This window comes from Staurois parvus, unplaced genomic scaffold (assembly GCF_062004578.1).
Source record: "Staurois parvus isolate SC_StPar_1 unplaced genomic scaffold, SC_StPar_1.0 ptg000277l, whole genome shotgun sequence".
Lineage (NCBI taxonomy): Eukaryota > Metazoa > Chordata > Amphibia > Anura > Ranidae > Staurois > Staurois parvus.
In genome coordinates, this window is record NW_028318073.1 from 1,300,397 (window position 1) to 2,382,746 (window position 1,082,350).

Sequence of the window (1,082,350 nt, forward strand, 5' to 3'; positions counted from 1 at the left end):
ATAAATGCAGGTAACTGCAAACACACATAGAAACCAATCGTTTTCTATGGGTCATGTTTACACCAGAATATAGTGTTTCCTGCTTTCAAGAGCTGTGCGATATTATGCAGCATGTTTCCATAATATCACATATATAGTTAGTCTGGCTGAAAAAAACAAAAGGTTGATTGCACTATAGAAGTGAGCAGATTTGCTGTTAATTGTATTTGGAAATTATAAATAAAAAGAGGTTTTTATACTATTGAAACTCTTCTTTCTCCTTTTGGTTTCCATAGTATTGGATAATATGCTGTTGATCTGGTCCCTGCATAAGTTACATAGTTAGTCTGGCTGAAAAAAGACAAAAGTCCATCCAGTTCAACCATTAAAAAAAAAAAAAGGTATAATCCTATACCCACAGTTGATCCAGAGGACTGATTGCAAAAAAAAACAGCAAAGCATGATACAATTTGCTCCTGCAGGCAAAAAAAATCCTTCCTGATCCCCCGAGAGGCAATCGGATATTCCCTGGAAAAACTTTACCTGTAAATGTTAGTATCCAGTTATATTCTGTGTATCCAAGAACGAATCCAAGCCTTTTTTAACTAGTTGCCGACCGCAGATAGGCGAATGACGGCTTCACTGCGGCCGGCCAGTTCTGGGTGGACGTCATATGACGTCCCCCCAGAACGTGCTCTGGGGCGCGCACCCGGCGATCTCCATGATCGCTGTGTCCTACGGACACAGCTGATCACGAGATGTGGTAAAAGGCTAATCATACCGGCCTTTTACCACGTGATCAGCGGTGTCCAATGACACGCTGATCAGAGGGAAATGCAAGTGCCGGTTCTCGGCTGCACTTTCCTCACGCTGTCAGATCGTGAGGAAAGTACTGCCGAGAACCGGCAGTTGTCACAGCGGGGATCGGCACCGATCATCAGGGCACTGATGATCAGTGCCCTGATGATCGGTGCCCAGCAGTGCCACCCGCAAGTTCCGCCCACCTGTGCCCAGCAATGCGCCCACTAGCTCCGCCCACCTGTGCCCAGCAGATCACTCACCTGTGCCCAGCAGTGCACCCACCTGTGCCCAGCAGTGCACCCACCTGTGCCACTCTGCAGTGTCACACACCTGTGCCCAGAAGTGCCACCTACCTGTGCCCAGCAGTGCCACCAACCTGTGCCCACCAGTGCCACCCACCTGTGCCCACCCACCAGTGCCGCCCACCAGTGCAGCCCAGCAGTGCTGCCAGTCAGTGCCACCAGTCAGTGCCCAGCGGTTGTGCCAGTCAGTGCCCAGCAGTGATGCCAGTCAGTGCCATCTATCAGTACCCATCAGTGTCACCTATCAGTGCCGCCTATCAGTGCTGCATATTAGTGCCGCCTATCCGTGACACCTCATTAGTGCTGCCTATCAGTGCCGCCTATCCGTGCCACCTCATTAGTACTGCCTATCAGTGCCCTTTAGTGCTGCCTATCAGTGCCCATCAGTGCCGCCTATCAGTGCCCATCAGTGCTGCCTCATCAACGCACATCAGTGAAGGAGAAAAATTACCTGTTTGAAAAATTTTATAATAGAAACAAAGAAACTTTTTTTTTTTTTTCAAATTTTTTGCAATTTTTTAATTTATAGCGCAAAAAGGAAAGCGCCCAGTGGCGATTAAATACCACCAAAAGAAAGCTCTATTTGTGAGGAAAAAATGATCAAAATTTCATATGGTATAAGATATCTTCCTGCGCCTAGTGAGACACTCTACTACAGGTACTATCCTGCTGCTGTGCAATGTGAACAACACAAATATATGAAAAAATAAAATAACAGCGCAAAACATAGACCTCTACATAAAATCAAAAAAGTGCAAAAAAAAAATTATGTAAAACAAAATACAATTTAAATGGTGCAGTCCATCAAATTCTTATATAAATAGTGAAATCCATCAAAATAAACAAAAGTTCAAAAATATTCAAAAATATATGTGCAAAAAAAGAAAAAAAGAAAGAAATCTTTTCACATTCTTCTTGTAAAGAAACTTCCACCTTCCACCCGTGAAAACCAATATCAAATGCACTCACCAGATATAGGTGAATAAAACGCCTTTTAGGAATTTTATGGGATCCTACACCCTCTTTCGTATCCACTCTATAGGAATCCTCTCCTCCAACATGGGCTCCACCATCCGACCAGGGAGAAAAAAAATCTCAAATAGTGTGATATTGTAAGACACCATTTCATATGTGAAATCAAGGATTAAGGCCACTCACATTAATTTCACTTTAAAAAGGCATATTTATTAAGGCAAGCTTCTCTCCAGATGAACAGTAGATGCAAGGTAACCTCTCACAGAATCTCACATCACAGTCCCAGGTTCCAGCAGAAGCTCCACAGAGACCACACATATATAAATCCCACAAAGATGGCCGCTGGAACGCACCACTCAGCGTGCGCTCCACTCACCGGAAGTGACGTCGGACATGCAAAATAAAACCGGAAATGCGTCAACGCGTTTCGCCCCTCCCACAGGGCGTTCTCAAGACCTTGGTCTTGAGACCAAGGTCTTGAGAACGCCCTGTGGGAGGGGCGAAACGCGTTGACGCATTTCCGGTTTTATTTTGCATGTCCGACGTCACTTCCGGTGAGTGGAGCGCACGCTGAGTGGTGCGTTCCAGCGGCCATCTTTGTGGGATTTATATATGTGTGGTCTCTGTGGAGCTTCTGCTGGAACCTGGGACTGTGATGTGAGATTCTGTGAGAGGTTACCTTGCATCTACTGTTCATCTGGAGAGAAGCTTGCCTTAATAAATATGCCTTTTTAAAGTGAAATTAATGTGAGTGGCCTTAATCCTTGATTTCACATATGAAATGGTGTCTTACAATATCACACTATTTGAGATTTTTTTTCTCCCTGGTCGGATGGTGGAGCCCATGTTGGAGGAGAGGATTCCTATAGAGTGGATACGAAAGAGGGTGTAGGATCCCATAAAATTCCTAAAAGGCGTTTTATTCACCTATATCTGGTGAGTGCATTTGATATTGGTTTTCACGGGTGGAAGGTGGAAGTTTCTTTACAAGAAGAATGTGAAAAGATTTCTTTCTTTTTTTCTTTTTTTGCACATATATTTTTGAATATTTTTGAACTTTTGTTTATTTTGATGGATTTCACTATTTATATAAGAATTTGATGGACTGCACCATTTAAATTGTATTTTGTTTTACATAATTTTTTTTTTGCACTTTTTTGATTTTATGTAGAGGTCTATGTTTTGCGCTGTTATTTTATTTTTTCAAAATTTCATATGGATACAATGTTGCATGACTGCGCAATTGTCAATCAAAGTGCGGCAGCGCTGAAAGCTGAAAATTGGCCTGGTAAGGAAGGGGGTATAAGTGCCTGGTAGGCAAGTGGTTAAAGCAATCCACTGAGCCGGCCAGAACCAACTCTTGAGGGAGTCTATTCCACATTTTCACAGCTCTCACTGTGAAGAAACCTTTCCGTGTTTGGAGATTAAATTTATTTTCCTCCAGACGTAAAGAGTGACCCTTTGTCCTCTGTGATGACCTCAGGGTGAATAATTCTACACCGAGTTCACTATATGAACCACTGATATATTTATATATGTTGATCATATTCCCCCTTAATCTCCTCTTCTCAAAAGAGAATAAATTCAGTTCCTCTAATCTTTCCTCATAGCTGAGCTCCTCCATGCCTCTTATGAGTTTGGTTGCCCTTCTCTGCACTTTCTCCAGTTCCCCAATGTTCTTTTTGTGAATTGGTGCCCAAAACTGAACTGCATTCTCCAGATGAGGTCTTACTAATGATTTGCACAGGGGAAATATGATATCTGTCAGGAATCCCTCCTCCGTGCAGCCGTGCGATGGCGCCGGACCCCCTCTGGCCATGGTGGTGCGAGTGCGCATGCGCAGGAGCGTACACGTCACCGCAAGGCGGGCTATTTAAACCTCCAATACAGTTTAGTCAATGCCTTCTGGTCTATAACGTTCTGCACTCCATAACCTGATTCTGTTGCCTTTATCTGATCTGACCCTGACTAAGAATGAACTCCGCCTGCACCGACCCCGGTTTATCCCTGACTATCCGCTTGCCTGCTCCCTTGCACTTGATTTGCTCGTTTGATCCTGACCTGGATTGTTTGACTCTGCTGCACCTACTTACCTGTATCTGCACCTGGCCTGCATCTGGATCTCCTGGGTCTTCACCTGCCTGCCATCAGCTCTAGCCGAACCCCTTAAAGATCAGCTAGCTCGAGTTGTACCAAACACATTGAAAGAGCTCATTAACCTGGCTATCCAGATTGACCGCCAACTTAGGGAACGAAGGTTGGAAAGATCAGCAGGCCAAGTTCGCCCTATGTGGATGCAACCCAGGGTACCACCTCCAGCGAGCATGGCACCAACCAGTCCTGCTACACCCAATACTGATGAATCTGAACCCATGCAAATGGGGTTGCTATGAACCTCACTTACCTCAGAGGAACGTCAACGCCGCCGACAGGGCAACCTATGCCTCTATTGTGGAGAACCTGGCCATTACGGAAGGAACTGCCCTGCAAAGCTACATTAGTTTTTGACCACCCTGCCTGCTAAACTATCAACTATCAGCCCTGCTCACCTTACCATTTCCATCTCATTCCAGCTTTCGGGAAGAACCCTGCCAGTACCCGCTATCATTGATTCTGGAGCCTGCAGTTGCTTTATCGACACAACCTTTGCTCTGCAACACCAGATACCCTTAAAGGCCAAGACTCAGAGACTGACCGTATATCTGGCCGACGGATCTAACATTAAGTCTGGGGCAGTCACACAGGAAACGATCCCACTAATTGTGGTAGTATCTCCATCTGGCCACAAGGAACTACTATGCCTGGATGTTATTGCATCACCACTGTTTCCAATCATCTTGGGGATCCCATGGTTACAGGCCCACAACCCCAGTGTAAACTTGTAGTGTACTTTCAATCAGCCTACTGCCATGAGCACTGCTTGCCCCAAGGTCCTGCTCAGACCGGGCCCCTGTTATGCATGGATAATGATACCAAAGTACGCCAAATGGTTCCGGCAGCATATCATAACTTTCTGGATGTCTTCAGTAAACGTGGAGCTGAGATTCCCTTTGGTCTGATCTTTCCACTGTCAGAGCGTGAGTTGGAGGCATTAAAAGACTACATTAAAGATAATCTCAAAAAGGGGTTCATCCGCCCTTCCACCTCACCAGCAGGTGCAGGGATCTTCTTCGTAGAAGAAAAGGATCACTCCCTCCGTCCATGTGTGGACTACCACAAATTAAATAACATAACGGTGAAGAACAGATATCCTCTGCTACTAGTCCCAGAACTATTCCAGAGGCTCAGATCTGCGACCATATTTAGAAAACTGGATTTAAGAGGGGCATACACTCTTGTAAGGATCAGAGAAGAAGATGAGTGGAAAACAGCCATCTGTACCAGGTTTGGGCACTTTGAGTACTTAGTTATGCCCTTCGAACTGTGTATTGCCCCTGCAACCTTCCAGCACCTAGTGAACAACATTTTCAGAGACTTTTTAGGCATCTTTGTGATCGTGTACCTTGACGGCATCTTGATCTTTTCTGCATCCATTGAACTTCACCGGGGTCATGTGCAAAAGGTCCTTGGTCGTCTCCGGCTACACAGGCTTTACACAAAACCAGAAAAGTGTGAGTTTGAACGCCAGAGCATTCAATTCTTAGGGTTGATTATATCCACTGAAGGCTTCAAAATGGATCCCCAGAAAGTCTCCGCCATCCTGGAATGGTCTGCACCATCTGATAAAAAGGGAGTACAGCTTCGCCAACTTTTACAGGAGGTTCATCAAAAAATTCTCAGCCATCATCACTCCTATCAATCAACTGAGCAAACAAGGAATCCGATTCCGTTGGACACCGGAAGCCCAAAATGCTTTTGGCGCATTAAAGGGACTTTTTACCTCAGCACCCATATTAAGCCATCAGGATCCAGCACTACCCTTTGTGTTAGAAGATGATGCCTCAGAGAGTGCTGTTGGGGCCGCCCTATCGCAGTGGCAAGGTCTGAAACTCCTGCTTCATCCTGTTGCCTTCTTTTCCTGAAAGCTATCCCCAGAGGAAAGAAACTACGATGTAGGGGACCGGGAATTACTAGCCATTAAATCAGCCTTGGAGGAATGGAGGTACCTTTTGGAGGGAGCAGCACACCCCATTCTGATCTACTCCGATCACAAAAATCTGGAGTACCTAAAGACTGCGAAACATCTAAAACCCCGACAAGCCAGGTGGGCACTCTTCTTTTCCAGGTTCATCTTCCACATTACCTATAGACCAAGCTTTAAGAATTTCAAATCCGATGCTCTGTCTAGGATGTTCGATGACCCTAAGGATCCTCCTACCCCTGATACAGTGCTCTTAACAGGCAACTTCTTACAACCAGACCTTTTTTTGCAGATCCAGCAGGCATCCTTTGGGGCTCCATCCCCTCCAGGAATAACTCTGTCCTCTAGAGAAAGGTTACTATGGTCAGGGAACAGAATCTTTGCACCAAATACTACCCGATTGGCAATTTTAGGGCTTTGTCATGACCATCCGCTGGCAGGACATTTCGGGGTCCACAAGACATTAGACTTAGTGCAGCGCCTGTTCTGGTGGCCTGAGTGGAAGGACTGCAAGGCTTATGTAAATTCCTGCCCCACATGTATATGGAACAAGGGTAACAGAAGCAAGACCTAGGGATTATTAAGGCCTCTACCAGTTCCTGACCGTCCATGGAGAATGATATTGATGGACTTCATGGTAGAACTGCCACCATCAGAAGGATGTTCGGCTATTTTCGTTATAGTGGATCGGTTTTCTAAAATGGCCCACTTTACTGCCATGAAGGGAGGTGGTGAGGCTCCATGGTGTCCCAGGGAACATCGTCTCGGATCGAGTGGTGCAAATCACCTCGAAGTTCTGGAAAGCTCTTTGCGAGAAGTTGAAAGTGGGACTCTCACTCTCTTCCGCCTATCACCCTCAGACTAACGGCTAAACAGAAAGAACCGACCAGACCTTGGAGCAATACATTCGCTGTTTCACGTCTTTTTCCCAAGATGACTGGGTATCACTTTTATCCTTGGCTGAATTCGCATACAATAATTCGAAACACTCGGCCACAAAACAATCTCTTCTGCTCTAACTATGGATTTCATCCTGCATTCCTATCCAATCTAGTGCCTGAATCAGCAATCCCAGCAGTCCAAGATACCTTTGAATTCCTTCAACAGAACAAGATGCTATAGGAGACAATCTCAAAGGCTCAGTTAGGCAATAAGGACTCGTTCACACTTGACTGTTTTCCAACTCTTGTCAAATGCCCCTATAGCGTTTGACAAGCGTTGGTCCGGTGTTTGCGGAGCGGTTTTTAACGCTCCGCAAACGCCGCATGCGCGGTTTAAAGACGTTTGCTAGGCGTTTGCTAAAAACGGCCCAAAACACCTATAATGAAGTTTGAAAGGTGTTAACGCTCCGCAACCGCGTCGCAACCGCACCGCAAACACCGGCCGGGCGTTTGCGGAGTAGCACCATAGACTTGAACAGGAGGCTTCAACTCCTCCTGACTGGACCAGAGGCGTCCGTTTTGCCGTGACGCAACACGACGCTAATGCTCCTGTGCAATGTGCAGAATTTTCACAGGCATTTGGGAAACGGTAAAAACGCTTCCCAAACGCCTGTCTGCCGCTTGCAAACAAGGCTAGTGTGAACGTAGCCTAAGAAATTCTTTGACAAAAAGGAAGGGGGACCTGGTCCTGGAACCTGGCGAAGAGTTATGGTTGTCAACAGCCAATCTAAGGTTACCAGAATCGCTAAACGTCCACCCTGTATTCCGCATATCGTTGCTCAAGACTGCAGTCTCTAACCCCTTTCCAGGTCGGGAATTGGGGCCACCTGAACCAGTGATCATTGACAGCGAAGAGGAATATGAGGTAGAAACAATTGTTTACTGTAGGAAAAGGAGGAACCAACTCCAATATTTAATTAAATGGAAAGGTTATGGACCTGAAGACAATTCATGGGAACCGGAATCTAACATCCACGCTAAAGATTTAATCGCAGCATTCAAGCGCAGGCATCCAGAGAAGATGGTGGCCCAGTTGGGAATCTGGAGGCTGCCCTTAGAAAGGGGGCACTGTCAGAGATCCCTCCTCCATGCAGCTGTGCGATGGCGCCGGATCCCCTCTGGCCGCGGCAGTGCATGCGTGGGAGCATGCGGGCGCACATGCGCAGGAGCGTGCAAGCGCGTGCATGCGCAGTAGCGTACACATCACCGCAAGGCGGGCTATTTAAACCTCCAATACAATTTAGTAAATCCCCTCTGGTCTATAACGTTCTGCACTCCATAACCTGATTCTGTTGCCTGTATCTGATCTGACCCTGACTAAGAAAGAACTCCACCTGAACTGACCCCGGCTTATCCCTGACTATCCCCTTGCCTGCTCCCTTGTACTTGATTTGCTCGTTTGATCCTTACCCGGCTTGTCTGACTCTGTTGCTGCTACTTACCTGTATCTACACCTGGCCTGTATCCTGATTGCTGCCATACTTACCTGCTGCTGCACCCACGGTCCTGTACATGGCCTGCATCCTAGTTACCGCCATACCTGCCTGCTGCCGCATCCACGCTCCTGTGTCTGTCCCGGTCTGCATCCTGATTGCTGCCATACCTACCTGCTGCTGCACCCACGTTCATGCATCCGCACCTGGCCTGCATCTGGATCTCCTGGGTCTTCACCTGCCTGCCATCAGCTCCAGACGCACCCAACACTCGTGCCACTCCTGGCTCCGCGCCCTCTGTTCCCACCATCAGGGGCTCCGAGCGGGAGTAGTAAGAGGACGCCTCCTCTCCACGTCAGGCTCCCAAACCAGGTACGTGACAATATCTCTCTCTCTGGAGTCTATACCTCTTTTAATAGAATTAATTTAATTAATTAAAAGAGAGGATTTTGCTCACTTTAGAAACCGCAGCTTGGCATTGCATGCCATTATTAAGCTTGTGATGTACCAGAACTCCCAGATCCTTCTCCACCATTGATTCCCCCAGTTGTACTCCCCCTAGTATGTAAGTGCATAACCTTACATTTATCAACATTAAACCTCATTTGCCACATAGTTGCCCAATTAAACAGTGCATTAAGGTCGGCTTGTAAATTGAAGACATCCTGTAAGGACGTTATTCCACTGCACAGCTCGGTGTCATCTGCAAAGACTGAAATGGTATTTATAATCCCAGACCCTATATCTTTTATGAATATATTAAAAAGTAAGGGTCCCAACACTGAACCTTGGGGTACACCACTAACAACCCTAGACCATTCCGAGTATGAATTATTATTCACTACTCCCTGAATATCGATTTTTAGCCAGTTTTCTATGCATTTACATACGGATTTTTCCAAGCCCATAGACTTTACCTTACACATTAGCTGTGCTTTTTTATTATTGAAAGATAACATTGCCAAATTACTGGAGCCCATATTTTTTAGTCCAGATGGCCATGCTAACCTATTATCTGTGCATGAGCAAACATCATCTGTGTGTGACGTCTGTTTGGCACCGTAGCTCAGAGCTGTGTGACTGTGCCACAGCCATAATGTTACACTGTCACCCCCCCCAAAGCCTTACTTTAAAAACATTGCATACACTAAAGTACTACACACACTGCATAGCTGATGACACACCTAAATAAAGCACACTATTCAGAATAAGCTATTCAGTGAGCTAACATTGTTAGTATTAAATCATGTTAAATACATACAGTATATTTCAGTGGGCTAAGGCAGCACTAGTAAGCATCATTTGACTTCACCATGTCTATGGTATTTGTTTGTAAAATGCCAAATGGTATACTTACCATAACTTGCCAACATTCACCTAATTCAAATTTTTTTGAGCAGTGTATAACAATCATTAGCTGCGACTTGAACCAAATGAAGTTATAGCTACTGCCTTTGTGGTTATACCCCCCTTAATCATCTTCCATGGTGAAGATTTGTTAAGGAATGACAAATGTGACATGCATTAAAAGGTCAGAGATTCGCATGGCAATAAATACTTGTACAGTTAAACACTACCATCTAGTGGATTTTTTTTGTTTTGGAAATATAACAAAACAAGGATAAGCCTTGGGACTTTAAGGTACCAAAATATGTAGCTCAGAAAACTCATTATCACAAATCATTAGATTTGTGATACATTATGACATTATGTAAATGAATAGAAAACTGGCTAAAAATCGATATTCAGAGAGTAGTAAATAATAATTCATACTCGGAATGGTCTAGGGTTATTAGTGGTGTACCCCAAGGTCCAGTGTTGGGAATCTTATTTAACATAATTATAAATGATATAGAGTTTGGGATTAAAAGTACCATTTCAGTCTTTGCAGATGACACCAAGCGGTGCAATGGAATAATGTCTTTACAGGATTTAATCAATTTACAAGCCGACCTCAATGCACTATTTAATTAGGCAACTATGTGGAAAATGAGGTTTATTGTCGAAAAATATAAAGTTATGCACTTGAGGGCTAAAGACATCCATACATCATACATTCTAGGAAGAGAACAGATAGGAGAATCAATAGATGTTCTGGTAGATCATAGACTTAACAATAGCATGCAATTCCAAGCTGCAGTTGTCTAAAGCTAGCAAAATACTTTCTTGTATTAATCGCAGCCGAATCACCGCCATACCCCATGCTAGCATCCTGATCATCGCAATACCCCATACCAACATCCTGATCACCACCATACCCCATACTAGCGTCCTGATCATCGCAATACCCCATACCAGCATCCTGATCACCGCCATACCAGTACCATGACCACTGCAATACCCCATACCAGCATTCTGATCACCACCATACCCCATACCAGCACTTTGATCACTGCAATACCCCATACCAGCATCCTGATTGCCGCCATACCAGTGTTCTGATCACCGCCATACACCATACCAGCATCCTGATGCCCACCATACCCCATACTAGTGTCCTGATCATCGCCATATGCCATACCAATGTCCTGATCACTACCATATCTCATACCAGCATCCTGATCACCACCATACTCCATACCAGCATCCTGATCAGTGTCCAATGCCATACCAGCATCTTAATCACTGTCATGCCTCATACCAGTGTCCTGAACACCGCCATACCTTATACCAGCATCCTGCTCACCTTCACACCCCATACCAGTGTTCTGATCACCGCCATACCAGCATCCTGATCATCGCCATACCCCATACCAGGATCTTGATCACCGCCATACCCCATACCAGCACCCTGATCACTGCAATACCCCATACCAGCATCCTGATCACCGCCATGCCCCATACCAGCACTCTGATCACTACAATACCCATACAAGCACTCTGATCACTGCATCCTGATTGCTGCCATACCAGTGTCCTGTTCACCGCCATACACCATACCAGCATCCTGATGCCCATCATACCCCATACTAGTGTCCTGATCATCGCCATATGCCATACCAATGTCCTGATCACTGCCATACCTCATACCAGCATCCGGATCACCACCATACTCCATACCAGCATCCTGATCAGTGTTCTATGCCATATCAGCATCCTAATCACTGTCATGCCTCATACCAGTGTCCTGAACACCGTCATACCTTATACCAGTATCCTGCTTACCTTCACACCCCATACCAGTGTCCTGATCACCGCCATACCCCATACCAGCATCCTGATCACCGCCATACCCCATACTAGTATCCTGATCATCGCCATATGCCATACCAATGTCCTGATCACTGCCATACCTCATACCAGCATCCTGATCACCTCCATACTCCATATCAGCATCCTGATCAGTGTCCTATGCCATATCAGCATCTTAAACACTGTCATGCCTCATACCAGCATCCTGATCACCGCCATACCTTATACCAATATTCTGCTCACCTTCACACCCCATACCAGTGTCCTGATCACCGCCATACCCCATACCAGCGTCCTGATCATTGCCATACCCCATACCAGCATCCTGATCACTTCCATACCTCATACCAGCATCCTGATCACCGCCATACCCCATACCAATGTCTCCAATTGTTTCCACTGTCCTAGTGCTCCATGGCCTCCAATAATGTGATAGGTACTCAGAAAATTAGATGAGTAATTTAACCCTTAGAAAACCCCCAACTGGATTGGAGTATGAGGCTCTCTGTATGGCTAGGCTGTGAAAAAATCTCACATATATGGTATTCTCATAAAAGGGAGGCGTAGCAGTGTTTTGAAGTGTAGTTCTAAGTATACCTATGCTGTGTATTAGAAATATATAATTAATTGACAGCTTTGTGTAAAAAAATACATTTTAATTTTTTTTACACATTTTCAAAAAACTTGTGACAAAAATTAAGTCTTCAAAGACTCACTTTGCCTCTTAAAAATTACTTTGGGGTATTTACTCTCCAAACTGTGGTCATTTTGTGGGTATTTCTACTATCCTGGTTGTCATGTGCCTGTGCGGTTTTGAACTTGGATCCTTCTGGTTCTGTGCTGCAGCTCTGTTTACTTTTCCACTGGAGGATTTGAATCTCTCTAGCACATGCTCTGCTTAGTGCTTCTGCTCTTGGGACTCTCTAGCACCACCTACCTTCCAGCTGCAGTCAAATTGCAATCAGATCAGCTTCTAAAATTGCTAGACTTTCTATGCTCTGTGTCTGTGTGGATGTATTCCCTCATTGTATCTTTTCCTGCTGAGCTACTGGATTTTGAAGTTTTGCACGATGCCCGATGCTCTAACTATGCTTTTGCCTGACAATTCTGCATTCCTCTGCCAGTCTGTGTACGACCCCTGCCTGCCTCTGACTACCCTATTGGAACCTAATTTTGTTCCGTGCTGCCAAGACTTGTTGCTGACCCGGCCTTCCTGACTATTCTGATACTTCAAACCTTACAACAAGTACCATGCACTGGTGCTCCAGAGCCTCCAAAAATGTGATAGGTTTAAAGAAATTAGATGTGCAATGTATGCCCCTATAAAGCCTAAAGGTGCTCATTGGACTTTGGGCCCCTCTGTGTAGCTAGACTATGTAAAGGTTTCACGCTTGTGGTTTTGCTATACTCAGGAGGAGTAGCAGAATATGTTTTGGGATGTATTTCTAATTATGTCTAAGCTGTTTGTTAGAAATATCCTATGAATTGACAACTTTTTGTGAAAAAAAAATGTTCTTTTCTTTAATTTTCCAAAAACTTGTGGCAAAAACCAACATTTTCAAAAGACTCACTATGCTTTTCAGAAAATACCTTGGAATGTTTGCTTTCCAATATCTGGTCATTTTGTGAATGTTTCAACTGTCCTGGTGCTCCAGGGCCTCCAAAAATGTGATAGGTAGCCAGGAAATTTTATGTGTAATTTATGCCCCTGGATCGCCGGAAGGTTCTCCTTGGATTTTGGGCCCTTTATGCATCTAGGCTGTCAAAAAGTCTCACATGTGGCATCCCCATACGCAGGAGGCATAACAAAATGTGTTTTGGGGTGTAATTTTAAGTAAGCCCATGCCCATTGGACATTAGACACAGCTGATCACATGGTAAAGGCCCGCTGTGATTGGCCATTCACTGTAATCAGCCGTGTCCAAAAGACACAGTAGTCACAGAATGCGCCCAATATGAGCCCAAAGGGGAGGATGTTCACAGACGCCTTCCCAAAACTGGAGGACCAAGATGTAGCTGTCTTTTGGCTATAGCGCAGTCAGGAATTGGTTAAACAATTTATTTATAGTTAATGTTGCCCTTTAAACATTATTAAAATTGCTGATCCCCACCAAACTGAAATTTCTAAACATTTCTTTTTGCTTTGGCACATGTGCCCCAGGGCAGTGCCCAGCTCCTCATACTATTTTATCTTGCAACCCCTTACCTATTAACCAAGCAAATCTGCAAACTTACTCTGAACTTGAATCCTGGCTCAATACTTGCAGTGAGTACTCTTTACAAAAAAGGATCACAACTTCTGGGAGAGTTTTAAGTTTTGCAAGCAGAAGTTTGGTTTAAAGCAATCTCTGGAATGCAACAATCTGCTGTACATCTTTCTGCTCTGACCTTCAGACTTTCCTTCAGGCTTGTACCATTTTACAGGCTCCTCGCTTGTTCTGAAACTACTTGTACTGCAAGCTTCTTATAATGTGCATTAGAAACATCAATCCAGATACACCCTGCCTCATTACATCCAGCATCATCCAGTAGCTAGACCTTTCTTTCCCAGCCTGAGACTTTTTAATCTAAGGTTTCTAAAAAGGACACATGGCCACACTGTAAAGTGTGATCATAAACTGTGTAAGCGATTCTTTACAGCAAGGATGTGGAACTCCATAGTTGGTGGTGTGAGCAGGGAGTGTAGATAAATTCAAAAAACTTTTAGATGTGTTTCTTAGCAAGGACCATGCAGAGGGATATGGAAAATAGTAGACACACACAAATGAATCAGGAAACAAAGTCTTTGATACATCAGCACTAAGATGTTGTGGAGAATGGAAACTGCCTCAGAATCAAAAATTGAAACATCATCATCAGGGCCGTCTTGAAACTGGCCAGCTGCCCTGCGCCCAAAGAAGCTGCCCCTTAAGCCCATGCTACTCGCGAATTGGGGCCCTGATGATTTCACTGCAGTGCACACAGAGTACACTGCTGTATTCCCCAGCCAACATGGAGGGGGCAGGGCCAGGTATGGGAGCTCCACAGACCCCGCCCCATGCAGCCTGTATGCTAGGGAGGGAGCTGCTGTAGTAGAAGCTGTGATATGAGTGGGAGTCCCACTCCTGGACCTCAGAGAGGATGCTGAGCATGACTGGTCCCCCCCCCCCCATAGCCTGTGGACTGTTATACCAAACCCTGAGTTGTTTTTCACAAATTGTACATCTGTGCATTGCTGAAAGAACTCATCTCCTGTACTACATCTGCAGTCTCTGACCATGTCGTGTACTACGTCTGCAGTCTCTGACCATGTCGTGTACTACGTCTCCAGTCTCTGACCATGTCCTGTACTACGTCTGCAGTCTCTGACCATCTCCTGTAATATGTATGCAGTCTCTGACAGTCTCCTGTAGTATGTCTGTAGCCTCAGACCGTCTACTGTAGTATGTCTGCAGTCTCTGTTCACCTACTGTACTATGTCCGCAGTCTATGGTCATCTTCTGTAATATGTACGCAGTCTCTGGTCACCTCTTGTACTATTTCTGCAGTCTCTGGTCACCTCCTGTACTATGTCCGCAGTCTCTGGTCATCTCCTGTAGTATGTACGTAGTCTCTGGTCACCTCCCGTACTACGTCCGCAGTCTCTGGTCACCTCTCGTAATACGTCCGCAGTTTCTGGACACCTCCTGTAATACGTCCGCAGTCTCTGGTCATCTCCTGTACTACGTCCGCAGACTCTGGTCATCTCCTGTACTGTGTCTGTAGTCTCTGGTCATCTCCTGTACTATGTCCGTAGTCTCTGGACATCTCCTTTAATATGTCCGCAGTCTCTGGTCATCTCCTGTACTATGTTAGCAGTCTCTTGTCATCTCCTGTACTATGTCTGTAGTCTCTGGTCATCTCCTGTACTATGTCCGCAGTCTCTGGTCATCTCCTGTACTATGTCCGCAGTCTCTGGTCATCTCCTGTACTATGTTGCAGTCTCTGGTCATCTCCTGTAATATGTCCGCAGTCTCTGGTCATCTCCTGTACTATGTCCGCAGTCTCTGGTCATCTCCTGTACTATGTCCGCAGTCTCTGGTCATCTCCTGTATTATGTTTGCAGTCTCTGGTAGTCTCCTGTACTATGTCGGCAGTCTCTGGTCATTTCCTGTAATATGTCCACAGTCTCTACTGTAGTCATCTCCTGTAATATGTCCGCAGTCTCTGGTCATCTTCTGTAATATGTCCGCAGTCTCTGGTCATCTCCTGTAGTATATCTGCAGTCTCTGGTTATCTACTGTAGTACATCTGCAATCTCTGAATATCTCCTGTAGTACATCCGCAGTCTCTGGTCATCTCCTGTAGTACATCCGCAGTTTCTGATCATCTCCTGTAGTACATCCGCAGTTTCTGGTCATCTCCTGTAGTATATTTTTTATTTTTTGCTAAATAAATGAAAAAAGACCAAAAATTTTGAAAAAACTATTTTTTTTTGTTTGATATTTAATTTAGCAAATAAATAATCTTTCATCAAAAATTTAGTCCAAATGTATTCTGCTACATTTCTTTGTTGAAAATAACCCATATCAGTATTTGTTATATAGTTAGTGGGAAAGTTATAGAGTCCACAAACTATGATATATATATATATTACACATATACTGTATATATATGTATATGAAAATCTATCTTTCCTGAATTACTGATGGCCTATCTCATTTCTTGAGGCCCAAAAATGCCAGGACAGTACAAATACCACCCAAATGAACCTTTAATGGAAAGTAGACAGTCTGAGGTACTTAAGAGGTGCTTACGTAAGAGGCATGGTGAGCTTTTTGAAGTTGAATTTTTTGTCATACTTTTTTGGAAAATGAAGGAATTACAAAATACTTTCAAATTTTTTTTTACATACTGTCACCTTTGCAGTACAGCATCATCATATACCTGGTGTGGTGGTGATCAGGGACACTAACTAGTGACAGTATGTAAAAATAAAATAAAAAAAAACTGCAGTAGATGACCAGAGACTGCAGATATACTACAGGAGATGACCAGAGACTTCGGATATACTACAGGAGATGACCAGAAACTGCGTATGTACTACAGTACATGACCAGAGACAGCAGATGTACTACAGGAGATATTCAGAGATTGCAGATGTACTACAGTAGATAACCAGAGACTGCAGATATACTACAGGAGATGACCAGAGACTGCGGACAGAGTACAGGAGATGACCAGAGACTGCGGACATATTACAGAAGATGACCAGAGACTGCGGACATATTATAGGAGATGACTACAGTAGAGACTGCGGACATATTACAGGGGATGACCAGAGACTGCGGACACAGTACAGGAGATGACCAGAGACTGCGGACACAGTACAGGATATGACCAGAGACTGCGGACACAGTACAGGGGATTACCAAAGACTGCGGACACAGTACAGGAGATGACCAGAGACTGCGGACACAGTACAGGGGATGACCAGAGACTGTGGACATAGTACAGGAGATGACCAGAGACTGCAGACAGTTCAGTAGATGTAAGGAACTGCCTGGCGGTACCTCTAGCAGCCCAATGGTTAGGTTTCCCCAGAGCGCGGAGTCTAAGTCCCAGTTCGCTTGTTCACCAGGGCCCCTGATGGTGGGGATGGACTTGGAGCGAACCGAGACCAGGTCGCTGCTCCTGAGTACACCTACCCGTGGTAGAGGAATCCGCCAGAGGTTTCTGCAGGGGGAGAGCCTGATGTGGAGAGGCGGATATGCCAGAGTGAGGTGGATGGATGAGCAGGAGCGTGGTCAGACGAGCCGAGTCGGTAAAAGTGGGAGCAGTGCGGTACAAAGCAGCGGGCAGAGAATGGTCGGGTCACACGCCAGGTCAGCAACAGAATATCAGATCCAATAGGGGGCATCCAGGAGGTAGGTCAGGCAAGCCAGGGGTCAGAACAGCAGAATACAGCAAGGTCAGGAACAATCCGGGTCAGCAACAATCAAGAATCACGTACAACAAGATCAGGAACACAGGGAGACCAAACGGCAATTCATGTCAGCGCAGGGCGATTTAAATACTGCGCCCTGCGCTGTCATTGGTGCTAAGCGCGCACCTGCGGCTCCGAGTGCGCATGCGCGGATTCCGTCTCCGCCGCGGCCGGCCAGGACCCAGTGCCCGTACACTAGCGCGAACGGGCACAGTGCGCCTGCGCCGAGCCGCAGATCGTGGCAGCTCCTGACATTGCCCCCCCCCCCCTACGGGCAACCTCCAGGTGCCTACCTGAACTCTCCACCGTGGGTGACTACGATAGAACTCCCGAATAAGCCTGGGGGCGTGAACATTTTGGGCCGGTTCCCATGAGTTTTCCTTGGGACCATGACCCTTCCACTTGATCAAGAACTGAGTCTGGCCCCCCTTTTCCGGCAGTTCAGGATTGTTTCCACCTCAGATTCCTCCTGCTCCTCAATGGTTATAGCCTCTGGAGGTCTGGACTCCCGATCTGGGAAGGGGTCTGGCACGGCTGGCTTCAGAAGTGATACATGAAAAACTGGGTGCATTTTGAAAGTCTCCGGAAGAACGAGTTCATACGCCACTTTGTTAATCATTCGTTTCACTCGGAATGGACCCACAAACTTCAGTCCCAGTTTCTTCGATGGACACGACATTTTCAGGTTTGTTGTTCCCAACCAGACCTGATCCCTCGGTTGCAACACTAGTTCTCCCCTTCGCTTTTTATCAAAGGCTTTTTTGTTGTCTTCTTGGGCTCTGGAGATAGCTTCCTGAAGCAACTTGTTATTACTAGCAAAAAGTGAGCATGCTTTGAGTGGCAGGGACTGAACTTTCGGCAACCTGATCGGGTAGGAATGTGGGATGGAACCCATAGTTTGCAAGCAACGGAGATTGCCCAGTGGCTGAATGGTTCGCGTTATTGTAGGCGATATCTGCCAGTGGTAGTGGGATGGATTTGGTAAAATGCCTATTCGGTTTCCTGTTTAAAATATACATTTTATATATATATATATTTACTTTTATACTTTTTCATATTTCTAAATATATGTGTTGTGCGCATATATATATTTTGTCTGCTGGGCTTTGCAGTCCTCCTTAACATGTTTGTTCAGAGCGATGTTCTCAACCCCTTCCTTGGAGCTGTGAGGATCTTATACTTGGGCTTTGAAAATGTGAGGGGGAGTGAATAGATAACGGGCTAGAAGCAAGTTTCAAGTTTCTTCACTTCTCCCATATTTCAGCCAAGCAAAATGTGCCTTTTAGAATGTGACTGTATTTACATAATAGTGACGCATACCCTATTGTTCTCCTTGTATAAAAGGTTAAGCACTGCCCTACAATAAACAGAGATGATGTGAAAGTGGTTTTACTGGACAGTTGTCCGTGTAGTTATTTTACGGCGTGCACGCAATCCATATCTCAAAATTAGGAGCAGCAGCAGACATTCAACCCTGAGCCCAATTGTGTTTCCCAAAACCTTTTTAGCAGGAGTGCCAGCCAATCATCCTGCAGGAAGGACGTGTAGCATCGCAAATACTGTTCCAGTGTTTGGTTTGTCCTCTCCGTCTGTCCTCTCGGTCTGTGGATGGTAAGCGGAGGAGAGGGACAATTTGATACCCAAAACTTCACAAAATGCTCTCCAAAACTTCGAGGTAAACTGGACTCCCAGATCCGAGACAATGTCTTCCGGGACTCCGTGCAGCCTCACTACTTCTCGTATGAAGATTTGTGCAGTCTCAAGAGCTGATGGCGTATTCTTCAAGGGTAGGAAGTGGGCCATTTTTGACAAATGGTCCACGATCACGAAGATCGCGGTGTGGCCCTGAGATGGAGGAAGCTCGACTATAAAGTCGATCGCAATCATTTGCCACGGTTGATCGGGTATAGGCAGTGGGCGTAGCAAACGCCAGGCTTTGTTCCTGGACGGTTTGTTTCTCTGACAAATGGCACAGGATTTAATGTAGCGTTCGCAATCCTTGGTCATGCTTGGCCACCACAACGTGCGCTGGAGCAATTAGAGAGTCTTCGCCAGCCCGAAATCACCTGCCATCGGATGATCGTGGCAGTGTCCCAGGACCAATGTTCGGACTTCTTCTGGTACCACGATTAGTCCTTCCTTCCAAACGAGTCCTCCCTTGTTCTGGAAGGACACCCCAGGTAGGGTTGGCATACCCAGGGATGCATCTTGCAGCCTAGAACGTAGCTCCTTCTGGAGGGCAAGGAAGTTCACTGAGGATAAGATGGTATCTGGCTTTGGAACTTCCTCAGCATCCTCAAACATGCGTGAGAGGGCGTCGGGCTTCGAGCTTCGTGTTTTTGGAGCCTGGTCTGTACGTAATGTGAAAGGAGAATCGAGAGAAGAAGAGTGCCCACCTTGCTTGGCGGGGTCGTAAGCGTTTTGCTGTTCTCAAATACTCTAGATTCTTATGGTCGGTAAAGATCAGAATGGGATGCGTGGCTCCTTCCAGCAAGTATCTCCACTCCTCTAATGCGGTCTTGATAGCCAGCAGTTCTCGATCTCCAATGTCATAGTTTCTTTCTGCCGGTGAAAGTTTCCTCGAAAAGAACGCCACTGGGTGCAGAAGTTCCTTAGTGCCCTTTCTCTGGGACAGTATGGCCCCTACTGTATTTTCTGAGGCATCTACTTCCAGAACATAAGGCAGAGAGGAGTCATGGTGACTGAGGATAGGAGCGGTGGTAAATAACTTCTTTTGAGACTCGAATGCTGCTTGAGCCTCGGGCGTCCATTTGAAACGGACCCCTTGTTTGGTCAACTGGGTAATGGGGGAGGCCAGACCAGAAAGGTTCCTGATAAACTTTATATAAAAGTTAGCAAACCCAATAAAGCGTTGGATACCTTTCTTATCCGTGGGTACTGGCCAATCTAGGATCGCCGAGACCTTCTGAGGATCCATCGCAATCCCCGTGGTGGAGATGATCAGCCCCAGAAATGCAATACTGTGCTGCTTGAAGCTACACTTGTCAGCTTTGGCATACAGACCGTGTTGGCGTAAACGTTCCAATACACTTGTCACATGACCCCTATGAGCTTCGAGTGAGGAAGAGAATATTAGTATGTCGTCCAAATAGACAATCATGAAAATATCAAGATAGTCTCTGAATACATCATTAATGAAATGCTGGAACATGGCCGGGGCATTGCAGAGTCCTAATTCTAACTCGGACAGGGGAAAAATTCGACCGAACGGGATCTCTGAGCCTGGTAGAAGGTCAATGGGGCAGTCATATGTTCGGTGTGGAGGTAGGGCGTCTGCCCCCTGTTTGCTGAAGACGTCCAGGAAGCTGTGGTAGGCCGAAGGGATGACCTGCCTTAGACTGGAGTCTCCATCCGAGCATAGAAGGAATTGGGGAGCTGCGGGGCCCGAGGCGTGGCAGTGTTCCTGACAATATGGGGATAAGAACTGAACGGAACCGGTCTCCCAATCAATCTGGGGGTTATGGGCCCGCAACCAAGGAAGCCCCAGAATGACTGGGAAAAGAGGGGAGGCTATGGCGTCTAGTCGGAACTCCCAATGATGACCCGCTACCGTAGTAGCAATAGGAGGAGTCTCCTGGTTCACCAACCCCGACTTAATTTGTGATCCGTCGGCCAAAAATATGTTAAGGCCTTGTTCTCTAGTCTGGAGAGGAATTTTTTGCTGATGGGCAAAGTTTAGGTCCACGAAGCAACTGCATGCTCCGGAATCAATTATGGCCGTCACCTCCACGGTTCTTCCTGGGAGCTGGAAGGAAATAGGTAAGGCTAAGTAACTGGACTGTTTAATCTTTTCAGCGGATATAGAAGAAAAAATAGAGGCAGACTTACTCGCTTTCAGCGGACAGGAACGCACCATGTGACCGGCTTCTCCACAATACAGGCAGAGGTTTTTTGACCATCTCCTCTGGCACTCCTCGGGCGATAGGGAAGGCCGAGCCAGTCCCAGCTGCATGGGCTCGTGGGTATCTACTGGTTCTGGAGCCCGGTTCCCCTCTAGCGTAGGTTGAACTGTTCACCGGAAGGGTGCCCGTGTTGTTCTCTGACCCTGGCTGGTTCCTTCAAACCTGCATTCCTGCAGCCTGCGGTCTATCTGAATGGCCAAGATAATGAGATCCTCCAAGGACTCGGGTAGACTTACTCGGGCTAGTTCGTCTTTAAGAGCTTCGGAGAGCCCTACGCAAAATTGGTGGCGTAGGGCGTCGTCGTTCCACCTTGTATCCCCCATCCACCGTCTGAATTCCGACGCATATTCCTCCACTGCCCGGCGGCCCTGTCTAAGGGAGTATAGGGCTGATTCTGCGGAGGCTGCCCGCTGCGGTTCATCATACAGTATGCCCATCGACTCAAAAAAGTCTGTGACTGTTTCTAGGTGGGGGTCGTGGCTTTCCATCAATTGATGAGCCCAATCCTGGGGCTCATCCTGGAGCAGGGATACTATGAACTCCACTTTGACTGATTCCGTGGAGAACGTGCGTGGCTGCAATTTGAAATAGAGGAGGCATGCGTTCCGGAAGGCCCTGAAACGTGCTCGGTCTCCGCGGAATCGTTCTGGTAATGGAACGCGGGGTTCAGAAGTAGGCAGTGCGGCTGAAGCCCCTGTGGATGGTCCTGGAGATTCCCCGGATGAGGCAGACGTGGTCGGGCCCTGGAAGGTGGTGATAGGTGCAGTCAACATCTGGATACGGTTTTCCAGATGGGTATATCCATCTTGCAGCGTTTTGACGGCGTGGGTCAGGGCGGTCAGGTGCTGGCATATGTTTTCCACTGGGGATGGTCCTCTCCCAGACTCTGTCATGGCTGTTCGGTACTGTAAGGAACCGCCTGGCGGTACCTCTAGCAGCCCACTGGTTAGGTTTCCCCAGAGCGCGGAGTCTAAGTCCCAGTCCGCTTGTTCACCAGGGCCCCTGATGGTGGGGATGGACTTGGAGCGAACCGAGACCAGGTCGCGGCTCCTGAGTACACCTACCCGTGGTAGAGGAATCCGCCAGAGGTTTCTGCAGGGGGAGAGCCTGATGTGGACAGGCGGATATGCCAGAGTGAGGTGGATAGATGGATGAGCAGGAGCGTGGTCAGACGAGCCGAGTCAGTAACCGTGGGAGCAGTGCGGTACAAAGCAGCGGGCAGAGAATGGTCGGGTCACACGCCAGGTCAGCAACAGAATATCAGATCCAATAGGGGGCATCCAGGAGGTAGGTCAGGCAAGCCAGGGGTCAGAACAGCAGAATACAGCAAGGTCAGGAACAATCCGGGTCAGCAACAATCAAGAATCACGTACAACAAGATCAGGAACACAGGGAGACCAAACGGCAATTCATGTCAGCGCAGGGCAATTTAAATACCGCGCCCTGTGCTGTCATTGGTGCCAAGCGCGCACCCGCGGCTCCGAGTGCGCATGTGCAGATTCCGTCTCCGCCGCCACCGGCCAGGACCTAGAGCCCGAACACTAGCGCAAACGGGCACAGTGCGCCGAGCCGCGGATCGTGGCGGCTCCTGACAGTAGATGACCAAAGACTGCAGACAGTACAGGAGATGGCCAGAGACTGCAGACAGTACAGGGGATGACCAGAGACTGCAGACAGTACAGGGGATGACCAGAGACTGCGGACATAGTACAGGAGATGACCAAAGACTGCCGACAGTACAAGGGATGACAAGGAGAATGTTGACCTTTGGGGAGGGAGGGGGAGCGGGTACCTGAATTTGACAGGTACCCGCTCCCACTTTCACGGAGGTGTCCTCCCTTTAGTGCGGAAACCCGGCTGTGACAGTTGGGTGTTCACTGCGCGAGAAGCGCTGCGCTTTGTGAATGGCCCGTTGTCTTCTGGGACACGACGGGTTCCCACACTAAAGATGCCGGCGAGGGAAGAATAAGGTAAGGTCCTGCTGCAGGGAAGAGCTGAGCGGCCGGCCCGGTATTCTGACACAGTGTCGGCGGCGGAAATACCGGACCGACCGCTCTATATTCGCTCCATAAGACGCACTGACATTTTCCCCCCTTTTTGGGGGGATAAAATGCGTCTTATGGAGCGAAAAATACGGTATGTTATTTGTACTTTCTTTTTAAAATAAATTATTTTAAGGTAATCCGCTAGGAATTTGCGCACTTTTGTCACACACACACTGGTGTCTTTAATCAACCTTACCAACTATATAACTATTAGCGAGATTTCCTCTAAGTGAGGGCCCATTCACAAAAGTGGTTACCACAGCACACAGTAAGACGTGTTACATGCATTGGTGTGCTGCGCTGCCAATCATTGCGAATAGCACCCCAACTCACCTGCATTGCAGTACACCATAATGTGCATTGACACATTACCATTAGTTGCATTTCAGTGTGCTGTGCTGTTTAAAGTGCTACAGGAGTGATTTTTGGTGCTTTGTGGTTCACATGAATAGGCTGCCTCAATACAATGCATGTTATCATGCAACATCCTTACAGTTCCAATGACACAGGAAATCAAGGGAAATTTCCCCAATAGAGATAAATCTGACAAAGGTACCAAGCATCACCTTGCCTAGTTAAAACCCAAAAGAAGGTTTGCAGTTCCGTTTCAAAGCTGAACTTCAATCTTCCTCAGTTGTACAGGGTACTCTCTTGAACTGAAACTGCTTACTCTGCATGTGAACAAGTGACTTAGAGCCCACCCCATTTTTCAGTTGTGGAGGTTCAGAATTACATGTGGGCATTACCTAGGGCAGTCTTCATTCAAATGCAGCCTGTCATGGAATGCCTACTCCTCTAGATTGACATCCAACCATCAAGGAATTTGATATTTGCATAATCCTTCCAAAAGCCAGCCCACTGCTTGAGGGATATTGTAAGAGTGCTGAGGCAGGGTGCTGTAATGTTTTCAGGAGGTGATGTAGAGCACCCCACCACCATCCATAATCTGCCTGCATTGCGTGGAGAAGCTCAGAGACCCAGTGATCATGTCACTGGGTCTAAAATAAGGTATGTCATAAAAACAGAAAGCTTTAATTTAGCCACTTGCTGACACGCGGTGTAACCGGTACATCGCTAGATTGGAAGGGTGATATCTTGGTCATCACTGCAGCAACAACCGAGATATCATTTTTTTTTTTTAGGGTCAGTGATTCCTTTCAATAGAAAAGTAATCTTAGTGGCTAAGAAACCGCTGGATTATTTTTACAGGAGGCAGAAGAGGGTGGCACCCTCCTCTGACTTTATCGGGGCTCTCCTGAGCACATGGGGAGATTGTAAGGGTGCCACTTGTGCAGGGGTGGGCAACTGTGGCCCTCCAGCTGTTGTAGAACTACAAGTCCCATGAGGCATTGCAAAATTGACAGTTACAAGCATGACTCCCAAAGCCAGAGGCATAATGAGATTTGTAGTTCACCAACAGCTGGAGGGCCACAGTTGCCCACCCCTGCACTAGAGGCATTGGCTTCCCTGAACACAGTGAGAGGAACTAATCTTGTTCCTCTCACTGTGTAACATCAGAAACTAGAAGCAATGAGGATTTCATCACTTCCGGTTTCTGTTCCTTTGTTTTTCAAGCCATTGCTGGCTTGTGTAGCAGCTTATCAAATCGATCTTAGTTATACCTGCTACTTTGGAGGCCAGAGGGGAGATCTGGGGCCTATGAGACCTCTCCATAAAGAGTACCTGTCATGGCCCATGTCGTTCATCCCTTGTGATAGCAATAAAAGTGATTTAAAAAAATGTAAAAGTACAGTGTAAAAATAAAATTAAAAAAACATTTTTAAAGTGCCCTCGCCCCCCCCCCCCCACACACACACATATGTAAGCAGCAATCACACCACACGTGAGGTATCACTGTGAACATGAGAGTGAAAGCAACAATTCTACCACCAGACCTCCTGTATTAATCTACAGTGGTAATCTGTAAAGGCTTTAAAGCATCGCCATTCCGTGGCAATTTTAAAGCACGATGTTTGTAATATATTAACTCAGCATAACATCATATTTTCTACCACAAAATGGGTATTACCGTATTTTTCGCTCCATAAGACACACTTTTTTCCCCTAAAAAAAGGGGGGGAAATGTCAGTGCGCCTTATGGAGCGAATGTAAATGTTGCAGTTAACATATGTTACATATTAACCGCATCCCAACTGCGCTATCGCCGAAAGACGGCGACAGCGCAGTTCTCCAGTTCTGAGGGGGCGTCCATGGACCACCTGGCGCTGTTGGTGATTAGGTAAAAGGCCAATCACAGTGCCCTTTTACCACATGATCACTGTGTCACAGCATGAGAAAAGTACTGCCGATAAATGGCAAATCTGACAGGGGAGATCTGCACTGATTATCAGTGCCCTGATTATCAGTGCCACCCAGCAGTGTCCCATTAATGCCGCTCAGCAGTGCCACCCATCACTGCTCAGCAGTGCTGCCATCAGTGCCCAGCAGTGCCGCCAGTCAGTGCCGCCCATCTGTGCCACCTATCAGTGCATCATCAGTGCCTCTTCAATGCCCACCAGTGCAGCCTCATCAGCACCGCCTCATCAGTGCCCATCACTGCTGCCTATCAGTGCAGCCTCACAATGCACATCAGCGAAGGAGAAAAATTACCTGTTTTATAATAGAAACAAAGAAAAACTTTTTTTTCTACTCTTTTTTTTTTTTGTTTATTGTGCAAAAAATAAAAATCCCAGTGGCGATTAATTACTACCAAACGAAGCTCTATTTGTGTGAAAAAAATTATAAAAACTTTATAATGGGTACAATGTTGCATGACTGCACAATTGTCAAAGTGCGACAGCACTGAAAGCTGAAAATTGGCCTGGGCAGGAAGGAGGTGAAAGTACCTGGTAGGCAAGTGATTAATATCTCAAGATCCATGAATAAGTTGCTTACCTATTCTTTTCTTGATGACGTCTCTGCCTGGTTATCCTACTTTCTCTCCTCTGAAATTCCCACTATCATTCTTGGAGATTTTAATATCCCCATTAATTTGAACAACCCAGCTTCATCCCAACTCTTCAACCTAACGTCATCTTTTGCCTTAACACAATGGACACAGTCCTCCACTCACTCTGATGGGAATACATTAGACCTTGTTTTCTCCCATCTTTGCACTCTCTACAACCTTACAAACACCTCCTTTCCTCTCTCTGATCACAATCTCATCACCTTCACAGTGTCCTCATCTTCAAACACCTATCCCTCCAAGCGGCAATTACCCGCAGAAACGTTCACAACTTAAACCCTTCTCTTTTCTACTCTGCATCTGACTGCCTCTATGAAAGAATCTCTCCCCTGTCCTGCCCTCACCTGGCCACTGCTTTCTACAACAGCTCGCTTTCATCCACACTAGACTCACTTGCTCCTCTAACTACACGAAGTATCAGGCCCCGACCATTACAATCTTGGCAGACTGACGACACCAGAAATTTTAAGTGACATAGTCATGCACTGGAGCAATTGTCATCCCAGAAAGAATTCACCCTTTATAAATCTGCTTTCTTAACCTACAATTCCTCCCTCCATGCTGCCACACAAGCCTACTTGGTCACTCTCATCAATAGCTTTTCATCCAGTCCTCGTCTCTTCTCTACTTTTAGCTCTCTACTCTCTCCACCTCCACCCAGTAACTCACTCACTGCTTACGAGATTGCAAATCATTTAAAAAACAAGATTGATGCAATTCGTAGAGGCATCTCCACTGCACAGACATCCATGCCACTTAGCATACCTTATACTAAACCTCCCTCAACACTTTCCTCTTTTGACCTTGCTACTACCGAAGAGGCCACTAAAGTTTTCTCAGAAGCCCGTCTCACTACCTGGCTTTCTCTCACTACACTCTCCACTGAAACTGCCCTACTAAAACTCACTAATGATTTATTAACTGCTAAAACCAATGGCCACTACTCCGTACTCATACTACTTTACCTCTCTGTGGCTTTTGGTACTGTTGACCATCCCCTCCTCAAAAAAAAACTCCACTCTCTTGGCCGCCGAGACTATGCTCTCTCCTGGTTCTCCTCCTACCTATTGCAGCGCTCCTTCAGCATTACCAATAACTCTGTCTCCTCCTCTCCACCTCCTCTTTAGGGGTCCCTCAAGGTTCTGTCCTTGGTCCCCTTCTCTTCTCCATCTACACCTTCTCCCTTGGTCACTTGCACAGCAGAGCAATACAAAGCAGTTTGTCTTCGTAGTAAAACCCACACAGCACATATGTAAAACAAAACACACAGTTAACCCTTTGATCGCCCAAGATGTGAACCCCTTCCTGTCCAGTGTCATTAGCTTTTTATTAGCACTGATCACTGTATTAGTAACATTGGGATGTCAATGGCAGTTAGTCAGTTCCCCCCCAGTGTCAGAATGCCCTCCGCAGTCCCACAATAAGTTGCTGATCACCTCCATTACTAGTATAAAAAAAAACCCAAATTCCAGTATATATGCCTCCATTTGTAGACACCATAACTTTCACAAAAACCAATTAATTTACATAATAACATAAAAAACAGTGCAGAGCTGAAGATATTAATAATAAATCCGAAATAAGTCCACTGCAAGTCCAGTTCATAGAAACATGTCAGGTGACAAGTGGAAATTCAATGTTGGTGATCCGTGAGGAAGTAGCTGAAATACGCACTCACCAGAAAGAAGATATATATAAGCAGTATATATCAAAAGCCCATGGATCCTCAATCCAGAAGGAACAAAGCTGGTCTGGTCACAGTAAGTGGGTCCCTCCTTTAAGGATGCAGCAAAAGATCTTCCTCCTCCCAGTTTGGTATTGGATTCCAAAGTCAGGATTCTGCAAAGTGCTTTTCTCATCAGTATTTAGAGCAGTCTTGTGACTTCTATCAGTGTCCAGCCGAGCGCTGGTTAAAGCTTGTAGGAAAACCTTTTATATATATTTATGTATGGATCACAAATCCATACATAAATATATAATTTAGAAACAAGTTGAGTTCATATAATAGTAATATATACTATAACACAACATAAAATCTTTATTAAGAAAACATATATTGAGATGAGTGAAAAATATATATTTGTATAAAAAATATATATAAAAATTAAAAATGAATATAAAAATTAAAAAAAATTAATTAATTAAAAATTTGCAATGACCATAAAAAGGGAAGTAAAATATGTCATAAAAAGATATAAATGATATGAAAATATAAAAATATGAAAGTAAAAGGATAATCAGCTGTTATCGATAAAACAATTAATGTCTATAACGATATTCAAACCTTTGGGGTGCATACATCCGATTTCATAAATCCACTTAGATTACATTTGTGACACAGCTCTCTTTTTGTTAGTGCCTGTCCACTGTGCATGTACAGTATCTACGCCCACAAAAGATAAGGACGAGGGATCCCTATTGCGGCACCTCCGGTAATGCTTGGAGAGTGAGTGCTCTTTATACCCTCGTTTGATGTTATACACGTGTTCGCGTAAACGGTCCCTCAGTCTCCTGGTGGTACGGCCTATATACTGTAGTAAATAAACAACATATCTGCTGTTACAGGTTATGAAACTATCTATGTTATAGTTTTTTCCAGTAGTGGAAGAAATAAAGCTGTCCACTTTTCTTTTTCTATAATTACTGCATGTGCATATTACACATTTATTGCAAGGATAAAAGCCAACCAAATGGTGAAAAAAGGAAATATTTGATGGAGGGTTAACTATGTTGGGCGCTATTTTATTTCTTAAGGGAATAGCCCTTCTGAATGTGATCTCAGGTTTTTCGGGTAAGATCTGTGCCAAAACCGGATCAGCCTTAAGAATTTTCCAATTATTTTTAATAATCTTTGTTACAGCTTTATGTTGGATGGAATAAGTGGTTACAAATGGACACACCTTAGGTGATCTTAATTTTGTAGCTTCATTAAGCATTAAACTCCTATCCAGTTTAGCAACTTCTTCTAAAGTACAAGTCAATACAGATTCATCATAACCCTTCTCTATAAACCTACTCTTAAGGGTAGCCGCTTGTTGGTAGTATGTATCCAGATTTGTGCAATTTCTTCTAATTCTTTGGAATTGACCTTTCGGTATGTTGGAGAGCCAGGTGGGATGATGACAGCTATCCGTAGGAATGTAGCTGTTCCTATCCGTTCCCTTAAAGAAAGATTGCGTAACTATTACACCACCTTAGTTCAATAGTGTAAGATTCAAAAAATTAATGCTAATCATGCTATACTCATAGGTCAATTTTATATTTAAACTATTATTATTTAAGGTTTTAAAAAAGTTGATAAGCGCTTGTTCCTCTCCTTTCCAAACAAGTAAAATGTCATCAATATATCTCTTATAAAAATACAGCTCTGGCCAATCTCTTGCGTAAATGATATCCTCTTCCCATCTCGCCATGAAGAGATTGGCCAGGCTGGGAGCAAACTTAACTCCCATTGCAACTCCCTTGGTTTGTAAATAAAATCTGCCATCAAACCAAAAATAATTATTGGTTATTGCGAATTCTAAAAGTCTCAAAATAAAATCCTTTTGTAAAACCGGCATTTCGTTAAAATCTTCCAAATAGAATTCTACTGCGTGCATGCCATCCTGGTGGGCTATGTTGGTGTATAGGGACGAGACATCAACCATGACTAAAATTGTGTCAGGCTCTATGGACAAGTGCTTAATATCAAAGGACTTTAGTGTCCCTTAGGTATGATGGGGTCTTAGCTACCAGGGGTTGTAGAAAATGATCAATATATTCCCCCGCTCTTGAGCATAGGAACCCTATCCCACTAATGATGGGTCTGCCTGGAGGGTTAGTAGAATCTTTATAGATTTTAGGAAGAATGTACATGATAGGCAATCTGGGGGCTGTTGGACACAGAAATGCTTTTTCTTTTTTATTTATGACATTATCCTGGTACCCTGCTGCAATAATAGTTTTAAGTGATTTTTTGTATTGGTTCAGGGGGTCTTTGGATAGTAATTGATATGTCTCTGTATCACTTAAAATATTTTACACCTCCTGAACATACTTACTCTTATCCATCACTACTACTCCCCCACCCTTGTCAGCGGGGCGTATAACAAGGTCTTTTTTGTTTAAAAGGGAGTTGATGGCTTTGTGTAAATGTTCATGGCTACGATTATTCTTAATTCTGATATCCTCAACATCTTTTAAAACTGTATCTCTAAAAACGTTGATATGGCCGTGTGACTGTGAGGGGGGATTAAAAAGGGAAGCGTTTCTTAAATTAGAATGCAGCGCTCCATTAGAGGTATTTTGTATAACAGGGTTATTATGAAACTATTTCTTCAATGAAATTTGGCGTACAAATTTATGTACGTCAATATACGTTTGAAATTTATTTAATTTCTTATTAGGTGCGAATTTGAGCCCTTTGTCAAGTAAATTTACCTCTTGGGTTGATAATTCAGCCTTGCTTAAATTGAATATGCCTTTGCCTTTTACATTCTCCTCTTTTTTGAGTTTATTAACTCTTTTCCCTCCCCTCTTTCCTCTGTTTGTGCGCTTCTTTTGTGCACCCAACCTTCCTCTAAAAAAGGAATCGGGGCCTGATTTTTATTAAATCTATCTCCATGATGAGGGGTGAGATCACATGGAGGTGGGACATAGTTGTTCCTCAAATTTTGGGTTGAGGGTCCCTGTCCATGTCTTCTCCAATCGTCTCGTCTATACGGTGTCCCTCTAGTAGCCATGAATGTGCGTTGTTGTGTATAGGGCCTATAATTGATATTGTATGTGCCCCTTTGTTGGTTATAACCGTAATTATTCTGCCTATTGTACTGATTACTCCTATATTCTTGTCTAGGAGACCAGTCATAGTTCCTAGAACCTACAATTATCATCATTAACAGAATATAGAGGTTTATACCTAATCTCAGTTGGTATCCTCCATTCATTTCTAACTTGTGGTCTCATAGCTGCTTTGTATTGACTATGTTGTTTGGGGCGTTTCTGGGATGGGCCAATCCATTTATAGGGATTATTATAGGGTCTTGGTGTATGTGGGGTGTGCTGGAATTTCTGTTATTTCTTCCTTTGCTACCTGCCACTTGAACACTCAGTTTTCTGAGTAATCTTTATGATCCCTTGCGTACTTTTGGCGTTTTTTAATTTTCTGCTCCTTTTCAATGCTTTCCATGAATGATTTAAGTTTATCTGATTCTTTATTGTACTCCTCCTTCCCTTTAAAAGGGGCTAGTTTATCTTTTACTTTATTAATCTCATTATACAGACGGCATCACCCCTACAGTAGACGTGTGTTTACACAAAACGCGTCTAGGAGGAGCCCTTGCACGCCTTGACGTCACGCCACCCTATGGTTTTTACCGGTCAGTGCTTTTTAGGAGCTTTTAATCATTATCTACAAGCAGCTTCTTATTACTACCCACAGTCAATTTGTGCGTGTATATTCTGCTAATTCCAATTATCCTTTTATCAATATTACTACACTATGAGCACCTTTATTCTTAATACTTGGCACTGAGCTTCCACACCTCAGACCCAGTATTTCAGGTATCTGTGTAGACTTGAGGAGTAAGTGCGTATGACCAGACCGGTATCCTTATCACACGCCACTGAACTGAGTGACCACCAGAGGATCGCATTACCAGGCAGCACCTATCTAGGACCCCCGGCTACATGAGATCTTTATATGCACACTAAGATTGCGCTTCTGGTAAGTAGGCAATCTATCTATATCTTCACATCAGGATACTGGATCACATTCGCATTGATTCGCATAAATTTTTGGACTATTCACCTCACTTGTTATTGCTGTACTGGACATTTGTCGTTATATATTTATCTGCTGAAGATAGATTCAGCCTGTTCATTACTTTTTGTAGCGCTGCACTCCCCATTTCATTTATCCAGATAAACCAATTTTTGCTTCTAAGTATGAGGAATTTAAGTAGGTCTAAACCTGCTTTATTAAAAAACTGATACCATTCTGATACGCTGTTAGTATCCTCAGTCTCGGGAGATACCTCCCACTTTAAAGACCTGGGAACCATTTGTTCCTTAATATATCTGTCCAAAAAGGAAATATCCCATAAAGTTCAAATTTCAGATGAGGTTAAGTTATGTAAATGGACAAACAGGCCTTTTAAATCATCTATATCCTGATCCATATTAAACACATCCTCCGATATGTTTGCCCTCATGGATCTAACTTCAAAAACGTCTGCCATGATGGAGATGTAGATATAAAAATATATAAATAAAAATAGACTAAAAGCAGCTTAACTAAAATGTTGGTAAAAACAATGATACAATGCACGTAATAGGTAAGTGAGTGCTTAAAGGTCACTACAGCCGCTGAACACCAAAAGGTACCACAAAACAACCTTCAGGAAATCATGTAAACGGAAGGTGCAGCGCTTAAAATATCACAAATCATGTATATGACATAAATATATGATAAGAGTATAATAAAGTGCTTCAGAAAAATGTATAGATATAAACGTGACTCAGTGTATTCAATTATCACGCATAACATATATAAGTGCATATAAAGTGCCAAAAAAGTATGTTAAGAGGGTGATGGTGTCCAAACTGATAAAAGATTGCGCACTTACTAAATGCACAATCAGTATGCGCATGTAAGAGATACTGTCAGCCACCGCCTGGCAATATCTCTAGCTGCCCACAGCGCGGGGTTCCTCAGGGTGCGGGGTCTAAGTCTCAATCTACTTGTTCACCAGGGCCCCTGATGGTGGGGGATGGACTTGGAGCAGACTGAGACCAGGTCGCGACATCGGAGTACGTCCGGCTATGGTAGAGGGTACCATCAGAGGTGTGCGAGGAATAGGGCCTGATGTGAAGTGGCTGGCAGGCCTGGCAGCAGGGACTGATCCATGCGGGATGGATGGACGGACACCGTAAGGTATGGCGTAGTCAGGCGGACCAGGTCGGTAACGTGCGGGCAGCGAGGTACCAGAGAAGCAGACAGAGAATGGTCAGGTCAAGCCAAGTTCAGCAACGGTAGATCAATCGTAAGGGGCAGGCAGGAGAGTGGTCAGGACATATGGGCAATCGCCCTGGTTTACCATCACCTCAGTATGAGACAATACACACAGACCTAAAACCATATAAAATAACACCAAGACCGGTCTGGATAGATGTGCTGCAAAGACAATGACCACTAAAGTCTAAAGTCTTTGTAGCACTGGCACATACGTTAACACTTCCCAAAGGAGGTGTACACAAAAATTATACCATAGGTATATAGTGTCACATGTAATAAATATAAAGACATGTGTCATAACCATATAGGTTCTATCCCATAGAGGGGAATTCCCAAAAATTATACCAAAGGTATGAAATATCACATGTATACAATGCAGCGAGCACAGTGTGCGTCAAAAGAGAGGCATAACCATAAGCCTATGTTAGGCAGCAAAAAGGATATCACAAATGAAATGCAATACAGTCCCGTGCCGGCACATGTGGTTGGGGCCCATTCATCTGTAATATAAGTGACTGATTCTTAGGACTTTTAGATATAAATAACGCCCCAGTTGTTGCCTGGATGGAGAAACAGATGCAAGTAGCAGAACACTGCTTTAAGTGATTTCTTCACCACAGCATGTGGACTACACACCACTTTTTGTTGAAAACAAGATAAGGCCCAGCAGCTCCTCCGCCCGTTGAAATATATGTGGCATGCCTTGTTTCCTATATAAAGCACCATAATGTCCCCATCCTGTAGTAAGACAAACAATATGAGGGAAGTCACTGTAAGAGCTTTCACTCGATAATAGACGTTTATGCCATATAGGTCACAAGGGACCTTTAATCTAATGTCCTGTAACAGTCCACTCACCACCTGTGCAATGGGTAGTAAGAACGAAAAGGATATCCTTCATAAGTACTGCCCTTCAAAAGGTACTGCTGTATGGAACCAAGGAACCACCGCTAACATCAGCCGACATACCGCGGGTTCCGACCTCTCCATGGCGCCTGTGCCGCCTAAGTATGCCTCATGGCATGTGAAGATGGCTACCTCCTTGTAGGTCAGCGTGCGTTCCACCTAGTGCGCATGACCGGAAGTGACGTATCTGACGTATGACGTCAACGCGTTTCGCCGATGGGCGTATCTCATTCAGCTTCGTCAGGACCAAGCTGTTGTCCTCTGCCTGCTCAGCTATGGCTCTGGTCTCCTAGTATGCGGCTCTGTGGGTAGTGAGAAGCTCCCAGGGAGCCCCAGAAAAAAGGAGGCCCAATAGCATAATATTGCTTCCAATATGATGAATTTATTTAATCCAGCAGAACAAGAAATAACAGCTACTGACCGTATATGGTATCCAAGATGGCTGCCGGGACCCACGTGGTGCCGGCGGCAAGACGTCTCTTGTACTGTAGCTCTTTTCTGACGCGTTTCGTGCAACCGCGCGTATTCATAGGGGGTATGCTTACAGTGCAAGACTTCAAACAATGTGTTTTTATAGCGGGAATGGCTTACTGCCCGTGCGCCATTTTTCAAGAGAAAAATGTCTCCAAAATGGCGCCATTTTGCCGGAGTGCACGCATGCACATACACCATGGTATCGGAAATGCGGCCGTGTTTACGCGCCAAAAAAGCTTCTCCTCTGGCGCATGCGCACACGCCATGAATACGGAGACCAAAGTGCACACAATGCTAACCAGTCCACTCAAAGGAGAATAAGCGCGGATTATTGCGAATAGATATTACTCCAGTGTTGCATATTTGTTATTTAGCAACTTAAAAGGGGATATATAGGTAAAGTAAAGCGATTATCGCACATGCGCAAACGCGCAGACAGCCCCTTACATAGCCGTAATGTTATACATGTAATGTACATTACAGCGATACAAAGGAAGAGAAAATATCAGCATCTATGATGCGGTAAGACCGCCCCTATATTATGGGTTATAATAGTGACTGGTGTGCATAGTGGCATGGTAAACACACCCGCATTTCTGATACCATGGCGTATGCGCATGCGCGCACTCCGGCAAAATGGCGCCGTTTTGGAGACATTTTTCTCTTGAAAAATGGCGCACGCTTACTGCGCGTGCGCCATTCCTGCTATATAAACACATTGTTTGACGTCTTGCGCTGTAAGCATACCCCCTATGAATATGTACGAAACATGTCAGGGAGGAGCTACAGTGCAAGAGATAACTTGCCGCCGGCACCACGTGGGTCCCGGCAGCCATCTTGGATACCATATACGGTCAGTAGCTGTTATTTCTTGTTCTGCTGGATTAAATAAATTCATCATATTGGAAGCAATATTACGCTATTGGGCCTCCTTTTTTCTGGGGCTCCCTGGGAGCTTCTCACTACCCACAGAGCCGCATACTAGGAGACCAGAGCCATAGCTGAGCAGGCAGAGGACAACAGAAAACCTGACCTTATCCTGGAGGGAATTCCTGAGTTAACCTTAAGAGGGGTATCTCTTACATGCGCATACTGATTGTGCATTTGGTGAGTGCGCAATCTTTTATCAGTTTGGACACCATCACCCTCTTATCATACTGCTGGAATCCCTTTGATTTTCTAATCACCTAACCCACTGGGATATTGTGGACTATATTTTCACACTTATCACCTGGTCAGTCACAGTAGAGTGACACTAATGATATTTATATATGTGGACTATACATTAATTTTTTGGCACTTTATATGCACTTATATATGTTATGTGTGATAATTGAACACGCTGAGTCACGTTTATATCTATACATTTTTCTGAAGCACTTTATTATACTCTTATCATATATTTATGTCATATACATGATTTGTGATATTTTAAGCGCTGCACCTTCCATTTACATAAAGTAATTCAGCGCCGTATTGCAAAATATGGCCTGGTCAGGAAGGGGGGTAAATCCTCTGGAGGGCAAGTGGTTAAACTGATTGGTTTGTTTTACATGGGGAGGTTCACATATACTTTTTTTTCAAAACATTTTTGTTCAAAGTTTTACAGGTTTACAAAAAAAAGAAAAGAAAACAAACAAAAAAAATTAAACAGTCACAATAATTCAGCAGTGGTATCTAGAGTAGCATTCACAATACAATAAAATATATTTGTGAAAAATAACAGAACAACGGATATACACATAAATCAATAGGTTTTTCTTAGTCATCACAGAACATGCTTATTGCTACTCAGTTCCCCCTATGCACATATGTGCGTTTGAGAGCAAAAAAGGTTTTAATAAACATCAAACCAGAATAAAAGACAAAGGAGCATCACCACTCCTACATCCAGTAAGGATCAGGGGCGGACTAACCATTTGGAAACTCAGGCACTGCCCGAAGGCCTGGGGTCAGTAGGGGGCCCCATGAGATGCCCCTGGTACCTTTTTGATAGGCTTTTTTGAGTTTGAGGAAGGACACAGGGGCCCCATGATCCCCTTTTGCCCGGGGGCCCCATGAGTTGTCAGTCTGCCCCTGGTAAGGATAACAAACTATGATCGACAAAAATGTGCCTATCCCAACCACCTACAACTGCCAGTGCTACACAGCAGGCATTCCAGTATATACAGTTATATATATATATATATATATATATATATACACACACACATATATATATATATATATATATATATATATATATATATACACACACACATATATATATATATACACACATCTCCATCTCAATAAGTAGAGTCAACATTGAAGAATATGCATAGATACCATGCAAAAGGGGACCTGTAATCTGCAGCCATGGATCCCATAGTTTGTGAAATTTATGAGGAGTGCCCCATTGCAACAGAGTTTGCCTTTATTTCAAGCAAGGTAGTGTTGACCTGCATACGCCAATCTTCAAATGTAGGAGGAAGAGGAAAAAGGCATTTTAACACAATGCACTTGTGGGTCAGAAATAACAATCTGAATATAGATGTCCGGGCTTAAGGTGTATATAATTCCTCATCCGAAAATCCCAGTATACAAGTCAATGGGTCATGTTGTAAAACAGTCTGGAATGTCATATTAATAGCGGAAATAACACAGTGCTAATAGCGCACAACTTTAGGACATTTCCAGAGCATGTGCATTGGATCTGCAGGGGATCCTCTGCATCTGGGGAAATCTGGACTCATTCTGCAGTGCTATTGATGTTATTTACTGTATTTGGAGTTATCTATGTATGAGAAAAAGTTGGGATAATCGTTGTGTTGGTGAAATGGAGACAATTAGAACCTGTTCCAACACACCTTACCATACCTCTCCAACTAAACCAGCAATGTCCGTATTCCACCCTTTCCTGCCAGGGAACTGTTGATTACCATGGGAACTATCCAATAGGAATTTATACATGGAAGAAATGAGACCTCTCTGATCTGTAATATAAGCTAACTGATCCATAAACGGTGCAACAATCAATCTAAAAGTGGACTGCTTAAATTGGGCTGAAAGGGCGTGATGGAGTTGAAGATATTGGTAAAACCTATGAGAGGGGATACCAAATTTCTGTTGTATATCATGAAATGATTTTAAGTGGTCATTAACACATAACTGAAATAGAAACTGGACACCCCTAGAGTTCCAGTCATCAAAACCTGCAATTTATTTCCTCTAAACATCTTTTCTCCCAAATAGGTAAATAATGTGATACTCCATCTCACCTCAATATGCTCCTAATTTCATCCCAAACCTTGGACATAAGGATTAAGGAAGGATAATGAGGACAGTCCCAAAGCCCATCCGCCTCCAATTGCGCCAAAAAAGAATATCTACAGGATCGTGGCTAAAAGGACAGCTTGAATAGGATCTCAATGGTTCATAGCGCCCCAACCAGCAAAGTGCTGGAATTGAGCAGCCAGGAAATATAGTCTAGCAGATGGAATGGCTAGTCCCCTAACATCTTTTGGTAACTGCAATATAGGTAGACGGATTCTTGGATTTCTATCCTTCCAAATCAGGATTCTAAACAGGGAATCTATTTTTCAACCATTGTAAATACCGGTTGTGCATAACATAAAACAACTGCAGTGCTCAAATCATTTTAATAATGTTCGCTTGTCCCACCACGGACAGCTAAAGTTTACTCCATACTTTCTCCCAAAGAAGTACAGCCAAATCTCTTTGGCCTGGACTTCTCCTATGGATCACAGGAGTGCAGTTCGTTATGCACTCCTTTGACCCATTTTCAGCTGACAGTGGGCTGAAGTCTTCTGACATCACTCAGCCGGTCCAGGCTAAGGAAAGATCCTGACTTTAAAGTGAGGATCCACCCCAAAGTCTGGAGTGGCACCTGGCTCAGTCTCTCAGTGAGACACTGAGAGCCTGAGCCAACCGTTCCCTCCACAGCCTAGTGCTCAAGTGAGTGCGGGGGGGGGGGGGGCAGAGCAGACAGCAGTGACTGACAGTCATCACTCTCTGCTCACTGCGGTGGTGAAAACTCAGCATTCAGGTGATTGCTGATTTCTCACCCTTAGAGCCGGCGGGGGACAGCTGAAGCATTAAGTGTAAAGTTTTCCAAGAGAGGCTGTAGGTTATACTGTAAATAATCCCTGTGCCTGCATGGGTTTCCTCCAGGTACTCTGGTTTCCTCCTACACTCCAAAGACATGCTGGTAGGAGAATTGGCTCCTGTCTAAATTAGCCTTAGTATGTGTATGTATGAATGTGAGTTAGGGACCTTAGATTGTACACCCCTTGGGGGTTAGGGACTGATATGAATGTACAATATATATGTAAAGCGCTGTGTAAATTGACAGCGCTATATAAGTACCTGAAATAAATAAATAATAATCCTCTATTTTGAGATGAACCCATACCACTAAGTATTTAAGAGGACACTATTTTAATCTGTTGTGCACAAAGGGGAGGTGTCACCTGCTGAGAATCTAAGATGAGAAGGACAGATTTGTTCCAATTAATTGTGAATCCAGAAAAGGATCCAAATATCGAGATAGTGGACATAAGAGAGGACAAGGACACCCCAGTATCTCCTAGGAACAGCAGTGCGTCGTCAGCATAGAGGGCTATTTTATACTCCCTCTCCCCCCTCTGGAAGCCAACAATAGAGTTGGACTGACAAATCACCTCTGCCAGTGGCTCAAACGCTAAAGCAGAAAGGAAAGGGGAAAATGGGCACCCTGGCATGTTCCCCTGTACAGTGGGAATAGGTCAGATTATGATCCATTAATCAACATGGTGGTCTGGGATGCAGAGTATAATAATTTTATCCAACCTATGAAGCACGCTCCAAGGCCAAAGCTATTTAGTATTTCACAGAGATACGGCCATTCCACACTATCGAATGCTTTGACAGCATCCAAGGATAAAATGGCCCTATGTCCCATATTGTCTGATGGAATCTGTTAATTAAGGAAAAGCCTACAGATGTTAATTCCTGTTGGTCTGGTAGATATAAATTCTGATTGTTCAAGGTGAACCAAGCGCTGCATAACCTTGCTAAGCCTATTGGCTAAGACCCTGACAAGCAGTTTGACATCCAAGTTTAAAAGGGATATGGGACAATACGATTCAGGGTAAAGACTATTCTTCCCTGGTTTTGGCAAAACTATGATCCCTGCCATGATCATGGAGTTTGGGAGACGTCGATAGGCTGCATTCAGAACTGTTCACAGCTCTGGTAGCCGGATTTCCCCATAAAGTTTATAAATATCAGATAATAGGCCATCCAATTCTGAAGCTTTATTATTAGGGACCTCACCTGCTGCCTTGCTCAATTCCTCAAAAATTATAGGGGAATTTCAGAGCTTCGTGTCCTCTGCAGACAGACATGGCAGTGTAAAAGTTCTGGAAAACCCCTAGAATATCTAAAGGGTTATGAGGGATGGAGCCCGAAGTAGTGACAATAGAGGTAATGTAGTTTGGAGGGTTCTGGGAACTGGCTATAACAGCTAGCAAGTGCCCAACAAAATACTGACAGCGAGTAAAAAATGTTTGCCCTCCACCTTTTCATATAACTTTTGCTTGTATAACAACTGAGCATCCTTCCAAGAGCAAAGGGATTGGGTGGAAGGGGCAGATAAGTATTGTTCCTCAGTTCTCCAGACCTCATCAGACAAAAAGGTTTCCCAATTCCTACTAGATTTATTAAATACACTAATCTCCTTAATGAGCAAGACCCACAAATAAGCTTTCATAGTGTCCCAGACAATAAGTGGTGATGTGGAGAATTAGTTATGCTGAAAAAAATTCTGACAAATATCCCTGAATGGCATTACCCTGGAGTACTTGTAACCAAAAGGGACTAACTCTCTAGGTAGAGCACACAACGGACTGGGTGTGAGTCAATTTAAGAACTAAGGAAGAATGGTCCAACAGTCCCCTGGCCTGATATAGTATATCAAAAATATATGGGAGAATAGCATCTGTGCTCAGTGCAAGATCTATACTTAAGAGGGATTGGTAAGTACTGGACAAGCAGGAATATTGAAGGGTGGAGGGATTATGCGGTCTCCAAAGGTCTTGAAAACCTAGCTATGAAATCTGGCCTGAAAAGGTTATATGAGACTGAATTCCCACAGGGTAACACACCGGGATTACATACTGTATTTAAATCCACTACTACTAGGAAGGGAACTCCAGGGTTATCAGCCAGAAATGTAGCCACCACCCGTATCACCTCACTGTTATAGGGGGAAGGCCCCATAACATTTCCCAACGCCAGGAAAAAATGATCAAGTCAAAACAATAAAAAGTTAAATCTACCCTGAGGGTCTATGATAGCTGGCCGACAGGAAAAATTCACTGAGGGAGATATTAAAATGCTAACACCCCTCACATAAGAAGAAAACACAGAATTATATTGTGTGGGACATATATGAGAGTGCAAGAGATGGGTGGTATGCTTTGTCAGATGCATTTCCTGCAGACATACGATCTGTGTACCATAATGCGATAGAGGTAAAAATTGCCTTGCGTTTTTTGGGGTCCTTCAAACCCCATTCCAGGAAGTTATTTTAAGTCCCATGGTCATGGGAAAAAATTTGTGATATCCGAATTAGGTAGTAGGGTATCTCACTATCACTTGGTGAAGAACCAGGATACAGCTCTGTGGTACAAGATATTAGCAGGTCTAACAATCTGTGGTTGAGCACATCGAGCAGGTAAAGGTATAGTCCGTGAAACACTGTGGTGAGCAAAAGAGGACAGTAACTAAACTTGAAAAGCCATGGAATAAAACAACAAAAACAGTAAACAATTCCCGCAGGAGCAGTATCTGCCAAGGCCATCAGTGAGCATATGCCTTGGAAATTTCTCCAAAAAGAAATAGTAAGGATAAAGTTACATTCAAATGCTGCCTATTGCAAATATGTAAACAGGTATCACACCCAGGAGGATAAATGACTATACAACAGTAGCACCAGGTCCTCAGGAGGGGGTATGAGATCTTGAAAGGTGCTGCTCATTTTGATACAGCCGCTGTGCAGCAAGCTTAAGGGAATCTAAATAGTGGGTTTTTCCTTTCGCTATGATGTGCAATTTAGCTGGGTACAACATTGCATAAGGCAGTTGCAGGGAGCGGAGTCTGCATTTCACATCATTGTACTGAGCTATTTGTTTCTCGACTTCCACTGAAATCTGGAAATAATGACATTTTGTATCCATTTAGTTTGACCGTTTCTTTGGTAAGTGCCACGGCAAGAATATTATCACAATCTTTGAAGTGTAGCAGCTTAAGCATGAAAGGGAGAGGATGCTTTCCAGGATGGATCAGGACAAGGAGCGGTTGTAGGAGTCTCAAGAGCTAACAATCAGTGCTGAGAGATGACTAAGGCAGATAACGAGCTGATATTCAGTGGCAGCAGGGAGATCAGCGTCCACTCACATCAGCAGCCTGCCCCCCCACATATACTTTAACATCAGGTCCTATCAGATGCAACATCTCTCTTTGTGCTCAGAAAGCCATTCCTGTTGCTGCAACAAAGAACTCAAAGCCACTGGTTCCAGTTGTATGAAAGACCAATGGGATCTCCAGAAACATCAAATGGTCCATGACAGGTAACTAAACCATAGACATCAGGTCACTTGCTTTATTATCCAGCCAGTCAATTGTCTAACTAAACCACACATTACACAAACTGGTATGCAGAAGTATTTAACTGACCATTCCAGCTCTGGTCACTATTTTAATATTAGGGTGCCTCAAGTTTTAAAAAAATCTTAAGGTACTTTGGAAGTTATCTGCTCCTAGGACCTGGGGTAACTTTATAAGGCAAGGTACATAAACAGGTTTTCTTTGGAAAATCAGAAGATATTTAGTTCTCTGTTCTAGGAAAATGTATAGTAAATAAAAAAAACTAGAAAGCTTGGGACAATTATAAAAATTGAATTTCAGATTAACATACTCAACTATAAAATAGATGATTTTTTGGGATTACCAAAAAATGTTGGCTTTTCCATCCTCAAAAAGTATAGCAATGATTAGTATATTTGGTTGTAGAGAAAAATACTTATCTATTAATCTTGTTATGTTTTCTAATGTAATTGCTTAACATATTGTGACAGGAGCACTGTCCGTCACAGTACAAAGGAGATGGTAACAAGAGGATAGCATGTATCAGCAGTTGGGACGTAAGCAGCGTGTGTTACAGCTCCGTATGTGGAGTGAAACCTTAAAATTTTGATCTCATCCGACCAGAGCACCTTCTTCCACGTTTGCGGCGTCCCCCACATACTGCAAACTGCAAATGGGACTTCTTATGGCTTTCTTTCAACAATGGCTTTCTTCTTGCCACTCTTCCATAAAGGCTAGATTTGTGGAGTGCACGTCTAATAGTTGTCTTGTGGACAGATTCTCCCTCTTGAGCTGTGGGTCTCCGCAGCTCCTCCAGAGTTGCCACGGGCCTCTTGGCTGCTTCTCTGATTAATGCTTTCCTTGCCCGGCCTGTCAGTTTAAGTGGACGGCCATGTCTTGGAAGGTTTGCAGTTGTGCTATTCCATTTTCGGAGGATGGATTGAACCAGTGCTCCATGAGATGTTCAAAGCTTGGGATATTTTTATTTATAACTTAACCCTGCTTTAAACTTATCCACAACTTTATCCCTGACCTGTCTGGTGTGTTCCTTGGCCTTCATGATGCGGTTTGTTCACTATTGTTCTCTAACAAACCTCTGAGGGCTGCACAGAACAGCTGTATTTATACTGAGAGAACATTACACACATGTGGACTATTTACTAATTAGGTGATTTCTGAAGGCACTAGATTTTAGTTATGGGTATCAGAGTAAAGAGGGTGAATACAAATGCATGCCACACTTCAGAAATGTATTTGTAAAAAAATTTGAAAGCCATTTATCATTTTCCTTCCACTTCACAATTAAGAGCCACTTTTTGTTGGTCTAATAAATAAAATCCCCAAAAAATTAAATTATGCTTTTGGTTGTATAATGACAAAATATGGAAAATTTTAAATGGTATGAATACTTTTTCAAGGCACTGTAATTGTGTTTGTATATTTCATATATGGATTATATGTGTTTCTTGTCTGTTCTTTTTCCTATTAGTTTCACCCACCCTCTTTTGTTAATGAAGCTTCAAGATTACAGTCAGTCAGGCTTTTTGCAGAATAAGGGGGTTTAGCTGTATGTAAAGTTATACACAAGGAAATGTGCAGTGAAAACAGAGCGAGCAGTATAAGGATAATGGACAAAAATCACATAGAACATATTTTATTTATGTTTAAAAATATCTCTTAACATATAAAAATTGTTTCAGGCATCACCACAGTGCATACAGTCTGAAAGAATTCAATCACAGACCCTGACAGCTTATATACAGTATAGGGGCATTGATATTTCTCTTGCTGGTTCAGACCTGGTTAGCTATGACATGTAGAAGAGGTGAAGCAGCCACACACAGGACATAATTATTTGAATTAATACATTAATATAAACTTTACACTGCCTCTATCCTACATTGTATGATGGACTTTTTCAATGAGTTTCCCCATTGTAGCATTAGAAAAAAAAACAAAAAACAATAGCCAATTGTTAAAAAACTTGTGTTTTTATTTTACAGTATATACAGTTCAATTTATCCAAAAGCAATACTACATTTAGAAAATACACTGTATCCCACATCCTATTTCTTTCTCTTATTAGTGTTTTCAACGAACAAGGATATTTGCAAAAAGCTGAAAAAATACCAAATGTGTATTGTAGTAGGCAAATCTGTTATCACATTGAAAAATGACGCTCTAATGTGGAGAACTCTTAAGTTTTCTATCAGCAAAACAGTTACACAATTAAGTAGTATTAAACCTCCCAACTATCACTGATAGACTGATTTTTATATATATTTACAAATATAGGCGAGGCTTTATTAAAGTATATTTTCAGTGAAGTTTAGATGGACCAGTTGCAATTCTTAAAGGATGCAATGCAACCCAAAACAAGCATCATATTTTTAGCAGATATTTACAGGTTAAGGCCCGATTCTTATGGACATACTGATAAGTACACCCATGGAGACGTTTACATGCCTGGGAGGCACAGGTGGCCATGCAGCCACATGCAGTTACCCTGTTTAAATCAATGACAGGCAGGCGGCTCCACAGATCTTCACATGCATCACTGTTTGTACGCCCATGGGGGGTGCAGTCTGTCTGTGTTCTGAGCTGTGCATCGATCCTGCATAGATGTACAACCAGGGATGTGTGTGGAAATCTGTGCAGCTGTCTATTTGTCATTAATTTGAACAGGCTGATTACATGTAGCTGCATAGACCACTTGTGACCCATAAACACGGCCCTCTGCACACGTGTACTGATCAGTATGCCTGTGTGAATGAGGCCTTAATCACCCTCACGGTTTTTAGAACTCTTGGAGATTCCAGAGCTATCAACCAGATTAGGTTTTTATTTTTTTTTCTGTGGAGAATCTGTACAACCATATTATTCAACACTGAAGGAAATACATATTGTTTTTGTACATGTATTCTTTTTCTAGTATGGTCAGTACTAATTTATATTCTTATTTTATAGTTGGGTAAACAATAAAATACAGCATTATAAAATCATGCATTTGCTTTTGGAGCAAGCATGATGTATTTTAGATATGTTTTACAACTTAGTTTTATCAATTTATCACTCTCTTAGGTTGCATTCACACAGAGTGCGATGACTGCATTGTAAAAATGATTGTAGATGCAAGAATACACAGAAAACAATGGTATTCTGTGTGTTCCATGCATACTGCAACACATTCGGAGTTGAACTGCAGCATGCTGCGATAAAATGCAGACATGCTAAATTTTATCATAGCACACCGTACAGGATTGCATGTCACTGTACAGCAGCACATCATGCTATTGTACAGCAACATGAATAAAGTGTACTTTTGTACGCTTCAAATAAAGTTTGTATAAAAAACAAATTGCACATCACAATTCCTCCTACCACAGTTGAAACAGACAGCTCCCAGAGAGGTAAAGCGCTCCAGCAGTGGTTTGTTCCAGTGTGAATTCACAGAATGTGTGAATGTTTACAGAAATCAGTAGCTCAAGGTAAAATTTATATCAGCAAAGTGATGGACTTATTGCAGTGATGTCCCAGGTTTTCATGACAGCCTATCTGTACATGGTGATATCGGAAAAAATTATATATATATATTACACACACACAGTGCTCAGCATAAATGAGCACACTTCAACTGATTTTTATCAAGAAACCTTTTACTTTCCTTTCAGAATTAACATTTTTTTATAGGACACTATACTACAAAATACTCCCACAAATGCGAGCCATTGGTTGCAAACAAGGTTTGTAATTTGCACACACAAAAAAGTATTTTTTCTAACAAATTAATTCAAGACCATGTTGCAAAAATGAATACACCCCAATGAAAGTCTTAGGAGCAAAGCTACATTTTAGACAACAAAATCCTAATTAACAAGAATTCAACTACAGGCGAGTCTATTCAAACAGGAGTCCAGCAGACAGTTGATTATAAAAGGGTGTTACTTAAAGAAAATCCCTTCCCATTTCATGCTGTCAACAATGGCACCACATGGAAGAGAAATGTTACAAGGTCTGAGAAAGAAAATAATTTATTCACACAAGTAAGGTGAAGGCTACAAGAAAATCAGCAAAGCTTTACTTGTCAGTCAGAATACTGTAGCATAAGTGATACAAAAATTTTACAAAGATGGAACTGCAACCATCTCACAGAAGCATCCAGACCATTGATGGAAGTTAACATCTCGACAGGAGTGTTTTCTGATGAGAAGGGTTGAAGAAAATCGCCATGCAAGTTCACTGCAATTAGCTAAAGAAGTAGAAAGCCAAACTGGGGTGATTGTTTCCATGACACAATATGGCATACACTGCAGAGGAATAGCATGCATGTGTGTCATCCATGAAGGAAGCCTCTCCTAAAGCCCATGTACAAAAAAGCCTGCCTAGAATTTTCCAGGGCCCATGCTGGAAAAGAAGACGACTACTGGGACTCTGTACTCTGGCGTGATGAGACCAAGATAAATGTTTTTTGAACTGCTGGCTTCAAAACTGTACGGCGTTGCAAAGGTAAGGAGTACAAAGAGAATTGCATGGTGCCTACAGTGAAACATTGTGGTGGCAGTGTCCTCCTGTGGGGCTACATGAGTGCTGCTGGTGTTGGGCAGCTGCATTTCATTGATGGTATCATGAATTCACAGATGTACTGCTCTATTTTGAAAGAAAGATGCTACCATCACTCCGTGACCTTGGCCGTCATGCACTTTTCCAATATGACAATGATCCAAACCACACATCTAAGGCCGCTGTTGCATTTGTGAAGAACAGGGTGAAAGTGGTTCAGTCGCCAATTATGTCTCCTGATCTGAACCCAATCAAACATCTATGGGGACTTCTGAAGAGACAAGTTGAGAATCACTCTTCATCCAGCATCCAGGCTCTTAAAGAGGTCGTTCTTGAATGGAAAAAGATAGATATTGCAATATGTCACCAACTTATTCATTACATGCCTAGAGAACTTGTGCTGTCCTTACAAATCATGGAGATCATACAAAATACTAGATGTAGAAGTTTTTTTTTGTGGGGTGTATTCATCTTTGCATCAACTAATTTGAGTAAAACTGAAGTTTTTGTAATCCAAGTAATATTATTAACCTTACTTTCATGTAATGAGCTAAACAAATGTTCTATAAAACATTTTTTTCAAAATTTTGGAAATTGTTCTTGTGTTCATTGAAATATTGATTAAAATATTACTTTTCAAAAGGGGTGTACTCATTTATGCTGAGCACTGTATATATAAACAAAAGTTAAAACAAGTTTAAATTTAAAAGAAAAACAAATAAAACTGATATATTGTAAATTATGAGACAGGAGGTAGAGCAGTTATCTCTAATTTGTCATTTCAGATGTTGAGAACAGAACAGAGAACAGAATTCATTGTTTGTTATGTATTCCTAGTGACTTATTAATCTAGATACAATACATATATGAATATTTCAGGCCCCTAATAACTGCCTAATTCATTAAGGTGCATCACATAAATATAGAATGAAGACCTAAATAATTTCATCAAAGTAGCTGAAATAAAACAAAAAAGAATGTAACTGGATTATCTTAGTTAGTCTTCATACCTGGTGTCAAAGGGCTCAATAATGGCATAACAATAAAACAAATAAAAGCAAAACAAATTCTCAGCTGTTTTGATACGTAGTCTCCTTTAGTCTATTTGCATGAGGTAGTGACTAATTATTTTGGCCACAAGTTCACAAGCACACTAAATGACATACATACATAAGGCAAAAAAAAAGTAACAAAAAAAGATGCAGCATATAAACAATGAAATCCCTAAAACTGGAATGTTAGAGATGTTCAATCTGTGGTTAAAATGTTTCCCAGCTTGACATAACTACATTGAAAAATAGCCATTTTGTTGAACTGACCAATGTTTGATCTCTCAGTTGCTCAGGAATTCACCTTTTTGCTAGCACTATACTACCCACTCCTGCATTATGGCCCATCCTGTCCATGCAAAATGGCTGTCTTTTATGTATAGAGGATACAGATTTCCAATTCTGGCTTTCATGCAACTCTGTATATACACACACACACACACCCACATGGAAATATTTATTTTGCTTGAGTTCTGCAGAAGCCTGAGGATGATTATTTATGCATACATAATTTTTACCTGAATATACCACCTCTACTGGAAGAATTAAAAGGAAAGGAGAATATTGATTACCATGCCATAACTTATTTACAGGCTAGGACTTTGACTTGCCAGCTGTCGGTGTCATATTTAGGCAGCTAAATCTATAGATTGAGGTTTCCAGGTATAGGTCCCCATGCTGAGGAAATATTAAGCTACCTTCTACAACTGGCAATGTGCACAGGTGAGATTGGGCTGTTGCTAACAGCTCCAGGCCCCTTATGTTTAGGAACTAATCAATTACGTTTTTCAATGTGATTACCATGACAGCTAAGAACTGGTGATCGCAAGAGGTTTGATAGGTAAACAAGCTTGTACACAGAATGAAATTCCATTATAAAAGGAGAAAAGTAGTGTTTACAATAAAAAAAAAATGTTCTATATTTTTGTCCCACTGTCAGCCTGTGCTAGAAAAGCAGGGTATGTATTAAAACTGCTGTATATAGGTTTTATACTATACGTCCTTTGAAAAACAATGTAAAACATATTAGAAAGGAGGTAAACTAGTTGTTATTGGCAACCGATGCTGCTAAATTTGTTCTGGCATCTACACATAATAACCTAAGGTCATAAATATATTGTTATGCCATCAGCTAGCAATTTACGAACCATTTTCACTTTTCAATGTTAAAGGGCCAGTACTGTGTAAGAGTTACTAGTGCCAATAATGAACATACATGTACAACATTAGTTATATGTGCATATATTGAGATATCTGGCATGTATTTATATGTGCCAAAAATTAAGAGTGGGCTATTTTTTCGTGTTAACAGCCATTGCAGGATAAAAAAGGCTGCCTTCTTCAATGAAGAAAGCCCATTGACCTTTTCTGTGCCTGAAAATGTTATCAATTGTTTTATATTTCAAAAACAAATAAATTGCTCTTAGGCTAGGTTTACACTTGTACCGGTGGTTGCAAGTGCAGGACAGTATGTAAATCGTACCTGTTCCTGCAACCACCCACAGTAAAACCGCGCTGCACTTTTGCAGACATGCGGAGCTGCCATTCATTTTTAATGGCACCCCACAAGCATCTGAAGACATGATTTCCCTGTGGCTACTTCTTAAAGACAAAAAGGTGCACAAATCTTTTTTCTGCATAAAACGAAGGCACAGCAGCCTATTCAAATGAATGGGCTGCCATGTCCATGCAAATGAACCTCGAAGACCCACATAGATGTGAAGCTGGCCTTAAATAAAATACATGCACTTCCAAGACCATAAATCACTTTAAAACTGCTGTGACATAGCACAGAACTCATATTTACCACAAAGAAACAGTGTTTAAATGAAATACATATAATAATAATGGCCCTTCCCAATGCTCACTCATCAAAGTTGGCGGACCTCAAGTTGGGGCAAAGATGGTTTTCAAAGTAGGCAACTACTTGAATATGATCCGTGGCTTCTGAGGCAGCACAGATCCAAATGTTCTACATTAGATTGGTCAATATTTAGCCATAATGGCCTCAATCTTGTTATACTGTGTATTAAATACTATGTACACACTATCCACATAATATATGAGTTTTTATGTTCTAAAAAAGTGTGTGATTTGAAGCTCATCAATACAACATGGCCTTAAAATGAATGACAATTAAAAATGAATGTATACAACACTATTGGAAGTAGTGGAATCTAAAGATGAGTGTTGGGATGCAGTAGAGATGGCTGCAATGTATATGTAGATAATCATAGTGCTCTGTGAACTTCCTAAAGCATTTCTAAAGGCAATTTTTAAAAAATGTAAATGACTCCCGCTGCTGCCTCAGTCCCTGTGAGTGAGTAAATGGCTCCCGCTGCTGCCTCAGTCCCAGTGAGTGAGTAAATGGCTCCCGCTGCTGCCTCAGTCCCAGTGAGTGAGTAAATGGCTCCCGCTGCTGCCTCAGTCCCAGTGAGTGAGTAAATGGCTCTCGCTGCTGCCTCAGTCCCTGTGAGTAGAGGGAGAGGGGAGAGCAGTACGGCATAGCACTGGATCGATTGAGGACTAAGCTAAGTATTTAGGGCAGCATAGCAAGTTGTATTTTTGTTTACAATAATGTGGTGAAGGCATTAAGGTTATAAAAAGCTTTAGAACCACTTTAAATGTAAGCGCATTGTGTGTTTTTTAAGTAAGTGTCTTTATAAATGAATATACATCAGATTGCTTTCTTATACTCCGTATTGGAAAACCCTGATACTTAGGATAATTGTGTTGAAACTGTGATATGTGACATCACATTTGGGACACACTAAAATGTGGTTCTCACACACTTGTTTAGGGATACACTGTGGTGGTTGATAAATTATTACAGGGCATGTGTAATAGTTTCTTTAACCACTTGCTTCCCAAGCCTATTCTGATATGTCTCTCCTACATGTAAAAGTCAGCTTTTTTTTGCTAAAAATTACTTAGAACCCCCAAACATTATATATTGTTAAGCAGAGGCCCTAGAGAATAAAACGGTGTGTGTTGTAATTTTTTATGCCACGTGGTATTTGTGCAGTGGTTTTTTTCAAACGCAATTTGTTTTTGAAAAGATAAACTTTAATGAATTTTAATGCACAAAACACTTTATAAATATATATACACATTATAAATATATATATATATATATACTTGTTTTGGTAAAATATAAAAGATGATGTTACGCTGTGTAAATAGATGCTGAACATATCACGCTTTAAAATTGCACACAGGAGCTCTGGTGTAGAATTGTTGCTCTCACAATAAGGTTCACGGCAATACCTCACGTGTGGTGTGAACGCCATTAACATACGGGGCACGACCTACATATACGTTTGCCAAGCACAGGGAGACGGGGACACAAACTTTTTTTTAAACTTTAATTTTTTTCATTTTTCCACTGTCTTTTTAATTTTTTTTTGATCAACTTTATTGCTATCAAAAGGGAAGAACAGCATCCCTAGTGATAGCATGGGCAGTGATAGGTAGTCTTTGCTGAGAGATCTAGGGTCTATTAGTCCCCAAATCTCTCCGCCCTTCAAAGCATAAGATCAAAACAAGATCGGTTAGATCTGATTTTTTTACAGGTATTCTGTTAACATCAGACTGAAGCTGAAGTGACAAAATACTTGTTGCCTCCAGTTTCCTAGACCATAAAGATGATCGAATGTTCTGGTCCTCGATCACCTCGACCAGCTTCAGTCTGCAGAGGGGGACCCCTTCCGGCCAACTATAAAAGCGATCCAGTTGCTAATAAGCTACTTGGATTGCTTTTGGTTTATTCAGCATCGCCAGATGAAAAGACTGGTACTGGGGTCATAGTTGCAGTTATAGCCATAGCCCCATTATGGTTTATCATTAAACTCGAGGGCGTACATGGACATCCTTGGGTGGCAAGTGGTTAAGCAACCAATATGAATGCGCAAAATTTGACAGACTTATTTAAGAACAATTACTCTCTTATTAGATATCAGGTATATTTAGTCATGTATGTGTAAATGTACTTAAGTGCTGTTTATTTGTGATAAATAAGAATTGTTTTATATAACTCACCCTTTAAATTAGATTTATTGGGCTGTTTAGGCAAATATTAAAATGGCTGAAGTTAGTGAAAACATTATTACCACTTTTTAAGCTTTGTGATAGTTTTCCTCTATGTACAGAAAATGTATGCTTAGGTACTTGTTCAGATAGCAGCAAGATCTGTGCGCCCTTTCCATGAAAGCTGACTTTTCTGCACAAATTACAGACACTATTCATCTGTATAGGCGATTAAAGCTTCCAGTCAGACAGAAAAAGGGAAACACAGGCTTAAACAATGAAAAGAATCATGGGGCTTAATTTTGAAAAACAAAATTGAAAAAGTACTTATATTCAGGTAAAAAGATCTGTAAATTCATACCTATATATAATGTGAGTGGATTGGTTCACCCACCTTTCTTAAAACAACAGAACCAACCAAACAAAAATATTAGTGGCATAAAGCCTACATGTTTCACAGCAGTTGCCACATAACCCTCTGGTGCAATGCGACACATGACAATACTTTGTGCAAATTTAAACACCAGTGTACTTGCATTAAAGTTAATCATATCATAAAAAATGCTTACATCTCTTCTATAGATTATAGTATTTCTTTTTAAACTTACAAAAATTTATACTGGCAATACTAAATTACACAGAATAAAAATAGATTAGTGTTAATACATTTTTGTGTTTTTTTTTTTTTTTTTTTAGAAGTCCACTCTGATAGCTGGACAAGATACCAGGGAAATGAGAAGTAAGTGGATCTTACCACATCAGCCTGGCTCTTCCTAGCTATTGAGCTGGACTGACTTTACATCTGTACAGTTAAGACACTTGTACGTCAAAAAAAAAAGTTTCACTATCTACAGTAAGGTTTCAGGTAGGATGTCAGCAACAGGAAGCTACAGCAAGTTGGGAATTAATACTCTGTATGTACAAAGATTATACTATTGTAAATGCAGCACGTGTGAGAGGAGTTTAAGAAGAAACGTGTCTAAAACACAATATAGACAATATATTCTTCGTCATTAACTCATGCCACAATAAATTATTTGTATATATAACATTTATATAAAACCACCACATGTGGCTACACAGTCTTGTTCTGACTAGAGGCTCCTCAGTAGACCATTTGTAACCCTGCAATGTAACCTTTCCCATAATTCCACATCTGCAACCACATCAATGATGTGAGCAAAGTGGTACAGCAAGATCGTTGCTCATACAGAATCTGTGGCTTCTAATTTAGGAGTCTTTCAAGGCTGTCCCACAATTATCTATTAGCCATTCTTCATGCCTCTGCTTCCTTGAGAGATTACGTCCATTGTGATAATAGATTCCTGTGCAGTGTTATTTTCAGTAGCTGTTCTCATGTCCCGCCAAAATATACAGGTTGCTATTGGCTGTGGGGTTGTCTGTTGGTCTGCTTTCCAAGACAACGACCCTGCATTACAGAATTATAAAAAAAAAAAAAATACCATATATATAAGCACCTTAAAGAAGAATTCCAGGCAAGATGCTAAATACATAGCTGAATAAGAATTACAAACAACAAATTAAGATTTTTAGACAATAAATGAACAGTAGCACACAGATGAGCCATCATTCTGCCCTATTGTCATTACATCCACTGTAAGCACATAAACTGCACCAAAGCCTCATTAAGCTTTGGCCCTGCCTCTCCTAAACCAAGTACTGTACTGTTGTAAAGGGGATTAAAGGAGGCTATAGATTCGATTTGTGATTTAGTTCAGCCACATCTACATGACTTCCCTACAATACACAGCCAGAAAGATAACTCTGCTTCTTTCTGGTTCAACTTTTCATTTTCTAGATCACCTCTCTGATGAAGCAGATTAATTCCACTGAGCAGGCTGGAGAAGTGAGGTGCTGTAAGAAGCTGCATTTCTAAACCAAGAAATACGTATAATCTACCTGACTTTCTAGTATGGCAGAGGGCTGTAAATTACAAGAATTACAGACTGGCAGACAAAACCATAAATATATAATTTAAACTATGTGGGTTAACCTTTCAAGAGACCATGTCAGTCTCTTCCTTGTTATAGAACAACTAATATAATCACCACTGGTGGCCCGTGTCTCCTAACTTCCCCCAATTTTTGTGCTGCAGCCTCTGTAAGACCCTTAGGGGTTTGACACTTCTGGGAGTGGCAGATGCACCCCACCACATGCTGTGCCTTTCACCTCCAATCTCAACTATAGCCACTACATGACTCACACAATCCTCCATTCCCAGACTGACCTCTATTTGCAGCAGTTTACTCTCTGCAGCTGGAAATTTTAGTTGTCTACTGTAAAGGCTATAGCTGCTATTGGTCTTTGCTGAAGCTTCAGGGACAAGAGGGAATGTGGAACTAGTAAAAGTGAAGATATCCCTAACTAAACATTATAATGGGTATTTCCATTCCTTGTAATAAACCTAAACTAACACAAAAAGCCAGGAGTGTAAAGCTATACCCCCAGCAGAAAAAATATATTACAAAATACTAAAGCTCTTTCATTACCTGTCAGATCCAAGCAGGCGGAATATCCGAGTGTTATCTGAAATTTCTTGTGTTATCTGCAAGAACACCACAAATCACACAGTGAGACATATGACCTGATCCTATAAAACAGAGCCCTAGGATCCCAAAGAGGTACAGACATAGATGCTAGATAATATATTATCTAACTGCCACAGCAGACTCAAAAAATAGAACAGGGCTTCCAGAGAAGCCACACAACTTATATAGATAGACATTTTATGCAATTCTATTAAATAACACTGTAAAAGACAGCATACAACATCCCATGTTAAGAAATCTACCCAAATAATAGTTTTGTTTTGTGAAAATGTTGGTAGATTGATGTCACCTCATCAATGAAGACCCCGAAAGCCATTAAGAGTCAGCAGGTAAGATCCCTTTAACACTGCTCTGGTTTGATTTCCTCGCAGCACAGGTGCAGCGCAATGTACCTGTAATTTTTGTGCAGGTTATGCATTCTTTGCCACTGACTTCCATTATATTGGGAGTTCTTGGTGTGTTTTCTGAAAGTGCACGAAAGATGCAGCATGCAGGACTTTTAGTGCGCTTTCAAAAAATACACCAAATCTAATGGAAGTCTATGGCAAAGTGCGGTCAACTCAACTTGAAAACCTGGGGATGCTGTGCTACGGGGAAACTGCACGGGAGCAATGTGAAAGGGTCCAACTTATCAGTTTTTTATTAGAACTAAAATATCAGAAATGCAAAAAACTTCTCCTGAGCTACAGTCATATCAAGAAAAATCAATTGACCCCAGTTCTATGCAAAGTTGCTAAACAGATAATCTTGTACACAAACCTTCTAAATGATCATATTGATTGTAGACTAGTTGCATCTAAACTAAATGTTTTCTCACTCACAGAAACAACTGTAGTGCTTTGGATATGCTCTCCACTCACCTCATTAGATCGAAAGCTTCTACCTTGCATGCCATGCTTCCAAAATGCAAGCACACTATCCTGCAAGCAAACTGCAATAAAATATAAATAAATAAATAAATTAAGCCAATGTATTAATAATGTAATTTCATACTGTGTCACACAAGGCTCTAGAATTAGTTCAATCATCAGAGCTGTGTCAGATAAGGCCACACATGCGAACATGGAGAATATATGTATGGGGGTAGTAAGAACTGCATACAAGTCAGATGTTAACTACATCTAACCACATCTACCACCCGCAATGTTGAATACTTTTATGTGCTTCCCATATAAAGTAAACAGCACAGTTTTTTTTAGTGCAGGGAACATCTATCTGGCTACATAACCCCCACAAAAAACGAATTTTGATTTACGTTCAGGTGATTGAACACAAGATTTTGTGGATCCAACCCCCCCCCCGGATCACCTATCCTATAAAAATACCCCCATGTTCTGGAACCTTTTTTGGGCTACGCGTGTCCTGCAATTTTGTTTGTGTGATGTGACAAAAACGCCCTGCATTTTCAGGTGTCATTGAAATGAATGGCACCAGAACACACGATTGCTTGTTTTCACACGTTTACAGCCCGTTTTCAAATTGTGGGCAGAATTGCGCCGATTCCGCTCGCGATTTGAAAAACCCTAGTGAGAATAGAGCCTTAGCCGCTACCTAAAATGTCTTTTTTTTTTTACATTTAAATCACAAAGAATAGTATTATTTAAATAGACTGTAGCATTTAATGTAAAACGCTTTCCTTACCTATGGATTCAATCTGGAAGTCAAATGTAAGCTCTGAAGACAATTTCCGGCTGGATTTTAACCTTCCTTGAAGATTCACTATCTTTATACAACCTTGAAGGAAAATGACAAACTAAAAGTTTACACAAACAAAAAGATGCCAGCACCATAATCTTAGCAGGTGTCACAGATGATGCATAAAATATTAAATTTATTTTCCAGCTACGGAAGGGCTGAGGTAGACTAAATACCCATAACGGTAGGTTAATGACATAGAAATAAAAAACAGCAAGAATCCATGATCTTTTTTTGGCTGTTTGTCCCTTGTGCCCCAAGCACACATGCACATGAGGCTATATAATGTAAATTGTGAGAGTATTGGCATACCGTGGAAACACAGCAGCTGTGAACATATGTGTAAAACTGCACTAATCAACAGCTGTTGATTAGTAGAATACTATATGCAGCAGTTATATCACAGTGTCAGAAGACAGCCACACAAAACAGTGTCTGGTGGCTGTGAAAGAGACACTGCAAAAATGACCTTTAGCAGAAGCAGCCACCCGGACTGAGACAGACAAAAAACAGGCCTGGGCATTTTAGACTAAACAGTCCCCCCCCCTTCTTTTGTAGCTCAGATTGTAAATAATGACAACTACCAGTTTCTTGTCTTTTAAAGTATGTATATATATATATAACCTTCTGCTCTATAAATGCATGCTTGGTACCCTGAACATTCTCCTTCCCTTCTATCTACTGCCATTTCCCTCTCTGGTCACTATCATTCTTTTCTATCAATGCCTACTCTACCTCCCTATGATCATTCTCCTCATCCTTTCATACCTTCTCTGCTTTACTCTTCTGTCATTGATCAAAGTCCACTACCATTTCCTCCATACACAGCTCTCAGACAGAGAGAGTGGGAAGGGGAGAAAGGGAGGGAGGGGAGAAAGGGAGGGAGGGGAGAGAGGAAGGGGGTGAGAGAGAGGAGGGGGTGGGAGAGAGAGTGGGAGGATGAGAGAGAGGGAGGGGGAGGTGAGAGAGAGGGAGGGGGAGGTGAGAGAGAGGGAGGGGGAGGTGAGAGAGAGGGAGGGAGGGGGGAGGTTAGAGAGAGGTGGGGGGTAGAAGGGTGAGAGAGAGAGGGGGGGGGGGCAGTGGGGGAAGAGAGGGTGAGTGAGAGGAGAAAGGGGAGAGAGAGAGGGTGAGAGAGAAGAGAGGGGGTGGGGGTGAGAGAGAGAGAGGGTGGGAGAGAGAGGGGGGTGAGAGAGGGAGGGTGGGAGAGAGAAGGGGGTGAGAGAGGGGTTGAATGAGGGTGAAAGAGGGGTTGAGGAAGGGTGAGAAAGGTGTTGAGGGGGGTGAGAGAGAGGGGGCTTCTCAAGCTAGAAAGATCTATGTAAAAGATGTGTCTGATGCTGGCACAAGTAGATAATTACTTGCATGGGAAGGGCTGCAATCACAACCAGTCAGAACCTAGTAGACTGAAGACTATTCACTGATGTCAGACTCTGTGCTGAGAGGACCAGACAGTCAGTCCATCACCTGGTGTTGCTGTTTGGAGGAAGGCTCATTCTTCACCTCAGCTAGGAATACACATGGGATCGTCTGTTGTACTGCTCCCTTCTGCTGCATCCTTACTGTGCACTGGTAAAGCGTGCATTTACACCTGAACTGCAGCACTATTGTGTTTCTCTAGCCCCCAATCATAATGCTCCAACTGGCAAGATGAGGTGAGAGGAATGATGGGACTCGGGAAATGTTGTTCTCTGTAGACTGCCGGCTCGCTGTGTATTCCTATGCGGTCAGCATTGTTGTGGGCGGAAAAAGTAACAACTTCACTGTCAGTTTAGGATGAAGATAATCGGCGGCACCCTGGGCACATGTAGCCTGTTCTTTTTAGGCAGCTGTAGCCGCAATAGACCTCTGGGACAAGCAGCCCGGCAAATGCCTGGTGTGCCCTATGGCCAGTCCGGGCCTGCCTGCAGGTAATATGTTTAGTAACCCCCCCCCATGGACAAAACTTTAAGATGGATCAGTGCCAGGCAATTGGACATTTCTTCAAGATCTAACTATGAATTCAAAGTCTAAGCACCAAGCACTACAATGGTGGCAGTGGTGAGATTTTTCTTTTCAGGTTATCAGATGAAGTGCCAAACATTACAAATGTTATCATTGCTTTTTAAACTTTTATTTTTAGTACAATATGTAGCAGCTTTCCTTCCGGTTTGTCTTTTTTGCAGTGAATGAAAATGGGATTGCACTGAATGGGAATCAGACAAGAATGGGCATTATTATTATTATTATACAGTATTTATATAGCGCCAAAGGGTATGCTCAGCGCTGTACAGTAGCAAGGGGGACATAACATGAGACAAGACAGTAACAATACAATACACGAGGGGTTCGAGGGCCCTGCTCTTTCGAGCTTACAATCTAGGAGGGAGGGGAAGGTGGCACAGGAGGAGATGGCTGTGGGGGATGGAGTGGTGGGTGGAGTGGAGGAGGTTAGTTGTTAGGTGAGGTCAGGGGTTAGGTGAGGTTGGGGTAGGCTTCCCTAAAGAAGAGGGTTTTCAGGGTGCGCCTGAAGGTGAGGAGGGTAGGTGACATTGTGATGGATTGGGGTAGGGAGTTCCAGAGGATGGGGGAAGTCCTGGAGAAGTCCTGCAATCGGGCGTGGGAGGAGGAGACCAGGGAGCTAGAGAGCAGGAGGTCCTGTAAGGAGCGGAGGGCACGGGTAGGGTAGTATCTGGGTATCAGGTCAGTTATGTAGTTCGGGGCAGCATTGTGAATGGCCTTGTAGGTCAGGGTTAGCAGCTTAAACTTGATGCGTTGGGCAATCGGGAGCCAATGAAGGGATTGGCAGAGGGGGGAGGCAGATGTGGAGCGCTTGGTGAGGTGGATGAGTCTGGCCGCTGAGTTTAGGATCGACTGGAGTGGGGATAGCATTCATTTGGGTAGGCATGTTTTCCTTTGCTTTTGGTTTGAAATGAAAGCACTGAGCAAACTGTTGGCGCTATATAAATCCTGTATAATAATAATAATAATGAATAGTTTTGTGGAATTAAATAAAAAGTACAATTTTTTTGAACTCGAACAAGACAGTGATTATCTAAAGCAGAGATGTGATCTCCAATGAATGAATGAACCAATGAACGAAAGAGAAAATAGCAGTTTTGTAATTTCTGTAAAAACTTAGGGACACAAGAAATTTTAGACTGTCATGTTATACTGCCCCTACAAGAGAAATAGACACTGGCAAGAAACTGATAGCCAGCACAGAATAACCTGTCTACTACCAGCATGCCTCAGTTTTGTAGAAAAGCTGTAAAGATGGCATGAATACAAAACTCCATATTCCTCAATGGACTCCAAGAAAAGGACTTAGAGTACAAAAATCCTTTTTTTCTACCTTGTCCATTGAGGGATACAGGATTTCTTAAGACTGTTGGGATGTCCAAAAGCAGTCTAACGGAAGGGTTGGCAGCACAGTAAACAAATGAGTTAAAGAAAACAAATCCACTCTACTGAGGAAATTAGCAAAAAACTGAGGCATGCTGAGGTTCCATGCACATTTTTTTTAAGCTCCTAGAAGCTATTATCTTTTTTTCTGCCTCTAGAAGCTAAATAGTGTCTGCGCACACTACTTTAGGCTATTAGCATTTTTTGAGGTTCAGCTTCTAGTAGCTGAAAAAAATTGTTTTTCTAGAGTTTGTTTGGAGCATTTTTTCAACAGAAAAAAATGCTGAATGCTCCTAAATGCACTTCTAAACACTAAAAGCTTTATTCTTTCATGCACTGTAAGAACGCTAATAAAACACTAATACTCCAAAACGCTGGCACACAAACGCTATTATCAGTGTTTTTTTCTAGCTTTTTTTGAGCTTATAAAAAAAAACGCTAGTGTGCATGGAGCCTGATAGTGGAACAGGTCATTCTGTGCAGGCTAAGAATTTTCTCCTGTAGGGGGCAGTATAACCTGACAATCTAAAAATTCCTGTCTCTCTCATTGCATGAGAAAGAAGCCAGGATTAAAAGAATAATGAAGGCTGTCTGAAATTGCAAGCATTGCTTAAAAGAGGGATTAAATGGATTAGACTGTGCAAAGGAGATAAACCCGTCAATTAAATTGCCTGTGGAGCCATTAATTGTGTTTTTAAGAACTGATTTAAAATGAATCAATCATAAAAACACAATTAATGACTATTGAAGACCAATCAATAGCATAAGAAGGAACACAGTATGGAATACAGAACCCTGCATAGTTCAATAGAAGATGATCTGATGGTCTTCAGTATATGACTTTCTTGAATGCTAGAAGAACCTTCAATTCACTCTAATAATTTTAATAGTTAAGAAATTCAATATCACAAGCTCTACCTCTATGTGGGTGAGACGTGAACCGTTCACCACGTCGGTAACAAGCCATTCAATCCATCGATACAAAGAAACCAAAACAAAGTTCAGAAATTAACTGCTTCCTTGCTGCCCTATAGTAGAAATACTGCTACAGGGCACCACGGGTGTGCAAAATCACGTATATATACACGTGATTTTGCAGTTCCGGGTAGGGTACATGTGCGCACTACTCGTGCCACCATTTGTATCCTCGGCTGTGAATCATCTCCGACGGGGAAGAGACCTGTGTATAAACAATGCAGATTTCTCCCCTGTCAGCTGCTGCACACTGCTTTTTATGGCTCTGCAAAGCAGAGCCATACAAAGCAATGTGCTTACAGTGAAACACAGCACACAGCCTCATGGTAAAACAGCACACAGTTAACCCTTTGATTGCACCACATGTTAACCCCTTCTTGCCCAGTGCCATTAGTACAGTGTTAGTGCTTTTATTTAGCACTGTATTGGCGTCACTGGGGATATCAGTGACACAAACTCAGTTTTCTCTAGTGTCAGAATGCAGTCTCACTATAAGTCGCTGATCTTCACCATTACTAGTAAAAAAAAAAAAAAAAATCCCAGTATATATACCACCATTTGTAAACGCTATAACTTTCACGTAAACCAATTAATTTACACAGATTGGGATTTTTTCTTTTCTTTTTTTTGGCCGCGGATGTCAGTCGCCGGGTCACAGTCAGTCATTACCGGCAGTTTCCTGGCGATTAGCGGCAAACACTGACAGAGAGCAGGGCTGCATTGTTTACACACAGCTCTGCTCTTTGTCAGTTCCCTGTCAGCTCCTGACAAGCTGATCGGGACAGAAGAGTTTATTTGTCCCGATCAGCATGTCTCCCTGCAGTACACACCCCCGCCCCCTAGTAAAACACTCCCCTCACACAGTTAACCCTGTCATTGAATAAAAATGTTAACCCCTTCCTCCCCAGTGCCATTAGTACAGTGTCAGTATTTTTTTTTTTGCACTGATCACTGTATTGCTGTCACTGGGGATGTCAGTGACCCCAAGTCAGTTCCCCCCAGTGTCAGAATGTTCGCCGCAATCCCGCAGTCCTGCCATAAGTCGCTGATCACCGCCATAAGTCGCTGATCGCCGCCATTATTAGTATAAATAAAAATTAAAATCCCAGTGTCTTTCCCGCCATTTGTAAACTCTATAACTTTCACGTAAACCAATTAATTTACACATATTTTTTTTTTGTAGCCAAGACATGTCGCAGAATACCTTTTGGACAAAATTTATGACGAAATTTTATTTTTACATTTTTTTACTGGACATGTTTTATAAAAAAAGTCCAAAATATTGTTTTTTTTCTCAAAACTGTCAGCCTTTTTTTTTTTATAGCGCAAAAAATAAAAAACGCACAGGCGATCAAATACCACCGAAAGAAAGCTCAATTTGTGGGAAAAAAAGGACGTAAATTTAATTTGGGTGCAGTGTTGCATGACCACGCAATTGTCAGTTAAAGTAACGCAGCGCCGTAACACAAACCGCTTATGTAACCGCTTCCTGACCACCCTACAACAGAAATACTGCTACAGGGTGGCATGGGTGCGCAAAATCACATATATATATATACATGATTTGCGCTCCCATGGTTTTCACGCCCCTCCCAGATAGCGTCAGATTGCCCATCAGTACACCAGTCATCACATTTAACCCCTTGATTGCCAGGAGCACGCTCATGTACAATAAACCTCTATTGCTAGTATAGTGTCTGAACGGGTCAATATCTTTGATCAGATCAGCACTATACCAGCGATCACATTAGTATAGCGTCCCCAAAAACGCAGCGTTAGCGGGATCAGCCCCGGCACCTGCCAGCACCTGCGTTTAGCCCCTACGCTTACCCCCCCTTCTCCCCCAACAAGTGCAGTGTCAGTAGGTCACTGTCACTTGATACATAGCACACAAAACCGCAGTGTACGCAGAATCAGGCCTGATCTCTGTTAGCACTTGCTGGTAAATTTTGATGAGTCTCATATGCAGCAGAGTGACAATACTAGTGCCGCTCTACCTTTGATGAACTGGCGAGTACCAGCGGTCTAGTAAATCTTGGTCTTTCGCATACCTCCTTGATTTTTGGAGCTGTTTTTCACGGAATATCTGTATGTGTTCATTGTGGATCAAAGCAATTTATATGCACAACAATTTATCGCCACCAACCCAAATTCAAACCTTGCCAGACCAGTCGCATGGAAACTCAATACAGTTTTCGAATTTACATTTTTTTGGGGCCTAACCCTCAACATGGGCATTACTAAAAGAAATGAATTGCGGTTGTATTGGTCCGCAGACCCGATAAATCATATGCCCGTGTTCTCTGCTGCTATGGCCAGGCAAAGATATGAGAGTATAATGTGTTTTATGCATTTCAACGACAATACACTCTATCATCCTCGGGGTAACCCTGAATTTGACCGGCTCCACAAAATTCAGCCCCTCTCAAATCACCTTAACCAAAAATTTGCAGATATCTATACTCCCCAGCAAAACATCTGCATTGATGAGTCCCCCATTAATTTTTCTGGCCGCCTTGCATTCAAACAATTTCTCCCCTGCAAGCCTGCCAGATATGGGGTCAAGATGTAGAAGATCTGTGAGAGGACAACAGGCTATACTTATAAGTTTCGGATTTACGAGGGAAAAGATAGTCACGTGGAGCCCCCTGGATGCCCAGACTACATGGGGAGCAGTGACAAGATAGTTTGGGACTTGGTGTCATCATTTCTCCATATGGGGTACCACTGATACGTGGACAATTTTTATTCAAGCGTGCCACTATTTAGACATTTGTTCAATCTTGGAACTGGCGCTTGTGGCAAATTGTGACATAATGTGTGCCCACCAGTAGAAGTGGGTGGACACAGGGCGGTATATTCTAACGGTGGGCATACCACACTTTTTCTGGCAGAGATTTCTTCTCATTTTTGTCATTCAGTCCACAGGCACCATACAAAAAAAAAAGAACATAGTATATATACCCAACAAGGACCAGCGACGTACTGGTACATCACTAGACTTTGAATGGTTATACCAGGATGCTGCAGGCATCATCCTGGTATCATTTTTTTCAGCCGGCGATCGGCTTTCATGTAAGTGCAATCCTAGTGGCTAATTAGCTACAGGATTGCTTTTACAAGCAGTGGGAGGTGATGCCCCCCTCCCCCGCTGCCTTCCACAGCTTTTTCGGGCAGTCTTGTGCCATCGGGGGAACCTGAGAATGCAGCCGGTGTTTCTGCCAGCTGAGCTGATTGGAGACCAGAATGGTGCCAATCATCTCTATAGCCTAAGAATTCAGAAACTACAAGCATTTCATCACTTCAGTTTCGCAGGATATAAACAGCGCCATTTGTAAATTGGGAAAGCATCTGATCACACCGATTTTGGTTTGATTAGATAATGTAAGGGCAGAGGAGATATCTAGAGTCTGATAGACCCCAGATTTCTCAAAAAAGAATATATGACAATACCCATTGAAGTTATAGGTGATTTGCATTCCCTGTTATAGCATTAGAAGTGATCAAAAAAAAAATGAAAGGTACAAATGTAAAAATAATAAAAAAGAATCAAAATAACTAAAAAAAAAAAAAAAAATCGCCCCTCCCATGTGCGCACACCTGTGTGCACAAGCCTTGACCCTGTGTCGGTATGTAAACAGTGGTTGCACCATGCATGTGAGGTATTGCCGTGAACGTCAGATCAAGGGCAGTAATTCTAACACTAGACCTCCTCTGTAAATCTAAAATGGTAGCTTTTAAAGGCTTTTAAAGCATTGCCTATGGATATTAAAAATGTTTGCAGATTGTCGCCATTGCACGGGGCATGCGCAGTTTTAAAGCATGTCATGTTTCGTATCTAATAATAAAAGTTTGAAAAATATACAAATCACAAATAACAGTGCAAACCAAATCACACAACTAAATATAACCACCACCAAATAAGTGCATATTAATAGTGCAAACAAAAAATCAATAAATAGGGAATCTCAATATAGTCCATTCAGAAAAGTCCATATAAACATGATCCTCAGTAAATGAAGTAATGAGATCCTCCTTCATAAGCAATGTGGTATTCAGTGCTCAAAAACACCCCATCAAAATGCACACTCACCATGTGCTAGTAATTAACCAGCATGTCAGTATATATCCAGCATTCACCAAACAGACTTCAAAGGACGATCCTCGTGTTGGTAATTACTCAGCATACTACTATGTATCCAGCATATCACCAAACAAACTCAAGAGAAGATCCTCTCATATCCAGATTAGCACATGTGGGTAAAGAAAATACTCGCCATAGTGCAGTATCATCCAACAAATTTATTGCCAAACAAACCCCCCTTAAAATCACACTCAAAATGAGCAAATAAAAACAAGGCGTTTTGTTATATCAGATCTCCAGTCTCTGCATCCTGTGTCTCACCAGCCAGCCCGCATTCAAGATGGTAATAGCGCATTCACGTGATCCGGACACGTGCATCAGCATGAGCAGTGATGTCACATGAAGGCCACACGCTGACGCATTTCGTCCAATGACTTCTTCCAAGGAATGGACTATATTGAGATTCCCTATTTATTGATTTTTTGTTTGCACTATTAATATGCACTTATTTGGTGGTGGTTATATTTAGTTGTGTGATTTAGTTTGCGCTATTATTTGTAATTTGTATATTTTTCACATTTTTATTATTATTTTGAGTTTTTTAATAATAGCAGCATCCAGTGAGTGTATTTCCTCTCTTTATTATATTGGCGCAATGATGTTGGTATAATAGAAGTGTTGTATTTATTGGAACATTTCTTTGGTAACTAACTTTTTAGTGCATGTTTGGTATCTATTTACTCGGCATACCATTATCTTTTATATTTTACAAAATAATTGACCAATATATTGTGTTTTTGTGCATTAAAAGTAAAAAAAGTGTATTTTGTTTTAAAATTTGCTTTTGAAAAATTGCTGCACGAGTACTATGTGCCATAAAAAGTTGTAGTACCCACCATTTTATTCACTAGGGTGTCTACTTTAAAAAAATATATAATGTTTGGGGGTTTAAATTAATTTCCTAGCAAAAAATACTGATTTGTTTCATGTGAACAAAAAGTGTCAGAAAAGGCTTGATCTTCAGGTGGTTAGAAGAGTGAGTGATGTGTGGCATAAACGTCTAATGCTGGGCATAAAACACCCCACCCCCAAAAACGACCCCTTTTTGGAAAGTAGACACCCCAAACTATTTGCTGAGAGGCATGTTGAATTAATAGAAGAATTTATTTTTTTACCACAAGTTTCTGGAAAATGACAAAAAAATATATAATTTTTTTTTTTTAACACAAAATTGTCACTTAAATGATTTACTGCTCACGCATGCCATGGGTATATGTGGAATTACTCCCCACAATACATTCTGCTACTTCTCCCGAGTATGGGGGTACCACATGTGAGAGACATTTTGGCAGTCTAGCCATGCACAGGACCCCAAAATCCAATAAGCAACTTCAGGCTTTTAAAGGGCTTTATTTCCTCATTACACTTCCTGACTACCTATCACAGTTTTGGAGGCCCTGAAATGCCAGGATAGAACCTAACCCCCCCCCAAATGACCCCTTTTTGGAAAGTAGACACCCCAAGGAATTTGATAAAAAGCACGGTAAGTATTTTGCAGATCTCATTTGTTGCCACAAGTTTTTGGAAAATGAAGAAAAAAAACAAAAACATTTTTTCTATTCTTTTTTTATATTTCAAAACCTTGTGAGAAAAAATGATATCTGCAAAATACTCACTATGCCTCTTTTTAAATTCATTGGGGTGTCTACTTTCCAGAAAGGGGTCATTTGGGGGGGTTTGGTGCTATCCTGGCATGTTTGGGCCTTTGAAACTGTGATAGGTAGTGAGGAAGTGTAATGAGGAAGTTACACACCTTCAGGCTTTCAAAGTGGTCATTGGATTTCAGGCTCCTGTATGTGGCTAGGCTCCCAAAAAGTCACACACACGTGGTATCCCCATACTCGGTAGAAGTAGCAGCATGTATTTTGGGGTGTAATTCCACATATACCCATGGCTTGTGCGAGAATTAAATCATTTAAATGACAACTTTGTGTAAAAAAAAAAAAAAGTTTTGTCATTTTCCAGAAACTTGTGGAAAAAAAAATAAATCTTCCATGGACACAATATGCCTCTCAGCAGATAGCTTAGGGTGTCTACTTTCCGAAAAGGGGTCATTTGAGGGTGTTTGTACTATCCTGGCATTTTAGCACCTCATGAAATGTGATTAGCAGTCAGAAAGTAAAAGCTGTGTAAATTCCATTATCTATACCATATTTTGTAGACGCTATAACTTTCACACAAAGCAATCAATATACACTTATTGGGAATTTTTCAATCAAAAACACGTAGCAGAATACATTTTGGCCTAAATTTATGATGAAATTTTTGTTTTTTTGGATATTTTTTATGACCGAAATGAGAAAATATATATATATTTTTTTTATTTTTTCTTCAAAATTTTTCTGGTTATAGCACCAAAAATAAAAAGTGCACAGGTGATCAAATACCACCAAAAGAAAGTTCTATTTGTGTTAAAAAAAAGGACATAAATTTCATTTATGTACCGTATTGCATGACCGCGCAATTGTCCATTAAACTAGCGCAGCGCTGTATAGCAAAGAAAATGGCGTAAATTGCAGTATCTTTACCATAGTTTGTAGACACTATAACTTTCACACAAAGCAATCAATATACACTTACTGGGATTTTTTTTGTACCAAAAACATGTAGCAGAATACATTTCAGCCTAAATTTATAACTAACTTTGAGTTTACTATACATTTTTTATAGCTGAAAGTAAAAAATATTGTTTTTGTACAAAATTTTTGGTCTTTTCTTGTTTATAGCGTGAAAAATAAAAAGCGCACAGGTGATCAAATACCACCGAAAGAAAGCTCTATTTGTGTGAAAAAAAGGACGTAAATTTCATTTGGGTGCAGCATTGCCGCGCAATTATCAGTTGAATTAGTGCACCACCGAGTAGCAAAAGAGGCCTGGTCATTAAGGGGGGTAAATCCTCAGGAGCTCAAGTGGTTAAAGTAACACAGCTCCGTATTGCAAAAAATGGCCTGGTCAGGAAGGTGGGTAAATCCTCTGGAGGGCACATGGTTACATTATGTGTAATAAAATGGAATGGCACAGGGAAAAAGTATTGAACATGCTAACTGAAATCTATTTAATACTTCATACTAAATCTTTTGTTGGTAATGACAGCTTCAAGACACCTCCTGTATGGAGAAACTAGTCGCATGCATTGCTCAGGTATGATTTTGGCCCATTCTTCCACTCTTTCATTCTTCAAAATCATGAAGGTTCCATGGGCCTTTTCTATGAACTCTGATCTTTAGTTCTATCTATACATTTTCTATTGGGTTCAAGTCAGGTGATTTGCTGGGCAATTCTAGCAGCTTTATTTTCTTTCTTTGAAACCAATTGAGAGTTTCCTTGGCTTTGTGTTTGGGATCATTGTCTTACTGAAATGTCCTCCCTCGTTTCATCTTCATTATCCTGGTAGATGGCAGCAGATTTTTATCAAGAATTTCTTGGTACATTTTTCCATTCATCCTTCCTTTAATAACATGAAGTTAACAGTACCGTATGATGAAAACCAGCCCCACACCATGATGTTCCTACCTGCAAACTTCACTGTTGGTATGGTGTTTTTGAGGTGATGTGCAGTGCCATTTGATCTCCAAATATGGTGTGTACTATGGCATCCAAACAGTTCCATTTTGGTCTCATCTGACCAGACTATGTTCTCCCAGTATGTCACAGACTTGTCTAAATGTGCTGCAAACTTCAAACGAGCTCCATCATGCTTTTTCTTCAGTAATGGAGTCTTGCGTGGTGAACGTACATACAGGCCATGGCGGATGAGTGCATTACTTATTGTTTTCTTTAAAACAATTGTATCTGCTAACTCGTGGTCTTTCTGAAGCTCTCCACAAGTGGTCCTTAGCTCTTGGACAACTCTTCTGATAATTCTTTCCACTCCTCTGTCAGAAATCTTGCAAGGAGCACTTGGTTGTGGCCGGGTTATGGTGAAATGATGTTCTTTACAGTTCCGGATCATGGCCCCAACAGTGCTCACTGGAACATTTAGAGGTTTAGAAATCCTTCTGTAAGCAATGTATGTTTTCAAGAATAAGGTTGAGAAAGTCTTGAGAGAGCTCTTTGCTTTTACCCATCATGAGATGTTTCTTGTGCGACACCTTGGTAATGAGACACCTTTTAATAGGCCATCAGTTGAAACTGAACCAGCTGATATTAATTTGCTCTGATAAGGGGCAAGATTGCATTCCAATTACTGATAGATTTCAGCTGATGTCTTGCCTTTCCATGCCTTTTTGGTCCTCCCTTTCTTCATGTGTTCAATACTTTTCCCCTATGTCATTCCATTTTATTACACATAACCTAATTTTTGAAATTATTTGTTTTGGTTTCTTTGTATATATGGGTTGCATGGGTTGTTACCGACATGTGGGGAAAATTTCATGTCAATAGCACCTTTAAAAATATATTTACTGAGAAAAATGGTGACGTGTTCAATACTTATTTTACCCGTTGTGTGTGTGTGTGTGTGTGTATGTATATATATATATATATATATATATATATATATATATATATATATATATATATATATATCACATATACACACACTAAACTATTTTTATTGTTTCCAATATATAAAATGCAAAGTGAGCAAACGGAAGGAAAATTAAATCAATATTTGGTGTGACTATCATTTGGCTTCAAAGCAGCATCAATTCTTACACTTGCACACTTTGTATACCTGCTTAAAGTCAGCGATTTCGTAGGGTTAGATTTGGGAGTATGATTAACCACAAACATATGTAAGCTGATACACAGTCATTACTGAAATAGAAACAGCTGTGTAGGAGGCTTAAAACTGGGTGAGGAACAGCCAAACACTGCTACTAAGGTGAGCTTGTGGAAGACAGTTTCATGTTGCAGGTCTTACACCATGGCAAGACTAAGCACAGCAACAAGGCACAAGGTAGTTATATAGATAAGTTATATATATATATATATACACACACACACACTGTAGATGGATAGATACTGTAGATAAATAGACATAAAAATACTTACGATCTAAGCATACAAGAATGGTATCCCTTTCTAGCTGTGTCACATGAACAACATCTGTCTGTGGGGTATCTGAAGATAAAGAATAAAATGTTACTAGTGTGGTATAGGCCGAGGAAAGAAGGGATGCAGAAATATAAAACAATATGTACTAACCTGTTTCTGTGAACCAAGAAGATGTGGAATTGGGATTCAGGGTCTCAAATTTCACAACCTGGTTAAAGTCTGTGCCCTTGCTGACACTTACACAAACTAAAGGAAACTCCTGTTCCGGTACCACCAGCATTTCCAAAACCATGAGTGGGCACGGCAAGGGGAAGTCTATATGCTGTATACAAACATGAATAAAATATTGAGAATGCAACAATAAACTAAATATGTATAATTAAACAATGAGCCTTAATTAATATGCAAATTTTTTACTTTCTAATTTTTATATTTTCAATAACAAAAAAAAAAAGAAAAAGAAAAAGGAAATGCACTTATCCACCGCAAGAAATTCAGTCTCATCTCTCATCAATTTGGAATGAGTCAAAAAGTTTATTATGATTTCTGATAGCTACATTTTTTGTATGCTCTTTACCACCTTGTTAAAATGGCAATGTGTTTTCAAACCTATAAATAAACACATTCAACAGGCTGGAATAAAAATTGTAAAGAAACGTTTCGCTACTTTGCAGTCACACGCAATCAACACTAGCTCATCTTTTATTTTATACAAAAAAAAGGAGGATTAAAGTGTGTGTGTGCGCATGTGCAATAAAATTAATTTTAGTGTTTTTTTCTGAAATATAGATATGATAAACAGTTGTGCAAATATCATGCAGTTTGTAGCCTACACCATTTTATTCTACAGGGCCTCTGCATTCAGAATATATATAGGTTCTTGGGGTTTAAGTAATTTTTTTAGCCAAAACAGCACACTTTAACATGTATGTAAAAAAGGAAAAACTGCTCTAGGTGGGAAATGTTTATAAATGACCTTCCCCTCTGCCCTCCTTCCCCCACCAGCTTGTTGACATGAAAAGTTAACTCCTGCAGCTCCCACCCTCCATCCAGTACTGTGCTGCCTCCCACTCTCCACATCTATTGTAGGAGATTCCTACCTACACACTGCTATGTTTATGTTGGGGAACAATGTGAAGGGGGCAAAGAATACTGCTGGCAGGGCAGAGAAAGTTGTTATAGGGGCCAGAGGAGACTGCTTTATAGGGACACCGCTATGGGGGGGGGCGACACTACAGTGTGTGTGTGTGTGTGTGTGTGTGGGCAGAGGATAATACTGTGTGGGAGCAGAGTTCACTACTGTGTATGGGGGAGGCATTACTGTGGAGGGTGAGAGGACACTACAGTGACACCTTATGTCTTCTTCGTGGCATCTTTTTATTAGGGGCTTTATATTTGTATTTTTTTTTTAAGAGTGCTGGGGATGGGGATCTTGTTGTCCAGGTATATCTCAACCTCTGAAAGGTTGCGTACCCCTGCTCTAAGCCTAACATCTATAGCAGCTGCTGGTGATTCCATAGAAGTAACAGAATCTGGCAAGGATTTGTGAGATCTTTCATTAGATAAAGTTTCCACAGCTGAAGGCTCAGAGGCCAATAAGGATGCAGACAGGTCAGATATTGACTCTGCAGGGAAAGACGTAGTGATATTTTAATAGCCTTCGTGGTCAGAGCCTGCAATCAAGTACTATTTAGCCCATAACAATGAGGAGGGGACCACTCCCAACAATATAGGGGGGAACCTCAAAGAATAGAGTGGATTAGCTAGGCATAGTGTTCCAAGTTGTAGGTATCTAGCTCCAGGGAGGGAGCAATGCATGTCTCCCCAGGAGGTAGCAATAGCTTTGTAAACACAGACTACATAGGATAGGTAGGGGTCAGGCACACAGGGGGGCATAAATCCTCATAAGTTCCCCAGGAAGGGAAAAATCCTGCTTCCACAATCAGTGAGGAGCCTCAATGCACCCTGCATCCACCTGTATGCTGAAGGACTAAGGAGCTCTGAGTCTTCAGTGCATGTGTTTCCCAGGATCTCAACACCATGAAAATCGTTCTGCATTCCAGTGACATCAGTGATACCGGGCATGGCATCATGATGGCAAAGGGAAAAAAATCAACAGTATCCGTCGGCCATTCCAAGCCATCCAAGTTTGATCCTCAGATGATAAAACATGGGTACCTGCCCTGTGACAGGCTGCTTCCCACCAGTAAAGACACTGTCAGCTTGGGGTGGGGACACTGTGCAATACGTTGCTCAGCCATATGTGCACTCCATGAGATGTTACACAAGTTCCCCCAATCCAGGATAAGGCTGGTACAGCCAAACCCACATGTAGTAAGGATCTGCATGAGCTTGTTGGATGATCTGGGGGGATCCAGATTATCCAGGCTGTCACTCAGATCAGAAGTTGGTTGAGGTTCCAAAAAAAAAAAAGGATTCCCTGATACACAAAGATAAATTGTGGTTGCGTTTCACTTTTGAAGATGGGGCTCATCTTAGAGCAGGGCTTGACAAATCCCAGGCGTCAGATCTCAATGGCGATTAGAAGTAGACTTCTACGGGAAGTCGCCTCCCATAGACTTCAATGGGAAACCGCCTCCCATAAACTTCAATGGGAAACCGCCTCCCATAGACTTCAATGGGAAACCGCCTCCCATAGACTTCAATGGGAAACCGCCTCCCATAGACTTCAATGGGAAACCGCCTCCCATAGACTTCAATGGGAAACCGCCTCCCATAGACTTCAATGGGAAACCGCCTCCCATAGACTTCAATGGGAAAATGCCTCCCATAGACTTCAATGGGAAAACGCCTCCCACAGACTTCAATGGGAAAACGTCTCCCACAGACTTCAATGGGAAAATGTCTCCCACAGACTTCAATGGGAAAATGCCTCCCACAGACTTCAATGGGAAAATGCCTCCCACAGACTTCAATGGGAAAATGCCTCCCATAGACTTCAATGGGAAAATGCCTCCCATAGACTTCAATGGGAAAATGCCTCCCATAGACTTCAATGGGAAAATGCCTCCCATAGACTTCAATGGGAAAATGCCTCCCATAGACTTCAATGGGAAAATGCCTCCCATAGACTTCAATGGGAAAATGCCTCCCATAGACTTCAATGGGAAAATGCCTCCCATAGACTTCAATGGGAAAATGCCTCCCATAGACTTCAATGGGAAATGCCTCCCATAGACTTCAAGGAGAAAACTCCTCCCATAGACTTCAATGGGAAAACTCCTGTCAATAGCAATCCTATGTGTACACTTATCTCTGCATGCCACTCTACTCTATCGCTTGCGAGTCTGGAATGCACCGCCACAAACTCGGACAGGGCCCTTTTCATAGTGGTACTCAAAACACAATGTGTGTGGATCGCATCTGTGTGAACCACCTCAATAGGAATACAAAATATCTAACCTGTCAAGCGAATCTGTGAGTTTCAAAATAAATCCAGAATTGCATGTGTGTGAACCAGGGAGATTCCACTCACACTTGGGTGTTTTGGGATCACAGCAAAAATCGCTGTAATAGCAAAACACATTTTCAGGTGCCACTATTTTCAGTGGCGCCTAAAACGTGGTGCAGTTTTACTGTGATTGTCGCATGGCCCGGGCGCTGACAACCCACGCTACGCTAAAACCCCCCCAAAAATCTGGCTCCTAACTTTTTTTTAGCTGGCTCCTAGATTCAAAGAAAATTTGTCAAGCCCTGTCTTAGAGTTCCATAAAATAAAACTACAATGAAGCACCAAAAAAAAAAATTCCAAAGAAGATACTCTGCTTCCAGTGCAGGGTATCAGAGAAGAAAAGTGATGATCGATCCAGAAATGCACACCACTTCTGAATAGTTGTGTCAAAGTGAACTACCCTCCATCAGAAGAGAGAGGTTCACTCCTACCCCCATGAAATGGGTCATGAACAGCCTTTGACATATGAAGAGTAATCATGGAGGAGGGCAAAAGTGTGGCTTCCTGTTCAAACACAGGCACAATATGTGTAAATGAGACAAACCCCCATATTACAGACTGAATCAGTACCACTTGAATCAGTGACTCAGAATACACTATATTGCCAAAAGTATTGGGACACCTGGTTTTACACGCATCCCAGTCTTAGTGCGTGGGGTTCAATATTGAGTTGGCCAACCCTTTGCACAGCTATAACAGCTTCAACTCTTCTGGGAAGGCTGTCCACAAGGTTTAGGAGTGTGCCTATTGGAATGTTTGACCATTCTTCTGAAAGCGCATTTGTGAGGTCAGACACGGACGTCGGACGAGAAGGCCTGGCTCGCTGTCTCGACTAATTCAACCGAAGGGTGTTCTATTGGGTTGAAACCAGTCAAGTTCCTCCACCCATGTCTTTATGGACCTTGCTTTGTGCAATTGTGCGTAGTCATGTTGGAACAGGCAGAGGCCATCTGCAAACTGTTCCCACAAGGTTGGGAGCATGAAATTGTCCAAAATGTCTTGCTGACGCCTTAAGAGTTCCCTTCACTGGAACTAAGGGGCCAAGCCCAACCCCTGAAAAACAACCCCACACCATAATCCCCCCTCCACCAAACTTTACATTTGGCACAATGCAGTCAGGCAAGTACCATTCTCCTGGCAACCACCAAACCCAGACACAACCATCAAATTGCCAGACAGAGAAGCAGGATTCGTCACTCCAGAGAACACGTCTACACTGCTCTAGAGTACAAATGCTTTGCATTGCACTTGGTGATGTAAGGCTTGGATACAGCTGCTCGGCCACGGAAACCCATTCCATGAAGTTCTCTATGTGCTGTTGCTGTGCTAATCTGAAGGCCACATGAAGTTTGGAGGTCTTTTGCCACTGACTCTGCAGACAGCTGGCGACTTTGGCGCACTGTGCGCTTCAGCATGCGCTGACCCCTCTCTGTCATTTTACATGGCCTACCACTTCATGGCTGAGTTGATATTGTTTCCAGTTGCTTCCACTTGGTTATAATACCACTAACAGTTGACCGTGAAATATTTAGTAGCAAGGAAATTTCACGGATGGACTAACTGCACAGGTGGCAACTTATCACGTTACCACGCATGAATTCCCTGAGCTCCTGAGAGCGACTCATTCTTTCACAAATGTTTGTAGAAGCAGTCTGCATCCCTAGGTGCTTGATTTCATACACCTGTGGCCATGGAGGTGATTGGAACACTTGAATCCAATGATTTGTAGGGGTGCTCCAATATTTTTGGCAATATAGTGTATATTGAAATATTTAGATAAGCATGATAGCCAGGCAGCTGGAATGTTTTGCAAAAAGCAAAAAAACAAACAAAAAAAGGGCTATGGTTAAAAAAAAAAAAGCTGTGATTCATGGAGCATCGTATAAAGGCTATGATTTGCTACAATGCAAGCACAGGCAAGACGGGCAGAAAGTAAAACCTTACCTTGATTAACATGAATTTCTGCATTTGTTCTACCCATTCTAAGAGTATAATACTGGATTGCAGGGCTCCACATAGATATTTATGGCTTGTATATGGATTCCTCACTAGACAAAAACAGGCAATGTATGAGAAGTCAAAACTACAGAAAGGAATAATGTGTCATTGTCACTAGTTTATAGATAACAGCAACAAGCATGGAGGTGTTACCTACAGCAACTCATCGGATATCATTTCTCCAGTTCAGGCAAGAAAATGACTTAAAGCATGGGGGATGTTATCCTCAGCAACCCAATATACAATATGTCATTTCTCTAATACAGGTTATAAAAATTTACAAAATTGGATTGTAAGGGGGAACAAAAACACTTTCCTATTTCTCCATTTTTCACATTTTTCATCTTTTCATCACTAACATAGTTATACATACAAAATGTCAGCTGATGTACCCACTGTAAGGATCATCTTCAAATTCAAGTTTTTTTTAGGACCCAGTTCACTTACCAAATGGAGTTTTAGAGCTTACTGCTCACTCTTACTCAAAATGCTGAAAGGATTGTAGGCTTAATTCATAATTATATACTGTATGTAGAAACATCAATTTTTCAGTCTGCTGACTATTCATTACAGAGCTGTCTACTTGAGTCCATGGCTTTCTGTTGTCTCCAGTCTGGACCTAGCCTGCTCACACAGACTCTACACTTTTTCAGCTCAGACTCACTGGTCTGTTCACACAGATACTACCTCTTCCTCTCGACAATCTCTGTCATGGAGGTCAAAAGTCAGTCAGTCTGGTACCTGTCTATTTAGCAACCATTTGCACAGTCAGTTAACGTACACTGCATTAATGCAGCTCATTCATTTGAATGCCCTGTGTAATGCACCATAAAAGGTGCTGTTAGCGCTTTTGGCAGCACAGCATAAGTCCTTCAGCATTGCAAAAGTACAGCACAATAATGTAAAAGGGGCCTTCAGGCCAGACAGCCCTGGAAGTGTGCTCCCAGCATGGTCTTATACATCTTTACACAACTTTTACAATTATAATGACTGAGGACCTGTTCACACCAGTTACTGGGAACGTGCTACCATCAGCAGATGCTCACAGGTGCCATTAATGGTTAATGGCGGCCCAAACATTCAGGTTTGCGACCACCAAGCAGCATCGTACCACAGTGCCATATATGTTAGTATGGCACAATTAAAAAGGTGACTCCTGCCATACATTTTTTGTGCTCCGACGCATTTGCCAGCCTGTGTGTTCTGGTGTGAACTGGTCCTAAGTACAGACTCTTCCCATTTGTGGGCTAAACCCACAAGTAGATTCCAATAGGTGGCTACCTGTTCTGAGCTCTCAAGCATCCTTTCGCTGCTTGAACTACCTATCCCTCTGTCTCTCTCCACTGTGGTGGATGTAATGGCTATCACACCCCATACAGACATAAAGCAATGGTCATATGAAGCTATACAGCAGATTTCAAAGGATTTAACTCATAACTGGAACATGCACATGATAAGGATGATAGACTTCAAACACATGACTGGCAAAGATACCAGTGTTTGACAGATTCTTCATTGTTTTCTCATTTTGGAGTCCAAAATTGCTCTGTTTACAGCTTTTCTTTAGATTTTTTTTACTGTATGCTAAACAGTGCACATATGTATGTTGGGCACATAAGGGTACTTGCTGTGGTAATATCCTGAATGAACTACATCAAAGCAGTGGTTCTCACGTGACATCACTACCCCTCCTTTTCACCTTCTCCAATCAAAGAACGCAATGCATTCATTTAGAAGACGCAAACCATTCTCTGAATGGCCCCCGTGTTTAGGGGCTGAACTCCTGTGTTCAGAATGCATCGAGCCAGCCATGGGAAGCAAGTGCAGATCACTGAAATAGTAGTATTTATTTCAGTGATTTCCAGCTTTCCATGGGCATTAGCCAGGCCCAAACTGAATAGTAATTACAAAGTACAGTGCCTTGAAAAAGTATTCATACCCCTTGAAATTTTCCATTTTATTATGTTACAACAAAAACATCAATGTGTTTTATTGGGATTTTATGTGACAGACCAACACAAAGTTTCACATAATTGTTAAGTGGAAGGAATAAAAAAGAAAAATGCTTTTCAACATTGTTTACAAATACATATGTGACAAGTGTGGCATGCATTTGTTTTCAGCACCCCCTAAGTCAATACTTTGTAGAACCACCTTTCGCTGTAATTACAGCTGCAAGTCTTTTTGGGGATGTCTCTACCAGCTTTGTACAGAGAGTGAACTTTTTGCCCATTCTTCTTTGCAAAATAGCTCAAGCTCTGTCAGATTGGATAGAGAGAGTCTGTGAACAGCAAATTTCAAGTCTTGCCACAGATTCACAATTGGATTTAGGCCTGGACTTTGACTGGGCCATTCTAACACATAAATGCTTGATCCAAACCAGGGGTCTCCAAACGTTCTAAACAAAGGGCCAGTACATTGTCCTCCAGATTTTAGGGGGGCCAGACTGTGGCCATTGGAAGTAGAAATTGTCTTGGTGTCAATGGGAGTAAACAAAGCATGTTGATATTAGGAGGAGGAATAGTGCCCCACCACTAGTGTCAGTGGGAGGAATAGTGCCCCATCATTGGCATCAATGGGAGAAATAGTGCCTCATTGCCCTGTATTTGGCTCCATCCATCTTCCCATCAACTCTGACCAGATTCCCTGTCCCTGCTGAAGAAAAGCATCCCCACAACATGTAGCTGTCACCACCATGTTTCACAGTGGGGATGGTGTGTTCAGAGCGACGTGCAGTGTTAGTTTTCCGTCACACATACAGTTGTGGCCAAAATTATTCAACCCCCAATGCTGTAAAGGGGTTTAGGGACTATAGTGTACATTTGGAATTGTATTCAGAATCAAATCCTACAAGGACGTTGTAACTACCCAAATGCAACTAAAATGACATCAATTGTTTATGTAATACAGTAGTAAATGGTTCTTATGTGGTTTCTTCATTGCCACAATTATTCAACCCCTTAAAGACTACCACTCTGAAGAACAGAGGTTCATACAGGTGCTTTCCATCAGGTATTGAAAACACCTGTGGATGTCACCGAGCAGCAATCAAGCATAATAAGCACCAATTAGGCAGCTTTAAAATGACTGTGATACTCAGCTCCTTCTAGACATTTACTGGTGTGGTTACAAACATGGTGAAGGCAAGAGAATGGTCCAGGAAGACAAGAGAAGAGGTGATTTCTCTTCACAGGAAGGGCAATGGCTATAAGAAGATTGCAAAGATGTTAAACATACCAAGAGACACCTTAGGAAGCATCATTCGCAAATTCAAGGCAAAGGGCACTGTTGAAACGCTACCTGGTCGTGGCAGAAAGAAGATGCTGACTTCGACTGCTGTGCGCTACCTGAAGCGTAGAGTGGAGAGAAGTCCCCGTGTGACTGCTGAGGAACTGAGAAAAGATTTGTCAGATGTGGGTACAGAAGTTTCAGCCCAGACAATAAGACGCACACTGCGTAATGAAGGCCTCCGTGCCAGAACTCCCAGGCGTACCCCCTTGCTGTCTCCAAAGAATAAGAAGAGTCGACTGCAGTATGCCAAAAGCCATGTGGACAAACCACAAAAGTTGTGGGATAGTGTTCTGTGGACTGATGAAACAAAATTAGAACTGTTTGGGCCCATGGATCAACGCTATGTTTGGAGGAGGAAGAACAAGGCCTATGATGAAAAGAACACCTTGCCTACTGTGAAGCATGGTGGAGGGTCAATCATGCTTTGGGGCTGTTTTGCTTCTGCAGGTACAGGGAAGCTTCAGCGTGTGCAAGGTACCATGAATTCTCTTCAGTACCAGGAGATATTGGATGGAAACGTGATGCAGTCCGTCACACACCTGAGGCTTGGGAGACGTTGGACCTTTCAACAGGACAATGATCCCAAGCATACCTCCAAGTCCACTAGAGCATGGTTGCAGAGGAAAGGCTGGAACATTTTGGAGTGGCCATCGCAGTCACCAGACTTAAATCCGATTGAGAACCTCTGGTGGGACTTAAAGAAAGCAGTTGCAGTGCGCAAGCCTAAGAATGTGACTGAACTGGAGGCCTTTGCCCATGAAGAATGGGCGAAGATACCCGTAGATCGCTGCAAGACACTTGTGTCAAGCTATGCTTCACGTTTAAAAGCTGTTATAACTGTAAAAGGATGCTGTACTAAGTACTAAGATTGAATGTCACTTGGGGGTTGAATAAAACTGATAATGCTGTGAGCACAGAAAAGACATTTGTGGTTATTTCATTATAACTGTTATGTTATATTTGTCTGACCTACAAGTGCCTCTTTAATGTAAATGTAAGCAAGATGACTGAATGATCAAAAGCAATGTCAAACTGGCCAAAACACTCAATTTCAGTGGGGGTTGAATAATTTTGGCCACAACTGTAGCATTTTTATTTCTGGCCAAAAAGTAACATTTTTGTCTCATCTGACCAGAGTACCTTCTTCCACGTTTGCTGTGTCCCCCACATGGCTTCTCGCAAACTGCAAATGGGACTTCTTATAGCTTTTTTTCAGCAATGGCTTTCTTTTAGACACTCTTCCATAAAGGCCAGATTTGTGGAGTGCATGACTAATAGTTGTCCTGTGGACAGATTCTCCCACCTGAGCTGTGGATCTCTGCAGCTCCTCCAGAGTTACCATGGACCTCTTGGCTTCTTCTCTGATTAATGCTCTCCTTTACTGGCCTGTCAGTTTAGGTGGACGACCATGTCTTGATATGTTTGCAGTTGTGCCATACTCTTTTCATTTTTTGGATGATGGAATGAACAGTGCTCCAGGAGATGTTCAAAGCTTGCCATATTTTTTTTAGAACCTAACCCTGCTTTAAACGTATCTACAACTTTATCCCTGACCTCTCAGGTGTGTTCCTTGGCCTTTATGATGCTGTTTGTTCACTAATGTTCTCTAACAAACCTCTGAGGGCTTCACAGAACAGCTGTATGTATACTGAGATTACATTACACACAGGTGGACTGTATTTACTAATTAGGTGACTTCTGAAGGCAATTTGTTCCTCTAGATTTTAGTTAGGGGTATCAGAGTAAAGGGGGCTGAATACAAATGTACGCCATACTTTTCACATATTTATTTGTAAAAAATTTAGAAAAACATTTATCATTTTCCTTCCACTTCACAATTATGTGCTACTTTGTGTTGGTCTATCACAAAAAATTCCAATAAAATACATTTACGTTTTTGGTTGTAACATGGTAAAATGTGGAAAATTTCAAGGGGTATGAATACTTTTTCAAGGCACTGTAACTATGTAAAAATATACTATACCTGGAATTCATCTTTATATTTCAATATTTTTATTGAGAAACAAGCATAAAAAAGCATAAAACGAGATGGCAAAAAAAAATTCCACCTACATGGTGGAACGAGATATAATAAGAAAATAAGAGGGGGGGTCAGCTGTAGGACTCTCATGATACAGTAATGTAATTAATCCAAGGCTCCCAAGTCCTCTCAAATCTGAACATATCTTCATTGACAATACTTGTCAGTTTATCGTTAACCATTATCCAGTTAAGTTTTTGTTTCACCCTAACGGGATCAAAGATTGTTTCCAACTTCTAGCTATGGTAATGCGAGCCGCCAGTAATAGGTATAAAATTAGTTTCGTGGATTTTTTGGGGACGTCAGAGGGTAGTATATTGAACAAAGCCACTTCCGGAGATCTACGGATACTAACTCCTGTTACTGAGTATATAAAATTGAATATGCGGATCCAGAACCTACTCACAACTAGACATTTCCACCAAACGTGGAACATGGTACCCTCTTGACCACAGCGTCGGAAACAGCTAGATGACACTGAGGGATACATTATGGCTAGGCGAGTAGGAACCAAATACCATTGAAGTAACGTTGTATAGTTGGATTCAACAAGATCAGTGTTAATCGAGATCTTCGATAGAGTATGAGTAGAGTATGAATATTTCTCTGTGAGGCATCTTATAATTAGTCACAAAATATTAAGGAGACCGAGGATGAACCCCATCTAAATAGTCTCTGATACGTAACAATCCCTTATTAATCCATCACTGGAACCTCGAGGAAGACAGACCCGGGGCAAACTCAGGATTACCAAACACCGGGGCCAACGGGGTATGCGGAGAGGGGAAAGGTTTACGAGCTCGCCATCTACCAGACACCGATAATGAATATGATAGAGTAGGACACAAAATAGGAGGACGCAATCCACTGGGAAGCCACATGAGAGTACCAATAGCATATGGACGGCATGAAAGAGCCTCAATCCCAACCCATTGGGGGACATATCCCCTGGCTGTAGTACACGATAACTGTGCTATTTGGGTCACCTGAAAGTATGCTAAAAGATTAGGGAGTCCCAAACCGCCATGCCTCTTCAGAGAAAATAAAGTAGATTTGTTAAGCCTAGGGCGTTTTCCCCTCCACACAAATCTAGAGACTGCTGCATGTAGTAATAACAGTTCCCGTTTGGGGATCATGATTGATAGTGTCCTGAAATAGTACAATAATCTTGGTAGAAAGGTTATTTTAATAGAATTAATTCTACTGAACCAGGAAAGTGAGAGATCCTGCCAGTCTAGTAAGTCATTTTTAAGTCGTTTGAAAAGCGGGAGATAGTTGGCCTTGTATAACGTCGATATAGATTTCGTAAGGTGAATCCCTAGATAGGGGAGAGAACCAGGGGCCCATTGAAAATCAAAATTTTCCCGGCAGTAATAAGCCTTCAAATCGGGTAACGAGATATTTAAAGCAACCGTTTTAGATGAGTTGAGCGTAAGACCGTAAGCCTCAGAAAACCGATGAAACATGGAATTCATCTTTAAATACTTGAATGACCATAGCCTCAATAGCGGCTCGATTCTGTGTAGGCTGTGTCCAGTGGACACAACGATTCATGATGCTTGGTACTCGGCTGCTGTGAGCAGCTGGGGTATCATTTGATCACTATGACCAATCATAGCGATCACATGATTACATGTAAGCAAAACTGTCATGAATGGCTTCGATTCAGGACAGCTTGCTTTCTACTGTGATGCTGTGATTGGCCCACAGCTATCATATGGTACCTGACACCCTGTACCATGTGATTAGCTGTAGCCAATCACAGCATTACAATTGTAAGCAAGCTGTCATGAACGAAAGCCATTCATGACAATTAAATCTATTGCGTATAACAGTGATCATTAACAATGAGTAATAACAATGTAAAAACAAAAATAAAAAAAAACCCTGATCATTGCCCAAAGTAGTACAGTGTCACTATGGTGACAGTGAACTACTCTTATTACAGTATGTAAAAAAAAAAAAGTTTAAAAAAAATGTAAATGTATTATTTTTTTTACCTACTGTCAGTATCCCTGATCACTGCCACACCAGTTTTGGCGACGCTGTACTACACTGGTAACAGTATGAAAAAAAAAATTGTGAGAAAAAAATTACAACTTCAAAAAACTCACCATGCTTCTTACTAAATAATATGGACTGCCTACTTCCCAAAAAGGAGTAATTTGGGAGGTATTTGTACTGTCCTTGCATTTTAGGGCCTCAAGAAATGAGATCGACAGTACATCGGGATTGATATATATATATATATATATATATATATATATATATATATATATATATACACAGTGGGGATCGAAAGTTTGGGCACCCCAGCTAAAAATGTGTATTAATGTACATAAAGAAGCCAAGGAACGATGGAAAAATCGCCAAAAGGCATCAAATTACAGATGAGACATTCTTATAATATGTCAACAAAAGTTAGATTTTATTTCCATCATTTACACTTTCAAAATAACAGAAAACAAAAAAATGGCGTCTGCAAACGTTTGGGCACCCTGCAGAATTTATAGCATGCACTGCCCCCTTTGCAAAGCTGAGACCTGCCAGTTTCATGGATTGTTCTCAATCATCATCTGGGAAGACCAGGTTATGTCAATCTCAAAGGTTTTTAAATTTTGTTTTCTGTTATTTTGAAAGTGTAAATGATGGAAATAAAATCTAACTTTTATTGACCTATTATAAGAATGTCTAATCTGTAATTTGATGCCTTTTGGAGATTTTTCCATCTTTCCTTGGCTTCTTTATGCACATTAATACAAATTTTTAGCTGGGGTACCCAAACTTTCGATCCCCACTGTATATATGTGTGTGTGTATCATAGTTTGCAGACTTTATAACGTTTACAAAGACTAAATAATATACACTGATTTGGGCTAGTTTTAGTTTCATAAAGAGTTTATTGTGAAAGGGCAAAATATTACCATCGATTTGGGTTAATTTTACCAAAGAAATGTAGCAGATTACTTTTTGGCCTAAATTTATGAAGAAAGAATATTTGTTTGCAACATATTGTAACAGAAACTAAGACAAATTTGTTTTTCCAAAAATGTCTGTATTTTTACATTTATATAGCAAAAAATAAAAAAATTCAGTGGTAATTAAATTCCACCAAAAGAAAGCTCTATTTGTGTGAAAAATTATATCATTTTCAACTGGGTACAGTGTTGCATGACCAACCAATTGCCAGTTAAAGTAGCACAGTGATGAATAGCAGAAACATGCCCTACCTTCCAAAGTAGTTAACCCTCATTTTACTATAGGCTGGGCATTCGCTGTATTGAGATAAAAAACCTTCTGTGATCAGCTCCCCACCAGCCCTCCCTAAATACGATCTCGATCCAGCGTTGTGCTCAAGAGCAGAGGCTCTCTCTTCTCTCTCCTCACTGCATGTGGAGGCAGCAGCGGGAGACATTGGCTCCTGCTCCTGTCAATGACAGCCTGTGAGAAGAAAGCTGGGGGCAATGGACACACAGAGCACGGCTTGTGATCAAGCCCACATGAGTGCCCCCATAGCAAACGACTTGCTATGGGGGCACTCGAAGGGAGGGGGGAGGAGCTAGGAGCACTGGCAGGTGACCCTAGATGAGGAGATCAGGGCTGCCCTGTGCAACATATGGATAATATGGATTTATTAATAATAACAAAAAAAACCTTTACCATCACTTTGTGCACATTATTAGGGAAATTGCTCCTTTTGCATTACCACAGTAATCCACACTGGTACTTTAGATGCTGCAGCAATATCACTCAATTCCATATTACAAACTCAAAACTGATGGTGTACAATATAATGTACAAGAATTATATTAAATCACAAATCACACAAACAGGTTTGAACACAACATTGTAGTAAGTACTATTTTCACTGTGTTATAACATAGAACATGTAGATTTGAACTGCTTTACTAACAGATTTCTCACTGTAATTACTTCACTGCAGAAAGATAATACACTTGCACACACTCTTATTAATATGTAATGTAAGTGAGTTTTACAAAGAAAAGACTTACCAACACAGCACTTTTGACAAAATTTTGTATCTGGTATTTTTGCAGAAACCGCAAACTTCCTGGACATGGGCAATAAAAAGAAAGATGAATCAATACAAAACAGTCATATGCCTGATAGCTAGTTGTTCAGTGTATAAATCCTAATGGCTACACTGTATTTTAAAAGCAGAACAATTCTTCTGGTGTCACCACAATTTCCTTGGCTGTGCAGAATACTAGAATTTGTTTGAGGTCCATTTAATTCAACAAGCAATAAAATCTAGGTTTAGTTGAAAGCTTCAAAAATTCAAAGACAGCTGTACAAGTGCATCAGCAATCATGCTACATTGTCACTTTCCATATTTCTATAAACAAAACTCTATGTACCTGTGTACTGCAGAAAGCAGTCTTCCTGTAGCCCTCTGCATCACATTAATACATTGAGAGGAACTTACTAAGACTGGAGCAGTCAAAATTAGGATCAGTGATGCACATTAACCAATCAATTTCTAGTTTTCATTTTCAAAGCTTACCTGGACAAGCTCAAGTTAGAAGCTGATTGGTTACTATGCACTGCTGCTCCAGATTCTGCCTACTCTATTTTTATTATATCTCCCTCATTGTGTGACACATTTTATTGTTAAAAAACTAAACGTTATTTACATGTAAAAAACAAATAATTTGTTGGAATAAATTTTGCCCTGTATTGTGAGGCAGTGCACACGCACACCACAACACAGTTCCAATCACACAATAAATTACATTCACTCAGCAGTATGATGTCTAATGTGCTGTGTGGGGCTCCAGGGCCCTCAACATGTTCTGACTAAAGGTGCATTTCCAGAAAATATGCAAAGCAGTTTCTTCCTGGATGATGCAAAAGAGGCAGTGTCTTTATCAGCTTAGGTTTCTAGCATGCATTAATTGTGTGACACAAGCTGCTGCCATATTTACAAGGGCTAAATTTCACCAAATTGTAAAATTATATAGGCAAAGGCAAGTTCTCTGAATAAACCTGCTACTTTATTAAAAGATGCTGAAATAGAAAATAACTGACAATGGCATGTTTTCTTGTATGTGCACAGAAGCATGCGACCATTAATGTAGTTCTAAACGGCTTGCCTGTCAAGCTTAAAGTGACATTTTCTTTGCATTAATGGTAAATATTTTTCCCAGATATCTCTTATCTTTGCAAACCATCTTGCCTTTGTCTCCTACACACTGCCACCAACGAAGTCAGAATATTTTGTTAGATCCCAGTGACCACCTTGCAGACAGTGAATTAAGAAAAAGTGTCAGAGACAACTTTTATCTCAATGTAGTGCCCGCATCAACTTTTGGTTGATTTATTCACACTGCTTTTAAAACAAAAGCTTAAAAGCTGATTGGCTGTGCTCAAGTTGAGACAAAGTTCATCACAGAAACTTTTATGAAATCCCCCAGTGTGTGCAGTTTCTGCTCCCGTGTGCCATTTGTGCTCTCAGGCAATGCACGCCCTATGTGTTTTTAGGATGTGCATGTTCTCAGGCAGTGAATGTTCTGTATAGGACATAGGGAGAGAGAATGACATTTCCACAGAAGGAGATAAGAAGGTTGCAGGGAGGCAAGGACTGGCTTCCAGGATACTTCATCCCTATGCAGTGTAACAGAGAGGCCATTAAGAAGATAAAGGGAGCCAAGCAGTACTACATCCCTAGCCAAAAGTGTTGAGAATGACATTAATATTAATTTTCACAAAGTCTGCTGCTTCAGTGTTTTTAGATCTTTTTGTTAGATATTACTATGGCATACTTAAGTATAATTACAAGCATAAACAAATAAAACAGGGTGCACTCTCCTCGTGCATTACCGCGATAAATAGGAATTTATCAAAAAGTCAAAAATGCATACTCACAAACTAAGAAGGTCATATAAACAGAGACAAGGAGCCAAAGATGATGGTCTCAGACAGCGGGGGTCCTTTGGTGAAATATGCTAACGCGTTTTGGGAGTCGAACTCCCTTCTTCAGAGCTCATAATTACAAGCATATCATAAGTATCAAAGGCTTTTATTGACAATTACAATAAGTTTATGCAAAGAGTCAATATGTACAGCGTTGACCCTTCTTTTTCAAGACCTCTGCAATTTGCCTTGGCATGCTGTCAGTCGACTTCTGGGCCACTTCCTGACTGATGGCAGCCCATTGTTGCATAATCAATGCTTGGAGTTTGTCAGAATTTGTGGGGTTTTTTTGCTCATCCACCTCGAGGATTGACCAAAAGTTCTCAATGGGATTAAGGTCTGGGAAGTTTCCTGGCCATGGACCCAAAATGACGATGTTTTGTTCCCCAAACCACATAGTTGCCACTTTTGCCATATGACAAGGTGCTCGATCATGCTGGAAAAGGCATTGTTCATCACCAAACTGTTCTCGGATGGCTGAGAGAAGTTTCACTCGGAGAATGTTTTTGTACCATTCTTTATTCATGACTGTGTTCTTAGGCAAAATTGTGAGTGAGCCAACTCCCTTGGCTGAGAAGCAACCCCACACATGAATGGTCTCAGGATGCTTTACTGCTGGCATGACACAGGACTGATGGTAGCGCTCACCTTTTCTTCTCCAGACAAAGTTTTATCCATATTCCCGAAACATTTGGAAAAGGGATTCATCAGAGAAAATGACTTTACCCAGTCCTCAGCAGTCCAATCCCTGTACCTGCAGAATATCAGTCTGTCGCTGATGTTATTCCTGGAGAGAAATGGTTTCTTTGCTGCCCTTCTTGACACCAGGTCATCCTCCAAAAATGTTCACCTTACAGTGCGTGCAGATGCACTCACACCTGCCTGCTGCCATTCCTGAGCAAGCTCTGAATTGGTAGTGCCCAGATTATGCAGCTGAATAAACTTTAGAAGACGGTCCTGGCGTTTGCTGGACTTTCTTAGGTGCCCAGAAGCCTTCTTAACTACAATTGAACCTCTCTCCTTGAAGTTCTTAATGATCCGATAAATGGTTGATTTAGGTGCAATATTAGTAGCAGCAATATCCTTGCCTGTGAATTCCTATTTGTGCAAAGTAATGGTTACTGTACGTGTTACCTTGCACGTGAATTAATATTTGTGTCAATCAAAACCTTTGGCCAGGGCTTTACAGATGTCACAGGCAACGAGGAGAATAGGGCTCCTTTCTTACAGATGCCCTTTTAAGGGTGTAACCTCTCTGAACGCAAGGTGAAGTAACATATCTTAAAGAAAAAAAACAAAAAAAAAAACTAAAGAATGAAAGGCCAGAGTACCTGAGAAAGGCCTCAGAGGGACAACAGTTGACAAGAAAAGCAACTTCTTGAAAAGAAGAATGCACAGGGAGTGCAGAAACCAAATTTGATAGAGAACAGATATACCTAATCAGGGTACCAACGGCTAAGTGTTTGGTTTGATTTGAAGCAACAGAAGGTGCAGGATGATGAATGGGAACAAGTTCCCTATCATCACATAGGTGAGAACTACCTCCACTGCTAAATTGCAGAATATAAGGAGAGATCTGTATGCCCCCAGGAAGTGGGGGGGGGGGTGGACAACCTAAGGGGTGGAATGTGCCTAACTGGAGAATATCCGTGAATTAGAGATACTGGGAGATCTCTGAGTGAAAGTCTGTAGAGCAGTCATATAACTGAATTTGTTTATATAACCATACGAAAACACAGTGCTTCTTTAGAATTGCACCAAATGATACTCAATATACTTCTCAAACAGTCACATAAAAACAAATAAGTGTCCAAATGCAACCCAAAGTGCTTCTATTGAATGCCTATCTCAATCAAAAAGTGCTTTCGCTTCTACTAGTGCATTAGAATTAACAATCTTCAACCATATGTTCCACCTCCACCATCAGTCAGGAGAACTCACCAGATACCTGGGACCACCCCCCTAGGTTGAGTGGGTCACAATGTGCCTTATCCCCTTCGGGGATCACTTATGCAGGGAACAGATCAATAGTATATTATCCAATACCATGGAAACCAAAAGGAGAAATTAGGGTTCCAATAGTACAAAAACCTCTTTTTAATGATAATTTCTACATATACAGTAATTAACAGTAAATCTGCTAAATTTTAAAGTGCAATCAGCCTTGTACCCGGTATACAACATTTCAGCAAGCTACGATTCCACTCCACTCTTATCAGTGCAAATGTGGTCCATGTACCTGATCAAACAGTGTCTCTCATCACTTCCGGGTGTCCTATGCAGCTTAACGTCACAGCGGTAATGCATCCTGAGGATACCATCATGACAAAACGTATGTCGAGGCACAGGTAGTACAGGAGGTACAGGAAGTGACATCAAGCCACATGAGACACTTAGAAGTCATGAAAGACTCAGTTTGATAGGGTACACAGACCGCGTTCACATGGATGAAAATGGAGTGGAACTGTAGTATGTTAAAAACCTTGTATACTGGGTACAGGACTGATTGCACTTTTAAAATGTGAGCAGATTTTTTGTTAATTGTATGTGGAAGTTTTAAATAAAAAGAGTTTTTTACACTACAGTAAGTCCCCGACCTACAAACATTTGAGTTGTGAACTTTCACAGATACAAACAGACCTTGCATTACAAACATTCGTAGATGTGAACAAATCGCAGAAGTAGCTCACGTGTCTGCCGGACATTGTCACAGCTGCACATTGTCACAGTTGTGCTGCTGTGTGCTTACTGTACAGTGCGATAGTGTACTTTACAGTGCCCAGGATGTATGGAAGCAAGAGGAAAAGCAGTGGTGATGGCAAGAGGACTGCTAGAAAGCGCAAAGCAATAACCATGGAAACAAAAGTGAAAATTGAGAAATTGGACCGAGGCAAAAAGATGGAAGACATCACTCGTTCTTATGATATGAATCGTTCAACCATTGGCACAATTCTAAAGAACAAGGCCAAGATCATGGAACATGTGAAGTCTGCTGTGCCTATGAAGTCAATTATAATATTCAAAAAGTGTGGTAAAGTGATAGAGGAGATGGAGAACTTCTCAATGTGTGGATGCAGGATCAACATCAGCGTCGAGTCCCACTCAGCTGAATGCTTATTCGAGAAAAAGCTAAAATCTTGTTTGAAGACTTAAAGAAAAAACGGGGTGAATAGTGTGCATCTTTTACTGCCAGCCATGGATGGTTTAACAGATTCAAGGTTAGAGCCAACCTTCACAACGTAAACGTAAGTGATGAGGCCGCGACTGCAGATACCATAGCTGCCCAAGTATTTCCAGCAACACTTAGAGAAATTATTGACGAAGGTGCTTATTTACCGCCTCAGGTTTTTAACGTCGATGAGACAGGACTGTACTGGAAGAGGATGCCAGAACGAAGTTACATAAGGAAACAGGAAAAGGTGATTATAGGCTTCAAAGCAGCAAAGGACAGACTTACTCTGTTGTTTGGTAGGAATGCTTCCAGTGATATGAAACTAAAGCCTCTCTTAGTTTACCATTCAGAGAACCCAAGAGCTCTCAAAAACATAGCCAAGGGCTCTCTAACTGTTGTGTGGAAGAGTAAATCCAAAGTCTGAGTTACAGAGACCATTTTCCATGACTGGTTTTTCCATCACTTTATCCCAGAAATAAAGAAATATTGTTTGGAGAAAGATATCCCATTCAACATTCTTTTGCTGCTTGACAATGCACCAGGTCACCGCAATTCATGGATGACTTTCATCCCAATGTCAAAGTAGTGCATCTGCCACCGAATACTACAGCACTCATCCAACCTATGTACCAAGGAGTTATTGCGACTTTTAAGAAATATTATTTACGTCACACTTTTCGTCAGGCAGTAAAGGCTATTAAGGAAACAGGAACAAAGTTGCGATAATTTTGGAAGGACTATAACATCTACAAGGTCATAAAAAACATCAACTTGGCTTGGCGTGAGGTTTCGGTTGTCACCATGAATGGGGTTTGGTAGAGCCTTTGACCTCAGTTTGTTTATGAAGTTCATGGACTGGAGAAGATGGGTAAGGAGTTCAAAGAGGTCTTCAACAACTTAGTGACCCTTAGCATGAAGCTGGAGCTAGAACTGCAAGGGAAGACTTCATTGAACTCCTTGCTGTGCTTACTAATGAGGACCTGATGGAATTAGAGGCCCAGTGAAAAGACAAAGAGAGTGAAGAGGAAGATGTAACTGAAGAACCAAAGAGATTCACAACACAGGAAATGGCAAGGCGATATTCTTTACTTGAAGAGGCACTGTTAGTTTTTGCGGCACAGGACCCCAATGTAGAATGATACATAAAGGTTGCAGCAGCCGTTCAGAATGCCATCCAGTGCTACAGTCATCTATGATGAGAAAAAAAGCTACTACTCAGACATCACTGGATCATTTTTTTTTAGAGAGGGTAGAATCCATCAAAAAAACTGTCATCAACATTAGGTGTGAGTGAAATTCCATCTTGCCCTCCATCTCCTATTGCTGATGATCCTTCAGCTCCATGAACATCAGGTATGAGCCAAATTCCATCTTGCCCTCAATCTCCTATTGTTGATAATCCTTCAGCTCCATCAACATCAGGTATGGGCCAAATTCCATCTTGCCCTCCAGTGGTATTGCTGATGATCCTTCAGCTTCACCACCTCCCACCTACACTCCCACCTCCAGTTAGTAACTTCCACTATATGCAAGTTGTGGTACTGTACCACCATTTTAAGGTAACTGTAAAAGCAAAAATAGTTTATTTACAGTTGTACTGTACCACCATTTTAAGGAAACTGTAAAAGTAAAAATAGTGTATTTACAGTATTATTGTGTGTGTTTGATTTTTTTATGCTTTACATTGTACACATTTGTGTCAAAGGTGTATAAGACTCACTTTGTCGGATGTACGAACGAATCCGATTTACGAACGTTCTCCTGGAACGGAACTCGTTTGTAAGTCGGGGACTTACTGTATTGGAGCTCTTCTTTCTCTTTTCGGTTTCCAAGGCATTGGATAATATACTATTGATCTGGTCCCTGCATAAGTGATCCCCTGTGGGAATACGGTGCATTATAACCCACTCAACCCAGGGAGTCCCAGTTATCTGGTGAGTTCTCCTGACTGATGGTGGAGGTGAAAGATGTGGCTGGAAGAAAGAATAGGATAATCCATATCATTAGTTCTCCAGTCCAGGTCACCATAAACTAGGCAACAGATAAGGTGGAAATAGCCAGCTGCAAGGCTGGACCAGTAATAGCAAAGAATAGCTTCAAAGAAAATCTTCAGCAGCCTCTGCTAAGATCAGGGCATCTATTGGAAATTTTGGGTCCCTTACACAGCTTTAGGCCTGGGCCCCCCTAGGCTTGACCACCAATTTCCCCAGGGTCTACTCACGGGCCATCCCACCGAGTCCTTCAGTGCACCCACTTTTATTTTAACACTTTTACAACTTAAAAAATTAAAAGTCAGCAGCTACAAATACTGTAGCTGCTGACTTTAAATATAAGGGCGCTTACCTGTCTTGGGGGTCCAGTGATGTCCTCACCCGAGTCGATTCTTCAATCGGCTTCGGATGCTGGCACAAGCATCTTCAGTAAGGGAAACCAGAAGTGAAGCCCTGCAGCTCCACAGCTGGTTTCCTACTGTGCATGTGCGAAGGACGCTGCATTTTGTGAATAGGTTGCAGTCTTCTGGGACCTGTGAAGTGTCCCAGAAGGCTTCGGGTTTAGTAAGGGGGATCATACTTCCATCTCAAATCACCACAGCAATCTGACCCAGAAGTGGGAGCGGGTACCTCTCAAAACCAGGTACCTGCCCCCTAAAAAAAAAAAGTGCCAAATGTGGCAGTGGGGGGCAGACAAGCAGAACTTCCCCTTTTGGATGGAGTTCCTCTTTAATATATGAAAATGAATCATGTTAACAGTGCTTTCAAGATTTAACAGTAAGGGATTATATTATGACCCAAAAATGTGAAGTCTGCCACCACAACAAGGTAGACTCTTTTGTGCAGGACCCAACGCTGACATCAGCTGCACTACCCTTTCAAAGAGACAGCCCAATCTAACAATGAGACATCCACATATATTCTGCAAAGAGACAGCCCAATCCAGCAAAGACACATCCCTATTTATTTAAAAAAGAGATGGTGACTCCGGCAAAGAGACATCTCCATATATTTAGCAAAGATACACCCCCATATATTCAGCAAAAAGAGACATCTCAATCCAGCAAAGAGACATCCTCATATAGTCATCAAAAGAGACATCTCAATCCAGCAAAGAGACATCCCCATATACTCAGCAAATTGACAGCCCAATGCAGCATATTGAGCAAAGAGGCATCCGAATCCTCCAAAGAGACAGCCTAATCTAGCAAAGAGACAGCTCAATCCAGTAAAGAGACAGCTCAATCCAGCAAAGAGACAGCTCAATCCAGCAAAGAGACAGCTCAATCCGGCGGAGACATCCCAATCCAGCAAAGAAATATCCCCATATAGCAAAGAGACAGCCCAATCCAGCAAAGAAACATCCCCATATATTCAGCAAAGAGACATTCCAATCCAGCAAAGAGACATCCCCATATTGCAAATAGACATCCCAATCCAACAAAGATACTTCCCAATCCAGAAAAAAGACATACCCATCCATGCCAGGGGCAGCACAGCCAGGGGTAGCATTGGCAACTATCTCAGCAGCAAGACAGAAGGCGGAAGCCGGAGCGCTAGTACGTGGTTGAGCAAGGAGGAGGAAGTTACATCCTCCTCTTCTGCTGGGACCTGTGAATGATAATTAACAACTGCCTGCTATAACAATCTATTTATGAGAGTTCCGACATCTGGCATATTCCATTCCCACTTGTTTCCTCCATGAACGGGGGTGTGCATACCCACGCACCAAAGCCAATGGAAACAAACTAATTACCTAATCTATAGTTAGGATTTTTATAAACAAAGGTTGGGGATTTTGTATTCAAATTTTCCTAAAGCGAGAGATCAAGCACATATTGCCTCTTATTCCTCAAAAATGTACCGTAAGAGGGAGATTGCCCCCTCTAATATGTAATCAAAATCATATCGATGACTACCTAAAAAAAAAAAAAATATGGCAGGGATCAAAGATTGCAGAAACATAACAAATATAATATAATAGGGGACTACTCCAAGATATCTATATCTTCATCATGGTGTAGCATATATCCATGAGAGATATAGGATTATCATCACTTAAATTAATAATATCACTCATTATAAGCCGACTGCAATCAAAATAGCAAAACTGGATGTGATTACTTACACTTTAACATTTGTTCACATCCACTATATAAGAAAGAGGTCCGATCATATAATAATTTTTTTTTACCACTGCATGCGTATGCGTTTGTGTCCACTCTTGGAAGAGGCTTATTTCCCAGTTAGTCCCTACCTTTAGACTGTTGCTATCAAACTATTTCTAAAATGGAGGGGGAATTGGCTTTCTAGCTCTGAGCACTGTAACTACAAATCTACCCGCACCCATAACCCTTATAGCCTCATTCCAAAGTGGACAATGCATTGGTTGACATAATGATGCAGTCCTTTGATTCCAATTGGTATCAAAGAAGTAGGCAAAACTGCTTGATCTCAGACCTCTAAAAGAATATTAAAGTGGTAAAAATACACTTGATTGGTTACCAGGGAGCAAGGCAGTCCTATCATCCAATAATATTGACAGCAACGGCCAGTGGGAGGCTTGGACTCAGGAGCCAGTGGAGTGGGCAGAACCAGTGGGAGTCGGGACTAATTGTCAGTGTAAAACAAAGGTGAGGTACCAAATTGGGGCTCACCCGGGCCCCCTACATCTGTATGGGCTGTTCCCGGCCCTAGCTAAGATGTCCCTGTAGCAATCGTACCCACAGAGATGGACGTGGTTCAACCATTTTTCTCCAACCCTCCATCTTGTAGATCTCTCCCCCCCTCTTTGCTCATCCCCCCTCCCTCTCTTTTGAGTGACATGTGGTCGGTGTGTGTTTGCAGAGATCCCAGATTTCTGATCATAACTTAAGTCTCCACCTACACTTCCCTCCCCAAAAGGAGACGATTGGTTTTCCTGCTCCAGGGAGGCACACGGTGGAGATACTAGAAAAGCTGAGCTGTGTGTATGTGAGAAAAAGAAGAGTCTCCCGTTTAACATCAAAACTGGCAGTGCGAGACAAGAAATCCTTTTTAGGCTCATAAGACTTGAAACTGCTTAAACCAAGGCTGATTGGCAAGTACTTTAACCCTTTAAACGCCTTTATGTTTCTCTTTGCTGTGCTATTGTGCTCTGTAAATATTTTTATCGCACCCTTTTGACCTTTTAGTAATAAATCTTACTTTCTGAAAGTGTTGAACTGTTTCTAAAGCTCTTTAATGCAAATTATGAATTCCTGCTACTGAAGAGCGCTACTAATTGTGTTTGATCCTCTGTATAACCTGCCTGCGGTGACAGTGGTATACAGACGATTATTTCAACCATCCTAGTGTTATTGCTGATATTGCCGAGATTCCTCTTTTTCTGTACAAAAAGGAGGTGGTGGCAGTGTGAAGGGTTAATTGCGTAATTAACCTGACCCAGTAACAATCGCTTCCAGGCTGCCGGTACACAGACTGTGGTCCATTAGCTGGAAAATCTGTGTGCAGGGCACAGCTGGGCGTGCCATTGTTACGCACGTGACAGCACGGTTTTAGATTGGCTAGTCCTTCGGTCACGAGTTTGGTGAGAAGGGCAGGGGTCTGACACCGAGATCGTCACATTCCCCTTTGCCTCCTGAAAAAGTAAGTGCACCAAGCTGTTGGCATCTTCTGTTTCCAAAAGTGGCAATAGCCTCTGGAGTAGATCACACGTAGTGGCAGAAAATTCTGCTTCATTCTGCACATCTGTGAGGGAAGCCAAATCAGAGGGATGAAATGCTGTCAATGGAAGACTTTGCTATGTAACAAAGGAACTGTTATCAACTTAAAAAGGGGTTTCCCCAGGGCCTGTAGGAGAATTCCCGCTGTTTTTCCCATGTGCTCCCGCACCCAAGCACCTGTAATCTGCCATTACTACGTGAGGATCTTCACCTTTTCCCATGGTACTCATGGAACTTATGTGGACTGAGTGGGTTCAGTGTATCTGGTATGAAGGAATCCCAATAACCCAGGCACTAAACAAAGTTCCTGTGGCTGTGTCTCTGAGATATCAGGCCATAGGTGAGACAGCAAATGATCAGCTTTTGTTGTTGGTGAAAGATGGTGGTCAGAAGTGAGCAGTTAGGAATCTTAAAAGCACTACATAACTAGCCAGAGTGAAACTTCCAGTAGTGAGGTAGAAGAAAAGCCACCAAATTCAAAAAAGCGATTTAAAAAGTGAACATTATTATTGTATTACCTATAAAACTGGAATAAAGCAAGACTACAGTAAATAGCTATGAAAAACAATGAAAGTGTAAATCACACCATGACCTGTGCTTTCAAAATCACTTATGTGTATAGCACTGCAGTGTAACTTGTAGTATATAAGAATACAATATAGTGTATATTCTAGATCCAAGTAAAGATCTAACAAGACAAGTATAACCTGTAATAGTGGACAAACCCCGGTCCTTAGAGTCTGGGTTCCATAAGAATAGACCATGACCATGGACCTGTACAGCACCCTGCAGCTAACTCATCGGTTGTACCACATACCAAGGTGAGCACTGAATCCAGTGTATGATGCAAACATTACAGATCAGCCCACTGCTGAAGGGTCTGGGTACACTTTCCAAGATGTAACTGATTTGGAAACTGCTAGTTATCCTTAAGGCAATATGTAGTCAAAGAAGGAAAGGAAAACTGGTGAAAATAGAAACAAATCTTCTCCAACAGAAAAAGGGGTCCATTAACTAAAGACACTAGCAAAAAACTGGAACCTCATGGAGTTAAAGTGTTATAGGGATACACTGGGGGGGGGGGGGGGGGGGTCCAAGCAAAGCTTGGTCAGTATCCAATCACCTGAATAACAGTATAAAACCCTTGTTGTATAAACCAATTCCTATGTTCTGTACTGTACAACTATAATACATATTTTTAGTTATTTTTTGCTTTTTACTTTGGACTCATATAGATCTGTGTCAAGAACCATACACCATGAAGAATGAATGTATCCCTGAACCCAGGAGTGACAGTTGTTTACATAAAGCCACCTGTACAAATCAATGACAGGCTTGGGGTGTATGCTGGTATCCGAACATCCGAGAGTTTACTTGTCTTCAGAGAAGGATGTTTGCCCGTGGATAAAGACCGCTTGCTTCCAGAGCTGCTCATCCTTCCCTGTACGCAAGTACTGTAAATACTCAGATGTATGGTTAGCAGCATACTGCCTCTCATTGATATATATACACAGGTGGCTGTTCGCAAACACCTGTCATTACCAAGCATAGAGATACACGACTTTTTCATAGTGTAAATGTTTTTTGTTCCGCACCTATGTGAATGAACCCTAAAATAGAACTGTGCCCAAGCTATAGGTATTCAAATCTTTACATTCAGCGAGTTGGAAATTTGCCAGCCATTAATCTCTAATGTAAACACAAAGCTGGAAGAGGGGAGAGAGTGATGCGCTTAGTCAGGGCTTAAACAACTTCACTGCTTCTGTTGTGAACTCTGAAGATGAATTTCTTCATAGAAATTGTACCATAAAAATGTCCATAGCCTGGCTACAGCTGTACTTTAAAACATATAGGAAATTACCTCATGGAGGATAACAGCAAATGAAAGCCTTGTTTTCACAGTATATATAAGTATATATAGTGGTTGAGGAAGATGTGCATGCGTACAAGTTCAGCACTCAGATCTTGACACATTAATGGAGTCTCCAACAGATGTAAGGAATTGTTAGGTTAAAATTTCCAGCAACTGGGGGGCGTGGCCAAGATGGTGAGCTGAGCGGCTGCATTTGTCAGAGCTCTGCAGGACTTAGCCTGTATTTATCCTGCTTTCCTGCATAGACTCACTCCTTTTCCCCTCTAATGCCCCGCCGACAGTCTGGGACACCTGCCAGCAGGGGTAAGAGAATCCCTTTTCCGCCACTCAAGGCAGCTGATACCCTGACTCCTGGCGGCCATGTGGCATTGAGTGCTCGGCTCTGCCACAACATGGTGTCTCAAACCGAGCCTGAGGAGTGGGCTGGTTCTGTCCCTCTGGACCTATCGGACATGATTGCAGCGATTGCATCCTGGCCAAACTGCTTTAACATCTAAAATAGAGGCGGTACAGCTGGACGTGGGATTGATGCGGCGGGATTTTGATAAACTCAGTTTCCTGGATCACTACGGCGGAACAGAGGCTTGGCCTGGTGGAGGATGTGTTAGCTCATCACACTACTGCAGACGAAGGTCAAGGCCCTGGAGTACAAGGCGGAGGATTCAGAGAATCGGAACCTGCGGAATAATATCCGTATTGTGGGCCTGGCAGAGGGCACTGCTCCAGCGGGGTTTATTGAAGACCTGCTATGGACCCGGCTCCCTGTTGCTCAGTTCTCTCCTTACTACACCGTGGAGAGGGTGCATCACGTCCCGCCTTAACCTGGGCCGCCTGGCTCCTCAACTCGCATTTTTATCCTGCGGTTCCTTAACTTCCGTGACAGGGATGAAGCTTTGCAGACGGCTCGGCTACAGGGGGATCTTACTTACCAGAATGGCAGATTATTCCTTTTCCCGGACTTCTTGATGAACGGTAACTTAAGTACGTGCCCCTGACTTTTCAGGTGAACTTTGCTATGTTTTACACTTTACTATATGCCTCGGTGAATAAACTGGTTATCCGAATGTTCTGCTATTTGTTGATATATCTCATCCTATATTTTGCTGCTATATCCCCATGCTGGTACTCGAGCCTGTTACCCTGGGTCGGTCCCTGGACCCTACGTCATCGGCATCCATTGGCGGTGGTAGGCCCGTCGGGTCCGTTCTACTGTCTGTGCCAGGTTTGAGTCGACTCCTCTTCGTTCTTCATGAAGAAGGGGATTCTCTTCGTCGTCTGATTTTCCTTTATATGACTGCTCCAGCATCTCCTATACTGCTCCAATATTATGCAACTGGTTGTAACTTATGACACAAGTAATGTGCTACTGTTAGGTGATTTTAATATGGTCCCTTGCCCGGATCTGGATAGACTGCATACAACGACTTGGTCTTCTCCTGACTTATTACGTTGGTCTTCTACTTTTGCTCTTATGGATGTTTGGTGGCATCAGTACCCCACAGGACGAGAATATACTTGTCACTCTGCAATGTACAGGACCCTCTCTAGGATTAATCTTGCATTTGCATCTCCATCGCTCCTGCAGAGGGTCGATGCAGTTAAAATATTACCTTGTGGTGTGATCATGCCCTCCTATCCTTGACCTTGTCATTTTCCTCACCACCTGGGTGTAGGGTGTGGCGCCTTTCCAAATTCTGGGCAATGGATGAAAGGTTGCTGGAACCTCTTACTGCATCTATCTGTAATTATTGGATTTTAAATGTGAAATCTACTTCTCCCCTGGTGCTATGGTATTATTTCAAGGCCTGGATGAGAGGGAAATATATTTCCAACATCTCTGCTCTCCTAAAGGAGGTGGCCCACTCTTTGGAAGCCCTGGAGGAGGAGGCATCTGGCTTGGAGGCGGCGTATGTTGCTTCCCCTGACCAGACCCGCTATGCGGCCTGGTGACAGGCCCTGCCTATGTCGGCTGACTACCTTTAGAATTGCACAAACCAAGAAGGCTCTGCTTTCTTCTGCTCAGCATGTGCTTGAATATGGTGATAAAAATGAGGGGTTGCTTGTGTGGTTGGCAAGGGACAGATCTCCAACGCTGCCCATTGGTTCTGTTCGGGATGCCGACGATTGGCTACTTTTCACGCCGGATTCTATCAACACTTGCTTTTTGGATTTTCTATAGGGACCTCTATATCCTTTTCTTCCTCTGAATTATCTGCCTTCCTGGATTTGTTTCTCTTCCGTTTGGCTGCGTCGTGCAGGGAGGCTTTGGAGGCGGATATTTCTCTTGAGGAGGTGCAGGAGGCAATCGGGCGGCTGCAGGGCGGTAAGACCCCTGGGCCGGATGGGTTTCCCGTAAAGTTCTATTCCCAATTTTCCAAACTGTTGCCCCCTCAACTGCTGGCTCCGTTTTCTGAATTTTCGTCCCTTGAGTCATTGCCTGTATCTATGGAAGAACCCCTTATTGTCTTGATTCCTAAGTTTGGTAAGGACTTGCAGGATTGTGCTTCCTATCGTCCTATTTCCCTATTAAATGTGGACGAAAATTTTTTTGCAAAGATCCTTGCCACACGTCTGACTACGGTAATTGAAGATTTAGTTAATGTGGATCAGATGGGGTTTATGCCAAGCAAGGGAACGAACATTAATATTAGGTGCCTTTTCTTGAACCTCTCGGTATCCCATATTGATTCTGGTTCGAGGGTCATTGCATCTCTTGATGCCGAGAAAGCGTTTGATTCGGTCGAGTGGACTTACCTTTGGGAGGTCCTTCGGCGCTTCGGTTTTGGTTCGAAGTTTCGGCATTGGCTTCAACTGTTATATGGATCACCCAGGGTGCGGATTTGTATTAATGACAGATGCGTCAGGGTTGTCCATTATCTCCAGGCCTGTTTGCCCTGGCCTTGGAGTCCTTGGCAGTGTTTATTAGGGAATCTTCGGAGGTTTGGGGGTTGCGATTGGGGCCCTTGGAAGACAAAATATCACTGTATGCTGACGATGCCCTATTATACCTTTATGATGCTGGTCAGTCTCTTTTGGCAGCGCTTCGTATAGTTGATCTTTCTCTAGTATTTGGATCAGCTGGTCTAAGTCACTTCTTTTCCCTCTTGATGCCCGTGCCTCTGATTCTGCGTGTCCCTCACCATTGCGTTGGGTTGACGAATTTCGGTACCCTGGTATTCAGATGACTAGGGATCTTTCTGGGTATCTGGCCCGTAACCTTTATCCTCTTCTTTTGTCACTCAAAACGCAGTGCTCTGCTTGGGTTGATCTTCCCTTGAATTTACTTGGCCGTATTAACCTCTTCAAGATGAGGTATCTGCCTAAATTTAATTAGGTCTTTCGGAATTGTCCTGCTTGGATTCCCCCTGCCTTTGTTGCTGATCTCGATAACAGTGTTAGTTCATTTATTTGGCGTGGCTCTCTTCCTCAGCTGGCGAGGTCCACGCTTTGGCTTCCTCCTAGGCTGGGGGGGGCTGGCACTGCCCAAATTTCGAATATATTTTTGGGCGGCAGTATTGGTATCCGTTCATTGGTGGAGCAAGGGATCTAGATCTAACGTGGCGGTGTGTTTGGAGGCGGCCTCCCTATCGGACCTACGCAACGTCATGTATAGGTGACCGAGGGCATATGAAAGGGTGCCTGAGCCTACGTGTACTACATGGAGGGTTTGGGTGGTGGTCCGATGTCGTTTTGTCACCTGGTCAATGGTCTCCGGCTCAACCACTCTGGGGCAACCCTGCTCTTCCTCATTTCTGCATTGTTCCTGACCCTCTAATTTGGGAACGTTCTGGATTTAAGTCTTTGGCTGACATTATGCCACAGGGGGATCTTCTATCCTTTTCCTTGCTCTCCATTACTTTTAGACTGCCACCGCATATGTTCTTTAGATACCTCCAATTGAGACATGCTGCGAGGGCTCAATTTGGCCGGGGGGAACTGGTGACTTTGCCCGATTTGGCGAAGCCTCTCTTGGCTCTGTATGGGGTGCTTCTTAATGTTACTTCTCCTAAGCTTGAGTGTGTATGGGACCGCTGAAGGGTTGATATTCCAACCTTGGACAGAGAGGGCTGGGAGGACTGTCTGGAAAAGGGTCCTAAGTTGGTCATTTATTCTAGAGATCAAATTATTCAGGTCAAATTCCTTCATAGAGTCTATTATACCCCTCAGAGGCTTCATGCAATATACCCTGCCTGTTTGTCCAGGTTGTTTTGTGCAGCTGGGGTCCTTTTTTCATATGTTTTGGTCCTGCCCCATAATTCTGGCCTATTGGTCTGAGATTTTTGCTGAGATTAACCTCAGGTTGCATTTGACATTGCCTCTTTCGCCGGAGCTGGCCCTGTTGGGCATTCATGAGGATGAACGGCGATCCCATCATGCTAAGCTTCTTATATCTTACCTTCTGTTTTACGCTAAAAAAGAGATCTTGTTTAAATGGACCTCCCCGGCCCCTCCGGAGTTATCAGCTTGGGAGGCGTGGGTGGACGCCGCTTTACCCATGTATAAACTTACGTACATTAATCAGAGTTGTCCTTGGAAGTTTGACAAAGTGTGGGCTCCATGGCTCTCTGGGTAGTGCCTTTTCTCCTCTTCCCCTGTGTTCCCCCCTCCCCCCTTTCTTTTTTTTCTCTTTTTCCTCCTTTTCCCCCCTCCCCTTTCTTTTACACCCCCCTTCCCTTTCTTTTCCCCTCCCCCTTCTTTTCCCCTCTGTAAATAGAACACTTTTTTTTTAATAAGGAATGTGTCCACTCACCTGGGCAGTATTCTGTCAGGCAGTTTGTGGGCTGGAATGGCAACAGGTAGTTTCTGCATTTGTCTTGCATAATCAAACAAGCCAGGGAGATTGTGTGAATATAGCTGGGAAGCTTTACCTGCAAGTAACACAGAAATTATACTCTATGGAGGTCTATTTATCAAAGATGTAATGAGCAATTCACCCAACATTAGAAACATTATTTTTAGCAACAATAACTATGGGGGATATATACTAAAACTGGAGTGAACAAAATCTGGTGCAGCTCTGCATAGAAACCAATCAGCTTCCAGGTTTTATTTGTCAAAGCCTAATCGTACAAGCTGAGGTTAGAAGCTGATTGGCTACCATGCACAGCTACACTAGATTCTGAGTGTTACAGTTTTAGTAAATCTCCCTGTTTGTATAGAGCAAATCAGTGGACATTTGCCCAGTGAAAATTACATTCCCTGACATTAGGCAACATCATTATAAGAATGTCTTTAAGATTTACGCTATTTCAAAAAAGTGAAGGTTACCTTGGTTCACTTAGTTAATCTGTGGAATAACTGTATTTACTAAATATAAATGCAATAATTGTCTCTGGATAAATTTTAACACAAGATCAACAATTCTAGGGTAAACTTTCTTTGTGATTATTTTTTATAGATATAGATAAAAACTCCACATATCATCACAAAAAAAAATCAGATAAAAATAAAGTACAATATAAAAATAAATAAAAATAAAGTACAAGTCAAATGTGCTAGCACTTTAAATTCTCAAGAATAGGATACGAAGACCTAAAAGCTCCTCTGTTATATTATAGCCTGACCAAGCCCAAAACGAAAAAAAGTTTATTTAAAAATTACAAATTGACACGTTATTTTGTGATCGAATATGGAAACAAGGCCACTCTACAATAAAGCTTAGCATGCTCCAACTCCCTAAGGATGGTGAGGGCCTCATGGTTCCTAATGTTAAATTGCATTATATGGTTTCCCAATTACAACACTTCTATGGTTGGAATACCATTAATTTGGAAAACCCCATCCAATGTATTATTCTTTCACAATTTCATGAGCTCCCCCCAGTGGAACGTTAAGTTTCAGGGGCCACTTTCGAGCTCAACGTAGATTTCCTTAATTTTTCATCAATTGTGGGAGTCTGTTAGGGTTCAATCATCTCATGTAGGATATACGTAGTAACCTGTGTTTGTCAAAACTTGCTAAACTTAAGGGTTTCGATGCTTGGTCTCAGGCAGGTATTATTCACCTGTACCAGTTATATAAGGAGGATGTTCTATTGCCTTTTGCTAACCTAGTGGAGGTATCACCTCTTACATAATATCCATGTCCTCTACCAAAAATGCGTTCATGGGATGTTTGTACTCCGGCTTGCATACAGCCTTTAGTGCACAGGTCCAATTGAAGTGTGGCAGTGGATAGGAGGAATACCTGGGCCCCTTTTGGGAAGACCAGTGGTAGAAGGCCTTGGAGCTCATTCCTACAGTCTCCCTTTCCCAATCACAACACCTAACGCAGTTGTTTATTCTGTATAGAGCTCATTATTTGCCACAAGGCCTCCATACTTGGGGTAGGTCTGAGTCACCTAATTACCCACGTTGCACGGTGAATGTTGGGACTTTAGCCCACATGCTATGGTGTTGTCCAAAACTTCACTGTTATTGGACTGATGTAATTCAGACACTTAACAGTGTATGCTCTATTCAAGTCCCTCTTGATTCTAAATGTGCTCTTCTAGGTATTACCCTGGAAGACACATTGTCCACTGTAATTAGTTTATTATGGACTAGAGCCTTATGTTTTGCCCAGAAACTAATTATGCCGAGGTGGCTCTTGCCTTCTCCCTCACACTCATTCAATGGAAAGATATAGTGAACTCTTAATTTAAGGGCTAGTTCACACTAGATGCAGTTCAGTGTGCTTTTTTTCTGCATCAAAAATGCATGCACAGTATTTTCCATGTATTCCAATGGCCCTGGTTCACAATACTGCAGTCAGTACCAGTCAGTTTCCGGGGCAGAAAAAAAGGGTAGAACATGCTGCATATTTCTACACAGAACCATACTGGAACATGGCAAACTGCATCAAAACTGCACTGGAACTATGTGTGGTGTGAACTGTAAGCAAAAATGTTTGTAGTGTGAACTGGCCCTTAAACAAGAATTAACTTATAAACATAGAGGTTGCCCCCCAAAATTTACAAAATCTGGGACCCATGGCTGTCCTCCACTGAATCCACCTTTATTTCCACAGATAATATTTATAGGTTTACATATGGTTGATGCTTCTCTACTGGGTTTAAAGTTAGCATAACTGTCCCACATATAAATGTTCTTCACTTTTTTAAGGGTATATTGACAATTTCCGACATAGGTATTCATGGTGAAAAGGCTGACCTTGCTTTTTGTGTTAGTTATGCACGATGTAAGGCTTGTTTGATTCTTTTTTTTTTTAAATTTTCTAAGACTTCCTGATGTCTGGAATTATTTAACTTGAAATTCTCCTTCCCCATCTAGTGATGCTTTCTGTTGATGAAAACGTTTGTACTGTTTTCTTATGAAAAATTATGAAAAATACTTGATTTTAAAAAAATTATATACATGGCGCTGCAGACGAACACAACAGCCAGAATATAGCACTGTTCATCTGCACGTTAAAAGCTTTAATTTTTGCCTTTGGAGTCCTTAGTCTGCATGTTATCGCTATGTCAGAGGTGACATAGTGATCATGTGAATCACTTCAATTAATTCACAGTCAGTCATCAGTGGGGACAGGCCCCCCCCCCCCTCCCTCTATGTAGGCTGCTAGCAAAACGAAGACTGCCTGTAAATACTATCCCTATTACCAGCTATAAGGGGTATTAAAGTAATCTTGGAGATGTAAAATAATTTTATATATACATTTAAATTGTTTATATTATTAAATCAATATGTTTCTAATGTAAATATGGAACTATGCTATTCTGGAACTAGTATATAAATCAGGGTATTTTGTGTATAGCCATCTGCCAATAGTGAGCAACAATATGATTACGTTATTGATAATTATATGTATACCTACAGTTGGTTTGCAGAGAATTACCAGCATGTATATTACCTGATGTACAGTATGTCTGTTTGATATGATCATCTAAAATGTACTACATATCTATCAAGTATTTCTTAGCAATTTTTAATTAATTGTATTCATGGTAAATATTTTAAATCATATAACAATTTCCACATCGTATTCAAATTATTTCTTGCCTACTCTTATTAATCTAAACAATCTTGAAGTTTGTAAGCTGTGTGAAGATCCCCACATATTTACCACCTTGAATTCAGTGACACATATTTTTTATGCCCTGTGAGTAGGAACTGATGTGTCACACATTTCATAGAACCTTCCCTTTGAATTGCAGACATGTGGGAATTACTGCTTGCAGGCAGCAAGGTACCATAGGACATGTAGTCCTTCCTTAGAAATTCAAAGTATACCAAAGGAACAACCAGAGGAGAAGCTGCAAAGCATGCAGAGAGTTGTAGAAAGAGATGACCATCAAAACTTACAATGCAAAATGAGATTTTTCAAGTAAGCTTCAATTGAATTTTTGAAGAATAACTATTGTTTCTGTTGCTATTACAATGCTGATGTTATAAAATGATAGTGTAGGAGGTGACCATAGAACTCCTTTTAAGTGTTTTGGTCAGTGCAGTGGTTTAGTGGTTAGTACTTCTACCTTGCAGTGCTGAGGACCTGGTTTCTAATATGGGACAAGGCATGTATGAACAGCGTGAATATGTGTATTGGCACATTGTGCATACTAGCGGAATGTGCTAACAGAGATACAGATTTTGTAATGTGTTCCACAAATTGTTGGCACTATATAAATTTTGTATCATAAAAAACATTTAATCCTTCATGAGGAGTATATACATAGGACAGCTGCAGCATTACACTAATGCTGCAACATAAAGGTTAGTACGAAGGTTTGTTTTATTATATATGAAATGGGTAATGAAATCAATATACCACATATCAGAAAATCGAGCTACCACTAAGGCATACTTGTCCTGAGGAATTGGCATGGACCTTCCTTTAAATGAAACCGCAAAATATAACTTAATATCCTTAATCAAGCACAATCCATAACGCAAACAGTGAATGAGAGCAATAGTATAATTCACTTATCAGTGTGTGTGTAACTTCCCACTGGCGATTTGACTGTAGATAGGCAAGTCCTTCCTAGCAGTTGTCCAGTACAGTATAAATCAAATAGGAAAAAGCTGTCAGAACAACAGCTTCTGGTCTCCTCACAGATAGCAAAGATGATAACAAGCTGCTGTGATTGCAAGGAGCTCTCACTGTGACATCACATAGCACTGCCTGTGTCACTTCAGACGCATTTAGATTGTAAAGGTGATCTTTCTCAAGGGTGAACACAACAGTGCAGAACTTTTCTTATAAATCACATGTTCCCTCCTCTTGAAAGCTATAACCGCTTAACTTCTAAAAACACTGTTTCAATAAACAATACTATTTTATTTTAAAGTACCACATAAAAATGTAGCTATAAGTATGTTTAAGCATACGACTTTTTTAACATACTACTATGTAATAAACATACCAGATATAGAGAGAAGACAGTTGTTCATTACATACATCCATGTACATCTTCTTGGGAAAAGCTGAAATGTAAAAGATTCAGAGAGTTAACAGGGTAGTGTCCAGAATAAAATCAGACACTTAAATCAGCTGTGTTTACGTTAAAATTTAGGGAAACACATCAAAATGCATGTCATTGCATGCATGAAAATGCACATTCACGTCTGTCAATGTGCTTTTGTTATGATAAAAAAAAAATATGTTGCACTTACAGTTGTGGCCAAAATTATTCAACCCCCACTGAAATTGAGTGTTTTGGCCAGTTTGACATTGCTTTTGATCATTCAGTCATCTTGCTTACATTTACATTAAAGAGGCACTTGTAGGTCAGACAAATATAACATAACAGTTATAATGAAATAACCACAAATGTCTTTTCTGTGCTCACAGCATTATCAGTTTTATTCAACCCCCAAGTGACATTCAATCTTAGTACTTAGTACAGCATCCTTTTACAGTTATAACAGCTTTTAAACGTGAAGCATAGCTTGACACAAGTGTCTTGCAGCGATCTACGGGTATCTTCGCCCATTCTTCATGGGCAAAGGCCTCCAGTTCAGTCACATTCTTAGGCTTGCGCACTGCAACTGCTTTCTTTAAGTCCCACCAGAGGTTCTCAATCGGATTTAAGTCTGGTGACTGCGATGGCCACTCCAAAATGTTCCAGCCTTTCCTCTGCAACCATGCTCTAGTGGACTTGGAGGTATGCTTGGGATCATTGTCCTGTTGAAAGGTCCAACGTCTCCCAAGCCTCAGGTGTGTGACGGACTGCATCACGTTTCCATCCAATATCTCCTGGTACTGAAGAGAATTCATGGTACCTTGCACACGCTGAAGCTTCCCTGTACCTGCAGAAGCAAAACAGCCCCAAAGCATGATTGACCCTCCACCATGCTTCACAGTAGGCAAGGTGTTCTTTTCATCATAGGCCTTGTTCTTCCTCCTCCAAACATAGCGTTGATCCATGGGCCCAAACAGTTCTAATTTTGTTTCATCAGTCCACAGAACACTATCCCACAACTTTTGTGGTTTGTCCACATGGCTTTTGGCATACTGCAGTCGACTCTTCTTATTCTTTGGAGACAGCAAGGGGGTACGCCTGGGAGTTCTGGCACGGAGGCCTTCATTACGCAGTGTGCGTCTTATTGTCTGGGCTGAAACTTCTGTACCCACATCTGACAAATCTTTTCTCAGTTCCTCAGCAGTCACACGGGGACTTCTCTCCACTCTACGCTTCAGGTAGCGCACAGCAGTCGAAGTCAGCATCTTCTTTCTGCCACGACCAGGTAGCGTTTCAACAGTGCCCTTTGCCTTGAATTTGCGAATGATGCTTCCTAAGGTGTCTCTTGGTATGTTTAACATCTTTGCAATCTTCTTATAGCCATTGCCCTTCCTGTGAAGAGAAATCACCTCTTCTCTTGTCTTCCTGGACCATTCTCTTGCCTTCACCATGTTTGTAACCACACCAGTAAATGTCTAGAAGGAGCTGAGTATCACAGTCATTTTAAAGCTGCCTAATTGGTGCTTATTATGCTTGATTGCTGCTCGGTGACATCCACAGGTGTTTTCAATACCTGATGGAAAGCACCTGTATGAACCTCTGTTCTTCAGAGTGGTAGTCTTTAAGGGGTTGAATAATTGTGGCAATGAAGAAACCACATAAGAACCATTTACTACTGTATTACATAAACAATTGATGTCATTTTAGTTGCATTTGGGTAGTTACAACGTCCTTGTAGGATTTGATTCTGAATACAATTCCAAATGTACACTATAGTCCCTAAACCCCTTTACAGCATTGGGGGTTGAATAATTTTGGCCACAACTGTATATGCCAAAACAAACCAATTACAAAAAATATCTAAATTAAAAAAAACAACTAAAATAATTGTGAACAAATAAGTAAACCCCCAAAGAATAATAATGCGACACAGAAATTCAGTGAATAATTAATAATAAATATGAATAAAAAGTCCCAATAATCGTTAAAGTTCATAAAGAAATTGAATAATCACAATAAAATGCATAAAACAGGTGCTCCACTTGTGCATCTAGCAGCAAACCTGTGCGTCCACTCTTCACCACTGTGCACTCCACCAAACGGAATATCAAATCCTCTTACCAAAAATTTAGACCCCTATAGAGAAGGTCTAAAAGCGCTTAAGGGAAAAAAAACCTCATTGAGTGGATGGATGGATGGATGGGTCATCGCTCATCTTCAACCATCGAACTGTCAGCACACCAAATGGCTAAAGGTATCACCCTCTAGCAATGCTCGGCACGCCACTTTACATCAAGGGATAAAATATCCAGCTGAGTGGTGATCCACCCATATTTTGACCCAGTTTTGGGCTGGTAATTGATAAAAGCAGACATTTCCAAGCTAATATTAATCTTCATTTTATATTTTCTTTGATAGAAATAAAAACAGGACAGAAATTTCCATACTATCCAAAACTAAAAAAAAGGTGTTTTTGATTTACCCATACAACCTATGTCTTGGAGTACAGTACAGGACACAGGATCTTAGTTTTAAATCGTGGGTTATATTCAGTTATCTTCAGGTGATTGGACATTGGCTAAAAAAACAAACAAACAAAAAAAAGCAGGGGCATCCCCCATAAAAGCCCTCCCACTTCCTTCAAGCCTAATTTGTGTAGCAAATGAATAAGTAAATCATTAAAGCAGAGGGAGAGGAACCTATGTTCTGTATTGCACTTCATAAAAAAAAAGAAGTTACAAGTAAATTAAAAAATTACATTTTCTTAACCCCTTGACGCCGATGTCACACAAATATGCGGCCTCACGGAACTGGGCTTTGCATACCTGTCTTTGTGTTGGGAGCGCGCCGCTCGGCACACTCTCAGCACAGAGACCTGTGTAACGATCGGGACTTGGGACTCCCAATTCTGGGTCATATGATCGCTGTGATAGCCTCTGATTGGCTATCACAGTGATCAGTCACTGTACAGCCTGGCCCCCCTTGCTTTTTTCTCTCTCTATGAATGGAGAAGAGAAATACATTGTATCTCTCTAACTCCTAGAGAGAGAAAAAAATGTTTGTTAAAAAAAAGATAAATACATTTTAAAAAATAAAATAAAAATAAAGAAAAATACCTAGTTCAAGGTTTGATCTAGTTCAGTGCCAGGGTTAGTGTTTGGGTCAAGGTCAGGGTTTAAAAAAAAAAAATGGTATCAGTTAGTGCTAATGTCAGTGTGTTTTAGGTAAAAAAAAAAAAAAAAAAGACAAAAACAAAATGCGCACTATTGTTTCTGGGCTGTACTACGGGTACAAACAACAAATAACATACACATATATGGTACTGCTGCGATCATCAAGAGCTGGAGAATTTATTTTGGGTTGTTCTTTGGTGGTAGGTTATAGCTTTAACAAGAAACACACAGCTAAATAAAAAAAATAATTTTTTTTTTACTATTCTGGGCCAGTTTTCCTTTGATAATAAAAAAAATCAGGAGCTATCCATTACCATTTACCACCAAATGAAAAATCAAGGTATAATCCGCCTAGATGTACAAAGTAGTTGTGGTGATATGTATGGTTTTACTATCACATGTCAACGTTTCAGAATTGTGCTGAGGCATTTAGATTTGTTTTACGCTTAGACGTGAAGGGGTCAATGGTACAGGACCCAGAAACATGAACTAAACCAAGGGTAGTCCAAAAGCAGTCCAATTGACATGTAGGCCACATAACGAACAATTTTAGGAGCCATATAACAAACGGGTCAAGAAAGGGATCAACAGAACAGCAGCTTACAGCACCTTATACCCAAAACTGGCATCAGCTGATGCCTAAACAGCTGCCTAGTAAAACGTAATGACCACCTGCCCGCCTGCAATACATTGTACTGCAGACAGGTGGCTGCTGTAGGCAAAGCGATGTACCTGCACGTCGCTACCTACTTCCGGGTTTCAAGCATGCCCACCCCCCTTGCCTACATCCACTGTGACTGTACACAGCAGGAGGCTGTCTGCAAGTCCCATCCAATGATTCATGGCCAGGACCTGATAATCAACACAGGGCTCTGGACAGAGGGAATGATCCCTGCATGAAACTTAGAGATCATTAGTAAAAAGCAGCTTGTGTAGGTCTACAATCTTGTCCCTGACATCCTTGGACAGCTCTTTGGTCTTTGCCATGGTGGAGAGTTTGGAATCTGATTGTTTGATTGCTCCTGTGGACAGGTGTCTTTTATACAGGTAACAAAATGAGATTAGCAGCACTCCTTTAAGAGACTGCTTCTAATCTCAGCGTGTTACCTGTATGAATGATAGGGGATCAAATACTTATTTCCCTCATGAACATACAAATCAGTGCATAATTTGTTAGACATGCATTTCTTTTGAATTTTTTGTTGCTATTCTGTCTCTCAGTGTTACAATACACCTACCATTCGATTTTAGACTGATCATTTCTTTGTGAGTGGGCAAAAATTCAAAATCAGCATGGGATCAAATACTTATTTTCTTCACTGTATACTTATTGGAATTTTTTTTTTTATCAAAGACATGGTGTACTATATATAGAGATATATATGAAGAAATTAGATTTTGAAAATATGTGTATCGGATATGTTTTATAGCAGAAAGTAAAAAATATTTTTTTGTTTATATTGCAAAAAAAATTAAAAATCCAGCAGTGATCAAATAACACCTAAAGAAAACTATTTGTGTGAAAAAATTATATAAAACCACTTGAGTACAGTGTTGCATGACAGCGCAATTACCAGTTAATGTAGCGCAGTGCTGTATAGCAATAAATGGCTTAGTCATGAATGGGTAAAATCTTTCAGAGATCAAGCGGTTAAACATGTAAATAGAAAATCAGCTGGCAGCGTTGCAAGTTTGAGAAACAGATGCCTGATGCTGAAAAGCCAAGGCATCACTAATAGATGTAGTAGAGTGTATCTTAACAGAGAAGGGAGGAAACCTATTCTTCAGGGCTAGATCACACTAGATGCAGTTCAGTGATCTTTTTTTCTGCATCAGAAATGCATGAAGTTTTCCATGTATTCCAATGGCCCTAGTTCACACCAGTTCAGTCAGTTCCAGGTGCAGAAAAAAAAAAGTAGAGCATGCTGCATTTTTTCTGCACAGAGCCATACTGGAACATGTAAAAAAACGGCATCAAAACTGCACCGGAACTGCGTGTGGTGTGAACTGTAAGCAAAAAGTATCAGGAATGCATCTGGAGTGCATTTTTGTAGTGTGAACTGGCCCTTAGTCCATGGGCTTGAATGATGACTTGTCTAATCCACCCAGCAATGGTGGAGTGAGAAGCAGGAAGACAAAATAAGGAATACAATTGCCTAAAAGAGGCTGTAGTCAAGAGGAAATCTCCCACAGTGTGTATTACATCTCAAAAAAAAAAAAAAAAAAAAAAAAAAAAGAGTAGTCAGGGCCACGATTTGCCTCCTTGATGATACTCAAGGCCAGATGCTGGTTCGTACTAGCTAGGGGTAAATGGATGGAGAGGGGAAATCAGTGCATCAGGGTGTGTGGAGGCAATCAGGCAGCTGTACGGCTTTTCAATCACTTCCATCTGTGAAGTGTGTATAAAAAAAACATGTGAGCAGCAGCGAAAGGGTTAAGCATACTGTTTTTTAGAGTCTCATAATTGTTCACTTGTACGTTGCTATTGAATTTTTAGCTCTCTACACAGTTGTCCCCACACACAGTAAACCACTTAGATATACAGTTAGGTCCATATATATTTGGACACAGGCTCAATTTTAGATTTTTCAGGTATTTACCAAAACATATTCAAGCTATAGTTATATAATGGATATGGGCTGAAAGTGCACACACTCAGGTTTAATTTGAGGGTATGTACATCCAAATTGGAGGAAGGGTTTAGGAATTACATCTCTTAAGAGTAGCCATCCCCCCTTTTTTCACGGGACCAAAAATAATTGAACAATTGAATATAATCATAAATAAAATGTTCATTTGAAATATTTTGTTGAGAATCCATTACTGGCAATGACTGCTTGAAGTCTGGAACCCATGGACATTACCAAAGACTGGGTTTCCTCCTTTCTGATGCTTTGCCAGGCTCTAATTGCAACTGTCTTCACTTGTCCTTTATTTGTTGGTCTTCCTGCCTTTAGTTTTGCCTTCATCAAGTGAAATGCATGCTCAGTTGGGTTGAGATCAGTGGGAGGAGTTATACAGAGGATGTTCCTGCACTTTTTTTTGCCAGTTTATACTATGTACAGTTACTGCTCTGTAAAACACCGATCACCATTAGGACATACAGAAAACAATTGTTTTCTGTGTGTTCTATTCACGTTGCAATGCAGCCTGGGACTGCATTAAAATGCAAGCATGCTGCGTTTTATCACAGCATGCTGTAAAGAATCACATGTCACTGTACAGCAGCGCATCATGAAAAGTAACTTTTGCACACTTCAAATAAAGTTCAGTGTAAAAAAAAAAAAGAAAAAAAAGGAGCTGTGTGGTGAGCTGAATCAAAAACCACACCACATCGCATCCTTCCCTTAGTCAGAATGGTTACCTATGGTCTTTGTTTGTTCATTGTGAACGGGCCCTAAGATCCTGTGTACTGTACTGTTTGATGAAAAAATAAATATTTTGGCTAAAGTTCAGATTTAAACATACTGTCAACAATTTTTCATCGAGTCTGATAGCTGTTTATTTGTAAGATGCTAGTGCATTTTCAGCTCCCCATTCAGTTGTCCCCACTCACAACAAACCACTTATGTATGTTACACTGTATACAGAAAACCACAAGAACTGCCCAAGCCAAATGTGTTTGCTAACTTTATAGTAACTCTATTCAATCTAATCTGCACAGTTGTTTTATATTTGGCACGTTGTTTTTTTAAAACCCTGCTCTATTTATTTGCAGCTAACAAATGCATAAAATCTATATATTTTCCTGTTTTTATGTATGCTATTTTTTAATACTGCAATCTTATATAAACAACAGCAAGAAAGCCCATCTGTGAACACAAATGCTTCCTTGCAGTGGGGTTGCCTCCATACTACAAGGGTTAATGACTCATTTAGGTCTAGGGGCTGCAAAAAGCAGTTTTACTAACCTGATCCTCCTCTCCCTCAGCAGCTGGTGCTCTCCTCTACTTCCCCATGCTCCAGCAGTAGATTGTCCTTTGGCATCCTAATATCCAATGCAGGGCTATAGGCTCTACAGTGAACAAGATCATGTCAGATGAACAGCATCTGACAGCCAGAGTATAGGAAAGATGAGGCTGCTGAGACCAGTCTTACAACCTGAAGGAGCCTGAGGGAGAGGATCAGGTAAGTAAATGGTCTCTCTGTGGCCCTCAGACCTAAATGAGCATTCAGCTCATTGCAAGGGAGAGTTTTTGTTTTCCTTGAAGTTAAGCTTTAAACAAATGGCACTGTAGATGAAGGTGATAGTGTTAAACACTGTATACTGGAGGTATTTTTCATAATTGACAGTGATTACGTGATCAAGAACCACACGGATTAGTTCCCACTCATCAGTGGGAACATTAGCTGTCAGTGACAGATGAGACTGAGAGCCACCAGCTGCAATGAGTGTTGGCCGGTGGCTCTCTAAGTGGAGGACACAATCATATCCTCAGCTCTAAGTAGTAATCTGAGGAACATTCATATACATATGATGTCAAAAAGAGGTTGCACAGCTGGCCCATGCTGACAGATTTACTTTAAAGTGGAACCTCACCCTAAATGGGAAGCTGTGCCTTATGCCCTATCCACCCATCTTCTATTTTTCGTACTTTTTCGAGGGGAAGAGGGGGGGGGGTACCTGATTTTGACAGATACCAGCTCCCACTTCTGGTCAGATCGCCGCAGCAGATCCACTGGAGGTTCCCACCCCTTCCCGCCCACAACATTCTGGGACACATCACAGGTCCTAGAAGGCTGCGGAACCATTCAAATAGCGCAGTTCGCGCATGCGCATTGAGAAGCCTCAATGAATCACAGCCGGCTGCCTACAGTAAATATGCCAGTGCCAGGGACCCGAAGAATGCGGAAGAACTGGTTTTGGTGAGGAAGGCAAAAACACAACACACAAATGCCTACCTGTTCCATTGATGTTTCATGCAGTTCATTCAAATTTAAGGTATAAATACCTTCTTCAGCACCAAATATTAGATATTGATCTAAAAGCAAAGTAAAAATTTAATTTTCATGAAAATATGACCTGTATATTACTTTTCAGTCCAATTTTTGGAAGGGGGTGTACAGCCCCATTACTGTTTTATTTTGTTTGTTTATATACAGTCATATATGTTTAGATATATAAGAACATTTGAATGAAGTTATGTATAATAAAAGATGAGCAAATGCATTTTTAAAAAGGAAAATATATATATATTTTTTTCTCTACATATATAGGTTCCCCAGTTACTTTTCCACATGGCATAAATACTACAGAATCCATACCTGGCTTTTGCCCATCATTAGGGTTTATTATGGGTGCTACTTTCTTCTTTTCATCTTATGTCACTGTTCCTTCTCCATCTTCTATACCATCGTTTGCCACATATATTACTTGTGAACATCTGAACTGTTTGTTGTCTACATTTTGTCATGAGACTCTTCTTCACATACATTCTAAACTTGGGGAACTACTGAACAGACATCACCTTAATTTTTTACTGTTCCTTCTGAAATGACCTATTTCAGGAGTAAGCAAACTATGGCCCTCCAGCTGTTACAAAAGTACAAGTCCCATAATGCCTATGCCTCTGGAAGTCATGCCTTTGGCTGTCAAAGTCCCACAATGCTTCAAGGGACTTATAGTTCTGCTACAGCTGGAGGGCCAATGTTTAAATACCCCTACCCTATTTCTCCCCTTATGTGAAGTACACTTCTATTTTTGTCAAAGCAAAACCTAGCTTCTTAAATAGTGGGCAACTTGGGTATTTCTACGTCTGGAATTGATTAATTTCTCCATACATGTATTTACATTTTGATGATTTTTGAACCTGGGTTTAGGCAGGAAATATATATTTCACCAGATGGAGAGAGACAAAGCTCAGTTAACATGTTTCACCCAAGCACACCTTGCCAATAGACTGCAGCGCACATTAACGCACTGCCGTGCTTATGGTACATGGCATTGGAACAGTACCAACGTGGCCTAAATGTTTTTATCTGGGTGTTCATTTTTGTGCTGAATGTTGCTTTTTGTACATAGTGTTAACTTTTCCAATATTTGTTATTGCATGTTTGCCAAAAGTAAATACAGGCAATATCTTCCCTGGGCCAAAATCAAAATCCACAGTGTTTATACATGGCACCAAAACAATATAAACAAAAAATGCCTAACATTTGACATTGTCTGAGCTACTTTTCCCTCATATATTGTATGTATAACTATGCACAACGGTTGACCCATCAGAAAGCCTATTGAAGAGATTAGGTATAACCAAGAACACTGTTTAGGATTGCAGAAATTAAAGGAGATACTAATGGGATGGGGTCACCAGATAAGAAAGAAAAGAAGGGTCTTGACTCAGTAACCTGTTATCTATCATCCTTTGTCCATCTTGTTGGGTAAAGATTTTAAGTTGTTTATGCTTGACCTGTGACATATTTTATCCATGGATCCCAAATCTTTTCGAAAGCTTTTACTTTATCATTTAGGATGCAGACATGTCAACCACATGTGGTATGCCATTCCTTCCTGTCCACTGTGTTTTTAAAATACACTTTTGTAAGAATAAGTCAGACCATAGATTATGTGATTTCCTTTCCAGCAACCATTACTTGAGTCCTCAATCAACACAATGCTGATGAGGGAATCCTTCCCACGGAGCCATTGTATTCTCACAGCTAGGGAGGAGACGGGGAACTGTCCCTGCTGGGAGAACATTGTGATTTCTGCTAATAGCGTTAGCTACTGGCAATAATCACATGCTAAAATGCCGACATGCTGGTCTTACCCAAGTCGATCCATGGATTTACTTGGGTACAATAAGCCTGCCCATAGATGGACTGAATCTCGGCTGGTCCCTGCTGAACTGGCAGAATTTCGATCCATCTACGGCCGACTTAAGAATTCGTATTTATCCTTGGGCAAGAATCATTTCAATTTTTTTTTCATGGCATACAGAGGTATGCTTTATGCCCCTTTTTATATATTTTTATGGTAGAGATTGGGGAAGTATTAGAACTCCTGTCACATTTTACAGTTCCTGCAGCAGATCCGTTAGAGAGGTTTCTTCATTCACTGACTGGTAAAGAGGTTCCAAGGACCATACTTCAACTACTACTTTCTTTTAAATTTGATCTTTTTATGTTTATCTTTTATCTTAAAGTGTTACTAAACCCAGGACCCTGCATTCACTCTATCTAGTCTCCCATAGTACACACTACATGGAAATGCAATTATTTTAGTAAATATAAATTGCTAAATACCTTTTCTCATCAGCAGTTAGAGCAGTCCTGTGACTTCTATCAGAGTCCAGCAGAGCACATGTTAAAGCTTGTAGGAGTTTTCATTCTGCTCTAGGAGGGTGCAAAACTCCTGATCTCTGTCTGGACAGCTCTGATTGGCCCTGTGCTGATCACATGCACTCTCCCAAGAAAAAAAAAACCTTTCTAGCAATACACACTAAACTGAGCATGTGCAGATTGTCGCCACACATATGTCTTATCAAGTAAGAGGGAGACACAGGAAGAAGGGGAGAATAAGAGAAGTCAGGATCAAACAGCATTTGTACACAATGCAGAGAATTAACCCCTTAGGTTCCACAGTGAGTATAACAAGCATGCTTTACTGCATATACAGACTGATTTTACTGTTGTTGGTTTAGTAACACTTTAACAGAAGAGAAATGTCATCATAGTTATATATACAGTATGTGGCATCTAAGATAATATGCTACAACATGGACACATATAGCATAATTCAGAAGGTGCCAGAGTATTTGCCAGAGTATTTTAATTCATGATGCTCAGACTGGGTATAATAGCATAAGTTTAGAACAAAATACCTCGGTGGTCTTCAAATTTAAAAAAGGGTCAAGTGAAATTAATTCACTCTTACTTTCCTGGCTAAAATACTGTCAAAACATTCTAATGTTTCTTCTGGAAATATGATTTGATTAATGCCATGCAGTGACTAAAGTGGTTCTAAAGGCTCAAGGTTTTCTACCTTCATGCATTCTTTGCATGAAGGTGAAAAACCTTCTGTGTGCATCGGCCCCCCCAATCCTTACCTGAGCCCCCTCTGATTCAGCGATGTTCACAATAGCCTCTGGCTGTATGGGGACTCTCCGTTCTCATCGGCTGGGACAGCAGTGGGAGCCCATTGGCTACCGCTGCTGTCAATCACAGCCAGTGAGCCAATGAGGAGGGAGTGGGGGCGGGGCTGAGCCACCCACGGAAGTATATGGAAGTATAGAATAGTGGCTTGGAAGCAAGCATACAGCGGAGCCCTCGGGGCAAGCAACTGTCCCTGGCGGCACTGCTCAAGGGGGAGGAGCCAGAGAGGGACCCGAAAAGAAGAGGATTATATATTTTAATGGTTTATTTTTATCAATGTACAAAATGCAAAGAGAGCAAACAGAAGAAAAAAAATTAAATCACATTCAGAGAGTAGTGGTTAATGATTCATACTCTGAATGGTTTGGGTTATCAGTGGTGTACCCCAGGGTCCAGTGTTGGGACCCTTACTTTTTAATATATTTATAAATGATATAGGGTCTGGGATTAAAAATCCCATTTCAGTCTTTGCAGATGACACCAAGCTGCGCAGTGGAATAACATCCTTACAGGATGTCTTCAACTTACAAGCTGACCTCAATGCACTGTTTAATTGGGCAACTATGTGGCCAAATGAGATTTAATGTTGATAAATGTAAGGTTATGCATTGGGGGTTAAGAATATGCATGCATCATACATACTAGGGGGGATACAACTGGGGGAATCAATGGTGGAGAAGGATCTGTGGGTTCTGGTAGATCACAAGCTTAATAATGGCATGCAATGCCAAGCTGCAGCTTCTAAAGCGAGCAAAATCCTCTATTGTATTAAAAGAGGTATAGACTCCAGAGAGAGAGATATCATTTTACCCCTGTACAAATCATTAGTAAAACCTCATCTGGAATATGCAGTTCAGTTTTGGGCACCAGTTCACAAAAAGAACATTGGGGAACTTGAGAAAGTACAGAGAAGGGCAACTAAACTGATACGAGGCATGGAGGAGCTCAGCTATGAGGAAAGATTAGAGGAACTGAATTTATTTTCCCTTGAGAAGAGGAGATTAAGGGATATGATCAACATGTATAAATACATCAGTGCTTCATATAGTGAACTCAGCATAGAGCTATTCACCCTGAGGTCAACACAGAGGACAAGGGGGCACTCTTTATGTCTAGAGGAAAAGAAATTTAATCTCCAAACACGGAAAGGTTTCTTCACAGTGACAGCTGTGAAAATGTGGAATAGACTCCCTCAAGAGTTGACTCTGGCCAGCTCAGTGGATTGCTTCAAAAAAGGCCTGGACTATTTCTTAGATACACAAAATATAACTGGATACTAACATTTATAGGTAAAATTGATCCAGGGAATATCCGATTGCCTCTTGGGAGATCAGGAAGGAATTTTTTCCAAGCAGGTGCAAATTGGATCATGCTTTGCTGGGTTTTTTTTTGCCTTCCTCTGGATCAACTGTGGGTATAGGATAACTTTTTTTTTCTATGGTTGAACTGGATGGACTTTTGTCTTTTTTCAGCTAGACTAACTATGTAAATCAATACTTGGTGTAACTACGTTTTGGCTTCAAAGTAGCATCAATTCTTACCCTTTCACACATTAATCCTGCAAAATCCCTGAGTTTGTGCAAATGTACAGAGTCAGGTGTATGAATAACTAATCGTACCAAGCAGGTGCTAATGATCAACAGTTTTATATGTAGGTTGAAACACATTAATTGAAACAGAAACAGTTGTAGGAGGCCTGAAACTGGGCAAGGAACAGCCAAACTCTGCTACTAATGTGAGGTCTGGAAGACAGTTAAATGTCACAAATATACCATGGCAAGACTGAGCATAGCAACAAGACACAAGGTGATTATGCTGCATCAGCAATGTCTCTCCCAGGCAAAGATTTAAAAGCACACTGGGGATTTCAAGATGTACTGTTTGAGCTCTTTTGAAAAAGCACAAAGAAACGGGCAAAGCTGATGACTGTAGACACATCATGCTTCTTTCCCTTTGACATCAGAAGATGTACCACCACTGCCATCAGCACAGAACTGGAGGAAACCAGTGGAACCCAGGTACACCCATCTACTGTCCACAAAAGTCTGGCCAGAAGTGGTTTTCATGGATGAACTGCAGCCAAAATGTTATACCCCCGATGTGGAAAAAGGCTAAGAGACTTTTTTTTTTTTTATTTAAATATTTATTTATTTTCCATATAATATGCACATTTCTTCATCATTTTCATATACAAAAAGAAAACATTTTCCAAACCCTTAATTACTTTTCTACCCCTGATTTATTCCCTCAACAGCCCCCAACCCACTTCAAAAACCCACCCACCCCCTAAAATATCCCCATTTCCCCCTTAATAAACCCTCCCCCTCTGCATAGTTCTAATGACTTTTTTTCCCAAATAGAATATACACGTTCTTCCTCCATCTTGCACGTCTGATTTGTTCTTTCTACCCAATCCTCCTCCCTCGGTATCTCTGGTCTATGCCAAAACCTAGGAATCAGACCTTTTGCCGCGTTCAAGTACTGCCATACACCGGAGTCTTTATATCTATTTACTGGTAGATCTGTACTATGTAATAGACACACCTCTGGGTTCAACCCTATTTTTATCCCAGTGATTATCTCAATTAATTGGACTATTTTCTCCCAGAAGGCTTGTATCATTGGGCACTCCCACCATAGATGATATAAGGTACCTATTCTTCCACATCCCCTCCAACACTCTGGAACCTTTTCCCCATTCATCCTGTGTTCCACGTTCGGTGCAATGTGCCATCTCGATAAACATTTATATTTTACCTCCACCTCTCTCATACTTATATTCTCGTGTATCAATCTATATATTTTCCCTTGTTTATCCTCATCTATCTCTATTACCAGATCCCTTTCCCATTTTGCTATATACATTGGCTTTGTGTGTGTGACTAACTCAGGGAGAATCTTATATACCTTAGCTGTGCCCCGTTTCCCTTCTCCACGTGCATCCAACAACCTCTCAAACGAGTTCCAATCCTTTCTCATTCTCAAAGGTTTCGGAAGATTTCTAACAAAGTGTTTTAATTGGTGATATCTCCATTCATCTATTTTAATAAAAAGTTCTCTTTTATCTTTTTTCAAATCCTTAAGTGTTCTCAACTGCTGTCCATTCATAATATCTCTCAGTTGAATATCCTCCTTTTTGAACCATTTTCCTATACTCTCCTCCCTACCCGGGGGAAAAAAAATCTGTGTTCCTAAGTGATATTAATTGTGAATTGAAATCCCATTTCATATTTTTGTGCAAATTATCCCACACCTTTAAAACATTTAATGTGAAAACACGCGTGGAATCTTTTAAACCTCTATACTTTGCTGGGACCCATATACTTTTACTCAGGGTAGTTCCGCTTAATTCATTCTCAATCCCAACCCATCTTTTCCCCTCTGGGTTATGTGTCCAGTCATACGTTCTCGCTAGGATTACAGCTCTATAGTACCTCTTAATGTCAGGCAATCCCAAGCCTCCCTTCTCCTTATTTCTACTCAGCAGGTCGTATGATATTCTAGGTTTTTTGTTTTTCCATATATATCTTGTTAGCATCTTTTTTATTACTTTAAAGAATACATCCGGGATTTTAACTGGGACCATCTGAAATTTATATAGGATATAAGGTACAATTACCATTTTTATCAGATTTATACGCCCTATCCAAGACGGGTTACCTCTTCCCAATTTCCTTAGTTCCTCCTTGATCTCATTTAAGAGTGGGATATAATTTAGCTTATATAAGTTCGTAACTGAAGCAGATAATTTAACCCCTAAATACTTTATCTCTCTGTTTTTCCATATAAAAGGGAATTCTTTTTGTATTTTTTCTTTTTCGCTAATTGGGAGATTAACGTTTAAAATCTCAGTTTTTGATGGATTAATTTTCAGGTTTGATAACTCCCCATATTCCTTTAAGCTCTTCATTAAGTTGGGAAGTGCAATCCTCGGATTTCCCACATAAAACAACAGGTCATCTGCAAAAGCTGCCACTTTATGATCTTCCCCTCCTATCTGTTATATCTATATTTTTCCTAATTGTTGCCAGCAAAGGTTCCAGCGACAGCACATACAACAATGGGGACAGTGGACATCCCTGTCTAGTTCCATTTGACATTCCTATAGTTTCTGATCTCTCCCCATTAACCACAATGACCGCGGAAGGTTCTCTATACAACTTTCCTATCCACTCTCTCATTCTTGCTCCCACACCTAAGGTCTCCAGAGTATCCATCATAAAGCTCCAGTTTACTCTATCAAATGCTTTTCAGCATCTATCGAAAGCACCACTACCGGCGTCTTCCCCTTCCTGGCCTTCTGGATAAGCAACAGAGTTCTCAAACCGTTGTCTCTACCCTCTCTCCCTGACACAAATCCCACCTGGTCAGCATGGATCCAATCTGGCATTAGGTCTTTTAATCTATTTGCTAGGACCTTTGCGTATAACTTTGTGTCGATGTTCAGAAGTGATATTGGTCTATAACTGGAGCATTGAGAAGCATCCTTCCCCTCCTTTTGGATTAATACCACATGGGCTTGCAAAGATTCCCGCCTCATCTCCATCTCCCCTCCCAGGGCATTCATATATTTCTCCATTTTTGGTAGTAACAAGTCACTATATTTTTATAGTACCTCACTGTATAACCATCTGGGCCTGGGCTTTTCCCCTTTATGGTACTTTTTAATGCACTTTTTATTTCTTCCTGCGTGATTTCCATATCTAGGGAATTCAATAGATCCTCACTTAACTTCGGTAGTCCTGCATTTTCAAAATACACTCTTCTTTTTTCTCTACTCTCTTTACCACTTATATTTATTAGGTCTTGGGAGGCAATGTTATACAACTTACTATAGTATTCTTTGAACACCCTAGTAATCTCTTTGGTAGAATAAACCAGTTCTCCTTTGGGATTTCTTATTTTTTCTATATAGTTCCTGTTTTTCTTTTCTCTCAAGGCTCTCATTAAATATTTACCTGGTCTATCTGCCCATCTATATCTCTCACTAGCAACTTTATTAAAGACTCTTCTCTTCTCCTCCTCCAACAGTAACCCCAGTTCTTCTCTCTTTTTTTTTACTACCTTTTGTCTTATCTCTTCTGTTCTTTTATTTTTATGTACCTGCTCCAAATCACTTATTTCTTTTAACAGCCCAGTAAGTTTCTCTCTTCTTTCCCTTTTCTTTTTTGCCCCAATCGCAATCAATATACCTCTTATGTAGGCCTTATGGGTCTCCCACACTGTGGCCACCGACACCTCCCCTGTCTCATTCTCCTGAAAAAATCTTTCGATTTCTTCTCTAATTTTCCGATCCACCTCCTGGTCTAGGAGGAGAGCCTCATTCAACTTCCAACCTATCCCTCCGGACGAACATCTCCCCCACCTCACTTTCAATGAAACCGGAGCATGATCAGAGAGAGACATCGCTTCTATTTCTATTTTGTCCACCCTTTCTATGAGTTGATGGTCAACTAGTATGTAGTCCAATCTGGAATACATCCCGTGGGCATTAGAGAAATATGTATAGTCTCTCTCTTTTCCATGTGTCACTCTCCAAATATCCACTAATTGACATTCATGTATCACACCCTTCAGAGTTTTCAAAGCTCTACTTCCCTCTCTCTGCACAGATGATGTCGTGTCCATTTGTGGGTCCATGCAAAAATTCAAGTCCCCCGCCACTATCAAAAGACCCTCCTTAAAGGCCAACACTTTTCTCAAAACTCCCTTCAGGTATTCCTCTGGTCTCTTATTTGGGCAATAAATATTCACAATTGTGCATTTCTGTTCTTGTAATCTACCCTTCAAAAATAAGAATCTCCCCTCCGGGTCTGTTTCTCTCTCTTCAATCTCCCATCTTATATTTTTTGCAAACCCTATTGCTACACCCTTAGCTCTTTTAATCGGGGAATCAGCACAGAACCATGTTGGATAGTTCCTTGAGTACAATTTTATGTTTGACTTAATCTCCAGGTGAGTCTCCTGCAGAAAAACCACTGACGCCTCTCTATGCTGCAACTCCTTGAATACTTTATACCTCTTCCCTGGGCAGTTCAAACCTTTTACATTATATGTTAAAAATCGCAAATTTTCCATAGGTCTTGTATCGATATATATTCTTATTCCCCATTCTAACATGCAGAGACTTGACCCTAAGACCCCCCCTATCCCTCTTATCTTTCTACTCATATCCCTCCACCCTGCTCCCACTAATCCCCTCCCACCCTCCCCCCTCCTACTCGCTCCACCCCCCCCCCCTTTTTAGGCCTTCAAACTGCCTATCAATCATTTGTGGTAATAAAACCACCTTTGATTTTTGTTTAAACCTTGGGGTTGAACTCCTCCCATGTACGGCTTACCCACCCTCCGACCACCACGGTTTCCCTCTCTTACTTTAAATCTTTTAACCTTAACGGTGCAATTTAGAGAGAAAGTTAGGATAAAAAAAAAAAAAAAACAAAAACAAAAAAAAACAAAAAAAAAACTCGCACTGTCCCAACTACCTCCCCCCTACCAACTTCCTGCCATACTTCTTTTCCCCCAATGCCTATTTCAGTCTCTGTTTCCCACCCACTAATCATCATTCTCTGCAATTCCAGTCTGTCACAGAAGTCTCTTAAGTCCTCGGGAAATCTCAAATATGCTGTAACACCGTTCTTCCATCCGATCAAACACTCTGGGTTACCCCATCTATATTGGACGTTCCTTGATCTCATCTGCTCTAATAGGGGCCTCAAGGCTCTTCTTCTCCACAAAGTCTCGTACGATAAGTCCGCAAAAATCTGGATATTTATATCTCCATAATTAATAGATGTTCTTCCTTTAGTCCTTCTCCAGATCTCTTCCTTATCTCCACATTTTTGCAGCTGAACAATCACATGTCTTGATTTCTCCTTCCCGTTACCCTGTTGGGACTTTCCTGGTCTAAAGACTCCGTCCAGATTAATTACCTCTGTTTCAGGTCTGTCCATAATAGAGTTTAATATTTTACAGACTTTTTCTTGCAGTTCTCCCCCTTTCAGGATATCTGGGATTCCTCTTATCCTCAAGTTGCTTCTCCTAGACCTGTTCTCCTGTACTTCTATTTTATACTGCAGTTGTTTCTGCGTATTCCTCATCATAGCGGACCTTTTTTCTAAGTCCGAAATGAATTGGGTATGTTTGTTGATATTTCCCTCCATTTCTTCCGTTCTCTTTAACAGATGCCCTAGATCCTGACGTATATTTGTCATTTCTTGCTTAATAGTTTTTTCCAAGTCCTTAAACATTACGGCCATCTCTCTTTTGTTCGGCACTTGTAAATCTTTTTCAAGATCTTTCCTCGTTAAGTTATCTGTCCACTGTTGGCTACTACTATTCAGGCCTAATGACAATCTAGGGCTATTCTCCAAGGTAGTTTCCATTTCCCCTTTTTCATTTCCACTATAGGCCCTTTCTGGAGTTGCATTACCCTGGGAAGTATACTTTTTAATTGAGCCCGTCTGGGACCCTTTAAGCCCACTTCCTTTAGCGCTTTTATTCTTCATATCTTCTGCACTCAGTTTTGCTCTTTAATCGGCAGGAAACTTTAGGCTATGTATTGGGGTATTGATATTAATCAGTCTTTGTCAATTTAACACTTCATTTTCTTATTTCTTTTCCCAGGTCTCTTCTGGAGCCACTTAGTAATTTCTCATTCCCTCTTCTTTCTATTTTCACTTTTCCAGATCCCCTGGGAATCCCCCTTCTCTCTTTATTAGAAATTAGCAGTCCTTCCCACAGTTCAACACAGTTCCACAGTTACATGTGGGTTCATGCGTATGGACTCACCCTCCTTCACTCGCTCCCTCACCCAGTGAGTCAACTCAGATCTCCAGCCGTCCGCTCACCTCACAAAGCCGATGTCTCTGGGGGATTCCTGCAGGGTCTCCTGTAGGTATGTATCCTCTATCACCTTCCACTCCTGTGCTGCAGATTTGGGGGATTGAACCGGCTTCTCTGCTCTCCTGTCAGGGAGTCGACACTTGTCAGGGAACCGGCCGGCACCTCTGCTTCCCAGTGCTCCTTTGCGGCCAACCAGCGTGGTCACGCCGCGCTGCTCCGTCTCCCCGGCAACCCGACAGCTGATCCCAGGTCACCGCGGCACGAACACCTCCCGGAGCTCTGCATCCACTCTCGCTGTCCTCTCCCTGCAGCACGCCGGCACCCTCTCCCCCTGGGGACCTCCTCGCTCAGGTAGGGCTTCGCTCTTCAGGCCTTAGGGGTTCTCATGGTGGTCAACTCGTGGGTTATCGGAGAGCACTCACATCGTGCTCTCCGGCGCCGCCATGTTTAGGCTCCTCCCCTCAAAAGAGACTTAACTATACACAAAAACATAGGAAGTGGGATGCAGAAAAATGGCAGCAGGTGCTCTAGAATGAGTAAAAATTTGAGGAGGCAGTTTGTTCACCAAAGGGCCGGAGAGTGATACAATGATGAGTAGTCAGGATCAGTGATGTCCTCAATGCTGAGAAATACAGGCAGATACTCATCCATCACGCCATACTATCAGGGAGGCGTGTACTTGATCCCCAGATTTATTCTGCAGCAGGACAATGACCCCAAACATACAGCCAATAAAATTGAGTACCATTTTAAATGTAAAAAAGAACAAGGAGCCCTGAAAGTGATGGTTTGGCCCACACAGAGACCTGATCTCAACATCATCGAGTCTATCTGGGATTACATGAAGAGACAGAAGGATTTGAGGCAGCCTACATCCACAGATTATGTGTAGTTAGTTCTCCAAGCTGTTTGGAACAACCTACTTCCCAATTTCCTTCAAAAACTGCGTGGAAGTGTACCTAGAAGAATTGATGCAGTTTTGAAGACAAAAGGTGGGCACACCAAATATTGATTTGATTAGAATTTCTTTTCTGTTTATTTACTTTCCACTTCTATTTCTGAAAGTGTTCTTAGTATACTCACCTCGGCTCCAGCAATGTGGCATCCTGGAGCTCCTTGCTGGCCGCTTCGACATCTTCAAGTGTCCAGCTTCCAGGTATAGATCACTAGCCGCTTTCGTTGGCTGGACGGGGATAGCGTCACTCCTGTGCAGAAGTTCCATTGGCTTCGGCATTGCCGAATTGCTACGGGGGAGGACAGGCAGTAGGTAATGTTAATGCAGAAGAGACAAAGCATGTCCCTTCTACAGTGAAAATCCTGCCTGTTCCCCCATTTTTATTTTTCACATAAAGTTACCAATTAGTTTACAGCATTTTTTCACACCTGCCTAAAACTTTTGCACTGTAGTGTGTGTGTATATACTGTAAATATACACACAGATCAATTCACCAATTTGCTATTAGCCTGACCTGCATTAACAGTAAAAGGAAATTCCTTAGGAATGAGAGAGTAACAGACTCTTCCTTCCTCAAATCTTAAGGAATTATCTGTAAATGAATCATGGCACCAGCAGATTATGCCAAATAGATAATTATTGAACTCCAGGAATGATCTGTAGTGCATGATTACACTGGTCCAGCTTGGCATGATGTAAGCATGCATATATCATACCTTATGAGCTGCTGGGGAAGCTGATATTCATTGTAATAGTTGGTGTTACTACAGTGATAGCTGGCATATTATAGCCCCTGTGCTAGCATCTTTTCCTTTGCACACAGAATATATTGGGGCACTCTCTCGACACTGCCACCATTTACAAAATGTCTTGTATTTTTTCTCAGTGCTAGGCACTCCCTGATTGAAAGGTGGAGAGGAGGGGTGATGATGCACAATCTCTGCCTCATAGGGATAAAGGAGTCTTTCAGGATTTGGATTTAACAGCCAAGTCGTCACAGCCATTGACGGTAAGTAAGGATGGTAAACCAGTCCGGAAGAGCTGTGATAGCCCACAGAAAATCTGCCAGGTGTCTAATGAGGTCTGTGTACCATGTCTGCCTAGGCCAATTCGTTGCAACGAGGATCACTGCAATGTCCTCCAGCTTCAGCCTGTGACGCATATAATGACGGAGCTTGAATAGAGGGAAGGTGTAAATCTGGCTGAACTGAATTTGGAGTTCCACCAAGTCAGAATCTGATTCGCTTCTCTTTACACTGATGGGCTCTGGTTCCCCCAGCTGGTTGATGTATGCTAAAAAAACACTTTAATCAATATAAAATGAAAATAGACATACCTCTTGTTTCTGGATTTATCCATGATGTTGCACAATAGATTTTCAAGGGACAGCCATTAAATACTTTTGAAAAGCATGCACCCATCTGTGACATAAAAATATGAGAAATGCTAAAATCCAGATAAATAAAATGCATTATCATTAGTTATTGTTGTAATAATATTTTTTTTTAATTGTAGCTCAATTGCATTTTTTATAAAACATATGTAAATAAAATCAGGGTGGCTGAGACTAGCAATTGATATTTCTCTCACAGATTTTGCTTTTTAAAAAAAACTTTTACCTTAGGCTGGCCATACACCGATAAGCTGTCAGAATACCTGAACAAGATGCAACTAACATTCAGGTGCCAATTTTCTGCTCAGAGTGAGGGGGCCGACAGGGCCACCCACAAAGTGAATTTTGCCTGGTTCTTTAGGAACTGGCTCAAATTTGCAGAGTCTGAACAGCTTAATAGTTGCTTCTTTTTTTAAATACCTACAGAAAAGTCCAATGAATAGCAGTGTATAGCAGGGAAAGGTCAATGCACAGTGTGTGAGAGCAGCGGTCTGAGGAGCCATGCCAAGCCACATCTGCAGCACTGCAGTCAGCAGGGAGAGTATTGCTGATTGCAGTATTGTAGTTCTGACTAAGCAGGTGGCATATCAAACGTCTATAGAAAGACTGCTGCTGTCACAAAGAGGACTCTCTCTGCAGCACAGGCATTTACTGCTGGGGCTGGAAGAGGTTTTTAAAAAATAAACAATTGTAAAAAATTTACTTGGGTGTGTTTGATACCCATGATAATACCTGCCATATTGCAGAATACATTCTGAGGAGCTATTTATACTCTCCTTAAGCTGCTGTGTGTATTTGGACTAGTCCACCTGCCAGTATCCCTCTCTTGCCTGCCCTGATCTCTGACCTGTTTTCTGGTTAAGCATGTGTGCTGCTTGCACTCACTTCTGGCTTGTACCTTGGTTACCTATGTCTGCTGCTTACCGCGACCTCTGGCTTGTATCCTACACAGTCTGCTCCGCTGTGATCCACAGCTTTCCCACCTGTTCCAGCCTGACACTAACTAGTATGCTCCTGAGTCCTGACCTGAGTTCTCTGTGATCCATGGCACTTAGGATACTACAGGCTGGTACCCCAGTGTTTAAGACAGCAACCATGGCAGAACAGCGACTCCATAAACAACAGAAAGTAAAAGTACAAATTGACATGACAGTAGTGATCGTCAACAGTTTTCGATTAGTTTAAGATGGAGCAATTATATACACTGCTGTAATTATCTAAATGTTTTTACAGCGTCACTGAAGAAGTCTTATTTTTCAAGCCACAGATATACAACAATAACAGAGGCAAGTGTCACTGTATTTCTCAGAAAAAAGAAAACAAGGTTCATTCTAGACATAAAATTGTCATGACAGTGGAGGTAACGCTGAGAATCAAGACCCCCTAATGGCTTTGAGGCTTAGATTCTGCTCTGCATATTTGTGGTTTAGCATTCTTTAACTGGCAATATTGCCAGACGACAATTACAGGTTCATCATGGACATCTCTGTAATGCAGCTTTATGCACTTCTGCTGGTTTGTTGCTTTGCTAAAATGTATGCACAGTTGCTGTGTTTGTGCTAAATATTCTTATTGCTGTATTTCATTGAAATTAAATATGCAATGATTGTTTCAAAACACCCCACATAAATTTGTCACATCTAATCCCAGATCTCTGTCTATATTTGCATTTTGCATTTGCTCATGTTCTTGTAATTGAGCAGTGACAGACATCTATTCTTCCAATTTCCAATTTTGCTTTCAGCATGTTCCTTCTAATCAACAGGGAAACAACTTTCATCTCGCGGTGGCAGTGGGAGTAGAGCAGTGAGTCACAGGCGCAAACCATTTTAAACCTGTTATGTTGACAACTCGTGCACGAGGCTGTAAATAAGCATCCTAATATAGAGAATAATATGTTAACTCTTTATGTTACAAAATAATATATAGTGTAAAGTACAGGGTTGTCATAATTAAAGTGAAAAAACAGTGGCAAAAAATGCATACTCTATGTGACCCCTTTGGAGTTAACTGGTTTTCTGCCGTAATTTGGTATAAAATATGCTTTGATCCTCCTCTAAGTTAAAACATTAGACAAACACAATGTGCTTAAGCTGATAACACACAAACAAATCTAATTTCTCATATCTCTATTGAACACACCCATTAATGCACATGATGTCATGCGCTCCATCTTGTGCATGTGCTACACACCACAAATGTTCTAAATGGTGTGCATGACCAGGAACACAGGCTGCACAGAAGCAAAGTGGCATGGACATAGGTTTAGTGTACCTGTTTATGCACACTGCATTAGATCTTATTGCCCTTTTCAGCAGAGGGGGCAGGGGATCCTCTTTAATGATATGTTATACACTCACCAGCCTCTTTATTAGGTACACGTGTTCAATTGCTTGGTAAGAAAAACTGCTAATCAGCCAATCACATGGTAGCAACTCAATACATTTAGGCATCTAGATGTGGTGAAGACAACTTGCTGAAGATCAAACAGAGCATCAGAAAGGGAAGAAAGGGGATTTAAGTAACTTTAAACGTGGCATGGTTGTTACTGCAAGATGGGCTGGTCTGAGTATTTCAGAACTGCTGATATATTGGGATTTTCACACACAAACATCTCTAGGGTTTACACAGAATGGTCTGGAAAAGCTAAAATATCCAGTGAGCGGCAATTGTGTGAACGAAAATGCTTTATTGATGTCAGAGGACAACAGGCAGACTGGTTTGAGATGATAGAAAGGCAACAGTAACTACAATAACCACTCTTTACAAGCAAGGTATGAAGAATACCATCTCTGAACGAACAACATGGTGAACCTTGAAGTAGATGGGCTTCAGTAGCAGAAGACCACACCAGGGGTGCTACTCATGTCAGCTAAGAATAGGAAACGGAGGCTACAATTCGCACAAGCTCACCAAAATTGGTCAATAGAAGATTGGAAAAATGTTACATGGTCTGAAGAGGCTCAATTTCAGCTACAACATGCAGAGGGTAGGGTCAGAATTTGGCGCAAACAACATGATAGCATTGATCCATCCTGCCTTGTATTCAGGTTCAGGCTGGCGGTGGTGTAATGGTGTGGGGGATATCGTCTTGGCACACTTTGGGCCCCATAGTACCAATTGAGCATCGTTTAAACATCATGGCCTCCCTCATTATTGTTGCTGACCATGTCCACCCCTTTATGACCACAGTGTACCCATCTCTCGATGGCTACTTCCAGAAGGATAGCGCACCATGTCACAACGCTCAAATCATTTCAAACTGGTTTCTTGAACATGACAAAGAATTCACTTTACTCCAATGGCCTCCACAGTCACCAGGTCTCAATCCAACAGAGCACCTTTGGGATGTGGTGGAATGGGAGATTCGCATCATGGATGTGCAGGTGACAAATCTGCAGCAACTGCATGATGCTATCATGTCAATATGGACCAAATTCTCAGAGGAATGTTTCCAACACCTTGTTGAATCTATGCCATGAAGAATTAAGGCAGTTCTGAAGGCAAAAGGGGGTCCAACCTGGTACTAGCAAGGTGTACCTAATAAAGTGGCCAGTGAGTGTATATTCCCTTTGAAATTTATACTTATGTAATGTACTTATGAATAATTATCACACAGACACTGTTCACTTTTCCTTTCCATTTGCTGAAAATACTGACAGTACAGCATTACTAAGGTAAATTCATTGTTAATTTCACAATAAATGTTTGGATGATACTTACATGTACTTTAGGCGTGGGTGGAAGGCCATTGCTTATAGGCTTCTGAAAAAGGAAAAAAAATCTTGGTATGCATACTTATGAAATATGATATCGGTTTTACACTTTAAAACTAACAGTTGGGTGAAATCCATCATGATAAAGGACCCATTACATGTCTGCTTTCCATCTCAACTGTGCAGATGCATGTTTACAGAGAAATCAGTGTATCAGAGCTTAACCCCATTAACGTCGCCTTCCACTGGCCCTTTAAATGGGTGTTAACGTCTAGAGGCAGTCTGGCTTCTATATCATGTGATTGCTGTGATTGGCTCTCACAGCATTCACATGATCGAGAGCCCATTCCCACTGTCTCCTGATCAGGAGCCACGACTGAGAGCCATCAGTGACAACTCACACTCTCAACACACAGCCTTTGGGCTCATTCAAACGTGTGTTGATTATGAAGAACCAAGCAGTGCTCATTAACACTCCTATAGCATTTATGTTGTGTTTATGAAGCTTTGAAAAAGCTTTAAGAATGCTTGATAAATGCACATTAAAGTGTTTCCTTTCTAGTGGTAAGTACTTAAAGGGGAAGTGATATAAAGGAATGATCTACTTTGAGGCATGGTTAGGTTGTGTTGTGACAGCAGGCATTTTTGTCAATTCTCTACAAGATGGATTTGTATACTTTGATCTGTTTGACACATGGCTTGGTCCAGCTCAACCCTGCTGACATAAAAAAACTTTGCCACTGGAAATAATGGTCAGTGCCTCTGCTCCTACCTGGCACTGTCACTGGTGAGTATTGCTGGCTGGTTGATGTTTTTGCCCGCAAGGTTGCTCTGTAAAACCAGGAAGTGACTGGAGCTGCTCGGTCCTAGTTCTCTATTATTTCCCAATGTATTCTGGGGATACAGGAGCCTCCACTGTCTCTCCCCCAGTGCCCTGTTAACACTTTTTAAATGCTTCAATAACACACTATAAATTCTCTAGGTATTGTTAAGGTGCACTTATAGTAAATTACCAATGAAATCAATGGAGAAGGCTGAAAAGCATCGCCTAATGAAGTGACATTGTGCTTAATTTTTATAATGACACAACACTACTGCTTCTGTGTGAACAGCACTGTGTGGTGTCATTGTAATATTAATGGCAGACTTTGAAGGGCAGTTACAAGGCTTTATAACTGATGAATAAATGCCGCTTAAACACAGGGTATTGACACAAGCCGTTAGGCCACAGTGGATGAAAACATGCAGTAGGTTGGCATTTCTTGCTGGACCGAATATGCGTTACACGGTAGGGAAGATGGTAATAACCACAGTGGTCCAGGAGAACTACTGAGAGCGCTGACCTCAGAAGTTACAGCATATGACCCCATATACCTGTATCGGATTTTATACAGCTGGTAGCAATTCGTTTTGGAGAATGTTACCTTTAATTAAAAGTGCAACATATCACTCAATGCTTATGCAAATAAAATCCTGTAGTCATCTAGGATGATTACAGTCAGTTATATCCTTATTAATTTGCAGCAGGCTTCCTCGATATACAGTATATCTCCTACTCTAAAAGCAGATGCAAATCTCAAACACTTCTGCAGTGCAGGTGTTAGAACTTCTATTTTACAATACTGAACATTATAAAACACCCGACAGCCACTGCACACTAAACCACAGCGAATTAGTGTGTGGCAGCTGTCTGTTCTTGCATTGTCTGCATTTTAGTGTAGCTCTGGGCTGCATTGCATTGTGAATAGGGCATACAGAAAACAACTTTTTACATGTCCTAACTGTGACCTGGCCCTTAGGGCTACACAGCATGCAATTTGTTGTATACAGATCCTTAATTTAAACAGATATAAATGCAGCAGTACTGTATTCTATGAGCCCATGCACATTGGCCCGTTTTGCTCCGCAGCATTTGACTGATTAACCTTTTCGTGCCTAAGGGTAAAACAAATCTTAAAGCCTAAGCACAATTTTGCAACTTTGACATGTATTTGCAAAGCCGTACATATCATCACAGCTTCTTTGTACATCCAGGTGAATTATACCTTGTTTTTTTCAGGACAAATTGGGCTTTCATTTTGTGGTAAAAGGTAATGGATATCTTCTGATTTTTTTTATTATCAAAGGAAAGCTAACCCAAAATAGTAAAAAAAAAACCATTTCTTTTTAATGTAGCTGTATATTTCTTGCTACTATCATAACCAACCACCAAAGAACAACCCAAAATAATGTTTCCTGCTCCTGACAATCGCAACAATACCACGTGTGTATGTTAATAGTTGCTTGTAACCGTAGTACGGCCCAGAAACAATAGTGCACATTTTGCTTTTTTTTTTTTTTTAAATCCTGCCACTAACTGACACCGATATTAATTTAAAGATTTAAAAACTCCTGACCCTTGACCCTAACCTTTAAACCAAACACTAACCTAGATCAAACCTTGACCTAGGTATTTTTTATTTATTTTATTTTCTGATTGTTTTTTTTTTACACACTTTTTTTCTCTCTGTAAGGACAAAGAGAAAACAAGGGGGTGGACTGCACAGTGACTGATCACTGTGATAGCCAATCAGAGACCCTAGTCTTTGTGCTGGGAGCATGGAAAACGTGAAAAAAGCACAGTTCTGTGAGGCCGCTAACTTGCATACGGTCGGCGTCAAGGGGTTAAACCAAAATTATTATTTATTGCATGTACTTCTATAGCGCCGTCAATTTACGCAGAGGTTTACATACACACACACACACATATATATATAATATATATAATATATATATATATATATATATATATATATATATACATACATACATACATACATACACACACATATACACAGTATCTCACAGCAGTGAGTACACCCCTCACATTTTTGTAAATATTTTATTATATATTTTCATGTGACAATACTGAAGGAATGATACTTTGCTACAATGTAAAGTAGTGAGTGTACAGCTTGTATTACAGTGTAAATTTGCTGTCCCCTCAAAATAATTCAACACACAGCCATTAATGTCTAAACCGCTGGCAACAAAAGGGAGTACACCCCTAAGTGAAAATGTCCAAATTGGGCCCAATTAGCCATTTTCCCTCCCCGGTGTCATGTGACTAGTTAGTGTTACAAGGTCTCAGGTGTGAAAGGGGAGCAGGTGTGTTAATGTTTGGGTTTATCGCTCTCACTCTCTCATAATGGTCACTGGAAGTTCAATATGGCACCTCATGGCAAACAACTCTCTAGGATCTGAAGAAAAGAATTGTTGCTCTACATAACGATGGCCTAGGCTATAAGAAGATTGCCAAGACCCTGAAACTGAGCTGCAGAATGGTGGCCAAGACCATACAGCGGTTTAGCAGGACAGGCTGCACTCAGAACAGGCCTTGCCATGGTCAATCAAAGAAGTTGAGTGCACGTGCTCAGCATCATATCCAGAGGTTGTCTTTGGGAAATAGACATATGAGTGCTGCCAGCATTGTTCCAGAGGTTGAAGGGGTGGTGGGCCAGCCTGTCAGTGCTCAGACCATACACCGCACACAGCATCAAATTGTTCTGCATGGCTGTCATCCCAGAAGGAAGCCTCTTCTAATGATGCACAAGAAAGCCCGTAAACAGTTTGAAGACAAGCAGACTACAGACATGGATTACTGGAACCATATCCTGTGGTCTGATGAGACCAAGATAAAAGTATTTGGTTGAGATGGTGTCAAGCGTGTGTGGTGGCAACCAGGTGAGGAGTACAAAGACAAATGTGTGTTGCCTACAGTCAAGCATGGTGGTGGGAGTGTCATGGTCTGGGGCTGCATGAGTGCTGCTGGCATTGGGGAGCTACAGTTCATTGCGGGAACCATGAATGGCAACATGTACCGTGACATACTGAAGCAGAGCATGATCCCCTCCCATCGGAGACTGGGTGCAGGGCAGTATTCCAACAAACACACCTCCAAGACGACCACTGCCTTGCTAAAGAAGCTGAGGGTAAAGGTGATGGACTTGGCAAGCACGTCTCCAGACATAAACCCTATTGATCTGTGGGGCATCCTCAAATGGAAGGTGAAGGAGCACAAGGTCTCTAAGATCCACCAGCTCCATGATGTTGTCATGGAGGAGTAGAAGAGGACTCCAGTGGCAACCTGTGAAGCTCTGGTGAACTCCATGCCCAAGAGGGTTAGGGCAGTGATGGAAAATAAAGGTGGCCACACAAAATACTGACACTTTGGGCTCAATTTGGACATTTTCACTTTTGTTGCCAGCTGTTTAGACATTAATGAATGTGTTGTTATTTTGAGGGGACAGCAAATTTACACTGTTATACAAGCTGTTCGCTCACTACTTTACACTGTAGCAAAGTGTAATTTCTTCAGTGTTGTCACACGAAAATTTATGATAAAATATTTACAAAAATGTGAGAGGTGCACAAGAGAGAGAGAGAGAGAGAGAGAGAGGGAGAGGGAGGGAGATGTCAGGTACTTATATAGCACTGTCAATTTACGCAGCGCTTCACGTATATATTACATCCACATCAGTCCCTAACCCTCAATGGGCGTACAATCTATGGTCCCTAACTTACATTCATACATAGACATACTTTAGCCAATTTAGACAGGATCCAATTAACCTCCCAGTATGACTTTGGAGGTAGGAGGAGACCGGAGTACCTGGAGGAAGCCCACGCAGGCACAGGGAGGATATACAAACTCCAGGCAGGTGGTGCCATGCTTGGGATACGAACCATGATCCTAATACAGCCGGGTGGAAGTGCTAACCATTTAGGCACTGTGCTGCCCAACTAGAAAAAATGTATTCAAGGTCCTGCATATGGACTGCATTTTATGCTGTACTCATGTAAACAATTGTGCCAAGATTCACAGGCATACATCTGTTGGCTGATGCCCCATTTCACATTCCCATGACATCATATCAGAAATTTATTCAAGCACTCATAACTATGGCCAAGTGTGCAAGTGGAGCATGACCCCAATGCACTACTTTGTATTGGTGAGCAAAAAATTAGAAAAACATGAATGGAGTAACTTCTGTTCTAATCTTGCACTTTATAAGCATGATAAAAGCTATTGCCATGGGCAATGGAATTGTAGATCTAAGGTCTTACGTGACAGATGAGTAAAGTGGCATAAAAATATGCTTTACTCATCTGTCACCTAAGACCTTGGATCTACAATTCCAATGCCCATGGCAATAGCTCTTATGGTAAAAACATTTGCATTTTCCAATCTAAGGAAGCATTGTATTCAATTCAGAAACACAAAGGTGCCCATGAATGGCTAAGCACTGCTCAGTCTGACTCAACTTTGTTCCAGGTGTGGAATGGGATGTTTGCTTCCCACAGCTGTAACACAAGGCTGCATACTGTATGTTTTTGAAGCTGCATACAGCTTATATAGTGCACCCAGCAGGTGCACCTATTATTGTAGGAAATCCAGCTTGGCCAAATCAAACTATTTAAAGTGACAGCTTTAAGGGCCCAGAGAAATATTTAAGCACGTATGATGCAAAACAAGTTTAGTGCAAATGACAGGCAGAAACAGAATCCATAGGTAATTTCAGTTACAACTAAAATGTATCCAAAGCATATAGTAGCTGACAAACAGGGAACAAACACCTTTAATTAACAATGACTGAATGTTCAAATGTCTGTTAAGGAACTCCTAATTACAGTGTTACCATGTTGCAATGTTGAGTATCGGCAGGCAGCAGAAGCTACAGGGTGAACATTACAATTAAATATCGTTGGCATTTTATTGACAAGACTAGAACTATTTCTGCAATAAAGCTAATAATGTTCTACATTATTCAGTCCTTTCTTACCTTGAGTCCTAGAGCCATTTTGCCCTAAAGTAAAAGTGTACTTCACAACAAAATTTCCAGAGGGAACCTGATCTAGCCCTTCAGTGTGCCTCTGTAGCAACAGATTACTAAAGAATGTTCAACAAGCAACAGATCACTATTTAATCAAAGATGGGTGCTTGTCTCTCAAGAGGTGCCAATGACATCACAAATAACAGCATAAGTAACAGCGTTTTTCCTTCAAACTCCGCTGTTCATTGACGTCAATGGGCTGGTCCAGGCTCTGGAGAGATCCCAGCTTTAAAGTAAGAATCCATCCAGATTCCTGACCGGCAGGTGGTTCACCACAGCCTGGTGCTCCAGTGAGCACTGGAGGGGCAGAGCAGAAAACTGGTTGCCTAATGTGACCAACTCTTTGCTGAAGACCAAGAACTGAGTGATCAGTGTTTTTTGAAAGCTCAGTTCTCGGTGTAGAGATGGTCAGGGACAGATGCAGCATTCACCTAGGTGAGCATAACGGTTTTATTTTCATCCCAAACTTCTCTTTTTAGTTAAGGCCTCTCTAGAGAAAATAAACTAAAACCATTTTAAAAACGAAATGAAGGGCACCTTGGTCTCAAGAGGACAGATGCTTTTTCTCTGGTATCATCCTTGATAGATGCATACAGTGCCCCAAAAACAATTTACAGTACAGAAAAGTTGGAAAAGAGACTTCTTAAAAGTCTGGCATGCAGACCGACACTCCAGTCAAAGGACTCCTCATAATGCAACTGCTGTAAAGGTGATGTGGGCAGTCTCCTGTCTTTTGTTCGAGGAAGCACTGCATATAGCCTTTGTTTGGACAAAATATTGTTCAGGTGCTGCAGTGAGCCTTTAGAGACTACACCCTACAACAGTACATTTGTGAGTTAGTTCACTTTTTCTCAAAGGTTAACTATCCCTTTAAGGTGTGAGAGGTGTGTGTGTGTCCAAATAACATTGGTGCAGACTGCTTATTCACCAATTTCTCAGAGAATAGGAGAAAAGTATCAAAGTGTTTGGGCAAAATTATCTGAAAAAATTGTCAGAGAATGAACAGCTGTTCAGCCAAAAAAGGCTGGCTCCTGAATTTTAGGCCTCCACAAGATAGCTTTGCTCAAATTGTTAGTCTTTTAGCAACAAGAAGACAATGTCCCCCACTAGTTTGCAAATGGACCATGCACAGTGGCTAAGGTTCTCAGGGAGTCAGGTAAGCCCATTTACTGTAAATCAGAATCAAATAATTTAGGGGGTGGGGGCACTAACCTAACGTGAGACCCTATGAGTGCAGGAAGCCTGGCCTTACGCACTAGCCAGAAAATCACCAACACAAGGAGATAACTGCAGTGAACCTGATAAATTAACTGTAGCCACAAAGGTAGGATCAAGCAAGAGATCTGAGCTGGTAGTTAAAATGGGTAAATCAGAGGGGGCCTTACAAGCATTACAGAGTGTTTTAGTATGAAGCCGATCAATTTTAAGGATGCAGTGTGTGAATGAAAAAGTGTAAACCAGACTGAGGCTCACAAGCAACAGTGACACACTCTCAATCTAGTTTCAAACATGCTGACAAATGTAGGAAGTAATCCACAGGTAAACAGCAAGTGGTACTTTTTAAAGGATGGGAAACTCATACAAATGAGCGCAGAGCGGCTACTTCAGGTGGAAACATGTGAACAGTTAATCATGAGCTCACCACTGCTGCCTTGTTAATCATTTGCATGATGAAGAGAACTGAAAAGAATGGGCACTGTAGAAAATGCTCTCAGTCAAGCACCTTAACCTCCCTGGCGGTATGATTATTTCCGATTTTTGGTGCTGAAAGCGGTACCATTATTTTGCATGGAAATATGTAATTTTTTTATTGTAGGATGTAATATTTAGGAATAACTCACTGAAATCTGTCTGAACAAGAGTCTATTAAACATCCCGGGGATGATAAAATTTTAAACACAAAATCATAAATTATAATTTAATAAATAATCATAAAAAATAATAATATAATATTAATACATTTAATTCAATAATATAATCAAACCAAAAACACTGAAATTTGAAATATAGCGCCAAGTTCGCACATCGCTGAGCAAAGTCGCAGAATCGTTTTCAGTGTCTGATGACGAATTTCCCCACAAATCATTATCACTCAATTCTGCAAGTGGTTCTGATTTACTATCGCTGTTCTCTAGCTGATCTAAACCGCTTTTGACCTAAAGGGACACTTTTTGGACGCCATGGACGTTTCTCAGTTTCCAGGCAGAAAGAACAGACAAAATGCAGGCGGGGCGCAGGACAAAATGTATGTGAAATTGGTTGAGACAGCAATGTTTTACTATGTAAAATGTAAAAAAAAAAAAAATGACATTATTTAAAATTTTTAAATTCCCCGCCGCCGGCGGCGCCCGTACGTCCCGACGTCACAGGGACAGGACACAGAAGCCGGATGCCGGCATCGGCCGAAGGAGATGGCCGGGGACGCTGCAGGGGACACATCGCGGGAGCGCAGGGTAAGGTAAGTGAAGAACAAATGCCGGAGCAGTGCCGCATGGTATTCCCGAGTGTAGCTCGGGGTTACCGCTCTTGGTACTGAAATGTTACCCCGAGCTACACTCGGGAATACCGCCAAGGAGGTTAATGAAGGTGCATCTTTATTTGGTGAGACAAAGTAGCAAATATAATAAAATTTGACCAGCCTGAAGTAAACAGTGTGACTCCAACGGATGGCCCGTCCACTATGGAGGGAGCTGAGATCGGAGGGTGGCGTCATCACGGCAAGCGAAGGCAGTGTCCGGCGTTGGCTTCAGCTGGGAGCGTATGTAGGGTTACCAAAATGACACGTTTCACGCAGTTTCGCTTTGTCAAGACTTGACAAAGCGCAACTGCGCAAAACATTTCGTCTTGGTAACCCTACATACGCTCCCAGCTGAAGCAGATGCTGGACACTGCTGTCCTCTGGGCTTTATTTCCTTCCCTTCCATCACTTCCTGGCCCGCCTCCTTGTTTGCCTTGTCTATTTGAGATGTGCTCAGACTAGGCCACTTTGCCTGAGCAACTTCCTAGTTGTCGGAGCTCCTGTGTGTTACTACTGTCTGAATCCTACATTGACTACTTGTGTACTGACCCCGGCTTTGTTCTTTGACCTTGCTTGTTTTCCGCCTGTCCTGACCTCGGCTAGCCTATTGGATTCCGTTTGTCTCCTCCCATTATACTCTGCTCCTGCGAGCGGTCTCCTCAACCTCAGCTGGGCGTACCCGGGGGCGGCGACCTGGTCCAAGCTTGCTGCAAGTCCATCCCAACCATCAGGGACTCTGGTGAAGAAGCAGGCTGGGGCTTAGACTCCGCACCCTGAGGAACCCCAAGTTGAGTATCATCAAGAGCTCACTACCACAGGTGCTGACAGTTATTGGGAGACACCCAAGGGGGGGGGGATGTGTACTCTAAAGCAATCACCTGAAGGTACGCACTTAGTAGTGTATGAATAAGTTGCCTGTAATAAATAATTTCAATTGACAATGCACACTTACCGGCAAGTCTTTCTTTTCTCTCCGTGTAGGCACACTCAATGACTTGGAAGTCCTATTATCAACTTGCTGAGAAAGTAGCAAATTTTCCCGATCCCCATTGATTTGGATTGAGCCCAATCCATTACCTGTAGAAAAGTAGAAATGAGACATTTCAATGTGGCAGCTCAGTGCAGATTCTGATATTACCAAACAAAAGAGCTCAGCAATATTCCCCCCCCCCCCCCACACAAACACACACCCACTTTTTAAAACATTTTTTTACATTTTATAGCGCCGACAGTTTGCTCTGCACTTTACAAAACAAGTGAGATAGTACAATAACAATACAATACAGGAGAATGAAGTGGGTGCTGCTCATAAGAGTCTACAATCTAAAGAAGGTTTAATTGTAGAAGTATAACTGTAGGACCATCATTTAGGTGAAATGATTTTGTGTTACCCATTCACATATTATTCTGCAGTTTTTCAAGCGCATACAGTACGTTATTGAGACTAAATATATTTTGTATTTATTAAGCAGACAGATTGTTAATTTATGGAGTATATTGTGTTTGTGTGCACAGAGAAAAAAGTGTGTTTTTTATGAGCAATTGGAACTCTGCTTCCAGGAAATATCTTGTTTGGGGGATTTTAGTAAATTTTAAAGTGCATAATAAACTCTTTAAGCACTTCCCCTCCAGAGGAATTACCCCCCTTCCTGGCCAGGCCATTTTTTGCGATACTGCGCTACGTTACTTTAACTGACAATTGTGGAGTCATGCAATGCTGCACCCAAATTAAATTTACATCCTTTTTTCCCCACAAATAGCGCTTTCTTTCAGTGTTATTTGATTGCCTTTGAGGTTTTTTATTTTTTGCGCTATAAACAAAAAAGAACGACAATTTTTGAGAAAAGTACAATATTTTTTACTTTTTGCTATTAAACATGCCGAGTAAAAAAATTTTTAAATCAAATTTCGTCATAAATTTCTGCCAAAATATATTCTGCTACGTCTTTGCTAAAAAAAAAAAAATAAAATTCCAAATATGTGTAAATTAATTGTTTTACGTGAAAGTTCTAGTGTTTACAAATGGTGGTAGATACTGGAATTTTTTTTTTGTACTAGTAATAGGGGCAATCAGTGACTTATAGTGGGACTGTGGCGGGCATTCTGACACTGGGGGGAACTGACTTGGTGTCACTGACATCCCCAATGACACCAATATAGTGATCAGTGCTAATAGAAAGCACTGACACTGTACTAATGACACTGGGCAGGAAGGGGTTAACATCTGCGGCGATCAAAGGGTTAACTGTGTGCTGTTTCACTATGTTGGCTGTGTGTGCCTGCTTCACTGTAGGCACACTGCTTTGTATGGCTATGTAAAGCCATACAAAGCAGTGTGCAGGAGCTGATAGGGGAGAGATCTGTGTTGTTTATACACAGGTCTCTCCCCCGTCCAAGAAACTCAGCGATCAGCCGAGGCCGCGAATGGTGGCACGGATAAGTGGTACCCGGAACTGCAAAATCACGTATATATACGCACCCGTGCTGCCCTGTAGCAGTATTTCTGCTGTAGGGCAGTGTGGAACTGGTTGATGGTGTCACGATCGCAAGATCGCCACCAAAAACATGCGACAATCTCACAACCGCTGCCACCAATATGTCACAATCGCGGCGTCAGACCCCAGACCTTCTCACCAAACTCGTGACCGAAGGACTGGCCGATCGAAAACCGCGATGTGACGTGCGTAACAATGCCACACTCAGCTGCACCCTACACAGCGATTTTCCAGCTAATGGATTTCAATCTGTGCCTGCAGCCTGGCTGCGAATGCTACTGGGTCAAGTTAATTACGCAACTGACCCTTACACTGCCACCACCCCTTTTTGTACAGAGAAAGGGGAAACTCTCTTTATCAAATATACACTGTAATGGTTGAAAAGTCGTCTGTCCAATACGGTCACCGCAGGCCGATGGGCAGAGGATTAAACAAACACAGTAGCGTCTCTTTAGAAGCAGAGATTTGGAAATTGCAATTAAAAGCTATAGAAACAGTTCAACACTTTCAGAAGAAAGATTTATTACTAAAAGGGTCAAACAGGTGCATTAAAAATATTTACAAAGGAGATGTAACTAAGATATATATATATATATATATATATATATATATATATATATATACACACACACACATACAAAGAACCATAGCACAGCAAAGAGATATCAGAGAGGAAGTTAAAGGGTTAAGTTACTTGCCAATTAAGCCTTAGCCATAAGCAGATCCAAGTTTCAGAGCAAAGGGTCTCCCCAGGTGGTATATTGATGTTACAATTGGGAGATGTCTTCAATTTAACATTTTAGGCCTGCTGGCCTGTGTTTTAAAGTCCCCCAGCTGGGGGGTGGCTCTGAGTAACTGACCAATACTCTGTTTAGGGAGGGATCGTCGGGCGGACTCTGAATTAGAACCAACATCTGTCATAATCCATGATATGAAACATAGGAGACAAACTGACTTGAGGAATGTTCATTTAATTCTGTCACCTATGCCGCTAGGTTTTATGAGGTTACAATCTCTTTCAATTCCTGGGAAAAGCTGCCTTATCTTGGTTACGAAGTGAGAAATTACACATGTTCTTGGGCAGCTAGTCTCTGTCTCTCTTGGGGGGCTTTGTAGCTCTGGGCCCCCTGCTGCTCTACCTACCAGTGACACTTTTAACACACACACATCTGTCACTGTGCCTCTCAGGAAGGGAGACGGAAGGAGAATGAGAAATGAGACACAATATATACTCCGTACCAAGATGGAGGTGCCTACAAAATGGTTGAACTGCGTACTTCACTGTGTTTTGCGCAGTTTTTGCGACAGATGGCATGCAGTAATCAAAATACTATATTTTCAAAAATATATTTTTTAACAAGACAGCTTATTTTATTGTATTATATTTTATAAATACCTAAAATACTTGTCTTATGGGGTGGCAATCGAGGAGGTGGTGGTCTAGGAGGTACATAAGAAGCTGGTCTTGCTGGGCTCTCTGAAATGGGACATCTCTTTATTGTTCCTTGGTTGTCATCTTCCGAAGCACCAGATTCTTGTGGTATAAATATAGATTTAGGCTGTGAAAACACAATAAAACAGTATTATAATAAAGAAACATCATGGAAAAGCAATAAAATATATTAAATATTATTGGTACATCAGATATTCTTAGAACACATTGATTGTTAAATATTGCTAAATAAAATCCATTATCATTAGAGTTAGTATATTCTGCAACCCAAAACATTTTTTGTTTTTTAATGAAACTATTTATTGAAATATCAAGTCAAAATTAGCAAAAAAAGCATAGGAGATCTCAAACTTGACAAGATACAAGGAAAAAATGCCGTACAGATTATTTATTTGTTCATTCTAATAAAGTCAATTTGATTCCAATAAATGTAGGCTCCTATGGGGATCATCCATGTAATTATGGAAATTATTTGTACCTATAGAGATCAGTGATAGTCTAAGTGGAACACAGGAGGTATCAGTGGAGAGGCAATGTGAGAGGGTCCTCTCAGTGTTATGCTGTTTGGACAGAGATGAGTCCTATCAGTATTTTGTTTGGGGTTCAAATCCCAGATGAGTCTCTAAATGTTTTGGTCAAAAATCCCAGAGGATCCCCCAGTTGTCTTATTATAGGTCTCAAATATCGGATGAGAGCCCCAATGGTTTAGGTTCAAATATAGGTCAGAAGCCACAATTGCTTTTGACTGGAAATTGATACAAATTTTTGCTTTGTCAAATTCCACCAGCTAAAGAAACCTATCCAGTAGTAGTATTAAATGCGATTTTACTAAACAAGAATGCTGTGTATACAAATGATTTACAGTTAATGGAAAACAAGACATACAGAGTGCAAAAAACATGCATACAAAGTTAACTAGCCTTTCTTAGCAAAAAAAAAAACAAGAAATGGCAATAGTGTGTATGCAGTAAGGGTACAATAATTGTTAATTAGCTCATATCAAAGCTGGTACAACATCTCCTCCTGGAATACGACTTCAGGCATTAAAGGTTCCAAAGACAACTGTATCTTGATCTTGGTCTCATGTTGTGCAGATTTATGGGTGATCCATGGTGAAGTCCCCTCTTTCAGTTTGTCGCTAGCTTTTTATTTAGGTTTGTTAACCATTCCCACATTAATTCTCACAGTAATAATAAGGTGGAAACTCAGCAACTTGTATAGATAGACAGGGCTGCATGGGCTGAGACAGTGATAATAATGGGGGATTTTAACTACCCTTAGGCCTGGTTCACACTATGCCCTGATCTGAATCGCACAGGAACGCGATGTGCAAGTCTATGCAGTGTGACTTCAAGCTCATTAACCTCCCTAGCGGTATGGTTATGTCAGTATTTCTGTGCTCAAAGTGGTACATTTGTTTGCATTAAATTATGTCGGTTTTTTATTGTAGGCCTGTAATTCTTAGGAATAACTCACTGAAATCTGTCCGAACAAGAGTCTAGTAAACATCCCGGGTATGTTAAAATTTGAAACACAAAATCATAAATTATAATTTAATAAATAATCATAAAAAATAATATAATAATAATACATTTAATTCAATAATATAATCAAACCGAAAACACTGAAATTTGAAATACAGCGCCAAGTTCGCACATCACTGATCTTAGTCGCAAAATCGTTTACAGTGTCTGATGACGAATTTCCCCATGAATCATATCACTCAATTCTGCAACTGGTTCTAATTTACTATGGCTGTTCTCTAGCTGGTCTAAAACCGCTTTTGACCTAAAGGGACGCTTTTTGGACGCCATGGACGTTTCTCAGTTTCCAGGCAGAAAGAACAGTAAAAATGCAGGCAGGGCACAGAACAAAGCACTAGGGATAACATGTATGTGAAATGGTTTGATACAGTAATGTTTTACTATGTGAATTTTGTGTATTGAGTTAATGTCACTTTTTAAAATTTTTAAATTTCCCCCCGGTTACGTCCCCGTACGTCCCGACGTCGCAGGGAATGGAACCAGGAAGACGGATTCCGGCATTGGCTGGAGGAGATGGCCGGGGACGCTGCAGGGGGGACATCGCGGGAGCGAAGGACAAGGTAAGTGCAGAAGGGATCCCGGAGCAATGCTGCAGGGTATTCCCGAGTGTAGCTCGGGGTTACCGCTTGTGGTGCTGAAACTTTACCCCAAGCTACACTCGGGAATACCTCCAGGGAGATTAAGTTGCACCACATCGTGCTAAAAGTAGTGCATGCACTACTTTTTTTAAATGTATGGCAACAGCATCGCATGGTACTTTGCCCACACTGGCCCACACCATACCTCAACGTACAAATGCAATGCGTTTGCGACCTGTGTTCAGGGTGTTTACTTTAACTGACCCCCGCAGCAGATCGCAAGGGCAGTGCGATCGGAATGTGGTATGGGAAGCCTCACGGGAAGACGGCTCTCCCGCACCGCATTCTAGTGTGAACGAGCCCTTAAACTGACTGGAATAGTAAAAGCACATACATTTTTAAACCTATTACAAGACAATTTGAATTTATAGAGGCCCTAACTAAAAATGATGCTCTGCTAGACCTGGTAATCTCAAACCATGTGGAACGTATTAGTAATGTTCATATAAAAGAACATTTGGGTAGCAGTGACCACATTATGATTTTGTTTAATGTTAGCTGTAAACAAGCAGTACATACTGGAAAGATAAAAACACCTAATTTTAAGAGAGCATATTTACCTAGAGTAGACAGCCGAAAGGGCTGCTCTCTAATACTATACTGAAAGGGAATATTGGACTCAATTCACTAAGTGGTATTTACTGCTTTAAAGGGCAAGTTCACGATGTTACATCTTACACCCATCTTCAGGGAGCACTAGCAGTTAAAGATTTGGAGCCAGAGACAGAGACTTTCTTTACAGAGAATAATGTAGAAAACACACTCACTGGCCACTTAATTAGGTACACCTTGCTAGTGCCAAGAAAGTTTGCCCATTCTTCTCTGACCTATAACATCAACAAGGCATATTCATCCACACAACTGCCGCTCACTGTATATATTCTCTTTTTTGGACCATTTTCTGTAAACCTTAGAGATGGTTATGCGTGAAAATCACAGTAGATCAGCAGTTTTTGAAATACTCAGACCAGCCCGCCTGGTACCAACAACAATGCCACATTCAAAGTCACTTAAATCCCCTTTTTTCCCCATTCTGATGCTCGGTTTGAACTTCAGCAAGTTGTCTTCATTACATCTACATTCCTAAATGCCTTGAGTTGCTGCCATGTGATTGGCTGATTAGCATGGTGTGTTACCAAGGAAACCCATGAAGCAGGGGTTCTCAATCTTTTGAATAGCGAGGGCCACTTAAGTGATTTGGTAACTAATCGGGGGACACAATGAAATAAAATTATTCAGAATTTACATTTTTTTTATTTTGAAAAGCATAATGAACATTTTCCTCCTGCCACCGCTGAATTCCCGCAGGAAGGAGAGGAGGAGAAGCCAGCTTTCAGTGTTTTCAGAAGGAAAATTGAGAGGACTGGTTCTAGTATATACAGCCTCTCCAACAACTGGTGTATTGTCAGGAGTCACAATGGTAACCCTACCCATGCTCCAGGGGGCCTGTACAGCCTCCCTATCACTTTCCACTTAGACTGGAGGGGTGGCATATACACAAACCAATCTTCTCCATTTTCCTGCTACAAGTGTTGAAAGCTGGCTTCTCCTCCTCTTCCCCTCACCAGCATTCAACGGCTGCAGGGGGAAAATGGAGATGATTTGTTCCTGTATATGCTGCCCCTCCAATCCAAGTGTAAAATGGAATGTGATATTCCAAATGTGAATGGCTGAACGGGCCCCCTGGAGCATGGGGGTTTACCACAAATGTATACAAGCCCTTACTATCCTACAGTTTCCTACAAGGCTGCTTTCAAACTGATGTGCTATGATTTACCAGCACCGCAGAGCACCTGCAGATTTTCTGTGGGTTAGCTGCCATTTATTATATTTTTGCAGGTATGGTGCACTTTTTGAAAGCGCACAAAAACTCCTGCATTTAGTTTTGGCAAGCTTTCAGGAAGTGCACCACACCTGCAAAAATATAATAAAAGTCTATGACCCTTTTTTAAATTGCTATTATGCCCATTGCAAAACTATGTGATGTTTAGTAAATTGACCTTTTTCTCTTCCAGCTTCTGCTGGCATTGCTAGGCTGCTAGAAGGTCCCAGACGAAGTACACTTGGTATCATTCCACCTGGGACAGGAGCCAATGCTACAGAGGAGGCATCGGCTTATGTGGCTCCTGCTCCCTCTGACACTGCTTGCTTTCTCTGCTGCCAGTGCAGGCCCCATGCACTCTAATGCTCTGGGATGGTGGGTTGGCAACTCGTGATGCGGGCTTGCTGTCCCGCAATTTCAGATAATGAAATCACAGGCCACATAAGAGGGCCACATGTTGTGCACCCCTGTCATAAAGCATATATATGAGGGAAACTCAAAGCAATAGGGGTAAACAAAAAGAAGGAATGGAGATATCAAATACAGCACTTCTTGCAAGAGATTCAAAGGCTGCAACAATTACACAAGACAATAGTTGACTGACAAATTTTGGCAATGTTAGTAGAGAAAGAGGCCCTAAAATCTTTGCTGGAGCTTGAAGTTAAATGTACATTCAAAGTGGTCACCTCAATATTGTGAGGAGGGAAACAAGCCAGGAGAGCACTGTGGTCCATAAAAACTGTAAGTTATTTAGAAAAAATTAAAGATAGGAAAGAAGACCTGAAATATTCCACCAAAGATAAAACCAGAGTGTTTTGTGATTATCAACAATTGTATCACACAAAATCTTAAAGATAGTCAAAAAAGGAAGGCAAGTATACATGCATGCATATCTGAAGGAGGTAAAACTCCCTATGGTAGCTGAGGAAGGACAGGGAAATTACTAAGGAGGATATCAAGTCAACAATTAGCAGCTCTGAAACGGGGACAGAGTCCAGGGCCAGACAGATATACAGTACATCTCTAGAATAAAGATTGAAATTGTCTGACACCCCCCCCCCCCCATTTTTGGAAGTACATGAATGCTATCGGAAAGAATACAAAAGATGCGATTGGAGGCCTTGTTAGCCTATATAACAATCGGAAGTCTTATTAACTTCTTATATAACAATCCTTCCCAAAGAAGGGAAGGATCCTACCCTCAAGCTATAGACCATTTTTTTTTCTTAATGAAGGCAATAAAATATATGTGAGGACACTGGCTGAGAATTAAGACCAAGCATTTTCTGGGATGTTTTTTCTACAAGTTTAAATTGGCATTTTTTGCTAAAAAATGACTTAGAACTGCCAAACATTATGTATTTTTTTTTTAGCAAAGACCCCACAGAATGACATAGCTATCCTTGCAATTTTTTATGCCACATGGTATTTGCGCAGCAGTTTTTCAAATGCAATTTTCTGGGAAAAAAATACACTTTAGTGAATTAAAAACAAAAAAAAAACCCACAAGAGTTACCCCAATTTTTTTTAAATATGAAAGATGATGTTACGGTGAGTAAATAGATACCCAACATGTTATGCTTTAAAATTGCGCATCCTTGTGGAATGGTGAGAAACTATGGCAATTAAAAATCTCCATAGGCGACGCTTTAAAATTGTTTACAGGTTATCTGTTTAGAGTTACAGAGAAGGTCTAGATCTAGAATGATTGCTTTCACTCTAACGGTCACAGCGATACCTCACGTGTGCTGTGAACACCATTTACATACAGTGGGGCAAAAAAGTATTTAGTCAGCCACCAATTGTGCAAGTTCTCCCACTTAAAAAGATGAGAGAGGCCTGTAATTGGCATCATAGGTAGACCTCAACTATGAGAGACAAAATGAGAAAAAAAATCCAGACAATCACATTGGCTGATTTGGAAAGAATTTATTTGCAAATTATGGTGGAAAATAAGTATTTGGTCAATATCAAAAGTTCATCTCAATACTTTGTTATATATCCTTTGTTGGCAATGACAGAGGTCAAACGTTTCCTGTAAGTCTTCACAAGGTTGGCACACACTGTTGCTGGTATGTTGGCCCATTCCTCCATGCAGATCTCCTCTAGAGCAGTGATGTTTTGGGGCTGTCGCTGGGCAACACGGACTTTCAACTCCCTCCAAAGGTTTTCTATGGGGTTGAGATCTGGAGACTGGCTAGGCCACTCCAGGACCTTGAAATGTTTCTTACGTAGCCACTCCTTCGTTGCCCAGGTGGTATGTTTGGGATCATTGTCATGTTGGAGGACCCAGCCATGTTTCATCTTCAATGCCCTTGCTGATGGAAGGTTTGCACTCAAAATCTCACGATACATGGCCCCATTCATTCTGTCCTGTAGATGGATCAGTCGTCCTGGTCCCTTCAGGAAGAAACAGCCCCAAAGCATGATGTTGCCACCCCCATGCTTCACAGTAGGTATGTTGTTCTGGATGCAACTCAGCATTCTCTCTCCTCCAAACATGACAAGTTGTGTTCCTACCAAAAAGTTCTATTTTGGTTTCATCTGACCATATGACATTCTCCCAATCCTCTTCTGGATCATCCAAATGCTCTCTAGCAAACTTCAGACGGGCCCGAACATGTACTGGCTTAAGCAAGGGGACACGTCTGGCACTGCAGGATCTGAGTCCCTGGCGGTGTAGTGTGATACTGATGGTAGCCTTTGGTCCCAGCTCTCTGCAGGTCATTCAGTAGGTCCCCCCGTGTGGTCCTGGGATTTTTGCTCACCGTTCTTGTGATCATTTTGACCCCACGGGGTGAGATCTTGCGTGGAGCCCCAGATCGAGGGAGATTATCAGTGGTCTTGTATGTCTTCCATTTTCTAATTATTGCTCCCACAGTTGATTTGTTCACACCAAGCTGCTTGCCTATTGCAGATTCAGTCTTCCCAGCCTGGTGCAGGTCTACAATTTTGTTTCTGGTGTCCTTCGACAGCTCTTTGGTCTTCACCATAGTGGAGTTTGGAGTGTGACTGTTTGAGGTTGTGGACAGGTGTCTTTTATATTGATAACAAGTTCAAACAGGTGCCATTGATACAGGTAATGAGTGCAGGACAGAGGAGCCTCTTAAAGAAGAAGGTACAGGTCTGTGAGAGCCAGAAATCTTGCTTGTTTGTAGGTGACCAAATACTTATTTTCCACCATAATTTGCAAATAAATTCTTTCCAAATCAGTCAATGTGATTGTCTGGATTTTTTTCTCATTTTGTCTCTCATAGTTGAGGTCTACCTATGATGCCAATTTCAGGCCTCTCTCATCTTTTTAAGTGGGAGAACTTGCACAATTGGTGGCTGACTAAATACTTTTTTGCCCCACTATATGCATGAGCAATTTACGCATGAATTTGTGCGCGAGCACGGTGGGATGTAGGGCACTTACATTTTTTTAGTATACTTTCCCTTTCATTTTTTTTTTTTATCACTTTTATTCCTATTACAAGGAATGTAAACTTCTCTTGTAATAGAAATATGCATGACAGGTCCTATTTAAGAAGAGATTTGGGGTCAAAAAGACCCCTCTTCTTTACCTTTTAAAAGATAAAAAAAACATTTTTTTAACTTTTGCTTTAAAAAAAAAATGTGTTTACTTCCGCCAACGACCGGATGTGATGTCACGAGATCACAGAGTCTTTTATCGCCGCCCTCTTGAGGAGGCCACACCGGATTTTTTCTCGGGATGATTGACATTAACGGTAAGCCGGAGAAACATCGGCTTGCGGGGGGAGGGGTGTCCCCTTCCATCACTACGGAAGGAGATCAAGAGCCGCTGGGACTGCTTTCACTTGAAAGCCAGCCGTCCAATGAAAAAAAAAACAGTACCGGGGTCATGGCTGATTTCTTCAGCCATAACTCCAGTAAACCACTTTAAAACCGTAACGTTTATATATATTGCGGTTGTCAAGTGGTTAAAACATAACATACCATACTGGATAAAGACCAAGCTGGATTTGTTCTTGGGAGAGAGACCAGAGACAATGGGGTGATTTACTAAATCTGGTGCAGTCCAAATCTGGTGCAGCTGTGCATAGTAATCAATCTTTTTCTGGGTTTTATTGTCAAAACTTAATTGAAGCTGAAGTTAGAAGCTGAATGGTTACTATGCACAGCTGCAACAGTTTTTGTAAATTTCCCTCACCGTGTTGTGAACTATCCCTTTAATAGAGAAAGCAAAAAATTTAAGAAATCTGCTCTGCTACTGTCAATAGATGGCAAATGGGCCTTTGATAGAATGGAATGGGAGTATATATGTACAACACTACAATATTTAGGATTAGGGTCAGGCATGTATTACTGGATAATGGCATTATATTTAAAACCCAGGTGCAAGCATGGGTGAATAGGATACTGTCAAAACCATTCTTCTTCAATAATGGGACTAGACAGGGGTGCCCCCTGTCACCAATGCTTTTCATACAGTCTCTGGAACCTCTCCAAGCAAATGATAAGGAAAAATCCAAGGATACAAGTCATAGACGTAGCTGGTAAGGAACACAAGGTATTAGAGTTTATGGTTGATATCTTACTTTACCAATTATTTTGGAAGAACTAAAAATATATGGAGTGTTAGCTAACTTGAAGATCAGTTTAGGAAATTCAGAAATATTAAACATCTCAGTTCCTCTGGTGGATAATAAGGTCCTAGAACCAAAGTTGCCATTTGAATGGACATACAAAGAGTTAAAATATTTAAGGATAGTTTTGTCCTCTTCTATTGCAGAATTATATCATCTTAACTATATTCCTCTTCTTATCAAAATTAAACAGGATTTTAATAATTACCCAATTTATACATTATCTTGGCCAAGGAGAATGAATGTGGTAAAGGTGATAATACTTCCGAGAGCCGTATACTGTATATATTTTAAGTGCTCCCCATAAACGTACTACAGGTATACTTTAAAACACTCTGGTTAATACTGAACAGGTTCGTTTGGAGGCATTGTGGTACTCGTATATACATAAAGTGCGGATTAAACCTACAGTATTTCCAAGGGGGCATGACTGTCCCAGATTTTAGGAATTTTCATACAGCAGTGACATTTGCTACATTAATAGATTGGACATACAGCACTTCTTGCCAAAAGCTGGGTGATGTTGAAGGAAAATCTAGGGATAATTAATCTGGGACAAGCCACCTGGGTTCTAAACCAATATAATGCCATCACCAACAGAAACACTAAGGGTGTAGATAATATTTATGAATATTTGTGAAGACCTGAATTGGCAGTTTAATTGTTCAATAATTTTTTGGGTACCACTTTCAGGTACAGATTACTTTCCTCCTGGAAAGGAAAACAAGGCTTCCTTAAAATGATAAAAAGCGGACTGTCTGACATTAAAATATATCTTAAATGGGAATAATTTATGCTCATTACAAGAATTAAAAGCAAAATATGGCCCCTCTTAATGGGATGCTTGGAGCTGTAGGCAATTCCAACACTTCATAGCTTCATTACCAAAACCCCTCTTTTCAAAACAAGATTTTAACCCACTGGAACGGCTTAAAAGGGAAAGTCAGAGCATAGTATTTCTAATATTTAAAAAATGTTGTTCTCTCACGGATCCAGAAATTTCAAGCTTCTTAAATAAATGGGAGCAAGAGCTGAATGAAACCATATCAGAAGATCAGAAACATAAAATTATGGATCTTTTCTTTTCATCTTCAGTGGAGTAAAGTGAAGATAAAAAAAAATTAATTCTAAACTCTTTGCCAGGTGGTACTACGTACCATCAAAGCTTCATCAGATGAAACAATCTTCACCATCAATGTGTTGTAGAGGCGGTATTGGAGTAGTAACCCATGCTCATTTATGGTGGCACTGCCAATATATATAGTCTTATTAAAAAAAGTTACATACTTGGTTCAGTTGATTAGCAAGTTCGAGATCACGTGATACCCTTACCAATGTCTTTTTCATGATACGAAAACCGTCAGAGACAAATATAAGAAATCCATAACATCATACCTGCTAAATGCAGGATAATAGAGGAAATGATGCATTTATATAGGGAAACATATAAAAATTTCAATGAAATTTGGTTAGGTTGGTCAGAGTTCAAGCAGACCTCAGTATATGCGGAATATATAAGAATATATAAGCATTGAGAATGAAATGGAAACAGGACAAATAGAGATTTACAATAACTAATAGATTAGCACAGAGACTGAAGCGGGTTATGCTCGGTGAAAATATTTAACAACTCGGCAGTTTATTGAGAAATTATAATCTTAACCGTGGACACTTTTTAATCAGCGTGTGAAAAAATCAGGAGAGGAAATGAACAGGAGGCGCCAAGCTAAGTGCAGTATGTAACAAAAGCTCATCTGTGTTATGGATGTAAAACAACTCTGAATCCATCCTATAGGATATCTCCAGTGTGTTAGGGGTTGTCAGCAGGATGGTAAAAGCCTTGGGTGCAGTATGCAGCCTTCTTCGAGGCCTGTAGAAGGAGCTAGATGCTCTGAGCACATAGCTTGCTGTTTTTGCTGCTATTTTCTGTGTATCTAGACATCTGACCCTCGGAGACTTCTGGTGACATCACTTTCGCCGGTGCGTTCCACGCTAGTTGTGCAGCCATTTCCTGCTTCCCCCAGGGACAAACGCTGTGCATTGGCTCCCACACATTCCAGGAAGACTGCACACTGCACCCAAGGCTTTTACCATCCTGCTGTTAACCCCTAACACACTGGCGATATCCTAAAGGATGGATTCAGAGTGGTTTTAAATCCATAACATACATGAGCTTTATTTATTACTCTTGTGACTGTTTTTATTACCACTATGAAAAGTTTACTGTTACATACTGTACTTAGCTTGGCGCCTCCTGTTCCTCTCTTCTCTCCTGATCTTTACAGGTGAAGGCCACCAACATTTTTTTCCCTACTCATCTTTTCTGACTGTTTTTCACTAGTTTTGCATTTGGCTAGGGTCAGTATCACTACTGGTACTGGCGATACCTGGGCCATATAGGGGTTGCACAGGCAGTCCAACTCCTCCAGGATGGTACATCAATACGCGCCATTGCCAGATGGTTTGCTGTGCCTCCTAGCACAGTCTCAAGAGCATGGAGGAGATTCCAGGAGACAGGCAGTTACTCCAGGAGAGCTGGACAGGGAAGAAGGTCCTTAACCCATCAGCAGGACTGGTATCTGCTCCTTTGTGCAAGGGGGAAAAGGATGAGCACTGCCAGAGCCCTACAAAATGACCTCCAGCAGGCCACTATTGTGAATGTCTCAATCAGAAACAGACTTCTTGAGGGTGGCCTGAGGGCCTGACATCCTCTAGTGGGCCCTTAACTCACTGCCTGGCACCATAGAGCTCAATTGGCATTTGCCATTGATCGCCAGAATTGACAGGTTCACCCTGAGCATATGTGACAGATGTGAAAGGGTCTGGAGAAGCCGTGGAGAACATTATGCTGCCCGTAACATTGTTCAGCATGACCGTTTTGGTGGTGGGTCAGTGATGGTCTGGGGAGGCATAGACTTCTACAGGCTACACAATGGCTCCCTGACTACCATTAGGTATCGGGATGAAATCCTTGGACCCATTATCAGACCCTATGCTGGTGCAGTGGGTCCTGGGTTCCTCCTGGTGCATGACAATGGACGGCCTCATGTGGCAACAGTGAATGGTCCCCACACTTGCCTGACCTAAATCTAACAGAACACCTCTGGGATATCATGTTTATCGATCCATCCGACGCCGCCAGGTTGCACCTCGGACTGTCCAGTTGCTCAGTGATGCCCTGGTCCAGATCTGGGAGGAAATACCTCAGGACACCATCCATCAGCTCATTAGGAGCATGCCCTGACGTTGTCAGGCATGCATACAAGCAATGAAATTTCAGCAAAATGGACTAACCTGCTGCATCATTTTTTCATTTCCATCAAACAATGGGGCACCCTTACGGTTCTAACACATTACCCAGTCCATATCAGTATAGATATCCAGGCATGATATTGAGATCTGATGTGTTTTCAAAGTGTATTCCTTTAATTTGTTTGAGCAGTATATGTATGTGTGTATGTATGTATGTATGTATGTGCGTGTGTGTGTATATATATATATAGTATATAATAGTACTGTATAGGATGAAGAGAGGAGAGAGAAGTGGTTATTTAGTTAGTAATCGGAGGAGGAGAATAGGAACGGACAGTGGAGAACAAGGGAGGAACCCAATAAGTTAAATGAGGCATAACATTTTTTTTTAAAAAAGTATAAAAGGGATAAAGATGCAATATGAAATGTATTAGAAGAAAGTTGGAATAAAGTAAAAGGATAACAAGCAGTAATAGCCAGATTAAATAACCAGAAAAGGGTTTGCTGGGATATGTGCTTTTGTTAGTCCATATCCACCAACTGTTAAGGAACTGATAATGTAGGCCCTTTCAGGAGAACTTAAAGTTACTGACTGGGAACAAAAAAAAGGCAAATGTATTAAGAACCTTCTTCAGCTCTATGTTTAGAAAGGAAAATGGGGGAGCTCAAGTCCCTAATGGGGAATAGTACTGACGAAGCCACAAAAGAACCACAATGACTCAAAACTGATAAGGTCCAGAAACATTTAGCAAAATAAAGGTTAAAAAAATCACCAGGACCAGATAACTTACACCCAGGTGTCCTCAAAGTGTTGAGCCCTGCTAATTTAAAGCCATTGCTTCTCATTTTTAGAGATTCTTTAATTGTTGCGTAAACACTGGACTGGAACAAGGACAATGTGGTGCCTATAATTAAAAAAGTCTTTACTGAGAAGCTACAGACAAGTTTGTTTAACCTCTATAGTATAGTTAGAGACCATATAGAGAAGTTTTTGCTATTAAAAAAAACAACAACAATATTTTAAGAAATAGATGGTATGGATTCACAAAAGACCACAGCTGTCTTATTTATTTTTATGATGAAATAAGGAAAAACATAGACAAAGGAGTGGCTGTGGATATAGTATGCTTGGATTTTGCTACTGTGTTTGACACCATTCCCCACACATGGCTAGTGTGCAAGTTGAATATAGGTCTATAGGCTTAGAAAATTAGATTTGTAAATGGTTAGAAAACAGGCTAAACACCCATATTGAGAGAGTAGTAATTAATGATTCATACCCTGAATGGTTTAAGGTTATTATTAGTGTACCCCATTGTTCAGTGTTGGGACCCTTACTTTTTTACATAATTATAAATGATACAGAGTTTGAGCTTAAAAGTACCATTTCAGTGCTTGCTGAGGACACCAAGCTACATAGTGGAATAACGTCCTTAAAGGATGTCTCTTGCTTACGAGTCAACCTCAATGAACTGTTTAATTGGGCAGTTATGTGGCAAAGTATTATTATTATTATACAGTATTTATAAAGTGCCAATAGTTCGCTCAGCGCTGTACATTACAAAGGGGGACAGAACATGTGACAGAACAATACCAATACAATGTGATACACGAGGGGTTCGAGGGCCCTGCTCTTTCGAGCTTACAAAGTAGGTTTAATGTTGTTAAATGTAAAGCTATGCACTTGGGGGCTAAAACCATGCATGCAACAGACATTCTAGGAGGAAAAAAGCTGGGGGAGTCAATGGCAGAGAAGTACCTGGGTGTTCTGGTAGATTACAGACTTAATAAAAGCATGCAATGCCAAGCTGCAGTTGCTAAAGCTAGCAAAATACTTTCTTGTATTAATAGACTTCAGAAAGAGAGACATGGGGGCTTTTATGCTCTTATATCCACATCTTTGATCCTACATTTATCTGATGGGTTAACTATTCATCCTTTGTCTTTGTTCTTCCTGCTCCTTCTTTATTCTTTGTGCATACGGTGGATATATTGTTTGAGCTGCTACATGGCCTAAATGGATATATGTATTATCTGACTGGTGCACCTATGGGGCATGAGGCAACTGCTGCTGTTACCTCCATTTTTTGCTCTGAAGTGTTATGCATGTATGTATATTGACATATTTGACATGTTAAATATATTGTTATTGTTCTAATTGTTGTATCTAATATATATATTTTTTAAAAAGGTTACGCTCTCCTGATTCCATTATAAGGTCCCAAGGAAGCATTCTTGTGAAATGCATTGACTTTTTAGAGTTTTCAAAATTGTGCAGTTATGTACCATCATGCAATTTGTAGATCTGTATAAATATAATCATGAGAAATGTAAACATATATGTGGGACTTGTTACCTTGCATGATTTAAATTTTAGTATATTTTAACCATGGACTAAAACAAATATATGTTACACATTTGTGTCTTCCCTAGTATCAGTAAAGTCTGTTTTTTCTTTTGTTTTCTTTTTGATATGTTAGTAGGGTGTGGTAATTGACATAGTGGCAATAACCTATAAAATATTCTCTATTGGTTGAACTAAATTAACTTGTTTCTTTTTTCAATGTATGTAACTACTGAACATAGCTAATTTGATAATTTAAGAACATCTATGTCAGGGGTCCTCAAACTACGGCCCGCGGACTACATACGGCCCACCAAAGACGTTTATCTGGCCCGCCGGAAACCCCCCCCAAAAAAAAACAAACAAAAAAAACCCCCAAAATACACCCTGGCCGGCAAATAGCTAGGCTGCTCGCTGGGTCCTCAGCCATGGGAACCCAGCAAGCGGCAGCCTGGAAGCCCAGGATTTCACCTGCTGCAGCTAGAAGAGCAACAGGAGAGGAGGAGCACACACCAGGCACAGTGCATTGAGGTGGCAGTGTCAAGTACATTGGGGTGTCCAGTGTGTCAGTGTATAGGTTTCCTGTACTTTACAGTGTTCAGTGCATGGCAGTGTCAAGTGCATTACAGTGTACAGTGCATTGCGGTGTCCAGTGCGTTACAGTGTACAGTGCATTGTTGTTTACAGTGCGTTACAGTGTACAGTGCATTGAGGTGTCCAGTGTGCGTTACAGTGTACAGTGCATGGAGGTGTCAAGTACGTTACAGTTTACAGTACATTGTGGTATCCAGTGCATTACAATGTACAATGAATATTAGTGTCTAGTGCGTTACAGAGTACAGTGCATTGTGGTGTCCAGTGCGTTACAGAGCACAGTGCATATTGGTGTCCAGTGCGTTAGAGAGTACATTGCATTGCAGTGTCCAGTGTGTTACTGTGTCCAGTGCGTTATAGAGTACAGTATTTTCTGGGGGGTAAATAGGGGTGTAGCATTGTTTATACTTATAAAGGCTTGTTATACCAACCAATATGTAGAATGTTTAAAGGTGCAAAAAGCGGAAGTGTTAAAAAGGATATAACAATTTAAGAAGTAGGATTATTTTAAGAGCGGTTATTTTGTGTAGCTAAGATATGTGGTATGTTTTTCAGGTTCTCAAGGTAGATGTTATGTCTGAAAATGGTTTATAGTCTCATAGAGGGTGTCATGGGAGGGCATGAGAAAGAGGTCTAGGTGGGGAGAACAGGTGTATTTCCAGCAATATGGGACGTTCTCTTTTAAGGCAATAACTTCAAAAGTCAATTATTTGCTAGTATTGACCAAGATGCTAGCAAACACATTAACAGTATTACTGAGGATGGAAAGGGAAAGAAGAATTATGTCATCTGTGAAGAGACAATTTATGTTGGTAGCCACCTACTTCTATGAATTGGATATTATGGTTAACTTAAACTAAAAAATCCAGTGGTTTGATAGTTAAAATGAACAACAGAGGGGGAAGAAGCCACTCCAGTCTTGTCCCTCTCTCCATAGGAAAGAGAGGAAATCTGATGATTGCATACTGGATAAAGGCTCTAGGAATGTCAAATGTGGGCATTTAGGAAAATCAGATCCAAAGTCTCATTTTTTGCAGTATACATATCAGTGACAGGAAAGGATGTTAAATGCCTTCTTAAAGTGAAAATAGACCAGGAAGGCTAGAGAGAGGGGGGGAGAGAGAGGGGGGGAGAGGGGGGAGAGAGAGAGGGGGGAGAGAGAGAGGGGGGAGAGAGAGGGGGAGAGGGAGAGAGAGGGGGAGAGGGGGAGAGAGGGGGGGGAGAGAGAGAGGGGGGAGAGAGAGGGGGAGAGGGGGAGAGAGAGGGGGGGAGGGGGAGGGAGAGAGGGGGAGGGAGAGTGTGTGTGTGTGTCATATTCCCCCTCTGCAATGGCCCCATGGAAGAGAAGTCCCCATGAAGCTCTGCATGAAGGTTCACCAATCCAAGGCAACAAGATTAAATGTCAGTAAGTCCTGGGTACAGTATTAGGAGTAGGCCTACTAAGGCCTCAGGTTGGCCTATAATAGCTGATACAAAATACTCCCATAAACTGAACCTCCCCATGTACCAATGCATCTGAAGGAATAGGATACACCTCCACATATAAATACTGGAGGAAACAAAATGGTAGACTGACTGCAATGAACGCGATATAAGCTGGCACACCTGGCAAGACGGCATGCAAATAGTGGTGGGTGTGGGTGTGTGTGTGTTCAGCTTCAAGTGGAACTTGCAGAGAGGTTAACCAGGCCGCATCTAAGGTTAAGGGCTTTCTACCCATGTTTATTCAAAGGCAAAAATAAAGCAAAAGTCCAACATAAGACAGTTGCCCACACAGAGATAAAAATCACAGTCCAAAACAAAGGTTCAGCAAACAGCTGTTCAGCCTCCTGGCTAGTAAATAGACCCCGCTGGGTCTGCTTCATGTTGCTTTCACAGCCTGCTTGTCTCCTTTCTCTGCATCAACAACAAATTGACCCAGGGAAAGACAAAATTATACCCCAGGTGAGGAGCAAAGTGTGGTCAGTGCTTAACCCCCTGCCACCTGCTCCAAGCTTCTCACTGCCATCCATTTACCTTATGAACCGCAAAATCCTATGTGGCAGATACACCCCCATCCACAACTGACAGGGGCTGTTTGTTACTATAACACAGGGCTGATGCACTCTACTACTTCATGAGTTTTTTCTCTATTTTTTTATATAAAATATAAAGGAAATTCATGACGTAGTGGAGCCTTGGATTATCTGCTATATGTTGGACTGTCGGAGTAGGTCTTGCTGCATGCACCCTACAGGACACCATGAAGCAACTCACCTGCTTTGGAATTTTGAATTTTATATATATACTGTATATATACACACACCCATGCACAAAGTACCTATATACATAGAAGTGAAGACACACCAGCAAGGTGGACTCATGACCCAGCCACAGAACAGGGGAGATACTTTACCGGGTGAAACATTAGCAACAAAGGACACTCACAGGTCGCTGTGGAGCAGGAGGGGTTAATGACTGCCTGTGACTAGGTCACCATAGGTTGTCATACCAAAAGCTTAGTTTTTGTCACCCCATCTTCTCCAGGCAAGGTCTGGGTACAGTCCACCAAAACTCAGCTCAGTCAACTGATTCGGAAGTTGCAGAAAGGAGCCGCAGTGGCTATGGTTCAGCTAGCAAATTTCATAAAAGAATCTACCTTGAGAGCATAACATCTCCACATAAAGGAGGTAAGTTTCTCTTAGTAGAGAGATGTTCATCAGTAGCAAAAAAAAATACCTTAGGTTTGCCGGGAATGGGAAGGATTATATAGGGGATATTCCTATAGCTTTCATTTTTGCTAGTGTCCAACCACCTGAAGGTAGCTGCATATAAACCCTAGTTAATGACTTAATACCCTGGGTCCTGTCGTGTACTAGCAAGAATCTTTGTTTTTAGACATTTTTTTTCTACTTGGTCTGTAAGGATTTATGGAGTTGATTCTTAGGGTGTAGTCTAGTTTGTTTTGAGATACAATATAGGGTTTTGCTTGTGCTTTTGTGTGTATAGAGAGGGTATTAAATTTAATTTCTAATTCTATGAGCCTATTTTTCTTTTTTTTTTTTAAGACGCTAAATAAAAGCTGCAACTGATGACAACTTTAACTGCATTCAAGAGTACTTGCTTCTTTGTCTGGAGAGGCATTGACAGTGAAGTATTCCTGAAGGGTATCAACATATCTAGAGACGGATGTATTGTGAGGTTTCAGTCTCCACATAGCAAAAGAGTGCCTTTTTGGTGTGTTTGCATGAGTAGGAGTAGGTCTTGAAAAATGGAATATGCTGATTCGGTGCATATCAAGATATTCAGTATGTGTCAAGTAGTTGACCCAGGAGGATAAGGTTGTTGCTGACAGGATCTGCTAGCTTGAGGTCACAGATACATCTTTTGTCCTTTTTAACAGAATCTCTTATGAATAAACCACATTACAAATTTTCACACCTAACCTATGCAATTTCTGACACACACTTTGGCAGCATTTGCACGGGCGACTAGCACTGGTGCACATAACAGTGGTGGGAATCTGCTGATTCCTGCTGCTGTTTCTGCCACCTGTGAGTGGTTAGCTGTGGCCGTCAAGTTGTATACACTTCAACGACAGGTCTCTGCTGGCCACAGCTATCCGTAGCTGTCCGCACAGTCATCAAATACGTACGGCGACCTATAGATGACTGGCCATCTCTCCAGAACACTGCTCCAGTACACAGCTTCTATGTAATAATTCAGACAGTGTTCTGCACAGCATAACCACAACTACCATTGTCAAGTTTAGCAAGTTCCGGTCACTGCTGTATAACACAGCTGCAGTAACTTGCTTCTGTTACCAAATTAGTGGAGAGCCAGTGGGTAGGTTTTACAAAAAAGTTATGCGGTGGTCAGAGCGAATGTATGGCTAATGCAGGCGGGAGCAATCTCCTTGAGTAGTGGGCAGATTTTTTGGAGGAAAACAGCTGTGGGCAGGATTACACTGTGCTTCAATAATGTCAGGTGCAGAAGAACCTCTGCACTCTGCCAACGGCTCTAGCATTCTGCAGAACAGATAGAAAAAAGGCGTTTTCTAGAAAAGAAACTGAAGGCTGAGGTATGCCTGATGCAGAACAAAGGAACAGCTTTTCAATTTCTGCAACACATGAACATTACTGGTATACTGCCACATAGGGAAGCTGAAAATAAGAGAAAAAGGCTCTGCGACTGACAGCTTGATGCGAGATACTATAGCATACCTTCAGAGTTCTAGTATCCATGCCTTGACGGGTTATGGGTGGGCATAAAGTAGTGGCCAATCGGTGTATATCTGCTTAGAATAGTGTTTCTCAAACTCTGGTTGAGTACCACCAATATTATCTTTGCCATACAATTCAAAGAGGGCTCTTTGAAAAAGACACAGGCACCACCTTCTAAACTGCAGCAATATAGTCTGACTGTTCCTATTAATATAACCTTTTATATCTTTTTACGGTCATACAGTTAGCATCTATACAGAACACTTCTGTTTCCAAAACAGAACTGGTATGATCCAGAAATATTTAGACAGAATAAAAGGTGAATAAAGCACCTGGACTGGATGGCATACACCCATGGGTCCTTAAAAATTGAGCTGTCATTTCAAAGCCATTGTTTCTCATTTTTAATGACTGGCATAATACCACTGGATTGGCCTAAGGCCAATGTGGTGCATATTTTTAAAAAAGGATCGTCAAATGAGCCTTTGATTATTGAGCTGAACACCAGGAGGCAGCCAAATCGGCCTTTTCCACTTTAAAATTTTATAGCTATGGCAAAAAGGCAGGAAAGCTGTTGGTACAGCTTAGTGCAGGCCCTCGTACTCCCAGTCAACTCTGTGCTCCGGTCACCCGTGGGCAATGTCGTAACGCTGTCATCTGATATTAATGACCTTCTTACATATTATACTTCCCTGTATTCAGAGGACCCGATTGATTCTAGAGCTGTCGAGGACTTTCTAGCCTCCATAAATCTCCCCAAGCTTTCTGGATCCCAGATAACCACCTCAAATGCTCCCATTACACTAGATGGCATTTTTAACACTATCAAATACCTACCTTCGGCTAAAGCTCCCAGACCCGCTGCTCCCAGGATCATACCAACCCATCTCTTTAATCAATGTAGACGCCAAAATACTTTACAAAATTGTGTCATCCAGGTTGTTTCTACTACTTCCCGAAATACTACATTTGGCCCAATCCGGGTTCATGCCGGTTTGCTCGGCTATTCAATATCCGCAAAGTACTATTAGCCGTGGAATATGCTAAAACAAACCCACAGATGGATCTAGCACTTACATCTTTAGACTCCGAAAAAGCCTTTGACAACATAAGCTTTGTTTGGCTCTTCATGGTTATGAAGAGGATTGGTTTTTCGGGCCCTATTTTGGACATTTTACAATGCATGTATTCCTCGCCCACGGCTAGGCTAGTTACACCTGACTTTATTTCCTCAAGCATTCCCTTGACCAAAGGCACTAGGCAGGGCTGCCCGCTCTCACCCTTCCTCTTTAATATCACCCTTGAACCTTTGTCCAGATAGCTCAATCTGACGTCAGGGGTTACTGTGGGCGACCTTACTCTCCTCTCAGCTCTCTTTACGGATGATATGCTACTATATTCCTCTGATCCACCAAAGACTTCCTGCTACTCCAGGACCTGTTTGAGACCTTCTGTAAGTGTTCCAGCCTTAGAATCAATTTCTCTAAGAGTGAAGTACTCCCTTTTAACGCTATTACATCAAAGTGTTGGATTCATTCCTCTCCCTTTGGTATAGCTACTCAATCAATCACATATTTGGGCATCCGCATAGGCAGAGAACCATCGTCCCCCCCTGTCAGCAAGATTGTACAGGAATTGGAAGTTTGGACGACTCTTTCCCTTTCACTCTTTGGAAGATGTCATCTTTACAAAATGGTATCTTTTGGAAGACTGCTCTATCCTTCGCAAAAACTCCCCCTTCTGTTAAAACATTCTGACATTCAGAAGATCCATAGGGCTTTACAGATCTTTCTGTGGCAGCATAAGAAACCGCGTATCGCACTACAAAAGCTAAGTTTCCCGAAGAGTGAGGGGGGTGCAGGCCTGCCGAATATTAGATTCTACAACCTGTCCTGCCTCCTTCATCAGAGTCTTGTTTGGATTACTGGGAAATCCCGTTATTCGAACTACTCCCTAGAAGAGGCACTGGTCTCTCTGCTACACCTTCCAGCCATTCTACATTATGACCTCAAGGCCTTACCTCGCACCCTCAGATCGAACCTCCTGATTAGAGACACAATATTGGCCAGGAGGGAAATGCGAAAACTACTTGACCTACTGCCAAGGATATCCTCCCATCTGCCTATTCTTGGAAAACCTATGTTCCTCTCAGCGAGTGAGCATGCAGCATTCCATCACTGGTCTCATAATGGACTTACTAAAGTCATATCTATCTTTGATGATACCAAACGTACTTTCAAGCCTTTTTCAGTACTAGCTGCCGAATACTCCCTACCGGGATCCCATATCTTTCACTACCATCAGCTGGTGACTTTCCTCACGATGTGTTATTCTTCAAAACAATATCCCTTCCAGCGCACCTTTATAGAAACTCTATGTCAGGATAATTATTCCATCTTGGCAATTTACTCTCATCTAATTTCACAGCAATCTGAAAAGTACCATCTTACTCCTTTCAAGCCATGGACTCCAATGCTGTCCAATGATGATGCTCTGAACAAAATATTGACTGGAAAATCTATTCACTTGTCTTCTCCAAAACATGGTGGGAAACAATTTAAAATCATCCACAAAGCTTACTATCCTTTCTCAGTGAACCCAGCAGTCACTCCCCGCCCTACCTGACTTTGAAGCAACCACACCCGACCTACTTTGTTTCATCACCTTTGGGAATGAACCCAAGCTTACACCTTCTGGGACCGAGTTATTTATTACATCAATCATCTGTATAACATCATTCTAACCAAAGACCCTATGCTCTGCCTCTTCAGTTATCAAGATCCTGTGATGTCAGCAAGTCCAAATGCTCATCCTCATGTCACGATCTGGGTCAGGTTCAGAGACCAGTTGCTACAGCAGTTGTAAGGCTTACCTGAAACCAGCAGGATTGGTACACCAGCGGCCCACCCTGGGAATGACGCAGGCTCACCTGAGGTGCGGGGTCTAAGCATCCACCGGTCTTCCCCAGAGCTCCTAATGGTGGAGATGGATTTGGCTGCGTGTGAATGCCAGGTCGCAGATCTCAGGATCACCCCACCAGGGAATGAGTAGACTGGAAACCAAAAGCGGATCAAACAGTTCAGGGATCAAACAGAAGCGGAGTCAGTCACAAGCCAAGGGTCGGCCACTAATGGTAGTAGATAGGATGAGGCAGAATCGTAGTCAGTAGCAAGCCAAACGTCGGTAACGTAGATGAAGACGGCAGCAGGAACAGTAAGCGGGATATTGGCTGGTAAGGCACAATAATCTGGCAACCAGGAAGTGCAGAGACATGGCTTTTATAGGAAGTTCATGGGAGGAGCAAGGAGTTCAAGGTTCAAGACAAAACAGGGCAAAGGCAGGATCATCCAAAGAATTGTCAAGGGAGCTGTCCAGCATTCCAGGTGGCTCAGTGAGAAGAAACACTGTCTCTCACCGCAGAAGGCCCAGGTTCGATTCCAGGCTCTGACACCTCAGTGGATTCATATTTGCTTGTTAGTGACTCGCAGCACACTCATGCAAACATACAGCCAAACACTCCACAACGTAAAGTGGTAATACAGGCACTAACTGCCCTATTTAATGTGGAGAAGCTACACGACATTTCCCTGAATTTTAAATCCACAAGTCCCTTCATCTCTAGATGGCGGAGCTTTATGGTACACTCCGCGGAAATGGCCACCCATATAGAACCTTTTCGATATCTGGTTTGGTATCTCAAAGCCCAACTTACCAATACGCTGGGCAAACTAAGATTGCCTAACCCCTCTCGTAGCCCCACTCCTTAGCTCTACATTTCCCAGTCACGTAATGGAGCCCATGCTCCTCCTTATATTTCATAGCCCTGATGACACTCTTTCCCAATAGTTTTTTGTGATAGAGATGTATTTGTTCAGGCCTGCATAACCAAACTTCCATTCCTAGGGAATTGCATTCATCATTTTTCTTTTGGTTTTCCTTCTTGAAATTCGGCTTGTGTTATACTGATTTGTTGTGACACTGATGTCTAGTTGGATACTGCTTTTGTTCCCTTTACAGAAGTTGTATTGGTTTCTGTAATCACTACTGTTATGTAAAAAAAAAAAAAAATGGTTTACAGAGTTTTATGTCAAGGTATTTTTGTAGCAAGCTTATAAAATTCAATAAATATTGTTAAAAAAAAAAAAAAAAAGGAGGGATCAAAATCTTTACCAAGTAATTATAGACCTGTTAGTTTACCGTCTATAGTTGGGAAGATACAGGATAGTTTAATAAAAGACCACATAGATAATTTCTTGCTGGAAAAAAATATTTTAAGCAACAGACAGCATGGATTCATGAAAGACAGGAATTGTCAAACAAATCTGATTTATTTTTTATGAGGAGGTGAGCAAAACCTTGGACAGTGGAAAGGCTGTGGATGTGGTATACTTGGATTTTACAAAAACGTTTGACACAGTTCCCCCACACACGGCTAAATGATATAGGGTCAGGGATTAAAAGTCTTTCCAGATGACACCAAGCTTTGCAGTGGAATAATGTCCCTACAGGATGTCTCCAAGCTGACCTCAATGCACTGTTAATTGGGCAACTATGTGGCAAATGAGGTTTAATGTTGATAAATGTAAGGTTATGCACTTGGGGGCTAAGAATATGCATGCATCATACATACTAGGGGGAGTACAACTGGGGGAATCAATGGTGGAGAAGGATCTGGGAGTTCTGGTAGATCATAAGCATAATAATGGAATGCAACGCCAAGCTTCGGTTTCTAAAGCGAGAAAAATCCTCTCTTGTATTAAAAGAGGTATAGACTCTTGACTGAGAGATATAATCCCTGTACAAATCATTAGCAACACCTCATCTGGAATATGCAGTTCAGTTTTGGGCACTGATTCACAAAAAGAACATTGGGGAACTGGAGTAAGTGTAGAGAAGGGCAACCAAACTGATAAGAAGCATGCAGGAGCTCAGCTATGAGGAAAGATTAGATGAACTGAATTTATTCTCTCTTGAGAAGAAGAGATTAAGGGGGGATATGATCAACATCTATAAATATATCAGTGGTTCATATAGTTAATTCGGTGTAGCGTTATTCACCCTTAGGTCATCAGGAGGAAAAGAAATTTAATCTCCAAATATGGAAAGGTTTCTTCACAGTAAGAGCTGTGAAAATGTGAAATAGACTCCCTCAAGAGTTGGTTCTGGCCAGCTCAGTGGATTACTTTAAAAAGGCCTGGATTCTTTCCAAGATACATATAATATAACTGGATACCAACATTTATAGGTAAAGTTGATCCAGGGAATATCCGATTGCCTCTTAGGGGATCAGGAAGGAATTTGTTCCCCTGCAGGAGCAAATTTGATCATGCTTTTTTCTTTTGCCTTCCTCTGGATCAATTGTGGGTATAGGATTATAACTTTTTTTTTTGGTTGAACTGGATGGACTTTTGTCTTTTTTCAGTCAGAATTACGGGTGATAGCCGTATGATGGGTACACCGTGGCCGGCCAGTTCTGGGAGGGTGTCATATGACGTCCTCCCATGATCACGCTTTCCGCTCGGCCCTGGAGACACACATTGGGAGCTGTAAGTGATGGCCGTGTCCCTTGGACACAGCACATCACAAAGAGGGGGGTGAATGGCCAATTAGAACACCTGTTTCCAATGACAAGTGATCACAAATGTAAACACAGAAGGGTCATGGCTGGGTTTTCTTTCTCCTTTCCTCACATCAATACCGAGTGTGAGGAAAGGAGAGAGAATCTGTTGCTGCACTGCGAGTGTTCTCATCAGTGCCCTATCTGTGCTCATCAGTGCCCACCAGTGAGTCTCCATCTGTGCACATCAGTGCCCACCAGTGAGTGCCCATCTGTGCATATCAGTGCCCATCTGTGCATATCAGTGCTCCTCGGTGCCCATCAGCAAGGGCTCATCAGTGTCCATTAGTGAGGGTTCATCAGAGCTGTCTTATCACTGCAGCTTATCAGTGCCCATCAGTGCTGCCTCATCACTGCAACTTATTGGTGCACATCAGTTACCATCAGTGCTACCTAATTACTGCAGCTTATCAGTGTACATCAGTGCCACTTATTCATACACATCAGTGCCACCCTATCAGTGGATCCACATTAGCACCCATCAGTGGCAGTTTATCAGTGCAGTGCATTATTGCACATCAGTGCAACCTCATCAGTGCCCATTACTGCAGCCTCATTACTTCACATCAGCACCGATCAGTGCATCCTCATAAGCGCACCCTTGTCAGCACCCAGCAGTGCATCCCCATCAGCACCCAGCAGAGCAACCTCATCAGCACCCAGCAGTGCAGCCTCATCAGCACCCATCAGTGCAGCCACATCTGTCCCAGTATGTCTAAAAAAATTATTTTCCTGTGAGGAGGCCTACCAAATCCTAACCATGACTGACGACAGCAGCGGGGAGCTCTCCGAGTCTGATTCTGATTAAGATCCCGTTTTAAGCAGTGGGTCTCCTACAGAATCGGAGGAGGAAAGTGTGCTCACCAAACAAAGGTGTTCTGGTGAGGAGCAGGCTACCACAAGTAGTGCAGTGGCATCCACTAGTAGAACAGTGGCTTCCACCAGAAATGGAGAACCTCAAGAAAGGCCAGGTACTAGTGGAGTGTCACCTCAGCCCCAAAGGGTTAGGACCCATGCTGCTCTTCCATATGTTCTTCAAAACCCCCTTTGGCTTTCCCCTTACTCTGGAGCAGCCAACATCCCCTCTTTTAGTGTTCAGCCAGGAGTCCAGGTGAACACAGAACATTTTGCCACATTGCTTTTTTTAAATTAAATTTTTAACGATAACTTACTAAATTCAGTTGTGGACCAGTGCAACTTCTATGCCCAACAATTCATAGCCACCAACCCAGATTCAAGTTATGCTCGTTCCTACAAATGGAAGCAGTTAACAGTAGAGGAATTTAGAACCTTTTTCGGCCTTACATTTAATATGGGACTCACAAAAAAAAAAAAAATAAATCAAATCAATTACACTCCTACTGGTCTACCCACCCAATCCATCATAAGCCAATTTACTCAACAGTCATGCCCAGAAGAGATATCTAATGATCACGCGGTTCCTCCATTACAACTATAACACCCAGTGCCCTCCCCAAAATGACCCAGCATATGATACATTGCATAACATTTGTTCACTTCTTATGTTTTGCTCCAAGAAATTTGCCCAATTATTTGTCACGGACAAAAATATCTGCGTGGATGAGTTGCTTATCCCCTTCACTGGCAGACTGAGCTTCAAGCAGTTTATCCCCAGCAAAAGGGTCTGATATAAATTATGCGACTGAGCCACGGGATACGTGTACGCCTTCCTCGTGTACGAAGGAAAGGACACCCAGCTGCATCCTCCTGAATGTCCAGAATACATTTAAGCAAGTGGAAAAGTCATTTGGGAGCTTGTATTTCCACTCCAAAGGGTTATCATCTCTATGTTGATATTTTTACACCAGCTTGCCCCTTTTCTGCAATCTTCACCAAAGGAAAACACTAGCATAGCATGTGGATAGCTAGTAGGAAGGGCTTCCCGCAAAAGCTGGTGAACACAAGACTACAGCGAGGGGAGTTGGTGAGTTTGCAGAACGAAGAGATTTTGGCTATGAAGTGGAGGGACAAACGAGACATCTACATGCTCTTATCAATTCACGACACCCACGTGCAAATCACTAGAAGAAACGGCACAATCCAAAAACCAGAATGTGTCCACCATTATAATTTGTTCATGAGGGGAGTTGAATTCAATGATCAGATGATCCAGCCCTACCTTGTTGTAAGAAGAACCCACCATTGATACAAAAAAGTCTTCATTTATTTTTTCAATTCGGCCATTTATAATACATACAGTCAGGTCCATAAATATTGGGACATCGACACAATTATAAAATGTTTGGCTCTATACACCACCACAAAGGATTTGAAATGAAACGAACAAGATGTGCTTTAACTGCAGACTGTCAGCTTTAATTTGAGGGTATTTACATCCAAATCAGGTGAACGGTGTAGGAATTACAACAGTTTGCATATGTGCCTCCCACTTGTTAAGGGACCAAAAGTAATGGGACAATTGGCTTCTCTGCTGTTCCATGGCCATGTGTGTGTTATTCCCTCATTATCCCAATTACAATGAGCAGATAAAAGGTCCAGAGTTCATTTCAAGTGTGTTATTTGCATTTGGAAACTGTTGCTGTCAACTCTCAAGATGAGATCCAAAGAGCTGTCACTATCAGTGAAACAAGCCATCATTAGGCTGAAAAAACAAAACAAACCCATCAGAGAGATAGCAAAAACATTAGGCGTGGCCAAAACAACTATTTGGAACATTCTTAAAAAGAAGGAACGCACCGGTGAGCTCAGCAACACCAAAAGACCCGGAAGACCACGGAAAACAACTGTGGTGGATGACCGAAGAATTAGTTCCCTGGTGAAGAAAACACCCTTCACAACAGATGGCCAGATCAAGAACACTCTCCAGGAGGTAGGTGTATGTGTGTCAAAGTCAACAATCAAGAGAAGACTTCACCAGAGTGAATACAGAGAGTGCACCGCAAGATGTAAACCATTGGTGAGCCTCTAAAACAGGAAGGCCAGATTAGAGTTTGCCAAACAACATCTAAAAAAGCCTTCACAGTTCTGGAACAACATTCTATGGACAGATGAGACCAAGATCAACTTGTACCAGAGTGATGGGAAGAGAAGAGTATGGGGAAGGAAAGGAACTGCTCATGATCCTAAGCATACCACCTCATCAGTGAAGCATGGTGGTGGTAGTGTCATGGTGTGGACATGTATGGCTGCCAATAGAACTGGTTCTCTTGTATTTATTGATGATGTGACTGCTGACAAAAGCAGCAGGATGAATTCTGAAGTGTTTCGGGCAATATTATCTGCTCATATTCAGCCAAATACTTCAGAACTCATTGGACGCCACTTCACAGTGCAGATGGACAATGACCCAAAGCATACTGCAAAAGCAACCAAAGAGTTATTTAAGGGAAAGAAGTGGAATGTTATGCAAAGGCCAAGTCAATCACCTGACCTGAATCCGATTGAGCATGTATTTCACTTGCTGAAGACAAAACTAAAGGGAAAATGCCCCAAGAACAAGCAGGAACTGAAGACAGTTGCAGTAGAGGCCTGGCAGAGCATCACCAGGGATGAAACCCAGCGTCTGGTGATGTCCATGCATTCCAGACTTCAGGCTGTAATTGACTGCAAAGGATTTGCAACCAAGTATTAAAAAGTGAAAGTTTGATTTATGATTATTATTCTGTCCCATTACTTTTGGTTCCTTAACAAGTGGGAGGCACATATGCAAACTGTTGTAATTCCTACACCGTTCACCTGATTTGGACGTAAATACCCTCAAATAAAAGCTGACAGTCTGCAGTTAAAGCACATCTTGTTTGTTTCATTTCAAATCCATTGTGGTGGTGTATAGAGCCAAAAATGTTAGAATTGTGTCGATGTCCCAATATTTATGGACCTGACTGTATGTGATCTACCGGAAATCCACCGAGACACCCATGTCTTTTCTTCGCTATCAGTACCCTGGAGGCCCACCAGAAAGTGTTTGCTCAGATGCAGTGAGCAGACTCCACAAACGAAAAACTCCCTCCCGGAGAGAGGTCAAAGATATAAAAAAAAAAATGCCGGGTGTGTTACTGTCCCCAGTGTCCTTCCCAACAAGGCCTCTGCATAGGAGACTATTCCCGCCGTTACCATACTTCTCTACAATATTAGTGAAGTATGGTAAATGTAATTCTGAATTTCCTGCCATTCACTCCTCATGCCTCTGCCTGCTCCTGAACTGACCCTAGCCTGTTATTTGACAACGCCACTGCCTGCTGCCTAAACTGACCTTACCTCTGCCTGTTCTGGAACTGACCCTTGACTGCTTATTGAAGATGCCTCTGCTTGCTGTCTAAACTGTCAACCGTGTTTCTGCCTGCCATCTGAACTGAACTCGGCTTGTTAATTGACCACATTTTTTGCCCGCTGCTTGGACTGATCTTCTGCCCTGCTACTGTAGTAGTAGGATTCGAGATAACACAGGGGTCTCACATATGTGAGGGGTTTCAGAATAATTTTTTAGAGTGGAGAAACCCAAGTTTTTGTTTTTCTCCAGATTTTATAATTCCCGGAAAAGGGTCTGTTAGTTCGGAGGCTTCGAAGAGATGGGTGGGACGAAGCCTCTACCCCTATGCCCAGGTCTTACCTGATCGAGGCTGTAAGCCTAATATTTCTGCCTGTTGCCAACTTATTGCCAACATGCCTCCGCTGACATTTTGGCTGTGCTGACCATGTCTCTGCCTAGAGAATTCCTTTGGCTGCTGCTGACCACATCTCTGTCTGCTGCCTGGGCCAATGGTTTAGCTGTGCCGATGATATCTCTGCCTGTTGCCTGAACTGACTATGTACAATATTCCTGTCTGCCTGCTGCCTGGACCAATGCTCTCCTCTGTGGACAACTGCACTAATAAAACCACAGGTAATCTTTTACTTTCTCAGAATGTATTTTGGGGTGTAATTCTTGGTATGTACATGCTACAGTATGCGTTAGAAATATGAATGGCCTTCAAAAATGATAGGTTGTCTGGAAATTAGGTGTGTAATTTATGTCCCTAAAAAACCTGATGGTGCTACTTGGATGTCGGACCTCTGTATGTGGCCAGGCTGCTAAAAAGTCTAACACGTGGTATTTCCAAACTCAGGACAAGTAGCAGAATATATTTTTGGGTGTATTTTTTGTTATTTACATGCTATGTGTTAGAATTATCTTAGAAATGGACAACTTTGTGTAAAAAAAAAAATATGTTTTAATTTTCTCTCCACATATTCTGAAAACTTGTGGAAAAAAAATGACACGTTTAACCACTTGCCGCCCTGCCACTGTAGAAATATGGCGGAAGGGTGTTACTGGCAGGCAAAGCCACGTTTTAAAATGCGTGTTTTGTAAACAGATAGGGGGCGCGCGCGAGGCGTGCCGCCGCCCTATCTGTCCCGCCGATTACCGCTGCGGATGTCAGTCGCCGGGTCCCGGTGATCGGCGGCAAACAGTGAAAGACAGCACAGCTGAAGTAGCTGTGCTGTCTGTCACTTCCCTGACAGCTCGAGGACGAGCTGATCGAGAAAGAAGGGTTTCTCTCTCTCGATCAGCCTTGTCCCGTCCAGCACACACCCCCGCCCCCTAGTAAAACACTCCCCCTCACACAGATAACCCTTCCCTGCAAAATAAAGTTAACCCCTTCCTCCCTAGTGCCATTAGTACAGTGTCAGTGTTTTTTTTTTTTTGCACTGATCACTGTATTAGTGTTTTTGGGGATGTCAGTGACCTCAAGTCAGTACCCCCCAATGTCAGAATGTCCGCCGCAGTCCCGCCATAATTCGCTGGTCGCTGCCATAAGTCACTGATCGCCGCCATAATTCGCTGATCGCCGCCATTATTAGTATAAAAAAAAAAAAAACTAAAAATCCCAGTATCTTTCACGCTATAACTTTCACGTAAACCAATTAAATTACATGTATTGTGTTTTCTTTTTAGCAAAGACATGTCGCAGAATGCATTTTGGCAGAAATTTATGACTAAATTTGATTTTTACTGGACATGTTTTATAGCAAAAAGTCCAAAATATTGTTTTTTTTTTCCTCAAAATTGTCAGCCTTTTTTTTTTATAGCGCAAAAAATAAAAACCGCACAGGCAATCAAATACCACCAAAAGAAAGCTCAATTTGTGGGGGAAAAAAGGATGTAAATTTCATTTATGTACCGTATTGCATGACCGCGCAATTGTCCGTTAAACTAGCGCAGCGCTGTATAGCAGAAAAATGGCGTAAATTGCAGTATTTATACCATAGTTTGTAGACGCTATAACTTCCACACAAAGCAATCAATATACACTCATTGGGATTTTTTTTTACCAAAAACATGGAGCAGATTACATTTTGGCCTAAATTTATAACCAACTTTGAGTTTACTATATATTTTTTATAGCTGAAAGTAAAAAATATTGTTTTTCTTCAAAATTTTCGGCATTTTTTTGTTTATAGCGTGCAAAATAAAAAGCGCACAGGTGATCAAATTACACCGAAAGAAAGCTCTATTTGTGTGAAAATAGGGATGTAAATTTTGTTTGGGTGCAGCATTGCATGACCGCGCAATTATCAGTTGAATTAGTGCAGCGCTGAGTAGCAAAAAGAGGCCTGGTCATTAAGGGGGGTAAATCCTCTGGAGGTCAAGTGGTTAAAAGACCAATTATGCCTCATAGAATATACGTTGGGGTGTTTGCTTCTCAAAATGGGGTCATTTTGTGGGAAATTCCATTGCCCTGGTGCTTCAGGGCCTTCAAAAGTGTAATAGGTAGTCAAGATATTAGATGTGTAATTTATGTCCCTAGAATACCTGATGGTGCTCCTTGCATGTTGAGACTCTCTATGTGGTCAGGTTGTGGAAAAGTCTCACATATTTGGTATCGTTATATTTAGGACGAGTAGCAGAATGTAATTTGCCTATATTGTGTGTGAGAAATAACTTGTTAATGTGACAAGTTTGTGGGGGGAAGAAGAAAAAAAATCAAAATCAAAAACTGTGGGAAAAAATTGCAACTTCAAAAAAACTCACCATGCCTCTTACTAAATATTTTGGAATGTCTACTTTCCAAAAAGTTGTAATTTGGGAGGTATTTCTACTGTCCTGGCTTGTTAGGGCCTCAAGAAATGAGATAGGATGCCAAGTGTCATCAATTTTCAATGTTTGGTACCATAGCTTGCAAACTCTAAAGGCTTTCTCACAGACCAATTAATATATACCGATTTGTGTTATTTTTACCAAAGAAATGTACCAGTATAAATTTTGGTCAAAATTTATGAAGAAAAATTACTTATTTGCAAAATTTTATAACAGAAACTAAGAGAAATGCATTTATTTTCAACATTTTCAGGCTTTTTTCCTTTATACTGCAAAAAAATAAATGTATGAATGTGAGTTAGGTATCTTAGATTGCAAGCTCCTTGAGGGCAGGGGCTGATGTGAATATACAATATATATGTAAAGTGCTGCGTAAACTGACAAAGCTATATCAATACCTGTAATGAATAAATATTTGTACAATTTCTTTGACTGGTTTTAAAATGCAGATCAAATGTCACAACTTTGATCTGAACATTAATATAACAGATTAACCACTTCAATACCAGGAACTTTTACCCCCTTCCTGCTCAGACCAATTTTCAGTGCTTTCGCACTTTGAATGACAATTGAGCAGCTATGCAATGCTGTACCCAAACTAAATTTTGGTGGTATTTAATCACCACTAAGCTTTTCTTAGTTTGTTATAAAATTTGCAAATAAATTATTGTTCTTCAGAAATTTTGGTCAAGATTTATTCTGCTACATTTCTTTGATGAAAATAACAGTCAATTGTATATTATGAAAAGTCAATGTATATTATGTAGTCTGTAGGAAAGTTAGAGATTCCACAAACTATGGGATATATCTGAAAATTGATTAGTCCTGAAGTACTGACAGCCAATCTAATGGTGAGTCCTTTGAAGTTGTAATTTTTTAGAAAATGAAGAAAAGCATTTTTTTCACTTTTTTTTTTAACATACTGTCACCAGTGCAGAACAGCGTCATCATATAACAGGTGTGGCAGTGATAATGGACATTGACTATTACATTTTTTTAATTATTTTTTTTCATAACACACATTGTACTACTCTGGGGGAGTGATATATATATATATATATTTTTGTTGTTGTGATTAGCTGTGAATGGCCACAGCTAATCACATGACACAGATGGGCTGTGATTGTCCCAGTCTGTACCATGTGATTACTGTGACAAATCACAGCTTGTGACACATTTGTAAACAATGGATGGCTTCCTTTCATGCCATTCATTGTTGCAGCAGTCACATGGTACTGGCAACAGGCTGGTAAACAGATCTGTCATCGGTTATGTCTGAGGGGCACAGCTGGTGACAGATGTCGCCATAGCACTGCCCCGCAAGCACGCACAAGGCGAAATCCGAGAGAATGTCATATGATGCCCACCCGGATTGACGAGAGTCCTGCTCAGCCATCATTTTGCTACTGGCCGGGCGGGAACTGGTTAAACAACATGTAACAATAATGTTGTTAATCATCTTTCTCAATAAAGCTTTCACTACTTGGAAGCATAATTTAACACAGCAGTGGGTATGTATTATGTATTCTGACAAGTGAAATTACTAGTAATGACAACCAGAAACTGGCAATGGGGAAGGGTTAAGACAAAGGTACTTCAATTACATTTTTTAATGCACATACAATATGACCAAAGTCTGCGACTGGTGTTCTTAGATCTTGAGCTAAATTTCAAAGGGTGAACAGATGATATCCAAAAAAAAAACCATTTAAGTCCCATTGCTAGAAACTCCTAGCTACACTCACAAAGCTGTCATCACTCAAAATGGATTAGTATTATACCCAAGAGTCAGTTTTGAGGCCTTTTATAAGAACTGCACTCTGGACAAGGACTATATATGCCAAAGCCAAGCTTCTGGGAAAAAGTTACAGCAAAGATGGTACACGAAGCATATCATTTACAGTATGTCTTACCTTTTGATTCAGATGTAATGTTAAAGATGAGGATGCCTGTTCTGATATTACATTTATCAAACAATTTCATCAAATACCAGCACACAGAGAACATTAGGAAACACTAATCTATATTACTGCAAGATCCCAAACTGTGTTCCAGTTTAACAGTTAGACCCAGATTTGTATATATTAAAGCTCCCAGCATATTAAGATCCATTATTCCAAAAACACAAGACTCCTTATATTTCATTTAATAACCTCATAGGCACATACCATTGTAGAAAAAAGAAATGCATCATGTGCAAGCATGGGTCAACATGGGCAGAAAATGTTTTTAGGTGGTAATGGCAAAGTATTTCACTGACATAATTGCTCTATAGATTTTGTCATTTATTGCCTTTCCTAACTATGTGGCTTACTATTAGGCACTTAGGAGTAGGTCTGAAGGATATTGCAGACTAATTGAAGGGAACCTCGAACACAGTGCCCTAAGATACTTTGCCCAGAAACATAATAAATCTTTGATTTTCACCCTTAACACACTATCCCTAATGGAGCTGAATGACGAACCTGAGATGAACACAATTTGATCAATTCTTGGATTATTTATAAAATTCCTATATTATTTATGTATAATGAAAAAATATATATATACATAGATATATTCAATATAGTTCATAAATATACCTTTTTACTTATTTTTAGATTTCAGTATTTTTAATGTTTTTATTACAATGTACATTCTAAATTCTCTCCACTGTAAAAAGATTAGATTTACAGATCATTTGCTTTGACAGTGTATTTAGTGGTTTCTTTTTATAGATGATCGTCCCCCTGCTGGTTAAAAGAATAACATGCAGCAATTAGGCTAAACTAGTTCTTTATTATTTTATTTTTCAATTTTGCTGAGATTTTTTCTTTGCTTGTTTAATCAGCATATATATGTTGGCTGTTGAATCTTATTTTGTTCAGTTGTTACATTTGTCTGCACCCTGTAGTCCTGTTTAAAAGTGCTGAGTAATAAAGAGTTAGTTAGCTTGACAAAAGGACGTGGCCCTGAAACACATTGCCTCTCGGCTCCACACGCATTACCTGTTTCCCATGATCCATAAGGGTTGCTGCTAACTCTGCCTTTAACAGCTTTCCAGGAGGTCCAGCGTGACAGTACCGGTTTTTTTTAACTGACAGCCTGATGGAGAATGGGAAAATCCAGTATTCTTTGGATCTAGGCTCTGTGGATAGCACTGATGCAGGACACTACTTGCCCTATGTGTGATATTTTAGTTTGGAATAAATCCTTAAAATTTTAACACTTTTCCTTTGCCCTTGTCAGTTTTCTTCTTTTGCTTCAGTTTGATTTCCCCAGATCAATGTGTAGAGTAGCAGGTTACTATGCACAGCTGTACCAGATTCTGTGTGCACCAGTATTAATAAAATCTCTCCCATGAACTCCATGAACTCTATATGGTCACGCAAGTTTAAATATGTGTGTTATCTTTCTGTATTTTTCTGATTAATCATTTTGTTGCCTATATTTAAACCCTCTTTGAATATTCTTAAATCATTATTAAACCCAAAAGCAGCTTAAAAAATCATTATTAAACCCAAAAGCAGTTTCTTAGATGTGATGGCTGCATTTTTTTTCTTTTTTAGACTTCCTTGTATATTCACATGGTGATCCAGTTAGTAAGTCTTGCTTTTCAACAGAACAAGCTCTCCTGCAAATGTATCAGTTACAGAGTTGAAACAAACCATTAACCACTGACAGGGGTGTTTACAATGATCAGCTTTTATTCAATCATATAAAACATTTATCTCAAAAGAAAAGAAACTGCTGCTGTAACTGCTGGTGTAACTATAGTGAGAGCTAGAGCATGGCTTCAATTTGTTAGTGTATCTAAACCTGCTATACCATCTAACACTCCCCTCTTCCCAGATTGACAATGCTGCTGTCCAAACGTCCCCCCTGTACTCATTCTTCCAGATTGGGAGCACTCTAAAACAGGAGGTATGTTACTGGCCAGGTCACCAGGTGAAAAACAGAGAGATAAAGCTTTACAATATATATATATAAAAAAAGAAGAAAGCAGGCACTATATCTAAGGACTGGTAAGCTGCAATATATTAAATTTGGTAATGGGTTTAATACTCCATTATTACATTTATGGTATTGGGTTTAATAATGCTTTCATCCTTTTTTATTATGTGGTGCCCAAAAGTGTCCTAGGTGTGACCTTTATGCCCTACCATTTATAGCAGCCACATAGGCTGGTATGGCTAGTGTCATCATGTCAGTGTGTTTTTGATAAAAGTAATTAGCCTGCAAGCCTCTTGATACAATATATTTTAATGGCTTATATATTGTGATGCAGTGAAGAATTTGTAGACATTAAATATGTGACTAACATACACGCCACATAATATATCAGTATCACAATTCCAACATAACGCACTAACCTTTGGCGGTAAAGGTGGTGGCACCTTGGGCTTTATGGTAGCACTGGAAAAGAAGGGCACACAAAGTAAGTACTGAAATAAAATAATAATACAAAAAAAAAAAAAACCCTCACATCACAGGATTTGACTACAATTCGAAACAAAGATTTTTAGATATAGAAGGCATGATTGCTCTAAAGCAGTGGTTTTCAACCAAAGGAAAAAAAAATCTACCTCAAGTGTCACTCTGAAAAACTGCACAATCTCTGGCACCAGCAAAAGAAATACCTATAGAGTTAGGCCCCATTGGTTTGGCCAATTCTGCAATGATGATGTAGGCACAGAAGCAAGTAATTGTCTTCAATGTCTTTTAGTCTAGCGATCACGTCACTGGTCAGGTGCTGCCAGTGACAAGATTGCAAGTGTGACATGGGCCTAAAATCACAGCACAACCATACTATATGTAAGGCAGCACCATATTTTACTAATAAAAAGAGTTTTGAATTAGGTAAGCAGACCATTACCCATTTGCATCCACCCCTTCAATACCTTTCTCCAATAATCTCCACATATGCCACATGAGCAACTTGAATTTTAAAGAACTTTACAAAAAAACAAATATGAAGTGTAGAAACAGGTTAGGTCTTGAGGTGGATGCCACTTTAGATATCACTGTAATTTCGTTAACATTTTCACTTTGAGTTAGGCTGGACAGTATAGTTCTCAGTGTACTTCCAGTTGGCTTTGGTTTTTAGAGCTGCGGCTTTCATACACAGAGCCACAGTATTGTCTGTTCACCCCTCTTGCCCATTCACAGAACTCTTTGTAGTAGTGTAACTATATTTGCTGTACAGATGGGAAGGCCTGAAAAAAAAAGAAAAAGAAAAAATAGGAAAAACCAGGGTTTTTCCATTTTTTCAAAGCTCTTCTTGGTTTTTTATGAGAAAAAAAATTGATTGTGGAATGTGTTCTTTAACAACGATAAATAATATATCTATGACATGGTATTCAAACTATGTAACATGAAGACCTAAATAAAAAATTTCAGAGACTTTATGTAAAGTCTTAAATTACTGCATGTTCTATCAGCTGAAGACATGCAAATCCTGGAAGACAATTCAAGTAACAATGTACTTCTCAATACAGTTCTCAAACAAGAGAAATATGCATTTCTACCACAGTAGAGATGGTTTCTGTCCTCTTAGGTCTTAACTGACAGGTAAGAGGTTAAATTTACCTAACAAATTAGTTTATCTTCATAACCTTTAAATGATTGCAGTTAGTGTTCGCCACCATCACAGCATAATGTTTACCTATAGTCTGATCAGTAAATTGTGTTTTTTTCTCTCAGCAAAATGGTGAGACCAATGTCTAGAGTTTGAAAACATTTCCACAGTGCAATTTCTGCAGAGTGAAAAGCTGCAATTTGCAAATATTGTGAGCAGAAATATTCTTTTCCAAATGCTACAAGGATGACAAAACACATCCCTGTATGCCAGAGGTACCCTAAAGACATTAAAAAATACTTTATGGAATTAAATGAAGAGGACCATAATGAAAGTGCAATTAGCTTTTCACTCCACAGTTCTCAATTCAGAAACACCCTTTCTGCTAGTCCTGGATCATCACAAAGTGTTTCTTCACCAACAGCATCTTCAAGTAAGGAAGGGTTGCAAACTCCTGCCTCACAAAAAAAATAATCACTGCAATTATAGATAAAATGACACCTAAAAATCAGGAGAACATTGATAAAGCTCTTGCCAGAGCAATATATGCTTCTGCATTTTTAAGAACTGAAAATTCATATTGGCAAGAAGCTTTTAAATTATGACAGAAAGGGCAAGGGGGTGGTTACCTGTTCTCATGTATACCTGAAATGTTCTTAACATATACAGTCCTTGTTATTCTATTTCTAATAAAAAATAACATTTTAAAAAGAAAGTTTAATTTATTTACTGAATAACCTGTACTTTTATTTCAAGCACAATACTTTTATATATACTACATTTCACATTCGGTGTAACAAAATGAAATTTGTAATACCACTCCACACTGAATTTTATTTCCAATTTTCTCCAAGATTTCAATTTTTTCTGAAACAAAAACCAAAACATTTTTCTCTTGCAGCTTAAAAATTTCCAGAAATATTTCATCTCTAATTTGCTGTGCTGTTTTAGTTTCCGTCACCTTGTAATGATGGGCTCACATGTTGTGGCTGTATTTTGTACTGTCATGACTGATCGATTCCCCATGCCCATATATTGCTTCAGCTAGCTTGTCCCTAGGGACAAGGCATCTTCCTGTTCTGGGTGACACAATGTCCAATGTATGACTTTGCATCCGCTTTGTGTTGCATCACAAATGTGGGAGTGCTAATGTAATAAGAAAACATCCGACAGCTGAAAGGAGGGCTATCTGTGTGTCTGTTAATGCTCTGCCTGTTTGTGTCTGTGTCAGATCTAATTACTGTGTAGCTCTCACCTGCATAATAACTAGACTGAGAGACCAAGGGTTTTTGGGATATGTAGTATCCTAACATTAAATGTCAGGTCTCACAATACAGACAGTTATGCATTAACCTGTGCAGTGCCATGTCAAATACCACATATTTCAGCACAAACAGAAACTACTGATTTACTCTAATATAGTGTACAGGGCAAAAAATGACACCATGAAACTACATGATAAATGCACATCTTAGCAGGTGGAAAACACAAGGTGCAGGTAGGAATGTGTATAATTCCTTTAATGTAATTTTATACTGCAGATTAAAACAGAAAAAAATGACACTTTGCCTGGAGTTGCCACGATGTTGGAAAAGATTGATGTACTACTGTGGTGTGATTGCAGTGATTTTGGCCCCACAGAATATGCAAACCACATCCAAGTTGAAATACATACTCGCATAGAAAATCTTGTCAAAATCAGACTGCAGCAGTGTGAAACAAGCCTAAAACCCTAACAGCTTCTAATTCACAGCAGTATCCCCCCTACCTTGTTTCTGTACTTTACCCCCTAGCAGCACCTTGCATTACTCATAATCACAACTTACCTGTTTCGGTTTAAGATGTCAGCAACTCCTGTCTCCCTGCTGCCAATTAGGGTGCCAGCAGCTTCTTCTTCCATGTATACTGTTAGTAAGGGAAGGGGTGACATTTCACTGCTGTTCAGCTCCTCACAAGCAGTGTTTGCATCCTGCTCTGTGCAGCCTTTGAGGTAGGCCCAACCTACTAACCAAGTGGGCACAGCATGTAAACAAACAGCGCAGAATCAGCGTTTGACAGCAGTAGCTGCGGATGTTAGTACTTATGAGGACACACAAACTGCAGGATCTGTAAATACTGACCACTCAAGCCATGGCCTGGAAGAAGGGAGGCTGCAGCCCAGAGGTTGAAAAACACTGCTCTAAAGTATCAAACAACTAATACATACCTCAAATGATGCTATATAATCTAAAAGCAACCCACAAAGAACAGATGGCTGACTGGGTTTGGCTGGATGACACAGTGATCCTCATGTCTGTGGCTCTCTACAGACATCCCAGCTGACCATTTGCAATTGACTACTACTATTTCCCTAGAGATGAGGGCCACACTGCAGGAAAGTGTAGACATTCTCCTCATTACCTCCCCCTACAGGAATCAGCATGAAATGTTCAATGGTTGGATTCTACATGCATATCTAACTGACATCTAATGGCTATAGTTAGCTTAATGTGGAAGTACACCCCACCTCCCCAACTTTACAAATCTATGGTGCATGTAGCTGTGCATGTTAAACTATTTAAAAGGAGCTTTTTTGGCTGCACTTCTCTTATTGAGCGGCTGTGGACATTGTATACATGGATTTGCAAAAGCGTTTTGACACAGTTCCCAACACAGGGCTAATGTGTAAGGTAAAGTCTACAAGCTTGGAAAAATCAGTTTGTAAATGCATAAACAACTGGCTAAAAAAACATATTCAGAGAGTAGTGGCTAATGATTCATACTCTTAATGGTCTAGGGTTGTTACTGGTTCAGTGTTCGGACTCTTACTTTTTAATACATTTATAAATGATATAGGGTCTGGGATTAAAAGTACTATTTCAGTGTTTGCAGAAGACACTAAACCATGCAATGGCATAATGTCCTTACAGCGTGTCTCCAATTTACAAGCCGACCTCAATGCACTGTTGGGCATGCATCATACATACTAGAGGTAGTAGAACTGGGGGAATTAATGGTGGAGAAGAATCTGGGAGTTCTGGTAGATCACATGCTTAGTAATGGCATTCAATGCAAAGCAAGCAAAATATTTTCTTGTTTTAAAAAGAGGTATAGACTCCAGAGAGGGAGATATCATTTTACCCCTGTACAAATCATTAGTAAGTCCTCATCTGGAATATGCAGTTCAACTTTGGCCACCAATTCACAAAAAGAACATTGGGAACTGGAGAAAGTACAGGGAAGGGCAACCAAACTGATAAGAGTCATGGAGTTTAGCTATGAGGAATAATTAGAGGAAATTAATTTATTCTATCTTGAGAAGAGGAGATTACGGGGGGATATGATCAACATGTATAAATACATAGGTGGTACATATAGTGAAATTGGTGTAGATTTATTTACTTTAAAGTCATCACAGAGGACATGGGGGCACTGGAAGAAAACAGATTTAATCTCCAAATACGGAAAGGCTTCTTCACAGTAACAGTGGCAAAAATGTGGGATAGGCTCCCCTTAAGAGCTGGTTTAGGCCAGCTCAGTAGATTGTTTTATAAAAGGCTTGGATTATTTCCTAAATTTACATGATATAACTGGATATCAAAATCTATAGGTAAAGTTGATCCAGGGAAAATTCATTGCCTCTTGGGGGATCAGGAGGAATTTTTCCCCTGCTGGAGCAAAATGGATCAAGCTTTATTGGGTTTCTTTACCTTTCTCTGGATCAATTGTGGGCATAGGATTGTATAATTTTTTTGACAAGTGACAAGAAAGAGGCAAGAAACTTATAATAACGAGTGCTTTTAATACCTATATTGCATTAGTTTAGTCAAGTTTGTTGGAAAAGTCTGCTTTAAAAGCAGAAGAGAATTTTAGGCTACAGCTAAAATTTAATTTGCTTATATTTTGTCTTTTCTGATTCTCCAATTCCCCCACCCCACAAAAGAAAAAAAAAACACTTTTCAATTCATACCTTATTTTAGATCCAGTGATGGCATCACTGTGTTTCCGTGCTTGCACTGCAGGCAGATCATAGTTGGTGAGAGGGGCCAGTACATAGCCTCAGGAAAACATCCCAGGATCCTGCCTCAGTACTGATGAGCTCTCAGTTCTGATGCAAGCAGAAGGATGGAGTTATGCAAACATCAAATGCCATGACTGATGGATGCCAGTCAAGGTTGACAGTCTATGGGCATAGGCATCCTTAAGCAAGCTGTGTTTGCATTCAGGCTGTCCTAAAAATAACTGAGTACTGTCTGTACGTTTTATTTGCACTAACATACAATTTTTCAGAACAAGCTTATCAACAACAAGAATAAGTATATCCCCTTCTTCAAGGTCCAAGCAGTAATAATTCAGAAAATTTTAGCAGTAAGACAAGGGTGAAAAAAAATGTACATAGCAATGGTACTCAACAGACAGTACTCAATTGTTTCTGCCACAAGTGCACTAATACGGCTACAATCACCGCAAGCAGACTCAAGCAGACTGTCCCCAGAAAAAAGTGGGTGAGTTGGAAAGTAGTTACCCGAACTAGTCACCTGATACTACTTTCCAACTCACCCATCGGGGTGGGTTAGAGATTCCATTATATTTCGCCAACCCTTTTCTTTCACACATCGGGGTGGGTAAGTAACTATATTATAGGGTATCAATTGTACTTTCTGTATTCTTGGATTATGTTTATTGGCCAATTGGTTTTTATATATTTTATCTACATACATTATCTACAACATTTGTTCCTACCAACTTCCATATATATACATATATAAATATATATATATTTTTTTCCCGTTTACACATTCACTATGTGGTGACGTACCCTTTTTAGTTTTTAATTATCTATCTTTATCTAGCATTCTGTATCATTTGTGGTCATTATCATGTTTTAGACATTTAGATATGATTGAATTTTATTTAACCAACATTCTGTATTACCGGTGATTATAATCATGTTTTTAAATGATTAGGTATTACCCCATTTTTAGATACTTATTCATCCATCATGACCCTATCATTTGCAATGTATATTATTATTGTATGAACTAATGGTATTCCTAATGTTTAATGTTGTTTTTTTGTAATTCATGAACTGTTCATTTATTTCCATGTAATTCATTATCCGGTCTTTTAATGTATTCTATTGTATTTGGTGACGCTCCCGGATTGCTATTTTCCCTTAATTATGCTTTGATGATGAGACATGACCCTGCAACCATCCCTGCCTCTCCCGTTCCCTATTTAGATGTCGACTGCCACTGGCCAATCAGGTCTGAGGAAAAAGCTATGCTTTGAAATGCGTTACCGCCCATTTTTATGGCACCACGCTCCTACGTCTGACATCAAGTCCGCCCCAGCACCATTTCTGTTCCAGGCTGGTCTTCCCTCCAGCGGCTGGCCGCAACAAGCACTGAGCATCCACGAGATCCGTTTTCTGCTGCAGCTCCTGCATTACACACTCCTACTCTTTCTCCAGTGGCTCCCGGGACCCCTATAGGGCGATGTCCAGGATGACATGCCTAATCCAATTTCACTTCTAGTGAGTTGCCATTGTTTTACCTTGCAATAAAACTTACCTTTTAATGCGGTACTTAGTCTGGCACCCCTCTCTTCTCTTTCCTTGCCTACAGAGCCCAGCTTTACTCTAAGTCTGCTGCCACTGATGTTGCTGTCCGTTATCCATTATTTATTGGAACTCTTTACAGCCCGTTCCCCATCCCCTCCCTTCCACACACAGTTGGACTTTTAAGCAAATCCTTTTACCTCTCCAGCATCAATATTTATCTATTGTTAGTACAATTTAATAGAAGCAACTAGTATAAAATAAATATTTAAAAAAAATTCAACCTTCCAAAAGCCACCTTTTTCAACTAATCATGTGACACTATCTCTTCTGTAGCAGAGGGACTTCTGTCACTCTCAGATTCTACTTAACGGGAATCTATAATTTTTTATAAGGTTCTTTAGATATACATGTGAAAATGTTCACTTATGTGTTTTATGTATTTTAAAAATGTACTTCCTTGAACAGTTTGCAAAATATGTACCCCAGGACAGCCATATTTGCTCACTACATGTGCAGGCTGTACATTTGCTACAGCTGGCCACAAACAGCTCAAAATACTGAGCCCATCCACATTTGAGGTGGATAGGAAAATCCAGATGGCGGCCGGGCGAACAGCTTGTCCCTTTAGGTGGACGCCATATGGCGTCCTTTCAGGAACACGCATTGTGCTTGCCCGCGCTGCTGCGCGATCTGTCACCAACCATGTACCTCGGACACGGCCGATGACAGATCTGTGTACTGGCCCTGTTGCCAGTACCATGTGACCTGCTGTGACCAATCACAGCATGTCACATGACAGCTGTATACAATGGATGGCTTCTTTTCATGTCATCCATTGTATACAAGTGTGGTCACAGCGATAACATGCAGAAGCTGGGCCAAATACAGCCCAGCTGTTTCATGTGATTAGCCGTGGCCAAATCACAGCTAAGCACAAAAAAAAAAAAACCTGAAAGAATCGATTTCAGTCAGGTAAATGCTTGCAAATTGTTTAAAAAAAAAATAAAAAATAAATACTGATCACTTCCCCAAAGTAGTACAATGTTACTATGGTAACATTATACTACTTTGGTCATAGTGAAATATGAAAACAAATCTTAAAAAAAGAAAAAAAATGTAATAAAAAATATTTTAAAAAATATAATTATTTTTTTTTTGTACTGTCACCAGTCAGTGTCCCTGATCACCGCCATGCCAGTTATATGATGACGCTGTACTGCACTGGTGGCAGTATGTAAAAAAAATAGTGAAAATCATTTTTTTAATTTCTTTTCCGAAAAATTATGACAAAAAAATTACAACTTAAAAAAACTCGCCATGCCTGTTATGAAATATGTTGGACTGTCTACTTTGCAAAAAGGGGTCATTTGGGGGATATCTGTACTGTTCTGACATTCTTGGACCTCAAGAAGATGAGATGACGAAGAGCTGATGAAGGAACGGTGTAATGTGCGGATGTCAAGGTCCTACCTTTTCCCAGAGGTTATGTTACTCCATGTGCTGGCATCCATCTTGGATTTCCGCAGAGCATGGTGGGAATCTTTTATGCCTTCAGGTCTCAGGTCCATCCCCCAGAGGGGTGTGGCTGATTACATATAAGCCTGTGGTCCGCACATGCTCCTTGCACTTGTGTCTGTGTTTCTACAGCTCTGTTCTGACTCTCGTGACTCTCCTGGAATCTGACTCGGTTTGTGACTCGACCATTCTTTGTGTTCTCCTTTGATCGGACCCTCCATTGCTGAACCTGGCCCGTGACCTGTGATTCTTGTCTGCTGTCCTGTACTGTTTTGTCCTGTTGTTGTTGACCCCGGCCTGTCTGATTACTCTATTGTCCTTTCCACCAGCTACACGCCATTGGCGGCGGCCATTAACGCAACTGGGGTGTCTCGGGGGCCGCGACCTGGTTCCTGGCTGCGTCAAGTCCATCCCCACCATCAGGGGCCCTGGTGAAGGGCAGCCTGGGACTTAGACTCCGCTCCCTGAGGGACTTCGGTCTGTGGGTGGTGGTTGTCGTCAGCCAGTGCGTTACATTGTTAGGCCTGCCTGTCCGTTCCTCGGCTCCTGCCCTGACATAAACACAGATATTCTGTGGATGTAAGCTGCGTCAAATCCTTCTGTATCTTTATGTAATCCCAGACAGACTCGATGATGTTGAAATCAGGGCTCTGTGGAGGCCAAACTATCACCAATGCTGAGAAATGCAGGCAGACAGTTATCTATCATGCCATACCATCAGGGAGACATGTGATTGGCACCAAAATGTATTCTGCAGCAGGACAATGTCCCCAAACATACAGCCACTGTCATCAAGAACTACAGTGGGGGAAAAATTATTTGATCTCCCTGCCGATTTTGTAATTTTGACCACTTACAAAGAAATGAGGGGTCTACGATATTTATAGGATAGCTGTATTTTAAATGATAGAGACAGAATATCAACCAAAAATCCAGAAAAAACACGATACAAATGCTATAAATTTAGTTGCGGTTCAGTGAGTAAAATACACCCTGTTCCAAATTATTATGCAAATTATATTTTTCTCATTTACCTAAATAATTGATGTAAATAACAGTCAGCATAATTCTCATGTTATCAACTATTAAGAGTACAATTCAAATTTTATTGAACAAACCTCCTAATGATAACAGTATTTTTTTTAAACATAAAAAACTGTTCCAAATTATTACGCACAGTAAGTTTCAAAACACTTTATAGGTTGTAAAGAACTGAAAATTGTCATTTGTTGTGTTTGCAGCATATTTACTGAAATCAAAAGCTATTTCAATCAAACTTTTAACAACATTTTAACTTTTTAAACATTTTAACAGGTCACGTTACATTTTAACATAGGACCCCTTATTTGATAGCAGCTTCACAAGTCTTGCATCCATTGAACTTGTGAGTTTTTGGACAGTTTCTGCTTGAATTTGTTTACAAGATGTCAGAATAGCCTCCCAGAGCTGCTGTTTGGATGTAAACTGGCTCCCACCCTCATAGATCTTTTGCTTAAAGATGCTCCAAAGGTTCTCAATAGGATTGAGGTCAGGGGAGGATGGAGGCCACACCATGACTTTCTCTCCTTTTATCCCCATAGCAGCCATTGATGCAGATGTATTCTTTGCAGCATTAGATGGTGCATTGTCATGCATGAAAATGATTTTATGGAAAGCATAGTTCTTCCTTCTGTAAAAGGGAAGAAAGTGGTCAGTCATAAACTCCACATACTTTGCAGAGGTCATCTTTACACCTTCGGGGACCCTAAAGGGGCTGACCAGCTCTGTTTCCATGATTCCGGCCCAAAACATGACTCCACCACTGCCTTGCTGACGTCGCAGCCTTGTTGGAACAGGGTGGCCGTCCACCAACCATCCACTACTCCATCCGTCTGGACCATCCAGGGTTGCACGGCACTCATCAGTGAACAGTACTGTTTGAAAATTAGTCTTCATGTATTTTTCTGCCCAATGCAGCCGTTTCTGCTTGTGAGCATTGGTTATTGGTGGCCGAATAGAAGGTTTATGCACAGTTGCAAGACTCTGGAGGACTCTACACCTTGATGTCCGTGGGACTCTAGAGGCACCAGCAGCTTCAAATATCTGTTTGCTGCTATGTAATGGTATTTTAGCAGCTACTCTCTTGATCCGATGCATGGATCTGGCAGAAATCTTCCTCAATAAGTCTTTATCTGCATGAACCCGTCTGTGCTCTGAATCAGCCACAAATCTCTTTATAGTGCGATGATCACGCTTAAGTTTGCGAAAAATATCTAATGTTTTCATACCTTGTCCAAGGCATTGAACTATTTCACTCTTTTCGGCAGCAGAGAGATCCTTTTTCTTCCCCATATTGCTTGGAAATGGTGCTCTGCTTAATAATGTGGAAACCCTCCTTTAGTAGTTTTTCCTAAAATTGGGCTCATCTGCCAATCTAATTATCACAGGTGTCCGAGATAGTTTTCAGTGATTAAAAGGGCCCTGAGACACAATGCCATCCATGAGTTAAACTGAAAAACAAAATATTTAATCTTTGTGACACTTAAATAGAATTTGCATAATAATTTGGAACAGGGTGTAAGTATTTGATCCCCAAGCAAAACAGGACTTAGTACTTTGTGGAGAAACCCTTGTTGACAAGCACAGAGGTAAGATGTTTCTTGTACAACCCGACAAAGTATGGAATCATCACTCTTGGAAAATGTTCATTGAATTGTTTAATTTTGTACACAAAAAACAATCACAGACATGCCTCAAAATTATTTTCATTTAACATTCCATCCTTTTGACTTTAACCTCCCTGGTGGTATTCCCGAGTGTAGCACGGGGTAAAGTTTCAGTACCACACTCGGGCTTACCATGCGGCGCTGCTCTTGGATCTGTTCTTCTCTTACCTTGTCCTGCGCTCCCGCGATGTCCCTCCTACAGTGTCCCCTGTAATGTCCTCTGGCAGATACCGGCATTTGTCTTCTGGGTTCCGCCCCTGCAACGTCGGGACGTACGGGGGCCGGAACCAGCGGGAAATTTGAAAGTGACAAAAAGTGACATTCACTAAATTCACTAAAAAAACATAGTAAAACATTACTGTATCAAACCATTTCACATACATTTTGTCCCTAGTGCTTTGTCCTGTGCCCTGCCTACATTTTTACTGTTCTTTCTGCCTGCAAACTGAGAAACGTCCATGGAGTCCAAAAAGCGTCCCTTTAGGTCAAAATCAGTTTTAGACCAGCTACAGAACAGCGATAGTAAATTAGAACCACTTGCAGAATTGAGTGATAATGATTCGTGGGGAAATTCGTCATCAGGCACTGAAAACAATTTTGCAACTTTGCTCAGTGATGTGCGAACGTGGGGCTATATTTCAAATTTCAGTGTTTTTGGTTTGATTATATTATTGACTTAAATGTATTATTATTTTTTATGATTATTTATTAAATTATAATTTATGATTTGATGTTTCAAATTTTAACATACCCGGGATGTTTACTAGACTCTTGTTCAGACAGATTTCAGTGAGTTATTCCTAAAAATTACAGGCCTACAATAAAAAAAATACATATTTCCATGCTTTGAGCACAGAAATATGGACATAATCAGACCGCTAGGGAGGTTAAGAAACACAAAAATAAAAGAGAAAGAAAACTGTAGTCAATTGCAACTGTTTTTGCAGATCGAGCAGAGGAAAAAAATATGGAACCATTCAATTCTGAGCAGAATATTATGGAATCATCATGTACTTTGCAGTTTTAAAACAAACATCTGCATCAGATTGCATTTGCTAATTAGTCTACAGGTAAGTAAAGAGTGCATGCACACCTTGGTGAGCTGTTGCATCAAGCTGATTGACATGAATCATGGCCCCAACATGAGAGATGTCAGTTGAAACAAAGGAGAGGATTATAAAACTTCTTCAAGAAGTTAAGTCATCACAGAATGTTGCAAAAGATGTTGGTTGTTCCCAGTCCGCTGTGGCTAAAATCTGGACCAAGTAAAAATCAAATGGGAAGGTTGTAAAAGGGAAGCATACTGGTAGGCCAAGGAAGACATCAAAGTGTCAAGATAGAAAATGTAAAGCAATATGCCTTGAAAAAAGAAAATGTAAAACAAAACAAATGAGGAACTGATGGGCAGAAACTGAAGTCAAGGTCTGTGACCGAACTGTAAGACATTGCCTAAAGGAAATGGTTACAGTGGGCTGAAGAAAGGCAATCATGAACTGTGGATGACTGGATGAAAGTGATATTCAGTGATGAATCACAAATCTGCATTGGGTAGTGTGATGATGCTGGAACTTTTGTTTGGTGCTGTGAAATGTATAAAAAGGACTGCCTTATGAAAAAAATGCAAATTTCCACAATCATTGATCATATGGGGTTGCATGTCACATAAAGGCATGCGGGAGATAACAGTTATTAAATCTTCAATAAATGCACAAGTTTATATTGAGATTCTTGACACTTTCCTTATTCCATCAATTGAAAGGATGTTTGGTGATGATGACATAATTTTTCAGGATGATAATGCATCTTGCCATAGGGAAAAAGCCGCAAAAACTTTCCTTCAAAAAAGACAAAATTGTCACGATCGCGGCGCCAGACCCCAGACCTTCTCACCAAACTCGTGACCGAAGGACTAGCCAATCTAAAACCGCGACGTCACGTGCGTAACAATGCCACACTCAGCTGCACCCTGCACAACAATTTTCCAGCTCATTGGACCACAACTGATGCACCGGCAGCCTGAATCGATTGTTACTGGGTCAGGTTAATTACGCAATTAACCCTTCACACTGCCACCACCTCCTTTTGTACAGAGAAAGATATTCAACACTATAATGGTTGAGATAATCGTCTGCATAATACGGTCACCACAGGCCGATTATGCAGAGGGTTAAACAAACACAGTAGCGTTCTCTTTAGAGGCAGGAATTCGTAAATCGCAATAAACCGCTATACAAACAGTTCAACACTTTCAGAAGGAAAGATTTATTACTAAAAGGTCAAATGGGTGCAATAAAAATATTTACAGAAAAAGATGTAACTAAGATATATATATAAATATACAGCGACCAACAGCACAGCAAAGAGATATCAGAGAGGGGTGAAAGGGTTAAGCTACTTGCCAAAGTCCTGGGTTAGCAGATCCAAGTTTCAGAGCGAAAGGGCACGGGTCTCCCCAGGTGGTAATGATGTTAAAATGGGAGACATCTTCAACTAGCTCTCTGAGGCCTGACCAATACCCCATTTAGGCGTGGAGGTATGGGCGGATTCCTTTAACTAGAGCCAAAATCTCCCGTAACTCATATTTTGGCCCATAACTTTCCATCTGCGCAAGTGACATTCCACCTGCGGGTAGATTATTATGCAGACACGTCTGAGGATTGATTAGATATGAATTATGAAATTATACACTGATCGGTTCCAGAGATCTACTTTTCTGCTTCCCTATATATTCGAGACAAGGAGAGTGACCCATCAAATTGTTTGTCTCCTCTTAGCCAGTCTGGTTTTTATGTAAGTCTCTCATATTCCAAGATATGAGACATAGGGGAAAAATGGATGTTAAAGGTTATCTGGTTGTGTTTCCTGGGAATGTTCTTTAAACTCCGGGGAAAGCTTGCCTTATCCTATACGAGGTGTTAAATTGCACAGGTTCTTTGGACAGCTAGGCCCCGGCTCAGAGAGGTGTTTTATAGCTCTGGGCTCCCTGCTGGCTCTAGCCTGCCAGTGACCCAAAACCAGATGTCACTGTGGCTGAACAGAGAGTAAGGGGGAGAATGAGGGGGGGAACATGGCTAACTCTTAACAAAATGGAGGCCTGCGTCAGTCTCTGGGTATACGTTGTTACAATAATGTCAATGGCATGGCCTGCAAATAGTCCAGACTTCAATCCAATTGAAAATCTAAAGTGAAAATTAAAGAAAATGGTCCATGACAAGTCTCCAACCTGCAAAGTTGATCTGGCAAATGCAAGAACTGAAAGTTAGAGCGGGATTGATGAAGAATATGGTTTGCTGATAGTTAAATCCATGCCTCAGAGAATTCAAGCTGTTATAAAAGCCAGAGGTGGTGAAACAAAGTACTAGTGGTGTACTGTAGTGTTTTTTCAAGATTCCATAATATGTTCCTCTAAATTGAGTGATTCCATCATTTTTTTCTTCTGCTTGATCTGCAAAAACAGCTACATCTGACTACAGTTTTATTTTTTATTTACGTGTTTCTCAAAGCCAGATGGCTGGAAAGTTAAATTACCGTATTTTTTGCTCCATAAGACGCACTTTTTTCCCCCCAAAAAAGGGGGGAAAATGTCAGTGCGTCTTATGGAGCGAATGTGGAGACGTATTTCCACCGCCACCGTGTCAGAATACCGGGCCGGCCGCTCAGCTCTGCAGCGGGACCTTATGGAGATGACTGCGGACCTTTGGAGGGGGGGGGGGAAGTGGGTACCTGAATTTGACAGGTATCTGCTCTTACTTCCGCGGGTTGTTCTTTGACCTTACCTGTTCCTCTATCCAGCGGTGCGCTGTCTTCCCGGCTTCTGTAGTGTGGGCGCTGGGCTTGACAGCTGGGTGCCAAGTGCGCATGCGCAAGAAGCGGTGCTTTTTGTGAATGGTAAGGCGGTACCTTGGACACATGACAGATCCCAGAAGCCGCCGGACCAATCACAAAGCGCAAGTGGTTCTCGCTCATGCGCACTGGGCACCCGGCTGTCATGCCGAGCGCCGACACTACAGAAGCCGGGAAGACAGCGCGCGGCTGGATAGAGGAACAGGTAAGATCAAAGAACAACTCTGCGGAAGTAAGAGCGGGTACCTGTCAAATTCAGGTACCCGCTCCCCACCTCCCCAAAGGTCAGCAGTCATCTCCTGTACTGTCCGCAGTCTCTGGTCATCCCTGTGCTGTCCGCAGTCTCTGGTCATCCCTGTACTGTCCGCAGTCTCTGGTCATCCCTGTGCTGTCCACAGTCTCTGGTCATCTCCTGTACTATGTCTGCAGTCCATTAGTTCAGAATTTTTTTTTCCTGTTTTCTGCCTCTAAAACCTAGGTGCGTCTTATGGTCAGGTGCGTCTTATGGAGCGAAAAATACGGTAAATTAGTTTTGAGGCATGTCTGTGATTGTTATTTTCTTTGTACACAAACAATTGAATGAAAATTTTCCAAGAGTGGGGATTCCATACCTTTTGCCAGGGGTTTTAGTTGGTTATCAGATTTGTACACATCTCAGGAGGAATTTTGGTCCACTCTTCTTTATAGATCTTTTCTAAGTCCTTAAGGTTTCTTGGCTGTTGCTTGGCAACTCGAAGTTTCAGCTTCCTCCTCTGTTGGGCACTTTTGGGGCTGCAATGATAATCAGGGCACTGATAATCTGTACCCTGATTATCAGTGTAGATGTCTCCTTCAACACTTGCCGGTCATCAGAAGTACTTTCCTCGTGCTGTGGCAGCGTGAGGAAAGTGCTGCCGATAATCGGCAACTGTATTTACATTGTGATCAGCTGTGATTTGACAGTTGATCACATGGTAAAAGGCCGCTGTGATTGACCTTTAACCATGTTATGTGATCAGCTGTGTCCAAAGAACACAGCAATCACAGAGAGGGCCGGGTGTGCGCCGCTGGGGGCATGGTTCTGGGAGGACGTCATATGACGCCCACTCAGAATTGGACGACCGAGCTGTAGCCATCATTTGGCTATATCACGGTCAACAAGTGGTTATGGTCATGGTGTGGCCTAGCTAGTCTCCAGACCTTAATCCTATAGAGAATTTATGAAGGGAGCTGAAACTTCGAGTTCCCAAGCAAAAGCCAAGAACCTTAAGGATTTAGAGAAGATCTGTAAAGAAGAGTGGACTGAAAACCCTCCTGAGATGTGTGCAAACCTGGTAACCAACTACAAGAAACGTCTTACCTCTGTTCTTGCCATCAAGTACCAAGTCATGTTTTGCTTGGGGATCAAATACTTATTTTACTCACTGAACTGCAATTCAATTTATAACAGTTGTATCATGTGTTTTTTCTAGACTTTTGGTTGATATTGTGCCTCTATCATTTAAAATACACCCATGATAAAAAAATTAGACCCTTCATTTCCTTGCAAGTGGTAGGGAAACTTACAAAATCTGCAGATGATCAAATAATTATTTTCCCCAGTGTGTGTGTGCATATATATATACACACACACATACATACACACAAACGTTATTGGGACCCCTCCAAATCATTGGATTCGGGTGTTTCAATTACCTCCATGGCCACAGGTGTATAAAAGGCATGTAGACTGCTTCTACAAACATTTTTGAAAGAATGGGTCAGCTCTCAGGAGCTCAGTGAATTAAAGCGTGGTACCGTGACAGGCTGCCACCAGTGCACTAAATCCATCTGTGAAATTTATTTGATAATACATTTTCCACAGTCAACTGTTAGCCACAAAGTGGAAAGCCATGTAAAATTACAGAGTGCGGTCAGCGCATGCTGAAGTGCACAGAAGTCACCAGTTGTCTGCAAAGTCAATAGCTGAAGACCTCCAAACTTCGTGTGGTCTTAAGATTTGCACAACAACAGTGTGTAGAGAGCTTCATGGAATGGATTTCCATGGCTGAGCAGCTGCATCCAAGTCTTACATCACCTAGTGCAATGCCAAGCGTTGTATGCAGTAGTGTAAAGTACGCTGCCACTAGACTCTAGAGCAGTGGAGACGTGTTCTGCGGAGTGACGAATCACACTTCTCTGTCTGGTAATCTGATGGACGTGTGGGTTTGGAGGTTGCCAGGAGAACGGTACTTGCCTGACTGCATTGTGCCAAGTGTAAAGTTTTGTGGAGGATGGATTATGGTGTGGGGTTGTTTTTGAAGGGAACTTTTAAGGCGTCAGCATACCAAGCCATTTTGGACAATTTCATGTTCCCACCTTGGGGGAACAATTTGGGGATGGCCTCTTCCAGTTCCATCAAGACTGCGCACCAGTGCACAAAGCCAGGTCCATAAAGACATGGGTGAGCGAGTTTGGGGGGGAGGAACTTGACTGGCCTGCATAGAGTCCTGAAATCAACATGATAGAACACCTTTGGGATGAATTAGAGTGGAGACCGCAAGCCAGGCCTACTCGTCCAACATTAGTGCCTGAGATCACAAATGCGCTTCTGGAAGAACGGTCAAACATTCCCAAAAGGACAATCCTAAACCTTTTTTTTTTTTTTAATTCTGACCTACTACTCCTCCTGCAAAATGAAGGGAAATCAGCCAGCAAATGACCACTATGGGGTGATGTACTGCTGAAGAGAGAGGTTGGGAAGAGGTACAACAGTTCTGTCCTAGCATCCGTACTGACAGGACTATGAAAACACAGGCAAATGGAATAGAAGTGGTCTGTAGCAGAATCATTTTGGCTCCTCGGCTTATCTTTGAACGAAAGCGATCAATGACAGCTGGCGGGTTTCAGTACTAGAGTCAGATGGAGATGCTGGTTCTATGCGTTTTTAAATTCTTCTTAGATAAGTAGCTGCTATTTCAGTGCCATTTTAAAAGTGGGTAAGTAAAACATTTTAATGCAGGCATTTTAATTCCAGACAAATTATTCAATGTATTTCAAATGATGCTTATATAAATATCTGAATTTATCTTAAACTTCCTCCATTCCCCGGCCTATACAAAAGCACTGGGAGACTAAGGGTCAGCTAAAAAAGGCTCCCATATATGTTTTTTGTTCTGTGTATTTAGCCAGGGGTTCAGCCTTAGTTTTTAGTGGAGATAACACCTGTGAAGAAATACTCTCATAAAGGTTGATAAAAAGATACTGAGGCTTGCATAAAAATCCCTAGGAAACCAACATCCACTCTCTTGGCTGTGAGTGGCATAACGTACAGTTAGGTCCATATATATTTGAACATAGGCACAATTTTCATACTTTTGGCTCTGTATGCCGCCATAATAAATTAAAACGAAACAATCCAAATGAATCTGAAGTGCAGATTTTCAGCTTTAATTCAAGGAGTTGAACATAAATATCAAGTACAAATTTTAGGAAGTGCAATCTTTTTATACCACGTCCCTCCATTTTCAGGGGCTCAAATGTAATTGGACAAAGGAACATAATCATAAATAAAATGTTCATTTTTAATATTTTGTTGAGAATCCTGTGGACCCGTGGACATTACTAAACACTGGGTTTCCTCCTTTCTGATGCTTTGCCAGGCTCTAACTGCAGCTGTCTTCAGTTCTTTGTTTAATTTTGCCTTCAGCTCCTGTGTTGCTTTTGCAGTGTGTTTTGGATCATTGTCCATCTGTACTGTGAAGCGCCGTCCAATCAACTTTGCTGAATTTGGCTGAATCTGGGCTGACAGTATGTCTTTAAACACTGCAGAATTCATCCAGTTGCTTCTGTCACATCATCAATAAACACCAATGACCCAGTGCACTGGAAGCCATGCATGCCCATGCTATCACACTGCCTCCACCATGTTTTACAGATGACGTTGTATGCTTTGGATCATGAGCTGTTCCAAGCCTTCTCCACACTTTATTCTTCCCATCATTCTGGTACAGATTCATCTTAGATTAATCCGTCCAAAGAATGTTTTTCCAGAACTGGTCTGGCTTTTTTTTTTTTTTTTTTAGCAAAGTCTAATCTGGCTTTTCAATTCTTCAGGCTTTTGAACGGTTTGCACCTTGTGGTGAACCCTCTGTATTAGCTCTTGTGAAGTCTTCTCTTGATTTCAGACTTTGACTCCTCCTGGAGAGTGTCCCTGACTTGTCTGGATGTCGTAAATGGTTTTTTTTTTACCATAGAGGATCCTGCGATCATCCACCACTGTTGTCTTCCACGGACGTCCATGCCTTTTATGTTGCTGAGCTCACCAGTGCATTTTTCTTTCCTCCGAATGTAATAAACTGTTGATTTGGCCACTCCTAATGTTGCTGCTATCTTTCTGATGGGTTTGTTTCATTTTTGAAGCCTTACAATGGCCTGTTTCACTTGCTTGGAAAGCTCCTTTGAACGCATGATGTCGGTTCACAGCAATAGATTCCAAATGCAAATACCACACTTAGAATCAACTCCAGACCTTTTACCTGCTTAATTGATGAAGAAATAATGGAGTAGCCCACACCTGGCCATGAAACAGCTTTTGATTCAACTGTCCAATTACTTTTGGTCCCTTGAAAAAGGGTGGATGGCTACTCTTTAGAGCTGCAATTCCTAAACCCTTCCTCCTATTTGGATGTACATGCCCTCAAATTAAACCTGAGAGTGTGCATTTTCAGCCCATATCCATTATAGAACTATAGCGTGAATATGTTTTGCTCAATACCTTAAGGTGATTGTAGCCGTATTAGTGCATTTGCGACAGAAATAATTGAGTACTGTCCGTGATACTTTTTTTATTTGCACTAACATACAATTTTGAGGACAAGCTTTCGGGGAGTGTCCCCTTCTTCAAGGTCCAAGCAGTACTATACCAAATATAGCATAGTATAAATGTAGTATAGTACTGCTTGGGGACCTTGAAGAAGGGGACACTCCGCAAAAGCTTGTCCTCAAAATGGTATGTTAGTGCAAATAAAAAAAGTATCACGGACAGTACTCAATTGTTTCGGTCAATACCTTAAAAAATCTAAAATTGTGCCGGTGTCCAAATATATATGGACCTAACTGTATTTAAAATTAGTATCACTGTGAATAACCTCAAAAACCCTAGCAATCAAACTTATGTCTCCAGGTGGGAAAGGGAACTTAAAAGCACTAAAGAAAGGGGAAGCTGGTCACAAATTTGGACCAACCTAACTCCTTGTTCAATCAGCATCCTGACAATGGAATCGGCTTTTAAAACTATTTCGAGGAGGTACCTGGCCCCATCTCGTTTGCAACATCTTCACTCATACGCTCCTGGCACCTGCTTTAGGGGCTGCTCTGGTCTGGGAGACGTGCTCCACATATAGTGGACATGCCCCTTGCTCTTCAGGTTCTGGACAAAAGTCCTTAATCATTACTAACTTGCTCCTTCCCAAAGGATCCGTGGTATGTCCTATTACACCAGAAACCTCTGGGCCTCCCTAAATCTCAGTTCAAACTGGCCACCCATGTACTACTGGCAGCAAAACAAACTATAGAAAGAGCTTGGAAACAACAGTTTATACCCTTTATAGAAGTCTGCTGTCGCCTAGACTTCTTTTTAACAAAAGCTTTCCAGTATTCTTCTAGATATGTATGAGAAATTTCTTAAAATATGGACCCCGTGGATCCAATATGCTCACCTTTCTATATCAATGGGCAGTTATACACTGCTATAAGCACCAAGACCTGGAGGTTTCGGCCTGGGTGCTCCTGACGTCCACTCTCCTCTCTTTCTCCCCTCTTTGTTTCTTTTCCTGCTATCTATTTGGGCTCCTCTGTAGGGATAGTCCTTTCTTATGTATCCCTTTGTTTTTTTGTATAGTGCACCTAATATATATGTATCTCATCCATCAGCGCCTGCTTCTCCGGTACGGACGTACAGTTTCGGTTTCCTTTTATTTACATCGTTCCTCTGTTACGGCATGATTAGCATGCCCTTGACATATTAGCCACTCTGTTATTTGCTGTAATTTCTCTACTTAAGGTATGACTGCTACTGACTTGTAAGTTGCTGATACTATTATTCTATCTGTAAACTTGTTCAAAGTCACACATTGTACTCCTTAAATTTCTGAATAAAAAATTAACTGAAAGTGAAAATTAGTATCACTGTTACACAGCATGGTGCTCCTTGAAAAAAAAGATTCTGAGATAAATCAATAAATCCCCCCCTGGTTCTGCCTCATCTTGATTATACAGTTCAGTTTTGGTAACTGATCCTCAGAAAAGACGTTGATTTCAGCAAAAGGCAAAAAAAATTAATATGGAGATGGAAGGTCTTAGCAATAAGAAATTATTACACAGATTACAGTTTTTCACGCTGAAAAAGAGGCTCTTGACGGGGATAGGATTACATTATACAAATATAGCAAAGGTGACTTCATTAACTGTAAAAAAGTGTTTACCCTAACATCTCTGAAGTGAACACATGGCTTCAATTTGAGATTAGAAAAACGGAGGTTTAACCTTAGATTAGAAAGGATTCTTTACTGGTAGAGCAGTAAGCAGTAAAAATGTGGAACTCCCCAGAAAGTTGTACTAGCTGAGAGTTTTGACAACTTTAAAAAAGTTTTAGATGTCTTTCTCAAGAATACAGGGTTCTGGGAACTGTTAGAGAATGAAAATCACAAACGAATGGGTTGAACTGAATGGACTCGTGTCTTTTTTCAACCTTACACACTATGCAACAAAAACAAAAAACTATTAATAATGTGCAGTAATAAAAGACACAAAAGCAGAAAAGATGGCTAAGAAAGAACCCTGTAAAGTTATGGAAACTCCGTTACAAGCACACATTCAGAAATACACGCTGTTTTATAGATAAGATTTTGTTATTTAAAAAAAAAAAACCAAACCCCCCCCAAAAGAACAAAACAAAAACAATTGGAGCGTACATAGCACAGAAAAAGCCAGAGAGCACAAACTAAGCCAGAACAGAGCCAGCAGAAGACAGAGAAGAACATATGGGGAGACTGTAACAAGGTTACACAAGTTACAGAACACACCACCTTTTTTGCTGACATACAGAACCCTGCATTAGGGACATTAGACCCACGTATGAGTGTCCTTAAATGGTCCATATACTTATAATGGATACAAATATGGACAGCTTGTTCTGCAGACTAAAAATAAATGTGTTTTTTTTTTTAAATTTAATAAAGGCTAAAAATATTTTCAGTCCAGCTAAGAAGATAGTAGAAATACAGGAAAACTTAGTGCACCGCTATGATAGTACTATCATGTGCCAAATGCAATAATGTTAAGGGCAGGCTGAGTCCCATGTATAATAAGTGCATAAAGCAGAGACCCAATAAGCTAAGATATGAAAATGACTTACTTTTTAGATTCATCATCATCCCCATCATCATCTTCTAAATGTGCCACATGTCCCCTAAGGAGATGAACAAGGTACCATGGCTGAGTGCTCTTCACCAATAAGACTATAGCTACTGTGAAAGAACTAGGCATGCAATACCTAAGAGGTTTTTTATTTGCTACAGAGTATAGAGTTTTTTGGTATTACTGCCTATGCTTTTGCTTTCCTGTGGCGCACAGATGCAAGTCACACCAATTAAAGCTCTGATACATCTGCACAGAAAACACTGAGGCAATACAACAAAGGGAAAGAAATACACAGAATACGGGGTGGGGGGGTGAAGACGCCGGTGGCTGAAATGGGTATTTAATTACCGTTGGTGCAGCTCCTCTTCTACAGATTTCAGAAGGCTCCTATAAATCAAATCACAACGGTTATTGTGAAAAAAATAAAATTCTGTTTTTGCTGGCATTTCTTAAACATAAAGCACAGAAATAATAACAATGACAGATATAATATGATTAGCTGCTATAGGCAACACCACTTTTGGAATCCTCTATTTTTACATAGAAACCAATGTATTTTGCATACAATTTGTTTGTTTTTTTAACTTCTATTAAAGTGGAATTAAAGGAGAACTCCAGAGACTGTCTATAGGATCAAGCCAGCCCCAGGAAACTGTATGGTAATCAATTTTCTTCAACAAGCTTTAAATATTACTTTTTTTTTTTTTATCAATGTGGTAAATTGACCATTTCAATCATCATTCCTTTACCCTTCATAGTGAATATGGGGATAAGAGCCATGCTCAATAAGTCTACATCATCGTGGTGTGCATCCTCATTTGGACAATTGCAACTCATTTGCATTATCACTTTGGGTTTGATTGTAATGACATTGCCTCTGTAGCTTAACGTACTATAGGGGAGTGTTTGTGAGACTTGAGCTGGTTGTGTGATGCAGCCTGTTTCACAGCCGAAAGCTTCCTTACAAGTAAGGAATTATAAGCCTCAGTGCATGGACTATATAAAGAAGTGATGGTGCTTTCAGTGCTTTTTTTTTAGGGATGGTACTCCCCTCACAAACTGCTAGTCTTGGAATGTTAAATCCTTAAAATGTAGTTTCATGTTAAAATACACAATACCTCCAGTTATGTGAAGTCCCTACCACTGACATTTTCAAATGTTTTTCTACTCAGTTAGATTGCGTCAGCCACCATGAACAGCCAGTGCACATTGAGCTGTACATGCACAGCTTGAATATTGCTGGCAGACAGAAGAGGAGCCTTTGCTGCAAAACAGATAGAGTTTGTTTTCAAATAAAGCTTGCCTGCCAACAATTTCTCATTGTAATGTTTTAGTTTCACTTTAACTTCATTTCAGGTTCTAAACTGAATATGTAGCCCACTTTACACAAGACCTTAACCCTTCTTAACCACTTCCTGATCGTGCTATAGCTGAAAGACAGCTACAATGCAGCTCTCCAGTTCTGGGAGGACGACCAAAGATGTCCTCCCCCGTGTGTGCCTGGGGTGCCCATTGGGCGTGTTCTGTGACCGCTGTGTCACAGATCGCAGTAATGGGACAATAACAGTGGACATTTACCATGTGATCAGCTATGTCCAATCACAGCTGGTTACATGTAAACAGACTTGCCGGTTACCGGTATTCCTTTCCTCACATGCTGTCTCTGTGTAAGGAAAGAGGAGCCGATATTTGGCAAGTCTGACAGTACATTGTTTACACTGATAATTCAGTGCCCTGATTATAACTGCAGCCCCATCAGTGCATGTTATCAGTTCTGCCTATCGGTGCCTCCTCTTCAGTACCCATCAGCACCAGTATCGCCTCATCAATGCCCATCAGTGCAGCCTCATCAGTGCCGCCTCATCAGTGCACATCAGTGAAGAAAAAAGTACTTATTTGAAAAATTTTATAAAACAGAAACTAAGAAAATATTGTTTCCCAAAAAATTGTGTCTTTTTTTGTTTGTTTAGCAAAACATAAAAAACCCAGTAGTGCTTAAATACCACCAAAAAAAAAGCTCTATCTGTGAAATTTTTTTTTACTTGGGTGCAGTGTTGCATGACTGCACAATTGACATTCAAATTGTGACAAGTCTGAAATCTGAAAATTAGCTTGGGCAAGAAGAAGTTGAAAGTGCCCAGTATTGAAGTGGCTAAATTAGACTGGGAGTGAAGAAATGATGCTACAGTATCCTTGAAATGTACCAGAGAAAGTGGTGCCATTATACCATTTCTACAGTCTGCCGGGGCTGTGCAAATCTCAGGACTGGAAAGAAATCCAAAATCTTTGGAATGTAATGCAGACTTTATTTATATAGTGGTTTGCCTGGAGTTCAGCTTTAAAATAAAGTATAGTCACATTAAGTGATACACTAAGTCTGACAGTTTCAGGGGGTTTTTACAGCCAGATACAGCGGGTAAAGTAAGTATTGAACACGTCACCGTTTTTCTTAGTAAAAATATTTCTAGCGGTCTTATTGATATGAAATGTTCACCACGTGTCAATAGCAACCCATGCAATCCATGCATACAAAGAAACCAAAAACAAATAAGTTCAGAAATTAAGTTATGTGTAATAAAAAGGAATGACACAGGTAAAAAGTATTGAACACCTGGAGAAAGGGAGGTGCAAAAAGGCATAGAAAGCCAAGACACCAGCTGAAATCAATAATTAGAAAGCAATTCTGCCTCTTGTCAATGCAAAGTAATATCAGCGGGTTCAGTATCAACGGATTGCCTATTAAAAGGTGTCTCATTACCAAGGTGCCACACAAGAAAAATCTCACGATTGGGTAAAAGCAAAGAGCTCTCTCAAGACCTTCGCATCCTTATTGTTGCAAAACATACTGATGGCATTGGTTACAGAAGGATTTCTAAACCTCTGAATGTTCCAGTGAGCACTGTTGGGGCCATAATCCAGAAGTGGAAAGAACATCCTTTCACCATAAACCGGCCACAACCAGGTGCTCATCGCAAGATTTGACAGAGAAGTGAAAGAATTATGAGTTGTCCAAGAGCCAAGAACCACTTGTGGAGAGCTTCAGAAAGACCTGGAATTAGCAGGTACAATTGTTTCAAAGAAAACAATAAGTACTGCACTCAACCACCGTGGCCTGAATGCACGCTTGCCACACAAGACTCCATTGCTGAAGAAAAAGCATGTTGGAGCTTGTTTAAAGCTTGAACATTTATACAAGTCTATGAAATACTGGGAGAATATAGTCTGGTCAGAAGAGAAAAAAATTTTACTCTTTGGATGCCATAATACACACCATGTTTGGATATCAAATGGCACTGCACATCACCACAAAACCACCATACACACAGTGAAGTTTAGAGGTGGGAACATTATAGTGCGTGACTGTTTTTCAGTATACAGTACTGGCAAACTTCATATCATTGTTAGCGTATCAGTTAGCGTGTTCAATACTTTTTCCCTATGTCATTTTATTAAACATAACTTAATTTCTGGACTTATTTGTTTTGGTTTCTTTGTATGTATGGATTGCATGGGCTGTCACTGACATGTACTGAACATTTCATGTCAATAGCATATATTTACTGTGAAAAATGGAGATGTATTCAGTACTTTTTTTTAACCGCTGTATTTTCTTGATAACTTGATGACAAATGAGGTTTTCTTACAGGCTGAAATATTCCCTTCAATAATCCCGCAGTCAAGCTTTGTGTGGCCCAAAATGACTGACCGTTAAATGGAACTGAGATATGAAACCAATGTCAGACATCCCTGTTGTGCAAGTTGGGTCCTAACATATCCTAAAGATATTACAAGATAAAATACCTTGTTTTCTTTGGTTTATTTCATAAAAGCAAATTTAAAAACATTATTCCCTTCAACTATAACATACACTATATTGCTCCCTGGGAGCGTGCGGCACCGCAATCCGGGGCCCGCTGTGTCCGGAGGGCACGCGGAACACCGATTGCTGTACGGGACTTCTGTGTGAGGTCCCAATCATTTGATCACTGATTGGCCAATCAGTGATCACATGAATAGTAGTAAACAAGATGTCACTTCCTGACATCATTGATTACTACTTGTGAAATCTGTGAATGATCACAGAGGTCACATGGTACAAGGCTATTCACAACAGCCTTGTACGATGTGACAAGCTGTGACCAATCACAGCATTTCTCAATGGCTGCAAGAATGCAGCCAGAGAGAAGGAGAAATTATTGCTTTTACAGCCTTTATGGGTGTAAAAGCAATCAGTGTAAAAAAAAAAAAATATATCTTCATCACCCCCCACAAAGTAGTACAGTGTCACTATGGTGACACTGAACTACTAGGGTGACAGTATGTAAGAAACAAAAAAAAAAAAACAATTATAAAAAAATAAAATAAAAATGTAAAAAAAAACATTTAGAACAATTATACTTTTTGGTTATAAACTAATTTGGGTTATTTTTTTTTTTTACTAAAAAGATAGCTGAATACATTTTGGCCAAGATTTATAAGGAAAGGTTATTTATTTGCAAAATGTTATAAGAAAAACACTTTTTTTTCAAAATATTTGGATTTTTTCATTTATATAGCAAAAAATAATAAAAATCCCAGTGGTGAATAAATACCACTAAAATAAAGTTTTATCTGTCTCAAAAAAAATGCAAAAAAATTCATATGGGTACAGCGTTGCATGACCGCGCAATTGCCATTTAAAGTGTGTTAGCACTGAAAGCTGAAGATTGACCTGGACTGGAAGGGGGTGAAAGTGTCTAGAAGTGGTTAAGTTGGCCCACCCTTTGCAGCTACAACAGCTTCAACTCTTCTGGGAAGGCTGTCCACGGGAATGTTTGACCATTCTTCCAGAAGCGCATTTGTTAGGTCAGGCACTGATGTTGGACAAGTAAGCCTGGCTCACAGTCACCGCTCTAATTCACTCCAAGGGTGTTCTATCGTTGTGAGGTCAGGATTCTGTGCAGCCCGGTCAAGTTCCTTCACCCCAAACTCGCTCATCCATGTCTTTATAGACCTAGCTTTCTGCACTGGTGCACAGTCATGTTGGCACACGAAGGGGCCATCCCCAAACTGTTCCCAAAGGATTGCTAGACAGAGAACCGTGATTTGTCACTCCAGAGAACACATCTCCACTGCTCTAAAGTCCAGTGGTAGTGTGCTTTACACCACTGCATCCAACACTTTACATTGCACTTGGTGATGTAAGGTTTGGATGCAGCTGCTCAGTCATGGAAACCCAGTCCATGAAGCTCTCTATACACTGTTCTTGTACTTATCTGAAGGTCACACGAAGTTTGGAGATCTTTGGCAATTGACTCTGCAGTCAGTTGGTGACTTCTGTGCACTGTACGCTTCAGCATGCGCTGACTCTGCTCTCTTGTTTTATGTGACCTACCACTTCGTGGCTGAGTTGCTGTTGTTCCCAGTTGCTTCCACTTTGTTATAATACCAATAACAGTTGCCCCTGGAATATTTAGTAGCAAGGAAATTTCACGGATGGCCCCGGTGGCAACCTAACACAGTACCACGCTTCAATTCACTGAGCTCCTGAGAGCGACCCATTCTCTCAAAAATGTTTGTAGAAGCAGTCTGCATGCCTAGGTGCTTGATTTTATATACCTGTGGCCATGGAGGTAATTGGAACACCTGAAGCCAATGATTTGTAGGGGTGTCCCAATACTTTTGGCAATATAGTGTACTTGAAATGGATGACAATGTACATTTATAGTCAAAGCTTATCTTCCAGTATAATTAACCAAAGATAATTTCTATCTGTATTCTATCTATTTATAATTTAGCCAGTGAAGCAAACAAATAGCAATCAACTGCCTATTCCCTGTGTGACATGAATATATCATGTTGGAAGCAAACCAAACATTGCTGTAAAATTGCCCGCTGAGCCAGAGAATAATTGGTTTGTGTAAAAATTCAATTTACACCCCAATTCATATCCTCAGTTTGGTCAGAAGATAGCACAGATGCTGCTTTAAACTATAGCGCTTCCACCTAGTTTTTAACATGATCTTCAAATGAGACAATATTCACTTAAACAAGGTTGGCAAAAGGAACAAAAAAAGCTGAAAAAGAAATGCATCCTTTACTAAGGGATAATTTATCTTCCACACAAGTGCCTGCAATAGAAAATCTCTACATGTTTTGCACCTACCTCCTAGCAAACACTAAAGAGCACAGGGTGCCTCAAGCTGGTCTTATGAGGAAAGCTTTCTTTTCCTTGCAAGTTGTGAACTCAAACAGAAATGTTTGTGTTTTAGGATTTCTATTTCTTGTGCTTAAGGTATCTGTTATACTTCTTTTTTTATTTGCACTAAAAGTTAAATTTTTCAGGACCGGCTTTTGGGTGTCTACCCTCTTCTTCTAGATCAAAGCAGTACTGATACAGATACACAGAGGCTTAGTAAAATGTTAAGACTGAATCTGCAATTGCGATACCATCAACCATGACAGGGCGTATAACCCCTGCTGTGGCTGCGACATGTGTACATCTCTGGCCACTGCAGCTAAAGTGGGTCCAGTTGGGGCAGGGGTGGTAAAAACACATCTTAACTAAGGGGTTTTACTACCCCCAAACGGCAAATGTAAATTAACCCTTACTGTTCTGATCCCTATAAAGCTGCTTTCACACTGATGTGCTTTGGTTTACCATGGGTGCACCGCAGTGCATCTGCAACTTTCCGGGGTTATAGAGGAATAGAAAGTAGGTGGCACATATCCTGTATTGTATCACAGGTTATGGCATTTACAATAAGTCACAATTCCTCTTGTCTTAATCATAGAGTACAGGACACAGGCTAAGTAATTATAGACCCTGGAGCATTCCAAACTATGAATAAGGGTTGTCAACTAGAGCAGCCTTTCTCAACCAGGGTGCCTTGAGGTTTCTTCAGAGGTGCCTTGGCAAAATGTCTAAAATTTACCCAAAACTTGTATACAAGCCAGAGGGTGGAACAAGCCTGCCTTTTAGTTACACAAAGCCACAGGTTTTCATTGTGCACCATTACGACCTTCTAGCCAACAGCATCCTGGCAACCAATGACATCATCAGTTGATAAGGAGGATGTCGGCTGCCTGCACAGTATCCTAGTTTGATCTTCCCCTACCACTCCATCAATGCTGGGATCACTTTAGCTCAGTGATGGAGAAAAAATGAGGAAGAAGAGAAACCCTGGAATACTACTCAGTACCAGTGTGCAAAAGTGTATTTGCTGTGGAAGAATAAATCACCTCTATTGTTGGTTGTCCTACATGTGTGGATGTTTCTGCGTTATATATAACTATTAGAATAGTTTTTCACATTTTAGAATGGGGTGCCTCAAGACTGTCCATAATTTTAAAGGGTGCCTCGGGATTGTCCATAGTTTTAAAGGGTGCCTTGACTGAAAAAAAGTTGAGAAACACTGAACTAGAGAAACAGAACTTTGTCAACAGGAACAAAAAATAAACATAAACAGACCCAACTTAACGAGTGCTGCTGCAAGAACCTTTCAGCAGAAGGCTGCATCCGCAGAAGACTGGATGTCTACCCGGTAACATTTTGAAACGGTATGAACATTAGACCTGATGGTGGCCTTACAGAGCTAGGCTACAAAGGCCTAGCGTCAGAATGCCCAGAAAACACTGACTGATCTAGTCTACCCTCCCTCCTTCTGGGTTTCCCTTTACCCAGGTCCCTCAGCTCCTTTTCCCGAATTACTCTTGCTCCCCCTCCCCCAACCCTTCTCCCCTTTACCTCCTCTTCTCTGCTTTTATTTTGTGATCTCCACTTTCACTTGTGATCACCTTCCTGTATTAATTTGTTATGGGCCTATCTATTCTTTAATAACCTTTTTACTATTGATACAGTTGCAAGAAAAAGTATGTGAACCCCTTGGGATTACGTGGAGTTTTGCATGAATTGGGCATAAAATGTGCTCTGAACGTCATCTAAGTCACAACAATAGAAGAACACAGTCTGCTGAACATAATACTACACAAACATTAGATGTTGCCATGGTTTAATTGCACATAACATGTAAACATTCACAGTGCAGGGAGGAAAAAGTATGTGAACCTTTGCACATAATAACTGGTTGACCCTCCTTTGGCAGCAATAACCTCAACCAAATGTTTCCTGTAGTTGCAGATCAGACCTGCACAACGATCTGGAGTAATATTGGACCACTCTTCTTCACAAAACTGTTTCAGTGTAGCAATATTCTTGGGATGTCTGGTGTGAATCGCTCTCTTAAGGTCATGCCACAGCATTTCAATCGGGTTGAGGTCAGGACTCTGACTGGGCCACTCCAGAAGGCGTATTCTGTGCTGTTGCAGCCATTGTTTTGTTGAATTACTTGTATGCTTTGTGTCATTGTCCTGTTGCATCACCCATCCTCTGCGGAGCTTCAGTTGGCGGACAGATGGTCGTACATTTTCCTGCAAAATGTCTTGATAAACTCTGGAATTCATTTTCCCATCAATGACAACAATCTGTCCAGGCCCTGAGGCAGCAAAGCAGCCCCAAACCATGATGCTCCCTCCGCCATGTTTTACAGTGGGGATGAGGTTTTGATGTTGGTGCGCTGTGCCTTTTTTTCTCCACACATAGTGTTGTGTGTTCTTCCCAAACAACTCAATCTTGGTTTCATCTGTCCACATTATATTTTGCCAGTAGTGCTGTGGAACATCCAGGTGCTCTTTTGCAAACTTCAAACGTGCTGCAATATTCTTTTTGGACAGCAATGTCTTCCTCCGTGGTGTCCTCCCATGTACTCCATTCTTGTTTAATGTTTTCCTTATTGTAGACGTGTCAACAAAAATGTTAGCATGTGCCAGAGATTTCTGTAGGTCTTTAGCTGACAATCTGGGATTCTTCTTTACCTCATGCAGCATTCTGCGCTGTGCTCTTGCAGTCATTTTTACAGGACGACCACGCCTAGGGAGAGTAGCAACAGTGCTAAACTTTCTCCATTTGTAGACAGTCTGTCTTACCATGGACACATGAACATCAAAGGCTTTTGGAGATACTTTTGTAACCCTTTCCAGCTTCATGCAAGTCAACAATTCTTGATCGTAGGTCTTCTGAGAGCTCTTTTCTGCGAGTCATGGTTCATATCAGATGGTGCTTCTTGAAACCAGTAAACCCAAAACAGGTGTGTGTTTTTTAAGGGCAGGACAGCTGTCAGCAACACATCCAATATCATCACACTGATGATATTCAAGGTTGGCTCACTCCTGGCTCCAATTAGCTCTGGGAGAAGTCATTAAGCTAGGGCCTCACATACTTTTTCCTCCCTGCAATGTGAATGTTTACATGTTATGTGCAATTAAACCATGGCAACATCTAATGTTTGTGTAGTATAATGTTCAGCAGACTGTGTTCTTCTATTGTTGTGACTTAGATGACGTTCAGAGCACATTTTATGCCCAATTCATGCAAAACTCCACGTAATCCCAAGGGGTTCACATACTTTTTCTTGCAACTGTATATATATAAAAATTATTGCTTTACTGTAGCAATGTGTTTTCTCTTAATTTATTTTAGCTGTCCTGATTACTCCCTTACATTTCTTTTTGCATTCTGGACTGCTAAGGGTGAACTTTCTTCTTTGTAATTTTTTAAGGTCAGTTTTTTTCTAATTTATTAGCTTTATTACACTAAAATAAATTGAAATCTAGAGGCCAGGATATCTAAATAACATTACATAACAGGTTGAAGACATCAGGATGAAGGGACCGTTCCAACCAGTGATGGGCTGAAGAAATCCGCTTTCCTGTTGTCCACTCCTGGGATATCCCCTCCCTCTTAGCTTGTAAGCTCCAAGGAGCAGGGCCCTCCTAACCCTCTTGAATTGAACTGCATTGTTGCTGTATTGTCTCCCGTTATATTGTAAAGCACTGAGCAAAGTTAGCACTATATAAATCCTGTATAATAATAATAATGTGGACTGCAGAGATCGCTGGATAGTGAATTTATGTCCAAGTGATAATCTGACTTGCTTCCTTCAAGGCTGCATAACGTTTGGTGCCTTCTTGGTGGCTGATACAAGCTACGGCCGTGGCATTGTGTGATTGCACCCTGATAGGGTGTCCCTGTAGAAGGGGGGTCTAGCGTTGCAGAGCCATTTGATTGCTTTGAGCTCAAACATGTTGATAGGGAGCTTGGCTTCCACGATAACCATGTCCCATGGACTCTGAGGGACTGGAACTTTCCTTCCCAATTCGAAAGATTGGCATCTGCTGTTATCCTGCTTTCCACCAAAAAGAAGGTAAGGCTATCCCTATTGTTAAGACTGGGCCAGAGAACCACCAAGCTAGAGAGTTACTTGCTTGGATGAACAGGAGAATGGGTAAGTCAAGAGAAGGTATACAATTTTTTCCAGGCCAATAAGATGTTGTGCTGGAGAGGTCTTGAGTGAAATTGAGTGAATAGAACAGCCTCAAAGGAGGCTACCCTGAGGTCTACAACTTTCATGAAGAATCTCATCGAAGGATGTCTCTTTGACCTTAATTCCCAAGCATGAGTTCTGAGAGACAGCATTTTCTGCTCTGGATTGAAAATGTTCCAGGACCAGACCCAAGTATTCCAGGTGGAGAGAAGGCTGGATGACAGATTTTTAGAAATCGATCATCCAATTAAAAGCCTTGAGCATCTGAATTGTCCTGTGGATGTTTGCAGACAGCTTGAAGGGAGGTGAGTCCTTCAGGAGAAGGTTGTCCAAATAACCTTTGACCTGAATGCCCTGAATTTTTAGAAGAGCAAGAAGAGGTGTTCTGGGAGCAAAAGGCAGTATGGTGAACTTGAAATGATTGTCTGCTACTGCAAAGCACAGAAGATGCTGATAAAGAGGATAAATTGTAATACGCAGATAAGCATCTTGGATATCTACAGATGGCAGGTATTCCCCTTGTCCCAGAGAGGCAGACCTTGCAATTCCATATGCAATTTTGGAATTTTAAGGTATTCGTTGAGGGATTTTAGTTCCAGAATAGAATGAATACCTTAGTTGAGTTTTGATACCATAAACAGGTTTGAATAAAATCCTTTAAACCTGTCTTGTAGGGGTTCCGGAGCAACTTCTGGGCCAAGAGAGTTCAGGGCATTCTGCAAACCTGACTATGCTTGGGCAGATTTTGACTGATTACAGAGAAGTAAGCCTGTGATTATCTTGCTCATCAGCCTGCTACCTCTGCTACGGTCTGCCATTGGTCAGCTTATCCTTTTGGTATCTGGACTCTGCTTGCGCCTGAACAGGCCATTAGTCTGCTGACCACACTATACTATGCTGTTTATCAGCTATCCGAGGATATCACCACTCTAGCATGTGTCCTACTTGTTTACTGGCTGTTGATTATTATTAGATTTACTGTACATATTGTGCTATGGTTATACAGACACTAGGTTAATAAAGGAACTAATCTGCATGGTTTAAAAAAGTATGAATAAAGATTAAGATAAAAACCGTAAAAAAACTATAAATGCTTGGTATGTATCAGCTTAAAGCGGAATTCATCCACCACTTCAAAAGCTGATGCAGACTATAACTTCATCTATAAAGATATGATATAATACAGAGGCATACTTATCTTACTCCATGGTCCTGTGGCTCTACAGTGCTGGAATGCTGGTGGGCACGCCCATGTCATTATGCACATCGCAGGGCTATTGGTAGCCGTGTATCCTGCACTGTGCATGATGACATCAGGAGGGACAGGAGCTAACAAAAATGGTCATAAAATGGCAAGAGGAGCAGCTTTAGAGAACTGGTCGTCTCAACCAACTTCAGCTGGGAGGAAGACTACAGGACCACAGTAAAGGTAAATATCCCTCTTCTGTACATCACCCCCTGGTTAAACAAGCATTATGTGGGGGAAAGTGGCATTGATATTTATTTAATGTAAGACTGAACGTAGGCTTTAAAAAGGTAGAGTGCAGAGTAAGATTATTATCAGTAATTGTATGCATCCTTAGCCTTTTGTGGCAACTTACTTGCTTCCCACAAGAATTAGCCATTTGTGCCAACTTACTTGTTTCCCCCAAGAAAATAGCCACTCTGTGATCCTTGGCCATAGTCTAGCTGTAGATCCTGCACAAAGAAAGAAAAAAGAAAACAAAGAATACAAAAAGGTCAGACAAACAAAAAATTAACAATGAATTGTGATTACCAAAGATGTTAGAAAACTCTACACTCCTTGGAGGGATGGAGGGTGCAATAAACAGTTGCACCCCTTTTCTAAAATGACTTCACTTACACAAGGCATTTTCTTGCTTTATGGGCCCTAACCTGGCTTAGTATATTGTGAGAATGTGTAAATAAGCTTCTTTGACTATTTCTGCTGATGGGAAAAATAACACACAAACTAATAGCAGCCACCCATTCTGCCTCCTATAGGCACAGGCCTTATAATGCCTAATGTCAACAAAAAACAGGAAATCAGCATTTTTTCTAATAAAATTATCTGCAATAGCATTATGAATCTGTGTGTGGAGCTGCAGGTAGGGGCATTTTGCAACTAATGCTAAGAGGACTTGGCAGGCCAAAGCTCTAAGGACAGAGACAAGTCAAGGTATTTAAAAAAGAATTCCACCAAACATTTCAAACATCATACAGGTGTAATGTTACATTAATAAATACCAAGATATGAAACAAAATTGCATCAAATAGTTTAAACCATGAAAACTGGCTCCAGACAATGCTACACTATAAACCAAACACAAAAGTCATCAATAACTATGTTACAATGACACTGACCATACAATAAAACTTGTGTTACTGCTGCATTTTCATCAGGAACAAAACAAATGTATACAGTTAGGGGTCTATTTATAAAAAAATCACTTTGCAAATGTCACAACATTCATTCTGCCACAATATAATCAAAGGGATGGGGTCTCTGGGTGGCATCACTGACCATATATGGAAATTAAAATGGTTAGTCCATGATTTCAATAGGATTCCCGTGATGACACTAACCGAATATGCTAATGTCCATAAGTGGTCAATGATGTCACTGGAAACCCTGCCCCTTTACTTATATTTCATCAGGGAACAGGAGAGGACATTTGCTAGAAGCCAAACAATGGTTTCAGATGAGTCAGCAATTTTTTTTCCCTGTAGGTTGTCGGGCATCCTGATTACCATGATGAGCTATGAATTTACATTTTGGGACTTTATTTTAAATTTAAAGTACTTGTCAAAAAGTGTGTCTGTGTTTATCACTGTCTTTTTTGTGAATGAGTAGGGGTAATAAGTGCCCCCTATTCATTCACAGCTTTTCATAGATTTGTGAACCTCTGTTCATCTTTCCTTCTGAGGCTCAATGATTCTCTAAGATGCCCTTTTTATATCTAGTTATGTTACTGACCTGTTGCCAATTAGCTTATTTAGTTTAAAAATGTTCTTTCAGCTCTTCCTTGTTAGTACCTTCAAACATTTGAAATGTTTTCTATATAATAAAATATGGGTTTATGAGATTTGCAAATCATTGCATTCTGTTTGTACGTAGATTTAACACAGTGTCCCAACTTTTGTTGTGTGTGTATATGTATACATATACACACATACTTAAGTATGTGCTGACCCCACTCTGTCATTTTAGGTGACCTACCACTTCTTGGCTGAGTTGCTGCTGTTCCCAGTTGCTTCCACTTTGTTATAATACCACTAACAGTTGACCGTGGAATTTTTAGTAGCAAGGAAATTTCATGGATAGACTTATTGCACAGGTGGCAACCGATCACAGTACCATGCTTGAATTCACTGAGCTCCTGAGAGCGACCTATACTTTCACAAATATTTAAAAAAGCAGTCTGCACGCCTAGGTGCTTGATTGTATACACCTGTGTCCATGGAGGTGATTAAAACACCTGAACCCAACGATTTAGAGGGGTATCCCAATACTTTTGGTAATATAGTGTGTTTGTGTGTGTATATATATATATATATATATATATATATATATATATATATATATATATATATATGTTTATATATATATTCCTGTCTAAATTGTCCTAGTTTCATCCCAGGCCACGCGGGATCTCCTGCATGGTAGGGGTTGGGGAAAGACCTGGCAACCTACCCTGTAAAATAATTGTAAAAGAGAATTCATGGGAAAAGTCGCTTACGAGTGACGGTCCATGCAACCGCCAAGGGTCGGATACGACTGAATGGATATATATATATATATATATACACACACACACAGTGGTGTTAAAAATAATAGCTGTCAGACATCACTAACCTGATCAATCACTGTTTTTAGTAGAAATGATATTTCTACATGGCAAATAATTTACTAGCAGGTGTAGTAGAGTAATAGAAATCCAACAGACCCAACAGTCATGACATGCATGCTGCTGATTCTGTGTAATTGAATCACTCATTGAAAGGGGCATGTTCAAAATAATAGCAGTGTGAAGTTCTATTAGTGAGGTCATTCATTCTTTTAAAAACAGGTGGCAATTATTGCCCTTATTTAAGGAAGGAAGGCAGCAAATGTTGTACATGCTGGTTACAGTGCATTTCTCTCTGAAATTCTGAGGAAAATGGGTCGTTCCAGAGGTTCAGAAGAACAGCGTACCTTGATTAAAAAGTTGATTGGAGAGGGGAAAACATATAAAGAAGTGCAGAAAATGATAGGCTGCTCAGCTAAAATGATCGCAAATGCTTTAAAATGGCAATCAAAACCTAAAAGACGTGGAAGAAAGTGAAAAACTACCATTCGAATGGATAGAAGAATAGCCAAAATGGCAAGGACTCAGCCAACAATCAGCTCCAGGAAGATCAAAGAAGGTCTAAAGTTACCTGTGAGTACTGTTACAATTAGAAGATGCCTATATGAAGCCAAGCTATCTGCAAGAAGCCCCCGCAAAGTCCCACTGTTGAAAAAAAGACGTGCTGAAGAGGTTACAATTTGCCAAAGAGCACAATGACTGGCCTAAAGAGAAATGGCGCAACATTTTGTGGACTGATGAAAGTAAGATTGTTCTTTTTGGGTCTAGTGGCTGGAGACAGTTTGTCAGATACCCCCAAACACTGAATATGGGGATGTTTCTCATACTACGGTGTTGGGCCTATTTATCGCATACCAGGGATCATGGATCAGTTTGAATACATCAGAATACTTGAAGAGGTCATGCTGCCTTATGCTGAAGAGGAAATGCCCTTGAAATGGGTGTTTCAACAAGACAACAACCCCAAACACACCAGTAAACGTGCAACATCTTGGTTCCAGACCAACAAGATTGACGTTATGGAGTGGCCAGCCCAATCCCCGGATCTTAATCCAATAGAAAACTTGTGGGGTGACATCAAAAATGCAGTTTCTGAGGCAAAACCAAGAAATAGAGAAGAACTGTGGAATGTAGTCCAATCATCCTGGGCTGGAATACCTGTTCACAGGTGCCAGAAGTTGGTTGACTCCATGCAACACAGATGTACAGCAGTTCTCAGAAACAGTGCTTATACAACTAAATATTAATTAAGTGATTCAAAGGAAAGCAAAATCTTCAAATATTTTTCAGTTTATATAGTGAATGTTTGAGTTTGTAAAGAAGAATACAAACACTGCTATTTTTTTTTTGAACAGTCTAATATTCACTTTTCTTCAATTTTTGTAGTGGAACAACACAAATTTGATATATTTTTCTTCATGTTTTGATTTGGATTAAAATGTGTAGTGTTCCCAATGCATTTGTGTGTATGGAAATAAAAGCTATTAGAAGGATTTTGAGCTTTATTCACTTTTTTCAACACACTGCTATTATTTTGAACACAACTGTATATATACATACATACATACATATATACACACACACGAAACTCAAAAATTAGAATATCAGGCAAAAGTTCATTTATTTCAGTAATGCAACTTAAAAGGTGAAACTAATATATGAGATAGACTCATTACATGCAAAGCAAGGTAGTTCAAGCCGTGATTTGTCATAATTGTGATAATTGTAGCTTACAGCTCATGAAAACCCCAAATCCACAATCTCAGAAAATTTGAATATTGTGAAAAGGTACAATATTCTAGGCTCAAAGTGTCCCACTCTAATCAGCTAATTAAGCCATAACACCTGCAAAGGGTTCCTGAGCCTTTAAATGGTCTTTCAATCTGTTTCAGTAGGAACAACAATCATGGGAAAGACTGCTGACCTGACAGTTGTGCAAAAAATCATCATTGACACCCTCCATAAGGAGGGAAAGCCTCAAAAGGTAATTGCAAAAGAAGTTGGATGTTCCCAAAGTGCTGTACCAAAGCGCATTAATAGAAAGTTATGTGGAAGGGAAAAGTGTGGAAGAAAAAGGTGCACAAGCAGCAGGGATGACCGCAGCCTGGAGAGGATTGTCAGGAAAAGGCCATTCAAAAGTGTTGGGGACTTTCACAAGGAGTGGACTGAGGCTGGAGTCAGTGCATCAAGAGGCACCACACACAGACGGATCCTGGACATGGGCTTCAAATGTCATATTCCTCTTGTCAAGCCGCTCCTGAACAACAAACAACGTCAGAAGCATCTTACCTGGGCTAAAGAAAAACAGACCTGGTCTGTTGCTCAGTACTCCAAAGTCCTCTTTTCTGATGAGAGCAACTTTTGGAAACATTTGGAAACCAAGGACCCAGAGTATGGAGGAAGAATGGAGAGGCACACACTGCAAGATGCTTGAAGTCCAGTGTAAAGTTTCCACAGTCTGTGTTGATTTGGGGAGCCATGTCATCTTCTGGTGTTGGTCCACTGTGCTTCATTAAGTCCAGGGTCAACACAGCCGTCTAACCAGGAGATTTTGGAGCACTTCATGCTTCCTTCCGCAAACAAGCTTTATGGGAATGCGGACTTCATTTTCCAGCAGGACTTGGCACCTGCCCACACTGCCAAAAGCACCAAAACCTGGTTCAATGACCGTGGGATTACTGTGCTTGATTGGACAGCAAACCCGCCTGACCTAAACCCCACAGAGAATCTATGGGGCATTGCCAAGAGAAAGATGAGAGACATGAGACAATGCAGAAGAGCTGAAAACCGCTATTGAAGCATCCTGGTCTTCCATAACACCTCAGCAGTGCCACAGGCTGATAGCTTCCATGCCACGCCGCACTGAGGCAGTAATTGCCGCAAAAGGGGCCCAAACCAAGTACTGAGTACATTTGCATGCTTATACTTTTCAGAGATCCGATATTGTTCTATGTACAATCCTTGTTTTATTGATTGCATGTAATATTCTAATTTTCTGAGATTGTGGATTTGGGGTTTTCATGAGCTGTAAGCCATAATCATCACAATTATGTCAAATCACGGCTTTAACTATCTTACTTTGCATGTAATGAGTTCATCTCATATATTAGTTTCACCTTTTAAGTTGCATTACTTAAATAAATGAACTTTTGCACAATATTCTAATTTTTTGAATATATATATATATATATATTATTTGATCCCCTTTTTAGGTTTGCCCACTTACAAAGAACTGAAGGATCTATAATTTTTATCATAGGTGTATTTTAAATGATAGAGACAGGTCTGGAGACTGGCCAGGCTACTTCATGACCTTAATGTGCTTCTTCTTGAGCCACTCCTCTGTTGCCTCGGCAGTATGTTTTACGTCATTGTCATACTGGACAACTCATCCATGACCCATCGTCGGTGTTCTGGAGGGAAGAATGTATTGTAAAATTTTACAATACATGGCTCCGTTCATTGGCCCGTCAATGAGGCAAAGTTGGCCCATACCTTTAGCCCCAAAGCATAATGTTACCACCTCCATGCTTGACTGTAGGGTCTTAGGGTCATAGTCAGCATTTTTCTTCCTCCAAACACAGTGAGTCGAGTTTTGGTCTCATCTGACCACAGCACTTTCTCCCAATCCTTCTCTGAATCATTTAGATGTTCACTGGCAAACTTCAGATGGACCTGTATATGCACCTTCTTGAGGAGGGGGACCTTGCTGATGCTGTAGGATTTCAATCCATGGCGGAGTATTGTGTTACCGATGGTTTGTTTGGTGACTGTGGTCCTTGAGAACATTGCCTTGAGAACATTCACAAGCTCCTCCTATGTAGTTTTTTGCTGATCCCTCACTTTTCTCATGTTCATCCTTACCCCATGAGGCGAAATCTTTCATGGAGCTCAGACTGAGGGCAATTGATGGCTATGCTGTATTTCTTTCATTTGCGAACGCTCCAAAAGTTGTCTCCTTCTCACCAAAGCTTCTTGCTGATGGTCTTGTAGCCCATTCCAGCCTTGTGCAGGTCTACAATCTTATCCCTGACATCATTTGGCAGCTCTTTGGTCTTGCCCATGGTGGTGCACAAGACATTCTGTGGACAGGTGTCTTTTATACACATAACGAACTGTCATTAGGAGCACCTTCTTAAGTTGACAGGGCTAATCTGTGTACCACATGAGCCCATAATCAGTCTGTGGGAGATAGTTATTGTTGGTTGGTAGGGGATCAAATACTTATTTTACTTTCTGAACTGCAACTCAATTTATACCATTTGTATCATGTGTTTTTTCTGGATCTTTGGTTGAAACTCTGTCTCTATCATTTAAAATACACCTATGATAAAAATGATAAACCCTTCATTTCTTTGTAAGTGGGCAAAATTACAATATATATAAGATGGAGGAGAAAAGCTGCAGGGTCATCTCTTAGTTGAACATCCATGAGTTTGAAAGAGATATCTTTCACTTGGTCCCAGAAAATCTGCAGCACCAGACACAACCAAAAATGTGCAATAGAGGGCTTACCTGTTGTTGGTAACTCCAACAGAGAAGTACACATTGTGGAAACATTTTATGTAGGTAAGGTAAACTGACCTTACAAGGGTGGGAAAGGGTCCAAAAGTGGAGGTGCAAGGAAGTGAAGGGTGGAAAATGGTCAGCAGCAACACTGTTAGAATTTTCATGCACACTTCTGAAGGGTACTTGCTTTATACAACTCCAAGCTTACATGTCCTACCCAATTACTGCCTCTAAACCTGCTAATCATCCTCTACAACACTGCAACTATGTGGATTAGCAGCAATTCCAGGAGGAAAAGCAATCGTTTTAAACAAGGAATGGGAATGACCAGTAAAACAATTCTAGCCACTCTTCAAGCCTCCTCCTGAGTGAGCTAATGCAAAAGAGTATGGAATACGTCGTTCCTAAGTAATCGCCAACATTATATGTAATGCGCGGTTGCTGCTGGGCTGCATGCAAGGTCACCAAAAGTCTTTGAAAGACACTGCACACGCAAAAAAAGTTAAAGCAAGAAGAAAACAGGTTTTTCTATTATAATAAGAACACGTTGATAACGTAAATAATGTTAATAGCAGAAAACATTTATATAAAGATTTACGTCATGGAGACAAGATCATTATGTACAACACACTTCCAAGTCAAATAAGTCATTCAAAACAGAAACCAAAATAAAAAGGAAGCAATCTTGAGTCAATGACAGATTTGTACTTCAAAGGCCAAATAAAACCACAATGTTATTGTGGTCTTGTTTGCTTGCAGGCAATTGAATCCCATTCTGGGTTTTTATATTTCCAAGGCATGCTAGCATCAAGATATACTCAAAACAAATCCCAGTTTCACTAACCTGCTGTTAGTGTCATGCCCCTCACCAAATTCATTATCCATAATGCAAAATAAGAAAATAACAGTAGATATTCTGTTGGAAGCGTCAAGAGCTAGACACAAACTAATGTAAAAACTTTATCTCATGCAAGTTTTACAGTTGCGCAATATAGTGCAGTAATGCCTGGTACACACCATCAGTTTTTTTTGTTCAACTCAGAGGGCTGAACGAAAAAAAACTGAAGACCTCGGAAGGAGCTTGTTGTACTAAGTATCCGATGTTAGTATAGTGATCTCCCCGCTGAACTATTGTGTTCTGACAGGGGGACTGCCCCCATGCCAGAACACACTGTCAGATGTCGATCAGATGCTGGTTTTCCAGCATGCCTGTTCAACTGGCTTCTGTTGGACAGGCTGGTGTACACATGAGTCGAATGTCGGCTGGTTTCTGTTTAACCGGCCGATATTCGGCTCGTGTGTACGGGGCTTAAAAAAGGTATACATGCCCAAAATATTTTAATACAAAAATATATTAAATGTGAATACAATACAGAAAAAAATTTAACCAATTACACTGTATGATTTCAACACATCCTACTTTTCAGTTAGGCTTGAATTGTTATAAATCTGACAACAGACTTATTCCTGAGAGAACAAGACCAGCTACCCAAAGGATGGTTAGAAGCAGAAAAGAGTTCCAAAAAAGGAAGTTTTACTTACCAATAAATTCTATATTTTGGAGTACAGGACATGGTTTCATTCATAGACCCTGGGATGTCACCAAGCAATTAATCAGAGGGGTGGGCAACAACAAGCAAACAGAATCATGCCAACAGGTCCCACAAAACAGATAAGGGTTAAGAACCCAACTCAAAGTGCCACTGTAAAAGCCCTGTGACAGAAAGCTGCATCTGCAGAGGCCTAAGCATCCCATCTAGTACAACAAAACCAGGTGGTAGCCTTACAAAGGTGTGGAAGCTTTGGGAATGAGCAGTTTTAGCTTTCTAGCAATGGAGAATTTGGAAGGAGGGTTTCCTTTTTTAGACCCTGTTAACAAGACAAAATGAGTACAACTTTTGGATAGAGGCTGTGGCTTTCAGATAGACTGACTATGTCCAAACAATTGAGGGCAATTTCCTTGAGTTGCTTAGGAGAACGGCACAAGGGAAAAAACATTTCTTCATTAAGGTAGAAGGCTGATACCACCTTAAGAAGTAGGGTATTGGACATAAAACTGCATTATCCTTGTGAAGAAATAGAAGAGGCCCTTTACAGAGGGCTGCTAACAGACATGTCTCACAGCTGTGACAGCCATTAGGAAGGCAAATTTTAAGGAGAAATCACTTTAACTGAGTTCCCTAAGGGATCAAAGAGTGGTCTCTTCAGAGCAGGGAGATCTCAAGGAAGCACTGGGTGCTGCAAGGGGGGAATCTGATCCACGAGACACCTTGAGAATCACTTTAAATGTAACTAATGACTGTGTAACCAAAATAAACTATTAGTTTTCATGCAGCAAAATTCACATTTGCTGCATAAAAATGCATGTCAAGTAGAAATCCAATTTTTTTTCTCATTAGTCTACAATAAGTACACCATAATGATAAGCTGAAAACAGGCTTTTAGAAATATGTGCTAATGTATGAAATGGAAAAACTGAAACATCACATTGGCATAAGTATTCAGACTCTTTGAAACACTTGAAATTTAGCTCAGGTGCCTCCCATTTCTCTTGACTGTTGCAGAGTTTCTATACATTGAATGGCATCTACCTGTGGTAAATTAAATTGATTGGGCATGATTTGAAAAGGCACCCACCTCTCTATAAAAGGCCTCACAGCTGACAATGCACACTGTATCAGAGAAAAAGCCATGAGATCAAAAGGAACCGCCTGCAGAGCTCAGAAACAAAATTATTTCAAGGCACAGATCTATGGAATGCTACCAAAAAAATTTCTGCTGCACTGAAGGTTCCCAGTAGCACCGGTCTGTACTTTGCATGGACCTGACAACAGGTGGTTTTACACACAATCTGGTGGTTGCAACCACCGGAATTGTGTGTAAATTTGACAAGCAGTCTCCAGCCTGTCAGGTGAAAGCATTTGGGCGACTGTGCTGCAGCCCGATTATTTCCACACAACTTTGGTAATGGCACATTTGTCGCCATTTCATGGACGCACACAAATTTAAGGTTTGACATGTTAAGCATCTATTTACTCAGTGCAACCTCCTCTTTTTTATTTTACCAAAATATTGGGTAATCTTTTGGTTTGTTTACCTTAAAATTAACTTTAGTGTGTTTTACTGAAGATATGCGCTCCGTAGACCCTTTGCGTTACTATCGTGTGACAAAAAGAAATTGGAACACTATTTTATTCTCTAGGGCAGTGGTGTCAAACTGGCGGCCCTGCAGCTGTTGCGAAACTACAAGTCCCATCCTGCCTCTGCCTTTGGGAGCCATGCTTGTAGCTGTCAATCTTTCAATGCCTCATGGGACTTATAGTTTGGCAACAGCTGAAGGGCTGCCAGTTTGACACCTGTGCTCTAGGGTGTCTGCTTTCAGAAAATATAAGTTTTGGGGTTTTTATGTCATCTTAAGGCCTAGAATTATTTTTTAAATGTGTGCAAAAAAACTCAAAATCGCCTCTGGCAGCAAAAGGGATAAACGACTATAGTATCAGGCTGCAACAATTTTTTTTTTTTAAGGGAAGGGGGTCTGAATACTTTATGAATACTCTAAATCTAGCCAAAATACATTAAGGCCTGGGCACATCAAACTTGTGAATTTAAAATAAAAATACAAAAAAAAACAGATACAAACCTAGGAAATTTACACTGACTAATCGGTGAAAACAGTTTATTTCAGAGGTCCCTCCCTTGGTACTTCTCACAGCTCCCAGGTGACCAAAATAGATACTTGGGGGAGAGCCCTTAAATATTCTGATTTGTATATAATTTCAGTAGTCTATAACTGTTGCTCTCATAATCACTTTGAAGTATTGAAGGTAGTCTGTATCAATGTATGCTTAGTTTGAATTAGCCAGGTTTGTGACAACCCTACTTTGAAGGTTAAGTTCACCTTCGGGAACATGGTGCATGTTCTACTAAACACAATATGGAAACTGCTCAAAATTGTGCACAAAACAGTAATAAGCTGCAAATACAAAAGAAGATATCCTCTGTAATATAAATGCCTTAAATCATTTATGTTGCACTACAAAATAAAAAAATCCTTAGTTGCACCAAAACAAACACCTAGTGACAAAAAAAAGCATTAAATCATTAATAATTACATAGTTAGTCTGACTGAAAAAAGACAAAAGTCTATCCAGTTAAACCATAAAAAAAAAAGTTATCATCTTACACCCACAGTTGATCCAGAGGAAGGCAACCCCCCCAGCAAAACATGATACAATTTGCCCCTGCAGGGGAAACAATTTCTTCCTGATCCCCAGAGAGGTAATCGGATATTCCCTGGATCAACTTTACCTATAAATGTTAGTAACCAATTATATTCTGTGTATCCAAGAAAGTATCAAGGCCTTTTTTAAAGCAATCTACTGAGCTGGCCAGAACCAACTCTTGAGGGAGTCTATTGCAGATTTTCACAGTTCTTACTGTGAAAAAACATTTCAATGTATGGAGATTATTAAATTTCTTTTCCTCCAGACATAAAGAGTGCCACCTTGTCCTCTGATGACCTCAAGGTGAATAACTCTACACTCTACACCGAGTTCACTAATATGAAACACTGATATATTTATACATGTTGATCATATCCCCCCTTAATCTCCTCTTCTCAAGAAAGAATAAATTCAAGTTCCTCTAATCTTTCCCTTATAGCTGAGCTCCTCCATGCCTCTTATCAGTTTGGTTGCCCTTCTCTGTACTTTCTGCAGTTCCCAATGTTCTTTTTTGTGAATTGGTGGCCAAAGTTGAACTGCATATTCCAGATGAGGTATTACTAATGATTTGTACAGGGGTAAAATGATATCTCTCTCTCTGGAGTCTACACCTCTTTTAATACAAGAAAAGATTTTGATCGCTTTAGAAGCTGCAGCTTGGCATTGCATGACATTATTAAGCTTACGATCTACCAGAACTCCCAGATCCTTCTCCACCATTGATTTCCCCAGTTGTACTCCCCCTAGTATGTATGATGCATGCATATTCTTAGCCCCCAAGTGCATAACCTTACATTTATCAACCTCATTTGCCACATAGTTACCCAATTAAAAACAGTGCATTGAGGTCGGCTTGTAAATTGTCATCTGCAAAGACTGAAATGGTATTTTTAATCCCCGACTCTATATCGTTTATAAATATATTAAAAAGTAAGGGTACCAACACTGAACCTTGGGGTACACCACTAACAACCCTAGACCATTCAGCATATGAATCATTAACCACTACTCTCTGCATACAATCTTTTAGCCAGTTTTCTAACCATTTACATACGACAATTTCCAAGCCTGTAAACTTTACCTTACACATTAGCCATGTGTGGGGAACTGTGTCAAACACTATTGCAAAATCCAAGTATACCACGTCTACAACCACCCCTATGTCCAAGGTTTTGCTTACCTCCTCATAAAAAAGAAAATCAGATTTGTTTGACAACTTTTGTCTTTCATGAATCCATGCTGTCTTGCTTAAAATATTTTTTTCCAGCAAGAAGTTATCGATGTGGTCTTTTATTAAACTCTCCAGTATCTTCCCAACTATAGATGTTAAACTAACAGGTCTATAGTTACTTGGTAAAGATGTTGACACTTTTTAAATATAGGCACCACATTGGCCTTACGCCAATCCAGTGGTACTATGCCAGTCATTAGAGAGTCCCTAAAACTTAGAAACAATGGTTCTGAAATGACAGAGCTCAATTCTTTAAGGACCCGTGGGTGTATGCCATCCGGTCCAGGTGCTTTATTAACCTTTATCCTACATATTTCTGGATCATATCAATTGTGAGCCAATGTGGATCATCTGGAGCTGTGTCAATACCATGCCCATTATGGACAAGAGCTCCCTCATGTTCTTTTGTATACACAGAGCTGAAGAAGATATTTAATAAATTTGCCTTCTCTTTGTCCCCAGTCACCCACTCTAGATAATTTTGTAAAGGGTCTACATGCTTGGACCTGACCTTTTTACTATTAATATATTTGAAGAATTTTGTTCTATCTTTTGCAATCTGTTGTTTGTTTTCAATTTTTGCAGCCTTTGTTTCCTTGTTGCATATTCTTTTATATTCTTTGTAATGTTTAAACGATGATAGCGTTCCTTCATTTTTTTTATTTAATAAAAGCTCTTTATTATTTATAGCTTTTTTTAACTTTGGCCGTAAGCCACATAAGTTTGATTTTTAGCCTTTTAAACTTGTTGACCATGGGAATATATTTTGCAGTGTGTTGACACACAGTCTTTTTGAAGAACTCCCAATTCTGTGTTGTGCTTATTGATGCCAATATTCCCTCCCAGTCTCAGCCTTGGAAAATTAGTTCTCTTAAAATTGAGCATTTTTATTTTTCCCATATATGCTTGTTGTTTACAGCTAACAATAAATTAAATCATGTTATGGTCACTGCTACCCAGATGTTTTTTTTTATATGGACATTCATAATAAGCTCTGCATGCTTTGAGATTACCAGGTCCAACAGGGCCCTCTAGGAATTCTACCATAAAATTGTCCTGTAGTAGGTTTATACATTTTTGACCTTTAACTGTTCCTGTAGTACCATTACTCCAGTCAATTTCTGGGTAGTTAAAATCCCTCAATATTATCACTGTCCCAGCCCTTGCAAACTGTGCAAGGAGCTGAGTCTCCATCTCCTCATTAACACTGGGAGGCTTATAACAAACTCCAAGATTAGCTTTGTAGTACGCACCACCATGTGCAGTTCCACCCATAATGCTTCAGCCTCATCACACTCTCCATCATCTAGGTCCTCTTTCACACTCGCTCTGAGATCATTTCTCACATAGAGACAGACACCACCACCTTTCCTATTTACTCTGTCTCTCTGAAAGAGAACAAAGATTCAGCAATACCAATTAAATCATAGTTCTGTTCATGCATCAAAGCTTCCAACTCACCTTCTGGCATTGATGAACAAACACTTTAATTCACTGACACCTTGTGCACACATATTTTGCATATTTTTTATTTTCATACAAATGGTACCAATTCCAATGGTTGTTTGTAACATGGGAAACTTTTTATCATCTGCCATAGCCCTCCCCCCATATTTCCCCATTCCAACTACCAATAAGAACTGACCCGTCTGATCTGTCTACCCCATTATAATCTAATTCTTCCTCCCCCCCCTCGATCCTAGTTTAAATACTCTATCCTCCCCATAAACCTCTCCCCCAGCACAGCAGACCCCTTCCATTTAGGTGCAAACCATCTTAGCATATAGGTTGCCCCCCAATAAAAAGTCAGCCCAGTGCTCTACAAACCCAAATCCTTCCCTCTTACACCAGGTCCATGCATTCAGTTGTCTAATCTCCCCCTGTCTCTTCTGTGTTGTGCATGGCACAGGTAATATTTCAGAGAAGATCACCTTGGAGGTCCTTCCCTTCAACTTGCAGCCTAGTTCTTAATTTGAATCTTAAGGAGCCTCCACCTTCCATGTATTCTGTCATTGGTTCCAACATGGATCAAGACAGCCCCTCCCAGTAAATTATCAACCTGGTCTACCACATGCCGAACAATGGCACCAGGGAGACAGCAAACCATTTGGTTTAGGCAATCCGGGTGAGAAATTATTCTATCAGTCCTTCTGATTATAGAATCCCCTATAGATCACTAAGCTCACACCAGCACTTGTACATATGGTGAGAAAAAAAACAAACTGCAATAAATGTATGATGTGTTTACATTTGCTGGTGCACGATGTGTCACTTATATAGATACACTTGTCTAAGCTATGCACCGTAATGAACCCCATATAATCTGCCAATATGCTCAGGGCACCGGAATGATCCCCATAAAATATGTCAATATGCTCAGAGCACCGGAATGATCCCGATAAAATATGCCAATATGCTCAGAGCTGGTGTGGGTTTAGTGATCTATAGCTGAAGGCACTTTCTGGAAGGTGCAATTCTTTTATGGCTGTTGTCTAGCAGGTTCACCAGAGGGCATCAACACTAGGTTTGGCCTTGGTTGGCCCCTCCCATTGTGTGTCCAAGTGGAGGGGGTGTGGTGTCAGTTGCCACCTGTGATGCCTTCTATATATAGGGCATTAGCACTTTTGGTTGATTCAGCTCTGAGGAAGGGGGTTTAATGGCTGAGAAACTGCTTGCCAGTAATCAATCCCCAGAATAAGTATGGCTGACAGAGGGGGGAAAGAACCATTCCACCCATCTTCACATGCCTCCAGTGCCGCTGCTTCATTTCTCACTCCCCTCCGATGATTGACATACTGCACCCAAAGCATGGATTGACAGATCCCGTAGGCGGTCTAATATGTCAGCAACAGCCTGATTGCCCGAAGCTCCCGGACATTGATGGGTAGTCGAGCTTCCTACGGAGTCCAGAGATCCAGAGCAAAGTCCGATCCCAGGACACCTCCCTAGCCTGACAGGCTGGCATTCGTTGTGACCACAGTCCAACAGAGAGGAAGGAAGGACTTTCCATTCCGTAGAGATGGAGACAGCAGCCACGAGAAGGAAGGCCCTCATCGACAGCCCCTGGGGAATTTAAATGTTCAGGGCAAAGGAAGACCTGTTCTAATCCAATAGGATTACCTACTTCAGTGTTCTCGTATGGAAAAAGGCATATAGAACCGCTTTGAAGGTGGCCACCATCAGGTTTAAAACCTGCCTGCAAAAACGCAAGGAGAGTTGCCTGTAATCCAAGAGCTGCCGCACTGCTGACTGGAGCTTCTGTAGTTTGTAAAATGGGAGGAACACCTTGCCCTGCTCCAATTTGAGGATCCGCCCCAGATACTCCAAGCGCTTGGATGGGGTCAACACAGACCTTCTGAAGTTCAGGATCCACCTAAAGTGCTGTACAGAATGCATGGTGATCTCCACACTGTCCAAAAGGGACGAGTGGATCTCGCGTGCTGGAGAAAGTCATCCAGATAGCCGTTCCTTTAATGTCGCACCCAGGCCAGGACCGGGGCCAAGACCTTGGCAAACACCCGGGAAACAGAGGCCAGACCAAAGTGCAGTGCTACAAATTGGTAATGCACATCCCTAATAGAAAAGCATAGGAAACGCTGGTGTCTCTGATAGTGCAGGAAAGCATCCTTGATGGTGCCTCAAAACCCCCTTGATGAACAGAGACCACTATCGAGAGAATGGATTGCATTTAAACTTGTGAACCTGCATGAAGGCATTCAGGTCCAGGAGCGGGTGAACTCCTGACTATCTTGAGAACTGTGAGGAGGTTGAAGTAAATACCACTGCTCTGCTCCGACTCTGGCCCCGGATAATCACCCCACAAAGGGGCAGATCCTGCGCAGCCCTGCACAGGACCTGCAGATGGATCGATTAGAGCCACAGAGTGGAGGTTATGAACCTGTTCAGCAGAAAGGAATGAAATTTCATTATGTAGTCCAAAAGAATGAATTCATGGACCACTTGTTGGGGATGGAAGTCTATGGGCCGGAAACCAGCACAGACCCCCCCCCCCGGCTCTATAAATAAGTGGGGGCAACCCTTGAAGCTGAGGAGGACTTATTCGAAGGCTTAGAGGCTTTATGGGGATAGGGACGCTTGGCACCTACTGCGGGGGCCTGAAAGAGTTTGGATCCCTTTGCAAATGACCCAGGGTGGTGAAAAAAGAAATATGCTCCTTCTCAGGCTATTGGAAGGACCACTCAAGCCACCCTCAAGGTACTAACCGACATCCGCTCAGGGAGCACTGAGGGGACAGGCATCCAGACAGGGAGATGTCTCCATGGCCTGTCAGACTTCAAAGCAGTGGAAAAAAGAGGAGTGGACAGACACAAGACCGCAGCTGAAGCCGTGTCCCATACAGACAGAAGGCCTTGAGTCAACAGTACCACATACACCACGGGTCCCTGGCCTGACAAACCAATTGGAACATGGGCCACTTAGAACGCGTCTGAGAAACTCAGGCTATGGGCAGTGCCATGTTGGCGATAGCCCGAAACCAGTAAGCAACCAGTTAGCTATACTATCCAAAGGATTCTGGGAAAGGAGGGGAACCCCCACCAGTAACATAGTCATTTCCAACTTAGAGGTGAAAGACGCCACCCCGATAAACCGGTCCACATCGGTAGAAAGGTCTCCACAACTGCAATATGCACTACAAGGTCTTTGGAACCAACAGCCTTTCAGGTTCTTGTAGAGAACCTAGCAGGCATGCAAGGTACCAAAAAGGGGACAGCCACTCATTCTGCAGCCCCACACAGGACTACAATCCAGAAGCCATCCAGTACCACCCTATATGGGAAGGCCACCAGTGTCCATAGCTGCTGGAGGACAATGGCAGGGAGGGAGACCCCTTTGGAGTCCAAGAGCCTGCAAAAGGACCTACAGACCAATGTGCGTGCACGACGCAAAGCAAGCTGTACTGAACCAATGGGTCAGTACACGACTACCAGGAGCCCCAAATTAGCACCATGATCAGCAGAAGAATATGCCCTTGTATTGCCAATGCAGGTCCACTCACAGCACAAGTGTGGTAGACCTTGCCCCCGTCAGTGCTGAACACAGGGGCGTGCATGAGGCCACAAGGTTGTAGAGCTGCTCATCACATGGAGGAGGCTCAGGCAACAGGACAAAGGACTGGCAATAAAGACAACATAACCACAAGGGAGTCGTTTAGGGAGGAGACAGGAAGCCGCTGCCCCTCGTGATCACCGCTCCTCCACCCTGCATAAATATGGGAGAGGAGGGAAGCTGCCCTCAGCAAAAATGGAGGCCACTCCACAGGGCCCCGCCTCCACCATCCTGCCCACTAAAGGGAGAACGCTGGCCTGCAACACATCCACCTACGAAAGATTGCACGGTGGAAATGACCTCAGGAAAAAGGGGCTGATGCCCACAGTTAACATGGTGGGCAATTAGTCCGCTTCCAGCTAGGCTGCAAATCCCCAGCCTAAAGTGGCAGGACGCTCTTGGTGCGTGGCAGGTGCACCTGCAGAAAAGGACAGTTGCATCACCCAGGTTGATCAGGGGGTGAGGAATACCCCCCTTGCTGCGGGAGCATGTGGACTAAGAAAATGACATTTGGACTAGGTAACAGACCCGAAGCTGCACAACATGTCCCCACTGCCTCAGGTCCACCACCGAACCCTGGTGAAGGCCTCTTTCTTGCATGTGGCATTAGGATTGGAGGTGGCTGCAGTCCAGAGCTGGGCAAGGGCAGAGCTGGGCAAGGGCAGTGCCGGCCTGTCATTGCCAAAACCAGGGGACCACCCACCAGCCCGTGAACACAGGAGGGACTACCCGGCTACACATGGTGGCACTGTGGCCCCAGGGAAACCCCTCATTTCAGTACGCCTCATGGTAAACCAACAGAGGGGGGTGTTAAGGTAGGGGAAAACTCAGGCCTGTAGGGGAAGGAGGTGCATCTACTTACTGATCCACTACAGCGTGGGGGTAAGGCTCCCGTGATAGATCCTTCTCTTCACCAAAGTGGGGGGTGGGGGGGGGGTCTGTCAGCAAGGGCTAACACTGTGACACAGACTATAGGGACCTGGTCATATGCGTCACCGTGAGATGTTTAACACACTGGATCCAGTCTTGGATTACATTTGCCATTTAAGCTAAAGCTGCAGTCTAACTTGCTACAATTTTCATCTAATATGAGGTCAGGCCTCTTGTCTATGCACTCACTTTCAGGCTTGGTAAACAAGCCAAGGTGCCTGGTTTGCTATCCAAGTAAGGCCTGGTTAAAATATATATATATATATATATATATATATATATATATATATATATATAAAATGAAGTGGGAAGGTCTCCATGCCACAGAAGACATCTGTTGATGGTGCCACACATCAAGCAGCGCTTTCTATTGACATAATTTCCTACCAAAACTAGACCAGAAGAGCACACCATTTTGTCGGCTGGGTGATTTTGCAGATGAACAGTCTGCCAGAGCCTGACATTGCTTTGTGAAATGCTATCCAGGCTCCTAAGAAGAAGAAAAAAAAAAGTAAACACACCTGCAAAAAATGTTATTTTTTTTAAAAAGGTGAACTTATCCTTTAAGAACATGATCAATAAAATCTTCAAAAACCTATTAACATAGTGGGAGGCATGTGAATTTTCCCAAGTTAGATCATTTTATTTTATGTTTATTTCTATTCACTCTTCAGTAGGTAATAAGAATCAATCATGTGTCACTGAATTGTTCTTTTGGGTATAACTACTGTATGTCACTGAATTGTTCTAAGCGTAACTATTAGCTAAGGAAAAAAAAATTATATATATATATATAATTAATTGAAGATGACAAGTGCACATTGCTCTAAAGGTATAATATGCTCATATTCATTCTTAGTCGTTGGGCAGAAATTACTTAAGAGATTGGTGTTTTGCTTCATCCAATGCAATTCACGACTGCATGCTGCTCTGCACTAAGCCTCTTGCATGATTACCTATATATTGCATATAAATACTTTCTATTCATTAAGTAATTGAAATGTAAACCATATATTTAAGTTAAGAAAAAGTTTAAAGAAAAAGAAATTGCTTTGTCAGAAATGTATTCAACAAGAGTGACAAAAACTATCATAAGAAAAATGAAAATCCTGCAAATGTGAGAAATTGTTGAGCTGCCACTCTGAGTATGCTATACTCTGTGATATTTTCATGAAAATGACATCTGTCAGTGCAACTTAAAGTGTCAAGGGCTTACAAGGCAAGCTGCATCAACTACAGGGTTTATTTTAATAACAAAAAAACTGAGTTTTTCTTGCATTTTCATTACTTGTCCCATAAAAAGACTTTTGTGGCATTTCAGCACTTTTCTATTTCAGTATTCTTTATTTCATGTATAACAGAGTAGCATTGCAAATTATATATCAAGATTTACAGTCTGTTTTGAAGGATAATATCCACATGTAGGAGGTTTGGAAAAACAATAATTTACAGATCATTTTGTTTCAACATTGTACAGGTAAAACTCGAAAAATTAGAGTATCGTGCAAAAGTTCATTTATTTCAGTAATGCAACTTAAAAGGTGAAACTAATATATGAGATAGACTCATTACATGCAAAGCAAGATAGTTCAAGCCATGACTTGTCATAATTGTGATGATTATGGCTTACAGCTCATGAAAACCCCAAATCCACAATCTCAGAAAATTAGAATATTACATGCAATCAATAAAACAAGGATTGTACATAGAACAATATCTGACTTCTGAAAAGTATAAGCATGCATATGTACTCAGTACTTCGTTTGGGCCCCTTTTGCCACTGAGCAACAGACCAGGTCTGTTTTCCTTTAGTCCAGGTAAGACGCTTCTGACGTTGTTTGTTGTTCAGGAGTAGCTTGACAAGAGAAATACGACATTTGAAGCCCATGTCCAGGATCCGTCTCTGTGTGTGGTGGCTCTTGATGCACTGACTCCAGCCTCAGTCCACTCCTTGTGAAAGTTCCCAACATTTTTGAATGGCCTTTTCCTGACAATCCTCTCCAGGCTGCGGTCATCCCTGCTGCTTGTGCACTTTTTTCTTCCATACGTTTCCCTTCCACATAACTTTCTATTAATGTGCTTTGATACAGCACTTTGGGAACATCCAACTTCTTTTGCAATTACCTTTTAAGGCTTTCCCTCCTTATGGAGGGTGTCAATGATGGTTTTCTGCACAACTGTCAGGTCAGCAGTCTTTCCCATGATTGTGATTCCTACTAAACCAGACTGAGAGAACATTTAAAGGCTCAGGGACCCATTGCAGGTGTTATGGCCTAATTAGCTGATTAGAGTGGGACACTTTGAGCCTAGAATATTGCACCTTTTCACAATATTCTAATTTTCTGAGATTGTGGATTTGGGGTTTTCATGAGCTGTAAGCCATAATCATCACAACTATGACAAATCACGGCTTGAACTATGTTGCTTTGCATGTAATGAGTCTATCTCATATATTAGTTTCACCTTTTAAGTTGCATTATTGAAATAAATGAACTTTTGCACAATACTCTAATTTTTTGAGTTTCACCTGTATTTTAACTGCCAGGTCTTGCGCTCGACTTTTGACATCAGTTGGCCGGACCATTTTGCACTTTTTTTTTTTTTTTTTTAAATTTCCACTTACACAGTGTAACATACCTACAGTGAAAAACGGCCTACAATGGATAATAATGACAGTAGACAGATATTCACATTTGAAATAATTGTAGCATTTGCGTTGTTTTGTGTCGCTCTATGGCAAAAATGAAGCTACATGTTGAGTCTGGGAGGAGTTGAAGCTTGTTAACTCCTTCCATTCAAGTCTACAGTAACTCACCATAAACATGCCTGCAACGTTTACAGTGTATTTACAGCATGTTTGGCAATATCAGCGAGTTTAAAAAAAAAAAAGAAGAGGACTAAGGTAGTAAAAAACATCTCCAAAGGGTATTCAAACAATGGGGAGAGGCATTACATCACCTATGGGATAAACCCAACATTATAATTGTGGACATCTGAATATTTCCAAAAAATTGTTCCACCTATACAGATGAACCAGGGAGCATGTAGATAGGAATCTTCAAAGTGTACACCAAGTCAAGCCACATGGAACTTTAAGGATAATATTAATAAAGAACTAATAAGTACATATATCATTGGACCAACAGTGGAAAGACAACATGGGTCCAAGGCCCAAATTACTACCTTAGTCCTGTCTTGCAGTGATTCGGGTGGCCCCTGTGTCCTATTTGGGAGGGCCCCGAGTATCCAAGGCCCAATGGCGTTCTGGCTGGGAAGTAGCAGAAAACTGTAACCTTGTTTTTAAGTTCGGTTAAAGTTTTATCTATTTTTCTTTTTACTCCTCTATGTTGTGAGTATATTATACATTTGGAATTCTGCAAATATCCTGTATGGACATATATTGTATGTTCTAAACAAATGTATTTCTAATCTCACAGACTATATTAACTTTGTGTAGAGTCTTTTCCATGAGGAAGGAGTAGCATAAACGAAATGAGGAGGAACCACGAAAATCAGCCGATGCTATTGCCCCATTAACAGTGCAAAAATCGCCCGAGAATAATTATTCTTTCGAACGAAAAATTGGCCAATAAACGAACCGTCTATGGCCTGCATAAGTCCTCATGCACACTTGACGTTTTTACAGCAGCTGTTTTTGTCATTTGACATTTTTTTCTACAGCTAGTAAACCCCCCAGCATCTTACGAGTCCATAGACTGTAATCAACGCTTTTTGGCTGGTACGTTTTTTGACTGGAAAAAAACCCCAGGACTAGTGGGTTTCTAGAGAAGTTTTGTAGCTGTAAAAATGCTCTAACGCTGATAAATGCAGCAAAATGCAGTAAAACACCGCAAAGCAGCATTTTTGGACTTTTTTTGACCCCCAATTTTTTTTTCTTTTGGTAAAAAAAACGCTAAAAACCAAGAAACATGGAATGTACCAAAATACTAATGTAAAAACGCTAAAAAAAAGCTGAAAGTCCCAAGTTTTTAACGTGACTTAACACAGCTAACGTTACTAGAATTATCATGTGCATGAGGGCCCCCTGCCCTAGTTGGTCCAAAGATATAATTACAGCAGGCATTTCCTCTTTAGCACCCCCCTCAGGCAAAACAGAAATTTTCTACAAAACATTATTGACCAGGAATCTGTGCTTGAAGACAAAGACTTTTGCCCAGCATCATTATATCCCACTGTAGTCCAAAACCTGGGGCAAGTTATAATGCCATGCCCCAGCTGGCCACATTCCAGGCATGGTACTTGCTGAATTTTTATCAGGGAGTTTCTCTCCTGGCAACTCCCAACATGCAGATACTCACCGGTATTTCTATGGGGATGGTGCACCACCTCTTTCCTGTATCGGATCCTTCCAGTTGGCACTCTATCTCCTGTTGCTAATAGAGATGACATTCTCCCAAATGCACTTTGCTGGTTCTCCCAAAAACATAGACTTCTCTCTCCATGAAGCTGTGTTGCTTTAAACTTGACACAATCCTCTGTAGGCAATCCCTTTCTCACTTGGTCTTTTTACTCCTTGACATCACAGTAATTGCAACGGGCAACAGCAGCCGTCTCCTGCCTTGGCAAACTCTGTTCAGACATGTATGGGGCTTGTCCAGAGTGTAACAACCCCTCCAGACAGAGTTCTGTCTTGCATCTCAGCAAACCCTCCCCCCCCCACACACACGTCTTCACAGTCACTCCACAACACTTTTGCACAGTCCAGCAACAAAATGGAGCACTGTCTATTTAAAATTTTACTAAACCCAGGACCCTGCATTCACTATATCTGGTCTCCCACAGTACACAGAACATGGAATTGCAATTATTTTAGTAAATTAAACTGCTAAATACCTTTCCTCATCAGCGGTAAGAGCAGTCTTGTGACTTCAGCAGAGCACTATTTAAAGCTTGTAGGAGTTTTCTTTCTGTTCTAGGAGGATGCAAAACCCCTGACCCTATGTCTGGACAATGCTGATTAGCACTGTGCTGAACACATGCACCATCCCAAGAAAAAAAAACCCTCTCTAGCAATACACACTAAACTGAGTGTGTGCATGTGGCTACGGGTTCAGCCTGTCTTATCAGGTAGAAATCTGAAAAAAGGGTCAAACGGCCTTTTTACACAATGCAGAAGATTAACCCCTTAGGTTCCACAGTGAGTATAACAACCATGCTTTATATACAGACTGATTTTACTGTTGTGGGTTTAGTAACACTTTAAGGCAAGTTACTTTCCTCTTGCAGGTTCTCCTCACCTGTACACACGGATTATGCTGCCCCATGCACAAAACACAGTTCATTAACAGGTTATCTTACTTTGCAGGGACCTCTACTTCTGCTCGCTTCATCTGCCACCATTATGTGAGAACTAGCATTAAAAGGAAGAGCTTTAAAAGACACCATCATTCGCTTTTCTTCTTTTTAAAAGCTTTTCCAGACCAATTTTATGAAAACAAAGTTCCCCTCACAGGGGTTTTCAGCATTTCCGAAGAATTACACTTTCAGCTTCTAGGCTGATACATGCAACCATTCCTGCTCTGGACTTACCCTTTAGACCAGGGGTCCTCAAACTACGGCCCGCGAGCCACATGCGGCCTGCCGAGGACATTTATCTGGCCCGCCGGGCAGGGGCGTATCTGCCGCGAGGCAAGGGACTAGGGTTTGATAGGTCGGGAGAGCTCGGCAGGGCTCACGCGGGAGGCAGAAGGGACCAATGCCGTCGCTGCAAAAGGCTGTGCTTGGCCAGGGGGGCGTGCTCGTGTGTGCTAGAGCTGGACGTGTTCGGACGGGTTTGTGTGTGCTCGGCTGCGAGGATGGGTGAGAAGAGAGAAAACCTGTCAGCCATGGAGCCAGCTGGAGAGGGGGCTGGGTGGCACATAGAGGACCATGCATTTCTCTTTTGCTCTATGTGCCACCGATCACCTCCTCTATCCATCTCCTGCATGTCAGCTACTGTATGCTCCCCCACGGCCGCTCCCCCCTTCAGCACTGCAGGGGATCTGTCAGCATATGCAGTCCCCAGTGCTGACAGTCCCCCCCCCCCCACACAGACGGGAGAGCAGAGAGAAAGCTGCCCCTCCTCCTCCCGTCCTCTCTACCTGTGTCTGCCCCGCCCACACTTCCAGACAGCCTTGTGTCTCCCTTCTACTCTCTTCTCTCTCTCCCCCCTCTCTCTCTTCCCCCACCCTCTCCCCCCTCTCTCTCTTCCCCTCCCTCTCTCTTCTTCCCTCCCTCTCCCTCCCTCTCTCTCCCCCTCCCCCCCTCTCTATTCTTTCCCCTCTCATCTCTCTCCTCCCCCCATCTCTCCTACCCCCACTCTCTCTCCCCTCTCATCTCCCCCCACTCTCTCTCCTCTCTCTCCTCTCATCCACCCCCACTCTCTCTCTCTCTCCTCTCATCTCCACCACTCTCTCTCTCTCTCCCTTTCTCTCCCCCCCTCTCTCCCCCCCTCCTCATTCCCCCCTCTCTCTCTCCCCCTCCCCCCTCTCTCTCCCCCCCTCCTCATTCCCCCCCTCTCTTTACATTGTACACAGATCTGACCCAACAAGGTGCCCTGCATTTACTGTACATTTTGCTCCATAAGACACACTTGGAGGGAAATGTCTGTGCGTCTTATGGAGTGGCCGGCCCAGTATTCCCGCCGCCGTTGTATGTCCACAGTCTCTGGTCATCTCCTGTACTGTGTCCGCATTTGTTCATAGTTTTTTTTTTAAACTATAGTCCGGCCCTCCAACGGTCTGAGGAACAGTGAACTGAACAAACCCCCTGGAGCTCCTCAACCTGCCTGGTTGAGAATCCTGGGTCATAATCTCTATGTAGACCCTGGCAGGATACCGCACTGCCACAGTATATATGACTATCAGCTGCCATTCTGTCGATTATCTTTTGCATTTTGTTACTAGTTATATTTTGTATCAATTAAAGTCATATTGGTTTCTGCCATATAATAGTCCCAAACAATAGAGGGAAGGTTTTCTGGTTATGCAACGTTTGGAAGGTAGTTCAGGTATGAACGCGGACCATTTGTATCTTGAAACAGTACACGTATACAATTGTGCACTAAAAAAAAAAAATTTTTTTTTACCAATTCTCTACCAGCGAAACTGGTTAAAATAATGTAGAAAATGGCACCTATGTCACTACATGGCTGGCGCGCAGTACAGGAGACAGCCCATTGCTAATGCAGGAAGAAAAGTAGAAGGGAGCTCCCAAACTGGAATTGGGCATCAAAGCAATACAGCCTGGTCCATAACATAACTCTTCTCAGTCTGTGATTTGATACTGAAGGAGCAGTAGAACCCTGTCCCAGTATAAGTACTGCTAGGCAGCAGAATTAAATTCAAGAATTTATTCTATGAAAAATAAGTAAATTTGTTTAATAAATAAATAGCTGGTGGATAATAATATCTGCTTGCATCTCAGCTTTAACAGATGAAGAGAAATACCTGACAGCAAGAAAGTTGGTTTGGCAATTTTTTTAATATGCTTCAGGCTGCTCTATTACCATTTTAAAGAACATGCACAGTACTTTTACGCAAGTACCTTTCACAAGCAGGGATACTGTTACAGTAGTTTGCTAGTGTGCTCAAAAGAGATATTGCTTGAAGCTAGCCATATTCTGATGAGTGATAACCCATGTGTAATGTTTTGTGAGCTGACTTTTACTGTCAAAATACCCAACTGTTAATAATTGATCTGATCTGTGAGGTAAAGCCTTTAGTAAACTGAAAAAAAACCTATTTTGAAAGCAAAAATGATTGCTTTTGTGAACTGAGCTTTTTTAAAACTACTTGTTAAAAGAGAAGTCTGAGTTTGAAAAATAAACAAACCTACATTCTCACCTAGGTGGATACAGCATCAATCCAATGCTGCATCTGTCCCCCACCACTGAGACCTGAGCAATCCACTTGGTTCTCAGCCTTCTTTGAGCAGAGAGCCTTTACTGCCAGTCACCAGCTCTCTGCTCTGCCCCTGCTGTGCTCACTCAAGTCCTGAGCTGTAGAGAGAGTGGGAGTGGTGGCTCAGGCTCTCAGCACCTCACGGAGAGACTAAGCCAGCTGCCAGTCCAGGCTTCTGGATGGATCCTGACCACATGGTCAGGATTTTTTCAGAACCTGGACCGGCTCTGTGACATCAGCTGACAGCAGGTTTTATTCTGCTGTTGACTGAAAACATGTTACAGGAGTGCAGAACGAACTGCACTCCTATGATCCATAGGAGAAGTATAGCCAAATAGCTTTAACATTCAGACTACGGAAGAAAGACTGCATATGAATATTTAATATTTTTTTACTTCTGAAACTCTAGGATCCTTTTTAGATTTCCCATTATAACCTTTATATGCAAGTAAAAAAAATTTAAGCCGCACTCTGCTGAAGTTCCAACTTTATCATAGCAGTAACAGGGCTTACAATGCCCGGTCTCTCCCGCAGGCCATCACTTCTCCTCTACAGAATTTTAGCTATTGAGAGGGGCTTAATCATCATGATTAGGTCCCATTCAGGGGTGATATGCAGCAGAACAGAAATCAAGTCCAGACTGTGCATTACAAGCCCTGTTGCTGTTACAATAAAGGTGACACAAGAAAACAAAAACAAACTTCAACAGAGTGCAGGATAAATGTGTGTTGCATGTATTTTGAGAGAAGGGACAGATCCCAAGTTCAGTCTGGACAACCATGGCTGCTCAGCACAACTCAGACTACCACCTAGAGAAATATCAACTTTGGTGGTCATGTTAATCTTAAGTGATCTGTTGAAAAAAATGTCTGTTCACAAAGCAAATCCACAATCTACATACCCAGCAGAATAAGTGACACAGAGATAAATCTCCCTCCCACCCCCAACTGCTTTGATCACACGGGACACTATGAAATTTTATTTAGAAGAAGATAGTGACAAAGCTACAACTGTCTTCTCACTTTACAAAATCCTGAATAGTTTTCAAAACCTTTGCAATGGGTGCAAATTCTGTTATAACTTTTTTAAAGACTTTTGAACAAAAAATAATTCAGTTGACAAAAACGACTGCAGTTCCATTAGGATGATTTTGGTCTTTCACTTAGCTCTTAGAAGATCTCTTCTGTATACTCTAGGCATCATATATAATATTGACAATACATAATGTACAGACAGAACTGTACTGTGTATACTCTTGAAATATTAAAAAAAACATTTAGATTGCTTTGCAAGCCAAGAAAAGAGGACACAAAGTTAAAGTTTACAAAGAAAAGGAGAATATACCAGATTAGATCTTGCAGTGTAGTATATTTCTTCTGTACTGTCGAAAAAATCGTCCCTGTTGAGCTGTTTAGCAGACAGATACCCAAGTTATTTACAGTAAGATTGAAAGCTGCACATACACAACAGGGAATATCACTCACAAGCTGTAAAGGAGAACAAAAGCAGGCAGCTGGCTGTCTAACAGCACAAGGCCAACACTCATAATGGGCATGCTTCTCTTATAGTTGGTTTTCTATAGTAAGTGTAAATCATTACAAAATACAAAGGTATTTTGTTAGTGGATTCAACAAATGAAGGTGCTAGTTGAAAAACTGCAGATACTCTCAAATAAATCATAACCACACAGCTATTTAATTTGTGAGCACTTCAAACCAATTATGGTACCCATACACGATGACTTATGACCTTTCCATTACATCTTAGGATCACATCCTAAGAAAACTGATTTTTACCTAGCGAGCGCATCCACCACTGGATAAAGCTTCTCAGCTGATTGTCATAACCATAGCAAGGTACGACTCTTATTAAAAGAGACAAAAAGGAAATTGTTCAATACTTTACAGCTCGTCTGATTGAAATCTAGCCCACTGGTGTTGATCAAATGATCATTCTTCCATATACAGTCAGATTGATACATAACTGGAGACTCTGAGTGGAGACTTTCAGAATGTGGGGCAATTTGAATACACGTATGGGTACCTTCATGCGGGACCATATAACTCGTCGAAATAGACTTAAAAAGTTAGTTTAACTTAAAAAGCATTAGTATAATAGAAGCAATCTGTCTGACCTTCTTAATTTTTTTGCCACATGCAGGATCTTTATAGAGAACAAAAAAGGGAAAAGCAGTTTTAAGACGGCTAAAAAAAAAATTGTGCTAAGAATAGATTTCTGCATAGTGTTTATAAGTGAAGCATTTAGAGCACTTTCACACAAATTAAAACTACACAGCCTACAGTTAACAATGTACAGCAATATACACCTGGAAGGGGACTATGATTTGGTGGGTCTCTGTGGTGTTAGAATACAAATCAGTCATTGAAAGTGAGGTAACTAATAATCCCAGACTACTCACCAACTCATGATGTGGCTCGGTTTCTTTCCTCATTGGTGGGTCAAACTTTACCTGTCCAACTACAAAAAAAGAGGAGATATAAAGGAAAAATGTCAATATTTCTAGTTTAATTGCTCCACAATATGTGCAAATTTCTTGAAAAAAACAATTATTAATTTCAAGGATTTCTTCTAAAAGAATAGAACTATTTTATATGAGCCAGAACAAATTAGTAAAACACCCTAAAAAGAAAGCAAACTACTGATATTCACAAATAATTCTAACCTTTGCTGAGCTAATTGAGCATGGATCAGGGGCAACTAATCTGCAGAACACAGTAGTCAGTGCCTCCAAATTTAACACAGGTTTGCAAGGTTTGAACATCAGAAGCGTATACCAGCTTCATTATGACAGTGAGCCAAGCATAGTAAAAAATAATAGGCACATCATATAATAATTATGGAAAAGCCCATAGTGCAGGAAGCTGCTGTCATGTGCAAAGTGTTAATGAGCTGTTACAGACTCCCTTTAAGCTTTGTACTATTGTATTGAATAGCTTGGGTTTCTTTTATGAGATTTTAGAAAGCGTCAATAATCACTACAGAGAGAACAAAAAAGAAATGTGTACAATAATTCTTGTCTGATCACATAGTTTGAAATATAAATTATGTGGCGATCCCAACTTTGAGCATTAGTTGAAAAATATATATTGTTTAGAGAACTAATAGTTCAGGTTGAACATGACACATGCATGTACTGTAACAGACTCATTTCATTGACACATTTTTTTTACTAGACAACTCAGTTCAAAGTTTCAAAACTAAGGTCTCAAAGCAGGCATTGTGCCTTGAGAGTCCTTTGTTATTTTTTTAAATGTTTTTTTGTAAAAATGGGGTATTTTATATTCACTAAAAAATCCTATTCCCAAAGGTAATTAAGGGAAAAGTGATTCTTTGACAACTGGGTTATACTGCTGCCTACAGGAGGATTAGACACTAGATGGCCAAAACTGTAGGCGAGCCCTTAGTGTATAACCCCTCCCTTATCCAACACGTCCAGCTGGTAGCAAGCAGTACCAAGACCATTAAGCATGGGAATTGTGGCATCGTTGTGCCTCAATGGATTCCAGCAAAGGTATTTTGTGAGTACAAAAAGCCTGTTTTCTCTATCATCCATTGAAGGACACATGACTCTTAAGACAACTGTGACATTAAAAAACACAGTTGAAAAAGAAAGTTGGGCAACACAGATTAACAAGCTAACAAGAAAACAGAAGTGTAGGAAACTTCCAGAGCCATTAACAACACTGTCCAAAACTGGCAACAGTAAAGTCTGAGTTGTCCGCCTGTTAAAAATGGGTACAATGGGTATAATGCATTCATGCTGGACTAACCGCCTTTGAAACAATGCTGATATGGAACATTAAACCCTGTTGGGGTAAGTTCATTGTGTTTTTGTGCAGATGTTGCTTTCAGAGCTTCAACATAATCTGTTTAGAACCGCTTGAAAATGAAGGCAATTGTGATCAAGTTGTGTGTGTGTGTGTATATATATATATATATATATATATATATATATATATATATATATATATATATATATATTCAATATATTTTAGGTTTAGGGCTGTGCAGCACTTTCAGATGACACTCACCTGTAAATCCCCATATAGGATGTTTCATTAAAGTGTTACTAAACCCAGAACCCTGCATTCAATATATCTGGTCTCCCACAGTACACAGAACGTGGAAGTGCAATTATATTAATGAATATAAACTGCTAAATACCTTTTCTCATTAGCAGTTATAGCAGTCTTGTGACTTCTATCACTGTCCAGCCACACTGCTTAAAGCTTGTAGGGGTTTTCTATTTGCTCTAGGAAAAAGTAGAACCCCTGACCTCTGTCTGGACAGCGATGATTGGCCCTGTGCTGATCACATGCACTCTTCCAAGAAAAAAAAACCTCTTTAGCTATACATACCAAACTGAGCATGTGCAGAGTGACTCCACACGATATGTCTTATCAGGAGATAAGAGGGGGTTCTTGAAGAAGGGGAGGATCAGAGAAGTCAGGATCAAACAGCCTTTATACACAATACAGAGGATTAACCCTTTAGGTTTCACAGGCAGTATAATAAGCATGCTTTACTGCATATAAAGACATAAATACTGAGTTTACTGTTGTGGGTTTAGTAACACTTTAAGTAAGAAAAGTAGATCTAATTTAGTAGTAGTCTAATTTGGGGCGCTTATGTGGGGAACAATGTTGTTAATTTTTTTAATGGGTTATTATTATTATTCTACATGATTTATACAGTGCCAGCAGTTTGCGCAGCGCTTTACAATAGAAAGGGCGACAGTACAGTTACAATACAATAAAATACAAGAGGATTAGGAGAGCCCTGCTCATAAGAGCTTACAATATGAAAGGGTGATGCAAGTGGTACAAAAGCTAATAACTGTGAGGTTATGGAAGAGTGTGTTTTTTGCAAATATTTCTGAATTGTTTTAATAATTTTTGAATGGAATAAAATTTTGGATATTTTGAACTCTTGGGGGATACTTTGCTCAGTGTGGTGTCCATTTCCTTGATTTCTTCTATCTTGTATATAATTTATTTATGTAGTGGATCACATGTCTAGATGATTTTGAGGCGAGCTTTCCACCCATTACACCTTTGGGTCCCATATAAAAAATGTTTGTATTTATATATGAGTTTTCAATATATTAAAGAAACTATAGCAACCCTGACGTCCCTCATTCTAAGTTAGTGCTCTGTGTTCTGTTTCCCTTCCAGCTGTGCTCAGCTCCAGCGCCTCCAGTCTTAAACAGAGCTGCTGCCCTGGGGTAACTGAGTTACTTTCTTATACACTTGCATGTGTTTCTAAGCTATAGTCCAAAGACATGCTGGTAGGTTAATTGGACCCTGTCTAAATTTGCCCTAGTATGTGTATGTATGAATGTAAGTTAGGGACTTTATATTGTACCCCCCTTGAGGGTTAGGGACTGATTTGAATGTACAATATATGTAAAAGCGCTGCTTAAATTGACAGCGCTATATAAGTACCTGTAATAAATAAATAAAATAGTCTGGCTCTATGGGGATATTCTATTCCAATACCACATTCTCTCTAAAGGTGTGGAAGGACTCTCATGCCATCCAATTCATGCTTCAGGACTGTCAGAGTGACTTCACCAGCAAAAAGGATAAATTGTTCCTAGCTGTACCTTCACGGTGATAGATACTTTGCATTATGCCATAAAGTACATGTAAATGCACTGATTTATGATTTAATTTATTAAAAGATTAACTGCGTTACGTCTGTGTGCTCTCTCTTTTTCTATCAAGAGTTGCCACTATGACTGAAATGTTGTCCTCCACAGTCCGTAACGGCTGTTACCACAGGAGATGTTTGTCCAGGTATCCTATCACTGGGATGCTCTGAGATCGCAGAGAAGCAAAGTTTAGGGCCAGCACCTTGATGAGCATCAAATTTCAAAAGAGTAGCAAAAAAGAAGGGCCAGAGATTGGTAGGTGGAGGGTTTGAAAGTGAACCAAATGTAGCACTAGTGTGCAGGAAAAATGGGAATGCAAAGACATGCATCTCTAATGTCCACCGAAGCCAGGCATTCCCCCTGATGCAGAAAGGTAATGGATGAATGCAGGGACTCTATGCAGAATTTGTGGATACAGTTCAATGCATAGAGGGCTTTGAGGTTCGAGAAGTACTGCAAGGCACTGTGGACATGTAGGTAAATTGGAAGCAAGGAAACAAGGAAGGGGCAGAAAACAAAGTTCTAGCTTGTAACCCTTGACACCACAACATCCAAGGGTCAGCCAAGACCACAAGGCATTCTCCACCTAAGTGGTTATTACAAAATCAGTTCTTCAGAGGCAAGGTCAATCAAAAGCATTTTTTAAAAAGAAACCACACTGCTGTGAAAGGCCAGAAATACAGAGAAGCATGTTAGGGAAGATGCAGCACCCAAGGGGCAGTACCAGTCGAACCCTATGCAGGCACAGCTTGGTAGGGCTGCCACAGTGATCCAGTAGCACAGAAGCTGGAATTAAATGGTGTTTGATGGCTGAACTTGCATGCATGCCACAAAGACCAGTGAGGCCTGATATGAATCAATCAGCAGCTGTTGGTTGAAGAATAACATGAAGAGAAAGGCTAGAAAGCAGAACTGGGAAAGGTGTAATTTCCTCTAGGACACTAGCAAAAAGGAGCATGCTGTGTTTAGAAGAGGCAGTATACCAACCTCAAGCTGGCCTACAGTTTTTGTCTTCTAGTTTCCAATTATCTTTCAGGCAGCAGCATAACCCAGCTTTCTAAGAATCCTTTGTCTCTCAATAGACAAAAGTTCTTGTATAGTGTACATAGTACAAAAAGAGGCACAAAACAACAGTTTTTAAAATAAAGTTGATTGAAAACCATTATTTTTATACCATTAACCAAGATGTTGATGCTTTATAATCAATATAGGCAAATGTTTTTCTGGTACCAATTCGCTGGAGTTTAGGATGCAACGTACACAAATAGGTAGGAACTTATTGCAACTTATTTAACCATATTTCATCTTTTAACTTCCTAACTGCTGCTATCTCACAGTTGCAGGAAATTAGAAAAAACAGAGAGAAGCAGCACAGGAGAGGACAGACCACAGCATTTCCAATACTGGGGAGAAACTATTAATTATTAGGTCAGTTAATCAAGAAATATTTTTTGTTTTTCAATTTTGGTAACAGCCTTTAGATCCTCCACACTCTTTCTTTCTTATGGGATCCTAATGAAAAAAACAGATCTTTAACTTTTATGCATTATAGACAATATCCGAAAAGTGTAAGACAACATAGCTGGCAGAACCCAGAATTCACTTCTGAAATCTCCAACAGAAAAAAAAACATTAAAAACCCCAAACCCCATTATGCATTAACCAGGCTAGCAAATGTGAACACAATGTCTCAGCCCTACAAATAAAGAAACTATACATAATGAATACCATTCATTATACTACAAGTACAATGTGTTAATGCTTACAGTTAATTTCTGACCGTGTCTTTTCTTCTCTCACACTCCTACTTGTAGAGTGAATTCTGTGAGGAACGACAACAGCAGGCTGGAAGAAAAAACAATACTATTTTAGCTTGAACCTTGCAAGTCATTAAAAAAATCCTACCACATTCTATGTTATAGGTATATAAAACAACATGCAATAATATGTAGTTCAGAGTTAGACTTCAACTTAACAATATAAAGAAAATCTAAATTCAAGTATTTAAATTAGTAATAATGATCTAATATGAATGTGAATAAGTTAGGAATGAAAAATATACAGAAAAAAAAGATATTTGGGTCTGGTAGCACAGTGTCTAAGTGGTTAGCACTTCTGCCTAGCAGCGCTAGGGTTGTTGGTTCAAATCCCAACCTTGGAGATACCTGCCTGGAGTTTGTATGTTCTCCCAGTGCCTGCGTGGGTTTCCTCCAGGTACACGGTTTTCCTCCCACAATCCAAAGACATGCTAGTAGGTTAATTGGCCCTAGTATGTGTATGTATGAATGAATGTGAGTTGGGGAGCTTAGATTGTATGCTCCTTGAGGGCAGGGACTGATGTGAATGTGCAAAAAAATATGTAAATTGACAGTGTAATACAAGTACCTGTAATAAATAAATATCCAAACTCCAGGAAGATTGCTGTTCTAGTTTGTAAATTGCCACGCTTAATTAACAAAAACATTTAAAGCATAACACAGCTAGCCATTACACAGCAAGTAACCTGCTCCAGTGTCCCCTATATATCTCCTGATAAGACACATCATGTAGTGACACTCTGCACATGCTCAGTTTGGTGTGTATTGCCAGAGAGCTTTTATTTTCTTGGGAGAGTGCATGTGATCAGCACAGGACCAATCAGCGCTGTCCATACAGAGGGTCAGAGGATCTGCATCCTCCTACAGCAGAATGAAAACTCCTCCTACAAGATTAACCAGTGTTCTGCTGGACACTGATAGAAGTCACAAGACTGCTATATACTGCTGATGAGAAAAGGTATTTAGCAGTTTATATTTACTAAATTAATTGCATTTCCATGTTCTGTGTACTGTGGTAGACCAGATATTGTGACTGCAGGGTCCTGGGTTTAGTAACACTTTAAAGGCAGGGGTTTTGTCCTCTGATGTGAAGAGGGGGATTAGATCTACTCCTTTTTTCCATATACTTCCAATGTTGTATGAAGGCAGAGCATTTCTATTGTCTGCACATTATGAGCCAAAGATGTATAGACTAATGCATTTTGATGATGTAAAAATAATGGCTATACCAGTACACCCTTGCCTTGCAATGACAACTGCAGTAAATCTGAACTGCATAGTAGACTATACAGATAGATGATAGAATCATATCTTCACATACAAATGCAAGATGTATGCTGTGTAGTTTTATAAAAATATATTTTAGAAAATACTGGTTGAATACAAATTTGAAAGCATTTTGGCCTTCAAGTCCATATTTGGCAGATTCTATTCCTGGTTCAATTTTCATGGACACTAGCCATTGTCATAGGGTAGAAAATGCCAGAGAGGGGAATTTGAACCTTACTTCCCCATATTTACAGAAGAGAATTACTGCTGTTGTATAGACAAATACATAAAGTTAGGTCCATATATATTTGGACACAGGCACAATTTTAGTTTTTTCAGGTATTGACCAAAACTTATTCAAGCTATAGTAATATAATGGATATGGGCTGAAAGTACACACTCTCAGGTTTAATTTAAGGGCATGTTCATCAAAATTGGAGGAAGGGTTTAGGAATTACAGCGCTTATGATTAGCTACCCCCCCTTTTTCAAGGGACCAAAAGTAATTGGACAATTGAATCAAAAGCAGTTTCATGGCCAGGTGTGGGCTACTCCTGGTATTTCTTCATCAATTAAGCAGGTAAAAGGTCTGGAGTTGACTCTAAGTGTGGTGCATTTGGAATCTATTGCTGTGAACCTACATCATGCGTTCAAAGGTGTCCATGCAAATGAAACAGGACATTGTAAGGCTTCAAAAACAAATCCATCAGAGCTCAGCAACATAAAAAGGCATGAACGCCCATGGAAGACAACAGTGGTGGATGATCGCAGGATCCTCCCTATGGTAAAGAAAAACCCATTTACAACATCCACACAAGTGAAGGACACTCTCCAGGAGGTGGGCATATCATTCCACAAGTCCACAATCAAGAGAAGACTTCACAAGAGCAAATACAGAGGGTTCACCACAAGGTGCAAACCATTCATAAGCCTGAAGAATAGAAAAACCAGATTAGACTTTGCCAAAACACATCCAAAAAAGCTAGACCAGTTCTGGAAAATCATTCTTTGGATGGATGAAACTAAGATTAATCTGTTCCAGAATGACGGGAAGGAAAGTGTGGAGAAGGCTTGGAACAGCTCATGATCCAAAGCACACAACGCCATCTGTAAAACATGGTGGAGGCAGTGTGATGGCATGGGCATGCATGGCTTCTAGTGGCACTGGGTCATTGGTGTTTATTGATGATGTGACAAAAGACAGAAGCAGCTGGATGAATTCTGCAGTGTTTAGAGATATACTGTCAGATTCAGCCAAATGCAGCAAAGTTGATTGGACAGTGCTTCACAATACAGATAGACAACGATCCAAAACACAGTGCAAAAGCAACCCAGGAGATTTTGAAAGAAAAGAAGTGGAATATTCTGCAATGGCTGAGTCAATCGCCTGATCTCAACCCAATTGAGTGTGAATTTCACTTGCTGAAGGCAAAGCTAAAGGCAGAAAGACCCACAAATAAAGAACAACTGAAGACAGCTGCAGACAGAGCCTGGCAAAGCATCAGAAAGGAAGAAACCCAGTCTTCGGTAATGTTCATGGGTTCCAAACTTCAGGCAGGCATTGCCAGTAAAGGATTCTCAACAAAATATTAAAAATGAACATTTTATTTATGATTATATTCAATTGTCCAATTACTTTTGGTCCCTTGAAAAAGGGGGGGGGGTGGTTAATCTTAAGAGCTGTAATTCCTAAACCCTTCCTCCAATTTGGTTGTACATACCCTCAAATTAAACCTGAGAGTGTGCACTTTCAGCCCATATCCATCATAGAAGTATTGCTTGAATATGTTTTGGTAACTACCTGAAAAATCTAAAAATTTGCCTGTGTCCAAATATATAAGGACCTAACTGTATACAATATATTATATATATGTGTGTATCTGGAAGTCTGTGAATCCATTCATTTACAATGTATTAAAGTCTAACTAAAGGCAAAACGTAAAGATTTAGAGTGTAGAGGGATTAAAACTGCTGTCTGCATCCCCATTAGGGAGATTCACACTCTCTGTTTGTCTAGGTGACCATTATCACCTAAAGTGAAAAAAAAAAAATCTTACCATTTCTGTGGTCACCAGAACAGGAATAGAGGGAAAATCTTCTAATGGAGACACCAGTTCTGGTAACTACAAAGGATTTCCATCAGTTTCTGTAGTAACTGTGGGACAGGAAGTAAAAAAATCTCCCCAATGGAACACAGATGGCAAAAAAAAAAAAAAAAAGCCCTGACAGGAGTTATAACCTTCCCTTACTTTATCCAAAATTAAATAAAAAGTTTTGCCTTCACAAAGATAACAGTTCTCCAAAGCAAGATTCTCATTGTCTGTAGCTTCTATGTGCACAATTGAGACTGACAACTCAGAATGCATATACTATTTGCTACAGAATTTCAAGAATATGGGCTTTGAAATCAAATAATACATCTTCCCAAATGCAAGTAATGACAAGGGAGAGAATAGGGAATGACAATAATATCAATGCACTTGCAATGAAACAGGTTTTGGCCAGAAATTATACCTTCCCAGAGTTATTTGTAAACAATATAACGGTGGAGTTTACAGTTCCAAGAAACATAGTTCTTAAATATACAGTTGTTTTTGGTATCTGTCGACCTTTTTTTCTGCAGATAGCTTAATAGTTACTAATAAATAGTGACCTAGCCACAAAGAAAAAAAAAAAAAGTAAAGTACTGTTAAGCAACTTCTGAATTACATGGTTTGCGGCAAAAGATGGAAAAAAAACATGAATAACTTCTTATGATGAGACTTGTAACTGCTGCAAAAAAAATTCTTGGTTTATAATGTCCATATTAGCCCACAAAGTGATATATAAAGACTTGAAAATATACAGGAAGACAATGAGCAAGTCACTGCTTACAGTATATTCTATAACCTTAGAAAATAAAAGTAGAGCAATCTGCTATTCACACAAATTCATTGGACGTTTTTTCATCTGCTCCTAGGGGCATCTGGCCTTTTTTCTTCCTGCCTCTAAACACCCCTGCATGTTAGCTTATGTGTCCATGCACACATAGGTGTTTAGAGGAGTTTAGAGGCAGAAAAAAAACCCATTGCCAGAGCGTCCAGGAGCAGCAGCATTTTGGCAGAAATAATGCGTGATGTTTTTAAAACGGTCATTAACCTTAGGTGTGTTTAACACTTGAGCTAAATATATTAGTGTGGCCAATTAAATGAATTAGCCCCCAAGCACTAGACGCACCTAAACACGTTACACACTTACACAAGCGGTTTTTTTTTTTTGCCAAAATGCTGCTGCCAGGAGAAAAGGCTACTAGGAGAGCTGGCAAAATGTCCAATGTGAATAAGGCCTTATAGTTGAACACAGAAGCAGCATTAGGGCAGGTGATTTTACATCATCTGTGGTAAAAAAAATTTTGGTCAGCAGGACATAACTGTTGCAGATTAGGCTTTGCAGTTATTGAAGGGGTTAATACTCCTAAACAAGGTAACAACCCGTGTCATCTAATATTACAGAGTATTATTCTGGAAAAATTGGATACACTCCCTGCACAAAGCGAGGAATGAAGATAAGGAGCTATCAGTTTTCATGTGATGTACATGCTCCTGGCTTTTACTGTACCCCTCAGCATGTGGTAACCCAATGGCCAATGTGGTTTCCCTTCTTTGTGTGCATATATATGTACAGTGGGTAAAATAAGTATGAACATGTCACCATTTTTCTCAGTAAATATATTTCTAACGGTGCTATTGACATGAAATTTTCACCAAGTCAGTAACAACCCATGCAATCCATACATACAAAGAAACAAAAACAAATAAATTCAGAAATTAAGTAATGTGTAATAAAATGGAATGACAGGGAAAAAGTATTGAACAATATCTGAAATTTATTTGTTGGTAATGACAGCTTCAAGATGCTTCCTGTATGGAGAAACTAGTCGCATGCATTGCTCACGTGTGATTTTGGCCCACTCTTCCACACAAACAATGTGGTTTCTTTGTATGTATGGACTGCATGGGTTGTTACCTTCATGTGGTAAAAATATCATGTCAATAGCACCATTAAAAATACACTTACTGAGAAAAATGGTGATGTGTTCAAAAAAAAAAGGTAGAAAAGGAAGGCAGTAAGAAAGAGATGGTGGAAGTTAAAAAGGAAATCATCGAGAAGCATGAATGAGGTATGCAAGTGGCCGACTTTGCAAGATTTTATAACAAGTCTACGTCGACAATTTGCACAATATTAAAGAAGAAATAAGGGGGCTAGATGCAGCAAATTGAGTCACAAGAGTATCAAAGCAACGGCCACATGTTCTGGAAGATGTAGAAAAGTTGCTTCTCGTCTGGATAAACGAGAAACAACTAGCAAGTGATACTGTGTCCGAGAACATTATCTGCGAGAAGACAAAGGCATTGTATGTCTACCTTGTAGGTAAACTGCCACATACATCGACAGAAAATGAAGAAGGCTTCAAGGCGAGCAGGGGATGGTTTAATAACTTTAAGAGGAGAAGTGGCATCCATAGTGTTGGCCGCTAAAGCAGCTGAGGCGTTTGCTGCGGAGTTCCAGCAGCTCATGGTTTCCGAGTGTTACCTGCCGCAGCAAGTTTCCAACTGCGATGAGACGGGGTTTTTTTGGAAAAAGATGTCAAAGAGGACCTACATTACAGCAGAAGAGAACGCAATGCCTGTTCAAAAGCCCATGAAAAACAGTCTCACCCTCTTGTTTTGTGCTAATGCAAACGGGGATTTAAAAATCAAGCCCCTGCTCGTGTATCATTCCGAGAATCCTCGAGCCTGCAAAGAAAAGCAAGGTGCAGAAGAGTCAGTTAACGTTATGTGGTGGTCCAACAGCAAGGCTTGGTTCACTCGTATCTTGTTCGTTGAGTGGATCAACGAGGTCTTTGGTCCTACAGTGAACAAATACCTTTTAGAAAATAATATGCCACTCAAAGTCTTGCTGGTAATGGATAATGCTCCAGGCCTTGAGGACGACATACTGGAGGAATTTGAGTTCATTAAGGTCAAGTTTCTTCCTCCTTACACCACTCCAGCTCATGGATCAGCAGGTAATTCCCAACTTTAAAAAGCTTTACACCAAAGCCCTATTTCCGTTATGCTTCAAGGTGAACAAACCTTATCCTCCGAGAGTTTTGGAAAAATCATTTCCACATCGTGAACTACCTCAAGATCATCAATAAAGCTTGGGATGGGGTCACCAAGAGAACCCTCAATTCTGCTTTGTAAAAACTGTGGCCTGATGGTGCTCTTGGACATGACTGAGGGCTTTGATCAGGAACAGGAGCCGCCAGTTATCGATGCAATTGTGTCCTTGGGGAAGACCATGGGACTGGAGGTGAATGAGGACAACATTCAGGAGCTGGTGGAGGAATATGGCCAGGAATTGACAACAGACAAACTGATGGATCTACATCGCGAGCAACAGCAAGAAGTTATGGAGGAGATCTTGTCTGAAGAGGAGGATAAAAAGGCAGAGGAATCCCTCACTTCAAATGAGATTAGGGAAATGTGCAAAATGTGGGAAACTGCAAAATTTTATAGAAAAGCACCACCAAAATAAGGCTGTAGCAGTGCGAACGATAAATCTGTTTAGCGACAATGCAATGTCACATTTCCGCCAAATCCTCAAAAGAAGGAAAAAGAAAGTGTCATTGGATAGGTTCCTTGTTAAAGTCGCACAAAAAGAAAAAGATTCCAGTGAGCCAACAGATAGCAGTGATCCAGTTAGTGATAGTCATCCTACACAATAACCCTCCTCCTCTCCTCTCTCGTTTCCCTCACACCAGCAACATATCTTTTCAACGGTAAAGTGTTAATTTGTTTTATTTTTACTTTATACTATACAGTATTTTGTATTACTGTAATGATTTTTTAAATGTATACAGTAAATGGTTGTGGAACGAATCACCTGAGTTTCCATTATTTCTTATGGGGGAATTTGCTTTGATATACGAGTGCTTCGGATTACAAGCATGTTTCTATTATGAATTATGTTCGCAATCCAACGTTTTACTGTGTGTGTTTATATATATATATATATATATATATATATATTTATATTAGATGGCTCTTTCTGCTGCACTGGTCCTCTTCCCCAAATGTTTTCACCTAAGATTCAAGATCTGCCTCCCCACTCTGCTGTTAATTTTTATATGTAAATGTTGATGTGAAGAGGTGTTTCCACTGGCCTCCCTGTCCCTGGTTGGCTTTTATCTCCACTGGTTGACAGGCTGCATCTGAGGAGGAGCATTTGCGGGTCAGGTGAAGAGGCAAGTTTAGTGAGTTTTCGAGTCATTTTTGTACATTTAAATAGTTTCGTGCCTTATGCAGACAGGTGAATCTCACTTGAGAAAAGGGTTTTTACTCTGAAATGTGATTCTCACCTCCACCTGATCCTGAGCGTCTGCATGTGTCGACTGAAAAGGTAAGGCAGTGTACAGATGTCAGTAGTATGCAGGGCAGAATACAGAGGTCAGTAGTATATAGGGCAGTGTACAGAGGTCAGCAGGATATACTGCAGTGTACAGAGGTCAGTAGGATATACTGCAGTGTACAGAGGTCAGTAGGATATACTGCAGTGTACAGAGGTCAGTAGGTTGCAGGGCTGTGTACAGAGGCCAGTAGTTGGTAGGGCAGTGTACAGAGGTCAGTAAGATGTAAGGCAGTGCACAGAGGTCAGTAAGATGTAGTGCAGTGCACAGTTGTCAGTAAGATCTATTGCAGAGTGTAGGATGTAGGCCATTGTGCAAAGATCAGTACGGCAGATAACAGGGGTGAGCAGGAAAGAGACTAGCAAGGCAGAGAACAGGACGTCTACGGAGCAAAGGACAAGGGGTCAGCAAGGCAGTGTAAAGGGGGGGGGCAGTAGGGCAGAATATAGGGGAGGGTCAGGAAGGCACAGCGCAGAGGGATCAGGAGGGCCTGGTACAGGGGGATCTGAAGGGCACAGCGCGGGGGGGGGCTGTAGGGCTTGGTACAGAGGAGTCAAGAGGGCCTGGTACAGGGGGGTCTGGAGGGTACAGCACAGGGAGGTCTGGAGGCTTGCTCCAAGACGCCTGAGCTCTTTCCTTCTTTGCGCTGCTCTGCCAATCAGTGGGGAGGGGGGGGGGTGAGGGGCACTTGTGGGTCAGCAGCGATTCAATGGAGATCCATCTGTCACCTGGACAAGTTGCCGACCCCCCCTGTACAGTAAATCCCCTACCTACAAACCTTCAAATTGCGAACTTTCAAAGATACAAACAGCCTTCAAGTCGCGGACTTTCAAGGATGTGAACGTGCATTCTCATATCAAATCACAAACGTAGCTCACGTGTCTGCCGGACATTGTCAGCTGTGTGCATCCTCTGCCACAAGCAGTTGTGCTGTTGTGTACTTTACTGTATAGTACAATAGTGTACAGCAGTACAGTGTTGATTTCAAGGATGTCTGAAAGCAAGCATAAAAGCAGCGGTCTTACCTGTTTGCTCCATGCCAGCCCCTGTATGCCAGCTGTTGTACTGTAATACTATACATTTAAAGGTACTGCAAGATTAAACATATATACTTTACAGTATTTTTGTGTTTGTTTTTAATGCATTATTTGTGTGAAAAGTATTATAAAAGGCACTTTATTTGACTTCCGAACTTCCGAAACAGAACTCGTTCATAAGTAGGGGACTTACTGTATACTGGAATACATGTGTCAGCTACTCAAAGCAAATAAAGACACATTGTTAACGGTACCAAGCAACACAGATAACAGATAAGCCACTCTGTCCGAAAGCCAATGCTGTTACCGAAGCATGGGGTCAAATCCAGAAGAACATGGCTACTTTAATATTCATGTTTTGTACAACCTGCCTGCCTTACTGCCTTCCACTTAGAAGGAAACAAGACAATTTATTCCAAGTATGAGTGTTTTCCATACACTATAAAAAATCTAGGTGAAAATTAAAAGGTATCAATTTAAGATCCAGCTATTTCCTTGAGAGAACACATTTCTAACTAAATTTCATGACTCCTATTGTTTTTTTAACACATGTACTAATTACAGTCCTAACTACTGCGCTCTATTAAACATTATTTCTCTGTTGTTGAATGTTTTATTCCCTCTGGAATGCAAATGTTGCATGAACATGCAGTTTCACACCGCACTTCCTCTGGGCATAACTTAATGTTACGTCCAAACAGCTCATTATGGAAAAAAATGATAAAGCTGCAATCAGAAGACTGCTTTCTACCAATAATTTTAGTCTTATCCACATTTTATGTGAAAAATTTTGTATTCACTTTTTCATGTGAGCAAGTCTGTTGGTTAATGCAAATATATACAATATAAAAACTGATAAATAAAAATGCTTCTTATAAAGTGACATTCTTACAAGTTATGGTTTCCCATACAAGACATCCATTTTAAAAAGAAGAATGTGAATGTAATCTCTAGCAACCAGTCGAATTCATGTTTAATTATTCAATTGTACATTAGAACATAACTGTTTAATAACTTTAATCGATACATCTATTGTTATCGCAGATACACAAACCAATTTCTTTACTTGTACTCTACTCCACTTGCTCGCATAAAAGTTATTGAAATGGACACATTTGCTACAGGAGAATGATCTCTTCTAGCAAATGTGCCTATTATATATCCTACTTATTGGGCAGAACAGATTGTTTTAACCCTTCTCTGCTATACATGGAACCTCATATGAGATGCTTAAAAAGTACAAACCTGACAATGTACTGTATATCTAAATAAGAGTTGTCTTGGACTTTCAATGGCTGTTTTTATACAACACTGGAATTTGGTTATGAAAGCAGCTGCTCACTCCTGTGGACCAGGCAATGAAAATAGATTTTGGGCTTACTGTTCTAATTTGATCAAAAGCAGTATAAAACAAGGCACATACAAAACTAAAGGGCCACAACACCATAAATATATATTTCAAAGCCACTGGGGTGCTAACGCTAGGCTCCATGTGGTGGAATCCCTATAGAATTCCTGTACACATCATGTAAGCAAAGTTGACAGAATGTAGTCAAAAGAGAAGCCAACCTTTGTCAGTATACGACAGTCACGGTAAGCATAGCGGAGATCTCCTGCCAGGGTTTGACAAGTAGTGAGACCCAGCAAGTTACTAAATTATGAAGGTCTCCATGGAGAAAAAACAGATAGGGCTGTAATTTGGTATCAAATTTGAATATATGTATTTTTATTTCATTGGTTTTTAGTGAGAGTAATTAAAAAATAGAGAACATGCATTTTACTGTAGTTGTTTTTATGGCGGCTTTTATTTAATTTTCTCATCCCTATTTATTTAGCCCAACAGTCTGCTGATTAAAACTATATTTTATTAGTGAAACGTTTATGTAACATAGTGGTATGGTAAGGTTCAAAGTGAACATATTTATCTTAAAGGAGCTTTATTTCCCAACATTATATTGTGAAATATTCAAGGGAAAAGATAATGGGATACAGGGTATCGTCATCTTAATATCAAAAAGGTTATGCTGCCACCTTCAGTGATTGGAAACTGGCAAGGAAATCCCCTGCTAAGCATAATCTCTGCCCGTTAGGCAAGGCTTCTGTTTTCGTAAAAAGCCATAAACCACATGGCAGAGGGGTGGCATCCGTATCCAGTGATGCACTCCAAGAAAAGGATTTTATAGGTAAACTAAAAATTGAACATCCCAGGACAATAGAATATCTTCAGAAAAAATATGGAATTGGTTCTGTGCAAAAGGTATGGGACTGCTGCCAACACCTACCACACCCTATTTGGTATGTGTAGAATCAATGCAAACATAAGGGTGTAGCGCTGTTCCTCAAATGTGGTATTAGTGCAATCTACAGTGCTCAATGTGATAAGTACAGTCTGCCATGAAGGAGTCACTCCGTACTACACGACACCTTCCCCCTTCCTATTCCCGTGGTTATCTCAAATAAATGTGAAATAATATATGCTGAAGTAGGGCTCCCTGGGAAGATCCCTCCATCCTGCAAGCCACCTTCCTACTTAAGATGGAACAAGTGTATCACACAGGAATTACAAACCTCCCCTGATCCAACATCTGTGAAATGAAGGATCTACAAGCCCCTTACTCTACTGCAAAAGATGCAACAAATGTGGTGCATAAACAATATCTCCCCTCCAAAGTGAACGTGTCTAAGGGGTGATACTATGATATACCTCCCCCATGGGACACCATAAATAAATTCACCAAATGCATATAAACAATAAACAGTACAATAAACTCTATACAATAAACATAGCAAATGGAAATCTACAAGCCACGTTCCTCCTTTGCAAAAAATAGGATGTGCATACACAATACTCCTCCTCCAAAGTGAATGTACTCAAACTTAGTACTATAGTGCACCTCCCCCTAGCAATACCATACCTAAATGCACCAATATAAATGAACAGTATAAGTGACATTAATGCAGTAAGCACTATACAATAAACATAATAAAGCAGATAAAAATTGTCTGCAAATCTGATATTTTGAATAAGAAAAAATGATAGTATATTGAACACATTCCTTGTGTTCCAATGTGCTGTGGGTGATAATAAAAGAACTTGTGCTTCCACACGCGTTCCCCCTTTGACACCGCACTCACCGCAAAGTTAGACCCGTTTCCAGTGGGTCTAACATGCTTTTGTAGCTCTCCAATCCACTGAGCAAGGGTTGTGCATGCCCCTTCGATTTCAAACACACTAGTTTTCTATATACCGGACCATGAAGGAAATGTACCAGAGGATCACTCTAATCTTCCATATGCTGGACCATTAAAGAAGAGAGGGAAGCTATGAATGCGTTCTCTGTAATCTCTGGTCTTTCCTGTATATGTTGACAGACTTGCCAAAATGCTTGAAGGAACGTTAGGAAGCTCTTTATGTCAGTGTCCAGATGTCTGTATGAAAAAAGCTTTCATTAATAGAATATCTTTGCCTTCTTTACTGTAAGGATGTCCCAAAGCACTGAATATGAGGCAGCATGGCAACAAGCCAACAGGTTATAAAAAAACTAAACCAAAACAGTTTAGACCCTCAAACAGCAGACCACAAACTTGCTGACCAAAAGCAGTGGAGTCCTCAGCAGCGCAAACATCCACTTGGTAAAACATTGTAAAAGTATGAACCAAAGAACAGGTAGCAACCTTACATACTTGACCTACCAAAGCCTGATGTTGATTACCGTAGGAAGCTCTGACACTCCTGGTAAAATGAGACATCACTGAAAATGGTGGGATTTTCCCTTCAGACCATAAGCTTGAGAAATAAGCTTACAGAACTATCGAAAAATGGTAGATTATGAAGCTGCGTAGCCCTTCAGGAGGTGGACAAAGAGGGAATCCGAATGACAAATTGCAGCAGTTGACTTCAGTTAACACAGGATTGCAAGAATCACATCCAAGGTGTTAAAAGCCTTGTCCCCTGGTATCTGAAGCTTTGGACAGAAATAAGGTAATACAATGTTCTGGTTGAGATGAAATAAAAAAACACCTTTACGTAAGAAGAACAGGGGAGGCTGTAGAACCACCTTGTCACTGTGAAGCACCAGGAAAGGTTCTTTACGGGAAAGAGCAGCCATTTCTGAGACCCTGTGAGCCGATATAATGAAGTAAAACCTTCAGAGTCAGAAGTATTAAAGGAATATCATTGCTGGGTTCAAATGGAGATCTCTGCAATACAGAACGTACATAGTTGAGGTACCCCAAAGTCTTCAACAATGAAAAAATACATGTCATGCCTTGCACAAAAGCACGCATCAAGGAATGTGATGCAATTAGTCTTTGAAAGAAGACTGATTGAAATCTAGTATAGTATTAAAGGCCAGTACCAGATTAACTCCAGACTGAAGGAAAGCCAGAATACAACCCAAAACAGACTTGCAAGGAAGAAATCCTCACATCAAGCAAGATAAGATTTCCAAGTCATGACGGAAATCTTTCTTGGACTCACCTTCCAAGCCTTCACGTAGGAATGACCAAATCGGAGACTCCTCTGTCTCTCAGGACTATGGCCTCAACTGCCATGTCAGGGACTGAAGGTTGGAGGATCTGACCTTGCAACAGGAGGTTCAGCATACATCAGACCAATTATAACCTGAAACAGTTCAATACAATAACGTACAAATGCGTATAGGTGAAAGAGAACATAAGGACAGCCCTGAGACAGGAATTCTCCCATGACAAAGGAAGTGAAAACCCCATGGACCATTGTCAGGACCCTTCAAGATAGAGGGAGAAGCAATGTTTCTGTATACAGCATTCATGAGGAGATCCACCAGTCCAGTGACAGTCTTGTGCTGGGGAGTAATGGCATCAGGGAATTCAACAACTGTATCCTCCTTTCCCATGCCACCAAGACATTCCATTGGAGGGGCCTCAAATGAGAACCGACTGTCATCTTTCCTAGAACTCTCATACAAAAGGTGAACTGAAGAATTTGTTAGTATCTTGAGCAAGTCCACCTCAGAACAAGACATTTGTTCAAAGGGAGGATCACTCTTGTCTGGATAGTATCTTGGGTCAGATCCAGATATTCTAACCCCTGGGCTGAAATTAATGAAGACTTTTGTGAATTCAGAACCCATCCAAACCTCTCCAGAGTGTTCACTGTGTCAGATACATTGGTCTCCAAAAGTGAAATGGATATCTCCCTTAGGAGTAATTTGTCCAGGTACCCTATAAGAGGAATACACTGGGTACGGAAGAGCCCTAGAACTTGAACTTGTTGAACAGGAGTGCTGGACAGGCCAAACAGCTGGGCCACAAACTGGAAGTGGAGGTCCTCCACCACAAACTGCAGAAACCTTAGGTTAGCTGGAAATATCGGAATGTTTATTAAGCATCTTTGATATCTACCGATGCCAGGAAATCTCCTTGCTAGAGAGGACATCTCAGACTGCACCAATTCCATGTGGAAATTCTGCACCTGCAGAAACTTGAGTCTCTAGAGTTCCAAGATAGTATGAACGTTGACATTCGGTTTTGCAACTGTGAACAGGTTCTAGTAGAAATTAAGAAACCTTTTGCCCTTAGAAACTGAAATGTCACCAATTGAGACAGAGGATGACCAAGAGCTTTATAAAAAGCAAATATTTTTTGTGGATTCAAAGAAACATGTGAAAGCATGAAGTGTGGAGGGGTTTCCTAAATTCCAGCTTGCAGTCTTGAGACACTATAGTGCAAACTCAATTATCCAAAATCTCCCCCTACCAAATCTCTGCAATGGCCTGCAAACGTGGGGGAGCCTCTTCATTGTGAAGAGGATTTCTACCCTGGCTTAGAGTCCTTTGGAATCCATGGTTTCTTTCGGAACTGGGACTGGGGTTTGGGCTTTGAACCTCTTGCCTGAGATTTGTAAAAGGAATGTTTCTTGGAAGTAGGAGTGGGAGGTTTCTGAATTGTAGGCTTTGCTTGCTTTTTAAGAAAGAGTACTTTTACTGATAGTCACCGACTGGATGTAACCATCCAAAACAGGACCAAACCTACCTTGCAAAGGTAAACGTTCCACATGCTTCTTGCAGATTAATTCTACTGACCGACACTTCAGCTATAAGATCTTGTGTATGTGTATGGACAGGACCCCTCGATGAGAAAATTGCTGAATGGAGTTCTTCAAGGCATCCACTGGGAAGGTAAAAAGCATGTGGGAAATCCTCCAGGTTTCTGCTCGTTTCGGTATCACCACTTTATAGGATCTCTCTCTCATCATGTGACGGCCCAGACTTTAGGGTTTTGGCATATGCTTATTGCTGCAATTGCTGGCAAAAAGGCAATCAAACATTTGTCCGAGGAATCTTTAAAAGCCAGAACATTGTCCACCGGACATGTGAAGGTGTTGCTGCAATAATAAACTGCCGGATCCACTGAAGGCATACTTAATTTCTTAGTGAACTCACTTTCTGTCGCATATTGCTGAACAAACCTTTTTGGCAGAACGAATACCTTGTCAAGGTGAACCCAATCCACATACACAATATCCTTTAAATGAGGAAGTACAAGGAAGGATTTATGGTTTTGTGGTGGTCGCCATAATCCAAATCCTGTAACTTTTGGAGAAGAGAACTCTGGAAACGGTAACATCAAAGTCAGACTGGGCAAGAAAACTCAAAGACCTTTTGGGTCTGAAATAAACTCTGACTCTGCTGTTCTTCAAGGGTTAACTTCTCTGATTTTCTCGGATTCTCCCGCTTTCCCTTCTGCCAGAACAATGTTGTCTTTCTCTAACACATTCTCCACTAATCCCTCCTCCGTTAAAAGGGAGGGGGGAGGTGAGGAGGAATGTTTTCTCTTGCAATCAAGGCAGTCCAAGCAAGCTTCAACTGTACTTCAGCGATAGCAGAAGAGAATTCCTCCCTTGCCACAAAGGAACTGGAGGAAGGTACCCCAAAAATAGTAGAAATACTAGATAGGTGGATGGAGTCAAAGTTGCATGGAACATATTGACCTCCAGGGGTTATTTTGCATGGGTAGCTGCACACAGGTTCCTCCCTACATGATGAAGATATCTAGGACCTCTCACCTCTCTGCCACTGATTAGACATGGCCTACTGACACATACAGTATATAGGGATCTGTCTTGGGAACAGCAGTCCAAATCAGCAGAAGGATCTTTGTGCCAAAAAACAGCAGTGTTTCCTACCACATCTGCCAGTGCCCTCCAGACCCACAAGGTCCTTTATTCTTGTTGCGAACAGCAGTCCCACAAGAAATATTCTGCTGCAACCTCCAGTTCCACAAGGAATGCTCTGCTGCAACCTGGAGTCCCACGGAAGCCCACACTGCTGATCAAACATGGAGACCAATATGGCTGCTGTCAGAGCACTGCACCCCACTTGTGATATCACCACCAGCACTGAGCATGCGTGTGTGGTCTAGATAGTCCTGCGTGAATCCAGAAAAACTCTCAGACTCCTGCATTTGGCATCTAGAGCCACCTGGATCACCCTGGAAGCTCTGCTACTGCTACATAGTGCTTGAGGTTGCCCAAAAGCTATACAGTATTCACAAGCTTTATTGACAGTTAAAGTGTTACTAAACCGAGGACCCTGCAATCACTAGATCTGGTCTCCCCCAGTACACAGAACATGGAAGTGTAATTATTTTAGTAAAATATAAACTGCTAAATACCTTTTCTCATCAGCAGTTAGAGCAGTCCTGTGACTTCTATCCAGACAAGCACATGTTAAAGCTTGTAGGAGGAGTTTTCATTTTGCTTCAGGAGGATGCAGGACCCCTGACCTTTGTCTGGAAAGTGCTGATTGGCCCTGTGCTGATCGAATGCACTCTCCCAAGAAAAAACCTCTAACAATACACACCAAACTGAGCATGTGCAGTGTGACTCCACACAATATGTCTTATCAGGAGATAAGAGGGGGACACTGGAAGAAGGGGAGGATCAGAGATGTCAGGACCAAACAGCGTTTTTACACAATGCAGAGGATTAACCCCTTAGGTTCCACAGTAAGTATAACAAGCATGATCTACTGTATATACAGACTGATTTTACTGCTGTGGGCTTAGTAACAATGTAAGAAATACTTCTGCAAGCCACTTGAGGGTATCAGCAAGGACTACCACATGGCACTCGCCAATCCAGGACCCCAGGATCGCCTAGGAGGTCCAATCTTCACCAATCATGGTAGACAATGCGACAAAGGCCATTCAGAGACTTGATTCCCCAGCTAAGGATCACTGCCCTGTACCTTTATAGCACCCCAGGTCTGTGCATGGTCCTGTTCCACAGGATCAAGTGCCAGCCGATAACTTAACAGGCTGTACCTGCGTGTCCAAGGCAGGGTCCAGGTATCATTCCTCTGAGCAAAGGCAAACTATAGGTAAAAAGATCTGGAAAGATCTATTGTTCCCTAATTCTAGATGGAATACTCTTTTTGTAGAGAATGCAAAGGCATGACCATCACTAAAACACTAGCAAAAAAATTAAAACTTTAGCGGGTAGGGGTTAGGGGGATTTCCTGTCTTGTTTCTACAGTGTCCAATCACCTAAAGGTATAATAGAGATGACGATACCGTGTCCAGGAGAGGACTGACAACTCATGGGGCCCCCGGACAATAGGAGATCATGGGGCCCCGTGTCCCCACCCACACTCAAGCCACACCCACACAAAGCCCCACCTTCATATTGCACTGCCCGCATTAAATGCGTTTGTCACAGAATTTCTCTACATTATGTTTAAAATAAATGTTTATCATAGAAAATAAAGAAAAAAAACAACTTACAGTACATTAAAGAAAGCGCAACAATGAAGGTTTTAATGAATGAACACAATATAACAGGTGCAACAAGTGTCTACTTAGCTGAAGATTTTATTAAAAAATAATCAAAAAATGTAAAAAAGTAAAAAGCTCTGACCAGCATGTTACAAAAGCATTAAATAGCTAAGTTCAGGTGACATCTTGGCAAATCTGTCACCTATCCCACTATAAGTTGCTGATCACCGCCATTACCAGTGTGCCTGTAGCCGCATATATTCCAGTACATATCCCATAGTTTGTAGACGCTATAACTTTGACATAAACCAATCAGTATACACTTATTGTGATTTTTTTTTTTTTACCAAAGAGATGTAACCGAATAGCTTTTTGGCTACATTTATGAAGACATTTGATTTTTTAAATTTTTTATTGGATATGTTTTATAGCAGAAAATATTTTTTTTTTTCAAAATTTTCAGTAGAGTCTACCTGTGTGTAATCTCAGTTTAAATACAGCTGTTCTGTGAAGCGCTCAGGTTTGTTAGAGAACATTAGTGAACAAACAGCATCATCAAGGCCAAGGAACACACCAGAAAGATCAGGGATAAAGTTGTGGCAAAGTTTAAAGTAGGGTTAAGTTATAAAAAAAAATATCCCAGCCTTTGAATATCTCACAGAGCACTATTCAACTCATCATCCGAAAATAGAAAGAGTATGGCACAACTGAAAACCTACCAAGACTTGGCCGTCCACCTATATTGACAGGCCGGGCAATGAGAGCATTAATCAAAGAAGCAGCCAAGAGGCCCTAGGTAACTCTGAAGCAGCTGCAGAGATCCACAGATCAGGTGAGAGAATCTGTCCACAGGATAACTATTAGTCGTGCACTCCAAAAATTTGGCCTTTATGGAAGAGTGGCAAGAAGAAAGCCATTGTTGAAAGAAAGCCATAGGAAGTCTTGTTTGTAGCTTGCGAGAAGCCATGTGTGGGACACAGCAAACATGTGGAAGAAGGTGCTCTGGTCAGATGAGACCAAAATTGAACTTTTTGGCCTAAAAGCAAAACGCTTTTCTTCAGCAGGGACAGGGAAGCTGGTCAGAGTTGATGGGAAGATGGATGGAGCCAAATACAGGGTAACTTTAGAAGGAAACCTGTTAAGAGTCTACAAAAGACTTGAGACGGGGGCAGAGGTTCACCTTCCAGCAAGACAACGACCATACATACAACCAGAACTACAATGGAATAGTTTAAATCAAAGCATATTCATGTGTTAGAATGGCCCAGTCAAAGTCCAGACCTAAATCCAATTGAGAATCTGTGGCAAGACTTGAAAATTGCTGTTCACAGATGCTCTCCAGCCAATCTGACAGAGCTGGAATTGCAGGGAAAGGTGGTTCTACAAAGTATTGACTCCGGGGGCTGAATATAAATGCATGCCACACAGTGTCACCTGGCTGGGGATTACACACACTGACCTGCTGCAGGTAGCCAGGCCAGCTCAGCAACAACTCCGCTTTCCAGTGACTGTCTGGCCGCTCCCTCCAGCTCTCCAAGTTCAGCACCCACGGCAGGGATGTAGACCCACCCCTCCACTCAATCCCTAAGGAGGAGAGGTGGCTGATGCACCTGCCGTGGCGCTGCCCCATCCAGCATCACTCTCTAAACCTGGCCGGCCAGTATTTCATCCTTTTGGCAGCATTGTGGGCACATCCAGGGCATGGACTGAGCCTCTCATGGGACCCTCTACTGACCTTGGGCAGTGTCCGAGTGCCTGAATGGTCAGTCCACCCCTGCCTGTGTCCTGGAAAGTACAATAAAGAAAATAGAAAATTTGAATTACCTGTAAACTCCATATCTTGGGAGTGCAGTAAAGGCCACAGAACTTGTAATCACAGACCAAATTCTGCTACCCTCAGGTGACTGGACACTGGCAGAAACTTTGATATACACCTTCATAATCCCCACCCACTCTGTGGGACTCCAGTTTTGTAGCAAGAAGGGGCAGAGGGGAGGAACCCGTGTCCAGTACTGTACTCAAAATACAATATTTTACAGGTAAGTCAAAATTTCCATTATCCTAATCATACAGTAAAGGACATAGAACCATGGATGTCACTAAGCAACAGTCTGAGGGATGGGCAACAAAATAGCAAATAGTGGCAAACAGGCCCACAAAAAACAAGGGTCAATGGACCCAAACACTCAGAAGATAGCCTGAAGCCCATTGTGGCCAATAGCTTAAATCAACAGAGGTCTGGAGATCCACCTGGTAAAGCCTTTCTTTGAGGGTATAAGCTTTGGGAAAATTAGCTGCCCAAACCAACTAGCAACAGTGGAAGAAGCTAGGAAGAAGCAGGAAGTCCCTTCTTGGGCTATCAGGGACAGCAAAAAATGGACTCATTTTTTCTGAAGGAAGGAAGGTTGCTAACTATTCTGACCACATCCAGGCAGTGAAGTGAAATATCCTTGGCTTGCTGTGGGGCAGGACATGGAGGTGGGATGATAATAAAAAGAAGAGACCACCATGGGGAGGAAACAGAGTATGGGACTCAGGACCACTTTGTCTCTATGTAAAATAAGAAATGGCTACTTGCAAAAAAGAGCTGCCAACTCAAAAGACAGCTCTGATGAAAGTATCATCCTCCTAAAGGCATTCTTACTGGTAAGATCCCCAGTGGGATTTCTTGAATCATTTCAAAAGGGAGGTCTTTGAAGTATCAAAATATTAATATTCAAGGGAGACTTGGGTACTCCCATGGTTGTTTATTTAGACTACAGTGGTGGCCTTGTCTGACTGCACCTTGACTGGATGACCATGTAGGAGAGAGGTCCAGTGTAGAATAGTCAGTCTTATGGGGCGTCGACTCCTATAGGGACCAGGTTTCCTGGACAATTGGGGAGCTGTAGATCGATCCTACGCAACCCTGGGGAAGAAAGGTTGTGGCCAGGGCTGTGCCTAAGATCAGCCCCAAATACTCCAGGTGATGGGAAAGCTGGAGGGCAAACGTCTTGAAGCTGATCATCCATCCAAAAGTTTGAAGCAACTGGATTGTTGGAAAAAAGGACTGTGGATGTGGAATCTTTTAGCAGAATGTTGTCCAGGTACCCCACAACATGGGTGCCCTCAGATAATAGCAGGGCCAAGAGTAGAGGCAGTACTTTTGTGAAGACTCTTGGTGTAGAGGACAGCCTGAATGGCAGGGTGACACATTGAAAGTGCTGATCTCCCACAGCAAAGCATGTCTGCTGATGCCAGAAATTCTCCTGTTCTGAAAGTAGCGATGACAGATTTTGCACATGGAATTTGGGGACAAGCACATACAATTGTGTTCAAAATAATAGCAGTCAAACATCACTAACCTGATCAATCACTGTTTTTGGTAGAAATGATATTTCTACATGGCAAATAATTTACTAGTAATAGAAATCCAACAGACCCAACAGTCATGACATGCATGCTGCAGATTCTGTGTAATTGAATCACTAATTGAAAGGGGCTTGTTCAAAATAGTAGCAGTGTGGAGTCCTATTAGTGAGGTCATTCATTCATTGAAAAACAGGTGGCTATTATTGCCCTTATTTAAGGAAGGAAGGCAGCAAATGTTGTACATGCTGGTTACAGTGCATTTCTCTCTGAAATTCTGAGGAAAATGGGTCGTTCCAGACATTGTTCAGAAGAACAGCGTACCTTGAGTAAAAAGTTGATTGGAGAGGGGAAAACATTAAAAAAGTGCAGAAAATGATAGGCTGCTCAGCCAAAATGATCGCAAATGCTTTAAAATGGCAACCAAAACCTGAAAGACGTGGAAAAAGCGAAAAACTACCATTCGAATGGCTAGAAAAATAGCCAAAATGGCAAGGACTCAGCCAGCAATCAGCTCCAGGAAGATCAAAGAAGGTCTAAAGTTACCTGTGAGTACTGTTACAATTAGAAGACGCCTATGTGAAGCCAAGATATCTGCAAGAAGCCCCCGCAAAGTCCCACTGTTGAAAAAAAGACATGTGCTGAAGAGGTTACAATTTGCCAAAGAGCACATTGGCCTAAAAAGAAATGGCACAACATTTTGTGGACTGATGAAAGTAAGATTGTTCTTTTTGGGTCTAGTGGCCGAAGACAGTTTGTCAGACGACCCCCAAACACTGAATTCAAGTCACAGTACACTGTGAAGAGAGTGAAGCATGGTTGCCCAAGCATCATGATATGGGGATGTTTCTCATACTACGGTGTTGGGCCTATTTATCGCATACCAGGGATCATGGATCAGTTTGAATACATCAGAATACTTGAAGAGGTCATGTTGCCTTATGCTGAAGGAGAAATGCCCTAGAAATGGGTGTTCCAACAAGACAACGACCCCAAACACACCAGTAAACATGCAACCTCTTGGTTCCAGACCAACAAGATTGACGTTATGGAGTGGCCAGCCCAATCCCTGGATCTTAATCCAATAGAAAACTTGTGGGGTGACATCAAAAATGCAGTTTCTGAGGCAAAACCAAGAAACAGAGAAGAACTGTGGAATGTAGTCTAATCATCCTGGGCTGGAATACCTGTTCACAGGTGCCAGAAGTTGGTTGACTCCATGCAACACAGATGTACAGTAGTTCTCAGAAACAGTGCTTATACAACTAAATATTCATTAAGTGATTCAAAGGAAAGCAAAATCTTCAAACATTTTTCAGTTTACATAGTGAATGTTTGAGTTTGTAAAGAAGAATACAAACACTGCTATTTTTTTGAACAGTCTAATATTCACTTTTCTTCAATTATTTTAAAGGAACAACACAAATTTGATATATTTTCTTCATGTTTTGATTTGGAATAGAATGTGTAGTGTTCCCAATGCATTTGTGTGTATGGAAACAAAAAAAGCTATTAGAAGGATTTTGAGCTTTACTCACTTTTTTCAACACACTGCTATTATTTTGAACACAACTGTATATATTTTTGAGATTTTAGATAAAAAAAAATGGGGCAGATATCGTCATTTGGCTTTGGAACCGAGTAAGTTTGATTAAAACATTTCCTCCGCAGGTACCATGATTACCACTCCTTGTTCTTGAAGCTGACTGAGGGCATCCCACAAATCTGCTTATCTGTAAGGTGAAGCTTGCAGACTGGAGGGTAGGAAACAGAGGAAGCCAGGAGAGAAATTCTATCTTTTAGCCCCTGGAAATTAGAGAAAGGACCCAGAGGCCCAGGATGCTTCTGACCATAACTGATGCAAATACCAACATATGTCCCCCCACTCCATAAACAGCTTCTGGATAGACTTGGAGGGTTTTGTGGTTTGAGGATTGCAACGCGAGGATCGACCCACCTATGAATTATAGGAAGATGCCTGAGTGCAGGAAAACAACAGCTTTTGGTCAAAAAAGGTAATAGCTGTAGTAGTAGTAAGTAGGCTCAGGTTATTATTTTGTACCTTTTCCCCAGTAAATTTATCCCCAAAATTCTGCGTACATACACAGAAAGCAGTGTCACCCTAGAGATCTGGCAAAGTACATTCTCTAGGACATCAACACTAAATAGTGCTGAAGGCATGAGCTGCTATTGTTCTGGCTGAATGGAGTCCACAAACACAGGATCCAGTCCATCTAGTTCAAACAATAGAAACCAACAGCAAAAAACAATATAAAACCTCCATATACACAATCCTATACTCACAATTGATCCAGAGGAAGGCAAAACAAACCCAATAAAGCATGATCCAATTTACTCCAGCAGGGAGGAAAAAAATTATTCCTGATACCCTCTTTTTAAATAATCTATTGAGTTGGCCAGAACTAGTTCTTGAAGTCTATTCCACATTCTCACAACTCTTACTGTGAAGAAGCCTTTCTGTGTGTAGTAGTTAAATCTCTTTTACTCCAGAGGAAAAGAGTGCCCCTTGTCCTCTGTAATGACCTGAATGTGATCACCACCACGTTCACTATATGGACCACTTAACATGGTGTTCTTATCCCCCCTTATCTTTTCCCAAGGGAGAATAATCTCAGCTTAATATATTTTTTCATTATAGCTGAGATCCTCCATGCCATATCAGTTTAGTTGCCCTTCTCTGCACTCTCTCCAATATCCTTTTTTGAACTGGTGTCCAAAACTGAACTGTATATTCCAAATAATGTCTTACTAATGATGTTCTCTATCCATTTGTGCAGTCTGGTCCAGCAACAGTCTAAGAAATAGTTATAGCTGCAATGGTCCATTGTAAGTCAGGACCAGGGAGAGAAAAGATTGCCTTCCATAGGGTTCCGGAGTGTATATCAAGATAATTCTTAAAGGAAAGAACATCCTAAAAGGAAACAGTGAGATGTTTGCTAAAACAGAAATCCACTATCCACTGCCAGGACTAACCAGTATTTCATAAATTCCTTTTCCATAGGATATAACTCAGCAAAGAGTTTTGGAGGAATGAATAACTTCAGGATTTAGCTAATCCTCATGTAAAGCAAACTTTACATGCATGTAGAGGAAAAGTCTTTCTAGACTTCGCTAGCCATTTAATGCCTATTGGAGCTAATTTTAGGGAGGATATTCCGATGCTGCTAGGCAGAGACTAATATGCGTTGCGACAATATGTAAGCTCATATGACATGAAACCTGTCTCATAACACAAAGGGGGTGTAAATTCCTCAGCAGGAGCCTCTTCTGTGTCCACCTTACCTCCCTAATATCTTCCTTAAAGAGGTTAGGAGGATCAAGGTCGTACTTACGAATAGATTCAGATGACGGAGAGCCCGGAATACCAAAGTTCTAGAAGGGCAGAGTGTTTCCCAAAGAAATCAAGCATGGTTGCAGTGAAATCTGCCTTAGTCAGATGGGCCATCTGTTGAGCTCCTGAGGAGCTAGAATTAGAGGAAATGGACTGCACCAACATAGGACCATGGTCAGGGGAACAGCTATCACCCTGGGTATTTCCCTCATTTTCCTTAGTGTTGTCTGTCAAACATGTGCTATTAGATCTTTTTTTTTTCTCAACTCCTCTGTAACCTTGACTCCACCATTCCTAACTGAGGGGATCCCTAATGGAGTACTTACAAAATGGAGGCAAAATGTGATGGTATTTGTGTGTCTGGGAAAAAAATAACCCGGGTGATGACAAGTGTACTGTGGCTGGGCTTCCGGACAGGCAGAAAGGAGATCAGTCGACATGGTTCTTGCTTTCTTGGTGGAAATGGAAGGCACATTTGTAGCATCTGGTAAGTGCATTGCAACAATGTCGCCAAATTTTATAAGGTAAACATATAAAAATGTTACCTACCACCAATATAGTAAAGATCTTTACAGAGGGGGATAACAAAATAAAGTGAATAGCACCCCACATGTATAAACAGGACACATTTACAAATAAATGCAAGGAAACCATATCCATGCTGCAAGTTCCTGGAGAGGACCAAATATCCAGTCATGGTAGATATACTCCGAAAAGGGGTCTTCAGGGTCATGGTGCCATAGGTTTGGGCAAGGGCCCTGCACTTGTATAGCAACATGGGACTAACCACATTCATTGCCCCACATGCAAAGAGCACCTGCTGCCATTTTTCTGCACCTCAGTTCCTGTGTTTTCATGCCTAGGATGTGGAAACAAAGCTAAGCGACTCAACTATGCATGAAAACATAGGAAGTAGGGTGCAGAAAAAATGACAGCAGCTGCTCTGGACTGATGAGTCAATATTTGAAATATTTGGTTGTAGCAGGAGGCATTTTGTTCGCAAAGAGCTGGAGAGCAGGACAATAATACGTGCCTGTAGGCAACAGTGAAGCATGGAGGTTCCTGCAAGATTGGGGTTGCGTTTCTACAAATGGAGTTGGAGATTTGGTCAGATCAATGTTGTCCTCAATGCTGAGAAATACAGGCAGATACTTATCCAGCATGCCACACCATTAGGGAGGCGAGTGCTTGGCCCCAAATTTATTTTGCAGCAAGACAAATTTCCGAAACATGCTGCCAACGTCATTAAGAACTATCTTCAGTGAAGAACAAAGAGTCCTGGAAGTGATGATTTGGCCCCCACAGAGCTCTCATCTCAACATCGATTCTGTCTGGGGTTACATGAAGAGAGAAGGATTTGAGGAAGCCTGAATCTGTGGAAGATCTGTGGTTAGTTCTCCAAGATGTTTGGAACAAACTATCTTCCTTCAAAAACTGTGTGCAAGTACACCTAGAAGACTTGAAGAATTGATGTCAAGTAATGATTTGGATTTCTCTTCTGTTCATTTACTTTCCATTTTGTTAATTGATAAAAACAAACTATTAACACTTCAGTTTCTGAAAGCATTTTTAATTTTCAAAATTTTTTTACACCTGCCAAAAATGTTTGCACAGTACTGTATATATATATATATATATATATATATATATATATATATATATATATACATACACACACACACACCATAAAGCATCTTTAAGGGCTCATTTAAACTGGCAAATGGGAGGCAGTAAAGCTCCAAGGCTGAGCCTCATTTAGCTGGAAAGACAGTGGCCTTAGTGTAATAGATTACTATTGGAGCCTGATAAATACTATTAAAAATTGACTAGCTGTGTGAGCCCACAAATGTCTGAATGCACTGGCCAGGAAGATTGAAACTCTGCACCCTGTACAGACATAGAATGACATTCCAGGCAGGGGGTATGCGGATGAGGGTAGTTAAGATATTTGTACATTACATACTCCTGACCCCTTCCTTTTGTTTAGTACATTGCACATTCCTGCATTCTGTGCATTACAAAATCCTAACACAATCTGTGTGCACAACACCTCTGACCCCTACAATCTGTGCATTTCATACTACTGACCCCTAAACTCTTTGTGTTGCACTTTCCTGACCTCTTCACTCTGTGTCACATACTCCTAACCTCTGCACTCTGTATGTTTCAAACTCAATTTACTTCACACACTTTAAGGTTTAAAACATCAACACAAGCAGTTAATCTTATTAATAATAAAAGTCCATAAAAAGATAGTGGCACAGATATTTTAAAACGGACCTCACCCTTCCCACCCACCCACTTTACATTGTTTCAACACATGCCCTCCTCTCTCACAACTGGACAATTATTTTTTTTAATACTATTTTTTGGAGGGGGGGGGGGGACACTTCCAATACTTCTGATTCTCATTTAAGTTAAAGCATGTCATCAAGGGACTGACTGCAACAACCCAGAAGAGGCAATTTGCTCCCAATGAGGTCTTGGCAAAAAAAAAAAAAAAATGGCTGGTGCAGGACCAGGTGTGCAGAGCTGTTCTTTTCAGACGGGTTCTAGGCAAATTTTGTACAGATAAACAGCAGCAGCAGAAAGTGGCCCTCAACTTAAAGTGGTTTAAAGGCAAAATGTTTTCCTAAAATAATAAACATATTACACTAACGTACTCTGTTCAACGGTATTGTACAAAGAGGTTCCTTACCTTCTCATCTGAGGTCCCCCGCTGGCACTTTCTGCTCCTCTTTTTCTCTGAGTGCCCCCATAGCAAGCTGCGTGCTGTGAGCCACTTGTGCAGGTGAGCTCCCAAGCCAGGGTGTGTGCCTCCATAGACTCGCAGACACTCAGCACGGCTTGGCACTGCCGCCTGCTCTCTCCTCACAGGAGGGAGGCTCCCGCTGTGTGAAGATGGAGAGAGAGCAGCGCTGCTGCTGCAAATGGGCACAGCGCTAGATCAAAAAAGGGGCCAGGTAAGTATTTAAAGGGTGGCTGGGAGAGCTGATCATGGAGAGTTTTTTTTTCACCTTAACCCTTTCGCTGCCAGGTCCATGCGTCATATGGACCAGACAGTGCAAGGTTTTATACACCATCTGGTGCCTGCTTTAAAAAATCTAGTGCACCTTAAGTGAGCAAATATATTGATGACCTTTTGCTGCTTTTATGATAAAGCAATTTTTAAAATGATTTTCTATGCCTGTACGTCCATATTTGTGATATTCTTTTAGGCTCCATGCACTCTAGAAGCTGAAAAAAAATAGAAAAATGGATAAAAACCGCTTAATATTAGAGTTTTTGCAGGCATTTTTCAGTTTTTGTGCTGATTTTGCCAGCGTTTAGTAGTGTATAGCGGGGCTGTTAAGAAGCAGGCGGCTGCCAACGTCCTTAACAACCTATGACTCATCAGCTGTCAGCCGTATTCCCCGCTGACAGCTGAATGTAAACAAAAGATACTTCGGGTCTTGTGCGGATTTTGAGGGGTACCCCATGCCAAAATTAAAGAAGGAACGAATGGTATAGGGTCCCCCCCATATCTCGGCAGGTTAGGAGGGGGGGGGAGGAGCACCCCCTCCTAAACCATACCAGGTTGCATGCCCTGAACATGGGGTGGGTGCTTTGGGGTATGTTGATGGGGACAAGGGCCTCTTCCCTACAACCATGGGGAGTGGTTATGGGGGTCTGGAAGCCCCCTCATTCACCAAAATTATCTAGGAACCCCTACTCATTCACTAAATAAAAACAAAAAAAAACCCAAAAATAAACCAAATGACTACCAAAGTAAATCCAGCATCAATCATGATGAACGCTACCTCCGCGACCCCAAAAAAAGAGCTCTGCACCCAGTGCTGGCTCCCGCCATCTGACAGCTAGGCTTCATAGCTGCTGCTAAATAAGCTAAGGTGAAGTCACCGGCTGATTCAATCCCCTTCTGACATCAGCATACCCTGGTTGATGAGATTACAAACGGGTGTGGTCAACCAGTGATGTCATCGAGTGGCCCCACCCCTTCGTTTATTGGCCCTGTCAGACGGCGAGAGCCAGTGTCGGGTGCGGACCTTACTACCCCCCCCCCCCCCGGATTGGGGGCTGGCGTTCATCATGATTGACTTTTTTTTTTTAAATGAGGGGCTTTGCAAAAACTGGCTGTTTTTACTCAATTTTACGGTAAATGAGTAGGGGGTGGGGGGGTTTACTGTGGGCCCCCTTGCTTGTAGCTCCATCTGGTGAGCTTTTTTCCCCAGACAGTATCAAGCAAACCTTCTGACTGTCCCCAATGGTGAGAAGTGGTACTGCAGGGTGTCCCCACTGTAAGAATGAAGCTGGTTGACCACATGTGAAAGATCCTGTTGGCACAAACGCGCATGTTGCTGCTTTCCTCTGGCAGCTTTAATGTCAGTGAGTGCATTTTAGCTCTGTTGCTCATGTGTGGTAGAGAAGATTTCCATTAGCTGGTGAAAGACACTTTGTCTGCAGTGGTATTTATCACATAGTTTGGACTGTTTTTTGCATTGGACTTTATTTACACTGATTTATTTTTCCTTTTTGAGTATTGAGGATGCTTATTGCACATTATGAATGATGCTTTAAGCTTGTAATATTCTATATTTAGAGGCACTGCATTATTTTTATTGCTTATTTAATTTTTTATGCAGTAAAAGGCAACGCGTGCGTTTCTTAATGCATCTATCACAGTGCATTGAGGGTCAGGTGCATTTGTTTGTCAGCGCCACTGAAAAGAAATGTCAATGCACTACAATTTGTATGTACTGTGCACTGTTAAATCGTGTGTTAATGTAAATGAAAACTCACATAAATGCCTGTGCATAAGTGTTAACTCAGCCTCACAGACATATACTGCGAAAAGAAGCAATAACCACAACTATTGTACACACATAATAAACCTTCAGTCTGACTTTCAGGTAGCAACATCCGTGTGACAATTTTAGTTTTGTTCATTTGTAATCTCTGCACCTTCAATCCAGAGCAGGAATAGGTCGGCAACAGAATCCGTAGAACGTTAAAACAGATTTTTACTCAAAATAAAAATCACAATTAGGAAATGTCAGGGCAAATTTTAGTTTGCTACAGTGCTATTTAGAGCAGCTTAGGGGCAAATGTAATATAGGTGAAATATTATAATAAATCTGTCTTATAGCTCTGGTTTAGCATTGTCTTGCTTTGCAATAAAATTGATACAAATCCACCAGCGGTTTGGAATAAGTGGGAAAGGTTTAGGTGAAGATTTAGGGTTGAGTTTGTTTCTGCAAAATGTTCTTTTTAAAAGCACAAATACAAATCTGATTTAAAAAAAGCAAGCAACAGAAGTGAAAAGACTGGAATAATGAAATCATGATATGACCGTTAAATGGGATACAATTACTTAAAAATGATATTTACATGTACTAAAGCAAACAAATCGCCTTTTCATGGGAATACTATAAGCAGTGGACTGCAATATTATTGTCCAAGTCCTACATGCTTTGCTTTCCCAGGAAAAACCTCAGAGAAGTTAGAATGCCATAAAACAGTTAGTATCTTTCCACAAAAAGAGCTGGCAGATTACCCAATGGTCTTAATGACATGAGCAATGAAGACCTTTTTTTGTTTTTATTTTCAAGCTGCAAGCTTGCTAAAAGCAACATCACACTGCTGCAGAAAGCTGGGATAGTAGAAAGAGTTAGGTGATATACTCAGCTTGCTGAAACAAGCAATTGTACCTTGGGGCGGGCTGCAAAGCGTGGAGCCCGACGGACAGGAGGTGATGCAGGAGAAAAGATCCCCCAAAACTTAAACTATTTTGGGAAAAAGAAGGGACCAAGACAAACAAAAAATACAAAAACAAATGAAGAAAATAATGAGAACAAAACCTTAAAACAATTCACAGGTCAAACATTATAATTAAAATTTTTGCACTGTATTAAGTCCAGAACAATGGCTTTAAAAGACAAATAGCTGTGGTCCTCAAATAACCAGGGATGATGTCTGTAGCAACTACATAATGATGTTTATTTGATCACTAAAGTCTCTGCATATTAAGATAAAAGCAAGAGAATACTTGTAATCTGAGAGTTTACAAGAGACCAAAAGATTATTCAGACAATACAAAAAATGGGTGCATTTCAAACCTGCATACTATACATGTAGGAGCATTAGATAGCACAGCAAATCCTTGCCATGAGGCAAAAATGAAAATGACTCACATTGCCTCCTAGAATTGAGCTGCTACTTTTAATTCATTTTCAGCTACACTGAGACAAAAAGTGAGCACAGCTACTGCTGGGCTTTCTCCTTAGAACTCTCAGAACATATCATGCAACATCAATGTCATGAGTACACCTTGTATTAAAGCAACAGTAAACTTCAGTGTAACAAAATAAAGAAATAAATGTCTCCCTGCAGGTTATGGTTATAATGTGCTAGTAAGCACCGCGTACTACCACATTGTGATAGACTTACCTGTAAAGCGGATCCCTCCAGCATCACCGCTGGCAGGACTACCATCTTCACCTGGTCTTCCTTTTGGGTTTGTGTGCACCAGCCGTTTGAATGGCTAGGCCACAATGAATGCACACAGGAGTCACAATCACAGCATAGTGCTCTGAAATGACATCACAATTGATGTCAGTGTGTCATCCATTCTGAGAGCTGTACGCATGCACCGGTGATGTCACTGGCTTCTACAAATGTAAATATCTCCTAAACGGTGCATGTTTAGGAGATATTCTCTGTACCTACAGGTAAGTCTTATTATAGGCTTACCTGTAGGTAGAAGTGCAAAAGCAAACTCTACTACCACTTTAGGTGCCAATTACTATGTTTCTTGGGAGTTCAGTACAGGACACAGGATCTTTAGTCCTAAACCATACGTATATGCAGATGCCTTCAGGTGATGAGATACTGGCAAAAGGAAGAAGATGCAGGAACTTCCCCACTTCCACTCTAAACTAGCTTCAGTTCTGTAGCAAGTAATGGGGATATCATAAGAACAGTGGGGAGGGAAAGGTGTCCTGTACTTTATGTCAAGAAATAGATTTTAATGCTAGGTCAAACATCCTATTTTCTTATGCAGCACCCTAGTTAGGTGCTAGGATTTGTATAGTTAGGATAAGCATAGCTGTGTTTCTCTGCTTAACAGAGAGACTATTAGGAAAATCTAATTGGGATTTCTGATTAACAGAGTGCTGTAATTGATTTGGTAGGTCTGCTCAAGATGCTGTGACACTGTTTGAGTTTATCTGAGTTCTGGCCACCTTCAGGAAGCTATGAGTGCTTTACAGAACCTGGGAGGGAATTAGGCAAAGGAGCAGCATGAATATTGATACAGTCCTAGTCAATTGTAGGGGAGGGTGGCCCCATTGCATGCTGGGAGTGGTATTTATGTTCTGTGAGCACATGGGTTCAGCGTCTTTCCCAGGAGAAGATTGAACCAAGCCAGGCTGTAGGCAGGCTTGCCTTCTTTGGCATTTCCTGCCATGCGGGCCTCAGGTGGGCGACCTGGGGACCTAATGTTAGGAAGAGTAACCCTGGACCTACAGTAAGCTGCCAAAGATCCGTCTGGTATCACTGGAAAGAGAGTCGCCTGGGAGATTGGAAGGAGGTTGCCATTCTGTCCTTGGACTTGTGAGTACAGACACTGAGAGATCTTGGAGACATTGTTTTCTTTGCTACCCCTCTAGTGCTTAATAATCAGTGTGGTTCTGAGAAAAGGGAACACTGGCTGGTGTTCTGAAGAGCTTGCCCAACTGTTGCTTTGCTCAGTTTCTATTACTTTTGGACTGCCACAGTCTGCCGTAACAGGCCTGTTCCTGAGGATCTAAGCCCTGCAACTACTACTACTAAAGGGACTTTGATCACTCCTAAACTACTCGTTGCTAAAATGTAAAGAGAATTCTGCTATCTGCTTTCATCCAGGACTGAATAGTTCTGATTTTGGAGTATCCTACTGAATTTCCCATTCCTATCCCCATGACGTGTGTGTGTGTGTGTGTGTGTGTGCGTGCGTGCGTGCGTGCGTGCCAAGGAAGGGGAAGCCTGGGCAAAAATACAAGCAGCTCCTCTGTGGGTAGTGCTACACGAAGTTCCACTGTACAGACACAAGACCTTCAAGTTTCAACCATGGCACATCCAAAAAACAGCTTAACTAAGGGGTGTAAAAAACACACAAAAAAATGTCAACAAGCCCACATAACAAATGCTTGTAGCACTTACACCAAAAACTGTCATCAGAGGCCTAGATATCCACCCCACAGAACTTAACGTGTGAAAATAAGACCTGTACACCTGATGCTGAAATGCACATGGGGCACTAAAAGATCTGGCAGAGTGTCCCTTAACAGTGTAGGGAGAAATCCTATTCTTTAGACCTCAGGTATGAATGATGACTTGTCTATAATATCCAGAAATAGTGGAGCGAGAATCAGGAATACCCCCTGGCCAAGAACTCGTAAGAAGCACAAAGAGGGAGTATGCTTGTCTAAAAAGAGGCTGTAGCCATGAGGTAGCTCTCGCAGCACACATCACATCAAGAAATTTCTTAGGGATGTTTTTCAGCAGAATGTGAGAAAGGAAGGACAATAATCTTATTGAGGTGGAAGGTAGAAACTACCTTAAAGCATAAGATCACATTTCATAACATGTTACATGGTATAATGTAGCATGTTATGAATAGACCAGCCTCAGCTCCCCCGCTTTGACAGCTAGTGGGGGATCTTTTTTTTAGTGCATCCTGAATTTTCAGTTTCAGTCTAGAATTTTCATTTTGGTGCACCACTATTTAAAACGTTGAATAGCTAACAGTAAATACCTTGAAAATGTTCCTTGCTTGGAACTGGGGCAATGCTCCCCTGTGAAAGGAGCTGCCTAACAGCAGTAAGAAGATCCACTGGTCTGAAGGGAGATAGTCAAAATTTTGGTGAGTGATGCAGAGAGGAAGCAGTCAGAAATTCCTCTTTGTAGCCCCTGAAAATTACTTTGGAACCAGTCATCTGAAATTCTTTTGACCAAGAAGGCAGACAGACGTCCCTCCACTATGAAAAGTAGGGGTGCTCTTCATTAGGAAGAAGGCGCCAAACTTGGTTGGCTTGGAGGTGACATCTTCCAACTAAAGTTTGGAGCTGAGAGAAATCAAAGGAACTTTTCTCATGAGTAGAAAGTCCACCTGCAGAAGTGCAAGGCTTCTTTTTCTTGGGGAGGTGAGTGACTTTTCCTGGTGTACTTATCTAAGCAGGGACGGTACAAGCATTCTTCTTCCAAGGCCTGATGCTCTAGACATTTCACAGGAATTCAGCATACCTGCTGTTCGGCCAAAGAATCAGCTTACCGGCATTTGGGCCAAAGAATCCCCTGCACATGAATGGAGAGACGGCTCATCTTGGACATCTGGTATATCTGACAAGCTGATCACACAGTAGTGTAGGGCCACAGGTTAAAGCTCTAATTGTTGTTGTATGGAAGGATCCATTAGGATGAAGCTAGGGTCTCAGATCATGTACTTAGTACAAACAGCAAGGGTCTGGCAAACTGCCATGGAAGCAATGGCAAGTTGCATGGTGAGGCCTACCAAGAAAAAGGGCCTAAAAAGGGAGCTTCTAACCTTTTATTCACTGTGTCCTTTAATGTAGGATTATTGTCTACATAGTCGGCAAGCAACTAGTTAAGACAAGTGATGGCAGGGCCCACAAATGAAATTGTGCTTTTTCATATGAAGCCCTTCAGGGTAGAGTATTGCCATGCAAATCATTTTGGAGGAGCAAATAGCTTCTCATGGTGACACCAGTCAGCATATATGATGGGCTCCAAAAGAAAGTGGACTGGAAAGAGCATATCAGATTTCGAACCCTATGTAGGAGACCTTGGGGTAAGCAGACCAAGACTGCTCTAGCAATAAATATAAATATAATAAATATAACTATACAGCATTAGTGAGGGTTGGATGAAAATTCAGCCAAAGGCCTTTCATTCTGCTCTGATTGCACAGAGTTAGGCTCATCTTTGTCTACTTTCTCCTCAGGAAGCATACCTGCAGCCACAGCAAACTTAGAAATTGACCTAGGAGGCTAAGCTTGTAGGGAGCAAAAGTTCCCAATGTGATGAATTTCTACCAGGAAAATGGTTCCAAATTAAACCCAGCAGCTCCCATACATGGCTGTAAAAAATGCTTTAAAGTGTCACAGCCTGTGCTCTATCAATACAAATGCACTGGAATACCAGCACCCAGGGGTTACGATGGACTGGCCCCCGCACCCCCTTGATCCCCGCTGTGACAGCTAGTGGGGGATCTTCTTCTCCCTGCTAGCTGTTACAATTTCAAAAAAAAAAAAAAAAACGCTGCCATGCGGGGCTTCACTCACGTTACTCATTCACAGTATTCTGTAAATGGGAAAACCACAATCTCAACAGCCTCTGCGACTGTCGGCTTGTAGTTTTCAATGAACTACCATGGCGCTCCACAGCACTGTGGTAGTTCACTGAGCCTTCGTGTCAATAAATATCTACTTGCCTGTATAGGATGTACGAGCAAGCAGATATACTGACAGGTCAGGAGGATACCTGCATGGCAGCAGCGATCTACTGATCACTGGTGCAATGCTTTAGAGGCTCCAAAAACAAAAAATAATAAATACACATTTATTATTTTTGTTAAAAGGTGAATTTATCCTTTAAAGGACACAAGTTCTGTGTTCACTATGGCAGATGTCTTCTTTCTCTGGACAGAATACAGGGGATAAGACCCTAACCTGGTTTCACCCTTCACAATGGGAATATTCTCTAAGGGGTCCTCGGGGTCAGGGCTCCATCAGCAGCAAACCACAACCCTATACCTGTATAGCACCCTGCAGCTAACTCAACATGACACCAAGAGCCAAGGTGAGTGCCCACAAAGGATCCAGTGCCAGTAGCAACTTTACAGACCAGCCCCACATCTTCATCCATTCCCCAAGGTTCATATTAAAATGAGAAAAAGCTTTTTGGGTAAAAAGAAAAAAAAAAAAAATAGACGAGTTTCACCAGCTAAGAACACTAACAAAAAATGAAGCTAGCCAGAAGTGGGAGAGGTATACAGGGGCTCTCTCTTTTTGCCAATATCTGCTAATCTGAAGTTAGCTGCATATAACTCATGGATCAAGCCCAAATATTCTGTGTCCTGTATTGCAAGAAAAAAACCCCAAAACAAACAAACCTATTTTATACAAAAAAATTGACATAAAACCATTTGCAAGCAAAAAAAAATCCAAATTGATAGAAAAAAATCTGGTCATATCTGGGAAGGATTATGGACATAAGTGGTGAATAATCTCTTCACTGCTGCATATTTCCCCCAGTCACCATAGTTAAATCTGATCTAAAGCCTAAAACAAATATGTCATACACTATATTGCCAAAAGTATTGGGACGCCTGTCTTTACACACACATAAACTTCAATGGCATCCATAGTCCGCAGGGTTGAATTTTGAGTTGGCCTATCCTTTGCAGCTATAACAGCTTCAACTCTTCTGCGAATGCTGTCCACAAGGTTTAGGAGTGTGTCTATGGGAATGTTTGACCATTCTTCCAGCAGTGCATTTGTGTGGTCAGGCATTGATGTCGGATTAGAAGGCCTGGCTCGCAGTCTCCACTCTAATTCATCCAAAAGGTGTTCTATCGGGTTGAGGTCAGGACTCTTTATGGACCTTGATTTGTACACTGGTGCGCAGTCATGTTGGAAAAGGAAGAGGTCATCCCCAAACTGTTCCCACAAAGTTGGGAGCATAAAATTGTCTAAAATATCTTGATATGCTGAAGTCTTAAAGAGTTTCTTTCACTGGAAATAAGGGGTCAGGCCCAACCCCTGAAAAACAATCCTACACCGTAATCCCCCCTCCACCAAACTTTACACTTTGCACAATGCAGTCAGGCAAGTACTGTTCTCCTGGTAATCGCAAAACCCATACACTGCCATCCAATTGCCAGACAGAGAAACGTGATTCGTCACTCCAGAAAACACGTCTCCACTGCTCTAGAGTCCAGTGGTGGTGTGCTTAACACCATCCGATGCTTTGCATTGCACTTGGTGATGTAAGGCTTGGATGCAGCTGCTTGGCAATATAAACCCATTCCATGAGGCTCTCTATGCACTGTTGTTGTGCTAATCTGAAGGAAGTTTGGAGGTCTTTAGCTATTGGCTCTGCAGACAGTTGGTGACTTATGTGCACTGTGAGCTTAAGCATGTGCTGACCCCGCTTTGTCATTTTACGTGGCCTACTACTTTGTGGCTGAGTTACTGTTGTTCCCAGTTGCTTCCACTTTGTTATAATACCACTAACAGTTAACCATGGAATATTTAGTAGCAAGTACATTTCAATGAAGGACTTATTGCACAGGTGGCAACCTATTACGATACCACACTTGAATTCACTGAGCTCCTGAGAGAGACCCATTTTTTCACAAATGTTTGAAGAAGCAGTCTGCATGCCTAGGTGCTTGATTGTATACACCTTTGGCTATGGAGCTGATTGGAACATCTGAATCCAATGATTTGGAGGGGTGTCCCAATACCTTTCGCAATATAGTCTATTGCAGCTTATTAGTATGTAAGTGGTGACTACATTACTTTACTTACTAATCATCCTGCCAATAAGCCTGTTATTTTCCAACTTTTTTTTAACAGATAAAGTGATCCAGAAAAAATGGTAGTGAGGGTTGAGACAAACCATTTACACTGACGGGTGTTTACAATTGGCAGCTTTATTAACCACCTCCTGTCCGGCCGTTGTATATAAACGGCCGGACGGTGGCACTGCAGGGTCGGGTGGCCGTTTATAAACGGCCTGCCCGCACCCTGCTTGTGCGCACTCCCTGGGGGCGTACAGCACCGCAATCCGTGCCCGCTGTGTCCTCCGGACACAGTGAAACACCGATCGTCGGACGGGACCTCTGTACGAGGTCCCCATCATGTGATCACTGATTGGCCAATCAGTGATCACATGCAAAGTAGTAAGCAAGATGTCACTTGTGACATCATTGCTTACTACCTGTGAAATCTGTGAATGATCACAGAGGTCACATGGTACAAGGCTATTCACAATAGCCTTGTACCATGTGACAAGCTGTGACCAATCACAGCTCACTCAGTAGTTCTCAATGGCTGCAAGAATGCAGAGAGAAAGAGAAATTATTGCTTTCACATCCTATATGGGTGTAAAAGCAATCAGTGTAAAAAAACAAAAAAAACAAATAATAATATAAAAAAATAAAATAAAAATGTAAAAAAAATTAATTAATTAACTAATAAAATGTTTAAAAATTAGAATTTTTGGTTATAAATTAACTTGGCTTTATTTATTTTTTTTACTAAAAAGATAACGGAATTAATTTTGGCCAAGATTTATGATGAAATATTATTTATTTGCAAAATTTTAGAAGAAAATCACTTTTTTTTGCAAAATTTTTGGACATTTTCATTTACATAGCAAAAAAAATAAAAATCCCAGCGGTGAATAAATACCACCAAAATAAAGCTTTTAAATACCAGCTAAATCTGTCTCAAAAAAATGGTAAAATATTCATGTGGTTACAGTGTTGCATGACCGCGCAATTGTCATTCAAATTGTGACAGCACTGAAAGCTGAAAATTGCCCTGGACAGGAAGGGGATAAAAATGTCCGGTCAAGAAGTGGTTAATTTAGATTAAATATTTATTCCAAAAGAAAAAAAAGTTTATCCTACCTGCTTACAACTTAGTTGGAGCTAGGGTTTAATTTTTAGTCACGTATTTAAAATCTACTAGTCCAACTAAGACAACCCCCTCCACAGTATGACAAAGTTACTGTCAAATGGTGGCTATATAAGGCCTTCATAGATAGAGTGGATGAGTGAGTGTAACCACCCAAAAGACATGAAATGTGTTACTGGTCAGATCATCAGGAGAAAAAACAAACAAAAAACCCCCCCAAAAAGTAAACTAATGCAGCCACCACATGCAATGTTTGGTAAACTTCAATATACAGTATAACATTTTTGTTTTGGGGTTTAAATATGCTTTAATGCACATGTACTTCCCTTGCATTAGCCATATTAGGACACATTTACAGCACAATTGAATTTTGCATTCTTCAAAGAGAAATCCAAGTCTTATTAACAAAAATATAAATACTATAAAGGTTAAAATCACCAGGCCTGTTATTTTCTGCTTTAAGAGGGTAAACAAAATTAATGATTCACTAATTTCCTATGGAGAATCCATTACGATGTGCTATCCTCACTGCATGTATTTACCACACATTTTAAAAGGATCTCTTAGGATTTTTTTTTTTGGCTGTCTGTGTCCCTGCTTATGATATTTACTCTTTCAGGAGAAATGTAAATCCTGAGTTGTCACCGGAACAGGGATAATGGTGAAATCATCCAATAGTGACAAGTGCCACAGAGAGGATTTACCTCACTTTGGAGCAGTTTCCTGATGTGGTTACAGGATAGGAAGTGAAGGTAAATCTCTTAAAACGTGATGGCAAAAACCAAGACAGGCTTCAAATATAATGTAAATATATAGGGTAAATTTCTAGCAAAAGTTGCTGACTGTGTGTCTGCTCCTCTCAAATGTGCCTTTAATATCTGGTTCACACCAATGAAGTTTGCTTTTGATCTGTTTTTGCAATGCTTTCTGCATTTGCTTTGTGTTTTTACACACACGTTTTTGCTGCGGCTTTGCGTTTTTTTTTTTTTTTTCAACTTTCAGGTGGAAATGTTTTTGTTGTTGGGCAGAATAAAAACGCAAAATGTGGCAAAAACACACCACATGCGTTTCAGCAGTGTCTCCATTGAACTTATAGCAAAAACTAGCTGTTTGCTTTTAAAAAGGCCCTGACCCTTTCCAAAAATGCAGCGGCTGAAAAATGCATATATGTGAACATGTCCCATATGAAAGCATATTACATGGATTGTAGTGCATTCCTGCAAAAAGCAATAAAAAAACACATCGGTGTGAACCAGGCCTAAGTGTTAGGTGCTTAGTATTGAAAACGGTGGATGAGTGGAACCAGAAGCACTGATTCAAGTAACATAAAGCAGAGCAATACGTATGCAAGAGGGCAATAAAAACTAGAAAAGCTACAATTTCTGGGGAAATTGTGTGAAGTGTTCTTGCCTCCACCAGTAGTCTACAAATCACTCTAGCTTTGGTCACTGTGCTGCCTGCTCACACACCTGGGTTCCTATGGCAACTCACTCTACAGCAAGGGCAGAGGAGCAGTTAAAAACAAACTGCTCCAACTTGCTTACTTCACTGGCGGTTGCCATCTTCAAACGGTTGTAGTTTAAAAATGATAACTCCTACACCAAAGAGCTTTATATTGTGAGAATCACAAGACCCAGACCTACATTGTGATGCATAGTATGTCTCTGAAATATTAAAAATGAAGGCACAGTCACAGTTTAGAAATTGCCCTTCAAATCTGAGGTGGCTAGAGTGGAGTTTCAATGAATGTCAATGGGCGGCATGAGTTGCAAACAAATGGTCATATTGTGAAAACTATCAGGACTATGGCTTAGCCGTTGACATTTTTAGTGGCAGCAGGGATAGCTGAACATTTTGAGATAAGATTTGTGTAGGTGGGCTTGAAAATGAGGGAGTGATGGCAGTTTAGAAATTATGTCCTGATTTTTCAGCTCACACTCTAGCTTTTGTCAGCTCCCACTCTAGTTTTGAACATTCCGCCATTCATTCCTATGGGACCAATTTCACCACAAAAACGCAGATATTTCATGAACCATTCGGCGAAACGTTGCACAAAGTAATAGCACACCAATCGGGAACAATCCGCACGTTTCGGTATATTACTGTCTATCTAGTGTAAAAACTGTGGGAGGAGTTAGGGTGGTAAATTTGGCTATAATAATAAGAATATATATGTGAGATAACAGTAAGTGGTCTTGCCATGCAAGAACACTTAATCCTCGGAATTAGCTGGAATTTCAAACACTGTTGTATTCTTTATTAGAAAGCACAAGCATAAAACAGTAAGCTATAGAAAAGCCATACGACTGAAATTCAGCCAGGCAGGCAGGAAAATACTTCTACGCTGAGAAGATGCACTGCAATGACTTAGAAAATTATTATACACTGAATCCTCCTTTGTGCTGCATTCATTTAAAACATGTTTCATTATTTACATTAACCTTTGTTATGAGAAATAACATTTTAAAGAGTCGATAAGCCACAATAACATACATTACAGAACAATAGACTAGGTCTATTACAATGTCTGTTTTTAATGAAAGCCAGTTTTCTTTAGTGTAGGTTTGCTTATTTTTATAATGCACAAAGATATTTGATATAACAAAAATAAACCGATTCTCACAATGTAAATTTGCTAAAGGAGCTACTCCCCGCACCAATAAAGATTTGCTTGTTTTGCTGTCTTCGCCACCAAAGCCATTTCTTTGAAGATCTATGTTTTGCTGATGAATTCAGCTTTCAACATTTTAATATCAAATGCTGGTGTCCCTTGTAGTAATCTATGGTTTCTTCCACTAGCCCTTATATCACTCCAGGACATAGAGGCCTATAAAAGGAACCAGAGAGCTCAATGTGAAGCCAGACTTACAGCAGACCTCTAAGTGTGCCAAATTAGCAAGCACAGACCTGCAAGGAAGCAGAGTTCAGTGATACAGGCAGTGGGACAGGTCTCTTGCTTTATTTACGGAAAGGTGCTCATTTGATTTTTTTTTCTTATTTTTGGATAATAGAGACAAAATGGCTTAAAAGGGTCAGTCTTAATTTGACAAGTTTCAAAAAACAACATTTAAACATTGATAGCTGGCATATAATGAGTTCAATCTGAGTACATAGGAAACAGGACTCTTTGGTGTATTGTACCTTGTGACCAATAAATGAAATCTAAGAGATATAATAAACAAAACAGGTTTCATGAGTAGCGAGTCACTAATATGTACTGAAGTTTGTGTTACGATCATCGCAAGGGAAAGCAAGAATGAATTTTTACATTGCTATAGGTTCTATTCTGCAGAGCAATGTAATCAATACTATAATTCACTCTGCAAATATCTATGCATCTGTATGTATCTGCCTTACGAAGTATAACATGAAATACAGTGTTGTGTGCAGTGAAGCCAAAGAAATAAAACATCTGGCAGCTCTGATGAGTGGCAAAATGTTGTAAACCATAGCAAACCAATCAAAATCACCTCTTAATTATTGTAAATACAGAAAGCCTAAACCCGATTTATTGTTAGGGTTTATTATTATTTATTTCAGGTACTAATATAGCACCATCAATTTGCGCAGCGCTTTACATATTGTACATTCACATTAATCCCTAACCCTCAAGGGGCATACAATCTAAGGTCCTTAACTCACATTCATACATACACATACTAGGGCCAATTTAGACAGCATCTAACTAACCTACCAGCATGTCTTTTGGAGTGTGGGCGGAAACCAGAGTACCTGGAGGAAACCCAGGCAGGCACAGGGAGAACATTCAAACTCCAGGCAGGTCGTGCTGTGGTTGGGATTTGAACCAAAGACCCTAGTACTGCTAGGAAGAAGTGCTAACCATAGAGCCACTGTGCTTCCCAAGGTTTACTGAACTTTTGCATGGTCTTACCGTTTTTTTGTTTTTTTTTAAATAAGCCTCAATTAAGGTTATGTAAGACTTGTTTCCTCCATCAGGCAGGCAGAATTAACAATTAATAAAGTACAATGCGGAAGGGAAAAAGGGGATGAAAGGGTATTTTGTGAGAGGTGTGGATATTGTGACAAATAGTTTCTGCTGTGCAGTCTGGCCTCACTAGAGCATTAATAGGCTGCCATAGCAGAGCTGTATGGGACAATGCAAAAATTGTAAGCACTTATTTAATATTGCTGTAAAGTGAGGATGCTTTCAAAAATAATTTAAAAAAAAGCTTTCATTTTTCATTGAACAACCTAATTGCGTGAAAAAAAAAAAAAAAAACTAAATCAATTCCATATTTGGTGTGTCCACACTTTTTCAGACATCAAGTGTAGTACATGATTAACCTCTTTCCGCCGGGCCTATGGCTGAATGGCGGCCGGCAAAATCCCTCACCGTTCCGGGTGGACGCCACGTGGTGTCCTTTCGGGCATGCACAGTTTGCGTGCCTGCAGAGGCTCGGACACGGCCGATGACAGATCTGAGTACCAGCCCCGTTGCCAGTACCATGTGCCCTGCTGTGACCAAATATCCTCCAAATAACCCCTTTTTGCAGAGTAGACAGTCCAACGTACTTCATAACAGGCATGGCGAGTTTTTTGACATTGTATTTTTTTTGTCATTTTTCGGAAAATGAAAAAAATGAAAAAAATTTTCACTATTTTTTTTTTACATACTGTCACCAGTGCAGTGCAGCGTAATCATATAACTGGCATGGCAGTGATCAGGGACACTGACTGGTGAAAGTATGAAAAAAATATATATCTAAATTTTTTTTTTTATTATTATTATTATTGTTAATTTTTTTATTACATTTTTTCTTTTTTTAAGATTTTTTTTTTCATATTTCACTATGACCAAAGTAGTACAATGTTACCATAGTAACATTGTACTACTTTGGGGAAGTGATCAGTATTTTTTTTACACAATTTGCTTATAGCAAAGAATTACTTTGCTATAAGCAAGCATTTACCTGAATGACGTCGATTCATTCAGGGTTTTTTTTTTTGGTGTTTAGCTGTGATTTGGCCAAAGCTAATCACATGACACAGCTGGGCTGTGATTGGCCCAGCTTGTGCATGTGATCACTGTGACCATTCACAGCTAGGCACACTAGCATACAATGGATGGCATGAATGAAGCCATCCATTGTATACAACTGTCATGTGACCTGCTGTGATTGGTCACATGGTACTGGCAACGGTGCCGGTACTCAGATCTGTCAATGGCCGTGTCCGAAGTACACGGTCGGTGACAGATCGCGCCCCTGCAGGCACGCAAACTTCACATGTCCGAAAGGATGCCATATGGCATCCACCCGGAAAGGTGAGGGTTTTTGCTGGCTGCCATTCGGCCATAGGCCAGGCAGGAAGTGGTTAAATACATGTGCCTCTAATATGGGGGCTCTCCAAATTTGTGGTTAGGAACTACAAATATCGGGGTGCCGTGATGAGGCTCAGTAGCTTATGCATGTATTTGCAAATGTGTACTAATTAAACCCCTGTTTTTAATACATACTGTTAGACAGGTTAATTCGGCTTGCTCGCAGGCTGGTTGGCAAGCTGAGCTGGGAGTTTTTCTTTTGTTGTTTGACATGCGCCACCCTTCCATGTGCTCTTTGCTGTGAAGGCCAGTTATAGACTGGGGCAGTGACCATTTTTTGTATTTAGATCTTGATGTCAGGAACAGCTTACCAGCCAAAAACCCATTTAAAAGCAAATGGTGGACACAAATAATGATTTAAAGTATCTTTAAGCCCACCTCATTAAGACTATCGATAAAAGCAGTATTACATGCTGTGTGTACTCATTCAATCACTATGAGATACGTTTTCTGTATCATGCAAAAAACATTTTTGATTTTGCTGTTCTCTATCTCCTCCTCCTGTCCATGTCCCCATTACAGCTGGGGATTTGTCTGAGCAGTGTTGGCAGCTAGTGCACATGCTCGTTTTTCAGGGTATTTTTACCCTGACACAGCCTGGAGGGCCATGACACTGCCTGTGACTGGCAGAAATCCACCCAAACTATGTTATTGCCAAAAATAATAAAGATTTGATTCCAAACATATATTTGTATGACAAGTTAAAAGTATATTGACAATAATTATTTATTCTTACTCTGTATCCCAAAGGCATATATTTTTTTAAATTTTGAACATGTTATCAACAGCAGATGACTAGAAGCTCCTTCTGCCACTGTTTCCCCGCAGACAGGCTGGGAAAGAGCTGGGTCATGTGACAGCTGTATATACAGTACTGTACAAAAGTCTCAGGCAGGCGTAAAAAAAAATGCTGTACGTTAAGAATGCTTTCAGGAATAGAAGTGTTAATATTTTATTAAATCACAAAACAGAAACACACTGCATGTATATCTGTCATGGTAGGTTGTGTATAGTTTTCAACATTTCATTATATTCAGAAATAGACACACATACACACAGATCAGGGCTCTGTGGGGGCCAAACTATCACTTCCAGGATTCCTTCTTCTTTACACTGAAGATAGTTCTTAATGACACTGAATGCATGTTTGGGGTCGTTGTCCTGCTGCAGAATAAACTTGTCATGATGGATAAGTATCTGCCTGTATTTCTCAGCATTGAGGACACCATAGATCCTAACCAAATCTCCAACTCCATTTACAGAAATGCAATCCCAAAATTGCAAGGAATCTCCACTATGCTTCACTATTGCCTCATTATTGTACTGCTCATCAGCCCTTCGCGAACAAACTACTTCCTGAAATAACCAAATATTCCAAAATTTTGGCTCATCAGTACAGAGCCCCTGCTGACATTTTTCTTCTGTTCCTATGTTTTCGTGCATAGCTGAGTCACTTAGCCTTGTTTCCATGTCCTATGCAACAACCCCAAACATGCAGCCAATGCCATTAAGAACTATCTCCAGTGTAAGAAGAAGAGTCCTGGCCATGGTTTGGCTCCTACAGAGGCCTGATCTCAACATCATGGAGTCCGCTTGGTATTGCATGAAGAGAGAGAAGAATTTGAGGCAGCCTACATCCACAGAAAATGTGTGGTTAGTTCTCCAAGATGTTTAGAACAACCTACCTGCCAAGTACTTCAAAAACTGTGTGCAAGTCTGCCTAGAAGAATTGAAAAACTGATTCTTTTTTTTTAAAGCAAAGGGTGATCACACCAAAATATTGATTTGCTGTGGATTTCTCTTCAGTTTATTTACTTTCCATTTTGTTAATTGATTAACATAAAATAGTAACACTTCTATTTCTGAAAGCATTTGTAATTTACAGCCTTTTCTTCACACCTAAGACTTTTGTACAGTACTGTATATTAGGAAAAATGGTGCATAGATTTTTTTGTTTATTAAAATAATTACAGTGCCATCATCCATATACAGGAAGAAATGGGATAATGTAAATTAAACAGTGTGTTTAGTAGAACTGTAAGGTTGTTTCTGCTGCACTGTGTAGGTTGTTAACCGATAATAAAACTTAACTGAAAGCATCCTTACTTTACAGCATTTTTCACAAGTGCGCAAAATGTGTAGTGTATACTATACAGTGATAATGTTTTTTATATATATATATATATATATATATATATATATATATATATATATATATACATACACATACATGGTTAAAGAAATAGAAATATGTAAGCAGTCATAGTTGATTTGGTTTTCAAAGGCTTGATTTTCATGTTTACTACAGTAAGTGCTTCATCAAGTAATGGAGTAAAGATAAGATGATAACCCAGAGCATGCACCTTTAAAAAAAAGAAAGTTTGCAATAGTAACTCCTATATATCTGTCATGGTAGGTTGTGTATAGTTTTCAACATTTCATTATATGCAGAAATAGACACACACACACACACACACTTGAGTGCACTGCCCTTGCAATATTCATGTGGGTGTCAATGTATTGTTAATGGCACCTCAAATACAGATCACAAACACAGTGCGTTTGTGGGCAACAAATCGCATGGAACTGCAGTACCATATGATTTGGTGCAGTGTGTTTTGAAGAAGTAGTGCTTATACTACTTATTCTGTGGTCCAGTAAGTTTTACAGCCCATTCAACTGAATGGGAGTCAAAATGCACCGTTGCACTGTTTTCATTATATCTCCCAGGGTTGCAATACAAAATACTTGAGAATCAGCTGTCATCCCATAACCACCCTGAAAAGCCTTCATGGTAGGATTCCTAGTGTGTGGTGTGAAGCTGTGGGGCACGTGATTTGCGAATTTACTTGATCATTTCTATAATAGATGGTCTCAAATGGGGTTGATGACTGGAAGAGCCTTGAAAGTTTATTCAAGTGGTAAAGGGAAATTATATTTTATCTTCTTAGATTTTTCAAAACAAAGTAGTTGTAAAGGATGCAGGTTTTTTACCTTCATGCATTCTATGTATGAAGGTAAAAAAAACCTTCTGTGTGCAGCAGTGCCTCCAGCCCCCTCAATACTTACTTGAGCCCCATCCCGATTGTGAATGACAGCCTTGACTGTCCCGGGTCTCTGCCTCCTCATTGGCTGAGACTGCAAGCGGGAGCCATTGGCACCCGCTGCTGTCAATCACAGCCAGTCAGCTAATGAGGAGAGGCCAAGCCGCGGCTCTATGTGTGAATGGACACATGGAGCAGCGGGTGCCCCCATAGCAAGCTGCTTGCTGTTGGGCCACCCGACAGACAGGGGGAGCAAGGAGAGCTTGCGGGGGACCTGAGAAGAGGAAGATCCAGGTTGCTCTCTGCAAAACCACTGCACACATTAGGTAAGTATAAATATGTTTATTTTACCCCCCAAAAAATGAACCTTTAGAATCGCTTTAAAGAGGAATCTCCACAGTCTTCACCTACTTAGCTACAAGCAGGCTACGTCAACCATACAAGTATGGCTGACTTAGCCTGCTTGTAGCCCTTCTCTTTGGACCACAGTGAAAAGAAAAAAAGTCAGGGCATGTTCACACCAGTTGTTGTGTTGCAACACAGCAGATGATGTCTGGTGTGCTACGGCCAGATCAGTGCAGTACTGACGCTCAGATCTTGGCACATCGCACTATTCACTTTATTTTTTTTAAACAAACTTTATTGATGTGTCACGCAGACCTCTCATAAAATTAAATTGGCTGCCTTGTGGTGCGAGGCAGTGGATTGCCTCATACTATGCTGTGCTGAAAGAAAGTACTGCACGCGGTACACTTTTTCAGTGCACACTGTCCACATACCGCCACAAAGCAGTGGCAAATAAGGAGACGAGGCATTTTGCCTTGTCTTGTGGTGGCAATGCACTGAAGTAGCTGCCGAGCACATATGGTGTGAATGTACCCTAAATCATGGCAGCTATATGTTACAGCAGATCTAAGCTGAAGTAGTTATTTTATTAATTTAAAGCCAAACTCCAGGCAAGCAGTTAAATACACAGATCAAATACATATACAGCATGGGAGCAATTTCACCTTTAAAACATTTTGTATTTCTGTCCATCCAGTTCAAGGGATTTGATCCTACTCTTCTGGAGTTTCACTTTCACTTATGTTCGGGGATGAGAGCTAGTGGCATCCTCAGTGTACAACGTAGCCTTGGAGATGAATTAAGTGGCTTAAGAAAGAGGTTTAACCTCAAAACATGTTGCCTAGCCTATATTCTCTACTGCTGATCTCATCACAGATTGCCCTTCTTGTATTCGGCAAACAGCAAACCAAACAGTAAAGCCAGCTTATATGATCACATGATAGCATTTTTTTAAGCTGGCAATGCATTACGTGAATTTCATCTGGTTCTTGGTGACCCAAACAAAATTTGCTTTGTGGGTGGCCCTGTCACCATCCTCTCGCCCAACATCCTTGGACTGAAAAACGTAAATGCTGGATGGAAAAATGATGAGTCGATAGAACAGCATTTGCATTCAATGTAGCTTCTGTTCAGGTATTCTGACAGCTTCTGGTCCTGGCTGTCAGAACACAAAAGCCCTGGCAGAACTGTCCATGCATGCTATATAGAATGGATAGAGGAATGGGATGCATTTTTTGTTTCCATTCAACCCACAGGCTAAACATGAAATCAAACTGTGCATGGCTAAGCTTTAGACTTGACTGACATTCAGACTATTGGAAAAAGTGTTTAGTTATCATGTCATAGAAATCCCTCTGTTTTGACATGGTCGACATACTCCCTATATTTATGCACTGAGACATACCAACAGACAGGAAGAAACAAGAGGATGGAGTTAAGTATAACACTGGTGTGTACTGCAGCAAAATAAATTTTCTCGGATAAAGCATTATGTTTGAGCAGAGTTACTGCTGAATTTAGACACACTAATATTGATTAGAAAAGTTGTGTGGATACAAAGGGGTAGATTTACTAAAACTGGTGCACACAGAATCCGATGCAGCTGTGCATAGTAACCAATCAGCTTCTAGCTTCAGCTTGTTCAGTTAAGTTTTGACAAAAAAACCTAGAAGCTGATTGGTTACTATGCACAGATGCACCAGATTCTCTGCGCACCAATTTTTGTAAATGTCCCCCAAAGTGTGCTTGCTTCTTTCATAGAGCTCTCAACCAGTATACAAAAGCATTGCTTTGAAAACTGTAAGAAATATAATGGAAACCGCAAAACAAAACAAAAAAAAGAGCGAGAAAAACAAATGGATGAACTTTATTCTAAGTCATCTAATTACAATATTTAGAACAAAATATGTTTAAAAAAAAAATAACCAAAAAAGTGCATGAATCAATTTCTATAACAATTACGTTTGACAATTCATTTTATCATGCAGTTTGAATTTATTCTTACCTCTGGATCATCATCATCAAAGTCATGGTAACTAGAATGGTCTGGATTATTAACCTTATCCAGCAATTCAATTGCAAGTGTGCGGTTTAAAGGCTGTGTAACAAAAGGATGCTATAAAGTGAGAAAAAAAAGAACAGTGTTATGTGAGATGAGAATTATTGTCACCTATATGCAACAGTTTAATTTGTCTTTTGTGTGTGTATGCATGCATATACACAATACACACACTATAGATAGATATATATACATACAAACACATAAAACTGCAATATTTATAAAGTGCATTCATCAAGTATTCAGACCCTCTTCACTTTTTTCAATGTTGCTATGTTGCATCCTGATACCACAGTTATTTAAATTCATTTTTTTTTTCTCTTTAATCTACACTCAGTGCCCCATAATGACAAAGTGAAAACAGAATTTAAGGAATATTTGTAAATTTAGGAAAAAGTAAAAACTGAAATATCACTTTGGCTTTAGTATTCAGACCCTTTGCAACAACACTTTGGCTCAGATGCCTCCTGTTTCTCTTGAGACGTTTATACACCTTGACCGGAGTCCACTTGTGGTAAATTAAATTGATCGGAACTAAATTGATTTGGAAAGGCACACACCTCTCTATAAAAGGCCTCACTGCTGACAATGCATACTGTATAAAAACAAAAGCCACAAGGTCAAATGAACTGCCTGCAGAGCTCAGAGATAGGATTATTGCAAGGCACAGATCTGGAGAAGGCTACAAAAAAATTTCTGCTGCACTGAAGGTTTCCAAGTGCACATTAGCCTCCATAATTCTCAAATGGAAGAAGTTTGGCACAACCATGACTCTTCTGAGAGCTGGTCACCAAGTTAAACTGAGCAATCTGGGGAGAAGGGCCTTTGTAAGAGAGGTGACCAAGATACCAATGGTCATTCTGACTGAGCTCCAGAGATCCTGATCCTGTGTGGAGATGGTACAAAGTTCCAGAAGAGCAACCAACACTGTAGCCCTCCACCGATCTGGGATTTATGACAGACTGGATAAACGAAAGCCTCTCCTAAGTGCCTGCTCCAAGCCCGCTTGGAGTTTGCAAAAGCTCAGCCCTTTCAGCAGAGACAGACTGAAATCTGATCAGTCAATGGGCAGTCTGATTGTACTGAAAAAAAGGCCTGGATTTTTTCCTAAATGTACACAATATAACTGGATACTAATGTTTAAAGGTAAAATTGACCCAGGGAATATCCGATTGCCATCTAGGAATTTATTCCCCTGCAGGAGCAAATTGGATCAGGTTTTATTGTTTAAATTTGCCTTACTGTGGGTATAGGATTGTGTATACTGTATAGAACTGTATAATCCCCTCCCCCCTTTTATTAGTTGAACTAGATGGATTTCTGTGTCTTTTTTCAACCAGACTAACTATTCAACTACTGAAGTTGACCCATCGATCGACTTCAGTACCACCAGCCTGTTGGATTTTTAGCTGGCGGCTATAGATACTAGCAGTGATCATTGTGTTCTGCTGGCAGGGAAAGCTCTCCACTGACAACAATAGCACTGCGGTAGGGATTCCCCCCCAAAAACAGTAGGAATCAAGTAATTTTAAAATTGTATAATGTATGACTTGACTAATTCTGAGTGAAAGGCTTTGCTAACTCAGATAACCACCCTTTAAAACTGTGGTAAGCAGAAAAGCATCCTAGATTGCAGCCAGCCCCAAAGAGAGCTGGGCATTGCAGTCTCCTCAATTATATGCCCATGAAAGCAGTTTATAACACCAAGATTTGAACCCCTCTACTGCAAGACCCCCATGAAGGCTGGGGTAGTACCTAGGGGGTACCTGGTTGATACTCTCCCAGGCCATATAACGCCATATAATAAAGACTATTTAGAGAAGTCTATTGTGCCTAATAAGCATTATGAAAAATATACTTATGTCTTGAACTCCTCCTTAAAAATACCAGTCCACTTCTTAAAATATGACTGCATCTAGGTACTACTGTTCTGGCCTCATGTACACTGGGCATATAGCCCCAATGCACGAGATCCCTGTACTTAGATGTGGGTGGAAAACACAGGTGCACCATTCAGCCCAGCTGCTGGCAGACTGTAAAGCTGTTGTGTCGGGCAGCTCCTGCGGCTGGATGGGGCACGGTTTAGAGCAATATGTGCCTAGGGACGAATGCAAGCAGTCTGCATTCCGAGCATTAATCTCTGAGGACAGTTTTTACAGAGTAATGCAGGAACAGCTGGGAGGGTAACCTGTGTCCTTTACTGTACTCCAAGATATGGAATTCACAGTTAAGTCAAAGCTCCTTTTATGTTAGTCGTACAGTACACAGGCTGGATATTCATATACCCTGGGATGTCTCCAAGCAAATAATCACATTGGAGGGCAACAAGGTAAATTGAACAGTGTCAACGTGTCCAACAAAACAGAAAGGGGTCAAAGATCTAGTGCCACTGAAAGAACCTTGCAACTGAAAGCTGTGTCAGAAGACGCCTGGACATCCACCTAGTAGAATTTAAAGAATGTGTGAACTGAAGATCGGGTGGTGATCCTACAAAGGTGAGAAACAGAGGCCTGATGAAAAATATACAGGAAGCCTCCACCGATCTGGAGGAGTGAGCATGTAAGGGTACTTTAGGTACCATAACTTTTAGAGCATAGGCTCATACAATGAGCTGCCTTATCCACCTGGCAATAGTGGATTTGGACAGGCTTTCTTTTTCAAAACTCTACTGTCGGAACAAAAAGAGTGTTTTCTTTACAAAAGCTATGGCTTTAAGATGACAGCCCTAACTATGTCTATAGAGAGAATTTCTCTTGGGATGCCTAGGACAAGGGTACATGGTAGGACAAGGTTTTCATTAAAGCCCATCTCCAGTATTTTAGCAAACGCTAGTATGAAGAAAAAAAATAAATAAACAAGTGCCCATTTTACTTACCTGAAGACACAGTCATGTGAATATTCTACTTTCATCTACTGTTTACTTCCCAGAGTCCTTCTTTGGGTGCCCAGATCACTGCCTGCAAAATGTGGACATCTCCTATTGGTGAAGGTGAGGCTTCCAGCAGTCAGGTTCTCTCTCATAGATTCCAGCAGCAGGAAATCTCACAGGGGCGCTGAGAAGACCAGGGCCCAAGAAGATAATGAGCAGGGAAAGTACCAGGTCCCCAGGACCAAGGAAACTGTGAATTTGAGCCATTACGCTGCAGGATGGCTTAGGAAGAGGTGTTTTGAATCACGACTAAGGAATAAGGTAATTGATGCAGAATGCACTATTTAAATTTCAAAGCAAGATTACTTTGTCCCTGTGAAGGATTAAGAAGGGCTTCTTGCACGAGAAGGCCACTTACTCTGAGGCATGTCTTACAGACGTGCTAGCCAGCAAGAAATCCACTTTTCAGGAGAGATCACCCAAGGTTTTCAGTTGGTGCTAATCCACCAAGCTAGGGAGTTCATTGTTTGGCTGGTGAAAAGAATGGGGAAGTCAAGAGATGGACGTCATTTCTTGCAATCCAACAGAATGTTGTGTTGGAGGGGGCTTTAAGTGCATCTGAGTGAACGATACACTCATTAACTCATGGAGAATTTCAGAGGGATGCCTTTTTTGGCTTTCAGATCCAAGAATGAGACCTTGGATACATCAGCTTGTTTAACAGAATTATTTTAAGCAATAGGCAGCATGGATTCATGATTTTCTTTCATTTTATGAGAAAGTAAGCAAAAACCTAGACAAAGGTGTGGCTGTGGAGTTAGTATACTTGGACTTTGCAAGTGTTTGACACAGTTCCCCACACAAGACTAATGTGTAAGGTAAAGTCTACAGCAGTGGTTCTCAACCTGTGGGTCGCAACCCCTTTGGTCCCCTAAGACCATCAGAAAACACATATTTCCGATGTGTAAAGAGCAGCTACTGTGTAGAAAGCAGCTGCTGTGTTGAAAGCAGCTACTGTGTTGAAAGCAGCAGTATTGAAGGTAAAACGACACTTCATGAATTATAATTACTGGGTAAATAATTTTATGGTTGGGGGTCACCACAACATGAGGAACTGTATTAAAGGGTCACGGCGTTAGGAAGGTTGAGAACCACTGGTCTACAGGCTTAGAAAGTTCAGTTTGTAAACGGATAAAAAAAACTGTCTTAAAGACGGTATTCACAACGTAAAGATCAATGTAAAGGAATAACGTTCGTACAGGATGCCTCCATTTTACAGGCAGACCACAATGCACTGTTTAATTGGTGGAGAGAGAGAGATAGAGAAATAAAGGAGAGAAATAAAGAAAGAGAAAGAGAGAAATAAAGAAAGCAGAGAGAGAAAAGGAAAGAAGAGAGAGAGAAAAAAGATTGAGATTGAGAGAGAGAGAGAGAGAGAGAGAGAGAGAGAGAGAGAGAGAAGAGAGAGAGAGAGAGAGAGAAGAGAGAGGGGGGAGAAAGAAAGAAGAGAGAGAGAGAGAGAAGAGGAAGAGAGGGAGAGGGGGAGGGGGGAGAGGGAGGAGGGGGAGGGGGGGAGAGGGAGGAGGGGGGGGGGAGAGAGGGGAGAGAGAAAGAAGAGAGAGAGGAGAGAGAAAGAACGAAATAGAGAAGAGAGGAGAAACGAGAGAGAGAGAGAGAGAGAGAGGAGAGAAACGAGAGGGAGGGAGGGAGGAGAAAAGAAAGGGGGAGAGAGGGAGAGAGACGAGAGGGAGAGAAAGAAGAGAGGGAGAGAAAGAAGAGAGGGAGAGAAATGAGAGAGAGAGAAGAAAAGAGAGAAGAAAGCAAGAGGGAGAAAAAGAAAGGAGAGAGGGAGAGAAAGAAGAGAGAGGGAGAGAAAGAGAGCGAGGGGGGGTGGAGAAAGGAGAGGGAGAGAAAGAGAGCGGGGGGGGAGAAAGGAGAGGGGGGGGGGAGAAAGGAGAGGGGGGGGAGAAAGAGAGAGAGAGGAGGTGCTCTTGATGAAGTCACATCATAACGTAATGCGTAGGGTACGCCGATAACGTAAAGCCGTAGAACTGGAAGTGCACGAACCACCATCTTGAATAAGGAATCCATGCAGTTCATTCATGAAAAACACTATATAGAGAGTCCTTGATCCTGTAGTGTCCCAGGTGGACACAAATGAATGTGAGTGCAATATTTTACAGTATTTTAATACAATTTTACACATTTTGATATACTTCACTATTTGGAGCATTTTTTTCCTTTATATGTGGAGCGTTTTGGAGCTTAGAAGTGCAGAAGGAGGTGGAGATCTGTGTACCAGCATACCCACCTGCGTAAGGCGCAGTTTGACCTGAATTTTCGGGTCAAACCATAAGGTGAGCGCAAAAGTGTGTCGGAGGTGGATAAGCACAGGGGGGTCACAGAGAAGCACTGGACGAATATATGCATTGGAGTGACTGCACATATGCACTTGGAACACAGCAGTCTTAAAGGGACGGTTCACCAGGATTGTGCTATCATAGTATCTTGTCACTTGTTGATGATATATGATATAAGATGCACAGGAGACATGTTGCAATAGAACATGTGAAGAATGGGGAGCAATAAAGGAATTGTTCACTACTGAGATTTTTTTGTGTTTGGAGACACTATATATGTAGCACAGTTTATGCACAGATATGGGTATATATTTATTTCATTAATATTGTCACGCAGCAAGATTTATGTTTCAATAGTCACATATGCATGTTTGTATAATTTAGCAATATTTGCTAGTTCATAGTATTGCACTGCATTTTTTTGTATATGTTATGAGTACTGTACTTTTGGCAATGAAACAGTCTTCCTTGGGTCACATTTTTAATATCTGTCCCTGTAACTACAGAGTTTTGCTTATATAAAATTACGTACACCTTGTATAATATAAACAGGTGTACTGTAATTGGAACACAGACTAGTTACACATTCCTAATGTGATACTATAATGGCAAAAGGGCTGCTTGCTGACCACCAAAATGTCCCCTCCCTGTCCCATTGCTTTTCTAATCTTTTCACAAATACAAGTTTAGGGGAATCGTATAATACACTATCTTTACGGTCTCAAAAACAAATGCAATAATAAATTATCATAAAATGCATGGTATTACATTACCTGTAACAATTTTTCAGCTGTTGGCCTTTTCTTAGGATTTTTTGTAAGTGCCATTTTGACAAAATGATGAAAACTATTTGACCTTTAATGAAAAGATGAAAAACAATATGAAAAGTTCTACAAATGAAAATGTAAGCAAAAGAAAAAAAAAAGACATTGTATAAGAGAATTCGTGACTTGCCATTTCATCTTGTCTTTTAACTTTGGTGGCTGGAAGTTACTTTTCGTCATTAAAAATAAGGCCCTTAAGAAGCAGAGATAAAACAAAATATGATTATTGAAGCCAGTGCATTTATTAGTATGTTTTAAAATGAGACATTAAACCGAACATTAAGGGCAGGTTCACACAACAAAAATGCACTCGAGATCCGTTCCGGATGCGATTCTGCAAGGCCGGTTATTTATGCCTTCCGATGGTCTTGTTGCGCTGTTCATGTGTTTCCGGGTGCATTCCAGATGCTTTTTTTCTTCCTTTTTGTCCTGTTTATTTCCCACTGTACTGGGTTCCAGTGGGTTTTTTTATGCATTCCAGTGTGTTTTTGATGTGTTTTACTGCATTCCAGTACAGTAAAAATGCAGCACGTTCTATTTTTTCTGGAACTGGAACACCCTGCAGCTGACTGCACTGGTATGAACTATGCCATTGAAAACCACATAACCTACTTTACATGCGTTTTTGATTCACAAGAAAAAAAAAACACACTGGACTGCATGTGTTGTGAACTGGCCCTAACTGAATCTCCACAAAAGCACAGTGAGAAAATAGAAGAAGATATAAAAGTGAGCGCTTGACAAACAAGGAGAGCAGCTATGAGCCAGAAAGGAGACCATAAAACCTTCAGTAATAACTAGTATAAAATAGTGCAGCGCTAAAAAGTGTATGGGTATCATAACAATGATAAAATAATATAAAGGAATAACAATCAATAAAATGGAAGGGATAAATGTAAACCATAAATGACCATCATAAAATAGCTCTTAATCATGAACTATTAAAATATTATTAGGAAAAAAATCCATAAATTCAAATGCAATTTAGAAGTCAAAAATCATGAATGGACCCCAAGATGAAGTGACTAATCCCAGTGGTATATCAGTCATCAGACAGGGTGGTGGGTGGCAACAAATAGATAAAATGCGCACTCACCGGAAGACCTATATTGACATACAGAAAATTGTACGGCAGATTTCCCTCAAAAGGCACTTCCTAAATAACCCCTTGGTGGTTAATAAAAACAATAATGGTATCATCCACTCCAATCTTAGAAATGCATCTTTATTCAACCCCCCCCCCCCCACTCCCACTCCTACATTAATGTGTTTAAAGACATGGGACTGAAAGACATGGAAGCAATTAAACCTAGAATTCCCCACAATGCTACCAGTATTAATCTTGGTCTCAAATCCCTACTTGAAAAGAAAAATCTGGTAATCAGGCCAGCAGATAAAGGGGGCAGTGTTGTGATCCTTAATAAGGAAGACTATATGGCTGAGGTCTTCAATATCTGAAGTGATAAAGAAACTTATACCATTTTACCCAAAGACCCTCTGAATAGTTTTCAAAGATCACTTAAGAAACTAATAGATAAAGGGTATGACAATAACTTTCCAAATAAAAAAAAAAAAGGAGTTCCTAATCCCTAAAGCACCAAGGCTCCCTATCTTATATTGTCTTCCCAAAATTCACAAAGATTTGACTCACCCACCGGGTAGACCAATAATCAGCGGTATAGGGTCACTCAGTTCTAAAATTGGCGAATACATTGATTATTTCCTGCAACCCCTTGTGGTTGTCACACCCTCATATCTTAGAGGTACCAAACAGGTACTGAACGATATCAAAACCCTTCAATGGGATCCAGGACAACCAACATTCTTGGTGACTCCCTATACACCAACATTGATCATGCTGATGGCATGTACAGTTTCAAGAAAAAGTATGTGAACCCCTTGGGATTACGTGGAGTTTTGCATGAATTGGGCATAAAATGTGCTCTGAACGTCTTCTAAGTCACAACAATAGAAGAACACAGTCTGCTGAACATAATACTACACAAACAGATGTTGCCATGGTTTAATTGCACATAACATGTAAACATTCACAGTGCAGGGAGGAAAAAGTATGTGAGGACCTAGCTTAACGACTTCTCCCAGAGCTAATTGGAGCCAGGAGTGAGCCAACCTTGACTCCAATCAGTGTGATGATATTGGATGCGTTGCTGACAGCTGTCCTGCCCTTAAAAAATACACACCTTTTTTGGGTTTACTGGTTTCAAGAAGCACTGTCTGATGTGAACCATGTCTCGCAGAAAAGAGCTCTCAGAAGACCAACGATCAAGAATTGTTGACTTGCATGAAGCTGGAAAGGGTTACAAAAGTATCTCCAAAAGCCTGGATGTTCATGTGTCCACGGTAAGACAGACTGTCTACAAATGAAGAAAGTTTAGCACTGTTGCTACTCTCCCTAGGCGTGGTCATCCTGTAAAAATGACTGCAAGAGCACAGCGCAGAATGCTGCATGAGGTAAAGAAGAATCCCAGAGTGTCAGCTAAAGACCTACAGAAATCTCTGGCACATGCTAACATTTTTGTTGACACATCTACAATAAGGAAAATATTAAACAAGAATGGAGTACATGGGAGGACACCACGGAGGAAGCCATTGCTGTCCAAAAAGAATATTGCAGCACGTTTGAAGTTTGCAAAAGAGCACCTGGATGTTCCACAGCACTACTGGCAAAATATACTGTGGACAGATGAAACCAAGACTGAGTTGTTTGGGAAGAACACACAACACTATGTGTTGAGAAAAAAGGCACAGCACACCAACATCCAAACCTCATCTCCACTGTAAAACATGGTGGAGGGAGCATCATGGTTTGGGGCTGCTTTGCTGCCTCAGGGCCTGGACGGATTGTTGTCATTGATGGGAAAATGAATTCCAGAGTTTATCAAGACATTTTGCAGGAAAACGTACGACCATCTGTCCGCCAACTGAAGCTCCGCAGAGGATGGGTGATGCAACAGGACAATGACCCAAAGCATACAAGTAATTCAACAAAACAATGGCTGCAACAGCACAGAACATGCCTGCTGGAGTGGCCCAGTCAGAGTCCTGACCTCAACCCGATTGAAATGCTGTGGCATGACCTTAAGAGAGCGATTCACACCAGACATCCCAAGAATATTGCTACACTGAAACAGTTTTGTGAAGAGGAGTGGTCCAAAATTACTCCAGATCGTTGTGCAGGTCTGATCTGCAACTACAGGAAACGTTTGGTTGAGGTTATTGCTGCCAAAGGAGGGTCAACCAGTTATTAAGTGCAAAGGTTCACATACTTTTTCCTCCCTGCACTGTGAATGTTTACATGTTATGTGCAATTAAACCATGGCAACAGCTAATGTTTGTGTAGCAGACTGTGTTCTTCTATTGTTGTGACTTAGATGACGTTCAGAGCACATTTTATGCCGAATTCATGCAAAACTCCACGTAATCCCAAGGGGTTCACATACTTTTTCTTGCAACTGTATGCTGTAGAGTACTACCTGAACGTGGCTCAACACATTCCCCAAACACAGAAAAGCTTTATTTTAGAACTGCTGGATTTTGCCATGCAAAAGAATTATTTTTGGTTTAATAAAACGTATTACCTGCAGATAAAAGGTGTTGCTATGGGAGCTAAATTCGCTCCCAGCCTGGCCAACTTATTTATGGCCAGGTGGGAGGAGGACATCATTTATGCATGCGACTGGCCAGAACTTATGTTTTATAGATGCTACATTGATGATGTCCTTCTTTTATGGCAGGGCACTGAGGATACCTTGATCAATTTTTTCGGCACTCTCAACAATAATAATCTTAACATTAAGCTTTCCTATACCTACAGCAGGGAGAGAATTAATTTTCTGGACGTCACACTAATTAATAACGGTGGACACATTATCTCTGAAGCATTCTTTAAAGAAACTGACAGGAATAGCTACATTTCTGTTGATAGCTGTCACCATCCCGCTTGGCTTGCTAACATCCTGAAGGGCCAATTCATGCGGGGTACGCAGAAATTGCACTAACATTGAATCGTATCATGAGAAAGCCAAGATACTGAGACAACAGTTTGCCAAAAAAGGTTACAGCCACACTAAATTAGATTCAGAAATAAATCAGGTACCTAATCTCAATACAGATGACATGCTATGCACATCAGAGATTCATAAAACGAATACATTTTGTCCCTTTGTCACGTCTTTTTCAGTCCAATATAAGTCCATTAGGAAGATCATCAAAAAAAATTGGGATATCTTGAAAGGAGACCCCATTTTATCTACCATTCTTCCGGATAGACGCGAAATAGTCTTCCAAAGAGCACCTAACTTAAGAAACAAAATTTCACCCAATATAGTGGATCCCCCTCTCAGACCTACTTTTTTCAACTATATAAAAGGTTTTTACCCTTGCCGGAAATGTGTACTATGTAGACAGAGTAAGCTTCCTCTCAAAAAAATCAAATCTTTTAAGTCCACAACTACAGGGAATCCTATGATATCTCCAGCTTCATCACATGCAATAGTCGTTACGCTGTAAATCTTCTCAAGTGCCCGTGCCATATACAGTACATAGGCTGCACTATAAGGAGACTAAAGGACCGTTTCCGGGAACATGTCTACAACATTAAGAGAGGGTTTAAAGAACACGCATTATCCAACCACTATCGATATCATCATGGGCGAGACCCTTCATCCCTGAAGTTTTTGGGTATAGAGGTTATAGCAAACAATTGGCGAGGATCTAATAAAAAAAGATTGGCTGCACAAAATGAGACAAAGTGGATTTATAACATGAAAACCTTAACCCCAGCAGGCCACAATGTGGATGTGGACATCAATTGTTTTATAGACAACAGTTAAAAGTAAATTTTATCTCTTCTAACTTTTGACGTCCACTTATCCCTTTTATTTAATTTTAGCCGCCATCGTAGCTCTTATGGTTCCTTTATAATCTACGTTTATTATCTTTTTATCCATTTGATTCTTTATCTATTTAGTGTACATGATTTTTTCTTTATCTCTCATTGCCCATTGTTGTCGCAGTTTATCATATATATTTGGTTATTTTATCTCATTGTTTTTTAATTAGCACATTTTAACCCTTTAACGTTTTTAGGGGTATCTGATTCCCTTTTTTTAATGGAATTTATGGTTTAAATTTTTATATATATATTTTTATTTAATTTCTCCTCCTTTATTGTACCCCAGAATCATTTATTAGTAATTTTTATTATGGCTCTTATCATTGGTTTTTGTTATATCTTTATTTTGCAGACATTGTATGTTATATTTATTCTTTACCTATGCTCACAGTGAAGACAAGGCTGGGCAGTCACTTTGTTCCCCCCCCCCCCTTCTTTCTGGGCTTTCATTGCACCCGATTCATTGTATTATCATATTGCTCACACAATAGTGATCTTCCTTATATTTATTTCCCTACTTGCAAGTATCAGAACTCGCAACTACACTCTGCCTAACCTTTTCTGTCCGTGGCTCTGGTAAAATGGCGCTTGCGCATACGCATTTACCAGCTCTATATTTGCTATTCCCTATATCACTTACCAGACCAACAGAAAATGGCGCCCGTACGCTCGCTAATGCGAGATTTACTAATCTTCGGCAAAATGGCGCCCACGCATGCGCAGTACGTTGGCCGATGGCAAAATGGAGCCATCGCATGCGCAGTGCGTTAGTCATCGGTAAAATGGCTCCCGCACATGTGCAGTACGCTGGGAATCGGGAAAATGGCACCCGCTAATTGCAGTGTGCCAAATAAGCCAGAAATAGGTCACAACTAGCATCAGGCTGCTATGGCATACACGAACTGAGGAAGTACGTTCATACGAAACGTGTCTTGGAGGAGCCTGCATGCCTTTGATGCTACGCCGCCGGATCAGGAAGGTCCAGCGGCCCCCCATATCATACCAGCTGGTCAGTGCACAGAGCGGTGCTTGTTGTTGCAACATCACTTTGTTTCTTAATCTTTACATTGTGCTGCTCTGGAAGGACATTGTCCATCACTTTGATTTTATACATCCTTTATTAATAAAATCCATTTTTAAAATACTACACTATGGGCATTCCCCTTATGGCTCTTTGGTGAGCTTTTTAACCCCCCCAGAGCTCCCCTTGGTGACCATCCCTGGTTTATGAAGAGGCTGAATGCACGTCCTTTAAGTAGACTCCCGGATGTAAGGACACCCTGACGTCATCCACCACTCCTAAGCTGCACCATCTTAAGAGGGATTCCGCGCAGACCTCCACCTGATTAAATACATTGCGCATTCCCTTTGCGCTTCCTGTGAGTGCGCATTTTATCTATTTGTTGCCACCCACCACCCTGTCTGATGACTGATATACCACCGGGATTAATCGCGTCACCTTGGGGTCCATTCATGATTTTTGACTTCTAAATCGCATTTGAATTTATGGACTTTTTCCCTAATATTTTAATATTCCATGATTAAGAGCTATTTTATGATGGTCATTTATGGTTTACATTTATCCCTTGAATTTTACAGTGAGAAAATAGTGTTCCATTTAATATGCATTTCTTTGTACCACAAGTTATAAATATCAAGCAGGACCATTCTCTGCATAGTACTCAGTTCCTGCATTAAAAACATGAATTTCATTCATCTTGACATCTCTTTTTCAGCAGTATGAAAAAATATAAAGCAAAACAAGTGAACATAAAATAAAATCAAACCAAAATACCTCATTGGATGCAAATCAAACATTGGAGGTTGAAGTTCTGCAAGCTCTATGGCTGTAATTCCAACAGCCCAGATATCACATAACTGGTTATAACCCCCCTTTCTTTCCACAGCAGCAACTTCGGGAGCCATCCTGACAATACCAGATAAAAATATATATGTTACTCAAATGTGAAAAATATATATGTTATTTGAATATTCATTCAGGACATAACATTCAGAACATCATAACACCTGTAGCTTTTAGGCTAGGTTACCACTAGTTCAGCTGTGACTTCAATGCGACACTGGTGCATTTTGATGCATTTTTCACGCTGTTGTGTTCTTTTGTAGGGGAAGGAAACTGCTCGGTTCACAGATGCTGGTTGTTAAGAAGTCGCCACCTGCCAGCATCCTAGCCACCATAGACTCATCCCTGCTGTCAGTTAAGAGATTCCTAGCTGACAGCAAAATGCAAAGAAAGGCGTCAATCATTAAAAAAACTAAACAATCCCCCACAGTCCATGCCAGGACTTTTGGTTCTGGTAATGGATTTTAAGGCGGACCCCCATGCCGAAAAAACAGAAAAAAATGGCATAAGTCACCCCCCCGCCCCCCAAATCCATATAGACCCTTAGCCAAGCATGCACCCTGGCAGACCAGGAAAGGGAGGTGGTGAGTGAGTGGTTTCTCTCACATTCCAAGCCACATGCCCTCAACTTCAAGGCCCTCTTTCCCCCAACGCTGGCCTAGTGTTGTGGGGGTCTGCAGGAAGGAGCTTATCTGAATCTGGAAGCCCCCTTTAACAATATTGGGGACCTCAGTAAAGTACCCCACCCATGTTGTGGTATGTGGCCTAATATTGATCAGGGAAGGGTGAATACATGCTCTCCCCCCCCTTCTTCCCCTGGTTTGCCAAGCTGCATGTTCGGCTAAGGGTCTGGTATGGATTTTGGGGAAGTGGGGGGGTGTTGGTTTCTCTCTTAATATCCATACCAGACCCCCAATACCAGGGGGTACATGCATTTTTGGTGCATTTCTTTTGAAGTCCATGGTGCCAAAATTGAGCAGCAACCACACCAAAGTGGCACCCGCACCATTTCCAAAAAGACACTGTGCTGTCCTAGGCAATGTAGAGAATAATGTGATTCCCATTGTCATGCGATTCTGTGTGACAGAAGTCACATCTGAAATTGTACTAGTGTGAACCAGGTCATTTTCTTGCACTACTACTTGGAATTAAACCCTAAACCTTATATGTGTTTACGGATTTTCTTCAGACTACAGGGAAGACAGGTTACTTTTGAAAGCTTGAGTGGACATCTCAAACATATGCCTTGTTAACAATTACACAAGCTGTCCTCAAACAATTGGAACTTTGATACCATTGTTGTATGTTGGGCTCTTCTATTGTTCTACATTGAATTAAGTAACTGAAATCAACAAGTCAGGATAATTAATGCTTAACAATAGCTTGACCTTCTCACATATTTTACCTATGTCAGCACAGTGGCTAAATGGTTAGCACTCCCGCCTGGCAGTACTAGGGTCGTTGGTTTGAATCCCAACCATGGCATCACCTGCCTGGAGTTTGCAAGTTCTCTCTGTGCCTGCGTGGGTTTCCTCTGGGTACTCCAGTTTCCTCCCACAGTCCAAAGACATACTGGTAGGTAATTGGCCCCAGTATGTGTATGTATGAATGTGAGTTAGGGATCTTAGATTGAGGGTTAGGGACTGATGTGACTGTATAATATATATGTAAAGCGCTGCGTAAACTGATGGCGCTATATAAGTACCTGAAATAAATAAATAAATGTATGATAAAACAGTGCCATCTAGGAGGTCGAAGTGGAGTGTTTCTCCCACTGAAACACAGTACTGCTAAAAGAGCCACACCCATGTGGGGAAAGTGAAAATGATGGCGGGCTCTAAGATGACTTAACACAAAGGAAGAACTCTAACAGAAGAAGACGGTTTTCACCCGATCTGCAACTGCTGTAGAGTAAAGCCTGGGTCCTCGTTGCCTACAGAGATCTTGAACATGCTCTAATCTGAGTTAAGCAACCTCTGCAAATCTTTTACTGCTTTTCCTTTATTTGTAATAGTTTCTATGTACAGCATTTTCATACAGTAAAAGCACATTAAAACACTACAGAGGTCTAAGTTTGCATGACTCATACCACAAATTAACCTTAACTAGACACCAAGCAAAACATAACACAAGCAATGTTAGTGTGGCAATCTTCCCTGCCGTGCCTTTGTGTTCTGACAGTGGGACTGGTCCCCTGCCGGAATATACTGATGCTGGTTTTCCAGCATGCCCGGTCAACAGAAGATTGTGCAAGACCGACTTCTGTAGAACAGACAGCTGTACACATGAGCTGAAAGTCAGCCGGTTACTGCTCCCTATTTTGTGCAGCAGTCGAGGGAGAATATTCATCAAAGGGAAGCCAAAAATTATTTTGAATTGAATCCAAGAAATCACCAGAGCACCTATTGTGAAAGCTAGAGGATTCCTGGTATTGGCTACAAATGTATTCAGCTTGTTGTTAAAGTTGAAGGCAATAATGCTCACATCTGGATCACCTTTTACAGAGATTTTGAAAGCTCTCTGGATGCAGAGACCACTACCCTAGATCTAGGCGTTGACAGCTTGGAAGTCTGCTAGTTGTCCACTGCAGGGATATGGACACATGAGAGAACTGCAATATGAGCTTACGCCCAGGAGATTATCAGACTTGTTCCTTTAAGGGCAGCTTGATTCTGGTTCACCCTTGATGGTTTGTGTAGGTGACTGCTGTGGTCAAATTGTACCCTGACTGGGTGACCTTGCAGAAGAGAGGTTCAATTCTGTAGAGATAATCTGATGGCTGTCAGTTATAGAATGTTGATGGGAAGTTTCAAAGGTTGTAGAAGGCTGTAGAGAACAGATGGCTGCAGATAAACAGGTACAATTTATGTAACCAGATTCGTTTCATACCTGTTTATCACCTGAGGCTAATCATTTCACTGGTATATCTAAGGGTTTTCAACCATTTTAAGTTGATGCAAGGCAGTTAATAAATCTACATCCTTTTGGTCTGAAGCCTGCATATTGGAAAGCAAAATGTGAGGAAGGGACTGAGATAGAAACTATTTTGCATCACTTTGAAATGACAGATTGAGCCCAAAGGATCCTGGATCCCCAATAGATATCCCCCTACCCCTAAGGCTACGTTCACACTAGCCTTGTTTGCAAGCGGCAGACAGGCATTTGGGAAGCGTTTTTACCGCTTCCCAAATGCCTGTGAAAATTCTGCACATTGGAGCACATGGTGCTGTTCGAACGGGAGCCTTAGCGTTGCATCGCAGCAAAACGGACGCCTCTGATCCAGTCAGGAGGAGTTGAAGCCTCCTATTCAAGTCTATGGTGCCTCTCCGCAAACGCCCGGCCGGCATTTGTGGTGTGGTTGCGGAGCGTTAACACCATTCAAACTTCATTATAGGTGTTTGTGGGGCGTTTTTAATGCTTTGCAAACGCCTAGCAACCGCCACTAAATCACGCATGCAACGCTTGAGGAGCGTTAAAAAACGCTCGCAAATGCCGGACCAACGCTTGTCAAACGCTATAGGGGCGTTTGACAAGAGTTGGAAAAACAGTCAAGTGTGAACGAGCCCTAAGAGTTGGGGCACCACTTCATTGTGAGGGAGGATTTTGGGGTAGGCTTAGGAGTCAATGGCCTGTGACGAAACGAGGTTCAAAGCCTTGTTTGAAAGTTGACACCCAAAATTTGATGTAAAGCAGTAATAGCTGTGGAGCAGGAGCATCTTTAACTCAGTGACTTCCTTGATAAATGTATTAAGGGATTCCCCAAATAGGTGTTTTCTGTCAAAGTGCATGCATAGAAGACATCTTTTGCAAGCAAGTTCAGCAGGCTAAGCTTTTAACCACAAAATTTTATGCACAGAGACAAGGAACTTTCTAGAGACTTGGCAAACTACATTCTCTGGAGTTTTAACAAAAAGGACAATGATATTATTGATCTAGGAGAGCACGTTCCTCAAAAATAGGTTCCTGGTCTCTATTCAATTGTCTCATTCAGTTAGCAAGAGTCTCACAATTAGACATGTCAGCAATATATGGCTGTTGGGTAAGACCTGCAAAGACAAAAAAGGTCTATAAGAAGGCTTCCAGACATCTATCAACAGAATCCTTAAAAGAGGGAACATCCTCAATAGGAACTGTTCATTGAAAAAAGAAATAGCTGGATTACCTACTGGAACAGCCCATGGAACAGCCCATTGCTTCATAAATTCTTATTCTATAGGATACATTTCAGCAAAAAACTTAGGAGTGAAAATCCTTTTAGAATTTGGTAAGTCCCCATAAAGTGCACAATAAATCTGTGCAAATATTGGAAAAGTCTTTCTGGATTTTGCCAGCTTTTTGGTGCCCATAGGGGCTTGCTCAAGCTGTGGAGAGTCAGGTGCTGCTAAGTAAAGACAACTGTGCACAAGTATGTTCACAGTATAAAAAAGCATTTGGCATGAAGCCGCAACTTGTACTTCAAACTGCAGGGAAAGTGAAATGCTTTTCAGTTTCCGCTATAAAATCTGAGTCCTCAATACTTTACTCCTTAATATCCTCAAGGAAAAGAGGTTTTGCTTCTGAATCTTGGACAGGGTCAGTGGAAATAGAGGATATGTAGCATTTCTGGATTCTGGAAACTGAAGATTCTAGAAGTGCCAAGAGTTTAAAAAAAAAAAAAAAAAATCAGAAGTGGTTGAGAAATCCGCTTTTGCCAAACAGGCTGCATGATGCATGCCTGAAAGGGAGCAGTGTTAAAATAGGACATTATTCCAGAACAAATGAAAAGCTATCATCCTGAGATATGGTTTGAGTTTCCTGCAGACTGCCTGAGCACATATATTATTTGGCCCTTTTGTTTCAGCTAAGTTGCACCTGGGATCCACCATTGCCAAGTGAGGGGATCCCTAGTGGTGTGCTCGTGGAACAGAGGTCAGAATGGATAATGTTTTGCTTGTCCAAATATAGGAGCTGTTTATAGTCCAGGTACTGACTTATTGTCTTTGTAGAAGATGGATGCAGAAGTACAGCAATGTACTTAATGTGTTTTTGGCAGAAAAGCATCATCTAGAGGAGTTATGCAGTTACTTAGAAAAAACTTCCAATTTTAAAATGCTTGCGCCAAGAAATGTTAGAGACAAGCTGGCAGGGGTTACCATAATAAAGTGAACAACTCCAAAATCCTCGAATTATAAAACTGCAAAATATGCTACATACTATGGATCATATTATTAAAAACCAAGAACTGTAGCCAATCTGTAGGGAAGCCCTGTCTTACTCCCTGTCTTATTCTATCCACAATGCTTGGCCTACTAGAGGTCCAGGCTTCGCCTGTCAGAGTGGGCATACCCCGAAAGCAGTCTTCAGGGTCTGGAAATCATAAAAAATGGACCATGGCATTGGACCTGTATAGAACCCTGCGGATAGAAACACATGCCAAGGTGAGTGCCTAATGCACGGTCCAGTGCCCAAAGCAAACATTACAGGCTGGCCCCCACACAGTGGAATCCAGGTAAAGACCCAGGGTACACACAGAGGGTAACCGATCTGTATTATTGATAGCCCAGGAGAGTAAGCAGCCAAATCTTAATAAAAGCTTCCGAGAAAAAAATACTGAAAGGTTTAAAAAATAAAAAAACTTCTCCAGAAGGGAACCAAAAACTGAAGTCTCACAGAATGGGCAGGTTTATATGGATGTGCCATGTCCTTTACTGTAGTTTCTGACAATGAGCAGATGCTCCAGATATCCTTGATAATCCTAAATCAGAGCCTGCATTGGCCAGAATCGGTAAGAGGCTTGGTAGGAGAGAGAGAGGGGGGAGACAAGCTAGCAAAAGTTGTTATTTAAAGGGGACATTCACTTTTAGTGTGCCCTGCAAAGATTCAGGGCGCTCCATGCCACATGCAGAAAGCCAGCCCAAAAACATAACTGAGCCTCCTCCATGTTTCACTGGAGATAAAGGTTCTTCCCTTTGAAAACTTAATTTTTTGCCTGTAAAGAGAGAGCTGATGTGACTTGTCAAAAACTAAAGTTTTGTCTCATCTGTCTAAAGGACTTCTCCCAGAAACATTGTGGTGCGTCAATATGCATTTTAGCAAATTCCAGGTATTTTACAGTGTGAAAAAATATCAATAATTTATCTCTTTTTACATTTTCCCTTCCTTACTCTCTGACATAGCAAAGACATGCAGGTATACATGGGACAATTGCTTTTAATTACAAAACTTTTCAGGAAGAATCAGGCATTTTTTTATTGCACTGTAAGGGTACCAACAACTTTCTTCACTGCTGTATTTAAATGGGGCTGTCTCCTACAGGCATACACTTGCTTTCTGACTGATTTCACAACATTGTTTTTTGTATTGCTGCAATACTCATAAAAATTGACAGAGTTTTTCTTTTAGACCCTAGATGTTTAATTAAAGAGAACCTGTCACCGTAAAATCATCACATAGGGGACTTTTTTGTCCCCTACGTGATGAAAAAAGTTAAGTAAAAACATTGTTTTTTAATTGTAAAAAATTATAGTTACACCCAAGCACATAAAATCCCCCTCCAAACAATTTTTGAGGCCCCCCCCCACCCCAAATATATGCACATAAGAATGTAAAGGCACGTGTCGGGAGAACCTATGCATTAAAATGTGCACATCATGATGACCTATAGGGGGCTTTTAAAGTGCCACTTATGGAAAATATAGGGTACCGCAGTTTGTTGCCATTTCACAGGCGCATGCAAATTTAAGGGTTGACATGTTGGGTATCTTATTTACTAGGTGCACTCTCATCTTTTATATTTGACTGACCAAAGATTGGGTCAGTTATTGCATTTGTGTGCCCTAAAATTAACTTTAGTGTATATATATACAGTATGAACGGCGAGGTGATAGAGGAACGCTATGTGTCACCTCGCATACGCTCATACCTGGAAGTTTAGGTGGAGTCCACTTCGGGTTTTCGGGGCCACAGTTGAGGAGGTGGGTCCGGACCAGAGTTTGGGCTCCACTGATGACCACCAACAGGTGATATAAAAAGGGAAGGGCTGGAGCAAGGAGTCGCTCGTGGCCTGGGACTCAGAGAGAACTGTGTGTGCACTATACCTACAAGAAAAGGTTTGCTTTTGTTTTGGGTGACAGGGAGAAGCCCTTCACCTCTGAGAGAGGAAACGTCTCCTGTTTAGTTAGTGCCTGGATGGCCAGGGTTTACTTTGTTTTGTTTATTTTGATATTTTTGCAAACCTTTTAAATAAAACTGACAACCAGTGAGATTTTGAAGAAAGCCTGCTGTGCGGTCTACCTTTTTTCCCAGGGAAAGAGATCCCCCACCTGAGCTAACCCCACATATGGTGGAGGATGCGGGCAACTTCCTGAGCAAGTGGGAAGATGGAGGATGTGATAAGAGCCTTGCTGCAGGCTACTGTGACCCAGCAGGAAACTAATCGCCAATTTGCAGAGGCCAATGCAGCGCAACAGGAGGCGAATCGCCAATTTGCGGAGGCCCAACGAGCAGACCGAGAGATCCTTAAAGAGGTGGCCCAACACCTGGTGCAATTAAAGGAGGCTGCAGGGCCGCTGCCAGTGGAGCAGAAAATGGCGCGGGCCAGCTATATTTTTCAAAAGTTGACGCCTGCGGATGATGTGGAGGCCTACCTCACAACGTTTGAAAGGGTTGCTGTTTGGGAAGGATGGCAAAAAGAGCAATGGGCAGGACTGCTTGCACCATTTCTGACAGGTGAAAAAGCCTATTATGACCTGGAACCAGGGGATGCCCAGGACTATGTGAAACTGAAGGCTGAGGTCCTTGCATGCCTGGGCGTCACCATTGCAGTCTGGGCTCGACGGGTGCATCAGTGGCATTACAGGGCTGACAAACCACCCAGATCCCAGATGCTTGATTTGATACATCTTACCAAGAAGTGGCTCCAGCCAGAGGTATTGTCAGGCCCTCAGATTGTGGAGCGTGTGGTCATGGACCAATATTTACGTGCGCTCCCTGCCACTTTGAGGAAGTGGGTCGGCCATGGAGACCCTAAATCTGCCAACGAGCTGGTGGACCTGGTGGAGAGATATGCAGCCACTGAGGATTTTTTGCACTCACCTGGGCCATACCCCAATGTCACTAAGAGTGGAAAACTATCCGGAGGATCCGGTAAGACTGTTCCATGGGTCAAAGGCTCAGAAAAAAATGATAAGACTATTGGTTCAGATAATGAGACTGTAGGTTTAGGACCTAGAGACTGGCCAAATAGGTCAGGAAGGTCCCTAAAGCCATTTAGAGGTCTAAGTACTGAACATATAAAATGTTATCGTGTCATGCGTTAGGTCATATTGCTGCAAACTGTCCTTTAAATGATGAACCTATGCAATGTGAAAATGCTTATTTAGGAAAACGCATGTCTCTTTTTGCACAGTTGGTATGTACTGCAGCATGTCAGAAACGCACGGAAAAACAAATGTGTGTGATTGAAATTGATGAAAAGCCAGTAACTGCTCTGCTAGACTCGGGTAGTGTTGTGACCTTAGTTAAGAGTGATTTGGTAAACCCTGCAAGGTTACACCCTAGCACTATTGGGGTTATTTGTATTCGTGGTGATACACATAATTACCAGACTGCTATGGTAGAGATTGATACTCCCTGTGGCCCTGTGACACTTTCAGTGGGAGTGGTGCCCTCTCTGTTTCATGAAGCCATAGTGGGGAGAGATTTTCCCCATTTCTGGAGGTTATGGGACAAGGAGAGGAGTCAGGAGGACCGAGCTCCCCCTGCTGGGGAAACACCTGAACACCCTCCTGACCCTTTTGACTGCAGAGTGGAAGTAGAAACTGTGGGTGTGTCCGAGGAAGGCGTAGATCTTTTCACTTTCTCTGTAATGGCTGGGGAGCAGGAGGAGCTGGATCCAACCCCCGACATTGAGGATACGGAACAAGAAATTATCCCGGGCTCTAGTGAGAGTGGACAGAATGTCGTGCCTGACCTGGAGGTCAGAAAGGAGGATTTCTGTACGGAACAGCTGAAAGATTCCACACTCAATAGAGCCAGAGAAAATATTAAAATGGTTGATGGGGAACCAGTTGAAAATGATGTAGGGGTGTCTTTTCCCTACATGGCTCTCAAAAATAGCTTGCTATACCAAGTGGCGAAGCGAGGGGAGGAGGTGGTAGAACAGTTAGTGGTCCCCAAACCCTTTCGCCGGATGGTACTGGATTTAGCCCATGGGCATATAATGGGTGGACACCTGGGTGTAGAGAAAACAAAGGAGAGAATAACCCAGAGATTCTTTTGGCCAGGCTTACATGGAGACGTCAAAGCGCATTGTGAGTCATGCCTGGAATGTCAATATTCTGCGCCCTCACCCCATTTTCGCAGTCCGCTAGTACCTCTACCCATAATTGAAGTACCGTTTGAAAGAGTAGGCATGGACCTAGTGGGTCCAGTAGTAAAGTCTGCCCGGGGCCATCAGCACATACTGGTGATACTTGACTATGCCACCCGGTATCCTGAAGCCATCCCCTTGCGTAATACCTCCGCTAAAACGATCGCCAAAGAGCTTGTCCGGGTGTTTAGTCGTGTAGGTATTCCAAAGGAGATATTAATGGATCAGGGCACGCCATTTATGTCTAGAGTTATGAAAGAGTTATGCAAATTGTTCAAAATCTCCCATCTCCGTACCTCGGTCTACCACCCCCAAACCGATGGGCTTGTGGAAAGGTTTAACAAGACCCTTAAGAATATGTTAAAAAAGGTGGTGGACAAAGATGGGAGAAATTGGGATTTTTTGCTACCATATCTCATGTTTGCTATACGAGAAGTACCTCAGGCATCTACAGGGTATTCACCTTTTGAACTACTGTATGGTAGAAATCCCAGGGGGTTGCTAGATGTTGCAAAAGAAACCTGGGAGGGAGAGCCCACGCCCTATAGAAGTGTCATCGAGCATATTACAGATGCAGGATAGAATCGCAGCTGTCATGCCGCTTGTACAGGAACACATGGAGCAAGCCCAGGAGGTCCAGAGAAGGGTTTACAACCGGGGTGCCAGGATCCGTACCTCCAAACCTGGGGATAGAGTGCTGGTGCTAGTCCCCACCGTGGAAAGTAAATTCCTCGCAAAGTGGCAAGGTCCCTTTGAAATTAGGGAGAAAGTGGGGGAAGTAAATTATAAAGTTTACCAGCCAGGGAAAAGGAAACCCGACCAAATCTATCATGTAAATCTCTTAAAACCTTGGAAAGACAGGGAAAGTTTGTTGGCAGTAGCAAGCCCCCAAAAGGATGTGGTCCCCGTGGCCCCTCAGGTACCTATAACTGAAACCTTGTCAGTAGTTCAACAGAATGACGTTAAGGAGTTTGTGAGAAAGAATGGAGATTTCTTCTCTCACCTACCTGGACTAACCACGGTCATACAGCATGACATAGTTACCCAGCCCGGGGTCCGCGTAAACGTAAAGCCCTATAGAATACCCGAGGAAAGGGCGGGAAGCGGTGGCAAAGGAAATAAAGGACATGTTAGAGTTGGGAGTGATTGAGGAATCTCACAGTGAGTGGTCAAGTCCCATAGTGTTGGTCCCAAAACCAGATGGAACAATTCGTTTCTGTAATGATTTCAGGAAACTGAACAGTGTGTCTAAATTTGATGCATACCCGATGCCTCGGGTGGATGAGCTCATTGACAGGTTGGGAACGGCTCGGTACATAACCACCTTAGACTTGACCAAAGGCTATTGGCAGATTCTTTTAACGGAAGCTGCAAAAGAAAAGAAGGCATTCTCTACCCCCGAGGGGTCCTTTCAGTATAAGCGGATGCCGTTTGGTTTGCATGGGGCTCCTGCATCATTCCAAAGAATGATGGACAAGACGTTGAGACCACATCGCCAATACGCAGCTGCCTATTTGGACGATGTCGTCATCCACAGCCCAGACTGGGAGTCTCATTTGTCCCGCTTGCAAGCGGTAGTAGATTCGCTGAGGGAAGCAGGTCTTACCGCCAACCCCAGAAAGTGTGCCATAGGCTTAGAGGAGGCCAAATATCTTGGCTACATCATTGGTCGAGGTCTCATTAGGCCTCAGATCAATAAAATTGAGGCGATTCAAAAGTGGCCCCAACCTGTAAATAACAAGCAAGTCCGGGGATTTCTTGGAATCACGGGATACTACAGGTGGTTTATTCCCAATTTTGCCACCATTGCAGCCCCACTGACAGATCTGACAAAAGGTAGGGGGTCGGTCATGGTTAAGTGGAATCCCGAGGTGGAGACCGCATTTCAAAGGCTGAAACAAGCTCTCTGTAATCAACCTGTGCTTGTGACCCCAGATTTCACAACAGAGTTTGTGGTACAGACGGATGCCTCTGATGTGGGACTAGGTGCGGTACTGTCCCAAATCAGAGGAGAGGATCACCCCATGGTCTTCCTAAGTAGAAAGCTCAACAAACATGAGAGAAACTATGCCATTGTGGAGAAGGAATGTTTGGACATCAAATGGGCCTTGGAGGCCCTGAAATATTACCTGTTAGGAAGACAGTTCAAGTTGGTTACTGATCATGCCCCGCTCAAATGGATGTGTGATAATAAGGAGAAAAACAGTCGAGTGACAAGGTCGTTTCTCGCGCTACAAGTGTTCAAATTCACAGTGGAAGACAGAGCGGGGAAACTGAAAAGTAATGTAGATGCCCTTTCCCGGGTACATTGCCTGGTTGGGACAGTTGCTCAGCCGCAGGGGCTTGAGCAGAGGGGGGGGATATGTGACAGTATGAACGGCGAGCTGATAGAGGGACGCTATGTGTCACCTCGCATACGCTCATACCTGGAAGTTTAGGTGGAGTCCACTCTGGGTTTTCGGGGCCACAGTTGAGGAGGTGGGTCCGGACCAGAGTTTGGGCTTCACTGATGACCACCAACAGGTGATATAAAAAGGGCAGGGCTGGAGCAACGAGTCGCTCGTGGCCTGGGACTCAGAGAGGTATTCTGAGAGAGCTGTGTGTGCACTATACCTACAAGAAAAGGTTTGCTTTTGTTTTGTTTTGGGTGACAGGGAGAAGCCCTTCACCTCTGAGAGAGGAAACGTCTCCTGTTTAGTTAGTGCCTGGATGGCCAGGGTTTATTTTGATGTTTTGTTTATTTTGATATTTTTGCAAACCTTTTAAATAAAACTGACAACCAGTGAGATTTTGAAGAAAGCCTGCTGTGCGGTCTACCTTTTTTCCCAGGGAAGGAGATCCCCCACCTGAGCTAACCCCACAATATATATATATATATATATATATATATAAAATCCCTTCCTCCTAGATTGTAAGCTCGAAGGAGCAGGGCCCTCCTAACCCTCTTGTATTGAGCTGTATTATTGCTGTATTGTCTCCTGTTATATTGTAAAGCGCTGAAAACTGTTGGCGCTATATAAATCCTGTATAATAATAATATATATACAAAATGTATTTATTTTTTACTGAATTTTGCATTTCCTAGACCTTTGCGGTAATATCATGTAATATAAAAAAATTGCTACTACCACTATGTTATTCTCTAGAGTGTCTTCTTTCCGAAAATATACAATGTTTTGGGGGTTTTATGTAATCTTCAGGCCTAAAGTGATTTCTTAAACATATGTGCAAGTGCAAAAAAGGCAACATGCAACATGTTACACCAGTATTTAGGGTGTAACAGTTGTTAAGCACCCCTCTCCCTTCCCCCCCCCCCCCCCCCCCCCGAGCCTCCCCCCTTCCAATATGACGTGCCTCTTTCGAACAGCCGCTGACAGTTTTAAAAGAAGGTGAACTTAGCCTTTAAATCAACCAACACATAACATTTTTTTTTTTTTTTGGGCCATTAAAGGCCGCATTTGAAAAAGGAAAGCCTTACCAGTATGGAGTTCCAATAAAAGATTTCCGTTTAGCTATGGTTGCTGTAATCTGAGCAGACACTCCAAAATCAGCTGTAAACAAAATATAATTGATCTTAAAAAGTTGCTAAAAGGGGACAAAACAGCAACTAGTTTGTACACAGAATCAATAATAGCTATTTGATGCGCCAAATGTAAAATATAAAACATGTCATCAATGCATTTTTGGTCCACTGACATACATTTTTCCACTTCAATCATCTCAACAAGGTATTCATAGTGCTTCTAAAATGCATTAAAAAATTAGTCTAGATCAAGCATGCAATACCGCACAAATTTATTTGGGATTGAAAGCAGCCTAAGGCTAGCAATACACAGAGAAAGATCAAACGGGAAGGGTAGTTTACTATTTATATCTGCCTCTCCTCACATGATATGTTCCAATGTCAGCATCTCCAAAGACAAGTGAAAGCTTTGAACCGACTAGTAGAGATGTTTTTTGAACAAGATTCAAAATTTTCTTATGCAAGGACATGTGCATAAAATAGCTGGAAGCGCTTGAAATGACTCTTAGCACTTCACTCATGAAGAAAAAATCCCAAGCAGAAACAAAGTAGAAGCATTGGTTTTAAATATCATGTTGCTATGTTCACCCCAAAGGATTATCCCACAGGTACTGAATAGTAAAAAAAATATAAAAAAATAATGGGCTCCATCGTGTGACCATTGTTTTCAATCAGACAGTCCCCATCTGACAGCCTCACAGTGGGATAAAAGGATCAGCAACGCACAACCAGCAAGCAAAGACTGTATATGTAGTTAAGATATTTTGTAGCCCCAAATTTTCAATGCATACCTTCCAACATTCTGAAATGATAAAGAGGTACACTTTTTAACACACAGTATGTATGCAAAGGACACGTACTTGCCTTGGTTACATGGACCACAAAGATCTAATATACAAAAAATGACTGGCTAAACCACACAAAGGCTTTTTGACTTCTATTTTTCCTTTATATTAAGATTTTCAGCATTACAAATGAAGTAATACAATAGCTGGAGAAAACGTTTAGTGCAGAATAGCACTTTTGGTAGTAAAATAATACATTTTGTATGCAGAAATGTACACGTCAGACCAAAAAGAGGGACAACTGAGGCTGCACGAGGGACAGGGCGATTTAGTATCCAAAGAGGGACAGCAACTGGGAGCTATGAGTTTGTATTATTAGAAATTACAGGTAACACACACATGGAAATAATAATTTTAAGATAGTACCTTTTACATGCATTTCAACTTTAAAGGAACTGTCACTGAGAGAAAGGGGTGCAAACCCAGAGCAGGCACGAAGTGCAAGCAAATATAGATAAAGGTCAGCACACACCTGCAGCAGCTTCCTAAACCCTACCGTCAAAGCTTAATCCTGGGTTTTCTACAAGGAAAGGTTTTGACCCTTTCAGTTCAGGTAGTGTCAGGTTATTTGTGCAAGCCCAACCTATTCTTACTGGCCCATCACTGAAAAGCAGCCTGTCCAAAAAAATGTACAGGAGGCAGGAAATGTGCATTTTATGACGATCATGAAGTGTTTAAGTATGTCTGCCAGAACGGCCTTAGACTTGGTCATTGCACAAAAGATTGGGAGGTTATTGCAGGTGTGTTCAGGCATCTTTAGGTATGTTGACAACACAATATATATGGTATAAACCAAACATGCCTTTACAGCCACTTTGCAGGTTTAAATTCTCTGCCATGTTTTCACCCAAGCAGAATTTATTGTATGATTTGCTCTTTCAAAATAGGTTTCAAATCACTACCAATTTGTTTTTAAACACAAGCTAAACCAGGTCATAATTCTCATATTTAGTCCCATGAATTATTACATCATACCCGATGACTGCAGTACAGTCTATGAACATATTGTATGCAGTTGTGTTCAAAATAATAGCAGTCCAACATCACTAACAAGACCAATCACTGTTTTTGGTAAAAATTATATTTCTACATGGCAAATAATTTACTAGTAGCTGCTGATTCTGTGTAATTGAATGTAATTGAAAGGGGTGTGTTCAAAATAATAGCAATGTGGAGTTCAATTAATGAGGTCATTCAGTTTTGAAAAATAGGTGTCAAACAAGTGGCCTTTATTTAGGTAAATGTTGTACATGCTGGGTATAGTGCAATTCTCTCTGAAAATCTGAATAAAATGGGTCGTTTCAGATATTGTTCAGAAGAACAGAGTACTTTGATTAAAAAATTGATTGGAGAGGTGAAAACATATAAAAGAAGTGCAAAAACCGATAGGCTGCTCAGCTAAAATGATCTCAAATGCTTGAAAATGGCAACCAAAACCAGAAAGATGTGGAAGAAAATGGAAAACTACCATTCGAATGGATCATAGAATAACCAAAATGGCAAAGACAGGCACTGATCAGCACCAGGGTGATCAAAGAAAGTCTAAAGTTACCTGTAAGTACTGTAACAATTACAAGATGCCAATGTGAAGCCAAGCTATCGACAAGAAACTCCCACAAAGTCCCATTGTTAAAAGAACAATATGTGCTGAAGAGGTTACATTTAGCCGCAAAACACATTGACTGTCCTAAAGACAAATGGTGCAACATTTTGTGGACCGATGAAAGCAAGATTGTTTTTTTTGGGTCTAGGGGCCACAGACAGTGTTTAAGTCGTCCCCCAAACACTGAATTCAAGCCACAATACAATGTTAAGATAGTGAAGCATGGTGGCGCAAGCATCATGATATAGGGATGTTTCTCATACTATGGTGTTGGGTCTTTTTACTGCATACCAGGGATCATGGATCAGTTTGAATACCTCGGAGACAAGACAATGACCCCAGACAAACCAGTAAACAAGCAACATTTTGGTTCCAGACCAACAAGATTAACGCTAATGAGTGGCCAGACCAATCCCCGGATCTTAATCCAATAGAAAACTTGTGGGGTGACATCAAAAAATGCTGTAAAACCAAGAAATGCAGAGGAATTGTGGAATGTAGTGCAATTGTCCTGGGCTGAAACACATGTTCACATATAAACACACACACGGCTCAAAAAAATTAAAGGGACACTTTTTAATCATAGTATAGCATCAAGTCAATTAAACTCCTGGGATATTGATCTGGCAAGTTAAGTAGAAGAGGTTATTAATCAGTTTCAGCTGCTTTGGTGTTAAATGTGAAATTAAAAACAGGTGCACTAGATGGGCAACAATGAGATGACTCCCAAAAAAGGAATGGCTTTACAGGTGGAGGCCATTTTTTCCCCTACTCATCGTCAGTGCCGGTTTTTAAACATACTTTTTTTTTCTTCACTATAGCTCAGAGAATCAGCTGTCACTCTCCCCAAGCTAAAAAAAAAACAAAAAAACACCAAAGTTTATTTTTAGTTTCTTTTCCGATCTAAAAGAAACAAAGTTTCCTTTAGCTTTAGTGACAGCTCATTATCTGAGCTATAGTGAAAAAAGCCAGCAATTGCATTTAAAAACCAGCACTGACATATAGGGGTTTATTTACTAAAGCTGGAGAGTCCAAAATCAGTCTCCCTTCTGCATAGAAACCAATCAGCTTCCAGGTTTCATTGCCAAAGCTTCATTGAACAAGCTGAGGTTAGAAGCTGATTGGTTTCTATGCAGAAGGGAGTCTGATTTTGGACTCTCCAGCTTTAGTAAATAAACCCCATAGTGACAGCCAGTGAGGGAGCCTCTCTGTATACACTGCTCCTCTCCTGCTCCTTCCTTGCACACACTTCCCCCCCACCCCCTACAAAGAGGACCTGTCACTCATATGCCATCACATAGGGGACTATTGGTCCCCTATGTCATGGCAATAAAATCATAAGTTTAAAAACATAAATAAAAATATACATGAAAGTAGAGTAAAAGATAAAAAAAAAATAATTGGAGCCTCCCCACCCACACATACGCAGACATTGCAGTTTTCGGACACATGCATTCTGAATTTTCGGTTTCGGCACCTGAATTTTCATTTCGGTGCACCACTAGCCAGAAGGTTTGATGTGTCTCCCAGCACCATCTCAAGAGCATGGAAAAGATTCCAGGAGACAGGCAGTTACTCTAGGAGAGCTGGACAGGGCTGTAGAAGGTCCTTAACCCATCAGCAGGACCGTTATATGCTCCTTTGTGCAAGGGGGAAAAGGATGAGCACTGCCAGAGCCCTACAAAATGACCACCAGCAGGCCACTGGTGTGAATGTCTCAAATCAGAAAAAGACTTCATGAGGGTGGCCTGAGGGTCCGACATCCTCTAGTGGGCCCTGTGCTCACTGCCCGGCACCATAGAGCTCGATTAGCATGTGCCACTGAACACTGGCGCCCTGTGCTTTTCACAGATGAGAACAGGTTCACCCTGAGCACATGTGATAGACCTGAAAGGGTCTGGAGAAGCCATGAACATTATGCTGCCTGTAATGTCATTCAGAATGCCCGTTTTGGTGGTGGGTCAGTGATGGTCTTGGGAGGCATATCCATGGTGAGATGCACAGATCTCAACAGGCTAGACAATGACACCCTGACTGCCATTAGGTATCGAGATGAAATTCTTGGACCCATTGTCAGATCCTACGCTGGTGCAGGGAGTCCTGGGTTCCTCCTGGTGCACGACAATGCCCGGCCTCACGTGGCAAGAGTATGCAGGCAGTTCCTGGAGGATGAAGGAATTGATACCATTGAATGGCCCCCACGGTCGCCTGACCTAAATCCAATAGAACACCTCTGGGATATCATGTTCGGTCCATCCGACACCGCCAGGTTGCACCTCAGACTGTCCAGGAGCTCAGTGATGCCCTGGTCCAGATCTGGGAGGAAATATCCCAGGATACCATCCATTGTCTCATTAGGAGCACATGGAGACCATACAAACTACTCAGTATCATTTTGAGTTGCTGCAATGAAATTTCAGAAAAATGGACTAGCCTGCTGCATAATTTTTTCACTTTGATTTTAGAATTCTTTGAATTTAGTCCTCTGTGGGTTGATAATTTTAATTTCCATCAAATAATGGGGCATCCTTACGTTCCTAACAAAGAATAAATGATGAGTGCAAGACAAATAAAGGAAAAAATAAAGCAGCTAGCACAACGTGGCAAACCCTCTGTCTCCACCAAAACAAAACACTATAATATCAGAGTGCAGCGCTAATAAAAATGTGTGTTATAATCAATAATGACCAGTTTGATCGTAAAAGAGAAAGGAAACATCATAAAAAAGAAATAGAGAATAGTAAATACTCCAATGAAGAAACAAAATATACGGTATAATAAATTAAAATAAGTCCTCTAAATATCATAATAGTTCCTACCACATTACCCAGTCCATATCAGTATAGACATCCAGCATGATATTTTTCCCCATTGAGACCTGATGTGTTTTCAAAGTGTTCCATTAATTTGTTTTGAGCAGTGTGTGTATATACACATATATACAGTTGTGTTCAAAATAATAGCAGTGTGTTGAAAAAAGTGAATAAAGCTCAAAATCCTTCTAATAGCTTTTATTTCCATACATACAAATGCATTGGGAACACTACACATTCTATTCCAAATCAAAACATGCAGAAAAATATCACATTTGTGTTGTTCCTCTAAAAAATTTGAAGAAATGTGAATATTAGACTGTTCAAAAAAATAGCAGTGTTTGTATTCTTCTTTACAAAACTCAAACATTCACTATATAAACTGAAAAATGTTTGAAGATTTTGCTTTCCTTTGAATCACTTAATGAATATTTAGTTGTATAAGCACTGTTTCTGAGAACTGCTATACATCTGTGTTGCATGGAGTCAACCAACTTCTGGCACCTGTGAACAGGTATTCCAGCCCAGAATGATTGGACAACATTCCACAGTTCTTCTCTATTTCTTGGTTTTGCCTCAGAAACTGCATTTTTGATGTCACCCAACTAGTTTTCGATTGGATTAGGATCCGGGGATTTGGCTGGCCACTCCATAACGTCAATCTTGTTGGTATGGAACCAAGATGTTGCACGTATACTGGCGTGTTTGGGGTCATTGTCTTGTTGGAACATCCATTTCAAGGGCATTTCCTCTTCAGCATAACCTCTTCAAGTATTCTGATGTATTCAAACTGATCCATGATCCCTGGTATGCAATAAATAGGCCCAACACTGTAGTATGAGAAACATCCCCATATCATGATGCTTGCGCAACCATGCTTCACTGTCTTCACAGTGTACTGTGGCTTGAATTCAGTGTTTGGGGGTCGTCTGACAAACTGTCTCCGGCCACTAGACCCAAAAAGAACAATCTTACTTTCATCAGTCCACAAAATGTTGCACATTTCTCTTTAGGCCAGTCAATGTGATCTTTGGCAAATTGTAATCTCTTCAGCACGTCTTTTTTTCAACAGTGGGACTTTGCGGAGGATTCTTGCAGATAGCTTGGCTTCACATAGGCGTCTTCTAATTGTAACAGTACTCACAGGTAACTTTAGACCTTCTTTGATCTTCCTGGAGCTGATTGTTGGCCGAGTCCTTGCCATTTTGGCTATTCTTCTATCCATTCGAATGGTAGTTTTTCGCTTTCTTCCACATCTTTCAGGTTTTGGTTGCCATTTTAAAGCATTGCGATCATTTTAACTGAGCAGCCTATCATTTTCTGCACCTCTTTATAGGTTTTTCCCTCTCCAATCAACTTTTTAATCAAGGTACGCTGTTCTTCTGAACAAGGTCTGGAACGACCCATTTTCCTCAGAATTTCAGAGAGAAATGCACTGTAACCAGCATGTACAACATTTGCTGCCGTCCTTCCTTAAATAAGGGCAATAATTGCCACCTGTTTTTCAAAGAATGAATGACCTCACTAATAGAACTCCACACTGCTATTATTTTGAACATGCCCCTTTCAATTACTGATTCAATTACACAGAATCAGCAGCATGCATGTCATGACTGTTGGGTCTGTTGGATTTCTATTACTCTACTACACCTGCTAGTAAATTATTTGCCATGTAGAAATATAATTTCTACTAAAAACAGTGATTGATCAGGTTAGTGATATCTGACTGCTATTATTTTGAACACAACTGTATATAATATATATACACACACTCACACATCAAAGGTATTAGGACTCCTGCCTTTACGCATGAACTTTAATGGCATCCCAGTCTTAGTCCTTAGTGTTCAATATTGAGTTGGTCCACCCTTTGCAGCTAAAACAGCTTCAACTATTCTGGGAAGGCTGTCCACAAGATTTAGGAGTGTGTCTCTGGGAATGTTTACCATTCTTCAAGAAGCGCATGTGTGAGGTCAGGCACTGATGTCAGATGAGAAGGCCTGGCTCTCAGTCTCTGCTCTAATTCATCCCAAAGGTGTTAGTTCGGGTTGAGGTCAGGACTCTGTGCAGGCCAGTCAAGTTCCTCCATCCCAAACTCGCTCATCCGTGTCTTTATGGACCTTGCTTTGTGCACTGGTGCGCAGTCATGTTGGAACAGGAAGGGGCCATATCCAAACTGTTGGGAGCATTAAATTGTCCAAAAAGTTCTGGCATGTTGACGCCTTAAGAGTTTCCTTCACTGGAAATAAGGGGCCAAGCCCAAACCCTGAAAAAAACCCCACAGCATAATCCCTCCTCCACAAAACTTTACACTTGGCACAATGCAGTCAGGCAAGTACCGTTCTGGCAACCTCCAAACCCAGACGCATCCATTGGACTGCCAGAGAAGCATGATTCGTCACTCTAGAGAACACATCTCTACTGTTCTAGAGTCCAGTGGTGGCGTGCTTTACACCACTGCATCCAACGCTTTGCATTGCACTTGGTGATGTAAGGCTTGGATGCAGCTTCTCGGCCATGGAAACTCAATCCATGACGCTCTCTACACACTGGTATGCTACTCTGAAGGCCACATGAAGTTTGGAGGTCTTTAGCTACTGACTCTGCAGACAGTTTGCGCTGACCCCACTGTGTCATTTTACGTGGCCTACCACTTCATGGCTGAGTTGCTGTTGTTCCAAGTTGTTTCCACTTTGTTATAATACCACTAACAGTTGACCGTGGAATTGTTTAGTAGCAAGGAAACTTCACGGATGGACTTGTTGCACAGGTGGCAACCTATCATGGTATCACACTTGAATTCACTGAGCTCCTGAGAGCGGCCCATTCTTTCAAATGTTCGTAGAAGCAATCTGTATGCCTAGGTGCTTGATTTTATACATCTGTGGCCATGGAGGTGATTGGAACATTTGAACACGTCACCATTTTTCTCAGTAAATTTATTTCAAAAGGCGCTATTGACATGAAATGTCAAAACAAATAAGTTCAGAAATTAGGTTATGTGTAATAAAATGGAATGACACAGGGAAAAAGTACTGAACACGCTAATTGAAATTTATTTAATACTTCATACAAAATCCTTTTTTAGTAATGACAGCTTCAGGACGCCTCCTGTATGAAGAAACTAGTCGCATGCATTGCTCAGGAGTGTTTCTGACCCATTCTTTGACACAGTCTGCAAATCTTGAGGGTTCTGTGGGCCTCTTCTATGAACTCTGATCTTTAGTTTTTTCCACAGATTTTCTATTGGATTCAAGTCAGGTGATTGGTTGGGCCACTCTAGCAGCTTTATTTTCTTTCTTTGAAACCAACTGAGAGTTTCCTTGGCTTTGTGTTTGGGATCACGGTACTGCTGAAATGTCCACCCTTGTTCCATCTTCATCATCCTGGTAGATGGCAGCAGATTTTTATCAATAATGTCTTGGCACATTTTCATCCTTCCTTCAATGATATGAAATTTTCCAGTATTGTATGCTGAAAAACAGCCCAACACCATGATGTTCACCACCTCGAAACTTCACTGTTGGTATGGTGTTTTTGGGGTGATGTGCAGTGCCATTTGACCTCCAAACATGGTGTGTATTATGGCGTCCAAAGAGTTAAATTTTGGTCTCATTTCACCTGACTAAATTCTCCCAGTATTGCACAGGCTTGTGTAAATGTTGTGCTGCAAACGTTACACGAGCATCAACATGCTTTGTGGTGAGTGTGCATACAGGCCATGGCGGTTAAGCGCATTATTTATTCTTTTCTTTGAAAGAATTGTACCTGCTAATTCCATGTCTTTCTGAAGCTCTCCACAAGTGGTCCTTGACTCTTGGACAACTCTTCTGATAATTCTTTTCACTCTCAGAATTCTTTTCACTCTCAGAAATGAGGAGCACCTGCTGATATTAATTTGCACTGACAATGGGCAAGATTGCTTTCAAATTACTGATAGATTTACGCTGGTGTCTTGGCTGTCCATGCCTTTATGCACCTCACTTTCTTCATGTGTTCAATACTTTTTCCCTGTGTCATTCTATTTTATTACATATTTACGCAGTTAGTCTGGCTGTAAAAAGACAAAAGTCCATCCAGTTCAACCATAAAAAAAAAAGTTATAATCCTATATCCCCAATTGATCCAGAGGAAGGCAAGAAAAAAAACCCAGCAAAGCATGATTCAATTTGCTCCTGCAGGGGAAAAATTTCCTTCCTGATTTCCCGAGAGGCAATCAGATATTCCCAGGATCAACTTTACCTATAAATGTTAGTATCCAGTTATATTCTGTTTATCCAAGAAAGAATCCAGGATTTTTATAACGCAATCTACTGAGCTGGCCAGAACCAACTCTTGAGGGAGTCTATTCCAGATTTTCACAGCTCTTACTGTGAAGAAACTTTTCCGTGTTTGGAGATTAAATTTATTTTCCTCCAGACGTAAAGAGTGCCCCTTTGTTTTCTGTGATGAACTCAAGGTGAATAACTCCTACATAGAGTTCACTATGTGAAACACTGATGTATTTAAACATGTTGATCATATTCCCCCTTAACACCAGATGCCCCATAGTAAGCCTATGAGTGACATCATTTCCCAGGCATTTGCAGCCCTTTTCAGCGATCTCTCCTCTACACAGAAGCTGCTGCTGGAGAGACTATGTGATCGGACTGAAGTGGCTTCACAATAGGTATCAGGGGTCTCCAAACTATGGCCCTCCAGGTGTTGAGGAACTGCAAGTCCCATGAGGCCTTGCAAGACTCTGACATCCACAGGCAAGACACCCAGCGGCAGAGGCATTATGGGACTTGTAGTAATTCAACAGCTGGAGGGCCATAGTTTGGACACCCCTGAGGTAAGTATACAGAGCCTTTCTTTTCAGGGTTAGACAAAATAGGCTTAGAATGGGGGTGGGAATAGGTTTAGCCTTAGTTCAATTTTAAATGAAATTCCAATTCAATTTGTGAAAAAGGGAAGGGTTTGATGCACAGATGTAGAAATACTAACAAATTAAAGTCAAACTCTAGCTAACATATTTTAGCAGTTACATCAGAATTTTTTCTTTTGAAATAAAGGTTTTACATAAATAAATAAAAGCTGATCATTGTAAGCATATTTAAGACTTGGTCAGCTGCCATACTGGATATACCCCTGGTTCACATATATGTGGCCTGCATTTTGGAAGAAGTGCAGGGACTTCTTCACTGCGTGTCATGTTCCCACGCAAAACGCAGCCCGCACGGGAACCTCGGTTTCCAGTACGGTTGCCTTTTCCAGTGCGGGCGGCGTGCCATTAGAACTAATGGCACCCGCCCACGGGTCCGTATTTCTCTGTACAGGTGCTGCGGCTGCACGGATTTTCATGTGGATCCGCAGCGGCACCACCCACACAGATGTGAACTTAGCCTTAATACTGCTTCAAGTCCAAAATGGGGTCAATGCCTCCATTTGGTTTTGAGACCATGTACATTTCTGAGTAAAATTCACTAAATTTTGTTTTGCAGGGACTAGGTATGCCACTCCTTGTCTGAAATGGATTCAGGACAGCCCACAAGTCTGCCTGCCTTTGAAGTGAAGCACACAGATTGGAGGTTAAAGTCAAGGAGGGGGAAGAGTAGGAATTCTGTTTTACAGTCCCTGGATACAACAGACTGGAAACAGAGAATCAGGATGTCCCTGATACAAACTAGCATAAAGGCCAACAGATGTACCCCCCACTCCAGAGAGTAGGGAGCCACTTCAGAAGGGTGTCTGGGTAAGCTTGGAGGGTTTTGGGGTCCAAGCCAAAAACGCGACTTTGACTTAGACTCTAATCGCGTTCCTCTCTTGTTTTTTGTTTCCCTCTTCTTTCCTATATATATCTGGTGTTCTTGAGTTTCTAAGGACCTGTGTATCCCACCTTGAGGAGAAAGGAGTAAGGTTTTGACAAGCGTCTATCAGAGTCCTTGTCCCTAAGAGGGACACAGCTAGCTCTGACCTTTCTGGTAATGCAGGGGTCATGGCTTTCAGATGAGCGGTTCACTTATATGGGTGGTGGAGACACGGAGAACGTTTATTATCTGGATCAGTGGTGATCGTATAATTTACTGATTGGACTTTATAGTTTTATTTTATACATTTTTTGGACTGGATATATATATTTTATTGTACACAACACTATTTGAATATATTGAAGAAGCATATTATTAGTATTATCAATATTGTTATTTTTATTAATTTATGAGTTTTTATGACTTGGTGGATTTTGTTGCGCTGCACTGTTTTTTAGTAATTTCCTGGGCTGGTGTCTATAGCCATAGTGCCATTAGGCCTCTTTTTCTCATTTAGTGTGTCTTGTCTCCATCATTTTGGAGTGAGGGGATCCTCTGTAGGTTACTTACCAAATGGATGCAGATTGAGAGGGTATTTGCATGTCCAGGAAAGGAGCCATTATAACCCAGGCACTGACTAATGCACTGTCTGTGTCTCTGGAGAAGCAGGTAGAGAGAAGCAGACCCGCTTCTTCCATTCTCAGCGAAAGTGTGTCTGCCTGCAAGTGTCTGCAGTTCTGTCAGCACCCAAGCAGCAATATTGTGTATGAAGATACTTGCCAAATTCAAAAGGTACCAAAATGTTACCTTCTGCCAATGTAGTAGAAACATTTACAGAGAGAAATAGCATACTAAATGAAATACCACCCTAAATGTAAAACAGGACATGGTCACAATTACAGGGAATTCTTATCCTAAATTACTTTAGAACAGGGCATAGCATCCTGTATAGTTAAACCAGCCACAGATGGATCGAATTTTGGCTGCTTCAGCAGGGACCGGATAAGATTTGATCCATCGATGGTCAGGCTGGTTGTACCCAAGTTAATCCATCGATCAACTTAAGTACAACCATCCTGTCAGATTTTTTACATGCAACTACTACTGGCGGCTATAGCTGCTAACAGTAATCATTGTGTACTGCTGGCAGGGAAGGCTCCCTACTGGCAGAACATAAAGGATTCCTCTATTAACACGGTTAAAGCCATTTTCTTTCTTTCCACCTCCTTTTTCCACTGCTGTGACATAGGAGACATCAAAACAGTCCATGTAGAGGATTGTGAATCGGAAAGAGCTTGTTCCTGGAATAGTGGGGGTGAGCAGTAGTAGCGGGAGATCTTTAGAACAGGGCACAGCATCCTGTATAGTTAAGCCGGCCATAGATGGATCGAATCTCAGCTGGTTCAGTGGGGACCGGCTGGGATTTGATCCATCTATGGCCAGGCTGGTTGCAGTGGGGGTGAGTAGTAACAGTAGGGGGTTTTTCAGCCAGGCTTTGAGAGGTACGTAAATGGTCCACAACAGTGGCACTATTCAACTGCAAAGCTTCAAAGTTGGTTTTGATCTACAGGTGCCCCTTACCTGCATAGGCAGTTTTTTTGGAAATTGTGAACTAACCGTTTAATAACTAAAATAATCTTGTACAAGTAAATTGGTAAGTTGCAATATACTACATTTATGTTCATAGATTTAGTTACCTTTTAATAAAATACTTCTAGTAAAACACAAAAATGTATTATTTTTTTCAGCTTCAGATTATATCAAGGACTAAAAAAGATAAACAAATAAAACATTACTTACTTACCTAGCTTTACATGACCATTATCAGTCAGAAGAATATTTGCTCCCTAAAAGTAAAAATTAAAAAGTTAAAAAAAAAACTTTGTTTAGAACATGATCCATATATATATATATATATATATATATATATATATATATATATATATATATATATATATATTTTTTATCTAAGTGGTATATTGAAAGACACCCAACTATTATCAGGATAACTTAAAGTGGAACTTCACTCTCGCTATTAACATTGACTATTTTGAAATCTTGTGCTGCTAGCATTAGTAAATAGATACAAAAGAATGTTATATTTACTTGCTTTACCCCATTTTTTTTTACATTTCTTTAGCTACTTCCTAGTTTCCATGCCTACGCAAATTATATCATACTGTACATCCCAGGAGTCTTCAAGAGGGGTTGTCTCAGCTAAGCACTCTCCTGCCTGTATACATGAACTGAGGGAAGATGGATTGCAGAAAGTAATTGCTACATGAATCATCTGCCCTTACTCAAGATCGCCATGGCCAGAAGTATTACAGGGATGTTTAATTCCTATCGCCCGACACCCGGGACATGAAGTTCCGGGCGCCGGGCAGGTAGCTGTTTTTTTTTTTTTTTTTTACCTTCAGCGCTGCTGCAGGCAAGCAGCAGGACTCACCTGTCAGGTGGAAGCATTTGGGCGGCAGCGCTTCCGCCCAAATGCTTCCACACAGTGCCAGCCTCTACGCCCCGTGCAAAGCTCCCCCCGCCCACTGTCTCCAGTGCTCAGCTTGCCCATCTGTGGGCCCGGGACCAGCTCACCGCCAGCAGCTAGACGGTAGGGAGGAGAGCGGAAACGTCTACTTCCCTCGGCTTCTTGTCCTGACCCAGAAGTGACGTTATGATGTCACTTCCGGGTCCCTGTTGAGAGATTCCTGGTAATTGAGGCCAGAAAAGAATGTAATGCGTGCGATTTGCACTGCATTACATTCAGGGGAGAAGAGGGGAGACATCCAGGGTCTTTTAGACCTTGGATGTCTCAATAAAGAGAACCTGTCGCCAAAAAATCATCACATAGGGGACATTGTCCGCTATGTGATAAAAAACAAATTAAGTAAAAAAAAAAAAAAAATTATAATTGTAAAAAAATGAAAGTTACACCCAAGCACAAAACATCCACCCCCCCAAATATACGCACGTACAAACGTAAAAGCACACGCTGGGGCGCCTACGCATGAAAACGTTGATTGCGATACACATGTTACATATCGCCGTGTATGCCAGAATGAGATCAATAATTCTAGCACCAGACCTCCTCCACAACACTATACTGATGACCTAGAAGGGACTTTAAAAATTTAACCTATAGAAAATATAGGGTACTGAAGTTCATCGCTATTTCATGAGTGTACACAAATTTAAGGTTTGCCAAGCTGGATATCTATTTACTCGCTGCAACCTCATCTTTTATATTTTACAAAAAAATAGGGTAATGTATTGCTTTTTTTTAGCCCTAAAATTAATCAACTTGTATTTTTTACTGAAATTTTGCGGTAATATCATGCAACATAAAAAATTGGAACTACCGCTATTTTATTCTCTAAGGTCTCTGATTTCAGAAAATATATCAAGTTTGGGGGTGTTGTGTAATCTTCAGGCCTAAAATAATTTTTTTTAATCTAGTGCAAAAAACACAAAACCGGCTCTGGCAGCGAAAGGGATAAAAGATAAGCCCGACACTCCCCTTTCCTGACAAGCACCCAATCAGTGCTCCTTTCACTGCACGGTGTCTCTCTGCTAGTCCCCGGGTGCGATGCTGGAGACAGGCAGGGAGGGGAGGAGAAGATAAACAGCGCAATGGTAAAAATATTAAATGTTTAAGTCTCCATAAAACCCCTTTTGCTTTTAAAACATTCCTAAAATCACCTCCGATTTAAATACGGTTTTGGTTAAAAAATTTTATTTTTATCTGAACAAGTAGATTGTCATGAGAGACAAGTAGACTGGGACACCGATTTACGCCCTGGGACAAGTACTTTTTTCAAAAATGTCCACATCCCTGTATTAGGGCTGCTTTTTCAGAAAAATAAAGCATGGAGACTTTGATGGATGGGGGGGGGTGCTTTGAATATTAAAAATAAATTAAATATCGCTTTTGGTTTGTGGTGCTCAGATACAGTTTAGTTCCGCTTTAGGCTTGTGGAACCTACTTTTGATTCCCTAGCTTTCCAAGTCATATGATGAATTTACAAACATCACCAGGGTAGGAATCATAACGAATATAGCATTTGTCACTATGGTAAAGAAAGGGGTGTGTCCCAATTAAGGTGTAAGCACATCAGAACACATCTAGCTGAAGTCAGCATCTACAGGTGCTAGGAAACAACAGCCGCCCCTGTAGAGGTCTGAATCCTGTCCATTATAATGCATTTTTTAATACCATCCAAGATTTCAATTTAAAAAGGTTTACTCACATCTCCGAAATGTATAATACGTAAAGTGATAATAAATAATTTTTGTTAACACTTTCAGTAGATTTAATCACTCAGTATGCAGTTTCTTTATCTTGCTATGTTCCTGTATTAAGGGGACCTTTACCCTAAAAAAAAACAAAAACAAAAAAAAAAACTTTTCCGCTGCCTTTTTCCCCCTCCCTTTCCTCCATTTGGGTTTTTTTCAAACATCATGGTGTTTAGCCTAGGAGAGAATGACACCCCCCCACCACCACCAAGTTCTATGCATGTGCAGATGTGATGCACATCTTTGTGGGGACATGTAGGCCAGTCAGAGCCCTTCAGCTTATCTACCCTATCTACACATGCACCAGACTAGCAAAAAAGGAAAAAAGGTAGTGCCAGAGAGGGGGTGGGGCCAACGCTAGAGGGGATTGAAGTTCCTGTTTAAGCTGGTGCCATGACCACTGCCCAGGTTTCCAGTCTATGGTGTCTTATGGAGCTACCTTTGCATGCAGGGACTGGGGTCCCTACACTGTGTGCACCAACAGAAACACACAGCCCCATAGCCTAGAATGGCAAGGCAACCCCTCCTCATAAGCTAACAGACTGGGGACTGCACTGTCCACTGTTAACTCTTTTCTGACCAGACGTTGAGGAAAGCAGCACTGAGTAGGAATGAGCCAGCAACATTGAAAGTTGTACATTATAAGGGCTGGGGAAATAATCTGAACAAATAGTTTACTGGAGAATGTTCATTTTATTTTGCTCAATGTGTTCAGCTAAAAAACGCTGAGAATTTAATACTACTTTAATGCAAACATTTGCTTCCACAAAGAAAGAAGTGTAAACATGCCCTAAAAATCTTGGGACATGGGAGAAGTATAACCAATTCCAATATCTGTGTTTGATCTTTTAACAAAGATGAATGCAGGCCATGGTCGATGAGCGTATTTACCTATAACTCTGTGCAGCTAAATGGATTTGAAACGTTTTAAATCTAAACATATTTACTGAAGCTAGCTTTGACTGAAAAGAGAAGGGGCCAGCTAGTTTACTTTGGTAGGACCAAACAGAATTTAGTCTGAAATGCAATATTTTTGATTTGTTGAATTGCAGAATTGGGGAATACCCTAATTATTATTATTATTATACAGGATTTATATAGCGCCAACAGTTTGCTCAGAGCTTTACAATATAAAGGGACACAATACAGAAACAATGGAGTTCAATACAAGAGGGATAGGAGGGCCCTGCTCCTTGGAGCTTACAATCTAGGACTACCCTAATGATTAGCTATAGTATAAGATGGATTAGTATTTAGTTAATTATTCTGTATCTTTTATCCTTTTAGTTTAACCACTTTCCCACTACCCTATAGCAGAAATACCCTATAGCAGCACCCTACCTGTGCTGCCATTGGCGGCCTCAGCTGTCAGTCACTAGGTCCCGGCCGGTGATTCCGCGCCGGCACCCTGCGATCACAGTGTAACACAGACGGGTGAGAGACCTGTATGTAAACAATACAGATCTCTCCCGTCACCTGCTGCACACTGCTTTGTAGGGCTCTGCATAGCAGAGCCCTACAAAGCTGTGCGCTTACAGTGTAAAGCACACACATGGCACACAGTGAAACAGCTTCTGCACTTGCATCATTTTCCAAGGCAAATGATGATCGTACCAGCTCCTAACTTTTTATTGTAGACAGATTCTTCTGCAGTTAACTGAGGAACCATGTTATCAACCCTGCTTCTGCTACACTGGACTACAATGTTCCACCTTCATAACATAAGGCAAGGTGTTCTGTAGACCAGCAGTGAAGTACTAATAAATACAAGATTATTGGTGCTTTTTGTTATTAAGTACACACAAATATGTAAAGCAACTAAAAGGTTGTATTCATTTGCACTAGCCTTTTTGGTGACCTGACTAGAGAAATTTCACTGCAAGAGAAAGCTGTACGCTAAAATATGCTAGTGTGCATGGAGCCTAAAAGTATTAGGAGTTTGGTACTCTTGCAAGCCTGTAATTTGTAAGTGTTGAGACCCCCTTTTATTCCTGTGCTTAGTAATACTGACTAACGTGCTGCTAAATTTTAGAGAATCTTACCGATTCTTGTGCTTTCTTCTGTCCGTGACACTGATATTATAATGTATCTGCTCACACAAATTAGCATCTAACTAAATGCAAAGGCAATACAAGCTTCATACCCTTATTCTTTCACTTCTTATCAATGTCTGAAAACCAGCATCTTTCCTTCTCATTCATTCTGCTTTATTGATCTGTCATCATCCCTCAGTACAAGCAAAAATGTGTTCTAGACATGTTCTTGTCCATGAAAAGGTCATAGTGATTGCCAGCTTAGTCCACATGTACAGTCAATAAATTACCCTTATAAAAAAGATTTATAAAAGGTATATTTATAAAATGTATATTTTTAATATTAAAAAGCAAAAATAATTTATACTTGTAGCAAACACTAAAAACTTAAAAAAAACCCTCAGGATTTAAAATAAATTGCAAAAGGCAAAACAGGCCACGTGCTGTTACAGATCGCTGCCGTCTGACACAAGTTTAAAGTCTACTAAAGCCCGCAATACTTAGCTCTGCTCCAGCAAGGAGACATCTACGAGCTTCCTCACCACTGCTGGCATCTTTGTCCAGTGTTCTTCCAGGTTCAGTGTTTTTACCATCTTGATTAACTGGCCCAAGATGATGACTGATGTGCATCTGCTCAGGAGTTAATTTATCCTGGCACCAAGGTTAGAGTGGTTCCAAAAGGCAAAGGTTTTTTACTTTAATGCATTCTCTAGATTAAAGGTAAAAAACCTTTTAGTAGCAGCTCCTCCCATCCCTCTCATTAAATGCTTACCTAAGTCCATTCTCCATCCAGTACTGCGCCCGTCTGCTGCAGCTCTTCTCTCCTCTTCCTGGTCTCACTGGAGGCTCTGATGGCAACTGAAGTCATTGGCTCCAGCTGCTGTCAGTCAAAACCAGTAAGGGAAGAAAGTGTGTGTGTGTGTGTGCGCGCGTCTATGGGCACACACAGCCTGGCTGTTTATTAATTAAAGAAAAAAAAATAACCGCTTTTAAGGTAAAGGTTAAGGGTTGGCTGCAAGGGAAGGCAGATGAGTGTTAGGGGCTAATTTTGGGGAATAAATAAACACTGAACACTTTAAAATACTTGCTTCTCCTCTCTTAGAAGAAAGTATTAGTATTAGAAAAAAGGTCCAAAAGGACAACTCCTAAAATCCTAAAAGAAATAATAGCGGCTCCATGTGTAAAAGTGCCAGGTCTTGCAACCCAGTCTTCATCACAAAGGTTTTATGACATTTCATGCAGTTGATATGCCATGATTCAGTAACCTGTAAAGGCTTTTAAGCCTAAAATTTTATGTACTGTAGTTTAATGCCATTTCACAGGCAAATGCAATTTTATATCTTCACGTTTGGTTTCTATTTACCGTATTTGCCGGCGTATAAGAGGACTGGGCGTATAAGACGACCCCCTACTTTTCCTGTTAAAATATAGGGTTTGGGCTATACTCGCCGTATAAGACTACCCCTCTTCCAACGCACACCAAAAATTAAAAAACATCAGATTTGATTTCAATATGGTATGGTATTCCAATGATGGGGCACGCTTCCTCACTCTGACACCAATGATGGGGCACTATTCCTCCCACTGACACCAATGATGGGGCACTATTCCTCCCATTGACACCAATGATGGGGCGCTATTCCTCCCACTGACACCAATGATGGGGCACTATTCCTCCCACTAACACCAATGATGGGGCACTATTCCTCCCATTGACACCAATGATGGTGCCCCATCATTAGTGTCAGTGTGTGAGGAATAGTGTCCCATCATTAGTGTCAGTGGGAGGAATAGTGCCCCATCATTGGTGTCCGTGGGAGGAATAGTGCCCCATCATTGGTGTCCGTGGGAGGAATAGTGCCCCATCATTGGTGTCAGTGGGAGGAATAGTGCCCCATCATTGGTGTCAGTGGGAGGAATAGTGCCCCATCATTGGTGTCAGAGCAACGAATCGTGCCCCATCATTGGTTGGTGTCAGTGGCAGGAATAGCACCCCATCATTGGTGTCCGTGGCAGGAATAGCACCCCATCATTGGTGTCCGTGGGAGGAATCGTGCCCCATCATTGGTGTCAGTGGGAGGAATCGTGCCCCATCATTGGTGTCAGTGGGAGGAATAGCACCCCATCATTGGTATCAGTGGGAAGAATCATGCCCCATCATTGGTATCAGTGGGAAGAATCATGCCCCATCATTGGTGTCAGTGGGAGGAATAGCGCCCCATCATTGGTGTCAGTGGGAGGAATAGCGCCCCATCATTGGTGTCAGTGGAAGAAATAGCGCCCCATCATTGGTGTCAGTGGAAGAAATAGCGCCCCATCATTGGTATCAGTGGGAAGAATCGTGCACCATCATTGGTGTCAGTGGGAGGAATAGCGCCCCATCATTGGTGTCAGTGGGAGGAATAGCGCCCCATCATTGGTGTCAGTGGGAGGAATAGCGCCCCATCATTGGTGTCAGTGGGAGGAATAGCGCCCCATCATTGGTGTCAGTGGGAGGAATAGCGCCCCATCATTGGTGTCAGTGGGAGGAATAGCGCCCCATCATTGGTGTCAGTGGGAGTAATAGTGCCCCATCATTGGTGTCAGTGGGAGGAATAGTGACCCAACATTGGTGTCAGTGGGAGGAATAGTGCCCCATCATTGGTGTCAGTGGGGGGAGGAATAGTGCCCCATCGTTGGTGTCAGAAGGGGGAGGAATAGTGCCCCATCGTTGGTGTCAGTGGGAGGAATCATTATTATTATTATTATACAGTATTTATAAAGCGCCAATAGTTCGCTCAGCGCTGTAGGAATAATGCCCCATCATTAGTATCAGTGACACCAATGATGGGGCACTATTCCTCCCACTGACACCAATGACACTTGCTGACCCTGTTCTAGTATGGTACTGCTGCAGCCAGCATATGTGGTTGCAGCAGCACCTCTGCACTGCACACTTACCCTCACTCGATTTTCGCGGGTCTGCTCGGCTCCGCCTCCTCGCCCGTGATTGGCCGCCTGTGTGCCTACCTGAGCTACAGTTCTGGCGGCCAATCACCGGTGAGGAGGCAGAGCCGAGCGGCAGGAGTGAGGGAGTGGCTGGAGTGACTGAAGGAGCAGCGCTTCCTGGATGGATCGTCGTGAGAGCCAGGTAAGAGACTGCAGCCCTCTGCCCGCCCCTGTACTTGGTGTCCCTTCCGTCGGAAGGGGGGGGGCAGCGGCAGCACCGCGCCGCCCCCCTAAAAAGTGCCCCCTGACGTGTACCAACGTATAAGACGACCCCCGACTTTTGAGAAGGGTCAAAAAGTCATCTTATACGCCGGAAAATACGGTACTCAACGCAGGAGTCATTTTTACCCAAAAGCTGGGTACTATATTGTGATTTTGCACTAAAATTAATTTGAATTGCTTCTGAAACTAATAATGCTGCTTTGGCAGCAGCTCTCCTTACCTTTTATGAATCCTTACAAAATTTTATTCATAGACAATCTACCATAGGAAGGGACAGTACTAGTTTACTGTTCATGACATTGGCATATTTTCTAAACTACTTCCCTCTGGAGCTCTAAGGGCGTACTCCCCTAATGCTCCTCTTTGGCATCATTTACATCTAAGGGAATTTCTCCACCGACTGATGGATTATTCTGGTCTAGGCATGGAGTTAAATTAGTTTACCATTTATTATCCTCAGGCGCGTTTCGTCCCTTTTTAGATTTCCAGCCGGACTATAATCTTCTCTCCACGGCCTATTTCAGTTATTTACAACTATGACATACTGCAGTGATACAATTTGGCTTAAACAAAGTATCTCTGCAGCTCTTGGTCTTAGAAAACCTGTTATGTGCCCCTTCACTGCTTTTATTAACTCGCTTGCACAACTGCTTAATATTTGTAATCCCTTACGATGCCTATTTAGCTACATAGATTATTATAGTCTCCCTAGTTGCACAAAACTTTTTTTGCATATGGTTCTGTTCTATGACAAGAAATCTATCACTATGCATTGGAAATCACAGGCTCCTCCTACTATAACTTCTTGGATTAATTTAGTCAATAAGGCAATCCCACTATATAAACTGACATGAGGCCAGGGGGTGCCCTACAAAATTCCATAACATTTGGAAATTTGTTTGTACCTTTTATTTTGAAAACAATAACATTACCTTTAACAAAAATAATTTTATCATTTTCCTGAGAATATGCCTTTGATGAACAGCTGCGACATGTAAATTTCAAATAACCATCATTTTATTCTCCAGGGCCTCCGCTTTCAGAAAATATGTCATGTTTTCTAGCAAGAAATGCTGACTTTAATGTGTGTAATTTAAGAAAAAAAAAAAAGCCCCAGACAGAGGTTAAAGAAGAAGACAAAGAAATCCATAATATGTCAGCTGACATGAATGCATCACATTTATGTATGAGTATAGTTCAAGAGAAACCGAGAAAACACTGTGAAAACTGTAGTGGGCCTACTGCCGAATCAGTTACTTTGACCACTTTTTGCATGGAAAAGCAGCAAAATGGAATCATGCAATTTACCTTAAACATATTCTATTCAGCAACTGGTACAGCCACAACATAACATTATAAAACAAATGGAGAAGGATATTTAATTTAAAAAATAGATTGTTTCTTACCTTTATGTCCCTGTGCATTTTTCCTTTATTGTGAAGATAATATAAACCCTGAAAGAGGACAGAAATGATTTACAAAAATGGTTTAGAAAACAGTTATGGATAAGACTGTTTAAAAACATAGGGCCTATGAAGAAAATATGTTGCTGGTCATAGACACCAAGCAACTTTATTGTTGACAAACTTATGAAATTAAGCACCATAAAGCCTAATTAGGACCTATACTGGGAAGCTACATCCTGAAGAGGGCAAGAAGGAAGCAAATGACTAATCACCAGAATTGCCTGTGGGATGCATGCAGCGGTTTTCCTATTACTGACTTTCCATGTCTTGTTTACTGTCTATGTGTGGAAGTGACTATCTTGACAAAGGAGCAGAGCTATGCTTTCTCACTCCAGATCTGGTGACTGATGACAAGTGGGGTAATATCTGAGAAGTAGAGGTGGAGAAAGCACAGATCAATGATTTGTACATTGTGATCCTAAACCCCTTTTAGGCTCTGCTCATACCAATGCACAATAGGGACATGAAAGCTGTAGGCGACAGCCATCTTGTTAAGGTCTCCATTTTGTTTTTCATGAACAATGATCTTCCTCCCCTCCCTCTTCCTAAAAACTGTGGAATTTGCAGCTGTAAGTTTTAACACTTCAAAAGAGCCTCATCTTTTAATTAAACACAATAGAGGCAGAGTCCGGACCTGGTCAGAGCTGTAAACAACTAATGAGTCTTGGCAGGATGTCCGTTTCCACAAACCATGAAAAACTCTTCCCTCTGACCTATCGCAAAACAATAATAACTCAGTCAAGCCTGCCACACGATATGTAAGGTCATTTAAGCTCTAGGAATGCAGAACATGCCATAAAATGTCTATTCCACAACCTAACAATTCCACATACACTTCATAGAATTCAACAGGAAAAGGACACATTCATATTAGGTATATACTTGAATGGGGAATATCATACCGAATAAATCAAGGTCATACATGACTACCCTAGCACATACGAAAGTAGAGAAAACAGTCACCTCAATTTGGAAATTGGTAGTAAATGTGGTAGCCTCCTAGCACCCATCTCTTAAACTGGATTATTTGTCAGTTGGTCTCTGTCCACACCCCTTTGATATCACAGAACAGGGACTGACAGGACTTGTTAGAAAAGCTCTCGTTTTAACATCAACCAAAGAACATCTTAACAGACTTGAAAGCCACGGCAACGTTTTTGCTCGGACAATTGGACTCTGCTAAAACCAGGACTTTGTAAGTATTCTCCTTTTTCACCTCCTTTTATTTCTCTGTTGTATTATTGTTCTCTTTATGTCTTTGCATTGTTGTTCTCTTTATATAACATCCTTTTCTGTAAATATTTTAATTTCATTATTTGACCTTTTCATTATTAAACCCTATTTTGAAAAGAGTTAAAACTATCTCTAAGGCTTTTAATGCAAACTAAAGAATCCCTGTCACATGAAGAGTGCAACTGAATATAATAATCCTCTGAATATACCTGTCTGTGGTGACAGTGTGTTTTGCAGACGTTTTTGCTAAAATCATAGTGTTATTGCTAAGATTGTGAGTGTCGTCCTTCTCGATAAAAAGGCGGTGGTGGCAGTTTAAGGAGTTCATTGCATAATTAATTAACCCACTGACAATCACTCTCAGGCTGCTAGTACATAGACTGGGGTCCTGCGAGCTGGAAAATATCTGTGCAGGGTGCAACCGAGAGTGGCATTGTTACGCAAGTGATAGTGTGGTGTGAGATCGGCTGGACCTTTGTTACGAAATGGTGAGAAGGGCAGAGGCCGGGCACTGTGTTCGTTGCAGATGCGACTGGAGCAAAGAAGCTCCTGTGCTACTTTGACCAAGAACAATATAAACTTCCGGAGCAGCTCCAAGCAGTGATCTTCTAATATTCACAATGCTGCTGAGTGCCGCCAGTAAGAGAGCCCATCCTGCCTTTGAGTGCACACGTGAAAAGGAGGACGGGACAACCCAGGTATAGAGAAAAGAGCCTGCAGCCCAACTCTACCCAGGCCACGCCCCTGACATGTTTTACCCTGTGCATGGGGCTTAGGTATAAGGGACATTATGCCTAAGCCTTGTGGGTGGAGTGAAATGCGTCAGTAGGTGTAGCATGGGAGGAGTTGGCCTGAAGGCGTTTTTACTCTTCTTTAAACTTGGGCTGTTCTTTTAGAGTGCAGCATCCCATCCTCCTCCTCTTGTGCTATGTTGGTGCGAATTACAGTGCAACTTGACCCCATAGAATATGCAAAATTGCAACCAAGTCAAGTCAAAGTTACACTACATAATTGCACTGAAAATTGTGTCAAAATCGCCTCGCATTAGTGCTAAGCGTCGCTTCTCCAGGGAGAAGTTTAATGTTATTTTACTTTTTAGCTTTGCAGCCTTTCTCTTGGACTGGTGTGCAAAACTGGACTGCTTACTCAAGATGTGGCCAAACCAGGGTTTTGTAAGTTGGTAGAACTATAGTTATATTTCTTGAATTAAAATCCTTTTTAATGCATACTAATAGTCTTGCCGGCTACAGCATAGCACTGCTACTGTCTGTATGTGATCTACTAGAATCCCAAGAGCCCTGAGCAGTGGTTGATCTACAGTAGGGCTGTGTCCTTCAATGAATAAGAAATACTGGTTTATTAGACCAAAAATACAGTTGTTTCTAAACTACCAGTTTAAGCTGACAGTTCTGTCTCTGCTACACTAAAATCCCAGGCACAATTGCGAAAGATGCATGTTTTGCAGAGATGTGCTACCTATGTTTTTTTTTTTTTTTTTTAACTCAACGTGCACTTTAACCACTTGCCGTCCAGAGGATTTACCCCCCTTCCTGACCAGGCCATTTTCTTCTCACAAAAAAGGTGTCCAGACAGACACCAGCTTAAACAGCAATGCACAGCAATGAGGTGATGAAACGTCCACGACATGGTGATGAAACGCATTGGACGTGGCCTACTCGATGTTGACGTCAGAACGTTCTTTTCCCAGTGTTTGTCGGAGGTGATCCATGGTGAGCGGGGATCGTTCATCACCTCATTGCATTGCTGTTTAAGCTGGTGTCTGTCTGAACACCTTTTTTGTGAGTTGGTTGAGCTTTTATTAAATTTACATATGTTTTAAACGTACTGCACCATCATGCTTTTTCCTTTGTCCCTGAGTGTGATTCATGCATATATGGAGGTATGGAATTAAATGGAGAGATTCATCATGAGATCCTTGGCTGCAGAGTATTGCTCTTGGTACTGATACGTTATCCCTCATACTGTTCACCATTATTGATTACCTGGACGTGATTAAGAATTACCACGTCTAGTATCTGGACATCGTTCACTTAATTCATTCGGTGGTGGATTATTCACAGTGTTATGAAGTCACAGAGAATATTTTGATTTTGTTTTGGACACTAGTTTATTTTGGACACTAAATATAAGGTTGATATATATATATATATATATATATATATATATATATATATACCCTTATGAGATTTTGTTCACTTTGCCAAATTAATTGTATATATAATTTTTTTGGTGGGTGTTGCTGCTGACACATAGTTTATTATTTTAAATAGTGTGGCGCTTTTTCTATTTATTTTGTATAATTATTTCAGGGATCACAAATCTCTCAGATCACAGGTACAATCATTACTTCCCTCATTCAACCCCGCCACTATAGACAAGGTTGCTAAACTTTTTCCCTAACATTCACCTAACTACCTGCCCCCTGTTCCCTTGCAAATGCTATGGTCATCCTCTGGTTCTTTTCTACACTAATTCACTTCTTCAATCTCCTCCTCTCTTCTGGCATCTTCCGCAACTCTCTAAAAAATGCACTAGTCACCCCCATACTTAAAACGCCCTCACTGGACCCCACTAATCATAAGAACCTATGTCCCATCTCTTTGCTTCTCTTTTTTTCCAAACTCCTTAAATGTCTAGTCTACACCAATTGAGCGACCACCTCACTGAGAATTTCCATTTTTTAGCATTACTTACAATTCTACTTCCAACTCTCTTCTGGCGGGGTCCCCAAAGTTCTGTTCTTGGATCTCCCCTATTCTCGACATACACCTCCTCCCTGGGTCAGCTGATACCATTTCTATGCTGATGACACCCAAATTGATCTCTCTACTCCTCAGATCACGCCTCAGGCTCCTCACATATCACTAATTTACTAACAGACAGATCAGCCTGGACATCACACCACTTGCTCAAACTCAATATATCCAAAATTGAGCTCATATTATTTCCTCCCCCATGTGCCTAGTCTCCTTATTTCTCTGTCAAGATCAGTGGCACAACTAACAACCTTTCCCCACAAGCCAAAGTTCTAGGTGTAAGCATCCAATCACTGTCCAAAGCTTGCTGCCTCAACCTACACAACATCTCCAAAATATGCCCCTTCCTAACCAATGACAACACAGAGCTCCTAGTTCATTCATTCTCTCGCCTCAACTACTGCAACTCCCTCATCACTGGATTACTTTTACATAGGCTATCCGTCTTCAGTCCATCATGAATGCTGCTGCTAGGCTCATTCATCTTACCAACTGTTCAGTTTCTGCTAGTCCTCTCTGTCAATCCCTCCCACTGACTTCCGCTCACCCAACAAACTAAATTAAAAATACTAACAACTTACAAAGCTATCCACAACTTGGCCCCCAGCAACATCACTAACCTAATCTCAAAATACCAACCTAATCGTTCTCTTCATTCCTCCCAAGACTTCCTACTCTCCCTAGCTCCCTCCCATGTGTGCCTCCAGGACTTTTCCAGAGCCTCTCCCACCCTATGGAACTCCCTACCCCAATCACTATATCCTGCTGTTTGCTTTTAGATGATCCTTGAAAACCCTTCACTTCAGAGCTTATTCTGCCCCCACTTTACAACCGTACTTTTATTTTTTCCATCAGCTCTTTCCCCACAGCTATTACCTTTCGTATCACTTGACCCTGCATCTTAGATTATATGCTCAAATGAGCAGGGCCCTCCTGTATTAAATTGTATTGTAACTGTACTGTCTGCCCTCATGTTGTAAAGCTCTGCGCAAACTGTTAGCACTATATAAATCCATAATAATAATAATAATAATAATAAAAAAACAAAAACTTTGAAAAGAAGTTATATTTGAATAAAACTTAATCTGCTTATATCATAGGTGGGCAACCTTTTAGAAGCTGAGATCTACCAGGACAACATGTAGGAAATTAAAGAGCTGTAAAAGCCTCTGATCTTGGCTCTACTTCACCTGAAGGTCACAGGAGTGCACTTTATCTGCTTCCCGACCGCCCTATAGCAGAAATACTGCTACAGGGTGGCACGGATGTGCAAAATCACGTGTATATACGTGTTTTTGCATTTCTGGCATTCGCGGCCGCAGCTATCAATCACCGGGTCCCGGCTGGTGAATACTCGCTGGCGCCCGGTGATTGCCAAGGATCTCCGACTGTGAGGAGAACGGTTTGTAAACAAAACAGTTCTCCTCCCTGTCGGCTCATGCAAATTGGTTTGTATGTATAAGTGTGCATAGCACACCCATGCAAGCAATGTGATTATAGTAAAGCACACGGACACAGAACATAGTGAAACAGCACACAGTTAACCCTTTGATCGCCCCTCATGTTAACCCCTTCCTGCCCAGTGCCATTAGTACAGTGCGCTTTTTTTTTTAGCACTGATAATTGTATTGGTGTCACTGGGGATGTCAGTGACATCAAGTCAATTCCTCCCAGGGTCAGAATGCCTGCCGCAGTCCTGCTATCAGTCGCTTATTGCCACCATTACTAGTAAAAATATGTAAAAAAAAAAAAAAAAAAAAAATGAAAGAAGCCCAGTCTATATACCGCCACTTGTAAACACTATAACTTTCATGTAAACCAATTAATATAAACGTATTGGGATTTTATTAGCAAAGACATGTAGCAGAATACATGTTGCCTTAAATTTCTGACGAAATTTAATTTTTTACTGGACATGTTTAACCACTTGCCTACTGGGCACTTATACCCCCTTCCTGCCCATGCCAAATTTCAACTTTCAGCGCTGTCGCACTTTGAATGACAATTGCGCGGTCATGCAACACTTTACCCATATGAAATTTTTATAATTTTTTTCACACAAATAGAGCTTTCTTTTGGTGCTATTTAAACACTACTGGGTGTTTATTTTTTGCGCTTTAAACAAAAAAAAAGAGCAAAAAATTTGAAAAAAAAAGTTTCTCTTTGTTTCTATTATAAAATTTTGAAAACAGGTAATTTTTTTTCCTTCACTGATGTGCGTTGATAAGGCTGCACTGATAGGCAGCATTGATGGGCACTGATAGGTGGCACGGATAGGCAGCACTGATGGGCACTGATAGGCAGCACTGATGAGCTGGCCCTGATATGCAACAATGATGGACACTGATAGGCGGCACTGACTGATGGCACTGATGAGTGGCACTGCGGAGCAAAGGTGGGTGTCACTACTAGGCACTGATGGGCACAGGTCGGTGGCACTGCTGGGCCTCTGACAATTGCTAGTTATCATGCTGTGACAATGTGAGGAAAGTGCAGCTGATAACTGGCAACTGCATTTACCGGTGATCTGTTGTGTCATTGGACACAGCTGATCACGTGGTAAAGGGCTGCTGTGATTGGCCTTTTACCACATTATGTGATCAGCTGTGTCCGTAGGACATAGCGATCATGGAGATTGCCGGGTGCGTGCCCCCGGGGATCTATTTTTTATAGTGCAAAATATAAAAAATGCACAGGCGATCAAATACCACTGAAAGAAAGCTCAATTCTTGGAGGAAAAAAAGGACGTAAATTTAATTTGGGTGCAGCGTTGCATGACAGCACAACTGCCAGTTACGCAGTGCTGTAACACAAAACATGGCCTGGTCAGGAAGGGGGGTAAGTCCTCAGGAGGGCAAGTGGTTATTGCACACTCCTGTGACCCATTTTCAACTGACAACGGGCTAAAGTCCTTCATTGGCTGATGTCACTGAGCTGACCCAGGCTCTGGAGAGATCCCGACTTCCACTCGGATGTCTGGACAGACAACTGGCTCAGCTACTCCGTCCGCCAGCCACATCTGCCACTTTCACAGCCTGGTGCTCGTGAGCACTGGAGGGGCAGAGCACAAAAAAGTGACTGCGAGTCACCAGCTCTGTTCAGAGAAGGCAGAGAACTGAGTGGTCTTTGAGGAGGCGGGGGACATCTGACCAATGCTGCATCCACCTAGGTGGGTATATGTGTATTGCTGGTTTTTTTTTTCTTTATTCCCAATCTTCTCTTTTAAACACTGTATTCTGGGTTAAATTCCTTTGACAGCAAAGTCTTAAAGATTATCTTTGAATCAGAAAATGCAGCTAACTAGCAGCATACCTGTAGCGTTTCCCGGGAAACATAGGCGATCTGTTGTTCTGACAGTGGCCCTGTTACTGTAGAATAGAAAAACAAAACAAAGAACACTTTAATATACAGTAGGTTATATCAAGGCAAGGCAAAGCATATGCAGTAAATAAGTAATTTTCTTTCAATTCAAGCAACAAAATGCACCTATTTAACACCAAGGAGTTACAATGGAAATTACATTTATGTTGCAATGGTAATCATACTTGTGCTCAGTTGTGTTTTTAGATGTGATTATATACTTATGTTTTGCTAAGAAACCAAGTATATTTTTCTAAATGTTTCAGATTTCTCTCACTTTAATTGCATAAGATAGCAATTAAAGGTGTGCTAGCAAGTTAAAAAAAATTTCAGTAAAATTAAACCACTTCATAACTGATAGTCTTAATTAGACTACTGAAAGTAGTTGCAAGGTGCCACATCCCTATATAGTCATATAAAGCCCATAAATAAGTGGCCTGGGATTTTTAATAGGCACCAAGAATACAGACAACTGAATTCAAATTCACAATATATATGAATACATGTATTAATAACTAATGTATTATAATAGTTGAGTTGTCTATTGGTCCCTTTTAAAGATCCCAGGCCACTAATTTACGGTTTTGATATGAAACCACTTCATTCTGATTGCCTAACTTGACTGTAAGATTTGGGCCCCTTTCCCATGGGTTTTCGAACAGGTCCACCGGTCAGTTTTTCAGGTGGACCTGATTGGAAATTACAAGTATGTCTATGGGCAGGTGGATGTAAATTTACTTGTGTTGGTTTTCTTCTGCCTACCACAGAGTTTGTTCCAGGTACGGCAAAAAACAAAAAAGGTATGTCCTTTTTCGCACCTAAACGTGACACATTAGCTTGATGTTCATGGACACAAGTCTGCTTATATCCATCAGTTGTCCGGTCCAATACGGGTCCACCACAGTCTGCTGTCAAATTGAGGACAAAAACCTGAATGGGCACAATGTCCCAAAAGTGACATCCGTCCCATTCTGTTCTGACTCAGCTGGAGATCTACTCAAGAACCCCCTGTTAAACAGAATGAACAGTGTCCACGTGAAAGCACCCTGATTGTGAAGGTGCACAGGAATACAGACATGAAAGCAGAAACCTTTATGTCTTTCACACAAACTGCTTAGTCACAGCTAAAAGACAAAACAAACAAGAGACTGAAGCAGTTTAATTTTACTGGAATTTTGTTGAACATACCAGAACTAGCTAAGATCTGAAAGCCGTAAACCTTGAAGCATCGTGTATGTAAAGCCGGTTCCTTTGCAGCAGCAAAGTTACTTGTGCTAGCATGTATATACAATTCTAAGTAGACTTGAATGCAACACAATTAAATTGTAACATGCAACAATATTATAAAATACTAGTTCCCGAAAGCACATACCAAAGAATAAGCATACTCTACATTACATTAGTTTTTTTTTTTATTATTATATTCAAGGACATTGTTTGACTTATGCATGTATTGTTATTATTATTACTACAGGTACTTATATAGCGCCGTCAATTTACGCAGCACTTTTACATATGTATTGTGCATTCACATCAGTCCCTAACCCTCAAGGGGAATACAATCTAAGTTCCCTAATTAGGATCCAATTAACCTACCAGCATCACACCAAGATCAGTGTGATCAGATGCTTTTCCGATTAAAAAATTGCCCGGTTTATACATGACGAAACCGGAAGTGATGAATGCTCATTGCATCCAGTTTATGAGACCACATGCTGAATGGAGCCATTCCAGTCTCCGATCAGCTCTTTGGTCAGCTGCCGTGACGCCCCCTACCGCTGCTTGTAAAAGCAATTATCCGCTAGGATTGCTTTTACAAAAAAAGCTGACCACCAGCTGAAAAACACTGTTGGCATCATCCCGGTTTAACCAGTCAAAGTCCAGAGATGTATACACAGCTGGTCTGCAAGTGGTTAAACAATGTTTAACCTCTTCCTGACTACCCTATAGCAAAAGTACTGCTACAGGGCGGCAGGGATGCGCAAAATCATGTATATATATACATATATACATACACACACACACAGTTGTGTTCAAAATAATAGCAGTCAGACATCACTAACCTGATCAAGCACTGTTTTTGGTAGAAATGATATTTCTACATAGCAAATAATTTACTAGCAGGTGTAGTAGAATAATAGAAATCCAACAGACCCAACAGTCATGATATGCATGCTGCTGATTCTGTGTAATTGAATCACTAATTGAAAGGGGCATGTTCAAGATAATAGCAGTGTGGCGTTCTATTAGTGAGGTCATACATTCTTTGAAAAACAGGTGGCAATTATTGCCCTTATTTAAGGAAGGAAGGCAGCAAATGTTGTACATGCTGGTTACAGTGCATTTGTCTCTGAAATTCTGAGGAAAATGGGTCGTTCCAGACATTGTTCAGAAGAACAGTGTACCTTGATTAAAAAGTTGATTGGAGAGGGGAAAACCTATAAAGAAGTGCAGAAAATGATAGGCTGCTCAGTTAAAATGATCGCAAATGCTTTAAAATGGCAACCAAAACCTGAAAGACGTGGAAGAAAGCGAAAAACTACCATTCGAATGGATAGAAGAATAGCCAAAATGGCAAGGACTCAGCCAACAATCAACTCTAGGAAGATCAAAGAAGGTCTAAAGTTACCTGGGAATGACCTGTTACAGTTAGAAGACGCCTATGTGAAGCCAAGCTATCTGCAAGAAGCCCCGGCAAAGTCCCACTGTTGAAAAAAAGACGCGCTGAAGAGGTTACAATTTGCCAAAGAGCACATTGAATAGCCTAAAGAGAAATGGCGCAACATTTTGTGGACTGGTTAAAGTAAGATTGTTCTTTTTGGGTCTAGTGGCCGGAGACAGTTTGTCAGACGACCCCCAAACACTGAATTCAAGCCACAGTACACTGTGAAGACAGTGAAGCATGGTTGCGCAAGCATCATGATATGGGGATGTTTCTCATACTACGGTTTTGGGCCTATTTATCGCATACCAGGGATCATGGATCAGTTTGAATACATAAGAATACTTGAAGAGGTCATGCTGCCTTATGCTGAAGAGGAAATGCCTTTGAAATGGGTGTTCCAACAAGACAACGACCCCGAGCACACCAGTAAACGTGTAACATCTTGGTTCCAGACCAAAAAGATTGACGTTATGGAGTGGCCAGCCCAATCCCCAGATCTTAATCCAATAGAAAACTTGTGGGGTGACATCAACAATGCAGTTTCTGAGGCAAAACCAAGAAATAGAGAAGAACTGTGGAATGTAGTCCAATCATCCTGGGCTGGAATACCTGTTCACAGGTGCTAGAAGTTGGTTGACTCCATGCAACACATGTGTACAGCAGTTTTCAGAAACAGTGGTTATACAACTAAATATTAAGTGATTCAAAGGAAAGCAAAATCTTCAAACATTTTTTTAGTTTATATAGTGAATGTTTGAGTTTGTAAAGAAGAATACAAACACTGCTATTTTTTTTGAACAGTCTAATATTCACTTTTCTTCAATTTTTTTAGAGGAACAACACAAATGTGATATCTTTTTCTTTATGTTTTGATTTGGAATATAATGTGTAGTGTTCCAAATGCATTTGTGTGTATGGAAATAAAAGCTATTAGAAGGATTTTGAGCTTTATTCTCTTTTTTCAACACACTGCTATTATTTTGAACACAACTGTATGTGGTTTTGTATGCCTGGTTAGGGGGCGCACGTGCACGCGCTCTACCCGCGCCGCATGTCAATCACTGGGCCCTGGCCACCGATTCTCAGCCGAGACTCGGCGATCGTCGGCGAAGCTGACAAGGGAGAGGTCTGTATGTAAACAATACAGATCTCTCCCCTGTCAGCATGAACAGGCTGCTTTGTATTGCTCTGCATAGCACAGCATTACAAAGCAGCTTGTCTACACAGTAAAACACACACAGTTAACCCGTTAATCGTCCAATATGTAAACCCCCTTCTTATTAGCACTGATCACTGTATTACTGTCACGGGGGATGTCAGTGGCAGTTACCATTACTAGTAAAAAAAAAAAAAATCCAGTATATATACCGCCATTTGTAGGTGCAATAACTTTCACGTAAACCAATTAATTTACATGTATTGGGGTTTTTGTTTTAGCAAAGACATGTAGCAGAATACATATTGGTGTAAATGTATGACAAAATTTGATTTTTTTTAAAAAATTTTATTGGACATGTTTAATAGCAAAAATATTGTTTTGTTTTCTTTTCAAAATTGTCTGTCTTTTTTTGTTTATAGCGCAAAAAAGAAAAACCGCACAAGTGATCAAATACCACCGAAAGAAAGCTCTGTTTGTTGGGAAAAAAAGTACATAAATTTAATTTATGTACAACGTTGCATTACCACCCAGTTGTCAGTTAAATTAATACAGTGCCGTATAGCAATAAAATTTCCTGGTCAGGAAGGGGGGGGTAAATCCTCTGGATGAAAAGTGGTTAAATAATCTATATCCAATGCAATTGATGAAATGCAGCATATTGTGCCCATTTACAATGCTACCACACAAAAAAAAGAAAGAAAAAAAATCTGGCTGGGAGTGGCAATTTTAGTAATGCTTAAACTGAAACATTAAGGCTAGGTTCACACTTATGCAGTGCGGAATTTGAAGCGTTTTCTATGCGAATCCCGCACCTTATCATAATCGCAACCCGTTCATGGGAACCGATGTGGGTATGTATGTTAAGTTAACACCCCGAAATTGGAACGCAAAACGTAGTGAGATGTGCAGAATCAGATCGCGTAGGTGTGAATACCCATGCGATCCGATTCTAGTGCGGACCCAAAAAAGGATCCTGCGCCTTTTTGGTGTGGTGCGATTGGAGCCATACAAAACATATGGCTCCAATTATTGCACCACACACAAATCGCATGTGATTTGCACAGGAATGCGGTGCGGTTCCTGTGCGAATCACATACGATGTACCGCACTGCATTAGTGTGAACATAGCCTCAAAAAGGAAAACTCGATTATTATGAGTAGGGAATTTCCTGATCCTGCTTGTGAATGGTCATCTACTGTATGTGATGTATACAATTTCCTGCAACAACGACATATACAAAGAAAAAAGTGTGTTTAAATTGTCACCAAAAGGACAGCTCATAACTGCTTCATTCTACTTCTATCACTAAACACAAATGGCCAGGGATTTTATTCAGATATAAGAGACATTTATCCTAGAATGGCATCTGCTAGAGACATTAATGGGGGCACCCAGGCAAAAATAAATAAATAAATAAATAATGGAGTAGGGGCTCCCCCATAATTCATTCCAGGCCCCTCAGGTCTTGGCTAGTGCACTGAGAGCAGATCACAGATACCAGGTGGATAATTCTTCCAGGCATCCCCTTCCATAATTGAAATATTGGTCTGAGTGGAGTGACAGTTTAAGGCCTTATTCACACCATACGTGCAGAAAAACTGATGCCCAGATTTCACTTGCAGAGACACAAATTTACATCCCCCCCCCCAGTGTCCTCTGCCTCCCCATAGCAGTGTCCTGCCCCCCTTCATATCTCTACATCATCCCCCCCCCACCACTGTGGTGTTCTCTGCTCTACCCCTCCCCCCCATAGCAGTGTCCTGTGCCCCCCATTCACATCGCCCCCACACTGTAGTGTCCTCTGCCCCTCTGCACCCCCGAAGCAGTGTCCTGGGCCCCCATTCACATCACCCCCATAGTGTCCTCCCCCCATAGCAATGTTATCCTGTGCCCCCCAAAAACAGTGTCCTCTGTCCCCTTCATTCCCCCCCCCTCCCCCAAACACACACACCTATGTGTAGGTAGCACTCTCCCACCTTACAAAGGAGTACAGCAGAGCGGAGAGCAAGAGGTATCGCAGTACAGGATGGAAGACAGGAGCTGCCGGAACTAACTTTTCACGTTAGCAAGCTGGTGATTGGCTGCTAAGACCACCCGGAAACCAATCAGTTGCCCAGCACCACTAGTAGCTGCGAAAATGGCCCCGGACCCCACAGGGCTATCTCCACCCTTAGCAGCCCCATCTGCAAGGAGCCGCAACCGCCCCTGCTCCTGAACAGCAGTAATGGCCATGCCCACAATAAAAACGGTGATGCAAGCTCCTGCCGCTATAGGCCGTGGCCTAAATTTCACAGCCTGTACAACTGTGTGGTGCGGATACCAGTGGGAGGGCGAGGGGCAAAGCACACAACACCTGCTAGGTAAGGGAGTTGTGGTGCTCGCCTGCCACAGTCAAAAGAGCATGAAGCACAACACCATCCCTAGGCATCCACCTTGTAATAGTGAGGTTCCCACACAAAGCAATCCCTGCCAGGGGGTAAGAGGGGAGGGGGGGGTGCTTCTGTAGCTGTCGTGGCACAACCAAAGTCCCCCTCTCTCTGGCAGACTCACAGGTCCTGTGACCGAGCACATAAGGCCCTGGCTATGGACGCCCATCACTGTGGGTCCCAACCATCCCCCAGCCCAAGTCCAATGACACAAATTTGGAGGGGGGGGGTCAGGCAACCTAGGCCTCTAGGGAAGGAGGAGAAACCTGTAAGGATCGACCAACCCAGGGAGCACCGGCACCCAAAACACATCCAGAGATGAAATACCAGTCTAGCTGAGCATGTGGGTAAGGCTCCCATGACAGATCCTCCTTTCCCTGTAGTGGGGGCTGTCAGCCAGGAGTAACAAGGACACAGATTATAGGTGCTCCATAATATGTGTCCCCATGAGCTGTTTAACTTGTTGGTTGCCCCAGGCCAGAATGGGGCAAAGTTGTGGCTGACTGAGCATGCAGCGAATGGTCTGCACGTGCTCGCTGGACAGATTGGGGTATCCACTGGATTTAGATCAACCGGCTCGTTGCCCAGCCTGAATGTAGCCCGATGTATTCCACAAGAAAGGAAAGGAGGAAGAAAAAAAAAAAAAAGGAAAAAGGCTATGGGACCGCAAGTTCCAGCAGAATAGCACGTCCATACTCCTGAGACACTAGGCGGAATGACTGGAGGCTATAGGCAGAGAGGGGGTTTTATGCCCAGAGAGGACTGCCCATAGGAGGTGCCGAGTTTTTTCTGCCTAGTGTCCTACTCCTGTAGGTGTGGCTATAAAACCCTATTTGGTCATCGATAAAGAAGAAGCAGCTGCGTCAGTCAATGAACATAAGAAAAAACACATCTCTATAGGAACTCTGGGAATACAAAACCTGCTTGAAACAGGTCAAATGTACATCACAAGGGGAGTGCTTCCTGAGTTGGGGGCGGTGCCTGTGCATGGCGGCGTGGGAGAGCAAGATGTAGGAGCTCTCCGATAGTCTCCGATCCCAACCCCCTCCCAATGTCCTAGCGGGAAAGTCATCTATCCGAGACCTACCTGTGAGAGAGGGGGTCTCGGTTTGGGTGCTGAGGAGAAGCCCCCGGGGGTGGAGAGTGGACCCGGCTGTCAGTTTCCCCTAGGCTGGTCAGCGGTGATCCTGGAGAGAGCGTCGGGCTGCCAGGGAGACGGAGTGACGTGGCGGGACCACGTGGGTAGCCGCAAGGGAGCGCTGGGAGAAGGAGAAGGCGGCCTGCGTACGGAGGGGAGAGAGACACGTGGCCTGTTCCCCAGCTTGCTTCCCAGTCTGTTACTCGGATTCCCTAGAAGGATATCAAACCAGATGCCCTGCTCGATCCCCAGCTATCAAACTAAGCTACCCTGAGGAACCCCCCCAACGAAGGAAAGGATTCCTTGGAGAGACTGACACCAGCAGCCTGAAGCTGCCTTTACAGAAAAAGCAAGAGAGAGGAGGGTGAGTGAGAGCGGCTTGGGCTAGGTATATATCATTTGGTATGATATAAAGGAACATTGTGTGAAGCAGAGAAGGGGGATTCCTAGGGGGTATGAAGGTGAAGGTGTGGAAGAGTAAAAGGGGATTAAGTGACCCTAGAAATGGAAATGAAAGTTTAACGGACAATTAAATAGTGGGCCAAATCCGGGCCCCAGTGTTTATTTGAGTACTCCCTGGTGTTTATAGAAGAGTTCAGTCTCTAGGAAGATATGACGAATAAAAGTGTTAAAGGAAGTGGGTCCAAAGGAGCCCAGACCGGTTCGATTAAAAAGTACACGTCTCAGGGAAGTGTGACCCCAGAAAGATCCTCGGGGATAAACGAAAAGAGTGAAATGGAAATTAGTATGGAAAAAAGTCCTAGACTATCCCTAGGAACAGACAACAGTAGTCAACATATGATAGAAAATAAGGAGGGAAGAGAAGTGGAAAGGGAATTACAAGTGCCGAATAAGAAAGATAGCAGAAATGTTTAAAAACTTGGAAAAATCAATAAAGCAAGAAATAGCAATAATACGGAATGATATGGGGCAGTTATTACACAGAGTGGAAGAATCGGAGGAAAAACTTAAAATTCATGCCCAAGATAACTCAGAACTTAAGAAACGGACATTGGAAATCAGGAAAGATCAAAGGAAATTGCTTTATAAAATAGAGGCCCAGGAAAATAAGGATAGAAGGAGTAATCTCAGGATACGAGGCGTCCCAGAGAGTTCACAGGGGGAGGACTTAAAAGGGTTAATGTGTAAAATTTTAAACTCCATAATGGATAGACCTACTTCAGAAATGTTTAAATTGGACGGTGCATTTAGAATAGGAAAAGCCCAACAAGGAAAAGATAGAGAAAGACCGAGAGATATAATTATCCAATTTCATAGGCCGGGTGATGAAGAAGAAATTTGGAAGAAAATTAAAGGAAGAATAAATATTAAGTATGAAGAAATAAATATCCAAATTTTTGCAGACTTAGCACCAGAGACATTATGGAGAAAGAGATCTTTAAAACCCCTGGTGGATCTGATGAGAAAACAGAATGTGCAATATAGATGGGGAGCCCAGGCGAGTTTAATTGGATGGAAAAATGGACTCACGGCTATTCTGAGATTTCCTGAGGACTTGAGAGACTTCTGTGATAGACTTGATTTACAGAGAATAAGGTTACCAGGGTGGGAAGAAGAAGAAAGAGATATAGGGGCTAAGGGGAGAGAGGATTGGCAGTTAGTAGGAGGGAGAGGATAGAGAGGGGAATGGTTCAAAGGAGAGGGAGGGTGGGGGGCCCTTTTTCTTTTCTCTCCCTCTCTCTCTCTTTCTTTATTTTACCTCCTTCTCTCTCCAGGATTTATATGTTTAAAATACTGTTTTCACACCCAACGGTCGGTAAGAAGATATCAAATCAGATAGATAAGGAGACGGGGGGGTTGGGAAAAGGAGAGCCGTATATGGACAGAGTTCAACCCCCAGGTAGTAAATCAAAGGTGTGTATCGGCCCACAAATGATTAGTAGGCAAATTGTAAGCCTAAAAAGAGGGGGGATGAAGGGGGGAGGGTGTAGGTGGGTGGGGGGAGAGGGTTGGGGAGAGAAAAGAGGGAGGGGGGTTGGGAAAGGGAGGGAGGTATTTGGGGTGTGGAGGGGGTTATTGGGAGAGGGGTGGAGGGATAAGGTTAGAAAAAACAGTAGGGGGACGGTAACACTCTGTGGGATAAGAGAAACAGGAAAGAGGAAGGGAAGGAGGAAGAAGGAGTTAAGAGGAGTAGGGTAAGATGGAAGAAATCCAATTTATAACCTATAATGTAAAGGGGTTGTGTTGCCCTGGGAAGAGATTCAGGTTATTGAAAGAACTACAACATAGAACATCTTCGGTGGTATTTTTGCAGGAAACACACTTAGAAATGGAGTCAAAGGTTAGGCTGAAGACTAGATATTTCCCGACATGGTATTATGTGGACTCACCAATTAAAAGAACAAAAGGGGTTGCTATAGGTTTTGCAAAGAATATAAGGTTTGAGGTGGAGAAGAGAATAACGGATCCGGAGGGAAGGTTTTTGTTTCTGAGAGGTAAACTACAGGGAATTGAGTGTACAATAGCTAGCATATATTGTCCAAATAAGAAGCCGGAGACATTTTTGAGAGGAGTACTGAAGAGATTGATGGACTTCAAAAGGGGTTGTATGATAATAGCTGGAGACTTTAATGTCTGGATGGACCCGTGGATGGATACTACTTCTTGTGTGAGGAGGGAGGAGAGCAGGTCCTTAAGACTATTAAAGAAACTGATGCATGAGTGTCAATTAGTGGATATATGGAGAATTAGGAATATGAAAGATAGAGACTATACCTTTTTTTCACATGTACATGAGACTTACTCTAGATTGGATTACATATTGGTAGAACATCGATTTATAGAGTCTGTAGTAGAAGTAAAAATTGGAGGAAGTACTCTGTCAGATCATGCCCTGTTGCAATGAAGTCAAGATGGGGTAGAGAAGAGAGAGAAGGCTATGTGTGGCGAATGAATGAGGCACTCCTTATGGTGAAGTGATCGATCAAAAGATCGAGAGGGAAATTAAATGTTTTTTGAGGAGAATGAAACAGAGGATGTGTCGGGTGCAACAGTATGGGAGGCCCACAAAGCCTACATTAGAGGACTACTCATTGCAATAGGGGCAAAAAAGAAAAAAGATAGGAGAGAAAAGATTAATAGATTGCTAATTGAAATATATGATCTTGAACAGGCTCATAAACAGGAAAGATCTAAGGAGATGCAGAAAATAATAAAGAAGGAAGAAGAACTAGAGAATGTAATGGAGGATGAAAAAAGAACAGTCTTTAATAAAGTAATAAGTGAAAGGTATAGATGGGGAGATAGGCCAGGAAAGTACTTAATGAGAACTTTAATGAAAAAGAAAAATAGGAATTATATAGAGAAAATAAGAAATCCCAAGGGTGAATTTGTACACTCAACTAAAGACATCGCAAGAGTATTTAAAGATTACTATAATGAGTTATATAATATTACACCCCAGGATATATTAAATAAAACTAAAACAGTAAATAGAGAAAAAAAGAAGGACATACTTAAAGGAGGCAGGTCTACCGAAATTAAGTGAAATACAATGGAACTCTCTAGAAGCAGAAATTACATTAGAGGAAATAAAAATAGCGTTAAAAGGTACTGCAGTGGGGAAAAGCCCAGGTCCAGATGGGTATACGGTAAAATATTATAAAAAATATAAAGAGCTACTAATACCCAAGTTGAAGATATATATGAACACTCTGGGAAATGGGATGGAGATAAGGGGAGAATCCTTACAGGCTAATATAGTTTTAATTCAGAAGGAAGATAAAGACCCCTCGCAGTGTGCGAGTTATAGACCAATAGCGCTGCTGAATGTAGATACTAAACTATACGCAAAGGTTTTGGCAAATAGACTAAAAGATCTGATGCCGGAGTGGATACATGGAGATCAGGTGGGGTTTGTCTCAGGGAGAGAGGGTAGAGACAACGGCTTGAGATCACTGTTGCTCATACAGGAAGGTAAAAAAAAGGAAAACCCCAATGATACTGATGTCGATTGACGCTGAGAAAGCATTTGATAGAGTGAGTTGGGGTTTCATGATGGACACCTTGGAAGTGTTGGGGATGGGAGACAGAATGAGAAAGTGGATTGGAGGGCTAAACAGAGGGCCTACTGCCACCATCATGGTAAATGGAGGAAGATCGGAGCTTTCTGAGATGTCAAATGGTACAAGACAGCGATGTCCATTATCCCCACTGTTATATGTTTTATCATTGGAGCCATTATTGTCCACGATTAGGAAGAACATAGATATAAAAGGAATAAGGATAGGAGGTAGAGAACATAAGGTGGCGGCTTATGCGGATGATTTGATGTTCTATGTTGGAAATCCTAGAACGTCACTCCCAAACTTAATGAAAATCATGAAAGAATATGGGGAACTATCAAATTTTAAAATTAATCCGACAAAAACCGAAATCTTAAATATAAACCTTAAAAATAGTGAAAAAGAAAAAATACAAGACGAATTCCCTTTTGTTTGGAGAGATAAAGAATTAAAGTATCTGGGGATAAAACTATCAACCTCAACTAAGAACCTGTATAAAGCTAACTATATTTCACTACTAAACGAGCTTAAGGAGGAGCTGAAGAGAGTGGGAGCTGGAAACCCGTCTTGGATAGGTCACATAAACCTGATAAAGATGGTAATTGTGCCCAAAGTACTATATAAATTTCAAATGATTCCAATCAAACTTCCAGAGGCATATTTTAAAGAACTTAAAAAAATGATAATAAAATATATATGGAGAAATAAAAAGCCTAGAATACGCTAAGAAACGCTGACTAGAAGTAAAGAAAGAGGTGGATTGGGTGTACCAGACTTTAAGAGATACTATAAAGCGGTGATAATTGCGAGAATTTTTGATTGGACTCATAATCCTGAGAAAAGTTGGGTCAAAATTGAAAATACACTGAGTGGAACAAATTTAAGTAAGATTATATGGGTACCTGCACAATATAGGGGATTAGATGATAGCACAAGTATGTATACTTTTAACGTTTTAAGAGTGTGGGAAATGTTACACAGACAAAAGGGATGGGTTTTTAATTCACAGTTAATGCCACTAAGGAATATAAAATATTTTACCCCTGGACAGGAAAACATCGCAGGGAAATGGATCATAAAACAAGAGGCGCAATTGAGAGATATAATGGTTGGGGAGGAATTAGGATCATATAGAGAGTTGGAGAAAAAAAAGGGAGAAGTTTTCAATAAGATGGATAGATTACGATATTACCAACTGAAACACTTCTGAGAGTCTCCCAAAGCCTGTAAGAACTAGAAAAGAATGGAATCCATTGGAGAGACTGTTGGAGACACGGGGAGACAGGAGACATGGAATTGCAAAAATACACAAAATATTAATTGAATTAGACACCGACACAAAACTAATATACATAGAGAAATGGGAAGAGAAATAGTTGAGGAGGAGCAAAGGAAAATGCTTAGATTAATTCACGAAAACATTAGTATGAGGGAGGAGGAAATAAATTATAAGTGTTTGATGAGATGGCACATCACACCTAATGTAGAGCATAAATTGAATGGGGAAATCTCACGGTTATGTTGGAGAGGTGGAGAGGGGGGCACGTGGTATCATATATGGTGGGAGTGTTCAAGAATACAGGTGTTTTGGCGGAAAATAGTTTATTTAGTAAGGAAAATCACTAGAATTAATATAGTATTAGACCCAGAGTTATGTCTTCTCCATATCACAGAGTTCCCAGTGAAATTATATAAGGTCTCGGGGATATGGCATTATTTGAGTGCAGCGAAGAGCTTGATACCTAGGTTTTGGAAAAAAAAAAAAAAAAAGGAGGTGCCAACTGAGGAGGATTGGATGGGCAGAATGAATCAGATCTGTGGGACAGAAAAACTGTATTACATGCATATAGATAAGATGGAGATGTATAATATAAAATGGAAAAAATGGGAAGAGTATAAAGAAAAAGTGAAATATATGAGAATATAATACAACTAGAAATTGATTTAGAAATAATAGAAATGTATGGTGTAAAGGAGAAGAGAGAAAACGCAGAGTGGGAGAGGGAGGGGAGTGGGAGGCTGAGGGAGGGGGGAGGGGAAAGAGGGAGGGTGGAGGTGAGGGATTTAAATAATTTATGCAAATAGGAAGATATTGTTTGAATATCTTTTTAATAGAAATGTGAATGTGATTTGTATTTGAATTGACAAACTAATAAATATTTATATAGAAAAAAAAAAAAGTACATCACAAGGAGGTCAACTGCAGGTTCAACGCACCTGTCAGTGAATTCTGAATTATCTCCAAACTATCTCAAACTAATACTACCAAACATAAAGGATAAGTTCACCTTTTGGAGCATGTTACACCCATATTTAGGATGAAACATGCACAGAGAAATTGCTCACAGCACCCGCTGTCACATTTTGAAAATGGCACAGCTGGGTGGAGCTCCACCTGGGTGCAAGTGAAATGCTCTGCAGACTACTGGATTTAAAAAAATGCACCTTTTCCTGCAAAAACATGTTCATTTATTATGTTTCAAAAAGATGAACCTAGCCTTTAAGGCCAGTCAACACAGATCAGACAATTTAAAAAAAGTGATATATGTTATGTGAGAGCAGTAACAAACCTACACCTCTGGCTAGGAAACTACAGAGCTTAGAGCAACAACACACTTTTTATTCACTGAAGATTTTCCACACAAGTGTTGGTTGAATACTCATTCTAACTGGGGAGACAGAAAAATTAAATAAAAATTGTATATATATATATATATATATATATATATATATATATACAGTTGCAAGAAAAAGTATGTGAACCCCTTGGGATTACGTGGAGTTTTGCATGAATTGGGCATAAAATATGCTCTGAACGTCATCTAAGTCACAACAATAGAAGAACACAGTCTGCTGAACATAATACTACACAAACATTAGATGTTGCCATGGTTTAATTGCACATAACATGTAAACATTCACAGTGCAGGGAGGAAAAAGTATGTGAACCTTTGGACTTAATAACCGGTTGACCCTCCTTTGGCAGCAATAACCTCAACCAAACGTTTCCTGTAGTTGCAGATCAGATCTGCACAACGATCTGGAGTAATTTTGGACCACTCCTCTTCACAAAACTGTTTCAGTGTAGCAATATTCTTGGGATGTCTGGTGTGAAACGCTCTCTTAAGGTCATGCCACAGCATTTCAATCGGGTTGAGGTCAGGACTCTGACTGGGCCACTCCAGAAGGCGTATTCTGTGCTGTTGCAGCCATTGTTTTGTTGAATTACTTGTATGCTTTGGGTCATTGTCCTGTTGCATCACCCATCCTCTGCGGAGCTTCAGTTGGCGGACAGATGGTCGTACGTTTTCCTGCAAAATGTCTTGATAAACTTTGGAATTCATTTTCCCATCAATGACAACAATCCGTCCAGGCCCTGAGGTGGCAAAGCAGCCCCAAACCATGATGCTCCCTCCGCCATGTTTTACAGTGGGGATGAGCTTTTGATGTTGGTGTGCTGTGCCTTTTTTTCTCCACACATAGTGTTGTGTGTTCTTCCCAAACAACTCAATCTTGGTTTCATCTGTCCACAGTATATTTTGCCAGTAGTGCTGTGGAACATCCAGGTGCTCTTTTGAAAACTTCAAACGTGCTGCAATATTCTTTTTGGACAGCAATGGCTTCCTCCGTGGTGTCCTCCCATGTACTCCATTCTTGTTTAATGTTTTCCTTATTGTAGATGTGTCAACAAAAATGTTAGCATGTGCCAGAGATTTCTGTAGGTCTTTAGCTGACACTCTGGGATTCTTCTTTACTTCATGCAGCATTCTGCGCTGTGCTCTTGCAGTCATTTTTACAGGATGACCATGCCTAGGGAGAGTAGCAACAGTGCTAAATTTTCTCCATTTGTAGACAGTCTGTCTTACCGTGGACACATGAACATCAAGGCTTTTGGAGATACTTTTGTAACCCTTTCCAGCTTCATGCAAGTCAACAATTCTTGATCGTAGGTCTTCTGAGAGCTCTTTTCTGCGAGGCATGGTTCACATCAGACAGTGCTTCTTGAAACCAGTAAACCCAAAACAGGTGTGTGTTTTTTAAGGGCAGGACAGCTGTCAGCAACACATCCAATATCATCACACTGATTGGAGTCAAGATTGGCTCACTCCTGGCTCCAATTAGCTCTGGGAGAAGTCATTAAGCTAGGGCCTCACATACTTTTTCCTCCCTGCACTGTGAATGTTTACATGTTATGTGCAATTAAACCATGGCAACATCTAATGTTTGTGTAGTATTATGTTCTGCAGACTGTGTTCTTCTATTGTTGTGACTTAGATGACGTTCAGAACACATTTTATGCCCAATTCATGCAAATCTCCACGTAATCCCAAGGGGTTCACATACTTTTTCTTGCAACTGTATATGTATATAGCTTGACTTAAAAACAGGTCTGTTGTGCACAACAACCAGAATTCAGCTATCATTTTTCTGCTGTAAATTAGAATTGGAAATCTAATATTTCATTAATTAAGTCTATATGCCCCTATCACTTTCTATTTTTCCAAACATTATTTATTTTTAACATAGTCTTCTTACCATGGTATATATCTTGTAAAGATCCGCCTCCACAGAATTCCATGCAAATCCAAAGCTTATCTCGCCTGACAAAACACAGACAAAAAAAGTTATGACCAAGATGTGATTAAAAGTGATGTTAAAGAGTTACTTCACTTTTTTTTTTTTTAGACAAAAAAATATTCTGCACTAGATGATCTATGCACATTGCAAGGATTTTAACAAACTTTGTTGCAGATTCCTACCTTTCGTTATCCTGAAGAAATAGCTGTTTGTTTGTCTGTGTCCATGTGCAAAATTAAGTAAGGAAGAAACTTTATAATTATCAATCAGCTGCTGCATTTGCGGGGTTTTGATTAGGAAAGTAGCTGAGTCTGCAACCCTTTAAACGCGATTTCCCTTTGGGAGTATTTCACTAAAAATGGCATTTTTGTTGCAAGGGATGCCCAAAATCTGGCTTGTATCTCAGTGCAGACCTCTAGGAAAATCAGGAAGATAAGCAAGAAATGACATTTCTGGGGGGGGCACGCCTCCAGGGTTCCATATTGCATTGCATTTTACAGATCATTACAGCACTCCAGATTGAAAAGGAAAGGAAAGGTAATTTTTAATAACATTCAATTACAATATGACTTGTGTACCAATTGTAAATGCTATTTTACAATATTATTTTTTTTTTCCATGAATGTGAAAAAACTTTAATTAAAATAATAAAAGGAGATAATGTAAATACAAATACACTGACATAACTATAAACTTTTATACTACACAGCAGCTTTTAGGTTTAATATACAATAATCCAAAAATAGTTCCAAAGCGATACCCCTGTAGGAGTCGCTGGTGATGATGGGTTCTGCCACAAATCATTAAACTACTCGGTCCCCACCGACACACCTGGTTAAAAACTGTAGGCTTCTCAAACCAATTACACTAGTCCACACAGTATCAGAAAGAACAGCATCAACCATAAAGCATGAATGGCATAAAAACTTCACTGTAATTCGTGGTAACAACTCAAAATGTGTTGCCAAGTGCACTCTGCGCATACATCCTCAATAGTGGTTGGTGTCACGGTCGCCCGATTGCCACCCTCAACATGCGACAATCGCACGACCGCGACCAACAATAATACGTCACGCCCGTGGCGTCAGACCCCAGACCTTCTCACCAAACTCGTGACCGAAGGACCGGCCGATCTAAAACCGTGGTGACGTGCGTAACAATGTCACACTCAGCTGCGCCCTGCACAACGATTCTCCAGCTAATGGAACGCAATCGACGCACCGGCAGCCTGAATGCGCTTGTTACTGGGTCGGGTTAATTATGCAACTAACCCTTCACTGCCACCACCCCTTTTTGTACAGAGAAAGGGGAAACTCTCTTTATCCAATATACACTGTAATGGTTGAAAAGTCGCCTATCCAATACGGTCACTGCAGGCCGATTGGGCAGATGATTAAACAAACACAGTAGCGTCTCTTCAAAAGGCAGGAATTCGTGAATTGCAAGTAAGCGCTTAGAAACAGTTTAACACTTTCAGAAAGAAAGATTTATTACTAAAAGAGTCAAACAGGTGCAATAAAAAATTTACAAGGAAGATGTAACTAAGATATATATTTATATATAAAAAATAGGAAACAGCCCAGCACAGCAAAGAGATAACAGGAAGAAGTTAAAAGGTTAAGTTACTTGCCATGTTAAGCCTTAAGGTAAGCAGATCCAAGTTGCACAGCGGAAAGGGTCTTTGATCTCCTGCTGTTACAATGTTAAAATTAGGAGATGTCTTTTGCTTAACTTTTTAGGCTTGCCAGCCTGTCTTTTAAAGTCCCCCTGCAGGGGGGGGTGGCTCTGAATACTGGCCAATACCCTGTTTTGGGCGGGATTCTCGGATGGACTCTGCATTAAAACTGACAGCTTCATAAGCCATGATATGAAACATAGGTGACAGCTGACCTGAGGAATGTTCATTTACTTTCTGTCACCTGGCTGGTAGGGTTTATGAGGTTCCAACGTCTTTCAAGTCCGGGAAAAGAACTTTCTTATTTTGGTTAGGATATGTGAGCCTACACAGGTTGTGGGGTCAGTGCTTCCCAATTCTCTGAGGAACACTGGCCTTATCATGACTTAGGTGAGGAAGGCTACACTTTCGCAGACTGCTCGGCACCAAACTAAGGATGCCTTAACCTGCTGTTGACCCATAACCAGCCCACCATATGTCACTGTGCCTCTCAGGAAGGGAGGGGGAAGGAGAATAAAGGATTGAGGCATACTCCTAATAAAAAAAAGGGGAACTCCGCGTCCAACTCTGATGAGCAAGTTTGCTACAGTTGAGTGTATGCGATACTAACAAAGGGTACAATTGGAGGTGACTACAAGTATCTGGTGCCCAATAGTGTTTCCTGGCTTTAGTTGGGGCTGTAGGTGGTGCATATACAGCTGTCCCTTTAAAACTATACACAAGGGATACGTATAAAAAACATGCAGCGCTAATGAATAAATAAAGGTGCAAAATTATTCCAAATGACTAAAAAGACAATGAAACAGTCATAAAATGATTGTAAAATAATGTAAACAAATGTTCCATATTGCAACCAAAAACTTATTGATAGTCTATATATAGTGTTCCCCTTTAAAATCCGCAGTAATGTTCCAAGCAATGTAGAGAGATTGTGCACTCACCAGATGCACAATGTAATTGTGCATTAAGAAAAATCCACAGAAACCTCCTTTAAGGGTCTGGTCTGGGATGGGGGAAGATATCCTCCCTCTAGGTGGTTGGTCTGGTCAGGAACACACGGAGATAATCCTCCCTCTGGGTGGGTGGTAGTAACAGGAGCACACGGGATGACAAGAAGATCCAGCTGGCCAGAGGTCCCTTTAAGGGATAGGTGGGTTCAGGTGCCTGAGTACAGGATCTCCCTTCTCTGGAATCATCCAGAAAGAAAGATGGCCACCGGGCCTCCACGTGGCTCCGGCGGCTTAACGTCATAGCGTCTTAGCCCCTCCTGACGCGTTTCTGCGCACACACTTCTTCAGAGGCAGAATGGCACCATGATCGTAAGGTCGGCTGTTTATACAGAAAATGGTGCATGCGCAATGAATCGGCGCCATTTTGCCGTAGACAGACACGTGATGCATATCTGTGTGCGACGCCATTTTACCATGGGTAAAAAGTATCTCACTGAGAGGTACATAGCCAGATGCTCATATATAAATGCAAACGATAACAAAATATACCCGAGAAACGTAATGGTGATGGCACATGTTATCATTATTAAAAGGGGGGAAAAGAACAGAGGACTGCCACTATTGTCTTTTTAGTAATTTGGAATAATTTTGCACCTTTATTTACTCATTAGCGCTGCACTTTTTTAATACGTTTTCCACAAGGCTTTATTTGGTTTCCTTGAGTGTCTAGCTGTTTACCCATAAGAACGGTCACTTTTATTGCTTTCGTATTCTATACACAAGGGATAGCTGATGGACTGCTAAGTAAGTGCATTCTCAGCTGGCATTAACTGAGGGCAGAAAGTGATTAGCTTTGCATTTTTGCTCTGCATTTTTGACACCAATCCCAGTATACAACAAATGAGATCCAGTACACTTGGCAATTAGTTGTTCCAGAAGTCTCAGTATTCACAATCAGGTCCTCAATAGTCTCTCACTGGTGTAGAAACAGGTCTCTCCAGCTCTGGTCCCAGCTCAGCGAAAGACCCTTCTGTGGCTCAGTCTCATTCTCTCTGGATGCAGGCATAGACAGGTAGGAGCAGAAGGTCTTTGCCCCACAGTCCACAGCAAAAGAGGCTCTGATTGCCTTAGTCTTCAGCCTTAATCTCACGAACCATCCCTTCACGACTGTCCCTCTGGTCTTTGCACCCCAGCACATGTCCACACTGCCAGGCTCCCCACGCTGTTCTCAGAGCAGGCAAGCAAAGGTCCACTCACACGGATTTCCCCACACTGTCTGCCTGGAGTCCAGTGTTGACCTCAGCAGCAGGTCTGCATCTGTTTGCTACCCACCTGTTCTTTCTCAAGGTCTGGTAATTTGCCTTGGAAAAAGATTCTGTATTTCTCCTCCTCTGTATGCAGGGAATTGTGTGCATCAAGCTCTGCAGCCATAAGCCTCCATTCACTTGAATCAAGCAGAGCCACTCTACGATCTATATACTCTCCTGCTATCTGATTGACTCAAGCTCACTGCCAGGAAGGGGGAGGGGACAGGAAACAAAGGGAGATTTCACAGAATCCATTCTGCTCACAGCCTTACATAGCAGTTAGATTAAAGAATAAATAAACCCAACATTTCATATTCCTGATATGTGACTGCTGTACCATGTACTTGTATGAAAATGTATCCTGCTCTCCTTGTATTGCTTCCTTTGTGTGGAATACCTGGTGTTCCTGTTTCCTATTAAAAACTGACCACGCTAGACATGAAAGCACAGCACGGTCAGTTCTTTAGCTGTGCTGGAACTCAGGCTGCTCACCTCCATGATCAGACTTCTGCTGCCACCTACCCCCCTCCCCCATGCACAGCTTTTCTTTGGGAAGATCGGTGTTCTGCGGTTTCTGCTCCCTGGGTTCCTAATACAGCTGAGAACAGAGGATATGTGATAAGTTATAAAAAAAGGGGATATAAAGGTAGTTTTAATGTGTTATTTATGTATACATAAATGTTTTCTATTTTAAACTGAATAGGTTGTTTTACAAGGTGAGGGTTTACATATACTTTAAAGAGGTAGTAATGTCCTTTTTTAATGTTTTACCTACAAGTAAGCCTTTAATACTGTAAATATCTCCTAAACGTGCACCTTGCACTTTCAATGAACGGCACATCTCTACACACTGTGCAGATTGTCTGTAGAAGAATCCAATCTTAGCTGTGTGCAATGTGGGGAAGAGCAGTACTGCTGAGAGCCCTGCCAGCAGTGACCCCACCCCATCAGTGACTTAAGGAGCACATTCACTATAGACTCCGTATAAAAGTGTGTTGAGAAAACAACAAATTATCTACATACAGAAATCTTGCTTGTTCTTTCTCAATTTCCAAGTCTGAATATCCTTTTTTTCCCCAATTTTACAATGGAAAGGCTCCAAGGTGAGCACAAAGGGGAAGTGAAACAGAAGACAGCCCTGCTGTGTTCCGTTAAGCCCTATACGCAAGATGAAAATATTACAAGAATGATCGTCTATTTTTAATTTTTCTTTGCATGCTAGTCTCATATCGAAAGTAAAAGTTCTGAAAATTTTTGTACAACAGAGACAAAAATTCAGAAGTGTTGTAATGTATTTGTGTTGTATTTTCAGATGAAAACTGTGCTGATTAAACGAAAATCGTATTATCCGGTATCGTACGAGAAACATTTTCGTGTTTGTCCCTTAAAATTATTTTGGATAAAAGCTGTGTCCTAATGATCAGGTTATCGTGCGATCACTTTGAAATAAATATTTTTCGTACAGTTTTCTGATCGTGTGTACTAGGCTTTAGAAATTCTGAAGGGGCTTGAAAATAAACTATTAACCTTTGACAGAGGTTAGGATGGGGGGGGGGGGGGGCGTTGGTGCAACAGATGGCAATGGTCAGTTTTAATATGTTTTTTTGTTCCCTCAACATGTTTTAGATGTGAATATATAAATTGCCAATTCACTCAGTCAAATGCATTATCTGAGTCAGCACAAGCCATGGGGTTGCACAAGATTTGGCTGCATAGATGAGAGTACTTTAACAGTATTTTCATGAGCCCTGAGGGTTGGAAGAAAGCCTATTTGATGAAAGTTAACTAAGACAGTGAGGTGAAAGAGAAGACTGTTAGCTAGAACTTTTGTGAATAATTAAATAACATCTATATTTAAAAGTGAGAAAGGGCAATAGCTGGTAAAAGATGAAGGCTCTTTCCCTTCCTTGGGGATAACCGAATATGTGTCTTCATTGAGTCTGGGGGAAGACTGGAGTTTTAGGATAATGAGTTGAAAACTTTTTTTAAAGTGTAAAGCCACATGTGGGAGGAATATTTTGTAATATTGAACTGTAAAGCCATCAGGTCCCAGAGATTTACCCTGTTTGATAATTGTACAGTAACTTGCAGTTTCTATGTGGTTATAGGCCAGACTAGGAATTGGGATCCAGTTTGGGTAAATTGAAGGAGGTGAAATATACCTCAATCTTTTCAGGAAAGACCTTAGGTGATTAGCAAGGGGTTGAGGTTTGAGGATTATATAAACTGGAGTAAACACGCCTGCTATTTTTTTAGGATGGCTTACTGTCTTACCTTGGGAATTCTACAGTAGGTAAATATGCCGTAATGTGCAAGTATACTGTGCAAAGAAGAGCCCCTCACTCACTCTATAGGGATAGCAAAGAGGTAAATTTTTTTACATGATACCACAGAGTTACAAAGCTCACATAGCAACTGCACATAATAGATGAGAAACTTCATTAAAAATCAGTTTAGACCACAAGTTATTTTTCAAAGAGTATTTGTAAAACCTGATTGATCAGAATTTGCTATTACAAATAAAATAATGCAAATGTTAATGCGTATCTATGGTCAAAGTGTATAATCATATAGTATATAATTATCATATATTAATTTCCACATTGTATTTCAGTTATTTCTAACCTACTCCTAATTTGAATAATCTTGAAGATTGTAAACATTACTATGCCCTGGGAGAAGGCACTGCTGTGTCACATTGCACAGAGCCTGCCATCTGACCTACAGAGGTGCTGAGAGGAGGAGTTTCAGGAGGTAAAGTCAGTACAGGACCCACAGCTTGCAGGCAGCAAGGTACCATGGGATATTCAGTTCTAAAAATCAAAAGTAAACAGCTGTTTGAATCCGTATTTATAAACAACACTGCTCCAGATGCAATTATACAAATTAACATATTGGTACTTTTGTATTTTTCTGTTCATTTATCTGCACATCAAAGGGATGGATGTAGATCTGCAAATGATGTCAGTTAAAGCAACCTAACGGTTTCCCTTAGTTAAGATGCCGCTGCCTGGACCAAACACCATTGGAGAATCGGCTCGACTGAGAATGGCGCTGGATCCCTGGACATGTAAGTGTCCTTATATTAAAAGTAAGCAGCTACACTATTTGTAGCTGCTGACTTTAATTTTTTGGGCGGAGACTGTAGCTCCTCTTTACCTCCTTAGCCTCCTTCTCTCTTCAGCTAATATTTTCCTGTTTATTTGTTTTGTTTGTTTCTATTTTATTAACTATTAATACTTAAATGTTTTTTGTTTAATATTTTTACACATTTAACATATAGTTTACACATTTCCCATTTTATAAAAGTCCAAAACTGAAAAAACAAACACTTTATTTCATTTATAAAAACTTTTGCAATGCTTTGTACCAGAATCATAAGGTCATTATAAACAGGACAAATTACAGAATAAAATGTGCATATTTTATGTGAAGTAACATTCATTTTTTTTAACGAACACTGTTCAAAAAAAAAGGAAAAGTGTGGTTTCTTTAGCTTGTTTTATTGTCTAAAGATTGTTAAAAAAAACAAGCATTGTTGCAAGACAATATCATGAAAAGAAAGCCTTGTTTGACCCTAAACAATATATCCATTACCTTGTTATCTTAGTAATGACAAAGATATTGCTGAATAAACAGGTCTATAGCAGAATTCTAAAACTTGCTCTGGTCCACAGTGGGTGAACAGTGTGAGAAGCAAAGTGGTTAAAGAGATGGCTAACAGACAGCCATAAATGACATGATAGATTTTTTTAAGGTACGTTTATATTGGATTGTCAAAAAAAACTATTGTTTGCATTGCTATTACAATGTTGATGTTATAGAATGAAAGTGCAAGCTGTGCCTATAGAATTTATTTAAAAAAAAAACAAATTGAGCTACAAGATAAAGCACATATAATGCAATTTTTGCAAGGCGTGTCATTCCCCTGTGTACTCCATTCTCCCAGTTTTTCCCTTTACAATATATAAAAATGTTCACATGATAATTGCAAATATTCTTTTGAGGCTGGCTTGACAGCCTCAGGGCAGGTTGGCTTGTCTACTTATATAAAGTAAATTGACTCTGCTCTGTGCTTTTCTGTAGCAGCTTCAAACTAGAGCAATGAAGTGGCTAGTTCACCAAGAATTTGCATAATTATTCAGCTCTTCTTATTCAGTGTAGAAACAAATTTGTTAGGAAATTCAAAGCGATTGTACATTTTTCTGAATGTTTCAAATGTGGGAATACACACAGAGCATCCTTATGCCAGAGACACCTTTAACATATACTACCCCCCTCATAGTAACAGCAAATTCATATTATGCAGCACCAACCATTGGGAACTGATCATTCATGCATTATGTTCCTATAGAATTTTATAGGCACTCTTTTACAATGATACAACCATAATAAAATTTCAGAAAAATGAGATAAACGTCTCTAAATAAATAAATAAATAAATAAAAAAAAAATAAAAAAACAATTCTGTTTATAGTACCCTTATGTTTTTAACAATCATAAACAGGAGGAATAAAAAAATCTGAAGCTGGTTGTAGCACCCATCTCTGCCTTAGTATGTCAAAGCTGTTAAACTACACCCTGTTCCAAATTATTATGCAAATTTTATTTAAGTGTCACAAAGATTAAATATTTTGTTTTTCAGTGTAACTCATGGATGGCATTGTGTCTCAGGGCTCTTTTGATCACTGAAAACTATCTCGGACACCTGTGATAATTAGATTGGCAGGTGAGCCCAATTTAAGGAAAAACTACTAAAGGAGGGTGTTCCACATTATTAAGCAGAGCACCATTTTCAAGCAATATGGGGAAGAAAAAGGATCTCTCTGCTGCTGAAAAGAGCGAAATAGTTTAATGCCTTCGACGAGGTATGAAAACATTAGATATTTCACGAAAACTTAAGCGTGATCATCGCACTATTAACAGATTTGTGGCTGATTCAGAGCATAGACGGGTTTGTGCAGATAAAGGCACATTGAGGAAGATTTCTGCCAGATCCATGCATCAGATCAAGAGAGCAGCTGCTAAAATATCATTACATAGCAGCAAACAGATATTTGAAGCTGCTGGTAAAATCATCTTCATGCATGACAATGCACCATCTCATGCTGCAAAGAATATCTCTACATCAATGGCTGCTATGGGGATAAAGGGAGAGAAAGTCATGGTGTGGCCTCCATCCTCCCTGACCTCAATCCTATTGAGAACCTTTGGAGCATCCTCAAGCAAAAGATCTATAAGGGTGGGAGGCAGTTTACATCCAAACAGCAGCTCTGGGAGGCTATTCTGACATCTGGCAAACAAATTCAAGCAGAAACTGTCCAAAAACTCACAAGTTCAATGGATGCAAGACTTGTGAAGCTGCTATCAAATAAGGGGTCATATGTTAAAATGTAACATGACCTGTTAAAATGTTTAAAAAGTTAAAATGTTGTTAAAAGTTTGATTGAAATAGCTTTTGATTTCAGTAAATATGCTGCAAACACAACAAATGACAATTTTCAGTTCTTTACAACCCATCAAGTGTTTTGAAACTTACTGTGTGTAATTATTTGGAACAGTGCATTGTAAGTTTTTTATGTTTATAAAAAAAAAAAAAAATGTTATCATTAGGAGGTGTGTTTTGATAAAATTTGAACTGTACTCTTAATAGTTGATAACATGAGAATTATGCTGACTGTTCTATACACCAATTACTTAGGTAAATGTAAAAAATATATAATTTGCATAATAATTTGGAACAGGGTGTACAACTTAAATTTTGCTGGAAAAAAAACTTCTCTAGGTGAACTAAAACACTGCATAGATTTAGGTAAGCATTTTGCAGATGTATACTTTTCTATATTCTGAAAAAAACTGTTGTTGGTTTCACCATATCCCTTCTCAAACGTAATTATGAATATGAAGCTCTGTCTTCAGTGTGCATTGAGAAAAGCTGCAGCATTCCTTTGAGAGAGGATGTAACTTACATAGTATAACAACAAAACATACCATTTTTTTTTTCAGGGGAAGGCCGTAAAGCAGAACTATAGGCAAAACTTTGCTTCATTTTGGATAGAGCAATGGAGGGTGATAACCCCTGTCAATTTTTTTTTTGCCATCCGTGTCCCATTGTGGAGATTTCCCTTCACTTCTTGTCCCATAGCCAAACAGGAAGTGAGAACAAATCTCTGCAAATTAAGGGAATTTCTTGGGGACCCCTAGGTCACTAGAACTAGTGTTCCCCTTGGTAGATTTCACATCTATTACTTTTTTGGGAACAACCCGATATTTGTTTTCTTTTACTTTCAACGATAATGGTAAACTGATCAAATAGATCAAACGAAGTGACTCTCCTTAAAGCGGAACTTCACTCTCAATTATTTTTTTTTCCATAAATGATTTATTGGTAGCAAACTGTATTGATAACAGGTATATTATATTTACATGTGTGTAATCACAGCAGCATTAAAAAAACATGAGTATTGACATACAACAGTATCAAACTCGATTCATTAAACAAGAAAAGGCACAAGTACAAGTCAGCTATGAACAGTTATGGCCGTCCCAATGCAGAAATAAATAGGCAAGCTCTATACTGCTCCAGAGTATGCACGTCTGCAGGATTGACAGGGCGAAAGCCCATGGTTCCTCTACACAGAGTACAAGAACAAGCTGCATCCAACTTATCATTCTTCCTGTAGATTTTTTTCGGAAGGAGTGCAGTTATTTGGGACATAGAAAAGAAAGATTTAAGAGAAGGAAAAGAGTGGGGAGAGAAGGAAAAAAAAATGGAGGAGAAAGAAAGGGAAAAAAAGGGGGGGGGAGAATAAATAAGTAACGAAAATAGCTCAGCCCTCCTCTCCCGCCTGAAAGATCCCCCGAGCTCCCAGAAAAAGAATCAAGAGGAGCTAGACCACCTTCTACTTATGATATCTGAGGATGGCAGCTAACACAAACCCTCAAAAGGGTCTGTGTCTGAGAACCAAAAATCAGAAAGAAAGTACCCCTCCAAGACCACTTAGTTCTCAGGTAACCATCAGTGGATTTGAAGTGAATCCAGTTAAGCCAAGTAACATGAAATTTGTGTATGCGAAACATGAATGAGCTCCTCCATTTCCTCAGTTTTGTTAATTCTCAGGAACCATTCTCGAATCGTTGGGATAGTCTGTGAGCGCCAGCAAATTGGTATGCACATCCTGGCTTCATTAACAATATGCATAGCGAGGGATTTGAAATATTCCTTTTAGGGAGGGTTGTGTGGTGCAATAGATATTGTGCCAGGGTAAAGTCCAAAGGCAAGGTCGTGACCTGGAAGATTATTTTATCAACAGTGAACCAAAAGGATGTCAAAAGGTAACAGCTCCACCAGATATGAAGCATGGATGCTTTGCCACATCTCCAGCAGATGTTTGATACTGTGGGGTTGCATTTATGTAGAATCACCAGGGTCCTGTACCATCTAGTCCCGACATTATAGGAGTTTTCCTGGACCGCCACATTTAGCGATCCTTTATACACAAACTCATTACGCTTTTCCCATTCCTCGTCTGTGAGTGAGAGCTGGAGTTCTTTCCCAGGCCCATCTTGCACTATCTGGTTCAGTGGGAGAGTCTGCTAGCAGTATAGAGTATATAGCAGAGATCAAATGGCGCTGGGGGCATTTCCAAGTACATAGAAACTAGTATGCCGTTAGGGATCTAGCCCATGGAGATTCCGAAATTTGTGGGTTGTAATGTTTGATTTGCCTGTATGCCAAAACAAAAAGGTTTTCATAGAGGAAACAGACTCAAGGTGTGCTAGAATAACGAATTTACCCCAAAGAAAAAAATGGCTGCCTATAACATTCTCGTGGGGCCACTCAAGCTTCAGAAAAGTCAGAAAAGAGTCTGACAGCCCTGGAAGGAAATCCTTGTTGTTTCAGAGAGGTGTTAAGGAACCAGGGACAGACAAAAAAGAAGGAGATTTAAAGGCCTACTGAAAACTTTTAAGTGTTGACCCTATAAGGGGGTGAGCTAGAACATTTTTTGGCCAATGTTTGGGAGGAATCCAGGGCCAATGTTTGGGATGAATCCAGGGCAGGGGTTGTTGGGCCAGGCGCTTTTCCAGGTCCACCCAGGATTTTCCTGGTGTATGGAGGTTCCAATCCACAATATGAACTAGTTGGCAAGCCAAATAATATTTACCTTCATTTTAAATAGCGCTGATCGCTCGAACCATGAGAGATTAAGGTTAGCCCACCGTTTAAGGTCTTCCTGGGTAATGTGCAAAATTGATTTAAAATTTCCTATCAAACAGTTCAGTAAAGGAAGCTGGGATTTGAATACCTAGGTAAGTAATAGCATGGTGTTGCCATGTGAATGGGAAGTGGTCCTTACATTGGGTCACTACAGATTACGGTACGGAGATACTGAGGGCATGAGATTTATGATAATTAATCTTCAGATTAAGTGTTAAATTAAGAGTGTTAAATTGTTCTAGTTCTCTTAGCAAAACAGGCAGAGAGATCTGAGACAGTTGCATAAACAACATGATGCGATCAGCAAATGCAGCCACTTAACTCCAACAGAGAGGCCTTTGATTTCTGGGTTCGATCGGACTCTAAGAAAGGTTCTAGTGCAAGAACAAAGATTAGGGGGGCAGAGAGGACAACCTTGGTAGGTTCCATTAGTAACAGAAAAGGCATATGACAGGTGGCCATTAGCTAGGACACGGGCGATCGGGTTCAAATACAACACCAAAATACTAGCATCCAGGGAAGTATCCCGATAGCTCGGAGGACTTCCTGCATGTATGCCCAGTCCACTCTGTCAAATGCCTTCTTGGCATCAAGGGACAAAAAAAAAATCTCTGGGTCATGCTAGCTGTAAGCCAGTGGTGGAGGTTAAGTGCTTTGATGTTATTATCGCGAGCCTCTCTTCCCGAGACAAAGGCCACTTTGTCTAGCTCCACCAGGGAGGGTAGAAATGGAAGTAATCGATTTGCTAACATTTTAGAGTATAGCTTTATGTCCATATTAAGAAGTGATATTGGTATATTGCTTTTAACCCTGGATGCATCCTTTCCTTCCTTAGAGATAACAGTAATATGTGCTTCTAGAAAACGTTCGGGAAGGGGCCAGCACTTGGTAGCGAATTCAGCATCTACAATAATCGAGGGGCACTCACCTCTTGGAAACATTTATAATATTGCAAAGTCAAGCCATCTGGCCCTGGGCTCTTACCCGTCTTCATCTGTTTCATGACAGCTATAAGCTCTTCCATGGAAAGGTTATGTTCCAGGTCATGAGCCAATTGTTGAAAGATGGCCTTCGGGCTATATTTAGCTAGGAACTTTCTAATCTGCTGGGTATGGGAGTCAAGAACAGCCTGAGTTCCAGTGTGCAAATTATTAAGTCCCTTATAATAGCATTCAAACTGATGTACAATCTCATAATTTCTAGAGAGGAGATTATTGTTTTGCCTGTGGAGGTGGTGAATTTGCAATGATGGTCTCGTCGCTTGCCAACTGTCTCCCACTTTTATTTCCAAATTCATAAAACACTCTCTGCCCCAACACATAACGACATCTGGTTTGTTTGCCTAACTCCTCCAGCAGAAGGCATCTTAACTAGGAAAGTTAAACGAAGTTATTTTGTGCACAAGACTACTTGTGGAAGGCTTCCAGCACCTTTATACGACTGATACGAGTTTGGCATAATTTTTTCGCTTGAGCTGACAAGGCCAATAACTCGCCTCGAATGAGATTTGTGGGTTTCCCACAAGGACACTCAGGAAATGTCAGGGGAGTCATTTTTCTCAAAAACACATGTGTAGTCTAGAAGCCAGACGACGAACATTTTCCATATCCTTCAAAAGGGATGCATCCAGTCTCCAAATTTTGACCCTTTTTAAATCCTTATGTTACTAGCATTAGTAAATAGATAGGAAAGTATATCATATTTTACTTGTTTTAAACTTTTTATTTTTACATATCTTCTGTTAGTTCTTGGTTTCCTTGCTTAGGCAAATGATGTCATACATCCCAGGAGTCTTCAGGAGGGGAGGGGAGGGAAGATTCTCAGCTCAGCCAATGCCTGACCTAAGGGAAGATGGATTCCAGGAAGTAAATGTTACATGAATCATCTGCCCTCACTCAAGATGGCCACAGTCAGAAATACCAGGGGGTGTTTTTCAAAATTAATTCTCAGCAAAATAAAAGCGAGGAGACATTGATTCCTAGATTGTAAGCTCTAACAAGCAGGACCCTCTGTTTCCTCTTGTACTAAGTTGTATTGTAACTGTTATGTCTACCTTCATTTTGTAACGCGCTGAGAAAACTGTTGGCACTACATAAATCCTGTATATCCTGTACATAATAATAAGAATGGATGGGTGCATTTGCTTTGAATATTAACAATTAATTAAATAGCACTTTTAGTTTGTGGTGCCCAGATGCAGTGCAGTTCCACTTTAACGGGCAATAAAACCTGGCAGACGTTCTAATCACTCTGCACTCTATTTAAAACTATAAAAATGTTTTGCCTTTAGCTATACTTTAAAATATGATTTGCATCATGATGCATACAATTGGACAAGGGCTGACAACCATTTTTTCCTTTTTCATTTAAGCCTTGGTTCCCATTAGTGCTGCTGCATAATCATGGGCTTTTGATGCATTTTCAAGCTGCATTTTTTTTTTGTTGATGAAGCCTGGATTTTATACACAAACCTTTCCTAAAAATGCATGTAAATGCATTTTACATTTAATTTCCATGTGTTCTCATTGAAGTCTATTGGGCCAAAAACACACTATGCTGCACCAAAAGAAGCACCTACACATAGTTATATAGTTACATAATTAGTCTGGCTGAAAAAAAGACAAAAGTCCATTCAGCTCAACCATATATACACCTTTTCAAAAATTGCCCTGCACCATATATTGAATTGACGTGAATGGGCACCACAGAGAAAAATGTGATTTCCACTGTGAGAGAAATCATTAGTATGAACAGGGTCTGACAGTGTGTAGTTTGCAATGCTATGCTGGTCCCATATTAAATAGGTACATTCAATACTCTACCTCAGATAGCTGCCAAAGTATGCCACGATGTTTGTGTGTTTGCAGTCCTTCATCATTATAATTTCCTGCTGCACCACTGCAAAATCTTCTCCTGGAGAAAAAAATCACATCAGATTTTAGGAGAAAAATTGAATGCGCATAACAAATAATACATATACATTCTTAAAATGACAATAAGCTCTGGTTTAAAAAAATAAAATAAAATTATTTTCAAGTGTGTATTCTTAACTCTACAAAGTATCTTCTTTTATTTTCAGCTGCTTTCAAAATACAACTTCCTCTTAAAGGGAGGCTACATTTGATCTCCATGGTCCCACCGTATGTAGGAAAGAAGCCACCCTCTCCCTCTGTTGCTCGCTCTCAAGATGCACTAAGAATTAGGGGATCTGAAGTGTGCATAAAGCAGTGTACACGGACCACAATTAATCTGCACTGCTTGATCCAAACAAATAGAAATGAGTAGAAAAAGGATAGATTAGGGAGCTCATGGATGACATTACAAGGAGGCAGAAAAACACAGTAAGAAACAATTTCATAAAAAATAGATTACACGACCATCATGTAATAAATGTGCATGGATTATTTTTGGAGTAAGGAAAAAAAATCATTTTAAATTATATTAACAGACATGCAGGGTATTTTAATGTCAGCTTTTGTGCTGAATATTTTCTAAGGAATTAAAAAAAAAAGCAGTACTTTACCGAGCACCAAAGAAACTAGAAATCAATGAACTGCTGTATGAAAAACAGACAGAATTTTTAGTGACGTTACTGCTTCCTGCTTTGATTTCAATTACCTACTGTTAGGCTAGGTTCACACTATATGCGGGTGCGGGACTGCATGTAATCACATGCCTTCCCACATCAAATAGGAGCTGCTGTTAGCAAACACTTGGGGGGGTGCCATTAATTCTTAACTATTTGAATACCGGGCAATTTTACATCTTCCTGCCCAGGCCATTTTTCAGATTTCAGCGCTCTCACACTTTGAATGACAATTGCACGGTCATACAACATTGTACCCAAACTAAAATTTTATCATTTTCTTCACACAACTAGAGCTTTCTTTTGGTGGTATTTAATCACCAGCAGGGTTTTTATTGTTTGCTAAATTATCAAAAAAAGACCGAAAATTTTGAAAACAAACACGTTTTTCTTTGTTTCTGTTATAAAAGCTTGCAAATAAATAATTGTTCTTCATAAATTTAGGCCAAGAGGTATTCTGCTACATGTCTTTGGTGAAAATAACCCAAATTAGAATGTATTTTTTAGTTTTTAGGAAAGTTATAGAGTTCACAAACTATGGTATAGATCTGAATATTGATCAATCCTGAAGTACTGACGGCCAATCTAATTTCTTGAGGTCCAAGAATGTCAGAACAGTACAGATATCCCCCAAATAACCCCTTTTTGCAGAGTAGACAGTCCGACGTACTTCATAAGAGGCATGGCGAGTTTTTTGAAGTTGAATTTTTTTGTCATAATTTTTCTGAAAAATGAAAAAAATGCAAAATAGTTTCACTATTTTTTTTTTTTACATACTGTCACCAGTGCAGTACAGCGTCTTCATATAACTGGCATGGTGGTGATCAGGGACACTGACTGGTGACCATATGAAAAAAATATATATATACTTTTTTTTTGTTTTTATTATTTTTAATTTATTACATTTTTTTTCTTTTTTTTTTTAAAGATTTTTATTTCATATTTCACTATGTCCAAAGTAGTACAATGTTACCATAGTAACATTGTACTACTTTGGGGAAGTGATCAGTATTTATTTATTTTATTTTATTTTTTTTACACAATTTGCTTATAGCAAAGAATTACTTTGCTATAAGCAAGCATTTACCTGAATGACCGATTCATTCAGGGTTTTTTTTTTTTTTTTTGTGCTTAGCTGTAATTTGGCCACAGCTAATCACATGACATGTGCATGTGATTAGCTGTGACCATTCACAGCTAGACAGTAGTATACAATGGATGGCATGAATGAAGCCATCCATTGTATACAACTGTCATGTGACCTGCTGTGATTGGTCACAGCAGGTCACATGGTACCGGCAACAGGGCCGATACTCAGATCTGTCATCGCCCGTGTCCGAGGTACACGGCCGGTGACAGATCGCGCTGCTGCGCGGCTCTGCAAGCGCGAACAGTGTGCATGTGCGGGAGGATGCCATTTGGCGTCCAACCCGGAAATGCAGTACATTTTGCCGGCCGCCTTTTGGCTATTGGCCGGGCGTGTATTGGTTAAATGCACCCCTGCGCACTGGAAACTCCAGCACGTTGTCCTGTTCTGGGAACTGCATATCATTAAGCAGTTTCAGTGTGGCTGTGATTATGGAGAAGGTGCAGGGACCTTTTCCCTGAGTTTTCCATAGGTACAGGAGCCTATTCAAATGAATGGACTGCTGTGCCCACGCAAACATGACCACAGGGAAACCGGCATAGACTGTACCTAGCCTTAATGCACCTCATTAATTCTTCCAGACATACATTTATATTTTCATAGTTTGTCATAGTAATTATTGATTGTTATTTATTTACTCTTCAGTGATGACTACAACGCAATCTTCATAATGATACAGCTTGAATAACAGCCGGTTCCAAATATTTTCCTTTCTTTATTGTTGTTACACTGCAAATATCATTACGGTTTGTTCATCTGGGTAAAATATTGAACATGAGAATTGTTCTTCACTTTCTAACCGGCACTAAAAAAGGTTTTCAATTTTAATGAGAATGCTTGTTGCACTGCTGTTTAATAATAGATATTAGCCTTTTCATATGGTGCACATTGCTCCCCCTGTGGATATTAAGGGGCTTAAGAAACAATGTTTGGGTCACTCCTTCTGTCTTTGCAATATTGTGATTTTGCCCATTAGCATTGTGGCTTGGTGATTGACAGCTTTTTGCTGGCGTTGACTTCTGCCTTAGTATTTTTATGGAAGACCTATCCACATATTTCCTACTATTTCACGTTTGCTCTCCTTTTGAAGGTTTTGTGGCATTTAGCAGCTATCCATCTATCTCTAGCGCACAACCTAGACTTCTGACATCTGTTGACTTTTGTTGATGCAATTTGCCCATGTATGGCATATGTTGGTACTCATTTTAAGATTATTCAACCTGGCCCATCAAACACATGTGCATTTTTTTTTCTTGCAATTTGGGCACCACATATTTATCCACTTTGTCAGTGCACCATGTTGCTTTGAACACAAAAATTGACAATTGATACACTTCCCTTATAACACATCTCTGGCATGGAGGCAGTAAAATTAATATTTGTTTTGTATATCTGGATGGATATACTTTTATTGAAAGCAAAATGGATGGTGTTGACCATGTCTGTTGCTATCTGTCAAACGAAACAGGTTGTTCTATTGGTACGGGAAACAATCTTGTGTTAATCATTAGGATCAATGATTGTTCTTTATGGTTCTGAGCTCAAATATATAGTTTTGCAGGACTTTGTGTATCCCCTCAATACAAATCTGGCATTCTCCAAGCTATGCATTTCTACATGCTGACCAGATTACTGTATCAATTATGTGCTTGGTCTTAAAGGCTCAAAGCGGATTTCCATGTTTACTGTCAGTTTAACTAGTTAGTTTAGGCCAAGCAGGCCCAAACAAAATATTTTCCACAGCAACAACTGTGCCCACTGCATAAATTGTATGTAGGTATGTACAGTAGTATACAGCCTTGTGTTTCAGGAGTGACATTAGACTTTCCCATCTCACACTCAACATTAGGTTATTGATAGGCAGCTTTGTATTCTCTGAATGAATACAAAGTTTCCTCTTATTGGCTGAGGCAGAGAGGCAGGCAGATGGCATCATGATCAACGTCTCAGTCAATCAAAGTAACCCTTGCATTCATTCAGAGAATCCAAAGCTGTCTATGAAAGTGCTGCTCAGCCTAAGTCAATTTTGTTTTGGGTGGGAGATAAAAAGGTCTTGACTGCCAGAACACAGGACTATATAATCTACGTAGCTCAGGATGCATACCGTTTATACAGTGCAACAGCGCTCTTTTTAGTGCAGAAAATAGTTGATATAGTTTAATAGCCAGCTTAACTAGTTAAAGGAGCCACAAACACGGAAATCAGCTTCAACCTAGTAAAAGAAGTAGAGAGAGAGCGAAAGCCACGTTCAAAGTCACCTAAATCCCCTTTCTTCCCCCATTCTGAAGCTCGGTTTGAACTTCAGCAAGTCGTCTTCACCACGTCTAGATGTCTAAATGCATTGAGTTGCTGCCATGTGATCGGCTGATTAACAATTTGTTACCAAGCAATTGAACACGTGTACCTAATAAAGTAGCCTGTGAGTGTATATTGTTTGTTCACATTTTTATCACTTTATGGGTTGTACTAAACAATTCTTTTAGATGTAGAGATTGTGTATTTAGGACATTTTTTCTCAGCCACAAATGAATGCTCATTGGTCTCCTGGCTTTCACTTACAGTGCTTCCACTCTGGCCTCAATCCGCAGGCCCTTGCCTGATCCTGCAGACAGTATTCATGCTCACACAGGCTCTTGTGCACACATGCACTGACTCTAGCTGCTCCCTGCTGTTTTGACTCACACCCTGACTCCTGGGCAGAGCCTACTGCCTCTTGGGTGAAGTCTTGAACACTAGTCATCTCTCTTGGGCCCCTTTCACACAGGTGGTTAGATTTCAGCTTTTAGCTGCGGTTAGAGGAACTTATTTACCGCAGCTAAATGCAGACAATGCATCCCTAAGGCTCCATTGACACACTGCGTTTAGCAATATTTTCATAACATACGGTTTTATGCGTTAAGGAAAAACAAACTTGACAGCGTCCAGGAGCAATGTACATAAACGCAGTTAATAACAGTACAAAGAAAAAAAGTAAACAGTTGCCATAGAAGAGGCAAGAATTTACTACTGCAGCTAAACGCAGCCGCATGTAAAAGCACATAAAATGCGAAAATCGCACATAAACGCAATGTACAAACACAAGTGATCTCTGTGCCAGGAGTGATGTAATTTCAAAATAAAAAAACATGCATTTACTAGTGGCAGAACAACCGCCCGTATGAAAGAGGCCTTATAAAAGCCCTGTGCACATCTGCAGAATTGGTGTGCTGGTTGTCCACAAAATGTGGACCCAGGGTGGAGCCTTGATGCCTCTCCTGTCTCTACAAAGCCTCTGAGTTGCAGAACCCAATCCAACATTTACCACTCCCTAAGAAAACTAACAATTCAGTTTTCTGAGAATGACAGAAGAAGCCTGGGTGACACAAAACCTCTTTTATACCATGACAGGGCAATGTACTGTCACAAGTGTAAGACCGAAAACTTATGTAAAGTTTTGATAAGCAATATTTTGGCAGTGGCCAGATAATTTTAGGACCTATTTACTATACTTTGTTCCATTCTGTGGCTGTGTACAGTCAGCCATCATGGAAAAATGGTAGAGGGACAGTATTCTGTTTATTGACTGTAGGACTGTCCTTGATTACTGATGATCAGAGAACTGATGGGATGATAATCAACAAGTGTCAGGAAAATTAATGAAGCATATGCAGAGAGATACTTGTACTGGAAGGTCTCAGGAACAGCCTTCTCTTTGGCAGGCTCTCAGAAGAACAATAAGCAGCACATTACTGAAATAAATAGATCCCATTAGAATAGTAGTCATCAGAGGTAGGATCAAGCAGGATATGACATAAACAACCTAACACTGCAGATATGTACTATGATGCAGGGACAGCAGTCAAATAACAAAAATGCACTGCTTTTCTTCAAAATTAATTTTAATAGCTTTTTTTTTTTTTAACACCTGCATCCTGTGCTACCTGTTTTTTTTTATTTACATTTTTATTTGATTTTCGTATATAAAAAAGAAACCTCAATTCCATCATAAAGATAAAACATTTCATATATATTCCATTATCCCCTAACCTTTCCCTCCCACCTCTCCTCCCTACCTCCCTCCCCATCTAAATCATTTCTCACACCTGTCTTCATCAAGTTCTTCTCTTTCTAATATTTACTACAAAGACTCTTCTAATTTCTAGTCTCTAAACTTCCCCCTCTGCTCTAATCAATTCCTTATATATTTCCGAGGTTTTAAATTTCATCCAACTAAACCATGTTTTCCTAAATTTTTCCACTTTGTTCTCTTCCATATGTTACAGTTCTTCCATTCTAAAGATTCCCTCCACTCTCTCTATCCAGTCTTTAATTTTGGTGCTTCATCAGCCTGCCAAAACTTGGGAATCAAACCCTTTGCTGTATTAATTAACCACTTGAGCTCCTGAGGATTTACCCCTCTTAATGACCAGGCCTCTTTTTGCTACTCGGCACTGCACTAATTCAACTGATAATTGCGCGGTCATGCAATGCTGCACCCAAACGAAATTTACGTCCTTTTTTCACAAAAATTGAGCTTTCTTTCGGTGTAATTTGATCACCTGTGAGCTTTTTATTTTTCACGCTATAAACAAAAAAAGGCCAAAAATTTTGAAGAAAAACAATATTTTTTATTTTCAGCTATAAAAAATATATAGTAAACTCAAAGTTGGTTATAAATTTAGGCCAAAATGTATTCTGCTACATGTTTTTGGTAAAAAAAATCCCAATAAGTGTATATTGATTGCTTTGTGTGGAAGTTATAGCGTCTACAAACTATGGTATAAATACTGCAATTTACGCCATTTTTCTGCTATACAGCGCTGTGCTAGTTTAACGGACAATTGCGCGATCATGCAATATGGTACATAAATGAAATTTACCGTATTTTTCGCTCCATAAGACGCACCTGACCATAAGACGCACCTAGGTTTTAGAGGTGAAAAACAAGAAAAAAAAATATTCTGAACCAATGGACTGCAGACACAGTACAGGGGATGACCAGAGACTGCGGACACAGTACAGGAGATGACCGGAGACTGCAGACATAGTACAGGAGATGACCAGAGACCGCGGACACAGTACAGGAGATGACCAGAGACCGCGGACACAGTGCAGGAGATGACCAGAGACTGCGGACACAGTGCAGGAGATGACCAGAGACTGCAGACACAGTGCAGGGAATGACCAGAGACTGCGGACACAGTGCAGGGAATGACCAGAGACTGCGGACAGTGCAGGGAATGACCAGAGACTGCGGACAGTGCAGGGAATGACCAGAGACTGCGGACAGTGCAGGGAATGACCAGAGACTGCGGACAGTGCAGGGAATGACCAGAGACTGCGGACAGTGCAGGGAATGACCAGAGACTGCGGACAGTGCAGGGAATGACCAGAGACTGCGGACAGTGCAGGGAATGACCAGAGACTGCGGACAGTGCAGGGAATGACCAGAGACTGCGGACAGTGCAGGGAATGACCAGAGACTGCGGACAGTGCAGGGAATGACCAGAGACTGCGGACAGTGCAGGGAATGACCAGAGACTGCTGACCTTTGGGGAGGGAGGGGGAGCGGGTACCTGAATTTGACAGGTACCTGCTCCCACTTCCGCGGAGTTGTCCTTCCCTCTTCTTCCCGGGCCGGCTTCTGTGACAGCCGGGTGCCCACTGCGAATGTGCGAGAAGCGCTGCGCTTTGTGAATGGCCTGGCGCCTTCTGGGACCTTTCATGTGTCCCAGAAGACACCGGATCATTCACAAAGCGCAGCACATGCGCAGTGGGCACCCGGCTGTCACAGAAGCCAGCGCGGGAAGACTGTGCAGCGCTGGAGCGAGGAACAGGTAAGGCCCTGCAGGAGACAACAGCTGAGCGGCCGGCCCGGTATTCTGACATGGTGGCCGCAAAAATACCGGACCGGCCGCTTTATATTCGCTCCATAAGACGCACTGACATTTTCCCCCCCTTTTTTGGGGGAAAAAAGTGTGTCTTATGGAGCCAAAAATACGGTACATCCTTTTTTTCCCCACAAATTGAGCTTTCTTTCGGGGGTATTTGATCGCCTGTGCGGTTTTTATTTTTTGCGCTATAAAAAAAAAAGGCTGACAATTTTGAGAAAAAAAAACAATATTTTGGACTTTTTGCTATAAAACATGTCCAGTAAAAAAAATGCAAAAATCAAATTTAGTCATAAATTTCTGCCAAAATGCATTCTGCGACATGTCTTTGCTAAAAAGAAACCCAATACATGTAAATTAATTGGTTTACGTGAAAGTTATAGCGTTTACAAATGGCGGGAAAGATACTGGGATTTTTAGGGTTTTTTTTAAACTAATAATGGCGGCGATCAGCAAATTATGGCGGCGATCAGGGACTTATGGCAGCGACCAGCGACTTATGGCGGGACTGCGGCGGACATTCTGACATTGGGGGGTACTGACTTGGGGTCACTGACATCCCCAAAAACACTAATACAGTGATCAGTGCAAAAAAAAAAAAAAACTGACACTGTACTAATGGCTATGGGGAGGAAGGAGTTAACTTTATTTTGCAGGGAAGGGTTATAGGAGTGAGGGGAGTGTTTTACTAGGGGCCTGTTCTTTCTCAATCAGCTCATCCTCGAGCTGACAGGGAAGTGACAGACAGCACAGCTATTGCAGCTGTGCTGTCTGTCACTGTTTGCCGCCGATCGCCGGGACATAGCTGCTAAGGAGCGGCTGTGACCCGGCGACTGACATCTGTGGCGGTGATCCGCGGGACAAACAAATTTTATAGTATTTGGTCAGAATAAAGCATCATGTTGCATAACAGAGATTCTAGTTGCAATAACTGCAATTTTATAGAGAGCTTAGGAAACTATTTTCCATTTTATGTATTTTTTTAATTATATTAGAATTAAATAAATTGAAATAATATTGTGCTGTTTTGACCTAAAATGTACTTAACCGCCTCCCGCCCGCCATATAAGGTAATGACCGGCGCAACGCGGTTCTCTTGTTCTGGGAGGACGTCATATGACGTCCTTCCACTCTAACCGCACGGCCCAGGGTCCCAGGGACACAGCGGATCACCAATCCACGGAAAAAAAGCCGAAGATGTCGGCTCGGTCATGTGATCAGCTGTGTCCAATCACAGCTGATCACATGTAAATAGGGAAATGCCGGTTATTGGCATTTCTCTCCTCACGAGCTGTTACGCTGACAGCTCGAGAGGAGAGGAGAGCCGGTAATCGGTATTCCTCGGAGGGGACATCTACACTGATCATCAGGGCACTGATGATCAGTGTGCCCTGATGATCAGTGTAGCCCCAGCAGTGCCACCTGTCAGTGCCCATCAATGCCAGCTGTCATTGCCCATCAATGCCACCTGCCAGTGCCCATCAGTGCCTCATCAATGCCACATATCAGTGCCTACCAGTGCACATCAATGCCGCATATCAGTGCCCATCTGAGCTGCCTTTCAGTGCCACCTATTAGTGCTGCCAATCAGTGCCACCTATCAATGCAATATATGAGTGCTGCCTTTCAGTGCCCATCAGTGATGCCTGTCAATGCCCACCAGTGCCACCTGTAACAAGCGTATACCCAGAGACTGACGCAGCCTTCATTTTAAGAATCTTCATATTTCTCCCTCATTCTTCCCCCCCTCCCTATCGGAGAGGCCCAGCGACATTTGGTCAGATGTGTGTGAGTTGGGAATGTCACAGGAGGGTCATAGGAGCTATAAAGCCCCCCAAGGGAGCCGGGGCCTCCCTGTCCAAAGAACCTGCAAATTGTAACAACGCGGAAGAGATAAGGCAAGCTTTCCCAGGAGTTGAAAGAGATTCCAACCTAACTCCGCGTAGGTGACAGAATCAGATAACCTTTGTTAAAATCCATCTTTCCCCTATGTCTCATATTTTGGAATATGAGAGACTTACATAAAAACCAGGCATATCGTCAGATGGGCAATGAGCAGGCGAACAGTTTGATAGGTCACTCGCATTGTCACGGATACATAGGAAAACAGAAAAGTAGATCTTGTGAACCGTACAGTGTATAATTTCATAATTCATATCTAATTAATCTTCAGACGTGTCTGCATAATAATCTACACGCGGGGTGGAATGTCACTGGAATGCAGCTGGAAAGTTATAGGCCAAAATATGAGTTATGGGAGATTTGGGCTCTAGTTGAGGTATCCACCCATACCTACATGCCCTAAACGGTGTATTGGTCCTTGACTTCAGAGACACCCCCTGCTGGGGACTACAAAATAGGCTGTCAGGCCTAAAAGTGGGAGTGGAAGACGTCTCCCATCTTAATATCAAAATATCAATACCACCTATGGAGACCCGTGCCCTTTTGCTCTGAAACTTGGATCTGCTAACCCAGGACTTTGGCAAGTACCTTAACCCTTTCACCTCTCTATGATATCTCTTTGCTGTGCTGTTAGTCTCTGTATGTTTATATAAATATCTTAGTTACCTCTTTTCTGTAAATATTTTTATTGCACCCGTTTGACCTTTTAGTAATAAATCTTTCCTTCTGAAAGTGTTGAACTGTTTCTATAGCGCTTTATTGCAATTTACGAATTCCTGCCTCTAAAGAGAACCCTATTGTGTTTGTTTAACCCTCTGTATAACCGTGTTATGCAGACAATTACCTCAACCATTATAGTGTTATTGCTGAGATTGCCAAGTTTCCTCTTTCTCTGTACAAAAAGGAGGTGGTGGCAGTGTGAAGGGTTAATTGCATAATTAACCTGACCCAGTAACAATCGCTCAGGCTGCCGGTATATCGATTGTGGTCCAATTAGCTGAAAAATCGTTGTGCAGGGTGCAGCTGGGTGTGGCATTGTTACGCACGTGACATCGCGGTTTTAGATTGGTTAGTCCTTTGGTCACGAGTTTGGTGAGAAGGTCTGGGGTCTGACGCTGCGATCGTGACACCACCTACTCGTGCCTCCTCATCAGTGCCCATCACTGCAGCCTCATTAGCGCACATCAGTGAAGGAGAAAAATCACTTATTTACAAAAACTAAGAAAAAAACTTTTTTTTTTCAAAATTGTCAGTTGTTTTTGGTTTGTTTAGCAAAAAATAAAAAACCCAGAGGTGATTAAATACCACCAAATGAAAGCTCCATGCGTCTCAAAAAAATTATAAAAATTTCATATGGGTACAGTGTTGCATGACTGTGCAATTGTCATTCAAAAAGCTACAGCGCTGAAAGCTGAAAACTGGCCTGGGCAGGAAGAGGGTATAAGTGCCCTTTAGGCAAGTGGTTAAATAACTATATTTGTAGAAATTAATGATGCCATCAATTAAAAGGTCAGACTAGTCACCAAAAAAAAGAGCAACAGCAATAACATTAAGAAATGAAGGTTATCGTTTTTGCAAAATTGCCAGGAAAATGGGTCAAGGAGTTTCTGCATTCGTAGTTCAGAAGCTGTGTGCGCAATTTACAAACATCAAAAGTAGCAAAACGCAACAAGGCAGAGGAAGGAAAAAAGCTACAACACTCAAAACTGACAGAAGAATTGCAAGACTTGCTTTGCAGAATAGAAAATCCTCTGCCAAGGATATCAACAAGGTGTTGTCAGACGGAGGACTGTCAGTGTCTGACCGAACAGTAAGAAGTCGGCTTGTTGCTGCTGGAATAAGAGCTCGAATACCAAGAAAAAAAAAACATTTTTGAACTGCCAACAAAGTAAGAAAAGAGTCGAATGGGCCAAGGAACATCAAAATTGGACAACAGAAGATTGGAAAAAAATTATTTGGAGTGATGAAACACAAATTTCTATTTTCGGAAGCCATGGTGTTCGATACATGCGAAGAAGGTCAGGCGAAGAATGCCTTCCTGAGTGCATGACAGTAACAATAGAACACCCTCAATGCGTCATGATCTGGAGCTGCATGTCTTGGTATGGTGTTGGACGAATGCAGATAGTTGATGGCATTTTTAATGCAGAGCGATACATCAAAGAGGTCCTGGAACCAAAGTTGATCCCATCAATAAGCAACTTAGCGTACAAAGGCACAGAATTTACTTTTCAACAGGATGGAGCTCCATGCCATACAACTCGTAAATGCCTTAAATGGTTCAATGACAAGAAAATTTCTCTGCTTCCCTGACCTGGAAATAGCCCTGACTTGAATCCCATCGAAAATCTGTGGTCAAGATTGAAACGCATGGTCTCAAGAATCCAAGAAACAAGCGAGGACTCATTGAGGCTATAATCAATTCCAGGCATCATTTGATTACAGAAGAGGATGTCAAAAGACTTGTAGTCAATGCCTAGAAGGTGTCAGGCAGTAGTTAAGGCCAAAGGCTATCAAACACGTTATTGAAAAAACACATTGTGACAAACTTGAAATTATAATTTGTATGCTATATAATAGCCAAGATGCATTATGGTACATTTCCAGCCAAAACTGAACTTATTTAAAGATTTTTTGTTAAGGCATCCATTTACTATATTAAATTTTACTTGTGCTATGCCATTTTTAGAGATTTTTATATAAAAAGTACTTTAAACTGAAAAAGTTTGTAAAAATGTAAGGTGTATCCACAATTTTGGCCATCAGAGTATGGGGGAAATGGTGAAAAGTGGTTTCAGCAGCTGCCAGATTTCCACAGATGCTGCTACCCAGGGACCGGAAGTGACATGATCATCTGACCAGAAGTGCAGCTATAATACATCAGGACACATCTCATTAATGTGGACATTTTGAGCTCCACCACTTCACTTTAGGGTATTGTGGCTGGGGCTTCATCCAGTAAACCTAACAATGAACTTTTGTGTTTCTACCTTTTGGTCTGTAACATTTGTTTTTTTAATCTGGTTTATCTGTTTGAATATTTTTATGGATGATGTGCTGTCTACTTCACATTTTGCATACGGAGCTAGATGATCTAAATGTCACACAACATTCCACATGAATCTATACTATACTCTGTGTGGTGCATTTTATGATTCACAAAACATTTCACTGTATGTTGTGGTACATGTATAGAATCTGTACAAAATTTTTTTTAAAAACTTTAAATTCCTCACTCTGTGCTTTCTGTATAGCTATTTATTTGGCATACCACCACATTCAAAACATTGTGCTACTTATTCTAGTCTGCATACCATTCCACCCAGTACACTGCACTGAACATTAAACAGTAAAAATTGCACAACCACCATGTACACTAAGAAGAAAAATATATAGCATCTTTCTCAACTTAACCACTTCAATACCAGACACTTTCCCCCCCCCCCTTCCTTCCCAGGCTGATTTTCAGCTTTTGGTGCTGTCACATTTTGAATGACAGTAACTCATGCAACAGTGTACCCAAATGAAATTGTTAATTTTGGGGGACAGATTCTTGTGCTGTTATTTAATCAATATTTGTTTTTGTTTTTTTGCTATATAAATAGAAAAAAAACTAAAATGTTGAAAAAAAACAAAATTTTTTTCTTTGTTATAAACGTTTGCAAATAAATAATATTTCATGATAAATAATATTTCATGATAAATATAGGCCAAAATGTACATTTCTTTCATTGATAAAACCCAAATCAGTGTATAATAATCATTATTACAAAAAATAAATAAAATTATATATATATATATATATATATATATATATATATATATATATATATATATATACACATACACACATATATATACACACATACTTACTTAGCATTAAACCATTAAACCCCAAAACACATTCTGATATTCCTCCCACGTATGAGGATACCACATGGTTGAGACTTTCACAGATGCACAGGCCCAAAATCCAAGAAGCACCTTTCAAGGAACAGACATTGTGCATAAAATACACATCTAATTTCCTGACTTCCTAACACATTTTTGGAGGTCTCTGCGCACCAGGACAGTGGAAACACCCACAAAATGATCCCATTTTGCAAAGCAAACACTCCACAGTATTAATGTGTCTTTTGAAAATGCCATTTTTTGCCACAAGTATTTGGAAAATGCAGGAAATAAAATTTTATTTATTTATTTATTTTTAGACAAAGTTGTCAATTAGTAAAATATTTCCAATACACATTATAGGCATACTTAGTATTATACCCCAAAACACATTCGGTGAATGTCTCCAGGTATGGGGAAACCACATGTATGTGACTATTTCACAGCCTAGGCAAACAGAGGGGTCCAAAATCCAAGGAGCACCTTCGGGCTCTCTAGGGGTATATACAGTGGGGCAAAAAAGTATTTAGTCAGCCACCAACTGTGCAAGTTCTCCCACTTAAAAAGATGAGAGAGGCCTATAATTGGCATCATAGGTAGACCTCAACTATGAGAGACAAAATTAGAAAAAAAATCCAGACAATCACATTGGCTGATTTGGAAAGAATTTATTTGCAAATTATGGTGGAAAATAAGTATTTGGTCAATATCAAAACTTCATCTCAATACTTTGTTATATATCCTTTGTTGGCAATGACAGAGGTCAAACATTTCCTGTAAGTCTTCACAAGGTTGGCAGACACTGTTGCTAGTATGTTGGCCCATTCCTCCATGCAGATCTCCTCTAGAGCAGTGATGTTTTGGGGCTGTTGCTGGGCAACATGGACTTTCAACTCCCTCCAAAGGTTTTCTATGTAGTTGAGATCTGGAGACTGGCTAGGCCACTCCAGGACCTTGAAATGCTTCTTACGAAGCCACTCCTTCGTTGTCCGGGAGGTATGTTTGGGATCATTGTCATGTTGGAAGACCCAGCCACGTTTCATCTTCAATGCCCTTGCTGATGGAAGGAGGTTTGCACTCAAAATCTCACGATACATGGCCCTATGTATCGTCCTGGTCCCTTTGCGGAGAAACAGCCCCAAAGCATGATGTTGCCACCCCCATGGTTCACAGTAGGTATGGTGTTCTTTGGATGCAACTCAGCATTCTCTCTCCTCCAAACACGACGAGTTGTGTTTCTACCAAACAGTTCTATTTTGGTTTCATCTGACCATATGACATTCTCCCAATCCTCTTCTGGATCATCCAAATGCTCTCTAGCAAACTTCAGATGGGCCCGGACATGTACTGGCTTAAGCAGGGGGACACGTCTGGCACTACAGGATCTGAGTCACTGGCAGCGTAGTGTGTTACTGATGGTAACCTTTGTTACGTTGGTCCCAGCTCTCTGCAGGTCATTCACTAGGTCACCCCATGTGGTCCTGGGATTTTTGCTCACCGTTCTTGGGATCATTTTGACCCCACGGGGTGAGATCTTGCGTGGAGCCCCAGATCAAGGGAGATTATCAGTGGTCTTTTATGTCTTCCATTTTCTAATTATTGCTCCCACAGTTGATTTGTTCGCACCAAGCTGCTTGCCTATTGCAGATTCAGTCTTCCCAGCCTGGTGCAGGTCTACAATTTTGTTTCTGGTGTCCTTCGACAGCTCTTTGGTCTTCACCATAGTGGAGTTTGGAGTGTGACTGTTTGAGGTTGTGGACAGGTGTCTTTTCTACTGATAACAAGTTCAAACAGGTGCCATTGATACAGGTAATGAGTGCAGGACAGAGGAGCCTCTTAAAGAAGAAGGTACAGGTCTGTGAGAGCCACAAATCTTGCTTGTTTGTAGGTGACCAAATACTTATTTTCCACCATAATTTGCAAATAAATTCTTTCCAAATCAGCCAATGTGATTGTCTGGATTTTTTTTTCTCATTTTGTCTCTCATAGTTGAGGTCTACCTATGATGCCAATTACAGGCCTCTCTCGTCTTTTTAAGTGGGAGAACTTGCACAATTGTTGGCTGACTAAATACTTTTTGCCCCACTGTATTATGCATTTCATTTCTGACTACCTGTCACATTTTTGGAGTACCAGGATAGTGAAAACATCCACAAAATGACCATATTATGGTGTCAGGGATCCAGGTATGACCAGAAATGTGTGGGAACACAGGCGTAGTCAGGGCTGGAGAGGTGGAATGGTCAGGACTGGCCTTATGGTTCTGTTAACAACCACCTGGTGGTACCTCTAGCAGTCCACAGGAACACAGGATACAAGGTACAGGGGCTCATGGGAAACAATACACCAAGGCACTGACTGCAGGCCTGGTCCTGCTTTAATACACCTCCTGCAATAAGCCTTAGGTGATGGCCTGATTGCAGGAGTGAGACACTGGCTGCTGATAGCAGCTGCTGGCCAGCACTGGTACTGCAGCCCACAAGGCAGGTAAGCCCCAGCACTACCAGAGATAAGAGCATTCCTGACAGTAGCCCCCCTCAAGGAGCGGCCTCAAGACGCTCCAAACAGTCCGTAATGGCCCAAATGTTCCACCGCCTGGGTCCGGTAAATGGCTGGACATCCCACTGCCGGAATCAAGCGATTGGCTGGGTGTCCTGCTGATAGGCCTATCTTTTTGCAGGAGACCACAGGAAGGCAGGTTGCTGGACACAGGATCTCCAGAAGCAGGCTGGGCAGCGGACAAAGGCACGTCGGGCTGGGCAGCAGGCAGAGGCACATCGGGTTGGGCAGCGAGCAGAGTCACATCTGGCTGGGCAGCAGGCAGAGGCACATCAGGCAAAGCAGCAGGCAGAGGCACATCGGGTTGGGAAGCGAGCAGAGGCACATCTGGCTGGGCAGCAGGCAGAGGCACATCGGGCTGGGAAGCAGGCAGAGGCACATCGGGCTGGGCAGCAGGCAGAGGCACATGGGGTTGGGAAGCAGGCAGAGGCACATCGGGCTGGGCAGCAGGCAGAGGCACATCGGGCTGGGCAGCAGGCACATCGGGCTGGGCAGCAGGCAGAGGCACATCGGGTTGGGCAGCGAGCAGAGGCACATCAGGCGGAGCAGCGGGCAGAGGCACATCGGGTTGGGAAGCGAGCAGAGGCACATCTGGCTGGGCAGCAGGCAGAGGCACATCGGGCTGGGAAGCAGGCAGAGGCACATCGGGCTGGGCAGCAGGCAGAGGCACATGGGGTTGGGAAGCAGGCAGAGGCACATCGGGCTGGGAAGCAGGCACATTGGGCTGGGCAGCAGGCAGAGGCACATCGGGTTGGGCAGCGAGCAGAGGCACATCAGGCGGAGCAGCGGGCACCGGGCCATCAGGCAGGGCAGCGGGCACCGGGCCATCAGGCGAGGCAGCGGGCACCGGGGCATCTGGCATGACAGCGGGCACCGGGGCATCTGGCATGACAGCGGGCACCGGGGCATCTGGCATGACAGCGGGCACCGGGGCATCTGGCATGACAGCGGGCACCGGGGCACCTGGCACGACAGCGGGCACCGGGGCATCTGGCACGACAGCGGGAACCGGGGCATCTGGCACGACAGCGGGCACCGGGGCATCTGGCACGACAGCGGGCACCGGGGCATCTGGCACGACAGCGGACACCGAGTCACCTGGCACGACAGCGGGCACCGAGTCACCTGGCAGGACAGCGGGCACCGAGCCACCTGGCACGACAGCGGGCACCAAGTCACCTGGCACGACAGCGGGCGCCGAGTCACCTGGCACGACAGCGGGCGCCGAGTCACCTGACACGACAGCGGGCACCGAGTCACCTGACACGACAGCGGGCACCGAGTCACCTGGCACGACAGCGGGCACCGGGTCACTAGGCTCGACAGCGGGCACCGAGTCATCTGGCACATCAGCGAGCACCAAGTCACCAGGCTCAACAGCGGGCACCGGGTCACCAGGCTCGACAGAGGGCACCGGGGCGCCAGGTTGAACCACGGGAAACGGGGCGCCAGGTTGAACTACGGGCAACGGGGCGCCAGGCTGAACCACGGGCAACGGGACGCCAGGCTGAACCACGGGCAACGGGGCGCCAGGCTGAACCACGGGCAACGGGGCGCCAGGCTGAACCACGGGCAACGGGGCGCCAGGCTGAACCACGGGCAACGGGGCGCCAGGCTGAACCACGGGCACCGGGGAGCCAGGCTGAACCACGGGCACCGGGGCGCCAGGCTAAACCACGGGCACCGGGACATCAGGCTGGATCGGGTCATGAGGCTGGGTCGGGTCATCTGGCTGGGTCGGGTCATCAGGCTGGGTCGGGTCATCAGGCTGGGTCGGGTCATCAGGCTGGGTCGGGTCATCAGGCTGGGTCGGTTCATTAAGCTGGGTAGCGGGCACCAGATCATCAGGCTGGGTAGGATCATCAGGCTGGATCGGGTCATCTGGCTGGATCGGGTCATCAGGCTGGATCGGGTCATCAGGCTGGATCGGGTCATCAGGCTGGATCGGGGCGTTAAGCTGGGTAGCGGGCACCAGATCATCAGGCTGGGTAGGATCATCAGGCTGGGTAGGATCATCAGGCTGGGTAGCGTACACTGGGTCATCAGGCATCAGGGCATCAGGCTGAACAGCGGGCACCGGGGCACCAGGCTGGACAACGGAAGGCGGGTTCTCAGACAGTAGGCTGACCGGTTTGGATACTGGCAGGATGGTACTGGTTGGAAAGAATTTTTGCTTCTTCTTGGGTTTAGTTACTGGAGCACTGCAAGTAAATGCAGGGCTGTAAACGGAGGGAGCAGCTTCTACAGAGGACTTCTTTACAGGGTTAAAGGCAGGATAGGGACAGCGAGTGGGAACAGGAGACTGACATGTGGTAGATAGCAGGGTATACTGGGCTGTAGCTGGGGGTGCTGTGGGAAATGGAGGAAGAGAGCTTTGAGCAGAGGAATGATTAGAAGCAGGACTGGATTGTTGCAAGCTGACTGAGGCTGGGTGTAACAAATCTGACCATGTCTGTAGAACTTTTTGAACAAAGCTCAGCTTACACATAGCCTGTCTGACCAAAGACTGCACTGCGTTTATACAATCCACTGGCACATGTTGTGAACATGCTGAATATTGCTCGAAGAAGCAATCCGGATCATCCTCCAACAACCATACCAGTGATTCTACTTGATTCGTACTGAATGGTGGAAAAAAGTCATTCCTGCTTTCAGGGGTACTAGATGAAGCCAACTCAGCACAAGCCTGGATCAATAGTTGCACCTCAGAGAACTCCATGCCCTGATCTACTAGGGAATGAGCGACCCGTATGCACTCTAGCAGCTGATCCCTGGCATACTCCTTCAAAGTCTGATAGGCATATTCTCTGTCATCTAAGACTAGCAGATACAAGTACACAACCTCCTCAGGATGCATCCTTCACAACAAGCCAAGATGGCTTCCCTGTGCAGCCACTTCTGGTCAGGATTGGCCTTGGTGTTATGTCAGGGATCCGGGTATGACCAGAAATGTGTGGGAACACAGGTGTAGTCAGGGCTGGAGAGGTGGAATGGTCAGGACTGGCCTTATGGTTCTGTTAACAACCGCCTGGTGGTACCTCTAGCAGTCCACAGGATAGGATTCCCCAGAGCGTGGAGTCTAAGTCCCAGTCTGCTTGTTCACCAGGGCCCCTGATGGTGGGGATGGACTTGGAGCAGACAGGAACCAGGTCGCGGCCCCTGAGTACACCTGCCTGTGGTAGAGGAATCCACCAGAGGTATATGCAGGTAGAAAGCCTGACGTGAAGAGGCAGAAGGTGTGAGCAGGGATGGCTGGATCCATGCAAGATGGATGGATGGACAGATGGATGGCAGAGTACTGAGCATGGTCAAACTGCTGGGTCGGTAACAGTGGGGTCACCGTGGTACTAGGCAGCAGCCAGAAGAGTAGTCGGGTCACTCGCCGGGGTCGGTAACAGGAGTTCAGATAAGATTAGGGATGTCCAGGAGAGTAGTCAAACGAGCCAGGGATCAGAGCAGGAGAAGTCAGCAGAGGTCAGGATCAGGCAGGATCGGCAACAAATCAGATAGGCAGATGAACAGGAACACAGGATACAAGGTACAGGGGCTCATGGGAAACAATACACCAAGGTATTGACTGCAGGCCTGGTCCTGCTTTAATACACCTCCTGCAATCAGCCTCAGGTGAAGACCTGATTGCAGGAGTGAGACACTGGCTGCTGAGAGCACCCGCTGGCCAGCACTGGTACTGCAGCCCACAAGGCAGGTAAGCCCCAGCACTACCAGAGATAAGAGCATTCCTGACATATGGAAAAAAATAATGCCCCAAGGTATTTTCTAATAGACATGGTGAGTCTTTTAAAGTCTTCATTTTTTGCCACAAGTTTTTGAAAAATGTGAAATTAAATATTTTTTTTTTTACACAAACTCAATTTAACCACTTGCCTACAGGGCACTTATACTCCCTTCCTGCCCAGGCCAATTTCCAGCTTTCAGCGCTGTTGCACTTTGAATGACAATTGCGCGGTCACTGTACCCATATGAAATTTGTATCATTTTTTTGTGACAGATAGAGCGTTTTTTTTGTGGTATTTAATCACCTCTGGGCTTTTATTTTTTCTTAAACAAACCAAAAACCACTGAAAGTTTTGAAAAAAAAAAAAGTTTTTTCTTAGTTTTTGTTATAAAACATTTAGTAAATAAGTGATTTTTCTTCTTCACTGATGTGCGCTAATGAGGCTGCACTGATGGGCACTGATGGGCACTGTTGAGGAGGCACTGGTAGGTGGCACTGATGGGCATTGACAGGCATCACTGATGGGCACTGAAAGGCAGCACTCATATATGGCACTGATAGGCAGCACTAACTGGCACTGATAGGTGGCACTGACTGGCACTGTTAGATGGCACTGACTGGCACTGTTAGGCGGCACTGATGGGTGACATTGAAAGGCAGCTCAGATGGGCACTGAAATGTGGCACTGGCAGGTGGCATGGATGAGCACAGAGCTGGCACTGATGGACACTAACCGGCATTTCCGTGTTTACATGTGATCAGCTGTGATTGGACACAGCTAATCACATGACCGAGACGACATCTTCGGCTCTTTCTGTAGATCGGTGATCCGCTGTGTCCGAGGGGCACAGCGCACCGCCGATCGTTTACTTATTTATGTTTTCCCACATACTGTCATCTGAAGAGGGCAGAGTCATCAAAGTGACACTACTACTTTGGGGAGGTGATCAGGATATTTTTTTTTTTTTTACACTGTTATTGCTTTTTACATTATAGTCTACATACCACTTTACTCTGTTCAGTATGTTATAAATTACTTACGCCACATATTATGTACACTATGCTGTACAGTACACTACGAGCTGCTCTACTCTGTACACTGTGATGTAAATTAAATGTTAAATATTACACATCACTAAAGCATGTACACTATACTTTCAATATACTGCAAATCGCATCAATTTGTAGATTTAGCTGTAAACTATATATTCCACACTGTACATGATTATGCTGTACAGATATACTGCAAACTACTTCTTTCAGTACTTTGTAGTTTATATACAGTACTTCACATTGCTCCACTTTATACACTATGATGAACTGCAAATTTTTTTTACTGTATAGTATAGACACACTACGCAATACAGTAAAAACTCATTCATAATGAAGGACCGTTCTGTGCCCAAATGGGGACACTTTTGCTACCAGTAACTTTGTAGCAAGTCACAAGGTGAGAAGTGGGAGCATCCGTTTACATCTGCTGCTCCATAGAGGGCAATGGATGGTCTAATCGGGTCGGACAGAAAACGGACAGGAGGACCTGATCGGTACGCTGATAAAAAAGATGTCCAAGATGTGTACTCACAACAAAGAACATTAAGGCTACCAGGGACCAGGATACACGTTTCCATCCTCTAATGGAATGATTTCAGTCCAAGAAGTAGATTATTATTATAAAGGATTTATATAGCACCAACAGTTTGCTCAGCGCTTTACAATATAAAGGGAGACAATACAGCAACAATGCAGTTCAATACAAGTGGGTTAGGAGGGCCCTGCTCATGGGAGCTTACAATCAAATAGGGAGGGGCAAGTGGAACAAAAAGGTAATAACTGTGGGGGATGGACTGGTGGGAGAAATAGAAGATTCAGTTATTAGCTGAAGGCAGGATAGGCTACCTTGAAGAGATAGCTTTTCAGGGATTGCCTAAAAGTGAACAGAGTAGGTGATAGTCAGACAGATTGGGGTAGAGAGTTCCAGAGGATGGGTAGATGCTAACTCTTTATGCTACTTGAACCAAGAAGACACTGTCCCTCTTTGGAAGAAAATATGGGGAACCGTCAAGAGGAGGGCTATGACCTCTCTTCAAGGTAATTCATATTTGCAGTGTAACACTCTTAGGCTCCATGCACACTGGGCATTTTAATAATGCTGGTAACATTAGCTTTGTAAGTCACGTGAAAAACATGAACAGCGTTTTTCGCATTAGCGTTTTGCCGTGTTTAGTGGCGTTTTTTCCAAGTTTGCGTTTTTTAGCTGTTTTTTTTTTTTTTTTACAAAAAAAATTTTTGGGGGTCAAAAAAAGTCCAAAAAAGCTGGTTTGTGACGTTTTACTGCATTAGAGCATTTTTACAGCTAAAAAAACTCCTCTAGAAACCCACTAGCTCTGGGGGTTTTTTTCAGCCAAAAAAACGTTGATTGCAGTCTATGTGTGCATGGACACATAGGATATCATGCTGGGGGGGGGGGGGTTACTGGCGGTAGAAAGAAACATCAAAAGCCAAGAACAGCAGCTGTAAAAATGTCCAGTGTGCATGAGGACTTACATTACATAGCGAACATGCATACAACATGAAAAATAAATAACTGGCACTGGGTTAGCTTTATTACAAGCAAGAAAGACAAGCAGACATGGTAGGTTCCATTCGCATGGGCGCTTAGCTATGCTGTGAATTCCAGTGGCAAGGACCTACGGATTCCTCTGGCTGCGACTGACAACTGCGCGGGGATAGCTGCAGCTGCCAAGCTCATACACTGTAATGACAGATTGCTGGCGGCTGCGACTATTCGTGACTGTCCGCACAGCCAGAAGTTACCTGCGGTGATCGTGGCTGGACGCACACAAAACCTAAAAATATAACAAGAATTGCAAAAGCACATTTTTTTTGGTGTGACTTAGCCCTCAGAGTAATTATTCAGCAAAGCAAAACCAAATCAAGAGTTATAACTAAAAATGGTAAAAAAAAACCCATAAGCAAATCCACAGATCTTTTAGCACACATATGGACTGGAACAACAAATAGCAGGTGCCTGAAGCATAGTCATCAGCCTTAGTTATTTCTGAAGAGAATTATAGCATATGCTTGGGAACATGTTAATAAACTCATGGTTCCTGGATGATAGAATGGTTTCAGATTACTCCTTTTATAAGGACCTGACAACCACATGCTAATGTTCAACATTTTTGTCAAAACATACGTATTATGTCTCAAGAGTCTGTTCGTTGCATGACTTAACTGTTGCCTTTGAAGTTTAGTTTAAAATTAAATGAATCCATGCATACATTTACACAGATATACAGTAGGAAACAATGCTACAATCCAGCAGACTGTGACCCTTTCCTTTTGTATGCACACGGAGACTATACTTACAGTTTACATTTTATGACTTCTCACATTAAACAGGATCATAATATTAAAATGCAACCTGTCTGCATTGTAGTACAATGGAAAAGAATGCAAGTAAATACAATGCAACTGAAAGTAAAGATATAAACATCACATGAAGGATATATAGTAATGACATGAAAACGCAACATGACACACATGAAAATGCATGTAAAATACACATGCATTTTCAATGTGTTGGGGTGGGGTTTTATGTGTGTTATGGTGTGAAAGGACCCTGAAGGATAAACACAATCTTGCTTTTAGAGATGTAAATATATTAGCGCAATGGAAGGTCTGCTTTTCGTTCAAAAGTAGAACAAAAAGCAAATTTATTTTCTTCATTTTGGATAGAATTTATAAGCCCTGTCAGGTTTTTTTTTTCTGCCTCACTTTATGTCCCATAACCAAAACAGAAAATGAGAGGAAATACATTAAAGTCCCCCAAAGTGAAGGAATCCCTGGCTGTCACCAGGGTGTCCAGAAATCGTGTCCTCATTCAAAGATTTTCCTCTCTATTCCTGTTCTGGTAACAACTCAAAATGTGGGATTTTCTTTCACTTTCCTTCTTGGTAAGAATGGTAAACAGGACATAGAGAGCGAATCTCCATAACGGGGACACTGAAGGCAATACAAATAGGTGTTCAAATCACTCTCCACTGTAATCAAAAAAAAAAAAAAAAAGTGTTGCTTTTAGTTATACTTTAACCGCTTGCCCGGGCGGCTATGGATGTCAATCACCAAGTCCCAGCCAGAGATTCCCTGCCGGCACCCGGTAATCATCATTGAAAGCTGACAGGGAAGAGACCTGTGTGTAAACAACACAGGTATCTCTCCTGCAAACAAGGACATGCTGATGTGTATTTCTCTGCACAGCAGTGTCTGTCTGTGTGGACCCCGCCACCCTCCCCTGACCTTCCCACTAAAATTCCCTCGTAGTTTTACCTGCGACTCCACTTATTATTTGATGCCATGACCTTAAATACTAGGACAGATACCATCCTAACCATCTCTCACTTTAGTCACTGACACTCGTGCGTTCGCAGGTACTCCCGGCTTCATAACCTGGCAAAACCATCACTTAACCAAAAAGGAGCTTCCCTAATATACACATTCTCCCAATTCAGTAGAATAACAAGCACTCTGATTAGCCACTTTTAGTAGCCCCTTTGATCTTCTGGGTGACAGGTAATGCCTTTTGGACTTGGACAGATGCAGTCATAAATTCTAATAAAGGTTGTCTAGATATTTGCTACACTGCATTCTTTCACCATTAATTAGATAAACAAGAATGCTACTTACCATACTTAATACTCCTTTTCACTTTATTAGATAGTAGATAGTAGTCCTTTCAAGTCTGACTGAACAATCTGCATTTTATCACCCTTGCAAGTTTTCAAATTACCTCCTTTAAAATGTAACAAGTTGGCCCCCAAGTGCCAAGGTGATATTGCATAAAATTAACATAGCCTTGGCTATGCTTTTGTTGCGGAAAACACATCTAGCTCAGTCCTATGCTGGCCTGCTCAATAACGTGAGAATACACCTCCTACAGTGTATATATATATATATATATATATATATATATATATATATACACACACACACACACACACACACACACACACACACACACACACACAGTCAGGTCCATAAATATTGGGACATCGACACAATTCTAACATTTTTGGCTCTATAAACCACCACAATGGATTTGAAATGAAACGAACAAGATGTGCTTTTACTGCAGACTGTCAGCTTTAATTTGAGGGTATTTACATACAAATCAGGTGAACGGTGTAGGAATTACAGCAGTTTGCATATGTGCCTCCCACTTGTTAAGGGACCAAAAGTTATGGGACAGAATAATAATCATAAATCAAACTTTCACTTTTTAATACTTGGTTGCAAATCCTTTGCAGTCAATTACAGCCTGAAGTCTGGAACGCATAGACATCACCAGACGCTGGGTTTAATCCCTGGTGATGCTCTGCCAGGCCTCTACTGCAACTGTCTTCAGTTCCTGCTTGTTCTTGGGTCATTTTCCCGTCAGTTTTGTCTTCAGCAAGTGAAATGCATGCTCAATCGGATTCAGGTCAGGTGATTGACTTGGCCAATGCATAACATTCCACTTCTTTCCCTTAAAAAACTCTTTGGTTGCTTTTGCAGTATGCTTTGGGTCATTGTCCATCTGCACTGTGAAGCGGCGTCCAATGAGTTGTGAAGCATTTGGCTGAATATGAGCAGATAATATTGCCCGAAACACTTCAGAATTCATCCTGCTGCTTTTGTCAGCAGTCACATCATCAATAAATACAAGAGAACCAGTTCCATTGGAAGCCATACATGCCCACACCATGACACTACCACCACCAAGCTTCACTGATGAGGTGGTATGCTTAGGATCATGAGCAGTTCCTTTCCTTCTCCATACTCTTCTCTTCCCAGTACTCTGGTACAAGTTGATCTTGGTCTCATCTGTCCATAGGATGTTGTTCCAGAACTGTGAAGGTTTCTTTAGATGTCGTTTGGCAAACTCTAATCTGCCTTCCTGTTTTTGAGGCTCACCAATGGTTTACATCTTGTGGTGAACCCTCTGTATTCACTCTGGTGAAGTCTTCTCTTGATTGTTGACTTTTGACACACATACACCTACCTCCTGGAGAGTGTTCTTGATCTGGCCAACTGTTGTGAAGGGTGTTTTCTTCATCAGGGAAAGAATTCTTCGGTCATCCACCACAGTTGTTTTCCGTGGTCTTCCGGGTCTTTTGGTGTTGCTGAGCTCACCGGTGCGTTCCTTCTTTTTAAGAATGTTCCAAACAGTTGTTTTGGCTGCGCCTAATGTTTTTGCTATCTCTCTGATGGGTTTGTTTTGTTTTTTTCAGCCTAATGATGGCTTGCTTCACTGAAAGTGACAGCTCTTTGGATCTCATCTTGAGAGTTGACAGCAACAGATTCCAAATGCAAATAGCACACTTGAAATAAACGCTGGACCTTTTATCTGCTCATTGTAATTGGGATAATGAGGGAATAACACACACCTGGCCATGGAACAGCTGAGAAGCCAATTGTCCCATTACTTTTGGTCCCTTAACAAGTGGGAGGCACATATGCAAACTGTTGTAATTCCTACACCGTTCACCTGATTTGGATGAAAATACCCTCAAATTATAGCGGTCAGTCTGCAGTTAAAGCACATCTTGTTCGTTTCATTTCAAATCCATTTTGGTGGTTTATAGAGCCAAAAATGTTAGAATTGTGTCGATGTCCCAATATTTATGGACCTGAATGTGTGTGTATATATATATATATATATATACATATACACAGTGGGCATCGAAAGTTTGGGCACCCCAGCTAAAAATTTGTATTAATGTGCATAAAGAAGCCAAGGAAAGATGGAAAAATCTCCAAAAGGCATCAAATTACAGATTAGACATTCTTATAATATGTCAACAAAAGTTAGATTTTATTTCCATCATTTACACTTTCAGAATAACAGAAAACAAAAAAATGGCGTCTGCAAAAGTTTGGGCACCCTGCAGAGTTAATATCTTGTACTGCCTCCTTTGGCAAGTATCACAGCTTGTAAACGCTTTTTGTAGCCAGCCAAGAGTCTTTCAATTCTTGTTTGAGGTATCTTTGCCCATTCTTCCTTACAAAAGTCTTCCAGTTCTTTGAGATTTCTGGCCTGTCTGTCACGCACTGCTCTTTTAAGGTCTATCCATAGATTTTCAATTATGTTGAGGTCAGGAGATTGTGAAGGCCATGGCAAAACCTTCAGTTTACGCCTCTTGATGTAATCCCCCATGGATTTCGAGGTGTGTTTAGGATCATTATCCATTTGTAGAAGCCATCCTCTCTTTAACTTCAGCTTTTTCACAGATGGCATCAAGATACCATACAAAATTTGCTGAAATTTTATTGAATCCATTTTTCCTTCTACTCGGGAGATGTTCCCTGTGCCACTGGCTGCAACACAACCCCAAAGCATGATTGATCCAACCCCATGCTTAACAGTTGGACAGAGGTTCTTTTCATTAAATTCTGTGCCCCTTCTTCTCTAAACGTACCTTTGCTCATTCCGGCCAAACAGTTCAATTTTAACCTCATCGGTCCACAGAACTTGTTTCCAAAATACATCAGGCTTGTCTATATGTTCATTTGCAAAGTTCAAATGATGATTTTTGTGGTGAGGACGTAGAAGAGGTTTTCTTCTGATGACTCTTCCATGAAGACCATATTTGTACAAGTATCTCTTTATAGTGGAATAGTGTACCACAACTCCAGTGTCTGCCAGATCTTTCTGGAGGGATCGTGCAGTCAAACGTGGGTTTTGAATTGTTTTTATCACAATCCTGCAAGCTGTTCTGTCTGATATTTTTCTTGGTCTTCCAGATCTTGCTTTAACTTCCACTGTTCCTGATGACTGCCATTTCTTAATTACAGAGGATATTGACATCTGAAAACGCTTTGCTATCTTCTTATAGCCTTCTCCATCTTTGTGAGCGTCAACTATTTTCAGTTTCAGTTTTCTAGACAACTGCTTAGAAGAACCCATGGTGCTGATTGTTGGGGCAAGGTCAGATGAGTCTGGGCATTTAAAACCTTTGCGATTGACATCACCTGGTCTTCCCAGACGATGATTGAGAACAATCCATGACACTGGCAGGTCTCAGCTTGGCAAAGGGGGCAGTGCATGCTATAAATTCTGCAGGGTGCCCAAACTTTTGCAGACGCCATTTTTTTGTTTTCTGCTATTTTGAAAGTGTAAATGATGGAAATAAAATCTAACTTTTGTTGACATATTATAAGAATGTCTAATCTGTAATTTGATGCTTTTTGGAGATTTTTCCATCTTTCCTTGGCTTCTTTATGCACATTAATACAAATTTTTAGCTGGGGTGCCCAAACTTTCGATCCCCACTGTATATATACACAATTACAATATGCTACATATGTTACATCAGTGACTGATTACATTTCATGTTGAAAAAAAAAAAGCTGAATATATAGACGGCAGGAAATGAACACGCAGCCAACACCAGAGCATACAAATATAGGTATTATTACAGGTATTTATAAATTGTACCTTTATTATTTCTAATTACAAAATAAGGCAAATGAAACAACTTAAAGCAGATGCTTAATGCTTGTTACAGTGCTTTAGTCCCAACACCTAACAAGACCAAATGTGCAGGCACAGATACATTAAAAAACATGCTGGCAAGTAGGGCATCTTCCTCGATGTTCCAATGACTTTGAATAAAGCAGAAAACACCCATAAATATTTATAGATACATCATATTTAATAGTTTCCATTAATGAAAAAAAAAAAAAATCTTTCACTCTTTAACTGCAAGTCAATCAATCGGGCACGATCAACCACAACCTGCACTATACAAATTAATTCCCGGCATTACTTCTCTGTCATTGTTAGATAAAAATACATCTATCTACACAGGCCCTGGGGAAGTGTTGTGATGAAAAGATGAAACTCCTCTGTGTTTTGTTGGTGGTGGTGGTGGTGGTGGTGGGGGGGGTTCAAGATAAACAAGGCTGTCCTGCCTTATGGAAATCACCCCCCAACACACATAGGCATATTAAGAGGAAGTGGCTGTATATCTAAATTTCTCTGAGGATATGCAGATAATCCACATAGCAAGGCCAATCACTTTAGCCTAAACTGACAATTGATAACCTACTGTACCTTCTGACTCTGCTGACCTATCATTGCCATTGTTTACAGTTCTGTCTGCAGAATAAACAACTCCCATGTAATGGAGAGAAGAAAAGGAAGATGTGATTTGTGGTCCTACAACCTTTCTTATCTAAGGGTAACAATTCTGCTACTGCAAAGATTCAGTACGATGATTAACAGTTGTCACCCTAGAAGTATACTACTATGATCACTGAGTAAAAGTAATAGACAAAAAAAAAGAAATGTAAGGTGAGGTGATACAGCCACCACATCTGAGAACTGGTAAGCTGAAATTTTACATATTTGTTCTTAAATATGGATACGAGGTTGGGGAGGTTGCAATTGACAAACTGCCAAGTTTCTGGTCTAGAAGAGGTGATGTCAGTGGCATAGTTGGTGTCAATATAAGTGTAGTTTCAGAATTGCCAGTCACAGTCCTACCTTGTTTTCCATTCTGTGGGTGTCCCTATGTTTGTTTAGGTAGGCTACTATAGTAGCATTGTCCGACAATATCTGGAGATTCTGCCTTTCCAGAAGGCATGACAGTTTCCATACAGCCCATTTTTCTCACCAGTTGGAGGACTTCTCAAGCCTCATGCACACTGCAGTTGTCAAACACCCGTTTTACCGGCATTTGCTAATGCTAAATAAGGAGCGTACAGCATCATTATGAGTAGCTACAGTATCCTACAGCTTAGACAAAATATCCGCTACAAGCATATCTGATCTGATCTCACTGAAGAAACTGGATCATTCTAAAATTGCCACCTCCTCCTCAGGTAATGTGTTTGGCTCAAGGGCAACAGCAAAGCTTGATTCAGCAGAGAAGGTTGAAAGGGCATGGCTGTGACACCTGCTATATATAGACTTGATAATACCAGAAATTCTGCCCATGAAACCTGACATTTTGGCAGAAATTCTGGATTTAAAGAAAATAAAGAAAAAAGGGATACTAGAGTAGCCAGCAGAATGGCCAGAGAAACAGAGAAAGAAGAGAGTAAAGAAGTAATAGGGCCCTGAGTGGATAAACTACCACCGTCCATAGAGCTTTGAGCTGAGCCTGAGCTAGCAAATTAATCTGACCCTTTTTTCCTGTGATTAAAGTGGTTGTAAAGGCTGAAGGGTTTTTGTCCCGGGTCTCTGCCCCTTACTGGCTGAGACTATATGCTTAAAATTCTTTGAGTACTGAGGGGATGTTAATTCTGGGGTTAGAGAGATATTGTAGAAGGGAGATCAGAAAACCTTGTTTTACTTTGATTGAAAGGACCTGAAATCCATTTGATGAAACAATGAATTAGAAGGAAATCTGGCATTGTAGAAACACACTGTTTACAGACAGATTTGAAGAACACCATCATTAACTTGGCAACGTTCAACGTTCTGTTTAAAAGGAATTGAGTAAAAAAGCTTTTGAACAGTGTAGCTGATTATAGCACGTGTAATCACAGTTCTTATGTTTATGAGTAATGTTCTTCCTATTCTACTTCCAGTAAAGGATGAGCTATTAGCAATAAAAGTGCAACAAAAGGCAGCATGTGTCAGTTGCAATGAAATACATGTGCCACACCTAACAAAACACTTCTTAACTCCGCAGTGGGTGGATGGGGCATAGGTATGGTTATTTATTGACTGACCTATTCCCATGGGCAACAAGCTTAAAAGGCTAAAAATCAAACCTATGTGGCTTACGGCCAAAGTTAAAAAAGCTATAATTAAAAAGAAAAGAGCTTTTATTAAATATAAAATGAAGGAACGCTATCATCATTTAAGCATTACAAAGAATATAACAGAATATGTAAAAAAGGAAATAAAGTCCACAAAAATTGAAAACGAATGACAGATTGCAAAAGATAGCAGGACAATCCCCCAAAAATTCGTTTAATATATTACGAGTAAAAAAGGTCAGGTCCGAGCATGTAGGCCCTTTACAAAATAATCTAGAGTGGGTGACTGGGGACAAAGAGAACACAAATTTATTAAATATCTTCTTCAGCTCTGTGTATACAAAGGAGCATGGGGTAGCTCTTGTCCATAATGGGTATGGTATTGACACAGCTTCAGATGATCCACATTGGCAACTCACAACTGATATGATCCAGAAATATTTAGACAGAATAAAGGTGAAAAAAGCACATGGACCAGATGGCATACACCCACGGGTCTTTAAAGAATTGAGCTCTGTCATTTCAAAGCCATTGTTTCTCATTTTTAGGGACTCTTTAATGACTTGCATAGTACTGCTGGATTGGTGTAAGGCCAATGTTGTGCCTATATTTAAAAAAAGATCAAATTCTTTACCAAGTAATTATAGACCTGTTAGTTTAACGTCTATAGTTGGGAAGATACTGGAGAGTTTAATAAAAGACCACATAGGATAGGTTTTTGCTGGAAAAAAATATTTTAGGCAACAGACAGCATGGATTCATGAAAGACAGAAGTTGTCAAACAAATCTGATTTCTTTTTATGAGGACAGAGGGGTGGCTGAGGGCATGGTATACTTGGATTTTGCAAAAACATTTGCAACCGTTCTATACATACGGCTAATGTGTAAGGTAAAGTCTACAAGCTTGGAAAAAAATCGGTATGTAAATGGATAGAACACTGGCTAAAAGCTCATATTCAGAGAGTAGTGGTTAATGATTCATACTGTGTGGTGTACCCCAAGGTTCAGTGTTTGGACCCTTACTTTTTAATACATTTATAAATGATGAAGGGTCTGGGATTAAAAATATTGTTTCAGTCTTTGCAGATGACACCAAGCTTTGCAGTTGAATTATGTGCTTACAGGATGTCTCTAATTTACAAGCCGACCTCAATGCACTGTTTAATTGGGCAACTATGTGGCAAATGAGGTGTAATGTTGATAAATGTAAAGTTATGTACTTGGGGGCTATGAATATGCATGCATCATACATACTAGGGGGAGAACAACTGGGGGGAATCAATGGTGGAGAAGGATCTGGGAGTTCTGGTAGATCATAAGCTTAATAATGTAAATGGATAGCTGCGGTTTCTAAAGTGAGGAAAATCCTCTCTTGTATTAAAAGAGGTATAGACTCCAGAGAGAGAGATCATATTACCCCTGTACAAATTATTAGTAACCAATTCACAAAAAGAACATTGGGGAACTAGAGAAAGTGTACAGAAGGGCAACCAAACTGATGAGAGGCATGCAGGAGCTCAGCTATGAGGAAAGATTAGAGGAACTGAATTTATTCTCTCTTGAAAAGAGGAGATTAAGGGGGGGATATGATCAACATGTACAGTTAGGGCCATATATATTTGGACACAGGCATAATTTTAGATTTTTTTCAGGTATATACCAAAACATATTCAAGCAAAGTTATATAATGGATATGGGCTGAAAGTGCACACACCCAGGTTTAATTTGAGGGTATGTACATCCAAATTGAAGAAAGGGATTAGGAATTACAGCTCTTAAGATTAGCCATCCCCCCTTTTTCAAGGGACCAAAAGTAATTGGACAATTCAATATAATAATAAATAAAATGTTCATTTTTAACATTCTGTTGAGAATTCTTTACTGGCAATGACTGCCTGAAATCTGGAACGCATAGACATTACCAAAGTCTGGGTTTCCTACTTTCTGATGCTTTGCCAGGCTCTAATTGCAGCTCTCTTCAGTTTTTCTTTATTTGTGGGTCTTTCTGCCTTTAGTTTTGCCTTCAGCAAGTGAAATGCATGCTCAGTTGGGTTGAGATCAGGTGATTGACTCGGCCATTGCAGAATATTCCACTTCTATTCCTTCAAAAGCTCTCCGGTTGCTTTTGCAGTGTATTTTGGATCATTGTCTATCTGTACTGTGAAGCGCCGTCCAATCAACTTTGCTTCATTTGGCTGAATCTGGGCTGACAGTTTACCTCTAAAAACTGCAGGATTCATCCGGTTGCTTCTGTTTTCTGTCACATCATCAATAAACACCAACTACCTAGTGTCACTGAAAGCCATGTGTACCCATGCCATCACACTGCCTCCACCATGTTTTACAGATGACGTTGTGTGCTTTGGATCATGAGTTGTTCCAAGCCTTCTCCACACTTTCTTCTTCCCATCATTCTGGTACAGATTAATCTTAGTTTCATCCGTCCAATGAATGCTTTTCCAGAACTGGTCAGGCTTTTTAGATGTTGTTTGGCAAAGTCTAATCTGGGTTTTAAATTCTTCAGGCTTATTAATGGTTTGCACCTTATGGTGAACCCTCTGTATTTGTTCTCGTAAAGTCTTCTCTTGATTGTAGACTTTGACAATAATATGCCCACCTCCTGGAGAGTATCCTTCACTTGTCTGGATGTTGTCAATGGGTTTTTCTTTACCATAGAGAGGATCCTGCGATCATCCACTACTGTTGTCTTCCATGGACATTCATGCCTTTTTACATTGCTGAAGTTTAAAAATTTTTGCCCTTTCACTGTTCCTGCAGTACCATTACTCCAGTCAGTTTCTTGGTAGTTAAAATCCCCCATTATGATCACTGTCCCAGCCCTTTCGATCTGTGCAAGGAGCTGAGCTTCCATCTCCTCATTAACACTGGGAGGCCTATAACAAACTCCAATGATTACCTTTGTAGTACACACCCCCATGTGCAGTTCCACCCATTATACTTCAGCCACATCACACTCTCCATCAACTAGGTCCTCTTTCACACTTGCGCTGAGATCACATCTCACATAGAGACAGACACCACCACCTTTCCGAATTACTCTGCCTCTCCGAAAGAGAACATAGCCAGGAATATTAATGGACCAGTCATGCGAAGAATGAAGCCAAGATTCAGGAATACCAATTAAATCATAGTTCTCTTTATGTAACAAAGCTTCCAACTCTGCTTGGCAGACTTCTGGCATTGGTGAACAAACACTTTAGTTTATTGACACCTTGTTCACACGTATTTTGCATATTTTTTATTTTCATACAAATGGTACCAATTCCACTGGTTGTTTGTAACATGGGAACCTTCTTATCATCTGCCATAGCCCACCACCCATCTTTCCCCATTCCACCCACCAGTAAGTACTGACCCGTCTGATCTGTCTACCCCGTTATAATCTAATTCTCCCTCCCCCCTCGATCCTAGATAAAATACTCCTCCAGCCTTCTCATAAACCTCTCCCCCAGCACAGCAGACCCCCTTCCATTTAGGTGCAGATCATTGCTAGCATATAGGTTGCACCCCAATGAAAAGTCAGCCCAGTGCTCTAGAAACCCAAATCCTTCCCTCTTACACCAGGACTTCAGCCATGCATTGAGTTCTCTAATCTATCTTTCCTGAGTTGAGCATGGCACAGGTAATATTTCAGAGAATATCACCCTGGAGGTCCTTCCCTTCAACTTGCAGCCTAGTTCTTTAAATTGATTCTTGAGGAGCCTCCACCTTCCATGTATTCTCTCATTGGTTCCAACATGAACCAAAACAGCTGGGTCATGCCCAGCCCCTCCCAGTAATTTATCAACCTGGTTCACCACATGCCGAACCCTGGCACCAGGGAGACAGCAAACCATATGGTTGAGGCGATCCTGGCAACAAATTATTCTATCAATCCTTCTGATCATAGAATCCCCAACTACCACCAGCTGTCTAGGCCTTCCTGCACTACCCTCACCACCCCTCCCAGATGGTCTGTCCTCCCGGCTGTTAGGGGCAGCACTGACATCCAGGGCTGCCACCCCTGAGCTTGCCACCCCCACATCTTCAAACAACTTGGCAACTCTGTTTTGGTGCTCAAATCCAGGGCCAGCCTTCCTTTTCTGTGAGCCCCTACCACTCTCATTACAGTAATCCATCTTCCTACCTGATAATCCTGATTAGCCCCTCCGCCCTCCACATCAATCCCATTAGCTGCCTGCTCAGAGAGCAGAAGACCCCTTTTCAAGGTTGTCAATTCTGCCCAGTGTTGCAACTTGCTCCTCCAGATCACAGCAGTATCCATCCTGGAGCTATTGCTCCATTGCTGCACACATGCGGCATACTGTGCACTGCACAAAACCCTCAACCCTGCTAGCACTCACATCTCAGTCACAATATTATCAGGAAAGATCAGTTGTCACTTACAGGTTACTAGACTCCTGTTATAATCTCCTGTTTTCAACTCTGGTTTTTTAACTCCACTTATCAAATGTTCACTTAGTCAAAGGTCCAGCAAGCAAAATACAAGCAAGCTCAGAGTGAGCTCTACAGCAAGTTATATAGGACCTATATCACCTGTGACCAATTAACCCCTCTCCTTAATTAGCAGACTGAAGGAAGATAAGGAAAGGAAGAAAAAAAAATGCTATTTAAAAAGTGACAGAAAAAGGGATTTTAAAAAGTAAAAGCTTTTAGCAAGACACAAAAAAGAAAAAAAAAACAACTACAAGCACCAATAATCACCAGCAGTCAAATGTAAAACTTTCAAATTTCCCACTCTTTTTAGTGATCAACCAGAAAAAAAGGCCAGAGTTGCTGCCTTTTTTTATGCATTTTCCATTTGTTTCAATGGAGGGATGCATTTTTGGTGTGGTGTTGTTACCACAGCAAGCATGCACCAAAAATACAGCAGGCAGGACTTTGAAAAATGCAAATAAAAACCAGCAAATAACCAGTGTAAAGAGTTCCAGAAAATTTAATTTTCATGAGCTTTTCTTCTGCTTTTTTTAACGGAAAAACAGAAGAATAATGGATCAGTGTGAAAGCAGTCCCAGAGGAAGCAGCGATTTTAGCGCTTTAGCTGACAGGATGTAAGGTACATTCAAAGCAATGCTTGCAACAGTATAAAAGGATTAAAAATACAGCTATGTTTAGCAAATGATCAGCTTTATTGAATATTAAACTATTGAAAAACTGCTTAATATATCCTAAAAAAAAAACTGTGTGTGATATTTTGTAAAACCTGCCAAAATATTATCATAACTAACATGCAAACAATACTGGAAAGAAATTACAATTTTTTTTACAATTACAAAAGAATACATTTTGGCCTAAATTTGTGTAGAAAGATCATCTATTTGCATGTTTTAACAGAAACAAAGAAAAACGCGTTTTTTTCTTTTTTTATTTATAGCGCAAAAAATAAAAAAAACGGTGATTAAATACCACCAAAAGAAATCTCGATTTGTATAAAAAATAATAAAAATTTCATATGGATAGTGTTGCATTACCACGCAATTGTCATTCAAGGTGCAACTGCACTGAAAGGTGAAAATTAGCCTGGACAGGAAGGGGGTAAAAGTGGGAACAGAGAAGCAGGACATGGATGAAATCTGAAGGCCAGAATAAAATATGTTAAAAAAAAAAAAAACAAGAAAACATCAATAAATCATAACCTAACAATAAATATTCACTAAAGAACTAGTTTCCCATGGACTATTTTGCCATGTAGCTGGCAAAGGATAGGACAGGATTGAAATAATGACAATGACATGACATTCTCATACAGATTTGGCCCCCACTCTGATATAGCAGTGTTTATAATGTAAAAATGTGTATATCACATGCAGACACAGAATATGCTTTTAAATATATAAGAAAACCAAAATTTTTGCAGTTATTTTTGACAATGGGGTGGTGGACATTGATGTGAAGGAAAGAAAAGAATTGTCCTTTAGCCCCATTTAAACTTGAAAAGATTTGGTGTTCATATTCTACTGAAGCCGGTAAAGAAGACAATTACGGTATAAGGGCACATTAAATCTTACTTAGTTGTAATAAAGTTATCACTCACACTGACTTTATCAAATACTTTGACATTTACAAGCTTTTATTCTTTAGAAGTACAACAAATACATCACTGTAGAGCCTAGCTGGGCCTTGCAAAAGAAATTTTACACTGTATCCCAGCAACAGGATCTGGCAGTAATCTAAATCATACAAAGACAACCTGTGCCAGGACTGCCACCTCCAAGAACTGTCAATGTAAACAAGGACATTAACGTGCAACCATCATTCTTGATATAGATGTTCGTAAGTCAATCTGAACCACAAAGACGGCCACTAAAAGAGGCATAGTCAGTCACCCAGATGTCAACATAAATACATTTTTTTTTGTAGCAAGACTCCAGATAAATAGAAAGTGAAACCCACAAAATAGCATAACATACTTCCTCAAAGAAGGGCACCCCATTCTAAAATGTGATGAACTATTCTAATAGTTTTATATTACACAGCAACTTCCACACATGTAGTACACCCAACATTAGAAGTGATTTATTCTTCCAAAGCAAATACACTTTTGCACACTGGTACTGACCAGTATTCCAGTGTTTCTCTTCTCCCTCAGTTTTTCTCCATCACTGAGCTAATGTGACCCCAGCACTTATGGAAAGGGGCAGGGGAGGGTCAAACTAAGATGCTGTGCAGGTTGCCGACATCCTCCTTAATATCCTCCTTATGATGAAGTCACTGGTGGTCAGGTCGCCAGTGGCTAGAAGGTCATAATGGTTCACAATAAAAACCTGTGGATTTGTTTAACTAAAAGGCAGGCTTGTTCCTCCCCCCTGGCTTGCATACAAGTTTTCGGCAATTTTTAGACATTTTGCCAAGGCACCCCTGAAAAAACCTCAAGGCACACTGGATGAGAAAGGCTGATCTATTCACTCAACGCAGCCCCATCTTTTATATTTTACTAAAACTTGGCTATTATGTGTTTGCATTACAATTAATTGTATTATATTTTTTGCTAAAACTATGCTTTAATAAACAGCTTCTATATATCATGCAAGATAAAAAATTGCAACTACTATCTTTTTATTCTACAGGCCCTTTACTTTCAGAAAATATGTAATGTTCTGGGGGTTTTAAATAATTTTTAAATGTGTGCACAAAATGAAAAAAAAAATGTTAAATTTTTTTTAATATATGGTCAGTTTCAATAGCTTGAGTATGAGATCTCTAACTTTAGGAATAACCTTAGAGAAAAAGTATTACGATTTACTTATACAATTTCCTTAAAAGTCATACATTCTCCCGCTGATTTTCCTCTTACCCAAGATGAATACCCCATTCTTTTTCTTCCTTTGCTCTTCTCACTTAAATCTCATATTATACCATTCTCCTTAATGTTTTGTTACTATACGTATAGCTTCTGCTAGGCAATTTAGCTGCTTAAAGCAATAATAAACCGCAAACCAATGCAATATATTGTAGCTTACCAATCATTAGATTAGTGGTTGTATTAGTTGTCTTTTTTTTTTTTTTAGGCTATTTTACCTCTTTCACCTGTTTATCTGGCCAGCAATAAACTTACTCTATTATACAGATACTATCATGCCACTCTGGATGAAGAAGCACAGGGGGCAGATTTGGAGAGCAACACTGTCAGTCTGGAGGAAAGGAAAGGGAGTGTTAGAAGTACGGGCAGATTTAGTAACAAACTGAAGTTGAACTCCAGCTAAAAAGTGAAAGTTTGATTTATGATTATTATTCTGTCCCATTACTTTTGGTCCCTTAACAAGTGGGAGGCACATATGCAAACTGTTGTAATTCCTACACCGTTCACCTGATTTGGATGTAAATACCCTCAAATTAAAGCTGACAGTCTGCAGGTAAAGCACATCTTGTTCGTTTCATTTCAAATCCATTGTGGTGGTGTATAGAGCCAAAAATGTTAGAATTGTGTCGATGTCCCAATATTTATGGACCTGACTGTATACTGCCATTTGTAAATGCTGTAACTTTCATGTAAACAAATTAATTTACATGACATGTATTGGGATTTTTTTTTTAGCAAAGACATGTAGCAGAATACATTTTGGACTAAATTTATTCCGAAATTTGATTTTTTTTAATTTTTTTTACTGGACATGTTTAATAGCAAAAAGTCAAAAATATTGTTTTTTTTCTCAAAATTGTCGGCCTTTTTTTTTATTGCACAAAAAATAAAAACCGCACCGGTGATCAAATACCACTGAAAGAAAGCTCTATTCATGGGAAAAAAGGACGTAAATTTAATTTGGGTGCAGCGTTGCACGACCACGCAATTGTCAGTTAAAGTAATGCAAAAAATGACCTGTTAGGAGGGGTGGGGGAGATATGGGGGTAAATCCTCTGGAGGGCAAGTGGTTAAGCATCCCTGCCAGTGTTAAATGGTCTGTCTCATCCCTGTAACTGAAAGAGAGCTTTTCTGTTGAAAAACAACTGACTTATTGGCTGGATCACCAGGTTAAAATAGAAGAAAGCCTAAAAAATGAAACTAATGCAGTCGTCATATCCAAGAATTTGTAAGCTGCAATATAATAAATGTTTTCTTCTGGGCTTAATACTGCATTAAGGCTACTTGCACCTCAAGGGTGTCTAGACTACTCTACTTTGCTATTTTGCAAACAGTATCTACTTTATACCTATTGTCTAGTATCTATTTAGTGTCGCAAACCACTACTGCCAAAAAAAAGAGATGAAATGAGAAATGCAAATATGCAGCACAGTCATACATCTGGTATGTATCTGTATTTTGGAATGTATCTGTATTCTAGCTATTTATCCATGGCTTCTGTATTGCATAAATATTGCAAGCCCCCACATTCCACTATATTTTATGAAAGAGAACCAGCTTTAAAGAACAGGACTTTATTGGAACCAAAATTCTACATATTGCCTTCATGTTTTAATTGGCTGTTAAAATAGTATTTATTTGTACACAAATACAGTATACCTGAATTTACTCAAGTTGAATGCGCCATCGAATCTAATGCGCACCTCTATTTTGAAAGGCTTGAAATTGGAAAAAAAACGTTTGCTGGCGAATGTAGTACACACCTGCATACGACAATGGGTTAAAGTTATTTACTTTCGTTTTATTGCTGGTAATTAGTGAAAACACGGTAATAAAATGTGACAATGGGCTTATGTTAAGATGTTTTACATTTGGTATTTACAGTACTTTAGACAGCGATAATAAATTCACCATATGTTGTGGTACATTTTTTATTACAATAAACTATTAAACCAAATACTGACCTAAAACAAGTTTTTACATAGAAAACCTTTTAATAAACAGTAAGTGTAGCTTGGAAAGACAGCTTAAAATTACAGTATGTAACTACGGTAATCATTTGTCAGTACAGTTGCCTCCATTGTCAGAAAACTCTGAGATGGTACTCGCATCAGTGCAGGAATCATCCTCCTTGTCATCATCAGATATGCTTCAGAGCATGTCATCTTCGCTGCCATCTAGCACGTTGGAAATACATTTCTTAAATGATTTTTGAATTAGAGATACTGCCAGGAGGGCAGAAACCTAGTGTGCAATAAAATGTGGTGCAGCACGCTTAATTTTTCCTGTTGGTGTCAGTTCCCGGTTTGGCCCACAAAGTCATTTTTCATACTGCTCCTGTACTTTAGCTTTAAATGGTTTGTTAACACTAACATCCAGTGGCTGTAAAACAGAAGTCATCCCTCCTGGAAAGACAAGTTCACTGTTCAAATTGCAAACATTCTTTTTTACGTTGTCCGTTAAGTGACCACGAAATGAGTCCAAACAAAGCATTGACAGCTGATGGTTGAGGACACCAAGATGACGACCCCATACATTCTTGAGCCAGTCTATCATTAAAGATTCCGTCATCAATCCTTTTTCTTGGCATCGACCAATTACATCGCCGGGGAAAAGCTTTTCTGTAGCACTGATCTTTAGGGAAGTTTTCTGCTTGCAGATTAAGAAAGGCATAAGCTTGCTCCCATCTGCAGTGATTGCCAACATTACTGTTATATGCTGCTTTTCATATCCTTAAGTTTTTATGGGAACTTCTTTTGTCCCTTTCTCTGCAATGATGTAGTTACGTGGCATATCTAACCACTATAATATCAATGTGCAGCGCTAATAAAAATGTGTTATAATCAATGATGACCAGTGTGATCGTAAAAGAGAAAGGAAACATTATAAAAAAAGAAATAGAGAATAGTGAATAGTGAATACTCCAATGAAGAAACAGAATAGACAGTATAACAAATGAAAATAAATAAGTCATCTAAATATCATAATAGTCCCAAAAATAGTGATGTGATCAAATCAATAAAATGTAGTGACTTCTGTGACTTCCGCACTGCACCTCCACCATAATGCACTCACCAGAAGTAAGTAGCAAGCAAGCTCAGAGCGGAATGACACTAAGGGGTGTTCCTGCTTGTTCCTCCTGCCGATGACCCAGTTGAAGGTGGGATCTCTCCAGAAGCCAGTGATGTACCAAATGAACAATCAAACGTAGAGTAGCCAAGTCTCCATCTCCAGCACACAGTGAAGCAAGGAAAGAGATTCCTCCTAGAGGGCAAGCTCATAGACCGAGCCCGGAGACAGTATCATATAGTGTAGTATGTTTTATTAAAGAGATAGCAACCACGTGGAGCATGAAATCATCAATGGATAAAAAGCACTTACAAAAGGTGGATCCCTTTGGGAATGTGCGTGTGCACGAAACGCGTCAAGCAGGAGCCTACGTGCTGACGTCATGCTGCCATGTCCACATGATGGTTCGACGGCTATCTTTGTAAGTGCTTTTTATCCATTGATGATTTTATGCTTCACATGGTTGCTATCTTTTTTAATAAAACATACTACATTATATGATACTGTCTCCAGGCTCAGTCTATGAGGGGAACTCCCACAAGCGAGTGCCCCCCCTCCCCCCCGGACCATACCAGGCCACAATATGGGGGGTGCTGTGGGGCAGGGGGGGCTAACGAGGGGGCCCCCAGATCCTGGAGCCTTTTTTTTTTAATTCTTTTTTCGGGTCAGCAGGCAGCAGCAGGCATCGAGATTGATGTTGGATCTACTGCTGGGAACATTCTTTTAGTTTTTTCTTTTAATAAAAGACTTGTCAAAGATCGTGTCCTGTCTTTTTTCACACTACACTTTTTGTAAAGGGGGCTTCCACCTTATCGAACTGCTTCAAAATGACAGTTGGAAGCTAGGGTTTTATAGGGACGAGCATTGTATTCCCATTGAAAAAAATTAAGGACCATCAATGACAGCAATTCTCTAACTTATCTCAAATAAAGTGATTGTAAAGTCTCTCTTTTTTTTTGTTTTAAATAAACATGTTATAGTTACCTGCTCTGGTTTTGCACAGACCAGCCCTCATCTTTCTCTTCTGGGGTCCCCGCAATGGATACATTCTTGGCTGATCAGATGAAGCCTTTGATTTGATTGTATTAATTGATAAAAATACAAGGCTTCTGAATGGTGCAGCGGCCTTCAGGCTGATTTTATTTAGTTCCACCAGAAGATGGGATGTCACCTGAACACTTACTGTATGTAGCTGAAGTACAGAATAGTACAGTGCACATAGAAGCAGCATCAGTTAATAATGAAAATTGTTTGTTTTGGACAGCTTGGGTATTTGGCTATTTAAAGTCAAAATAAACCTGGAATTGTACTTTAAATGACACAGGATTGGGTTCCTGCTTTGGAATTCATGATCAAGCATGAAGGGTAAATGCATCATCCTAACATACTACTGCAGCTTGGTACCCTCTATATTACGAAAAATGAATGTGGACAGTTTATAAAGTATTCTCTAGGTGTTACAGATATTTCAATATAAACCCATTATGATAACAAAGCTGTAAATTACAGGGGTTAGATTAAAAAACATGGCAACAGTACATGATTTGCAGGTGTGAAAGTGACCACATGTTTCACATTGAAAGTGGAAGTGATGTAACATTCTTTTGTTTCCGTGTGATGAGACACCTAGCTAACAGGTGGAAGCCTCACTTTTGTCATTCACTGCCAGTAATACAGAGTCATGTCAGAGCTTACTGAGCTTCAGAGAGGGCAAATTGTTGGTGCCGCTTAGCTGGTACCTCTGTGACTGAAGTTGACGATTTATTTGCTGTGTCACGAAGTACAGTATCAAAGGTTATGACGGCATATACAGCTTCCGGGAAACCGTTGTCTGATAAGCATACAAGTCAACATGGTCAACTGACTCAAAGAGACAAAGACATTGTGCAGGATTGTGACCGGGAATACAAAAACAAATGCTGCAAAAGTTACTGAAGAGCTCAATTTCAGTCTTCACGGGCATACATGACTCTTGGTGCCCCCTTCATGTAGGCCACAGCCGTGGCACTGTCAGATTGCACTGTGATGGGTGTACTTGGGAGAGAGGGACCTATGTTGTATAGCCATTCTTTCTGCTCTGAGCTCTAGGATGTTAGTGGGTAACTGCTTCCACCAATGACCATGTTCCTACACAGTGAGGGACTGGAACTCGTCTCCCCAGCCTGAAAGACTGGCATCCGTTATCACTTTCTAGTGAAAAGGAAGAAACAATTGAGTACTGTCCGTGATACTCTTTTTTTTTTACTTGCATTAACATACAATTTTTCAGAAGTTTTTGGGGTATGTCCCCTTCTTCAAGGTCCAAGCAGTACTAATACATAAAGTTTTAGCAGAATGTTTCAGAACCAGAAATAACAGTCCTCTGCAAAGGCCTCACATTCTGCTCAACCACCAAATTGGATAATTTACAGCTATTGTCAGATATGGAGAAATTCCTCAGGAGACTAAGGCTCAAATAATATTTTCACAGTAGTAAAATTCCTAGGACAATGGAATGAGACTAAACGAAAAAGAACAGCAACTTCATAACTCCACAAGAACACAACTGCAAACTGGACTCCTATATTGACAGATTCAGACTGCAAGTCATATCCCTGATATCCACCCAGCAATAGAAATGTTTATACAATCTTTCACCCATGGAGTGAAGAGCTATACACGATTTATGTAATAATTATCTGACCAAGGATTTTACTAAGCAATTAAAAAGGTACCATTACTACCAGCCCACCTACATTCAGAACTTATCCATGTGATTCCAAAATACACAGCAATTACCACCAAATACACTTCTAGTCACTATGGATGTAGAATCTCTGTATAGTAACATCCCACACAAGGATGGGTTGGCTGCATGTCACAGATGCTTATCATCCACACCAAACCACAAATACACTGCTGAGGATGCTCATCAAATTCATTCTTGCACACAACTACTTCGCTTTCAATGACATCTATCTTCAATGTATGAGTACTGCTATCGGAAGTAAAATGGCACCCCAATATGCAAACTTATTTATGGCTGACATGAAGAACAAATTCCTGAACCGCATACAACAAAAGCCATACACATACTATAGCTATATCAATATTTTCTAGGGATGCACCGATATATTGGCAGCTAAAGGTATCGGCCGAAAATAGTGTTATCGGCATTTTGCTGATAGGAAAAAAGGTGCCGATAATGGCCGCCGGAAATGCGTGCTTTTGCCCACGATTTTACCACGTTTAGAGTGCGTTTTTCATAGGTCATGTGACTCAAAAATGCATCAAACTGCAACACGTTTACATTTTTGATGGGTTTTCAATGCATTTCAGGCCTGGTTCACACTGAGACAGTTTGCATTTTGTCCGTTTTGCAGTGCATTTTGCATTGATGCATTATTTTATGTGTTCTGCGGTTTTTTTTTTTACGTTTTTTGACCAACTTTAAAACGCAAAACGCATCAAAAACGCAACACGTGTGTTTATGTGTTTTCAATGCATTTCAGGCAAGGCTCACACCAATGCAGTTTGTGTTTTGTCCATTTTGCAGTGTTTTTTGAGTTTTTGCACGTGTGTTTTGATGCATTTTGCACTTTTGAATAGGGTTTTTTTGCCACTTTTTTGCTGGGCAAATTAAAAATGCAAAACGCATCAGTAACACATTACATGCATTTTCTGCAGCATCTCAACTGAAGTCTATTAAACCAAAAGTGCAACGTTTTGCATTTTAAAAAGTTCCTGACCCATTCCAAAAACGCAGCAGCTCAAAAAAAGCATAGATGTAAACGTGTCCCATAAAAAACCATGTTAAATGGACTGTAGTGCGTTCTGCAAAAAGCCCTAAAATATGCATTGGTGTGAACCAGGCCTCAATAGGGAGGTGATTCTTTGGCAGATGGATTCCAGGAGGTAAATGCTATATGAATTATCTGCTCTTACTCAAGATGGCCACAACTAGAAAGGTGTTTTTCAAAGTGATTTAAAGTGATTTCTCAAATCAGGGATATCATGGATAGGTGAGTTTGCTTTTAATATTAAAAATGAATTAAATAGGATATTCAGTTTGTGGTGCTTAGATACAGTTAGATTCCACTTTAAAAGTATCTCAAAACTTCCTATTTGCAGAATCCATGAATGAAGGAATATCTTCAGTTACTACCGTGTGATGTTTGTTTCAAGCCTCATTCACATCATACGTGCAGAAAAACTGATAAACATGGATGGCAGATTTCACTTGCAGAGATATCAGTTCACAGCAGTTTTCATGCACGCTTCATTGAGTTTTATACATGTTGCAGATTCCTGCGCAGAAAAAATCTGAACGCGATACTAGTGTTGTGGTGTGAACAGGGCACATAAAGAACAATTGATTTTTTGTGCTCATGCAGATCATGTACAGAAAAACCTAATGACTCTGCACCATAGTGTGATTGAGCCCTAAGACTGGCAAGATCAACTGCCGGAAAGTCCACTTCTAAATGGATTCCTTTTTCACCAGGCAGAACTTGACAATGCTTTTAGGAGGAGTGAAAACTATTTTTGGATTGAGTCAACATAAATTGCCCATTCTGATTGTTAATGAATGTAAAATGTTTTTTAGATTTAGCAGGTTTAGCTATTTGTAACCAAATGGGCATTTTGAGATGGAAGAGATTCAAGTGCTACAATTCAGAGGCTTTTGCACATAGCAGAAGTGAGCAAATCAACATTGGCAACCATACTTCATGAAGATGCAGATTCAGGTGTATAGGAGTCTGGAGTTGAGAAGTCTTCCACGGCCTTCTCCAACACCATCTCCAGGTCCTCTAAATTCCTTTTTATGTTCACCTAGAACATAAACATATATGCCCAGGCATATCAGGATCCAACTCAGGTAGAGGTGGTGCTTTGGAGCCCTGGACAAAAGCTAGTTATAGTAAACCTTTGTTAGAAACACTGAAAATTTAGTTGCGTAGTCTGCTGGGCACCTAACAGCCACATTATTAAAAATCACAATTATCCTTTAAATTGCATCTATGGTCAAAATGAGAAATCATATATTCATTTCTACGTGAAACTTCAATTATTTCTAGCCTACTCTTATTACTCTGAACGAATTGGAAAATAATCAAATGCAGTAAGATTTGCACTGCATTAGTTTCATTGGAGGATAGGTGAAACATTTGGGAACTTATAGACTCCAGATGTCTCATTAACAAGAACTTATCACCATAAAATCATCACATAAGGGACATTTTGTCCTCTAGGTAATGAAAAAATGTTAGTAAAAAAAAAAATGAGTGAGAACAATAATTTTATCACCAGAGCTCCTGGGTAACTGATGACCTATAGGGGCTTTTATAGCTGAAAGATGGCTACAGTGCGGTTCTCTCATTTTGTGAGGGTGTCTGTAGACGTCCTCCCAGAATGCACCTGGGGCGCACCCTGACCGCTGTCTGCTTTGGACACAGCTGTTCACAGATCGTGGTAAAGGGCTAATCACAGCTGTGCCCAATCACAGCTGATCATGTGTAAACAGACTTACCTGTTAGCAGCAGTCTTTTCCTCACACAATGGGGTTTATTTACTAAAGCTGGAGAGTCCAAAATCAGACTCCCTTCTGCATAGAAACCAATCAGCTTCTAACCTCAGCTTGTTCAATGAAGCTTTGGCAATGAAACCTGGAAGCTGATTGGTTTCTATGCAGAAGGGAGTCTGATTTTGGACTCTCCAGCTTTAGTAAATAAACCCCAATGTGTCTGTGTGAGGAAGAGACAGCGGCTTTGTTTCTCAATGCCAATCAGTGCCCACTAGTGCCACCTATCAATGCCCAACAGTGCAGCCTCATCAGCGCACAACGAAAAAAAACCAAATACTTTATTTTATTTTTTTCATAATTTTTGATTGTTAATGAATGTAAAATGTTTTTTAGATTTAGCAGGTTTAGCTATTTGTAACCAAATGGGCATTTTGAGATGGAAGAGATTCAAGTGCTACAATTCAGAGGCTGGAAGCTGATTGGTTTCTATGCAGAAGGGAGTCTGATTTTGGACTCTCCAGCTTTAGTAAATAAACCCCAAAGTGTCTGTGTGAGGAAGAGACAGCGGCTTTGTTTCTCAATGCCAATCAGTGCCCACTAGTGCCACCTATCAATGCCCAACAGTGCAGCCTCATCAGCGCACAACGGAAAAAAAACAAATACTTTATTTTATTTTTTTCATAATTTTTGGTCTTCTTTTGTTTGTTTTGCAAATACAAAACCCAGAGGTGATTAAAAACCACCAAAAGAGAGCTCTGTCTAAAAAAAAAAAAGTATACATATTTCATATTGGTACAGTGTTGCATGACCATGCAAATGTCGAAGTGCGACAATGCTGAAAGCTGAAAATTGGCCAGCGTAGGAAGGAGGTAAAAGTTCCCAGTACTGAAGTGATTAAAGCGTGGTCTATGGAAAATATAAGGTAGTGAAGTTTGTCACAATTTCATGGGCACGCACAATCTTAAAGCTTGACACGTTGTGTATCTACTTACTAGGCGCAACCTTCTATTTTACATTTTACTAAAAATTGGGTAATGTATTGTGTTTGTGTACCCTAAAATTAACTTTAGTGTATTTTATTTTAAATCAAATAAAGTTTTATTAACCACCTCAATACAGGGCACTTTATCCCCCCTCCTGCCCAGACCAATTTTCAATTTTCAGCGCTCTCGCACTTTGAATGATAATTACTCAGTCATGCAAACACTGTACCCAAATTAAATTTTTGTCTTTTTTTCACACAAATAGAGCTTTCTTTTGGTGGTATTTAATTAGCACTGGGGTTTTTTTATGTTTGCGGTATAAATTAAAAAAGACTGAAAAGTTTGTAAAAAAAAAAAAAAAAAAAAACTACGCATTTTTCTTCGTTTCTGTTATAAAATGTTGCAAATAAGTAATTTTTCTTCATAAATTTGCGCCAAAATGTATACTGCTACATTGCTTTGGTAAAAATAATCCCAAATTGTGTGTATTATTTGGTCTGTGTGAACGTTATAAAGTCTACAAGCTATGGTACCAATCATTGAAAAAGATAATGAAAATTTATTTTTTTACACAAAGTTGTGCATTTATAAGATATTTCTAACACATAGCATGTACATACCAAATATTACACCCCAAAATAAATTCTGCTACTCCTCCTGAATATGGGGATACCAAATGTGTAAGACTTTTCCACACCCTGGCCACATACAGAGGCCCAACATCCAAAAAGCACCAATAGGCGTTCAAAAGGCATACATTACACATCTCATTTCCTGACTACCTATAACATTTTTGAAGGCCCTGGAGCACCAGGATAATGGAATTGCCCACAAAATGACCCCATTTTGGAAGGCAAACATCCTAATGTATATTCTATGAGGCATAATGAGTCTTTTGAACATGTCATTTTTTCCACGTTTTTGGAAAATGTTGCAAGAAAATTAAAAATTTTTTTTTTTTTTATATACAAAGTTGTCCATTTATGAGATATTTCTAACACATAGTATGTACATACCCAAAATTACAACCCAAAATACATTCTGCTGCTATCTTCTGGGAGGCTGCACTGCTTGTACTCGCCACTGCACTATTGGTGGGTGTCTGCTCCTCCTCAGATCTCCTGAACCCCTTTGTTTGGACTCTCTCCTCAGAATCCGTTGCTGATCCACTGCTTTCACCTAGCTTATACTCAGAATGTGTGTCTGACAGAGAGTTCCCCGCTACTCCTGTACGTCATACTCAGTATCTGGAAAGCCTCCTCACTGGTGTATAATTTTTTAGACATGTTTATGCTGCACTGCTGATATTGCTGATGTTGATTTTGATGTTCACTGGTACAGATATTTATCACTGGTACAGATGTGGATTTCACACTGATACTCTGTGACGGATATTGATAACTGGTACAGGTGTGGATTTTACTCTGGTACACTGTGACAGATGTTATTCACTGGTACTGATGTGGATTTTACACCAGTACTGTGACAGATATTGAGCACTGGTAAACTGACAGATGTGGATTTGACACTGGTAGGCCGTGACAGATGTTGATCACTGCTACAGAAGTAGATGAGCACTGGTACACTGTGACAGATGTGGAATTTACACTTGTACGTTGTGACAGATGTGGATCACTGGCACAGATATGGACTTTGCACTGGTACGCTGTGACAGATGTTGATCACTGGTACTGTGTAACAAATGTGGATCACTGGTGCACTGACAACTGTGTGGGGGACACTATGGAGTGATGTGTGTTTTACACAGGTCGGCTCTGCTTCTCCTCACTAGCGGGCTCTGTGTGAGGAGAGGCAGAGCCGGTCAAAAGACTGATGGCTTTATTGACATCACATGATGACTGTGATTGGACACAGCCATCATGTGATCAGAAGGGCCAATTAGAGAGCCCTTCTGCCGAGCGGCGTTGCACTGTGTCCAGGGGACACAGGTACAACGAGAGCGCGCAGCTACGTGGCCACGTTCTGAGGAACGTTCAGGAACGTCCACTCAGAATGGCGAAGATCCCACCTGGCCCTGTCTGTGAAGTGGCCAGGTGGGAAGCGGTTAAAGAATTTTGATGCACACAAACAATATAATACCCACATTTGTGGTAAAATAGAAAATATGGTGTTGCACCAAGTAAATAGATACCAAACATGTCACGCTTTAAAATTGTGCACACTTATGGGATGGTGCCAAACTACAGTGTTTAAAAATCTCCATAGGCGATGCTTTATAAGCCTTTACAGTTTAAAAATTTAGAGTTACAGAAGAGGTCAGGTGCTCGAATTATTACTCTTGGTCTGACGTTCGCGGTGATACCTCATGTGTGTGGTGCGATCGCTGTTTATATATGCGTGTGAGACCAATGAGCAGTCGTCTTTGCACGTGAGCAAGGGGGGACGAGGGTACTTTAAATTTTTTTTATTATTATTTGTTTTGTGCACTGGTACACTGTGACAGATGTTGACAGATGTTTGTGGGACACTGTGACAGATGTTGACATGCAGATCTGTGTAACTGATGAATAAAATCATCAGCTACACATATCAACTGTCATAGTCTGCAGCTTTCCCCTTCCCCCCCTCCCCTCTCTGAGGTCTCACAGAGCTCTGGCAGGGAGTCAACTACAGAGACACGTGTCTCTGTTGACATTCTGAGACGGCTGTGATTGGACACAGCCATCACATGATCACGAGGGCCAATCATAGAGCCTATATCCCGATTCGAGATGGACTGTGTCTGAGGGACACAGCCATCACAGAATCATGCTGCAGCACGGCCTTTGGCACTTGTACTGAGGGACGTACAGGAACGTCCACTCAGAACAGGGGAAGCTCCCACCTGGCCATTTATGTACATTGGCCAGGTGGGAGGTGGTTAAATGAAAGACAAGGTAATGGTACAGCATTTCCAGAACTTCCTCTCATACATGAAATAAACACCATCAGGAACTTGAGTCAGAACAAAAGACATCAGAAATACAACTCAAATTAAAAGAATTCTTACAGGTAAGAGGTAGATAGTTACAGTGCTGCTATACTAGTTGCCCCCGATAGACAGGATTACCACCCATAAGTACCTTATAGAGATACAATCTCAGCTTATGAGAAGTCAATCTATAACTAAGTGCAGCAGACTCAAACCTAGAGTTCTCAACCATGGGCCCAAAAGATTTGTGTTGGTAAATGTAATTTTCAACTGTAGAGTTTCACCCATGCATTGTACCCACTCCGTATGGGAGGGGGGGGGGGGGGTCAGATGACGTAGTATAACCCTTGCAGCCTAGAAAAGGGCTCCAGCAACAGCCTCCCTAGTGAGAGGCTGTAATTGAAAATGATCTCCCCAATATAGATTCCCAATATACAAGGTTTAGGGTTTAGGGTAATAAATTTAATGTATTTTTAATAGAAATTTTGCATTTCCTTAACTGCTGCACTAATATCGTGTAACATTAAATTTTTGTGTCATCCTCAGGCCTAAAATTATATTTTAAACATATGCAAAAAATGCAAAAACGGCTCTGGCAGCAAAAAGGTTAAAGTGTTAATAAACCCAGGACCCCAAGGTTTCCAACAGTACACACAACATGGAAAAGCAATTATTTTAGTAAATATAAACTGCTAAATACCTTTTCTCATCAGAAATTAGAGTAGTCTTGTGACTTCTTTCAGTGTCCAGCAGGGCACTGGTTAAAGCTTGTAGAAGGAATTTTCATTCTCCCCTGATTGTCCTATGAGGCTGCATAACCACTGACCCTCTATCTGGACAGTGCTGATTGGCTCCATGCTGATCACATGCACTCTCCCAAGGAAAAAAAAAAACTCTCTAGCAATACACACCAAACTGAGCATGTGCAGCTAGCCCCCAATGCTCTGTTCTATCAGCGGATGGACTGAAGACAGTAGAAGGTGAGGATCAGAGAAGACAGGATCAAACATCCTTTTTACACAATGTGGCCAAGGCATTCTCCACCCCGCAGCAACACAAACAATGGGGACGTATATGTGCGGCTGAGGGGCAGGGAATGCTTTGGTTTCTTATGATTGGCCCAGTGCAGTAACAGCTTCCTAGCAGGCACACTCAGGTGGGTTCAGACTGGGGTCGAAACGCGACTGAGCTCATCTGTAATTTCTACAGCATCGCCTATGATTGTGTTGTAAAAACCTTCACTATGAATTTAAAAAGGATACATAAAGGAATTCAGTGTATGCTCTTAGTCTATAACGTATCTACAAACCGCACATATGAGCACCAATGTACACTGCAGGTCTGCTTTGCTAAAATGATAAAAATCAAGTACGCAAGAAGGTACGTGCACTGCTTTCGAGCTCCTGCAAGCACAGAAATAAGACAGCTGCTTGTCTCCATGGTAACAAACATATTGCTGGGATCCTACTGCACTGACATTGAAGTATGCTTTTAAGCCTAAAGAGCCCAAAGGCTCTTCATGCCTACCTTAAATAACCTGCTGTTTGCCCTGTTTTTATGAGAAACCAAAACTTTGAAGACTATGACATAATTTAGACTTTCCAGATACCTACAGTAGTGTATGTGTATATATATATATATATATATATATATATATATATATATATATATATACATACACACACACACACACGACAAAAAATACAATTGTCACATACACTATATTGCCAAAAGTATTGGGACAGCCGCCTTTATACATACATGAACTTCATTGGTATCCCAGTCTTAGTCAGTAAGGTTCAATATTGAGTCGGCCCACCCATTGCAGATATAACAGCTTCAACTCTTCTGGGAAGGCTGTCATTTGTGAGGTCAGGTACTGATGTTGGATGAGAAGGCTTGGCTTGCAGTCTCCGTCTATTCATCCCAAAGGTGTTCTATCGTCTTGAGGTCAGGACTCTGAGCAGGCCACTCAAGTTCCTCCACCCCAACCTCGCTCATGCAGGTCTTTATGGACCTTGCTTTGTGCACTGGTGTACACTGGTTAGAGTCCAGTGGCGGTGTGCTTTGCATCACTGCATCCGACGCTTTGCATTGCACTTGGTGATGTAAGGCTTGGCTACAGCTGCTCAGCCATGAAAGCCCATTCCATGAAGCTCTCTACAGACTGTTGTGCTAATCTGAAGGCCACATGAAGTTTGGAGGTTTTTAGCGGTCAACTCTGCAGACAGTTGGCGACTTCTGAGCACTGTGCGCTACAGCATACACTGACCACTCCACTCTGCCATTTTATGTGGCCTACCACTTCATGGCTGAGTTGCTGTTGTTCCCAGTTGCTTCCATTTTGTTATAATACCACTAAGAGTTGACCGTGGAATATTTAGTAGCCAGGAAATTTCATGGATGGACTTATTGCACAGGTGGCAACCTATCACGGTACCACACTTGACTTCACGGAGCTCCTGAGAGCGACTCATTCTGTTTAAAATATTTGTAGAAGCAGTCTGCATGCCTAGGTGCTTGATTTCATACTGGAACAAGGATCAAAGCACAAGTTTTCAGTGTTGGGGGTCACTACTCACTGCTGCTGGTATAACACTATATAAAGTGAAGTTTGTAAGCCCAAGAAAAACAGTGCTGTGAATATGTGAAAAACATATCCACCTCCGCAGGAGGTATACCTTTATTATTCAAAATTAAATTGTGGTAAAATCACAAAATCTGCGGTCTGTGCCTGGACTGTGCAATGGACCGTCCGCTACTCAGAGTTCCCAAGCCGGGAGGGAAGGCTGTGTGTGACTGAGCCTGCCGGGGATCGCGGTGCTCTGGATGTGAAGTCACCGTGACCTGGACGAGGGCGGAAGCTGAGCCCTGGACCTGAGACGCAAGCTTGGCATTTCACACGCATGCGCTTTGTCAAGTCTAGGAACTGTACGGTTACAAGCTGTATTTATATGAATTGGAAGCCAGGCAGTGATGGCAAGGGGGAGGGAAGCGGGGATGGAGCGGACAGTCCCCACTGCACCATTTGCAGCTATACAATCTGTACAATGACATCTTAAAAGAAATTAGTTTGCAAATGCTACAAGACAATTTAAAAAAAGGCTTAAAAAACAGTAACTGGTAAAGAAAATAGTAAAAAAGACATAACAATGAAGAAAGCAAAGGGGGGGGGGATATACTACTGTTGCTTGTCAAAAAGGAAACTATAAATTGAGTCTTTGAACATCATTGAAGATACAACGCCTACAAATAAATAACTAAATGAATAATAAATTGAATAATTAAATAATACAGAAATCAATCAACCAAATAAAACATTGAAAAATTGAAGGATAAAAGAATTGAACAAACAATCAAACTAAGAGTGCCTAATGAATCCTTATTAAAGAACGTAAGTAGACAATGCTATGGATCTCTAGATCTTCATTCAATCCATTTGGGGCCATTGAGCTCAATGTAAAAATCCAAAAGGTCCAAATCTTTTGTTATCTGTCAGGGATCTTTTTTCTACATGTTCAATCGCCATAACCTCCAAACACCCAAATATTTGCTGTGGGTATAAAGGAAATGTCGGGGAACACTGTGTTTATCACAACCATCTTTTATCAACCTGCGGTGTTTTCCTATACGCCTTTGTAAAGGGCGTATAGTGCGACCCACATACAATATCTTACAAGGGCATGAGAGCACATAGATCACATGATCTCTTGCACATTTCATAAACTGTTTTGTATAAAAAAAACAACATTACCCTTGTAATCCGTAACATTTGAATGACCATGTGTAATGAATTGACAGATGAGACAGCCTCTCTTTTTACACCTAAAGATACCAGTTTGGGTGTTTGAAGGTTATGGCGATTGATCCCTGACGGATAACGAAAGATTTTCACTTTTATGCAAACAGGAGACCTTTTGGATTTTTAAATTGAGCTCAATGGTCCCAAATGGATTGAATGAAGCAGCGGGAGCCACTGGCAGCTGGCCAGTTTGATGCAGCTGGTCAGATTGAACATGTATTGCAATATATGCAAACTAAGAATTTAAGCAAAGGTTTGCTATGAATATGTAAGGGCGAACATGTTGTTAAATCTCTTTAGTGTCTCATGAAGTCATCTAGGAACAGAGCACAGATATATCTCAGATATTTCTAGTGCATAGTGCAGGCCAGTGATTAAAAGACAGAGATGTCTGAAACAATTAAAAGTGCAGTGATGCCTAAAGTTACATACAGTAGTTTCATAGTTGGTAAGGTTGAATAAAGATGCCAGTCCATCCAGTTCAACCTGAATGTGTGTGTGACTACGCTTTTGTATATCACTGTACATTGTTTTCGCTAAGAAACACACTTAAAAGTTTTTTTTAGCTCATCTACACTCTCCACTGACACCACCAACCATGGAAGGGAATTCCACATCCTTAACACCCTAACAGTAAAGAACCCCTTACGCATTTTAAAAATGAACTATTGCACGTCCAACTTCATTTTTTTTTTTTGTCAAGAGACTGAAGAAAAAAGTGGTTATAAAGGCTCAAGGTTTTTTACCTTCATGCATTCTATCCATGTATGTGTGTAGCAGCCCCCCTCCCCCCAGTACTTACCTGAGCCCCAGAGTGATCCGATGATGTGCACAAGAGACTCTGAACTTGTGAAGCAAATAATAGTGTTCTATGTGCTGTAACCTCTTTGCATTTTATATACACCCACAGGTACAGTATATAGCGTATATACACAGACACTTTTGACATTTTTTTCTGAATTTACAAAACACACTGTCTGAAATAAAAGCACAGAACAAGCAAATTGAAAATACAGCAGGTTAGTTTTTTTTTTTTGCACAGTTTAATGGTTAAAATGTATCAAAACATTTGCCATGTAAGTCATCCATCACCTGTTTTCGTCTGTGGATTTTGGTGTGTCAGACGTGTTCCTAGCAGACTTTTTTCCACTTATCAAGTGGAAAATTGTAGTCACTAACACCTTGGCTTTCTTTACTATTTCTTTTAACGGGTATGATGGTCCATTATTCCTTCTCTGATAATTACAATATCATTATAATATTGTCCAAATGTTACTTCAGAAGGTGTAGTGATAGAGTTTGTTGCAACACTGCTTTTGTGCAAACCAAACATTTGTAGAAATTTCTTACATCACTGCTATTCTGTATATCACATCATTGTGTTGAGTAGGGAGCTATCTATTAGGTGTTTACTGGAATTGCAGCCTACCCTTCAGAAACAGGAAATTTCACTCACACATCAGTCCAGAGCCATTTTAGCTTCCAGAAGAACTCACCAATGAAGCCTCCTTTCTCCCTTTGATACACATATACTTGTAAGTCTATTTAACATTTGTTAAAGTCATATATACATCTAGATTGCATTTCAATGTATTTAACATGTTTTGTAGGTAGTTGTTTGCAAGACGTGTTCATTGTATGCATTTGTAAAAGACGTGTACAGGGATATTGTAACTTCAGTTTATGTGATTGCATTACAGGTTTACAGAAGTAAATTCAGTTTTAGAATGAAACACAATGCTGCTTCTGTCAGTTTTGTTAGCTAGCTGTCAGCTAACCGTTAGTAGGACAGCATAAACGTTCAAGGCCAAGTTTACTTCCATTGTGATCCAGTAGCTGTTAGCTGAAAGAGGCTTTTTTTAAGGTTATCAAAGTTTACCTTATACTTCATAATTTTTAATGACCTAACTTTTTTTTTTTTATTTCTGTCAGTTTGCCACTTACATTTATAAAGTTTTAGTTTATTTACTGGAGTTAAACTGCTTAAGATGAAATATAAACAGCAAACTGGCCATGCCCTAAAGTTTTTAACCAGTAGAATACAGAAGCTCGCTAATATGCATAAATGCATATAATAAAAGCTGTTTAATAAATTCTAATCATTTTATTTGCATTCACCTTTCTACTCTGTGTATAAATACTCATTTTTGACATTACCAGCCCCATTCACCATTTTTAAAAAATAAAAGCACCACGGGCTTCTTACCTGGTTCCAGTTTGATCACCTTAATTGCAGCGAGTTCTCCGGTATTGACATTTCGAGCCTACAAGACACAAGGAAAGCAAGGGTTTTTTTTTGTTTTTTTCTTTCATACATGCATACTAAATGGTGTGAACAAAATTACAACAAAATGTCAATAAGAAATGATCATGAACATGCACTAGTTGAAGCTTTATACAATTGTTTTTACCATTTTATAGGCAACTTGCATTGTTCAATGCTAGTAATGCAGGACGTAGGACTAGGGGCAGCAGCAGCTGCAATCATGTTGAGGTCCTTGGGGAAACACAAGTTTTGCAACACTTAATCCCGACTACAGAATGTCTATGCAGCATAAATAATTGGGAATCTACCATCATCCCACTTGCGCTGGATTCCAACTTAAATATAGCACAAGGAAACCAACAAGCATGGCTAGACCTCTTTTCAAAAATACCCCCAGATTTCCAAAAATAAATGTATTCCATTTGTACAGTTGTTTTTTTTCTGCTGCAAACGTGGCACAAGACAGAGAGATTTTCAAGTAAATCAGTTACACACCTGGGCAAGTATACTGTATGATGTAAACAACACAGAGATACAGGCACGTTGAGTTATATGCACATCTGTTTCTTTCCTGATAAAATTGAGCTTGTCCCTGCCCTTCTCCTGTGGTATCAATCCTTTAATTGTATAGGCAGTCGCGCTGACCAATAGGTAATCCTTGGTAAAAAGGGCAGGCCTTTCTTATTCTGACAAATACCAATACAGTGTCCTTGTAAATTTTGTTTATTAAAATTCTTACAAACAAACAGCATAATAAAAGCATATTTACATATATACAGAATAAATAAAAATAAATATAAATATATATGTAAACAAAAATAGCTTTCTTCAGCACAGAAAACAGGAAAGGTATTTTTTTTGCCGGTAACATCATAAGCAGAACTAAATACGCAAATCAAAACATATTTTACTATTATCAATATAATGTACCTTAAGCCCTATCCTCCACCTAAAAACACCCTTCAGGCTAAGACAATTAATCATTTAACCTATGCATGCAGCCTTTTTTAAAAAATCTAATCTTATAAAAATCTAGGGAACATGAAAGGACAGAATGAAAAGCCACACACCCAGAGACTGACAGACAGCAACTACGGAGACCTGGCATTCCTTCAGGCTTTTGACCAGGTCCCTGGTCACCACCTGTCCTTCTCAAGACCTGAATCTTCCCAACCTCACCCAGATTGTTGTGCACCACCACCTCCAAGGGAAGGACTTTTTTTGCGAATGGAAACCTGACACCGTGCATTCTACGTGAAGTAACGGACTACTGAGCTAACTAGTAAAAGTGTCCCAAAATCAAACTCCCAGTGAGTTTGAAAGTCTCCATAAGACCACTTCGAGTAACTCAAGCGGGACAGGAAAGGGATACCCAGAGGTCTACCCACCCACTTATAAACTTCAGTGTGTAACTACCTTCCTTGTAACTTCATGTGCACTGAACAGAAATCGTAAACAAGATTATTGGCCTTTTCAGTTAACTTTGCATTAATGAACACCTCACTCCTATATTATGAGAAGAGTTGGAGGTGTTCTGTAATCATACCACTTCCTATTCTAGGGTGACAGCATGGCTCTTCCATGGATACAGTACAGTGACAGTGCGGTCACTCTTAGACAGGAAGTGTGTTGCTGGCTGGATCAGCAGTGGCAAATAAATGAAAGGTGACTGAAAAGAAATGCAGCTACCAGATTTATGGACTGGCAAGCTGCAATATATACTTTTTTTGGTCTTGAATTTCGGTACGCTAAACAATCACTGTTTCACATTACGTTCTGCAATTGTCCACGTTTGTGCCAGATTTAGTTTAAGACAAAGTAATTTTGACCTTAGATTGTACACCCCTTGAGGGTTAGGGACTGATGTGAAAGTATAATATATATGTAAAGCGCTGCGTAAATTGACAGCGCTATATAAGTACCTGAAATAAATAATTACATTTTCAGAAACTCGCACACCTTTTTTTTTTCCAGGAGTAAACAGACATCATTTTTCATTTCTCTTTCACATGCCACTGTTAAACAATGTTTGCACAAGACCATAGGAAAATAGATTCTATTGTACTATATGTGATGTGTGAGCTATAAACTACTTGCTTAAAAAGTACACATTTTTAGCTTGTTTAGAGGAGTTCTTGGTCAGACACTGGGCCCAAGTTTTGTCAATAAGGATCAACAATAGTATGATCTTTTAACATAGTTTGTCCTAGGGCATTTGAAGTATTGTTCTGCCATCTAGGGTTTACAAGCATAAAAGCTTCTGTCATAAAAAGCGATAAAGGAATGAAGTAATAAGCTACATCCATATGGAAATTGCTACAAAACTTCGGATTATAAGGACATAGGGACTTCAACATGGGACAACATTAACCACTTAAGCTCCTTGTACATACATAGTAAGTGTAGAGAGTAGGGGTCAGCACAAGCAGCAGCAGCCACAAAGCCCAAGCTTGTGCTGGTTTTTTTTCACTTTCACAGCGCAGTGACCGCACTCCCCCGAAGCCCCACCCAACCTATTCCTGGGAGTCTGAGACCACAATAAATGGCTTCAAGATGCTGAATGGAAGGAAACTGAGGAACATCCATTCCTTGATCCTCTCTGCAGTGAATGAAGATAGAAGTGACAATGATTTTGGTTTCAGAGCTGTTATTTCTTTGCGGATACAGCCAGGGAAGCAGCTAACCGAGCAGATCTGTGCTTGGTTAGTTGCTTTGAAGGGCATCTTACACACTGGGTCTAGTAGACCCCCAGGGGTTTATTTACTAAAGCTGGAGAGTCCAAAATCAGACTCCCTTCTGCATAGAAACCAATCAGCTTCCAGGTTTCATTGCCAAAGCTTCATTGAACAAGCTGAGGTTAGAAGCTGATTGGTTTCTATGCAGAAGGGAGTCTGATTTTGGACACTCCAGCTTTAGTAAATAAACCCCCCAAGTGTCTCCATAAAGAGTACTTGTCACCTGCCCAATACTATCAAACAGGGGTTTGTTACCCATTGTGATAGCAATAAAGTTAAATTACAGAAAAAGAAAAAAAAAAAAAAAATAGAATACAACATTGTAAAATAAAAAATAAATAGATAAATATTAATCATTTTGATTCCCAACAGATCCTCACGAATGCTAACACAGCACAGGGTGTGCACGTGTATGTAAAATTTGCTTGTACCATACACCTGAGGTATCACTACGAACGCCAGAGTGAGAGCAATAATTCTAGTGCCATGGCTAATGGTGAACACTAAATTGATGAATAGTAAAGGCTTTTGAAGTGTCACCAATTATGTTTTCTGGTTTACCATAGTTTTTTCCGATATCACAGGAGCACACAATTTTAAGACTTGACATGTTTGGTATAAATGTTTTCGACGCAACTCCATCTTTTATATTTAGCAAAAACTATGTATATCAGTGATGGCGAACCCGTGGCACGCGTGCCACAGCCGGCACGCCGAGCCTTATCTGTGGGCACGCCAGGAGAATACCGTATTTTTCGCTCCATAAGACACACTTTTTTTCCCCCAAAAAAGGGGGGAGAATGTCAGTGCGTCTTATGGAGCGAATATAGAGCGGCCGGTCCGGTATTTCCACCGCCGCCATGTCAGAGTACCGGGCCAGCCGCTCAGCTCTGCAGTGGGACCGTACCTGTCCCTCTATCCAGCGGCGCGCTGTCTTCCCGGCTTCTGTAGTGTGCGTGACAGCCGGGTCCCAAGTGCGCATGCGCAAGAAGCAGTGCTCTTTGTGAATGGTAAGGCGGTACCTGGGACACATGACAGATCCCAGAAGCCGCCGGACCAATCACAAAGCGCAGCGCTTCTCGCGCATGCGCACTGGGCATCCGGCTGTCCGACGAGCGCCCACACTACAGAAGCCGGGAAGACAGCTCGCGGCTGGATAAAGGAACAGGTAAGATAAAAAAAAAAACTCTGCGGAAGTAAGAGCGGGTACCTGTCAAATTCAGGTACCCGCTCCCCCTCCCTCCCCAAAGGTCAGCAGTCATCTGTACTGTCCGCAGTCTCTGGTCATCCCTGTGCTTTCCGCAGTCTCTGGTCATCTCCTGTACTGTCCGCAGTCTCTGGTCATCCCTGTACTGTCCGCAGTCTCTGGTCATCTCCTGTACTGTGTCCGCAGTCTCTGGTCATCTCCTGTACTGTGTCCGCAGTCTCTGGTCATCTCCTGTACTGTGTCCGCAGTCTCTGGTCATCCCTGTACTGTGTCCGCAGTCTCTGGTCATCCCTGTACTGTGTCCGCAGTCTCTGGTCATCCCTGTACTGTGTCCGCAGTCTCTGGTCATCCCTGTACTATGTCTGCAGTCTCTGGTCATCCCCTGTACTATGTCTGCAGTCTCTGGTCATCCCTGTACCGTGTCTGCAGTCTCTGGTCATCCCTGTACCGTGTCCGCAGTCTCTGGTCATCTCCTGTACCGTGTCCGCAGTCTCTGGTCATCTCCTGTACCGTGTCCGCAGTCTCTGGTCATCTCCTGTACCGTGTCCGCAGTCTCTGGTCATCCCTGTACTGTGTCCGCAGTCTCTGGTCATCCCTGTACTGTGTCCGCAGTCTCTGGTCATCCCTGTACTGTGTCCGCAGTCTCTGGTCATCCCTGTACTGTCCGCAGTCTCTGGTCATCCCTGTACTGTTAATTAGTTTGCACTACTGTACGAGTTGTTTTTTCTAAACCAAAAGCTCGATATTCAGGTTTCATTGCAGTGTTGGCACTTTGAAAGAAATAAGTTGGTTTCGGGTTGCAGTTTGGGCACTCGGGCTCAAAAAGGTTCGCCATCACTGTATTATATTGTGTGTTTGTGTGCACTAAAATTCATTGTATTATACTTTTTTCTATATATATATATATATATATATATATATACACACACACACATACATATATACATACACAGTGGGGATCGAAAGTTTGGGCACCCCAGCTAAAAATTTGTATTAATGTGCATAAAGAAGCCAAGGAGAGATGGAAAAATCTCCAAAAGGCATCAAATTACAGATTAGACATTCTTATAATATGTCAACAAAAGTTAGATTTTATTTCCATCATTTACACTTTCAAAATAGCAGAAAACAAAAAAATGGCGTCTGCAAAAGTTTGGGCACCCTGCAGAATTTATAGCATGCACTGCCCCCTTTGCCAAGCTGAGACCTGCCAGTGTCATGGATTGTTCTCAATCATCGTCTGGGAAGACCAGGTGATGTCAATCTCAAAGGTTTTAAATGCCCAGACTCATCTGACCTTGCCCCAACAATCAGCACCATGGGTTCTTCTAAGCAGTTGTCTAGAAAACTGAAAATAGTTGACGCTCACAAAGCTGAAGGCTATAAGAAGATAGCAAAGCATTTTCAGATGTCAATATCCTCTGTTCGGAATGTAATTAAGAAATGGCAGTCATCAGGAACAGTGGAAGTTAAAGCAAGATCTGGAAGACCAAGAAAAATATCAGACAGAACAGCTCGCAGGATTGTGAGAAAAACAATTCAAAACCCACGTTTGACTGCACGATCCCTCCAGAAAGATCCGGCAGACACTGGAGTTGTGGTACACTATTCCACTATAAAGAGACACTTGTACAAATATGGTCTTCATGGAAGAGTCATCAGAAGAAAACCTCTTCTACGTCCTCACCACAAAAATCATCGTTTGAACTTTGCAAATGAACATATAGACAAGCCTGATGCATTTTGGAAACATATTCTGTGGACCGATGAGGTTAAAATTGAACTTTTTGGCCGGAATGAGCAAAGGTACGTTTGGAGAAGAAGGGGCACAGAATTTAATGAAAAGAACCTCTGTCCAACTGTTAAGCATGGGGTTGGATCAATCATGCTTTGGGGTTGTGTTGCAGCCAGTGGCACAGGGAACATCTCACGAGTAGAAGGAAAAATGGATTCAATAAAATTTCAGCAAATTTTGGATGGTAACTTGATGCCATCTGTGAAAAAGCTGAAGTTAAAGAGAGGATGGCTTCTACAAATGGATAATGATCCTAAACACACCTCGAAATCCATGGGGGATTACATCAAGAGGCGTAAACTGAAGGTTTTGCCATGGCCTTCACAATCTCCTGACCTCAACATAATTGAAAATCTATGGATAGACCTTAAAAGAGCAGTGCGTGACAGACAGCCCAGAAATCTCAAAGAACTGGAAGACTTTTGTAAGGAAGAATGGGCAAAGATACCTCAAACAAGAATTGAAAGACTCTTGGCTGGCTACAAAAAGCGTTTACAAGCTGTGATACTTGCCAAAGGGGGCAGTACAAGATATTAACTCTGCAGGGTGCCCAAACTTTTGCAGACGCCATTATTTTGTTTTCTGTTATTTTGAAAGTGTAAATGATGGAAATAAAATCTAACTTTTGTTGACATATTATAAGAATGTCTAATCTGTAATTTGATGCCTTTTGGAGATTTTTCCATCTTTCCTTGGCTTCTTTATGCACATTAATACAAATTTTTAGCTGGGGTGCCCAAACTTTCGATCCCCACTATATATATATATATATATATATATTTTTTTTTTTTTTTTTTAACTTAAAATACAGTGAAGGAAAAAGTATTTGATCCCCTGCTGATTTTGAATGTTTTCCCACTCACAAAGAAATTATCAGTTTAAAAATCTAATGGTAGGTGTATTGTAACACTGAGAGACAGAATAGCAACAAACAGAAATGTATGTCTAACAAATTATGCACTGATTTGCATGTTCATGAGGGAAATAAGTATTTGATCCCCTATCATTCAGCAGGATTTCTGGCTACCAGGTGTCTTTCATACAGGTACCAAGTTGAGATTAGAAGCAGTCTCTTAAAGGGAGTGCTGCTAATCCCATTGTGTTACCTGTATAAAAGACACCTGTCCACAGGAGCAATCAATCAGATTCCAAACTCTCCACCATGGCAAACGCCAAAGAGCTGTCCAAGGATGTCAGGGACAAGATTGTTGACCTACACAAGGCTGGACTGGACTACCAAACTATCACCAAGCAGCTTGGTGAGAAGGTGACAACAGTTGCTGCAATCATTTGCAAATGGAAGAAACACAAAACAGCTGTCAGTCTCCCTAGGTCCGGTGCCCCATGCAAGATCTCACCTCGTGGAGTGTCAATGATCAATGATCATGAGAACAGTGACGAATCATCCCACAACTACACGTGAGAATCTTGTCAATGATCTCCAGGCAGTTGGAAACACAGTCACCAAGAAAACAATTGGTAACACACTAAGCCAAAAAGGATTGAAATCCTGCAGTGCCCACAAGGTCCCTCTGCTTAAGAAAAAACATGTCCAGGTCCGTCTGAAGTTTGTCACTGAACATCTGAATGATGCAGAGAAGGACTGGTTGATAGTGATGTGGTCAGATGAGACCAAAATCGAGCTCTTTGGCATCAACTCCACTCGCGGTGTTTGGAGGAGAAGAATTACTGCCTATGACCCCAAGAACACCATCCCAACTGTCAAACACGGTGGTGGAAACATTCTTCTTTGGGGGTGTTTTTCTGCTAAGAGGACAGGACAACTGCACACCGCATCAAAGGGACGATGGCTGGGGCAATGTACCATCAAATCTTGGGTGAGAACCTTCTTCCCTCAGCCAGGGCACTGAAAATGAGACGTGGATGGGTGTTCCAGCATGACAATGACCCAAAATACATGGCCAAGGCAATAAAGGAGTGGCTCAAGAAGAAGCACATTAAGGTCCTGGAGTGGCCTAGCCAGTCTCCAGACCTTAATCCGATTAAAAATCTGTGAAGGGAGCTGAAAGTTCTGTGTTGCCAAACATCAGCCACCAAACCTTAAAGACTTGGAGAGGATCTGCCAAGAGAAGTGGGCCAAAATCCCTCCTGAGAGGTGTGCAAACCTGGAGGCCAACTACAGGAAATGTCTGACCTCTGTGATTGCCAACAAGGGATGTGCCACCAAGTACTAAGTCATGTTTTGTGAAGGGGATCAAATACTTATTTCCCTCATGAACATGCAAATCGGTGCATAATTTGTTAGACATGCATTTCTTTTGAATTTTGTGTTGCTATTCTGTCTCTCAGTGTTACAATACACCTACTATTCGATTTTTAGACTGATCATTTCTTTGTGAGTGGGCAAACAATCAAAGTCAGCAGGTGATCAAATACTTATTTCCTTCACTGTATACTTTATACTGAATATATACTTTATGATTTATTTTTTATTCTACATGGCAAATATATAATTTTCTAGGGGTTTTAAGTCTTTTTCTGGCCAAAATCCAGCTTTCACATGTTTTACATGTTTTCCATGTGTGTAAAAAAAATTTGAAAAATTGCACTGGAGCAGAAGTGGCTAAAGTTAGAGAGAGACTGCCAAGATGATGAACCCATATAAATAATTTTGTTCATATGCCAGAAGTCCTGCTGTAAGGAAGCATGAACCAAGTAAAAGAAAGCTAAGTGACTTTTTATATATTCCCTTGTATACAAACTAAAGCTATTGTTAGGAAATGCTAGAGACTGTATACATGTGCATTGCTGTAGCACTCTGTAAGTCTGTAAATAATTTGTATACACAGCATTCTTGTTTGGTAAAAGCACATTAAAGAGAAGCTCCAGTCTCCTGTGAAAAAAATAAACGTAAGCAGGTACAAAAAAAAAGATCAAAATTAGGTACCTGCTCCCCCCAGGTGCCAATCCTTAACAGGGAGTGGGGGATGGGTCCTTAAAGAGCAACTTCCTCTTTTGGGTGGAGCTCCACTTTATTATAGTAATAGATTAGTTGTGTTGCTTTAAAGTGGTTGTTAAGGCTCAAGGTGTTTTTTTTACCTTCTGGGGACTCTCCCTCCTCAATGGCTGAGTTATCAGGGGGCGCCATTGGTTCCCGCTTTTGTCAATCACAGCCAGTGAGCCAATTAAGAGAGATAGGGGGCCGAGCTGCAGCTCTGTGTGTGAATGGACATACAGAGCAATGGCTCAGGAGTGAGCCTGCTTGCGTGCCCCCATAGCAAGCTGCTTGCTCTGGGGGCACTCAGCAGGGGGGAGGGGCCAGGAGTGTCGGCAGGGGACCCAAGAAGAAGAAGAAGAGGATCGGGGCTGCTCTGTGCAAAAGCATTGCACAAAGCAAGTATGACATGTTTGCATTAGTGATATTAAAGGCAAAAAAAAAAAATTACAATGAATTAAAACAAACAGCCAAAAAAAGAAAAAAAAATATTGGAGACTCAACTGGGATCTGTATTAACTCATAACTAAAATTAATTGGGGGCTCTCATTCATTTTTTTCTACTATATTCATTTATTACACACACAAATGTGAATACATTGGGGGGAATATATTAATCCGGAGCAGCTGTGAATTGTAATCAATCACTTTTGAATTTCAGTTTGTTCAGTTAAGCTAAGTTAATACTGCATGCTCAAGTTTTAGTAAATTCCCCCCTACCCCGCCCCACTATCCTCTTACTTGCAAGCAAAGCGTTGAGTTTTGACTATGGCTTTTGATTGAGAAAGCAGCATGCACGACATCACCATATAAAGAAACGCATAGTAACGCGATTTGTGACATCACCAAGCTAAGAACTGTGGCCATCTTGCTGGTGGTTTGCTATGGATCGCATGACATGCACATGTTCTACTACCATGTGAGTTTACTATTTTGGTTCTAAAAATGTTGGGCTTTTATACTGTACCATGAAGCTGTTCTGTTTGCTTTCTATGGGTGGATTGTGTGAGCCAGATGCCTTTGAACCGCTGGTGGAAGCCAAGTTCCAGGCACATGGGAAAATGATCCAGCTGAATCTATGTGGATGGATGAGGTTTGATGGAGGCTGTGGAACCCAGGATTGGTCTGAGGTTGGACACCTCTAGATAACAAGCGCCATTTGATCACTCGCTACCATAGCGTCAATACACTTCAGTAAGAGGTTTTTTGTGCTCACCAGTGGTGGATGGTGTGGAAGGAAAGTGGTGGATTCCCATTCTTTCAAAAGTCAGGGCTTCCTACATTCACACCTGACTATCATCTCATTAATTCAAATACCTGACTTGAATTTCCCTTTATAATGCACTGAGAATTCCAGCAATTCAAATAATTTTACACAAATATGCAGCTGTAGATCATTTTCTTTAATAACCAAGTATATTGTTTTGAAATTTTTTGTTTAATTAGATTTTCTATTAAAGCATCAAAAGACATGTCAAACAATTCTGAGTCTACCTCTGAAGCAGCCGGTTGCACTGGCGAAACAATAATTTTACCAACTTTGGAAGGAATTTCTTTGCCAATATGTCAATATGTATTCAAGCGGACTCCCTCTATTGTTACCCAACTCTGCCTAAAATACTACTTTGATGCTTTTGATGTTCCAGTTTCGCTAACTTTGGAAGAAATTTCTCTGCTGATGTGTCTATGCACTTAAAGGAGACTGCCTTATAGTTACGCAACTCTGCCTAAAACCATAATTCTTATGTTTCTACTCCATCAAATTTGGAGGAACCTTGTTTTCAGGATCACTAAACCTAATCAAAGCATCTCCCATGTATGTGTCCTGGACAAGGATGTCATCCATCAATGCATGAGGGAGGTTTCCCTGGTTTATGTCCTCCCCTGGATGGTGCCCCAATATCAAGAACCAGAGGGAGGCGAAGCCATCATTTTTACACAGTTTTCACTACAAATATCCTCCTCTGGACTACATGTGTATGTTGATGCATTGTCTGGGACATCCTATCTCTTATCCCCAACATGATATGTCTGACTGACAGTTCAGTGTAAGAGGGAGGCTCACACAGTTTGCAGTATCCTCCCCTGGATTACACAACCTTATTCATCTACGGGATTCTAATAATTATATCCTCCATCCATGGTGATTTTGACTGGCAGACACATACATATATGATATGTAGAATGTTCCTTTTAAAGAGGACTATGAATGATCAAGTTCTGTAAATTTATACACGGAGCATACGCATCCTTTATGGAGAGAGATATTAATGTTACCAACTGATTTGTCTATTGTTTTGATGGGTACTCCCCCTTTGGGGGATGTTACTCGGGACCTGTGGAGTGTGGTATGATTTTTTTTTTTCTGCTTTTAGAAATATTTTGGTTTAATAAAGAAACCATTGACCATCAGCACTTTAATTATTGTTTTTCAATATGAATACATATAACTAGAGATGCATCAAAATTTCAGTGGCCGAAATGTTTCGGCTAAAAAAACTCCTATCAGCTGATATGAAAAAAAGCACCGATACAGGTGCCCAAAAAAACCCACCCCTCGCCACCATTCGGTAGTTCTCAGCCTTACCTGAGAAACCATCGAACGATCCCGGGCTGGGCATAGAGATTAGTGGAAAGATGGCCTCCGCTCACCTCTATGCCCTTGGAGGACTGGAGCCATGTCACTTCCAGTTCCGGCCATTTGATTTATTTTTAAGCACTAGATCAATGCTTTTTTTGATCTAATGCTTTACATTGCAGAAGAGAGATGTGGGGTCTTATTCACCTCATATCTCTCCATAAAGAGGACCTGTCACTAATTATTTTTTTATCACAAGGGATGCATGCATTCCTTGTGATAAGAATAAAAGTGATTAAAATTTTTTTTAAAGGGACAGTGCAAAAAAAAAAAAATTAAATTAAATAAAAAAAAGTTTAAAGTGCCCCCGTGCTCTCACGTAGTGGTGAACGCATACGTAGGCCATGCCCACATATGTAAACGGTGTTCAAACCACACATGTGAGATATCGCCACGAATGTCAGAGCAAGATCATTAATTCTCACACTAGACCTCCTCTGTAACGTTACACTACTAACCTGTAGACATTTTTAAAGCATCACCCATGAAGATTTTTTAGTACTGCAGTTTCACCCCATTCAACGAGCGTGCGCAATTTTAAAGTGTGAGGGTATGTACCCTAAATGTTAGGTATCTATTTACTTGCCATAACATCCTCTTTCATATTTTACTTGGGTATATATTGTGTTTTTTTGTTTTTTTAATCAATGTGTATTTTTTTCCAAAAAATATATATTAATTGTTAAAAACTGCACATTTCGGTTTTCGGCCAAGTGCACTTTGAATTTTCGTTTTTGGCTTCAGCACCAGAATTTTCATTTCGGTGCACCACTACATATCAACAAACACAATATTCTGGTTGAGCCCATGACTAGTTATTTTTTATGCAGTTTCTCTAACTGTTTAACTGCCTGCTGGCTAAGGTGAGTTTAGCTTGCAGAAGAATAAAATGCAGGCAGGCAGAAGGAAAGCCAAATGAATGCCTATGAGGTAAAGCTGGGATTAGGAAGGGGGCATGAGAGAGAGAGGCAGCTAACAGGAAGGAGATGATGAACAGAGCAGCAGTGAGACAGGAGTGCAGGAGTGAAGAACATCAGCAGTATTCTCACAATTCATGGCAAGCTCTCTTGCACATTGGGGCTTTTGTAAATGGTTTTCTCCTAGCAGAAGAAAAACCGCTTCAATACGCGCCTAAGCCATGTTTAGATGTGTCAAGCGCTTGGGCATTTATTTCATTGTGCCAGAATATTAATTTATTCTGGCCACTGAAATGAAAAAAATGCTCAAGCACAAACCATGCCTAGTGCTTAGGCACATTTAGACACGTTTAGCAACATTAGGTTTTTTTTTTTTTCTGCCAAAACACTCCTCTCTTGAACACAAACGTGATGGGGATTTTTTTCTGCCCCTAAACTACTGTAAATGCCTAACTGTACACGGACACATAGGGTAACATGGAAGGACGTTTGGATGAAAAAAAAAAAAAACAGTTTTTAGCTCAAGTGTGCATGAAGCCTTAGTGTCAGCTCTCAGAACATATTTGTCCTGACATATACAACAGCCGGATTTTCTGATGTCATATACAGTGTCTAGAGTATTCACCTAATCTACATCTCATGTTTTCTACTTTCTCTACCTTTCAACTGCTCCCCACCACAAACTGAGCTGTCCTTACCCCTCATTCTTTAACACTTCACTGCAGGTAAGCAAACTATGATCTGCATAAGCACTCTGAGAGTAAAATTAACAATTGTAAAGTTTTTTTTATATCCCCTATGTCTCCAAGCAGAGAATTTATAAGGGAACATAGAGAAAATCTTCATTTTAAAGTGACCGGACATTATACTGAACTTTTCTAAGAAAGCTATCTCCAATAAAGAGAAGTATGCAATTACCTCTGTTCATGAAAAATTGTCCCCTAAAGTCTGTTTCAATCTTCCCCTCAGTGCCTATTTTTGCTTACCTCTATTTAACTAAAGGTGACAGCAATGATGTAGTGTTCAGCAATAAGAAAACAGTGAGAACTATGGGGGCTCAGGGGACTGATACTTTCAAAAGTGTCGGTTTTCAAACAGACTTTGGGGGACATTTCTCAGAAATAGTTGATCTGAGGTGTGAAGGTGCCATAATTTGGACTGATCCAAGGCCTGAAAGTGCATGAACTGGGTCTGATTTGAGGCCTGAAGGTACATAAACTGGTTCTGATCTAAGGTCTGAAGGTACATAAACTGGGTCTGATCTAAGGTCTGAAGGTGCATGAATTGGCCCTGATCTGAAGAGTGAAAGTGAAGGAGTTGAGGCTAATCTGATATGTGAAAGTGTATTACTGGGGCTTACCCGAGGTGTGAAGTATATGAATCCAGGCTAGTACACCTTGATAGTAAATATAAACATGTTTTGTGTGCACTAGTAAGGGCCCTTTCACAGGCGCAGACTCCATCAAGTGGATCTGCCTGCTTAACTGGGGATCTGTCCGCTGATCCCTGCTGAGCAGGAGAATGGTAGGTCCATGTCCGCTCCGCTTGTGCAGAGCAGGCGCAGACAAAGACTGCTGTTCTCTATAGGGCGGTCAAATACAAACGTAAGATTTAAAAACGACTGTCATCTGATCCGCCAGACGGATGGGGAATGGATCGGATGCATGTGGGTATATGCAGACATATGTCCATTTACATCCACCGCTCCACAGAGGTCAATGCATGGTCTGCCAGAAAAACGGACAATGTGAAAGGGCCCTCAAAGTGGAATTCAAATCAAAAATTTAAAAACCCCTCCCCTTTATTTGTGCAATATAATGAACTTTTAAATTACCCACTTATTGGATTGCTGAATACCTGATTGGAAACAACTGTCCAATCCAGACACTCAGCAGACCTCTCTTCTATCGACAACATTTGCCCTGTACAGCCAAATATGGCTTCCCATAGGCACTTTCTCAAACCATTGTCTGTGTTCGTTCCCCCGACAGGGGAAGCGGCTCCTCCAATCATCTTATCCTTGCCTTGGCTTGTGGGAGTGGCTGAGAGCTGAAACTGAGACACGTCCACCGCCTGCTCTTGTGGCCATGAGACCAGGAAAAAAAATTAAAAAATCACCCAAAATAAAAGTGGAACAATAGCTATTTTTGTATTTAGGGGAAAATCAAACAGTTTATATTACATTAATGACTGCATGGGACTTTTTGTGTACAAGGATTTCCAACCACTTTAAGGGCTCATGTACACTGCAGCTGATAAACTCACGTTTAGGAGCTGTTCAGCGTTTTTATCAGCAGCCCCTGAACTCACCCTAATGTTTTCCAATGTATCCATGTACACTATGTCGTTTACAGTCTTTACAGGCAGTTGAGTTTACAGTCGTTTTTTTGAACGTAGAAAACTTGAGTTCAGGAGTAGCTTTTAGCAGCGTTTCAAAAGCCAAATACTTGTAAATGCGGCTAACCGTGTTTATGAGCGCTTGTGTTTTAAAATTATTTTCAACTCTTCCATTTCCAGATGTTGTCCAGAGCCTTTTTTCATCATGGAAAATGCATGCAAAGCCCTGTCCCTTATTCCCGTATTCAAATGTACCTGGTACACCATACTTTGAGGTTTTGCATGAAAGAAAATATGTTAGAGCTGGAACACATCCAAACACCGAAAAAAAAAAAAAAAAAAAACAACAGGTAATCTCAACAAATACTGCTCTCTCTGCTTCTGCTCTCTCTATTTCTCTCAAAATGTCTGAAACAGTTAATTTCTTACTGTTTTTCAGTGCATTCTGGGCATTTTGGAAGGTCTTCTGAGGTGATCTTTAAAAAATGCCTCTAAACGTAAACGCTCATAAACGCGGTATGCAAATGCAGCTAAATAGACGTTTTTTAACCTACGTTTTCCAGCAGTCAGTTTCCATCGTTCAGAAGTGTCCCGTGTACATGGAGCCTTATATAATGTTTATTTAACTGAATTTGTCATTAACAGTATAACTGTACAACTGTGCAAAAATTGAAAACAAGCTTAAAACAAAAGAGTGCTACTGTTCACTGGCATGCTGCTTGACTAATGCTTGTAAAGTGGGCGCTCAATGTGAAAAAGATTGCTGGCTCCTGCTCTAAACTATTTTTAAACAGGACAGAAAAAGTAAGGCTTCATTGCAGCTAAAAAACACCCATTTTAAAAAGTGACTTTTTTATGCCTCTAAACGCCTCTTCTGTATGCATTCACACATAGGCATTTACAGGAATTTAGAAGCAGGAGCATTTAGGGGTAGACATTTGAATGCACCAATATCATGTTCAGGAGAGGAGCATTTACCAAGAAAATACTCCTGATGGGCCTAAAGCATCTGAAATTAATTCATGTTAATGGACAAAATAAATCGTCATTCTGGCCAGTGAAATGAATGATTGCCCAAATGTTTGACAGGCCTAAACACGTTTGAAAAACGTGGCTTTAAGCACATTTTTAACACTGCTTTCTCCTGCCAGGAGAAAGGTGTTCAGAAAAGCTGGGCAAACGTAGAGTGTGCATTAACCACTTCCCGTCCGCCCGTTGTATATAAACGGCCAGACGGTTGCAGTGCAGGGGCGGGTGGACGTTTATAAACAGCCTCCCCGCCCCCTGCTTGTGCGCGCTCCCTCCGGACACAGTGGAACACTGATCAGTGTACGGGACCTCTGTACGAGGTCCTGATCATGTGATCACTGATTGGCCAATCAGTGATCACATGAAGAGTAGTAAGCAAGATGTCACTTCTGACATCATTGCTTACTACGTGTGAAATCTGTGAATGATCACAGAGGTCACACGTTACAAGGCTATTCACAACAGCTTTGTACCATGTGACAAGCTGTGACCAATCACAGCTCACACAGTATTTCTCAATGGCTGCAAGCATGCAGCCAGAGAGAAGGAGAAATTATTGCTTTTACAGCCTTTCAGTGTAAAAAAAAAAATCTTCATAAACCCCCACAATTAGTACAGTGGGGGTGAAACTGTACTGCTAGGGTGACAGTATGTAAAAAAAAAATAATAATATAAAAAATAAATGGTAAAAATTTTTTTAAAAAAATTATAATTTTTGGTTATAAACTAATTTGGGTTTTTTTTTTACTAAAGAGATAACTGAAGAAATTTTGGCCAAGATTTATGAAGAAAGATTATTTATTTGCAAAATGTTATAAGAAAAACACTTTTTTTCAAACTTTTTCATTTATATAGCAAAAAAATTAAAAATGGTGGTGAATACTACCAAAATAATGCTTTATCTGTCTCAAAAAAATGCTAAAAAATTCATATGGGTACAGTGTTGCATGACCGCGCAATTGTCATTCAAAGTGTGATAGCACTGAAAGCTGAAAATTGGCCTGGACAGGAAGGAGATGAAAGTGTCTGGACTCGAAGTGGTTGAAAAAAAAAATCAATGTTTCTGGTAGAGATTAGTTAAAACAATATCAATGAAGGATTATATCTGAGACTTAACCAGTTCTGGCATTACAAACTGCAGGGAAAAAAAAGATTTTTGTACACAGTGTAAAAATCCTTATCTTCTGTAGTTCCTTAGGGGACACAGTCTTTGACCTATGGGCATTTGTTCCTGCATTCTAGGAAGCTGAACATTAGGCAAATTCAAAGGCAAGGACCTTCTTAGTGGCTATACTACTGAACACTGACCAGCATCCAAATTGGCAAAATACAGCATATGGGTGTGTCAATGATAATAAGGTTTAAGTACCCCCCAAAAACTGAGTGGCAAATAGGGTATTCTGAAAATCTGCATTCTTGCGACAATAAATTCAGTATCTGATGTGACGCATTCACCAAGAAAGTATTCTATATTCTACCACAACCAGCCCAGACAGATTAAAGTGCATGAATAAACCCTTCAATTAAAAATTTCTATTAAACTTTAAAAGAAGTTTTAAGAGGGCCATAAAGGCTTTTTAGCAGAAATCTACATTATCAGCACTTAAATAATCACACAGGAGCCCACATATAATAAACTAGTCATGAAAGAGTCAAGTTTTACATCTCAGACACAAGTAATTAAACCCAATGGTTTCTTAAACCTCCAACAGCAGAAGGCTTTATTGCATGTCGCAAAATAGTTTAGATAATGGTTAAGGTGTTACTAAACCCATAACAGTAAAATCAGTCTGTAGATGCAGTAAAGCATGCTTGTTATACTCACTGTGAAACCTAAGGGGTTAATCCTCTGCATTGTGTAAAAACACTGTTTGATTCTGACCTCTCTGATCCTCCCCTTCTTCCAGTGTCCCCCTATCATCTCCTGATAAGACATATCCTGTGGAGTCACTCTGGCACATGCTCAGTTTGGAGTGTATTGCTGGAGGGATTTTTTTTTCTTGGGAGTGTGAATGTGATCAGCACAGGGCCAATCAACACTGTCCAGACAGAGGTCAAGGGTTCTGCATCCTCCTGGAGCAGAATAAAAACTCCTCCTCTAAGCTTTAATGTGCTCAGCAGGACACTGACAGAAGCCACAAGACTGCTATATACTGCTGATGAGAACAGGTATTTATCAGTTTATATTTATTAAAATAATTGCCAGGGATGCTAAATTGATATCACCCGATACCCTGGACATGTAGTTCCAGGAGCTGAGCAGGTAGTTGTTTTTTTTTACCTTTAGCCCTGCTGCTTGCCTTTCACCTGCCAGGCTGCCGCTTGATTGCTTTCACACAGCCCACTATGTCTCCCACCTCCGCCCCCCCCCCCACACTATATTTCCCGGGGTCCGCTTGCCCATCTGCGGGCCCGGAACCAGTTCAATGACTGCCAGTGGGTAGAGAAAAGGAAGGCGTGCGGACACATCCGCTCCCCTCCCTTTCTTGTTCTGCCCCGGAAGTGATGTGACGTCACTTCCGGGTCCCCGTTGACAGATTCCCGACCATCGAGGCCGGGAAAGAATATAATGCGGTGCGATGTGCACTGGATATAACAACATGTAACAAGCATATAACCCCCCCAAATTTTTCAAGGCCCCCCACATATATGCACGTACAAACGTAAAAGCACGCGCTGGGGCGCTTACGTATGAAAACGACGATTGCTAAACATGTTACATATCGCTGCACATGCCAGAATGAAAGCAATAATTCTAGCACCAGACCTCCTCTGTACCGCTAAACTGATGACCTATAAGGGGCTTTAAAAGTGTCACCTATAGAAAAAAGGTAAAAAGCCAATCACAGTGGCCTGTTACCATGTAATCAAATATGTCCAATGACACAGCTGATCACAAAGTAAATACAGTTGCCGGTTATTGGCAGCATTTTCCTCACGCTGTCACAGCGTGAGGAAAGTACTGCCGATAACCAGCAAGTGTCACAGAGGACATTTGCACTGATAATCAGGGTACTGATTATCAGTGCCCTGATTATCAGTGCAGCCCCAAAAGAGTCCAGCAGTGGTGCCCATCAGTGCCACCCATAAGTGCCCAACAGTGCCAACCATCAGTGCTGTCAGTCAGTGCCCATCAGTGTTGCCTATCAGGGCACCCTCATCAAAGCACATCAGTGAGGGAGAAAATGTACTTGTTTGCAAAATTATATAATAGAAAGAAAACTTACTTTTTATTGCAAATTTTTTGCTCTTTTTTCATTTATAGTGCAAAAAATAAAAACCCAGTGGTGATTAAATACCACCAAAAGAAAGCTCTATTTGTGTGAAAAAAAATGATAAACATGTCATAAGGGTACAGTGTCACATGAACGCAATTGTCAAAGTGCAACAGTGCTGAAATCTGAAAATTGGCCTGGGCAGGAAGGGGGTAAAAGTGCCCGGTAGGCATGTGGTTAAGCAACAACCACACATTTTTTTTAATGAATTAGTTACTATAGAATTTAAAACACCAGTATTGAAGAGCAGATGCTACAAACTAAGTCATCACTATATTATCTAAAAACTATATAAACATGACAACTTATAACCTAACGTGGCACAACCAGGCCCGCTTAAATACCTAACTGTTGCTGTTACCTAAGTAGCTGGTCTGTGGGCAGCAGCTAAATCACAGAACTGAAGACATACTGAATAGTACATAGGAAGTGGTTACTGGTGAACTTAGAGCAGCAAAGAGGTATAGATGATGATGAAAGTTTATCATCAGTAAATTTTCCTAATTACTTGTTTTGAACCTTTTTGCTTTGCAGAGTTAATGTGCATGCGATCTTTACAGGTCTCTATTCTATACAGCTCTTGTATGAATGCAAATGTGTAGTCCACAAAAACCAACCATAAGCACTATTTCATCTTCCATAGTTCCAGTTGAAATGAGTCATGAAACAAAGTCATGCTATGGAATGGGACTGATTGCAATGGGAAACACAAACCTCTTCCTTTCAGACAATGCTATAACATTATGAACTATCGGTCTGTGCATTTTCAACAACAGACAGAAAAATCTGTAGAGCATTGATCAGAAATAACTATAGGAAACAGATTTCTCGATCCGCAAATTCTCATGTGATGTTTCAGTGTTGAAACATCAAGGCGGATAGTGAAATCACCCACAGCACTTGTTCCTTATGCTCCTATAGCTAAGTTGGCCAAACATTATTTATTTTCTTTCATTCAACCAGTGGGTTGAACAAGAAAAAAACAAATTAGCTAATTTCCCTGTCCACGCACTCCCCACTGTGTTATTGTATTCTGACAGTGGGGAGCCTTCCTGGCCACCAAAATAAGTGATCAGTGTTGCCAACCTTAGGTGGCTGTGCTAATCGATCTGAAAAACCTGACAGGCTGCTTGAACACAAGTCAGGCGATAGAGTTGTGTTTCTATCCATGTATGGCGCCTTAACATGCATGCACATTTCATGTGCTTAGTCTAATATTATTTAAAAATGTATGGTCTTCGTCCAGTGCTAAAAATTACTTGAGCATGATACAGGAAACAATATGCTACTCCTGATTACTATCTGCAAACAACATTTGCAATGAATGTATTTAAAGATGAGCATCTTGCAAAGCGGCTTGTTTATCTGAAGGCCTGTCTTAAATTCCCAGGGATTACTTCGGCTTTAACAACATTACATCTAACTGTGTTTTAAATGGCTTTAAGATCAATGGATTAATTGGACTGTATACAGTCTTGTTAAGCTAAATAGAATAATACTCTTGATTAAAGAACAGTTGTAGTAATAGTAATAATAAAAATAAAGCAAAATCCCTAGTGATAAACAATAGATCTGTGGGAGTATCTTCAATAAGTCAAACCCCAGCACATCCTGCTTACTATTTGTTGCATTGTCCAGTCACTAGCATTTTATGCTTAAAACAGCCCATAGATTTTTTCATTCAACAAGCAGTGGAAAAAAAAACTGACTTGAAGTGGATGGGGAAATCTCCCCTGCTGAGTTATTGTATTCTGACAGCAGGGAGACTTCCCCACTACAATGATCAGCATTCATTGCAGGATTCAGAATGACACCCCCACCCATCTCATTCCTAATGGCACCCTCACGCATTTCATTCCGAATGGCACCCCCAATGCATCTCATCCTGCAAGCACGATCGTGGGTTCAGGATCTGCAAAAAGACCATGCAGTTTCTCTGCAGATGCGTTTTGGAAAAGTTGCATACACCTTTTCCCTGTGTTAAACATGGCCACAGCAGCCCATTTAAATGAATGGGCTGCCGCGCCGGCGCAAATGCGGGCTGAACGCCCGCACTAATGTGAATCAGGGGTTAGTGTGCCACTTATACTGAGCTTCACTGCGCTCACCCAGTTGTATTTCCTAAAAGCATCAAATCCAGTGTAAGCTACAAATCTGATGGTTTCTGAGCTTACACAGTGATGATAAAGTCATACTCCTTTTCAGGCTAAAACTATTAGCCTCTGAAACTGCATCACTCTATTGGCCATACCTGGATGCAGCAAATATTTTCGGTGGCTCTAATCGCTGCAAGACAATTGCAAAAAAGGAAAGTATAGGTGGCTGGAGGAGTGGGGCTTGTAAATGACTGCCTCACTTTGTCCTGATGTTTAAAGCGGAGTTCCACTCACCCTGTCAAAAAATAAAAGTCAGCAGCTACAAAAACTGTAGCTAAATATAAAACAAATGGTGTAGCGCTACTACATTTAAATATTGATACTAAAATAATGATAATAATATCAAAATATCATAATGCAATAATAGTGAAATAAATAAGTGACTGAATACATACACTGTGACAAATACAAAGTGATCCGATCCTCTCTGGGATCTAAAGTGAAACACCTTAAGTGATAAAGAAAACGTGGAACAAAATGGTCCAAATTGGACCCAATAATGTGAAAAAAAACAAAAACTCAAATCCCTAATTGGGACCAATCAAAATGGCTAAAAATAGCCAAATGAAAAACTACCAAGTGGCACATAAGTGAATCCCTTCAAAGGGATATAACTCCTATAAAGTGATACGTGCTGGGTGATGACATCAAAACCCTCAAATGAGTATAAAGCAAATATTAAAAAACACAATCCTCACCCTTCCATACAAAACATTATATTCATCTAAAGAACAATAAGGGCTCGTTCACACTTGACTGTTTTTCCAACTCTTGCCAAACGCCCCTATAGCGTTTGACAAGCGTTGGTCCAGCGTTTGCGGAGCGTTTTTAAAGATCCGCAAATGCCGCATGCGTGGTTTAGCGGCGGTTGCTAGGTGCTTGCCAAGCGTTAAGAACGCCCCACAAACGCCTATAATGAAGTTTGAATGGTGTTAACGCTCCGCAAACGCGTCACAACGGCACCGCAAGCGCCGGCCGGGCGCTTGCAGAGTGGCACCATAGACTTGAATAGGAGACTTCAACTCCTCCTGATTCGACCAGAGGCGTCCGTTTTGCTGCAAAGCGACGCTAACGCTCCCGTTTGGCCAGCACCATGTGCTGCAATGTGCAGAATTTTCCCAGGCGTTTGGGAAACGGTAAAAACGCTTCCCAAACGCCTATCTGCCGCTTGCTAACAAGGCTAGTGTGAACGTAGCCTTAGAAAAATATAAAATTAAATAAAGAATATATTGTATAGTGAAATATACACATATAAATTAATATAAAAAATATATTTAAAAAGTCCAAAGGTGCAAATACACCAGGTGATCCAATAACTTTTGAACTGTGCAGGTGATACAGTGAATGTGCGTTATAGCCAATGGTAATTAATCCTAAAATGGCTGAATTGCCCCCTCACCTCCTTACTGTAACCCAATGGACCACCAAGCTTGTAGGATCACAAAAGGATCCTCCACGGTCAGATTCCCCTTTGTGGATGGTATCCTTCCAAACCGTAGAAATCCCCTTCAATGGTATGCGTTTAACATCACAGATTCCCCTCCAGAGATATGTGAACATAATACAGCCAACTCACATTTGGATCTCTTGCGAGAGACGAGAGAGAAGGAAGGATCCAACCAGCATCATACAGACGGGATCTAATTTTTATGTCTTTATCATGATCCAAATGTGAGTTTGCTGTATTACGTTGACAGGTATGCCCTGCAGCCCTATAGGCCGCATTTGATTGCATTTCCCTGTAAATAATCAATTACAGCCAAAGAGGTAGTAGGTAATTCCCTCAATTGGCATCTCTACACTTTAAATGCTGGATGTTTGATTAAGGCTCTGCAAATAAAAATAATTACAGTACATAGTTGAGTTAAAAAAGAGCACATCCATTAAAATTAAACAAACAAAAATAAATGCTTTGCTTTCTCAGAACTCTAAACCTGTTTCAGACCAAGGCAAAAAAAATAATAAAAATAAATATATAAATATAGCTCATGGTCCATCCCTTCCCATCCCTAAAGGTAAATGGATAATCGCTAGATCAAAAGTCTACAATTTTATTTTTATGAATATTATTAATATTAATAACCATTTAAACAGAATGCATTCTTAAACTATCTACTAAGAACCCTATTCAATGTGCAGATGTTTGACTTTTTTTTTTCTCTACAGAAGCAAACAGTGCCCTTGTCTCTTTTGTGATGACCCTAAAGTGAGCAACCTTTCACCATAGTCACTAAATGGGCCATTTATGTGCAGCTGTAGAATGCTACTTTCAGGATCCATGGGTTATGTTAGTCCTCAAGTGCCTGAAATATGAAAGTGGCAACCAGAATATGATTTGTTTCTGCTGACCTCTACTTTCACACCACTAGATTTTACAAACAAAATCCTAACATCGTTTGATTTAAAATAGAGAAACTGAACATATACATTTCTTTTTTTTCTTTTAGAGATTTATGTAGGAATGCAAGAATCTTTGAATTCCAAAGTCCAGCTGCTTGGGTGATTAATCTCCTTTGCAGATGTGACACAAAGAATATTCAGGAATTTCCGGTTAAAAAATATTGGCACTTGCTGAACATTTTCTTTTACAAACATTTTCCAACTTTGGAGAAAAAAACACCATGTTAAAAACTCCATAATGAGATCTTAGAAATTGTGACCAATGGTCATATGCAAAAACGTTGTAATAAGCATCCTCACATGTCTGGCAAGTCTACTCTGATAGAGTGGGGATGCACAATTCATATCGCCCAATGCCCGGGACTGTCAGATTTATCTTTCTGAGCCCCCTGTGTGCTTCTCAGTGCCCAGGCCCTCCCCCCATCTTCTGCACCAATAGGAGAGAGAGAGGCTGAATCTGCTCTGCCTCCCCCTGTGCCCGCTCAAAATCCAGTCTGTGCATTTCTTTATTTTAGGTTCTTATGTAGTGCCATCAATTTTACGCAGCGCTTTACATACATATATTTTACATTCACATCAGTCCCTAACCCTCAAGGGGCGTGCAATCTATGGTCCCTAACTTACATTCGTATACTAGAGCCAATTTAGACAGGAGACAATTAACCTACCAGCACGTCTTTGAAGTGTGGGAGGAAACCGGAGTACACAGAGGAAAAACCCACGCAGGCACAGGGAGAACATGCAAAGGGATTGTGTGGGAGGGAAATTGTATACAGAGCAGCCGACAGCTCTGTAATGCTTCTGACTGAGCCAGTAAGCTGGGGGCCATCCATGTGAGTTCTTCCTTCCTTCAACCCCTCCCTTCCTTCCTTCAACCCCTCCTTCTTTCCTGCCCTTCCTTCCCTTCTTTCCTTCCTCCATTCCCTCCCTTCCTGCCTTACTTCCTCCAGCCATTCCCTCACTCCCCTTCCTTCCTCCATCCATTCCCTCTCCTTTCTTCCTTCCCTATTATTTCCTTCCTCCAGCCATTCCCTTTCTTCCTCCATCCATTCTCTCTCCTTTCTTTTCTTCCTTCCAAATCTCTCTCCCTCCCCTCCTCCTCTTTCCTATTTAGTCTTCGAACAATACCGTTCATGAGTGAAGCCAAAAGAGTTTAGTTTTGTGTGGTAGTAGTTGGTCCCATGTGGGGACATCTTATGTAAAGGGAGACTATGATGGGACACCAGATGTAGAGGACATCTGATGGGTGTTTATTTAATATTTATTTTTGTAACTTTGTTCTGTATAAAACATTTAACTGTGTCATTTCATGAGATAATTTACAAGAGCATGTTTAGGGGCGGGTGGAGCAACTGGTGGCGAGTAAGTCTTAAGGCCTGGCTAGTAGCTCTGGACTTGAAATTTTGAGCCCTGCTGCAGTCCATTCATACACAGAGGACTGTGAATGAATGAAGCAGCCGTGTGGACAGAGCCCTACGTGGCCACACTATTTTGGAAAGTGACAGCTAGTATGGGGAGCTTCTCCCTGTATTTCTGTTATAGGGAGAGGGGGGCAGGGGGCGGCGGCTGCTGGATCGGGAACATGTTACATATTCCCAAAAGTAAACTTATCTTTAATAAGACTAAACTGACCGATTTGAATAAAAATTGCAGACTAAAGATTTTCTATTTGTTCAATTTCATGAGCTTGCAATTGATTTTGACACTGCCATCTAGACCATCCTTTGTAAAAATGTCTTTGATCACTTTTAATTAAGTGATAAAAACCTTCTGCGTTTGTTTTACAGAACTAATTATTAACAAATTGATCAAATGATTGTTATTAATTGCCGTCAGGTATTATGAGATTTAGATCATATTTTCAATTGATATTTTCCCTCAATTGTAAAGGGCAGAATAATGCACTAGAGAACATTTATGAGAACTCTCTTTTTGTTTCCAGTTTAAAATCTGTTACTTCTTTCATTTCAAATACAATGAGACATTTTTTTCTCACATTTTTTGTGTAATAAATTAGTCTCTATTAAAATTAACATATGAGTATGTTTAACTACCTCGGCTGTAAACACCTGTATAAGTCCTATGGACTAGTGCACTTTTACATTTCTGCTATGGGCTTGTCTATTTGGTAATAAACTAGTTAATGTAGAGGAAAGGGGTCATGTCATCCCCTGCATTCCTCTTGTTGCTTTTCTCAGAAACGTGATCACAGCCAGGACAAGCTACAGCTATGAATCAGATGTCTCCTTCATAACTGTTGGAGGATCGGCTGATGCAAGGGGGGAGAAGGGGCATATTGGACCTCATAGCTAGGGTTAGAAAGCACTTAGAAACATAGGAAAAAGTACTGCAGGTACTTCGACCCATAAGAGGGGGAATGTAAAGTGACTATAAAGCTTGAGTTGTTTTGTTTTTTTTTTTACTTACAGTAAATTTGTTATACTTACCTACTCTGTGCAATGGTACTGCAAAGTGGTCTTTTTCTTCCTCTTCTGGGGTCCCCCACTAGTGCTCTTGGCTCCGCCTCCCATCTGAGTAACCCCACAGCAAGTGGCTGCTCGATCCTTAGCCCGGATGTGTGCGTCTACAGACACACAAGTGCAATTCGGCTCAGTCCCCCATTCCTTCCTCACAGGATCTGACTGACAGCCGCAGCAGTGGCCGATGGCTCCCACTGCCGCCTCTGAGTCCTGTGAGGAGAGAGAGGGAAACACTGCTTCTCTCTAGCTCAAGATAAAACTCAGTACTTAGGGGGGGGCTGGGAGGGGCACTGATCATAGAAGGTTTTTTACTCTAATGTAGAGAATGCATTAAAGTGGTTGTAAAAGCTCAAGGTTTTTTAACTTCATGCATTCTATGCATGAAAGTAAAAAACCTTCTGTGTGCAGCAGTGCCCTCAATGCTCTCAATACTTACTTGAGCCTCATCACGACCCAACGATGTGAACAACAGCCTCTGCTGTCCCGGGTCTCTGCCTCTGTTGAGCACTGACTGGCGACACTGCTGGGTACTGACTGGCGGCATTGCTGGGCACTGATGGGTGGCACTTGTGGGCACAGGGGGGTGGCACTGATGGGCAGTTGTGGGTGGCACTGGTGGTCAGTGCCGATCCCCCCTCTGACAACTGCCGGTTCTCTGCAGTACTTTCCTCACGTTGTGACAGAGTGAGGAAAGTGCAGCCGATAACCGGCAATTGCATTTCCCGATGATCAGTGTGTCATTGGACATGGCTGATCATGTGGTAAAAGGCCGCTGTGATTGGCCTTTTACCAGACTACGTGATCAGCTGTGTCCGTAGGACACAGTGATCAAGGAGATCGCCGGATGCGCAGGAGAGCACGTCATATGATGCCCTTCCAGAACTGGCCAGCCGCAGTGAGGCCGACATTCGGCTATCTGTGGTCGGCAAGTGGTTAAAATAATTTTTCTGCTCATTAATCTACACTCAGTACCCCATAATGACAAAGTGAAAACAGAATCTTAGAAATGTCTGTGGATTTATAAAAGTGTTACTAAACCAAGGACCCTGCATTCGCTAAATCTGGTCTCCCACAGTACACAGAACATGGAAATGCAATTATTTTAGTAAATATATACTGCTAAATACCTTTTCTCATCAGCAGTATACAGTAGTCTTGTGACTTCTATCAGTGTCCGGCTGAGCACTGGTTAAAGCTTGTAGGAGTTGTTTTCATTTTCCTCTGACTATCCTATGAGCCTGAATTACCCCTGACCCTCTCTCTGAACAGTGCTGAATTGGCCCCCCCCCCCCCCCCAAAAAAAAAACAAAACGCTCTAGCAATAGACACCAAATTGAGCATGTGCAGAGTGCCTCCTAGGGCTCTGTCTGATCAGCAGATGGACTGGGCACTGTAGAAGAAGGGGAGAATCAGAGAAGTCAGGATCAACAGCCTTTTTACACGATGCGGAGGATCAACCCTTTAGGTTCCACAGTGAGTATAACAAGCATGCTTTACTGATATACAGACTGATTTTGCTGTTCTGGGTTTGTAAAATTTTGAAAAGATAAAAAAAATGGAAATATCACATATATTGTAAGTATTCAGACTTTGATGAAGCACCTTTGGCAGCACTTACAGCCTGAAGTATTTTTGGATATGAAGCAACAAGCTTTGCACACTTGGATTGGGGGATTTTATGCCATTCTACTTTGCAAATCCTCACAAGCTCAATCAAGTTGGATAGGGACTGTTGGTGAACAGCCATTTTCAGGTCTCCAAGCCATGTCCAATCAATTTATTTTACCACAGGTGGACTCCAATCAAGGTGTAGAAACATGTCACCAACAATCAAGAGAAATGGGAGGCCCAGAAGAAAAATTTAAAGTGTTGCTGCAAAGGGTCTGAATACCTATACCAATTTGATATTTCAAGCTTTCCCTTTTTCATCCATTTGCAAACATTTCTAAAATTTTGTTTTCACTTTGTCAATATGGAGCACTGACAGAAGAGTAATGAGAAAAAAAAATGAATTTAGATAACTGTAGTATGGGGCTGCAGCATAACAAAATTATTATTATACAGGATTTATATAGCGCTGTACATTATAATGGGAGACAGTTCACAAGACAATACAGTAGCAATACGATTCAATACACGAGGGGTTCGAGGGCCCTGCTCCTTGGAGCTTACAATCTAGGAGGGAGAGGATAGTGGTACAGGAGGAAATAGCTGTGGGGGATGGAGTGGTAGGAAGAGTGGAGGAGTTCAGTAATTAGCTGAGGGCGGGGTAGGCTTCCCTGAAGAGATAGGTTATAGAGAGTAGGTGATAGTCTGATGGATTGGGGTAGAGAGTTCCAGAGGATGGGGGAAGCCCTGGAGAAGTCCTGGAGATGAGCATGGGAGGAGACCAGGGAACTAGAGAGCAGGAGGTCTTGTGAGGAGCGGAGAGTACGTTTTGGGTGGTATTTGGATACCAGATCGGTGATGTAGTTTGGGGCAGTATTATGAACAGCTTTATAGATCAATGTTAGCATTTTGAATTTTATGCGTTGGGCAATCGGAAGCCAGTGGAGGGATTGGCAGAGAGGGGTGGTGGATACGGAGCGGTTTGTAAGGTGGATGAGTCCTGCCGCAGTGTTCAAGATAAACTGAAGCGGGGATAGCCTGCGGTGGGGTAAGCCGATGAGGAGGGAGTTACAGTAGTCAAGGCATGATATAATGAGGGAGTGAATGAGTTGCTTAGTGGTGTCCGGGGTTAGGAACAGACATATTTTGGAGATGTTGTGGAGGTGAAGTCTACATGAGTTTGTCAGCGAATGAACCTGGGGCTGGATGGACAGATTGGAGTCTAGGATGACACCTAGTATTCTGGCTTGAGGGGAGGGACTGATGGTGGTGTTGTTGGTCTTAATGGAGAAGTCGGGGGGGCAAGGGCTAGGGGGAAAACTAGGAGCTCAGTTTTGGAGAGATTTAGTTTGAGGAAGTGGAGTGACATCCAATCCGATGTGTCCCTCAGTAGGCTTGTGATAAGGGCGGAGACTTAAGGGGTGAGGGGTAGAGAGATAGATTTGCGTGTCGTCGGTATAGAGATGGCAGTTGAAAAAAGTGACGGAGATCTGAATACTTTATGAATGCACTGTATATCTGATAACAGTTAAAGGATAGGTTTTTGAAAAGTACCCTTTAAAGCTGAACCCCAGGAAAAGCAAACAGTATCCAAGAGTAAAAGGCATGAGTATTGTTACTTGAATATTGGTGTGCCTTGTGTATTTCTTCCAGATCTGTGCAGTAACACAGTGTGAAACTGACTCTTTGGAGGAGTTTCCTGTGATAAAGACTGATCACTTCTGCTCTTTCCTTGAGTATGTGCCACTGGTTTTGTCTCCACCCCTTCCATCTCCTGAGGGATGTTTATATAAGAAGCATGGCAGGCTACCAAGTTTCTGCTGTCACAGAAAATATATAGAATGAAGAATACCTCTAGTGTGAACTTTAAAGTAAAGCTGTGTTTTTAATTATAACAAAAGATGGTACTTACCTTCTCTGGGCAACTATATTGCACACAACATTCCTTTACCTCTTCTGTGGTGGTCCCCCGTTGGCACAGTCCGCTCCTTCTTCTGAGTACCCCCACAGCAGGCCATGTGCTATGGAGGCACATGTGCGGGCATGCGCCCGAGCTGGACTGTATGTTCATAAACAAACACAGCATTGCTCGGCCACGCCCTTCTCCCTCCTCACAGGATTTGACTGACAACAGCAGAAGCCTATGACTCTGTCTGTGTCTCCTGTGAGACCAGAAAGAGAAGGACAGCATTGCAGACAGGACAGTGCAGGATTGGTGAGAGGAGTCAGGTAAGTGTTAAAAAACATTTTGACTTTTTAATCACTTTAAAGATGAATTTCCACACAATGCCTACAGCTAAGGAGGTAAATGGTTTGGTTTAGGGTTCAATCACAACAGCAGACTGCATTATAACCTGTCTGCTGGTCTGTGCTGAATTGTTTTTAAATATCACAAACTGACATTTCATTCATCTTAATAACTATGGTCTATTGGAATGCACAGTACTGTGTCTCAACATGCTGTGCTGCATATAAATGCAGAATGGCATACTTTACATAGGACACAAAGCAAACTGCCTTGTCTATGCGTTGGCCTGTCTATGCCTGCCTGTCTATGCGTTGGCCTATGCAAGGCAGCTAAACACACAGTCATGATAACAGGGCCCTTAAGCACTTGCCGCCTGCCCGCCACATTTTACTTGGGGCAGGTGGCTCGTACTGGTACAATCACGTACCTGTGTGTCGCCAGTGTCTTCCCGGTTCAGGGCAGATGACAGCCCAATCACAGTGGGATTTTGTCAACAGGTTTCAGCTAATGATAAAAGGCTGAGACCTGCTGATCAGTTGTGTCCAATCACTGCCCAGAGCACTGAGTTGACAAACACACAGGGCTCTGTACAGAGGGAATAATCTGTTTGTTTATTCTCTGTGCAAAGCGGGGACAAAAAACAGATATTTAGTATTTAGACTGATCCTTTAAAGTCATATTTGTAATTCATCCAACTACAAGCCATACTGAACAAAGGCTATATTATTCCATGACTGATGCCAAGCAACTTCTTTGCAATACACTTATCAGTTTAAGACAATAGAGGCACTATGAAACAATGGATTTGTTCAGTATAAGAATCAATGAAGCCCTATCAAGCTGCATGCATTGTTATGAAGCCTTCCTAAAACAACCAGACCTAAAATGTATTTGCACTTTTGAATAAAATTTCGGAAACCCCAACTCCATGTTTGTTTTGTGTTCTCATTCTTGTAGTATACCTAAAATAATTTTTTTTAATGTATCACCTTTTTTAGTTGCAGTTCTTTGGAGCAGGATCATACACAGAACTCTATGGGCTGCTTCTATTGCTTTTAAAAGATTGTCATGTGGCAATAAGGGACAGACTGGAGGGCCAAGGCTGAGAGACAATGCATTACCCCACAATGTACCACCCAAATATTGATCTTTAACCCTTGGGTAGGACAGACATTCTAGCACATCTAGTTAACAATTGTTAATGAAATCTGACAGCAAATTATAGGTGGTCAAGTATGACAAAACACAACACCCCAGCCCCCTTATAAACACTACATAGCAAGTGAGAACCTAGTAGGATTTTTCAGTCCTGGACTTTTAAATAAAAGCATTTAAAAAGGTAAGCACCATTTTTTTTACGTTAAACTATGTGAATGGGCACATTAAACAAATATAAGTAGGTGTTATTCCAATTTGGCTGCAAAGGTGGAAATACACTTTATGATAGAGTGATCACATAAAGGCAATTCTATCATCATGACCAGTGCGCGGTGATAAATTTACATGTGTTTCACGTGGCTTGGTATCTCCTTTCTTTCTCCCCCAATGAGGCAGTGAGAGGAGATAGGATGTGAAAGACTGCATGGAAAATTATCCTGATGAAAGCGAAGTAGTAAGTACTAGGGATGCGCCGAAACATATTAGCCAAAAATAGCCCTATCGGCATTTTGCCGATAGGTGCCGATACAGGGGACTGTGTGTACTGAAGATGTGAGGGGGGGGGGGGAGGCAGAGAAAGGCAGGAGAGAAGCAGTGTAAAAAGGGACTGGCTGTCTATATGTCAGCGCTGGTTTTTAAATGTAATTACCGGCTTTTTTCTTCTTCAATATTGCCCAGAGAATGAGCGGTCACTCTCCCGGGAGCTAAAGGAAACAAAGGGGCAGGGTCACTGGGAATGTAATTGGGTGCCCCCGCCCATTTGTTTCCTTCAGCCCTCCGAGAATGACAGCTTTTTTAAGGGAAAGAAGTGGAATGTTATGCAATGGCCAAGTCAATCACCTGACCTGAATCCAATTGAGCATGCATTTCACTTGCTGAAGACAAAACTGAAGGGAAAATGCCCCAAGAACAAGCAGGAACTGAAGACAGTTGCAGTAGAGGCCTGGCAGAGCATCACCAGGGATGAATCCCAGCGTCTGGTGATGTCTATGCGTTCCAGACTTCAGGCTGTAATCGACTGCAAAGGATTTGCAACCAAGTATTAAAAAGTGAAAGTTTGATTTATGATAATTATTCTGTCCCATTACTTTTGGTCCCTTAACAAGTGGGAGGCACATATGCAAACTGTTGTAATTCCTACACCGTTCACCTGATTTGGATGTAAATACCCTCAAATTAAAGCGGACAGTCTGCAGTTAAAGCACATCTTGTTTGTTTCATTTCAAATTCATTGTGGTGGTGTATAGAGCCAAAAATGTTAGAATTGTGTTGAAGTCCCAATATTTATTATTTGTCATAATTGTAATGATTATGGCTTACAGCTCATGAAAACCCCAAATCCACAATCTCAGAAAATTAGAATATTGTGAAAAGGTGCAATATTCTAGGCTCAAAGTGTCCCACTCTAATGAGCTAATTAAGCCATAACACCTGCAAAAGGTTTCTGAGCCTTTAAATGGTCTCTCAGTCTGGTTCAGTAGAAATCACAATCATGGGAAAGACTGCTGACCTGACAGTTGTGCAGAAAACCATCATTGACACCCTCCATAAGGAGGGAAAGCCTCAAAAGGTAATTGCAAAAGAAGTTGGATGTTCCCAAAGTGCTGTATCAAAGCACATTAATAGAAAGTTATGTGGAAGGGAAAAGTGTGGAAGAAAAAGGTGCACAAGCAGCATAGATGACCGCAGCCTGGAGAGGATTGTCAGGAAAAGGCCATTCAAAAGTGTTGGGGACTTTCACAAGGAGTGGACTGAGGCTGGAGTCAGTGCATCAAGAGCCACCACACACAGACGGATCCTGGACATGGGCTTCAAATGTCGTAATCCTCTTGTCAAGCCGCTCCTGAACAACAAACAACGTCAGAAGCGTCTTACCTGGGCTAAAGAAAAACAGACCTGGTCTGTTGCTCAGTGGTCCAAAGTCCTCTTTTCTGATGACAGCAACTTTTGCATCTCATTTGGAAGCCAAGGACCCAGAGTATGGAGGAAGAATGGAGAGGCACACACTGCAAGATGCTTGAAGTCCAGTGTGAAGTTTCCACAGTCTGTGTTGATTTGGGGAGCCATGTCATCTGCTGGTGTTGGTCCACTGTGCTTCATTAAGTCCAGGGTCAACGCAGCCGTCTACCAGGAGATTTTGGAGCACTTCATGCTTCCTTCCGCAGACAAGCTTTATGTGGATGCTGACTTCATTTTCCAGCAGGACTTGGCACCTGCCCACACTGCCAAAAGCACCAAAACCTGGTTCAATGACCATGGGGTTACTGTGCTTGATTGGCCAGCAAACTTGTCTGACCTGAACCCCATAGAGAATCTATGGGGCATTGCCAAGAGAAAAATGAGAGACATGAGACCAAATAATGCAGAAGAGCTGAAGGCTGCTATTGAAGCATCCTGGTCTTCCATAACACCTCAGCAGTGCCACAGGCTGATAGCTTCCATGCCACGCCGCACTGAGGCAGTAATTGCTGCAAAAGGGGCCCAAACCAAGTACCGAGTACTTATGCATGCTTATACTTTTCAGAGGTCCGATATTGTTTTATGTACAATCCTTGCTTTATTGTTTGCATGTAATATTCTAATTTTTTGAGATTGTGGATTTGGGGTTTTCACGAGATGCAAGCCATAATAATCACAATTATAACAAATCACGGCTTGAACTATCTTGCTTTGCATGTAATAAGTCTATCTCATATATTAGTTTCACCTTTTAAGTTGCGTTACTGAAATAAATGAACGTTTGCAAGATATTCTAATTTTTCGAGTTTCACCTGTACTTTGATAAAAACACAAGGAAAATATGCCTTTTCAATCATATTTTCAACAAAAATATCAATAAATGTAACGGAGCACTGTGAAAAAAAGTACACCCTTGGCCTCCAAAGTCGGCATTACCCACTTTAGTAGAAATTATTTCATGTAGGTGTTTCTGCATAACTGCCCACCAGTGCTGACATGGGATTCTGTCCCATTTTGACCAAATATCAGCTTTTAGACAGCCTCACATTCACTTAACAGCACATTTCAGGACAGGTCTTTGCCTATATGTCCAATACCAAACTAGTTGACATGAGGTAAGGAAGTGTTTTACGTCACCTCCTCGCCATCTGTTTTAACTCCTAAACACCCACACAATCACTGCGCGTGGTTTTTGGGGGGTTCCATTCAGACTGCCAAACATGACAGGGAGAAAATGTTTTTTTTAGAAGATGGATGCCGGCATCGGCTGGAGGACATGGCCGGGGATGCAGCGGGAAGACAGCGCAGGACAAGATAAGTGATCCAGGGATCCTGCAGCAACACTGCAGTGTAATCCCGAGTGTAGCTCAGGGTTACCGCTTCTGGTACTGAAACTTAACCAGAGCTACACTTAGGAATACCGCCAGGCGGGTTAAAGTGTTACTAAGCCTACAACAGTAAAATCAGTTTTGTATATACAGTAAACCATGCTTGTTCTACTCACTGTAGAAGCTAAGGGGTTAATGCTCTGTATTGTGTAAAAAAGCTGTTTGATCCTGTCTTCTATGAGCCTCCCCTTTTTCCACAATCCCCAATCCATCAGCTGATAATACAGAGCCCTAGGAGGCACTCTGCACATATGGGGGGGGGGGGGTACATGTGAACGGTACAGGGGCCAATCAACACTGTCCACACAGTGGGTCAGGGATCATGCAGCCTCATAGAACAATCAGAAGAGAATGAAAACTCCTCCTACAAGACTAACCAGTGCTCGGTTGGACACTGATAGGAGTCGCAAAACTCCTATAAACTGCTGATGAGAAAAGGTATTTAGCAGTTTATATTTACTAAAATAATAGCATTTTCATTTTATGTGTACTGTGGGAGACCAGATATACTGAATGCAGGGTCCTGAATTTAATAACACTTTAATGTCTGTTGAAAGTCGCATGCACAGTTTTATAAATATGGCCCTTTAGCCAGCCATACATGGGTTTAATCTCTGGCATGGACCAGACGAGACTTGATCCATCTATGGGCAAGCTGTATGAACTGGAGTCGATCCATCAATCACCTTCAGTACCACCAGCCTGTCAGACTTTTTTCATGTGATCATTTGTGGCGGTTATAAGAAGGCTCCCCACTGGCAGAACACAATAGCGCTGCTGGAGGGACTTCCTCCATCAACACTGTGTTGATTGGGGAATCAAGCAATTTTCTTTCCTACCACCCATGGTATTACAAAATCTATGTGCTGCTTTAGTCACATCATTTTTACAGCATGATAAAACATTCTCTGATTAACACTGTACCAAATCACTTAGAGACCTGGTCACTAATCTGTGACTTTATCAAGACATAACCACTAGTCAATTGTGTCTATTTTCTCTGTCACAGCTGCTATTTTACTTATTTTGAAATGGACACTCACTATATTATAGTAGTCACCTGGAATATGCAGTTCAGTTTTGCACCAGTTCACAGTAAGGATATTGGTGAACTGAAGAAAGTGCGTGGCAACCAAACTGATAAGAGGCATAAAAAACACTAAAAGACACTAGTCCATCTAGTTAAATCAATTAGTTCTGATAGTCAATTTGGGGAAGAGTTATTCACTTTACAGTCATTAAGTACCAGGGAGCATTCTTTACATCAGGAGGAAAAGAGATTTAATCACCAAGGGCAGAAAGGCCTCTTCTTAATAACAGCTATGAAATAGACTCCCTCAAGAACTATTTCTGGCCAACTCAGTAGATTGTTTTAACAAACAGATGGATGCATCCTTAAATGCCTAAATTCTAATTGGTCATTACCATTTATAGGTAATAAATGCCAGATTTTGCTGATCCAGAGAATATCGGATTACCTTCAGGGTATCTAGAATGATTTTCCCTGCTGGAGCAAACTGGCACATGATTTATGATCTTCCTCTGGATCAGCTGTGGGTATAGGATTCTGCATATGGAGGTTTTCTATTTACTTATTTTTTTCTGTTGGTTGAGCTAGATAGACACATTGACTTTTTTTTTTTCAAACTGACTATAACTACTAACCTTTTTTCTTAAATAACTAACAGCGACCAGTGAGCCAGAACAGCATTTGAACACCAAGCTCACATTACAGAGCATTTTTAGCTGAGCTGCAGCTGAATGATCACAGACTGAGACACAAGACTGCTAAGTGCAGTGACAGCTAACGGACTGTAGAGTGGAGCTGTCAGTCAAGGTTCAGATCCACCCACCAAAGCCTTTGGGGCAAATCAGATCCTTGAATGACAGTTCCAATCCACTTTGCATAGCCTGGGGAGGGGGAAAGGGGGGCCTGAAAAAGCTAAGAAGGCGATACAGGACATTTGACCCAAAAAAAATTAGCCCCGCCCTCAACCTGGGGTGTAGTAACCAGGGGATTTCCTTCACAGCAAGCCATGTGTCGACAAAGCTTACTTACACTGTAGGAAGGGAGCATGTGCAGTATGGTGGTGATGGTACAGAAGCTTAAAAGGTCAGCAGATTAGCTGCCACCACAATATTGGTGACTACAGGGTACACTATTAACATATTTATAAATAAAGATTTTTAAGCTAAAAAAAAAGGGCAAAGGCTCAATACATTATTAAGAGGGTTTTTTTTTAGCTTAGTGACACTTTAAAGCAGTAATCTGTTCTATTTGTAAATGTGACAAAGATTCAGAGAATTCTAGCTTAGTCAAATAGGCTACTTGTTGCATGTCTGAAATAGAGCTATCATAGGATGTCGAGACTGGTATTAGAACCTGCTCTTGTGCAAAGGATGCATCATCACTCCGAGGATGAGTGTTGTGCGGGCCTTCAGTGACTGTGTGCCTGCGATTCTGCATTGGCTCCTTTTTGCCTGGTCTCTTACATAGCAAAAATGAAGGGTACTCCCCTGCGAGATGCTCATGGAATAGGGTGCAGAGTTTAGGGTATTAGGGATGCACCGAAACATACCGGCCGAAAATAGCTCTATCAGCATTTTGCTGATAGGAAAAATTTAGCCGATACAGGGGACTGTGTGTACTGCAGGTGTGTGTGCATGGGGGGGTGGCGGAGAGAGGCAGGAGAGGAGCAGTGTATACAGTGACTGGCTGTCACTATTTATTTTATTTATTACAGGTACTTTTATAGTGCCGTCAATTTACGCAGTGCTTTACATATATATTGTACATTCATATCAGTCCCTAACCCTCAAGGGGCGTACAGTCTAAGGTCCCTAACTTACATTCATTCACACACATACTATATGTCAGTGCCAGTTTTTAAATGCAATTGCCAGGGTTTTATTTCTTCATTATAGCTTAGAGAATCAGATGTCACTTCCCCCCCAGCTAAAAGAAACAAAGTTTCTTTTTAGTTTCTTTCCCGAGCTAAAAGAAACAAAGTTTCCTTTAGCTCCAGGGAAAGTGACAGCTATGGTGAAGAAAAAAAAAAAAAAGCTGGCAACTGCATTTAAAAACCAGCACTGACATATATTGACAGCCAGTGAGGGAGCCTTTCTGTATACACTGTTCCTCTCCTGCACCCTCCTTGCACACACAGCCCCCCTAAAAAGAGGACCTGTCACTTATATGCTATCACATAGGGGACTATAAAATCATAAGTTAAAAAAAAAAAATATATATACATGAAATAAATCATAAACAAAAAATTATACAAGAAAAAAATGCAAAAAAAAATTGGAGCCTCTCCACACCCCACCACGTATGCAGACATTTTGGTTTCAGTTCGGTTCACGGCCACATGCATTCTGAATTTTCGGTATCGGCACCAGAATTTTCATTTCGGTGCACCATCAGTAAGTATGTCCCTAAGAAATACGCAGTAACACAGTTGTAGACCTCTTCAAGAGAATCCTTGTGGCAAAAGGGTAGGAGGAATGCCTGAAGACCTCATGGTTTCTCGCCTGAAGTGGTGTTAAAGTTTGCAACCAGTGGTGTGATGTAACACTCGGTCATCCGCCTGAGCTCTGAGTGGCCAAATTTTAGTTTGAAAATTTTGCTCTGTGAGGTGAGGTGAATACATACCAAATTTTACAGTAAAGGTCACAAACACAGGGTGACCATGTCTTACCTGTCCACTATTCGGAACTGTAGAAAAAAAAAGTCCAGGCTTCACTTGTCATGAAAGGCATACTCCTCAAAGGGAATGGGTTTCAAAGTGAAGGACCACAGCCTTGGACTTGTATAGCACCTTGCAACTAACTCAAAGTGTTGTACCAAGTGCCCATGAAGGATCCAGTGCCCGAAACAACATTAGAGGCCATACCCACAGTGTGGGATCTGAGTAAGACTTTCAAGGTTTTACCGCAATTGCACTAATCCAGATACACCGCTTCTATGCTGGCATTAGAAGACAAAGAAGCCTTGATTGAAGAATTGGAAAAAAAATAAGTAAAAATAATAAACTAAAGGTCCATCACTTTCAGACACTGGAAAAAACCAGATGACTTGCAGAGTGGGGTAGGGTTATAGGGAAGGAGCCCAGAGGAATGTTTACTAAAGCTCTGCCAGTGTCCCATTACCTGAAAGTACACCTCTATAACCCATCAGAATAACATAACTTTTTATGTAGTTTTGGAAAAAGTACAGAAGGATTAGAACCCCATATCAAGTTTCTACTGCTGTCTGTCTCCTCCCGAGGACAGTAAGCCTATATATTTGTCCTGATAAGCATAATCTCTGGGACATAAATTAAATAATAATCAAAAATGTAAGATGCCACTAAAATAGATTTAGAGGGGAAATCTTTCAATGGGGATGCCAGTTGTCAGCTGTTCAAAAGCGGAATTCTCACTTTGTCTAGATTTTCTCTGTTACATCTTCAGGACGAGCAGTAAAGGGAAATCTCCTTCAGCAAAGCATACAGCAAAAAATAAAATGACAAGTGTATGTCTACCACAGCAATAAAAAACTGACCAAAATTTTAAAAAGTTATAGCTATACATATACTTTAATATAACTTATATATAAATAGCTACTTGTGACGTTTTCCACAACACTTGGCCAAAGTTTTAATGAAAAAAAAATACAAATATTTCTAACATCCTTAAAGGTTAAGTTCACCTTTGGAAACATGTTACATGTTCCACCCGTTTTAAGGGCGGAACATGTAACATGTCTCCACTGCTGCAGCTGCTGCCTGCTGCCTCCACCTCCCTCTGATAGAAGAGAAGTTCCCCATACTAGCTGTCAGTTTTTAAATCAGCGCTGCCGTGCGGGTCTCTGCCCACATGAACTGCAAGTACCAACATCCTTTACGAGCGTCAGCTTGTAGTTCTCAATGAACTAACACAGCGCTGTAGTAGTTCATTCAGTTTCCCATGGCGCTGTGGGGCGCTGTGGTAGTTCATTCAGTCTCCCATAGCGCTGTGGAGCACTGTGGTAGTTCATTCAGTCTCCCGTGGCGCTGTGGCGCACTGTGGTAGTTCATTCAGTCTCCCGTGGCGCTGTGGAGTACTGTGGTAGTTCATTCAGTCTCCCATGCAACTGTGAAGAGTTGTGGTAGTTCATTCAGTCTCCCATGGCGCTGTGGTAGTTCATTCAGTCTCCCATGGCGCCGTGGAGCGCTTTGGTAGTTCATTCAGTCTACCATGGCGCTGTGGTAGTTCATTCAGTCTGCCATGGTGCCGTGGAGCGATGTAGTAATTCATTCAGTCTCCCATAGCGCTGTACAGAGCTGTGGTAGTTCATTCTCCCTGTCAATGTCAAACTGTCTGCTTGTATGAGGATTAAACTAACAGTCTGCTGGAGACCTGCATGGCGATCTGCTGATCGCTGGTGCAATGCTTTACAGCCTCCAAAAAAAAAAAAAAAAAAAAAGTAATAAAATGCGATTTTTTTTAACCTGCAAAAAAACGTGCATTTATTATTTTGGTTTAAAAAGTGAACTTACCGTATTTTTCGCCGTATAAGACGCACTTTTTCTTCCCCAAAACTGGGGGGGAAATGTCAGTACGTCTTATGGAGCGAATATGGAGCGGCCGGTCCGGTATTTCCACCGCGGCCGTGTCAGAATACCGGGCCGGCCGCTCAGCTCTGCAGCGGGACCTTACCTGTTCCTCTATCCAGCGGCATGCTGTCTTCCCGGATTCTGTAGTGTGGGCACTGGGCATGACAGCCGGGTGCCAAGTGCGCATGCGCAAAAAGCGGTGCTTTTTGTGAATGGTAAGGCGGTACCTGGGACACATGACAGATCCCAGACGCCACCGGACCAATCACAAAGCGCAAGTGCTTCTCGCTCATGCGCACTGGGCACCCGGCTGTCATGCCGAGCGCCATTACAGAAGCCGGGAAGACAGCGTGCGGCTGGATCGAGGAACAGGTAAGATCAAACAAAAACTCTGCGGAAGTAAGAGCAGGTACCTGTCAAATTCAGGTACCCGCTCCCCACCTCCCCAAAGGTCAGCAGTCATCTGTACTGTCCGCAGTCTCTGGTCATCCCTGTGCTGTCCGCAGTCTCTGGTCATCCCTGTGCTGTCCGCAGTCTCTGGTCATCCCTGTGCTGTCCGCAGTCTCTGGTCATCTCCTGTACTGTGTCTGCAGTCCATTAGTTCAGAATTTTTTTTTCCTGTTTTCTGCCTCTAAAACCTAGGTGCGTCTTATGGTCAGGTGCGTCTTATACGGCGAAAAATACGGTATTCTTTAAGCATCAAAAATGTATTTTCCATAACTTTAAAAATCTGCATCAACCATAGAGATCAGTTTCAGCAATAAAATAATAAGCGAATGCTGTGTTTGCTCTTTAACAGCTCAGAATAATTATTATTTCTACTAGAGCAAAGTTAAGCCATTTAGATTTGAAAACAGATTCCAAACATGGCCAGAAACACAGAGCTGAATATAGAGTCAACTTGTGATAAAATTCCTTTCCTAATGATCCAGCCAAGAACTACGGTTACATTAATCAGACAATTGCCAGAGAAGTCTAAGCGCAAACACATATTTTCCTCCGTATCTAAACGATAGCAGAGTAACAACTACAAGACATACCGGTACATTTTATTATTAGACTAAACTCCTGGTGGCAAATCAATTGCAAAAAATAATAAATTTTAGATGACATTCTTTGTGGCAAAACTATACTCTATGAAAGCATCAAGTTTACAGTCATGGCCACATATTGACACCCCTGCATTTCTGTTAGGTAATGCACCACTTCGCCAAGAAAATTGATGCAATTACAATGTTTAGGCATTCTCATGTTTATTACTTTTGTTTATATAGGTATAACACAAAAAAGCAGAGAAACAAAAAGCCATTTCTGACACATTCCACACAACACCCCAAAAATGGACTGGACAAAATTTTTGGCACCCTCAATTTAAAATTTGGTAGCACACCCCTTGGAAAAAATAACTGAAATCAATCGCTTCCTGTAGCCATCAACGACTTTCTTACACCTCTATATTGGAATTCTGGACCACTGTTCTTTCGCTAACTGCTCCAGTTCTCTCAAATTGGAAGGGTTCCTTTTCCCAACTGCTGTTTTGAGATCTCTCCACAGGTGCTCTATGGGACTGAGATCTGGACACACTGCTGGCCAGTTCAGTACTCTCCGGTGCTTTGTCTTAAACCATCTCTGGGTGCTTTGGGTTACTGTCCTGCTGGAGGACCCATGACCTCTGACAGAGACCCAGCTTTCTGACACTGGGCCATACATTGCACCCCAAAATTCTTTTGTAGCCTTCAGATTTCATAATGCCATGCACACGGTCAAGACATCCAGCGCCTGAAGCAACCCCAAAACATCAATGAACCTTCACCATGTTTGACTGTAGGGACTGTATTCTTTTCTTTAAAGGACTAAATTTCTTCTTCTAAAAAAAGTAGAATGATGGGCTTTACCAAAGAGCTGTAATTTTGTTTCGTCTGTCCACAGCACATTCTCCGGAAAAGATTTTGCCTTGCTCAGGTGAGTTTTGGAAAACTCCAATATGGCTTTCTTATGTTTCTGTGTCAGCAGCGGGGTCCTCCTGGGTCTCCTATTATAGTGTCCCTTTTTATTCAGATGGCGAAGTATAGTACGAGCTGACATAGTTGTACCCTGTACCTGAAGGTCAGCTTGAATTTATCTGGAAGTTGATCGAGGTTCTTTATCCACCATTGGAACAATGCTTCATTGCAATCTTTGATCCAGTTATTCTCTTTCCTCCACATCCAGGGAGGTTAGCTACAGTGCCATGGGCTGTAAACTTCTTGACAATGTTGCTCACAGTAGACACAGGAACATTACGATACTTGGAATGCTGCAAATATTCCTTATAATTTTATGAAGGTGCCGATAATTCTGTCCAGTCCATTTTAAGGCTCCATGCACACTGGGTGTTCTAATAATGCTGGTAAAGTTAGCTGTGTAAAGTAACATTAAAAGCGCAAGTTTTTCAGTGTGTTTGCATTAGCGTGTAGCGTCATTTTGCCGTGTTTGTGTTTTTTAGCTTTTTTTTTTTTAACCAAAAAAAAAAACACTTTTTTTTTGCTCAAAAAATATCCAAAAACGCCAGTTTGCAGCGTTTTTCAGCGTTAGAGCATTTTTACAGCTAAAAAACTCTAGAAACCCACTAGTTCTGGGGTTATTTTCCAGCCGAAAAACTTTGATTACAGTCTGTGTGCGCATGGACACATAGGATAACATGCTGGGGAGTTTACTGACTGTAGAAAAAAAATGTCAAAAGCCAAAAGCAGCTGTCATACTTGTGTCATACCAATACAAACAAAAGAAATAAACATGAGAATGCCTAAACATTAATAGCAACAATTTTCCGGTTGAAGTGGAGCATTATCTAAGAAAAATGCAGGGGTGTCAATATTTTTGGTCATGACTGTAGATAAATCCTGGGATCACTGGGCTCCACTGCAAGGGTATTTTTTGTCTGGCATCTGGATGGGGCTTTAAACTGAAAATAACCAATAAAAGTAAGAACAGCAACTGCGGGGAAATCTTCCGATGGGGACACAAGCTCAAATGAACCTAGTGACAACCAGGAATTCCCTAATTTTGTAGGGACTCTCACTTCCTGTTTTGGCTTTGGGATAGGAAATTAAGGTAAATCTCCTGAATGGGACATAGATCGCAAAACAAAACTGACAGGGGTTATAACCCTCTTATACTCTATCCCATATGAAACAAAATTAGACTGCTTTTGGATGTTCCTGAGGGTTGGGCAACAGTAACAAAACATTAACAGACCCAACACAGCCAAACCAGAACAGGAGACAGCTTGCAGATCAAAGAGATACCTAAAGGACCATACATTTAAAGCTGGCATCAGCTGAACATCCACCTGGTAAAACGAAGACAAGCAATAGATAAATCGACTGAAAGAAACTCACTTGATTCCCCCATTAACACAATCAGTGTTTATGAGGGAATGCCTCCCACATCACTATTGTGTTCTGCCAGCAGGGAGCCTTCCTGGCTGAAAGAACACTATGGTTACTGGCAGTGGCTATAGTTTCAGGCAGTAATCACATGCTAAAAATTCAGCAGGCTAGTTGTACCCAAGTTGATTGATGGATCAACTTGGGAAAAATCAGCCTGGCCATAGATGGATCGAATCTCAGTTGGTCCCTGCTGAACGGGACAAGATTCAATCCATCTATGGCCAGCTTTAGTGAACATGTGAACAGAAGACTAGGTGGCTGGATTCCTAATCTGTGTAACAGTTGCTTTGATACCAAAGGTCCAAGAGGCACTCACAAACCTAGAAGAGTGCACTTTGACAGAAAAGGTGGAATGTCCTGGTTGGGATGAAAGGCCGAGTCATCTTAGGAAGAAAGGAGGCTCTAGGCCTAACATCATCATATCCTTATATAAGATCAAATATGGTTCTTTACAGGACATGGCTGACGCAGCTCAGGTCTTGTAGAGGTAATGTCAACAAGGATAGAAATCTTCTGACAAAGAGTAGAAAGGGAAATATGATTAAATGGTTTAAAATGCAGCCTTAATGGGACAACAGAACCAGATGACAATTCCAAGGAGTCACAGGTGAGCAACACGAGGGAAACCCTGTAAAACAAAGTCTTCACAGATGAAAGGGGGGTTAGGGGTTTTTGTAAACAGAATGCAATGGAAGAGATCTGCCCCTCTTTTGATCACTTCCGAGATGGACTAGGGACTATGGATTTTGGACTATAGTATTTGTAGTATGCATATATCAGTGCATAATGTATGTGGGCTTCTAGTTCCAAACAAATGGGAATGAAGAGAAAAAAAAGGGAAGTTTGGTGGCTTATTGAGGACCCAAATTTGAGAGGTACCTGTAGTCTTTTGGGACACGTGACAGGTCCCAGAAGACTACAGGACCATTCACGAAGCGCAGCGCTACTCGCGCATGCGCAGTGGGTACCCGGCTGTGAAACAACAAGCTATCACAGCCAAGTGCCCACGCTGAAGATGCCGGCCTCCTGGAATACAGGACGGGCTGCAGGGGACACACCACGAGACCGAGGGGCAAGTAAGTGGCTGTTTTTTAAAAGTCAGAAGCTACAGTTTTTGTAGCTGCTGACTTTTATCTTTTGATAGGTCGAGTGGAACTCCGCTTTAAGTACACACATTAAGAAGTGGATGTGTACAGACTATTTTTGAAGAATAAGGATGTCATTTAGTGTGCTGCCGCTAGGAGTTACATGGGCAATGCAAACTACATCTATGTATATAGCCTATGTTATTTCTCTTGGTAATCGTTTATGTTATGCTGCCACCCTGTGGCCAATATTTTAACTACATGTAGTTTTCTATAAAATTCTTCCCCTCCTTCCACATCTGTGATCTTCTGTATTGTTCCTAGAAGGCACCCATTAAGACTAGGAAAAGAAAATTTAATTTTGATCACTTTAAACACTTCTGTGCCAGCATCATAGTGTTTCCTCAACCCTCTGCGTGCAGTAAAGATTATTGTGAATGCCAAGTGCTTGGCGAGTTCAACTACAGTGCCTCGAAAAAGTATTCACACCCCTTGAAATTTTCCACATTTTGTCATGTTACAACCAAAAACGTCAACGTAGTTTATTGGGATTTTATGTGATAAACCAACACAAAGTGGCACATAAAATTGTTAAGTGGAAGGAAAACGATAAATGGTTTTCAAAATTTTTTACCAATAAATATCTGAAAAGTGTGGCATGCATTTGTATTCAGCCTCCTTTACTCTGATACCCCCAACTAAAATCTAGTGGAACCAATTGCCTAATGCAGAAGTCACCTAATTAGTAAACAGAGTCCACCTGTGTGTAATTTAATCTCAGAATAAATACAGCTGTTCTGTGAAGCCCTCAGAGGTTTTTTAAAGAACATTAGTGAACAAAAAACATCTTAAAAGGCCAAGGAACACACCAGACAGGTCAGGGATAAATTTGGGGAGAAGTATAAAGCAGGGTTAGGTTATAAAAAAAATCCCAAGCTTTGAACATCTCACAGAGCACTGTTCAATCCATCATCCGAAAATAGAAAAAGAGTATGGCACAGCTGCAAACCTACCAAGATATGGCTTTCCACCTAAACTGAAAGGCTGGGCAAGTAAAGCATTAATCAGAGAAGCAGCCAAGAGGCCCATGGTAACTCTGAAGGAGCTGCAGAGATCCACAGCTCAGGTGGGAGAATCTGTCCACAGGACCACTATTAGCCATGCACTCCACAAATTTGGCCTTTATGGAAGAGTGGCAAGAAGAAAGCCATTGTTGAAAGAAAACCATAAGAAGTCCCGTTTACAGTTTGTGAGAAGCCATGTGGGGGACACAGCAAACATGTGGAAGAAGTTGCTCTGGTCAGATGAGACCAAAATTTAGATTTTTTTACCTAAAAGCAAAACGCTGGTAGTGGAAAAATAACACTGCACATCACCCTGAACACACCATCCCCACCATGAAACATGGTGGTGGCACCATCATGTTGTGGGGATGCTTTTCTTCAGCTAGTCAGAATTGATGGAAAGATGGATGAAGCCAAATACAGGGCAATCTTAGAAGAAAACCTGTTAAAGTCTGAAAAAGACTTGAGACTTGGGTGGAAGTTCACCGTCCAGCAGGAAAACAACCCTAAACATACAGTTAGGGCTACAATGGAATGGTTTAGATCAAAGCATATTCATGTGTTAGAATAGCCCAGTCAAAGTCCACTCCTAAATCCAATTGAAAATCTGTGGCAATACTTGAAATTTGCTATTCACGGACGCGCTCCATCCAATCTGACAAAGCTTGAGCTATTTTGCAAAGAAGAATGGGCAAATATTTCACTCTCTAGATGTGCAAAGCTGGTAGAGACATCCCCAAAAATACTTTAAGCTGTAATTGCAGTGAAAGGTGGTTCTACAAAGTATTGACTCAGGGGGCTGAATACAAACGCACACCACACTTTTCAGATATTTATTGGTAGAACATTTTGAAAACCATTTATCATTTTCCTTCCACTTCCCAATTATGTGTTACTTTGTGTTGGTCTATCACATAAAATAAAAGATTATGCATGTGTATATGCATAATCTACAATCAAACGTAGTGAAATCCTTCATCTTGTGAAAGCACAAGCACACAAGCTTCTTGCACTTCTTCTGAAAGAGTTTGGAATGGTTTATCTGAATATTATAGTGGCTAAATTGCTGTTCTTCTTCTTAACCAGTTGCTGTCCCCCCTAATAGCAGTTTTACTGCTATAGGGTGGACTCCCTGCGCAAAGACAGGTGATCCCACTGTATTCCCATGCCAGGGGTGCGCACTCACGTGAATGCCAACCCTGCTGTGCTGTGATTCGGTACAGCACTGATCAGCCACCAGATCCAGGCCAATTATTTTCGGCCTGAACCTGCTGATCGGTTCTGCCGAATCAGAGATCATCCTGTGCCTGTGTTTGCAGAACACAGGCAATGATGCAATCTTCTCTCCTAGAGCCCTTTTTGGTTACAGAGAAGAGTATCTATGTGAGTAAAAGCAGTACACACTAAAACACCTAGTTTGGTCACATTTAACCCCCTGATTGCCCCCCAGTTAACCATTTCATTGCCCTATCACCAGTGTCATTTCTACAGTGTACAGATTTTTTGACTGATCACTGTATTAGTGTCACAGGCGACTTCGGATAGCTTTAGCATCAGTTTGAGCACCTCCCAGATAAGGACAGATTGCCCGCTACTACATCACATTTAACCCTTTGATTGCCAGGAACACACACTATAAACTTTCATTGCTAGTATAGTGTGTGAACGGATCAATATCTTTGATCAGATCAGAACTATACTAGTGTCCCCAAAAACACAGCATTAGCAGCATCAGCCCCGACACGTGCCAGCACCTGCATTTAGCCCCTCTGCCCCCCCAGGAAGTGCACTGTCAATAGATCACTATCACTTGAAACATTACACACAAAACTGCATAATTAGCAAGACCAGGCCTGATCCCTGCTAGCACTAGGTAAATGTTTTTGCAGCGGTTCAAGCAATACCTATAAATTTAGTGATCAAAATGTCCAAAGAAAGATACACTAGTGAAGAAGCTTACAGGATTCTGAGCATGTCACATGAGAGCAAAGGGGAAGCTTCATTGACAGAATCTGGCTCAGAATACAAACCTGTGGACAGCAGCGGCACCCCAACAGATAGGTCAGATGATGGAGAAAAGGTCTCTGCTAAGGTCAGGCGTACCCGACCCTGTGCCCAGGTTCCTGAGGTGTTTGAATTGCACGATGATTCTCCTATGCAGCAGAGTGCCAGTACTAGTGCCGAACTACCTTTTGATGAAATGGCGGGCATCAGAGGCCTAGTACATCCTGGTCTATTATATATCAGCACTGCAGTATCACTTGGTGAAATGGTGAGTCCCATAAGTGCAGTACAAGATGATGTGGTGGCTAGCACAAGTATTGTCCCACAGCCACCAAAAATTTGAACACAGGCCCATAGAGCCCAATGTCCTTCCAGATGTGCTTGAAAATCCTGATTGGCAGCCCACAAATTCTGCAGCACCAGTACTTCCCTTATTAACTGCTCAACCCAGAGGTGGAAAAAGCAAATTTAACTACTCCACTTGATTTTTTGGAGCTGTTTTTCACAGATGATCTGTATGGATCGATTGTGGATCAAAGCAATTTATACAAACAATTTATCATCGCCAATCCAAATTCCAACCTTGCCAGACAATTTGCATGGAAGCCTATTACGATTTCTGAGTTTAAATATTTTTTGGGCCTAACCCTCACCATGGGCATTACTAAAAAGAATGAGTCGCAGTCATATTGGTCCACAGACCCGATTCATCATATGCCCGTGTTCTCTGCTGCCATGGCCAGGCACAGATATAAGAATATAATGTGATTTATGCATTTCAGCGACAATACACTCTATCATCCTCAGGGTGACCCTGAATATGATTGGCTTCACAAAATTCGGACTCTCGTAAATCACCTTAACTAGAAATTAGCAGATGCATTGATGAGTCCCTCATTCATTTTTCTGGCCGCCTTGCAGTCAAACAGTTTTTCCCCAGCAAGCGTGCCAGATGTAGGGTCAATATGTATAAGCGCTATGAGAGGGCCACAAGCTATACATGTAATTTCCGGATTTACAAGGGAAAAAATTGTCACGTGGAGCCCCCCCGATGCCCAGACTACATGGGGAGCAATGGCAAGTTAGTTTGGGACTTGGTGTCACCCTTTTTTCTTATAGGGTACCACTTACTTGTGGACGATATTTCATACCAGCGTGCCACTTTTTAGACACCTTTTTGATCTTGGAATTGGCTCATGCAACCTAATCGCCAGGGCTTCCCCCAACGGCTTGTAAATACCTGCCAAAAAGGGGGAGAAAGCCTGCCTGAAAAATAATTAATTGCAAGTAGTGAAGTGAAAGTTCAGATGGAATGTTTTCATCCTGTCTTCCATTCACGCAGATACGTTAGTACAAATTTGCTCGGTGTTGTTGAGAAGTCCCTCTGTGTCCATGACTTTAACCTTAACATGGGAGAACTTCAACGACCACATGATGAAGCTGTACTTATTTTCCTGAAAAGCCAGGCACTGGTACAAAAAAAGTGTTCATATATTTATTTCAATTGGCTCTGTACAAAGCTTTTGTGCTTTACAAAGCAACTGGACGAAGTGGCTCCTTTTTAAAATTTCAGGAAGAGATTGCCATGGCCATTTTGAATCCAGAGTGTGCTGTGGCCCAAACCCCCAACCCAGATGTAGTAACCTGGCTGCATGAGAGGCATTTTCCTGATGCCATTCCTAGTAGCCCAACCCAAAAGTCACCCCAAAAAAGATGACGTGTCTGTAGCAGACACAGAATTATACGTGACACACAATTTTTTTTGCCCCTCCTGTCCTAGCCAAACCGGTCTCTGGCCAACAGACTGCTTCCATCGCTACCACATGCTACTGGAGTATTCGTATAAAGTACAGCATGGCACAGTCTAGGGTACACTTTTACACAGGGTTCCAAAAGATGTTAATCAGCAAACTGGCTATCGCATTTTGAGACACCCTAAAATCACAGTCTGGAAGGGTTACAGTTTTTTGAAGATACAAAAAATCCAAAAAATAGTTGTTTTATTGAGTTAATGTTCTGTTGTTGCTGTGTTTTATTGTTAACTGTTGTTGTTTTCTTTGCAGGAACGCCATTCAGCTGCAGCACCGATCTGTTTATTCTGACAGGGTGTTGCTCTCAGAATAGATGTTAGTGCGTGCAGTGCTGAAAGATCTCTCATCTGCAGTTAACAAAAAAAAAAAAAAACATATATCCCTGAGAATGAGGGTGGTCAGTGGGTGGATCGCTCCTATGCTTCAGCATATTTTTTTTCTTTTTTTTTTGGCAGAGATTTCTTCATTCACATCAATCGATGTGAATGAAGGAAACTGTTAGGTTCTTTTTTTTTTCGTTCATGCCCAACATTAGAAGTGGCTGGATGCAGGGTGGTATATTCTAATGCTGGGCATACCACACTGCATTAAAAAAAAACAAAACAAAAAAAAAAACCCATACCATATATGCCCAACAAGGACCAGCGACGTACTGGTACATCACTGGACTTTGAGTGGTTATACCAGGTTGATGCATGCAGCTCCTGGTATAATTTTGTTCAGACGGCTGTTGGTTTTCATGTAAAAGCAATCCTAGCAGTTAATCAGCTGCTGGATTGCTTTTACAAGTAGTAGGAAAGGGATGTCCCCCTCCCGCTGCCTTCCATGGCTTTCTCAGGCTGTCCCATCCCATCGGGAAACCCAAGAATGCAGCCGGCGTTTCCACCGACTGACCATAGAGCAGATCGGAGACCAGAATGGTTCCCAATCATCTCTATAGTCTAAGAAACCAGAAGCTATGAGCATTTCACTTCAGTTTAGTCGGTTATAAAAAGCACCATTATTAAATTGGGAAAGCATCTGATCACACTGATCTTTGTGAGATCAGATGCTTTAAGAGCAGAGGAGAGATCTAGTCTAATAGACCCCAGATTTCTCAGAAAGGAGTACCTGTCACTGCCTATTGCTATCACAGGGGATATTTACAATCCATGTGATAATAAATAAATAAAACGAAAGGGACAATGTAACAATAAATAAAAACACTGCTCAAAAAAATTAAAGGAACACTTTTTAATCAGACTATAGCATCAAATCAATTAAACTCCTGGGATATTGATCTGGTCAGTTAAGTAGCAGAGGTGCACTAGATGGGCAACAATGAGACAACCCCCAAAACAGGAATAGTTTTACAGGTGGAGGCCACTGATTTTTTTTCCTACTCAACTTTCTGACTTTTTCACTAGTTTTGTATTTGGCTAGGGTCAGTGTCACTACTGGTAGCATGAGGCGATACTGGGACCCTACAGAGGTTGCACAGGCAGTCCAAGTCCTCCAGGATGTGCCATTGCAAGAAGGTTTTCTGTGTCTCCCAGCACAGTCTCAAGAGCATGGAGAAGATTCCAGGAGACAGAGTTACTTTAGGAGAGCTGGACAGAGCTGTAAAAGGTCCTTAACCCATCAGCAGGACCGGTATCTGCTCCTTTGCGCAAGAAGGAACAGAATGAGCACTGCCAGAGCCCTATAAAATGACCTCCAGCAAGCCACTGGTGTGAATTTCTTTGACCAAACAATCAGAAACAGACTTCATGAGGATGGCCTGAGGTCCTCTAGTGGGCCCTGTGCTCATTACCCGGCATCATAGAGCTCAATTAGCATGTGCCACTGAACACCAGAATTGACAGGTTCGCCACTGGCACCCTGTGCTTTTCACAGATGAGAGCAGGTTTACACTGAGCACATGTGACAGACGTGAATGGGTCTGAAGAAGCCGTAGACAACGGCACCCTGACTGTCATTAGGTATCACGATGAAAACCTTGTCAGACCCTATATTGGTGCAATGGGTCCATTGTCAGACCCTACACTGGTGCAGTGGGTCCAGGCTTCCTCCTGGTGCACGACAATGCCCGGCCTCATGTGGCGAGAGTATGCAGGCAGATCCTGAAGGATGAAGGAATTGATACCACTGAATGGCCTCCAGGCTCGCCTGACCTTAATCCAATAGAACACCTCTGGGATATCACGTTTCGGTCTATCAGATGACACCATCCAACGCCTCAGACTGTCCGGGAGCTCAGTGATGCCAAGGTCCAAATCTGGGAGGAAATTTCAGCAAAATGGACTAGTCTGCTGCATAATTTTTTCACTTTGATTTTCAGGGTGTCTTTGAATTCAGTCCTCTGTAGGATGATCCTTTTAAATTTCCATCAAACGATGGGGCATCCTTACGTTTCGAACACACTATCCAGTCCATATCAGTATAGATATCCAACATGATATTTTTCCCCATTGAGATCTGATGTGTTTTCAAAGTGTAAATCAATCAAAATAAATAAATTAGTGTCAGTCCCGTTTTGGTATGTAAACAGAGATTGCACCATGCATGTGAGGTATCACTGCGAACGCCAGATTGAGTGCAATAATTCTAGCACTAGAACTCCTGTGTAAATCTAAAATGGTGACCTGTAAACACTTTTAAAGCGTCGCTTATGGATATTGAAAAAATGTATGTTATTTGTCACAGTTGCATGGGGCGTGTGCAGTTTTAACCACTTCCCGACCGGCCGTTATATATAAACGGCCGGACGGTGGCACTGCAGGGTCGGGTGGCCGTCTATAAACGGCCTCCCCGCACCCTGCTTGTGCGCGCTCCCTGGGAGCGCGCAGCACCGCGATCCGGTGCCCGCTGTGTCCTCCGGACACAGTGAAACACCGATCGTCGGACGGGACCTCTGTACGAGGTCCCGATCATGTGATCACTGATTGGCCAATCAGTGATCACATGCAAAGTAGTAAGCAAGATGTCACTTCTGACATCATTGCTTACTATGTGTGAAATCTGTGAATGATCACAGAGGTCACATGGTACAAGGCTATTCACAAAAGCCTTGTACCATGTGACAAGCTGTAACCAATCACAGCTCACTCAGTTCTTCTCAATGAGTGCAAGAATGCACACAGAGAGAAAGAGAAATGATTGCTTTTACATCCTATATGGGTGTAAAAGCAATCAGTGTAAAAAAAAAAAAATCTTCATCACCCCTCACAAGTAGTACAGTGTCACCATGGTGACACTGTACTGCTAGGGTGACAGTATGTAAAAAAAAAAAAAAATAAATAAAAAATAATAATATAAAAAAATAAAATAAAAATGTAAAAAAAAATGTTTAAAACTTATAATTTTTGCTTATAAACTAATTTGGATTTTTTTTTTTTTACTAAAAAGATAACGGAATAAATTTTGGCTAAGATTTATGATGAAATATTATTTATTTGCAAAATTTTATAAAAAAAAAACCACTTTTTTTCAAATTTTTTGGACATTTCATTTACATAGCAAAAAAAATACAAATCCCAGTGGTGAATAAATACCACCAAAATAAAGCTTTATCTCAAAAAAACGGTAAAAAATTAATTTGGGTACAGTGTTGCATGACCGCGCAATTGTCATTCAAAGTGTGATAGCGCTAAAAGCTGAAAATTGCCCTGGTCAGGAAGGGGGTAAAAGTGTCCGGTCTGGAAGTGGTTAAAGCAGGTCATGTTTGGAATCTATTTACTCAGAGCAACATCATCTTTTATATTTATCAAACAATTGGCCAATATATTGAGATACTGTGCGACATAAAACATTGCAACGCCCACCATTTTATTCTCTAGGGCCTCTGCTTTAAAAGATATAATATTTGGGGGTTAAAAGTCATTTTCTAGCAAAAATACAGATTTTTTTTTCATGTGAACAAAAAGTGTCAGAAAAGGCTTGGTCTTCAAGTGGTTAGAAGGTGATGTGTGGCAGACGTTTCTAATGTTGGGCATAAAATGCAAGGATAGCACAAAATCCCCCTGATTGATCCTTTTTTGGAAAGCAGACACTCCAAACTATTTGCTGAGAGGCATGTTGAGTCAATGGAAGATTTTAGTTTTTACAAGTTTTTGAAAAACAACAAAAACATTTTTTTGTTTTATTTAACACAAAGTTGGCACTTAAAGTGTTACTAAACCCAGGACCCTGCATTCACTATATAGCTGATCTCCCACAGTACACAAAACATGGAAATGCAATTATTTTAGTAAATATAAACTGCTAAATACCCTTTCTTACAGCTTGTAGGAGTTTTCATCCTGCTGTAAGACAATGCAGGACCTCTGACCTCTGTATGGACAGTGCTGATTGGCCCTGTGCTGATCATATGCACTCTCCCAAGAAAAAAAAACATTCTCTAGCAATACACACCAAACTGAGCATGTGCAACTTGGCCCCGAGCCTCTGTTCTATCAGGAGTTATTTAGGAAACACTGAAAGAAGGGGGGGGGGATCAAATAAAACATCCTTTTTACACAATGCGGATTAACCCCTTAGGTTCCACAGTGAGTATAACAAGCATGCTTTACTGCATATACAGACTGACTTTACTATTGTGGGTTTAGTAACAATTTAGATGATATATTGCTCACACATACCATGGGTATATATGGAATTACACTCCAAAATACATTGTGCTACTTCTCCTGAGCATGGGGATATCACATGTGAAAGACCTTTTGGCAGTCTAGCCATGTACAGAACCTTAGCCGCCATGGCGACTAGAAATTGTTTCCTGTGCCTGGGTTCAGACACTGCCTCCTATTGACTTCAGTGCAAAAACGCTTCCCATAGACTTCAATGCAAAAACTTCTGTCAATAGCAATCCTATGCGAAAACTTAAATCTGCATGCAACTCTACTTTATCAGCTGCGAGTCTGGAATGCACCAATACAAACTCACACAGGATCCTTTTCATAATGGCACTCAAAATACAATACGTGTGGATCACATCTGTGTGAATCACCTCAATAGGAACATACAATATCTAGACTGTCATGCAAATCAGTGAGATAGAAAATGCATCCAGAATCGCATGAGTGTGAACGGGCGGCTTCATTCCCTCCTGGGCGTTTAGGGATCACAGCAGAATCACTGTGAATGCAAAACGCAGGTTCAGGTACCATTATTTTTAATGGCGCCTACACCATGGTGCAGTTTTGCTTTGATTGACAGTTCGTTCTGCACTCCTGTGACCCATTTGTAGCGGACAGCTGGCTGAGGTCCACTGACGGCCGACGTCCCTCAGCTGGACCAGGCTGTTGAAAGATCCCAGCTTTAAAGTCAGGATCCACCCCAGAGTCAGAAGCAGCACCTGGCTCACCCTCTTAGCGATCTGCTGAGAGCCTGAGCCAGCCGCTCCCTCCCCCTCCGCAGCCCAGCATTCCAGTGAGTATGAAGGGGGGCAGAGCATAGAGCGGCTGTGAGAACTCAGCGATCAAGTGACACATACTGGGGGGGGGGGGGAGCTGGAGGGGGACAGATACCACCTAGGTAAGTATATTTTGGGGAAAAAACAGACCCCATACTTCTCTTTTAACACCTCTTGATAGTAGCTCTGAGTCATCTACAGGTATTCAGTTGCCCTAGTCCCCAATCAAGGCATAAAAGCCTCAGCGATAGCCAATGGTCGAAAGACATGCTTTTCCCTGTTTCTAAATACCAAAACTTAACAGAACTACTTTTATTTTTTTAATCAATTGAAGATCTGAATCACATCAGAAGTAAAATACAGTAAATATTTTAAGAAATACATTGAGGGCCCAGACTGGTTTTGTTGCATTGTGTTAACATAGGAAAATTATGCTCCGCATTAAAAGGAGCAGTATAGGAAAAGCTTTTGCAGTAAGTTCTGTACTCCGGTGACCCGTTTTCAGCCACTTTGGGTGACCTCACAGACCTGGCCCAGGCTCTGAAAAGATCCCGACCATAAGGTTGGGTTCCACCCAATAGGCTGGTCTAGCACCTGGCTCAGCCTCTCAGTGATCTGCCGAGAGCCTGAGCCAGCTGCTCCCACCTCTTCCTCAGCCCAGAGCTCCAGTGAACGCTGGAGGGGCAGAGCAGAGCCGAAGACTGGCAGTCATGGCTCTCTGCTCAGAGTGGAAAGGGAGAACTGAACAATTAGCAGTGTTTGATCGCTCAGTTCTCATCAGCGGGGGAGAGATGCAGCATCAGATCGATGCTGCATCCACCTAGGTGAGTATACATTTTTTTTTTTTTTCAAAGTAAATACTTCTCTTTTAAAGAGTGTTAAGTTAAGACAGCCCATTCAGGCGAATGAACAGGCAAAGCACCAACCAGCACTCAGAACTTAACGTACCATTTTTTTTACAAGTTACTGTGCACTGGAAATTGGGCTACCATTGGAAGGAATGGCACAGCATCATACAAATGCATGTAACCGCGTGTTCTGTTAGGGTGTGCTTTACTGAGCTGGAATAGTGTAAAAGAGCCCCAAGAATTATGGCTATGCATACAGCTACATAAAGTGAAAGCAGATTGTGGTAGCCGATAGAAGTTAAGATAATCTGAGTGAACGTACTGATTTTAGAACAGCTACAGCATTGCTGAAACTACTAAACTAATTTGGTGTCACTCATCCACAACTGTTTAATTTTGTAACCTGCAGCAGCCAGATGACAGCTAGAATCTGACCGACTACAAAAACAAGCACATTTCTTATACATGGAACCCCAAATGCCCCATATCAAAGACAAGTGAAGAAACAAACACAAGATAATATAGTTACATTATATGTCAAATTACAGTCTGATCAGGAGATGCACATGTCCATAAGGCAGCCCATAAATTAATCATTTCCACTCAATGGTTGAACAAAAAAAATTATCCGATTTACCCATCCATGCATAGGTGGATGGGGGAATCAGTCCCTTTGAATCATTGTGTTTTGACAGCAGAGAGACATCCCCGCCATCAGAATAGCCAACAGCACTGATCGATCAGTAAAAACTTGACAGTCTGCTTGTACATAATTCGATCGGTAGATGAACTTCTGTACAACCAGGATGCCCATATATGGATCAAAACTCGCCTGGTCCCTGATAATCCCGGCCAAATTTACAACCACGTATGTCCAGCTCAACATTTGACTTTCTCAGCCAATCTACTATTGCCGACCTGAGATTAGTCCCTATCATGTGTGTGGCTCACAACCACCAAAAAATTAAATTTTTTACATTCTGTATATTGTAACAATGCTGCGCCTATGCCCTGCCACAGTGGAGAAAGAAGTATATGTCACACAGGGCTCTCACTGATGCAGTTTGAAGGGCTCCAGAATGTCTATTCTGAAAAATCAAAACAGGTTTTGCAGTTTTCTCCAGGATTGGTAACTAACGAATTGGGTTCTGGAGCCTGGAACATGGAAGGGTCTTGGGAGGGATGAAGCCTCTAGCCCTGTATCCATGTCTTATTGGAGACCAGCAGCTTGATGGTGCAGTGTGCAATCTTTTTAATCGAGGGGCTGGATGTGATTCAGGACTTCCTTCCCCAGGTATTTCCTCTGCTGCAGGAGCAACGTCTGTGTTTGGAGACAGACATTAGGAGAGTATCTACCTTGGCCTCAAAGAGAGATGGCCAGATCTGACCAGGCCGTCGCTATGAGAAGTCTTGGGAGACTGCATGTCCTTAAAGACAGGAGCCTGCGTAGCCCAGGTGGGCATTTTGTGAGTCAGAAAGCTGACTGAGCAAATGTGGCGATTCTGATCAGAGACAGACTCTGGGACTCTGATAGCCAAGAGGCTGTAATATTTATGTTTTAATGCTAAAAACTCCTGTGATGGCAACCCTGTGAGTTATTGTTGAAATTTTCTTTTAAATTGATTGTAACCCATTCAGTTTAAAATAAAAATGAGCGGAAAAACATTTGTATAGATATATATAAAAAAAAAAAAACACTCTAAACACTGTTATTTCCCATTTTTTTATAAGTGATATCACATACACTCTGTCCTCCCCCAGTTCTTATGCAGCTGAGAACAAACAGCAGCACACTGCGCTTCCCAGTGATTGATTGTGCGAGGGGGGGTTAGGACAAGTCTAGAACAACTAGAGAACTGACCACAGTGTGTTCTACCGCTTAGTATGGTACATTTTTAATAGGAAAGCAGAGGGAGTGGCAGGAACACCAGTGATTTCACCCAGGCAATACAAAGAGAACATGATACTTTTTCATACAACTACATGGAAGAGCAGACACGTATCAGGAATATGAAATGTTACGTATTCCTTAACCACTTCCATGCCACCCTATAGCAGATATACTGCTACAGGGCGGCACGGGTGCGCAAATTCACGTATATATACACGTGATTCGCACTCCCGCAGTTTTCACGGCCAGGACCTGCGAGTACTGTGGTTTGATCCCCAAGGGATCAATCATCCGATTTAGGCCAGTGATGGTCGGCTTAAGTAGGATAATCACTGTATTAGTGTCGCTGGCAACTTCAGATAGCATTCGCGTCAGTTAGTGCCCCTCAGTACACCAGTCATCACATTTAACCCCTTGATTGCCAGGAACACGCTCACATACACAATAAACCTCCATTGCTAGTATAGTGTCTGAACGGATCAATATCTTTGATCAGATCAGCACTATATCAGCGTTCACATTAGTATAGCGTCACCAAAAACGCTGCGTTAGCAGGATCAGCCCCGACACCTGTGTTTAGCCCCTACACTTAACCCCCCCTCGCTTCTCCCCCAGCAAGTGCAATGTCAGTAGAGCACTGTCACTTGATACATTACACACAAAACCGCAGTGTACACAGAATTAGGCTTGATCTCTGTTAGCACTTGCTGGTAAATTTTTTTGTAGCGGTTCAAGCAGTCCCTGACAGTCAGGTGCTATTTTTCCAGTGAGTCACACTAGGTACCTAGAAATTTTGCAGCCAAAATGTCAATGGAAAGGTTCAAATGTGGCCCTTCGTAAATCACCTTAATCAAAAATTTGCAGATGTCTATACTGCCCAGCAAAACTTCTGCGTTGATGAGTCCCTCATTAATTTTTCTGGCCACCTTGCATTCAAACAATTTTTTCCCAGAAAGCATGCAGATATGGGGTCAAGGTGTATAAGACCTGTGAGAGGGCAACGGGCTATAAATATAAGTTTCAGAGAAAAGAGTCACGTGGAGCCCCCCGGATGCTCAGACTACATGGGGAGCAGTGGCAAGATAGTTTTGGGGCTTGGTGTCATCCTTTTTTCACTTATACAATTTTTATTCAAACTTGCCACTATTTAGACATTTGTACAATCTTGGAATTGGCACATGTGGCACTGTGTGACCTAACTGCTGGGGCTTCCCCCAAGGACCTGTAAATACCTGTTTTAGAAAGGGGGAAAAAGCCTGCTAGAGAAATGAGGAATTGCATGCAGTGAAGTGGAAGGAGAAACAGGATGTTTTCATCCTGTCTTCTATTCACGCAGTTACAACCATCCAAATTGCCACGGCAGCTGGTGTTGTTGAGAAGCCCCTCTGTGTCCATGATTATAACCTTAACACGGGAAGGGTGGACTTCAATGATCAGATGATGAAGCAGTACTTAGTTTCACAAAAAGCCAGACGCTGGTACAAAAAAGTGTCTGTTTGTTTATTTCAATTGGCTCTATATAATGCTTTTGTGCTTTACAAAGAGATCATCATGGCCCTTTTGTATCCAGAAGGTGCTGTGGCCTCAACCCAGATGCAGTTAGCCGGCTGCTTGAGAGGCATTTTCCCGATGCCATTCCTGGTACCCCAACCCAAAGGACACCCCAAAAAAGATGTTGTGCCTGTAGCAGACATGGAATTAGGCGTGGCACCCACTTTTTTTTGTCCCTCCTGTCCTGACAAACCTGGTCTCTGCCTCATGGACTGCTTCCGTCACTACCACACGCTAGTGGAGTATTAGTATAAGGTACAGCACGGCACAGTTCAGGGCACATATTTACACAGGGTCTCGAAAGATGGTAGTCAGGAAACTGGCTATTGCATTTTGAGAGACCTTACAAACTGTTTTAAAAAGTTTGTTTTAAAAAAATAAATACATATATAGCTAAAAAGCATAACAAATAAAAAGCACAAATCCCTCCAAAAATGTTATATTATAAAAACCAAAAATATTTAGTTTTTTGTTGTTGTCGTTGTTGTTACTGTTCTACTGTTACAATTTTGGTGTTACTGTTTTATTGTTAACTATTGCTGTTCTCTTTGCAGGAATACCATTCAGCTGCAGCACCGACCTGTTTATTCTGACAGCAACAGGAACTTGCTCTCAGAATATACATAAGTCAGTGTGTGCAGTGCTGTTGGATGAGATTTATCCTGGCAATTCAGGTCCTCCGAAACTGTGATAGGTAGCGAGGAAATGAAATGAGGAAGCTATGCACCTTCAGGCTATCAAAGTGGTCATTGGATTTCAGGCTCCTGTATGTGGCTAGGCTCCCAAAAAAGTCTCACACATGTGGTATCCCCATACTCAGGAGAAGTAGCAGAATGTATTTTGGGGTGTAATTCCACATATACCCATGGCTTGTGTGACCAATATATCATTTAATTGACAACTTTGTGTAAAAAAAAAAAACGTTTTTGTCATTTTCCAAAAACTTGTGGGAAAAAAATAAATCTTCCATGGATTCAATATGCCTCTCAGCAGATAGCTTAGAGTGTCTACTTTCCGAAATGGGGTCATTTGGGGGTGTTTGTACTCTCCTGGTATTTTAGCACCTTAAGAAATGTGATAGGCAGTAAGAAAGTAAAAGCTGTGTAAATTCCATTATCTATACCATAGTTTGTAAACGCTATAACTTTTACACAAAGCAATCATACACTTATTGGGATTTTGTAACCAAAAACATGTAGCAGAATACATTTTGGCCTAAATTTATGATGAAATTTGAGTTGTTTGGATATTTTTAATGACAGAAATGAGAAAATATTGGGGGTTTTTCAAAATGTATGGGTTTTTTTTTCATAGCGCGAAAAATAAAAAAGTGCACAGGTGATCACATACCACAGAAAGAAAGCTCTATTTGTGTGAAAAAAAGGACAGAAGTTTCATTTATGTACAGTATTGCATGACCGTACAATTGTCAGTAAAACTAGTGCTGAGCTGTATAGCAAAAAAATAGCGTAAATTGCAGTATTTATACCATAGTTTGTAGATGCTATAACTTGCACACAAAGTAATCAATATCCACTTACTGGGATTTTTTAACCAAAGACATGTAGCAGGATATGTTTTCGCCTAAATTTATGACTAGCTCTGAGTTTACTATAAATTTTTTATAGCTGAAAATAAAAAAATATCGTTTTTTTTTTTTTCAAAATGTTTGGTCTTTTTATGTTTATAGCACAAAACATAAAAAGCACACAGGTGATCAAATACCACCGAAAGAAAGCTCTATTTATGTGAAAAAAAAGACATAAATTTAGTTTGGGTACAGCATTGCATGACCGCGCAATTGCCAGTTGAAATAGTGCAGTGCCAAATAGCACAAAAAGGCCTAGTCAGGAAGGGGGGTAAATCATCAGGAGGGCAAGTGGTTAAATATAAATGTGGGTCACATGCCCTGAAAATGTACTTCCCTGGCTTTTCCGAACACAATGAAAAGCACTACACTTAAGTGAAACCCCAACATTACCACAGTGGACATATGGCCGTTAGATGTGAGGTAAAACTGAGAGTTCCTAGTAATGGCACACTGAAAAATGAAAGGGCAAAATCTTAACATAATAGCATGATAAAATTAAAATCACACCAGTGAGTGTCTAAAGCACACAAAGGGCTCTTACGATTCCTAAATCTATCAATAATATTCAAACAACAACTGCAAACCACTCTAAGGGCTTCTGCTTGTGGCCTAATGCAACTGTATAAAGTGCATCTAAATCAAAGAACAATGTGAATTACAGCTTACCAGTACTTAGATATGATGGCTGCATACATTTTATTTATTCAGGCATTTCCTGCTTTTTTCACCTGGTGGTCCAGCCAGTAATATATTTACTGTTCTAGGGTGACAATAATCACTGTTCCCGTCTTCACTGTCAATGGAAGGGAAATGAAGGGACGTGACATGTTTTAGAACTACAAAACACCTCACCCTCTCCTGATCTCAACACTGGAAGTAGGTGCACACTTGGATCTCTGGAGCAGACATGTTTTTGTTTAAAGTAGATCTAAACTGTAACAGGATGACATTTAGTTTGCCATTAGAAACTGCCATTTTTTCATAAAATACCACCTTCACCCTTTTCCAGCATGTATTTACATCTCAGAGCTGCTGATCTCCTCCAGAATCTTGTAGTCACTTCCTGCCCGAATGCTCATCCCAGCAGATTTTACAAGTAGTAAGCAATGATGTCAGCAAGTGACATCTTGCTTACTACTAATCATGTGATCACTGATTGGCCAATCAGTGATCACATGATCGGACCTCATACAGAGGTCCCGTAAGCGATCAGTGTTCTCCGGACACAATGGCAACTGGTTCGCGATGCCGCGTGCACCTAGGGAGCACGCACTGGCAATGGATGCGGGAAGACGTTTATAAACGGCCACCCACTCCTGCACTGCTTCCGCCAGAGCCAGACGGGAAGTGGTTAACGCCCAGTGTGCATGGAGCCTAAAGCTGGGCATACATGGATTAAAACTTGGGGAGCAGAAAAGAACTGTCAAAAGACCTGTGTACCAAGGTAATGGAACGTTATAAAGGTAAAAAATTAATAAAAAGATATCCAAAGCCTTGTATATGCCAGTCAGTACTGTTCAATCACTTATTCAGAGGTGGAAAGTTCAGGATCTTTTTATACTAAGCTAAGGTCAGGCAGACCAAGAACTGCAGCCACAACTGCCAGAAGAACTGTTTGGGATACAAAGAAAAACCCACATGTAACCTCAGGCTGCTCTGAAAAAAGATGGTGAGGTTATTTCAAGGTGCACAATACATTAATTCAAAAAGTGCCAGAAAGGCCACAAACAAACCTAGTTATAATATGGCCAACAACACCTTGACACACCTCACAGCTTCTGGCACACTCTAAACTGAGTGATGAGACCAAAAAAGAGGTTCATGGTCACAACCATAAGCACTATATTTAGAGAGAGGTCAACAAGACCTATAGTGACAAGGATGCCATCCCCACTGTAAAGCATGGTGGTGGCTCACTGATGTTTTTGGGGGCGGTGAGCTCTAAAGGCACAGGGAATCTTGTGAAAATTGATGGAAGGATGAATGCAGAATGTTATCAGAAAATACTGGCAGACAATTTGCATTCTTCTGCAAGGAAGCTGCGCATAGGACGCTCTTGGATTTTCCAGCACAACAATAACCTGAAGCACAATGCCAAGTTAAGCCTCCAGTGGTTACAGCAGAAAAAAGTGAAGGTTCTGGAGTGGCCATCAAAGTCTCCTGACCTTAATATCACTGAGCCACTCGGGGGGAGATCTCAAAAGTGCACTTCATGCAAGATGACCAAAGACTTTACACGACCTGGAAACATTTTGCCAAGAAAAATGTGAAGCTCTATCACATGCAAGAATTCAGGACTTCATAGACAACTATTACAAAAGATTGTACACGGTCATTGATGCTAAAGGGGGCAATACACAATATTAGGAACGAAGGGTATGCAGAATTTTGAACGGATCATTTCATTTGTCATTTGTCATGTTTTGCATCATGATTGTGCCATTCTGTTATAACCTACAGTTAAATATGAATCTCATATAAAATAAATGTGTTTCGCCTGCACACTCATGGGTTTCTTTAACCACTTCCTGTCTGGACACTTTTACCCCCTTCCTGTCCAGGGCAATTTTCAGCGCTATCACACTTTGAATGACAATTGCGTGGTCATGCAACACTGTACCCATATGAATTTTTTACCATTTATTTGAGACAGATAAAGCTTTATTTTGGTGGTATTTATTCACCGCTGGGATTTTTATTTTTTTTGCTATGTAAATGAAAATGTCCAAAAATTTAGAAAAAAGTTTTTTTCTTATAAAATTTTGCAAATAAATAAATCTTTCATCATAAATCTTGACCAAAGTGTATTCCGTTATCTTTTTAGTAAAAAAAAAAAAAAAAAAGCCAAAATTAGTTTATAACCAAAAATTATAATTCGTAAACATTTTTTTACATTTTTATTAAATTTTTTTATATTATTATTTATGTTTTGTTTTTGATTAGTTTTTTTACATACTGTCACCCTAGCAGTAGTGTCACCATGGTGACACTGTACTACTTGTGGGGGGTGATGAAGATTTTTTTTTTTACAGTGATTGCTTTTACACCCATATAGGATGTAAAAGTAATAATTTCTCTTTCTCTCTGTCTGCATTCTTGCAGCCATTGAGACCTACTGAGTGAGCTGTGATTGGTCACAGCTTGTCACATGGTACAAGGCTGCTGTGAATAGCCTTGTACCATGTGACCTCTGTGATCATTCACAGATTTCACACGTAGTAAGCAATGATGTCACAAGTGGGCACCGGATCACGGTGCTGCACGCTCGCAGGGAGCGCGCACAGCTAGAAATGGCTGGAGTGCCACCGTCCTGCCGTTTATAAACAGCAGACGGACGGCAAGTGGTTAAAAATGGTACGTACAATTACCAATTCTCCAAGGGTATGCAAACTTTTGAGCACAACTGTATATCCTCATCCCGACCCATTGTTTTCATGCAGATATCTGCTTATCTATGGCCAGCCTAAAGCTGGCTCAAGATGAATCAAAATTTGTCCGGTTCAGCAGGGATGTTCCATCAGGTGCAAGAAAAAAAAATGCAGTTTTTAAAAAAAAAAAATCCTTGCATTTGATTGGGTATTTTTTGCAAAGTTAACCACTTGCCCTCCTGAGGATTTACTCCCTTCCTGACCAGGCCATTTTTTGAGTTACGGTGCTGCATTAGTTTAACTGACAATTGCGCAGTCATGCAGCGCTGCACCCAAATGAAATTTCCGTCCCAATAATCCCAATAAGTGTATATTAATTGGTTTATGCGAACGTTATAGCATTTACAAATGGCGGTATATATACACTGGGATTTTTTTTTTCTTTTTACTAGTAATGGTGGCGATCAGCAACTTATAGCAGGACTTCGGCGGGCATTCTGACACTGGGGGGGAACTGACTTGGTGTCACTGACATCCCCAGTGGCACCAATACAGTGATCAGTGCTAAAAAAAAAAGCACTGACACTGTACTAATGGAACTGGACAGAAAGGGGTTAACATGAGGGGCGATCAAAGGGTTAACTGTGTGCGGTTTTACTTGTGTCTGTGCTTCACTGTAAGCATGCTGCTTTGCATGGCTGTGCAGTGCACAGTCACCCGAAGCAGTGTGCATGAGCTGACAGGGAGGAGAACTGTTTTGTTTACAAACAGTTCTCCCTATCAGAGATGCTCAGCAATCTCCGAGCAGCAGTAAGTAATCACCGGGCGCCAGAGAGTAATCATCGGCCAGGGCCCGGTGATTGACAGCCGTGGCCGCGAATGGTGGCACGGATTAGGGTGTGCGCACACACCCTACCCGCAAATGCAAAATAAAGCATACTATATATATATACCCATACATATACACATACATACATATACACACACACATACATACATACTGTACGTGATTTTGCGCACCCGTGCCGCCCTGTAGCAGTATTTCTGCTATAGTGCGGTAGGGAAGCCGTTAAGCTTCACCTGATTGGCAAATGCCCTTATAAAGTGCACAGTCTAATTGTTTTTAGTAAATCAATCCCATGGAGAAGTTCAGCTATGAGGAAAGATTAGCTGAACTAAATTTATTCTCTCTGGGGAAGAGACGATCAAATTATAAGGCTTCATGTACACAAGCCGACCCTGACCGTTGGCCACAGAAAAATGCAAATTGCAGTACTGTGGTTTTGACGCATTTCCTATCCTGGATGCGATTCTTCCGCATTCAGGATAGGGAGGTTTAACCTCACCTAACCGCGGCAGCTCCTAAACTCTGTAAAAGCCTATGTGTACATGAAGCCTTTTTTTTTTTTTTTGGATAGAGTGGAGATCGATTAGAATTGAAATTGAGAAAAAAAGAAAAAATTGGGCTGTTTCAGAAAAGTAATAAAAGGTGAAATATTCTAATGGACACACTAGTTATGGTTACCTGGGGGTCCCCAAGGAATTCCCTTAATCTGCAGGGATTTCCTATTACTTCCTGTTTGGCTATGAGGCAGGAAGTGAAGGGAAATCTTTGCAATGGGACACAGTGGTCCAAAAAAAATTTGACAAGGGATATAACCCTCCCTTGCTCTAAATTGAAAAGAAAAAAAAAAAAGAAGCTTTTCTTATAGTTTTACTGTAAGGAAGGATTTGATCAACATGTATAAATACATACGTGGTCTACAGTGCCTTGAAAAAGTATTCATACCCCTTGAAATTTTCCACATTTTGTCATGTTACAACCAAAAACGTAAATGTATTGTACTGGGATTTTATGTGATAAACCAACATAAAGTGGCACATAATTGTGAAGTGGAAGGAAATGATAAATGGTCTTCAAAATTTTTTACCAATAAATATCTGAAAAGTGTGGCGTGCATTTGTATTCAGCCCCCTTTATTTGGATACCCCTAACTAAAATCTAGTGGATTCACTAGATTCAATTGCCTTCAGAAGTCACCTAATTAGTAAAAGTCCACCTGTGTATAATATAATCTCAGTATAAATACAGCTGTTCTGTGAAGCCCTCAATGGTTTGTTAGAGAAAAAATAGCATCATGAAGGCCAAGGAACACACAACCGACAGGTCAAGGATAAAGTTGTGGAAAAGTTTAAAGCAGGGTTTGGTTATAAAAAAAAATATCCCAAGCTTTGAACATCTCACGGAGCACTGTTCAATACATCATCTGAAAATGGAAAGAGTATGGCACAGCTGCAAACCTACCAAGACATTTCTATATAGCTAAACTGAAAGGCCGTATACCTACACTGAAAGGCCGGGTAAGGAGAGCATTAATCAGAGAAGCAGCCAAGAGGCCCATGGTAGCTCTGGAGGAGCTGCAGAGATCCACAGCTCGGGCAGGAGAATCTGTGCACAGGAAAACTATTAGTCATGCACTCCCCAAATCTGGCCTTTATGGAAGAGTGGCAAGAAGAAAGCCATAAGAAGTCCTGTTTGCAATTTGCAAGAAGCCATGTGGGGAACACAGCAAACATGTGGAAGAAGGTGCCCTGGTCAGATGAGACCAAAATGGAACTTTTTGGCCAAAAAGTAAACCGCTATGTGTGATGGAAAACTAACACTGCAGGGAAGAAAGGCCCATTTGCTTTATGTTATGCCCTAAACACAGCTGTAACTTGTGACATGGTACAAAAGATGGAATTAGCCTTTAGAGCCAAATTGCTGCACATGCTCCCAGCACACTGAGTGAGACCTCACCAACAGCTCTAAGTCTATGATCGTGAGCCAACAGTCATGTGACCACTGTGGAAGCCAATCACAGACATCACAGATCAGGACACTGCCTCCACCTCCTAGGATTAAAAGCCACTTAAAAGTGCCACTGGTAAGCAATATGAAGGAGTTAAAGGGAGTGCTGACTGTCACTTTAAACAACCTCTTACAGGCTTCAGCAGGCTTTCAACAAGTTTCAAATAATGCTGAAGCTTACAAAAGCCTCATAGCAGCTTGTTTAAAGTGACAGTTAGCACATCCATTAGCATCTGTGTTTAACACTCCCTACAAGAGTTGAACAGTGCTTCAAAGGATAAGCTCACCTTCAGAACATGTTCCGCCTGTTTTTAGGGTGGAACATAAAACATGTTCCAGCATCTGAATATCCCCCCAATCCTCTTCCCGCACCTGCTGTCACAAATTGAAAACAGCACAAACATGAGGGCCTCTACCCACGTGTCCATATTATTTATTCACAGTTTCCTGTGAACGGATAGACTACAAGTACCATCAAACATTGCAGCTGACGGCTTGTAGTTCTCAAACTATGAACGCTCTTGATTGAGCGCTATTGATTCTCCCTGCTCTCAAGTAACTTCCTGCCCGTGTATGAGGTATGGGCAGCCAGCTATCCTGACAGTCTGGAGGAGCCTGAGATTGCAACCATAATCTGCGGATCATGGGTGCAATGCTCTGCAGACTCCTTAGAAAAAAAAATAATAAATACACTTATTTTTAATTGCAAAAAAAATCTGCATTTATTTATTTTTCTTTTTTCAAAAGGTGAACTTAGCTTTTAATGCCTATAGCAAAGCCTGTCAGTACAGTACAGATGAGCTTAGGCATCTTCCAAACTCATCTCTAGCTGAACTCTAGCCTCTTGCCCATCTCCCTCTGGCTGATGACTGTGTTGCTGTTTTATCATATTTAAAGTGTTACTAAACCCAGGACCCTGCATTCACTATATTTGGTCTCCCACAGTACACACAACATGGAAATGCAATTCTTTTAATAAATATAAACTGCTAAATACCTTTTCTCATCAGACGTAGATATAAGTCTTGTGACTTCTGTCAGTGTCCGTCCGAGCACTGGTTCATCTTGTAGGAGTTTTAATTCTCCTCTGACTGTCCTATGAGTCTGTATGACCCCTGACCCTCTGTCTGGATAGTTCTGATTGGCCCTGTGCTGATCACATACACCCTCCCAAAACAAAAAAAGAAAAATTCCTTTAGCAATACACGCCAAACTGAGCATGTACAGAATGTCTCCTAGGGCTCTGTACTATCAGAAGATGTATTGGAGGCAGTGAAAGAAAGGGAGGATCAGAGAAGTCAGGATCAAACAGCCTTTTCCCATAATGTGGAGGATTAACCCCTTAGGTTCCACAGTGAGTATATCAAGCATGCCTCACTGCATATACTGTCCGATTTTACTTTTGTGAGTTTAGTAGGTGATTCTCAGGATGAGCAGCCGTCCAGATCTTCTTCTAATGCTATCAGTGGTGAGCTTAGCCGGCTTTGCCTGCAGCTGTGTTTTTGCACTCTAGTCTTTTTTATTTCAATGAGCTGCGAGGCGAGTAATTTTCATCCCGACATTCTCACAAACACACACACACACTACTTGCCATGATGTTGTCTTTAAAAGAAGTATGGGATTTTTTTTTAACCACTTGCCTACCGGGCACTTTAACCCCCTACCTGTAAAGGCCAATTTTCAGCTTTCAGTGCTTTGGCTGTACTTCTCTTTTTATATGGGCCATTTGAAATGCCAGGTTTGTCTCTACCAAATCTTTAGGTTATAACCATTTACACAACCAGAGGTCCTGAGCCAAACAATACATGGATTTAACCACTTCAAGTCCAGACACTTTTACCCCCTTCCTGTCCAGGCCAATTTTCAGCTTTCAGCACTATCACACTTTGAATGACAATTGCGCGGTCATGCAACATTGAACCCATATGATTTGTTTAGCATTTTTTTTTTAGACAGATAAAGCTTTATTTTGGTGGTATCACCACTGGGATTTTTATTTTTTTTTGCTATGTGAAAAAGTCCCAAAATTTTGAAAAAAAAGTGTTTTTCTTATAAGATTTTGCAAATAAATAATATTTCGTGATAAATATTGGCCAAAATGTATTCCATTATCTTTTTAGTAGAAAAAAAAAAAAAAAACCAAATTAGATTATAACCAAAAATTTGAATTTTTAAACTTTTTTTTACATTATATTATTTTTTTATATTATTATTATTATTATTATTATAATACAGCATTTATATAGCGCCAACAGTTTGCTCAGCGTTGTACATTACAATGGGAGACAATACATGAGAGTACAGTAACAATACAATAAAATACACAAGGGGTTCGAGGGCCCTGCTCCTTGGAGCTTACAATTTAGGATATTATTATCCATTAGCCAATGGCCGAATGGCAGCCAGCAAAATCCCTTAGCAATCCGGGTGGATGCCATATTGATCAATATTCAGTTCTATACCATAGTTTGTGAACCCTATAACTTTCCTACAAACTAAAAAATACATCCTAATTTGGGTTATTTTCACCAAAGACATGAAGCAGAATACATCTTGGCCTAAATTTATGAAGAAAAATTGTTAATTTGCAAACTTTTATAAACAGAAACAAAAAAAAAGTGTTTTTTTTTCAAAATTTTCAGTCTTTTATTGTTAATTTAGCAAAAAATAAAAACCCCAGTGGTGATTAAATACCACCAAAAGAAAGCTCTAGTTGTGTAAAGAAAATGATAAAATGTTAGTTTGGGTACAGTGTTGCATGACCGCGCAATTGTCAAAGTGTGAGAGCGCTAAAACCTGAAAAATGGCCTGGGTGGGAAGGGGGTAAAAGTGCCCGGTATGGAAACGGTTATTTATGGGTTTTTTTTGTTTTTTTTTTACATATTGTCACCCTAGCAGTACAGTGTCACCATCGGGGCACTGTACTACTTGTGATGGGTGATGAAGATTTTTTTTTTTTTTTTCCACTGATTGCTTTTACACTCATAATGGCTGTAAAAGCAATCATTTCTCCTATCTGGCTGCATTCTTGCAGCCATTGAGAACTACTGTGTGAGCTGTGATTGGTCACAGCTTATCACATGGTACAAGGCTGTTGTGAATAGTTGTTGTGAGCATTCACAGATTTCACACGTAGTAAGAAATGATGTCAATGATGGCCAATCAGTGATCACATGATCGGGACCTCGCACAGATGATCGGTGTTCCACTGTGTCTGGAGGACACAGCGGGCACTGGATCGCGCGCACAAGCAGCGGGCAGGGAGGCCGTTTATAAACGGCCACCTGACCCTGCACTGCCACCGTCCGGCAGTTTATATACAACGGACAGATGGGAGGTGGTTAATAAAGTAAATCTGTTTTGAAATAAACTGGGGACTGCCATTGCTGACCTCTTCTGGAAGATACTTATTGCATTTGCTTTTATGCAGACCCACTGGCTTCAATACTTTCAGTCACTGACCCAGAACAAGTATGCAGATTAGGAAAGTAAAATTCCCCTATCTACACCGCTCAAAAAAAGGAACACTTTAAAAACACATCAGATCTCAATGGGGACAAACATCATGCTAGATATCTATACTGATATGGACTGGGTAATGTGTTAGGAACGTAAGGATGCCCCATCGTTTGATGGAAATGAAAATTATCAACCCACAGAGGACTGGTTTCAAAGACACCCCAAAATCAAAGTGAAAAAATGATGCAGCAGGCTAGTCCATTTTGCTGAAATTTCATTGCAGCACCTCAGAATGGTACTCAGTAGTTTGTATGGCCCCCCACGTGCTTGTATGCATGCCTGACAATGTTGGGGCATGCTCCTAACGAGACGACGGATGGTGTCCTGGGGTATTTCCTCCCAGAACAGGATCAGGGCATCACTGAGCACCCAGACAGTCTGAGGTGCAACCTGGCAGCGTCGGATGGACCGAAACATGACATGCCAGAGGTGTTCTATTGGGTTTAGGTCAGGAAAGCGTGGGGGCCATTTAATGGTATCAATTCCTTCATCCCCCAGGAACTGCCTGCTTACTCTCGCCACATGAGGCCGGGCATTGTCATGCACCAGGAGGAACCCTGGACCCACTGCACCACAATAGGGTCTGACAATGGATCCAAGGATTTCATCCTGATACTTAATAACAGTCAGGGTGCCATTGTCTAGCATGTAGAGGTCTGTCCATGAATATGCTTCCTCAGACCATCACTGACCCCCCCACCAAAACGGACATGCTGAACGATGTTACAGGCAGCATAACGTTCTCCACAGCTTTTCCAGACCCTTTCAACTCTGTCACGTGCTTAGGGTGAACCTGCTCTCATCTGTGAAAAGCATAGGGCGCCAGTGGTGGACCTGCCAATTCTGGTTTGCAATGGCAAATGCCAATCGAGCTCTATGGTGCTGGGCAGTAAGCACAGGGCCTACTAGAGGACTTTGGGCTGTCAGGTCACCCTCATAAAGTATGTTTCTGATTGTTTGGTCAGAGATATTCACACAAGTGGCCTGCTGGAGGTCATTTTGTAGGGCTCTGGCAGTGCTCATCCTGTTCCTCCTTGCACAAAGGAGCAGACCCTGGTCCTGCTGATGGATTAAGGACCTTCTACGGCCCTGTCCAGCTCTCCTAGAGTAACTGCCTGTCTCCTGGAATCTCCTCCATGCTCTTGAGATTGTGCTGGGAGACTCAGAAAACCTTCTGGCAATGGCGCATATTGATGTCTCCTAGATTGTAAGCTCGAAAGAGCAGGGCCCTTGACCCCCTCGTGTTTTGTTTTGTTACTGTATTGTCTCATGTTCTGTCCCCCACTGTAATGTACAGCGCTGAGCAAACCTTTTAGCGCTATATAAATACTGTATAATAATAATAATAATAATATGCCATCCTGGAGGAGTTGGACTGCCTGTGCAACCTCAGTAGGGTTAAGGTATTGCCTCATGCTACCAGTAGTGACAATGACCCTAGCCAAAGGCAAAACTAGTGAAAAATAGCCAGAAAAGATGAGTAGGGAAAAAATGTCAGTGGCCTTCATCTGTAAAACCCCTCCTGTTTTGGGGGTTGTCTCACTATTGCCCATCTAGTGCACCTGTTAATTTTATTAACACCAAAGCAGCTGAAACTGATTAACAACCCCCTCTGCTATTTAACTGACCAGATCAATATCCCAGGAGTTTAATTTACTTGATGCTATAAAAAACGTTCCTTTCATTTTTTTTTGAGCAGTGTACATACAAATTCTGGATCAGTGAAATTCGAGGCAGAAGGCAGTGGAGCATTAACAGCCAGCCAACTAGGATTTTCAGGAGAGGCCAGCAATGAGACTGGGCATGTTCTTCTCATGACAGGTTTACTCTAACCACCACAATACTAAGGTTTGCAGCAATCCAGAGGAACTGTTGACAATTTCATAAGATACTTCTGCTTGTTAAAGCAGAACTGTAGTCTTCTATAATTTTGTACACAACATGGATAAACTGTTGCTTTACAATACACAAATGTTAAAATCCTCCTAAACTCCACTTCTGTTTTATGTTCCCTACATCCTTGCTCATGAGATGGGCTTGAGGAAGGAGAATCAGTACCACCCAGAACACATATAGCAGCAGTTATAGGGGATGATTTACTAAAACTGGTGCATTCAAAATCTGATGCAGCTGTGCATGGTAGCCAATCAGCTTCTAACTTCAGCGTGTTCAATTAAGCTTTGACAAAAAAAAACCTGAAAGCTGATTGGTTTCTATGCAGAGCTGCACCAGATTTTGCACCATGCAGTTTTCGGAAATAAACCCCATAGTGCTGAGGAGCTTGGGCGTCCTCCAAACTCATCTCTATCCTAACTTCCAGCTTGCATTCTTATTTAGTCCAGTCAGCTGTGGACTGGGTCATGTAGGAATATTGTAATAAAAAAAAATATATTACCTAATTGCCAATCTCCTTCACTCTTCCTACCACGCCATCCCCCACAGCTATTTCCTCCTGTACCACTATCCCCTCCCTCCTAGATTGTAAACTCCAAGGAGCAGGGCCCTCAACCCCTCGTGTATTGTACTGTATTGTTACTGTACTGTCTCCCATTATAATGTACAGCGCTGAGCAAACTATTGGCGCTATAGAAATACTGTTTAATAATTATATATATACACACACACATATATATACATACACACACTGCATGTTGTGTATTCTCACGTTATTGAGCAAGCCAGCATATGACTGAGCTTGATGTATTTTACACAACAAAAGCAGTCAAGGACTATTTGCTATGTTCATTTTATGCAAGATAACCTGGGCACTCAGGGGCCCGACTTGTTACATTTCAAAGGATGTAATTTGCAAATTTGCAAGGGTGATAAAATGCAGATAGCTCAGTCAGACTTAAAAGGAGTTGGTCAACATCTACTAAAAGAGGTATTAAATAGCATTCTTCAAAGGGTAACTTGTTTATCTAATTAATAGTAAAAGAATGCAGTTAGGAAATATCTAGACAACTTTTACTTCATCTGTCCAAGCCCAAAAGGCATTACGTCACCCAGAAGATCAAAGAGGCTACTAAAAGTGGCCAATCACAGTGCTTGCCACTGAATGGGAAAAATGTGTATATTAAGGAAACTTCTTTTTGATTAAATATGACAGGAGAAAGGGGTTCTCTGAAGGTTTCTAATGATTGCATGAATATTCTAAGTATCCTGTCATCTGCCTTGTCTGTACCTCTGTCTTATGAACTGTCGCTGAACTGATTAAATGTATCAATCTCGAAAAGAACTGTTAGACTAGTTGCTGCAGGAAAAGTACATTTATAAAAATACAGTGGTCATACGTCCTCCATCATTGATATAAGGCAACAGGTCGTTCCCTGCCCCACAGCACATATAAACAAGTGGCGGGATGCTATTAATGCCATTACCCTTATATGGATATATGCAATGACATTCACTAGATATACTTTTAAGCAGAACTTTACCCATAACAACTTGATAAAAAATAATGTCCTTTAGCAAGGAACATACATTCCACATTAATAATTATGCTACCAAAATTAGCATGTGCTGTAAATTGCCTCCAGTATTGTTCCGGCTTCTTTTTGCTGGAGGCTGTTACTTTGCTGAAGCCCAGAGCCACAGAGCAGCAGTAAATCTTTAAGCTGTCAGCAGATCGTTCTCTACATATTTGGCACAGTGCTGAAAAATAGAGAGCAACTGAGCATGTGCACAGCATGGTGAGACAGTGTATTACTGGATTTATCTGCAAAAGGGGCCAGTATGAAGTGATCTCTCAGGGCTTTTCTGACTAGTTCCACTTTAAATTTCCTCCTCCCCAGCATTTTGACCTGTGTAAGCTCTAAACTGACTTGTCTGCACCTAAACAGGACTATGGCACCCTTCAACATCCGCATGTGACAGCACTGCACCAGTCACCTCACACTGTCACTGAGTCACATGCTCACCCATACTAAGAAGTGCAAGGTATTTCTTTATATTCCTGACAGCCAAACAGAATGGTGCAAGAGTGAGGAAAGACAAGTACATGCGTGCCAGGGTTACACAAAATAACACTTTCTCTTTGCCCTGCATAGGCAAGGGAGATTGTCACTTCAAACGTTTCTGCAAACATAAATCAAATTTATATAATTAGGCTACATCCAGACCACATCTGTTTCATTTAGCTTACAATGACACTTGTTAAATACACCTGATTTGACATACATACACATCCATTTTCTTAATTCATTGCGCTGATGTGCTTTTTTTTTAAAGCACTGCACTGATGTGCAGGTTTTTTTGTTTACAGAAGGCAAAATAAATTGTTTTTCTATCTTTTAATCTGTGTTGCAGCACATATGATGCTTTGTAATGAGTTGCACTGCATGTAAATGCAACATGTTCCATTCCTGAAACACATTCATTAGGAACCAGCTGCTTATGATCAGCTTTGAAAAACACTGAAGTAATCCTATACAACAAAATTTTGCATCCTAAAGTAAACAAAAAACGATCTCTAAATGGCCGTCAACAGTTATTATACATTCCACTGGCAGATGGAACAGGTCAAGAGGATAAAAAAAGTTCACATGTAGAGTCTGCACAGAGCACCACCATTTGTATTGGCAGAAAGTGAATAAACAATGTTAGCACCATCAATAATATACCTTTATTTTAATCTATAAAAAAAGTATTGTATCATTTCCAATCAAATTTCAGTTTGTGATTAGGCATGTCTACATTTTTCTGACCATTCTGATATAATTGAGGCACATAGAAAACAATTGTGCTCTGTGTGCCCTTGCAGTGACTGGGGTGTGGAAATTCACATGTACAGATGTCAATGAAAGTCACACATTAAATCACCAAATATAGTGCAGGAACTATTTTTGAAATTATGCTACTTTAAATCACACTGATTAAAACAGTGCCAAATAGAAATACATCAGATGCAACTTCACGCGCGACATGAGATTTACAAATCGCACCGGTGTGAATCAGGACTAAGGGGTCAATTCACTAAGAGTTAAATTACGACCAAAAAAATGCAGTAAAATAACGCATGCGGTAAACATTTTGCAAATGTGCAATTCACTATGAATTCTGCGGTAAATAACTCTTGCAGTAAAATATTTGTATTGCGGTAATTATCGCATATTTTCAGCTGGTTGTTAAGGAAGCCAGCCGCGGTGTCCTTAACAATGGATAACTCATCAGCTGTCAGCTGGTGTCCCACTGACAGCTGAATGAAAACAATACATGTAAGAAATTACAGTGGCTAAATCGTTAGAACTTCCAACTGGCAGTACTAGGGTCATTGGTTCGAATCCCAACCATGGCACCACCTGCCTGGAGTTTGCATGTTCTCTCTGTGCCTGCGTGGGTTTCCTACGGGTACTCCGGTTTCCTCCCACAATTAAAAGACATGTTGGTAGTTTAATTGGATACTGTTTAAATTGGCCGTAGTATGTATGAATGTAAGTTAGGGACCTTAGATTGTAACCCTTTGAGGGTTAGGGAATGATGTGAATGTACAATATATGTATAGAACACTGCGTAAATTGACGGCGCTATATAAGTACCTGAAATAAATAAATGATGCAAAAAAAGAGTGTGGGGGATTTTAAGGAAAACCCCAAACCAAAATGTGTATATATAAAAAAAAAAAAAAAAAAAAAAAAAAAAAAAAAAAAACAGCCCCTAGGCCTGGTATGGATTATGGGGGAACCCCACACTAAAATAAAAAACAAAAATATGGCGTGTGGGTCCCCTCACAACCCTAATGAATGTTGGGTCTGGAATGGATCTGGGGGGGACCGTTTTTGTAAAAAAAATTTGAGTGGGGTTCCCCTTAATATCCATACCAGACCTCTAGAGGTTGAGGGGACCCCCACGCTGCATCTGAAAAAATACCAACACATTTTTAATTTTGTGTTAAATACTGCAGAATCGTTATTTTTTTGGGGGGTGAATTGGACATTTTGTTACCACACACAATCATTTATCGCCGAGTATTACCAAAGGGGGGAAAAAACTGTATGTAAACAATACAGTTCTCTCCCCTGTCAGCTCCAGCACACTGCTTTGTATGGCTCTACATAACACAGCCATACAAAGCAGTGTGCTTACAGTTGAAAGCACATACACTGCTTACTGTGAAACAGCACACAGTTAAAGCTTTGATTGCCCCACATGTTAACCCCTTCCTGCCCAGTACCATTAGTACAGCATCAGTGCTTTTTATTAGCATTGATCACTGTATTGGTGTCACTGGGGACGTCAGTGACACCAAGCCAGTTCCCCCCAGTGTCAGAATGCCCACTGCAGTCCCACTATAAGTCGCTGATCACCGCCATCACTAGTAAAATAAATAAACAAATTCCAGTATCTATACCGCCATTTGTAAATGCTATAACTTTCACGTAAACCAATTAATTTACACACATTGGGATTTTTTTTTTAGCAAAGACATGTAGCAGAATACATTTTGTCTTACATTTATGAAGAAATTTGATTTTTGAAATTTTTTTTCTGGACTTGTTTAATAGAAAAGTCAAAAATATAGTTTTTTTCTCTCAAAATTATCGGACTTTTTTATAGCGCAAAAATAAAAACAGCACAGGCGATCAAATACCACCGAAAGAAAGCTCTATTCGTGGGGGAAAAAGGACGTAAATTTCATTTGGGTGCAGCATTGCATGACCGCACAATTGTCAGTTAAAGTAACGCAGCACCGTAACGCAAAAAATGGCCTGCTCAGGAAGGGGGGTAAATCCTCTGGAGGGCAAGTGGTTAATGTCATCTGTGTCCCACATTAAGGAGATTAATTCTCTTTTATTGTCCTGATCACCAATGTCACAGGGATGAAATGAAAGTGAGAGTAAATCAAAAGTTTTGAAAATTCTCTAATGGGTACCTTTGTTCCTGTGACAACTGTCCAAAGCTGACCATACACCAAATAGTGTTTTTCATTTAGCCTGTAGGCTTACAGATTGCTACATCCACACTATACAGAACAGATGATGGAATATACTGCTGCAGGTATTGTAATATGACAGCCAGTACCAGAGGCTGTCAAAATACCTGAATAGTGATTGCATCCAATTCAAAAGCAGACACTGTTCGGCCAACAACCATCTGCTTGGCTGCTTTGATTTTTCAACAAAGAATATGGTACAGGAGGGTGTCACCAATGGAATGAATTCCGGTTCATCAGGAACCATCCCTTAAAGGGGGACTTTACTCCATAACAATTTGATGAAAAATAATGTTCTTTGGCAAGGAACATACATTCCACATTAATAATTATGCTACCAAAATTAATGTGTGCTGTAAATTGCCTCCAGCATTGTTCCTGTTTCTTGCTTCCAGAAACTGTCATTTTGCTGAAGCCCAGACAATCTGAGCAACAGTAAATCTTTAGCTGTCAGCAGATTGGCCTCTATATTTCTGGCACAATTTAAAAAAATAAAGAGCAACTGAGCATGTGCACAACGGGGTCAGATGATGTATCACTGGACTTTATAAGCACTTATTTTTAATGTTTTACATAGCTATACCTGAAAAAGGGACCAGCCTGAAGTGATCTAGGACCACTTAATGTTCTCCCTGTGACTGTGTGGGTTTCCTCCGGGTACTCCGTTTTTCTCCCACACTCCAAAGACATGCTGATAGGTTAATTGGCTCCTGTCTAAATCGTCCCTAGTATGTGTATGTATGAATGGGAGTTAGAACTTTAGATTGTATACCCCTTGAGGGTTAGGGACTGATTTGAATGTACAATATATTTTTGTAAAGCGCTGCGTAAATTGACGGCGCTATATAAGTACCTAAATAAATAAATATTTTTATTATTATTATTATAATACAGGACTTATATAGCGCCAACAGTTTGCTCAGAGCTTTACAATAGAATGGGAGACAATACAGCAACAATACAATAGGGTTAGGAGGGCCCTGCTCCTTGGAGCTTACAATCTAGGAGGGAGTGGCTAGTGGTACAAAAGGTAGTAACTGTGGGAGATGGACTTGTAGGAGGAGTAGAAAATTCCATTATTAGCTGGGGGAAGGATAGGCTTTCCTGAAGAGATAGGTTTTCAGAGATCACCTAAAAGTGAGCAGAGTAGGCGATAGTCTAATAAATTGGGGTCGAGAGTTCCAGAGGTTGGGGGAAGCTCTGGAGAAGTCCTGGAGATGAGCATGGGAGGAGGAGACAAGGGAGCTAGAGAGCAGAATGTCATGCGAGAAGTGGAGAGTACGGTTTGGGTGATATTTGGAGACAAGATTGGTGATGTAATTTGAGGCAGAGTTATAAATGGCTTTATATGTTATTGTTAATGTTTGAATTTTATCGTTTGGGCAATGGGAAGCCAGTGAAGGGATTGGCAGAGAGGGGTGGCAGATACAGAACGGTTAGTAAGGCGGATGAGTCTGGAAGCAGCATTCATGACAGACTGAAGAGGGGATAGCCTGCGATGAGTTTGGCCAATGAGGAGCGACTTACAATAGTCAAGGCGAGAGAGAACAAGGGAGTGAATAAGTTGCTTAGTAGTTTCAGAGGTTAAGAACAAGCGTATCTTGGAGATGTTGTGGAGGTGAAGTCTACAAGATTTGGACACCGATTGGATTTGGGGCTGAAAGGACAGATGGGAGTCCAGGATTACACCTAGCACCCTGGCATGAGGGGAGGGACTGATGGTTGTGTTATTGATCTTGATGGATAAGTCAAGGGAGGGGGCACAGGCTGGAGGGAATACTAATGCAGGCCATAGACGGTTCGTTTATCGGCCGATTTTGCATCCGAAAAAGAAACATTGTTCGTTCTGTACAACGATGTTGCCACCAATGATTGCGAAAATCAGCCGTTTTTCATGTATTTTCCAGCATGACCGATAAACGAAATGAGGAGGAACCGCAAAAATCGGCCGATGCCATTGCCCCACTAACAGTGCGAAAATAAGCCGATTATTCTTTTGGACGAACAATCAGACGATAAACGAACTGTCTATGGCCTGCATAAGAGCTCAGTTTTGGAAAGATTTGAGTTTGAGGAAGTGGAGTGACATCCATGCCGATATGTCACTTAGTAGGTTATTAATGCAAGAGGAGACTGAAGGGGTCAGGTGAGGAGTAGAAAGATAGATTTGTGTGTCATCAGCATAGAGATGGTACTTAAAGCCGTGGGAGTTTATCAAATGACCAAGGAGGAGGTGTAGATGGAGAAGGGTAGCGGTCCAAGGACAGAACCTTGAGGGACCCCTACAGAAAGAGGGAGTGGAGAGGAGGAGCCAGAGTTATTGATAATGCTGAAGGAGCGCTGCGATAAGTAGGAGAACCAGGAGAGAGCAGAGTCTCGGAGGCCAAGAGAGTGGAGTTTTTTTTGAGGAGGAGGAGATGGTCAACTGTATGAAAAGCCTCAGAGAGGTCAAGTAGTAAGAGTATGGAGTAGTGGCCATTGGTTTTAGCAATTAGTAGTTTTAACCTCTTGGCACCAAGCATACGCAAATTAGCGGCCTCACAGAACTGGGCTTTTTCCCGAGTGGCCACTAATTTGCGTACTTGTCTTTGTGCTGGGAGCATGCCGCATGGCACGCTTCCAGCACAAAGGCTGGGGTGTCAGTGAGCCCCGGGTCCCGTTCTAACAATCAGGACCCAAAACTCTCGATTCCATGGCACATGATCGCCCTTGATCAGTCACTGTGAAACCCGCCCCCCTTCTTTTCTCTCTGAATGGAGGAGAGAGATACATTGTATCTCTCTGTCCTTTCAGAGAGAAAAAAAAGTGAGTGCTAAAAAATAAATAAAAATACCTAGATCAAGGTTTGATCGAGGTCAGTGCCAGGGTTAGTGTATGGATCAAGGTCAGTATTCTTTTTTTTAATGTTTAAGTTAGTATCAGTTAGTGGCAGGATTAAAAGAAGCAAAATGTGCACTATTGTTTCTGGGCTGTACTACAGGTACAAACAACAACTAGCATACACACGTAGTATCACTGCGATCATCAGGAGCAGGAGAAATTATTTGGGGTTGTTTATGCTAGTAGCAAGAAATATACAGCTAAATAAAAAAAAAGGGTTGTTTTACTATTTTGGGTCAGTTTTCTTTTAATAATAAAAAAAAAAAAAATGTGGAGATATCCTTTACCATTTATCACCAAATGAAAGCCCAGTTTGAAAAAAACAAGTTATAATCCACCTACATGCACAAAGTAGTTGTGATGATATGTACGGTTTTGCTAACATATGTCAAAGTTCCAAAATTGTGCTTAGGCTTTAAGATTTGTTTTACCCTTAGGCGTGAAGGGGTTAAGGGCTATTGCTTTAGGCTTTTCTTTCCCTCTATTTTCACCTGTAGATCCAGCCAGTAAGTCTTGTAATTTTTAACTTAACACCTTTATGCCCCTATCACATGGACATCATCCATTCAGTCATGTTTTTTTCAAAGAAAAAACGGATTCAGTTTACAGTTTGCACATCTGTCTTCAGTTCAGTTTACCTCAGTTCCGTTTACATCCTTTCCATTCCATTTCAACAGATCTGGCTGTTCCGTTTAAAAAAAAAAAAAAAAAAAAAACTAGACCTGAACTGACATGATGATCTGTTTACATCCACCCACCCATAGACATACATTGTGGTTCCGTCTGGATCCCTCTGAATCCGTCTGAAAAACTGGCAGATGGAACTAGACTGAATGCCTCTGTGAAAGGGGCCTAAACAAACTAAACTATGCAGCATAAGTGGCAGTTAGAAGATTGTAACAAACCATTTAACACTGACAAGAGTGCTTACAATGGTCAGTTTTTATTCATGGAAATCCTTTATCCCAAAAAAAGGGAAACAAAACTGTTGCTTTAGCTGCTTAAAAAGTGTTAGCAAGCCTTAATCTGTTAATCAAGTCCATCTCATTCTGCTACTGCATCTAACACTACCCTCTCCACAGACTGACAATGCTGCTGTCAAAGTGTCTCCACTTCTCCTCCATCGACATTGAAGACATCCTAACCCAGAAGTGTGTTGCTGGCCAATTACCAGGTGAAAATAAAAAAAATGAAAAAAAAAAGAAAACTAATGCAGCTAACACATTTAGGCTACATTTAGACAGGGGAAACCACCAGTGAGAGTCAGTAGAGCCTTGCTGGCGAAGCTACATGCTGTATGTGCACAGTGTGTGCAAACAGCAGTGGCTGTCAGATTTCTACTCAAATCAACAGCTAGGGCAATCAAAGAGGTTAGAGCCTCTGACCGACCCTGGACACAATAGCACGCGTTCAGGAACAATTTTTTTGCTGCTACCCAATCCCACCTCCCTATGTAAAGGTGACATTGCTTGTCATGCCGGCAGCCTCTTGGAACATGTCACATGTCCCAGACAGATGCAGGACAAGCCTTTCTTGGGCCTTGTGATCTCATGCATGCACGGTGGGGAGCCAGCTCATAAATCCAGAATGGCAGTTCCATCAACCAGCAATGATGAGAATATTCGGTTGTGGAATAAATGTACTGGAATCCATGGGTAAGTACCTGATTTTTAAAAGTCAGTAGCCACAGTATTTCTAGCCGCTGACATTTAATTTTTAAAAATGTACTGAAGTTCCTCTTTAATCTCACCTTTTAACAAAAAAAGAAAAGATGAACATCCTACATCCTCCTGACCCCTGCTGCACTTACTTCTGTGAGCATTGAGCTTTTAGTACCCACCCAGTCAGTGCAGCAGTTTGGAAATTTGAAAGCCATGCTCTTCTCTCCTGTCTTTCCTTAGGGTTCCAAGATGGCTCACAGCAATTGCAGCTGGTCACAGTGGTCATGTGCCAGCAAGTGACCAATTATAATCACTCTGATCCATCCCAAACCCTTAAGGAAAGGGTTTTCAAAACACTGGACTGCTACACCAGCTGTGTGTTAAGTGACAGCTCATCAACCACGGAGGTACATGCAGCAGGTACCAGGGATGGCTGAGAGAGTATAGGGTGTTAGTTTGGCTTTTCATTTTTTTGTGAAAAGGTGAACTTACACTTTATGGATTGGTAAACTCTAAACTAATCATTTTTATGTTTGGTGTAAAAGGGAAGTATGGCCAAAGCTTTTTTATCCATACTTCTGCAGGTCATAGCAGTGCCCTTACTTTTGCTCTCCAGTGACCCAGAATCTCGCTAACAGCTGGTGTGGCAAAACCACTCCAGGCCCTGGAAGGATCCATCATGTCAGAATCCACCCAGCTGCCTGATAGCTGGCTCCACTTCACTAAGAGCCAGCCATGTCTTCCCCTTGCGCACTAGAGGGGCAGAGTGGAGACTCTTGACTGACAGTCACCGCTTTCCATTCCAAGTGGATTGAGAACTGAGCAATCAGTGGTCATGTGATTGCTCAATTCTTGGGCTTAGAGCCAAAGTGAGACAGATGCTGCATCACAGCTGTATGTGTTCTGTTAACCCCAAACATCTCATTTAAAGGAGAAGTATAGCCAAAGCTATTTTGACTATACTTCTCCTGTGCAGAACTAAGTGCACTGCTGTGACCCAGACTCAACCAACTGCTGGCTAATGTCACTGAGCTGGTCAGATTCTGCAGGGATCCAGACAATAATGTCGGCATCCACCTAGATTCCTGGACTAACAGCTGACTGAGATCTGCTTCCAACACCCCCCCCCCCCCCCCCAGAGCGCCAGTGAGCAATGGAGGGGCAGAGAGTGGGGACTGACAGCCCCTGTTCTCTGCTCAGAGCAGAACTGAGCAATCAGCAGTCACGTATTTGCTCAGTTCTCAGTGTAGGGCCAATGGTAGACAGATGCAGCATCAGACCAATGGTGGAGATATCTAGGGAAGTATAAACGTTTGTTATTTTCCATTTGCACACTTGTTCTTTAACAGCAGGCATTCCATGTAGTCCTGGTACACCCAGGGCAGTGTCTGCACCATGGCACTGGCCACCCCACCTCTCCTTACACAGGTATGTTTGTGTCTGTCATATGACCCATCTCTGCAATCTCTGTCATGGCCAACCATGGCCATACCCCTGCTGTGTACACTAGTTGTGTCCCGGAAAGGGATCTCCCGGTGCTGGATGTCCTGATAGAAGAGGCTGTCCTAATGGCAGCAGAGCTCCCAGCACTCCGCACTTATTTACCTTGTACACATCACCATAGGTGCCACTGCCAATCCTCTGAATGAGCTCGAAATCCTCCTGCGGATTCCTCCGAGACAAGTCGCAGCCCGTGCTCATGGTGACCAGCCGCCCGGGTGTCCGCAGCACCCTCAAGATCGCTGCCCCGGGCCGGGCCGCCGGGTCCCCGCTGACGAGCACACCAGGCCGGGCCTTCCAAGCCTTCTCACACTCCTAAACGTAGAGACGTACTAGATCCAGGAGAATACAAGCCTAGTAGATCCCACAACATGGCTCCTGAGCCAGGCCTGTGCGCAGGCGCAGTGCGGGGACAGAGGCCTGTGCCAGGGGTGGGGAGAGGAAGACGGAGAGGAGGTAGTAGGCCGGGGGTGCTGAGCATTGGAGAGAAGGGGGATGTCGGCTCGTGAAGAGCTATGGCAACCCCTAATAATCATTATGATCGGGCTGAGTGCGGTATACTCAGCACTGACTGTTGCAGACGTAACATGAGGGTGGAAAAGGAATTTGATTTATATACTGATTTAGTTCATAATTCCAGGGAAGGAACCAGAAGATATAGCCCACCGTGGAAGCTGAGATGGATGAAGCTTGCGTAGGGGCTCATGCACACAGGCAGTTTGTCGTGTGCACAATAAGGGTGCGTTTAGACGTGTCTAAATTCTCTGCTCTTCTAAAGAGTGATCCGCGTTCAGATCGCTTTTCAGAGGTAATTGACAAGCCCGTGAGGAGGAGATTTGACACCGCCTGTTTTAACCCCATTTTTGCTAATAAACATGTCGCACATCCTCATTCACTTTAATGGGTCACAATTCAGTGGGCTTACCAATAGCAACATGTTGGGTAGTTTTTGCTACCAGCAAAGCATCGCGACTGCAGCATATAAACACCTGTCCACTGCCATTTACAGCTTAACCACTTCTCTACTGCACTATAGCAGAACTACTGCAGCAGGGTTGCGCAAAATCACGTGTATATATATATATACGCGATTGCATTTCTGGGTAGGGCAGGTAGCTGCATTTCCATTGGTGGCTAAGCTGTGGATCACGGGGTCCCAGCTGGAGATTCTCTGCCAACACCCGGCAATCGCCGCGGAACACTGACGGGAGAGGTCTGTATGTAAACAACACAGATCTCTCCCTTGTCAGCACCAGAATGCTGCTTTGTATTGCTTTGCATAGCAAAGCAATACAAAGCAGCATGCTTACACAGTAAAACACACAGCACAGTTAGTAAAACAGCACACAGTTAACCCTTTGATCGCCCCAGATGTTAACCCCTTCCTGCTCAGTGTCATTAATATAGTGTCAGTGCTTTTTATTAGCACTGATCACTGTATTAGTGTTACTGTGGATGTCAGTGGCAGTCAGTCTCCCTCAGTGTCAGTGCCCGCCGCAGTCCCGCTATAAGTGGCTGATCGCTGCCATTACTAGTATTAAAAAAAATCCAGTATATATACCGCCATTTGTAGACGCTATAACTTTCACGTACACCATTTAATTTACACATATTGGGATTTTTTTTTTTAGCAAAGACATGTCGCAGAGTACATTTTGGCCTAAATTTATGACGAAGTTTGATTTTTTACATTTTTTTACTGGATATGTTGTATAGCAAAAAGTAAAAAAATTGGGTTTTTTTTCCAAAATTGCCGGCCTTTTTTGTGTATAGAGCAAAAAATAAACACAGGCGATCAAATATCACCGAAAGAAAACTCAATTTGTGGGAAAAAAGGACATAAATTTCACTTGGGTGCAGCGTTGCATGACTACGCAATTGTCAGTTAAAGTAACGTAGCACCGTATCGCAAATAATGGCCTGGTCAGGAAGGGGGTAAATCCTCTGGAGGGCAAGTGGTTAAAGTATAAGTTCACTTTTTAACAAAAAATAATAAATGCACATTTCTTTGCAGGTGAAAAAATGTGCATTTATTATTTTGTTTATGGAGCCTCTAAAGGTTTACACCCACGATCAGCAGAACGCTGGTGCCATGTAGGTCTAATGGTCAGTGTATCTGTGGGCCCAAACATCGCACGGGCAAGCAGATACTCAGTGACAGGAAGACTCACTGAACTTTCACAGCTCCATGAGAACTACAAATCGACAGCTGCAAAGGGTGCCAAGACTTGTAGTTTTCTCTTTCACAGAATATTGTGAATGAGTGATGCGGCTGGGCAGGCAGAGCAAGCAGGGGAAGAAGACCCCTTGTTAGATGTCACAACTGAGGGTGCGGGGGTCAGTCAGTTCACAACATGTTACACCCTGATTATGGGTGTAATGTGTTCCGAAAGGTGAACTTATCCTTTAAAGTGGTTGCTACACAGCTACAAAAAAACCCTGCTTGCAGCCAACTCCCCCCCCCCCCCCCCATTTCTACCTGAGCCCAATCTCGATCCAGTGATGTGCACAAGAGCAGAGGCTCTCTGTCTCTCCTCATTGGCTCAGTGAAAGCAGCGGGGCAGAGGAGGAAGCAGGAGGCAGGGCTGAGCCACACTCTGTGTGTCTATGGAAACAAGAGCCAGCTCAGGAGTGTGCCCACACAAGTTACCACCATAGGAAGCGGCTTACTGTGGGGGTACTTGGTGGGGCACCTGAGGAGAGGAGGATCATGGCTGCTTTGTACAAAACCACAGCACAGAGCAGGTAAGTATAACATGTTTGTTATTTTAAAACAATAAAAAGATGGCTTTACAATCACTTTAAGGGTGGCACTAAAAGCATGGCTCAACCATGCATTTCTACTACCCCCAAACCGCACCTCTAAACTTAGCCTCAGGGTTCATTCATACTTAGGCCCGGGGGAAGATCGGCAGTTCTACTGCCCCCCCCCCCTTTACCCCTACACAGTGGCCAGAGGGGGTTGTTCATATGCTACAGCCAAAGTATTACATTTGCAGAAAAAAATGACATCCCCTGTCACAATCAGTGAACAGTACTGCCACCTCACACAACACATTGAAGTGAATGTGGATGCACCAAAAACATCCTGCAAACTCATGCAGTGCATGCAGATGTGGTGCAGGCTTCTCATTGCAGTAAAGAAGTGACATATCACTTCTCAGCAGTCTGTTAACCACACTCTGAAGAGCTATCCATCCCTGTTCATAGGAGCAGCAAGTGTAAGCGAGCCCCAATAACCTGGCATTTTGCATGCAAGGGAGGCACAGTGCAGTGTCTAGCCCACTGGCAGCCTGTGCAAATCAAAGACAAGCTGAAATACAGTGGGGCAAAAAAGTATTTAGTCAGCCACCAATTGTGCAAGTTCTCCCACTTAAAAAGATGAGAGAAGCCTGTAATTGGCATCATAGGTAGACCTCAACTATGAGAGACAAAATGAGAAAAAAAATGCAGACAATCACATTGGCTAATTTGGAAAGAATTTATTTGCAAATTATGGTGGAAAATAAGTATTTTGTCAATATCAAAAGTTCATCTCAATACTTTGTTATATATCCTTTGTTGGCAATGACAGAGGTCAAACGTTTACTGTAAGTCTTCACAAGGTTGGCACACACTGTTGCTGGTATGTTGGCCCATTCCTCCATGCAGATGATTTGGAAAGAATTTATTTGAAAATTATGGTGGAAAATAAGTATTTGGTCACCTACAAACAAGCAAGATTTCTGGCTCTCACAGACCTGTACCTTCTCCTTTAAGAGGCCCCTCTGTCCTGCACTCATTACCTGTATCAATGGCACCTGTTTGAACTTGTTACCAGTATAAAAGACACCTGTCCACAACCTCAAACAGTCACACTCCAAACTACACTATGGTGAAGACCAAAGAGCTGTCGAAGGACACCACAAACAAAATTGTAGACCTGCACCAGGCTGGGAAGACTGAATCTGCAATAGGCAAGCAGCTTGGTGTGAACAAATCAACTGTGGGAGCAATAATTAGAAAATGGAAGACATACAAGACCACTGATAATCTCCCTCGATCTGGGGCTCCACGCAAGATCTCACCCCGTGGGGTCAAAATGATCCCAAGAACGGTGAGCAAAAATCCCAGGACCACACGGGGGGACCTAGTGAATGACCTGCAGAGAGCTGGGACCAACGTAACAAAGGCTACCATCAGTAACACACTACGCCGCCAGGGACTCAGATCCTGCAGTGCCAGTCGTGTCCCCCTGCTTAAGCCAGTACATGTCTGGGCCCGTCTGAAGTTTGCTAGAGAGCATTTGGATGATCCAGAAGAGGATTGAGAGAATGTCATTTGGTCAGATGAAACCAAAATAGAATTGTTTGGTAGAAACACAACTCGTGTTTGGAGGAGAGAGAATACTGAGTTGCATCCAAAGAACACCATACCTACTGTGAAGCATGGGGGTGGCAACATCATGCTTTGGGGCTGTTTCTCCGCAAAGGGACCAGGACGACTGATCCATGTACAGGACAGAATGAATGGGGCCATGTATCGTGAGATTTTGAGTGCAAACCTCCTTCCATCAGCAAGGGCATTGAAGATGAAATGTGGCTGGGTCTTCCAAAATGACAATGATCCCAAACATACTGCCTGGGCAAGGAAGGAGTGGCTTCGTAAGAAGCATTTCAAGGTCCTGGAGTGGCCTAGCCAGTCTCCAGATCTCAAACCCATAGAAAACCTTTGGAGGGAGTTGAAAGTCCGTGTTGCCCAGCGACAGCCCCAAAACATCACTGCTCTAGAGGAGATCTGCATGGAGGAATGGGCCAACATATCAGCAACAGTGTGTGCCAACCTTGTGAAGACTTACAGGAAACGTTTGACCTCTGTCATTACCAACAAAGGATATATAACAAAGTATTGAGATGAAGTTTTGATATTGACCAAATACTTATTTTCCACCATAATTTGCAAATAAATTCTTTCCAAATCAGCCAATGTGATTGTCTGGATTTTTTTCTCATTTTGTCTCTCATAGTTGAGGTCTACCTATGATGCCAATTACAGGCCTCTCTCATCTTTTTAAGTGGGAGAACTTGCACAATTGGTAGCTGACTAAATACTTTTTTGCCCCACTGTATGCAGCTGCTGCTGCACCGTACTTACATATAGGGGTGTATGCCTGAATACAGGAAACCCACCGCAGCTGCGCCTTCTCCCCTTAGCACCTGAGGTGGCTGCCTCTAGGTCCTTCTGGCCCTGCATTGTTTCCATATCTTCCCTGATAAAATGTGAAGCTTTCATGCAACAGAAAAAAATGGTTGTGTGCCTTGCACGCAGAGATGGGAAGGCCTGGAAAAAAATGGAAACATTTTAAAAACAGGTTTTCTTTCCAAAGCCATTTTTGTTTTTTTCCAAAAAAGTTGGAAAATAAAAAGTGTGGAATATGTTCTTTTAAAATGATACACAATATATCTATGTATACAAAAAATCGTGAAATAATTCCTAAATAAATGCTGCTGCTCTTTAGTGTAGATACTGCAATTTCTGCCATTTTTTTTTTTTTTGCTACACAGCGCTGCGCTAGTTTAACGGACAATTGCGTGGTCATGCAATACGGTACATAAATAAAATTTATGTCCTTTTTTTTGCACAAATAGAGCTTTCTTTTGGTGGAATTTGATCACCTGTGCACTTTTTATTTTTGGCGCTATAAACAGAAAAATTGGTAAAAAAATAAAATTTTTAAAAAAATTATATTTTTTCATTTTGGTCATAAAAAATATCCAAAAAACCTAAAATTTCGTCACAAATGTAGGCCAAAATGTATTCTGCTACATGTTTTTGGTTAAAAAAAATCCAATTTAGTATATATTTATTGCTTTGTGTGAAAGTTACAGCATCTACAAACTATGGTATAGATAATGGAATTTACACAGCTTTTACTTTCTGACTGCCCATCACATTTCTTGAGGTGCTAAAATACCAGGATAGTACAAACACCCTCAAATGACCCCTTTTCGGAAAGTAGACACCCTAAGATATCTGCTGAGAGGCATATTGAGTCCATAGAAGATTTATTTTTTTTGCTCAAGTTTCTGGAAAATGACAAAAACATATTTTTTTTTTTAACAAAGTTGTCATTTAACCATTAGCCGCCCGGCCTATAGCCGTTTGGCGGCTGCAAAAATGCTTCAGCTTTCCGGGTGCACGTCATTTGGCGTGCTCCCGCACATGCGCAGTTCGCGCGGTTGCAGTGCCGCGCAGCGGAACGATCTGTCACCGGCCGTCTACCTCGGACACGGCCGATGACAGATCTGAGTACCGGCCCCCGTTGCCGGTACCATGTGACCTGCTGTGACCAATCACAGCAGGTCACATGAACGTTGTATACAATGGATGGCTTCATTCATGCCATCCATTGTATACTAGTGCCTAGCTGTGAATGGTCACAGCAGGTCACATGCACATGCCATGTGATTAGCTGTGGCCAAATCACAGCTAAGCACAAAAAAAAAAAAAACCTAAATCAATCGATTTCATTCAAGTAAATGCTTGCTTATAGCAAAGTAATTCTTTGCTATAAGCAAATTGTGTAAAAAAAAAAAAAAAATACTGATCACTTCCCCAAAGTAGTACAATGGAAAAAATAAAAAAAAAGTAATAAAAAATTAAAAATAATAAAAAAATATTTTTTTTTTCTCATACTGTCACCAGTCAGTGTCCCTGTTCACCGCCATGCCAGTTATATGATGACGCTGTACTGCACTGGTGACAGTATGTAAAAAAAAAAAAAATAGTGAAAATAATTTTTTACATTTTTTTTCATTTTCCGAAAAACAACTTAAAACTCGCCATTCCTCTTATGAAGTACGTCGGACTGTCTACTCTGCAAAAAGGGGTCATTTGGGGATATCTGTACTATTCTGACATTCTTGGACCTCAAGAAATTAGATTGGCTGTCAGTACTTCAGGATTGATCAATATTCAGATCTATACCATAGTTTGTGAACTCTATAACTTTCCTACAAACTAAATAATACATCCTAATTTGGGTTATTTTCACCAAAGACATGTAGCAGAATACATCTCGGCCTAAATTTATGAAGAACAATTATTTATTTGTAAACTTTTATAACAGAAACAAAGAAAAACATGTTTTTTTTTTCAAAATTTTTTGGTCTTTTTTTTGTTAATTTAGCAAAAAATAAAAACCCCAGCGGTGATTAAATACCACCAAAAGAAAGCTCTAGTTGTGTGAAGAAAAAGATAAAATTTTAGTTTGGGTACAATGCTGTATGACCGTGCAATTGTCATTCAAAGTGTGAGAGCGCTGAAACGTGTAAAATTGCCTGGTATTGAAATGGTAAATTTATTTCTTGCACAAGCCATGGGTATATGTGGAATTACACCCCAAAATACATTCTGCTACTTCTACTGAGTATGGGAATACCACGTGTGAGATTTTTTGGGAGCCTAGCCACATACAGGAGCCTGAAATCCAATGACCAATTTGAAAGCCTGAAGGTGCGTAACTTCCTCATTTCACTTCCTCACTACCTATCACAGTTTCGAAGGCCCTGACATGCCAGAATAGCACCAAACCCCCCCCCAAATGACCCCTTTCTGGAAAGTAGACACCCCAAGGAATTTAAAAAGAGGCATGGTGAGTATTTTGCAGATCTCATTTTTTCTCACAAGGTTTTAAAATAGAAAAAATATGGTTTTGTTTTTTTTCTTCATTTTCCAAAAACTTGTGGCAACAAATTAGATCTGCAAAATACTTACCATGCTTCTTATCAAATTCCTTGGGGTATCTACTTTCCAAAAAGGGGTCATTTGGGGGGGTTAGGTGCTATCCTGGCATTTCAGGGCCTCCGAAACTGTGATAGGTAGTCTGGAAGTGTAATAAGGAAATAAAGCCCTTTAAAAGCCTGAAGGTGCTTATTGGATTTTGGGGTCCTGTACTTGGCTAGACTGCCAAAACGTCTCTCACATGTGGTACCCCCATACTCGGGAGAAGTAGCAGAATGTATTATGGGGAGTAATTGCAATGGCGAGAAACTGCATACATTTTTAATATTCATAGGCAATGCTTTAAAAGCTACCATTTTAGATTTATAGAGGAAGTCTACTGTTAGAATTACTGCCTTTGATCTGACGTTCACGGCGATACCTCACATGCATGGCGCAACCGCTGTTTACACACCGTCACAGGGTCAATGCTTGTGCACAAAGGTGTGCGTGCATGGGAGGGGCGAGTTTTTTTCATCTTTTTATTTTTTTTTTGTTTTTATTTTGTTAATTATTTTTACACTGTACCTTTAATTTTTTTTTTGATCACTTTTAATGCTATTGCAGCTATTGCAGGGAATGCAAATATCCCCGATAACTTTAATGGCATTGTCATATATTCTTTTTTGAGAAATCTGGGGCCTATCAGACTCTGGATTTCTCCTCTGCCCTTACATTATCTAATCAAACCAAAATCGGTGTGATCAGATGCTTTCCCAATTTACAAATGGCGCTGTTTATATCCTGCGAAACTTAAGTGATGAAATGCTCGTAGCTTCTAAATTCTTACACTATAGCACCACACTGGTCTTCAATCAGCTCTATGGTCAGCTGGCAGAAACACGGCTGCATTCTCAGGTTCCCTCGATGGCACGGGACTGCCCGAGAAGGCCGTGGAAGGCAGCGGGGGAGGGGGGCATCATCTCCCGCTGCTTGTAAAAGCAATCCTGCAGCTAATTAGCCACTAGGATTTCTTTTACATGAAAGCCGATCGCCGGCTAAAAAAAAATGATACCAGGATGATGCCTGCAGCTGTAGGCATCATCCTGGTATAACCATTCAAAGTCCAGTGATGTACCAGTACATCGCTGATCCTTGTTGGTTATATATGGAAAACTCATACAAATGAGCGCAGAGAGGCCACTCCAGGTGGAAACATGTGAACAGTTAATCATGAGCTCACCACTGCTGCCTTGTTAATCATATGCATGATGAAGAGAACTGGAAAAAAAGGCGCTGTGGAAAATGCTCTCAGACAAGCACATTAGTGGAGGTGCATCTTTATTGGGTGAGATAAAGTAGCAAGTATAATAAAATTAACCAGCCTGAAGTGGACAGTGTGATTCCAATGGACGGCCCGTCCGCTCTGAGGGGAGCTGAGATCAAAGAATGCTCCTGTCGGCTTCAAATCACGTGGTGTCAGCGTACCAGCGTCCTGGGTGGTGTCACCATGGCAAACGAAGGCAGTGTCCGGCGTTGGCTTCAGCTGGGAGCATATGTGGGGTTACCAAGACGACATGTTTCGCGCAGTTGCGCTTTGTCAAGTCTCTGGTAACCATGGCCGGCGGCCATTATATAGAAGACCATTAAAGGGAAGGCTGGCTGAGTGTAATTAGCAGGGGATGGGGTGTCAATCAGAGCGGACGGCTCGTCCTGAAGCAATGCTGAATACAAATTTAAAGGTACAGATTGCAAGTTATAAAAAATGATATGTATAAAAACAATAGCATTGGAAAGCATGATATACTTTCATCTTTAGTAAAATAAAGGTAATACAATAACAAAAAACAAAAAAAAACCACACAAGTTAAAAATGACATCGCTGGTTCATGGAAGCTATGTCAAAAATTGCGTTTACAGTGAGGTAATTATGAGTATATGGGCAAAGAAGGGAGTAGGGAGAAGTGAATGCTAGGCATATGAAAATGACTGTATCAAAGGTATATGAAAATGACTGTATAAAAGGTATGACTAAAAGGAATATAATAAAATCAATCCTGGTATCAAATTAGGTAGCTCATATGTTCATAATTAAATAAATATAATAGATGCGTAATAACATGTATTCGTAATTGAGTGCACAGAATATATACATGGTGACAGTGCAGATTAAAAAACAAGGATTAAAAGAAGACAATACTGTATGTAATAAAAAACACACTGGAGGATCCTAGTTCCGGGGACTAGAAGTCAAACTTGTTAAATAATGCTATGGATTTCAAGATCCTCATTGAGACCATTGGGGGTCATAGAACCTAATTTGTAGATCCAGAACGTCTCTCTCTTACACAAACGGGCTAGTCTTTCATTGTCAGTAAATGTACCCTTTGGAATATGTTCGATTGCTAAGACCTCAAGAAGACTGAAATTATTTTGATGGGATTGCAAAAAGTGCCTAGGGACACTATGCTTATCGCATCCATCTCTTATAAGTCTTCTGTGCTCCCCTATGCGTTTGCGTAGAGGGCGTGTGGTTCGGCCTACATATAGGAGCTTACACGGGCATGTGAGAACGTATATGACGTGGTCAGTTGCACACGTTATAAACTGACGAATGTGGTAGCTGTTGCCCTGGGAGTCCAAAAACTGTGATCTGCCATGGGTGATGGACTGACAGGTGAGACAACCTCTTTTGTTGCATCTGTAGATACCAATTCTGTCGTCAAATGTAGGAAGGGGGCCGTTGTCTATGTAGGTGGACAGTGACATTTTGCTTGGGGCTAGAATGTTTTTCAAAGAACGGGCTCTCTTGAAAGTTACTTGTGGGGCGCATGGGAGATTAGGTGCTAATCTAGGATCTAATTGTAAAATGTGCCAGTGTTTGCGAATGATGTTTGTAATATCACGATGTGATGTGTTGAAACCAGTGATGAACCTAACCGAGTTAGACTGGTCACGGGCCTGAGTGTATGTTCGGTCTATCAATACGCTATGTTTGGTATATGCCTTTTTTATAAGGGAAGGGGGATAGCCTTTCTCAGAAAACTTTTTTGAAAGGAGAGAACCTTGTTCTTGGTAATCACATAATTTTGAACAGTTCTTCCTTAGTCTTTGGAATTGGCCACTGGGAATATTATTTTTCCAGGCTGGATGGTGACAGCTAGAATAGTGTAGATATGGGTTCCCACTAGTGGGTTTGGTGTAATTTGTACTACAAATTTCATTATCTGTGACTGACAAAACCAAGTCTAAAAAGATTTCCCAGATTCCCAGTGGCCAATTCCAAAGATTAAGGAAGAACTGTTCAAAATTATGTGATTACCAAGAACAAGGTTCTCTCCTTTCAAAAAAGTTTTCTGAGAAAGGCTATCCCCCTTCCCTTATAAAAAACGCATATACCAAACATAGCGTATTGATAGACCGAACATACACTCAGGCCCGTGACCAGTCTAACTCGGTTAGGTTCATCACTGGTTTCAACACATCACATCGTGATATTACAAACATCATTCGTAAACACTGGCACATTTTACAATTAGATCCTAGATTAGCACCTAATCTCCCACGCGCCCCACAAGTAACTTTCAAGAGAGCCCGTTCTTTGAAAAACATTCTAGCCCCAAGCAAAATGTCACTGTCCACCTACATAGACAACGGCCCCCTTCCTACATTTGACGACAGAATTGGTATCTACAGATGCAACAAAAGAGGTTGTCTCACCTGTCAGTCCATCACCCATGGCAGATCACAGTTTTTGGACTCCCAGGGCAACAGCTACCACATTCGTCAGTTTATAACGTGTGCAACTGACCACGTCATATACGTTCTCACATGCCCGTGTAAGCTCCTATATGTAGGCCGAACCACACGCCCTCTACGCAAACGCATAGGGGAGCACAGAAGACTTATAAGAGATGGATGCGATAAGCATAGTGTCCCTAGGCACTTTTTGCAATCCCATCAAAATAATTTCAGTCTTCTTGAGGTCTTAGCAATCGAACATATTCCAAAGGGTACATTTACTGACAATGAAAGACTAGCCCGTTTGTGTAAGAGAGAGACGTTCTGGATCTACAAATTAGGTTCTATGACCCCCAATGGTCTCAATGAGGATCTTGAAATCCATAGCATTATTTAACAAGTTTGACTTCTAGTCCCCGGAACTAGGATCCTCCAGTGTGTTTTTTATTACATACAGTATTGTCTTCTTTTAATCCTTGTTTTTTAATCTGCACTGTCACCATGTATATATTCTGTGCACTCAATTACGAATACATGTTATTACGCATCTATTATATTTATTTAATTATGAACATATGAGCTACCTAATTTGATACCAGGATTGATTTTATTATATTCCTTTTAGTCATACCTTTTATACAGTCATTTTCATATACCTTTGATACAGTCATTTTCATATGCCTAGCATTCACTTCTCCCTACTCCCTTCTTTGCCCATATACCCATAATTACCTCACTGTAAACGCAATTTTTGACATAGCTTCCATGAACCAGCGATGTCATTTTTAACTTGTGTGTTTTTTTTTTTGTTTTTGTTTTTTTTTTTTGTTATTGTATTACCTTTATTTTACTAAAGATGAAAGTATATCATGCTTTCCAATGCTATTGTTTTTATACATATCATTTTTTATAACTTGCAATCTGTACCTTTAAATTTGTATTCAGCATTGCTTCAGGACGAGCCGTCCGCTCTGATTGACACCCCATCCCCTGCTAATTACACTCAGCCAGCCTTCCCTTTAATGGTCTTCTATATAATGGCCGCCGGCCATGGTTACCAGAGACTTGACAAAGCGCAACTGCACGAAACATGTCGTCTTGGTAACCCCACATATGCTCCCAGCTGAAGCCAACGCCGGACACTGCCTTCGTTTGCCATGGTGACACCACCCAGGACGCTGGTACGCTGACACCACGTGATTTGAAGCCGACAGGAGCATTCTTTGATCTCAGCTCCCCTCAGAGCGGACGGGCCGTCCATTGGAATCACACTGTCCACTTCAGGCTGGTTAATTTTATTATACTTGCTACTTTATCTCACCCAATAAAGATGCACCTCCACTAAGGTGCTTGTCTGAGAGCATTTTCCACAGCGCCTTTTTTTCCAGTTGGTTATATATGCTATGTTCTTTTTTTTTTTTTTTTTGTATGCAGCCTGTGGGCTGCATATGAAAAACAGAGAGGACCTCTCTGCCAGAAAAAGTGTGTGGTATGCCCACCATTAGAATATACCGCCCTGCATTCACCCACTTCTAATGGTGGGCACACATTAGGTCACATTTTGCCACAAGTGCCAGCTCCAAGATTAAACAAATGTCTAAATAGTGGCACGCTTGAATAAAAATTGTCCACGTATGCCTCGCGCATGCCCCCTACCTGATATGCAAAATGACGTTTATAAACGTTATTTTGCACAGCGGTGCTGCCCTGCCGCAGTATATGTACTGTGACTGGTTAACCGGAACTGGATAAACAAGAACACCAGCCAAAACTAACAAGATAAAATATAATAACCGTTTAAAAGATAAATTAACAAATCCAGCTGCAATATTCAGCTTCAGTTCAGTGACTTCACCCAAAAATACTTTTTTTTTTCCATTTTTCAGTAATATAACCAGCTTCATTCAACCCACTTCCTTTGATCCCAGGTTGACCTGGACCCATCCCAGCCTATTTCTAGACGGTTTGTGGCAAAGCAGCACAGTGATGAGCTCATCTCACTTTGCTTTCTATCAGCACATGAACTCATTGCTCCTTAAAGTGCTTCTACCCACTTGAAGACAGGCTCCTGCAGATATATTGCTACAGTATTGGGACACCCCTCCACATCATTGGATTCAGGTGTTCCTATCACCTCCATGGCCACAGGTGTGTAAAATCAAGCACCTACAGTGGGGATCGAAAGTTTGGGCACCCCAGCTAAAAATTTGTATTAATGTGCATAAAGAAGCCAAGGAAAGATGTAAAAAGCTCCAAAAGGCATCAAATTACAGATTAGACATTCTTACAATATGTCAACAAAAATTTGATTTTTTTTCCATCATTTACACTTTCAAAATAACAGAAAACAAAAAAATGGCGTCTGCAAAAGTTTGGGCACCCTGCAGAATTTATAGCATGCACTGCCCCCTTTGCAAAGCTGAGACCTGCCAGTGTCATGGATTGTTCTCAATCATCGTCTGGGAAGACCAGGTGATGTCAATCTCAAAGGTTTTAAATGCCCAGACTTATCTGACCTTGCCCCAACAATCAGCACCATGGGTTCTTCTAAGCAGTTGTCTAGAAAACTGAAACTGAAAATAGTTGACGCTCACAAAGCTGGAGAAGGCTATAAGAAGATGTCAAAGCGTTTTCAGATGTCAATATCCTCTGTTCGGAATGTAATTAAGAAATGGCAGTCATCAGGAACAGTGGAAGTTAAAGCAAGATCTGGAAGACCAAGAAAAATATCAGACAGAACAGCTCGCAGGATTGTGAGAAAAACAATTCAAAACCCACGTTTGACTGCACGATCCCTCCAGAAAGATCTGGCAGACACTGGAGTTGTGGTACACTATTCCACTATAAAGAGATACTTGTACAAATATGGTCTTCATGGAAGAGTCATCAGAAGAAAACCTCTTCTAGGTCCTCACCACAAAAATCATCGTTTGAACTTTGCAAATGAACATATAGACAAGCCTGATGCATTTTGGAAACAAGTTCTGTGGACCCATGAGGTTAAAATTTAACTTTTTGGCCGGAATGAGCAAAGGTACGTTTGGAGAAGAAGGGACACAGAATTTAATGAAAAGAACCTCTGTCCAACTGTTAAGCATGGGGTTGGATCAATCATCCTTTGGGGTTGTGTTGCAGCCAGTGGCACAGGGAACATCTCACGAGTAGAAGGAAAAATGGATTCAATATAATTTCAGCAAATTTTGGATGGTAACTTGATGCCATCTGTGAAAAAGCTGAAGTTAAAGAGAGGATGGCTTCTACAAATGGATAATGATCCTAAACACACCTCGAAATCCACGGGGGATTACATCAAGAGGCGTAAACTGAAGGTTTTGCCATGGCCTTCACAATCTCCTGACCTCAACATAATTGAAAATCTATGGATAGACCTTAAAAGAGCAGTGCGTGACAGACAGCCCAGAAATCTCAAAGAACTGGAAGACTTTTGTAAGGAAGAATGGGCAAAGATACCTCAAACAAGAATTGAAAGACTCTTGGCTGGCTACAAAAAGCGTTTACAAGCTGTGATACTTGCCAAAGGGGGCAGTACAAGATATTAACTCTGCAGGGTGCCCAAACTTTTGCAGACGCCATTTTTTTGTTTTCTGTTATTTTGAAAGTGTAAATGATGGAAATAAAATCTAACTTTTGTTGACATATTATAAGAATATCTAATCTGTAATTTGATGCCTTTTGGGGATTTTTCCATCGTTCCTTGGCTTCTTTATGCACATTAATACAAATTTTTAGCTGGGGTGCCCAAACTTTCGATCCCCACTATAGGCATGCAGACTGCTTCTACAAACTTTTGTGAAAGAATGGGATGCTCTCATGAGCTCAGTGAATTCAAGCTTGGTACCGTGATAGGTTGCTACCTGTGCAATATGACCATCTGTGAAATTCCCATGCTACTAAATATTCCATGGTCAACTGTTAGTGATATTATAACAAAGTGGAAGCAACTGGGAACAACAGCAACTCAGCCACGAAGTGGTAGGCTACATAAAATGACAGAGTGAGGTCAGCGCATGCTGAAACACACAGTGCACAGAAGTCGCAAACTATTTGCAGAGTCAATAGCTAAAGACCTTCAAATTTTGTGTGGCTTTCAGATTAGCACAACACTGCGTAGATAGCTTCATGGAATGGGTTTCCATGGCCGAGCAGCTGCATCCAAGCCTTACATCACCAAGTGCAATGCAAAGCGTTGGATGTAGTGGTGTAAAGCACGCCGCCATTGGACTCTAGAACAGTGGAGACGTGTTCTCTGGAGTGACGAATCACGCTTCTCTGTCTAGCAATCCAATGGATGTGTCTGGGCTTGGTGATTGCCAGGAGAACTGTACTTGTCTGACTGCATTGTGCCAAGTGTATGGTGGAGGGGGGTTGTTTTTCAGGGGTTTGGATTGGCCCCTTAGTTCCAGTGAAGGGAACTCTTAAGGCGTCAGCATAACAAGACATTTTGGACAATTTAATACTTTGGGGATGGCCCCTTCCTGTTCCAACATGACTGCGCACCATTCCACAAAGCAAGGACCATAAAAACATGGATGAGCGAGTTTGGAATGGAGGAACTTGACTGGCCTGCACAGAGTCCTGACCTCAACCTGATAGAACACCTTTGGGATATATTAGAGTGGAGACTGCTAACCAGGCCTTCTTGTCTGACATCAGTGCCTGACCTCACAAATGCGCTTCTGGAAGAGTGGTCAAATATTTCCATAGACACACTCCTAAACCTTGTGGACAGCCTTCCCAGAAGAGTTGAAGCTGTTATAGCTGCAAAATGTGGGCCAACTCCATATCGAACCCTATGGACTAAGACTGGGATGCCTTCAAAGTTCATGTGTGTGTGTAAAGGCAGGTGTTCCAATACTTTTGGCAGTATAGTGTGTGTGTGTGTGTATGTGTATATATATATATATATATATATATATACACACTTTCCAGCATTTTCAGGTAGTGGGTGCGTGTTGCCCTATACGTGCTGTCATTCGCTACAGCACAAGCCAATGATTTATGGCCAGGACCTGCTGAGTATAGATGGCAGCAATGTATCTTCTTTTTTTTCCCTGCAAAGGTGTGGGGGCATTAAATTCTTTGTGTTGCCTAGGACAGCACAAATTCTAAATACACCCCTGCTTAAAGTACACATTGTTAAGTACACAGTTTACTCATTTATTGCCCTAAATGTAAACCACTTCTCAGCCAGTGTCATTAGTACAGTGAGTGTATATAGTACTTAACTGTATAACCATCCGGGCCTGGGCTTTTTCCCCCCCCTGTGCTTTTTAATGCTGTTTTAATTTCTTCCTGGGAAATTTCTGCGTCTAGGGAGTTCAACTGTGCTTCACTTAGTTTTGGTAATCCCGCATTTTTTAAGTATGTCATCTTTTTTTTATTAATTCCCTCTTGAGTTTCTTTTAGAGGGCCTTGGGGACTAATATTATATAACTTTTTGTAATACTCCGTAAACACTTTAATAATCTCTTTATTTGAGTGGACCAACTCCCCCTTTGAGCTTTTTATCTTTTCTATATAGTTCCTATTTTTCTTTTTATTTAAAGCTCTCATTAGATATTTTCCTGGTCTGTCTCCCCATCTATATCTCTCGTTCAAAACCCTGTTGTATACTCTTCTCTTCTCCTCATCCATCAACCTCTCTAGTTCATCTTTTTTATCCAATAACTTCTGTCTCGTATCTTTTGTTATTTTCTTCTTATGTATCTGCTCTAAGTCCAATAATTCTTTTAATAGCCCACTGACCCTCTCTCTTCTTTCCTTTTTCTTCCTTGCTCCTGCCGCAATCAAGATTCCTCTTATGAATACCTTATGGCTTTCCCAGACTGTGGCTATCGATACTTCCTCTGATTCGTTCTCCTTAAAGTATACCTTAATCTCTTTCTCGATTTTCTGAACTACCTCCTCATCCAGAAGAAGAACCTCATTTAACCTCCACCCTAATCCTCCAGTCCACCTTCTTCCCCATCCCATTTTCATTACGACCGGAGCATGGTCCGAGAACGTCCTTGTCTCTATGTCAATTTTAACCAGGTGATCTATAAGTTGATGGTCTATTAAGATGTAATCTAATCTCGAGTATATCTCATGTGCATTAGAGAAGAAGGTATAGTCTCTGTCTTTCATATGCGTTATTCTCCAGGTATCCACTAGTTGACATTCATGCATCACTTTCTTCAAAGCTCTCAGAGACCTACTCCCCTCTCTCTGCACAGAAGAGGTATTATCCCTTTGTGGATCCATACAGAAATTTAGGTCTCCAGCTACTATCAAACGCCCTTTTTTGAATTCCATTAATTTTTTCAACAGACCCTTCATATATATCTCCGGGTTTTTATTAGGGCAGTATATATTGGCTAAAGTACACTCTATCCCCTGAAGTCTACCTTTTAAGAATAAAAACCTCCCCTCCGGGTCGGCTCTTCTATCCTCCAGCTCAAATCTCATATTCTTTGCCAAACCTATTGCAACCCCTTTTGCTCTTTTAATTGGAGAATCTGCATAGTACCATATTGAGTTGTGTTTGGATTTCAATTTCACGTTTGCCTCTATCTCAAAATGCGTCTCCTGTAAAAATACCACTGACGTCGCCCTATGATGTAACTCATTAAACAACCTAAATCTCTTCCCTGGACAACTCAGTCCATTCACATTATAAGTTATAAACTGTATTTCTTCCATCTTTCTCAATTAACTCCATCTCTCTTCCAGATTGCCTCTTCCTCTTTGTCCCTTCTGTCATGCAGAGTATTAACCCAATACCTCCTCCCCTCCCTCCCACCCAACTCCCGTCCCACCCAACTCCCATCCCCTCCCCCCTCCCACCCATTTTCCCAACCCACCCCCCTTCCTCCCCCTCCCCTCTTTTTAGGCCTATTGATTGCCTACCGATCATTTGTGGTAATACTATCCAAATTTAGTGAAGTACTGTTACCCAAGCTGGAGAAATATATGAATGCTCTGGGAGGTGGGATGGAAGTGAGGAGAGAATCCCTACAGGCCCATGTAGTGCTTATTCATAAGGAGGGAAAAGATCCATCTCAGTGCTCCAGCTATAGACCTATTTCATTATTGAACACTGACACTAAACTGTATGCAAAGGTGATAGCAAACAGGTTGAGGGACTTGATGCCTGAATGGATACATGGAGACCAGGTGGGCTTTGTACCGGGGAGAGAAGGTAGAGATAACGGCTTGAGAACCCTCATGCTTATTCAGAAAAGTAGAAAAGGGAAAGCCCCGGTGGTGCTCTTGTCAATTGATGCAGAGAAGGCATTTGATAGAGTGGACTGGGGCTTTATGATGGACAACTTAAAAGTACTGGGGATAGGCGATAGAATGCGAGAGTGGATAAGTAAATTATATAGGGAGCCTACTGCAATCATCACGGTAAATGGGGAGAGATCAGAACCCATTGGAATGTCTAATGGTACAAGACAAGGCTGCCCACTATCCCCCCTGCTATATGTATTGTCACTCGAACCTTTGTTGTCAATAATAAGAAATAGTGGATCGGTAAAGGGAATTCAGATAGAATCCATAGAACACAGAGTAGCGGCCTTTGCGGACGACTTATTGTTCTATGTGGGGAACCCCCGAATAACTCTCCCAAATATAATGAAGATTCTGAAGGAGTACGGTGAACTATCAAATTTAAAAATTAATCCAACGAAAACAGAGATCCTGAATATTAATATATCAAAGAACGAAAAAGAAAAACTACAAAAAGAATTCCCCTTTATATGGAGAGAAAAAGAGATAAAATACCTAGGAATAAAACTCACTGCCTCATCTAAGCATCTGTATAGATTAAACTATATCTCTTTGATAAATGAGATCAGGGAAGATTTAAAAAGACTGGAAGGTGGAAATCCATCCTGGATAGGACGTATAAACTTAGTCAAAATGGTAATTATGCCTAAAATACTGTACAGATTTCAAATGGTACCAATTAAAATCCCAGAAGCCTTCTTTAAGATAATGAAAAAAATGTTAACAAGATACATATGGAAGAATAAAAAACCCAGAATAGCATATGAAACATTGAGCAGGACTAAAGAGAAAGGGGGATTGGGTCTACCAGATGTCAAGAGATACTATAAAGCAGTGGTTTTAGCAAGAATATATGACTGGACATTTAACCATAAGGGGAAAAGTTGGGTAACAATTGAAAATGATCTTAGTGGCGTTAGATTGAACCAGATGATATGGGTTCCACCACAGTTTAGGGGAATCAAAGAAAGCACAAGTATCTACACTCTAAATGTTCTTAGGATATGGGACAATTTACACAAAAACATGAAATGGGAATTTAATTCTATTTTAATGCCTCTCACAAATACTGATTACTTTCCTCCGGGAAAAAATAAGATATCAGGGAGATGGTTTAGAAAGGAGGATACCCAACTGAGAGATGTTCTGGTGGAGGGGGAATTGAGACCACTTAAAGATTTAATAGAGAATAAGGGAGATATTTTTATTAGAATAGATGAGTGGAAATATCATCAATTGAAATGTTTTATTGGAATTCTACCGAAACCCCTGAGAGTAAAACAGGAGTGGAATATGTTGGAAAGGTTGTTAGAGACACGAAGGGATGGGAAGCACGGTATTTCAAAAGTGTATAGAATACTCACAGAATTAGACACAAACACAAAGTCAATTTTTATCACAAAATGGGAAAGAGATATGGGAGTTGGGTTTGATGAAGATAGACAGAGAAAGATGTTTAGATTGATACACGATAATGTGAGTATGAGAGAGGTTGAGGTTAATTATAAGTGCGTGACACGATGGCACATTACACCGAGTGTAGAGCACAAGATGAATGGGGAGAATTCAAATAAGTGTTGGAGAGGATGTGGAGAGATGGGCACGGTGTTTCACATATGGTGGGAATGTCCGAAAATCCAGGCTTTTTGGAAGATAATAGTCAAATTGATTAAAGAAATAACTGAAATTGACATAGGCTTAGACCCAACGACGTGCCTCCTACACAATGTGGAGACATCAGTAAATAAATATAAAGACTCAGGTATTTGGTATTTCTTGAATGCGGCGAAAGGGTTGATACCTAAGTTTTGGCGGAAGGCTGAGGTACCGAAGGAGGAAGACTGGATTAATAGAGTAAACCAGATAGGTAGAATGGAAAGATCATACCATATACAGGAAGATAAGATGAGAGTTTATTTCAGGAGATGGGAAAAATGGGAAAGAGCAGGATTGAAAGAGAAATATAGGAAAATATGAACTAGGATGTTAGCAAAAAATTAATAAGCCTCAAGAGAGTAGAATGGGCTAGAGTCTGCAGAGGGGGAGGAGGGGGGATGAGGGGTGGGAAGGGGGGGTAGTGGGATGGGAAAGAAAAGAGTTTTTAGTAAGGGAAAGATAGAAATGTTATAAATGTTTATTTGTTTGAGAATTTTTTCCCTTTTTGGGTTTTTGTATTAACATGAAAAATTTAATAAATATTTAAATAAAAAAAAAAAAAAGTACAGTGAGTGTATAGGTTTGTAGCACCCTCTAGTGTTCTTCTAGAATAGTGTAGTGTATTGTAGGTAAAATCATTGTGTATGACTCATGGTAATTGTGTGAGTCTGTGATTGAGGTCGGGTTATTGCAGGTCAGCTGGATGACTCAACAGGTTGTGGCTCTATCGCCTCCTCCTGACTCTGGAGGACCATAGAACCTTCCAGAAGTCGGTAAGCAGGAAGGGGTTGAGACCTGATCTTCATGTTCATGGGAGTGCGGCCAATCCAAGGTTTGGAGGCCCTGGTAGAGAGGTGGGCTGGGAGAGTCAGGCTGACAGAGGGGTCGGGTGGAAGATGGGGTGCTGAGGAGATTGTAGGTGCCTGGAGGAGGAGGATACATTCAACAGTGAGGTTTGGGACTGAGATCTGGAGCAGCAGGGAGCAAAGAGGATACATTGAGTACAGCAGCACTCTCTGGGAAATACAAGGGGAAAGAGTGCCATATGTAGCAAGCTTTCTTAGGACAGCGCTGGGCTCAATCCTTTATCACTCCCTGTTCCTGGAGATCTTCTGAGAAACCAGGAGGGCTGATATTGTTTGCAGTCCATGGAGCTGGAAGCAGCTCTAAAGGGGGAGAGAAGACATCCCTGCATGTAGTTACGAGAAGTTACGCTGATTTTTGATGGGTGCTAGTTTCTCACCCATGAAGGGCTGTTGCTACTGATCCGCGATGACTGACGGCTTTCAAGAAAATAGCAGTCCAGGATCTGCTTTTGTATATAGGAAGGAATTGTCCCCCTTTTATTGATTCAAGCCAAATGGGCATCCCATAATCCCTATCCAAGTTGATTTCCCCTAATGTTGCCTGGCTTATGGGTAACCCTAACACTGCGTCCCTCACGAGTGTAGCGCTACAGTATTATCACTGATCACTGTTTTAATATCACTGGTGATGTCAGTGGCAGTTAGTCCCCACAAAGTGTCATTTTGTGTAAGATTGTCTGCCGCACTATCACAGTCTCACTATAAGTCGCTGATCACTGCCATTACTACTATAAAATAAATAAATAAAAATTCCAGTATACATACCATAGTTTACAGATGTTATAACTTTCACGCAAGCCAATTAATATACACCTATTGGGGGTTTTTTTCTACTAAAGACATGTAGTAGAATACATTTTGGCCTACATTTGTGAAAAATTTAGATTTTTTTTTAATGGATATGTTTTATAGCAGAATGTAAAAAATATTGTTTACTTTTCAAAATGTTCTGACTTTTTTTTTATATATAATAAAAAATGCAGTGGTGATCAAATATCACCAAAAGGAAAGCTCTCTTTGTGTGAAAAAATTATATAAATTTAATTTGCATGACTTCACAATTGCCAATTAAAAGTAGTGCAAATGGTTACTCACACTCCAGCTTTGCTATAAGGGGACTGCAAGAGATTGATACCAGGTGAAATTCAGGTACTTACATTGCTTGCACTTAAAGTGTTACTAAACCCAGGACCCTACATTCACTAAATCTGGTCTCCCACAGTACACATAACATGGAAATGCAATTATTTTATTAAAAATAAACTGCTAAATACCTTTTCTCATCAGCAGTATATAGTAGTCGTGGGACTTCTATCAGTGTCCCTCAGAGCACATGTTAAAGGTTGTAGGAGGAGTTTTCATTCTGCTGCAGGACCCCTAACCTCTGCCTGGACAGTGCTGATTGGCCCTGTGCTGATCACATGCACTCTCCCCCCCAAAAAAAATCCTCTCTAGCAATGCACACCAAACTGAGCATGTGCAGAGTTACTCCACACAATAGGTCTTATCAGGAGATAAGAGGGGGACACTGGAAGAAAGGGAGGATCAGAGAAGTCAGAATCAAACAGCCTTTTTATACAATGCAGAGGATTAATCCCTTAGGTTCCACAGTGAGTATAACAAGCATTCTTTACTGCATATACAGACTGACTGTTGTGAGTTTAGTAACACTTTAAATCCACATCTTGGGCTCATTTACATTAAAGCTACATTTACACTAATCTGCACAGTAAACCGCAGCTTTTTAGCATGCAGGCTAGCAAAGTGTCTGCTCTGGCAGGATGTGCATTTCAGCTTTATTTTTTTTTCTTTGACTTTATTTCACTTCATTTCATAGTAGTGCAATGTGGTGTGGAAAAATGCAGACATGCTGCACTTTCTTCTCTGCAACACACCATACAATTTTTAATCTCCTACACAGCTGTTTCTGTTTCAATTAATGACTTTGTTGTAACCTACATATAAAATTGATGATCATTGGTACCTGCTTGGTATAATTGTTAATCATACACCTGATTCTAATCCTACAAAATCCCTGACTTTGTGCAAGTGTACATTGTGTGCAAGTGTAAGAATTGATGCTGGTTTGAAGCCGAAGGGTAGTCATACCACATATTGATTTCATTTAGATTTTTCTTCTATTCCCTCACTTTGCATTTTGTAAATTGATAAAAAAAAAACAAATTCAAATATACATTTTGTAAGCATTCTTGCTTCACAGCATTTCTTCACACCTGCCTAATACTGTACACGCAAATGGGCAAGCTACCAGGATGTACAGTGGGGATCGAAAGTTTGGGCACCCCAGCTAAAAATTTGTATTAATGTGCATAAAGAAGCCAAGGAAAGATGGAAAAATCTCCTAAAGGCATCAAATTACAGATTAGACATTCTTATAATATGTCAACAAAAGTTAGATTTTATTTCCATCATTTACACTTTCAAAATAACAGAAAACAAAATAATGGCGTCTGCAAAAGTTTGGGCACCCTGCAGAGTTAATATCTTGTACTGCCCCCTTTGGCAAGTATCACAGCTTGTAAACGCTTTTTGTAGCCAGCCAAGAGTCTTTCAATTCTTGTTTGAGGAATCTTTGCCTATTCTTCCTTACAAAAGTCTTCCAGTTCTTTGAGATTTCTGGGCTGTCTGTCACGCACTGCTCTTTTAATGTCTATCCATAGATTTTCAATTATGTTGAGGTTAGGAGATTGTGAAGGCCATGGCAAAACCTTCAGTTTACGCCTCTTGATGTAATCCCCCGTGGATTTCGAGATGTGTTTAGGATCATTATCCATTTGTAGAAGCCATCCTCTCTTTAACTTCAGCTTTTTCACAGATGGCATCAAGTTACCATCCAAAATTTGCTGAAATTTTATTGAATCCATTTTTCCTTCTACTCGTGAGATGTTCCCTGTGCCACTGGCTGCAACACAACCCCAAAGCATGATTGATCCAACCCCATGCTTAACAGTTGGACAGAGGTTCTTTTCATTAAATTCTGTGTCCCTTCTTCTCCAAACGTACCTTTGCTCATTCCGGCCAAAAGGTTAAATTTTAACCTCATCGGTCCACAGAACTTGTTTCCAAAATGCATCAGGCTTGTCTATATGTTCATTTGCAAAGTTCAAACGATGATTTTTGTGGTGAGGACCTAGAAGAGGTTTTCTTCTGATGACTCTTCCATGAAGACCATATTTGTACAAGTATCTCTTTATAGTGGAATAGTGTACCACAACTCCAGTGTCTGCCAGATCTTTCTGGAGGGATCGTGCAGTCAAACGTGGGTTTTGAATTGTTTTTCTCACAATCCTGCGAGCTGTTCTGTCTGATATTTTTCTTGGTCTTCCAGATCTTGCTTTAACTTCCACTGTTCCTGATGACTGCCATTTCTTAATTACATTCCGAACAGAGGATATTGACATCTGAAAACGCTTTGCTATCTTCTTATAGCCTTCTCCAGCTTTGTGAGCGTCAACTATTTTCAGTTTCAGTTTTCTAGACAACTGCTTAGAAGAACCCATGGTGCTGATTGTTGGGGCAAGGTCAGATGAGTCTGGGCATTTAAAATCTTTGAGATTGACATCACCTGGTCTTCCCAGACGATGATTGAGAACAATCCATGACACTGGCAGGTCTCAGCTTTGCAAAGGGGGCAGTGCATGCTATAAATTCTGCAGGGTGCCCAAACTTTTGCAGACACCATTTTTTTGTTTTCTGTTATTTTGAAAGTGTAAATGATGGAAATAAAATATAACTTTTGTTGACATATTATAAGAATGTCTAATCTGTAATTTGATGCCTTTTGGAGATTTTTCCATCTTTCCTTGGCTTCTTTATGCACATTAATACAAATTTTTAGCTGGGGTGCCCAAACTTTCGATCTCCACTGTATGTCATAATATTGTCCCTAGTATGTACAGTATATGTATGAATGTGAGTTAGGGACTTTAGATAGTATGCTCCTTGAGGGTCAGGGACTGATGTGAATGTACAATATATGTATGTAAAGCGCTGCGTAAATTGACGGCGCTATATAAGCACTTGAAATAAATAAATAATAGATGAAAAAAGGAACAGATCTCTGGTTAAACCAAAGTTCTTTGAGATCGTCAGTTTAAAAGGACATGCAACACCATATGCCCTCAACACCTGCTTTGCTCGCTTAGAGACTATTGGCAGAAGGTCTAATGGGTTCATTGTCTCCTCGATTAAAGGAAATATGCACATACCCTTGCCAACATTAATTGAATGTGACCAATTACCTAACAACAGGGGAAATGATTTTTACTCCAGAAGCTGCATATTACCATCCCTGCTTAAAGTGGTATTAAACCCAGAGCACCAACTTCATGTAGTGTAGTGTAGTGTAGATCCTCCTCCTTTCCCACACTGAAATAAAAAACAGATATTACACAGCAAAATAAAATGTTTGAAATACCTTTTATCACACTCCATATGCCACAGTCACATGACATGGAAACTGGAGGAGGAGCAAGCTATCCCTGCTAGATCTGCCCAGTAAATGACACAATGATCATATGGGGTAGCAGGAGATGGAGAACATGGCAGTCTTAACTGCTCTAGCTGCCCCTGCAACTGATGAAGAGTAACATGGGCTTTGGGCTACCAGTGCAGAATTCCTGTCCATACAGCTGCCAGCTTCTTAATACAGGGCTGCTGCACTGGCAGGCAGGAAGAGTTGGAGGGAAAGAGAGAGTACAGCCTGTACCTTCTCCTCTGCTGCCCACTACCCCCGCTAGATGATACAGTGATCATGCGGGGCAACAGGGGGGAGAAGAACATACCAATATACAGTCAGGTCCATAAATATTGGGACATCGACACAATTTTAACATTTTTGGCTCTATACACCACCACAATGAATTTGAAATGAAACGAACAAGATGTGCTTTAACTGCAGACTGTCAGCTTTAATTTGAGGGTATTTACATCCAAATCAGGTGACCGGTGTAGGAATTACAACAGTTTGCATATGTGCCTCCCACTTGTTAAGGGACCAAAAGTAATGGGACGGAATAATAATCATAAATCAAACTTTCACTTTTTAATACTTGGTTGCAAATCCTTTGCAGTCAATTACAGCCTGAAGTCTGGAACACATAGACATTACTAGACGCTGGGTTTCATCCCTGGTGATGCTCTGCCAGGCCTCTACTGCAACTGTCTTCAGTTCCTGCTTGTTCTTGGGACATTTTCCCTTCAGTTTTGTCTTCAGCAAGTGAAATGCATGCTCAGTCGGATTCAGGTCAGGTGAATGACTTGGCCATTGCATAACATTCCACTTCTTTCCCTTAAAAACTCTTTGGTTGCTTTTGCAGTATGCTTTGGGTCATTGTCCATCTGCACTGTGAAGCGGCGTCCAATGAGTTCTGAAGCATTTGGCTGAATATGAGCAGATAATATTGCCCGAAACACTTCAGAATTCATGCTGCTGCTTTTGTCAGCAGTCACATCAATAAATACAAGAGAACCAGTTCCATTGGCAGCCATACATGCCCACGCCATGACACTACCACCACCATGCTTCACTGATGAGGTGGTATTCTTAGGATCATGAGCAGTTCCTTTCCTTCTCCATACTCTTCTCTTCACTCTGGTACAAGTTGATCTTGGTCTCATCTGTCCATAGGATGTTGTTTCAGAACTGTGAAGGCTTTTTTAGATGTCATTTTGCAAACTCTAATCTGGCTTTCCTGTTTTTGAGGCTCACCAATGGTTTACATCTTGTGGTGAACCCTCTGTATTCACTCTAGTAAAGTCTTCTCTTGATTATTGACTTTGACACACATACACCTACCTCCTGGAGAGTGTTCTTGATCTGGCCAACTGTTGTGAAGGGTGTTTTCTTCACCAGGGAAAGAATTCTTCAGTCATCCACCACAGTTGTTTTCTGTGGTCTTCCGGGTCTTTTGGTGTTGCTGAGCTCACCGGTGCGTTCCTTCTTTTTAAGAATGTTCCAAACAGTTGTTTTGGCCACGCCTAATGTTTCTGCTATCTCTCTGATGGGTTTGTTTTGTTTTTTCAGCCTAATGATGGCTTGCTTCACTGATAGTGACGGCTCTTTGAATCTCATCTTGAGAGTTGACAGCAACAGATTCCAAATGCAAATAGCACACTTGAAATGAACTCTGGACCTTTTATCTGCTCATTGTAATTGGGACAATGAAGGAATAACACACACCTGGCCATGGAACAGCTGAGAAGCCACATGTCCCATTACTTTTGGTCCCTTAACAAGTGGGAGGCACATATGCAAACTGTTGTAATTCCTACACCGTTCATCTGATTTGGATGTAAATACCCTCAAATTAAAGCTGACAGTCTGCAGTTAAAGCACATCTTGTTCGTTTCATTTCAAATTCATTGTGGTGGTGTATAGAGCCAAAAATGTTAGAATTGAGTCGATGTCCCAATATTTATGGACCTGACTGTATGTGCTGCTCTAGCCACCGCTACAGCTACTGAAGAGGGGGTGACTTGCAGATGTCTGAGTACAGTTGCTGAGCATGCACAATGACGGTGGTAATGCTCAGCTGGGGAATCCGTTGCTATAATTTTGTCACCAACAAACAGGCAGTAAAGTGAAGTGGCAGGATCAACCAGGTATTTACAAATGTAGAAAACATGAATGACTGCAAGCTTCTACTAAAAGGTACACTGTTTACTTTTATACACAACATAAAAAAGGGCAAAAAAACTCACTTTTATAGAATACACTTAGAAAAATTCTGAATTTAATGACACCATAAGGCACCTGGGTGATCGAATTCCTACTATAAGACACGAATGCTGAAATCTTAGTCTTGCTGGCAAGAGACATTCTTCTCCTAGATTGTAAGCTCGAAAGAGCAGGGCCCTCGAACCCCTCGTGTATTGTTTTGTTACTGTATTGTCTCATGTACTGTCCCCCACTATAATGTACAGCGCTGAGCAAACCTTTTGGCGCTATATAAATACTGTATAATAATAATAATAATAATAATAGTACAAAAGGTGTGCCAGCATTGCAACAGTCCTGACAATGCCCCATATGCACAAAGGTTTCACTCAGGCTTGATAATAGTGGTTAATGTTAGTTTTGAGGAACAAACCATCTAAGATCTTCTCCTTAACCTCTTCATGCTGCCTGAATGCAAATATTCGGCCTCTTGGCGGCTGGGCCTTGTCGCCAAGCAGCTGTATATTTGCGTACCATTTGTAAACAAACATGTGCTGAGAGCGTGTGCCCTGCACGCTCCCAGCACGTGTCGGTGTCCCATGGAAAGGTCCCAATGTCTCCTTGCAATTGGGACCTTTCCGATCATGTGACTGCCGTGACAGCCTAAACCTACCTCGCCTTCCAGCGTCAGAAACCCCTTAAAGAGCTGGCGCGAAGGGGTTAAAAACTCAATGGGGTTGATTTACTAAAGCAGGAGAGTGCAAAGTTTGATGCAGCTCAGCATAGAAAGCAATCAGCTTCCAGGATTTATTGTCAAACCTAATTCAGCAAGCTGAAGTTAGAAGCTGATTGGCTACTATGTACAGCTGCACCAAATTTTGCACTCTCCAGTTTCAGTAAATCAACCCCAATGTATTAAGAAATGGATTGCCTACCCATTTACAACTACATTTTACTAATGAAATGAGTGAGAAGCATATTGACATCATCCAAGTACCCAATGTCACACCTGTCTTCTGTGATGACAACGTCGTGAACACAGTGTTTCATACCACACATGATAACAATAAAATAGTGCTGTCATTTGTGGATCAAGAATAAGGCCCCGTACACACAGGCCAAATATCGGCCAAAATCAGTCGTGAGAGTAGATGCCCGGCTTCTGTCAAAGAAGCATGCTGGGAAACCAGCAGCCAACTGGCATCTCTGCCAGTGGCTGCAAGCACTGACCACTGACCATTGTGTGTTCTGGCAGGGGGGCAGAACACAATAGGGAGATGGCTGTACTAAAATCTAATTTTTTCATTCGGTCGAGCAGCTAAAAAAAAAAAAAAAAAACTTACCTTGTTTATCAGGCTTTAATCCTAATAATGGACAATGAATTCTTCAAGCATGACTGTAACAGATTGCACCCTTACCCCTTCACACTGCAGGAATCAAGCTGCAAGACAATCATGAGCAGGCTTTGTTCAGACTTTCCTCACTGCAGGAAACATTGAAAAACAAGCCTGAAATGAAAGATCATTCTCTTGCCTTTTATGAAAAAGGTATTGGACAATGACCATGCTCCACCTTTTCAAGGTCATGGTTGGAGGCCAAAGTGACGAGAGGTCTTCTCTTGCGGCTGAATACAGAACCCCCTGGAGGTGGAGACAGGGAGTGCTGCACCCAAAGAAGCACAGGTTGCCAGCTGTGTAGTTGCCTGAAGATCAGAGCAGATGAGGCACCAGATGGAGATTTGACCATGCAGTGATGTCAGCAAGGCAAATGACACTTTAGAGGTGCAGGAAAATCTTGACTGTACAGAGATATCAGCAGGGCAGGTGACACTCTAGGTGTACAGGCGGATCTTGACAGATGAGTGAAGCAGGAAGCAGAGTCAAGAGCCAGCACTGGGGTCATACACAATAGGTCGGTCAGGAACAGAGATGTAGTCCAGATCAAGCCGAGTCATACACAGTAAGCAGGCAGCAAGCAAAGTCCGTATAAACAAACCGAGGTCATAGCCAGGAGAGAAGCCAAGCCACGTCAGCAATGGGGAATCCAATAATACAGCAGCACAGGATACAGGGAGCTGACGATCATCCAGCAACTTGTGGGCTAACCTGCTTTCTTTAAATTGGCCTCTGGGTACCAGAATTTGGCATGTGCCATGGCACACAGGCATGCGTGATTGTGCTATTACACACATGCGAATGGGCATGCATACTAGCATGTGAAGAGAGCCAGTTGCCATTACAGATTGTTTTTTTTTTCTTTTGCTTTAGTGTACAATGTGATGGAATGCGGCGTTCAACCCCTGCCCTCCTCACTAACTCGCAACAAAAGACCAACCAATCTCACACCACGCTGTCAGTTGCTTATCAATGCCACTCTCAACTGTACCCTGCGCAAAGATTTTCCAGCTCGCGGGACCACAATCTGTGCCAGTACCCTGACAGCGATTGTTACTGGGTTAGGTTAATTATGCAATTAAACCTTCACATTACCACCACTGCCTTTTTACAGAGAAGGAGCAAACTCACAAATCCTAGCAATAACACTATGATTTTTGTATATGCGTCTGCACCACACACTGTCACCACAGACAGGTATATTCAGAGTATTATTACATACAGTAGCACTCTTCAAGAGACAGGGATTCACGGTTCAGCAGAGTCCAATTGTCCGAGTAAAAATGTTGCCTTGGCTCTCAAGTCTGGTAAGATGTTTCTTAATTGATGTTAAACGAGAGCTCACCTCACCAGGCCTGTCAGTTCTATGATATTAAAGGGGTGTCGCCTGAGAACAACTGACCAATCATCCGATTTAGGGGATGGGTGCTAGGAGATCACAAAGTTTATGACCAAGTCCCAGCTACAATTTCATACTAATATTAATAACCTCCAATATGTGCAGGTGGTATTCTAGCAACTGGCAGATTAATATTCAGAATTATATTTCAAACCCAGGGATACCAAACATAGCATACCTTTGTCATCCAGGAGGGAAGAGACTGCTTTCTCCCCTTTCCTATGTGTTAACATTGTTGTGTAGGACCTTGTTTGGTTCGGCATGATATGCTGTATTCAAATATATATGTCACAAGTTAGCCTGCAGTTTCTTGTTTGTGTATTCTTACCTTCTTGCTGCAGTGCTGCTCCTGATTCCTTTCACATGTGTGGTTTCTCTGTGCTCACCTATGGGCGTTGTCTGCTGTTCTCTGGGTTTTATTTCCTTCCCTTCCATCACTTCCTCCTAGTTTGCCTGTCTATATAAGAAATGCTCAGTCTAGGCCACTTTGCCTGAGCAATTTCTTAGTTCTCTGAGCTCCTGGCTGTTGCTACACTTGTATCCTGTATCTGACTACCCATGCACCGACCCCGGCTTTGTCCACTGACTGTGCTGATCTTCTCCCGTCCTGACCTCGGCTTGTCTATTGGCTTCCCTGTTGTCTCCTGGGTTACCCTCTGCTTACGTGATTGATCTCTGCATCCTCAGCTGGGTGTACCTGGGGGCCGTGACCTGGTTCCAGCTTGCTGCAAGTCCATCCCCACCATCAGGGGCTCTGGTGAAGAAGCAGGCTGGGGCTTAGACTCCGCACCCTGGGGAACCCCGAGTTGGCAGTCTACAAGGGCTCACTACCACAGGTTCGTGACAATATACCTAGTATTAATGTGCCCAGTTCCTGTGGAATTCTATGAATTGTGTGCGGAATTGTTACATGTGGAAAAGACGTTTTATGGCACGCTCTGCATTCCTAGAGCTCTAATGGCCTAACAGGTCATGTGTGAAGGCTGGTCTGAGTTATTGTTTTACGATAGGGCAAAGGAAAGTGTCTTTGCAAAATAGACATCGTGCCAAGACTAATTAGTGGTTTACAGCTCTGGAGCTGGCCTCTATTTGTGTTTTATTTAAGATAAGAGGCTCTTTTAAAGTTCGTTACAAAATTGCAGCCACAAATTCCATTTTCAAGAGGAGGGAGGAGGGGAGAAAGATGATTGCTTATGAAAAACAAAATGGCTGAGACCTTAACAAGATGGCTGTCGTGTACAGATTCCATGTCTCTATTGTGCATAATCGTTACACCTCCCCCCTCAGGTGGTTGCATGGAAGGGATCTGCAATTTTCCTCCTGAAGCAACCGACGCCTGCTGCCGGTTTGGCCAATCAGGATGTAGGTCCGTTTTGCCCAGACATTCACCTTGGTGTGATCTGGTACAATTGCACTGCTGGAGAACCCTGTTCCTTCTGAGAAGGGTGCTGTTCTCCCTAGCAACACTGTAGTGCCAACAAAGTTAGTTGTGAGGGGTGAGTACCAGTCTGCTGTGACTACCCGGATATGGCGGCAGCTTCCATGGTACCAACTTAATCACAAGACACTTCTCTTTGGGTTTTCATATGCTAACATACTGAGATGTAGCTTCCTGTCTAGGTAGAGAATGAGATGTCCCTCTCCAGTCTCATTCCTCAGGCCCAGGACTACATCTGACCCAAAGGTAGTGGCACCTGTGTGCACAGGAACCAGACAGGTGAATTCCAGAGGTCGCCTCACAGGTGTGCCTACGGGTATCTTTGTCCAGGTTAAACAGTTCTCTTTACATGCTGGCATCAAGGATACCATTTTCATCAGTTTCCTGTCTGTTAGGTCAGTCACAGGTTCAGCTGAGCCATGATAGTTGCACCCAGGTGTCCTATTATAGCCAGCTGTACCCAGGATTGATGTAACCTGCTTTTTGGCCTGGGGAGTAGGCCAGGCCATAATTGCCTCAGCCTCCCCAGTTCCAGACCTCTGGGGGTCTCTTCCTACATGTGGTTCCCAGTGCTGAACCGTTGACATGCCCCTCTGCCAGTCACCATGTTTGATTGTAAGACTAGGCACTGGCAGTTTGTTCATGACTGGTGACAGGAGTCCAAGTTGCTCTCCCCAGACAGGGCCAAACACTGCAAAGCCCCTAAAGTAGGCAACTGCATACAGTTCCACTCCATACTGTAGGTCATTCCTGACCTCCGGAGAGGTGGCTGGTGTGTTCTCAACCCCAACTAGCCCTACCATAAATTCAGGCAAGCCACATGGGGTGGTGAAGGCTGATGTGTCATGAGCCTCCCGTGTTTGAGACGTTGGCCCATACCCTCTGTTCATATCCATGACAGTTAGACAGTGGGTACCTGCCAGCTGCTCCACTACCTCATGGTTCCTGGGCATAGGTAGGCCACTACCACAGGACTGGCATTCGGTTTTCCACAGTCCTCACAAAGCCTGGTCATCTGATCCCTTTTGGAGACCGGGACTACTGGTGACGCCCAGACTCTGCGGGACTTCCGCAAGTCACTTTGATCAGACCAGAGCTGATTGAAAGAAAGAACATCATCCCAGGAAAGTTCTTTACCCTCACTAGAGTTGGGGGGGACCCATTCACACATACCCCGTGCTAACGTGTTCATCGATTGGGGTGCAGGAAGTGGGATGAGAGAGGTGGGAGTCTTGGATGAAATTCCCAAACCTGTTCTGTTGGGTGCCAATTTAGGTACTCTTGTTGCCTATTATGCCCCTGCTAAGAACACCTTCGAGGCCCCCATGGAACTCTCTGGACATACCAAGGTACTGTGTGCAGATGTTGGGTTACTATCTGGGCAACCTGTGTCATGGAAACCAGTTACAGTCTGGTTGCCCACAGTGACTGGCTGAAAGTTTGAGGTGGTTACCCAAGTTTTCCTGCGGACAAACAGCACTGAAGAAGAGTTGCTGGCTGGCCAGGTGATGTCATCTTCTTCTGCTCAGGGCACTGCATCCTGAGATGTCCAGGTTTCCCACAGGTGTAACATCTGCTGGTGTCAGTGGAGATTTCTGGGACACCCGAGACTGCAGGTGTTGGGAGATTGGAAACTTGACTCACCAACGTAGGAGGGGTTGCTAAGGGTGATTTCCCTCCTTTCCAGCCATTCGAAGGAGCCTTGTGGTGGTCAGACACCTGAGTGTTGACGTAGGTATCTGCCAGTTCTGCTACAGCTTTGGAAGATGCTGGTCCTCTCTCCAACACAAACTGTCTGACGTCTGCCGGACAGAGGTGCAGCAGCTGATCTTGGATCATGAGATCCTCCAGGGACTCGAAGGAGTTAGCTTTTAGGCCTCTGGTCCACTGCCAGAATGTGGTGCGTAAGCAACTTACCACATCCGTATAAGAGTCCCCAGGTCCCTTCTGCAAGGACATAAATCACTTCCTTGTACACTTCCGGGGTTAGCTGATACTTCCGGAGAATTGCGTCCTTTGGAGCTTCATAATTGTCGTCCTGTTCCGCTGGAAAATCGACATATGCATCCAGGGCCTTGCCTCGCCTTGTAGCCCTGGTTTCAGTTACCGAGCCCATTGTGCTTGGGGCAGATGATACTGACGGCAAGTTTTTTCAAAGGACAGTAAATACACATCATCAATGTCACTGTCCTTTTCCATTACCGTAGATTTGGCTTGCTGTGCCCACAGGCAGAGAGGCATCCCTCTGCTCTAGGGACCCGAGGTTCTGAGCCTGTTGCTGCTGCTGGAGCATAGCCATCTCCAGTTCTTGCCAGCGATCAGCCTCCCTCTGCACAGCCTCTCTCACAGCTGCTGCCTGGCGTTCCTCTCTCTCAGCCGCTGCCTGGCACTCCTCTCTCTCAGCTGCTGCTTGGCGTTCAAGAAACTGCAGGTATGCCAGAGGATCCGTATCCATAATGCGTTTCAGGGCTTCCTGCATTTGAGTAGAGTCTATGCTGGTTACAGGCACTCTGGTGCCGGCCTGCTCATGCTGTGGTGTGGAGGTGTCATTCTGTGGTACTCCAGTGTCAGTCTCTGTTTGCCCATCCTGCGAGGCTGTATCTGAACCACAGGGCTCGGAGATAACAGGAATACCTTCAGTTTCAGGCTACCCCAGGTTCTGGTCTGCCCAGATATCATATTCCTCTAGGGCATGAGTCTAACTTTCACAGTTCTTGCCACCAACTTCAATTCCTCTTGCTTCACACTCAGAACGTAAATCATTTTTGCTCATCCTCTTGTATTCAGCTAAACCAGACATAATTGCAAGAAGAAAAGATAGAATAGAAGGCAGAAATAGGAAGGAGCTGTTTCTGTATGTCTCTTTTATAAAAACAAAAATATGCACCGCTTGTCTCTAAGGGCTGTTTCCACAAAGGTTACAATCCTTCAGTGCAGAGCTAATTCCTAACGCTGCACTGAATGCTCTAATGCAGAACTATCCCACGTACGCTGCCAGCCAATATGTGATGGAACATAGCATCCGACCCCTGCCCTTCTCACCAACTCATGACAAAGGACCAGCCAATCTCGCACCGTGCTGTCACTTGCGTAACAATGCTCAGCTGCGCCCTGCACAAAGATTTTCCAACTGGCGGGACCACAATCTGTGCCAGCAGCCTAAGAGCGATTTTTACTGGGTTAGGTTAATTACACAATTAACCCTTCACACTACCACCATCGCCTTTTTACAGAGAAGGAGGAAAATCACAAATCCCAGTAATAACACTATGATTTTAGCATAAGCATCTGCAACACACACTGTCACCACAGACTGGGATATTCAGGGGATTATTGTACACACAGATTACAGTAGCACTCTTCAAGAGACAGGGATTCTTTAGTTTGCACTAAAAGCTTTAGAGACAGTTTCAACACTTTTCAAAATAGGGTTTATTACTAAAAAGGACAAAATGGTGCAAATAAAATATTTACAAAAAGGGCTATTACAAAGACATAAAGAGAACAATAAAGCAACAGAGAAATAAAAGAAAGGAGTTAAGAAGGCAGAATACTTGCAAATTCCTGGTTTAGCAGAGTCCAATTGTCTGAGCAAAAATGTTGCCTTGGCTCTCAAGTCCGTAAAGATGTTTCTTGATTGATGATTGATGTTAAAGGAGAGCTCCCCTCACCAGGCCTGGCAGTCCTTTTCTATGATATTAAAGAGGCGTCGCCTGAGAACAACTGACCAATCATCCGATTTAGGGGATGGGTGCTAGGAGGTCACCAAGTTTATGAACAAGTCCCAACTACAATTTCATACCAATATTAATAACCTCCAATATGTGCAGGTGGTATTCTTGCAACTGGCAGATTAATATTCAGAATTATATTTCCAACCCAGGGATACCAAACACAGCGTACCTTTATCACCCAGGAGGGAAGAGACTGCTTTCTCCCCTTTCCTATGTGCTAAGATAGTCATGTAAGACCTGGTTTGGTTCTGCATGATATGCTCTATTCAAATATATAATTAATATTAATGTACCCAGTTCCTGTTGAATTCTATGAATTGTGTGCTGAATTGTTACATGTGGAATAGACATTTTATGGCACGCTCTGCATTCTTAGAGCTCTAATGGCCTAACGGGTCATGTGTGACGGCTGGCTGAGTTATTGTTTTATGATAGGGCAGAGGAAAAGTGTCTTTGCAAAATAGACATCCTGCCAAGACTAATTAGCAGTTTACACCTCTGGAGCTGGCCTCTATTTTTGTGTTATTTAAGATAAGAGGTTCTTTTGAAGTTCGTTACAACTTACAGCCACAAATTCCATTTTCAAGAGGAGGGAGGTGGGGAGAAAAATGCTTGTTTATGAAAAACAAAATGGCTGAGACCTTAACAAGATGTCTGTCACGTACAGCTTCCATGTCTCTATTGCACATTATCATCAATAACCATTACAACACCATAGGAACTTCCTCAGGTTTCTTTGGCAACATATTGTCACAAGTTAGCTTGCAGCCTCCTGTTATTTTGTCTTACCTCCTTGCTGTTCATGTTTCCTTCACATGTGTCTTTCTCTGTGCTCACCTATGGACATCGTCTGCTATTCCCTGGGTTTTATATTCTTCCCGTTCATTACTTCCTGGCCCGCCTCCTGGCTGGCTTGTCTATTTAAGACATGCTCAGTCTGTCCCACTTTGCCTGAGCAACGCTTGTTTTCTGTGTTCCCCAGTGTTCTTCTGAGAATCCGTTCAAGTATATCTGTGTACCGACCCCGGCTTTGTCCCTGACGTTCCTTCTATATTGTCTATCCGTGTACCGACCCCGGCTTCGTTCCTAACCTTGCTTGTCTTCCGCCTGTCCTGACCTCGGCTTGCCTACTGGATCTCCTGAGTCTACTCCCATTGCACCCTGCTCCCGCTAGCGGTCTCTACTACCTCATCTGGGTGTACCTGGGGGCCACGACCTGGTTCCAGCCTGCTCCAAGTCCATCCCCACCATCAGGGGCTCTGGTGAACAAGCAGGCTGGGGCTTCGACTCTGCGCCCTGGGGAACCTCAAGCTGTGGATTAAGAGCTCACTACCACAGGTGCTGACAGTTTGCTCAGGCCATGAGCTCCTCAGAGACACCACGGCCTCTCCTGGAGCAACTTCAGGGTTTGATGCAGAGAGTCGATGTCCAGCAGGCCTTTCAAGAGCAGATTATGTATTGTCTTCAGGAACTCTCCTCACGGTTGGATCAGCTACAGGCTGGGGCCATTTCCTCATCCTCTGCTTTGGCTTTGGTTCCGGCCCCTGCTCCGGCTCCTGCTGTTCCACCGTCTGCTGTTCTCCCAATGGAACACCATCCTTCAAGACTCCAGTTGCCTCCCACGCCTCGCTTTTCTGGTGATCCCAAGGCTTGTCGAGGTTTCATCAACCAGAGTTCGATTCATTTTGAACTAGCAGCCGAATTTTTCCCTACCGATCGTTCCAAAGTGGCATACATGATTTCCCTCCTTTCAGGTGAAGCACTGGCTTGGGCCTCGCCACTGTGGGAGCATCAAGACCCCACTATCTCTAGTCTCCCAGCCTTCCGGAAAACCCTTGACGTGCCTGGCAGGACTTCATCTGCTGCGGGAGCTCTTCTTCGGTTACGCCAAGGTAGCATGACAGTCGGTCAGTATGCAGTACAGTTTCGCACCCTGGCTTCAGAACTTGCATGGAACAATGAGGCCCTTTCTGCAACCTTTTGGCAAGGTCTCGCAGACCATATTAAAGACAAATTATCCGGAAGAGACATACCCACCATCCTGGATGACTTGATTGCGCTTAGCATCCAAATCGATGTCCGCTTCCAGGAACGAGATCTGGAAAAGTCTGGTCCACGTCACTCTCAAGTGGGCTCGTTTGTTCCTGTGTTCCAAAAATGCCCTGAGCCATCTACCTACACAGCCGGGCCGACTTCTGAGGAACCTATGCAGCTAGGCCATACACACCTCACTCCACAAGAGCGATCACGTCGCTTAAGACTTGGTCTATGCCTTTACTGTGGGGCTAAGGGTCATGTAATTAAGTCTTGTCCTGTCCAACCGAGAAACTCTCGGGTCTATGTCACCTTGAGGGTGGTGATCTAGACCAGAACCTGAAATCCGCCCCCTTCCCTCGATTCCTTATACCTGTCTCTATCCATTGGGCTCTGAACTCCTATCAGGTTTCGGCTTATGTGGATTCTGGGGCAGCTGGAAATTTCATCGAAAAATTCTTGGCTGCTGAATTGGGCATTCCTCTTGTTCCTTTGATGACACCCCTATCAGTATCTGCAGTTGATGGCTCTACCTTAGCCTTAGGACCTCTGTGCTTTCGAACTGACAGCATAACTATGCATGTGGGCATTCTACATCGAGGAAATCTCCTTCCTGGTCCTTCCGAAGTCTTCAAGTCCCATCATTCTGGGACTTCCATGGTTGCAGAGACATTCACCCTATCTTGACTGGAACTCTGGCCAAGTATTGTCCTGGGGGTCACAATGCCATCGGTCTTGTCTTCCTAAAGTGTGTCCTCTTAGGAGTGTACCCGTGGCTGAGGTCATCACCTCTCCGATACTCCCTCCGCACTATCGGGCCTTCCAAGATGTCTTTTGCAAGAAAGCTGCTGACTCTTTGCCGCCTCACCGTCCCTATGACTGTGCTATTGACCTCCAACCTGGGTCTTCTCCCCCACGAGGTAAAGTTTACCCTCTCTCCATTCCTGAGACTCAAGCCATGTCTGAGTACGTCCAGGAGAACGTGCAGAAAGGATTTATCCGTAAGTCCAATTCTCCTGCTGGGGCTGGCTTCTCCTTTGTGGAGAAAAAAGATGGTACACTACGACCCTGCATTGATTATAGAGGTCTCAATGCTATCACCGTTAAGAATCGGTACCCTTTACCTCTGATTTCGGAACTCTTTGACAGACTCCGGGATGCTCGAATTTTCACTAAGCTAGATCTCCGGGGAGCATACAACCTGGTTAGGATAGATGAGAGGGGTGAGTGGAAGACAGCTTTCAATACCAGAGACGGGCATTATGAATATCTAGTAATGCCCTTCGGCTTGTGTAACGCTCATTGTCATTGTCTATCTGGATGACATACTCATTTTTCCCCAGATTTAGAGACTCATCGTCAGCACATGAGTTCTGTTCTCCTACGTCTTCGGGACCACCACCTGTATGCAAAATTGGAGAAGTGTCTCTTCGAACAAACCCAGCTCCCTTTTCTAGGCTACATAGTCACGGATAAAGGGCTGCTTATGGATCCTGCCAAACTCCAAGCCATCTCCAACTGGCCTCAGCCCTCTGGGTTAAAAGCCACAAAGCGCTTCTTGGGATTCACTAACTTCTATCACCAGTTCATCCCTGACTATTCTTCGCTGGTGGCCCCAATCACTTCTTTGACTCGAAAGGGTTCTAACTCCAGAACCTGGTCCTCTGAGGCAGTCGACGCGTTCCACAGACTAAAATCCGCCTTTCTGTCGGCATCAATTCTCGTAGGTCTGGACATTTTTCAGCCTTTTTTCTTAGAGGTAGATGCTTCATCTTTGGGAGTGGGGGACATCCTGCTCCAAATGCATGATGGTAAGCTCCGTCCTTGTGCCTTCTTCTCTAAGAAGTTTTCGGTTGCTGAAAAGAATTACACTATCGGTGTTCGGGAGTTGCTGGCAATAAAGCTGGCATTGCAAGAATTGCGACATCTGCTGGAGGGATCTCCACATCGCATTCTGATTTATACGGATCATAAGAACCTTCAGTATCTCCAGTCTGCCCGGCGTTTGAATTCCAGACAAGCACGATGGGCTCTATTCTTTACCAGATTAAATTTTGACATTACCTTCCGGCCCGGTTCCAAAAATGCCTGTGCGGATGCCTTGTCTAAATCATTTGACAGTGCTGACTCTGAGTGTCATATTGAACCAGAACCAATCATTTCTGCCAATCGGATCCTAGCCACCACTCGTCTTCAGCCTAAACGTATCCCACCCAGAAAGACCTTTGTGGTTCCCGCCCTTCGTCCAAAGCTACTCAAATGGGCACACGACTCTAAACTCTCTGGACATCCCGGGGTACAGCGCACCTGTGCCTTCCTGCAGCGTCATTACTGGTGGCCCTCACTGCGTAAGGATGTTGAAGAATATGTCCAGGCTTGCTCCATTTGTGTGCAATCTAAGTCCTCCACGTCTGCTCTAGCAGGTCTCCTTTTACCTCTACCGGTTCCAGATGAACCTTGGCGTTGCATTTCCATGGACTTTATTTCCGAACTTCCCCCTTCAGCTGGTTCCACTGTTATCTGGGTGGTTGTGGACAGGTTTTCAAAAATGTGCCACCTAACTCCACTTCCGGGACTTCCTTTGGCCGTCACGTTGGCCTCCAACTTCATTAAGGAAATCTTCCGTCTTCATGGTATGCCTTCTCACATCGTTTCGGATAGAGGGGTTCAATTTACACCGCGCTTCTGGAGGGCTCCAGCCACGTCCTTCGGTGTCGAGTTGGACTTCTCTTCAGCCTTTCATTCGCAGTCTAATGGCCAAAAAAAAAGGGTCAACCAGAACGTGGAACGCTATATTCGTGCCTTCATTTCGGCCCATCAGGATGATTGGGTAGACCTTCTACCATGGGCATGCCCTTAATAACCATGCCAGTGCCAGTACTGGTGAGTCCCCCTTTTTCACGGAGTATGGTCATCATCCTTCGGTGCCATTCCCTGTTCCTATCTCCTCTATGGTACCCGCAGCTGCAGATAAACAAAGATCATTCAATTCTATCTGGGCAGAGGTTTCTAAGAATTTACATCTGACAGCTTCCAAGTACAAAACAGCTGCAGATCGCCATCACTGCGTGAGTTCCAAATTCCTCCCTGGTGACAAGGCTTGGCTCTCTACCAAGAATATCCGTTTACGAGTACCCTCTATGAAATTTGCTCCTCGTTTCATTGGTCCATTTACCATCCTCCGCCAGGTCAATCCTGTTGCTTTCAGACTACGTCTCCCTTCACATCTTAGAATCCCTAATGTTTTCCATGTTTCTCTTTTGAGACCCTATATTATCAACAGGTTTTCCCGTCCTCATCATCATCCTTCCCCAGTAGCGAGTACTTTGGATCAGTATGAAGTATAAGAGGGGGGGGTACTGTCACAAGTTAGCCTGCAGCCTCCTGTTGTTTTGTCTTACCTCCTTGCTGTTCACGTTTCCTTCACATGTGTGTTTCTCTTTGCTCACCTATGGGCGTTGTCTGCTATTCCCTGGGTTTTATGTTCTTCCCTTTCATCACTTCCTGGCCCGCCTCTTGGCTGGCTTGTCTATTTAAGACATGCTCAGTCTGTCCCACTTTGCCTGAGCAACGCTTATTGTCTGTGCTCCCCAGTGTTCTTCTGAGAATCTGTTCAAGTATATCTGTGTACCGACCCCGGCTTTGTCCCTGACGTTCCTCCTATATTGTCTATCCGTGTACCGACCCTGGCTTCGTTCCTGACCTTGCTTGTCTTCCGCCTGTCCTGACCTCGGCTTGCCTACTGGATCTCCTGAGTCTACTCCCATTGCACCCTGCTCCCGCTAGCGGTCTCTTCTACCTCAGCTGGGTGTACCTGGGGGCCGCGACCTGGTTCCAGCCTGCTCCAAGTCCATCCCCACCATCAGGGGCTCTGGTGAACAAGCAGGCTGGGGCTTAGACTCCGCGCCCTGGGGAACCTCAAGCTGTGGATTAAGAGCTCACTACCACAGGTGCTGACACATATGGCCTGTGAAGGACTATTGTGAAAGCATTCAATGTGTCCCCATGCCAAATCCAGCAAACAAGCTATACAAAAAGATGGCAAAGCTCCTGATTTATAACTAGCCTTTGCAGTAAGGTGCACATGGAAGGGTAATGCACATCACAAACAGCCAAAAATTACCCAGCACACTTACCTGCGAGCCTGCGAAAAAAAATTGACCATGTCTAACAATTCATGTTAAAAACAGAGGGTCTAGTTGCACACATTTGCAAATATATGTGTGCCCAAGCCAAGGCTCCTCTGTATACTGTAGTCCTAATGTTACATTTTTGAAATTATCCAAGTTGGAGCATATATAGGCATATATGGGCAGCACAGTGGCTAAATGGTTAGCACTTCCGCCTAGCAGTACTAGGGTCGTTGGTTCGAATCCCAGCCACGGCACCACCTGCCTGGAATTTGCATGTTCTCCCTGTGCCTGCGTGGGTTTCCTCCGGGTACTCTGGTTTCCTCCCACACTCCAAAAGACATGCTGGTAGGTTAATTGGATCCTGGCTAAATTGGCCCTAATATGTGTATGAATGTAAGTTAGGGACCTTAGATTGTACACCCCTTGAGGGTTAGGGACTGATGTGAATGTACAATATCTATGTGTAAAGTGCTGCGTAAATTGACAGCGCTATATAAGTACCTGAAATAAATAATAAATGAATATATAGTCTATAAATTAAGGATAGGTTCGCCTGGAGGGAGCCCACTCCTCCTTAAAGGCACAAGGACAAAGTGGATGCCCAGCAACAGCACAATGCCAGCTGAGGGCATCCAGTGTGTCCCCATGTGATTTCCAGTGAACAAGCTATACAAAAAGATTGCAACCACCCCAATTTATAACTAATCTTTGCATTAAGATGCACATGGAAGTTAGTCTTTTTGCAGGCTAGCTGGTAAGTGTGCTGGGAAGTTTTTGTCTGTTTGGAATATGCATTGCTCTTCCATGTGCACCTTACTGCAAAGTCTAGTTATAAATTGGGGTGATTGCCATCTTTTAACCACTTGCCTACCAGGCACTTATACCCCCTTATTTACCAGGCCAATTTTCAGCTTTCAGCGCTGCCGCACTTTGATTGACAATTGCGCGGTCATGCAACATTGTACCCATATGAAATTTTGATCATTTTTTTCTCACAAATAGAGCTTTCTTTTGGTGGTATTTAATCGCTACTGGGCGCTTTACTTTTTGCGCTATAAATAAAAAATTGCCAAAAATTTGAAAAAAAAAAAAAAGTTTTTGTTTCTATTATAAAATTTTTCAAACAGGTAATTTTTCTCCTTCGCTGATGTGCGTTGATGAGGCAGCACTGATGGGCACTGATAGGCGGCACTGATGGGCACTGATAGGCAGTACTAATGAGGTGGCACGGATAGGCGGCACTGATAGACAGCACTAATGAGGTGTCACAGATAGGCGGCACTAATATGCAGCACTGATAGGCGGCACTGATAGGTGACACTGATGATGGGTACTGATAGACGGCACTGACTGGCACAACCGCTGGGCACTGACTGGTGGCACTGACTGGCAGCACTGCTGGGCTGCACTGGTGGGTGGCACTGGTGGGCAGCACTGGTGGGTGGGCACAGGTGGGTGGCACTGCTGGGCACAGGTAGGTGGCACTTCTGGGCACAGGTGTGTGAAATTGCAGAGTGGCACAGGTGGGTGCACTGCTGGGCACAGGTGGGTGCACTACTGGGCACAGGTGGGTGATCTGCTGGGAACAGGTGGGCGGAGCTAGTGGGTGCACTGCAGGGCACAGGTGGGCGGAACTTGCGGGTGGGCAGCACTGGTGGGTGGGCACAGGTGGGTGGCACTGCTGGGCACAGGTAGGTGGCACTTCTGGGCACAGGTGTGTGAAATTGCAGAGTGGCACAGGTGGGTGCACTGCTGGGCACAGGTGGGTGCACTACTGGGCACAGGTGGGTGATCTGCTGGGAACAGGTGGGCGGAGCTAGTGGGTGCACTGCAGGGCACAGGTGGGCGGAACTTGCGGGTGGCACTGCTGGGCACCGATCATCAGGGCACTGATCATCAGTGCCCTGATGATCGGTGCCGATCCCCGCTCTGACAACTTCCGGTTTTCGGCAGTACTTTCCTCACAATCTGACAGCGTGAGGAAAGTGCAGCCGAGAACCGGCACTTGCATTTCCCTCTGATCAGCGTGTCATTGGACACCGCTGATCAGGTGGTAAAAGGCCGCTGTGATTGGCCTTTTACTCGCCGGGTGCGTGCCCCCTGGGGCGCGCAGGAGAGCGCGTTCTGGGGGGACGTCATATGACGTCCACTCAGAACTGGCCGGCCGCAGTGCAGCCATCATTCGGCTATCTGCGGTCGGCAACAAGTTAATATACTGTAGCTTGAAAGCATTTCAGCCTGGTAATCATGCCACAGGATTTGAAAACTTAAATCTGGAAGTGCGTAAGCCACCTGTTCAAAGAAGTCTGGGCTTACAGTGGAACTTATTAAAAGACATATTTGACTTCAAGTTAGCTCTACAGACAAACCATTTACTAAACATGTTGTTCTCTCAGTGTTGAACAGTCTCTGTGATCCACTGGAGTCAATAGTTTATATAGCCATACAAGGCAAATCCACAATAAGACAGTTATCGAAGACTACTAAGGACTTGGAACTCTCTGCTACAAACTGACAAACAATCAAAATGGGAGTCCTGGGCCTTTAGTTGTTATAGTCAGTTACATCAATGTCTGGTAACTTATGAGCTATTGATAGCCCCTGCGTGGGCGTACCTTTTGCCCTGTTGGCATTAGAGCACTGTTTGGTTTTTTTTATTTTGCATTTTTTTTATCCGTGCAATTGATAGCCCCTGCATGGGCGTGTTTTGCTGCCTCTGTTTTATACTGTTTAAAAATTAATAAAAACCATTGAAATATAAAATGGGAGTCCTGAAAACAATCTCTATATCCCTTATAGGGTGATATTGTTACGCTTCTATTTCCCTTGAAAACAATCTCTATATCTCTTAGATAGGACGATATTGTTACACTTCTATTTCCTTTGCTACGTGTAAGAGAGAGGAACTTTCCATTTTCTCAGATGCATCCACTAAGGCCATAGCAGCTGCTTTCTGCTCAAGGTAATAGACCCTTGCAATCAAACCCATGTTGGGTTTTTGTTTGACAAAATCTTGTTAGCACATAAACTTAAGCATAAAATTCCTAGGCCTGAGCTTTGTGGGAGTTTAACTGTGAAAATTGCAATTTCCATACTCTGTGAGCTAGACATTTAGATAGATGACAAGACACAGACAGCAAAAACTTAAGCATTTGTGTCAGCATTGAGTAGAAAGGACTAGGAAATCTTCCAAGCCTGAGCAATGGCATTATGTTTCATCAGACATTAATGTTGCAGATCATGCCACCAGGTCAGTGTCCACAAGTGTTTTTTGCAAATTCTTCCTGGTTTAAAGGTCCTGAATTACTATTGGATCATGCAGAAGAAACAACAACTGACAAAGACCCAGAGCTTCAATCTGAAGTCATCCCAGATTTACACTCCATTCTGCTCAGAGATAAGCTGAAAGAATGGACTAGCCCATGGGGCTCATCTTTAGGAGCATTCCTAGTGATGATGGCATAGTACGCAAGGTAGAGGTGTGTTGGAATACAGTGTTCATGCATTTTGTGCAACAACTACATCAGTATTTAGTAGGGATATATTCTTCAAACAGTAGATGCCAGTTTTTATAAGTTTGTAGCTGCATCTATGGTACTGTAAACTCTGTGTCTTTTCTCTAAAAATACATTTTCATGTGCACATGTGGACTGTGCACTGTCTGTTCTGTAGGGCTATATACAGGATTTCTAAAAGGTTATGATCCCAGGGTTCTGGCCAGTCATAGCTAGCTACAGCTAATAACTGCAAGATACAGCAACAGAAAGAAGGCTGCAGCAGCATAAAAGAAAATGGCCAGTAACACAGCTTGCAACAAAGCTTTCATTTTCAAATCTGACAAACCAGAACTACCAGTCTTGGAAATTCAAGATGAAAATGCTGCTAATAGGGGGGGCGCATGCGTGCAGCCAGGGAAGATGGCTGCCTAACTCCAGCTCTGCGCCACCAAAAACTAGCCGTCGGCACATCGTGCTCTTGTACTTCTCCTGCGGCGGGTACTACTCCCCGGACACCCGGGCAACATTGGGGGATGTATCGCACCCTGAAAAACAAACCCAAACACCGGGCACAATAGAAGGCCTCACCGCTCCTGAGAACAGGCAAGATGGCGCCTGATCCCCCTGAGCCAGATGACACCACGAGGCTCTCGGCTGCTAATCCTGACTTCGGGGAGGATAGCCTACAATAGTTTCCCTCTGTATTCACCAGTCCTCCTGAGCAACACCCTGAAGCCCTACTCCACAAGTTCAGCTCTATAGTGCGGTAAGAGATCACAACTACGTCCCATAAACTTTTCTCTGATTTGGAATTAGTAACCTTGAAGGATAAGCTGGAAGATGCAGAAAACAGGGCTCACAGGTATAATCTCCGCATCCGCGGTGCTGTTGAAGTGATTACCGCCCTGCAATTCACCGCTACATCCTTCTTCCAAGAACTTGCTCCTGAGTTTCTCTTGGAATGCTTAGAATTCTATCGTATTCATAGAGCCTTAGCCCCAAAACCAACTGAGGGCCCTCCCAGGGACATTATTATTAAATTGCATTATTATCGCACTAAAGAACGGCTCTTGCAGGCGGCCCGGAACTGACTTCCAGGGCAATTCAATCCAGATATTCGCAGATTTGTCTTCATTCACAATAACAAAAGGTTGCACTTTGAAGCTCTATTTACAAATTCTACAATCCAATGGTATTAAATACCGCTGAGGATTTCTGTTTAAGCTCTCATTCTCCTATCAAGGTCACCAGTTCCAAGCATCTTCTCCTGTGGACCTGCGTCGCCACTTCCAAGAGCTGAAGCTTGAACTTCCACCCTCACAGGCTGAGGTGGCTCCCACTGCATCTTGCTTGAGAAGCTCACAATCGTCACGCAAATCTCTTCCACCATCTAAAACGCAGTTCCCAAGCTCTCCGATCCCTACAAGCTCAACATTTTCAGAAAGTCTCGGCCCTATGACCCCACGAATCCTGATAATTTCGTCCATTACTCTTTTCTACAATTGACATTGTCACCACAATTTTTTTTTTTGCAGCACTTTTGGTCCATAAGTACCAGTACAGAACAACCCTATAATTACTGTGACTTCCATTTTATAGACAAGACCATTTTGTCATTATGACCTAATTTCCTTACTGAATTTTAGTTATGTTAAGCGTGGGCCCTATTTTCTGGGATGGACCCAGGGTCAGGACCTTTCTCTATGATACTCAGTTGCTATAGAGCCCACATCCTGGTATACTAATCGAAGGCTACTTGTTTGTGGAGATGTAGCCCCTATAATATGTTTAATTACTCTACAATTTTAGTCATGCCGAGTGGTTCCAGCAGACCACTGCACCCTCCATCAGCTGGCATACGGCCAGGACTGACGTTCTGACCAACAGCACAATGCAATTATACTTGTATTATACCTTTTGTGCCAAATATATATTGGTCATACAGTATACAGTTCTCTGCATCTCCTTTTCTCTCATCTCCTTCTTTTTATTCTTTTCCTTTTTTGTTTTTTTGTCTGTGTTTATTTTTTTTTCCAGGGCTCCTGGGGATGGTGACAAAAGGTATCTTTTCATTTTTCCATCACCTTGACGCTGCATTGGCTATCCTTAAATGTCCAGAGGATGAATTCCCCCCAAAAGAGGGCGAAGGTATTTAAATATTTTAGAACACATCATTTAGATATCGCTTGCTTGCAGGAAACCCATTTTTCCTTGTCGTCTTCCACAAAAAAGACCCCATTTATCTGCGTGAAACGTATTGCTGACCCAAATGGACGGTATCTCTTATTACAAGGCACAATTCATTATGTAAATATTACAATCCTGACCTACTATGCCCCAAATATTAATCCAGGGCCCTTTCTGACTCGTATCTGCTCTCTTCTGGCAACCCATCAATGGGGCACCCTTATGGTAGCGGGAGATTCGAACTTGGTGTTGAATCCTAATCGAGATAAGTACCCCTCAGATGGTTCCCACCCATCTGATGACAATAGGACATTCTCTCAAGCTTTACGGAGTCATGATCTGGTAGACCTCTGGCGCAAGCTCCACCCTGTGGGCAGGAACTACACCCACTACTCTCACCCACATCATTCCCACTCTAGAATTGATCATGCTTTTATGCTACGTACGCACCTCCCCATGATACACTTAGTATCTATTCTTACAGTACCTTGGTCTGACCATGACCCTATTTTTGTGGTTTGTCGTTCTCTGTAAACCTCTGTATTCCCCCTGGGTTATGAATGACTCCCTGCTCTCACTGAAAGATTCAGACAGACCTCCTGCATAAATCTTTGGAATATTTTCAACTTAACACAGGAACTGTCTCCTCCCAAATGACGTTATGGGAAGCTTACAAAGCAGTCCTCCGAGGCCATATTATACAGACGACTTCAAAACGCAAAAGAGAACGACAACACACACAGCACCAACTTGAAACCCAACTGGCACACCTAACTTCACAATTTAAGCAATCGCTCACCCCCTCTAATTTTAAATTGCTGGATCAGGCCCAGACTGACATAGATCTCGGCCTTACAGATGGATCCGAGCGGTCCTTGCGATGGACCCGTCAGAGATGGTATACTAAGGCAAATAGACCGGATTCTATGTTAGCCCGTAGACTACGTTCTTTTACAAACAACCCCAAACTGATTTCATTGCGTACTCACCATGACATTCTTACCAACAATCCCTTAAAGATGTTGGAGGAATTCAGGTATCGCCTTACTAAACTTTATGCAGATCCCACTCAAACCAATCTCAAACTGTCATGGCATTTTTGAATTGGCTGTCTTTACCTAAATTGAACCAGGCACATAAAAATCATATGGACCATGATATCCAAGTGTCAGGAATCAAGGAGTGACCAGAAAGGTGTGGACTGACACAGGGAAACACAGGTAATATAATACAGTTTATTATTAGCCACCCAGATATATATCTATATAAACGCACAGTGAACAAACCAACCTTCCACTAATCTTTAGGAGGTGCAGGAACACAGGCGTAGTCAGGGCTGGAGAGGTGGAACGGTCAGGCCGGCCGTAGGGTTCTGTAATGACCGTTTGGTGGTACCTCTAGCGGTCCTCAGGGCAGGATTCCCCAGGACGCGGAGTCTAAGCCCCAGTCTGCCTTTTCACCAGAGGCCCTGATGGTGGGGATGGACTTGGCGCAGGACTGAGACCAGGTCGCGGCCCCTGAGTACACCTGCTAGTGGTAGGGGGATCCGCCAGAGGTATGTGCAGGTACGGCTGGATCCGTGCAGGATGGATGGATGGCAGAGTAGTTAGCGTGGACAGACAAGCCGGGTCGGTAACGGTGGAGGCAGATCAGTACAGAGCAGCAGGCAAAGAGTAAACAGGTCACAAGCCAAGGTACAGCAACAGGAGGTCAAACAGCATAGGAGTAGGCAGAAGAATAGTCAGGGATGAGCCAGTAGTCAGAACAGGAGACGGTCAACAGAGATCAGGATCAAGCCGGGTCAGCAACGAAGCAGGAACACAGGATACAGGTACAGAGGCTCATGGGAAAACATACACCAAGGCCCAGAGCACAGGCCTGGTCATGCCTTATATACACCTTTCTACAATCAGCCCCAGGTTTGGCTGATTGTGAGCTTCTGGCTGCTAAGAGCACCCGCTGGTCAGCTCTGGTACTGCAGCCCACACGGCAGGTGAGTTCCACCACCAGTGTTGAGAGCACCCGCTGGTCAGCTCTGGTACTGCAGCCCACACGGCAGGCGAGTCCCACCACCAGTGCTGAGTCCATTCCTGACACCAAGTATCGGAAGTCCTACAATGTATTGCAGACCTGAAGACGAGTAAATGTCCAGACCCGGATGGTTATACGGCTTTGTACTATAAAAAAATGTCTGCCGTCCTTGCTCCTCATTTGGCTGCCATGTAAAATTCGGTAAAGACAGGCTCGAACTTCACTTCAAATTTGCTAACTGCTAATATAGTTATGATTCCGAAACCGGACTGAGATCATTCATCTTGGGCTAATTATAGACCTATCTCTCTCATTAATATAAATATGAAAATCCTTACTAAAATTTTAACTAAATCGCCTGAATTCCTTTCTCACCCGATTAATTAAAAAAAGACCAGATGGGCTTTGTCCCACATAGACAAGCTGAGGACGGGTTCTACAATTACAACATTTAGCTCACACCCGCACGATCGACATGATGCTCTTTTCCCTAGATATTAAGGCTTTTTATACATTGTCCTGGCCCTATTTGATGTCTGTCCTCTGCCACTATGGTTTCGGTCCGTCCTTTCTGCATTGGATCTCAGCCTTATATACATCCCCACAGGCTAAACTTAAATATTACAGCTTTGAATCCTTGACCTTTCTGATCTGCAGGGGAACCAGACAAGGCTGCCTGCTTTCTTCATTGTTATTTATTCTGGCATTGGAACCCTTGGTGGAGGCCATCCAAACTCACTTAGATGTCATGGGGCTAGATGTGGCATGCTTGCAACATAAAATTTAATTGCTGATGATATACTATTGACACTAAACGAACCCAGGAGTCACCTTACCAAATTTGATCTCAGTCCCAGGACTGAGATCAAATTTGGTAAGGTGACTCCTGGGTTCGTTTAGTGTCAATAGTATATCATCAGCAATTGACACTAGACAAGTTTGCTTCCCTTTCAGGCCTTTATGTTAATCCTGCTAAATCTAAAGCTATGTCAGTAACCCTCCCTCCACCACTATTAGTGACTCTAAAAAATATGTTTCCGTTTTAGTGACTCCCAGCACTGCCATATCTGGATGTCAGACTCAGCCCATCCTACGAGGGACTTTACCAAGCTAATTTCCCTTAATTATTTAAAGCTTTGACAGATATGTTATCTTCATGGGTTCATTTCCCGTTATCTTGGTTTTGCACAATTAATGCGATGCACATGACTTATCTTCCCAAATTACTATATGTATTTTGTGTCTTGCCAGTTCCTGTTTCCCTACACATCTTATGTATTCACCAATGTAAACTCCTGACATTTATCTGGGGCTCTTCACGTCCTGGAATCAACAGATTTTATTTTATTTGCCCAATTAATGGAGGTCTATCCGTTCAAAACCTTCATGCTTTCTATCTGGCAGCTAATATCGTCCCTCTTTCCCACCTTCATGAATCCCAAAATATCCTTCTGTGGGCCACAATAGATCTTATGGATTCTCACCCGACACCACTTCCATCTCTACCGTGGGTCCCCCCTACTCTTTGTCATACCCCCCTTGGTCCAATGTTAATGCACACACTCCAACTATGGGATTCCATTAAGTATTCGGCAGGTCTCATTTCATGACATCTTCCCTTAATGCGTCTTCTCCATAATCTGTTATTTCTTGACAACCCAGGACAATTCACATGGTGGGGGGCCCATGCTTTCAATGATGTTCACTCCTTACTCTCCCCTACTAGGATTCTCACCTTTGACACCCTTCAGTCGTCCCATAACATCCCACTGCAGGAGCATTTTTGCTACTTTCAACATTTTATCACTACACTACTATGTGCACAACCCAAGCCATACAGATTGACTCCTTTTGAAAGCCTCTGTAGAACCAGACCTCATTCTCCGGGCCTGATATCACTGATCTATTCTTCCATTATCTCCCATAGAAAGCCCCCGCTACAACCCTTAGCACCAACATTGGCAAACTGAATTGGGGGGTCGACTTTACTAGCAGGATTGGCAGATCATGACCCAAACGTTATCCAAATGCTCGAAGAATGTCCTTATTTTAGAAAATACCTATAAATTCCTCTATAGGTAGTACTATACACCAGCTCGACTGGCCGGTTTCATCCCATCTTATTCACCATATTACTTCCAGGGTTTCCAACAGATCGGTATCATGGCCAACATTTGGTGGTCCTGTCCCAAGGTACGTAGACTCCGGGTCAGGGTCTATACCCTCCTTCGCACTATATTTCATGCACATATTAAAAACCCTTATGAGGTGCTTTTACGTTAACCAATTGCAGACCTACTCTGCCCCAAGCGACAATTGGCATCACACTTATTTGCAGCCGCCAAATTGACAATTGCGAAAGCATGGAAGACCCCCCCCAGTTTTGAAGCAGTCAAAAATCAGATGAACTTTGTAATGGTTAATGAGAAGTTAACAGCTATACTGCTAGACACACATGATAAGTTCCTCCAGATTTGGCAACCTTGGATTGACATAGCCTAGCCATCTAGATTTGACAACGCCCTTCTGTCACTTTAACGGCCTTCTACTGTGATCCCCCGGGACCTTTTTTCCTTTTACTTCATTTTATTCTTTTTTCTCATCTGCTCTTCTTTTTCATTCTGTAATTGAGCTGAATATGATTTTTATTTTTGGTACATGAAGTGTTTTGTATAATTGCTGGACCCATTCTGGGCCCAAAGCTTTGGTGCATCCACACTGCTCTTATGGGGTTATACATAATGCCTTGCATGCTATTCTCATGCTTGCCTACGGATTCAAACTGATGAATCTTAGGCCTTCACATGCTATTCAATACTGCACTTTGTTATGTATCTCATCATTTAATTACACATAGTAATTGCATTTTTTGTTTGTTTCTGTAACTCAGTGCATGTATTATGCTTTATGTTAACTACAGGAACTGTATGTTTATTTCCTCTTCACTGTTATTTCTAACTTTGGATTTACACTGATTTGACACTATCAATAAACTCCATTGTAAAAGAAAATGCTGCTAATAAGAGAAGGTATGTGGAAATGTATAAATTAAGTCAAGCCAGAACACCCTTCAGATGAGTGGATAGAGAAAGATCAGAAAGCTCAGAGAAAATTTTCTCTTAGCATAGAAAATTATTAAATCATACATACACCCACCAGCCACTTTATTAGGTACACCTTGCTAATACTGGGTTGGACCCCCTTTTGCCTTCAGAACTGCCTTAATTCTTCATGACAAAGATTCAATAAGGTGTTGGAAACATTCCTCAGAGATTTTGGTCCATATTGACATGAGTTACTGTTGCCTTTCTATCATCTTGAACCAGTCTGCCCATTCTCCTCTGACCTCTAACATCAACAAGGCACTTTTGTCCACACAGCTGCCGCTCACGGTATATTTGCTCTTTTTAAGACCATTCTCTGTAAATCCTAGAAATGGTCATGCGTGAATATCCCAGTAGATCAGCAGTTTTTGAAATACTCAGACCTGACATGCTCAGTTTGAACTTCAGCAAGTTGTCTTCACCACGTCTAGATGCCAAAATGCATTGAGTTGCTGCCATGTGATTGGCTGATTAGCGATTTGCGTTGCCAAGCAATTGAACAGGTGTGTCTAATAAAGTGGCTGGTGAGTGTATATGTAAGTGTGAAACTGCTAAAGAAATGTGGGAAGGTTTACAAAAGGTGCATGAAAGAGCTAATCTCAGCAATAAATTGTATTTGATTAGAAAGCTATACCAAACCAAGGTGATGAATGGCCAGGATATGCAGAATTCCATAAGGCACACCCTGGAAATGGTTGAACGCCTGAGAGGTATTGGAAAATGAATAAAAGAAGATTTTCATGTCGCAGCACTATTAGTGGTTTACCAGAAAGTTTTGAAACCCTTGTCACATCACTTGATACATGTACGGATGATGAGCTGACACTGGAATATGTTAAGGGCAAGCTTATGGATGAATATAAGTGTAAAACAAAAAGCATTAATAGTAATGGTGCTTCTATCTCAAAGTCTGCTTTAAAGAAGAAAAACAGGAAAAAAACAGTAACATGCAACAAGAAACATGTGAATGCTCTGTGTACAAGAAACAAAACCAATGAAAAGCAGATTACAAAATCTTTAAAGCTAGAATGCAAAAATAAACTAAACTATCAAAGGCCAAAAGTGAGAAGGAAGAAACTGATATTTCTTTAGATAATGTTTTTTTTATATTAAAAAATTGCACCTCATCTTTGCAGGCATGGTGTGTTGATTCAGGAGCCACGAGTCGCATAACAAATGACAGAAATTTCTTTAATCCAGAAAAAAAGTCACCACAGTTAATAGCCAAATGAAATCAGAAGGAGAAGGAGATGGTTTTCTTTACTCTTATTCAACAGAGTGTCACCAGAAAGATAACTTTGAAAAATGTCCTGTATGTCACTGCTCCTACAAGTAATTTTTGTCAGTGAAGAAGCTCACAAAACCAGGCAATGTAGCTAGTTTCCAAGGTGACAGCTGTGCCATCACAACAGAGGAAATCTCACTTGCAAAGGCTAAAATTACAGATGAAACTTCAGTGTATTCAAAATTTCATGAACTAAAACAAACGCTTCAAACTGAGGGAAATTCCACATTAACGTCACATGAAGATAAGCAACAAAGTGACACAGAAATAGAAGTTAATGCAAACAATCCAAAAACCAGGCCACAAGAGGTTTCAAGCAGGAAATCCACCAGAAGCAATAACAGCATCTCAGCCAAACATCTGTCCTATGTTGCTCACATAGCATTAAAACCAGAGCCAGATTCATGGGATGAGATAGACTTCCAACTCATGAGAAGCAAAAGTGGATTAGAGCTGCTGATAAAGAGATGATATCTCTTAGTGAACTGCATACATGGACACTTTCAGAGCTACTTCATGGTAAGCGTGCAATCAGCTGAAAATGGGTTTTTAAGGTCAAATGCAACTCTGAAGGAAAAGTCTGTAGGTACAAAGCACAGTAAGTGGCAAAAGGCTACTCACAAAAATTTATGATGCTACTTTTGCTTCAGTTGCAAAACAAATTACTTTCAGAACACTGTTGACAGCTTGACAGCTTCTCGGAAAATGGTTGTGAAGCACCATGTTATCACAACAGCCTTTCTTAGTGGTCATATCGAAAAGGAAATATATATAGCACAGCCAGAAGGATGAGTGAAAAATGAAGAAGAGCATCTTGTGTGCAAGTTGCAGAAATTTCTTTATGGACTCAAGCAACGAGCTCAAGCATGAAATTTAAAAATAAAAAAAGTCTTGCTAGATGAAGAATTTATACAAAGCAGAGCTGACCCATGTCTATCCTCAAAATGTTTAGATTCTGAATATATTTTTTTACTCCATGTGGATGACTTGATTGTTGCTCATAAAAAGGATGAGGAAGTTGCAAATTTGACTGCAATGCTTAACCAGCATTTTGGGACTAAAGATCTTGGGGATGTGACATATTACCTAGGAATTAACATAAAGCGTTAAGATGGCAGAATATGGCAGCTTCCTGTTAAATCAGAAATCTAAAATTGAGGCAGTACTTCAGTAGTTTGGCATGACTGAAGACAAAGAAGCAAGTACTCCCATAGACACAGCATACCTAAAATCGGAAGGGGATGAAGATCTTCTTCCTACTAATGATCAGCACAGACAAGCAGTGGGGGGCTTTGCTATATATTGCAAACACTACAGTCCAGACATCGCAGCTGCCATGTTGCTTTGTTGTAGATGTGTGAGTGAACCATATCAAAGAAACTGAACATCAATCAAGAGAGTCATGAGATATCTCAAACAAATGAAAGACTTAGGTCTAAAGCTGTCTGCATTTGGTGATTTGGACCTTGTAGGATATGTGGACTCTGACTGGACAGGTGACCTAAGCACTTGCAAATCCAAAAGAGCAGTACAAAGAACCTCCCAAATGACCCCTTTTGGGAAAGGAATTTGCTGAGAGGCATGTTGAGTCCATGGAAGATTGTTTTTTGCCACAAAATGTTTGAAAATTAACAGTGGTTTTTTTACACAAAGTTGTGACTTAATTATATATAGCTCACATATGCCATGGCTATATGTGGAATAACACCCCAAAACATATTCTGCTACTTCTCCTTAGTATGAGGATACCACATGTGAACGACCTTTTTGGTAGTCTATCCACATACAGGCCCTCAAATGCACTGACCACTTTCAAGCTTTCAAAGCGCATATTTCCTCATATCACTTCCTCATTACCTATCACAGTTTTGGAGGCCCTAAAGTGCCAGGATAGTACAAACCCCCCCCCCCCCCCCGCCAAATGACCCATTGTAGACAATCCAAGGAATTTGTTAAGAGGTATGGTGAGTATTTTGCAGATATAATTTTTGTCACAGGGTTTTGAAAAAGAAAAAGAGAAAAAATACATTTTTGTTTTCTTTCTTCATTTTCAAAAAACTTGTGGCAACAAATGAGATCTGCAAAATACTCACCATGCCCCTAAGCAAATATCTTGGAGTGTCTAATTTCCAAAAAGGGGTTATTTGGGTTGGGGGGGGGGTGCTTCTACTATCCTGGCATTTCAGGGCCAACATAGGAGCTTCTGCCACACATCACCCATTTTTCTAACCACTTGAAGAACAAGCATTTTCTGACACTTTTTGTTTACATGAAAAAACATTTTTTTGCTACAAAATTACTTTGAACCCCCAAACATGATATATATATATACAGTTGCAAGAAAAAGTATGTGAACCCCTTGGGATTACGTGGGGTTTTGCATGAATTGGGCATAAAATGTGCTCTGAACGTCATCTAAGTCACAACATTAGAAGAACACAGTTTGCTGAACATAATACTACACAAACATTAGATGTTGCCATGGTTTAATTGCACATACATGTAAACATTCACAGTGCAGGGAGGAAAAAGTATGTGAGGCTTAATGACTTCTCCCAGAGCTAATTGGAGCCAGGAGTGAGCCAACCTTGACTCCAATCAGTGTGATGATATTGGATGTGTTGCTGACAGCTGTCCTGCCCTTAAAAAACACACACCTGTTTTAGGTTTACTGGTTTCAAGAAGCACTGTCTGATGTGAACCATGCCTCGTAGAAAAGAGCTCTCAGAAGACCTACGATCAAGTATTGTTGACTTGCATGAAGCTGGAAAGGGTTACAAAAGTATCTCCAAAAGCCTTGATGTTCATGTGTCCACGGTAAGACAGACTGTCTACAAATGGAGAAAGTTTAGCACTGTTGCTACTCTCCCTAGGCGTGGTTGTCCTGTAAAAATTACTGCAAGAGCACAGCGCAGAATGCTGCATGAGGTAAAGAAGAATCCCAGAGTGTCAGCCAAAGACCTACAGAAATCTCTGGCACATGCTAACATTTTTGTTGACACATCTACAATAAGGAAAACATTAAACAAGAATGGAGTACATGGGAGAACACCACGGAGGAAGCCATTGCTGTCCAAAAAGAATATTGCAGCACGTTTGAAGTTTGCAAAAGAGCACCTGGATGTTCCACAGCACTACTGGCAAAATATACTGTGGACAGATGAAACCAAGATTGAGTTGTTTGGAAAGAGCACAACACTATGTGTGGAGAAAAAAAGGCACAGCACACCAAAATCAAAACCTCATCCCCACTGTAAAACATGGCGGAGGGAGCATCATGGTTTGGGGCTGCTTTGCTGCCTCAGGGCCTGAACGGATTGTTGTCATTGATGGGAAAATTAATTCCAGAGTTTATCAAGACATTTTGCAGGAAAACGTACGACCATCTGTCCGCCAACTGAAGCTCCGCAGAGGATGGGTGATGCAACAGGACAATGACCCAAAGCATACAAGTAATTCAACAAAGCAATGGCTGCAACAGTACAGAATACGCCTTCTGGAGTGGCCCAGTCAGAGTCCTGACCTCAACCCGATTGAAATGCTGTGGTATGACCTTAAGAGAGCGATTCACACCAGACATCCCAAGAATATTGTTACACTGAAACAGTTTTGTGAAGAGGAGTGGTCCAAAATTACTCCAGATCGTTGTGCAGGTCTAATCTGCAACTACAGGAAACGTTTGGTTGAGGTTATTGCTGCCAAAGGAGGGTCAACAGTTATTAAGTCCAAAGGTTCACATACGTTTTCCTCCCTGCACTGTGAATGTTTACATGTTATGTGCAATTAAACCATGGCAACATCTAATGTTTGTGTAGTATTATGTTCAGCAGACTGTGTACTTCTATTGTTGTGACTTAGATGACGTTTAGAGCACATTTTATGCCCAATTCATGCAAAACTCCACGTAATCCCAAGGGGTTTACATACTTTTTCTTGCAACTGTATTTTAATCAATGGGAGAATACAAGCCATAGAGAATACAATGGTGAGAATTGCAATTTTTTATGCCACACAGTATTTGCGTGGCCATTTTTCAAACACAATTTTTTTAGGAAAAAATACACTTTTTTGAATCTTAATGCACAAAAACACAATATATTGCCCAACTGTTTGATAAACTATAAAAGATGATGTAACACCGAATAAATAGATACCAAACATGATATGCTTCAAAATTGCATTGGTGACAAACTACGTATATTTTTACTATTGATAGGCAATATTTTAAAAGCTTTTATAGGTCACCACTTTATATTTACACAAGAGGTCTACTGCTAGAATTACTGCCCTCAATCTGAAGTTCGCGGTGATACCTCACATGCATGGTGCAATCTCTGTTTACATACCGACGCTTGCGTTCTCCTTTGCGCATGAGCATGGGAGGGGGGGTGGGGCGAGGAGTTTTTTTTTTACACTGTCCCTTTATATTTATCATCACTTTTATTGTTATCACAGGTAATGAAAATATCCCCTTTGATAGCAATAGGGAATGACCGGTATTCATTTCTGAGAAGTCTGGGTCTATTAGACTCTAGATCTCTCCTCTGCCCTTAAAGCATCTGATCACACCAAGATTGGTGTGATCAGGTGCTTTCCCAATTTAAAAATGGCGCTGTTAATATCCAGCAAAACAGAAATGGTGAAATGCTCATAATTTTCAGTTTCTTAGACCATAGAGATGATTGGAACCATTGTGGTCTCTGATCAGCTCTATGTTAACTGGAAGAACTTCCAGCTGCATTCCCCTTTGGGACAGGAGAGACCAAGAAAGCTGTGGAAGGTGGCAGGAGGAGGGGGGATGTCCTTTCCCTCTGCTTGTAAAAATGATTCAGCAGCTAACTAGCAACTAGGATTGCTTTTACATGAAAGCCGACCACCAGCTGAAAATTATACCAGGATAATGTAGCTGCAGGCATCATCCTGGTATAACCACTCAGCAATGTACCAGTATGTTGTTGGGCATATCAACTGTGGGTATAGGATTATAACTTTTTTTTTTTTCTATGGTTAAACTGGATGGACTTTTGTCTTTTTTCAGCCAGACTAACTATGTAAGAGCAGAGAACATGGGCGTATGATGAATTGGGTCTGTGGAACAATATCACCACACTTTATTCTTTTTTGTAATGCCCATGTTGAGGATTAGGCCCAAAAAAGTTTTACATTCAAAAACCATCATAGGTTTCCATTTGAATTGTCTGGCAAGAGCTGAATTTGGGTAAGTGGTGATGTATTATTGTGTGTATAAATTGCTTTGGCCCACAATCAATTGATACAATTCTTCCATGAAAAACAGCGGAGGGGCTAAACGCTAGTGCCGGCAGCTAACGAGGCTGATCCTGCTAACACAAAGCTTCTTTGGGGACACTATACAAAGGAGTTCTATTCATAATCAATATATTGATCTGTACAAATACTATACTAGTAATGACGGTGATCAGCGACCTATAGCATGAGCAGGGGCGATCTGCCCATTTGGAAACTCGGGCACTGCCCGAGGGCCCGGGGTCAGTAGGGGGCCCCATGAGATGCCCCTGGTACCTTTTTCATAGGCTTTTTTGAGTTTGATCAAGGGCACAGGGGCCCCATGATCCCCTATTGCCCGGGGGCCCCATGAGTTGTCAGTCCGCCCCTGAGCATGAGTGCGATAGTGAGCTGACACTGTACTAATAGTACTGGCTGGGTGACGGGGTGATCAAAGGGTTAATAGGGGTGATCAAAGGATTAAATGTGCTAATCTAACATGTGCGTGTAAAATGTAGTGCTTTTGCTCACAGTTCAGTGTTTTCTCTTCTCTCCCTGGAACGAAGGGAGGTGCAGATGCATACACAACCCGGAATAGAAAGCGGTGTAAGGCTATGCCGCTTTGCCCAGAGCTGCTGCTTGCCCACACCATGGGGGCAGGCGGTTGGCAAGTGGTTAAAAAAAAAACCCTTAAAAATTTTTTTTTTAAATTTTCAATACAGTATTTTTGATTTAATTTAATTTTTTTTCTTACATTTATTTTTTTTTTAAATACTTTGATAAAAGTATTGCACTGTTACCATAGTAACATTGTACTACTTTTGGGGGTGATCAGGGATTTTGTTTTTTTTTCACACTTTGCATTGCATGAGCAATGAAGGTCCGAAATGAGTTAAGTTCAATATAATAGTGACAGCTCAATCTAATAGTGATCTGTGATTGGCTAGAGCTGGCCACATGGTACAGGATGCTGTGATTGACCCCATGTATCATGTGACAGCTGTGAGCCAATCACAGCTCACCAGGAAGAGAAGCAATGCTGTTATAAATCAGATTGATTTGACAGATGGTGTAGAACCAGATGAAGATGAATGTGAGGAAGTACCACCAGGGACAAGTTTAGGTTGAAAGTGATGTAGTCGTCCAACTGACTTTGGACAATTAAAACTGTTGTGAGAGGTAGGTTGATATCTTATAGGAGCTGTGTTTTCATTCTACACTATACTTGCAGCATCATGATTATTTTTGTACTTTTATATTGTGTTTTAGAACCCATTTTGGGGAAACAATTTTGACTCCCTTAAGGAGGTACAACTTATAGAGGAAGATACAATTGTTTGCATGCTGGTTAGTTACTTCGTGGTGAGAGCTATATCCCTTAAATGTACATACCCATTATATTGCTTTTGTGAAATTGTCTTTTCTGGAGTTTTTATATATGTATTTTTTATCTCACTTTATAGTTCAACCTAGCTTATGTATCTCTTTGGCGGCTAAGACATGCATTATCTTGTCTGGGCTATATAAGGGACTGCTTATCCAACCGTTTGGTTTGATCAGATCACATTAGACATCAGCCAAATAAACCCTTCTTGAATGTTCACATGGTTTCCTAAACATTTGATATGTATAGATCTATTTGGTAAGAGGCCATCCATCAATCCTTGAAGTATTTTTTCAGATACATGTTTATCTCTGTACATATATGGTGTGTGTGTGATATAGTAAATATGTTAAAATGTTGTAATGAATGTGAATTTGTTTATCTTAGGTGTTGTAAAATATCTCCCGAAGAAGCCTGAGTAGGTGAAACATGTTGAGAATTATAAAACGGGAATAATTATTGAATGAGTAACAACTATTGACATTTTGATCAAGAAGTGTTTTTCACTTTTATTGATTTTATGAATTTTTTGATTGAATTATAATAAAAAATTGTAAATTTTAGTTTTTGTTGTGTTTATCATTGATGACACCTTGAAAATCACGTTATCTCCCCAGAATTTGGGGAAGTTCCAGTTCCCCCTTTTCTTATATATCTATAATGACCAATAAGTATTACAATTGAAGGAGCCTATGCATAATTGGTTGAGATGGAGCCAACCCTGGTACATCTTACCAGCCCTGCCAGACTAAATCAAAGTTACGTCCCTTAGAAGTAAGGTGTTGACATATTCCGTCCATTGTTTGCATGTCGGGGAGAAGGGTGATATCCAATACCTGGCAATTAGTTTTCTAGCAAGATATAGCAGATGACAAATCATGATAAATACTCCTGGCTGGTACAATTAAGTATCTACTGTGCCCAATAGGCATATCACAGGATCTACTGTAGCTGTACAGGAGATTGGGAAACTAAGAAAATGACATGCATAATCTCAGTCCAATATCTAGTAAGCTATGGACAGCACCAGAGCATGTGGATAAAGTCCGTGCTATGCAATTTATATTTTGCACATAAGGGTGTTTCTCTTCTGCCCTACTTGAACAACTTCTCTGGAGTCCTAGGCTCACTGAAGTATCAACAATTGAGTAAGTTTATGTGCTGCAGACAAAGAAGTTATGGTTACAGATTCCAATGCCATGTGCTATTGTTCTCCACCAATCTATCCTATGTCCTTCATCCATTGGGTTCTACCTCTAAGGGTTGCATGCTTTTGTATAGTGGATCACAGTGATACATATTGATGGGATATTAAACCCTTTCTCACAGTGGCTCGAGCTACCTCCAATAAAAGAGGTGAGTCTGACTTGTGCAAATTAATGGATTGTGCTTGAGTATGTATTGCATGACCCAGTTGTAAATACTGAAAAAATTGTTTGTGGGATAAGGCAAATTCAGAGCGTAACTGTGTGAAGGATTTAAAAGTGGAGTCCAGGAATAACTGGTCAAGGAAACACATCCCTTTTTGTCTCTAGGCTTGGAATCATAATTTAGCCAGTACTGGACAGTTAGCGTTACTCCATATAGGAGTGGTGTCCAATTATCCTGTAATGCACTTACATAGATAAGGTGCATAAAGGCAGTGTAAACATTTAAAATTCCTGCGGTGTCAGACCACCGGCCAGAACGAAGTGACGTCACAGAAAGCTCCGCCCAACGTGCGTTTCTCAAAAAATGTCGTCCTCTGGGGATTGTTCTCCAATCCCAGTGGACCAATATCACCGCAATGGAGAAACATGCATTGAGCGGAGCTTTCTGTGATGTCACCTCATTCCAGCTGGTGGTCTGACACCACGGAAAATTTAAATGTTTACACTGCCTTTATGCACCTTATCTATGTAAGTGCAATACTTTAATAAATTCTTCGCTGGTTTATCGGGTCGCACTATAAAGTTTTCTTCTTCTGTTTTAAATCTTTCCTTGCATGATGTGGAGAGCTGTCTGATGTGATGGAAGTGAACCTGCAGTTGTCCATTTATCTTCTATTCATCTCCTTGATGCGGCCAACTCGGGTGTCAGTGTGAGATCTGAACACCATCTGCTCGTTTGATGTCTTGATTGGAGATCAAAGTGTCTGGTGAGAGGCTGATTTTTTCTTTTGTGTCAAGCATTTGTGGACACCAATGCACTTTTTGTTGGAGGATTTATTTAGCACATAGCACTGTGTTATTGGATTTTGGGACTTTTAATTATTTAATATATGAATGTGGAATTATATCATTTCAATTAATTTATGCACATTTTTATGTAGCAACATTTATTTGATTGATTGTTTGTGATTATTTAGTGCACAGCGCACTCATTTTTTATATGTTTTGTATTCTCCGGTGTTCAGGAAAAGAGTAGCAGCAGTTCACTAATTGTTTCAGAATATATTTTTTTTTCACACATTTACTGTATTTGCACATTGTATATTCTGGGGTGTAGCGCAGGTTTTTTCCCTTTTTTCTGTAAAAAAGAGATATCTTTTCTTCAGTGGCTGATCTACAAAACCCAACGATGTCAGTAGACCTCCTGACCATGATAGCCAAAGGCTCTACAGCCAGGGCAAAGAGCAGGGTTGACAAGGGACACCCCTGCCGAATGCCCATATGCAGGTGGAAGGATGCAGACAGGCCATTATTTATACAAAGTAAAGCCCTAGGAGCGGAGTACAATATTCGGACCCAGTTAATAAGCTTCTTCCTCAATCCAAATCTGGTTAACACCTTCCAAAGGTAGGGCCATTCCACACTGTCAAAAGCCTTTGCGATGTCTAAGCAGAGGATCGCTCTACTCCCCAGGTTATCCACTGGCATTTGCAAATATAAGAAAGAGACATCTGAGGTTATTCACTGTTGATCTAGAAGGGATAAACCCCAAGTGATCTCTATGCATCAATTTGCCTATGACCTTGGACAATCTAGTAGCCAAAACATGGGCCAACAGTTTGACATCTGTGTTTAATAAAGAGATAAGGCGATAAGAGTCAGGGAGCAATTTGTCTTTCCCTGGTTTTGGGAGAACTATTATTATCGCTTCCTGCAAATTATCGCTTCCTGAGTCGGGTAATTCTCACGTTTCTGTTGCCACCTGTAGAGCTTGTAATAAGGGTGGAAGAAGTACATCTCCATATTTTGAGTACATCTTAGATGGGAGACCATCCGACACCAGGGATTTGTTAGTAGTGGCAGCCACCAGAGCTTCTGTGAGATCTTCAATAGTAATAGGAGAGTAAAGTTTTAACCAGCTCGGAGCCAGATAGTTTAGGAAAGGGACACCCTTCTGGAAAATCTGAAAGTTCAATGAAAGTGGCAGTATATTTGGATGCATATAGATTCTTATAAACTGGCAAAACATGTCCAGAATATCTACTTGGGAGGTATGAAGAACACCATCATGCAACTGCATAGTGTCTATAGAGGTAGTATCTTGTTTGCCCCTGGCCACAAGGGCCAGGAGATGCCCAGTGTTCTCTCCCTCTTCAAAGTAACTCTGCTGAAGAAAGTATTGTTTCTTTTCAGCACCGGATAGGAGCACTGAGTTATATAGGGACTGGGCCTCCCGACAACTGAATTGCGTGGTAGGATTAGGATCTGCCACCATTGCAGCTGCCTTCTGCTGCATTTCTGGTTTGACTGTTTTGCTTGAGGTGATTGTAGCCATATTACTGCACTTGCAACAGAAACAATTGAGTACTGATGTGCTACTTTTTTTATTTGCACTAACATACAATTTTGAGGACAAGCTTTCGCTGTATGTCCCCTTCTTCAAGGTCCCGGCAGTACTACACAAAGTTTTAGCAGAATGTTAGAAGAGATGTGGGGGATGAACAAAAAACAAAAAAACCCAGAAAGAAACACACACAAACAGATGTACACAGCAATGGTTAAAAGACTAGGGTTAGACTAGAGATAAGACACAGCAAAAGCAAAGACTGGGAGGGGGGGGCAACACTCACAGAGGGAGTCATAAAACTGTTGGATAATGAGTGAGGAATCCCATGTCCAAAATAAGGCCGTTATCTCTTGTGTCAAATAGAATTATCATTCTTAGTTCAAAAGTTTTTCTTTCCTGAATGGATTTGAAATTTTCCTTTAAGAACTAAAATATTGAGGTCTTCCATAGTGTGGTCTGGTTGTGCAAAATGGTGTCCCACAGGTGTGCAAAAGTCATCTTCTTTATGTTCCTTGATGGTATGTCTGTGCAAATTCATCCTTGTTTGCAACTTTTGTCCTGTTTCGCCAACATAAGATCCTTTGCTACATTTTCTGCACTGGATAAGGTACACAACTAGAGGTGCAGCTGTATGATCCGGAGATATTGAAGATCCCTTTTGAGTGTCTGACACTTTTTGATGGATTGGTTTGGTTGTGCAGTTTGCAGCGTTTTTTATTGCAGGGTTTGCTTCCATTATTTGTCACATCTTGATCAGAAGGAAGTTTCCTACTGTTTGGTTTATTTCTGAGGTTGGGGGTTTGTCTGAAAGCTAGTACTGGGGGTTGCTGGAGTATTTCTTTCCATCCTCTTTTATGATGGGTTGTAAATCTCTGATTATTTTTCTTATTCCTTCTAGTGCTGGGTTGTATGTGGTTACTAGAGGTACACGGTTGTTTGTTATTTCTCTTTGTACTGAAGTAGATTTTCTCTTCGGTTTCTCAAGGCTGTGTTTATGCTGGTGTTGATAGTTTTGTCCTTGTAACTTTTCTTATGGAAGGAGTCTGCTGGTGTCCCGAGATGTTTATCTCTGTCTCTTGGGTCAGAACATATTCGGTGGTATCTAATGGCCTGACTGTGTATGATGGCACATTTCGTGTGTTGGGCGTGGAAGCTGGAACTGTGGAGGTAGTTGCATCTGTCAGTGGGTTTCCGGTATATTGAGGTGTGAAGCTTATCATCCCTGATGTATACTGTGGTGTCTAGGAAGTTGACATGTGTGTTTGAGTATTCCATTTTTAATTTGATTGATGGATGAAAAGTGTTGATCAATGAGTAAAATTGTTTTAGGTTTTTTTCACCTTCTGTCCATATGATGAAAATATCATCAATATAGTGATAGTATCTGTATGGTTTTTGTTCCATGCTGTTCAGGAATTTTTCCTCCAGGTCAGCCGTAAATAAATTGGCATATTGGGGTGCCATTTTACTTCCCATCGCAGTACCCATACATTGAAGATAGATGTCTTTACTTAAAGCAAAGTAGTTGTGTGTAAGTATGAATTCAATGAGCTGTGTAACATTCTCAGCAGTGTATTTATGGTTTGGTGAGGATAAGGATCTGTGACATGCAGCTAATCCATCCTTGTGAGGGATATTACTATATAGGGCTACTACAACCATAGTGACTAGAATTGTAATAGATGGCAATTGCTGTATGTTGTTGAACTTGTTCAGAAAGTCAGTTGTGTCTTGCAGGAAATTAGCAGTATTCTTAACTAACAGTTTTAAAAAAATTTTCTACAAAGCCTGAGATTTGTTTGGTGAGTGTGTTCATACCTGTTATGTTTTTTTTAAAATCTGTTCATTGAAAATATGTAACATGTTATACATAGAAAACAACAATAGGAAGAAAAACAAGCAACAATTGAAAAATATTGGTTCACAAATATCATACCCTTGCAGGTGCGGAGAAATGCAGAGATATACATTGAGGTAAACTCAGGGGCGGACTGACAACTCATGGGGCCCCCGGGCAATAGGGGATCACGGGGCCCCTTTGTCCTTGCCCAAACTCAAAAAAGCCTATGAAAAAGGTACCAGGGGCATCTCATGGTGCCCCCTACTGACCCCGGGCCCTCGGGCAATGCCCGAGTTTCCAAATGGTCAGTCCGCCCCTGGGTAAACTGTAGATGACAGGGTTATATAGACAGTCAAGTAGAGTGGCCAAGGTGGTCATAAAGTGAAGAGTACATATAGCAGCAGGGAGTGTCCAGATATAACATGAGTTATGGGGTTCGGGATGCCCTCAGGACCAGAAAGATACACAGGGATGCCTCAGAAGTTTAATAAACTACTCAAGTTGGAGTCATGTCTGAAGCAGTGGAAAGTTTGGCTAGCCATTTGGACCATACTCTGTCATACTTTTTGGGACAGCCTCTGTGTGTGTGTAGGTATCTTTATAGAGTGGCAGGTTATCATTGACTAACCGCTTCCAGAATGCAAGAGATGGAGGGGCAGACTTTTTCCAGTTCAATGCTATGGATTTCCTTGCGTAGAATAAAAGTAGGCTTATCAATGTGCATTCAGCTATTGTAGGTAGCAGTTTACTAACCAAGCCTAATATACAGACTGATATGGAGTGCTGTAGGGAAACCAAGGTCAGTTTATTGCACAGGGATATCACTTCTCTCCAGATGTCAGTTATCGCTGGGCAGTGCCAAAACACATGTGCGAAATCTCCTGGGACATCTCCACAGCATCAGAACTCCAGAAGTGCGAGGGATTCATCTTATGAAGTCTATAAGGAGTATAATATGCACAATGTACTCATATAAACTGAATTAAACGGTCCCTTAGAGAAACCAAGGTGCGAAAGGGAAGGTCCCAGATGTCAGCCCAATCATTATCTAGTTCCAGCACATCCCGCGACCATCGGTCCCACAAGCCCTCCAGAGCGGGCAGAGAGACACCCAGTAGGTGGGAGTATATATGGGAGGTAGGTTTCACAGCACAATCAGATCTCAGTACTTCCTCCAGGGTCGATTGGATGAGCAGTAGGGTAGGGTGAGGGAACTGAGAACGGAAGGCATGGGAAAGTTGTAGGTATCAAAATAGGTGGGATGCAGGAACATTATAGGTGGAAGAAAGGGCAGACAGAGGGAATAGTGCAGAATTGGTGACAATTTGGGAGAGGGTTTTAATATTGAATTTAGTCCAGGCATGGGGTTCAGGTAGCATGTAAAAATGGGGCAGGGAGGGATTGAACCACAATGGAGCATTCGGGGAAACGGCTAATTTGGGGTGGTGTTCGTATTTTAAGCCAGCTCGCCAGACTCACAGGGTGGTAACCATGGAGGGTGTCAATGAGTAGGGTGCACGAGGCCCCTGTATAGAAGGAACTTTAAAGCCTCCAGGGAATGCACCACTGCAGCCTTGAGAACAGTAGAGGGATTATTGAGATCAGGGTTCAGCCGCCAGGCAGCTGTAACCAGTTGGGTGGCCAAGAAGTATTTGTTGCAGTCTGGGAAGGCTAGGCGGCCTTGAGCAGGGGTTCGTATAAGGGTAGAAAGTTTGTATCTGGGAGTGTGAGGGCCCCATATAAATGAGAACAGTTGTTTAAGTCGGGCAAAAAAGGACTTGGGGATCTATTGTGGAGAATGTCTAAATAAGTAGGTGAGTTTCGGGAGGAGTTTCATTTTGATAAAGTTAATGCGCCAAAGGAGAGATAGAGGTAAAGACTTCCATGCCTTCTGCTTCAGTTTGATATCTTGTACTACAGGAGTGAGATTCAAGGGGAGAAAGTCTGAGGCCTGACGAGAGACCATGACTCTAAGGTACCTGAAACTCTCCACCATTGTAATTGAACGTTTGGGGAGACCGCGTTTGGAGCTTGGGGGTCAATGGGGAGCAGTAGGGATTTTGTCCAACTGACCCTAGGACTGGTGACAACGACAAATGAATGAGAATCTGGAGGGCCCCAGTGAGCGAAGGTCTGGCATCATTTAAGAGCAGGGCTACCCTCTCTTCCAGCCAGCCAACGCATAGGCCCTTGATGTTAGCGGAGGTGTTGAGAGCCTCAGCTATGGGTTCCATGGCTATGGCAAAAAGATCTGGAGAGAGGGCAACCCTGCAGAGTGCCTCTAGCCAGAGAAAATGGAGCTAATAGGCCGCCATTCAACCGGATGGCAGCTGTGGGGTTGGCATACAGTATCTTAAACCATGCAATAAATACCAAAGGGAAGCCCATTCTATGAAGTACCTCCCAAAGGAATGTCCATTCAATCGTATCAAAGGCCTTTTCAAGATCTAGGGAGTCCGCCACCCTGGAACCTATGTTGGTATGTGTGGCATGGATGTTCGTAGACAATCTGCGTATATTAATGTCCGTGGCCCTGTGGGCCATGAATCCTGTTTGGTCCAGCTCGATAATAGTAGGCAAATCCGCTGTAGCCTCAAGGTGAGAAATTTGGTTAAGATTTTAAAGTCAGTATTAAGCAGAGCAATGGGCCTACAGGAAGCACAGGAGGTAGGATCTTTAGGGGATTTATAGATCAACACCACAGAGGCATGGTTTATAGAGGGGGGTAACTTATTAGAGGATAAATTTTGCATGTAGGGGGAGGCGATTAGGGCCAGGGGCCTTCCCTGTAGGGAAGCAGTGAATTGCAGTAGAAACCTCCTCGGGAGTAATGGGCCGCAGAAATTATTCCCATTCCGTATCTGAAAGCCACCCCGATGCTAACTGATCCAACAGAGATGAAAAGTCACGTGCCCGAAATTCCAGGGGTAGCGTGGAGGCATATAGGGTATTGTAAAATTGACATAAGATTTCTAGAATGTCCGACAGGGAGGAAACCACCTCCCTCGAGAAGGTTTGGATCTGGGGAATTAAGGTGAGCGGCTGATCATGTTGAGCCAGCATTGCTAAAAGCCACCCATTACAGTTGCCCTGTTCAAAAAAACGCTGTTTGTTGTTGAGGAGATCCAATATAGTAATTTTCACTAAGTGGAGGTGCAATTCCCTCTTGGCCATGGAGAGGAGGTCAAAGTTAGGTTCAGAGGGATCTGCTGCATATTTGTCAGTGTGGTCCTCCACTGTGTCCTGTAAAGTGTGGGTAGTATTGGTTTGAGCTTTGCAGATCGCAGCAATAGAGGAGATGTATTGACCTCGTGTATATACCGTGAAGGCATCCCATGTATCATCCAGAGAGGATGACCCGGCCTTATTTCCCCAGAATTCCCCCAGTAGTGGTGGAATAGCATCTGCAATAGTTGGATCGGAAATCTAATGAAGTGCCAGGGCCAACGGACAATGGTCCCACTGGGTAGGTAATAGGCAGTGAGGACATCTGGCAATAATGCGGGATTGGCGAAAGCCAGGTCAATGCGGGAAGAGGTTTAGTAGGATGTGGAGACGCAGGAATAGGATCCTGTGGTGGGATGTTTTCATCTCCAAACCTCCTCCACCCCTGTCACTTGTGCCCAGGTTACAAGATCAGTGGAAAAATGTTTGGGGGGGTGGGTTTATCAGGGTCAGGAGCTAAATGGCGTTAAAGTCCCCTATAATTAGCAATTTGGTAGGGCAATGCGGGGCAATCCTCTCCATAAGTGTGTATAGCAGCACGGGGGAGAAGGGCGGGGGGATATATATCGTGGCGACAACATATCTTTGACCCCACAACATATTTACCCTGCAAAAATAAATGAAAGAACCCCTGCGCTTAGATGACCCTAATAGTAATAAAAGCTGCTAACACCTACTATGTACCAATATACCATAAACTAAAAAACTATGAAAATGGTGCAGCGCTGCTAATATTCATTAAGCCAATGCATACGAAGCAAATAAAACAATACAAGTGAATCAACCCCCTTGTGACAGCATAAATAGCATATATCAATCACTAGTGTCAAGGTGCAAATTGACACACACTTAGTAAGTGACTAAGGGTGATAAACAGTCCAATATGAGCACACAGGTGAGGAACTCTTCACACGTGGATGTGTCATACGTGCCACAGGAATCCCAAAACAATCTGAGTGCCCCCTCACCTCCTTGCAATGACCTCAAGGGCCAACCAGCTTTCAACAGATAGTCAGGCAATCTCCTGTTGATCCCTTCATCAGACCCTGATGAAGTCACGTGATATTCGTGACGTAACGCGTTGGTACGTTCATTGTCTATTCCGGGACACGGTGACGTCACTTCCGGCGTCCGCGCCATATTGGGACTCCATGAAGCCGCATGTCAGGAGGACAGCCGATTACTGTGTGCGATCGTTTGCCTACATGTAAGTGGGTATTTTGTTTTTATTTAATAAATTGGATATATTGCACTATGGAGCCTGTTTGGTTTATGTCTCTGAGTGGAAGATAGAGGTGTCGTTAGAGCGGTGGAAGAGGTCTGGCTAAAGTTACCATCAATTCCGGTCATACTGAAGGGATCAACAGGAGATTGCCTGACTATCTGTTGAAAGTTGGTTGGCCCTTGAGGTCATTGCAAGCAGGTGAGGGGGCACTCAGATTGTTTTGGGATTCCTGTGGCACGTATGACACATCCACGTGTGAAGAGTTCCTCACCTGTGTGCTCATATTGGACTGTTTATCACCCCTTAGTCACTTACTAAGTGTGTGTCAATTTGCACCTTGACACTAGTGATTGATATATGCTATTTATGCTGTCACAAGGGGGTTGATTCACTTGTATTGTTTTATTTGCTTCGTATGCATTGGCTTAATGAATATTAGCAGCGCTGCACCATTTTCATAGTTTTTTATATTTACCCTGCAGGTCAGTATGAATGGTCTCAATTATGCAGGGGAGGGATTTGCTGATCAGGATGGATACTCCTCTAGCAAATGTGGAATAAGTCACATGAAAGGCTTGTGGTATCCATGTTTTTTGAAAGCCAGGAGTTTGCTGCCCATGACATGCATTTCTTGGAGAAATACAGTTAGGTCCATATATATTTGGACACAGGCATAATTTTAGTTTTTTTCAGGTATTTACCAAAACATATTCAAGCCATAGTTATATAATGGATATGGGATGAAAGTGCACACTCTCAGGTTTAATTTGAGGGTATGTACATCCAAATTGGAGGAATGGTTTAGGAATTACAGCTCTTAAGAATAGCCATCCCCTTTTTTCAAGGGACCAAAAGTAATTGGACAATTGAATAAAAAGCTGTTTCATGGCCAGGCATGGGCTACTCCTTTGTTATTTCTTCATCAATTAAGCATGTAAAAGGTCTGGAGTTGATTCTAAGTGTGGTATTTGCATTTGAAAACTATCGCTCTGAACATACATCATGCGTTCAAAGGAGCTGTCCATGCAAGTGAAACAGGCCATTGTAAGGCTTCAAAAACAAAACAAATCCATCAGAGAGATAGCAGCAACATTAGGAGTGGCCAAATCAACAGTTTGGTACATTCTGTGGAAAGAAGAACGCACTGGTGAGCTCAGCAACATAACAAGGCATGGATGTCCATGGAAGACAACAGTGGTGGACGATCACAGGATCCTCTCTATAGTAAAGAAAAACCCATTCACATCATCCAGACAAGTGAAGGACACTCTTCAGGAGGTGGGAGTATCATTGTCAAAGTCTACAATCAAGAGAAGACTTCACGAGAGCAAATATAGAGGATTCACCACAAAGCGCAAACCATTCATAAGCCTGAAGAATAGAAAAGCCAGATTACAGTTTGCCAAAAAACATCTAAAAAAGCCAGACCAGTTTTGGAAAAGCATTCTTTGGATGGATGAAACTAAGATTATTCTGTACAAGAATGACGGGAAGAAAAAAGTGTGGAGAAAGCTTGGAACAGCTCATGATCCAAAGCACACAATGTCATCTGTAAAATATGGTGGAAGCAGTGTTATGGCATGGGCATGCATGGCTTCCAGTGGCACTGGGTCATTGGTGTTTATTGATGATGTGACAGAAGACAGAAACAGCTGGATGAATTCTGTAGTGTTTAGAGATATACTGTCAGCCCAGATTCAGCCAAATTTTGCAAAGTTGATTGGACGGCGCTTCACAGTACAGATGGACAATGATCCAAAACAAACCGCAAAAGCAACCCAGGAGCCTTTGAAGGAAAAGAAGTGGAATATTCTGCAATGGCTGAGTCAATCACCTGATCGCAACCCAATTGAGCATGTATTTCACTTGCTGAAGGCAAAACTAAAGGCAGAAAGACCCACAAACAAAGAACTGAAGACAGCTAAAGTTAGAGCCTGGCAAAGTATCAAAAAGGAGTAAACCCAGTCTTTGGTAATGTCCATGGGTTCCAGACTTCAGACAGTCATTGCCAGTAAAGGATTCTCAACAAAATATTACAAATGAACATTTTATTTAGGATTATATTCAATTGTCCAATTACTTTTGGTCCCTTGAAAAAGGGGGGATGGCTACTCTCAAGAGCTGTAATTCCTAAACCTTTCTCCAATTTGGATGTACATACCCTCAAATTAAACCTGAGAGTGTGCTCTTTCAGCCCATATCCATTATATAACTATAGCTTGAATATGTTTTGGTAAATACCTGAAAAAAACTAAAATTATGCCTGTGTCCAAATATATATAGACCTAACTGTATGATATGGGGAGAATGAGATTTAAGATATTGAAAGAGAAGAGCCCATTTGAATTTGGAGTTTAAACCATGGATATTCCATGAGAGGACCATGAAAGAGGCATCATTAGGCATAGCCATCATGTATACAGTGAGCTAGAAAGGTTTGCAGGAAGCTATGGAACCAGCAAGGGCATCTCAGGAGCAGCCATCTGCCCCTAGGCCAGGGATAACAGTGAACCAAAACATATAAACAAGAACCCAACATGCACCGAGGTGCATACCCTGCCCTCATCCTGCATCTACCCTCAAAACTGGGAAGGGCAGATGAAGCTTTTACCCTAAACAGTAACAGGTGCAGGCAGTAGTATAGTACTATGTCCAAATGTCATATAAAAAATGGAGAAAACTTCCACTTTCCCCCTTGACTACCCTTCTGCTTGCTCCACTGGATTCCTGTGAATGACCTCTGCCCTGTTCTTGACAACACTGCCTTCCTGTGTATGACTTTGGCTGCCATTTTGTTCCTGCCAGCCTGATCCTTCCTCAGGTGCCACCTTGCCTATGGTCACTGCCTTGGTCCCGCTACCTCACCAGGGGCAACGGAGGTCCTGCCATCTATCCTGACAGACCAGCTGACAGCTAGCTGGTTGACTGTACTGCAAGTAGCTTCCAGCAGATCTACCTAAATGGCAACCACACTTCTTTGAGCCTAGCACTCTGTTTTCACCTCCAGGATTGTTTGGCACTCAGCCACAAAGGGAAGCCTTCTTGTGAAATCAGTCTCAGACCAGGTATGTGTCAGATATTTTGTTTTGGACTGTAAATGTCGATTTATTTAACTCAGTTGTTGAGGTATTAAACAATATATCTGTCAACGTCCAATTCACCACAAATTTTAGTTTCCATGAGATTTCTATTTTGGATGTGGTTTTCTTTAAGGATGGTAATCCAAAAATCCTCATAACCTATAACTGAACAGCTATTCAAACAACTGTTTGTACTTTTTGTGTATTGTAATACATGAAAAAATATTAGAAAAAAATCCATACAAAATTTTTCAGCAGACCTACAGCAGGTAATACTATTTTACACATCAACAATTCACACTCGGCACATTTGAACTAAAAATGAGTGAGATAATTCTTGTGCATAGAAAGAGACTGTACTAATGAAATAGTGTTGAAGCAGAAGCTGAAGAACAAGTATGCCTTTTGAAACAAGAAAATCCCACTATAAATGTGTTATGTGTTCATTTTCAGACATCATAGAAACATTTTAAAAATATTTCTTACCATTTAGGTGTTTCTGTTATTGCGACTGCAAGCATTTCTTATGTCAGTTGCACTGATCTGTCTCAATAGCTGGGCTGGGAACTTGGTAAAATACAATAGAGAAACCCAGCTCCTACATTTTTAACCCTTTGTTAAGACAGTCTTCACTTCTACCACAACTGATGAGATATATTTGCCTCCACATAGGGTTAATTATAATAAACACAGGTTCCCAGCCCCCTCATAACAAAGAGGACCAAGTTGAAATCTTCTTTGCCTGAAGTTCCATAAAAGAGCATCTAAAAAAGCTGCAATTTTTTTTTATATTAACAATTTTTATTGATTTTCACATATACATATGATTACAAAAAAAAAATTCACAGAAGAAAAAGGAGCACATCGATGATGAGAACTGCATGGCTATGAACATAAGAATGGCATAAAATTACATTGGGGTGGCCAACAGAACTATACATCTGCAGAAAGGCGTAATGACGAGAAAGTATCCCATGGGTGCCACACTGCCTCAAACAAAGCAAGCGAACTAGCTTGTACAGCCGTCAGGTACTCCATCTGTCGTACATCAGCAATAATTTTAAACAGCGTTGACATCGAAGGGGGTATAGTAGATAGCCAACACATCGGAATGCTTCTTCTGGCCGCAGTCAGGATATGTGTGGAGAGTTTCCTGGCCATTCTGGGAAGACCTGGGAATGGTAGGCTCAGTAAAAAATACAGAGGCTCAAAAGGGAGAGAAGTCTGCAATAACAATTGTAGAAAAGACCGAACCTAAACCCAAAAAGGGACAATAGATCCACAAGTCCAAAAAATATGGAAGAGGGAGCCAACATCCCTTCCACAGTGCCAGCAAGTGGAAGGAGCATTCGGATTAAAGGCATGGACAACCTCGGGAGTTTTATACCATAACATTAACATTTTATACATGTTCTCTTTATAAACTACACATACAGAGGATTTAGATGTGTTATCCCAAATTTTCTTCCATTGTGTAAGGTCGATGTCACATTGCAAAAACTGAGACCACTTGCACATGTAATGATGAGTGTCCTTAGTAAGGGGAGCAGCATCTGTGAGAAGTTTATATACAGTGGGGCAAAAAAGTATTTAGTCAGCCACCAATTGTGCAAGTTCTCCCACTTAAAAAGATGAGAGAGGCCTGTAATTGGCATCATAGGTAGACCTCAACTATGAGAGACAAAATGAGAAAAAAAATCCAGACAATCACATTGGCTGATTTGGAAAGAATTTATTTGCAAATTATGGTGGAAAATAAGTATTTTGTCAATATCAAAAGTTCATCTCAATACTTTGTTATATATCCTTTGTTGGCAATGACAGAGGTCAAACGTTTCCTGTAAGTCTTCACAAGGTTGGCACACACTGTTGCTGGTATGTTGGCCCATTCCTCCATGCAGATGATTTGGAAAGAATTTATTTGAAAATTATGGTGGAAAATAAGTATTTGGTCACCTACAAACAAGCAAGATTTCTGGCTCTCACAGACCTGTACCTTCTTCTTTAAGAGGCTCCTCTGTCCTGCACTCATTACCTGTATCAATGGCACCTGTTTGAACTTGTTATTAGTATAAAAGACAGCTGTCCACAACCTCAAACAGTCACACTCCAAACTACACTATGGTGAAGACCAAAGAGCTGTCGAAGGACACCAGAAACAAAATTGTAGACCTGCACCAAGCTTGGAAGACTGAATCTGCAATAGGCAAGCAGCTTGGTGTGAACAAATCAACTGTGGGAGCAATAATTAGAAAATGGAAGACATACAAGACCAGTGATAATCTCCCTCGATCTGGGGCTCCATGCAAGATCTCACCCCGTGGGGTCAAAATGATCCCAAGAACGGTGAGCAAAAATCCCAGGACCACACGGGGGGACCTAGTGAATGACCTGCAGAGAGCTGGGACCAACGTAACAAAGGCTACCATCAGTAACACACTACGCCTCCAGGGACAGAGATCCTGCAGTGCCAGACGTGTCCCCCTGCTTAAGCCAGTACATGTCCGGGCCCGTGTGAAGTTTGCTAGAGAGCATTTGGATGATCCAGAAGAGGATTGGGAGAATGTCATATGGTCAGATGAAACCAAAATAGAACTGTTTGGTAGATACACAACTCGTGTTTGGAGGAGAGAGAATGCTGAGTTGCATCCAAAGAACACCATACCTACTGTGAAGCATGGGGGTGGCAACATCATGCTTTGGGGCTGTTTCTCCGCAAAGGGACCAGGACGACTGATCCATGTACAGGACAGAATGAATGGGGCCATGTATCATGAGATTTTGAGTGCAAACCTCCTTCCATCAGCAAGGGCATTGAAGATGAAACATGGCTGGTTCTTCCAACATGACAATGATCCCAAACATACCGCCCGGGCAGTGAAGGAGTGGCTTCGTAAGAAACATTTCAAGGTCCTGGAGTGGCCTAGCCAGTCTCCAGATCTCAAGCCCATAGAAAACCTTTGGAGGGAGTTGAAAGTCCGTGTTGCCCAGCGACAGCCCCAAAACATCACTGCTCTAGAGGAGATCCACATGGAGGAATGGGCCAACATACCAGCAACAGTGTATGCCAACCTTGTGAAGACTTATAGGAAACTTTGACCTCTGTCATTGCCAACAAAGGATATATAACAAAGTATTGAGATGAACTTTTGATATTGACAAAATACTTATTTTCCACCATAATTTGCAAATAAATTCTTTCCAAATCAGCCAATGTGATTGTCTGGATTTTTTTTCTCATTTTGTCTCTCATAGTTGAGGTCTACCTATGATGCCAATTACAGGCCTCTCTCATCTTTTTAAGTGGGAGAACTTGCACAATTGGTGGCTGACTAAATACTTTTTTGCCCCACTGTATATTAGAAAGTATACCCTTTTGGCGCGGGCCTTATATACAGAGACGTTCAAAGGGGGTAGGTTTCCCAAGAGTCAATGTGGGAGATATAGTGGAGAAAAAATGAGGTATCTGGAGATATATATAAAAATGGTGAGAAGGCAGGTCCCTTTTCTGGAGATGTGAGAATGGCTGCAGTCTCCGGGTAACAGGATGTATTGGGTGACGTAATTGGAAGAGCCTAGCCGTGACCCAAGGGGATAATCGGGGCGCCACCAGACTGTCTGGAAGATTGGGATTAAAAAGGATATTGATCAGTGGGGAGCAATCGGAGGCCAATGCAAACCTTGTTTTACATTTCCGCCATATACTCATGGAGAACCGCATGGGGCCAAGGAACAGACGACGAAGAGGGGCAAGGTCCACCTCCGAGGCTGACCAAAGGAGAGAACAGGGATGAGTCGGGGCCAACTGTAAGGACTCAATCTCAGTCCATAAATTGGGGGGGAATAGAGTGGACCAGGAAGTAAGGAAGCGAAGGTGAGTGGCGTAATAATAGGTCACAATATCCGGTGCACCCAGGCCTCCTCTAGAACGCAGGGAGAGTAGTACACTACGTGCAATTCTATGTCGTTTATTATGCCAAATGAAATGCAGGAGGGATCTCTGCAGGGAGTGTAGCTTGGACAAAGGGACAGGGACAGGAAGGGTTGCAAATAAGTACAAAAGCTTGGGTAATACCGTCATCTTTATGACGTTGATACGTCCCAAGAATGACAAGGGCAGAGTATCCCAAAACTTCAAGGAGCGGGAAATAGCTATAAATGGGGAGGGAAATTGGCATCATATATTGAACTATAAGAGCAAGTAAGATTAGTACCCAGATATTTTAGAGACCGGGTGCACCATCGATATGGGAAAGATTCTTGAAGGGACGAGAGTACAACTGGGGAAATATGAAGTGGAAGTGCTACAGTCTTGGAGGTGTTAACCTTGTAGCTGGAGAGAGTCCCAAACTGTTGTAAAAGTGTATGTAGTGCTGGGAGGGAAATTTGGGGATTCGAGAGTGTAAGGAGGATATCATCTGCAAAAAGGGACAATTTATATTCGTGGCCATGAGACGTTATGCCTTGTATATCTGGATGGGACCGAACTGCAATAGCCAATGGTTCCAAACAGAGAATAAACAGTAGAGGAGAAAGGGGGCATCCCTGTCGACATTTGAAAGGGTGCTGAGAGAAAGGAGGACAACCTGACCTGCGAGGAAGGATGAGAATAAAGAGCTTTCAAAGCGTCCAAAAAAGGGCCATGGAAGCCAAACCTCTCCAAAACCATAAACATATAAGGCCAACTGAGACGATCGAATGCTTTTTGGGCATCTAAGCTCAATAGAATGGTAGCGATGGAGGACCGGTTAACCAAGTCGACCAGATCAATAGATCTCCTGGTGTTGTCTGCTGCATGTCTAGCAGGGACAAAACCTACTTGGTCTCTGTGGAGATGAGTCCGGACAACCGATTGGCTAGGATCTTAGTAAAAATCTTGTAATCAGAGTTCAGTAGAGCGATAGGACGGTAGTTATCCAAGACTGAGTGATCCTTGTCAGGTTTGGGAATTACAGAAATATATGCACAGGAGAAGTCTGCTTGTGGAATAATACCTCTAAAAAGGTCATGGTAGAAAGCAAGAAGATGGGGAGCCAGGGTACCAATGAAAGTCTTATAGTAAGAGTAGGGAAGACCATGCAATTTTTTTTTTCAGTTTAGCTATATGAATGGGGACACAGATATAGAGTAGGTATTATCCCAATTTGGCTGCAAGTCCAAATACCCTTTAAAGAAGCATATGAACAAGCAAAAACATTCATTCATTCGGTGTATCTCTGTATAACTTTCTAATTTCTGGTCATTTTAGTTTAACTAGAAACAAGCTTGTAATTTGCTAAACTGGTAGTAAATCACCTCCCAAAAAAAACGGGTACTGTCATCGCTCCTGAGCACATCCACCTTCCTTCCAGGTTTGTGGACTCTGACTGTATGAATGGCCAGAGCTGCAATGATGTTACTACCCCGCATGCACGCAGGAGCCCCGTTCCTGGGAAGGAGCTCTGGAGGTACGGCATGGGTATGCTGTTCCTTCAGAGAGTATGTGCTGGTGACCGGCTGCATGTTGTGTGAATATCTCTTAAACTGTGCAAGTTTAGGAGATATTCACTGTACCTACAAGTAAGCCTTATTAAAGGCCTACCTGTAGGTACAAGTTAAAATTCAAGTTAAAATGTGGACTTCACTTAATCAGTTGTTGATCAGCCCATTGCTGTCCGGCCGCTCTTCTGTGCCAAATCACGTAATGTAATCCTGGGGGGAGTCTGATGTTCTGTCACAGTTAGGAATGGCAGCGAGGCAAGGCAATGTTATTATAATGGGGGATTCCAATAATCCAGATATCGACTGGGCACACGGGAGCAAAGTCAGGGATGATCGGTGCAGTGGAGGGACAGTGACAAGCACCAATCTCCCTGTATGGCTTTCAATGAAGCAGCTGGAAGCCACAGGAGGGAGAGGAGGAGATGTGGCTTCCAGCTGCTTCATTTAATGCTATACAGGGAGATTGGTGCTTGTCACTGTCCCTCTGCTGCACTGATCATCCCTGACTGTGCATCAGATTTCCCTTCTAGGCCCCCCATGTGCTCCTCAGCCCCCCCCCCCCTCCAGGTCTCTGATGCCTCATCCTCTCTGACAGTACCCAAACCCTACCCCCATCCTCCACACCAATGGCAGAGTAAAAGAGAGAGCCCAGATCTGCTCTTCCTCCCCTGTCCCCACCCACACTCCCCACCTTCTCCTGTCCCCATCCACACTCCAGTCTGAGGAGGATGTGTGGGGAAATTGTGTCCAGATCAGCTTGCAGCTCTGTGATGCTTCTGAATGTTCCAGTAAACTGAGAACCATCCAGATGTGTCCTTCCCTCCTTTCCTTTCTCCATCCTATTCCTCTTTTCCTTTCTTCTCTTCCTTTCTCCTCTTTCTTTCTTTCTCCCTCCCTCCCCTTCCTTCTTTCTCCCTCTCCTTCCTCTCTTCCTTTCTTCCCTCCCTTTTTTTCCTTCCTTCCTCCATCCATTTCCTTCCTTTCCTTCATTCTTTTCTTCCTTTCTCTCTCCCCTCCTTTCTCTACTTCCTTCCCTTTCTCCATCCATTCCCTGCCTCCCTCCCTCCCTTCCTTCTTTCCTCCTGATATAAGGGGGTACAGGTTCTGTTTATTCATCCCAGTCAAATGACAGCCCTACATATACTAAAGTAAATTGTAAAAAATAATTAAAAATAATTCTGAAACCCACGCCATTGCTCTACTGACACCATCCACTGCCCACCCAAAAGCATTTAGAAAAAATGATAAAAATAATAAAACATTAAATTCTAAAAAAAAAAATCATAAAGTTGTAAAAAAAAATACTAAAAATAAAGATCTACTGACACCATCCTGTACCTACTACCCACCGCCATACACTCCGCACTCCTCTCCCTGTACTTACTACCAACCGCCATACAGTCCACACTCCTCTCCCTGTACTTACTACCAACCGCCATACACTCCACACTCCTCTCCCTGTATATACTACCCACTGCCATACACGCCACACTGTACATTCCCTATTTAACATTAACACATTCTGCACAATGTAAGTAATCTCAGACACTATTTAACCATACCACTTTTAAGCCATACCCAATTTTTAGCGCAATTTAAAACACACCCCTCTCTCTCGACCCCTCCTTTCTCACCCCCCAACCCCTCCTCTCTCACCCCTACCTTTCTCTCTCACTCCTTCTCCTCCTCTCTCTCACCCCCTTTCTCTTACTTCCCCCACATAGCTAGTCTGGCTGAAATAAGACAACATAACACAGAATGTACCCTATTGACTAACAGAAGCCAGAGCCCAAAAAAAGACTTGAAAACCTTAAAGTGTTACCAAACACATAATCCTGCATTCATTATATCTGGACTCCCACAGTACACAGAACATGGAAATGCAATTAAATTAGTAAATATAAACTACTAAATACCTTTTCTCATCAACAGTTAGAGCAGTCTTGTGACTTCTATCAGTGTCCAGCAGAGCACTGGTTAAAGCTTGTAAAAAGGAGTTTTCATTCTCCACTGATTGTCCTATGAGACTGAATAACCCCTGACTCTGTCTGGATAGCACTGTGCTGATCTCTCTCAAGAAAATAAACTCTCTTGCAACACACACCAAACTGAGCATGTGCAGCTTGCCCCCAAAGGTTTGTTCTATCAGAGGAATTGGGGATAGTAGAAGAAGGGGAGGATTAGAGAAGACAGGATCAAACTTCCTTTTTACACAATGTGGAGGATTACCCCTTTGGTTCCACAGTGAGTATAACAAGCATGCTTTGCTGCAAATACAGACTGATTTTACTGTTGTGGGTTTAGTAACATTTTAATGCAAATAAATCACCAGGACCAGATGGCTTACACCCAAGAGTCCTCAGAGAATTTAGGCAGGGTTTAGCCAGACCATTATTCCTAATTTTTATGGACAGCATAGTCACTGGAACAGTACCAGCTGATTGCCAAAAAGCCAACGAGGTACCAATATTTGAAAAAGGGTTAAGATGCATACCTGGTACCTATAGGCCAGTCAGTCTAACATTAATTGTATGTAAACTGTTGGAGGGATGATAAGAGACTATATCCAAAAATCTGCTTTTGAAAACAGTATCATAAGTAGTAATCAGCATGGATTCATGAAAGATCATTCTAGTCAGACCAATCTTTTAACATTATATGAGGAAGTGAGCTGTCATCTAGATAAATGAAGCCTGTGGACATGGTGTATCTGGAGTTTGCAAAAGCATGAGATGCAGTTCCCCATTAATGCCTAATTTACAAATTGTGATTTTTGGCATGAACAATAGTGTATGCACTTGGATCACAGGCTCAGCCATGGCATGCAATGTCAAGCTGCAGCAAGTAAAGCTAGCAGAATATTAGTATACATTAAAAAGGGAAGAGTACTGGTGGACCAGGAGAGACCTGTACAGGGAGGCCAGGAGAGAACTGAGTGGGAAGGAGAGCAGGAGGGAAGAGTACAGGGGGGCCATGAGCTAACAGTATGGGGGGGGGCAAAAAAGCACACCACAGTACGGGGGGGGGATGGAATGGTACAGGGGGGCCAGGAGAGAACAGTATGGGGGGATCAGGAGGGAACAATATAAGGGGGCCAGGAGGGAACAGTATACGGGGGCCAGCAGCGTACAGTAATAGGGGAACCAGGAAGGAACAGTACAGGGCAGCCAGGAGGAAATAGTACTGGATGGCACAATGCTGTGATCTGTACCGCTTTTCTTCTGGATCATATCTGGTGCACTGATGCCCACTCACCCTCCTCTCTGGTCCCTCCCAAGTGATGTCACACATAAGCACCTTGGACAAACAGGAACGGAGGGTAAGTTGGGATCGGCGCAGGACAGTGATTCAAGTTGCTTCCCTTTCTGCTTGTGATGGACGGGCAGATCGTGGCAAAACCCCTGGGGATCTCTCACGGAACCACGGTTGAGAAACACTGCTCTATATGTTGGTTTCACCATTTTACTGAGAGGTGCAAAAGAAAAAACAATTTACTGACCAGGCTATAGGTAAACAGTACGATGATTGTAGAACATTAATAGGATGTTTTAAAGATTTAAAGATGAACTAATTTGTCAAATGTACCCTCTTATCTGTCCATTAAGTAGGAGGTACAAGATGGAGTCCACAAGCAAACTAAATTGGAGCCTTTCCCCTGCAGTGCCCCCTAGTGGCAGAAATGCACATTTCTCTTGTCTGAGAACTACATTGAGAAGTACAGTGTTACTTGAATTGTATTCCAGGATTTGCTTATCTTCAGCTGAAATAACTTTTATTAAGGTCTTCATGTTCTATAGTTTGAATACCATGTCATAGATATATTATTTATCATTTTAAAAGAACATATTCCACACTTTTTTATTATTTATTTCTTTCCAATTTGTCTGGAAAAAAACAAAAATGGCTGGGAAAAAAACACTTTTTTTTTTACAATTTTTAATTTTTCCCCCCCAGGCTTTCCAATCTCTAACCACACCCAAAATAACCTTGGCCAGCTTCTCCCTTCACAGAACCCTTCTTGAACATAACAACTTAACTCTCATTATAAACTGTGCAAGGGGTACTTCACTGTCAGAGCAATAAGGTGTGGAACTCCCTTCCACAATCGGTGGTCGATATTTTAAAAAAAATTCTTAGATGGGCAGCTTAAGAATGCAATATACAGGGATATAGGAAATGGTTTTGACATGCTTTAAACACACCCACATAGGTTCAATTGGATAGACTTGTGTCTTTATTCGACCTTACTGATTATGTAACTATACATTATATGTAACTATGTAATTGCATTCTTATGCTAAAAGGAGGCACTGATCAAATTATGCAACTTACAATTTCTTTCAGGCTTTATACTTTCTTTTTTTGACTGAATAAAAACATCATCTATGTACATATATCCTATGTAGTTTATTGGAATAAGACAAATAATATTGTTTACAAGTATTTATTGTTCTGCCCAACAATATTACTTGAAAGAAATGTGAAGTGTTTAATAGTTGTTTTTCTAATTTTATGTGGAAACGCAGAAATATATTTTTTATTGCTTTTCAGATTGTTAGCTTAACCCAACTATTTTTTGATTCTTTGACCAATTTACCACAAAGCTCTGCAAGATTCTCTTGCAGCAAGTACTCATGATTTTCAGTTTATGGAATCCCCACTGAGTTGTGAGACTATTCCATATAACAGGCTCAGTTTGAAACTAGAATTTCTTTGTGTATGGTGTTACAAATAAATGAGGAAAAAGAAAAAGTAAGTTGTTGTCCAACCCTAATGGCTTGCACAAAGGATTCTTTAGTCTGTCATGCTTAAATCTGTGGTCACATACTACTCTTTTCTATTCACTGGTTCAACTTTCTGTTTATATTGTTTTCAAATGTGCAACTGTCTTTTATTACTGACACAACAATCAGTTTTACCCATATATACAATCCTGGTTATCTATACAAGTATATATTCTACTGTTAATAATGTCTCTTAGATAATTTTTTTCCCAAAGATTACTAAGGAATATTCAATGTGGGGTGTGTCCAGGATGTGATACTGAGAGGATGTGTGGCTGCAGAATTCTATACTCTACCTGTTCTTACATTGGTCCTGAAACACACATTATCACTCATTTAACTCAATTCCCCCTAAGGTATCTTTCTACTACAACTATTGCTTCACACCAAATGTTACCTGGCAAGCAAAAACCACCTAGTATGCTTGCCAGCCCTTTACATGCCCCTTGGCTGCTATCTTGGAGAACCTAGCAGCTCATGACAAGGTCTCTGCCACTGTCAAACGCTGCTCCAGGGAGCAATATGACTCAGGGCCCATGGGGCTGAAATTCTAGCAGCCATTACAACATGTAAAGAATCCCAAACCTCCAAAACAGACTCCTTTCATTAATTTAGACCACTTTAGACATATCCTAAACCAATTCAGGGCCCACTTGACTGAGGCTGAGAGTAGCATATCTCAAATGGAGGACAGGGTTCATACTGACTCTATGGAGCTGTGCATCCTGCAGAGGCAAGCAAAGGTGCTTGATAGATACTGAGACTGGACTGCATCACCATACCATCAGAGTATTGGAAATTGTGGAGCAAGCCTTCGTCACTGAACTACTATGACTCAAAGTTCTCCCACTGGCCTTTGTAGTTGAAAGGGCCATTGCACACTCACTACACTGCTGTAACCTGGAGAGCCACCCTGCCTTTTTTGATACAGCTTCTAAATTATAGAGACCACAACATGATTCTTGCTGAAGCCTAGAAATACCTGGCCCTAACATTTGAAAATCCTTGCATCTCTTTCGAAACTATTCACCAGAGATCCAGCAAAGCAGGTGCTCTTTTGTAGAAGTCTGGAGACACATTAAAGACAAGGGCATTAAATACAGCCTCATATATCCTAGCAGACTGTATATTTCTGATGGGAAGAAAAACAGGTTTTTCAATAGGCCATCCCCAGCATCAACTTAGCTTGAATAGGTACACAGTGGTTATCCCACCCTATAGCACTAATACACATTGCAGAGGCTCTGGAAGAGTTTTGGACTATTAACACACGTTCAACCTCTCCAGACATGGTCTGGGACACCTTTACAGCATACACCTGGGGGGGAAATAGATGTAATTGCAAAAAATGGGATGCTCATTCTACAGGACAAGGAACTCCACTTCTCCTGGCTCCGATACATATAATTCTCTCATGACCATCAGGAGAAATCTACATCTAACAGACAGAACTGTATGAGTGAAAGCAAGACTTTTATGAACATAGAGATAAAACTGGTACAATCCTAGCCATGCTGGCCAAAAATGATAGTTACCTTCATTACCATTCTCCACAGTCCCAGATCCACAATGCTGACAGAAACATAACATAAAAACCATAGCAAATATTACCCATTTAACTTGAGCACGCCAGAAGTATTCATTTGGTTTCGGATGCAATTGTTGGTTGAAGAATTTTGTTTTCTCATATTCATAACTGATTTTTAGAATTCGTATCATCAGCATTCATTTGGTATATTTGTTGGTGGATTTGAAAATTTTGCATTTTTTCCAGAAGATTGCTATATATTTGATATATTATCAATTCCGAAGGATTCAATATTTTTTGATGTTAGTTCAACCCACCAAAAGAAATGGCATGAGCTGATTGGACAGTATCCATCTGGCATACCTAAAAATCAAAATCTCTGAAAATGAAATTTTCGTCCGAAAAATGAATCTTAACTAAATTAAATGCACGTCTATTATCCATAGACAGAAACTGATAACCTTTTGATGTTCTCCAAAAACATCACTCTGTCCCCTCTCATGCCTTCAGTTACCAATTCCCCCAACTATCGGCCATTTTGAGGTTCACAGCTTGAACAATTACTTTTCTCCAATCCTTTTCCCGAAACCAGACTTTGCCCTCTACAAACATGCTTTGTTAGTGTAGCCCCCTTTTGGGGGGGTTATGACAAATGACCCTCCCCAAACAGGATATTGCACTCAACCTGCAGGTAAATAAGAGAAACCAGAACTTCACTAATGGAATGTTGGGTTTGAAAATATAAAACAAAATCTAATCAAAGTAATTGCTTCCAATTACAGTGATACCTCAGTTCACGAACTTAATTCATTCCATGGCTCTGGTTGTGAACCAAATTGGTCACAAGCTGAGGCAAGTTTTCCCATAGGGTTCAATGTGAGTCAGGTTAATCCATTCTGACCCCTACGAACGTGGTCGCAAACTGAATTTAGTTACCATCCGAATCAAATTTTCCCATATGGTTCAATGTAAATAAGGTTAATCCGTTCTGAACTTTTTTTTTGTTTTGTTTTTGAAGCACAAAAATATGAAACAAAGTACAGTATAGTATTTTATGAACCGAAAGAACACTAACCTTGCTTGAGATGACTTATGGCGTGGAGGACAGGAAGGCAGGTGGGAGGCGGTTATTTTTCAGAGGGAGAGTCCCCCTTCTTAAGGACATTGAAAGTGGAAGTCATGAAGAATAGTGGCTTTTCTGGTATTTTTTTTAAATAATTGCCACATATAGTTGAGATGCCATTTTGTATAATACCATTCTCCACAGTCCCAGATCCAGATCACTCCCAGAGAGTGAGATTCATCCCACCTGGGACTAACTGGAGATTTGCTATGCCTTATGACTCCTTGAGGGTCAAAGATTGGAGGTAAGCGTGCACGCTAGACGGTGACAGATGGTCTGATGCACTTGAGCATGTATTAATTTTCACGGTCGAAGATTGATTCATCACAGTTATACATTTGAGACTTTGTGCTATATAATCTATGAATATTGTTCATTTATGATCACATGTATTTATATTTGGTTAATATTTGTTTCACTTAAATCACCTATCACTTATATTTAGTCACATTTTTGATTTATTCATATAATTTATGTATTCACCCATTTAATATCGAGACCTTTATTTATTTTTTATGTTAATTATCACATGGTATTAGTGCTACACCACCTAATCTACATAAGTATATACATGCACACCAGTATGGAAATAACACAAGTGTTATATAAAAAAAGATTAACGTATAACTAAAAGCAAAACATTTTTTTTTAGTTTTGGATAGAGTGGAGAGGAATTAGAACATCTATCAGTTTTTATTGCTGTCTGTGCCCCCGTTAGGGAGATTCACCCTATTTGTCCTGTTTACCATTACCATTGAATGTGAAAGTAAAGGAAAATTCCAAATTTTGGGTTGTCCCCGGAAAAGTAATAGAGGGGAAATCCAATAAGGAACCTAGTTTTGGTGACCTGGGGGTCCCCATAGAATTCCTTTAATTTGCAGGGGTTTCCTCTCCCTTCCTGTTTGGCTATAGGACAGGAAATTAAAGGAAATTTCTGCAATGGGACACAGATGCGAAAAAAAAAATCTGACAGGTGTTATAACCCTTCCTTGCTCTATCCAAAATGGAAAAAAAAAGTTTTGCCTATCCTTCTACTTTAAAAATAGTGCAAGCATCCAATGTACAAACAGGTATTATCAGCAAAGGGACCAATAGGCATCCTGGTGGAATTCTGCACATATACCTTGGTATATATAGGTATTAAAGGAGTCACCTCCAGTTGAATTTTGCAGCCAAATCCAGTTGCACAGGTGCCTGAGAATGATTGCAGTTTGGTGTGTTTCTTGGTGTCAGAGACCTGAAGACACAGTCTACGGTGATGGGGAAACCCTCCAGTTATTAATTACCAGCCTGGAACACCTGAAATACTTGCATAATAGTCTCTTCTTCAGGTCTGGGTGAAATACAACATCAGGAACAGTTTCTGTGTGGACCTGCGATCTCCAATAAACCCGTCTATCCACTTCCTTCCTTTTTTTAACCCAGCCTTTCAGAGACAAGACGTGCATACATAATTAACTGTATATAATAAAAGCACAAGTATTTACAATTATAGACAGAAGAGGGCAACACATGCCTACATACTCCCCTTGGTGAAATCTTTATTTCTTGTCAAAGACAATACAACATGCATAGTAAATATTAATTTAAGAAAACAGCTTTGCTCTCTCCCCATAGCAATGGATCACTGAATAAAACAAGTTGATAGCAATACCTGTGAGGTGAAGCAAAAACAGGAACATGTTGACTAAATTGGAAACTGCTGCTTCCCAAGCATGATACAAGTGTGGCTGAATGATAAAGCTGATGTTCCCCAAATTATCATATTTCAAAACAGGTGGAGGATGTCTGAGTCTTTTCTCTCCACACATCTCTGTGGGGTAGTCCTGACACTAAACTAGAACTATGAGTCAGGAGAAGAGATGGCACTGGCTGGGTAGAAGGATTGGGTCCCTGACTAGACGTGCTCACTAATTGAGGCACAAGATTCAGGGTTCAGCGGTGCTTTTGGAAGAGCTAGAGGCCTTAGGAACTACAGTCCAATCACTTTAATGGGTATCATAAAGATCAGATGAGAGGACTGCCTGATGCTGGGGTGAGTCACATTTTAATGTTATTTGAGCCATCCTTGTCACTGACTTGAGGAGTAGGCAGCAAATTATTACTATGCGAGGCTTTGATCCTAACTTTTGTCCTTGTATCTTGGATACTGGGCAGGATATGATGAAAAGAAAGAGGAGAATGATGTCCTGAGAGTAATAAAGGGAGATGAGGAACTGGGAGATATAGGGGAAAAGAAAGGGGTTGGGGTGGTTGAGGGGGGAGGATTGGGACTGGGTGGGTTTTGGGTGAAATGGGAAAAGGAAAATGTTTCTGTGTTTGTAGTGATCAGTATTGTGAAAACAGATTTTTGTAATGTTGAAATATTGAAACTAATAAACATATTTAACAAATATATATACAGTTGTGTTCAAAATAATAGCAGTGTGTTTGAAAAAGTGAATAAAGCTCAAAATCCTTCTAATAGCTTTTATTTCCATACACACAAATGCATTGGGAACACTACACATTCTATTCCAAATCAAAACATGAAGAAAATATATCAAATTTGTGTTGTTCCTCTAAAAAAATTGTAGAAAAGTGAATATTAGACTGTTCAAAAAAATAGTGTTTGTATTCTTCTTTACAAACTCAAACATTCACTATATAAACTGAAAAATGTTTGAAGATTTTGCTTTCCTTTGAATCACTTAATGAATATTTAGTTGTATAACCACTGTTTCTGAGAACTGCTGTACATCTGTGTTGCATGGAGTCAACCAACGTCTGGCACCTTTTGAACAGGTATTGCAGCCCAGGATGATTGGACTACATTCCGCAGTTCTTCTCTATTTCTTGGTTTTGCCTCAGAAACTGCATTGCTGATGTCACCCCACAAGTTTTCTATTGGATTAAGATCCGGGGATTGGGCTGGCCACTCCATAACGTCAATGTTGTTGGTCAGGAACCAAGATGTTGTACGTTTACTAGTGTGTTTGGGGTCGTTGTCTTGTTGGAACACCCATTTCAAGGGCATATCCTCTTCAGCATAAGGCAGCATGACCTCTTCAAGTATTCTGATGTATTCAAACTAATCCATGATCCCTGGTATGCGATAAATAGGCCCAACACCGTAGTATGAGAAACATCCCCATATCATGATGCTTGCGCAACCATGCTTCACTGTCTTTACAGTGTACTGTGGCTTGAATTCAGTGTTTGGGGGTCGTCTGACAAATTGTCTCCAGCCACTAGACCAAAAAAGAACAATCTTACTTTCATCAGTCCACAAAATGTTGCGCCATTTCTCTTTAGGCCAGTCAATGTGCTCTTTGGCAAATTGTAACCTCTTCAGCACATGTCTTTTTTTCAACAGTGGGACTCTGTGGGGGCTTCTTGCAGATAGCTTGGCTTCACATTGGCGTCTTCTAATTGTAACAGTACTCACAGGTAACTTTAGACCTTCTTTGATCTTCCTGGAGCTGATTGTTGGTCCTTGCCATTTTGGCTATCCATTCGAATGGTAGTTCTTTGTTTTCTTCCACGTCTTTCAGGTTTTGGTTGCCATTTTAAAGCATTTGCGATCATTTTAGCTGAGCAGCCTATCATTTTCTGCACTTCTTCATATGTTTTCCCCTCTCCAATCAACTTTTTAATCAAGGTACGCTGTTCTTCTGAACAATGTCTGGAACGACCCATTTTCCTCAGAATTTCAGAGAGAAATATACTGTAACCAGCATGTAAACATTTGCTGCCTTCCTTCCTTAAATAAGGGCAATAATTGCCACCTGTTTTTTAAAGAATGAATGACCTTACTAATAGAACTCCACACTGCTATTATTTTGAACATGCTCCTTTCAATTAGTGATTCAATTACACAGAATCAGCAGCATGCATGTCATGAATGTTGGGTCTGTTGGATTTCTATTACTCTACTACACCTGCTAGTAAATTATTTGCCATGTAGAAATATAATTTCTATCAAAAACAGTGATTGATCAGGTTAGTGATGTCTGACTGCTATTATTTTGAATACAACTGTATGTTGGATACTGGGCTATTTGATCACCATTGTAAAAATCTCTTTCCTCCATCAGTTGGCCAGCTTATGCATTGAGATGTTCCCATGTTTCATAGCAAGACTTGGTCACCTGGTTTCAAATCTTTGTATCTCACACAGAGGCCAAACCTTCATTGGTTTCCTTTGGTTATTTTAGCTGTGTTTCCTTTACCTAAATGGAAAGCAGACTTGAAGGAATGACTTTAATGACTAAAACCATCGGTGGAAACTCCTAGCAGGAGGTCAGTGAGCAATCTAGGCTCCCTCCTGAACATCAAAAAATAGGGGCAGAATCTTTTACTCTTATGCCTGGTGTTGTTGTAAGCATGGACCATGGCTTCAACCATGTGGCTCCAGGTACGCTTGTCGTACAAAATGTAGAGTACCTAGCATGTCAAGCAAGGTCCTGTTAAATCTCTCAGGAAGAGTATTATCTTGATAAGGGGTGGCTTGGGTTTTGTGAAGGTTCAGCAGCTGAAGAAAATCTTTAATTAGTTTTCTATTAACATTTCTGTCTGATCTGAGTGTACCCACTGAAGTAGGCCATAATGGATGAAAAACTTCTTCCAAATCACTATTGGGGAAAGTGGTTGGCCACCATTTCCGATTGCTCTGGAACCATTGGCAATGCAAAAAAAAGTATACAGACCAAGTCCATAGAGCTCATTCTCTGCAAGTGCCCCATTGAAGCAGCTTGAACTGGCAGGGCCTAAATTTGTGGGGCCTTTTCAGGTAAAGCGGATGGTCAACGAAGTGGCATATTAGCTTATCCTTCCGGACACGTTCAGAATTCATCTAGTCTTTCATGTATCCCTGCTGAAGCCAGTGATCCCAGATGCCTTCCCAGAACGAGAATCCAGACCCCCAGAGGCCATAACGGTCGAAGGACAAGAGGAATTTGAGGTGGAAACGATCCTTAAGTGCCGAAGAAGGGGGGGCCAGACCCAATTCCTAATTAAGTGGAAGGGCTATGGTCCTGAGGACAATTCCTGGGAAACGGCTCATAATGTCCACGCACCTAGACTAGTCCGGGAGTTTCTTCGTGATCACCCGTGGTGGAGAGATCGGGTGGGCATCCGGAGGTTGCCCTGGGGGGGGCAATGTCGGAGATCGCCGCGCCGCTGGGCTCGGCGCAGGTACAGTACACCTCCCTGTACGTGGGCGCCGGGACTTGGCCGACCGCGTCAACCAGGTTCGCGCATGCGCAGTAGAGACCACGGGCGTGCGCCTGGCACCAATGACAGCGCAGGGCGGGATATTTAAACGGCCCTGAGCTGTCATTCAGTGCCTTTTGGTCTCTTGAATCCTGTGAACCTGTTTAAAGTAAGTTGCTGACCCGGATTGTGCCCTGACCTTGCTGTTTTCTCCTGTTCTTGACCCTTGCTTGCCTGACCTCTCTCCTGAATGCCCCCTATTGGATCTGACCTGCTGTTGCTGACCTGGCGTGTTACCCGACTATTCTTTGCCCGCTGCTCTGTACCGCACCGTCCCCATAGTTACCTGACCCGGCTTGTATGACCTTGCACTTGCTCAGCCATCCATCCATCCATCCCTCTCAACGGGGTCTCCAGACCTCCTCATACCTGGCTCTCTCCCGTGGGAGCCCCTGGCGAATACCCCTACCACTGACGGGTGTCCTCAGTAGTCACGACCTGGTCCTGGGGTACTCCAAGTCCATCCTCACCATCAGGGGCCCTGGTGAACAAGTACTCTGGGGCTTAGACTCCGTGCGCTGGGAACATCCGATCAGTGGAGTGCTAGTGGTACCGCCGGGGGTCCCTTACAGTAACTCTGTAATATTCTGAGGCTGAGATCAATTTACCACTGCTTCAGCTTTGGCTGGATCAGTAGCCACTCCTTCAGCAGAGATGATGTGACTCACATAGGTGACTTATGACCTGCAGAACTTACATTTGTTTGATGACAATTTAAGTTTCTCTTCTTTTAGGTAGTGTAATACATCAAGAATGAATGCTGCACACCGAATAGCTCTAAGTGCTTGGAAGGTGAAGAATGGCCACAGCTCCTCCTGATGGGCCACACCCACTGACATGTTTCTCCCCACCCATGGGCATAGTCATGGAGGTACAGTATGTATGTGGAGCAAGGCTACAAGCATTTATGCATCAGACGCTAAGTAATCATAGTAAATGACAGGTGTGAAGGCCTCTTAGTCCCTAGCAGTTTCTAATCTCTCATGCAGCCAGACCTTTAACTACCAGAAGTGGTCATTGGATGCCTAATTTTACTCTAGCCTATGCTGGTTATTGAGCCCTAAAACTAGCTATAGAAATCCAGACAAGGGACAAGGTTAACTACATGAACAGGAACTGCATATAAACTCTATTACAATAAACAGGTTTACCTACCAATATACTGGAAGGTGACCACTACATACATAAAGTACAGTAGCACAGGCCTAGCTATCTGGCACGGAGGGCCCTCCCCGCTAGAGGAAATTTGCAGGCAGCTAGCTAATTTGACGCAGGCCGTAACGAGAATCGCCTCCAGACTGGCTCTATTTCTGACCCTGCCCCACAGGCCCCGGTTTCTGCACCCCCGGCCCTGGTAGCTCAGGAGCCAGTCTCAGGGGCTTCCGCCCCGCTCCCTATGGCGGAACCCCGAGTACCCTTACCGGAGCGTTTTCACTGGGACCGCACACGCTTCCGGTCATTCCGTGATTCCTGTCTCTTGTTCTTTGAGCTACAACCCCGTACCTTCCTGACCGAAAATGTGAAGGTAGGATTCATTATTTCACTATTACAGGGTGAACTCCAGGATTGGGCCCACCGGCTAAGGGGAAACAATGATCCTCATCTGGGATCGGTCAATAGTTTTTTTGAAGCAATGGCCATCTTGTATGATGACCCACAGGGGCAGCCTCTGCCGAAGCGACCTTATATGCGCTCCGGCAGGGCCGGCGGGCGGCAGAGGAATACGCCTCTGATTTCAGGCGGTGAATGGGGGACACACGCTGGAACGAGTTCGCTCTATTGCACCAGTTCCGTATGGGGCTCTCCGATCCCTTGAAAGATGAGCTGGCCCGGTTGGAGGTTCCCGAGTCTCTAGAAGACCTTATTGCCCTGACAATTAAGATTGACCGAAGACTGCGGGAACGCAGGCTTGAGAGGTCCGGCCAGGGTCGCGGAAATACCTGGGGTCCATTCTTAGGCCCCAGCCCACCAACCCGACAAAGCATCCAGAACCCACCACGAGATGTTCCGGAACCTATGCAGCTAGGTCTGGCACGGCCTAAATTATCACCGGAGGAACGCCAGCGCAGACGAGCCCAGAACCTCTGCCTTTACTGCGGTGAAGCTGGTCATATGGTGCGATCCTGCCCTCAGAAAATGAGTAAGTGCACCCGTTTTTCTTCCTTGTCTATTAGCAATACCTGTCCTTCGCAATACTTAGTAGTGCCCCTCTCCTTTCAGCTTCCAGAAAAGACCGTGGAGGTGACAGCCATAGTTGATTCGGGGGCATGCAGCTGTTTCCTGGATTTAGAGTTTGCTCACCAACAGGGTATCCCTCTCCAACACAGACAGAAGGGCTTCAACATCTTTTAGGCCGATGGTTCCCAGATAAAATCGGGGGTAGTTAATCAGGAAACTCCCCCCATTGCCACTATCATTGCCAACCAGCACCAGGAATTCCTCCGCCTGGACGCTATTGCATCACCTCTTTTCCCAGTCATTCTGGGGCTCCCATGGTTACGGGCCCACAACCCCCAGATTGACTGGGAAACCTGGTCAATCTCGTTCCCTTCCCCATACTGTCGGGAACATTGTCGCACTTCGGGCCCCGCAGGGCCCCGAGTTCTCCTTTGCTCCGAAGGAGACTCCGATTTGAAACAGGTTATTCCCGCAGCCTATCATGGGTTCCTGGACGTGTTCAGTAAGCGGGGAGCCGATACCCTGCCCCCCCACCGCCCGTATGACTGTCCAATCGACCTGTTACCAGGCTCTGAAATCCCTTTTGGGCGAATTTTCCCCCTATCTGAGCTTGAATTGGGGGCCCTAAAGGAATATATCGAGGACAGCCTCCAGAAGGGATTCATCCGCCTCTCCACTTCTCCAGCAGGAGCGGGAATCTTCTTCGTGGAGAAAAAAGACAAAACCCTGAGACCTTGTATCGACTACCGGGAGCTGAACAGGGTCACGATCAAAAATCGTTACCCATTGCCATTGGTACCAGAACTGTTTCAGAGCTTAAAGGCTGCGGTTATATTCACAAAGCTTGATTTAAGGGGGGCCTATAACCTGGTACGCATAAGAGAGGGGGACGAGTGGAAAACGGCTTTCCGTACCCAGTTTGGCCACTTTGAATACCTGGTCATGCCATTTGGGCTGTGCAATGCACCAGCCACCTTCCAACATTTCGTGAACGACACCTTCAGGGATTTTTTGGATGTCTTCGTTATCGTCTACTTGGACGACATACTAATTTTTTCACCCTCTCTAGAGGATCATAGGATACATGTGGCAAAGGTATTGGGGCGGTTGCGGCAGCATGGGTTATATGCTAAGGCGGAGAAATGTTGCTTCGAGCAATCTAGCATCACGTTTCTAGGCCTGATTATCTCCACTGCGGGGGTCGCGATGGACCCCCAGAAGGTCTCTGCAATTTTAGATTGGCCTGAACCCACGGACAAAAAAGGTGTCCAACGGTTTATAGGGTTCGCAAACTTTTATCGGAAGTTCATCAAGAACTTCTCGGGTCTGGTCTCCCCCATTACTCAACTAACCAAACTTGGAACCTGGTTCAAATGGACACCGGAGGCTCAAGAAGCTTTCGAAGCTCTGAAAAAGCTATTTACCTCGGCACCCATCCTGGGCCACCCGGACGTGGCCCTGCCCTACATCTTGGAGGTAGATGCATTGGAGAATGCGGTAGGATCCATCCTATCTCAGCGGAAAGGCACCAAAGAGTTACTGCATCCCGTAGCATTCTTCTCGAGGAAACTCACCTCAGCGGAGAAGAATCGATATCGGTGATCGAGAGCTGCTGGCTATCAAAGCAGCGCTAGAGGAATGGAGGTACCTGCTGGAAGGTGCCTCACACCCCATATTGATTTTCACAGACCACAAGAATCTGGAATATCTGAGGACTGCCAAGCGTCTACACCCACGGCAGGCAAGATGGACCCTGTTCTTTTCCAGATTTAATTTTCACATTACTTACAGGCCCGGATCTAAAAATACGAAGCCCGACGCACTATCTCGTATGTATGAGGACTCCGAAGAAGAACTGGTACCCGACACTATCTTGTCTTCAGGGAACTTCTTGGCGCTCCAGACGGACCTTCGCTCCAAGTTAATAGAAGCATCTACGGCCACACCAACCCCAGTTGGGGTATCCCTCCAGAACAAGGGGGGACTCCTGTGGAAGGAAGATTCAATCGTGGTACCTGAGGAAGTCCGGACCCTGGTTTTGGGGCATTGCCACGATCACCCGCTGGCAGGTCACTTTGGCCCAGTCAAGACTCTGGAGCTTCTCCGGCGCTCTTTTTGGTGGCCAAACATGGCTAAGGATTGCAAGCGCTACGTGAGATCCTGTACCATCTGCCAGAAGAGCAAACCATCGAGGAGCAAAGCCTGGGGGCTGTTGCGACCTTTGCCGATTCCCGAATGGCCTTGGCAGAAGATCACGATGGACTTCATAGTCGAGCTCCCACCGTCGCAAGACCACACAGCAATTCTGGTGGTCATTGATCGCCTATCCAAAATGGCTCACTTCGTGCCACTAAGGAAGACTCCGTCAGCAGCCGAGACGGCGCAAATATTTATCCGGGAGATCGTTAGACTTCATGGAGTACCTGAGGACATTGTCTCTGATCGAAGGGTCCAGTTTACATCTAAGTTTTGGAGGGCTCTGTGCAAGGCCCTGGACATCAAGTTGTCCCTCTCCTCCGCGTTCCACCCTCAGACCAACGGTCAGACCGAGAGGACGAACCAGACCCTGGAGCAATACTTGCGTTGCTACACGTCTTTCCTGCAGGATGACTGGTTGTCACTCTTACCCCTGGCGGAGTTCGCTTATAACAACGCAAGCCATTCGGCAACGGGGCAGTCCCCATTCTTTTCGAATTATGGGTTTCACCCTGTCTTTCTCCCTGATTTGGTCTCTGAATTCCCAGTTCCAGCAACGCAGGATGCGTTGACCTTCTTCTCCGCCAATAACAAATTACTCCAGGAAGCCATCGCTCGGGCCCAAGAGGACAATAAGAAGGAGTTTAACAAGAAACGAAGAGGGGATTTGGCGTTGCGGCCTGGGCAGAAGGTGTGGTTGGCCACAACCAACTTAAAGATGCTTTGTCCCTCGAAAAAATTGGGACCTAAATTTGTGGGGCCTTTTCAGGTAAAGCGGATGGTCAACGAAGTGGCATATGAGCTTATCCTTCCGGACACGTTCAGAATTCATCTAGTCTTTCATGTATCCCTGCTGAAGCCAGTGATCCCAGATGCCTTCCCAGAACGAGAATCCAGACCCCCAGAGGCCATAACGGTCGAAGGACAAGAGGAATTTGAGGTGGAAACGATCCTTAAGTGCCGAAGAAGGGGGGGCCAGACCCAATTCCTAATTAAGTGGAAGGGCTATGGTCCTGAGGACAATTCCTGGGAAACGGCTCATAATGTCCACGCACCTAGACTAGTCCGGGAGTTTCTTCGTGATCACCCGTGGTGGAGAGATCGGGTGGGCATCCGGAGGTTGCCCTAGGGGGGCAATGTCGGAGATCGCCGCGCCGCTGGGCTCGGCGCAGGTGCAGTACACCTCCCTGTACGTGGGCGCCGGGACTTGGCCGACCGCGGCAACCAGGTTCGCGCATGCGCAGTAGAGACCACGGGCGCGCGCCTGGCACCAATGACAGCGCAGGGCGGGATATTTAAACGGCCCTGAGCTGTCATTCAGTGCCTTTTGGTCTCTTGAATCCTGTGAACCTGTTTAAAGTAAGTTGCTGACCCGGATTGTGCCCTGACCTTGCTGTTTTCTCCTGTTCTTGACCCTTGCTTGCCTGACCTCTCTCCTGAATGCCCCCTATTGGATCTGACCTGCTGTTGCTGACCTGGCGTGTTACCCGACAATTCTTTGCCCGCTGCTCTGTACCGCACCGTCCCCATAGTTACTGACCCGGCTTGTATGACCTTGCACTTGCTCAGCCATCCATCCATCCATCCGTCCCTCTCAACGGGGTCTCCAGACCTCCTCATACCTGGCTCTCTCCCGTGGGAGCCCCTGGCGAATACCCCTACCACTGACGGGTGTCCTCAGTAGTCACGACCTGGTCCTGGGGTACTCCAAGTCCATCCTCACCATCAGGGGCCCTGGTGAACAAGTACTCTGGGGCTTAGACTCCGTGCGCTGGGAACATCCGATCAGTGGAGTGCTAGTGGTACCGCCGGGGGTCCCTTACAGTAACTCTGTAATATTCTGAGGCTGAGATCAATTTACCACTGCTTCAGCTTTGGCTGGATCAGTAGCCACTCCTTCAGCAGAGATGATGTGACTCACATAGGTGACTTATGACCTGCAGAACTTACATTTGTTTGATGACAATTTAAGTTTCTCTTCTTTTAGGTAGTGTAATACATCAAGAATGAATGCTGCACACCGAATAGCTCTAAGTGCTTGGAAGGTGAAGAATGGCCACAGCTCCTCCTGATGGGCCACACCCACTGACATGTTTCTCCCCACCCATGGGCATAGTCATGGAGGTACAGTATGTATGTGGAGCAAGGCTACAAGCATTTATGCATCAGACGCTAAGTAATCATAGTAAATGACAGGTGTGAAGGCCTCTTAGTCCCTAGCAGTTTCTAATCTCTCATGCAGCCAGACCTTTAACTACCAGAAGTGGTCATTGGATGCCTAATTTTACTCTAGCCTATGCTGGTTATTGAGCCCTAAAACTAGCTATAGAAATCCAGACAAGGGACAAGGTTAACTACATGAACAGGAACTGCATATAAACTCTATTACAATAAACAGGTTTACCTACCAATATACTGGAAGGTGACCACTACATACATAAAGTACAGTAGCACAGGCCTAGCTATCTGGCACGGTGCATGCAAGATAGTAACAATAGGACAGAAATACTCTGTCTGTCATAAGGATTCAGATACAAACTCAAGAAGCTATGGGCAGATGTATTTAAACTATTAAAACACAAAAATACTTATATAATAGTCTGGTTACTGGCGGGTGCTGGAACGCACATCATAAACATATTCAGGAAGTGCAGCATCGCTTTGCGTTTCATCTGCTACTTCTGGTTACGGAAGTACGTCACATCCAGTTTGCGTTCCAGCAGCCATATTAGATTCTGGTTGCATGGATAATCCTCAATAAACGTGCCTGAAAAGCAAGTGAGGGTGCTGCAGTATATCATAACTGTTCTGCAAATGACAATCATCGATTGCAGCACCCCCCCATTGTCAGACTCACTCACACAGCCCTAACATCCCTGTCAGGATAATCATGCAATGTAGATTATATTATGTAGTTTTAAATTTGTTAGGCTCTCGAGTGCCTGATAATTTGTAAAAAGTGCCCAGTAAGTAAAGCAGAGTCCCACCCAAAATTGGAAGGTCCACTTTCTGCCTCCTCCTCCCCCCCCCCCCCCCGCTGCCACATTTGGCACCTTTTGGGGGGGGGGGGAGCAGGTACCTGGTTTTGACAGGTACCCACTTCCAGCTTAGTTCGCCACAGTGAACTGAGCAGGAAGTTCGGCAACCTCCACAGCCCTTTGGGGCACTTCCAAGGTCCCAGAGGACTGTAGCCCATTCACAAAGTGCAGAGCGCATACGCAGTAGGAAGCTGGCTGTGAAGCTGCAAGGCTTCACTGTCGGTTTCCCTTAATCAAGATGGGAGCGCCAGCTCCCTACAACCGATTGAAGAATCGTCTCAGGGTGAGGACACTGCTGGGTGCATGGACAGGTAATTGCCCTACTATTAAAAGTCAGCAGCCACACTATTTGAAGCTGCTGACTTTTAACTTTTTTTTTTGGGAGGTGGCATGGGCCGGAACTCCACTTTAAATGGGTCAAAAAGGTGAAAAAAATGGATGTTTGCACAAACTAGAAAATGAATAATGAGGTGTGTAAATAAATAAAAAGGCTATTTTAATTCCACCAGAGTATCCCCTGCAGCTGCTGCGAACCTCCTCTACTGGGGCAGGCATGGAGAGCAGTCATAGACTTGTGAACATTGGCAGAGTGCAGGCTGTGGTGCTGGGCTGAAAGCGCCAAAGCCCAAGGAGCAGCCTTGACAGTTTAAAATCTTTGTCATAGCTATTAGAGCTATGTGTGCCACAGCCCAGGGAGCAACCTAGACAGTTTAATCTATGTCATGACCATGAGGGCTGCATGAGCCACCACAACATATTACAGTTGACTACAGCTGAGCACTTGCTGGTGAGCCCATGCAGCTGTCAGCATGCTTCTTCTCTATGCATGCATATTTACATTGCCAATAAAGTTGAATGAAGACACCAGTCCATCCAGTTCAACCTAAGAGTGTGTGTCTGTGTATGTGGGGGGGCTGCTGTTTTCCATATCCTTGTACATTGTGTTCACTAAGAAACACATCTAAAAGTTTTTCAAACATATTTAAACTCCCTGCTGACACTGTGGAAGGGAACTCCGCATCCTTACCGCTCTAACAGTACAGAACCCCTTATACAGACTGAACCATTTCTTGATTTTCTTTTTTAGAAATCTTAAAAAGTTTCCTTCCAATGCTTCCAGTCCCAATTTAAAGATTTGCATATTGCTATTGTATTTCATCGTGTCACTTCTCCACTGAGAAGGGCAACACAGCTAATAAGGGGGCTGGAGGACCTCAGTTATGAGGAACAATTACTTCTCCAGTAGTTGTTCCTCATAACTGAGGTCCTCCAGCCCCCTTATTAGCTTTGTTGCCCTTCTCAGGACTTTCTCCAGTTCAAAGACCTCCTGAAGATTGGTGACCAGAACTTGACAACATACTCAAGAAGCTGCCAAACCAGAGTTTGGTGATAGAATTATAGTTTTATCTCTTGAGTAAATACCTTTTTACTGCATGCTAATAGTCTGCTGACCTTGCTTGCTGCAGCTTGGCATTGCATGCTGTTGCCGAGTCTCTCCTCTACTAGGATCCCCAGATTCTTTTCCATTCTTGATTCCCTCACTGGTTCTCCCCTAGCATGTAACTTGCATGCACATTTTTATCTCCCAAGTGCATTACCTTATATTTTTCTACATTGAACCTCATCTGCCATATATAGAGATGAGAAGGCCTGGGAAAAAAAAAGAAAAAAATCTTTTCTTTATTTCCAATGCCTTTTTTATGTTTTCAGGAAAAATAAAAAAAGGAATGTGGAATATTTTCTTTTACAATGATCAATAATATATCTATGACATGGTATTCAAATTATATAACATGAAGCCCCTAATGAAAGCTTTGTGAGACTTTATGTAAAGTCCTAAATTATTGCACGTTCTTTCAGCTGAAGACAAGTGAATCCTGAAATACAATTAAAGTAACACTGTACTTCTTAATTCAGTTCTCAAACAAAAGGAACATGCATTTCTGCTACCGCGTGGGAAAGGCTCCAGTTTAGTTTGCATGTTGGCTCCACTTTGTACCTCTTACAGTTGGGTGATTTCTGGGATACGGTAGATGATAGTTTTTGTTCTCTCCTCAGGCCTTAATTGACAGGTAAGAGGGTACATTTGTCTGACAAATTAGATTACCTTTAAAACCTTTAAATGATTTTCTTTTGAAGGTGAGGGATGCAGGACATGGACCTCCTAGGGTCCATGTATGCTGCCAAACTGGACGGGTTCATTGCCAGTTCCAGGGATCCTCAGAACTTTGCTGTGGATGCTCTGGTGACATGGAATCTGTTCTTCCTGATTTTCATAGTATATTTTTTAATGTACAGACAGATTTGATAACAGAACTGCATTTATACATTAAAAAGAAATTCCTCCATACTGACTGATTTTCTCTGCTAATGCTGTTGAAAAGGCCAATACAAACTGTAGTATCAAAACACTCAAGGCTTATGTTAATTGGTCAAATGGGTAATTGCTTGATATCATAGGAAACAAGGGCTGTAACCATTAAAACTGGCCTTAATTATTATCATAAATAACTTCAGGGAAGGTGTAAAACATTTTTTATTTTACCAAAGATTTTATTAAGCATGTTAAAAAGAAACATACAAACCATAACAAATCGTATGATGCAAAGCGACAACAAACAAGAAAAGACAGGGAAACATCACACAACAAACACAGAGATACACATACAAGACCCACATTGGGGTGCAAATAACACTATGGAGGGCAAAGGGCCGCAAGGCACGCAACTACTTTCAGAAATACTGAATAAAAGCTTCATACAAGAAGTCAACAAAAAGAAAACACAGAGAGCCACGCTCTCATGAGGCAATGTTGTCCCTGTGAATCCTGATAGACAATCTGTCTAATATAAACAAACAATATGAAAGAGAGAGAAAACAGGAAAACAAAAGAAAGAAAAAGAGCAGAGAGGAAAAAGAGACAGGACAGCAAAGAAGAAGACTTCGCCTGGGGGGGAGAGCTGGGAGATATGATCCCCACATAAGGAGAGTAGAGATGGCGAGGCAAAACCCAAAACATCATAGATTAGTAAGTTTTGTGGTAAAACGAGAAACCAGTTGGTAATCCACCCACAGTTGCCAAACAGAAAGAAACTTATCATGTTTATCCTCTAATACCGCCATCAATATTTTGTTGATAAAGAAACCTTGGATTCTGGACCTGACCTCCTCAAATTGTAGAGTAGGGGATTTCCAAGAACTGGCGATAGTCTGCTTAGTAGCCATAAAGAAAAAAAAAACATTTTGCCAATGAACTTGATCCACGAAGTAAGCCACAAAGTGGCTTAAAAAGTTAGGCCTCGGTAGGATCCTTTTTAAGGTTAATTCACGTAACTGAATAAATAACATTATAAACTCTAGTCCACAAGCGGTGGGGAATGTGTAAAACATTTTAAAGAAAAACCTGAGGACTGTTTAACAAAAAGATGGAAAGAGTTTGATCAACCAATCAACTTCTTCTACATCCTAGTAAACAACAAAAAAATTATCTGTATATCATTGGGAAGATGATGGAAGGACTGTCCTAGGGTATAGAGTACATGGATGCATCTCCTTGCATAAAAGACATGTAGGTGCATATATAGATTGGACATATACTGTGGATGTGCTTAGTGTCTATGTCCTGACTATAAGTATGAACAGAATAACTTAGTATTCTGAAGGACACTCATAATAATTGTATTTATTTGTATATACTGTGTTGGATGTGACATCTGTTGGTGAGAACCAATAAACTCTACATTTTCTGGAAAAGAACAGGGATTGCTTGAAACTTGAAATTTGTAGAGGTTTCATTCTACACCCATATCCTGTTTCCACTATAATTACCTATACACAATTAAAAAACAATAATCAACATGTACAAACTCTTATAACAACTTGTGGAACCCATCATATCAAATTTGGTCTCTGTGAAACCTCAGGAGGGTCACAGGAAGCATAAAAGATCAGTAGTCATACAACCTTTAATCCTATATGTGTGGTATGTGGGTCACTTTGGTAAGTTTTCAGTTGGATCCAAAATATATGAATACACTGGAGATCTGATGGCTAGTAAGAGCATCTATGTTCCTTAATGGAAGGCAACAATATTATGTAGAGTAGTACACATGCACCATTACTATAATTACTGAAAATTGGTGCTTCGGGGAAGCCACTATAAACAGACTGTTGCAGGCACATATCAGGATATAATTCTGTTAAGTAGGACAAAAGGGGAACTAGAGTGTCCAATGTTTATAGACTGTTAAACTGGAAGAACAGTATGTGCATAGGTAGAGTTTTACCAGCACTCTCTCAATTCTATAGTTCCACAGTACAGACAAGAGGATTGGAATGTCAGAGGGCAACAACCAAGGAGAAGAGTCTGAGGTATACTGAGGGATGATAGAACAACACTCAAGCTTGAGCAAGCTGGGAAGAAGCATGGTGATCTTGTTTGAATTTTGGAAAGATCCGCTCCCCCCCAAAAAAGTTCTATTTGGTAATGAGGAGCAGGAGGGAGGCCTTAAAGCGGATCTTCCCCTTTTGCTTTAAGTGTAAACCAAACAAAGAGCAAACCTTTATAGAAAGTATTATACCTGTAAAAGCTGTAAAAGTGACATCTACAGGCCAGAGGTATGAACACCTCCTGTACTTTAACCACCATCAGGCCAAAAGATGATTACAGCATGGTTGTCTAGTTCTGGGAGGGCAACTATAGATATCCTCCCAGAACCCCGCCCCCCCCGGGAGAATGCATCGCATGTGCTCTGTGATTGCTGTGTCCTTCGGACACAGCTGATCACAGGTCGAGGTAGAGGGCCAATCACAGCGGCCCTTTACCATGTGTTCAGCTGTGTCCAATCAAACGTCAGGTATTGCCAATTCGCTTCCTCATGTCCTGTTACTGTTTGAGGAAAGGAAAGCAGATAACTGGCAATGCTGACAGCACACATTTACACTGATAATCAGGGCACTGATTATCCATACTGTGATTATCAGTGCAGCCCCATCAGCGCCAATCAGTCCCTATCAGTGCAGCATATCAGTGCCCATCAGTGACACCTATTACTGCTGCATATCAGTGCCACCCTATCAGTGCCCATCAGTGCAGCTTATCAGTCCCCATCAAGACCGCCTCATCAGTGCAACCTCATCAGTACCAATCAGTGCAGCTTCAGTGTCCAATGGTGCAGCCCCATTAGTGCCAATCAACGACCATCAGTGCAGCGTATTAGTCTCCATCAGTGCAGCATATCAATACCCATCAGTGATGCCTATCAGTGCCACCTTATCAGTGCCTCATCATCAGTGCCCATCACTGCAGCTTATCAGCGTCCATCCGTGCAGCCTCATTGGTGCCCATCATCAGTCCCCATCAGTGCAGCCTCATCAGTGCACATCAGTGAAGAAGAAAAATTACTTATAAAAAAGTTTATAACAGTAACTAAGAAAAAGGTTTTTTTTTCCCAAAAATGTCTCTTTTTTTGTTTATTTAGTAAGAATAAAAAAATTCAGTGGTGATTAAATACCACCAAAAGAAAAGTCTGTCTAAAAAAATGGTAAAAATGTCATATTGGTACATTGTTGCATGACTGCGCAATTGACATTCAAAAAGCTAAAAATTGGCCGGGTGGGAAGCAGGTGAAAGTGCCCAGTATTGAAGTGGTTAAAAAACACTAATGATATATAAAAGTAATTAGGGAAACAACCTCACCTACATCTATCAATGTGCCTTTTTGTTTAAATTTCAGATCTCGTGCATGTGCAGTACTGAATCTGGCAGAAAAAGGAATGCCAGAAGATCTTGCACTGCATACTTGCAAACACAAGATACCCTCGGAAGGCACTAGCTACCTAGTCTTCCAGAGTGCATGTTTGAGGCTACAGAGCCAGTGTCTCTTGAGATCATTGATATTTAATTAGATGTAAGTAACTGCCAAGTTCACACAGCACACTAGAATGATTTAATATCAGCATGCAGAGCCGCATGCACCACTGACTGTTGGAGGAGGGGAGGGGGAGGTCAACTATAAAGCTGAAGTTTAACCTGGTTATATTTGCCTTTCCTGGTTCCTCCCTTCTTCACATGCTAGTGATATATATATATCCTATATATTAATAATTTTTTTTTATCTTGTTATCTCTTAACTCAGTATAACAGCCAATGAAAATTGCAGACAAAGATTCTTTTTCTGCATTTACCATGACCTTTCTTCTGGAAAATCAGTTCTGTCTGTGAAAAAGATGCCAATATGTATATTCCTTTTAATAGAACTACACTATTCCATTAATATGTATGAATTGCAGGCTTGTTGAATGGCTCCATGAGAACAGTGGAAGGTGGGACAATGAGCCTCCCTCCCCAAGGGAGAAAACTACATGGCTTAACCATAACCCGAGTTCCATATGTCACTCTAGCCATTGCAACAGGCCAAATAGAAACTCTACCACTTGCAAAAGTAATTAAACCAACTTTTTTATGGGTGTTATTTTCCTTTTAACCTAATTACACTGTTAGGAGTTATATTGCAATTATACCTCTTAACTTCCTCTTGAGCTTTGTAAGTTCTTGCTGATTGCAATAATGCATATGTATGTTTGCAGCTTCCAGTGCATTGACAGAAAAATCTAAGAGGAATCATTACACTTCGTATGAATTGATTGCTTCTTTCTACACTTTGCTAATGTAATTTGCAAATAAGGGTTTAATTATCATAATTGCACAAATCTGCTAAGTGAAGTTGACAAATAAAATGTAGTTTCTCTTTTTAACCTGCAAATTCTTTACATAAAAAAAAATTTAAAAAGGTACACTGGATGCCACTATTTACAGCTTAATAATGACTGTACTTTTATGCTCAACTTTGAAAGTATTATACTATCAAAGCAGACAAACAGCTTTGACAGTAGAATACCCTGACTGTGACACAGTTCACATTACCTAGACAAGTGTTTAAAAGAATTGGGCATATGACCATTATCAAATTATCAAAATCTCACTATAATTCACTGATATCAGTCAGAGAACGCAAACAAAAGTTCCTCTTTCAGATTGTTTGCATTTACAAATTATTCTGAGCCGTGTATTTTACATTCATCAGGAATCCTTTTTAAATTCCAACTACATTCTTCTTTCAGAACCATCTAGGTGTTAACATTTCTCCTACACCATAATATCATCAGTAGAGATGAGAATCAGATTTGACACAACCTCGGATTTGCAGCAAATACTGTCAGTTGCACATTTGTGGCCCTGGAGAAATTTTGTCTGAATTAGCAGGAATATTTTTAATTAAAGCATTATGCATTGCATGGCCTTTGAACCATGGCCTGCAGGCTTAGAATGGTCAATATAGGTGTCTTTATGGCTGAGCCACCACATGCATAAAATGCTATTGTGATTGTCATGGATTGAGTAATACCTGGGCATTGTAAGCTTAATATTCAGTGGTGTGTCTGCAGTTTGGCCTGTGCAACTTCCTGTAGCTGGGGTATTTAAGCAGGTAGGGTCAAAGGAAGAAATTTAAGAGTGGTCACTAGTAAGAGGGACCTACGCGTAAACTTGAGTTGCGCCTTGGTGGGACCCTGAACGGGAATGTTAGTGAGCCATGTACCATCGTATGGGAACTATTACACATGTACAGTTGCAAGAAAAAGTATGTGAACCCCTTGGGATTACGTGGAGTTTTGCATGAATTGGGCATAAAATGTGCTCTGAACGTCATCTAAGTTACAACAATAGAAGAACACAGTCTGCTGAACATAATACTACACAAATATTAGATTTTGCCATGGTTTAATTGCAGATAACATGTAAACATTCACAGTGCAGGAAGGAAAAAGTATGTGAGGCCCTAGCTTAATAACTTCTCCCAGAGCTAATTGGAGCCAGGAGTGAGCCAACCTTGACTCCAATCAGTGTGATGATATTGGATATGTTGCTGACAGCTGTCCTGCCCTTAAAAAACACACACCTGTTTTGGGTTTACTGGTTTCAAGAAGCACTGTCTGATGTGAACCATGCCTCGCAGAAAAGAGCTCTCAGAAGACCTACGATCAAGAATTGTTGACTTGCATGAAGCTGGAAAGGGTTACAAAAGTATCTCCAAAAGCCTGGATGTTCATGTGTCCACAGTAAGACAGACTGTCTACAAATGTAGACAAATGACTGCAAGAGCACAGCGCAGAATGCTGCATGAGGTAAAGAAGAATCCCAGAGTGTCAGCTAAAGACCTAAAGAAATCTCTGGCACATGATAACATTTTTGTTGACACATCTCCAATAAGGAAAACATTAAACAAGAATGGAGTACATGGGAGGACACCACAGAGGAAGCCATTGCTGTCCAAAAAGAATATAGCAGCACATTTGAAGTTTGCAAAAGAGCACCTGGATGTTCCACAGCACTACTGGCAAAATATACTGTGGACAGATAAAACCAAGATTGAGTTGTTTGGGAAGAACACACAACACTATGTGTGGAGAAAAAAAGGCACAGCACACCAACGTCAAAACCTCATCCCCACTGTAAAACATGGCGGAAGGAGCATCATGGTTTGGGGCTGCTTTGCTGCCTCAGGGCCTGGACAGATTGTTGTCATTGATGGGAAATTGAATTCCAGAGTTTATCAAGACATTTTGCAGGAAAACGTACGACCATCTGTCCGCCAACTGAAGCTCCTTAGAGGATGGGTGATGCAACAGGACAATGACCCAAAGCATACAAGTAATTCAACAAAACAATGGCTGCAACAGCACAGAATACGCCTTCTGGAGTGGCCCAGTCAGAGTCCTGACCTTCACCCAATTGAAATGCTGTGGCATGACCTTAAGAGAGCGATTCACACCAGACATCCCAAGAATATTGTTACACTGAAACAGTTTTGTGAAGAGGAGTGGTCCAAAATTACTCCAGATCTTTGTGCAGGTCTGATCTGCAACTACAGGAAACGTTTGGTTGAGGTTATTGCTGCAAAAGGAGGGTCAACCAGTTATTAAGTCCAAAGGTTCACATACTTTTTCATCCCTGCACTGTGAATGTTTACATGTTATGTACAATTAAACCATGGCAACATCTAATGTTTGTGTAGTATTATGTTCAGCAGACTGTGTTCTTCTATTGTTGTGACTTAGATGACGTTCAGAGCACATTTTATGCCCAATTCATGCAAAACTCCACGTAATCCCAAGGGGTTCACGTACTTTTTCTTGCAACTGTATGAGACATCACAGCATAGTCCAAAATCCTGCCTAATATTTAACCACTTGCCCTCCTGAGGATTTACCCCCCTTCCTGACCAGGCCTTTTTTTGCTATTCGGCGCTGCACTATTTCAACTGGTAATTTCGCGGTCATGCAATGCTATACCCAAACAAAATTTTTGAACTTTTTTCACACAAATAAAGCTTTCTTTCGGTGGTATTTGATCACCTGTGAAATTTTGAAAAAAACCAAAATTTTTTACTTTACAAAGTTAGTCATAATTTAGGCCAAAATGTATTCTGCTGCATGTTTTTGGTAAAACAAATATGCCAATAAGTGTATATTGATTGCTTTGTGTGAAAGTTATAGCGTCTACAAACTATGGTATAGATACTGCAATTTACGCCATTTTTTGCTATACAGCGCTGCACTAGTTTAACTGACAATTGCATAGTCATGCAATACTGTACATAAATGAAATTTATGTCCTTTTTTTCACACAAATAGAGCTTTCTTTCGGTGGTATTTGATCACCTGTGCGCTTTTTTTTTTTGCACTATAAACAAAAAAAGATCAAAAATTTTGAAAAAAAACCCAATATTTTCTCATTTCTGTCACAAAAAATATCCAAAAAAAAATCAAATTTCATCATAAATTTAGGCCAAAATGTATTCTGCTACATGTTTTTGGTAAAAAAAAATCCCAATAAGTGTATATTGATTGCTTTGATAGATAATGGAATTTACACAGCTTTTACTTTCTGACTGCCTATCACATTTCTTGAGGTGCTAAAATACCAGGACAGTATAAACATCCCCAAATGACCCCTTTTCGGAAAGTACACACCCTAAGCCATTTATATAGTTTTCTTTCTTCATTTTCCAAAAACTTGTGGCAACAAACGAGATCTGCAAAATACTCACCATGCTTCTTATCAAATTCCTTGGGGTGTCTACTTTCCAAAAAAGGGGTAATTTTGGGGGTTGGGTGCAATCCTGGCATTTCAGGGCCTCAGAAACTGTGATAGGTAGTCAGGAAGTGTAATGAGGAAATAAAATCTCTTTAAAAGCCTGAAGGTGCTTATTGGATTTCGGGGTCCTGTACTTGGCTAGGCTGCCAAAATGTCTCTCACATGTTGTATCCCCACAGTAGCAGAATGTATTTTGAAGAGTAATTCCACATATACCCATGGCATGTGTGAGCAATAAATCATTTAAGTGACAATTTTGTGTAAAAATTTTTTTTTCTAAAAACCTGCGGTAAAAAAATAAATTCTTCTATTGACTCAACATGCCTCTCGGCAAATAGTTCGGGGTGTCTACTTTCCAAAAATGGTTTTTTTTGGGGGGCATTTTATGCCCAGCATTAGAAGTTTATGCCTTCATCACTCACTCTTCTGAACACCTAAAGACCAAGCCTTTTCTAACACTTTTTGTTCACATGAAAAAAAAATCTGTATTTTTTTCTAGGAAATTACTTTGAACCCCCAAACATTATATTTTTTTTTAAAGCAGGCACCCTAGTGAATAAAATGGTGGGTGCTGCAATTTTTGTCACAAAGTACTCGCGCAGGGACTTTTTGAATGCAATTTTTTTGAAAAAAATACACTTTTTTACTTTTAATGCACAAAAACACAATATATTGGCCAATTATTTGGTAAAATATAAAAGATTATGGTATGCTGAGTAAATATACCAAATAGAGATGAGCGAAGTATTCAAAAATTCGATTCGACTGATTCGGCGAATTCGTGGAAAAATTTCGATTCGAGTCGAATATATTCGCTGTGAATTTAACTTAAAAAAGGGTGTTTCTAGGCTTCAGAGAGACTTAATATTAGTGCTGAACACTGTACCTTTAATTTAAATGCCCTTGGAGTCTGCTGGGGAAGAGAAATAATACTGTCAGGCAGTATGACATGCAGATGAGTGCCGTCGATCTTAGAATCACCGCACACTTCACTCATTTGGCCAGTCACGGGGCCAAAACCAGAGTGTGGAGCCACAGTGTGGCGGTGGAGGCAGCAGCAATGGGAGGCCATACAGCACCCTATGACAAAAATGGAAACCACCAGCAGTGTGAGGAGACCTGAAAGTGGCAGCATGAGGAGTCGGTACGGGGGCCCATGGCAGATTACAGGCCTGGCAGCAGCAATGGGAGGCCGTACAGGGACCCATGACACAATCTGGACCTGGCAGCAGCATGGGGAGGCGGTACAGGGGCCCATGACAGATTACGGGCCTGGCAGCAGCATTTGGAGTCGGTACGTGGGCCCATGACACACTCTGGACCTGGCAGCAGCATGAGGAGGCGGTACAGGGGCGCATGACAGATTACGAGCCTGGCAGCGGCAACTTGGACAGGAGGACGTTCAGTTTCTGCACCGTCTGGTGCGTGCTCGCAAACTGTTGTCTCTTGGAAACGGATTCCAAGAAAGACTGCTGACGGAATCCGTGAAGAGGAGTAGCAGGAGAAGGAGCATCTGAACGAGCGGAATATGCCAACAAGCGACAACAGGGGCCCATGACAGATTACGGGCCTGGCAGCAGCATGAGGAGTCGGTACGGGGGCCCATGGCAGATTAGGGGCCTGGCAGCAGCTATGGGAGGCCCGTAATCTGCCAGCACCCTATGACAAAAAATGGAACCCACCAGCAGTGTGAGGAGACCTGAAAGTGGCACATGGCAGAGTGTGGCGATGGAGACAGCAGCAATGGGAGGCCGTACAGGGACCCATGACAGACTCTGGACCTGGCAGCAGCATGAGGAGGCGGTATAGGGGCCCATGGCAGATTAGGGGCCTGGCAGCAGCTATGGGAGGCCCGTAATCTGCCAGCACCCTATGACAAAAAATGGAATACACCAGCAGTGTGAGGAGACCTGAAAGTGGCACATGGCAGAGTGTGGCGATGGAGACAGCAGCAATGGGAGGCCGTACAGGGACCCATGAGAGACTCTGGACTTGGCAGCAGCATGAGGAGGCGGTATAGGGGCCCATGGCAGATTAGGGGCCTGGCAGCAGCTATGGGAGGCCCGTAATCTGCCAGCACCCTATGACAAAAAATGGAACACACCAGCAGTGTGAGGAGACCTGAAAGTGGCACATGTTTGGGGCATGATTCATGGCGGATTTAGTCAGTTGTGTCAGGAACTGGTGGTTTGAAATCCAGACTAATCCACGCCTGATTCATTTTCACAAACGTCAGTCTCTCCACACTTTGGGTGGACAGTCGTGTCCTCCGCGGAGTTGCAATACCTCCTGCCGCACTAAACACGCGCTCCGATGCCACGCTACTGGCCGGGCATGACAGCCTTTCAAGGGCAAATTCAGCTAGTTGGGGCCAAAGGTCAAGTTTCGTTGCCCAGTAGTCAAGGGGATTGTCTACCTCGGTTGGCAGGGTGCTGTCCAAGTAGGCCTAAGCCTGTTGTTTGAGGTCCTGCTCCAGGTCCACCTGATGCTGCTGCTGCTGCTGCTGCTGCGGCTGGTTAGTAGTTTCCTCACTGCGCTGGTGAAGAAAGCTACTCATCATCGACTGCAGACTGAAACAGCCGCTGCTGGTGGAGCTGCCACTGCTCCTACCACCCCACCCCTCCCCTGCTGCCATGGCAGCGGAACGCGAGCGCACAGGGCCCACAGTGTCTGAGGATGGACGTTGGCGCAGACAGGCAGAGACCAGCTGACTACATAGGTGGTTTTTATAGTACGTTATTTTGGCCTCCCTCTCAGCAGGTGTGAAAAAGGCCACCATTTTTGAACGGTAGCGAGGGTCCAACAAGGTGGACAGCCAAAAGTCATCCCTCTGTCTGATGGTTATTATTCGGCTGTCGCTACGCAAGCAACCGAGCATGCTATGGGCCATTTGTGACAAGGAATGCGAGGGACTCCCTGCCTCCATCTCCACAGCATACTGCCACGGTGCGTCTGGGTCCTCTGTCTCCTCCTCCTCCTCCTCTACCAGATGCTCCTGCTCCTCCACTCCTGTCCGCTGAGTGGAAAAACCACCCATTTCACTCAATAATTCCTGAGCACCAATGTCCTTCTCTACCTCCTCCTCTTCTTCCTGTCCTGCCCCCACAGGGGTCATGTGGCGTTGAGATCTGTGCGCCACGTCTACCGCACCCTGACCAGCCATTGTTAACAGCATTTGTTCCAGGACGTGCAACAGAGGAATGACGTCGTTCATCCCATAGTCCTGGCGACTCACGAATAGCGTGGCCTCCTCAAAGGGCCTGAGCAAGCGCAGGTGTCACGCATGAGCTGCCAATGGCTGACATCTAAGTTACACAGGGAGTACCTTTATCCGCTTTTAACATCAGGAAATCGGTGATGGCCTTTCGCTGTTCGTAAAGGCGGTCTAACATATGTAGGGTTGAATTCCACCTTGTTGCAACGTCACAGCATGAGGAGTCGGTACGGGGGCCCATGGCAGATTACGTGCCTGGCAGCAGCAATGGGAGGCCCGTAATCTGCCAGCACCCTATGTCAAAAAATTCAACACACCAGCAGTGTGAGGAGACCTGAAAGTGGCACATGGCAGAGTGTGGCTATGGAGACAGCAGCAATAGGAGGCCGTACAGGGACCCATGACACACTCTGGACTTGGCAGCAGCATGAGGAGGCGGTATAGGGGCCCATGGCAGATTAGGGGCCTGGCAGCAGCAATGGGAGGCCCGTAATCTGCCAGCACCCTATGTCAAAAAATTCTACACACCAGCAGTGTGAGGAGACCTGAAAGTGGCACATGGCAGAGTGTGGCGATGGAGACAGCAGCAATGGGAGGCCGTACAGGGACCCATGAGAGACTCTGGACCTGGCAGCAGCATGAGGAGGCGGTATATAGGGGCCTATGGCAGATTAGGGGCCTGGCAGCAGCTATAGGAGGCCCGTAATCTGCCAGCACCCTATGTCAAAAATTTCTACACACCAGCAGTGTGAGGAGACCTGAAAGTGGCACATGGCAGAGTGTGGCGATGGAGACAGCAGCAATGGGAGGCCGTACAGGGACCCATGAGAGACTCTGGACCTGGCAGCAGCATGAGGAGGCGGTATATAGGGGCCTATGGCAGATTAGGGGCCTGGCAGCAGCTATAGGAGGCCCGTAATCTGCCAGCACCCTATGTCAAAAAATTCTACACACCAGCAGTGTGAGGAGACCTGAAAGTGGCACATGGCAGAGTGTGGCGATGGAGACAGCAGCAATGGGAGGCCGTACAGGGACCCATGAGAGACTCTGGACCTGGCAGCAGCATGAGGAGGCGGTATATAGGGGCCTATGGCAGATTAGGGGCCTGGCAGCAGCTATAGGAGGCCCATAATCTGCCAGCACCCTATGTCAAAAAATTCAACACACCAGCAGTGTGAGGAGACCTGAAAGTGGCACATGGCATGAGACACTGTGGACCTGGCAGCAGCATGAGGAGGCGGTATATAGGGGCCCATGGCAGATTAGGGGCCTGGCAGCAGCTATGGGAGGCCCGTAATCTGCCAGCACCCTATGTCAAAAAATTCAACACACCAGCAGTGTGTGAGGAGACCTGAAAGTGGCACATGGCAGAGTGTGGCGATGGAGACAGCAGCAATGGGAGGCCGTACAGGGACCCATGACAGACTCTGGACTTGGCAGCAGCATGAGGAGGCGGTATATAGGGGCCTATGGCAGATTAGGGGCCTGGCAGCAGCTATAGGAGGCCCGTAATCTGCCAGCACCCTATGTCAAAAAATTCAACACACCAGCAGTGTGAGGAGACCTGAAAGTGGCACATGGCAGAGTGTGGCGATGGAGACAGCAGCAATGGGAGGCCGTACAGGGACCCATGACAGACTCTGGACCTGGCAGCAGCATGAGGAGGCGGTATATAGGGGCCTATGGCAGATTAGGGGCCTGGCAGCAGCTATAGGAGGCCCGTAATCTGCCAGCACCCTATGTCAAAAAATTCTACACACCAGCAGTGTGTGAGGAGACCTGAAAGTGGCACATGGCAGAGTGTGGCGATGGAGACAGCAGCAATGGGAGGCCGTACAGGGACCCATGAGAGACTCTGGACCTGGCAGCAGCATGAGGAGGCGGTATATAGGGGCCTATGGCAGATTAGGGGCCTGGCAGCAGCTATGGGAGGCCCGTAATCTGCCAGCACCCTATGTCAAAAAATTCTACACACCAGCAGTGTGTGAGGAGACCTGAAAGTGGCACATGGCAGAGTGTGGCGATGGAGACAGCAGCAATGGGAGGCCGTACAGGGACCCATGAGAGACTCTGGACCTGGCAGCAGCATGAGGAGGCAGTATATAGGGGCCCATGGCAGATTAGGGGCCTGGCAGCAGCAATGGGAGGCCCGTAATCTGCCAACACCCTATGTCAAAAAATTCTACACACCAGCAGTGTGTGAGGAGACCTGAAAGTGGCACATGGCAGAGTGTGGCGATGGAGACAGCAGCAATGGGAGGCCGTACAGGGACCCATGACAGACTCTGGACTTGGCAGCAGCATGAGGAGGCGGTATATAGGGGCCTATGGCAGATTAGGGGCCTGGCAGCAGCTATAGGAGGCCCGTAATCTGCCAGCACCCTATGTCAAAAAATTCTACACACCAGCAGTGTGAGGAGACCTGAAAGTGGCACATGGCAGAGTGTGGCGATGGAGACAGCAGCAATGGGAGGCCGTACAGGGACCCATGACAGACTCTGGACCTGGCAGCAGCATGAGGAGGCAGTATATAGGGGCCTATGGCAGATTAGGGGCCTGGCAGCAGCTATAGGAGGCCCGTAATCTGCCAGCACCCTATGTCAAAAAATTCTACACACCAGCAGTGTGTGAGGAGACCTGAAAGTGGCACATGGCAGAGTGTGGCGATGGAGACAGCAGCAATGGGAGGCCGTACAGGGACCCATGAGAGACTCTGGACCTGGCAGCAGCATGAGGAGGCAGTATATAGGGGCCTATGGCAGATTAGGGGCCTGGCAGCAGCTATGGGAGGCCCGTAATCTGCCAGCACCCTATGTCAAAAAATTCTACACACCAGCAGTGTGTGAGGAGACCTGAAAGTGGCACATGGCAGAGTGTGGCGATGGAGACAGCAGCAATGGGAGGCCGTACAGGGACCCATGAGAGACTCTGGACCTGGCAGCAGCATGAGGAGGCGGTATATAGGGGCCCATGGCAGATTAGGGGCCTGGCAGCAGCAATGGGAGGCCCGTAATCTGCCAACACCCTATGTCAAAAAATTCTACACACCAGCAGTGTGTGAGGAGACCTGAAAGTGGCACATGGCAGAGTGTGGCGATGGAGACAGCAGCAATGGGAGGCCGTACAGGGACCCATGACAGACTCTGGACCTGGCAGCAGCATGAGGAGGCGGTATATAGGGGCCTATGGCAGATTAGGGGCCTGGCAGCAGCTATAGGAGGCCCGTAATCTGCCAGCACCCTATGTCAAAAAATTCTACACACCAGCAGTGTGAGGAGACCTGAAAGTGGCACATGGCAGAGTGTGGCGATGGAGACAGCAGCAATGGGAGGCCGTACAGGGACCCATGAGAGACTCTGGACCTGGCAGCAGCATGAGGAGGCGGTATATAGGGGCCTATGGCAGATTAGGGGCCTGGCAGCAGCTATAGGAGGCCCATAATCTGCCAGCACCCTATGTCAAAAAATTCAACACACCAGCAGTGTGAGGAGACCTGAAAGTGGCACATGGCATGAGACACTGTGGACCTGGCAGCAGCATGAGGAGGCGGTATATAGGGGCCCATGGCAGATTAGGGGCCTGGCAGCAGCTATGGGAGGCCCGTAATCTGCCAGCACCCTATGTCAAAAAATTCAACACACCAGCAGTGTGTGAGGAGACCTGAAAGTGGCACATGGCAGAGTGTAGCGATGGAGACAGCAGCAATGGGAGGCCGTACAGGGACCCATGAGAGACTCTGGACCTGGCAGCAGCATGAGGAGGCGGTATATAGGGGCCTATGGCAGATTAGGGGCCTGGCAGCAGCTATGGGAGGCCCGTAATCTGCCAGCACCCTATGTCAAAAAATTCTACACACCAGCAGTGTGTGAGGAGACCTGAAAGTGGCACATGGCAGAGTGTGGCGATGGAGACAGCAGCAATGGGAGGCCGTACAGGGACCCATGAGAGACTCTGGACCTGGCAGCAGCATGAGGAGGCGGTATATAGGGGCCTATGGCAGATTAGGGGCCTGGCAGCAGCTATGGGAGGCCCGTAATCTGCCAGCACCCTATGTCAAAAAATTCTACACACCAGCAGTGTGTGAGGAGACCTGAAAGTGGCACATGGCAGAGTGTGGCGATGGAGACAGCAGCAATGGGAGGCCGTACAGGGACCCATGAGAGACTCTGGACCTGGCAGCAGCATGAGGAGGCGGTATATAGGGGCCCATGGCAGATTAGGGGCCTGGCAGCAGCAATGGGAGGCCCGTAATCTGCCAACACCCTATGTCAAAAAATTCTACACACCAGCAGTGTGTGAGGAGACCTGAAAGTGGCACATGGCAGAGTGTGGCGATGGAGACAGCAGCAATGGGAGGCCGTACAGGGACCCATGAGAGACTCTGGACCTGGCAGCAGCATGAGGAGGCGGTATATAGGGGCCTATGGCAGATTAGGGGCCTGGCAGCAGCTATGGGAGGCCCGTAATCTGCCAGCACCCTATGTCAAAAAATTCTACACACCAGCAGTGTGTGAGGAGACCTGAAAGTGGCACATGGCAGAGTGTGGCGATGGAGACAGCAGCAATGGGAGGCCGTACAGGGACCCATGACAGACTCTGGACCTGGCAGCAGCATGAGGAGGCGGTATATAGGGGCCTATGGCAGATTAGGGGCCTGGCAGCAGCAATGGGAGGCCCGTAATCTGCCAGCACCCTATGTCAAAAAATTCTACACACCAGCAGTGTGAGGAGACCTGAAAGTGGCACATGGCAGAGTGTGGCGATGGAGACAGCAGCAATGGGAGGCCGTACAGGGACCCATGAGAGACTCTGGACCTGGCAGCAGCATGAGGAGGCGGTATATAGGGGCCTATGGCAGATTAGGGGCCTGGCAGCAGCTATAGGAGGCCCATAATCTGCCAGCACCCTATGTCAAAAAATTCAACACACCAGCAGTGTGAGGAGACCTGAAAGTGGCACATGGCAGAGTGTGGCGATGGAGACAGCAGCAATGGGAGGCCGTACAGGGACCCATGAGAGACTCTGGACCTGGCAGCAGCATGAGGAGGCGGTATATAGGGGCCTATGGCAGATTAGGGGCCTGGCAGCAGCTATGGGAGGCCCGTAATCTGCCAGCACCCTATGTCAAAAAATTCTACACACCAGCAGTGTGTGAGGAGACCTGAAAGTGGCACATGGCAGAGTGTGGCGATGGAGACAGCAGCAATGGGAGGCCGTACAGGGACCCATGAGAGACTCTGGACCTGGCAGCAGCATGAGGAGGCGGTATATAGGGGCCCATGGCAGATTAGGGGCCTGGCAGCAGCAATGGGAGGCCCGTAATCTGCCAACACCCTATGTCAAAAAATTCTACACACCAGCAGTGTGTGAGGAGACCTGAAAGTGGCACATGGCAGAGTGTGGCGATGGAGACAGCAGCAATGGGAGGCCGTACAGGGACCCATGACAGACTCTGGACCTGGCAGCAGCATGAGGAGGCGGTATATAGGGGCCTATGGCAGATTAGGGGCCTGGCAGCAGCTATAGGAGGCCCGTAATCTGCCAGCACCCTATGTCAAAAAATTCTACACACCAGCAGTGTGAGGAGACCTGAAAGTGGCACATGGCAGAGTGTGGCGATGGAGACAGCAGCAATGGGAGGCCGTACAGGGACCCATGACAGACTCTGGACCTGGCAGCAGCATGAGGAGGCGGTATATAGGGGCCTATGGCAGATTAGGGGCCTGGCAGCAGCTATGGGAGGCCCGTAATCTGCCAGCACCCTATGTCAAAAAATTCTACACACCAGCAGTGTGTGAGGAGACCTGAAAGTGGCACATGGCAGAGTGTGGCGATGGAGACAGCAGCAATGGGAGGCCGTACAGGGACCCATGAGAGACTCTGGACCTGGCAGCAGCATGAGGAGGCGGTATATAGGGGCCTATGGCAGATTAGGGGCCTGGCAGCAGCTATGGGAGGCCCGTAATCTGCCAGCACCCTATGTCAAAAAATTCTACACACCAGCAGTGTGTGAGGAGACCTCAAAGTGGCACATGTTTGAGGCATGATTCATGGCGGATTTAGTCAGTTGTGTCAGGAACTGGTGGTTTGAAATCCAGACTAATCCACGCCTGATTCATTTTCACAAACGTGAGTCTCTCCACACTTTGGGTGGACAGTCGTGTCCTCCGCGGAGTTACAATACCTCCTGCCGCACTAAACACGCGCTCCGATGCCACGCTACTGGCCGGGCATGACAGCCTTTCAAGGGCAAATTCAGCTAGTTGGGGCCAAAAATCAAGTTTCGTTGACCAGTAGTCAAGGGGATTGTCTACCTCGGTTGGCAGGGTGCTGTCCAAGTAGGCCCAAGCCTGTTGTTTGAGGTCCTGCTCCAGGTCCACCTGATGCTGCTGCTGCTGCTGCTGCTGCGGCTGGTTAGTAGTTTCCTCACTGCGCTGGTGAAGAAAGCTACTCATCATCGACTGCAGACTGAGGCAGCCGCTGCTGGTGGAGCTGCCACTGCTCCTACCACCCCACCCCTCCCCTGCTGCCATGGCAGCGGAACGCGAGCGCACAGGGCCCACAGTGTCTGAGGATGGACGTTGGCGCACAAAGGCAGAGACCAACTGACTACATAGGTGGTTTTTATAGTACGTTATTTTGGCCTCCCTCTCAGCAGGTGTGAAAAAGGCCACCATTTTGGAACGGTAGCGAGGGTCCAACAAGGTGGACAGCCAAAAGTCATCCCTCTGTCTGATGGTTATTATTCGGCTGTCGCTACGCAAGCAACCGAGCATGCTATGGGCCATTTGTGACAAGGAATGCGAGGGACTCCCTGCCTCCATCTCCACAGCATACTGCCACGGTGCGTCTGGGTCCTCTGTCTCCTCCTCCTCCTCTACCAGATGCTCCTGCTCCTCCACTCCTGTCCGCTGAGTGGAAAAACCACCCATTTCACTCAATAATTCCTGAGCACAAATGTCCTCCTCTACCTCCTCCTCTTCTTCCTGTCCTGCCCCCACAGGGGTCATGTGGCGTTGAGATCTGTGCGCCACGTCTACCGCACCCTGACCAGCCATTGTTAACAGCATTTGTTCAAGGACGTGCAACAGAGGAATGACGTCGTTCATCCCATAGTCCTGCCGACTCACGAATAGCGTGGCCTCCTCAAAGGGCCTGAGCAAGCGGCAGGTGTCACGCATGAGCTGCCAATGGCTGACATCGAAGTTACACAGGGGAGTACCTTTATCCGCTTGTAACATCAGGAAATCGGTGATGGCCTTTCGCTGTTCGTAAAGGCGGTCTAACATGTGTAGGGTTGAATTCCACCTTGTTGCAACGTCGCAGATCAGGCGATGCTGTGGAATTCCGTTCTGCCGCTGCAGCTCAAGGAGGGTGTGCTTTGCGGTGTAGGAATGGCTGAAATGCATGCAAAGTTTACGTGACATTTTAAGGATGTCTTGCAGTGGGATGGTGGATTTTAGGAACCGCTTGACAACCAGATTGAACACGTGAGCCATGCATGGCGCATGGCACAACCTTCCTTGACGCAGAGCAGACACCATGTTCTTTCCGTTGTCGGTCAACATGGTTCCGATTTTCAGTTTGCGCGGAGACAGCCATCTGTCGATTTCTCTGTTCATTACACTCAGAAGTTCCTCCCCTGTGTGACTACGTTCGCCAAGGCATACCAGGTGCAGAACAGCGTGACACCGTTGCGCCCTGCACATGTGATATGCCGGTCGGGTAATGGGACTTGGCACGGGGGTGGGGGCTGAGGACACGGCGGAAGAAGAGGTGGTAGAGGCGGACATCTTTGCCGGACCAAGGACGTGCAAACGTGGAGGCAAAAGCGGCGTGACCTGTCCAAGTTGCTGGTGCGGCTGTGACGGCACCACGTTCACCCAGTGGGCCGTAAATGACATGTACTGTCCCTGACCGTAGTTACAGCTCCACACGTCGGCGCTGCCGTGCACTTTGGCAGAGACCGACATGCTCAAAGACTGGCCCACCATGTCTTCTACATGTGAATGCAGGGCTGGCACTGCCTTTTTGGCGAAGAAATGACGGCTTGGCACTCTCCACCGCGGCGCGGCACAAGCCATCATTTCTCTGAAAGGTGCTGAGTCCACCACTTGGAAAGGGAGGGACTGCAGCACCAGCAACTTGGACAGGAGGACGTTCAGCTTTTGCACCGTCGGGTGCGTGCTCGCAAACTGTTGTCTCTTGGAAACGGATTCCAAGAAAGACTGCTGACGGAATCCGTGAAGAGGAGTAGCAGGAGAAGGAGCATCTGAACGAGCGGAAGATGCCAACGAGCGACAACTCCCCTCAGCAGAGGTGTTGGAGCCTTGACTGGCTGATGGAGGGCGATTGACGTCGGGTGACGGAGCAAGTAACGGAGCGGGTGATGGAGCGGGGGCTGGGGCGGGCAGAACCGCCGTATCTTTATCACGGTTTTCCCAGGCCACCGAATGGCGACGCTGCATATGCTGCCACAACGCTGTAGTCCCAACATGGGCCCCCTGTCCACGCTTGACTTTCTGGCCACATAGTCGACATACGGCTACGTTTACTTCCTCGGGCGGCTTGACGAAAAATTGCCACACCGCCGAGTAGGAAACTTTGCCCCCGATACTCCTCACTGGCTGACTGCTGCTTCCTCCGTGCACACCGGCACCACTACTGGCCGTGGTGGTAGGCTGCAGTGGAGCTGGTGCTCTACTCCGTGGCCGTTTGGCTCCACTGACACTGCTTCCACTGACACTGCTGCGACCCTGCTGCTGTCTCCTGGGCAACCCACCGACTGTTTCGCTCACTGCCAAGCTGCCACCCTCTTCTCCTGATGATGCGGAAGAAATTGCCTGATGACGACGAGGCTGCCAAGTGCGATCAACCTCCTCATCATCAAGTAGGGTCTCCGCCTCACTACTAGCCCCCTCGGCTGCGTCTGGGTCAGGAGACAGACCTGTCTCTAGACCGGCTACCGGGCCACTCTCCTCGCCACTACTTCTTCGCCTGGCTGCTGAAAAGGCGGATGTCTCCCCCCGTTCCTGACCGCCCTCTGTTAGCTCTTCCTCACTGTACAGTGGGGCTGAGCCCACAGCATGCGATACTTCGCTTGGTGAGGGAACACCAAAGGACAGGGGCAGGTAGAGGACACGTGATTTCAGTGGGCTTGGTCCCGGGCCATGCCAACTAACGGTTGTGTCTGACGTACCCACCGACCGTTGGCTGTAGGTGTCAGAGGTGACCTGGGAAGAGGAAGACGACCGAGCCAACCAATCGATGACGGCAGGGTTGTCGGTGGAGACACGACCGCTGGATGACACCGGGAGCACTGGCCTCTGGCTGCGAATAGTGCTGCCTCGACCCCTTCCTCTGCTGCCACGTCTGCTCGCTCCTAAAACATTGCCTCCTCTGCCACTCCTCTGCATGTTGTCTGACATACTCTTTAATTAAACGATTATGTGTCCCTGAGTAACAATTCTGTGTCCCTGAGTAACAATTCTGTGTCTGTGCGAGTAACAATTCTGTGGCCCTAAGTAACGGTTCTGTGGCCCTCAGTAACAGTTCTGTGTCCCTGTGTAACAATTCTGTGTCTGTGCGAGTAACAATTCTGTGGCCCTAAGTAACAGTTCTGTGGTCCTCAGTAACAATTCTGTGTCTGTGCGAGTAACAATTCTGTGGCCCTAAGTAACAGTTCTGTGGCCCTCAGTAACAATTCTGTGTCTGTCCCTGAGTAACAATTCTGTGGCCCTAACTAAAGTTTCTGTGGCCCTAAGTAACAATTCTCTGGCACTCAGTAACAATTCTGTCTGTCCCTGAGTAACAATTCTGTGGCCCTAATAACGTTTCTGTGGCCCTAAGTAACAATTATCTGGCACTCAGTAACAATTCTGTCTGTCCCTGAGTAACAATTCTCTGGCACTCAGTAACAATTCTGTCTGTCCCTGAGTAAAAATTCTGTGGCCCTAAGTAAAGTTTCTGTGGCCGTGAGTAACAATTCTCTGGCACTCCGTAACAATTCTGTCTGTCCCTGAGTAACAATTCTCTGGCACTCAGTAACAATTCTGTCTGTCCCTGAGTAAAAATTCTGTGGCCCTAAGTAAAGTTTCTGTGGCCCTGAGTAACAATTCTCTGGCACTCCGTAACAATTCTGTCTGTCCCTGAGTAACAATTCTCTGGCACTCAGTAACAATTCTGTCTGTCCCTGAGTAAAAATTCTGTGGCCCTAATTAAAGTTTCTGTGGCCCTAAGTAACAATTCTCTGGCACTCAGTAACAATTCTGTCTGTCCCTGAGTAACAATTCTCTGGCACTCCGTAACAATTCTGTCTGTCCCTGAGTAACAATTCTCTGGCACTCAGTAACAATTCTGTCTGTCCCTGAGTAAAAATTCTGTGGCACTAAGTAAAGTTTCTGTGGCCCTGAGTAACAATTCTCTGGCACTCCGTAACAATTCTGTCTGTCCCTGAGTATGAATTCTGTGGCCCTAACTAGCGTTTCTTTGTCCCTAAGTAACAGTTCTGTGGCCCTGAGTAACAATTCTGTGTCTGTGCGAGTAACAATTCTGTGGCCCTAAGTAACAGTTCTGTGGCCCTCAGTAACAGTTCTGTGTCTGTGCGAGTAACAATTCTGTGTCTGTGCGAGTAACAATTCTGTGGCCCTAAGTAAAGTTTCTGTGGCCCTCAGTAACAGTTCTGTGTCTGTGCGAGTAACAATTCTGTGTCTGTGCGAGTAACAATTCTGTGGCCCTAAGTAAAGTTTCTGTGGCCCTAAGTAACAATTCTCTGGCACTCAGTAACAATTCTGTCTGTCCCTGAGTAACAATTCTCTGGCACTCAGTAACAATTCTGTCTGTCCCTGAGTAAAAATTCTGTGGCCCTAAGTAAAGTTTCTGTGGCCCTGAGTAACAATTCTCTGGCACTCCGTAACAATTCTGTCTGTCCCTGAGTAACAATTCTCTGGCACTCAGTAACAATTCTGTCTGTCCCTGAGTAAAAATTCTGTGGCCCTAAGTAAAGTTTCTGTGGCCCTGAGTAACAATTCTCTGGCACTCCGTAACAATTCTGTCTGTCCCTGAGTATGAATTCTGTGGCCCTAACTAGCGTTTCTTTGTCCCTAAGTAACAGTTCTGTGGCCCTGAGTAACAATTCTGTGTCTGTGCGAGTAACAATTCTGTAGCCCTAAGTAACAGTTCTGTGGCCCTCAGTAACAGTTCTGTGTCTGTGCGAGTAACAATTCTGTGTCTGTGCGAGTAACAATTCTGTGGCCCTAAGTAACAGTTCTGTGGCCTTCAGTAACAATTCTGTGTCTGTGCGAGTAACAATTCTGTGTCTGTGCGAGTAACAATTCTGTGGCCCTAAGTAAAGTTTCTGTGGCCCTAAGTAACAATTCTCTGGCACTCAGTAACAATTCTGTCTGTCCGAGTAACAATTCTCTGGCACTCAGTAACAATTCTGTCTGTCCCTGAGTAAAAATTCTGTGGCCCTAAGTAAAGTTTCTGGGGCCCTGAGTAACAATTATCTGGCACTCAGTAACAATTCTGTCTGTCCCTGAGTAACAATTCTCTGGCACTCAGTAACAATTCTGTCTGTCCCTGAGTAAAAATTCTGTGGCCCTAAGTAAAGTTTCTGTGGCCTTGAGTAACAATTCTCTGGCACTCCGTAACAATTCTGTCTGTCCCTGAGTAACAATTCTCTGGCACTCAGTAACAATTCTGTCTGTCCCTGAGTAAAAATTCTGTGGCCCTAAGTAAAGTTTCTGTGGCCCTGAGTAACAATTCTCTGGCACTCCGTAACAATTCTGTCTGTCCCTGAGTAACAATTCTCTGGCACTCAGTAACAATTCTGTCTGTCCCTGAGTAAAAATTCTGTGGCCCTAATTAAAGTTTCTGTGGCCCTAAGTAACAATTCTCTGGCACTCAGTAACAATTCTGTCTGTCCCTGAGTAACAATTCTCTGGCACTCCGTAACAATTCTGTCTGTCCCTGAGTAACAATTCTCTGGCACTCAGTAACAATTCTGTCTGTCCCTGAGTAAAAATTCTGTGGCCCTAAGTAAAGTTTCTGTGGCCCTGAGTAACAATTCTCTGGCACTCCGTAACAATTCTGTCTGTCCCTGAGTATGAATTCTGTGGCCCTAACTAGCGTTTCTTTGTCCCTAAGTAACAGTTCTGTGGCCCTGAGTAACAATTCTGTGTCTGTGCGAGTAACAATTCTGTGGCCCTAAGTAACAGTTCTGTGGCCCTCAGTAACAGTTCTGTGTCTGTGCGAGTAACAATTCTGTGTCTGTGCGAGTAACAATTCTGTGGCCCTAAGTAAAGTTTCTGTGGCCCTCAGTAACAGTTCTGTGTCTGTGCGAGTAACAATTCTGTGTCTGTGTGAGTAACAATTCTGTGGCCCTAAGTAAAGTTTCTGTGGCCCTAAGTAACAATTCTCTGGCACTCAGTAACAATTCTGTCTGTCCCTGAGTAACAATTCTCTGGCACTCAGTAACAATTCTGTCTGTCCCTGAGTAAAAATTCTGTGGCCCTAAGTAAAGTTTCTGTGGCCCTGAGTAACAATTCTCTGGCACTCCGTAACAATTCTGTCTGTCCCTGAGTAACAATTCTCTGGCACTCAGTAACAATTCTGTCTGTCCCTGAGTAAAAATTCTGTGGCCCTAATTAAAGTTTCTGTGGCCCTAAGTAACAATTCTCTGGCACTCAGTAACAATTCTGTCTGTCCCTGAGTAAAAATTCTGTGGCCCTAAGTAAAGTTTCTGTGGCCCTGAGTAACAATTCTCTGGCACTCCGTAACAATTCTGTCTGTCCCTGAGTATGAATTCTGTGGCCCTAACTAGCGTTTCTTTGTCCCTAAGTAACAGTTCTGTGGCCCTGAGTAACAATTCTGTGTCTGTGCGAGTAACAATTCTGTGGCCCTAAGTAACAGTTCTGTGGCCCTCAGTAACAGTTCTGTGTCTGTGCGAGTAACAATTCTGTGTCTGTGCGAGTAACAATTCTGTGGCCCTAAGTAAAGTTTCTGTGGCCCTCAGTAACAGTTCTGTGTCTGTGCGAGTAACAATTCTGTGTCTGTGTGAGTAACAATTCTGTGGCCCTAAGTAAAGTTTCTGTGGCCCTAAGTAACAATTCTCTGGCACTCAGTAACAATTCTGTCTGTCCCTGAGTAACAATTCTCTGGCACTCAGTAACAATTCTGTCTGTCCCTGAGTAAAAATTCTGTGGCCCTAAGTAAAGTTTCTGTGGCCCTGAGTAACAATTCTCTGGCACTCCGTAACAATTCTGTCTGTCCCTGAGTAACAATTCTCTGGCACTCAGTAACAATTCTGTCTGTCCCTGAGTAAAAATTCTGTGGCCCTAATTAAAGTTTCTGTGGCCCTAAGTAACAATTCTCTGGCACTCAGTAACAATTCTGTCTGTCCCTGAGTAACAATTCTCTGGCACTCCGTAACAATTCTGTCTGTCCCTGAGTAACAATTCTCTGGCACTCAGTAACAATTCTGTCTGTCCCTGAGTAAAAATTCTGTGGCCCTAAGTAAAGTTTCTGTGGCCCTGAGTAACAATTCTCTGGCACTCCGTAACAATTCTGTCTGTCCCTGAGTATGAATTCTGTGGCCCTAACTAGCGTTTCTTTGTCCCTAAGTAACAGTTCTGTGGCCCTGAGTAACAATTCTGTGTCTGTGCGAGTAACAATTCTGTGGCCCTAAGTAACAGTTCTGTGGCCCTCAGTAACAGTTCTGTGTCTGTGCGAGTAACAATTCTGTGTCTGTGCGAGTAACAATTCTGTGGCCCTAAGTAAAGTTTCTGTGGCCCTCAGTAACAGTTCTGTGTCTGTGCGAGTAACAATTCTGTGTCTGTGTGAGTAACAATTCTGTGGCCCTAAGTAAAGTTTCTGTGGCCCTAAGTAACAATTCTCTGGCACTCAGTAACAATTCTGTCTGTCCCTGAGTAACAATTCTCTGGCACTCAGTAACAATTCTGTCTGTCCCTGAGTAAAAATTCTGTGGCCCTAAGTAAAGTTTCTGTGGCCCTGAGTAACAATTCTCTGGCACTCCGTAACAATTCTGTCTGTCCCTGAGTAACAATTCTCTGGCACTCAGTAACAATTCTGTCTGTCCCTGAGTAAAAATTCTGTGGCCCTAATTAAAGTTTCTGTGGCCCTAAGTAACAATTCTCTGGCACTCAGTAACAATTCTGTCTGTCCCTGAGTAACAATTCTCTGGCACTCCGTAACAATTCTGTCTGTCCCTGAGTAACAATTCTCTGGCACTCAGTAACAATTCTGTCTGTCCCTGAGTAAAAATTCTGTGGCCCTAAGTAAAGTTTCTGTGGCCCTGAGTAACAATTCTCTGGCACTCCGTAACAATTCTGTCTGTCCCTGAGTATGAATTCTGTGGCCCTAACTAGCGTTTCTTTGTCCCTAAGTAACAGTTCTGTGGCCCTGAGTAACAATTCTGTGTCTGTGCGAGTAACAATTCTGTGGCCCTAAGTAACAGTTCTGTGGCCCTCAGTAACAGTTCTGTGTCTGTGCGAGTAACAATTCTGTGTCTGTGCGAGTAACAATTCTGTGGCCCTAAGTAAAGTTTCTGTGGCCCTCAGTAACAGTTCTGTGTCTGTGCGAGTAACAATTCTGTGTCTGTGCGAGTAACAATTCTGTGGCCCTAAGTAAAGTTTCTGTGGCCCTAAGTAACAATTCTCTGGCACTCAGTAACAATTCTGTCTGTCCCTGAGTAACAATTCTCTGGCACTCAGTAACAATTCTGTCTGTCCCTGAGTAAAAATTCTGTGGCCCTAAGTAAAGTTTCTGTGGCCCTGAGTAACAATTCTCTGGCACTCCGTAACAATTCTGTCTGTCCCTGAGTAACAATTCTCTGGCACTCAGTAACAATTCTGTCTGTCCCTGAGTAAAAATTCTGTGGCCCTAAGTAAAGTTTCTGTGGCCCAGAGTAACAATTCTCTGGCACTCCGTAACAATTCTGTCTGTCCCTGAGTATGAATTCTGTGGCCCTAACTAGCGTTTCTTTGTCCCTAAGTAACAGTTCTGTGGCCCTGAGTAACAATTCTGTGTCTGTGCGAGTAACAATTCTGTGGCCCTAAGTAACAGTTCTGTGGCCCTCAGTAACAGTTCTGTGTCTGTGCGAGTAACAATTCTGTGTCTGTGCGAGTAACAATTCTGTGGCCCTAAGTAAAGTTTCTGTGGCCCTCAGTAACAGTTCTGTGTCTGTGCGAGTAACAATTCTGTGTCTGTGCGAGTAACAATTCTGTGGCCCTAAGTAAAGTTTCTGTGGCCCTAAGTAACAATTCTCTGGCACTCAGTAACAATTCTGTCTGTCCCTGAGTAACAATTCTCTGGCACTCAGTAACAATTCTGTCTGTCCCTGAGTAAAAATTCTGTGGCCCTAAGTAAAGTTTCTGTGGCCCTGAGTAACAATTCTCTGGCACTCCGTAACAATTCTGTCTGTCCCTGAGTAACAATTCTCTGGCACTCAGTAACAATTCTGTCTGTCCCTGAGTAAAAATTCTGTGGCCCTAAGTAAAGTTTCTGTGGCCCAGAGTAACAATTCTCTGGCACTCCGTAACAATTCTGTCTGTCCCTGAGTATGAATTCTGTGGCCCTAACTAGCGTTTCTTTGTCCCTAAGTAACAGTTCTGTGGCCCTGAGTAACAATTCTGTGTCTGTGCGAGTAACAATTCTGTGGCCCTAAGTAACAGTTCTGTGGCCCTCAGTAACAGTTCTGTGTCTGTGCGAGTAACAATTCTGTGTCTGTGCGAGTAACAATTCTGTGGCCCTAAGTAACAGTTCTGTGGCCTTCAGTAACAATTCTGTGTCTGTGCGAGTAACAATTCTGTGTCTGTGCGAGTAACAATTCTGTGGCCCTAAGTAAAGTTTCTGTGGCCCTAAGTAACAATTCTCTGGCACTCAGTAACAATTCTGTCTGTCCCTGAGTAACAATTCTCTGGCACTCAGTAACAATTCTGTCTGTCCCTGAGTAAAAATTCTGTGGCCCTAAGTAAAGTTTCTGGGGCCCTGAGTAACAATTATCTGGCACTCAGTAACAATTCTGTCTGTCCCTGAGTAACAATTCTCTGGCACTCAGTAACAATTCTGTCTGTCCCTGAGTAAAAATTCTGTGGCCCTAAGTAAAGTTTCTGTGGCCCTAAGTAACAATTCTCTGGCACTCAGTAACAATTCTGTCTGTCCCTGAGTAACAATTCTCTGGCACTCAGTAACAATTCTGTCTGTCCCTGAGTAAAAATTCTGTGGCCCTAATTAAAGTTTCTGTGGCCCTAAGTAACAATTCTCTGGCACTCAGTAACAATTCTGTCTGTCCCTGAGTAACAATTCTCTGGCACTCAGTAACAATTCTGTCTGTCCCTGAGTAAAAATTCTGTGGCCTTAATAACGTTTCTGTGGCCCTAAGTAACAATTCTCTGGCACTGAGTAACAATTCTGTCTGTCCCTGATTATGAATTCTGTGGCCCTAACTAGCGTTTCTTTGTCCCTAAATAACGATTCTGTGGCCCTCATTAACAAGTCTGTGTCCCTGAGTAATGGTTCTCTGTCCCTAAGTAACTTTTCTCTGTCCCCAATTATCGTTTCTGTGGCCCTAACTCTGTCCCTGTCCCTAGTACAGAGCGGTCTGCCTCTGTTCAATAACTGCAGGCAAATGAAGAATTCCAAAATGGCCGCTATTTATAGCTCGACCATTACACAGTGCTGGCTGGCTGGCTGCTGATTGGCTGATGCGATCACATGTAGTTGAGGAATGCATTATGGGTCAGCGCGCCTTGTCTGCGCGCCTTCCCAGACATCCCCGCTCCGTCGCCGCACATGTCAGCCGCCATTTTCTGAAAAATTTCGATTCGCGCGTCCGAATTAGGCTATTTTTCGGATTCGGCACGAATCAAAATTTTTCCGATATTCGACTCGAATTCCACTTCGGATACTTCGATTCGCTCATCTCTAATACCAAACATGACATGCTTTAAAACTGCGCATGCCCCGTGCAATGGCGATAGACTGCATACATTTTTAATATCCATAGGCAATGGTTTAAAAGCCTTTACAAGCTACCATTTTAGATTTACAGAAGAGGTCTAGTGCTAGAATTACTGCCCTTGATCTGACATTCGTGGAGCTACCTCACATGCATGGTGCAACTGCTGCTTACATACTGGTACAGTATTTTTACATTGTCCCTTTCATTTATTTTTTGAGCACTTTTAATGCTATCACAGGGAATGCAAATATCCCCTATAACTTCAATGGGCATTGTTATATATTCTTTTATGAGAAATCTGCGGTATATCAGACTCTGGATATCACCTCTGCCCTTACATGATCTAATCTCACCAAGATCGGTGTGATCAGATGCTTTCCCAATTTACAAATGGCGCTGTTTATATCCTTCGAAACTGAAGTGATGAAATGCTTGTAGCTTCCAATTTCTTAGACTATAGAGATGATTGGCACCATTCTAATCTCCAATCAGTTCTATGGTCAACTGGCAGAAACACTGGCTGCATTCTTAGATTCCCCCAATGGCACGGGACTGCCCGAGAAGGCCGTGGAAGGCAGCGGGGAGCGCATCTTCTCCCATTGCTTGTAAAAGCAATCCTGCAGCTAATTAGCCACTAAGACTGCTTTTACATGAAAGCCGATCTCCGGTTGAAAAAAACGATACCAGCTGCAGCTGCAGGCATCATCCTCATATAACCACTCAAAATCCAGTGATGTACCAGTATATGCTGGGTGTATATGCTATGTTCTTTTTTTTGTATGCAGCCTGTGGCCTGAATGAAAAATAGAAGAAATCTCTGCCAGAAAAAGTGTGTGGTATGCCCTCCATTAGAATATATACGACCCTGCATCCACTCACTTCTAACGGTGGACACACATGAAATGTGCCAAAAAAACATTATAAAATATATATACATATATGCTCTTTTTTTAATTGTGGATGAAAAATCTCATCTAACAGCACTGCACACCTACTTATGTATATTCTGAGAGCAAGACCTTGTTGCTGTCAGAATAAACAAGTCGGTGCTGCAGCTGAATGACATCTTCATTTCTCAAGCAGGCTTTTTCCCCCTTTCTAAGACGGGTATTTACAAGCCGTTGGGGGAAGCCCTGGCGATTAGGTTGCACGGTGCCACATGCACCAATTCCAAGATTGTACAAATGTCTAAATAGTGGCACGCTTGAATAAAAATTGACCACGTATAAGTGGTACCCCATATGGAAAAAGGATGACACCAAGTTCCAAACTATCTTTCCACTGCTCCCCATGTAGTCTGGGCATCGGGGGCTCCATGTGACTATCTTTTCCCTCGTAAATCCGAAACTTATATGTATAGCCTGTTGCCCTCTCACAGGTCTTATACATCTTGACCCGATATCTGGCACGCTTGCTGCGGAGAAATTGTTTGAATGCAAGGCAGCCAGAAAAATTAATCAATGCATACAGATCCTCTGTGAAAAACAGCTCCAAAAAAATCAAGGGGAGTAGTTAAATTTGCTGTTTCCACCTGAATTCCGGGTTGGACAATGTATGGGGGAAGTACGGGTGCTGCAGAATTTGTGGGCTACCAATTGGGATTTGCAAGCACATCTGTAAGGATACTAGGGGCTCTACGGGCCTGTGTGCGAATTCTTGGTGGATGCGGGATACTACTTGTGCTTGCCACCGCACCAGCTTCTACTGCACTTATAGGACTTGCCACGTCACTAAGTGATACTGCAGTACTGGTATGAAAAAGACCAGGATATACTAGGGCGCTGGTGCTCGCCAGTTCACCAAAAGGTAGAGCGGCACTAGTACTGGCACTCTGCTGCATATGAGATATCATGCGATTGTAACATCTCAGCAAACTGGGAACAGGGTCGGGTACACCTGATCTTAGCAGGGACCTCTTCTCCACCATCTGAGCTATCTGTCAGGGTGCTGCTGCTGTCTACAGGTTCGTATTCTGAGGCTGACTGTGTCAGTGAGTCTTCCCCTTCACTCTCATCTGACATGCTCAGAATCCTGTAGGCCTATTCACTAGAGTACCTTTCCATTGGCATTTTGGCCACTAAATTTATAGGTACCTAGTGCAACTCACATCAAAAAGAGCACCTGGCTGTCAGGGACTGCTTAAACCGCTACAAAAAAATTTAACGGAAAGTGCTAACAGAGATCAGACCTGATTCTGCGAACACTGTGGTTTTGTGTTCAATGCATCAAGTGACAGTGATCTACTGACACTGCACATGCTGGGGGAGAAGGGGGAGAGGGTAAGCGTAGGGGCTAAACGCAGGTGCTGGCAGGTGCCGAGGTTGATCCCACTAATGCTGCGTTTTTGGCGACACTATACTAATGTGAACACTGACATAGTGCTGATCTGATCAAAGATATTGATCCGTTCAGACACTATACTAGCAATGGAGGTTTATTGTGCCCAAAATGTATTCTGCGAAATGTCTTCGCTAAAAAAAAAAAAATCCCAATACGTGTAAATGAATTGGTTTACGTGAAAGTTATAGCATTTACAAATGGTGGTATAGATACTGGATCTGCAACTAATATTTGGAAATAAGCTTATGTGCAACAACAATCAAGGTGTCCTATAAAAAAAAATGGATGTGTTCTTGTCATTAGTAGGTTCTGGGAGTATACCCAGGCGTAGCGCTAGAGGAGAACTCATCTTGTTGTGCAGAAATTGCATACTCTGCTCCCATCTCTTTATCTGAGGACAGTGTCAAATGCCATGGCTAATGTTCCAGGGGCTGCATGTCACTTAGGACAGAGGGGACTGCGGGTTGGATGGAATTTAACCAATCTAGTTGGAGTTAAATATACACAATATGTATAATTGAACCAGACAGATAATTTTGGAGAAACTTTTTTACAATTTTCCCAGACCTCACTCCACTCCTCATCATCCAATTCCCCAGTGTCAGGTTCCCACTGATCTTTAAGGGCGTAAGCTAATTTGGTTGCTGAGGGAGTAAGGAGAATATTATAAAAATTAGAAATCAATTTACGGGATTTTTCATCGTGTAATACTCCCACTATCTCTAAAGAGGATAGAATAGGAATCCCAGAAGCAAGTAGCATTTTAAGCGTATGCCGTAACTGAAGATACCAGAATAGCATAAAATTGTGAAGTGAGAATTCAGCCTGCAGTACTGAAAAATGCTTAATCATTTCATTAATCAATACATGTGAGAAATAAAAGACACCTTTAGTTATCCACAACCCAGGATCTTGTACAAGCAGCAATACAGGCAGACATTTATTGTACCACAAAGGGGTGAAAGCATGTAACCCCAAAGTCGAAGTCTTAGAGACCACCAGTTCCCAAAAGTGCTATATTGGTATGCGGTACTATTACAGGAAGGAATCCCGAGGGAGCCCTTTAGTCCTCTAAATACATCAGAAAAGGGATGAGGCAACTGCAATGTTCGCACACCACTGACTAAGGACCTATATTGTGTCAGATCTGACCCATTTATACAATATGGATGAGACAATTGTGATGGCATATAACAAAGATCAAATCGGCAAAGCCGCACCCCACCAGCATAGTTGTATTTTTAGGTGTTCGCCAGGATAGTTTATACCTATTAGCTCTCCAGACAAAAGATTGCAAAATGCTGTCTATAGTTTTAAAGTATTTAAAGGGTATATATTTGGGAGAATGCCATAGGATATAGAAGATCTTGGGTACCAATATCATCTTAGTAAGACTTATCCTTCCCATGACTCCCAGCGGCAATTTAGCCCACATCTGAGACTTTAGCAAAGGGTATAAAGAATCAACATTCAGTGACAGGTAGTCTAAAGGGTTCCTGTGATTTGCATATGCAGGTACTTAAAGGAGCTGACTCTAATAACTGGGAATGAAGAATGTTCCAGAGTGGGGGGGGGGGAATAAATCAATGGGAAGGATTTGAGACTTGTCCCAATTTATTTTGAGCCCTGAGAAACTGCCAAATTTCTCAATACTCTGCAAATCCGCTGCCAAGGAAGGACCCAAATCAGCCAAGTATAATAACATGTCATCTGCATATAGACTAATAGATTCAACAGACTTGCCGACTCTCAATCCACTGACACCAGAGTGGATTCATATGTATAGTGTCAACGTTTCCACTGCCAAGGCATACAAAAGTGGTAATAGAGTGCAACCCTGGTGCGTACACCGAAAAAGGGAGAATACTTCAGAGACACAGCTGTGACGATCGCGGCATCAGACCCCCAGCCCTTCTCACCAACTTGTGATCGAAGGACTAGCCAATCTAAAACCGCGCTGTCACGTGCGTAACAATGCCACGCTCAGCTGCACCCTGTACAAAGATTTTCCAGCTAATGGACCACAATCGATGTACCTGCAGCCTGAGAGTGATTGTTACTGGGTCAGGTTAATTACGCAATTAACCCTTCACACTGCCACCAACATTTTTTTAATATTGGCGAGGAAATTCGCCAATATTAGCAATAACACTATGATGTTTGAATAATCGTCTGTATACCACTGTCACCGCAGGCAGAGATATATAGAGGTTTTAAAAACACACAGTAGCACTCTTCAGAAACAGGGATTCTTAGTTTGCATTAAAGAGCTTTAGAAACAGTTCAACACTTTTCAGATAATAGGATATATATATATGAATACAGAGAGCAATGACACAGCAAAGAGATAACAGCAAGACGTTTTAGAGATGTAGAGCACTTGCCAAAAGTCCTGGGTTAAGCAGATCAAGTTTCAGAGCAAAAGGGGTGTTAACTCCCAAGTTGGTTCCGATGTTAAAAGGGAGATTTCTTCAACTTCAACTCAACTTAGCATAACAGCCTTTTTCTAGGAACTCAGCAGGGTGTCTCCTTACAGCAGAGAACCAATCGCCTCATTTGGGGAGGGGTGTTTAGGCGGAGACCCAAGCTAGAACCAAAATCCTTTCCAGCTTACAACATGATCAATAACCTACCCTAGGTGCATGTAGCAGCTTAGCCACTAGTAGATTAATAAGCAGAATCATCTGCTGAATGTCTAGATATTAAATATGACATACCTGCTTGGGACGGTTAAGGAGATATCGTTTTCTGCTCTCTTGTAGATTTCAACTAGGGGGTGTAAGATATCAGACGACTTGTATTAAACTGAGCCATCCGAATATGTGCTCCATATTTATGTAATTATTTCCTATTTCAAGATTTCAATTTTATGGCTTTACTATCCTTTTCCAAGCAAGAGTCTCACAGACATATGAGGGCCAGGCTAATTGGGGTTTATTACCATGAAGCTCCCCCACTGTGCCTCATGTCTGTGATCTCTGGCATCATACAGACCACATGTCACTCAACAGAGAGTGAGGGGGGATTGGAGAGAAGCTGATTTGGGAGTAGAAATGATACAAGATGGAGGCCTTTGCCAAAATGGAGGTTTGCATCCATCTCTGTACGTACAATTGCTACAACAGCCATTAGCCAAGACCTGAGGTCTGGGAGATTAATAGAAAAATACAGAGCCATTTGATAAGATTGGAGTCAAAACCAAACTGATACAGTTAGTGCCACAAGTAGTTCCATTCCATGGAATCAAAGGCCTTGGCATTGTCTAATGAAACAACCATTGTGGTACCAATTTTGTCATCGGAGGCCTGTAAATTCATAAATAAATGTCTGGTGTTAAATGCTGTATTTCAACCAGGCATGAAGTCTGTCTGATCGGGATGTATAGGGGTGGTAACAACACAATTAACCACTAGCCTACAGGGCACTTATTCTCCCTTCCTGCCCAGGCCAATTTCCAGCTTTCAGCGCTGTTGCACTTTGAATGACAATTGCACGGTCATGCAACACTGTACCCATATGACATTTTTTATCATTTTTTTGTGACAGATAGAGATTTATTTTGGTGGTATTTAATCACCTCTGGGTTTTTTATTTTTTCTTAAACAAACCAAAAACCACTGAAAATTTTGAAAAAAAAAAGTTTTTTCTTAGTTTTTGTTATAAAATTTTGTAAATAAGTGATTTTTCTCCTTCACTGATGTGCGCTAATGAGGCTGCAGTGATGGGCACTGATAGGCTGCACTGATGGACACTGATAGGTGGCACTGACTGGCACTGTTAAGGCAGCACTGATAGGCAGCACTGACGGGCACTGATAGGCGGCACTGACTGGCACTGATAGGTGGCACTGATTGGCAGCACGGATAAGTTGCACTGACTGGCATTGATAGGTGGCACTGAAAGGCAGCACGGATAGGCGGCATTGACTGGCATTGATAGGTGGCACTGACTGGCACTGATGAGTGACACTGAAATGCAGCTCAGATGGGCACTGATATGTGGCATTGATGTGCACTGGTAGGCACTGAAATGTGGCATTGATGTGACACTGATGGGCACTGGGAGGTGGCATGGATGAGCACTGGCAGCTGGCACTGATGGACACTGACAGGTGGCACTGCTGGGGCTACACAGATCATCAGGGCACACTGATCATCAGTGCCCTGATGATCAGTGTACATGTCCCCTCTGAGGGATGCCGATTACCGGCTCTCCTCTCCTCTGTCAGCGTGACAGCTCGTGAGGAGAGAAATGCCGATAACCGGCATTTCCCTATTTACATGCGATCAGCCTGTGATTGGACACAGCTGATCACATGGCCGAGCCAACATCTTTGGTTCTTTCTGTTATTCGGTGATCCGCTGTGTCTGAGGGACACAGCGCACCGCTGATCACTGCGCTGCGCGCTCCCGGAGCCGTGCATTCGCGGGTAGAATGGGAGGACGTCCTATTTACTCTCCTGGTGCCCCGGTTATAAACCCTTCTCTGGGCCTCCTGGGCTTGCTCCATATGTTCCCGTACAAGCGGCATAATGGCTGCGATTCTATCCTGCTTCTGTAAGATATGCTCCATGAAGCTTCTATAGTCCCTCCCTCCCATGTTGCTTTTGTGACATCTAGCAACCCCCTGGGATGTCTACCATACAGGAGTTCAAAAGGCGAGTACCCTGTAGATGCCTGAGGTACTTCTCGCATAGTAAACATGAGGTACAGCAACAAAAAAATCCCAATTTCTCCTATCTTTGTCTACCACCTTTTGTAACATTCTTGAGCGTCTTGTTAAATCTCTCCACAAGGCCATCAGTTTGGGGGTGGTAGACCAAGGTACGGAGATGGGAGATTTTGAACAACTTGCACAATTCTTTTGTGATTCTGGACATAAATGGCATGCCCTGATCCATTAATAACTCTTTCGGAATACCCACACGACCAAATACCTGGACAAGCTCTCTGGCAATAATCTTAGCAGAGGTATTACGCAAGGGAATGGCTGCAGGATACCGTGTGGCATAGTCCAGTATAACCAGTATGTGCTGATGGCCCTGAGCAGACTTTACTACTAGACCCACTAGATCCATGCCAACTTTTTCAAAAGGCACTTCAATTATGAGTAAAGGTACCAGTGGACTGCAAAAGTGGGGCAAAGGTGCAGAATACTGACACTCTGGGCATGACTCACAATACTCTTTGACCTCTGCATGTAAACCAGGCCAAAAGAATCTCTGGGATATCCTCTCTTTAGTTTTTTCTATACCCAGGTGTCCACCTATTATATGACCATGGGCTAAATCTAGTACCATCCAGCGAAAGGGTTTGGGGACCACTAGCTGTTCCACCACCTCCTCCCCTTGCTTTACCACTTGATACAGCAAGCTATTTTTAAGAGCCATGTAGGGAAAAGATACCCCTACATCATTTTCAACCGGTTCCCCAACAATCATTTTAATAATTTCTCGGGCTCTATTAAGTGTGGAATCTTTCAGTTGTTCCATTCAAAAATCCTCTTTTCTGACCTCTAGGTCAGGCACCACATTCTGTCCACTCTCATTAGAGCCAGAGATAATCTCTTGTTCAGTATCCTCAATGTCTGAGTTGGAATCCAGCTCCTCCTGCTCTAAAGCCATTACAGAGAAAGGGAAAGAATCTACCCATTTCTTGAAAACACCAACAGTTTCCACTTCAACTTTGCAGTCAAAAGGGTCAGGAGTGAGTTCAGGTGTTTCCCCAGCAGGGGGAGCTCGGCCCTCCTGACTCCTCTCCTTTTTCCACAACTTCCAGAAATGGGGAAAATCTCTCTCTACTATGACTTCATGAAGTAGTGAGGGTACCACTCCCACTGAATGTGTCACAGAACCCCAGGGAGTATCAATCTCAACCATAGCAGTCTGGTAGTTACGTGTATCACCATGAATACAAATAACCCCAATAGTCCTAGGGTGTAACCTTTCAGGGTTTACAAAATCACTTTTGACTAAGGTCACAACACTACCAGAGTCTAGCAGAGCAGTTACTGGCTTTTCATCAATTGCAATCACACACATTTGCTTTTCCATGCGTTCCTGACATGCTGCAGTACATTCCATCTGTGCAAAAACAGACATGCGGTTTTCTAAATAAGCATTTTCACATTGCATAGGTTCATCATTTAGGGAACAGTTCTCAGCAATATGACCTAATGCATAGCAACGATAACACTTTATAGGTGCTGCACCAAGACCTCTAAACGCCCTTAGGGACCTTCCTGACCTTTCTGGCCCATCTCTAGGTCCTGAGCCCACAGTCTCGTTATCTGAAGCAATAGTTCTGTAATTTCTACCTGAGCCTTTGACCCCTGGAACAGTCTTACTGGATCCTCCGGGCAGTTTTACAACCCTAGCAACATTGGGGTGGGGCACGGATGAGTGCAACAAGTCCTCAGAGGCTGTATATCTCTCCACCTTGTCCACCTGCTGGTTTGCAGTCTCAGGGTCTCCACGGCCGACCTACTTCCTCAAAGTGGCAGGGAAAGCCCGTAGATAAAGGTCCATGACCATGCGCTCCACAACCTGAGGTGCTGACATCACCTCTGGCTGGAGCCACTTCCTGTTGAGATATATCAAGTCAAACATCTGGGAGCGAGGTGGCTTGTCAGTACTGTAATACCACTGATACACCCGTTGAGCCCGGACTACAACAGTGACGCAAAGACTGTGATACATATGTGACATGGGTGTATAGAATGTATGTGTGAAGGATGATTGACACTCAATTGCCATAATTTTAGTAGGATATATCAGTGGAGGGGTAAATAGAGTTTAGAATAATAAGACAAGGACATTGTTAAGATCTATCAAGGCTAGATCTATGATTCATAGTTACCAGATGTGCAGCTGTAATCAGTCAAGGATTTATAGTTACAAGATCTATAGTCGAACAGGTCAAGGTTAATAGTCACAATAGTTACACAAATAGAGTCTACTGCGCATGGCAGTAAACAAGGACACTGCAAATTGTGTATATAAAAGACGGGGGATTCTAGGGCAATTTGGGACTTATTGAAGATGCGGCAGACGTGCCTTGCGGTGATTTCCCAGATTCCCCTTTGCTGGTTGCTGAGTCCCCCAATCGTTGGGCAATGGGTGATGCTACAATATCCGGTGATGTATTGATGCTTTATTCTTGCTATAATATGATCTAAATATGATTTGCAATTCTGACAATTCTTATGTTATTATACTAACAGAACTTATTCAATAAATCATGTTTTGCTTTAATATTTATTAAGCTTAATCCGTGTATTAGTGAGCGATTGTAGTAGTGTTAAAAACACTTTGTTTTAAGGCAAAACATAAATGGGCGTAGTCAGCAGGATACCAGGTAGATATACCTCCTATTAAGAAAGGTTGTTTAAAAAAGTAATATTTACATATTGGTCCTCAGACATAGGGGAACCTCTGTGCAAAATATTGTCATTTGGCATTTTGCCAAATTTTTGAAAAAATTATATATTTTTAGATAAGAAAGTGATGTTAAAAACTGATTTTTGGGGGTTGATCCTCAAAATACCAGGGGATCTTCATGCAAAATTTGGTCATTCGGCTGATTGCCAAGTTTTGGTGATTTTTATATACAGTACCTGGCATCCTAACGAACCTAATATGTTTAAATGAGAAAATAAGGATAAAACAGAGGTTAAAGTGGAGATTCCTGGCTGGACCGAGACTCCATATGATATTTTAGCACAGGAATTGTCAGGTGCAGGGTTGGCAGAATCGTGGGATAGTAAGTTTAAAGGTATCGAACCCCTTGATGTTGTAAATGTACTCAAGGGGGTCCCTGACAAGGCAGGTGATGTAGTAGCTTTCGAACCCCTTGATGTTGTAAATGTACTCAAGGGGGTCCCTGCCAAGGCAGGTGATGTAGTAGCTTTCGAACCCCTTGATGTTGTAAATGTACTCAAGGGGGTCCCTGCCAAGGAAGGTGATGCAGTAGCTTTAGGTTTAAAAGGTATCGAACCCCTTGATGTTGTACATGTACTCGAAGGGGATCCCTGCCAAGGCAGGTGATGTAGTAGTTTTAGGCAGACGCAGTTGGATTTTGCTAACTGCATACAGGAAGATTCATAAGAAATTACATCAGGTAATGAAGGATTACCATCAACTAGAGCAGAAGACCATAAAACAAGAAGGTAAAATTGTTCTTCTGCAATGTGGGCAAAAATTGTTGAAAGATAAATTAGAACATTATCAAAATATAGTCGAGATAGAAGCAGTAAGAGTGGCAGAAAATAAGTATAGGAAACGAAGGAGAAGGGTGAACCGTGGAAAAGTCCATCGGGCAATAGCAGCAGCTACAGTTGATTGGAATCCAGATAAGTGAAATGCTGATGTGTGGGATTCTTCATCTAGTGATTATTGGGATGAATGCCCCGGAGGACCAAAGGCTGGGAAATCCATCCAGACAAAATACAAGGTCCGTCTCAGGTAGTGAAATTCCTGGGGATAGAGTGGAATAAGGGGTACAGAGAGATCTTGCCCAAAGCAAGAAAAGAAAAAAAAAATTGAAATATCTTAGTAAATGGATAAAGTGTTATGATTTTGATGCATCATTAGACAAGTATTTTTGTGTTAAGCTATGTAGGAGAATTACAACTGAAGCCGGCACTAAAAACATAGGAAACAGGTGCTCATGAATGAAATGAAAATAGAACAAATGGGTATAGCATTGACCGAGTTGTGTAAGTCTACTACTGACTATGAGTGTTGTATATGAATACATAACATATCTGTTGAGATCCCAGATTGCTATGAAGTCATAGAGAACCATAGAGACCTGGTAAATGTTTTACAAGCTTGATGGTTTAAGAAAGTAGATATGCTGATTTTGTTGTTTTTTACTAACATTCGTATCCTATTTTGTTGCTAAACTTTGCATGTGCAATTGTAACATGTCTTTAAAGAACCCGGATTTAACTATATTGATAAGAATGAGAGAAGTGTTTAATAAGGATGGAACGGATGTGTATGTTGTTGAGAAAGATACATAGTAAGGAAGTGTGGGGAAAAGAGGTGTGGCAGGACATTGAAAGTTTTGTTCAAAACATGACGGTAACTGTTTATCATGTGGATGCTCATGTCCCTCTTGACTCATTAGAACGTTTGTTTAATTCTCAAGCAGACACCGCTGCAGCCATATCCAAAACATCCGATGCAGAAAGAGAAGCTGAAATTCAGGAAACATGGCTGCAGGGTACAGCCCTTTGGGCTCACCAAAAAAGTGGACATCTTGGAGAAAAGGCCACTTACAGGTGGGCACAGGAAAGGGGTATACCATTAACTATGGACATAATTAAATCCATCATCCTTAAGTGTCCAGTATGCCAATATGTACAGAAAAGGAAAGTCCCACACACAGTGATGGGACACATTGGAAGAGGTAAGTTGCCAGGTCAGATATGGCAGATGGATTTCATCGGACCTCTCCCAGCAAGCAAGGGATGTAAGTATATTTGCACGGCGGTAGATACTTACTCAGCTTATCTAGTAGGGTTCCCGTGCAAAGCTGCTACTCAAGGGAATACAGTAAATATATGTAAATGGACCATCTTACCAATTTCCTATGAGATGATGATTGAAATAGCTCCGCAAACTGTGTGTATGGTGACCAACACTCCCGTGATAAAGGGAATGAGAGTTCCCTTCTCAGGCTGTGTTAGTAACCTGTCTTCTTTAATTTGGCACAATGAAATCTTTATATTACAGGGTAACAAGGAAGAATCAGTCCAAGAATATTGGAAGGGTTTTTCATTGGAGATCCCCAATTGGGAGTTCAATTTAACGGTTTTGAAACAATTAATGAATGAATCAATAAAAGTCCAACAACATATCAAATATGTAAATAAGACGATTGCACAACACATTGTGACTGCGACCATAGTAGGTGGAAAATTGATAAAAGTGGGGTCTAGTATAGCGGAAGCTACTTCCCATCACTGGTGGGATGTGTTTCTAGGCTATTCCCCTTCAGCTACTAAGGTTCTAGATTTTCTGGTTCACCCTCTACTGATTATTATGATTATAATAGTTTTATTAACTCTATGGAACTGTTATATAGCTTACAAGCTATTTTGCAAGCGACCAATTATGGTCATGGCAACTTATGTCACTTGAGTTTCAATCAAGGACTGATTGTGATACATATGTGACATGGGTGTATAGAATGTATGTGTGAAGGATGATTGACACTCAATTGCCATAATTTTAGTAGGATATATCAGTGGAGGGGTAACTAGAGTTTAGAATAATAAGACAAGGACATTGTTAAGATCTATCAAGGCTAGATCTATGATTCATAGTTACCAGATGTGCAGTTGCAATCAGTCAAGGATTTATAGTTACAAGATCTATAGTCGAATAAGTCAAGGTTAATAGTCACAATAGTTACACAAACAGAGTCTACTGCGCATGGCAGTAAACAAGGACACTGCAAATTGTGTATATAAAAGACGGGGAATTCTAGGGGAATTTGGGACTTATTGATGACGCGGCAGACGTGCCTTGCAGTGATTTCCCGGATTCTCCTTTGCTGGTTGCTGAGTCCCCCAATTGTTGGGCAATGGGTGATGCTACAATATCCGGTGATGTATTGATGCTTTATTCTTGCTATAATATGATCTAAATATGATTTGCAATTCTGACAATTCTTATGTTATTATACTAACAGAACTTATTCAATAAATCATGTTTTGCTTTAATATTTATTAAGTCTAATCCGTGTATTAGTGAGCGATTGTAGTAGTGTTAAAAACACTTTGTTTTGAGGCAAAACATAAATATGCAAGGACCTCAGCCTTCAGCTTCTCATAATCCTGGGCAGCATCTGGTTCCAGGTCATAATAGGCCTTTTGGGGCTCACCTGTCAAAAACGGTGCAAGCAGTCCCGACCATTGCTCTTTTTGCCATCCTTCCCGAACAGCAACTCTTTCAAAAGTTGTGAGGTAGGCTTCAACATCATATGCAGGCAACATCTTTTGCAGGAAATAGCTGGCGCGCACTATTTTCTGTTCCATTGGCAGAGGACCTGCGGACTCCTTCTTTATTTCCACCAGGTGTTGGGCCACCTCCTTAAGAAGCTCTCGGTCTGCTTGCTGGGCCTCCACAAACTGGCGATTTGCCTCCGGTTGTGCTTGTTGGGCCTTCACAAACTGGCGATTCACCTCCTGTTGGGCTGCATTGGCCTCTGTGAACTGGAGATTGGTTTCCTGCTGGCTTGCAGGGCCTGCAGCAAGGCTCTTATCACGTCCTCCATCTTCCCACTTGCTCAGGAAGTCGCCTGCCAAATCCACCATATGTGGGGGTAGCTCAGGTGGGAGATCACCTTCCCTGGGAAAAAGGTAGTCCAGACAGCAGGGCTTTTGTAAAATCTGACTTGTCGTCAGTTTTATTTAACCACTTGAGCTCCAGAGTATTTACCCCCCTTAATGACCAGGCCTCTTTTTGCTACTCGGCGCTGCACTAATTCAACTGATAATTGCGCGGTCATGCAATGCTGCACCCAAACAAAATTTACGTCCTTTTTTTCACACAAATAGAGCTTTCTTTCGGTGTAATTTGATCACCTGTGTGCTTTTTATTTTTCACGCTATAAACAAAAAAAATCCAAAAATTTTGAAGAAAAACAATATTTTTTACTGTCAGGTATAAAAAAATATATAGGAAACTCAAAGTTGGTTATAAATTTAGGCCAAAATGTATTCTGCTACATGTTTTTGGTAAAAAAAAATCCCAATAAGTGTATATTGATTGCTTTGTGTGGAAGTTATAGCGTCTACAAACTATGGTATAAATACTGCAATTTACGCCATTTTTCTGCTATACAGCGCTGCGCTAGTTTAACGGACAATTGCGCGGTCATGCAATACGGTACATAAATGAAATTTACACCTTTTTTTTCCCCACAAGCTGAGCTTTCTTTTGGTGGTATTTGATCGCCTGTACGGTTTTTATTTTTTGTGCTATAAAAAAAAAAGGCTGACAATTTTGAGGAACAAAAAACAATATTTTGGACTTTTTGCTATAAAACATGTCCAGTAAAAAAAAATGCAAAAATCAAATTTAGTCATAAATTTCTGCCAAAATGCATTCTGCGACATGTCTTTGCTAAAAAAAAAACCCAATACGTGTCAATTAATTGGTTTACGTGAAAGTTATAGCGTTTACAAATGGCGGGAAAGATACTGGGATTTTTAGTTTTTTTTTAATACTAATAATGGCGGCGATCAGCGAATTATGGCGGCGATCAGGGACTTATGGCAGCGACCAGCGACTTATGGCGGGACTGCGGCGGACATTCTGACATTGGGGGGTACTGACTTGGGGTCACTGACATCCCCAAAAACACTAATACAGTGATCAGTGCAAAAAAAAAAACACTGACACTGTACTAATGGCAATGGGGAGGAAGAGGTTAACTTTATTTTGCAGGGAAGGGTTATAGGAGTGAAGGGAGTGTTTTACTAGGGGGCGGGGTGTGTACTGGATGGGACAAGGCTGATCGAGAAAGAGAAACTGTTCTTTCTCAATCAGCTCATCCTCGAGCTGACAGGGAAGTGACAGACAGCACAGCTACTGCAGCTGTGCTGTCTGTCACTGTTTGCCGCCGATCGCCGGGAAACAGCCGCTAAGGACCGGCTGTGACCCAGCGACTCACATCTGCGGCGGTGATCGGCGGGACAGATGGGGCGGCGGCGCGCCTTGCGCACGCCCCCTATTTATTTACAAAACACACGTTTTAAAACGTGGTTTTGCCTGCGAGTGCCGCCCTGCCGCCGTATATCTACAGTGGTTGGGCGGCAAGTGGTTAAAAGGTTGCAAACATCATAAACAAACAAAGCAGAAAATAAACCCTTGCCATCAAGGCACTAATTAAAGACAGGAGAATCCTATCTCACCGGTGAAGGGCTTCTCCCTGTCACCAACAAAATCAAAACCTTTTTCTTTCTTGTACAATGCAAACTTTCATCCACAGCTCATTCAGATATGGCTCTCAGAGTCCCAGGCCAAGAGCAACTTCTTGCTCCAGTCCTGCCTTATATATACCACCTGCTGGTGGTCATCAGTGGACACAAAAACCAGTCTGGAACCACCACTGCCATAGTGGCCTGGAAAACCTGGACTGGACTCCACCTTAATGTCCTAGATATGACCGCATACGAGGCGACACATAGGGGTTTATTTACTAAAGCTGGAGAGTCCAAAATCAGACTCCCTTCTGCATAGAAACCAATCAGCTTCTAACCTCAGCTTGTTCAATGAAGCTTTGGCAATGAAACCTGGAAGCTGATTGGTTTCTATGCAGAAGGGAGTCTGATTTTGGACTCTCCAGCTTTAGTAAATAAACCCCATAGCGTCCATCGATCACCTCATCTTTCATAATGTCACAGTATCTAGGGGTCAACCACGGCAAAATCTGTCAATAGTTGTCTAAACCTCGTCTCACGATCAGTCTGCAAGGTTGAAAGCATAAGGCCAACACGGTAAATACTGGGGTTTAAGACAGTGTTAAAGTCAGCCAACCACAGCGCTTGCACTAAGGGAAACCTGGACATAAATGAAAATCCTTCACTTACCACTATATGAGGGTATGAAAAAAGCTAGCAACAATAATGTTTGTCCATATATATATATATATATATATATATATATATATATATATATAAAGCATGTATGAATACATCTGCCTTGGGGATCTGAATCCATCAATAAAGTCTCAAACTGAACAGATTTAGCCACTAACACAGAGACCCCACGAGAGTAAGATGCATGATTAGCATGGAATGTCCATCCAACCCAGGGTCATTTAAAAGCTCAAGTAATTGACCTACCGCATGAGTTTTCACTAATACTATGACATCCGATTCTTGGTCTTTACAAAATTGAAAAGCAGTAGTGCATTTAATTTTCTCTCTATGGTCTCTGACATTGCAGGTTAAGCGCTTTAAAGGGGTCATAGTTAAAGAAATAAGAGTTGACCATTCAGTGGTGGAGTAGGGATTCTCAGCAGACAATGTTGCAACAACCACATATGAATATAGGTCAGTAAAATTAAAAACAGTACAACAGTACAGTGCAGAGCACAACCATTTCACGAATAAAATCTGAAAAATGGTACCATTAGCCAACATTCCCACCCAGCTCTGCATCATGTAAATGGGACTTTAATTTGAATATTCTTCATTGCCTTGGAGCCTTTCACCAATGCTGGTCGGTAAATCTCTTGTGTCTGGTGGTTGATAGATGAAGTTGACTCTGGACTTGGCACCAGATCTAAGTCATATTCTTCTTCTCTCACACTGCCTGTCAGTGAGTAGATGGTAGACCAAGGAAAACTGAAGGGATACATCCTTAGATTTTAGAAGGACCTCTCCAAAATTGCTGGCATGCCATCGAGTATAAAAATCTTTCTAATAATAATGGACAACAAGGTTGCTGCTAAAGGAGGTACAAAATGGGCCATATTGGAGAATTAATGCACAACTACCCACAGTACAGCCCTCAGATGGAGGTAGGTCTTTAATGTAGCCCATAGTTATATGGCACCAGATTTTTTTAGGAACCGACAGTGGTAGCGTGAAATGTTGTGAAAACAACATTTTTGGGTGCTGTATTAGGATGTCACAGTCGTAGGCTAGGAGTAGGGTATTTGCCATGTAATGATTCAGGCTGAGGTCTTTCACTCTGAGATGGGCAATGAGAGGTAGTAATAAAATGAGTTTATCTGTGAGTACCATGTGTTATTTATTTTATTGAGCTTGAGATCCAGAGAATACAAGAACCACGGGGCAGAGAGCAAAGCCATTTGTGGAGTGACATCCTGACTGAGTTTTTCCCAGCATTGATTGAATCCATCTGGCTGAGCTGCAAATTTTCATTCTCAGGCAATTTTGACTTTTGTGGTGAAGGTCAGTGAGGTTAGAACATATCTCTGGGGGATTCAGTAGAGGATTTTTGCCACTTATTTGCAGCATGTTTTTTATTTATTTTCCACACTTATTTTTTGTGTTTTGGGGACTTCTTGGACTTTGAGGACCATTGGTCTTTGTCATGATTATGTTCAACAGTGATTTGTAACATATGTATACTCACCTTACAATATTGATGCCTTGTTACATATGACAGTATTTACGGTGTGAGTGATTCACAGTGGTATTTATATTCATTTTTATAGCATTGACACTTTGAGAGAGATTTAGTAAAACTGGAGAGTGCAAAATCTGGTGCAGCTGTGCATGGTGGCCAATCAACTTCTAACATCAGCTTGTTCAATTAAGCTTTGCCAATAAAACCTGGAAGCTGATTGGTTTCTCTGCACAGGTGCACCAGATTTTGCACTCTCCATTTTTAGTAAATCAACCTCTTTGTTTTATATTTGTTGTTACATTTATTCAATAACACTAAGCCCTGGTTCATACCAATGCAACTTGCCATGCAACTTTGGACTTCGAAGTTGCATGAAATACATCCCATGTATTTCAAAGGGGCTTCTTAATTGTCAAGACTCAAGTTGCAGCCACAAAAGAAAAAATAGTTCCTGCACTACTTTTGTGCGACTTGACCCCATAGACATCTAGGTTATCTCACAAAAGTCGCCTCAGTATAGGTAAGAATGTGACTTTGATGGATCAGGTTTTTTTTAACCCTCACCTCTCCTCCCTGGTCATCCTTTCTGCCTAAAAACTTCCTTCCTAGCGCATCCCATTCACACCTGAGCCTTGTGGAAACACATATTTTTTTTAAATTTTTCATGTCTAAACATGAATCGCGCATAGGGCAGCCCATTCACTTAAACGAGCTACCCTATGTGGAAAAAACACCCAAAAGCTCAAGAACATTTTTGGAGTGTCGCTCATTATGGAACATTGTAGCATGGTTTGTCACAAAGCAAAACACACATCCGCTAACCCTGATTGGGTGTCAGTCAGCCGGCAACTTGTCCTTCCAAAGAATTACTTTATTATATCGAGTAAAGTATACAGGTCAAACTGGCTTATGCCTTTTGCAATTAGCCTTAATTTGACAAAGGGGGCCACACCTCAAAATGGTTAACCACGTCCATCGACATCACACAACAATATCATGGCCATTTTGTGGACCTGCAACACATCCCTGTTGTCTACAGTGCTGCTCATCAATGTGACATACATACTCATATGCTTCTTCTTCTGGCTCTTTCTGGTGTTTTCAGGGTCAGTTTCCTGGTTGCAAGCACTTTACACCACATCCATGCAGAGGGGTATGCTCACCATTGACCTGGAAAGTCGCCACCTGCTGGAGCCTTATTGAGACACCTTTTAAAATCTTTTAAATGTGAGTGAATATTTATTGTTTTTCATTTCAATAATATGTTTTAATAAATGCTACACTTAGATAGTGGGGCTTTTCTCTTCTTTTTTCTGTGTATACATGGTTTGCTGGTGGGAACTCCCCCAGATTCTGCTTGGAATAGAGATTGCTGACGCTGCCATAATGTGAAGTTTATACCACTGTGCTTTTTACAGAGTTTTCTCAAGGACTAAAAAGACTCCTTTTATTAGTTTATCATTCCTTACCTATTGTTTTTTTCTCTTTCTTTTTTGACAGTTGCACCAGTGCCCTCCTTTTTTGCTCCTGGGTACATTTAGGGTGTTAATGCCTTTTACAATTTTTTTTTTTTTTTTTTAGTTAGCATAGAATTCCAAAATATATATTTCCTACAGTCTCCATTTACTTGCAATTCACTTTTGTTTTTAATTCAGTCACAATCCATTTTATTATGATATTATCACGGGGTCAATATATCAAAGTGTTTGCAACCCTTCCCTGGCAGCCACATCCTTTAAAACTATGCAAAATAAATGCATTTTATTTACATGGTAGATTTGCAACTACTCTTTCTGACTGCAGCAACAGTTTAAAATTTAAGGCCTATTGCAAAAATTATCCAATGTAATGCACCAAGTTTTCAGGAGCACCAAAGTTGTGACTGCAGCTTGTATGAAAAACACAGCACAGAACAGTCAGAGAGCCAAGTTCTACAGAGTAATTTTTAATGTAGTGCAATTATCAAGCACTGTCCTGTTTCTTATCTCCCTGGACATCAGTATCTACTCATCTTGTCCTTCTCCATAACTCAACTTCTAAGAATGGTCTCCCTCCCCTACCCCCTAACACCTCTTCTCAACAGCATATGAACATATTTCTCCTGACAGTGACAAATTATTGCTGCTTTTTGCTTTGGTATATGCTCCCCAGGACAGTGTCCAGCACCCCTGCTATTTGTTTGAAAATAACTTGCCTATTAGCCTGAAAAATGGTTGTTTCTGGTTTTTAACATTGCAATCTTATTGACTTTAATGGGGTTCAGGCTCAGCACCCAAACTTCAGTAAAGTTCACTGAACCTTCCTTAAACTGAAACCAGGTACATTCGGCTCATCTCAAATTGTATCTCCTGCACTCTGTATGCTGGGCTGTATGTTAAAAACCCCTGACCTCTGTAGCCTGCACACTGGGCTGTATATTACTTTTATTCTTGGTTACTACACTTTGTACACTGGATTGTATGTTATGGTTATTCTGGTTGCACTCTGTGAGCTGGACACTACGTCACACTCATGAACACTGTACTTTGTGCATTGAGTAGTACATTATACTCCTGACCAAAATGGGAATAGGAAGGCCCGGAGTAAGAAGAAAAGAAGACCTGAACGAAGGGCCGACATGACAGGGGTTGAAGGGGGTTGGGATGGGCAGAGTCCAATTAGCATAAAGGGGAGTTAAAAATAGTTAAGGAAGGAGTGGGGGGAGCCACGAGGAGTGGTCTTACAGGGTGTGGCAGGGGTTTTTCAGTCTGAAGAGAGTTTTCACAGGGCAAACTTCACGCCAGTCCCTCTCTCTTCAGATTTGGACCCTTGGGCCTCAGTATGGGGGATTTGGAGGGCCTACTTTCTCAGCTTAGATCAGCTGCAGCTGAGAAGGGGATGCATTCCCAGGTGATGGGTCTGCTAGTGGGAGTCGGGCAGGGGGAGTCTGCTTCTGCCCCCCCTGCCACCAGACGTGCTCGGAGGTCAAGGCCTCTGGAGCGCCTGAGCCCTGAAGTGACTCCCAGAGTCTGGCGTCGTCTCAGGAGCCCCTCTCGGAGTGCCTCGAGGGACCCTCTAGGATCTCCACCGACCTGTCTATCTGCGGGACGTCCGGAGCAGCCTGGGAGGAATCCTCTGCATCGGTGGGACCCCAGAGGGGGGAGTGTGGTGGATGCTGCGGCCTCTTCCCCTCCCTCTACTGCTGCTGTGCAGGATCGGAGCTCAGCTACCCCCTCCTCTCGTGGGCGGTGGGCTCAGCGTGGGAGTGACAGGTCGGCGGACGAGGGCCCCTTACCTGGAGCGGGCGGCATCCAGGGGGTCACCTTCCATCCGGACCTGGAGGTCCATTCCGGTGGTCGGCGGGTGGATGTCGGCAGGAGGCGGAGGGCGGGATCGTCGGTGTTGGTGCGGAATGCTGGAGGCGGGGCTTCTCCCTTCCATCCAGACCTGGAGGTCCGGGGTGTTGCCGTGAAGCTGGGCGGAGGACGTGAAGGAGAGGGATTATCCCCTCCTCTCCGATCTGCAGGAGGAGCGACTTCTGAGTGCCTTCCTAGCACTCGGAGGGCCCGCCATCGAGTGCGCAGAGCAGATGACGTCACAGGATGCCAGCCGGTGCCTGCTGTGGTCCTGTATGAAGAGGGAGAAGATGGCGGCCGGCCTGTCAGCTCGGAGGAGGATCCCTGCATGTTGGATGTTGGTGAGCAGAGGGAGGATGCAGCGGAGGACCTGCAGTCAGCGGCTGGGGGATCTCTTTGTCCTGTGCAGCCTGGTAAGTCTTCTTTGTATTCTCCTTTTGACTTGTCTGTCGCGGCATCTTCCAGTGCATGGGAGTTGGAGGTGTGGGGGTGTGGGGTGAGTCGGGGGATGGTTATGGGTGGCTCTGTTGCTGCTGGGGCAGTTTTACCTGGCGGTGTGGTGGGTTCAGCGGACCTGGGGTTATTGTTAGCGGGTGTGCGTGACCTGATTGTGCACTTGGACGCCGCTTTGGGGGATGTTTTGCCAGCGGCTGCTTGGGTTCCCCACGGGCCTGTTCTTCTCGGGGCTGGGGGGGGGGGACAGGGGTGTTTTGTCGGACAGTAGTGTTTTGACTCCAGCGGTGTTGGTCCCGCCTGTGGACCCAGCGTCGGGGCCTGCATCAGCGGTTGTTTCTGTTCCAGTGGTTTCTCTGGATGGCTCTTCGCGGATGGTGGAGGGGGTCGTTGTGTCTGCTGCGTCGGGACAGCATGGTGCTGTTGAGGCGGACAGGTTTCGCCTGGCAGATTTCGAGAAGTGCGAGGTTTCTATGTGTTTTGAGGGCCCGTTGGGGGCTCATTTGAGGATGGAGGTGAAGGAAAAGATTTGTGCGGGTGATTACGTTGAAATTTTTTCGTTGCTTCCTTTTGAAAAATCTAATCTGGAAAGGGGTCGGTCGGAGGAGGGTAAACGGGACGAGGAGGACAGGCGTCAGTATCACCTGATTCCATGCACGTTTACTAATCGTTTGCTATATTTGCGAGCGTTATTGGTGAGAAGGCGCCGGAGCATTGTTCTGCGCTTTTTTGCTACTTGGACTCCATTGGGGAGGCTCATCGTGTATACGGCAGTTCCAGCAGCGGAAGGCAGTTTGGCCGTCCTTACGTTGGGATCATAAAGACATTAGTCTTTGGATGCGGCTGATGACTTTGGCTCAGGCTCATAGTTTTTTCAGTCCGAGGCTGGTGGGGCCGCAGGCTCAGGCCCCCCGGCCGGGCGTAGGAAGGGGTAATATTGGCTATACAATGACAGAGCCTGTCATTTTGGAGCGTTTTGCCGCTTTAAGCATGAGTGCTCCGGCTGTGGAGGTACTCATCCCAGTATGTGGTGTGTCGCTAGAGGACGGACTCGGGCGGGCGATGCTGCGAGAAAAAGGGACAACACGTGTAAGCTTGGAAATGATGCTTCCTTTTCTAAGTAGGTATCTGGATTTTCAGGGGCTCGTCTGCTTCAGGAGGGTTTTTTGTACGGTTTCCGGATCCCCTGCGATCTTCGCTCGCCCCCTCCTCCGGCGGATAACTTGCACTCAGCTTTTGTTCACCAATTGGTGGTGTCTTTGAAGCTGGTGAAGGAGATGGCGCTGGGTCGCATGGTGGGTCCTTTTGGCTCTCCGCCGTTGCCTAATCTAGTGCTTTCGCCATTGGGGGTGGTGCCTAAGAAGGAGCCGAATAAGTTTTGGCTTATTCATCACTTGTCCTATCCTGGGGGGGTTCGGTTAATGGGCACATTGACCCAGAGTTGTGCTCGGTGTCTTATACATCATTTGATGCGGCGATTTGTTGGGTTCGGCGTTATGGTTGGGGGGCCCTTTTCGCTAAGATGGATGTTGAGTCGGCTTTTCGCCTCTTACCGGTCCATCCCGACAGTTTTCATTTGTTGGGTTGTAAGTGGCAGGGTGGCTATTTCGTTGATCGCTGCCTGCCCATGGGGTGTTCCATCTCTTGCACTCTGTTTGAGGCTTTCAGTTGCTTCTTTGAGTGGGTGGTTCGTGATGTGTCAGGGATTCCTTCTGTCATTCATTATCTGGATGACGTCTTGTGTATTGGGCCTGCTGCTTCGAACCGGTGCCACATGCTTTTGGCAATGTTGAGGCATATGGCTGACCGTTTTGGTGTTCCTTTGGCTCCTGAGAAGACAGTGGGCCCGACAACGGTTTTGAGTTTTTGGGGTATTTTGATTGACACGGAGGCCATGGAAAGTTGGCTTCCGGACGACAAGGTTGATGATTTGCAGGCTACTGTGTGTGCTGTTCGGCAGTGCGGTAAAGTTTGTTTGCGACAGTTACAGTCTCTGCTGGGGAAGCTTAACTTTGCATGTCGGATTATGCCTATGGTTTGCATTTTTAACTGTTGGTTGGCGGCTGCCACGGCTGGGGTTACTGCACCTGGGCATCGTATTTGTTTGACGCTGGATCTTAAGTCGGATTTGTTGGTGTGGGAAACTTTTCTGGAGTCCTTTAATGGGAGGTCGGTGTGGATGTCCGAGGCTTTGAGTAGTGCCGATTTGGAGCTTTTCACGGATGCGGTGGGGTCGGCAGGCTATGGTGCCTATTTTGATGGTCAGTGGACTGCCGGCCAGTGGCCAGTGGCTTGGAGGGAGGCGGGTTTTATGCGGAACTTGGTTCTTTTGGAACTTTTCCCGATTGTTTTGTCCGTGGTGTTATGGGGTATGTCTTTTTGTGATAAGAAGATTTGTTTCCATTGTGATAACCTTGAGGTGGTGGGGGTCGATTAACAGTGTCACTGTGTCTTCGCCTCTGGTGGTTTGTATGCTTCGCCAGTTGGTTTTGTCCTGTCTGCATTTAAACTGTCTTGTCTATGCTGTTCATGTGCCTGGTTGCATTAATTCCTTGGCCGATGCTCTTTCTCGGTTTCAGTGGGACAAGTTTTGCTCGTTGGCTCCGGGGGCGGCGCAAGTGGGGGTTCCTTGTCCGGATTGGCTGTGGAAGGTTGCTTTGGAGTGACTGCTGCGCTGATTCATTGTTTGGTGAGTGTGGCTACCTGGTCTGCTTATTCTGGGGTGTGGGAGCAGTGGTTTGCTCTGGTTCACAGTGCGGAGGGTGGTTTTTCAGAATTGGAGGCTAGGTTTTTTGTGTTGTGTTTTATTGCTCGGAATTTTGAGGCACGTGTCTCGGTGTCTATGCTGAACCATAAGTTGGTGAGTTTGGCTTTTCTGTTCAAGATGTTGGGCTGGGCGGATCATACTAAGGAGTTTTTGGTGTGGCAGGCGGTCAAGGGGTATCAGAGGGGTTGGCGGTCTGTTGATACCCGTAGACCTGTGTCCTTTTCCTTGTTATGTTCCTTGTCAGGTGTTCTTTCTCGGGTGTGCTCTTCCCGTTACAAAGTTGTTTTGTTTCTGGTGGCCTTTGCGTTGGCTTTCTTTGGGGCACTGCGTATTGGGGAATTTGTCAGTTCTTCTAAACGGGGGTTGGATGGTTTGTTGGTGGCTGGCATGGTATGTAGTGCATTGTCGGTTATTTTTTGGATCCGTCGGTCGAACACGGACCAGGCGGGTCGTGGAGTTCGGGTGGAATTGTTTCCAGTGCTTGGTTCTGCAGTCTGTCCAGTCCAAGTGGTTTCCCGGTTCTTGGAGGTATGTCCGGGGCGAGGTGGTCTTTCTTTGTTGCATGCTGATGGCTCGGCACTGTCTTGGTTTCAATTAGTTTCGATATTTCAGAAGGGTTTGTTGGCTTTGGGGCTTTGTGCGACTGATTTTGCCTTGCACTCCTTCCGTATTGGGGCTGCCACTGAGGCGGCTAGGTGGGGGTTACATGAAGGGGTGCTTCGCCATATTGGTCATTGGGAATTGCAGCGATATCGTTTGTATGTCCGTCCGCAGTTGTTGTAATGGTTCTTCTGGGTTTTTTCTGTGTGGGTGTTGGGGTTGTAGTAGTTGTGGTATGACTATTCGGCTGTTTGTTTGTTTTCTCTGTTTTTTCTTTACAGATGTGGGTCTGTGTTTGGTGTGGATCCTGGGGCACTCCTATGTGTATTAGGGTGCTCAAAGGGCGGAGGTCCGACCAGCCGGTCGACAGCTGGGGTTCCCTAGGGAAGAGGCCGCAATGTGTTGGATTGGCATGCCGAGCTTATTGTGGGCAGGGTGGTGCTGGAGGTTGAGCGTTTTGTTTGTCTGGATAGGGCTCTGGCAGTGTTGTTGGTTCATGCGGGGGTAATGATTTGGGGATTTGTTCTGTGCTTGATCTGGTGAGGGACATTAAATTTAATTTTCTTCGCCTTCGTGCAGCGTATCCAGAGACAATTTTCGTGTGGTCGGAGGTGGTGGCATGTAAGCAGTGGCAGTTGGCCAGGTCTGTTGTGGCCTTGAACAAGGCTCGTATTAAACTGAACAAGGTTTCTAGGTTTGTTGAGCGGAATGGTGGTTTAGTGGTGCGGCATCAGGAGCTAGAGGATGACACTTGGTGTTATCTGAGGGGTGACAGGGTACACTTGAATGCTGTGGGTGTTGATTTGTGGACTTTGGGTCTGGAGGATGGCATTCTATGTGCCCTGAGGGTGTGGTGGTCCTCACAAACATAAGGTGTCATGTTTGTGTGTTAGTGGCAGGGTGCAAGGTCCTTGTTGGTTAATGTGGGCACAAGAAAAGGCATTTTGTAGGAACCCGTCTGAGGTACGGCTTCCAGTTGTTCTGGTGGGAGTATCTGCTGTGGTGTCTCCGAGTCGGTGATGTTGCGGCTGGAGGCCTAGTTAAGCAGGACGCAGATATTCGTTTTTCTTGATGCCTAGTGGGACCTTGAAAGAACGTATATTTATACTGTGTTTTCTGTTATTTAAAAATTTTTATTCATTGATGGTTGTAATAAAAGGCTGGTTTTGGGCCACTAACTCCATTTGTTGTCAGTGTGGTTACTTAGGTTAAGTATGGAGGTAGGTATTGGTTTAGTGGGACTTACAAGCCATCTTTAGTCCCCTGGCCATGTCTAAACAGTTGCTGCTTGTTCCCAACAATTTTAATGAAGCTATTTTTACAGGTAATCATAGACATAGTGTTAGCTCTCTGCCAAAATTCTGTATGCAGAAAATCATATGCAATGAAGAGCTTCAGGTTTTCAAAAAGATCCTTTTGGAACTGAGGTTTATGTGTATCTGCAAAACTGTTATTTGTGGCACATTAATTAAAGTGTTACTAAACCCAGGACCCTGCATTCACTATATTTGGTCTCCCACAGTACACAGAACATTGAAATGCAATTATTTTAGTAAATATAAACTGCTAAATACCTTTTCTCATCAGCAGTTTGAGCCGTTTAGTGACTTCAGCTGAGCACTGGTTAAAGCTTGTAGGAGGAGTTTTCTTCCTGCTCTAGGAGGATGGGAAACCTCTGACCTCTGTCTGGACAGTGCTGATTGGTCCTGTGCTGATCACATGCACTCTCCCAAGAAAAAAAAAAATCTCTCTAGCAATACACACCAAACTGAGCATGTGCATGTGGCTACAGTTTGAGTCTGCCTTATCAAGAGATAAGATGTGGACATTTGAACAAGAGGAGGGGCAGAGAAAACAGGATCAAATGGCCTTTTTACACAATGCAGAGAATTAACCCCTTAGGTTCTACAGTGCGTATAACAAGCATGGTTTTGTAACACTTAAAATGTATGTAAAGGAGGAAATTAAAAAAAAAAAATCCTTAAAATAAGGAAAGGGTAAAACCCCTGTCAGGCTATTTTGTTGGTGCCTGTGTCATGCTTGTCAGATTTCCTTACAATTCCTGTCATGGAGATGCAAGAGGAAATTCCTATCTTACAGATTTGCCATAGGAACAAGTGTTCCAACTGGAGGAATTTCCCTCGCCTTTTGCTCAGGTGACAACTGTAAAATTTTGGATCTCCCACCTCTTTTCTTCAAAAAGGTAACCAGAACAAGCAGAGGTGTGAACCCACTCAGTGCAGACACAGCAAGAAATGAAAACTTGACCCAAATCCATTTAAAACTAAAAAAAAAACTTTGCATACACTTTAAAAATGAATTGGGCAAGGTTACCGCCCGCCTCTCCACCTCGTTCAACCAGAGAACACTATTTATTCATTGAAAAAATTCAAAGCATTCTCTGAATGATGACTGCACTGAATGGCCAACCTGCTGTGTTCACAAGGCAGCAGGGTAGCAGCATGGCATGAGACCCAGAAGCTGGTAGAGATCACTGGAGTAGCAGTGCCTACTTCAGTGATTTCCATCTTCTAGAGGGATCCCACAGGTATGGTGTATGCATACTTACATTGGTCTGATATCATCATAATAATAAAAATAGCAACAATGGCAGTTGGCACAGGGATACACAGCCCAGGCTCCTTTGCACCACTACTGTCAGTCACTGGGGTGTGGTACACAGTGGAACTGTGTATTCCCAAGGTGACACTCTCCTGCTTAGAAAGCTGAGCAAACAGTATTGCCACCTTAGAACGGGAAATAATAACAGACAAAGTCTGCAAATGGAATGGTTCCCAGGTTTATAAAAGCAAGAATAAAGTCAAATACTAAAAAGAATAGGGGCACAAAGGGGTAACATTTCATGTCCTTTAATTTCAATACATTTTAAGAAGTTCAGAAACTTACTGGCCTCCTCCGAAGACTGACATGACATTTTTAACTAGGCTCACCCTTTAATAAATTATATGACCAAATTATTCTGCAGGTGCACTAGTCCGTTAGGGGAAAACGCATTCAACCTAGAAAAATGAACACTGGTGACTATTAGTGTTCTGTGATTTTTAAACTATAGCTCAGTATACGGCTTGCTTTATCTGTTATGACATTTACCGCATTCTAATAGACACTCAGTGCAATGTAAACATGTATTATTAATCTACTATGATAGAATAGCAACAGTTTCTAAAAATATGGCAAGGTCTGTGTTCTGTGTAATACTTAATATTTAATATGTGGCTAACAACAAATAAAATGTAATTTAGTTTTAAATTACTTATTAATGAATATGTTGTATATAAAATAAACAATAATTCAGATTAATGTTTGCACATTGATGCTAATATATACAAAAATCTACAAAGCCATACAATGCTGACTAAATAATCCATCATAGCGCTTATGAATAAAATAAACATTTGTCCAGATTAATGTTTGCACATTGATGCTACTTTAAAAGAGAAGTATGGGGTACTGAAAACAAAATGTATACTCCAGTCTGATGCTGCATCTGTCTCCCGCTGTTTCTAAGACTGAGAACCGAACGATCAAAAACAGATGATCCCTCAGTTCTCAGCCTTCAGTGAGAAGAAAGCCAATGAATGTAAATCAAGTCTTTGCTCTGTCCATTCAGCCGGAATGCTGGGCTGTGGCGGCTTGCTGAAAGGCTGAGTCAGGTACTGATCCAGGCATGTGGGTGAATCCTGACCATACGTCTAAACAATAAATACATTTTATATATATATATATATATATATATATATATATATATATATATATCACGGTATTGTGAAACTATAAGAGATCCTACAGGGATCTATAATAAAGTGCCATATAGTGCAAATGGTGAAAAATAACCAATGAATCACAGAATAGGACCCTTATTCAAAGTGAAAAAAACAATAAACTTCCCAATCCCAAAAATTGGGATAATATTCACACACTGAACATGTAAACAAGGTGGATCCCAGAACTGGGATAATCATATATCTAATAACAAAGTGACAAGTGCTCATCCACAACTTATACAGTGACAACAAATCAATAAAAAATATCAATAAATATGTGCAATAAAAAATATATATAATATATAAAAATTCTAGAACAATATATATATATATATATATATATATATATATATATATATATATAGATAGATAGAAGGGCGCATGCGTGGCTGGCTCCTGGATGGACGCACTATAGGCACAGCTCCGTCCACCCGCCAGAGCGATCGCGGCTCACACCGGCCCCGAGGGATATAAACCTCACAGTGTCACAGAGCAGAGGTGTGCAAACCTCACTAGTGATGCCACGCCGACGGAAAACCCCTGGACAGCCAGGGAAACGAACTAAATTTTTCCCTGCTGTCACGGCAGGGATCCAAGATGGTGCCGGCTGCAGCACTGAAGGGAACAGCAGCCATGAGAGGGATCACACAGCTCAGCAAGCAGATGCCAGGCTGCGATACTCGTACCCTGGGGACCCTGGTGAGTTATCTCCCCCTCTGTCCCCCACCAGAAGCAGCCCAGCCAAGTCCAGACCACGTCTAGACCCAGACCACACATCTGCCTGCCAGGCCCTCAGCCATCAATCACCTCACCTCAACACTGACCTACCAGCGATAGAAGCGTTCCCTGTGTCAGACCAGCCTCTTACCGAAATATGCGATTTAACATCGTCACTAGCTCAGATTACTACCATGGTTCAACAACAAGAACACAGATTACACCATATTGAATCAAGAATGGGAGAAATAATTGTAGCGCATAACGACCTAATTGACGCACACACTGACCATACATCTGACATCGAACAAATAGATTTGAAACTAGCTGATCTAGAGGATCGATCACGGCACAATAACATCAAGTTCAAAGATATTCCTGAAAACGTCATCAACGAGGCACTACTGCCCTATATACAGCAATATATAAAACACCTCATCTCATCTCTCTCAGATTTGGAGCTTGCCATAGATCGAGCCCACGGACTACCTAAACCCTCATTTCTGTCAGCGTCAATCCCAAGAGATGTTCTGGCTCGCATCCACTTCTACCACATTAAAGAAAAAATTATGTCGACGACCAGGAACCCACCTCCACTCCCGCCATCATGCGCAAATATCCGGTTATTCGCAGACCTATCAAAGGCCACGCTCCTTAACCGTAAAAAGATGATTACTATTACCAAAGCCTTGCAAAACCACAGGATAGACTATCAATGGGGTTTCCCCACAAAACTAACCGTGAAACAACATGGTAGAGTCTACACAATCAAAAACCTTGAAGCGGGCTTGGATTTACTTAAAACATGGAACATACTACCTGTGGATACTCAACAATCCACCCCTACCAATCTCCAACAAATGGAGGCAGAATGACTCTGACGTCACACACCTTCTATATACTCACGTCAGATGCTATATCCCACTCTACTAATCTCTGGTGATCGGCCCTGTACAGAAAATGTTCTCGTTACAAGCAACTGTTTGGCATGACCTCCTTTACGGTCAAAGCCTGTTCAAACCCCCCAGTTCTGAAGTAGCACACCTAGCTACTCAGGTCACTTTCATTCTACGCAAGTTCTTTTTATCCTTTTTCACCTTCCTCACCCTCTGCTCCCACCAGTCGACCAATTGCACCCTCTGTTCATCTGAAATCAACAAAATATCGTGGAATACATACCCTGACTCATCGATCGAGCCAAGACTACACCGCAAAATCGATGGAATTCTCCCTCTCACAGCTCCATCCACCCAACCTCGCTCTTCTCAAACAGCAACTCAACTATTCTGCTAACCATACCACAGATCTACAATATGATTAATATAACATCTCTTAATGTTCGTGCCTTAAACTCTCCCTTTAAGAGATCAATGCTTCAAAAGGAAACTCGAATGTTTCAGGCCGACATACTTTTCCTACAGGAAACACACTTCGCAACAACCAAGACCCCCAAACTACAACTGCATCGATTCTCCCACATCTATATGGCCACCAACTCTAAGGAAAAAAACGTTGTCATTACAGGTATAAAGGACTCTGCTCAGTTCCGATACATCTCAGAAATAGCTGACCCTCAAGGCCGCTATCATATTCTAATCTGCCAAGTAAACGACATCCCCCATACTCTATGTCTACGGTCCCAACAACAACCAGATGCAATTCTACCACAAACTCTACACCATCATTTCTGCTCAAAAACAAGGCAGGCTCCTCATTGGCGGAGACTTTAACGTCATCGGCAACCCTCTTCTAGACTCGTCCTCCAACAAAAAATCTCCTAAACAGAACTTCAACCGCTTCCTACACAACCATGACCTCTATGACATCTGGAGATGCCAACACAGCAATGAGAGAGACTACACCTACTATTCCCTTTCTCACTTATCGTATTCCAGAATTGATTTTTTCATCACGGACAAATGGACACTACAACACGTAATATCATCCAAAATTGGTACCATAACCTGGTTGGATCATGCTCCAATTAACATAGCCTTAGACGACAATCAACGCTCTGCAATCCCTCCCATCTGGAGACTGAACTCTACAATTCTGAAGAACACACATAACCAAAAACACCTGTTAGAAGCCCACAACCTATTCTTTGAATTTAATGCTACACCTGACATTTCTATACCCACAATGTGGCCCGCTTACAAAGCTTACATGAGAGGTATCCTCATACAACTAAACTCCTGAATCAATAAACAACGATCCCAACAAATTCACCAAATTCTAACCTCCATAAAACTAAACGGAGAAATCAACAAAAAAAACCCAAATCCCTCCACATCTACATCCCTAACCTTAGACAGAAACAAACTTCGAACTATCTTACTCCACAAATAAGACCTTAGTCTTCAAAAAACGAAATAACAATTCTACTCCCTAGGTAATAAAGCAAATTCACTTTTAACGAAACAAAGACGGCACAAATTTAAAATCTCTACAATTCAACACCCAACCACTCACACTTCGCTGACCAACCCGCAAGACATAGCCAACGCTTTCGCAACCTATTATCAAACCCTATATAATATTAAAGATGACCCGAGCACAACCCAACCGACAACCGCATCCATACAAAACTTCCTAGCTACCACCAATCTCCCCCAACACCATCACAACTCAAATTTATATCTATCCCGATCTCTCCCGCAGAAATAGAAAAAACTATAAAAACCTTACCTCTTAATAAATCTCCAGGAAACGACGGCTTCACGAACGAATTCTATAAAACATTTGCACCCAATCTCACACCACATTTATTTGATCTATTCAACCACGCTGCCTCTACAGGTGAATTCCCTAATGAAATGCTACAATCAATAATCACAACTATCCCAAAACCGGGTAAAGATCCCCAACTGGTCCAGAACTATAGACCAATCTCACTACTGAACACAGACATAAAACTATACGCCAAAATAATTGCCCAAAGATTGCTCCCCCACCTCCCTACACTAATCCACCCCGACCATTTATCTCTGGTCGACAAGCACCAGATGCAACCAGAAGAATTATATCTCTCCTACACAAACTTGAATCCACTAGACAACCCTCCTTACTCTTATCTCTAGACGCTGAAAAAGCATTTGACCGAATACAATGGCAATTCATGAAACTCACACTTCAAAAATTTGGAATTACAGATTGGATGCTATTGGCAATCCTTTCCCTCTATTCCAATCCTTCAGCCAAAGTTCTAACTAACGGCACACTCTTACAACCCTTCCACATATCCAACGGCACTAGACAGGGCTGCCCCCTATCCCCCATAATCTTTACCTTACTCATCGAACCCTTAGCCTCCAAACTTAGAGATGACCCAACATTCACAGGAATCTCCAACCTCAAAAAAGAACACAAAATTAGTCTTTTTGCAGACGATATCATTCTAATGATTACCAACCCCTATAAATTGCTCCAATCGATTCGTACGCATCTCCACAACTACTCAGAAGTCTCATATTATAAACTCAATGAACCCAAATCCCTTATCTTAAATCTCTATACATCCGCTAAAATCCAGAAAATGCTGATCAAACATTTCCCTTTCTCCTGGGAACTCCACAGCATCCCTTACTTGGGGATCAAACTCACCACTACAACTGATCAACTATACGCTTCCAACCACAAACTACTACTCAAATCCATCCCACGAGAACTTAAAAATCTACGCACATCAACTCTATCGACATTGGGAAGAGTAGCCACCTTAAAAATGTGTATACTACCCAAAATACTTTACATATTCCGCACACTCCCCATCCCCGTCCCCAATACCTACAAACACTACTTGCCAAATTCATCTGGAACTCAAAAAAACTCAGATGTACTACAAATCTTCTAAAACGCCCAAGTTTTAGAGGAGGAGCAGGTCTTCTGCATTTAAAAATATACTACAATGCCGCGCTTCTAGACCAGCTCTTTTTCTGGTGGCACCCTACTAATGAAAAAACATGGACCACCATGGAAATACTTCCACATCTCCCGCACACACTCAATAAAATGCTGTTCCTACCACAAGCATTTCAATCCCAACTTCTACCCAAACATCCCTGTATACAAGCCACCTGACACGCCTGGTATGATCTCTTAACTTCCAACCAGACAGACACAGATACTAAACTAATTCCTACCCCAATTTCCACTTTACACTTCATCACTCCCTCTCTGAATCTACTACAGTGGGAAAATCGAGGCATATCTCATATTCAAGACATATATACAAACCACAAATTAGACTCCTTTTCAACTCTCTAGGAGAAATTTCACCTCCCTGACAATGAAACCTTTACCTACATGCGAATAGCTCACTCCCTACAAAAAATAGACGTCCCACATGAGCTGACAATTCCTACTATTGCACACCACTTCCTTCATAAAAAACAATATCCAAAGAAAGGAATTTCGACCTTCTACACACTTATAACCAAAGCACAGTTTACCCTACAAACTACATCTCTAACCAACTGGGAGAAAATTCTCCTTCAACCAATACAACCACACACTTGGGAAAGAACCTTCACCATCACTCACAAAGCCTCTAGATGTAGTTCCCATTTTGAATCATATATGAAAATTTTACACCAATGGTATTTAACACCTGTTAAATTCTCCTTATATTACTCTCAACACTCACCAGCTTGTTGGAGACAATGCGGAGAAACAGGATCAACTCTCCATATACTTTGGACATGTAAATACCTCAAATCATACTGGAACAGAGTCTTCCAACTGATCTCATCAGTTACTGGAGTCCCAGTGACGCCAAACCCAGCTCTCGCACTCCTACACATAGGAATTGACAAATTCCCTACAGAATCCCGCACCATCATAATTCACACATTAGCAGCTGCTAAAATCAACATTACTAAATTGTGGAAATCTACCAAAACTCCCTCTCTGAGCTCTTATAACTGACCTTAACTTCCAATGTGAGATGGAAAAGAGAACAGCCTTCCATAATTCCTCCTATCACAAATTCAAATACCAATGGTCTTGATTAGAGATGAGCGAATCAAACCTGGCGAAGTGGAATTCGTTTCGAATATCAGGAAAAATTCGATTCGCATCGAATCCGAATTTTAGCAAACTTCGGGTGCACGAATCGAATTTTTCCCGATCAGCCGGCAAAAGTGTCACTGCAGAGAGCTCCGCTATTTCTGACAGTTCTGACAGTTCATTTACAGCGGTTGAAACATTGTATCTATTTGTTTCCATTTAGGATACAGATGTTTTTATTCGGAAATAAATAGATACAATGTTTCAACCGCTGTAAATGTGAAGGAACTGTCAGAGAACTGTCAGAAATAGCGGAGCTCTCTGCAGATACACTTTTTGCTGTACTTTAATTCTTCTTCTTTTCATTCTTCTTCTTCTTTTCATTCTTCTTCTTCTTCTTCTTCTTTTCATTCTTCTTTTCATTCTTCTTCTTCTTCTTTTCATTCTTCTTCTTCTTCTTTTCATTCTTCTTTTCATTCTTCTTCTTCTTCTTTTCATTCTTCTTCTTCTTCTTTTCATTCTTCTTTTCATTCTTCTTCTTCTTTTCATTCTTCTTCTTTTCATTCTTCTTTTCATTCTTCTTCTTCTTCTTTTCATTCTTCTTCTTCTTTTCATTCTTCTTCTTCTTTTCATTCTTCTTCTTTTCATTCTTCTTTTCATTCTTCTTCTTCTTCTTTTCATTCTTCTTTTCATTCTTCTCATTCTTCTTTTCATTCTTCTTTTCATTCTTCTTCTCATTCTTCTTTTCATTCTTCTTCTTCTTCTTTTCATTCTTCTTCTTCTTCTTTTCATTCTTCTTTTCATTCTTCTTCTTCTTCTTTTCATTCTTCTTCTTCTTCTTTTCATTCTTCTTTTCATTCTTCTCATTCTTCTTTTCATTCTTCTTTTCATTCTTCTTCTCATTCTTCTTTTCATTCTTCTTCTTCTTTTCATTCTTCTTTTCATTCTTCTTCTTCTTCTTTTCATTCTTCTTTTCATTCTTCTTCTTCTTCTTTTCATTCTTTTTCTTCTTCTTTTCATTCTTCTTTTCATTCTTCTTCTTCTTATTCTTCTTCTTCTTCGTCGTGCCCCGTGACTGCCCAAATCAGTGAAGTGTGCGGTGATTCTAAGATCGACGGCACTCATCTGCATGTCATACTGACTGACAGTATTATTTCTCTTCCCCAGCAGACTCCAAGGGCATTTAAATTAAAGGTACAGTGTTCTGCACTAATATAAAGGCTCTCTGAAGCCTAGAAACCCTTTTAATAAGTTAAATTCGCGGCGAATAAATTCGCATCGAATCGAATTTCTCCCGCAAATTCGGCGAATCAGCCGAATCGAATTTTTGAATAATTCGCTCATCTCTAGTCTTGATGGTTACAAAACACTAATTGTTCCATAAAATGATATCTATTTAATCATACCACACTAAGGCCTAAGCACTCGACTGGTGCCCTCACCTCCCCATCCCTCTAACCCCCCCTCTCCTGTCCCTTATTCACTATATACTTCACGTCCACCCAAATAAGGTTCACATCAAACCGAGCATACCTCTCGGGTAAATGCGACTTACGTTTACATCGTCCCCAGGCAATTGGTAGGGATCTACGTTAGGTATACTTACTGCTATATTTTACTGTACCTTACCTTAATGTACCTTATCTTGTTTGTTAAAAATCTTTCAATAAAAAATATTTGAATATATATAGTGAGACAGCCAATATATATATATATATATATATATATATATATATACAGTGAAAAATAAAAAAAACCACAAACAACAAATGTCCGATCAAGTCCAATAAAGTGCAGACAAAATCCCCCACATTAAAGGTGCTTCGCTATTCATGAGACACTGGTGTCGTGTGGTGTGCGCACCAAACAAATCCTATGGTGGCTAAAATGCCCCCTCACCTCCTTTCAATGACCCTATGGGCCAATAAGCTTTTCGGATCACACCAGGATCCTACGGTACAGGTCTTCTGGATGGCTGCAACCGTAATGACGTCACCGCGTATCGACGCATTGCGTCACGTATCCCACGTGACTTATTCAGGATCAGTTCCTGAAGAAGTCACGTGGTATACATGATCCAACGCGTCATATTCTTATGACCTATTGGTTATTTTTCACCATTTGCACTATATGGCACTTTATTATAGATCCCTGTAAGACCTCTTATAGTTTCACAATACCGTGTTATATATATATATCTCATTTATTTATTGTTTAGAGATAATTATTTAAGTATTTTTAGCGCTGCACCATATATTATATATTCTATGTTATTTATTCTTTTGGGTAAAGGGTTTGGGTGCTAGCAGCTTTGTCAGTGGCAGAGTTACTGTATAACCATTTAGCGCAGGAGGAATTACTACATATTTTAATCCTGACCAGATGGTCAGGATCTTTTCAGAGCCTGGACTGGCACTGTGACATTAGCAGACAGTGGGCTTTGGCCCACTGTTGTCTGAAAATAGGTAACAGGAGTGCACTCCTGTGATTCCCAGGAGAAGTATAGTCAAAATAACTTTGGCTACACTTCTCCTTTAAATAAAAATCTACAAAGCCATTAAGTACAACTAAATTACCCTCATATCTTTTAGATATAAAAACCCATACAAATGATTTTTATAAAAAAATATTTACCTTTGTCCTGATGGCTATTCTACTACATATTACAAAAAATTATCTTCCTTATTGGCCTCCCTTTTAACTAAATTATACAATCCTATCCTGCAAGGAAATCATTTTAGCTAAAATGCACCTTTTACCTAAACCCCGTAAAGATTACACCCTTGCACAAAATGTTCGCCCAATCTCCATCATAAATAATGACCTTGAAATATTTGGGCATTTGATAGATTGGCTGCAATAATTACTTCTTTAATCCAACCAGACCAAATTGGGTTCACCCCAGGCAGGCAAATGACTGACAACCTCCGCCTGGTCACAAATGTAATTCAAGACTCAAATCTACACTCTAAATCAGTTCCCATTCTTAGCCTAGATATCCACAAGGCTGTCAGCTGGCCTTTTTGATGAATTTTTACATGGATTTACTAGAATCAAACTTCGTGATAGCAACTCAGAATTTTTCCATTTGGGGAGAGGCACAAGACAGGGGTGTCCGCTCTCCCCACTCTTATTCGCCTTGGTGATCCCCTTGCATGTGCGATTAGTAACAATGTAAATATAAAAGGCTACACCAAGGGCCCAAAAGAATTTAAGTTGAGTCTATATACAGACCTTCTATTCCTGTTGGATCCCCTTATTTCCTTACTAAACCTTATCACTGAACTCGAGACTCTTCACAACCTTTCAGGTCTGGACATTATTCTATCCAAATGTTCAGCTATGCCCATTAATATTCCACCTTTTTTATCTTCCTCTTTGACTGAGACATTTCCATTCTCTTGGTGCATTCAGTCCTTCCCCTATCTAGGTGTTCAACTTACCCCCTCCTACAAGCTAACTATCCACCACTTTTTACACATATCCAATCCTTGGTGAAATTATGGTCTTCTTACCACATTTAATTTCTCGGTAGAGTGGTAGCAATCAAAATGGCTATTTTACCAAAATTATTATTTCATTTAGCCACTGCTAATCCCTAAAACCACTTTGGACTCCCTTCAAAGGGATATTGACAAATTCGTATGGCTTGACCAAAAACCCAAGTTTGGTAAATCTCTCCTGCATAGACCTCAATCCTTGGGAGTCTTAAGCCTCCCTAATTTGTGGTTGTATTACCGGTCTGCAAGGTTTACACAGTTAGCACAATGGTACACCTCTGTTAGCAATGTCCCTTATCTCTCTTTTGAGATACATTCTATCTATCCTTTCCATCTATCTACAAGGTTTGTTATGGTCCGTTGTTCTCCCCCCAAGAGATTTATTCATTGAACACAGTAGTAGCCATTACCTATCACTTATGGTCGTGTTACAAATATTTTAATATTTCAATATTTTCCGCTATTTCTCCTTTGGCCTCATTTTTGGGCGACCCCCACTTCACTCCTGCCTTTAGAGATGGGAGCCCTTTTGTCTTATGGCAATCACATAATCTTACTAGTTTGAAATCCCTTACTATTGACAATAAATTATGTTCCTTTGCCCATCTGCAATCATAATTTAATCTGCCCTTAATGAAATATTCACGTTACATGCAAATTAAGAACTTTTTTTTTTTTACATTTTCTCTAATCCTTCAGACCCCATATTCCCAATTTGAACAAATTTGTAAATCTTCACCAAGAGACAAAGGGCTAATCTCCCATATACTGTATATCAGTGATCACTAAATGTCAGACCGCAGTCCGAGAATGGCCCGAACAGCGCTCCCGTCCAGACCAGCAGCCTGCCAGACTAGAATGACAGATACTCCACCCCTTGCAGCTCACTGTCTCTCCAGGCTCTCGGTCCCTGCCTATCAACAAACATGCGCCCCATCCCCTTCAGCAAGGAACACGGCACAGCTCCTGCAGCTTGCTACATTTGCCAGCTCCTGTTCCTGTCTGTCCTCAAGGTAGGGTTTTTTTTTTACAGGGGCATGTGCCCATCGGAGTGTCCCTTAACATAAATGTGCCCATCAGAGTGCCCCTTTATATAAAATGTGCCCACCAGAGTGTCCCTTAATATGTTATATTTATTCTTACTATAGGAAGTTTAAAACCAGCTTGTCTCATTTGTTGTGAAGCTGTGGCGAAAATAGAAAGTAGCAATGTGAAGTGCCACTACGAAACAATACACTGTTTGTTTGAGCAAAGCACAGCATTCCAAGGTGAGGGCACATAAAATAACTAAACTGAGAGCCAGCATGACAGATCCACCAAAGTCCTCTAACATTAATTTACAGCCCAGCAGCATGCAGATAAATGTTCACTAAAAGTAGCATGGATTTTGGGGCAACATAAAAGACCATTTACCGATGGTATATTTGTAAAGGAGTGATTGAATACTGTTGCTGAAACTTTATACTTGAGGTTAAACAAAAATATGAGCCATGTGAAAAAATCAACAAAATCCCATTGTCAGCTTCAACAGCAACAAAAAAGACTGAAATATTAATAATAAGGATGTATTGGCACAGCTCTGATATTCAGAGTATGCATCTCTTTAGCCATTAATGAATCAACAGATATAGCTTTTGGTGTATGTAAGATTTTTTCACAAAGAAACAAAAGAACTTTGTGAGGACCTGTTAGACACATATAAGAGCATAAGACATCTATGAGGCCATTAAGGAGATTCTGTGAAAGAGGAGGATAGATCTGAAAAAGGTGGTCTCAGTCACCACAGATGGTGACAATTGGACAATTGGTTTGACACTCATCAGAAATCCCCCTCCTAATGGCCTCTCCAGGGGTGTTACATGACTGTTTGTTTTGTCTTATGTCTTTTTGGGCGATGTTTTTTCTCCTTGTCCCGATCGCGGAGACACTCCATTACACAGCCCCCTTATTTCCTTCCTTGGGTGACTGCTAGCCTCCCCCAATAGCCCACTTGGGCTCTGGAGTTCCTCTGTGTTATGGTACTTTGGGTGACAGTGTATGTCACACCCTTCTTCATCATTTCTGAGCAGACAAAATTTTGAAACTCTACAACAAGCATTTCCCAACATCCTTGTGACAGGAGTGACTTTTGGGGGTGGGGGAACTCCTGTTGTTCCTCTTGTGTGTAGCCCACCCTGTGCCTGTTAGGGGTACAGGGTGGTCTGTCCTGATATTGTGTAAACATGTATAGGTCGGGTGAGGGGTTGTCCATTGTTTACTGCCACATGGTTGTTCCATTGTTCTATGCCATGTGGCTGCATCCCATGGTTCTAGCAAACTATTATGGGATGTAATATTTGTGTATTGGTGTGGGGGTTGTCCATTGTTCACTGCCATGTGGTTGTCCATTGTTCACTGCCATGTGGTTGTCCATTGTTCTATTGTGTGTCTTGGTTTGGTGGGGGGTGTTTCCAGCAGCCCTTCCCCCTGATGGGGATGGCTTGATGATGTGTTTCCTGTTCCTGGTTGTATTTCCCCGCCCTGTGTATATATCTTGTGTTTGTGTTAAAATAAAGCAGTTTACTTCCTGTCTTAAGAAGAGTCTATTGCTGTCTTATTTCCTGCATGATCAGTGGTGGTGTCCGGGGATTTGTGTTTGGACAGGGGAAGCTGGAGTATAACAAAAATAACCTAGTGCGGTCTGGGTCCGGTTCCGTTACAATCCTACCATAGCGTGTTTCCCTCATCCAAATCGAAGGGGATGAGTATCCTTTAAGCTAAAACTCTTCCCAGGCAATTTTTGGACCTCCGTACTGACCAGGAGAGTAGGTATATATTTTTTAAAGGTCAAATTAAGTCGCAGACATTCACCTTGGCAAACATACCTGCCAAATGTAGATCGACTCTTGGTGCTGGAGACGTGCCTCTCCTCTTTAAATTCTTTTTACCCAAGGCACATTCATAGTGGGTGGTGATTTTAAACTTACAATTGATCCCCGAAGAGTCTCATCCACAGGCTGCTCTGTGTTTCCTCAGAGATCCTGAATTTGGCTAAAGGAGCTCCTCCATTCTCTCCAACTGGTTGACATTTGGCGTATTCTCCACCTGCAGGAAAAGGACTATACCTATTTTCCCATCCACTCACGGCTTGTATTCTAGGATAGACTTTTTTCTCATCGCCCATGCTATGATACTGGTAGTCTACAATACTCTCATTGGTCATATTGCACTACCAGATCACGCTCCGAGTTTGCTAGAGCTACCTTTGAAACACTCGATGCCTAGGTCAGCCACTTCTGACCCAGGACTTTACAAAGCAATTAAAAGGTCTCATTAAAACACTTCCAGCCCACCTACATTCAGAACTTATAAATGCGATTCAGGATCATCCAGAAATCGGGGATTTCTACATGCTGCCCAAAGTCCACAAGCCAGGAAATCCAGGCAGACCCATCATAACAGGTATGAATACACTCACCGAACAAATCTCAGGCTTTGTAGAAAAATTTTTAAAACCGTTAGTCATGAATACTGCTAGTTTCTTGCAAGACACAACTGACTTTCTGAACAAGATCAACAACATACAGCAATTACCATCTAATACACTTCTAGTGACTATGGATGTAGTATCCCTGCATAGTAATATCCCTCACAAGGATGGATTAGCTGCATGTCACAGATCCTTATCATCCTCACCAAACAACAAATACACTGCTGAGGATGTTACACAGCTCATTGAATTCATACTTACACACAACTACTTTGCTTTCAATAAAGACATCTATCTTCAATGTATGGGCACTGCAATGGGAAGTAAAATGGCACCCCAATATGCAAATTTATTTATGGCTGACATGGAGGAACAATTCCTGAACAGCATGGAACAAAAACCATACAGATACTTTCGCTATATTGATGATATTTTCATCATATGGACAGAAGGTGAAGAAAATCTAAAACAATTTTACTCATTGAAGAACACTTTTCATCCATCAATCAAACTAAAAATGGAATACTCAAACACACACATCAACTTCCTAGACACCACAGTATACATCAGGGATGATACGCTTCACACCTCAATATACAGGAAACCCACTGACAGATGCAACTACCTCCACAGTTCTAGCTTCCACCCCCAACACACGAAACATGCCATCATACACAGTCAGGCCATTAGATACCACCGAATATGTTCTGACTAGAGATGAGTGAATCGAACCAGGCGAACCGGAATTCGATACGAATTTCAGGAAAAATTCGATTCGCGTCGAATCCGAATATTTGCCTACTTCGGGTGCGCGAATCGGATTTTTCCCGATCAGCCGGCAAAAGTGTCCCTGCAGAGAGCTCCGCTATTTCTGACAGTTCTCTGACAGAAGGAACACATGTACAGCGGTTGAAACATTGTATCTATTAGTTTCCATTTAGGATACAGATGTTTCAACCGCTGTACATGTGAAGAAGCTGTCAGAGAACTGTCAGAAATAGAGGAACTCTGCACATACACTTTTTGCCGGTTTGGAATTCTTATTTTCATCCTACTTCTTCTTCTTCTTCTACTTCTTCATCCTCATCCTCAGAAAAAGAAGAAGAGGATGAGGATGAGGATGAAGAAGAAGAAGAAGAAGAAGTAGGATGAAAATAAGAATAATTCCAAGCCGGCAAAAAGTGTATGTGCAGAGTTCCTCTATTCTGCAGATACACTTAGAGGAGCTCTGCAGATACACTTAGAGGAGCTCTGCACATACACTTTTTGCCGGCTTGGAATTAATCTTATTTTCATCCTACTTCTTCTTCTTCTTCTTCTTCATCCTCATCCTCATCCTCAGAAGAAGAAGAAGAGGATGAGGATGAAGAAGAAGAAGAAGAAGAAGAAGAAGAAGAAGTAGTAGGATGAAAATAAGAATAATTCCAAGCCGGCAAAAAGTGTATGTGCAGAGTTCCTCTATTCTGCAGATACACTTAGAGGAGCTCTGCAGATACACTTAGAGGAGCTCTGCACATACACTTTTTGCCGGCTTGGAATTAATCTTATTTTCATCCTACTTCTTCTTCTTCTTCTTCATCCTCATCCTCAGAAGAAGAAGAAGAGGATGAGGATGAGGATGAAGAAGAAGAAGTAGGATGAAAATAAGAATAATTCCAAGCCGGCAAAAAGTGTATGTGCAGAGTTCCTCTATTCTGCAGATACACTTAGAGGAGCTCTGCAGATACACTTTTTGCCGGCTTGGAATTAATCTTATTTTCATCCTACTTCTTCTTCATCCTCATCCTCATCCTCAGAAGAAGATGAGGATGAAGAAGAAGAAGAAGAAGAAGAAGTAGGATGAAAATAAGAATAATTCCAAGCCGGCAAAAAGTGTATGTGCAGAGTTCCTCTATTCTGCAGATACACTTAGAGGAGCTCTGCAGATACACTTAGAGGAGCTCTGCACATACACTTTTTGCCGGCTTGGAATTAATCTTATTTTCATCCTACTTCTTCTTCTTCATCCTCATCCTCATCCTCAGAAGAAGAAGAAGAGGATGAGGATGAAGAAGAAGAAGTAGGATGAAAATAAGAATAATTCCAAGCCGGCAAAAAGTGTATGTGCAGAGTTCCTCTATTCTGCAGATACACTTAGAGGAGCTCTGCAGATACACTTAGAGGAGCTCTGCACATACACTTTTTGCCGGCTTGGAATTAATCTTATTTTCATCCTACTTCTTCTTCTTCTTCTTCTTCATCCTCATCCTAAGAAGAAGAGGATGAGGATGAGGATGAAGAAGAAGAAGAAGAAGTAGGATGAAAATAAGAATAATTCCAAGCCGGTAAAAAGTGTATCTGCAGAGCTCCTCTAAGTGTATCTGCAGAATGTCATTTATGGAAACAAATAGATACAATGTTTCAACCGCTGTATGGAGGGAATGTCCCAGAACTGTCATAAATAGTCTATTTCTGACAGTTCTGGGACATTCACTCCATACAGCGGTTGAAACATTGTATCTATTTGTTTCCATAAATGGATCCATTTATGGAAACAAATAGATACAATGTTTCAACCGCTGTATGGAAGGAATGTCCCAGAACTGTCAGAAATAGTCTATTTCTGACAGTTGTGGGACATTCACTCCATACAGCGGTTTCAACCGCTGTATGGAGGGAATGTCCCAGAACTGTCAGAAATAGTCTATTTCTGACAGTTCTGGGACATTCACTCCATACAGCGGTTGAAACCGCTGTATGGAGTGAATGTCCCACAACTGTCAGAAATAGACTATTTCTGACAGTTCTGGGACATTCCCTCCATACAGCGGTTGAAACATTGTATCTATTTGTTTCCATAAATGGATCCATTTATGGAAACAAATAGATACAATGTTTCAACCGCTGTATGGAGTGAATGTCCCAGAACTGTTAGAAATAGACTATTTCTGACAGTTCTGGGACATTCCCTCCATACAGCGGTTGAAACCGCTGTATGGAGTGAATGTCCCACAACTGTCAGAAATAGACTATTTCTGACAGTTCTGGGACATTCCCTCAATACAGCGGTTGAAACCGCTGTATGGAGTGAATGTCACAGAACTGTCAGAAATAGACAGAAACTGTCACAGAACGGTCCTTCTTCTCATCCTTCTTCTCATCCTTCTCCTTCTTCTCATCCTGCTCCTTCTTCTCATCCTGCTCCTTCTTCTCATCCTTCTCCTTCTTCTCATCCTTCTCCTTCTTCTCATCCTTCTTCTCATCCTTCTCCTTCTTCTCATCCTTCTTCTCATCCTTCTCCTTCTCCTCCTTCTCCTTCTCCTTCTCCTTCTTCTCATCCTTCTTCTCATCCTTCTCCTTCTTCTCATCCTTCTCCTTCTTCTCATCCTTCTCCTTCTTCTCATCCTTCTCCTTCTCCTCCTTCTCCTTCTCCTCATCCTTCTCCTTCTTCTCATCCTTCTCCTTCTCCTTCTTCTCATCCTTCTCCTTCTCCTTCTCCTTCCTCATCTCCAAGGGCATTTAAATTAAAGGTACAGTGTTCTGCACTAATTTAAAGGCTCTCTGAAGCCTAGAAACCCTTTTTATAAGTTAACTTCGTAGCGAATTAATTCGCATCGAATCGAATTTCTTCCTGGAATTCGCCGAATCAGCCGAATCGAATTTTTGAAAAATTCGCTCATCTCTAGTTCTGACCTAAGAGACAGAGATAAACATCTCGGGACACTAGCAGACGCCTTCCATAAGAAGGGTTACAAGGACAAAACTATCAACACCAGCATAAACACAGCCTTGAGAACCCGAAGGGAAAATCTACTTCAGTACAAAGAGAAAAAAACAAACAACCGTGTGCCTCTAGTAACCACATACAACCCAGCACTAGAAGGAATAAGAAAAATAATCAAAGATTTACAATCCATCATAACAGAGGATGGAACTCTGAAAGAAATATTCCAGCAACCCCCAATACTGGCTTTCAGACAACCCCCCAACCTCAGAAATAAACTAATCAGTAGGAAACTTCCTTCTGATTATGATGTCACAAATAATGGAAGCGAACCCTGCAATAAGAAACGCTGCAAGCTGTGCAACCAAATCAATCCATCAAAAAGTGTCAGACACTCAAAAGGAATCTTCAATATTTCCGGATCATACAGCTGCACCTCCAGTAATGTTGTGTACCTTATCCAGTGCAGAAAATGCAGCAAAGGATCTTATGTTGGCGAAACAGGACAGAAGTTGCAAACAAGGATGAATTTGCACAGACATACTGTTATGATCCGCCAGGTGGTGCCTCTGGCTGCCCACTTGACAGACCTACCCAAAGCGTGGAGTCTAAGTCCCGGTCTGTGCTTTCACCAGGGCCCCTGATGGTGGGGATGGACTTGAAACAGACCAGGACCAGGTCACGACCTCTGAGCAGGCCCACCAGTAGCAGGGGGAACCTCCGGGGATGTATTGGTACCGGGAGAGCCAGATGTGAGGAGGACGGCAGAACCTAGCAGGATGGATCGCGAGCAGTGGTCCCGTGGGGGTAGGCGAGGTACAGAATCGGCAGGCGGAGAATCGTCAGGTCACACGCAGGGTCAGCAGGATAAGTCAGTCCGTAGATAGGTCAAACAAGCCGGGGGTCAGGATGGGAGAAGGCAGAGTAGTCAGGAACAATCCGGGTCAAATGCAGGAGAAGGCAGAGTAGTCAAGACAATCCAGGTCAAATACAGGAGAAGGCAGCGTAGTCAGGGTCAATCAGGATCAAAAACACAGGTACAGGACTCAGGAACTCAAATAGACCTTGCGGCGATCAGTGACAGTGCAGGGCATCTTTAAATATCGCGCCCTGCATTGGCCGCCCAGGACGCGCCCCCGGGCTGTCATTGGCTGCCCGAGGTGTGCCCGCGGCTCTCACTGCGCATGCGCGGCGTCCTGTCATCCGCGGCTCACTGGGACCTGGTGCTTGTGTCCCGGCGTGAGCCGTCGCCAGCGCGCATGCGCCGGCCGACAGGACACCGCGATCCCTGACACATACCATCAAGGAACATAAAGAAGATGGCCTCTGCACACCTGTAGGACACCATTTCTCACAACCAGGCCACAATATGGAACACCTCAATATTTTAGTTCTGAAAGGAAAATTTAAATCCATCCAGGAAAGAAAAACATTTGAACTAAGAATGATAATTCTATTTGACACAAAAGATAACGGCCTTAATTTGGACATGGGATTCCTCAACCATTATCCGACAGCTTTATGACTATCTATTAGCTAAAGCTTGACCCCCTCTGTGTGAGTGTAGTATCCCCCCTCCCCCCCTCGCTTTTGATGTATCTTATCTGTAGCCCTTTTTTTTTTTTCTCAATCCCTTCTAACATTCTGCTTAAACTTTGTGATTTGTAATAGTACTGCTTAGACCTTGAAGAAGGGGACATACCCCGAAAGCTTGTCCTCAAAATTGTATGTTAGTGCAAATAAAAAAAGTATCACAGACAGTACTCAATTGTTTCTGTCGCAAAAGCACTAATACGGCTACAATCACCTCTTTACAAGACCCTGAAATTAAGGTAGAAATTTTGAGGGAGTTGAACCTTTTTTTTAGACTAAGACTCAACATGTACCCCCTTTCCCTTCGGGATGCCCACAAATGCTACATTAGAGGAGTGCTAATTAAGCATGGTCATTAAGTCAAACAGGATAAGGAGTTAACCCTATCCAATTTACTGTCCAAACTATATGACCTTGATAGGCGCCATAAGAATCACTCTGACCACCTCACAGAAGCGGAGCAGATTAGGGAATACCCACTATTTCAGGCCAAACACAAACTTATGAAAGCCTGCAGAACCTTTTACGAATTTGGAGACAAATGTGGTAGGTCTTTGGCTAATGCTGAAATAATGAATAATAAAGGGAGCGCTAATAAAACCTAAAATTCAATAAAAGTAGCTGAACACACTAAAAGGTAAACCATATGCCTTCAAAATAGATATAGTAAATGTATGTTGGTGCAGCGCTAAATCAAGTGAGTAGAAACAACTAATTTAAATGACATAAACGCATATAGGTAGTACATGCGTTTTGCTCACAACATATACTTGAATTTTATGTTAATAATGGTCTAAAAATAGTTAAAATAGAGGTATAAATGTCCATATAAGATACATTACCACAAATATATGTGAAGGTCATAAAAAGTCAATAAACTCTTGAAATCAGATATGATCTCCAAACGATTCTGTTCATATCCCAGTGAGCTATTTTCTTCTAAGGTGGGTGTGCCAATAAATGTTTAAAATGCGCACTCACCAGATGCGCTAATGAAAAGCACGTTGTATCATATAGTCCTGGTCATTCACGGGTCCCTTAAGGGTAGTCCGGGAAGTAGCCTGGGGGTAGATGGTCTCCCTTGGGTGCCAGGATATGATGGTCAATCTAAATCGCTCTGCCTCTTCAGGATGCTGGGACATTCACAGGAGATGGTACTGGGGGATTTAAATGCTCAATTCCGAGCAAAAGTAAGGGATAATCCCATAGTGTAGTATTTCATGTTACTTTATTTTTGGAAATGTTAGAAGAAATAAAAACGTACAGTACTGCAGTGATGAATAGAAATATCACAATGGTAATCGCATAAAAAACTGACCAGCTGGTGTAATGAAGTGGCCGTCGGATCATGGGGATCCGACGGCCACTTCATTACACCAGCTGGTCAGTTTTTGACGTCAACGGCTTGCAAGGGCTCCATCTTAACGCGTTTCGAACTCAGCGTTTATCCTCAAAAGGGGTATGCCTGTGTGCAGCCTGACGTCTGAATTATGCCTTTTATAGCCTCAATGAATTTTGAAAAAAGCACCAAAAACGCCAGAAAAAACGATCACGTGCCATTTTGCCAAAGTCCGACGCAAGTGCGCATGCGCGAACACGCGGGCGCCATTTTCTGTTAGCCATGATGCATAGCCGAATATAGATGTTGTACTGCGCATGTACGGGCGCCATTTTCCTTTAGTTTTTAGTGATAGACACACTAATGACGGCTGTATAGAGAAAATGTCATTATAGCTAGTACACAAACGGACAATATAGTCGTTTGTTCTTAAACATAGGGCTAATGCCTACCCTATAGGCGTTATTAGCATTATAAAGACACCATTAGTATTTGTCTATTGCGCACGCGCGTGTGCCATCGTTGTGAAGTTCATTGAGGGAAATGCACAGCAACTTAGACTCGTATTGCGCACGCACGGGTGCCATTTTCCCTTGGCTCATAATAAAACAGCACTGATGGCTAAATATCCATACTCAATGAAAAAAATTTACAAGAATATAGCTCAATGGGCTTCTGATGACACCATAATATAATAGTTGTTTGGTATACACCATGTTTCCTAAATGTGGTAAAGGAAAATATATATGGTGAAAAGGGGCGTAATCAACTCCGATGTGAATAATATAATAATAAAAGCCATCTGTGCTGCCAAATTACATGTTAAAAAACAATATGGGATATATCCAAATGTTAAAAAACCCATGTTTGAACCACATCCATGATATGTGAATCGTATCTGGATGTGCCTCCTGCATGAGACTTGTGCAAAATTAATAGCCAATAAAGAATAGAAAAATAATATAAACTAGAAATATACAATAGAATATAAGATCTAAAATATGAAAATATAAAAATATATATAAATATAAAACCAGGAGAGAGTCAACGTCTCAAACTCAAGCCCAAGTGACATATGTTAAAATTATACAAAACTAAAAAGGTGTGTAAACTCTCTTAAAATCTAGACCCATAAACTTATATTGCATCATTATAAGAATCGGTATAAAAACTATGCTCTAACTGTAGTTGTAAAAATGTGTAAGGATTAAACTCTAACTATTATCGATATAACAATTTATATCTATATCCACATTATGACCAACCGGGGTCAGGGTCCTCATGTTAAAAATCCATCTGGTCTCAGCCTGTGAGACCAATCTAGTCTTGTTTGACTAAACAATATGGTAGTGTGACAAGAACACCCCTACCTAAAAAAGCAGGTTACTAGATGATCCACGCGGAGTAATATGAATTCAAAAGAATTTTTAACAATACTTTATTTGATCACATAGATCATAGGGAGGTTAAACATAAGCACGGTGTACATATGAAAAAAATAAAATCATGTTAAAAAACACTTAGCGTCTTCAATTTAGGGTCATCTTAGCAAATAGAGCACCATATAAGGCAGAGTTGTGTAATGATGCGATAGTTATCCTGGATTTCCGTGGGTTTCCCACTTAAATTCGAGTAAACCATGTGTTCAACAGATGTGTTCCCCATATATGTCAGGGACCTCCTGGAATGTAAGAGCTGGAACACAAAAATACATAATGTATGTATAGGAATATGAAAACCAATTCACATCCAAAAATCACCAGGCCTCCCTCCTCATTAGTCAATGGATACTACTATTACCTTCTCAATAATGAGACTATCATGCCCGCTTCTCAAATGTAGGGACTTCCTGGATAGCCACCCCAAGTAAAACAAGGTCCACAGTACCAAATGATTCTGAGGATATATATAGAGAAAAATGATAAATATATAGATCATAGGCATCAAGTGACCCCGAAAACAAAACACACATAAAATGTGGATATATTACCATCAATAAAGATCAAGAGGACTCCTGTCAACTTGAATTAGGATCAGGTCCTTGATGCTTTTTCAAAGATGCATATGGGGGTGAGGAGCCAGGTAGTCACAGTGCGTGGATTCCAAACACATATATAATGTGTATGTAGCATATAGCAGGCCGTAGATACCTAAGTTTAATATACCCAATACAGGGTTTCCAAAAATTGCTCAGTTTGAGAAGGTTATTGCGGTTTTATAAGGATGTGGCTATGTCACAGCAAAGAATGCCTGAATAGGATAGCGTATATATATATATACATGTAGATTATCCTCCAAAGAGGGTTTCCAAAAAATTCTCCGAGTATACAGGGTAAATTAGGCCCATAAAACATGCCCTATTGCCACCACATAGACTCTATAAATCTCAACAGCCGTAAGCTTTAAATAACTTGCCACCGGTGGAAGATATGTTTCCCTGAGGGATTGCCGTTTTGCGAACCGCTGTAATAGTAGCCCAGTGGTAGTTCTCAGAGGGTCTTGGGCCTTCCTAGCAGGGAGCTGTGACACCGCCGTTCCTTCCCGCCTCGTGGGCGCCGCACCCAGTGAAGACGCCGAGCGTAGTGACGTCAATACGTTGACGCGTTTCGTCCGCCAATCACCGCAGACTTCGTCAGAACTGGGAGGGGACTTCAATCCTTCGCCTTATATGGTGCACTAATTGCATACCAAGTAATCTCCACCTCGCCATCTTGTGTTGAAAGAATATCACTACACTGAGAATATCCAAAGTGAATTAAAACACATATCTTGAATTTTAAAAGAATGATTGCTGGATATACAAGAGGAGCCTAATTGCTATAGATCAAATCATCCTCTAAGAGGATAATAAAGAGGAGATTATTATAAACATATTTCTTGTTCACACTGGGAAACATCAAGACCAGGTCCAGCCACCAGAATCTCAAATATCAGTCCTATTATTATCATGCTCACCACCCAAAAGGAATAGAGAAGATTGCATAGTTAGATTCATATTTTGTCCACAGAGGTCCATATTTAATTCATATATATGTTATCCCAATATAGATTATAGCTCAGGGTATATGAAGAGTTCAGGGGAATTTATTTCAAAAACACCCCAAAGTTGAGTTCTGTATTTAGTCCAAATGGGACAAGTGCCCCCAGGGTATAAATCCAAAATTTTTCTTTTTGTAGGAGGACTTTGTCAAAGTCACCCCGACGAGCCGAGATATTCAGCAGGAAGATCCCTTTCACTTTTAGACCATCTGTTTTGCCTCCGTGTACTTCTTTAAAGTGTTGTGCCAGTGGGTTCTCTTTTTCTCCCTTTCTTGCATTCCTATTTTCATTTCTAATATCTCTCAGATGTTCGCCAATCCTAGTCCTGAGGCTTCTTTTTGTTTTACCTATATATATCTTTTTACATGGACATTCTATCATGTATATCATTTTACTACTAGAGCAGTTAATAAAGCTTCGTATTTGAAATATCCTAGAGTTATCATTATTGAAGAACTGATTGGACTTATGTACAAATGGACAAATCTGACAGTGGCCACATGGAAACATACCATATACCCCGGTCCTCCTAGTTAGCCAGTTTCTTTGTGGTGCTCTCTGAAATTCTGATTGTACTAGTATATCATTTAGATTCCGAGTTCATTTTGCTACCATGTGGGGGCTCCCACCTACCAAACTTGCTATCTGCGGATTTTGGGTTAGTAGATGCCAATGGGAGTCCAGGGCCTTCTTGACTTCACCCCATTGTTGTCAAAATTTAGTTATAAATCTTACCGGTTGATTTACAGTGTTTGCAGTTACCTTTGATTTTGGTTTATTAATGAGTTCCTCTCTTGTTTTACTGAGGGCTCTTCTTTTTGCTCTTCTTAGGGTTCTATGTGAATAGCCCCTCTCTCTGAACCTCTTATAGAGTTGGATAGATTCATGTCTATACTCTAAATCTTCTGTACAGTTTCTTTTTATTCTCTGAAACTGACCAATAGGAATTCCCTGTTTTAAACTCCTTGGGTGATAGCTATTAGCATGTAGAAGTGTATTGGCCGCTGTTTCCTTTCTAAATGTTTTGGTGACCAATTCATTTCCGTGGACAGAGATTGACAAATCCAAAAAGGTTATCACCTCTCTATCCACTGTGTAAGTAAGTTTGATATTTCTATCATTCTTGTTCAAAAATTCCATAAATCTTTTAAGCTCATCGATACCTCCATCTCAGACCATCAGCACATCATCAATGTATCGCAACCAAGTTATTGTTTATAGGAAGTGGAGGGATATACTAACTCCTCTTCCCACAAACCTAGATGTAAACACGCGAATGCCGGAGCCCAGGGTGCTCCCATGGAGGTGCCACATATTTGCTGATAGAAGGAACCCAGGAACTGAAAACAGTTATGGGTCAGCATAAACTCCAGCAGATCCAATATGAATTCATTTTGAGCCTCCATTTCGGGAAAGTATGTCTCCAGAAAATGGGCCACCGCTTTCTGTCCCCATACATGTGGGATGGAGGTATACAATGATTCCACATCGATACCCACCAGGAGTGCGCCTTTTGGTACTTTTACATTTACAATCTTTTTAAGTACATCTCCCGTGTCCCTTACATAGGATCTGAGTTCCAAGACCAGATCCTTGATTAAGTCGTCTACAAATTTGCCTATTGGTTCCAGGGGGCCACCAATAGCAGATACTATAGGGCGTCCCGGTGGTTGAGAGGGATTTTTATGTATTTTTGGGATTACATAGAAGGTGGGAATATTATATGTATCAACTAACAACATATCGCATTCCCGTTTGGTTAATAAGTTTGCTTCACGTGCCAGCCCCACTTTTTTATTTAAATCAACCACAAGTTTTGGGAACGGATTGTTATGTAGTTTACGATATGTATCCAGACTCTTCAGCTGTCGAAGCACCTCCTTCTCATATTCCACACTCTCTAGTAGTACTACATTCCCCCCTTTATCACTCTTTTTAATCACAATGTTTTTAGCATTTTTAAGTTCCCTAAGTGCTATCCTTTCACCTCTAGTGAGGTTATCAGCGTTCCTCATTGTCCAATCTATTTTTCCAAGGTCATCATGTACTAGATCTAGAAAAGTACTTAGCCATTTGTTTTCCCTGATATTAGGCATTCTTCTAGAAGGAGTTTTAAGTCTAGTGTGTCTTTTCCACTTGTTAGAAACATCCCCCTCCCCAATTTCACTATCTGTGGGGGTCTCCTCAATAAGACTAATGAGATCTCTTAATGCCTCTTGTTCCCTCTCTGAATTCAGGTCCCAGGGATTTTGTTCTTCTCTGGATAGATATGGAATTCTTAGAAGGATCTTTCTCAAAAACAAATTTAGGTCTTTATAGACCTCAAACAGGTCCATTTTATCCGTAGGAGAAAAGGTTAAACCTTTTCGCAGTAAATCATAGTGTCTTTTTTTCAATACAAAATTGGAAAGATTTATTACCTTAAGATCATTAGTTCCCCCCTCTTGGTTAATCTTTATCTCTTGTGGCTTCTGGTTCGATTTTGATTGGATGGTTTTAGGGCAACTGAGGTGCTTCTTTCTTCCTTTGTCCCATTCATTTGTTTGTTTGTTTGTTTTAGTATTCCATGGTTCTCGCCATCTGTTTTTTCCTCTAAAAAACTGACAGATCTCTTATTACTTTCATCATCATCCTCACTCATTGATGAATATCCTCTATTATTCCTAAAGAAATGTTTTTTACGTTTTGATCGACTCCTTCCTCTACTATTTGTTAGATCGAATATCTCACCTTTCTCCCAATCCTCTAAATCTCTTCTAAATTTTTGTTGTTTCGTGAATTTCAGATTTTTTTGTATTTTTTCTATCTCCTTCCTAAGGAAGTCATTGTGTTTATCAAACTCAGGATCATTCTTCAGAGGATCAAGTGATTTCGCGCTCTCATTTATTTCGTTAGAGAGTTCATTTAATTGAACCTTCTCTTCTTCCACAATTAGTCGCATAATCTCTATGCCATGTTTTATACAGACCTCTTTCCACCTTTCCAGGAATCTGGGGGTGTGAAGATGTTCTGCTGGAATTACCCTTTCTCTTAATCCCCTGGGAACAATCCCTCTCTCTATATATGATTCAAGGGATGTAATATCCCACTTTCTATTCAAATATTTAGTAGTTAATTTCTTATGTAGCTTGAACCTGGTCTTGATGTCCCCCTCATTTCCCTCTACTTGGGGGTCTAAATTCTTAGTAAATGCAGATCTAATTTCTGCATCCATCTCCTCATTGATCTGATAGGCCATTACCTCCTTACGTATTTTCCCTTCCGCAAAGGGGAGGGAAATTACAAACTATCGTATAGATATAATCAAAAAATGTCAATAATCCAGCAATCAATGTACACCATGCAAATGTTTAAGACTTAGTACCAACCTCCAAGGTGGCAGAACAGGTTATAAGAACCTTTGAGGAAGTATATCACAACAATAAAGCAAAAACAGGCCACCAAAAATGACACAAATTGCCGGTGTCATTAGCATATCTCCGACTCACTTGTATAAGTGTGGATACAAAAACCCAAAAACTACATACTAAACAATATGGTAGTGTGACAAGAACACCCCTACCTAAAAAAGCAGGTTACTAGATGATCCACGCGGAGTAATATGAATTCAAAAGAATTTTTAACAATACTTTATTTGATCACATAGATCATAGGGAGGTTAAACATAAGCACGGTGTACATATGAAAAAAATAAAATCATGTTAAAAAACACTTAGCGTCTTCAATTTAGGGTCATCTTAGCAAATAGAGCACCATATAAGGCAGAGTTGTGTAATGATGCGATAGTTATCCTGGATTTCCGTGGGTTTCCCACTTAAATTCGAGTAAACCATGTGTTCAACAGATGTGTTCCCCATATATGTCAGGGACCTCCTGGAATGTAAGACCTATGTAATCCCAAAAATACATAAAAATCCCTCTCAACCACCGGGACGCCCTATAGTATCTGCTATTGGTGGCCCCCTGGAACCAATAGGCAAATTTGTAGACGACTTAATCAAGGATCTGGTCTTGGAACTCAGATCCTATGTAAGGGACACGGGAGATGTACTTAAAAAGATTGTAAATGTAAAAGTACCAAAAGGCGCACTCCTGGTGGGTATCGATGTGGAATCATTGTATACCTCCATCCCACATGTATGGGGACAGAAAGCGGTGGCCCATTTTCTGGAGACATACTTTCCCGAAATGGAGGCTCAAAATGAATTCATATTGGATCTGCTGGAGTTTATGCTGACCCATAACTGTTTTCAGTTCCTGGGTTCCTTCTATCAGCAAATACAGTTGTGACCAAAATTATTCAACCCCCAATGCTGTAAAGGGGTTTAGGGACTATAGTGTACATTTGGAATTGTATTCAGAATCAAATCCTACAAGGACGTTGTAACTACCCAAATGCAACTAAAATGACATCAATTGTTTATGTAATACAGTAGTAAATGGTTCTTATGTGGTTTCTTCATTGCCACAATTATTCAACCCCTTAAAGACTACCACTCTGAAGAACAGAGGTTCATACAGGTGCTTTCCATCAGGTATTGAAAACACCTGTGGATGTCACCGAGCAGCAATCAAGCATAATAAGCACCAATTAGGCAGCTTTAAAATGACTGTGATACTCAGCTCCTTCTAGACATTTACTGGTGTGGTTACAAACATGGTGAAGGCAAGAGAATGGTCCAGGAAGACAAGAGAAGAGGTGATTTCTCTTCACAGGAAGGGCAATGGCTATAAGAAGATTGCAAAGATGTTAAACATACCAAGAGACACCTTAGGAAGCATCATTCGCAAATTCAAGGCAAAGGGCACTGTTGAAACGCTACCTGGTCGTGGCAGAAAGAAGATGCTGACTTCGACTGCTGTGCGCTACCTGAAGCGTAGAGTGGAGAGAAGTCCCCGTGTGACTGCTGAGGAACTGAGAAAAGATTTGTCAGATGTGGGTACAGAAGTTTCAGCCCAGACAATAAGACGCACACTGCGTAATGAAGGCCTCCGTGCCAGAACTCCCAGGCGTACCCCCTTGCTGTCTCCAAAGAATAAGAAGAGTCGACTGCAGTATGCCAAAAGCCATGTGGACAAACCACAAAAGTTGTGGGATAGTGTTCTGTGGACTGATGAAACAAAATTAGAACTGTTTGGGCCCATGGATCAACGCTATGTTTGGAGGAGGAAGAACAAGGCCTATGATGAAAAGAACACCTTGCCTACTGTGAAGCATGGTGGAGGGTCAATCATGCTTTGGGGCTGTTTTGCTTCTGCAGGTACAGGGAAGCTTCAGCGTGTGCAAGGTACCATGAATTCTCTTCAGTACCAGGAGATATTGGATGGAAACGTGATGCAGTCCGTCACACACCTGAGGCTTGGGAGACGTTGGACCTTTCAACAGGACAATGATCCCAAGCATACCTCCAAGTCCACTAGAGCATGGTTGCAGAGGAAAGGCTGGAACATTTTGGAGTGGCCATCGCAGTCACCAGACTTAAATCCGATTGAGAACCTCTGGTGGGACTTAAAGAAAGCAGTTGCAGTGCGCAAGCCTAAGAATGTGACTGAACTGGAGGCCTTTGCCCATGAAGAATGGGCGAAGATACCCGTAGATCGCTGCAAGACACTTGTGTCAAGCTATGCTTCACGTTTAAAAGCTGTTATAACTGTAAAAGGATGCTGTACTAAGTACTAAGATTGAATGTCACTTGGGGGTTGAATAAAACTGATAATGCTGTGAGCACAGAAAAGACATTTGTGGTTATTTCATTATAACTGTTATGTTATATTTGTCTGACCTACAAGTGCCTCTTTAATGTAAATGTAAGCAAGATGACTGAATGATCAAAAGCAATGTCAAACTGGCCAAAACACTCAATTTCAGTGGGGGTTGAATAATTTTGGTCACAACTGTATGTGGCACCTCCATGGGAGCACCCTGGGCTCCGGCATTCGCGTGTTTACATCTAGGTTTGTGGGAAGAGGAGTTAGTATATCCCTCCACTTCCTATAAACAATACGCAATAATTTGGTTGCGATACATTGATGATGTGCTGATGGTCTGAGATGGAGGTATCGATGAGCTTAAAAGATTTATGGAATTTTTGAACAAGAATGATAGAAATATCAAACTTACTTACACAGTGGATAGAGAGGTGATAACCTTTTTGGATTTGTCAATCTCTGTCCACGGAAATGAATTGGTCACCAAAACATTTAGAAAGGAAACAGCGGCCAATACACTTCTACATGCTAATAGCTATCACCCAAGGAGTTTAAAACAGGGAATTCCTATTGGTCAGTTTCAGAGAATAAAAAGAAACTGTACAGAAGATTTAGAGTATAGACATGAATCTATCCAACTCTATAAGAGGTTCAGAGAGAGGGGCTATTCACATAGAACCCTAAGAAGAGCAAAAAGAAGAGCCCTCAGTAAAACAAGAGAGGAACTCATTAATAAACCAAAATCAAAGGTAACTGCAAACACTGTAAATCAACCGGTAAGATTTATAACTAAATTTTGACAACAATGGGGTGAAGTCAAGAAGGCCCTGGACTCCCATTGGCATCTACTAACCCAAAATCCGCAGATAGCGAGTTTGGTAGGTGGGAGCCCCCACATGGTAGCAAAATGAACTCGGAATCTAAATGATATACTAGTACAATCAGAATTTCAGAGAGCACCACAAAGAAACTGGCTAACTAGGAGGACCGGGGTATATGGTATGTTTCCATGTGGCCACTGTCAGATTTGTCCATTTGTACATAAGTCCAATCAGTTCTTCAATAATGATAACTCTAGGATATTTCAAATACGAAGCTTTATTAACTGCTCTAGTAGTAAAATGATATACATGATAGAATGTCCATGTAAAAAGATATATATAGGTAAAACAAAAAGAAGCCTCAGGACTAGGATTGGCGAACATCTGAGAGATATTAGAAATGAAAATAGGAATGCAAGAAAGGGAGAAAAAGAGAACCCACTGGCACAACACTTTAAAGAAGTACACGGAGGCAAAACAGATGGTCTAAAAGTGAAAGGGATCTTCCTGCTGAATATCTCGGCTCGTCGGGGTGACTTTGACAAAGTCCTCCTACAAAAAGAAAAATTTTGGATTTATACCCTGGGGGCACTTGTCCCATTTGGACTAAATACAGAACTCAACTTTGGGGTGTTTTTGAAATAAATTCCCCTGAACTCTTCATATACCCTGAGCTATAATCTATATTGGGATAACATATATATGAATTAAATATGGACCTCTGTGGACAAAATATGAATCTAACTATGCAATCTTCTCTATTCCTTTTGGGTGGTGAGCATGATAATAATAGGACTGATATTTGAGATTCTGGTGGCTGGACCTGGTCTTGATGTTTCCCAGTGTGAACAAGAAATATGTTTATAATAATCTCCTCTTTATTATCCTCTTAGAGGATGATTTGATCTATAGCAATTAGGCTCCTCTTGTATATCCAGCAATCATTCTTTTAAAATTCAAGATATGTGTTTTAATTCACTTTGGATATTCTCAGTGTAGTGATATTCTTTCAACACAAGATGGCGAGGTGGAGATTACTTGGTATGCAATTAGTGCACCATATAAGGCGAAGGATTGAAGTCCCCTCCCAGTTCTGACGAAGTCTGCGGTGATTGGCGGACGAAACGCGTCAACGTATTGACGTCACTACGCTCGGCGTCTTCACTGGGTGCGGCGCCCACGAGGCGGGAAGGAACGGCGGTGTCACAGCTCCCTGCTAGGAAGGCCCAAGACCCTCTGAGAACTACCACTGGGCTACTATTACAGCGGTTCGCAAAACGGCAATCCCTCAGGGAAACATATCTTCCACCGGTGGCAAGTTATTTAAAGCTTACGGCTGTTGAGATTTATAGAGTCTATGTGGTGGCAATAGGGCATGTTTTATGGGCCTAATTTACCCTGTATACTCGGAGAATTTTTTGGAAACCCTCTTTGGAGGATAATCTACATGTATATATATATATATACGCTATCCTATTCAGGCATTCTTTGCTGTGACATAGCCACATCCTTATAAAACCGCAATAACCTTCTCAAACTGAGCAATTTTTGGAAACCCTGTATTGGGTATATTAAACTTAGGTATCTACGGCCTGCTATATGCTACATACACATTATATATGTGTTTGGAATCCACGCACTGTGACTACCTGGCTCCTCACCCCCATATGCATCTTTGAAAAAGCATCAAGGACCTGATCCTAATTCAAGTTGACAGGAGTCCTCTTGATCTTTATTGATGGTAATATATCCACATTTTATGTGTGTTTTGTTTTCGGGGTCACTTGATGCCTATGATCTATATATTTATCATTTTTCTCTATATATATCCTCAGAATCATTTGGTACTGTGGACCTTGTTTTACTTGGGGTGGCTATCCAGGAAGTCCCTACATTTGAGAAGCGGGCATGATAGTCTCATTATTGAGAAGGTAATAGTAGTATCCATTGACTAATGAGGAGGGAGGCCTGGTGATTTTTGGATGTGAATTGGTTTTCATATTCCTATACATACATTATGTATTTTTGTGTTCCAGCTCTTACATTCCAGGAGGTCCCTGACATATATGGGGAACACATCTGTTGAACACATGGTTTACTCGAATTTAAGTGGGAAACCCACGGAAATCCAGGATAACTATCGCATCATTACACAACTCTGCCTTATATGGTGCTCTATTTGCTAAGATGACCCTAAATTGAAGACGCTAAGTGTTTTTTAACATGATTTTATTTTTTTCATATGTACACCGTGCTTATGTTTAACCTCCCTATGATCTATGTGATCAAATAAAGTATTGTTAAATATTCTTTTGAATTCATATTACTCCGCGTGGATCATCTAGTAACCTGATTTTTTAGGTAGGGGTGTTCTTGTCACACTACCATATTGTTTAATATGTAGTTTTTGGGTTTTTGTATCCACACTTATACAAGTGAGTCGGAGATATGCTAATGACACCGGCAATTTGTGTCATTTTTGGTGGCCTGTTTTTGCTTTATTGTTGTGCTAGTCTTGTTTGACCCTCTCCAGTGGTTGGCAATAGTCTCTATGCCCATGAATTTGAGTGATGAGGGGTCACGGTTATGGTGGTATCAAAAATGTTTGGATAAGGGATGTTCCTTAAAGCCTTTTTGTTGTATACGTGTTCCCTAAATCGGTCCCTGAGACGCCTGACAGTGCGTCCAATGTACTGTCTTTTCCATGGACATTCGAGGAGGTAAACTGCATGTTTGCTATTACAAGATATAAATGAAGAATCCTCATATGTTTGTCCTGTGCATGTTGATGAAAAAGTTTCAATCTTTTTGAGTTTAATAGTACTTTGCTGACAAATTACACATTTTTTACAGGGGTAAAACCCCTTAATTTGTGAGAAGAAAGTAGAATGTGTAGGGGGAGCTATAATGTTAGATGCTATTCTGTTCCTGAGAGTAGGAACTCTTCTAAAGACTATCTCAGGTTTATCCGGTAGTATTTTTGATAAAATGGGATCGGCCTTTAAAATACGCCAATTCTTATTAATAATTTTATTAATCGCTTTGCACTGGAGTGAAAAAGTTGTCACCAATGGGCAGATTTTACCCGTTCTTTGAGCAATGGGATTGGATAACATAAAATCCCTGTCCATTTTCATTCATTTCCATATTTCCATATTTAATTTAACTTCATCATAACCTTTTCCTTAATACATCTGCCTTGGTATAATAGGATGTAAGGTTGGTGCAATTCCTTCTCACCCTCATAAATTGGCTTTTGGGAATGTTAGCTAGCCACATTGGGTGGTGACAGCTGTCTGTAGGAATGAAGCTGTTCCTGTCTGTAGCCTTAAAAACGCTTTACAAATGATGTCGTCTCTGTTGTTAATGAGTGTTACATCAAGAAAATGCATTTGTTTTGTACTATACTCATAGGACAGCTTGATGTTTAAATTGTTATTATTAAGGGTGCTGGAGAAGTTCACTAAAGCACTCTCTTCTCCTTCCCATAGTAGCAGAATGTCATCTATGTATCGCCTGTAGAACTTTAACTCAGGCCAGTCCGTCGCATATATTAGGTCTTCCTCCCACCTGGCCATAAAGAGGTTGGCCAGGCTGGGGTCAAACTTTGCCCCCATAGCTACTCCTCTTTTTTGTAGGTAGTACACTCGACCAAACCAAAAATAGTTGGTATGCATGGCGAAATCGACTAGTTCCATGATAAAGTGCTTCTGTGCAACTGGGATATGAGTAGTCTTGTTTAGATAATATTCTACTGCATGCATTCTATCGCTGTGATTGATGTTACTGTACAACGATGCGACGTCAGCAGTAACTAGGTATGTTACCTTTCCAGAGCTAAGTTGAATGTTTTCAATGTCATTAAGCACTTGTTTAGTATCTTTTAAAAATGAGGGGGTGGTGCATACTATAGGCTGCAGAAAATGGTCTATGTACTGTCCAACCCTTGCACATAGCGATCGGATTCCGCTTACTATCAGCCTTCCTGGTGGGTGGACTGGATCCTTGTGGATTTTCGGTAAACAATAAAGTATAGGAAGTCTTGGTGCTTTTGGGTATAAGAATTCTTTTTCTTTTTTGTTTATAATGTTTTGCATATATCCCTTGTTAATAATATCTTTAAGATATTTTTTATAAGTAGGTAAGGGATCTTTGGGTAGCACACCATATGTCTCCTTATCATTCAGTATATTGTGGACTTCTGCCACGTAGTCAGATTTGTTTAAAACCACGACCCCACTCCCTTTGTCGGCTGGTCTGACGACTAGATCTTTATTATTCAAAAGGATTTAAGGCCAGCTTGAATATTCCTCGGGTTATAAGGACGATTGGGTTTGAGAGCTCGTAAATATTTTAAAACAGTTTCTTTAAAAACATTAATAAAAGAATTAGACTAAGGGGGGGGTTTAAAAGTGAGGCATTTCTTAAACTGGAATTAACCAAACCATTATCCTTATGAGTTAACGTGACAGGATTTTTAAAAAAAATGCCTTTTGATGGAGATTTTTCTCACAAATTTGTGGATATCCACGTAAGTTTGGAACTTATTAAGTCCGGTTATGGGGGCATATTTAAGCCCCTTGTCTAATACTTTCAATTCATGTAATGATAATTGGACATTATTCAGATTAAAAATTCCTTTGCCAATTAAGTCCTTCTCTTTTTTGTTTCCATTAATTCTTTTTCCTCCTCTTCGTCCTCTATTCTTATACTTCTTTTCTTTTGCCTGCCTTCCCCTAAAAAAGGAGGGTATGAAGAGTGATTCATATGTGGTCTGGGGTTATGATTCCCTGGGATAGTATCATCTCTGTAATTGGAATGATAGTAAGTTCTATTTTCTTGTTTGTAAGAATTACGCGGTGTTCCCCAATGACCCCTGGGGGTGTTATGTTGGTTTCGTCTCTTAGTTTGATGGGGTTGTTGTCTAGGTGTTCGCCAATTCATTAGTGAATGGTAATTGTTCTTAACTGGTTGGTAAGGATCCCTATGTTCTATGGGGTGCCATCTCATGTCTCTGTCCCCATACCCATCATTATTAGAATATTGTAATGGCTCATATCTATTGTACAATTGTATTTGAGGTTTATATCCCGAATGGTTTTTATTAGGAGTCACAAATGTATTGCGACTTTTTTCTTTTTCCCTTTATTATTGCGGGAATGTTGTGTGATATGTTTATTCATGGGTAATTCTGCTTTATTGTATGATGATGGGTCATTAGACTCAGTTTTAGAGGCTTGCCACTTAAATACACAGTTGTCCTGGTAATCTTTGCAATCTCTAACATATTTTTTCCTCTTTTTTATTTTTTGCTCTTTCTCTATGCCTTCTAAATATAGTTTCAGATGATTAGATTCCGAAACATAATTCTCTGAGTCTTTATGTGGCACCAGTTTCTCTCTCACCCTATTAATTTCTGCATCAAGAAGGATGAGCTTCTTCTTTTTTCTAACTATGATAGTCATAATCTATCGTATGTCCACTTCTTTGGCCACTAAAATTCATTCATCCCTAGAGATGGCTGACACCTTCCGTGACTTTTACGTGTCACTCTATAATCTGCACCCCTCTCTGACATGTGCTACTTCTAAGTTGTCAGCAATAGATGACTACCTTCAAGCAGCAAGGTTGCCCTCCCTCACTGAAGAAGGAATTGCTGTCCCAACCTATCTCCCCAGAAGAATTTGCAAGCACACTAGCTGGGCCCCCAACAGGGAAAGCACCTGGGCCTGATGACTTCATGGCCCCATACTACAAAAAATATATATTGTTTAAATATATTTTTCAGATTTTTTTTAACATATAAAAAAGTAATTTTAACATATATTTTTACATATATTTGTAAATGCATGCTAAAAATGTAGATTTGTATTTTTAAAGATACACAGTATATTTGAATTGTATTTTTACAAAATATTTTTCATATATTTTGTAATAAAAACGCATTTCAGCATGCAGTATATATATATATATATATATATATATATATATATATATATATATATATATTTATATATGTATTGAAATATATTTTTAAATATATTGAATATGGCCAAAATTGTAGCATTTCAAATATATGGCAATATATTTGGGAAGAATATTTTTAAAATATATTTCAAATATATTTTACTTCCATGTGGGTTCTGCAGGCATTACCAGTTAGGATACCACAGGTTGTTTTTTGAAAGCACAGGACAGCCTTCATCAAATAAGTTTGGCAAGGCAAACCTTCCCACCTTCAAAGATCACTTCTGCAATGGCCCAAGCTGAGTGGGGGGGTTGGCCTTTCTGATCCTGCCTTTTACTGTATGGCTGTCCATATGGCTAGGGTGATCAACTGGTGCAGACACTGTACTCACAAACTGTGGGTCTCCTTGGAGCAAGAGTCTGTGCTGGTTACTTTAGCTGGCCTTCCATGGACAGGGGTCCAATTTGCTCAACTTTTTTCTCCACACCAACTGAACCCACCTTATCCAAAATTTGTAGGTACTACAAGGTTGCCTCGACCTCCATCTTATGCCAATTATCGGCCACCCAGACTTCGCCCCAGGTTTTACTGATAAAGCCTTCCAACTTCACCCAGACCTAAAGTTGGTCAGAGCCCCCACTTTCTTTAGTTCCTCTGGATGGATTCACTCATTGGTCTTGTTTGGCCCTTTTACCTCCTCTGTTTTGGGCCGTTGGAAGCTATTACAACTCTCCCATTTTCTTCGGTCTCTTCCAGATCATATCTGCTGCTGCAGATCACTTACTCTATTCAAAGACCTCTGCTTAGGGCAGTGTTTCTCAACTCCAGTCCTCATGGACCCCCAACAGGCCATGTTTTCAGGATTTCCATTATTTTGCACAGGTGATTTGATCAGTTTCACTGCCTTAGTAATTACCACAGCTGTTTCATCTGAGGGAAATCCTGAAAACATGACCTGTTGGGGGTCCATGAGGACTGAAGTTGAGAAACACTGGCTTAGGGGAAGGACCCATATGGAAAACTTGCTCCATGTTTCAACGTAGTGTTTAATGGTGCACTTTATTGCTAGCGTACTTTGCACCCCTGTCTGTATGCAACTATAGCTGGGCATAGATGATATGTTTTTTCCTCTTCCAGCCAGTGGGCTGAATAAAAAAAAACAACCGGATTATTCCATCCACAGAAGCAAAGTGGATAGAGAAATACTTCCTGCTGGAACATTGTATTCTAACAACAGGACTCTCCCCTTTCAAAATGCACCAATCAGCAGCCGCAGCCAGCTGAACAAGAAATAATTTCCAACAAGCCCATTTGAGAAAAGTCAATCTAATGATTGATCTAATGATGACTTCTGTTGAGCCACATTCATGGATTGAAATTCTCTGCTGAATCATACTGAATTTCGATCCATTTATGGCCAGCTTTATATCTCTTGAGATCTTTAACTCCTGGTGTGCTGGCCTTTTTTGTCATTAGCTATGAATTTCTGTCATGACCAAAAATGTATTTTTTGCACTTATTGAATGAGTAAAAACAAAATATTTCAATGGTTTATTTCCGTGACCAAAGGTTAGCAAATAAGCTCATTGTTAGAGTTTGCACACAAATTAATATTGCTTTCATTGACACCAGGTTATTTTACTTACACAGATCTCAACAATGAAGCTTCTTTTAACTTTCACTGACACCAATGATAAGGCTTATTTTATTCCTAATAACCCCGACAATGGGACTTCCACATAATACTATACTTATAACTAAAATATTTAGCATCTATTAGCCCTGGTTAACACTGATGTAAATTGTCATGCGATTTGACCTTTCAAATCTCATGACAAATTGCATCCAATGATCGGCAATGGAACCATTCTTCTGAGGAAAAGGCAAGTCCTCAAAACGCATTAGCCTGTTGGATGTCCATTGACCCTAAGACGGATCATGATGTATTGTAGACTGGATGATGCTGGCTTTCTTATATGATGAGCCTTTGTTTTATTCATCCTTTGTGAGTATAAGATTTACCACTTTTATAAAAAAAAAAATTCTATTTGAAATCTATCAAGGCACACCTGGAGTTGCACTGCCATCCAACTTTGAGATCGTTTGACTTCACCATGTTTCAAAGTCGGATCCAGTGTGAACTGGGCCTCAGTATTTAGCAGTAGTTGCTATGTGATCCTTGACTTTTTAATAAAGTTCTACCAGACAAAGTGTTGGCTCTCTGTCTGCCATGCATAAAGGCATGATTTTAATTTAAAAAAAAAAGAATATTTGTTTTGGATGGTGTATTTCAATTTTTAGTGCAGTACTTTTCTTTCTACAGTGTACCCCCAGGCATTATATTGTCTAAAACAGAGCAAAGCTAATGAAGAAAGGTACAAAACTACAAGCTATATGTCATGCAGTGACACTTACTTTATTGGCTGCACCCATGTTTTGGCTATGTACTGCATTCTCCTTGAGCCACTCAAGGTGTCCCTCATAATTACTTCCAAATGTTGGCAACTAGGACTTTAAGCTGTGGTGCTTTCCTTAAAAAATGTGCCCAACAAATGATGACTGCAGTAAAGAAAACATCTGCATGGCAACCCTATTTCTGTCACTCACAAATCACTGGGTGTTTCTATATTATCCATATTATGTTTGAGTGTTTTATACTGTATAAAAATGTATGTATAATGTGAAAATATGATCACTAAAAGTTGTATTAATAAAAATGACTTAGGGTTTAAATTTGAGAATAAGAATAATCCATGTTTTGCAATTGCTAGTCCTGTTACTGCTGTCAGCTGACCTTTTCTTTTTAATCAATAATTGATGGTGACTTTGAAACAATAGCTTTCATCTCCCTCCATTCATGTATTATATTTCTTTTTGTCTGAAATGCTCATTGATTTAAATAGACTTAATGTTTCATGAGTCATTAAAGATCAGGATCATGTAAACTAGGTTGCAGCCAGATCAACAAAAAGTATATACATGCAATGTTTTTGATTTACCCATGTGATGAACCAGAGAGAAAGAGAGAGACACTGAGCAAAAGGGACTCCAGAGGTGGGGGTTTATAAAGGGTATTTGGTTCACTTGTGGGTGGGGCTTACTGCACACACATGGGGGACCTGAAATAGCATTTACTAGTGCCCTAAACGCAGGCTGAGGCTGACATTCACACTGATAAAGAGTTAAGGTGGCACTCCATCTTAAAAGCAATGCTATTCTGTTCACTAGTTAACACTTTGTAATCCACAGAACAGTTTATTACTCTCTATGCTCTGGGTACTAGATTACACGTTTTCTCTTTTGGGACAGCCATCTGAGCTGGTACTGCTTTTGGCTTAGTCATCTCACTCTCAGTGACATCAACCCACATGTTACATTTGGATACCAGGAAGCCAAACTCTTGTACATATCCTGAACATCTTAACCCCTGAGGCCTCTCTCTCTCCATCTTCCATGACATTACAGGCTGGGTCCCTAGGACATCCTGTGCCATAATGTCAGATGCAGCATGTGGGGTACCAACTGCTATGGAAAGAACTAAGCTCATAAGCTCCTTCACTGACGGGGCATATTGTCACCTATGCCATGTCACACCACTTCCTGACTGGCTGGCTGCTTATACACCTGACACTAGTACTGCAGTTTTTGGCAGGGGAGGAATAGGCTCGTACGGATAGCTTCTCTGCTCATTAGACATTTGTACAGCATCTTCATTAACTCCTCTTGTCTCCTTATTAAACCCTCAAGTAGGCACCTTCGTACACACTTTGTGGCAGGAATGCAGTAGCGTAAAAGGAAAAATATAGCAAGTTGGGGGTAAATGTTTGAAGGGGATTATGCTTTGCTGTATCAGAATTGGAAAATTCTTTGTTCCAGATAACTGTTAAATGTCTGGTTAACCTTGTGTGAGCTGGAGATCGATCATAGTTGGGCTCTGCAGAAAGACAACAATTCAAAACAAAAACTAAACAGAAGTGACTGAAAGTGATATTGATAAATTAAGTTTTGGACTATTCAAAACCTAAAGTAGTCCTGAATTAAAAAAAGTAAAATTTAGCTCTGTTAAAGGGAACTTCTAGAAATATTAAATGTTCCTAATAGTACTCTAAAAAAAAAGTGTACCTTTTATTCTAATGCACTCCCTTTTATACAAGGGTGCCTAGGCACTTCTGCCTACAACCTCATATCAGTCTGATAAGCACTGTGACTGCTAATCTCAGGAGATTTGGAAAAAGATTTGTTGATGTCACCATTGTGCTGCTTGTTGGAGAGGAATCTGTATTGCATGGATCCCCCTGCTTCCACTTTATTCAGTCTGTGGATATATACTTCTTTCATTTTCTCCTGCTGCTCTGAAATATTCCAGTTATATCAGTTATCAGATCACCAGGGGACAGCTCCAACATGAGGAAGCAAAGCCCTGCTTCTCTAGCAAGATACCCATCCCCACAAAAAAGCACGTTGTAGAACAAGCCATGGTAAGCTGGTATTTAACAGAAGAACAGGAATACTTTTCATAGTATGTCTAGGATGGCCCAAATGGGCTAATAAAAGAGTATTACCAGATAGAGGTTTCCTGTATAGACTAGTGGTAACTCTACAAATATCAGGCGGACATTGAGGAAGAAAATCTCTCTCTCCTCCGGTTGTCCTGTGAATGACAGATTCTTATCATTGTTGTTTAAATAAGATAAAAGGACTGACAAATCTCCCAGACCTTTGTCTACAACGAATATAAGGTCTTCAATATAGTGAAAGAACATTCTAATATGGTGCCTAAAGGGATTACCAGTGCCATAAATGTGTAACCACTATCACCAACCCAATACAGGTTGGCTAATGATGGCGAAAATTTGGTGCCCATCGCAGCTCCACACTTTTGAAGAAAAAACTTGCCATTAAACATAAAGAAATTGTGAGTGAGCAGATATTCTAACACATCTAAAATAAATAAACGGTGTTCGATGCTAAACCCAGTGCTGGATTCTAGATAAAAAGATATCGCCTTTATGGCAAAATGATGAGGTATGGAGGAATATAAACTAGCAATATCACAGGTGACCCACATGGGACTCTCATCCCAGCACATGCCATCCATAATACGGAGAAGGTGATTGGTGTCTCTCAAATAACTGGGAAGCTGTACAACAAGAGGCTGGAGCTGTGTATCCAACAAATGACCCAATCTCTCATATAAAGACCCGATAGCAGAAATAATGGCCTCCCTTGTAGACAGCACAGGGAAATCAGGGACAAGGACATCTGCCTCCTTCTGAGTGAAAATACCAATCCGGACTCCCTTGTCAACAAGATTTTTAAGAGCCACTTTATATTTTTTAGTGGGATCCCCCTTTAATTTGGTATAAATTGAGATATCCAAAAGCTGTCTCTCAGCTTCCTTCCAATACACGTCAACACCCATATCCACCACCATGCCACCTTTATCAGCATTTCGGATAACAATAGATTTATCACTTTCTAGATTCTTATATTCTTAGATATTCTTAGATATCCTTTCCCCATGTGTAAGGTTATTGTGCCATGGACTAATACCAGTGTACACTGCCAAGTGGCATTGCCAAGGCGGCTAAATCATCCCAGGACTGCGAGATTGTATAAGATAAAAATCATATCTAGTCCTGAGAGGGACAAACTTGAACCGATCTATGCCCAAATCAGAGAAAGCATAACACCTCCCTCCTCTGCAAGATCTTCCAGAACCCTCAGAGCACATACTTGTGCATATGTGTTCACTTCAAGGGCAATAATTGCCACCTGTTTTTCAAAGAATGAATGACCTCACTAATAGAACTCCACACTGCTTTTATTTTGAACATGCCCCTTTCAATTAGTGATTCAATTACACAGAATCAGCATCATGCATGTCATGACTATTGGGTCTGTTGGATTTCTATTACTCTACTACACCTGCAAGTAAATTATTTGCCATGTAAAAATATCATTTCTACCAAAAATAGTGATTGATCAGGTTAGTGATGTCTGACTGCTATTATTTTGAACACAACTGTATATATATATATATATTTTTTTTTTTTTTTTTGGGGGGTAGCTCAGGTGGGGGGGATCACCTTCCCTGGGAAAAAGGTAGTCCAGACAGCAGGGCTTTCTTAATATCTGACTTGTCGACAGTTTTATTTAAAATGTTGTAAGTATCGTAAACAAAAGAGAAAATAAACCCTCACCATCCAGGCACTAACTAAACATAGGAGATTCCTCTCTCAACAGTGAAGGGCTTCTCCCTGTTACCAACAAAATGAAAACAGTATGCAAACTTTTTCCTTTCTTGTACAATGCAAACTTTCAACAACAGTTCACTCAGATATGGCTCTCTGAGTCCCAGGCCAAGAGCAATTTCTTGCTCCAGCCCTGCCTTATTTATACCACCTGCTGGTGGTCATCAGTGGACCACAAAATCCGGTCTGGAACCACCTCTGCCATAGTAGCCCAGAAAATCCAGAGTGGACTCCACCTTAATCTCCCAGATATGATCTCATGCGAAGTGACACATAGGCCCTGATTTACTAAGAAGTGAGTCTACTAGCAGACTCTGACCATTCAGGCAGACTCAGTTAAATCAATCAAGACCTGTCAGTCTTCTGAGCGGCGTCTAGCAATCTCATTGACGAACGTCTACTTTGCTATTAGTAAATGTGGAATCGCGTCTGGCACATTTTTAGGTGCAATACCGGATATGTTCGCTAGATGGCGCACAAGCACGGGCATTGTAGCAATGGCGTTTTTCTCTTAGCATAAGAGAATATTTAGAATGTAACATAATTAGTACACCTATATTGTAATTTTTTTTTTTTTTGCTGTTTCTCCAAAATGATCAGACAACTAATGCATTTACTAATGAATGTCATACATTCTATTTTCAAATGTTAAACATTTTCACACTTATATCTCAAATAATTTGGATACTTCTAATTTCCCAATATAATGATATATCTTCATTCTCTTTAATCACGTAACTATTCTATGTTAAAGTCAAATGCAGCGCTATAAATGCATGTGATCAATAATGAACCCATGTAAAAACCAAAAAGTGCAAATGATTGCAATAATGATGTAAAATGGTAAATGGTGCTAAAATAAGTTCATATAATCATTCCTGAATAATGGAATGTCCTTCGTGTGAGAGTACCAACTCAGGGAGTGCCTATGAATGGCACATGTGGTTTCTCCGTGACGAACAGTAGTGCATGAACTCGTGAAAGATAATCCACCCTTGGGACTGGTCTAAACTCACCAGAACAAAAGTATTAATGCGCATGGGTTATACACATCACACATCTGGGGGTGCAGCGGTATGCTGGCAGCTATGGGTTAGTCATCCAGCTCCAGCCATCCATCCATCCATCCATCCATCAGGGTGGGTGCCCAAATGGTCCTGGGGAGGAATTAGCTCAGCCACAGGAGCCAGAAAGGTGCTTAATAGTGTAGTACACTGTCACAAGGGTGGATGACCTTTCACAAGTTCATGCACTACTGTTCGTGGTTATATTTATTTTGTGGAATACCATTTTAGTAGTCTATATAATTTGACCAGCGCTCGCTTTATCATTTTTAAACAATGTAACTATTCTACATTGTATCTCAAACTGTGTCTCCCACAGTGGTTTAGTGGTTAGAGCTCAGAATTTACAGCGCTTGGGTAATGGGTTCTAATCTCAGTCATGGCTACATCCCAATTTGCATGCTTTCCCTGTATGGATGTGTTTCTGCCAACACTGAAAAGACATGCTGTTAGGTTCATTGGACCTAGTTACATGGCTGAGTTTCTGCCCTTAGATTATAAGCTCCTTGACATTTATGAACGTTAAAAAAATGGAGATCAATTTTTTGGGTTGTGTCAGTGCCAGGAATATTGATCAATCAATTATGATTTTGCCTAATGACTAGAAAGTGGATGAATGTTACCTGCGTCCTGTTCTTCTGCCAATTAGGAAATGTGCAAGTTTCATGCTGTGTATATTTCATTGTAACTTTTTTCTCTTCTTTTAAATCTGTCTCCTTATACAACTTGACCCCCTCCCCCACCCCATCATCACCTGTCCCATATGCAAATCTATGGATCACCGCCCCACTCTTCTAAACTATTTACTGATCAAGTGAATGTGTCTCATTTTCTATCAGCTACAGCTCAGATCTCACATTATTATACGATTGCTGATTGTATATCACCACTAGTCTGATTGAATTCACAATCCCTGGTCAGTCCCGTTCCCTTACCTCTAATAATCTTTAGGACCAGTTCACACTACATGTGTTTCAGTTGCTTTTTCGGCATCACAAACGCACAGAAAGAAGGTTATATGGTTGTCAATGTCATAGTTCACATCAGCGCTTGCATTTTCAGTGCATTGCAGGTGCTGTAAACAAAGTTGACCACGCTGCATTGTTTCTGCACAGAACTGTACTGGAACACATTGAAACGTCCTTGAATGTACTAAAACGCACATGTCCCTAATTAAATTGAATAAAAAGAAAGTAGAAAAAACTAACTGGAAGGGATACAAAAATGCAATGCAACGTGTCCAAAACTCATCCAAAATGTACTGGAACACACTAAACATGCAAAGGGTATGCAAAAACGCATCAGAAACACATCTAGACTGTTTCTATAGTGTGAACTGGCCCTTAGGACTTGTTCACACCATCGGTGGTGCAGAAACGCATGCAAGAACACACATTTTCCAGCACAGCAAAGAAATGCAATGCCCTTTGCAGATGTGCATGGTTAGGTGCAACACACTTTTAAAATAACATGCCTGCAGTATTTTTGCATGTTCCCACACATTAGGCAGGCCATTGAAATTAATGAGCTGAGGAAAAAAAAAAAAGTAAAAAATGCCCCATTCACACAGGTCCACTGGCCTGTACAGCATGAATGAGTGAGTTGTACATGTGGCTAGAGCCACCTGTTACACTATGGGGACACAGCAGCTGTATGAACACAGGTTTTAATCTGACAGGTGTGAAGGCATGGGGAAGTGGCCCTGAATGCTCACTGTCTGTGTTCAGGGCTGTACACCTGCACCCATATGCTTGTCAAATTATGACCTGCAGCAATTCCATAGTGTAACATAGGTTGCCTGCAAACGGCGATAGCCACAAAAACAAACCACTGATTCCCACTCTACAGGACACAGCACCCATGAGCCCCAAAACCTCAATTACACCTCAATTACACACACAGCTTTATTTATGAACTCAGTACAGTTTTATCATTTAGATTTCACAGGAATATGGTTGGGATTATGTCCATTAATAATGTTTTTAGTGTTTTAGTGGTAATTTTTTACCATAAATATAATTTGGATATTTTCTCTGGCGGTGGGGGGTTGTCAGAAATGCTGTACGAGGCCCCATGATATCCAACAGTGGCCCTGGGTGTATGCTTGTGTCTGTGCCACCTGTATAGTTAGGAAGAACCTTGAACCTCTGCTATGTACCTCAATGGATCTAGGAATTGGACATGTTTTTAACTGAAAATACAACAATTATTAGTAATGTTTCCCCAGCAAATGAGGATCAGCTCCTCTGTGGAGAACAATGATCTCGCCATGTCCAGATGTGGTCTGGAATTCCACAAAAGAACAATTCACAAAACTAAAAAATAGACTTGCAAATTACCACTAAACTCTCCTAACTACACTCCCATCCACTCACACTCTCCACTTCCGGGTGTGTGCAAACGTCCTTCCGCAAACGTCATGACGTATTTACGGTATGACAGCTGCTCTAGCGCCTCCTCCAACAGCCGTTTTGGCGTTTATTTGTGCACCATAGCAATTTTACATGCGGCTCCATTGTGTATATTACATTCGCAAATATATGTTTGCAGTTCTATTGTAGATTTGGCATTGGTGAATGTATGCTTGCAGCTATAATGTGTATATGAGATTGGCGAATATATATTTGCCAGTAAAGGCCCAAAGTCAACATAAATTGGGGGCCCAATTTATTACTGTTAAGAGAATTGTAGAAAAAGAATAGCTAGCTGCACATTGAACACGACCTATTCATTGGTACAGAACATGGTCTTGTCATGCAATAGGGGGCTTTTTGTTTGTTATTTTGGACATACTTGCACATGTGCGCTCTAACAAGGAAGATTTGGGCATATTATATAGCTAGCAAAAATAAGTGTTAGGGGTGCTAGTACATTTCAGACACTTATATAGCGCTGTCAATTTATGCAGCGCTTTACATATAGATGTGGTAAATTCACATCAGTCCCTAACCCTCAAGGGGTGTACTAAGAGCCCTAAATTACATTCATACATATACTAGGGCCAATTTTGACAGGATCCAATTAACCTACCAGCATGTCTTTAGAGTGTGGGAGGAAACCGGAGGAAACAGACACAGGTAGAACATCCAAACTCCAGGCAGGAGGTGCTGTGGCTGGGATTCGAACCAACAACCCTAATGCTGCCAGGTGGAAGTGCTAACCATTTAGCCACTGTGCAACATTCAACTAGAACATGAAATAATCCCCCCCCAAAAATACATAGTACAAATGTTTATTGATCAAATACACATTCCACATTTATGTGGACAGCAACAAAAAGCTACATTCAATATCTTGGTGTAAAAAAAAAAACAAACAAAAAAAACCCACAGGATTGATGTTGCAAAAATAGAACGGTCCTGCTCATGAGAGCTTACAATCTAAAAGATTATACTTATAATGAACTGTGCTTTCACAGGTTACAGCAGGAAACAAACGGTTAATATCATTTGGGCTTATTCACAAAACAAGCTGCAGATTGAAATATCAATATAAAAATACATACGTGCCAAAAAAACACCTCCCACCTCCCCAAATCCCCCACACATACATTTCTCACCATGTTTGTCTGAAAACTGCATTTCATTCTAAATAAAGCAAATTTGGAAGAGCAGAGCAATGGACATGTGTTAGGATTACAATGCAAATATAAAAAACACAATCATTGTACAGTAACACACAAACACACCTTAGAAGGAAGAACATGCAAAACATTTACAGCCCACATCAAAACACAGCGTGAGTGTGGCCTGGGGCAATTTACCACAATATCTCTTCCTCCCCAAACCACCACAGACAAGGACATGCAGAAATAATGTGCCTGTACAAGGCAAAAATCAGCCCCAACTGCATCTCCTTATATAAGGTAGGCCACACCTACCACTGTCATTCATTTGGTCAGAGAAAGTGTTTGCACCTGAATCCTCTTCCCACCTGCGTTAACCCTTGGTATACAGGCCCCACAAATCAGAGTCAGAAAGATAGCCACAGTGACGTGTACCTGTACAGCATACAACAGAACATTGAACAGGGATGTGAAAGGGAACCCTATTGGCAATATTTCTTGGCCCTATGGGCACAATTCACTCCAGATTATCGCATGAGTTAAGGCAGTCACATGACCACATCTCGCATGCAATACTGAAAATGTCAATTCACTTTTGCTAGTATGCGGCATTTCCCATAAATCGGAAAAACACTCAGGAAATCAAACATAAAAAGGCCTTACACCGCAGTCACATCAAAGCCGATTTAGAAATTGTGCGACGTACAGTGAAGATGCTGATTTCCTTACGATTTGCAAGACATCTGACACAGATGTCTATGCAAATCGTCACAAAAGTAGTACATGTACTACTTTAGAAATCAGTGTCGGAAACGCACCCATGTGACTGCTCTAATAGCAGACAATAGGGTGCGACTTGGCATACGATTTGCAAGTTGCATGCCATGCAAATCGCATGCCAAGTCACATCCAGGGTGCACGATTTCAGGTGCAATTTGGGAATTGAAATTGTACCTAATATCCGATCTAATGACTGGATGTGAGTGTCTTAACGTAAGCGATTTGCTGGAGCACAATTTCAAAAGTAGTTCTCGTCTAACTTTTTCAGCATCTTGTAGTGATTTCACATACAGACTACAATAGAAATCGCAATGCAAAACACAATTGAAAACGCAATAATTCATTGGTAAATCTACAGAAAACACGGCGAAATTGCCAACAAAAAGCACAATTTTAAATCACATCTAGTGTGAACCAAGCAGGCAATTCAACAAAGGAAATAATTCTTTGAAGGCATGCGCTATCTGCATGCTCAGATAAGGGTCTGTTATGGATTTGGTGGGGACTCCATGCCATTATTTAATTTTTTTTTTTAATCCATTTCTTTCGCTCACTCTTCTCATGGTTTAACAAACTTTCCCAAAAGGAGGTGGAGTGCAAACCAGCATTATCCAATCAATCATTAGTCCAGGCCCTTATCTCATCCCATCTTTTGACATTCACATAAGGTGCTACTTTAAAGGTGTTTGAAGAGACAAGGCCTCATTCTAATTCACATTCTAGAGATCATTTAAACATAAATTCCAAGAAAACTTTCTCTTTTAGCTGGGGGAAGTGACAGGTGAATTTCTGAGCTATAGATATAGAAAAAAAAAGGGAGAATTACTATAAAAAACCAGCACCATAAATAAAAAACTGCATGGGGTCCCCCCTCCTATCCACACCAAGCCCTTCGGGTCTGGTATGGATATTAAGGGGTAACTCCACGCTGAAATTAAATAAAAAACAGCTTGGGGATCCCCCTAAAATCCATACCAGACATTTTTTGGGATTTTGCCACTTTTTTTAATGGGTAAATTTGGATAAAAATCGGCCGATTTTGCAAATCGGCCGATTTTAGCGGCAATGATCAGCAAACTGGCTGATCTTTATACAGATAAAAAATCTGAGCATGAGCCATGACCTGCAAGAGAAAGAAGAAGAAAATGAAAAAGAAGAAGAAAAAAAAAGAAGAAAAAGAAAAATGCAGGCCATAGATGGGGCAAAAACTGACTGTTTTTGAAAAAAAAAAACAACTGAAAAATCGGTTGTTCAATGGGCCGACGTTACCACCAACGGTAAAAAAAATTGTCCGATTTTCGCCCTGTCTACGGCCGGCAAATATAATAGCGAAGTAATTACTTGTGTCCCTGCAGAGAGCTGCGCTATTATATTTGACATTAAAAAGTATAAAGGTTGCAACATTGTATCCATATGTATCCGAATAAAATCATCTATATCCGAAATGGATACAAATAGATACAATGTTGCAGTCTCTATACTTTTTAATGTCAAATATAATAGCGGAGCTCTCTGCAGGGACAGAAGGAATGTTTCAGCTGTCATCGGGGTTTCCCACTGACAGCTGAATTTTAAATTATTTCCGTGAATTAAATAAATAATTAAAAAAACTGCGTGGGGTCCCCCCTCCCATCCATACCAAGCCCTTCGGGTCTGGTATGGATGTTAAGGGGTAACTCCATGCCGAAAATTAGAAAAAAAAAAACAGTGTGGAGTACCCCCCAATATCCGTACCAGACCCTTATCCGAGCATGCAGCCCGGCAGGTCAGGAAAGGGGGGGGGGGGACGAGCAAGCGCCCCCCTCCTGAACCATACCAGGCTACATGCCCTCAACATGGGGGGGTGCTTTGGGGCAGGGGGGCTCCCCCCCAAAGCACCTTGTCCCCATGTCGATGGGGACAAGGGCCTCTTCTCCACAACCCTGACCGGTGGTTGTGGGGGTCTGCGGGCGGGGGGCTTATCAGAATCTGGAAGCCCCCTTTAACAGTTCCAAAGATGTACATTCAGGATAACCAATCTGGAAACTCGTAGTTAGCCCTAGGCAATAAACAGATCATTTGTCATTTGCTAATAATATATTTGGACATATGTGCTTTGATTGGTAAAATCAACAATATTGTTCACATCAATGTAAAATGGTGCAGTGTGATTTTTGAAAAGGTGCAGGTGCTACACAGTGCATTTTTGGCCTCATAGACTTCAACAGGAGCAATATTTTGACACAGTTTTGTGCTTAACAACCAGTCTCATCCTAGTAACATCTACTCTAGCCAGTCTGTAGATGACATGAAGAAAGCAGGCCAGAACATTTTGGATTCTAAACAGCTGATATAGCTGATGCATGTAAGGCCACTGCTGTATAATCCCAAGGACAATGCATACAAGGATCACTGCAAGCAGTTGAGGCCGTGGCTTGACATTAAATATAAATGTGTAGCCCTGCCAATAAATAAATGTTGCAAACGAATCCAACTGTAAATCAAAACAACAAATATACTCCACAATTATATATAAATAAGTGGTAAATACCGTAAAAATTAGTTCTTCACATAGCAAAATCATTCTTCCACTAAAATGCAAACAGAAAATTAAGTGATATAATAATTAATTTATAAAGTGCAATGCGTATATTCATAATCAATATTCCACTTATTTTTCTAAATTTCATCAAATAGCAAATCATAAATCCACCCAGATAAATATATTCAGTGATAGCAACAATAAAATAGTTAATTTATAACAGTGTAGTCCATATTAGTAATCCATAATACAATTTTCGTTATGTGTATAACCACAAAGCCCCGGTGCTGTAAACATGCATACATCAACTGTGCTCAAGGTGGACTCGCACCTTCGGTTTAAACCACAGAGGTCTAATAGCGCTTTACTTAGCAAGATCAATGCTTACACCTGCTCAGCTTTCCAACCATCGAACTGCTCACCAGGCAATGATCTAGATACTCAAAATCATAAAATTCTGACCATAGTGTAGTAAGATCAAAAGTGAACCTTCATTAAAAAGATGTACTCACATATCCACAGTGGCGATAAGGCAAATACATTGATGCAATGTAGAATTGATGCAATGCCATAGTAACATAAATTATGGAAGCCGGGAGTGGACACAGCAAAAAATCTTGCTGTTACCACCGCACACTCATCCAATCATCCAAATGGTGTTGGTTACTCCATTTACCTCTCTCAATGCAATATGTGAGATACAGACATATCAAAATAAATAAATACCTATAACAATCTTTAATGTATCTAAATGTAAATTGAGAATCCTATAAAAACTGAAAAATAATCTCTGGTCAGCTACCGGTCACCTCCAATTAAAAGCATACAATGATATACAAAAAATATAAATACAATTGAATAAATAAATAGAATAATAAAATAATGTATTATTCTAGTTTTTACATGGCTTGACATTACCCACATAGTCTATGAAGGCTGAAATGTCTACCTGGCCTTGCTTTGAAAAAAACAAAATATAAGTTTATCTGGATATTTTTCTTTGATATGCATATATATGCTGTACAAGTGACATTTCAGCATACCAATGTTGTTGCTATACTTGTAATGTCGCTAACCAGGCTATAACATTAGCATTCATCCCCAGACATGTGAGCTCAAGGGCAATGTAGTGTCATAATGTTGTTGTTTATTAGCAGCAAGAAGTCTGCATTCCAGTGTTTATGGTGTTTGATCAAACTTGGCTATAATAGCTATTGTTCAGCAATGCCATGCCATACAAGCTGAAATCTGTGAGCCCTGCAAGATTTTTCTGTGATAGTACAATTGGTGAAATACCAAAAAGTCTGTGTGTTTTAATATATTAGGAATAGGCAATTAGAAAATAGAAGGCCTAGAAAAACCAAAAGTTAGCACAGGTGCAGTTGAACATACGCATTGCAATCTGCACACATAAATCTATTACTAGTAATATTACATGTAATAACAATCTGTGATATGAGTACAGTCTATACAATTGTAACTCTACCCCTGAAGGAGCTGCTTGATAATTATGGGTTCACTGTTCTGTGGTTTGACTCGAAGAACTACCTCAGTCCCTCTGACACACCTGGTTAAATGAGATAGCTGTGAACACAAGTGCTAACACCACCAAAACGAATAGCTTTGCAGAATAATATTTTACTAGACAATAAAGTCAACAGGTGACAAAAATTGTTAACTGTGGGTACTCTCAAATTGTAGGCTTTAGCATTAAACATGACAGTAACATTGGACCTAACTGTGGTCCAACAGACCTTAGGTGGACCTATGGTCCCAAGAGCATGAGAGGGAAGAAAAGACCTTTTGTCAGTCAGCTCCCTCAAAGCCCTGATACCATAGGCAAGAAAAAAATGCTAAAACAAAATATATGAAACCTGGGTAAGAGTTCCCCTTTAAGATAAACAATTGCTACACTAGAAGGAAAAAGGGTTAACCAGTGACAAACTCTGCAGGCTGAATCCTTTTAATGGAGAAGTCCTTAACCATTTCAATACCGTGCAATTTTACACCTTCCTGTCCAGGCCATTTTTCAGGTTTCAGCGCTCTCACACTTTGAATGACAATTGCGCGGTCATACAACACTGTACCCAAACTAAAATGTTATTATTTTCTTCACACAACTAAAGCTTTCTTTTGGTGGTATTTAATCACTGCTGGGGTTTTTGTTTTTTGCTAAATTAACAAAAAAAGTGAAGTTACCACTAGGACATTTCCCTGTCCACTCAAGTCAGACTCCAGGCACAGAAAGTCAATGCACACCAATTCCAGCCTTGTGAAAAAAAGGCTAGCTGACAGTTCTTAAATAGGTTAGGGGCGGGGCCAGCCGGGGACATCATCCGAGAAACCCCGCCCCATGTAACATCATTGATGTCACTTGGGGCGGGGTTTCTCCGATGATGTCCCCGGCTGGCCCCGCCCCTTACCTATTTAAGAACTGTCACCCTGTCTCTCCACTGAGGCTAACTAGCTGAATGCAGGAGACAGTCTGACAGTTCTTATATAGGTATGGGGCGGGGCCAGCCGGGGACATCATCCGAGTGACCCCTCCCCATGTCAGACCCCATAAGGGTCTGGTATGGATATTGGGGGGTACTCCACGCTGTTTTTTTTAAAAATTTTCGGCGTGGAGTTACCCCTTAACATCCATACCAGACCCGAAGGGCTTGGTATGGATGGGAGGGGGGACCCCACGCCAGTTTTTTTTTATTATTTATTTAATTCACGGAAATAATTTAAAATTCAGCTGTCAGTGGGAAACCTCGATGACAGCTGAAACATTCCTTCTGTCCCTGCAGAGAGCTCCGCTATTATATTTGACATTAAAAAGTATAGAGACTGCAACATTGTATCTATTTGTATCCATTTCGGATATAGATGTTTTTATTCGGATACATATAGATACAATGTTGCAACCTTTATACTTTTTAATGTCAAATATAATAGCGCAGCTCTCTGCAGGGACAGAAGTAATTACTTCGCTATTATATTTACCGGCCGTAGACAGGGCGAAAAGCGGACAATTTTTTTTTACCATTGGTGGTAACGTCTGCCCATTGAACAACTGATTTTTCGTTTTTTGTTTTTTTTAAAAACGGTCAGTTTTCGCCCCATCTATGGCCTGCATTTTTCTTTTTCTTCTTTTTTTTTCTACTTCTTTTTCATTTTCTTCTTCTTCTTTTTCTTGCCGGTCATGGCTCATGCGCAGATTTTTTATCTGTATAAAGATCAGCCAATTTGCCGATCATTGCCGCTAAATTTACCCTTTAAAAAAAGTGACAAAATCCCAAAAAATGGCTGACCAATTAACCCACTAATGGCCTGAAAATCAGCCGATTTTTTTCGGCCGATTTTAGACCCATCTAAAGCAGGCCATAGATGGGTCTAAAATCGACCGATTTTTCTGCCGAAAAAAAAAAATCGAACGATTTTCGGGCCGTTAGTGGGTTAATTGGTCAGCCGTTTTTCGGGATTTTGGCACATTTTTTTATCAGTAAATTTTGAAAAAAAAATTTTCAACTTTACTGATAAACAAAATATGCTAAAATCCCAAAAAATGGCCGACCAATTATCCCACTAACGGAAGAGGCCCCTGTCCCCATTAACATGGGGACAAGGTGCTTTGGGGGGGAGCCCCCCCTGCCCCAAAGCACCCCCCCATGTTGAGGGCATGTGGCCTGGTATGGTTCTGGAGGGGGGTGCGCTCGCTCGTCCCCCCCCCCCTTTCCTGACCTGCCAGGCTGCATGCTCGGATAAGGGTCTGGTATGGATTTTGGTGGATCCCCAGCTGTTTTTTTATTTAATTTCAGCGTGGAGTTACCCCTTAATATCCATACCAGACCCGAAGGGCTTGGTGTGGATGGGAGGGGGGACCCCATTCCGTTTTTTATTTATTATGGTGCTGGTTTTTAAATGTAATTTTCCCTTTTTTTTTCTTCACTATAGCTCAGAAATTCACCTGTCACTTCCCCCAGCTAAAAGAGAAAGTTTTCTTGGAATTTATATCCCTAAATGAAACAATGTTTACTTTGAGTTTATAAAAAGATACAAAGTTTTCTGTAACTTCGGGGAAAGTGACTTCTAAGCTTGTGAACTATAGTGAAGAAAAAAAAAAGGCTGGCATTTGCATTTGAAAATCAGCGCCGACATACACTTTGTATTGCGAAAAAATTATTAACAATTGTGTAAACCGAGGCATTATTTTCAATGGATTTTCATTCGTAAACCGAAAATTACGTTAACCGAGGCATTGGTAAACCGAGGTACGCCTGTATTAGTATTGCAATCCTTTGTATTGGGATACATAGAACCAACATACATCTGAATTGGCAACATAGCACAACATTTGTGTCACATTTGAGATATCTGGCTAGTTACACTGACCTTGCCCACGGATTTAGGATTGATTCACACCACAGAAATACAGGCAGGATTAGTGTTCAACAGCTCTGTGGATTAGTGGCTAGCACTACTGTCTCACAACACTAGAGTTGTTGGTTTGAATCCCAACCCCAGCAATGAATTTGCATGATCTCTGTGTGACTACCCTAACATACATGTGCTGGTGGCAGCATCTTTGCTTTCTGTTTAAATGATCCCTAGAATGTGAATCAGAATGAGGCCTTGTCTGTTCAAACACCTTTAAAGTAGCACCTTATGTGAATGTCAAATGATGGGATGAGATAAGGGCCTGGACTAATGATTGATTGGATAATGCTGGTTTGCACTCCACCTCCTTTTAGGAAAGTTTGTTAAACCATGAGAAGAGTGAGCGAAAGAAATGGATTTAAAAAAAAAAAATTAAATAATGGCATGGAGTCCCCCCCAAATCCATAACAGACCCTTATCTGAGCATGCAGATAGCGCATGCCTTCAAAGATTTATTTCCTTTGTTGAATTGCCTGCTTGGTTCACACTAGATGTGATTTAAAATTGTGCTTTTTGTTGGCAATTTCACCGTGTTTTCTGTAGATTTACCAATGAGTTATTGCGTTTTCAATTGTGTTTTGCATTGCGATTTCTATTGTAGTCTATATGTGAAATCACTACAAAATGCTGAAAAAGTTAGACGAGAACTACTTTTGAAATTGTGCTGCAGCAAATCACTTCCGTTAAGACACTCACATCCACATTCATTAGATCGGATATTAGGTACAATTTCAATTCCCAAATTGCACCTGAAATCGTGCACCCTGGATGCGACTTGGCATGCGATTTGCATGGCATGCAACTTGCAAATCGTATGCCAAGTCGCACCCTATTGTCTGCTATTAGAGCAGTCATATGGGTGCGTTTCAGACACTGATTTCTAAAGTAGTACATGTACTACTTTTGTGACGATTTGCATAGATATCTGTGTCAGATGTCTTGCAAATCGTAAGGAAATCAGCATCTTCACTGTACGTTGCACAATTTCTAAATCGGCTTTGATGTGACCGCAATGTAAGGCCTTTTTATGTTTGATTTTCTGAGTGTTTTTCCGATTTATGATAAATGCCACATACTAGCAAAAGTGAATTGACATTTTCAGTATTGCATGCGTGATGTGGTCATGTGACTGCCTTAACTCATGCGATAATCTGGAGTGAATTGTGCCCATAGGGCCAAGAAATATTGCCAATAGGGTTCCCTTTCACATCCCTGTTCAATGTTCTGTTGTATGCTGTACAGGTACACGTCACTGTGGCTTTCTTTCTGACTCTGATTTGTGGGGCCTGTATACCAAGGGTTAACGCAGGTGGGAAGAGAATTAATCAGGTGCAATCACTTTCTCTGACCAAATGAATGACAGTGGTGGGTGTGGCCTACCTTATATAAGGAGATGCAGTTGTGGCTGATTTTTGCCTTATACAGGCACATTATTTCTGCATGTCCTTGTCTGTGATGGTTTGGGGGAGGAAGAGATATTGTGGGGAATTGCCCCAGGCCACACTCACGCTGTGTTTTGATGTGGGCTGTAAATGTTTTGCATGTTCTTCCTTCTAAGGTGTGTTTGTGTGTTATTATACAATGATTGTGTTTATTATCTTTGCATTGTAATCCTAACACATGTCCATTGCTCTGCTCTTCCAAATTTGCTTTATTTAGAATGAAATGCAGTTTTCAGACAAACATGGTGAGAAATGTATGTGTGGGGGATTTGGGGAGGTGGGAGGTGTTATTTTGGCACGTATGTATTTTTATATTGATATTTCGATCTGCAGCTTGTTTTGTGAATAAGCCCAAGTGATATTATCCGCTTGTTTCCTGCTGTAACCTGTGAAAGCACAGTTCATTATAAGTATAATCTTTTAGATTGTAAGCTTTTATGAGCAGGACCGTTCTATTTTAGCAACATCAATCCTGTGTTTTTTTTTTTTTCCACACCAAGATATTGAATGTAGCTTTTTGTTGCTGTCCAAATAAATGTGAAATGTGTATTTGATCAATAAACATTTGTACTATGTATTTTTTGGGGGGATTATTTCATGTTCTAGTTGAATGTTGCACAGTGGCTAAATGGTTAGCACTTCCACCTGGCAGTATTAGGGTCATTGGTTCAAATCCCAGCCACGGCACCTCCTGCTTGGAGTTTGCATGTTCTCCCTGTGCCTGTTTCCTCTGGGTACTCCGGTTTCCTCCCACACTCTAAAGACATGCTGGTAGGTTAATTGGATCCAGTCAAAATTGGCCCTAGTATATGTATGAATGTAAGTTAGGGCTCTTAGTACGCCCCTTGAGGGTTAGGGACTGATGTGAATTTACCACATCTATATGTAAAGCGCTGCGTAAATTGACAGCGCTATATAAGTATCTGAAATGTACTAGCAGCCCTAACACTTATTTTTGCTAGCTATGTAATATGCCCAAATCTTCCTTGTTAGAGCGTACATGTGCAAGTATGTCCAAAATAACAAACCAAAAGCCCCCTATTGCACGACAAGACCATGTTCTGTACCAATGAATAGGTCGTGTTCAATGTGCAGCTAGCTATTCTTTTTCTACAATCCTCTTAACAGTAATAAATTGGGCCCCCAATTTATGTTGACTTTGGGCCTTTACTGGCAAATATATATTCGCCAATCTCATATACACATTATAGCTGCAAGCATACATTCACCAATGCCAAATCTACAATAGAACTGCAAACATATATTTGCGAATGTCATACACACAATGGAGCCGCATGTAAAATTGCTATGGTGCACAAATAAACGCCAAGACGGCTGTTGGAGGAGGCGCTAGAGCAGCTGTCATACCGGAAATACGTCATGACGTTTGCGGAAGGACGTTTGCACACACCCGGTGTGAGTGGAAGTGGGGAGTGTGAGTGGATGGGAGTGTAGTTAGGAGAGTTTAGTGGTAATTTGAAAGTCTATTTTTTAGTTTTGTGAATTGTTCTTTTGTGGAATTCCAGACCACATCTGGACATGGCGAGATCGCTGTTCTCCACCGAGGAGCTGATCCTCATTTACTGGGGAAACATTACTAATAATTGTTGTATTTTCAGTTGAAAACCTGTCCAATTCCTAGATCCATTGAGATACATAGCAGAGGTTCAAGGTTCTTCCTAACTATACAGGTGGCACAGACACAAGCATACACCCAGGGCCACTGTTAGATATCATTGGGCCCCGTACAGCATACCTGACAGCCCCACACCGCCAGAGAAAAATTATATTTATGGTAAAAATACACTAAAAACATTATTAATGGACATAATCCCAACCATATTCCTGTGAAATCTAAATGATAAAACTGTACTGAGTTCATAAATAAAGCTGTATCTGTAATTGAGGTGTAATTTAGGTTTTGGGGCTCATGGGTGCTGTGGCCTGTAGAGTGGGAATCAGTGGTTTGTTTTTGTGGCTATCGCCGTTTGCAGGCAACCTATGTTACACTATGGAATTGCTGCAGGTCATAATTTGACAAGCATATGGGTGCAGGTGTACAGCCCTGAACACAGACAGTGAGCATTCAGGGCCACTTCCCTGCGCCTTCACACCTGTCAGATTAAAACCTGTGTTCATACAGCTGCTGTGTCCCCATAGTGTAACAGGTGGCTCTAGCCACATAAACACTCATTCATGCTGTACAGGCCAGAGGACCTGTGTGAATGGGGCATTTTTTAGTTTTTCTTTTTTTTCCTCAGCTCTTTAATTTCAATGGCCTGCCTAATGTGTGGGAACATGCAAAAATACTGCAGGCATATTATTTTAAAAGTGTGTTGCACCTAACCATGCACATCTGCAAAGGGCATTGCATTTCTTTGCTGTGCTGGAAAATGTGTTCTTGCATGCGTTTCTGCCCCACAAATGGTGTGAACAAGTCCTAAGGGCCAGTTCACACTAAAGAAACAGTCTAGATGTGTTCCTGATGCGTTTTTGCATGCCCTTTTGGCATGCATGTTTAGTGTGTTCCAGTACATTTTGGATGCGTTTTGGACACGTTGCATTGCATTTTTGTATCCCTTCCAGTTAGTTTTTTCTACTTTCTTTTTATTCAATTTAATTAGGGACATGTGCGTTTTAGTACATTCAAGGACATTTCAATGTGTTCCAGTACAATTCTGTGCAGAAACAATGCAGCGTGGTCAACTTTGTTTACAGCACCTGCAATGCACTGAAAATGCAAGCGCTGATGAGAACTATGACATTGACAACCATATAACCTTCTTTCTGTGCGTTTGTGATGCCGAAAAAGCAACTGAAACATATGTAGTGTGAACTGGTCCTAAAGATTATTAGAGGTAAGGGAATGGGACTGACCAGGGATTGTGAATTCAATCAGACTAGTGGTGATATACAATCAGCAATCGTATAATAATGTGAGATCTGAGCTGTAGCTGATAGAAAATGAGACACATTCACTTGATCAGTAAATAGTTAAAAAGAGTGGGGCGGTGATTCATAGATTTGCATATGGGACAGGTGATGATGGGATGGGGGAGGGGGTCAAGTTGTATAAGGAGACAGATTTAAAAGAAGAGAAAAAAGTTACAATGAAATATACACAGCATGAAACTTGCACATTTCCTAATTGGCAGAAGAACAGGACGCAGGTAACATTCATCCACTTTCTAGTCACTAGGCAGAATCATAATTGATTGATCAATATTCCTGGCACTGACACAACCCAGAAAATTGATCTCCATTTTTTTAACGTTCATAAATGTCAAGGAGCTTATAATCTAAGGGCAGAAACTCAGCCATGTAACTAGGTCCAATGAACCTAACAGCATGTCTTTTGAGTGTTGGCAGAAACACATCCATACAGAAACACAGCATACCGCTGCACCCCTAGATGTGTGATGTGTATAGCCCATGCGCATTAATACATTTGTTCTGGTGAGTGTAGACCAGTCCCAAGGGTGGTTTATCTTTCACGAGTTCATGCACTACTGTCCGTCACAGAGAAACCACACGTGCCATTCATAGGTACTCTCTGAGTTGGTACACGAAGGACATTCCATTATTCAGGAATGATTATATGAACTTATTTTAGCACCATTTACCATTTTACATCATTATTGCAATTATTTGCACTTTTTGGTTTTTACATGCGTTCATTATTGTTCACATGCATTTATAGCGCTGCATTTGACTTTAACATAGAACAGTTACGTGATTAAAGAGAATGAAGATATATCATTATATTGGGAAACTAGAACTATCCAAATTATTTGAGATATAAGTGTGAAAATGTTTAACATTTGAAAATAGAATGTATGACATTCATTAGTAAATGCATTAGTTGTCTGATCATTTTGGAAAAACAGCAAAAAAAAAAAAAAAAAAAAAGGTGTACTAATTATGTTACATTCTAAATATTCTCTTATGCTAAGAGAAAAACGCCATTGCTACAATGCCCGCACTTGTACGTCATCTAGCGAACATATCCGGTATTGCACCTAAAAATGTGCCAGACGCGATTCCACATTTACTAATAGCAAAGTAGACGTTCGTCAATGAGATTGCTAGACGCCGCTCAGAAGACTGACAGGTCTTGATTGATTTAACTGAGTCTGCCTGAATGTTCAGAGTCTGCTAGTAGACTCACGTCTTAGTAAATCAGGGCCTAAGTGACCATGATTGCCATGTAAGGCAATCAGCACAGTCTCTATCTGTTTTCTTGCCACTTGTCTTCAGGATCATCTGAGGGGCTTCTTCAGTAGGCGATCCCTTGCGTAACTGCAGTCGATCCCATTCCTGGTGCACTAGTTGTGTTTCTTTTGGAGAGTCCGTCAGCAGTTGATCTGAGCATTGACCCCCCAGGGCCTTCAATGTCAAACTACAGAGGAGATCATCCATCTGATCCTTCCTTAAATCTTTGAAAGCCTAGATAGGCCTTCATCTCTGACTTTGGAAAGGTCACAGTAGTATTTGGCAACACATGCCACTGAGTCTCCGATGACTTCCTCTGGCCCGATATTCTGCTCCTTGACACAAGGCCTATATCCTTTCTGGAGTCAGTTGAGTTCACTCTTCGAAGGAAGCCCCCAAGTCATAGGGTCTCCTCGACAGGGCACCAGCATCCCTGTTCCCGACTCCTGGATGGTACTTTAAGCTGAAATGGAACCCTTATAGGGAGGTCAACCACCTGTGCTTGGGTCATCCAGCTTGGCTGTAGTAAGATATATGTGAGTGGGTTGTTGTCAGTTTTGACTACGAAGTCTGCACCATACAAGTAGTCATTCAGTTTGTCCACCACTGCTCAATTCAGATCCAAGAACTCCAACCTGTGGGTGGAGTAGTTTTTCTCAGCCGCTGTAAGACCTCTGCCCACATAGGCAACAGCCTGCAAATATTCATCATGACACAACACCCCGGCTAGCCCATCTCGGCTGGCATTGACATGCAGCTCATATGGTTTAGTCAGGTTGGCATAGGCTAGGACAGGAGCAGTCATTAAGGTCCACTTCAGCTTACAGAAAGCATGCTCACACTGGCCAGTTCTCTGATCTTGAATTCACTCCGGAGGTTTCCTTGGCCCAACAATCAGTTTGACTGGTCTTGTTGAGTCTGGGTTGCCATCATCATCTTCAACAATTCATTAAGGGGCCGAGCTATATTAGCAAATCCCTTGACAAATCTCCTGTAGTATGAGCAAAACCCAAGGAATGACCTAAGTTACGTTGGTAGGCCTTGGCCAGGAGATGAAAGCTTCCAGCTTCTGGGGGTCAGTAGCTATTCCTTCAGCGGAGACAACATGCCAAAGGTAATTGACTGATGGCTAATAAAACTGACACTTCTCTAGTGACAACTTCAAACCCTCATCATGGAGTCTCTTTGGAACCTTCTCCAGGCTCTCCTCGTGTTCTTCTAGGGTTTTGCTGAAGATGATTATATTGTCTTTAAATACATAAAAATGCAGCGCTTAAAAAGTTACAAATAATCATAAGAAAACAGTGAAAAATGTGTAAAAAAAAATAGTCCATCCAAAAATAAAAGAAAAGAAAAGTCCCAGAGGCTGTGATGAAAAAAAAGAAATCCAAGGACAGTTATGGTGTCACCAACCACTACTACAGAAGGCTTACCAGAAAGGCATGACCGCCTGTTAAGAGTGGTCAATCGTGCTTCGTTAAACAATCTAGAAAGCCGGTCACTGGAATCCTTCTCCAGATCACCATAACAGCAGATAAGGATCTTCCAAACAATGGACCTTAATTAGGGTAGCTAAACCACTCAGGATAAGGCTTGGACTCATAGTGGAAAACATGCAAAGAAAGAACGCTCCACATAGTGTAAAACCATAATCACAGCATTTATTTAAAGTATGGTTGCACTCACATGTAAGCAACCATCATTAGGCATTGATTGGTAAAAAAAATTCACATTTTCCAGTTTCCAAAATAGCCGCCGGCCATTTGCGCATGCACAGTAGCGTGTGTGCATGGCTCCACCTCACGTGTTTCGCCACAGGTAACGTCATCAGGGGCACCTGATTGCCTAGTATCAGGGTTTTTGTGTTCAGCTGCTATGTGTTTACACTTCATTTTTTATTATTGATTGTCTATTGTGGTTCTTGTGGTAAAAGTCTTGGTATAGCAGGGTCACTTGAATCTAGAAGGGCCTTTGTATAGATGCCTTCCACTTGCATTGGCACAGTGGGAGAAGGTCCCACTAGTTTCTCATGGCGCCCCTTGATCTTCTGGGCCTGTTTGTGCCTCAGTTGGGCTGATGGCAGTTGACTTTCTGAGGTCGAACGCCGAAAGTCGAGCATAGGTTGTCTGGTCGCTCAGAAACAGCTGTGAGGGCCCTCTGTAAGGATTTGGGCTTACACTGTGGTTTCTTCACATCTTTGACTTTGGAGCTAACTGCTGAAGATAAGCACCAGTTTAATCCTTCACCAAGGTTCTCTGAAGTTTCCCACTGGCTTTGGATGCTGGATTTCAGACTTCGATGGGCTTGGACAAACACACCGGTAATGCCCCACTCTTCCACCTTTTGCACAAACCCTTGGACTCCCAGGCTTCCTCACCAGGTGGGACAGTGATCCTGGCTTCAGTAAAGTCATCATCTCCATTAATTGTGACACCTGGGTTTTCATAAGCTCTATCTCTGCATTGCCATCAGCCACACTAGCCACTCTAACCTCAGTGACAGACTCTGATTTCTGGCTCTTCTTTTTTCCTTTCCAGCATGGCCTCCTCTTCTCGCACAGTCCAGATTAAGTCAGGATAGTTTAAGACTCCACTGTCTCCCTGAGTTTTCAGCTGAATTGTGATAGGGTCTAGGGGTTGCACTCCCCTCAAAACCTATTGGACCTCATCTACTGAAAGATAAGAAAAAGAAAAGGGCACACAGGCTTGCACATTATCTCACACATAAATCTTATTTGGAAGCAACAGATGTAATGTATACTCACAAACGTCAAGTAAAAACAAGCATGTCATGACCCTCAATGGTCCATAGTGCTGTGCGATTCCCATACACAGAGATAGACATTTAAAGCATAGCTGATGCATTTCGAGGGGGGAATCTCCTCTTCCTCAGAGACAGTTGCCAAGACTTGTGCACAATTTTCTTTTTCTTCTCTTCCAGTGGCTTCTTGTACTTCCCAAGCTCTCAGGGGAATTGAATACAAAAACTCACGAAGATCTCTCCACACATGCCAGATCCGGTCTTGAGAGCGCAAGAGGTTTTTATTCTATCAACCTTGTCTACTGACCCAAGATCCACACTCTTTTTTTAGTAATATCGGGTGCATTATTTTACCCAGATACCTCATATAGTCAGCCTCTTCCCTTAATTTTGATAGGTCTGTTCAAACTAATACATGAATTTGAAGACCTTTTCTGTTCGCCCAAACACGTCTTGCAGGATACTCAAATGGTCATAAGCAATACAATCCTGTTTGCTAAATTTCAAGTTGTGAATGGCTTTTGAGGCAGGCCCCCTTAAGCTGTCAGTGGTTTTGTTTTTTCTGGGCCTCAGGAAAGCTTGTGTGGCTTGTTCCAACCACTCCTCAAAACTGTCCTCCCCGACAAGCATTGATTGCTTTCTGGAGAAGGCTCTGTTTTCGATATCCCGACCCAGTATATGTGTGTATATATGTATATGGGTTAGTTTTTTGACACCTCTCCAAGAAGTCTCCCAAGGCAGCAATGAATTCTGGCCCAATCATGGCTACAGGTGCCAGTAAGGTAGCTTCTTCTGATGAGGCTGCTTGGTTTGAACGTACTGGGCTTACATCTAATGCATTCAGCTGGATTAGTTGAGCCTCAACATCATAAGTCAGTTGCAGATTGGGTCCTTGGAAACCGCCTAGGATCCCTCTCCTCCATTGTATCAAAATGAAAGTATGAGAGGTCCCCTGATCTGGTTTTACATTGATCAACCACACGTTCTGACCTGTGGCTGTAGATCTGCACCGAGTAATGGAGTTTGCTGGCAGGAAGTATCTCTGCTCTGTCAAGGCAAGGGAAGGATATAGCATTTTGCTCCTGCAGCTGTGGTCCCCACATCCCCACCACACAGTCCTTTCTACTTGGAGTTCCTGGATCGCAGACCGCAGCGTGGTACTCCCTCTCTGGCACTGGCAGGAGAAGAGAGCAAGCGGCAGGAAAAGGAGGAGGTGGGGACGGGAGGGGGGGAGCACCAATCTAAGCACTTTGTATCACAACTGCGTGAAATCATTTCACTAATTGAGACAATAACCAGAAGATACATAACTACTTGCTGACCACCCTATAGCAGTTTTACTGCTACAGGGCAACTCCTCTGTGCAGAATCATATATATATATATATATATATATATATATATATATATACACACATCACACATACACACATATACACACTTGATTCTGCACTTCTGGGTAGAGGGCGCGTCGCAGGTCACATCCATTGTCGTGCTGACTGTAGCCAAATGAAGAATGAGCAAACATATTGGATGCTGAACTTTTCCCACAGGACTCCATGTCAATATCTAAAACAATAATTCACATCAACTACTGCTGATAATACAAACAAAAATGATTTTTATAATTAAAGTACTTGCTGCCATTAGCTACTGGCATGATGATCTGTATGTTTTTTCCATGAATAGTTTCTACACTTATTGGGGAAATTGCAGAGGTCCCAGAAAAGATGGGTTATCTTAGACCATTCCTAACATGTACTGTAGGTGTCATGCAGATATCAAGGACAATATATAGCTCGCCACTGATTTTCCCACCATAAATGCAAAATGCAGACTAGCAAAAAATGACCAGTCACTGGTTATCTAAAAATAAAAAAAAATGACATAGTATAATCTTTTTTGTTTGGCTGCATAAAACAGATGTGGAGCGGCATTTCAGCCTCTTCACACCCAGAATATATTAACAAAAAGGGAGTTAGAATTCCTAAGACTAGTGTTGGAAATAAGAAGATAAGCCAGCATCACTCACTTTTTTGGCCTTTCAGTAAGGAATAGCGTCACATGGCTGTTTACTCATACCAAAAAAACAATTTGTTTTTGCAGCACAGAATTTAGCTGGGAAGACTGCCATGAAGTTCTTGAGGATGTTGATGAAATGTATTCTACACCAATACTTGCATACCCTTATTAGTGACTCCAGTGCCTAAGGAGGAGGTTGCTGTGGCTGAAACAGCCAAGCAAACAAAGACAACCTATTCAAGGGGGATCGTTTACTAAGAATGGGGGCGAGCTTCTTGAAATTGTGTCAGGATGTCACAAAAAATGGAGACCTTTCACATAAAGTTACTTCTATAGAATTCCTTCATTCTGGCATTAACAATTTTTGTTTGCCCTTTGCATGCCTGTACATTTTTGTGATTTGTGCAAGCTATTCTTAAAAATAAATTGTATATCTAGAGAAGAAATAATTTAAAAAAATGTTATGCTACTCATGATGACTCTATGAGTAAGCTCTAGTTAGAGTACTTGTGATCCAGGTGGAACAGTCCGTTTGTCAGACAATTAAATACACTCGAAGAAGGCTTTTAAAACCGTGAGCTGCTATGCCAGACACATGAGTCTGTTATTGATTTTTTTTTTTTTTTTTTAATTTCAAGATTTTTTTATTGAGTATTGTAAAAAATAAAATATGGCATTTGGACATTAGTTATATCACAAGTAGTTGCCCTAAAAGAAGAAAGACATGTTAGAAGAGCAACAAAGGCAGTTGAAGGCATCTTCTGAAAAACAAATCACAGCATAAGAATATTCCTAGACAAGTGGGTGTACACAAATCGCTTCTCTGCCTTTTGGCTAAGATCAAGTGTAGTATCTGTTCTTATCAGTGTCCAGTAGGGGTGCTCCACCATCATTCCTGCTTGCGGGGATGATTGGTTGTATAGTACCCCTGCTGGAAGGATGGGGGTCTGATGGTTAGTACAGGCTGGAACAGAAACCGAGGCGCCCACAGGCAGTTGGGGCCCGGGAGTAATTCCCCCTGGAAAACCAGAGGGGCCCAGTTCCTCCTGGTTTGAATGGATCTACCTTGTCTGGCCAGGGGCAGAGAGTCCACGGACCAGTGCCCCCTGAGTGGTCGCCTCAGGGGTGCTCTTAGTAGTACATGCGGATGGGATTCCAAGTGTGAAACGTGTACATGGTCACTGATCTAAACACTTTTTCTGCACTGCGCCTTTTAGGGCTAGGCCTTTTGGCTAAGTCCAGGGCAATTTTTATGCTACAGGCCTCAGGGCCTAGCCAGTGCACAATTGCACGACCACTTTTTTATTTTTTATTTATTTAACTTATTTTTGTCCCACGTTTGTTCACTTTCACTTATGTGTGTGTTTTCTTTTCTCACGGATGGTAGGGTGTGGGTCCTCGGGCCTACCCTGAAGTCTAGGGGGAGGATGTGTGGCCTTTTGGTTCCTTCCTCCCCTGTCCCTAGGGGGTTTTCTCTTTGGGAGAGCCCCTTTACCTAGTACTTGGTGGCTGGCTTTGGCTAGCCACAAGGAACCCTTTCCTTGTGGCTAGCCAAAGTCCACCAGGCCTTTTGGCTAGAAGGACCACACGGGAACCTTAATCCCTGTCAGGAGCTTCGTGCCCCGGGGGATCAGGGTAGAGATCATACCCCTTCAGGGGGTGGAAAAAGCACACCCCTAAGTGCACTTTTTTGTGTTGGTTTTGCACTAGCACGTTTTTTGTTCACTTACGGGTTTTTTCGTTTTTCGCATGTTCGCAGACTTAAAAAAAAAAGTGGGTGTACACAAATCAAGGATGGTAATCCTCATTAAAGGTAAGGCACATGGGATCAAAAACAGAACAATCCCAGTCAGTAGAGGTAACATTGGTAGCCTAATAAATTTACAGTATCAGTTAAATAATGGGCAGGGGAGGGTGGGGAAAGGTGAAGGGTAGGGGGAGATGGAAACCCCACTGTTTTCTTGCCTGAGAATATAATCAGGGTCAGAGCTATATAAGGCCGGAAAAAAAAAAGTCAATAATTGTCAGGGCTGGACTCCTGCTACTTGAAGTGATTCTAAAGGTTTATTTTTTCTTTTAAGAAAAAAATAACAAACATGCCTATACTTACCTGCTGTGTGCATTGGTTTTGCACAGAGCAACCCAGATCCTCCTCTTCTCAGGTCCCCCACAGGCTTTCCTGGCCCCTCTTTCCTGCCGGGGTGTTCCCAGAGCAAGCAGCTTGCTATGGGGGCACCCGCTGCTCTGTGTGTCTATTCACACACACACTGTGGCTCGGCCCCGCTCCCTCTCTTCTCATTGGCTCACTGACTGTGATTTACAGCAGTGGGAGCCAATGACTCCCCCTTCTGTCTCAGCCAATGAGAAGAGGGAGTCCCAGGATAGCCGAAACTCCAGTGCACATCGCTGAATCGAGAGGGGGCTTAGGTGAGTATTGGGAGGACTGCTGCACACAGAAGGTATTTTACCTGCATACATAGAATTCATGAAGGTAAAAAGCCTTGAGCCTTTAGAACCACTTTAATGTGCACCTCTGTCGGTTACCAGCCACTCATCTCCACAGTGACTCACCTGGATACCATGACCTGACTCCTTAGTCCAGCCCACGGCCAGAGCTTTTTGCTATTTTAGCAGCTTAGCTCATTTCCTCCTTGCCCTTGCCTGGTCTATGATCTCCAGTGTGTTTCCTGTGTACAATTCGGTCTGGCTGACTTCTCTTCCAATTCCTGTTCTGGTGACTTCTGGTTTCCTGACTCTGGCATCTCGTCTGCTTACCTAATCTTGCATCCAAACCCTGGCTTCTGTTTTGACTATATTCCTGATCTATGTTATATTTGCTATTTCATTAAAGGTGTGATTTAAACTGCACTTTCTGTCTCTACCTGCTTCATGGTTCCTGGCAACAACATCCAACAGAGAAAAGAAGGAAGGAAAAAAGGAAGGAAACCAAAAGAAAGAAAGCACTCCTCCATGTTGAGGGCATGTGGCCTGGTATGGTCCAGGAGGGGGGGGGGGCACTCACTCAACCCCCCCTTCCTGACCTGCTGGGCTGCATGCTCGGATAAGGGTCTGGTATGGATTTAGGGGGGATCCCACGCCATTTTTTTTTTATTTTGGTGTGGGGCTTCCCCTCAAGATCCATACCAGACCTGAAAGGCTTGGTATGGATGGGAGGGAGGACCCCACACCTTTTTTTATTTATTATGGTGCTGGTTTTTAAATTTAATTCTTGTTTTATTTTTTTTTTTTCTTTCTTCACTATAGCTCAGAAATTCAGCTGTCACTTCCCCCAGCTACAAGAGAGTTTTCTTTGAGTTTATTTCCCTAAAGGAAACAATGTTTACTTTGAGTTTATTAAAAGATACAAAGTTTTCTGTAACTCCGAGGAAAGTTACATCTAAGCTTGTGAACTATAGTGAAAAAAAAAAAAAAGCCTGGCATTTGCATTTAAAAATCAGCACTGACATACACTTCGTATTGCGAAAAAAATTATTAAAGAATTTGTAAACCGAGGTATTATTTTCAATGGATTTTCATTCGTAAACCAAAAATTATGTTAACCGAGGCGTTCGTAAACCGAGGTACGCCTGTATTAGTAATGCAACATAGATACATAGAACCAACATACATCTGAATTGGCAACATAGCACAACATTTGTGTCATATTTGAGATATCTGGCTAGTTACACTGACCTTGCCCAGGAACTTAAGGTTGATTCACACCACAGAAATACAGGCTGGATTAGTGTCACAGCTCAGTGGATAAGTAGTTAGTACTGCTGCCTCACAGCACTAGGGTCGCTGGTTTGAATCCCAACCACGGCAATGAAGTTGCATGTTCTCCGGGCTGTCCTGAAATAGATGTGCTGGCAGCATCTTTGCTTTCTGTCTAAATGATCCCTAGAATGTGAATTAGAATGAGGTCTTGTCTGTTCAAACACCTTCAAAGCTGCACCTTATGTGAATGTCAAACGATGGGATGAGATAAGGGCCTGGACCAATGACTGATCTGATAATGCTGGTTTGCACCCCGCCCCCTTTTGGGAAGGGTTTGTCAAGCCAAGAGCGAGCTAGAGACAGAAAAGTATTTAATTAAAAATAAAAATAAAATAATGGCGTGGAGTCCTCCCTTAAATCCATAACAGACCCTTATCCGAGCATGCAGATACCGCATGCCTTCAAAGATTTATTTCCTTTACTGAACTGCCTGCTTGGTATACATTAGATGCAATTTAAAATTGTGATTTTGTTGGTAATTTGACAGAGGAAAAGATGAGGAAACCCGGGCAAATGCGCCAATGCGCAATATGGCCACGCCAATTTGTGCAAAGAAGTGTGCATAGGAGGGCGACACATAATAAAGCATTCCTGTGTACGAAAACACACCAGCACACGCAGGGTGCACTAATTGCTGACACTCAGTGGCCTTTATAAAGACTGCAGCCCTACTCAGTGATTGCTGGATTATCGTCAGCTCCTCCCATTCCTGTGTTCCCTGCTGATTACCTGTTACCGACCCAGCTTGATCCTGACCTCATTCCTGTCTGCTGCTCTGTGTATGATCCCAGCTTGCTCCTGACCTTGTTCCTGTCTGCTGCTCTGTGTATGATCCCGGCTTGCTCCTGACCTTGCTCCTGTCTGCTGCTCTGCGTATGACCCTGGCTTGATCCTTACATTGCTCTTGTCTGCTGTTCCATATTGATCCTGGCTCTGGCTACAGACTACTCTACCCATCCTCCGGGATCCATGTGTTCTCTGGAGAAACTCCTCCTGCAACTGGAGCACCCACGGGTTCCATCTCATCAGGCATTTCCAAGCAGCAACACCACTGGCAACCCATGCTTCTTTGGGCACTGCACCTCCTATTTCCACCTCCAGGGGCGCACTGCACTTAGCCGTAAGGGGAGCCCTCTCTCTATTGCAGCCTCCAGTCAGGTACGTGACAGTATAATCCAGCCATAATGTCAGAGGCTGAGAGAGGTGTCTCCCCAATAGATGCTCTGTGCCAGCAGGTTGCTGCCCTCACGCAAGTGGTCAAGAACCTACAAGAAGGCTATTTCCAATTAGAAGGTTGCCTGCAGAATCTTGCCACTCCTTCAGCTCCTGCTGACCAAAACCCGCCCAAGGCACCTTCTGCATCCTCCGCTTCTGTTCAAGAAGGCCCTGCATTCGCTCCCACAGTAATGCTACCTCCACCAGAGCCAAGAGTACCAGTCCCGGAACGCTTCTCTGGAGATCGTCGAAAGTTCAGGGCGTTTAACAACACATGTCTGTTATATTTGGCACTTCAACCCAGAACTTTTTCTTTAGAGTCTGTGAACGTGGGGTTCATCATCTCACTACTTACTGATGAACCTCAGTCCTGGGCACATCACCTCCTGGAGCAAAAGAGCCCAGTTTTTAACTCTGTTACTACCTTTTTCAACGGCATTTCACAACTATATGATGATCCCCAACGCATGGCCACAGCAGAAGCTGCTCTTCACTCCCTCCAACAAGGTCACCAACCTGTGGAAGATTATACGGTTGAATTCCATAAATGGTCAGCAGACGAAGGCTGGAATGAAGCCACCCTCAGATACCAGTATCGGCTTGGTCTCTCTGAAGGACTCAAAGACGAATAAGCCAGAGTCGAGGCTCCTACCTCCCTTGAAGGCCTCATCTGGTTGGCCATCCAGCTAGACCGTCGCCTGCGGGAACCCAGCTCATTAATTTCATATTATTTTAATTGTGTTGCACCTAACCTCACAGTAGTGCGGTGCCATGTGTTTTGGTGGCTGTGAATGTGTCTGTTTACTAGATGTGCGGAGGTGCAATTAAGTTTTCATCATGGTACCTGCGCACATCTGCAAAGGGCATTGCATTTCTTTGCTGTGCAGGAAAATGTGTGCTCTTGCTTGCGTTTCTGCACCACAAATGGTGTGAACAAGTTCTAAGGGCCAGCTCACACTATAGAAATGTAGTCTAGATGTGTTCCAGATGCGTTTTTGCATGCACTTTTTTAATGCATGTTTAGCGTGTTCCAGTGCATTTTGTTTTTTTATAATTTAAGCATTTATTAAATTTTTCATGTTAATACAAAAGAAAACCAACCCAAAAAGGGTAATAATTCTCATACAAATAGACATTTGTAATATTTCTACCTTTCCCTTACTAAAAACTCTTTTCTTTCCCATCCCACTACCCCTCCCTCCCCCCCCCACTTCCCCCCTCCTCCCCCTCTGCAGACTCTAACCCAATCTAATCTCTTGAGGCTTGTTGATTTTTTGCTAACATCCTAGTTCAACTTTTCCTATATTTCTCTTTCAATCCTGCTCTTTCCCACTTTTCCCATCTCCTAAAATAAACTCTCATCCTATCTTCCTGCATATGGTATGATCTTTCCATTCTACTTATCTGGTTTACTCTATTGATCCAGTCTTCCTCATTCGGTACCTCGACTTTCCGCCAAAACTTGGGTATCAATCCCTTCGCCGCATTCAAGAGGTACCAAATACCTGAATCTTTATATTTATTTACAGATGTCTCAACATTGTGTAGGAGGCACGTCGTTGGGTCTAACCCTATGTCAATTTCAGTTATTTCTTTAATCAATTTGACTATTATCTTCCAAAAAGCCTGGATTTTCGGACATTCCCACCATATGTGAATCACCGTGCCAATCTCTCCACATCCTCTCCAACACATATTTGAGTTTTCCCCATTCATCTTGTGCTCTACACTCGGTGTAATGTGCCATCGTGTCACACACTTATAATTAACCTCTACCTCTCTCATACTAACATTATCGTGTATCAATCTAAACATCTTTCTCTGTCTATCTTCGTCTAACCCAACTCCCATGTCCCTTTCCCAATTTGTGATAAAAATTAATTTTGTGTTTGTGTCTAATTCTGTAAGTATTCTGTACACTTTTGAAATACCGTGCTTCCCATCCCCTCGTGTCTCTAACAACCTTTCAAACATATTCCACTCCTGTTTTGTTCTCAGAGGTTTCGGTAGATTTCCAATAAAACATTTCAACTGATGATATTTCCACTCATCTATTCTAATAAAAATATCTCCCTTCTTCTCTATCAAATCTTTAAGTGGTCTCAATTCCCCCTCCACCAGAACATCTCTCAGTTGGGTATCCTCTTTTCTAAACCATCTCCCTGATATCTTATTCTTTCCCGGAGGAAAGTACTCAGTATTTGTGAGAGGCATTAATATAGAATTAAATTCCCATTTCATATTTTTGTGTAAATTGTCCCATACTCTAAAAACATTTAGAGTGTATATACTTGTGCTTTCTTTAATTCCCCTAAACTGTGGTGGAATCCATATCGTCTGACTCAATCTAATACCACTAAGATCATTTTCAATTGTTACCCAACTTTTCCCCTTGTGATTAAATGTCCAATCATATATTCTTGCTAAAACCACTGCTTTATAGTATCTCTTGACATCTGGTAGACCCAAACCTCCTTTCTCTTTAGTCCTACTCAATATTTCATATGCTATTCTAGGTTTTTTATTCTTCCATATGTATCTTGTTAATATTTTTTTCATTATCTTAAAGAAGGCTTCTGGAATTTTAATTGGTACCATTTGAAATCTATACAGTATTTTAGGCATAATTACCATTTTGACTAGGTTTATACGTCCTATCCAGGATGGATTTCCTCCTTCTAGTCTTTTTAAATCTTCCCTAATCTCATTTATCAAAGAGATATAGTTTAATCTATACAAATGCTTAAATGAGGCAGTGAGTTTTATTCCTAGGTATTTTATCTCTTTTTCTCTCCATACAAAGGGGAACTCTTTTTGTAGTTTTTCTTTTTCATTCTTTGATATATTAATATTTAGGATCTCTGTTTTCGTTGGGTTAATTTTTAAATTTGATAGTTCACCGTACTCCTTCAGAATCTTCATTATATTTGGGAGAGTTATTCGGGGATTCCCCACATAGAACAATAAGTCGTCTGCAAAGGCCGCTACCTTATGTTCTATGGATTCTATCTGAATTCCCTTTACCGATCCACTATTCCTTATTATTGACAACAGAGGTTCGAGTGACAATACATACAGCAGAGGGGACAGTGGGCAGCCCTGTCTTGTACCATTAGACATTCCGATGGGTTCTGATCTCTCTCCATTTACCGTGATGATTGCAGTGGGCTCCCTATATAGTTTACTTATCCACTCTCGCATTCTATCACCTATCCCCAGCACTTTTAAGTTGTCCATCATAAAGCCCCAGTCCACTCTATCAAATGCCTTCTCTGCATCAATTGACAGGAGCACCACCGGGGCTTTCCCTTTTCTACTTTTCTGAATAAGCATCAGGGTTCTCAAGCCGTTATCTCTACCTTCTCTCCCCGGTACAAAGCCCACCTGGTCTCGATGGATCCATTCAGGCATCAGATCCCTCAACCTGTTTGCTAACACCTTTGCATACAGTTTGGTGTCGGTGTTCAATAATGAGATAGGTCTATAGCTGGAGCACTGAGATGGATCTTTTCCCTCCTTGTGAATGAGTACTACATGGGCCTGTAGGGATTCTCTCCTCACTTCCATCCCACCTCCCAGAGCATTCATATATTTCTCCAACTTGGGTAACAGAACTTCACTGAATTTCTTATAGTACTTAACTGTATAACCATCTGGACCTGGGCTTTTTCCTCCCCCTGTGCTATTTAATGCTATTTTAATTTCTTCCTGGGAAATTTCTGTGTCTAGGGAGTTCAACTGTGATTCACTTAGTTTTGGTAATCCCGCATTTTCTAAGTATGTCCTCTTTTTTTCATTAATTCCCTCTTGAGCTTCTTTTAAAGGGCCTTGGGGACTAATATTATATAACTTTTTGTAATACTCCGTAAACACTTTAGTAATCTCTTTATTTGAATGAACCAACTGCCCCTTTGAACTTTTTATCTTTTCTATATAGTTCCTATTTTTCTTTTTATTCAGAGCTCTCATTAGATATCTTCCTGGTCTGTCTCCCCATCTATATCTCTCGTTCAAAACCCTGTTGTATACTCTTCTCTTCTCCTCATCCATCAACCTCTCTAGCTCATCTTTTTTATCCAATAACTTCTGTCTCGTATCTTTTGTTATTTTCTTCTTATGAATCTGCTCCAAGTCCAATATATCTTTTAATAGCCCACTAACCCTCTCTCTTCTTTCCTTTTTCTTCCTTGCTCCTGCCGCTATCAAGATTCCTCTTATGAATACCTTATGGCTTTCCCAAACTGTAGCTGTTGATACTTCCTCTGTTTCGTTCTCCCTAAAGTATACCTTAATCTCGTTCTCAATTTTCTGCACTACATCCTCATCCAGAAGAAGAGCCTCATTTAACCTCCACCCTAATCCTCCAGTCCACCTTCTTCCCCATCTCATTTTCATTACGACCGGAGCATGATCCGAGAACGTCCTTGTCTCTATGTCAATTTTAACCAGATGATCTATAAGTTGATGGTCTATTAAGATGTAATCTAATCTCGAGTATATTTCATGTGCGTTAGAGAAGAAGGTATAGTCTCTGTCTTTCATATGTGTTATTCTCCAAGTGTCCACTAGTTGATGTTCATGCATCACTTTTTTCAAAGCTCTCAGAGACCTACTCCCCTCTCTCTGCACAGAAGAGGTATTATCCCTTTGTGGGTCCATACAGAAATTGAGGTCTCCAGCCAATATCAAACGCCCTTTTTTAAACTCCATTAGTTTTTTCAACAGACCCTTCATATACATCTCCGGGTTTTTATTTGGGCAGTATATATTGGCTAAAGTACACTCAATCCCCTGAAGTCTACCCTTTAAGAATAAAAACCTCCCCTCCGGGTCGGTTTTCCTATCCTCCAGCTCAAATCTCATATTCTTTGCCAAACCTATTGCAACCCCTTTTGCTCTTTTAATTGGAGAATCTGCATAGTACCATATTGGGTAATGTTTGGATTTCAATTTCACGTTTGCTTCTATCTCAAAGTGCGTCTCCTGTAAAAATACCACTGACGTCGCCCTGTGATGTAACTCATTAAACATCCTAAATCTCTTCCCTGGACAACTCAGCCCGTTCACATTATAAGTTATAAACTGTATTTCTTCCATTGTTCCCAATTAACTCCATCTCTCTTCCAGATTGCCTCTTCCTCTCTATCCCTTCTGTCCTGCAGAGTATTGACCCAATACCTCCTCCCCTCCCTCCCTCCCACCCAAATCCCGTCCTCTCCCGTCTCCCCACCCCCCCAGGCTTCCCATACCTTTGGATCATGTTCTACTTTTGATCCCTCTATAGGGGTTCGACTCTGCCCATGGCCGCTTACCTCCCCCTCCTCCTCCCCAGTGTCCCCTTATCTATTGATTCTCTATTTCCTCTTTTAACCAGCTGCCACTTTCCTGGCCCATAAGTGTCCAACTCTCCCTCCTCCACCTCCCAACCAGGGATCTCTTGTCGCTGCAGTCCAAGTTTATCACAAAATTCTTCCATATCTTCCGGGAATCTTAAAATAGCTGTAGTTCCATCCCTCCACCCAATTAAACTTAAGTCACGGCCCCATCTGTATTTCACACTTTGTTTTTTCATCTCTTCTAATAGGGGTTTCAGTGATCTCTTCCTTCTCAGAGTCTCTGCTGTCAAATCTGCAAAAATTTGGATATTTTTCCCTCCATATGTGATGTTTGTTCTTCCTTTAATCTTTTTCCATATCTCTTCTCTATCTCCATGGTTATGGAATTTAACGATTATATCCCTTGGTTTTTCTACCTCTTTTCCTTGTTGGTACTTCCCAATCCTATATACTTCATCCAGTTTAAACATCTCCTCATCCGACTTATCCCTTATGAGGTTCAAGATTTTACCAGTTAGCTCTTTTAGGTCTTCCCCCTGTGTTAGTTCTGGAACTCCTCTTACTCTGATATTATTTCTCCTTTCTCTATTTTCTTGTTCTTCCATCCTATACAGCAATCTCTTGAGTTCTTTTCTATCTTCGATTATCCATTTCTCTAATTTTGGGATGGTCTGAGCTTGGGCTTGTACCTTCTCCTCCATTTCCTCCACCCTAGTTAACAATTGTCCTAGATCTTCCCGGATCATCCCCATCTCTTGCTTTATTGAATTTTCCAAACCTTTAAACATCTCCGCCATTTCTTTTTTATTCGGTATTTGCATATCTCTTTCCAACTCACTCGGTTCAATACCTTCCCTTTGATTATTATATACTGGTCCCAGGGAAAGTCTCGGGCTGTTATCAACACTTATTTCCAGTTCACTTTTTTCACTTATTCCCTGAGTTCTTTCTGGGGTAACATTTCCTTGTGACACATACTTCTTAATCGAACCAGTTTGGGTGTTCTTAGGCCCACTTCCTTTGATATTTTTACCTTTCATGTTGTTGTTAAAATTTTTACTCCAATTCACTTACTCCTCCCGATCTTCAGACCTATCCTAGGAATCCCCTAATTCTTTTATTTTCAAGTTGAGTAATTAAGGCACTGTCTTATTCTGGGCACTTGGAATCTAGTGCAGGAACTCAATATATATAAAAGTCTATTATACAAATCCGATGTATATGGCGTATAAAAGGGGACCTGTAGGCGAACCCACGGTCATCACTCACCCACCATGTTGGATCTTCACTCCAGAAGCAGTCCTCCTCTGTATTTATATCCCCTGATAGTCTCTTAAAGGGATTCCTAGGGGTCTCGCGTAGCTCATATAGCTTATCTTCCGATCACAGTTCCTCATAAATTAGAGTTGATTTGCATGTTAATGTTTGAATAGAGAAAGGAGTAGTGTGGTAGGTATGCTATTTAGCCGTATTATGAGATTGGAGATATAGTATTATGAAACTGTACAGTTGAGAATGGAATGGAGATGATATGAGGATGGTGTGGAGGAAGATTAGGTAGAGGAGACAGGGAGATGTTGTACAAGTTTAGAAGTTGAATATATTGTATATTATGGGGGCAATTTGACCTTTACTTTTCTTTCAACCAGTTCACCCTCCTGTTCAGGTGCCGGGCAGTCTCTCTCTTTCACAGAGCTCCCAGGGCTCCTCCGCGGCTTCCCACGTGTCGGTGCCGCTCCAATGCTTCGGCCGTCTTACTGGCGTCTCCCTGGCAACCCTGCTCCTCCTCCGAAGCCACTGCGAGACGCCAGAGCATACCACGAGGCGTCCTCTCCTGGCTCTCTCCTGTCTCCAGGCTGCCCGACCGTTCCCTGGCTACCCTATTCCTCCTCAGATGTAGCCGCAGGGCATCGGGGAAAATACCCCCGAGCTGTTCCTCTCCTGGCTCTCTCCTGGATCCGCCCGCCCTCAGGACTCCGCAAACCCTCTCCTGCAGGTGGGTCTCTGGGCTCATTCAATGCTGCTGGTCATTCTGTCGAGGACTCATAGGGAGGATAAACGAGGGGAGGCTAACGAAGAGTGTCTGCTACACCCTCTCCCGTGCCGCCATGATCAGGCTCCACCCCCACTGAAAAAGCTCCTGCCAGATCTCCAGTGCATTTTGGATGCTTTTTTTTACATGTTCCAGTGCATTTTTTATGCATTCCAGTTAAAAGTTTTCCCTCTTTTTCTTCAATTTAATTAGGGTCATGTGCGTTCCAGGGCGTTTTACCACGTTCCAGTACAGTTCTATGCATAAACAATGCAGCCTGTTCGACTTTTTTGGCAGCACCTGCAACGCACTGGAACTGCAAGCGCTGATGTGAACTAGGTCATTGACAACCATATAAGGAATCTTATAATAAGCTGGAAGTGATAGGAAATGAGACACATTAAATAGTTAAATATGCTCTCTCCTGGCTTTCCTCCTATCTATCCCAATGCTCCTTCAGCGTTACCTATAACGCTACCACCTCCCCCTCTCTCCCCCTCTCTGTTGGGGTCCCCCAAGGCTCTGTCCTCGGGCCCCTTCTTTTTTCCATCTACACCTCCTCCCTCTGCAAACTGATACACTCCCACGGCTTCAACTATCACCTCTCCGCCGATGACATGCAAATTTACCTCTCCACCCCTCACCTCACCCCTTCAGTCTCTGCCCGTATCACCCACCTACTGAACAACATATCAGACTGGATGTTGCTCCATTTCCTCAAATTGAACCTTTCCAAAACCGAGCTCCTAGTTTTCCCCCCAGCCCGCGCCCCCCACTCTCTCCATCACGACCAACAATGCCACCATCAATCCCACCCCCGCAAGCCAAAGTCCTAGGTGTCACCCTAGACTCAAACCTATCCTTCACACCTCATGTCCAATCGCTGGCAAATTCATGCAGGCTCCACCTCCGCAACATCTCCAAGATACGTACCTTCCTAACCCCAGACACTACTAAACAACTTGTTCACTCCCTTATTATCTCACGCCTGGACTACTGCAACTCCCTTCTCACTGGTCTACCCCAACACAGGCTATCCCCGCTTCAGTCTATCCTGAACTCAGCGGCCAGACTCATCCACCTTACCAACAGCTCCACTTCTGCCACCCCCCTCTGTCATTCCCTCCCCTGGCTTCCGATTGCCCAACGCATTAAATTCAAACTACTAACATTGACATACAAAGCCATTCATAACGCTGCCCCAAACTACCTCACTGACCTGATACCCAAATAGCACCCAACCCATACTCTTCGCTCCTCACAAGACCTCCTACTTTCTAGCTCCCTGGTCTCCTCCTCTCACGCCCGACTGCAGGACTTCTCCAGGACTTCCCCATCCTCTGGAACTCTCTACCCCAATCCATCTGACTGTCACCTACCCTCCTCACCTTCAGGCGCACCCTAAAAACCCATCTCTTCAGGGAAGCCTACCCCATCCTCACCTAACAGCTGATCTCCTCCACTCCTCCTACCACTCAATCCCCCACAGCCACTTCCTCCTGTACCACTATCCCCTCCCTCCTAGATTGTAAGCTCAAAAGAGCAGGGCCCTCGAACCCCTCGTGTATTGTTTTGTTACTGTTATGTCTCATGTACTGTCCCCCACTATAATGTACAGCGCTGAGCAAACCTTTTGGCATTATATAAATACTGTATAATAATAAAAATAAGAGTGGGGCAGTGATACATAGATTTGCAGATGGAACAGGTGATGACAGGGGGGGTGGGGGAGGGAGTCAAGTTTTATAAGGAGAGAGGTTTAAGGGCTCGTTCACAATTTACTTTATTTCTAACTCTTGCCAAACGCCCCTATAGCGTTTGACAGGCGTTTGTGAAGCGTTTTAAACGCTCCTCAAATGCTCCCAAAACGCTCTATGTGCGGTTTTGAGGCGTTTGATAGGCATTTTCCAAGCGTTAAAACTGCACCATAAACGCCTATAATGAAGTTAAATGGTATTAATGCTCCGCAAACACCTCGCAACCGCACCGCAAACGCCTGACAGGCGTTTGAGGAGCGGCACCATAGACTTGAATGGGAGGCTTCAACTCTTCCTGACTGGACATTAGGCACCAGTTTTGCAGTGATGCAACACTAACGCTTCAGTGTGAACAGCACTGTGTGCTGCCATGTGCAGAATTTTCATAGGTGTTTGAGAAGCGTTAAAAACTTTCTAGTCAGTAGCCAAAATCTTAATTGATTGACCAATATTCCCAGCACTGACAGAACCCTGGAAATTGACCTCCATATTTTGTCCATTCACAATAGTCTGTAATGTCAAGGAGCTTACAGTCTAAGGCCAGAAACTCAGACATATACTAGGCCCAATTAACCTAACAGCATGTCTTTGGAGTGTTGGCAGAAACACACCCGGGCAGAGAAAGCATGCAAACTCCAGACAGGTGCAGGACAGTTCTAACCTCTAAGCCACTGTAGCAGACAGAGTTTAAGCTGGAATGTAGAATAGTTTCATGATTAACCGCTTGCCGACCCGCCACAGTGTTTTTACTGAGGCAGGGCGGCACCTGTGCACACAGCGCCGTCTTTTAATGTCGCTGTGCAAAACAGGTAGAGGGAGCGCACCTGCCCTACCTGTCCCACCTATCGTGGCAGCGGGTGTCCGTCACCAGCATAAGTCGCTGATTGCCACCATTATTAGTATAATAAAAAAAAAAATCCCAGTATCTTTCCCGCCATTTGTAGACGCTATAACTTTCACGTAAACCAATTAATTTACACATATTGGGATTTTTTTTTTTAAGCAAAGACATGTCGCAGAATACATTTTGGCAGAAATTTATGACTAAATTTGATTTTTACATTTTTTTACTGGACATGTTTTATAGCAAAAAGTCCAAAATATTGTTTTTTTTCTCAAAATTGTCAGCCTTTTTTCTTTATAGCGCAAAAAATAAAAACTGCACAGGTGAACAAATACCACCAAAAGAAAGCTCAATTTGTGGGAAAAAAATGTACCATATTGCATGACCGTGCAATTGTCCGTTAAACTAACGCAGCACTGTATAGCAAAAAAATGGCGTAAATTGCAGTATGTATACCATAGTTTGTAGACACTATAACTTTCACACAAAGCAATCAATATACAGTTATTGGGATTTTTTTACCAAAAACATGTAGCAGAATACATTTTGGCCTAAGTTTATAACTAACTTTGAGTTTACTATATATTTTTTATAGCTGAAAGTAAAAAATATTGTTTTTCTTCAAAATTTTTGGTATTTTTTTTTGTTTATAGCGTGAAAAATAAAAAGCGCACAGGTGATCAAATACCACCGAAAGAAAACTCTATTTGTGTGAAAAAAAGGACGTAAATTTAATTTGGCTGTAGCATTGCATGACCGCGCAATTATCAGTTGAATTAGTACAGCACAGAGTAGCAAAAAAAAGGCCTGGTCAGGAAGGGGGGTAAATCCTCACAAGGGCAAGTGGTTAAAGAGAAGGAAGATATATAATTATATTGGGAAATTAGAACTAGACATTCAAATATTTGAGATATAAGTGTGAAAATGTTTGACATTTGAAAATAGAATGTATGTTATTCATTAGGAAATGCATTAGTTGGACGATCATTTTTGGAGAAACAGCAACCAAAAAAAAATAATAATATAGGTGTGCTTTTTATTTCAAATTATAAGTATTCTCATATGCAAACAGATAAACACCAACGGGACAAAGCCCGCGGTTGTGTGCCTTCTAGCAAACACAGGAAAGAGTCTAGAAAGTAGACTCTTTTTAATCAGCTTGCTAGGCGCCTTTCTGAAGACTGACAGGTCTTGATTGATTGAATCTGCCTGAATGTTTGTCTGCTGGTAGACTCAATTCTTAGTAAATCAGGCCCTTTGTATCTTTCTCCAGCACAAACTCCTCCACTCCACTCCACTGGACTCCTGATGCCTCATTAAAGTGGCATCATGCCTTAGCACATGTCACCAAGGGTTTTGTACCCTAGTAAGAGTATTTCAAGAGTTATGCCATTTTCCCTTTGGCAATCTATGTATATTGCATGAATGTTAACAAACTTTGTAGGGATTCCTACTGTTTGTTATTCTGAAGAAATAGCTGTCTGTCTGTAATCATGTGCAAACTGAATATGAATGAGGATTACTTTTTCAATATTGATCAGCTGCTGCACTTGCACAGTTTTAATTAAGAAAGTGGCAGAGTCTGAATCCCTTTAGATGTGATTAACCCTTTAGGAGTATCTCACCAAAAATTTTTATTTTTGTTGCAGAGGTTGCAAGGATGCCCACAATCTGACTTGTATCTTAGTGCAGACTTCTGGGAAAATCAGTGAGCTAATCACACAAACAGGAAATTATATTTCTGGGGGCATTCCATGCACCACTTAGGGGAACATAAAGCAATAAGAAGATCTACTGTACATCCTGTAGCAACAGTGTCAGCATTTTACGGTTTACTATGCTAGTCTCAGAGCAGTGACTAAAAGCTAGGGAACAGTTTGTGCATCTACCTTTTGTTAATGTAATTAAAAAGTCTGCCACTTCGAGTTCTTCCTAACAGGTGATTACGATCTGCTCAGAAGAGTAGCATACTATTGAATTAGAAAGTCGATTACAGCATGTTGTTATTCACTTCTCAATCTAATCAGGCATCCCATGACAAGGTACACTCCCAATGCTGACAGCATGTGTTCCCCCTGGCAAGACTGTGCCTATGTTGATGGGGACAAGGGCCTGACTCCCACATCCCTGAGTGTGAGGGTCCTTGAGGAGGTTTTGTCAGAATCTGGAAGCCCACTTTAAAAAATATCTGATTCCTCCCCACCCATGTGAATGAGCATGCAACATAAAGTCCCCCTTGTTACTCATTCCCAAAAAAGCAAACAGCAAATAAAACTTACACACCATTGAAGTAGTATTTTTAGCAAAATATCCCACAAAGTAAATCCAAAATCATATCATCCAGGGATATAGATCCAACTGCAATCATGATGAATGATGCCCTTATAACCTGAGGACATGGGGACCCTTCCCTTAACAATCCTTTCACATAATACCCTATCACAAAAGACAGTTCCTTGGCCAGCTGCTGAATATCAACCCACAGGTCAGGGAAGATGGCTAGGGTCATTGGCCATGACCATATGTGCTTAATAACTTTACCCAGGATGCCCACTGCCTTGTTTACAATTTGAAAAAAGTTGGCAGGTGATGGGAAGCTGTCATAACTAATGGTGGAAGTATTAAATGAATGAGTTCCACCTGCAGCAGCAGGAGGTTTGAGCGACAGACAGGTGAACTGGTCAAATTTGACGCTCATCCTTAATTACTAATGTTACACGGCAATTTTTTCTTTTTTTTCTACATAGTTAGTTTGGTTGAAAAAAAAACATAAGTCCATCCAGTTCAACCCAGAAAGAAAAGCACATACACATATAAAACCTCTATATACACAATCCTATACCCACAACTCAGGGAGAGGCAAAAGAAGAAAAAAAAAAAACAATACTGCACGATCCAATTTGCTCCAGCAGTGGGAAAAAATATCCTTCCCAATATTTTTTTTTTGTATTTTAGGTAATTTTTTCTTTAGGCTTTCAAAGCAGCAATTATCTTTGTAGTGATGGTTTTCTTTCTGTAACATAGCAACACAACACCTACACATCCTAAAATCAGTGACCTGAACATTAAGCCAGAATCCTAGTATCCCATGTGAACATGTTGACAGCTGAAAATGTGGATATAATAGAGAAACTGGGAATCATCAATTTGTCAGATTACACGCTCCCAGAAATGGAAATATTCCTTTCCAGAGACCTTGTGTTCTCCCCAACAAACTAGATTATATCAGGAGAAACCTTTTTTCACTGAGCTTGGTGATCAAAAATAAATTATCAATCCTACAGCTGCACTGAAAGAAACATCCACCATATGTTTAAATTATACCCTTACAAATAAATTGCGTTGTAAAAATAAATAATTAAAAAACTGATGAATACTGAAATAAACATATCTCCCAACTTGAAAAATGAAAACTATAAGTCCAAAAATATTTAAATTATGTAAAGTTCTCCCATGAAGAAAGGGTCCATCAATTTCAATGCTCAATACATTGTGAAGAGTGCATCCACCACCAACACAACCAGCCTCTTGCCGAATTCTCAGACCCCAGATTATAGGAGGTCTATGTAGCATATCGCTGCATGTGTCCTGGTAGTGTGGTTAGAAGTCATTAGATGTTGCAATGCTGCGATAGCCGATCATTTTCCTTGCCTTTGAGTGTGCTAATCCAAAGAACAAAGGTATACCGCTCAGGCAAACAATCCAGATCAATCCACAACAGGTGCATGCTCTGGCTCGCCACCACACACGATGCAATAGGAAGAAGGGTCAGCCGCACACAGGAGGATAGATGAATATAGTGTGTATATATTGATCCATAGGACACAAAAAACACCAGGACATTAATACAAGACCTGTTAACGCGTTTCACACGATCTCGTGCTTAATCATAACCAAATGATAATGATGATGTTATGATTAAGCACGAGATCGTGTGAAACGCGGTAACAGGTCCTGTATTCATGTCCTGGTGTTTTGTGCGTCCTGTGGCTCAATAAATACACACTATATTCATCTATCTTCCGGTGTGTGGCTGGCCCTTCTTCCTATTGCTTTGAGTGTGCTCACATATGAGAGAAATTCACCATAGTGTAATACTGTCAATAATTTATTTAAAAAAAAAAAAACACAAAAATTGTACTAACAAGAAAATTGATTAAAACAGCATGTAAATGAACACTGCTGGTGCCGCCTCCAGTCAGTGATGATGATGTCGGCACCTCCAGTCAGCGATGATGACATCATCATCTTTGACTGGAGCCAGCACCAGCAGCATTCATTTACATGCAGTTTGATTTTAATATCTTGTAAGCAGAATTTTTGCATTTTTTTTTATAAAAAATTTGTCAGTATTACATTACGGTGGATTTCTCTTATATGTGAGCACTCTCAAAAGGTAAGGAAAAGGATCGACTATAGCAGCATTGGAACATCTACCCACAATACCAGGACGCATGCAGTGATATACTACATAGACCTCCTACAATCTTGGGTCTCAGAATTCAGCAAGAGGCTGGTTATGTTGGTGGTGGGTGCACTCTTCACAATGTATTGAGCATTAAAGTTGATGGACACTTTCTTCATGGGAGACCTTTTATATAATTTAAATATTTTTGGATTTATAAATTTTCATTTTTTTCACGTTGGGAGCAGGAGCGGACTGACCATTCGAGTCAGTAGGGGGCCCGTGAGAGAATCACTGTCCAATGACAGTGTGGGGAAGGCATTCTTAGATCCCGACCAAGAAGTAGCTCACCTGTCACTTCAGGTGGTGGCAGAGTGAGTCGGGTGACGGGTACTGTGCTGGTGATGGAGCCGGTGGGCAGTGGGAAAGTGAGAGGCATATCATCCATGGATGCGGGGTGTTCACTGCACACACTCCGTCCCCATGGATGATATGTATCAGGAACAAAGTCTGAGGTGATCGGTGCAGGGGAGGGACACTGACAGCACCGATCTCCCTGCATGGATTTCAAAGCAGCGGGAGTAAGAGACTTCCAGCTGCCTAGATGAAATCCATGCAGGGGGATCGGTGCTGTCACTGTCCCTCCCCTGAACCGATCATCCCTGACTCTGCATCAGATTTCCCTCCTGCCCCCCCCCTCTGTGCAGCTCAGCCCCCCCCCTCCCTTGTAGGTCACCGATGCTTCGTTTTCTCTGACAGTGTCCAGCCCCTCCCCTCCATCCTTCACATCAGAGCAGGAGAAAGGATCTGCTCTGCATCCCCTGTCAAGATCAAATGGCAGCTCTGTGATTCCCTCTCTCTCCCTTTCCCTCTCCTCTCTCTCTCTCCCTCTCCCCCCTTCATCTCTCTCGCTCACTCCTCTCTCTCCCTCTCCTCTCTCCGTCTCCCCCTTCCTCTCTCACTCCTCTCTCTCCTCTCCCTTTCCCTCTACTCTCTCTCTCTTCCTTACCCTCTCCCTCCCCCCCTCTCTCTCTCTCCCTCTCTGTCTCTCTCTCTCCCCCCTTCCTTTCCTCCTTTCATTCTTTCCTCCATCCCCTCCTTTCATTCTTTCCTCCCTCCCTCCCTACCCTCCTTTTATTTCCTTCCTTCATTCCTTCCTTCCAATCCTTCCTTCCCTTTTCTTCCTTCCTTCCCTCCCTTCTTTCTTTCCTTCCTTTATCCATCCATTCCCTCCCTTCCTTTTCTTCCTTCCTACCCCCTTCCTTCATACCTTCATCCATCCATTCCCTCACTCTCTTTTCTTCCTTCCTCCATCCCCTCCCTTCATACCTTTCCTTCCTTCCCTTCATCCTTCTCTCCCTTCCTTCCTTCCTTCCTTTCGCTCTCCCTCCTTCTCCTTCTTTCCTTCCTTCATCTATTTCATCCCTCCTTCCTTTCTCCTCTCCTTCCTTCCCTCCCCTTCCTTCATTCCTCCTCCATTCATTTTCTTCCTTCCTCCATTCCCTCCCTTTTCATCCTTGCCTTCATTCCTTCCTCTATCCCCTCCCTTCATTTTTTCCTTCCCTTCCTCCTCGTCCTTCAGTCATTCCTTCCTTCTTTCCCCCTTCCCTCCCCTTCCTTCCTTTCTCCCTTCATTCCTTCCTTCCTTCCTCCCTCCCTCCCTCCATCCATCCCCTCCCTTCATTCTTTCCTCCCTCCCTCCCCTCCTTTAATTTCCTTCCTTCCTCCCTTCCTTCTTTCCTTTGCTCCTCCTCCTTCATTCCTTCCTTCCTTCATCCATTCCCTCCCTCCCTCCCTTTTTCTTACTTCGTTCCCTCCCTTCTTTCCTTCCTTTCTTCATACATTCCCTCCCTTTTCTTCCTTCCTTCCTACCTCCATCCATTTCCTTCCTTCCTCCATAAATTCCCTCCCTTTTCTTCCTTCCTCCATCTCCTCCCTCCCTTCCTTCCTTCATCCATTTCCTCCCTCCTTTTTTTCTTCCTTCCTTCCTCTCTCCCCTCCTTCCCTCCCTCCCCTTCCTTAATTCCTTCCTCCATTCATTTTCTTCCTTCGTTCCTTCATTCTTTCCCTCTCTTTAATTCCTTACCTTCATTACTTCCTCTATCCCCTCCCTTCATTTTTCATTCCCTCCCTCCTCATCCTTCAATCATTCCCCCCTCCCCCCTCCCCCCTCTTCCTTCAATCCTTCCTTTGTCCCTTCCTTCATTCTTTCCTTCCTCCCTTCATTCTTTCCTCCCTCCCCTCCTTCCTTCCCTCCCTTTCCTTCATTCCTTCCTCCATCCATTTCCTTCCTTCCTCCCTCCAGCTATTCCCTCCCTTTTCTTTCTTCCTTCCTTCCATCCTTTACCTTCATTACTTCAGCTATCCATTTTCTTTCCTTCCTTCATTCCTTCCTTCTTACATCCACTCCCTCCCTCCCTTTTTCTTCCTTCCCTTCCTTCCTCCCTCCCTTTTTCTTCCTTCCCTTCCCTTCCTTCCTCCCTCCCCTTCCTTCCCTCCCCTGTCTTCCTCCAGCCATTCCCTGCCTCCCTCCCTAACTTCCTCCCTTCCCTACTTTTCCTTAATTGCTCTCTCTCTCTCCCTCCTCCTCTCTCTCCCTCTCCTCCTCTCTCTCCCTCTCACTCTCCTCCTCTCTCTCCCTCTCGCTCTTCTCTCTCTCTCTCCTTCCTTTCCTTCCTTCCTCCATCCCCTCCTTTCATTCTTTCCTCCCTCCCCTTCTTTCCTTCCATCATCCATCCATTTTCTTCCTTCCTTCCTCCATTCCCTCACTCCCTTTTCTTCCTTACCTTCATTTCTTCCATCTATTTCATCCCTCCTTTTTCTTCCTTCCTTCCTCCCTCCCCTCCCCTTCCTTCCATCATCCATCCATTTTCTTCCTTCCTTCCTCCATTCCCTCACTCCCTTTTCTTCCTTACCTTCATTTCTTCCTCTATCCCCTCCCTTAATTTTTTCCTTCCCTTCCTCCTTGTCTTTCAATCATTCCTTCCTTCTTTCCCCCTTACCTCCCCTTCCTTCAATCCTTCCTTCCTTTCTCCCTTCCTCCCTCCCTTCATTTCTTCCTTCCTTCCTCCATCCTCTCCCTTCATTCTTTCCTCCCTCCCCTTCTTTTATTTCCTTCCGTCCTCCCTCCCCTCCTTCCTTCCCTCCCTTTCCTTCGTTCCCTCCCTTTCCTTCGTTCCTTCCTCCATCCATTTCCTTCCTTCCTCCCTCCAGCTATTCCCTCCCTTTTTTCTTCCTTCCTTCCTTCCTTCCCTCCTATTACCTTCATTACTTCGTCCATCCATTTTTTTTCCTTCCTTCATTCCTTCCTTCCAACATCTACAGTTGCAAGAAAAAGTATGTGAACCCCTTGGGATTACGTGGAGTTTTGCATGAATTGGGCATAAAATGTGCTCTGAATGTCATCTAAGTCACAACAATAGAAGAACACAGTCTGCTGAACATAATACTACACAAACATTAGATGTTGCCATGGTTTAATTGCACATAACATGTAAACATTCACAGTGCAGGGAGGAAAAAGTATGTGAGGCCCTAGCCTAATGACTTCTCCCAGAGCTAATTGGAGCCAGGAGTGAGCCAACCTTGACTCCAATCAGTGTGATGATATTGGATGTGTTGCTGACAGCTGTCCTGCCCTTAAAAAACAAACACCTGTTTTGGGTTTACTGGTTTCAAGAAGCACTGTCTGATGTGAACCATGCCTCCCAGAAAAGAGCTCTCAGAAGACCTACGATCAAGTATTGTTGACTTGCTTGAAGCTGGAAAGGGTTACAAAAGTATCTCCAAAAGCCTTGATGTTCATGTGTCCACGGTAAGACAGACTGTCTACAAATGGAGAAAGTTTAGCACTGTTGCTACTCTCCCTAGGCGTGGTCGTTCTGTAAAAATGACTGCAAGAGCACAGCGCAGAATGCTGCATGAGGTAAAGAAGAATCCTAGAGTGTCAGCTAAAGACCTACAGAAATCTCTGGCACATGCTAACATTTTTGTTGACACATCTACAATAAGGAAAACATTAAACAAGAATGGAGTACATGGGAGGACACCACGGAGGAAGCCATTGCTGTCCAAAAAGAATATTGCAGCACATTTGAAGTTTGCAAAAGAGCACCTGGATGTTCCACAGAACTACTGGCAAAATATACTGTGGACAGATGAAACCAAGATTGAGTTATTTGGGAAGAACACACAACACTATGTGTGGAGAAAAAAAGGCACAGCACACCAACATCAAAACCTCATCCCCACTGGAAAACATGGCGGAGGGAGCATCATGGTTTGGGGCTGCTTTGCTGCCTCAGGGCCTGGACAGATTGTTGTCATTGATGGGAAAATGAATTCCAGAGTTTATCAAGACATTTTGCAGGAAAACGTATGACCATCTGTCCGCCAACTGAAGCTCCGCAGAGGATGGGTGATGCAACAGGACAATGACCCAAAGCATACAAGTAATTCAACAAAACAATGGCTGCAACAGCACAGAATACGCCTTCTGGAGTGGCCCAGTCAGAGTCCGGACCTCAACCCGATTGAAATGCTGTGGCATGATCTTAAGAGAGCGATTCACACCAGACATCCCAAGAATATTGCTACACTGAAACAGTTTTGTGAAGAGGAGTGGTCCAAAATTACTCCAGATTGTTGTGCAGATCTGATCTGCAACTACAGGAAACGTTTGGTTGAGGTTATTGCTGCCAAAGGAGAGTCAACCAGTTATTAAGTCCAAAGGTTCACATACTTTTTCCTCCCTGCACTGTGAATGTTTACATGTTATGTGCAATTAAACCATGGCAACATCTAATGTTTGTGTAGTATTATGTTCAGCAGACTGTGTTCTTCTATTGTTGTGACTTAGATGACGTTCAGAGCACATTTTATGCCCAATTCATGCAAAACTCCACGTAATCCCAAGAGGTTCACATACCTTTTCTTGCAACTGTATTTCCTCCCTCGCTTTCCTTCCTCCCACCCCTCCTTTCTTCCCTCCCCTTCCTTCCTCCATCCATTCCTTCCCTCCTTTCTCTTTCTTCCTTCCTTCATCTATTCCCTCCCTTTTCTTCCTTCCTTCCTTCTTCTCCTCCCTTTCTCCATCCATTCCCTCCCTCCCTCCCTAACTTCCTCCCTTCCCTCTTTTTCCTTTATTCCTTCCTCCATCCATTTTCTTTCCTTCCTTCCTTCCTTCCTCCATCCATTCCCTCCCTCCCTTTTCTTCTTTCCCTCATGTACACTGCAGCTGGTAAACTCATGTTTAGGAGCTGTTCAGCATTTTTTTCAGCAGCCCCTGAATGTACCCTAATGTTTTCCTATGTGTCCATGTACACATCTTCATTTACAAGCAGTTGAGTTTACAGTCGTTTTTGTGAACGCAACAAACTTGCGTTCAGACGTCGATTCTTTCAGCGTTTCAAACGCTAAACACGGCTAAACACATCTAAATGCGGCAAATCGCGTTTAGAAGTGTTTGCGTTTGAAATTTTTTTTTAACTCTTCCAGTTCCTGATGCTGTTCAGAACCTTTTTACATCATGAAAAATGCATGCAAAGCATTATCAAGGTACTAAAATGGACCTGTAACACCATACTTGGATGTTTCGCATGAAAAATATGTTAGATACTGCTGAAATAATTTCTGCACAAAAATTAGCTGCAACACATCCAAACACCTAAAAAAAAAAAAAAAAAATATATATATATATATATATATATATATATATATATATATATATAAATATTACACTACACAATTCATCTGGAAGATGTTTTGGGGATGTAAACTATCCCTTTAAATTTATTTTAAAAAAAATTGGGAAAAAACAATGAACACAGGATGTTACTATCAAGCTTGTCACACCTGACCCACCCTGTTCAGTTTTTTTTCACTTTGTTAAAAACTAATCTTGACCCCCAAGGCAGGTTGACCAACCAACACCCCAAAACCTTCAAGCCCCCAAAGACCCCCTGCCAGTTAGCCTTGCAGCATTCCCCCAACAGACAATTAACACCCTTTGAAAACAAAGACATTTTATTTAAAAATAGCACACCTTCAAATCTTCATGATCTCAAAGACCCCCCCCCCCCCAATTGGCCTTGGAGAATGACTCATCCAAACAAATAATGGAAACACAAGACATTTTAATTAGTAATTCACACCTCCAAGTCTTCATGATCTCAAAGCCCACCAGCCACTTGGTCCAAACACCCTTGGAAAACAAATACATGTTAAGTAGAAATTCACACCTCCAAGTCTTCATGATCTCAAAGCCCACCTACCACTTGGTCTTGGGGTGTGACTCATCCCAAGAGTCAAAACACCCTTGGAGGTGTGAATTTCAACTTAAAATTTATTTGGTTTCCAAGGGTGTTTTGACTCCTGGGATGAGTCACACTCCAAGACTAAGTGGCTGGTGGGCTTTGAGGTCATCAATAATTGGAGGTGTGGATTACTAATTAAAATGTCTTTTGTTTAGATTGTCTGGATGAGTCATTCTTCAACTCCAACTGGGTGGGGGCCTTTGAGATCATGAAGATTTGGGGAGGGTGATTTTTTTTTTTAATTAAAAATGTATTTGGTTTCCAAGGGTGTTTTGACTCTTGGGATGAGTCTCACTCCAAAACCAAGTGGCTGGTGGGCTTTGAGGTCGTGAAGATTTGGAGGTGTGAATTTTCTACTTAAAATGTATTTGGTGGGGCGTGGTCTGCCGCGGCTGGAAGATGGCCGCATAGAGAGGGAGCTCCCGCCGGCCGGATCCCTCTGCATCGCCGTACAATGGAGCGGGTGAGAGAGAGCTGCCACATCATGGGGAAGAGTGACCGGACCTCATCCGGTGCCGATCGCACTCCCCACGGAGCCAGGGTGTGCAGGGGAGACACATACAGGAGCTCTTCCGCTCCCAGCAGCAAAGGGAAGGGCCGCAGCCATCTCCTTCTCCTGCTGCATCCCCCTCCCCCCCCTCTCTACGGCTGCTGACACACTTAACCCTCCCTGCTCTGACATGCAGGCAGCTCCAGACACAGTGCTTCAGCATGATGTCCCCTCTGCCTCACAATCTCTGTCCCTAAGGGATCTTCAGGCTGTGGCCACTGACATTAAGGCCACCCTGACAGCCACACTCACTGCAGCATTGGGGGATCTGCATAATGATTTAAGGGCCATGGGTTCGCGTTTGGAACACGTGGAATCCGCATCCAGGCAAACTGGATCCGCCATTCTTGATTTACAACATCAGTCAACGATACACGCTTCAACTATCAGAGAACTCCACAGGCATATTGAGGATTTAGATAACCATGGACGCAGGCGTAATATCAGAATCCGCGGTCTCCCAGAATCAGTAGAAAATACCGATATTCCCAAGGCAGCAATAGCCATATTCAATAACCTCCTTGGTCGCCCGCTAGCAACCCCGATTGTCATCGAACGTGTGCACAGAGCGATCCGCCCCAGGAGGGGAGATGCAGACCCACCCAGGGATATCGTTTGCTGCCTAGTAAGTTTTCCGCCTTCTATATGAGGGGACAGAAATACAACTGTTTCAGGACTTATCCAGCACCACCCTGCGCCAACGGCGTGCTTTACGCCCTCTTCTGGATACGCTCCGATCGCGTAACATTCCGTACAGATGGAGGTTCCCCTTCTGTCTCTCTGTACAAGTTAGTGGTCGTTCTTACAACCTGCGAACCCCTGAAGAACTGCCCTCTTTCTGTGCCTCCATAGACATCCCACTGATTGACCTGCCTGATTGGTTCAGCTCCATGAGACTACCGCTATCCCAGGATTTGGTAGCCGAGGATAGTGCTATGGATTGGCGCGGTCAGTCTTATCGTAGAGGGCGGATGGCCCCATCGACCCCTCCGAGACCCCTCATGGGGGACGCCACGACTACCTTCAGCCCGACGGCCTCTCCAGCGCACAGGAGGCCACGACGCGAAACCTAATGGTCCCTGTTCTTCCCTCAACACTGCTACTTTGATGCATACCCTGCTGAGTGTTTACGTTCTACTGCTACTGCACACCTTTTTTCTTCCACTCGCCCCAAATGTTCCAGTTGCGCACTTGCACTCTCTGATCAATGCTCGTCGGACTCCTACTTTACTGCCTTCACTACTTATCCGTCAAGATTACAGCCTGCGATCCATGGGACTCTGTCACTGCCCTATACGAAAATTTTGGGCCTCCACAGTTCCTTCCTGCCTTCCAAGGGGTCGGGCGTTGGCCTCATTCTAGCTGACTCGTCCTCTTACAAGAGGGAACAGTTTCTGGGCTCTGCCTTGCTAATCGTCACCTAGTTCTCCGCATCCCACAGCGAGTCCTCTGCCTCCAGTTGGTTGTCGATTTGTGCCTTCTCCCAGCCTTCTATCTCCAATTACCATCCGGATGCATCCTGGGCGATGAAAGTCCTCCAGCCTCGTCTTCCTGGCAAGCTCTGAACTTCGCCCTCACGTCTTTGCGGACGTCCTGCTGCTCGCTTGGGGCTGTCCGGTGATGATTTGTTCGCCCCCCCCACCCTCTCCGTGGACATTGGAACGCCTGGCCTTCCCGATCCTTCGGAAGTGATCCCTGCTCAATTTGTAACGTATATTTTCTGTGTGAATATGTTAGTGTCTCTAAAATTCCACCGGGGGGTGGTTTGAGGGGAGGTGGTTATTGTAGGCGGGGACGGGTAACTGCCCTTTTTTTTAGGGGAGTGTAACTGTTCGTATAGTCAGTGGAATCTGATTGTGTGGACGAGCACCACCTCTCCCCGCTACTGGTTAGACATTCCAAAATGGAACCATGTCATTCTCTCCAGCCCGGCTTTCACTTGGCCGAAATGGCATACCTAAGGGCCTGTGCGCCTTTGCTCACCCCCATGCTCATTTCCCTCAGCCTCCTCCTCCCCACTCCTACGCCATTCCGAGAGAGGTGATGCTCGTCCCCTTTGCTTCCCTGGGGGCGCCAGCTACTATATTTGTGTGTGGGGGAAGGGGGAGGGGGGTTTCCTGTGTCTTATTTAGTCCCCTTGATACTTATATATTTGTGGGATTGATGACGGGCCTTGATCTTAGGGGGCTTCATTGGTAACTGCTGAACAGGGGCTTATTGCCGTTTTATCTGTTTTTGTCATGCTCATTCATGTTTTGATATTGTTGACTTGTTATGTTTTTGCCTTGTGCTGCGGTTTGCCTGTAATATGTGCTGGGGTCTTTCGCTATTCTCCGTTCAGCGAGGTGCCCCTTTACTGTCTCGCGCTCACCTTGGCTTAGGCTGTCCTTCCCAATGCGTTCACTCTGTATGTGCCTTTACACTTCTTTAATACTAAGTGTAGCTAGACCCCTCGCTCGGCAACATTTCATTTCAGATACACCTAATAAATTTGCCCAGGTCTTCTTCTGCATGTTCCCTAACACTTCATCCCTCATGGAAGACCGGTACCCAAACCTTCTATGTACTCCACCCCTGCGGACTCCTGACACCACTTACCTCTCTCGAACCCCGCCCCCTTGTTCTTGCCTTTTTTTTTATAATTTCTCATAGGGGGCTACCGGCCGGCGGATGCGCACTTCCTGGTTTTACGCCGACCTCGTTCCCCACACAGTGAGCTCGGCGAGCTTCCACTGATCCTTTTCTTTCGGCTTCTATCTTTATCTTTTTTCGGAGCTTCTCTTTTATCTTTGTGATCCTCTTCCTTTTTCTCGTCCTTTTCCCCTCTTCCTGTTTCTCTTTCTCTCACGTGGAACAGCAGGTCTGTTCCTCAAGCCGTATACTATCTATAATCTTCTTTTTCACCCCCCCCTTTTTTTTTTTTTCCTTTCCCCTCCTCCCTTCATTTTCCCATCCCCCGGATCCTCGGCATACCGAAGCTTCGGACTCAGGCTCCGCCTTCCAGTCCAGCAGCCATGCTTTCTTCCGCCTTACAGCCGGGACAATTGTCTCTGAAACTCCTTTCACTTAATATCAAAGGTCTGAACATACCCGAAAAGCGCTCCATGCTCCTCTCTTACTTACACAAACAGAAAGCGGATGTGGTCTTTTTACAAGAAACGCATTTTCGCCAAGACTCCATTCCAAAGCTTTACAATTTCTGCTTCCCCACGGTCCTCCACGCCACCAACCCCCTGGCTAAGTCTAAGGGGGTTGCGATACTGTTCGTCAGACACCTCCAGTTTCATATGACAGATTCCATGGTGGATCCTGAGGGTAGATACCTGTTTATAAAGGGAGTTTTCGCTAACAGACCTATCACATTCGCCAATGTCTATGCCCCCAATGTTCCACAGGTCTCCTTCCTGCGCTCAATCGTCTCTGCCCTAGCCGCTTTCCAGGAAGGGTTACTGGTACTTGGAGGCGATCTGAATGTCCCTTTGAGCCCTCTGCTAGACTCCTCCTCGGGTAGTTCTTTTTTACCCTACAAGGCTCTCAGGCAAATACATATACAATTACAGCTTCTACAATTACATGACACCTGGCGTACACTTTACCCCACTGTTAAAGATTATACTTTTTTTTCCCCACCACACAATAAGTATTCTAGGATAGACTATTTTTTTTTGTCGCAACCAGATCTCCCTCTCCTCCATGCTGCTACCATAGAACCGATGGTCCTTTCCGATCATCATCCCATCACCATGACGCTACGGTTCCCCATCTCGCACCCGCGCTCCAAATACTGGCGTTTGGATGCTTCCCTTCTTGCAGATGCCGCTATTGTTCAAGAGCTCCGCTCTAATATGGCTGAATATTTTTCCTTGAATAGCTCGTCAGCCACCTCACCCATCACACGATGGGAGGCCCACAAGTGTGTCCTTCGGGGCAGCCTCATAGCCATTGCGACGAGACGTAAGAAAGCCAAACAGGAGCGTCTGAAGCTCCTCTCAGATAGGATCCGCTCTTTGGAAAGAGTACACAAACAGACTCTGGCTGCGTCGACCCTTTCGGAACTCACGCATACACGCACACAGCTTCTCACGAAACTGGGTAAGGTGGTTAGAAAAAGATACATTCTTTCACATAAACTGTATTACGAGTTCGCAAATAAGAGCGGGAAATTTCTAGCCAGAGCTCTTCGTGAGAAACGGGCTAGTATGACGGTACATAAAATCAGAGGCTCTGATGGCATTGAGGCTACATCCAACCCCGATATTGCCGCCCATTTTGAACGCTACTATAAATCTTTGTACAACCTCCCTCCGGAACGTCCCCCTATACATTCGGACAAATCTAGAACTGCCTTGATCTCTGAATTTCTCCATCTCTACGGTTCACCCGCCCTCTCCGAGGATCTGGTGCACGCTTTGGAAAATGATCTCACCTTACTTGAACTGCAATCCGCAGTAAAACAGATGAAACCGGGGAAGAGCCCGGGCCCTGATGGTTTTTCAGTAGCCTACTACAAATCCTTTTTAGATATACTGGGTATTCCATTTCTTGCTGCTTTTAACACTCTCGCTCAACCTTCAGGGCCGCCTAACCACCTGTTGGAGGCTCACATTACAGTTATCCCCAAAGACGGGAAGGACAACACCCAGGTCTCCAATTATAGACCCATTTCCTTGCTGAACGTGGACGTCAAACTATTCGCGAAGATCATTGCTAATCGTCTTCTTCCCTTGCTTCCCTCCCTGGTCGATTTGGACCAAGTAGGATTTATCCCTGGTAGAGAAGCAAGGGACAACACTATCAAGGCCCTTAATCTCCACCACTGGCTTCGTAGGTCTAACACTCCGGGTTTTTTCCTCTCCTTGGATGCAGAAAAGGCCTTTGACAGGATTGCCTGGGATTACTTGAACGCGTCTTTAGTGGCACTGGGTCTGGGTGAGAAGGTGCTTAACTTTATAATGGCCCTCTACTCTGCCCCTACTGCCCGGGTCCGGGTGAACGGCCATCTGTCAAACTCCTTTCATCTACGGAACGGTACACGTCAGGGATGCCCCCTCTCCCCGCTTTTGTTTGTCCTATCCCTTGAGCCCCTGTTGCGGAAAATTCGTTTAAACCCTGATGTTAAAGGAATCACGGTGGCAGACATGGAATATAAGCTTGCAGCTTATGCGGATGATATTCTCTTGTTCCTGGCGGACCCTCACATCACCCTTCCGAACCTACTGAAAGACTTTGCCCTTTTCAGATATTTGTCGAATTTTAAAATTAATTTTTCCAAATCTGCCACCCTTAACATTACCTTGTCTGCTGAGCTAGTCTCTGCTTGTGAGGCCCAATTCCCATTTCGCTGGGAAATGGATTCCCTAACTTATCTCGGTATCCAGCTCACCAGTAACCTTGATGACCTTTATGTGAAAAACTATCTTACCGCTCTTCGCTCTATGCAAGAAGACCTCAATAAATGGCACCGTCCCTGTTTCTCGTGGTTTGGAAGGGCAGCGATCATTAAAATGAATGTACTTCCCCATCTCCTGTATCTCTTCCAAACATTACCAATTCACTTACCTCTTGCTTTCTTTGCTTCTTGCAAAAGACTGTGTTCACTGTTCCTTTGGAGCTACAAACGTCCGCGTATTGCCTACTCCCAATTAACCCTCTCTAAACTTAAAGGGGGTATAGGATTTCCTGATCTTTACCGCTACTATTGGGCTTGTCATCTTTCCCGGATAGTTGATTGACACGTTCACACTGCCTCTAAAGACTGGATATCTATAGAGAATGCTTGCTCGCCCTTCCCCCTGGCATCGATTCCTTGGCTTTCACCGAAACACACGCCACAAGCTCTTCTCACCCATCCTTTGGTGGGACCTACGTTAAAAATTTTCCGTTCGGCTTGTAGATCTGCAGCCATTTCTGACACACCCAACCCCCTGACCCCCATACGCCTCAACCCTGACTTCCCCCCTGGAATGCATAAAGACTTTTTAATGAAACACTGGCCACACAAACAGATCTTAGTGAAACATTTTCTCCACAAGGGCAAGGTGAAAACACTCCGAGAATTGCAGGAAAGCCTGGGTATTCGCGAATTCCCTTTCTGGGTATATTTCCAGATCAGACATTATCTGCTCTCTCATAAACCCCCTCATAACTGGCATCGCTCTCTTACCCCATTTGAATCTGCATGCGCGAAGGCTGAACCGCGGAAACATCTGATCTCGGAGATCTACCCACTTCTAGTGGAGAGCCGGTCTTATGAGTCCCTCCCCGCATGTCGGGCTTGGAAGAGAGATCTTAATGCTGAGCTGTCGGACTCAGACTGGGACCTGGTATTCCAATACTCTCATAAATGTTCCCTCAATGTCTCGACACAAGAAAACAGCTACAAATTAGCCTCTAGATGGTACCGAACTCCCTCAAGAATTCATCATTTTAACCCCGCCTTCCCCAACAGCTGCTGGAGATGCGGGACCCCAGATGGGTCCTTTCTTCACATATGGTGGTCTTGCCCGATTCTTCAACCATTTTGGCAGGAGGTCCATAGGTTAATAGTGTCTATAACTACCTTACCCATAGCTCTCTCTCCTGCTCAATTCCTCCTCCATCACTCTTCCCTTCCCAGGGCTCAGTACTTTAAATCATTAGCCATGCACATGATCAACGCAGCCAGACTCTGTATTCCGGTTCTGTGGGGCTCCACACACTCTCCCTCTATACGTGAATGGCTCACCCGAGTGGGTAAAACGGCGGACATGGAAGAACTGGTTGCGACTGCCCTCGACACTCCTACGAAATTCTCTCACGTATGGGCTTGCTGGACCCATTTTCTGACTACCCCGGTGTATTGATCCCTCATGGACCAATCTGTCTAAACCTAATTTGGACTTCCTGATAGTGTTATTTAGTGGTATTTGACCTGAGGGTGCCATCATATTCCCCCCTGTGTTACACACGCATTCTTTTGACGCCGATGATAGCTTAGGTTCCACCCACTCCCGCTACTGTTTGTATTGAGGATAAGATATTTTTGATGGTTGTCCCCTCTCTTATTTTACCCTCCTCATTTGCTTCCCTTCCTCCCCCCCTCCCCCCCCCCTTTTTTTTTCTCTCTCCTCCTCTTCCTCTTTCTTTCCCTTTTTTCTCGCCTTCTCTTTTCTTTTCTTTTCATATGCTTACATACGTTTCGGACAATTTTTCCAATAGAACACTGAGTATGCTGTCAGCATCACCTCCCGCAATTCGTTAGCGGTTCCCACGACAATTACTCCTACATTCGCACAATTCCACCATCGTATTCTGTAGTATGGACTCTCACCTAGGCATCGTATTTGCTCTTCTCCCCCCTACAGATTTTTACCACAAGACATTATGGTGGGAGGCCAGACGTCTCTTTATTTTTAGCACTTGACAAGCATACCTAAATATTACAGGCACAACCCTGTCGTGGCCTAGTTCATCCACACTGTTTGGTCTTGCGTTGGACCTCATTTGCCTTTGTATGATATATGCTTTGCTGTATGTCCTATGTGCACTTCATCTGTACATTTTCGTGTGATAATTTGTATCTTGTTTTCAATAAACTTTGTTTTTTGGAATAAAAAAAAAAATGTATTTGGTTTACAAGTCTTCATGATCTCAAAGCCCACCAGCCACTTGGTCTTGGAGTGTGACTCATCCCAAGAGTCAAAACACCCTTAGAAACCAAATACATTTTTAATTAAAAAATCACACCTCCAAATCTTCAAGATATCTAAGCCCCCCACCCAGTTAACATTGGAGAATGACTCATCTAAACAGACAATGATTCCTCTAACACCCTTGGAATGGGTCATCTATTTTCTCAAATTTCTGAGAACTGACACTCCATACATATAATCAACTGTGAAAATTGCTTTGTTATTTTGGACAATGTTATTTTATTTTAAAAATAGCCAATGACCAATTCTGGCCAGTTTTGTTATGCAATGTTTATTGTTTGTGCACAAAAGTTATTTTGTATCAGTTTATTGTTGTTCTCTTATATTAATAAATATTTTTATGACTTGTATCTTTTGTTACTTTAATTTTGTAACAGTTATGTAACAGTTTGGTGCATGTTTGTTTGGTGATGTGGCCATTTATGTTTAACCCTTACCTCATAATCACTAGCAGCTAGGGTCATATTATGGGATGTAAATTTTTCCACACACATGTGAAAGGCACATCACACATGATCATGCATTTGTGTGGCCATGTCAGGCGTGTTTTGAAAAGTGATCAAATCATTGGCTGTGCACTAGTTCTTTATCACATTTGAAAAATTAAAAAAACGTGCTATGTTAATAGAAAAAACAACAAAATTTTATTTTCATCAAATCATTCTAAACAATCAGTGAGAACTTTCAATGATAATGAATGAAAAAATAATTAGATATGTTGATCTTGCCAGGGCAATCTACCATCTGGGGAAACAAAATAGTCTGCAAACTGATTTCTAATGGCCATTATTCGAGTGCTAGTGCGCAGATCCGCGAACTGAATGTTCTGTGTGGTGTTTTGGGGTACAGGCTCACTGGATACGCTCTCTTTGTCAATTTCAAAGTTATGTAGAACACAGCATGCCAGCACTACTTTAATAGCATTCTCAACATCCAATTGCATTGCAGAGAAGAGTACCAACCACTTAGCTTAACATACTCCAAATGCGCACTCAACTACTCTTCTTGCTTGGCTTAGTCTGTAGTTAAAAATGTTTTGGGGTAACTAAGTCCATGTCCACTGTAAGGCCTCATGTTTTCGGAAAGTTCAAATGCCTCACCAGCTGAAATCACCATTGGAAGGCTTGGCTCACTTGTATACGGAAGAGGCCTCCATCCAGGAATCCCAAGATGACCTTCATATAGCCGACGCCCCAAGGAAGATTCCCTAAAAAATCTGGAATCACCCTGACTCCCATAGGCCCCAACATCAACATATATGAAGCACAAGTTAGCATCCACCAATCCCAAGAGTACTATGGAAAAGTATTTCTTATAATTAAAATATAGTGAACCAGAATTAGTTGTTTTTTTTTACTCTAACATGTTTTCCATCCAGAGCTCCTATGCAGTTGGGGAAGTCAGTCTTTTCCCAAAATTCTTCACTCACTTCTTCTCCTATTTTTTCTGTTGGCACAGGCATTACTGCATTATGCAGCTCCTCCCACAGTGACAAGGATGTTTCACGAACCAGTTTTGCTACAGTTGCAACACCCATCAGAAAGTAGTGGTGTAAGGATACAAAGGATTGCCCTGTGGCCAGTTAAAATAATAAAAAAATAATTGCAAGTGCAAAATATGTAGAAACGATATTATACTTTATTCAATTTCGAAGGGAGATAGATGTATTAAAAAAAAAAAAAAAATTATAAATAATATATATATATATATATATATATATATATATATATATATATATATATATATATATATATATTGCAATTGTCAATTTTTTTCTTTAAATTTTCTTTAGTTGCTTTATTTAAAAAAAATATCTTTATCAAAACAAGGTTTATGAAAGTATTATAAAATTTTTATTTTTTTTATTTAAAAATTATTTCTCTCTTTATTTTTTTTTTTTAGTTGCTCTATTTGTTTTTGTTCCTTATTTTTTAAAAACATTTTCCTCTATCTCCGTAAATAATTTAATAAAGTATAATATATTTTGCATATTGTTTTCACTGTAAAATTTTTTTATTATTATATAGTTGCTCTTTTTTAATTGATTTTATATATATATATATATATATATATATAATCAAATTAAAAAAGAGCAACTATATAATAATAAAAAAAATTTTTACAGTGAAAACAATATGCAAAATATATTATACTTTATTAAATTATTTATGGAGATAGAGGAAAATGTATTTAAAAAAATAAGGAACAAAAACAAGTAGAGCAACTAAAAAAAAAAATAGAGAAATAATTTTTAAATAAAAAAAAGAAAATTTTTATACTACTTTCATAAATTTTGTTTTGATAAAGATATTTTTTTAAAATAAAGCAACTAAAAAAATATTTAAAGAAAAAAATTGTCAATTGCAAAAAAAATATATATATTAAATTATACTTTAGGAAGGGAGATAGAGGAAGATATTTTGAAAAAATATATATAAATAAGTAACAAATACAAATAGAGAAAATACTATTAATAAAAATAACTATAAAAAAATTATAAATTTATCAAAATATAAAATTAAATAATAATAAAAAATACAAAAAAAGATACATGAAAATTATATTTTACATACATCAGGGTCAACAGGAGACGTTCCTCTGGTGACATGCTCTTCCTCATTTTGGTGTCCATGCGAACTAGACGTGGTTGCAGCCTCTTCAGAAGGTCATCAAATAATGTGACAGTAGACATCCTTGTAAAATTAAAAAATTTGTTTGGAAAATTACGAAGCTGGAGATAAATATTTTTAAAGTATCCTGATGACATGCGCTGAGCCATCAATGGATGAATCCAGTAGCGACGAACTCTGGTCCTCGCACTCATTCTTCTATGGCTTCTGAGCCTCAACACCAGCAACATCAGGAGCAAGTCTTCTAAAATTCTCAATATGGGTTCCATAGTGAATACACCCAGAAAAAACAACTAATCTCAACAAGCACTGCTCTCTCTGTTTCTCTCAAACCGTCTGAAATAGTTAATTATTTACCATTTCCAGTGCATTCTGGGCATTTGGGAGGTTCTTCTGTGTTTATCTTGAAAAAATGCATGCAAAGAGTTTTCATGGTGCTCAGATGGACAAAACACTGAACACAGGATGTTCCTAGCAAACTTGTCACACATTGTAATGACCAATTCACACCTCAGATTTCTCCCACCCTTGGAAACAAAAAATATATTAATGCACATTCACATCTCAAATTCCTCATGCAGACCCTCTGCCAGGTGACCTTAATGACTCACTTCAGCCAACACCGTCCCACCCTTGGAAACAAAAGAAATGTTAATGAGCAACTCACATCTAATTATCTCAAAACATAATGCTGTGTCTGCTTCTACTATGTATATTTCTCTGAAGCAGTCTGAAATAGTTAATAATTTACCACTTTTCAGTGCATTCTGGGCATTTGGGAGGTTCTCCTGTGTTTATCTTGAAAAAATGCATGCAAAGAGTTTTCATGGTGCTCAGATGGACAAAACACTGAACACAGGATGTTCCTAGCAAACTTGTCACACATTGTAATGACCAATTCACACCTCAGATTTCTCCCACCCTTGGAAACAAAAGATATGTTAATGCACATTCACATCTCAAATTCCTCATGCAGACCCTCTGCCAGGTGACCTTAATGACTCACTTCAGCCAACACCGTCCCACCCTTGGAAACAAAAGAAATGTTAATGAGCAACTCACATCTAATTATCTCAAAACATAATGCTGTGTCTGCTTCTACTATGTATATTTCTCTGAAGCAGTCTGAAATAGTTAATAATTTACCACTTTTCAGTGCATTCTGGGCATTTGAGAGGTTCTCCTGTGCTTATCTTTAAAAACGCTTCTGAACGCAAACATGGCTAAATGCGGCTAAACGCGGTATGCAAACGCAACAAAACAAAAGTTTTTTAACCTGCGTTTTCCTGCTGTCAATTTCCAGTGTTCAGAAGTGTTCTCCAAATGTCCCGTGGACATGAGCCCTAAAGCCCTTATCAATAGGTGCAAGATTTCTTTTACATCCAAAAGGTGATAGGTGCTCTGTGCCCCCCGTCTGTGTGCCCCCTAACTCACCAACTATAGTGGATTCTTATGGTGAAGTAAGAGTCATTCATGCTTTTGGTGGGGAATGGAAAATCATGCTGGAGCTTGTAGTCCTCCTAGTTATATGATGCTTCTCATCCTCAGTGATCCAGATATGAAGCCGGTAAAGGTACTGTATATATATGTAAGGAAAGGAAAGAGGCATCCAAAATAGTGTAATTTGGTTTATTAATTTAAAAGCAGACACATTGATATTGCACTCACATGTTTCTAGAGCCAATAAGCAGGACTCACCAACAGTACAGCAGTAGATCGCTAGTAATCTTCAAACTCCTATGCTAACATCACCAGGATCCGTTCTGACGCGTTTCACCCCTCCCACTGGGCAATGCCTCTGAGGACGCCCAGTGGGATGGGCGAAACATGTCAGACAGGGAGCACAGAGCACCTATCACCTTTTGGATGTGAAAGAAATCTTGCACCTACTGATTTCACATTAAGGATTTAATTTCACAATTAATTATGTGTATTCATTGTTTTAAGTACAAATTTGGTGTTATTTAACAAATACTGAGGCAGCGCTTCTTGTTTAGTTTGTGTGCTATGTTGATAAGGTTGTACCTTTTTTAGGAGCACTATTGATTGGTATGTCCTAAGCGCAGGTGATTACTAGCTAGAATATATAATTTTTGTCTAAAGGAGGCTAGAAAGCATTGCACCAGCGATCTGTAAATCACTGATGTCATGCAGGTTTCCTGCAGACCTGTCAGAATATCTGCTTGCCATACAGGATGTACAGTCAAGCAGGTATACTGACAGGAAGCTTCAATGAACTACCACAGCGCCATGGTAGTTCATTGAAAACAGCAAGCCCACAGCCACTAAGGCTGTCGGGACTTGCAGTTCATTCATTTACGGAAGTCCGTGAATGAATGATGTGGACGGAGTGAAAGGCTATACAGGAGTTACACAATAACCAGACTATCATCACTAAACCAGCAGTTGAAGGAGGTATGGTAGCTGTAATGGACATAAACAAATACTTACAGTGGATTGTGATCTCACCCCTGATTTTATGCAACAACTAAAATGTCTCATTAAAACATTACGGACCCATCTATGTTCAGAGCTCATCAGTGTACTTCCAGACAATCTGTTAATTGAGAACTTCTATACAATGCCAAAGAGCTATAACCAGGGAAATCCAGGCAGACCCATTATAACAAACATGAATACACTCACTAAACAAATCTTGGGCCTTGTACACGATGTGCTAAGTAAGTCAGAAATTCAGCTAATTTCCAGAAAGATATAGCTGATTTCTTGAACAAGCTACACAATATACAATTACCATTAAATACACTTCCAGTGACTATGGATGTAGAATCTCTGTATAGTGACATCCCTCCCAAGGATGGGATTGCTGTATGTTACAGATTCTTACCATCCACACACCATTTCACAAATACAGTGGTGAGGATGTTAACAAAAAACTGTTCACTTTCAATAAAGAAATGTATCTTCAGTGTATGTGCATTGCTATGGGGAGCAAAAAGGTATTTATTGATCCAATTTTCCCAGCAGGGGAAAAAATTTCTTCCTGATCCCCCAAGCGGCAGGTGGATATTCCCTGGATCAACTTTACCTACAGTCAGGTCCATAAATATTGGGACATCGACACAATTCTAACATTTTTGGCTCTATACACCACCACAATGGATTTGAAATGAAATGAACAAGATGTGCTTTAACTGCAGACTGTCAGCTTTAATTTGAGGGTATTTACATCCAAATCAGGTGAACGGTGTAGGAATTACAACAGTTTGCATATGTGCCTCCCAGTTGTTAACCCTTTGAGGACCAAGGGACGTATTTGTCCCATGTTTTTAATTGCGTGTATCATCTGATAAAGAACTTAAAAAACTCTTTTTTTTTTTGGTTTGAGTCAAAATTTTAGTTCTTATCAACAAACAACAAATGGATCTAGCTTTTTGCCAATTATTTCATGAAATGGCTTAGTTACAGCAACTGAAGTGTACGAACTTTAAAAACAAAAAAATTGATTCTTTTGGCGTTCCAAAATCTTATGGTCCTCAAAGGGTTAAGGGACCAAAAGTAATGGGACAATTAGCTTCTCAGCTGTTCCATGGCCAGGTGTGTGTTATTCCCTCATTATCCCAATTACAACGAGCAGATAAAAGGTCCAGAGGTAATTTCAAGGGTGCTATTTGCATTTGGAATCTGTTGCTGTCAACTCTCAAGATGAGATCTAAAGAGCTGTCACTATCAGTGAAGCATGCCATCATTAGGCTGAAAAAACAAAACAAAACAAACCCATCAGAGAGATAGCAAAAACATTAGGCGTGGCCAAAACAACTGTTTGGAACATTCTTAAAAAGAAGGAACGCACCAGTGAGCTTAGCAACACCAAAAGACCCGGAAGACCATGGAAAACAACTGTGGTGGATGACTGAAGAATTCTTTCCCTGGTAAAGAAAACACCCTTCACAACAGTTGGCCAGATCAATAACACTCTCCAGGAGGTAGGTGTATGTGTGTCAAAGTCAACAACCAAGAGAAGACTTCACCAGAGTGAATACAGAGGGTTCACAGACAAGATGTAAACCATTGGTGAGCCTCAAAAACAGGAAGGCCAGATTAGAGTTTGCCAAACAACATCTAAAAAAGCCTTCACAGTTCTGGAACAACATCCTATGGACAGATGAGACCAAGATCAACTTGTACCAGAGTGATGGGAAGAGAAGAGTATGGAGAAGGAAAGGAACTACTCATGATCCTAAGCATACCACCTGGTAAGTGAAGCATGGTGGTGGTAGTGTCATGCCGTGGGCATGTATGGCTGCCAATGGAACTGGTTCTCTTGTATTTATTGATGATGTGACTGCTGGCAAAAGCAGCAGGATTAATTCTGAAGTGTTTCGGGCAATATTATCTGCTCATATTCAGCCAAATGCTTCAGAACTCATTGGACGCCGCTTCACAGTGCAGATGGACAATGACCCAAAACATACTGCAAAAGCAACCAGAGTTTTTTAAGGGAAAGAAGTGGAATGTTATGCATTGGCCAAGTCAATCAACTGACCTGAATCCAATTGAGCATGCATTTCACTTGCTGAAGACAAAACTGAAGGGAAAATGCCCCAAGAACAAGCAGGAACTGAAGACAGTTGCAGTAGAGGCCTGGCAGAGCATCACCAGGGACGAAACCCAGTGTCTGGTGATGTCTATGCGTTCCAGACTTCAGGCTGTAATTGACTGCAAAGGATTTGCAACCAAGTATTAAAAAGTGAAAGTTTGATTTATGATTATTATTCTGTCCCATTACTTTTGGTCCCTAACACGTGGGAGGCGCATATGAAAACTGTTGTAATTCCTACACCGTTCACCTGATTTGGATGTAAATACCCTCAAATTAAAGCTGACAGTCTGCAGTTAAAGCACATCTTGCTCGTTTCATTTCAAATCCATTGTGGTGGTGTATAGAGCCAAAAATGTTAGAATTGTGTCGATGTCCCAATATTTATGGACCTAACTGTGTAAATGTTAGTATCCATTTGGAAACTCATCCACTGCCCGAGGGCCCGGGGTCAGTAGGGGGCCCCATGAGATGCCCCTGGTACCTTTTTCATAGGTTTTTTTGAGTTTGGGCAAGGACAATCCCCTATTGCCCGGGGGCCCCATGAGTTGTCAGTCCGCCCCTGGTCAAGTAGGTATACTGACATAAAGCTTCAATGAACTACCACGGTGCTTCACTGAAAACTACAAGCCTGCAGCTGCTAACGCTGTTGGGACTTGCAGTTCATTCATTCACAGAAGTCTGTGAATAAATGACACGGCCGTGTGGGTTGAGCCCCGCACGGCCAAGCTTTTTTCAAATTTGACAGATAATACGGAGAACTATCTGTCAGAGGAAGGGGGGGGGGCAGGCAAGGCTGCAGCTATGGGAACATGTTACATGTTTTACCCTAAAAACAGGTGGATCATATAACATGTTCCAAAGGTGAACTTATCCTTTAAAGCAATCTACTGGACTGGCCAGAACTAGCTCTTGAGGGAGTCTATTCCCCATTTTCACAGCTCTTACTGTGAAGAAGCCTTTCTATATTTGGAGATTAAATCTTTTTTCCTCCAGGCGTAAAGAGTGTCTGCTTGTCCTCTGTGATGATCTTAACCACTTGCTCTCCTGAGGATTTACCCCCCTTCCTGACCAGGCCATTTTTTGTGTTACGGCACTGCTTTACTTTAACTGACAATTGCACGGTCATGCAACGCTGCACCAAAGTGAAATTTCTGTTCTTTTTTTCCCACGAATTGAGCTTTCTTTTGGTGGTATTTGATCGCCTGTGCGGTTTCTGTTTTTTGCACTATAAAAAAAAAGACCGACAATTTTGAGAAAAAAACACTATTTTTGACTTTTTGCTATTAAACATGTCCAGTATAAAAATTTACAAAATCAAATTTCAGCATAAATTTATGCTAAAATGTATTCTGCTACATGTCTTTGCTAAAAAAAATCCCAATACATGTAAATTAATTGTTTTACGGAAAGTTATAGCATTTACAAATTAAATTGCATATTCCAGATGAGGTATTTGTACAGGGATAAAATGATCTCTCACTCTCTCTGCAGTCTACACCTATCTTAATACAAGAAAACAATTTGCTCGCTTTGGAAGCGCAGCTTGGCATTGCATGCCATTATTAAGTTTATGATCTACCAGAACCCCCAGATCCTTCTTCACCATTCATGTCCCCTAGTATGTATGATGCATGCATATTCTTAGCCCCCAAGTGCATAACCTTACATTTATCAACATTAAACCTCATTTGCCACATAGATCCATCACATCACTTCCATCAGCTCATCCCCCCTACAGTTATAACCCTTTGTACCACTTACCCCACCCTAATAGATTGTAAACTCTTAGTCCTCATGCACACTGGACGTTTTTACAGCTGCTGTTCTTGGCTTTTGAAGTTTTTTTTCTACAGCCAGTAAACTTCCCAGCATGTTATCCTATGTGTCCATGCGCACAGACTGTAATCAGAGTTTTTTGGCAGGGGCGTTTTTTGGCTGGGAAAAAAAAACAGAACTAGAGAGTTTTTTAGCTGTAAAAGCACTCTAATGCTGAAAAACGCAGTAAATCAAGGCAAACCGGCATTCTTGGACTTTTTTTAAGCAAAAAAAGCGATAAATACCGCAAACGTGAAAAACCATGGCAAAACGTCACTAAACGCTAATGCAAAAACGCTAAAAACCACTGAATAACTCACATTTTTAACGTGACTTTACACAGCTAATGTTACTGGTGTTATTAAATCGCTCAGTGTGCATGGAACTTTTGAGCAGGGCCCTCTTAATCCTATTGTTTTTAATTGTATTGTAACTGCACTGTCTCTCTTTATATTGTAAAGCGATGTGTAAACTGTTGGCACTAAACAAATCCTGTATAAGGCTCCATGCATACAGAGCATTTTTAATAATGCTGGTAGCATTAGCTGTATAAAGTCATGGTAAAAACACAAGTTTTTCAGCATTTTTTAGTTTTTGCATTAGCGTTCAGCCACGTTTTTCCACATTTGCGTTTTTTTACCCCCCAAATTTTTTTTTTTGCTAAAAAAAAGTCCACAAATGCTGGTTTGCTGCAGTTTACCATGTTTTTCAGCGTTAGAGCCTTTTTACAACTAAACTCTAGAAATCCACTAGGGGCTTGGGGTTTTTTTTCCAGCCAAAAATCGCTGATTATAGCCTATGTGTTTATGGACACATAGGATAACATTCTGGGGAGTTTGCTGGCTGTAGAAAAAAATGCCAAAAGCCACAAACAGCAGCTGTAAAAATGTCTAGTGTGCATGAGGACTATAGTTGCCCAATTAAACAGTGCATTGAGGTCAGCTTGTAAGTTAGAGATACGCGTGAAGAATGTTATTCCACTGCATAGCTTGGCGTCACCTGCAAAGACTGAAATGGTAGTTTTAATCTAAGACCTTATTTCATTCATAAATATATTAAGTCCTCATGCACACTAGGCCTTTTTGCAGCTGCTGTTTTTTGGCTTTTGACTTTTTTTCTACAGCCAGTAAACTCCCCAGCATGTTATTCTGTATCCATGCACACATAGACTGTAATCAACATTTTTTGGCAGGGACGTTTTTTGGCTGAACAAAACCCCCAGAACTAGTGGGTTTCTGCAGGAATTATTTTAGCTGTAAAGACACTCTAACGCTGAAAAACGTGGTAAAAAGCATTTTAAATGCGGAAAAATGCTGCTAAACACTGCAAAACGCGGAAACATGCACATATCCCATGGCACTTTCACAGACCTTGTTGAGCTTCAATCCATACCTGGCCCTTTTGCTGGGAATATATTGCTTGATTCCCAGCCGGCCAGTAAAGTGGACATGAGATTCATCCACACAGATATTTTCTCAGGGACAGAAAGTTCAGCAGATATTTTAGAAAAAAAAATTAGTGGACTAATTTTATAGAGTTTGTCACAGTCAGGCTAATCTCAGGGAGAGCACTGAATTAATCACTGAAATTCAGGAAGCACATTATGTCATAGCGTGACCTGGACATTACAGCTGAAAAGATGGAAATGTGATGGATGGGATGGGTGGACCAAATTGAATGTAATTTGTTGATTTTGTAAGCCCCACATTGATTGTAAGGCCCAAAAACAATTTAAACTCCTCCACTGTTAGAAGTCTACATTCAAATGGATGGGCATAGCATGAATTGGGGTGGTCTAAGATACAGTATATTGTTGGGCAAAACAGGTTAGTCTGGTCCACAATAAATTGAAGGAAATTATCAGGAAAAAATAAATCAGGAAAAGACTTTCTGTGGTGGGTTGCACACTTGGCTGTGCAGTAAAGGGGGGATTGTAGCTGATCCTGAGCTAGAAGACAGCCATAATGGGTTTGCCAGAGCTTCTGAGAGGTTTGTTTGGGCCCTGACTTTTGGGGTCTAGCACCGAGCCTTTCATCCTGGGGTCTAGCTCCGTTGGAATTTGCAGATTGACCACTGGGGTGTATGGTGCTGCTCGTGGATGCCTAGTCTTATTTTATTAGGAGGGACTGCATCCTCCTCCAATTCAGTCACTGATCCAATACTTTCTACTGGCTCGTTTCCGAATCATAATCAGATGGTGAGAGCTCCCCACTAGTGATGATGGCTCTATGAAGGGTACTGTTACGTACCTGAGGGGAGACTGAAATGACGAGGTCAGCCTCACTTGTGTCACTAGTCCTGACCCCGCTGGAGTAGGAACAGAGGGAGTCTAGGACCCAGGGGAACAAGAGTGCCAGTAGTTGTTGTTTGCAGCTCTTGCAGATGAAAACCTTGGAAGGCTGATGATCCTCTGATTTTGGCACAGTAGTAGTAGGCAGAGCAGGTTTAGCAGATTGCCAGGCGTGCACCAGAGCAAGGCAGGTAGTGCGGACAAGAGACAGGAGCAATGTCATGGAATAGCCAGGGTCATCAACAGTCGGGCAGCATGGTACAGAATCAGAAGGAAAAGCCAAGGTCAGGAGCAGAGCCGAAGTCAGAAACCAGTATCAGGAGAGCAATCAGAGTCAGGTGAGGAACAAGCCGGGTCAGCAACAAAGGAATCATACAGGAACAAGCAGGACACAGGGGAGCTGAAGACCAGTCAGCACTGAACATGAGCAGAGACACTCCTTAAATAGGCCATCTGGCAGCAATCTTTGCTGTGCGTGATCGTGCATTTCCGATCACGATTCGTCTTGCCGGAAATCCCTTACATTGCCCCCCCCCTTAGGGACAGCCTCCGGATGCCCACTAGGGCTCATTTTTCAGGGTGAAGATGGAGGTAGGCTTGAACTATCCGTGGGGCATGGACATTAGTGGATGGTTCCCAGGAATTATCCTCTGGTCCATTACCTTTCCATTTAATGAGAAACTGGGTCTGTCCGCCCCTCTTCCTACAATTCAAGATAGCCTCAACCTCCTATTCTTCATTTCCTTCAACCAGCAGTGGAGCAGGCACCTCTGAATCTCAATTGGGAAACCCACTTGGGATATGCGGTTTTAACAAGGAGCAATGGAACTCCGGGTGAATCTTCATGTTAGCAGGTAGTTCCAATTCAAAAGCCACAGGGTTAACCTTTCTCTTGATAGTAAATAGTCCCAGGTATCTTGGAAAAAGCTTCCTTGATGGACAACTTAATTTTAGATTTGCAGTGGAAAACCAGACTTTATCCCCTTGTTTAAGTTTTAAGTTGCCCCTTTTCCTTCTGTCAAAAAATGTTTTGTTACTCGCCTGAGCTTCGGAAATCGTTTTCTGCAATACCTCGCTGTTCCTCCTGAGGAACTCCATCCTTTCTTGTACTGCCAGGACAGCGGGTTCCACTGGTATTTCCGGAAGAAAGGAGGGATGATATCCGTAATTATAGTAAAAGGGTGATTGCTTGCTCCAGAGTTTGGTTCGTTCTTTCCGTTTGTCCATTAATTTGTGGGTGATAAGCAGAGGAAAAGTGGTCTCTAATGCCTCACACAGAGCTTTCCAGAATTTGGATGTAAATTGCACTCCTCGGTCAGATACAATATTAATAGGAACGCCATATAGTCTTATAATGTCTTTGATAAAAGCAGAGGCAGATTCCATGGTGGAAGGAGTACCTTTCAAGGGAATGAAGTGAGCCATTTTTGACAAGCGGTCAACCACTAAAAAAATAGTGGTGAATCCCTCCGATGGGGGAAGTTCCACAATAAAGTCCATGGAGATCATACTCCAAAGTTTTTCCGGTACGGGCAAAGATTCCAACAGGCCCCAAGTCTTGGCTTTGTCAGACTTGTTCCTAAGGCAGACTGTACAAGATCTCACATAGTCCTGGCAAACCTTTATTGCGTTTGGTCACCAGAACAAGCGAGAGACCAAATCTGAAGTCTTATGAATCCCGAAGTGACCTGCTAAGGGATGATCGTGACATCTTTTGAGAATAAGAGTCCAGAGTTCTTTGGGCACAAAGATTTGTTCCTTGTGAAAATACAGACCGTTCTTTAACTGCAGATGCATATCTATGGAAGGTGATGTCAAGGTCCTACCTTTCCTCAGAGCTTGTGCATCTCCATGTGCTGGCATCCATCTTAGGTTTCTGCAAAGCATGGTGGGAACCTTTATGCCTTCAGGCTTCTGCGGCTCCTCTTCAGAAGGGTGTGGTTGATCACATTTAGGCCTGCTGTCTGCAAGTGCTCTCTGTATTCGTGTCCTGTATGTTCCCTTGTCGCAAGCTCTTGTGCTGTTCTCGTTGCTCTCCTGGTAACCGACTCGGCTTGGACAAGACTATTCGCTGCTTTAACCCTTTACCTGACCTCCCGTTGCTGAACCCGGCCCGTGACCTGAGTATTCTTTGCCTACCGTCTAGTACAGTCTGCTCCATTGTTATTGACCCGGCCTGTCTGACTACGCTCACGTGTTCCCATCTAGCTCCCACCAGCTGTACGCCATTGGCGGCAGTCGTTGCCGCAGCTGGGGTTACTCGGGGGCCGCGACCTGGTCTCAGGCTGCGTCAAGTCCATCCCCACCATCAGGAGCTCTGGTGAAGGGTAGCCTGGGGCTTAGACTCCGCGCCCTGAGGGATTTTGGTCTGTGGGTAGTGGCTGTCGTCAGTCGCCGCGTGACCTTACCATAGGACTGGCTGCCCATTCCATCGTTCCTGCCCTGACAGGTGGATGATTACCCACTACTTCTCTTGTTTGTGTTACGAGGTCTGTCTAAAGAAGTAAGAAATTCTTGGCTGGCAAAATCGTGTCAGGTTCAGACTGTACAATTGGGTCGGGAAACATACGGGAGAGTGCATCAGGTTTACCATTTTTTGATCCAGGATGGTACGTCAAACGGAAAACAAAGCGGGAGAAAAATAGTGCCCATCTTGCTTGTCGTGGCCTGAGGCGTTTTGCCGTTTTCAGGTACTCCAGGTTTTTATGATCCGTGAACATGAGAATAGGGTGGGATGCTCCCTCCAGTAGCGCCATTCTTCCAATGCTGCCTTGATGGTTAGTAACGCTCTGTCTCCCACATCATAATTTCTTTCAGAGACATTTACTTTCCTGGAGAAAAATGCAACAGGGTGCAGAAGGGATTTGAGTCCCTGTCTTTCTGACAATATGGCTCCTACAGCATTCTCTGAAGTGTCCACTTCAAGGGCAAAGGCTAGAGCAGGGTCTGGATGCTTCAGGATAGGTGCGGACGTGAACAGGGTCTTTAATTGCTCAAAGGCTGCTTGGGCCTCAAGCAAAGCGCTGCACTGCTTTCCTGTCTCCTGGAATGGGCCATTCTAAGACGAAGGACACCTTTGGGGGGTCCATAGAGATGCCCTCGGGGGTGATCACAAGTCCAAGGAACTGGATAGATTGTCTCTCAAATTCACATTTCTCGGCCTTTGCGTAAAGGCGATGCTGACGTAGTCTATCCAGTCTTCTTTACGTGATCCCGATGACTTTCTATAGAACTGGAGAAAACCAGGATGTCATCCAGGTAAACGATTAGGAATAGATCCAGACAGTCCCAAAATATATCGTTTACTAGATGTTGGAAAGTTGCTGGTGCATTAAAGAGACCAAAAGGCATTACCAGGTATTCAAAATGCCCAAATCGGGTTCAAAAGACCATCTTCCATTCGTCACCTTCACAAATTCTCGCTAGATTGTAAGCGCTCCTCAGATCTAATTTTGAGAAAAAACATGCTCTTCGCAGCCATTGAAATAACGGGAATTAGAGGGAGGGGATAACGATTCTTAACCGTTATCTTGTTCAGGTCATGGTAGTCCACAAAAGGACTAAGGGTGTGATCCTTCTTTTCAACAAAGAAGATGCCGGCTCCTGCTGGTGATGTAGAAGGCCAAATAAACCCTTTTTCCAGACACTCATCAATATACACCCGGAGGACCTCTAATTCGACTTCGAATAAGGGGTAAATTCGACCAAAAGGAATTTCGGCGCCTGGCAGAAGCTCAATCAGGCAGTCATAGGAACGATGAGGAGGAAGAGTATTGGCACTCTTTTTGTTGAAAACGTCCAGATACTCGTGATACACCACAGGAACAGATTTCATGGTCTCGAGTGAATACTAAGAAGAGGAGTTGCTGCACTTGTTTCTATAGGAATACAGTGATTCAGACAGTACTCCGAAGGGAAGAAGATCTCTCCAGACAACCAATTGATGGTTGGGTTGCGTGCTTTTAGCCAGGATATGCCGAGGATAACTGGAAAAATCAGGGAGGTAATGATATCCAGACATAGAAATTCCTGATGTCTAGGGGGGGGGGGAGTAGCATAATATTGGCATGGTTTCTTGTGTTACAGGGCCAGAACTGATACCGGACCCATCTGCAAGATGAACTTCAAGTTTCTGTGCCTTGGTACGGAGCGGAATCTTATTCTGGGTAGTGAAATTAGCATCCATAAAACAACTACAAGCACCCGAGTCTATAATGGCCGGGACCATGATTGTCCTTTCGGCCAGTTGTAGTTGAAGATAAAAAGAGAGATGCGTTCGGCTTGTCCCTTGGGGGTGCATCATATAGAACCAGTTGGGAGAGGACTTCTCACCACAGTAAAGGCAGAGGTTGGACTTCTGCCGTCGAAGGCGTTCTGCTGCGGACAACTGTGATCTCCAAAAGCTCCTCCTAGCTGGATTAGTGGGCGATTCTGATGGAACAGCATTCGTAGGGGGCATGGGGGTCCCTATTTCTGAGCATATCAGAATCTCCCCGTTAGTCCTCTCATCCTGTCTTTCCCAAATCCGACGGTCAATGTGGATCGTCAGATCGATCAGGTTCTCCAACCGGGTTGGTACCCCCACTCGGGCAAGCTCATCCTTCAGGGTGTCAGAAAGACCAAGACGGAACTGGCAGCGGAGAGCAGACTCGTTCCACTGAGTATTGGAACTCCAGATGCAGAAATCAGTAACATATTCTTCCACAGGCCTTTGGCCTTGCTGTAGCTTACTATGCATAGATTCAGCGGTTTGACGCAGGAAAGGATCAGCATAGATTTGTGCCATTGCTGTGAAAAAAGAGTCCACTGAAGTTAGAGCCAGATCATGTGTCTCACGAAGGTGGTATGCCCAGGATTGCGGTTCATTCCTAAGAAGTGTGATGATAAATCCTACTTTGTGCTTGGTGATGTAAAGGTCCTTGGAAGCAGTGAAAAATATAGCTCGCAGGAGTTACGAAAAGTTCTAAACTTCCTGTGGTCTCCTGTAAAAAAACTTAGGCGTAGGCACCTGGGGTTCCGGTAGAGAAGGGGTTCCAAAGATCACACTGGGCTCTGTTTGAGTGGTTGGATCTAAGGATGCAGTTAGGTCTGTGTCTGTGGGGTCATTAGACTTGGTTAGCAGTTGACTCTCCAGATGCTCAAAGTTTCTCTGCAAATCTTGCACCAAGTTAAACAAGGCAGATACTGATTGGCAAATGTTCCCAATGGAGAGACCTCCCTTTCAGACTCCATCATTGGCTGACTGGTACTGTCACATACCTGATGGGAGACTGAAATGACGAGGTCGGCCTCACTTGTGTCACTAGTCCTGACCCCGCTGGAGTAGGAACAGAGGGAGTCTAGGACCCAGGGGAACAAGAGTGCCAGTAGTTGTTGTTTGCAGCTCTTGCAGATGAAAAGCTTGGAAGGCTGATGATCCTCTGATTTTGGCACAGTAGTAGTAGGCAGAGCAGGTTTAGCAGATTGCCAGGCATGCACCAGAGCAAGGCAGGTAGTGCGGACAAGAGACAGGAGGAATGTCATGGAATAGCTAGGGTCATCAACAGTCGGGCAGCACAGTACAGAATCAGAAGGAAAAGCCAAGGTCAGGAGAAGAGCCGAAGTCAGGAACCAGTATCAGGAGAGCAGAGTCAGGTGAGGAACAAGCCGGGTCAGCAACAAAGAAATCATACAGGAACAAGCAGGACATGGGGGAGCTGAAGACCAGTCAGCACTGAACATGAGCAGAGACACTCCTTAAATAGGCCGTCTGGCGCAAGTCTTCGCCGTGCGTGATCGTGCATTTCCAATCACGATTCGTCTTGCCGGAAATCCCTTACAGGTATACGGATTAGGCTGCACTGATGACAGGTACACTGATAGACTACGCTGGTGTATGTGCTGACAGGTACATGGATAGACTGCGCTGGTATATGTGCTGACAGGTACTCTGATGGGCTGATGGGGAGCTGTGACAGGTACACAGATCTGATGGGCCGCTGTGAAGTGTACACAGGGCAATCAGAATAGTGTGGTGCACAGTACTGAATGCGGTAACTCACTGTTCCCCTTTCTCCTCCTCACATAGGATCGTGTGTGAGGAGGAGAAGCCGGTAACAGCAAGATAACGCTGTTTATTCACATGTGTGATCAGCTGTGATTGGACACAGCTGATGACATGGTAAACAGCAAATTGCATTGTGCTAATGACACTGGCTGGGAAGGGGTTAAAAATCTAGGGTGATCAAAGGCTTAAATGGGTGCCTAGCCAGTGTTTGTGTGTGTACTGTGCTTTCATTGAGGGATGTGTCAGTTTTTATTCCCTGTTTTGCACACCGGCACACCCCCACTGACAGGACAGATCTCTGTATTGTTTTCATTGACAGAGCTCTGCCCTGTCTTTCTCCTCGCCGGTCAGTGGGTGCTGGCGGTCAGTCATTGGCCGGCACCCACCGATTGGCTTGTGCTGTTACTAATCACAGCATAGGCGGCAAGGGGGAATGTCCGAGAAAGTTGTGGAAGGCAGCGGGGGGGAGGGATAAGCAAAAAAAAAAAGAACCTAGCAGATTCCTCTATTCACATCGATCGATGTGTATGAACAAATCTGTTGAAAATATATGCCAAAGCATAGGGGCGATCCACCCACTGACCACCCCAGGCCCCCATGCTTGGGCATATATGCTCTTTTTTAACTGCAGATGAAAAATCTCATCCAACAGTGCTGCACACACTGAAAGCAAGACCTGTCAGAATAAACAGTGCTGCAGCTGAATGGCATTCCTGCACAAAAAAAAACAGCAATGGGTAACAATCAAACAGTAACTCAATAAAATTACAACTATTTTTGTTTTTTTTACTTTTTTATTTTGTATTTTTTTCTTACTTTTTTTTTTTTTTTTTACGCTGTAACATGCAGACATTGAGGTCTCTCAAAATGCGATAGTTTCCTGACTACCTAACATCTTTTGAGACCCTGTGTATATATGTGCCCTAGACTGTGTTGTGCTTAGCCAGGCCAGGAGGGACAAAAAAAGCGGGTGTCATGCCTAATTCCATGTCTGCTACAGACACGAATTCTTTTTTGGGATGATTTTTGGGTTGGGGTACCAGGAATGGCATCAGGAAAATGCCTCTCATGCAGCAGGCTCACTGCATCTGGGTTGGGGCTACAGAACCTTCTGGTTACAAAAGGCCCGTGATGATCTCTTCCTAAAATTTTAGGAAGGATCCACTTCTGCCAGCTGCTTTGTAAAGCACAAAAGCATTGTACAGAGCCAATTGAAATAGATGTACAGACACTTTTTTCTACCAGCATCTGGCTTTACGGGAAAATAAATACGGCTTCATCATCTAGTCGTTGAAGTCTACCCCTCCCATGTTAAGGTTATAATCGTGGACACAGAGGGGCTTCTCAACAACACCAGCTGTCATGGAAATGCGCCAATTCCAAGATTGTACAAATGTATAAATAGTGGCACGCTTGTATAAAAATTGTCCACGCATAAGTAGTACCCCATATGGAAAAAGGGTGACACCAAGTCCCAAACTATCTTGCCACTGATCTCCATGTAGTCTTGGCATCCGGGGGGGCTCCACGTGACTATCTTTTCCCTTGTAAATCCAAAAATAGCCTCTTGCCCTCTCACAGGTCTTATAAATTTTGACCCCATATCTGGCACGCTTGCTGGGGAGAAATTGTTTGAATGCAAGGTGGCCAAAAAATTTAATGAGGGACTCATTGATGCAAATGCTTTGCTGGGGAGTATACACATCTGCAAATTTCTGGTTAAGGTGATTTACGAGGGGCTGAATTTTGTGGAGTCGGTCATATTCAGGGTCACACTAAGGACGATGGAGTGTATTGTCATTGAAATGCATAAAATTGCATTATATTCTTATATCTAAACCTGGCCATGGCAGCACAGAACACGGGCATATGATGAATCAGGTCTGTGGACCAATACATCCGCAATTCATATTTGTTTTAGTAATGCCCATGAGGGTTAGGCCCAAAAAAACTTTGAATTCAGAAATCATAATAGGTTTCCATGCAAATGGTCTGGCAAAGTTTGAATTTGGGTTGGTAAATTGTTGTGCGTATAAATTGCTTTCATACACAATCAATTCATGCAGATCTTCCATGAAAAAAAGCTCCAAAATATCAAGGGGAGTAGTTAAATTTGCCTTTTCCTCCTGAATTCTGGGTTGGGCAGGGAATGGGGGAAGTACAGGTGCTGTAGAATTTCCATGTTGACAATCAGGATTTGCAAGCATGTCGGGAAGGACACTATGGGCTCCACGGCCTTGTGTTCAAATTCTTGGTGGCTGCAGGATGCTACTTATGCTCCCCACCACATCAGCTTGTACGGCACTTGTGGGACTCACCATGCCACCAAGTGATACTGCAGTGCTGGTATTAAAAAGACCAGGATGTACTAGGCCGCTGGTGCTCACCAGTTCACCAAAAGGTAGAGAGGCACTAGTACTGGTATTCAGCTGCATATGGAAATCATCATGCAATTGTAACACCTCAGCAATCTGGGAACGGGGTCAGGTACACCTGACCTTAGCAGGGACCTCTACTCCATTGTCTGAGCTATCTGTCAGGGATAGACCTTAAAAGAGCAGTGCGTGACAGACAGCCCAGAAATCTCAAAGAACTGGAAGACTTTTGTAAGGAAGAATGGGCAAAGATACCTCAAACAAGAATTGAAAGACTCTTGGCTGGCTACAAAAAGCGTTTACAAGCTGTGATACTTGCCAAAGGGGGCAGTACAAGATATTAACTCTGCAGGGTGCCCAAACTTTTGCAGACGCCATTTTTTTGTTTTCTGTTATTTTGAAAGTGGAAATGATGGAAATAAAATCTAACTTTTGTTGACATATTATAAGAATGTCTACGTCCTTGCTTTTCGTGGTTTGGAAGAGCTGCGATAATTAAAATGAACATCCTTCCTCGCCTTCTCTACCTCTTTCAAACTCTGCCCATCCACATACCGCTTGCCTTCTTCACATCCTGTAGGAGGCTTTGTTCTCTATTCCTATGGAACCATAAACGCCCGCGCATTGCTTATTCCCAACTGATTCTCCCTAAACTTAGTGGTGGTATTAGCCTTCCTGACCTTCACCGTTACTATTTGGCGTGCCAGCTCTGCCGTGTAGTGGATTGGCATGTCCACTCTGCTTCTAAGGACTGGGTGCAACTAGAACACGCCTTCTCGTCCGCACCCCTGATTTCGATCCCTTGGCTGCCGCTGAAGCATACGCCTCAGGTCCTTCTTACTCACCCTTTGGTAGGCCCTACCCTGAAAGCCTTCCGCTATACCTGCAAATCAGCATCTATTTCTGCGTCTCCGAATTGTCTCACTTCCATCCGACTCAACCCTGACTTCCCCCCTGGAATGCACAAGAACTTTCTATCTGAACATTGGCCGCATGATCAAATTTTGGCCAAACACTTTCTCCACGAAGGCAAGATGAAATCACTCCACGAACTGCGTGACAGCTTGGGTACCCGCAATTTTCCTCTCTGGGTTTATTTGCAAATACGGCATTATCTGCTCTCGCATAAACCTTTCCGTGATTGGACCCGCCCTCTTACCCCTTTTGAGGATATTTGCTCGAAAGGAGAACCGTGTAAGCATTTGATTTCAGAAATTTACCCTCTCTTAATTGAGAATAGGGCCTATAACTCCCTGCCCTCCTGTCAGGCCTGGAATAGAGATTTGGATGATAATTTGGCGGATTCCGACTGGGCACGTGTATTCAAATATTCTCATAAATGCTCCCTTAATGTCTCGACGCAGGAAAACGGTTACAAATTGGTGTCGAGGTGGTATCGCACCCCTTCACAAATTTCTCATTTCAATCCTTCTTATCCCAATACCTGTTGGAGGTGTGGGGCTGCGGACGGATCATTTTTACACATCTGGTGGTCCTGTCCGAGCATTCAACCGTTTTGGCAAGAGGTCCATAGGATTGTAGTATCGGTGACGACCGTGCCTCTGGATCTGTCTCCGGCCCAGTTTCTCCTCCATCATTCCTCCCTTCCGGGGGGACAATATCATAGATCTTTGGCCATGCATATGGTCAACGCGGCCAGACTCTGCCTTCCCGTCCTTTGGGGCTCTTCTCGCCCCCCCTCTGTTCGTGATTGGCTTGTCCGTGTGGGTAAAATCACAGACATGGAGGAACTAATTGCGTCGGCCCTTGACACTCCCACTAAATTTTCCCACATTTGGGCCTGCTGGATCTACTTCACAACTACTCCTACGAACAGGTCTCTTATGGACCATCAGGTCTGACTTGGTCCGGCTTTCCTGCTGATGTTACTTCTTTACAGTAGTTTTTGTGATAGGCACTGAGACTCTTTTCGACAATGTATCCCTTCCCACGCGACTCTGGCGTTAGCTTAACTCCTATCCCCATGCATGAGTAACCCCAGATATTGCTGTCATTTCTCACCCCATATGTTCCCCCCCCCCCCCCCCACTATTAATTTATTTTGGAATTTTTTTTTTTTTTTTTTTTCTTCACCTTCCACCCTCATCCCCCTCTTTCTGTTTCTATCACTTTTCTCTCTATTTCCCTTTCTCTCTTTTCTCTTTTCTTCTCGCCTCTCGCTTTGCTATGCTACCTGGAACACTAGACATGCCATCCTTTCACTCTCCCCACTTCCATCAACGGCTCCTACCGCAACGTATGCCGGTTTTTGTAACTCTCCACCTTGCCATAAGTTTTTGTCCAATTCCTACGTTCAGATGCCATGACCACTCTTCCTATTGCTACAGCCCTGCTTGGCGAAGCACGAGCGCAGGGGATATTATATGATGCAATTGCACCCCATACTATACTATATTGGCTCCGGTTTGTTGCAAGCATAACCTTATTGTAGTCGGGTTTTGTATTATTGCATTATCATTATCTGTATTTTCTTGTTTGAGTTACTGCTGTATCGCTGTAGGTTGTGCCTGCTGTTTCGCTTAGGCACCCTGTACATGTCTTTTGTACCATTATGTTCTTTCTTAATAAAGGCTTTCTTTTTGGAAAAAAAAAAAAAAAGAATGTCTAATCTGTAATTTGATGCCTTTTGGAGATTTTTCCATCTTTCCTTGGCTTCTTTATGCACATTAATACAAATTTTTAGCTGGGGTGCCCAAACTTTCGATCCCCACTGTACAGTGATCAGTAAAAAATTCTGTACAAAGTAATAATGACACTGGTGAAATGCAGTGAAGGGGTTAGCTGGGGGGTGATCAGGGGGTTAAATGTGACCTATCAGTGCTTTTACTGCCTCAGTGTAGTGCTTTTACTCATGTGGATCTGCTTTCTTCTCTCTCTGGAACAGAAGTGCTCCAGGGAGAGAAGATTTCACCATTTCCTGTGCCTGTGTAATGTAAACACAGGCGCAGGAAGATCTGTGATAGGGCAGTGATCACTCAGCAGATCCAGGCCAAACATCACTGGCCGGAATCTGCTGACTGATTGGTGCTGCACTGAATCACAGCACCACTGGGTAGGCGTGCGCGCCTCCTACCCGCGAACACGGCAGGAGCGGGGATCACGTTAATATACGTGCTTTTGCGCCGGGAGTCCGCCCTGTAGCAGTAAACCTGCTATAGGGCAGAGCTTAACTAGTTAAATAAAGGAGTATTGTGATCCCACTAACATGTGCTGGTCTACAATTTCGTCATCCAAACGTGCTAGCAAAAATGTTTTTTCTTTCTTTGTACGCGATTGGGTATTTTTTGCAAAGTAGATCTTTACCTCATTTGCTAAGCTCTGAGAAAATTTCCTTGCAGAATGCAACTGTACTTGAAAAGTACACAGCCTATTTACCTTTAGTAAATCAACCTCTATGTTTGCATAGTATTAGCATACATATATAGAAACTGTGAGCATGATTAGACTTGCATATATATATATATATATATGAGTGTGGGTATGTGTACCTGTGTGTTTACATATGTATATGTTCTACCCCACTTTCATGTAAATTTTCTGTATTATATTGCACTGCATTAGGTTTTTATTATTTGGTAGTATGTTGACATCTAGTGGTGGTTTTAGGCTATTGCATCTTGTTTACTAATGTGACTTTGGTATTTTCCTGTCTTCTCCTCCTGTTTAGTGATAGTCTTAGCTAGACCTTCCCTGCTTCTTCCATGTTCCCTCAGTCAATGTTAGTAATTCGCAGATACATCACTTAGGAAAGTAATTGTCTTCTCACACGTAAAACAAAAACTAGAAAAAAATCTCTGTATTGGAGTGGTTGAAGTAAAATAACATTGGATTCAATGTCCGTGTCTTATTGAAGAGTTTAGTTATCTGTGGAAGGTTCCAAGTCAGCAGGTGACCATATTGTCTGGACAGACTGGGTCTAAGGAGGTACAGTATGTCAACTCATAAAGCTGCATTTGAAACAGGACAGAATACTTGTTCATATATGTGCAAAGTACACTGAGAACTGTTTAAACTTCTAAAGCTTAGAACAAGGACAAGGTCTTTGTTGCTGTACATACTTGACCAAGCAGAATACTTCCATAGGAAAGGTTACAGCAACAAACAGTCAGCACAAGCATCAGTATTGCCTTCACAAATCTCCTACAATAAAAACAGAAATGAACATATTGGATAGCCATGTACCTCCAGTAGCCACATACATGGGGAATTCTGAGAAAGATAATCAAAGAGCTGCAGTGCATTGTAACAAAGAATTAATTACTGAAACAAATATTCCAATAACTCCCAATAGTGATATTCAGCCAACCTCAGACATAAATTAATCAACAGGTCATTCTGACCAGAGGGAAGCAAACAAGGAACAACGCCTTGCAAAAATAAATGCTGCAAATTTTGCAGCTACATCAGTCTACTAAAAATTGTCACACACACACAAAAAAGGCACAATCCAAAGTCCAAGACCCCACAAAAATATGGAAGAGCTTGGTGATCCACCATACAAGTCTGTATATGTAGTTTCCTCTTTGAGCAGCTGACTGCAATTACTCACAAAGGAATAAATAAAAAGAAAACAAAACTGGAGTACATTTAAACCCAGCCATAGACAGACCAAAATTTGACCAGTTCGGCAGGAACCAGATGAATTTAGAACCACATATGGGCATACTGGTTGTGCTGAGTCAGTCTACCAATTGACTTTAGTACAACCAGCCTGTCTGAGTTTTTTCACACGATTTCACACGATCCCGGGGGAGTGGCACCTTCTGTGATAGATTGTATGTCATACCTTCGATGTTTATTTTTGTGATTGGTGTACAATAAACTTTATTTGAGGTTAGCCTATAAGATGTGCAGCCTGATTTCTTTCTTTCTTTTGTTTTTCGATAGTTCGCTAGGTGGCACCCTTCCAGATACTCTGGTGGCACATCATATCACATCATCTTCTTAGTTACGGTATGTGGACTCCCTAGCTTTCCTTCTTTCCCCTTTCCCTAATTTTTGAGCTTTTTCCATCAAACAGATTTGAGATTAGTCAATCAAAGTGATTAGTATATCAAAAGGAAACCTCTACCCATCCCAATTTAAAAAAATAATAAAAATACGAGTTACCGTCTTTGTGAACTAGTCACACAAACACCCGGCTGCTGTTGCAACACCACCCTATAATACAGGGGTGGCATTGTAATAGTGGTGAGATCAGTCATTCAGTAGATTACTGTATATTGAAGATTATCCACTAACCATAAATGATACATACAGTATATCATATTGGTGAACTAGTTACACAAGCATATGGCTGCTGTTGTAACACACAAAAAAATCATGAAATAACAAAATTTTAAATGTATGGAATTGCATAACTAAATACAATAATTATTGGACCTGAAGTGTAAAATTAGTAAGATCACAAAGTTGACTGAAAGTCTCATTTGAAACTCTTGAACTTCCCTTTCAAACCATCTGGAACTAAAGACTTCACTCTGGGTATCCATATGTTCTCTAAATGATACAGATCTCTCTGAAACATGTTTCTAGAATTGATTGCAAGGGTGCCACTTTGATAGTGGAGAATGTCGATTGTGATATTAGAGAGAGTGTCTAGAAACACTGTACAGGGGAGATTAACTAAGCACTCAGAATCTGGTGCAGCTGTGCATGGTAGCCACTCAGCTTCTAACTTCAGCTTGTTTAATTAAACTTTGACAATAACACCCCGATCACATTGGTTGCGACTTGGCATGCAATTTGCATGCCATGCACTTGCAAATTGTATGCCAAGTTGCACCCTATTGTCCGCTATTAGAGCAGTGATATTGATGTGGTTCCGGCTTGGTCGGAGGCACACCAATTTCTAAAGTAGTGCATGCACTACTTTTGTTGCAATTTGCATAGACATCTGTGTCAGATGTCTTGCAAATTGCAACTGAAATCAGCAGGTCACCCGATTTTGAAATCATTCAACTTCACTGTAAGTCGCACTTTTTCTAAATTGGCTTTGATGTGACCGGGGGGACCTGGAAGCTGATTGTTTTCTATGCAGAGCTGCGCCAGATTTTGAACGTTCCAGTTTGAGTAAATTGCCCCTTATGTGTCAAGAAACTTGTCTTGATATTAAATCTATGTTACTTCAATCTGGATTTAAGATTCTGTACTATGTGGCCAATGTTTTGCAACCCACAGAGGCATTCTAGCATGTAACTCAGTTTTACAGTTGAGATTCTCATATATCAACCAGGTTCCTGATTCTGAGACCACTGCTACTTTACCCCTTCCTGGAGTCCCTGACATCATAAACAATTATGCTGAATTCACATAGACTTACTGTAAAATGCAAGGAAAAATGGAGATACATTTCCATCCATTTTATATGCGTTTCAGCATGCGTTGATGTGCGCTGATGAGCATTTTGACGTAGGTTGATGTGCTTTTTAACGCTGGTTAAAAAAGCTATGCATTTTGAAGGTTTTCTGGTGACATCACATCCTGTTCCTGTTTGTGGGTTAGAGAAGAAGTGAATGAACACATTTTCATTTTTGGAGAGGTTTTTGGGGATTTTTGGTACAGGATGTCTGGCACAACAGCCCTAATCATTGTGATTGAGCTAGCCCTAACTGTAATTTAACACTAATCCAACTTTAACCTGACCCTAACCTCAAACTCTAATCTGACCATAATCATATCCTTACCATAACCCAAATTTAGCCCTAACCCAAACTGACATGTACAGCATGTTTCTGCACTGTTAATCAAAAAGCGAGGCATAATGTCAGACATTCAGTAGAAAAGTATAGTACTCACCCGTTTTAACTTGCTGAGAATCTGATTGCTTTTCCCAGTTAGGAACTATGTCTGATGCAATCTGCCTCCAGACCAGACCCTCTTTGCCTTTGTGCTTGTAATCCCTCTTCTGGTGGTCGTAAAGGATTTTATATGCCTGGATATGAGCAACAAAATCATAAATATCAATGAAGCCTGACATGCTAATTATCCAAACTTCACCAGCTTCTGCACACACTCTCCTTTTCCAGCTCCACTTTCCCAAAGATGGCTACTGGCATGGGTGCTTGAATATAGACATATGGGAAACACAAAAACAAACACACATACTAAGCAAGATGGCTGCAGCATCAATCCGATGCTGCATTTGTCTCACTCCACCGTTAAGACTTAGAACCGAACAATCACATGACTGCTGATTGCTCAGTTCTTGATCTTCAGTGGACAGAGAGGAGAGAGCAGTAACTGTCAATCACCAGCTCTCTGCTCTGCCCCTCCAGAGCTTACTGGAGCACTGTGCTGTGGAGGGTGTGGGAGCAGCTGTATCAGGCTCTTAGCGGCATACTGAGAGACTGAGCCAGCTGCCAGTCAGGCATGTGGACAGATCCCGTAATTGTCGGGATGCTTTGTCGCATCAGCCAACAGCGAGATTTAGCCCACTGTCGGCTGAATCTGGGTCACAGAGGTGCACTCCTGTCACCCACAGGAGAAGTATGGCTAAAAGAGCTTTGGACATACTTCCCCTTCACATTCACATCTATGCTATGCATATACACACACAGGTTGAACTTGAAGGACAACCTGTGTCTTTAGTCAGCCTTACCAATTGTGTAGCTATGTTTGTCAGGAATTTGCACAAAAACATGTTCTTTCGCGATATGCACAAAAACATGCTGCCATTTGGCAGACACACAAGTGTGCCATTCATTTTTAATGGCACCCCACATTTGTAAACGCTCAGGCCAAATTGTGTTGTGCCGCAGTGCCATGCAGTTCGGTGCGGCACTTTTTTTGGAAGGGAGCCTGTATGCGTTTCTCACTCGTAAGGCTGCCCATTGAAATGAAAGCAATCCAAACCCTTGGGAGGTCTGCTGCAAGTGTAAACTAGTCCTAAGTCTCCATTCACACATACATGGTTTGATAGTGTATGTTTGTTTTTGCATGAAAAATGCACAAAAGAAGTGCATGACCTTTTTTAAAAATGGCATGACATCAAAATGCATGGTACTTTGTTACAATGCATTTTGATGCAGGTAAATGAGCACAAAAGCATTTGTAAAGTGCATGGGGGTGCCATTAGGAAATAATGGCACCATTAAGCACCTAAAAAAGGGCTGTATCTTTGTGGTGTACAATAGTATTGTCTAATATACACCAATGCTGTTCATGTGGACTGTAAAAAGGTGACAAATTTGTATGTATAGAGACCAGAGTTTTTTTTTTAATTAAAAAAGAACCTTTCATATTTTTTGTTTAATAAAATTTAATGTTTTATTCATACCTTCTATGGTTGTCAATTATCTGGCTGCAACAAAGTTCCAGGGGAGATTAATTTTCCTTTTTGTTCTTTGTGCCAATATTTGCATCTTGGAAATATTTATTTAAAGTGGGACGTTACCCATAACAATGTGATACAAAATAATGTTCTTTAGCAAGAAACATACATTCCACATTAATAATTATGCTACCAAAATTAGTGTGTGCTGTAAATTGCCTCCAGCATTGTTTTTAATTTGTCTTGCTGGAGGCAGACAATTTTCTGAATCCCTGAGTAGCAGTAAATCTTTAGGCTTTCAGCAGATTGTCCTCTACAAATTCAGCACAGTGCCTAAAAATCAAGCGCAATCTAGCAAGTGCAGAGCAAGCGGAGACAATGTATTACTGGATTTCAAAAAGTATAGTCGCTTATTTTTAATGTTTTACATAGCTATTCCTGCAAAAAGGGCCACCCTGAAGTGATCCAGCAGGACTACATTTTCTGTCTTAAAGCAGAACTCCAGGCAAAAAATGTTTTCCATGTCCTTGCTGCTGATCACCTACCTTCACTGAATATGTCCTCCATCTTTTGGTTCCCTCAGTAGCAGCTCTGAAATAAGCTGATGATTTTCAAATCAAAACTGTGAATCCCCTGTGGTTTCCTGTTTGTAAGACCAGTGGATGCTATTCTTCCTATTTCCCCAGCTACTGGTCCTGGCACAGCCCTTCTGTAGTTCTTCCTCCAGGAAGCTGTGATGTATTTCCTCCCTGCTTACTGTGGTGGGGGGAGTCATACTCCTGGTCTGTACCTCCCACCCAGGCAGCGTTCTAAGAATGACAGCTCAAGACACTCTGGGTCAGTCCCGCCTCCTATAGCTTCAACTAGGAGTCTCTGCACCTCCTCCACTAGTAACAGTGTATATACTATACATACTAGGAATTCACCAATATATTGGGGGCCAAAAATAGTGTTATCGGCATTTTGCTGATAGTGCTCACCAAAAAATGTAATTTTACCTGTGATTTTTCCATGTTTCACTTGTGATTTTATCAGGAATTTTGCTGCAATTTTAGCTGTGATTTTACCACAATTTTACCCCAAATTTTTGACTCATCAGTCCTGGGCACCTGCTGCCATTTTTCTGAACTCCAGTTGCTATGTTTTTGTGTATAGTTGAGTCACTTAGCCTTGTTTCCACGTTGGAGGTATGGCTGCTTGGCCTCATTTCTTCCATAAAGACCACTTCTAGCCAGACTTCTCAGGACAGTAGATGGGTATACCTGGATCCCACTGGATTCCACCAGTTGTGTGTTGATTGCACTGCTGGACATCTTCCGATGTCAAAGAGAAGTAGGTATGATGTGCCTTTCAGCTGCAGCAATAGGTTTCCTTGGCTGACCACTGCGTCTACGGTCCTCAACATTACACATTTCTTTATGCTTCTTTAAAACGACTTGAAACCCCTGTCTGCTTTGAAATCTTTGCCTGGGAGAGACCCTGCCCATGCAATGCAGTAACTACTTTGTGTCTGATTGCTGTGCTCAGTCTTAGCATGGTGTATACCCTGTGACATGAAATGGTCTTCCACAACCTCACCTTATTAGCAGAGTTTGTCTGTTCCTTTTTCCAGTTTTAAGCCTCCTACACAGCTGTTTCTGTTAAAGCTAATGATGGTTTCAACAAACGTATAAAATTGATGATCCTTAGCACCTGCTTGGTATATTTGGTTAAGCATATTGCTGACTCTAAGGCCTTTTTCAAATACGAAGACCATTTGTTTCATCAGTTCTGTCATGTTTCAAAAACAAAAAAATGGATGAAATTTACATAAGTTTACCATCCGTTTTTTACATCCACTACCAATGCAAAAATGGATGCACAAACAGACCGTTTGCCTGTTTACATTCATTTTTCATCCGTTTTGGTTTTTTAACAAAACAAAAATAGGGCTTTGATGGAATTTAACAAATGGATGTTGATGGATGCTGATGATCATCCATTTACATCCATTTTTCCATAGAGCTGTGTATATTGTGAATCCTTGTGAGCTATTATGAATGAAGCATTCAGTGGGTGTTAAACAATTATTTACTGTTCTTTGGTGTTTGGTGCGCTGGCACTTACACAAACTCACTTGGTAGTGTCAGATCAGTATATAAGGTATTTATAGTGCCGCGCTCCTATTTATAAACATATATATCTCTATATCCAATCTGTACTCATTCTGCTTAATTAATAATTATATAAATCAAATGTGAATCATAATGATAAGTGGTATTCCATAAACTAATATGATTAAGTAATTATCAATATATTGCCAATACACACATAAAAAAAACTAAATTCATGTGATAAATAATAATCAATATAGGACCTTGATATAATGTGAATGATAAATAATAAATACAAATATATATATAATTAGTGCCACTCTAATTATATGTGATCACTCTAGCAATATTTGTGCAAGAATATATTCCAATGTGCACGTGCATTAGTGTAATACATAAATGAATAAATAAAGTCTATATAAACAAGTGCCAAAGTGCAGGTGATTCCTTATTCCCTCTCGCCAGGTGCCTTATGGTCTCCCTATGCGCTCACGTTTATATTTGCCTGAGTAAAATTCAGGCAAATAGACTTTTTGATCCTTCCAGGATCGGTGGATTAATACTCTGTTTTAAGATGTACCAGGGTATGGATGTAGGTACTCCTGTACTTTCCTCTTTCTCCTTTTGCAACTGCTCATACACCGATATTCAGACCAGCTCTATCTCCTTATTCCCCTCCAGGGGTCATCTCCTTCTCATTTCCTCCTCTCACCCATGTGGAATATTAGGGTCAGATGTAGAGAAAAGAAACACAAACCATGGTGCCTTATCCTTTTAAATAGTGGAAATTTATTTCTGCCAGTAGCGATAATACACAGCGATATACAGTTCCTTGGTAGTCCAGGGCGGCATAAATATCACAGTCAATTGTGGGTGAAGCAATCCTCTACCTCTGCTCTCCCTCCCTGCCTGCCTCTGTCTGCGTTGGAATCACCGAGCCTCTCCGCTGCAACGTCGTGACGTCAGAGCCCCTCCCCTACGCGTTGCGTCACAGGGTCACGTGACTTCATCAGGGGGATAATGATTGGATGCCACGACTTGTCCTTGCCCATATATATATCGCTCGGCCGCCATCTTTATGAAGCCCACATGGGCGCGGCCATGTGTATTGGCAATATATTGATAATTACTTAACCATTTTTCCATAGAGATGCATTGATGTCCATTTTTCATCCGTGTGGACAGAAAATGGACAAATAGTCCACACGTGTGAAAGGGGCCTAATCCTACAAAATCCTTGACCTGCACAAGTGTACAAGTGTAAGAAATTATGTTGATTTGAAGCCAAAGGGTAGTTACACCAAAATATTGATTTGATTAGATTTTTCTAATGTTCACTCACTTTGCATTTTGTATATTAGTAAAAAAAATATATATGTACACTTATCAGCAGCTTTATTAGGTACACATTGCCAGAGCTGACTCAATTCTTCATGCCATAGATTCAACAGGGTGTTAAAAACATTCCTCAGAGATTTTGATCCATATTGACATGATAGCATCACAGTTGCTGCAGATTTGTCGACTGCACATCCATGATGCAAAACATCTGTTCCACCACATACCAAAGGTGCTCTAATGGATTGAGATATTGTGACTGTGGAGGCCATTGGAGTACAGTGAACTCATTTGTCATGTTCAAGAAACAAGTTTGAGATGATTTGACCTTTGCAACATGGTGCATTATCCTGCTGGAAGTAGCCATCAAAAGATGGGTACACTGTAATCATAAAGGGATGCAACAGTACTCAGGTAGGCCATTGCATTTAAAATGATGCTCAGTTGGTACTAAGGGGCCCAAAGTGTGCCAAGAAAATAACCCCCACACCATTACACACCACCACCAGCCTGAACCGTTGATACAAGGCAGGATGGATTCATGCTTTCATGTTGTTTACACCTAATTCTGACCCTACCATCTGAATGTCACAACTGAAATTGAGACTCATCAGACCAGGCAACATTTTTCCAATCTTCTATTGTCCAATTTTGGCGAACCTGTGCAAATCATAGCCTTCTGTTCTCAGCTGATAGGAGTGGCACCCAGAGTGGTCTTCTGCTGCTGGAGCCCATCTGCTTCAAGGTTCAACATGTTGTGTGTTCAGAGATTATATTCTGCATACTTTGGTTGTAACGAGTGATTATTTGAGTTACTGTTGCCTATTATCTTTAACCAGTCTGCCCATTCTCCTCTGATCTCAGACATTAACAAGGCATTTCTGTGCACACAACTGCTGCTCACTGGATATTTTCTCTTTTTCGGACGATTCTCTGTAAACCTAGAGATGGTTGTGCATGAAAATCACAGTTGATCAGTAGTTTTTGAAATACTCAGACCATTCCATCTGGCACCAACAACCATGCCACCTTTAAAGTCACTTGAATACCCTTTCTTCCTCATTCTGATGCTCATTTTGAACTTCAGCAAGTTGTCTTCACCACGTCTAGATGCCTAAATTAGTTGATGCCATGTGATTTTATATTTGAAAGAAAGAAATTATTTCAGAACTTTTTCCACCTTTAATGTAACTCAGTTGAACAACAAACTGAAATCTTTTAGGTGGAGGGAAGTAAAAATAATAAACTAAAATAATATGGTTGCATAAGTGTGCACACCATTAAACTTATTAGTAGTTGCTTTGTTGAAGCACCTTTTGACACATCTTGACTTAGCAATATTTGCCCACTCTTCTTTGCAAAAACACTCCAAATATGTCATATTGCAAGGGCATCTAATGTGCACAGTCCTCTTCAGATCGCCTCACAGATTACGATTGGATTCAGGTCTGGGCCATTCCAAAACTTTAATATTCTTGTGGTGAAGCCATTCCTTTGTTGATTTGGATGTATGCTGTGGGTCGTTGTCATACTGAAAGATGAAGTTCCTCTTCATGTTCAGCTTTCTAGCAGAAACCTGAAGGTTTTGTGTCAATATTGACTGGTATTTGTAACTGTTCATAATTCCCTCTACCTTGACTAAGGCCCCAGTTCCAGCTCAAGAAAATCAGTCCCAAAGCATGATGCTGCCACCACCATGCTTCACTGTGGGTATGGTATTCTTTTTGTGATGTGCAGTGTTGTTTTTGCGCCAAACAGATCTTATGGAATTTGAATGTGATTGCTTAATTCTGAACACAGCTACAACCCCAGTTATAAGAGGGTGTGCACACTATTTTAGTTTTGTGTGTTTACTTCCCCCCCTAAAAGATTTCAGTTTGTTTCTCAATTGAGTTGTACAGCTTATAGGTCACATTAAAAAGGTGGAAAAAGTTCTGAAATTATTTATCTTTGTCACATTTCTCACAGAAACCTGACATTTTAATAGGGGTGTATAGACTTTTTATATCCACTATATACAGTTGTGTCCAAAATTATTCAACCCCCAATGCTGTAAAGGGGTTTAGGGACTATAGTGTACATTTGGAATTGTATTCAGAATCAAATCCTACAAGGACGTTGTAACTACCCAAATGCAACTAAAATGACATCAATTGTTTATGTAATACAGTAGTAAATGGTTCTTATGTGGTTTCTTCATTGCCACAATTATTCAACCCCTTAAAGACTACCACTCTGAAGAACAGAGGTTCATACAGGTGCTTTCCATCAGGTATTGAAAACACCTGTGGATGTCACCGAGCAGCAATCAAGCATAATAAGCACCAATTAGGCAGCTTTAAAATGACTGTGATACTCAGCTCCTTCTAGACATTTACTGGTGTGGTTACAAACATGGTGAAGGCAAGAGAATGGTCCAGGAAGACAAGAGAAGAGGTGATTTCTCTTCACAGGAAGGGCAATGGCTATAAGAAGATTGCAAAGATGTTAAACATACCAAGAGACACCTTAGGAAGCATCATTCGCAAATTCAAGGCAAAGGGCACTGTTGAAACGCTACCTGGTCGTGGCAGAAAGAAGATGCTGACTTCGACTGCTGTGCGCTACCTGAAGCGTAGAGTGGAGAGAAGTCCCCGTGTGACTGCTGAGGAACTGAGAAAAGATTTGTCAGATGTGGGTACAGAAGTTTCAGCCCAGACAATAAGACGCACACTGCGTAATGAAGGCCTCCGTGCCAGAACTCCCAGGCGTACCCCCTTGCTGTCTCCAAAGAATAAGAAGAGTCGACTGCAGTATGCCAAAAGCCATGTGGACAAACCACAAAAGTTGTGGGATAGTGTTCTGTGGACTGATGAAACAAAATTAGAACTGTTTGGGCCCATGGATCAACGCTATGTTTGGAGGAGGAAGAACAAGGCCTATGATGAAAAGAACACCTTGCCTACTGTGAAGCATGGTGGAGGGTCAATCATGCTTTGGGGCTGTTTTGCTTCTGCAGGTACAGGGAAGCTTCAGCGTGTGCAAGGTACCATGAATTCTCTTCAGTACCAGGAGATATTGGATGGAAACGTGATGCAGTCCGTCACACACCTGAGGCTTGGGAGACGTTGGACCTTTCAACAGGACAATGATCCCAAGCATACCTCCAAGTCCACTAGAGCATGGTTGCAGAGGAAAGGCTGGAACATTTTGGAGTGGCCATCGCAGTCACCAGACTTAAATCCGATTGAGAACCTCTGGTGGGACTTAAAGAAAGCAGTTGCAGTGCGCAAGCCTAAGAATGTGACTGAACTGGAGGCCTTTGCCCATGAAGAATGGGCGAAGATACCCGTAGATCGCTGCAAGACACTTGTGTCAAGCTATGCTTCACGTTTAAAAGCTGTTATAACTGTAAAAGGATGCTGTACTAAGTACTAAGATTGAATGTCACTTGGGGGTTGAATAAAACTGATAATGCTGTGAGCACAGAAAAGACATTTGTGGTTATTTCATTATAACTGTTATGTTATATTTGTCTGACCTACAAGTGCCTCTTTAATGTAAATGTAAGCAAGATGACTGAATGATCAAAAGCAATGTCAAACTGGCCAAAACACTCAATTTCAGTGGGGGTTGAATAATTTTGGACACAACTGTATATTGAAACCATGCTTACTTTACAGCATTTCTTCATACCTAAAACTTTTGCACAGTAGTGTGGGGCTTGTTAGCGCAAGTGGGGATCACCTTCCCTGGGAAAATGGCAAAATTGTCTTAAATAACTTGTAGTCAGTTCTATTTAAAAGTTTGTAATCAAAGCAACCAAGAAAGAAAATAAATCTTTGCCATCCAGGCACTAACTTAACAGTGCAGACTGGCTTCTCCCAGTCACCAACAAAAAATAAAACACAAGCATTTTGCAAACCTTTTTCTTTCTCTTACATAGCAATTTCCACATGTAGCAAGCGTGTGCTCTCTCTCTCTGTCTAGTAGCTGAGTCCCAGACCAGAACAACCTCTTGCTCCAGTCCTTCTTTATTTACCTCACCTGCTGCTGGTCACTGGGAAGCAAAACCTGGTTCAGAGCCCACACTGCCAAGGTGTGTCAGAAAACATGGACTGGATTCCACCTTAGTTTCCCACATATGAGGGCATGTGAGGTGAAGTATACCGTTCCTCAACCACCTCACTGAACAACAAAGATCAAATAGAGCCGAACATGAAGGAAAGGAGGAGGGGGAGAGGAAGGGAGGGATAGGGTGTACGGCACCAAGGAAGGGGATACTGTAAATAGCCAAATAACCGCAGTATCAACAAAGGATGGTTCCCGTAAAGCAAAAAACATAGATTATGGGTTGAGAAGGGACTCGTCAAAGTTGGGCGGGAGGAAATGCTCCACCCATGGGTTCCAAATCTTTTTAAACTTGGGGATGGAATCCAGGATAGTGGCTTCAATTTTTGCGTGGATCATCGCCTGAGTGACTCTAGTCATGACTGCAGTCGTATTCAGTAAGGGTGATTTCCAGGCTTTAGCGATAACCTGTTTGGCCGCAGTGGTGACTTGCAGAATAAGCTTAAAATTTGCCTTTGTGATGTCTGGTGGCCGGTGATTGAGAAGCGCGACTAGAGGACTTGATTGGAGGGTTGTGGCGCTGAGTGCAGACAGTGTTCTGAATACCTCCGCCCAAAAAGTACGGACGATTGGGCAATCCCACCAAATATGAAAAAATGTTCCTAGGTCTGCGCAGCCTCTGAAACAAACTGGGGGATAATCAGGGGTAAATTTCGCAATTCTGGTCGGGACAAGATACCAGCGGGTTAGGACTTTGTAATTGGTCTCCAGGGCCACAACATTTTGCGAGGACTCCTTGGTATTGTTCCAAATGAGGTCCCAATCTGAGGGGTCGATTTGCCGGCCTAAATCAGCTTCCCATTTATCGGTATATGAGGGTAATGGAGAAACGGATGGGGTCGTAAAAAGGGAGTATAGATAGGAAATGAGACCTCGTCTATGAGGGTCTCGGAGACATGCTCGCTCAAAGGGAGACAGTGAGGAAATTGGGTTGGCGGCCAATGTGTACGGAGCAAAGAAATGTTTCAACTGCAAATATCTAAATAATTCAGAGGTGGGGAGGTTATGGAACTCACAGAGAGAGGTAAAAGATTTAAATTGATTCCTGAGTACAAAATGACGGGTCTGGGTGAGACCAGCCGTTGCCCATTGAGCGAAGACGTGCGGTGCGGACCAGGCCGGGGGGAAGGCTGGATTACGAAGACAGGAAAGGAGGGGGTTATGGGGAGATTGTAGCAGGTAACGAGATTTCAGTTTGTCCCAAAGGGACAAAAAATGCATAGTAATGGGATTCTCAATCGCGCGGCAGTCAATGCGTCTCAACCAAAGAAGGTTTGCTATAGAAAAGGGGTCGCACTCGATGGATTCGAGAATGACCTACTGCGGGATTTCGTAGGTAGCGTGATATTTTGGTAGTTGTGCCATATGCGCCGCTTGGTAGTATTTGCTGATCTCAGGGAGACCCAGACCGCCATGCAGTTTAGATCGGTATAGAGTACTGCGGGGGACACGGGGGGCGGACTTTGCCCCAAACGTAAGAAGAAATACGGCGGTGCAGAACTCGCAGGTAATGAGTGGGTACAGAAATAGGGAGAACTCTGAAAAGATAAAGGATTTTGGGAAGGATCGACATCTTCACGACCGCTATTCTGCCCAGCCAAGCTAGAGGAAGGGAGGACCATTTAGTCATAAGTGCCGTTAGATGGGCCAGCATAGGGATGTAGTTAGCGTTATAGAGACCTGAGATATGCGGGGTGAATTTTATACCCAAAAAGGGGACAGAGTCTTGCGACCATGAGAATGGCAAGATCTGTTTGAGGTGGGTAAGTTCGTTAGGTGGTAGCGAGATATTAAGCGCCCATGATTTCTGGGGTTAATTTGAAGGCCAGAGAGCGCGCCAAACCTATCAAGAAGACGAAGTAGAGTAGGTAGTAGATGTTAAGGGAGAAGTGAGAAAAAGCAGGACGTCATCAGCAAACAAGCACAGTTTATGTGAGGTGCCTCCTATCTCAAGCCCTCGGATATCAGGATCGGTTCTAATCAATAGTGCCAGTGGTTCTATGGCTAGTGCAAAAAGCAAGGGGGAAAGGGGACAACCTTGCCTGGTGCCACATAAAATCGGGAAATGGGCGGACCGATGTCCTAGATATTTAATTCTGGCCGAGGGGCCCTGGTAGAGAGAAAATATCCAGGTTAAGAAATGTGGGCCAAAGCCCCAACGGCGCAGGATGTAATGTAAGTATGACCATGAGACTGTGTCAAACGCCTTCCGAATGTCTAAGGACAAAAAGCATGTGGGAATATTGCGGGATTTAGCTAAATGTGCTAATAGGGATGCACGTCGAACGTTGTCACCTGCTTGCCTAGTTGGTATGAAACCAACCTGATCGTTGTGGATTAGGGAACCAATACATGCGTTGAGGCGAGTTGATAGGATTTTGGCTAGCAGTTTAACATCTACGTTAAGGAGGGAAATTGGTCTGTAATTAGACCATTGCGTGTCATCAGAGTTTGGCTTCGGTATCATAGAGATGTTGGCTTGCACAGTATCCGGGCTAAAGATTTGATTCGAGAGTATGGCATTAAAGGCATTCGTCATGACAGGCATGAGAATGGGGGCAAACTTTTTATAGTACGTGGCTGAAAAGCCGTCAGGTCCTGGGCGTTTGCGGGGCTTCAAGAAATTTATAGCATTTGTGACTTCGACTGTGGTGATGGGTCGCTCTAGCGTAGCAAGATGCTCACCAGCCAATTTTGGAAAAGGAAGGGAACCAAAAAGGGCATCGGCCTGGGAAGAGTCAAAGGGAGCGGAGGCAGAGTAGAGACTCGAGAGGTGTTTGTGGAAAATTCGTAGAATCCGTTCCGGGTTGCTGGTGAAATTTGCCGATGAGGTCCGCAATCTTATGGGCTTAACGGTGTGGTCTAGTTTACGGAGAGAGAGAGCAAGAAAAGTGTCGGGCTTATTGGCCTTAGTGTAAAATTTGTGTCGTGACCATCGGATGGGGAGCTTGGCTTGGTCCGTAAGGAAGAGATCTAGGGCTAGTCGAGAGTGTTCAAGGGCTTCTTTGTTAGCTGGGGTGGGGGATGCTTGAAAGGCACTATGGGATTGGTCGTACTCTTGTTCAAGGAGGAGGCGTTTCTGCCTCCTTGCTCTACTCAAGAAGGAGGCTTTACTAATGCAGAATCCGCGGATTACTGGTTTATGCGCTTCCCACAATAGGAGGGGGGAAATCCCGGGGGTTTGATTTAGGGAGAGATACTCTTTAAGGGCAGCAGCAATCTCTGTGCAGTGGGCTGGGTCAGCCAGCAGGCGTTCGTTGATGGACCAGGAGGGATCAGCGGGAGAAGGAGCTAGAGAAGCAACGGTGGTGATCACAGCACAGTGGTCTGACCATGGGATCGGAAGAATATCAGAAGCCAAGATACGAGGGGAAGAACTGGCGGTCATAAAAATATGATCGATTCTTGAGAAGACTTTGTGTGGGTGGGAGTAAAAAGTGTACTGGCGTTTAGTAGGATTGGATTCCCTCCATGAGTCGACCAGTGAGTGCTGATGCAGAATGGATTGAAAGGAGTGTTTGGGGATATGTGGAGTGTGAGATTGTGGGGATTTGTCTAGAAAAGGGTACAGTGTACAGTTGGAGTCTCCGCAGACTAAAAGCGTGCCTCGTGTATGATGAGCAATAACCGAGAAGAGATGAGAAAGGAATGGCAAAGGACCCTGGTTTGGAGCATAGTATGTGGCAATGGTGACCTCAAAATCCAGCAATTGCCCTACAAGTAGAAGATAACGACCTTCCGGATCTTTAATTTTAGTGCATAATTTGAAGGGTGTAGTACGGTGAAGAGCAATTAAAATACCCCTGCGCTTAACAGTAGCAGAGGCGGTGTAGACCTGTGGGTAGCAGGGGCCAAAAAATTTAGGAGTGGAGGTAGGAGTGAAATGCGTCTCCTGCAGGCAGACTATGTGGGCCTTATAGGACGCAAAAGAACGAAAGGCTTTGTTGCGCTTCTGCGGGACATTAAGGCCCTGAACATTCAGGGTAAGGATATTCAGGGAACCCATGGGTGGAGGAAGCGGTGATTTGGTAAATATTGGAGTCCCTTCAGGAGAGCCATCTTGCGAATTGAGCTAGGGGAAAGTAGGCGGTTGTAAAAACTGGATAATAACAAGGGGCCGTACAGAAAAGTAAGGGTTGAGGTGGGGAGGGGTAAGGGTGGTCTAGGGTAGGTAGAGAGGGCCATAAAGAGGCTGGAAGAAAAAGAAAAGGAGAACGGTCCCCTGGGGTACCCGGAATCCGGATGGTCCAGGGAGCGGTTGTAGCCCGAGTGGTGTCAAAAAAAAAACGGGACACCAAAGGGGCAAGTGGAGAGTGCACAGGAGCGCGGGCGGCAAGTAAGACAGCATGTAGACATATAAATAAGTGAGCGATCCTGGAAAGAGAGAAAACATCAAACATAATGGGCAGGAAGCCCGTGGTGCCCCGGTGCCGGCGACCCCGACCCACCCGGCACAGCCTCTAAAAGACCGGAACCGGGTGATCCGAGCCGCCGGGACCGGGGGTCCAATAGGCAAGGTAGAGGCCCAACAGTAGCCCCAACTTAGCAAACAATAAGGCAGGTAACAACCCAACGTAAGACATATCTAGGATGGCCTGTATCCTGAGCTGGTCAAAAGAAACAGGTATGAAAAAAAAAAAAAAAAAAAAAAAACAAATAAAGCCCAGCAAACAAGAATAAGGATACAGGTGTGCAATGTAAACCGTCAGATGGGGGGGCCGATTGACTCGACTCAGCAAGTAGCGACTACAGGGGAGGCCACGGACCACCACACGAAGAGCCGGTAGGAGGAGTAGAAGTGGTCAACAGGATTCAGTCCATAGAGTCTTGTGGTGAGGGAGCTGGAGATGAAAATCGGCCACGTTTGTGTACATTCAGGTGACCATTAGGGGGCGGAGGCTGTAGTTTCTTCGGAGTGTAGCTGGAGGTTCCGTAGCGTGTCCAGGAGTTCGTCAGTGGTCTTGCATACGTGGTCCCGGGCTTGGTATCTGAACCGCACAGCAAAGGGAAAGCACCATTTATATGGTATATCATGCTGCTGAAGCACTTGCAGGTGCGGTTTCATGGCTCTGCGCTTGGTGATAGTAGTGGGGCAGAGGTCCTGAAATAGTTGATAAGCATGACCTTGAAACAGGAGGGACTCCAAATTGCGGGCGGCTTGAAGTAGTTACTCTCTTGTGCGGAAAAAATGGAGTTTAGCTATGATATCTCGCGGCGGGCCATCAGTGCGTTTAGGAGCTAGTGCCCTGTGAACCCTGTCCATCTCAAGGCGTTCTACTGGAATAGCAGGGGCGAGCTCTTGGAATAGCGCAGTAACTGTAGAGTGGACATCAATGATCGACTCAGGGAGGCCGCGAATACGCGTCTGAAGTGTAAGGTTTTCGTCCCGCAGCAGGTCAATTTCGTCCCCCTGCGTTTGAAGTGTTGCGTCAAAGTCATCCACCCTCTGCTCCAGGTCTGCAGTGTGTTGCCCCAGCTCGCGGATTTCCCTGGACAGCTGGTCAGTAATGCGGTCAGAGGTCTGTTTCAGGGCCTTATGCAACATTTTTTCAAAGCGGGCCAGAAGGTCAGAGGCAGTAAGGTCAGGTGTCGTGGTAGTCATGGGGGTCTCAGATTCATCTGCAGACTCACCCTCCGAAGAGCATGGCTGGCTCGGTTGCTCTGGCTGTAGGACTGCAAGCCTGGAGGATGCTGGCTGGGCATTGTAGTTCCCCGACGCGGCGGCCATCTTGGATGAGGCTCGAGCTAGGGCCTCCTTTATGGGCTTGCCTGGCGGCGCCACCTGGTGCTTATGACCCCCCCTGACCATTATTGCAGGTGGCCGGGGGGTTATACTGATGATCGGGGCCGCTCGTGGAGCAGTGCGAGCCCGGATCGCGCGGCGGTGAGGCTGTCTTACCCGCGGCACGGAGGAGCCTCAGGGAGACATGTCCCGCACCGCCGGCCGCGCATGCGCACCCCCAAAAGATACTTTTTCATACAAGTACATGGTACAGAAGGCACAAAACATGAATATGAAATGTTAGATTTACATACTCTTTAATCAGTCCTCAACCAACAATGTAGCCAAGGTATTTGGCCTCCTCCAAGTTTTAAGCACACTTTCTGGGGTTGGCAATAAGTTCTTCTTTCCGAAGGGAATCTACTACTGCTTGCACCAGGGGCAAATGAGACTCCCAATCAGGGCTGTGGATGACTACATTGTCCAAATAACTGGCTGCTTATTAGCGATGTGGTCTTAATGTCTTGTCAATAATTTTTGGAATCACGCAAACCAAAAGGCATCTGCTCATACTCTAATGATCTGTTCAACAAATTTTTATTTTTTGCCAGTTTTGGAAACAAAAGGATCCATTTCTTAATGAATTTCACATTCTGAGTTCAAATATAACAATGAAATTTGTCAATTGGCTCTAGTTTTTCTGTAAACGGAAAGTTTTCTACTATAGGCGTAATGACTACATAATGCACAATAATTATATAGATAGATGTCTTTCCACAAATATAAAGCAAGTGATATTGACTACATAACAAAGCCTAAATGGCATAATATATTGCATAGGATTACCAAGAAAAATTATAGCCATAAGCTAAGTTGAATCATTTTAATACTTAGGATTCTCACTAGTTTTGTCTTCAGTTTGTGTCGGTTTTGCTTCTCTTGGCTTTTCTCTTGTATTCGAGGAAAGGGCTATCTCTTACAACTGTCCAGCAATAGTTTCTTCCTCACTTGACTCAACCACGAAGGATTCTGGTGCTTTAGGAATTGGTAGCCCCTCTCCATGAGGAACTGGACGTATTGCCGATGGAATATTTGGATAGTGCACAGATAACTTTTTCTTCTTATTTAGCCCTTTTGTTGGAGGCACCATACAAAAGTAACAATTACTAACATGATCTGTTGGCTCTCTCCAAATCATTGGCACAGCGAAAGGCATAGATGCCTTTTTTCCATTCAACCATTGCTCCAGTGCCGTCCCACAAGAATTGCAGCATATATGTGGTGCCCAGCTCTTGTCCTGGTCTCCTATCTTGCAGCCAAAATACAAGTTGTAGGCTTTCTTAATCATTCCTGTTATCCTCCTTTTTGTGAGATAAAAGTTATTTCACCGCAGATATAGCAGAAATTATCTGCTTTATTCACACAAGTTCGAGGCATTACTGAGTAGCCTATATAAGCATAAAACGAAATGTAAAGGCGCTGTTGAACTACAATCAGCTACAGATACTGCAGCTTTTATGCAGTGAAGTGATGCAATTAAAGGCTAATATTGCATCATCTCAGTATACATGCAATTTTCTATTGGTCACCAGTATCAATTGCGCAATATGCAGCTGAAGTTGCATCATAATTTAGAATGGCTTACGTCATTAGATGGGTGAATATATCATGGAAACTAGAGCCAATCAACATTTTTTAGGGTCATTTTCGTTTTCAGCACCCCAAAATTATGTAAGATTAGCTAATTTTATGCCCAAAACTTTTTACCTGTTGAACAGTGACCACTCGTGGCTAGAGAATGCAGTCTTTTCTTTTGCAGATTCCATTAGGGTTATCTGCCAGTAGCCTTTAGTCAAATATAAAGTACTTATGTATCAGGCAGTTCTCAATCTCCCAACAAGCTTGTCTACCCGAGGCATTGGGTATGCATCGAATTCGGGCACGCTACTCAACATTCTGAAATCATTACAAAATTTTATGGTTCTATCTGGCTTTTGGGCCGACACTACTGGACTCGACCACTGTTCACCTCCCCTATCACTCCCAACTCTAACAAGTAACTTATTTAATTTGCGACAGCTTTCAGCCTGGCTTCCGGTATTCTATATGGCTTTACATTTACACGAACACCAGGCTCCATAGTTATGTCATGTTGTATAACTGTTGTAACATGGGGGAAGTTTGCTCTCTTGGTCTGTACAGTGAGTCCACAGTAGACAAAAACTTTTATTAAAAAAAAGAAAAACAGTCTTTAAAACATAGGGTTTCCCATGTGGACAGGGGGGGGGGGGTCAGCTTCACACAAAACAAAAATGCTGAGTCATTTGGCTCTTTAGATCCCTCAGCTTTAATAGAAGTACCTTGCTGCACAGGCCCCCTAATGTTGAGGCTCTCCTGATACCCCAGGAGCTCTTACTCCTCTGAGGCTTCCTATGGTCCCCTGGCTTACACAGCAGTACTGCTCAAGCCTTTCAATTCAGGCTTTCATCTGTCTGTCACAGACTATTTTCTCGCCAACATTCCCTGCATAGCTAGCAGCCCCTTGCTGCTTTGGCCCTCAGGCTTGGGTCTTTGTCTATTCCAGTGCACACATACACCCACCTGGCTTCCCCCTTGCACACACCTGGACTCCTTGGGAGGGTTTACCCCAGAACCATGGACAGGTCTTGACAATAAGACCAGCATAATCCTGATCAATTAGTGTGCTAGTGGTACTGAAAACCAGGACCCAGGACTGAAGATTTCATCCCACCTTCATCTTTAAGAAATCTCCAAGCTCCTGGTCCCAAAACAGATTTTTTAAACAATGAGGAAACTGAAAAGCCAGTTTCCTCCTAAGTAAACCCCCTGGAGCCCCTCAATTGGCCTGGTTGAGAATCCTAGGTTAACATCACCCTGCCACAATGCCTAAGCCACCTTTTGTATAGGGAACATAAAAGGTACAGCAATAAACAATCCAAATTTCTCCCATTTTTGTCCACCACCTTTTTAACATGTTCCTGAGCTCCACAAGCCCATCAGTTTGGGGTTGGTAGACATAGGTATGGAGATACAACTTAAGATATGGTATTGGAACCACTAGCTCTTCTACCACCTCCTCCCCTTGCTTTATCCCTTGATACAGCAAGTTATGTTAGGAAAAACCACCCCAACATCAGGTTTATAGGGTTCTCCATCTATCATTTTAATGTTTTCTCTGGCTCTAGTAAGCGCTAAGTCTCTCATTTGTTCAGTACAAAAATCATCTTTTCTTACTTCTAAGTCTGGTTGCTCATCCAGTCCACTCTCAGAGATAATTTCTTGTTCATTATTCTCAAACTCAGGGTAGGATTACAGCTCCTCCTGTTTCCCAGCTTTTAGGGCTCATTTACACTAACTTCAAAACATGGCATTTGACAGATTAATTTAAAGCACTCTGAACACCAATCAAAGCCCTTGCCACTAAATAAAATGGTTAGTTTACAGTCATGTTTACATGTTGTGTTTACTTTGCTTAAAAATTTATACCCCATGTCGCTTTAGTGGTGCTTCAAATTGTCTTCAAAGCAGGGGTGGACTGAGAACTCATGGGGCCCCCGGGCAATAGGGGATCATGGGGCCCCTGTGTCCTTGCCGAAACTCAAAAAAGCCTATGAAAAAGGTACCAGGGGCATCTCATGGGGCCCTCTACTGACCCCGGGCCCTCGGGCAGTGCCCGAGTTTCCAAATGGTCAGTCGGCCCCTGCTTCAAAGCCTCCATAGAAGCCTATGACAAAGCTCCTGCAGCTTTTGAGAGACTTTTATTCAGCTTTGGCTTCACTTTGTTTTGGAGGTATTACAGATATGAGATATCAACAAACACACAGGGCATCTGTCAAGTTTTTTAAAGCTTCAAAAAAGTATTATCAAAGCACCACCAAAGCATTATTGAAGCATTACTGAAGCATTGCAGAAGCATCAAAAACGCATCAAAAAAGCATGTTGAAGTGGTAGGTGCTTTAATGTGTGTTGAAGTCGAAGCAAGTGTAAACCAGCCCTTACAGAGAAAGAAAAAGGATTTACCCATTCCGCGTACATACTAACAGTTTCTACATTTTGCAATCAAAAGAGTCAGTAGTGAGCCAACAGGGAAAGCTTTGTCCTCCCGATTCATTTTGTCTCTATCATAGCTTCATGAAGCAGGGAATATCAATCTCAACCATAACAGTCTGGTAGTCACGTGTTACCATGTATGCAAATAACCACAATAGTGCCAGGGTGAAACTGTGTGTTAACAAAATTACCTTTGACGAATTTCACAACACTACCAGAGTCTAGTAGTGTGGTGGCTGGCATTCCATCAACTGAAATCACACATATTTGGCATATAGTGCATTCCACCTGTACAAAAAGAGACATGTTTTTTCAAATAAGCATTATCAGATTGCATTGGTACATCAGTTAGGGAACAGTTAACAGCAATAGGACAACGGTAACACTTTATGGGTTCTGTACCCAGTCCTCTAAATGGCCTCAGGGACCATCCTGACCTATTTGGCCAGTCTCCAGGTCCTGAGCCCACAGTCTCAATATCTGCAAGTGTCTTGCTTTTTCCCCAAGCCCTTGAACAGTCTTACTGGAGCCTCCAGTCAGTTTTTCACCCCACAAGACACTGCAGTGGTGCATGGATGCGTTCAGTAGGTCCTCAGCTGCAGTGCATCTCTCCACAAGGTCCACTAGCTAGTTTGCAGACTTAGGGCCTGCATGGCTGTCCAATTTCCTGGCAGGGAGCACTCACAGATAGTAGTCCATGACCACACACTCCACAATCTTAGGTGCTGACAAGGTCTCTGGCTGCAGCCACTTCCTGGTGAGATGTATCAAATCAAACATCTGGGAGCAGGGTACCTTGTAGATACTATATGACCACCGATGCACCCGTTGAGCCCGTACCATAAAGGGGCCACCCAAGCATGCAAGAATTTCAGCCTTCAGTTCCTCAGAATTAGTTGAGAATCAAGCTGGAACAGACCATTTTCTGTTCCACCAGTAGCAGAGCTGTGAAACCCTTCTTTAACTCCAGAAGATGTCGGGCCACCTCCTTGAGGAGCTTTCAGTCTGCTTGCTAGGCCACCACAAACTATTTGTCTGCTGCTTCACTGCAGTGGCTTTCTGCTGCTGAATCTCTGCAAACTGGCAGTTGGTTTCCTGCTGGGTTGCATAGGTCTACAGCAAGGCTCCTATCATATCCTCCAGATTTCAACTTACTCAGTTTCCTGCCAAATCCACCATATGCGGGGGTTAGCTCAAGTGGGGTTCATTTTCGGTGGGAAAAAGGTAGTCCAAACAGCAGGTCTTTTCTTAAAATTCTGACTTGTAGTAAGTTATAATTAAAAGGTTGCAAACAAAACAAAAAATACATCCTTTCCATCCAGGCACTAACTAAACAGTACAGACTCCTTTCTAACAGGTGAAGGGCTTCTTCCAGTCACCAACCCAAAAAACAAGTGTTTTTCAAACCTTTTTTCTTTCCCATAGAGAGCGATTTCCACATGTAAGATGCTCAATCTCAAGCAGCTTCCAGAACCCCAGGCCGGAGCAACCCCTCACTCCAGCCCTTCCTTATATATCTCACCTGCTGCTGGTCACAAGTGGGAAGCAAAACCTGGTTCAAATCTCACACTGTCAAGGTGAGCCAGAAAACTCAGACAAGATTCCAGCTTAGTTTCCCAAATAAAAAAGCATGCAAAACATACCATCCTTCAACCTACTCATTCCCTTATTCATACACATTCCCTATACTGCTATACTCCTTCCCCTATAATAAAAGTCTTCCCGACTTTTTTCAACCCTCCCCCCCAAATCCTCACATCCTCGTGGGGCATCTAATAGTTGGAATAGGCCTTTTTCCTTTTTCACCCAACATAAGAATAAGGTGCCTTGCAAGGGGGAGTGTGTGTGTGTGTTGGGGGGGGGGAGGCTGTTGCCTCTTTGCAAGGTACCCCCCAATGTTTTTAAAGATTTGTGTATTTTATATGTTGCTCTTTAAGCAGCAAGAAAAGACCCTCTTTCTGCTGAATGGTATTTGTTTTAAATATTTTTGCATTGGTATATGTCCTCCCTGGCAGTATCCAGCTCCCCTTGACCATTTTTCAACAACAGATTGCCGGTTAGCTTTGAAAAGGGCCAGAAAAAGCAAGATTCAGCTCCCATAGATTTCAGTGGGGGTCTGCATACTTCCCATTGAGTTACTGAACCTCCTAAGAACCAACCCATTGCAGTTTGTTCATCCCTAATAATTCTCATCTTGGACCTCAGATACAATATATGTCGGCTTTGAACAGTGGGACAAGGGAAAATTGGTGTATAATATTGTGTACAATAGGTCAACAGGTTGCTGCATCGTCGGTGGTCTATGTGTGTGTAGAGACAACTGCCAGCACCTGTGGTAGTGAGCCCTTGTAGATACTCCACTTGGGGTTCCCCAGGGCGTGGAGTCTAAGCCCCAGCCTGCTTCTTCACCAGAGCCCCTGATGGTGGGGATGGACTTGCAGCAAGCTTGGACCAGGTCGCGGCCCCCAGGTACGCCCAGCTGAGGATGAGGAGACCGCTCGCGGGAGCAAAGTACAATAGGAGAAAATAAACAGAAATCCGATAGACTAATCGAGGTTAGGACAGGAGGAAAACAAGCACAGTCAGAGAACAAAGCTGGGGTCAGTACACAAGTAGTCAATGCAGGATACAGGCAATAGCAACACACAGGAGCTCTGACAACTAGGAAGTTGCTCAGGCAAAGTGGCCTAGTCTGAGCACGTCTTATATAGACAGGCAAACAAGGAGGCGGGCCATTAAGTGATTGAAGGGAAGGAAATAAAACCCAGAGAACAACAGAGGACACCCATATGTGAGCACAAACACACATGTGAAGGGATCAGGAACAGGACTGCAGCAAGGAGGTAAGAACACAAACAAGAAACTGCAGGCTGACTTGTGATAATAACAGTAAGTTCATTCACCGAGACCACAATAAATTGTACACATATATACCTTCATTTGCTGGTGCAACCAGCTGTGGATCTGAGGTCTGAGTGAGAGACCATTGTAAATTCTTCAAAACTACTCAGCCAAGGATTAAATAGTACTGTTTCAAGATATATTATAAGCTTGACTTCTAAGGTTAATATGGTGTTTTATAAATGCATACAGAGCTTAGATGAATCCCTCTAATGGTATGTTATATCCATGATCTTTACTATTAAATGTAATTCCTGTTTGTTTTACCCTTGCAGACTCGGATGAGAAAAATGTGACAGCATGCTTAAACAAGAGCAGTCTATCTGTATGAGAACTGTTTGGATTTGTCATGACCATGAATTCAATGAAAACTGCTGGTTGTAAGTTCCTGGCTTTGGCAATGTACATTCCACATTTTTTTTAAAATGTTATGCACTTCTTGACATTTGAACCCAGTGTATGAAAAGTTAGTGTAGGTAGAGAAAAACTGACAAATTGCATAGGGAGAGATTGGGGTCAGTTCAGAAACTGTGCTTCACCTCTGATTGATAGTTCTTTTGTCAATCACCCTATTTGCTTTCATTTTTTGTTGTTCTTATTAGTGAGGTTTCTTTGTCTTTAACCGGTTGCCGACCAGCCACAGTACATATACTGCGGCAGGGCGGCACCGCTGAGCGTATATAAACGTGATTTTGCATATCGGGTAGGGGGCGCGTGCAAGGCACGCGACCCCCCTACCCGCGCCACCGGCTGCGGGTGTCAATCACCAGGTCCCAGCCAGTCATTACCCGCCGGGTCCCGGTGATTGCTGGCAAACAGTGACACAGAGCACAGCTGCATTGTTTTCAATGCAGCCCTGCTCCCTGTCAGTTCCCAGCTCACTGTTCCGGAGAGCAGAGCTTAGCTTTCCGGGACAGCTTGCAACAGTGAAGTACACCCCCCGCCCACTAGTAAAACACTCCCCTCACACAGTTAACTCTTTGCCTAAAAAGTTAACCCCTTCCTCCCCAGTGCCATTAGTACAGTGTCAGTGTGGTTTTGTTTGCACTGATCACTGACCCCAAGTCACTTCCCCCCCAGTGTCAGAATGTCCGCCGCGGTCCCACCATAAGTCGCTGATCACCGTCATAAGTCGCTGATCACCGCCATTATTAGTATAAAAAAAATTTAAATTCCAGTATATATACCACCATTTGTAAACGCAATAACTTTCACGTAAACCAATTAATTTACACGTATTGGGATTTTTTTTTAGCAAAGACATGTAGCAGAATACATTTTGGCTGAAATTTATGACAAAATTTGATTTTTAAATTTTTTTACTGGACATGTTTTATAACAAAAAGTCCAAAATATTTTTCTTTTCTCAAAATTGTCAGTTTTTTTAATAGCGCAAAAAATAAACGCACAGGTGATCAAATACCACTGAAAGAAAGCTCAATTCATGGGGAAAAAAATATGTAAATTTCATTTTGGTGCAGCGTTGCATGACTGTGCAATTGTCAGTTAAAGTAACGCAGCTTCGTAACCCAAACCGCTTATGTAACCGCTTCCTGAACGCCCTATAGCAGAAATACTGCTACAGGGTGGCACAGGTGCACAAAATCACATATATATACGTGATTTGCGCTGCTGTGGTTTTCACGCCCCTCCCAGATGGTGTCAGATTGCCTGTCAGTACACCAGTCATCACATTTAACCCCTTGACTGCAAGGAAAATGCTCATACACAATGAGCCTCCATTGCTAGTATAGTGTCTGAACAGATCAATATCTTTGATCAGATCAGCACTACACCAGCATTCACATTAGTATAGCGTCCCCAAAAACGCAGTGTTAGCAGGATCAGCCCCTGCACCTTCCAGCACCTGCTTTTAGCCCCTACGCTTACCCCCCCTTCTCCCCCAGCAAGTGCAGTGTCAGTAGGCCACTGGCACTTGATATATTGCACACAAAACCACAGTGTTGGCAGAATCAGGCCTGATCTCTGTTAGCACTTGTCAGTAAATTTTGATGACTCTCACTGGCAGCAGAGTGCCAGTACTAGTGCCATGCTACCTTTTGGTGAACTGGCGAGCACCAGCGGTCTAGTACATCCTGGTCTTTCACATACATCTTAGATTGTAAGCTCCCAGGATCAGGCCCTCCTAACCCTCTTGTATTGAACTGTATTGTTGCTGTATTGTCTCCCGTTATATTGTAAAGCGCTGAGCAAACTGTTGACGCTATATAAATCCTGTATAATAATAATAATACCAGCACTGCAGTATGACTTGGCGACGTGGCGAGTCCCATAAGTGTAGTACAAGCTGGTGCGGTGGCGAGCACAAGTATTGTTTGGATTTACGAGGGAAAAGTTAGTCATGTGGAGCCCCCCAGATGCCCAGACTACAAGGGGAGCAGTGGCAAGATAGTTTGGGACTTGGTGTCATCCTTCTCCATATGGGGTACCACTTATACGTGGACAATTTTTATTCGAGCGTGCCACTATTTAGATATTTGTACAATCTTGGAACTGGCGCATGTGGCAAAGTATTGACCTAATGTGTGCCCACCATTAGAAGTGGGTGGTTAGAAGTGCGGTATATTCCAATGGTGGGCATACCACACACTTTTTCTGGCAGAGATTTCTTCTCTTATTTTCATTCAGTCCACAGGCTGCATACAAAAAAAAAAAAAGAACATAGCATATACAGTAATACCTTGGTTTACGAATGCCTCTGTTAATGTAATTTTCGGTTTACGAATGAAAATCCATTGTAAAAAATGCCTTGGTTTATGAATTTTTTACAAATTGTTTTCACAATACTAAGTGTATGTCAGTGCTGATTTTTAAATGCAATTGCCATCTTTTTTTTTTTCTTCAGTATAGCTTACAACATTAGCTGTCAGTTTCCTGGAGCTAAATGATACTTTGTATATTTTAAGAAACTGAAAGGAAACATTGTATCTTTTAACTTGGGAAAATAACCTAAAAGAAACTTTCTTTCAGCTGGAGGGGGAAAGTGACTGCTGAATTTCTGAACTACTGTATAGTGAAGGAAAAAAAAACAAAAAACGGTAATTACATTTAAAAACTGGCACCTGACAGCTCAGTAAATTGCCTGCAATTAAAATTTTTTTTTTAATTACCAGCAATTCTTTTACATTCATCTGTCAGTGGGGAACCCCGCTGACAGCTGAAACATTAACACATGGTTGTCATTACTAAAATACTGCATAAGTTAATAAAATAACTCATGCGGTATTTTAGTAGTGTTTACAGTTTTTCTGACCTTCTGAACGGATTAATTGGTTTTCAATGCATTCCTATGGGAAACTGTTTTGGTTTACAAATTTTTTGCTATATGAAATGTCCTGCTGAACGAATAAAATTCGTAAACCGAGGTACTGGTACATCACTGGACTTTGAATGGTTATACCAGGATGATGCCTACAGCTGCAGGCATCATCCTGGTATCGTTTTTTTTCAGCCAGCGATCAGCTTTCATGTAAAAGCAATCCTAGTGGCTAATTAGCTGCAGGATTGCTTTTACAAGCAGCAGAAGATGATGCCCCCCTCCCCCAGGCAGTCCCGTGCCATCGGGGGAACCTGAGAATGCAGCCGGTGTTTTTGCTGGATGACCATAGAGCTGATTGGAGACCAGAATGGTGCCAATCATCTCTATAGCCTAAGAAATCGGAAGCTCTGAGCATTTCATCACTTCAGTTTCACATACATAACAGCACCATTTGTAAATTAGGAAAGCATCTGATCACACCAATCTTAGTTTGATTAGATAATGTAAGGGCAGAGGAGATATCTAGAATCTGATAGAACCCAGATTTCTCAAAAAAGAATATATGGCAATGCCCATTGAAGTTATAAGGGATATTTGCATTCCCTGTGATAGCATGAAAAGTGATAAAAAAAATGAAGGGGACAGTGTAAAAATAATTAAAAAAATCAAAATAACTTAAAAATAAAAACCCTCGCCCCCCTGTGCACGCGCGCATCTGCGTTCGTGAGCATTGACCCTGTGCCAGTATGGAAACAGCGGTTGCACCATGCATGTGAGGTATCGCCACAAACATCAGATCAAGGGCAGTAATTCTAACACTAGACCTCCTCTGTAAATCTAAAATGGTAGCTTCTAAAACGTTGCCTATGGATATTACAAATGTATGCAGTTTGTCGCCATTGCATGGGGCATGTGCAGTTTTAAAGCATGTCATGTTTGGTATCTATTTACTCGGCATACCATCATCTTTTATATTTTACCATATAATTGGCCAATATTTAGTGTTTTGTGCATTAAAAGTAAACAGTGTATTTTTTAAAAAAAAATTGCGTTTGAAAAATCACTGCGCGAGCACTATGTGACATACAAAATTGCAGCACCCAGCATTTTATTCACTAGGGTGTTTGCTTTAAAAAAATATATAATATTTGGGGTTTAAATTAATTTCCTAGCAAAAAATACAGATTTTTTTCATGTGAACAAAAAGTGTCAGAAAAGGCTTGGTCTTCAGGTGGTTAGAAGAGTGAGTGATGTGTGGCATAAAACTTCTAATGCTGGGCATAAAATGCCCCCACCCACCAAAACGACCCCTTTTGGAAAGTAGACACCCCAAACTATTTGCTGAGAGACATGCTGAATCAATAGAAGAATTTTTTTCATCACAAATTTTCATAAAATTACAAAACAAAAATGTTTTTCTTTTTTTTTTTACACAAAATTGTCACTTAAACGATTTATTGCGCTCACATGCCATGGGTATATGTGGAATTACTCCACAAAATACATTCTGCTACTTCTCCCGAGTATGGGGGTACCACATGTTAGAGACATTTTGGCAGTCTAGCCAAGTGCAGGACCCCAAAATCCAAAAAGCACCATCAGGCTTTTAAAAGGCTTTATTTCCTCATTACACTTCCTGACGACCTATCACAGTTTCAGAGGCCCTGAAATACCAGGATAGCACCAAACCCCCCCCCCCAAATTACCACTTTTTGGAAAGTAGACACCCCAAGGAATTTGATTAGATGCATGGTGAGTATTTTGCAGATCTAATTTGTTGCCACAAGTTTTTGAAAATTGAAGAAAAAAAACAAAAACATATTTTTTCTTTTCTTTTTTTATATTTCAAAACCTTGTAAGAAAAAATGAGATCTGCAAAATACTCATCATGCCTCTTCTTAAATTCTTAGGGGTGTCTACTTTCCAAAAAGGGATAATTTGGGGGGGCAGGGGGTTGGTGCTATCCTGGCATTTCAGGGCCTCCAAAACTGTGATAGGTGGTGAGGAAGTGAAATGAGGAAGTTACGCACTTTTAGGCTTTCAAAGTGGTCATTGGATTTCAGGCTCCTGTATGTAGCTAGGCTCCCAAAAAGTCTCACACATGTGGTATCCCCATACTCAGTAGAAGTAGCAGAATGTATTTTGGGGTGTAATTCCACATATACCCATGGCTTGTGTGAGAAATATATAATTTAAATTACAATTTTGTGTAAAAAAAAAAGGTTTTTGTAATTTTCCAGAAACTTGTGGAAAAAAATAAATCTTCCATGGACTCAAAATGCCTCTCAGCAGATAGCTTAGGGTGTCTACTTTCCGAAAAGGGGTCATTTGGGGGTGTTTGTACTATCCTAGTATTTTAGCACCTCAAGGAATGTGATAGGCAGTCAGAAAGTAAAAGCTGTGTAAATTCCATTATCTATATCATAGTTTGTAGATGCTATAACTTTCACACAAAGCAATCAATATACACTTTTTGATTATTTTAAACCAAAAACATGTAGCAGAATACATTTTGGCCTAAATTTATGATGAAATTTTAGTTTTTTTGGATATTTTTTATGATAGAAATGAGAAAATATCGTTTTTTTTCGAAAACATTTTTTTTTCTGAAAAACTTTTCTGTTTATAGCGCCAAAAATAAAAAGCGTACAGGTGATAAAATACCACCAAAAAAAGCTCTATTTGTGTGAAAAAAAGGACATAAACTTCATTTATGTACCATATTGCATGACCGCACAATTGTCAGTTAAGCTAGTGCAGTGCTGTATAGCAAAAAAAATGGCGGAATTTGAAATATCTATACCATAGTTTGTAGAGACTATAACTTTCACACAAAGCAATCAATATACACTTATTGGGATTTTTTTTTACCAAAAACATGTAGCAGAATACATTTTGGCCTAAATTTATAACTAATTTTGAGTTTACTATATATTTTTTATAGCCGAAAGTAAAAAATATTGTTTTTCTTCAAAATGTTTGGTTTTTTTTTGTTTATAGCGTGAAAAATAAAAAGCGCACAGGTGATCAAATACCACCAAAAGAAAGCTCTATTTGTGTGAAAAAAAATTTGTAAATTTTGTTTGGGTACAGCATTGCATGACCGCGCAGTTATCAGTTGAATCGGTGCAGCGCCGAGTAGCAAAAAGAGACCTGGTCATTAAGGGGGTAAATCCTCAGGAGGGCAAGTGGTTAAAGTTAGTTAGTTCCTTTATAAAAGTGAGCTTTTGTTTCAGGGTGGTGGTATATTGGGGGTTTTATTTTTTTGTGGATGTTTTATTTTATGTTGATAGGGCCTTTTTTAAGTTTGGAATGCTAAAAGCACAACAATCAATTGTTGCTGGCTATCTGTTCTTGAAGCTGGCTTCTGTTTGCAGTGTCCAGTTGGAGTCGTTTGGATTGAGAAAACCCTAAGTGCAGAAACTATGTGCACCTAAACCCCTCACATTCTATCACTCACATTTAATGTACCCAAAAATCCAAAATAGGTTTAGCTGATGTATACTTAAGTTTTATATTTCTTGATTTCCCTGTCAACCATTGGCTCCTATGGACAATCGGTTGTTGGTGCTCCTATATCTCTCCTGCAGTTGCTACAGGCTGACACAGGGGAGCAGGATCACATGACTGGACTTGGGCAAAATGAAAACAGGTAAGTATATACATTTTTCTTACACAGATTAGGTGTTAGGAGGGAGTATTTTTAAGATGCTAGGTATAGACTGGAATTCCAGTTTAAAGATTTTGTACTTTTTTCATGCCACATTTGAAGCTGCATGAAAAAGTCCCAACCTGTTGTATAGTATTTTGAGAAGATTTTTTTGGCCTTGGTATATGTCCATTTTTCCAATAGCTAGCAGAATAGCCCCTAAAATGGATAGAATTTTCTAACTGAATTTTACTTCTATAGACTTCTATGGGCTTTTCCATTAACCTCTGGTTTGCTAAATTTCAAATCTTTTGCAAATGGAACCCATGCAGATTTGCTCATGCCTATTCCAGGCAAGTGTTTATTGATTTTTTTTTTAAAAATGCACCTGACAATACTGTATACTCTACATGTGACCAGTTTGTTATTATTCACTATTTTAAGTGTTAAACTAACCCATGAAGGGTATCACAACAGATCCACCTTAATAGCAGTACTTCCAATATAAGCGAGCATGTGGCTCACTCACCTTACTCCCATAGGACAATGGTTGTGAATTGTGAACATGTGGGCAGAGAAAGATTGCTTATGTAGCACCCTCCTAGTCGGGTACTAGGATGTGCATAGTTAGATTAAGCTTAACCAGGGGTGGACTGACAACTCATGGGCCCCCCGGGCAATAGGGGATCATGGGGCCCCTGTGTCCTCACCCACACCCAGAAAAGCCTATGAAAAAGGTACTAGGGGCATCTCATGGGGCCCCCTACTGACCCAGGGCCCTCGGGCAGTGCCCGAGTTCCCAAATGGTCAGTCCGCCCCTGAGCTTAACTGTATTTCTCTTGCTTACCAGAGAAACTGTCAGGTAAATTCAGTGTGGTATTCTGCTTAACAGACTGCTGTGATTGATTAGTCAGGTCTGCTCATGCTGCTCTGGTGCTGTTGGAGTTTGTCTCAGTTCTGGGCTCAGGAAGCTATAAGAGTCTTCCAGAACTTGGGAAGAGGCTAAGCAAATGAACAGCATGAATATGGATAAAACCCTGGCCAATTACAAGGAAAGGCAGTCCCATTGCATGCTGGGAGTGGCATTTATGTTCTAGGAGCACATGGGTTCAGGGTCTTTCCCAGGAGTGGATTGCACCAACAAGGCTGGAGGCAGGCTGCCTCGCCTGGCAACTGCTGCCATGCGGCCTCAGGTGGGTCGACCTCAGGGTCTTACATTAGAGAGAGTGACCCTGGTTCTTCGGTAAGCTGACTGAGGGGAGCTGTCCGCCAAAGCTCTGTCTGGTATCACTGGAGGGCTTCACCTGGACTATTGGAAGGAGGCAACCATTCTGTCCTTTAGCCTCGTGAGAACTGACATTGAGGAATTTGGGAACTCTGTGTACTTGCCACCTTCCCTGGTGCTTGATAGTCAGTGTGGGTCTAGAAAAAAGGTGACAATCGCTAGTGTTCTGAAGAGTACACGTACTGTAAAGGACTTTGCCTTGTTACGTTACCTTTGGGCTGTTGCAGTCTGTTGTAGCTGGCTTATTAGTTGAAGAGCTCAGCCCTGTAACTACTATTACGGCTAAAGGGACTTTGCTCACTCCTAAATCACTTATTGCTATATGTTACAAAGAGAAATCTACTATCTATTGTCTGCCAAGATTTCAACAGTGTTCAACTAAGAGATCAGTTAGATGTCCTCATTGTGAATAGTTCTGATTTGGAGTATCCTACTACAATTCCCCATTCCTATCCCCAGTTCTACAATAAACTCCATGGCAAAACATTCCCTAGACTGGTCATGGAAGACAATGAGCTGAAGTGGGTGAGAGTATTTGGCTGAAGAAATATACTGTTCCTGGCTGAAAGGCAAGTAAAGGGGAGCCCGTGGACAACATACAAGTGGCTCCTTCGGGGGGTATCGCTACACTTACACTTTGTAAGCTTCAAGCAGTGACCTATCCTATCCTATCCAACCCCAGCCTCTCTTCTGTGTTGCTCCTCTGAGATTCTAATCCATCCATTATACCAAGCATCATTACTATATACTCAGATGTGCAATCCTTTCAACATATACCATAATTTTCATATGTACCTACATTTGATGCTAAAGATGGTGCTATGTGCCCCTTCCTCTGTCAGTTTTTCTTTTTCTATATAATAGTAACTGTAATTTGAATTTACCAGATTGTATTGTTTATTGGAGATTTCTCACTATCCTTCAATCTTCATACAGCCTATATTTCTGTACCTTTTGTCTATAATTCAATAAAATCAGACTGAACAAATAATGGACCACACACCAAAGATGTTCAACTCCAGCCCAGAGTTATTGCAATGACAGCACACTGCTTACACGCCAAAAGTAACACCACCCAACATGGGAGTAAGTGGCGCGGTGTCATTCAATAAATCTTTAATGTGAAGCTTGTTATTTGGATGGTGGATTGCAATTAAGAAAGAGTGAACATCCAGTTGATTGCAGGGAATCAAGGAGAATACAGACTGGCCTGTAAACGGTGGAAGGGGTTGGGTTGTGTTTAATGCTGACTTTTATCCACCTACAATTGGTACTACAAATGTTGCAACAATTTTTATTTACCTCCATAACAGACATGTTTGACCCCTTGGAGCCCAATTCAATAGGACAACGAACAAATGGGGACTTCAAAAGAACAGTAAATCATAGTAACCAAATAGATTTCCAAATAATTCAGTAAAGAGATTTATGAATTACAGCTTTGCACTATTATTCTTTAAACATTGTATTTTCTGTATCTTACTGAATGGATCTAATGGTATTTCAAGGAAACATTTTTCTCAATAATTTTATATATCTGAGCCATAAAAAGTTAATCTATTTTTAACCTAATTCGTACTTTCAAATAATTATGCAACTGAACAGTTGCTATTTTCCAGTATACTGGATAATTTCCCAAAACGATGCTACATAATTCCACCAGGTATTATCTAGTTATTGATCATTTGTCATGCATACACTATTTGATGTTCACAACACAATGCTGAATTATGTAGGTTCATTTCATTACGTATAGGAAATGTGCACACAATTGCACTCTGCTCTGTAGCAAATGAGTGGGGGTGCCATTAAGAATTAACACATCGGCAAAACACCTGTATCTACCAGGGTTGTGGACTTCTTTCCCCAAGTTTCTGTGGGTAGACCATTGAACTGAATGGATCAGTGTTTTGAATAAAGCCTTATTTTTGCTACAGAAATTACTTGTTTTCTTCCTCATTATAAGTGTATGATGGCCCCTGAATTTTTCTAAATTATTTTTCCCTGCTTTGTTCGATTTAACTTACAAAGCTGCATTAGCAGTAGTTCTGTTATTACTCGTCTAGCAGACAGGGGATTGATAACTGATTGCCTGAGCACCTTTCTTGTATGTATGCTTCCTCTAAACATTACATATCAGATATACCATATTAGGCAAATATAGATACAACCAAGCTATTATTCAAAAGGCACAACCCCACTAATGCCAGCTTACTTCAAACAGTGCATACATTTATTCATTTTTAGAAGGTGGTTTTCTAGATAATATAGATGTTCACCTTTGAAATCACAGTCATAAATCATAGCCTTTTCTAAAATCATAGACTTCAAAACCTGTATAACGATATTGATTGCTATAATGAATAATGATCAGGCAACTGTTATGACATAATATATTGCTGATCCCACTGGTAATTTCATAGAAAAGCTGTTAGAGTGTATGACTTCCTGTTTAATTATTGTTACAACTGAAATGCGTAGAAGCCTTATGTCACGGAATTGATGCTCGCTGTTTTATTTCTTCTAAATTGCTGTGTTATTTGCGTGTGACCTTGTCATACCCTGGCTAGATCTGGGAAGGGCACATTCTGTGGGGAGTAGATCATTATTGTGATTGATTAGACTGTACATTATTCATTCACTTAGCAGGTATAAATATCTCTCTACTTGATTTAGTGATTTGCAGGAGAGAGGCGAAGAAGAGAGGAGAGAGAGAAGTGAAGGAAGCAGAGGGAGTAGAGAGAGAGAAAAAAGCAAGGAAAGCAAAGGGGGGAAGATGATGCAGTAGGAGAGGACAGTCAGAAGGAGGCAACTGAAGGAGGGAATACAGAGTTTATGTCTGCATCAGAAAGCTGCTGCTTCATGTAGTCTGTTCACAAGCAGGCGGTGAGCTTGCAGTATACACAAAAGGCTGAGTTGGCTGTAGGTTGAGTCCTAGTTGAAGCATCTTAGCTGTTCATTTTGTGACTGGAGGCAGCCTGAAGGCACAGGGAAAATGACATTTTGGTTTAGGATATGGAAAAAAAGCATCTAGTGTGTTGTGGAGGTTGCAGATCACAGAAGGGGTGGCTTAATGGCTGGAGAAGCACAAACAGAAGTGAGAGGAGGGGGGTGCGTTGCCTGAATCAAAGCAGCATCATGCCAGCCAGTGTCGCCTTGGTGTGATGCTGCACAAAGAGACATGGAGACAAGAGGCTTGGTCACTGCTGTTAGCCTGGCTCTGAGCCTTTTATCCTTGATTCTTCTGGTCACGGCTATATTTACAGACCACTGGTATGAGACGGACACTCGAAAACACAAGGAGATCTGTGACAGCCAGGGCAACTCAGACCCTACAGACCAAAAGAACAGACTGATGCCCCTTTATCAGCTGCCCTTCCGTGGGGACTCTTCCAAGAACCGCAGGATGGGTCTTTTATCTCCGGCTCCAGCTGGAGGGGTCAGGGAGCCGGAGGATCTACTGGAAAACTGGAGGTCTCTATTGGGACTAGGGGTATTGGAATCAGATTGCGGACGCCCTCTTTTCTCTACCTATTCCGGGCTGTGGAGGAAATGCTACCTTATGGGAATTGACAAAGACATTGACAACCTCATCCTGAAAGGTAAGCAAAAGCAAACGAGGTGTCACTAGATGCTCTGCGCACATGTGACTTTCCCAGGAAATCCACAGAAATGGCTGATGAAATGGGGAATGCTGAAAATATAAACATAGAAATGTTATATTATTTTAGCTAAACCTTATCTGGAGCGTTATCACTATTTGTAGCCCATGAAAATTATATTCACAAATATTTAAAAACAGCTGAAATTTTTTTTATTTTAAATACACTTTGTTAAGTCGTGTAAGCTTACAATGTATCAAACTTTCCCAGGATCCTCTTTTTAATTACATAATGATTAATTATTGGTGTAATGACATCTTCAAGTATTTCCCTGGATCCCCACCTTTAACCTTTGGCGCAAGAGTTCTCACATTTATTACTGTCTAATAATGAATGCTCTCTTGAAACTTTACATTCTTGCAGAAGGATCCTAGTGTTTGAATTTTTTTCTGTTTAGGATAAAGTAGTAGCTATAACTATTTACGCTTTAATTGTAAATGTAGCTGATCAGAAAAATATAAAGCATGTCAGAGGTTTTCATTTTTTAACCAGGAAAACAGGCCCTATAACTATTTATGTCTTCTACATTGATATTTTGTTACTGTCATTTGTTACTGTCATCCAATCATTTATGTCTGCTAATTCTCTCTGGATCCTTGGAATACTTGCATTGTTATAGGGAGACAACATGGTATGTACTGTATAGATGAACAGCACATAATCAATATATTAAAACTGATGCTAATGAGCTTATTGCTGTGTAGCTACAACAGCTGATCGCTTTAACTTGTTTGTAAGCCAGTAACTGGAACTACTTTAAAATCCGCTTATTATTGAATTGTTTCAGGTTTTTAACAGGTTCCTTTGAGCTAAATGTGTATTTTGACCATTTGCATACTTTTAAAACTTGATTTAAATTTTTTAAACCAATATGTTTGTAAGTTCTTACAAGATTCCTGCCTGACAGCCATTGTGTCTATAGTTCAGTTAAAACACATTTCAGGTGCTGGTGACAGTTTAGATCCACCCGAACAGAGCAGAAACAGGAGTCAGTGATATAGTATTTTTATAATAACCTATGAGCACGTTCTATTTATACAGTGTTACTACAATACCCTATGGTTCCATTCTATTTTATGGTAAAATTAGTGGTATGTAGCTATTTAAAACCACTTAACAGACTGGGGTACATAATTGTTGCCTAGCTACATATCATAAATGTATTCACCAGCCATCTGCAATTTATGTAATGCTAGTGCTTGGCAAGTGGCTGTGCTGATGCCAATAAATTCTCATTGTATGTGTAAGTCGCACAGAATCTATGTTTGACACCCAGAACCTGAGTTAATGGCGTAGTATGTCCTGCATGCTAGTCTAAACTGAAGCTGGCATCCTTAGGAAATGGAGCAGATAATTATGATAATTAAAATAAACTGGATCAAAGGACAAACCGAAAGAATGTATTGCCTAGTTATGAAGAGAGAAAAAAAGAATGACACTTGCATGCTAATAAATGTGTTATAATTCTAGCAATCATCTGGCTAAAAGGCTGCTAAAAATATAACTTGCCAGGAGAGAAATGACCTGTATACCCCTTTACACAATTAAATCTCCACTGTGTCACATCAGTGTAATTTACCCTTCATTAATGCCTGGCAGGACTACCAAGTTCCTTAAATGATGTTTAACCTTTTCCAGTAGTTACCTGCTTTACAATATGCATTTGTATCTATCTAGTATCAATTTGTGAAGTGTTATTTATAAAACCCCATTTGCAGCTCTAATTTATATACAAGTACAAAGAAGCAGAACTGTTCATTGCTATACATTGTTTTGCATTTGCTATCTTGTTGAAATAGAAATTAGGGTCCTTACCTAATTTTACATAGAGGTAATTGCAAAGTCCCATATGTCATATTCAATTACTCATTTACAGTAAATAGTACATTGCATGCACAGATGAAATTATAGTATGAATATCTATAAAGGCATCTACAGTAATACTGGCTGCAGTACAGTTAATCTTCAGGCAGATTTTTGGCAATCAGATATGATGTCCTTACTTTACAGATGTTTATGTATCAATGTAATTGCTTAGTGCCCTCCAAAAATGCAGAAACTGCATAATTGTCAGCACAGTGCAGCTTGAAACAATGTAGTAATACATTTAAATTTGGAAGGTAAAGTTACAGCCTTTGACAGGCAGTATACTGGTTTATTCACAATAATGTAAAACAATTTTTTCCCTCTAATGAATGAAAACGTACTTTTATGAAAAAGAAAATAATTCCAAGTCTTAACTTGACCTACATAAATACACCAACTTAAAAAGAAAATACATTCTTGCGATCCTTTTGTAAATATCAAGCTGCAAGAAGGGGTCTGTAGATTAAAAAGCTAGGGGTATTAAGGCTGGAATTCTGTTGTTATTTTACTAAATATATGTTTTAACTTTTTTTTAAAGATATGCTGGTCAAAAGTTGGAAATTAAATTGGAACTAAACCTTCCTATCCTTTACAGTCATGGCAGCTGCCATCTTAGCCTTTAATCTGCAGTTGCCATGGTGCTGCACATAAGATCAGCTATGGTACCAGCCATTTGAAGGCTTGGCAGTTCGGTTGAGAACTAAGATAAGCATACTAGTAACTTTATCATTCAAGGCATGACTTCAGTGTAACTGTTTTGGGAAACAGTTAAGGCAGTACTAAACCCTCCTATCTTTTAAAGCCAAGGAAGCTGCCATCTTAGGCTCTGTTTGATCTGCAGTTGATGTGGTGCTGCACATGTGAGAAGTTATGACGCCAGCCATTTGAAGGCTGGAAAGTTCAGTTGAGAGCACAAACAACTGTGACCGTTATCATTCATGGCATGTCTTGAATGTAACTGTTTTGGGAAACTGTTAAATTGGTGGGTTTAGTTCTGCTTTAAGAAAACAATACAAGCTAAATGTTCTTTTTTTCAAAAGTATGGCATGTTTAAGCATTGTTTAACAAGTGTGCCAATTTGAATCCATATAGGTGTTCTTTTATCATGCAGTGGTAAATGACCGCTGCTCATTTCTCTGGCATTTTCAGAGAAGACACTTCTCTTAATGCCTTTTTATGAAGCGGTGTAGATCAGTTCTCCGAATGGAAGGGAGAAGCGATCTACAAACGCTGGAAAATGGCTGCTTTTTCCAAACACCATTTATTAAGCAGCGGTAAATTATTGCTGCTTCGTTTGCGGTTCCTCAGATTCTCCAGCTCTGAGCTGGAGAATCTGGAGGGAGAACACAAATCGCCAGCGAAGGGCTGACATCGCTCCTTCATATACTGGCCATCTGTGTGCTGAGATGATCAGTGGAGAACATGTTCTCCGCTGATCATCTCTGTTTGCCAAACCACTAATGATTGGAGATCAGCAACGATCCTCAGGATCGCCGCTGATCTCTGTTTCATAAAAGGACACCACAATTAGGTGTAATAATCCATTAAGGTGTTACTGAACTGGCTCTGAACCACTGACCATAAAGAAACACATGAGTATTCTTAATAAATATATTTAATGGCAGGGGCGGACTGACCATTTGGAAACTCGGGCACTGCCCGAGGGCCCGGGGTCAGTAGGGGGCCCCATGAGATGCCCCTGGTACCTTTTTCATAGGCTTTTTTGAGTTTGGGCAAGGACACAGGGGCCCCGTGATCCCCTATTACCCGGGGGCCCCATGAGTTGTAAGTCCACCCCTGTTTAATGGTATCACACTAATTAATTGGCTTGTCATTTTTGTGCTTGCCTAGGCCCCTTTTCCAATATTCACTGGTAGTTCAACATCTTCTGGGCATTCAGGAGGTGATCTTGTTGCCTTCTGAAAGCAATTTTTTTTGTCTGTTTTTCAATTCCAAGTAGGATTTTGTGTTTAAGAACCATGCTACAACCACAGGTCAAGCCATTGGCTCATAGTTGTGGTGCGGTCCCATTTGACTTTCATTGGAATGTGTGACAGGTGGTGCCACTAGTCAAGCTCGACAAGCTATGTGGCCGTAGAATGTGTATCGCCCTGTTCATCTGCCATGGTAGGTTTTAGGTGGGTGGTGGTGGGGCAGTAAAAGCATAGATCAATTGCCTTTTTTTACCACCTCACTGCTGTCCACGTGAAAGGGGCCTTAATCAAGCAACAAATTTGATGGTGCAAGTTTTAGGATCTATTTTGATTTGATTTGCAACATCTGACCAAACTATTATGTTAAGCCCTCCTTTATAAATTGCATTAAAATACACATGAATGCTAATGAGGCTAAATTGTTCGTGCATTATGACACAAAATAATATAACATACTTGCTTTGCTTATAAAAAAATATTATCTCTAAATATCTTAATATTGTCTTTTATAAAGTGATCACGTGGCCATTATTTCCATTTTGTGTCCTTGGATAGTAGGGATAGGGAGTGGAAACTAATTAAGACAACGTTACACAGAAGGGGGAGCTCCCTTGCTTTATGGAAACAGCTTCAGAGTCCTTATGTTGTAGGTGGGAAAACAGGGGTGATTAACATTCCTAGACACTCGTTACGTATATATTGATGTGCTATCTGTAAAGGAAAGGCTTGGTAGGAATGGATGTCAGCAGGAATGACTGAAATCCCTAGACACACTCTCTTGCAGGCTGTGATGGGGGGGGAGAGAGCATCAGCAAGAATCTGACCACATAAGTACAGGCATGTCGTTTGCTGGCAAGGCTTCTTATATTACCCAAGCAGGAAGGCAAAATGCAATCTGACTATGCTAGGGCAGAGCTGCTTCAATAACTAGTGTGGTCAGAATATAACAGGAAGGGTATGTCTTTGCAGAAGACTAGCAGGATCACCAACTATTTACTCAGTGTTACAGATCAAAATGAATTTCATGTATGCACAGTTTAGCTTTGTGAGGAAAAAAATAAAGTAGTCCCCAACTTTTAGCCTTAGGGGTATATACGGTACATTTTAAGGCCTCATTCCCATGGGCATTCAGGGGCAGACTTCAATTTCCTGAGGCTCAGTAGGGTTTCTCAGGATCTGTGTTCAGGAAGCCCCATACAAATCAATGAGAGGCTGACATTCATGGCCATTTGTATGTAATCAGACATGCAGCGATTACCTGTGGATGATTGACCCTAGATGCAAAGTGTTTGTATCCAAAGCTGGTCACCCACAGGTGATCTCTGCATGTCTAATTACATGCAAATGACTAAGGATGCTGTCTGCCTGTCATTGCTTTGTGTGGAGAACTCCAGTGTGCAACTGTTCACAAATACCCCGCTGAGTTTCCCACAAGAAATCATATGATCTTGTGTTCACATTTAAACACATAACAAGCATTAATATAGTCAGCGTTTTTCATTGTGTGTGTATGCTGGATTTTATTTTTGTCACTTAATGTTTTAATCTGCATGCATTTAAATTGTATACTTGCTGACAAATAAATAAATAATATAAATACATTTAAAATTGTCCAGCAAGTCAAGTGAAACATTGTTACGCTTACTGAAATGGGTTTGTGTACCAAAGGCCCATTAATAATTCTAAATCATGTAGCAAGTTAATTAAAGTGTAACGTAGTTTGACAGGAATGAGGGACATCGTTTTCATAAAAAGTTTATGAATTGACCATTGGGGGCATTGTACACATGCAATGTACTTTTTCATATAAAAGATGTATGTCACATTGCCATAGTGATTTTTGGCCATGGTTTTTATTATTGGGCATTTGGTGGGTAATATAGATTTTGTTAATTTGTTTGCATCTCTAAAGTCTGTTATATTCTGATAAGCAGGATTTTTTCTTCTAATGATTTTTGTTCTTTGTTTCTATCGACAGACTCCAGATTATAAAGAATCTATTAGCCACTTTTATACAGCTTAGTCAAAATAAAAATTGACATATGTTATGCGGTCTGTCACATCATTAACACAGCACTTTTTTTTCTCCAAGTTCCATCTGTTATACATTTTCCCCTATTGATCCTGCCAGTAGATCTGTTAATTTATCTGCTTCCCGTAATAGGTAAAATCACAAAGTAACATTGTCACCTTGTGGACTGAGTTGTCTTAGATGGACACATAGGGATGTATTTATAACAAATGTGCAGAGCTCTTTATTCTTATAAAACTGCATGTACTTTTGTTCTGTGCGAATCTGGAAAATACTGCACAATGGCCACTAGCTTAAGAAGAAGATCATAGGAATGATGTAGATCAGTGTTCGTCAGATGCGGCCCTTTGCTTGCTTTTATCCAGCCCTTGGGGCACTGTTTCATCAACTGAAACCATAAATTGGGCATAATTTACTCCACTGATACCAATGAAGGGACACAATTCCTTCCTATGATACCAATTACAGGGCACAATTCTGCCCAATAACACCAATGTGGGGCACAATTCCACCAAAAGACACCAAAGAAGGGACATGGTTTATTCCCACTGACCTTTTCTACTCCCAATGGTCACAGACCGGCCCTCCTAAAGCCTGCAGGAAAGTAAACTGGCTCTTTGTTTAGAAATTTTGGAGACCCCTGATGTAGATCATAGTAATTAAATACTTATTTACTATGTTCATTACCTTCATCTAGTGGCCATAATGCGGTATTTTCCTGGTTCGCTCTCTTTTGTATGATTGAAAAACAACCTGGAGAGAAATAGCCTAATAACCGTTTTTTATGCCCCCATTCTCACAGAACAAATGTACATACAGATACACAGGAAGAATAGCTATGCAAAATTAAAAAAAAACACCCCATAGTTAAAAAAAATAAAATGGGCAAGGCACACAATTTAAAGTCCAATATCCTTTGATGTACTTTTAGATTAAGGAATGAAAGATTCTCTAAAATGTAAGGAACAATCCCTTCTTTGACAGCTGTCAAAAACAGGTAACCCCCATTATAACATTTTAACTAACCTAATTGTCTAGTGTCAATAGTAAAATTTTGACCTCACTTTCTGCCTCAGTAACAAAGACCAGACTGAATGGAAAGAGTGACCCTATCAAGCAGGGCACACACAGCAATAAAAACCTGACAGAGGTTCTAATCCTTCTATACCCTATTTAGAACTAAATAAAAATGTTTTGACCATATATATATATATATATACACATACATATATACACTATATTGTCAAAAGTATTGGGACACTGCTCCAAATTATGTGTGGAGTTGTTTTTCAGGGGTTGGTCTTGGCCCCTTAGTTCCAGTGAAGGGAACTCTTAAGGTGTCAGCACACCAAGACATTTTGGACAATTTCATGCTCCCAACTTTGTGGGAACAGTTTGGGGATGGCCCCTTCCTGTTCCAACATGAATGCACACTAGTGCACAAAGCAAGGTCCATAGAGACATGGAGAGCAAGTTTGGGGTGGAGGAACTTGACTGGCTTGCACAGAGTCCTGACCTCAACCCGATAGAACACCTTTGGGATGAATTAGAGCAGAGACTGAGAGCCAGGCCTTCTCATCTGACATCCGTGCCTAACCTCACAAAACATTCCCATAGACACACTCCAAAACCTTGTGGATAGCCTTCCCAGAAAAGTTGAAGCTGTTGTAGCTGGAAAGGGTGGGTCAACTCTATTGTACCCTACGGACTAAGACTGGGATGCCTTTAAAATGCATGTGCGTGCAAAGGCAGGCATCCCGATACCTTTGGCAATATAGTGTATATACACAGTTTATGCCTCAATTAATAGTTTTCCCATGAGTATATTTCTAACAAATTTATACCTTATGCACAAAGGTTAGGTGTAAAGAGCACACTGCTGCCATTGGAGCCTAGAGTTTAAAAAATGAAGCTTCCAGAGCTGTCAATTTTACCCTGACTGTTCTATCTAATGAGCCATTAAAGTTGGTTTCCTAAAGGAGTAGAGTTTGTTCACTTTGCAAAGTGAATTTTCATTTAGCTTATTGAATGAGGAAAAGGTAAGTGAATATCCAATCATATGTGCGATTAAACATATCATATGTAAAATTAAAAAACAAAACAAGATTTTTGTTTGCATATGATTGGACGATTGAAGTTAGTAGAGCTTCACCTCAATCAATATCACTACCTCAACTCTACGGGGTTGGTTTACTATAGGCAAACAGGCTGATCTCTTTGCAAGGGAATTTTCCCCAGAGCTTAGTGCATGTGCTGAAGTTTCATTTTACAAAGGGTACCCAATAACATGCAAGGAAAAAAAAAACAGCATTTTTGCATGCACATGATTTGAAGATGGAAGTTAGCAGAGCTTCACCTCATTTGCTCATGGGCAAATTCCTTTGGAAAGAGCAATTTCTCTTGCAAAGTGAACAGTCTATTTGCTTTTAGTAAATCAACTCCAATGTTTTCTGAACATGCCATTCACATTCATATTCTCTGATTGTTCTAACATAGTTGATTTACTCGGTGTAAACAACCAGATTGTAAAAGTGCAACATAAATTTTAGGGAGTGCCCAATATTCTAAAACATTTTATTCTTGTGTAAAAATGGAAATAAAATTAAAATGCTGAAAAATGTGTTCACAGGAATTTTGCCACAGGGAACCACGCCAAGGTTACCAGAAAACTGTCCAGAATCAAATGGCTGCCTATTGGCAAAAATGTCATAATCAGGTCATCTACAATTGTTATGCTTGAGGTGGACTCATACAGTTACATTGTTATAGGGCAGTCTTAATAGCATCATGGGCCCCTAGGCAAAGAAATGCACTGGGGCCCCTACCAGCCTCCCCCAATTTATGCACCTACTTTCAAGAATTAAAGTAAAAATAGTTGATAGAATTAAACAGATATTTATTAGTACTTGCGATAAAATTAATTTTAAACAATAAGAAAACATGCCATAATTCAAAGACTAATCCACACAAAGGACACAGTAGAGGGGGAGGAAGAAAAGTTCAATACTGGTATCAGGAGGGTTCTGGGTTGCTGCCCAGGTCACCCCAGGACAACTTAGTGAAAAGCATGACTGTCCCAGAAAATCTGGGATAGTTGACAAGTATGATATAATGCAAGATTATCATGGAGCCTGAATGCACCTGGGGCCCCATGGCAGTGCCCAGGGGTGCCCATGCATTAAGATAGCTCTGCATAGTTAGTCATGTTGACAAAATCCATTTAGTTCAACCAACAGAAAAAAACCAAACTAATAGAAAACCTCCATCTACACAATCCTATAACCGCATTTGATCTAGGGGAAGGCAAAAAAACTCCAAAAAGCAAGATCCAATTTACTCCAGTGGGGGCAAAAATCCTTTCTGATTCTCCAGATGGCAATTGGATGTTACCAGGGATGCACTGAAATTTTAGTGGCCGAAACGCTTCTGCCAAAAACACCCCTTTCGGCCTTCGGCCAATATGAAAAAAAAAAGCACCGATACAGGTGCCGAAAAAACCCTGCCTCCCACCCGCCGCTGCTGCTCCTCGCCATTGCCTGCCCACCTGCCGCTGCCGCCACCGGCCGCCACTCGGTAGTTCTCAACCTTACCTGAGAAACCATCGAACGATTCTGGCACTGGGCATAGAGATTAGTGAAGGAAAGAGGGCCTCCACCCATCTCTATGCCCTTGGAGGACTGGAGCGATGTAACTTCCGGTTCCAGCCATTTTTTTTTGTTTTAAAGCACTAGATCAATGCTTATTTTGATCTAATGCTTTACATTGCAGAGGAGCGATGTGGGTCTTATTGACCCCATCTCTCTCCATAAAGAGGACCTGTCACTAATTATTTCTTTTACAAGGGATGCATGCATTCCTTGTGATAAGAATAAAAGTGATTTAAATTTTTTTAAAGGGATAGTGCAAGAAAAACAAACAAACAAAACCATTAAATACATTTTTTTTTAAAAGGTTTAAAGTGCCCCGTCCCCCGTGCTCGCACGTAGTGGTGAATGCATACGTAGGCCATGCCCACATATGGAAATGGTGTTCAAACCACACGTGAGGTATTGCCACGAACGCCAGAGCAAGAGCATTAATTCTCGCACTAGACTTCCTCTGTAATTTTACACTACTAACCTGTAGAGATTTTTAAATCATAACCCATGGAGATTTGTAAGTACTGCAGTTTCATGCTGTTCCACGAGCGTGCGCAATTTTAAAGCGTGACATGTTGGGTATCTACAGTTGTGTTCAAAATAATAGCAGTCAGACATCACTAATCTGATCAATCACTGTTTTTGGTAGAAATGATATTTCTACATGGCAAATAATTTACTAGCAGGTGTAGTAGAGTAATAGAAATCCAACAGACCCAACAGTCATGACATGCATGCTGCTGATTCTGTGTAATTGAATCACTAATTGAAAGGGGCATGTTCAAAATAATAGCAGTGTGGAGTTCTATTAGTGAGGTCATTCATTCTTTGAAAAACAGGTGGCAACTATTGCCCTTACTTAAGGAAGGAAGGCAGCAAATGTTGTGCATGCTGGTTACAGTGCATTTCTCTCTGAAATTCTGAGGAAAATGGGTCGTTCCAGACATTGTTCAGAAGAACAGCGTACCTTGATTAAAAAGTTGATTGGAGTGGGGAAAACATATAAAGAAGTGCAGAAAATGATAGGCTGCTCAGCTAAAATGATCGCAAATGCTTTAAAATGGCAACCAAAACCTGAATGACATGGAAGAAAGCGAAAAACTACCATTCGAATGGTTAGAAGAATAGCCAAAATGGCAAGGACTCAGCCAACAATCAGCTCCGGGAAGATCAAAGAAGGTCTAAAGTTACCTATGAGTACTGTTACAATTAGAAGACGCCTATGTGAAGCCAAGATATCTGCAAGAAGCCCCTGCAAAGTCCCACTGTTGAAAAAAAGACATGTGCTGAAGAGGTTATAATTTGGCAAAGAGCACATTGACTGGCCTAAAGAGAAATGGCGCAAAATTTTGTGGACTGATGAAAGTAAGATTTTTCTTTTTGGGTCTAGTGGCTGGAGACAGTTTGTCAGACGACCCCCAAACACTGAATTCAAGCCACAGTACACTGTGAAGACAGTGAAGCATGGTTGCGCAAGCATCATGATATGGGGATGTTTCTCATACTACGGTGTTGGGCCTATTTATCGCATACCAGGGATCATGGATCAGTTTGAATACATCAGAATACTTGAAGAGATCATGCTGCCTTATGCTGAAGAGGAAATGCCCTTGAAATGGGTGTTCCAACAAGACAATGACCCCAAACACACCAGTAAACGTGCAACATCTTGGTTCCAGACCAACAAGATAGGCATTATGGAGTGGTCAGCCCAATCCCCAGATCTTAATCCAATAGAAAACTTGTGGGGGGACATCAAAAATGCAGTTTCTGAGGCAAAACCAAGAAATAGAGAAGAACTGTGGAATGTAGTCCAATCATGCATGGCTGGAATACCTGTACACAGGTGCCAGAAGTTGGTTGACTCAATGCAACACAGATGTACAGCAGTTCTCAGAAACAGTGTTTATACAACTAAATATTAATTAAGTGATTCAAAGGAAAGCAAAATCTTCAAACATTTTTCAGTTTATATAGTGAATGTTTGAGTTTGTAAAGAAGAATACAAACACTGCTATTTTTTTGAACAGTCTAATATTCACTTTTCTTAAATTTTTTAGAGGAACAACACAAATTTTATATATTTTTTTTCATGTTTTGATTTGGAATGGAATGTGTAGTGTTCCCAATGCATTTGTGTGTATGGAAATAAAAGCTATTAGCAGTGTGTTGAAAAAAGTGAATAAAGCTCAAAATCCTTCTATTATTTTGAACACAACTGTGTTTACTCGCTGTAACATCCTCTTTTATATTTTGCAAAAAAATTGGGGTATATATTGTGTTTTTTTTTTTTTAATCAAAATGTATTTTTCTCAAAAAAATATATATTCATTTTTAAAAACTGCGCATTTCGGTTTTTGGCCAAGTGCATTTTGAATTTTCGATTTCAGCACCAGAATTTTCCTTTCGGTGCACCACTAGATGTTACCTGGATCCCTTTATATAGTTTATATATTTTACTACATGAAGTGGTCTGCATCGGAAGTTCAATTCAAATCAGTTTAGTCCAGAATATAGTTACTCTACAAAATATGTGGTTTAAAAATGTTAGGGACTATGAACAATAATAAACAAGTACATACAGTTACAATTTCCTCAGTTTAATGGTTTGAAATACCAGAAACCCTTACTTCCCCTTCTGTACACAGAGGCAGATGTTAGCAGTATAATCACCATAGCAATTACCAGAAACATAGAGTCTGAATTTACAGCTTGTTCAATGTGAATAAAATATGCACTGCTAAAGGAATGTTGATTCAGAAAAATTAAACCAAGCTAAATATAATCATATAGCCATTTGGGGCTCCTCTCTCACAACCACTTTAATTTTCGTTTCGTATAAATATTTTCAGATTTTTGCATTTTGATCTCAGCAGTAGAGTTAATTTACTGAATTTATCTTTAGATGGTAAAAATGCACTCTATTAAGTCTATTAACTACCTAAAATGTATGTAAAACTAAAACTTTTACGGTGATGTATAGGGTAGGAATTAGTTATGATCAGGTTATTTTTCAAGTTTTCCAGTGTGGAGAATTCCCTTCACTTTCTGTCCCAGAGACAAAACAGAAAGTGACAAGGGAAAACGAATGCATGTTTTATGGTGTATTATAATAAAATCTGTATGCAGCATTTTTGATAGGATGTACATTTGGATTAGGAGACATAAAAGTAAGTGAGTAGAAATTTCTACAAAGTGAAAACATACCCACGTTTAAATAGTTGTCACCAGAACAAGTGTCAACTGAGAAAGATTTCCCTCACCTTATTTTCCTGTGACCACTGAAGTTTTGGATTTCTGTATTGGAGACAATAGTCACTAAAACCAATATTGAAAATCCTCACAGGGAACACAGACAGCAGTAAAAACAGGAGTTTTAACCTTTCCACTGGTCTAAGAGCGGGGTTGGCGACCTGTTGGCCTGATCTACCTGTTGATCGCTAGAAGCAGATATATAGATCACAAACATGGCTGTGTCGATGCCTCCCCACAGCCTCCACCGTGGCCACTATCCTTTTAATAACGGTGTGAAATGAGAGGCAAAACAGTGCTGGATGGAGGGTGGGAGCATGAGAACTGCTTTAGGTAACTTTGTAAGTTAACCTCTTTCCCACTGCCCTATAGCAGAAATACTGCTACAGGGTGACAGGTGTGCGCAAAATCTTGTATATACATGTGATGTTGCATTTCCAGGTAAGGGGTGCACCCTACCCGCACCGCCATTGGTGGCCTCAGCTGTCGATCTTCGGGTCCCAGCCAGTGATTCCCCACCAGCACCCAGCTGCATCACTGACAAGAGAGAGACTTGTATGTAAATAATACAGATCTCTCCCCTGTCAGCTCCTGCATAGCAGAGCCATACAAAGCAGTGTGCTTACAGTGTAAAGCACAAACACAGCACATAGTAAAACAGCACACAGTTAACCTTTGGTCACCCTAGATGTTAACCTTTGGTCACCCTAGATGTTAACCCCTTCCTGCCCAGTGTCATTAGTACAGTGTCAGTGCTTTTTATTATTTATGTCTTTGCAAAAAAAATATCCAAATACGTGTAAATTAATTGGTTTGCGTAAAAGTTATAGCGTTTACAAATGGCGGTATACATACTGGGATTTTTTTTTTTCATTTTTACTAGTAATGGCAGCGATCAGTGACTTATAGTGGGACTGTGCGGGCATACTGACACTGGGGGGAACTGACATCCCCAGTGACACCAATACAGGGATCAGTGCTAAAAAAAAAGCACTGACACTGTACTAATGGCACTGGGCAGAAAAGGATTAACATGAGGGGTGATCAAAGGGTTAACTGTGTTGTTTTACTTGTGTCTGTGTTCGTGTGCTTGTAAGCCATCCAAAGCAGTGTGCACGAGCTGACAGGGAGAACTGTTTTGTTTACACACAGTTCTCCTCCCCCGTCAGACATTCTCAGCAATCACCAGGCGCCGGCAAGTAATCACCAGCCGGGACCCGGTGATTGACAGCCATGGCCGTGAATGGTGGCGCTGGTAGGGCGCGCGCCCCCTGCCCGCAACTGCAAAATCACACACACACATATATATACACACACACACGTATACACATATGTGATTTTGTGCACCTGTGCTGCCCTGTAGCAGTATTTCTGCTATAGGGCGGTCGGGAAGCAGTTAAAAAAAAACAAAAATACAATACTAATAATCTAGCATCTATATCAACCAAGCAAGCATGTATAACTAACATTAAAGCTGAATTCCAGCCTTACATTTTGTTAAATGTTTGTTTTGAAGACACCCTCTAATTTACATTTCTGAATCTTTTTGTTCAGATGCCATTGGATTGCTCTCAGTCTCCAAATATTGTTACAGCCTATGGCCACTGATGGACTTCTACTCTGGATGACATCCAGCCTTAGCGACCTGGCTGTCTGGACTGCCAGGGTTGTGGTTTTTGTGCAGGGGATGTCACCTGTGGGTGTTATACAAAGCAGTCTGCAAACCAGTTCCAGTCTGGGCCAATTCTGACATTCCTCTCCTACATGTAAAAATAAGCATTTTTTGCTAGAAAACTACTTAGATCCCCCCAAACATAATATATTTTTACACAAAGGAAATAGAGAATAAAATGGTAGGTCCTGCATATTATGTCACACGATATTTGCACAATGGGTTTTTAAACACAAATTTTTGTGAAAAAATATAGTTTAGTGACTTTTAATGCATAACACAATATAATACCAAATAAGTTGGTAAAATATAAAAGCTGATATTATGCCGAGTAAATAGATACCTAACATGTCATGTGTAACGTAAATGTAAGATTCGGGTAGTTGAGATGTGATCAGTAGAAATATGTAATTGTAGATCTAGTTTTAATTCCATGTTATTACAGATAAGTGTTCAGTATTCAGTCAGAGACATATGTACACCAATTAGCATCTGAAAGGACAGAGCAGCTTCTAGGCTGGTGGTGACACCTAGATCCCAAAAAAACATTGTCACCTATGTAGCCAGAGTTTGCCACCTTCTAGAAAGAATCTAAAAGAAGGGCACTAGCCATTTCAGCTTTGGGAAGCAGCAGGGGACCAGGAGTGGCTCCGATTTGTCTGTCAGCTCTGATTTATACCCATAGATCAGAGGAATCCATTTCATCTCTCATAAAAGCAAAAATATTAGTTGCAGAGAGATGAAAAAATACTTCCTTCAACTTGGACACATTGTAGGCTCTATCTACATGTAAAAGTGTATTTGTAGCCTCTGTAGAATCCCAGAGAAATGCAGAAAATGGTTATATGGCTCCTGATTGCGACAGCTGAACATTGATTGGGACTGTCGCAATCGGACTGATGCGCTGTTGTCGGAAATTCTATCCCTGACTTGGTAATTCCAACTGTTCGTGGTCCAATCAACTTTGGGCACTTCAGAACCCAGAACGTCCTGTGGGCTGGTACAGGAACACTCCCCAGGGTTTATTGGCCAAGGGCTAATGTCCAGCCCACGTCCATATTTGAATAAATTGAGGACCCTGAGATATGGACGGTGTGATTTGTATGGAGTCGGTTCTATTTGACTGGTGAATCGCGGCCTTTCCCTGACTTGGTCCAATCGCAGGATAAATCTTGGTAAAAGTTTTATTTCTGTTTTATTCCCTTTTATTTTATAGTGAATAGTCAATTGTGTGTCTTTTTTGTCTTTTCTGTAAATGTTTTTTCTTTGTTTATAGTTTATGCACTGCCAACCTTTGGGATATTAAATCATAAAATCAATAAGTGACTTCTGGGTACTTAAGCTCGGGCTCATATCTCCGGAGAGGTTGTTGTATTGCAGTGTTTATGTGCTCGGTCTAAGTTCATTGCCAATCTGTATGCAATTGCACTGCATGTTGGCAGATTGCATGCAGATTATAAAGCAGCAGATCTGCCAGACGGAGATCTATGTGTGTGTGTGTGTGGTGGCCCAGCAGACCAGTCTGCAGACAAACTGTTGGGTAGTGGCAAGCTAACATTCAATGTGTGTCTGGTGTGGGGTGTGTGGACAGTGGAAAAGTGATTAACACCGGGGTTCTAGCTTGTAGGATAGCTGGAGGAATCCTAAAAGGGTGTGCCAATTACTAGACTGCTCCCCAACCCTTAGAGTGCACCAGATTGTATATAAGATTTGTATCTGCCTGTGTGTGCCAGCTGGATTGGAGTGGAGTCTCTCTCTAGTGGTGACCAGAGGCAGTGCGGGATGTGAAAGTGTATCAAGGCCAGTCTTATATGTTCAAAGTAAGTCCCCCTCATTTACATCAAGTCATGGTGGGACAACCACACCTCGGTTAGCAAGTCGCTGTGGGCGTGTGCGGTGGGGATCCGTGACATCATGCTTTAACATTGCATACGACCGTGGAACGGCACCAAAAAATCCCCATAAGTGACACTTTACAGGCTACCTGTTGGGAGTTACACAGGAGTTCTTGTGCTAGAATTATTGCTCCTACTCTGACATTCGCTGTGATATATGTTTGGTACAATCAGCATTTAAATATGCATGCCGGACCTACTTATTTGCATGTGAGCATGGGAAGATGGGGGAACTTAAAAAAATGTTTAATTTAATTTTTTTTTTATATTGTACCATCAGTTTTATTTTTGGATCAACTTTATTGCTATCGCAAGGGAAGAACAACATCCCTTGTGATAACATTGGCAGCGACAGGTCCTTTTTATGGGGAGATCTGGGGTCTATTAGACCCCAGATCTCTCTTCTGGCCTCCAAAGCATCTGATCAAACCGAGATTGGTTTGATCATATGATTTCATAAGACAGTAACAGTTTACATGAGACTGAAACTGTACGTGACAAAATCCTTGTCACTTATGATTTCTGATGTCACACAGTGGGAGGAACATCAGTTCCCTTCACTGCAGCCCAGGAAGCAAATGCTGCCGGTTGCATCCTTACTGGCCTCCCCGACGGACAGAGCATGGTAAAGGCGTGTCAGGAGAGGGACTCCCTTCCAATGGCTGTACAGCTGCTAGGATTACTTTTACTTTGTAGGAAATAGTCCACTTAAAAAAACAGTACCTGATCATGGTTATAGCCCAGCAATGAGCAAACTACGGCCCGGTGGACCTTTTAATCCGGCCCGTGGAGCGTGATACATTGGCTGTCAGGATGTGTGTAGGCGGGGCAGCGTGACGAACGTGAGGGGAGCTAGGCTCCTCTCACAGTCCGCCCTGAAGACCGGAACGGCGCGGGAAAACGGCGAGAGGAACGTGCGGAGCAAAGGTAAGTGAATTGACACAGGGGGGACTTGGCTTACTACTTGGGGGGGAATAGTACTGTGGGGGATGAAATACTATATGAGGGATGAATTAATATGGGGGATGAATTAATATGGGGAATGAATTACTATAGGGGGAATGAATTACTATAGGGGGGATGAATTACTATATGGGGGATGAATTACTATGGGGGATGAATTACTATATGGGGGATGAATTACTATGGGGGATGAATTACTATATGGGGGATGAATTACTATGGGGGATGAATTACTATATGGGGGATGAATTACTATATGGGGGATGAATTACTATGGGGGATGAATTACTATATGGGGGATTAATTACTATGCTTACTATGGGGGAATATTACTATACTTACTATGGATGACACATACACATCATTCATCTACTCTTGGTCCGGCCCCAGGGTCCAATATATGAACCCATTGCGGCCCTCAAGTCAAAAAGTTTGCCCACCCCTGTTATAGCCTGTACATATGCATGTAAATACACATTTTTATTTATATTTGGTTATACAGGTTGATTTGCATTCCAAAGAAAGTGATAGATGGTAGTGCATCTAGAGGTAACCTTCTTAATATATATCAAAAGCTATAGGGTGAGAAAACATAAGGGGGGACTTGGCTTACTACTTGGGGGGGAATAGTACTGTGGGGGATGAAATACTATATGAGGGATGAATTAATATGGGGGATGAATTAATATGGGGAATGAATTACTATAGGGGGGATGAATTACTATAGGGGGGATGAATTACTATATGGGGGATGAATTACTATGGGGGATGAATTACTATATGGGGGATGAATTACTATGGGGGATGAATTACTATATGGGGGATGAATTACTATGGGGGATGAATTACTATATGGGGGATGAATTACTATGGGGGATGAATTACTATATGGGGGATTAATTACTATGCTTACTATGGGGGAATATTACTATACTTACTATGGATGACACATACACATCATTCATCTACTCTTGGTCCGGCCCCCGGGTCCAATATATGAACCCATTGCGGCCCTCAATTCAAAAAGTTTGCCCACCCCTGTTATAGCCTGTACATATGCATGTAAATACACATTTTTATTTATATTTGGTTATACAGGTTGATTTGCATTCCAAAGAAAGTGATAGATGGTAATGCATCTAGAGGTAACCTTCTTACTATATCAAAAGCTATAGGGTGAGAAAACATAATATTATAAGTTTACCACTTGTTGTAAAGTTCACCAAAAGTCACAATGCATCACATACCATGAGTCTCATAAAGCCATTGATATAATATACTGTACATGGAATAATTATATATAATATATTTACTGTAGATGCTCGAATAACAATCTAAGCCCAATACATTGCAATAATGTCCCCTAAAGGTGGAGTGGAGACAACTGGAACTATATAGTATTGATAAAAATATCAACGCCATAGATTTCTGTTAACTATATATAACCAACAGTAGAAAGACAATAGCCAAAGACCAGTGCTATAAATATTAGTCAGAATCTCTTTAGTATTGTCGTGAATAGTAAATGTGTTCTGTACGTTAGAAGCTGGCTGTGATAGTGGCTAATACACACAACTGCAAGGCAAGGCAAGTTCTAATAAAAATAAATACACTATGAATACTTGGATTCAAAAGCCCTCACTGTAATAAAATATGAATCCAGATGGAAAAAACAGGATTGTGATAGAAGAAGTGTCTTCAAAGGAAGTAGTAAAAGAGACCAGAATTATATGCACTTAAACTAAACACAAGTTTTTCTGGTGACAGATAAAAGAACTGACAGTGTAATTGATTAAAAAGAATAGATACTTTCTGAGAAAAAGTGGGGTAGATTTACTAAACTGGTGCACTCAGAATCTGGTGCAGCTGTGCATGGCAGCCAATCAGCTTCTAATTTCAGCTTGTTCAGTTAAGCTTTGGTAATATAACCTGGAAACTGATTGGTTGCTCTGCAGAGTTGCACCAGATTTTGAACTATCCAGCTTTAATAAATAACCCCAGTGTGTCAGCATGAGACACTGTAGATGCTAGCACACAAGATTGTGTAGTGCCAAGAGCAGATAGACAGAAATATATGGAAGATGTCTTACATTTTAATAGGGGCACCCGCTCAGGGGCGGACTGACCATTTGGAAACTCGGGCACTGCCCGAGGGCCCGAGGTCAGTGGGGGGCCCCATGAGATGCCCCTGGTACCTTTTTCATAGGCTTTCTTGAGTTCGGGCAAGGACACAGGGGCCCCATGATCCCCTATTGCCCGGGGGCCCCATGGGTTCTCAGTCTGCCCCTGCACCTGCTATGTGTGGCAGCTGTATATGTGTCGGGAGCACATATCAGAAAGTGCTGAACAGAGGAGGGATAAAATCATGGATAGTGACAGAATTGCAAGGGAGACTATTGGTGGTGGTACCTATTGCTACTCTCAGGGCTAGGTCACACCACATGCAGTCCAGTTTTTTTCTGCATCAATAATAGGTTGCATGGTTTCCAATGGCATAATTCACATCAATGCAGTCAGTTCCAGAGCATTCCAGTTACAGAAAAAAAAAGTAGGACATACTGCATTTTTTCTGCACTGAACTGGAACATATAGTAAAACGCAACCAATACCGCACCTGAACGTACCAAAAATGCACCGGAATGCACATTTCCTTATTTAAGTTGAAGAAAAAGAGAGGAGAAAAAATGAAATGGAACGCATCAAAAACGCACCTGAATGCATCAAAAATATGCCAAAAACGCGCATATAGAATCACATCCAGAATGCATCCAGACTGCGTTTCTTTCGTGTGAACCGGCAATAAAAAAGAAAGCTAGAAAAGTGTCCTAATCAAATCATCTTTAGTGCAACTGAGCCCGAAGACCCAAAGCTGTTAACCCCTAAACCACCAGACATTCAGCAACAGGAATAAGGCAGGACAGTCCTGCAGTGCAGATTTCTACAGAATATGGCAGGCTGCACATTGTAGGGCAAATTAGGGATGATTTAAAGTATTACTCCAGCCTCATCCATTTCCATCTGATCTGCTTCTGTACCTGGTACTTTACAGAAAACTGTGCTGTACTTTAATACCAACTGAATACTGGACACTTTCACCTCCTTCCTGCCCAGGCCAATTTTCAGCTTTCAGTTCTCTCACTCTGTGAATAATATTTATTCAGCCATGCAACACTGTACCAAATGACATTTTTATACATTTTTGAGACAGATAGAGCTTTTTTTGGTTTTTTATTTTTGCTATATAGACAAAAAATACTGAAAATTGAGGAAAAAAAACATGTTTTTCTTAGTTTCTGTTATAAAATTTTGCAAATAAATAATATTTATTCATAAACTTAGGCCAAAATATATTCTGCTGCATTTCCTTGGTGAAAAATTATGCAAATCAGTGTATTTTATTTAGCCCTGTGAAAGTTATAGAGGCTGCAAATGGATCAGTCCTGGTAGACTGTCTATCTCAGTTCATGAGGCCCCAAAATGTCATGACAGTACAAATAGCCCGCAAATTACCTCTTTTTGAAAAGTAGACAGTCCAAGGTATTTAGTAAGTGGTATGGTGAGTTTTTTGAAGTTGTAATCTTTTCGCCATACTTTTTTTGAAAATGAAGAAAGTAAATTTTTTTTCACAAAGTAGTCATTTTTCTCACACACAGCAGAGGCATACTTATAATTACACCCCAAAATACATTTTGCCATGTCACCTGAGTATGGGGTTACCACGTGTGAGACTTTTTCACAGCTTAGATGTATAGAGGGGCCCAAAATCCAAGGAGCACTTTTGGTCTTTCAAGGAACATATATTACACATCTAATTTCCTGACTAACACATTTTTGATGGCCCTAGAGCAGTGATGGCGAACCTTTTTGAGCTCGACTGCCCAAACTGCAACCCAAAACCAACTTATTTCTTTCAAAGTGCCAACACTGAAATGAAACCTGAATATCGAGCTTTTGGTTTAGAAAAAACAACTCGTACAGTAGTGCAAACTAATTAATAGTACAGGGATGACCAGAGACTGCGGACAGTACAGGGATGACCAGAGACTGCGGACAGTACAGGGATGACCAGAGACTGCGGACACAGTACAGGGATGACCAGAGACTGCAGACACAGTACAGGGATGACCAGAGACTGCAGACACAGTACAGGGATGACCAGAGACTGCGGACACAGTACAGGGATGACCAGAGACTGCGGACACAGTACAGGGATGACCAGAGACTGCGGACACAGTACAGGGATGACCAGAGACTGCGGACACGGTACAGGGATGACCAGAGACTGCGGACACGGTAGAGGAGATGACCAGAGACTGCGGACATGGTACAGGAGATGACCAGAGACTGCGGACACGGTACAGGGATGACCAGAGACTGCAGACACAGTACAGGGATGACCAGAGACTGCAGACATAGTACAGGGGATGACCAGAGACTGCAGACACAGTACAGGGATGACCAGAGACTGCAGACACAGTACAGGGATGACCAGAGACTGCAGACACAGTACAGGGGATGACCAGAGACTGCAGACACAGTACAGGGATGACCAGAGACTGCGGACACAGTACAGGGATGACCAGAGACTGCGGACACAGTACAGGGATGACCAGAGACTGCGGACACAGTACAGGGATGACCAGAGACTGCGGACACAGTACAGGGATGACCAGAGACTGCGGACACGGTAGAGGAGATGACCAGAGACTGCGGACATGGTACAGGAGATGACCAGAGACTGCGGACACGGTACAGGGATGACCAGAGACTGCAGACACAGTACAGGGATGACCAGAGACTGCAGACATAGTACAGGGGATGACCAGAGACTGCAGACACAGTACAGGGATGACCAGAGACTGCAGACACAGTACAGGGATGACCAGAGACTGCGGACACAGTACAGGAGATGACCAGAGACTGCGGACACAATACAAGAGATGACCAGAGACTGCGGACACAGTACAGGAGATGACCAGAGACTGCGGACACAGTACAGGAGATGACCAGAGACTGCGGACAGTACAGGGGATGACCAGAGACTGCGGACAGTACAGGGATGACCAGAGACTGCGGACACAGTACAGGGATGACCAGAGACTGTGGACAGTACAGGGATGACCAGAGACTGCGGACAGTACAGGAGATGACCAGAGACTGCGGAAAGCACAGGGATGACCAGAGACTGCGGACAGTACAGATGACTGCTGACCTTTGGGGAGGGAGGGGGAGCGGGTACCTGAATTTGACAGGTACCCGCTCTTACTTCCGCAGAGTTTTTTTTTTATCTTACCTGTTCCTTTATCCAGCCACACGCTGTCTTCCCGGCTTCTGTAGTGTGGGCGCTCGTCGGACAGCCGGATGCCCAGTGCGCATGCGCGAGAAGCACTGCGCTTTGTGATTGGTCCGGCGGCTTCTGGGATCTGTCATGTGTCCCAGGTACCGCCTTACCATTCACAAAGAGCACTGCTTCTTGCGCATGCGCACTTGGGATCCGGCTGTCACGCACACTACAGAAGCCGGGAAGACAGCGCGCCGCTGGATAGAGGGACAGGTACGGTCCCACTGCAGAGCTGAGCGGCCGGCCCGGTATTCTGACACGGCGGCGGTGGAAATACCGGACCGGCCGCTCTATATTCGCTCCATAAGACGCACTGACATTTCCCCCCCTTTTTTGGGGGAAAAAAAGTGCGTCTTATGGAGCGAAAAATACGGTATTCTCCTGGCGTGCCCACAGATAAGGCTCGGCGTGCCGGCTGTGGCACGCGTGCCACGGGTTCGCCATCACTGCCCTAGAGCATCAGAACAGTAGAAACACCTACAAAATGACCCAATTTTGGAAAGCAAACACCCCAAGGTATTTTTTAAAGAGGCAAGGTGAATCTTTTGAAGACTTCATTTCTTGCCACGATTTATTGGAAAATATAGAAGGAAAATTAAAATGATTTTTTTACACAAATTTGTCAATTTAATAAGATATTTCTCACACACACAGCATGGGTATACTTCGAATTACATCCCAAAATACATTCTGCTACTCTGAGTATGGCGATATCTATTTTTATCTATTTGGACTAATATATACCGTAGTATACCACACAAATCAACCTACTGCATAAAAACCAATGTACTGTAATGGTCGCCTCTATACGAGGTCAGGTAATATATAGCAGATCTAAAAAGTTTACACACCAATGTTAAAATGTCAGGTTTCTGAGATGTAAAAAAATAAGACAAAGATAATGTGACCTATACACTGTACAACTCAATTGAAAAACAAACTGAAATCTTTTAGGGGGGGGGGGGGGATATTATAATGTGGTTGCATAAGCGTGTACACTCTCTTATAACTGGGGATGTAGCTGTGTTCAGAATTAAGCAATCACATTCAAATTATATTGAATAGGAGTATGTACACACCTGCCATCATTTAAAGTGCCTCTGTTTAACTGCAAATAAAATTCAGCTGTTCTAGTAGGTTTTTCTTGACATTTTCTTATTCGCATCTTGCCATGGTCCGCAGAGAGCTTCCAAAGCTTCAGAGGGATCTCATTGTTAAACGGTATCAGTCAGGAGGAGGGTACAAAAGAATTTCCAAGGCATTAGATATACCATGGAACACAGTGAAGACAGTAATCATCAAGTGGAGAAAATATGGCGCAACAGCGACATTACCAAGAACTGGACATCCCTTCAAAATTGATGAAACGATGAGAAGAAAACTGATCTGGGAGGGTGTCAAGAGGCCTACAGCAACATTAAAAAAGCTTCAGGAATATTTGGCAAGTACTGGCAGTGTGGTACATGTGACAACAATCTCCTGTATTCTTCATATGTCTGGGCTATGGGGTAGAGTGGCAAGACGGAAGCCTTTTCTTACGAAGAAAAACATCCAAGCCCGGCTAAACTTTACAAAAACACATCTGACGTCTCCCAAAAGCATATGAGAAAATGTGTTATGGTCTGATAAAACCAAGGTTGAACTTTTTGGCCATAATTCCAAAAGATATGTTTGGCGCAAAAACAACACTGAACATCACCAAAAGAATGCCATACCCACAGTGGAGCATGGTGGTGGCAGCATCATGCTTTGGGGCTGTTTTTCTTCAGCTGGAAATGGGGGCCTTACTCAAGGTAGAGGGAATTATGAACAGTTCCAAATACCAGTCAATATTGGCAAAAAACCTTCAGGCTTCTGCTAGAAAGCTGAACTTGAAGAGAAACTTCATCTTTCAGCATGACAACGACCCATAGAATACATCCAAATCAACAAAGGAATGGCTTCACCACAAGAAGATTAAAGTTTTGAAATGGCCCAGCTAGAGCCCAGGCCTGAATCCAATCGAAAATCTGTGGGGTGAACGGAAGAGGGCTGTACACAGGAGATACCCTCGCAATCTGACAGATTTGAAGTTTAGTGACACCCATTGGTGTTATGAAAAATGGCACCCGCGCATGCGAGATCAGATTGATCTCCAACAAAATGGCGCCCCATATGGAGACATATCTCCCAGGCAAAATGGCGCACTCGTAATGCGCGTGCGCCATTTATGATATTTAAGGATGCCACTGTACTCAGATGTTGAAGCTTACCCCCTTTGATGATGTGCGATTAGCACGAAACGCGTCAGAAAGGAGCTACAGCATGGTGACGTCACACCGCCGGCACCACGTAGGTCCCGGTGGCCATCTTCATATCCACCTCATGGTCAGTGTTATTTTTCCTCATGTAACACTGCATTTTATAAATTCATTCTATAAAACGGTATCACGCTATTGGCCTCCTTTTATTTTGGCCCTCGGTGAGCCATCCATAGAGCCAGCTAAAGGAGAGACTGAGGATCACCTAGCAGTACTAAGCGGGGTGAGGAATACCTGGCCTGACCAGATCCAAGTCTTTAGGAGTCATCAGCGGATCCAGTAGAGAAATTTGTCTGTAAAGGCGCAGTTACACTGTGCATCTGGTGAGTGCACAGCCTTCACTTTTTTCACTATCACAGCTTGGAGGAAGCAGTCTGAAGGAGAGGGATTTTCATCTCCTACGTTTTCACTAAGACTGCTATTTTGCACTGCATGTCACTCTGTTAGTGATGGAATACATGTGATCACACAAGTCACTTGATTTATGCTCACCATATATTTGCATTGATTATATTGGCACCCTGGTCATTAGACATTTTGTGATATGGTATATAATTATTAATATTTTGAATTTAGCTCCGCATCTTTTATACTCTGACAGATTTGAAGTGTTTTTGCAAGGAAAAGTGGGCAAATATTGCCAAGTCAAGATGTGCCATGCTGATAGACTCATACCCAAAAAGACTGAGTGCTGTAATAAAATCAAAAGGTGCTTCAACAAAGTATTAGTTTAAGGGTATACGCACTTATGCAACCATATTATTTTCGTTTTTTTATTTTTACTTCCTTCCTAAAATATTTCAGTTTGTTGTTCAACTGACTTGAGCAGATTAGTACAGGTCTCATTAAAAGGTGAAAAAAGTTCTGAAATGATTTATCTTTGTCTAATTTTTTTACATCACAGAAACCTGACATTTTTAATAGGAGTATGTAGATTTTTTATATCCACTGTAGCTTTGTTAGTATCACCTATAGCAGTCCCAGGTCTTATAAACCAAGCAAGCCTAGCCTACTGGTACATGGCTGCCCCCGGGAATGTCTTGTTCACTGATCAGGAAGTCCCTGTGGTTCCAGAAGTGCAGTTATCAGCAGGGGATGGCTGGGACTGGTGTCTCACGGGAATATTGGTAGTCAGACTTGCAGATGGGTCAGTTCACGCCACAGACAGAAACATGGGTAGCAAATAGGCAAACAATCAGTCCAAGCAACAGGAAGAAACGTAGTCAATAAACAGGCCAGGATCAGTACAGGTAGCAGGCAGAGGGAATACTGCACTGGTGTGGAGGTAAACAGGAATATTGTTGCTGGCTGCACTGGTCTGGTGACAATGGGGACTGGTGTGGCAGCAATCAGGAACACTGGGACTGTTGTGACGACAATCAGAGACACTGTTGCTAGCTTATACTGGTGTGATGAAACTATGACTGATGTGGCTGTGATCAGGGACACTAGCTGGTGTGGCGGTGGTCAAGGACAATATGACTGGTGTGGTGATCATCCGGGACTATATGACTGGTATGGCTGTGATTAGGAACAAAGGGCTTCATTCAGGACTAGCACTTTAAGATCTGAGGTAAATTACCTCTTAGCATTTTTCAAAATTGTTTTTGCAATTCACTGAAAATGCTTCTAAAATAAGTCATGCGTTATTTCATTGAAATTTACAGTATTTATCTCATGAAACCATTCAGTATTTTATCTCATGTCGTCATATCCAGTGGGATAGATAAAGTGGAAAGGGATTAGAACACCTGTCAGTTTTTTATTGCTGTCTGTGCCTCTGTTAGAGAGAGTCACTGTTTATTTTTACTGTTTCTTCTTATTATTGAAAGTGAAAGGAAAATAAATTCCAAAATTTTTAGTGGACATCGAATACTAATAGTGGGGAAATCTCTCCATTGGGACACAAATGGTAAAAACAACTGTCAGGGGTTCTAACCCTCTATTATTCTATCCAAAATGAAAAAGAAATGTTGTCTTTAGTTATACTTTAACCGCTTTACTGCAGCTCTATAGCAAAAATACTGCTTCAGGGTGGCAGGGGTGCTCAAGATCATGTATATGTATATATATATATATATATATATATATATATATATATATGTGATTTTGCATTTCCGGCCTCGGCTGTCAATCATCGGGTCCCGGCCGGTGATTACTCACCGGCACCCGGTGATTGCTGAGTAATACCGACGGGGAGAGAACACTATGTAAACTATACAGTTCTCTTCCCTGTCAGCTCCAGCACACTGCTTTGTATGGCTGTGCATAGCAGAGCAGTACAAAGCAGTGTGCTTACAGTGGAAAACACAGACACAGCCCCATAGTAACACACACACAGTACACAGTTAACCCTTTGATCGCCAATCATCTCTGATGGGGAGGTGAACTGATGGTAAACAAAACAGTTATCTTCCCTGTCAGCTTGTGCACACTGCTTTGGATGGCTGTGCATAGCACAGCCATGCAAAGCAGTGTGCTTGCAGTGAAGCACACGGACACAGACACAAGTAAAACAGCACACAGTTAACCCTTTGATCGCCATTAGTACAGTGTCAGTGCTTTTTATTAGCACTGATCACTGTATTGGTGTCACTGGGGATGTCAGTGACACCAAGTCAGCTCCCCCCAGTGTCAGAATGCCCACCGCAGTCCCGCTATAAGTTGCTGATCGCCGCCATTACTAGTAAAAAAAATAAAAAATTCAGTATATACACCGCCATTTGTAAACACTATAACGTTTACGTAAACCAATTAATTTACAGGTATTGGGATTTTATTTTAGCAAAGACATGTAGCAGAATACATTTTGCCTTAAATTTATGATGAAATTTGATTTTACATTTTTTTTACTGAACGTGTTTACTAGCAAAATGTCATAAATATAGTTTTTCTCAAAATTTTAGGTCTCAAAATTTTTGTTTATAGCGCAAAAAATACAAATGCACAGGCAATCAAATAACATCAAAAGAAAGCTCTATTTGTGGGAAAAAAAGGACGTCAATTTTATTTGGGTGCAGTGTTGCATGACCACGCAATTCACCGTTAAAATAACGTAGCACCGTGATATTTGGAAAAGTAATTGCTATAGCTTTGGATATGTCTGCTTTTTCATCATTCTCTGAAGTTCTTGAAATTGTCACTCTGGTATCCATCTGCTAAACCTTCAAATTGTTGACACCCCTCTCTTAACAGCTCAAGTTCTACTTCTTTGTAAGAATACTTGACAATTCCCAATCCGATTCTGCCTTGCAAAATATTTTGCCAAAGATATTTTCAAAGATATTTGTGAAAAAGTAAAGTATACCCACTACATATGTTCAACCAAGACATTAGACCAGCCTTTCTCAACCTTTTCTACACAGAGGAACCCTTGAAATGACTTTTTGGTCTTGGGGAACCCCTGCTAAAAATGACTGTATCTACAGTGCATGATACATTTGTGTGATGGTCAGTGGGAAGAATGTTCCTTACATTTGTGGTCATTGAGAAGAATTACCCCATTATAGATAGCTAAAAATATCAATGATGTCAGCGGGAACCTATCTGAGAGGCAGATATTGCTCATTGCTCAAGGAACCCCTATCAACATCTGGAGGAACCCTGGTTGAGAGATCCTGGATTAGAGCATTGTAATATGCATGTACATTGCTTCATGTTTGATGTGAATGCAGCAATTGATGTATATGATTGTATATACACACAAAAAATATATTTCACTACATGTAATAGGGTTGATTTACTAAAGGCAAATAGACTGTGCACTTTGCGAAGTTGCTTCAGAGCTTAGTAAATAAGAGGAAGCTCTTGTTACTTCCATCATATAATCACGTGCAAACAAAAATGCTATTTTTTTTTATTTTCCTTGCACTGAGCTGTGGAGCAACTGCATTTACAAAGTGCAGTCTATTTGCCTTTAGTAAATCAGCCCCACTGTTTCTGTGTTTTTATCCATATTAACGTTTCTATGCATTACTGTTGAGAGACCGCACAGCGATAGTAAATTGACATTTTCAGCATTGCATGCGTAATTTTGGGAAAAATGTGTCAGATTACCTAAATACCATAAGTGATCTGCTTTAGTGAATGGAACTCAAAATGACTGGTGTGGCGGTGCTCAGAAACACTAACTGGTGTGGCAGTGATAATGGACAAAATTGACTGGTGTGGCAATGATCAGGGACATTATGACTGGTGTGGCAATAATCAGGGACATTATGACTGGTGTGGCAGTGATCAGGGACATTATGACTGGTGTGGCGGTTATAAGGGATACTGTGAGTCGTGTAGTGGTGATTAGGGACACTGTGAGTGGGTGACGGTGATTGGAGACACTGACTGGTGTGGCAGTGATTAGGGACACTGACTAGCAGAACTGGTCTGGTGACATTGTACTGCGGTGGCGGTGATCAGAGATAACACTGGTGGCATTGTTATATTCAACGAAAGTTCAACTTCAATGTAAGTCTATGGGCCCATTTTGAAGGCTTACAGTATATGCAAGTTATTGGCCATAAAAGGGGTATGGGGACTCAGGTACTGCCCTGCGGGTCATAAATCAGTGAAAAACATTTTTCAAAAAGTACTGATTTTAAAGGGGCAGTCATTTTTCATTGCTGAAAGAATAAGTTCACCTTTGGAAACATGCAACATGTTCCCATAGCTGCAGCCGCCGCCCCCCAAAGTTGCACATCTGTACAATGTATAGAACCTGCTGCAGCAGAACAGGCATTTAAAAAAAAAAAAGACATTTTTATAAAAAAAAAAAACACAACAGCGTGGGCCCTCCAATCCTAATATCCTACCAGACCCTTGATCCGAGCACAGGCCTGGAAGGAAAGGAGGGGGCAAACAAGCCCGGTGGTTGTGGGGCTCTGCGGGGAGGGGGCTCATTCGCTTTTTTTTTTTTAATAAAGGACTTGTCAAAAATTGTGTTTTGGTTTTTGGTCAATAAAGGATTTTTTCAAAAGCGTGGCCTGTTTATTTTTTCCAAATTTAAACCTTTATTGAATGGGTAGGGGTACAAGTACCCATTACTCATTCACAAGGGTAGGCAGCATCATGGTGCCCCCTATTTAAAGGGGTACCCTGATAATGACCCACCCTGCTCACAGACCCCCACAACCACTGGGCAAGGGTGGTGGGGAAGAGGCCCTTGTCCCCATCGGCATGAGGACACCAATGCCGAGGGCTTGTAGCCTGCTAAGCCGCAGGGAGGGGGAGCGCTCATTCGCCCCCCCCTTCCCCCTTTCCTGGACTACCAGGCCTATGCTCGGATCAAGGGTCTTATAGGAGTTTAGGGGGGACCCCATGCCTTCCCCCCATTTTGGGGGGGTGGAGTTCCCCTTAAAAAGCCTACCAGGCCTAAAGGGTCTGGTTTGGCTTTTAGGGTGAACCCTATGCACTTTAAAGAAAAAAAAAACAAACATTTAGTGTGGGGTCCCTCCTAACCTTCCTACCAGACCTAAAGGGCATGGTATGGATTAGGGGGGGACCCCACGCTGTTTTTTTTTTAAAAAGTAAATATTTGTTTTTTAATATTATTATTAATTATGTATTTTGTTTCCTGGAGAGTATTCTCCCCTCTGTCTAATATAGTGTGGGTACTCTGCACTGTGGGAGCACAGTGCATTGTGGGGTGTTTGGTGGGCGAATAGTTGGTGCCTTCACACGGTAACCCTTCAGAGTTATTCTTGACGAGTGCAGGATTGGACCCTGCTCTAGAAATTTAAGTTGCTGTATATGTACCTGTCACACAGTGTGTTGAAAAAATGGTCCTTGGTGGTTGGTGCCTTTGCACTGTAACTCCTCACAGTTACTCTTGATGAGCGCATAAATTGGCACTGCTCTAAAAAAATTTTAATTAGATGCACCTGTCAAACAGGTGCAGAAAAATTGAGCCTTGGGTGTTGGTGGTGCCTGAACACTGTATCTCCTTACAGTTACTCTTGCTGGGTGCAGGAATGGGCCCTGCTGTTAAAAATTAGGAAAAAATTAAAAACATTTAAATTACATGCACCTGTCAAACAGGTGCAGAAAAATTGGGCCTTGGGTGTTGGTGTGCCCCAAACCAAAAACATTGTTGGAAGCAAGCACAATCAGGATTCAGGAATAGGATAGTCAGCATAGGCAGTCTTCAAGGGATCCCAGATCCCTAACAAATTGTATCAGTTACATCAGCATCAGGGAATTGATAGCTGCTGTTGATCTAGGACTGATTAATTATTATATGCGTCAGCCAGTCAACGAAGTCTGGGGACAGACGCACTCTTTTATCCATCACAAAACCTCCAGCAGCACTGAATGTCCAATCAGAAAGCACGCTGGATTGCAGGACAGGCCAAGTAGCTTGATTGCATATTGAACAAGTTCTGGCAAATGATCCATCCTCAAGACCCAGTAACCCAGTGGATCCTCAGTTGGAAATGAAAAGGTCTCCATGTCTGCTCTTGCCCCTAGATAATCCTGCACCAAATAATGCAAATGCTGCCGATGGGTGCTTAAACATAACAGCCCTGGGCGCTGAGGACTAAAAAATTGTTTAAAGGCATCGGTCAGCCAGCCACCTTCTCCACCGCTCTTCCTTTGATCAAACAAAGCCTCAGACACACATTGTCTAGAAAATGGTACCTCCCAGCATCTGGAAAGGTGTTACACAAATTTTTCTTCAAGGCGTCTTCAAGATGTTTCATCCTCTGCTTCCTCTGCGAAGGCAGGATGAGCTCTACAACTTTATCCTTGTATTGTGGATCAAGAGGGGTTGCCAACCAGTAATTATCCTTCTCTTTGATGCCACAAATCCTTGGGTCCTTTTGCAGGCTTTGCAGAATCAGGGAGCCCATGCAGCGTAAGTCTGAGGAGGCATGAGATTCTGAGTCCTCTGGGTCACTGAGGATGACACTGTCAGGAACTACCTCCTCACAGCCATGTACTACTCCTGGCTGGGTTTCTGGGGACTGAAAAACCATCCCTTGAAGACTGCCGTATGTTATCCTCTACTTCAATGCTGCCACAATCCTCCTCATCCTCTTCCTCCTATCTGTTCTGTTCAAGTGGGAAGCAGGAAGCAGCAGGAAAGCTAAAGGGATAGTGTCACTGATGCATTCATTGTCACGGCTCACCATCCTTGTGGCCTCCTCAAATGGTGACAGGATAGTGCATGCATCATTTATCAGCAGCCACTGGTGTGGTGAAAAGGCTCCCTTGAGCCTGTCTTTATGCCATACTCACACAGGTACTCATTGATGGCCATCTGCTGCATGTGTAGCTGCTGCAGCATTGCCAATGTTGAGTTCCACCTGGTGGGCATTTCACAAATTAGGCAGTTGGTTGGTGGGCAGGTTGAATTCCTAAAAGTGTAAGGACTAGCGAGCGCACATAAAAGCAGCTAAATGCACCAAAAGGAACCACAATACCTTTCTAAAACAAGCAAATGTAAAATACAGCGCAGCACTAAAAAATGGTTGATAACCAGTAAATTAAATGCGAATAATATACATGAGTATGAATGTCCCGTATAGTATGTACTATAAATAAGTAAGTAAAGAGTCCAAGGTATAATACTGTGACTTGATATGCCCAGTGCGGGTACTAATCCTGCATCCAGATGTGAGAGTATGGAAAGATTGCCCACTCACCAGAAGCACAATCTTAATGCGCATATAGAAGTCTCGGGTAGCCGGAGGTCCTATATAGGTACAGCCTGGTAATGGGGTGATCCTCTGAAGGTCCCTCTGTATGGTGGTGGGTAGTGGGTAAGCCGGTCTGGTCTAAGGCTTGCTTCTCAGGCCTAAACTGGACATCTGGAATTCTGGGCTGAGGCGTGGAAGCTCAGTGCAGAGCAATAAAAATACAGGTGCTCATAGTGTAGTATTCAAAGCATTTATTGAGCATAAATATAGGTGATAAAATTTCAGGTAAAAACATACAGGGTGACTGTAAGTAGCAAAGCAGTTTGGACTGTTGAATACACTGACCAGTGTGGTTAGAATGATGGCGTGACATCAAGGTATGCAAGGGCTCCTCCTAGACACGTTTCGTGTAATGACATGTCTACTGTAAGGGTGATGCCATAGCCACCGGACGTCACATTGTTCTATATATAGCCCAAATGCACGCGCGGTTGCGCACGCCATCTTGTCATAGTCCGGCCTACTGCACATGCGCGAGCGCCATGTTCACGTAGACATGAATGTGACAGACGTGCATAAAACTGCGAATGCGATCGCCATTTTATAGGTTTGATGGAAATATCCAGATCTTTAGAGTTATATGGATGTTTGATTTTGATAGCTTCCACCTCTTTTAGGACCAATTCCCTGAAGACGTTAACATATGATTGGTTATGTGGTGGGGGATTGAATAGAGATGCATTTCGCAAGTTTAAATTAGTGGAATTGGTAGTTCAATTGTTGATTCCGGTGGATTTACTCATGAAGTGTCTTTTAATTGACAACTTCCTAGCGAATTTATGAATATCCACGTAAGTTTGAAATTTATTGAGTTTACATCCATATAACTCTAAAGATCTGGATATAGGCCTCAAATCCTTGCTCAACAATAAGGACTTGGTGATAAGACCCGCTGATAAGGGGGGAGGAGTAGTAGTTTTAAGCCAAATGGAATATATAAAAGGAAGCCCAGAAAATCCTTGGAGACAAGGACACATACACTGTACTAACAAAAAACCTGTTGGTTACATTTAAACGCTCCCTAAAGAACATAATCAAAACAGGGATATGATCTCAATGCAATCAACAACAAAAAAAGGGAATATCTCTATCCCAAAGCACCTAGACTCCCTGTATTCTACTATTTCCCAAAAATACATAAAGATCCATTACATCCCCCTGGTAGACCCATTATCAGCGGTATCGGATACCTGTGCTCGAGAGTTGGGGAATATATAGACTTTTTCCTACAGCCCCTGGTCTCATCTACTCCATCTTATATTAAAGATACTAAACAGGTGCTCAACGAGGTAGGAGCACTTAATTGGAACCCTGAGCTTAAAACTTTTTTGGTCACAGCAGACGTAGCCTCGTTGTACAGTAATATCGATCACAATGATGGCATGACAGCGGCAAATTACTATCTTGACTTGGCCGATAATATCTCCACCACTCATAAAACATTTATTTTGGACCTACTGAACTTCGCAATGTGAAACAATTACTTCTGGTTCAATAATACCTTTTATCTACACACCAGAGGCGTTGCGATGGGGGCCAAGTTTGCTCCCAGCCTGGCCAATCTCTTCATGGCCAGGTGGGAGGAGGACATCATCTATTCCAGAGAGTGGCGCGAGCTCATCTTTTACAAGCGGTATATACAGTTGCAAGAAAAAGTATGTGAACCGCTTGGGATTACGTGGAGTTTTGCATGAATTGGGCATAAAATGTGCTCTGAACGTCATCTAAGTCACAACAATAGAAGAACACAGTCTGCTGAACATAATACTACACAAACATTAGATGTTGCCATGGTTTAATTGCACATAACATGTAAACATTCACAGTGCAGGGAGGAAATAGTATGTGAACCTTTGGACTTAATAACTGGTTGACCCTCCTTTGGCAGCAATAACCTCAACCAAACGTTTCCTGTAGTTGCAGATCAGACCTGCACAACGATCTGGAGTAATTTTGGACCACTCTTCTTCACAAAACTGTTTCAGTGTAGCAATATTCTTGGGATGTCTGGTGTGAATCGCTCTCTTAAGGTCATGCCACAGCATTTCAATTGGGTTGAGGTCCGGACTCTGACTGGGCCACTCCAGAAGGCGTATTCTGTGCTGCTGCAGCCATTGTTTTGTTGAATTACTTGTATGCTTTGGGTCATTGTCCTGTTGCATCACCCATCCTCTGCGGAGCTTCAGTTGGCGGACAGATGGTCGTATGTTTTCCTGCAAAATGTCTTGATAAACTCTGGAATTAATTTTAGCATCAATGACAACAATCCGTCCAGGCCCTGAGGCAGCAAAGCAGCCCCAAACCATGATGCTCCCTCCGCCATGTTTTACAGTGGGGATGAGGTTTTAATATTGGTGTGCTGTGCCTTTTTTTCTCCACACATAGTGTTGTGTGTTCTTCCCAAACAACTCAATCTTGGTTTCATCTGTCCACAGTATATTTTGCCAGTAGTGTTGTGGAACATCCAGGTACTCTTTTGCAAACTTCAAATGTGCTGCAATATTCTTTTTGGACAGCAATGGCTTCCTCCGTAGTGTCCTCCCATGTACTCCATTCTTGTTTAATGTTTTCCTTATTGTAGATGTGTCAACAAAAATATTAGCATGTGCCAGAGATTTCTGTAGGTCTTTAGCTGACACTCTGGGATTCTTCTTTACCTCATGCAGCATTCTGCGCTGTGCTCTTGCAGTCATTTTTACAGGACGACCACACCTAGGGAGAGTAGCAACAGTGCTAAACTTTCTCCATTTGTAGACAGTCTGTCTTACTGTGGACACATGAACATCAAGGCTTTTGGAGATACTTTTGTAACCCTTTCCAGCTTCATGCAAGTCAACAATTCTTGATCGTAGGTCTTCTGAGAGCTCTTTTCTGCATGGCATGGTTCACATCAGACAGTGCTTGAAACCAGTAAACCCAAAACAGGTGTGTGTTTTTTAAGGGCAGGACAGCTGTCAGAACACATCCAATATCATCACACTGATTGGAGTCAAGGTTGGCTCACTCCTGGCTCCAATTAGCTCTGGGAGAAGTCATTAAGCTAGGGCCTCACATACTTTTTCCTCCCTGCACTGTGAATGTTTACATGTTATGTGCAATTAAACCATGGCAACATCTAATGTTTGTGTAGTATAATGTTCAGCAGACTGTGTTCTTCTGTTTTTGTGCCTTAGATGACGTTCAGAGCACATTTTATGCCCAATTCATGCAAAACTCCACGTAATCCCAAGGGGTTCACATGCTTTTTCTTGCAACTGTAGATGATGTCCTCATACTATGGCAGGGTGAGGAAGTAGCCTTTATCAACTTTTTTGGAACACTCAATAATAATAACCTCAAAATCCAGTTTACTTATGAATATACCACCAATCAAGTCAACTTTTTAGATGTTACCATAATAAATAAGGGAGGATACTGCACCACAGAAGCTTAGTTCAAACAATCAGACAGAAACGGCTACATCCCCACAGGTAGCTGCCACCACCCACGATGGTTGGCAAGCATACCTAAAAGTCAATTCATGAGGATACGACGAAATTGCACTAACATTGAAACCTATTATGACAAGGCAAGCATCCTTAGGCAAAGATTTATAGAAAAGGGTTATACGGCTGACACTCTAGACATGGAGATGGATAAAGTAGCAAATATGAATAGGAACAACATGCTTTCTGGCCCACCAACACTTAAAAAGAACATGTTCTGTCCATTCATTACCCCTTTCTCCATCCAATATAAATCTATACATCAGATAAATAAGAAAAATTGGGATGTGCTTAGAGCAGATCCAATCCTCTCAGATGCTCTGCCAGTGCAACCAGAAATTGTCTTTAGAAAGGTGCAATCATTGCGGAACACTATTGCTCCTAACGTAACAGATCCCCCCCTCGCCTTGGTTTCTTTACTAATCTTAAAGGATTTTTCCCCTGCAAAAGATGTCAAATCTGCCGACATAGCAACATGTCAAAAAAGAAAATTGAGTCATTTACCTCAACTACAACGGGAAAGTCCTGCGACATATCCACTTTTATTACTTGCAATACCAGATATGCGGTCTATCTCCTGGAGTGCCCGTGCCAGAAACAGTACATCAGCCGGACCACCAGAAGACTCCGAGACCGTTTCCGTGATCATATATACAATATTAAAAGAGGTTTCCGTGAACACTCTCTATCGAAACACTACAGGGACTTCCACCTTAGGGACCCATCATCCCTTAAGTTTGTATGGATAGATGTAGCACAACAACATTGGCGTGGCTCTAATAGATGCAGGCAAGTTTCACATTTAGAAACTAAATGGATTTTCAAAATAAAGACTATGACTCCTGCAGGCCACAATGTTGATTTAGATATTAATTGCTTTATCGACAACAGTTAACATTCTTCACTTTGCACTTTATACCCTATATTTCTATATTTTACTCTGATTGACCAATACTATGAATATCACATGTACATGCTTTGTACAGTCTATACTGGCGTTTTGTTTTTAACTTAGAGTTAGTTCTCACAATATTAACATATATTTTATTATATATATATATACACACATCTTTTATTACAATGTATGTGATTATTATAATTTTATTACAATTTATGTGATTATTGTCTTTATAATTTTATACATATAGTCAAGTCCATAAATATTGGGACATCGACACAATTCTAACATTTTTGGCTCTATACACCACCACAATGGATTTGAAATGAAACAAACAAGATGTGCTTTAACTGCAGACTTTCAGCTTTAATTTGAGGGTATTTACATCCAAATCAGGTGAACGGTGTAGGAATTACAACAGTTTGCATATGTGCCTCCCAGTTGTTAAGGGACCAAAAGTAATGGGACAATTGGCTTCTCAGCTGTTCAATGCCCAGGTGTGTGTTATTCCCTCATTATCCCAATTACAATGAGCAGATAAAAGGTCCAGAGTTAATTTCAAGTGTGCTATTTGCATTTGGAATCTGTTGCTGTCAGCTCTCAAGATGAGATCCAAAGAACTGTCACTATCAGTGAAGCCAAGCATCATTAGGCTGAAAAAACAAAACAAACCCATCAGAGAGAGAGCAAAAACATTAGGCGTGGCCAAACAACTGTTTGGAACATTCTTAAAAAGAAGGAATGCACCGGTGAGCTCAGCAACACCAAAAGACCCGGAAGACCACGGAAAACAACTGTGGTGGATGACCGAAGAATTCTTTCCCTGATGAAGAAAACACCCTTCACAACAGTTGGCCAGATCAAGAACACTCTCCAGGAGGTAGGTGTATGTGTGTCAAAGTCAACAACCAATAGAAGACTTCACCAGAGTGAATACAGAGGGTTCACCACAAGATGTAAACCATTGGTGAACCTCAAAAACAGGAAGGCCAGATTAGAGTTTGCCAAACGACATCTATAAAAGCCTTCACAGTTCTGGAACAACATCCTATGGACAGATGAGACCAAGATCAAATTGTACCAGAGTGATGGGAAGAGAAGAGTATGGAGAAGGAAAGGAACTGCTCATGATCCTGAGCATACCACCTCATCAGTGAAGCATGGTGGTGGTAGTGTCTGTCAGGAATGGACTTGCCAATAGTGGTGAGACTCACCTGCCTTGTGGGCTGCAGTACCAGGGCTGGCCAGCGGGTGCTCTCAACAACCAGAGGTTCACTTCGGCAATTAGCCATCACCTGGGGCTGATTGCAGGTGTATTTAAGGATGGCCAGACCTGCAGTCTGGGCCTTGGTGTGTGTTTTTCCATGGGCCCCTGTATCTTGTAACCTGCGTTCCTGTTCCTGTCTCTGCCTCTGCCTCTGCCTGACTTGTTGCTGACCCTGCCTGATCCTGACCTCTGCTGACTTCTCCTGTTTTGATCCCTGGCTTGTGACCTTGACCATTCTCTCCGCCTGCTCCTCCTGTACCTACCTGCCCGATAGTTATCGACCCGGCCTGCCTGATTACATTGTGCTCTATATGTGTATGTACCTGTGTATCTGTATCAGTTTAGGTTTGGGTTTGTTTCACCTTGTTGTATGTATTTGTGTTAGCTTGGGGTTTGGTGCACTGCGTTTATGTTTGTATTGTTAGTCTTTAATAAATTGTCTTATTTATACCATATCTGAAGCTTGCGTTTCCCTGTGTCAGTCCACACACTTCTGGTCACACCCGCATCCCTGACAGTGTCATGGCGTGGGCATGTATGGCTGCCAATGGAACTGGTTCTCTTGTATTCATTGATGATGTGACTGCTGACAAAAGCAGCAGGATGAATTCTGAAGTGTTTTGGGCAATATTATCTGCTCATATTCAGCCAAATGCTTCAGAACTCATTGGACGCCGCTTCACAGTGCAGATGGACAATGACCCAAAGCATACTGCAAAAGCAACCAAAGAGTTTTACGGGAAAGAAGTGGAATGTTATGCAATGGCCAAGTTAATCACCTGACCTGAATCCGATTGAGCATGCATTTCACTTGTATGCCCCAAGAACAAGTAGGAACTGAAGACAGTTGCAGTAGAGGCCTGGCAGAGCATCTCCAGGGATGAAACCCAGTGTCTGGTGATGTCTATGTGTTCCAGACTTCAGGCTCTAATTGACTGCAAAGGATTTGCAACTAAGTATTAAAAAGGGAAAGTTTGATTTATGATTATTATTCTGTCCCATTACTTTTGGTCCCTTAACAAGTGGGAGGCACATATACAAACTGTTGTAATTCCTACACCGTTCACCTGATTTGGATATAAATACCCTCAAATTAAAGCTGACAGTCTGCAGTTAAAGCACATCTTGTTTGTTTCGTTTCAAATCCATTGTGGTGGTGTATAGAGTCAAAAATGTTAGAATTGTGACCCAATATTTATGGACCTGACTGTATTTGTCTTATCTGTATATTAACAATTTTAAGCTCAGTTGAGCATTATCTGAGCGGCATATTTATGCTCAATGAATCAAACATAATAACTGCTCAGTCCTATTGTTTACATATTGTATATAACTTTAACTATTTTTCATCTCTCGTAGTATTAAGCAATTGGCTGTACTTAGCTTTATCCTTTACAGTATGTAATTATATGTTACACTTAATTTTAGCCCATCACATCTTGCTCCAGACTATTTATTCTAATATTAACATCTGTAGATGACCCGATCTCCAATAAAATGGCGGCAATATTCGTGCATGCGCAGTAATAGGCGGGTCTCCAGACTTGTTCCATCAAACCTATAAAATGGCGATCGGAAAACACTTGCGCATGCGCAGATTTATGTGCGTCTGTCACATTCATGTCTACGTGAACATGGTGCTCGTGCATGCGCAGTAAGCCGGACTATGAGAAGATGGCGTGCGCAACCTCGCACACATTTGGGCTATATATAGAATAATGTGACGTCCGGCTGCTATGGCATCACCCCTACAGTAGATGTGTTATTACACAAAACGTGTCTAGGAGGAGCCCTTGCACGCCTTGACGTCATGCCACCGGATCAGGAGGTCCGGCGGCCATCATTCTAACCACACTGGTCAGTGTATTCAGCAGTCCAAACTGCTTTGCTACTTACAGTCACCCTGTATGTTTTTACGTGCAATTTTATCACCTATATTTATGCTCAATAAATGCTTTGAATACTACACTATGAGCACCTATATTTTTATTGCTCTGCACTGAGCTTCCACGCCTCAGCCCAGAATTCCAGATGTCCAGTTTAGGCCTGAGAAGCAAGCCTTAGACCAGACCGGCTTACCCACTACCCACCACCATATAGGGGTACCTGGAGGACATCCTGCCTCGTTGGAGTTGTGCCTCCTCCTCACTTTCCTCCTCTGTTCTTTCAGGTACCCCAGTACAGTCAGTGACCTCATCATCCCCCTCCCTCCACATCACTGGAGCCAACTTGGCAGTATGCTGCGGCTGAGGGAACATGACTGCCAATTTCTTGTCTGTCATTGTCACCCTCTCTCTCTAGGCTCATGTCACTCCCTTTCTAAACCTGGGAACCAACATCGGTGCATTCTAATTGCAGCACATCCTCCAGCAGTATGTAACTGAAACTATGATTGAATAATTCAGGTGACTCCTCCATGGATGATGGTGGGGCTACAGAAGGAGTAGCTGTGGACAAAGGAGCTTGTGGAATAGGCTGCTTTGGCAGCTGCGGTTGAAAGCAAACTAGTATGAGCCTGTGTGACAGAGGATGAGGAGGATAAGGATTGCTTAGTTATCCACTCCACCACCTCTTCTGCATGTTGTGACTCAATAACATGGCCAGAACCGAAAAAAGGACATTCAAGCCCTTCCTGCAGAGGATACACCATGTCCATGAACACCACCTTTCACTGTGGACACAGAGGCTGCTTGCCTTCTTTTAGCTGCCTGTGTCTCTCCTTGTTGGCCTTCCGGACATTATGGGGATTTTTAGAACTTTTTATTTTAGAGTGTGGGATGGGAATTTGGTGCTTGGGTGCAATACTTTTGTGCTTGGTGCAGTATAAACCATTTTATTTCTGTTTCTTTTTTTTATAAAGACAATAGGGGGTACAACAATTATGGAAAATTAATTTTAATGCTGCAAAATAAAATTTAATAAAAGAAATTAGGAAAGCCAAAAAAAAAAACGAAGATGGAAGAATACCTGCGACTCATAAGGAGGATCGGCAATTATGGAGAAAATTCTTTTACTGCTGCTGGAAAATTTAAAAGATCCAGAAAGCCAAAAAAAAAAGAAAAGGGGAACCACGATGCAGAAGGGGGAACAGCAGTTATGCCCAAAATATTTTTGCTGCTGCGGCAAAAAAATTTAATTAAATTTAAAGAAAAATTCAGAAAGCCAGAAAAAAAAAAAGGGAACCACTGCTGAAGCAGAAGGCAGAAGGAGGAACACCTGCAACACAGAATGGGGAACAGCAATTATGGTGTAATGCAGCAAAATAAACAAAAACATTTTATTTCATTTAAAAGAAGCAAAAAAAGAAACCACTGGTGGAGAAGGAGAACACCTGCGACACAGAAGGGAGAACAGTGCAGCAACAGATTCTGCAAAAAAAAAAAAATGGGAACAGCGGTGATGCAGGAGAGCTGTGAAAAACATTGACACTTCACTGACACCACTACACTGCCACTAACTACAGTACACTGTCTCCTAACACACCATTAACTAACTTCACTAACACCAACACACTACACAAGGATGCTGTGAAAGCAGGCTTATATAGTGTGGGGCATCGACTTTGGCTGAGACTTTGGCCAATCGTGGCTCTCACAGTGCATTGTGCTGTGATTGGCCAAAGCATTGCACCTGACCTGTGGTCAGATGCATTGCTTTGGCCAATCAAGGCTCTCAATACACTGTGTTCTCTCGCCGGTAAGTTCATGTGTTCACTAAACACACAAACACCCAATGTTTGAGCCAAACTTATGTTCGACTCGAACATCCAGGCCAACACTATTATACAGTCATAGTAGCAAGCCATTATATATGATCACTGCCACAGTGGTACAATGTCACCATAGTGATCTAGTGACAGTATGAAAAAAAAAAAAAAAAACTACTGTGATGCCATGTTTACTACTGGATATGTGATCACCGCTTGGTACACGGATCGATACTGCATCAGACACAGCTTCCACAGGATTGCGCTGCTGCTTGCCCCCAGGGTCATGCACAAGAAGCAATTTTGAGAGGACATACAGGTATGTCTTCCCAGATCAACGCTTTCCCGCCCAGACGTTTATGTACAGTGGCTGGATGGGAAGCAGTTAATATTCTCCCCCTCAATTTCCCAATGTGTGCCCAGTAAAGGGCATTGCAGCAGGAACATTTCCAAGACCCAATGACTAGACATGTTCCCTACTTTCCGGTCAAGCATAGCTACTTTTGTCCTATGTGGTGCACACAACTTTTATAAAGCCAGTTTCATCCAGGACAGAAAGGGATAACCACAGAGACTCCCTCTCCCCTTCCCTGTGCACAGTTAACCTTTGGACTCAAGAATTATTGTGGAGCAAATAGTATGTTAATTAAAGTCTAGTGACTAGTTTGGGCACACCAGGCTTTTTAGCAGCAGAACATTCCTCTCCTGAGCTCGCTGCCCCTGTTTTTTTTTCTGCCTCCAAATGCCTGTAAATGGCTATGTGTGCATGGACACATAGGCTGACACGAAAGGTTTTAAGGCATTAAGCAGTGTGTTTGATGCCCAGCATTAATTATATATATATATATATATATATATATATATATATATATATATATATATATATAAATAAAAACACAATTGTGTTCAAAATAATAGCAGTGTGTTGAAAAAAGTGAATAAAGCTCAAAATCCTTCTAATAGCTTTTATTTCCATACACACAAATGCATTGGGAACACTACACATTCTATTCCAAATCAAAACATGAAGAAAAATATATCAAATTTGTGTTGTTCCTCTAAAAAAAATGAAGAATATTAGACTGTTCAAAAAAAATAGCAGTGTTTGTATTCTTTTTTACAAACTCAAACATTCACTATATAAACCAAAAAATGTTTGAAGATTTTGCTTTCCTTTGAATCACTTAATTAATATTTAGTTGTATAAGCACTGTTTCTGAGAACTGCTGTACATCTGTGTTGCATGGAGTCAACCAACTTCTGGCACCTGTGAACAGGTATTCCAGCCCAGGATGATTGGACTACATTCCACAGTTCTTCTCTATTTCTTGGTTTTGCCTCAGAAACTGCATTTTTGATGCCATCCCACAAGTTTTCTTTTGGATTAAGATCCGGGGATTGGGCTGGCCACTCCATAACGTCAATCTTGTTGGTCTGGAACCAAGATGTTGCACGTTTACTGGTGTGTTTGGGGTCGTTGTCCTGTTGGAACACTTATTTCAAGGGCATTTCCTGTTCAGCATAAGGCAGCATGACCTCTTCAAGTATTCTGATGTATTCAAACTGATCCATGATCCCTGGTATGCGATAAATAGGCCCAACACCGTAGTATGAGAAACATCCCCATATCATGATGCTTGCGCAACCATGCTTCACTGTCTTCATAGTGTACTGTGGCTTGAATTCAGTGTTTGGGGGTCGCCTGACAAACTGTCTCCGGCCACTAGACCCAAAAAGAACAATCTTACTTTCATCAGTCCACAAAATGATGCCCCATTTCTCTTTAGGCTAGTCAATGTGCTCTTTGGCAAATTGTAACCTCTTCAGCACATGTCTTTTTTTCAACAGTGGGACTTTGCGGGGGCTTCTTGCAGATAGCTTGGCTTCATAGAGGCGTCTTCTAATTGTAACAGTACTCACAGGTAACTTTAGACCTTCTTTGATCTTCCTGGAGCTGATTGTTGGCTGAGTCCTTGCCATTTTGGCTATTCTTCTATCCATTCGAATGGTAGTTTTTCGCTTTCTTCCACGTCTTTCAGGTTTTGGTTGCCATTTTAAAGCATTTGCGATCATTTTAGCTGAGCAGCCTATCATTTTCTGCACTTCTTTATATGTTTTCCCCTCTCCAATCAACTTTTTTAATAAAGGTACACTGTACTTCTGAACAATGTCTGGAACGATCCATTTTCCTCAGAATTTCAGAGAGAAATGCACTGTAACCAGCATATACAACATTTGCTGCATTCCTTCCTTAAATAAGGGCAATAATTGCCACCCTCAAACTGAACCTTTCAAAAAACGAGCTCCTAATTTTCCACCCAGCCCGCGCCCCCACCCTCTCCATCATGAACAACAACGCCACCATCAGTCCCACCCCGCAAACCAAAGTCCTAGGTGTCAGTCTAGATTCAAACCTGTCCTTCCAACCCCACGTCTAATCGATAGCAAGCTCATGCAGGCTCCACCTCCGTAACATCTCCAAAATACGTACGTTCCTAACCCCAGACACTACTAAACAACTCGTTCACTCCCTCATTATCTCACGCCTGGACTACTGCAACTCCCTCCTCACCGGTCTACTCATCACAGACTATCCCCGCTTCAGTCAATCCTGAACTCAGCGGCCAGACTCACCCACCTTACCAACCGCTCCTCTTCTGCCACCCCCTCTGTCATTCCCTCCACTGGCTCTCGATTACCCAACGTATCAAATTCAAACTACTAACACTGACATACAAAGCCATTCATAACGCTGCCCCAAACTACCTCACCGACCCGATACCCAAATACCACCCAACCCGTAATCTTCGCTCCTCACAAGACCTCCTACTTTCTAGCTCCCTGGTCTCCACCCCCCACGCCTGACTGCAGGACTTCTCCAGGACTTCCCCCATCCTCTGGAACTCACTACCCCAATCCATCAGACCGTCACCTACCCTCCTCACCTTTAGGCATACCCTGAAAACCCATCTCTTCAGGGAAGCCTACCCCACCCTCACTTAACTGCCGATCTCCTCCACTCCTCCACTCCTTCCACCACTCCATCCCCCACAGCCACTTCCTCCTGTGCCATTATCCCCTCCCTCCTAGATTGTAAGCTCAAAAGAGCAGTGCCCTCAAACCCCTCGTGTATTGTTTAGTTACTGTACTGTCTCATGTACTGTCCCCCACTATAATGTACAGCGCTAAGCAAACCTTTTGGCACTATATAAATACTGTATAATAATAATAACCTGTTTTTCAAAGAATGAATGACGTAACTAATAGAACTCCACACTGCTGTTATTTTGAACATGCCCCTTTCAATTAGTGATTCAATTACACAGAATCAGCAGCATGCATGTCGTGACTGTTGGGTCTGTTGGATTTCTATTACTCTACTACACCTGCTAGTAAATTATTTGCTATGTAGAAATATCATTTCTACCAAAAACAGTGATTGATCAGGTTAGTGATGTCTGACTGCTATTATTTTGAACACAACTGTATATATTTGAGAACTAGCGTCAAGGATAGAGCTTTAAAGTACACCGCCATTTGCTTTCTTGTTTTTAAGGGCCGTTTTTGCCCAATTTTATTTAAAAGAAAGTTCCATAAATCCAACACCATAGATTTCCCTCACAGGGGTTTTCAGCATTTTACTCTTCCAAACACAGACTTTTAGCCTCCTGGCTTATACATACAATCCTACTGCTGTGGACTTCCACTTCAGGCTCACGTCTGTCTCCTGCAGACTCTTTTCTAAATGGCTCTTTCAGGCACACAGCTAGCAGCCCCTTGCTGCTCTGGCTCCCACCTCTCCTAGGTGGAGCTCTCCTGACTCCTGGGCAAAGACTTCCTGTCTTCCGGGGTGAAGCCCAAACCCATGGTTAGGCCTCTACAAAAAGGCCTATACACACCTGTGTAATCAGTGTGCTGGCCGTTCACAAACAAACTATATATATAGTCCACAAGGTTTAGGAGTGTGTCTATGGGAATGTTTGACCATTCTTCCAGAAGCACATTTGTAATTTGATGCACTGATTTCGAACGAGAAGGCCTGGCTTACACTCTCTGCTCTAATTCATCCTAAAGGTGTTCTATCAGGTTGAGGTAAAGGCTCGGTTCAGGCCAGTCAAGTTCCCTCACCCCAAACTCTCTCATCCATGTCTTTATGGACCTTGCTTTTTGCACTGGTGTGCAGTCATGTTGGAATAGGAAGGGGCCATCCCCAAACTGTTCCGACAAAGTTGGGAGCATGAAATTGTCCAAAATGTCTTGGTATGCTGACGCCTTAAGAGTTCCCTTCACTGGAACTAAGGGGCCATGCCCAACCCCTGAAAAAAAAACCCCACACCATAATCCCCCCTCCACCAAACTTTACACTTGGCACAATGCAGTCAAGCAAGTACCATTCTCCAGGCAACCGCCAAACCCAGACATGTCCATCAGATTGCCAGACAGAGAAGAATGATTTGTCACTCCAGAGAACACATCTCCATTGCTGTAGAATCCAGTGGTGGCGTGCTTTACACCACTGCATCTGACGCTTTGCATTGCACTTGGTGATGTAAAGCTTGGATGCAGCTGCTCAGCCATGGAAACCCATTCCATGAAGCTCTCTACAGACTGTTGTGCTAATCTGAAGGCCACATGAAGTTTGGATGTCTTTAGCTGCTGACTCTGCAGACAGTTGGCGACTTCTGCACACTGTGTGCTTCAGCAATGCGCTGACCTCGCTCTGTCATTTTACGTGGCCTACCACTTTGTGGCTGAGTTGCTGTTGTTCCCAGTTGCTTCTATTTTGTTATAATGCCAGTAACAGTTGACCGTGGAATATTTAGTAGCAAGAAAATTTCACGGTTGGACTTATTGCACAGGTGGCAACCTATCACAGTACCACGCTTGAATTCACCAAGCCCCTGAGAGCAATCCATTTTTTCACAAATGTTTTTAGAAGCAGTTTGCATGCCTAGGTGCTTGATTTTATACACCTGTGGCCATAGAGGTAATTGGAACACCTAAATCAAATTTGAAGGGGTGTCCCAATACTTTTCGCAATATAGTGCATATGTGTGTGTGTGTATGTATGTATGTATATATATATATATTTCTTAGATTGTAAGCTCGTAAGAGTAGGGCCCTCTTACCCCTCGTACATTGTTTGTTGTTGTTGTTGTACTGTGCCATGTATTGTCCCCCCTATTGTACAGCGCTGAGCAAACCCTTTGGCGCTATATAAACTCGTAGTAATAATAATAATAATATATATATACAGTATATATATACACACACACACACACACCGTATTTTTTGCTCCATAAGACACGCCTAGGTTTTAGAGGAGGAAAACCAGAAAAATAATATTCTGAACTAAGAATAAAGACATAGTACAGGGGATGACCAGAGACTACAGACATAGTACAGGAGATGACCAGAGACTGCAGACACAGTACAGGAGGCTCCCATTCACATCACAACTACTACAGCAGCTTCCTCTCGAGCATACAGGCTGCATGGGGTGGGGTCAATGGAGCTTCCAGACCTGGCCTCGCCCCCTCCCTGCTGGCTGGTTCGGTATTCTAACATGACGGTGGCGGTGGGGGGGGGAGGCCTGGTCAATATTCGCTTCATAAGACTCACAGACATTTCCCCCTATTTTTTGCGTCTTATGGAGTGAAAAATACGGTATATATATATATATATATATATATATATATATATATATATAGGATTTCACAGATGTTTAAAAGTATTTCTTGATTTCCAGAATATCTCTTTAAGCAGCTATTTTTTGTTTTGCTTTACTGGCAGCTGAAGAAGACTATCATAAGCCTAGGTAAGTTATTAAGGTGTTTGAAATTTTTCTAGGATCAAACTGTAGCCTAGAAATTCTCACATATCATTTCCCATGAGATGAAAGGAAGGCGTCATGTTGAACAAAAAAGAACCATTTTTTAAACTACAAAACCTTATTTGCATCTTTTCCCTATAATTAATGTGAGAACTGAAAACAAGCACTATATCACACTAACCGTCCAAAGAAGTAGATTCATGTAATACCATTGCAATATACTGTAAAGTCCTTGATTTGTGATAGTTATATAGCATATAAAACATTTGCAATGGGAAAGCTAAACCATAGTCTTAAAAGGTGCAAGAGGCAGGACGATTTATGTGACAGAGCCTGAGGCTGGGTCTGATAAGCAAAAACAATTTAGCTATAACTATCTATAGCCTAACTTTTTACCATAACTTAGGACATACAATCATGATTTAGAACATCACATAAAAGGTTATATCCAAGAACAATTATTAAGGGTTAAACCATGATTAGTATTTTTGAAGGACTGGATTATCATCTTATGCCCAAGTGACAGTCTGTTTCTTTGCAAAGGTTTCAGTGTTTCCTGGGCAATAAATGACAGTAAATATACTAAGTTATCACAGTCAAGGCTGCCATTTGTCTGTGATGAAAAAGATAACAATGTTTGGGTTATTCTAGTATTTTTTACTGCCAGAATTTTAGAGCAATGTTGTTGTGGCAGAAAAAATGTTCAGTACTTTAAGGTTTTCACGTGTCGTTTAACTGTTTTAGGAAATAGTTTTTGTAAATTTTTTTAGACTGGCTAATCTGAGTGTCATAAAAAGAATGATTGGGATAAAGTCATCATTATTTTTGATTGCCATTCAAACTAAAACTATACTGTTCATTTTAAATTGCTGTTTAAATTGGTCTGGAAAAAAAAAGAGCAATATACTGTAAGCCATAGCAATGAATCATAGACCAGCGCTCATTAGTGTGACCCCTTGAGACCAGCATAAAATTATATTTTATTTACTGCTATGAGTTATTTTACATTTTTGTGACACTAATCCTGCTAATCCTGTAATAATACAATATTCTCTGAGGATCAAGGTGACTGTCACTGATCACTTTACCTTTGGGAATGCTAATTTTTTTTTATTGATGAGAGCCTGTGACAGAGGGCATGGACAGAGAAGGATTTTATCTAAAAGAAGAGGTATCAGCACATCCCGCTGATTGTAAATTATGTCCCTTGTGCTGATTTTTGTGCTTTTTCTTTTTTCTTACTTGCACTTAGGATTTAAGACGGACACAGTCTGGCCAGCCAGGAGACCATGAATGGCAGTCTTCATACTTCTATTATGACAGATTCACTTTAAAACCTCTCAGTCTCACACCAAATAAAATGTAATCACAAAAAAATTAGCAATTTTTTGTGATTAATTTAGTCTAACATGAAAAAAATATGAATTTAAAGATACCTTGAGAATATTAGGTTAAGTATAATGTATACAAAACACTATTTTACAGAATTACCAAATTCTTTCATTTCTTCAGGTTGATAATTCAACAATTTACTGCAGTTTTTTACTCCTAGTTTTTTTTTCCTCATCCACAGTAACTTTGCCCCGTAGTTTTACCTGACCAACCTGACTGTCTATAATACCCCCTATTAACATAATAACCCACACAGATTTGACACAGCAGCTTTTTTATTAACAAATATATACAGTAAATAACAGAATATAAACAATCACAATGCAAATGTAGTTTAACCACTTCAGCTCCAAAAGGTTTTACCTCTTCATGACCAGGCCATTGTTTTCTGTTCAGCACTGCGCCACTTTAACTGGTAATTGCGCAGTCATGCAATACTGTACCCATACAAAGTCTATATATTTTTTTCACACAAGCAGAGCTTTATTTTGGTGGTATTTGATCACCACTGGGTTTTTTTAATTTTTTTTGCGATATGAACAAAAAAAAACTGAAAATTTTGAAAAAATGCAATATTTTCTACTTTAAATTATAAAACATTTCCAATAAACTCAAATGTATTCTGTCACATGTCTTTGGTAAAAAAAAAAAACCTCAATAAGTGTATATTGATTGGTTTGTGTGAAAGTTACAGCGCCTACAAGCTATGGTACATATACAGTTGCAAGAAAAAGTATGTGAACCCCTTGGGATTACGTGGAGTTTTGCATGAATTGGGCATAAAATGTGCTCTGAACGTCATCTAAGTCACAACAATAGAAGAACACAGTCTGCTGAATATAATACTACACAAACATTAGATGTTGCCATGGTTTAATTGCACATAACATGTAAACATTCACAGTGCAGGGAGGAAAAAGTATGTGAGGCCCTAGCTTAATGACTTCTACCAGAGCTAATTGGAGCCAGGAGTGAGCCAACCTTGACTCCAATCAGTGTGATGATATTGGATGTGTTGCTGACAGCTGTCCTGCCCTTAAAAAACACACACCTGTTTTGGGTTTACTGGTTTCAAGAAGCACTGTCTGATGTGAACCATGCCTCGCAGAAAAGAGCTCTCAGAAGACCTACGATCAAGAATTGTTGACTTGCATGAAGCTGGAAAGGGTTACAAAAGTATCTCCAAAAGCCTTGATGTTCATGTGTCCACGGTAAGACAGACTGTCTACAAATGGAGAAAGTTTAGCACTGTTGCTACTCTCCCTAGGCGTGGTCGTCCTGTAAAAATGACTGCAAGAGCACAGCGCAGAATGCTGCATGAGGTAAAGAAGAATCCCAGAGTGTCAACTAAAGACCTACAGAAATCTCTGGCACATGCTAACATTTTTGTTGACACATCTACAATAAGGAAAACATTAAACAAGAACGGAGTACATGGGAGGACACCACAGAGGAAGCCATTGCTGTCCAAAAAGAATATTGCAGCACGTTTGAAGTTTGCAAAAGAGCACCTGGATGTTCCACAGCACTACTGGCAAAATATACTGTGGACAGATGAAACCAAGATTGAGTTGTTTGGGAAGAACACACAACACTATATGTGGAGAAAAAAAGGCACAGCACACCAACATCAAAACCTCATCCCCACTGTGAAACATGGCGGAGGGAGCATCATGGTTTGGGGCTGCTTTTCTGCCTCAGGGCCTGGACGGATTGTTGTCATTGATGGGAAAATGAATTCCAGAGTTTATCAAGACATTTTGCAGGAAAATGTACGACCATCTGTCCACCAACTGAAGCTCCGCAGAGGATGGGTGATGCAACAGGAGAATGACCCAAAGCATACAAGTAATTCAACAAAACAATGGCTGCAACAGCACAGAATACGCCTTCTGGAGCGGCCCAGTCAGAGTCCTGACCTCAACCCGATTGAAATGCTGTGGCATGACCTTAAGAGAGCGATTCACACCAGACATCACAAGAATATTGCCACACTGAAACAGTTTTGTGAAGAGGAGTGGTCCAAAATTACTCCAGATCGTTGTGCAGGTCTGATCTGCAACTACAGGAAACGTTTGGTTGAGGTTATTGCTGCCAAAGGAGGGTCAACCAGTTATTAAGTCCAAAGGTTCACATACTTTTTCCTCCCTGCACTGTGAATGTTTACATGTTATGTGCAATTAAACCATGGCAACATCTAATGTTTGTGTAGTATTATGTTCAGCAGACTGTGTTCTTCTATTGTTGTGACTTAGATGACGTTCAGAGCACATTTTATGCCCAATTCATGCAAAACTCCACGTAATCCCAAGGGGTTCACATACTTTTTCTTGCAACTGTATTGGATTTTACGTAGCTTTTACTTTCGGATTGCCCATCACATTTCTTGAGGTGCTAAAATGCCAGAACAGTAACCCCCCCCCCCCCAAAATTACCCTTTTTGGAAGAAGAATTTTGAAGAAAAAGGAAAAAAGCAGACTTGACACTTTTGCGCTCCGAAATAGATAGAGGCATTCATAGCATAGGTTAATGGTCATACGATCCCTTAACAACCGGAAATAGAAAAAATAAAATCGGCAGTGTAGCCCTCCTCAGACCAAGGGGTTCCAGCTCTACGGAAAAAGATAAAACAGAGAGGGCACACACGCCTAATACATTATCTTTGGATACTTTTTTGAAGGATATAGTGAGCTTGAAAGCATGTAATGTGTGCTCTTCACAGCCAATTAGAGATACAATGGCAGAACCACTGACACATTTCGTGGAACTGTTCCCCTTCTTCAGAGCTAGGCTAGCATCTCCCACAGCTCCGACCCTTTAAATACATAGGCTATTGTCTCCTACAGTTCCAACCCTTTAAATATATGACATATTCTGATTGTTCAACCCACCTACCACTAGGGGGTGGGGAACAGGGAGAGGAAGTTCTGTCAAGGAGACACCACCTCCTAACTGTACGCTATGTATATAAAGCATAAAACATAACATTTAAAAGCATAATCACACATAAAAATGAACTTCCCACTGTAGATACATATGCCCATATATAGAGAAGGTTCAAGAAAAACAATAGTGTTGATAGTCAAGTTGATGGCAGCTATAATGGTGTAATATACGTAAGTTACAAAGGTTGCCGTTCTCAAAAGGCCACTGAACACTGAGCACTAGGTTGAGCCTTGTACAAATAGCCATGGAGGAATGGATGGGTAAGCTCCCATCAGATCCCCAAAAACGCATCAGCTGGTTCTGCTGTTGTGTCTCTAATTGGATGTGGAGAGTGGTCCTCACTGTGTTCTTCACACATTACATGCATTCAAGCTCACTTGGTTTGTGAGGATAACCTTTGTAATATATATCCTTCAATAAAGTGTCCAAAGGTAATGTGCCAAGCGTGGGCTCTGTTTTATGTTTTTTACTCCAAGCAATTTGTTGAGAGACATGTTGAGCATATGGAAGATTTTTTTTTTGTTTTTCACAAATTTAAAAAAAAATGACAAAGGTTTTTTTTTTTTACACAAGATTGTCAATTCAATAAGATATATCTCACACATGCCATGGGTATATGTGGAATTATTGTATGTTGGCAGGTGGGTGGAGAGTGAAGATTTTGGTTAAGCATCTTCCCCACTACCCCTTTACCTCTCCCTTCTCCCCTCCTTTACCTTTTTCTTTCTTTGTTTAGACTTTCTTATTAGGTTCAGACTTGTATTACTAGATGCCTAAATGACTGTTACTTCTTATGTTTTTGGCACACAAGGGATAGTCTTTACAGAGGGATTGATTATAGTCCCTATCCTCATCTTTTAATTCTTCTCATAATCCTGCAGGTAGCATATGCACTTCACATTTCTCATAGAAGAATTTTTTAAAATCTTCAGGTCAGGGGCTTTCTGTTAATATTTACTTGAGCTATTGAAATGTACCCTGCTCGTTCCCGAACCCTGCTCTGTGTGTCCATAAGACACACAGACTGGGGCTCAGCCCCACCCCCCTACTCCATCCTCACTGGCTGGGAATGACAGCACCAGGAGCCAATGCCTCCCACTGCTGTGTCTCAGTCAATGAGGAAAGAGAGACCTGGGAGAGCCAAGGCTCCCGTGCACAGTGCTGAATTGCGATTGGACTCAGGTATTAGGAGAGCTGCAGGGTGAGCTGCATACTGAAGGTAAAAAAAGCTCGGCCTTTAGAACCACTTTAAGACCAACTCTAAGTTGGCATTCAGCACAACATATCACACAAAATATGAATGAGCTAAATTGTAGTTAAATGTGCTTTAAATATTTTCTTCAATATCAGATCCGTTAGAGCTGCTTGTTTACATTGATGGGACTTGTATAGTGTGCAGAATTTAACTTTAATTTTGGGTTGCTTACATACAAAATAGCGTAAAATGTACTTATGAAATGGTGCTGAGCTGACATGGTATTCCTCCATGAATTCTTATTTTGTCTAAAAAGAGTCCCTGCTAAGCTCTAGCTTCTGTGCAGGTGTTCTGTCATCATACAAGTCCTAATTTTGAACATATGGAGATTCTTTTTGCTTGCTTTTCATGCTTCATAGACTTTGGGGAATCAATTCACAGAAGTTTATGTGTGAATGATTATATTTTGCTGTTCAATTTCTTTTCACTACTTTTTGGACTATACACATTATTTGTCACTACATAGTGTTTTACACTTGCATTTTTTTTTTGCTTTGATTCTTTGGGATTAGCGCAGCACATTTTATGTTACATTTGTGTTATATTGTTTATTCAATATTGTGTGGGCAGCTATAACTTGTATGGTTTTCCACAAGTGCGGGTCTTGCACATTTTTCACTTTTAAATGATCACTAATCTTTCCTTTGGCAGAGATTGAACTAACTTCACTACAACAGATGTTACACTCGGTAGTTGCTAGCTTCTTCTTTAGTATCCTTCTTGTGGATAGGTACACTATGCGCTGTTTGTCAGTCATAAGGAACTTCTGTTAAATGATTCTGGTCAGAGAGATCAGATAACGGTCCAACAACTAGTGTTGCCAACCACCCCCCACCCCCACACAAAGCGAAATTTACTGATAGGATGCCCAAAATTTACAAACAGCACCAATTTTTCTTTTTTTTTTACTGATAAACATAATAAAATTTACTGACAGCCACATTTTTTTACAGACACTTTAAAAAAAAGTACATAAAATGGCCATTTTAAGTGCAAAACAGTGCAAATATCAACATTGATGTTACAAACAGGTAGCTAGTGCTATTAGCAATGTGTTTAAGTTATAACAAAAGTCAAAAACCATATTTCTCCTTTTACATGAAGGTCAGGTTGATATAACCCAGCCAGTGCAGAATTCCCCCTTACATCAGAGTCTGCAGGATTCCTCCTTACAGTGAAAGGGAAACTCTGATGTAAAGGGGAATGCTGTAGATCATGCTGCTGACTTTTGGTGTAGAGAGGAACTGTGCTGTAAGGTGGGGCTCTGGTGACCAGAGACCACTTTATATCAGAGTCCTCAGTGTTCTTTTTTACATCAGAGTTTCCACTTACATCAGAGTCTGCAGAGTTACCCCTTGCACTGTAAGACTCTGATATAAAGGGGAAAGCCGGTAACTCTAATGGGGGGGACTCTGGTGACCACAGAACACCTTCTGCAGAGTGAATACACTAAGGTAAGGGGGGGTTTACTGAAATAAGGGGGAACTTTTATATCAGTGCCCCCACACCTGACTATATTCACTCCCCCTTACCTCAGTGACCCCCCCCCTCAGGGCTCAGTCAGACAGACAGTCCTCTCCGGGCTCCAGCTTGGTGGCTCTGGTTTTATCCCATGGTCTTCTTTCCACAGTCCACACACATCGGATTCCTGGTACCACTCCTGCTCTTGACACCTATTCAGAGACTGGCCTATTTTTGCCTTGGCCTTGTCTGTAGTTGGAAAGATATTTGCTAATAGACTTTGTTTGTACACTTTTCTGACACTTTCATTTTTATTTTATTTGTGATCATATTCCTTCCATACGAGGATATTTTTCCTGTGCTTGGTCATTATAGTCCTACATATAGATTGTTATTAGTTCACAGAGCATATCTTAGAAGGACTCACCATGGCACTAACCAGGGACATCAATCAATGGACAGCGGAACATGATAAAGAAATCTATGAGACATCTTTCTGAAAACTGTAGTGATTGTTATCAACAGAAACCCGTTTATGGTAGGATGTTGTGTTGTTGGAGGAGTATTTAAAGGAGAAATGGGTCCCTAGAGGCCTTAGAATTAAAATGTTTCCATCCTTCCAGGTGGAGGAGGAAATGTTCAGAATCCAATGGACCTAAGTTCTGGATGAGGCATCATTGAAGTTAATGAAACTCATAGTTGAACGTAAAAAGACACATCTTGAAACCCATGAACCATCATATCTCACGGGTCCAACAGAGCCTGGACAAACTTCGTGGCCAACCAGATTTTCAGTCCAGAGAAGTCAAAAAGACTAAATCTATTAATGTATTGGATGATAGTACTAAAAACAAAAAAATTCACCTTTCTCAGGAATAAGTCGAATTATGAAGAAGGAATGGTGTACAGATGAATAACACCGGGAACGGAGCATAGATCTGGAAACCCAGGTAGATTAAAATATTCCATCTTGAGGACATCTTCTATGCCTGCGAGTACTCCCAAATGTGTAAGCTTTTCTGATACTGAAGGAGAAACCACAGAAGCTTCCTCCTCCACCTCGACTTCCAGCCAAAAGGACAGAAAATAGAAAACTTAAAGACAGTTTCTCAGACACTTTTGTTTGACTCCCCAAAGTCAAAAATAAGGGTTATCATCTACCCTAAAGCAAAAGAGTCCACAAACGTTCATCAAAAAGAAAAGAGTAAAAAGAGGGAAGAAGTCTCAACAATCCAGAAGCTCAGTAAATATTAAAAAACAATATACAGTGCTAATTTACCTATGTAAAATATACCACAAACAAATAGAATTAAAAATTAAGGTACAGTCCTCAAAATAAGTCCATGATGTGCAGCTGAAAATCATATAGACACCATATCCATAGAGACAACAGTGCCACAGAAGAAAAAGGGACAGCAATCTTTAACCGTCACACACCGGAAAGGAATGACCACAAGATAAGTGGTCAAACAGCGGATGTGAAATGTATTGATGGCTGGGGGGTCCCAACAGATCTCTTCACTGATGCTTTTCCATTGCAACTTACTCCACGGTATAAATATGTTATTAAACCAAGAGGAAAACTGAAAGGTCCCAAATGAATACTGCATGTAGGGAGAAAAGCAAAAACTTTTAATTGCATAGTATTTAATATAATCAAAAATTTTATAAGAATATCACACTTACAATGAATGAAGTCCAGCATGTAAAATCAAATTATGTTTCCAACCAACAAGATGGCCGTGGTGCGTGGCACGATGACGTCGTAAGCTGTAGCTCCACCCTATGCGTTTTGTTATACCAGGCCCAACACCAAACTCTACACTCTCCTCCTTCGACCCTGTTACCACCAAGGAAGTTACCGAACTCCTTTCCAAGGCCCACTTCACCACCTATCCCCTGGATCCTGTCCCCTCACGACTGCTGCAGCCTCCTTCCTGCTCTATCCTCAACTCTCTAACCCACAACTTCAACCTCTCACTCTCCATGGGCACCTTTCCCTCCCCACTCAAACATGCACTGGTTACCCCCATCCTCAAAAAACCCTCGCTGGGCCCCACCTGTTTGAATAACTTTAGACCCATCTCCCTGCTCATGTTTGCCTCCAAGCTTCTCGAGCGCCTTGTTCACAACCGTATGAATTGCTACCTCACCGACAGCAACCTTCTTGATCCCCAACAGTCTGGCTTCCGCCCACAACATTCCACAGAAACTGCCCTACTAAAACTCACTAATGACCTACTAACTGCTAAAACCAACGGCCATTACTCCATACTCATACTCCTTGACCTTTCCGCTGCCTTTGACACAGTCGACCACCCGCGCCTCCTCAGTAAACTCCACTCCATCGGCCTCCGTGACTCTGCTCTCTCCTGGTTCTCCTCTTACCTTTCTCAGTGCACTTTCAGTGTCACATACAACTCCTCCTCCTCCGCTCCGCTTCCTCTTTCTGTTGGGGTACCCCAAGGTTCTGTCCTTGGGCCCCTCCTTTTCTCTCTACCTTCTCCCTGGGCCAGCTGATAACCTCCCATGGCTTCCAATACCACCTCTATGCTGATGACACCCAGATCTATCTCTCCACTCCCCAGCTCACCCCCTCAACCTCCTCACGTATCACAAATCTACTAAGCGATATATCAGCATGGATGTCCCATCACTACTCAATCTTTCAAAAACTGAGCTTGTAATATTTCCTCCTCCCCGATCCCCCACTCACGACTTTACCATTACGATCAACAGCACAAGCATTGGTCCTTCCCCTCATGCCAGGGTGCTAGGCGTAATCCTAGACTCTGACCTCTCTTTTGGGCCCCACATCCACTCACTGGCTAAACCTCCGGAACATTTCCAAAATCCGCCCCTTCCTGACCAATGACACCACAAAACAACTTATGCACGCCTTGGTTATATCCCGCCTCGATTACTGCAACTCCCTCCTCACTGGTCTACCGTTACACAGGCTATCCCCCCTTCAGTATATTATGAATGCTGCTGCTAGACTCATACACCTTACCAACCGATCAGCGACTGCTGTCCCTCTCTGCCAATCCCTCCACTGGCTTTCACTAACCTAACGTATAAAACTCAAAATACTAACCACAGCTTACAAAGCCATCCACAACACTGCCCCTAGCTACATCACCAACCTCATCCACAGATACTGTCCAAATCGCCCACTCCGCTCCTCCCATGATATCCTCCTCTCTAACTCCCTCATCACCTCCTCCCACACTCACCTCCAGGACTTCTCCAGAGCCTCTCCCATCCTCTGGAACTCCCTAACACAGCATGTCCGGTCAGCCCCCACCCTGTCTGGCTTTAGGCGATCTTTAAAAACTCACTTCTTCAGGGAAGCCTACCCCACCTCCACCTAAGAACTGTACTTGAATCACCTCCGCCAGATCTTCCCCCGCAGTTATCACCTTTTGTATCACCTCCCCCTTCCTTTAGATTGTAAGCTCCACGAGTAGGGCCCTCCTATTCCTTCTGTACTGAAATGTATTGTAATTGTACTGTCTCCCTTATATTGTAAAGCCCTTCGCAAACTGTTGGTGCTATATAAATTCTGTATAATAATAATAATAATAAAAGACATCATCAGGGGCATAGCCAGTGACGCGTATCACACTTTATACACCTATCAGGTGGAAGCGCAATTGCGCTCCAATAACCAGAAAACGAGCCTTCAAAGCAAAACTGGATGTAATTACAACACCACGGAGCGGAGCAGAAACAACATGTATTGGAGACAGGAAAACATACACTGGAGGAACAAACGGGCAAAAATATATATAAAATAACTTCAACCATCAAAACAAATAGTATAAAAAGGTTAAAAACATCTGTAAAATAAAAATAATATTCATATAAAAAATTTAATACAAGCAAAAAACTGGTTCAGCGCCATCTTGTTTGTTAAAAAACATCATCTAATCCAAATGCTATATGGCACATCCTGACAATTCATATATAGTATGTATAACTACCATGTGTTATCCCTTTTGATGACAACATAATTAATTGTACCTGATTCTAACCAATAACATAACACTGAGAACCAATAATAAATATTCAACTATTATTAATAAAAGCATTTACATCCTATTCAATATTTAAACCAAAATGGGCATAAGCTTTTAAAGTATAAATCCACCGGGTCTCTAATTTAGAAATTTCCTGTCTGGTATGACTAACATGCCAGTTAGGAGTAAACCTATCTAATGAGTGTGCCATTAGGATTTTTTCCCATGACATAAGGCATAGTGTTTGGACACACTATGATTTGGAAAACCTTTCAGTATATTGTCGATATGTTCTTTAATCCTAGTTTGCATTGTGTGGATCGTGCAGCCAACATATTGTAGGGTGCATGGACACTGAATTAAAGAGACTACATTTTTAGTACAAGAGATGAAGGAGTTACTATCATAAGCAATAGAAGTGTGATTAGATTTAAAAATCTCTCTCTCACTCCTTTTTTTTTTTAGGCTGTTTGATGACATTAGGGACAATTTGTAGTCTTAATGGGGGACACCCCTATAAATAACTTTAGGTTCCTCAGGTAACATAAAGCCTAAGACATTATTGTTTTTTTTAAAATACCCCAATGTTTGAGAAAAATATTCTTAATTGTATAATATTGTGTGGAATAGGTGGTCAAAAAAGAAAAATTGCAAGAAGTGTTATCCACAACATCCTTCTGTTTTGGTAATAAAAATCCTTAGACTTACCGGTGATGGTATTCCTAGGAGCCCTACAGGACAGCACCTGGAAAGAGTGCAGCTCTACCCATAACACAAGAAACACCGCAGCTTAAAAGTCCATCTCTTCCACCATGCCCTCAGTTATAGCCAAGTGACCTCTGACATGCTGGAAAACAGAAACATAATAAACAGATACCATGCCAATCACAGAATTACAGACATAATAAAAAAAGGGGGGTTAGAGGCTGCTGTCCTGAAGGGCTTCTAGAAATACTGTCACTGGTAAGTCTAACTAAGGATTTCTCCCCTCGCCCTTCAGGATAGCACCTGGAGAAGATAACCGAGTAACTTACCCCTAGGGTGGGACCACCGCTTGCAGGACCTTTCTGTCGAAAGACTGGTCTGTTGCGACCAACAAATCCACTCTATAATGTATAAATATGGAGAAACTGGACCACGTAGCCACTTTGCAAATCTGTTCCAGAAATGCACCAGCCTTTTCAGCCCAAGAGGCCGCCACAGATCTTGTAGAGTGTGCTGTGACCCCCACTGGAGGTAAGGGCTCATGTACACTGGGCGTTTGGAAAACTCTTCTGAACGATGGAAACTTACTGCTGTAAAACGTAGGTTAAAAAAGTCAGTTTTGCTACGTTTGCATAATATGTTTAGTCGCGTTTATGCACGTTTGCGTTTAGAAGCTTTTTAACAGATACTTCAGTAGACCTTCCCAAATGCCCAGAATGCACTGAAAAATAGTAATTTCACTAAAAAATGCTACTAAAATACAGCAGGGGTTTTTTTATCAGGTCATGCATTATTTTAGTAGTGAAAAGTATGCATTAATGTTTCAGCTGTCAGTGGAGTTTGCACTGACAGCTGAATGTAAAAAAAAGAATTGCTGGCAATTAAAACATAATACAAAAACGATGTTGGGTCCACCCTCCCATCCATACCAAGCCCTTCGGGTCTGGTATGGATCTTGAGGGAAAACCCCACACCAACATTAAAAAAAAAAATGGTGTGGGGTCCCCCCCCAAAATCCATACCAGACCATTATCCAAGCATGCAGCCCGGCAAGTCAGGAAAGGGGGGGGCGAGCGAGCGTAAGTGCTCCCCCTCCTTAACCATACCAGGCCACATTCCCTCAACATGGGGGGGTGCTCCCTCCCAAAGCATCTTGTCCCCATGTTGATGGGAACAAAGGCCTTTTCCCCACAACCCTGGCCAGTGGTTGTGGGGGTCTGCGGGCGGGGGGGCTTATCGGAATCTGGAAGTCTCCTTTAGCAAGGGGGCCTCCAGATCCTGCCCCCCCACGTGAATGAGTATGGGGTACATGGTACTGATACCCATTCACAAAAAAAGCTGTAGTGTGAAAAAAAGAGTCATTCTTTGACAAGTCCTTTAATAAAGAATGTCCCCCGAAGTAGATCCAATGTCAATCACAATGTCACGATGCTCCGCCACCGTCGCTGGCCCCCGGCTGTCTGCTCAGAAACTGGTTTGACAGTTCTTAAATATGTAAGGGGAGGCGCCACCTGGTGACATCACCGGTGTGACCCCGCCCCATGTGACATCATCGACCAATTAATGCTGGTCACTGATGTAACACGGGGCGGGGTCACATATGTGATGGCCCCACCCCTTACATATTTAAGAACTGTCAAACCAGTTTCTGAGCAGGCGGCTGGGGGCCAGCGATGGTGGCGGAGCGTTTTTTTTTTTTTCGGCGGCGGCGGACATCGTGACATTGTGATTGACGTTGGATCTACTTAAGGGGACAGTCTTTTATCAAAGGACTTGTCAAAGAATGACTCCTGTATTTTTTTGAACAATACAGCTTTTTTTTTGTGAATGGGTAGTGGTACCATGTACCCCATACTCATTCATGTGGGGGGGAGCTGGGATCTTGGGGCCCCCTTGCTAAAGGGGGCTTCCAGATTCTGATAAGCCCCCTGCCCGCAGACCCCCAAAACCACCGGCCAGAGCTGTGGGGAAGAGGCCCTTGTCCCCATCAACATGGGGACAAGGTGCTTTGGGGGGAAGCTCCCCCTACCCCAAAGCACCCCCCCATGTTGAGGGCATGTGACCTGGTATGGTTCGGGGGGGTGCTCGTGCTTACTCACCCCCACCCCCTTCCTGACCTGCCGGGCTGCATGCTTGGTATGGATGGGTTTGTGGATTCCACACCGTTTCCTAAAATAATTTTTTAATTGCTGACAATTCTTTCTTTTACATTCAGCTGTCAGTGGGAACCCCGCTGGCAGCTGAAACATGATGCATGCATTTCACTACTAAAATTCTGCATGACTTGATAAAATCATATGGTATTTTAGTGGCCTTTTTAGTGGATTCAAATGGTTTTAAAAAAAAAAATACTGTGCGGTATCCTATTGCATACTTGGATGCGGTAGGATACCGCTTAGTGAATTGTGCCCTGGATATGGACCTGTCAAAAATTTCTTCTAATCCCAAACGATTATAAACGCGGATAGCCACATTTACACGTGCTTACAAGCATTTGGCGTTTGAAACACTGATAAAATCTACTCCTGACCGCAAGTTTGCTGCGTTAAAAAAACGACTGTAAACTCAACTGCTTGGAAACGACTGTAAATAACTGGATAACATTAGGGAGAGTTCAGGGGATGCTGAGAAAAACGCAGAAAAGCTCCTGAACATGAGTTTATCAGCTGCAGTGTACATGAACCCTAAGGACTTCGACTTTCTAAACCCTTTTGATACCTCCAAAAATCTCAGACATCTTTTCACATCTAACGTATGGAACGCCTCTTACCCCGGATTAGCTGTAGCTGTACAAAAGTTAAGGAGAAAGCCCGGATCTGTTCTAAGGATCACCCGGTCTGAAAAAATAACTAAAAAAGGTTTCGAAATTGACCTGGATCTCACTAATCCTTCGAGCTCATGTAAAGGCAATTAGAAAAATGTTTTTTAGAACTAAATTTCACACCGACGCCTCCTCTAGGGGCTCAAACGGTTTCTTTGTGAGGCCCTGTAAAACTAAAGACAGATCCCATTTCGGAAAAACATTAAATGAATCTGGCCTGGTCCTGGCCAAAGCTTTAAAGAACCTAGTAATAAGCGCCTCCTGGGATAACCTCTTCTCCAGGAAAGCAGATAAAGATGCTACTTTACATTTAAGGGTGCTTGCAGCTAAGCCCATCTCCATTCCTTTATGGAGAAATTCCAGGACTGACACGACTCTGTTGAACTTTCGAAGTACTAGAGGAATGAACTGAAAATGGGGGAACGCGTAGGACAAAGGGTAATTCCAGGGATGAGCTAATACGTCCAGGCCCAGAGAAAAACACAGGTGCTTTTGCGTTTAAGTGGCTTGCAAATAGGTCGACCTGAGGAACACCCAAAACTTCTGTGATCAGCTGGAACACTCCCTGATTCAATCCCCACTTGGATTCTGTTACTTTTCTTCTATTCAGGAAATCCGCCACCCGATTCGGTGAGCCTTTTAAGTAAATGGGAGAGAAGGAGGACAAATTCCTTTTTACCCAAGACAGGATCTGTAGGGCCAACTCCAGGAGACCCCTGCTCCTTGTGCTCCCGTCTTGAAATTTAAGCTACCGCTCTTGTATTGTCCGTTAGGACCTGAATGTGCTGCCTTTTCACCGACTGATGAAAGGAGAGAAGACCCAGGTAGATGGCTTTCAATTCCCTCCAGTTGGAGAAAATCCTGACCTCCCCTTTGGACCACGGGCCCTGTGCCGACTGATCTCCGAAGTGGGCTTCCCACCCCCATGCACTCGCATCTGTCGTTAAGTGTTTGACATTCGAAAATTACCATGGCAGGCCCCTCTCTAAATTGGATGAATTTTGCCACCACCAAAGCGCCCTCTTTACCTTTGAAGAGATCCTTATAAGTGTGTCCAGTGGATCCTGATATGTCTGTAACAGCGTATACCAAGAGATGGACGCAGTTCAACCATTTTGGTTTCAACCTCCATCTTGGCAAAGGGATTAACTGTCCTGACACATATATTTCTCCCTTATCCTTCCCCCACCCCTCCCTCTCACTGAGAGGAGACATCTGGCCAGTGTGTGTGTGTGTACTGTTCATGGGTCACTGGCCAGCCAAGAAATCTCTAGCTAGGTGCCGAGATGTCTGTGAAAGCTGTAACCTTTCTCACCTAGGAAGAGATAGGACCAGCTTTCCCAAGAGAGCTGGAGTCTTCCTGGCCAAAGTACCTGTGTAATTTCACACCTTGTGAAGGGATAGCAGAGCCTTCCCTGGAGTTGAAAGGGACTCTGAGCTAATAAACCTAGCTCAGCGTAGGTGACAGAGTTAGATGAACACTTCTCAAATCAATTTTTCCCCTATGTCTCATATCTTGGAATATGAGAGACTTACATAAAAACCGGACACCTCGTCAGATGGCCAATGAGCAGGTGAACAGTTTGATGGGTCACTCGCTTATCTCGGGCCATCAGGGAAGCTGAAACATAGAACTTGTGAACTGTGCAATATATAATTTCATAATTCATATTTATATAATCCTCAGACTTGTCTGCATAATAATATACCTGTGGGTGGATTATTGCTTGTGCAGATGGAAAGTTATGGACCAGAATATGAATTATGAAAGATGTGGGCTCCAGTTTAGGGTTCCGCCTGACGATCCCTCCCTAAACAGGGGATTGGTCTTTTACTTCAGAACCACCCCCTGCTGGGAAACTTTAAAGCAGGCTGTCAAGCCTAAGAGTAGTGAGTTGAAGAATTCTCCCATCTTTACCATCGTAACATAGGGAGATCAAAAAGCACCCTTCTGCTCAGAAATGTGATCTGCTTTCATCCAAGGCTTAATGGCAATTAACTTAACCCTTTAACTTCTCCGTTATCTCTTTGCTGTGCTGTTTTCTATGTATATATATATATCTTAGTTACATCTTCTCTGTAAATATTTTTATTGCCCCTGTTTGACCCTTTTACTAATAAATCTCTCTTTCTGAAAGTGTTGAACTGTTTCTATAGCTCTTAATTGCAATTTACGAATCCCTGCCTTTAAAGAGACGCTACTGTTTGTTTTAACCCTCTGTATAACAGGCCTGTATTATGACCAGGTTATGCAGTTGATTACATCAACCATCATAGTGTTATAGCTGAATGCTGAGTTTCCTCTTTCTCTGATCAAAAAGGAGGTGGTGGCAGTGTGAAGGGGTTAATTGTGTAATTAACCTGACCCAGTAAGAATCGATTCAGGCTGCTGGCACATCGATCGGTATCCATTAGCTGGAAAATCATTGTGCAGGGTGCAGCTGGGTGTGGCATTGTTACGCACGTCACATCGCGGTTGTAGATCGTTTAGCCCTTCGGTCACGAGTTTGGTGAGAAGGTCTGGGGTCTGACGCTGCGATCGTGACAATGTCCACTTAGCAGGGGGCAGGAACGGAATCTGACCCACTGAACCACTGGGATGGAGGCAGTAAGCAGCCCCAGGACTGACATGGCCATTCTGATTAACACCGACAGGTTGCACTGCACCTGCTTCAAGTTCAGTTGGATCCTTTCTATTTTTTCTTCCAGAAGGAATATCCGCTGTTGAACAGAATCCATGATATAAGCCAGAAACCTTATTTTCTGGGCAGGAATCAGGTTGGACTTTTACAGATTTAACAGCAATCCCAAGCTTCTCAGATGAGCCTGAGTCATCCGAAGATCCAGCAGCAGCTGTGTCCTGGTTTCTGCAAACATCAATAGATCGTCTAAGTATAGCACCACCGAAATCTCAACCTCAGAGGTTCTAGTGCTTCCGCCATGACTTTGGTGAACACCCTTGGAGAAGATGACAGGCCGAAGGGTAGAGCTCTGAACTGCAGGTGCCAAATGGATGATCCCAGATTGATCGCCAGTCTGAGGAACTTCTGAGAAGATTGTGCAATCAGAATATGAAGATAAGCATCCTGCAGATTGATAGTCTCCATGAAGTAACACGGGGATAGCAACTTCCTTAGTGGAAAAAATTGTATCCATGTGGAAGTGCTTGCACCGAATGGACCTGTTCAGTAGCTTTAAATTCAAGATTAGATGGAAATTACCTGAAGGCTTTTGGACTAAGAAGATGTGCGAGTAGAACCTCCGGTCTTCTTGTTTCCTTGGCACCTGTATGATGACCTCCTGCTGCATCAGTTCTTTTAAAAGGGACGTCATTGCCGAGGCCATCTCCTGACACCTTGGGTGACTGGTCACACAAAATCTGATTGGTGGGGTCCCGGAGAACACCAGGCCATATCCCTTGGACATGCAATTTCTGATGAAGGCACTTGACGTGACCCAAAGCCTCCCTCCCACCAGAAGAAAGATGTCATTGGCTCTTGGATGACCGCTCTGGGGGTCTGAAGAGTACCCCTCCTTTACCCCTGTTTCTCTGGAAACTACAACTTCTTTTCTGTGTCTGTTCCTTATTTCTATAGGTTTGTGAAAAAGTAAGAAAATTCTTTCTGGTTGTTTGCTTCTTACTCTTCGACGGGAAAGCCTTTTTCTTATCCGCCATTCTATCTGACTCCAAATCCGGGCCGATGAGCAGGTCCCCAGAAAGGGGGATTCTGCATAACTTCCTCTTGGAAGCTGAGTATCTCGACCAGGTCTTGAGCCAGATGGCTCTCCTGAGTTGACCAACGCCGAAGACCTGACAGCCATTCTGATAGATTCAACCGATGCGTGAGCCATGTACTTCATGGCTTTTAGAAGGACCGGGAATGACTCCAAAAGCTCCCTCCTGGAGGTCCCTGCCTCAACATGATCCCTCAGCTGTTCTTACCAGCACTCCAAATTTCTCGCCACCACCATGGAGGCCATAGCCTGCTTGAGGTTGGTCAGGGTAGAGTCCCACACTTTAAGGAGTGAGTCTGCCCTCTTATCCATCGCATCCTTCAGAATGCCCATATCCTCAAAAGCCAGGTCTGTGCATCTTAAAACCTGCGAGAAGGCCGCATCCAACCTTGGTTTCTTATTCTATACTAGGGACTTGTCTTCCTTGAAAGGAAACCTTCTTCTTAGGGATTTGGAGAAAAAAGGGCCCCTTTCTGGATCCTTCCATTCTTTCTTTACAGAGTCTGATAAAACCTGATAGACCGGGAAGACTCTGTTTAGCTTGTCCCAGGCCCTGGTACATTTTACCATGGACTGACAGCTGGACATTCTCCTCCTGAATCTCCAGCATCGTATACAGTATATTGCCTTCAGGTCATCCACCTCCTCCAATGAAAGTTTGTATCTGGATGAGCTTGCAACCTGCTCCTCACCGTCCTCTTCCTCTGAATCTCTGAGGGATGGAAGGACACTCTCTCTTCATCTGAGTCGCTGACATCCTTCTGGCCTGAAAGGGATGGCCAAAGACTGACAAGGTGCTCTGTTGCAAAGCCCGATGAAGCATCAGTAGTTTATACAGCAAAGATCGGACCGATCCCAGGGTCTCCGACAATTCCTTTTTGACACCTGTAAACATGTCACTTCATTGCTGCAAAGTTTCTTCTTTTATTAATCTGCCAGGCATGCTTTACAGAGTGGTTTTGGCCATGAATCTCTCAGGGGATTCCTACAAGATGGCCACTTTCTTTTAATTGGCATGACACCTTTTGTCTTGACCATGACCTTGACCTGGAACATAGAAAAGGAGCAGGGCAACAGAAAACTACATTAGGCTCCCGTCTTGCCGGAACCTCCTTAGCCCACCTTCAAAACCTGCTGCGCAGGCGCAAGAGAGGGTGAGGGAGTGAGAGAGAGAGAAAGAGATAGGAGATGGGGGAAACACAGCCCAAAAAAACCCTGAGTCATCCCCTCAAGCCATGGAGCAGAGCAGAGTCACTTTTGTGCCCCACTGTAAAGACAGAGGGCACCACTGTACCCCCCTTACCTGGGTTAGGCTGGTGCATTATGTGTCTGCTTCCACCACTGCTGCTGGACCCTGTTTCCTCCATCCTGCAGAGAGCGCAGCTTGCTGAGATCTGTGGTCCTTTACAGTTCCCGCCGGTCTCCAATGCTGGTGATCTGGAACTGGAAGCACCAGCCGACCTGACCCCTCCCCTTGTGTTCCAGCGGCTGGAACCCCTGCCGGAAGTTCCGCCCACCAGCATGGCACCCCCAGCCAGCCGGATTTGCCAGGACCTCCAGAAGCCACCTGAAAGCTTCCCATGGCCCAGAACCCCAGGAGACCTGCTCCCTGAGGGAGAAGGATGTGGCAGGACCCTTCAGCTGGTCATCACTCCTCAAGAAAGGGGCGAAAAGGTGCCGGAACTCCCCCTTCAACGAAGAAGGAGCTGGGCTGGTCCACGGAATACATTTGGGAGGTAACGACCGACGCACTCCCCCACTGGAGAGAGCACAGTCCCCCCCCATAATCCGGTTCCCTGCGGCTCTTCCACCATGGCAGAGGAAACACCATAACAGAGGGCATGGTGGAAGAGGTGGACTTTTAAGCTGCGGCCTTTCCTGTGTTATGGGTGGAGCTGCGCTCTCTCTAGGTGCTGTCCTGAAGGGCGAAAAATTTTAGTTCTATCCATTCCATCAAGTATAATCCTATCAAGCTCACCAGGGTTATACCCTTTGTCATCAAAATGTTTCTTCAAAAGATTGGCTTTTTGCAAATAATCATCTCAAAAAGTGCAATTCCTCTTGAGCCTATAAAATTTAGTTTTAGGTACTGACCGTAACCAGGCTGAATGACAACAACTTCTTAAATCAATAAAACCATTATGGTCTGTCTCTTTAAAGAAGGTTAAAGTAACATTGTTACTTTCTTGAATCCTAATTTTCAAGTCCAAAAAGTGGATTTCCTTACTGCTTGCCTCATATTGAAGAATAATGCCTCTATCATTTATAATAAGGGTATTAATAAAATCATTTAAAGAGCTTAAATCACCATTCCATAGGAGGAGGACATCATCTATGTACCTTTTCCAAAGCACCAATTCGGGACTGCATCCCCCATAGATGACGTCCTCATCCCATTTGGCCATAAATAACTTGGCCATACTGGGTGCGAATTTCGTGCCCATAGTCACTCCACATTTCTGCGGGTAATAAGACCCCTTAAACCAAAAGTAATTGTGGCTCATGGCAAAATCCAACAATTGTAATATAAATCTTTGTTGCAGTTCAGGTAGGCTAACATACCTATGTACTATAGATTGGAAATCCGGTTATATATGGGCCACAGCTGATGTGACTTCTTTATATACTATTATATCACAGCAACATGGAAGGGGTACTGTGGAATATTTTCTATATAGGGATGCAATTTCAGATTTGTTGTCCACTTTGAAAGATGTTAATAATTTTGCACATTCTTTGACTTTAAAGAAGCATTTCTTGATATAGGTCGATTGAGTCATTTACAAGATTTTTCACAAGTAGCAGGTTGCACCCAAATGGAATTTGATTTTCAAGATTTTTGTCTTATACATGACATGAGCTTTCTGGATACTGGAGCCTTCTCTGGCAATTTAATAGCTAACAATGTCAGAATTCCTTCCCAGCTTCACATCTCTTCTAAACAACATTCTGAATTTTATCTGGTTCAGTCCAGAGGTGAAAAACTTGATTTATTGCAGAAACTAGTTGAGCAAGATCTTGTTTCTTTAGCACAGGAAATTGAGAGATCTCCCACGGTGTGCAGCTTCAATTAAACTAGAAAAGAACAGCAATTCCTTTGCTCTTTAAAGAAGAATCCGATGATTACTATCAAAGAAGTAGATATAGGTGGTGTTGTTGTAATTTTGAATATTGTGGACTACCACCGGGAGACACTTAGACAACTTTCTGACTCACAAACATATGTACGCCTCACTAATGATCCTACATCATATAAACATCTATTGGAGTACATCATGGAAAAGATGTGGCCCTTGGCTTCTTGAATAGAGAGCAGGTTAAAAAATGTATTCCTGGGGGCGTGGCGACCGCCGAAGAAGATGGCCACATGAGCTAACAGCTCCTTTTCATGTAGTGACCGACTGACAAGCCTACGCCACCCTAACCATCTCACAGCCCTCTACTGCTACTTAAGACCCCACTGAACACCAGTACATGCCACGCGCCGCAGAGAAACTGCACATCCCATTAAATTATTATTTTTTTTCCTATTCTCCACAAAGGGCTACACAAAGATGGCGGCGGGAGACCATCCCTGCGCTCCGCCATGCTGCCTCTAGTGCCCACAGACCCTGGGGTGAACGGTGTCGGAGCAGACCAACCACCTGCGCTGGAAGATACAGGAGGGTCCAGATCAACTACTTGCTCCACACAGAGCCCGATTAAATCCAGGCCCTGCAGGGACTCCCAGGCCAGCGACGATGATCCACTGATTGAGGTAAGCGATCGGCCTGCTATACACACAGACACACCTCCATCAGTAGAACCCATCACTACATTCCCTACACTGGGTCATCCAGTATCAGATACCATGTTGAAGGACATGTTACTCTCTTTAAGGGCGTGCCTTCAAGCGGATCTATTCTCCTGTATCCATAAGGTTGCAGCTGAAGAACAGGATCTGGAGGACAGATTAAAACACGTGGAAGACAAAATGGGAGAATATGTTCACTCTTTCAACTCCTTAATAGACACTCACGAGGCCCAAAAAGATGACATGGCTTGGATTAAAAACAAGCTCGCGGACCTGGAAGCTAGGTCTCGACATAATAACTTAAAGATCCGTGGTATATCTGAAGATATTCAGGTGTCTCAACTGCCACGCTACATTCGTGACCTCTTCCACAAAGTTGTACCTGAACTATCCCATCGACCTAACCATCGACAGAGTCCACAGGATTCTTAAGCCATCCTTTCTTCCAGCACATATCCCATGAGATGTTTTACTAAGAATCCATTTTTGTCCAGAGAAAAAATCTTAGAGGCATTCTTTAAAAAAGAGAAGATTCCGGTGCAAAACACCTGAAAATACTTCAGCACATACTTTACGACAACGCAAAAATCTGAATACTAATCACCAAGGCCCCGAGAAACCATTCCATTGGATATGAATGTTAAAGTGTTAAACTGTCTGTGATCTATAAGGGCACCTCCACACTCGTCTCCTCCCTGGAAGACGGTCTCCAATTGCTGCCAACCTGGGATATCCTACCAGACCTCTCCTCCACCCAATTGCCACAGGCTGCTCCAGCACATTTGGCTGACAGCTGGCATGATGTCTCCCACAAGAAGCCTTCCAAACAACATCTAAATGGAAGCGCTAGGCACCAATCACTACCTGAAACCATGAAAATACGTCGGTCTCGACCATAGAAGCTTTAACAATCTAGCTACTCTCTCTTACCCCCACAAGATTTGCAGATTGTCTGCACATAGTTCTACCAGAACATTTTTTATTCTTTTCAGTTAAGCACCATGATTTCTACTGGAAACTCCTAAGAATACTCCAGTATGCTATTTCAAGTTCCAGTTGTCTATCTACCTTTCTTATGGCCTCCTTTTTCAAGTTTCTGTTTTCCATATGCTCAAGATGTGCCACACGCATTCAGATGAATCCTTCCTGGAATGGATCTTCAACAAGATCATAGAACTATCCTTGATAATATCCTTTGTGCCAAGTGTCTAAGTGTGTCAACCTGCAGATCTCTGTTTGTTTCATTTTCCAGATGATTAAGCTTCTCTCTTTGAAAAGAAGCCAAGGTGCATCAAGCTGATATCCTGGCAGTACAGGAGACACACTTCCAGCATGGAGCAGCCCCCAAATGTTGTCATAAAGACTTCCCCCACATATTTATGTCTATGTTCACAACTAAGAAAAGAGGTCTGATAACTGTCAGGAACTCAGTGAGCTTCACATTGCACACATCTATCCATGTCCCAGAGGGCCGCTTCCTTTTCCTAAAGTGCGACATCAATAATAAGCCCTACACCTTGGTAAATATATATGCTCCGAACACTGGACAATGAAAGGTCATTCACAAGGTCTTTAAAAAGATTTCCAGTGAACGATATGGAAACCTATTGATGTGCGGTGACTTTAATCTTACAGTGGACCCTCAATTGGACATGTCCTCCAAACCTAGAGGTAACGTGCCCCATTTACAACCAATCCTCCACCACAAAGACGTCTATGATACCTGGTGATGCTTGCATGCAAATGAACAGGACTATTCATACTTTTCATCGTGTCACCAATCTTATTTACATATTGATTTATGCATAGTTGATAAGTGGCTACTACAGCGGATATCCTCTGTTATATCCACCAATACGTGGTCTGACCACACGGCACTGGTTACAACTATAATAGAGAAGGATGCCAGTTCACCTATCTCTTTGTGGCATTGTAACAATACTATATTTCAAGACCCCAGCAACGTGATGGTATTGTCTTGACACATTATGGAATATTTTGAGTCCAACAATACTGGGGACGTTGACACATTCACGCTATGGAATGCTCAAAGCATACATGCGTGGCAACCAATTTGAAATTGAATACTTTGTTGAAAGAAATTCAGTCACTAGAAACCTTGAACAAGGCCCAACCCACGCTGACTGTCTACTTCTATCCAGAAACTTACGACAGAACTAAGGGAACTCTTGTAGCTCCAACACAATAAATGCCTTTGTTTCTTAAATCTCCGATACTCTTCACATAATAATAAAGCAGGGAAGTTTTTGGCAAACAGACTTAAAACCCAAATAATTAAACACAAAATTCCATTTATATTCCATCCTACAACAAATGAGAAACTAAGAAATCCCAAACAAATTGCCGATGCATTTGCTGACTATTATGAGAGTCTCTATAACTTAAAAAATGACCGGACCACCCCTCAACTTTCAGCCAGCAACATAGAACTATTTCTTGCTAAGCTGAATATACCCTCTCTTACTGAAAAACACTTACACCAACTTAACGCCCCTTTCACAACCTTCAAGTTATCAAAACTCTACCTTCTGGGAAATCCCCCGGCCCAGATGGATTTACGAATGAACATTTCAAAACCTTCGGTCTGCATTTATCCTCCCATCTCGTAAATTTATTTACCGCTACACAACAACAAAAACTCTTTCCCCAAGAAATGCTGAGGGCACATATAGTCACGCTTCCCAAGCCTGGGAAAGATGCCAGTTTACCTTCACACTTTAGACCAATTTCACTGTTGAACTCAGATGTCAAAATATAAGCCAAGCTCTTGGCACTCAGACTGATGAAAATTATGCCATTCCTGGTGCAACCGGACCAAGGCTTTACATAAGGACATCAAGCATCAGACGCAACGAGATGAATAATCAATATTATTGACTATGCTGAACACTCCTGAACGCCCTCTCTGCTCCTGTCTATTGATGCAGAGAAGGCGTTCGCTAGCGTACACTGGGCATATATGACACAAGTCCTGGAAAAAGGCCTAATACTCTTGGCAGTACTAGCATTAAATTCTTCTCCCTCAGCCCAGGTCTGCACTTCATATCTATTGTCTAAAACCTTCAATATCACTAATGGCAGAAGACAGGGATGCCCACTGTCACCACTCATCTTCAATCCTATGATTGAACCACTGGCGGAAACCATTAGAACTAATACTTCTGTCACAGGCTTCCGTTTTCATGATAAGTCTCATGTCCTTAGCTTATCCACTGATGATGTGATACTGGCTTTAACAAACCCTTCAGAATCATTACCACGAGTACATTCTATTTTTGCACAATTTGGCGCCATTTCATACTACAAGGTAAATGTTTCCATATCTCTTATTTTAAACCTAGGAATTCCCACATTAGCTAAAACAACCTTGGAATCTTCTTTCCATATACTTGGACTTCTGGGGGACTGCTGTACCTAGGAATCATCTTAACCCCTTCCATTTCTACTCTAGCGGAATCTAATTTCCAGCCCCTTATTAAAAAGCTTAGCAACGAACTTACTTGCACAGCCAAATTTGAGTTATCCTGGACAGGTAGACTAGCTGCTTTTAAAATGTTATTCCTACCACAAATTATTTATCTTTTCAGAACTCTTCCCATTCCCCTCAAATCCTCATATCTATCTTCCCTAGAATCTCTGTTTAAAAAATATCTATGGAACCAGAAAAGAGCTAGATGCTCCTATGCCCAACTTATAAAACATAAATCAGTGGGAGGCATGGGGCTAGTAGATATTAAAGATTATTACACAGCCGCTTTGTTGGCACAGATTAAATATTGGTTTCACTCGCCTTCAGAACACTTGTGGGTAGACATACAGACAGTAACTATACCGACTCATGATCTACGGCACCTATTGCTAGCTGATATATGGGTTCCACAGTCCTTAGATAAACTACCTCTTACTGTTAAAGCCTCACTAATGGCTTGGAGATTAGCTACTAAACTTTGGACTGACATTTCTTCCCCTGCTGACTTATCTATACCCGCGAATGTATTAAATGTTCTCCTTCTGCATCTGGTGGTTACTGACTGGTCTTGTTATGGTATACACAATGTGACAGATTTTTATGAACTGGCTAAACTTAAAAGTTTACGAGATCTGCAAAAGGGTAACGAATTTCCACTGTCAATACTCTTTAAGTTATTTAGTATTCACCATTTTCTTTTGAAATTGCCTCCCCCTCCCTTACAAATAGACACCGACACCAGAATATGGCAATTTTATAACAACCCACCTAAATCTACCACAGGGATTGCCTTTTTTACACCCTTTTCCAAAATAAGAGATCTTTCCATAAAACTAGCCCTATCCTGGCGTGGAAGATAGATTGTGACAGCTCATATACTCAGACACAATGGTTACACACATTCAAATATTCTTATGCTATATTCCACTGTGTTAACTACTGGGAACTCACACAAAAAATAATATCTATATGGTACCTCACTCCGTACCGTATAGCTCACTATACTCCAGGAGGCTCTGCTTTGTGTTGGAGAGGTTGTGGCCAAGTGGGCAACCTATTTCATGTCTTCTGGTCGTGCAAGAATCTTCGTGGCTTCTGGCGAAGTGTGTTCCAACTCCTCTCCACTGTCATAGGAGTATTGACTAATCGTACACCAGATCCAGCAATTTTAAATTTAAGAATTGACGACTTTCCTGTCATGTTCCGCAAAGTAATTATATATTACTAGCTGCTCGTTTGACTATAACAAGACATTGGAGAGGAGACAAGGTGCCCAATTTGTCCGAAGTAATTTCTATCACCCAATCTATCTACTCTTTTGAGAGACTGTTAGCATGTAGGTCAGGCAATATACAATCCTTTGACAATGCTTGGAAATATTGGAAAACTTGGTATTTGAAGGATAGAGTTACGGATACACTTGGATTACGGTTGAATCAAAAATCTTTTTTTTTTGTAATGTAACTGTTTGTACTGTTTAAGGGTTACAATTCTTATAATAATTCACTGTAGTTTACCCAGATCTCATACATTATTATACCCGCTTAATGTTTATTCTGGGTGGAACCTATGGTGTCTACAATATCTACCAGGTAGTAGGTCATACTGTTTATGTCATTTTTAATGGTCTGTGTAATTTTTTTTACATTTTCCTGATCAAAGTACTGTCTGCACAGTAAAGGATTAACAATTTACCACTACTGATATTCTCTGTCTTCACAAGTTTTGCTTGTGTTGGATGCCTGGTTCCTTGCTGCACTCTATGGTTTCTTCCTACAGCTCCTACATCCCTATACCCTTAACACTTGAGATGGCAGAAGGATCCACACTGTGCAAAAGACCAGGCATATGACACTCCCAGAAGTGTGTTCATGCTCAATGTTTTTAGCCAAAAGCAGGACTGGGAGCAGAGGTAATATTAACCCATAACTTTACAGGGAAGACTTTGCTTTTAGATATTTAAAAAGTGACACTTCAATCCCTACTGCTAAGCGATACATTTTCTAACCTTACATTGTGGACATGTTTCTGGTTATATCAGTTTTGAACAGATTGGGGTTTATTTACTAAAGCTGGAGAGTCCAAAATCAGACTCCCTTCTGCATAGAAACCAATCAGCTTCCAGGTTTCATTGCCAAAGCTTCATTGAACAAGCTGAGGTTAGAAGCTGATTGGTTTCTATGCAGAAGGGAGTCTGATTTTTGACTCTCCAGCTTTAGTAAATAAACCCCATTGTGTCTGCAGACATGTTTCTGATTGTGTCAGTATGGAACAGATTGTGTCTGCAGACATGTTTCTGATTGTGTCAGTATTGTACTAATTGTATCTCAATTGACATGTTTCTGGTGTGCCAGTATGGTACTGGTTGTTTCTCCACAGATGTGTTTCTGGTTGTGTTAGCTGATGATCGTGGTACTGATTGTGTCTGCAGACATATGGCAGACCAAATAAGCAGAGTACCCTACGCAAAGTGATCATAAGAGGGGGATAACTTCAAATCATGAGAGTCCCATCATAAAATTAGGATAGAGCTTTCCAACACTTGGTGTGCTACTCTTTCCAGTAAAATTTCTGTGGCACCTGTAGTATTTTGCATCTCTGATAACAAGCCCTCTTTACTACTTGTAGGAAGTGGCCTATCAGCAATCAGGGTTTATGAAAGGTAAACTTATTTTCTCTTCTTAGGCCCCTTTCGGGTCCACACTGAAAAACTGACAGCCCTCTATGGACTGGTAGGTGTCAACGGACATATGTTCGCTGACACCCGCCGGCATCCGATCCTGTACACTAAAAACAGACGGATGGGAATCTGTTCCCCATCCATCTGGCAGAGCGGATTGGATGACAGTCGGGTCCGTTTTCATCCAACCGCCCCATAGAAAACAGTGGACTGTGTTTGTGTCTGCTCTGCAGCAGCAGAGCAAACACAGACCTGTCATCCACTTGCTCAGCGGGGATCAGTGCAGAGATCCCCCGCTGAGCAAGCAGAACCTCGGACAGGTCTGCCCATCTGAAAGGGGCCTAATATAGCCATTCTTTAACCACTTGCCCTCCAGAGGATTTACCCCCCTTCCTGACCAGGCCATTTTTACGATGCGGTGCTGCGTTACTTTAACTGACAATTGCATAGTCACTTAAATTAAATTTATGTCCTTTTTTCCCCCACAAATGGAGCTTTCTTTCGGTTGTATTTAGTCGCCTTACTTTTTGTGCTATAAACAAAAAAACCTGACAATTTTGAGAAAAAAAAACAAAATTAAATATGTCCAGTAAAAAAAGTTTAAAAATCTAATTTCATCATAAATTTAGGCCAAAATGTATTCTGCTACATGTCTTTGCTAAAAAAATCCCAATACCTGTAAATGAATTGGTTTACATGAAAGTTAGTGTCTACAAATGGCGGTATATACAGTGGGGCAAAAAAGCATTTAGTCAGCCACCAATTGTGCAAGTTCTCCCACTTAAAAAGATGAGAGAGGCCTGTAATTGGCATCATAGGTAGACCTCAACTATGAGAGACAAAATGAGAAAAAAAATCCAGACAATCACATTGGCTGATTTGGAAAGAATTTATTTGCAAATTATGGTGGAAAATAAGTATTTGGTCACCTACAAACAAGCAAGATTTCTGGCTCTCACAGACCTGTACCTTTGCTCCTCTGTCCTGCACTCATTACCTGTATCAATGGCACCTGTTTGAACTTGTTATCAATATAAACCTGACACCTGTCCACAACCTCAAACAGTCACACTCCAAACTCCACTATGGTGAAGACCAAAGAGCTGTCGAAGGACACCAGAAACAAAATTGTAGACCTGCACCAGGCTGGGAAGACTGAATCTGCAATAGGCAAGCAGCTTGGTGTGAACAAATCAACTGTGGGAGCAATAATTTCTGTTCTGCTATTGGGCGGTCAGGAAGCAGTGACAAACAAGTATTGACTATGCCCTCCTTTTCTGCCTCTGTGCTGCATTCATAGTGGCCGTACTATCTTCTCCCACAATGAAGAGCACTTTGTGAAGAGAAGACAGGCAGAAGAATGCAAGATCAACTTCCTCAAATTGCTGAATGCTTTTCATTGTGGGAACTGATAGTATGGTTTCTTTGGATAAAGCACGGGGGGCAGAAGACAGCACACTTTTCATTAATTGCAAATATGGTCCCCTGACAAAAAACAGTTTTCTAAACTTTTGCTTTAACCTCTGCATCAATGAACTGTGAAAATGTGGAACAGACTTTTAGGCCTCATGCACACTACAGTAGTCAAAAGGCTGTTTTACTGGCGTTTGATGTTTTTTTTTCTGCCCCTAAATGCCTGCATTATCCTATGTGTCTGTTCACAAATAGGTGTTTATAGAAGGGTATTTAAAGGCAGAAACATCTTTTTTACACCCTGTGTGCAAAAAGCCTTACAAGAGTTAGTTCTAGCCAACTTAGTAGATTGTTTACAAAAAAAAAATTGGATGTGTTTGTAAATGCTCAGATTATACTGTAACTGGCTATCAATTTTGTGATTGTTGAGCCAAGGAATATCCGATTGCCTTAAGGGGGTCAGTAATTATTTTTGCCCTCCTATAACTCAACTGTGGTTTTAGGGTTCTGCAGATTTTTCAGTTGGTTGAATTCGGTGAACATGTGTTACATACAGTAAAGGTACATATAGTTAGGCTGAAAAAAAGAAACACATCCATCTAGTTCAACCAATAGAGAAATAAAAATTGAAAACATATACACTATCCTATACCCACAGTTCATCCGGAGAAAGGCAAACAAAACAGTAAAGCATGATCCAAATTCCTTCTTGATCCCCAAGAGGCAATCACATATTCCCTGAATCAACTACCTCTGATGTTATTACCTGTAACCTATTGCCTGTATGTGCCCCTTTTGTCTATATTCCTATAGGTGCCTATTTCCAAATTTGCTAACTATGTGATAATATTATCATTCACATTGACTGCACTTTACTATCCCCACTGTAAAAGAAAAAAAAATAGGCATAGACATGCCACACACAGTGGAGGCACAGCACTTCTGAATTTCATTCGCCTGAGAGACTGACTAATCCAGCCACAACATGCAGAGAAGGTAACTCACAAACTTGCAAAGCCAAGGTTCAAATATGACAAGGGCTTGGCAAATCCCGTTTAAAATTTGGTGAACCTGAACTTCGGTGCAAATCCTGTTGAAGTCTACAGGGGGCGAATCTTGAAAGTACATTCCTGCAATTTTCAGGCCTATCAGGTTAGCTAATATGAGAAAAAAAAAAGGCATGGGAACATGGACACTGCCATATGGCATGTATACACAGCCTCAGATACAAGGCAAATTTGGATGTAGAATGGATTTATTTTACAATTAGCCTGGCTTACATACAGCAGCAACCCAACCTGATCCATTTCAGCTTAAAAAATAATTTATCAGGTATTTAAAGATAAACCAAGAGAGGGGACCAGCATCTAAGTGTAGATTTTTATTAAAACAAGATAATAAAGGATTCAAATGCACACCATGCATATGTGGGGTAAACCAACACATCAAAAAGAGCCAGGAGAGAACATCTGTACAGCTGTCCAGTATGCAGAGGTTGGCAGGGATGTGGCTGGAGATGGCAGAGATGCATCGGTATATGTTGTTGTAATAAGGCAAATGTAGTGGGCTGTGGTGGAACACAAGCTGGACTGCAGTCTGCTAAGAGGCTTCCAGAATACTTTGGTTGGTGGTGTTGACAAGGAACCCACAACATCTGTTTTCGTCTGGATTCGGCTGTAAATACATGCTTTTTTTCTCAAGAAATTGCCCCGTTGTTCAGTGAAGCTGCCCTTATTCTCACTGAGGTAAAGGTGTCCTGCTGTGGACCAGTTTTTATCAAATGCTCACTAAGATACAAGAAACAGCAGATGACACAGGAGTGAAATTGGCCAGTGGCAGGACAGCTTTAATGAGCAAGACTAGGCCAATATGTGCTAAGACACAGGGCACAGGCAGGTGTTTAACTAAAAGGACTAAGAAACTGAAAATGAAAAACCAGTGTATAATTGGCAAGCAGTAGGGCAGTTTTAAAGGGTAAGACTAGAGCCAAATGAGCTTGAGACACAGGGCACAGGCAGGCATTTTAGTACCTAACCGCTTGCCCTCCACACTATAGCAGAAGTACTGCTACAGGGCGTCAGGGCTGCGTAAAATCACGTGTATATATATATATATACACGTGATTTCTATTTCTGGGTAGGGGGGCCCACGCTGCTATTGGCAACTAGAGATGCCAGTCACCAGGCCCCGGCCGGCGATTCTCGGCTGGCACTCGGCAATCATCAGGGGAAAGCTAACAGGGGAGAGACCTGTGTGTAAACAACACAGGTCTCTCTATTGTCAGCATGCACATGCTGTTTAATATCTCTCTGCACAGCAGAGAGATACAAAACAGCATGTCTCCCTAGTAAAACACAGCACACAGTAAAACACACACATCACACAGTTAACCGTTTGATCGCCCCAGATGTTAACCCCTTCCTGCCCAGTGTCATTAGTACAGTGTAATTGCTTTTTATTGGCACTGATCACTGTATTAGTGTCACTGAGGATGTCAGTGGCAGTCAGTTCCCACCCAATGTCAGAATGCCCGTTGCAGTCCTACTATATGTCGCTGATCGCCGCCATTGCTAGTATAAAAAAAATAAAAATTTCCAGCCTTCCTATAGCAGATATACTGCTTCCGGGGCGACACGGGTGCACAAAATCACGTATATATACACGATTTCGCATTTCTGGGTAGGGGGAGCGCGGCTGTCAATCACCGGGTCCCGACCGGTGATTGCTCGCGGGCACCCGGTGATTGCCGAGCATCTCCAACGGGGAGGAGAACGGTATGTAAACAATACAATTCACCTCCCTGTCAGCTTGTGCACACTGCTTTGGATGGCGTGCACAGCACAGCCATGCAAAGCAGTGCGATTACAGTGAAGCACACAGACACAGCTTACAGTGAAAAAGCACACAGCACAGAGTTAACCCTTTGACTGCCCCTCATGTTAACCCCTTCCTGCCCAGTGTCCTTAGTACAGTGTCGGTGCTTTTTTTTTTAGCGCTGATCACTGTATCGGTGTCACTGGGGATGTCAGTGACACCAAGTCAGTTCCCTCCAGTGTCAGAATACCTACCGCAGTCCCGCTATAAGTTGCTGATCATCGCCATTACTAGTAAAAAAAAATTTTAAATTCCAGTATCTATACCGCCATTTGTAAACGCTATAACTTTCACATAAACTAATTAATTTACACGTATTGGGATTTTTTTATAGCGCAAAAAATAAAAAATGCACAGGTGATCAAATACCGCAGAAAGAAAGCTCAATTCGTTGGGGGAAAAAAAAGGACACAAATTTCATTTGGGTGCAGCGTTGCATGACCGCGCAATTGCCAGTTAAAATAACGCAGCGCCGTAACACAAAAAATGGCCTGGTCAGGAAGGGGGGTAAATCCTCAGGAGGGCAAGTGGTTAATTTACATGTGTTGGGATTTTTTTTAGCAAAGACATGCAGCAGAATACATTTTGGCCTAAATTTATGAAGAAATTTGATTTTTTTTATTTTATTGGATATGTTTTATAGCAAAAAGTAAAATATTGGGTTTTTGTTTTTCAAAATTGTCGGTCTTTTTTTTGTTTATAGCGTAAAAAAATAAAAACTGCACAGGTGATCAAATACCACTGAAAGAAAGCTCTATTTGTGGGAAAAAATGACAAATTTAATTTATGGACAGCATTGCATGACCAATAAATTGTCCCTTAAAGTAACGCAGCGCCGTATCTCAAAAAATGGCCTGGTCAGGAAGGGGGGTAAATCCTCTGGATGGCAAGTAGTTAAATTAGGAGAGCAAGTTTGGCATAACTCAAGACAGTGTTGTAGCATTATAGTAGTTACTATACATGAATGCTATTGCATATTTATTTACAAACCACAAATACAAAACATTGTTTATGGTATTCAATTTATTAATAAGATTAGTTAGAAATGTCCTGCAAGTACACATCACATTATACATTATTACTATAGACAGCTTGTACTTTGTACTCTTTCACCTTGATGAATATTGTATGCTTGTTTTGAACAATGTACATCCATCTTTGTATGTAATGCTGTGTAATGTGCCCCCTGAGTAAATGCTTTTAATGAAAGTTTTTTTTTTTCTAGAAAGAGTTTAGAGAATATTCAGCTGTATGAAACTGTCCAGTGGCAGGGCAGTTTTAATCATGTAAATAAACCTAACTTGCAAATTCTTACCATTATTTTTCACTATTGGGATGGGGGAGGAGTGGTAGTGCAGTATTAATGTATGTGAGTGATAAAATGTGAGGTGGTTTTGGTTTTCTTGCAGTTAGATTATTTTTTTCTTCAAACAATGCTGCAAACAAAAGACAGCTCCAAAAACTGATGGTCAGTAACAAGTGTATGCTGTGCTTTGAGCACCCAAAACTTAAAAAAGGTCTTATGAAAACAAATCACTGAAATGAAAACACAAAAATACCACCCTTTGGTATGTTTTATTGAAAGGAAAACCTTGCAGCAAAAAAACCCCAAAACACCCCCAAAACATGAACATGCTATTATCAGGACAGCGGAACGCTGAATAAAATTATATAAAAAAGTGTTTCTGCTGCGCCTACCTAATATCATGAATAAACTAAATATTTACCAATATACCAATTTACTTTCAATAAAAATTGTGTATGTGATCAATCAAATAATAAATCCATAAACGTAGATTACATATTATACAATAAATCAACACCATTAAATATATACATTTAAAAAGTCTCTGTAATCAGATTCCTTTTATGATGTGACTCTTATTCTTCAAAAAAAGTCCACCACTTGTGCCTTCAACAGTTATCACAGTGACTTCCACCTATTCAATTTATGCGCTCACCTCACTATGTGGATCTGTTAATATTTCAGGTCAAAAGCACACTTTCCCCCTCCAAAGTCAGTGTCAGGCTTCACTCCAATATAGCGCCGCTTCAAATTTCTCCTTGTGTTGTCACTCCTGAAGTTATATGGCACATCCGCAATTTCGGGTGGGGCTCTTTCTCCTGAAACCAAACTCATACAACACAGAGGTCCTTCATGGTGTAGTAGTTAAAAGATTGCTTTATTTAAATAGAATTGTACTAACATAAACAATAAAAAAGAGGATATGTAATTACAGACAGTGGGGACGCGGCTCCCGCAACACTTCTCAGCACACTTGTCACCCGGCTCCATCCAACACGTGTTGTCATGGCTTCTTCAGGGGTACAAACTAAGATTGAAGACAGAAAAGCCCCCAATAGTGAGAACTAAAAAGCAGAAAAGGGGTGATTGCCCAAAGGACTATCAATTAGTGTTAAAGCACAGCTTCCTAAAACAATCTATTCATTCAATATGCAATTCATCAATTTTTCCTTATCCTTTCCATACTACATCTTCAATACACTGTCACTATGGCTGCTCTGAACTCCCCCCACCCTTTTTATAATGAGGGAAATGGCTTAATCACAAACCGCCTTATTGGTACTTCTAAGCCTGCTGACCATAGTTCAAGTGGCGATTATGGTGCACTATGGTTAAAAAAAAATTGTCAGAGCAATGCAAGCACAAATTTGCAGGTTCTGCAGGATTTGACGCAAACTCAAGGTAGTAGCAATTCCAAACCTTATGCATTAAGGTAAAAAACATTTTACTACTTGCTCCCTGCCCCCCAATTCCTAAACATTTACCTTACTCCTCTCTTGATCAAGCGCTGTCCTGCCTGTCTCTCTTCCAGGTCTCAAAGAAGACTTAGTGCGGTGAGAGCCGTAGGCTTCAGCTGCTGTCAGTCAAATCATGTGAGGAAGGAGCAGGGGGGCCCGATGGAGCAGTGTTGTGCTGCATTGTGTATAGACATCTTTTTTTATTTTAATTTAACATTTTTTTTGCCCTTACGGCAACTTTAAGCTACAATAGCCTGACCACTGACTAATAAGTAAATTAATGTAGGACCTGATTTACAAGAAGACCAAATACTTTTCCCCTTGTTCTTGCTCCTTCTGCTTATATCTATGTAAGAATAAATGGTGGTACTAAGCTGCCTCCTGGCACCTCGTCCCCTTATCTTTCATTGCAAAAAGTAATAATTTTAAAAATTTAAAAATGGCTGAAGATCTTAATTTTCTTTTAGAAATAACCCTGTACCTTTGTTTTTATATATATATATATATATATGATTTTAATAAAATAGATTAGATACAGAACTCATGGTTAAAGATAAAAAAAAAATAATTTTACAGCCAAAGTATGCATGCCAAAAAACCCTGTCACTGAAGCTGTCTCTGAAAACTATGCTGCTTCTGTGAGATCACATACTGTTTTAAGTCTTCCCCCAATTCGTGCAATTTCCATGTCCCCCTTGAATCCATATTAAAAGGGCAGTCATCCATTTAATCTGCATGTACGTTTGTTCTACCAATATAATTTCTGTGTTTACCACTGCTCAAGGTAGAGAGACTCCCAATCTCCAAGCACAACTCCTCCTGTAGGTGCTAGCCCAGCTCCTCCTGTAGGTGCTAGCCCAGCTCGTGAGCTGCATAGATGAGAACAAAGGATGTCCGATCAGCTGCAATCCAAATAATCCACTTTATTGAACCAAGATAACACATGGAAATACAGTAGGGGACTGGCAGGTAAATGCGTTTCACGCTAAATACAGCACTTATTCATTACCCAGTGGACCCATGTACAAAGTGTTGGTTTTAAGCACCAGCAACAGCTGTTCCTCCTAATCAACACTTGGTCCACCTCCTGCTACACCAATCCAATTTAAAGATAAAGACAATTATGCAACTAACAATTTTAACATCCCCAAAGCACAACGCATAAAATCCAACGCACCAACCACAGGATATTTGCAAGAATTCCGTTGTCGCACAATGGAGATAGCTAAAATAAAAATGAAAACAAAGCTGTAAAGAATGTGTGGGAAGAAGAAACAAAAAATAATATACCATGAAGAAAAAACTACATCATGTATAAATGTATGCATATTGGATCCATCCCAAATAAGAAGATATACAAATGATAAAAATAGATATATGTCTCAGATCAATAACAAAGTCTCTGTCCTATCCTCACCATCCCAAATATAATAAAGACCAAAAAGGCTAATAAGGCAATGGAACAGGCAGAGACACAGAAAATAATCAAAAAAGATCAGCACCAAATAAACTCATGTGGTCAAATAAACGCATATATTCAAAAAGCTGGTGAAACATAATCACATCAGAGAGGGAGGGGGCAATGGCTGGGCAAGGAAGTCACTCATAAAAATGGGTAAGATCCCATCCAAAATTCAAACCATTAGGAATACATGTACGCAAATAAAAAATCCAAAAGACTTCACGTTTGCACAGCAATCTAAAGCCATCTCCACAGCTAGGAGACCTGTCCACCCTCTCAATGCCCTGTATGCTCAAAGAACTAAGGTCACCTCCATGAGCACTGTTAAAATGATTAGCGACATTGGTACAATGATTCATTTGTATGTCATAAACATGATCATGGAGGCGATCTCGTAGCCTCCTAGTTGTCCTACCAACATATTGTACTTGACAACTTCTACAGGTGATCAAATATATTAGGTGCTTAGTATTACAGTTGATAAAGTTCTTGACCCTTTAAATCTTGCCACTAACCGTGGATCTAAATTCCTCCCCTTTCTTAATACAAGAGCAACAGGGACAGCCGTCTATACTACACCTATAGTTACCCTTAAAACTCAGCCATGTTCTCCGAGTTTTTCTAAAGGAGAAATAGCTAGAGGACAGAGTATTACCCAAAGTTGGTGCACGTTGGGAAACAATTTTAGTACCGTGGAACAATATTTGTGCAAATATGTCAATACTCAGAAGTATGGTTGGTGCGCTGAATTTTATGCGTTGCACTTTAGGGATGTTAAAATTGCTAGTTGCAGAACTGTCTTTACCTTTAAATTGGTTTGGTGTAGCAGGAGGCATACCCAGTGTTGATTAAGGGCTCGTTCACACTTGGCTGTTTTACCAACGCTTGCCAAACGCCCCTATAGCGTTTGGCAAGCATTGGTCCGGCGTTGCGGAGCGTTTTTTAACGCTCGGCAAACGCTTCGCAAACGCCGCATGTGCGGTTTAGCGGGGGTTGCTAGGCGTTTGCCGAGCGTTAAAAACGCCCCACAAACACCTATAATGCAGTTTGAATGGTGTTACCGCTTCGCAAATGCCGGCCGGGCGTTTGCGGAGCGGCACCATAGACTAGAATAGGAGGCTTCAATGCCTCCTGACTTGACCAGAGGTGTTCGTTTTGCCGCGACGCAACACGACGCAAATGCTCCCGTTAGAACAGCACCATGTGCTGTAATGTGCAGAATTGGCAGAGGTGTTTGGGAAGCGGTAAAAACGCTTCCCAAACGCCTCTCTGCCGCCTGCACACAACGCTAGTGTTTACGTAGCCTAAAACAAACACTTTGTACATGGGTCCACTAGGTAATGAATAAGCGCTCTCTTTAGCGTGATACACGTTTACCTGCCAGTCCCCCACTGTATTTCCACTGTCTGTATTGGTTTATCTTAGTTCAATAAAGTGGATTTTTTGGAGTGCAGCCGATCGGACGTCCTTTGTTCTCAATATAATTTCTATGTTCTCTTCTGACTAAACGCCCTCTTTTTAAGGCAGTAGTAAAATATTTATATCCACTAGATGAAGCTTAGGATCATGGGAAATACATTCATCTTTGTAACAAGAGATACAATGTTACAATTCTAGAGAACGCTGGAGGGAATTAGCAAATACATGTAAGTATTGATTATTACTGCTCTTAATAAAAAACACATTTGTTTCAAAGGGAAAATAGCCTACAGAATATTATTTTTGGAAACAAAACAAAATATATCTGCAGATTCATATGATCTGCACAATGCAAATTGTTTTTATAAATAGACCACTAGGTTTAATCAAACAAAAAATTTTTTTCTAGTTTGACCAGTGTTCACTTTAAATGAAAATTATAATTAATTCTATAGTTTCTCCTAATAGTGAAATTATTAACACATGAAATTAAGGTAATTTTTCCTTTTACAAGTTTGAGCTTTTTTAAATACATCACAAGACAAGGTATAGTAAAAAAAAAGTTTAAAGATTAAATATATATACAGTTGTGTTCAAAATAATAGCAGTGTGTTGAAAAAAGTGAATAAAGCTCAAAATCCTTCTAATAGCTTTTATTTCCATATACACAAATGCATTGGGAACACTACACATTCTATTCCAAATCAAAACATGAAGAAAAATATATCAAATTTGTGTTGTTCCTCTAAAAAAATTGAAGAAAAGTGAATATTAGACTGTTCAAAAAAATAGCAGTGTTTGTATTCTTCTTTACAAACTCAAACATTCACTATATAAACTGAAAAAATGTTTGAAGATTTTGCTTTCATTTGAATCACTTAATTAATATTTAGTTGTATAAGCACTGTTTCTGAGAACTGCTGTACATCTGTGTTGCATGGAGTCAACCAACTTCTGGCACCTGTGAACAGGTATTCCAGCCCAGGATGATTGGACTACATTCCACAGTTCTTCTGTATTTCTTGATTTTGCCTCAGAAACTCCATTTTTTATGTCACCCCACAAGTTTTCTATTTGATTAAGATCTGGGGATTGGGCTGGCCACTCCATAACTCAATCTTGTTGGTCTGGAACCAAGATGTTGCACGTTTACTGGTGTGTTTGGGGTCGTTGTCTTGTTGGAACACCCATTTCAAGGGCATTTCCTCTTCAGCATAAGGCAGCATGACCTCATCAAGTATTCTGATGTATTCAAACTGATCCATGATCCCTGGTATGCGATAAATAGGCCCAACACCGTAGTATGAGAAATATCCCCATATCATGATGCTTGCGCAACCATGCTTCACTGTCTTCACAGTGTACTGTGGCTTGAATTCAGTGTTTGGGGGTCGTCTGACAAACTGTCTCTGGCCACTAGATCCAAAAAGAACAATCTTACTTTCATCAGTCCACAAAATGTTGCGCCATTTCTCTTTAGGCCAGTCAATGTGCTCTTTGGCAAATTGTAACCTCTTCAGTACGTCTTTTTTTCAACAGTGGGACTTTGCGGGGGCTTCTTGCAGATAGCTTGGCTTCCCATAGGCATCTTCTAATTGTAACAGTACTCACAGGTAACTTAAGTCCTTCTTTGATCTTCCTGGAGCTGATTGTTGGCTGAGTCCTTGCAATTTTGGCTACTCTTCTATCCATTCGAATGGTAGTTTTTCGCTTTCTTCCACGTCTTTCAGGTTTTGATTGCCATTTTAAAGCATTTGCGATCATTTTAGCTGAGCAGCCTATCATTTTCTGCACTTCTTTATATGTTTTCCCCTCTCCAATCAACTTTTTAATCAAAGTACGCTGTTCTTCTGAACAATGTCTGGAACGACCCATTTTCCTTAGAATTTCAGAGAGAAATGCACTGTAAACAGCATGTACAACATTTGCTGCCTTCCTTCCTTAAATAAGGGCAATAATTGCCACCTCTTTTTCAAAGAATGAATTACCTCACTAATAGAACTCCACACTGCTATTATTTTGAACATGCCCTTTTCAATTAGTGATTCAATTACACAGAATCAGCAGCATGCATGTCATGACTGTTGGGTCTGTTGGATTTCTATTACTCTACTACACCTGCTAGTAAATTATTTGCTATGTAGAAATATCATTTCTATCAAAAACAGTGATTGATCAGGTTAGTGATGTCTGACTGCTATTATTTTGAACACAACTGTATACAGTCAGGTTTATCAATATTGGGACATCGACACAATTCTAACATTTTTGGCTCTATACACCACTACAATGGATTGGAAATAAAACAAACAAGATGTGCTTTAACTGCAGACTGTCAGCTTTAATTTGAGGGTATTTACATCCAAATCAGGTGAACAGTGTAGGAATTACAACAGTTTGCATATGTGCCTCCCACTTGTTAAGGGACCAAAAGTAATGGGACAATTGGCTTCTCAGTTGTTCCATGGCCAGGTGTGTGTTATTCCCTCATTATCCCAATTACAACGAGCAGATAAAAGGTCCAGAGTTCATTTCAAGTGTGCTATTTGCATTTGGAATCTGTTGCTGTAAACTCTCAAGATGAGATCCAAAGAGCTGTCACTATCAGTGAAGCAAGCCATCATTAGGCTGAAAAAACAAAACAAACCCATCAGAGCGATATCAAAAACATTAGGCGTGGCCAAAACAACTATTTGGAACATTCTTAAAAAGAAGGAACGCACCGGCGAGCTCAGCAACACCAAATGACTCGGAAGACCACGGAAAGCAACTGTGGTGGATGACCGAAGAATTCTTTCCCTGGTGAAGAAAACACCCTTCACAACAGTTGGCCAGATCAAGAACACTCTCCAGGAGGTAGGTGTATGTGTGTCAAAGTCAACAACCAAGGGAAGACTTCACCAGAGTGAATACAGAGGGTTCACCACAAGATGTAAACCATTGGTGAGCCTCAAAAACAGGAAGGCCAGATTAGAGTTTGCCAAACGACATTTAAAAATGCTTTCACAGCTCTGGAACAACATCCTATGGACAGATGAGACCAAGATCAAATTGTACCAGAGTGATGGGAAGAGAAGAGTATGGAGAAGGAAAGGAACTGCTCATGATCCCAAGCATACCACCTCATCAGTGAAGCATGGTGGTGGTAGTGTCATGGCATGGGCATGTATGGCTGCCAATGGAACTGATTCTCTTGTATTTATTGATGATGTGACTGCTGACATAAGCAGCAGGATGAATTCTGAAGTGTTTCGGACAATATTATCTGCTCATATTCAGCCAAATGCTTCAGAACTCATTGGACGCCGCTTCACAGTGCAGATGGACAATGACCCAAAGCATACTGCAAAAGCAACCAAGGAGTTTTTTAAGGGAAAGAAGTGGAATGTTATGCAATGGCCAAGTCAATCACCTGACCTGAATCGGATTGAGCATGCATTTCACTTGCTGAAGACAAAACTGAAGGGAAAATGCCCCAAGAACAAGCAGGAACTGAAGACAGTTGCAGTAGAGGCCTGGCAGAGCATCACCAGGGATGAAACCCAGCGTCTGGTGATGTCTATGCGTTCCAGGCTTCAGGCTGTAATTGACTGCAAAGGATTTGCAACCAAGTATTAAAAAGTGAAAGTTTGATTTATGATTATTATTCCGTCCCATTACTTTTGGTCCCTTAACAAGTGGGAGGCACATATGCAAACTGTTGTAATTCCTACACCGTTCACCTGATTTGGATGTAAATACCCTCAAATTAAAGCTGACAGTCTGCAGTTAAAGCAAAATTTGTTCGTTTCATTTCAAATCCATTGTGGTGGTGTATAGAGCCAAAAATGTTAGAATTGTGTCAATGTCCCAATATTTATGGACCTGACTGTATATATATATATATATATATATATATATTTTTTTTTTTTTTTTTGTTACTAGGCAGCAAATAATAGATAAGGAAAGAAGAAATAACCTTTGATTAACTCTATTTAACTCCATCTACTAAGGCAGTGGTGGGCAACCTTTTTTTTCAACTGAGCCAAATCTCGCCAAAACCATGATTGAAATTTATTTTGAGAGCCACATTTTTAAAACTGAAAATACATCTCCCATATAGTAATTCATCCCCCATAGTAATTCATCCCCCATATAGTAATTCATCCCCCATAGTGTAATTCATCCCCCATAGTAATTCATCCCCCATATAGTAATTCATCCCCCATATAGTAATTCATCCCCCATAGTAATTCATCCCCCATATAGTAATTCATCCCCCATATAGTAATTCATCCCCCCCTATAGTAATTCATCCCCCCTATAGTATTTCATCCCTCATATAGTAATTCATCCCTCATATAGTATTTCATCCCTCATATAGTATTTCATCCCCCCATATAGTATTTCATCCCTCATATAGTATTTCATCCCCCCTATAGTAATTCATCCCCCCTATAGTAATTCATCCCTCATATAGTATTTCATCCCCCACAGTACTATTCCCCCCCCCTTCTAGTAAGCCAAGTCCCCCGTGTCAATTCACTTACCTTTGCAAAGACAAATTGCATTAATGTGAACCAGGACTTAACTGGGATTATATGCAGATCATATAATTGATCTACAAAGAATGAACCTAATATGCTACAATGAAGCAATAATAACATTGTCACAATAAAACTCTTATTATTAGATTACAGGTATGTGTATAGCACTGCCAATTTATGCAGCACTTTACATATATATTATACATTCACATCAGTCCCTAGCCCTCAATGTAAGGTCCCTAACTCACATTCATACATACACATACTAGGGCCAATTTAGGCAGGAGTCAATACACCTACCAGGGGCGGACTGACCATTTGGAAACTCGGGCACTGCTCGAGGGCCCGTGGTCAGTAGGGGGCCCCATGAGATGCCCCTGGAACCTTTTTCGAGTTTGGGCAAGGACACAGGGGCACCATGATCCCTTATTGCCCGGGGGCCCCATGAGTTGTCAGTCCGCCCCTGAGACCTACCAGCATGTTTTTGGACTCTTATAAATGGTTAATATTGTTGTTCTAATTAGAAAGACATGCAGGCCACATGATAGAATTTCTCCTTTTGATCTTAACTCAGGACTAACATTTTGCATGTAATGCATTGATGTGCACATATGGGAGATTTATCTGTTCAATGCCAAACTATCTGCAATATCAATCCTTTGCATATATTGGCCACAGGAAAAGTAAGCAGTGAGCACAGGGTAATTTGTATATAAAAAACATACCTGCAAAAAGAAAAATGCATACACTTATCTTTCCAGCAGCCCATTTTTTTTAAAGTCCACTGCTATACTTTTCACAGTCTTCTGCAAACATTCAACTGGTTGCATAGGTCAAATACCTGTTTTCTTCCACCGCTTACTGTTGTTCCTCCTGTGAAACCACAGCAAGTTCTGGGGGTGCAGGTTATCAACTCAACCAAAAGCGTATGAATATTTGCAAAGGACAATGGCAGTAAAGTGGTAGCTTTTCAAGAAATGGGCTGCCAGAAAAAAATATATATGCAGTTTCTTTTTGAAGGTATGCTTTGGATTCAAGTGACCATGTGCTAACCTATTACCTATGCATGCTGCCAAAGCCTTTTTAAAAGCATAATTCGCTCCGTGGTTTTGAGTATTGTAAAAATTAAAAAAAACTCTCCAAACCACATAACTCATGTCACGAACTTAAAAATAACACACCATTCCAGTTTGTTAGTTATTATAATTGTGTAGTGCAAGTCATGGGAGTTAAGAGTTATTAAAAATTTTTGGAACCAGACCTTGGATTGTGATAAAGAGATGCATCTCAATTAACAGGATGAAAGGCCTTGATGACAGCCCTTTTTCCATGGAGAAAGTACACTACGTCTGCTAAAACTTTTGAAGCAGACTTTTGATAATCATCTTCTGCTATAAGTACATTCTCCTTCAGTATATTACCGTAATAGCGGAGTTTTAGATGGACATCTGCGTGTTATGATTAGAGCGCCTGGGATGTTTAAAGTGTATGTATGTCTGGTCAAATAAAAAAAAATCATTACCTCTCTGCAGCATTTCCCTATGTAGTAACCCATTAAAAACATGCAATCACAGAAAAGTATATGTCATGGTGCCCTTTCTTATGCAATCTCTGCACTGTCTCCAGTTCCCTCTGCTACTATCATGTATTGTAAAGTATTTCCCAGAAGGAACCGCATGAGCTTTGTTTTCACACAAGAAGGTAATTCAATTCATATAGACTACATGCACATGAATGCATGTAAAGGCACTGCATATTTCTGGTGTTCGGGATGTCCTAGAGCTGCGTTAAGCTGCCCATAGACATGAAAGGGTGAAGACAGCTATACGCAGCTATGCACTGCTATTTGGTTTGTTCAGTGCATTACATCTGTGCACATATACTTCTTTACACATATAGCTGCCTTCAGCCATTCATGTCTATGGGTAGCTGTACACAGCTCAAGGACATTCAGCACACCAGAAATATATTTATCCTGCACCTAAGTGCACAGATGAGGAAAGGCATAAAGAGAGACTTCCTGTAGTCCAGCAGGGGAGAATTGGGCAGGGCTTACAGTAATGCTTGGAATTTCAGTACAGCAGGGGCACAGTGATGTCAGACTAAGCAGAAAGTTAGAGGCACACTAAATTTCTGGCAGATCAACTTTTGTATACTTGCAGCATTTTTAAAGGAATAAAACATGAAGAATGTGAGATTAAATTTATTGTCATTGCTATTCTATTCTATTTCTATTTTACTCCGCACATTAACAAACCATAAGAAATATAAAAACATTACATCACACATTCATTCATAGTAAATAAATCAAATCAATACCAAGAATACTTAAACATTACCTTTTTAAAATGAGAACACCTGTTATAATAACAGTAACCCAAGTGGGACAAATCTCTCACTGTTTTTTCTGCTCTACATAGATAGCAAGACTCATGAATTTCATCTAGAGAGAAAAGTTTACAAAGCACAATTTTTTGTATTATTTTCTGGAAATGGGTCTTATCCCTCACTGAACAATTGGGGGTACCAAACTAAGATGCAACATATCAATACTCTTTCAAAAGATGAATAGCAGAAGGTCTCTAATAACTTACCTCCTAGACCACCTTTCCTGAGGCTGACCATGCATTAATCCTTTTTTTTTGTTCAGCTAGGGAATCCTTCCCTGACAACAGAACACAATGATCAATGCTACCAGCTATACCCAACAGCACTGAACATTTAGGAAAAATCCAACAGGCTGGTTGTTCAGAAGTTGACTAATTTGTTCACTTCTGTACAATCAGTCCTGCTGAACCGGATGCATTTTGATCCATGTATGGCCACTTTAAGCAGTTCCAGAAAGTATAAATGTTGCTGAGATTTTTTTTAATAACAGCATTAACATTTGTTGACCATGTTAAGAAATATGTATTTCGAGAAAGTTAGAGTGGTTATAAAGTCTAAAAAATTTTTACCTGAAGGTATTCCTTGCATTCAGGTAAAAAATGTTTAGGCATGAGCATTGCCAGCATATTTGATGTTTGTATTTATATGGTAGCATGGGCACAATCATAAGGGTATAGTGCATAAAGAAGGGGACACAAAACACAGCCTTCTTAACCACCTGTGATCAGTTTTCCCAAAAAATCTTTTGTGCAAAAAGAAATGGAGAGTGGTAAGTCCAACTTCTTTGAAATAATAAATCTGGCATAATGGTATTAAAAGCAGAGCTGTAGTCCATAAACAGTATTCATGCATAATTTCCTGAGTGCAGAGCTAAAGCAATGGTATCTTTTGTACTCTTTTGTACTGTTTTTCCTATTTGCAAACTAATAGGAATCAAAACTGCCTGCTAAACTTGTTTTAACATATTTTAGTACCAATCTCTCAAGGCAGTTCATTATCACTGAAGTGAGCGCTGTTGGCCTGTAGTCGTTGAAACAAATCTGTGGTTGACTTTTTAGGGATTGGAATGATAACTGTAGACTTTAGGCAGGCTGGAACAGCAGACGCTCATACTGATCGATAAAAGATCTTAGTGAAAACCTCTGCTAGTTGATATGCACAGGCCTTGACTACCCTCCCGGGACTCCACCAGGACCAGCTGATTTCCTTGTGTTTATGGCCTTAAACACTTGTCTCACCTCATGTTCGTGTACAATGAGTGTGAAGTTATCTGGACCTAATGAATGCCCTGTATCACATTGGGGTAATATAAGCATGTAAAAAACCTGTTCAGCTCCTCAGTCAATGAAACTTTAGGGTCTACTTCCATTTGTATACCCCATATAGTCTGTAATGTGCTGTATGACCCTCCATCTTTCCCATACATTATTTCCATTTAAGTATTATTCAGTTTTCCTTATATAGGCTATTTCTTATTCTTGTATGCCTCTCTTCAAATTTACCTTTGCAACACTATACATTTCCTTGTCCCCATTCCTAAAAGCACCAATCCATTTTCTCAAGAAACACTGTACCTTAGTCATCTAGCGTCTCTGATGAGGAAAAACTCTAATGCTCGTATTGCATTACCCACACAGGTTTTTATAAACACAACACTAAGTCTGTGTTAAGATTTATGGAAATCCTGTTGTTCCAATAGCTACCAATTTGTTCTCTCAGTTCTTTCAGCAATCCTGTTACTGGGTACTGTGAGTTATTTGGGCAAGTTTTAATTGTCTTATATTCTGGGGCTGTTTTCTGCCTAATGGGAGTGTATGCTAGGATAAGAAAAAAAGAATGATGATCTGACCGACCTAGATGAGATAGTGGAATGGCTCTTTAAAGAGGTAGTAAACTCATTTGAAAAAAAAAGAGTTTCCTGCTGCAAAGGAATATCATAATGTGCTAATATGCATCGCATACTAGCACATTATGAGAGACTTATCTTAGAATGAAGCCCTCCAGTGGCACGCAGTCACTGCTGCAGAGGCTTCCATCTTCACCCGGTCTTCCTTCCAGTTTCATGAGTTTCGGCTGTTTGAATGGCTGAGCCACCGATGACATCTCAGCCATGGCAGACAGCTCTAAAGGAACAGCACAGACATGCCATTTCTTCAGAGTGCATGCACCGGTGATGTCACTGATTGCTGCTTCGTAGAATGTCTCCTAAGTGGTGAACGAGTAGGAAATGTTCATTTTACCTATAGGTAAGCATTATTATAAGCTTATCTGTAAGTAAAAATGAACAAAGAGAGTTTACTACCACTTTAAGCTTGGCTATTGTTGGAATAAATCATATCCAAAATATTTCCTCCTCTGGTAGCTCACCCCACAAATTGATAGGATTCTGCGAGCACAGACTTCAAATCTGCCTGATTAAAATCCTGCGTAACAACAAGAACCCCTTCAGGAGGAGCACGCCGATATTTGCCTTTCACATTTGATAGCGTATCAAGAGCCATTGCAGTATCCGCATCTGGCGGTATGTATATCACAATAACGATCACCACAGTAAACTCTCTCAGCAAATAAAATGATCTGCACTTAGCCAACATTAATTCTAAGTCTGGAGAACAGTAATTTTCCTCAACCTTACTGTCTGAACACCTGTCATTAAATATATAAATACAAAGACCCCCTCCTCTACTCTTTTATGAATTACGGTTTCTATCCTGTCGATAAAATGTCCTCCCCAGTATTTGCCTGGTAGCATCTGGTATAAGAGGATGAAGCCAGGTTTCATTTATTATCAGTAAACAAGATTTCTGAACCAGTCTGTAACTGGCAGCTCGTCTATTTTAGGAGCTATTGATCTAGCATCTACTAAAGGAAAACTTGGTAAGGGAGGTCTATGTGCTTGTATTTTCAGTCTTGCCAGCGCACCTGGCCAATATCCCCCCTTCTGTTTCCTTTCTTGACATTTTCTGTGCCACTTCCCAGATAAAGCAACTGATGGCTACACATATACAGAGCTATGTCCAATGGGACATTAAAACCAACAGTTCTCTCAAAACTGACATGATACATTGTGACCCAATACCTGGTAACTCCTTGCTCCAGCAGAGGAGTCTTGATGTCAGAAGGCAAAAACACAGCGGGGAAGATTCCTCCATCCACCTCTCTGGCTAAACGAAAGAAAAAAAAAAAACAATTATGGGTGCATACCCAGCTTAACGCTGATGCCCACCTTTTGATATATTTTACATAGTTCGTTTGGGACACTAACTTGTGAGGCCACTGGTTGCACGGTATAATCTGTATGTAGCTGTGGCTACATACTGCATACCGTACTTTGTTCCAGGTTTGAGCCGAGACTTCCAGTCTCATGCCCAGAACACAGTAGAGTCTATCACAGCGGCGTTCAGCCATTCAGAGTAAGCGATGTTTTCGATCAAGGAATACAAAGCTTCCTCTGCCTGTGTCAGAGGTTGTGACATCATCAGCCCACCTCCCTGACTATCAAATTTATACTGCACATCCAGTGGCCTCCCAGGTGAGGTACATAGTGAGGGACACATAGCTTGGACAAAACGAACTATGTAAAGTATATCAAAAGGTGCAGATCAGCTTTAAGGAACAGTCTACCCCCTGACACAATTTTAATTTTAGAGGGGGTTTGCCAAGACATGAACATTATTTTCATGATTCCTCTGGGGTAAAAAGGTTTAGAAATGCTGATCTAGATCTGCAGGCTCTGAGCAAGGTGGCAGACCTCAGAAATACATTGCCCATTACAGCACTTGCTGTTCCTTTCTAGCACAGGAGTCCGAGATCTATATTTAGGGAATTTCCAAATGTTCTTCTGTTTGTAAAGTCATTTGCTTACGTATCAATTTCCAGTATTTTTTGTGAATAGCCATTTATGTTTTATTTAAATTAAATGTATAACATGCTTTATGTTATAACATGCCTGTGTGTTGTGAGGTGCCATCACATCGCCTCCCAGTGGCACCTCCAGAGTACTAAATCCAAGATACTCACTATTCACTTGTTTCAGTGAGGATTGTGAGAGCAGCTCGGGATGGGGGAGGAAGTGTTGCTGCTGACCGGACAGGATGGACACTGAACTGTCACAGAGCTGAGCAAGGAGCAGAGTACTGTCTGATAGCTAAGACCGCTGTCACTGGTGAGGAAAGACACTGCTCAGGTCTGTGCCACCTATAGAGGACCTTCTGTACCCCCCACTCTGCTCACCTCACAACACTGACAGTCAGGAACAGACACACACCGCCCCTTACCCCTCCACACAACACCTACTGACACCTACTGACACTAACAGAAAAATCCCTAAAAAATACTAGGACCAGGAGGGGCTCTCTGTTTTACATTAGGATTATAATTTGTTACTAGGGGGCACATTTGTCATTGCTGGTGGCATGTGCCTCGGGTACTGCTCTCCCCATGCTCCAGGGGGTCCCTGCTGCCTCCCTGTCACACCTGAACACACTTAAGTTGTTTTTGAAACTTAAGTTTCATCTTAATTCTATCCTTTGCAAGTAAGATATCCCCTTTTGTGATGACACAGCTGTCACCTTGGAAGGTCACTACATTGCCTTATTTTGTGAACTTCTTCCCTGACAAAAGATTAGTGGTATACAGAACATTTTTCACAGATATCTTTCTGGTGACACTATGGGAAATAGGACAGTAAAGAAAACCATCTCCTGTTCCTGCTGATTCCATTATTTGCCCATTAGCTGTGGTGATTTTCAAAACATTCTCATATCTCTTTCACTCTCTCTCTCCCTCTATCTTTCTATCTCTCTCTTGATCTCTTTCTCTCCCTCCCTCTATCACTCACTCTTTATCTTTTTCTATCCTTCTCTCCCTCTTTATCTTTCTTTCTCTCCCTCTCTCTTTTTATATCTCTTTTTCTCCCTCCCTCTTTATCTTTTTTCTCTATCCCTCCCTCTTTATCTTTCACACTCTCTTTCTCTCCCTCTCTCTTTATCTCTCTCCTTCTTTCTCTCTCTTTATACCTCTCTTCTCTCTCTTGATATTTCTCTCCCCCTCTTTCTCTCTCTCTCTTTCTCTCTCTCTCTCTCTCTTTCTCTCCCTCCCTCTCTCTCTCTCTCTTTCTCTCCCTCCATCTCTTTCTCCCTCTCTTTAAATCTCTCTCTATATCTCTTTCTCTCCCTCCCTCTTTCTCTCCCTCTTCATCTCTCTTTCCCTCTCTTTATATCAATTTCTTTCCCTCCCTCTTTATCTCTTTCACTCTCTTTATATCTCTCTCCCCCTATCTTTCTCTCTCTCTCTCTCTTTCTCTCCCTCTCTCTTTATCACTCGCTCTTTATCTCTCTCTCTATCTTTCTTTCTCCCCCTCTCCCTCTTTATCTCTCTTTTTCTCTTTCTCTCCCTCTTTATATATTTTGCTCTCAATTTAGATGGGGGGGGGGGGGGGAGATGTTAGTGCCTAGGGCAGCACAAAACCGAAATACACCACTGGATACAGTTCAATACAAGAGGGCTAGGAGGGCCCTGCTCCTTGGAGCTTACAATCTAAGAGGGAGGGGCTGGTGGTACAAAAGGTAATAACTTTGGGGGATGAACTGATATGAGGAATAGAAGATTCCGTTATTAGCTGAAGGCGGGATAGGCTTCCCTGAAGAGATAGGTTTTCAGAGAACACCTAAAAGTGGGCAGGGTAGGCTATAGTCGGATAGATTGGAGTAGAGCATTCTAGAGGATAGGGGGTGCTCTGGAGAAGTCCTGGAGACAAGCATGGGAGGAGGAGACAAGGGAGCTAGAGAGCAGGAGGTCGTGCGTGGAGCGGTGAGTACAGTTTGGGTAATATTTGGAGACAAGATTGGTGATGTAATTTGGGGCAGAGTTATAAATGGCTTTAAATGTTATTGTTAATGTTTTGAATTTTATTCGTTGGGCTATGGGAAGCCAGTGGAGGGATTGGCAGAGAGGGATGGCAGATATGGAACGGTTAGTAAGGTAGAGGAGTCTCGCAGCAGCATTCATGATAGACTGAAGAGGGGACAGCCTGTGATTAGGTAGGCCAATGAGAAGGGAGTTACAATAGTCAAGGCGAGAGATAACCAGGGAGTGAATAAGTTGCTTAGTGGTTTCAGAGGTTAACCTCTTCCCTACCACGCTATAGCTGAAAGACGGCTACAGCACTGTTGTCTAGTTCTGCAAGGACATCCATGGACGTCACTCCTAGATTGTAAGCTCCAAGGAGCAGGGCCCTCCTATCCCTCTTGTATTTAACTGTATTGTTGCTGTATTGTCTCCCGTTATATTGTACAGCGCTGAGCAAACTGTTGGCGCTATATAAATCCTGTAGAATAATAATAATAATAATTCCAGAACACGCGCGGCCCCAGCGGTGATACGGTAAATGTCCAATCACAGTGGCCTTTTACTACGTGATCAGCTGTGTCCAATGACACAGCAGATCACCGGGTAAGTACAGTTGCCGGTTGTCGGCTGCACTTTCTGATAACCGGCAATTGTCAGAGAAGTGATCGACACTGATAAATCAGTGCCCAGTAGTGCCGTCCAGCTGTATCCTTCAGTGCCACCCATCTCTGCCCATCAGTGCCACCCACCTGTGCCCTGCAGTGCCACCCACCTCTGCACATCAGTGCCACCCATCAGTGCCACCCAACAGTGTTGCCTGTCAGTGTCCAGCAGTGCTGCCTATCAGTGCCGCCTATCAGTGCAGCATCATCAGTGCCAACTCAATCAGTGCCCATCAGTGCCGCCTATCCATGCCACCTCATCAGTGCTGCCTATCAGTGCAGCATCATCAGTGCCAACTCAATCAGTGCCCATCAGTGCCGTCTATCCATGCCACCTCATCAGTGCTGCCTATCAGTGCAGCCTCATCAGCGCACATCAGTGAAAGAGAAAAATTACATGTTTTCAAAGTTTTATAATAGAAACAAAGAAACACTTTTTTTTATGTTTTTTGCTTTTTTTTGTTTATAGCGCAAAAAATAAAACAGTGGTTATTAAATACCACCAAAAGAAAGCTCTATTTGTGTGAAAAAAAATTATAAAAATTTCATATGGGTACAGTGTTGCATGACCGCGCAATTGTCATTCAAAGTGCGACAGCACTGAATGCTGAAAATTGGCCGGGTCAGGAAGCGGGTATAAGTGCCCGGTGGACAAGTGGTTAAGAACGAGCGTATCTTTGAGATGTTGCGGAGGTGAAGTCTACAAGATTTGGACAGTGATTGGATTTGGGGATGAAAGAACAGATGGGAGTCTAGGATTACACCTAGTACCCTGTTTTGAGGGGAGGTAGTGATTGTTGTATTATTGATTTTGATGGAGAAGTCTGGGGAGGAGGCACAGGCTGGAGGGGAATAGTATGAGCTCCATTTTGGAAAGATTTAGTTTGAGGAAGTGGAGTGACATCCATGCCGATATGTCACTTAGTAGGTTAGAAATGCGAGAGGAGACTGAAGGGGCGAGGTGAGGAGTAGAAAGGTACATTTGTGTGTCATCAGCATAGAGATGGTACTTAAAGCCATGGGAGTTTGTCAAGTGACCAAGGGAGGAGGTATAGATGGAGAAGAGAAGGGGTCAAAGGACAGAGCCTTGAGGGACCACTACAGAAAGAGGAAGTGGAGAGGAGGACACAGAGTTATAGATACTGTAATGGTGAAGGCGCGCTGCGATAGGTGGAGAACCAGGAGAGAGCAGAGTCTCGGAGGCCAAGAGAGTAGAGATTTTTTAGGAGGAGGGGATGGTCAACTGTATCAAAAGAGGTCAAGTAGTAAGAATATTGAGTAGTGGCCATTAGTTTTAGCAGTTTGTCATTTTTTTGTCATAATTTTTTGGAAAAATTTACTATTTCAAAAAACTCGCCACACCTCTTACTAAATACCTCAGACTGTCTACTTTCCGAAAAGCAGTCATTTTGGGGGTATTTATATATACCATAGTTTGTGGACTCTATAACTTTCCTACCAACTAAATAATAAACACTGATTTGGGCTATTTTCACCAAAGGCATGTAGCAGAATGCATTTTGGCCTAAATTTGAGTAGAAAGATTATTTATTTGCAAAATTTTATAACAGAAATGAAAACAAATGCATTTTTTTTCATAATGTTCAGTCTTTTTTCATTTATAGTGCAAAAAATAAAAAAACCCAGTGGTGATTAAATACCACCAAAAGAAATCTCTATTTGTGGGAAAAAAAGATAAAGATTTCATATGGGTACAGTGTTGCATGACAATTGTCATTTATAGTGCGACAGTGCTGAAAGGTGAAATTTGGCCTGGGCAGAAAGGGGGTAAAAGTGCCTGAAATGGTAAAACAGACTCTGCGATAGAAGCACCGTCACTATTAATTCTTTCTGTTTGGTGCTTATATTCACCCATAAGCTTGACCTTAACATATTTCAATGTCAGTTCATGATCTGGACGTGCATCAAGTGCCGTGACAAGCGTTTCATAAACTTATGGTAAACCACTGAGTAATAGTGCTGCAAAATAAAAATCTGTTAGAAATTATTTTATTTATTTTCTTATACCTCTTAGGCATTCAACCATTTCCAGGGTGTGCCTTATGTAATCCTGCATATCCTGGCCTTTCATCAGCTTGGTTTGGTATAGCTTTCTAATCAAATACAGTTTATTGCTGAGATTGGCTCTTCCTTGACAAAACAAATAACCGTGTACCTCTAGTAACCACATACAATCCAACAATATCCTTTGGATACAAAAGATAATCACAGATTTACAGATGAGACAAGAAGGCGCTTTTAAGTGCAGTAACTCCAAAATAGCTTTAATGAGAACGGTTAAAACCACTTACATAATGGAAGAATAAACAGGCTCTTAATATCCTTAATCAATCAGAGTGCGGGGCTCTATCCACTGTGAGGCATCCGCCGTGCCGGCTAGCAGCGGCAGGGGGAGCTCAGGATGAGGTGTCAAGATGGCTGCCGCTCTTCCGGGAACGCTGGAGCACATGTTGGAACGCACGCTGTCCAGGTGGAACGCAAGCTGGAAGTGAGGTGAGCGTGGGGTGGTGACAGGTTTTGGAGCATGTGCAGAGCTCCTTCTTCAAGACCGATCCCAAGGAGATGGACGAGCCTAATAAATAGGGAAGAGGGGTGGGAACAAGGTGAGTAGTATGTGCATGCCCCTTTTGTTATTTTGAAGAAAGAGCTGTTTGTCTGTGTCCATGTGGAAATGCAGTTTGTGTGAAATTCTGTACATAGCCCTACAGAACAGACAATGCTCAGTCCACATGTGCTTTTCTGCTTGCTTCACTGCAACAAGGAAACTTTATTCAGAGAAAAGACAGTGTTTATTATAGATGCAGCTATAAACACTGCCATCTACTGGTTAAAGAATATATCTCTACTGAATACTAATATAGTTGCACAAAATACATAAACAATGTGTTTCAACACATATACAGTCAGGTCCATAAATATTGGGACATCGACACAATTCTAACATTTTTGGCTCTATACACCACCACAATGGATTTGAAATGAAACGAACAAGATGTGCTTTAACTGCAGACTGTCAGCTTTAATTTGAGGGTATTTACATCCAAATCAGGTGAACGGTGTAGGAATTACAACAGTTTGCATATGTGCCTCCCAATTGTTAAGGGACCAAAAGTAATGGGACAATTAGCTTCTCAGCTGTTCCATGGCCAGGTGTGTGTTATTCCCTCATTATCCCAATTACAATGAGCAGATAAAAGGTCCAGAGTTCATTTCAAGTGTGCTATTTGCATTTGGAATCTGTTGCTGTCAACTCTCAAGATGAGATCCAAAGAGCTGTCACTATCAGTGAAGCAAGCCATCATTAGGCTGAAAAAACAAAACAAACCCATCAAAGAGATAGCAAAAACATTAGGTGTGGCCAAAACAACTGTTTGGAACATTCTTAAAAAGAAGGAACGCACCGGTGAGCTCAGCAACACCAAAAGACCCGGAAGACCACGGAAAAACAACTGTGGTGGATGACTGAAGAATTCTTTCCCTGGTGAAGAAAATACCCTTCACAGCAGTTGGCCAGATCAAGAACACTCTCTAGAAGATAGATGTATGTGTGTCAAAGTCAACAATCAAGAGAAGACTTCACCAGAGTGAATACAGAGAGTTCACCACAAGATGTAAACCATTGGTGAGCCTCAAAAACAGGAAGGCCAGATTAGAGTTTGCCGACCGACATCTAAAAAAGCCTTCACAGTTCTGGAACAACATCCTATGGACAGATGAGACCAAGATCAACTTATACCAGAGTGATGGGAAGAGAAGAGTATGGAGAAGGAAAGGAACTGCTCATGATCCTAAGCATACCACCTCATCAGTGAAGCATGGTGGTGGTAGTGTCATGGCGTGGGCATGTATGGCTGCCAATGGAACTGGTTCTCTTGTATTTATTGATGATGTGACTGCTGACAAAAGCAGCAGGATGAATTCTGAAGTGTTTCGGGCAATATTATCTGCTCATATTCAGCCAAATGCTTCAGAACTCATTGGACGCCGCTTCACAGTGCAGATGGACAATGACCCAAAGCATACTGCAAAAGCAACCAAAGAGTTTTTTAAGGGAAAGAAGTGGAATGTTATGCAATGGCCAAGTCAATCACCTGACCTCAATCCAATTGAGCATGCATTTCACTTGCTGAAGACAAAACTGAAGGGAAAATGCCCCAAGAACAAGCAGGAACTGAAGACAGTTGCAGTAGAGGCCTGGCAGAGCATCACCAGGGATGAAACCCAGCTTCTGGTGATGTCTATGCGTTCCAGACTTCAGGCTGTAATTGACTGCAAAGGATTTGCAACCAAGTATTAAAAAGTGAAAGTTTGATTTATGATTATTATTCTGTCCCATTACTTTTGGTCCCTTAACAAGTGGGAGGCACATATGCAAACTGTTGTAATTCCTACACCGTTCACCTGATTTGGATGTAAATACCCTCAAATTAAAGCTGTCAGTCTGCAGTTAAAGCACATCTTGTTTGTTTCATTTCAAATCTATTGTGGTGGTGTATAGAGCCAAAAATGTTAGAATTGTGTAGATGTCCCAATATTTATGGACCTGACTGTATATGGGTATATACCATAGCCATTCCTATCTGTATCCTCGAAAAAGGTTTTCGTACAGAATTTTCCTTATTATTTGAACACTACCAGATGGCAAAAAAATTTTTTTGCTCAATTCTCCACCCTCCTGTGAAGGACATATCATATTGATTGTCATTTAACTAATTCATAAATCATTCTAAAGGTTTCTCAAACCCATCCCATAATACTATAATCTATAAATCTCTTATAGAACATAAATTGTGACCATTCTTTGCCATATATAATTTCCTCTTCTCATTTGCTCATAAAAATATTTGCCATGCTGGGTGCATATTTTGCTCCGTCACTCCTTTCTTGTGTACTGTACAAAATACTCATTATCATACTAGAAGTAATTTTTTGGACATGGCTAATTCTAATCCCTCAGAAATGTAATCTACCCGTTTTAAATCAAATTTACTTTCCAATGTCCAATTTAACTGCCATGAGCTCATCTTTCTGTTTCATGTTAGTATATAACAAATTGACATAAATTGTTACGAAGATATAATTCTCTTTGTTCTCTATTAATGGGGCTTGTACGCTGATTGTCAGTTCTATGATATTTTTGCACAATAAACAGTTACACGATTAAAAAAAAAAGATACAATTCTTTCTACAGAGAGATAGATATCCTTTAACATGGAAATCAATTCCTTACTGTCTCTTAGATGTGTTTTACTGGTGACCACTAGCAGCTGCAGGAACAAATCCAAGTATTCACCTAATCTGATGAAAAGAGTTCATCCCACTAATTATAGGTCTCCCTGGGGGTTGATCTCGATTTTAATGAATTTTTGGCACATAATACATGTCCTGAGTTACTGGTGCTTCTGGCTCTGAAAATCTCAATTCTTTATTATTAAGAATTCTTTTTCTTTCTTGATTGACTTTTTAAGCTTTACTCATTCAGATTACCTGATAGTTCTTTATATGTACCTTCAGTGTTCAATATTTTTATCATCTCCTCTTTATAACCCTCTTTATTGAAGATCACAATTCCCCCCACCCCCATCAGCAGGTCTAGTTAGCCCATTCTTCATCTTCTCAATCTCTCTTATGTTTGCCCATATTTCTTTACTTTTAGAACCTTTTACTTTAATGTTCTTTATATCGCCTTCCAACCAACTGTTAAATACTTCTAAGAAATGAATTCCTGACACCTGTTTAGCTTTCTCAAAAGTGGCTCTGTGTCAATATAAGTATCAACCTTCTCTATCTTTTGTCTGGTGCAAACTTCAGGCTCAAGTCCAATGCTTTTAGTTCTTCTTTGTTAAAATCCAATGTACTCAGATTAAAAACCTTTTCTCCTGAAATGCTCTTTTTACTCGTAAACCCCCCCCCCCCCCCCATATTGTTTCGTTGTTTTGTTTTTTTCCTATGCTGTTGTATTTCCACCTTTCCCTTGTTGTCCCTTGCATCTTTCAGTGAAGAAATTGGACAAGAAAACAAAGGAGGAAAATGGATAGATAGTACACAATACCTGTATACCAAGGGAGTAGGATATTGTCTCAAAGAAAGCCTAAGAAGGCTAAACCCCATAAACTAATGGTCATCTTCCCCATAGCTGGGTGCCAGGATGTCAGGGGCCATGAACTTCTGAAAGACCATACAGCTACTCCTACCTTTGACACAGAACCTCATAAGTGACTTCTCCCCCAGCCAAAGGTCCAATAAGTGAAAGTTCAGCCACATCTTCCGGATCACATTCAGCTCAGCATAACATGACATGTAAAGTGATACTAAACGATGCCTTGGGATAATGTAGCAACTTTCCAGCTTCACATCTCATTAATCCCCAAACCTTTGGGGAATTACAGACTAAACGTCATATTCCTATTTTTCTTTTCTTATTCATACCTTTATTTCAAACATTATTTTCTTTTCCCTCTTCCCATCCCTTATTCTGGATTGGCCTACTAAATTTAAATACATTTGTGCCCAAGGCACCACCATGTCTAATCTATAGCTGTAAAGTTTCTGAGGCCTGCCACTTATATATGTGTAAATGGGCCCAGGCCCTTCGGTGCCCCATTGCTGTGAAGTCCTGGGAAAGACTATGGGAATCTGCCTCTAAATCCTCCCTTTGTGTGGTGTATAGAGAAAATGTCTATAAGATCATGATGATGTTTTGGTACAAAGAGCCTGAGATGTTACATGCCTGCCATTCTAAGTTATCTAAATCTTGTTGGAGATGTAGCCAGGGAAAAGGCTCCCTATACTACATATTCTGGCAATGCCCTAACATTCAACCCTTTTGGTCTTATGTGAAATCTATACTTGATAAGATTTTAGATGTGTCCTTAGCCTCAGTCACTACCCATTAAATTCTGGACTTAGCGTTCCCTGGATCCAAGGCCCTTTTATTTTACAGGTATTAACTATTACAGCTATTACATTTAATATATTTAATGTTGATTAATAATTAAACTAAGCTTTTTGTGAGTTTCTTAGTGAATGTAATCAATCAACATATTATATTCTGTCCCCGTTAGTGCTTAGCAATAGGAGGACATGGAGGAGGAGGAGGGAGGGAGGGAAAAAGGAGAGTGTCATTTACCACTGTGTATATGTGAACATGTGTCACTCTATAGTCATGTCAGAGCTTAGGAGGGAACTGAAACTGGGGCATGCTCATTAAATGACAACGGTCTACACAATCTCGGGCTGCAGTGAGGAACAGAGAAGATGGGAGGGACAGCTGAAGGCAGGATCAACCAGGTATATATCACTCTACACAAAACAAATGCTTTGGTGACTTTGTTTGTATGCACACTCTGTTATATAGCATGTAATGAGAGTTTTCATAGTCTAGGTTTAAGACACTTTAATACAAGAAACTCTGGCCTTACTTAGAGTGTTTTAACAAAATATACTAATTTCACTGAAATCCCTCCTACAACAGGTCCTTACTAATATGGTGTCTCGTATACAAGTGAAAATCAACCAAACTGGTGAACACACAGGTCAAAAAAAATGGGAGAATTTGCCATTGCTCATAATGACTTAGTGGACTCTCAAAACAAGTAGGTTGGTGATTTGAAATGATATATGTGCTCCCAAAGTACAAGTGCTTTTTAGACCAAGCATGCTAGGCATATACCTATAGGGATTCATTCATAAGCAATACCGCCTAGGACGAGCCTCCCCTCATACACTGTAGTACTAAATCCACCACTTTATAGATATCCGGAGAGTGGAATATGTAACATATTTACTGTAGTGCAGAGGGGAAGGATTGCTATTCTGTCTGCAGCATGTATTGAAGAAAGGGCCTATATTACCCCTGAAGACTTAGGGGTGAATGTCCAGTGGTGGCTCTACCTACAACATAGCACCAACATCACGATTTGAGGGCACACAGGACCTCTTTGTAAAGGCACGATGTTACAGAGGCAGAGGCATGCAGCTTAGTAGTTATTACTTTCACAATGTGGGAAAATAAACCCTTGCTGAGTTGCTAACTGCCAGATTAGAACGGAGCCCTGTACTGTTTGCCTGGCAGTCTCAGCATTTCCTCCTGTTCATTTATCCTTCTGTCACCCTGAACCCCCGTATGTTAATGTGTTCCTCCATCTTTCCCTTCTACCTTTATCACTTTTTACTATAATTATGATGCCACTCCTGTCCCTCCTCACCCACTGCAAAGCTTCTCCATGGTGGGGGGGGGGGGGGCAGGTTTAACGGAGGAAGTGGCTAAGGGTGTTGTTTGCTTTCACGGCGCAATGGAGCAGAGTGGAGCGCTGCAGCCTCATGTGCGAGTCTGCGGGACAGGATCAAGGCAAGCAGGGAGTAGGACTGTCAGTGCTCTTTGGACTGAAAGCAACACCTGGCTGTCACTGTGACTCAGGAGATGTGTCATGTCATTGAGGTGTCACCATCATCTGTTCTTCTGCACAATGTGTCAATGTCACTGTGAGAGTTAGTTTCATGTGCGTGTGCCTCTCCATTCTAGTTTCTTGCCCTCCTGAGTCCTGTCCCTGAGCTACTTGCTTACTATATCAAAAATTAAAAATACATTTTTTTTGCCTTATCTACCTTAATTCACATTGGTAATTGAATATTGTACTTGTTTGTAGCCTAAATACTGAAATTTGCACTTAAAATTGTATTTTTCTAACTTTTGGAAATGCAAGTAAAAACTTGTCTTTGCCAGTTAAATTTGGGTGTTGTGTCAGTGAATTTGTCTGGTAGGTTGGCAACACTACTCTCCTTGGACCCTGCATCCACCTCCCTTTTCTCATTCTGAACCACTGCTTCTAACTATGAACCCCCTCCTCCCATGCTGCCCCCTGTTCCCTCCTGTCACCCTGCTGTCCCTTCCCCTCAGCCAACCCCATTCCTATCGATTCCACTAAACCAATACACCTATGGCCTGCTACCACTTTAACAGTCCCTGCCCCAGCTTGGCTGGTGACCTGCCATTCTTTATGGATGCTGGTGTCACTCCTCTCATCCTTCGCTTACTGCCTCCTATTGCTCCACCTTTCACCCTACCATTTTTTTTTCACACTGCAACACTTGTTCAATTTGAAAAACCATTTTTACTGACCTACATGTAACAGTGAAGATAAAAATAAATTTCCAGCTGTATAAGATTGTCCTGTGACCTGTTTATGGGTGGGACTTAAAGTGAAATTAAAAACGATATCCGTATTCGTCAAGCATAATCCATACACATCCACTACTTAATGGCCCTGTAATCTATTTTTCTTTAAGTCATCTTACTCTCTTTTTCATCCTCTGTGAGTTCCTTTTGGCCCTCATTTGCATTTGGTTGAAAAGCACAGTACACATTAGCTACTAAAAGTTCTCATAGTGCATAGTCCATATTGGAGCAAGAGTGAGTGGCTCCATTCCCACAGTGGAGCTGTGGAGACTGAACATACCCACCATTTAACACGAAATCTGATTGCAGCAACAAAAAGCAAAAAAGAAAAAAAAAAAAAATTGGAGAAAGCGGAGAGCAGTAGAAGGTAGTTAAGAGTTTTACTTAAAGTGGAGTTCCAGTTGAATAAAAAAAAAATAAAAGTTTTTTTAAAAAAAAATAAAAGCTACAAAAACTGTACTTGCTGACTTTTAAAATACCGACACTCACCTGTCCTTTTGTCCAGTGGTGTCCTCATCACGGCTGGTTTCACCGGCCGTCTTCTCTTCCTGGCACCGGCATCTTCAGTGTGGGCACCCGGCTGTGATAGCTTGCGGCTCCACACCCAGGTGCCCACTGCACATGCGCATGTAGAACTGCACTTTGTGAATGGTCTTGTAGTCTTCTGGGACCTGTCACATGTCCCAGAAGACTACGGGGAGGGGGGAGGACAACTTCTGCTTCTGATCGCCTTAGGTGATTGCATCGGAAGTGGGAGTGAGAACCGGTCAAATTCAGATACCCGCTCCCCAAAGGTGCCGATCCCTAACAGGGAGCGGGGAGGAAGCCTTAAAGTGGAACTTCCCCTTTTGCGTGGAGCTCCACTTTAAGAGTTGATACTTGAATAGAATTTTGTTAAGCCTTTCTGTGCCTGTAAGCTCATGGGATGGAAATATGGTCCTGATAATGTTATAGTAAAGGTGACATATAAATTGTATCGGTTATAAAAATTGACTGTTTAATGGGGCTTTGCTCCTTCAAAAGCAATTAAAGTCAGATGCCGCTAACCAGCCATAATTAAAATTTCTCTGTTCTGCATAATTTCAAATTAGTAAATTAAGCTTTAACATCAAAGTCCTTCCTAGATAAATGTCTTATATTTATGTTTGCACAAGTATTCTAAATAGTTGCTCTTTCTCTTCAAAGGGATTGCTCAGAAATGTACAGCTATCAAGTATCATTTCTCTCAGCCGATTCGTCTGAGGAACATTCCATTCAATTTGACCAGGACTATTCAGCAAGATGAGTGGCACCTTCTACGTAAGTAGGAAGCTTCAAATGACACAAGAAAGCAGTTGTGAAGGTGAAGAGGATACATTTAACGAAACACAATTTCTAGATATGTGTATTTATATGTATGTATGTGTGTTTCTGTGTGAGGAAAACAAATCATTTTAAGCCATTAAAACTTGTTTTATTGTTGGCAACAGATATTGTCGATCTATTGAATCTGCAACATACATACTGATCACTTGTACCATTTATTCATAACTGGAGCATGATAAACATTGTTTATATTGTCTTCAGTTTGCGAATAAACAGGAAGTCTATGTATAGTGTGCTTTCTTGTTCATTCATTAAGTGCATGTGCATCTCCAGAGGAGGAGGAGAATAAAGCGGAACTTCGCTCTCTCAATCAACATGGGCGATTTCTAATCCTTATGCTGCGAGCATTAGTAAATAGATTAAAAAAAGTATATCATATTTACTTGTTTTAACTTTTTGTTTTGCATTCCTTCATTTACTTCCTGGTTTCCATGCCTAGGCAAATAATCTCATACACCCCAGGAGTCTTCAGGAGGGGAGGGAGAGTTATCAGCTCAGCCTATGCCTGAGCTAAGGACAGATGGATTGCAGGAAGTAACTGCTACATGAATCATCTGCCCTTACTCAAGATGGCCACTGCCAAAAATGCCAGGAGGTGTTTTTCAAAATAATTTCTCAGTAAAATAAAGCATGGAGACATGGATGGATGAAGGAGTTTGTTTTGAATATTAAAAATGAATTGTATAGCATTTTTAGTTTGTGGTACTCAGATGCAGTGCAGTTACACTTTAAGGACTCCCTGTCCTCAATCTCTTTCTATCTCATGAAAGTGAAACACCAGACCACTAATATTTCACCAACCCCTCTCCACACCCCATACAAAAGAAAAAATATAACATGTACGGAATAAAAAAAAATACATAAAAATAAAAAAAAACATTATTAAAGTGGTTGTAAAGGCTCAAGGTTTTTTTTTACCTTCATGCATGTTGGGATCAAAGAGAATTTTTACACAATGCCGAGAATTATCCCCTTAGGTTCCACAGCAAGTATAACAAGCGTTGCTAGTCGGGATGGAGAGGATGGGGGGGGGGGGGCGCAGGACCCCTCCTCTTCTCCATCTACACCTCCTCCCTTGGCAAACTGATACACTCCCACGGCTTCAACTATCACCTCTATGCCGACGACACACAAATTTACCTCTCCACCCCTCACCTCACCCCCTCTCTCTCCGCCCGCATCGCCCACCTCCTGAACGACATATCAGACTGGATGTTGCTCCATTTCCTCAAGTTAAACCTGTCCAAAACCGAGCTCCTGGTTTTCCCCCCAACCTGCGCCCCCCCCCATCCTCTCCATCACGACTAGCAACACCACCATCAATCCCACCCCACACGCCAAAGTCCTGGGTGTCACCCTGGACTCAAACCTTTCCTTCCAACCTCATGTCCAATCACTATCAAAATCATGCAGGCTCCACCTCCACAACATCTCCAAGATACGTACATTCCTCACCCCAGACACTACTAAACAACTCATACACTCCCTCATCATCTCACGCGTGGACTACTGCAACTCCCTTCTCACTGGCCTACCCAAACAAACGCTATCCCCACTCCAGTCTATCCTGAACTCAGCGGCTAGACTCTTCCACCTCACCAACCACTCCACATCTGCCACCCCCCTCTGCCAATCCCTTCACTGGCTCCCGATTGCCCAGCACATCAAATTTAAATTACTAACTCTGACCTACAAAGCCATTCACAACGCCGCCCCAAACTACCTAACTGACCTAATACCCAAATACCACCCTACCCGTGCCCTTCGCTCCTCACAGGACCTCCTACTCTCTTGCTCCCTGGTCTCCTCCTCCCACGCCCGACTCCAGGACTTCTCCAGAACTTCCACCATCCTCTGGAACTCCCTACCCCAATCCATCAGACTCACCTACCCTCCTCACCTTCAGGCGCACCCTAAAAACCCATCTCTTCAGGGAAGCCTACCCCACCCTCACCTAAGAACCGATCTCCTCCACTCCTCCCACAACTCTATGCCCCACAGCCACTTCCTCCTGTACCACTATCCCCTCTCTCCTAGATTGTTAGCTCGAAAGAGCAGGGCCCTTGAACCCCTCATGTATTGTATTGTTACTGTATTGTCTCATGTTCTGTCCCCCTCGCTATTGTACAGCGCTGAGCAAACCCTTTGGCGCTATATAAATACTGTATAATAATAATAATAATGAGCTGAAGCTCTCCAGTGCCGGCCGCACTCATGCAGACCCAGTCCATGGCACTCCCACCACCATGCTTGACACATTTGTCTTTGTACTCCTCACCTGGTTGCCGCCACACACGCTTGATACCATCTGTATCAAATAAGTTTCTTTTGGTCTCATCAGACCACAGGACATGGTTCCAGTAATCCATGTCCTTAGTCTGTTTGTCTTCAGCAAACTGTTTGCGGGCTTTCTTGTGCATCATCTTTAGAAGAGGCTTCCTTCTGGGATGACAGCCATGCAGACCAATTTGATGCAATGTGCGGCGTATGGTCTAAGCACTTATAGGCTGACCCCCCAACCTTTGAACCTCTGCAGCAATGCTGGCAGCACTTATACGTCTATTTCCCAAAGACAACCTCTGGATATGATGCTGAGCACATGCACTCAACTTCTTTGATTGACCATGGCGAGGCCTGTTTTGAGTGGAACCTGTCATGTTAAACCACTGTATGGTCTGTGCTGCAGCTCAGTTTCAGGGTCTTAGCAATCTTCTTATAGCCTTGGCCATCTTTATGTAGAGCAAAAATTCTTTTTTTCAGATCCTCAGAGAGTTCTTTGCCATGAGGTGCCATGTTGAACTTCCAGTGACCAGTATGAAAGAGTGAGAGCGATAACACCAAATTTAACACACCTGCTCCCCATTCACACCTGAGACCTTGTAACACTAACGAGTCACGTGACAGTGGGGAGGGAAAATGGCTAATTGGGCCCATTACGGGTTCATAAACTCACTTTTGTTGTCAGTGGTTTAGACATTAATGGCTGTTTGTTGAGTTATTTTGAGGGGGCAGCAAATTTACACTGTTACACAAGCTGTACACTCACTACTTTACATTGTAGCAAAGTGTCATTTCTTCAGTGTTATCACATGAAAAGATAAGATAAACTATTTACAAAAAATTTGAGGGGTGTACTCACTTCTGTGAGATAGTGTGTGTATATATATATATATATATATATATATATATATATATACACATACATACACACACACACACACACACACACACACACACACATATATATACATACATGCACACACACACACACACACACTGTATGTTGAAATGCGGTTTTACAAAATATATGAAAAATATTTTTTAAAATACATTTCAAATATACTGTATGTCTTTAAAAATACAAATTTAAATTTTTGGAATGCATTTACAAATATATGTAAAAATATATGTTAAAATTACTTTTATATGTTAAAAGAAATCTGAAGAATATATTTTAACAAATATATATTTTTAAAAATATTTTTTTAAATATATTCTTCAGATTTTTTTTAGATATATAAAAGTAATTTTAACATATATTTTTACATATATTTGTAAATGCATTCCAAAAATGTAGATTTGTATATTTAAAGACATACAGTATATTTGAAATGTATTTTTTTTATATTTTTCATATATTTTGTAATTAAAACGCATTTCAACATACAGTATATATCTATTTATTGAAATATATTTTGAAATATATTTAATATGGCCAAAATTGTAGCATTTAAATATATGTCAATATATTTTGGAAGAATATTTTTAAAATATATTTCCAATATATTTTTCTTCCATATGGGTATGTCTGGAAATGAAATGTAATAGAAAATCTAAACTCTTATCAAACCCAATGCATTATTCTACCAGAGAGAAGAGACTAACCCTCTTTTCTTCTTTGCACTTTCTGGTACAGATTTAAGAAGAATTACTGCTGGGTTCTTGGGTATGGCTGCAGCAGTACTCTTATGTGGATGCATAGTTGCTACAGTCAGCTTCTTCTGGGAAGAGAGTCTTACACAGCACGTGGCTGGACTGCTTTTTCTAATGACAGGTACTTTCTCTTTTTTTCACAAATAGGCCAATCATAATGAACACAGCCTTCTTTCCATGTGGTTAGCAAAACACAACACTAAGCAGCATGTATGGCACCAAAACTGACCATCCTATAGGTACAATTGGACTTTGATGAAGTTAGAAGTTTTGTTCAATTTACCTTTAATCTAGGATTTACATAACCCCATACTGCAAAATACAGCAGGCTTCTCAAACGTCTTCTGCTTAGAATTGCCAATTTTTGACACACAGTTGTGCTCTGCCCAACCATTCTTTTATATTCTTTTAAGCTGCATGTGGCTTAAAGAAAGCAATGCTATTGGGACCATGGAACCCACTAGGTGAACATTTTGTGAGCTCAGAGTGAGAAATATTTTCTAAGTTAAGAATACCAGCACCTATTAGTTCTTATCAACGGAGGCACCAAGTAAAGAATGCAAAATTGAAGAATAAAGTCATTCAGCAGTGAGCAAGTAAAATGCAAGAGATATACGTTTGAATGATGTGTACCTATAGCAACAAGTTTACATTAAGAATCTGCCATGTGCTGAGTGGGATAAGCAGTTTCAGTGTTGTAATAGGAGAAAAAGTGATGGGAATAACAGTACAGCCCACATGAGAAGGAAATTACAGTTCTGTACACCAGCAGTGTACAAATACCCTTACAGAAGGAAGCATTCTATTAGCATGTTCTTTTTTTAGCATATGAGCAGTGCAGCACAGCAGAGTGATTTCTTGTGTTGCTTGTTCCTCTTCCATTCTGAGTTCTACTGTACAGTGAATTGTAAAAGGCTGTTCCTACGTTTCACTTCTACATCATAATTTCCTGTCTTACAATATGAACACTGGACTAAATTAGGGCACAGAAAGGAATATCAAGTTAGCTTCATTTATTATTTATTACAGGTTTTTATATAGCGCCAAATTTACTCAGTGCTTTACAAATATACTGTACATTCACATCAACCCCGAACCCTCAAGGGGCGTACAAGCTTTGGTCCCTAACTCACATTCATACATACACATACTAGAGCTAATTTAGACAGGATCCAATTAACCTACCAGCATGTCTTTGGAGTTTGGGAGGAAACCGGAGTACCCTGAGGAAACCCACTCAGGCACAGGGAGAACATGCAAACTAAGTAAGAAGAGGTCTTCTGTATAATATAGCAATATAAAATGCATTTTAAGATTTGAGAATTCAAATAACAATGGAAACTATATCCTCATCTTTGGACTCTCCTCTATAGAATACAGACATAATGTTTTTGAAGGTTCATATACAGTCAGGTCCATAAATATTGGGACATCGACACAATTCTAACATTTTTGGCTCTATACACCATCAGAATGGATTTGAAATGAAACGAACAAGATGTGATTTAATTGCAGACTGTCAGCTTTAATTTGAGGGTATTTACATCCAAATCAGGTGAACGGTGTAGGAATTACAACAGTTTGCATATGTGCCTCCCACTTCTTAAGGGACCAAAAGTCATGGGACAGAATAATAATCATAAAACAAATTTTCACTTTTTAATACTTGGTTGCAAATCCTTTGCAGTCAATTACAGCCTGAAGTCTGGAATGCATGGACATCACCAGTTGCTGGGTTTCATCCCTGGTGATGCTCTGCCAGGCCTCTACTGCAACTGTCTTCAGTTCCTGCTTGTTCTTGGGGCATTTTCCCTTCAGTTTTGTCTTCAGCAAGTGAAATGCATGCTCAATCGGATTCAGGTCAGGTGATTGACTTGGCCATTGCATAACATTCCACTTCTTTCCCTTAAAAAACTCTTTGGTTGCTTTTGCAGTATGCTTTGGGTCATTATCCATCTGCACTGTGAAGCAGCATCCAATGAGTTCTGAAGCATTCGGCTGAATATGAGCAGATAATATTGCCCGAAACACTTCAGAATTCATCCTGCTGCTTTTGTCAGCAGTCACATCATCAATAAATACAAGAGAACCAGTTCCATTGGCAGTCATACATGCCCACGCCATGACACTACCACCACCATGCTTCACTGATGAGGTGGTATGCTTAGGATCATGAGCAGTTCCTTTCCTTCTCCATACTCTTCTCTTCCCATCACTCTGGTATAAGTTGATCTTGGTCTCATCTGTCCATAGGATGTTGTTCCAGAACTGTGAAGGCTTTTTTAGATGTCGTTTGGCAAACTCTAATCTGGCCTTCCTGTTTTTGAGGCTCACCAATGGTTTACATCTTGTGGTGAACCCTCTTTATTCACTCTGGTGAAGTCTTCTCTTGATTGTTGACTTTGAAACACATACACCTACCTCCTGGAGAGTGTTCTTGATCTGGCCAACTGTTGTGAAAGGTGTTTTCTTCACCAGGGAAAGAATTCTTCGGTCATCCACCACAGTTGTTTTCCGTGGTCTTCCGGGTCTTTTGGTGTTGCTGAGCTCACCAATGCATTCCTTCTTTTTAAGAATGTTCCAAACAGTTGTTTTGGCCATGCCTAATGTTTTTACTATCTCTCTGACGGGTTTGTTTTGTTTTTTCAGCCTAATGATGGCTTGCTTCACTGATAGTGACAGCTCTTTGGATCTCATCTTGAGAGTTGACAGCAACAGATTCCAAATGCAAATAGCACACTTGAAATGAACTCTGGACCTTTTATCTGCTCATTGTAATTGGGATAATGAGGGAATAACACACTCCTGGCCATGGAACAGCTGAGAAGCCATTTGTCCCATTACTTTTGGTCCCTTAAGAAGTGGGAGGCATATATGCAAACTGTTGTAATTCCTACACCGTTCACCTGATTTGGATGTAAATACCCTCGAATTAAAGCTGACAGTCTGCAGTTAAAGCACATCTTGTTCGTTTCATTTCAAATCCATTGTGGTGGTGTATAGAGCCAGAAATGTTAGAATTGTGTCGATGTCCCAATATTTATGGACCTGACTGTAGGTGAATACATTCACCATTATGGCTTGAGTGTTACAAAATGTATATGCAGCTACTGAAGAATACACTCCCAACTCCTGAATTTGTGCCAGGTCTGTGATAAAGAAAACATTAAAGCTAGAGGATCAGCATGATGGACAGACAACTATTTTTTTCAGAAGCAGAGTTCAGGAACTGCAGTCTATGCATTACTGTCTGTGCCAGTTTCTTACTAGGTTGTTACTAACAGCTACATATTCAGTGAAGAGCCAAGGTAAGGAGTCACAACCAAGACCAGTTCAGTCTTACTAGATAGTGTCCACCCAAAAAATATAGATAATGGTTTGCCCATAATTACAGTATATCCACCTTTAGACCTAAGGGTCAGCGAGCAGGGAAAAAAATATACCTGAAATTGTTGTAGCTTACTCATAAAAATAAGCATTTCAATGCATACCTACAGAAAGCAAACTTCTTAACCAGTATAATCAGCATTAGAATTAACATAAATCATACACAATCATTGATGTGTATATATGCTGGTCCATTGTAAATTTTAATTTTAAAGATTTTGAATATTAAAATGGTAATTGTTTTAATACTGAAGCAAGAATAGTTTTAAAGAAGTGAGTATAGAGCAGGGGTCTCCATTCTGTGGCCCTTTTCTTGCCTTTATCTTGCCCTTGGGGAACTATTCCTTCCATTATTAAAAGGCACTATTTCTTCCACTGACACCAATGATGGGAAATTACTCCTTTCGCTGACACCAGAGATGGGAAACTAATTCTCCCACTGACACCAGAGATGGGAAAATAATTATCCCACTGACACCAGTGATGGGGCACTATACCTCCCACTGACACTAATGATGGGAAATTACTCCTTTCACTGACACCAAAGATGGGAAACTAATTCTCCCACTGACAGCAGTGATGGGGCACTATTCCTCCCACTGACACCAATGATGGGAAATTACTCCTTTCACTGACACCAGAGATGGGGAACTAATTATCCCACTGACCCCAGTGATGGGGCACTATTCCTCCTACTGGCACCAATTATGCAATTTTTTTTAATCCCACTGACCACAAAGACTATGGCATTGTTTACCCCAATGCCAGGGTATTTTCTACTTCCACTAGCCACAGTCTAGCCCGCCTAAAGGTTCAAGGACAGTAAACTGGCCCTTTGTTTTGAAATTTTGGAGACCTCTGGTCTAGAGCAATATAGACAATGTTAGAAGCATGTGAGCTTGCCATGCAATGCAATGTGTAAATGTAACTTTTAAAGGTATTTATTACCTCTCATATTGATCATGGCACCCCATCTGACAATACCTTCATCTTCCTTTCCCAGCGAGATAATGATATCTTTGTTCAGGCAACAAAATTTCAGGGTCAGAATTCATCTTGGACTTGGATGCTGGTCCATAGTGGCAGTATCATGTATATCTAAATGACTGTACAAAAACCTTTATTTTAGTGGCTGTTTGTATGCATGATTTCACATACAGATCAGTATCCTGCTGCTAACTCTGACCAACCAGTATAAATGTCACCCTCACATTGTATCCATCATTCTCATACTGACACAAAAATTATTCCTACACAGACTACGTGATACTGTGGTTAGGCATAGTCACCTGACTGCTATTACACCCTATAACATTGCTCTTTAACTTGGCTGCTATACCCCTATTACACTGATCTTTAGGCACTGCATCCAACTTTGACAACTCCTTTTGAAAGCTGTTGGATCCAACCCATCATTACAAAGCCCTGTAAAGATGTAGGGGCCAGTGAAATTAACAATGCACAGTTGTGGACAAGCACTATTGGATGCTGAAATTTTTTTTAAAAATGTGTCTGCTTCTGAGACCTGTCATAGTTAATGTAAATGTGCTATGGAGGGAAGAGTAAATGCTCTAATGCCCTGTAATGGAAAGCATAGTTACACTTTACATTAAAAATAAATAAAAAAAATCAAATTGCTTAAAAATCACAAACTTTCTGTATATTTTACTAACATATATCTCTGATTTGTTTTAGGAATATTTTGCACCATTTCTTTATGTACTTATGCAGCAAGTGTCTCCTATGATCTGAATCGCTTGCCAAAATTTATTTATGGGCTTCCAAGTGATGTGGAACATGGATACGGCTGGTCTTTGTTTTCTGCCTGGTGTAGTTTGGGCTTGATAGTGGCAGCTGGATGCCTCTGCACTGCCTATCCATTTATCAGAAGGACCAAGATTTTGCATCTAAAGTTTGCCAGAGACTCTTGTGTATGACTGACACAAGCTATGACTTTCCTGCCATTTTCAAGAAACCCTGTGCACTACAAAACTGATTAAACCATTGCACAGACTGAGAAAAACTATGTTGGAAGCACAAACACTGTACGCTTAAAAGATTCAAGGAAGATATAGCTTCCTGCTATGTACAAATAAATAGTTATTGACCCAGTGGCCTTCATTGCTCCACTGTTGGCTCTGCCCTTGAGTCCCTTTGCCTGCCTTGTGCACTACTGGAAACTACCCACTGGAATGTAACATGGTTGGATTATAAACTAGAATCGGTCCTTTGTTTAACAACAAAGTAAAACTAAATGTCCTCAAATACAACTGACACAGCCTTCCAAAGCATGGAAATACTGTGAAATCAAGTGCTTTAAGAATCCATTATTTATGCAACATGTTTATGTGCGTCACTGACAGATCTGTCAACATGCAAACTTTGCCTAGTTAAAAAAAAACAACCTTCATCTATAGTACTGCTTCTATTTTTCTCTTGCTTTTGCTTGTCATCATTTTACAGAAAATAAAAAAAGACATACGTTTTGGGAAACAGACCTTCAGGAGTTACATTGCTATGTTGTTAATCTCATGCTTGATAAGTTTTACATTCAAGCTGTTTCAAAGCCATTTGAGCTCCTGTTCAATTATTATAACCATTTTGCATCTTATCACCTGATGTGATTTCTTAAACTGTGTCATTCCTGCTGTGCCATAGAAAACTGTTATAAAATACAGTGAAACTAATGAAAGTTTTTTGTATATATTGCCCATTACCAAATTTATTTTCTTCACGTAAGTGGTTTATTGTAATATCTCTAGATTCCTATTGCATCATTATATTCATGAACATTGCAGAAATAATCTCGCTGGATGTGTCTAATACTAATTTCAACAATATTTTAATCATGGACCTATAAGAATATAGGGACTAAAACTGACATATCATTACACCTTACCTATCAAAACCTTAACGCTTGCATTATAAGGCAATTGGAATGGTCTTTTCTTTTTTTCCATGGCTATCAGGTTTAGAGGAGTTGATAAGGGGGCTTATTATGACTACCGTCTGTGTCATCAACACAACTGATTGGGAATATACCCCATTTGCTGCCTTCTTTTATGGTGAGGGGGTTATTTTATTTTTTTTTATAATTTAAATATTTATTGATTTTCCAGTTTAAATACATATTTCCATCATCATCACATTATATAAAAAAAATACCATTATCCTTTATTTACCCTTTCAGAAATTATTTCTCTGTCCCTCCCTCCCCACCCCCATCCCCCCTTCCTGCATTTTCTCCCAATCTTCTTACCAAAGCAAGTGGATTTTATCCTACCTTTCATTTTATACTTTCCTATATTTCGTGTATAATCTGGCTTTTTCCCATTTCTCCCATTTCACATTATAAGACTCCATCTTATCTTCCTGAATATAATATAGTTTTTCCATCTTTCTAATCTGCTCCACTCTTTCTATCCAATCCTCCTCTGTCTGCACTTCTGTTTTCCGCCAAAACTTGGGTATCAGACCTTTTGCAGCATTAAGATAGTACCATATACCTGATTCTTTATCTTTATTCACTGTTATATCTGTATTATGCAAGATACATAGTTCTGGGTCTAACCCTAAATCTATTTCAGTTATCATTCCTATCAGATAGATTATTGTCCTCCTGAATATTTGGATTTTTGGGCACCCCCACCCTATATGGTATACCGTACCTATCTCTCCACATCCCCTCCAACACAACGGTGAATTCTCTCCACACATCTTATGTTCTACATTTGGTGTAATGTGCCATCTTCTTAAACATTTATAATTTATTTCTACTTCCTTCATACTTATATTTTCGTGAGTTAATCTATATATTTTCTTCTGTTTTTCTTCATCTATCACAACTCCCATATCACTTTTCCATTTTACTATATATGCTGGCTTTGTGTTTGTGTCTAATTCAGTGAGAATTTTGTAAACTTTAGCAATCCCATGTTTCCCATCACCTCGTGTCCCCAACAACTTTTCAAACAAATTCCACTTATCTCTTGTCCTTAGAGGTTTTCACAGATTCCCAACAAAATATCTCAATTGGAAATACCGCCATTCATCTAACTTAGTGAATATTTCTCCCTTTTTTTTTCCAAGTCCTTAAGTGACTCCAATTTACCCCCCACCAAAACATCTCTCAGTTGGACCTCTTCTTTTTTAAACCATCTCCCTGCTATCTCTTCTCTGCCTGGGGGAAAAAAACTCTGTGTTTCTCAATGGCATCAATATCGAATTGAAGTCCCACTTCATACTTTTGTGCAAATTATCCCAAGCCCTTAGGACATTTAAAGTGTATATATTTACATTATCTTTTAAACCTCTATATTGTGTTGGCACCCACACCACTCTGTCTAGATTTGTTCTGCTGAGTTTGTTTTCAATTCTTACCCAACTTTTCTCATGGTTATATGTCCAGTCTATAATTCTTGCCAGTATTACTGCTTTATAGTATCTTCTAAAGTCTGGAACCCCCAATCCACCTCTCTCTTTATTCCTACTCAACAACTCCTAAGATACTCTTGGTTTTTTATTCCTCCATATATATCTTATCATTTTCTTAATTACTTTAAAAAAGACTTCTGGGAGTTTGATTGGGATCATTTGAAATCTATATAAGATTTTAGGGACAATTACCATTTTTACCAGATTTATACGCCCTATCCATGTCGGGCATCCTCCTTCTAATATTTTTAGTTCCTCTCTGATCTCATTTAACAATGAAATGTAGTTTAATTTATATAAATGTTTATATGAAGCTGTAAGTTTTACTCCTAAATATTTTATATCCCTATCCTTCCATATAAAGGGGAATTCCTTTTGTATCTTTTTCACTTTTTAAAATATTTATATTTAGAATCTCAGCTTTTATTGGATTAATCTTTAAATTTGACAATTCCCCATATTCCCTCAATAGCTTCATTAAATTTGGGAGTGTTATCCTGGGATTTCCTACATAGAACAGCAAGTCATCCGCAATGCCAGCCACTTTATGTTCTATATCATCTATCTGGATTCCCTTTACATGTCTATTCTCCCTTATTGTTGACAACAAGGGTTCCAGTGACAGAACATACAGCAGTGGGGACAGTCGGCATCCCTGTCTTGTTCCATTTGACATCTCAATGGGTTTCGACTTCTCCCCGTTCACCACAATAACTGCGGAGGGATATCTATACAACTTTCCTATCCACTCTCTCATTCTAGCCCCGATTCCCAGAGCTTCCAGGGTATCCCTCATGAATCCCCAATCCACTCTATCAAATGCTTTCTCGGCATCAATCGAGAGTACCATGACCGGGTCTTTTCCCTTTCTACTTTTTTGGATAAGCATCAGTGATCTTAACCCATTATCTTTGCCCTCCCTCCCCGGAACAAAACCAACCTGGACCTGGTAATGTATCCATTCTGGCATTAATTCTTTCAATCTGTTTGCTAAAACCTTTGCATATAACTTAGTATCAGTATTCAATAAAGAGATAGGTCTATAGCTCGAACATTGAGATGCGTCTTTTCCTTCCTTTTGAATAAGTACCACATGAGCTTGTAACGATTCTCTTCTTACTTCCATCCCTCTTCCCAGAGCATTCATATATCTTCTGAGCTTTGGTATTAATATTTCGCTATATTTTTTATAGTATCTCACCGTGTAACCATCTGGTCCTGGGCTTTTCCCTGATGTTGAATTTTTTAATGCTGTTTTTATTTCTTCCTGTGAGATTTCTGCATCTAGGGAATTCAGTTGTTCCTCACTTAGTTTTGGTAACCCAGCCTTCTCCAGATATATCTTTCTTTTTTGGTTTCTTTCAGTTTCAGTGCTTTTTAATAAGTCTAGGGGGCTTATATTATACAATTTTCTATAATATTCCATAAATACTTTGGCGATTTCTTTATTTGAGTGTACCAGTTCACCCTTGGCATTTTTTATTTTTTCTATATAGTTCCTATTTTTTTTTTCCCTCAGGGCTCTCATCAGATATTTTCCAGGTCTATCTCCCCATCTATACCTCTCACTTAATACTTTATTGTAAACTCCCCTCCTCTCCTCTTCCATCACATCTAGTTCTTCTTTTTTTATTATCTTCAGCTTTGTTTCTTTTGTTATTCTATTCTTATGTATTTGCTCCAATTCAATTATTTCTTTTAAGAGCCCACTCATTTTCTCTCTTCTTTCTTTTTTACCCCTATCGCTATCAGTACTCCTCTTATATATGCCTTATGAGATTCCCACTCTGTGGCTATCGATACCTTTCCTGTCTCATTCTTCTTAAAAAAAACGTTCGATCTCCTCCCCGACTTTCTGAGCAGTATCTTTTTCTAGTAGAAGTGCCTCATTCAACTTCCATCCCAGCCCTCCTGCCATCTTCCTTCCCCACTCTATTTTCATAGTGACCGGGGCATGGTCCGATAGAGACATTGTCTCTATTCCTACCTGAATCAGATGTTCAATTAGTTGATGTTCTATTAATATATAATCTAATCTTGAGTACTTCTTATGCATATTTGAGAAAAAGGTGTAGTCTCTATCTTGCATATGCGTAATTCTCCAGGCATCAACCAGTTGACATTCATGCATTTCTTTTTTCAATAATCTCAGGGCTCTACAATCCTCTCTCTGCATATGGGAAGTAGCATCTTTTTGTGGATCCATACAGAAATTAAAGTCTCCTGCCAGAATCAAGCGGCCTTTTTTTAAAGTCCATCAACTTCCTCAACACCCTTTTCAGAAACCCCTCCGGCTTTATATTAGGACAATAAATATTAGCCATAGTGCACTCAATTTCCTGTAGTTTTCCTCTTAGGAACAAAAATCTTCCTTCTGGGTCTGTTTTTCTGTCTTCCAACTCAAACCTAATATTTTTTGCCAACCCTATTTCTACGCCTTTTGCTCTTTTAATCGGTGAGTCTGCATAATACAATATTGGGTGGTATCTAGATTTCAACCTAACATTTGATTCTATCTCAAAATGTGTCTCCTGTAAGAATACCACTGAAGCTGCTCTATGTTGTAGTTCTTTAAATAATCTAAATCTTTTCCCGGGACAATTCAACCGATTTACATTGTAAGTTATAAACTGTATCTCTTCCATCTTTCTTGGATCTCCCCTCTTCTCCTCCAGCTATATTTTTTCATTTTTCTTGCTTTTATATCTCCTTCTATTCTGCAGGAAGTTATCCTCGAATCCCCATCCCCCACCTCTCCCATTTTCCCATCCATCTCCTCCCCACCACCCCTCCCCTCCCTCCCCCCTCTTTTTAGGCCTCCAGTTTGCCTATCAATCATTTGTGGGAATAAGATCCACCTTTGATTTAATCCTTAGGGCTAAACTCCACCCATAGATGACTTTCCCTCTATCCTGCCCCCCCACTGACCCCCAACTCCTGCAGAGACATCTCAAGAAATGGAGAGAGGCCGGGAGGGAGATGGAAGAAGGAGAAGAGGGAGAAGAAAAAAAAGTCTTCCTCCCTTCCCTCCTCCTCCCCCCCCCCTCCCCCCTACAAGCTGCCATTCCTCTTTTCTTTTAGATCTAATTTCCCCATGTTCTTCTTCTCAACCAGCGATCTCCATTCTTTGCAATTCGAGTCTATCACAGAAGTTTCTCAAGTCCTCTGGGAACCTCAAATAAGCTGTAACTCCATTCTTCCATCCTATTAGGCACTCCGGTATCCCCCATGTATATTGCACATTCTGTTTTTTCATCTGTTCTAACAAAGGTCTCAGGGCTCTCCTTCTCCATAAAGTCTCCGATGATAAATCCGCAAATATCTGGATATCCTTTTCTCCATATTTAATTACTGTTTTTCCTTTAGTCTTCCTCCAGATTTTTTCTTTATCTTGAAGCTCATAAAATTTAACAAGTATATCTCTCTGCCTGTCCTTCCCAAGATTCCCTTGAAGTTTTCCTTTTGTAAAAGTTCCTTCTATTTTAGTCCTTTCCATATCAGAACCGTCCATTATAGAGTTTAATATTTTACAAACCACCTCATGCAGTATTTCTCCTTTTGGGCTTTCTGGGACCCCTCGTATCCTGATATGTCTCCTCCTATCCCTATTTTCTTGTATCTCAGCCTTATAAAGCAATTTTTCCTGAACTTTCCCCATATTAATTATCTTCTTTTCTAATTCGGAAATAACTTGGGTCTGGTTTTTAACTTTTCTTCTCCGTTTCTTCCACTCTCACCAGCAACTGCCCCAAATCATTCCGAATATTTACCATTTCTTGCTTTATTGTTCTCTCCAAATCTTTGAACATTTCTGCCATCTCTTTTTTATTTGGTATTTGTAGATCTTTTTCCATCTCTATATTTCCTGATATTTGTTGACTACTAATATCCAGGCCCAGTGATAGTCTAGGGCTACTTTGCAGGCTAAGGTCTACTTCTCCTTTTTCATTCATACCCTGGGGCCTTTCTGGGGTCACGTTTCCCTGGGATGTATATTTTTTGATTGTGCCGGTTTGGGTCCCTTTAAGCCCACTACCTTTAGCGCTTTTATTTTTCATTTCTTCTGTGGCTCTTATTCTCCTTTATAGACTCGAGGTTAGAAGGAGACAGCTATTAATATACAAGTCCCAGCCCTGTCCAATCGCTTGTCCTTTAACTTTTCTTTCACCAATCTTCTTCTCCTTTCCACATTTTTACGTTCCCTGGGGGTCCCCCCTTTCTCTCACACTCTGCATTTCCCAACAGCTCAATACAGGATTTAATATACATCAAGCCTCAGCCAGACTCACTCACCCCCCTCGCACTTCTCTTCTTGTGAGACGGCTCCAGGCTCTCTCCGTCATTCCTTCTAGCAAGTCATCGGTTCTTCTCTCCTCTCGGGGACTCCCCAGGGTATCCTCTGCTCCCTTCTTTTTGGGCTACAGCGTCTCCCTCCTCTCCACAGCAATCAGGCAGGGCTCGGGGGAAAAGACCGGCAAGCAGACCAGCACCTCTCTCTCACTGCAGGACGCCCGCCTCCCAGCGATGCTCAGCGGCCGACCACGTGGTCACGCCGCACCTCCTCATCTCCCGGCAACCAGACGCGCTGTCACCGCCGGGCTCCACACCAGCTGATCTCCGTCTCCCGGATCTCCCTTCCTGCGGGCCACCACCCATCCAAGGGGGCCCATCAAGCAGAGGTAGGTCTCGTCCTGCAAGGCTCCCGCATTTCAAAGGAGCTTGGGGGCCTGGGGAGGTCGGATAGCGGAGCCTCGTCCGAGAGCTCCTACATCGAGCCTTCCTTAGCCGCCATGGTCAGTCTAGTGATGGGTGAGGGGGTTATTATTGGGCACTTTTTTTCCTGAACATTCTTTAAAAGCTTTTGTACAAACATATACAAAAATAAGACACATAAGTGGATGCCATCAGAAAAGACAAGAACCAGATACGGTCCAATTACATAGAGACGCAAATTATCAGTTCCAAAAACCACAAAGTATATCACACTGGTCCGGAAGGTAGCACAAACAGAGCAGTCTCTTGACATAAATAAAATAGCAGAGGCATCCAAAACAGGAAAAAGGGTAAGAAGAGGGAGAGAAAAAAAAAAGTGCGGGGGGAGGGGAGAAGAAGAGAAGGAATAGGAGAGGTGTAAAAGGAGAATGATGAAGGGACATCAAGCCACTTATCGCAGCAAGGCAGCATAATCACTTGAGCAAGTAAAGAGAGACCAATGAATTCACTGACCCGGACCGCCGCCATGATACTTTTCATTGAGTGAATGTCCTCTACCCTGGATAACCACATAGAAATAGAGGGGGGAGCCTCTTGTTTCCAGAGAGCCGGAATACAGGCTCGAGCAGCATTGAGCAAGTGCACCAACAAGGAGCACTTGAAACATTTCCTAGAGAGATCGGAGTGGAGCAGCAGTTAACCAGCAGGGTCATCCCCCAGGTCAAACTCAGTCAGGCGCCATATCCAAGCCTTCACCTGTGCCCAAAATGCAGTCAATTTCCTACATGACCAAAAAATATACAAAAGCGAGCCGTCCTCCTCTTTACAGCGCCAACAAACCTTCAGGGCCTCAGAAAAGATCATATGTATGAGCAACGAAATCCTATACCACCTGGTAAGCAGTTTATACCCCAATTCCTGATATTTACCAGATACGGAGGAAAGGTGGGCAAAATACAAAATGTGGTCTCTCTGTTTGAAAATGTCCTGTGCAACTCCTCCCATTTGAGAAGAAATGGTGGGACAAACGTGTCATCTGGACGGCCGAGCAACTTTTAAGCCAATGAGACAGCATGTGAGGTAGGCTCAGGAGTAACACAGAGATCCTCAAAAGGAGTGTTAGGACCCTGGTCCACCTCCTTATGAGTCAAGGAAGACAAGAAATGAGTTGTTGTAACTTCCAACTAAACAGAGGATAAGGGGTCACTGTTTACGTCTGGAGGAAAAGAAATTTAATCTCCAAACACGGAAAGGTTTCTTCACAGTGAGAGCTGTGAAAATGTGGAATAGACTCCCTCAAGAATTGGTTCTAGCCAGCTCAGTGGATTGCTTCAAAAAAGGCCTGGATTGTATCTTAGATACACAGAATATAACTGGATACTAACATTGATAGGTAAAGTTGATCCGGGGAATATACGATTGCCTCTAGGGGGATCAGGAAGGAATTTTTTTTCCCAGCAGGAGCAAATTGGATCGTGCTTTGCTGGGTTTTTTTTTTGCCTTCCTCTGGATCAACTGTCGGTATAGGATTATAACTTTTTTTTTTTTTCTATGGTTGAACTGGATGGATTTTTTCTTTTTTTCAGCCAGACTAACTATGTAACTATCCAAGGGAGGAACAAACATTTGCCCTAATTCCATCTGAGACTTCAGCCAGGGCCTGGTCATAAAATCATGAAGATGGAAAGAGCCGCCCCCCCAATAGAGACAGAAATCTCTCGTCCAAAATCCCCGGCGGAAAATGAGGGTTATCCAGAACTGTGACCATGTGACCTCTATGATCATTCACAGATTCCACACGTAGTAAGCAATGATGTCAGAAGTGACATCTTGCTTACTACTCGGCATATGATCACTGATTGGCCAATCAGTGATCACATGATCGGGACCTCGCACAGAGGTCCTGTATGACGATCGGTGTTCCACTGTGTCCGGAGGACACAGCGGGCACCGGATCGCAGTGCTGCATGCTCCCAGGGAGCGCACACAAGCAGGGGGGCGGGGAGGCCGTTTATAAAAGGCCATCCGCCCCTGCACTGCAACCGTCTGGCCGTTTATATACAACAGCCGGACGGGAGGTGGTTAAAGGCAAATAGAGACATTTTTAAGGAGTATGGTGCAAAAAACAGGCCAAAAGGTCATATGTGCAGCATGAAAAAGAAAAAGACGAAAGGAAGTCACAGATAGATCTACCAGTTGGAAATTATATTTCCCTCCCCCATGTATCAGACCATTCATGCCTGGGTCTATTCCTTCTGGCAGCGAACGTATGAGACGCTGCAACAGTGGGGTAGACTACATGGGCAGATCCAAGGCTGTCCAATCTGGAACCGAGAAAGATGAGACCCCCAACAGAGCAAAAAGATCTGGCAATTGAGCAGGAGTGCGAACTGTCACAGAACGTTCACCTTTCCGCACGGAGAGAAAAAAGGAGAAACCCCAACGATAGGTAGCTTCAGCTTCACGAATCTTATCCAACAGAGGCTTGAGGATATGTCTCATCTGTAGCGTGTGACGGGAAAAATCAGGCAGAATTTGAATAGATGCCCCATCAAAGTCCACTGGACCCCTGTGCCAAGCCCTTCACAGAATCTCCTCTTTAATGTTGTAAAAATGCACCTTACATAAGGTATCTCGGGGGTGTCCAGCATCCAAGGGACCATGACCCTGGATGCAATGGACCCTATCAAGTTCCAGGGCCTCAGTAGGTGCTGTATCCAAAAGTGCATTCAGGATGGCTGTAAACGTGGTCCTGAGGTGAATAGGGAGTGTAGCTTCAGGAATACCCCACAGATTAATGTTATTCCTCCTACTCCTATTCTCCAAGTCATCCTGATGCTGGCTTAGGACATACAGATGGTCTCGATACTGTGACTCCAAGGCCGAGACCCTCATTTCCACCTCTGTATGATTAGTAGCAAGCCCATCCACCCATACAGTGAGAGAATTCAGAGTATCTTTAACCTCCAGAAATTCCTCCTTAAAAGCCCGCCGCAACATTAAAGCAAGCAGCTGAATGTCTTTCTTGGTAGTCAGGGTAGCCAGAAAAGACTGTGCCTCCGGATCCATTAAGCCCGCCGCAACATTAAAGCAAGAAGCTGAATGTCTTTCTTGGTAGTCAGGGTAGCCAGAAATGACTGTGCCTCCGGATCCATTATGCCAGCCAAGAGGCCCGAGGCGTGCGGCCCGGTGGACAACATGTCCTCCGGTCGGGAGGCTGGGTCATCCTGGTTAATGTCCATCGGTGGCGGGGGCAACAGCTCTCTGGGACACTCACTGAAAGGAGGGGTAGGGACCCATCCAGGAGCTCTCCCACCTGCTCCACCTCTTCATACCCATGCGCCATATTGAGGCCTTCCTGCGCTCCAGATCCCGCTGCCCAGGGAGAAAAAAAGTCCAGGACTATGGAGCTTTGGGTCACCGGTCCTGTGCCGAGTCTTCCTGGCCCCTTTGGGCATGATAGGGGGGCTGGGGAGGCAGTGACGACCAGACTGCAGTCAGGGTGGTGCAGAGCTCCGAAGACACACGTTCTCCGCCATTGCGTGACCACGCCCCCCATTGGGCACTTTTTTAAAAGCGGTATTAAACCAAAAACCAAACGTAATATATTGCAGCTTACCAATCATTAGGTGTGTGGATATATTTGTTTTGTTTTTATAGGCTTTTTTCCTTCTGCTTTCACCTGGTGATCTGACCAGTAATATGCTTTGTGTATTACAGTGCCCCCACTCTGGGTGAAGGAGCACAGGGGTATCTTTGGAAGCAGCATTGTCAGTTTAGGAAAGAGGGGGAGGGTTACATGCACTAGCAAATTTAAATACACAAACAAATAGAAGCCCAACACCAGCCCACACTTTATAAGCAGTTACAAGAACAGAATTTTTTTAACTGATACATCTGCAAGAGAGCTTGTTCTTTTGAAAAAACAGATTTCCTGGCCGGTTGACTTGATGAATATAGAAGAAAAAAAGCCTAAATAAAAATGCAGCCATCGCATCTAAGAAATTGTAAACTGCAATATTATAAATGTTTGCATTTAGGTTTAATACTGTTTTAACCTTCGTGTATGGCTGATTTTATTTTTATTTTTTTTAAGCATGATATTTATAGTCATTTTTTGGGTTTTACTTTTTTTTTTAGGAGGTATGTTGGTTTTTAGTTTATACTGATAAAGCCTTTTTACAGTGTAACTAAAGGCAAAATATTTTTTTTTCAGTTTTAGCCTGATTGGAGAGAGATTAGAACACCTGTGAGTTTATTGCTGCCTGTACCCCCATTAGGGAGATTCACTCTCTCTATTTGTTCTGTTTACCATTGAAGTTAAAAATAAAATAATATCCCAAATGTTTGGTTGATGCCAGAACAGTAATAGAGGGGACGTCTTTCAACAGAGAAGATAGTTCTGGTGACCTTGGTGACATGCTGGAATTCCCTCACTTTGGAGGGATGTCTTCTAATGTTCTGTTTTTGGATATGGGCCAGGGAGTGAAAGGAACTCTCCCTTATGATACACAGATGGCAAAAAACTAACAGGGGTTATAATCCTCCCTTACTCTATCCTGAAAAAATGTTTGCCTTGATTTATACTTTAGTAAGCCCAGCATTTACTCATTGTTGAAAATCTGTTCTCTTTTTCAAGATTATTATTACATACATTTTATGTAGGATTTATATAGCACAAAGTTTGTGCAGTGCTTTACAATATAAAGGGAGGCAGTACAAATACAATACAGAAGAGTTATGAGGTCCTTTCTCATGGACCTTACATTCTAGAAAGGAAGGGGAGGTGGTAAAAAAGGTAATAGCTGTGGGGGATGAGCTGATGAGGTGGTTGACATACTATCGGGGCTAAGAATATGCATGCATTATACATACTAGCAGGGGTACAATTGGGAGAATCAATGGTCAAGAAGGATCTGGGAGTTTTGGAAGATCACTAGAAGAAGCTTAATAATGGCATGCAATGCCAAGCTGAAATTTCTAAAGTGAGCAAAATCTTCTCTTGTATTCAAAGAGGTATACACTCCAGAGAGAGAGATATAATTTTACCCCTGTACAAATCATTCGTTATACCTCATCTGGAATATGCAGTTCAGTTTTGGACACCAATTCACAAAAAGAACACTGGGGAACTGGAGAAAGTACAGAGGAGAGCAACCAAACTGATAAGAGGCATGGAGGAGCTCAGCTATGAGGAAAGATTAGAGGAACTGAGCTTATTTTCTCCTGAGAAAAGGAAATTAAGGGGGGATATGATCAACATGTATAAACACACCAGTGGTTCATACAGTATAGTGAACTTGGTGTAGAGTTATTCACCTTGAAGTCATCACAGAGGAAAAAGGGTCACTCTTTACATCTGGAGGAAAAGAAATGTAATCTCCAAAGACGAAAAGGCTCTTCACAATAAGAACTATGAAAATGTGGAATAGACTCCCTCAAGAGTTGGTTCTGGCCAGCTCAGTGAATTGCTTTAAAAAAGGCCTGCATTCTTTCCTAGATACACAGAATATAACTGGATACTAACATTTATAGGTAAAGTTGATCAAGGGAATATCCTATTGCTTCTCGGGGGATCAGGAAGGAATTTTTTTCCCTGTATGAGCAAATTGGATCCTGCTTTGCTGGGCTTTTTTTTGCCTTCCTCTGGATCAACTGTGGGTATAGGATTATAACTTTTTTTTTTTTTTTAATGGTTGAACTGGATGTACTTTTGTCTTTCTTCAGCCAGACTATGTAACTATGTAACATACAGTTTTTAGGTGGAGGCGAGGCAGGGCAGGCTTTTTCTAAATGACTGAGTTTTTAGGGATTGGACAGACTAGGGTAGGGAGTACCAGAGGATGTGAGAGGTACTGGAGTAGTCCAGGGGTGGGTGTGGGAGGAGGCGATGGAAGACGTAGAGAGATGAAAGACTTAAAGTACAGGAGTGGATGATTTGGGCAGTATTTCCAGATGAGGTTGGTGATGTAACTAGGGGCAGTGTTATGGATGGCTTTGTATGTTGTAGTTAGTATTTTGAATTGTATAGGTTTGGCTAATGGAAGCCAATGGAGGGATTGGCAGAGTGGGGCATTAGTCACAGATCAGTTAGTGAGGTGGATGAGTCTATAAGCAACATTCATGATGGACTGGAATGGGGATAGCCTGTGTAGGGGTAGGCAGGTGAAAAGAGAGTAGTGTCGTTTCTTAAGAAGGGGTGAATATTTGAAATGTTATAGAGGTTAAGATAGTAAGATTTAGCCAGTGATTGGGGCCTACAGGACAGGTCTAGGATTACACTGGTACCCTGGCATGCATGGAAGGATCAATGGTTGTGCTACTGATCGAAATGGTAAATTCAGGAAGGAAAGATAGAGGAGGAAACATTACTGGAGGACATCGGATGATGAAATGCGTAGGGTAGAGCTTTGGAGGTGACATCACCACGTAGCACGGGTGAGCTGTCGGTGTTTGTGTTACCGGAGTTCACCCGTTTGCATATGTACACGCTGTTTTTACCAGTGTCAGTGGAGACACTGTAGATTGTGAGTGAGATTCTCTATTCTCACATGGAATAAAGCTATTGACGGTTTTACACTATGGAGTTTCCTCTTCCTTTCTTCTCATGTAATTCCATCTTTTGTCGTGAGCATTGACCAGTCGAGTAGGAGTCAGAGATATTGCTCTAGAATAGATCATTGCTCCCAGAGCCACTGGGTGTCAGCTGGTTTATGATTTGACCAGCCTGGAGCTCTGGTGAATGTATTCATTTGGGTGGTGGATTAGCACGGTGTGGTGGTGTTTTAAATTACACATGAATTGAAGAACCATTATATGGATGAAACATCTTCTCTTTCAATTTCACTTTGCACATGGACTTTTTTTTGATTATGTAAAGACATTGGCTGGGTGTATTTTGTTAAAAAAAAAAGTTTTTATTTTTTTTGTATGTGGGATATATTTATGTTTATATTTTTTATATACACATGTGAAGAATTTTATATTGGTGTGGCACACTAAAAATTTATATTACCGTATATACTCGAGTATAAGCCGAGTTTTTCAGCACATTTTTTGTGCTGAAAAACGGCCCCCTCGGCTTATACTCGAGTCAACGTCTGCAGGGGGCTGCTGTCTCTTACCTGGCTCTGGTCCCACGACGATCCGGTCCAGGAAGCGCGGCTGCTCCTTCATTCGGTTCGTCCACTGGATGTTCGCGCGGCTGCTCGGCTCCGCCTTCTCACAGTGATTGGCCGCCAGAACTGTAGCTCAGGAAAGGCACACAGGCGGCCAATCACCGGTGAGGAGGCGGAGCTGAGCGGCCCCACGAAAATCGAGTGAAGGAGATGCAGGTAAGTGTGCCGTGCTTAGGTGCTGCTGCAACCACATATGCTGGCTGCAGCAGCACCATACTGGAACAGGGGTCAGCAAGTGTCAGTGGGAGGAATAGTGCCCCATCATTGGTGTCACTGATACCAATGATGGGGCATTATTCCTCCCACTGACACCAACGATGAGGCACTTTTCCTCCCCCCCACTGACACCAACGATTGGGCACTATTCCTCCCCCCCTATACTGACACCAATGATGGGGCACTATTCCACCCCCCACTGACACCAATCATGGAGCACTATTCCACCCCCCACTGACACCAATCATGGGATACTATTCCTCCCCCCCACTGACACCAACGATGGGGCACTTTTCCTCCCCCCCACTGACACCAACGATGGGGCACTATTCCTCCACCCCCCCACTGACACCAATGATGGGATACTATTCCTCCCACTGACACCAATGTTGGGACACTATTCCTCCCACTGACACCAATGATGGGACACTATTCCTCCCACTGACACCAAAGATGGGGCACTATTCCACCGACACCAATAATGGGGTGCTATTCCTCCCACTGATACTAATGATGGGGCACTATTCCTGCCACTGATACCAATGATGGGGCACTATTCCTCCCACTGACACCAATGATGGGGCGCTATTCCTCCCACTGACACCAATGATGGGGCACTATTCCTCCCACTGATACCAATGATGGGGCACTATTCCTCCCACTGACACCAATGATGGGGCACTATTCCTCCCACTGACACCAATGATGGGGCACTATTCCTCCCACTGACACCAATGATGGGGCACTATTCCTCCCACTGACACCAATGATGGGGCACTATTCCTCCCACTGACACCAATGATGAGGCACGATTCTTCCCACTGGTGTTCCCACCCTCGGCTTATACTCGAGTCAATAGTTTTTCCCAGTTTTTTGTGGTAAAATTAGGTACCTCGGCTTATATTCGGGTCGGCTTATACTCGAGTATATACGGTAAGTTCACATACTGAAGGTATGGTTATATGCTTGTTGCATACACAGAGGAGGATAATAGGATATAAAAGAGAGGGTGTGGAGGAGCGCTGTTTTAATAATCACTGTTTCATGTCTTTGTATTCGAAAGAAAACACGGCAGCTCCTCCTTGTTCACGGTGTGAGATTGTTTAGTTTAGTTTTTTTAGTTTACACCCGACATACCGTATTTTCCGGCGTATAAGACGACTTTTTGACCCTTGAAAATCTTCTCAAAAGTCGGGGGTCATCTTATACACCGGTATACGTCAGGGCGGCACTTTTTAGGGGGGCGCGGTGCCGCCGCCATCCTCCCCTTCTGACGGAAGGGACACTAAGTACAGGGGTGGGCAGAGGGCTGCTGTCTCTTACCTGGCTCCCACGATGATCCAGTCCAGGAAGCGCTGCTCCTTCAGTCACTCCGGCCACTCCCTCACTCCTGCTGCTCGGCTCTGCCTCCTCACCGGTGATTGGCCGCCAGAACTGTAGCTCAGGAAAGGCACACAGGCGTCCAATCACAGGCGAGGAGGCGGAGCCGAGCGGTCCTGCGAAAATCGAGTGAGGGAGCCGGTAAGTGTGCAGTGCAGAGGTGCTGGCCACATATGCTGGCTGCAGCAGCACCATACTGGAACAGGGGTCAGCAAGTGTCACTGGTGTCAGTGGGAGGCATAGTGCTCCATCATTGGTGTCACTGATACTAATGATGGGGCATTATTCCTCCCACTGACACCAATGATGGGGCACTATTCCTCCCACTGACACCAACGATGGGGCACTATTCCTCCCACTGACACCAATGTTGGGACACTATTCCTCCCACTGACTCTAATGATGGGGCACTATTCCTCCCACTGACACCAATGATGGGGCGCTATTCCTGCCACTGACACCAACGATGGGGCACTATTCCTCCCACTGACACCAACGATAGGGCACTATTCCTCCCCCCACTGACACCAACGATGGGGCACTATTCCTCTCCCCGCTGACTGGGTACTATTCCTCCCACTGACACCAATGTTGGGACACTATTCTTCCCACTGACACCAATGATGGGGCACCATTCCTCCCACTGACACCAATGTTGGGACACTATTCCTCCCACTGACACCAATGATGGGGCGCTATTCCTCCCACTGACACCAATGATGGGGCGCTATTCCTCCCACTGACACCAATGATGGGGCACGATTATTCCCACTGACACCAATGATGGGGTGCTATTCCTCCCACTGACACCAATGATGGGGCACGATTCGTTGCTCTGACACCAATGATGGGGCACGATTCCTCCCACTGACACCAATGATGGGGCGCTATTCCTCCCACGGACACCAATGATGGGGTGCTATTCCTCCCACTGACACCAATGATGGGGCACGATTCTTCGCTCTGACACCAATAATGGGGCACGATTCCTCGCTCTGACACCAATGATGGGGCACTATTCCTCCCACTGACACTAATGGAGGGACACTATTCCTCACACACTGACACTAATGATGGGGCACCATCATTGGTGTCAGAACGAGGAATCGTGCCCCATCATTGGTGTCAGTGTGAGGAATCGTGCCCCATCATTGGTGTCAGAGCGAGGAATCGTGCCCTATCATTGGAATACCATACCATATTGAAATCAAATCTGATGTTTTTTAATTTTTATTTGGTGTGCGTTGGAAGAGGGGTAGTCTTATATGGCGAGTATAGCCCAACCCCTATATTTTAACAGGAAAAGTAGGGGGTCGTCTTATACGCCCAGCCGTCTTATACGCCGGAAAATACGGTATATACAGTGGTGCTGTCTATTCGAGGACAATTTTGATTTATATATACTGACATGTCACCCAATAAATTAGTGATGATCATGAGGAGATCGATGGGGGTGAGCTTAGGAGTAATTAGATATACCTGGATGAGTATACGTAGTATTGGAAGCTGTGGGAGGCTATCAGCTGGCCCAGGAAATAGGTGTAGAGAAAAAATAGAATGGGACTAAGGACGGAGCCTTGGGGTACCTCAATAAAAAGAATTAGAGGAGTGGAGAAGATAGAATTGTAAGTGCCACTGAAGGTGCAATGAGATAGGTAGGAGATGAACTAGGAAAAAGTAAAATTACAAAAGCCATGGGAGTATGGGGGTAACCAATGTATGCTTGAAAGGGGAAACACAGGTGCTAGTGGAGAGGGAGAGATTTAAGATGTTAGTTTGATTTTGCAGAACAGAGCAGGAGGGAGCCATAGTAGTTGTCAGGGGACAGGTGGTGAGGTAAGATTCAGAAAGGAGTTTATCAACTTTTCCGATGGTGACAGGGTCATAGGAGGAAAGTATTGAGTGTAGTGGTGGCCCTGATATGCTGGTTGGAGGAAAAAAAATCTGGGCAGTGGAGATCTCAACATGAATTGTACCATCTTAAAATGATTGACAATCTCCTAGACTGTAGGTAAGTTAGTTGTTGGAGGCAGTGGGGGCAAATTTGTAGAGAGTGAAGTTTTGTAGAGATTTATGCTAATATGGCTATACACTGAATAGCTGCGTCTGCGCCAATTTCATGTAGATTTTTACTTGTGTACATATGGGCACCATTAAGTTATAGACTCTATCCTACAATTTATATACTGCTATTTAATCAGGGTCCCATGCATTATTAACTTTCTATCAACCTTGAGCTCATCCATAACTTTGTTTAATCCAATAATTCTACCTTTGTCATCATCAATACCAATTCCACCATCTTATTAAAAACTATCCGTCATTTCTATATCCACTAATATTATGGAGACACACCTTATATTCCCATGTGAAAAATTATATAAAATGATAAAAAGTAACATATGGAAATGTGCAAATAAATAATAAAATCGCGCATAAAAATATTGAAAATATCCCGCTTTACAAGACGCAATTCAATAATTTATAAAGCAATTCAGGTCAAAATCTTCATTGAGGCCACGTGGTGCTAATGTACTGAGCTCATAAATTCACCACGATTCTCTTTCGCTTAATTCTCTCATATTTATACATTCATGCACCAATACTCACAAACATGCAGCAGTTTTTGTGTTTGTATTACAGATTTATAATAGCTTGCTCTTATTGTTCTCTCCCCCCCCCTAATACTACAGTTCACAGCTTGTCAGACTCTGCAACCAGATGGCCTCTCTATGAGGTATTTTTTTTCCTCTCTCACTCAGCCACATGCAAAGATTAGAAACGTGCCTATGACGGAGGGTAGGCAGGACAGAACACACGGAGCAGATGGCAAACACACAAAACTTTATTGAGACAAAATGACAGTCACTCAATGGGGGAATTGCGGGGAGGGTGACCTCGCCAATAGGGGAACAGCAAGGAGAGGGTCAAAACACTTGTAGTCCAGCCCCACGGGGCAAACGTAAAGTCTCTGCAGCAGATTGTAATCCAATAGGGGGGTAGGGGGGCAGCTCAGGAACAGCTCAGGCAAAACGGGAAAGCATACACTCACAGATCCGACAGGGTGCCCGGTCTCCCAGGGGTAAGATAGTATGACACAGGTACCTGTTGGAGTCCGGAGTAGGCGTGTAGTTTCTCCCTTCCTGGGTCTCAGGCAGGCTGGCGTGTGCGGTCTCCCGCTTTGGCTGGGGGTCTCAGGCAGGCTAGCATGTGCGATCTCCCCCCTTTGGCTGGGGGTCTCAGGCAGGCTGGCGTGTGCGATCCCCCCCTTTGGCTGGGGGTCTCAGGCAGGCTGGCGTGTGCGATCTCCTCCCTTTGGCTGGGGGTCTTAGGCAGGCTGGCGTGTGCGGTCTCCTCCCTTTGGCTGGGGGTCTCAGGCAGGCTGGCATGTGCGGTATCCCCCCTTTGGCTGGGGGTCTTAGGCAGGCTGGCGTGTGCAGTCTCCCCCCTTTGGCTGGGGGTCTCAGGCAGGCTGGCGTGTGCGGTCTCCCCCCTTTGGCTGGGGGTCTCAGGCAGGCTGGCGTGTGCGATCTCCCCCCCCTTTGGCTGAGGGTCTTAGGCAGGCTGGCGTGTGCAGTCTCCCCCCTTTGGCTGGGGGTCTCAGGCAGGCTGGCGTGTGCGATCTTCCCCACTTGGCTGAGGGTCTTAGGCAGGCTGGCGTGTGCGGGGTCCCCCCCGTATTCTTGGGAGTCTTTGGCAGAGTGAGCCACAAGGGTCCCGCCGCAGCTGGGATCCATCAATGGCTGCGCAGCAGAGAGAATGACCGGGGAGCCCGGAATCAGCCTTCTTAAGCTGATGCAGGATGCTCTCCGCTCATCCTGGCAACTGTGGGCGGGCCGGTGGGCCTCGTTGTCCGGCAACGAGGCATGCCCCCTGGACACAGGCCATGCTCTAGTGGGCACGACCTTTGTCCAGTGACATCCACAAGCGTGGGAACTCTCCGTGCCCAGAACATGCCCGCAGGAGGTTCGCACCTCTCCGTGGGTCTCTTGGTGGGAAAGGCCATCCGCATTTTGGTGTTGGCTTCCCCGTCTATATTGAATGGTGAAATTGTAGGGCTGGAGGGCGAGGCTCCACCTAAGGAGGCGCCCATTGTCCCCGAACACCCTGTTTAGCCATGTGAGGGGGTTGTGATTGGTGACAATGGTGAACTCCTGGCCGTATAGGTAGGGCTGTAGTTTCTTTAGGGCCCAGACTATGACCAGACATTCCTTCTCCACCGTAGCGTAGGCGACTTCCCCGTCCAGTAGTTTGCGGCTGAGGAAGGCGACGGGGTGTTCTTCCCCAGCCTCGTTGACTTGGCTGAGGACGGCCCCTAGGCCGTAGGTGGAGACGTCTGTCTGGACACGGAAGCGTCTGTTCAGGGCGGATTTGAAGTCACGGAAGGCGGACTCACAGGCCGAGGTCCAATTCACCATCCTGGGGCTGTTCTTCCGGGTCAGGTCGGTCAAGGGCTGGGCCGCGGAGCTGAAATTAGGTACAAACTTACGGTAATAGCCGGCAGTGCCGAGGAAGGCCATCACTTGTTTCTTGGTCTGGGGGGTGGGCCAGTTATAAATGGCTTGGACCTTGGCTGGCTCAGGTTTCAGTGTCCCCCCCCTACTCGGTGCCCAAGGTACTGTACCTCAGCCATCCCCAACTGGCATGTGTCCGGTCTCACGGTCAGCCCAGCCCTGCAGATGCGGTCTAGGATGGTCCCCACGTGGGACAGGTGCTCCTCCCACGTGTTGCTGAAGATGGCTATGTCATCTAGGTAGGCGCATGCAAACCTTGGCACCCTTCTAGTAGCCGGTCTATGACCCGTTGAAAGGTGGCGGGGGCGTTTTTCATGCCAAAGGGCATGACTATGAACTCGTACAGGCCGAACGGGGTGATGAAGGCGGAGCGCTCAACGCCCTCCTTCGTGAGGGCGATCTGCCAGTAGCCCTTGCTGAGGTTTAGGGTGCTAATGTATCGGGCCCCGGATAGACGGTCCAGCAGGTCATCTATGCGGGGCATGGGGTAGGAGTCACTGACGGTGTAGTCATTCAACCTCCGGTAGTCCACGCACAAGCGGGTGCTCCCCAAGATCATTCCCGAGCAGAACATCCGCCGGGAGGCCGCCCATGACGCCGATCTGGCACTGTTGTTCCCCAAATCCATAGTCGAGGTGGACGGATGCCCTGGGGATATGATGTCTGGCTCCTCCCGCCAGCTCGATGGCGAATCCAGGGCCAGGTTGTATGGCTTCCGGCCTTATCACGCGGGGGTCAGCTATGGTCAAGAAGGCCCCCTCATCTCGAAAACCTGTGGCGGAGTGCCCGTCTACCAGCACGGCCTGCAGGTGGTCCTGCCTCTGGGATGGGGAAGTGGCCCCTGGGGGGTGGACACTGTAGACTCCCCGGGAGGTTGTTGGCTTCTGGGGGGTTCATCCACTCGCTGGGAGGCGGGGTTCTTCCACGTGGTGTAGCTCCAGGTAATTGACCGGGCGGTTGAAGCGACAGCTTCGGGAGGTGGGGCAATTGGCTTGGAAGTGCTGGCTGGTTGCACCCGTAGCAGTGGCAGTCCAGGGGTGGCCATGGGAACCGGGCCCTGGGTGGCAACCCCACAGGGTTGGCAGTGGTAGGTGGGGGGTCACCTTGGCAGAGGTGGTGGCAGGATGGAGAGGTGGCCAGATGGGGGGGCGGGGCCCTTGGTAGCTCATGGCCCGCCACTTCCAATGGGGTTTGATGGCAAGGATCTCGTCGACCAGGGCAGCGGCCTTCACAAGGGTGGTGGGGGTTCTTTCTCTTACCCATCCGCACACCTCCGCCGGGCATTGGTTGTAGAATTGCTCTTTCAGGAAGGCCTGGATGATTTCCTTGGCAGTCTGGTCCTGCTCCCCTTCTAGCCACCGCAGGCAGAACTGCGCATCTTGTGAGCGAACATTTTGTAGGATGGCTCAGCATGGCAGGGAAGGTCGCGGAAGCGCGCCCGGTGTGCTTCTGGGGTCACCGCATAATATTCCAACACAGTCTGTTTGACCCAGGCGTAATTTTGGCTGTCTAGGTAGTCCAGAGTGCGGTAGGCTGCAGTTGCCCCCCCCTTCTAGCAGACCCACAAGGTGCCGTAGCTGATCCGTGCTTGGCACCTCCATGAGCTGGCACTGCTGCTCAAAATCCTGAAAAAACCCTCCACATCCCTGGTGGCTTCGTTGAAGGGTTTAAAGTCTTTGCGGCTGACCCGGGGAGGGGGGCAGCCCACGGTCCTGGGGCTGGAAGGACAGCTTAGATCACGGCGGCTCCCTTGGCTCTCTCTCGTGCGCCCTTCGGATAGCCTTTCGCTTGTCCTCTACTGTAGTGTCTGGCCCCAGGAGGGCCATCTTCTCCTCCACCCGAGTAAGCCAGGGGCTTTTGGACCCTGGGTCATGGTGTGCTGGGGAGGCTGGGGTTGGCCTGCTCTCCTCCCTTGTTGGGGCATCTTGGGGGTCAGCTTCCTCAATGGCTGCGACCAGATCATCTTTGGCTAGGCCTCTCCAAGCAAGGGACAGTTTATCGGCCCTTTCCTGCAGACACGATATAGTCCATTTTCTGTACTCACTGGGTATGGCCTGGTCCGGCATCAGCTGGCTTTTGCTGTCTGCCATCTCACTCAGTGTTCTGATCCCACCACTGCCAACCAGTATGTGACGGAGGGTAGGCAGGACAGAACACACGGAGCAGATGGCAAACACACAAAGCTTTATTGAGACAAAATGACAGTCACTCAATGGGGGAATTGTGGGGAGGGTGACCTCAGCAATAGGGGAACAGCAAGGTGAGGGTCAAAACACTTGTAGTCCAGCTCCACGGGGCAAACGTAAAGTCTCTGCAGCAGATTGTAATCCAATAGAGGGGGTAGGGGGGCAGCTCAGGAACAGTTCAGGCAAAACAGGGGAAAGCATACACTCACGGATCTGAAAGGGTGCCCAGTCTCCCAGGGGTAAGATAGTATGACACAGGTACCTGTTGGAGTCCGGAGTAGGCGTGTGGTCTCTCCCTTAGCTGGGTCTCAGGCAGGCTGGCATGTGCGGTCTCCCCCCTTTGGCTGGGGGTCTCAGGCAGGCTGGCGTGTGCAGTCTCCCCCCTTTGGCTGGGAGTCTCAGGCAGGCTGGTGTGTGCAGTCTCCTCCCTTTGGCTGGGGGTCTCAGGCAGGCTGGCATGTGCGATCTCCCCCCTTTGGCTGAGGGTCTCAGGCAGGCTGGCGTGTGCGATTTCCCCCCTTTGGCTGGGGGTCTCAGGCAGGCTGGCATTTGCAATCTCCCCCCTTTGGCTGGGGGTCTCAGGCAGGCTGGCATGTGCGATCTCCCCCCTTTGGCTGGGGGTCTCAGACAGGCTGGCATGTGCAATCTCCCCCCTTTGGCTGGGGGTCTCAGGCAGGCTGGCGTGTGCGATCTCCCCCCTTTGGCTGTGGGTGTCAGGCAGGCTGGCGTGTGCGATCTCCTCCCTTTGGCTGGGGGTCTTAGGCAGGCTGGCGTGTGCGATCTCCCCCCTTTGGCTGGGGGTCTCAGGCAGGCTGGCGTGTGCGATCTCCCCCATTTGGCTGGGGGTCTCAGGCAGGCTGGCGTGTGCGATCTCCCCCCTTTGGCTGGGGGTCTCAGGCAGGCTGGCGTGTGCGATCTCCCACCTTTGGCTGGGGGTCTTAGGCAGGCTGGAGTGTGCGGTCTCCCCCCTTTGGCTGGGGGTCTCAGGCAGGCTTGCGTGTGCGGTCTCCCCCCTTTGGCTGGGGGTCTTAGGCAGGCTGGCATGTGCGATCTCTCCCCCTTTGGCTGGGGGTCTTAGGCAGGTTGGCGTGTGCAGTCTCCACCCTTTGGCTGGGGGTCTCAGGCAGGCTGGTGTGTGTGATCTCCCCCCCTTTGGCTGGGGGTCTTAGGCAGGCTGGCGTGTGCGGGGTCCCCCCGTATCCTTTGGAGTCTTTGGCAGAGTTAGCCACGAGGGTCCCGCCTCAGCTGGGATCCCTCGATGGCTGTGCAGCAGAGAGAATGACGGGAGCCCGGCATCAGCCTTCTTAAGCTGATGCAGGACGCTCTCCGATCATCCTGGCAACTGTGGGCTGGCCAGGGTCGGCGTGCCTCGTCGCCTGGCAACAAGGGACGCCCCCTGGACACGGGCCGTGCTCTCGTGAGCATGACCTTTGTCCAGTGACATCCGGAAGCGCGGGAACTCTCTGTGCCTGCTCTGCGGATGACAGGACCAGGTGGCGTCAGTCTGACGCCGCGGTCTGGAACATCCCCGCAGGAGGTTCGCACCGGAAAGGTGTGAAGCTCGCTACCTTCTCCTCTCCGGCCATGCCGGAGGAGAAGATAGTGGCAGTGGTGGTGAAAGCCGCACCTCTTGTCCTGCGTAGCAGGACGAGAGGTGGAGGGGGCCACTTAGCAGAGAGGCAGGGGAGGAAGGTAATGCCGGACGACAGGAGATAACAGTGGGGGGTAAACTCATTACTTGAATTGGGGAACATTTGGCAGGATGACATGGAGGAGGAAATACGTTGATTGAATTTGGGAACATTTGGCACAAGACAGTAAGGAATGCATTAAGGATGTACTTCATTTGGGCACAAGGAATTAATAATGGGATTAAGGTAGAAATTAATAATTGGCAGAGCACCTATATTGTGACAGTGCCATAGTGCTTTCTTTTTTTAAAAACTCTTTATAGAATGCCAATTTAAAACCCGCATATTCATCATTCATCATTCATATTATACATAAGCCTCTCATGATATACTGAAACTGCTACTTCACACTGATGTTTTTGGTTTGTACAACACAACTTGCAAACAAACTCGCCTTAGATCGTCCTCACAGTGTCATATTTAAGGTCCTGCCCATTACTCCAAGGAGCAGGACCCTCCTTACCCTCTTGTATTGAACTGTATTATTGCTGTATTGTCTCCCTTCATATTATAAAGCGCTGAGCAAACTGTTGACGCTATATAAATCCTGTATAATAATAATAATAGTTAACCACGTGACTTCCTCAGGGGGATTTGATTGGGTGACCCTGTTCCTATTCTGTTATATAGCTATGTGTATGCCATTTTGTTGTAGATCTTTTACACATAAAAGGTGGGCATACGAGTGCTAGTAAAGACAATAATATAAGCAGCTGGCATAAAAGGTCAACCTCCAACCTCCATAAAACATGTATATAAAAGAATGCAGCGCTCTACAATGACATAAGACTGATAAAGCAATAGATAAGAACATAAAACGATAAAATGCGCTAAAATGGAAATATAAATAGCGTTTAGGTATGATGCATAAGGTGCAGTAGTGGCAACCTGCGTAAAAACGTTGGATAAATCTAAAAAGTGCACAGTCATATAAAATGATGGTGATAATAAACGCGCCGTGGAGCACAGCAGTATTATTGCTAGTCGCATCTAGGTATGACGCATATGGTGCGTGAGTGACAACAAATGTCCAATATATCAAGTAGGTGAAACTCCGTGCTTCAAATGGGTCTAGAAATTAGAATATATTGCACTAACCAGATAGCACAATTTAAAGCGCATTTGAGTAACATAGACCACTCCTGGTCATCATCATCCTAGGGGTAACCTCAGGAATCATCTGGCATACGTCTGCATTTCAGCTGATCATCCACTGCTACTCTCAGGATTTTCAGGATAACTTCGCTCCAAGTGTGTATGTACCCAAAGTATGCACAACCGGAATCTACCTTAATAGCTCATGAACGTTCCAGCCAGCCGCACTCCGTCTGCCGTTATCAGACTCAATTAAACTTCTCCCCTTGTCGCAGAATGCATTTTGGCCGAAATTTGTGACAAAATTTTATTTTTTTATTTTTTTACTGGACATGTTTTATAGCAAAAAGTCCAAAATATTGTTTTTTCTCAAAATTGTCAGCCTTTTTATTTTTATAGCGCAAAAAATAAAAACCGCACAGGCGATCAAATACCACCGAAAGAAAGCTCAATTTGTGGGAAAAAAAGGATGTAAATTTAATTTGGGTGCAGTGTTGCATGACCGCGCAATTGTCAGTTAAAGTAACGCAGTGTCGTAACACAAACCTCTTCTGTAACCGCTTCCTGACCACCCTACAGCAGAAATACTGCTACAGGGCGGCATGGGTACGCAAAATCACATATATATATATATATATATATATATATATATACGTGATTCACGCTCCTCCCTCCCAGATAACGTCAGATTGCCCGTCAGTACACCAGTCATCACATTTAACCCCTTGATTGCTAGGAACACGCTCATGTACAATAATCCTCCATTGCTAGTATAGCGTCTGAACTGGTCAATATCTTTGATCAGGTCAGCACTATACCAGCGTTCACATTAATATAGTGTCCCCAAAAATGCAGCGTTAGCGGGATCAGCCCCGGCATCTGCCAGCACCCGCGTTTAGCCCCTACGCTTACCCCCCCCTTCTCCCCCAGCAAGTGCAGTGTCAGTAGGTCACTGTCACTTGATACATTGCACACAAAACAGCAGTGTTGGCAGAATCAGGCCTGATCTCTGTTAGCACTTGTCGGTAAATTTTGATGACTCTCATATGCAGCAGAGTGCCAGTACTAGTGCCGCTCTACTTTTTGGTGAACTGGCGAGTACCAGCGGTCTAGTACATCCTGGTCTTTCACATACCTCCTTGATTTTTGGAGCTGTTTTTTACGGAATATCTGTATGCGTTGATTGTGGATCAAAGCAATTTATATGCACAACAATTTATCGCCGCCAACCCAAATTCAAACCTTGCCAGACCATTCGCATGGAAACTCATTACGGTTTTCAAATTTTTATTTTTTTTTGGGCCTAACCCTCAACATGGGCATTACTAAAAGAAGTGAATTGCGATTGTGTTGGTCCACAGACCCGATTCATCATATGCCGTGTTCTCTGTTGCCATGGCCAGGCATACATATGAGAGTATAATGTGTTTTATGCATTTCAGCGACAATACACTCTGTCATCCTTGGGGTGACCCTGAATTTGACCGGCTCCACAAAATTCAGCCCCTCACAAATCACCTTAACCTAAAATTTGCAGATGTCTATACTCCCCAGCAAAACATCTGCGTTGAGGAGTCCCTCATTAATTTTTCTGGCTGCCTTGCATTCAAACAATTTCTCCCCTGCAAGCATGCCAGAAATGGGGTCAAGATGTAGAAGACCTGTGAGAGGGCAACAGGCTATACTTATAAGTTTTGGATTTACGAGGGAAAAGATAGTCACGTGGAGCCCCCCGGATGCCCAGACAACATGGGGAGCAGTGGCAAGATAGTTTGGGACTTGGTGTCATCATTTCTCCATATGGGGTACCACTTATACATGGATAATTTTTATTCAAGCGTGCCACTATTTAGACATTTATTCAATCTTGGAACTGGCACTTGTGGCAAAGTGTGACCTAATGTGTGCCCACCATTAGAAGTGGGTGAATGCAGAGCAGTATATTCTAATGGTGGGCATACCACACACTTTTTCTGGCAGAGATTTCTTCTCATTTTTTCATTCATTCCACAGGCTGCATCCAAAAAAAAAAAAAAGAACATAGCATATATAACCAACAAGGACCAGCGATGTACTGGTACATCACTGGATTTGAATGGTTATACCAGGATGATGCCTACAGCTGCAGGCATCATCCTGGTATTGTGTTTTTCAGCCGGCGATCGGCTTTCATGTAAAAGCAATCATAGTGGCTAATTAGCTGCAAGATTGCTTTTACAAGCAGTGGGAGATGATGTCCCCCCTCCCCCACTGCCTTCCACAGCCTTCTCGGGCAGTCCCATGCCATCAGGGGAACCTGAGAATGCAGCCGGTGTTTCTGCCAGCTGACCATAGAGCTGATTGGAGACCAGAATGGTGGCAATCATCTCTATAGTCTAAGAATTCAGAAGCTACAAGCATTTCATCACTTCAGTTTCGCAGGATATAAACAGTGCCATTTGTAAACTGGGAAAGCATCTGATCACACCGATTTTGGTTTGATTAGATAATGTAAGGACAGAGGAGAGATCTAGAGTCTGATAGACCCCAGATTTCTCAAAAAAGAATATATGACAATGCCCATTGAAGTTACAGGGGTTATTTGCATTCCCTGTTATAGCATTAAAAGTGATCAAAAAAAAAAATGAAAGGTACAATGTAACAAAAAAAAAAAAAGCCCCTCCCATGCGCGCACACCTGTGTGCACAAGCCTTGACCCTGTGCCGTTATGTAAACAGTGGTTGCACCATGCATGTGAGGTATTGCCGTGAACGTCAGATCAAGGGCAGTAATTCTAACACTGGACCTCCTCTGTAAATCTAAAATGGTAGCTTTTAAAGGCTTTTAAAGCGCTGCCTATGGATATTAAAAATGTTTGCAGTTTGTCGCCATTGAACGGGGCATGCGCAGTTTTAAAGCATGTCATGTTTGGTATCTGTATAAAATAAAGAAATGTGAGCGCACTCCAGTGAGCGGCAAATGCACAAAAAAGGAACTCCAAGCCCTTCCAACCAGAATAGAAACAATATAAGTGCAGCTCTACAAATAATATCCAAGTGACAATTATATACGATCATCAAATATAAGAATATTAAAGATGATAAACAGTTCAGTGATGGGGGACTCGCAGGGAGTATAGGTGTAATCCAATCCCAGGAATAGATAAATTGCCTGCTTACCAGAAGCGCAATTATAATACGCATGTACAGGTTTCATGTAGCCGGGGTCCCATGTAGGCGCTGCTTTATAGTACCCAGATGGTCCGTCGGTGGTAAGACGATGCTGGCCTGGTCGGATCACACTGCTCCTTGGATCCACACAGAGAACCTAAAAATGCTGGGGCTGAGGTATGGGAACTCAGTGCCAGGTCAGTGGAAACCATAGGTGGGCCGCCGGACCTCCTGACCCGGCGGCGTAACGTCAAGGCGTGCGAAGGCTCCTCCTAGACGCGTTTCGTGTCAATACACGTCTACTGTAGGGGTGATGCCATGCATGCCTGACGTCTGTTTGCCTCTTTATATATTTCAAAAATCGCGCCAAACCGCACTAGCGCCGCCTCGCTGACGATCGGCGCTACTGCGCATGCGCGAGCGCCATTTTCCTGTAGTTTGGGAACCATAAAGATGGCCACCGCGTGTCCCACTGCGCATGCGCGAATAGTCCGGTCGCCAATTTCTCGGTTGGATATAAACATCCAGCCGTTCACCAGTGCGCCTGCGCGAACCGGGACGGCCGCCATTTTCTTGTGGATTTAAAATGTGAAAGAGGGGACTGGAGCCGGAATGACTGATCCGCCGCATACAGGGAAACAGTCAGGCGACAGTCCACTGGGTATTATTAAGCTATATACCCCACAGGAGGGACTTCATATATATACTATCGGTTCTAGGGCATAAAAGGGATCAGGTCTTCTAATACCTATATCCCATATAACACATGTGCATGAGACACGGGCGCCCATCTGTCAGAGATCCACTATACGTATATATATGTATCCCTATGTCAAATGAGAATAACATAAATCATATAAAATGTAGAACCAGAATACAGAAATAAGGGGATACTCCATAATCCTTAAGATAAAATCATACACATATGACATTCATATACAAAAAAGTGCATATATCGTAAAGATAATAATGATAGTAATAATAATGCGTCTACTAAGATGACGCACCAGAATTACCACCCATGGACCCACTGAAATAAATGCGGATCCATAAGAATATAAAAATATCACAGACCTCAATTACAAGGGAAAAAGACATAAAAAAGGAGCATCTACAGGATGTTATAATTGATACATCAACCCACATAAACGCATGTAAAAAGAGCGAATATTTAGAAGACTTCTTTAAGAAGTGACCTAAAAAACAGGACATGTGCTACAACTGCCCAGGTACAGTAAAACGACCAAAGTTGCACTGAAAACCCTCATAGCAAAAACACATATTAAGAACCGTTGTGCATCTATCAGGGACCATGGGAAAATAGAAACGACCAACCCATAAACTGTCATATGTGAGGTCAGTCCATATATAAGCTTCAACTGTTGTCGATGAAGCAGTTTAGGTCCAGTTCTACGTTATGACCTAACGTAGACTTCATCTCAAAGATCCATTTAGTCTCAAGACGTGAGACTTCCCTACTTCTATTTGAACCCCTCCAGTGATGTTGTGCAACGTCAATGCCTGTAAACCTGAGGGTAGAGGGATCTCTATGGTGATGGTCTCTGTAATGCTTAGATAGAGAATGTTCGCGAAAACCCCTTTTGATATTATAGACGTGATCGCGAAGGCGATCACGAAGTCTCCTCGTAGTCCTTCCAATGTATTGCTTCTGGCACGGGCACTCCAGAAGATACACTACATAACGTGAGTTACAAGAAATGAACGTAGTTATTTCGTAATCTTTCCCAGTTATGGTGGAAGCAAAGGATTCGACTTTCCTCCTAGGTCTATTGCCGCACTTGCATATTTGACATTTCTTACAGGGAAAAAAACCCCTCAGATTACCAAAGAGCTTAGGGTGTATGGGTGGATCCAGTATATTCGGGGCGATGGTGTTACGAAGCGGTGGGGCCCTTTTGAAAATAATTTCCGGGTTTGCAGGTAAGCATTTAGAGAGAATAGGATCTGCTCTAAGTACTTCCCAATTTCTTTTCATAATGTGGCGTATTGTCTTATGCTGAATAGAGTAAGGGGTGATGAATGGACAGAACAGATCTTTTCTTGGGTTAGGTGGTCCCAAGAGCATATCATGCCTGTCCAATTTGGCTACCCTATCAATTTCCTGATCTAGGGTTTCCGCCGTGTAGCCTTTATCTAAAAACCTTTGTCTTAGAACTTTTACTTTTTCATGATAGGTCCCAATTTACATACAGTTACGCCTTATCCTCATGAATTGACTCTTGGGGATGCTGTTTAGCCACTGCGGATGGTGATAACTGTCAATCGGGATGTAACTGTTCCTATCTGATGTTTTGAAGTAAGCTTCGGTGCTACAATATCCTCCTTTGTTAAAGATGGTGATATCCAGAAAATTCACACAATTAGTACTATACTCATACGAGAACCTGATGTTAAGATTATTGTTGTTAAGTGTGCCGAAGAAACTAATGAGAGAAGCTTCTTCCCCCTGCCATAGGAGGAGGACATCATTATATATCTTTTATAGAATAGCAGTTCTGGCCAATCTCTAGAATAGATGATGTCCTCCTCCCACCTTGCCATAAACAAGTTAGCCAGGCTCGGGGCGAATTTAGCGCCCATTGCTACACCCCTGGTCTGTAGATAGAAATTATTGCCAAACCAGAAGTAGTTGCTTCTCATTGCAAAATTCAAAAGGCTCAAAATGAGCCTGGCTAACTTGTTTATGGCAAGGTGGGAGGAGTACATCATCTATTCTAGAGATTGGCCAGAACTGCTATTCTATAAAAGATATATAGATGATGTCCTCCTCCTATGGCAGGGGGAAGAAGCTTCTCTCATTAGTTTCTTCGGCACACTTAACAACAATAATCTTAACATCAGGTTCTCGTATGAGTATAGTACTAATTGTGTGAATTTTCTGGATATCACCATCTTTAACAAAGGAGGATATTGTAGCACCGAAGCTTACTTCAAAACATCAGATAGGAACAGTTACATCCCGATTGACAGTTGTCACCATCCGCAGTGGCTAAACAGCATCCCCAAGAGTCAATTCATGAGGATAAGGCGTAACTGTACGGAAATTGGGACCTATCATGAAAAAGTAAAAGTTCTAAGACAAAGGTTTTTGGATAAAGGCTACACGGCGGAAACCCTAGATCAGGAAATTGATAGGGTAGCCAAATTGGACAGGCATGATATGCTCTTGGGACCACCTAACCCAAGAAAAGATCTGTTCTGTCCATTCATCACCCCTTACTCTATTCAGCATAAGACAATACGCCACATTGTGAAAAGAAATTGGGAAGTACTTAGAGCAGATCCTATTCTCTCTAAATGCTTACCTACAAACCCGGAAATTATTTTCAAAAGGGCCCCACCGCTTCGTAACACCATCGCCCCGAATATACTGGATCCACCCATACACCCTAAGCTCTTTGGTAATCTGAGGGGTTTTTTTCCCTGTAAGAAATGTCAAATATGCAAGTGCGGCAATAGACCTAGGAGGAAAGTCGAATCCTTTGCTTCCACCATAACTGGGAAAGATTACGAAATAACTACGTTCATTTCTTGTAACTCACGTTATGTAGTGTATCTTCTGGAGTGCCCGTGCCAGAAGCAATACATTGGAAGGACTACGAGGAGACTTCGTGATCGCCTTCGCGATCACGTCTATAATATCAAAAGGGGTTTTCGCGAACATTCTCTATCTAAGCATTACAGAGACCATCACCATAGAGATCCCTCTACCCTCAGGTTTACAGGCATTGACGTTGCACAACATCACTGGAGGGGTTCAAATAGAAGTAGGGAAGTCTCACGTCTTGAGACTAAATGGATCTTTGAGATGAAGTCTATGACACCGTTAGGTCATAACGTAGAACTGGACCTAAACTGCTTCATCGACAACAGTTGAAGCTTATATATGGACTGACCTCACATATGACAGTTTATGGGTTGGTCGTTTCTATTTTCCCATGGTCCCTGATAGATGCACAACGGTTCTTAATATGTGTTTTTGCTATGAGGGTTTTCAGTGCAACTTTGGTCGTTTTACTGTACCTGGGCAGTTGTAGCACATGTCCTGTTTTTTAGGTCACTTCTTACAGAAGTCTTCTAAATATTCGCTCTTTTTACATGCGTTTATGTGGGTTGATGTATCAATTATAACATCCTGTAGATGCTCCTTTTTTATGTCTTTTTCCCTTGTAATTGAGGTCTGTGATATTTTTATATTCTTATGGATCCGCATTTATTTCAGTGGGTCCATGGGTGGTAATTCTGGTGCGTCATCTTAGTAGACGCATTATTATTACTATCATTATTATCTTTACAATATATGCACTTTTTTGTATATGGATGTCATACGTGCATGATTTTATCTTAAGGATTATGGAGTATCCCCTTATTTCTGTATTCTGGTTCTACATTTTATATGATTTATGTTATTCTCATTTGACATAGGGATACATATATATACGTATAGTGGATCTCTGACAGATGGGCGCCCGTGTCTCATGCACATGTGTTATATGGGATATAGGTATTAGAAGACCTGATCCCTTTTATGCCCTAGAACCGATAGTATATATATGAAGTCCCTCCTGTGGGGTATATAGCTTAATAATACCCAGTGGATTGTCGCCTGACTGTTTCCCTGTATGCGGCGGATCAGTCATTCCGGCTCCAGTCCCCTCTTTCACATTTTAAATCCACAAGAAAATGGCGGCCGTCCTGGTTCGCGCAGGCGCACTGGTGATCGGCTGGATGTTTATATCCAACCGAGAAATTGGCGACCGGACTATTCGCGCATGCGCAGTGGGACACGCGACGGCCATCTTTATGGTTCCCAAACTACAGGAAAATGGCGCCCGCGCATGCGCAGTAGCGCCGATCGTCAGCGAGGCGGCGCTAGTGCGGTTTGGCGCGATTTTTGAAATATATAAAGAGGCAAACAGACGTCAGGCATGCATGGCATCACCCCTACAGTAGACGTGTATTGACACGAAAGGCGTCTAGGAGGAGCTTTCGCACGCCTTGACGTTACGCCGCCGGGTCAGGAGGTCCGGCGGCCCACCTATGGTTTCCACTGACCTGGCACTGAGTTCCCATACCTCAGCCCCAGCATTTTTAGGTTCTCTGTGTGGATCCAAGGAGCAGTGTGATCTGACCAGGCCAGCATCGTCTTACCACCGACGGACCATCTGGGTACTATAAAGCAGCGCCTACATGGGACCCCGGCTACATGAAACCTGTACATGCGTATTATAATTGCGCTTCTGGTAAGCAGGCAATTTATCTATTCCTGGGATTGGATTACACCTATACTCCCTGCGAGTCCCCCATCACTGAACTGTTTATCATCTTTAATATTCTTATATTTGATGATAGTATATAATTGTCACTTGGATATTACATGTTTGGTATCTATTTACTCAGGATACCATTATCTTTTATATTTTACCAAACAATTGGCCAATATGTTGTGTTTTTGTGCATTAAAAGTAAAAAAAAGTAAAAAAAAAAAATGTAAATTCCATTATCTATACCATAGTTTGTAGATGCTATAACTTTCACAAAAAGCAATCAATATACACCTATTGGGATTTTTTAACCAAAAACATGTAGCAGAATACATTTTGGCCTAAATTTATGATGAAATTTTAGTTTTTTTTATATTTTTTATGACCAAAATGAGAAAATATTGTTTTTTTCAAAAACATTTTTTTTCTTCAAAAATTTTTCTGCTTATAGCGCCAAAAATAAAAAGCACACAGGTGATCGAATACCACCAAAAGAATGCTCTATTTGTGTTAAAAAAAAGGACATAAATTTCATTTATGTACCATATTGCATGACCGTGCAATTGTCCGTTAAACTAGCGTAGCGCTGTATAGCAAAAAAATGTTGTAAATTGCAGTATCTATAGCATAGTTTGTAGACACTATAACTTTCACGCAAAGCAATCAATATACACTTATTGGGATTTTTTTTTACCAAAAACATGGAGCAGAATACATTTTGGCCTAAATTTATAACTAACTTTGAGTTTACTATATATTTTTTATAGCTGAAAGTAAAAAATTTTCTTCAAAATATTTGGTCTTTTTTTGTTTATAGCGTGAAAAATAAAAAGCGCACAGGTGATCAAATACCACCGAAAGAAAGCTCTATTTGTGTGAAAAAAAGGACGTAAATTTCATTTAGGTGCAGCATTGCATGACCGCACAATTATCAGTTGAATTAGTGCAGCGCCAAGTAGCAAAAAAAGGCCTGGTCATTAAGGGGGGTAAATCCTCAGGAGCTCAAGTGGTTAAAGAAGGAAATCAGATCAGAACAAGAACTTATTAAAAGAAAAAAAAATTCACAATTCATATATCCCCACTAATCGCTGTCATTACAGACCATGGTTGGTGAATGTACCCAGAGGGCAGTTCATGCAAATGAAAAGAAACTGCACAAATGAGGAGGACTATGAAATGCAATCAGAGAGGATAGCAAGAATGTTCAGAGAAAGGATAAAACAAGGAACATATAGAAATGGAAAGAGATAACATCAGGAGATTAAAAAGGGAAGATCTTCTTAAGGATAAAACTGTTGAAATAACAAATAGTGATCTGCATTTGGCAGTGGTCCTGGATTATAACATACAATAAAAGAAGGTTGAACAGATTATAAATAAATATTGACAGATATTAAAATATGATACACATCTAATGCATATACTACCAGATAATCCGAGGTTCATTTACAAGAAAGTCTCCAACCTAAGGGATAGATTAGTAAAAAATATAATTGATTCACCAACACAAAATAAATATACCTTTTTAGAAAGAAATTTTTAATGTGGTAGATGCTGTAATTGCAAACAAGTGATGAATAATGAGAGGAGGAGGAAATAACTTAAGAGCAAGCTTACTGCTAAGGAATATTTAATAAAAGACTTTATAGCATGTACCACAGTAGGTGTAGTGTATGCCTTGGAATGCCCATGTGGTAAGATTTATGTAAGCAGAACAAAAAAAGCAATGCATGAAAGAATTAAAAAGCATATTTACAATATAAAAAGGGATATAGGGAACATTTCCGACTGTTACAATAAAAACCTGGCAGACCTGCAATTCTTAGGGATGGAGAACTTTAAAAAAAATGGAGAGGGAGTGATATGGTGAGAGAATTGAGCAAAAGAGAATCGTGGTTAATTTATGAGCTCAGTACATTAGCACCACATGGCCTCAGTAAAGATTTTGACCTGAATTGCTTTATAAATGATTATTGAATGACGTCTTGTAAAGGGGATATTTTCAATATTTTTATGCAGTATTTTATTATTACTATTTATTTGCACATTTCCATAAGTTATTCTTTATCATTTTATATAATTGTATATTTTTAATTTTTGCACATGGGAATATAAGGTGTGTCTCTATTATATTAGTGGATATTGAAATGACGGATAGTTTTTAATAAGCTGATGGAATTGGTATTGATGGTGAGATAGATAGAATTATAGGATTAAACAAAGTTATGGATGAGCACAAGGTTGATAGGTAGTAATGCATAGGACCCGATTAAATAGCAGTATATAAATTGTAGGATAGGGTCTATAACTTAATGGCACCCATATGTACACAAGTAAAAATCTACATGAAATTGGCGCAGACTCAGTTATTCAGTGTATAGCCATATTAGCGTATGGTCTACGACAAAATGGTGCCTGTATATGAGTAAAAAACCTATAACAAAATGGCACAGACATAGCTATATAAGAGAATGGGAACAGTGTCATCCCATCAAATCCCCCTGAGGAAGTCTTGTGGATAGTAACAAAATGCGTTGGGGTGGGACCTGACAGATGACAGTGAGGACGATCTAAGTCGAGTTTGTTTGCAAGCTGTGGTTTACAGACTGAAAACATCGGTGTGCAGTAGCAGTTTCAGTATACCATGAGAGGCTTATGTATATGGATGAACATGTGAGTTTTAAATTGGAATTTTATAGAGTTTTAAAAAGGATAAAGCATTAGGGCACTTTCCTGATCTTTGCATATGGCTGAGTGGAAGAGAGGATGGGAAAATGCCTAAAGGAGAGGCTGATTTCAGATTCTGACAAGCTGTGAATGGTAATATTGAAGTGAGAGGACATCCGAGAGGGCATGATAACAGCAAGCAATTATACCTCTGCAATATAAATGCATAAACTGCTGCATGTTTGTGAGTATCGGTGCCTGCATGTATAATTATTGCTTGAAATTAAGGAGAAGGCACTATGCATATATTTTCTTTCCTGCATGTACAATGAGTGGAATAAGGAGAACATGAAAGCCTTAAAAGGGATAGAAGAGAAGAATCATCTAAATTGATCTGTAGTGCCAACATATTGAAGGGACCAGGTGAGAGCACAACTGGTGGAGATGGCACAATTTTTGTTTGCAGATCATAAAGCACAGCAAATTTGACCTATGGGAGTAGTACTTAATGAAGATATTATGTTACTATGTACATTTTTATTTCTTCACATGCTATATGGGATATTGTGGAGAGCGAGGGGAAACAATTGGAAGCACAGAGTTAAAAGAAACAGACACACGGGATTTGCTGAATATTGGAGGATTTGCTGAATATTGGAGGATTTGCATCACTTAAAGCGCTATTTAACCATACTTGAATGTAAGGTCAAATAATTCAGGTGAGAGCACAATGTCATGATCGCGGCATCAGACACCAGCCCTTCTCACCAAACTCGTGACCAAAGGACTAGCCGATCTAAAACCGCGATGTCACGTGCGTAACAATGCCACACCCAGCTGCACCCTGCACAACGATTTTCCAGCTAATTGGACCACAATCGATGTACCGGCAGCCTGAGCGATTGTTACTGGGTCAGGTTAATTACGCAATTAACCCTTCACACTGCCACCACCTCCTTTTTGTACAGAGAAAGAGGAAACTATCAGTTATAACACTATAATGGTTGAGGTAATCGTCTGTATAACACGGTTATACAGAGGGTTAAATAAACACAGTAGCATTCTCTTTAGAGGCAGGAATTCGTAAATTGCAATAAAGCGCTGTAGAAACAGTTCAACACTTTCAGAAGGAAAGATTTATTACTAAAAGGTCAAATGGGTGAAATAAAAATATTTACAGAAAAGATGTAACTAAGATATATATATATATACACATACAGAGACCAACAGCACATCAAAGAGATATCAGAGAGAGGTGAAAGGGTTAAGGTACTTGCCAAAGTCCTGGGTTAGCAGATCCAAGTTTCAGAGCAAAAGGGCACGGGTCTCCCCAGGTGGTATTGATGTTAAAATGGGAGACGTCTTCAGCTCAGCTTTCTTAGGCCTGACAGCTTATTTTGTAGTTCCACAGCAGGGGGTATCTCTGAAGTCAAGGACCAATACCCCGTTTAGGCGTTTAGGTATGGGCGGATACCTCAACTAGAGCCAAAATCTCCCGTAACTCATATTTTGGCCAATAACTTTCCATCTGTACAAGTGACATTCCACCCGTGGGTAGATTATTATGCAGACATGTCTGAGGATTGATTAGATATGAATTATGAAATTATACACTGAACGGTTCACGAGATCTATTTTTCGGCTTTCCTATGTATTCGAGACAATGCGAGTGACCTACTAAACTGTTCGCCTTCGCCTTCTCGTGGCCAATCTGACGATATGTCTGTTTTTTATGTAAGTCTCTCATATAATAAGATATGAGACATAGGGGAAAACTGGATTTTAACAAGTGTTAGCTGGTCCTGCCTTCCTTGGAATGTCTTGAATTCCTGGGAAAGCTTGCCTTATCTTATACGAGGTGTTACATTTTACAGGTTCTTCGGCCAGCTAGGCCCCAGCTCCCTTGGGGACTTTATAGCTCCTAGACCCCTGCTGGGCCCTGGCCTCCTGTGACACTCCTACACACATGCACACTGGCCAAATGTCGCTGGGACTCTCAGAAAGGGAGGGGGAGAATGAGGGGGAAATATGTTTTGTCAGGATGCTTAACCCCTTTGCCAAGATGGAGGTTCTTAAAAAAATGGAGGACTGCGTCAGTCTCTGGGTATATGCTGTTACACACAACAGCACTGATACACAAGCATGGGAACAAGAACAATACAAGCTAAAGAATTAGAATTTTTTTTGAACTGTGAAAATTGAAGGACATTGGTTTTGATGTTTGCATTTGGTAGATAAGGAGAAATAGCACTGCACTAATAGCGTAATAAGTATATACACACATTTATATGGGAGTGTGTTGAAGTGCTGGTCGCGGTTTACTATAAAAAAAACTCAAATAGATACTTTTATTATTTAATAACAGCTCACAAGATTCACATAGATTATAGGTTGTTATACACAGCAATAGCCAGGTCTGCGCAGGACAAGGGTGCATTTTTTTTTCATAAAGGCAGATAGTAGTAGGTGGCTGATATTTCTACAGATAGCTGTTTGCAGTTTTGAGGCATAAAGGGTTGGAGACAGGGAAAGTGTGAAATGGATAAGGTTGCGATTGGAGAAAGGAAAAGGGATGTTAGAGAGATTGCTGGGAGTGCAGAGGTGGGAAAATACAAAGTCGAGTGTGTTGCCATTGGAATGAGTGGTGGAGTTTTTTTATTGCATATGATTAAAGTTAGAGGTCAGGTTGAGCAGCTGAGAGGTGGCTGAGGTATTAACGATGACTGTAGTGTTATAATCACTTCAGATGGCAGGAAGTATGTTAGCCAAGCAGAAAAGCCATCGAGAAAGCATGCCAATGGTCTAGAAGGCAGATAAATCACTGCAATTCTCAAGGAGACTGGAGAAAAAAAAGGCAAAGTGCACTTCAAAAGAACAGAGGTAAAGAATGGAATGCGTAGGAAGGACCTGGATAGAGAAGTCCAATTCCACCTTTTTCTTGTCCACTGGGTTTTGGTGAGAGTCCAGTGGAAGTCACCATGTGAGAGAGCAACTGGTGAGATTCTTGAAGCCAGGTTTTAGTGATAGCAAGAAGGTTAAGGAAGATAGAGATGAAGAAGTAATTGACAAGAGTTGAGACAGAGCGGTCACTCCAGAGGGCACAGAAGGAGGGGGTGGCTTGTGGAATCATCAGAATTGAAATAAGAGTGTGAAGGTTGCAGCTTCTGCCAGGGAAAGGAAAATGTTAGTTCTGGGAGTGCAGGTTATATGATGGAAGGTCAGGGAGTTGAGGTGAGAGCAGGATTTACATGAGGGCAGAATCTCCAGTGATTAGAAGTTATGACATTGTGTGGGTCCAGAAAGATCAGGAAATAAGTGCAATGATAAGGAGAAGGTAAAAGTAAGGAGGATATGTATAGACTGTGGGGTAGAGAGATGGGGTAAAAAATTAGTGTTTGAGGGAACATTAATACAAAAAGGAAGGTTTGTGAGAGCATGATGGAGGGTAAAGAGAGGGGAAAAGCAAGCTGAGAAAAAGAGTTAGATAAATAAATGAAAATGCACTTACAGACTGCATGGATTGGAGCGCTGATGTTTGTACTTGACTATATTGTTGTGATTTAGTAAAAGTGCCATACAATTAATGCAGAAAATGGCACATTATGCACACATCGTCACGATGGCGTCCTAAGGAGCTGTACTGAATTTATACTCAGATGGGGTGGGGGAGGTTTGGATTCAATTAGAGCTAATAAAATACAAGTTGCTGCAAGTAGAGGCTTTCTACTTTAAACCAAATTGCAAATCAGGAAACGGACAAGAAGGTAGACAGATATAAACAGCAATTACAATAAGTCTTAGCAAGGCCAAAGTCTCTTATAGTCATGCACAGTAGATTGGGGTTTGAAAGACAAAAGGAGTCAGTGGTTACCAAGAGCAACAGTAAGGCAGATGTCGCTTTTGGTCATGCACAGAAAGATAGTATTCTTTGGCCCTCTCACATGCCACTTCATCCCTTTAAAACTGAACACATATTAATTACACAGGTTATGAGGCCAATTTATTGTAGATAAGGCACTAAGTGAGTTTAATTACTACTTTAATCACTTGCCCTCCTGAGGATTTGCCCCCCTTCCCGACTAGGCCATTTTTTCCTGTTTGGCACTGTGCTATTCCAACTGGTAATTGCGCGTCGTGCAATGCTGTACACAAACAAAATTTATGTCCTTTTTTTCACACAGATAGAGCTTTCTTTTGGTGATATTTGATCACCTTTACGTTTTTTATTTTTTGTGCGATAAAAAAATATAGACCGAAAACTTTGAAAAAACCCCCCGATATTTTTCACTTTTGGTTATAAAATATATCCATAAAACTCAAAGTTAGTCATACATTTAGGCTAAAATATATTGTGCTACATGTGTTTGGTAAAAAAAAAGTCTCTCAATACGTGTATATTAATTGGTTTGTGTGAAAGCTATAGCGCCTACAAACTATGGTAAATATATATTGGCATTTACATAGCTTTTACATTCTAACTGCCTATCACATTTCTTGAGGTGCTAAAATGCCAGAGCAGTACAACCCCCCCCCCCAAATGACCCCTTTTTGGAAAGTAGACACCCCAAGGATTTTGCATAGAGGCATATTTAGTCCATGGAACATTTTATTTTTTACCACAAATTTTTTCACACAAAGTTGTCACCTTAATGACATATTGCTCATGCATTCCATGGGTATATGTGGAATAACACCCCAAAACACATTCTTCTACTTCTCCCCAGTATGGGGATACTACATGTGAGAGACTTTTTGGCAGCCTAGCTACATACAAGCCTCCAAAGTCCAATGACCACCTCCAGGCTTTCAAAGGGCATATTTCCTCATATCATTTCCCCACTACCTAACACAGTTTCGGAGGCTCTAAAATGCCAGGATAGTACAAACATCCCCCCAAAATGACCCCTTTTTGGAAAGTAGACACCCCAAGGAATTTGATAAGAGGCACAGTGAGTATTTTACAGATATTTTTGTCACGGTTTTAAAAACGAAAAAAAAAATATTTTTTTGTTTTCTTTCTTCATTTTCCATTTTCATTAAATCTGCAAAACCACTCACCATGCCTCTTAGCAAATACCTTGGAGTGTCTACTTTCCAAAAAGGGGTAATTTATAGAGGTTGCTTCTACTATCCTGGCATTTCAGAGCCACCATGAGAAGCTTATGCCACACATTACCCACTCTTGAAGACCAATCCTTTTCTGACACTTTTTGTTCACATGAAAAAACAGTTTTGCTGGAAAATTATTTTGAACCCCCAAACATTATATATTTTTTTTAAAGAAGAGGCCCTAGAGAATAAAATGGTGGGTGTTGAAATTTTTTACGTCGCACAGGATTTGCGCAGCTATTTTTCAAACGCAAATCTTTTGTGAAAAATACAATTTTTAGACTTTTAAAGCACAAAAACACAATATATTGCCCAATTGTTTGATAACATATAAAAGATAATGTTATGCTGAGTAAATATATACCAAACATGACATGCTTTAAAATTGCGCATGCCCGTGCAATGGCAACAAAGTACATAGCTTTTTATTATTGATAGCCAACATTTTAAAAGCCTTTACAGGTCACAAATGTATATTTACACAGGAGGTCTAGTGCTAGAATTACTGCCCTCGATCTGAGGTTCGTGGTGATACCTCATATGCATGGTACAACCACTGTTTACATATCCGCATGGGGTCAACAAGTGTGCTTTTTTTTTTTTTTGTTATTTTGATTTTTTAAATTATTTTTACATAGTCCCTTTCATTTTTTTTTATCACTTTTAATACTATCACAGTGAATGCAAATATCCACTATAACTTCAATGGGCATTGTCATATATTCTTTTTTTGAGAAATCTGGGGTCTATCAGACTCTAGATATTTCCTCTGCCCTTACATTACCTAATCTGACCAAGATCGGTGTGATCAGATGCTTTCCCAATTTACAAATGGCAATTTTTATATCCTGCGAAACTGAAGTGATAAAATGCTCGTAGCTTCCGATTTCTTAGACTATAGAGATTATTGGAGCTGTTCTGGTCTCTGAACAGCTCTATAGTCAGCCAGCTGCATTCTCGGATTCCTCTGTGGGACAGGAGAGCCCAAAACAACTGTGGAAGGCAGCAGGAGGGGGGAACAATTCAGCAGCTACAGGTGAAACTCGAAAAATTAGAATATCATGCAAAAGTTCATTTATTTCAGTAATACAACTTAAAAGGTGAAACTAATATATGAGATAGACTCATTGCATGCAAACAAGATAGTTCAAGCCGTGATTTTTCATAATTGTGATGATTATGGCTTACAGCTCATGAAAACCCCAAAATACACAATCTCAGAAAATTAGAATATTGTGAAAAGGTGCAATATTCTAGGCTCAAAGTGTCCCACTCTAATCAGCTAATTAAGCCATAACACCTGCAAAGGGTTCCTGAGCCTTTAAATGGTCTCTCAGACTGGTTCAGTAGGAATCACAATCATGGGAAAGACTGCTGACCTGACAGTTGTGCAGAAAACCATCATTGACACCCTCCATAAGGAGGGAAAGCCTCAAAAGGTAATTGCAAAAGAAGTTGGATGTTCCCAAAGTGCTGTATCAAAGCAAATTAATAGAAAGTTATGTGGAAGGGTAAAGTGTGGAAGAAAAAGGTGCACATGCAGCAGGGATGACAACAGCCTAGAGAGGATTGTCAGGAAAAGGCCATTCAAAAGTGTTGGGGACATTCATAAGGAGTGGACTGAGGCTGGAGTCAGTGCATCAAGAGCCACCACACACAGACGGATCCTGGACATGAGCTTCAAATGTCGTATTCCTCTTGTCAAGCCGCTCCTGAAAAACAAACAACTTCAGAAGTGTCTTACCTGGGCTAAAGAAAAACAGACCTGGTCTGTTGCTCAGTAGTCCAAAGTCCTCTTTTCTGATGAGAGCAACTTTTGCATCTCATTTGAAAACCAAGGACCCAGAGTATGGAGGAAGAATGGAGAGGCACACACTGCAAGATGCTTGAAGTCCAGTGTAAATTTTCCACAGTCTGTGTTGATTTGGGGAGCCATGTCATCTGCTGATGTTGGTCCACTGTGCTTCATTAAGTCCAGGGTCAACGCAGCCATCTACCAGAGATTTTGGAGCACTTCATGCTTCCTTCCGCAGACGAGCTTTATGGGGATGCTGACTTCATTTTCCAGCAGGACTTGGCACCTGCCCACACTGCCAAAAGCACCAAAACCTGGTTCAATAACCGTGGGATTACTGTGCTTGATTGGCCAGCAAACTCGCCTGACCTGAACCCCATAGAGAATCTATGGGGCATTGCCAAGAGAAAGATGAGAGACATGAGACCGAACAATGCAGAAGAGCTGAAGGAAGCGATTGAAACATCCTGGTCTTCCATAACACCTCAGCAGTGCCACAGGCTGATAGCTTCCATGCCACGCCTCATTGAGGCAGTAATTGCTGCAAAAGGGGCCCAAACCAAGTTCTGAGTACATATGCATGCTTATACTTTTCAGAGGTCCGATATTGTTCTATGTACAATCCTTGTTTTATTGATTGCATGCAATATTCTAATTTTCTGAGATTGTGGATTTGGGGGTTTCATGAGCTGTAAGCCATAATCATCACAATTATGACAAATCACAGCTTGAACTATCTTGCTTTGCATGTAATGAGTCTATTTCATATATTAGTTTCACCTTTTAAGTTGCATTACTGAAATAAATGAACTTTTGCACGATATTCTAATTTTTCGAGTTTCACCTGTAATTGGCCACTAGGATTGTTGTTACATGAAAGCTGACAACTAGAGATGAGCGAATTATTCAAAAATTCGATTCGGCTGATTCGCCGAATTTGAGGAAGAAATTCGATTTGATGCGAATTTATTCGCTACGAATTTAACTTATAAAAAGGGTTTCTAGGCTTCAGAGAGCCTTTAAATTAAATGCCCTTGGAGATGAGGAAGGAGAAGGAGAAGGAGAAGGATGAGAAGAAGGAGAAGGAGAAGGATGAGAAGAAGGAGAAGGATGAGAAGAAGGAGAAGGATGAGAAGAAGGAGAAGGAGAAGGATGAGAAGAAGGAGAAGGATGAGAAGAAGGAGAAGGAGAAGGATGAGAAGAAGGAGAAGGATGAGAAGAAGGAGAAGGAGAAGGATGAGAAGAAGGAGAAGGAGAAGGATGAGAAGAAGGAGAAGGAGAAGGATGAGAAGAAGAAGGATGAGAAGAAGGAGAAGGATGAGAAGAAGGAGAAGGATGAGAAGAAGGAGAAGGATGAGAAGAAGGAGAAGGATGAGAAGAAGAAGGATGAGAAGAAGAAGAAGGATGAGAAGAAGGAGAAGGATGAGAAGAAGAAGAAGGATGAGAAGAAGAAGAAGGATGAGAAGAAGGAGAAGGATGAGAAGAAGGAGAAGGATGAGAAGAAGAAGAAGGATGAGAAGAAGAAGAAGGATGAGAAGAAGGAGAAGGATGAGAAGAAGAAGAAGGATGAGAAGAAGAAGAAGGATGAGAAGAAGGAGAAGGATGAGAAAAAGAAGAAGGATGAGAAGAAGAAGAAGGATGAGAAGAAGGAGAATTTCAAGCCGGCAAAAAGTGTATCTGCAGAGCTCCGCTATTTCTTAGCGGAGCTCTGCAGATACACTTAGCGGAGCTCTGCAGATACACTTAGCGGAGCTCTGCAGATACACTTTTTGCCGGCTTGGAATTCTTCTTATTTTCATCCTACTTCTTCTTCTTCTTCTTCATCCTCATCCTCATCCTCAGAAGAAGAAGAGGATGAGGATGAAGAAGAAGAAGAAGAAGAAGAAGAAGTAGGATGAAAATAAGAAGAATTCCAAGCCGGCAAAAAGTGTATCTGCAGAGCTCCGCTAAGTGTATCTGCAGAGCTCTGCTATTTCTGACAGTTCTCTGACATTCACTCCATACAGCGGTTGAAACATTGTATCTATTTGTTTCCATTTATGGAAACAAATAGATACAATGTTTCAACCGCTGTATGGAGTGAATGTCAGAGAACTGTCAGAAATAGGCTATTTCTGACAGTTCTCTGACATTCACTCCTCAACCGCTGTATGGAGTATTGAATGTCAGAGAACTGTCAGAAATAGCCTATTTCTGACAGTTCTCTGACATTCACTCCATACAGCGGTTGAAACATTGTATCTATTTGTTTCCATAAATGGAAACAAATAGATACAATGTTTCAACCGCTGAGCTCTGCAGATACACTTAGCGGAGCTCTGCAGATACACTTAGCGGAGCTCTGCAGATACACTTTTTGCCGGCTTGGAATTCTTCTTATTTTCATCCTACTTCTTCTTCTTCTTCTTCTTCATCCTCATCCTCATCCTCAGAAGAAGAAGAAGAGGATGAGGATGAGGATGAAGAGGAAGAAGAAGAAGAAGAAGAAGAAGTAGGATGAAAATAAGAAGAATTCCAAGCCGGCAAAAAGTGTATCTGCAGAGCTCCTCTATTCTGCAGATACACTTAGAGGAGCTCTGCAGATACACTTTTTGCCGGCTTGGAATTCTTCTTATTTTCATCCTACTTCTTCTTCTTCTTCATCCTCATCCTCAGAAGAAGAAGAAGAGGATGAGGATGAGGATGAAGAAGAAGAAGAAGAAGTAGGATGAAAATAAGAAGAATTCCAAGCCGGCAAAAAGTGTATCTGCAGAGCTCCTCTATTCTGCAGATACACTTAGAGGAGCTCTGCAGATACACTTTTTGCCGGCTTGGAATTCTTCTTATTTTCATCCTACTTCTTCTTCTTCTTCTTCTTCATCCTCATCCTCATCCTCAGAAGAAGAAGAAGAGGATGAGGATGAGGAAGAAGAAGAAGTAGGATGAAAATAAGAAGAATTCCAAGCCGGCAAAAAGTGTATCTGCAGAGCTCCGCTAAGTGTATCTGCAGAGCTCCGCTATTTCTGACAGTTCTCTGACATTCACTCCATACAGCGGTTGAAACATTGTATCTATTTGTTTCCATAAATGGAAACAAATAGATACAATGTTTCAACCGCTGTATGGAATGAATGTCAGAGAACTGTCAGAAATAGGCTATTTCTGACAGTTCTCTGACATTCACTCCTCAACCGCTGTATGGAGTATTGAATGTCAGAGAACTGTCAGAAATAGCCTATTTCTGACAGTTCTCTGACATTCACTCCATACAGCGGTTGAAACATTGTATCTATTTGTTTCCATAAATGGAAACAAATAGATACAATGTTTCAACCGCTGTATGGAGTGAATGTCAGAGAACTGTCAGAAATAGCGGAGCTCTGCAGATACACTTAGCGGAGCTCTGCAGATACACTTTTTGCCGGCTTGGAATTCTTATTTTCATCCTACTTCTTCTTCTTCATCCTCATCCTCTTCTTCTTCTTCTGAGGATGAGGATGAGAATGAAGAAGAAGAAGAAGTAGGATGAAAATAAGAAGAATTCCAAGCCGGCAAAAAGTGTATCTGCAGAGCTCCTCTATTCTGCAGATACACTTAGAGGAGCTCTGCAGATACACTTTTTGCCGGCTTGGAATTCTTCTTATTTTCATCCTACTTCTTCTTCTTCATCCTCATCCTCTTCTTCTTCTTCCGAGGATGAGGATGAGGATGAAGAAGAAGAAGAAGAAGAAGTAGGATGAAAATAAGAAGAATTCCAAACCGGCAAAAAGTGTATCTGCAGAGCTCCTCTAAGTGTATCTGCAGAATAGAGGAGCTCTGCAGATACACTTTTTGCCGGCTTGGAATTCTTATTTTCATCCTTCTTCTTCTTCTTCTTCATCCTCATCCTCAGAAGAAGAAGAAGAGGATGAGGATGAGGATGAAGAAGAAGAAGTAGGATGAAAAGAAGAATGAAAAGAAGAAGAAGAATGAAAAGAAGAAGAAGAAGAATGAAAAGAAGAATGAGAAGAATGAAAAGATTCTTCTTCTTCTTTTCATTCTTCTTCTTTTCATTCTTCTTTTTCTTCTTTTCATTCTTCTTCTTCTTCTTCTTTTCATTCTTCTTTTCATTCTTCTCATTCTTCTTTTCATTCTTCTTCTTTTCATTCATTCTTCTTCTTCTTTTCATTCTTCTTCTTCTTTTCATTCTTCTTTTCATTCTTCTTCTCATTCTTCTTCTTCTTTTCATTCTTCTCATTCTTCTTTTCATTCTTCTTTTCATTCTTCTTCTCATTCTTCTTCTTCTTTTCATTCTTCTTTTCATTTTTCTTCTCATTCTTCTTTTCATGAAGAAGAAAAGAAGAATGAGAAGAATGAAAAGAAGAATGAGAAGAATGAAAAGAAGAATGAGAAGAATGAAAAGAAGAAGAAGAAGAATGAAAAGAAGAAGAATGAAAAGAAGAAGAATGAAAAGAAGAAGAAGAAGAATGAAAAGAAGAAGAAGAATGAAAAGAAGAATGAAAAGAAGAAGAAGAATGAAAAGAAGAAGAAGAAGAATGAAAAGAAGAATGAAAAGAAGAATGAGAAGAATGAAAAGAAGAATGAGAAGAATGAAAAGAAGAATGAGAAGAATGAAAAGAAGAAGAAGAAGAATGAAAAGAAGAAGAATGAAAAGAAGAAGAATGAAAAGAAGAAGAAGAAGAATGAAAAGAAGAAGAAGAATGAAAAGAAGAATGAAAAGAAGAAGAAGAATGAAAAGAAGAAGAAGAAGAATGAAAAGAAGAATGAAAAGAAGAATGAGAAGAATGAAAAGATTCTTCTTCTTCTTCTTCTTTTCATTCTTCTTTTCATTCTTCTTCTTCTTTTCATTCTTCTTCTTCTTTTCATTCTTCTTTTCATTCTTCTCATTCTTCTTCTCATTCTTCTCATTCTTCTTCTCATTCTTCTTCTCATTCTTCTTCTCATTCTTCTTCTTCTTTTCATTCTTCTTTTCATTCTTCTCATTCTTCTTTTCATTCTTCTTCTCATTCTTCTTCTTCTTTTCATTCTTCTTTTCATTCTTCTTCTCATTCTTCTTTTCATGAAGATGAAAAGAATGAAAAGAAGAATGAAAAGAAGAAGAATGAAAAGAAGAATGAGAAGAAGAATGAAAAGAAGAATGAAAAGAAGAATGAGAAGAAGAATGAGAAGAATGAAAAGAAGAATGAGAAGAATGAAAAGAAGAATGAAAAGAAGAAGAAGAATGAAAAGAAGAATGAAAAGAAGAAGAAGAAGAATGAAAAGAAGAAGAAGAATGAAAAGAAGAATGAGAAGAATGAAAAGAAGAAGAAGAAGAATGAAAAGAAGAATGAAAAGAAGAAGAAGAATGAAAAGAAGAAGAATGAAAAGAAGAATGAAAAGAAGAAGAAGAATGAAAAGAAGAAGAAGAAGAATGAAAAGAAGAAGAAGAAGAATGAAAAGAAGAATGAAAAGAAGAATGAGAAGAATGAAAAGATTCTTCTTCTTCTTCTTCTTTTCATTCTTCTTTTCATTCTTCTTCTCATTCTCATTCTTCTTCTCATTCTTCTTCTCATTCTTCTTTTCATTCTTCTTTTCATTCTTCTTCTTCTTTTCATTCTTCTTCTTCTTTTCATTCTTCTTTTCATTCTTCTTTTCATGAAGAAGAAAAGAAGAATGAGAAGAATGAAAAGAAGAATGAAAAGAAGAAGAAGAATGAAAAGAAGAATGAGAAGAAGAATGAAAAGAAGAATGAAAAGAAGAATGAGAAGAATGAAAAGAAGAATGGAAAGAAGAAGTATTCCAGTACAGCAAAAAGTGTATCTGCAGAGAGCTCCGCTATTTCTGACAGTTCTCTGACAGTTCCTTCACATGTACAGCGGTTGAAACATTGTATCTATTTATTTCCGAATAAAAACATCTGTATCCTAAATGGAAACAAATAGATACAATGTTTCAACCGCTGTACATGTGAAGGAACTGTCAGAGAACTGTCAGAAATAGCGGAGCTCTCTGCAGGGACACTTTTGCCGGCTGATCGGGAAAAATCCGATTCGCGCACCCGAATTATGCAAATATTCGGATTCGACGCGAATCGAATTTTTCCTGAAATTCGAAACGAATTCCACTTCGCCTGGTTCGATTCGCTCATCTCTACTGACAACCAGCTGAAAAAAAACCGATACCAGGATGATGCCTGTAGCTGCAGACATCATCCCGGTATAACCACTCAAAGTCCAGCAACGTACCAGTACATTGCTGGTCCATGTTGGGCATATATGTAACAGCAGAGAACACAGGCATATGATGAATTGGCTCTGTGGATCAACATGACCACAATTCATTCTTTTCTGTAATGCCCATGTTGAGGGTTAGGCCCAAAAGAGTTTTAAATTCAAAAACCGTGATAGGTTTCCATGCGAATTGTCTGGCAAGAGCTAAATTTGGGTGGGCGGCTATGTATTGTTGTGCGTATAAACTGCCTTGGCCCACAATCAATTGATACAAATCTTCCGGGAAAAACCGCAGAGGGGCTAAGCGCTAGTGCTGGCAGTGAACGGGGCTGATCCTGCTAACTGCATTTTTGTGGACACTATATAAAAGAGGCACAGGTATAGTTCTGTTCATGATAAAGATATTGATCTGTTCAAACACTAAACTAGTCATGGCGGTGATCAGAGACCTTTAGTGTGAGTGCGGTAGTGTGCAGGCAATCTAACGCTAGCTGACCCTGGCTGGGAGGGGCGCTTACTGACCCTGACGCTATCTGATGTTGCTAGTGGCAGGAATACAGTGATCAGTGAAAAATTCTATATACTGACACTGTAATAATGGCACTGGCTGGGTGACGGGGTGATGAAAGTGGAGTGGACATGGACCAGCCATTCAGCTGGTCAGTGTGAACCAACAGACAGATCTAGCGCTGAGCAAGTGGACTCCTGATGGAGTTCACCCCATGTGGAAGGGGCCTTTATTGTTTAAAAACAAAGTTTCTTTAGTGTCCCAAGTGCCATACAGCAGAAAAATGCAAAAACAGCAAGAAAACTACAATACAGTATGGTTTACAGTAGAACTAGAAAAGAAAGGGGCCTGCAATCCATTGACAACAAGTATAACTGTTGTAAGCTTCCAGCACAACCTTGATTTACAGCAAACATCAGTTTGTGCTAAAACTACCAGCAAAATGTCTTTTTTAAATGAAAAGATTGGGATGCTGCTGCTCTACGTAAGCTAAATGTATTAGGAAAAAAAAAATCCCTCGGCCAAATATTCACTGCCAAAGTACCCTGTTGCTAAAGCTGTCTGTAAAAATTGCATTGTTGTGTAAAAACATTTACAGCTTGACCATTTCAATACCAGGCACTTTCACCCCTTTCCTGCCCAGGCCAATTTTCAGCTTTCAGTGTTGTCAATTGAGTGGTCATGCAACACTATACCCAGACTAAATTTTCACAAAGACAGAGATTTGTTTTGGTGGTATTTAAAGCTGCCATGACTTCCGGTTCCGGCGCTGATGCTGTGAGGAGGTGAGACCCGCGGCTCCCGGGATCCCCGCATATAAAGCCGGCATTCTGCGCAGGGGACTCCTGTCAGCTGATTCAGGAGCTCCCCACTGGCCCCCCCGCACGATCCTCGGTCCCTCCGGCATAGAGAGATTCCTCCTGCCGAATCCGCAGGGCTCAGGTCCCACCACGAGGGGAGAGGGATGCGGCTCTCCCCCTCCTGCAGCCAAGATGGCCGCCGCCCATAGTATCTCAATGGACACAGGCACAGAGGCTGTTACACACGCTGGTGCAGATGTACACACCCTCCCTGCACACAGTGATAATGTTATACCAGCCCTGACCTCTACTCCTGGCACCTGTAGTTCCACAGAAATGTATGACAAGATTGCACAAGCAGTCGCTGCCATTCTACTGCCCACAATCACACAAGCCGTGGATCATGCAGTAGCCACAGGCATTGAACAGATCAGAAAAGACATAGGTGATCATAGTAAACGTTTAACTGAAGTGGAACAGCGTCTGTCAGATTTGGAGGACGATGTTCACTCGCTGCGCTCAGGTGCACTTCAAACCAATCGTACGCACCAATCCATCCTAGACAAGCTGGATGATTTAGAAAATCGCTCACGCAGAAATAATCTGCGCATAGTGGGCCTTCCAGAATCATTTTCAACCGGGGTGCTTCCAGAATTATGCTCCACACGTATACCCCCAGCTCTAGGTCTAACCACTTTGTGTCAGGTCGAGAGAGCTCATCGCCTGGGGCCGCCTTCGAATGACCGCCGTACACCGCGATCAGTGATAGTCAAGTATCTCAACTACGCTGATCGAGTGGCTATTCTTAATTATTTCCGCAATTCTCGATCCCTACAAGTAGACGGTCACAAATTACTCCTATTTGCCGATTACTCGCAAAAAGTATCCTGCAAACGTAAGGCCTTTCAGGAAATATGTGCCACGCTCCACCAAAGGAGCTACAAATTCACCCTGGCTTATCCGGCTACTCTCCGCTTTACTACACCTTCTGGCGATACAAAGTCTTTCATACACCCTGAATAAGCCGCTCAATATTTACAAGATTCTTTGATGGCTACGGATGGTGTGCCGTCTCCTCACCCTCGCAACACAGGTCCTAGAGATCAGCGAAGCCCTCGCAAAGATCCACCGAAACGCCCACGTACTAACTTTGCTGCCTCTAAATCTCGCCAATCCTGAGCTGGCGCACTCTCTCAGGCGCTATACGGTTTACTCCACAAATTGGACCACCTGCCTTATTTAACTAAATTTAAGTTTCTTGTGCCTTTAGCTATCATCTTCAGTCCACAGATAGCTATACCAGCTGTTAGAAAGCAATAATTTAGTTCGTCCTGTGGTACTTTCCTCTCATTTTGCTTGATAGCATATATATGTACTGACTGTGTCAATCCTTCTCTGTGCCTTGCCTCGACCACAGTTCCTCTCTGGTTATTCGATTTGTTGAGCCTCTTCTCCCTTTGGCGATGCCATTTAGGCAAGGGGGTCATGCTCCCCTGCCCTCTCAACAACTCCAATGAGTCACTGCTGCAGATCACTACTCTGCTATTTCCCGGATACGTTGGTCGCAGTACAGGGACAGCATGCAGATTTATGTGAAGTCCAATACACTGTTATGGTTTTTTGTTTGTTTTGCTCTTCTGATAGGCCCCAGTTGGGCCACCATGTTCCACTCTCTCTGTCCTTTCTTCTGCTCTCCTTCCTTACATTTTTCTGGAGAATCACCCCTTCCTTGGGAGTCGACCATACTTCATCAGAGATTGGGCGGTAATGGGCGGATAGCTGGCTCCACCCTACAAAACTGTAAGTCCACTACCTTTGTATTCACCTCATATCATGTGACCTAATGATTCGTATTTATTCTTGGAATGTCAAGGGCTTAAGATCACCTCATAAACGAATGGCTATTCTCCGCCATCTCCGCCGACTTAGAGCAGATGTAGCACTACTCCAAGAAACACATTTAGGCCAATCTGACTTTGTTCGTATGAAGAAACTTTGGGTAGGACACGTTATAGGTTCTCCCTCACTCAATAATAAAGCAGGTGTGCTCATTCTGTTACACAAAAAGCTCGCACCTGACATAATCTCGGTAAACACTGATGAGGCAGGCAGATTCCTAGCGGTACACCTCAAAGTAGGCTCTCAATCATTGGTCCTCACCAATATTTATGCTCCAAACTCACCGTCAAAACAGTTTTTTCAGGACCTGTCATCAAAGCTGTCCGCCTACATACATCTACCTTTAGTAGTCGGAGGGGACTTCAACTCACTTATGAATGCCTATGAAGATAAGTCAAAATCACTAGAACACAATCACCGCCCACTTGCGGAGTCCCAATCAACGCTCACACTACGGTCTACATTTGCGGAAGCAATGCAACTAACAGACATTTGGCGTTTAGCCCACCCAGATGGGAAGGAATTCACCTTCTTTTCTCTGGTACACCATTCGCTTTCCAGAATAGACTATTTTTTTTGCAATTCTATTGCTTTGCAATACGCATCTTCCTCAGATATACATGACGTAGTTATTTCGGACCATTCTCCCATATCCATAACCCTCAACTATCTCAACAACACACAATCTCACAAAACGTGGCGCTTTCCTTCTTTCTTAGCAAATAACCAGGAGGTGTTACGTCAACTCCAAGATACTTGGGCAGACTTCCAGATCACCAATGCAGCTCACTTATCCAATCCTAACCTATTTTGGGAAACAGGAAAGGCGGTTTTACGTGGTAAAATCATCGCCTTTACATCTGCATATAAGAAAAAGGTCGCTCTAAAATACACAGAAGCTAGTAACTGACTCCGACAGACGCAAAAAAATTTGGCTGACTCCAACACACATGAACACAGGAAAGCTTGGCTAGAGGCAAAACACCAATTCGAAACATGGGCAACAGCACAAAAATCCATGCACCAATCACATCTCGACTTACAGTATCATAAATTTGGCAACAAGCCGGGCAGACTCCTGTCTCGCTTGTGCCGTAAACCGTTTACTCCTACACAATTCACCTCCCTCAAAGACTCTCAGGGTATATTGAAACACTCCCCTGAAGAAATTGTTTCCATATTGGAAAGTTTCTACACTAAACTATATGGCCCCGACCCTATTGACCAATCAAAGGCTTTGTCTTTTCTAGACGGCATTGCTCTTCCTCAAATCGATCTCGTAGCACTCCAATCTCTTAATGCTCCTATATCTCAATCCGATATTCAATCCGCTATAAAAACTCTAGCTAATGGTAAAGCCCCTGGCCCAGACGGATACACTTCTGAGTTCTACAAACTCATGGCTACAACCCTTTCTCCTACCCTGCAATCAGTTTACTGCTCTATACAAGAAGGGGGTGCCTATCTTCCGTCTGCCTTTCAGGCACATATAAAATTGATAGCAAAGAAAGACAAAGATCCGTCTGACCCAGGTTCCTATAGGCCGATCTCCCTTCTAAATTTAGATGCCAAAATTCTATCGAAAATTATCGCAAATCGTTTAGCTATTGTTTTACCTTCCATCATTCATCCCTCTCAAGCGGGCTTCATACAAGGACGCTCTGCTGCCTCAAACATCCGCAAAGTACTAGCAGTGTTAAATCATGCTAAAATCAATCCTCACCTAGATCTAGCGATAATCTCTCTTGATGCTGAAAAGGCCTTCGATAATGTTAACTTTCAGTGGCTGCAGATGGTTTTACATAGATTTGGCTTCTCAGGCTCTTTCACTCATGTAGTCCAAGCTATGTACTCAGCTCCTACAGCACAGGTGGTTGCTGCAGGACACACATCTACCCCTATTAAACTGCATAAAGGGACAAGACAAGGGTGCCCCTTATCCCCCTTGCTCTTCAATTTGGCCCTAGAACCCTTAGCCCGCTTCCTTCTGTTCCACTCACAGCTGCACGGAGTCCAAATAGCTCAACAAGATCTACGTTTAGCCTTGTTTGCTGATGACATTTTAATTTTCACTGCCAACCCAACTCATGACCTGCCTTATATACAGGATATTTTCACAGCCTTCAGGCACTGTTCGGGTCTTCGTATTAACTTCACGAAAAGCGAAGTCCTTCCCTTATTCCATGCACGCACTCCCTCATGGGCTCATAATTCTCATTTCAAAATTGCCCCTCATCATATTACATACTTAGGAATCAAAATTGGAAAACTTGCCTCTTCTCTCTACTCGCTCAATTTTTCACCAACAATTCAAAAAATTATAGGCGAACTAGAGATATGGAAAGAGTTACCACTGTCACTTGTAGGGAGAGCCCACCTCTTCAAGATGGTGAGCTTCCCGAAATTGTTATACCCTCTTCAGACCATCCCTCTACTACTTAAGCATACGGACATTCTTAGACTACACAAAGCGCTCTCTACATTTATTTGGAAAGGACGTCGGTCACGCATTGCCCTGCATAAGCTATATCTGCCTAGATGTGAGGGGGGAATTGGTCTTCCAAATATCAGAGTATATAATCTCTCATGCATCTTACGGGTGTGTATAGATTGGCTGACCAAATCCTCCAACTATTCTAATCTGCAAATAGAATCTGCCATGGCCCATCCTTTCGATCTTGCAGCCCTTTTACATTCAAACCCTAACTCACTCCCTCCACACTTAAAATATAATCCACTCATCCGTGATACCCTTATCACATGGAGGGAGATCAGACTTAAATTAGGCGTATCCCCATGGGTTTCCCGTTTCCTCCCCATACATCATAATCCTGCTTTTTCTGTCCCTCAACAACACGCAGCTTATGATCTATGGTTGGAAAGGGACCTCAAACTAGTTAGCCAATTATACGATACAGCCTCTGGCTTTCCTTTATCTTTTTCTCAGATTTCAACTTCTTTCAATCTACCTCCTCATCATTTTCTGTATGTGTTGCAAGTTTGTAATTATGTGAATAAGATAACATTGGTTAAATCTAGTCGCTTCCGTTCCTCGTTCATAGATATCTTAGTTAGAAATCGGAAATACAAGATATCCCACATTTATGGACCATTAAACCTACACTATGTGCACCCTCTAGAGGCCTCCACTCCTATTTCTCCTTGGATCAGGGACTTTGACAATACACTCTCAATGGATCAAATCCTCACTGGTTTCAACAATACCTGTGCCTTCAACTCCAATGAGTTCTGGCGGGAGCAACAATTAAAGTTAATGCACCCTGCCTATATGCCATGCCTATATGTCCGTGGGAATCCCTCGGTCTCTACTTGCCCTTTATGTGGACACTGATTTTGGGATTGCCAACTAATATCTACTTTCTGGTCCCAACTACTCAGCTATATCGACCTTCATCACTTCTCTACAACTACCAAGGGACCCTTTACCTCTTCTCTTCGGCAACTTGGAATCAGTCTTCACAGGGGCTCATCTACTTCAGCTTGCCATTCTCCGAGCCACAAAACCGTGGCTGTCCTCTTGCCTGATGGTCGCGAGGAGAGCCATATTGAAAAAGTGGGTCTCCAACAGTCCTCCTAATATCTCGGATGTCAAGTCGGCTCTTAATGCACTTCTTCGTCTGGACCAGCTTAACTTCCTCACCTCATCCCTCCAGCACAGTGAGGATAAATATAATCGAAAATGGAGACTCTATGTTCAAAAATCCTTTCCAACCACAGAGCTTCAGTTTTTCCTTCATGGCTCTTCTGTGATGCCCCAATTTGGAAACATGATCCAGTAAACCCGGACTTATTGTCTTGATTTATGAGGATTTAAGGTGTGCATGACTATATCTAAAACATTTACAATACTCGTTTGTTGCTGCTCTCACACCGCTTCTAGCCAACCTAGGCAACCAAGCCACACCTCCTTTCATCTACTTCCTTTACCATTTTCTTTATACTTCATCTTCATTGCACATTCTTTTATAACTTCTCCCCCCACCCTTAATCAGCGAGGACTCACAACCTGTATGTCACTTTTTGATACAGGGAGTCGCCTCTAGCTCTATTTTTCTCTCAAACCACAGCGCTTGGCTCATTACCAAATATTCTTAACGTCTTCTTGGGAGGGGATCCTCTGGCCCGTTCCAACATCATTTTCCCACCTCTCTCTTTTTTTTTCTTTTTCTCCATCTTTTTCTCCATCTTTTCTCCATACTAGCTTCCTTCTCAACTTTTTTCTCCTTCTGAATAGATCTACCTATCTCCCTGATCCTTCTTCTTTGATTATCTCCTCTACATACGCTTCTCTCCTACTTCAACATTCACGCCTTACGCATGACAACTGACATACTCTAAGCACCCCAGTTCTCATTCAAAGTTCAGTGGTATTTCCTGACCTTCTTATCTTTGGATATATATCATAGCTCACTATTATACATTCCCTACACTCTATACTGACTTACAATGCCTCCCCTCTTTTGTCTCATTTGCCTTCAGAGTTTCTGTTCAGAGGCTCTAACTGCTGACATATCGTGAATCTTTCTGATCAGTTTTCTATGCAAAATTTTGTATTGCTCATATTGGTCAATCTATCAGTACTGTTAAAAAAAAAAAAAAAAAAAAAAAAAGTTACTTTGTTGCCAAGAAGCATCCTTGGAGTGTTTCATCCGCTGAGTTTATGTAAATTGAAAAATTCAAATAAAGCTTTGTTTAAAAAAAAAAAAAAAAAAAAAAAAAAGCTGCCAACACTCTAAACTGATACCCAAACAGTGTATACAAATAATAAAAAATAGTGCAGTGCTTCCCCAAATAGATAAAACATATAAAAAAGTATATAAAAGAATATATGTACATAAATAAACAAACACACACAATACAGTGCCCAGCATAGTGTGCTACGGTCACCTGGGTGAACTATAAATATACACAACAAATCAATGACAAAGACCCCTATATATACGGGGATAAAAACAAAAAAGTGATAAGTGCCAAATGTGACCACACTACAAATCACATATAAATACATAGAATAACTCTAATAGTTCATAAGTAAAATGATGGGTGCTTCATATAATCAAAAAATCATGCAATGTGCAAATGGTGTTAAAATCTGTGAAAGTGTAAGCACACTTCTTCCACTGTGGCTACAATGCCTCCTCACCTCCTTCAGGTGACCCCAAAGGGCCAAAAAGCCTTCAAGATCACCGCTGGATCCTTTTCAATCCTGGCTGGTAATAGTTCCCCAACAGTTCCTCTCCTACAAGTCTCCAGGTCACTCAGAAAGGATATTCTGTGAAATATGTATCTCACCAACATAGTGAGCAACAAAAGAGATCATTCCTAGTGCAGTATTTTGTAAACCAAAATCTCCTTTATTTAATAAAAATTGATTCCACTTACATTTGTGCAGTCCCCCTACCTCACTGATGCATGGGTGTACTGCATGTGTATGGGATTTCCAAGGTGGGCCAAGATGGCAACGCCAGAAGTGCGTCACCGCGCACCGGAAGCTGCGTATCGGTGTACCTACGTGTTACCTCACTCAAACTCGTGACGTCCTCAGGGACCTTTGTCATTGATTTGTTGTGGATATCACATTTATAGGTCACCCAGGTGACCGTAGCACACTATTGTGGGCACTTTACTGTGTGTGTTTATTTATGTACATATATTCTTTTATATATTTTTTGTATTTCAATGGTTTTTGTTAATTTATAACAACACAGGAGCAACAAATCACGCCCACGCAGGGGCTATCAACTGCACATAGAAGAATTAGAAAATTAGACAAATCAGTGCTCTAACACCAACAGGGCAAAAGATATGCCCACGCAGGGGCTATCAATAGCACTTAAATAACAAAACATAAATATAACACTGATAACAACGCAGACTAAACGCAGCTATCCACTGCCACACCAAAAGAAAACAAAAAAAAAAGGGGGGAAAGGAAGAGGAAGTACAAAAGAAAAAAGATAACCAAACCAAGAGCAGGGTTTCAAGAATGCCAAAGACGAACAACATCACATCCCCAGGCTAGCCAGGGGGAGCGTGGGAAAGGTATATTGCAACCACGGCTCCCATATTTTCAAGAATTTACATTGGGAGTCGTTGCAGATACTCGACATCTGTTCATTGAGCATCATAGTGGTCATACGGTCCCGCACCACCTGAAGAGGGACAAACGGGCTCTTCCAGGCCTGAGCAATTGTTCTAGTGGCCGACAAAAACAAATAGGAAGCCAACTTCTGCTGATGAGCCAAGAGGCCCGGTATGGGACAATGAAGCAAAGCATATCGAGCATCCCATCGTATAGAGAGATGGAACAAGGTGAAAAGGAGGCCAAACACACGAGACCAAAAACGAAGCAGCCTCAGGCATGACCACCAGATATGCAATACATCACCACGATGGGCACAACCCCGAAAGCATCGATCACTGCAGGCAGGGTTCGCTTGTGCCAAACGAGCCGGAGCCCAATACCAACAAAACAATACCTTGTAGGCCGCCTCCAGCGTGGTTGTATTAAAAGAGCATTTAGCTACAAGAGACCAGGCCCTATTCCAGTCCTCCAGATCCACAACCACTCCCAGGTCGCACTCCCACTGAACGGCATATGATAGAGAAATATGCAACGAGCGTGTATTCAAGGCTGCATAAAGAAGGGAGATAAGGCCTGGGGCACCCGGCCGCTGTTGGCAAAGCAGTTCAAAGGCAGATTTCTGGTATGGGAAGACAGAAGTGTCCCGCAATGAAAGCAGCAAATGCCGCAATTGAAGGTAATGAAAAAATTCCGCCGGAGGGACATCCTGTGACTCCCGAAGAGAATTCCAGGTAGGGAAGGACCGAGAGGTCAAAAAGTGTCGTACCTGTGAAAAACCATTGGTAGCCCAAGAAAACGTCCTTGGTTGATCTAAACCCGGTGGGAAGAGGGGGTTGTTAGTAATTGGGAGCAAATGCAAGAAAGGTGACTTTAGGCCACTGGAGTAATGTACAGAGTCCTATATTTGTAAGCCATGGAGCAAAATCGGACTCAGTGCCGTGGGGCGCAGGGCAGAGGGAAGCCATAGAAGTGTCAAAATCGCAATAGGTAATTCCAGGAAGCATGCAACATAGATAGAGCGGCGATCTGGCTCGACTGATAATATTTAGTTACATTGGGAACCCCAAGGCCACCCTGGAGTCTATGGACAAAAAGCGTAGTTCTGGAAACTCTGGGGTGTTTATCGGCCCAGATAAAATGCATAATCTTTGCCTGAAGCGACCGAAGGAAATGAGGAGGAACCCGCACTGGGAGGGTGTGAAAATAGTATAACAATTTCGGCAAGATGGTCATTTTCACTGAATTAATCCATCCTATCCATGACAGGTGTGGAAATTGCCAAGAATGCATAAGAGAGGATACAGAGCGAAGCAAGGGATAATAATTTCCAGCAAACAGTGAGTCATAGGTGGGGGTCAAGCGAATGCCTAGGTATTCAAGAGAAAAAGAAGCCTATTTATAAGGGAAGTGGGACTATAGGCGCAAAACCAAATCTGAGGCCAAACTAATATTAAGCGTGACAGTCTTATCCAAATTGATACAGAGACCCGAAATCAAAGAGAAGCGCTCAAGAACCTGTTGCAAATTTGGAAATGTCGTCAGGGGATTAGTGAGAGTCAAGAGGGCATCATCTGCAAAAAGGTTAAACTTGAACACGTATGGAACCCCCGATACATTACAATCAGTCCGGAGCGCCATAGCCAACGGCTCAAGCGCCAGGACAAATAGTGCTGGGGACAGGGGGCATCCCTGTCTCGTACCTCGCCAAATAGGAAAGGGATCTGAGAAATACCCAGCGTATTTAACGGAAGCCGAAGGGGAAGAATACAAGGCTTGAATCCAAGAAAGAATAGAGTCCCCAAAACCCCAGCGAGATAGCACAAACCGCAGATAGTCCCAGGATAGAGAATCAAACGCTTTATATATGTCTAAGGACAGTAAGAGTCCCGGTATTTTGCGCTGTTGTAGAAAATGTATAAGATGGACCACCTTACGAACGTTATCACCCGCCTGCCTCCCAGGGACGAAACCCACTTGGTCCCTGTGGATCAGGCTACGCAAATATTTATTGATACGACAGCTAACAATCTTGCCCAATATCTTCAGGTCTTCATTAAGAAGAGAAATGGTCTGAAAGGCTTGCGGTTCCTGCACATCATCGGTCGTCTTAGGAATCATGGAGATATGAGCTCTAAGCGCGTCCGGAGAGAGCAAGGAGCCCTGTCATAACTCATTAAAATAGTCAGCCAAGAAGGGTGCTAACAGGGTTGCAAACTTCTTATAATAGAGGCCGGAACAGCCGTCTGGACCTGGGGCCGCGGTGGACCGTAGAGAATTAATAGCTTGGAGCACTTCCGGTACGGTGACACCGGCATTGAGGGCCTTCTGCACTGCCTCAGATAGTCCAGGAAGTTGGAGGTCTTGAAAGAATGCCTCTGCCTAAGCTACAGGGAAGGGATCTGGTTTAGCATAAAGGCGCGAAAGAAAGTCCGCAAAATGGGAGACAATCTGCTGGGGATTAGAAGTACAGCCACCCACGGGAAGTCGCAATCGGATCAGTTTATGGGGTTTCCCCACAGAATTGAGCTTCCTGGCCAGCATCAGACCAGGCTTATTGGCACAGGAATAAAATTTGTGTTTGGTCCAAAGCAGGGCCCGTTCCGCCTCTGAAGAGGTGAGTAGGTCCAACTCTGCCACCAGGGCGTCCCGAACACGTTTATGGATCGTGGATGGGAATGACTTCCAACGAGCATCCGCAGAGGCCAACAGAGAATGAAGCTCCAAAAGTCAGCACCCCTGCTCCCGCTTCTGAACCGCCGCCAGCTGTATAACCTGACCCCACACCGTAGTTTTATGCACCTCCCACAGGGGCACTGCCGAAGAAACAGATCCAGAGTTTTCCGCGAAGTATGTGTGTAAGAAAGATTCTATTTGTTGGCAGGTGACCTGAGTGGTCAATAAAGAATCATTATTGCACCAGTGAAAGGGGCATCATACAGACCCAGAAAGGGCCAGGAGGAGTACCAGGAGATCATGGTCCGACCAGGGCGAGGAGGGAATAGCTATCCGCCTGACCAAAGGAAGCTGCTGAACATGCATGAATATACTGTCAAAAACTGTCATGAGGATTGGAGTAAAATGTAAAGTCAAGCTCAGTTGGGTGAAGTTCCCTCCAGACGTCCGCCAGCCCCGCCGTCCACAAGAGAGAGCGCATACGTTCCTCTAGCACTAAGTTGTGAGAAGTGGCCCCCTGGGTATAGCGCCTATCCAAAGCGGAATCCAAGGTAACATTAGAATCTCCCAAAAGAAGAAGAAGACCCTTGGAGTGTCGGGAGACAATGGTGCAAAGATGAGAAAAAAATTTATGTTGAAAGCGATTGGGTGCATAGTAAGAGACAAAGGTAACCTCCTGATCCCAGAGGGTGCCCTGCAGAAGCAAGTACCTACCCGTGCGGTTCACTATAGTCCGAGCACAGACAAAAGGAAGATTGCGCTTGAAAGCTATTAGTACACCCCGGCGTTTCTCAGGGGCCGAGGCCGTGTAAAAGGTGGGAAAGTGAGGCGAAAGATACCGTGGAGCGGAGGACTGAGAAAACCTGGTCTCCTGTAAACATACCACGTCAGTTTGTTGCAATTTGAGGTGATGAAAAACTTTAGCCCGCTTCTGAGGCGAATTGAAACCTTGAACATTTTGTGAGTATACTTTCAGAAGGGGTGAGGCCATGGCGGTATCAGCACAGCACGCTCAGCAGAAAAAGCATAGGTTGGCCAACAGTTACCACTCCCAATGGCGTTCGGACCATGGCATCCCAAAACCCTGCATGAGGATAAAACAAAAAAAAACAGAAAAGAAAAGAAGGGAGAAAAAAAGAAACAAGAAATATATACAGCAGTACAAACGTGTCACATCAATGGTGACATGCATCCTCCTACACCTGAAGGATACCGGTTGGGGGTGGCTCTACCACCGGACACATGGCTGCAAATGAAAACATCAAAAACATAAGCCCTCAGGGGGCAAAAAGGCAATAAACACAATATAACGGAATACAAAAGTAATAAACTAAGAGTCCCAGAAGTGAGCACATCCGCAATAACCTCCCGATAGAAAACCCAGCTAAACTAGGGGGCCAACCCCCTCCAGGAGGACGGCTACAGGCCGCCGTAGAACCACTAAACAGCCCAACTGGTCCCCCACCCACCTCCCAATAGGGTCAACACCCGATCAGGCCCACCAGGGCAACCTCCCACCCCGGAGCCCGAGGGAACCATCACCCCATACCCAAACGGTAAGCCGAACAACGGCACCCGGACCCGTGATAGGCCAGGACAGCAAAAAGTCATAATCCGCAAGTCCAGGAGGAGACCCTCCCCCCCATTCAGTGATGGAACCCAAGGGAATGGGCTGGATCAGGCCTAGCCTGGAACGCTAACAAACTGGAAAAGCCTTAGGGGCCAAACTCACAGTCTCATCAGGAAAGTCCAATGGTGAAACACAAGATGCATCCTCAGCCCGGAGAAGAGTAGGATGGACTTGATCGTTGAGGGGTCTGAGGGATGGCCCTCTTCCTGTTGGACGACCACTCCCAGAGGCGGCCCGGTGGAAGCGGCCTCGTTGGGGATCCATTGGAGGGAGCAGGGCTCTGAGCAGCGGGGAAGAAGGTGCAAAAATTCCAAGAGAGAATGGGCCTCCTCCGGCGTAACAACAGAGGGACTGCGGCCCTGGTAGTTGAAGGTGAGGCGAAACGGAAAGCCCCAGGCGTATTTAATTCTGTGGTTCACCAGGACCGAAGTAAAGGGCTTCAACTGACGTCGCTTCTGCAGAGTGGTCTGGGAGAGGTCCACGAGGTAGCGATGTCCCTGGAATCTGAGGTCTGGGTTGCCTCTGGCCGCCAAGAGGATAGTTTCCTTAGTGCGGTAGTAAGTGAACTTGATGATAATGTCCCTCGAGGGCCCATCCGGTCGTCTGGGGCCCAATGCACGATGATTGTGGTCAAATTCAAGCCGGTCGATGGGAATGGCGGGTGTCAGCTCCTGAAACAGAGCAGTAGCGGTGGAGGTGAGATCTGTGACCGTTTCAGGTATACCCCTTAACCGCAAATTGCCACGGTGGGAACGGTTCTCGAAATCCTCAAGTCCGCTAATTCTTTCTTGAGTTCACACAAGTCCTGCTCGTAACCTTCAGTGACCATGGCAGCAGTGTCCATTTTATCCTCAAGATCATTAGTCCGATTTCCCAACTCTCGAATTTCACGCGAAAGTTGGTCGGCAAGCTTGGAGGTAGCGGAGGACAGATCAGACTGCAGCATCGTCTTGAAACGGCGCAGAAGCTCAGCATCCCTCAGACCTGGGGCATTGCATTACTCTGGGGAGATCAGGATTTTTTTTTTAACACATTATGATTGCTTATACAGTGAATTTCATCATTGTTATAAACTATCACTTTTACTGAATGAAATTGACTCATTTCGTGTGTTTTCTTGTAATTGGCTGAGATTGGTCCTGTCTGTACCATGTGATCATTGAGACCAATCACAGTGAGCAACACTATAGTACACAATGGATGACATTGTACCCCCCTTCCTGACTAGGCCATTTTTTGCGTTACGTTATCTGACAATTGCACAGTCATGCAACGCTGCACCCAAATTAAATTTACGTCCTATTTTGAATTGAGCCTTCTTTTGGTGCTATTTGATCGCCTGTACGTTTTTTATGCTATAAAAAAAAAAAACAATTTTGAGAAAAAAAACCTATATTTTTGACTTTTTGCTATTAAACATGTGCAGTAAAAAAAAATGTAAAATATCAAATATTTTGTCACAAATTTAGGCCAAAATTTATTCTACTATGTCTTTGCGAATATAATCCAAATACATGCAAATTAATTGGTTTACGTGAAAGTTATAGCGTTTAGAAATAGTGGTATATATACTGGGATTTTTTAATTTTTATTTTTAGTAGTAATGGTGGCAATCAGTGACTTATAGCTGGACTGCGGTACTAATGGCACTGGACAGGAAGGGGTTCACAGGAGGGGCGATCAAAGGGTTAACTGTGTGCTGTTTCACTAAGTGCTGTGTCCGTGTACTTCACTGTAAGCACACTGCTTTTCATGGCTGTGCTTTTTACAGCCATCCAAAGCAGTGTGCATGAGCTGACAGAGAGGAGAACTGTTTTGTTTACAAACAGTTCTCCTCCCCATCAGAGATGCTCGGTAATCACCGTCCGGGACCCGGTTATTGACAGCTGCGGCCGCAATTGGTGGCTCGCCCCCTACCCAGAAATGCAAAATCACGTAAATATCTGCCGGATTGCTTCAGCAGATTGATGTAGAAGAGGCCGGGACATTAGTTTAATGCATACTGCTGCACTGCAGATTAGTCCGTGGCACCCGAGAATAGAGAACTAGTCCTCAGTCTAAAAAAAATACAAAATCCTTAGTAAAAGCAGCACATAATAAATATTGATTGGCACACAGTTAACCCCTTAATCTCCCCTAGATGTTAACCTCTACCAAGCCAGTGTCATTAGAACAGTGACAGTGTATATAGTTTTAGCACCGATCACTGAATTAGTATCACTATTGATGTCAGTGTCAGTTAGTGCACCCCCCAGAGAGCATCAGCTAGTGTCAAATTGCTTGCTATAAGTCACTGATTGCTGCCATTACTAGTATAAAACAATTAAATTAAAATTCCAGTATATATACACCATAGTTCGTAGACACTATAACTTTCATGCAAACCAAATACTATACACATATCGGGATTTTCATTACCAAAGATATGTAGCAGAATACATTTTGGCTTAAATTTTTTAAGAAATTTAAGTTTTTTAATTTTTATTGGACATGTTTTATAACAGAAAGTATAAAATATTGTAATTTTTTCAAAAGTTTCAGTCTAAAAACCCCAGTGGTGATCCAATACCACCAAAAGAAAGCTCTATTTGTGTGAAAAAAATAATTTCCTTTGGGTACAGTGTTACATGGCCATGCAATTGCCAGTTAAAGTAGCGCAACGTCAAAGCAAGTATTTCTATGAATGGATGAGGTAAAGGATGGTGACGTCTCGATTGCTGCAATCAGCTGCTTTTCATGATATAATGCACACGCTGTTTTGCCTTGTGCACATTCATTGCACACAACACAATATGCACGGTTTCTTTTTTTTTTTCTTTTAAACTTTAAAAACTACTTTCACTCAACTCTATGCACTACGCTGCAATGCCTTTCTGTACATTGCAATGCTCTGCATTGCTGTTAAATATATGCTGGAATTTTATCTCAGTGACTCTCGTACATGGAACTGCAGATCAGGCATTAACACAATGAATAGGCGTGAAGGCAACATTGAGAATATTAGCACAAGTTGCTTTACGTACCAAGGATTTTCACCATTTTGCACAACGGAACACTTTAAAATTTGGAAATTTTTGTTGTTCTTTTTTTTTTAAACTCAATACAGTTTTATCATTTAGTTTTGGTAAGAATTTTGTAAATAATGCTCTGTTTGGGTGTGCTTATAATGTTTTTAATGTATTTTTATTGAAAATGTTGTTTTGATACACACTTGTGCAACTATCAAGGGTCCTACGAAATTAGTAGGACCATTTTTTCCTTTTTTCCTATTTGTCCTGTGCTTTCAGATAATGTACAGTATGGTTTGGGGGGGATCTTTAACAATCGCTGAAAGCTGTAAGTGACAAATAATAAAAAACGGAAACATTTTAAAAATGGTTTGCTTACCTGAGGCTAAAAGTGAAGAGCAGGGCCTGACAGCAAATCTGTAATAGATCTTCACTCCAATCTTTTGAGCCACAATGATAAAAGATAACAAAAAGTATACTTGCATAGATATATTCATCCATCATAATTCTCTGTGTAGCACCCTCCCAGTTAGCTAGGTGGAGCTCTAGTCCAATTGTCAGCTAGGAGGGCTGAGTAACAGCCTGGGTGTGATAGCCAGCAGGGTCATATTTGGGTCAGAGCTGAGAGGCTCTGCAGGCCAGCCCTCTGGAATTTCCCTCTATTCTAGAACTTTGGAGAGAGGTCTAAAAGCAGTGGGAGGATTTGAGGAGTGGCTTGGCTTGGGACCAGGACAGACTTTAAGAGTAACTGAGCCTGCTCAGCTACAGGAGAGCTGCTGCAGGAGTTGTTGCTGGAGAGTGGGAAGAGAGGATGTGAGGCTGGAGGCAGGAGCCTCTGAGGGGCCCAGATAGAAAGGGGCTCAACTGCAGGAAGAGGATCTTGGAAGGAGGAAAGCTCAGGACTTCACCGGCACTCTGAGAGAGGACCACCTGTGAGGCAGGGAAGGAGCGGCCCAGCTATAAGGCCTGGTAGCAGCCACTGACCCACCAGAAACACAGGACAGGCATTGGATCCCCTGCTCAAGTATGGCAGCTAGATAGAGGAGCATCTGGAGTGGTACTACAGGAGATGCTGGCTCTCCAAAAGAGACTGTTGCTGTAACCACTTGTAAAAAGTTCAGGAAGTTGCCCTCGGTTCCCTTTAGGCATCCCGTACACCACTTACCCCATCCAAGTTCTAAAATCCCCTAATAAAACATCAAAACATGTTCAAGGACGACTGGTCACTGACTCCTGAATGCAAGTTTGTGGAAAATACATTCATTTGTTAAGTGAAAAAATGCTGCGCTACATGAAACAATGGCACAATCCATTATATAACCAAAAAAACAAAATGAAAATATATATATATATTAGAAGGAAAAATAGTAGAAAAAATATATTATTAAAATAACAATATAAGTATATACAGTTGTGTTCAAAATAATAGCAGTGTGTTGAAAAAAGTGAATAAAGCTCAAAATTCTTCTAATAGCTTTTAATTCCATACACACAAATGCATTGGGAACACTACACATTCTATTCCAAATCAAAACATGAAGAAAAATATATCAAATTTGTGTTGTTCCTCTAAAAAATTGAAGAAAAGTGAATATTAGACTGTTCAAAAAAATAGCAGTGTTTGTATTCTTCTTTACAAACTCAAACATTCACTATATAAACTGCAAAATGTTTGAAGAATTTGCTTTCCTTTGATTCACTTAATTAATATTTAGTTGCAGTGTGAAGGGTTAATTGCGTAATTAACCTGACCCAGTAAAAATTGCACTCAGGGTGCCGGTACATCGATTTGTGGTCCAGTGAGCTGGAAAATTGTTGTGCAGAGTGCAGCTGGGCGTGGCATTGTTACGCACGTGATATTGCGGTTTTAGATTGGCTAGTCCTTCGGTCACGAGTTTGGTGAGAAGGGCAGGGGTCTGACACCGTGATCATCAAACCCGCCCCGCAGGCCAGAGTACTTGGTGTCATTCTGGACTAGTATAAGCACTGTTTCTGAGAACTGCTGTACATCTGTGTTGCATGGAGTCAACCAACTTCTGGCACCTGTGAACAGGTATTCCAGCCCAGGATGATTGGATTACATTCCACAGTTCTTCTCTATTTCTTGGTTTTGCCTAGGAAACTGCATTTTTGATGTCACCCCACAAGTTTTCTATTGGATTAAGATCCGGGGATTGGGCTGGCCACTCCATAACGTCAATCTTGTTGGTCTGGAACCAAGATGTTGCACGTTTACTGGTGTGTCTGGGGTCGTTGTCTTGTTGGAACACCCATTTCAAGGGCATTTCCTCTTCAGCATAAGGCAGCATGACCTCTTCAAGTATTCTGATGTATTCAAACTGATCCATGATCCCTGGTATGCGATAAATAGGCCCAACACCGTAGTATGAGAAACATCCCCATATCATGATGCTTGTGCAACCATGCTTTACTGTCTTCACAGTGTACTGTGGCTTGAATTCAGTGTTTGGGGGTCGTCTGACAAACTGTCTCCGGCTACTAGACCCAAAAAGAACAATCTTACTTTCATCAGTCCACAAAATGTTGCGCCATTTGTCTTTAGGCCAGTCAATGTGCTCTTTGGCAAATTGTAACCTCTTCAGCACATATCTTTTTTTCAACAGCAGGACTTTGCGGGGGCTTCTTGCAGATAGCTTGGCTTCACATAGGCGTCTTCTAATTGTAACAGTACTCACAGGTAACTTTAGACCTCCTTTGATCTTGAGTCCTTGCCATTTTGGCTATTCTTCTATCCATTCGAATGGTAGTTTTTCGCTTTCTTCCATGTCTTTCAGGTTTTGGTTGCCATTTTAAAGCATTTGCGATCATTTTAGCTGAGCAGCCTATCATTTTCTGCACTTCTTTATATGTTTTCCCCTCTCCAATCAACTTTTTAATCAAGGTACGCTGTTCTTCTGAACAATGTCTCGAACAACCCATTTTCCTGAGAATTTCAGAGAGAAATGCACTGTAACCATAACCAGCATGTACAACATTTGCTGCCTTCCTTCCTTCCTTAAATAGGGGCAATAATTGCCACCTGTTTTTCAAAGAATGAATGACCTCACTAATAGAACTCCACACTGCTATTATTTTGAACATGCCCCTTTCAATTAGTGATTCAATTATACAGAATCAGCATGTCATGACTGTTGGATTTCTATTACGCTACTACACCTGCTAGTAAATTATTTGCCATGTAGAAATATCATTTCTACCAAAAACAGTGATTGATCAGGTTAGTGATGTCTGACTGCTATTATTTTGAACACAACTGTATATAATATATATATATATATATATATGTATATATATATATATATATATGCACCAAAAAAAAAAAAATAAAGAATATTTTTAAGTATGAATCAAACAAAAGTCATTCAAAGTTCAATCAATAAAGTGTTCATTCAGTGAACCCTCCTTAAGATAACGAAAAATATGTGCATCTGTCATCAATTCCCGTGCAAAGACATCCTCCACCATATATCTGCTCACCTCACGCAGTGTGACCTCACATTATAAAATGTTATGGTCTAACTGCACTTTTGATCCCATATGGACTCAGAAGATCAGCTTGCTGAATGAAGACTCTAAAGTAAGCTCCCTTCTGATAAGCGTCTTTGTATCAGCTGTATTTCTCATTAAAAAGAACTCAACATTGTGCTTTATCCTTTTAAACTATTCATCAATTAAACATAAGAAAAACACTCATGTTCTGGAGGTGTATTTTGCACCAGGTATGATGAAGATCCAGTGATGTACTGATTAAACACAAGATAGCAGTATCATCTCAGCAGCAGAGTCCTGTACATGCTCAAAACAGACACCATCCATAATGTAATGCAAGGCAAAGCACAGGCCCACTTAATGAATGCTATGTGACGGGAGTCACTTTGGGTGGGGGGCCCATGGAACACAGCCCCCTTTGGAGGGGTGGGGAGACCCGTCTCAGCTCCCCATATTCCTATTATGTGTAAGTCACCCTGTGCTTGTTAGGGGTACAGGGTGAAATGCTCTAATATTGGTGTGGGGGTTGTTCATTGTTTACTGTCATGTGGTCTCATTGTTCTATTGTGTGTCTTGCTTGGCAGCAAACTATTATGCGATGTATGTGTTTGTGTATTGGCTTGGTGGGGAGCAACCCTGCTGATGGGACTGTCTGTTGGTGTGTGTCTCTTGTTGCTAAGTATAGATTGCCCTGCCCTGTGTCATTATGCAGGGAGGTGGGATTTGTCCCCTGAGTGTATAAAAAGCCAGTTCGAGTTTCAAATAAAGAGTTCCATGTTTATACAGACTGGTGTCTTGTAGTCTTGTATGGTCAGTGGTGGTGTCCGTGGATCTGTGTTCGGACAGGGAAGCTGGAGTCTAACGGAAATACCCTAGTGCAGTCGGGGTCCGGTTCCTTTACATTGGTGGCAGCAGTGGGATTGTGCTTCCAAGCTGTGAACATGTTCAAACCACCACCGGGATTCAAGATCAGGAAAGGAGACGTCGATCACCCCAGTGGAGATATGGACCTGGCATCAGAGTGCCCAGGGCTGCTGCGGATCGTTCTTGCAAAATACCCTAGGACTGTGTCTGCAGATCAGTACCTGGAGCTCAGGCAGCGGATTCGGGTGCTGCTGTGGAGTGGAGCCCTCCAGGTTGCTGGTATGGACAAGGGCAAGTGCTATCCAACCCCAGGGGAACGGGGCAGGGACCATCAGATGTTACGGATGCCATTCCTGGGAGGGCGACCCCAGGAGCACTGGGTGACTGAGTTGGACAGGCTGGTCCAGCAGGAGATAGAGCTGGACAACAGATATTGGGCTCTGCAATGGTACACAGAGCAGAAATATTTAGGGGTGTCAACCGAGTGCTCTCCAGAGGGATATGACTTTGGTGGCCCTGGATTGCTGTGGGAGAGCTTTACAGATCTTTTTGTGTTTGGCAATGAAGGAGAACCTACCCTTGAGGACATGCGAGAAGACAGAGAGGCTATGTTCGGTCTCACAGGGGTCTCAGAGCTTGAACCAGATCTGGAATACCTGCTGATGAAAGAACAGGATCTGGAAAGCGCATACAGGCAACTGCTAAAACATGTTCGGCAGCATGCCCAAGAATCGGCAGTGGAAATTTCAGACACTGAGGATTTGATAGACTTCTCTGCTGAGGAAAAACAACCTGGTGAGGCTCCAGCAGAAGAGCTGGCAATGGGGCCAAACATTACTGAACTCTGCCCAGCACTGGTAACATCTTCTGGGTTCCACGGACAGGAGATGGTGAACCCCTATCCCCAGACACCAGTTCCAGAGACTGGGGATTTGATTGACTTTTCTGCTGAGGAGGAACCAGTCGGCGAGCCTCCAGCAGAAGAGCTGGCAACAGGGCCAAACATTGCTGAGCTCTACCCAGTACCAACAACAGCTTCAGCCTCCCTGAGAGAAGAGGAGGACGACCTTTCTCTTACACCACTGACAGGGACATGGGATTTCCTGCCAGCAGCATCTTTGGAGATAGAAGAAACTTCTCTAGCTGAAGCGCTGACAACCGGACAGAGGGTCCAGGACCTCTGCCCCACACCTGCGGTAGTTTCAAAGGCCCAGAGGGAGAAGAGAGAGGAGGTTGTTCTCCTCCCTCCTTTGGGTACTGTGTGGGTGCTGGTATTGGGGGACTGGAAGTACAGACTAACTTCGAAGTCCACCCGTCTGGGGTTTCCTCCTACGTTAGTCTCCTGCCGAAAAGGGAGATACTTTGGGTGGGGGACCCATGGAACACAGCCCCGTTTGGAGGGGTGGGGATACCCCTGTCTCAGCTCCCCATATTCCTATTATGTGTAAGTCACCCTGTGCTTGTTAGGGGTACAGGGTGAAATATTCTAATATTTGTGTGGGGGTTGTTCATTGTTTACTGCCATGTGGTTCCATTTTTCTATTGTGTGTCTTGCTTGTGAGCAAACTATTATGGGATGTATATGTTTGTGTATTGGTTTGGTGGGGGGGTGTTTCCAGCAGCCCTCCTGATGGGACTGTCTGTTGGTGAGTTCCATGTTTATACAGACTGGTGCCTTGTAGTCTTGTGTGGTCAGCGGTGGTGTCCGTGGATCTGCGTTCGGACAGGGAAGCTGGAGTCTAACGGAAATACCCTAGTGCAGTCGGAGTCCGGTTCCGTTATAAATGCTATTGTCTGCTGTAATGTCATTCCAACAGCCATTTTTAGAGTACTACAACCGCTATCCCAATGAATGGCAACATCGTGACATCATCCGCACACTCCTAGTCACGTGACAAAATGCGCCGGGAAGGAGTGTGTGGATGATTTCATGACGTTGCCATTCATCAGGATAGCAGTTGTAGTACTCTACAAATGGCTCTTGGAATGACATTACAGCAGGCAATAGCATTCATTAAGTGGGCCCGTGCTTCGGCTTGCATTACATTACTAATGGTGTCTGTTTTGAGCATGTACAGGACTGCTGAGATGATACTGTTATCTTGTCTTTAATCAGTACATCACTGGATCTTTATCATACCTGGTGCAAAATACACCTCCGGAACATGAGTGTATCTCTTATGTTTAATTGATGAATAAAAGGATAAAGCACTATGTTGAGTTCTTTTTAATGAGGAATACTGCTGATACAAAGACGCTTAGGTGGAGGATATCTTTGCACGGGAATGGATGACAGATGCACATATTTTTCGTTATCCTAAGGAGGGTTCACTGAATGAACACTTTATTGATTGAACTTGATTTTTTGAATGACTTTTGTTTGATTCATATTTTAAAATATTCTTTATTTTTTGTTTATATATATATATATATATATATATATACTCTTATATTTTTATTTTAATAACATACTTTTTCTAAAAAATTTTCTTCTAGAATGTATATATATTCACTTAGTTTTTTGGTTATATAATGGATTGTGCCATTGTTTCATGTAGCGCAGCATTTTTTCACTGCACATTATGATTGTATATGTCAGGGCTCCGGGTATGACCAGAGGTGTGTGGACTGACACAGGGAAACGCAGGCTTCAGGTATAGTGTAAATAAGACAATTTATTAAGACTAAACAACACAAACGCAGTGCAAGGTAAACATAACACAGTGCAAACAACCCAAACTCCAACAGATAACCATGTATACAAATCAAACGTAGTCGGGCAGGCCAGGTCGGTAGCAAACGGGCAAACAGGGTACCAGGAGCGAGCGGAAGAGTGGTCAGGAGTTCGTTCAGAGTCAGGATCAAAGCAGAGTCAGGATCAGGCAGGAAGCAGACAGGATGCAGGTACAGGGGCTCATGGGAAACATACACCAAGGCACTGACTGCAGGTCTGGCCATTCCTTAAATACACCTCCTGCAATCAGCCTCAGGTGATGGCTGATTGCAGGAGTGAGCCTCTGGTTGCTGAGAGCACCTGCTGGCCAGTCCTGGTACTGCAGCCCACACGGCAGATGAGTCCCACCACTAATGGTGAGTCCATTACTGACAGTATAATTTGCCCCACTGAGACATGGGTTGTGTGCACTAGCAACTACAGTATTTAATTGTAATTTTTGGTTTTCATTTCACCATAGTTAGCGCTCGAGTTATTCAATTTATTGTGGAAAATACATGTTGCCTGGCTGTGAAGGACTATAGGGGGACCCAAAACCTCAGCAACTCCTAAGGGGGTAGTGCTGCATCTGTCATATACTATAAGCCAGGTCTTATACAGAGTAAATAGACACATTTTGTGGATTTATAAAGAAGTAGAGCATGTTCAGTTTTATAGGTGAATTTTCTCTTAGCTTTGTGAATGAGGTGATGAATGAATGAAGGAGAGAGAGAGAGAGGAAGAGAGAGGGAGGGGGGATAGAGGGGGGGAGACAGGGGAGAGAGAGAGGAGAGAGAGAGAGGGGGGCAGGAGAGAGAGAGGGAGAAAGGAAGAGAGAGAGAGAAAGGGAGAGAGAAAGGGGGAGAGAGAAAGGGAGGGAGGGAGAGAGAAAGGGGGAAGAGAGAGAGAGAGAGAGAAAGGGATAGAGAGAGAGAGAGAGAGAGAGAAAGAGAGAGATGATATATGTGTAGCTGCCAACATATCAAAAATGTTTTCAGGAGACACCTTTTTTAGGTGTGGCAGGTACTTTAATTAGGGGTGGGGCATTCATTTAAAAGGGCGTGGTTCTACAAGAAGCATATCAATAACTTATGAATTTATTTGTTGCAGGCCGAATCCCGGCATGTCCTCACTTCTCGCCAGCCACAGATCAGTTCTTACCTCCATGTTGCTCTGTCTCACTGCAGCCTGAGGCTCACAGGTGCACCTGCAGCAAAAGGCTGGCAAAGCAAGATCATCTCCGAGGCTGGCCACACCCTCTCGCGCCCGCTCAAACAATTGTAGGACAAAGCCTTGCAGGCTCCGCCTCCTAGTTTCAGACCCAAGTAATCGTGAGATCACATGAACAACTGCTGAGGGAGGAAGTGGGGAGGAATCTTTTCCCGCCATGTCTGTCTTCATGTGCCGCTCTGCAGCGCACCTCTTCATTGTGTTAAACAAATCTGCATGACCTGAAGTGACATGTGCAGGCATCCGCAGCACAAAGCCCCGACAGTTGTGAAGCTGGCCGTGGACAATCATGTGAATGACACTGCAGCACTGATTCAGTCTGTCCGTGAGTGGTTTTGATTTCTGGGACAAAGCCAGGACAAGGTCTCCTTGGGACAGCATTTTAAAAACCGTGACTGTCTCGACCAATTCAGGACAGTTGGCAACTATGTATGTGAAGCTGCAAGGGAGCAGCTAGAGACGTTTAATTACTGAATGAAGGAACGGACAACGGCCTAAATTTAATCTCAGAACAGTATTGTTGCAAGTGATTTGCAGTATGTTTAGAGGTTTTGCATTGATACATGTTCCCACTTGCCTAGTACCTTAGAAACTAATTTTCAAGATTCACCCGCATAAACTTGAATGGGGTCGGGATTAACAGTCGCAATCTTCATACCTTACAATGGATTTGATGAGCAGCCCACATACCTAACCCAAGCACATTCACTTAATTAGGGTCAATTATATCTAAAGAATAACATTCACATGGCTAAAAAAAAGTATCACAATGGGAAGCAACATGTACAGCTCTATAAATTGAATTAAATAGAAGTCATTGAGTTCTGAGATGAAAAAATGATCTTTGAGAAAATGTTAATTTGCTCATTTGATATTTGTGAATTAAACATTTATAGGAGAAAATGATTAGGAAATAACACAGTAAATAATGTTAAAACAACTCACCAATCTTAGTGCATTAGGCAACTATCATATCACTTTCAAATAATCATACCACATTGCAATGCAAAAGAACATTATATCATACCATGCTATTAGAGCAAATTATTTAAATTGCACTGTACTGGCAGACTGCTGATGTGGACAAATCGATTGGCACTCTTACATGTTAATGAAATGATGCTGCCTGAAAGTGATGGAATTAAAAGCAATTTGCTCATGTATACCTGTATCCCTTTGGTATATCAAAGTAAAGCAAAGTGTGAAAAGTGATACATTATTGCTCATTGTACAAAGATATTCTAAAAAGACTTGGAAAAATTTGTTGGTACCTGAAGAATAGATTAGAAAGAATTTGTCAAGGTCCTACCTTTTCCCTGAGGTTATGTTACTCCATGTGCTGGCGTCCATCTTGGATTCTGCTGTGCATGATGGGAATCCTTTTTATGCCTTCAGGTCTCTGAGGTCCACCCCCCAGAGGGGCGTGGCTGATGACATATAAGCCTGTGGCCCGCACATGCTCTTTGCACTTGTGTCTTGTGTCTTGGTGTTACTATTACTCTGTTCTGACTCTCCTGGTATTCTGATTCGGCTTGTGACTTGACTATTCTTTGTATTCTCCTTTGATCTGACCCTCTGTTGCTGAACCCGGCTTGTGACCTGTGATTCTCGTCTGCTGTCCTGTACTGTTTTGTCCTGTTGTTGTTGACCCCGGCTTGTCTGACTACTCTTTTGTTTCTTCCACCAGCTACACGTCATTAGGGGCGGCCATTACCGCAGCTGAGGTGTCTCGGGGGGCCGCGACCTGGTTCCTGGCTGCGTCAAGTCCATCCCCACCATCAGGGGCCCTGGTGAAGGGCAGCCTGGGACTTAGACTCCGCGCCCTGAGGGACTTCGGTCTGTGGGTGGTGGTTGTCGTCAGCCAGTGCGTTACATTGTTAGGCCTGCCTGTCCGTTCCTCGGCTCCTGCCCTGACAGAATTGGATCATAGTGATATTTCAAACTGTAATTGGTATCACATGTCTTCAATTTCATAATCAATCAGCCCTTTTAAATGGAGAAAAATGGTTGCTACTATTTGGTATCATTGTATCCACCACACTAAACACACAGCATAAGAAAGCAAAGCAGTTGTCTGAGAGGATCAAAAAGAAAATTATAGACCAGCAAAATTAAAGGCTATAAGACTATTTCCAAACAGTTTGATGATCCTGTGACTACAATTGAAATTATTAAGACGTTCATAGGAGTGTAGCCAACCTTCCTGTACATGGCTATAAGAGGAAAACCTACTCCAGAGTAAACAGAAGCATAGTACACATTGTAGACAAAGAGCAAGGAAAACTGAAGAGAGACAAACTCCAGGGTGACGGTACATCAGTGTTTGATCGTTCCATCTGTCATTTTTTGAGCGATAGTGGCCTTAAATAAAAACCATCGATGACTCCACAGTTGAAATAAAAACATTAAAATGCTAGACTGGAATTTTCCAAAATGCATATTGACAAGCCACAGTGTTTCTGGGAAAATGTTCTTTGGATAGATGGGACAAAACTGATTTTTTTTTTTAAAAAGCTTCATGTTTAGTCAAAAAATTAGGCTTTCAAAGAAAAGAACAGCATACTTTCTGTTAAACTAGGAATAGGCTTGGTTATGTTTTGGGGCTGCTTTTCTACATTTGGCATGGGGTGCTTTGAATCTGTGCAGAGCACAATTAAAACATCTACTACTAAGGAATCCTGGTGTGAGAGCAACATGGAACACATATAGGCAGAAAGAACCATAATATTCAGAACACCCTATATGCCAAACACATAATGAATCCAGGCGTGAGCTTTATGTCCCACATACATTGCATTGGCCATATGGGGCTTCTTTGAAGGGCCCTAACTAATGATCAATTTGGGGAGTAGGGGTGTAGATGGGATTAATGGGGGTCACCACTGACCATTGTATTCTGTAATTCTTTAGAATGATATTTCAGCTTTCCATAAGTGGATTCACAGTTCTATTTGACTGGCGGTTACTCCATACCACTTACTGAGGGCCTCTTTTCATCCAGGCATGAGCTTTATGTCCCACATACATTGCACTGGCCACATGGAAGGTCATCAATATTGTCAACTGGTAAACACTGTTAAACCTTTTATTTTTATTGTTTTTCTTAATTTTATGTATGGTCATATATCCATAATGTGTTTTTGGGCCTATTCTTGCTTTATTGTAGGAACCAATACTTTGTCTCCCTGAAGAAGCGGGCTTTGTCCCGTGAAACGCATTGGTATACATCAAAGTATCAATTTATATCTCAAGGCTGGAGCAATTAACTACATGTAAACAGACACTTATGATGCTACTTAAACGTCTAAAGTATCAGTAACAACATGTACTGTAATTAGGCTACCAATTGTAGTTATGTTCATTTAATACATTTGGATTTTTTATGACCCTCTATGTGTCCGATTGTCATGTTTCACCAATATGGTGGCTTTTTAACTCGGTAGAAAGTGATAAATTATTTTCTATTTTTGTTTCCCATTTTTTATATAGATATTGTTCTATGTGGATTGGTACCTTTAAAACCACATTAGCTTTTTCCTGTCAGGGTTATATTCACAATATAACAGGACATATATACCTCTATTACATAGATGGTTATTGTACAATTCCCCATTGCATTGGCAGTCAGTATAATTATCTTCATTAAATTGATAGTCATTGTAAATTATCAATTACAGTGGTGGTCAGGGAAAATGCTCCTGGTAATTTATCAGTATAAATACCCCTGTTACATTGGTGGTCAGTGTAAATTACCCCATTTTGTTGTTGGTAATTGTAAAATCCCCTTACTAAAATAGTGGTTAATGGAAAGGATGGATACTCTCAGTAGTATCAGGTTCCCAGCAAATTTCAAAGATGATTCCTCAGTGATGCAGAGGCATTTGACAGCACTACAGCAGGAAAGGTATTTAGACCCTTCTTTTCAAGTAGCAGTTTTACTTTCAACTTTATATTTTTACATTGTTTCTACATAGTCATAAAGATAACAATGACAATATTTCCTTAAAGTGTATATTACAGTACTTGATGTCTTTCTTGCACGCTGAAGAACATAGTGACACCCGTCACTTTGCATTAAATCTGTTGTAAAATTGTTCAACACATCTATCATCTTCTAATATTGCGCCTTTTTTCCCCCTGTAAGTTCATATGTTGCTCTTTCCATTGCCATAGTAACCTTTACTATGTTTATAACAAAGATGTCCAGCTGTATTGCTATGGCTATTTTAGTGATTTTTATAGCATAAATATGGAAGAACATTTTAAGAGTATTGTTTAGAAGCTAAGGTTCCCCTATTCATGTGCTAACAAACCTTTTGCACTAGTTCATGAGCTCAGGAAAGGAAAAGATGCTACAGGTAGTAGGGGGAGGGGGAAAAGGACTTTGGACAGCCATGTGCCCAGTACAAAGAAACTGTTAGGGGTGCTGGAGGACTCCAAGAAGCAGTCTGGAAAGAGGAAGATGACTCCATCATAAAGAAAGACTGAAAATAGGAATGTTACCTGGGGATGACATTAAATCTACAACCCATGTTAACTAACTTGTAGTGGACCCCTCTTGCATTCATTATTTGCTCTATTTTGCCAGAAAGGACAACTTGGGCATGTATACATTGTAGGCATATTTTGTAATACACTATGTATTTTGTACTTAGTTTGTATGAGTACCACATTTTTGTTTAGTAAAGCAAGCATTAACCACTTCAAGTCCAGACACTTTCACTCCCTTCCAGTCCAGGCCAATTTTCAGCTTTCAGCACTATCACATTTTGAGTAACATTTACTCAGTCATGCAACACTGTACCCATATGAAATTTGTATAATTTTTTGAGACAGATAGAGCTTTCTTTTGGTGGTATTTGATCACCGCTGGTTTTTTTTTTTTGCTATGTAAATGAAAAAATTACCGAAAATTGTGCTTAGTTTTTAAAGTTTTGCAAATTAATTTTTCTTCATAAACTTAGGCCAGAATGTATTCTGCTACATTTTGTGGGATAAAAATAAAGGAAAACAGTGTATATTATTTTGTCTATGTGAAAGCTATAGAGTCTACAAACTATGGGATATATATCTGAAAATTGATCAGTTAAGACCCTAAAAAAGCCGGATGCTGGTATGATGTATGGCAGTGATCAGGACACTGGTATGGGGTATGGCGGTGATCAGGACGTTAGCATGAAGTATGGCAGTGATCAGGAGGCTGGTATGGCGGTGATCAGGATGCTGGTATGGCACATGAGGTGATCAGGATGCTGGTATGGAGTATGGGGTGATCAGGAAGCTGGTATAGGGCATGGCATATGTCAGGGTACTTGTATGGTGTATGGCGGTGATCAGGGCGCTGGTATGGTGTATGGCAGTGATCATGGTACTGGTATGACATATAATGGATAAAATAGGTGCAGCGCTAAAAACACAAAGTAATAATGTTCATGAGTATGCCAATAAAGTGATAGTCTGCACAGATCTAGGTGCAAATTAGTTGTAGAATCCGCAATTAGCGCTCCAAAACGTATGGTAAAATTACGCACTCACCAGATGCGTAAAGTAAATACACATTAAATACACTCCAGGGGTCTCCTCTAGAGGTTAAGTAGGATCCTAGTCCGGGCCAATCCTCCTTCTGGGTATGGTGGTGCTTGTCAGGAGCTCACAGGTAGGAAGAGGGTCCAGCTGGCAAGAGATCCCTTTAAGGGATGAATGGGTGTAGAAGCCTGCTTTGAGGGACTCCCTTGATTGTATATGTTGGCTGGATCACAGGGGCTCTATAAATAAATTGCTCCATGCAGGAGACCATAGAGAATGCCCATAGTGTAGTATAGTAGGTGTAAATTTATTAGAATAAAAGCACAATGATAATAATTCTAAAAATCCAGAGAAAACAGCAGAGTGAGCAGCAGAGTAAATGCACATTGGACTAACCGTCCAGTAATTAAGATGGCCGCCGGGCCCCACGTGGAGCCAGCAGCATGACGTCACGGCGTCTTTGGCTCCTCCTATTCTAACGCATTTCGTGCGCACACACTTCTTCAGAGGGTGGATACCAATGACGCCATGTAATTATTACATTCAATTTATAGGCAAAATGGTGCGTGCGCGTGACGTTGGCGCCATTTTGCCGAAGACCAAAATACATAAAATGTCCGTTTGCATGCGCGGCGCCATTTTGCCATGGATTTTGTGGAACATGGTAATAAGATGTCTGAGTTATTAGGTAAAAACAATAAACAAGGTGAGTAAATGTAAACAATAATAGCGGTGACAACTTGATGTCATTAAAATACCATTCCAGCAAGCATTATAAAAGAGGGAATAGTCCATAAATAATTTATGGTAAATGAAACGTAAATGCCTCTAAACATGTCATTATGCAATGCAATCGATCATTAATCATTAAGTGTCATGTTATATCGAGGCATAAATAAATAGATATTACAATACTCCCAGGGTAAAAAGGCAATATATAATAAATTTCAGATAAAAGAAAAAATATTTATATATATATATATATATATATATATATATATATATATATATATATATATACACACACACACTGTCTCAAACAATATGTGAAGATAATAATCGCTTAAAAAATCAAAAGCCATGGCAAAAATGGCCAAACTAGGTAAAATAGACGAATACAAAACGAATGCCATAAATGGCAAGCCTACAGTAATACAAATATAAAAATATAGAAACAATCACAAAATAGTAAATATAAAATGGCAAAAGGTGTAAAATATATATTAGTAAGGTGTGTCATAAAAATCATCAAAAGGACTCATAAAAACAACCCATCTCATATGAAATGAAAAATATAATGTGTGTGGTAAGTGTATGATGCATAAGGTGCTAACTGTTATCAATAAAACAGTTCACATCGATTTCAACATTATGCCCATCCGGGTGTAAAGTGCCCAATTCATAGATATATCTAGTTTCCATTTGTGAGACCGCTCTAGCTTTGTGTATACCCCTCCAGTGTGGGGTTACCACATCAATTCCTGTGCATTTTAGAGAAGTGGGATCCCTATTGTGGTGTCGTCTATAATGCAAGGACAAGGAGTGCTTCTTGTACCCTTTTTTTATGTTATAGACGTTTTCTCGTAGGCGGTCTCTCAGCCTCCTAGTAGTACGCCCCACGTATTATTTAGAGCATGGACATTCTAATAAATAAACAACATATTTCCTGTTGCAGCAGATGAACTTATCAATATCATATGTTTTCCCAGTATGGTGTGATGTATAGGAGGCGACTCTTTTTTTCCTCGTATTGTTACATGTGCATATAATACACTTATTGCAAGGGTAGAAACCTTGCGATCAAAAAGCGTTGGGGACCTAATAGGTGAATTAACCACGTTAGGAGATATCATGTCTCTAAGAGTGGTAGTTTTACGAAAAATAACTTCAGGTTTTTCCGGTAAGATTCTTGACAGCACAGGGTCAGCTTTCAATATACCCCAATTCTTATGAATAATGTTACGTATAGCCCTATGTTGGGTGGAGAAAGTGGTTATAAATGGACAGACTAAGTTCTTGGTTGGTCTAGTAGTGTCGTCCAATATATCACCTCTATCCATAATAGCCACCAATTTAAGGGTATCTTCAAGGACCTTATTGTCGTAACCTCTTTCTAAGAATCTATTTTTTAGAATAGAGGCCTGTTGATGGTAATTGTCAATATCTGTACCGTTCTTCCTAATTCTGAGGAACTGACCCTTAGGTATGTTGGCCAACCAACTAGGGTGATGACAACTATTGGTTGGGATATAGCTGTTCCGGTCCATTGATTTAAAATAAGACTTAGTAGTTAATCTGCCATTAGAATTCATTAGGGTCAGATCTAGGAAATTAATTTCAACAACACTATAATTATATGATAATCTGATATTGATGTCATTATTATTCAGAGTCCCGAAAAAGTTAATAAGGGATTGTTCATCACCATTCCATAATAGTAATATATCGTCTATGTAGCGCTCAGCAGTGACAAGAAAAGTGGTGGGTGTTGTAACCATGTCTTTAATTATTCTCAAGACTTGCTTAGTATCTCGCAGGTATGATAGGGTTTGTGTCACCAGGGGTTGTAAAAAATAATCAATGTAAGCGCCAACTTTGGAACATAATGAGTTAATCCCACTTACAATGGGTCTGCCAGGAGGTCTCACTGGGTCTTTGTGAATTTTTGGCAAAATATACAATACAGGTAGTCTAGGTGCTTTAGGACATAGAAATTCCTTTTCCTTCTTTTTAATAATACCTCTATCATAACCCGTTTTAATGTTGGCTTTTAGGGAACGTTTATAACCGGGAAGGGGGTCTTTAGGTAATGAGGCATATGTGGAAGTGTCATTCAAAATCTTATATACCTCTTCCATGTAATCCTTTTTATTAAGAATGACCACCCCTCCTATAACATATGACCTATGACGTATAGTGGTGATCAGGGTGCTGGTGTGGGGTATGGCAGTGATCAGGACATTGGTATGGTGTAAAGTAGTGTTTTTGTGCGCACTGGGACAGGTGACAGGGCTGGCATTGTTTATGGTCCCTACACTGGGGCAGTGATCAGGGACACTGGGGCTGACTGGCACTGCAGTATGTGAGTGTAAAAGCAGCCTGACAGCAGGCTACTGTACACTCACAGGATTGCTTCTATCTGCTCTCACACAGAGCAGAGAGAAGCGATCTTTAGTTTCACTTTCTAGTGTTTACTATGATTTCTGTGAATGGACACAGCAGTCACATGGTAAAACACCATGTGATCGCACGGACACAGCGGTAATGTAATCCACTGTGTCTGGCAAACATACCGATCGCTGGGCTCCAGGGTGCGCACTTTATAGACTATGGGCGGATGGGAAGAGGTTAATACACTACAGAGGTTTTTTAAGCTTCCTTGCTTTACAGAAAAGTGACCTTAACCACCTCCCTCCCACCATATAGTCCAATGATGGGCGCAAGGTGGTTCTCTCGTTCTGATAGGACGTCATATGACGTCCTTCCATTCTCACCACGCATGCGCGGCGCAGGGAGTGTGCAGCGCGGCGATCGGCGGTGCGCTGTGTCCCTTGAACACAGCGGATCACCGATCCACGGAAAGAGCCGAAGATGTCGGCTCGGTCATGTGATCAGCTGTGTCCAATCACAGCTGATCACATGTAAACAGAGAAATGCCGGTTATCGGCATTTCTCTCCTCTCGAGCTGTCACGATGACAGCTCGAGAGGAGAGGAGAGACGGTAATCGGCATTCCGCGGAGGGGACAGGTACACCTGTCAGTGTCCATCAGTGCCAGCTGTCAGTGCTGAACAGTGCCACCTGCCAATCAGTGCCAGCTGTCAGTGCTGAACAGTGCCACATCAATGCCACATATCAGTGCCTACCAGTGCACATCAGTGCCCATCTGAGCTGCCATTCAGTGTCACCCATCAGTGCCAGTCAGTGCCACCTATCAATGCCAATCAGTGCCACCTATCAGTGCCAATCAGTGCCACCTATTAGTGCTGCCAATCAGTGCCGCCTATCAGTGCCAGTCAGTGCCGCCTATCAGTGCCACCTAACAGTGCCAGTCAGTGCCACCTAACAGTGCCAGTCAGTGCCGCCTATCAGTGCCAGTCAGTGCCACCTATCAGTGCTGCCTTTCACTGCCCATCAGTGATGCCTGTCAATGCCCATCAGTGCCACCTACCAGTGCCTCCTCATCAGTGCCCATCAGTGCCACCTATCAGTGTCCATCAGTGCATCTTATCAGTGGCCATCACTACAGCCTCATTAGCGCACATCAGTGAAGGAGAAAAATCACTTATTTACAAAATTTTATAACAAAAATTAAGAAAAAATTTTTTTTTCAAAATTTTCAGTGGTTTTTGGTTTTTTTAAGAAAAAATAAAAAACCCAGAGGTGATTAAATACCACCAAAATAAAGCTCTATCTGTCACAAATTTTTTTTAAAAAATTTCATATGGGTACAGTGTTGCATGACCACGCAATTGTCATTCAAAGTGTGAGAGCGCTGAGAGCTGGAAATTGGCCTGGGCAGGAAGGGGGTATAAGTGCCCTGTAGGCTAGTGGTTAAAAGATGCAAAGCAAAAAAATTGGGGATTCATGGTGGGATTTGTGCTGATAAATGTGTCTATAGAGTGTGCTGCCAAAAAAGTGAACTAAAATTAATTAACAATTTGCCACGTGAAAATGCAAAAAATGGGAAAAAAGTATAAATGGACAACACAAGAAAATACAAATAATGTCCAATACATCAGTAAGTCCCACTCAAATAACAGTTGCTTGAAAGCCAAAAGACAGGTGAACAGGTGCTGGTGACATTAGTAACAGAACAAATAGGTGAGCACTTCCAGGTGCTCCAGGGGACCCCCACATAGATTTACACTCACCACAATGGATGGACCTTCTATTACTAAATAGGTCTCGCTGCACTTTTTTTGGTTGGACCCACTGTGTGTCTTGTCACCAACTTGACCACTACATGTACTAGGTGTTTTCTGTTGCTTGTGCTAAGGAAAAATACTATGTACGCTGTTTAGGAAAAGCAAGCCTGCAGAGCTTTCTGGTATCCAGTTTTTGTTTTATCCAGTTGTATTTGCATCTTACAAGCACCCAAGTGAAAGATATAACATCAACATGTCAGAAAAAAATTAAACAAATTCAAAAACAAAATCACCGAATTGGAAAAAGGATCACTCCCTTCCTAAAAATGACTTGTAAACTCAATCAGGGGTAGCTAATCACCTTCTCAATGGCACACAAAGCCATTTAACTTTCAACTGTGATCAGCTGTGGTCATTTTGATTAGCTCAGCATGAAAAGAGCTTTCCTGGAGCATAAAAGTGGTAGTGCAACTGAAGCAAACAATCAAATATGGGTGGCAAGGCACTGTCAAAAGATCTCTGGGAGATCAGAGAGGCTACCAAGAAGCCTACAGCAACTCTGAAGCAGTTGCAGGAATTTATGACAAAGAGTGCATGTGGTGGTGGTGGAAGGAATGGAGGAGGGTGGAAGGAAAGAAGGGAGGGGGAGGTGAAAGGATGGAAGGAAAGAAGGGGGAAGGATGGAAGGGATGGAGGAGGTTAAAAGGATGAAAGGGGGGGGAGGTGGATGGAAGGATGGAAAGGAGGGAGGAGGCATGGAAGGAAAGGAGGGGTGAGGTGGAAGGATGGAAGGGAGGGGGGTGGAGGGGGGGGCTGGAAGGAAGGTTAGGTCAAACTCACCATGACCTCCTTCAGAAGCATCAGAGCTGTTCATTTTCCCATGGCCCCGTTTACACACCTCCTCTGAAGCTCCATAGACTGGAGTGTGGGTGGGCACAGGGAGGAGGCAGAGCAGATCCAGCCTCTCTCCCCTCTTCTCCTATTGGTGCAGAGGATGGAGGGAGGGGCTGGGCTGCTGGCCAGTGAGAAGAACAGCTGGAACACAGCGGCGGTGGGAGGGAGGGAGGCGAAAGGAAACTGTTCTTTGCTGCGGTGGAGGCGGCGAGCAACGCTGGGACTAGGGGTGTGTGGGAGGGGTGGCGGAGGTTGTGGTGACAAGCAGCAATCTCCTGTATGGCTTTCAACAAAGCAGCTGGAAGCTGCTTTTCATCTCCCTCCCATGGCTTTCAGCTTCTTCATTGAAAGCCATACAGGAAATCGCTGCTTGTCACCACAACCACCACCACCCCTCCCACACACCCCTAGTCCTGGCGCTGCTTGTCGCCTCCAGCGCTGTACAGAACAGTTTTCTATTCTGCCCCCCTCCCACCACCGCTGTGTTCCCGGACTTCCCGCCACTGTGTTCTTCTCACTGCCCAGCCCAAATTTCGAGGGCTACAGCCTGCAATCAGGGATGAATGACAACTCTTCTCTGGGGGGGGTCAGACCCCCTTGACCTCCCCCTTATCTACGCCCCTGGTGAAAAGGGTGAATGTCCTTGCATGGTCTAGTCGGACCCCATTTTTACACCCCATTGAAAATCTGCGGAATGACTTGAAGACTGCAGTCCACAAACAGTCCCCATAAAATTTAACAGCAATTCTTTAAAGAGTGGAAAAATGTTGGAAACTTGAAATGTGCAAAGTTACTAGAGACATATCCCAACAGACTAAAGGATGTAATTAAAGTAAAAATTGGTTAAAAACAATACTGACACAAGGTGTTGATCCGTTTTCTAACTCTGTTTTTGTTTTTGATTTTTTACATTTTTTTCTGACATGTTGGTGTTATATTTTTCACTTGGATGTTGCACTAAATACAGCTGAATAAAACAAAAAGTGTGTCTATCTTCATTTCAGGCTGCAAAGCAACAACATTTTATTATTTTAAAGGGGGGGAGTGATTCTTTTCTATACCCACTGTACGTGTCCTCACGAGACGTTTACCTCATTGGCCGCCCAGGTCCAGGCTGGGGCTTTGTCGTGGCCAACCCAGAGCTTAGCTAAAGGTCTGTGTGCACTCGATGGCCAAACTGGGGAAAGTAGGATCTAGATTATCCTGCCTGTTACCCAGCCCGGCTATTGATTGAAGAACCATGTAGGAAAAATGTAAAAGCCATGAAGCCACAGGTCCCAGCAGGGAGCTACAGTAGGTCCCTACTCCTCATTGGGCAGGGAGGGAGTAGACAGTCACCTAAGACTGCCCATAGGCAGTGCTGTGTTCTTTTTTTTCTGCTTATTGTCCTACTCCTGTAGATGGCAATATAACCCAACGGCCAAGAATAAGAAAGAGCTGTGTTCATCAATGAACATAAGAGAAATGTGCTTGCATTATAATAAAACTTGGTTGAAACCTTATGTATGAATGCACTTCCATCACCAGGAAACATCAAGTCTGCTAATGGAACACTAGTAGATAAAGTGCTATAGTGTCTGCAGAGTGGAATACTCAGCGGTAAGAAAAGAAAAATGTTTTCGTCCACATGTTTTGATAAAATTAGAGAAAGGGAGTGCACAATAAGGGGATGGATATGGTCAAACTACATTGCATCACTTTCAGACAGAAAAAAAGAAAACTGTTAGCAGTTCAAATTTCGAAACAATGATGGCACAATGGTATAAAAAAAAAATTACAGTTTTGTTTTTAATTCAACAAAATGTTAATATTTCTACTTATCTGTAGCCTGGGTAAGGGGATGCAAAGAATAATGGGCACTAGGGAAGACACAAAAGTCCTCGTCATGGGTAAGAAGGACTACAAAAGTACACTGAAGAATTTGTTGTCAAACTAAAAAAGGAGTAGTGGAAGGTTTTTCTTATCAATGTAGAAAGGCATACAATCTCTGTAGAGGGATAGGTCTCAGAGGGTAAATGTAGCAGAAAAAGTATGCATCACCCATCAGTTCTAAAAAATACTCTTTTATTAAATCAGAAATAAAACATACAGGGCTACTCTCAGACATGTTTCAGAACGTCGGGACTTTAACCCCTTCACGCCGATGATATGCAAATTAGCACTGGGCTTTATTACGTGGGGCAGCTAATTTGGCTACCTGTCTTTGTGCTGAGAGTGCGCTGCAGGGTGCTCTCCCAGCACAGAGATTGGGGTCTCACTGAGAGCCCTGGGTCCCTTTCTAATGATCGGAACCCGGAACTCCCGCTTTTGATTAGATATCACAGTGACCAGTCACTGTGAAGCCCACCCCTGTGTTTTCTCTCTCTAAATTGTCCTTTCAGAGAGAGAAAAAAAACCAAGTGTGTGTAAAATAAATACAGTACTATACTATTGTTTCTGGACCACACTGGACTGCTGTCACATGGAGGGGGCAGCGGCTGCAGCATTGCGAACATGTTGTATATTCCACCCTAGAAAAGGGGTGGAACATGTTCTCAAAGGTGAAGTTATCCTTTAATCATAACTGGTTGTGAAGTGTAAATACCTGGTTTAAGCTCAGGGCAGATATGTTTTAACAGATTACAAGCGCATGACAAACAATGCAAAAGGTTACGGAGACCATCCTCTCAAGAAAAAAAATTATAAAAACTACTCAGACGCTGTATCTAAAATCATATACAAAAATAAGAGAAATTACTATCCCTGGGCAGTTTTAAATATTACACTGGACAACAAGATTGCGCTTTCCAAACACGCTTTGGTGTATTTTATTTAATTAGTTATGATAAATGGTGCAAATATAACAGAGTCCTTTAATAGACAGATAAGAAGGGGTCCAGTCTTTAAACAGTCTGACCAAGAGGCTGATACATCAAAGGTTTTGGTGTACCTTACATAGGCTTTTGGCTGCTAATCACAAAAATGACCTGTAATTTAACCTGTCGCATACTTTTTTTTATAGAAATCTTCTGTTTTTGCAATTGTTTCTTTTATATATATATATATATATATATACACACATATACATATATATATACACACACACGCATATATTATTATTATTATACAGGATTTATATAGCGCCAACGGTTTGCTCAAGTGCTTTACAATATAAAGGGAGACAATACAGCAACAATACAGTTCAATACAAGAGGGACAGGAGGGCCCTACTCCTTGGAGCTTACAATCTAGGAGGGAGGGGCTAGTGGTACAAGAGGTAGTAACTGTGGGGGATGGACTGGTAGGAAGAGTAGAAGATTCCATTATTAGCTGAGGGCAGGATAGGCTTCCCTGAAGAAATAGGTTTTTACAGATTGTACAGAAGTGAGCAGAGTAGGCGATAGTCTGATAAATTGGGGTAGAGAGTTCCAGAGGATGGGGGAAGCTCTGGAGAAGTCCTGGAGACGAGCATGGGAGGAGGAGACAAGGGAGCTAGAGAGCCGGAGGTCTTGTGTGTGTGTGTGTGTGTGTATATATATATATACACACACACACACACATACATACACGCACACAGTAGCTCAGCACTCACAGTGGGCAAACAAAGTAACAGATACAGATGCATCATGAAGCCAAGATCCTACCCCTGCAACCCTAAGAAGGGAACAGGAGGGGACCTCGCAAACATTTATTAGGCAACAACAGATAAGGCCCATAGGGGTGTAAGTAACAAAGTGCAACAGAGACAAACTTGGAAAAAGGTATGATGTAGCCATCAAAGGATAAAAGCTCCTCAGCAAGGAGAGGAAGTTGAGCAAAAACTCTGGTGAGGTCTGCAAGGGTTCACAATCATTCAGGCTCCACCAGTGACCAGGAGCTCAAGTTATCCAACTGCGCTGGCATAGAGGCAGAAGAGCGTCCAAATCCCAGCGGTATGAAGTAAGTCCAAGGCCAATCCAGAGCAGGAAGACTGGGTAGGTAAAGAGCGGATAGCACCAGAGGGATGTCAGAGGGGCGTCAGATGATGAAATGCTTGCCCTCTTGATGAATCTTCAGTTGGAACAGGAAACCCTAGAAGACATATTGTGTTCCTGTAGCAGGGTGAGCAGTGGCTTGAGTGCCTTCCTCTTCTCCAGGGTATGATGGAAGGTAGAAGCGTAATGGACCCACTATTAATCAAGGTCCAATGGACCTTTCTCACGGGCCTTCCGCATATCTCCTTTGGTATGGAAAAAAATGCAGCTGATGTCGGGGTTTCGTGGACCCAGGGCCCGGTGCACTCTTGTCTATCTCAAGATCTACAGAGCTAGAGGTTCCTAAGAGGCCAGCAAAGATACCCTGAACCGTTGGTAAAACATCCTCAGTACTCGTAGCCTAGGACAGTCCTCTTAGCTGAATGCTGTTCTGTGGGTTGCAGTTGTCTAGGTCCTGGTGAAGCAGAAATAATTGAACGATGTAACCTTCATGGAGTTCTAAGCACTTCTCCTGGGTCGCACAGCTTCAGACAGAGAATGGCAGGTTTGCTTACGCTCAGTGGTCTTTGAGCGAGATGCCTGCAGGTTTCATTTAAGAGAGTGTAGCTCAGAGCGGTAGCCCTGCTCCAGGCATTTTACGTAGTCTCCATCTCCGTACAGGTAGGCAGAGCATGGAAATAGTACAAGGGGTCCCAGTCATCATGCCCATGGCTGTTGGCAGGGAAAGATGGGGGTGATATGGTGAAGTGATGCCCAGCAGGCCTGGACTGGGGATCGACGAGGGACCGGGAGTGGACCGAGGCAGAGCCACGTGTAGCTGAAGCCATCATCTTTTTAGTGGCGCGGGAGGAGTAGGCCCGCCTTTCTGGAGTGAGGAACTCGCATCTCATCCCACGAATCTGGCTCTGGTTTTAATGCTACAAGAGCAACATAGGACAGACGATTGGCTGGGATGGCTTTACTGCTTTTGGTTTCTTGATTGAAATCTCTTGTGGCCTGGTTTCTTCTTTTACAGTATTTGGATTGTCTGCATTAATTTCTATTTCTGTGTCACTCTGTTGCTTACCTTCATTTAACACTGATGTGGAATTTCCCTTAGTTTGAAGCGTTTGTGGTCTTGAAATTTTGAACACACTGATGTTTCATCAACAATTACACTTCAAATAACGGCTACCTTGCTTTTGTCGTGGTGTAGAATTCTGTATACCTTTTGAGATGCACTGTACCCCACAAGTATGCCTTCCTTTGTGCAAGCATCACATTTCGCACATTTTTCTTTAGTGATATGCACATAGGCTTTACTTCCCAAAAATTTTAGATGGTTCAAATTCAGGGCCTTTCAATTCCACAGTTCATATGAAGTTTTCCTGGTAGTCAATTTTGGAGATAACATGCAGTCATAATTGTTTCTCCCCAGTATGTGGTTGGCATATCTGCATCAAACAGCATGGTTCTTCCACTCTCACAGAGTATGGTTCATTCTTTCTGCAACTATGTTTTGTTCTGGGTTGTATGGCACAGTAGTTTGAAATATTATGCCATGCTTTCTGAGAATCACCTGTATATTCAGCCCAATTGTTTGTGCGCAATACACTTTGCATTTGCCAAATTCATTGCTTACTTGAGCCAAATACTGTTCAAGTTTCTCTGGTACTTCGCTTTTGCTGTGTTACAGATATAGAGTAGTATACCTGGAGTAATCACCTATAAAAGTTAGAAAATACCTATTCTTTCCCGGAGTCCATTTTTCTATTGGACCGCAGAGATCTAAATGAGTTAAGTCCAGTGATTTTTTTCTTTAGCTCTACTGTTCTCTGCTTTGGAAAGGGTTTTCTTGTCATTTTCCTTTTACACAGCTGGTGCATTTTATTGTTTGATCACATGAACTAATTTTTAGTTTCACAAAGAATTTAATTGAGACTATAACAATGTTGTACATACAGACTGAGGAGACTATCAGTTCCTCAAACACAAAACAAATAGGAGCATGTATGATTATACATCAATGTTGCAAAATAAATGCCAATAATACCAACATATCTTGTTAGGAAGATACAAAGCATGCAATATCTCCAACAGTTGTAGTATAAGAGCAAATAGGTGCAGACAAAAACCTAAAATAATATTAAAGTCTTGTTTTTTCTTAAATAACAAACATGTCATACTTACCTGCTCTGTGCAGTGGTTTTGGACCGAGCAACCCCAATCCTCCTTCTCGGGTCCCTCGCTGGTGTTCCTGGCCCCTCCCTCCTGCTGAGCGCCGCCAGAGATTGCTCTGGGGGCACTCAAACAGGCACGCTCCCAAGCAGCGACTCTGTGTGTATATTCACACACAAAGCCATAGCTCAGCCATGCCCCTCCCTCTCATGATTGGCTTACTGGCCGTGAATGACAGCAGCAGTAGCCAATGGCCCCAGCCAATCAGGAGTGACAGACGATCAAAGCTAACCAATCACCCATCATCAGGGGATATAGGATGCTGAAGTAATCATCTAATGCTTTCCCTCTGCTTCAACAGTTGCAGACTATATGTAATACCTGGTCTTCCCTTCCAATTAGTACCATAGGCCGAGTGAATGTTTTTAAAATATTTCTACCTAAGTTTCTCTTTTTTCGGCACACGCCCGTACAAATCCTGCAGTCCTTTTCTGTCGGGTGGATGGTATCATCTCTGTGTTTCTGTGGGCTGAGAGGACCCCTAGACTTTCCAGATCTACCTTGCACTTACCCATTAATTGCGGCGCCTGGCACTTCCTAAGTTGATTTTATACTACTGGGCGGCTGTTCTGGTCATGGTGCGCTGGTGGCTCTTCCGGCCTAGGGATAATACAGCGGTGATATTGGGTTCTTATGTAGAACTTCGTAACCTAGCTTATAGAGGTCTGAAGTCCAACTTGGTCATCACAGTTTCCATGCTAACAACCCTGAGGGTGTGGAGGCAGGCTAGGGTTCAATATACTGTAACTCCTACTCCACTCACATGCCACTCTGGGGCAATCCTACTCTCCCCCATTTGCACAGGATACCAGATCTTGTGGTGTGGGCTCGGTATGGCATCAAAACGTTGAACCATATTATGCCTTGTGGTGCGTCCTGCTCTCCTTTGATATACTCAAACACAAACATGGCTTGCCTAACCAGATGTTTTTTCAGTTTTTACAACTGCGGCATGCTGTGGCCACCCAGTTTCCTTCTCCCCCTGCCATCCAGACTGACCCTCTAGAAAACTTGTTAAAGGAGGACTTACCTAAGCCTTTAATCTCTCTCCATTCCCCATTGCTACCCCTAGAATGCAGTCGCTTTACGATAAATAGCACGCAGGCCATCCGTCTGTCGGAGGATGATTGGGAGGCTTGCCTTACAATGCCTCCCTACCATGATCATAGTCAGGGACTGCTTTATACAACTAAAGTTTATCCATCGAGTATATTATACTCTGCGGCGACTGGCTGCGATATATCCTGATAGATCGGCATCATGTCCTCGTTGTGATTTGGCGGAAGTCACATTTCACCATATGTTTTGGGAATGTAAGAAGCTACATCCCTTTTGGGCAGGGGTATTAGACACTATTAACGCTGTTGGTAAACTGTCTGTTCCCATGGATCCGCTGATTATGTTGTTAGGTCTCCTTGACCTAGTGGAAGTGTCTAAGCATAGCAAATGGTGTCTCTTCTATTCTCCATTATGCTAGAAGACAAATTCTGCTGAGATGGAAGCTGTCTACTCCACCCATGGTCTCGGGTTGCAAGTCAGCAATCAATGGTGTGCTTACATTGTATAAAAACTTACATATATGAGCCACAATTGTCCAGCTAAATTTGATAGAATATGGGATGGGTGGGTGGAGGCACAGGGACTTATGGTGTAATCATTGGTGTTTTTACTTTGAGGTTGTGTCAATTTGTACTATTTATCTAACTTGCTACTGTTGTGGTACCTACAGTTGTGTTCAAAATAATAGCAGTGTGTTGAAAAAAGTGAATAAAGCTCAAAATCTTTCTAATAGCTTTTATTTCCATACACACAAATGCATTGGGAACACTACACATTCTATTCCAAATCAAAACATGAAGAAAAATATATCAAATTTGTGTTGTTCCTCTAAAAAAATTGAAGAAAAGTGAATATCAGACTGTTCAAAAAAATAGCAGTGTTTGTATTCTTCTTTACAAACTCAAACATTCTTTATATAAACTAAAAAATGTTTGAAGATTTTGCTTTCCTTTGAATCACTTAATATTTAGTTGTATAACCACTGTTTCTGAGAACTGCTGTACATCTGTGTTGCTTGGAGTCAACCAATTTCTGGCACCTGTGAACAGGTATTCCAGACCACGATGATTGGACTACATTCCACAGTTCTTCTCTATTTTTTGGTTTTACTCTACTACACCTGCTAGTAAATTATTTGCCATGTAGAAATATAATTTTATCAAAAACAGTGATTGATCAGGTTAGTGATGTCTGACTGCTATTATTTTGAACACAACTGTACCTTCTTCTTTACCCTTTTTCTTTTCCCTCCCCCCCTCTTCACCATCTTGCCCTTTTCGCTCCTTTCTTCTTCATGAACTGGCTCACGTTATGAAATCTTCTTCTCAACTCCTTTCCCTTGTGGGTAGTTGCCGACTGTACTGTAATATGCATGTGCTTGCTGACTCTGCTCAGGATAAAAGGTTGTCTTTGTAATAATCTCAGCATTGGAAGTTTGCATTTACTGTTTATCTACTGTATGCCACGAGCTTGACTGTTCTTATGTACCTTGGTTGTTTATACTTTTGTACAATTTCAATAAAAGCAACTGTTAAGAAAAATATCATCTAATGCCTTACACATACTACTAAACACATTACTACAATATGCCCATATGGCTATATTTTATGAGTGTGGTCTTAGAAATGTGAAGTAGGTACAGAGGTACTCATGATAACAATAGCCCAGCTGTTGGTAGGCATCAGTGGAGCTGATGTTAAAGATCTCAACCAATTAACAGAAGAAAACTCCACCATCAGGCTTCTATCAAACTAGGGGTTCTCAGAAGAGTACTAATAACTGTAGAATGCGAGAACGGAATTATAGAACACTACTAGACAAGTAGTCACACAGGAGAAAGCAGGGGGAAAAAAAAGAAGAGGATGAACAGAGAAGGAAAAAAGAAAGAAAAAAAAGTGGGGGGGGGGGGAGGAATGATAAATAGGAATGAAGTGTGCCCTGGAGGAGATTCCCATTCCATTTGCTGTCAGCATAACCACCTTTAGGATCTGAAACCATAATGTTCCTTCAGGCAGTCACAGTTTTGTATTCCTCTGTGGTAACAAAGTCCATTTAACAAGCCCATGTCATATTTCGGACACAAAATCATGTACTTGTAGCCAAGATTCTTGGATGCATGGACAACTCCAGACATGAAGAAAGGTCCTGGCCTACTCTCCACATCTCCAACACTTGTTGGGTACTGAAGATGATATTTTGTGTAACAGCGAGGGCACCCTATACTACCTGGAGTACACCCTGTAGCAATGTTCCTGTACAGTCCCATTAAGCAATCCCTTATAGATCATCAAACCAGCAGCCTCCCATTCATGTTCAGAGAGATTGGGAGATAAGTTGTCATTCCAGGTCAGAATAGTCCTGTTTGGCTAAAATCAAAAACTGAGGAAATTAGGTGTCGTCGTGGAGATTGGACTAAGCATAGTTCCTCAAAAGGTGTAGTATGTCTCTTGACTGCCTCCCATCTAGTCGTGTGGGTCAGAAAAAGAGCATGTTTGCAAGTAAAGCCAAACCGGGAAAATAGGTCTATCTATCCAAGAGGAGAGGAGCTGCTGTGAGATAAAAGAGCCTTTTGCAAAAAATTCACCAGCCCTAGGTATAAAGGTTGTGCATACCGGGCACATGAATAGCTGTGTGTAGCAGTCATGTTGTTAGAGAATTCAGCGATTACATTTTGTATTTTCCTTTTCTGTTTTAAAACCAGAGATCCAGCAGTTCTGATTCCTCCCCCCCACTCAGATCATAGCTAAGGCTGTTGGGACTTGTAGTCTCTCATTCACAGAACATTGTGAATGAGTGACGCGGTCGGGCGAGCCGCATCTTATTGAAATTTGCCAGCTAGCGAGGGGGGAGAAGATCCCCCACTACCTGTCAGAGTGGGGGGGGGGGGGGCAGGGGCTGGTCTGATTGTAACATGTTACACTTTTTTTTCAGTGTTCAGAAGCTGCTCAGCTGTCGGGTAATTAACAGCCACTCGTCTCCATAGTGACTCACCTGGATACCTTTACCTCCCTCATTAGTCCAGGCTACAGCCAAATCTTTTTGCTATTTTATCAGCTTAGCTCATTTCCTCCTTGCCCTTGCAAGGTCTATGACAGGGGTCTGCAACCTTTAAGACATAAAGAGCCACTTGGACCCATTTCCGAGAGGGAAAAAAAGACTGGGAGCCGCAAAACCATTGCAACATTTAAAACAAATCCGACACTGCATATATTGCAAAAAACGCTCTGGTCATGAAGGGGGTTTAAGGGCCCAGTAAGCAAAGGGTTAATCAGGGCCACAGTGTATCGTCATAATCACAATCATAGCCTTAGGTCAGTGGTGGGCAACCTTTTTTTTCGACTGAGCCAAATCTCGCCAAAACCACGAGTGAAATTTATTTTGAGAGAAACATTTTTAAAACTGAAAATACATCCCCCATATAGTAATTCATCCCCCATATAGTAATTCATCCCCCATAGTAATTCATCCCCCATAGTAATTCATCCCCCATATAGTAATTCATCCCTCATATAGTAATTCATCCCCCATAGTAATTCATCCCCCCTATAGTAATTCATCCCCCGTAGTAATTCATCCCCCATAGTAATTCATCCCCCATAGTAATTCATCCCCCATAGTAATTCATCCCCCCTATAGTAATTCATCCCCCATATAGTAATTCATCCCCTTATAGTAATTCATCCCCCCTATAGTAATTCATCCCCCATATAGTAATTCATCCCCCCTATAGTAATTCATCCCCCATAGTAATTCATCCCCCATAGTAATTCATCCCCCATAGTAATTCATCCCCCATATAGTAATTCATCCCTCATATAGTAATTCATCCCCCCTGTAGTAATTCATCCCCCCTGTAGTAATTCATCCCCCCTATAGTAATTCATCCCCCATAGTAATTCATTCCCCATATTGTGTGAATTTACTTACCTTTGCTCCGCGCGTTCCTCTCGCTGGGTTCCCGCGCCGTTCTGGTCTTCAGGGCGGACTGTGAGAGGAGAGGAGTTCGTCACGCTGCCCCGCCTACATCCGGGCTGCCCCGCCTACATCCTGACAGCCAATGTTTGCCAGCGGGCGCCCGGCACACAGAAGATCTACATTAAAAGAGCCGCGGCTTGCCGACCCTATTGCCTGTCACCTGGTGGGCAGTGTGCTCCGGAGCCGCAGGAAAGGTGAAAAAGAGCCGCATGCGGCTCCGGAGCCGCGGGTTGCCGACACCCGGTCTATGATCTCCAGTGTGTTCCTGTGTACAACTCAGTCTGGCTGATTTCTCTTCTGGTTCCTGATTTTTGGCTTCTGACTACACTGATTTCTGGTTTCTTGACCCTGGCTCGTCTGATTACTCACAATGGCATTCAAACCCTGGCTTCTGTTTTGACTACATTTCTATGTTTTATTTGCTATTTCATTTGTGATTTCAGGTGTGTATTTAACTGCACTTTCTGTCTCCGCCTTGTTTATGGTTCCTGACATTACACAAGGGCTATGAATTAAGAAGATGCAGGCAATCCACCTACTCATATTTTTTCCCAGATTGGATGAGCAGGACCACTGCTTGGATCAGTTTGCCATAGCATTACAAAACGCTCCTAATCTGAACTGCTCATCTGGATCCTCCTTCCCCGGGTGGTCTGGTACAACCAGTGTTGGAAGCCATCCCTGCTGCTGCTCCTATCTCAGTTCAGGCAGCTGCCTCTGATACTACCACTATAAGAGGTATGACTGGTTCTGCTCCGCTTCCCCAGCGGTTTGGGGGTGATCCAGGTCACTGCAGAGGGTTTCTCAATCAGGTTGGAACATATTTTGAGATGCTGCCCTAGGCGTTCCCTACGGACAGATGCAAAGTTGGTTTCATTATTTACTTTCTGAAAAAGTCTTGGCTTGGGCAAACCCTCTATGGGAGACACAAAATCCTGTTGTCCAGAATTACCATGAGTTTGTGGCCTCCTTTAAAAGGGTATTTGATTATCCAGCTCACTCCTCCTCTGCTGCCAAGAGCCTCATGTCCATTAAACAGAGTCCGAGAACAGTTGCCGACTACGCTATTGAATTCCATATTCTGGCAGCAGAGGTTAGTTGGAACAATGAGGCTCTCATGGCTGCTTCTTCCCATGGCCTCTCTGATAACATTAAACATGAGATTGCAGCTCGAGATATACTTAAGAATCTTAAGGAGTTGATCTCATTTGCCATTCTCATTGATACCAGACTCCAAGAGAGACCTTCATTTAAGGAGCACTTGTGGAAGCCTCCTGTACGTTTGGCTCTGATCTTTGCATTTCCACCCATGCCTTCTGGGCCCGAGTCCTCCAGTGAAATAAAGCCCAGGCAGCTGGACTTCACACGTCTCTCTGCTGAAGAAAGGGTCTTTAGGAGAAGGGAGAGATTGAACCTTTACTGTGGCCAAGCAGGTCACTTATTGAAGTCTTGTCCAATCCTTCTGGGAAACACTCGCACTCAAGGTCCTGTAGAGGACAGACCTTAGGTGGCGTCTTTGCTTCCGCAGCTATACTTAAAGATAAGCCTCTAGCTCCGGTTACCCTTTCTTGGTCTTAGTTTTCCATTGATACGCAGGCACTAATCAATTCTGGGGTTGCAGGCTTGTTCATAGATAGTGCCTTTGTTTTGAAGCACTCTATACCGCTGCAGCCTCGTGCCTCCCCACTTGCCACTGAGGCTATTGATGGGAGACCTCTACAGCCTGCCCATGTGATACATGAAACCGCTCCGTTGACCATGGCTGTAGGGGCTCTTCATCATGAGATAATCCAATTCCAAGTAATTTCCTCACCTTATTACCCAGTTGTCATTGGTTATCCATTATCTCATTAGTTATCCTTGGTTACAGAAACACAATCCTTTATTTGATTGGCATACAGCCGAGGTTCTGTCATGGTTGCCACAATGCACTAATACTTGTTTTCAGAAAGTGAGTAGGGTCTTGTGCACGTCTTCAGTCTCTTTGCCAGAGGAGTACCAGGAATTCTCTGATGTCTTTGACAAAGGTCAGGCCAGTGTTTTGCTGCCACATCGGCCTTATGACTGCACAACTGATCTTCAACCTGGTGTCATTCCTCTTTGGCCGGGTTTATCCTCTGTCTGTTTTGGAAGATAAGGCTATGGGGGAGTATGTTGTAGATTCACTATTTCAGGCGGTTCATCTGCAAATCCTCTTCTCCTGCCGCTGCTTTTTTTTTTGTGAAAATGAAGAGTGGTGAACTGTGACCCTGTATCGATTATAGGGGTCTCAATCGCATTATTAAAAAAAGCTTGTTCGATCACATTGATAACGGAATTATTTGACCACCTCAAGGGAGCAACAGTCTTCACTAAGTTTGATTTGAGAAGGGCATATGATCTTGTGCCTCCTGGCCCTTTAAGGGGTTTCTGATGCGAGGCAGGGGTTTATGGTCATGTGACCACCATGATTGGCTGTTATGGGACGCAGACACGTGCTGGTACGCAAATATGCAGCAGCTTGGCGTCAAGGCCCAGTTTCCGAAAGGCCGCATATTTGCTCAGTGTGAAGAGGTTAATACTAGGAGTGAACACTGTGAATACCTCATAATGCCCTTTGGTCTCTGCAACGCTCCTGCAGTTTTCCAGGTATTTAGTAACAAGGTCCTCTGAGATATGCTGCTGTCAAACCCCTGTGGTAGTGAGCCCTTGTAGATCGCTAACTCGGGGTTCCGCAGAGCGCAGAGTCTAAGCCCCAGCCTGCTTCTTCACCAGAGCCCCTGATGGTGGGGATGGGCTTGCAGCAAGCTAGAACCAGGTCGTGGCCCCCAGGTACACATAGCTGAGGATGCAGAGACCACTCACGTAAGCAGAGTACAATGACAGGAGACAACAGGAAATCCAATGGACCAGCCGAGGTCAAGATGGGCGGAAATCAAGCACAGTCGGTGAATGAAGCTGGGGTCAGTACAGAGGTAGTAAGATACAGGAGTAGCAACAAACAGGAGCTCTGAGAACTAAGAAGTTACTCAGGCAAAGTGGGCTGGACTGAGCATGTCTTATATAGACAAGCAAACTAGGAGGCGGGCCAGGAAGTGATGGAAGGGAAGGAAATAAAACCCAGGGAATAGCAGGCGATGCCCATAGGTCAGCACAGACAGCACAGAAGGGAATCAGGGAAAGCACTGCAGCAAGGAGCTAAGAATGCGCAAACAAGAAACTGCAGGCTAACTTGTGACAGCAGCAGCAATGAGTGGTGGTTTACTTCGATGATATTCTCATAAATTCAAAATCCCTAGAGAACCACCACACAGACGTCTTCCTTGTGCTACAGAGGTTGAGAGAGAACAACCTCTATTGCAAGTTGGAAAAGTGCAAGTTTCACTGTGAACAAGTAACATTTTTGGGACACGTTATATATGCTGCCATGTTTTGGATGGATCCAGAGAAACTGTCTGCAGTCTTACAGTGGTTTCGACCCATAAGTCTATGTCCTTTACGTTTTCTTGGCTTTGCCAATTATCGGAAATGTATTCATAATTTCTTTTCTCAGATCAAACCCCTGACTGATATGACTAAAAAGGAGGGCAACCCGCAGAATTGGTCTCCGGATTACATTAAAGCCGTTGAATCCCTTAAAGCCGCTTTTGCTGCAGCCCCAGTACTGGCACATCATGATCCTACGTTACCCTTCATTCTTGAGGTTGATGCATGTGAGACTGGAGTAGAGGCTCTCCTGTCTCAACGTCCTACCCCTGTGGGCCCTATGCTTCCTTGTGGCTGCTTTTCTAAAAAATTGTCTCTAGCAGAATGCATTATGAAATTGTGGACAGAGAATTATTAGCCATCATTTTAGCTCTTAAAGAATGGAGGCATCTGCTCGAGGGCACTACTGTGCCAGTCCTCATTTTGACTGACCATAAGAATCTCACATTCTTGTCTGAGGCTAAACGCTTATTTCCTAGATGATGGCTCAGTGGGCTCTTTTTCTGTAAAGCTTCAATTACATAGTCTCATTCTTACCCGGTACAAAGAATATAGGGGCAGATGCATTATTGCAGCAGTTTTCCTCCTCTTACAAAATGTCAAAAAGTCTGTTCCTACTCCTGTGATACCTCTAGACCGCATTTTGGCCACTATTCGCACTAGTCTCACTTCACCTTTGGGTAAGAGAATTCTGGCTTCTCAAATCCATTCTCTTCCTGGAAAACCTCATGACCACTGCTTTGCCCCAAACTTGCCATTCTTTCAAGGCAGCTGGGCACCCAGGGAAAAATCAACTCATATGGTCTCTGTTTCAACAATTCTGGTGGCCTAGTCTCTGCGCTGATGTAACTGCTCCTTATGTGTGCTCAGAATACAACACCCCAACACCTTCCAGTAGGCCTTCTACAACCCATAACCAGTGGAGAGAAGACCCACTTGTCTATTAATTATTTTTGTGGATTTATCCAAATCCCTGGGCAATACAGTTATTCTGTGGTTGACCAGTTTACAAAAATGTCACATTGCATTCTGCTAAATAAGCTGCCTACGTCCAAAGAACCGGCATCAATATTCGCTAGGGAGGTCTTTCAGTTATATGGGCTACCTAAAGTTATCATCTTGGACAGGGGTAGGCAGTTTGTGTCCATGTTTTGGCGACCCTTTTGTGCAGTTAGGCTTTCCTTCTCCTCGGCATATCACCCGCAGTACCATGGGGCCGCAAAATGGGCCAACCAAGCCTTGGAACAGTTGCTATATTTTAGACCGGGGTCTCCAAACTTTCCAAACAAGGGGACAGTTTACTGTCCTTCAGACTTTAGGGGGGCCGGACGGTGGCCATCAAAAGAAAAAAAATGTTCAGTTGGAATAAACCATGCCCCATCTTTTGTGTCAGTGGGAGGAATAGTGCCTCATCATTGATGTCATTAGTAGGAATTGTGCCCCATCATTGGTGACATTGGGAGGAATTGTGCCCTATCATTGGGCCCCATTGTTGGTGTCATTAGGAGGAACTGTGTCCCATCATTGTTGTCAGTGGCAGGAATTGTGCCCCATCATTGGGCCCCATTGTTGGTGTCATTAGGAGGAACTGTGTCCCATCATTGTTGTCAGTGGCAGGAATTGTGCCCCATCATTGGGCCCCATTGTTGGTGTCATTCGGAGGAACTGTGCCCTATATCTGGTGTTATTGGCAGGAATTGTGCCCTATTGTTGATGTCATTGGTAGGAATTGTGCCCCAGTGTTGGTGTGATTAGGAGGAACTGAGCCCTATGACTGGTGTCATTGGCAGGAATTGTGTGCCATTGTTGGTGTAATTGGGAGGTATTGTGCCTTATCATTGTTGTTATTGGTCCCCATTGTTGGTGTTATTGGGAGGAACTGTGCCCCATTGTTGGCGTCATTGGGTAGGAATTTTGCCCTATCATTGGTATCATTAGGCCCCATTGTTGATATTATTGGGAGGAACTGTGCCCCATCGTTGGTGTCATTGGGTATGAATTTTGCCCCATCATTTGTGTCATTGGGCTCCATTGTTGGTGTCATTGGGAGGAGCTGTACCCAATTGTTGGTGTCATTAGGAGGAATTGTGCCCCTTTGTTGGTGCTAGGGAATTAAATAGTGTCCCAAGGGCTGGATAAAGGCAAGCAAAGGGCCACATCCGGCCCCAGGGCCGCTGTTTGGAGACCACTGTTTTAGACCATAACAACTGACCTGTTGCCTTGGGCAGAGTTTGCTTACAACACCATTAATGCCACCTCCCAATTATCTGTTTATGCCAAACTATGGGTTCAAGCCATCCATGTTGCCCAATGCATTCATTCCACACCTTTCTACCAAGTTGGGGAGGGGGTCTGGCCATCTTCCCGTAACCTCCAACTCTGTGTTCCCTCACTAAAACTAGCGCCTGGCATATTCATTAGATCTTGCTGCTAACATGTACATTTCCAACGTATTCCATGTTTCCTTATTAAAACCTTTGGTGTGTAACCGCTATACCACTTCGATATCAAGCCCTCGCCCGGTTCAGGTTGACAACCGTGAGGAGTATGAGATACAATCGATCATTGACGCCCGTAGTTTTCGTGGACGCATAAAATACACCCTGTCCCAAATTATTATGCAAATTATATTTTTCTCATTTACCTAATTAATTGATGTAAATAACAGTCAGCATAATTCTCATGTTATCAACTATTAAGAGTACAATTCAAATTTTATTGAACATACCTCCTGATAACAGTATTTTTTTTAAACATAAAAAAACTTACAATGCACTGTTCTAAATTATTACACACAGTAAGTTTCAAAACGCTTTATAGGTCGTAAAGAACTGAAAATTGTCATTTGTTGTGTTTGCAGCATATTTACTGAAATCAAAAGCTATTTCAATCAAACTTTTAACAACATTTTAACTTTTTAAACATTTTAACAGGTCACGTTACATTTTAACATAGGACACCTTATTTGATAGCAGCTTCACAAGTCTTGCATCCATTGAACTTGTGAGTTTTTGGACAGTTTCTGCTTGAATTTGTTTGCAAGATGTCAGAATAGCCTCCCAGAGCTACTGTTTGGATGTAAACTGCCTCCTATCCTCATAGGTCTTTTGCTTGAGGATGCTCCAAAGGTTCTCAATAGGATTGAGGTCAGGGGAGGATGGAGGCCACACCATGACTTTCTCTCCTTTTATCCCCATAGCAGCCATTGCTGCAGAGGTATTCTTTGCAGCATGAGATGGTGCATTGTCATGCATGAAGATGATTTTATTACGGAAAGCATAGTTCTTCCTTCTGTACCAGGGAAGAAAGTGGTCAGTCATAAACTCCACATACTTTGCAGAGGTCATCTTTACACCTTCGGAGACCCTAAAGGGGCCGACCAGCTCTGTTCCAATGATTCCGGCCCAAAACATGACTCCACCACCGCCTTGCTGATGTCGCAGCCTTGTTGGAACAGGGTGGCTGTCCACCAACCATCCACCTGGACCAACCAGGGTTGCAGGGCACTCATCAGTGAACAGGACTGTTTGAAAATTAGTCCATGTATTTTTCTGCCCAATGCAGCCGTTTCTGCTTGTGAGCATTGGTTAGTGGTGGCCGAATAGAAGGTTTATGCACAGTTGCAAGACTCTGGAGGACTCTACACCTTGATGTCCGTGGGACTCCAGAGGCACCAGCAGCTTCAAATATCTGTTTGCTGCTATGTAATGGTATTTTAGCAGCTGCTCTCTTGATCCGATGCATGGATCTGGCAGAAATCTTCCTCAATGTGCCTTTATCTTCACAAACCCAAATGTGCTCTGAATCAGCCACAAATCTCTTAATAGTGCGATGATCATGCTTAAGTTTTCATGAAATATCTAATGTTTTCATACCTCATCCAAGGCATTGAACTATTTCACTCTTTTCAGCAGCAGAGAGATTCTTTTTCTTCCCCATGTTGCTTGAAAATGATGCTCTGCTTAATAATGTGGAACACCCTCCTTTAGTAGTTTTTCCTTAAATTGAGCTCACCTGCCAATCTAATTATCACAGGTGTCCGAGATTGTTTTCAGTGATCAAAAGAGCCCTGAGACATAATGCCATCCATGAGTTAAACTGAAAAACAAAATATTTAATCTTTGTGACACTTAAATAGGATTTGCATAATAATTTGAAACAGGGTGTATATAGTTCACTGGAGGGGCTACGGACCGGAAAACCGCTCTTGGGTCTCATCCTCATTCTCCTGCCCGCCTCTGTGCTTTCTATTTATGTTTTCCCTTCAAAGAGGTATTGTCAGGGCTGGGCGCCTGCTACTTAACGAGCAGCTCTTTTTTTTCAGTGCTCAGAAGCTGCTCAGCTGTCGGTTAATTACCAGCCACTCGTCTCCACAGCCACTCACCTTGATACCATTACCTCCCCCATTAATCCAGCCTACAGCCAGCCCTTTTTGCTATTTTAGCAATTTAGCTCATTTCCTCCTTGCCCTTGCGTGGCATATGATCTCCAGTGTGTTCCTGCCTGTGTTCTTGTGTACAACTCACTGGTTGGCTTCTATTCCGGTGCCTAATTTTTGGCTCCTGACCATGCTGAGTTCCGGTTTTCTGACCCTGGCTCGTCTGATTACCCGCACTGGCATCCAAACCCTAGCTTCTGTTTTGACTATGTTTCTGATCTATATTTTATTTGCAATTTCATTAAAGGTGTGATTTTTAACTGCACTTTCTGTCTCTGCCTGGTTTAAGGTTCTTAACATGTAACATGTTACAAAAGGTGAACTTATCCTTTAAATCCTATTTTGAAAAATGTTGAAAGTGTCTCTAACTGCACTAATGCAAACTAATAGAATCTCTGTCTCTTGAAGAGTGCTACAGCACATGATAAATCTCTGAATATACAGTTAGGTCCATATATATTTGGACACAGGCGCAATTTAAATTTTTTCTATGTATTTACCAAAACATATTCAAGCTATAGTTATTAAACCAAGCCCATATCCATTATATAACTATAGCTTGAATATGATTTGGTCAATACCTGAAAAAAACTAAAATTGTGCCTGTGTCAAAATATATACAGTTGTGTTCAAAATAATAGCAGTCAGACATCACTAACCTGATCGATCACTGTTTTAGGTAGAAATTATATTTCTACATGGCAAATAATTTACTAGCAGGTGTAGTAGAGTAATAGAAATCCAACAGACCCAACAGTCATGACATGCATGCTGCTGATTCTGTGTAATTGAATCACTAATTGAAAGGGGCATGTTCAAAATAATAGCAGTGTGGGGTTCTATTAGTGAGGTCATTCATTCTTTGAAAAACAGGTGGCAATTATTGCCCTTATTTAAGGAAGGAAGGCAGCAAATGTTGTACATGCTGGTTACAGTGCAGTTCTCTCTGAAATTCTGAGGAAAATGGGTCGTTCCAGACAATGGTCAGAAGAACAGCGTACCTTGATTAAAACGTTGATTGGAGAGGGGAAAACATATAAAGAAGTGCAGAAAATGATAGGCTGCTCAGCTAAAATGATCGCAAATGCTTTAAATTGCCAACCAAAACCTGAAAGATGTGGAAGAAAGCGAAAAACTACCATTCGAATGGATAGAAGAATAGCCAAAATGGCAAGGACTCAGCCAACAATCAGCTCCAGGAAATCAAAGAAGGTCTAAAGTTACCTGTGAGTACTGTTACAATTAGAAGATGCCTATGTGAAGCCAAGCTATCTGCAAGAAGCCCCCGCAAAGTCCCACTGTTGAAAAAAAGACATGTGCTGAAGAGGTTACAATTTGCCAAAGAGCACATTGACTGGCCTAAAGAGAAATGGCGCAACATTTTGTGGACTGATGAAAGTAGGATTGTTCTTTTTGGGTCTAGTGGCCGGAGACAGTTTGTCAGACGACCCCCAAACACTGAATTCAAGCCACAGTACACTGTGAAGACAGTGAAGCACGGTTGTGCAAGCATCATGATATGGGGATGTTTCTCATACTACGGTGTTGAGCCTATTTATCACATACCAGGGATCATGGATCAGTTTGAATACATCAGAATACTTAAAGAGGTCATGCTGCGTTATGCTGAAGAGGAAATGCCCTTGAAATGGGTGTTCCAACAAGACAACGACCCCAAACACACCAGTAAACGTGCAACATCTTGGTTCCAGACCAACAAGATTGACATTATGGAGTGGCCAGCCCAATCCCCGGATCTTAATCCAATAGAAAACTTGTGGGGTGACATCAAAAATGCAGTTTCTGAGGCAAAACCAAGAAATAGAGAAGAACTGTGGAATGTAGTCCAATCATCCTGGGCTGGAATACCTGTTCACAGGTGCCAGAAGTTGGTTGACTCCATGCAAAACAGATGTACAGCAGTTCTCAGAAACAGTGCTTATACAACTAAATATTAAGTGATTCAAAGGAAAGCAAAATCTTCAAACATGTTTCAGTTTATATAGTGAATGTTTGAGTTTGTAAAGAATACAAACACTGCTATTTTTTTGAACAGTCTAATATTCACTTTTCTTCAATTCTTTTTAGAGGAACAACACAAATTTGATATATTTTTCTTCATGTTTTGATCTGGAATAGAATGTGTAGTGTTCCCAATGCACTTGTGTGTATGGAAATAAAAGCTATTAGAAGGATTTTGAGCTTTATTCACTTTTTTCAACACGCTGCTATTATTTTGAACACAACTGTATATGGACCTAACTGTACCTGTCTGTGATGAGTGTATGTATTTTTCATATTTGTTCTTGATAATATTGCGAAGGGTTGATAGGCCCAAAGCTATCTAGTGGCAGTTAATTGCTTAAAGAACTTAACCCAATGACAATCACTTTCGGGATGCTGGCATCTAGATTGTGGTCCTGCGAGTTGGAAAATCTTAGTGCAGGATGCAGCTGAGAGTGGCATTATGTAAGTGACAGCGTGGTGTGAGATTGGTAAGTCTTTTGTCACAAACTGGTGAAAGGGCTAGGGTTTTTTAAAAAATTGGAGGTAATGGGCCGGGGATTGAAGACCGTGAAGAATTCCTACATAGCATCCACAAAAAAATTTAATGTTGTTGAAAGAAACGGGTGATTTTTCAGAGGAGTGGTCATCAGAGTGTGCGTATTCCATGGGAGCAAGGTTAGAGAAGGTGAGAAAAAGGCTTGTTCTACAGCAACCCAGGCCTTGATTTGGCAATGGATGTGCCAATCTACCATTCACACTAAATGACAGGCCTGATAGTAACGTTTAAAATTAAGACCAATGCCACCTTTAGTCTTTGGGAGAGTCAGTATCAGACTCACCCGTGGAGGTCTCCCTTTCCATAGAAAGGAATTCAATAAGCTACAGTGAAGGAAATAAGTATTTGATCCTCAGCTGATTTTGAATGTTTGCCCACTCAAAGAAATGATCAATCTAAAAATGGAATGGTAGGTGTATTGTAACACTGAGACAGAATAGCAACACAAAATTCAGAAGAAATGCATGTCTAACAAATTATGTACTGATTTGCATGTTCATGAGGGAAATAAGTATTTGATCCCCTATCATTCAGCAGGATTTCTGGCTACTAGGTGTCTTTCATACAGGTAATAAGCTGAGATTAGAAGCAGTCTCTTAAAGGGAGTGCTGCTAATCTCATTTTGTTACCTGTATAAAAGACACCTGTCAACAGGAGCAATCAAACAATCAGAATCCAAACTCTCCACCATGGCAAAGACCAAAGAGCTGTCCAAGGATGTCAGGGACAAGATTGTAGACCTACACAAGGCTGGACTGGGCTACCAAACTATCACCAAGCAGCTTGGTGAGAAGGTGACAGCAGTTGGTGCAATCATTTGCAAATGGAAGAAACACAAAACATCTGTCAGTCTACCTAGGTCTGGTGCACCACGCAAGATCTCACTTCGTGGAGAGTCAATGATCATGAGAACAGTGAGGAATCCTCCCAGAACTACACGTGAGGATCTTGTCAATGATCTCCAGGCAGCTGGGACCACAGTCACAAAGAAAACAATTGGTAACACACTACGCCGACAAGGATTGAAATCCTGCAGTGCCCGCAAGGTCCCTCTGCTCAAGAAAGCACATGTCCAGGCCCGTCTGCAGCTTGCCACTGAACATCTGAATGATGCAGAGGAGGACTGGTTGAAAGTGTTGTGGTCAGATGAGATCAAAATCGAGCTCTTTAGCATAAACTCAACTCGCCATGTTTGAGAACTTTCTTCCCTCAGCCAGGGCATTGAAAGTGGGTCGTGGATGGGTGTTCCAGCATGACAATGACCCAAAACGACAAAGGAATGGCTCAAGAAGAAGCACATTAAGGTTCTGGAGTGGCCTAGCCAGTTTCCAGACCTTAATTTGATTGAAAATCTGTGGAGAGAGCTGAAAGTTCGAGTTGTCAAATGTCAGCCACCAAACCTTAATGACTTGGAGAGGATCTGCCAAGAGGAGTGGGCCAAAATCCCTCCTGAGATGTGTGCAAACCTGGTGGCCAACTACAGGAAATGTCTGACCTCTGTGATTGCCAACAAGGGATTTGCCACCAAGTACTAAATCATGTTTTGTGAAAGGGATCAAATACTTATTTCCCTCATGAACATGCAAATCAGTGCATAATTTGTTAGACATGCATTTCTGTTGAATGTTTTGTTGCTATTCTGTCTCTGTGTTACAATACACCTACCATTTTTAGACTGATCGTTTTTTTGTGAGTGGGCAAAAATTCAAAATTAGCAGGGGATCAAATACTTATTTCCTTCACTGTATGTATGCTTTTAAGAAAGGAGTTTGGTAGTTGAAAAGGAATTGCTTGCATTACACACAGTATCCAATGGAGTACTGTCATTTTTACAATTGAGGCCTGCCCCAAACCATAAAAACAGAGTTTATGCCATGCCAGAATATCTCTTACAGATAAAAATGGGGAAAAATGTCTGTGCGTCTTAAGGAGCGGCCTGTCCGCTATTCCCCGTCACCGTGGCCGTGTTAGAATACCGGGCCGGCCACTCGACTATACTGTGCAGAAGAACCTGCTCCTCGGTCCTACCTGTTTATCTGTCCAGCAATGTCCTGCTTTCACCGGCCGTCTTCTCTCCCTGGTGCCGGCATCTTAAGTGTGGGCACCCGGCTGTGACAGCTTTTGGCTTCACAGCCGGGTGCCCACTGCACATGCACGAGAAGTGCTGCGCTTTGTGAATGACCCCATAGTCTTCTGGAACCTTTCACGTTTCCCACAAGACTACAGGGAGGACAACTCCGCAGAAATGGGAGTATCTGTCAAATTTGGGTACCCGCCCCCCGCAGATCTGCAGTCTCTGGCCAGCTCCTGTACTATGTCCGCAGTCTCTGGCCAGCTCCTGTACTATGTCCACAGTCGCTGGTCATTTACTGTACTATGTCTGCAGTCCAATGATTCAGAATATTTTTTTTCTTGTTTTCCGCCTCTAAAATCTAGGTGTGTCTTATGGACAGGTGCGTCTTAGGGATCGAAAAATACGGTATATTCTGTGTATCCAAGAAAGAATCCAAGCCTTTTTAAAGCAATCCACAGAGCTGGCCATAACCAACTCTTGAGGGAGCCTATTCCACATTTTTACAGCGCTCACTGTGAAGAAACCTTTCCGTCTTTGGGGATTACATTTCTTTTCCTCCAGACATAAAGAGTGCCCCCTTGTCCTCTGTGATGACCTCAGGGTCTTGCTGGAAAGATGTCAGGAGAGGCAGTAAAATATGAGTATAAAGCTGGATTCCTAAATAAGTTTACAAGGTCATATGCCATGCGCATGGAAAATTATCCCAACATCTTGCTACAAGGTCTTCAGGTAGCAAGATATTGAGAGCAAAGGATTTTGAATGGTTCACTTTAAAAGTTAGAAAACCTTGCCATAAGATTTACGGTCATAAAAGTTTGGAAGTGTTATCTGGGGGTTTGTACGGAACAAAATAATTTTGTCTGTGTATGCTGCCTTGTACTCACAGCCTGTAATATCCACTCCTCGGATGTCTCAATTATGCATCACAAAAAAGACTCAAGTGTGAGACTAATGAGGATCGGGGAAAGTAGAGAGCGCTGGCGTGTTCCATTAGCATTGGGGAAGGCATCTCACAGGTGGCCGTTTACTCTCACTCTACCCTGTGGTGAGGAATAAAGAGCAATAATCCTAGAGCACATACAGTCTCCCAGGCAGTACATGGGGAGAACTACCATTATAAGGTCCAAGGCCACCCTGTCAAATGTCTTCTCAGCATCCATGGATAAGAAGCTGGGACAAGAGTTGCTAGTAAGGCAATGGTGAATGTTAAGAGCTTTTATATTATCTCAGGCTTCGTGATCAGGGATAAAGCCAACTTGATATAGAGATATCAGACATGGCAATAAAGGGAGATTTAGCTAAGATTACAGATGTACAACTTTAAATCTACATTCCAAGTAAAAAAAAAAAAATTGGTCTGGAATGTGCAACCTGAATTGGGTCTTTTCTTTCTTAGGGATAACTGCTATGTGAGCCTCAAGCATACGTGGTGACATTGCCTGGGCTTTCATGATCAAGTGCTAACAACCTGTAAGGTGCTAAAATGTTAAGGAAACTCTTGTAATATTGTAATATCAATGCTTGTCCCAATTCTTCCACAGTAAGAGGCTTATTCAGGGTAGCTATATGTGCAGATATATGTGGCATACCACTTTTCGCCAGGTATTGCAAAATCAGGCGCTTCCTATTAGCACTGTGTATGTCAGACTTGCCCTAGGGTATGCAAGCAACTTATAATACGTGAGGAATTGGTGGGCAATATCCTCTGCTTTCTGAAATGCCTGACCTCCACCTCCCCAAAGCGTGTGGAGTGTGATTTCTGCCCTTTTTGCTTGTGTCATTTTAGCTAAAAGTTTTTGGCATGTTCATAGAAAAATTTATGACCAAGTGCAAAAACGTTGTCAAGTCTGTCCCTCCAGTTCCTCTAGAAAAGACTTTCGAGTCTGAGTAAGTTCAGCTAAAGTGATTTGAGCTAAAGATTGTTTATGTGCGGTGTTCAAATCACTGACATGTTTAAATAAGGAAGAGACCGCTGCCTGTCTTTCCTTCTTAAGTTTAGTAGATAGGGAGATACATTTGCCCCTAATAACGCTTTTATGGGCATCCCACAGACTGAGAGGAGAGACTTTGGCATTATTATTGAAAAAATTATTCTGTAGGGCTGTAAGAAGCACTTGATGTGTGGGTAAGTCGCTGAGCAGTGAGGGATTGAACTGCCAAGTTTTGAAACTGGGGCCTCAGTTAGAGAATGCAAGGGTCATTATAATAGAATTATGATCCGAGAGGACCATTGGTTCAATCAAGGCAGCCTGAAGGCGTGGTAAGTCTATTTGTGTGATGGAAAACTAATCCAAGCTAGAATACTTCTGATATAGTGGAAGAGAAAAATTCTTATCCATCGGGTGCAAAAAACCTCCATGTAAGAAAAAGTGACAACAGCTGCATCTTTATAGCTGTATAGAGAATGAATGTCGCACCATTAGAGGTGTCCAGAGGGAGATTAAAGTCCCCACCTAAAATCAACATCCCTGAAGCAAGTGATTTCCCAAGTTCCTGAAGGCGGCTGTTTCTCATTTCTGTACTAGTCAATGTGACTGGTAACACCTCTAATATGCCCTTCAGCAGAAGAAAATGTCCCTGGGGGTCAGCCATTTGATCTGTAAGTTGAAGCTTAAAATTTTTTTTGAAAAAGTATAGCAACTACTCTCGTCCTGGATGAAGGGTTGGAGGCGTAATAAGCTGTAGGAAACCTATGATTGCTCAATTTTGGAAAAGCAGATTGCTCAAAATGCGTCTCCTGAAAAAATGCTGTGTATACGATATTTGTGAAGCTCTTGGAGAACCATAAACTGTTTTTAGGGGATGTTTAAGCCTTTAGCATTTAACAAGTAAAGATTCATTCGCAAAGGAGAGGGAGAAAGAGGAATGTAAGGAACTAGGTCAGAAAGAAGAAAAAAAGGCAAGCGTAAAAGAAAGAGTAAAGATAGAAAAAAAGGAGGGAGAAATGAGAATAAAATCAGGTGAGTCGGAGTACTGAACTACTCTCCCATTACACTAAGCCGATATACATATCAGCTTGGCATACAAGCCCAGCTATGTGGTAAGTGGATGAGCACATGTGTTAGTAGCAAGGGTGGACTGACCATTTCGAAACTCGGGCAATGCCCGAGGGCCCGGGGTCAGTAGGGGGCCCCATGAGATGCCCCTTGTACCTTTTTCATAGGCTTTTTTGAGTTTGGGCAAGGATACAGGGGCCCCATGATCCCCTATTGCCTGGGGGCCCCATGAGTTGTCAGTCCACCCCTGGTTAGGAGACAGCTACAATGGGCTAGAGGGAAATCAGCCTATGGGTTATGTATATGTAACTGATATCTCTCCATTGCCCATAGGGATCCACAATATAATATCAGACAAACATTGATGAGCATAGTGTAGGGCATATACTAGCCTAGATTAGGCCACTAATAGAAAATGTTCCCCTTTATGGTTATTATCTCTACATGAACTCATTTTTATTTTACTTGCATTGTCATTCTCAGTTAATTTATTATTTCAGGACTTCTGTTCCCAAGTCATCTGTTCCATGTGTGAATGCAGTTTGATTTCCTCCTTGGCAATATTAAACCACCTCCCTACAGTGCAGCTGATGCAGTCCATCTTTAGCCTTTGCAAATAAAATATCTACTTTTGCTATGGAACAACGTCCACCTTGGAAAGTCACTACATTACCTTGTTTTGTGAGCCTTTTGACTGACAAAAGATTAGAAAGAGCAGGGACATACAGGTACCTTTCTGGTGCCACTCTGGAAAATAGGACAGTAAAGAAAACTGACTCCTATTCCTTCTGATTAGCCATGGTCATTTTTTTTTTTTTTTACTTTAGTCAAGGTGAATAAAGAAATGTCTGTCATTTGTCATGTGATGCACAGCTCATTAATCAACACACCATGCCTGCAAAGATGAGGTGTAACTTTTGGTTTGATAAACCTATTCCTTATCTGAAGAAAAATCAGTCTCCTCCTTCACACTTTTGGCCTTTTGTAGTTTAGTTTGTTTTTGCATTCTAACTTTCCAGATTCTGCAATCTGTTTCTTGCACACAAAGCATTCTTGTTTCTTGTTGCATGTTTTGATTTGTTTTCCTATTTTTTGTCTTTAAAGCAAACTCTGTGACAGAAGCACCATCACTATTAATGCTTTCCGTTTCATGCTTATATTCATCCAAAAGCTTGCCCTTAACATATTCAAATGTCAGTTAATCTGGACATGCTTCAAGTGCTGTGACAAACGTTTCATAATCTTCTGGTAAACCACTAACTAATGGTGCTGCAAAATAAAAATCATATTTTAACCATTTCCAAGGTGTGCCTCGTGTAATCCTGGCCTTTCATCAGCTTGGTTTGGTATACCTTTCTAATCAAACACAGTTTATTGCTGAGGTTAGCTCTTTTATGCACCTTTTGTAGTCATTCCCACTTACATATATGTATGATTGACCATCTTCTATGCCAAGATACTGTGCTCTGAGATTTCTGATCTATCCACTCATCTGAAGGATGTGCTGGCCTGATTTCATTTATACATTTCCACATACCTTCTCTTATTAGCAGCATTTTCATCTTGAATTTCCAAGACTAGCAGTTCTGGTTTGTCATATTTGCAAATGAAAGTGTTTTTACTGGTCATTTTCTTTTATTATTTTGAAGTATTCTTTCTGTTGCTGTGTCTTGCACTTATTTGCTGTAGCAAGCTATCACTTGGCCTGGACCCATAACCTTTTAGAAATTCTGTATATAGCCCCACAGAACAGACAGTGCACAGTCCACATGTACTTTTCTGCTCCACTGCAACCAGGAAACTTTATTCAGTGATAAGACAATTTACAGTACCATAGATACATCTATAAACTTATAAACACTGCCATCTACTGCCTGAAGAATATATCTCTACTGAATATTGATGTAGTTGTTTCACAATTCCAACAAATACAATCGTAAACATGAAGTATTTAATTTTTGTGTCCAGTCTTCTACCAGAGAAGATCTCTTCAACTGAATCTCTTGATGTGATCTTTGCTCTTCTTAGGAGATTGTTATCCTTCCATATTTGGTTTCAGATGTAAAAGAAATGCAGTATCATCACATTGGCATAAATAGGTTACATTATTCGTGTTCCACAAATGTATAAAGCTATGTGATAATAGATTCATGAATTTTGCAAAGCTATATTTGAACAAATACTACTTATTTTCCTTTAGAGAAAACGTCTATATTACAATCTACAGTTCTTTGCCTGTCTAGCATGGCCTAAACTGTTAAACAAATGTTCTGTGAAATTTAGGAACGACAGGATGCAACATCTCTTTTTCGTCTTCACAAAGATTTTGTATCACCCCCAGAGATGGCAATGGAATATGCTTTTGCTATCACCTTTGTAAAATTAAAGACACGTGTAATTGTTTTGTGTGCTGCAGCTAGTATCATAGTGTCAGACTGTTCCACAGTAGCAAAGACTGGTGCAAATCCTTCCATAGTTCTTGTTCTGAAAACACGAAGTGAAGACTCTTCATGTACAGCTGTACAAACATGTGTTTGTGTATTTTGCTCAAAATGTTAAATCTATCTGAACTTGTTTGGATAGCTATGGTCTGTATCACTGAATACTTTTCATATTCTTTTAAAGCATCTTCAAGAATACATTTTTGTGAGCACTCAGATGCCTGCAATATAATCCTATTTGAATTCACTATGCTCTCTGTTGTTTTGATTGCAAAATAGACACTTAGCAGTTGCTTAACACTTGAATCCAAAGTTTTTTTTCAATGATTATAGAAATCTAGAGAAATACAGCTATTGTTCTCTAATTAACTTTTTTTAATTGAGACAAAGTTACAGAGATTGCATTTTCAGACATGTGAATTTTCAGATTAAAAGGGGCTGCAGGACCAAACTCTATGGCATCTTATGCCTGAACATTCTGCAAATCCTTTTTCAAGACTTAAAAAGGTAATTTTTCTCAATGGGACTCCATTGGAAAACTATGTTATCTTCATTCCTCAAAAGATTATATAATGGTTTTGCTTTCTCTGCAAAACCATGTATGAACTCTCTTCAAGGATCTATTTTATTCAAAAATTGATGCAATGCCTTGTGCGTTGTTGGAACTGGAATGGCAGTAATAGCTCTATTTCTTGCAAGAATTGTCTTTCTTTGAATATTTTGCATATTAAGGAATTTCACTTGACTTCATCTATTGGACTTTTTCCCAAGTTTAATTTTAGTCATGCTCCTTGCAACATAGAAAACAACTGAGGCAAATGAGCAATATATTCATATTCGGCCTGTCAAATTCAGGTACCCGCTCACTCTCCCTCCCTAAAGGCCCGCAGTCTCTTGGTCATTCCCTGCACTGTCTGCAGTCTCTGATCATCTCCTGTACTGTCTGCAGTCTCTGGTCATCCCCTGTACTGTGTCCGCAGTCTCTGGTCATCCCCTGTACTGTGTCCGCAGTCTCTGGTCATCCCCTGTACTGTGTCCGCAGTCTCTGGTCATCCCCTATACTGTAAATGACAGAAGAAATGAACGAGCGCTGGATAAAAACCAAAGAGCAGCTAGCATGAAAGGCAAACCTCAAAAAATCCCCTGTACTACGTCTGCAGTCTCTGGTCATCTCCTGCACTGTATCCGCAGTCCCTGTTCATCTCCTGTACTGTGTCCGCAGTCTCTAGTCATCTCCTGTACTGTATCCGCAGTCTCTGATCATCTCCTGTACTGTGTCCGCAGTCTCTGATCATCTCCTGTACTGTGTCCACAGTCTCTGGTCATCTCCTGTACCATGTCCGCAGTCTCTGGTCATTTCCTGAACTATGTCTGCAGTCCATTGGTTCAGAATATTTTTTTTCTTGTTTTTCTCCTCTAAAACCTAGGCACGTCTTATGGTCAGGTGCGTCTTATGGAGAGAAAAATACGGTATTCATTCTGTCCTGGACCTAAAATCCTAAACACCTTCAACTTCCAAACTTTTATAAGGAATCTGCAAGGACAGTTATTTCCTCTCTAAGACAAAAGGAATATCTGGCATCTGTAGGTATGATATCCAAGATACCCATCTGAATTTACCCACCTCATCAATGTTTTCTGCGCTTCACACACATAGGGATTGAGTTATTAAAGACAATAGGCAGTTAAACTCTACAATAGCATTAGCTCCAGAGGCTAGTAAACGAGAAGAATCGCTGTTGGCTTCCATCATCCATTCATGTGCAAGCAAAAATATTTTTTTTTCCATTTTCCTTGCAGTGACTGGGTATTCACCTTTAGTAAATCAACCCCTAAGTTTTTGCCACTTGGCTAAAATCTGCCCCCAGAGAATTCAGAAAGGTCCTTTCTAACACCTGGTCTGACAGTTAAGTCTGTGTAGATCACAGACTTGGCAATAGCATGCAATGCTAAGCTGCAGCCAACAAGGCTAGCAAAATACAGTCATGCATTAAAAATGGCTTACATTCATTAGATAAATCAGTAAGTCTACCCCTTTACAAAACACTGGTTTGGTCTCACCTTGAATATGCAGTTCAGTCTTGGTCACCAGTCTTCAGGAAAGACGCTGAATTAGAAAGGGTTCAGCAAAGGCCAAACATTTAAGGTTGGAAGACCTCAGTTATAGTTATTCACGCTAGAGAAGAAGAGCTAAAAGCTGAATTACAGAAATTCAGCAACTTTGCAAATAGTGCAGGCATACAATGAATTAAGTCCAGCAAGGTGCATGTCACCTCCTGCACTTATCTCTATCAGCTATATCTGACAGGTTTATTGAGCTCCTAGAGGATAAATTGGGGGCTGTGAAAGAAGCACACAGCAGCAATGCCCACCCTGCCCCTCTGCTGACATTCACAGAAGCTTTTGTAATTTGCGAGTGGGTTCACATAATACAAAATGCTCTGTGATTAGGTAGGAGTAGGGGAGGGGTGGGCATAGCAGCTGCACAGACTCATCTGAAGGAGCCAAGATCAGAACATCCAGCATCAGAGTGCCAAAAAGATGTAAGTGATAGAAATAAGTCTGGGAGGTGATTTGCACCTCATTGGACTTAACTCATATTATGGTGGCACTTTTTACAAAGTTACTGAATTCTTGGAGTTCAGCTTTAAGGGAGGTATGAATACATTATACAAATATATCAAAGTGTTTTCAGTAACAGTAATAAACTGTTTAATGTCCCTGAGACGGGCACGCAGTCACAATTTGAGGTTAAAAGAAAAGCGTTTTAACCTTAGACTGAGAAAAGTTTTTTTTTGTTTTTTACTGTTAGAGCAGTAAAAATTCAGAACTCCCTACCCCCAGAAGGCACACCAGCTTAGCGTGTCCTCCACAACTTTAACATTTTTTGTTAGGTGAAAGCAGAATATACAGGGCTATGGAAATTGATAAAGAATAAAAATCACACACATAGGTTGAACTGGATGTGTGTTATTTTTCAACCATATAAACTATACACTAGGTATACCCTATTCTTTTAATTATTATATTTATTAATATATTTATTATCTTTATGATAACAGTAATGTGCCCTATGCTGTAGATATAAATCATAGTAGACTATTTGTGAGACCTGAAAATATTGTCCAGGGTTTCGTCAAAGGTTGAGAGACTAATGAAATCAGAAATGGTGTCGCGCTCCACTACCATTTGCAAAAAAGTGTAAATAAGTAAATAACAGTCCAGCTTCAAAAGTGTGCATAACGATATCTCTGCAATTATATTATTGCTACAAACATGTCCTTATTAATTCCTTGACCTTGACACTTCTTCCAGTGCTGCGATACAAAATTATTAACTGTGCAGTTCACCAATCATAAAAAATATTGTACACCTTGACTGGTTGTGCTCTCACCTGGTGTATATGACCAGACCATTAAGTGAGATCATAAAAGACTTGTATCCCTTTAATAGGTGTAAGTGGTAAATGGATGGGATGATCCCTCTTTCCCTGGGATAGATGAACGGAGTTTTCCCTCTTTCCAGCGGGGGGGGGGGGGGTCTCCTTGCTTCCTTATGAATTTTCCTGGAGCCGGATAGATGGTCGGGAGTATCCCTCTTCCCACTAGGGGGTCTCCTTGCTTCCTTAGGAATTTTTCTCCATAAGTATAATGCCCATGGAATGTAATAAAAAATATAGTGCCTTACCCTCTTTAAAACATAATTTATTAAATATAGTAGTGCACTCACATGTATTACAAGTTAAAACCGCATTGAAATGTTAAAATTTTAGTCCACAGTAAAGTTTTCCAATCTTGAAACTAGGCCACATAATGGACAATAAAGATAACACATGGTGGGATATGATCACCATGGAAAAGTATATCAAAGATAAAATGATCCCCAGAAAACTCAGATGGGAGATACCTATTAATGATGGCTTGTTAGAAAATGACATACAGGAGTGGTACAATTTTTTTTAGTGAAAAAGGCACGGAGGCATTACAATTTCTCATAAAAAGAAAACAGGAAAATTTGAAAAATTGATATGCTAATTAATGAGTACAAAGATAAATTGGAGACATTAAAGAACAACCAGAATTTGGGAAATTAATGAATGAACTAAAAAAAATGTACAGAAAAAAAGATTTAGAAAACAAAAATAAGAAAGGAAAAAGTACCAAAGAGAAATGCAAGACTATCAACAAAAACAGGTACATAAATGGCAAATAAAATTAACCAATAATGATTTAAAATCAGCAGCATCCACACCGGAAAAATATAGTCAGCCAATCACCCCAAAAGTGGAAACAATTAGGTTTTAAAACACCCACACAACATACACCCAGAAGTGGGCAACAGGAAGGTAGACATGTATATCATGATTGAGCACACACCTCAACAGTTTAGAAGAGCTAATAATTGGAAACCCCCTCAAGCGCCATACAAAGCACCACCATATTACCCACCCCAAGGAGGAAGACCACCATATAATAATCAATCAACCTAGTGTGTATCAAGATTATCATAATCAGGGCAATTATGGGGTATACTGTATAATCAGGACCACCAAGGATACGGTTATCAGAAACCCAAACCACAAAGACCATATTACCAATTTTTACCAAAATTTGCACCCAAAAAAAGTCTGAGCAAATTTGAAACCTATATTAGCATTCAAAAACTAGTGAGAAATCTCAATATCAAAAAATATTATGCTCAGAACCCCAATTTGAGTTCTACCACTAATAGAGAGTATGAGAACCTATTTCATACAACACTTAGAAACAAATCTATTTTCAATCTGAATATAATTGACAATAGATATATAAATATGTTCAAGAAGTTGGTTGTAGAAGACTTAGCAGCCTTACCTATTACAAAATTTAAAGACACAGGTGAGCTTAAAAAAAGGAATAGCAACACTAGAAAACAGGAAAGATATAGTTATCCACCCAGTGGATAAGGGCGGAGGGATAATGATTCTATCCAAAGATTACTATTAAACAGTAATGACAGATATGCTCAATGACACGGATACTTATAGCCTACTTAATAGTAATCCTACTAATGCATATAAGAAAAGTACTGACAAAACTGGTGAATTACGGAAGTAAGAAAGGCATATTGAATAAGAAGGAGGAAGAATATCTCATACCATCTACATGTAAAATACCTATTACATATATGGTCCCAAAAATACATAAAGACTTGAACAAACCACAGGGAAGGCCCATTATTAATGGGATAGATTTGTTAACAGCCAGATTGGGTGAATATATAGACTATTATTTACAGCCGCTAGTAACCCAAACAAAAGCCTACTTAAGGGACACCAAACATGTTATACAGCTAATTAATAATATCACCACTAATAGCAATACTGTTATGAGTACTGCTGACGTTTCAGCGCTATATATGAATATCAACCATGAAGGAGCCATAGAGGCAGCAAAATGGGCCCTTAATAAATATTCAAAATTACCAGCAAAATATCAAAAATGTATTGTAAAATGTTTGGAATTCTGTTTAAGCCATAATAATTTCTGGTATAAAGGAAAATATTATTTAAAACAAAGGGGCGTAGCAATGGGAGCTAAATTTCACCCCAATATAGCCAACTTATATATGGCAAAATGGGAAAAGCATAGTTTTTGATAACCCTAGAAAAGAAATAGCCCTATACAAGAGGTTTATAGATGACATAATAGTTATCTGGGAAGGAGAATTACATTCCCTACAAACATTTTTTGAATGTCTAAATAGGAATGATAAAAATATACATCTCAGTTGAGACATTAGCCCCACTAATATACATTTTCTTGATATCCAGATCATTAAAGAGGAACCCATATTATACACAAAGACATATTTTAAAAACAGATAGGAATTCCTATATCTGATAAATAGCTGCCACCATAAATCTTGGCTCACAAATATACCTAGAGAACAATTCATGCGCATAAAAAGAAACTGTACTAAAGCTGTAGGTTATGAGGAACAAAGTGCTACTTTAGCACAAATATTTATAAAAAAAAAAGGATACAAAAAAGAAACAATAGAAAAAGAAAGACATGTAGTAGGGCAATATGATAGAAACATTATACTAATGGATAAAAATTGTGAACAAAAGGGAACCTTTGATGTACCAGTTGTTTTACAGTACAACAAACAGCATAGAGCGGTGGAAAGTATAATTCAATAAAAACATTGGCACATACTGAAACAAGATAAACATCTTAAAAATATTATACCTATAACACCAAAATTTGTATATAAAAAAGAACCAAATTTGAGGGACAAATTAGTCAAAAATTTTATTGAACCCCCCACACAAACATCCGTGGTCAGTTTCTTCCAGGGGACCGGTTTTTATGTATGTGGAAGATGTTACAGTTGAAGTAGGGTTGGAAATAATTTGAGAAGATTCACCTTCCAAAATCCCACTATGGGAATATAAGATCAAACAATTCATCCCATGCGAAACCAAAGCAGTAGTTTATGCCTTGAAATGTCCCTTTAATCTGATCTATATAGGAAGAACCAAAAGAGCTCTAAAAGACAGAATTAAAGAACATGTTTATAACATTAACAGGGGTTACAAATACCATTACTTATCACAGCACTTCCGTACCTTTTATAATAAAGATGCCAGCCTTATGCAATTTTGGGGTATCGAAAAACATGTTATTCATTGGAGAGGGGACAATAAAATTAGAGAACTTAGTAAAATAGAATCCAGGTGGATCCATGAAATTAATAGTTTAGCACCTGCGGGCTTGAACAAAGATTTTGATATTTCTTGTTTTACAAGTAATCACTAAGAATCTCAATAATAAATCATGATAGGGAAGAGACCCCATAAGGATTAATTATACCATCACTTAAAATAACCAGATCTAACAACAATGCCATAATAGTCATTTATTAACAGTAGTAGTGGTTACAGGCATCTGCCTCTTTATTTTTTAACCACTTCAAGTCCGGACACTTTTACCCCCTGTCCAGGCCAATTTTAAGCTTTCAGTGCTATCACACTTTGAATGACAATTGCGCGGTCATGCAACACTGTACCCATATGAATTTTTTAGCATTTTTTTGAGACAGATAGAGCTTTATTTTGGTGGTATTTATTCACCACTGGGATTTTAATTTTTTTTGCTATGTAAATGAAAATGTCCAAAAATTTGGAAAAAAGTGTTTTTCTTATACAATTTTGCAAATAAATATTTCATCATAAATCTTGGCCAAAATTTATTCCGTTATCTTTTTAGTAAAAAAAAAAAATAACCCAAATTAGTTTATAACCAAAAATAATAATTTTTAAACATTTTGATTTATTTTTTTTATATTATTTATATACTGTCACCCTAGCAGTACAGTGTCACCATGGTGACACTGTACTACTTGTGGGGGGTGATGAAGATTTTTTTTTTTTCTTTTACACTGATTGCTTTTACACCCATATAGGCTATAAAAGCAATCATTTATCTTTCTCTCTGGCTGCATTCTTGCAGCCATTGAGAACTACTGTGTGAGCTATGATTGGTCACAGCTTGTCACATGGTACAAGGCTGTTGTGAATAGCCTTGTACCATGTGATCTCTGTGATCATTCATAGATTTCACACGTAGTAAGCAATGATGTCAGAAGTGACATCTTGCTTACTACTCTGCATGTGATCACCGATTGGCCAATCAGTGATCACATGATCGGGACCTCGCAGAGAGGTTCTATACGACAATCGGTGTTCCTCTGTATCCGGAAGACACAGCGGGCACAGGATCACGGTGCTGCGCGCTCCCAGGGAGCGCACAAGAGGGGGCAGGGAGGCCGTTTATAAACGGCTACCCGACCCTGCACTGCCACCGTTAATTAATATGTCATAGTACTAATTTATTTTAACAGGAGCAGTGGTTACATGCATCCACAGTTGGGCATAATATAAAATATTATTTATTGGTTGATATATGTATACAATTGTCACTAATTATTATAGATGGTCTATTAATCATTGCACTCATAATTGAAGGTTTTATTTATAGTTTTATATGTTCATTTAGATTAATATTATCTCAGCCCCTAGTAATTGTCTGCCTATAGGTGGAATACTCCTTTATGCCAAATAGAGTTTTTTAATATGTATATTGTGCCTTTAATAATACTAATTCAGGTTTAGGAATATATATAGATAACCTTATGGATATTAGACAATTATATGTATTTATTTATTAAGGTACATTAGTTTTTGTTTAGAAAAGTGTTTATAGTTTTTAATGTAATTATTGAGATTATAGTAATTTTTTAAATAAACACACTTATAATATTATAAATAGTTATATAACTCAGCATTAGTATTTAGCCAGTATTAAGTAGCAAGTTCTGACCTCTTCATATGCTTGCCTACCCACAGGTTTAATTTAGATAATTGGCCAAATGTGGGTGTTACAAGCAAATGGTAGTGAAGGTGAGGGTGTAAAATTAGTATCCTCATTGTGAGTGATCAGCAAACACTTCTGCTGTGTGCTTACACTCAAACCGGGCTCCAAAAACATGGCCTCCGCCATGCGGACTACAACAAAATGGAGCTCAGCGTTCTTTATATAAATCAATGGGGCGTCGTGTCGTCCAATCAATTCCCCCTGATGACCCAGTGGCATAAAGCGTAGGGGAGGGGCTCTGACGTCACAACGCTTAAAGCAACATACAGCAAGTATTTAACAAGATTGGAAAACTTTACTGTGGATTCAAATTTTAACATTTCAATGTGGTTTTAACTTGTAATACATGTGAGTGCACTACGATATTTATTAAATTATGTTTTAAAGAGGATAAGGCACTTTATTTTTTATTACATTCCATGGCCATTATACCTATGGAGAAAAATTCCTAAGGAAGCAAGGAGACCCCCTAGTGGGAAGAGGGATACTCCCGTTCATCTATCCAGCTCTAAGAAAATCCATAAGGAAACAAGGAGACCCCCTGCTGGAAAGAGGGAACACTCCGTTCATCCATCCATCCCAGGGAAAAAGGGATCATCTCATCCATTTAGCACTTAGACTCATTAAAGGGACACAAGTCTTTTATGACCTCATTTAATGGTCTGGTCATATACACCAGGTGAGAGCACAACCGGTCAAGGTGTACAATATTTTTTATGATTGGTGAACTGCACAGTTAATAATTTTGTATCGCATTACTGGAAGAAGT

The 1,082,350-nt window shown here is 42.0% G+C and overlaps 2 protein-coding genes, 1 long non-coding RNA gene and 2 pseudogenes across 8 annotated transcripts; 2 read left to right on the plus strand and 3 right to left on the minus strand.

Annotated features, from left to right (window-relative positions):
• Positions 1 to 44,559: 44,559 nt before the first annotated feature.
• MAP4K3 (mitogen-activated protein kinase kinase kinase kinase 3) lies at positions 44,560 to 523,081 on the minus strand. Of its 6 annotated transcripts, XM_089681770.1 has the most exons (35): positions 522,776 to 523,081; positions 439,371 to 439,428; positions 382,934 to 383,024; positions 367,920 to 367,984; positions 351,922 to 351,977; positions 344,540 to 344,587; positions 335,405 to 335,447; positions 322,506 to 322,578; positions 309,610 to 309,741; positions 303,030 to 303,092; positions 302,849 to 302,930; positions 296,793 to 296,903; positions 278,063 to 278,137; positions 248,112 to 248,190; positions 243,091 to 243,149; positions 242,016 to 242,078; positions 214,602 to 214,660; positions 202,950 to 202,988; positions 202,597 to 202,650; positions 180,412 to 180,454; positions 144,320 to 144,482; positions 141,381 to 141,505; positions 132,045 to 132,086; positions 128,265 to 128,349; positions 114,937 to 115,016; positions 106,823 to 106,883; positions 102,212 to 102,329; positions 84,801 to 84,859; positions 75,402 to 75,505; positions 70,136 to 70,307; positions 69,983 to 70,051; positions 56,434 to 56,526; positions 55,653 to 55,723; positions 54,733 to 54,788; positions 44,560 to 53,651 (listed from the first exon to the last, which is right to left on the minus strand). In XM_089681770.1, the coding sequence occupies exons 1-35, from the start codon at positions 522,869 to 522,871 to the stop codon at positions 53,564 to 53,566; spliced, it is 2,775 nt and encodes a 924-aa protein (XP_089537896.1). In that variant the 5' UTR covers positions 522,872 to 523,081; the 3' UTR covers positions 44,560 to 53,563. The 6 variants fall into 6 exon arrangements, with proteins under 6 accessions (XP_089537896.1, XP_089537899.1, XP_089537898.1 ...); XM_089681773.1 differs by lacking the exon at positions 278,063 to 278,137; XM_089681772.1 differs by lacking the exon at positions 242,016 to 242,078.
• Positions 523,082 to 701,633: 178,552 nt separating this feature from the next.
• Positions 701,634 to 702,127, minus strand: LOC149458745 (uncharacterized). The gene is made up of 2 exons (XR_016313387.1): positions 702,013 to 702,127; positions 701,634 to 701,907 (listed from the first exon to the last, which is right to left on the minus strand). It is a non-coding gene; the product is annotated as an uncharacterized LOC149458745 (long non-coding RNA).
• A 43,480-nt stretch (positions 702,128 to 745,607) lies between these two features.
• On the plus strand, positions 745,608 to 745,724 carry LOC149458746 (U2 spliceosomal RNA; annotated as a pseudogene).
• A 92,085-nt stretch (positions 745,725 to 837,809) lies between these two features.
• TMEM178A (transmembrane protein 178A) lies at positions 837,810 to 958,649 on the plus strand. Its single transcript, XM_089681776.1, has 4 exons — positions 837,810 to 838,778; positions 948,653 to 948,766; positions 952,749 to 952,886; positions 957,848 to 958,649. The coding sequence occupies exons 1-4, from the start codon at positions 838,358 to 838,360 to the stop codon at positions 958,087 to 958,089; spliced, it is 915 nt and encodes a 304-aa protein (XP_089537902.1). The 5' UTR covers positions 837,810 to 838,357; the 3' UTR covers positions 958,090 to 958,649.
• On the minus strand, positions 904,701 to 905,510 carry LOC149458748 (uncharacterized; annotated as a pseudogene).
• Positions 958,650 to 1,082,350: the final 123,701 nt, after the last annotated feature.

Coding starts and splice junctions, on each gene's coding strand:
- MAP4K3 (XM_089681770.1), bottom strand. CDS start 522,871: ATGAGCACGGGCTGCGACTTGTCTCGGAGGAATCCGCAGGAGGATTTC. Junction 248,191..278,062: donor GCTTTGCAGCCCGCCCCAAG/GTACAATTGCTT, acceptor TTTTTCTTCCAG/CCTGCTGTTGTCGTTCCTCA. Junction 70,052..70,135: donor TTCTTGGTTCACAGAAACAG/GTTAGTACATAT, acceptor CTTTATCTTCAG/ATACCCCACAGACAGATGTT.
- TMEM178A (XM_089681776.1), top strand. CDS start 838,358: ATGGAGACAAGAGGCTTGGTCACTGCTGTTAGCCTGGCTCTGAGCCTT. Junction 838,779..948,652: donor TGACAACCTCATCCTGAAAG/GTAAGCAAAAGC, acceptor TTCTCTTCAAAG/GGATTGCTCAGAAATGTACA. Junction 948,767..952,748: donor AGATGAGTGGCACCTTCTAC/GTAAGTAGGAAG, acceptor TTTCTGGTACAG/ATTTAAGAAGAATTACTGCT.